The sequence below is a fragment of the Spermophilus citellus genome (assembly GCF_964194105.1).
Source record: "Spermophilus citellus genome assembly, chromosome: 17".
Taxonomy (NCBI): domain Eukaryota; kingdom Metazoa; phylum Chordata; class Mammalia; order Rodentia; family Sciuridae; genus Spermophilus; species Spermophilus citellus.
In genome coordinates, this window is record NC_138199.1 from 65,704,739 (window position 1) to 66,647,489 (window position 942,751).

A 942,751-nucleotide genomic window follows, 5' to 3' on the forward strand; every position below is an offset into this window, starting at 1 on the left:
CTCCACAAGTAGTTATATTTTTTTTAATATACCTGTTTAAATTTACTTTATGTTTTGAATAAAGAGAAAGACATGTCTTAGATGGAAAGAGAAATAGAAATGTCCATTTTTCCTTAAATCATGCCATAAGGCCTGCTAAACATAAGTTGTTATGGTTTGAATATGGTTTTTCCCTAAGGGTTCATGTGCGGAAAGCTGGGTCCCCAGTAGCGATATTGGGAGCTAGGTCTAGTGGAAGGTGATTAAGTTATAGGGAGACCACTCTCATCAAGAATTAATGTCATTCTTCAAGGATTGAGTTAGTGCTTATGAGAGAAGGTTGTTATAGACCAAGGCCACCCCATGCATGGTCGCTTCTGCTTTTCCAGAATGTTATGACACATTCCAGAAGGCCCTCAGCAGAGGCCAAGCAGATAGGGCCACACAATCTTAGATTTTCAGCCTCCAAAACTGTAGGACAAATAAACCTCTTTTCTCTCTCAAGTACTTGGCCTCCAGCATTTTGTTACTGCAACATAAAATAGGCTAAGAAGTAGACAAGCTAATTCAAATGTCCAGATGGAAAAAATGTAGAAATAAATATCCTACCAGATATGAATTAAGAGGAAAAAGAATAACAAGCCCCAAAGGAAATATAGGTAAATGTCATGAACAGAGGGTTCTCAGAATAGGAAATGCAAGTAGTTCTTAAAACATAAGAACTTCAACCTGTCTCATAGTAAGATAAATGTAAATTAAGACCATATTGAAGTCCCATTATGACCTAAGAGTTGGGCATAAATTATTAGAGTGAGGAACACACTGTTTCAGTAAGGGTACATGGGAGCAAATGGTTTCATAGATCACTGATGAGACTGTGAAGTGTCACAGGCATGATAAAGAGCAATTTGGCAATAACTATTGGAATTTAAAATGCCTCAAATAGTCTGATTTAGCAGTTTCACTTCTGGAAATGTATTCTAGGGGCTGGAATTGTGGCTCAGCCGTGGAGCGCTTGCCTAGCACAAGCGGGACCGGTTTCGATCCTCAGCACCACATAAAAAAATAAAGGCATTGTGTTGTGTCCATCTACACCGAAAAAAATAAATACTAAAAAAAAAAAAAAAAGAAATGTATTCTAAATGTATATCTGAACATGTACAAAAGGGCCTATGTATAACAGCAGGATTGATTTGAATGGCAAACAATTGTTAAATGTCTAGCCATAAGAGACTAGGGAGATCAGTGAGGATGCATTCATATGCAGAGTGGTTTGCAGCTATTTAAACAATGAGATCAATTATGCGTACTGATGTAGAAATATCTTCCAGATATGTGAGTGAAAAAGCAAAATGCAGAAGTGTGTATAGAATGCTATTGCTTTTTAGAAAAAGAATATATCTAGGGCTGGGGGTGTAGCTCAGAGGTAGAGCCTGTGCTCAGCATGTAAGGGAGCCTGGGAGAAGGAAGGGAGGGAGGGAGGAAGAGATCTACACAGATATACAGTTTTAAAATCCAAATAAATACACAAGAAATTAATGATAGTGTTTGCCTAGGGAATAGACCTGGGCAGTTGAGGAAAAGAAACAGAGGAAGATTTATCTTCCATCGCAACCATCTTTGTGTACTTTTGCATATTGGTTCCTAGTTTAAAAAAAATGTATATGTATATATATGTATATATATATATATATATATATATATATGTATATATATATATATGTATATATATATATATATATATATATATATATATATATATTAGAAGTCTTCAAAACAAAACACCATAGACCTCTATTGGATATATTTTCTTGAAACAATTCCACATATGCTAGTAAGTGAAAAAGGGAAAATGTAAAACAGTATTAAAAGGGAAATGCCATTCTTTAAAATGTATGTGAACTCACATGCACCCTCCTCTCTATGAATATATTAAAGTTCTTGTGTACACACATACATGCAGCAAAATGTTCATGCAGGTGGCTGTCTCTGGATGATACAAATATCGATAGTGCTTTGTATAAAAAAAAAAAAAACAGCCTTGGCCTAGAACTCACATTTTAAGATGTGTGTGTGTGTGTGTGTGTGTGTGTGTGTGTGTGTGTGTGACTTCCTTTCATAATAAAGGAGACACTTTTTAATACCTTTATTTTATTTGTTTATTTTTATGTGGTGCTGAGGATCGAACCCAGTGTCTCCCACATGCTAGGCAAGTGCTCTACCACTGAGCCACAGCTCCAGCCCCATAAAGGAGACATTTTAAAAAATTCCTTTTTGTGGTACTGTGGATGGAACCCAGGGCCTCACACATGCTAGGCAAGTACTCTACCACTGAACCACCCCCTTGACCGTAAAATTGGTAGCTGAATTCCTGAGGGCATTGCAGAAGGGAATTGCTTGGTGTCTGGGACTTCAGTTTCTTCCTTGAAAATGTTTATCCCCCTCCCTCTTCCAGTTGTCCTCTGTCAACATGGCACAAAGCAGGCGTGGAACTCAGAAAACCTATGTTTGAGCACTGAATCGCAAGTTACTGGTCTTGACTTGTATGGATTAACTTCTCCAGGTCTCTATCTCTTTATTTAAATACGAGACTGTTGGAGCTGGGGATGTGGCTCAAGCGGTAGCGCGCTTGCCTGGCATGCGTGCGGCCCGGGTTCGATCCTCGGGACCACATATAAACAAAGATGTTGTGTCTGCCGAAAACTAAAAGTGGGACTATTTATAACTATCCTGGGATTTTCTTGATAATTTAACCAGGTGATGCATATAAGTGTTTAATAAACCCATGAAGTCTCCTACAAATATGAGTTGGCTGGTCTTTAGGTTTACTAACTATGCATTTTGGAGAAAGTGAGTCCAGAGCTCCCCTCTACTAAGCCCATTCTTCCTTCCAAACTAGTAGCTATATTTTTGCTGTACTCCCAGTGACTAGGAATTAGGAACAAAGAGACAGACATGAAGAGGAAGTATAAGAAATACTTACAAGTTCACACAGTGACTTACATGGCTCATCACCACCCCAAAGGAACCAAGTCATTTCCATAGATTTCCCATTCCCTGCTAATTTAATTGAAATCAAAGCAGGTACTTAAGTTATCTCATGCTGTTTTTTAAACCTTGCCTGGGAGAAGTATCTGTCTGGACACATTTTTTGAATCTTCTAATGGGAGCCAGAGGCCTCTATCCTCCATAGGAATTAACATAATGAAAAAAAGTTGAGACTTTTTAATGAATATTTTCAAGCATATGTAAAACAGCTTCAAACAATGAGTTCCATCTACTTATCACCCAGCTTCAATATTTAGCAACATATCATGAAGTCTATTTCATGTATCCCCCTACCCTTTCCACCCCTGCAGAAAATCTTAAAACATACCAAAAACATCACCCCCACAAGGAAACGTTTAGGGGGGACAGCCGTGTTCAATGTCTGTTGCTTTCACAATTATTCCCATATCCGCTCATCTAATTGCTCACTCTGTGTGCAATTTACCATGCCTCAATAAAACTATGAATTTCTTAAGGGTCGTACAGAGCTCAGCACAGCAAATAAACTAGAAGGAAACCAGCAAATAAACAGCAAATAAACTAGAAGGAAACCAGGGGAAGGGCCAGTTGGGCCTCCCACCTGGTATTCCACTGACTTTGCCACTGAGGCCCCAGCTGTAAGAGTCCCCTTTCTCTCCGTTCTGGAAGCCACACTAAGCTCCAGCTCTGGGGCAGGCACTCTCAGACCCAGGAGGACAAAATGAAGAAGGCATACTCCAGGTGTGTGCAGTGGTGCTCACCTGTCGTCCCCACCCTTCTGGAGGCTGAAGCAGGAGGCTCACAAGTTTGGGGCCAACCTGGGCAACTGAACAAAGGCTTAAGCAACCTCGTGAGACTCTAGCTCAAAATAAAAAATAAAAAAGGTCTGGTATGTAGCTCGGTGTGGAGCATCCCTGGGTTCAATCCCCAGTACTGGAAAAAAAAAAAAAAAAAAAAAAAAAAACGAAAAACAAAACCCAGAGAGACTGTCACTCATTTCTCATGTTCCTTCAAGGGCATCAACAAATTCCAGCTCTGAACTTCCAGCCAGACCTATGGATCCCCCTGACTTTCTTCTTTCTCCTTCCAATGTTCATGCTCACCTCCCACATTCTCAGACAACTTTCAGAAGCCCCCCTCCCCCTTCCCCTCCCCCAAAAGAGATCCCCCCCTCCTCCCAGGAAGATCAGCGTTTACCCCTCCTCCTCCCCTTTGTTATTTTCCATACTCAGTGTTATGTATCATTTTCTGCATTTTCCCCACCTCTCCCTTCAGGGTGAGCCTTCTGTCCTCATTCTCTGATGTTACATCACAAAACAGAATTTGGTTTTGAACAGGATAAGTTGGCTGTTACGAGGGCTGAGCAGGGAGAGAGGGCTGGCAGTTAGCAAGATTCTCGTCCATTCATTCAACAAGGAATGCTCTGTCCTGAAACACTGACGACTCGTCCTGTGTGTGCATCATACATGGACAGAGCGGTGAGCACAGACTTAGTCTCTGCCCCGGGTAACTTAACGTCCTCCTTGGTGATTGGCACAGGAGGGGAAGGTCTGTGGATGTGCTCACCTATATTTATTTAATGGCCCCTGTTTAATAACCCATGTGTAACTGTCTTCACCACTCTGGTCTTGTTTCCATCTGAATGCCCTGTGCTGACCACGCAAGTGGAACTGAGGCACGAAAGCCTAGGGAAAAGCTTCAAGTGTAACTTGGAGGAGCAGCTCAGAGGTATGTCCAATATGACTGATATAGATAACCCGGTAAGTGACAGATTGACAACCTTCCCTTGGAGCTATTTCACAAGGTTTAAGGCGGCGATGACAGCCTAGTTCCTTTGAATGCATACGTAATATTATTTGGCAAACTATACAATCTGCGTTTGTATTCAGAGTTGGCATGGCCTTAGAACTAGAAAGATAACACCTTCCAAAGCCTTGGAATCTGTTCAGATATTACTCAAATGCCCGTGTAAGGCACAATTCTGACAAATAGGAAGAATATAAAGGGTATTTAAAAACACAACATATTTGATAAGTAATAATTATTATTACATGCCTGGGCACAGCTACAGACACTGAAGATGAAGAGTAAAGGGAAGAGTTTCAACTGGGGAGTTCCAAAGCTTGTTTTGAGGGCATTTAAGATTCAAGGGAAGAGTGAAACTGAAGCCAGAGGTTACAGAATGCTGCTGTTGCCACCAAGAAAAGGCGGAGGAAGGTGGCCAGTGAAATAAAAACTAAATTTCAAGGGAGAAATAGCAGTATTTTGTATGAAAATAGAATGGTCCTCGAGAAGAAAAAAAGTGATCAGTAGATAGATTAAATAGTTAAGTTGATAGGTGTCAGAGAAGAAAATCTTTTTCACCACACATTTAGGTTCTGTAATTAGAGGTCTGTAAATTAAACTGACAAAAAGCAGACAACCAGAGAAAAGACAACTCTTCCCCCATATAGGCATGTAGAAACACAGAAAATGTGACTCAAAGAGGTGGCTAGAACTGGGGGCTTATTTATATACCAGCTTCATAGCCGGAAGGGGAGAAGGATCAGTTAGGGGGAAGCAAATGATTTCGTGGTGGGAGGGAAGCAATTGGACCTTAGCAGATGAGATAGAAGAAAAGATGGTTTTGTGTCAGTGTCTGGCTAGGCAGTCCTTATTCAAATGCCAACTATTTCCAGTGATAAGAGCCCATCTTTCCCAGTTCTGGAATTCCTACAGTGAGGATTTATGTCTGTTGAGTTCTCTTGAGAGATTCTGCTTCCAGGCAGATAAGGAGAGTTCAGAAAAAAGACTTCATCCCACATCTGTTGATTCTCAAATGCCTTCGGCTCAAAATAATTTTTATGCTGCAATGGCGAATTCTATATTTTGCAGACTGAGGCAGAGCTTTGTGTAAAAAGGGGCCCGGCTTCACAGGCAGATGTGAGAGATGCTGCCCTGGGTGCCACAGCCCGGATTGCCTCCTCTTCTGGAACATCTGGCAACAACCTCAGCAGGGGAGATGATCACCCAAATTGAGGTACAGTATGAAAGTCTTCTATTCAGTGGCTGAGCGTCCTCAGTCTCAGGGACATCTGGAATTCTCTGTCCAGGGGATAAACTAAATGCAACCTACCGTAAGTGTATTTTTGAGTTAGGTTCACAAACCGTGTATACTTTGCATTCAAGAGAATTTGGCCTACGAGGGATTTCAATGGATTAACTTTGTGATTCTAATGTAAAATGTGTAACTGAATATTGAATTTAAGCTGAGGTTTTCAGTTAAGATCTTATGTTCTTTGTAAGCATTAATAAAAATAATTCAGAGAATCTTAAGAGAGTCACCTGTTTCAGTTTAATTCCTTAGATTTAGAAAACATACTAAGTTTTAATTCTCTCTCTCTCTCTCTCTCTCTCTCTCTCTCTCTCTCTCTGTGTGTGTGTGTGTGTGTGTGTCTGTCTGTCTGTCTGTCTGCCTGTCTATCTGTCTGTCCGTCCGTGCTGGATCTCTTGATGCAACTTGGAAGACAACGAATGATGTTTCTGTTCAATAGCAGTTTACCTTGTAAGTAGTCTCTCCTTTTATTTACTATCTAACATTAAGGATCATTTTATGGGGCTGGGGATGTGGCTCAAGCGGTAGTGTGCTCGCCTGGCATGCGTGGGACCGGGGTTCGATCCTCAGCACCACATACCATCAAAGATGTTGTGTCCGCCGAGAACTAAAAAATAAATATTAAAAAAAAAAATTCTCTCTCTCTCTCTCTCTCTCTCTCTCTCTCTCTCTCTCTCTCTCTCTCTTTCTTAAAAGAAAGGATCATTTTATTTTATATTTCAATGCTACTTTTTTTTTTACTACCAGCTTTTAAAAATCTTTTTACTTGTTCTTTTTTAGTTATATATGACAGTAGAATGTATTTTGACATATCACACATACATGGAGTATAACTTCCCATCCTTGTGGTTGAACATGATGTGGAGTCACACTGGTCCTGTATCCGTATATGAACATAAGAAGGATATGCCCCATTCATTCTACTGTCTTACCTATTCTCATTCCCCCTCCCTTCCCTTCATTCTCATTTGTCTGATCCAATCAACTTCTATTCTTTCCCCTGCCCCCCTTATTGTGTATTAGCATCCACATATCAGAGAGAATATTTGGCCTTTGTTTTGGGGGGGCCTGGCCTATTTTACTTAACATTACAGTCTCCAGTTTCATTCATTTATCAGCAAATGCCATAATTTCATTCTTCTTTATGGTTGAGTAATATTTCATGGTGGATACCTACCACATTTTCTTCTTCCATTCATCCCTTGAAGGGAACCAAGGTTGATTCCATAGCTTAGCTGTTGTGAACTGAGCTGCTATAAACATGGATGTGGCTGTGTCACTGCTGTATGCTGATTTTAAGTCCTTTAGGTTTAAACTGAGGAGAGAGAGAACTGGATCAACCGGCGGTTCGATCCCAAGTTTTCTGAGGAATCTTCATACTGCTTTCCAGAGTGGTTGCACCAATTTGCAGTCCCACCAGCAATGTATTAACATCTGTTAATTAACATTAATTATATGTATTAACGGGATTCAGTATGATATTTCAATTCATTCAAACAAGTATGTACTGATCGAATCCCACTTCCCTTTATCCAATCCCCCAACAACACTTCCCATCCTCTAGTAAGTTCACTTGTTTTAAGCTTCCACATTTGAGAAAGAACATGCAGTACTGCTCTTTCTGTTTCTGGTTTATTTCACTTAACATAATGTCCTCTAGGTCCATTGGTTTTATAGTGAATGATGGGATTTTCAGAGTTGACTCCTCTTTATGGCTAAGTTTTAAGTCTTCATGACAAAACCTTTGACAGTTGAACTTATTATTATTTATTGTTGTTTTGCTCAAACATCTCTAATGTGATCTGTAAACAGAAAAAGATTTGCAAGCTAAACTTTCAAGCTGAAGGAAGAAATGTGTTTGTGTGTGTAATTTTAGTCAATCGAACATATAAAAGGATTTCCTCCTAAATGTTTTCCCCTCAGGGAGGGGAAATAAAAACTGTCGTGAATAGTTTTGTGTGTGATTTTGTGGTATACTCACACTCATGAAGCGAGGGTCTAGGAGGTAGTGGGAAGCCCCGTGTCCCAGCTGTGGTACATGTGCACACTGTTCTTGAGAGTGCATGGACTGTCTGCCTAGAGTACCAGACAATGTTCTGAGTAACTTAAAGTTGTCAAATCCACATTCATTACCTTGGGAACTGGGCACTTCTCTTAGAATTTGGGTGTCAGTGATCAAAAGGCAATTTGAGCCTTTGAAAATATAGAGAAATAAAGAACTAACCTTGAAAAAAAATATGTTCTACCAAATTGCTCCACAGCCTTGGTGTGAAGGAGAATCAACCCAGAATGGTGGCACACACCTGTAATCTCAGCAGCTTAGTAGGCTGAGGCAGGAGGATCGAAAGTTCAAAGCCAGCCTCAAGTTCAAAGCCAACCTCAGTAACTTAGCAAGGCATTAAGTAACTTAGCAAGATCCTGTCTCAAAATAAAAATAAATAAGTAAATATAATGGGCTGGGGATGTGGCTCAGTGGTTAAGCGCCCCTGGGTTCAATCCCTGGTGCCCCCCACACACACAAAAAAAATAGAATTTCAGAGGAAGGAGTGAACTAAATGAATACAGAAAGCATATTATTTGATGAGAATGCTCCCCACACCAACCTCCAGAAGCAATAATACCCAGACAAGGGGATGAAGGCAGACTCAGGCAATGACATTTTCTTGTTCATTTGGACCAGTGAAACACAGTTTCCAAATTTATAAACATTGTCTCTTATAAATACCTTTAGTTGACACTAGATTATTCAGTTCTCTGTAGCTTATCTGATGACATTGTTTATAAAGTTTACCAAGAGGAAAATCACAATAAAGACACTTAACTTTTATCCAGACTGGTTAATACTCTGCCCCGGGAATTGTCTGAAGCACTTTATAGACAGATTGTTAACTGGTTCAATTCTCACATCTTATACGGTGGATGTTAATATTATCCCCATTTATCCTATGAAGAAACTGGGGTGCAAAGATATCACTTCCCATACCCAAAATCACACAACTGCTAAATAGTGGAGCTGAGACTTGGACCTCGGAAACCTGACCCACAGGTGCCCTAGACTCATCTGCTACCTGGCTTGTACTCGGCTACCCTCGTCCATGGAGAAACCTGTGGTGTGACAAGAATTTCCCTCAAATGGTTCCTCCCAGGGTAGAGTAGGGTGTTTTGTTGTCATTGTAGCTGGTTTGGTTTTTTGTTTAGTTTTGTTTTGTTGGGGGGAGGGGTTTTTCTTTTCTTTTTCCAGTTTAGGAGATCTTTTGGTGAAGAACTAAAGCAGCCACTGACAGACTGTAAATATTGAAAGAGTCGGAGAGAAGCCAAGCCTTCCCTCTAGTGGCGTGAGAGTGATTTGTGGCAACTCAATGTGGAGCTTCCTTCTGTAGCTCGAGGTAAGGAACAAACAAACAAAACAAGTATTTCAATGTCTTTTTCTGAGTCATCGCCTGTTTGCTAGGTGTTTGTCTCTTTGATAGAGGATATCATTTCCCCCAGAACACATGGATTAGGTAAAGATGATGTAATTGAACAACAACCAAAAAAAAAAAAAAAACTTGCAATACTTGATAGTCACTTATTCTACAATCTTTTAACCTAGGAGCCTACAAGCTGCAAGAAATCATTGAGTGAAGCATATTTTTCCTCCCTGCAAGTTTTGACCTGGTAAGGATGGTGTGCTTTTGCAATTGTGAACTGCCTGTGTTCTCTCAAGTTCTGTGCTGTCTGTTATGCACCCAGGAGGGTTTTATCTCTTAGTTGCAATAATTTCATTGGTGGATAGAATGTGCTAAGGATGGGTGATATTACGGACATTATCAAAGGTTGGGGTAACAACAAATGGCAGGTTGCTCTGCGGTTGTTATTTCTCTTTCTTCACAGTTTCTTAAACACAGACTAGGATATTCACTAAAATTAGGTTGTCCTAAACTCAACAGTTTGTCTCCATCCTGTAAATGGGACTGAAGAAAGCCTTGGGTCAGATCCACCTGGTTTCATACCATAGGTGTGAGTCAAGTGTTGTAGTGAAATCTACTATTGTTCCTTCTATGGAGTTAGGTGTCTGACCATCGAGACAAAAATACCTCTGCTAACAGTTTCTGTGGTTTGCACAGAGATAAAGATAGCCTGGCAGGCCTTGGCCGTAACCACCGGGATGGCCAAGTTTGTTCCTTGAACCTCCTTCCCAGGTCAGTAGGAGTAGAGCCCCCTCTTTGGGATCATATGGGCAAAGGGAAGGCTTTCCCAAGATGGCTGGAATGAACAAACAATAGACAAATTAAATAGGAGGAAACACACAAAAACTTATTAATGCACATGGGGAAAAAAATCACATACACTCAGAGTCTCCCTGAAGGGGCAGATGGTAGATGCTTAAACGACTTCCTGAGCTGCACAGAGGAAGGGAGCCTAGGAGAGGGAGGGGCTTGGGGTGTCCTAAGGACAACTATGGGAGGAATGGGGAGAAGAAGGTGGCTTCTGGCTTATGATGTACTTCATCTCAGGAGCTGCCCTCGGGAGAATAGACAGGTCTGTCCAGGCAGGGTGTGCCAGGAAGTCCCGGTCATGCAGGACTTCTCCAGTGGTTAATCTTTCCTGGTTAATAAGATTTTGTAACAATTGCAGCTCCTGAAGGGAGCATCAGAGGAGGCCCCTCCTGGCTATGGGCGTGAAAGAGGATTAAGAGCCAAACAGGGTGGAGGAGAGGACCGTCAGAGAGACTGCCTGACGTTGCTGCTGTAGTTCACTTTCACCATAGTTGGGTATTGTCTTTTCAGTCCCAATATTATCGAGTAGTTCCTATCTTTTTGTGTTCTTTCTCTTTCTTCCAACAGCACTTTAAGCTTATCTTCTACCACAATCTAGAAACTTTTACATTTAGTTTCACCAACTGCAATCTTCATAAAACCCTTGGTTGTACTTCTTGCATGTTGTGGTACAGCATCCAGAACATCCCAGGTCCATTCATTCCAGATCCAATAACACTCCTGAGTGCCTGCTAGACACCAGGCACGGGGATTATAATGGTTCCTGAAATAAAGTCCCTGCTCTGATAGGCTTCCATCCCAGGGGGCTGGGCTAAACCGATGCTTTGGAACTCAAACACTCTGGTACCAGATCTCCATTCTTTGATGAAGCCCCTTTATAGTGTGAGAAGAAATAGGATCAGTGACCAATATATGAAAAAATGTTCAACATCTCTAGAAATTAGAGAAATGCAAATCAAAACTACTCTTAAGATTTCGTCTCACTCCCATCCGAATGGCAATTATCAAGAACACAAGTAACAATAAATGTTGGCTAGGATGTGAGTGAAAAGGTTTATTTATACATTGCTGGTGGGACTGCAGATTGGTGCAACCACTCTGGAAAGTAGTATGGAGATTCCTCAGAAAACTTGGAATGGAACCACCATTTGACTCAGATATCCCACTCTTCAGCATATATTCAAAGGACTTAAAATCAGCATGTTGTAGTGATACAGCCACATCAATGTTTATAGAAGCTCAATTCACAATAGCTAAGCTATGGAGCCAACCTAAATAAAGAAAATGTGGTATATATATACATAATGGACTATTGCTCATTTACAAAGAAAATGAAATTATGGCATTTGCTTGTAAATGGATGGAACCGGAAACCATCATGCTAAGTGAAATAAGTCAACCCTAAACAACCAAAGGCTGAATGTTCTCTGTGATATGCAGGTGCTAATGTAAAGTAGGGGGAGGGAGGGAGGGAAGAATAGAAGTTCACTGGATTACACAAAGGGGAATGAAGGGAAAAGTGAGTGGATGAGCATAGGAAAGACAGTAGAATGAATCGGACATAACTTTCCTATGTTTCCAGTGTAACTCCACATCATGTACAAGCACAAGAATGGGAAGTTATGTTCCATGTATGTATGATATATCAAAACACAAAATATAGCAAAATAACATAGACAAGGAGCCTTGTAAACAACCAGCAGTCGCTTCTCATGGTTCTGGAGGTGGGGAGGCCCAAAACGGAGATGCAGGCAGGTTGGTATCTGGAGACAGCCCCCTTGCTCCTTCATAGATGGCGCCATCTTGCCAGGTCTTCCCAGGGCAGAGGGATGAGGGTGCTCTCCTGAGACTCTTGATGAAGGCATCCTTCCCTTCGTGGGACTGCACTCTGGTGACCCGATCACCTCCTGGAGTACCTACACACACTCACACATTGGGAGCTAGGATTTCAGCACATGGATTAGGGGCACAGCCTATGGCACCCTCACTCTCAGAAGGTCTTGTTCCTGAGGGATGTCCTCGAACCTCTCTGTTCTGTGGCCTAGGAATCCAGACTCACCACTGGCCCTGCCTATCGTGAAAAGCACAGGGTGTTCTCTGCTGCCTCTAATCTCTCTCCTTTCTGTGAGTCCTTATGGCCCACGCTCTATCCTGGTTCCTCCAAACCCAGAGCCCTGGAGTTCCCGGTGTTCCCCAGCTGGCCCTGGTCAGGCACCCTTGTACCCGTTCCTTTGAGGCCATGGCTTGCAACTTGTGATTTCATACATTTTGCGGGGTCCTCAGAATCAGAGATGAAAGTCAAGGCTCCTGCCTTCAAGAAGCTCAGATCTACCTGATTCAGTGACGTTCAGTGACGTGTGGAAGAACCTCTAACTTCACTTCCAATTGATGGTCCCAAACTATGACCTTTCACACTTTAGATTTAGGCTAGGATCCTCCGACTCCATCAATCAATTGGTCATCTTTAAACCAACGTGATGGTGAACATAAAGAGCTCTCCTGGGGAGAAATTCTCTAAAAGGGTTTAGTGAAAATTGTTCCTCCAACTTATATTTTTGTGCAATTGAATTTTCAAAATCAGGGTCTCTGAAAGTCAGTATACCTATATCCATTTCTACCTGCTCCAGAATCTAGAAAATGTTGAATTCTTAGACTGAACTATTAAATTCAAAGCTTTACTTTTTTCCCCTTAGTACTAGGGATTAAATCCAGAGGCATCCTACCACTGAGCTAGATCCCTAGCCCTATTTATTTGTTTGTTTGTTTGTTTGTTTATTGTTTTGAGACAATTTCTCTAAGTTGCCAAAGCTGGCCTAGAACATGCAGTCCTCCTGCCTCAGCCTCCCAAGTAGCTGAGATGACAGGCATGCGTCACTGCCCCTAGCATAACAAGCATTGTTTTAAAGAGCCCTTTGATGACATGAAATCTCTTTCAACAATCACCAGTCTGTCTCGTGTTGCTTCATATGAGAAATTTATTTATTTTAAGTAAGAATGTGCAGGACATGGAGAGACCATCCCTTGTTATTTTTTCTTCACACTGCAGCCATATTGCCTGCAAGAATACGCAGAAGGAACTCCTATTTATTGGAAAAGATTCTGTGTGGATTCCAGATGTGGCCAATTAAGTGATGAAGCCCTATTCATCTGTGCAGAACCAAGCATGGGCTCTGCATGATGAATCCCTGAACTGGAAACATCTCTACTTTACAAATGGGGATGTTGGGGGAAAAGGCTCTAAAATAAAACCAAGTGGAGAATTAAAGTCATTGTGATTTGGCCTGAAACATCCAGCTAATGACAGCAAAAAAAAAAAAAAAAAAAAAAGAATAAAGTTTTCTCTAAAATTTTTAGAAACATCGTCTTATCATTCTCCTTGAGTCTTCATGGGTGCATGTGATACAGACAACCAATCAGAGCAGCACAGATGTTGGGAGCAAAACCTGAAAGCTTCCTAGCCTCATTTTAGTTTCAGTGACCTTAATGATTGAGGTGCTTTGCTATCTTACAGCAGGCATGTTGGCTTGAAATAAATGATAGTCACATATTTCCAGTGGATCTGAACAGAGGGGACAAGTTTCCTCAAAAACAGCCAATACTTGCATTTCTTCTTTTGGGGGACTACCCTTTTTTCATTTGATCTAGTTTTTATATTTTAAAAGAAAAATGTATTTGTCTCTTTTCCATTGCTATAACAAAATTCCTCAGGCCAGATAACATATGAAGAAAAGAGGTTTGGGCTGGGGATGCAGATCAGTGGTAGGGTGCTTACCTAGCATGCATTAGGAGCTGTGTTAAATCCCCAGTTCCCAAAAAATAAAAATAAAAAAAAAAATTTTAAAAGCCTTGTTGAATGGTCAGAAATTTAACATGGCTTAAAGAGCGAGATTCTTGGAAAGGCTCCTAATGGATTATTCCAGATGTTCTATCACTGCTGATAATTAAAGTGAGAGTCAAAACCCTCTTTTATTATTTTTTTTAGGAGAAAGTCTGAAGCAATAACAGTGGAAAACATCCAGGTATGTTAAGAACTCTGTCAATGTCCAGTTGTTTTGGAAGTTGCTACTCTTCTGTTCGTTGCCTGAGAGATTCCGTAAAAGGAAGCACATGGCAGCTGGCTCCTGCTCCCTGTCAGTGGACAGGTTGTGGACCCCTGGGGGGCTGGCCAGCAGCAGAAATCTCTCCTGCTGCCTGGGCCACAGTAAACCTAGACAGATGGCAGAGCACTGGATTCCCCAGGCCCTTGTGAGGATTTCTATCAGCAACACCTGATAGGAAGATCTGGATGTTGTAAAACATGAGCAGGCAGGAATTCCATATTTCTCATGTGAATTTGTACTCAAAAAAGTAATTGACATTTCTTGTCACTACTGAAGAGCACTTCATGAATCCTCTGGGAAAATTAAAGAGAGAAGAAGGGTTTTGGAGTCCAATCGCTCTAGATTCTAGTGGATTACGATTCCCAGCAGCAATCCACTTAATTGTGTGACCTTGATAGATAGATTATTTAACCTCTCTTAGATTCAATTTCCTCTTCTGTAAAAGGAGAATAGTAACGCACATTCCCGCTAAGGCTGATGGGAGAATTACGTGAGAGGATGTACAGGAGGCCCCAAACCTAGTTACATGGCACATTATAGGTACTCGGTAAGTATGTTTCCTAGCCAAGGCATCTATATTGGGGGTGTAAGAAAGACAGGAAGGATAAAAAGAAAACAAGGAAGAGAGAAGCCAGGATCAGTGGGAGTAAGAAGAAAAATTTGCTGAAATGCTTTTTGTCGTGGAGAACATCCTCAGCCATCCATGCTCGGCCGGCACAGGCCGCCGGCCTTCTCCGCTTCTCCCTCCCGCCGCTCAGTTTTTGGCCATTTCATTCCTCATTAGCACCTTTCCTGGAAAGAAGGAGGACAGAGACACCGAAGCTCAGGTTAGTCGATTTTGCTGTTAGCAACTCTTGTTAAGATGGAGTTGGGAGAAGAAAAAGAAGCAGTCAGAATAAAAGTTCAGAATTATGTGTGCATTTTCAAGATCTCTCCCTCCCTCTCTCTCCTCTTGACTGAACCATCTCTATCAAGAACCTGGCTCCCGGGTCTCCTCTCCCTTGCCTCCCACTCTCTGCCTAACCTTTGGTGGTTTATCTTATGCCACACCCATTCCCAACCCAGCGCTATATGGATCTCATCTTTTCAAAGGCCATAGGTGACCTCCTGGTCACCAAATCATACAACCTTGTCTTAACTTAGGCAATAGATATTGGTGCAGCTAACCTTCAGACTTGCTCTTCCTGGAGCTAGAGACAGCCTCGCTGTCCACACAACCCCATTCTTTTTCCCAACTCTGGGATGAGACATTTCAAGCTTCCTCTGAGCTAGAAGTGGACTCTAAGCAAGAGAGAGAAGGTCATTCTAGAAGGTTATTGGATAGGTCTTCTGGTGGCTGAAATGGAACCTTTTCTATAGGTTTTGGAGACCTGAAATCTTATGGGAGAAGTTTCTCTAGGACTTCAGAATTCAGTCCTAATGAAATTCTCCCTTTCCCCCAACACAAATGCAGTATGCATGGCCCCCTGTGGAAGAAATGTCCTGGGGTTGTGGCTACACCTTTGGGGTCCATGGGAAGGTAAATGGAAAATCCATTTGGGAGAAGAGGGATTCTGTGTATGAAGCACTGGGAACGACTCTTGTTTTGTGCTTTCTGGTATTTGGGGTGATACATCCAGTGACAAGGGCAAGAGGGAGAGACTAGCAGCAGCAGAAACCTGGCTGCCGGGGAACCTCCTAGCTAAAGCAAGATCACAATGCCCAGGTTCCTGTTGTGCCCAGAGTGTCAGGAGAGGGCTGGAGGGCAGAGTCAGACGGGAACCTGAGCCAGGGGCAGGTGGGGCGGGAACCTGAGCCAGGGGCAGGTGGGGCTGGAGCGAGGTTGGTCTGCAAAGAACTGACTGTGCAACTCGGAGAGGAGCCCAGCAGGGAGAGATCTGCAAGGTGTATAAAGGTCACGGGGGGGGGGGGGAGAGGATGACACCCAGACAGAGTGGGGGCCTTTGTGCTTGTGTGAGTCACTGTGGCATAATACATAACCCTCGCCAGTTTTGTTTACTTAGTGACACATCTTCCTGGTGCCTGGTGGTCATTCTACTGGCTGATCTGGAAGTTTGTGCCAGCTACTGAGTCATCTGCTAGAAAGACTGTCTTGGACATGTGATACCTCTTTACAAGAGAGTCCTCAGTGTGGTAGGGAGGCATGTGGGAGTCAAATTCCTGAGACTTTGGGCAAATTCTGTTTCTCCTCTCAGTTTTCTGGACCATAAAATGGGAATAATAAAGCATACCTATCAGTTTTGGTGTAAGGACTAACTGAAGTTGTGTATTTGAAGCAGCAGTTCTCAGTCATCTGAAGAGGTTGTTAAAATACTAATGACAGAGCCCTACCTCCAGAATTCCTGACTCAATAGGTCCAGATTGGGCCTGAGAATTTACTGGGTTTTTTGTTTGTTTGGTTTTGGTACTGGGGATTGAACCCAAGGGTGCTCTTACCACTGAGCTACATCCCTAGACCATTTTATTCTTTATTCTGAGACAAGGTCTCTTGCTAAGTAACTGAGTCTCTAACTTGAGTTCCTCCTTCCTCAGTGTCCCAAGTAGATAGGATTGCAGGTGTGTACCACCACTCCTGGCTGAGAAACTGTTTTTGATTGTTTGCTTTTTGGTACCTGGGATTGAACCCAGGGGCACTTTACCACTGAGCCACATCCCTAGCCCGCCCCGCCCCCCGCCCCCTTTTTTTAAAATGTTTTATTTAGAGACAGGGTCTGGCTAAGTTACTTAGGGCCTAAGTTTCTGAGACTGGCTTTGAAACTTGTGATCTTCCTGCCTCAGCCTCAGAAGCCTCTGGGATTACAGGCATGCCACTCGGCTCCAGGCTTCAAACATTTGAATAATTGTTTTACAAAGATACTGTTACAGATTGTTCCATACTTCAAGGTATCAGCCTGCTGTGCAAGAAAGTAGCGGTGTGTATTATGGTCTGTGTACAGATAATGGTAACAAAGCTAACATTCGTGTAAAAACTTGGCCAGTGTAATTACTTTTGATCTTCACCAAGCCCTCATTTTTTACATGAGGACATTGAAGTTCAGAGAGAAACTCATGCAGGTGGGAGGGAGCAGTACCTAGGTGCAAACTCAGGTTTTCCGCCCCAAATAAATTTCCATCAAATTCCAATGCCTTCATTTTTTCATTGCTATTATATCTAGATTATTTTTCTATTATCATCCATCCCAAGGGCCTTTAATGAGATGAGTGATCCGTGCAAAGTCCACAAGTTCAGTGACTTTATCACTCACAGGAGCAACCCATACACTGTAGGTGGGGATGGCTTTTGAGCATTTGTCACTGGGGCTCACTCAGGTTTAACCAAAGAGCATTCACACAGCTCATTCCTCAAGAAACACTGTCTCGGTGTGGATGTTCCTCTTTGACAGGGGTGCCCCCGCCTTACAGGACTGCCCTGGGGACAGTGTGTCAAGAAATTCGGAGCCATGTTGTATCAATGATTGCTCAAAAGCAAATGCAGATGCACTCTCCAGGGAAGACGGGAGCCAGCCACTCGCCAGGAATGGGAAGTTCACAGGGGTGAAGAAAACAGCACTGGCTTCATTTGCAATTGGATGCAGAGCCAAAAAGATGCTCTCTGTTCAGCGCCATTAGGGAATTACGATTTCTCCAGGAGCAGCGTCGCTCACACGTGTGAGCAAGAAAGGGTGGAAGTCAACATGGCTGCTGATCCTGACTGTTGAACCGGGCTCCTCCACCTCCTGGACAACCCTGGGCAAATGGCCACCCTCTCTGACATCCTCAGGGCTGTTGTGGGAATAAAACAGGGTCAAAAGGGGTCCTGGGCTGGGGTTGCGGCTCAGTGGTAGAACGCTCACCTGGCATGTGTCAAGTGCTGGGTTCCATCCTCAGCATCACATAAAAATAAATAAGCAAAATAAAGGTGTTGTGTCCATCTATAACTAAAAAAAAATATACCCTAAACATACTAGGTTCTCTCCACACACCTCCACACAAGGGGATCCAGCTGTAGGGGACTTTCTTCTTTGGGGGGTTTTGTTGTTAATTGTTTTTTCCCACCTTGTATCAGGGCAGCAGCAGCCCTGTCTCCCTTTATGATGGTGAAGAGTCCACAAGCTCCTTCTCCCTGACACCTGGAGAGCAGGTTTAGACAATCATGGGCTTTCAGATCTTTAATTGGGGTTGCCTGAAAGCAGATGACAGGTTTATTTTGGAGCTGTTCCCGGGAAGGGGAGCAAGGCTGCCCAAGTAGGGAAAGCAAAACTTAGAAAGGACAGAAGAAGGGTATGTCTCTGAGCTGCTCACTGGGGCTCCATCCTGTGGAGACCATCTAAGGAAACACAGAATGCATCTCACAGATGTCCCTCAAAAATGGAAGACTAGAACAATTCCACTCCTCATCCTAGGCCCAAGAGAAATGAAAACATGTCCACATGAAGCAAATAGTTATAGCTGCACTATGCATAATGGCCAAAGGATGGAAACAACCCACACATCCATCGACGGATAATTGAATAAATAAAATGTAATGTTTCAACAGTGGAATATCCTTCAGCCATAAAAACGGGATGAAGAGCTGATACATCCCCCAAGGTGGCTCGACTGTCAAGACATTGCACTCATAAAATAAGCCAGGCACCAGAGGACCAGTGCTGTATGCCTCCATTTACAGGACGTACCTACAGCCCTCAGAGTTAGAGAGACAGGAAGTAGATTGGTGGGTGCCAGGGACTGAAAGCAGGAAGAAACCCGGGAGTTGTTATTTAATGGTGCAGAGTTTCAGGTAGAAAGATAAGATCCAGAGCCGGAGGGCGGTGGTGGTTGCTTGTTGTGAACATAATTAACGCAGCTAAGTGCGTTGTGCTCTTAAAAATGGCTAAGACGGTTTCTAAAGAAGTCAAGGGGTTTCTGCACAAGGATTCTTATGTATTAAAACAGGGGATCATTCAAGGTGGTCATGTTGGAGTCGTGCTGTGTGTGAGGTGCCTGGGTTTCCTGCTGCCTGGTGACCCTTGGTTTGTGCCTTCCTGCAGAACCCAAGAGCTCCCTGGTGTCCGCTCTGTGCATTGCTTTTATGCTCACATTTCCCAGCTCCTTGCAACTTGAGAGAGGGTGGTGATCAGGAGCAAGGCCTCAGGCAGCCCCTAACGGGGTTTTCTATAGCCAACAGAGCCTGAGGAACTTATGACCCACAGAAGGAGGCCTGGGAATCTCCGAGGATTCTCTTGGGATTGAGTTTTCAGCCAGTTATGGAGTAAAAGCACGATGCAATTTAAATTTGATTTTGAGGTATAGAATCAAGCAGTGGGGCCTCTGCTGTCCCAGATTTTATGCTCAGCACTAACTTTTTCACTTTTCAACTTCCGTCCTCCACTGGAGTGAGGAAGTGTGCAGTCAAGTCAGACGCAGTAGTACTGACACTGCAGAAGCACTGTGCAAGCCAGCCCCCTGCCGTGGGGCTCATCAAACAGAGCGCGTTGAGACTGATACAGGACTTCAGCTCCGCACTGTTCGTCCTCATCTCTCCTGGCTGCTGAAGTCCATCCTTGATTAATTTTAATAGTTAATTTTAGGTGTCAACTTTACTGGACACAGGAGGCTCAGACTCAACATTGTCTGGAGTGTTTCTGGATGAGATTAGTATTTGAATCGGTGGACTCAGTAAGGAATATCCCCCTGTTAGATGGGCATTGTCCAACCCATTCTGGGCCTGGACAGAATGGAAGGCAGAAGGAAGAGTGATTTGTCCCTCCTTTGGAAGGCTTTGGAAGTCCTTAATGTAGGAATCTTCAAAATGGGTCGTGCTTCAGAGCACTGGAGCAATGTAAGTTGAATCTAGAGCCTTGACTGGAGCTCTCAATCTGCCCCTGCTAAGTATACAGAATCAACCAAGAAACCCTGGGAGGAGTCTGGGTCCAGTTCAAGTGCCCATTAAAAGCTAAAATGTCTTCAAAGTCCAGTGTTTTATCTTAAAACTCATTTTCCCCCTGATGTCTTAAAGTGTCAGTTCTGCTCTCTGTGCCTGAGTGCTCATTTTGAGTTGATCTTGGTATTAATGCCCCTGGCATTATAAACCCGAATTTTCCATCTTTCATCCCATACCAACATTTCAATTCTCCAAGTTTCCATAAAAAAACAAATATGGTACTACATTTAGCTAAAGCTATCAGACCCTCACAACATGCATGGTAGGTATTATTACACCCACTTTACAGATAAGGAAACTAGCTTCAAGAAACAACAGGCCAGTAAATAACAGAGTTGCACTTTAAAAATGTTTTTTTTTAATTGTGGTTATATATATATATATATATATATATATATATATATATATATATATATATAAATAAATTTATCTATGTTTAAATGGATAAATAAATCCATTACCACTTTCCAATTACAGAGCTTTTTCTTCCTTCCAGGATAGAAACTAGAAACTCTGTTCCTGTCCTTCCAATAGTAGCAACTGTCCCCTTTCTGTCTATTAATTCAACTACACTGGGGGGCTTATATAATTGGAATCATTCAGCGTTTGTCCCTTTATGTCTGGCTTATTTCATTTAGCATGAAGTTCATTCATGAATGACATCTTCATTCTATGTCCCTGTAGTAAAGTGTATCAGGGAGCTGCTATTGGAACTCAATTTAATACGTTCCTAAATCCATGCTCTTTTCACTTCCCATTTTCCCTCCAATTATTAAAATGGCGGCCATTGAGTTAGTCAGCTTTCTCTTACTGTGACAAAATACTGGAAGTGAGCACCTTAAAACAAGGGAAGGTTTATTCTGCCTCACAGTTTCCGTGGTTTCTCTCCTCACAGTTTCCATGGTTGGTGATTCTGTTGTTTGGGGCCTGCAGTGAGGCAGAACATCATGGCAGGGAGTGTGTGCTGGAGCACAAACACTCACCTCATGGTGTCTGGGAAGCAAGGGAGACAAGAGCAGGCTGAGGGTCCCTAAATGACAGAGTATAACAACTGTTTACATGGCATTTACATTGTCCTAGGTACTATAAGTAATCTAGAGATGATTTAAGGTGTATACGAGGATGGATATAGTTTATGTGCAAACACTACCTCATTTTAATAAAGAGCATGAGCATTCATGGATTTTGGCATTCATGGAGTGAGAGAGTGGTCCTAGAACGAATTCCCCAGGGATATGGAGGGACAGCTATAACTTTTTTCACTTTCTATTCCTGAGATTATGCCAGGTATCATCTGGAAAGAGATTTTGTTTGTCCTGTGGTGCTGAGAATCAATCCCAGGCCTCATATATGCTAGGTAAGTATTCTACCACTGAGCTACTACCCTCTGCTCTGTAAAACGTTCCTTAAAAAGGATCTGGCTTCCTACCTCATTCCACCTGCAGTTTGGTTCATTGAATCTGAAGAGGACCCGGGGAAAATATTTTGGAAGCTCCCTTTTGGGCCTGGGATGTACCCCAGGGTTAGGAGCCACTAGATTAGATTAGATGGTAGCTTGATTCTGCACCCAACACCAGATCTCTTTGATTCTAGGGCCAGGTAATCATTCTCAGCCAGAGAACTGAAGTTCCAATTCTTTTGCAAAAGGGGCTCTGAGGACTGTTACATGTCTGTAAGAAACAGGTCAGTGGTAGGAGGTTATGTCTTGGTAATGATTCAAGCATTGGAGAGAAAAGCCAGCCTGGTGAGCACTCATGCACATTAGCATCGGGAAACACTGCCAGGCTTGGGAAGTAGTGATAAAGTCTTTTCCATGTCTGCAGAAGTAAGAGCCCCAGCTCAGCACCCCTCTGAGCTTTACTGCTCCTGGTGAGCTGGCCTCGCCCTGTGGCTGCAGGTCCACCCTGCCCCACCCCTCCTTCCAGTAGTCCCTGGTCCCCTCCTGCTCCTACACTGAATTGCCAGGGTGTGGATGTGGACTAGGAGTGGAAGGGAAGAGAGGCCCAGCAGTGGGAAGCAGGAGTGGGGCACACTGGTCCCCCTCCAGGGTTAATTAGCACAGGAATGGGATTCTCCTCCAGGGCTGAGCATGGCAGAGTGACTGGAGTTTCCTCATTCATTTTAAAATTTTTATTTTGCTTTTACTCGACACCTAACAAGTAGACTTATTTATGGGGGACAGCATGATGTTTTGATATGTGCACATTTTATGTAATAATCAAATTAGGGTATTTAGTCTATCCACCACCTTATACGTTTATCATGTCTTCATGGTAAGATCATTTGAAATCCTTTCTTCTGGCTATTTTTGAAATATTCAACACAGCATTGTTAACCACAGTCACCCTGCTGTGTAGTAGGACTCCAGAACATATTCCTCTTATCCGACTGTCATGCTCACCAGTCTTCTCCATCCTTCCCTCCCCCTCACCTTGCCAGCTTCTGGTAACCAGAGTTCTACTCTACTGCTGTGGATGAATCTAGACTCTGCTTTTCTAACATGGCCCTAGACGATAGCCAATACCTCACCTGCGTGCCTGCACATGTTAACATCTGTGAGCCTCAGTTTCTGCATCAGAGGAAAAATGGTTAGTGCTTATGTCAAAGAATTGTGAGAAACCCACAAGATAAAGCATGGAAAGCACCTCAGCGTGTGCCTGGCACACAGTAGGAACTGTGCACTCACAAATAAGCAGACTGAAGGAAAGGGGTTGCTAGTGAGCCAGACCTGGGAGGAGAGGCCGGGTAATTTCCGGTCCAGGAGCTGAGCGGGGCTGTGGCCAAGTTGTCTCTTCAGCTTTTTTTCACCCCACCCTACAAGTTAGCCCTCATGGAAAACGCTGCTGCTTTATGATCTGCACTTTTTATGGGACTTGTTCAGATGGCACTGGTACAAAAACCAAAACCTGTGTTGCTGGTGGGAGCCATTTAAGGGATTTCCTTGGTTTGGTGTCCCTGCACCTGTTCAGCCACCTGCCTTGATGTACTTCAGATCAGCCATCCCTGAATTGCTACCCAGTTGCTTCGGCCCAAATACAGAGAAGCCAGTAATGAGTCTGGCCAGATCCAGGCAGAGGACATTCTTTTCTTCCCCAGGTGAGACTTCATTGACTACTCAGGCAAGACCCAGCAGGGGCTCTGAACTATCCTGATCTTGCTAGGAACTTTGGCTCACATTGGCTGGGCACTTAGAGAGCATGCGCAGCGATGCTGGTGGGGCAGGACCCTCACACAGCCCTACTGCCTGTCTTTATTACCAATTTCCTGAATTGTCCATATAGCTCTGTTATGGTTTTGGATCTGAAAAGCAAAAGCTTCTGTATTGAGGGATTGGTCCCCAATGTAGTGGTGTTCAGAGGTGAGAGCTCTGATTGTAACCGTGGATTAACCCACTTGTGGATTCATAGTTTAATAGGCTATTGGGAGGAGGTGGAGCCTATTTGGAGGAAGTAGGACCTTTGCGTGCCTGCCCCTGAGGTCATATCCCCCTATCCCTCTCCTCTGTTTCTGGCTGCCAGGAAGTGAGCAGCCTCCTCTGCCACAGGTTCCCACCACCACGATATTCTTCCTCACCATAGGCCCAAAAGGGACTTGGCCAAACATGAGCTGAAATTATGAGTCAAAATAAAACCTTCCTCCTTTAAGTTGATTTATCTCAGGTATTTTGCAATGGCAACAGAAAGCAGACTAATAAAACCTCTTAGACATTCAAGACTCTGGTAGTCAGCCAGCTCACCTTTGATTTGTAACTATCAAAGCCTAGTATATTAAAAAAAAAAATCCTGGTTAAGAAAAAAAAAAATCCAGGTAAGAATGTTGGGAAAAATTTTCTCTGATAAATGGCCAACGCTGCGGTAGCTACAATGGCTTAGCAAGTATTTAAATTAGTCTCTCGTGGAACAGTCTCAAGGGTCCTCCTTTACTGCATTAGGAGGATAAAGGAATGGGTCAGATTCTTGTCTGTTATTTTGGGAACCTTAATAATGCGAACTTAAGCTTCATACCACTTTTGAAATTGGATCCAAGTCAAGGCCTTTGTCTGTTTCCCACCTTTGAGTTCAGAATGGTGAACTCTGGGGCTTAATGCAACAGAGTACTTTTAACAATAAAAATGGAACCAAAGGAAAGAAATTGTCTTCATCTGCTTCTACCGTTATGACAGATACCACAGACTGGGTTATTTATGTATTTATTTATTTATTGTGGTACTGAGGATGGAACTAAGAGGCGCTGAACCATTGAGCTATATCCCCAGCCCTTTTTACTTTTTATTTCAAGACAGGGTCTCACTTAGTTTCTCAGGCTGTCCTTGAAATTGTGATCCTGCTGCCTTAGCCTCCTGAGTTGTTGGGATTATGGGTATGTGCCACCACACCCAGCTAAACTGGGTAATTTATCGACAACAGATATTTATTTTTCACAGTTCCGGGAGGCTAGAAAGTCCTAGATCAAGGTGCCAGCAGATTTGGTATGTGGTCATGGGATTGTTCTCTGCTTCCAAGATGGCGCCTTGTTACTGCATCTTCACTTGGTGGCAGGATGACTGCTGGGTCCTCACTTGGAGGAACTGCACAAAGGACCAAACTTGCTCCCTCAAGACCTTTAATAGGGGCATTAATTCTATCTATGAGGGCAGAGTCCTATGGATGCACTTCTTAATACTGTTATATTAGGGATTAGGGGTATTTGTACATACATGTATATGTGTGTGTGGTTCTGGGGACCAAGCCTACACCCCACCCCTTTTCTTTTGAGTCAGGGGATAATTAACTTGCCTAGGCTGATCTCCAACTTGTGATCCTCCTATCTCAGTCTCCTGGGATTACAGATGTGTATCCCTGTGCCAAACTGGGGATTAGGGCAAACATTCAAACTAGAGCCCGAAGGTTCAAGAGTCCAAGACCAACCTGGTTTGGAATAATAGCCCTCCCAAGGAGTACATCACACACGGTTACATGGAAAACTCATTTTATTTTCAATAGATCTCATAAGACAGGTTCTAGAATCATTGAGGTGTTGGTTCTCAGACAATAAAGCCCAAGACCTTCAACCTTTTATAACGAACCTTTACTGATTTTGTTGATTCTGAAGTGATAACTGTGTTAAACGTTTTAAAAGTTAGTCCCTTTTGAGAATTTTGACTACCTCCTTCCAGGCTATTCCTGGCATTTTGTTACCTTTGTCTCTTTAGAAGATGCTTCCAGCAGCGTCTCTCTCATCCCTTATCCTTCATCTAGATTTAGACTGGGAAACTACACAATCCAGCTTGTTGCAGTTGCGTGTGGAGGGTACCCTCAGGACAGAGAAACGCTTAGCCGATCAATATTGCGGTTAGGATAGAACTTTCTAGTGGATTATGGAAGCTTAGGCTGTGGAATCTGATAGACTCGTACAAATGGCTTTTTATTGGTATTGGGAGTTTTAAAAGTGACCTGATTGTTCTCAGCTTCGGTTTCCTCATGTAAAGCAAAACAAAAACAAACAACAGAAAAACACCTAACTCTCATGGCTCTCATGAGAATTAAGAGAATCCTGGCTCAGGATGGTACCTAGTTCCCCTACCCATGGGCCACCATGTCTTGACTTCTTTTCTGCATCTTTCCCATGTGTTAGGATGTTGTAAAGAATGTTTCCAGGAACATGGTTCTCAGACTTGAACTTGCCTCAGAATCCCCTAAGTGGGCCTATTAAAAAGCAGATCACTGGGTCTGGGGTTGTGGTTCAGTGGTGGAGCACTTGTGTGAGATTCGATACTTAGTACCACATAAAATGATAAATAAATAAAATAAAGGTATTGTGTCCAAGATTGCTTGGTCCAATGGCAGTTTCTGATTCTTTAGTAAGAGGTTGAAAATTTGCATTTCAAAGATTTCCAGGTTATGCTAGCGATACTGTTGCTGCTTGTGATCTGGGGGCCACATGCCAAGAACCATTGGTCTAGGAAGGATAGACTGGGGTCCAAATCCCTCCCGGTCACCCAGTAGTTGTATCAATTTTAGGATTATTTACTTTTCTGAGTCATAGTGTCCTTATCTGAAATGCAGGCATAATAACTTCTACCTTATAAAGTTCTCATAAACATCAAACGAAGTAGCAATTGGAAAGATCTAGCACTTTTTAAAATAAATAAAGATCAAATAAATCTTAATCTTTTCCTTCTTTGAGACAAGGTCCTTTTTGTTTAGCTTCAGAATTTATGTACAACTTGTTTTGAAATATTTAAAACATCTGGCTGGGCACTGTGGCCCACACCTGTAATCCCAGTGACTCGGGAGGCTGAGGCAGGAGGACTGCATGTTCAAGGCCAGCCTAGGAAACTTGGGAAACTCTTGTCTTAAATAAAAATAAAAAGGGCTGCTGATGTAGCTTAGTGGTAAAGAACCCATGGGCTGACTCCCCAGTACTAGAAACAAAACAAAACAACAAGATATATGTCATTTGCTGAGGAAGAGTAACAGTAGACTTTATAGGAAGTAGTAAATATTGTTCCTGAACAGGTAGCTTAGGAGACCAATCTCATTAACTTCCCACCTGGGTCCCATTTGGGTAAATGACATATTGATTAAAGAACATCCCCCCTGTAGACTAAAAAGGGTTTTACAGGTGAGTATATAAAAGGCAATGAGTCCTTTCTTTATTGGTTGTACATCTAAAAGTATATATATTCATAAGTTGCAAAGCAGGTACATCTCTAATTGTACTTATTCTGTCCAAATGACACACTTTCCAGGAAAAAGAAAAAAAAAGTCTTTCTGTAGTGAAATGGGTGTGCTGGTGTTCTGCCAAATGGAAGCCTTATCATAGTAAATACATCAACTTTAATTATTCATTTCTATTTGCTTGAAGAAATGTTCTTATGTGACTTACATATGTTCATGCATTTCCTTGTTGTAGCAACATGAACTAAATAAGTCACTTTCACACATAAATGCAACTCCAAGAGTTATTATTGCTAACTTGTGTTCTCTATACCATTCTCACATTTTCCATTCAGCAGAAGAAAAGGTAGTGTTTGGGTAACTGAGAAGAATTAGAAAAAATACAGGGTCCTTTTGGTGTTCCTTCAAGTAAAGGAGCAAGGAGCCCAGGCTACCATCTGCTGTTACTGATGAACTGAAACGTGTCCACCTAGAGAGAGTCATTGAAGTTCAACTGGTTTGCCAATTTCGTCTATTGAATCTACACAACCAAATGAAGCTTGAAGTTTTTTCACTTCATCTGCAAGTCACCCCCATGGCATACATATTAAGAGTCTGTTCTGCCATCTGGCGTTCATTGAAGGAAAGGTCTGCTGAAGCATTAGGAGTTAAATAGTGTTTTCCTTATACATCAGCAACCGGTGTGTGGTTCTTATTCTTTCAATGAAAGACAACTCCAGAATTTCTGCCAAATTCCAAGAGAAAGCAATTTGAGAATATATGTCAAAATAAAAATGCAAACATCCTTGGTCTAGTGATTTCAATTTTATGAAGTTATCTTCTGTACATATGCATACACGTGCACAAAAAAAATGTATGTTAGCAATATTCCTAGCAGCACTGTTGTAATAGCAAAAGACTGGAAAGAAGATAAATTCCCATTAGTAGGGTATAAGTTAAATAAATTGTGATATACCCACACAATAGATACATCATGCAACTGCTTGAAAAATCAAGCAAATCTATATCTTGGATGTTAAATGGTCAACAAAACGTATTGTTAAGTGAAATAAGTACGATTTGAACAGCACGTATAATTTGCTGGCACTGGTATAAAACTGTTCATATGGGCATGGAATATCTAGAACATTCATTCAAGAGAATGGTATTCTCACTGTGGAAATCAATATGGAGTTTCCTCAAAAGACTAGGCATGGAGCCACCATATGACCCAACTATACCACTCCTCGGTATTTATCCTAAAGAATTAAAGTCATCATACAACAGTGATAACATGCACACCCATGTTTATAGCAGCACAATTCACAATGGTCCAACTATGGAACCAGCCTAAGTATCCATCAGTGGATGAATGGATCAAGAAAACGTGGCATAGATAAACAATGAAGTTTTATCCAGCCAAAAGTAAAAATAAAACTGTCATTTTCAGGAAAATAGATGAATCTAAAGAACATTATCTAAACCAAAATAATCTAAATTTGGAAGGTCAAGGGTTGTATGTTTTCTCTCATATGTGGAAGCTATAGACAAAAAGGAAAAGAAAGTTGTGTATGTTGGGTGTCTCAAGAAAATCAGTAGAGGAAAGGGATCGGGAGGGGGGGAGTGCTGGGGAGTGATATTGGTCAAATTATATTGTTATGTTGTGTGCATGTATGAATATGTAACAACAAACCCCACTTTTGTGTATAACTATAATGCACCAACACAAAATGTAGAAAGAGAAAAGAGAGTGGTATTCTAGAGTTACTGACCTTGAGAATGAGAACCAGGGTGGTCAGATGTGTCAAGAGACACAGTAAGACTATGAAATTAGGCTTGGTCAGGTAGGGGAGGAAAAAGTATCTTAATTCTCACTATTACTATTCTGCACTGTAGGAGTGATTTTTAACACGTGCATTACCTATGAAGACACTTTAAACACCTGTAATTTTCTGAGACTTCTGTGACTGTACTCTCTTAACATGAACATCTGAACTTTTTATGTTTAAAAACCCACTTCTAGAGCTCTCCCTACTATGTGAATATTCACATGTATCACGGAGAAGAGAGAAAGTGCACGTGCAAATCCATTTCCCTTATTTTTCATCTCTCTTTTTTTTCTATCTCCAACTAGGAGGGAGAATGGCACAGTTGGGAAAAGACATAAGGCTGGACCCGAGAGATCAATTTGGATCAGCAGTTACTATGATAATCAGAATTAAAGTACTGGAAAATGTTGAGGATCCTCCATACTGATGTTCTTAAAGGTAGCAGGAATTTACGGGAACACAAATTTGGGAAATTCATGTTCTAGGAGGGTTTACATTTCAATAGGAAGGAGAGCATTAGCTTTTGATAGTATCCACTGAAGTTAATCTCTACTGTCCTCTTCTTGTTTTCACACTGGTAGGAAAGAAAAGAATTGTAGTAAACAGCCCATTGCAAAAGCTTAAATTGATATGGTTGGGGGGAAAAAAATCAAAATAGAGTAGTAATTTTTCAGAGCACTTAAAATAGAGTCAGAAGCCCATTGTGAAACAGAGCCCAGACTGTTGGCAGCTGAATATTTAAACTGGGCTATAGATGTGCTCTTCCTAAAGGCAAGTTGACCTTTGAAATACTGTTGACCTCTGCTGATCTTCACTATTAACAAACTCCTTCCTCCCAAATTCCCAGGGACTGAGACTACACTCAGTCCCTCTCTTACAGGAAAGCCTTTATTTTTTTGCCCCTGCACCAGTCGTAAATTCCTGGCTAACAAGTGATGTCATTTCCAACCCCCTTGCAGTTTAAAGCTATAAATAAAGCTGCCATTTTGTAAAAAACCTTGGAGCACATTTGAAGATGCTTAAGTATGTGTTTTCCCAGATTGAAATAGTAATTATCCCAAAATAGATGTCATGCTCTTTGTTCTTGACTAGGTTGGCTTTATTCTTGGTCGACAGCATCATTTGGCCAAAATTTAAAATAAAATCTTTGACTATTTCTCTGGTTTAATTTTCATCATGGTATTATGTTCAAATAGCATGGAATGAGGACATGAGACTTTTGTTAAAAATTGAAGAATTCGACAAATACTTCTCAAGGACTAACATCTATGTGTGGAAAAAAGGAGAGGTTAAGGTTTATAATAGCTGGGGGTGGTGGCTCAGTGGTAGAGCACTTGCCTAGTATGTGTGAGTCACTGGGTTTGATTCTCAGCACTGCATGTAAACAAGTAAATAAATAAATGTCTATCAACAACTAATAAAAATATTTTAAAAAGAGGTATAATAATCTCTCCCCCATTACATGTAGCTCTTCTATTTTGCTACTAGCTAAGACAACCACTAAGTCAGAAATTGCATTGACTTGTTGAAAAAGGTTTTTAAAAAAATGCCATTCAGTGGCAATCTTGATCTTTTAACTCAGGCTTAGAACAAAGCCACTACAGGGGCCTCAAGAGACACAGTGAGACTATGAAATTAGGCTTGGTAAGGTAGGGGAGGAAAAAAACAATTTCCTGTCTACCTTTCCTTGTTCTTCACTGAGACTCCCTGGACCGATTAACAAGAGAAAAACAAACAAAAGTTGATTAACATATCACTCTCATGAACATGTGGGGAAAAAAACCCAGAGACCTGAATAAATCTCTAGAGTAGGTCTCAAAGATCATTGTACTGTCATGTGTAACTAATTAAAACAAATAAAAAAATAAGAAGTTTAAACTTCAGGCTTAGATACTATCCTTTTCTGAAACAAAGAAAGAAGAGTGTGGGGAAAGGCCCTGCTGAGAGTCCCCATCAGGAGGAGCACTGTAGGACAAGGGTGTGGTTGTGCCGCAGATTCGGTCCATACCTTCTCCGCTGTTTAAGGGCCACTAGTGATTTAGTCTTCCTTCTCTCGGATGTAGAAAGGAGAGACCCTCACAAGGGGTGATTCCTTTCATATATGTAAATTTCCTTACAGGACAACTTTCCAGAGCTACTCCTGTGTGGGGAGTTTCTCAAAGTAACCAGCTCAAAAACTCATCCATAGGCTAAAGAGGCATATATTAATTACAGTGGCGAATTCTGGCCTTCTATAGTCCTATTTGAGGTGAGCATGTTCTGAGTCCCATCAGTCACCTTCTTTTCTGCATCCTTCCCATTCTGGCCCCTCTCTCTGTGGGCCAGTCACACTGGCTCCCATTCTACCCTCTGACAACATTCTAGCTGCCCCCCCCCCAGGCCTCAGACCCCCTTCACGACATTCCTCCCACTTCAACCAAAGTGCTCATTTTTTTAAATGCTGTTCCACCCACCATCTGGACGATCTGACTAAATGAATTCACTCATATGACAATATGAAAGGAGGCTTGATTTTTCCTTAATTTTCTAACTGTATTTTTCAAAGAGAAGTGTCTGGCTGTGTGTCACGCACTTCTGGTACAGAGTCTGCAACGGGTGAAGACAGAGTCAGCTGTTGAGAGGCCTATTCTCTAGGTGGGAGGGCAGGTGATAGACACACAAGCAAAGTAACCAAAAGATAATTTTAGGTGAAGAAGCAGGGTAGTGTGGGGCAGAATGAATGGGGGACAGGAAGATGTTTAGCCACATTGGGAAGGTACCGCTGAGTCTCAATTCAAGAGAGGAAGGGTATCAAAAATATCCAGCAGAGAGAACAAGTGCAAAGAGCCTGGATGTTTCAGGGAAAGAAACAAGACTGGAGTTAATGATGGTCTGTCTAATCCCAGATTCATCTCTCCAGTCTATGCCTATTTCTTCAACTCCAGATTGTTATATCTAACTTGACTTTTAGAAGGTATTTCAAACCCAGCAGGTAAAAAAACTGAACTTTCGATTCCATTCACCAGCCTCAAAGTCAACTTCTTCCTGATCTTCCCCCGTCAACAAATGGCGTCTCTTTTTCTCCAACTGCTAAAACCTGATATTTTGAGTCATTCCTGACTCTTTGCTTTCTCTAGGATCTCACGTGACATCTGTTGACATTTGCAATGACTATTTTTTTCAAACAAAATTGAATCTGGTCCCTCATGGCCTCTTCCACTGCTACCATCTTGGTACAGACAAGGACTATTTAAATTGCTTCAACTGTAGGTAAGGTGTAGGCTAAAATGCTACATCAAATATTCCATCCAGCTAAGAAGCTGAATAGTACTTCAGAGATGGCTTTTCTTTCTTTCTTACCCAATACTCCAGAGAGAGACAGCCCTAGGCAATGAGATCATCCAGAGAGTTAAAAGGGAGTCACATGGCCACACCCAGCTGCTACGGAGCCTGGGAAACATAGCATCCAGCTGGATCACCACAGGTGTGGATAAATCTTTGGGATGTTTGTGAACTAAAATGAATAAAGAAACTCCAGTGGTCTCTCTGTCCACCATTGTGGAAGTCATAGATAAACCACCCTGCTCTCCCTTCAGGGAAGAACTGGCTGCCCACCTATGGGGAGTGTGGTCAGCACCTGGCTTCTTTCAGTCACCTCTTCAGGGTTGCCTCAGCTACAGAGAGGAGCCTTTTGAGGTCACATCCTTCCCACATTCACTTGCATCCCATGACTGACTGAGTAGGGGCCATAAAGGACCTCCCGTGTCAGGACTCTCACAGGCCATACTGGCTTATTCTCTCTTGCTGACCTCTGACTGACACGGCCTTGTCAGGTCTGCATTTCAGCTCAATTTCCTGCTCTGCCCGAACACGCTTCCCCTGCCTTCCTTTCAAAGCTTCAGTCCCTAATAAAACTCTTACACCCCAAACTCTATCTCAGAGCTGCTTCCAAAAGACTCAAGCTACTGGTCTCCCTGATCCTACCCATATGCAGAACATTCCCTGCACAGTGGTCCTTCAAAAGCATCAATCAGATTATGTCACTTTGCTTCTCTAAACCGGAGTTTCCCACATCACTCAGAGGAAGTCACATCCTGATCATGGCCAATAAGGCCCCTAAGCTCTGTTCCCCTGTCACTCACAGCTCGGAACTCGCTCCCTCTTCTGCTCTCCTCCAGCCTTGCTGGCTTGTTCCTGGGACAGTCCTACCACTGGCCAGACACAGGTTTCTTTCCCCAGGAAACCTCAGGACTTACTCCTTCTTTTTCTTCAGAGCTCTGGTCTAACACCACCTCCTCCGGGAGGCCTGCCCTCATTGCCCTATTTTAAAAAGCATCTCCTTCCACTGTCCACTATTCATTTTACCCTAATTAGTTTTCTTCACAGTGCTTAATCCTTGACATCTCATCTATTCTCAATTGATTGATTGATTGATTGATTGATTGTCTTTCTTCTCCCAGTAGGATGTTGGCAACCTCGGGGCAGATATTTTGCCTGTTTTTTAAAATTAATTTATTTATTTTAATTAGGTATGTATGACAGCAGAATGCATTTTGATTCATTGTGCACAATTGCAGCACAACTTTTCAGTGATTGTACATGATGTAGCGTCACACCATATGTGCAGTCATACATGTACCTAGGGTAATGATATCCATCTCATTCTACCATCTTTTCTGCCCCCATGCACCCTCCCCACCCTCTCTCCCCTTTGCACAGTTCCTCCATTTTTCCCATGCCTCCCCCCTCCCCAATATGGATCAGCATCCACTTATCAGAGAGAACATCTGGCCTTTGGTTTTTTGGAAATGGCTTATTTTGCTTAGCATAATATTCTCCAACTCCATTCATTTACCTTCAAATGCCATAATTTCATTCTCTTTTAATGATGAGTAATATTCCATTGTGTGTGTATACCACAGTTTCTTTATCCATTCATCCACTGAGAGGCATCTAAGTTGCTTCCACAGTTTAGCTATTGTGAATTGAGCTGCTGTGAACATTGATGTGGCTGCGTTACTATAGTATGCTGATTTTAAGTCTTTTGTGTATAGACGGAGAAGTGGGATAGCTGTTTTCTTCATGGCTATGCTAGTTCATGATAAGCCTCAAAGAAAAATCATAGAATAAATGGTGAAAAGTGGAAAAGAGAAGAGAGAACTGTGGATACAGGTTGGCTGGGGCTGGATCACAGAAGACCTTGTAGAGTACAAAGAGGAATCTACATTTTGTCCTATTTTTAATGGGGAGCCATGGAACGTCTAAGCATTAGAGAAGCCTCATCTATTCTGCAAGGTATCACTTAATTGAAATATAAGAATCAAGAACTTGATGCTATTATTCAAAGGCAGCTCACCACTTCTTGAAGAAACTTACTTCATTGCTGAAAATCTTTAATTATTAAGCATTTTTTTTCATACATTGACTCTTTCTTTCCTGTAACTGGTACTCATTAGTACAATGTCTGTGCCCAGGAACAATTCAAAACAGGCTGAAAATTTCCTTCACATAATGGTTCTTGAACTATTTGGACACACTTTCTTAGTCATCTTCTCTCTAGGGAAGGCATCAGTATCATTCAATTACATGACTTCCAGACGCCACTGTCTGTAGGCGAAGCCTCCCTCTCCCGTGTGTTTCTTGAGAACTGCCAAACTTTGGTTGGACCAACACAGTACAAAGGAGCAATTATGTTCAAGGCTGTCTATTCCTTTTGAACACAGCCTAATTCAGTTACCCTCCAGCCATGTTACCAGTGGGTCAGGCTAAACTGATGATCGATGGAAAGGTCTGTAACTTCTTCAAGCTGGGCGGCTTCCTTTCCTTTATCAACCTACATGCTGAGATTTACATTGATCTGGTGAAATTTATCTTGTGGTTTGGGGCTTTGAGATCAATCTTGCCCTCATTTCTCCAGCTATAGAACACCTGAAAAATCTGTGAAATCTTGGATTTTATTCAATTTGCTGAATATATTGAATAGAATTAGGTGGGGGTCAATTTTTTATCATTTCATTCTGGAAAGTTTTTCTAAGTAATAAGCTCTTAAAATAGTGGACTGAGCAGTTGGAAGTGCATATTCTTACGTATGTAGTGCAGAGTCCCTTAGCCTGGGAATCTTAGCAGATACAGGCACGGATTTTGGAATGGGGCAAACAACTGAAAGAGAGCAAACTCTGTGGAAGAAAATGAATAAGACGGCACATAGAAACAAGTGGGGAATCACAAATATTCTTGACAAGTTAAATAAGATGCTGCACTTATTTTGAAGTAGGAGACCAAGGCATCCACCATAAAATTAAACTATTGTAGTATATCTGTGCTTGCTCACATATTTAGAGACCAAAAGAATGTTTCTTATGATCCATGATTCTCTCAGCAACTTGGGAGGCTGAGATAGGAGGATGGCAAGTCTGAGGCCAACCTCAACAGATTAGTGAAACCCTATCTTGAAATAAAAAATAAAAAGGGCTGGGGATGAAGCTCAGGGATAAAGTGCCCCTGGGTTCAACCCCCAGTACTGAAAAAAAGGGGAAAAAAATAAGATCCACGATCCTCTTGCAAAGTGTGCATAAATCAATGTTGTTGGGTGTCCATACTCACTTTAATGAAAAGAAAACAGCAATAGAATATATTCATCAGAGACATTTGTGCCTCTGTTCTCTTAAAAATAGTAAATTATATTCCAAGCCCTTCTTTACCTTCGTATAACTGAGACCTATGGAAGTCACTAGAGCCCCATGGAGTTTGATTGGTTCATAATCTAGCTATTGAGCAGAACTTTCCACATAAAGTTTGTACAGCAGCTGCCAAATCACTGGTAACATTATATTCCAATCCACATTTCAGGATGACAGTAGATAAGTCATCAAATGTGTTGCTAAAAGTGAGACATACATTATAACAGAAGTATTTCCCCTTATCTACTAACCGAGTAACTATGTCAAAAGCAGAATTGGTCTTAATTTGTTATGATCGTCAACATGTGTGAGTCGAACCTGTGCATCTTTCAGAAAGCATTTCACATTCACCTAAATGATTTATAAACCATATGTTGACAATTCATACCACTGCCTGCGGATTCCTGTCAAACTTAGTGATTCTTGGTTGTCAGAATCTATTGTCGTTCCTCCTGTATGCTCAGGCATCTCTCCTGTTTATCATTTTTTTAAAATTCCATTTTTTCTTCCACCATACAATGATACAAACATATGACATAAATTTTGGAAGTAGAGAAAGCAAGAAAAAAATCTCCCCAAACTCAATTACTGTTATTATTTCAGCTCTTTAACTTCCAGCATTCGTTTCTATATATGTTCTTAATAACATCACAATTTTGGACATATTTTAAGAATAAAATTTGCATGTAATTAGATTTTCTTCCTTACTGTCCCATATTGTAAAGATGTTGATGGGGTCACAATTACAAACTTTGCAACTTGGGGTATATTTTCCAGGGGGACAGTCCCTGAATTCATTTTGGATTGTTAGTTGCTTATTTTATTTTTAGCTGGACTTTACCTCCATCTTCATGGTGGCCATTTTATTCTTTTCAATGTGAGTGTTGATTTCCTTTGCTATATAAACTAGAATAAAACTAAACATTAAAGAATTGAAAACCTTGTCAGCTGTTAACCTTGAACTGTGGTTAGAACATTCACACTTTGTAAGGTAGAAGAAGCATCCATCGGGCAGATCTTTCAGGAAGGCAATTAAGGAATATGTATCAGGAGCCTTGGATGTGCTTTATGCTTTGTCAAGTAATTCCACACCCAGGATTCTATCCAAAGAAGATAATGCATTAAAGATTTTTGTGGCCAGGTGTGGTGGTGCATGCCTGTAACCCCAGTGGCTTGGAAGGCTGAAGCAGAAGGACCATGAGTTCAAAGCCAGCCTCAGCAAAAGTGAGGAGCTAAGCAACTCAGTGAGACTCTGTCTCTAAATATAATGTAAAATAGGGCTGGGGATGTGCCTCAGTAGTCAAGTGCCCCTGAGTTCAAGCCCTGGTACCCTCCCTCCCCCAAAAAAGATTTTTGTAGATAGGGTGGGAGTATAGCTCAGTGGTAGAGTGCTTGCCTGGTACATACACAACCCTGGGTTCCATTTCTAGCACACACACACCTCCACATACATATTTTATAAGAATCTAAACTGTAGCACTGTTCATACTAGTGACAGATAGCAGCTAAACATGAAAAAGTAGGGATAGACTTTAAATATAGAGCATGTGCAAGATGGAAAATTAGGTAGTTACTAAAAAAAAAAAAAAAGTGAGCTTTGAAAACACAAATAGTGAGCCAGGAAAAGGCCTGTGATGTGAAAATAAAATACAAAGTTGTGTGCTGAAGACGATCCTGAATTTGAAGTACACAAATGCTGAAAAGAAAGAGCTCAGCTGGGCGCAGGGGCATGTGCCTATAATCTCAGTGGCTGAGCTGAGGCAGAAGAGGATCGTGAGTTCAAAGCCAGCCTCAGCAATTTAGTGAGGGCCTAAGCAACTCAGTGAGACTCTGTCTCTAAATAAAAAAAAAAAAAAAAAAAGCAGGGGATGGGCACCTGAGTTCAATCCCCGTACCAAAAAAAAAAAAAAAGAAAGAAAGAAAGAAAGAAAGAGCGAGCTCTGGGTGGTGATATTAAAGGGTTTTTATTTTTTCCATATGTTTGCTTCCCAGATCAACTTAAACAATACTGTATTACTTTCTTTCTTTTTTTTTTTTTTTTTGGAGGGGTTAAATGTTTATTAAACCAAGCTTTAAATCATACATCCACCTACCGTCTGTAAACAAATACAGTCCACGTGTAAGTAAATGGGCAGCAGATCAGAACCAGTGGGAATACTCAAGTTCCCTTTGCACACTAGCACCTCCCCAGAACACCCTCCGCAGGCCGACCCCACAGGTAAGGGCGAGAGGAAAGGACCAGAGAGGGAGCTCCACTCCATCCTGAGGGTGAGGGTCAAGAGAGGCATCTGTTCCACACCAGGCAGGGTGGACCACAGCAAGGCCACAGGGTAGTTTTTACATTCACAGATTGGCTGAAATAGTACAAATGAACTTTCCTCATCTCGGTGTCTCCCTTCCTATCACCATCATTAGTAAGAAGTGTGAATTAAAATAAAGGACGGACCACAGGTGGTTACAAAAATAGATGACTCGTAGAGTAATAAATATCTATAAGTAGCAGAGCATAAACTTATATAAAATTTACCTTTTCCCATAATGTGCAGATTATCATAAGTATGTTCGAGAGGTATGGTCAGCAGAATTCAGAGCGGTAAGAAGGGATTTTTTTTTTTTTTTTTTGGTACCAGGGAGTATATCCAGAGGCACTTAACCACTGAGCCACATCCCCAGCCCTTTTTATACATTTTATTTAGAGACAGGGTCTTGCTAAGTTGCTTAGGGCCTTGCTAAGTGCTGAGGCTGGCTTTGAACTCATGACTCTCCTGCCTCAGCCTCCCAAGCTGCAGGGATGATAGGCATGTGCCACAATGCCCAGCTCCAGTAAGAGGGGATTTGGAAAGAAAAAAAACATTCAGGTTCAAAACCCAGAGGAGGCCGAATGCAGATGGGAAAACACAAAATCCCAAATCTTCCCAGCACATGATCCTACTTAGTAGACACCACAATTAGCTTACAGCCCTTTTTATACCTTAAAAAGTAACTCTTTGTTACCTATGTACAAACTTTAAAAAAGATTTATCAGGAGACCCCAAAATTGATTTAACAGCGGCATTAAAACTGCTAAAACCTGTAGCATTGTGTGCGCTTCCATGTACTTCTGTGTATGAGGCTGAAAAAGGCCCCAGAAGTGTTTTAGATAGCTTTTAGAATTCCCACAGAAATCAATTCTACAATCATTTCAGTTATAGAAGAACAAAAGGAAGAAGGGAAAAATAACCCCTCAAACTAGGGTTGGGGTTGGGTGGGGTGGGGCAAAAAAAAATCTCACAAAGTAACTAAAAATTCATGAATATATAAATGACATTCATAGGTTCTTTTAATACTTATGGAATGCTATATAAGGTAACTGTGGAATGGTATTCTGAAACCAATCTCATTTTGAGGGGTACAGTCATTCCATTCTAATTCTAAAATTAAAAGCACTTATCCCACATGATGTGCATTTCAGCGAGGCTGACAAGTAGACTTGGTTGTACTCGACAGTGTCACCTTAAAGCTCCATAAAAGATTCATGGCTGACCTGAACTGCAAAAGTTCAGAACTCACAATTCCACAGGTAGATAGCTATTCATGCTCATTGCTTGCAGAGAGCAAAGGATCCACTCGAGCTGTCCTAAAGTCACCTCAGCCTATAACAGTGTTCCCTGGAAACTTTGGCTAGTTTCCTTTGCTAAAGCATCTCCCTAAGCCTAATGTGTTTGGGACTCGCCGGGATAAGCAAACAGCTTCCCCTGACACTAACATACATTCTACACCTTCAAGAGGGATGGACGTATGCAGCTTCCCCCAGGTCTCCTGTACTCCTGGAACAACCCTTGGAGTCCAGGATGCTTGCTTCCTGTGGAACACAATGTGTGACAGGCCAGGATGAAATAAATTTTTGAAAGTAGTGGTTCTCAAATTAGAGTAAGCATCAGAAACACACAGAGGTGTACTGAAGCAGAGACAGCACTCAGGGGTCCAGGGCAGGGCCTGGGAAACTGGATTCCAAAGAGTGAAGCAGATACTATCCGACCGTGGACCATACCTGGTGTGGCAATCATCAAGACCCTGACCCCCACACATCTCAGTGTCAGGATGTCCTCCTGTGACCTCAGGAAAGGTTGCATGGGACACTTGCCACAACCAAGTAGCTGGAGGCCAGAAAAGCCTAGTAATATCTTAAAAGGTCCCACATGTTGGCAGGTAGAGAGTGCCGCACTCCATTCCTGGCTCTGTTCCCACACACCCAGATGACCAGGTATAGCAACTGCATCTTACAAGAGGAATAATAGCAGCACCCTCTCAGAGGATCTGGGGGGACTTAAGAAATGTTTGCAAAAAAGCACCACCTAGCACAGAGTAGGTAGTGTCTGTTAATCAGAAGAACGTCAGTCACGGCAGGAAAATCCCGGTGAATTTTCTGTCTTCTCCCACTGCTGAAATCTTTACAAAAGCACATTCTGGCAGCCAACAAAGAGAAAGAAGGCTAAAAATTCAGAAAACTGCAGCAAGAGGGGAAGTATATAAGTGGATTATCTAATTGAAAGTACCTAATTGTAAAAAAAAAAAAAAAAAAAAAAAAACCACCAACCCACAATCAAAGTAAGTTAATTATGCTGGTTTGAGATAGTGTTTAAATGTTAAATACGGTGATCTTTGAACACATTCCCTTCCTCATCCTACCAACCATTTTAATGCTGGTTAAATTTATCATCAAAAGAAGGAGAAAAAAAATAATTCATCCACTCAAATACATATGAAGTACATCTAAAAAATTTAGCTGAGATAGTCCCAATCTTATAGAGTACCACAGTGGGGGGGCTGGGGATGTGGCTCAAGTGGTAGCGCGCTCGCCTGGCATGTGTGTGGCCTGGGTTCGATCCTCAGCACCACATACCAACAAAGATGTTGTGTCCTCCGAGAACTAAAAAATAAATATTAAAAGTTCTTTCTCTCTCTCTCCTCTCTCACTCTCTCTTAAAAAAAAAAGAGTACCACAGTGAGGAAATTTCAAATGTGATCTTTAAAAAGGATGTATAATATTGATTAGTAGAAACACCCACACAATGAGAAATGAACACACATGCCCACATGTGTGTTTAGTTGTTGCCCTGTACAGTTGAGCCAACGAACTGCCTCTCCTAATTCAAAAACGAACCTGTAACAATTCATACATGTCCGTGTTGGGAGCATGATCGGGCAAATCTCTTGTTGCCAAGTGTTGGTTTCCACAAGAACCCAAAAGACTGATGGGAGAGGCAGGACTTTCCCCAGCCCCTTTTGTGATTCCCGTTAGATGTGCTCTGGATGGCTCTGGAGACAGGTCGGCCTTCGTAGCAGATCTGATACACGGCAGTAAACAATGGAAACTTATCCATGAGTCCCTTCTGTTTGAGGATGCGGTATACTTCAGCAGAGGTCTGAGGTCCTTGGAGCTTCTGCCCATTCAGCATCTCCTTCTCCAATTCTTCAATGGTCTTCCCGGTTCTGGCGAATGCCTCTGCCACCCTGCGGTTCCGCCCTCTGTAGCAGGTGGTTATCATGTCGGCCACCCCGCAGCTCTCCAGGAAGGTGGCTGTGGACACCTGGCCCTTGCAGAAGATCCTGGCGAAAGCAATCATTTCCATGAGGCCGAGGCGGATGACGGCAGCTTTGGTGTTGTCTCCACAGAGAAGGCCATCGCAGAACCCAGCTCCCACGGCCACAATGTTCTTAAGAGCACCACAAAGTTCAACCGTGTCTGCATCATCAGTTGTCTCCACAGAGAAGGCCATCGCAGAACCCAGCTCCCACGGCCACAATGTTCTTAAGAGCACCACAAAGTTCAACCGTGTCTGCATCATCAACCACAGTTATTCGGAAATTGGGGGTTTGCAGAAGTTCTTTGAAGAGAAGGCCATTCTCCATGATTTTGCTGCCAATGGTGGTCTCACAGAACTTCTCCGCAGCCACCTCGCTGGCAATGTTGGTGCCCATCAGCACACTGATGTCAATGCCCGTCTTCTCCCGGATGATGTCAGAAATGAGTTTCAGTCCCTCGGGGCCCTCATCTATGCCCTTGATGAGGGTGATCCCCAGTGCTTTCTTGGGTACTCTGCCAGTGATCTCATCGCAGATTTTGTGAATGAACTGGTGGGGGATGACAAACACCAGCAGGTCTGCATCCTGCACAGCCTCGCTGAGATTGGAGACGGCGACCACATTTTCTGGCAGCTTGTGTCCAGGGACATATTTGACATTTTCATGGTCATTATTTATGATGTCTGTCAGTTTTCTCCCATTCACTGTTTCCTCAAAGACCCACATCTTGACTGTGGAGGCAAACTTCTGTAGTTTCTTGACATTATTACCAATTATTTTTGCAACAGCTGAACCCCAGTTCCCCGAGCCCACGATGCACACTTTCAGAGGTGCCGCTGCCATGGCCAGACCGGTATGCAGCAGCCCAGACTGTGCCTCCCAGACCCGCTGCCGGCCTCCACCCGCTCAGCCTCGCCCGCAGCATCTCGCGGCGACCTGCCCTGCCTGCCTCTCCGCCAATAGACACGGCCACCCTGTATTACTTTCATAATAACAAAAATATGTGTGGAGCCCCTTCCCCATGAAGCATAAGGCCCCCTCCTGCTGCCTTCCATTCTGACCTTCCCTCTTTGTCGGTCCAGCTTTTGCAATCTTTATCTCATGCTGGATTTGGTGTAGTCAGCGGAGTTCCTGACGTCCTGTGGACTTGGTTCATATCGCACTTTGAATTCACTGCATGCATTCCTCCTCTATCCATTTTTTTTTTAAAGCATGATCTCTTTTTGTTTTTTAAATCTGAGCTCATCGGAGAACTTCGGAAGTCCTGTTGGTTTCTCTGGCTGCCTCCTCATTTTCTTCTACATCTGAGCATCCCTGAGTACATTTTCAGGATTTCAGGCTCCGTCCCTGTCTCCAAAGCCTCTTTCCCTTTTGGGATCTCTAGTGATGAGATCACACTGATCTTTTTCTTTGGATTTCTCTCAGTGTTGATCTATTGGTGAATGACACTTGTATGAAGTGTCTTAGTTCTCTCTTTTGTGTTCCAAAGTGTCACAGCAAGTTTGTCTGGAACTTGTCCCTAACTCAGGATTTCACAAGAACCAAGAACTGGCTGGGGTTTCTGATGATCACAAGTTTTAGTTGGGTGACATTAAGACTCTACCAAGACGGGCACAGTGGCACATGCCTGTAATCCCAGCACCTCAGGAGGCTGAAGCAGGAAGATGATGAGTTCAAAGCTAGCCTCAGCAACTTAGCAAGGTTCTGGGCAACTTAGTAGGAATCCGTGTCTAAAAAAAATACATTTAAGGGCTGGAGCTGAGCTCAGTGGTAGAGTGCTTGCCTAGCATGTATGAGGCCCGGGTTCAATCCTCAGCACCATATAAAAATAAATAAACAAAATAAAGGTGTTGTGAAAAAAATTCTTAAAAAAAAATGTTTAAAAAGGGCTGGAGATGTTGCTCAGTGGTTAAGCACCCCTGGTTCAATCACTGGTAAAACAAACAAACAAACAACAACAAAAAACCCCTACCAAATTGTAGGGAAGTGTCCATATTATTTTCTATACAAAGATGAGTTCCTAGAACAGGGAGACTCATGACTGATGCCTAAGGGGGCCAAGGCTGGTAAGCAGCATCATTATTTGATGCTCATTTAACACATATGAGCTACAATCCCACTTTGATGGTATGGATTTTCATACAGGCGTATATTATTTTTCCCCCAATGAGGAAATAGATTTTCCATCTTAACTACATTTCTGATAATATTTTTAAAACTAGCAAAAACAAAATAAAAGTCCAACATATTGAAAAAAGGGAAGAGAATAATATACTCATATTCCACCTCCTGGAGCTAATTCCCACTGATGTTTTGCCATGAAGAATGGAACACAGCCTTTCATTCTGTCTTTTGTTCTTTTGTGTTTTCTGCTAATGAGTACCAGTTCACTGAGTCTCATTCAAATCTATTAGATTTTATGATTTGTGTCAGAATTCAAAGTACTTTGATGCAAGACATTGGAGGCATTTAAATTAATAAGAATATTAATGAGAGTTAAATTTCAGCAAGCACTCACTGTGAGCCAGGCATTCTGTGTGCATTCCAACTGAACCCTGACTACCACTGAAGGAAGACTTATTTTATCCCCACTCTAGCAATAAAATCTTCAATGTCGCCTGCCCCAAATGACACAGCTGGTGAGAGACAGCCAAGCTCCCAATCGAAGGTACTGAGATTCAAACCTCTGACCTTGGCCAGGGCCCCATACCCCTCCATGGCGGTGGGTTTGTCCACTTTCGATAATTTCATTATTCTGTAAAAGACCACGTACTATACGCTCCCTTTTCCCTTTGGATTACTTCCTCCTCCATAATCTTGATATCACAAGTTTATATCTGAGCATTTTCCTCCAAATTTGGTCTAAGATCTGGATTGGTGAATCTTCCCAGAGAAATTCCCTCTAGTTCCTGAAGAATGTCCTTAACACTTTACCAAGACCACATATTAGGCCATGATTCTGGGGGGAAATTCTTCCCTCTGATGCACACTCAGGAGAGCAGCACGTGTTCTGACTCATGGTGGTCAGGTTACGCAGTACATTTCACATACGTTGCTCATCTCAGAGAAAGGCCTTCTACTCCCCAGCACCTCAGAAGGCAGCCTTGGTTGAGAAGGTGGTCTACACAGTGAGGAATGGAGGTGTGTTTACATGGTGATGTGCTATGGTTTTTCTTCTTTGAATCTGTTTCTCTCCCTGCATTACCTTCTCACCCCAATGTGCCTTCTACACTGCTGTAATATTCTGTCCAAAATACAAACCTGGCCTTGTACCTCCCCTCCACTGCCTTTAAGGTAAGTTCTAACTCCTTAACATGGCAAGTGAGAGCCTTCGCCGTCCAGTTCCTACTCCCCTTAGGCTCATTTCCTGTTACTCCTCAGTTGAAATATTCTGCACCAGCCACCTTCGGCTGTCTGCAGTGGTTGGAGTATATCACACTGTTTTGTACATTCCTGGATATGCTCATTCTTACCATTACATCCTTACACGCTGGGAAACACAAGTACCTTACTTTTTAAAATATTTTGTTTTAGCTGTAGATAGGCATAGTGCTTTTATTTAATTTGTTTATGTGGTCCTGAGGATCGAACCTAGTGCCTCACATGTGCCAGTGAGTGCTCTACCACTAAGTCACAACCCTAGCCCTTTATATATTGCTTTAGAGTCATAAACCAAACAGTGTTGCACCTTGGTTTTAGTAAACCATGAACTCCTTCTAGGCAATAGTGAAGTTCTATTTCTGAAATTCCAGTATCAATCATAAGGTAGAGCTCAGCAAGGACTTAGTAAATGTGTGTAAAAGAATGATTGTATTAGCCAGGCACTATAGCACACACCTGTAATCCCAGCCACTTGGGAGGCTGAGGTAGGAGGATTACAAGTTCAAGGCCAGCCTGGGCAACTTAGTGAGATATTGTCTCAAAATAAAAAATAAAAAGGACTGGGGAAGTAGATCAGTAGTAGGGTGTCCTCCCTGGGTTCAATCTCAGTACTGAAAAAAAAAAAAAAGAATGAATGCATCAATAACTCAGGTAACTCACAAGAGATCAGGAATTGTATAAAACAGAAAGAATAGAAAGTACTCTCCCTTTGGCAAGAGAGAAACAGGTAAACACTGACATGCTAGAACCATGGGGCTTGACACTCATTGCAGTCTTAATTATCTGGATACTCAAAAACACTAAAGGCCTAATTCCAGAAATTGTTTCAAACGTTCTAGAATAGAGCTCCAGGCTTTTGTATTTTTAAAAATGAAGTGGGAGATTCTAATGTGAAGTCAAAGTTAAGAATAACCTGCTCTGAATAAAAATAGAAATTGCAACCCATAAATATTAGTTTTTTTTTTTTTTCAGGGTAAAAGCTATATGTTTGGAGGATCCCAGTTTCCAACAAAAATGTCCTCGGTGTTGATTTAGGCCAACAATGTACACATTTCTAAACATATTTAATCATGCTCACTAAGCCCTGACTCCTTATTCCCTTTGCAAAGGTGAACACAATTTCTGATAGATTTTATTATTGTAGGAGCAAAGATACCTACAAGTCTCACTGAGACCTTGTTGGTGGACATTGGCTAGGATTCCAATCCAGAAAGAGACAACATTGAAAGCAGTTTAAAAAATAAATCTAAACTGTTGCTAAATGTTTAATGACAAGGTCAAAGTCTCTGCTTGTGGAGTAAATAAGATTAAGCTTTTAAATGTGAAGCAATGTGGTTTTAGGAATACAAACTTTGGACTCTGAGTCCAGGTCTCTATACTTTAATTTATAAATTAGGGTAGGAAAAGATATACAATTATTAAGAATTTTAGGTACAAGGTCCTGTGTTTTTTGCAAAATAAATATTACTGTGTGTTCTTCAGCCTAAGTGCCTATGTCTATCCCCATTTATGATTTGATAAAATGTAACACAATATGTGTAACATTAAATCAGAAGATTGCTAGTCATTACTGGTGAGTAGAAACCCCAACAATACAAATTGATTTTCTGAAATTCCTTGGATTTTTTTTCTTAATAATTTTTCCATTTGCTCTACTAAATCACACTTGGAGGGTTGTATCTTTAAAACATCATTTAACATTGATAATCAGCCAGTCCTTTGGTTAGTATCCTAGGTTAACTTTTGCAGTGTGAGTTGAAATACATGAAAAGGAAGATCAGTCAGGAGATAACTACACAGTACTCAAGTTATAAAGAACAATGTATCCCAAATGGGAAGATGGAAATAATTGAATGGTACAATTTCATCTCATCTTTCCAGAAGGCTTTTCATCAGACCCATGTGTGGTTTTGGAAGAGTTCTGGGAACATTTTGTAGTTCTCAGACATGTTCAAGTGGCAAAGCACTTAGGACTAATAATAATCATAATTTATTAATTGTGCAGATTTTCTTCTATCATCTTTGCATTTAATTACGGGAACAAGCGAAAATTTTACCAGCCAAAAAATAAAAATGAAAATAACAACCACAAGTCCACATGACTCCTGTCAGACTAACTTTGATCTAGTATTTTTACATTTTCCTGTTACTGTTATTTGGCATCATTTTCCAAAGTTCAGTAGCTGGCAAATAAGAGCAGGGTGACGATGTTGAGAGAGAAAGGGAAGGAAGGGAAAGAAAATTAAGAGAATTGCATTGATTATTAAGGGGTGATGCAAATGAAATTTGAGGCCTCACGTGGTGCAGTTTAAGAATAGAATCTTGGACCCGGGGGTGTAGCTCAAGAGTAGAGCATGTGCTTAGCAAGTACGAGGCTGGGTTCGAACCCCAGCAGTAAAACAAATAAAAAAGTCAGGCAAAGTCTCCCCTAGTAACCCACTGAAAACATCCTCAAGAAATCCACAAAAAAAGCACTTTTTAAAAAATGTTATTTTAAAATAATTTCAATTTCAAACATACAGAGAAGTTGCAGAAATAGAACAAAAAAATTTCCATACCCTTTTAATCCCAAATTTCCAAAATTTGCACCAGATGTCCCTTCAGGCTCATAGCAGAAGAATCACATGATGCACCCATTTATTATGTGTCTCTAAATTCCCTCAGTCTTTTTTTTTGCCCTTTGTAGCTTTTGCTTTTTGGAGATTCCAGGACAGTCAGGTTACACAGTATCTTTCGACTGGAGTGTATACAATGCTTGTGGTATGACTCAAATCAGTATGTTTTGGGTAGGACTATTGCAGAGTGATATTGTATTCTTCTCATTGCATTCTGTGGGAGGGGGGAGCATGCGATGCCAATTGTTCCTGTTAATGGTGGCATTAATTTTGATTGATGGTGTCTGCCAGGTTCTTCCCAAATAAATTCTGCTTTCCCCTCCTTTGCAATAAATAATTATATGCAGAAACGTTTTTAGGACTGTGTGAGCATTTCATTTCTTATCCCACTTGTGCCCTCTAGTTTTATCATCTATTGCTATTTTTTTGCCAGAATTAAATATTTCTATGATGATTTCAGAATTATGATTTTCTAATTATAGTGTTCCTACTGTACAATTGATTAGCATCCTACTGTGAGAACTTCCTTATCTCTCCATATACTTATTACATGCTTATTGCTATCAAAGTAGACTCACTACCTTCTATTTTTCAGATTAATTTAAGAAAAGATTGAGGGGCTGTTGTTGTGGCTCATGCTTGCTTAGCGTGTGTAAAACACTGGGTTCGTTCCTCAGCACCACATAAAAATAAATAAATAAAGGCATTGTGTTCATCTATAACTAAAAAAAAAAACTTAAAAAAATTGAGATGAGGTGTTACTATGTTGCTCAGACTAGCCTGGAACTCCTGGGCTCAAGTGATCCTCCTATCTCAGCCTCCTGAGTAGCTGGGATTGTAGATGCATGCCACCACACCTGGTTTTGGCTCCTATCTTGTTCAGTGGATGATAACTCACTACTATATTTACTTGACACAGAGCTTGTCCTGAATTGGATCAGGGACCCTTTAAGTTCTTCGGAGACATTTTGGCATGTTCCTATCATTCTCTGAGCGTTATCTGAAGTTGTTCTTCACATCCTGATATTTCCCTGCCCCAGTCCTGAAACAGTCAATTTTCCAAGGAGCCTGGCTTTTTTCAATGGAGAGCTGATTTTCAGAAACCAAGATGTAGGGACCAGGGGTGCTCACTGTTACTGGGTGCATTGCGGGTCCCAGGCTATCCTAGTGTACAGAGCTGGGAATCATATGGATGAGCAGGCACTCCATTGTAATCTATATTTATTTCTGGGTCTATCTACTGATTTAGTCCACTTTCCATTGCGGTGACAAAATGCCTGAAAGAAGCAATGTAGAAGGAGAAAAGATTTATTTTGGCTCAGTTTCAGTCCAGTGTTTGCTGGATCCATTGCTTCAGGCCTGTGGTGAGGCAGAATATCACAGTGGGCAGCATGCTGTAGAACAAAGCTGCTCACTTCATGGCAGCTGGAAAGCAGAGAGCAGGAGGGGCCAGGACTAGATAAAGCCTTCTCGGGCACATCCCAAAGAAACTATTTCCTTCAACTGGGACCTGTCTCCTGAGTTTCCACCACATCCCAATAGCCTACTAAACTATGAATCTACCAATGGATTATTCCATTGATGGATTAGAGCCCTCATGATCTAATCACCTACCAAAGGCCTCACCTCTGAACACTGTTGCCTCTAGAACCAAACCTTCAACACATGAGCTTTGGGGAGAAATTTTAGATCTAAACCAAAACACCCTCAACATGTGCAAAAATTGCACTGCTATCTCCTTCTCCAGTCCAAAGCCACAGGGTTCGTTTGAACTTTCCTTCTCTCTGTACGGCCACTTGCCTTTGTCAATGAGAAATCTCACTCCTGATATCCTGAACATATCTGCTTGTTGGCTCAGAATCTTGTATGTAGACCCTCTTGTCACACCACGAGGATGCCATCCTCACACGGATCACCTCGACTGACCCATTCAGGTTCCCTTGAGTTTGGGACTGAGTTTAGGTGGAAGGAAGGAAGAGAGGGAGAGAGAGATAGAGGTAGGAAAGGAGGAAAGAAAGACAGGAGAGGGAGCAGGAGGGACGAAAGAAATGAGAGGAAAGAAGGAAGAAACGCGTTGGTTTCCAGTTGAGATATAATTAAGGAAATGTACAGATATTAAATGTGTAGTTTGATGACTTTGGAAAATTGCAGGTATGCAGGTACAACCACCTAAAATAAAACGTAGAATATTTATATCCTTCTGGAAAACTTCCTCAGGAAAGAGAATACATCTATTAGCAAACATCATTAAAACCCTTCTCTCCTCACTGCTCCTCTTAATTTGATCAGTTTGCGGCGTCTGCCAAAAATATTCTCTTCTCAATTTAAACTTTCTTTTCCCTAGTTTTCTTTTCCTGATGCCAATCCTGGTTGATTCCTCTCTTTCTCCATCTACCTTAGATCTTCATTATGCAGAACAGCTCAGCACCTCTCAGCTTTATTGGTGTTTTCTCTTCTCCACCTGTTGAGGGAATTTGCTACAATAAAACGGTACCTGGAATTTATCCAGTTAGCAAGAATCCCTCCCCTTAGAAGGGCAAAAGAAGAACCACCATCATTTTCTATTGGAAGAAGCACACTTTTCTTTTTTTTGGTCATACCTTGATTTTGTTTATTTATTTTTATGTGGTGCCGAGGATCAAACCCAGGGCCTTGCGCGTGCTAGGCGAGCGCTCTACCGCTGAGCCACGACGGCCCCAGGAGCACACTTTTTTAATCATGGAACATAGTGTTCATTAGAAGCATAGTTTAAGAATCACTGCCTGACCCAAGAATTTATCAAGTGATGTGTGTCAAGGAACTTTGGACCCATGGGTATAAATCAAGACCACCCAAGTGAAAACTAACAGAGGTTGTTGGTTCAGAACTTGCTATAGCCAGGAAGTCAGCCATCATCGTGTATTAGGCAGAGACTCAAAATGAGGCAGAGTGGGAAAACTTCATAACAGGAAAAAATGTAAGGTTTCTAGTATGTCCTGGTGGGTTGATGGTGTGGGGAAGATGGAGGCAAGCGAATTGGATGTGCGGCATCCTCTGTGTGACTGATTAGAAGAACTTGTTTGGCTTTCTCAAATTGGGCCAATTGCTACAGAGGTTGTGGATTCACTTCCTAGACTGGGTGTTGCAGAGACCAGTCTATTTTCATATATGGTCTGGCCATGGTCCATCTGTATATTCAGTTTCTTTAGAGTAAATGATGTATTAGAGAAATATGGAGTCATGGATGGTCCTCTCCAAGCTCTCCCCAGCAACATCATCAGCAATTGCCCATTCTCTCTTCCTACTCAACTCCTTTTCTTCTTTGAGTCCCAATCTGTAATATCATATCAACTTTTCAACCCCTAAAACAGACCAGAAACCTCCCTGGACAGATCTAAGATGTACTGTGAATGGATGAACAGGACTTTATATTGATTTGACATAAAGTCCTGTTCATCCATTGAGATTGAGGAAACAAGGAGGACTCTAAGGTCACACAACTGGAGCCACATGTTGTTATTATTAACAACATGTAAAAGGGAAATTGGCAAGAAATAGTCATATTTGTGAGATGTCAAGTTCATGTGTTAAGGTGTAGGTGTCTCCTTGAAGATGTTCTTTAGAATCACACAGTTGGAAACTGGAAGATCATTTTAGAGATGTGGAGATGGAGACATAGATTGAGTTAAATTTATATTACAAGGATGTTGGTGAGACAGGAGACTTTGGTGATCCATCTACAACATACAGGAAACAAAAGATGGAGAATGAGAGGTCCCAGCAATCTAGAAATTATCAGGGTTCTGTGAGAGGCGATAATGAACTATTATGTGCTCTTAGGAAAAATGTCATGTACCAAAGAGGAAACTGTCTACCAAAGATTTCACAATAGACTCGCCCATGTGGAGTAAATGATTAAAGAATGGAGATCTCAGAGTTCCTTTCAAAACATGACATCTTATCTCCTATTTACAGAGATAAAAGTACACCCCAAAAGTGGTTTAATATTTAAGCATGTTCATATTTGTGTCTCTCTTTTTTAGCAGAGGGACCCCACTTTGGTGGTGCCAGGGAGAATCATCGACAATGTTTTCTCCAGTGCTCATCCTGCTCTCGAGTTTTCTCTGCCATGTTGTTATTGCAGGACGGAGTAAGTACTTTTTGTTTGAGAAAATAATTAATATATCCAACATCCTAGTATTTGTCAGGGATCAATAATAGTTTTAAATTTAGAGTAGATGTTGGAGAGACTGAATTGGCATTTACTCTTTGATATTGATATACTTAAAGCTCCTCCATAAGACACTTAGCCAACTTGAGTCTCAGGGTACAGACCTGTGACATGGGGATAATAGTTATACTCACTATAAATGACTGTTGAGGAGACTAGATGAGATATGACACATGAAGGCTTTGGTGTGAAATTTGGTATACTTACTATTGGTAGCAGTGACTGTTTTCCATGTGTGTTTTGAATTTATAATGTAAACAGAGACTTCTCTTTTTTAAAAAAATATTAATTGTTGGTGGACTTTTATTTATTTATTTTTATGTGGTGCTGAGAATTGAACCCAGTGCCTCACACATACTAGGCAAGTGCTCTACCACTGAGCCACAACCCCAGCCCACGGAGACTTCTTAACCATCTGCTTGGTGCTCTATTTCAGCCTGTCCAAAGCCTGAAGAGATACCATTTTCCATAGTCAGTCCATTGAAAACATACTATGAACCAGGAGAGCAGATAGTATACACATGCAAGCCAGGTTATGTGGCCCGGGGAATGATGAGACGGTTTACCTGTCCTCTCACGGGGATGTGGCCCATCAACACTATGAAATGCACACGTAAGTTGGCACCTTCTCTCCCCTCATTTGGGTTCTGGACGTTGATGAGGAATATACCTTGTCATGCTCAGGGTGCAGAGGCCAGCAGGGGCTGCCTGTGGAGGAACAAGAGGGCCCAGAAGGCTCTGCGGGAGAAAGCAAGGACAATGGGTACAATTTAGAGGAGAACACAGAGTCATAGCCTGGTCCTAAGGGAGGTTAAGAAAAGAGACCAGGACCCATCAAAGGAAACACTGAAGAAGTTAAAAGACAAGTGGTGATACTCTGAGCTACAAAGTGATTCCAAAGAGACACTTTGACAAACAAATTGGAGAATTACCTTATCCTTAAATGTTGCCTCAAAATAAAAGCATAATGAATAGTTACCGAAGTGAATATAAATTTCACCTAAATTATGTCTACATTTACAATTAAATGCAAATAAATGTAACATATATTAAATTAATAATATAAATTATATATCTCACTATTGTTTTATTGTAAATAGTTGCTTTTATTTATTCCTCAGAATGGTTCTATATTATAATGCTAGCCTTATTTTTATACTCAAACATTAAGCAATGAAACAGATTGAATTCCTGGGAATTATACATAGAAGTTAGGCAGTAAAAATAGCTAAATGAGCCTATCTAAGATCTAATTATTTTGATTATATATACATAACCTTTGCTATAATTATAAATGTTCATGCAAGTGATTTTAATATGCATTTTCAAATTTAAAAAGAAACTTTTTTTTTTATGTTAGGGATCAAATATAGGGTCTCGTGCATGCTGATCATGTGTTGTACTTCCGAGCTATATCCCCAGCCCTAAACATAATTTTTAATGAAAAAAATCATTATGCCATCACTGGGGAAAATTTTACTTTAAATCAGCAATAACTTTGGAATACTAACAATATCTTTTAAAAATTTTTTAGTTGGGATGGATACAATACCTTTATTTTATTATTTTTATGTGATGCTGAGGATCAAACTCAATGCCTCACACATGCTAGGCAAGTTCTCTACCACTAAGTCACAATCCCAGCCCCTAACAATATCATTTTAAAGTTAATTTCCATGTGTATACCTCATGTTATTGCATAGTGTGTGTATAATTTTGTATTTTTCTATTTTCATCAACATGCTATAAAAATTGACTACATCCCAAGAGTCTTCATAGTTTATACTATATTGCATATATAATAGTTCAACTGTTGATTTACCTTGATTACTTGAAACAATCCTGACAGTGAACATCTAGACAATCCAAATTCTGCAGGACAGTGTAATGAGCACTTGGTGCGTGTATCATTTACCTTAGTCTGGATCCCTCTCTTAGAAGAGTTACTAGTAGAGTTACTGAATCAAAGGATGGAAACAAGTTCACATATCTTTGTTTTAATGAAAATTCTACAAGCAGAAATTTACCTTTGTCTTCTTAAATCACAGCCAGAGTATGTCCTTTTGCTGGAATCTTAGAAAATGGAGCTGTACGCTATACAACTTTTGAATATCCCAACATGATCAGTTTTGCTTGTAATACCGGGTAAGGACTTTTATGAAACTAAGGAGCTGAGTACAGTTAGACATCAAGTCTGGTTAATATTTCATTTCTAGACTTTAGATTGAACTTTTTGAATACAAAGCTAGCTTAGACCCTCTTTTAATATATATTACAGTGGTATTGAGGGTGTAGTAAAGAGTGGAGAAGAAGTGAGTAATTTGGGGGTATGGCTTCTACATCAACAGCTACGGAAATATCCAACAATTCACCTGCAGCATTTTCTGGGACACTCTATGGGCCCCAAGATTAGTTAAGATCCTCAGGAAAAGCATGTACAGTGTATAAGACGGCAAAAGTCCATAGAATGGAGAATGCTGGGGTACAGTGGTGCACACTTCTAGTCTCAGCTACTCAGGGGGCCGAGGCAGGAGGATCACTGCACCCAGGAGTTTGAGGCCAACCTGGCCAACATCGTGTGAGACCCTGTCTCTGGGGGCAGGAGAGGCTATATGGGTCTGGGAGTGTAGAGCTCAGAGGCAGAGCACATGCTCAGCATGTACAAGTGCCTGGATTCAATCCCCAGAACATTTGAGATGCCAAGGATAGCTTGATAGATTGAAATTTTTCTTTGCAGGTTTTATCTGAATGGAACTAGTTTTTCTCAGTGCACTGAGGAAGGAAAATGGAGTCCAGAGCTTCCCGTCTGTGCGGGTGAGTTTATGGGTCTCACTCATGGGTAGGGTGACTAGTGGTTTGTCCCAAAATGTCTTGTTTTTAGCACTGAGAGTCCCACATCCCAGAAACTCCTTAGTCCCAGAATCCTACCATTTCTGGCTCAGGGAGATGGTTGGTCACCCTAGATTCATCCTGAGATGATCAACCCCTCTAGATGATCAACCACACTAGAATGATAGAAGACATTTTACTCAAGAACACATGTCATATCCTTTACCTGGTGGGGCCAGTAATTGCTGGGTTTGCCAATTCCAAAGCCCCCATGGTGTTTTGGCAAGGGTTTAGATATGCCTGGCATTGGCTTATTGGGGACTGTCAGTTTGACTAGGGGAACTTCCACAAGCCGTGAGATTGACATTTCCCCTACCTCCCCATCCCCTGCTCTGGAACCTCATTCATTCATTCATTCATTCATTCATCCCCATCTTTAGTAAGCATGAATTAATGATCCAGGATATGCCAGATCCTGCTCAGCACTGAGGCTGTAAGGCTGAAGAAGACAGTTTTGTCCCCAGAGAATGATTCTAGTGATGGAGACATAAAAGTAACCCTTCACAGTAACCCATGAAGCCCCGCATTTTCAATTCTGCAAATATCCTAAGGAAATTGACAAAGTGTATTATAATAGGTTGGAAATCATAATCTGAAGCTTATGCATCCTTCATTATCATTAAGAATGAAAATACAGGGCTGGGGCTATAGTTCAGAGGCAGAGTGCTTACCTGGATTGTGTGGAGGCACTGGGTTCGATCCTCAGCACCACATAAAAATAAACAAAATAAAGATATTATATCCATATATAACTAAAAAGAGTTTGGTTTTTTTTAAAAAAAAGAATGAAAATACAGATTGTCCTATAAATAGGACAATTGGATAAAATAGTATCATTCACACACACACACACACACACTATGTATATATAATAGGTTCAGGAGTATTGTGCTGTTTTCCTCCTGGTGGGTTTTCATTGCATCATGTGCTAAGCAGATGTCTCTGGAAAGTCAACAAGTTTCTGAGACATTTCTTGTCTTTGTTTATGAATTTGTGAATAATCTGTGCACTTAGAACACATATATCAATTATTTGAGTGAATGAAGGCCAATATTTTTTTTTTCTTTTTACCTCTAACAAAACTGGACTACTTGGAAACCATCCAATTATTTTATCCACATCCCTGCTGCAGTTGTTACAAGTCCCCACTGCCTTTGGTTGAAGCACCTTGGCTCCACTCTTTTTATTTTTTTATGGAATTGTGTTCATAATGTCTGATGATCATTTAATTTACGGTAATCATTCTTCAAAGATACCTAGAATTTAATTTTCCTCAAGCATTCAGCATAATTGTTTTCTCTAGAATATTCTTTGAGGTACAAGAGCACAAGTCACAGCTTGTCAACAAATAACCACAAGGGGCAACCAGTAGAGTGTACTGCAGCCGTGCAGTGCCTAGCACATTATTGTGATGATACCTTGTCCCAGCGTCCTATTGATAGGACAGCTACTTTGAAACATTAACACTTTGCAATACAGTACATTTCTCAAAGTAAATGACAGGTGAGTTCTAGAATGCATTTCTTATATTATGTGTCAGTTATGTACATGATATTTCGTTCAGTTGAACATTTAGTAGAAGTAATTTTCTCAGAAAAGTTTATGCCATTTGCACAATGAATTCAAAACTACTTTAGAATGCTCCAACCATTCTCCTATTAGTTTTCTCAAAAGAATAGGCCCCTAAGAAATGTCAGTCAGACTCAGCATGGGCCTTTTTTCTGCAAGGAGGGCTGTTCTCATGTTTCCGAACTTGGTGATTTTATGTAAGTCTAATCTTTGACCAGGAGGCCCAGGTATCAGAATAGATATCAGAATAACAGCAAAAGTTGTTTAACTTTTCAGTGAGATCGATCCTAGCCAAAAAAAAAAAAAAAAAGCAAGTAGAAAAGTAAAGCAATTCCAAATAAATTCTAATTTTAGAATGTAATTTTAGAAAAACCAAACTACAAAAACAAGCTCTTTAAGGATAAATTAAGTAGAGGTTTTACTCAGCAGTAGGAATCACCTAGGTTCCTATAAATAATTTGTTCACCTTTTCAAGTAGCTTTATACCAATGATGTAAATTCACCTTGTCTTTTTAGTTTCAAACAGGCTACTTCATCTTCAATCTGATCTGAATGAGTGATTCTCACACTTTAATGTACATATGAATCACCTGCGCATGTTATTAAAGTGTAGACTCTGATTCAAGCATCCAAGGTGGAGGCTGGGCTTCCACATTTCTAATAAGCTCCCAGGATTTAATATGCATGCAACTTGAATACAGTGCCCAAACTGCTAGTCCATGGACCACTCTTTGAAGATATTTCAAGTCAAATCACAATTGGGTCACTCCGTTTTGGATTGGTGTAACTGTCTCTGAACTTGTTGAAATTCCTTATTGGTCAGGGCATGATGATAAGCCATGGCCGTGTCTCTGTGTCCTGGAAGCTGCACGTATAAGCCCCATGCATACAAAGTCCAAAAGCAGGAGACATTTAATAGAACAAATAGACTGAGCTAGCAATGGAACTCAGACGTCACAACTTTGTACCAAATGCTGTCTTCAGTCATTATTTTAGGATGGTGTTCTAGCCGTGTTCTCCATAAATTCTACTTTCCAGAAACATCTTCCAAGGTAGCATTTAGATCAAAGATTTTTATGGAAACCTAATCATTGTGTTGTAAAGGACAAATTAAAAGCAGCAAAACTTAAATTTATTTCAGTTTTTAGTTTTTTGACTGGTTTGGACATCCAATTTGGGAATCGCATTTTCTTATTTGGCATTTATAATTGATTCTTATTTCCCTGTTATTTGATCAAGTTTCACATTTTCTCAAGTTCGTTTTTGGATTTTCCTTTTTTCCCCCCCCTGAAAAGAGTACATTTACAAGACTCAACTATTTTCATAGAAATGATGTTATTTCTTTTCCCAGCCATAACCTGTCCTCCACCACCAGTACCTAAATTTTCAAAACTGCATGTTCATAAGCCATCAGTTGGGAACAACTCCCTCTACCGGGACACGGCAATCTTTGAATGTTTGCCAAATTATGCTATGTTTGGAAATAATACAATTACCTGCACAGCTCATGGAAACTGGACTGAATTACCAGAATGCAGGGGTAAGTGAATGATATGACAAAATAATTATGGTAGTGTGGATTCCCAGTTTTGAAAAGTATTAAAAAATTCCAACTTTCATGAAGTATTTCAAGTACCCATTCCACAAATGTTTACTGAGCATCTACCATGTGTCAGGCTGTGTGCCAGGCACAGGGGATAATACTAGATTATACCTGAAATGAAATAAATATCATGCAACTAACTGCCTGGAGCAACCTGGGAAATTTTCCCAGAGGTTGTGACCCTTGAACGGGCCCTGGAGAAGAGGAGCATGAGGAAAAGGTATACCACACAGGGCACAACCCTTGCAAAGTCAGAGAGCCATGCAAGGACAAGGGGTGTCCACAGACAGTCGAGCATTTCCACGAGGCTGGTGGAGAGAAGTCTGCATTAGGAAACAAAGATCAAAATTGAGCTGCACTCCAATTATGACGCCTTTGCAATCTTGACCTAAACTTAAAAAAAAAAAATCACAGAGATGTTTGATTTTCTCTAAAAAAAGTATGAAAATTCTTCCTCCTTTCACTTCATCTGTCATCACTATCTTTGGATTTGCCATCTGCATAACAAATGACAGATGATAGAGTTTATCATGCATGCAAGGAGTTAGGCTAAGGACTGTTAACGTCTCCAGTGGTAGACATCAGGGGCAACTATTGAATAATTCAGAACATAAATGGATTTTCATGTGGGTGAACTACCAATAACAACAAAAGCTAGCACCTTTTTGGGGGCACTTCACTGTGAGCCATGCACTTGTTTCTTGTCACATAAATGTCATCTCACTAATTCTCCCAAATCCTGAGCAGTAGGTTCTTTTCTCCGTTTTTTTCAACCCTTCACCTAGATGTATCAAGTATTAACAAGTGTGACATGTCACCTCATTAAACTACCTCCCCAGGCTGCTTCTGGCTGCAGCCTTGCTCTCCTGAGCTGCAGTCACTAGGGATACGAGTTGGGGCTTCACTGGGGAGGATCTTGAGGAAGCTGGGAAAGAAGCACTGTTTTTCTTGGACATATTTCATGCTGCCTTCTTTCAGAGTCTGAAGACAATAATGATGATTATGCTTAACATTTCAGGATTAAATAATGATGTGCAAAGTGTGCAATGGGGTCTTTGTGTTTTAATTTCATGGTTTGTTGAGTATAAGAAAGATTTTTTTCCCTAAGCCACTATCTTAGAATGTGTGGAATTTTGCAATGACACCTTAATGATTATATGTGAAAGCCCAAAACACCCACTAGAATGTCATTAATTACATTCCAAGTGGTGTTTATTTTTTAAATCCTCAGAGTCCCATAAGTATAAGAGAATGGAGACCGAATTCAGCATAACATACCTAGAAATTGCATTACAGTTTCGGGAACATCCAGTAATTCAATGGTGTAATGGAGATAAGAATGTAACCATTCTCAAACTACTGGGCAACCTATTTATTACTAATATGTCTTACTGAATAAACTTTATAGAAGTAAAATGCCCATTCCCAACAAGACCAGACAATGGATTTGTAAACTATCCTGCAAAACAAGTACTGACTTACAAGGATAAAGCCACGTATGGATGCCACGATACATATAACCTGGATGGCCCGGAAGAAGTCGAGTGCACCAAAATGGGAAACTGGTCTGCACAGCCAAGCTGTAAAGGTATGAAAATATGGGCAACGTCCTCAAAGTTTCTGAATTTATCCAGTGGACCGCCTTTGCTGGCCATTTTCTTTTTTCAATTTTTTTTTCTATTTTCTTGTTCTATTCATTTTCCACTTGTTTCTCAGACTTGCTTCACAGCTATTGGCATGTGAAGCTTCATGTTAAGGAAGCTTGCTTGAGATTAAACTGTGGGAAATAAACAATTCCTTTGTAAGTATAGATAATATGGTGGAAGATCGTGTGGGCTTCTTATATTTGCTTTTAAATCCTTGCCTGTAAACATCTTTTTTTTTTCTTTCTCTATCTGCACAAGGCTCTTTGTGTTGCAAAAAATCAACTACACATTCAAACTAGTTCAAAGAAACAGGGGCTTGTGATAAAAAGGATGTGTGGAGAGGAGAAAATGAAATACAACTGGTTCTTCTGAGGATTGGAACTATGGCTACTCTTTTCACCTCCCAGTGGCCTCTCCCACCTCTGTGCCTCTCTGCTTACTTACACTTGGCCTGATTATACACCAGGGTCTCTCTGCTAAAGGATATGTCACCAGCTGGCATATTTTCTCTGAGATGGTGGGTCATTTAGAGTTAGATGTCTATCCAGTCTTGATCCAGTCAGTGTCACATTTATGCAAAGAATAGCAACCTAGCATTGTATCTCTGCTCGGGTTGCTGTGGGCTGAACAGTTTACACAGGAATAGAAAATTAGGCTAGCAGGTAAAATGATGAATGACTACTGTTTTTGGTTGGAATTCCCTGGAAATAGACAGGGATTAAAGCGCAATTGATTTCTTAAGCTAGTGTCTTCAGAAGAAAGCTAGTGAGACAGGAGGGATAAGGCAGGGCACTGGTTTTTGACTTTCACTGTGCAGCAGAATCTCCTAGAGGGCTTATTTAAACTCAGATTTCTGGGCTCTACCCCCAGTTTCTGATTAAGTAGATCTGGGATGGGACCTGGTTTATGCATTTCAAGCAAGTTCCCAGATGACACTGATGCTGCTGATCCTGAGATTATGTTTTAAACAGGGTGTGGTCTCTTCTAGAGTTTGGTTCGTTTTCATCATTCCAGGAACTCTGGGGCACAAATTGTTTCTGAGTTTATGGGGATCTGCATTTTGTATCCCCTTGTCCGTTAGTCATTGGCTGTGGGCTGTTCTCTTCCCTGACTCTGAGGGTGGTAGTAGGGGTAGTTTGCACAACCATCTTAATGAAGTGCTCTCCCTATGGCTGAAGGTATTTTTTTTTAAGAGAAAGGATCATTTGTGAGCTATTGTGGACCACAGTGGCTAGCTGATAGGATATACCAGCTTAATAAATGGGATCTGAGTGGGGCAGTGTAGGCTTACATGAAGTTTTGTTTTGTTTTAAACTGAAGACTAGAAGCTGAAACTTCTGCTCTGACCTTAGTAGCTGCTATAGGGAAAGGCACGTGGAAGGCCATGACTGGTGATTCTATTGATAGAGGTTGGCTGTTAGCAATCATATTGACATTATCCACTATGTTCATTTCTTGGAATCCCCTTGCCTTGACCCATTTCTTTCAGGTATACTTGTCTATTAATTCAAACATACATTGTCTTTAAGAAAGATTCACTGAATTCTTAAGTCTTAACTACACACTTTCTCTTTTAGCATCTTGTAAATTATCTGTTAAAAAAGCCACTGTGCTATACCAAGGAGAGAGAGTGAAGCTCCAGGAAAAATTTAAGGATGGAATGAAACATGGTGAAAAAGTCTCTTTCTTCTGCAAAAATAAGGAAAAGAAGTGTAGCTATACAGAGGAGGCTCAGTGCATAGACGGCACCATTGAAATCCCCAAATGTTTCAAGGGTAAGTCTGCACCATTGTGTTCAACTAGGATTTCTCTTGCCATAATTAGCACTTGTGTTATATAATGACTGTAAGACGCCTTATCAAGGTTTTTTTTTTTTTTTTTTTTTGTACTGGGGATTGAATTTGAGGGCACTTAACCACTGAGCCACGTCCCCAGCCTTTTTTATGTTTTATTTTGAGACAGGGTCTTGTAAATTGCCAGATACTTGCTTATTTGCTGAGGCTGGCTTTGAACTTGTGATCCTCCTGCCTCAGTCTCCAGAATTGCTGGGATTAAAGGTGTGCTTCACCTCATCCATTGGCCACAAGACTGGTGACAGGAAAAAACAATCAGATAAAGCCAGAAGCGGTTTATTGTCTCCACTTGCATAAAAAAAAAAAATTCCAATTCTTTTCCTTAAATTCAGCATCATGGTTTACATAATGAATGTCAAGGTAAACTATGATATTTGACATAATTTTAAGTTAGAATTGAACAATAATGTTGAATCAAATATTGAATAATTCTTTGTCCCAAATGAAAAAGAACTCATGGCAATAGTAATTGGACTATAGAGCTATAATTTTTTTCCTTCCTTCATCATGCCTAGTTTGAAAACTATCCTTTAGAGCAAAATATTCATTAGAGCAAAATATTTTTAGGGAAGATGATATTAAATTTGTGTGAGATAAAGAAGTTATAATAACTAGCATTTTGAGAACTAAATGCTAACCTTTTAGGTTTCAGGTTTAGGGTGTAAGTATCTTTGTCACTAGGAAGGGAGACCCAGCTAAAGGCTGAAGCTGTTGCTAGTTCTAAGTTTAGAAATGTTCCAAGAAAGTGGGCAGCCCTCTATTGGCAGCTGGGAGAGGACAGGTGAGAGCAGATGGAGTGAAGAAGAGTGGGATCTAAGCAGTGGCAACCAGAGGGAGAGAAGGAAATGATGCACACCTCATAAGGTAGGCTTGATTATTAGAAATGTCGTGCACGACATGGAGTAAGTCCTCCACCAACAACAGTATATCTACATTATAACTACAAACAGTTAGAACTGCATGGAACAAAATGTTATTGTGCAAAAGATGGCAGAGGCCCTGGTGAGATGTTAAGCACTAAAACTGAGAAAGTATAATAAGCCTAGCATAGATCAATAGAAAAATATTAGTAAAGGGGCTGGGTGCCGTGGTGCAGGCCTGTAAGCTCAGTGACTCGGGAGGCTGAGGCAGGAGGATCACAAGTTCAAAGCCAGTAGTGAGGACCTAAGCAACTTAGCGAGACCCTGTCTGAAAATACAAAATAAAAAGACAGAGGGGTGTGGCTCAGTGTAAAAGTACCCCTGGGTCCAATCCCTGGTAGGTACCAAAAAAAAAAAAAAAAAAACCCAAAAAACCAACCAACCAACCTACCAACCAACCAAACAAACAAAAACACCCCCCAAAACAAAAACAAGAACAAAAAAAAAAAAAAACCCCACAAACCAGAGCCTTGTTGCTATATTTTTTCAGGCTGTTCTTCTGCATGTTCTTCAGACAGATGCAGCAATGTTATGCATTGAAGAATAAATAAAGGGATGATACAGTATTTTTTTTCTCTTTTAATCACGACTGTCAGAGTTATCTAAAACCCTTTATTTTCTCTCTTGGAAATGCGTGCCTAATCATTGCCTGAATGTTTTCTCTCCAATATTTAAACCCCACACTAAATGGTATCATTCATACAATCATATTTATTCTGCACTCTTGTAACATGTATTTTAGATTTGGCTTAGCTACTTAACAAATTCAAGAAACAATCATTTCTCTTAGAATGTTTATCTTTTTCTCCCCAACAGAACACAGCTCTTTGGCTTTCTGGAAAACAGATGCATCAGATGTGAAGCCATGCTGAAGCTGCCTTCAGTGGAGATCAAGGGCTGTGCTTGTACCTGTGCTTTGCAAGGAACCAGTGGGAGTGGAGAAATAAAGTCCCTGAACCTACCACCTCAGCCATTGCCACTTTACTTCTCGTGTCTTGCATTTAGTTGTGTGATCTAGTCAAAAAACCCAGAGGCTTGGAACATCACCATTTCATGGCTGGGAAGTGGAAAGTGTAAACCATTATCTGGGTGACCCAGCTCCCATCGTCTAATCCTGCTCTCAAACACTTTCACCTAAAACACATGCAATGCACTTTATTTTTTAATTTAAATAGCCTGGTTTATAGACACCCCCCCCCCATCTGTGTTACCTGTCTTCTGTTCGGAGAAACCTCCAGATGTCTGCTTTTATGACACAGCTCCCAGTTAATTCTTGTGCTTCCTCAAGTTAGTGAAGTATCACAATAGAAGAATAAACGTGGACTTTCAGGTCCAAAGAACTTGATTGGAATCCTTAATGTTGGGTATACATAATGCAAAAAAAAAGTAAACAAAAAATATTTTCTTTCCCCACTAAGGTTCCAAGGTCCATCACAGACATCACTCCCTCACCCTTCTCTTTTTCTACAGTATGCACTGCCCAAACCCACCCAGGGCTCTATCTGCCTTCCCTGTGTCTGTCTGTACCTGAGCAGCTGAACGTTGCTGGAAGAAAAGGAAAAACTCACAGTCCTACCTTAGATTCACCAATGCAAACCTCACACAAGCCCTCAGCTCTGCCCAGCAATCCCACCACACTTCCCTGATTCACTCACTGCCCTCACCCTCCAAAGTGGCTGTTTCTCTTCCCAGCCCTCCCAGAGCCACCTTCCTGCACCTTGCTGTTTCTCCTCTCTCACTTGGTGGGGGATATAATGGGCGGGCCCAGGTAGGACTGTGAAGCAGTGCAAATATGAAATGAGGAGTTCCTTTGGCATCTGGCAGGTGATTATTAGCTTTTTACAACACATCCCAGCTGTAGGCCTTTTGCTCAATGTCCAAGCGCCTCTCAATAAACAGTCTCACCATCAGGCTTTTCTCTTCCTTCACAATGATGGTTCTTCACTTGGATCAACCAAGACATTAATCCAGAATTTTTGAAGTCCTGTAGCCTAGTTTACAGCCCATGAAGGGACACACTGAATGGGAGATTGTTTACTTAGAGATTTATTATTTATGACCTATCTCCAGGGCACAACCAATATGGCTTGGAAAGAGTTGGAATGGACGGCAGTTGGACTGGGGCTTGGTGATGGAGGGTCAGAGCTGGAAGCCCCCTGATGTACCAGTATTATCCTTCATTTGCTAGACCATGAGAAAGTGAGGGAAGGGTCCCATGAGAGGAGGTGGTGGTCTGGCGGTTGGCACTCACAGCACATGGGCAACAGTTGTTTACCAACTGGTAAATCGAGGCTTTTCAATATTTTAATAGCCTGTATGGTCTTATTTGTATGCCCTATCATGCCTGCTTCAATTTAGAGAAGGACAAGTGCTAAAGACTTGGTTGGTGGTTATTGGGAAGTGGTGGAAACATCAGGAGGTGGGTCCTGGTCGGAGGAAGTAGGTCTTTGGGGGCAAGCCCTTAGAGGGTACTTTGGAACGCTAGCCCCTTTCCCTCTTTTCTGCTCCCCAAGTGCCATGAACTGAGCAGTTTTGATCTCCCCCAACATGCCTGCCATCATGTTTTGCCTCATCACAGGCCCAGAGTGACTGGCCCCAGTGAACATGGACTGAAGCTCCTGAAACCATGAGCCAAAATTAAGCTTTCTACAAGTGATCTATCTCATTTTTGTCATGGTGAAGGAAAGCTGATGAACACACTTAGCAATGTCGAAAGGACACATTGAACATGAAAACGTCCAAATAGAGCACATGTGCTAAAATGAAAACTATTCAGGCTCTAGAAAGACATGTGGGAGCCATCAGCATACAGAAAGTTGGTAATTGAGGTCATGAAATTGGACGATACCACCCAGGATGAGCTGGTAGAAGAAAGAAGACTAAAACATCAGTTTCCATATAATGTGTTTAACAAACAACTGATTTAATGAAATGAATGAATGAATAAAAAACATGAGTCGACAAAAAACAACTAAGACTAAACCAAAAAAGCACACAGATGTATTTTTGACATTTTAGGACGAAGGGTTGTACCCAGCACCTAGAATGTGTCAATAGTTTAAGTGGACTCTGTCAAGCTGTGAGCTTTTACTCATTGAATGCATGCTTTTAATTATAGGAAGAAAGAAAAGAGCCAGATTGTGCCTGGTAATTGGCACATGTGCATCCAAGATCTTCCTACTTCGTGCCCACCCTATTTAGACATTCATGTGCCTTTACTCCAGACGTACCAATCTTTTTCCTCTGAGACTCTGTCAAGCCATTTGTCACTGCACATGAGTTCCTGTATATATTCTAATCTTGAGCCACATCTTTTTTCTGCACAAAGAGAATGTACGCAATTCTTCCCTTGAGGCAGACTTTTTCTTTGTCACTGTTTTCAAGGCCTTCTCCAAAAGAAGCTGTATTGCAGCTGCCTTAGTCTGTTTTGTGCTACCCGAGCAGAATACTAGAGATGGGTGACTTATAAAGAAACACAACTTATTTTTCACAGTTCTGGTGACTGGAGAGTCCACAATCAAGGAACTGTATCTGGTGAGGGCCTTCTTACTGCATCATAACATGGAAGAAGCCATCACAGAGCAGCAAAGTATGCATGAGACAGCCAGAGATCGACTCTCAGTCTCTAGCCCTTTTATAATCAGCGTTAATGAGGGTGGAGCCCTCCTGAGTTAAACACCTCTCATTAAGGCCCAACAACAGGGATGAAGTTCCCAACACATGCTTTTTGGGGGACACTTATAGGTTTGTACTTAGGAGGGGCCCTGGTACAACAGGAATGGATGATGAGGAGATTAGACTTTCCTGATCAGGGAACTTCAACTTATTCCCATTCACATGGATTATCGCTAGCACAACTGATCTTATGACTGAGGTCGGATAGAACAGTTCATGATGGTCTCATGGTGCCCCAGCATCCAATATTATATTAGAAGTTGTTTTTCCAGTGGCATTAAATTCTTCAATGCAGATGTATAATTGTGAATTATTCTATTTCTCTTTTTAATTATGTTGTTTTTTTACTTTCTTTATACTGAAGCTGTTTGTTACTAGGTCTCTATACATTTAAGATAATTATGTGGACATTTCCCTCTTAATTTCTGGTAGGTTTTAATTGATACATTTTGTAAGTAATAATATGTAAGTAAAATACATATTTTTGTGACTTACATTAACTGGATAGTGCTTTCTGCAGAAGCCACAGAAAATGTCGCTACCTACCTTTCTACACGTGAGGAGTCCTGACATCCAGGTAAGAACATGGTCTTCAGAATCAGGAAGATGTGAGTTTGAATCCTGACTCCATTCTTGTAAACTTCTTGACTTATCTGAGTACATTTTCTCATTTGTGAGATGGTGAAATGATTTCTAAGTATCAGGGTTCTTAGGGAGGATTAAGATAAAATGCTTAGCAAGGTGAAAAATAGACACAATAAATAGTGGACATTGTTCTATTTTAACAGTAGCTAGCATTGATTGAGAATTTCTTATGCACCAAGCATGTGGCAAGCAATTTACATAAATTAATCCATTAAAATGAAAAATATTTATATGCAAGTGAGGTGGGTGTTACCATAACCTTTCTAACTTTATTGGCCTCCCTTCTCCAGAGTTACTATCTTTAGTTTCTTCTACATTTTCATATACCAGGTTGATCATCAGCCTCTATTAGAATTTGCATTGATCTTATAAATTTTCCAGACTTTCTGTGGGGAATTTTTGGATATAGCATCTCTACAATCCCAACACTAGGTTCTCAACAGGAAGGGAAGGTAGATGGGCTTGTCTACCCTCAGCAAGTCCCTCAGAATAATGATCCAGGTTTCCTTTTAGTGAAAAAGAATAACTTTAGGTTCTTTCACACCTCAGCTTATCTATTATCAATTGCATTCATTTCTTTTCTTTTTTTGGGGAGTGAACTTACGGGCCCTCAATCATTGAGCCATGTCTCCAGCCCTATTTTGCATTTTTCACTTAGAGACAGGGTCTCACTGAGTTGCTTAGCACCTTGCCATTGCTGAGGCTGGCTTTGAACTTGTGATCCTACTGCTTCAGCCTCTTGAGCTGCGGGAAGCCATCCATGAATTAGTTGAGGATCTTCTCTCCGTATGGTAGCCAGGGAGATTTAGGTTAGGCATTGCGAATTATCTGAATTACCCGTGGCTCTCCCTCAGCAATACATTGTCCAGTGCACGTTACCTTTATCTTCACTCTACTAGGAAAATGCCTCGCAGTAGCTCCGGAGGTGGGCACTGGACAACCCACCTACCTTTAACCTTTTTTTGGTGAAGAACATTCTATGGAAGGCCTTTGATGTTTCCGAATATAAATAAAGCAGACATAGGCTCCATTTGGCCACAGTCTAGAAGTTTGATCCATCCTGATCGGCTTGGCTGTCCTGCCCCTGCTTTTGAAACTATTTTTTTTTTGTGTGTGTGTGTGTGTACTGTGGTTTGTTCGCTGTTCTATTTTTCTTAGCTTTTATTTCTCAGCCCATTCCACTGAGGGTAACCCCATTTCCACCACCGCATGGTGTGTGAGCAAGACTGAGCCACTGGGATTATAGGCCTGTGCCACCGCGCCCTGTCTCAGTTGCAGTCATTTCTAATCAGGATTATAAGCAGAATCTCCTTTGAGTGTACACTATCTAGTCTCCGGGATGAACTTTAGTGACTTTTGCCTCCAGATGTTCATGCTCCTGTGTAGCCTCCCACATTGAATATGCTCTTGTGAAATCAAATGAGCTACTACCTAAATGATGGGGAGTCACTTCCAAGTCATGGCAGACATTGGCTCTGTGTATGTGAGAGTGTATGTATGGACTGTTATGTGTGTGACAATGTTTGGCCTTTATGTGTGTTTAAATGCATGTGTGTTGTACATGGTATTCATGTGTATGTGAATCTGTAAGTGGTTTGAATGTTCTCTGTATGCATGTGATCATGTACCTGTGTGCCTGTGTGTGTGAATATGTATGTTTATGTGTGTGTATGGGATGGTTAGTTCTTTGTGTGTTATTGCTGCCTCCTAGTGGCATTTCTTGCATTTCAAAGTGCTCACAAAGGAGTTTGGAAATAAGATTAATATCAAAGTCTCCTTGTGTTTGGGACTGGGCGATTTTTTTCATATACAATATTTGGTCTCTGTTAATTCAGTCTTTCTGATTGTCTCATAATGAAGATAAAGGCGTTGAAGCTCAAAGAAGTTATGTAAATTGGGTTATCCATACCACAAAGCTAATAAGTGACAGAATCGGACATTCAAACTTCAGAACTATGGCTTTTGTACCATTCTTACACTGCCACTTAAGCTAGTATGACTCTTCCCAGTGGCTTCTTGGAAATAATTGCACTCTAAAGTTGGAATTTTACAGCCTAGTGCTGTAATAGGTTGGTTAGGGAAGATTATTGCATAGATAATGGGACATGTTGTAGTCACTGACTGCTGGTTTGTATGCATTCTGGCTAGAGCAATGTGTGTATTATTGAAGGCGAGGGAAGAAAAAGAGTCAGTTTATCTCTGTTAATAGACTTTAGCATAAATTGCCCTGAGAAGGTCGGATAAACAGCAGAAGTAGGGATGGAATTTTCTGCATGAGGAAAGAATTCTGAATCACTGTGCTGAAGGCAGGGATTCTTTTACTAGGGAACAAAAGGAATTATCCCTCTTAGTTATTGTTTTTTACACTCATTATGTTATATCTGTTTATGCTATAATTTATACTTTTGTGGTCTGTAAATGGAATGTTCTGAATCATTTATTACCCAATTTAAGGAACTTACTGTTTATGGGATTATTCCATGTTTCTCTCTAATGAGTTCACAGCATAATAATACAGTAACAACTTTTGGTATTTACAAATTGCTTTTCATCAAGATAGCTAAGTCATTCATGCATTTCATTCTAGTTATACAGAATATCTCTTAATAATGTAAAATGGTGAGTCACCGACTGAAATTTGATTATTTAGATGATCAGTTTTATACACAATTATTATGTACGGAGCCATTGCTCATTTTGAAATGACAAATTTAAAGATATGGAAGATGTAGATATTTGCACATCTCTCCTGTCTCAAATTCCTTAAAAATAGTAAAAGGGCAAAAGAGACAATCTTACAGAAGAATAATAATAAAATATTACAAAATTTTTAATTAAAAAGGATGCCATTTTTTACTATTTCAGGATTTTTTTATTGGTTTTATTTTTTAAATACATGACAGCAGAATGCATGACAATTTTTATTACACACACATATAGAACAATTTTTCATACTTCTATTTGTATATAAAGTATATTCACACCAATTCATGTCTTCATACATGTACTTTGGATAATGATGTCCATCACATTCCACCATCCTTGCTAATCCCCTGCCTCCTCCCTTTCCCCCCCACCCCTCTTCCCTATCTAGAATTCATCTATTCCTCCCATGCTCCCCCTCCTTACCCCACTATGAGTCAGCCTCCTTATATCAGAGAAAACATTCTGCATTTGTTTTTTTGGGGATTAGCTAGCTTCACTTAGCATTATCTTCTCCAACTCCATGCCATGATTTTTATTCTCTTTTATTGCTGAGTAAAATTCCATTGTGTTTATATGCCACATTTTTTTTTAACCCATTCTTTCACTGAAGGGCATTTAGGCTCCACAGTTTAGCTATTGTGAATTGTGCTGCTGTAATCATTGATGTGGCTGCATCCCTGAAGTATGCTGTTTTTAAGTTCTTTGGGTATAGTCCGAGGAGAGGGATAGCTGGGTCAAATGGTGGTTCCATTCCCAGATTTCTAAGGAATTTCCATACTGCTTTCCATATTGGCTGTACCAATTTGCAGTCCCACCAGCAATGTATGAGTGTACCTTTTCCCCCATATCCTTGGCAACACTTATTGTTGTTTGTCTTCATAATAGCCGCCATTCTGACTGGAGTGAGATGATATCTTAGAGTAGTTTTGATTTGCATTTCTCTAATTGCTAGAGATAATGAACATTTTTTTCCATATATTCGTTGATTGATTGAATATCCTCTTCTTCTTTTTTTAGAGGGAGAGAGAGAGAGAGAGAGAGAGAGAGAGAGAGAGAGAGAGGCAGAGAGAGAGAGAACTTTAACATTGATTTTTCAGTTATTGGCGGACACAACATCTTTGTTTGTACATGGTGCTGAGGATCAAACCATGCCAGGCTAGTGCGCTATCGCTTGAGCTACATCCCCAGCCCCTTGAATATCCTCTTCTGAAAAGTATCTGTTCATGTCCTTGGAGATGCTATTTTTAAAATATTTATTTATTTATTTTTAGTTGTAGTTGGACACAGTACCTTTATTTTATTTATTTATTTTTATGTGGTGCTGAGGATCTAACCCAGGGAGGATTGAACACGTGCTAGGCAAGTGCTCTATCGATGAGCCACAATCCCAGCCCCAAGGGATGCCATTTTTAAAGATATTGTTAGAACAGATCCAAAAAATTGTTAATATGAGTCAGTCATTCTTATGGACTGTTGAGTGGGATTACAGATTTGCAAAATGCCTCTAGAAGGCCAATTGGCGGTACAGGTTAAAAAAAACCTTAATGACATTTTATGTCCATAGAAATCTCTTGTATGGAGATAGATGAAATTTCAACAATGATGTATAAGTCAAAGACATTTATTGCAGCATTATTTACAAGAGTAAATTTTAGTAACTACAGGAGAATAATTAAGCAAATGACATTATATCCAAATGATGAGTCAACATTAAAAATGGTAAGATATATATATATATATATATATATATATATATATATATATATGATTTAAGTAAATATATGAAAATGTTAATAGTGGTTATTCTTTTTCAATTTTTTTGTTGTGGATGGACACAATACCTTTATTTTTATTTATTTTTATGTGATGCTGAGTATTGAACCCAGTGCTTCACACATACCAGGCGAGTGCTCTGCCACTGAGCTATGACCCCAGCCCAAGTGGTTATTCTTTAATGGAAGGATTATACATAACTTTTATTTTCATCTTTAAATCTTTCAATATTTTCCAATTTCCCTACTTGGTATTTACAAATTGCTTTCCTTCAAGATAACCAAGTCTTTCATGCATTTCTTTCTAATGATACAGAATATCTTAATAATGTAAAATGGTGAATCACTAAAACTTGACTATTTAGATGAAAACTTTTGCAATCTGAAAAAAAATATGCTATTCAAAATCTCAGTCTAGGAAGAAAAATTTCATTTCTTCTTACAGCTAACTCTTGATTATTCTTAATAACGAATGGAAAAAAATTGATAATCTACTATGGTGATTCAAAGTCACTAACATCTGTTCTTGTGTCTTGCACTTCTTAATGTGTTTATTACTTAAAATCATTCAAATTACCAGATAAGTTCACAAGGAAGTTTTTGAAACCTTGACTCCCAAGTTTTTTAGAGGAAAAAAATATGGTGAATGTCTTAATTTTGTATCTACACCAATATTTTTGAAATAGAGTTATTTTTGAGAGATTTGAGGATAGATGTGAAGGAAGTAAAATTTCTTTACTCATTCCCTCTGAGATGAACTTGACCTTGTTACATTTTTTCCTTTGATCCTCCTTTAAAAAAATCTTCAATTTTCCTTTTTATATTCATTTAGACACCATTTATCAAATTCTTTTCATGTTCTTTCAGTAATCTGGTTATGCATTTTTATTTTCTAATGGATAAAAGATTATATATGTATTGTGTCCAAGAGGATGTTTTAAAATGGGTATATATTGTGATATGGTTAATTCAAGCTAATTAATACATGCATTACTTGATATACTTAATCAATTTTGTGATGAAAACACTCCAAAAACTACTGAATTAAGAGTATTCAAGAATACAATACTTGCTATTATCTACATTACCATATGGAACTCTTGAACTTATTCCTCCTATGTAACTGAAATTTTGTATCCTTTGACCAATAAGTCTTCCCTACCCCTTATGTATTTTGAATGTCTTCAATGATAGGTCACATTCCTGCAACTACCTACTTGGTGTGGCGTCCTTGATTCTCAGTGAAAATGATCTGGATTATGGATCATTCCTTAGCTATAAACATGTTCAATACACTTTTGCAAACTAAGTCTTAAGAGCATTTTGTAATATTCTTTTCCTTAGATTTATCTCTGAAACAATAAAGGACTGTTGATGTTTATTTCCAGTGAGATAGGTTTGAAAAGCACTTTGAAAAGAATATGACTTCCTTCTGGAAGCTTGAAAGTAACTAGTTACGAATGAATGAACCTTCTATTTTCTTTATGGAAAATTGAAAAGATGCTTCAAGCTGTGTTTAATGTTAAGTTTGGCACATATTGAATGCATTGCAAAGATTCTGCAGAAGGAATCCTGTTGTGAAATTAGATGAAAAACAGTGGTAAACCGGATTTCATTTAAGTGAGTGTTTTTACAATTTAAATTTTGCTTCTGTCTAGCATTTAAAAAAATACGTTTAGTTCACAGCTTCTAGAAATGTAAGAGACCAAAGAACACCACAATGTAGCAAAGCAAATATGGATATTGCCTTGAGGTGGATGAGACTTCCCGGGAAGAGGAAAAAACTACATTTCCCTCTTGATGTTATTGTTTTCCACCGAATTGGTAAACATAAATCATTTTTATTTTTTTTTCCCAGATCTTCAGGGTCAGGGTTTTTTCAGACTTATAATAGCAAAAAAAAAAAAAAAAAAAAAAAGACATTGCTCATTTTTCTGTATAATCCATCACCCTCATATATACGGGTTGTAAGATATCAGGGACAAATTCTCACATCTTTCCACCCATTTAACTGTGACCTGTGTCCAAATAATGGACACACACCCTTCCGTGAACATTCTCCAGCAATCCTTTTTTTTCTTTGTCCTTTACTTTTTTTTTTTTTTCTTCGACCCTTCAGGGGCTCACAAACTACTCTGTGAGTAGGATGATCTAGGGCAGCATGGTGCAAGACAACAGCCTAATTGTCTTGGAAGAATCGGCCTGGGACTGCTGAAGAGCTGCCAGTGTAGAAAGTGAGCCTGACCATGGCGCGGTGGGCTGGAGCGTCGCCATGGCAACAGCGTGGTGCGCACGCCGCCGCCGGGAGGACCGGGAAATGCGGAGTCGGAAGTCTCCGCCCCCCATCCGCTAGGGAGTAGTGACTACTGCCAGAGCGTCGTCATGACAACTGCGCAGCGCGCCGGCAGCCGCCGGAGGGCGCGGAAACCCTCCCCTGCGGCCTGGGGGGCGGTAGTGGACGCAACCCGGAGCGTCGCCACGGCAACGGCGCCGGAGAGCCGGCCGCAGCCCGAGGGGTGGGGCAGGGGGCGGGGAAAGGCGAGCCCGGTAGTCCCCGCCCCCGGCCTGCTGGGCGGCGGCGACCCAGCGGCCCGCAAGGATTTGAAACCGTTTGGTGGCGGCGGCGGCGGCGGCCGAACGGAGGGCTTCCTTGTAGGGGCTCCAGGTTCTCGTTTTTCCGCATTTCCCTCTCCCACCCCTCCTCCCAGGTTCTCAGTGGAATTTTGCGCGGGTTGGCGGCCGCCCCTCCTGTTGCGGGCTCGTGCGGGGCGGGGCGTCGCCCGCAGGCCCGGGCCGGTACTCCAGGCCTGGGGGCCGCGCGCCCCCCGTGTCGCCTGCAGAGTGAAGTCCCGAGTGGTAAAGTTATGAGTAAAGTTTGATCAGCCAGGCGAGGGTGGGGGTGGGGGTCTGGTCTGCAAGAAGAGGTCCAGAAATCTGCCCCCGGGGCTTGCGGCTGTGGAGAGAAAGCTGTGTTCTGGGACAAGGTAGGAGGCCGCCCGGGCCGGGGCCGCGCAGGCCGCCCGTCCCCGGTGCCCGCGCTGGCCGAGGAAGGACTGCGGGGAGCCCGACTGCTAGAGCTGCGGAAGCCCTGTCAGAGCAGAGCCAGAGTGCGCTGGGTTTGGGCAGCTCCAGGTGCGCTTGGCCTGTATAAACAATCCTAATAAACATCCCGCTTGGAAAGGCCCTATTCCCAGCGTCAGGGCCTCAGGAAGACGTGCAGGGTTTCTGAGTTTTAGGTGTTCAAGAGGACAGAAGTAATCATGAACAACTTTTATTCAGATCCTTGCGCGCATTTTTGTTATTTCTCTTCACTATTTAAAGATGAGTGAAAGAAAAGGCAAATGAAACGCCACCAGCCTCTCTGCAGTGGTCAGTCTCCACCAAAGAGGAGGGCAGGGCAATTTGTACAGTGTTCTGGTCCAGCTGACTTCCGTGGGACTGGGTCAGCTACTTCACCGAGCTAAGCCTCCACTTCCTAATCAGGGTGAAGTGGCTTATGGAAGTAGTGCCATCTGGCAGGGTGCTCAGGATACATTGAAATAAGTTTCCTTTCTTTTCTTCTTCTTTTTTTTTTTTTTTTTTTTTTTTTTTTTTTTTTTTTTTTTGCAGTGCTGGGGATCTAAGAAGCCAGGGCTTCATGGATGCTAGGCAAGCACTCTACCACTGAGCCACACCCCCAACCCTGGGATACCTTTCCAAAGTGCTCAGCAGCACCTGGCACAGTTAGGGAAGGCGCCTGTCAAAACATCCAAATGTAAGCAAGATAAACGTGCACCTGTACAACTTTTTGATTTACTGACAAGTTGTCTTTTGAAGTATGTTTAAAATATGATTTGATGGAACATAATGGATTTTACACAACTTTCAGAAACATGTTAGGCAAGAGGCATGATATGTGGGAAGTGTATTCTTGACTTAGCAATTGTGGCTTTTTTCCCCTGGATCTTTTCACGTTTGTGACTTGCTTATGTAAATTGCTGACTCCTGTGGCAGCTAAGCACCTTGAGAAGGCCTTAACCCATTTTGTGGCTGTCCACAAAGAAACAGTTTAACAAAAGACATGAACCAAATACAGATTATAGATATAAGCAAAAACCATCCATTTTTTTTTTTTGCTTTTGAAGTAATTTATATGACTAGTAGTCACACAACAATTTATATCACTTAGAAAAGACAGTCTAAGTACTTTAAGCCTAAACCAAAGATGTGGCTTCACTTATTTTTCAGTTTTAATAATTTGAATCTAATCTGATAAATATAAAACTTCTTGATTAGCTGGATATATTCTTTGAAGTTTTGAAATGTTAATTTTTTTTCTTTTTGAATTTGTTGGAGAATGAATAATGGTTAAGAAGAAGCAGAGTTTTAGTCTTTACTAAATATCACTGACTTCATCTTTTTTAAAAATTTGAGCTATAGTATTGCATGTCATTATAGATTGCCTTTCTGCTTTTCAAATTTTATTAATTGGAGAGAAAGTTGACTTATTTGTAAGTGGCCAAATGGTGAGATACAATAGATCTGAAATTAAAATTTCAGAATTTCAATCTGAGTTTTGGGCTTGTTTTATGATTTTGGTGCGTCACTTAACTGTTGCGTTGTAGTTTTCTCTAGCATTGAACACTAACATTTCCTGCTGGTATCAAAAGATTAGTTAAGAATTAGTGATTATGAGGGATATTTTTACCTTTGCCATAGTTGATGATGCTCTTAGGACAAGATATTGAGCCTGGAAGTTCATCAAGGCCAAAGCTGTGCTTAAAATTCTTGGCTTATGAGTTTCCATTGGTTTATCTGTTTGAATAGCTGCTTTTCAATATTATGATCTAACATCAATCAGTGGTATCATATCCTGTTTTACCAAGTACATAACTTATGGAATATATTATAGAAATGTAAGATGAAACCAACAACCACACACTCACATGCACACACACAGCCTCCAAACCAATCAACTAATCAGAAAATGCATTTAAATCAAATTTATTTATTTATTTTTGCACTACTGGGGATAGAACCAGGGCCTTGCATACATTCTAAGCAAGTACTCTACCATTGAGCTGCATCACCAGTTTTAAATAAAATTTATTTTAACCAAGTCTTCAATTTGGAAGTATTATTATTTTACCATAATTCAGAAGGTATGATGACCAGTTTTAATAAATTATGAGCATATAGTATTCCTATTTTGGAAGACCTATTTGGTATTCAGAACAGAAACATTAAAAAACAATTAGTTGTGGCTGAGTACAGTGCGCATGCCTGTAATCCCAGCTGCTTGGGAGGCTGAAGCAGGACAAATGCAACTTCAAAGCCAACCTCAGCAATTTAGCAAGGCCCTCAGCTAGACCCTGTCTCTAAATAAAATATTAAAAAAGGCTAGGGGTGTGGCTTAGTGTTACACACCCCTGGGTTCAATCCCAAGTACCAAGAAGAAGAAGAACAACAACAAATTAGTCATGTAAAAGTGGAACACTAGTCTACTTGGTTAGTGTTTATTTAGCAATTGTTTATTTAGCTTGTAAAATGTATCAGACAATATTCTAGGTACCTTCTTAAATGTGTAAATTGTGATCCCTGCTCTCCAGGAGCAAATCCTAGATGATGGAAGATAATGTAAATAATATACAAATGCAAGTCAGTGGTACGTAGGGCTTTGTGAGTAATGGCAGTGAGAATAGAAAAGCTGGCAGATTTGAGACAGTATTTGTTGATGTATCAGTTTATGTGAGTTTAGAGAATGGGAACACTGGAACTTCTATTCTAGCAGATGACATAGAGGATGATGCCATCAAGGAGAGTATAGCATAGGTAGAATAGATGTATGGGGAAATCATGAAAAATTTTCTTTGGGAGACTGTCATAAATGGGAGTCTGGAGTTGCAGAGAGAAAGTGGAGTTTAAATGAAATTTAGAGTGAATTATATGAGAAGTTACTTGAGTTACAGTAACTGAGTGTGATAGCCTACAGAGAGTGTGAAAGTCAGATCAAAAGGAGGCTAAAGAGAGAGTGGAAGAATACCGATTAATGTTAGGTAGAAAAGCAAGAGCCATTAAGAGAAGGGGAAGGAATGATCTGAGAGGCAGCAGGGGACCCAGGAGTGAAAGGAATTGCTGAGTTTCTAGGAGTAGTGAGTCCTAAGAAGTACATGATGGTGTGGAGATGTCAAACAGGGTGCAAATTGAGCTAGCCCTTTGGATTTGTGAACTAGTGGATAATTAGTGAACTTTGAAAGATTTTCCATTGCAGGATAGAGCTGGGAGTTGATAAGAAAGAAAGAAGTAGACTGATGAGTAGAAGATTAGAATGAGGATTATCATGGGAGGGGAAGGAGAGAATGTAAACTAGAGAAGAAGTAATTGATAATTGATAAATGACAGGAAGAACTATGGACCTTAGAAGTAGAGTTGTTGCTTTTTTCTGATACAGTAGCAAAGGAGGTAAGAATGTCTGTTTCTAAGAAGTAATTTGGGAGATGTTAGGAATACCACTTTACTATGGTGTCACCATTCATTATTTTTTCCATGAATCAGGAAGTAAGATTTTTTAAAAATTGAGAATAAGGTGAGTTTGGAGTTGTTTAATGGGCATTAAGATATCTGGTAAAAGTTTTAAAGTGCTTTGTGGAGTAAGAAATATTAAGACTCCTTAGGGTTCAGGTGGCATCAGAAGCTATCTGACTCCAAGGCAGTACCATCTTTTTCTTGCAGCCCTTTGTTTGAGAACAAAGTGTGACATTGAGGGAACTGTAGTCTTGCTCAGTAGAAAGAAAAAATCTAGTGGAATAAGAGAGAGCTTAAGAGGCTAAAGGGCTGTTATCAGCTGGAGGGGTTTCTTTGCAAGACAGTGATGAGAATGGGGAGTGTGTTATAGTAAGGTGGTTGGACCCTCCAAAAAAAGGAATTTGGGGGTTGAAACTGGAAGAGTAGTAGTTGGGAAGTGGCAGCATGGATGTTGATCAGTGTTTTCTTTCCTGAAATTCTTGTGTGCACTTAAGAAAGACTTGTACACTTTCATAGCTGTGAGGGAATAAAGTCAACCAGTGAAAGCTAAGGTTTACTTGGAGAAATAGGATAGAGAGAAGTTTCTGGAAGAGGTTATTGATAATAAAATGCAGATGCTGAGGAAAATACTAGAAGCTGGTTTAGCAGAGAAAGGGCAATTGTAGAACAACGTAGCTTATGAGACAGATCAGAGCTTTACCGCAAATATTTAATTTGTAAACTGAATTATATAAATATCACACAAAGGTAGTCCACATTCCTACCAAGACATTTCACATTTTAAAAGAACATTTAGAATATGGATATATTTTTAACCTAAAGAAGTTTTGTCAAAACCTGTATTTCTGATTTTTGGGGATTCAGTCTTTTTACATTTAGTAGGATTTTTTTTTCTTTTTGCTAACTGGAAGAAATATGAACACTAATATTTTTTAAAGGATATTACAAAAGTTTTAAATTACAGCAGATTAACTTTTTTTTTTTTTGCTATGCAGCTGAGTGAATTTTTATATTTATGCATTGGTAGATTCCAAGGCCTCCTCTTTAGAGAGGGTACAGAACAATTCAACATCACATATAGTTTCCTTGTGCCATTTTTTTGAATACATACTCTCTTCTACTGCTAACTCTACTGACCACTGATCTGTTCTCTATGCTGAAATTTTTTGCCTTTTCTAGAGTGTCATATAAATGGAGGTAATCTTTCAAGAATGGCTTCTTACCCTTAGCATAAAACATTTGTAGTGTATCCATATTGGTGTGTGTATCAGTAATCATTCCTTTTTGTTGTTTAGTACTAATTATTGTGTGCATATACCACAATTTATTTCATTTCCAGTCAAGGGAAATTTGGGCTGTTTCTGGTATTTGGTGATTCCAAACAAACAAAAAATTGCTGTAAGCATTACATTTGTATTTTTGGGAATATACATTTTTAATTTCACTTAAGTAAATACTTGGGACTGGGATTTTTGGGTTATATGGTGAGTGTATGTTTAACTTTGTAAGAAAATGCCAAACTGTTTTCCAGAGTGGCAGTATCATTTTACATTCCTACCAGCAGTGCAGGAGCGTTTCTCTTGTTCTCTTGCCCTTAGTATTGTTGGCATTCTAAATTTTAGTTGTCCTAATGTGTTTGTAGTGGTATTTCATTATGGTTTTTTTGGGGGGGTGGGGTAGGGTACCAGAGATTGAACTCAGGGACACTTAACCACTGAGCCCCATCATCAGCCCTTTTTATTTATTCATTTCTTTATTTTGAGACAGGGTCTCACTGAGTTGCTTAGGGCTTTACTAAGTTGCTGAAGCTGTCTTTGAACTTGTGATCCTCCTGCCTCAGTGTCCTGAATTGCTGGGATTACAGGCATGTGCCACTGCGCCTGGCTTTCTTAAGGGTTTTAATTTTCATTTTCCTAGTGATTAATGATGTTGGGCATCTTTTTGCATGCTTACTTGCCGTTATTTGTATTTCTTTTTTCGTAAAGGGATTGATTTAGTTTTACTTTTGCTGGGAATTGAACCAAGGGCTTTGCTCATGCTAGGTAAGTGCTATCCCCTGAGCTACACCCCCAGCTCCTAGAGATTGATTTATAAAAAATATGGTTATTTTTATTTGACACATAGTAATTGTACATATTTATGGGATATGATGTGACATTTCAAAACATGCAAATGATGTATAATGATCAAGTCAGGGTAACTGGCATATTCATCACCTCAGATATTTATCATTTTTTTGTGTGTGTTGGAAACATTCAAAATCATCTCCAGTAGCTATTTTGAAACATATAGTTATTTGCCAACCAGGCGTTAATTTTTTTGTAGATTATTTTTATTGGGTTAAAGTTTGAGATTTCTTTTCTATATGTGTGAATGTATATAAATGTGTATAAGTGTGTGTATGTATATGTTTATATATATAAATACATATAAATGTGTATAAAAGTGTGCATATAAATGTGTACATATGTATGTGTGTATTTTTTCAGTGATGGGAATGAACTAAGGGCTTTGTATATGCTAAGCAAGTCTTCACCACTGAGCTATATTCCCAACCCTATATATTCTTTTTTTTTTTTAAATTTTTTTAGATGTTGATGGACCTTTATTTTATTCATTTATTTATATGCAGTGCTGAGAATCAAACCCAGTACCTCAATATGCTAGGCAAGTGCTTTACCACTGAGCCATAAACCCAGCCCCTATATATTCTTTTTTAAAAAATATTCTTTATATTTAAAAAATACTATATATTTATATTTATATATATTATATATTCATATACCTTATATACTTATAGATCTTATATTTAAAAAAATTTTTTTAGTTGTAGATGGACACAATACTTTTATTTATTTATTTTATTTATTTATTTTTATGTGATGCTGAGGATTGATCCCAGTGCCTCAAACGAGCTAGGTAAGTCCTCTACCACTGAGCCACAATCCCAGCTCCCCAACTGTATGTATTCTTTTTTAAAAAAATATTTATTTATTTTTTAGTTGTAGTTGGACACAGTACCTTTATTTTATTTATTTATTTATATGTGGTGCTGAGGATCGAACCCAGGGCTGCGCATGTGGTAGGCGAACATTCTACTGTTGAGCCACAACCTCAGCCCCTCTTTTTTTTAAAAAATTGTTTTTAGTTATACATGGGCACAGTCTTTATTTTGTTTATATATATATATTTTTTTGTGGTGCTGAGGATTGAACATAGTTTCTCACATGTTTGAGGCATGCGCTCTGCCACTGAGCCACAGTCCCATCCCCCTACATATTCCTGATATGAATTCTTTGTGAGATGTACAGTTTGCAGATATTTTCTGTGGTTTATTTCCTAATTCTTCATGACCAAAGTCATGAGGATTTGTTTTTCCTATTTTCTTCTAAGAGTTTTATAGATTTACATTTTATACTTAGGCCCACAATTTGTTTGGAGTTAATTTTTCTATATAATATAGATTTAGGTTTGAGGTGTAATTTTTATTTGCATGTGGATATCCAGTTGTTACAGTATTATTTGTTATAAAAACTGTGATTTCTCCTTTGTTGAAAATCAGTTGTTCATGTTTGTGTTAGTCCATTTTGGAGACCCACTGGTCTATTTCCTTGATCTATGTGTTTGTTCTTTCACCAATACTACATTGTCTTGACTACCGTAGATTTATAGTCCATCTGAAAAATCAGGTAGTATGAGTCCTCCAACTTTTTTTTTTTTCAGAATTGTTTTGTTTTCTCTAGTTTCTTTACACTTACATATAAATTTTAGAATCTGCTTGTCTGTATCTACAAAGAATGCTGCTGGATTTTGATTTGAATTGCATTAAATCTGGAGGTAATTTTGGGGAGAATTGTTATTTATTTAATTGGTAAGTTTTCTTTTATCTTCTTTAGAGTTTTATAAGTTTTGGCTTACAGATCCTTATTTTTAAATCTTCTACAGATCGGACTATGGAAATGGACAGTGAAGAAGAAAAATGGGAGAAGCTGGATGCAGAATTTGATCACTTTGTGGTAGATATGAAGCCCTTTGTTCTAAAATTACTCCATAGGTCAGGTAAGACTGTGTTTGAAAACTAGATTTTTTTTTTTTTTTTGGTACCAGGGAATCAAACCAAGGGCACTTAATCACTAAGCTGTACTCCCAGCCCTTTTTTATGTTTTATTTAGAAACAGGATCTCATGAGTTGCTTAGCGCCTGGCTAAGTTGCTGAGGCTGGCTTTGAACTTGCAATCTTCCTGCTTCAGCCTCCAGAACCGCTGGATTACAGGCATGTGTCACTGTACCCAGTGAAACTAAATTTTTAATTTAATTTTTTTCTTTATATTTAATTAAACCAGTGAGCTATCAAAATGGATAGCTGAAATATTTTATTAATAATTTTTGTCATTGACATAGGTTGTTTACTTTGAGCTATTCATGGGTAAATAAATATTTAGTGACTGTGTTCTTTAAGCTGTGAAAAGATCTTATTGTGATACCACTTTTTACATGTCATGAACACTGATCTCTAAAGTTAGCCACAACTGTGTTTACCTCTTTCTGTGAAAGTGCCTTCTATTTTAGGAACCTATTATTCACTTATTCTCTGATCCTTTTGTCTATCAGAGCAGAAGAGAATCCATTGGTCTTTTATGATTATGATTGTTTGAATAAAATCAGGTGTGAATGAGTTTTTGTTGCTATTTTGTCTTCATTTCCCAATCTGTTATTTTTTATTTTGGAATGAGGGCCTTTTTCTCAAGAAATTAGAGAATTTTCTGAATATTTAAGGCATCAGAGAGCAATTGGAGTGAATTTGGGGGACTTAGGAGATTCTTTCAGTTGTAGTAGGTATAAGGTTGGATGTGAAGGTGAATCTGATTCGGTAGCTGTTGAGTAGAGGGTTTAGGGTTTACTATGGCCTTTACTCTTTCCAAGTTCCCTGTTTCCTGAGGTGTCTGAGTGAACTCTATATTTAAAGTGAGGAAATTATTTAGTATTAGATATTTATTTCAGGGGCTGCAATGGGAGAAGGGAGTGTGACATGAATTGTGCACTGTGCCTACTCACTTCCAAAGCCTGCAGCCTTTCCTAGTCCAGGGCAGCTTGGCACAACTTTCCCTTGAATCTTCTTACTGTATCTCCTTTCTTGCCTTGCTGGAACTTTTTCTTTCTTTCTTTGCTATTTTTTTTTCTGGTTGTTGTTGTTGATGGACCTTTATTTAATTAATTAATTTATTTATATGTGGTGCTGAGAATCGAACCCAATGCCTCACACATGCTAGGCAACTACTCTACCACTGAGCCACAACCCCAGCCCCTCCTTTTGGTCTTTTTGTTTTTGATTTGCTAATTAGGAAAAATTTGTAGCAAAATTTCTCACTACAAATATATTTCAAGTCAAACCACCCTCTTATCTTTTTTTAAAAATGGATTAAAGCAGGGCCCCATGGCGCGTGCCTATAGCCCCAGTGACTTGGGAGGCTGAATTAGGAGGATCAAAAGTTCAAGGCCAGCCTTAAAAACTTAATGAGACCCTGTCTCAAACTAAAAAAAATAAAAAAGGGCTGGGAACGTGGCTCAGTGGTTAAGTGCCCTTGGGTTCAATCCCTGGCCAAAAAATAAAACAGAAGGATTCCAGATACATAGAATTGATTACTTATAATCTTTGGTTTATGACACATTGTCAGTATTGGAACATTCATTGTTCTCCTTAATTAATTAATTAATTAATTGGTACTAGGGATTGAACCCAGAGACACTTAACCATTGAGCCACATCCCTATCTCTTTTCACTTTTTATTTTTAGACAGGGTCTCACTAAGCTGCTTAAGGCTTCACTAACTTGCTGAGGATGGCTTTGAACTTGGAATCCTCTGCCCTCAGACTCCCGAGCTGCTGGGACTGTGCTTGGCTATTTAATTAATGTATAATAAGTATGTGGGAACTCATCTCAGTCAAGAACTAGAAATTCATAATAGCTTACTTTTTATTGTAGCTAAAATCTATTTTTTTATTTTTTATTTTTAGTTGCAGATGGACACAATACCTTTCTTTTTTTAAATTTTTTTTTAATGTGGTGCTGAGGATCAAACCATTGCCTCACATGTGCTAGGCAAGTGCTCTACCACCAAGCCACAACCCCAGCCCCCATAGCTTTCATTTCTATAGTGAGATTTGTAAAGTGATAACTTTAGTGATTTTTTTTATAGGTAAAACAATAAATGAATATGACCTTTATAAACTCAGAGATTAGAGCAGACTTTATGATTTGTGTTAAATATATAGTCCTCAAATTACAGTAAACAGATAAATGTTAATATCAGAGTAGTTTTTCTGAGACTTAAAACAATCTGATATCATGGCAAGATAGTATGTATAGTCAGTGGATCATTTATCACATGTGAACTAAACTGTGCTATATTTTTAGGTAGATTTTTCTTTTCTTTTCTTTTCGGTACTGGGGATTGAATTCAGGGGCCCTCAACCACTGAGCCACATTGCCAGCCCTATTTTGTATTTTATTTAGAGACAGGGTCTCACTTGAGTTGCTTAGCACCTCGCTTTTGCTGAAGCTGGCTTTGAACTCTCAATCCTTGTGCTTCAGCCTCCTGAGCTTCTGGGATTACAGGCCTATGCCACCATGCCCAGCTAGGTAGAGTTTTAAAAGGATAATTATTTTACAAAATTACATATAAATAGCTCTCACTTATTTTTAGTGATGTTAAAAGAAAAGTCTAAGTAAATCAGCTACAAATCCCTGGAAATCATTGACTTCAGCAAATAAAACATTTTGATTTAATTTTAGAGTAAGTATAAAATGCTCAATATGTCAGAGGTTGCATTTTATGTCTTTCTATGTTTGTCCAGTTAGAATTCTAGACTCTTCAGTATATCTAAAGTCATTTTTAGAGTTGCAAATTTTAACTAAAAAAAATTATTCAGTAGTTATCCAGAGATTTTATTTTTGTGAAAATTTTTCTTTGTATTTTTTGTCCCAACTACTGATTAAAGTTAAATTGTAGATTGGGAGTTTATGGCTTGTGAGGCAATGCTAGTTCACCTTTTTCGGTGAAGTTTTATTGGAACCATCTTTTTTTTTTTTTTTTTTTTTTTTTTTTTTTCATGTATAGCCTGTGACTGCTTTATTGGTGCAGTGGCTTAGTCAAGTAGTTATGCCACATGGCCTCCTAAACCTAGTTATTTACTATTTGAATCTTTATAAAAATTTTTTCCATTTCTTGTTCTAGACTAAAGTAGATACATTATGGTCTTTGTAATTAAATGTTGTTTCTTCTGAAAAATCAAATTTCTTATAGTTCTTTTGTATTTATAGAACGGCAGAGGTGTGCTCTTTGGATTAGAAAGTTGTGTGAACCTTCAGGAACAGGTGCAGGAATAATTGGCAGGAAGAATCGGAACCTGTATGCAAAATTGTTATTGCATATGCTTAAGCGAGGAGTGCTTGAAGGCCCTTTTACACACCGCCCTGAACCAGGGACACTAAAAACATTACCTTCATACATGGTAGGTATTATTGACCAGAGTGTATTAGTTTCATTTCTTCAAAAGTGTGTAAGTTTTCATCCCTTTGGGAATACTAGGTTATATGTCCTAGTAACACATTAATTAAAACTATTTTTTTTCCTCTCTGATTCAGTTTTTTCTACTTTCAGTAGAAAACAGGAATTTACCTATAATGGGAAGAACCTTATTGATTCATTCATTTGTATTCTACAATATTGCTAAAAAAATGAATGAATTTTTAATATTGAACTTTAACTGCCAACTGATTTTCATTGGATTGTAATGGTGACATTTTATGTATTTCAGTAGATTCTAGCTTATTAAACTCTTCTATAAATTTTAAAATAATATTTATGAGAGGTTGGATTGGATAACTTCTATAAATTCCCTTCTACTGTAATGCTGGAGTTTAGAAGTGATTTTCTGTACTTCATTTAATTTCATTTTTATAAACAGTTTTGTTCCAATGCTTGCTTGATGAATTGTCACTGTCTGGTTCCTAATAAACATGAAATATACCTTAGTTTGTGCGAGATTTGAATACTTGAGAAGTCTTACAGGAGTATTTAGGTAATTGATAGTTGTTGTCAGGATATCCATGTATTTTTTTCATGAACTGTAAAATTCTTATGTAGTATAAGACTTTTATGTATTTTATTAGTTCACATAAGGCAAAATTTAGTTACAAGGCATGCTACACATAGAGGATAATTCTTTTTTTTGGTTGAGGAATGTCAACCAAATAATAATAAAACTATTATTTTTATAATAGTTTTATCCATTGTATGTTCAAGTAGAGCCATGCATTTTGCTTAAGTTAAGATCTATAGTATTTGGGATTGTAGTTGCTTGACTTGATATTTGATCAGCCATTAGCATGACGACAGTAGTAGTGTCCCCTTTTCCGTGAGGGATATGTTCCAAGAACTGTCCCTCCAATGATGACTGAAACAGTGGGTAATACCTAATTCCTTATACTGTTCTGACAACTAAGACAGCTACTAAATGACTAGTGTATACAGTGTGAATAGAGGGACATAGTGGGATGGATGGTGTGAGGTTTCATTATACTACTCAAACACAATTTAAAATTTAATTTTTGATTTCTAGAGTTTTCCATTTAATATTTTTGGGCTATAGTTGACTGTAACTAAAACCATGGAAAGTGAAACTGTGGTTAAGAGGGAAACTTCTGTATTCCATTTAAAAAGAAGTTGTTATGCATTTCTGATTTGGGATAGAGAGTCGTGTGTCACTTTTCCCTATATAGAGCCCCTTGAAGATTTTCTGTATAGGATTGGGAGAATTGTTGTAGAGGTGTTTGGGCAGTGAAGTTTTCTTTAGAAATTTGTCATGCAGCCTGGTTAATTTGAAGAGAAACAAATGGGCTAATGCCATTCTCAGCAACTAGAGTAGAACATTCTGTGAAGTACATTCAGATGTTAAGATGGGAGTGTGCATGGTGTCCTATTTTCCCATTCACATTCAATTTCATAGAGTCATAAGGGAGAGCTTTATTTTGAAAATAAAATAATGAGGAGGCCTAGGGACCAATAAGTTAGTAATATGGCCAGAACTAACTCCCAGGTCTCTCACTCATTTGCTCACACCTCATTAAGGGATTCCTAATTTTAATTTCTGGTTTGTTATTGATTGTGGTTTTTCTGTTCACCGAGTATGTGAATGTGTACATAAAATGGTTAATGATCACAGAAAGAAATAGGGTATCACAGGATTTAAAAATATCTTTCCATTTAACTCTTCATAAAGTTAATATCACTTTTGTTATATAATTATTAGATTTTTCTGTTCTTGTTTCTCAGATTTTCTAAAAATATTTTTTTTTGTATTTGTAGGTGAACAACATGTCTTTATTTTATTTTATTTATTTTTATGCCATGCTGAGGATGGAACCCAGTGTCTTATACATGCTAGGCATGCACTCTACCCCTGAGCTACAGGCTCATTCCCTCAGATTTTTTATAAAGCAGAACATAACTGAAATGTAAAGATGTTATCCATTTTATTTAAATATTTTGTAATTTTTTGTGCATTGTGATACTTTTTATGTATTTTTATGTAAAGAATTTTGAGTATTTGAAAGAATGTTATCGAACTTGAAACTTGATGGAAATTGTTTCTTTATAGTACATTTTGAAAGAATAACTTCTCTAATTTTTAAAAATCAGTCCATCTATTTTGATGAGCCAAATCCAGCACAAGCAAAAAGTTCAAGCCCAGAGAGCTTACCCCACTGGGTAATGGGTGAGCTGGGGACAAGTGAACACAAATTAAGTGAATCATGGAAACTTTCTTCTGGCGAAGATAGCACTTTGGTGCTGTCACCAACTGGTGCCCACAGGTACGTTAAGAAAATGGGATTCCGAATGTTTTTCATCTTTCAACCTGTCCTTGAAACTGGTTCATATATTGAATTTTTCCTTTTTTTCTTTTTAATAAATTGTTTTGCTTTATATTTCTGCTAAAGTTGAGTACTGTGAGTGGATACTGTATAGGCAAAATAACAGGTTTGCTTTTCCATTTACTGTATGTCTAAGATTATTTTATATTTTTCGCAGCTTTTATGGATATCTATTAACTTCATGTATTTTCATTGCTTGGAAAGTGTTGCCTGAGAATCTTTAAATAACATAACTGTGTTTGTTTTTTTCCTTAATGACAAGAGTTAACTTAAGAACATGATCAGTGATTTCAACAAAATGACACCTTACATATCCATCTTGGAACTTTTGCTTGAATCTCCTTTTCCCTCAGTGAACAGTATTTATTTTTATTTAATGAAATAAAAATGTAAAGATAAACACCATTAAACTGTGCTTTCTTACTAAAGTTTTAATCTTAAATAGGATTTTTAGTTTAAATAAGACTAACCTTCTAATAATACTTCAGCTAACTTCAAGATTTACTGCCATTACTGCTACAGTATAATTTTTTGCTGTTAAGAAGAATAGATTTAAATTTGGACTTTTATCCTATTTTTTATTTTTCCTATTGGCAATGTTCTCTAAAATGTTAGAATATTTAATAGCATCCATTGACCAGTACCCTACTTCATACTCACCACTGTCTTGGTAATTTTAATTATAGGACTTTGTTTCTGTTATCAATGTAATCTTTCTTTTCCCACTATAATATTTTTGGCTTATTCCTTAATCAGATACAGAAATGTAATTAGAAATTTTCAACTTCTCCATAGTTGATGTGGTCTCGCTATGTATTTTTCAGACCTAAGTTGATATAGTGGAAAAGAAGAGATGAACACAGAGCAAGCAATCCAGTCCATGAAATTATTTTGTTAGAAAGGGGAAACAAATTAAAATGGAGAGGCAGTGTTGAAGAGGTGATATAATTAAGGACATGTTAGCAAGAATAAGAGGAAATGAATAGGACAATTTAAAGGAGGTAGTATTAAATACTTATTTTAAAATCCATAGACAAATAAAATTAGAAGAGGTATATTTTTTGTTAGCCGATAGGCAGGTAAGCAGGCATGTAAAGAGATTGTTGTCTCTGTATCAAGAAAAATACTGTTCTTAATTTGGTTGCAGAATCCATCCATTGTTTGCTAAAATATTTGCCTAAAGTCCACCTAAATCCTAGATTCCTTTCTAGGTGTGATGAACATGGAGTTTTATAGTATAAAGGTGGATTAAGGTTAGTAACTATATCTTTGAGCTTAGACCAGAGGTTGAAATTGATAAATCTTTCTGAACTGAATGAATTATGTTGGTAAATTTGTTTGCCTTACATAGTGTCTTTAAAGATTTTTGAGAAAGTTGTCAAAATTAACAATTGGGAAATTTCATATCAAAATTCAATTTTGTGATTCCTCTTAAAAACTAGAAACCTGGTAATCTTTCCAGAAGATAGTCATGTGTCCCCTCGATTAGATAAGTAATACTTGCTTAATCCCTGGATGTGATATGTCTTCACTCTTTCCTCCTAGTTCCAGACACTGAGTTTGATGTTAATTGCATTCATTAGTGAGCCTGCATTTTTTTCTTAAAGTAGATTTAAAAGGAACACGAAGTGTTATTTTTCTATTTTTGTATTCTATCAAAAGTGCAAAGAAGAAAGAAGAAGGATCGTATAATTCAAGAAGGAAAGAGACTTGTCTTGTAGAAGTGAACAGTATGAGGATACTGTGGCATCTTAATCCCTCATTTGTTATCTGTTTAAGTTCTGTTGACATTTGATTTAGATAAATGGAGGAGAGAGATAAGTATGTGGATAAATTCATTGTGATGGTCATGTGTAGTCATGGAAAAATTTGGAGAGATTGAAGTGTATATAAGAGAAGGTTCCAGGTGAATGGACTTTTTCTTCCTTGGAACATAGGATAAAGTTCAAGAAAATACACTGAGAATATTCTTTAATTATTACTCAGTGACTTTTCTGGAAAATGAAACCAGAGTAAAATCCTCACATTTTTAACAAATAGTTTTCTTTGTTGGTCACCTATAATTAAATGTCATTTTAATGCAAAAGAATTACTTGAGTCTGAGGCATTTTCAATTATATAAAGAATAATTAATGGGAAAAGCAGACAGTCTTATGATTCTGGTTAGTGCTATCCATTCTTCAGATGTTATAACTTCAAAAGAACCCTATGTGATATCCCAGGTACCTTAGGTGACCCCATTACTTACTCCTGTAGCACTCTGTGCTTCCTCTTGCACTCATCACATGAGCAAAGGTTTAATATATATTCTTTGTGCTAGATTGTAATTTCTTGAGATAGGAATGCTGTTTTTTCTATTTGCACTATATTTTCAGCTCCCAGCGCTGGGTGGGAACATGTTAGGAATTCCATAAGTATTTATATTTGGTGGGTGTATGCATGCATGGATGAATGGATTGTGTTGGGCACTGCCATGTATTTAATCTGTAAAAAACCCCTTTGAGACAGGTATATTATGGAATTTTGTCCAAAAGGATTTTTCATTTAACTTAGAAAATGTTGGGGGAAGAATAAATTTTAGACAACATTTTTTTTTTTTTTAAAGAGAGAGTGAGAGAGGAGAGAGAGAGGATTTTTAATATTTATTTTTTAGTTCTCGGCGGACACAACATCTTTGTTGGTATGTGGTGCTGAGGATCGAACCCGGGTCGCACGCATGCCAGGCTTGAGCCACATCCCCAGCCCAAATTTTAGACAACATTGAAGGAAGTGCAGATACATGCAACAGAGATGTCTCTCACACTGTGAGGAATGTAGTATGCAGCAAAGGAGCTGGCAAGGATACTCTGAACTATCACTTTGGTCAAATGTCAGGCTATCACTAGGGCTAATGGTAATTTAGGACTGCCAAAACAAAACTTCTCAGAATATCTTACGTTTCTTTTAATTTAATAATTATAATTTGATTTATTTTAAAATTTCAATTTGATTTAAAACTTTAATTCATATGCATGTTGTTTAAGAGATATTTGTAGTTCTACATACTTGAAGTCATTTAAAAAATAAAACTAACATTTATTTTAGCTAGCCGGAAAAATTGATTTTAAGGCCATATACATAATGTGTAATATCAGATCAGATGTGGTGGTGAATAGTTTATTGATGCTTCTGTCTGTACATTTTTTTAAAAAAGTTGTTCTTTTACTCTAAGTGGTCATACTGTGCTAATGAAAAAGTTAGTATCTGCTAATGTTGACCTAATACATCTAATCAGTTCTGTAAGAAATTGTTTTAAAAAGTTTAAGAGGCTTATAATATTTGACACATGTATGTTTTTATAGTGAATAATTTATTGTTACTTAGAACTGAAGTTTAATGCCGCCTCATAAATTTTACAACCACTTCAACTTGTCCTTTGAAAAACCTCTTTAATCTTAAAAGATTTTTCCCCCTTAGTGTTTCTTTTTTGATCACTTTATAAAATCCTGCTTTACTTAGACCTTTTTGTATGTGAAGTATTTCTAATGGCATTTTAGATTATGCTGTTTGTGCCCTAGCCTTTTTATATTATTAAAGATGCAGAGTCCTTTTGAAGCTTTTTTGTTAGGGCTCCTTATTCAGTAGAGATGGCATCTTTCCTTTACCTTTATCCGTTCTGTAGGATATGGTAGTGGCCTTGTTCCACACACTTTAAAAGTTATGATGAGGTTATTTTCTGTCTTATCATGCTTTCTTTTTTTTCCACCAGATACACAGCATATACTAGTATACTTGATATTTCATACCAAAAAGCTTCAACACATAGCTAGTCCTGTCCCTATTGTTGTCTTCTTCTTTAAACAATTTTTTTTGTAGTTGTAGATGGTCAGCATGACTTTATTTTTTATTTGTTCTTATTTTTATGTGGTGCTGAGGATTGAAGCCAGTGCCTTACCCATGTGAGGCAAGCGCTCTGCCACTGAGCTACAGCCCCAGTCCCTGATTGTCTTCTTTGCTTTCTTTCTTCTCATTTATTATATATCGTTTTTACCCATATAGTCTTTTAGAAGAACCACTTGTCCAAATGTCATTGCTTTTTTCTTATAATTCTGTTATTGCATTTTTATGTCAAATACCTGGCTCTTTTCTTGACAAAGAAATACTTCAGTTATATTTGACTTTGGAGCATGATTTATAAAATGTCTATAAAGAGATTATAAACTTAGATCTTACCCTGTAGAGTTTGGCGAATTTCACTTATTTCTGCAGTCATGGGCTATGTCAATGTGTATTACCTTTCTGGTTATTCTTCAGATGCTTAGCACTGAAATCCAGTAAAGACCTTGTCTTTGTGGTAGACAGACTTTAAGTTGGCCCCATGGTCCTTCTCCTGGTCTCTTTTGTAATTCTCTCCCCTCAAGCATGGGGAGGACCTGCAACTTGCTTCTAGCCAATAGACTATGGAAATGATGATGGGATGTCACTCCTGTGATTACAGTATATTATATAAAACTCCATCTTGCTAGCTGACTTGATCTAGAGTTTTTCTGTCATTCCCTTTGCTGACTTTGAAGCAGCAGCTGCCATGAATCATATATCCATGAGGAAATGAATGCTGCTGACAACCATGCAAACAGGGAAGTGGATCTTTCCCTAGTTGAGCCCCCAGCTGAGAACGAAGCTCTGGTCCAAACGTGATTGCAGCCATATGTAAGCCTAAGCAGAGGACCTAGCTCAGCTGTGTCTGGACTCCTGATCCACAGAAATAAGAAAATACGTGTGTGTTGTTTAAAGCTGTTAAGTTTGTAGTATTTGTTCTGCAACAGTAGATGACCAATACAGTATTTATCTTCATTTTAGGTTATACAATCTGTATACAAAGCATGCTTGTTATAAAAACTTCAGGGTAGAAATATGTAGAGTAAAAAGCCAAAGCTTTTCTGTGTTCTTTTCCTACTTTCCTCATGAGAGGCAATCATCATCAACAGTTTGGTTCGAATTATTCTACACTAGACAGTTAACACCCACACCTGTGTAATTAAAAATTATGAATTGACTTATACTATATATTCTGTTCTGTGACTTGCTATTTTTTGACTTAACTATATCTTAAATCTTTGTCATGTAGTCTGTGGAGTTTTTTTACTTGCAGATAATACTCTATACTGTGGATATACTCTAACCTGTCTCTACTGCTTTTAGTTCTTTATTAGTATAAAGAATGCTTTAGTTAACATCCTAGTACATCTAACATTATGCACCTTGTATTAAAATGGACCTGGGATTTATTTTAATCAGATATGGTAAGATGACAGATGTCCGACAACTGCCTTTGAAAAAAGAGTTTATTACTCCATTAGCAAGAGTAAAGGGCACGCCATGCCATGCAGGCCTATGTGGGGAAGCAACAGGATTGGTTAGGTGACAGAAGAAGCAAGGGGAAAGCACGACTGAGAGCCTTTTATGTTACTTTAGTTGTGGAGATATTCTTGGTTGGGTGGGAAGTGAAACACAGATGTTGGGGTTTGTGGTTCAGGGGTTTAAAATATATGATTTCCACATGTCCATAAAAAGATAGGGATGGTATGGATGTAAACGGCTTTGGCTGTTAGTTTGAACCATAATTTCAGTTACGATATCAAGATTGATTTTTACACACCTGCGTGTGTTTTGGGTTGTTGTGAATTTCTAGAAGAGGAATTGCTGTGTTGGTGGGATTGTTAGTTTATCCAACATCCTTGTGCATGGAAGAAAAATCTATACAGGCTGCTATGGTGAGGCTTGGAAGATATATAGGGTTAAAAAGAAATACATAAAACATAGTAAACTTCCATTTACGTGTGTGTGTTTTAACGAAGCTGTATGGATACACATGTGCACGGAATATTTCTGGGTGTCACACATGAAACTGTTAAAGATGGTTATCTTTAGTGAGTGATTGTGCATATAAAATATTCTTTTTGTATATGTGTGCATGTTATTTTTAGTAATCACAACTAGTTTTTTTAATAAATATTGTTACATTGCTTACTAAAATACCATTTTATTAAAATTTTCAGTCATACATATTGTCAATATTAGTGATGCAGATTAATATAGTTAATTATATAATATATACTTAAACATAAGAATGAAAATTTTTTTTATCAGTAAATATTCTAAATGTGTTTGGATTCTACTGGTTTCTATTTGTTAAAGCATAAACCAAGTGAGGTGAGTTGTACAGTTCATGGAGTTCCTACTATATTTAGGCACTATTCTAAAACTCTTTCTAAATTATCTGATTTAATTCTCTTCACAATTCTGGGAGGTTGGCATCATTGCCCTTTTGTATTTATAGAGGAGGTAACACCTTCAGGAAGATCAAGTCATTTTACCAGTAGTGGATCCGGTATTACAATGCAGGTTTATTATTTTCTTTCTAGTATGCCATGTAGGCATAAGTACTTTATGTAAAAAATATGGAAATTTCATTCTTATCTAAATTTTCCTCTACTTGTGCTGCCTCAGCAATCCTAGGCTGTGCCTTTGTTCTGGGATATTTCTAGGTTGAGTTTTGAAATGAGGTACTTTGCCTTTGTTCAAATTCTACTTCTGACACTTGGCAACTATCTGTCCTCAGGCAAGTTACTCAATTTCTCTAAAACCCAGTTTCATCATTTGTAAAGCAGAGTTTTAAGGACAAAGCAAAATAATACACGTGGAGCCTTTGGCACAGGATCCCCTAGGGGTTAGCTGCTGCTACCACCACCATCACTGTCATGGTGATTGCTATTATAATAGTCCACTCTGGGCTTGCCAGGCAGATTGTTTGATCATTCTTTTTTTTTTTTTTTTTTTTTTTTAACACAGTGCCTTTATTTTATCTATTTATTTTTATGGGGTGTCGAGAATCAAACCCAGGGCCTCGAACGTGGTAGGCAACTGCTCTACCACTGAGCCACAACCCCAGCCCCTTGATCATTCTTTTCATTCCCTAATTGTGTAATCCTGAGAGTATAATCTTAAAATCCATTGGTTATTAAGTATTTTCAGGTATTGAGAATCATTTTGTATTCTCCAAGAAAAATAAATTGATACCTGTGCAGAAAGATTTTCATTGTAATACTGCTCACTCTCATAAGAGTGGCAATAGTATTTCAGAAGAGGATTTATAGGAATGTTTATTTAAATAACATAACAAATATTGTTTTTTTCAGAATAGAAATAATACAGGATGGCTGGCCTCATTTTTTTAAAAAAGAATAAGCTATTTTATTTAACATGTAGTTGATAGTTGGCATAAAGCGAATTTTTTGTATTTAGTTTTCTTATACTCTCTTGCATTTCCACAAATCTTTAAGATATGATTTTACAGAGATTTTTTCCATCAGTAAGGACAGATATAGATGATTTATTTTTATTGATAACTGAAGGTTTTAAGAGAGTTTAGACTGCAATTCAGATAGTATTTAGTGATAACACCATACAAAGACCTTTAATCAGGAAAAAAGATTTTTAACATTATTGCTTAGTCTTATAAAATGGTGAATTTTAACCAAATTGATACCCTTCTCGTCTTGTTTCCTATACTCTTAGGTCATACTCTTTTGAAAGTAGTATAGGTAATGATGTAGTTTTAAAATTAAATTAACTGTGAACAAATTCTAACTTGTTGGTCAATTCATATATTCCCCTTTACCTAGAATCTTCCTAGAAAAAGTGACTGTCCCACATTAAAAAAAAAAAAAAAAAAAAAAAAAGCAATGCAGAGCTTCATTCTTCCTTGAAATACTGTAGGGATAAAAAGTCCATAGAGGAAAAAACTGGTTAAAAATTTGACATTCCTACTTTTTTATATTTTTTCTGCAGCCTATATTAGAAGCTATCTTAATAATATTTAGACTTTTTTCATATCATGTCTTTATTATTTTCATGCTGTATCCCAAAGACAGAGCACAAAGGTAATGGAGTGTATTCTTACCAGGCAATTATGTGAAAAATATTTTGAAGCTTCTTTTTTAGTGGCTTGTCAGTATTTTTATGAATTTTCAACAAAATATGATGTGATCTGATAGTTTATCTCCAAAGTATAGTTAGGTTCTGGGATAGGGAAAGATGAAGAAAAATCATTTACTAACTTCATTTTTACTTGAAACTTTGATTAAAAGTTAGGAGTCAGAGAGTGAAGAAAAGTAATGTTAAATCAACATTGGCCTTTAAACACTGCTTTGCCTGTGAAAAAACACATTGCTTCTGCTAATTTTAGAGAAGTTTATTGATGCTTAAAGAAGATATTCATCTAAATTTCTTTAGATACCATTTTATAACGAGTGTCATCCAGATTACTTAAAAATTTTAAGAATGTGCAAACAAAATTATCATTTATGTTATTTTTTAGTATATCAGATGTAGGCTAATTTTATATAAATTTGATCTTTTAGCTTTTATTAGATCATCTAACTAATGCATTATTTTATGCCTGTAAGAAATGACTTAGAGTACAATTATCCTATTTTAAAGGATGGTAGAGGACTCCAGTAGTCTTTGCATCTTTGCTTTGATGAGATTTTTCTATAGGTTATTTGATGCTGTTTTTTGTTTTGGAATGAAGAATCTAGTCATACTCATACAATTTTGGAAAATGTGATTTGCTTTACAATGACTCTCTTTTAAACTGTGGTTTTCCAGGAATGCATTGTAGCAAAAAGCTGGTATTCTGTATGTCCTTTAAAAAGGTCTCCCAAGACAGTTAATATTTAATTTGCTGTGCAGTGTAACAGCATAGCCAGCAGATGGTGATAAAGTATAATGAAAACCTACTTGTGGTCGAATGTTGATCTACATGAAAAAAAATTTTATTTAAAAGATATTGATTTTTCAGTTTATGTAGTGATAAAAACAGAATCTTTTTAATTCACTGAACTCTATTTTTATATGTAAATAAGACTTACTCTACAAACAGTTCCTGCTCCTGAAATTGTTGGCTATATTTGTCAGGGAGCCAATCAGTACCTTCCTTTCTTGGTGCATCTTCATGTCTGTCAACCTAGTTAGGATTGCACATAGTAAAATGTCCTTGAATGTTATTCACCAAAATACATTCATTTCATTAAAAAATTTTCCTGATGTTTTGGCAAAGACATATTTTATAGCAACACTAATAGAACTTGCTGTGATAATGGTCATGTTCTGTAGCTGTGTTTTCCAATACAGTAGCCACTAGTCAGGTGTGACTGTCGATCACTTGAAATGTGGTTGACATGACCAAGGAACAAAATTTTTTGTTCTAATTGATTTAAATAGTCACATGTGGTTAGTGGTCACTATATTGGGCCACTAGTGCAGTTCTAGATCTCAGTGTTCTAATGGGCCATTGTAAAACCTGACCTAGTAGATGGAGTACTGCAGGCCTGTTCTCTGTCTAGGTGAGAAAATGTGGTGGTGATGGGTATTAGTGCATATAAACTGTCTCTGCTGTGGCGAGGCCTCTTGTATGCTTATGTACAGTTCATGGCATCCCTTTTTTGATGATGATCATCCATGAGCATCCATATATAAATTTATATTTATATATAAATAAATATTTATATATAAAATTTATATATCTTATATATAAATTTTATATATAAAAATAAATATTTATATATATTTATATATAAATATAACTATTTATATATAAATAAATAGTTACTATTCTGTTTATTAGTGTTGGGTTTCTGAGGCTTCCTCCCTAATAGAAAAGATACTGTTTATCTTTTTCATCAGTTTGGGTAGAACACTTAGCATGAAATAAACCTGATTAATTGTTATATTTGTTATACTTAAAAAAAATTTATTTATATTTTTAAGTTGTAAATGGACACAATACCTTTATTTTATTTATTTATTTTCATGTGGTACTGAGGAACGAACCCAGTGCCTCATACATCCTAGGCAAGTGCTCTACCACTGAGCTACAACTGTAGCCCTTTGATATACTTTTTTTAAAAAAATATTTTTTAGTTGTAGGTAGACACAATGCCTTTATTATTTTATTTATGTGGTGCTGAGGTTCAAACCCAGGGCCTCACATATGTAAGACGAGTGCTCTACCACTGAGCCACAGCCCTAGACCCCATTGATGTACTTTTTGAAAGACATTTAATCTTGAGCTCAGAATAGAAGACTGCTACATAAACAACAAGTAAAACTGCTTGGTAGGGCACTTAATAATATATGACATTCACACACTAATAAAACCACTTTGCTACTCATTAATTATCAACATTAGTGTGCTAGTTAAATAACATTTTAGGTATTTACCAAAGCAAGGCCAAGTGGCAGCAATTTTGTAATTGAGATGGAATAGTTATGAACATAATGATAATGACTCTCCATCTTTTCTTTTAGGTATATTTTTTTCCCCCTAAGTCAGATTTTTGACAACTATAGTCACATTTTTCTTTTTCTTTTTTTAAAAAGATGACTAAAGCTTTTTAATAGCATCTTTTTATTTCACAAGTAAATTTTGTTCTGTCAGGTAATACTAAACAGTTTTGATTGTTCTTTTATTAATAAAAAAGATGACAGTGATATACTAAGTGTTATAAGCAGAGATATATTGATAAATATTGATTTCAAGGTGTGACTATTAAGCATTATTTTTATTTTAAAATTTTAAATCAAATGTGTTATTTTCAAGTAGGTAATAAGAAATATAAAGTCTCAAGATGTTTATAGGTATCAGGTCATTTTTTAGTTTTGCTGAGCATCTCATTTTTTAAATTTATTTTTTTATTTCAAATAAAGTTCTCTTAAGGAAAAAATTAAGATAAATATGTTATAGAACATGAAAGTTACTTTTTTTATTTTTAGTATTGATACTTTACTGATATTAAAATTGTTGCTATTTATTTTTGTCTTTCACAAAAATATTTAGCAATTATACCCAAAGAATACTATTTTGAAGATGGTATTTAACAACATTACCCATTGCTCAGATAAATGAGAAGACATAAAATCAAAAGTTAGTACTTAGTTTTCTAATCGAATTCAGGGTTATATCACTTTAATTTTTTTTACGACTGTGAAACATAACAAATTTAACAAATGCATAAAATGCACATGTACTAAAAGTTTAAAGAACAAAGATAATATAAAAGTCCCTGAACTTTCCACCCAGCCAGGGAACATCACATTAAAATACTCCAGATGATCCTGGGTGCTCCTTCCCCATTGCCTCTTCTTCCCTCCTCCTGAGCAAAAACCATTCTTCTACACTGGTGTTTATCATTTCTTAGCTTCTTCCCTCTTCTTTCTTTCTCCTCCTCCTGCCGCCTTTTCAACATTGTGTATGTTATTTTGAGATTTGCTTCTTTCACTCACCATATTTTTCAGATTCATCCATGTTAATAAAGGTGGCTGTAGTGCATTCTTTGTCTTGTAAACCTTGAAAATCAAAGTATAGCATATATACAGCAGGACACACAAAGAATAATGTATGTACAGCAAGACACATCAAAGTGTGAGGCTTGATGAGTTTTAAAGAATAAAAACATCCCTAAAATCCAGACATTCCCTCTAGATCAAATGAGGAATTTAATCAGCTCTTCAGAATCCTGTCTTGCTCCCTTCCAGTCATTTATCACCCGCCCCAGAGGTAACCACTGTTCTGCATGATGTCAGCATAGATTATCATTAACTGTTTTTGATTCATAAAATGTGTTCACTTTTGTTTCTAGCCTCTTTTGTTCAACATTAGCTCATGAGATTGCTCCATGTTGTTATATTTAAAAATAAATTTCTATTACTATGTGAATACATCACATTTTATATACATTCATTCTACTGTTGTTGGACTTTTGGATTGTTTCCAGTTTTTGTCTATTACAAATAATTCTACTGTGAACATTCTTTTACATGCCTTTTAGTGCATGTATGCCCACTTTTTTTTTTAAAGTTGACTTATAAGTATAATTACAGTAGACACTGCCAAAGAGTTTTCCAAGGTGACTAGGCCAATTTGCATTTCCACTAGCAGGATTTGAAAGTTCCTGGCTCCCCATTCTTGCCAATAGTTGTGTTGTTAGTGTCCTTTAATATTAGCAATTCTGGCAGGATGGGTGTGTGCTTTCAATTTACATTTTCTTTTGTGACTAATGATTTTCAGCATCTATTTTTATTCCTATTTGACCATTTGAATCTCTGATTTTGTGGCGTTCTTATTTAAGTCCTTGACCATTATTTTCTATGTATAAAAATGATGTCTCTGTTGATTTGCTTTTATATGTTCTGAGTACCAATTCTTTGTTGAATAGATGTATTGCAAATACTTTTATCCCGATCTGTATCTTGTGTTTTCACTTTCAATTGGAGTCTTACTCCATTTTATGCTAGAGTGATAGAATATCTGAGACAACATAGTATGTAATGAACAGAATTTATGGTTCACAATTCTGGAGGCTGAGAAGTCTGATTTTGGGCTTCTGACATCTTGCAAGGGTCTTCGTGCTGCTTCATTCCATGTTGCAAGGTAAGAGGATGAGAGAGAGTGAGAATGAGAGTGAGAGAAGACAGCAAGAAAGAGAGGCAGAGGATGAATTTGCCATTTTATAATGAATCCATTCCTATTACTGTAACATTAATCCATCCGTTCATGTGGATCATGGACTAATTACCTGCTGAAGGTCCAGCTTAATGACAATTAAATATCAACATGGGTTTTGGAGGTGATAAACATCCAAACCATCTGTTGAACTTTATTAATTATAATATAGTTTTTTGTGCTATCTCTGTTGTGTGTTTTATGGGTGTTTGGGATTTTTTGGCTTGCTTATCCCAAGATCATGGAGGTGATCGCCTATTTTTTTTTTTTTTCTAGAAAACTTATTTTACCTTTCTATTAGGTATATGGTATATCTGGAATTGATTTTTCTGTATGAAGTGAGGTAGGGATCATGGCTGGGTTCATCTCCCTGTCTCAGTAACAATTATAAATATATGCTTCAAACATCAGAATTCCTAAATAGATAAATTATAAATATATGCTTCAAACATCAGAATTCCTAAATAGATAAACAATTATAAATATATGCTTCAAACATCAGAATTCCTAAATAGATAAATTAAATATTATAGAACTAAAGGAGAATAGAGAAAGTTCTACAGTAATATTCCAGGACTTTAGTACCCCACTCTCAAAAATAGAATAACTAGGCAAAGATCAATCAAGAAAGAGAAAATATGAAGTTTGGTGCTGTGTTGCACACCTATGATCTCAGCTGCTTTGGATACTGAGCCAAGAGATTCTAGGTTAGAGGTCAGCCTGGTCAACTTAGCAAGACTCTCAAAATATAAAACAAAAAACGGCTGGAACATAGGTGAGTGGCAGAGTACTTGCTAGTGTGCATAAGTCCCTGGTTCAATTTCCAGTACCAAAAAAGATGAATAAAGTTAAAAAAATGGAAAGACATAGACAATATGAACAACATTATAGACCAATTTGAGCTAATAGATGTAAACAGAACACTGTAGCCAGCAAACGGCAATAGTGGAATCTACACTTTTCTGAAGTGCACGTGGAGCATTCTTCAGGATATGCCATACGTGATGCCACAGAGCAAATCAGTACATGTAAGGAAATCAAAAAAATATAAAGTATCTTTTCCTATCCCAAAGGAGGGAAATTAGAAATCAATAGAAAGGTCAAGTGGAAAATCCATAAACTTGTAAAAGTTAACAAACTTAAATAGCTGATGGATTAAAGAAGAAATCACAAAGGAAATTAGAAAATATTTTCAGACCAATGAAAACTAACAAAAAAACAACAAAATTAAGTATTGCTGTAAAAACAGTGCAAAGAGGGAAATTTTTTGTCTTAAAGGTGCTTATATTAAAAAAGAAGAAAAGTCTCCAGTTAAACTTACACCTTAAGGAAGCAGAAAAATAACTTAAAGAGAAAACTTAGGAAAGAAATAATAAAGAAGAGCACAGAGGGCTGGGGTTGTGGCTCAGTGGTAGGGTGCTTGCCTCATGTGTGAGGCACTGGGTTTGATTCTCATTACCACATATAAATAAGTGAATAAAATAAAAGTCTGTCAACAACTAAAAATATATATAAAAAAAGATTAGACCAAAGATAGACAAAATAGAGAGTAGAAAAACAATGGAGAATATCAATAAAAACTACCAAGTGTAGTTTTTTGGGAAAAGATCAACAAAAGACCAATTTTAGCTACAAGGACTAAGAGAAAAGAGAGCACTCAATTCAGAAATGAAGGGGGGATGTTACAATTTGACAGAAATAAATGGATTTTTAGAGAGTTTATGAACAATTGTATGATAATGTATTGAATAATCTAGATATTATGGAAAAATTTCTAAAAACACTCAACATACCAAGATTAAATCGGGAAGAAATAGAAAATCTGAACTGGTCTGTAACTAGAAAGGAGATGGAATTGGTAATCAAAAAACCTCTCAATGGGAAAAAAAAAAACAAAAAACCAAAAAACCCGGAACCAGGTGACTTCACTAGTGAATTATACTTAATCCTTCTTTAAACTTTTCCAAATGATTAAAGAGAAAGGAACACTTCTCAATTCATTGTGTGAGGCTAGCATTAAGCTGGTATTATAGGCAGACAAAGACACAACAATAAAGGAAACCTATAGGCTAAAACCCTGATGAATGTGGATGCAAAATTCTCAATAAAATAATTGAAAACTAAATTTAACAACAAACTAAAAGGCTTATATATCATGACCAAATGGGATTTTTTTTCCTAGAATGCAAGGATACTTTGAAATATGAAAGTCTATAATTAAGATGTACCACATTAACAATATGACAGAAAAAGACCTCACACAATTATCTTAATTGATTCAGAAAAATCACTTGACAAAAATTTATCAACATTTCAATGGAGTATTACTCTGCATTAAAAAATGACAAAATCATAGAATTTGGAGGGAAATGGATGGCATTAGAGCAGATTATGCTAAGTGAAGCCAGCCAATCCCTAAAAAACAAATGCCAAATGTCTTCTTTGATATAAGGAGAGTAACTAAGAACAGAGTAGGGACGAAGAGCATGAGAAGAAGATTAACATTAAACAGGGATGAGAGGTGGGAGGGAAAGCGAGAGAGAAGGAAAATTGCATGGAAATGGAAGGAGACCCTCAGGGTTATACAAAATTACATACAAGAGGAAGTGAGGGGAAAGGGAAAAATAATACAAGGGGGAGAAATGAATTACAGTAGAGGGGGTAGAGAGAGAAGAGGAGAGGGGAGGGGAGGGGGGATGGTAGAGGATAGGAAAGGCAGCAGAATACAACAGACATTAGTATGGCAATATGTAAATCAGTGGAAGTGTAACTGATGTGATTCTGCAATCTGTATACGGGGTAAAAATGGGAGTTCATAACCCACTTGAATCAAAGTGTGAAATATGATATGTCAAGAACTATGTAATGTTTTGAACAACCAACAATAAAAAAATTATCAACATTTGACTAAAAAACTTAGAAGGAAACTACCACAACATAAAAAGGCCATATAAGAAAAGCCTGTAGCCATCATATTTAGGTGAAAGACTGAAAGCTTTTCTATTAAGATCAAGAATAAGGGAAGATAGTCTGTTTTTACGTGTGTATTCAACAGAGCACTAGACGTCCTAGCCAGAGGTATGGACAAGGCAGAGAAATAAGAGGCATCTAAAGTAGAAACAAAGAAGTAACATTATATTTATTCACAAACAATGTACATATATGTTTTACATATGTTTACATATATGTAAAAAACCTTAAGGATGAAATTCATTCAGCCTGTTTGCAAGATACAAAATCAGTACACAAAATATTTGCATTTTAATATGCTAACAGTGACTAATCTGAAAAGGAAGTTAAAACTCAGTAACATTTTCAATAGCATCAAAAAGAATTAATTACTTAGAATAAACTTACCCAGGGAGATAAAAGAGTTGTACACTGAAAGTTACAAATCTTTGCTGAAAGAATTAAAAAAGATACCAATAAGTAAAGTAGCCTGTGTTCAAGATTTGGAAGACAATATTTTACAGATGTTAATATGACACAAGATGAGCTACAGATACAATAAAAATCCCTGTCAATATCCCAGTAAGATTTTATTTTTCCAGAAATTGAGAAATACGTCCTAATATTCATGTCAAATCTCATTAATGAAGGCAGGAGTATTGATGAAAGAATGGATGGATTTGTAGAACAGAATGGAAATTCTAGAAATAGGCCTCATGTATATAATCAGTTGATTTTCCCTAACGATGGCAATGAAATTGAAGGAAGAGGTCTTTTCATCAAATTGTTTTGAAACAACTTGATATCCATTGAAAAAACAGTGAAAAGGGTCATAGACTTAAATGAAAATGCCACAACTATAGAACTTCTAGAAGAAAGCAGAAAATCTTGGGAACTTGGAGTACACAAATACATCTAAAATAGGATGTAAAAACTGAACAGTTAAATAAAATATTTTTGTAAAGTCTTTTTTCTTAGAAAGCTGTCATTTGGAAATTACTTAGCGTGATACAGAATGGGATGGGAGAAAATATATTCATTACATATATCTGATGGACTCTTGCATAGAATATATGTCTTTTACAACTCAAGTAAAGATAGAAAGCAATCCAATTAATGTATAGAAGAGTTTGTAGACAGTTTCAAATGAAATTATATGAAGGGATGATATACATACATGAAAAGATACTCAGTGCTGTTTTTTATTTGGGAATTGCAAATTCTAAAGCACAATATGATACCAGTATATATCTATTAGTAGGGCTAAAATTGCAGAGATTTAGAAAGCCACTATGGGGGTAATGTAATGCAACTGGAAGTCTTATATACCATTGATGGGAACATAGTATGGCACAACCACTTTGGAACTTTCTTATTTTTTAATAACATAGCATATGACCAAGCAGTTTTATTCCTATATATGTAATCAGGAAAAATGAAAACACAGCATATGACCAAGCAGTTTTATTCCTATATATTCAATCAGAATAAATGAAAACATGTCTACATAAATACTTGAGTGTTCATAGCAGCTTTATTTATCATAGCCAAAATGTGTAAACCATCTAAATGTCCATCAATACGTGAATAGAAAAACAAATTCTAGTTTATACGTATAATGGAATACGACTAAGCAATAAAAATGACTTTTGGATACATGCAACAACATGGATAAATCTCAAAAGCATCCTCAGTGATAGAAGCCAGACATAAAAATGTATATGCTGTTTTAATTTCATACATAAGAGATTCTAGAAAATATTTGTCTTCTGGGATTGGAGGAGGAGGTAGGTTGATTCTAAATGGTCTCAGGAAAATTTTGGGGTGTGCTGGGAACAATTTGTATATTTATTGTGTGGCTACACGGGTGCATACTTTTGTCAAAGCTCATTAAATTCTAGATTTTAATTTATTTTCTTTTAAAAATTTGTTCTAATAATGTATGACAGTAGAATGCATTTTGGCATATTATACGCAAATGGAGCACAGCTTCTCTTCCTCTGGCTGAACACAGTGCAGTCACACTGGTAGTGTAATCATACATGTATATAGGTAAATAATGTTTGTCTCATTCCACTCTCCTCATCCCCACATCTCCTTCCCTCTCCTCACTCCCCTCTGCACAATTCAAAGTTCCTTCATTCTTTCCTACTCCCTTTTCCCCCATTATGGATCAGCATCCATTTACCAGAGAAAACATTCAGCCTTTGAATTTTTGGGTTTGGCTTACTTCACTTATTAGCATGATATTCTCCATCTCTACCCATTTACTTGCAAATTCCATAATTTCATTCTTCTTTAAGGCTAAGTAATACTCCATTGTGTATATGTACCACACTTACTTTATCCATTCATCTGTTGAAGGGCATCTAGTTTGGTTCCATAGTTTAGTTACTGTGAATTGAGCTCCTATATACTTTGATGTGGCTGTGTCACTGTAGTATTCTGATTTTAAGTTCTATAGGTATAGACCCAGGAGTGGGATAACTGGGTCAAATGGTTGTCTCATTCCCAGTTTTCTGAGGAATCTCCATACTGCTTTCCATAGTGGTTGCACCAATTTGCAGTCCCACCAGCAGTGTATGAGTGTGGCTTCTCCCCCGTATCCTCGCCAACACTTATTATTGCTTGAATTCTTGATAATTGCCATTCTGAATGGAGTGAAATGAAATTTTAGAGTAGTTTTGGTTTGCATTTCTCTAACTGCTAGAGATGATGAACATTTTTTCATATCTTTGTTGATGGATTATATATCTTCTGTGAAGGTTCAAGCGCTTCACCACTAAACCACAAACTCAGCCCCTCTTTGCAGTCTTGATTGGCATTTTCAGTACTGTTTCTTCATTATATCCTCAGTTTCTGTTTGTTTCTGTGGTCACCAGCTCTTAATTTCATCTTCCTTTTAAGAGCAAGGCACGCCAGCCCAGCCTCTGGTTTCTTGGTGAGTTTGACTTTGTTCTCCTACCTTAGTGGAGCACTTTGGGTCCCTCTTTTTACTTTTTGATAGTCATGCTTCCTACTATCCTTTTAGTTGCTTCTGGAATCAGAGTCTGGTAGACCATTTCCATCCTTTCCATTGCAGTGCGTTTTTGTCCAAGACAAACTGGTCCAAAGTCTGTCTTTAAGACTTCTCTATGCAATCTTTTATATTTATTTATTTAGTAATTGTAAATGGACACAATGATTTTATTTATTTATTTTTATGTGGTGCTGGAGATTGAACCCAGTGCCTCACATGTGCTAGGCAAGCACTTCACCACTGAACCACAAACTCAGCCCTTCTTTGCAGTTTTGATTGGCATTTTCAGTACTATTTCTTCATTATATCCTCAGTTTCTGTTTGTTTCCTCCTTCTGGAATTGATTTTGCCTCTATGTTAAGAGATTTTGAATCTATATTCTTTCTCCCTTACACTTTTATTTATTATATTCATCACTTTTTTTCTTTTGTTTTTTTTCAGATAATTTCTTGAACTAGTTTTTTTTTTAAATTTTAATATTTATTTTTTAGTTTTCGGAGGACACAACATCTTTGTTTGTATGTGGTGCTGAGGATCGAACCCGGGCCGCACGCATGCCAAGCGAGCGCGCTACTGCTTGAGCCACATCTCCAGCCCCCTTGAACTAGTTTTTTAATCCATTTTTAAATATTCTGCTATATTAGTCTACCATTTTATTTATCCATTGTGATTTTAAAATAGGTAATCATGTTTTTCATTTGTAATCACGGTTTTACGATTACAGGTTGTTCAATTTCCCTTTCACACAGTGGCCACCTGAATCACATTGTGAATGCAAATTAAATAAACATTCAGAAGTTTCTCATCTTTTATTTATTGCAAGATTATGTAACATGAGATCTAACATCTTAACAATTTTTTTAGTGTATAGCACAATATTGTTAATGGTAAGCACAATGTTTTCCAGAAAATCTCTATAACTTTTTCTTTTTAAAAAAAATATTTATTTTTTAGTTATAAGTGGATACAATAACAGTGCCTCACGCATGCTAGGTGTGTGTTCTACCTTTGAGCCACAACCTTAGCCCTTCAGGGGGAGGGAGAAGAAGGAAAGGGGATATAATGGGAAATAAAATTGACCAAATTATATTGTTATATCATGTGCATATACAAATATGCAACAATGAATTCTATTGTGTATAAATTTACATATATATATATAAATATTATGCGTAAATCCATACACATATGCCCAACTGATCTTTGTAAAGGTGCCAAGAACACACAATGATAATGGGTTCTCTCTTTAAGTGTTAGGAAAACTGAATATCCACAAGCAGAAAAATAAAAGTGGTTCCTTACCTCATATTTTACACAAGAAAATCAACTAGAAATTGATTAAAGACTTAAACAAAAGACCTGAAACTGCAAAACTACTAGAAGGCAACCTAGTACTTTCTACTGCTCTCCCTTCAGTTTTCATGAGATCTTCTCCCTTTCTTTTTTTTTTTCTTCTCTAGCTTCTCTTCTCTAACATGAGACAAAACATGTCCTTTGACCTTCTAACTTTGGTTTATTTTGCTTAATATAGTATTCTCAAGTTCCATCCATTTTTCTGTAAATGACATAATTTAATTCTTTTTTTTACTTAATAACTTAATATTTATTTCAAATAAATCTGAAATGTTGAAGAATGTGATGAGAATGCTTTCACCTCATTGGAATTCAGTTTATCTACAAAATGAGAGAATTGAATAAAAAATCCCTTTTGACCCTTCCCATTCTAAACATGTTGTATTTCCGTGCTTATTGAATTGGAGTACCCAGATGTGGAGTCTATTCAAATGTTACCCAGTTGAATTGCCCAGTGACAGTTACTGAGATATTCACTGAGTTATTCCTGAAGTATTATTCCTGCCTTGAAGATAGGATGTAATGTATTAACTACTTACAGTTGAAGTAAACTGCAATGGTTAGAAAATTATGAGGATGACTGCCTGTATCTTGCTATCTGGCAAACCTTGCAAGAGGTAACAATAAGACTGGCAAGCAGAAAAAAATCTGGGCAATATTCAAATTTGAAAAGAACAGTTATGCCAAAATCAAGGCAGAAGATCCAGGTCCTTGGTTGGCTTATCTGGATTAACTTTTTTTTTTGACATAGCTTTATATATATATATATATATATATATATATATATATATATATATTTCTAATATTCTATTTGTTGTTGATGGACGCTTATTTATTTATTTATTTATTCATATGTGGTGCTGAGAATCGAACCTAGTGCCTCACACATGCTAGGCAAGCACTCTACCACTTAGCCACAACCCCAGCCCATCCCCATAGCCTTATTAAGGTAAAAGTGAAGTATAATAAATGCACATATTTAAAGTATGCAGTTTGTTCAGTTTTGACATGTATCTAGCCAATACAATCAATATAAAAATAATTTCTGTTAATTTTTAAAATTTGAAGTCATGCAGACTGTTTCCTGCATGATTTATTACAATAGAAATCAATCACCTTAAGATATATAGAACCCGGGCTGGGGATGTGGCTCAAGCGGTAGCGCGCTTGCCTGGCATGCATGCGGCCCGGGTTCGATCCTCAGCACCACATACAAACAAAGATGTTGTGTCCGCCGAAAACTAAAAAATAAATAAATATTAAAAAAAAGATATATAGAACCCCACCCCCACATGTCAACTATTTTAAAATTAAATGGCGCACCTATAAATGTCTCAGAGGTCAAGGAAGAAAGCACCAGAAAATATATAAAAAGTCCTTTGAACTAAGTGATAATAAAAGCTTAAAATATCAGGATCTCTGGGATGAAACAGTACTCAGATGAACATTTGTGATTTAAAGTATTTGTACTTAAGTACTTAAAGTACTTATCAGAAAGAAGATAGAATAACAATCAAATTATTTTCAAATTATGTAGTAAGAAGGAAAAAATAAGAGTAGGAGCAGAGAAATATGAAATAGAGAAGAAATAATACAGCTAAAATGTGATAAAAACCAAACAAGTCTAATCAAGATGAAAAGCAAGAACACAAAAATTAATATCAATGGAAAGGGAGCTATCACAATAACCCTGTAGATGCTAAAATATATTAAGGTAATATTACAGTTGTGTGCCAACATATGTGATAGCTTACTGGTCTGTATTAGAGAAGGATCTGTGTGCTGCTGAGAAGAAAGTGTATTTAGTCATTGATGGATGAAATATTCTCCATATGTCTGTCAAGTCTAAATTATCAGTTGTATTTTTTACTTCTTTAGCTTCTTTATTTATTTTTGTTTAGAGGATCTATTCAGAGGTGAATGTTAAAGTTACAGAGGCATGTTAAATTTACCCAGTATTATTGTGTTGTGGTCTATTTGATTCTTGAAAATGAAAAGGGTTTGTTTACTTAGATGCTCCATTGTTTGGGGCAGAAATATTTATGATTGGTATGTCTTGTTGACATATAATTTCATTAAGCAGGATGAAATAGCCTTCTTTGTCCCTTCTGATTAACTTTGACTTAAAGTTCACTTTTTCTGATATTATAAAAGAAATCCCTGCTTGTTTATGTGATCCATGTGAGTGATATGTTTTTTTTCCCCCGTCCTTTCACCTTCAGTCTGTGGATGTCTTTGCTATGAGGTGAAGTCTCTTGAAGACAGCATATTGTTGGGTCTTGTTTCTTAATCCAATTTGCTAGTCTACATCTTTTGATTGATGAGTTTAGGCAATTAATATTCAAGGTTGTTATTGAGATAAGATTTATATTCCCAGGCATTTGGGTTTATTTCTGGTTTTTAATTTGAATTAGTTTATCCTTTGGTTGACTATTCCTTTAGTGTAGTTCCTTCCTTTGTTGGTTTTCACTTTTTTTTTCATTTTATCTTCATGGAACATTTTGTTGAGAATATTCTGTAGTTTAGGCTTTCAAGTTATGAATTCTTTTAACTTTTGTTTATCATGGAAGGTTTTTAATTTCATCTTTAAATCTAAAGCTTAATTTTGCTGGATATAGGATTCTTGGTTGGTATCCATTTTTTTCAGAGCTCGGTATATGTTATTCCAGGACTTCCTAACTTTAAAGGATTTGGGTTCCCACTGTATGTAATCTGATATTTTTCTCTTGCAGCCTTTAAAATTCTATCCTTATTCTGTATGTTAGGCATTTTTATTATAATGTACCTTGGTGTGGGTCTGTTGTAATTTTGTAAATTTGGTGTTCTGTAAGCTTCTTGCATTTGATTTTCCATTTCATTCTTATGGCTTGGGAAATTCTCTGATATTATGCCATTGAAAAACTTGTGCATTCCTTTGGTTTGTATCTCTGCAACTTCATCCTCTTGATAAATCTTAAATTTGGTCTTTTCATGTTATCCCATAGTTCTTGGAAGTTCTGTTCATGGTTTCTTAACATCTTCTTTCTGTGCTAAACTCTATTTTTAAGGTTATAAATTTTGCTTTCCCTGCCTGAGGTTCTATCTTCTAAGTGGTCTAGTCTGTTGGTGATGCTTTCTATTGAATTTTTAATTTTGGTTTATTGTTTCCTTCGTTTTGAGGATTTCTTCTTTTTTTTTCTTTCAGAATCTCTGTCTCTTTGTTGAAGTGATCTTTCACTTTTTCTCTCTGATTTCATTTCTTATACCATCCTTTACTGTGCAGATCAGTTTAACTATGTACATTCTAAACTCCTTCTCTGACATTGGTTCCACTGTGGTGTGGATGGATTTTGTTACTGGAGTATCTTGGTTTGTTGGGAAGATTTGTTTCCTTGCTTTTTCATGTTGTTTGTGTGCCTGCCCATCTAACAGTATGAATCTGAGGCAGTAAAATTTCTACCCTGTGGACTTATAGTGGCCCTGAAGGTTTCTAGTATCTCATTGTTTAGCAGGAGACAAATGATAGTAACAATTAATGCAAACAATTTATACCATTAAACCAAATAGTTTTTACTATGATGTTTAAAATATTAGTTATCACAATAAATAGAGATTATATGATCAGTTATTACCTACAATAAAAACAGCAAATTTGCAAAAGACTTTACAATTTCAAATGGTGGGAAGGAAGAGAACAGAAGTGATATAGGATGTAATGACTATGAGGGAGGAGGAGAGATGAAGAAGTAAAAAATTAAAGGAAGAGTGAAAGAACAATAGAAATTAGCTATTAGGAGAAAAGAGACAATCAAGGGAAATAGGAGAAAAAAATATATAAAGTAAAATTTTAAAAAATAAATTAAAAATAAAAATAAAAAATAAAAAAAATTAAAATATACTTATCAAACATCCTAGTTCACAGAAATCTAATCCATGAAAGGTAACTGGTTTCAAAAATGGTAGAAATGAGAAAAAAAACCCAAATATGAATATGTACAAATGACTATGTACTATTAAAGTTACAAGTAAGCAGAAAAAAAGGAAAAAAGGATCTTGATGAAAATTGAAGAATTCTTTCTATTGGAGTTCAAAAGATTCTCAGTAGTTTTAGGTGGGGTTCTCTCTAGAATGATGCCTTACCCTCTGGATTGATGGAGTGAGAGAGGTAATCCCACAGGCAGAACTCCTGGAGGCAGGGTTTAGGTTTAGGTGGGCTCCATGCTCTTCGCTGAATACCTGTTGATCTGGAGACTTTATATCAGTGCACCTCCAGCATCCAGTACTTGCTGGTCCACACTGGAAGACTGTAACGCAGGGATCTCCCCTGGGTTCCACTTGTGCGGTGGGGGAGCCATGTCATCTTCGGACACCATATTTCCTGGTCTCCAGTTCAGTTTCGAAACAATCTCTCCTGCCCCCAACCTTCCAAGTCCCCGGCCAGATGCGTCTCTCCCAGAAGGTCCCGCAAGCAGTTGGATTGGAGGGGGAAAGGTAGTGCTGGGTGGGTTTCCATGACCAGTTGTCCCCTGTGTAAACCTCTCTCAATGTTTGATTTTTCTCCTGGTCACTTAAGCACACTCTATATCGTGGGCCTAATGTGGGCCTGTATTTCTGGCCCCATCAGCTGCCAGCTCTCACACAGCAGCTGCATACCACCTGGAGAGATGGCAGCTTCGCCCTGCATACAGATATTGTGTAGTACATCTTTCAGGTTTGCTGGGCAGTGTCCTTGATCTCACACCCTTTGTACCCTGACATGCCTCCAGCCTCCCCAAAATACAGGTTCCTTTAATTTCCTTATCCCTCCACTATGCTCATGGAGGGACTGCTGTGGCTGGTGCTTAAGGCCCAGCTGAGGCAGTAGCTGTACAGCTGGGGATATCTTCTTTATTTTATAATACCCAACCTCCTGAGTCCATGGTCTGCTTTGAATTTCCAATTTTAAATTCCAGTAAAGTTCCTCTCTTCTTTTTTGTTCACTTTCCTTGCTGAGAAGCTGCCTGTCTGCTTTCTTGGTTTCACTCCATGGAGCAGCTAAGAAAGGGTCCTCCTCTATTCTGCCATCTTGAAAACCTCCCTGAATCTTCATTGTTCTTTGTGGCTGAATAAAACTCCATTGTGTATATATACACCAATTTTTCTTTAACCATTCATCTGTTGATGGACACCTATGCTGGTTCCATAATCTGGCTGTTGTGTATTGTGCTGCTACAAATGTGGGTGTTCATGTATTGCTAGAGAATTATATGACCTTAATTCCTTAGGATAACTATCCAGGAGTGGTATAGCTGGGTCATATGGTGGTTCTATTCCTAGTCTTTTGAGGAACTTTCATGCTGATTACCATAGTGGTTTTACTAATATACAATTCCACTAGTAGTTTTATAGGGTTCCTTTTTTTCCATGTCTTCTTTAGCATTTATTTTTGTAATATATTTTGAAATTAGGAAGGGTCATATCTCTAGCTTTGTTCTTTTTGTTCAAGATTGCTTTGACTATTCAGAGTCTCTTGTAGTTACATATGGATTTTAGGATTATATTTTCTACTTCTGTAAAAAAAAGCCATTGGAATTTTGATAATAGATTGCTTCAGTAGCGAGTATGGTTATTTTAACAATATTAATTTTACTAGTCCATGAGTACAGTGTACTTCGCCATTTATTTGTCTTCTTCAGTTTCTTTCAAAAATGTTTTATACTTTTTATTATATACCTTTTTAAAAAACTTCATTGACTAAATTTATTCTTAGATAGTATATTCTGTTTGGTTCTATTATAAAAAAAAGATTATTTCTTGGGGCTGGGGCTATAGCTCAGTGGCAGAGTGCTTGCCTAGCATATGTGAGGCACTGGGTTTGACCCTCAGCACCACATAAAAATAAAGGCATGCTGTCTATCTACAACTACAAAACAAACAAACAAAAAGAAAAAAGAAAAAAAATGTCAAACTAAAAAAAAAAAAAAGAACAAAAAACAAAAACTACTTCTTTTTCTGTATTGGTTATATATCCTGAAATTTTACTAAATTTGTTTATCCTTCCTGACAGTTTTTTAAATGCAATATTTGGGGTTTTCTAAATATAAGGTCATATCTACATACAGATACTATTCCTTCTTTTCTGATTTGGAACCTTTTATTTACTTTTCTTACCTAATTGCTCTGCCTAAGATTTCTAGTGCTATGTTGAATATAAGTGGTAAGAATGAGCATCCTTACCTTATTCTGGATCTTAGAAGAAAAGCTTTTAGCTTTTCAAGGTTGAGTACTGTGTTAGCTATGAGCTTGTCATTTGTGGCCCTTATTTTATTTTTTTGAGTTATAGTCCTTCTGTATACCTAACTTACTGAGTTTTTAATCATGAAAGAATGTTGAATTTTGTCAAGTACCCTTTCTATATCTATTTAGATGGTCGTAAAAATTTTATCCTTCTTTCTTTTAATGCAGTATATTCATTTATTGTTAAGCAGATATTATACCATCCTGAAATCACAAGAATAAATTCCACTTGATCATGATGTATGATCTTTTTAATATGTTATTGAATTGAGCTAGTATTTTGCTGAGAGTTTTTGTATCTGTGTTCATCAAGGATATAGGCCTATAATTGTCTCATTTTAGTATTAGGGTAATGTTGGCTTTGTAAAATGAGTTTGGAAGAATTCCCACTTCTCCAATTTTTTGGATGAGTTTGAGGAGGATTGATGTTAATTCCTTCTTTGAAGTATTAGGTAGCATTCACCAGTGAAGTCACCTGTTCGTAAGCGTTTTTTTATTGGGAGGTTTTGGATTACTGATTCCATCTCCTTACTAGTTATAGGTTGGTTCAGATTTCATGTTTCTTCACAATTCAGTCGTGGTAGGTTGTGTGTTTTGAGGAATTTTTCCATTTCATCTAGGTTAGTCGATACGTTGACATTTTCTTGTAGGACTCTGAGAGTTCTTTTTATTTCCATAAAATTTGTTGTAATGTTCCCCTCTTTCATTTGTGATTCGAGTTACTTGAGTGTTCTGTCTTTTTTTTTTAGTCCTGGGAGCCTAAAGTTTGTCAATTTGTTGATATTTTTCAAGAAAAACCAAAACAAACCTCCCGGCCTCCTTGGTTGATTTCATTGTTTTTCTACTCTCTATTTTGTTATCTCTGCTCTCATCTTTAGTATTTCCTTCCTTATGGTAGCTTTGGATTTAGTTTGTTCTGCTTTTTCTGGTTCCTTATGGTATAAATTTAGGTTGTTGATTTGAGATTTTTCTTATTTTTTAATATAAGCACTTTAACACCTATAAATTTTCCTCTTAGCACTGCTTTTACTGCATTCCATAATTTCATTATGTTGTATTTGTTTTCATTGGTCTTAAAATATTTTCTAATTTTCCTTGTTATTTATTGTTTGATTCCTTGGTTGTTTAAGTGTGGGTTGTTTAATTTTTACTTATTTGTGGATTTAGCATTGCCATTTGTAAATTGCCTTCTAATTGGTTTACAATTCCTTTGTACATTTTTTCCTCTCATTGTCTTTTCTTGTGAGTTTATTTTATTTTGGGTTGGTATGGTATGCTTTGATTCTTTTTCTTTATATTTCTTGTCTACCACATTAAAAATTGTGTTGCTATAAGGCTTACATAAATCATGTTTTGGTTATAATAGGCTACAACAGTCCTCTCTTAATCACAGTCTCACTTTCTGTAGTTTCAGTTACCCACAGTAAACTTCAGTCAGAAAATATTAAATGCAAAATTCCAGAAATAAGCAATCCATATATTTTAAGTTGTGCATCATTCTGAATAACATGATAAATTCTTGTGCTGTTCATTCCATCCTGCTTGGGATACAAATCATCTTTTTGTTTAGTTTATCCACACTATGTATGTTACTTGCCTGTAGTAACTTAATAGCTGTCTGTTATTAGTATTGCACATATGATTCAGTAATGTCTACTATTTAAGGTTTCCACTGGAGTGGGGAAGGGTCTTAAAATGTATCTCCCATGAATAATAGGACTACTGTATTTTGGGCTAGTAATAATTTGACTTTGATCATGCAGAAGAACTCTATATTATTACTCCCTCCATGCTTTATGTTGTTAATGTCCCAGTTTTTACCTTTTTGTATTATATATCCAATAACAAAATATTATAATCATAGTTGAATTTTAAGATTTTTTTCTTTAACTTTTAAAGTTGGAAATGATTTATGTACCACAATTACATTAATGGGGTAATCTGTATTTCACTATATAATTACATTCACCAGTGGCTTTACATTTCTATGGGTTTTCATGCTGCTAATTAGCATCTTTAATTTCAATTTGAAGATATCCTGTTAGCATTTCTTCTAAGTTGGGTCTTTTGGTGATGAATTCCTTCAAGTTTTATATCTGGGAAAGTCTTTCTTCTTCATTTCTAAAAGAAAGTTTTGTAGGATACAACATTCTTGGTTAGCAGTTTTTCTCTTTCAGTATTTGGAATGTATCATTCTCTCCTGGCCTGTAAGGTTTCTTCTGAGAAATCCAGTGAAAATCCTATGGGGACTCCTTTATTAAATATGAGTTACTTTTCTCTCTTTATTTCTTTGAGTTTTGACAATTTGATTCATGGTGTGTCTTAGTGTAGATCTCTATATATTTAACTTGTTTAGAACTTTTTGGAGATCCATTTCCTTTTGCAGATTATTTCTTTAAGTAAGCTTTCTTTAAGTATTTATTTATTTAAGTAATCTTAATGCCTCTGTCTGTCTTTTCTTTCTTCATTACAGTGATACATATGTTGTACTGCTTGATATTGTCCCACAGTCCCTTCAACTTCATTGCTTTTCATTCTCCTTTATTTTTTTCTTCTTACTAGATCATTTCAAATGTGCTGTTTTTGAGTTTGATGACTCGTTTTTTGTACTTGATCTAGGCTACTGTTAAACCCCTCTAGTTAATTTTTTGGTTTGGCTATTTACTCTTAATTCCCTAATTTTCTGTTAGAAACATTTTCCTTCTACTTTTTTACATTCTTCTTTTGTACATACATAATTGTCCTAAGTTTATTGAGTATTTTGATGGTAGTTAATTTGGATTTCTTTGTCAATAATTTATACATCTCCATATATTTAGGGTTAGTTTCTGGAGATTTATTTTGTTCCTTTGTTCCGTATTTCATTTTCCTTAATACTTCTTGTTGGTGTCTGTATACATGAAAATGGTACTCTTGTCCTGTCTTTGTGAACTATGTCTTTGTACATGTAAAACCTTGAAGAATCAGTCTTATTCCAAGGCCATCTCAAACCTTGTCTGTGGATGTGTCTCCTCTGGACTGTCATGTACATATTCTTAATTAGGGGTATTTGCTAATTTCTCTTTTCAGGAACTTGTAATATCTTGCTCCCTCTGATATCTATCTCTTGAACTGCAGGTTTTCAGGAGCAGTAGCCTGACTCTTTTTTGTTTGTTTGCTTTTTAAAAATTTCACCCACCTCTATACTTTATCCTGTCAGAGCATCAAGAGAGATAAAATAGGAACAAGTCCATCGGGCAGTACTCTAAAATGTCTGAATATTGGACATATACTTTAGTTTCTTTTTTTTACCCCAGAGAGAAACTGTGGGCTTTGAGTTTCCCAGTCATGTCATGCCAAAGCAGGAAGAGGAACTCTAGCTCTGAGTATATAATAGTACAAATTATTCCTTTGTTCTCAAGAGCCCCTGGTCCTGTTAGTTCTTACAGAGTCCAGTTTGTCAGGTGACCCCCTCCAAAAATCAGAATGTTACATGGATGCTCCAACTCTTTCCTTCCTTAGGAAGAAGGTAATTCTTTGATGAGCTGGTGGGAGGGGCTATGACCAGATTTTTCACACTAGTTCAAGCCATAGCCTTTTTTATCAGCAATTCCCAACTTGGGGCCTCTTCCTGTCAGATACAGAAATCAGGCCCTCAAGTAGCCCCTGGGAAAGTCAGAACATTGAATGTATTGTCCATTCCTCTTTTTTCCTTCCTAGAGAGAAGTTGGGAGCAGGGGATTTCCTCCTGATCATATGGGGCTGTTTGTTTAGAAGAAGGTTGTGGCAAGAGATGTCACCAATTTTCTTACCTGCTTCAGTGCAGTTTGTTTCATTGTTTCTGGTATAGGAGCCTCTCATACTGGTTCTGGATGTCTCACAAAGGGAATTGGTCTGCATATTGTGGTTGAATTTGTATGTCTATGGAAGAAAGGAGGGTTTGGGGCTTCATGTTCTGCTGTATTACTGACATCATCCCCTTAATTAATTTTTTTTTCAGAAGGACAATTGGCCATTCTTTAGGCTTTAGATTTTATCTCATTGCATATCTCTGTTTGGATAGGGCCAACTTTATGTTTATTATTTGGAATCAATGAAGATACCTTGAAAGTGTTGAACTAGTTCAGCATGAGAAAAGAGCAAATTGGAGAGTTTATATTTCCTGTAGTTTTACTGTTCAAGAGTTGTAAACGGTATGTTAGAAAATTTTACTAAGGTATTGAATTTTTTTCTTTCTATGTTAATTTAAATTTTTTTAAATATTTTATTTTTTGGTTGTAACTGGACACAATGTCTTTATTTTATTTATTTATTTATTTATTTATTTATTTATTTATTTATTTATGGTGCTGAGGATTGAACCCAGGGCCTTCTACATGCTAGGTGAATGCTTCTACCGCTGAGCCACAATCCTAGCCCCATCTTTCTATGTAAATTTTGACACCCTGGAATTTATTGAGCCACAGCCTCCTTTTCTAGTTGGCCCTAGAACCATATCATGAGCTCACTTATGAGCATGTCCTCAGTACCAGACGTATACTGTCTTACTATTCTTTGTGGCAGGAGCACTAGTTATTCATAAAGAAGCTTTTTAGGATTGTCATTTTTCTCCCAGTCACAGTTGCATTGTTCACCCTGACCACTAGCCCCATCACTATGAATTTGAGGCTGTTTTTGTATTTTGAGTTCAGGTTAATTGTGTTTCCAGCTGGAGACAGTCTCATGGCAAGAAATGAAACTTCTGTGCCTAATGTCCTGTGTTTCTTATACTAGCCAGATTTTAGCAATGATACTGACCTCCTCCTTTAGTTGGATCAGTTGCCTTCCAAGAAGCTGGCTTCTGCAATGCCTTTGCTTTATTTGGTTTTCGTAGGTACATGTGTAAGGGCCAACTTAATGAGTTTAGTTTTGGACATGTTGAATTGTAGACAGGGCTATTCAATTTGTATTTGTAATGGATTTGTAGTCTAAGAGAACAATTTGGATGGGAGATGTAGATTTGGTAAGCAAAACTTCTTATTATTTGAAATATTAATAGTATATTGGATCACTCAGGAAAAGCATGTAAAATGAAAACAAAGAGGTTAGACACAGAACCCTGGGGTTGCAACACATATGGGGTTGGTAGAGAAGGAAAAACCAGAGCAAGTTACTGTGAAGGATATTTTTGAAATACAGGACAAGAACCAGGGAAGAATGGTTTTATGGAGCCAATAAATGTGACACATTTAAAACACTATTTCTAATATTCTAGTGAGATCAACTATGGTAAAGAGAGATTTCAACTCATTTGTTTGAGTGTGTAGGAGACCACTGATGACCTTATTTATAGTACTTTTACTATAAGTAGAATTTATAGTTGATTGAAAAGTATATGATAGGTTAGGACATGGACCCAGTAACTTCTGAAAATTTATTGTGAAGGGAAAGAGGTTCATTGGTATAAAGGATAGCTACATGTGAATCAAAAGAATGTGTTATTTTATGTATGCACCCTGTGCAATAAATAGATAAATGTTTCAGGCCTCTTTTTATTAATATTTTCTATGAGAATTACTTTTAATATTTAAACATTTTTCAATTTTTAAGTATAGCTCTTTTCATGATTGCTTAATCAATTTTTAAAGAATAGGCCACTGCTTATCAGATTGCCTCTTCCAACACACTGAGTTGTAAAAGCGTGTATCCGCTCAAGTACATTGACTGGTGAAATTATCCTCAAAATATTACTTTGTCTATTTGATTTTAACTATTTGTATATCTGGGATACTGTTTAAGGGTATGAAAAATGAATAGCACTCTTTTTAAAACAGATTTTTTTAAAAAATATTTTTCTTTTAGTTGTAGATAGACACAATACCTTTATCTTATTTATTTTTCTCATGTGTTAAGGATCGAATGCAGTGCCTCACACATGCTAGGCAAATGCTGTACCACTGAATTACAACTCCAGCCCCGACAGAACAGATTTTTAAAGATATTCTATATATGTAGTAACCAGATTAGGGATTGTTATTTTTATCAGTGTTGCTACCAAAAAATGTATGAGTTTTAATATGAACTTTTTGAACTTATAGTTTGTCTTTTTGGAATAATTTGTGTTTGTGAGGAAATCCTGATATGGGTTGTGGTTGAAAGTTAGTGACTCTTAATTCCCTATACAGAGGTCCCCTTAATCATAGAAAATAGGTTCCAAGGCTCTTGAAACTGTAGATAGTACTGAATTCTGCATATACTCTATTTTTTCCCTATCTACATATCTCTTATAGTTTGATTATAAATTAGGCATATTAAGATATTAACTATAATATGAAAATAGGACAATTATAATAGTATACCAAATTAAAAGTTATTTAAAATTTATGAATGGTTCATTTCTGGAATGTTCTCTTTAACATTTTCAGATTTTAGTTGATTGGGGGTGACTACCACTGTAGGGAAAAGAAAACATGGATGGGGGTGTCCTGCTCTATGATAATTTCTGATTTATACTTCTTGAAGTGATTGAATGGAGAATAGGTATTCATAACCATGGGGCTTTCATTGAAGTAACTTGAATTAAAACATAAAGAGAGACTCTAGGCAAGAGTAGTATATTTGAGAATGGTATCTTTGTATGATATATTAGAGAAGAGTCTTTTTGGTAAAATCCATTTAAACTGTCTTCCTACTTATCCTGTACTTATCACATTTTACATGAATTAACATGGTATATATTTTAATAAAAGATTTTATATATGTGGTTTCTAACATGGTTTCAGATTAATAGAGACTTTAAGCTCCTTGAAAGTTTTGTTACTTTATATATTTTAAGGTTTTGTCTTAAATCCAACAAAATTTGCTAAGGTGTAAACAATGATCTCTCAGAATATATGATCTCAAAATATAAATATGAATATGTGTAGGAGGAGAAAAGATTTAAATACATGTGATTTATTATAGTCCCACTTAAAATAGAATTTATTTTTAAGCAAGTACGTGGCATTTGAGTGACATTTTACTTTTGATTTACTCTAAATGAAATAAAATGTGAAAAATACAAATGGTTATTATTTGTAGATCTTTTTTTCTGCTGTTGAACCATCATTGTGAATATAAATTATCAATCATTTCATTCAAAAGAAAAGACTTGGTGATTGTAGATTTGAACACTCTGTGTCCTCTGAATTCTCCAGATTTTGATTTTTGCTGTTTTGATATCTTTATAGAGAGCAGTACACTGGGAAGCACCGAATGAGTTCACGCTCTATAAGTCCATCTTACAAAGAAGAACAAAATGTTATCCCAAAGAACTCTGTAAGATTGTATTTTATATTTATTTGTTCTTAATTGTTTTAAAATAACTCTACATAGTTTTAGTTTTATATTGTCAAAGTTACAGTGGTTACTTAAAAACAATGAATAAAGTATGAAGGAAAAGGAGAACATTTTGATGTGAAAGATAGTGGTGTACCATGGTATTCCTTCTGTTTTCTCAGAGACTCTAAGGTATGCTGCTAAGTCTATCATTTCTCCAGCATATCGAAGAAAAACTGAAACATTTTATTTTTTATTTATCTATTTTTCCCCTTTTACCTAATATACACTTGGAAATTAAGAAGAAATAGGGATTAATAATAGTCAAATAGGAAACACTGCTTTTCTGATTGGAGTGAACTATTTTTATTTTCAAATATGGATGTCTTTCTTGCATCTCTGTGTTTAACAAAGATTTAGTTTGAATAAGGTTTGTAAAGTGAAAAATTGCACTTGCTCACTGAAGTCTTTATTGCCTACTTTGGCTATCTTGGGTATATTACTTAGTTACAGGAGACATCATGTATAACATGTGACTATTTTAGCACATATTTCTTTAAACATAACTCATTTCATTTCCTCCAATGATAGTTTGGAACATGAAATTTAATATAAGAGGTAGCACACTTTTAATAATAATTTACAGTACATTTACTCAATCAAGGCAGGTATGTTTTTTATTTAAGAAGTTCTGTTCACAAAGAAAACACAAAAATCAAGGTACCACCAGTAGAAGTGATAATGAATTTTAATATAGTATATAAATAATGGAAAGTCAACATTTTGTTGAACATAAATTTGGAGACAGTAAAGTATGCAGAACATTTTAGTGTATTTTTTTCCTTCATCACTTTATATTAATTTAAATGAAGATAGGTAAAAAGGTTTATTTGTTAGTAATGAGGCTTTCTATAAAAGCATGAAAATGCTGTAATTTAACTTTAAAAATTTGGGGCTATAAAATAGACATTATTATTTTATACAGATTTACCTTTCTAAGTTTTTAGTGCTTTGGAATTATTAATTTCTGGGCACAGATCTTAGGTTGTCTTCAGTTAATTGTAGTTTTAATCTGATTGATAAATATGTAATATAGTAATATAGGAGAAAAAAAGCAGAATTTTTTTAAAAAGTAAAGAATCACCATAATTATGTTTTCATGATGTGAATCCAAAACTTATTTCTCTTTTTATTCAATCTATGAGTTAGAATTAATTTAAGAACAAAGAGGCTTTTGGACATCAACACAAAACTTCCCTGTTAACTAATTTTAATGAGAGTAAATAATTCATCTATTCAAGTGTTCCTCCCCAACCCCCCAACCCCTTTCAAGCTACTGTGGTATACCACAATTAAAACTTTTTGTAAAAGAACTTAAAGAGGAGAGTCTGGATTAATTTTTAAAATATTCTTTTGATGTTTCTTTTTCCTAAATCTAGTTACTGTGTGAATATATTGTTAAGGCATCTCATAGCCCCAAGCAGCTATAATAAACAGTCATTAGTTAGAATTGAGAACTCTAGCTTAGTTATAACATAATCCTTTCCTTGGAGGGTATTATAGCATTACCAAATAAGTACATAAAACTCTGATTACCCTGAATGACATATATTTTGTCTTGTTTTCTTTTCTACCTTTTTGCTCTTCCTTTCTTCCTCTTGTTTCCTTTGTTTCTTTCTTCGATTCTCTCATCTTTTATTTCTTTTCTCCTTCTCTTCTTCCCTTTCTATTTTATATTTCAGGAAGTTCATTTGAAAAAATCTCCTATTTCTTTGGATGACAGTGACCTTGAACCTCGCCTGAATAGTTGGAATCTTGGGGTAAAAGTAGCATTTTTTTTTTGATGTATATGTTGATGTAGAAGAGTCATATTGTATGTGAATTACAGCTGAGCTAATTTAATTCTATTGCTTGAATTTTGGATGCTAGATATCTATTATTATATTAGTTTTAAGAAGGACTTTAAGTATGGGAAACAAATACCGTTCCAAAGCAATATAAATATTTCCTGCCTTGGCAAGCTAACTTTCTTGTTGGTGAAATGAGAGATATACACATAAAATAGTTAAATAATATTTTAAGATACTATCTCATAAGATACCAAAGTGAATTATATGATAGATATCATCACATATCATTTAACAACAGGGATATGTTCTAAGAAATGTATCAGTAGGTGGTTTCACCATTGTGTGAACATTGTTCAATACTTACACAAACCTAGACAGTGTGCGCTTATTATTCAGTGTGGGTCTCTTAATCCAATCAAGAGATGCAGTAAGACATGAGATGCATGAGGCCGTTGCTGGCTTAACAAGGCACACTGTTTTACAGTAAACTTTTTTTTTTTTTAAATAAGATGTGTACTCTGAAATAATGACAGAATGTGACATCACTTAGGTGATGGAAACGTTCCAGCTCCATAATACTCATGGGACCACTATCACATATGTCCTTTGTTGTTGATCAAGATGTAATTATGCAGCATGAGACTATGCTGATGTTAACAGGAGGGAAGTCAGGGTGAACATGAATAAGCAAAGTCATTTGGGTTAAAAAAAATTCAGGGAGATAGCAGTTTTCATGTACAGAGAATTAGGGGCATGGAAGTATTTAGATAGGTGGGCAGAAGGAAAAGGAGGGATTCAAGGCAGAAGTAGACAGGAAGAAAGCTTTGGTTGTATAAATGAACTGTCCTGACACAGTCTCTGGGATTTATGTATGGAATTAGTGGACAGTGTTGGCAACTGGATTAAATTGGATCTGTGAGTGCTATCTTGAGAATTTTAGCTTTTAAATTTCAGGTGTATACATCATTCCTTTTTTGTCCTGTATCATTTTATAAAATTAAAATTTAAATAAATTAGGTCATTTTATAAATACTATATTATGTGCAGTTTAACTTTTTATATAAATTTATAAGAATTCTATGAATGACTATTAATGATAACATTCACTTTTATTTGGATAGATATTGTATAGTTTAAGTATTCTGCTATTTCTGTTTCTTACACTTTGGTGTTAATATAAGTAATACTGCAACAAAATTCTTTACCAGAATCTTTTTATTCATATTTGGTTGTTTTATTAGGTTATATCACATCTTTGGTTCATCACCTTCCAGAAGGTTTCTAATACTTTCAACCAGCAATATACCAGTTGTCCATTTCTATTTATTCACCTAAATTAGGGATTATTAATTTAGAAAACCTAAAAACCTTTCTACTAATCATTGTCTTTAGTGAAAGCAGTGCTTTAGAAAAATTGTCTTCGTGGCATTGTGAAGGTGCTATTGGATGTGAGTAGAATTTGACACAGGAAATCAATTACCTTTTTGATGCTTAACACAAAGTGGATTTTGTGTTAGTGTGATTGCTGGGAAGATTGAAAGGATAGAAAAGAAAACCCTTTGATCCTCAGTGACTGATTGGAGGCCTGAACTGAAAGGATCTAAATGTTTGTTTCTGAAAAATGGAAATGTTGGCTGTTAATTGACTATCAGATAGGATAACCCATTTTAGAGGTTTAAAGTTTTATTTTAGATTAATGGAGTTTAAAGAGGTGGTAACATTAATTGCAGAGCTCAAGGCCTAGAGCTTCATGAGATGGGAGGGCTGAAGGCATATTTTGGAGTCCTTCTGATATGGGTGGTGGCAAGATTGAAGAAGAGCTCAAGCCTTTAGATAGTAGAATAAGTGGTGGAGAGTGGAGAATGAGGATGTTTGGGTCATAGAATTAACACAAGTAGAAGCTTGGGAAATGGGTAGGAGATGAAAGTAATATGGATCTCCTATTAATTCTGGGAGTATGCTAGTGAGAGAAGAGAGAAACAGAATTGATGAGAGGGAGGATAATAAGTCAAAAGAAAATCATTTTCATGTTTGAAAGTGTAGGGGAAAGTTGCTGTTGGAGGGAAGTCATATTCCCAATGTGGGAGAAGAGCACAGGAAATCCCACAGAAGGACAAAGTCCTCTTGCCAGAGAGCAACATCAAAGAGAAAAATGAAATTGTGGAGCTATCCTTTTAGACTTGCCTTTGCCCTTAGCCATTTGAAACTTTTGATGTACATTTCCTAGTACATAGCGTACTTTGCACAATTATTTAACTGTTCAGAGGATTAAATCTTTGCTTCTTATAATAAAATTAAAATATCTAAAATATTTTGATATAATACTTTAAAAACTAGGTCTGCTTGGTTTTAACATCCTTATTGATTATAATGTATAAGCATTAATCAGGCTAAATGATGTCTCTTCATTAGAGTTAAATAATGCAAGTATTTAATTTATTTAGAAAACTTAAAATTTTTTATTGTTTTTCTGATCATCTTCCCTTTTTGATTTATTTTTTAATTACATGACAATAGTGGAATGCATTACACTCATTATTACCCATATACAGCACAGTTTTTCCTAACTCTTTATATAAAGTATGTTCACGCCGAATTATGCTATTACACATGTACTCTTTTTTTTGCATTACAATTCTTAATACACATATATATCATAATTTTTCATATCTCTGTTTGTATATAAGGTATATAAGGTATGTTGACACCAGATTTTGTTTTGATTTTAGTTTTGTGTGAGAATGCCTGAGAAGCTTTGTTTTCTTTCTTCCTTTGAAAGATCAGTTAATAGCTAGAATTAATTTTTGTATTCTTAACAAAAGGTACATTGTTTTATATTGCTGGCATTCCTGTCAACTCCTTCATTTTAATGCATTTGATATTTGAGCATTTGAATTTTCTACTATTTGTCAAAAAATACATTTTTTCTAAAATATATTTCTTTTTTTTTTTTTTTTTACTTTTTAAAATTTTATTTTTATGTGGTGCTGAGGATTGAACCTAGCACCCCGCACATATTTGACAGGCACTATACTGCTGAGCCACAACCCCAGCCCCCAAATATATTTCTTTTTCCTAGGAATATGTTATTTTTTATGAATACATAATTCAATTAGAGATTTGTTTTAAAAACTCAGTATGAAATTTTCATCCTATGTGTTTTTCTTAATCTTTAACCTTTTAAAAACTTACTGTTTGTGATGTTTCTAGTTTTCATGATATATTTTAAATGCATTTCATGTATGAGACTCTATGTCATAGCATAAATTATAGTGCTATGCAGTTTTACTATTTTTAAGTTAATTTAAGTAACTGTATGGATGGAGGGTTTGGAATATTCTGTCCTTAACCAGTGACTTTCATAGCACTATGAAACAAGCTATGTGTACTCATTTGGAAAAAAAAACTTTAAAAATTGTCATCGATTTTTCAAGTTTTAGATTTTATTATTTATTTTATAAATAATTTACTATGTTAAGATCTGTAGGGATTATTGGAGAGTGTTGATTATAACTGGGAATTATTTGAGACTTTCTTTACTTTTTAATTTTAAGGTACAATTTTAAGGTTGTAGGAAAAAATTGATACATAATTTTTTCCTGGTTTCTAGAGCATGTTTGTGAATTTTATTTTGAAAGTGGGGTATATAACCTTAAAAGTCAGAGAAAATTACAATCATGACACAAATTGAGTAGGTATTTGAATCTCTTTTCCTATTTTATAGTTGTAGATATGAATGGGAAAATTTAGTTTGCTGACACATTTGAAAGCTTCCATTGCATGAAGGTTTAATTGTAGTTATGGTAATTACTTATTGATGGTTTAAAAAAATGGTTATACATAGAAACTGTTATTTTAAAAAATTATTATTGTTGCTGTTACACAATAATTAAATTGGTATTTATTTTGAGATCTGTATACAGATTTTTGTTGTATCTTTTCCTTTTTTCTCCTATTTTTTTTATCCATTCCTTTCTCTTCCTTCCCCTTCCTCTTCCTTTCCCCTCCTCTTCCTTCTCTTCCCTCATCTCCTCCTCCCTCTTCTCCTTTTCCTTCTTCCTCTTCTTCTATCCTATTGTCATTTCAATGAAGGGACTGAGAAGGTCAATATGTTCCTATTCATTAATGGGCTATTTTGAGGTGAGATTAGTTGCAATAATTATTGTTAAAGCAGCGGTACAATTTAACCTGTTTTGTACAGTTTTATCTTGGCAATTTGAGGTTTTTCCATTTATGTTAGAATCCTATTTTCATACTATTCAGTGATCTTGGAAAGACAGAGTTGAACATGTTGATCTTTTAAATTTCTCATTTGCCTGTGGTTTTCCATAAATGAGTAAACATGTCAGATTTTGTGACTAAGACCAAGTTATCTAAATGAAAAAGAGTTATAGAGGTGGTTTATGTAAAAAGTTAACATTTGATAAGGCAAATTCTCACTCTCTTTAAAGTATAAAAAAGGTTTGGAATTATCTCCTCAAAACATTAAAAGGTAATTTCTACATGGTAAAATATGAGTGCTTATTTTCTTAACATTTTATGTTTTCTAATTTTTTTATATTTAGTATTTGTTACTCATAAAACACACAAAGCCATAAAATATTTATAGTATTTTTCCAAAGCTTGTATTTGGGTAATGTAATGATATTCAGAGTTTTATTTGAGAAATTGGCATTTATTTCTTTTAAAAATAAATATAAACTCCCATTTCTGGCCATGATGGAGTAAGTCTTTTGCATCCTAGCTCTCCTACAGCTAAAAACTCTGTACAGAATAAAACAAAGCAACTACCTGGGGACTCTGGAAAGTAAGTAATAAGAGGCTGGTAGGAGAGGAAAACATGAAGAATGACTGCTACAGTAGTTGAGAGTCGTCTTCTTTTTTTCTGTTTGTGTTTTTTTGTTTGTTTGTTTGTTTGTTTTTCTTATCTAACTCCCAGCTTTGACTCCAGGGTGGGCAAAATTGGGGGTTTGTGTAGTGGGCTTGGACAGTAAAAACTCACATCTTTTTGGTTGGAGGACTAGGAAGAAGACTGGGCTGTATGAGAATGTTCCCTTACTCCCTCCACTCCGCCCCTGTTTTGGCCCTTCCCCTATGCCAGCACTGGTGGAGAACTGTACTGTTGTGGTACAGCAGCAGCAGTTTGGGCCCATCTGTCTTGGTAGAAGTACTGAAAAGGTTACCTCTTATGCAAGGAATTTTAGAGGGGGATAATATGTATGTATTTATATTTTCTTCTTTTCACTTGCTACTTTTCTTTGAGAGTGGAACTCTGTGATATTGTAAGAGACAAACTCTGAAGGGAACTCTAATCATTCTCACCAGTTGGACAGAGAAAATCTGAGAGGGAAGAGTGGAAGAAGTAAAGCCTTATTGTGTGTGAAGCAACACAGGTTCCACCCAGCCTTACTCCAAAGTGTGCATGTTTGGAACATACCCACCAAAACTCGTAGCAGTGTTTTAGAGAGCTGAATTATGGTTTAAGTCATCACTTTTGTACATTATCAACTCCTGAGTGATGACCTATTAGGGGCAGACTCAGGTGGCATAGTACAAGCTTGGAGCATGGGAATGACATCAAAACCACTTTTCACAGGAGAGGTGAGCTTATAGACAGATCTATTGATTTCCCACACTGAAAGAAACAAAACACCAGGATTTTTCAGAACCTCACAATTTAATTACAATGATTATAATTTCTCTGATATTGTAATTAAGAGATCAGTAACAAATTGCTTGGAAAATCCACAATCATTTAGAAATTAGATAATACTTCTAAATAATATAATCTGGAAGTAAAGAAGCCTAAGGGAAATTAGAAAATATTTTTAACTGAATTAAAATGATACAATAGCATATCAGAATTTATGGAATTGGGCTGAAGTAGATCTTAGAGGGAAATTTATATCATGAAATATTTAAAGCAGAAGAGAGAGAAGTTCTTTTTCTTGATTGGCAGCATGAGGAACTTCACAGACCTGCTCTCTAGCAAAATAAGAATAACTGGTAAAAACTATAAAAAAATTAAATGTCTCTGGAAATTATCCTAAGGATATAGAGCAAGTGAAGATACATTTGTTCAAGAAAATCAACTACAGCTTGGTAAGAGCAGCAGAAGTCTGTGGTGCTTGAGCTGTGACTTGCTTTTACTCTCTACTGTCTCTCCAGCTCAATTTTATGGAAGTTCCAGTGGTGAGTATGGCAAAGAAGATGGGGTTCTTTTTCTCTCCCCCTTACCTCCCAATACTGTGTCTCCTTAGGAGGAGCATGCTGCCAGCATTTCATATCCTTTTGAAGTCTTGAATTGAAGAGGCTGGTGAGTTCTTGGTGTGTGCTGCTGAGTGGTGGTGGTGGTGGGTGGTCCCTTCCTCCACTCAACCCCCACTTATAGGGTACAACATACTCATAAACATAACAGGTCAAGAATATTACAGCCAGGGTTGTCCTTCCCATAGGGTAGATTCCACACTGAGGGTGAAAAGCCAATAAGACCAGAGACTATTGCCACTGCACAGTGCCCAGAGTAATGGCTGAGATTCTTGCATGGGGATAGGCAGTCCAGAAGAACAGTGAGATCAGAAGCTCTCCCTATGGACTGACTGTATGGGAAACTTAAGTGTGGGAAGTTCAAGCCTAAGGATGCTTTAGAAAACATCTTTAGTGGAGATTTTTATGGGAAACCCTATTAGACATATGGTTTAACAGAAGGATAAGAGACAATCAAATAGTGTCCTGCTAAAAACTACCATCATTCCAGGATAACAATGTGCATGCCCAACATATCCACTGAGGACTTATATCAGTGTCTTCACACTGTAAGGGAAATAATTGCACTGAAATAGTCTAGCCAGCCCTACGTAAGTCAACAAGTAAGCAATAATAAAAATTACTCTTGGAGAAGGGAATCAGTATCCATAGTTGCTGTGTTATGTAGTATTTAATGTGTCCAGTTTCAAGGAATAAACAAACAAAACAAGAGATGCAAATAAACAGGAAGTGAGACCCATTTTCAGGAAAAAGGCAGTAGAAAGTGCCTGTGAGAGTGTTCAGATTTATCAGACAAAATATTTCAAAGCAGTGATTACAAATATGTTCAAAAACTGAAGGAAACCATGTTTAAAGAAGAAAAGGAAGTTATGATGACCATCAAATAAAATATCAATAAGGAGAAATTACAAAAAGGAATCATGTGGGAATTCAGTGTAATGTGGAAACAGTATAATAACTAGCGTGAAAACTTCACATTATAGGAGCCAAACAGTAGATTTGAACTGGAAGAAGAAAGAATCAGTGACTTTAAAGATAGATTGATAAAGATTATGCAAACTAAATTAGAACCGAAAGAAAAAAGGATAAAGAAAAATATTGCCTTAGAGAAATGTAGGACAGCATTAAATGTTTGTTCTAACATGTGTAATGGAGGTACAGGAATGAAAGGAGAGGGAACAAAGGAGAAGGTATATTTAAAACATGATGGCTGAAAATTTTCAAATTTGATGAAAAACATCAATCTGTACATCAGAAAAACTCAATGCACTTCAAGTTAAGATAAACACAAAGATATGTATACATAGATGCATTGTAGGAAGAATTTTGAAACACAAATAGAATAATCTTGAGAGCACAAAAGTGAAAAAAGGAAGGCCTAAAAAAGAAAAGAAGGAAGTTTTTTTTTTAATTTTTGTAGTTGTAGATGGGCAGTATGCCTTTATTTGTTTATTTTTATGTGGTGCCAAGGACCGAACCCAGTGCCTCACATGGAAAGCGCTCTGCTACTGACCCACAGCCCAAGCCCAAAAGAAGGCAGTTTTAAATCATTCAACCCTTTCCAAAGAAATTGGAGAAAAAAGAGTAAGTTAAACCCAAAGCTATCAGATGAAGGAAACACTAAAAATTAAAATAGAAATAAACAAATTTGGACCCAGAAAAGCAGTAAACTCAAAAGTTGGATTTTTAAATGATAAACAAAATTAGTAAACTTTTAGCCAGATAGGTCAAGAATACAAAGAAGAATCAATTTGCTAATGTCAAGAATGAAAGAAGAGATACCACTACAGATCCTACAGATGTTCAAAGTAAGATAAGGAATTACTATAAGCAGCCCTATGGACATAAATTTGACAATGGAGATGAAAGGGATAAAGTTCCTGAGCAACACAAACTACCAAAACTCACTCAGGAAGACATAAATAACCAGAATACTCATTTATCTATGAACTAAACTGAACCTATAGTTAAAAGTCTTCCAACAAAGAAAACTCTGGGCCCTCATGATTTCACTGATAAATTTAATCCATCAGTTGAGGGAGAAATAATAACAACTGTCCAGTCTCTTCTAGAAGACAGAATAGGAGGTATTGCTGCCTAGATTATGAGACCAGTTTTATTTCAATACCAAAATCAGAGATTAGGGGAAATATTTGGATATCACATATCTGACAAAGATTTTATTCAGAATATATAAAGAATTTTCAAAACTCAACAGTAAGAAAATAGCCTAATGAAAAGCTAAGTTGGATTGCTACAGTGAGACATGACTACATATGTATTAGAATGGTTAAAACAAAAACTTTAAAAATGCCAAATGCTGGTGAGGAAGAGGAGCAACAGGGGCACTTTAAAACACAGTTCCCAGTTTTTTATTTTTTAAATAAAGTGAAACATATTTACCATATGACAGAGCAGTTTCACACCTAAGTATTTACTCAAATGAGATGAGAGTCTTTGTCCACACAAAAATCTGTAAGCAAGTGTTTATTATAACACCTTTCTTATTTTATTTCTAGATATAGACTTTTTTCTTTTAAAAATAATTATTCACCTTGTTACCTTTTTGAAATAACTCGAAAAATGTTTTGAGCTTGAAGAAATGTTATGGTTGTTTTACTTAAAATGGCATGGCAGTGAAAAAAAGAATGTAATATGAATTTTAGTCTTTTCACATACTCATGGGATATTTATAAAGATGATCTAATTAGGGCATAAAGACATTTTTATTAAATGATTATTTAAGCGAAACTAGAAATTAGCACTCATGTGTTTACCTGAACATTTTAAAAAAATACAAAACAACCCCAAATAGCTGTGCAAATGTAATTAAAACCAAGCATAGACTAATGGATAATAGCGAGTTTCGATAAACAATTATGATGTGTCCAAAATGATAACTGAGGATTAAAGATCCCTTTTTAATTTAATGGGGGAAAACCCCCCAAAACTTACTAAGCCAAAACAAAACCAACCCCCCCAAATCTACAAACAAACAAAAAACCCCTCCCAAACAACCCAAAAAACAAACTTGCCCCAATTATTGGAACTGATCAGTAAAACAAGCTGAATCTCAGCAAAGAACAGTATAATGGGAAATTCTTAGTTGCCTTCAGTGTGATTTAGAAACAAGTGAGAAGACAAAGAATAATGTTAGCTGCTGAAAAGAGATCAAAGCAGTATATGGAGATTTTAGCAGATTTAAGCAGCAAGTGCTGCTTGTGCTGGCATATAAGGTGAATTGGTATGTAAGGAACATTATACATTTCCAAGAAGAGCAGGTAATGATTGTTTTCATCACACATACTGCCCTTGTCTTGCATCGGGATCATACTTTTTTTTGATCCTCTGCTGGGTCAAATTTTCCTTGCTCCTCTGCTGTCCTTGTGAGGAATTTGGGAAGTCTGGCTGTTCTCAGTGTGGCCTTCTGAGCAGCCTATTGAACCTGTGCTAATTAGTGCTCTTGCACTATTCCAGACACTTGAGCAAGAGTGGCAGAGAGGAGCTCCCCGAGTTGCCAACTCACAGAATTGTGAGGTAAATAAAATGGTTGTAGTTTTAAGTTATTGAAGTCTTGGGGTGATTTGTCATGCAGCAGAAAGCTAACAGATAAAATCAGATACTGCAAAACAGTTTTCCAAAGTGGTATGCCAGTATATCCTCATCAGTGCTGAGCCAGTTGCCTTTGTGTTGCTTCTTCTCCAATACTTGGTCACCAGTTTATTTTTTAATTAAAAAAAATTTACCTGTTCTTGAAGGTAGTTATTGGTATTGCTTTGTGTGATTTTAATATGTATTTTTCTGACCAATGATGGTAGGTTCCTTTTTATATGTTTATTGATAATTTAGATAGCCTCTCAGAGTACAGTGCCTACATAAAATTTTGTCTTTAGGATTTTAAGTAGTTTTATCTTTGTGTTGGATTATCTGCTTTTTATTATTGATATGTAAGAGGGTTTTTTTAATGTATTTTGGATAAGAGTCCTTTTGGAATATAGTATAGTAAATATTTTGTTCACTTTGTTGCTTTTCTTCATTCTTTTACTGGTATCCTCAATGAACAGAAATCTTAAATTTGAATGCTAATTTAATCAGTTTTTTCTTCATATAGTAGAACCATTTTGTGTCTTGAATTTAAAGAAATCTCTATCCTAAAGTCCTGAAGATGTTCTTGGGGGAAAAAATAGTTTTCTTATAGAAGTTTTATTGTTTTCTATTTGGATTTATAAGCCATCTGGTATATGTTTGGTATATGTTTTAAGATCAGGAATTAAGGTTTATTTTTATCCTTTGTATAAATCCAAGTGGCACTAGCATTTATTGAAAAAGATGACAGTTTTTTTCTCTACCACAGTGCTATTTGTCTCATAAATCAAGTGGCACTATGCCTGTTTCTCTTCTTTTCCTTTGGCTCCTTTGCTTGTGCCAGTGGACTGTGTTTTTATATCTGTATATTATTTATGATTGGTAAATATTTGTTGAAATGTTTTAGGTAAACTAGTGAATGAGTCTCCACTAGTGTTATTTATGTGGTAAAACATTTGTAAAGTTCTAAAATATTGACTTAAAAACAATTTTGAAGCATAATCAACTTGGTGTTGAAGTCTGAATTTATCTTTTGATATCAAGAAATGTTTGGCAGTTCCGATATTGTTATATAAAAACATTTGTTTTACTTGAATTGCTGGTAATATATTGCTTGATAATGTCCTTGCCTCTGAGAAAGTTCATATATCAGGTAAAGTTCCTTTAAATTTTTCCTGGAAACAAAACTTCTCTAGTTGATTAACATTAGTCTGTATGGAGGTATTTGCTTATGTCAGTTTGGCCTGAATAATTTGAACAAAACAAAACAAAATAAACTGGCAGAACACCCTTTGTAATCAAATAAGCCAGCTTAAAAAAATAAATAAAATGTCAAAAGCTAGTTTTCATTAAAGAGCATTCAGATATCTGTATTCATTTCTAGCTTCAAAATTATATATTTTATTGTTGTGATTCTGTTTGCTTTTTAAATGGGAAATGTGCAAATGTGATTTAATCTTGCTATTGGAATTTAATTATTTTCAGTTTTGCCTTCTATGTAATATTTTCATAGATGTCAATGTTTCACATAAGTCCTTTTTCTTCCATTTCAGATATTCTTTATTGTGGTATCCTTTCTTGAGGTATTATGAGAGAACAAGAAGTTTTCTAAAAAAGCATGAAAAGTCAGTGTTAAGACTGTTTACAGATTGCTTCAAGTCCTAGAACTTGTGGATTACAAAGTGGGAACATTAACTTCAAAGCACATCTGGCAATTGTTACAAAATCAGAAAATAGATTGCTTATTTTCCCCAAATAGACTCAAGAACATGCTTTACCATGAATAATTCCCATTGCACATTAAAAGTGGTTAGAAGACAAACTCAGTGTATTGTACACGAACAACAGAATATCAGGACTAGTTTACAGTGCTCATTGTTGCTTTTAAAAATTACAGTAGACGTTTTCTAGTTTTCCTTCTTTTTGAATGACCAGCTTGAAAAAGGAAATTCATCATAATAAAATGAGTCTTCTACTTCTTTAATAACTTTTAAAGATGAAGGGAATAAAATAGGAACTACATCTGAATAGTTGAAATGCTACATTGTAATTAGCTAAACCAATATTTTGTACCCTGCTTATAAATGTAGAGATGGGTAAAAATAAATCACAGATGGTTTTCGGTTTTAAGTTCTACACTTAATTAGTGCTTGAGCATCTTTGAGAATTCCTGTTTCCCCTTCCCATTCCCCCCTTATATTTAATTCTGCTTCATGAATTAGAGTTTTATATATTTTCAGATTTGTATATGTCTTTGAAGAGCTTATTTTCTGTGCTTGTTTTCAGCATTTCAAAAATAGAGAATGATTACTTATTTTTCATGTATATATATGTGTATACTTTTAGACAATAAAAGTGTGCTGGAAATTTGCTGCCTTTAGTTTTCAAAGAGATGGATGCTTACAGTATTGCTATTTAGTAAAGAATATGCCTCTTTTTGTGGTACAATATTTAAATAGATTGTATTATTACCTCTACTTAGTGCCAAAGTGTACTAATTCATACATCCATCAGTAGTGGCTCATTTCATGAACAATTTTGTTAAAATTTTAATGTATGTTAGTCTATAAAATGATAAAATGTTATTTCATTATGATATTACTTTTTTTAAAAAAATATTTTTTTTAGTGGTAGTTGGACACCATACCTTTATTTTATTTATTTATTTTTATGTGGTGCTGAGGATCGAAACGGGGACCTCACACATGCGAGGTGAGCACTTTACCCTTGAGCCACAACTCCAGCCCTATGATATTACTTTAAATTTCCATATTTCTAAGGAGTTTAAGCATATTTCATATGTATATTTGCCATTCAAATGCAAATTGTGCCTCAAGATTTTTTGCACTTGTCATTTGTTTCTATTCAGTGGCATTTGTCTGTTTTTTCCTTGATAATATATGTATAAATCTATATATCTATATCTATCTACAAGGTTTTTTTTTTTTTTTTTTTTTTTTTTTTGTACCAGGTATTGAACTCCAGGGCATTCTACCACTTGTCTTACAAGTCTTAAATTTTAAGACAAGTTTAGCCCTCAACTTGTGCAGGCTTCATGAAAGAAGGTTTGAATAATGAGAAACAGCTAGGGAGTTTTGAATTAAAGAGACAAGACTCTAATTACCTTTAAACCAGCTCCAGGATGGCTCCTCCTAGCTCCAGCCTCCAGCCACCTATTGTGGTGGCGAGGTTTACTGAAGAGGCTAGCGCGAGAGAGAGAGAGAGAGAGAGAGAGAGAGAGAGAGAGAGAGAGAGAGAGAGAACACGCCAGGTCTTCGGGGTAGTGGCCAGACACGCCTTTGCACAGACAAGCCCTCAGACCTGGAGAAGGGTGGGGAAAGCTCTGACACAGCTGTGCCTAAGCGCCTCTCACCCAGCCAGGGAGGTAACTCAAATCACGTGCGAGGATGGCCTCCCACATATTCCTCCTTTTTTTCTTTTAAAAAGCAGGCAATGATTTACTCTCTTGAGTCTCTGTACTCTTGCTCTGAAGACTCGCCATCCTATAATTATAACACAAAAAAGAATTAAGAGCAAAGTGAACAGTGTAATAATGGACCAGGCCGAGTGTTTAAGAATGTTTCCAGGGTTAAATCCACTTAATTCCTTCAATATTTGATTAGCTAAAGAAGAAGGATCTGAAAATCAGCTCTATTATTTTGAATATCTTGGATATGATGATGGAGTTCCAAAAGATCCAAGATATTATTATTATTTTGCCAAATACCCAACAAATGGTTCTTAACCTTCTCCCAGTTCCAGAGAGAAGCATTGTACTTGGCAGCTGTAACACACACATATTTATAACTTGCGTGGCATTTAAGCCTTTCTTTAAACTTTAAAGCTGAAAATTCATTATGTATATTTATAACAGTTGCTTCTAAGGCATTTAACTTAGTCTCAATCCTTTCATCAATATTTACTTGATTGTGCAGAGGAAGTATTTTGGGCTAAATTATTAAGAAATTTTGCATGTTGACTATTTTGAGATAAAGTTCTAGAAGCTGTGACTGTGGATGCAATGAAAGAAACCAAGGCCATAACTCCCACAATTATAATTCCAATGGCACGTCTAGGTCTCGCTAGCTGGGTATGGGTTTGCTGTAAGACTTGAAAACCAGCATCAGCGTACCATGGCTCTGAAATATTAGTAGGCAATAAAACAAAAGAGGGCTGATGAAGTACCAGCACTCCTTTTCCTCTATTATATCTAGTAATACAATTGGTTAGGTTACATTTGTTAAATGTTACAACGTATCTTTCATCTCTCCATTTAACTTTTACATTTCCAATGATTAAAACATAAGGAGATTGGACACTGGCTTGTAAGCCATAGCAAGAACCTTTCTTACAGCTCTTGCCAACAAATTTTGGTAAAGGCTTGTCTGTAAAATGTAAGAATTCTGAGGCAGCAATTAAGCACCAAACATCTTTTTGAATACCACCTTCACTGTAGGTCAAAATATTGCTAACAAATCCTGCAGGTGTCATAGCAGAACTTTTTCGTAATTGTCTTTTATCAATTTTTGGAGACCAGTCTAAGATACACCCACTATCTTTAGACACCTTATGTTGTACTAGAAAGGTATTTACACAATCAACCATCCAGGCAAGTGCCAATCTTAATTGTAGAACTATTAGGACAATGAGGTATTCGTGGAGGTTTTGCAGAAATGACTGGTTTGTTATGATCACTGATCTAGTATAAGGTTTTAAGTCTCCATAAATAGTATGATTAATCAGTCTAGGTCTCCCAATCGCTGTCTTTTCCTCAAATGATACTCTCAGATAGCCAGCATGTTTATCGTGGGACCAACACAAGGATAATTGGGCACTGTAGCCAGACTAAGTAAATCTAGTCACATGATTGGGAGTAATACGAGTATCTGTAAATCCTCCCATCATGAATGAGTCATTAGTAAACACTGGAATAGATTCTTCAGCCCACACAGCTGGGTGTACCAGGGTTGGTTGTGGGAAATAGGTCCAGTAAGTGTCTGCTCGACTCCCTTTTACCTGACAGCCCAGCAGGGCAATCACTGTAGCTACCATCATCAATGGGGTCTTCTTTCTTCCTAGGAGTCAAATCATTCGCAAAGCGTGTGTTGTCAGCTTTTTCACATCTTCCCATGAGATCAGCTTTTCAGCTGGGTCTTTGTGGGTTGTCTTCATTCTTCTTCGATATCTCTTTCTTTTGAGTGGAGGCTTCTCCGGGTTGATTTTCCGTCGCTTGAATCTCGGCTCTATTTCCTCCATGTCTGATTGCGCTTTCAGGCACCCAGATAGGATGGAAAGTACCTTCTGGAAAAACACAAGCGTGACCTCTGCCCCACATAATCACTGGATCTGGGCCTTCCCATTGACCATTCTGTAAGTCTTTCCACAAAACTCTGCCTAAAGGGCCTGTTGCTGTGGAAGACATGTCTCTCAGCTGCAGTGTGACCTTCTGTGTCACAATTTAAAAAATTTAAGCAAACAAGGCATGGTTGAGGCTATTTGGGGAGTCATAAACCTATTCCCCCTTTTTAATTTTTGTAATTGTAGCTTAATAGATAAATCAGCTCGTTCCACAAATGGCTTGACCTTGGGGGTTATAAGGAATTTCTGTTTTATGGTAAATTTGAAACTCTTAGCAAAATTGTTGAAAAGAAGAGCTTACATAAGTTGGTGTATTATGTGTTTTAATCTGTAAAGGGCATCCTAATACAGCAAAGGCTGCTAGGCAATGAGAAATTACATGTTGAGTATTTTCCTTTGTACATGCTGTGGCAAAAATGAATCTGGAGTGTGTATCAACTATTACATGTACATACATTGCTTACCAAATTGAGGAATATGAGTTACATCCATTTTCCATATTTGATTTGGTCTTAATCCACGGGTATTTACCCCTGATGGCAGAGATAGAGTGTGAATAACACACTTAGGGCAGTGACTTATAATTTGATGAGCTTGTTCTCTGGTAATATTAAATTTTTTACATAAACTAGAAGCATTTTGATGATGTAAAGAATGTGAAGCTTGTGCACAATCATATGGAGACATCTGTTGACAAACAGCTACCAATTTATCAATTTTGTCATTACCTGAATTTAAAGGGAAGATTAGTGTGAGCTCATATGTGTTCTATTAAACATGGGTATTTTCGTATTTGTACCGCCTTTTGTAGATTACAAAATAATTTAAATAGCTCTTGTGATGAGGTATATCCAATTACTGAAGTTTCAATATTTTTGGTAACTCCAACTGCATATAAGCTGTTAGAATAAATATTAATAGGCTCATTTGCAAAGTAATTTAAGGCACAAATGAGAGCTTGTAGCTCTGCTCTTTGGGCAGAAGTATATGAGGTTTGTATTATCTCTGTGTGAACATGGCTATAAAAACCTGCTTTATCTCAGCTTGAACCATCAGTGAACACCGTTAGGGCTCCATCTATGGGCTGGGCATGTACAATCTTTGGAAAAATAAGCAATGTTATTGTTGTAAATTGAATAATTTTATCACGAAGGTAATGACTTTCTATATGACCAGAAAAATCAGCAAAAGCTATTTGCCATAGACTAGAAGCTTGAAAAAGCCAATTATTTTGTTGAACAGAAAATGTAATAATTATGATATAAGGTTTAGATCCAATTAGTTGTAAAACTCTCGTTCTACCTTTAATTACTAATTGAGCAATAGAGTCATGAAAAGGAATTAATGTCTTTTGGGGAGAGTGGGCTAAATTAATCCACTCAATAACTCCCAATCTTTGCCATATAGCTCCTGTAGGGGCATGAACAGTTGGAAATATTAATAAGTTTATGAGCTCTTGAGGATTAATTCTAGTAAGTTGTGCATTTTTAATTGCAATTTCAACCTTTTTAAAGCTACTCTAGCCTCTATTATCAGTTGTTGAGGAGAAGTTGGAGAATGATCTCCTTGTAATATCTGGAATAAAGGACTTAAATCAGAAGTAGTTAGTTTTAAGGATGGCCTCAGCCAATTGATATCTCCTAATAGCTTTTGAAAATCATGAAGGGTATGTAACTCCTTAACTTTTATCTGTAGATTTTGAGGACGGATTGTACGTCCTTGAATTATTTGACCCAAATATTGAAAGGGAGGCATCTTTTGTATCTTTTGAGGAGCAATGCACAAACCTATTGCTGTAAGTGAAGCCTCTAACTAAGTAAAAATTTCTGAAAGTACTTCTGGATTAGCATGAGCTAATAATATATCATCCATGAAATGAATAATATATGCATCAGGAAGGTTATTTCTTATAGGAGTTATCACTTGACCTACAAATTTTTGACATAAAGTTGGACTATTACACATTTCTTGAGGCAAAACCTTCCAGCAATATCTTTTAACAGGTGTTTAAAAATTAATTGCTGAGACACTGAAAGCAAATTTTTCACAATCCTCAGGACACAACCTTTTTGAGAAAAAACAATCTTTTAGATCTATTACCATTAAGCTATAATTTAAAGGAATTGCTGTAGCAGAAGGAAGTCCAGGCTGCAATGATCCCATAGGCTGAATTGCATGGTTTATTGCCCTTAAATCCTGTAGTAACCTCCAATTATCTAACTTTTTTTTAATAACAAAAATGGGAGTGTTCCAAGGACTAAGCATTGATTCTATATAACCAGCCTGAAGTTGTTCCTCAACTAACACATGAATTATCTTAAGTTTTTTTCCTGAAATGGTCCACTGAGAAATCCATATAGGCTCTTCTGTGAGCCAGGTGATTTTTTTTCTGCTATCTTTTGGATCAGGGAGACACTCAGGGCCCCTAGTAAAAATTTTGGTTAGTTTTAAGGATGGCCTAAAATTTTACTAATCTTTGTTGAGGAGACTGGTTTGTAAGCAGATACTTTTCCTGATAGTTTCCTTCATTATCTCCAGGAAGAATCCCTTGATTAATTTTTTTTTTCAAATGATCTCATAGAATTTGGAGTTATTAATAATAATCCTATTTTGTTTAATATGTCTCTTCCCCATTTACTGGTAAGGACTCTAACACATAAGGTTTAACAACTCCACTATTCCCATCAGGATCTTCCCAATGGAGATACATAGCACTCTGAGCAGGCTGTGAGATTTGTCTAATTCCTTCTAAGTTAGCTGGCACTATATGTAAGGGCCAATTCTTAGGCCAGAAGTGACTGGACAGGACTGATTTATCTGCTCCTGTGTCCAATACGCCTTTGAAATTTTTATGACTAATTTTAAGTTCCAGTAGGGGGCTCTCCTGCTGCACTAATTGAGACCAGTACACTCTGGCAGTTTGGAAACTGAATTTACTTGTGGGTGTCCATCCAAATTACAGGGTAAAAGAATCAATTGGACGAAGTGTTTTTAGAAGTAAGCCGGATGGCATAATTTGATTTTACAATTACATTTAATTCTCCCTCAAAACAAGAATCTACCACTCCAGGTATCACCTCGATGGCCTCTTTTAAATTGTTATGTCCCAAAATTAACCCTATATTTTTTCTAGGGAGTGGCCCGAAAACCTCAGTAGGGATTTGTTGTGGCTCTTTTTCAGGAATCAATTCAATTACCATGGATGGCTGTAAAGGAATTGCCCGTGGGGTCCGCTCTGGTAGAAATGGCGGCTCCCTATGGTTGGCTGTGATGTTAAACTGTGCGACCTCTCTTGCGGTTCCCCTGTTTTTCCAGCCCAGGGATGGGCCAACTGGAAGTTTTTTGACTCTCTACCAGGCGGAAGTGGAGGCCAAAATGCAGACAGATCAACGCCATCTTGGTAGTTCTCTTGTCCTGCCACGTGGTCTCTAATAGATCTGTTTGCGGTCTGATAGAGCCATGTGTCAAAATTAGAATAGAGTTTATTGGCATCTCAGTCACCCAGTGGGAGTGGCTGGCGGCAAATTGTTTAAGCAAGCTCTGTATAAAAAGCAGATTAGGACTGTAAACATCATAAGCATTTTTCAATTTTTTAATAATTTTAAATGGAATTACCGCATGGACGAGAACACACTGGTCTTGATCATTAACCTGCTCAAAAACTGGAAAGAGTTGAAAGCCACTAATATTTTCTCCAGCTACTGCACCTTTTTAACTCTCCACTGGAATGGAGTAAGGAAGGTCAACGCCAGTTCAGAATACCTGTTAAAATTAGTGCTTCTAACAGGGAGCAGCTGAATTTGAATGGTCAGGGCAGGTGCCGTTAAGCACAATCTGTTAAAATTCCCTGGTAATTCCTGGACTTCATTGACTGATTCATCTCCCTCAGACTGTGACCCTTCCGTGGGCGCTTCCCTGTTGCCATCTTGACTGTGACCTTCAAAACTTCATGGAGGAGGAGGAGGACTTTCTGTCTCTCTATGATTTTCTTCTGGATTTTCCTCTCCTGGAGAGGGATTCTTTATCTCCCTCCCGGAGGCCTCCTCTCTGTGCTTTTCCCCTGGATTTACTCCGGTTTGGTTCAGGCAAAGCTGTTGAGAGCCACAGCCAAAGGGGCCCCAGCAAACTTCCAGCTGCCAGCAAACTTCCAGCTGCCGGCTGATGATTGGCTCACAGCAGCCCCAGCAACATCTAGCTGATTGGCTCCTCTGCGGTGATGTTCATTGGGCTGTTTCCCTGCCCTTCAGACTGCCAGCTGATGATTGGCTCACAGCGGCCCCAGCAACATCTAGCTGATTGGCTCCTCTGCGGTGATGTTCATTGGGCTGTTTCCCTGCCCTTCAGACTGCCAGCTGATGATTGGCCCACAGCGGCCCCAGCAACATCTAGCTGATTGGCTCCTCTGCGGTGATGTTCATTGGGCTGTTTCCCTGCCCTTCAGACTGCCAGCTGATGATTGGCTCACAGGGGCCCCAGCAACATCTAGCTGATTGGCTCCTCCACGGGGCTGCTCATTGGGGGACTTCTTTGGCTCCGCCCACACGACCCAGCCAATCAGCCTCAAGAGCAGGAGGATTGTGGGAGGTGGGGAGGTTTGTGTTGGGGGGAGAGGCTTGTGGGAAGCCGGTGGTGGCAGTTGGGCTCTGAGGGTTTTTTCCTGAGGAGCTGTTTTGTTTGGCGTTTGTAGTTCTAAAAATAAAGTTAGTTTCTTTTGACAAGTGGCTCCTGAATTGTGCCCAGCCAGACTGCGGCACAAAGCTAAGTTTTTTACTTTGGGCTTTGCCCCGAGATTTTTTGCTTGAAAAGAATTTGTTTTTGTTTTTAGTTGGTTTAGAGGAAAAGAGGTTTCCTTAGCCTCAGGCAATTTTTCCATTTGAATAGACTTAATGGCTCTCTGAATACCTTTCAATAGATCTTCAGGGGGCCAAGGACTTTGGCCTATGGAATAAAAAAGACAGATCTGCAATGCAGTTCAAACCTTTTGAATATTGTCAATATTTCCAGGTAATTCTTTAGAAAGGCAAACTTTATGTAATTTTCTTCCTAATTTTTCCTATGTATATAAATTTGGTGAATCTTGGTCACAAAACCAAGGACAAAAATTCACTGACAACTTTTAAAAATTGTAGCACCTGGGTCTTTTTGACCTGCTTTCCCTTCTGATTAATTATTGTCTCTAAAATAGTCAAATACATGTTCTTATTGGTAGAAGTTGAATTTCCCATCATTAATTCTTTTAATGTCTCTTAGCTCCAAAAACTGCCTGGTACCTCTGTGACCCTAAAAATTGTCACAAATTCTAGATTTCTATAGCACACTTTGTAACTCAACCTAGTCGATTTAACTCATGAGCCCCACGTTGGGCGCCACTTTTATCCCACAACCCGCCATGGCTTCATGAAAGAAGGTTCAAATCGTGAGAAACCACTAGGGAGTTTTGAATTAAAGAGACAAGACTCTAATTACCTTTAAACCAGCTCCAGGATGGCTCCTCCTAGCTCCAGCCTTCAGCCACCTATCATGGTAATGAGGTTTACTGAAGAAGCTGTCGAGAGAGAGAGAGAGAGAACATGCAAGGGAGTGGACTTTTATTGGGGAACAAAAAATTCTGGGGAAAATCCCATCCAATGAAGATTAAGGGGGCAACATCCCAAGATCAGGGCGACAATTGGGTCTTCGGGGTAGTGGCCAGACACGCCTCTGCATGGACAAGCCCTCAGACCTGAAAAAGGGTGAGGAAACCTCTGACACAGCTGTGGTAAAACCCCTGAGTTCAATCACCCGTATGAAATCAGTCAATTAATAAGATGTTCATACAGTCTTTTCTTTTCTCCTAGGTGGTTTTTCTCATTTGCAAAAATGCAGTTGACTTTTATATGTTGACTGACATCTGACAGGTTTGCCAAAATCTTAATAGTGCTAATAATTCTGTATTTACATATTCATTTTATGGTTTTATGTATAGAGATGAAATATTCTTTTTCTGATCTTTATATCCTTTTTTCCTCCCCATCCTCCTCCTCTTCTTTCTTTTCACACTGTTTGACTAAAAAAAAAAATGCTATTTAGGATACAATGCATTGTTGAATAGAAGTGTTTTTATAGGGGACACCTTGTATTATTTCTAATCTTGAGAGTGCTTTGAGTCTTTTTTTTTTGTTTGTTTGTTTTTCTTTTCTTTTTTTTTTTTTGAGAGTGCTTTGAGTCTTTAGGATTTATGATTCTTGATAAATATTTTTTGTAGAGTCCCTTTACCAAGCTAAGGATGTCTCTTTTATTCACACATTCTCAAGATATTAAAAATCATGAATGCTTGTAGAACATTTTAATACCTTTTTCTTCTTTTGAGAAGTTCATATAGTTTTCCTCCTTTAATCTACTAATGTTGTAAACCTCACAACAAAATTTTAATTTTATTATGTTTTTGTTAATTTTGCTTTAAAATAGTCATTTTTATTAAAGATATTTAAAATGTAAGATAAAAGTAATCTATTTATCCAACTATTTATCATTTCTGGCATTATTTAGCATGACTTTATGGAGTGTTTTCAACTGGTATTATTGTCATGTCTTTACAATTCTTTTCCTGATAGCTTCATCAAAAACAATCTTTCAAAATGCCTGGCACACAGGAAATGTGTTGGAAGTAATTTTTGAATGAACATGCTATAACCTTAAGCGTGATATAGAAAGTAAATCCTTTGAAGGATCTGTTATGTTGCCTTGTAGTTAAAGATGTTCTCCCAGATTTTTTATCTTCCCCAAATTACCATGATGACTGGGGTTGTGGCTCAGTGGTAGAATGCTTGCCTAGCATGCATGAGGCACTGGGTTTGATCCCGAGCATCATATAAAAAAACTAAATAAACAAAATAAAGGTATTGTGTCTATCTACAACTAAAGATATATAAAAAAGGCTACCATGCATTTATCTATATAAAGTATTAAGACAGTGTAACTTTTCTAAGTGATATGTTCTAATCTGTAAAAAATATTTTAAAATTATTTTTAAAGCATAACAAATAATTCTTTCCTTCTAAAATATATTTATAGTTTTTGTCTAATTGTTTTGAAGTCATATATGGTCATTCCATTTATTTGGTAATCTGAAATAACTACTGACTTTTTTGCAGTGTCTATCCATAAAAATTTAACATGATCCTGTTTCTCTTTCCTCAGAATCAATGTTATTTGAAAAGTTTTTTTCCAGCACGTTTTAAGCTATATACTGATCACAAACTGCCCTTTAACTAGGCTAAGCAATGGTATCTGGCTTCATGGGAGAAAAATAAAACTGATCAGTTTGCATATATTACCTTTTAAAAAATATTGTTTTGGGGGCTGTGGTTGTGGCTCAGTGGTTGAGCACTTCCCTAGCACGTATAGGACCCTGGGTTTGATTCTCAGCACCATATAGAAATGAATAACTAAAATAAGGGTATTGTGTCCAACTACAACTAAAAATAAATGTTAAAAAAAAGTATAAAAAATATTGTTTTGTACCAGGGATTGATCCCAAGGGCGCTTAACCACGGATCCAAATTCCCAGCCCCTTTTTAATATTTTATTTTGAAATAGGACCTCACTAAATTGCTTTGGGGCTTGCTAAGTTGTTGAGCTGGATTTGAACTTGCAATCCTCCTGCCTCAGTCTCCTGAGTATAATAGATTATTAAAGAAAACATTTTTATAACTTTTATTGTGAAAAAATCCATGTAGAAAAAGAATAGTACATTAATAACTTACATGTCTGCTACCTATAAAATTTTGTCACTTTGCTCTATTGGAACTATCTGAATGTAAGTTGCAAATATTATATTGTTTAATCAGAAAATATTAGTCTCATGGTTGAAATTTCCTTGGCTGTTCTTTTTTTTTTTTAATTACCTTTGATTAAGAGAAAAATATGCATTCTCTACTTTAGTTCACAGGAAGGAAGTAATTTTCTAAGTTCTTGCATGTTTAAAATGTTTTTTTTATTCTTGATTTTTGAAGGACTCTAGACAGGATATAAATAGTTGACTCATATTTTCTTTCCATGAGTTTCTTAAATATAGTTTTGTACTGTTATCTTCCATTGTATGATGTGTGTTAAAACTGAGAAGTTTTTTTTTCCATTTATGTCTTATTCTTTTTGGCTAGGGTCTGAAGATTTATTTATTTTTTTTAGTTTATGAAGTTCGCTTTTTTATTTTTATAATACTCTGAATCATATTCAGTATATTACTTGGAATTTTGTTCAAAACATGATATATATTTACGAATGGATTGTTCTGGGTTGATTTTCTTAGCTAAAGAGTGAAAGTATTCAATATAATGTTTCAGGTAATTTTATTTTAAGGAAGTTTTCTTAATGCTTGAATACTGGGTTGTGTTCAATTAATTTTCTTCTTTAAGGAATCTAATTATACATTTATTGGATTCTTGTCCACATTTGAAAGTTTTTATTTGCTCTTTTAAAATATGTTTTATTTAAACATATTCAGTTTCACCTCTTAGTTTCATATCCTGTCTTCTGTATCTCCTGCTTTTGCTTTAGTTATCTTTTTTAACTTGTGTAATATGGGCTCTATTTCTTAGATGATTTTTGTTTGACTTCCATTTTCTCTTTAATTTGGTTAGCTCCTATTTAACATTTTTTCCTATTTTTTTTTATTCTGGTATCCAGTGATTCTTATATCTGCAGTTATATTTGCATGTGTGTTGTCCCGTTAGTGATGGAACAAAAGAATGAAATACCTGTTAATGAGTGGCCTATGCTAAGTGGGTGGCACAAAAGTATGAGGCAGGAGTGATAGAGGAAGAGGACTCAAAAGGAGAACTGTTATCCTTTTTTCCCTAATTCGGGCTTTTTAAGAAAAGCATCTCCTTTTGTTGGACGGTTTTGATTTTGATTTTCTATTTTTATACTAAGTTGTTATGGTTATTGGATTTTTTGTTCAGTTCATGATTATTTATTTTAGATTTTTCTGAATCAGCAATAACTAATGATGTTACACGAGGTGTTAGTTTGATTGTCTTACTTTATTTTCAGTTTAGAAAGGCCCTCTTCTACCACACCAAAGTTCTGTTTCTTTAATAAATGGTGACTTTTTTGGTTGTCATTTTGGTTGGTTATCTTTGGATTCTTTGGTTCTATCTTGTTTATGTAGAACCTTATCCTTCCTAAGGCTTCCTTTTCTGTTTTTTTTTACACTTTTCCAAGCCTTCTGTTTGTGCTCCATTTATAATATTCTGACCTATCAGTTCTCCTCCCCCCCCGCCCCTTTATTTTAGTGCAAGCTGCATAAAGGTAGGCCACTCTCCTTTGGCAGGTCAGTATTTGATGATGCTTATGTCCTTACCATCTCTAGGACCCTGAGGTGTTCCCCTGTTGTCCTCCCTGCTGTATCACTTTGATTTGGCTCAAGATTTTATTCTGCTGGTCTCAGATCTTTATGTGGACCACTTACGTGTTAATCCAGGAATTAGTATTCTCTTTCTCTTCACTATGTTGAAGGCCTGGCTGATGGGTATTTTTATTTGGTTGCTCTATTGATCTGCATGGGTCTTGGAGGCTAGGGAGAGAAATTTAAATTTGATTGGTTGCCATTACCTTATGATATATGCCCTCCATGTAAAAGAAAATTGCTTTGAATATTCCTCTTAATCTAGGTACTATAATATCGTTCCTCTTCAGATCTTATCTGTTGCTATTGAAACTTTTCTCTGTTTTACCTAAGTTCTTTTTTTTCAAGTTTATTGCCTCCATATTCTTGGATTAACAGATTCTTTGTATTCATCAATTGTTCATTTTCCATGATTTTTAACCATAATAAATTACTTGGGGAATTTTGTTTGCAAACAAAATGATATTTCAGAGACGTGGAGTCCAATAGTATATGTTTGAAAACATTTATCACTTAATTCAAATGGTATGCTTCCTGGTACCACTCACTATCCTCGCCGAATTTGTGTTCTTCTACATTATGTAGATAATACATGTAGTGCATTGTGAGTGCATAATGTGAAGAAATTAGACTTCTGTCATGATGATTTTTCATTTTCAGTTTATTTGTGAATTAAATAGTTGAGATAATAATCATTGTATCTGATTTCAATAATTTTTCACTGAAAAACTACTAGATATTATGCTAGGTAACAGAGGTACAAAATTTGAGACGTTGTCATTATTGTACTCATTCTGTACTCATATTGTACTCATTATTGTACTCATTGCCCCAAGGCAATGTGGAGATATACTATAGACACTTAAAATACTATGGAAGGACTACAAGAGCGTAAACACAGGGTACTCTGGGAACTGAGAAGAGGGTGGGACCAGGTTGTCTGTGCCTTCCTCTTCTTCTTCTTGCCTCCTTCACTAATGAACACTGTAGGGCACTCTGGTGGACGTTAGGGACAAAGTGATAACAAGGTAGTCCACATTCTTTTGGGGATGGATACTAGATCATAAAAGGGAATGAACATCTGGGATAATACTAACATGGTAGGAACTAAGTTTCTTGGGGAAGATCATTTCTAATTAGTGAGTCTTAAATAAGTTAATCATGTGAAGACATGGGGAGAAGGGTTTTATTTTCAAAGACTGAATGATGGGGATGCCGAAGTGTAGTGCTTTCAAGATAAAGCAAATTGTCGAGTGTATTTGGAATGTAGGGTATGGTGGGAGACAGATGAAGCCAAAAAGGTAGACAGAAGGGAAGTCTCAAAGGACTTTCCTTTGCTAGTATGGAGCTAGGCTTAAGGAGTCACCAGGTTTGTCTGGGAGTGTAGTGATCAAATTGAGATTTGAAGAATGAATAGTAGGTGCATGCTCATAGCATGCAGAGTGATGAACAAACTCACAGAGGCAGAAAGGCACAAGAAGACCCATCATTTTCTGGTAACACAAGTGATTCAGGATTTTAGGAGCATGAAATGTGAAGTGAAGAGTAATGGAAGATGAGACTGGCAGTTAGGCAGTGAGAGGATCTTGAAGGTGCATTTATGTATGCAAAGGAGTTTGTTTTATATTTTATTTATTAGCGGACCACTAAAATGTATTATATATTCATTCTAAAACTGAAATAAATATTGGTTTATTATAGAAAATGTTTTGATATAACAGCTTAAGTCTATATTTTATCAATTTGAAAATTAATAAACTATTATTTTATTTTTATATCTTCAGATAGAAAATCCTCGGTACCTGAGACAGAAGCCTCTCCCAGTTTCTCTGGTAGGTGAGAATTCCACTGGATTTTTTGGGGGACAGATTTAAAAATCAGTCAATCAATCAAATACTTTTTAATAGAAAATTATATTGTTCCACATTATAAGGCACAGTAATTTTTAAAAATTATCTCATTTGAAAGTGAATAAATCACTTTTTTTCTCTGATGATTTGGTATGGGTTTCAGGCATTTTAGAAGTTTACTTTTGGGTTGAAGACAAACTAGCTCTGAAAAATTATTAAATAACTCTTACTAATTCCACAGATGACTCCCAAGTTCAGCCTGAGAAAATCCAGCAGTTTCCATGATGATCATTTTCTTTCTCGAATGCACGAGAAAGAGGTAGGATTGGGATGTTTTCTATGCACCTACTTGTTAACATAGCTTTAGGATTTTATATAATAGGTGCTTTCTGGTCCTAGATAGAATAATGATGCATTATAGGAAGAGATCATCTTTTGTACAAATATAAAATCATGATGCAGCTTATGCAGGTTTGTCTTTCAATATTTTTAACACCCATCTCCCATCTTGAGTGTCCCAGCTTCACTCCTACCAGGCAGGGATATGCTGAGGGACTCTCTCCTAACTTTCAAGACTGATTATCAGGGGGCCAGAAGAAATGGCAATTTTTAGAAGCAGTATCTTTAACTTTAGTGAATCTCTCTACCCTCCTTTTATCTCAGTTTACTTATAATACATCTTTTTATTGTCACTATTCTGTTTATTATTATTACTGTTCCTACTACTTAAATTGATATGCTAAATTAAGCTATGCTGGGGGCTGGGGATGTGGCTCAAGCAGTAGAGCGCTTGCCTGGCATGCGTGCGGCCCGGGTTCGATCCTCAGCACCACATACCAACAAAGATGTTGTGTCCGCCGAGAACTAAAATAAATAAATAAATATTAAAAATTCTCTCTCTCTCCTCTCTCACTCTCTCTTTAAAAAAATAAATAAATTAAGCTATGCTGTATCAATGTATGATATAATATTCTGTTTTTTGATGAGAATATTTGAGATTTAAACTCAGAGATTTGCAATGTACACTATTCAATTGTTAGATGTATTTCTCATCTGTGGAATAGATCTAAAATAAACCTTATTCCTTCTATGTGAGACTTTGTACCTTTTGATTATAATCTCTCCCAGGCTCTGGTAACTACCACTTTACTCTGCTTCTATGAGTTCAGTTGTTTTAAATTCTATAAAACGTAAACATGTTGTACTTGTTTTTCTGTGTTTGGCTTGTTTCACTTAGCATAATATTCTCTGTCTCCATCTATGTTGTAAATGATGATTTATTTTTTAAGGTCAAGTAGCATTTTCTTATGTATGCATACTGCATTCTCTTTATTTACTCATTCATGGACATAGGTTGAGTTTGTAACAGCTGTTGGCAATAGGTGTGGCAGTAAACATGGGTGTGCAAATATCTATTAACATGCTGATCTCAAATCTTTCAAATAAGTACCAGAAGCAGGCTTGGTAGATTATATGACAATTTCAATTTTAGTTTTTTGAGGAACCTCCATATAGTTTTCCATAAAGACTGTACTAATTTACATTTCCACCACCAATATACAAGGATTCTCTTTTTTCCACCTGCCTTGCAACAATCATTTGTCTTTTTGGTAACCATTCTAGCAAGTGTGAGGCGATGTCTTATTGTAGTTTTAGTTTGCATCTCCTTAACAATCATTTGTCTTTTTGGTAATCATTCTAGCAAGTGTGAGGCGATGTCTTATTGTAGTTTTAGTTTGCATCTCCTTAATGGCTAGTGATATCATTTTTTAAAAATTTCTTTTGAGAAATGTCTGCTTAGGTCCTTTGCCCATTTTATAATCTAATTCTTTGTTTTTCTTCTGTGGAATCGTTTGAGTTCTTTATTTTTTATTATATATTTTGGATATTTTTCTGCCTTCAAGTGTATATCTTTTGTCCCATTACGTTGTTCATCTCTGTTAACTGTCCCCTTGGCTGTGCAGATGTGATCCTATTTCAATTTGACATAATCAATCCTATTTGTCTGCTTTTGCTTTTGTTTCCTACACTTTTGTGATCTGTTCTAAAAAAATCCTTTTCCAGACCAGTGTCTGGAAAGCTTCATGAAGCTTTTTCCTAATTCTCTTATAGTAGTTTTACAGTTTCAGATCTTATGCTTGCCTTTAATCTCTTTTAAGTCAATTTGGGCAGGATTGGTATTAATTGTTCTTTAGATGTTTGGTATAATTTAGCAGTGAGGCCGTCAGGTTTTGAACTTTTCTCTGTTGAGAAACTTTATTAATATTTTAATCTCCTCACTTGTTATTGGTTTGTTCATATTTTATTTTTCTTTAAGATTTAATTTTGATGGGTTGTGTGTGTTTAGAAATTTATCCATTTCTCGAGGCTATCAATCTGTTGGTGAATAACTTTTCATAGTGGTTTCTCATGACCCTTATATTTCTGAAATATTGGTTTCAATGTCTCTTTTATGTCTAATTTTATTCATTTGAATCTTCTTTACTTTTTCTCAGTCTAGCTAAAGTTTTGTCATTAGCATTTCTTGTAAGGTTGATCTTTTGTTTATCTTTTTAAGAATACATGAACATCAGACAATAGAAAATTTTTACCCTTGATAATATCAGTGTGGATCAGGAGTGAGCATATCAATGTTCATGACATGTGTCTTTAAAGAAAAATATTTAAAGTTGTCAGGTATTTCATCAGAGAATGTTTGTAAATGTGCGCAGCATTATTTTTTTCCTACACTCTTTTTGTTATTCTTTTTGGCTTACTGTAAGAATGTTTGTGGTATCCTTGAGAGATTTACAAATAAATATCAATTATCCACTGTACATTTTTCTAAAATCATTTTGCATTATTAGTAGTCATTTTTGTCTTAGTTTAATGAAGTGTTTTGTTCATATTTTTCTCCATCATAAAACATTTAAAAGTTTATGTTGATTGTCCAATGTGAAAGCTATCTTAGTTTTATCTTTTTTTTTTTTAAAGTAAAGTTTCTTATTACAGTTGATGTGGATTTTATTGATGAAGTTTTTGAAGGTAGAGAAATAAATATATGTATATGTAAAATTGTCTATAAAATCACACATAGAAATAAAAAATACTGTTAAAATATTTCATGGTCTTTTATTCTTTTTTATATTTAGCCTGTAAGCACATTCATTTTCATTAGAAAATTGGGATGTTGTTGTATATGTTGTTACATATATCTTGAGTAATTTTCTTGCTATTGAATATTGTTCCCAAGTATCCCCAAGTAACTTTCCTCACTCCTGGTGTTGGGTGTTGAGATTGTTTACAGTTTTTCCCAATATAAATAAATTTCAGAAGAATATCCTGATACTTTCGTCTCTGTATTCATCTCTAAATATTTCCTTGGAACACTGAATCATACTCTGTGATAAAATTGAAATGATGGGTTTTGTGAGCTTATTATAAACAACATAATTTCTAGAATAAAATGAAGATTTGGAAGCTTGTTGAAAACTGCATGTTGTTATAAGATACAAGTAAGGGATTTATTATGTGAAAATAAAAAGTCAAACATAATCAGGAGACATTTAAAGTCAAAGGAATGTAGCAGTTCAGATTGCCTTTTTAAATATAAAAATACTAATTTTAAACTGATTTTATTGTTACTGTCAAACATATTTTTCTATTAAAGTTTTTCAGTTTTTAGTTGTAGTTGGACACAGTACCTTTATTTTATTTATTTATTCATTTTTACATGGTGCTGAGGATGAAACCCAGGGCCATGTACATGCCAGGCAAGTGCTCTGCCACTGAGCCATAACCTCAGCCCTAGTTTTATTTTAATTTTTAAAATAAAAAACAATGCTTGTGTTGTTTTATTATTTTCCTCCCTCTTTCAGAGATATTTCTGTAAAAAGTTTTTATTCCCAAAGGTAAATGCATAGTTATGTTATAAAATGTATTATTTTCCTTTAGAAGAATGATATTATGTTTGTTTTCTTAAATCAGCTTTTTAAGCATTTAATTGTGGACACGTTGATAAATGCTTTTGTGTTTTGAATTTTGTGAAAACCTTGCATGAGAAGGTTAAGTAGTTCTGGTGCGCCTTGTGAATGTTCTGATCTAAAAATAGTTTTGTTGTTGTTGGGCGATGTTTTTAAAACAATAAATAATTTTCTTTCAAGTGAGTAAATTTTATTTTTAAGTAAAATAATAATGCTTAAGAATTAAATACCTAATATTTGCTTTCTTAACCCTAATATTCATTCTTTAGTAATAATCATTGCTAAAAATTTAGTGTAATTTCTCTTTAAAATTGTCTGTGAATGAATGTGTTTCATATAAATGAGTCCATAGGCTGTATTTTATATGCTGTTTCATTGCCTTTTTTTTTTTTTTGGTATTAGAGATTGAACCCAGGGTCGCTTAACCACTAAGTCACATCTCCAGCCTTTTAAGATTTGGTTTCCTTCTAATTATAACCTGTTCTAGCAACTTTTAAAATTCGTTCCTTATTTTCATATTGGGCATTTTCATAGTAATGTACCCTAGTATAGGTCTGTTGTAATTTTGTATATTTGGAGTCCTATAAGCCTCTTGTATTTGATTTTTTGATTTTGTTTTTCATTTTTAAGGTTTGGGAATCTTTCTGATATTATTTCATGAAAAGTTTGTACATTCCTTTGATTTGTATTTCTGAGCCTTCATGTATTCCAATAAATCTTTAATTTGGTCTTTTCATGTTATCCCATATTTCTTGAAAGTTCTGTTTGTGATCTTATAACCTCCTTTCTCCATGGTCACCTTTATGTTCAACATTATATATTTTGTCTTCATTGCCTGAAACCCTGTCTTCCGGTGGTCTAGTTTGCTGGTGATGATTTCTATTACGTTTTTAATTTGGTTTATTGATTCCTTCATTTTAAGAATTTCTGATTGATTCTTCTTCAGGATTTCTATCTCCTTATCAAAATGATATTTCACTTCTTGTACTTTCCGATTTCATTCCTTACATTGTCTTTTACCTTGCAGATTGGTTTTAACTATGAACTTTCTAAATTCCTTCTCTGACATTTCCTCCACTGTGATATCATTGGATTCTGTTAAGGAGGTATTTTGGTGTTTTTGCAGGGCATGGTTTTTGATCCCCTGCTTTTTAATACTGTTTATATGTCTATCTATTCATCAATAAGAATCTGAATTGGTAGAGCTCTGAATTTATATTGTCCCTGGAGGTTTCTAGTACCTCACAGTTTAGGGGGGAGACAAATAATAACAATAACTAATGCAAACAATATACAGCATTAAAGGAAATACTCAGTTCTTATTTTGACATCTATGATGTTAATTGGTCCTGTAAGCAGAAATAGTATGGTAAGTAATTGCCAATAGTAAACACAAGAAAGATTTTAAAAGGGTTTGCTATCCAGGAGAATTCAGAATAGATGTAGGATGTGATGACTGTGAAGGAGGATGAATCAGAGTAGAAGCAAAAAATTAAAGGTAGAGTAAATATGGAGCAAATCAAGATAGATGAAATTTTATACAGATTACAGAGTTTAATTTTAGCATCTTAGAATATCTGATTAGCATTCAGAAATCAAACTTTACAAGCACAACTTCCATTTTAGATTTATAATTGTGTGAAAGATACTTTAGATGTTAAATGAGTAATATTTATAGTATAATCTGAGTTAAGTTATTATATTGGTTTTGTTTTGGTTTGTAAAATATACCTACAAAATATTTTAAACTGTTCTTTCAATTTATTTTGAGTGCCATGTTAAAACATATGTTTAGTAACAATTCTTTATTTTAACTTCAGCTCATCATTCACAAACTTACTTTGACTTGTTTGCTTTTGTAATGGCTAACACATTTCCTTTGATGTCCACATCACAGAATTCTGTGACAGTGAGCATCATCCAGTGGGTTTTTTTTCCCTGTAATCTGAGAAAAGGTTTCTGATGTGGATAAAGATATTTGTAAAAGTGTTGTCATTGAAAATGGAAGAAGAGGCAACACAACAAGAAAAAGATCAATTTTTAGAGCTACCTCAATTTTCAGAGAACGGATTGTAGAAATTTCTCTATTTGTGAAATAAAATAGAAAAATTCCTTTGAATTTCACCTCCATCCACATTGAATATTCCACCTATTGCCTAAAAAAAGGATGTTGCTACTTTCTTACATGTAATTCCAATTATATTTCTTTTCCTATGAGTCAGCTAGTTAAATGTAAAATTTCAATGAATACAAGAAGGAAATCTGCATATAAATGAGAGAACTAGTAATTTAAAACCCTTTTTGGGAGTGGGAGGTACTGGGATTCAATCCAGGGGTGCTTTACCATTGAACTACATCCCTAGGCCTTTTCAGTTCTTATTTTGAGACAGGGTCTTGCTAATTTGCTGAGGCTAGCCTTGAACTTGGGATTCTTCAGTCTTAGCCTCCTGAGTTGCTATGATTAGAGGTATATGTCACCACAACCAGTTGGTTCATTTACAACATTTTTTTTTGTGTGTGAAATATATCATTTAGATAAACACAAATTTAATAAATAGGAATACCATTTTAAGTACTATCCAGGCAAGGATTAGATCATTGCCAATAGTTTTTACCCTCTATTAAGGTTACAACAATACTGGTTGTTAATATGCAATACCCAGTACAGGTGTTGATATAGGAAGGAAAAGGAGAAAGTTTCAAGTGAAAAAAGGAAGTATTCATTAATGCATACAGAGAAGTTAAAAAAAGTAAACAATATCTCAATAGGTTATATAATTATATTTGTGCTTTATATAAGTTATACATGAAGTATGAAGCCATTTTTTAAATTAGATAAAGGAAAATAACTGTGTGTGTTATGTGCATTTGAATATAATTTCTTTTAGTGGGGTACATTCCAAAATGATTAAAATTATTGTTTAAGAGAATGTCATACATCAGTTGTCTCTAGGTATGAGATAGCCTAAGAAATAATTTATATTTTGGGCCAAGTTTATAAGTAAGCAAAATGGATAACAATTGGTCTTATGAAATATCACAAATTGATATTTTGAGAGTAGGTTTTAGTATAGTAGTGGAGATATTAATCAGAAAATTGTAATTGCTTACATGATAATTTCTTCTAATAACTAACAAAATTGTCTAGAAAGATGACTGTATTAATTAGATATCTGAGCAGGTAGAGTATTACTTATTTTGTGAATAAGTATTGCATGATTATTTGACTAATTATTATTGAAACATAGGAACTGTGACTGAACAAATAAATTATTCAGCTCTTGCCAATAACATTTGGTAATAGGTGACCAATGGTTTAGATATTTTTTTTTCCTATAAAACTTAATTGGTATGTAGGCATAGTGAGTTCCTTGGTATGAATTGTATTGTTCTGTCCTACTCTGTGCTATGCTATGCATTATATATTTTGGGGGGACAGTTTCTCACTATGTTGTTCCAGCTGACCATGAACTCTGGGACTCAAAGGTTGTTCCTGCTTCAGCCTCCATGTTGGGACTGCAGGTGCACTTCACTGCACCTGGCATTATTATTTTAAAATGTGTGGATGATGACTGTCTAAATAACTGTAATACATTTTCCCCCTTACATAGTAATTAGTGGTTATTATGCTCTTTTATCTTTAATTTCTGTTAATTTAGTAGCAAATGTTAAGCAAAATTTGTACATATAAAACAATTTAGAATAAAAAGTAGCATTCTGAATAAGAAAACTGCTCTTATGTAGGAGTAAATGTTGAATAACTGAGTGAATAGAACATTTGGGAATGTGATTTAAAAAATATATATCCTTCATTCAAAGTTTGTAAATATTGAGTAAAATGCATAGATGACATTGGTGATTATCTTAAAATTTAACCAGTTATACTGTAAGTAGCATATTGTTACACCCAAGGAGACTTTTATATTAAATCAGTGAGTATATTCATAAAGTTGACTCATCTGGTAGGAATGTTCAATATAAGAGCTGTTTGAAGTAAATATTTCAGAGAAGATGGGGCCTACTGAACATTGTAAATAGAATTTCTTAAATTTCAAGTAGAAATTTCAGAAATACTTTTAAAAACAGCTTGTGGGAATACCTTCTAAAAATTGAAGGCATTCAATTTCAGTTTCTTTGCTTTGGCAGTAGTTTCTCATAAGGTGGCTTGGCATATACTCTTATTACTGCAAAGTGAGCCCTGATATCTTGATGTCTGTCTCTTTTTTCTGGATGTAGGTTGTTTAGCCCTGGGGTGTTAATGTAATTTTTCTAAGGGAATTTTCTGGTCATATTGCCTAGGTATTTGGTTCAGTGAGTTAAGACTTTCCTTTTTCCATTTATCCAAGTTGATTTAAAAAAATTATTAGTTATTGATAGACCTTTATTTATTTGTTTGTTTATTTGTGTTGCTGAGAATAGAACCCAGTCCTCGCACATGCCAGGCAAGTGCACTACCACTGAGCCACCAACCCAGCTCCTATTCCAGTTGATTCTTTTTTTTTTAAACACCTTGATTTTGTGTATTTATTTTTATGTGGTGCTGAGGATTAAACCCAGAGCCTCACACATGCGAGGCAAGTGCTCTACCGCTGAGCCACAACCCCAGTCCCTCCCAGTTGATTTTTAACCATAACTTTTTTTTTTTTGACAAATGGTGTAGATGAATATTTTAGTTCCACATGAAACCTCTGTAACATGAAAGCTGGTTGGTGAGAATAAGTTGAACAATAGTTGATTTAAGCAATGGAATAAGGTGGCATTCACTTTTCTTATGCACTGTTTTTAAGATGAAGTTTTTTTCTTATATTCCTTAGTGACTCACTCTATTTTGGTCTGTCATTAAAGATTCTATAATTTAGCCTAAGTTATTTACTTTTCTAAATTTAAAAAATTAATTTTAACACACACACATACACATACACACATATAAGTATACTTATACAATGAAAAGAGAATGCAAGTATGACTAAAAAATTATTATTATTTGTGGTGCTGGGGATTGAACCCAGGGCGTTGCACATACATGTGCAGGAAGTGTTCTATCACTGAGCTACATCTCTAGCCCTATGAAATTATTTTATTCAATAAACATTTTGAGAGAAAGTCCCTTAAACATATTTTTCAGTTCTAGGAAAGAAAGAGAGTTAGTGCAAACCAGTTGTGAGGCAATGTAGAACAGGAAATGTGAGGTGTAATGAGGAAAGAGATCTTGCTTCTGTGTGGGGAACCTGAGGTAGACTTCATGAAAGAAGTGACATTTGAGCCAGGAGTTGAATTGTGTGGGATTTTAATAGTAAGAGAAGACTTGGAATCAAGAAAAATAGCTGTGTTTAGCTGCAGCTCATCCACCATTTGGCTGGTGCTAAGAAAAAGAAAAGAGAGTGGTAAAGTCAAAACTGTATGTTGTTGTCCATAAGACAGAGCCATGAAATGTCAACTACAGAGTAACATTTTTCTCAACTATGTTTTAGAAAAGTAAATTGGTAGTAGTTTCTCAGATGCATTAGTCGTGTGAAAGATTGGAAACTAGTGAAGAGGCTATTCTAAGAGTTGAGGTGAGGGTTAATGAAAGACCGTTTGGGGCTGGGACTCTAGCCCTGTAGTAGAGCACTTGCCTAATGTTGCAACTGGGTTTAATGCCTAACACTGCAAAGAAAGACTGACTAGCAGATTGGTGGTAGTAAGGCTGCAAGTGAGGCACTGTGTGCTAGGATGGAATTTTGGCAACTACTGGAAAAGAGGAATAAAAGATAAGGAACTTGTTTGTACATAGTACGTACTATTTTTAATGATTGTTGAATTTGATGTGCCATAGAAACATCTAACTGGAGATGTCTAAGGGACAGTTGGAACCCAGGAAAGATAAGAGGCCTGGAGATTGAGAATTGTGATTCATCTGCATTTGAGGTTAGAATTAGATACTGAAAAGATCACCAACGAAAAGTATTTGTACATAGTGGAAGATGACTGTGGGATTCGGTTCAGGGCAATGCTAACCATTAGGTACACAGAAGTAGATAATGTAAAAGAGGTAGAAAAATATCCTCTAGGGTGAGAAGAGACCATGGCAGAAGCCAAGGACAGAAGTGGTGATTGGTGCAAGTTGCCAATGAAAAAAGGATGAAATCCACCTTTAGATCCGGTCACCAAAGGATCTTTACATGGAAAATGATACTAATGTCATTGTGACCTTAAGAATACACTTTTAATAAGAGCAAAAGACAAATTCTGAAGGGAAATGAAGAATGTATGGAATATTTATTGAAAAGTTCATTAAGGAAAAAAGAGAATAATATTCTTGTGGTGAAAGCCCAAATATTTAAACAGCAAGTTCTTCTGTGTAACTCTTAACTAGGATTTTTGTAAGTTCTATTAAATAAAAATCAGTGAGGTAAAGTGTACCTTCAAACAATGGACTTGAAAAGGTAGGAGCTCTGAACTAATTTTAAAAAATTAAAAGAAACCTTCAGAGAAGAACATTAAGCCATGATGTGTTTTATAAGAATGTGATGATTCTGTCCTGTGCCTGTCCCTGCCTCTCTTTCCAGTTGTGCCAGGTTTTCTATTATACACTCATTTATTAAAACCACATGATTATTTATTTAGAGAGCCCATCATCTTTTCCTCATTTGAGTTCTGTTTATGTAATATTCTATTAAAAACAGGTGAACCCTCATTTAAAAAATTACTCAGAATTATATCACTTTATGATGTGGACAGATTCCTGAATATGAATCAGGCCAGACTTTATACCTCCTTGGCCATGTGACCTTGAGCAGTACCACTTTGTGCCTTTATTTCTTGATCTGTAAAATGGGGGCAATAAAAGCACCTATGTTAGAAAGTCATTGTGAAGATTACATGAAATCATGCATATAAACTTCTAGGAACAGTGCTTTGCACATAGTGTGTAATCAAGCAAATGTTGTCAGTTTCCTTTTTCAATTTCTTTATCCCATTTCTTGGTGCTGCTGCTACTGTACCTTCTATGACTACTCCTGTGTCAACAATAGCTATTGCTATTGTTCTTCTACTGCTACTTCTGCAACAACTTTCTTGTATTAGCTTATATTATTGTTTGTTCTTATGATAATAATGTTTCTTAATAATTTAAGTGAGGATTTTTGCTTTGAAATGGCTATTTATATTATTATTTCATCTTTCTATCTGTATTTCTGTCTCACACTGTATAATTTCTGTATGCCTCACTCAGTTTTCTCTTACCCTTTTAAATTGTAATTATCTTCTGTCCCAAGAAAATTTCTGCTAATTTTATAGGTATTTTAAATCTTGGGGTTAATGACTGATAATAGCTATATATAGTAACTTTCCTTTGAGTTTTGCTGTGACCACATGATGGTCACTGATTTTATACCTTTTTTTTTTTTTTTTGCAAAAAAGTAAAGTATAATAATGATGTGAAACTTTTTAAATTGTGCTGGAATCACTGAAAATATTTATTTTTAAAAAATATTTAATTTTTTAGTTTTAGGTGGATACAATATCTTTATTTTATTTTTATGTGGTGCTGAGGATTGAATCCAGTGCCTCCCATGTGCTGTTAGGCGAGCACTCTACCACTTGAGCCACAACCCCAGCCCCTGAAAAAGTATTTATTACTAAACTGTCTTTGGTGCAAAATTAGGATGCACAGAATACTTGTGAATAATACCTCAATGTAGTAGTGATAATTATGTGGTGAAGTATCATTACATTTATCTCATCGATGTTTTTATTTTAAAATTAAAGTTGAATTTCAAGATGTAATGCATTGCTGGTAAAGTTTGAGCCATTTCCTGTAACTATATGTATTAAATATATTCTTTCTATCCCCCAATTCTATAGATTTATGATTGTCCCTTTTTTCTCCCATAAAAATGTTGTTTGAGGCTGAGGGTGTATCTCAGTGGTAGAGTGCTCACCTAGCAGCACATGGGCGGTACTGGGTTTGATCCTCATCATTCACATAAAAATAAATAAATAGATCCTCATTATCCACATAAAAATAAATAAATAGATAAATAAATAAATAAAACAAAGGTACTATGTCCATCTACAATTTGAAAAAATATTTTTATGAAATGTCTCAAATGTGTTATATGGGTACATATTTTATTTTCAATTTTCTGTATTTGTGATTTGTCAGAGATAATTGATAAAAGTAGAAGATTTGAGAAAAGAGACATCAGGATTTGAAAAACCTGAAGACAAGGAAAGAGAATTGATTAACTTAGAAAAAGAATAAATTAGAGATACATGGAATTAATACATTATTTACCTTCTGTAGCTAGCTTCTTTTGCCCAACATAAAGTTTCTGAGATTTTTCCATGTTATTATATGCATCAGCAGTTAAAAAAATTGTTCAGCATTCTGAAATAATGTTTTGTTGTATGGATGTACTATAACTTCATCATTCACTATTCTGTTAATTGACAGTTGGTTTATTTTCAGTTTTGGCTCTTAAGGCTAAGAATGCTATCAAAATTAGTGTGTAAGATTTTTTTTTCTTTTTTTTTTTTTTTAAATTTAAGCTTTCATTTGATTTGGACAAAACTGCTAAAGTGTTTTACAGGTAACTGCCATTTTACCCTCCAATCAGCAGTGAGGGTACATGTTGCTCCATAACTTCACCAACACCTGATATTCTCAATTAAAATTTATTTTAGCCATTTTAGTGGTGTAAATGGTATCTCACTGTAAGTTTTTTTTTTTAAGAAAAAAGTTATATGATTTTTTTAAAGGGCACTTTTTGTTTTATAGAAAAATTGAGCTGAAAGTATACGGAATTTCCAGTTAGCTCACCTTCCCCCTCAACAGTACCACCCTCTAATATTAACGTCTTACATTAGTGTGGTGCACGTTTTACAAAATTGATGAGCCATTACTGACACATTGTTATGAACTCAAGTCCATAGTTTACAATAGGTTCATTCTTTGTATTGTAAATTCTATAGGTTTTGACAAATGCATAATGCTATATATATACCATATAGTATCAAACAGAATGGTTTTATTGCCATAAAAATCCTTTGTGCTCAACCTATTCATCTCTCCTTATCTTTTTTAGATGTCCTATGTTTGTCTTTTCCAGACTGGCTTCTTTCACTAAGCAACTTGCATTTAAGATTTCTTTATTTTTTTCCTGAAGTGCTGGAGATTGAACTCAGGACCTCACACATTCCAGGCAAGCACTCTACCACTGAGCTTATCCTGCTTACCTTCATGTGTTTGTACAGCTTGATCTCATGATTGTTTTAATTTATATTCGCTGATGGTTATCATTATATTGAGCATCTTATCATGCACTTATTGACAATTTATCTTTTTAATATTAAGCATTTGTTTAAATTTTTGCTGAACATTTTAAAGCAATTTCATCTTAGTATTGACCTGTAAGAGTTCTTTTCATATTCTGGATTAAAATACTCTAAAATTTCATCTCACTCCAGTCAGAATGGCAGCTATTATGAATATTTTCTAATTCTGAATATGCAGGGAAATTTTGCTATTGAATCCTTAGGAAGTCTTCCTCTGTCATTATGAAGTAGCCCTTAAGTCTTTTGTTGCAACTCTTTTCCTACAGATATTTTATTGTATTTTATTCTCATGAATGAAAAGAAGTACTTTGTAGTATTTCATTTTATCCTTTAATTTTTAACCTATTTGTGCTTTTACATTTAAAATGGATTATTTGCAGACAACATATACTGGGGCCATTTAAAGAATATTTCATAAGTCAATCACTTAATTGGAATGTTTAGTGCACTTAAATTTAATGTAATCATTATTCATTATGATTATATCTGCCTTCTTGGTATTCATTTTGACTGAGCCCCTCTTTTTCTTTCCATTCCTTCATTGCTCATTTCTTGGCTTATTTTTGTTTATTTACTTTTTTATTATTCCATTTTAACAACTTCTGTTGACTTCTTAGTTATATCTTCTTTTTTTCCTTTAATCATTGTTTTAGGGCTAAAATATGTGTCCTTACCTTATAAAAGTTTATTTATGTCAGAGTTTTATCACCCACACGGAATTTCTCCTACTTTCAATTCTCACTTTCTAAATCTAATAATTTTAAAATAGTGTAATCCAATTTAACCCTACTTCATCTGTGCTATTGTTGTGATGACTCTATGTACATTATAAACCCACATTTCATTGTTAGATTTTTAAAAGAGTTGTCTTTAAATAAAATGATAAGAATATAAAAATAATTTTAACTTATCCACTTTACTATTTCTGCTACCCTTCTTCATGTGTAAGTTTTCATCTCATATAATTTGCTTTCATTCTTAGGAAGATCTTTTAGTATTTCTTTTTATTACAGTTCTATGATAAGTGTTTATTCTTTCAGCATTTCTAAGATATAATTTATTTGTCTTCTGATCACTACTGTTTTATGAAAAAATTTTTTACCAGTATATGTTCCTTGAGTTTTTTGAAGTTATTAGTATTAGCTATATTAAACACTTCTGTGGTAAACAGTCATCTTGAGTTTTATTAATGCCTTTTTAAAAGATTTGTGTCTGCATATGTACAAAATTTCTTTTTGTGCATGTTTATTAATTTTTGTTCAAAGGACATTGTGGAAACTCTGGATTCTGTTATTTTCCTTTATGGAATATTGATTTTTTTCCCATTCCTGTAGACTATTCAAGTTGTGTAGACTTGGCTTAATATTCTATGGGCAAATCTGTGGAAAGTCAAACATGTACTCAAATCCCTCCAATCTAATGAACACAGCTTACATACTGTCTATCTGAGGATCTGAGAGGCTTGCTTTAGCCTTTTGTAGGCAAGTTTAGTGTAGGTTTAAGGTATAGTCCTTATGGTGTTTCAACTGGATGCCCAGGTGTTCACAAGTTTTTAGGAAGATGTCTCCATATTGCTGTATCCTTGGTGTCTCCCAGCCCTGTTTAATAATCCTAGTTATGTTTTTTACCTGTAGCAGCTGTACTCCATTATTCATTCAGTGCCTGCACTTCCAGCCCACTAACTCACAGTCCAGGACTGGCAGAGGAATCTAGCGGGCAGCTTAGACTTCTCCAGTGCTCTGTACCTAAGATTCCTGCTTCTTTAACTGCTGTGAACTCAGACCTCTGCCTTTTCAGCTCAGTGGGCCTGTGGTGCTATACCTGGACTCCAGTTGTACCCAGGCAAAGAGCCATATTATCAAATGAGAAATTTATAGTCAGCTTTGAAATTATCACAGTAATGCCATTTATACCTATATTTTCCCAGTCCAGGATCCAACCCAGGATCGAGCATTGACTTTAGTTGTCATTATCAACTCTCTCCTTTAATCTGAACAATCTTTCTTTGTGTTTCTGAGCTGAAATTGTGGAGTCAATTTGTAGGATCACCATGCTGCACTGCCTGTTGTTCAGTGCCAGAGTACAGTTTCCTCATATATTTTGTCCTATTCTATGCTGGTTTACAGTGGGAGGTTCGTTTGGTACTCTTTTCTTCATTATAGCTTAGGTATGTCTCCAGGCTTTCAAAATTGAAATGATATATATCCTGATCCCAGGAAAAGAACATATAAGTATTGTTTGGTATCAGGATTACTTACAGGTCAAACAAATTAGAAACGTTATATTTAGTCTTTCAATTTCAGTCTTTTTTTGTTAAACTAAAATAAGCAATTTTTTTCTTGTCTTTTACACAAAATGTGAATATAGATTCACACATCTGTATTTATTTAGATCTACATCTCCACCTAAACCTTGTATTTTCATATTATCTTTTTATATTACATTAGTAAGATTATTTCTGTATTTTTTTCTTAAAGTTCTTTTTTAGATGTAGATAGACACAATACCTTTATTTATTTTTATGTGGTGCTAAGGATCGAACCCAGTGCCTCATGTGTGCTAGGCAAGCACTCTGCCACTGAGCCATAACCTTAGCCCACTATTTATGTATTCTGATCCTGATACTTTCTCATGAATCATTCCATAATGTACAGGGCAGAAATATAGAGCTATCTAATGGCATCAAGTTCAGAGTTTCAAGAGAAGAGATACTCTTCTGTTTTTTTTTTTTTTAAGGGATGGTTGTAGGGAAACTTTCTTTTTAATGATACCTTTATAAAATTGTGGTATTCCATATTTTAACAAAGTCATTAAACCTTACATTGAAAATATTAGGACAAGCCAATATCCTTTTACAATGGTGTAAAAAAAGGGCACAGCATCTCGGTAGTGCCATTCTTACTAAAATCTAAGAAATCTGATCATAAAGAAACTTCAGATAAATTCAAATTAAGAAAGAGTTCAGTAATTGACTGTACTCTTCAAAAATTTCAGCTCATAAACACAAAGAAAGGTTGTTCAGATTAAAGGAAAGAGTTGATAACGACAACTAAACTCAATGCCTAATCCTGGGTTGGATCCTGGACTGGGAAAATATTAGCTATAAATGGCATTATTGTGATAATTTCTAAGCTGAGTATAAATTTCTCATTTGATAATATTATTGTGTTAATATTATATTTTCTGATCTTTACAACTATGCTGTTATTATGAAAGATAGTGTTTTTGTTCTAAGGAAATATATGCTCAAATTCTTAGGGATAGAGGCATGATGTTAATAACTTTAAAAATGATTTAGAAAATAATATGCAAGTCTCTTTCTTTCTGTCCTCATCTTCTTCCCTCTCTCCCCACACACACACACACACATATATATATATATATATATATATATATATATATATATATATATGTAGATCTATATATAAAGTCATAAAGCACGTAGGGCAAAACATAAACAATTAATGAATCTCTGAGTAAAAGGTATGTAGGAACGTCTTGGGCTAAATTGAATTTTTCTTTAATGTTACACTGAAGAACAAAAATCTATCATTCTACCATAAATAAAAAGGCACACAGATTTTGAATTATAGCCTTATATTGTAGAAATTATTGGAGAAATAGTTTACTTGGTTCTTGTTTCAGATATTAAGTTGTTTATATTCTTTTCTGTTTGTGTCTTTGCTTCGCTTTCTTCTGCATACTTCTTCATCTGCTTTCTCTTGATGATAGTGCTCTAGAACATTCCAGTTTCTCAGCACAATAGTCTGATGGAAAGTCAAATATATATAAGGAGCTATCCTAAAATTAAAAGAACAGAGGTGACAGGATTTATTCCGTACAACTTAAAAGAATATGTATGGACAGTAGATTCTGATAGAGCTCATTTCTAACTATAATTCTAATCCCACCACATATCATTGTGTGACTTTGGGAAGTCGTCACTTTGATACCACTTCCTCTTCTTTGACTTTCCTTGACCGTACACAGATTTGCTGTCTCTGTTGTGATTCTTGAGAGAATCTGAATAACCACTTATTCATCAGGTAATCAACTGCTTAAGCATATATTAGGTGTTTATTTCTAATTTGGTCAATATAGTTTCAGATGGGACAGGTGAGAGGTGGTGAGTGGGATACCATAGACAGTCACATAGTATTTAGGGCCAACCCTCAGAAGCTGATGATATGACAAGTCCTCTAAAAGGTATTATGGGGACATCTGGCAGTGAACTGTGTCCTCTACACCTGGCCAGTTTTGTTATACTGACTTTTGTGCTTTATTTAATAGACCTCAAAAACACTTCTGTTAAGGATCGTCTTATTTATTTAGATCAATCAGTTCCCTTTCAGCAAAGATAAGGAGGAAGTACCTCATGATTTAGAGGCACAGGAAAAGAAATGTTCAGACTTTTTCCTTTTGCATAGTAAATAGGCAACTGTCTCTTTTACTATTTATAATGGTTAAAAGTTAGAAACTGTGTTATGTAGCTTTTATTTGTAAAATTTTAATTTGGCTGTATGTTTATGTTGTTTATATTAATTTTGTATTTGAAATAAGTGAAATATAAAATGCATCTAAAAAATTTCAAGAAAATATTTTGAAAGTACATTTCTAATATTTTAAAAGGACATTTTTTCTTAAGATTGTAGATGAATATTTCTGCATACTTACTTTGTATACATATTATACTGAGAATGGTCCCTTAAGTTATTCCATTGAATAGAATTTTCAGTCATTGAGGGAAGCATGATTTTCCTTATGTGCAGAAGAGGAAGTGATGTCAAAGTTATGACTTGTCCGAAGTCACACAATTGATATGTAATGGGATTAGAATTATAGTTAGAAATGAGTTCTGTCAGAATCCATTCTTTTAAATTACATATTCTTTTAAATTCTAAGGAATAAATCCTATTACTACTGTTATTTTAATTTTAGGGTATACTCTTTACCAATAAGCATTGATAATATTTTTTCTGGTTCTGCTTAGAACACTGTTGCATGTAGTGTTGGTGGGGAGGACAGGAGCTGTTAAGGGATGCTTGAAAAGATATAAGGTCATTGCCTTGAGGGATTGGTAGTCTGTCATCCCAGGAGAGGGACATGTGTTTCTCAGTAATTTGCTATTTTTAAGGATTTTATGCTCAAACTATCATGTTTTAATATATAGGATACTGAATAATAAGAATATTTAATATTTATTCAAAATAAGAATATTTTGAATGAGAATGTAGATGTGAGCAAAGGAACCAAAGGTTGGAAGAGATCTATTAAAATAAAAAAATATTAAGGGCTAGAATACTATGTGGATGTAAGTGTATAAGCAGAATACCACTATAAAAGGACATTTTTTGTGGGTCATAGAAGGAGGTAGGGGATAACTTAGGTGATTTTCGGTTTTGCCTACAAAGTGAAATTTATTTTAAAAATTTTTAATTAGTTTGGTAGTAATTGAAAGAATGTAGTCGATGTATTTGTAGATGTAGTATGATTGCTAGCACTTGGGCTTCAAGGTAAAAGTGGAAAATAATACTTTTTAAAATGTAGGGCATTATTTTAATTTAATGGTATATTTTTGCCAAAGGGGAAAGTAAATTAATAATACCTTTGCAATATTTTCCTTGAAGTTGGACATGAAAACAAAAATGATGGAAGCAAAATTTCATGAAGAAAAACTTAAACTTCAACAGAAACATGATGCTGATGTCCAGAAGGTAGGGCACATATGCTTATTAATTTCATTTTTATTGAATATTAAAAATATTCTAGATCTTGTGGTGATCCATTTATTTATCTATCTCTCAAACCATCCACTTGTTTGTGTACCTTATGATATTCTATCTTATAAATGGAATTTGCTAGGGTAACCTCCCAGCAGAAGTTAATCTTTAAAATTCATTTGCAAGATGTTTATTTCAGACCTTATATTTATATTTCCTTTTATTTCTTTTACTATTATTTCAAGGTTGGACTTCTTAAGAGTTTTTTTTTAATCTTCATTCTGTCATTACCTTATATAAAAATTGAAATAACACATCACCTGTCTTAGATTTTGTTTCATCCTAATATTCTTTTAGTTTATTGATAATTATAGTTTTCTCTTAATTTAAAAAGCAACTCTTCGACTTTTTTCTGGTTGGTATCTATATTATATACAGATGTATGCACTGTGAAGCTAGAACTGATAGCTTAGGCTTCTTTTTGAGCAGCTTATTGAGATTTAGGTCTTCAAATCTTTTAATCTTTATTTATTTATTTATTTTATTTTTTTTTTAAAGTATATTTATTCTCAAGTTTTAGGTGAACACAATATTTTACATTTATGTGGTGCTGAGGATTGCCCAGTGCCTCGTGCATGCTAGGCGAGCACTCCACCACTGAGCCACACCCGAGCCCCTTAATCTTTATTTTTAAATAAAAATTTTACTTGTCTTTCTAACTTGGTTCAGCAAAAATGATCAACTTATGATTGTGAAATTTGAGTTGAGAGTATATTTTAGTAATATTTAAAATATTTGGTGATAATAACACTTGTGTATTTTAAATACATAAAGTTGATCCAAATAGAAAGTTTGCATATTCTGTTCCCCAAACTGAATAACAGACAGAGGTGGGTGGTGGCAACCATTATGTATTCAAGCTTTCTCAAAAATAGAAAACATATTAGTATTTAGTCAGGTGCATATGTGACTCATTTTATTTCAAAGCAACAAGTAGGAAACCTCTGATAGAATATTACAGAAAAAAATATTTGGGCTGGGGTTGTGGCTCAGTGGCAGAGCGCTTGCCTAGCATGCATGAGGTACTGGGTTTGATCCTCAGCACCACATAAAGATAAATACAGTAAAGGTACTGTGTCTATATACAATTAAAAATATTTTAAAAATTTAATTATTTCCTTTTCTTTTCCCCCATTCAGAGGTCAAAGGCAAATTTTACTTTTTGCTTTGATTTGAATGTTACTTTACATTGTTTAGGTAGAACATTTCTGTATCATAAATTTAAATCAGTGATATAATTTTTATATAACATGTTCAAATGAAATAGAATCTCTCTTTCTGTGTGAACACAAACACACACACACACACACTAAATGGATATAAAAGGTATATTTGGCAAAATCAGCATAATAGAGTTTGAAGTAGGCCTTCTTGGTTTGCTTGTTACAAAGATGTATTCTATGAAAAACATTTAATTTAAAAGTTCTTTCTAGAAATTTCTCTTTTTAAATAAATCCAATGTGAAAAAAGAAAATAGTATCGATAATCTGAATTTCCAGGTGAAATGTAAGTAAAATTCTTGACCTTGTGCCAGATTTGGAAAGTATGTTATTGGTTTGCTCCTTGTATGGCATTTTATAAATGTCACCAATTGGAGAGGAATAAAATTAGAGTATTGTATCTATTTGCATACATTCTTTTCTTTTTTTGCTTCTTTGCAGACATTAGGGTCAAACTTCTTTTTTTATTTACCTGTCAGTCTTAGATGTGAGACTTAAACAAGAAAAGGTAAAATAGAACACTGGTAATAAAAACACTAAGGAAAAGTTGATTAGACATTAGTAGACATCTTTTTTAACATGATTTTGGGTGTATAGGAAATATGGCTCAATCATTAGAAAAGTTGTGGATGTTTGTACTCCTACCTCAATTTGGTTTTCTTTTCCCCCAAGTCAGTACTTTCTCTTGCTCGCTAACTTTCCTACATTTTAGTTATTCCTGTAGTTTTTTTAAAAATGAAGATATGTTCTGACGTATAAAATAATGATTAAATTTATTAAATGATTAAATCTCTGATATAGATACATGTCACTGATATAAAAATTTTGTGCAATTTTTGGCATATTTTGAGCTCATTTTTTGGATTCACAATAGCAGAGCTAGATATTAAAGAAGATTTTTAGATGTCATCTTCCTGTGTATCTGGGAATTCTTGTCATTGTTCATTAAGATGGGAGGAAACTCTGTGGGAGGATTCAGGATCTGCTCAGCTGAAATATGTTCTATTCCAATTCAATGGAATGAATTGTACTATCCCAGCATGTCAAGTTTCTGATGGCTTCTCTCTGCCATTTTATGACAGTTTAATTTCTGAATTATATTTTCGGGAATCATCTAATTTATTATTTATAATCTTCTTAAAAATTGATATGTGAAAATTCCAAAGAGATGGCATACTTTTTCAGATAATAATTATTCTAGCATATTTAATAATTTTTTCAGGGTGCTATAATTTTTACCATTTTGGGGGGAAACCATTTCTGAAATTGACAGAGACAGACTTGCAGATATATTCTGGTTATTTTTAAAATTATGTATTCAATGCCTAATATACTAAAACATTTTACATTTAATTGCAGATTTTAGAAAGAAAGAATAAAGAAACCGAAGAATTGAAAGCTTTATACAAAAAGAAACAAAATGAAGCTGACGAGACTATAAGAAAGCTTGAAAAGAAAGGTTATATTGTGATTTTTTGTAAATCTTTAATAATATTTTTATTTTAGTGATTATCAAATTTGAAACTAAAATTTAATTACTGGCTTTTTGTTGAGTTTTCATCAAATTTATATGGACAAATTTATGTGGGCTTTCATATGACTGGGTATAACAGTGTGTGTCTCTGTGCATACCCATGTGTACACATGAAGTGGTAACAACTAGTATTGTGATTGACAGGTGTGAGGATCAGACCTATGGCTTGCTAGGCAAAGAGAAATATTTTATATAATGTAAAACATATTCCAATTTTAGTAATGTAAATTTTGATAATTAATATTTTAAAGAATCTAGGAGCAATAATATATTGAAATGATAGTTTTCTTTATTTATTCCTTCAGGTTTTAAGTGTTTTTTAAGCAATATTCCCCATTTACACATTCTTGAAGAAGGACAAGAAAACATTTAATCACGGTTTAAATTAACAATGATTATGGGTGAAAACATCTAAATAAGCAGGCAGTCATGGAACAAAGTGTTGTAATTTTTGGAGAAAGGAACTTTTGTAAGATTTTTAAAAGTTTGATAAGATTAAATTAGTTGGAGAAAAGTCCCCCATGTTAGGGTGGGAATGCTAAAATTGGTTAAGTTGTGGGAAGGATGCTGCAAAACTGTTTAGCTAGAGTGAGTAACCTATGCATTAACATAAGAATTTTAAAAGATTCACATCGTTGACTTGGGGCTAGCTTAAGCATGGATTTCAGATTTACAAATTTGAACTTATCTTCTAGATGCTGGGAAGGCAGTGACTTTTGAAGTGTAAACTTTAGGACCTCATATTTTAGGTACTGTAGGTTGGTAATGATGAGTGTGTTGAACATGGAGACAGAATGGGAGGGGGTAGGGAATGAGCATTCCACTCATTAGAAAACATAGGATCTCATTCAGTTGTGCTCTTCATTATAAGATACTGAGATCAGAAAAATACGTAAAGTTCCTTCTAACTCAAAGATGTTCAGGCTTCTGCACTTGTGTAATTTTGCATAAGAAATGATAAGGACCCAGAATATCTGAGGCATGGCAGCGTGAGTTGTGAGAATGGACCTGAAGAAAAAGTTTTGAAGAGTGAGTGAGGATTTGTGAATGATAGGCTATAGGCAATGAGCTAGTGTATAGGGGAAAGGAAGGTTTTCTTCAGGAGTTTGAAGAGCTTAGTGGCTCTCCCCTAGATCACCAAATTTGAATGTGTTTAAGTAATGTTCTTAATAATTTAGGATGGCAGTTACTTATATAAATTAACTAATGAAGTAGACATTTTTAAATTAATTTCCAGCTTTAAATATTGGTGAAAATAATTAGAAATTTATTTCATATGTTTTTCTCCAAATATTATCAGTGACTACAAAAAATAATTTAAATTTATTTCTAGATTTTGTTTCTTACCCTGATTGAAACCAAGTAATTCAGAGATGCTTAAGGTTTAAAGAGAAGAATTTGGGTTCTTAAAATAATGCTTCCAAAGTCTTTTGAATTGTATTCAGATCTTACTTAATGTTGGAATTGTCATGTAAAACATGTTGTAGATGCTAAAGACCAGTAGTAAGTTAATTTGGATTCATCTTCTTCCTTTATGTATTGCATAGTTGAGATTAAGAGTGAAAGAAATTTCTAGAGAAATGTTTCAGAACATTCTGCTGTCTGAAAAATATATTCAGTAATTAAGGAAGGGTATATTGAAGTAAAATATGGAGCTGAATTTGTATTATCCAGATAACATGAATTATTAAACATATTTTCACTTAAATCAGTGACAGTTTAAATAATTTTAGGAAAGAAGATAGAAATAAAAATGATTTATAAGGTAAATATTATTTGTTTATTTCAGTGCTTAGGATCAGACCCATGGCTTGCTAGGCAAAGAGAAATATTTTATATAGTGTAAAACATATTCCAATTTTAGTAATATAAACTGTGATAATTAATATTTTAAAGAATCTAGGAGCAATAATATATTGAAATGATAGTTTTCTTTGTTTATTCCTTCAGTACATAACTTTTGGAGAACTTGCCTGTATGGCTCTGTTATGCCCTGTAGATAAAAAATTGAAATACCTTTTTCCTTAGTGAAAATAGTCTTGTTAAAGAGGAAATAGGCAAGTAAATTCTTATACTGTCATAAGTGACTCAATGGAAAAATATATGTTCTTTTGTGGAAATAAAAAGGAGTTTCTGTTTCTGTAAGGGGAGGAATCTGCTTGGTGAATAGTGCACAAAGAGCTGATTCTTGAATTGAGACTCTGAAAATGAGTGTTTTTTTTTTTTTTTGTTTTGTTTTGTTTTGTTTTAAACAAGGGAGGGAAGGATATTTCAGGTAGATGGGTATATAGATAGTGATTTATGAAAGAATATGTTCTCAAGACTCTGCAGATAGGTTGGTGTATTTTAGAATACAGGTTTAAAATGCCGAAGTGGGAAGAGAAGTGTCCTTAGAATCGTTGGATCATGAGGAGCTGTGATTTCCATGTTAGAGGCTTTTGGCCTTCATCCTTTAGGTGAGGATAATTGTGGAATGATTTTCAGCCTGGGAGAGACATTGGATTTGTATTGTTGAAAGCTCCATTTAAAGCAACAATGGACAACAATTAGCGGTAGAATGTTACTTGAAGATGGCACACTGTTACCATTTTTCAGCCAAGGCTCTTTATGATGTTAGTCACAAATTGAGAAAAAAGGGCAAAGAAAAAGAAAAATTTTAGAAGAAAGAATTGAGAATTCTTGGTAAAAAATTGAATTATCTATTAAGTGGTATACTATATTTTATATCATCAAACTCTTATTTGGTTTCTAGAATTGGTTTAACTATATTTTCATCATTTTTGACAGTTCAGACCCTTATACGTGACTGTCAAGTTATCAGAGAGACTAAAGAAAACCAAATTATAGAGCTAAAAAAGATATGTGAACAAAGTACAGAATTTCTGAATAATGATTGGGAAAAAAAGGTAAGCTGCCTAAAATAGTAATAGAAAATATGAAAGAACATGCTTCAGAGTAATACATTTAACTGTAAAAGTAATGGATTTCACAGAATATATAGAAAGGTATAATAAAGCGAATTAAAATAATTTAAAATTCTAGACCAACTAGAAATAGCTACTGTTAATGTTTTGGTATATTTCTTTTTAGAGGTCTATGGTCTGTAAAGTAATTTTCATTTTGAAAATATTCTTTTGACTTAATTCTTGTATATAATTAATTATCTTATTTTTTTGTCATAGTCAATAGGTTTTTAAGCAAAATTGGTAAGGAAATATCAGTTTTAATCTTGGATTTTGTCCAATATCTTTCTGAAAAATCATACAACATATAATGTAATCCAGACCAGAATTTATAGTCTAAACTTGTTTGGATGTGAACAAAATCACTAGTGCATGGATCATAGCACTGAGATATAGGTGCTATGGGTTTGGCTATGCCTTATACCAGCCAGTTCTCTCATTTTTGAATACTGGACATAATACTACTTTTAAGATGTGCAGTTCAAAAATACAAATAAAATGTATTTAGAGGGACTTGGGGGACTGCCTACAAGTAGTCAAAACTGCATATGTTAATTTGTGAACCAAAAGAGTCTTCTGTGTGGTTACTGCTGAGCCATCCTGAGCCATTTCTCAGTCTTCTGTTTCTCCAGTGTCTTCCTAGTCAAATAAGCATTCACAATGCCTGTGCCATGTCCTTGTGTCTCTCTCGTGTTCATGAATAGTGAAACAAATAGATCATTTAAGCTATTTTGGACTCCAGCTCTCCCTACTTAGTGAGTGGGGTTGGATTCAGGCAGTAAGAATCCCATGCCCTTGAAGAGAACTGAAGGAATGCCTAGAGGCTGAGAGCACAAATTTTTCGCTCTCTTCCCTTGAACTATTCATTGAACCTTGTTTGGACCTTCAGAATTTACTTTTTTTTTTCTTTACCTTAGTTTACATGGATATTTTAAAACTTTATCCATTTGACAAAGATGTGACGTCTTTTTGGAGGTTTGAATGGCAACGAAGCATTTTTTACATTAATATTGTGTAAAATTTTATGCAAATAAGATGAGAAATATGGATAATGTTCCTAATCAATAACAATATAAAAACTTGGAATGGAACCACCATTTGACCCATTTGGCTTATACCCAAAGGACTTAAAATCAGCATATTATATTGATGTGGCCACATCAACTTTCATAGCAGCTCAATTCACAGTAGTTAAAATATACACAATGGAATATGACTCAGCCATAAAGAAGAATGAAATTATGGCTGTTGCAAGTAAATGGATGGAACTGGAGACTATCATGCTAAGTGAAATAAGCCAATCCCCAAATTCCAACGTATTCTTTGTATTCTTTGATATGTAAATGCTGACTCACAATGGGGTGGAGAATGGAGATTCACAGGATTAGACATGCAGAATGGGGGGAATGGAGTGGAGATTGGAATGGGAAAGATAGATAGTTGAATGAATTGAACATAACTTTCCTATATTCATATATGAATACACAACCAGTGAAACTCCACATCTGTACAACCATAAGAATGGGAAGTTATACTCCATGTATATATGATATGTCAAAATACATTCTACTGCCTACATAAAGAACAAATTAGGGCTGGGGATGTGGCTCAAGCGGTAGCGCGCCCGCCTGGCATGCGTGCGACCCAAGTTCGATCCTCAGCACCACATACAAACAAAGATGTTGTGTCTGCTGAAAACTAAAAAAAATAAATACTAAAAAAAATAAAAAATAAAAAAAGAACAAATTAAAAAAATATATAAAGATTACTGTTTCTCTTATTTCAGACTAATATTTTTAAACTGAGGTGTTGTATTATCTGATTTATTTACCCTTTCTACCTGAGGTATGAGATTTCCGTTAATATTTGCTCATTGATTAAAACTTTCAGTTCAGGAAGGCAACTGAAAATGTTTCTTAATTATGCTCTTTATGTGTCATCTTAACTTTCTTGTGGGTTTTATGTTTTTTGTAGTTACATCACCATATACATATATAGTGATATATATACACACAAAAATTGTCTCTCTATATATATTTATGTATAAATATATACATATGCACATCTATTCATCTATCTATACACACACATACAGGAATATTGGAAAATGTTTATTTTCTGAATTGCAAAGTCATCTTTTCCATAGTAGTAAAAGCATCTTGGTTTCATTGTATAGCTCCACAGTGCTGTAGCAGAAATGGAAAAGGAAAAATTTGAACTTCAAAAGCGACACACTGAAAATATTCAAGATTTGCTTGAGGATACAAATGTACGTCTGAATAAAATGGAAGGTGAATACATGGCACAAACACAGGCTACAGTAAGTCCTTTTTTATTTTTTAAAAAAACATTTTTAGAAACTGTCTTCTTAATCTTCATGACTGAATAAAATGGAAGGTGAATACATGGCACAAACACAGGCTACAGTAAGTCCTTTTTTATTTTTTAAAAAACATTTTTAGAAACTGTCTTCTTAATCTTCATGACCTCATGCTTCACTGGTGTGCACTGTAAGTGTGCTGCTGAACTAAGAAAAAGCTTTTTCTTCTAATATTAGTCAGCTTTTTATTGCTGTGAGCAAAATGCCCCACAAGAAAAATTTAGAAGAGGCAGAGTTTATTCTGGCTCACTGCTTCAGAGGATTAGTCCCTGGTTAGCTGAGCCCATGGCTCTGAGGACAAAGTGAGGCAGAACATCATGGCAGAGGGGCATGGCGGAAGAGTGCTGCTAATCTCATGGTGGCTGGGAAGCAGAGAAAAAAGAGAAAGGTCCCCAGAGAAGATAAACCCTTTCAGGGCAAACCCCCAGTGACCCACCTCCTCCAGCCACACTTCACCTACCTGCACTTCCCACCCTGCTAGTCCATTCAAACTAGGATGGACTGATTAGGTCACACTTACAATCCAAGCATTTCAATTCTGAACATACTTGCTTTAACAGGAGTTTTTGGAGGGAGATACCTTGTATCCAAAATGTAATACATTCCTACTTGCTGTAGATTTACGTGTGACAGTGGACAGTTAGTTCCTTGAAGGGATTTTACTCTAGAATGTTGGATGCCATTTTTATTTTAAATCCTCAGAGGGTTTTACAAATCTTTCTCCTTCTTTCCCCTGTTGTTGTTTAGTTCAGAGATAATCTTTCTTTCTTTTAAAAAATTCTTTTTAGCTAAACTCTTGGTTGATTTCTTTCTGAAAATATTTAATGCTACTGTGATAGTCATAAAGGAAGATAGGAATTGCCTGACCACTCTGACAGATTTCCTTGGTAGATGATCTTGACTAAGAAACCGTGCATCCATCACTTGGGCAAACCGGAAAAGTTCCCTTTAGTAGGAAGGTCACCATAGCCGGACTATCCAGCACAAAGGCCATGGGCATTATCCAAAGTAACGTGGAGGTTCCCTCCAGAGAGCCTCCTCATTGAACACACTGGTGTAGAGTAGGGGTCAGAGGGAGTGAATTCTTCAGCCTTGACTTCCTAATCCATAAGACTGGTAGGTTCATCTACATGTATGGATCAGGGCTTCCCTTATCCAAGGCAAGTGTACCTCATCAATCTGGTTACTGATGTTTAACATGACATCATAGCACTATCCAGAGTTGGATCCCAGGCATCAACCCACTCCTCATTTATCATTCACAGCTGCCTCAGCCAGATGGCTGGGTTCAAGTACTTTCTTGAACTTAACACTGTGGAATTTGAATAGGAATCAGTTACCTCAGCATATGATAGATATTGTCTTAGTTACCTGGGCCCTTAGACAAGTCCTGTCTCAAAGGGTAAAAGAAATGGGAAGTGATATACATAGTGGTTTGGAACTGGACTTTAGGATTAGTCTTTTAAGTTCAAATTTCAAATCCTTCGTAACTTGGGAGTCATGTTAACTCTTCAAATATAAATCTTCCTTATCTGTGGGTTAGGATAACAATAGAATTAAATAATATAAGTTGTTCAAATTATTAAATAAATTAATATACATAAGTTAAATTGCCTGATAAGCACTCAGCATACAATTATCTTTGAAAATGCAAAGAATAACAGAGAAGTGTAAATGAGAAAAGAAAGGCTCAGTCTAAGAAGTTAATCAACATTTGCTTGAAGATAAAGCTGAGATCTCCATTCCCTCCTACGGAAGTAACAGGAAAGAGATAAAGAAAAAGGCAGAAAACCAGCTGGACAAAGGGAATGGGAGATTAATATAATATTTGGAGTTTACAAAAGCCTAGGGCCACTGTTGAACTCTCACTAGCAATTTCCCATTTGTGATAGGCAAGCCTTACTAGTCCTACAGGAAATGTAAATTAGAACATTCTCTATAGATTAAAGTACATGAGCAAATAGGGTGTAGGGGAGGGATGATTTAAAAAAATTTTTTTTTAGTCATAGAAGAAAACAATACCTTTATTTTATTTTATTTATTTTTATGTGGTGCTGAGGATTGAACCTAGTGCCTCACACAAGTGAGATGACCGCTGTTTCACTGAGCCCCAGCCCCATTATCTTTTAATGAAGAAAGTTCTTTATCAATCTTTTGTAATTAGTGCTTTTTATATCTTGTTAATGCAATCTTTCTCTATTGTAAGTGCAAGAAGACTGACTTCTATATTCTACTAAGAATACTGAAGTTTTGATTTTACACTGAGGCTTCAATAACTCTGATGTTAGTTTTTATGACTAGTATAAGATAGGTATCTAATTTCATCATTTCCTCTGTGGATGGCCATTTTTTTTCCAGCTTTATGTTTTTGAGTAATGCTTCCTTTCTTTGTTGATGTCATGGCCATTTTTGTACATAAAGCTTCCGTATATATGAAGATCTCTATTCTAGTTGGCAAATATCTCTGGCTCTGCTTATATTATGCTGTCATCATTATTATAGCTCACAATTACTCTTTATATCTTCCTGGACCATCAGAATGATCTTGGCTACTCTGAGCCCTTTCTTTTAACATATGCTTTTAGATTCAGTTTAACTGAGTTAATAAGGAAGCAGAACTCTGAAAACATCTTTCCTTTAAGCATCTTTTGTAATATTTTATACCTGTCTCAGACTTTTGTTATACACTTGCTGTGTAAGAATAAACATATAGTTAAGTCTTACAGATTTTAACTCTTTGCATGAATGTAGCAAATATTTTTAATTTATTATACATTGAGCAGAACTTACATAAAATGTTAAATAATAGTGGCAATAGTGGTTTTAAAACTTTTTTCTTATTGCAGAAGATACACATGCTCATTATTAAAAATTTAGAAAAGGTATGGCAAAAGAAACAAAATTAACGTTCATAATAAAATTACCATTAGCAAAAATATATATGATTGTCTATTCCTCTACTTTTCAGTCCAATGCTGGGTGTTTAAATTAAAACAAACAATCCAGAACTTTGCTAATTAAGTAGTGTGTTAGTTTCCTAGGGCTTCCATATCAAATTACTACAACTTAGGTAGTTTAGAACAGGAGATATTTATTGTGCCAACAGCTTCAAAGACTGGAAGTACAGAATTGAGGTATCAGCAGGAACCTGCTCTCTCTGAAGGGGTTAGAAGAAGACAAAAGATTCTGTCTTGCCTCTTCCTAGTTTTAGCTGGTGGCTGTCAGTTCTGGACATTCCTTGGCTTATCACTGTGGTATTCCAGTTTCTGCCTCTGCTGTCATTTTGGGTTCTCCTGTGTGTCTCTGTGTGCCAGTGTCTTCACATGGTCTTCTTATAAGGATAGCAGTCATTGGATTTAGGGCCTACCCTAATCCAAAATCACCTCACACTAACTTGGTTACATCTGTAAAGTCCCTATTTCCATCCAAATAAGGTCACATTTATAGTAGTGGGGGTTGGGTTTCAGTGTGGCCTTTTGGAGGACACACTTCAACATAAACAATAGGTAAGAAATGTTATTCTACTTGTTATTACTGATAAACAGAAAATATTGAATATTAAGTCATTGGCTTTGAAAAGAAGAAAGACTTAATATGTACATTATAGATTCTTGTAAAATGATTGTGTATTCCATTTTGTTACAGACATTAGGTTTCTTAAAGCAAAATTTGTGACTTTGCCAGTTAACAGAACTAGTATGGTATGGCCTTTTTTTTGGGGGGGGGGCTATATTTTTAAAATTTTAATTTTTAAATTCACTTAAAATAAAATAATAAAACCATTGCATATAAACACATATAATAATATTATGATAACTATAAATATAAAAGAAAAAAATTCAGTGAGATGTCTGCGGTTTCTTTACATTTTTGTAAATTCTTTTAACCTCTGGCTTAATAGAAGACAGCTGGATTCTCATATCTGTTTTTGCACTTATTTTGATATCTCATCGCATGTAGTGTTTGGAAAACTCCTTGGTAATGAAAAAGGCAAAATTGCTTTGATCCCATAAACTCAAGTAAAGAATCTTGGGGAATCTCAGGAGTTTGTTGACCACACTTTGAGAACTACTGTTGCTCTAAGCCTTTGGTTTACAAACATTTTGGACAATGACTTCCAGTAAAAAATAAATTCTGTAAATTGTGTCTCAAGCATACATGTATAAGAACACATACCCCCTGCACATTTATAACTCAAATGAAAGTTTCAATTTTGCTATTTGCTGTTCACTCTTGACAGGCTCTATCATTTTTATTTTCTTTTAATTTCATTAAAAATTTTCCAGCTTGTGGTTTACAACTTGATTTCACACACTGGTCAAGATCAAAGGTTTAAAATCACTGGTATAGGGAGTATATATTAAAGAAAGTAATTTCTGTTTCTGTTGTACGCATTTCAAAGTGGTTCCTCCTATTTATGTTCCCGTTCAACTGAATATGAGAGTCATCTTTTTAAATTCTTGCCACACTTGGAATTATCAAATTTTATTTTTTTTCCTGACTTGTAAAATGTCATGTTTTAATTTTTGTTATTTTTTGGTGACTATTTTGTTTCTTGGTTGTTTCAAGTTGCTTATTTATCCTCTTTGTTGTTTTATGATTCCGTTATTTGTCTTTTTCTTGAGTTTGAAGGGTATTTCATATATTTAGGATTCAGGTACAAACCAATTGTCAGGGTTTTTCCTCACTCTTTTATTTTATTGTGATAAATATCCATGATATAAAATTTATCATTTTAAGCATTTTATGTGCATAGCTCAGTGATTTTTAAGTGCCTTGACATTTTTGTGCGATCATCATGACTATACAGATCCAGATTTTTTTCATCTCCCTCAGCTGAACCTTTGTACCCATTAAACACTCATCTTGCTCAGCTGAAGCTCTGTACACATTAAACTCTTCATTTGTTGTTCTCTTCCAGCCTCTGGCAAATACCCTTCTATTGTCTATGAATTGGTCCTTCCAAATGTGTCTCCTAAGTGCTTTTGTATAGTATTTGCCTTTTTGTGATTGGCTTATTTCACTTAGCATAATGTCTTCACAGTTCATCCATGTTGTAACTTTTTAAGGCTGAGTAATAATCCACGGAATTTATAGACCACATTGTGTTTATTCATTCATCTATAATATTGAGTTGCTTTCACCTTTTTAATTGTGAATAATAATACTGTAGACATGTATACAGATATCTTAAAGCCATGGACAGAAAGCAAATCTAAATCTGAAATATATATTTATCATCTCAACATTCTAAATTTTTTAAAAACATTTATTTTTAGTTTTTAAAGTAGACACAATATCTTTATTTTATTTTTACGTGGTGCTGAGAATTGAACCCAGTGCCTCACACATGCTTGGCAAGCATGCTACCACTTGAGCTACATCCCCAGCCCAATATTCTAAATTTTAATGTCTTAAAATGTTAAATAATTTAAAAGTAGAAATTTGCAAAATATATTGATTGCTTAAAATGTTTATTCAATTGCTATGTTTTACTAATTAAATAATATTAAGAGAGAAGTATCTTTTAGAGCAGAATTTTTAATTTTTGTAAGTTTAGTATGGAAAAAAGGGTTATGCTTTAGAGAGAAGAGGTCACTATCAGAGAAACTTCATTCTGTTTCTAATGAATGTTGAATTTAAAAATTAGCATTCAGACCTTGTCATGGGTGATAATAGTAAATATAGGGAAAAATGGACAGAGTCTGTCAGCAGGAATGAATTTAGGAATCATCAAAACTAGACATGTCTTGCTGAGCAGCTCCTGATTTAATAATTAAACAAGGTAGAGTTCAAGGCATGGCTTGAGATGAAAGATGAGGCTGTCACTGAGAATTAGTTTCTCCACTTTGTTGTTTTTTCAGCTTTTTAACTTTTTTGTTGAATCTTGTTTTATTTTATTGCCACATATTATAATCAGAAGCTTGTTTATATCATTCAACTTGTGCCTTTTGGTATGCACAGGCATTTTCTTATGTGAGGTTCATAGTTACAACATGTAAGCACTGAATTTTTAAAACAAATATTAGAACTTACGAATGTAAAAATTATAGCAAGAGTATTAGGAGGTGAAGGCTGTAAAATGATAGGGCTCCCCTGGTCTCAGGGTTTAAACACAATGAATATGTGTGGGGGACTCTATTGAGATTCTAGGCTTTGTTAGTGGAATACTTAACATTTTTCTTTGTCCTTAGAACCCCACTATTAATCTAGTGAATTCTGTATAGTCCTTCTCAGAATAGTATTTTTAAATTTAATAAAAATATGTAAAAAATTATAAAAATCATATTGAGGTATAGTTGTCAAAATATTAATAAATCAAAATTGTAATATAGATTTCTAAATTTATGCAACAAATATAACAATCTAGTAGTGAGCCTGCTAGTAATTTTTGAGTAATGATGAGGGTAAATAATATGTACTGTTGATTCATCAGTGTAATGAACTGTAAAATATCTGTGACTTTTGTTAGTCATGGGTATTACTAATGCTACCTTGATTTGATGATTACTTTCATAATTGAAAGAAAATGCTACACTTCAGTTAGGATAGTAAAAATAAAGATGGAATTTTTTCCCTGGTCAAATTCACTGCACTCTGGTTAACCCCCCACCCCTTTACAAAGAATATCAAAAGCCTTAGACAACTGAAATATTTTGTTTTAACTCTTGTTAGTAGTGACACATTCAGAGAGCAACCCCCTACTCACTCAGCTAGCTAGAATTTTATTTTATAGTTTCAGTCAACATTTCTTCTCCTAAACTCTCAATGCTTGTAAAGGAGACCCCCCCATAATACCAGTTTATCATTTTGAATAAAATGCCCTTTAAAAACAGATTTTATTCTTTAGAACAATTTTAGATTTACAGAAATTTAAAAAGACAGCAGAGAATTTCTAAATATACTGAGCTGATTTTCTCTGATATTCACATCTTATGTTATTTTGGTATACTCGTTGCATGAAGGATTGAATGAATCTATGTTGAGATGTTATTAGTAGCTAAAGTAGATGGCTTTTTTTTTCATATTTCCTTAGTTTTAACCGAATGTGCCTTAGATTATATATCTGTTGATCTTTTGAAGGATACTTTTTTTTTTTAGTTTTTAGAGATAATGAATAAAGCTTTTGCAAACATTTACCTAAAGGATTTTATGTCAACACAGTTTTCTTTTTTTTTTTATTGGTTGTTCAAAACATTACATAGTTCTTGATATATCATATTTCACATTTTGATTCAAGTGGGTTATGAACTCCTATTTTACCCCGTATACAGATTGCAGAGTCACATCAGTTACACTTCCACTGATTTACATATTGACATACTCATGTCTGTTGTATTCTGCTGCCTTTCCTATCCTCTACTATCGCCCCTCCCCTCCCCTCCCCTCTTCTCTCTCTACCCCCTCTACTGTAATTCATTTTCCCCCTTGTATTATTTTTCCCTTTCCCCTCACTTCCTCTTGTATGTAATTTTGTATAACCCTAAAGGTCTCCTTCCATTTCCAAGCAATTTCCCTTCTCTCTCCCTGTCCCTCCCACCTCTCATCCCTGTTTAATGTTAGTCATCTTCTCATGCTCTTCTTCCCTACTCTGTTCTTAGTTACTCTCCTTATATCAAAGAAGACATTTGGCATTTGTTTTTTAGGAATTGGCTAGCTTCACTTAGCATAATCTGCTCTAATGCCATCCATTTCCCTCCAAATTCTATATTTTGTCATTTTTTAATGCAGAGTAATACTCCATTGTGTATAAATGCCACATTTTTTTTAATCCATTCGTCTATTGAAGGGCATCTAGGTTGGTTCCACAGTCTTGCTATTGTGAATTGTACTGCTATGAACATCGATGTAGCAGTGTCCCTGTAGCATACTGTTTTTAGGTCTTTAGGGAATAGACCCAGAAGGGGAATAGCTGGATCAAATGGTGGTTCCATTCCCAGCTTTCCAAGAAATCTCCATACTGCTTTCCAAATTGGTTGCACCAATTTGCAGTCCCACCAACAATGTACAAGTGTACCCTTTTCCCCACATCCTCACCAGCACTTGTTGTTGTTTGACTTCATAATGGCTGCCAATCTTACTGGAGTGAGATGATATCTTAGGGTGGTTTTGATTTGCATTTCTCTGACTGCTAGCGATGGTGAGCATTTTTTCATGTACTTGTTGATTGATTGTATGTCCTCCTCTGAGAAGTGTCTGTTTAGGTCCTTGGCCCATTTGTTGATTGGGTTATTTGTTATCTTATTGTCTAATTTTTTGAGTTCTTTATATACTCTGGATATTAGGGCTCTGTCTGAAGTGTGGGGAGTAAAGATTTGTTCCCATGATGTAGGCTCCCTATTTACCTCTCTTATTGTTTCTTTTGCTGAGAAAAAACTTTTTAGTTTGAGCAAGTCCCATTTGTTGATTCTAGATATTAATTCTTGTGCTATGGGTGTCCTATTGAGGAATTTGGAGCCCGACCCCACAGTGTGTAGGTCGTAGCCAACTTTTTCTTCTATCAGATGCCTTGTCTCTGGTTTGATATCAAGCTCCTTGATCCATTTTGAGTTAACTTTTGTGCATGGCGAGAGAAAGGGATTCAGTTTCATTTTGTTGCATATGGATTTCCAGTTTTCCCAGCACCATTTGTTGAAGATGCTACCCTTCCTCCATTGCATGCTTTTAGCCCCTTTATCAAATATAAGAAAGTTGTAGTTTTGTGGGTTGGTTTCTGTGTCCTCTATTCTGTACCATTGGTCCACCCACCTGTTTTGGTACCAATACCATGCTGTTTTTGTTACTATTGCTCTGTAGTATAGTTTGAAGTCTGGTATCGCTATACCACCTGATTCACACTTCCTGCTTAGCATTGTTTTTGCTATTCTGGGTCTTTTATTTTTCCATATGAATTTCATGATTGCTTTCTCTATTTCTACAAGAAATGCCATTGGGATTTTGATTGGCATTGCATTAAACCTATAGAGAACTTTTGGTAATATCGCCATTTTGATGATGTTAGTTCTGCCTATCCATGAACAGGGTATATTTTTCCATCTTCTAAGATATTCTTCAATTTCTCTCTTTAGGGTTCTGTAGTTTTCATTGTATAAGTCTTTTATCTCTTTTGTTAGGTTGATTCCCAAGTATTTTATTTTTTTTGAGGATATTGTGAATGGAGTGGTTGTCCTCATTTCCATTTCAGAGGGTTTGTCGCTGATATACAGGAATGCCTTTGATTTATGCATGTTGATTTTATATCCTGCCACTTTGCTGAATTCATTTATTAGCTCTAATAGTTTCTTTGTAGACCCTTTTGGGTCTGCTAGGTATAGAATCATGTCATCTGCAAATAGTGATAAATTCTTTTTTTCCTATTTTTATGCCTTTAATTTCTTTCGCCTGTCTAATTGCTCTGGCCAGTGTTTCGAGAACTATGTTGAACAGAAGTGGTGAGAGAGGGCATCCCTGTCTTGTTCCAGATTTTAGAGGGAATGCCTTCAATTTTTCTCCATTCAGAATGATGCTAGCCTGGGGCTTAGCATAGATTGCTTTTACAATGTTGAGGTATGTTCCTGTTATCCCTATTTTTTTGAGAGTTTTGAACAAAAAGGGATGCTGTACTTTGTCGAATACTTTTTCCGCATCTATCGGGATGATCATATGGTTCTTATTTTTAAGTCCATTGATGTGGTGAATAACATTTATTGATTTCCGTATATTGAACCAGCCTTGCATCCCAGGGATGAATCCTACTTGATCATGGTGTACAATTTTTTTGATATGATTTTGTATCCGATTCGCCAGAATTTTATTGAGGATTTTTGCGTCTAGGTTCATTAGAGATATAGGTCTGTAGTTTTCTTTCTTTGAAGTATCTTTGTCTGGTTTAGGAATCAGTGTGATGTTGGCCTCCTAGAATGAATTTGGAAGTTCTCCCTTTTTTTCTATTTCCTGAAATAGCTTGAAAAGTATTGGTATTAGTTCCTCTTTTAAGGTTTTGTAAAACTCTGCTGTATACCCATCCGGTCCTGGGCTTTTCTTAGTTGGTAATCTTTTGATGGTTTCTTCTATTTCCTCAATTGATATTGGTCTGTTTAGGTTGTTTATATCCTCCTGTCTCAATCTGGGCAGATCATATGACTTAAGAAATTTATCGATGCCTTCACTATCTTCTATTTTATTGGAGTATAAGGATTCAAAATAATTTCTGGTTATCTTCTGTATTTCTGAATTGTCTATTGTGATATTGCCTTTTTCATCCTGTATGCTAGTAATTTGAGTTCTCTCTCTTCTTCTCTTCGTTAGCATGGCTAAGGATCTGTCGATCTTATTTATTTTTTCAAAGAACCAACTTTTAGTTTTATCAATTTTTTCAATTGTTTCTTTTGTTTCAATTTCATTAATTTCAGCTCTGATTTTAATTATTTCTTGCCTTCTACTTCTTTTGCTGTTATTTTGCTCTTCTTTTTCTAGGATTTTGAGATGAAGTATGAGATCATTTATTTGTTGGTTTTTTCTTTTTTTAAGGAATGAACTCCATGCAATGAATTTTCCTTTTAGAACTGCTTTCAATGTGTCCCATAGATTCCGATATGTTGTGTCTGTGTTTTCATTTATCTCTAAGAATTTTTTAATTTCCTCCTTAATGTCTTCTATAACCCATTGATCATTCAGTAACCTATTGTTCATTCTCCAAGTGATGCATGATTTTTCCTTCGTTCTTTTATCGTTGATTTTCAGTTTCATTCCATTATGGTCAGATAAGATGCATGGTATTATCTCTACTCCTTTATATTGTCTAAGAGTTGCCCTGTGACATAATATATGATCTATTTTTGAGAAGGATCCATGTGCTGCTGAGAAAAAAGTGTAACTGCTTGATTTTGGGTGGTATATTCTATATATGTCAATTAAGTCTAGGTTGTTAATTGTGTTATTGAGTTCTATAGTTTCCTTATTCAACTTTTGTTGGGAAGATCTGTCCAGTGGTGAGAGAGGTGTGTTGAAGTCTCCCATGATTATTGTATGGTGGTCTATTAGACTCTTGAACTTGAGAAGAGTTTGTTTGATGAATATAGCTGCACCATTGTTTGGGGCATATATATTTATGATTGTTATGTCTTGTTGGTGTATGGTTCCCTTGAGCAGTATGTAGTGTCCCTCTTTATCCCTTTTGATTAACTTTGGCTTGAAATCTATTTTATTTGATATGAGTATGGACACTCCTGCTTGTTTCCGAAGTCCATATGAGTGATATGATTTTTCTCAACCTTTCACCTTCAGTCTATGTATGTCTTTTCCTATCAAATGCGTCTCCTGTAGGCAGCATATTGTTGGGTCATGTTTTGTGATCCATTCTACTAGCCTGTGTCTCTTAATTGGTGAGTTTAAGCCATTAACATTTAGGGTTATTATTGAGATCTGGGTTATCCTTCCAGCCATATTTGTTTATTTATGTTACTGAATATGGTTTGTTTTCCTCTTTGATTATTTTCCCCCCTTTACTGTCCTACCTCCCACTGTTGGTTTTCATTGTTGTTTTCCATTTCCTCTTCCTGTAATGTTTTGCTGAGGATTTTTTGGAGAGATGGTTTTCTAGCTGCAAATTCTTTTAACTTTTGTTTATCGTGGAAGGTTTTAATTTCATCTTCCATCTTGAAGCTTAATTTTGCTGGATACACAATTCTTGGTTGGAACCCATTTTCTTTCAGTGTTTGAAATATGTTATTCCAGGATCTTCTAGCTTTCAGAATCTGTGTTGAGAGATCAGCTGTTATCCTGATTGGTTTACCCCTAAATGTGATCTGCTTCCTTTCTGTTGTAGCTTTTAAGATTCTCTCCTTATTCTGTATGTTGGGCATCTTCATTATAATGTGTCTAGGTGTGGATCTCTTATGATTTTGCACATTGGGCGTCCTGTAGGCTTCTAGGATTTGGGATTCTGTCTCATTCTTCAAGTCTGGGAAGTTTTCTCGAATTATTTCATTGAATAGATTGTTCATTCCTTTGGTTTGGAGCTCTGTGCCTTCCTGTATCCCAATGACTCTTAAGTTTGGTCTTTTAATGTTATCCCATATTTCTTGGATGTTCTGCTCATGGTTTCTTAACAGTCTTGCTGAGCTGTCTATGTTCTTTTCAAGTTGAAATACTTTGTCTTCATTGTCTGATGTCCTATCTTCTAAGTGTTCTACTGTGCTGGTAGTATTCTCAATTGAGTTTTTAAGTTGGTTTATTGCTTCCTGCCTTTCTAGGATTTCTGTTTGTTTGTTTTTTATAACCTCTATCTCCCTGTATAGTTGATCTTTTGCTTCCTGGATTTGTTTATGTATTTCATTGTTGAAGAGATCTTTCATTGTCTGATTTTGCTGTCTAATGTCTTCCTTGAGACTCCAGATCATCTGAAGCATGTATCTCCTGAATTCTTTATCTGACATTCCATCTGCTGCAGCTATTACCTCTTCTAACGTTGAGTTGACCTGCATTGCTTGTGGTCCTTTCTTTCCTTGTCTCTTCATACTGTTCGTGTTTCTTTCTGCTTACTGAGACTGTTGTGTTGTTGAATTTTCCCCCTATATATTTGTATTACTCTTGTATAGTTGCAAAGTCTCCCGCGCAGGGGCGGGCAGGGGCTCTGCTCCTCCTCCAATTGGGGCACTGTGCCTACCACATCGGCAGGCCGCTGGGCCTGTTCTGCTGGTTGGTAGCAGGTGCGCCTACCTTGCAGGCGCATGGGGCGGCTCTGCCACTCCCAGGTTGCTGGGCCTGACCTGCTGGTGGGTTGCAGGTCCGGCTACCTTGCAGGCGCAGGGGGAGGGCGCACATCTATTTGTATTTAGACAGTTACGCGAAATGGAGGACGTAATGCTTGGGATGAAAGTTGGGGGGAAGGGGAAGGTAGGTGCTGTTGAAAAGAAAGAAGGAGAGGGAGATAGATAGCATAGAGGAGAATGGAAAGAGCAGTAAAACTTAGAAGGGGAGAGAGAGAGGAAAAAGGGAGAGAAAAAATTAAAATGAAATAGGAAATAAAATTAGGTCTTAGAGATGCATTTTCTTTTCTTCCCGTAGGGAAAGCTGTGCCCTCCGGGCTGAGTTTTGCCCTCAATGTGTCAACAGCAATCCCTGTATGGCGGTTCCTGGGAGTCTCTCAATCCTGTTGGTCCAGAGCCGTTTCACTTCTACGGCCCCTCCTCCCCTTCCTCCTGCCAGCCAGCCAGGTCCTGCTCACCAGAGGCAGTTCCCCAAGGATTTGGTTACACTTTCAGCCCCACCGAGTGCTCTATTTCCCTAACTACTGAGCACTCTCGCTGTCATTCATCTAAGCCCCAGTGCTGTGGAGCTGTGGTCTGGGAGTCAATTGTTTAATTTTTCCGGACCCCTTTGGTGGGCACACCTTCGGAATCTGGCAGCTAAGACCATTAGTGTCGCTGCTGGTGGTAATAGGAGTTGGGGGTCGAGGATCCCCTCTACTCCCCTCAGCCCCTACAGTCACAACCACACTGCTGGCGGTAGGAGGAGTTGGGGGTCTGGAGTGTCCTCTGTTTCCCTCCGTCCCTACCGTCACACCCTCTCAGTTCGCGGTTGGGGGATTTGGGGGTGGGGAGTCTTCTCTGCTTCCCTCTGCGCCTACAGTCATGCCCTGGTCACTGGCAGTAGGGGGAGTTGGGGGTCGAGAGTCCTTTGGCCCTTACGGTCACGCCCACGGAGAAATTTTGAAGTTTCCCGGTTGTTTGTATCTGGTGTGGGTGGGAGTCACACTCCTGCTAAAGTAGATTCCGCTGGGAAGGAATCTCTTTGGCCGAACTTTGGTGACTTCCCCTCTCTGCTATGGTGGGCCCCTGGCTCCTTGCCGGAGTGTCCGAAGGGAGGGATGGGACTGGCTTGTCTCTGGTCTGACACAATCTCTGGTTTTAGTTCCCAGTTCGCTATTTTGTAAAGGGTTGGTTAGATTCCCTTCACGCTGTCTCGGGGGGGGGGAGCCTTTCGCCGGGTGGGCGGGGCTGTTAGTAGAGCCAGGAGGGCTCGGGCTGTCTGCTGGGCCAGGCGGGGACACTTCTCGCTGCGCCGGGCCGCCGGGGGCTGCCTGTAGAGCCAGGCAGCTGCGGCCGCGTGGCTTAGATCCGGGCGGGTGGCTTGGCCGTTTGCTGAGGGAGAGCGGGGCCTCCCCGGGACAGCGAGATGGCGGGTGCCGTCTGCGGGTTCGGGCGGGCCGAGCCGCTCAGTACCGCCGGCCGCTTTCTAAAGCGGCTAGTGGCCGCAGGATTGTACCTCTGCACCCGCCGGGGGGCCGCATGTAGAGCCGCGCAGCTGTGGCTGCGTGGCTACGAGCCTGGAAGGCGTGGTGGCCGTTCGCAGAGCGAGAGCAGGGCCTCCCCGGGATGGCGGGTGCCATCTGCGGGTTCGGGCGGGCCACGCCGCTCTGGGCCGCCGGCCGCTTGCAGAAGCGGCTGGTGGCTGCGGGACTGGACCTCTGCGCCCGCGTGGCCAGCCAAGATCCACTTGTGTGGGACAAACTGACACTTCTAATAAACCTACCAATTCCTGGCAGGTCCCCTCTAAACGGAATTTTGCTAGAAGTTCCTCAGTAGGTAGACTGCCGCTGTTCCAATGGGTCTTTCTGATCCCGTTAATGTGGAGACATTGGAATCGCGGCTTCCTCGCCGGCGGCCATGTTGGATCCTCAACACAGTTTTCAAATCACTTGGGTAGGAGTATCTTGATTGCTGGATAGCATAGTAAGAATTTGTTTATTTAGGTTATTTAAGAAATTCCAGTTGCCTTCCACTTTGTACCATTTTAGTTCTCTACAAGCAAAATGCAAGTTCCTATTTCTCTGTGTTTTTTCCAGTATTTGATATGGATAGTTTTATCTTTGCCAGTCTAAAATATGTGTATTGGTATATCAGTATTGTCTTAATTGTCAGTTCTACAATGGCATGTTACTTATACATTTTTCATATGCTTCTTACCATATATATGTCTTGGGTGAGCTATCTCTTTCAATATTTTGTCCAGTTTTTGGTTGAGTCATTTTCTTATTGTTGAGTATTAAAAATTCTATGTGAATTTTAGATATGTCTTCATGAGATTTATATTTGGAAAATTTTTCTTCCAGTTTCTGGCTTGTCTTTTCATTCTCTTAATGTCTTTCACAGAGTGGAAGTTTTCAGTTTTAACCAGGTCTTACCAACTCTTTCTATCAAGGAACATGCTTTTGGTGGTATATGTAAAAACTCATCATCAAACCAAAGGTTACACAGTTTTCTTCCTTTTTTATCCCTAGTATCTTTTCATCTAGAAGTTTTATAGGATTATATTTTATGCCTAATACCTATTCTTAGTTGATTTTTGTGAAAGATATAAGGTCTGTATCTAGATTCAATATTGTGGGGAACACATATTTCCACTTGTTCTAGCACCATTAATTTAGAAATACATCTTTCTTCCCTATTGAATTGGTAGCATTGTTTTGTCAATTTCTGTTGACTGGGGCTGGGACTGTAGCTCAGTGGCAGAGTGCTTGCCCAGCACATGTGAGGCACTAGGTTTAATCCTTAGCACCACATAAAAATTAGCAAATAAAATAAAGGCATGCTATCTATCTACAACTACAAAAATAATAAAAAAAAAGATCTGTTGACTGTATTTGTTGGGTTTATTTCTGAGCTCTCTATTTTGTTCAATTAATCTATTTATTTATTCTTTCACTAGTATCATTCTCTCTTGATTTCACTTAGCTTTATAATGTCTATAAGTTGGCTACAGTCATTCTTCCATCTAGATTTTTCAGTGTTTTGTTGGCTTTTCTGGATTGTTGCCTTTTCATACTTCTAATTCAAAACTTTAGGATTAGTTTATTGATAACCATAAATAACTTGCTGCAATTTTGATTAGAATTTTGTTAAATCAATAGATCAGATTTGGGATAATTGATATATTAATAATATTGAATTTTCCAATCTGTGAACATGGAATAATTCTATATGCACATCTCATTTTATTGTGCTTTACTTTGTTGCATTCTACATGTGTGTTTTCTATAGATTGAAGGCTTATGAGCAACCATATAATAAACTTGTCTGTTGGCACCATTTTTTTCTAATAGCATGTAGTCACTTTGTTTCTCAGTGTCACAATATTTCAAACTTTTTCATTGTTATTAGATCTGTTAGGATGATTTGTGATCAGTGATCTTTGATATTACCATTGTTTGTTTTGGCATGCCATGAACCACACCCATATAAACACCAAGCTTAATTGATAAATATATGTGTTCTGACTACTCCACCAATCACCTGTGTCTCCCCTCCCTACACCCTCTCTCCCTGTCCTCAGGATTTTCTGTTCCTCAAGATACATTATTAAATATTAAATAAATTTATGAAGTATTAACTTGTTTGTATTTGTATTTCCTTATTGATTAATGATACTGAACATTTTTAAATTTATTGATGACTTGTATATCTTCTATGGAGAAATGTCTATTTGAAGGACTGGAGTTATAGCTCAGTGGTACAACAATTGCCTATCATGTGAGACTTTTGTTTTTTTCCCCAGCACCAGAAAAATAAATAAATAAAAGGTCTGTGCAAGTGCTTTGCCCATTTCTGAATCATATTGTTTCATTGTTGCTATTTTTGGGTTTTAGTAGTCCTCTGTATATTTTTGATTTGCAAATATTTTTTTTCCATTTTGTGGATTTTTTAATGTTGATTTGGTTTCTCCCATTCTGTGGATTTTATACTGATATTGTCTTGATGCACAATCTTTTTTATTTTTATGCTGTCCAACTTGTCTGTTTTTTTCTTTTGTTGCTTGTGCATTTGGTGTCACTAAATTCAATAATGGGAAACTCTTGCCATTATCTTTTTTTTACTTAATTTTTTTCATTTTTAGTACATTAAATTTACTCATAAAACATTCTGAGAAGAACATTTTTTCTTTTTAATGGAGTATAATAAAATATAAAACCCAGATAGAACATTTGACATCAATTATTAATGTTTTAAAAAATTTACAAACTTACATGCACTTTTTTGGAATTGACAAGAGAATGACCCCATGACAGGAGAATATTCCTTTATTCCAAAAAAGAAAGAATGTCCAATAGAAACTGAAGGTTTTAGTCTTGGTTCTTATGCCTCATTTTTGTGTCCATGTTAAAAACTCATGCTTGTGACAAGGATTATCACAGTCCTTATGTGGTTGGACATGGGGATGAGGACCACTGCTCCCTCCATTGGTGACCAGGGTAGGGACCGTCCACTTTGGCCTCCACCAGCACATGTATGGTATTCCAGAATACTGTGAGTGTTGATTAAAGATACTCACTTTAATTCAGATCTTTGGTACTATTTAACAGTCAACCTCTTCAGACTCTAGTGTCACTTGATTTTTTCTTTGGAACTCACCTGTGCTCAGGTTCCATAGCCCTGTCCCTGGGGTTGAGATTGAGCAGTTAAACAGTTTCTCTTATGGTTTAGATATTAGGTACCCCCAAAAGCTCATGTGTGAGATAGTTCAAGAAGTTAGAAGTGAAATGACTGGTTTATGAGAGCCTTAATCCACTGATAGGGATTAACTGGGCAATAACTGTAGGCAGGTGGGGTGTGGCTGAAGGAGATAGGTTCCTGGGTGCATGACTTTGAGATTTATATTTTGTCCTTGATGAGTGGAGCTCTTTCTGCTTCTTGATTATCATATCCTGAGCTGCTCTCCTCTGCCATACTCTTCCATCTTGATCCTCTGCCTCACTTTTGGCACAGATCAATGTAGTCTGCTATCTGTGAATTGAGACTTTTGAAATGATGAGTGCTAAATAAACTTTCACTCCTCTAAAATTGTTGTCATGTCTGTTGATCACAATGGCAAAAAGTTGATTGAAGCAGTTTCATTTACAATCTTTAAGACTTCAGCAGCTAATGAATGCCACCAGTTACCTGGATGTAAAACTAGAGAGGCATCAGACAGAACATACAAAAGTGGGGCTGGGGATGTGGCTCAAGCAGTAGCGCGCTCGTCTGGCATGCGTGCGGCCCGGGTTCGATCCTCAGCACCACATACAAACAAAGATGTTGTGTCCGCCGAGAACTAAAAAAAAAAAATAAATATTAAGAAAAAAAATTCTCTCTCTCTCTCTCCCTCTATCACTCTCTCTTTAAAAAAAAAAAAAACAAAAACCAAAAAAAAAAAAAACATACAAAAGTAGCAAGGGTGACAAGGAAGAATGGTGGCTTGATGAGGCTGTGGTCCAGTTTCCACTGGGTAGGTGCCTGTGGCATCACTCATGAGTGGAGAGTAGAGCCTGTGCTGGCCTGTGTTGCAGGGAACCTCACAGAAGATGATGTTTATTGCCCAATTTCCTATGAACATTTTATAGTTTTAGGTCTTATATTTAGGTGTTTGATTAATTTTGAGCTGATTTTTATGTATGTTGTTATGTAGGAATACCTGAAGTATTTTGGTGCACAGTGTTTTGATGCCATTGTAAATTCAAATTGTAAATTTGAATTGTAAATTCAAATCCTATTTTTTTTTAAAGAATTTAACATCTGTTTTATTTATTTGTTTTTTTTTTTTTTGTTGTTGTTGTTCTGGGAAACAAACCAGTGCCTCACATATGTGAGGCAAGTGCTGTACCACTGAGCTACAACCCCAGCCCTCAAATCCTGTTTTTAAGGTCTGGTTTACTTATTTATAACTTAAATGCACTAAAATTTACCTTCTATAGATGTTTAGTTCTTTAAGTTTTGGCAGATGTACACACTCTGTAAATGCCACCTTAGTCAAGTTATAGAATATTTTCATCACCTCTAAAGCTGAGAAAGTAGACAGATATTCCTTCCTGTTTTACATTTACTATGAAAGCATTTAATTAAAAAAATTTTCTTTAGATGTTAATGACCTTTATTTTAATCATTTATTTATATTTCGTGTGGAGAATCAAACCCTGTGTCTCACTCACGCCAACACAGTGTCTCAAGCACTGTACCACTGAACCACAACCCAGCCTGCTTTAATTTTTTATAATTAATTATGTTGTTTGCAGGATCCTTTTTACTTGTTTGAGGAACTATAAAAAATGTATTTCTAGGGCTGGAGTTATGGCTCAGCAGCAGAGCGCATATCTAGCACATGTGAGGCACTGGGTTTGATCCTCAGCACCACAGAAATATAAACAAATAAAATAAAGGCATGCTGTTCGTCTATAATTACAAAAAAAATTTAGAAAATGTATTTCTAGTTTGTAGTTTTTATAGTTTGTATCATGACTAGGTGTTGAATTTTATCAAGTGCATTTTTGTGTCTAGATTAGTATGTATTTTTCCTTTTTTATTCTGTGAATATGGTGACTTACACTGATTGATTTCTAAATGTTAAACCAACCTTGCTTTACTATGATAAATTCTCGTTAGTCAAATTCTACTATTCTTTTGTATATTGTAGGATTTGATTTAATGTTTTAATACAGATTTTTGCATCTAAATTATCAGGATGTTGTTAACAAAACATTGTCTTTCCTTTACTATCTTTTGCATGTTGTGTTATCAGGATAGTTCTGGCATTCCAATTGAGTTGGGAAATGATTCTTCTCTGTTTCTGAAATAATTCATAGTATTTGTACTGTTATTTCAATGTTAGATTAAATTCAGCAATGATGCCATCAAAGTTAGGATCTTCTTTTTGGGAAGATTTAAAATTTTAAATTCAATTGTTAATACCTGTAGGGTTCTTATAATTTGCTTTTTGTTTTAGCTTTAGTAATTTTGTCATTCAAAGAAGTTATCTATTTCATCCTTTTAGAATTCACTGGAATAAAGTTGTTTATAATATTCTCTTATTATCTCTAGGGTGATTTGTACGATCTCTAGGGATTTATCCTCTTTCATGACAACATTGGTAATTTATATATATTCTCCACTTTTTTTTTGTCACCCTTGCTATAGGTGTATCAATTTTCAAACACTTAGGTATATCAATTTTTAAATATTTTCCAGGTGTCTTTTGTTAGTGATTGTATGAATTCATTGACTTAATTTTTTCGTAAATTAATATTTAAATTCTGTTCCATAGACCATACAGGTTTTTCTTTGTTTCAATAAAATTTTAATTTTCTATAATACTTATTTTGGTGGAGGCAATTTTTTGTTTCTCAAAGCGTACTCATTATGTACTATGAATTTATTTTATTCATAACCATTTTCTTTTTACTGTTTTTAATTTTGGGGACCAGCAATATGAGATTACAATCTTAATGAAAATTGTTAATAATTATTTATTTGATCTATTTTTTTAACGTAGTCATTCACTGTGGAAAGTTTGGTCCTTCCAGTAAATTGGCCAATTGAATATTCATATGACAAAATGCTTCTTGAACCTTTATATTACTTAATAAAACAATTCTAGGAACATCTCAAATTAAAAATTCGTATAAAATAAAATGTGTAGAGGAAATTTTAGGAGACTAAAGTGGTCTGGACTACTGGAAGACTTCTTAAAAAGGAAATTAAAACACTAACCATAAAGAAAAATGCTGGTAAACCAGAATATATCAAAATAAATACCTTTTGTTTGTCAAAGGATATCATTAAGAAAGGGAAAAGGCAATTCAAAATGGAAGAAATATTTGCAATTCCTTTATCTAATAAAGTTCTCTTTTATCCAATAAAGCTCCTTAAAACAGTAAAGTTTTTAAATATATAAATAATTTTTATAAATCACAAAATAGAAAGAACAGCAATCTAAATCAAAAGGATACTGGATTTAAACAGACACTACAGAAAAGAGGATAGTCACATGATTAATAAACATTTTAGAAGGTGCTCAAGACTTTATTTCTTTAGGAAAATTTAAATAAAATAATTCAATATCTCTACAAATTCACAAAATGCCTAAATTTAATAAAAACCATAGTTCCTAGTTTTGTCAAAGATGCAGAATCATAAGAAGTCCTATATAGTGCTATAGAGATGTTAGATTTTTATATCTACCTTGAACTTTGGTAGTAACTACTGAAGCTTAACATATATACATCTTAGTACTCAACAGTTTCACTGCAAGAGGTAACAAAAAGAAACCTGTGCATAGGAGCACTATAAAACATGTCTGAAAGTCCTAGCAATATTATTTTGAATAGCCTGGAACTCAGAATAGATAGATAAATAAAATGGGTAAATTATTTCCATATATTTGCCAAGTGACATGCTGTTTAGAGCATTGAAAAAGATTATTACTGTTGGACTCCACAATATGGGTGAATTTCACATATATAAGAAGCCTGACCCCAAACAGAATATGCTCTGTATTGCACTTATACAAAATTTAAAGAAAAGCAAAGTTTATTTGTGATAAAGTCACACTTTACCTTTTTTTTTTTTTTTTTTTTTTTTTTTTTTTTTTTTAAATTATTTTATTGTTGGTTGTTCATAACATTACATAGTTCTTAACATACCATATTTCACAGATTGATTCAAGTGGGTTATGAACTCCCATTTTTACCCCGTATACAGATTGCTGTGTCACATCAGTTACATTTCCATTGATTTACAAATTGCCTTTCTAGTGACTGATGTATTCTGCTGTCTATCCCATTCTCCACTGTCCCCTCACCCCTCCCCTCCCCTCCCCTCCCCTACTCTCTCTCCATCCCCTCTACTATAAATCGTTTCTTCCACTTATATAATTTTCCTCCTACTCCTCCTTTCCTCTTATATGTAATTGTGTATAACCCTGAGGCTCACCTTCCAGTTCCATGCAATTTCCCTTAACTCTCACTTTCCCTCCCGCCTATCATCCCTGTTTAATGTTAATCTTCCTCAAGCTCTTCGTCTCTACCCTGTCCTTGGTTACTCCCCTTATATCAAAGAAGACATTTGACATTTGTTTTTTAAGGATTGGCTAGCTTCACTTAGCATAATCTGCTCTAATGCCATCCATTTCCCTCCAAATTCTATGATTTTGTCATTTCTTATTGCAGAGTAATACTCCATTGTGTATAAATGCCACATTTTTTTAATCCATTCATCTATTGAAGGGCTTCTAGGTTGGTTCCACAGTCTTGCTATCGTGAATTGTGCTGCTATGAACATCGATATAGCAGTGTCCCTGTAGCATGCTCTTGTTAGGTCTTTAGGGAATAGACCGAGGAGGGGAATAGCTGGGTCAAATGGTGGTTCCATTCCCAACTTTCCAAGAAATCTCCATACTGCTTTCCAAATTGGCTGCACCATTTTGCAGTCCCACCAACAATGAACAAGTGTACCCATTTCCCCACATCCTCGCCAGCACTTGTTGTTGTTGGATTTTTTAATGGCTGCCAATCTTACTGGAGTGAGATGGTATCTTAGGGTGGTTTTGATTTGCATTTCTCTGACTGCTAGCGATGTTGAGCATTTTTTCATGTACTTGTTGATTGATTGTATGTCCTCCTCTGAGAAGTGTCTGTTCAGGTCCTTGGCCCATTTGTTGATTGGGTTATTTGTTATCTTATTATCTAATTTTTTGAGTTCTTTGTATACTCTGGATATTAGGGCTCTATCTGAAGTGTGTGGGGTAAAGATTTGTTCCCAGGATGTAGGCTCCCTGTTTATCTCTCTTATTGTTTCTTTTGTTGAGAGAAAACTTCTTAGTTTGAGTAAGTCCCATTTGTTGATTCTGGTTGTTAACTCTTGCGCTATGGGTGTCCTATTGAGGAATTTGGGGCCTGACCCCACAGTATGTAGATCATAGCCGACTTTTTCTTCTATCAGACGCCGTGTCTCTGATTTAATATCGAGCTCCTTGATCCATTTTGAGTTAACTTTTGTGCATGGCGAGAGAAAGGGATTCAGTTTCATTTTGATGCAAATGGATTTCCAGTTTTCCCAGCACCATTTGTTGAAGATGCTATCCTTCCTCCATTGCATGCTTTTAGCCCCTTTATCAAATATAAGATAGTTGTAGTTTTGCGGATTGGTTACTGTGTCTTCTATTCTGTACCATTGGTCCGCTCGCCTGTTTTGGTACCAGTACCATGCTGTTTTTGTTACTATTGCTCTGTAGTATAGTTTGAAGTCTGGTATCGCTATACCGCCTGATTCACACTTCCTGCTTAGCATTGTTTTTGCTATTCTGGGTCTTTTATTATTCCATATGAATTTCCTGATTGTTTTATCTATTTCTACAAGAAATGCTGTTGGGATTTTGATTGGGATAGCATTGAACTTATAGAGAACTTTTGGTAATATCGCCATTTTGATGATGTTAGTTCTGCCTATCCATGAGCAGGGTATATTTTTCCATCTTCTGAGGTCTTCTTCTATGTCTCTTTTTAGGGTTCTGTAGTTTTCATTGTATAGGTCTTTCACCTCTTTTGTTAGATTGATTCCCAGGTATTTTATTTTTTGGGGGGATATTGTGAATGGAGTAGTTGTCCTCATTTCTGTTTCAGAGGATTTGTCGCTGATATACAGGAATGCATTTGATTTATGCGTGTTGATTTTATATCCCGCCACTTTGCTGAATTCATTTATTAACTCTAATAGTTTCTTTGTAGACCCTTTTGGGTCTGTTAGGTATAGAATCATATCGTCTGCAAATAGTGATAATTTAAGTTCTTCTTTTCCTATTTTTATGCCTTTAATTTCTTTCGTCTGTCTAATTGCTCTGGCCAGTGTTTCGAGGACTATGTTGAACAGAAGTGGTGAGAGAGGGCATCCCTGTCTTGTACCAGATCTTAGAGGGAATGCCTTCAATTTTTCTCCATTTAGGATGATGCTGGCCTGTGGCTTATCATAGATTGCTTTAACAATGTTGAGGAATGATCCTGTTATCCCTAATTTTTCTAGAGTTTTGAACATAAAGGGATGCTGTACTTTGTCGAATGCCTTTTCTGCATCTATCGAGATGATCATATGGTTCTTATTTTTAAGTCTATTGATGTGGTGAATAACATTTATTGATTTCCGTATATTGAACCAGCCTTGCATCCCAGGGATGAATCCTACTTGATCATGGTGTATAATTTTTTTGATATGTTTTTGAATCCGATTCGCCAGAATTTTATTGAGGATTTTTGCATCTAGGTTCATTAGAGATATTGGTCTGTAGTTTTCTTTCTTTGAAGTGTCTTTGTCTGGTTTAGGAATCAGGGTGATGTTGGCCTCGTAGAATGTATTTGGAAATTCTCCCTCTTTTTCTATTTCCTGAAATAGCTTGAAAAGTATTGGTGTTAGTTCCTCTTTAAAGGTTTTGTAAAATTCTGCTGTATACCCATCCGGTCCTGGGCTTTTCTTAGTTGGTAGTCTTTTGATGGTTTCTTCTATTTCCTCTATTGTTATTGGTCTGTTTAGGTTGTCTATATCTTCCTGACTCAATCTGGGCAGATCACATGACTTAAGAAATTTATCGATGCCTTCACTATCTTCTATTTTATTGGAGTATAAGGATTCAAAGTAATTTCTGATTATCTTCTGTATTTCTGAAGTGTCTGTTGTGATATTGCCTTTTTCATCCCGTATGCTAGTAATTTGGGTTCTCTCTCTTCTTCTCTTCGTTAGCATGGCTAAGGGTCTGTCAATTTTATTTATTTTTTCAAAGAACCAACTTTTGGTTTTGTCAATTTTTTCAATTGTTTCTTTTGTTTCAATTTCATTAATTTCAGCTCTGATTTTAATTATTTCTTGCCTTCTACTTCTTTTGCTGTTATTTTGCTCTTCTTTTTCTAGGATTTTGAGATGAAGTATGAGATCATTTATTTGTTGGTTTTTTCTTTTTTTAAGGAATGAACTCCAAGCAATGAATTTTCCTCTTAAAACTGCTTTCAATGTGTCCCATAGATTCCGATATGTTGTGTCAGTGTTTTCATTTATCTCTAAGAATTTTTTAATTTCCTCCTTGATGTCTTCTATGACCCATTGGTCATTCAGTAACCTATTGTTCATTCTCCACGTGGTGCATGATTTTTCCTTCCTTCTTTTATCGTTGATTTTCAGTTTCATTCCATTATGATCAGATAGGATGCATGGTATTATTTCTACTCCTTTATATTGTCTAAGAGTTGCCCTGTGACATAATATATGATCTATTTTTGTGAAGGATCCATGTGCTGCTGAGAAAAATGTGTAACTACTTGATGTTGGGTGGTATATTCTATATATGTCAATTAAGTCTAGGTTGTTAATTGTGTTGTTGAGTTCTATAGTTTCCTTATTTAACTTTTGTTTGGAAGATCTGTCCAGTGGTGAGAGAGGTGTGTTGAAGTCTCCCATGATTATTGTATGGTGGTCTATTAGACTCTTGTACTTGAGAAGAGTTTGCTTGATGAACGTAGGTGCACCATTGTTTGGGGCATATATATTTATGATTGTTATGTCTTGTTGGTGTATGGTTCCCTTGAGCAGTATGCAGTGTCCCTCTTTATCCTTTTTGATTAATTTTGGCTTGAAATCTATTTTGTTTGATATGAGTATGGACACTCCTGCTTGTTTCCGCAGTCCATATGAGTGGAATGATTTTTCCCAGCCTTTCACCTTCAGTCTATGTATATCTTTTCCTATCAAATGCGTCTCCTGTAGGCAACATATTGTTGGATCTTGTTTTGTGATCCATTCGACTAGCCTGTGTCTCTTAATTGGTGAGTTTAAGCCATTAACATTTAGGGTTATTATTGAGATTAGGTTTGTTCCTCCAGTCATATTTGTTTATTTATGTTACTAAACCTGATTAGTTTTCCTCTTTGGTTACTTTCCCCCCTTTACTGTCCTATCTCCCACTGATGGTTTTCAATGTTATTTTCAGTTTCCTCTTCCTGTAATGTTTTGCCAAGGATTTTTTGAAGAGATGGTTTTCTAGCTGCGAATTCTTTTAACTTTTGTTTATCGTGAAAGGTTTTAATTTCATCTTCCATCCTGAAGCTTAATTTCGCCGGATACACGATTCTTGGTTGGAGCCCATTTTCTTTCAGTGTTTGAAATATGTTATTCCAGGATCTTCTAGCTTTCAGAGTCTGTGTTGAGAGATCAGCTGTTATTCTGATTGGTTTGCCCCTAAATGTAATCTGCTTTCTTTCTCTTGTAGCTTTTAAAATTCTCTCCTTATTCTGTATGTTGGGCATCTTCATTATAATGTGTCTAGGTGTGGATCTCTTATGATTTTGCACTTTGGGCGTCCTGTAGGCTTCTAGGATATGGGATTCTGTTTCATTCTTCAAGTCTGGGAAGTTTTCTCGTATTATTTCATTGAATAGATTGTTCATTCCTCTGGTTTGGAGCTCTGTGCCCTCCTGTATCCCAATGACTCTTAAGTTTGGCCTTTTAATGTTATCCCATATCTCTTGGATGTTCTGCTCATGGTTTCTTAGCAGTCTTGCTGAACTGTCTATGTTCTTCTCAAGTTGAAATACTTTGTCTTCATTGTCTGATGTTCTATCTTCTAAGTGATCTATTCTGCTGGTAGTATTGTCAATTGAGGTTTTAAGTTGGTTTATTGCTTCCTGCATTTCTAGGATTTCTATTTGTTTGTTCTTTATTACTTCTAGCTCCCTGTGAAATTGATCTTTTACTTCCTGGATTTGTTTCTGTAGTTCCTTGTCAATGTGATCTTTCATTGTCTGGTTTTGCTGTCTCATGTCTTCCTTGAGAGTCCAGATCATCTGAAGCATGTATATCCTGAACTCTTTATCTGACATTCCGTCTGTTGCAGCTATTACCTCTTCTAGGGTTGAGTTGACCTGCATTGCTTGTGGTCCTTTCTTTCCTTGTCTTTTCATGTTGCTTACGTTTCTTTCTGCTTCGTGAAACTGTTGTGTTTTTGAAATTTTTCCCCCTGTTTATTTTTGTTGTTCTTGTATATTTAGGATATCTCTCTTGTAGGGCGGGTAGTGGCTGTGATCCTCCTCTAATCAGGGTGATCTATATACTACGCTGGTTGGTCGTAGGTCTGCCCGCCCCGCGGGCACGGGTGGCTGCTCTACTCTGCCCCCACTCCAATTGCGGTGACGTTCCTGCCACGTCCTTGGATCGTTGGTCCTGATCCGGACGTGGGCAGCAGCTCTTCTCCACCCCTACTCCAATTGATGTGACGTGTCTACCACGCTGGTCGGCCTCCAAGCCTGTTCCGCCGGTGGGTCTCAGATCTGCCCACCCTGCGGGCCTGGGCTGCAGTTCTGCTCAACCCCCACTCCCAGTGGGGGTACCTAACTGCCTCTCCAACGGGTCTCTGGGCTCCTTCCGGATGCTGGCGGCGGCTCTGTTCAACCCCCACTCCAACCAGTGTGACGTGACTGCCTCGATGCTACTCGTCCACTACACTGGCCGGCTGCCGAGCCTGTCCTGCCAGTGGGACGCAGGACTGCCTACCTTGCAGGGTCAGACGGCAGCTCTTCACGGCCTCTACTCCAAGTGGGTTGACTTGGCTACCCTGCCGTCGGGTCGCTGGTCCTGTTCCAGGCGTGGGCGGCTACTCTCCTCGGCCCCAGCTGCAGTTGGGGTGTCGCGATACCACACCGGCGGGACCCTTAGCCTGCTCTGGGCACAGGAGGCAGCTCCACTCTGCCCTCCAGGCCCCCGCAGTACCCAGCACGACCCAGACCAAGAAGCAGTCCCTGTAGGATCCCCAACCCTGAGCCAGAGCCGCTTCGGGAGCCAGGAGCCGGTCTCTCCGATCCCCGCCACTTTCTGCTAGGAGCAGGCTCCTCAGGGCAACCGCCGTGGGTTCCCCAAACCCAGGCCAGAGCCGCCCCGGGAGCCCAAGCCTGGCCGCAGCAGACTCTCCCTGCTAGGTGCCCAAGCCTGGCCGCACCAAACTCTCCCTGCTCGGTGTAAGCTCCCCTTGGAGCAGAGTCTAAGACGCACTTCCCGCGGGCTCTCCAGCTCCGGGTCAAAACTGATCCAGGAGACAGAGTCCCGCTGCCCCTCGTCGCAAGTTTCACTTGTGGGTGGCCTCAGCTCGCGGTCCCCACAGGCTCCGCGGCCCTGGGCTCAAGCAGCCACGAGGGCCAGAACCCAGCCTCTCCGATCCCTGCCACACTCTGCTCGGAGCAGGGTCCACAGAGGTACCCCAACCTCAGGCCCAGGCGGCCCCCGCCCGGACCTGGCAGCTCCAACCTCTCCCAGCTCAGTGTACGCTCAGACAGGGGCAGGGTCAAAGACACAGTCGCCGCGGGTTCCGTAGCCCCGGGCCAAGAAGGATCTCCCGCCCTGGGCCAAAGCAACCCGGGGAACTAGAATCTGGCCGCTCAAATCCCGGCGCCCGCCTTGCCAGGGGTGAGGCCTGAAGAGTATTCTCCTCAGAGTTTCCAATCCCGAGCCTGAGCGATCTGTCTGCGCGACGCAGGCAAATACCAGCCTGGAATCACCTGTTCTGTAGTTGAATGAGCTGAGATCAGTAGAAAGCAGGGATGATTGCGTCAGCTCCCCATGATGGCGGCTGCAGTTCTCCTGCGTGTTCCGACCGGTGTCAGGAAACGAACTGGACCGATTCTCTCCTGTATTTCAAAGCTGGAATTCAGCACTCAGCGCGGCTAGTGTGCCACTGGCAGGAGCCTGCAGAATCCGCTTCGCTGTAATCCCTCTCTGGTACCTCGCGGCTAATTAACTCGGGCGCGTCCCCGACTCCATCCACGGGGCGGTCCGCCGACCAAGTACTGCTTCGCTCCGTGCGGAGAAATCGCCCGCTACCAAGCCCCTGCAGCCGAATCCCACGCGCTGGAATTTTGACCTCTAGATTCTGGAGCACTTCAATTTCACTGGGGATTCCCACCAAGGTAGCCTTCAGCCATTTCACCTCGTGTTTCTCCCACACAGTGGCGCAGCGTACTGGTGTGCTGGACTCCCTTGGCCGCCATCTCCACATCCCCCTCCTTCCAGGCTTTTTTGATTGTGTAAAAATGTATCCTAATGTTATATATAACTGCGCGACCGCGGGCTCGGTGCGGGACGGAAGCCGGAGCCGGCGGGCGGAGTTAGTTGGAGGCTCCGGGTCCCTGGGCGGGGACAGCTGAGCACGCGGCGACCGCGGCGGTGGCTGGCGCTCCCTCCCCACACTTTACCTTTGGATGGAATATGACTAATAAAGCTTCAGAGGGCCTGGTAACATATCTTCTAGTGGTGCATGAGTGTTTTCAGCTGTAAAAAATTATCAGTATTTAAAATTTGTGCACTTTTTTGTACGTATTTCATATTTCCACAACAAGCTTATGAAATAAATCAAAATATGTTGCTCCTTATGCCATAGGAGTTAAAATTGGGATTCCTTTTCAATTTTGACTCTTGCAGGGTTTCCAACTGAGTTTGTGAAGAGACAACATTTCTATCTGTAGGGCTAGATATTATCTATATTATGCTGATATAAGCTGTATAACTAAAAGCTCATGGGATATTTTATATTTCCTAAGACTTGTTGAAAGTTATCTCTATGGTATTTCACACCAGAATAATGTCCTTGCCTCAACTTTTTCTTAATTCCCATTGTCCTTAGCATACTCTCGGCACATTAGCTTTTTAACCTGGAAGGTTTATAATTTTTGATACTTCTCATCTCCCTCATTTAATATTTTACTGAATCATTTTATTTACTTCCATGAAATTTTTGTTGGATCTGTTCTCTTTCCTTCTGTTCCAGAGCTACTGGTTGAGGTCAGGCCATTGTTGCCTCAATCCTGGACTCCTCCAATAATTTGCCAACTGCTTTCCCTGTCTTCTCTTTCTTCCACGTCTGTTGAAAACAAAATTGTCCCATTTTTCTATGATTAAGAACTGACTTCCTAACCTAATGCCCATTATAATTTCTGCTTATAACTCATGTCATTTCAAGAAATCCAATGTAGTCTTCCAAATGATTTCCTGTGTATCCAAGGTAATTTATCATTTCCTGTACAATTTTTGGGCCCTTTCCTGATTTTGTTACATACCTCCGAATTTTCCTTCTAAACAATCTGTTACAGCTTGCAAAACAGTATGCAAGAAAATATGGAAAGATGAATAATTTTTATCCCAATTTTAGGCCCCCACTATTTAATATCCTTTCAATTCTCTGTATGCAGTTAAAAAATTATTCTTGCCAAATATGTTGTTGTCCTTGAAGTCCATCATATTATACCTAAAGGTTTTCCCTTGCCATTACAAAGTTTAAATTCCTTTTATTTACTTTGTGCAAAAATATGACTTAAAAATGAATAATAAAAAGAGTAACTGACTTTACATATTTTTCTTCTTAAGTCAGAGAGTTGGTGTCAGCATATACAAAAGTAATTGATCAGTTAATGTAGATCTGTAATACTTATCTGCATATCAGAAAACATGTCAACTTATAATGACAGTTACGTTTCAGCAGATGATCAGTGTTTGAAGAATTAGTATCAGAATTGTCTTTTTTTAATAATCTGCTTGTACCTTACCAAGTTTCTTCTTCTCACCTCTCTTTTTCCTTTCTTCTTACAGCCTGATTGACTGCTGTTTTTTTTTCTTCTTCTGAATCCTTGCTTCTCTTTTGGTTTTTATATTCCTTCTCATGACTGTTCTATTTGGCACATTACCATCACTTCCCAATCTTGTACAAATCAGAAATCAGTCTTCACAGACAGGTACCAACTAGTCTGTTTTTGCCCACATGGTGGCTATAGGTATAAATAATTAATCATACATATATAAACTCACATAAAATATGTTTCATTTTATACATTCTTTGAATTATTTGCTAGGGACACTAGGAAAAATAATATTTGATAACCGGGTAAAATTTGGTCTTAGTTATGCTGCAGTTAGCATGGACATCATGTACGACGAGCCTGAGGGAGTGTGCTGAGTGATATGCTGAAGGAACTGGTTCCAGGCTTACTTTCTTCGTCTTCATTGCTGTTGAAGTAATTGAAGTATGGTTTTTATACTTATGGGGTGCTGGAATAAGAGGGGTTATAAAAAGATAAGCATATTAGAAAAATCATCATGTGGGAACTATGATAAATTCAGGGTGGGGGATCATTTGATTTTTTCAAATGGGAGAAAGGCTATACATAAATATAGAATTAATTGATTCAACTGTTAATCCCCATTATAGTTAAGAGTTATTCAATGCAGTTTGAAATTTGAGAGCCATAAGATAATCATATAATAGCCTACTAACATTATCGCAAGGGTGTTAGGGGAATAGATATTGAGATTTTCTTTTTAGAGCATTCTAGTTGTATATTTTAAAACTGATTTCTCAAAGATGATTTTTGTCATTTTTAAAACTGATGACTGTGGGAGACCAACCTTACACGTGACTGAGTGACACTCCCCAGCTGCATGCTGAGGCTCTCAGTCAAAGAAATGTGGCACCCTTCTTGGGTACAAGGGTTGGAGTCTCCTGCATGGGTGTGTCTTGCTACAGCCCCATGGGTGGAGCTATGCTCACCTGTTCCTTTGTAATATAACCCCTTGCCCTATTTAGGATAGAATCTTCCATGGAAGTGCCTTGTGTGTGTCCCCTTCTCTTACTGTGCCCTTGGATGTGGCCTACCCAGGTGTCAGTCAACCTGCTGACAGTGGACATCATGAAGATACTCAGCCCCCTGAAACCTGACCCTTGCCTCATTTGAATAGCTTCCCTCAATAAAAGGGGTAAGTGCATGCTCTCGTGCTCTCTCTCTTTCTGGGGACCCTTAAGGTCAGAGGAGCCGTCACATCGACCCCAAAGAAAAAGGTATTTGTTTCTCTTGATGTAACTGAAATAAGATCCTTGAGTATACATATTTATTTTTTATAGTTAGGAATGAGAATAAGGATTTTTTTGGTCATCACAGGAACATTTCTGGCTTTGTTCCTGTGGCGAGCAAATGCTTCCCTATAACCTCCAAAATTAAAGTTAAATACAAACAAGCATGTTTGATATCTCTTATTAATGGAACATTATTTAGTAACACAACTATAAGAAGGGTCAGTTATTTAACTCAGAACTAACTTAAATTTAGGGCTGCAACATAGAAACCTGTGGAATTAAATTTTGCCTGAAAAAGATATCTTTTGTTAGCATTTACAGGTGGGAATTCTTAAAAATACAGGCTCTGAACAGCTCTGGTAGAAATCTGAAACAGGAAGTATAGGTTAGTGGCTGGAAGGCGGGACTAGAAGTCCTGCCTGAGTGACTGTGGAAGAAGCCCAGGAGAGTGTGGGAGGTGGGACCAGGAAGCCCGCTCTTCTGGCTAGGTACCACCTGGTTACCATGATGACGCAAACAACATGGAGTCTGCTGTCCATTGTAGGAGCAAAAGTTCCCCAAGTTTTCCTAGCTGATTGCATTTTGTTTGATTTTGTCTGCATTTCCCCCGCCTGGCCAAGATCCTACTGTGGTAGCAGCTTGCTTTGTCTCTGCGACCTGTGGTTGCAGCCTGTATACTCCGGCATCCTGCACTTCTTTTTATGGCACGTGGGTGCTCCAAAGGTTTTTTAGTGGCAGACATCAGCATTACCATCAGATCTTAAAGTTAGTCTGTGTTTGGCACTCAGGTCAAGTCATTTAGGGATTAAAAGCACTGCTGGCCTCTGGGGCTAGGACTCCATAGTAAGCAGCAAGCAGCAGTGGCTAAAGTCTCTTGTCCCCAGAGGCTGAGTTACAGCCATTCTGATTCATAGGACAATCATGTAGTAAAAAGGTTCGTACATACTTTCTGAGTATTGACAAAAACAATAGAAAATTGAAATTTATTTCTCTCCAGGTAAACATCACAACATTTTCTCTCCCTTTTTCTCACTCTTCTAGCGCAAACTTCTAGAATATAAAGGCCAAAAAATCTTTTTTTTTTTTTTTTTTTTTTTTTTTTTTTTTTTAGAATGCCTTTAGAATGTGATGCTGAGGATGGAACTCAGGTTCCGCCCATGCTAGGGGAGCACTCTACCATTGAGCCACAATTCCAGTCCCCAAAAAATCTTTTATAAAGATTTATAAAAACAATTTAAAAAAAATCCACAAAAGCACGCTTTCCATGGAGAGGACTCAACAACATAGCCCATCAATCATCTTAATAACTATATTTAGAGTCTCTACAATTATACCCCAATGTTAAAAATTTTAACGTCACAGATTTTCCTTTTGTCTAATTCACTTACTTTCTACAATTCTGCCCACAATACTCTGCAATCCTAAGCATGCTTAACTTCTGGAGAGACCGTTCAACTTCACTAACTTTCTTTAATATTTAAATTTGAGTCCCCTTAGGAACCAGCTGCTTTTGTCCCGGTGGCTTAAAGACACAGACCTTTCGCCCCACATTGGGCGCCAGTTGCCGGGTTTCTGTTCTCGCGACTAAAAGGCTCAGTGGTCACTCCAGTTAAACTGGGCTAATGGGGCTGCACGAAATAACCACACAAGAGACACAAATACCTTTTTCTTTGGGGTCGATGTGACGGCTCCTCTGACCTTAAGGGTCCCCAGAAAGAAAGAGAGCATGAGAGCATGCACTGACCCCTTTTATTGAGGGAAGCTATTCAAATGAGGCAAGGGGTCAGGTTTCAGGGGGCTGAGTATCTTCATGATGTCCACTGTCAGCAGGTTGACTGACACCTGGGTAGGCCACATCCAAGGGCACAGTAAGAGAAGGGGACACACACAAGGCACTTCCATGGAAGATTCTATCCTAAATAGGGCAAGGGGTTATATTACAAAGGAACAGGTGAGCATAGCTCCACCCATGGGGCTGTAGCAAGACACACCCATGCAGGAGACTCCAACCCTTGTACCCAAGAAGGGTGCCACATTTCTTTGACTGAGAGCCTCAGCATGCAGCTGGGGAGTGTCACTCAGTCACTTGTAAGGTTGGTCTCCCACAGATGACTTTTGACTTTATTAATTCAAGCTAACAGAGGTATATATTTAAGAAATCATTGGGCAATTTCAACAGCATATTTAGGGAATATTTTGTGGTAATAGGTTATTACTTCTATTGCTCTTCTACTGCTGTTTCCTTCTTACATAATATCATGTTTCTGAGTCTCATTTCACTTGTACTAAATATTGCTAATACTGAGTTAATATTGCTAATGCTGAGATAGGATAGAATTTCACTAGCTTGCCTTTTGTTATTTTTGTAGTTCCAAGCTATAAAACACTGTTGCCCTCAAATTACAGAATAAAAAAAATATCTTGCAAATGTTTAATAATGTAACATTTTTTTAAGTACTAGGGATTGAAGTAATGAACATTTGAGAGACTAAGAAAGGGACCTGAACTGTTTCCAAAGTTTGATTTAGCTTCTCTTTGTGTACCTTCTGTTATAAAATGTTATCTCTTCTCATGCTATTTCGGAAGGTTCATTTTCTATAATCTTATGAGCAGAATATTGTTGTCTTGGAGATGTTATAAAATGGAGTGAATTTTGGTTCAGGAGATATTGAACCAAATTCTTTTCTTCTTACTGTTTTACTAAAAGAACAAGTAAAAGAGCAAGGTAATCAGTTTTGCTCATATCTAAAACTATATTTCTGATACCTACCTCATAGTTTTGGGGGAATGATTAAATGGCCTAAACCTTATAAAATACTTAGCACATTGGAGCTGGGCATGTGGCTCAAGCGGTAGCATGCTCGCCTGGCACACATGCAGCCCGGGTTCGGTCCCCAGTACCATATACAAACAAAGATTTTGTGTCTGCCAAAAACTAAAGAATAAATATTGGAATTATCTCTCTCTTTCTCTCTGTCTGTCTTAAAAAAAAAATAAAATAAAATACTTAGCACAGTACCTGGTCTACAGTGACCACTCAGAGGCGGCTCTTGTCATCATCAAAATATGTTGGTGGTCCATGAGACCCTGGGTATTCAATTGGGGAAGATATTTACAAATATTTGTCTTTAACATGGTAAGTTATATACCTTGTTTTTCTTTCTATTTTAAAAAGTGCAGCATGAGATCTACCTCTTAACAACACAGTATCTTTAATTATATACACAATGTTGTACAGAAAATTTCTAGGACTTTTTCATTTTCCTTGACTGATATTCTGTAGCTGTTGAATAATGGGCTCCCTGCTTTGTCCTTCTCCTTGCAACTGGCAAGCACCACTCTACTTTCTGAATCTGTGTATTCCAGCATTTTAGGTACTTCGGATCACTGGCACTATGCAGCATTGTCTTCTGTGACTGTCTTCTTTCACTTAGTGTAATGTCCTTAAGGTTCATCCAAGTTTCAGTATATGGTTAATTTTCCTTCTTCTTTGTGGATGAATAATATTACATGTATGTATGTATCATTTTGTATTAGCCATTCACTATGCATGGACATTTACATTGTTTCCATTTCTTAGCTAATGTGAATAGCTGGAGTGGAACATAAAAGGGCAAATATTTCCTTTAAGATTATAGTTTCAATTTTTTTGGATGAATACCCAGAAGTAAAAATGCTGGATCATTGGGTATTTCTGTTTTCAAATTTTGGAGGAACCTTCATACTCTTTTCCATGGTGGCTACGTCACTTTACTTCTCATCAGCGGTGTACAAGGGTTTCAGTTTCTCCACATGCCACCAATACTTGTTATTTTTCTGTAGGAACCTAAAAGTTTGCCAAGACATGGAGGAGATAATAAGGGTGGAAAAGTACTACTGTCATCAGGGATGCTTCCTTCTTGTCAGTATTTGTCAGTTCTTATGGAACATAGTTATATTCAGGAAGAGTGACCAGTGTCCACACTGCAGCATTGAGCAGGAAAATGAAAACTTCCCACTTTCCAGTCTTTCTGCAGTTTTTCAATAAGCATATTCCATTGGATTCTTGTTTTAGATATAATAGGTTTTTGATCAGTTTGATAACTCCTGAGTTAAAATTTCAGGTTCACTGTGTTATTCTTACTCTGTTCAATGACAGACAGACAGTTGAGGTCACAGTGTTATTTCAGTGTCCATCATTTTCTTCTCTGAAATGTTGGATATCTTTCCCTTTAATCTTTTTTCTTTTTCTCATAAAAAATGGTTTATACTTTTATCTGAGCATTTTTTCTCCTCTTTATAGTATTCAATTATTCATATCATAGGAGAACTGTCTGACTGATAAAAACCCCCTTTCCTTAGGCAAAGTCTGTAGAATTGTTTATTTGTATCAATTTGGGCCCTTTGCATTGTTTAATTTCTTTAGCAATTAGGTTATTTTCTGATACTTTATAATCATATATTTATTTTCCATTAGGATAAATTATGTAAGAAATAGATTTTTAAAAATTCTCTTCATATGGGGCATATATTTATTTCTTTTTTGGATTTCCTATATTCTCTTTATATATAACACACAAAACCCCTCACTTTACCATGTGTTATGGCTTGGATGTGAGTGTCTCCAAAAGTTCATGTGTGCAACAATGCAAGAAGGCTTAGAGGTTGAGTGATTTGGGTTATGAGAGCCTTAACCCAATCAGTGAATTAATCAGTAGTAACCTAAGGCGGGTAGGGTGTGGCTGGAGGCGGGTCACTGGGGGCATGCCTTTGGGGTATGCATTTTGTGTCTGGTGAGTGGAGTGTCTCTCTCTCTCTCTCTCTCTCTCTCTCTCTCTCTCTCTCTCTCTCCTGCCTGATGTTCATGTGAACTACTTCCCTCTGCTATACTCTTCTTCCATGATGTTCTGCTTCACCTCAAGCCTCAAGAAATGGAGCCAGCTGCCTATGGACTAAGACCTCTGAAACCCTGAGCCCCCAAATAAACTTTTCCTCCTATATAGTGGTTCTGGTTGCGTCTCTGAGTCACAGCTGTGAAAAAGCTGACTAAAGTACCATGCATCCCTTTTCTCTGGGATCTTAACTTCTCAAACCCTGGCTTTTCTGGCCTTGCTGAGCTCTATTCCCTTACCCTCCTGAGCTCTATTCCCTTGCCCTGCCCTCATCCTCCAAGACTGGAAAATGTTTCCAGGGTAAAAGCAAATGGAGAATGCTGAGCCCCTCTGCAGCTTCTTCCTTTAACCGCCTTACCACCCTCCTTGCACAGCCTCTAACACCTAACTAATAAAAAAAAGTTCTTAGTCTTTCAGTTCTTTTTTTTTTTTTTTTTTTTTTTTTTTTGTGGTGCCTGGGGTTGAGCCCAGGGCCTTGTGCATGGGAGGCAGGCACTCTACCAGTTGAGCTATATCCCCAGCTCAGTTCTTAAAAAAAAAAAAAAAAAATTGGGGAGGGGTTATAGATGGACACAGTACCTGTATTTTATTTATTTATTGTTATATGGTGCTGAGGATTGAACCCAGTGCCCCACATGTGCTAGGCAAGTGCTCTGCCACTGAGCTACAACCCCAGCCCCTTTCAGTTGTTCTTAATGGGAATGTGTTCTACTGTGAGCTGCTTCTTCAGAGCCAGAAGTAGGATTTTCCCTTGTAGGATTTGTAGTTGGAGCTTGTATTTATATTTCTCATACATCTTGTCTCTTTTTGGCAATTTCTGAAGAGGAAGGGATACAAATAATTTTTATTCCACCATTTAAAATTGGAAAGCCAAAGATATATTCTTTGTTTCTTCCATCCAATTCATATGTAGGAAACAGGGGTGTTTGGAATATGTATTAGAAAATTGAAACTGTCTTCTGAAACAGATTCCTGAACAAGAGCACTCCCAACTAAATAGAATGCTTGAAGAATGAACCTGGACATCTGATAGGTGTCAGGCTCTGAGCCAGGAATTGTGTCAGTTATTAAAATTTGATCTATCTGACATGCTTTTAAGGTAGATGAAATGATTTCCATTTTACATATTTGGAAGCTGTTACACCAAAATTTAACTTTATATCTATTTGGTAATGAAGAAGGGATGAGAGGATGAAAAGATGTGAGATTTTAATGTTAAAAATTTAATATTTGAACTTTATTTTAAATGTTTATCTTAGAAACTATATACAAGGAACATAGTACATCTTTCCTATTACTCATACACATTAGAAGTTTACTTGTTAAATGAAAATCAGTCATCCCTCCAGCTAATGCTTGCTACCTTAATTTTAAATATAAAGTACCCTAGGTCATAAGCACCTTTGTTGAGGTTTTAAATTATAGTCCTACCAAGGTGAAGAATACAAAATAGCTTAAATATCAAATGATAGAGGCATGATTTAGTTAAGAGAAAATTTTGAATACTGTGGAAAAAATACAGAAAAACTTTTACTAAAATGGAAATGATATTCAAAAAAGAATGAAAATTTGTGTACTAACACTATAATTCTGTAATATAATATTTTTATATACTTAAATAATAAAAAGTATATTGGTTATGTGATAACCCTGGTAATAAAATTTGAGAGTTATAGATTTTATACTTAAAATATGATTACATTGTTTTATAATTTGAAAAACTTTTTGCAGCTTCAAATGAAGAGAAAAGGGCACTGGTAATTACTCACCTAATGAACCTAAGCTAATAAAGAGATGTGAAGAGAATGTAACCTTCTAAGGATAGGGACTTTGTCCTATATGCTGCCACGTCCCTACTTCATGGAATATTTGCAGACTCAGTAAATATTCACTTAATTTAATGAATGACTTTAAGCATGTAACTGTGCTGTTTCTAGTTTATCGTAGAAAGTATTTTTTTAAAAAGATGTTAGAGATTGATTTAATTTTTACTATTGTCATTTATGATGCATTTACTTATTTTCCAAGCTCCTTAATGGTAAAAAAGTGTTATACAAAAGTAAAAGACTTTCTCAACAATAACTTATTCTTTTAGAACCACATGGTTAAAGAACTGGAGGCCCGTGTCCAGCAACTGACTGTAGAAGCAGAGAACAGTAATTTACAGAGACAGAAACTAATTCAAGATAAATTGGAACTTGAAAGATGTTACCAGATAACATGTAGTGAATTACAAGAAGTAAAGGCAAGGTATTGTCTGTAATCAGATATCTATTTGGGGTAGCTACTTATTTTTTTTAATATTTTCTTTATTTAGTTGTACACAATACTTTTATTTTATTTTTATGGGATGCTGAGAATTGAACCCAGGACCTCACGTGTGCTATGCAAGCGCTCTACCGCTGAGCCACAATCCCAGTCCCTACTACAAAGTACTTATATTAACTGTATAAATAATCTGTAAAAATTAATCATACCATGCACATTTAATCTTAAAGTCCCCTTTAAACATGAGAGGCATATGTTTACAGTTAATAAAAATGTGCATACTTATTTGACATTTTTAAGTATAATAGAATTAGTTGATTATAAAATTCCACTTTAGAGATTGGTTCTAAAAATATTAGAAATCTATTTTTTATTGCTTTTAGGCGCAACTTACTGCATAAAGAAAAAGACCATCTTATGAATGATTATGAGCAAAACATGAAACTATTACAAAGCAAACATGATGCAGATATAAGCCTTCTGAAACAAGAACATGCTCTTTCAGCTTCGAAGGTATTGAATAAGCTGACAGATGTATCTACACAAAGTAGTTATTTTCTTTGCTCAGCCTGTAGCCATAGACAGACATGTAGAAGCTAATTGGAGTTTGACATTAATGTTACCACCACTTTATTCTTGAAATAATGGGAACTTTGAGAATTTGTATTATTTAAAATGTTGAAAATGTTAATGTCTGATAGAATATACAACATAAATGTGTATAAATTACATTCTTCTGTAAGTTAACCCTTGTTAGTATGAAGGTTTTAAAAGGAGGAAACCTATAAATTCTGAGAAGTCGTTTTTTTAATGCATTTTGTTGAGTAATGATACATATTATTACTGTCTTGAAATTTTGACTCTGCTTTAGTTTTGTAGTTAAATTTTTTAAAAAATATTATTTTAGATGTTGACAGACCTTTATTTTATTCATTTGTTTATACGTAGTGCTGAGAATCAAACCCAGTTCCCACGCATGTGAGGCAAGTGCTCTACCACTGAGCCACAACAACAGCCCCGTAGTTTTTTTAAAAAAAATATTTATTTATTTTTTTAGTTGTGGTTGGACACAATACCTTTATTTTATTTATTTATTTTTATGTGGTGCTGATGATCAAATCCAGGGCTGCGCACATGCTAAGCAAGCGCTCTACCACTGAGCCACAACCCTAGCCCTAGCCCCATAGTTTTATAGTTAAAATTTTTTGAAGTTTTCTGTAAACCTATTTTTATGTCAGTATTGCATTTGTAACATTAAATACTACCTGGTACTTAATTTATATTTTTACTTTTAAAAAATTAATTTTCCGTTCATTAAAAATAGTTTTTATTCATATAGCTAGATAATTTAAATTTTGATTGAATTTTCAGGAGGTACGCATATATTTTTTGAATCAGAATTTATAAGATGGTGCAAAAATCAATATTTGAGTTTTTATTCTTCTTAAAATCCATCAGGCATCTGATATGATTAAAGAATTAGAACAGAACATCTGTCAATTAAAACAGCAGTTACAGGAATCAGAACTTCAAAGACAGCAGCAACTAAAGGTGAGACCTGGGTTTTTACCCAGAACAATGGCCCAAACTCCCCTTTCCTTTCCTTGATTTATGTTTTAAGATGAGAGTCAATTAAAAAAACAAATCATATAGCAGATAGCCCTTTCTGATTCTTTTATTGCATTGCATAATTTTAATTTTATTTTATTTACTTAAATTGAAGAATTGGATACTAATAACATGTATAGAATAAAGAACAATAGTTTTAATTTGAATGATCTCTCTTTTGAGGTTAGTTTTTAAAAATAAACTTTATCTAAAAGTATGTTATTTCAGAATAATTTTTCTCTTTTAAATCATCTACGAATTTTCATAATCTCCCTTGTCCTCCTCTTTCTTTTTCTTTTACCTTTTGGTTTTTTCCTTTCTCTCATTGCCAAAAAGTACCAAAGATTAGTGTATGGTATAACTCAAATTTGTTATTTTCATATTGACCCAATTGGCCATTCTTAACCTCCTAATCCTAAGGATTGTAAAGTTCCTTTTACACTTTACTGCAAAGTAGGCACTTTTGAGCACAGTTAACATCTTCAGACAGCTAAAGCCTTTGGTCCTGTAATATGGAGGTACTCATATACTTTCTGCTTGTAGCCTAGAAAATTGGGCAGATAGGGCTCTCCTAATAATTTTCAAAACTCTGAAGCTTGACATCTAATAGATTCATTGATTTCATTGGATTTGCTCATTATATTGACTCTAATATCAATTTTAAATATAATAAAAATAAACATTTACCATTCACAGGACCAAGAAAATAAGTTTCAACTGGAGAAAAGCCAATTAAAACACAACTATGAGAAAAAGGTAATAAGTTTTGTGGGAAGTTATAAAACATTGAAAATGGCAGATGAGGTATTTAATGGGGTCTGAGTTTTATAATGCCATACATTTTAACCCTTAAAGAATAATTTGTTTCCAAGTTGATTTCAACCACAAAGTAGTGAATATTTTTTCGTTATTTTTTATTTTTATAAATAGCTTCTTCAGGTCAATTATTATTTACATCAACATTAAAACACTGCTTGCATGTTTAATTTATTATCTTTCATAATAATACTTTTAAATTATATTTTCTTTCTACCAACTTAAAAGTATGATACAATGGGAGTTATTTTATGTTATGTTATCATATGTTCAATGAGAGCATTGAATATTTAACCAAAGAACATAAAACAATGAAAGAATTGACTACTACTTAAAAATTACTAGTCGTTTCTTATTATTTAGAATAGTGTATATTTCTACTGATATATGTTAGTATCCTTGTTATCAGTAATAACTAGGGGTATATTAACATCTTTGGCAGTAAAATACAGTGTTTTATGGATTTGTGACTATGAACACTTATGTTCTGAAATTGTTTGCTGTCAGTGGAAGGACATTTGAAATACAAGGTTTTGTGCTGCTTTTATAATTATTTGTTGTTCTGACAAATGAATACACTTGTAAAATTTACCTATAATGGAAAAGGAGAAAGAAGTTAATTCTTCAATTAATTAGAATATATAAAAATTTAAATTAAACGTGGTTTACATAAAAATTCTTAAAACCTTTTATGTTACCACCTCTTACTTATCCATATAATCAGTTACTCAGTACCTAGCCATTAACTGTTTACACTGGTCAAAGTGTCATATTAGACAATAAGATGAGGTTGTGGATTCATTAGGCATAGACCCTGCCCTCCAACAGCTTAATGGAGAAGAAGAAGAATGTTTCTGTTTTTAAGAAATGTATTTTTACTGACACATACTGACTTGTGTCTGTGCTTTTTAAAATTAATAATAGATTTTCTTACTGCTGCAATTTTAACACAACTCAGTGCAAGTTTTTAGGTAGATTTTATATCTATAAAATTGATAGGTCAACAGGAAGGGGAAGTAATGCTTTTATTGAAATAAAGAAGATTTTCAGTTTCTATTGTCAAGCAATGTGGCTTCATAAATATTTTCCTTACCAAAAGAAGAACATGTGTCATCATAAGCCTTGCTTCCTACGGTATAAAGCATCTGGATCCTCTGGGTATACTTGTTAGTTCATTGTTCCTCCTTTGGGCAGATTTCTGACTTTCCTTCCATTAAAGAGCATCTTCCTGGGTCTAGTTGTGGCTCAGTGGTAGAGTGCTTACCTAGCATGCATGAGGCACTGGGTTCGATCCTCAGCACCACATAAAAAAATAAAAAATCAAAATAAAGGTATTGTGTCCTGTGTCCATCTGCAACTAAAAAAAAAAAAAAAAAAAAAAAAAAAAAAAAAAAAAAAGAAAAAAGAAATTCTTAAAACCAAACAAACAAAAACAGAGCATCTTTCTAGCCTCTTGCTCCATTACGCTTTATGGTTAGTCTCCTCCTGAGAGGTGGTTATATGTGTATCTGTGAAATGGATGGGCTGGTGTCAAGAGAAAGGCACACACTAATTGTGAAAGAATATATTCCTTTCCTGAACTTCTCAAAGTTCTGCTGAGGACTGTTAAATGCAGAGCTAGACCTAAAACGGTAGTCTTTTTTTCTCTCATTATCTTTTCTTGAATATTTAGCAACTAAGTCGACTAAAATTTCTGAGGCCAGTCCCTTTACCTGATGAATATACACGAGAGAACAAATATGGGAGCTCAATTCATCCTTATCCAGTAACCTTCCAACCATTTATGTTCTACTCCATTCCAAAATTTAGGGAGCAGACCTAAATTTTCTTTATTAGGCATAATATTCCTTTTCCATGAGCAATCAGTTTACCTAGCTTTTTAATAGAAAGTAATTTGTTAAAGTGTTTTATTTTCAATGTATGTTAAACTTGTTTAAAATCAGAGCAACCCTAAAAATAAAATAAATATTGCATATTTTCCTAAAATTATTTGTATTGGAAGAAAATGTTGCTCATCATGTCACTTTTTATCTACAAATAATTCCATAATATTCCCCTTTTAAATTGACATTTGTTCTTCTTTCTTTATTAAACCTGCTGTGATCTCAAGCCTTGAAGATTTGATGTCTTGTACTCCCCTTGGGGAAAATCCCTTTGGACTGCTCAAAGAGCTGACATAAATCTCACGTAGCCCTGGACTGTGTAACTTTATAGCTAAATGGATTGTATAGGGCTTTTGTTTGTGAGACAGTGTTACAGGTGTGCACATTCAATAACATTGGGCATAAAATTCAGTTCTAAATATCTGTTCAAGAGGAGGAAATACCATCCTAAGTTATTTCCTCATGCCAGTACAAAAGCAGCAGGATAGGACCATACCATTCCAATTTGTTTGAGGTAAAAGAAACAGCATCAAATGCTGTCCCTAATTTAAGCACACACATATTACCTAGTGGTTTTTATTGATCTCTGGTGGCTGTTGCCTGCTCTTAAGAGCTTTGAACATCAAACAAATAATAGGTAGTAAAACTAAATGTCATTGTTTGATGAAGTGTCCTAATCTGCTAAATCAGGAAATGGTTAGACTAAATGATCTTACTAGCAAGGAAACACCTGCCTCCTACAAATAGCCTGTTGCTTGTTTTCTGAACAGGCACCAGGGAGTAAAGATGGTGCTGTTTACCTAAAGAAATTTATGAGGCAGATGCTAAGCATGCATATTCTAAAATGTGCTAAAATTGAGTTGTGTACTTGAAATCATTCTGATGTAACTAACAAATGAAATATGAATTTTAATGGAGTTTAAAATCATTTAAATATCATTATCTAAACTTAATATTTGTATATAATTCTTTTAATTTTGTTTAAAACAATTTTCATAGCTTTATGTGTTTATTGTATATATTTTTTCAACTATTACTGATGGGATTTTCTTTAAGAAGCTATGTGCCTTTCCTAAAGTGTTAGAAAATGAAATTACATAGAGAAAAGATTTAGAGCAGTCTTGCAACACACTCTCCCATATTTTTTTGTATTGGGAAGCAGAGGTTAGAGCAGCCAAGAGACATGATGGAGCTGTTCAGCTGGTCTGTTTTTGAGGCAGGAACAATTCTGAGCTCTTTACCATGCCATGATGTTTTGCACAGTAGATCTATTCTTGAATATAGTAGTCCCATGCTCCTTTATATAGGTACTTCTTTCTTGATTTCTAAATTCTTAGGATGTAAAGGAGTAAACTATCTATCTATCTATGAATGTGCTTATGGCTACCTAAAATAATCATTTACAGCAGGTAGACACAGTTGAGAATATATAATGTATCCTTCACTATCTGGTTTGAATTCTTATCATTTCCACTTTTAAATGCATTTTATTTATTGTATATATTGGGGAAAAGATTAGAAACAAAACATTGTCTTATTCCCTCTACCATTCAGAAATATAGTGACACTCCATTTCAAAAATAAATAAATAAATAAATAAATAAATAAATAAATAAATAAATAAATAAAATTTAAAAGGAGATTGGGTAATAACATTATCTCTAAGTTGCTTATTCTTTAACTTTCTTTCATGTAAAAATAAATAATTCTTTAATCCAATTAGAACATTAATCCGGAATCTTTCTTACTGAGATCAATATGTAGTTGATTTCTAAATAACCTGATGTTTTTTCATTCCCACGACTATCTGAATATAAGTTAAAACTTAAAAATAACACCTCAAAGGGATCTTAATCATACAGTACAAAAATACTGTATTATGAAAAAATGAACCAGGAAAGCATTTATTGAATATTCTAGTGTGGGCCAGGTATGCTGGACGCTAGGGACATAAAAATAAATGAGAAACAGTTTCAAGCTTTAAGGAACCCCCCTGCTCAAAAGTATGCACATCAACACATCCATATTTCACTCAGAGGGAAGTCCCGCATCTTCCCAGATAGTTCATTCTTCCTTTAGAAATGGTTTTAGTAGATTTAGAGGGAGTAAATTAAATCAAGGTGCTTGTGGTAAGAGACCATCTAGCATCAAGAGGTGGCAGCAGAAAATTTGACAGAGGATAAGATTGAATAGAGTGATAAAAAAGCACTTGTATAGGAACTCAAGAATGCTTGGCAATTCAGGGGCTATTTTCTGAAAGGGCTAAGAGTCCAAGGAAATTATTGTATTGTAGCACATTGTGAGTTTGGATCTTCTTAATGACCTGAAATTATTAAAAAAATGTGTGTGGACTATTTATTCTGAGAAAATAATAATAATTTTTCATGTTTATTGAGCTTTTTAAAAATTTTCCGAATATCACTCTAAGAACATTACATGGAGTAATTAATTAATTTACCACAAGTCTTTGATATACTTAGTGTTATTACCCCCATTGTCAGAGATAGTACCCAAGACAGAGAATTTTTTTAAACATTTTTTTTAGTTGTCAATGGATTTTTATTTATTTATATGTGGTGCTGAGGATTGAACCCAGGACCTCATGCATGGCAGGCAAGTGCTTTTTCACTGAGCCATGACTTCAGCCCAAGACAGAGAATATTAAGTTGTGGAAAAAGTAAGGTTACAAATCTATACAATTTGGTTTTAGATCCTCCACTCATACTGCATAATTTTGGATAGATTTTTCCAAGAAATGGTTAATATTTTGAATTTTTCCCTAAAGGGATAATTCTTAGTTATGCTTTCATGCAGAAAATTCTGTGCTCCCCCCACTCCCAACCAAAAAAAAAAAAAAAAAAAACTGAGCAGGAAATAGATGGAAACTACAGGTACATGGTACCTTGAGGTACAGACCCAATGTGTAGAATACTATTGTCTTTTCAGAAATTCTGGTTTCAATTCCCTGTTGGTTTTCCACAGATGGTATTTCAGTGCATCAGAGAGGATAGCTGTGGCATGAGGAGAAAATATCTCTGTAGAGCTAGATAACCTAGTCACAACCCTCCTGGGAATTGTCTTGGGCATTGAATTGTAGTGTAGCTCTGAGAGCTGAGTGAGGAACACTATTCAGGGGGTGATTGCAAGAGAAAAGTCAAAATGGGGTCTGTTGGAAAATATGGTAAAGGAATAAGAACTTAAATAGGGAAGATTCAGAGAAAAGAGTTCCTTCTAAAAATGTTTTAGTCCAAAAAAATATTAAGAACTCATCACAGAGTACAAGCAGATATGATGGCCATGCAAGAGAAACAGATATCATAAGGAACGAAAGAAATGACATGAAATTGGTGGGCACTGTCATAGAAAGGACTGGAAGTAAGACAGAAAGGCATAGTAGCAAATTTAAAATTCACATGGGCACTTCACTGGGTAGCACAGATTATAAAGAACTAAATCAGTGGTATGAAGGAAAAACAGTTATCTTTTGGATTATAAAGGAAAAGGGCAAAGAATCAAAAAATATGGGAAAGATGATAGATACTAAGTCAGGAAATAGAAAACTAGTATACAACAATTGAAGGAAAGTTCAGAAAAAAATAACACAAACATAAGTAAGACATGAGAAAACTTTTCAGAATGTCTCTGTATGTAAATTGACAAGATTCACCCTTTAGCAAATAAAAATCAATGAAAGATTGAAAAAATTTGAATTACAGTACAGAGAGAATGATCTCAGATGTCCAGACTGGGGAAGGGGAGACCAAAACTTATATGACTTTAGTCTCTTTAGTTGCAAACTTAAATATCATAAAATAACAGAGTAGCATCATTCTAAGGCTTTAGGCCAAAATAAGACCTAAGAATCTTACACGTGTGAAGGCAACAGAATGACATAATTGCATGTACAGAGCTTCAGAAGACATATCACTAGGATATTATTTTTGAGAAAATTATTGAATGAGCCATCAAGCTAAGCATAAGCGAAAACTCAAAAACAAAATGTACTGGAATGTATACTTGTTTTTGTGTGTGGTGATACTGGGGACGAAAGTGGAGAATATCATGTTAAGTGAAATAAACCAGATTCAGGAAGTTAAGGTCAAATGATGTTTTTTATCTTACGTAGGAGTTATAAGGAAAAAAAGAGATTTTTTTTAAAAGGGGTAATCTTATGAAAATAGAAGGGAAATTGATTGAATAGACAAAGGGAATCAAGGGGGAGGGAGATGGGAAAGAAAAGGGGAAGAATAAAGGAATATTCTTGACCAAATTGACCAAAATGTACTGCATTCGTGTATGAGTATATCACAATGTACTCTACTTTTATGTATAATTATGATGCTCTAAAGAAAAATATACATATACATGAATTAAAAAGGAGGAAGACCAGAAGAATACCGGAAGGGGAAGAGGGGTAGGGAGTAGGGAAAGGAAAAGGAAGCTCTAGGGAATTAATTGAAGTAAGTTATATTGTGTGCATCTATGAATATATCACAGCGAACCTCCCTGTTATGTATAAGTATAATGCATTAATAAAACATTAAAAATAAAAGTGTTATAGTGAGAAAAGAATTTAAAATGTATAATTTGATGAGGAAAGTAAAAAAAATGTATTAAGGAAAATGGAATAGTGGTGAATGCCAAAATTATCAAAAAGAGATGCATTTACATCTATATTTCATGATGTGAAATAACATAAATATCAGAAGAGAGTCTTGAAAGAGAAGGTACGTAAAATTTAAAAATTTAAAACATTCACCTGGATGAACAACCTCAGATTATAGAAAAGAAAATGACTAGTAGAGAGAAATAAACATGTGCTAAGCTATTTTATTTAGAAAATGCATAGAAGTTAATGTTATGAAATCTTTATTGCATTAGTGGGTGAAATTAAAAACTATCTGTCACTAAAAACAGTACAAGAAAAACGAAATTACAGGTCAGTGTTTCTGATGAACATAAATGCTAAAATCCTCAACAACATACTGGCACACTAAATTCAATAGCACCTTAAAAGTATCAGACAGTAGATCCAGTAGACCTTATCTCTAGGATGGAAGATTTGTTCAACATAGGCAAATCAATATATATGATAGATCACAGTAATAGAATGAAGGACTGAATTTCCTGATCATCTCAATAGATGCAGAAAAAGCATTTGACAAAATTCAACATTCTTTCATGATAAACAGTTTAAGTGTAGGAGGAATGTACTTCAACATAATAAAGCCATATGTAACAAATCAGAGCTAACATTGTATTCTACCTTCAATCAGCATAGTGCCGAAAGTCCAAGCCAGAGAATTTATGCAAGATTTTATTTCAAGAAAGGATTTTGGTGCTATAAAAATGTATGTTCCAAGAATCTTCAAATTAGGTCATTTCTGAGTTCCAATTTGGAGTTTTAATATTTGATTCTAGACCTTGAAAAGACTAGATTTGTGTTGAGACAAGTGCTCCTGTGACTTTACTAATGTTTGTTTTCTGGTTAAACATGCTTACTGTGTGCCAAGCACTGTAGTACATGGTAGGGATCCAAAGGAAGTAAGACAATAATTTAAGTCTTCAACCTGGTAAAATTTTGAACAACAGAATTCGTTTTTTTTCCCCATGTAAAAATAGAATAAATGTAGTGATGAAGATCTGCAAGGCAAGTTGATTTTTCTTTCCTTGAGAATAAAAATAGCCTTCATGAGATATTTTAAATTTACTTTTTAAGAGAGGGAGCAGAGGGGTGTCTGTCTCCTGATTCTCCTGATAATTCACACTTTCTACCACCCTGCATTTGTCTCTACTACTCAGTATTTTTCTTGCTTTAGCAATTACTATCAGAGCAGCCAGTAGAAGGTTTTTGATATTATCATGTAATGTTGCCTCCTCTATCCTTATTCCTTTTGGTTTTAAAGGAGATTGTTAATTTTATCAATTTATTTACCTTACTAAAATTCCAGCTGGAAAAAATTAAAGAGAATTATAAAAGGAACAGGAAAACCTAGCATAGTAGCACATGCCTGTAACCCCTGCTATGGGGAGGCTGAGGCAGGAGGATCACATGTTTGGGGCCAGCCTCGGCAACTTAGTGAGACCCTGTGTCAAAAATAAAAAGGACTGGGTATGTAGCTCAGTGGTAGAGTGCTGGCCTGACATGTGAAAACTCCAGAGGTCAATCCTGAGTTCCATAATAATGAAAATAATAAGGCAAAGGCCAAGTCATTCAGGGTTTGAGTTAAACAGGTCCCCATCCAAACTGACAGAAGTAACTATTTTTGGCCAGCATTGCTTCAGCATTTTGTACAGCTTATTGCATGTGTGTGCTCATTGCCATTGCTCTTGTCACTCCTCTCTCATCTCCCTGACCCCCAGTTATGTTTTGAGTCCCACCACGGCTGCAGATCTATAGCAGGTGTTCTCATCCCCTAACATAAGAGCTTTCTTACTATCATCAAGGCTCTGCATCCTTGGTGCTATGTGAGTGGAACTGAGGCTGCATTTTATTCCTGCCTTTCTGTTGAGCTGTGCTAGTGTTTCTTTTTCATATTTTAAGATCCCTGTAGTGTTCACATTAGGTACACTTATCTACATTGTCTGTGAAGAGCTTTTTGTGAATAGATATCTTCATTTAGCTCTTGTTATTGATGTTGCCATCCTACCTACTTAAAGGATGCTACATTCAGGAAAGAGGTAATGGGGGAGGGGGACATATTCTTCCAAACTCAGTAAGCAGGCATAGGAATCACACCCAGCAGGGGGGCAGAAGACTGCTCATCACAACCCTTATTCTTGAGGAGGATGGATGTATTACTTATTGTATTTTCTTGCATCTCATGATAGTGTTTTCTTTGGGCTAAAGTATAATTTAAAAAAAATAAAATGTGCCTTTTTGAGTTTCTTTTTTTTTTTAAGAGAGAGTGAGAGAGGAGAGAGAGAGAATTTTTAATATTTATTTTTTAGTTCTCGGCGGACACAACATCTTTGTTGGTATGTGGTGCTGAGGATCGAACCCGGGCCGCACGCATGCCAGGCGAGCGCACTACCGCTTGAGCCACATCCCCAGCCCTTTTTTGAGTTTCTTACATGTCAATTTTAAGAGAGTCTACATGTAGGTGGATTCAGGCAATCATTAGCTTTTAATAGAAAATTGATATTTGAAGTATAGTATAGAAATAATTCCATGGTAAATTATTATGGCTGACTAAATTTCTATCTGAAAGTGTCTAAATCTGATTTTATACTACAAGTGGATTTGAAATTACTGTTTCATCCTTTTGAGTATACTTGTCTTTTAGTAAATTTCACATATTCTTTTCATGACAGGTTCATGATTTGCAGAATGAACTTGATAAAGAAAAAGAAGAAGCTCAAAAGAAAATTCATAAATTTGAGGAAGCTTTGAAGTGAGTAAAAATCACAACAGATTTAATTTAAAAATATATACCTTCATATTCAACTGTAAGCCAAATTAAGTAATTAGAACCTGACAATCATATTTTATAAGAGCATTGCTATGAATAGTTTGCATTGGTTTTCCATCATGAATTTCTATTTTCAGAATTTTATTACTAGTCAGTATTTTTTTTAAAAAAAGAAAAATCAGTTCAGCTGTTTTTAAGTGATAGGAATGTAAGAAAATAGAACCTAGTGGTTTCAGATGTTTTCTCTTAAATGGAAACAGATTTTTTAAAAAATGAGATTAAAATCTTAAGACATTTAGAAATCCCTCTGTAGATTTTGTTGAGAAATTTGGGTAATGAGGTGTTCCAGTTGTCATATTTAAAAATATATTTCTGTACAGGCATTGTTTAGGAAAGGTTTTTGTCTTAAGATATAATATGTAAATGTTCATTGAAGATTTAGATTTTGTCTTCTCCATTATTTTCCTAACTATGACTAGATTTTATCTTGAAGTCTTTAGCTGAAAACACTGACTCATTTAGTAAATACTGAGTTTCTACCATGTGTCAGGAAATGTATGGTCCTTTCTCAGAAGACCACATAGTCTAGTTGGAAAGTTATTTAAGAAATTTGGCAATTACAATACACAACAATAAGAACTTTAATTGGATGAAAGTCAACATGGCATCTGACCCAATAAAGTGATTTAAGAGCACAAATTTCTTAAACTCAAGCTCAGTGCACCTGGTTAACTCCTAGAGAATTAGCTAATTCCATTTTTCTTGCTTTCTCAAACCTCCAAATAGAAATACCTTACAGAAAGTCAAAAAAGAACACTCATCATCAAATAAACTTTATATCAAATCCTCCCTGGGAAGACTGCAGAACCATTCCCTCTCAGATTGTTTGTTAGTAAAATATATTGGCTCAGTTGCTGAATAGAACATCTTAAAATAGTTTATGTATTGTGAAATCACAGGATACCAATTTTTTATCTACACCAAGATTTATTGTTTGCTCACATCAAGTGTGAATTAGATGAAATCAAAAGGGAATGATAATATGCATTAAACATGAACTCAAATAACTTTTATTATCTAACTGTAACTGAGTAATGACAGAACTAATACTCTTAACTCTCAAGGTCTTTATCAGAATACTGTATCTTGGAGTTAAAGGAAACTGTTTTAGAATTTGAAGTAAAATTGTTCAGTAGGTTTCTTTCTGCTATCCCCTAAGCGGGTGGTATCTTCATTTTCACTGTGTCTGCATGATTGCAACAGTACAGCATCCAGTACAGCAGGAGTAATCAGGACTAAAGCACCAGAGGGGCCTGGGGATATAGCTCAGTTGGTAGAGTGCTTGTCTCACAAGCACAAGGCCCTGGGTTCAATCCCCAGCACCAAAAAACATAAACAAACAAAAAAACCTTTTTTTTTTTCTTTTAATTTCTGAGCTCTCTGTCAGATAGACTTCTCCATAGAGTACTTTTCTTCTTTCCTAATGACTTTCAAGTCACAAGTCCTTTGATTATCTCAAAGAATTAATAGTAGAATTATGTGACCATGTGGAGTTATTCTTATGAATTAAGATGTTAAGCAATGTGATTAAGATATTACTAGAAAAGTTGGGTAACTTTTTTTCTGACTTATGTCAAAGACTGAAAAAGGTTAGGTATTGTTCTCTGAGAATATGATGTAGTTGATACACTCTCTCCAAGTAATTGAAACTGTCAGCTCAGTCTTTGGTTTAGGTCTCAGGTAATATTTCAGAACTTATCATTATTCAAGAGAGACACTGGATTGTAGTCAGCATTTTTCATTTAAAATGCTAACTCCTGAAAGTTAACCTGCCAGTTGTTGTTCCTAAGAAATGAAACTAGTTTAAAGTTGCTTCTCTTTTTAATTTTTTCTTCTGCAAACATTCTAATAATTTTTGTATCCTATTTCATTTTTACTGTAGAAAATAATTTAAAAACCTTCTAGTAATTAAAAGTTATCTACAACTTTAAATATAAATGGAATGAATTATATGTGTTCATTTTTTGAACATAAGTACCTAAAGTATATGGGAATCAGTATACTCTAATCCATGGAAAATGACTACATATAACAAAAGAATTTAATATAACTCTTTAAAGGACTACCACTTCAAAATTATTGTTTCTTTTTTGGAGGAGTTAAAAAAAATCTGTCAATATGGGCTGGGGTTGTGGCTCAGTGGCAGAGTGCTTGTCTGGCCTTTGTGAAGCACTGGGTTTGATCTTAAGCACCACATAAAAATAAATAAACAAAATTAAGACATTGTGTCCATCTATAACTAAAAAGTAAAAAAGATATTTAACAATCAATTAATATGCACAAGGCTGTAGGTATGGTCCACAATATATAGTATATGTTTAACTTATTCCTTTTTAAAGGTATTCCTGTATTTACTAAATTTGATTTTTAAGCATCATTTGAGATATTGTATAAATTATTTAGTTATTTATTCATTTATTCTTTTTAGCTATACATGACAGTAGAATGTATTTTGACGTACATACATAGAGTATAACTTCTATTTTTGTGGTTGTACATGATATGGAGTTACACTGGTCTTGTATTTGTATGTGAATGAAGGAATGTTATGTCTGATTCATTCTACTGTCTTTCCCATTCCCATTTCCCTTTCTGTCCTCCCATTGCCGCAACTTTTCCTTGTCCAATATGAGGAACCTCCACTCCTCCCTCCACCCTGCCTTTTGTGAGTCAACATCTGCATGTCAGAGAGAACATTTGGCTTTTGGATTTGGCGGGCTGGATTATTTCACTTATTAAGATAATCTCCAGTTCTATTCATTTACCACCAAATACCATAATTTTATTTTTCTTATGACTGAGTAATATTCCATTGTATATATGTACCACATTTTCTTTATCCATTCATCTGTTGAAGGGCACCTGGATTGGTTCCATTGTTTAGCTATTGTAAATTGAGCTGCTATAAACATTGATATGGCTGTATCATTGTAGTATGCTGATTTTAAGCCTTTTGAGTATATGCCAAGGAATGGGTTAGCTGGGTGAAATTGTGCTTTTATCCCCAGTTTTCTGAAGAATCTATTACTGCTTTTCAGAGTCGCACCAATTTGCAGTCCCACCAGCAATGTGTGACTGCCTTTCCCCCTGCATTCTTGCCAACATTTATTGTTTTTTTTTATTTTATATTTTTTTATTAAAAAGAATGTATTATTTTTAGTCTTTAAGTCAAATCTCTTTTATCTTATTACATCAATGATATTTCCTATTTTTCCTTTAGAGAGTAAAATAGGCTTTGATACATATCAAGACCTGGAAGATCATATAGAACTTTAACCATATGAGTCAGAGTTTCGTTCATTTCCTTAGAGGTAGAGAGCAGCTGATTGCTCTCCTCCATGTAATTACATTTTCTTCCAACCCACAAAGTGATGTCACCCAAAACCATCTGAAGCAAAAACATGCCAAGGTTTTACAGTGAACTGAGCACTAATTATTGTTCCATACAGTCAAGAGATTCAAAAGACAGTGGCCTAAAACTTTATTAATTAAATGTGCAAATATTTCTTGAGCACTTTCTATGTTCCGGGAATTGCCTTCTGCATTTGGTAAATTCGAGTTGAAGAAAAAGATTTAAATAAAGAACCCATGCCACTTAGAGCTTACACTCTAGTGAGAGATAATAAACAATAAACCCTGCTAAGTAAATTACAAAATGCACTTTTAAAAGAGCAGGAAAATGAAGATCAGAACTTCTGGGAAAGGGATTGCAATTCAAATAGATTGAACTTGTCGATGTGTTCTAGGGATCACCTCTGAATCAATAATCAGTTTGGTTACACACAGAAACCAACTCTAAACAGAAAATGAATGAATTGGATATTAGGTAACATAACACAAAATTGCCAGTAATACTGAAAAAAGGTCAAGACTTAAGGAGACTTGGAGGCCCTGGGAATAATCAACACTTTCATCACTTACCACCATGGTTATGAATGATCTCCTACCACTTTGTACCATTCTGCACTAACCCAACCAAGATTGGAAGTTCCAGGAGAATTTGGTTAATCAATTCAGAGTCACATGCCTACTGAGAGGGTAGTTAACCTCCAAAAAATGAAATTTCAAGAGGGATATAATTTATTGAAGGGAAATTAGTATGTCTATGCCAAAGTAATGGAAATGGTGATAGACAAACCAACTTAATTTGTTCTCAGTACAAGTGCCAGCTCCAGAATGTCCACACAGAGGACATTAGAGGTAGCTATCTGACTGCAGAGAGTAATAAGGTATTTTTCTTAATGCTGTGTTTTGATAATAATCACACCATTTGATTTAAATTGTGTCTTTATTTGTGTAGTTTTGAAAGGTTGCTGAAGATTATTCAAACCACACCAAGGTCTGTTCAGGACCTTGGCCCATTTATTGATTGGGATATTGGGTTTTTTAGAGCTTAGCTTTTTGAGTTCTTTATATACCCTAGAGATTAGTGCTCTATCTGATGTGTGAGGGATAAAGTTTTGCTCCCAAGATGTAGGCTCTCTATTCACCTCACAGATTGTTTCTTTTGGTGAGAAGAAACTATTTAGTTTCAGTCCATCCCATTTATTGGTTCTTGATTTTAATTCTTGAACCATCAGAGTCTTATTAAGGAAGTTGGGGCCTAATCCCACATGATGGAGATTAGGGCCTACTTTTTCTTCTATTAGACACAGGGTCTCTGGTTTTATTCCTAAGTTCTTGATCCACTTTGAGTTGAGTTTTGTGCATGGTGAGAGATTAGGGTTTAATTTCATTCTGTTGCATATGGATTTCCAATTTTCCCAGCATCATTTGTTGAAGAGGCTATCTTTTCTCCAGTGCATGTTTTTGACACCTTTGTCTAATATAAGATAATTGTAATTTAATTTTGTGGGTTAGTTTCTGTGTCCTCTGTTCTGTACCATTGGTCTGCCAGTATGTTTTGGTGCCAATACCATGCTGTTTTTGTTACTATAGCTCTATAGTATAGTTTAAGGTCTGATATATGATGCCACCTGCTTCACTCTTCTTGCTAAGGATTGCTTTAAGTATTCTGGGTCTCTTGTTTTTTTACTTGCTTGTGGAATTTCCAGTACAATTAGCCTGGAAGGATGCTCATCTGAACTAATTTCACTACATCCTTTAGGGCCTGAGCATCTGCACCATTTGATGTTTTTTGTTTTTTTTTTCTTGGTAATTGTGATTCTGACTGGAGTGAGATGAAATCTAAGTGTAGTTTCAATTTACATTTCTCTAATTGCTACAGATGTTGAACATTTTTAAATATATTTGTTGATATATTTCTAATGTGAAGTGTCTGTTCAGCTTCTTTGCCCATTTATTGATTGGATTATTTGTTTTGTTGGCATAAAGTTTTTTGTGTTCTTTATATACTCTAGAGATTAATCCTCTATCTGAGGTGCAGGTGACAAAGATTTTCTCCCATTCTGTAGGCTCTCTCTTTACAATTTTGTTTCCTTTGCTGTAAAGAAGCATTTTAGTTTGATACCATCCCATTTAGTGATTCTTGTGCCCCACGAGTCTTGTTGAGGAAGTTGGTTCCTAAGCTGACATGATGGAAACTTATGCCTACTTTTTCCTCTTCTAGATGCAGAGTTTCTGGTATCATGACTAGGTCTTTGATCTACTTTGAGTTGAGTTTTGTTCAGAGTGAAGGATAGCAATTAAGTTTCATTCTATTACATATGGATTTCCAGTTTTCCTAGCACCATTTGTTGAAGAGGTTATCTTTCCTCCAATGTATGTTTTTGGTGCCTTTGTCTAGGATGAGATAACTGTGTTTATGTGGGTTTGTCTCTGTGTCTTCTGTTGTGTTCCATTGGTCTTAATGTCTGTTTTGGCCAATTAATGTCTGTTTTTGTTTCTATAGCTCTGTTGTATAATTTAAGGTCTAATATTGTGATGCTTCATGCTTAACTTTTCTCACTGAGGATTGCTTTGACTACTGTGGGCCTCTTATTTTTCCAAATGAATTTCATGAATGCCTTTTCTATTTCTATGAAGAATGGAATGGAACCTTAATAGGAATTGCATTAAATCAGTATAAGGCTTTTAGTAGTTTGGCCATTTTGACAATATTATTTCTGCCTACCCATGCCTAAGAACATGGGAAGTCTTTCTATCTTCTAAAGTCTTCTTCAGTTTCTTTCTTTAGATTTCTGTAGTTTTCATTGTAGAGGTGTTTCACCTCTTTTTGTTAAATTGATTCCAGGTGTTTTATTTTTTTTTTTGAGGCTATTGTTAATGGAATAGTTTTTAAAATTTCTCTTTCAGTTGATTTATCACTGATGTATAGGAACGCAATTGATTTACCTTAATTTTATATCCTTCTACTTTGCTGAATTCATTTATTAGTTCTAGAAGTTTTCTAGTAGAAATTTTAAGATCTTCTAAATATAGAATCATGTCATTGGCAAATAGGAATAGTTGGAGTTCTTTTCCTATTTGTATCCCTTTATAAATTGTCTGTTTTAAAGTATTCAAAGAAGCTTTCAAAAACATCTGTTTGATAACTTTTTCAAATTCTTCCTTTGCACTAAAATACAAAGATGACTTGTCAGCAATTTATGCTGATCTATTTTAATTTTTTGCATTGTCAGAAAGTAAACATTACAAATATATTTTACCCTAAAACTAGCATAGAAAAGTTTTCTTTTTTTCATGTAGTATTGAAAATAAGTAGTAGTAATTTCATTACTACACAGTGGTCCTTAGATGATACAGTTACAAATAACCCGGTTGGAACCAAAAATATTTTGTTTTCATTGTATTTGTACTCATTTGCTCTCTCCCCCACCACAATCTCTCTCTTGTGTAAATGTATACACTATAAATAAAAATTATACTGCATTTTTGAAAACAGATAAAACAAATTCAAATCTGGGCCATAACCTCTGGCCAGATGCCTCTTGATACTGTTAGTACACACTAATCATGCAGTTTTATTAAATGAGACAACTGTGCTATGAATTCTGGATATTCCAATAGTTTACTTTTTAATCTTTATATTAAATTTTCTCACAGTTACTTTATAATCCTTAAACATATGTTAAGCTAATTTTCACAAATATAAAAATATATAATTTTTTTTTTATCTTTTTACTTATCAGTGTATCTTGAAGCCAGTTTCATATGAAGACAAAGAATTCCTTATTTTATGCTTTTTGTATTTGTTGTAGCATGATTTATTTAATGAGCTTCCTTCGGAAAACACCTGGTAAAAATTCTTCCATTTTCCTTCTACTACATAAATGGTCTGATTTTTACATTTAAATCTGTGATTCATTTGCGATATATCTAGTGAAGGTTCTAAGGTATGGATCCAGTTAGGTTTTGGCTTTTTTAAAATGATTAGACAGTTACCTCAACCATTATTGCAGTTACCTTTACAGTTATTATAGTTACTTTACAGTTATTACAGTTACCTTTATTTAATAATCTTAACCTTTCCCTCACTGTAGTATCACTATAATACCTTTATTATTACAGTTATTTCGTAATTTTTGCTTTTCATATACTGTTCTCCGTATATAGAGGTCTCCATATACATCTACCAGTGATATATTCTTTAATGACTGCAGTTGAAAAATAGTATTTACAGACTAGTAGGAAATCTTATCCAGCCACAGTAAACACTGTTCTTTTTTAGAATTTTCCTTTTGTTTCATTTGTATTTGAGCTTTGTAATTACCTTATTTTGTAAAAAAAAAAAAATTAGTAACTAATGTTTCTGAACATTCATAGTTCAACAGAGGAAGTGTTTATACCTTATAATGTTGAATCCTTTTATCTAAGAACATTATATTCCTTTCCATTTGTTTGGATCTTCTTTTGTGCCATGTTACAGCTATATCCTTTCTTTGAAGCAAATTTATGTTACTTAATATCTCAAGTTGATTCTTTCCCATTATATTAAATGTGTGTAAGTATTTTGACTAATTGTATATGTAACTTGAAGATTTAAAAAGTTACATTCTAGGTTTAAAGTTTTAAGCAAAATTTAAGATGAAAATTTAAAAATTTCTATACTTGTGGACATACCATGTACTTTTACATGAAGAATGTAAACTCTTGAGTACACTGTTTGTGTATACTTCTGTCATTATTCAATGTCTGTGTTGTATTTGATTTTATCAAATTAATTTATTAATTATTCCCACCAAATATCTTGCTCTAGGAACTTGGTTGGTACTGAGTATAAAGAGCTGCATAAGCCATGACGTCACTGTGATAGTCACTGTACGCACCTGTCAAGTTTTGTATAGCACAACTTTTGAGGGCACTTGACAGTGTCTAAACTGGGATGTTCTTTCCCTCCCAAGAATGCTGGGTGGGAGTGCCACGTGTTTGGCTTTCCATATGCTTCCTAATTTCCCCCATGTTCAATTATCCCAGAACTATACTCATTGTGTGGCATGAAAACAGTTGCTATGAGAAACTGAGAGGTGTGTTACAGATGGAGGGTAAACCACACCTGTGGTCAACTTAGTAAGGATGTAATTGAGCAAGAGACAAAGTGTACCGTAAAGTTTTTGGAATTGCCAACTTCTGTTCCTTGAAATCTTAACTGTTGCTCCAGATTGTGATTCTTGTTTCTCTCAAATCATGGCTTTTAGGACACTCGGTTCATCTTAAATCTTATTAATGACCCTTCAATAAGCCCTTTTCACCATGACCTGCACATGTCTTCTGTTCATCATGTATCTGACATAGCCTATAATACCTCTTTCCTAGGTTTTGTATATTATGAACATAACCTTATTTGAGGGTGCTATTCATGTACTCCTATAGGGTATTTTCTTTCTTTTTCTTATTGGTGCATTATAGTCCCATAGTTTTTATAATTTTCTCATTGACATGCAAGATAGATACCAAAAACCCAACAAAGTGAACACATTTTGTAACCAGCTGCTAAATTGGGAAACTGAATATTACCACCATTATGAAAGATTCCCTACAGCCCCCTAACCAGTACCTGCCCCACAAAAACTAACTAGATTTCTGTTTTTATATGTTTGAGCTACATATAAGGACTTGCACAGAATGTACTTTTTTGTGCCTGGCTTCGTCTCCTCAGCATTTAAGTTTGTGAGATTAATGTGTATTATTTCATATCATTGTAGTTTATTTACTTAATGTAACTATTCATCTGGGAATGTTTGTAATTTGGGGATATTATTAATAATACTGCTGTGAACATTTTTATATGGTTTCCTTTGATAAATACATATTTGTATTACTGTAGAATGTATAACTCTATCAAGTTTTTATGTTGGTGTCAAGTAAGGCACATATGTGGGGAGAATAATCCTATGTGAATTCCTGTAGCCAGCAGAACTTGACTTATTCAATGGCATTCAGATAACCAGAGTAAGTGTGTGTGTGTCTGTTTATGAAATGAGTGTGTGTATGCTTATGTATATCTACACATTCATACATATTTATATTCAGTTTTTTAAAACATGTAATTATACTTTATATATATATATATATATATATATATATATATATATAATTGTTTATAAAAGTACAATTTAGTTTGCACATAGAATTATTGTAAAACAAACTCTCAATACTTTCTGAAGTAATTTAGAATGTTCTTCAGTGGTATTTTTATTTGAAGCCAACTCTGAATATTGGTGCTGTTCAGCAAATGTTTACCATCTGATTATTGAAAGCCATTCTATAAATTATTTATTCATGGAGAGATTAGCAGCACCCCTTCTTTGCCTGCCATTATCTTTAGTTTTGTTTAAAATGAGGAAATTTGTGAAAAGGTTTTGAGGTGTTGTTTTTCCCAGCAAACTGACATATAGCTTTTTAAAAACATATCTTCTTGCTTAATATGTATAGTATTTATAATCTTCTATTACAGTGGAAAAACAGATTATTTACCCCTAGAGTTATATTTTTAAATGAGTTATATTTTTAAACAGGATTGGAGGACCTCTCCTACAAGGCACTTTTAAATCTCCTTTATTTATCTTTGGTTGCTCATTTGTTGTTATAAGCCAACATTTATAATATTAGTAGGAACAGGAATTAATCTTCAAATAGGTACACCTTAAAGATATTAAAGCTGCAAAGTTATAACGACAGTGTTTTTATACATTTATTTACAAGGCATTAATCTTAATAGAAGACTTAAATAGAATACTGAACAATTTTGTGCTTATTCAAGAAGGGAAGGGACTTTATTTTGATAAGGTTTTTCCTTTTAATGGAGCATTGCCCACTGCAAAATTTAGATGAAGTTGCATTAACAGCAGACAACCTTCCAGTATACCCAGGAGCTTGAATTTTGAGTTTGGGTTGAAAGGGCTTGCTGGGTTAAATCAATCTTGTATAAGAATTTTAAAGTATAGCTGAATAGTATAATGCTAAATTTAGTTTTAGATATTGCCAGTGAGAACTGTGGCTTGTTCATTTTGTCTGTAAGGTTAGTGAAGAATATCTTCATGAATGAATAGTGATATTTACTTTAAAATGGAAAAAAAAGAATTAAGGAGCTATGAAGAAAGAAGCTGAAAGGAAAGCCTGCAAACTCAAGAACTAAACAATTTCTAGGACTAGCAAGTGAACAAAAACATCTTTATAAGGTCACCTTAATTAGAAATTTTATTGTTTAGAAAAGGAATTGTGTACTTTTCATAAGTCAGAAGATTAATTGTAAATACAGTTCTATCGCAGTGCAATGAAAGGTTTTTAAATGGTTAACAAAACTTACATTCTGGGATAAATCATAATTGATCACAATGCATTATTTTTAACATTGTTCAAAGTTTATTCAGAATTTTTACTCCTATGATTTTATGTCAGATTGGCTTACTTTGAGTTAATTTTATTCTTACTGAAACACTTTCTTCCCTGTGATTTTATAACACCAGAAGCATTTGATGATTTTTCTACTGAATTAACTGCTCTATATCAGTCTCTCTTGCTGCGTCCTTTGCTACTGGGATTCTGTATTTTAAGAGTTCCCCAGTTCCATCCTTGAACAACCTTTCTTCTCCATTTGCATCCTCTCCTTTAGTGATCTCACTAAGGCCTCTAGTGCCAGTAAGTACCACATACTGAGTGAATTGCAGGTCTTTGTCTTTGGCCCAGATCTCTCTGTAGCTTTACTGAGCCCTTTATTCAGTATCTTTATTTTACTGAGTTAATTTCTTATTGTTGAGCTTTGAGAGCTTTTAAAATATATTATGAATGCAAGTCCTTTATTAAATATGTTATGGGAAAATATTTTTCAGAATCTGTGACTTGTCTTTTAATTCTTTTAATAGTGTCATTCAAAAGCACGGTCTTAATTTTGATATAACCCAATTATTTACTTGTTTCTCTTAAAGAACATGATTTTGGATATCATATCTGAGAAATATTTTGTGATCTGTCCTTGAATCACAAAAATTGCCTCCTATGTTTTGTTCTGGATGTTATATAGTTTAGGTTTCATATGTAGGTCTAATATCTATGGTATCTTTTGTGTAGTGCATGGTGCCATCCTAATTTTTACTAGAGGGTAATTTTTTCTGTTGAAAAGTTAAAGCCCTTTCTCTTTGTCCTTACAATTGAAAATTATCATCATGATACTCAGGTTCATTCTAGGATTCAATAAGAAACTAAAAAATTTTAACTTTCCAGTAAAAATTATACATCTTAGTTGTTTATTTCAAATGTTTATTTTCTCCTTTTTGTTAGTAATATTTTCAGCTCTCTTTTGTCATTTCTTCTCATTTCTAGTTTGCTTTCTCATGTTTAATTGTTTGTCCTGAGTATATTTTTAAACTAGTTTTATGACATCATTAATTTGTATTTGTGCACATTGCTAATTTCATTATAATGGGTTTTTATTCAGCTCTGTATTTTTGCTTTTATAATCCCTTTTTTATCTTAGCACCTTCACCCTCACCCCCGCCCCACCCCCCACCCTCGCCCCTGCTCTTTTAAACTAATTCTTTTTTTTAGTCTAATTCCCCAGTCTTTACCCCCATTTCATTTCTTTTGTTCAGGTGCCTCACACTTTTCTTGCTATTTTATTTTATTTTTTGGACTTTATATTAGATTAATTGGATGCTAGGTTTTTCTTCAGTGTCTCTAGAATGTTCTCTTTCCCTGGTTCTAGAGTATCTCTCAAACTCCATATGATATGTTTCTTCCTTATCAATCAATCTAGAATGAGGTAGATTTTATCTGGTCTTGTTTTATTTATTTAGCAAATTCTTGGAGAGCTCCTACTGTGTGTGTTCTTTTCTAGGGACATTAATGCCCTATGTATTTTGGGTATGGAATATCCTGTCTCTGCCCCAGATTGACTTGAAAAAGGGTCATATTCTCTTAAAGATCCACAACTATTAAAATACATTGGTCAGTTGCCAGTGAAATTCCAAATTTCCAGAAAAATACCACCTATTGAAATTGTTTTACTGATGTTATATTTTATGTCCTTGATTTTCTGGATGAATGTAAATTTTATAGTTCTCATTATATTTTGAGTTGAGATTTCTTCCTATTTTTGTACCTATCTTTATTTCTTTAGCTGTGGAGATTGCAGCTCCCTGTATCCAGTACACCAATATCATTCATCCTTTACTTCAATCCAGGTGTTTTCTGGGAATTGCTGGTTTTAAGTGGATGTATATAAAACTCCAATAGATGTTACTCAGAAATAGGGTATCATCATGGAAGAATCCAGCTACAAATATTTCAGTAGTCTTGGACACAGAATCTTTCACTTGAGATAGAAGGTGTTTTTCTATCTCTTATTTTAATTCCTGAAACTAATTTACATTTGCTTTCAGGTAGATCCCTATAGATACTTTTAATCAATCTATTCCATTTACTTTACTTTGTATTTACTAGAGAATCTCTCCAGGCTCGTCCATCGGCTTGTCTGTTCATCTTCATTCTTATTGTTACTGTGATGTTTTATTTTCTTTTGTTCCCCCTCTCCTTCTAGGTATTTTAGTGAACACATGGGGGAGACTATTTGTGAGATGTTAGCCAGATGTCATTTCTGTATTTGAAGACTAGAACTTTTCTTACCCTGACTTTTTTGGATAGAATTCTTTTTGAAATGTGATATATTTTTTCCCATCCTTTTATAATTGCATAATGAACAAATTTATGATAAGTCTGCATCATCACTTTTGGAAACAATTATTGTGATTTGCTGTAGATTCAATTATAGATTAGTTTGAGGGACTAAAATCTAAATACACACTGACCTTTCCATGACTTTGAAACTTGATTTCTTTAAAAAAATAAAAAAGTCCTTGATCTCAGCTTGCTTTGTGGTCTTTTGCTTCTTTTTCAAGAGGATAGAGTGAGGCATGTGGAGCTGTATGACCTCCTGAGCAGTATAACACGGTTAGCTCTCTGCAAAATTAATAAGTGAATCAAAGGCTGACTCACCAGCTCCCAAATGGTTTTTTCTTTTACTCCAGGAAAATCATCATATTCTCTGTTGCCATGACTGTTCTTTGATTTTTCACACCATTGAATATATGCTTTATTAATATAATAGACCGCAGACAACTCCTTCTGAGCTTTTATTTCTTTTTAAAAATTATTGTTGGCACTGTTTGTTCATGGAGTGTATGGTAAGTCTTTGTCATCGTTTTTCAACCAACAATTGGTCGTTCTCCTCCTCTCCAGTCATCTATCACTGATTATATATGATGTTGGTGCTATTTCTATTCTTGAATATCCAGCCAGGCCAGAATATTGTTTCTTATTTTATTAATGTCCTTCTGTTATATCTTCTCCTTTTTGGATTTTGTAAGTTTTATATTTCTTGTACGAATCCTTCCACCAATTCGTTTAATTTAATTGCTTCTTGTTACAATTATTGTATCTTTCTCCATTTTGAAGTCTCTTTCAACTGTATTGGTCTTTTAAACATTTATATATGAGCCAATGTATTTTTTTTATATATTTTTAGTTGTAGATGGACACAATACCTTTATTTTGTTTATTTAGTTTTTTTTTCAGTGTGGTACTGGGGATCGAACCCACTGCCTTGCACATGCTAGGCAAGCTCTTACCACTGAGCCACAACCCCAGCCTTCTATATCTATCTTAAGACCCTTTTTTCTCAACCTTACCCCAGGCCCTCTCCCTTTGTTCCTCTCTCTCTCTTTGCTTTCATAGACTCCTTTAAGGAATTAGTTTACTCATCCCCTCCACTTCATCTTCCACTTTTCAGCCCAGTTCAGTCAGGCTTCTTTCCTTGGGTTTCCAGTGACTTCCAGTTTCTGTATTTTTCAGACTTTCCTTATGACATTCTCTTTCTCAATTTTTGTGAATCAAATCACCATCCTGATTTTCTTCCTGTACTCAGGGTTCTTTGCATGTTCACGCTCCTCCTCTTAGCTCTAGATTTTCTCCTTACACAGTCTAGTCTGAGGTGACAGCCTTACTCACCAACATTCAGCAGTGGTTTGCAAATGTATGTGTTAGCTTTGGCCTATTTGCTTAATTTTGTTTATGGCACTTATTACTATGTGATTTCTCAATATATTTTGTATATGTAGTTTTTACTTTTTAAATCCCACTTTTAAATTTATTTTATGGGAACTTCAGGATTCTGTCATCTAAACCATTTTTTCCTCTTGTTATTTTGTCCTTTGTGGTACCCTTATCTTTGCTTTTTTTACATTTCTCTTTGTCCAATGTCATCTCCTATTCTGGTCAAAGCATTCCAGCAGACATTACAAATTCCTGGGCTGTAGGTTGAGTCATTCTACATGCATCTTTAGTTTGGCCTACTTAATGTTTTCAAAATTTTGAATTAGTTGACAACCTTATAAAACTGGAGATTACACATAAATTTTAGATTTCTGATTTCTCTTCAAAGAAGTTATGGGAAAATTGAGCCAAATTCTTTCAAGGCAACAAGTAGTTGAAACTGATTGAATAGGGGTTAAATGAGATCATAAAGAAAGTCACAAACTCCTTCAAGAATCATTGTGATGGACACTGTCTTGTCAAATGAGCAATTAAATTAGAAGTCAATAATAAGCAATCAGAATTTTTTAAACCCTCATATTTAAAATCTTAAAAATTATACTTTTAAAGAAGTTTGGTTAAAAAGAAAACTATAATTAAAAACTGCCAAATATTTAAAAGTTGTAGAGAAGAAAATATTACTCATCAGATGTTGTAGAATATATGTAAAAATTGCTATCTTGACCGAAATTTGCTGAGTCTTTACCTCAAAGAGCTTGATGGAGCAACAAAGTAAACATGAAAAAGTATACAAAATAATGCTAAGAACAGAAATCAGTGAAATTGGAAAGAATGTAGAGATTCATTAAAACCAACTTTAAGAAAAGAATAAATGAATAAATTTGATGGTTTCTGTTAGAGTGATGAAGAAAAAACTAGATGGCAAAAAATAGACATGAAAGGAATAAAAATAACTCAGTAACACAATGGCATACATGACATTCAGTGTTTGGCTTACTCTTCTCATTTTTGTTGCCTGGCCCCTGTAGATTTTTGAACGTGGACTCCTGCCATACAGTTTCAGCTAGAGATTTTTCTTTCTTTTTTAATGGAGGAGATTCGTGTAACCATTTAAAACTGAACAATTTAGTGATGTTTAGTGTATTCAGAAGATTGTGAACTAGTAGTACTCTATCTAGTTCCATATCATTTTCAGCACCTTGAATAAAATCCTATACCCATTAAATGCTTAGTCCCCATTTCATTTCCAGTCCCTTCCTAGAGCCCACCTAACCACTTATCTGATTTCTATCTCTATGGTTGTATCTTTTCTGAATATTTCATTTATATGGAAGGTGACCTTTTGTGTCTGTTTCTTTTGCTTGACATAACTTTTCTGGAGTTCATATACATTGTAGCATGTATCATTACTTCATTTTTATGACTGAGTGATAATTTTTGATCCATTCAACGCTTGATAGATATTTGGGTTGTTTCTACCTTTTGACTATTGTGAATGTTTTGTGGAAAATTATTATTTTGCTCACCTGTTTTCAATTCTTTGAGTATTACTTATATAGGAGTGGAATTATTAGGACAACTAACTCTTTTTTGTACTTGGTTTCTAGCATGGTTTTCAAAATGATACTCTGGCAGTTGCCATTCTTATTTCCTTTTGTCTAGTTGTAGCTAGTGCTGTTACCCACAGAAGGAGAATAGTCTTTGAGAACTTTATAAAGGGTTTTCAGACATTTGATAAGATTACTTTTCTTGGAGCATGTTAATCTAGTCAAGAATTCAAATCATAGATTAAAGTATTGTCTGAAGCCCTATAGAATTATAAAAGTGTGATGTTTTCATGTGGTAATTCTATCAAGTTAGAGTGAGCAGTTAAGTTGGGAAAGTTACCTCTTTGTGTCTTCAGAGTATTTTGCCTGTATCTCTATGCCAGGCTTACAAAATTCTCTGCTAATCAATGCCAAAAGTACTCTGATAAACCTTTAGCTTCTATATCCACCCATGTATAATGAAAATATAAAATAGTAATAACATAGTAAAATAGCGCCCCCCCCCCCAAATTATCCCCTATGCCTGGAGAGTTACAGTAGAATTTTTAGACTGTCATACCTGGGGTCATATTGCAGTATGTCAGTATCATTATCTTTTCCAATGGAGCTCATTTATAGAGTCATTTCAATAGTTTCTTCTTGTATTTATGAACAATCAGGGGAAAAAGTGCAAATGATAGTGATAAGAAGCCAAGTGTTACAAACAAAATATCTGAGACAAAATAGAAATTCTCGTTTGCCATAATGAAAGACAATACTTTTTTAACCTCAACTAGTTTCCCATTGAACTTAAACTTGTGTGTTAAGTTGTGAGGGAAAGAACAAAATTAAGTTACACATCTGAAATACTGCAAAGACATTCTCACTGATAGTGACATCTCAAAGATATGTTGGCTGTAAACTATCAGATACTCTGTTTTCTTTACAGAGACTCAAAATATTTCATTGGTAATAAATTTACATAAATTATGTTTGATCTGGTATTAATTTTAATAGTAGATCTCTTCCTGATGGTGTCCTCAAGTTGCATTCTGAATATGATGGCTTATATGTCCAATTGATTGATTGATTAGGGGTTCTGGGGTCATATTAGCGCTGTGCAGGCAGTCTCTCTACCACTGAGCTATAACCCCAGGATAGTATTTTTACATATAGTAAAAGTCATCCAGGAAGTTGGAAGAGGATAAACTAATATGTATAGATGGAGAGTGGAGAGTTGAACTAAGGAACAATTTAGAAGAAACCTGAGAAGAGTCCACTTGGAACCAAAATTACTGGGGACTGGTGGTCCAGATTGAGGATGACCCTAATTCCCCCAAAAGTAAATGGTTGAAGAATTGGTAATAGGGTGGTATATGATCAAACTGACATTGAAGAAAAAGGCTACTTTCCTGAATATTTCTTGGCAATAAGCTAAGTATTGAATGAAGGACAGAACATGAGCTCTTGAAGAACATAATTTCCCCATCAGAAGGAATAAAATATTTCAAGGACATGAATTGGATGACATGTTAATGTCCACACATGAGGTTAGAAACACAGAAAGCAAATGTGACTTTCTGGAAGAAAGACTTCATTAGATTATTATAAGCAATCGATGAAAAATGTTAAACATTTCCATCCTTGAAAAACATGCTTTTATTTCATCATTGAATTTCTTTTATTCCTTCCTAAATCATAGTCCATGAAGTTTTGTGTCATGAAATTTAATGATGGTCTTTTAAAATTGGTGACTGTTAAAATCTTAATCCTCTAGTTTTTTTTATTACTTGATATAAAATTTATTCATTTTAGCTGTGGAATACACAAATGTTAAGGAACTTTGAAGAAACTTTCAGTAATTTGAACCATATATCTTTGTTCTTAGTGAAAAATGAAAACACCCCAAAGGAGGTTTTATGTGGAGTAAACTAGGTCTGGAAGTGGTCTATATCGAGAGACCTAATGGCCTTTTGATGTGTGATGCTTTGATTTTGCCTTTTCTTTTTAAAGGGGTGCTATGTGATTTTAATTAGAACCATTTCAAGTTCTTTACTTGGAAAGTTAATTGTTCCTTAGTTCACTCTATCATGACTAACATGTCCTTTAGAATGGTAGTAGTGTTTGAAATTATTACTAAGGAGATTCACCATGTTTAGTAGATATTGTTCCAATTCATTGTGAAAGTTTTATCACATCTATAATGTCTACTCATTCATTTTGCATGTTGTGTCTGTAATGTACTTTTATATCTATTATATATTAAAGATGTTTCATTTTAATAATTTTCTAGATACTCTACTGGGAATATTAGAGTTTGTTTTTCTTGCAACTGGAGCCATTATATTTTAAGTTGGAAATTAGGCATAAATTACTAGACATCATTAATAAGAATTTACATTTTGAGGAGTGATAGTTTTTCAATTTTTACTGATAAAAGTATTTGCATTGTTTTAGAAAATCTATGCCTATAATTTAGAATGTTCCTCAAAACTCTGACTATAGTTCTCTTCTTACAAATAGTTTTCGTAAACATCAGTGTGGTGGTTGTTGGGGAAGGTCCCAGCTGTTCTCTTTTTTCCATTCTGCTTGAGCATCTGAAACCATTTGAGATCCAGAGCAGCGTTTCCAGTTTATTGTAAACATTCCTTAGCTGCAGTGAACATGCTGACTTAACCCTGCAAGAAGAACAATATAAAGATTGGAGAGAAGGGAGCAATATGTGGTGACCTTGCTTCAAGTTGAGAGGAAATTTCTTTTATATTAAGTATATCTTTTGAGATGCATCTTCATAGAACTCTGCATTTCTTCTTTTGAGAACACACTGCTTTAAATGAGTGTCAGCACAATATGATGTTCAGGAGGTTTCTTATTGACAGAGACTTGTGACACTATTTCACAGAATCAATTTAATTTGTAGCATGATAATTTTATGTTTGGGTGGTTTCGTTAGAAATTGAGTTTGCAAAACCTATGTTTAGCTGTTTACCTATTTAGCTTCTAGAGTTTTTATTACAATCAAATTTTCTTTTAGCAATGAAATGTGGTGAAATAAACCTAATCCCATTGCAGGTGTGGGGGGTCTAGGTAATAATATATAATAATACTTCATTTAGCGTTTTATAGTTGACAGAATGGGTTTTAATATACATTCTCTTAATTTATTTTCAAAGAACTCCTATGAGGTTGTTTGTTATTATCTGTGTTTCAGAGGAAAGAAACCAAGGTTCATGGAAATGAAACATCTGATCAATATGGCATAGGTAATCTGTGACAGAGCTGGGCTCACCCATGGGCCTGCTGACTCCTAATTCATTGTTCTTTTCCTGATGGAATGCTGACTTTGACCTTCTGTGTCACCAGAGTAGTTTTCCTTTTGTACTTTTGAATGATCCAAGTCATTTATAGATGGCAACAGATACTAGATATGTCATTACTTATTCTTGTGTTAACCCCTAATGGGGAACTCTGCCTGGCCCACAGCTCTGCCACCTGCCCACCATGTTTCTGTGGTGGACTTGCCCTCTCTCTGCCATGCTCACTGGATCTAAGAGGATATCTGGTCCAAAGACAGCCAATTCATTTTACTCTGATGTACAAAGAGCCTACATTGTACAGTTGATGGAAGTGTTGGGATTTTAAACTTTGTATGCATTTTGACTCTAAAACCCTTATTTTTAACCACTTTGCTTTACTGCACTGTGCATCCTGTGTGATCTCAGGAATTTGGAACCTGAAAACTGGATAGATAACCCAATTGATGCAGACACTGCAAATCTGAAAAGTAACTAGAATGAAGATTGGCTAGGCTACAGCCACTAAGGGCCATATGCAGAATAATTACTTGAGTAATTATTTAAAGACCAGAGGAAAATGAAGCAGGATGCACATAGAGAAGCAGAGGTGCTGTACAAATAATGCAGCCACTGTGCAGGAGATACATCTCAGCCTTCACTGAGAACTTGTATCCTTATACTCTATAGCCATTTTACTTAATATGGGTGGGTTGGAAGGTATTTTTAAGATTTATTACTTAAAATGATTAACTGTGGCCCATATAATGTTATTACAACATGCATTTCTAGATAAAAAGAAATTTTTCCTAGAACAAATAAAGGTAAACTTTAACACTCCTCCCTGTCAAAATTTTCACAAATTTTAACTAATAAAGTCTGAATTAGTATGGGAATGGCATGCTTCTATAGGTTCCTTAGGAATTTTAAGGAAGATTATTTATGAAAGTAAAATTAATAATGTTGCTGCTTATTATTCTCCTGTAGTAACAAATTCTTAGTATAAACTTGTATAAAACCTGAAAGTGTATTATTTTTTATTTGGAAGAGATTAGGAGGTCAACAGATAACACCTTCTTTCCTTCTTAAATTTAAAACCAATTTGAAAAAATAGAAGAATCACATAGATGCTTCAGGGGTGTGGTCATGAGGGTTGGGAATCTTTACCATGTTAGGTTAAATGTATCGAACAAGTCACAGCCACAGCTGCTCAGAAGAGCATATGTAAAGCCATGGAAGAGAACAGTGTGATGATTGGCCATTCCTAAAGACAGGGTAAGGAGCTGAGCACTCAGGACCACTTGTTTCTTCCGAGTCAGCTGTTGTTAGTGTGTGCAAAAAGAGAAGCAGAGATTTCTTCTTGTTGAAAGCGTTGAACTGTTTATTTATGAGCCAATTATAGAGAAAGTGGGAGAACTGCATATGTACCCAGCATGCGTGCAGGCATTTAGCAACAAATGGTAGCGTTTAGTAATAATTCAAATTTTTTGTATAAAGAAAGAAGTAGTATAGGTATAAGTTTTTTCTCTCATCCTTTCCAGAAATCACATCTTTCTTATCCATATTTTGTGATTCTACCATGTTTTATCAAGACTGTGTTCAGACTAGCCTTATTTTATTGTCATCTTCATCCTTTTGTGTATTTCTATATTTCTATCTAATATCATTATCCTTCAGCCTGGAGGATTTCCTTATATGTATTCTGTAGTGCAGGTATCTTGATAATGAATTCTTGTATCATTTGTGTGTCTGAAAATTCCATACTTTGTCTTTGTTTTAGAAAGACTGTTTTTTGATTATGAAATTCCAAATCAGCTTTTTTTTTTTTTTTTTTTGCTGTTACTACTTTAAAGATGCTTCAGGGTCTTCTTGCTTACATTTTTGCCCTGAAAAGTCTGCCATTTTCTTTGTGTTTATTCCTTTATAATCTGCTTTTTTCCTACTTATCTTTAATATCTTTTTTCCTTTATTGCTAGTTTGGGGAAATTTGAGTATTATGTAACTTAGTTTTCCCTTTGTGTCTTCTGCTTGGAATTCTTGGAATTAATGAATCTGTAGGTTTATAAAGTTCATTCAAATCAAAAAGGCTTTGGCCATTATTTCTTCAAATATTTTTTATGTCCTTATCTTTCTTTTTTTTCATGAATTCTAGGATATATTAACTTGCTGGAAATTATCATGGATGCCATTTCTTCTTTATAATTTTGTTTTCTGAACTTTACTTTAGTTAATTTTCATTGATGTTCCTTCATTAATCTCTCTCTCTTTTTTTTTTTAGAAGTGTGTCATCTGCCGTAAAGTTCCTCCATTGTATTTTTCACATCACATGTAATTATCATCTGTAAAATTTCAGTATGGGAAGGAATTTTTAGTTTCCTAAAAACATCTTTCTCTGTTCTTTAAATTTCACCCACATTGGCCCTCTTTTCTTCCTTGAATTAACCAGTCTTTCCTTTTTGCATCTTTTCAATTTGTTACTCTTTTTGTTAAAATGGCCGAGTATTTTCTTTTAACCAGTCCTGCTTAACCTGCTTAACTTTAATTCCATGTTCTTTCATTCTGATTCCTTGAGGTTTTGATCCATTACACAACCCATAGTACCTTGCATTTCTTCCTTATTCAATTAATTGAACATACATTATTCTTATTTGTATTAATTCAGAATGTTTTTTCTCTGCTAGACTGAAAACCCCCTTAGTAGCGGAACTGGGTATGACTATTTCAGTGATATTTTCTCAACATCTAGCAAGGTACCTGGTATAGGAGGCATAACCACAGCATTCATGGAAAAAGAATTAATGAAAACTACACGGTAGCAGTTTCAGATGACTGAACTTGTTGTCAAGTACATATAAAATAATGACTGGACCTTTAGAAAAGCCTAGTATTAGGTAGGAAGAAATGCCTAGTGAAAAATGGATTGCATGTATTTACATGTGAAGATCTGGATCTTAAACCTAACATACATTTAAGTAAAACATTTTCATGTAAGTGTGAACAAAATTCATGCTTTTTTAAAATCAGTAAAAGTGGTTAAATATTTTTAGACCTCAAAAAATTTTAATTCTATCTTAATAAATCCCTTGTCTCTGCCATATTTATCTTGAAATAAAGATAATTCTTCTGATGGCGATTTGTTTTTTTTCTGGGATATATTAAGTTGCTGGAAATTATCATGGATGCTGTTTCTTCTTTATAATTTTGTTTTCTGTGCTTTATTTTGGTTAATTTTCACTGACCATATGATTTTCATATGCTCATATGAAAAAATTTTCATATGATGAGTATAAGGAAAATAAAAGAAGTTTTACATAAATCAAGTATAATATGTATTTTACAAACACATTTTATAAATACATAGTATTTTAACATATGTATGTGGTATTCAATGTATATCTGAGATTTTTCAGTGACATTCTGTTACCAAAATGAAAAGTCTTTAATGAAACTTTGCTATTGTATTAAATATGTATTACATGTATATTTTATAGGCCACAATAAATTCCTCTGGTCCTTATTTGTGTATAGTATTGTGTTGGTTTCACTGTGTAGTGTTTAATCACACCCAAAATAGCATAGTCTAGTCTTTTTCCATATAAGAAATAGAGAAAATGTCTTGAACATGTTTATATTTCTAGTACTGGTCACAGATACTGGCACGTAATGGGTGGTAAGTAAAAGTGTAACAAACATTTTAACTTTCAGACATTCTAAAAGTGATTTAATGTGCAGATATTGTTACATTAATTATTTTAAGGACATAGCTGTATATTCAATTAATTAAGATAACATCAATTTAAAATACATATATTTTATATATGTACAGATTTAAAGAAATGATGAAATGACTCTGGACTCTGAAGTCAGATGGGCTGATTTTATATTATCTTCTGCCATTTACTATGTGAACTTTGCTAATCACTTAACTCTTCTAAATTTCAGTGTTTTCATATAAAAGATATGTAATAACTTTTTTGAAAATTGAATAAAATAATATGTGAACTATCCTGGACTATAATGTGCATAGTAGACACTGAATAAATGTTTATTATCTCATTTGCAAATGTTTAAAAGTTATGGTTACACTGTAAATGTTATAGTTTGTAGCAATATCATTCACTAAACTGGAAAATATCTGTTGTGACTTTAAAATACATTTTACATCAGGTGGAAACCATCTATTTTAAGTAGAAAACTTCTCTTACATGATAAAGATTACATTTATATTTGATAAGTAAGGGGAAAATATACCTACTTTAAGTTTGATCTGTTTGTGCATAGTGATGAACATAAGTGAGAATATTTTCCAGCTACTTTGAAATATTCAACTGCCCAGGGACAAGGCATGGATGATGTTTTTGAAGGAAATAAATATTTCAGCTTCACATTTCAGCCTTTTTTCTTTATTCCTTTGATCTGGATTTGGTTTACTTACCATTCTGCTTGAGTGACTTCACACTGTCTTTCTTCCTCTCTCTAGTAACAAGAAGTGGTCTAAGCTTATTCCAAAAGGTTTAGGTTTTGTCATTTTGCAGGAAGAACAAGTATTTCCTTATCATTTACTTATATACTACTGTCTCTAAAATAAAATGTATTATTGGGTATGCATACAAGCTTGGCATATATCATGTATAATTTATGCATGGATGTTTTAATTAGTAGTTTCTTAAATATAGGAAACACTGTATTTGGAATTTATTTTGAAGTTTAAAGAATTTAAAGAATAGCAGCTTTTCTTTATACACCATGGCTATTTTGTTTTTAAAATCATTTTCTCATGATTTTGTTGTTTTGTTATAAAAATTTTTATTGTTTTTTGATCTGCTGAGCCAGAGTTTCTTTGATTTATTTATGAACCCATATAATAGGCACAAGTTAGTTTAGCACAGAATTATTATGTAAAATTTTAAATCGTTTAAGCCTTTTGTTAAATTTACTCGTAATTTTATTTTCAACTTTTACACAACTCTGAACTTCTGAGATTGGTTCTTAATACAGACTCTAAATGCCTTTTTGTAGTCTTTGTACTCCTATAGCACTTAAAATTTGTTATAAAATTTAATAGATATAATATTGCATTACTATTTGATTATTTCTTGCACTTTTGTCTTTTTCCTTTGTCAGATTGTAGTTTCTCCAAGATAGGAACCATTTCTCCTACCTCTTTCACATTTTCTGTGGTATTTGTCTGAGGAGATGGTAGATTTTGCTGCTGGGACCCTTGTCTCCATTCCTGCATCATGGCTAAGTGACTGAGCATGAAGCCTGGGAAGTTCACACCAGAATTAAGTGCTTTTGAATCATAATACAAATCCAGCTGACTTCCCCTCCTAGCTGAAATTTATATAATCTTAAGAGATTTTTGGATACTGAAGCCTTCTTATTCCTGTTCATAACTCATATGCTTCAACTATTCATGGTTCTTTAAGACTAGAGTTTGACCCTAGGGACAGGCTCTCTGGATAAGTGTAAATCATTAGGTCCTTGTCAGAAGAGAGTTCCTTCCATAGGAGTTCTTTATGCTGTTACCCCCTTTTTTGAGTATTTTCATTAGTAGCAAGAGAAAAATTACTAAGTGATTAGTCCTGGATCGTCGTGATTTTATTGAGCGTGGTGGCTTCACCAGTGTTGTGTCAGTGCTGCCTTCTTGGTGCTAGTGTTATGCTTCATCTGTTTCTGACACTAAGAATTGTGTTGGTGTTATTGCTGTACCTTTACTGCTATTAGGGTATGTGAAGAGCTCAGAGAAGGTTCTTCTGATCCACTAGGGGAGGCTAAAGATTACTCCAGTAGATATCGCTTCACATACATCTGTCTTGTCCAGTAGACCAAGGGGCATGACGTGTATCTGAACCCTCCTTTTTTGTTTAAAGCCCTATAACCATGTATCTGTCATTATACTTGGTATTTATCTTCATTTTTCTCCTTTACTTGATAGACTTTTATAAGAGGTTTCTTATGTAGCTTTGTTCCTTATTGTAAGTTAGTGGTTAACCTATAGTTAATCATAAGCAGTGTATAACCAATGAGTCATTGAAAGGTTGACTGACTTGGTGTAAGCTAAACTGAGCTATGCTCTTTTTTTAAAAAAAATTTAGTTGTAGATGAACATAATACCATTATTTATTTGTTTTATGTAGTGCTAAAGATAGAACCCAGTGCCTCACACATGCGAGGCAAGTGCTCTACCACTGAGTCACAACCCCAGCCCTGAGCTATGCTGTTTTAGGAAGTAGAAGAATGGAGAAAATCTTCTCAATTTGTCAAGGCTATTGAAAATGTATGTTATTTATCCTTAGAAACACCTGTTTTATCTTCCAGTGTATTACTAAGTCTCTATAAATTACTCAACTTTTTTTAAGCTTGAGCAGTCTATGGTTTTCTAATAACTCAAGATATCACACTGTCTCTGTATATTTTGAATTGGACTAGCACCATGAACACCCACTATGTGAAAGAATTGCAAAATATGTCCTTAATATGAGCAATGCATAAATGTTTTCTTTCTTTCTAAGGTCTTCAAACTTTCCCTCAAAAAGGCACTTATCAGTAAACTGGCATTCTCCCACAGAATCTCATAATCTGTCTGACCCCCTGAGATTTTTAAAAGTCCCTTAATTATCATGATTTACTACATAGTTCTTTTCTTGTCTATGTTGACATCTAATCTTATGAATTTAACTTATAAAGCCAAAATTTTCTTTGGTCACGGGAAGTCCTAGTGGTCATTGATGTTTAGAAGTTTGGTTCATAATTATACTGACTCTTTATTAGCAAAATTAGTTTGTTCGTTTGTGTATGTCAGTTAGAGGGAATATCTGGAATTAAAGAATCTTTGGGCAATTTTACCTAGACCTTAACTCAGTCAACTTGCCAATGTTAAATGTAAATATTCTTTCAAAGGAAGTATTTGATTTTTAGTTTGTCTTTTAAACCTGATAATATTACTTAGAAGAAGTCAAGTGTTCGTTAGCTTCCTGCTACTGTGCTAAAATACTTGAGAATAACAACTTAAAGGAGGAAAGTTTTATTTTGGCTCATGGTTTCAGTCCATGATTTTCTGGCTCCATTACTTTTAGGCCTCTGGTGAGGCAGAAACATCATGGTGAAAGGGCTTGGAGGAAAGCTGTGCACCTTTTGGCAGCCAGGAAGAAGAGCCAGAGAGTGAGTGGCCAGGGAAAAGACATATCCTTTAAGGACACACCCCCAGTGACCTACATCCTCCAACTGAGCCCCTGCTCCCAACAGCCTATTCATCTATGAGTAGCACCCTCATGATTCAGTCATTTCACTACAGCCCCACCTTGGAACATTTCTGCTTTGGGAACCAAGCCTTTAACACCTGAGCCTATAGAGGCAATGGGAAATTCCAGATCCAAATCATAACATCAAGTGAGTGAACAGTCACAGAAATTTTAAATATTTAAGGATTTAACACAATTCATCCTGGGGATTTTTTTTTCTTTGCCTGATTTAACTTTTAAATTTGCCCTATACCCACTCTTATTTTGTTCCTCATAACACTATTATAAAGTTTTATATATTGTCTATTAAATATCATAGATACCACCAGGTGTAGTGGTGTATACCTGTAATCCCACCAGCTCAGGAGGATTGTGAGTTTAAAGCCAGCCTCAGCAAAAGCGAGGCACTAAACAATTCAGTGAGGTCCTGTCTCTAAAATACAAAATAGGGCTTGGACTGTAGCTCAGTAGGTGAGTGCCCCTGAGTTCAAGTTCTGGTACCAAAAAAAAAATATATATATACACACACATATAGATAGATAGATAGATACCATTGAATGCAGTGTTTAATAAGTACAAGTATTTAGGTTGCATTGGTTTCCTATCACTGTTGTAACAAATTACTACAAACTTAATGTCTTAAAACAATTCAAGGTTATTATCTTATAGTTCTGGAGGTAAGAAGTTCAAAGTGAGACTTAGGGGCTAAAGTCAAGGTGGTGATAGTATTGGCTCTTGCAGGAGCTCAAAGGAAGAGCTGTCCCTGGCCTCTTGAATCTTCTTAAATCTTAGAGTGTGGCTCTGCACACACTGTTTGTATTGACTTCATAGATGAATTTGGGGAGCACTGTCATATTTTCAGTTTTAAGGTCAATAATACCAATGCCCATTTTACTGGGCATTCCCTTCTGACTCCTAAACTATCAAATGTTTAGATGTCTAAAGTATTTGCCATTTTTTTACAAGAATTTAGAAGACTACTAGTTTTAGAAATCCTATGAAAAGGAGGCTAAAGCAGTTTGTTTATCATGCTTAGTGAAAGGTATTTTAAAATATTTAGTGAAAGGTATTTTAAAATGTTTTTGACTGAGCCAGTCTAATCAATTGAAGTACCAGTTGGCAGCCAAGAACATAGGTGATATTGCCTCCTAAAGGTCTTGTTCTGCAACCCAGCTGGAGAGGAATGGAGAGTCTTCTAGCTGTTTTTCAGACTTGTTTGAAGTTGTTTGTTTTGTTTTTCTTGGAGTTTCCAGTAGAGATGCCAAGCTGGCAGCAAATGAAGTATAATGTAATGTGAAGCCTTATAAATGTATGTTGGATCATGGCCATCATTATCAAAAGTGCTGGTTCAGAAATGTGCCAAAGGAAGATTTTCAAATTAGGGTTGGCCTGCATATAGAAATGTTAGCTTGTAAAACTCAAGAAATACTAAATTGTAGTCCATTAGTCCCCTACATTTTATTGCCCTTTCTGGAATAATCATGTACTTCAGAACATCCTTTAATCTGAGCTGGCTTGTGGTTGTGTAAGAATGCTGCTGCTTTTTTCTTTTTTTCTTTATTCTTTATATACTCAGATGAGGAAATTTACAGCATTTTATAAATAAATCAGAGCTTAAAAAGCAAATTTTCTTTCCACCTTTTTATCTTCACGGAGGCCAGGCTTTAAGGCATTTGAGTGATGCATTTATACTCAGCCCCACAACCAGTTCTACTGAAGAACATAATCTTCAAAGTCACTTTTTTCTTTTTTTCTGACTCCTTGTAGGATGCACTGTTTGGAATCATAGTAAAAAGGAACACTATTCTTATGACAGTGAGGAGCAGACCCTAGTCCCTTCAGAGGCTCTAAGTTTTCATTTCAGTGTCATCACCTTGTAAAAATTAAAGTGGATCTCATTAAAGTGATTATCACCTCTTTATTTAAATTAAGATAATTTATGTTAAGGAAGAATATTCCCAAGAATTAGCGAAGTTCCATGTGTTTGTCATGGCTTTACTGGGCAAGAACATTGATTTGCATTAAGCAAGACCTTTGATATTTAGCTTCTCTATTAAGTTAGCAGAGCTGGTTGTGGTGAGGTTGGAGACTAGTTAGGAGATGGTATTGTTTCCCCAGGCTTGATATTTAATATAAAACTATATCTGCTCTTCATAGGTCAGGCTAGAAATTTTGTCAAAAATAATGTGCTTTTTTATGCAAGCCTTTATTTTAACATTTTAAAATGATCTCTAAGATACATGGATGATGGCTCAAGCTTAAAACTTGATTTATGTAGTTGTAACTTAGTTATAAATTAAATGAATTAAACTGGATAGGAAAGAATGAAATAAAGAAAAGAATAAGATTGATCTTATTAAATTGAAAGATTTATAAGCAAGAGACCTTCAAAATGGAGAAGACAAAGTTGATACTTCATCCCTAGGTCATTTATTTTTATAAGCTCTGTTAAATTATATGATTATATTTTATGATATACAAACTTTTAAGCTTTCCAATATTGTCCAATGTACTTTCTTTTCAGATAAACAGATAAAAAGTAAACTTTTGATAAATTTCCACTCAAATTATAAAATAGTTTTCTCAGGTAATTTTCAGAGGGTCTCAAAAATTAGAGAGTGACATAGTATAACTAGCCACTGAAGAGGGCTTTCAGTGGAAATGTTGCTTTACTATGGGGGTGCAGTGGTGATTGTCATCTTCTCATTGATGAATGTAGGGGAGTGGCAGAGTAACAGCCCTTGTTGTGGCTGGCAATGGAGTCATCATTCATCAACCTTGACAGCCTGTCCTTCCAAGCTTGCTGTGTGTGTGTGTGTGTGTGCGCACGCGTGTGTGTGTGCTGGGGATTGAACCCAGGGCCTTGTGAATGTGAGGCAAAGCCTCTACCAACTGAGCTATAGCACCAGCCCTAGAACACTTTTAATCCAACATGACAGGTAGCTCCTTCCTTAAAGTTGACCATCATACCAGAGAAAATATATTTGGCACTCCAGTCTATACCATGGTGTCCATTATAGTTTATATGACTTTACATTAAGTCTACATGCTTTTTGATATTGGGGTATTCAAATATTCAAATTATTCAGTGTGTTTACCAGAGAAATCCTACATGTAACTGAAGAGTTCCTGCTTTAGGGAAAGAATAGAATAAAGAAGGCAAAAATGCACCAGACTAAATTCAAATTCTGTAGCCATTAGAGTGCTTAGTATTTAATGTAGTGATGCCTTTGGAATCAATCTTCAGCATGATTTCTAGTTATTAATCATTATTATCCTTGAGCCAATATTGGTGTTAAGTGACACAAAAGCATCACTAATGTTAAGGCCTTAGGATTTAGCAATATCAGCTAACATTTAAAACATTTTGCTTTAACTGCATGTAAAATAAAAGTAGAGAGAAAGACTTTTAAATCGGACAATTTAATTAAAATGAACAATTTATAGAGAAGCTCTTTTTTAAAAAAAGTTTCAGAAGCCTGGATTCCAGTGATGTAAAATACGAAAACTGAGAGCTCATCTGGCAGGCATCCTGATCTGGAATGGCTTAGTTCTCATGTAGAGCATCACTCTGGGGCAGTGTTAAACCCCGTAGGTCATAAAAATGGTGGCTCTGCCAGTAAAAGAGACACACAGGAGAGGAGGGCTTTCAGTGGAAATGTTCTTTACCATGGAGGTGCAGTCTGATTGTCGTCTTCTGGTTGATGGATGTAGGGAAGGGTATGAAGAGATTATATAGACAAAGGCAGAAGTACTTTAAGTAAAAAATAAAGATTCAGGGAATGTTCTTTAAGCCCATACACAAAGATATGTCCCTCTGCTTATTTACAGATAAGCCATGCCCAGCACAGGGCAGATGACGGAAGGGGTGTGGAAATAACACTGATCTGTATATACATACCTCATCATAATGAGACAGGAGATATCTTCTGAAATGGAAACTAGGCAACATAGTCTTTTGACCCCTTAAAATTTGAAAAAGGTTTTCAATTTAATGGGAGAAAGTTTGGTAGTATGATACTTTACATTATATATATGGTCTTATAAGGAAGCCTAGAAATTATATATGTTCAAGGGGTTATTAAACTTCTATATGAGTAACTCCAAGAAGCTCAAGCTACTTTTTGCCCACCTCGTAAAAGGCGGTATTATGGTTTAGAATAGTCTTTTGCCCCAATTATGATGTTTGTCTAAAATGTGATTTGGGTTAATTAAATTACCTGATCCCCAGTATTCGTCAGTGTTACAGTTGGTCATAAGATAATATTTTATAACTTTCCTGGGAAGATGAACAAGTTAATGTTACTCATGGCATCTGAAAAATCAGGAGAGCAGCACAGCATAGCAGCCAACAACTGGAGCTCTGGAAGCAGATTGCTGTCCTGGGAGTCCTGGCTTGAGCTGTCATGTCTGTAAGCTCCAGTTTACTGTTTTGTAAAAGAAGGCTATGAAAACAATCTTTTGTGGTTTACAGTGAGAAAATATATAGAAGTATTTTGCTTAGGGCCCAGCACCTAGTCACAAATAAAATTAGCTACTATAAACTTGTGTGCATTTATAAACTAAAGTCTACTTTTCCTTCTATTAACACGCAAGAGTTTCTCTTATTTTGTTGAACCCTTTTGACTATACGACTTGAGTTTAAGATATGAAGAAATTAGATGGTTACTTATTCTTTTAGGCAAGTCTATGGAAGGCAGTATCTACTGTGTTGACCAGCTACAAAGCCACTGCTGATAAAAACGCATCTTTCTGTTGGTACACTGGGTTTTTAAAAAAATTTTGATATTGTTTACAAACCATAAAACTCACTATTTTAAAGTGTATAATTTAGTGGATTTTAGTTATTTACAAGAATATGCAACTATTACTGTTGATTCCAGATCATGCTCACTCAAAAGGAAACCCCAAATCTTTTACCAATCACTCTCATTTTCCCATCCCTCCTGTTCCTAGCAATGACAAATTTACTTTCTTTCTCTATATATTTACCTATATTTTTCTATATATTACCTATATTTCACATAAGTAAAATCATACAATACATGACATTTTATGACAGCTTCTTTCACTTACTTTAATGTTTTCAAGCTTTATCTATGTTATAGACTATATCAGAATGTATCTTTTTTTAAGTCCAAATAATACTCCGCTGTATGAATATACCACATTTTGTTTATATGTTCAGCAGTCAGTGGAGACACATGGTTTTATACAGTTTTGTTTTTAGGGAAGTTTTTTGAAGTAGTTATGCCCTCATCAGAATACATATTATATGTTCATACCTATTTTTCCTGAGACAGATTATTTTGTTGCCAACTTTTTAAAGAGAAGTTTAGTAGAATTTGGATTAGACCATTGAAATTTGAATTTAATTTTAGAGAAGGTTGAGTAGTTTTCTTTGAAGTCTAGTGCTTTTATAGTTTAACTCCGGAACTTTCTGAACTTTTCTAGGGAAAAAGAGGAGCAACTAACTCGTGTGACTGAGGCTCAAAGGTTGCAGGCCCAACAGGCAGACGCTGCTCTAGAAGAGTTTAAGCGGCAGGTGGAGCTGAATTCAGAGAAGGTCTATGCTGAAATGAAAGAGCAGGTAAGAGACAACCACAGTGTTCTTAAAAGTCACTCTGTCAGTAGGAAGGTACATTCTCATCTTCAATAAGAGAAACATTTCGCCTTTTAAAAAATAAAATAAAAATTATCTAAATGAGCCATACAATTGGGCCACAGATTCAAACTGAGAAGGGCTTCTAGCCTTGGATTCATCCTTAAAGAATTTCAGAACAATCATTTAAAAGGCCCTTCTGTAGGATGGGGATGGAGCTAGTGGTAGAGCAACTTCCTTGCATGACCAAGGCTCTGGGTTTAATCCCCAGCACTTTAAGGGGAAAAATAGCCACTTCTATAAATGGTGTAGTAGCAGAAATGTTTCTCATCTGGAGGATGGCTCAGCTTGCAAGAAAAACTCCACCATCAATTAGACTGTTCCGCAGAGCACAGGCTCAAGTTGACCAAGCCTGTTTTTGTATGTTCCAAAAACAGTGCATTATTGACCAGTTACAGAAAAATATTTTCAACTTACAGTTCAGGAAGAAAGAGACTATCTTCAGGTTAAATGGTGTTTTTGTTTTGTTTTGAGAGAATTAAAAAAATTGTAAAAGAATAAGAGGAATTAATACAAACACCTAGGTACTCATCTTGAAGAATCAAAAATTATTAGCACCTGTTTATGTAAACTGAAACACCACCAATGAAGTGCATTTAATTTTGTCTTTCATGTCCAGTCACATTCTCTCCTCTCCACATTTATAGTTAATTTTGTGTGAATTATGTCAGTTTATTTTATACTTGAATATATTTAAGTTCTGTATGTATAATATGAATATATAAAATATTATATACTTTTAATTAGTTATATTAAAAATATAATACTTTTATGCATATTTAATGTCCAGATATGCTATATGTAAGCTATATATTGTATGTTATAGATATATAATTATTTTGTTTTTCTACTTTTAGAAAATTAGATGAATGCAGATTTTATGTATTATTCTTGTTTATTTATTTATATTTGATATTATGTATCTATGCTCTAAGCTGATTTAATGCAAACCTTTTTTGGTAAATATATTTATCACATGAATATAGCCATATTAGCAATTATTAGAGCTCTTATTAAAGAACTTTTGGATTATTTTATTTTCAAGTTTTCCTAATGAGAAACACTGTTGTAGTATACTCATTTGTGACTTCATTTTTAGCTGTAGTTACCTTGCTTAGGTGTCCCAAGCACACATTGGTAGTAAAATTGTCCCCAAAGAAAGTTTTGTTTGAATCCCACTGATCCCTGTAGGGCTTAGCTTGCCACTATGCCCATTTTGGCTGTTATTTTCTTAATCTGATTTCCATTCCTACTGACTTGTGAGCATTTGGGCTCTGACAGTGGGGTCTAAGGTCTCATTCTTTCTTTTTTCTACTTGCTGCCTGAGATACAAGATGGGTTCCTGCTGTGTGTTTGTGCTGCCTGGATGTGCACCTCTTTCCAACTCCCTGCAGTGACCAGAGTTAGGCCCCAGGATGTGTATCCGGTCCAGATATTTTATGGAGCAAATAGGAAGCTCTCAGACTGGCTGAAAATTAAAGGAATTGAGAAAATATTGAAGAGAAAGCTCCAGGAAATAATTTTTAAGTATATAGTTAAGAATTTAGGCTAAAAATTAGGCCAAGAGTACAACTTTCTGAGAAAAGCTGACTAATGACAGTTACCTTGGCTCAGTAAAAGCACTTTTGGGGGCCAATGATGTAATATTAAATATTCCCTTAAGATCACTCTTTTAAAATCTAAAAGAATTCGCAGCAAGAAAACCAGCACTGCAAAGCATTTCGAGCAAAATACTACAAGAAGAGGAATTGAAAAATAGTGCCCAAAACTAACAGCAGGAGGTGTCTCAATAAAGGGGGAGGAAAATAACCAAAAAGTAAAACCAGCCAAACTAAAATAAATAAATAAAGAAGCATGACTGGAAGTACAAAACATATCTCAATTGTAACCTTAAATGTTAATGGCCTAAACTCACCAATCAAGAGACATAGGCTAGTAACCTGGATCAAAAAAACAAGTCCAACAATATGCTGCCTTCAAGAGACTCATATGATAGGAAAAGACATACATAGGCTGAAGGTAAAAGGTTGGGAAAAATCATACCACTCACATGGCCCTCGGAAGCAAGCAGGAGTGGCCATACTCATATCGAATAAAATCAACTTTAAACCTAAGTTAATCAAGAAGGATAAAGAAGGACACTATATCCTGTTAAAAGGAACCATCCACCAACAAGACATAACAATTATCAATTTGTATGCACCAAACAATGGAGCTGCAATATTCATAAAACAAACTCTCCTCAAGTTCAAGAGTCAAATAGACCACAACACAATAATTATGGGTGACTTCAACACACCGCTCTCACCATTAGACAGATCCTCTAGACAAAAACTGAATAAAGAAACTATAGAACTCAACAGCACAATCAATAACCTAGACTTAACCGACATATATAGAATATATCAACCATCATCAAGTGGATACACGTTCTTCTCAGCAGCACATGGATCCTACTCAAAGATAGACCATATATTATGCCATAAGGCAATGCTTAGTAAGTATAAAGGCATGGAGATAATACCATGCACCATATCTGATCATAATGGAATGAAATTGGAAATCAATGATAAAAGAAGGAAGGTAAAATCCTACATCACATGGAAAATGAACAATATGTTACTGAATGATCAATGGGTTACAGAAGACATAAAGAAGGAGATGAAAAAATTCTTAGAGACAAATGATAATACAGACACAACATACCGGAATCTATGGGACACAATGAAAGCAGTTTTAAGAGGAAAATTCATTTCTTGGAGTTCTTTCCTCAAAAAAAGAAATAACCAACAAATAAATGAACTCACACTACACCTCAAAAACCTAGAAAAGGAAGAGCAAAACAACAGCAAATGTAGGAGAAGACAAGAAATAATTAAAATTAGAGCAGAAATCAACGAAATTGAAACAAAAAAAACCATTGAAAAAATTGATAAAACTAAAAGTTGGTTCTTTGAAAAAATAAATAAGATAGACAGGCCCTTAGCCATGCTAACGAAGAGAAGAAGAGAGAGAACTCAAATTACCAACATACGGGATGAAAAAGGCAATATCACAACAGACACTACAGAAATACAGAAGATAATTATTAAGTATTTTGAAACCCTATATTCCAATAAAATAGAAGATAGTGAAGATATCGATAAATTTCTTAAGGCATATGATCTGCCCAGATTGAGACAGGAAGACACACACAATTTAAACAGACCAATAACAAAGGAAGAAATAGAAGAAGCCATCAAAAGACTACCAACCAAGAAAAGCCCTGGATCGGATGGATATACAGCGGAGTTCTACAAAACCTTCAAAGAAGAATTAATACCAATACTTTTCAAGCTATTTCAAGAAATAGAAAAAGAAGGAGCTCTTCCAAATTCATTCTATGAGGCCAACATCACTCTGATCCCAAAACCAGACAAAGACACTTCAAAGAAAGAAAACTACAGACCAATATCTCTAATGAACTTGGATGCAAAAATTCTCAATAAAATTCTGGCGAATCGAATACAAAAACATAACAAAAAACTTGTGCACCATGATCAAGTAGGATTCATCCCTAGGATGCAAGGCTGGTTCAATATACGGAAGTCAATAAATGCTATTCACCACATCAACAGACTTAAAGACAAGAACCATATGATCATCTCGATAGATGCAGAAAAAGCATTTGACAAAGTACAGCATCCCTTTATGTTCAAAACACTAGAAAAACTAGGGATAACAGGAACTTACCTCGACATTGTAAAAGCTATATATGCTAAACCTCAGGCTAGCATCATCCTAAACGGACAAAAACTGAAGGCATTCCCTCTAAAATCTGGAACAAGACAGGGATGCCCTCTATCACCACTTCTATTCAATTTAGTTCTCGAAGTACTAGCCAGAGCAATTAGACAGACAAAAGAAATTAAAGGCATAAAAATAGGAAAAGAAGAAATTAAATTATCGCTATTTGCGGACGACATGATAATATACCTAACAGACCCAAAAGGGTCTACAAAGAAGCTGCTAGGGTTAATAAATGAATTCAGCAAAGTAGCAGGTTATAAAATCAACACGCTTAAATCAAAGGCATTCCTGTATATCAGCAACAAAACCTCTGAAATGGAAATAAGGAAAACCACTCCATTCACAATATCCTCAAAGAAAATAAGATACTTGGGAATCAACCTAACAAAAGAGGTGAAAGATCTATACAATGAAAACTACAGAACCCTAAAGAGAAAGATAGAAGAAGATCTCAGAAGATGGAAAAATGTACCCTGTTCATGGATAGGCAGAACTAACATCATCAAAATGGCGATATTACCCAAAGTTCTCTACAGGTTTAATGCGATGCCAATCAAAATCCCAACGGCATTTCTTGTTGAAATAGATAAAGCAATCATGAAATTCATATGGAAAGATAAAAGATCCAGAATAGCAAAAGCAATTCTAAGCAGGAAGAGTGAATCTGGAGGCATAGCGATACCAGAGTTCAAACTGTACTACAAAGCAATAGTAACAAAAACAGCATGTAACTGGTACCAAAACATGCAGGTGGACCAATGGTACAGAATAGAGGACACAGAGACTAATCCACAAAGTTACAACTATCTTATATTTGGTAAAGGAGCTAAAAACATGCAATGGAGGAAGGATAGCATCTTCAACAAATGGTGCTGGGAAAATTGGAAATCCATATGCAACAAAATGAAATTGAATCCCTTTCTCTCGCCATCCACAAAAGTTAACTCAAAATGGATCAAGGAGCTAGATATCAAATCAGAGATGATGCGTCTGATAGAAGAAAAAGTTGGCTCCGATCTACATATTGTGGGGTCAGGCTCCAAATTTCTTAATAGGACACCCATAACCCAAGAGTTAATAACAAGATCAACAAATGGGACTTAATTAAACTAAAAAGTTTTTTCTCAGCAAGAGAAACAATAAAAGAGGTGAATAGAGAGCCTACATCCTGGGAACAAATTTTTACCCCTCACACCTCAGATAGAGCCCTAATATCCAGAATGTACAAAGAACTCAAAAAATTAAATAATAAGATTACAAACAACCCAATCAACAAATGGGCCAAGGACCTGAACAGACACTTCTCAGAGGAGGACATACAATCAATCAACAAGTACATGAAAAAATGCTCACCATCTCTAGCAATCAGAGAAATGCAAATCAAAACCACCCTAAAAGATACCATCTCACTCCAGTAAGATTGGCAGCCATTATGAAGTCAAACAACAATAAGTGTTGGCAGGGATGTGGGGAAAAGGGTACACTTGTACACTGCTGGTGGGACTGAAAAATGGTGCGGCCAATTTGGAAAGCAGTATGGAGATTCCTGGGAAAGCTGGGAATGGATCCACCATTCGACCCAGCTATCGCCCTTCTCGGACTATTCCCTGAGGACCTTCAAAGAGCACACTATAGGGATACGGCCACATCAGTGATTATAGGGCACAATTCACAATAGCTAGACTGTGGAACCAACCTAGATGCCCTTCAATAGATGAATGGATAAAAAAAATGTGGCATCTATACACAATGGAGTATTATGCAGCACTAAGAAATGACAAAATCATAGAATTTGCAGGGAAATGGATGGCATTAGAGCAGATTATGCTAAGTGAAGCTAGCCAAGCCCTAAAAAACAAATGCCAAATGTCTTCTTTGATATAAAGAGAGCAACTAAGAACAGAACAGGAAGGAAGAGCATGAGGAAAAGACTAATAGTAAACAAAGACGAATGGGGGAGAGAAAGGGAGAGAGAAGGGAAAGCATATGGAAATGGTAGGAGACCTTCAATGATACACAAAATTATAAGAGGTTATGAGGGGCAAGGGGGAGGGGGGGGAAGGGGAGAGAATTGAACAACAGCAGAGGAGGTAGAGAGGGAAGATGGGAGGGGAGGGGAGGGGAGGGGGGATAGTAGGGGATAGGAAAGGTAGCAGAATACAACAGTCACTAATATGCCATTATGTAATGATGTGAGTATGTATCAGTTGTGATTCTGCAATCTGTATTTGGGGTAAAAATGGGAGTTCAAAACCCAATTGAGTCTAATGTATGAAAGATGATACATCATGAGCTCTGTAATGTTTTGAACAATCAATAAAAAAAAAAGGAAAAACAGGAAAAAAAAAGATCACTCTTTTAAAGAGTTAAAAAGCAGGCAAATAACATGGAGACTGTGAGACCATACTGTAGACAAAGAAAAGCATACTTCTGAAAATGATGTACTGTATAATTCTGGAAAAAAATTAAGACAGGTAGTACCATTATAAAAGAATACATATCAAGTAAAATTAATGCAGTGAAACCTGCATGCATCCTGGGAAAAGAACTGAAGCTCAAGAATTAAGTGAATATCATAGAAGTTTCCAGGCAGGAATACACTGGCAAAGAAATCAGAAAAATTATTGTGTGATGTTGACAGCTTTGAAAGAGAAAAGTCATTTGTTTTTACATATTACCAAGGAGTTTTTAACTCATAAAATCAATAGAATAACATCTTAATATATTATAAGTCACACAATATATACCACTTATTTTCTGGAAAAAAAGTTATATGAAAACATTAATCCAGAGATGAATGCATAGGACTTTACACATAGAATACCATCATATAAAAGGGTGAGGAGATAATATTAGATCCAAATAAAGTATAAAATTTAAATAATCATAAAAATCTTATAAAGTATAATGCTAACAATTGATTTCTAGAAAAGAAGGTATGTTAATAAAATGCATATTTAGTAACTTGAATCTAAATCCCTAGATTATACTAACAAAGATCAAGAAGTAGATGAATAGGGCCAGGGGTGCACTCAGTAGTAGAGCACCTGACTAGCGTGTTTGATGCCCTGTGTGTCCCAGAACAGAAAACAGAAGTAGGTGAATAGTGAGAGTGGTGGAGGATCAAAGTGTGGCTCATAAGATTCTTAAAATCAGGGAAAAGTAGGTTGAAATATTTTTAAAGGGTATAAGCTGCTTAAAGAAGACTATGAGACCAGTTAATCTTTATAAAGTTGTGTGAGCACACACACACAAAAAGTCTCTAGATGTGGGCAGCATTCAGGAGGGTTCAGAATTCCCCTCATGCCTTCCAAAGTAATGAACTACGTTTATAGACATAAAGGAAATGATATGCAGAGATTACTTGATTAGTGCAGTTTGGAAGTTCCCTTATTTGGTCATAATTTGGCAGCTTTCAGCCTGGGATTGGCTCAGAGTAGCTTCTTTGATTGGCCGAGGCTCATATGCTTTGGTACAAGAGTATTCTTAGGTTAGGTTATATCCTATTTGCACATCAAGTTAGGTTTTCATTCACTGTATATGGAGTCCTCTTTGGGCCAAACTCATTTTTAAGCATGGATTATTTATTCTGGTTTAACAAAACAGGCCAGTTTATTCTGCGTCAACAAAACATAGGCATTAATAAAATTAATAAGATGTACATTCTCATAAAAAAACTTGAAAAAAATAATAGGAAAGTTTGAGAGGATATTGCCAAAGAAATAGAAGCAGAAACACATGGCATGTCAAAAGACAAAACAAAACAATATACTATTTTAATAATAAATGTTAACAGGCTAAATTTCTTTAGTAAAGAATAGTTTCAAGGGGCTAGGGTTATGGCTCAGTGGTAGAGTGCTTGTCTAGCATATGTGATGCCCTGGGTTCGATCCTCAGCACCACATAGAGATAAATAAAGGTATTGTGTCCATCTATAACTAAAAAAAAATTAAAAAATAATATTGATAAGCATACTTATATCCACAGATACACTGTTTATAAAGACATAGCTAAAATAAAATTATACAATGATTATGTTAAAAGGATGATAAAAGAATGTTGCTTACATTCAGAAAAAAGTCATCAATATAGTCCTATCATACAAATTAGAATAAATACAAGTCAGTCAACTAGACAAATATTTTTGCATGTTAAAATCAAGACTGCTCAATTAAGTCAAGTATTAAAAATACACAAAGGAATTTACACATAGTCATTGGATACTTTAATATATTTTTCTCCTTCTGTAATAGATTGGTGGTGGTGAAAAAAATAGTAATTTATATGTTTGTACTTTCTACCGTTTAGAGACAAAACATCAAAACTGTACTCTCATGGAACAGTTAAAACTCAGTAGATCATAAAGTGGACCTCAATTGTTTCTAAATTGTGACATGTAAAAGAAGACATGTTTTTTACCACAATGCAATAAAACTAGAAATTAAATTTCAATTAAAATTGCTACATTGAACTTCACCAAAATTAAAACCTTTTGCTCTTTGAAAGACTGTTTTCAAACAACAAAATGAAGCAAAGCAAGTCAGAGAATGATTTGCATTTCTCTAATTGCTAGAGATGTTGAATTTTTTTTTAATATATTGGTTGATTGATTGTATATCCTCTTCTGAGAAGTGTCTATTCAGTTCCTTGGCCCATTTGTTGATTGGGTTATTCGTTTTTTTGGTGTTAATATTTTTTGAGTTCTATATATATCTTAGAGATTAGTGCCCTATCTGATGTGCATGTGGTAAAAATTTGTTCCCATTCTGTAGGTTCTCTATTCACTTATTATTTCTTTTAATGAACAACTTTGTAGTTTGAATCCATTCCATGTATTGATTCTTTTTTTAATATTTAATTTTGAGTTTTAAATGGGCACAATAACTTTATTTTCTTTTATGAGTTGCTGAGGAACGAACCCAGTGCCTCACGCATGCCAGGCGAACACGCCACCACTTGAGCCACATCCCGAGCCCTATTTATTTTTTGATTTTAATTCTTGCGCTATAGGAATCTTATTAAGAAAGTTGGGGCCTATCTGACATGATAGAGATTTGGGCCTTCTTTTTCTTCTAAAGGGCACAGGGTCTCTGGTTTAATTTCTAGGTCCTTGATCCATTTTGAGTTGAGTTTTGTGCATGGTGAGAGATAGGGGTTTAATTTCATTTTGTTGCATATGGATTTCCAGTTTTCCCAGCACCATTTATTGAAGAAGCTATCTTTTCTTCAACATATGTTTTTGGTGCCTTTGTCTAATATACGGTAACTGTAATTATGTGGGTTTGTCTCTGTGTCAGGACACATATATTTCAAAGAATTTATATAAAATGTAAAAGAAATCTTAAAACAAATAACCTAATTAAAAATAGGTGAAAGATTTGAACATTTACCTCATAGAAGAAGATATACCAATAACTAGTAAGCACGTGAAAAGATGTCAAGGAAATGCAAATCAAAACCAAAATGAGATGATGTTCGTCAGAATGTCAAAAGGACAAGTTAGTTGACAATACCAAGTGTTAGCAAAGATGTTGTATAGCTGGAGTTCTTACGCACTGCTGGTAGGTATGTAAGATAAAACAGCCACCATGTAAAACTGCCAATTTTTGTAAAAAGTTAAAAATAAATGACCATGTGGCAGCCATTCCATTTCTATGCATTTAGCAAAGATAAATAAAGACATGTCCAGAAAAAGAGTTGTACATAAATATTGATGGCAGCTTCATTTTCAAAAGCCCCAATATGAGCAATTCAAATATTCTTAATAAGGTGGAAAGATAAACAACATGAGGTATATACAATGGAATACTATTCAGCAATAAAAGAGGAATGTCCTATTGATGCCTTTAGCAATATGGGTGAATCTCAAAACCCTGATTGAAATGTGGAAACAGGAGTATATGCTAAATATTCTGTAATCTCTACGTTCTGTTAGAATTCCTAAAATGATGTTGAGCTTTTTGTTTTAACAGACCATCAACCCAGTTCATTCACAGCAAAAGTGTTGTCTCTTGTGGGAGAACTCTGTTCAAGTCCAATTTCAAATGTTTTTCTATGCTGCTTTGGGTCTGTTTGTACTTCTGCCGCTCAGGCAAATCTGAAAACTGGGTGGTAATTTAAATCACTCCACCCAATGACTACAGGCACTCATGGAACATTCTCCAGGATAGATGATATGTTTGGCTACAAGACAAGACTCAATAAATTTAAAAGGATTAAAATCATCCAAAATATGTTCTTTGACTCCAGCAGTAATAAATTAGAAATAAATAACAAAAGAAATCTGGGAAATCCTCACATATTTTGAAATTAAGTAACATACTTTTAACTAACTCTTGGGTCAAGGAGGATATCACAAGGGAAATTAGAAAATATTTTGAAATGAATTAAAGTAAAAATATGACATATCAAAATTTATGGAATGCAGCCCAAGTAGTGCTAGGAGAAAGAGTTATAGCTTCAAATACCTATATCCAAAAAGAAACTTCTCAAATCAATAACTTCAACTTCACTTTATGAAACCAGAAAAAATAAATAAGACAAGCTTGTATCTAAGCAGGTAGAAGAAAGGAAATTTAAAAAGAACAGAAAGCAAAGGTTTGAATTCAGAAAAATAGAGAAAAATCAATGGGACCAAAAATTAGTTCTTTGAAAAGATCAATAAAACTGACAGACTGGCTTGACAGGCCAAGCACCCACACAAAAAAAGTGAGGAGATACAAATTATCAAAGGTAGGAAAAGAGGAGAGAGCACCCACTATTGATCCTATGGAAAATGAAAATATTACAAAGTGATATTGGGGCTGGGCTGTAGCTCAGTGGTAGGGCACTTGCTTAGCATGTGTGAGGCACTGGGTTTGATCCTCAGCACCACATAAAAATAAATAAAATAAAGGTATAAAAAATACAACCAAAAAATTTTTTTAAAGTGATGTTACCAGAAACTTTATGTCAACTAATTGTACAATCTAGATGAAATGGACAGATTCACAGAAAGGTGCATATTACCAAAACTGTCTCAAGTAAAAACAGAAAATCTGAACTGACATATAATAAATGTAGAAATTGAATTATCAATGAAAAATCTTCTCAATTATGGCCTCATTGGTGAATTACATCAAATATTTAAAAGAAAAATAATTTCAATTCTTGGGAAACAGAAAGTTGAGGAGAAAGAAACACTTCAATTTTTTCTTTGAGGCCAGAATTACCCAAATATGGAGACATTATAAGAAAACTAGATTGATATCTGTCATGATATTTTCATAAACTGAGTCCAGCAACATATAAAAGTGATTATACATCACACCACGTGGGATTTATTCCAAGAACCTAAGGTTTTTTTAAAAATTGAAAATCAATTAATGTTACATAGGATATTAATAGAATAAGGGACAGAATCACTTGATCATCTCAGTAGCATCTGAAAAAGTTCAACACCCATCTATGATTTTTAAAGATACTTAGAATATTAGGAGTAGAAGTAAACTCACTCAGTGTGATAACGAATATCTATGAAAGTCCCACAGTTAATAAACAGTGTTGGAAAATTTAATACTTTTTTCCTAAGAACAAGGCAAATATATCTGTTTTTTCCAATTCTTTTCAGCATTGTATTGCAGCTTCTAGCCAGTGCACCAAGGTGAAGAGATTAAAAAAAAAAAGCGGGCTGTGTGGGGAGAAAAATTACAAATATCATGATCTTGTAGGTAAAAATCTGACACTATTCTTAAAAGATATACATTAGATCTAACAAGTTATTAAACAAGTTTTTCAAAATACAAGATAAATATACAGAAATCAATAAATTCTACATATTAACAATGAAAATATAAAATGAAATTAAGAAAATAATTCAAAAAACATCAAAGAGAATAAAAAATTTATAAATAAACTGATCAACTAAGTAGAAAATGTGTTGAAAAGTATAAAATTTTGACACACAAAATTTAAAAATATGTAAGTATACAGAAAGCTAATCTTTCATCATAGATTGGAAGATACAATATTATCAAGATGACAAGTCATCCAAAATTGGCCTATACTTGAGTAGAATCCCAGTGCAGTTGACAATATTGCTTCCGTGAAAAAAGTACATTGGAATTTGTATACACTGGAAAATGTTTATTTTCACTAGTAAATTTTTAAAAAGTAAAGAAGCAGTGAGCTAGAAATTCATGAAAGCCCGTGGTCGAGATTCATGATAAAATAGGCAGTGACACACATTCTGTTGGTGATATAAAATCGTATTCTCCTTCTGAAGAATTGTTTCAACATTATAGACATCATGTACCTGCTGATTCCACTTGTAGGGCATAATTTTCCAGAAACACAAAGTATTCAAGATGTGTTCATAAGGATGTTTATTGTGATGTTATTTACTAATGATGAAGAATTAGAAAATACGCATCAAAAATTGAAAAGATGTAAAAATTATTTTTAAGTTAAGAGAGAAATCTCCAATCTGTGTGGCAGAACTGAAAGCCCTGGAGGTACATTAGGAATGCTGATATTAAGAATCATACCTAGTCACAGAATGAGATGGCTACCTCATAAGGATGGCCAGGGATGCCAGGGATGTATTTGTGGAGCTGCTTCTGGGACTATCCTTCAATTGTTCCCCCCCTCAAGTTATTTCTGACTGTGCCGTGCTGTGCTAGGCTCATGATCTGTCTGCTGTCTCACTTCATCAAACTGCTGACATTCTCCTCTTGTCTGAAGAGTTCATGCGCTCCTGCTTTCTTGGTATTATGTCTCTGTGGACTGGCTAAATGATCTGTTAAAGGACCGTATTTCGTGCATGCCTCTGGAATCCCCTATTGCCCCACATTCCCTTTGTCCAATCTTTGTGAGCAGCCTTCACCAGACCGATCTGTCTAGTGCTGCTAATCCTGACTCCTTGAAAACTAATAGTGATGACAGCTGATGAGCAGGACATTATTTTGGTTGTCTATGTTGAAGGAATGTACTTCAGTAGTTTCAATGACATACATTTTTGCCAAGTACACTTGGGTTTCTGAAATAGAGAAAGCACCCTTGGTGTGAGTGTAGTAATAAGGGATCCCGTTATAATAAAATCCTCACAGCTAGGCTTCTTCATGGCTCAGCCAAGTAATCCTAGAGGGAAAATTTGAACAAATATTAAACAAAATATTAAAATATGTATATTAAAACATGGTAAATTACAAGTTCTCTGTCCCAGATTATTAGTTGATTAAGAAGTATGTATCTGGGCTGGGGATGTGGCTCAAGCGGTAGCGCGCTCGCCTGGCATGCGTGCGGCCTGGGTTCAATCCTCAGCACCACATACCAACAAAGATGTTGTGTCCGCCGAGAACTAAAAAATAAATATTAAAAATTCTCTCTCTCTCTCTCTCTCTCTCTCCCCCTCCTCTGTCACTCTCTCTTTCAAAAAAAAAAAAAAAAAGAAGTATGTATCTAATATGGCTAAAATTCTAAAAGAAGAGCAATCAGAAGATTCATTATGTGGAGAATCATGTTTTAGATTTTTCTATAGTCTGTATTTTTAGCATTCTTCCTTTTCTGCTTTTGTTTTGAACTACTTTTGTCTTCTTGCAGAAATATTTTGTGTAAAAGCCAGCAGAGCTGTAGGGCATCTTTTTCCATTTGGAGACTGCTAGAGATAGCAGACAATGGGATTTTGCATTAAAAATAAAAGCTTTGAGCTTGTTTTAGAAAAAGAATTTCTGTTTCAAAAATGAGGCCCATGAGAGAAAATGGAACAGACTTAAACTTTTAAAAAAATTGTTTCATGCTGTTTCTTTCACTTTGAAGAAACTTTTTAAAAAACCTCGTTTAACATTGCTTAAATAATAACCTAATTTTTACTTCAATGGAATCCATTATAAGTGTTAGCTATTAGCAATTAGTTATGTAAAAGATCTGTATTTTAATTAATATGTATTACATTAGAGTTATTTCTATGTGTATAGGTAATCATGTTTTAATGATTTACCTATTCTCTCTGAAGTAAATGACTGAAAAAGACAACTATATTTTTGAAGTATTGGCAGCAATTCTAAAGTGAAATTTTTGATCTTGTAAACTCATTGCATGAATGTCAGTTAACTAGTTCCTTCTGGGTCTTCCACTAGAAGCCTCCCAACTTTTCTTGTTTATTTTCTCCTCTCATAAATATATCCTCGTTAAATGGTATTTTCATGTCAATATCTGTCTTTAAATTTCATTCCTTTTTCTTTAGTCTTTAGATAATATGTTACTGGAAAAACCCAGTGATTTGCCATGAAGACAAAATTCTGACTTGTACTGTTGACTAGTAAGGTTGATTCTGGCTTCCAGCACAGTTGAAACTGGTTGACAAATTTTTGCATTCTTAGAGATTTTAAGTTTAGTTCATCATCCTAATGTTGCTGTTGAATTAATGAAAAAACATTCTCAATTTACAAGAAGAAAGAATACCATCTGGATACGTTTATCTCATTATTTATGTATAGTTGGATAACAAACAGACTTAAAGCAAAACAATGATTTTACTTTTACAGGCCTTCATTATGATATACCTTTGTCCTGGTATCCTTTTAGGCCCAGGCTGGCTCTTATTATTCAAAATTTTTTTAGACTACTTTTGAGATAATGATACCCAGTATAAATAGAAGCATTTTATAATATTGGAGAAATGTCTTTTAAATATTGCCTTTAAATGAAATTAGGTAAAATTTTAGAATATATTTTAATGTTTAAATAGAGACTGCCTTAGTCCATCTTTTGCTGCTATAACAGAAAGCCATAGACCTGGAAATTTATAATATAAAGACAATTATTTATTTGGCTAACATTTTAAGAAGCAGGGATGTCTAAGAGCACAGCACTGGCAGTTGGAGAAAGCCTTTGTGCTAGGTCCTGACATGGTGGGTGGGCCACCAGCACATGTGAGACAGGGAATAAGCCGGCCAGACTCATCCTCTCTTATCAGAAAGCCACTCCTTCAATAACTAACTCATTCTGGCAATAATGATATTAATCCACCCGTGCCCTTGTGATCTAATCACATTTTAACACTGGCCCACCTCTAAATACTGTTATAATAGCAATTAAATTTCAACATGGAAGGGATATTCAGACCATAGCAAAGGCCATTGTGATAATTAATTTAAATGACACCATCCAAAGAAAATCTCTAAGTATTTGGTTTTGAAAAACAAACAAAACAAATAATTAAAAGAAATCTTAAATTTTTAAGTGCTTCATTGAATAAGTGAATTTCCCCCTAATAATATTTATCTATGAATAATCTCTTTTTCAGAAACAAAATAAGAAAGAAAAATCTATTAAGAATCTCAGACTAGAAAATGTCTTCCTTTCTTCATTTTGTGATTCGTGAAAGTATTAACATTCTAGTTTTTTTTTAAAGAGAGAGAGAGGGGTAATTTTTTAATATTTATTTTTTAGTTTTCAGTATATATGAAAACTAAAAAATAAATTTATTATTTTATTTTTATGTGGTGGTGAGGATCGAACCCAGCACCCCGTGCATGCCAGGCGAGCGTGCTATCGCTTGAGCCACATCCCCAGCCCCAACATTCTTGTTTTTAATACCTTGACTGTTATTAACCTACTGACTGGTCAAAGATTCAACAGCCTTGATTTTTAATTTCATTTATTTATAAAAAATTTAAGACTACTTGTTTCATACCACACTTGTGGACTCTTAAGAATATGGAGGTAATTTGCAGACATGTTTGTAGCTTGTATGTGGAATAGACTAGTCATTAAGAGAACACACATAGGAACTTGTAGTAGCCCAGTGAATTATGCCTTTATCTGCAAAAAAAACATCATGACATCTTTGTGTGGCTAAAGATTTATTAAATGTTCATTTGTCAAAATATTATAGGCTATAAATTTAGTAAGGTCAATGAATATAAGTTCAGATATACAAATCAAGTGAATAGGGAAGAATAATTAATGGGTATATTAAGTCCATTATTCTGTTTAAGTGGACCCTCCTATGGTACTAGTAAAGTATAACATATTTACATTTCTAGGAATATTTCTTTTCACATCTCTTCCATTTCATCCCAGTCTTTTCCCATGCTAACATATATATAAGACAGGTTGTCTTTCTTACATCAACTAATGATCATTGGGGCCTGGGAGTAGACATTGAGGTTAGGCCTGACAACACATGAAAATGAGGCACTTTTCCTGATCATTTGTAATTTCCCAGTATGTAGACTAGTGGTCAATCACTGACTTGAGAGAGAAGATCCCACCTGAGTGATGGAAAATTTTTTTTCTCCCGCATCAGAGAAAACTGTTTATCCAATACATTAGGGATGTCTCCCTAAACTTGAGCTTCATTGCGGTCCAGAAAACCTGTCTCTCATCACCTGGCTTTGCCAAAGTTATTCTGGCTTCCTTTGGCAAAGTGCTAGGGTCCCAGTTTGCCCTGTGCCGGAGACGCTGGGAGGATTCAGACTTAAGGGTGTTACTGCTTTCCTCCTTGCCACTATAACTCCTGATTATGAAAAACCCATGAAAAAGGGGAATAACTGTATATGTCTTAACCTTTTGTGCCTAATTATTGTCCTATAGACTAAAGGAATCTCCTGAGGGTAAGGGGAACATCTCTTGGTTGTTAAACAAACACACTTTTTCTGAGGAGTTTAAGGGAGGGGTTGGTTGAAAGAGCGCCTCCCTCTTGCAGCATTTTTTAAAAAAAAAATACATTTAGTACACCTGAGCACAGGAACAGTAATGGGAGATTTTAAACTGGCTTGTGAAGGGTAACTATGCAAACAAAGGGAACCTGGATGTTTTCTTACTAATCATCCCATGTCTTTCTCTCAGTCCTACAATCTGAATTTGCTAGTGTTTCTGATCAGTGAAAGAAAGGGAGGATCCAGGAGGGAATGGATGCGGGGTTGGGAGTGTTGTGTGGCCCCTGCAGAGGCAAATGTAATGGGAGCTTTCCCTCAGTGTCATTTATCTGCTGATCACCTTAGATACCCCTTAGGGCAGTTGGGAGGGGTTTCAAGAGAAGGAACCTTAGGATTTTTGCCTGAGTGTAGCCCAGGCCAGAAATTCCACATTTGTTCATACTCCCACCTCCACCTCCACACAGCCAAAGCAGATCAGGACTAGGGACACTGTGTACTCAAGCCAATTGCTCTCTAGGCCTGGACAGAAAAGTGGGAAGCGGCTTTGGCAGAACTCAACATGCCAGCTCTGTATTGAACAGGTAATTGGGAGCTGCCTTAGCCAGGAAACCTTTCACCTGGAGTCTTGAAGAGTGGCACCGCACTAACTGTATTTAAGTAGCTGAAAGACTCAGTGGTAGAGCATGAGCTTTGCATACACCAGTCCTGGGTTCAGTCCCAGGCACCAAAATACAAACAAGCAAAGAAATGATATCACCCACAGATGAGCTACAGATATAATCAATTAATGTGTTAGTTTATTTTCCTTGTTGAAAACAGTCATTTTTAACTGTATCTTTAGCCAGGCACAGAAATAATTGTTTTCTGGCTTTCTGCCATTTGTGGCTATCTGCTAGCCTGCCTGTTTCTATCTTTGTGTATCTATGTATCTTATCTGTGTGTGTGTGTGTGTGTGTGTGTGTGTGTGTGTGTGTGTGTATGTATATATATGAAAATATTTGGAGGATTATTTCTTACAATTTATCTAAGTATGTTTTAAATATAATAAAATGTTTTGTATATTTGTATACAATACATAATTGAATGATATTATTTATGTCAGATTTCTTAGAATATGACAACACAAAGAACTTTACTTGTAGAAGAGCTATTATTTATTATGAGTATATTTGATGGAGACTGCCAGATGATCATCTATTATACATTCCTTCTTTCTCCCAGAACCCTGATTTTATTTAGGGCAGCAAGAGACACAGGCTTATATTACAGGCTCTTACCTTGCAGTTAGAGCTGTCATTTAATGTAGTTTATAGAATGAGATGCAAACAGGAAAATTAATTGCTTTTGGCAAGAACTTGCAGAAGAGAAAAAAAAAATTTTTTTAAGAGGACTCAAGTCAGCTAACACATGTCCTTTGCCCTTTACCCTTTGCCCTTTTCTTCCCAGATGTCCAGAACTGCAGCAGTCATTTTGTAGTGATTAGGATAAGGTTGAATTGTAGTAACCTCAACCCTGACATCTTTGAGCTTCTGATACAGCAGTTTTCTTCTGAAGAACATAGACTATGCAGTATGCTGTTTATGCTATGGATCTTTCGGTTTTGCTTTGCATGTAGTAATACACGAGGCACCATATCAGAAGGATCCAAAACCCTTCATTGTCTCTCTTTCAAATTGCTTCTTTTTAAACACTGAATGCTCACAGAAATGCATCCACTTCTTTTTCTGCTTCTAGGTTGGCCACCAAGTTTTATTCTTAGATTCTTTTGAAGCCACAGTTATACAATAAAGGAGTTTGCTTGCCTTTTTTTTTTTTAAACTGGAAGTTGAATGGAATTTAGAATGATGTTTGAGAAGCAGAATCTTTTGCATCTATAGCAACTAAGAGCTGTGTTTCTAAACAAATTTTATGAGATTTGTTTTTCCAATATTTACTAAATTGTGGAAGGACAATGGAGTGGGGTTTGGCATTTTCGGTCAGTGTTATGTAGAATGACATGTATTTCATTTTTTTATAACAGCAATTGTTATTTTAATTTTTCTTAATGTTCAGGTTGAAAAGGGCACTTTTATGATTTAAATAATTTTTAATTTTGATTATAAAAGAATTCTTTGAGTGCATAAAGCTCTTAATTTTTATTTTAAATATTAAATCTTTTAAAACTTATTTATTTTTAAGATGTTATTTATGAAGTGAAAAGAACCAAAAATCTATTTCATATGAAGTTTTGTCTTTAAAAATATTAAATAGACAATTTTTTTCTAGTAGATGGACACAATGTCTTTATTTTATTTTTATGTGGTGCCAAGGATCGAACCCAGTGCCTCACAAATGCCAGGCATGTACTCTGCCAAGTGAGCCACAGCTCCAGCCCGACTAAGTTTATTTTTAATTTATCTTTTGTCTTTTTCTTCTCTTTTCACTTTTTCTCATTTTTCTTCATCCGTAAGTTATCCTTAAGATATTTTAGACTCAAAATAATGTTTACTTTTATCGAAAAGTCATATTGTATATATTTATGGTGTAGGATGTGATATTTTGATATATGTACACTATGTGGATGATGAAAATAGGCTAATCAGCATATTCATCACCTCACTTATTTTTTGTGGTGAGACATTTAAAATTCACTCTCTTACCACTTTTGAAATATACATTATTAACTATACTTTCCATACAACACAGTTGATTACTTGAGCTTATTCCTTTTATCCAAACTGAAACTTTGTTCCTTTTGGACAACATCCCTCTATTCCTTCCTTCTGCTCTTCTGCTAATCACCATTGTACTCTTTATTTCTGTGGGTTTAGTTTTTTAGATCACACCTATAATATGATGTCATGAAGTTTTGTCTTTCTGTGTCTAGCTTATTTAATGTGATGACTTTGTTTTAGTCAGCTTTTTTGCTTCGTGACTAAAAGATCTGACCAGAACAATTTTAGGAAGAAAAGTTTATTTGAGGGCACACAGTTAAAGAAGTCTTAAGAAGACTGGCTCCATTCCCTGGGGAAAAGCTGAACCTCATGGTGGAAGAGTGAGGCAGAGGGAAGCAACTCACATGGTAGCCAGGAAGTAGAGAGAGTCCACTTGCTAGATACAAATATATACCCAAAGCCATATTCTAATTCTCATCTCTTCCAGCCACACACTTCCACTTCAATTTCCAGTCAATTAACCTCTATCAGGGGATTAAATCACTGATTGAGTTGAGACTCTTACAACCCAATCATTTCTCCTCTGAACCTTCTTGCACTGTCTTACAAGTGAGCTTTTGGGATCCTCCAGATTCATCCATGTTGTTACAAATGACAGAATTTCCTTCTTTTGAAGATGGAACAGTATTCCATTGTGTATATAAACGACTTTTTATTTGTCCATTTATTCACTGAGGGATATTTGGGGAGATTGTATATCTTGACTACTGTGAATGATGCTACCTAGCCTGGGGGTACAGACATCTCTTCAGCATATTGATTTCAATTCCTTGGCATATATATCCAGTAGTCAAAGGGGAGTTCTATTTTTAGTTTAAAACAAAAAAACTCCATACTGTTATCTATGATGTCTGTACTAATTTACATTTCCACTTACAGTCTGCAAAGATTTCGTTTTCTCCACATTCTCTACCAGCACTTGTTATCTTTCACCTTTTGTTGTCTTTTATCATTCCAGCAGGTATGAGATGGTAGTTCATTGTGGTTCAGTTTGCATTTTTGTGATGATTAGTTATGTTGAACATTTTTTTAATGAACCTGTTGGCCATTTTAATGTTTTGAGAAATATCTGTTAAGTCATTTGTCCATTGTTTAATGATTGGGTTATTTGTTTTTCTTGTAATTGAGTTGTTTGGAGTTTCTTTTACATATTTTGGATATTGACCCCTTTATCACATAGATGATTTGCAAATATTTTCTCCCATTCTGTAGGTTGTCTTTCATGCTGTTGATTGTTTCTTTTGCTGTGCAGAATTTTTTTTTTTTAGATATAATCCCGTTTGTCTCATTGCTTTTGTTGCCTGTGGTTTTTAAAAATATTTTGTAGTTATAGTTGGACACAATACCTTTATTTTGTTTATTTATTTTTATGTGGTGCTGAGGATCGAACCCAGGGCCTTGCACGTGGTAGGGGAGCGCTCTACCGCTGAGCCCCAGCCCCAGCCCTGTTGCCTGTGCTTTTATTGTCATATCCAATTGGCCAAGACCAATGTTGAAAAACTTTCCTGGTATGTCTTTTTGTGGTTTTACTGTTTATGGTCTTATATTTAAATCTTTCATCCATTTTTGAGTTGATTCTTGTGGATGTCCTAAGATAAGGACCCAGTTTTACTCTTCTTCAGAACAGACAGTTTATCAACAACATTTATTGAAGACATTGTCCTTTCCTCATTATCTGATGTTGGTACTTTTATGGAAAAATCAATTGATTATAAGTGTGTGGGCTTATTTCACTATTCTGTATCTTTTTCCATTGATCAGTGTGTCTGATATTTTGCCAGTACCATGGTGTATTGATTAGTGTATGTTTGGATGTCTGGTAGTGTGATGACACCAGCTTTGTTCTTTTTGTTTAAGATCACATTGGCTATTTGGGTCTTTTGAGGTGTCATAAAAATTTTAAGATTGATTAATCTATTTCTGGAAAAATGACATTGGAATTTTGATAGGGATTTCATTGAATCTATGGATTGTTTTTGTTAGTATGATGTTAATGTTTGGATATGAGGTGTCCCCCCAAAGCTCCTGGTAATGCAAGAATATTCAGAGGTGAAATGGTTAGATTATGAGAGCTGCAACCCAATCAGTCCATCCCAGTGTGAATGGACTGACTGGGTGGTAACTGTGAGCAGGTGGGGGTACTGCTTGGGGAGATAGGTCACTGCGGGTATGCCCTGGAAAGGTGCATCTCCTTTGTGGTGCCCTTCCCCCACCATCTCTCTCTCTCTCACCCTCTCTCTTTCTCTCCCTCCCCACTCCCTCTCTGGTTCCTGAACCTACCATGAGCAACTTTCCTTCCCTAGGCCCTTCCTCCATCATGTGCTGCCTCACCTTGGGCCCAGAATGAATGGATTCAGTAATGGATTCATTAGTTAAACCTTGAATAAAGAAAATGTAGCATATATACTCAATGGAGTATTTACTCAGCCATAAAAAGAAAGAAATTATGTCATTTAATGGTAAATGGATGGGATTGTAGAACATGTTAAGTAAAATAAACCAGTCTCAGAAGGTCAAGAGTTGAGTGTTTTTCTCTCATATGTGAAAGCTAGAGAGAAAGAAGAAATGTTTTTAAAAAAGGAAATCTCTTGAAAATAGAAGGCAGGCGAGGAGAAGAGATGAGAAAGGGGAAGAACTGTGGAATGAAATTGACTGAACTATGTTCTGTGCATGTATGAATACATTACAGTGAATTCTATTTTATGTATAACTGTAATGTACCAATTGAAAAATAAATTAATAGAAGAAAGACTAATCAAGGGAATTGGGGGAAGGTGGAAGGAGGTAGTACTAAGGCTCAAAAAGGAACAAATTATGTTGTATACATTTATGAATATGTTAAAATGTACCCAACAATTATGTATAACTATATGCACTAATAACAAAGAAAATCTACATGACTTCAGCTCCCTTAGATTTGTTAAAATTTGTTTTATGGTCTAACATATAATCTATTCAGGAGAATGTTCCATGTGTACTTGAGAATAATTTATATTATGTTGCTATTGAATGCAGTGTTCTATTAGGTCCATTTGGTCTAAAGTGGAATTCAAGTCCAAAGTTTCCATACTGCTTTCTTTCTAGATGATCTATCCATTGCTAAAAGTGAAGTCTTGAAGTCCTGTACCATTATTGTATTGCAGTCTACTTCTCATTTCAGATTGATTAATATTTATTTTTCATATTTAAGTGCTCTGATGTTAAGTGCATATATACTTACAATTGTTATATTCTTTTGATAAATTGACCTCTTTATCACTATATAATGACTTTCTTTGTCTCTTTTTACTTAAATTCTATTTTGTCTGATGTAACTATGGGTACCTTTACTCTCTTGGTTTCCATTTACATTTAATATCTTTTTTATATCTTTCAGTCCATGTTCTTAGATGTGAAGTGATCCTCTTATAAGAGGCATCTTTTTTTTATAAATTGATTCAGCCACTATGATTTTTTGAAGTACACGGGGTATCTCTGTCTTTTGATTGAGAATTTAGTCTATTTTATATTCAAGGTAACTATTGATAGGTAAGAACTTGTTACTGCCATTATGTAAAAGTTTTTTTTTCTGGCTATTCTGTAGATCCTTTGATCCTCTTTTCTTCTCTCCCTTTGTGGTTTGATGATTTTCTGCAGTGACAAACACTGAATTCTTTCTTTTTGGATTTCACTTAATGACTATGGACTTTTGCTTTGTGGTTGCCATGAGGAGTAACAAATAGAACATCATAGACTGTTTAAGCCAATAATAACTTAATTTTTATCACACATAAAAGCACTTCACATTTATTTTACCTTCCTACTCCATTTCATTTTTTGATGTCATAATTTACAACTTTTTTCTAATTTGTATCTCTTAACAATTTATTATAGTTAGAGTTACTTTTAATAGCTTTGTCTTTTAACCTTCATATAGGAGATAAAGTTACTTTGCATACCACCATTATAGTACTGGAGAATACCAAATCTAACCATGTATTATTTTTACCAGTGAACTTTTTACTTTCCTATGCTTTCTGTTATTGATTAGCAGCCTTCTCTTTAAGCCTTTAAAACTCCCTTTAGCAATTCTATCAGACAGGCCTAGTGGTGCTAAACTTCTCTAATTTTTTGTTTTTCTGGGAATATTTTATTTTCTTCTCATTTCTGAAAGATGGTTTTTCAGGTAAAGTATTTTTGGTTAATAGTTTTTATTCTTTCTCACTTTGAAATAAAATATCACTCTGTCCTGGCCTGCAATGTTTCTGCTGAGAATTCAGCCAATAGCCATAATGAGACCTCCTTGTAGGTGATATGAGCCTTTTACTTTTAAATTGTTGATGGACACAATATCCTTGTTTTATTTATTTGTTTATTTTTATGTGTTGCTGAGGATCAAACCCAGTGCCTCATATGTGCTAGGCAAGTATGCTACCCCTCAGCTACAACCCCAGCCCAGAGATATGAATCTTATCTCTTCCTGTTTTCAGAATTGTCTATTTTTGATGGTTTGATTTGATGTATCTCAAATTGATAGAATTTCTCATTGGGCTGGATTTAGAAACATCTGAGTTACCTGTATCTGAACATTGACATCTTTCCCTAGATATGGGAAATCTTTAGCTTTCGTTTTCTGAAATATCATTTGGGTCTGTTTTCTTTCTCTTATTCTCGAATTTCTATTGTACAAAAAGTTAGGTTTTTTGATGGTGTAACATAATTCCCACAGGGTTTCTCCATTCTTTTTCATTCTTTTTTCCTTCTCTGACAGGGTGATTTCAAATGTCCTGTCTTTGAGCTCACTGATGGCTTCTTCTGCTTAATTGAGTCTGAGGGTCAAGCTTTCTATTGAATTTTTATTTCAGTTATTATATTCTTTATCTCTAGAATTTCTGTTTTTAAAAATTTGTTTTTTTCAAACTTATAATTTTGTGTATTGTTTTCCAAATTCATTGAATTTTTATCCAGCCATATTTTCATGTAATTCCATGAATTTACTTAAGAGGATTATTCTGAATTCTTTGCTAGTCATTTCATAAATCACTATTTCTTGGGAGTTCAATGTAGGAGTTTTGTTAAGTTTCTTTTGGTGGTATCATGTGTCCCTGATTTTTTTTTTTTTTGGTATTCTTTATGTCCTTGCCTTGGAGTCCATGCATTTGAAGAAGCAGCCACCCCTTCTAGCCTTTGTGTGTGTGTTCTTGGGATGATATAGACCTTCACACTCAAATCTATCCTGGGGTTCTGGGTAGGATATCTGGTAGTGACTACTACTACCTAGTAGTAGGTAGGCCTTTCTGTTGTTTTTCCTAGTTAGGCTAGTTTTCTGCCTGGGCTCTGAGGTTAGATAGGGCTATTGGCTGTATCTTGCAGTCCAGTGAGATCACTAGTTAGGCTCTGTGGTCAGTGTCAGTGTCTGTCAGGGCTCTTCAGTCACTTCTGATCAGGTAGGGTTGTAGGCTGCATTCCTTGAAAAGGTAGAAGTATTGCTTGGAATCTGTAGTTGGACAGGACTGCAGGCTGTACTCTTGAGGCTGGGAAAGTCCTCTTGAGTTTCTTTCAGCTTCTTGGCATGGGCAGGACCAGAGGCCATGCTTCACAGTTATGTGCATTCATGGGCCTGCCTCCTTTGGCTGGGCTTTAGAACTGCGCAGGGTTATTGCTTGATCATAAGGGTCAGGTGGGGTTAGATACTGGGCTGTGCAGATGTGTGGGAACATGGGTTTTCTTTATGGCATGGGGAAGCCTTATACAGAGCTCCTAGATTGAACATAATCACACCTCAGATGCCCAAAATTGGTAAATCCAGATATAACCTTAAAAATTAAATGACTGAGGAACAAAATGGAGTGGTATATCAGGTAGTGTGAAGAGCAAAAGGTTGTTAGAACCAAGAACAGCCAGACTTGTTTGGTAAATGCCAGTGATACTGTAATGCGCATTGCTGATGATAGGTTAGAGGCTTAGTATTTGGGGGGTATGATCTTTTATATTTTTATATGATCATCTATAATGTAAATACTCCATACTTCACTATAAGAATCAGAAACTGAAATGTATTATTTTTTAGGTAACAATACTGAGTAGTAGTATGCATTTTGTTCTCATGCAGTAAAACTGGTTGTTTGTCATTGAATATCTTTGTTCTTGGAAGCTTAATCATGTTTGAATAAATGCATTCGAATTTTTAAATGTAACATGAAAAACTGTGGGGAAAACACTTTTCATGGTTCATTTCCTCTTATATTCATGTTTTCACTAATCTTAATGCTTACCAAAGGGTAACCTGAAAGATGGCATTGTGTACAAGTGAAAAAGAACAAGTAGCTCAACAGACCAGTGAAGCAGAATAATAAGGAATATAAAGTAGCCTGTGATAGAATGGTTGTCACATTAACTTACAATTGCCTCAGAAAAAAAATATTTTCCTAAATCATACCCAAATGGGCAGGGGTAGAAGGACAAATGAAATGCTGCAATACTGTGAAGAAATGGTTCTATGTTCATGTTATTGATAAGGAGAGCTTTTAAAATACTGGTTGTAAGAACATCTCTTTCCTGTCACATAATGAAAAGATATCTGATGTGATCATGGACAGAGTGATAGGAAAAGTAATATTCCATCACTACTTTATTTATTATATATATATATTGTGAAGAATTTGACAATAAAGATTGAAAATGTACATTCAGCAAATCTTGAACTAATTCAAGTATGCTGTCTTTTTTTTTTCTTCATTATTTATTGAATCCCTATGTGTACCAGGGATTGTGCTAAATGGTTGAGATACATAGTGAACGTGGGGCTACGTTACAGTGGGGAAGGTGGACATATAAACAGCCTTAAAGAAGAAGTCAACTCTGTAGTGAACCTGAAGGTGATATATTCTATGCGGCAAAAGAACAACAAAGCTGGAAATGGGGACTGGGTGAACTAGGGGACAAGGGGGGTGACACAACGAAGTTAAAAATGGGGTGTCTGGGAGGCCTCAGTATAATGGTAACATTTAAGCAAAACCTTAAAACTTTGAGAAAGAAGCCATGTGAATACCTGGGGGAAAGCTTCTAGGCCCTCCAATGAGAACAAGGAGGCAGGTGGTAGTGGGACAGTGTAGAAGGGAGGATCTAGGAGTGGGAATTGGCAGTGGATCATGGGAGCCCTGAGGCATGAATGGAGTCTTTTACTTTTTTTTTTTTTAATAATAGCTTTGTTGAAGTACAGTTAACATGTTAACAGTTTGCTCATAAGTACACAATTCAGTGGTTTTTAATGTAGTCACAAAGTTGGGCAACCATCTTCAAAATCAATTTTAGAACATTTTAATCTCCCTAAAAAGAAAGTGCATGCTCCTATCCTTAAACCCACCCTATCCCCCATCTCATTTGAAGAAATCAGTAATCTGTTTTCTGTTTCTATGGAATTGCCCACCCTGGAAATTTAATATAAATGTAATTATATAATGTGTGGTCTCTTATGATACCTACCAAAAAATGTTTTCAGGGTTCACATGTGTTGTAACATGTCTTAGTGCTCCTTTACTATTCATAACTGAATAATATTCCATTGAATATACTGTATTTTGTTTGTCCACTCATCAACTGATGGACTTGGTTTATTTCCTTCTTGGGTCTACTAAGAATAATATTAGTATAAACATTTGTATGCTAATTATTTGTGTGTAGATGTATGTCTTCATTTCTTCACCATGATTGGAATTCTTAGGTCACATGGTACCTTCATGTTTAACTCTGTGACAAATTGCCAGACTGTTTTCCTATTTGCCTATATCATTTTACATTCCCACTAGTAGTGTTGCAGGTTCTGATTTCTCCACTTCTTTACCAATAATGCTTGTCATTATTTGTCTTTTTTATTATAGCTATTCTAAAGTGGGTGTGAAGTGGTTTCTCTTTCCTTTTTTTTACCTTTTTTAATTGATTTTTTAAAAAAATAAATGACAGCGGAATGTATTTCAATTCTTATTACATGTATACATCACAAGTTTTCATATCTCTGGTTATATATAAAGTATGTTGATACCAATTCGTGTCTTCAAACATGTACTTTGGGTAATGACGTCTATCACATTCCACCATCCATGCTAATCCATGCCCCTTCCCTTTTCCTCCCACCCCTCTGCCGAATCTATCCCTCCCATGCTCCCCCTCCCTACCCTACTATGAGTCAGCCTCCTTATATCAGAGAAAACATTTGGCATTTTTGGAGGGGGGTGGATTGGCTAACTTTAATTAGCATTTTCTTCCCCAATGGAATCTAATTACCTGCAAATGCCATGATTTTATTCTCTTTTATTATTGAATAAAATTCCATTGTGTACATATGCCACATTTTAAAAAATTTATTTATCCACTGAAGGGCATCTAGGTTGGCTCCACAGTTTAGCTCTTGTGAATTGTGCTGCTATAAACATTGATGTGGCTGTGTCCCTGTAGTATGCTGTTTTTAAGTCTTTTGGGTATAAACCAAGGAGAGGGATAGCTGGGTCAAATGGTGGTTCCATTCCCAGATTTCCAAAGACTATCCATACTGCTTTCCATAATGGCTGCACCACTTTGCAGTCCCACCAGCAATATATGAGTGTGCCTTTTCCCCTACATCCTTGCCAACACTTATTATTGTTTGTCTTCCTAATAGCCGCCATTCTGACTGGAGTGAGATGATATCTTAGAGTAGTTTTGATTTGCATTTCTCTAATTGCTAGAGATGATGAACATTTTTTTCATATATTTGTTGATTGATTGTATATCCTCTTCTGAGTAGTGTCAGTTCAGGCCTTTGCCCATTTGTTGATTGGGTTATTTATTTTTTATTTTTTTGGTGCTTAGCTTTTTGAATTCTTCATATACCCTAGAGATTAGTGCTCTATCTGATGTGTGAGGGGTAAAGATTTGCTCCCAGGATGTAGCTCTTTGTTCACCTCACAGATTGTTTCTTTTGCTGAGAAAAAACTTTTTAGTTTGATTCTATCCCATTTATTGATTTTTGGTTTTAATACTTGCACTATAGGAGACTTACTAGGGAAGTTGGGGCTTAATCCCACATAATGAAGATTAGGGCTTCCTTTTTCTTCTGTTAGATGCAGAGTCTCTGGTTTAATTCCTAGGTCCTTGATTCATTTTGAGTTAAGTTTTGGCATGGTGAGAGATAGGGGTTTAATTTCATTTTGTTGCATATGGATTTCTAGTTTTCCCAGCACCATTTGTTGAAACATGCTCCAGTGCATGTTTTTGGCACATTTGTCTAATGTAAGATAATTGTAATTTTGTGTTTGCCTACTGATAATGATTTGATCATCTTTTCAATTCTTTTTTGCCATTTGTGTATCTTCTTTGGAGAAATGTCTATTCAGATCCTTTGCCAATTTTGAAACTGTATTAATTGTCCATTTATTATTGAATTGTTAAATTCTTTATATATTCAGAAATAGTTGCATCTATTAAGCATGTATCCCTTGGTATGCTTAATACAATCATATTGAATAAAATTTGAGTGACCATATTATATTTCCATTATACTGTTGTTATGTTAGAATATAGTCAGCTACATACCAATTTTAATTTTCTCCTTTAATTATTAAGCTGTATTTAAATAAATTAATGTTTCATTGTTTTCACCATTAAAATAATCATCAAAATTGATGAGTGTTTAAAATCTATTATTCTAATGAATGAACAATTTTTTATAATATGGAACATAGTTTAAAATATGTTAAACTTGATTTTTTTAAAATTTTATAGATGGAAAAAGTAGAAGCAGATCTCACTAGATCCAAGACTCTACGTGAGAAACAGTCTACGGAGTTTTTATGGCAACTGGAGGATGTCAAACAAAGATATGAACAGCAGGTTGGTTGTTCATTTTGTGATACCATTTAACTTTGTAAAAATTATTTTTAGTAATAGATGGACACAATGCCTTTATTTTATTTATTTTCATGTGGTGCTGAGGATTGAAACCAGTGCCTCATACATGCCAGACAAGTGCTCTACCACTGAGCCACAACCCCAGCCCACCATTTAATTTTTTTAAAAAAATTTAAATTTCTTTTAATTAGTTATACATGGCAGTAGAATGCATTTATGTACTTTGATATATCATACGTAGAGGGGATATAATTTTTCTTTTTTCTGAGTGTGCATGTTGTAGAATCACATTGGTCATGTAGTCACATATATACATAAAGTAATAATGTCTGTTTCATTCTACTATATTTCCTATCCCCACCTCCCCTCCCTTTACTTTCCTCTACCTGATCTAAGGTAACACCATTCTTATCTAGTACCCCCCACCTTATTGTGAATTAGCATCTGCATATCAGAGAAAACATTTAGCCTTTGGTTTTGGGATTGAGTTATTTCACTTAGCATGGTATTCTCCAACTCCATTCATTTACTGGCAAATGCCATAATTTCATTCTTGTTTAAAGCTGAGTAATATTAAATTGAATATATATACCACATTTTCTTTATCTATTCATCTATTGAAGGACACCTAGTGATTCCATAGTTTAGCTATTGTGAATTTAGCTGCTATAAATATTGAAGTGGCTGCATTACTGCAGTATGCTGATTTTAAGTCTTTTTTGTAAAAAATGAGGAGTGGGATAGCTGGGCCAAATTGTTGTTCCATTCCAAGTTTTCTGAGGAAGCTCCATACTGCTATCCATAGTGGTTGTACCAATTTGCAGTCCCACTAGCAAAGTATTAGTGTACCTTTTCCCCCACATCCTTGCCAACATTTATTGTTGCCTGTATTCTTGATGATGCCATTCTCATAGCAGTGAGATGAAATCTTAGTGTAATTTTGATTTGCATTTCTCTAATTACTAAAGATGTTGAACACTTCTTCATATATTTGGTGATAAATTGTATTTCTTCTTCTGTGGAGTATCTGTTCAGTTTCTTAGCCCATCTATTGATTGGGTTATTTATAGTTTTTGGTGTTAAGTTTTCTGAGTTCTTTATATATCCTAGAAATTCATGCTTTATCGGAGGTATATGTGGTAAAGATTTTCTCCCAAACTGTAGGCTCTCTCCTTACATTATTGTTTTCTTTTGCTGAGAAGAAGCTTTTTAATTTTAATCCATCTCCTTTATTGATTCTTGATTTTACTTCTTGCATTTTAAGAGTCTTGTTAAGGAAGTCAGACACTAGGCTGAGACGGTGAAGATTTGGACCTACTTTTTCTTCTGTTAGGTGAAGGATCTCTGTTCTAGTGGCTAAGTATATGATCCATTTTGAGTTGATTTTTGTGCAGAGTGATAGATAGAGGTTCAATTTTATTTTGCTACATGTGGATTTCCAGTTTCCCCAGCATCATTTGTTGAATAGGCTCTTTTCTCCAGTGAATGTTTTGGGCACCTTTGTTTAGTATAACATAACTGTATTTATGTGGGTTTGTTTCTGTGTTCTCTATTCTGTACCATTGGTCTACAAGTCTATTTTGGTGCCAATACCATGCTATTTTTGTTACTATAGCTCTGTAGTATAGTTTAAGATCTGGTATTGTGATGCCTCCTACTTCACTTTTCTTGCTAAGGATTACTTTGGCTATTCTAGGTCTCTTATTCTTACAAATAAATTTTATGATTGCTTTTTTTATTTCTATGAAGAATGTCATTGGGATTTTAATAGGAATTGCATAAAATCTGTATAACACTTTTGGTAATATGTCCGTTTTGACAATATTAATTCTGCATATCTAGGAGCATGGGAAAGCTTTCCATCTTCTGAGGTTTTCTTGAATTTCTTTCTTTAGTGTTCTGTAGTTTTCATTGTAGAGGTCTTTCTTTTTTTTATTGGTTGTTCAAAACATTACAAAGCTCTTGACATATCATATTTCATACATTAGATTCAAGTTGGTTATGAACTCCCAATTTTACCCCATATACAGATTGCAGAATCACATCGGTTACACATCCACATTTTTACATAATGCCCTATTAGTAACTGTTGTATTCTGCTACCTTTCCTATCCTCTACTATCCTCCCTCCCTTCCCCTCCCATCTTCTCTCTCTACCCCCATCTACTGTAATTCATTTCTCTCCTTGTTTATTTTCCCATTCCCCTCACAACCTCTTATGTGTAATTTTGTATAACAATGAGGGTCTCCCTCCATTACCATGCAATTTCCCTTTTCTCTCCCTTTCCCTCCCACCTAATGTATCTGTTTAATGTTCATCTTTTCTTCCTGCTCTTCCTCCCTGCTCTGTTCTTAGTTGTTCTCATTATATCAAAGAAGACATTTGGTATTTGTTTTTTAGGGATTGGCTAGCTTCACTAAGCATAATCTGCTCTAGTGCCATCCAATTCCCTGCAAATTCCATGATTTTGTCATTTTTTAGTGCTGCGTAATATTCCATGGTGTATAAATGCCACATTATTTTTATCCATTCATCTATTGAAGGGCATCTGGGTTGGTTCCACAGTCTAGCAATTGTGAATTGTGCTGCTATGAACATCGATGTGGCAGTATCCCTGTAGTATGCTCTTTTAAGGTCTTCAGGGAAAAGTCCGAGAAGGGCAATAGCTGGGTCGAATGGTGGTTCCATTCCCAGCTTTCCCAGGAATCTCCATACTGCTTTCCAAATTGGCCGCACCAGTTTGCAGCCCCACCAGCAATGTGCAAGAGTACTCTTTTCCCCACATCCTCGCCAGCACTTGTTGTTGTTTGACTTCATAATGGCTGCCAATCTTACTGGAATGAGATGGTATCTTAGGGTGGTTTTGATTTGCATTTCTCTGACTGCTAGAGATGGTGAGCATTTTTTCATGTACTTGTTGATTGATTGTATGTCCTCCTCTGAGAAGTGTCTGTTCAGGTCTTTGGCCCATTTGTTGATTGGGTTATTTGTTTTCTTATTGTTTAATTTTTTGAGTTCTTTGTATACTCTGGATATTAAGGGTCTATCTGAAGTGTGAGGAATAAAAATTTGTTCCCATGATGTAGGCTCCCGATTTACCTCTCTTATTGTTTCTCTTGCTGAGAAAAAACTTTTCAGTTTATGTAAGTCCCATTTGTTGATTCTTGTTATTAACTCTTGTGCTATGGGTGTCCTATTAAGGAATTTGGAGCCCGACCCCACAATATGTAGATCGGAGCCAACTTTTTCTTCTATCAGACGCAGAGTCTCTGATTTGATATCAAGCTCCTTGATCCACTTTGAGTTAACTTTTGTGCATGGCGAGAGGAGGGGATTCAGTTTCATTTTGTTGCATGTGGATTTCCAGTTTTTCCAACACCATTTGTTGAAGATGCTATCCTTCCTCCATTGCGTGCTTTTAGCTCCTTTATCAAATATAAGATAGTTGTAGCTTTGTGGATTAGTCTCTGTGTCCTCTATTCTGTACCATTAGTCCACCCGCCTGTTTTGGTACCAGTACCATGCTGTTTTTGTTACTATTGCTCTGTAATATAGTTTGAAATCTGGTATCGCTATACCGCCTGATTCACGCTTCCTGCTTAGAATTGCTTTTGCTATTCTGGGTCTTTTATTTTTCCATATGAATTTCATGATTGCTTTATCTATTTCTACAAGAAATGCAGTTGGGATTTTGATTGGGATTGCATTAAACCTATAGAGAACTTTTGGTAATATCGCCATTTTGATGATGTTGGTTCTTCCTATCCATGAACAGTTTATATTTTTCTGTCTTCTAAGATCTTCTTCTACTTCTCTTTTTAGGGTTTTGTAGTTTTCATTGTATAAATCTTTCACCTCTTTTGTTAGGTTGATTCCCAAGTATTTTTTTTTTGAGGATATTGTGAATGGAGTGTTTTTCCTCATTTCCATTTCAGAAGTTTTGTCGTTGATATACAGAAATGTCTTTGATTTATGTGTGTTGATTTTATATCCTGCCACTTTGCTGAATTTATTTATTAGTTCTAGTGGTTTTTTTGTAGACCCTTTTGGGTCTTCTAGGTATAAAATCATGTCGTCTGCAAATAGTGGTAATTTAAGTTCTTCTTTTCGTATTTTTATGCCTTTAATTTCTTTTGTCTGTCTAATTGCTGTGGCCAGTGTTTTGAGAACTATATTGAATAGAAGTGGTGATAGAGGGCATCCCTGTCTTGTTCCAGATTTTAGGAGGAATTTCTTCAATTTTTCTCCATTGAGAATGATGCTAGCCTGAGGCTTGGCATAGATAGCTTTTACAATATCAAGGTAAGTTCCTGTTATCCCTAGTTTTTCTAGTGTTTTGAACATAAAGGGATGCTGTACTTTGTCGAATGCTTTTTCTGCGTCTATCGAGATGATCATATGGTTCTTATCTTTAAGTCTATTGATGTGGTGAATAACATTTATTGATTTCCGTATATTGAACCATCCTTGCATCCCAGGGATGAATCCTACTTGATCATAGTGCACAATTTTCTTGATGTGCCTTTGAATCCAATTCATCAGAATTTTATTGAGGATTTTTGCATCTAGGTTCATCAGAGATATTGGACTGTAGTTTTCTTTCTTTGAGGTGTCTTTATCTGGTTTCGGAATCAGGGTGATGTTGGCCTCATAGAATGAATTTGGCAGAGCTCCCTCTTTTTCTATTTCCTGAAATAACTTGAAAAGTATTGGTATTAATTTTTCTTTAAAGGTTTTGTAAAACTCCGCTGTATACCCATCTGGTCCTGGGCTTTTCTTGGTTGGAAGTCTTTTGATTGCTTCTTCTATTTCATCTATTGATATTGGTCTGTTTAAGTTGTTTGTATCCTCCTGACTCAGTCTGGGCAAATCATATGACTTAAGGAATTCATCGATGTCTTCACTATCTTCTATTTTATTGGAATATAGGTTTTCAAAATAATTTCTAATTGTCTTCTGTATTTCTGTAGCATCTGTTGTGATATTGCCTTTTTCATCCCGTATGTTAGTAATTTGAGTTCTCTCTCTTCTTCTCTTCGTTAGCATGGCTAGGGGTCTGTCAATCTTATTTATTTTTCAAAGAACCAACTTTTAGTTTTGTTAATTTTTTCAATAGTTTCTTTTGTTTCAGTTTCGTTGATTTCTGCTCCGATTTTAATTATTTCTTGCCTTCTGCTACATTTGCTGTTGTTTTGCTCTTCCTTTTCTAGGGCTTTGAGATGGAGTGTGAGCTCATTTATTTGTTGGTTTTTCCTTTTTTTGAGGAATGACCTCCAGGTGATGAATTTCCCTCTTAAAACTGCTTTCATTGTGTCCCATAGATTCCAATATGTTGTGTCTGTATTTTCATTTATCTCTAAGAATTTTTTGATTTCCTCCTTTATGTCATCTGTAACCCGTTGATCATTCAGTAACATATTGTTCATTTTCCATGTGATGTAGGATTTTTCCTTCCTTCTTTTATCATTGATTTCCAGTTTCATTCCATTATGATCAGATAAAATGCATGGTATTATCTCCACCCCTGTATATTTACTGAGGGATGCCCTATGGCATAATATATGGTCTATTTTTGAGAAGGATCCATGTGCTGCTGAGAAAAAAGTATAGCCATTTGATGATGGTTGATATATTCTATATAAGTCAGTTAAGTCTAGGTTATTGATTGTGGTATTGAGTTCTATAGTTTCTTTATTCAACTTTTGTTTGGAGGATCTGTCCAATGGTGAGAGAGGTGTGTTGAAGTCTCCCATAATTATTGTGTTGTGGTCTATTTGATTCTTGAACTTGAGGAGAATTTGTTTTATGAATGTCCCAGCACCACTATTTGGTGCATAAATATTGATAATTGTTATGTCTTGTTGGTGAATGGTTCCTTTTAACCCTTTTATCCCTTTTGATTAATTTAGTCTTGAAGTCGATTTTATTCGATATGAGGATGGCCACCCCTGCTTGCTTACTAGGACCGTGTGTGTGGTATTTTTTTTCCCAACCTTTCACCTTCAGCCTGTGTATGTCTTTTCCAATCATATGTGTCCTCGAGGCAGCATATTGTTGGATTTGTTTTTTTAATCCATGTTACCAGCCTATGTCGCTTTATTGGAGAGTTTAAGCCATTAACGTTTAGAGTTACTATTGATGTATGGTTTGTACTTCCAGCCATGTTTGATTATTTATCTTCTTTTAGTTTGTTTCTCCAAGGTTAGCTTTCCCCCCGCCCTCTGACTTTATAGAGGCACTTCCCACTGATGGTTTTGGTTATTGTTTTTCATTTCTTCCTCGTGTAATGTTTTGCTCAAGATGCTTTGCAATGCTGGTTTTCTGGCTGCAAATTATTTTAGCTTTTGTTTATCATGAAAGATTTTTATTTCGTTGTCGTACCTGAAGCTTAATTTTGCTGGATACAGAATTCTTGGTTGGCATCCATTGTCTTTCAGTGTTTGAAATACGTTGTTTCAGGATCTTCTCGCTTTCAGCGTCTGTGATGAAAAATCCGTTGTTAACCTTATTGGCTTACCCCTGAATGTGATCTGCCTCCTTTCTCTTGTAGCTTTTAATATTTTCTCTTTGTTCTGTATATTGGATAACTTCATAACAATGTGTCTTGGCGTTGGTCTACTGTGATTTTGTGTGCTCGGTGTCCTGTATGCATCTAGAATTTGTATATCCGTTTCCTTTTTTATTTCTGGAAAGTTTTCTATAATTATTTTATTCAGAAGGTTACTCATTCCCCTGGTTTGAATCTCTGTACCTTCCTCTATCCCGATGACTCGTAGATTTGGATTTTTTATGTTATCCCATATCTCTTGGATGTTTTTCTCGTGATTTTTAACCAGCCTTTCTGAGTTGGCTAGGCTCTTTTCAAGATGATATATTTTGTCTTCATTATCTGACGTTCTGGCTTCTACTTGCTGCACTCTGTTAGTGATACTGTCAATTGAGTTTTTAATTTGGTTTATCGTTTCCTTCATTTCTAGAATTATTGTTTGATTTTTTTTATAATCTCTATCTCCTGATAAAGATGTTTAACTTCTTCTTTTATCTGTTTATGTAATTCATTTTCAATGTGTTCTTTCACTGTTTGGATTTGCTGTCTCGTATCCTCTTTAAGGTTCCATTCCATCTGTCTAAGGTGTCCCTTGAGTTCTTTATGTGACCATTTTTCTGCTGACTCTAGGTCCTCCTGAATATTTAGGCTGTCCTTCATTGTTTGTAGTCCTTTTCTTCCTTGCTTTTTTATGCTGCTCATGTTACTTCTTGTTCTGTTTGACTGCTGAGTTACTGTTTACTCTTATAAATTTATTTGATGCTTGGGAGGAAAGATATTAGAAGGGCAGGGAAGAAGTCACTAAAGAGAATGAGAGTAGGCAGGTAGAATTCAAGGAAGGGGGAATAAGAAAATTGAAAAGAAATGAAAAGACAAAAGAAACAAAAACAAACAAACAAACAAAAATTAGAAAATAAAGAAAGAAAAAAAAAATTTTACAAAAATAATAATGATAATAAAAAAATTAAAATTAAAAAATAATAATAATAAAATAAAAAAATTTAAAACAAAAAAATTAAAAACATTAAAAAAAGTTAAAGAACAACAACAACAAAAATTGAAAATGAAAGAAAAAGGAAAAAAAGAAAAAGAGAAAAAATGATAATAATAATAATAATAATAATAATAATAATAATAATAATAATAATGTAGTCCTAGAGTTCGATTAACTTCTCTTCCAGTAGGTGCAGCTGTGCCCACTGGGTCCAGCTTCTCCTCTCAATAGGTGGAAACCAATCACTGTGCAGCAGCTCTTCCTCCCAGGCTGGGCGGGTCTCTAATCCTGAGTGCCTAGGGGCTTCTTTTGTGTTTCCGCAAACCAGGCGGTGCTCACCTGTGTCGCTCACCACATTACTGGCTACACGCCAGGTCTGCTGTTCCTGGGAGCCCTGTTTTCATGGACACCTGGGCTCACTCTCCCTATTTGCCTCCTTCAGACCCTAAGTTTGTAGAGCTTGGGGCTGAGAACCCCCAGCGAATTTGCTTCCCCTCCGGTAGCCACGTCCTGGTAGCTGGTGCAAGAGACCTCAGCTGTCAGCACTTGTGGGAGCGGTAGCCGGGAGTTCCGCACCGCGAGTCCCGCACCACTCCTGATTCCCTCGGTCTGGCTATCGCGCTCATAGGAGAGCTGGGAGGGGCCCTTAAGGTTTCCCCCGACGTGTGGAGAGAGATGACTAGGGGATTACACACCTGTCTCGCTGGTTTTAATGCAGTTATCTCCTCTGCCCGTGATGTCAGTTCTCTGCCAAGGTGGTATCCCATGCAAATGGTGACCGTTCGTTCCCTATGCCGGGTGACCAATGCAACGGGTGGGTCCTGACTATCTCTCCCAATCCCCGTTTGAGTACTGTGGCCACTGCCTATGAAGGCTCCGTTGGCTTTTACCTCTAAGTTCAGAAGGGCCGACCAGTTATTTCACCGGGATCGTTAGTGCTGAGTCAAGAGAAGCAGGCGAACCGGAGCTTGAATGTAGCCAATCCGTGCTCAGTGTGTGTTTTCTGAGGGGCCCAGACTGTACGCCCCAGATCCATGTCACCTCAGCATTGCCTAGTGATCCTGAGCAAACAGCCTTTAAATAATTTACAGCTCCCTATGCCTGCGCAGTTGAAGAAGTCAGAGACTTGATCTCTCCGCGCCTGCCGCCATGTTAGATCTCCTCAATGATATTCATGTTACCCTTATAGCTTCCTGGCATAAGCAAGATCTTAGGACTATACAAACTGCTGCTTATTATTTCTAGTCCAGATTTCTAGAAATGAAACCCTGCTGCTGTCGCCTCCACCTCTGAGCCGCGCTCACGGGCACCGCGCTCGTCCGCAACCTTAGCGGCGCCACCGTGGCCTCCGCTGCTCCTTGGCCTGGTGCCCGGCTCCCGGGGCCCAAGCGGCTGCCGCCACGGCTCTCTGGCCCCTCCTCCGGAGCATGGGTCCCCTCTCAGGGGGATGCAGAATGACCCCAGAGCAGGCTCTGTCCCAAGGTGCAGCGGTGAACAGGCGACCGAGGCGCTCGAGGTCGTGGTCCAGCCTTCGGAGGACAGGGCTCGGCTCGCAGCCCAGTTCCAGCCTCTAGATGCAGCTGCTGGACAATGTAGACAGAGCCATCAAGACAGCAAGCAGAAAGCAAATGGCTGCTCCCGCGGAGTGGATTTTCGGCCCCGAGACCACAGCCCAGCCAACAATCCCAATCCATAAACTCTCCCAGTATAGAAAATATTAAAAAAAAAAAAAGGCGGGGTGCACTGAGCTTTCTTTGCCTCAGGTACTTAAATCCATTGCTGATTACACATTCAGCTTCTCTGCCGGGAGCGAAGTGAAAGAGGAAGCCGAAGGGCGCAAAGCGCCCGTGGCTCTGTCCGGGAGCCAAGCGTCTCTTTTTTCAATCTCTTTGTTCTTTCTGCTGCTTGGCAAAGTGGTCCACTACAGATTAATGGTGAAAGGAGCTCTTATAAGCTGCGGGAAATCTCGATTAAAGCCGCTGCTCCGAGCACCACGCTCAGCACTTCAGCAACCCCCGTACGCAGCGGCCATCTTCTTGTAGAGGTCTTTCACCTCTTTTGTTAGATTGACTCCCAAGTATTTAATTTTTTTGAGGCTATTGCAAATGGGTAGTTTTCTTAATTTCTCTTTCAGTGGATTTATTGCTGATATATAGGAATGTGTTTGATTTATGGGTGTTGATTTTATATCCTGCTACTTTGCTGAATTCATTTATTAGTTCTCGAAGTTTTCTGGTGGAATTTTTTGGATCTTCTAGATATAGAGTCACATCACCAGCAAATAGTGATAGTTTGAGTTCTTCTTTACCTATTTTTATTCCCTTAATATCTTTCTTCTAATTGCTCTGGCTAGAGTTTGAAGAATGATGTTAAATAGAAGTGGTAAAAGAAGACATCCTTGTCTTGTTCCAGTTATTAGATGAATGCTTTCAATTTTCCTCCATTTAGAATGTTGCTGGCCTTGAGTTTAGCTTTTACAATGTGGAGGTATATTCCTACTATCCCTAATTTTTCTAGTGTTTTGAACATCAATGTGTGCTGTATTTTGTCAAATGCTTTTCTGCACCTATTCAGATGATCATATGATTCTTATTTTAAGTCTGTTAATATGATGAATTATATTTATTGATTTCTGTATGTTGAACCAATCCTGCATCCCTGGGTAAACCCCACTTGATCGTGGTGCACTATCTTTTAAATATGTTTTTATATACAATTTGCCAGAATTTTATTGAGGATTTTTGCATATATGTTCATCAAGGATATTGGTCTGAAGTTTTCTTTCCTTGATGTGTCTTGGTGTTGTTTTGTTATCAGGGTGATATTAACCTCAAAGAATCAGTTTGGAAGGGATCCTTCCTTTTCTATTTCATGGAATACTTTGAGGAATATTGATGTTAATTCTTCTTTGAAAGTCTTATAGAACTCAGCTGAGAATCCATCTGGTTCTGGGCTTTTCTTTGTTGGTAGGCTTTTGATGGTGTTTTCTATTTTATTACTTAAAATTGATCTATTTAAATTGTGTATGACCTCCTCATTCAGTTGGGTAGATCATATGTCTCTAGAAATTTGTCAATGTCTTATTTTTTTTATTGGTTGTTCAAAACATTACATAGTTCTTGATATATCATATTTCACACTTTGATTCAAGTGGGTATGAACTCCCATTTTTACCCCGTATACAGATTGCAGAGTCACATCAGTTACACTTCCACTGATTTACATATTGACATACTCATGTCTGTTGTATTTTGCTGCCTTTCCTATCCTCTACTATCCCCCCTCCCCTCCCCTCCCCTCCCCTCTTCTCTCTCTACCCCCTCTACTGTAATTCATTTCTCCCCCTTGTATTATTTTTCCCTTTCCTCTCACTTCCTCTTGTATGTAATTTTGTATAACCCTAAGGGTCTCCTTCCATTTCCAAGCAATTTCCCTTCTCTCTCCCTGTCCCTCCCACCTCCCATCCCTGTTTAATTTTAGTCATCTTCTCATGCTCTTCTTCCCTACTCTGTTCTTAGTTACTCTCCTTATATCAAAGAAGACATTTGGCATTTGTTTTTTAGGGATTGGCTAGCTTCACTTAGCATAATCTGCTCTAATGCCATCCATTTCCCTCCAAATTCTATAATTTTGTCATTTTTTAATGCAGAGTAATACTCCATTGTGTATAAATGCCACATTTTTTTTATCCATTCGTCTATTGAAGGGCATCTAGGTTGCTTCCACAGTCTTGCTATTGTGAATTGTACTGCTATGAACATTGATGTAGCAGTGTCCCTGTAGCATGCTGTTTTTAGGTCTTTAGGGAATAGACCCAGAAGGGGAATAGCTGGATCAAATGGTGGTTCCATTCCCAGCTTTCCAAGAAATCTCCATACTGCTTTCCAAATTGGTTGCACCAATTTGCAGTCCCATCAACAATGTACAAGTGTACCCTTTTCCCCACATCCTCACCAGCACTTGTTGTTGTTTGACTTCATAATGGCTGCCAATCTTACTGGAGTGAGATGATATCTTAGGGTGGTTTTGATTTGCATTTCTCTGACTGCTAGCGATGGTGAGCATTGTTTCATGTACTTGTTGATTGATTGTATGTCCTCCTCTGAGAAGTGTCTGTTTAGGTCCTTGGCCCATTTGTTGATTGGGTTATTTGTTTTCTTATTGTTTAATTTTTTGAGTTCTTTGTATACTCTGGATATTAGGGCTCTGTCTGAAGTGTGGGGAGTAAAGATTTGTTCCCATGATGTAGGCTCCCTATTTACCTCTCTTATTGTTTCTTTTGCTGAGAAAAAACTTTTTAGTTTGAGCAAGTCCCATTTGTTGATTCTAGATATTAATTCTTGTGCTATGGGTGTCCTATTGAGGAATTTGGAGCCCGACCCCACAGAGTGTAGGTCGTAGCCAACTTTTTCTTCTATCAGATGCCTTGTCTCTGGTTTGATATCAAGCTCCTTGATCCATTTTGAGTTAACTTTTGTGCATGGCGAGAGAAAGGGATTCAGTTTCATTTTGTTGCATATGGATTTCCAGTTTTCCCAGCACCATTTGTTGAAGATGCTACCCTTCCTCCATTGCATGCTTTTAGCCCCTTTATCAAATATAAGAAAGTTGTAGTTTTGTGGGTTGGTTTCTGTGTCCTCTATTCTGTACCATTGGTCCACCCACCTGTTTTGGTACCAATACCATGCTGTTTTTGTTACTATTGCTCTGTAGTATAGTTTGAAGTCTGGTATCGCTATACCACCTGATTCACACTTCCTGCTTAGCATTGTTTTTGCTATTCTGGGTCTTTTATTTTTCCATATGAATTTCATGATTGCTTTCTCTATTTCTATAAGAAATGCCATTGGGATTTTGATTGGCATTGCATTAAACCTATAGAGAACTTTTGGTAATATCGCCATTTTGATGATGTTAGTTCTGCCTATCCATGAACAGGGTATATTTTTCCATCTTCTAAGATATTCTTCAATTTCTCTCTTTAGGGTTCTGTAGTTTTCATTGTATAAGTCTTTTACCTCTTTTGTTAGCTGATTCCCAAGTATTTTATTATTTTTGAGGATATTGTGAATGGAGTGGTTGTCCTCATTTCCATTTCAGAGGGTTTGTCGCTGATATACAGGATTGCCTTTGATTTATGCGTGTTGATTTTATATCCTGCCACTTTGCTGAATTCATTTATTAGCTCTAATAGTTTCTTTGTAGACCCTTTTGGGTCTGCTAGGTATAGAATCATGTCATCTGCAAATAGTGATAGTTTAAGTTCTTCTTTTCCTATTTTTATGCCTTTAATTTCTTTCGTCTGTCTAATTGCTGTGGCCAGTGTTTCGAGAACTATGTTGAACAGAAGTGGTGAGAGAGGGCATCCCTGTCTTGTTCCAGATTTTAGAGGGAATGCCTTCAATTTTTCTCCATTCAGAATGATGCTAGCCTGGGGCTTAGCGTAGATTGCTTTTACAATGTTGAGGTACGTTCCTGTTATCCCTATTTTTTCGAGAGTTTTGAACAAAAAGGGATGCTGTACTTTGTCGAATGCTTTTTCTTCATCTATCGAGATGATCATATGGTTCTTATTTTTAAGTCTATTGATGTGGTGAATAACATTTATTGATTTCCGTATATTGAACCAGCCTTGCATCCCAGGGATGAATCCTACTTGATCATGGTGTACAATTTTTTTGATATGATTTTGTATCCGATTCGCCAGAATTTTATTGAGGATTTTTGCATCTAGGTTCATTAGAGATATAGGTCTGTAGTTTTCTTTCTTTGAAGTATCTTTGTCTGGTTTAGGAATCAGTGTGATGTTGGCCTCGTAGAATGAATTTGGAAGGTCTCCCTCTTTTTCTATTTCCTGAAATAGCTTGAAAAGTATTGGTATTAGTTCCTCTTTAAAGGTTTTGTAAAACTCTGCTGTATACCCATCCGGTCCTGGGCTTTTCTTAGTTGGTAATCTTTTGATGGTTTCTTCTATTTCCTCAATTGATATTGGTCTGTTTAGGTTGTCTATATCCTCCTGTCTCAATCTGGGCAGATCATATGACTTAAGAAATTTATCGATGCCTTCACTATCTTCTATTTTATTGGAGTATAAGGATTCAAAATAATTTCTGGTTATCTTCTGTATTTCTGAAGTGTCTGTTGTGATATTGCCTTTTTCATCCTGTATGCTAGTAATTTCAGTTCTCTCTCTTCTTCTCTTCGTTAGCATGGCTAAGGATCTGTCGATCTTATTTATTTTTTCAAAGAACCAACTTTTAGTTTTATCAATTTTTTCATTTGTTTCTTTTGTTTCAATTTCATTAATTTCAGCTCTGATTTTAATTATTTCTTGCCTTCTACTTCTTTTGCTGTTATTTTTGCTTTTTCTAGGATTTTGAGATGAAGTATGAGATCATTTATTTGTTGGTTTTTTCTTTTTTTTAGGAATGAACTCCATGCAATGAATTTTCCTCTTAGAACTGCTTTCAGTGTGTCCCATAGATTCCGATATGTTGTGTCTCTTTGTTTTCATTTATCTCTAAGAATTTTTTAATTTCCTCCTTGATGTCTTCTATAACCCATTGATCATTCAGTAACCTATTGTTCATTCTCCAAGTGATGCATGATTTTTCCTTCGTTCTTTTATCATTGATTTTCAGTTTCATTCCATTATGGTCAGATAAGATGCATGGTATTATCTCTACTCCTTTATATTGTCTAAGAGTTGCCCTGTGACATAATATATGATCTATTTTTGAGAAGGATCCATGTGCTGCTGAGAAAAAAGTGTAACTGCTTGATGTTGGGTGGTATATTCTATATATGTCAATTAAGTCTAGGTTGTTAATTGTGTTATTGAGTTCTATAGTTTCCTTATTCAACTTTTGTTTGGAAGATCTGTCCAGTGGTGAGAGAGGTGTGTTGAAGTCTCCCATGATTATTGTATGGTGGTCTATTAGACTCTTGAACTTGAGAAGAGTTTGTTTGATGAATATAGCTGCACCATTGTTTGGGGCATATATATTTATGATTGTTATGTCTTGTTGGTGTATGGTTCCCTTGAGCAGTATGTAGTGTCCCTCTTTAACCCTTTTGATTAACTTTGGCTTGAAATCTATTTTATTTGATATGAGTATGGACACTCTTGCTTGTTTCCGAAGTCCATATGAGTGATATGATTTTTCCCAACCTTTCACCTTCAGTCTATGTATGTCTTTTCCTATCAAATGCGTCTCCTGTAGGCAGCATATTGTTGGGTCATGTTTTGTGATCCATTCTACTAGCCTGTGTCTCTTAATTGGTGAGTTTAAGATATTAACATTTAGGGTTATTATTGAGATGTGGGTTATCCTTCCAGCCATATTTGTTTATTTATGTTACTGAATATGGTTTGTTTTCCTCTTTGATTATTTTCCCCCCTTTACTGTCCTACCTCCCACTGTTGGTTTTCATTGTTGTTTTCCATTTCCTCTTCCTGTAATGTTTTGCTCTGGATTTTTTGGAGAGATGGTTTTCTAGCTGCAAATTCTTTTAACTTTTGTTTATCGTGGAAGGTTTTAATTTCATCTTCCATCTTGAAGCTTAATTTTGCTGGATACACAATTCTTGGTTGGAACCCATTTTCTTTCAGTGTTTGAAATATGTTATTCCAGGATCTTCTAGCTTTCAAAGTCTGTGTTGAGCGATCAGCTGTTATCCTGATTGGTTTACCCCTAAATGTGATCTGCTTCCTTTCTCTTGTAGCTTTTAAGATTCTCTCCTTATTCTGTATGTTGGGCATCTTCATTATAATGTGTCTAGGTGTGGATCTCTTATGATTATGCACATTGCGCGTCCTGTAGGCTTCTAGGATTTGGGATTCTGTCTCGTTCTTCAAGTCTGGGAAGTTTTCTCGAATTATTTCACTGAATAGATTGCTCATTCCTTTGGTTTGGAGCTCTGTGCCTTCCTGTATCCCAATGACTCTTAAGTTTGGTCTTTTAATGTTATCCCATATTTCTTGGATGTTCTGCTCATGGTTTCTTAACAGTCTTGCTGAGCTGTCTATGTTCTTTTCAAGTTGAAATACTTTGTCTTCATTGTCTGATGTCCTATCTTCTAAGTGTTCTACTGTGCTGGTAGTATTCTCAATTGAGTTTTTAAGTTGGTTTATTGCTTCCTGCCTTTCTAGGATTTCTGTTTGTTTGTTTTTTATAACCTCTATCTCCCTGTATAGTTGATCTTTTGCTTCCTGGATTTGTTTATGTATTTCATTGTTGAAGAGATCTTTCATTGTCTGATTTTGCTGTCTAATGTCTTCCTTGAGACTCCAGATCATCTGAAGCATGTATCTCCTGAATTCTTTATCTGACATTCCATCTGCTGCAGCTATTACCTCTTCTAACGTTGAGTTGACCTGCATTGCTTGTGGTCCTTTCTTTCCTTGTCTCTTCATACTGTTCGCGTTTCTTTCTGCTTGCTGAGACTGTTGTGTTGTTGAATTTTCCCCCTATATATTTGTATTACTCTTGTATAGTTGCAAAGTCTCCCGCGCAGGCGCAGGCAGGGGCTCTGCTCCTCCTCCAATTGGGGCACTGTGCCTACCACATCGGCAGGCCGCTGGGCCTGTTCTGCTGGTTGGTAGCAGGTGCGCCTACCTTGCAGGCGCGTGGGGCGGCTCTGCCACTCCCAGGTTGCTGGGCCTGACCTGCTGGTGGGTTGCAGGTCCGGCTACCTTGCAGGCGCGGGGGGAGGGCGCACATCTATTTGTATTTAGACAGTTATGCGAAATGGAGGACGTAATGCTTGGGATGAAAGTTGGGGGGAAGGGGAAGGTAGGTGCTGTTGAAAAGAAAGAAGGAGAGGGAGATAGATAGCATAGAGGAGAATGGAAAGAGCAGTAAAACTTGGAAGGGGAGAGAGAGAGGAAAAAGGGAGAGAAAAAATTAAAATGAAATAGGAAATAAAATTAGGTCTTAGAGATGCATTTTCTTCTCTTCCCGTAGGGAAAGCTGTGCCCTCTGGGCTGAGTTTTGCCTTCAGTGTGTCAACAGCAATCCCTGTAAGGCGGTTCCTGGGAGTCTCTCAATCCTGTTGGTCCAGAGCCGTTTCACTTCTACGGCCCCTCCTCCCCTTCCTCCTGCCAGCCAGCCAGGTCCTGCTCACCAGAGGCAGTTCCCCAAGGATTTGGTTACACTTTCAGCCCCACCGAGTGCTCTATTTCCCTAACTACTGAGCACTCTCGCTGTCATTCATCTAAGCCCCAGTGCTGTGGAGCTGTGGTCTGGAAGTCAATTGTTTAATTTTTCCGGACCCCTTTGGTGGGCACACCTTCGGAATCTGGCAGCTAAGACCATTGGTGTCGCTGCTGGTGGTAATAGGAGTTGGGGGTCGAGGATCCCCTCTACTCCCCTCAGCCCCTACAGTCACAACCACACTGCTGGCGGTAGGAGGAGTTGGGGGTCTGGAGTGTCCTCTGTTTCCCTCCGCCCCTACCATCACACCCTCTCAGTTCGCGGTTGGGGGATTTGGGGGTGGGGAGTCTTCTCTGCTTCCCTCTGCGCCTACAGTCATGCCCTGGTCACTGGCAGTAGGGGGAGTTGTGGGTCGAGAGTCCTTTGGCCCTTACGGTCACGCCCACGGAGAGATTTTGAAGTTTCCCGGTTGTTTGTATCTGGTGTGGGTGGGAGTCACACTCCTGCTAAAGTAGATTCCGCTGGGAAGGAATCTCTTTGGCCGAACTTTGGTGATTTCCCCTCTCTGCTATGGCGGGCCCCTGGCTCCTTGCCGGAGTGTCCGAAGGGAGGGGTGGGACTGGCTTGTCTCTGGTCTGACACAATCTCTGGTTTTAGTTCCCAGTTCGCTATTTCGTAAAGGGTTGGTTAGATTCCCTTCACGCTGTCTTGGGGGGGGGGAGCCTTTCGCCGGGTGGGCGGGGCTGTTAGTAGAGCCGGGAGGGCTCGGGCTGTCTGCTGGGCCAGGCGAGGACACTTCTCGCTGCGCCGGGCCGCCGGGGGCTGCCTGTTGAGCCGGGCAGCTGTGGCCGCGTGGCTAAAATCCGGGCGGGTGGGGTGGCCGTTCGCTGAGCGAGAGCAGGGCCTCCCCGGGACGGTGAGATGGCGGATGCCGTCTGCGGGTTCGGGCGGGCCGCGCCACTCGGTGCCGCAGGCCGCTTTCTGAAGCGGCTGGTGGCTGCGGGATTGTACCTCTGCACCCACGGTGGGGCCGCCTGTAGAGCCGGGCAGCTGTGGCCGTGTGGCTACGAGCCTGGCAGGCTTGGTGGCCGTTCGCAGAGCGAGAGCAGGGCCTACCCGGGACGGCGGTATGGCAGGTTCCGTCTGCGGGTTCGGGCAAGCCGCGCCGCTCTGGGCTGCTGGTCACTTGCAGAAGCGGCTGGTGGCTGCCGGACTGGACCTCTGCGCCCGCATGGCGGGCCAAGATCCACTTGTCTGGGACAAACTGACACTTCTAATAAACCTACCAATTCCCGGCAGGTCCCCTCTTAACGGATTTTTGCTAGAAATTCCTCAGTAGGTAGACTGCCGCTGTTCCAATGGGTCTTTCTGATCCCGTTAATGTGGAGACATTGGAATCGCTGCTTCCTCGTCGGCGGCCATGTTGGATCCTCCTTGTCAATGTCTTTGATATTTTCTATTTTATTGGAGTTTAAATTTTCAAAATAGTTTCTAATTATCTTCTGTATTTCAGACATGTCTGTTGTGATATTTCCTTCTTCATCTTGTATTTTAGTCATTTGAATTTCCTCTCCTTTTCCCATCATTAGCATGGACAAGGGTTTAATCTATTGTATTTATTTTTTCAGCGAACCAACTTTTTGTTTTGTCAATTTTTTCAGTTGTTTCTTTTGTTTTGATTTCATTGATTTTAGCTCTGATTTTAATTATTTTCTGTCTTCTGCTTTTGGTGTTGATATGTTCTTATTTTTCTAGGGCTTGCAGATGCCTGGTTAGATGTAGAACTAATAAATGAATTCAGCAAAGTAGCATGATATAAAATCAACACCCATAAATCAAATTTTCTGCTATTATAACTTTGAAAAGATTGTGAATTCCTTTGGTTTGTATCTCTGCTCATTCATCTTTTTATTCTTTTAATGAATGTGCTCAGTGCAATAAACTTTCCTCTTAGTACTGCCTTCATAGTGTCCAGAAATTTTGATATGTTATATTAGTGTTTTCATTTACATATAAGAATTTTTATTTCATCTTGATATCTTCTATTATCCATTTATCAATCAATAATGCATTATTAAGTCTCCAGTTATTACAGTAGCTCCTATTTTTCATTTTATCATTGATTTCTAATTTCATTCCATTGTGATGTGATAGAATACAGGGTATTATCTTTTTTTTATATTACTAATAGTTGCTTTGTGGCCTAAGATATGTTCTGTTTTAGAGAAGGAGCCATGTGCTGCTGAGAAGAAAGTTGTATTCACTTGTTGATAGATGAAATGTTTTATATATGTCTGTTAAGTCTAAATTATTGATTGTATTATTTAGTTCTATAGTTTCTTTATTTATTTTTTGTCTGGGTTCTCCCCAGTATTGAGAGATGTGTGTTAAAGTCACCTGGTATTATTGTGTTTGGTCTGTTTGACTAGTGAAATTGGGAAGGGTTTGTTTGATGTACATAGATGCTCTATTGTTTGGGGCATAAATACTTATAATTGTTATGTCCTGCTGATATATACTTCCCTTAAGAAGTTTGAATGTCCTTCTTAGTCTCTTCTGATTAACTTTGGTTTGAAGTCTACTTTATCTGAGATGAGGATGGAAACCCCTGCTTCTTTATGCAGTCCATATGAGTGATAAGTTTTTTCCCATCCTTTCACCTTCAGCCTTTGGATGTCTTTGCCCATGAGGTGAGTCTCTTCAAGATAGCATATTGTTGGGTCTTGCTTTTTAATACAATATGTCAGTCTATGTCTTTTGATTGATGAGTTCAGGCTGTTCACATTCAAAGTTATTACTGATATGATTTGTATTGCCTGTCATTTTGATTTACTTCTGGGTTTTAATTTAACTTAATTTCTCCTTTGGTTGAATATTCCTTTAATGCAGATCCTTACTTTGCTGGGTTTTACTTTGTTGAGAATGTTCTGTAGTATAGGCTTTCTAGTTGTAAATTTTGTTTATCATAGAAATTTTTACTTTCCTATTCAAATCTGAAACTTAATTTTGCTGAATATAAAATTATTGGTTGGCATCTATTTGCTTTCAGAGCTTGAAATGTATTATTCAAGGCCTTCCTAGATTTAAGTGCATGGGTTGAGGAATCAGTTGAGATCCGAATTGGTTTCCTCCTATATGTAATTTGATGTTTTTTCTCTCATGGCCTTTAAGATTTTTTTCTTTACTCTCTGTGTTAGTCATTCTCATTATGATGTGTCTTGGTGCGGGTCTGCTGTAATTTTGTACGTTTGGTTTCCTGTAAGCATCTTGTATTTGATTTTCCTTTCCATTCTTCAAGTTTGGGAAATTTTCTGCTGTTATAACTTTGAAAAAATTGTGGTTTGTTTCTCTGCTCATTCATCTATTCCAATAACTCTTAAATTTGGTCTTTTCATGTTATCGTAAAATTCTTGGATATTCTGTTCATGGTTTCTTATCATCTTCTCTGAATATTCAAGTCTACTTTCAAGATCATATATTTTCTCTTCATTGCCTGAGGTTCTGACTTCCAAATGATCTAGTCTGTGGTGATGCATTCTATTGAATTTACAATTTGTTTTACTGATTCCTTCATTTCAAGGATTTCTGCTTGTTTTTTTTTCATAATCTCTCTTTATTGATGTGTTCTTTCACTTTCTGTGTTTTTTTCTTTGATTTTACTTATTATACTATCCTTTACTTCACATATCAATTAAACTATGTACATTCTTAACCCCTTCTGGGACATTTTCTCTACTGTGTTATCAGTGACTTCTTTCATTGAAGGATCTTGGTTTATTTGGGGCACTTTATTCCTTTTTTTCTTGTTGTTCATGTGTTTCCCATGTAGCAGTATGGATCTAAGGCAGCATAAATTCTACCCTATGGACCTATAGTGTCCCTAAAGGTTTATAGTGCCTCATCTTTAATGGTGAGACCAATATCTATGGCACCCAGTATAAACAATATATAGCCTTAAACCTTAATAGCTCCCACTAAGGTGTCTACTTCTTTATTACATTAAGTCAAAATGATAAGTTCAATTACTATGTATAGTATAAACAGAAAATTTGATAAAACAGTTTACAACTTTTAATGGTGAATGAGAGAACAGAAGTAATATAATATGCAGTGTTCGCGATGGAGGAAAAAAGAAGCTAGAAGCAAAAATTCACAGGAAGAGTAGATTGACCCAGATTGCCAGTTGGTTGGAGAAAATTTGGAAAGAAAATCCCAGAAAATAGGCAAGAGAGAGGAAGTATACGAACAAAGAGAAAAAATTAAAGATATAAGAATACAAAAAATTGCAAATCACCATAATTCTTGGATGTTCTGTTCATGGTTTCTTACCATCTTCTCTGCATGGTCAACTCTACTTTCAAGATCGCATATTTTCTCTTCATATGGATTGCATAAACAAGCAGGGGTTTCCATCCTCATCTCAGATAAAGTAGATTTAAAACCATAGTTAATCATTGTCCTCCACAAACTGAGCATTATAAACACCCTGTTCCAAATATGGTAGAGACATTAGTGAATCAAAAATAAAATAAATATCTATGGAAAGTTGAACTGTCTCCACCAGCATTCAAAAGTCTCTCAGCCCTTTCTCTGATGTCTCTTGACATCACCAGGCTCAGATCAGCCCTCACTGACTCAGTCAGTATCGCATCGATCTGGGATTTAAGTACCTCAGGGTCAGCCATACTGTAGTCCCAAGATCTCAATGCTGCTCCTACTTGCAGAGAGACCACCAGGGAGCAAAGGAGCAACCCTGAGATGCAGCAGTAAGACAAAGGCTACTAGCACTCCCAGAAGGAAGATCCCAGATACCTCCAAACCCGCAGGCACCCCCACACTGGACTTGCAGGTCCCAGCCAGAGTCCCCAGGCAGAGTGTCTTGTGGTGGTAAACCTGTTGGCAACCTGGCCCCAGGCCCTGACCGGTGTCCCCAAATGGGTGCAAGCCACCTGCAATCAAACCTGGAGTCTCCTGCAGCAGACCTCTAGGCGGTGGTAGCAGTGGTAGTGGTGGTGGTTGGTGGCAGCAGGCAGCTGGTCAGCAGCAGTGGCAGGTATCAGTAGTGGCTGCAGTGGCAGCTTCAACTGCCACTGTGGAGGCAGTGTCACCAAACGAACTCAAGGGGGCAGTAGTGGTGTCTGTGTCAGTTGTACTGGGGACTTCAGTGTCTGCAGTGGCAGCAGGGGCTGCAGAGCTGCATGGGCAGCAGCACCCAGAAAGAAAACCTGTATGGGACCTCAAGGTGGCAGCAGCAATATTAGAGGCAGCTGCATTGGAGTCAGCTGATTGGAGAAGAGACCTCCAGGCATTAGCGGGAGCATCCTCAGTGGTAGTGTCTTAGATATCGGTGGCCATGCCCGGAGCAAAGACCTCTGGGCATGGCAGTGGCATCTGCAGCAGCAGCATCTCCCACCATTTAATTCTTAACATACATATAATCTATCTTTTAAACACAGCACAAAATCTCAGAATAATGAAATATTTCTAAGAGCTTTTATTACCCATGTTTGTAATGTTGAAATAATATTTGTTTTAACAAAATTCAGAAACAGAATTTTAACACTCCATTAAAACTTATTCTTGGGGCTGGGGATGTGGCTCAAGTGGAAGTGCACTCGCCTAGCATGCATGAGGCACTGGGTTCGATTCTCAGCACCACATAAATGTAAAGTAAAGATTTTGTGTCCACCTAAACAAAAAGAGAAAGAAATATTTTTTTAAAAAACTTGTTCTTAAAGTCTGATAATCTGAATATTTAAGTGAAACATGTAATTCTTTTTTTTTTTTTAAAGAGAGAGTGAGAGAGGGGAGAGAGAGAGAGAGAGAGAGAGAGAGAGAGAGAGAGAGAGAGAATTTTTAATATTTATTTTTTAGTTCTCGGCGGACACAACATCCTTGTTTGTATGTGGTGCTGAGGATCGAACCCGGGCCGCACGCATGCGAGGCGAGCGCGCTACCACTTGAGCCACATCCCCAGCCCCGAAACATGTAATTCTTAAATTTTGTTCCTGTCAAACGATTAGTTTGACTTTTTCATTTAAGAACAAGTGTTGCATACCTGCTTTGTGCCAGGTACTGTTACCAACACTGAGGAGAACAGGGGTGGAGAGGCAAGTCTCCTTTACTTTTAGAGCTCACATTTTGGTGATAGTCAGACTTGAGGTAAAGAGGGTCCCCTTATGGGTTTTGTACATGGAGAATGAAAAGCAACATAGCACTGGGCACAGGGTCATGGAAGCCCTGACTTTTCTGCTGAGTCCAAAAACTAAGAAGGAACAGCCAGTACTCTCAGCAGGAATGGTATTCCTGAGAGGGAACAGCAAATTCAGAGATCCTTAGAAGAGAGTGAGCTGGGAGCATTTGTGGCACAAAAACTGGAATAAAGACCAGGCTATCAGAGTGCAGGGGGAAAGGCGTGGTTTATAGGAGAGTCAGGAGACATGGCCCTGACTGCAGCAGAAGAAGGTTAGGTTTTCTACTAAGTGCTCTGCCTCTTATTTAGTTAACAAAAAATCTTAAGTTTCTTTTAAAATATACATTTCTGTTTATTCCCATAATACTTATTTAGCTATTAATTTTTACTTATGTAATTTGCTTGTCTTGTTTCCTTAACATTTGGAAAAATTAATTAGCTTAGTCACAGGTTAAGAAAAAATTTCTAAAGATTATATTTGAATCTTTTAAATCTTGAAATGGGAATAATTTTTTACATTATTATATTTAACCCCCATTAAGCAGGTATTATATCAAAAACTAATTAATCCCTTGTGATTGCTGGATTTTATTTCTTCTACTAATTGACAGCAATTAGTGGCTCACTTGAATTCAGTAAGAAGGAAGTCTGATCTGATGTGTGTCCTCAGGGTTGTTGTTGTTTCCATCTTAAAATGTTGGTAAAAATATCTGGCTTGAGCTGTTTGCTTAGGGATGGTGTGCCTCAGTCTGGCTGGGCACAGAATCACGAGCCACTCAAGCAGGAACAAAACTTTATTTTTGAAAAAGCCGCCAATACTCCGTACGAGCAGGCAAGCCAAAACCGGTCCACCCACGCCCGCATCTACCAGAAGGGCCCCCCCCCACCTCCCCCAGAATTCCCTCCTACTATCCTTCCCCAACCAATGGGAACTCTCCAGGAGTCCCGTAACATGAGTCCTGTAGCAGGCCAAGGTGAACAGCAGGAGTCCAATTTCCATATGAATGTAAATCTTAACATAATCATATCATCTCAATGGCTAGCTGGCGTCACCTTACAACCAAAAGTGCCATGCATCATATTATTTGCTTGTGGCTCCTAGCAATGGTGTAATGGCAAAATAGTTATAAAAAATAGAAAAGCTCTTGGGTTGGTCCTTATCAGCTTTTCAGCTATCTTGCTTTATTCTGTATAGTCCAGTCATGCCTATCGTTTAAGACCTAATCTTGTGTTCAGCTCTCATCAAATATTACATGATCTTTTCAATCCACACCAGTCTCTTCTTTCTCTGAAATTACAGCATCTGCCATCTTCTTATTTTGTACACTTAGGTTCTTGTATTATTTGTTAACATATTCACGCTGTTTTTATCTGGAAAGCATATTCTACAAGAGAGAAGAAACTTTCTTTTACATTTCTTTAAACTTTTATTAATTGTTTCATTTATTGAGTTCAAAATAGTAACAATTCATTGCTGTTGAATTGATTTCAGTTTTGATCAATAGATATCTCCTATCTTTATATTAGAAGTTAGATTTGATGTCCTTAACTATGATATCAATGAAAATATCACTACTTATCACCTCTGGGTATATGTGGTTTGGGGCTTATATTAGTTTATATTCTTAATCCTAGGTAATAAAAAAATTTTCTCAAGGTCACAAGCTAGATAGTGTAAAGTCTTAAGGAGAATCCAATTTCTGAACCCTCTGGTATTCTTTCCTTTTTAACCAAATAGTCATATGATGTTTCTCTGATACCTTAAGAAAGATTTTAAAAGGTTATTAAAAGGTTTTTAATAGTAATAAAACAACTATATGTATAGAAGATGTATCCAATTTCATAACTCTTCTTTGTTTGCTTTAAAATTACTTTATTATAGTAAGTATGAAGATTGCCAGAAAAGAAAACAGCAAAGCATTATAACTGAATGAAAATAAAAACACTGGGGCTGGCATTGTAGCTCACTGTTAGAGTGAATGCTTAGCATGTGTGAAGCTCTGACTTCAATCCCCGGTACCCCCAAAACACTAAATTTAAATAAAAGAAAGGTAATGAAAACATGACACCAAAAGTATTGTGTGCTTATGTTAGAAAATAGAGGTCTCAAATGAGTGGTAAAATTGTCTATCTTAGGAAACTAGAAAAAGATGAGCATGTTTTATCCCCCAAAAAGCAGAGAGAAGAAAACAAAGAACAGCAAAATTCAATGAAATAGAACACAGAACACAAGATGAGTAGGTAGTATTATAATGTCATATACTATTGAGGAAATCAAGGCCCAAGAATCTAAATCCTTGCCCAACATCACATTGCGTACTGATTTCTTACGCAGTTCAGACCTGAGTTTTCCAGTTCTGAGTCCCTGCTCACAGCTGCTGTGCTATGCTGCTTTTAACTTCACCAAAAACAAAGTTGAGGAAATTTCCCAGAAACAGAGAAAAAGGCAGAAGATCAGAACAGAAAGAGACTGGGCCAGTCACCTGGGAAGATGAACAGACCCATCAGTGGAGACTTCCAAGAGAGAACACAGAGCAAACAGGAAAGAAGTTACTGAAGGAAAAAATACAAGCTATTTTCAGAGTTGAAGGAGAAGAGACTCAATAAATATTTTTATGGCTGTTAGAGAACCAAAGAGAAAGGCATAATCCTAAACATAGACATGGTAAACTCGCTGGTTTTAAACCAGTCAAGCCTCAAACTTGTTTTTGTTTGGCCAACCCAGGGTTTCTGAAACCAATTTTTGAATGAGTTGTCACAGTTTAAAATACATACGATTTTATGTAAAAATACACATTTCAGTCTTTTCCTATAACCTTAGTAAATCTGACAATTATAGGCTAAATTATCCCACAGCAGTTATCACACTGGGCCAGTTAAGAAGGAAATGTAGTCTTAACAAAATAAGGCTCTTCACTGAACAGTGTGCATATTCATAATAATTAACATTCATTGGTGTTCAGCTTTCAGAACTAGCTTATGGTTATAGAACACAGCATAAATATGATTTACCTATTCTATTCTAACAGTAAAGGAACAGGTGCTGTATGTACCTGGAATTGGAAGAAAGAGAAGGAAGTAGAGGAGGGGGAAGGAGGAGAGCACTAAGGTGCGGGAGCCCTAAGTGGGGATTTGAGTTGCTGCCCATGTAATGAAGCAAGACATGCAGATTTTAGTATAGGTCAACCATGGAGGAAATGAGAGGAGCAATATAACTGTACAGCGGAAGAGAGGGAGTAAGCGAGGATGAATGGGCTAAAGTCCCATTTATTAGAGTACAAAGCCTAAAAACAGTGCATACATTTGGTCATTAATGAAAGACCTATACAAGCTGGGTACAGCAGTATAGTCCCGTAATCCCAGTGACTTGGGAGGCTGAGGCAGATGGATCACAAATTTGAGACTAGCCTTGCAACTTAACAAGACCCTGTCTCAAAATAAAAAATGAAAAGGGCTGGGAATGTATCTCAGTAGTAAAACACCTCTGGGTTAAATTCCTAGTGCAAAAAACAAACAAACAAAAAAAGAAGGTAGGGAGTGGGATAAGAAAGAGTTATAGAGCTATGCAGTATATTATGTAGAAGTATGGGAAACAGAAATGTTTTTAAAAAGTTGCTGCCAGTACAGGAGTGGATGAGTATATACACATACATTGTTGATTTTAAAATTTAATTCATATAGTTTTTAATTCAAAATTTCTATTTCTTGAAACCTATCCTGTGGAAATATTTATACATGTGCAAAATTATATATATGTGCACATGTGTTGTGGAAGATTATTTGGAATAATGAAAAGAAGTTGAAAATAAAACAAATGAATCACTATGGAATACTGTGTGCTTATTAAAGAAGATTGATTTGAATCCATTTGTGCCAACATATTCAGACTTCTAAAATGTATTGATAAGGGGAGTAAAGCACATCTTAGAACACTTTGTATATTATGATCTCATTTATGTAAAATGAAAACACATGTGTCCTTATCATTTAGTTCAGTATGTAAATTCAGTAAACAAATCTAGAAGATTGCTTGTATCTGTGGAATGGGCATGGAATTATGTGTTGGGTATGACAAATTGAGACTTTCATTTTATGCTCTAAATTTTTTTACTTGAAATTTTCCAATGATTATGTACCATACATTACTTAGGTAATTAAAGCATTAGAGTTACAAATGCTAGGAAACAATAGAATGAAATAAATATAGATTATATTTTACTGTATTGCATTTTAATTGTGTATTAAATTTGGAAGTAATGAAGTAGAAAATAAATTCAAATGATATATAGGAGTGTAAAATAATCAAAAGATGAAAAGTCTAAAAGAGAAAAGAAGATAAAACATTAGCAGATTATTTTCAAAGAGACCAAAGACTGAGGAATTTTGCAAAATCCAGTCCAATGGAATTATTTATCAGAAACTTTTTAAAATATAATGCATGAATGAAGTAGTTAATTTTGGATTAATGTACTGGCACCTGAAAATCATCTTGACATATGCTAGATCATTAATATGTAATTTCACTGAAATATGTTTTATATGAAAAGCCTAGGAATATTTTCTACAAAGTTAACATGAAGAGAGGTTGCTTGGGTAAGTAGCTTTAGAAAGTAGGTATAGAAAATTATATTCAGAATTGGAACCTGCCATTGGGAATGAAAGGGACACAGATTTTTTTTTTGTTTAAAAAAATAAGAAATAATATTTATAGCAAATACGTTAGGCAAAGTGACACTGATTATTTTATTTTATTTTATTTTTTTTTTTGGTACCAAGGATTGAACCCAGGGGGACTTAACCACTGAGCCACATCCCCAGCCCTTGTTTTATATTTTATTAGAGACACGTCTCACTGAGTTCTTAGGGTCTCACTAAGTTGCTGAGGCTGGGTTTGAACTTGCCATCCTCCCATCTCACCCTCCCTAGTCACTGGGATTACAGGTATGTGCGCTGTCCCTGGCAACTCTAATTATTAAATTAATAGATATATAATAAGTACAATTAGTAGGTAACTAATTAGCATAAATCATAATAAAATCATTAATGTCCCAACAAATGACATGACAAAAGGAAAGAAATATACATGAAATTAATTGAATAAACAACCACTTAGAAACATCTTCAGTGTTGGTATTAACAACAAAAAAAAAGCATGCTGGATAGCATTGGCAGAAAAACAGACGTGAAGACCAGTGGAATAGAAGATACAGACAAACCCACATGAATATAGTTATCTAGACAAAGGCACCATAATACATGGAGAAAAGAGAGCCTTTTCAACAAATGGTGCTGAGAAAACTGGAAATCCATATGTAATAAAATGAAATTAGCCTGTATCTCTCACCCAGCACAAACTCAACTGTAAGTGAATCAAGGACCTAGGCATTAGACCAGAGGTCCTGTGCCTACTAGAGAAAAAATAAGTGCAAATCTTCATCATGTTGGATTAGGAACCAAATTTCTCAACAAGACTCCTAAAGCTCAAGAAGTAAAAGCAAAACTGAATAAATGGGATGGCATCAAACTAAAAAGCTTCTTCACAGAAAAGGAAACAATCAAGAATGTGAAGAGAGAGTCTACAGAATGGGAGAAAATCTTTAGCACCTATACTTCAGATAGAGCATTAATCTCCAGGATATGTAAAAAACTAAAAAAAAAAAATGACTCAGTCAGTAAATGGACAAAAGAACTGAACAGTCACATCGCAGAAGAAGAAATACTAATGGCCAACATATATATATGAAAAAATGTTTAACATCTCAAGCAATTAGAGAAATGCAAATTAAAACTACAGTTAGATATCATCTCACTCTGCTTTGAATGGCTGTAATCAGGAATACGAGTAACAATAAATGTTGGCAAGGATATGGGGAAAAGTACACTCATACATTGCTGTTGGGAATGCAAATTGGTGCAACCTCTCTGGAAAGCAGTATGAAGATTCCTCAAGAAACTTGGAATGGAACCCCCATTTGACCCAGCTATCATACTCCTCAGTTTATATCCAAAGGACTTAAAATCAGCATACTATAGTGACAAAACCATATCAATGTTTTAGCGGCTCAATTCACAATAGCTAAGCTATGGAAACAATCTAGCTGCCCTTTAATGGATGAATGGACAAAGAAAATGTGGTACACATATGCAATGTAATATTACTCAGCCATAAAGAAGAATGAAATTTGGGCATTTGCCAGTATGTAGATTGGAACTGGAGACTGTCATGCTAAATGAAATAAGCCACTCTCTAAAACCCAAAACTCTCTGATATGTGGATGCTGACACAATTAGGGGAGAAGGGAGCAGAGAATAGAATTTCATTGGATTAGACAAAGGGGAAAGAAGGAAAGGGAGGGGATAAGGGAATAGGAAAGATAGAGTAGAATGAATAAGACATAACTTTCCTGTGTTCACACATGATACACAACCAGTGTAACTCTATATCATGCACAGTAGCAAGAATAAGATCCTAATTAGAATAAGTCATACTCTGTGTATGTATGTCAAAATATACTCTACTGTCATGTCTGTCTAGAAAGGAGGGGATCAGAAGTTCAAAGCCAGCCTTAGCAACTTAGTGAGGCTCTAAGCAACTTAGCAAGATCCTATCTCAAAATAAAAAATAATAATAAATAAACCATTAGAATAAAAATTTTACAGAGGGCTGGGAATGTGGCTCAGTGGTTAAATGTCCCTGGGTTTAATCCCCCATACCAAAAAAAAAAAAAAAGGCATATTAGATATACTACCTAAAGTTGGAAAAAGTTTAGTGAGATTGGTACTTTGTTAATGCAGCCTTTTTAGAACAGTCTGGCAGTATCTACTGAGTAAAAAAAAAAAAAAAAAAAAAATTGTTACTTGCCCTGGCTCAGTTACTCTTAACCTTGAACATCAGGCAGAAGTAGTGAACAACCAATGTTGATTATTTTTTAGATGCGGAATCATGGTTAATTCTTTTACTACACCCCTTCTTTCTGCATTGTGATGTTTTTACTATAAAAATACATTTCTGTTAATTTATTTGGATGTATGTTAAGCTTCAAAGGTTTTCCCACAACGATAAATTTTAAAGTCTGTTTTGTCTTTGTATATTCTTTTTTTTTTGAGAGAGAGAGAGAAAGAGAGAGAGAGAGAGAGAGAGAGAGAGAGAGAGAGAGAGAATGTTTTAATATTTTTTAGTTTTCGATGGACACAGCATCTTTATTTTCTTTTTATGTGGTGCTGAGGATCGAACCCAGCGCCCCGCGCATGCCAGGCGAGCGTGCTACCGCTTGAGCCACATCCGCAGCCCTCTGTATATTCTTTATAAAAATAATTAACATAAGCCGGGCCTGGTGGCACATACCTGTAATCCCAGGGGCTCAGGAGGCTGAAGCAGGAGGAACACAAGTTCAAAGCCAACTTCATCAAGTTAGTGAAGCACTAAGCAACTCAGTGAGACCTTGTGTCTCACTGAGGATGTGGATCAGTGGTTAAGCCCTGCTGGGTTCAATCCCTGGTACAAAAACAAGCAAAAAAAAAAGACAAAGAAAAACTCATATAAGAATTTTAAATGAGCCAGACATCATGGTGCACACCTGTAATCCCAGTAGCTTGGAAGGCTGAGGTAGGAGAATCTTAAGTTCAAAGCTGCCTCAGCAATTTGGTGAGGCCCTAAGCAACTTAGAAGACCCTGTTTCAAAATAAAAGGTAAAAAGAGCTAGTGATGTAGCTCAGTAGTAAAGCATTCCTGGGTTTAATCCTAGAACCCACCCCGCCAAATAAATAAATAAATAATATGTGTATGTGTATTTCACAATTATGTGTAACTATAATATACTAATAAAATTGTGAAAAAATACTTAATAAGGAAAATTGATGAATTCTTTTAAGAAAATTATATTATTAACAGAAACCATAAACTATTACATTCATATTTCTGTGTCCTTTTGTTTTTTCATGAAAAAGAGAGAGATGATACAAGGGTAGGTTCTGATAGGAATTATATGAAATATATACAAGGATATCTCAGGTGATGCATTTTTATTTTTATTACATCTGCAGTCCTGTTCATTAGAATCAATGCTGAGAATGCAGATTTCAGCCTGCAACTCACCAAGGAAAGGTAGAGGCAAGAGTATGAGCTAATATATTTTAGGAGAATACTTATTGATATCATAATGTATGAACTTTTTACTTAAACTTTTTTTAATTACTCTTTTTTTTCAGCAGAAAATTTTATTAACTGGAACAACATTCCCCCTCACTACTACAAAATTTTAGTATTTTTACTGTGAAAGTTGATTGTGAGAAATGATGTAAGTAGAGATCTCTACTAATCAGGACTAGCACATAAAAGTGAAGTCAGTTTAATTACACCTGTGTTCTTCTCTGAACAGGGTAGCCAGGCTGGTAAGGACCAAGGATTAGAGGTAGTGTATCTGTTCTTCACAGAGCCATCTGACAAGGTCCTTCCTATGGGGAAATATGGCTTTGTATTGATACCTTTTTGTGCTTAAGGACCATTTTTGAATGAATCAACTTCAGAAGGTTAGTTATACATAGAATAAGAAAAATCAGTTTCTGAAGATTCAAACAGGTTGGAATTAGGTAGGTTACATTTTTTGAGGATGAATACGGAATTCTGTGCTTTGGATTAGAAAATCAGTTTCTAAAGTAGGGTGGTGAGCAAGAAAAACAGGCACAGAGGTAAGTGTTGAGTACAGGGGGAAGTGGGACAAGAGAGCTAGTAGAGATGGTCCTAGTCTGTTATTGACATCTCAGGCCACATAAGGAAAACATCAATTCTCGTCACCATGTCTTAAGCAGGATACTGACAAACTTGAACACATTCATGGAATTTCCAAAAGTATAGCAATGTCTGGAACCATGTCAGAGGGAAGCATTTAAATGAAAGGCTGCTTTGCCAAGAGAAGAGAAGACTCAGGAGAATTGGGTCTCAGAAATGTAAGATCTGTGTTTCCAGAGGACATGAAGCTTGGTGGATGTGACAGTAATCCTAACAGCCAATGGTTCTTAGGACCTGCTCTACATGTGTTCCATGTGTTCAGCCACCTCCCATCTTCACAGTACTCCTGTGAGTTGGGTAGGACTTATTTCCAGCTTACGTACACCCAGTTAAGCCAGTTATGTAACTGGCCCGGGGTCCCACAAAGTCAAGAGGTGGCAGAATCAGAATGGTGAGCTCACAACTTCCACTCTACCTTGGTTTTGCAGGGTAGAAATTGAACCTATGTATAGATAGTACTATGAGGAATATTTTGAGTTACTTCTAAGTAGTACTTTCCTACAGAACTATTTGTTTATTCAGTGATTTGTCTTCTAAGAAAGTGTGTTTCCCAACATAAGCATGTTGAAGCATGGGCTGGAGCATTGTGGAAGGAGCTGTGCTTTCTTGGAGGCTGTTTCTCCACCAAGGCCCCTTCCAGATTCTGTGACTTTCTGCTCATTCTCTGGATTGGACTCCGCCCTTCCCTTGTCAGGTGTAGACTTTTCTGGTTCCACTACTGAGGCTTTCCTTTGGGTTTCCTACTATCAGGGCTTCTGCCGACTTTTTTGGTAACCATTTAGATGAAGTGTGACAGTTTTTCTATTCTTTAATCTTATTTTTCTCTAAAACATAAAAATTTAAAGGTTAAGATCTTAACATTCTTGCCAGGAGAGAATTTAGGTGCTGACCACCCAGGGTCCTGCTTCTCACACTGGGGTAAGGCGACCCCCTGGTGTGGGGAGCAAATGGGGTGAATGGGAAGCTGCACATGTGCTTCCTGGAGTGTTCCACGGTCACTTGATTATTTTGTGGGAGAGCAATTAGTTTTACTAGTGAGGTAACATTTATATTAAAACAAACAGACTTTCCTGTTTTGTAAAATGTGACGTTCCCATGAATTTTTAAGATAAAATAGGACATTTCAAAGAAACTTCCAGCTTGCAGAGGCTGCTTCAGGCTAGGCCTCCAGTCCCACAGGGGGATGCTATTCATTTTCACTGATGCTAGGGGTACTTTGGTAGAAAAGTTTTAGAAGCTCTTATCTGGCCTAATCTGCACGTTTTATAATGAGAGAATTGACATTTAGAGGAAATGAATGACTTGTGCCTTCTGGGCCTCAGTTTCCTTCTTCACTTTTAAATTTTGAGCCCCACCCATATAGAAAGCATCATGCCAAGAACTGTAATGGAAGTGGAAAAAAGCAAAATGCTACTTTAAAATATCTTAGCCCAAATGCAGGCATAAAGCGTACAGATGTGCAAAGCAAAACATCAAACACATGGGATAAATTCTCACACAAATATCCTGTAAAGCCCAAGCTTTCATCAAGATTTCCTGTTTCTTTCCTGTATAACCCATTGGAACAAAAAGACAATTCTAATTGTCTTTTCACAAACCTCATTCATGTTGGAAACAAACAACCAAGCAGGCATGCTGGGATTTCCTGAACTGTGGAATTTGGGTTTTGGCAATCCTGTCATATCGCTCTTTAATCTTACACTTTATATCTTCTCTTTTAAAGCCTTTAAAGACAAATGGAGTTTAGCAGATAAACAAGTGGTCAAATTCTCCAGAAAGAATAAATGCTTTTTGTCAGTGAATATAAAGAACTCTCCAGGGCCAGCCTCTTACAAGCCACCAAGCCACTGTTACTCGAAACAAAAACATTTGGTAGCAAAGACAGTGGAAGAGACAAAACAGCAATTAGGCAAGATAAGTAAGTGGGAAATTTTAAATAAGATCTTTTAAATAAATCAGTTAATTTACAAGGATCAGTTTATTTAGAAAGTCTGGGATTTCCAGTCCTTTATTTTGTAAATTGTTCTCTTAAATGAGGCTATTTTGTCTACCCTGGAAAAGCAGAGGCAGAAAGCAAGAGACAGGGGAGATGGAGATGCTCACTGGCATGCGGTCTCAGGCAGCGGAGAGTATGGGAAGGACTCTCCCCACAGGTGGAGGTGCTGGCCTGAGAGGAGGGGCAGATGCCCTCTGCTGAACTAGTGAGAAGGAAGAACAGAGGCACAGAAGTGTGGAGACCTGCCCTAGGCAATGAAAATGCTCTAATTACTGAAGGTTTTTCTTTGTGGAATAGAAGGCAAGCTCATTTGCCGAGGCAGGAGAGCGGAGAGAAGTGGAAATGGTGGGCAGCTATTTTTGTGGTCACAAAACTGATTGGACTAGAAAAACTCGGTAAACTTTCTTTCAGTATTGAAGTCCCAGGTGTGGTCAATAGCCATGCATTTGCAAGTCTCCTAAAAATCTCTTCAAAATGGATTTTTATATGATTTATTTCTAAGCATGCATAATTTGTGTTGCTTTTATTCTCTTTGGTGTGCTCTTGCTTACCTCATCCTATGCTTTTTAAAAGTCTTTTTTTTTTTTTTTGGCTTGGCTTTCCTTTTCCAATTTGTAATAAATAATTTTTGAGCCCCAACAACAAATCAGCCATGTTGCTCCTCAGTGGTAATCAGGCTTTGTTAGATAACTATTTCTTTTAATAACCCTCTAATTCAGGGAACTCTGCTATGCCACCAGTCACAGTTGGGTCCTCTAGGCCACAGGCTAAGTACTCAATTTGGCTACCAGGCTGCCAAATCAGAGACCCAGGCAATGAAGCTGTGGAGCCTGGATTTACAGAATGGGTATTGATAGGTAGGGAAGGGCAGTCGAGGTCAGGAAGAAGCTTTTTTCTTTTTTGACCTGAAATTTTTCTCTTTGAGCCTAAAATAATTGGCACTTTTACCTAGACTGGGAATTAGGGTGCAAAGATGAGGCAATTCTTCAGCAACAGTAGAATAAAATGGGTGTTTACTTTCAGAGATATTTTATTTGAAATTTGTTTGGATAGCAATATGGGAAACTCATTATTCCCTTTATAAATAAAGGAAACAATACAATAAATACATTTAGTATACATTAGAATATAAAATATTGATAGATTGCATACAATATGATACGTTTAATATATATTAAAAATATAAAAATGGACATAATGCCTTCTTGGTCAATCACTAACTCAGTTTATAGAGCAACTTTGTGCTAAACACTTCCAGGTGCCTAGGAGATGACAGTAAACAAGCTGTCTCTCTTAAAATATAAGGTGAGGTAATGGTAATTCTACAAAGAAAATAAAGCTAAAGGGTTTGTCAGTGAAGTGTTGTTTTATATAAGGTGTTAGTTTGGTTCGTTCATCCAGTGGAGACTGCTGCAATGTGATACTAAGATCTGAAGAGAATAAAGGAGGAAGCCACAAAAACTCCTGAGGTTGAGGAGAGAGCACTCTAGCAGAGTCAGGAGAGGTGCAGCAGGCATGCCATGGAGCCAAGGCTAAGCAGGGGGATCGTATCAAGTGCTGCAGATGGTGGTGGTGAGTCTGGGTTTCTTTCTGAATGTGAGGGGAAGTCCTTGGGGGCACTTAAGCAACATCTGGTTTGCATCTTAACAAGATCATTCTGGCTGCTGTGTGGATCATTGATGGTAGTGGAGATGAGAAGCAGGAGGGAAGCTGTTTGGAGGTGATTCCAGTGGTCAGGCAAGTCACTGCAGTGGCTGGGACTAAGCTGGGTGTGGTGGGGTGACAGCAAGCCACCAGATTTGGGGTATATTTTGCAGGCCAGATTTGTCAATGGATGTGAAATTGAGTAGAAGCTAGGAAGAGACTTAGAGGTTTTCCAGTTGAGCAATCAGGTGAACGCTGATGACAGACCCTGGGACTTAAACAGAGAAGAAAGGAAGTCCCCGTCCCCGGAGAGTCGAGTTACACCTGCAATTACTGATGGGAAGGAGGTGGAGGAAGCAGCAAAAGAGACTAAGAGGGAGCAGTCTGTGAGGAAAAAGGAAAAACTGAGAAGGTGTGACTTCCCAGGGGCCACCTTCTGTAGGTTTTATAGGAAGGAGATGAGATCCGTCTGTCTCAGGTGTTGCCAGGATGGGAAGTTAGGTAGGGACTGACACCTGGCCGTTGGCTTTGGCCACCTTGACAGGACCAATGTCCGTGGAATTTGAGAACAGAAACCCAAGTGCTGTGGGTGGAGAGAGTAGGATGTGGTCAACCCTTTTGAGGAGGTTTTGAAGGAAAGGGGAGCAGAGAAATGGGGTGGTAGCTAGAGGAGTGAGCTTTCAAAAAGTGAGATACAGTAAAAACATGTTTGTTAATGAGATGATCCAACAGAGAAGATGAGATGTTGATGGAGAGTGATGGGGAATTGTGAGAGCAACGTGCTGAATTTGGCAAGAGGGGATGGAATCCAGCCCACAGGTGGAAGGACTCAGCTTAGCAGCAAAGCCTGTAGCCATGGAGCTGTGGGAAGGGCAGGCCCAGTGCAGGGAGACAAGTCCATTTGGTGTTGAGGAAAATGAAGCATCTCTCTTCTGATTACTTCTGATTTTATGTTTTGATTGTTCCTGGATGCCATGTTGTTGCATTCAAAATGATGAACAGTTACGAAGCCTGTGTTAGGTGAGGGGGTTGATTTATAAGGTGGTTGACCTGTTTGTCAGAAAGTTCCATATTAGCTGATGAACTTGGATGATTGTTAAATATTATGTTCATTCAACAGCAGTGATGTACTAGGTTAAGATGAATGCACATTTCATCAAGAACTGAATGTGTCTTAGAGAAACAAACATAAGTTAAAATATGAAGTTAAGACATGTTTTCCCCCGCCACCATTTTGAATTTCATCTATCAAAATGAATTTTTAATTATTTCCCAATTTGTGTGGCGTGAATTGTCTATCATTAAACCTTTAAAAAAAAGCATACATTATACAAAGCCTTCCAGACTTTCAACTGATATTTGGAAGATAAAAACACAGAAAATTATAGCTAATTTTTCAGAAAATTTTAGAAGCCAAGAAGTTATTTTCACTCATTACCTCCAGGTGCCATGTGAGGTATTTTGAAGTGCTAAAATGGGAAACATGGTCTTAGGGCAGCACTTGCTTCTGGCACATGCTTCACTCGGCACCGTGGTCATCACTGGTACCTTCAGGCTTTGGCTCACAGCATCTTGAGCTTTGGGAGCTTCAGCAGCCATTGGTCCCTGGCTCTTGATGGTTGATTAGAGAGAAAGAAGGATGAAGAAGCAGTCTACGCTGGTACACCTGGTACCATCTCTAGTTGCAGTGGTCAAAGCAAAGTTAAACCTTTAAATAAAGAAAACATGATCTGTTGATCTGAGAGATTTCGTGGATGGCTCCTTTTCTTTGTATCAAATCTTGGAGCCACGTGGGCACCCACAGATTACACATTCTATTTCTACTCTTGATATGCTGGTTGCTTTTTACTATCCTTTGTGCATTTTTCAATTAAGATGTTGGTCAGAAGTCAGACTATATTATAATATTTTCTATACTAAGATGTATTTTTACTGTGACTCCAAAGATCCAGAGCAGTATGTGTTATCTTCAAGGGAGTCTTATTTCTCATGTGATGAATGTTTAGTAGTTTTACATCATATAGCTGCAATTAAAAGTTTCCAAGATCTTTTTGAAAGGATATGAGATCAGCTTAGTGAAACCCTGCTAACTTTACAAAAGGCTTTGTATCATTGGAGCTGAATTTCCGGAGCTTTAGATAGTTAGGAACTTATTTTGACATTTCAGATGTGCTCTTTTGCATATGCAAATTTCTCAGAGACATAACTGAATAATGTTAGGTCTCTGTCTCATTAAATGCCTTGGCTTGATGTACCTGTTTATTAGTGTGGATCTTAATGCCATAAGTCTTATGAACCATATCAAAGTAATGCTAAATTTCACAGCCAAGAAACAAAAGTTTTCCACAAAGAACACTTCACTATAATATAGAATGATTCTGAAGTATTACCTGGAAAGATAGAACCCTGTCATTTGATGGCTGATATTTCAAAGCAGATTGTCTCTTGAACTATTAATCTGATGATCAATATTATTTTGATAAAATTCATAATGTTTGAACTTTTATTAATATTGATTGATTGATTGATTGTTACTGGGGATTGAACTGGCCCTCTTCCCAGTACTTTTTATTTTTTATTTTGAGACAGGGTCTCCTTAAATTACTGAGGCTGACCCCAAACTGGGGATCCTCCTGCCTCAACCTCCCAAATCTCTGGGGTTAGAGGGGAGCACTACTACATGCAGCTCATCTCTTTTTTAAAAAAAGTATAGCACACTTACAATAGTTTGTGATTTTCCTAGGTAGTGGTCTTCACTGCCAATCCAGTCACTTGACCTGAGGTGGAGGTAGACACTGGAACTGCCTTCGAAGTATTGAGAAAGAATCAAAAGTACCAGAAAAGTGAGAATATGAGGGTGGTTTTGGTGCTGTAGACCAGAGAACTCACCCCTAGGAGAGTCTAGAGTACTATCTTCAGTAGAGTACTGAGAGGCCTCTGGTAGTGGGACACTGATACCACTGAGTGGTTGCATTCTAGAAGCATCCTCTGTATTCCAGGGCTGACGTTGAGAGATGCTGCCCTGGATCTTTCAGCAGGATGGTAGGGTTCCACAAAGGCAGACAGCATGTGGCGCACTCACTGTATTCTGGAAGGCCAGAGTGATTGCTGTCACTGAAAGAAGGCTAACTGGCTACCAAGGTGTCTTGTCCTGTAGGGACTTGGGGTGGGTGAGTGGAGCTTGGTATTCTGGGAGAAGGTAGTCAGACAGCCAGTGAGAATACTAGTTGGCTGGCACAACATCCAGAGCAAGTCCAGAGTTGGCAAGGGTATTTTACATCATATTCCACTTCGGGGGAAAAATCATGGTCTTTCATAAGTTTTTAGATCTAGGTCAGTTCACAAACCCAGGTCCATTTGTTGGAAGAAAGGCTGTATCCCTTGTTAAAGACCCAAACCTGACCGCCATGAGGAAGTATTCCTCCAAAGGGAGGTGATACCCTCTGATATGGCAACTGCACACAAAGAAGAAGAAAGCAAACATTCTACCCAAATCCTAGCTTCCAAAAGTGACTATTGTTAATAATATTCTTAGTAGTATTACAGAAATTTCATGAGAGATTGATAAGTATAAAAATATTCAAATACAGAGACAAAAACAATTTTCTTAGAAACAGGACCATGCTTAGAAATAGGACCATTATGTGAAATTAGTTGAAGAAACAAGAGAAACTGAAAGAGGTTCAGAAAAATATTTCTTTTTTAAAGAAATGATTCCTTAGATTGTTAAGAAGTATTTATTAAAAGTATATTGAATAAATGTTATGGTTTAATTATTTACCCCCTACCCTAAAAACTAAAATTAACTTACATACACTTCCTACCTGTCCCTACCATTCTGTTTTGTAAATTATGGTATTATTTGTACATTGTTGAAATATGTGCCCTTTGTATTCTGTTCTATAGTTGTCACAGTTCTATAGACATAGTTTTTTTTTTTTTTTTAATCTACCATGCGCTCACCACCAGGACGTTTGGCACAACTCATATCCAAGTTCTTTATTTGGACCTATCTACTGACTACTGAGATTTCATCATTGAGTTACTTTTTTGAGAAGAGCTTATAGTTGTATTCATTGCATTTTTTTCTTCCTGGAGAATCATTTGTGTTCTTGTAGCTGTAAAGGATAACTTGATTGGGCATGAACTTCCTTATTCATCCTTTGTTTCCCTGAAGCTTTGTACATATTGTCCCATTGTCTTTTGGTACTACGCATTGTTTTCAACTCCACTTTTCTAGTCATCTCTTGTTTAAATGAATCTTATCCTCAATTATTACTTTTTTCAAGAGTGTCTTGGGTTTTTTGAGTTTTTCCATGTTTGAACTTAGTTTTAATCTTCTTGAGCCATTATTTTCCTGAATCATAATTAATTTCTCTTGGTATATAGTGTGACTTTTTGATACACATATTCTGTTCTTCATTCATTTTGTGAAAGTTTCCTGATAGCACATCTGTATGCATGCAGATTTTCATTCTATCTTTCTTCTCTTTGTTTCTTTCCTGGGCCTTTACTATGATTTTCTCAGGCCTTTTGTCTATGTCAGTGATTCAGTCTTTAGCCATTATTTTATTTAATTCTTTTTAGTTGTAAATGGACACAATATCTTTTTGTGTGGATCGAACCCAGTGCCTCACACCTGTGAGGCAAGCACTCTACCACTGAGCAGCAGCCCAGCCCTTTAGCCATTATTTTTAACTCATTGTTTTAATTTAGAATTAATTTTATGACCGAGTTATCTTGATCCTTAGCTAATTCTGTTGTTTTATCTTCTTTGAGTTCTTTTCATTACATTCATGTTTCATTGAGCTCTCCTATAACTGGCTCTCGTTTTAAAGGTGTACTTTTTTTCTCCCTCCAGAGTGATGGGCCTTCCTTGGTTTCTTCATCCTTTCTTTTTTTTCCTCTTTCTTATTAAGTCCACCCCCCACCTCACCACCCCCCACGCACACACACAATGTAGTGTTTTTATAGATGTCCAAACATGTTTTCCCCTCATCTTACTTGGGCATGAAGTGGGCAAGCTTTGTCGAAACCTATAAGCTTTTTCTAAATTCTAGTATAATATGCATGAATTCTCTTTGACCGATTTTCTGCCTTTATTTTCAGCCTGGTTGTCTTTCTCTGAGTTTTAGTGTGAGAACATAAATATTTTGTTGCTTTTACTTTTCTGTAGTTTCAGACTTAGATAGGGATGGAGAGTCAGAGTTTATTTGACATATTAATGAAAGTTCTAAGCAACCTTTGTTAGAGAAACTGATATATCCTCTGTCTTTTAACAATTTACTAATGCTCTATTCCAGAGTTTGCTATGTTTGTTAGAGGGTGGTTTCTCTTTTTTTGATAGGAACTCTAAAGCATGTGTTTTGTCAGAATCAGCCCCAGTTTTTTTCTTTCTCAGTTTTATTCATCTCTGGCCTATAGCCATTTTCACTCTGTACAGTTCCCCTTCTTATCCCCCATCTAGGCAGAAGAAGGAAACGTGAGTGTTCCATCTTCAGTCCATTTCTGTCTAAAATCGGGGTATCCAAAAATATTTCTCAGAATTATCTCAAGTCATCAGTTCTATTTCTGGAGCATGGGGATAAAATAAGTTGTCTTACCAAGTGATGTAAGAATCTTCTTTTTATTTCCTTATCTATCGCATTTTGAATTGAAATTTATGGTCAAGAAATTATTTAAAAATATTCTAGCCATATTTGCTGGGAGTATATTCACTATAAAACTGTTAGCAGGTCTTAAAATGTAGATTCCAAGACTCCCAGAGACTTGGTAATCTCTTAGCTGCATCTTTGTCTTCCTGAGCACCTGGAATGTGGTCCTGTTCTTGGGCACTTACATGAAACATCTGTTGGAATGAGGACATCAACAGCTGTAAAATGACTCTAGTCTGTGGTGGAAGACTGTGCTCTCAAGGACTCAGAACTTCAAACCTTCATTCTTGAATTTCAGATTCAGAATGTATTGGAGTTGCCATTAATTCTATTAGACGTTACTCTTGGTTCACCCAAAGTATGTAATAGTTCAAGGTAAAGAAGATACACTACTTCTTTTTACTTCCAAAATGTACCTTCAAGTAAGGGACCAAGCTGGAAGGTCTGAAGGACTCTTTTAACATTTGCTTACTTGGAAGAAGACAGGGACCAGTAAAACTTAGATTTTTAGCACAGATCCACTTCAGTGATTGTCTTAGTGGTTATGAATACCATCATCAATATAGCCCCAGAATATTAGGGGTTTTCCCTTGACCCTACCAGTTATCTAGAAAACACACCTCTAAGAGAAGATGACAACAAGGAAACCTAGGCTGAGACCAGAAAGGGCTCATAAGATCTAGGAGTTAGCTAAGCAGTGTTGGACTAAGCAGATAAACCTCAACTATTTCACTTAAAAGGCTCAACAACCTTGAGATTTATTCATTAAGAAGAATCACTGGGCAACAGGCCCTGGCAAAGTAACAAACCAGTAATAACTTAGGAACATTTATCTTTAGAGTTTAAATTTTGTTATACCAATTTCATTTTTTCTAGTTTTTTTAATAAAATGAATAAACATGTTTGAACATGGGCAGGATCATTGGTCAATCAATAAGAACAATCAGGTTACTCAAATTAAAATGGTACTGTGAAAGTATATTATTACTAGATCCAAAAATGATACAGCATCATTAAAATGATTATACATCTAGTTCTGATCATGTGTCTTTGGGGGAATTCTGAAATTTTTTTGCTCTAATTACATGTCATTTGGATACTTGTAAAATATTTTGCTTTTTTCAATTTTGAGTCATAGTCATTCTCCCATTTTTTGAGACTTCTGAAGATTTCAGTATAACTTCCCCCTCCTACTTTCTTTCAGTGTTACATATGCAAGTGATTTTGACTAAAGTTTGTGATTTTATTATAATGACACTTGATAGTATAACACTGAGTGGAAATATGTGTCCAAGAACTAAAAATTCTTCAACTCAATAATTTATAGCCTCGGCTGCCTGAAAAAGTGCTGTAATAACAATACCATTTTAATTTGTCTTCTGTTGGGATTATTGTTATAGTTAATATTAGTTGTATGACTCAAAGAATAAATCATACACATGTATTGTAAATAATCAAAGAAAACTGTACTACTTGGCATAGTATGTGCTAGTAGAACATTTTTATACAATATTTTTCTTATATTGCCAATAGAGTAATATGGGAGGAAAACCTGAATTTTAAACAAATTCACTATAAAACACCTTTGGTCTCAGATGAAAAATACTTTTTTCCCATATTATTTGTACATTATTTTGTTCTGATAAGTGTACATGTTCAAGAGTTAGCATTCTTCTAAATAGTGTAATACAATTATGAATGGTTAGAAATCTATTGTTAATTTTCCAACTCTCTAAGTCACAATAATAAAACATTTAGAAACCTGTTTTAAAGCACATTTAATTTGTGTTTTGATTCTTAATTTGCAATTAGGAAATGAGAATTTCAAATTTCAAAAGAAAATAACTTCTGATATTTAGTGCAATGTGCATGCCTGGAGAAATGAATGCTATAGCTTTAAGATAAGGTAGTCTGGTGATTCATTGCAGGGAACAAGATCGATTTGGAGCAGGATCCTACTGTTAGCTTTTTTGAAGATGGATTCTCACGCCGAAAATAACACAACATATTCTAGATAACAGCAGTTTTTCCCCCTGAAATCCACCAAAACTGAAGAAAAATCCAAGTGACTGTTCTTAGCAGCTGTGTGGCCTGGAGTTCACTGGGGAAGCTGGCTTCCTGCAGTCCCCTATTCATCACCTGCTTCAAAGACAGCCTGGCTGGCTATAGTTTGCAGGCCAGGTAGGGTGCCATTGTGCACAGTCTGGGAGGATTAATATCAAAGCTGCGGCAACCAGGCCCTTGGTCTCCGGCTGCCATTCAGTCTAGCAGGGAGAGGCTAAGACTGGCCAAGGTCACAGTCTCCAGTGTGGAGTGGACTGGGAAAGGATCTTGAGAATAGAATGCTTTTTATGAAATCATGGGGCAAGCTTGCAGCACAGCAGGTGCTCTTGTGGAAGACATAACGTATGTTTATAGTGCTATACCGTGGCTGACAACGAGATAATAGAGCTTCGAAATTTATCATTTTATTTTTAAAAAGACAACTGTATATACAATAATCCAGATGCATATTTAGCTCAGATCTTTTATTTGAAAATCATAAAGAAAACTGATCGATTTAATTGCTGCTTTTTACATCTGTGTATTTAAGCAAAAAGCAAAGCGTACTGACTATTAACCATTTACAACCATAGCTGATCAGTAATACTGGAATCTTGGGGAGGAAATACCTAGCTTTCGACATAATTTTTTTTCAATGTTCAGATATTCATGTCAACAGATTGCAAAAGGATTTCTTGAATATGCCCAATAGTCTTGAATATTAGGAGGTTTGGATAAAATCCCCCACACACACACCAAATGAGGGTATTTCAAGGGTGAGGTAATAATGACGCAAAAATAAAATTTTCAACTTGGACAAATTAGAGAAAAATTAAGCTGTCCATGAGTTGTCATGACGACAAGGATGTTCTGTTGATGAACTGTCCTCCTCATTGTCCAATCAGATAGTAGAGCTGAAGCTGGAGCATGAACAGGAGAAGACGCACCTATTACAGCAGCATAACGCGGAGAAGGGTAGCCTAGTCCGAGACCATGAACGGGAAATTGAAAACCTGGAGAAACAGCTTCGCGCTGCCAACATGGAGCACGAAAATCAAATTCAAGAGTTCAAGAAACGAGATGCGCAGGTAATTACCAATAATATTTGATAAAACGGGTATCTTTTTAAAAAGTCATCAGCGTTTAATGTTTTCTTCTTATTCTTGTTGATGCACGCTGTTTGATCATTTGCAAAACTGACATATAAATGTGATTTTTTTTTTTGTTTTCTCTTCCCCACCTCCCCGTTTGGGGGATGAATAAGGCTTTAACTACAGAAACCACAGGTAGCCAGATTAAAAATCCCATGGCGCGCTATAACTTGGCCCCTTTCTTATAATCTTGTCTCAGCTCCTTTCATGATGGGTTTTTTTAAAGGTATCTACCCCTTACCCCTCCCCTCAGCCTTAGAAAATCCCTAAGAAATATATCAGCCTCACTCCTTGCTTTTTGTTTTAATCTCTGTAGGTAATCAAAGCAGCTGTTTTCATATTTGCTTTTCCTCCCTAGTATTGTTTTTTTTTTTTCATGAGCCTATTTGATTAGATCACTCAGATGGTAATTGATAAAATGACTCCAGAAAAGGGCTATTTCCCATCAGGTCTGTTGCTTTTTCCTGCATGCACATACACATGCCTTCTAGCCTCCATCTCTGTAGTCCCTGTTGGAAGCCATTTGGCAGAATAACCCCCAGCTGTGGTAGCATTTGACTCTTCAAACTTATGGATGAAATGTGCACTGTCAGCATGGAAAATTATCTTTATAAATTTCAGATGAAAAAAAATCTTATTGGGTATGTATCTTTGTGGTACAATACATTCTTTAGGGTATATATAATCAAGGGCCTTTAATGTATCCTCTTGAGGAGATTGCTGTGAAATTTTATTAAAGGAAAATTCAAGAGCAATTGACAACAATAAAAAGATAATTTTCTTTTCTAATAAGACCATATCATTAACTAGGTCTAAATACCTCTTGTCCCATTGAAATCTAATCATACTAACCACACCACAGATAAGCTTTTCCCCCTATTTGTCCTTCCTCCCAAAATAATATAATTTTCAAACAAAAAAAATGACTCTTCTGTTATGGTATATGTTTTAACAAGTCTGTAATTATCTAAGCATAAAAATACTGCTAATTAAATAAGATGCTAATTTTTTGAGTGGAGAGCGGGAGGCAGTAAGTCAAAGAATGGGAGTTATTGGTTATTTTTCATTTGACCTTGGGTTGTTTTTACTTTCAGAGAATTACTGGTGCAATATAAATATGCTCAGCATAGGTTTTTGGCTGATAATATACATTTGTAGAAAAATTATTTTTAGTTTGTTTTATGGTGGCATGCTAATCTAAAGGTAGTTATTGTAGTAGCTATGGTACTAGGATAGTCATATGGTTCCTATTAAATCAACACACATTATACTTTTGCCATCAACCTCATTAGAGCCTTTTAAAAAATATATTCTGGACTTTTGATTTTCAGCCATACAATTTATTTAGAATATTTTCAAACTCGTATTCTCCTTCAGACATGATGTTAAACCCTACCATTGTCTTGCCATTATAACGAAGGAATATGGGGTCTGAATCAGTAAAGGATCTGTTTGCATACTAAAATCCAATAATGGATACAATAAAATACATTAATTTACATAACTTCCTACCATTTTGGTGCTTGGTGGAAAGCCGACACAAGTGGAGGCCGAATTTAGAGGGAATCTTTGTGATTTTGTATATGCCCGATCTGCCATGTAGGGTGCGGTTCATCCAATCATAATAAAAGGGAAATTTTAGAATTACTATGTATAATTAAGCCACAGGGATTGTATAATTTGGTTATTAATTGAATTTCTTCACACAGAAATATTAAGTATGAGGGCTATATGACCTCTTCAAATGTTGTAGTTTAGAATATTTCTCATATTTTGTGTTTTTCTTGGAACGTTTTACTAATTAGAATTGCTGTCATGGGAATTCTAGTAAGAAATGGAAACTTAGGATAAATGCATTCTTGGCCAAAATGAAAATAATTTTGTGTGTTTTGTACTTAGTTGTTTTTAGAAAATAGTTTTTATAACTTTCATCAATGTTATATTTTATAAATTTTAGCATGTATACCAAAATGCCAATAATTTCTGTATATCTTTCGTTATTCATTGAGGTCATTAATTCAAAGTTTTTTTTCAGGTAAGCCCTGAATTTTCAAACTATAGCTCTTCATTATTGTGGTCTAAATAGTTTATTGTGTAATTTAGGAATCTAATTCCATTCACAGATTGCAAAAAAAAAAAAAAAACCAAAATGGACTTTTTTTAAAAAATCAGAAGATATTTTTAAATTCACTGTGTTATTTTATGCAGAATAAACACACACAACATAAATATTAGATTGCGTGATTTTTTTTATTTTAGTTCCAGAGAGATTTGATTTTCAGTTAATCTTTGACTGTTCCAGTTTAGTAATGGAGGCCATTTTGTAAAAAGGGTTATTTGAAATACTTAACCACAAGAGGACCAGTACAACATCTGTTTGGATACTATGGCTTTGTTTGGAGCTTCTCTTCCATCAGATTCTTAAGCAAGGGTGATACCCTAAAAATTTATTTTTGGCTTCTTCCAAATATGTGATATAATTAGATGCCAATATGAAAGTCATTATTATATATTAACCTGCATTAAGGTAAATCATACCAACTGGGAATTCCCTTTTGGTGAATATGTTTTACAATTATTAGGTTATTTATTCTAATAATTGCTATTTTATAGAATAATGATAAGATACAGTAATGCATCTCAGGTCAGTTAAACATTTTCCTCATTTCATTTGGTATAGTTAACTGATTATTCTGTATATTATATTTTCATCACACTACTTTGATTTTCAATGGCAGGATATATTATGTCATGATAATCCCATTTGCTAAAATGTACATTAAATGTTATTACCCTCATATAGATGTTCATGATTATTTAAGAAAATACACCAGATCAATAGAAATGAAGACATAAAAATTTAAACCTCATTGTTAAATATTTCTCATTTACTAGGACCCTCTTATTGAAATTATTTTGGAGAATGATTTCAGTTTTAATATGAAGAAAATTTGTAAATATCAGCTTCTTTTGATGTGTCAATTCTATATGTAATTCTTGTTTTGCCTTTGTGCTGTGCTATAATGATAGAATGTCTACATTTTATCTTGTTGAATTTGAAGAAAAATACAACATAGGTTCCTTCATCCCTTAGTTGTCTTTTTCAGACCCTGAACCATTTAGAGATTGCTTGCTCTTTTATGTCTGTTACCCATGTGAGTGGTATGTATGAATACTGTATGACTGTTACATAGAACCTTTGTGATCCGCCCCAGAAGTGATGTCACTTCTAGGATGGCTATGTGACCTGTTGTAGTACAGAAAGATCAAGAAGTCAGGGTAACCAACAGCTGTTGTGAACAACCCTTGGTATCTCTTAAATTGAATATGGCATTCTTGGAGAAGGTTATCAGCCATATCTAAAAGTACATTGAATATAGCACTTGTTCTAGGTTTCTTGTATAACATTGGTATCTAAATGCCTTTGATTTCTTAAGCTGAAAATCGTGATTCTAATTATGATTCAGTAATTTTTGCATAGTAAGTGGACAAATCATCTTGATTTTACTATATTGATTTTGTATTGAGAGGCTGAATTTATCACTGACTCTAAAATGTGGAATTTGTAGTCTCCTCTACTTAAAGAGTTTTTCTGAAGATTTTTAAAATTAGGTTTTAATGATATTACCATACTTTCCATGAATTTGAAAATATGGGCATGAGGCATAAGTCTCCATTTATAAACCTGTTGTGTGTATATTTATTGAGGTGATTAAACACAGCTGTCATTCTTCCAAGGTTACTAAAAGGACAAATTTAAAGTTTGTATGGTCTGAACATCAATGGTATATCTTCCTATGTACATGGTCTTTGAGCTCAATAGTATTTTTCTCTTGAGAGTATTTGATTTTAATTTCTTTAGATGCCTACTTCTTTTAAAAGGGATTTAATGCAGTATTTTATAATAAACATATACTTAAATATAATAGAAACTAATAATTAAGTAGTATATAATATATAGCCACATTATAAAATTTATACTTTAAAAATACTACAGTTAAATGTCATTATAAAATTTATACTTTACAAAATACTATAGTTAAATGTCATTTTTACCTTGGAACTTGCCTGGAAGCCACAGCAAAGAAGGAAACATGATGAATTTTGTGATTCTGTTTATGCAATGAAAGATATCTTAACTTTGCCCCTAGCTCTCAGCTCTGAGAGAAATTTATGGAACGGGACTAAATATGAATGACATTGACCAATAAATGATGATATTCTTTGCATATTAAAACATTCACAAATAACTCTGTTTGGAAAACTTTAAATTCTTTAATTTTATAAAATATAATAAACAAATTTTCTATTAATGGGCCAGACTTTCACTCAATTTATTGAGACTACAATTATTCTCAAAAAACAAAGCTGCTTTGAGAGAGATAATTTTTTAGATATTATAAATCCTAAGAAAGTACATTTTAAGTCACAGGCTTACCAAATTCTAGTATGATCATTTTATAACCATTCTTGAAACCTTACACATTATCTTTAAAAATTAGAAACATGGCTGAGATTAGAAATAGTTTAGAAGCTAATGCCCTAAATTAATTTTCAAGTGTGTTACTCTCTTATATCAGATTCTCTTGTCCTCTGAATTTATGTTATGAAAAACTATAATAGGAAATTTTAAAAATAAAATGATAATTCATTCCAGAAATAAAATATTTTTATACCTTAAAATGGCTCACAAACCTTACCTGCCTAATCAAAATACTATTTCATCATCAATATTTATTTATTACTGTAATTTCTTTTGTTCTGAGGTAGTAATGATTTTTTCTTTCTTAGGGTCAAACTGATGTGATTGCTGGGAAAAGCCCAACTATGGGAGCTATATTTTCCCCCAACCTGTGGGGCTCTCACTGCTAACCCTGGCAACCCTGCTTTTTGTTTCCCTTTTCTCCCTGTTGACGCACAGTTTCATCAGGGTGGTTGCCTGGTGCTCCAGCTGTGTACACACCAAACTTTGATACTTATCCCTGACTTACCCAGTTATTTGTATTAGAGAGAAAGTGGAGTGGAAGTGAGTGTATTTTAAGTATTAAGGGGGTTTACTGCAGTGGACCACATTTAATTTTCAGTCATTAGAAAGTTGGTAGGAAAAACTTTTTAATTCTTTACATTTATTTTGCTGAAAGAAAAGACTTTGGGAACAGATTCCTGATAAAACCACACATTACAATTTTCTATGTATTTTCTTTAGGTGAAGTTTTTTAAGAATATTTTTTTAGATATTGATGGACCTTTATTTTATTCATTTATCTATATGTGGTGCTGAGGATTGTACCCAGTGCCTCACACATGCTAGGCTAGCAGTCTACCACTGAGCCACAACCCCAGCCCCTAGGTGACGTTTGTATATTATTATTTAACTGCTGTATTTAAGGCAGCCCAAGAACTTTCTATATACTTTTAAAATACAAATAGAGATTCTCCTAATGAGACCATTTTAAAAAGCCTATGGGGGAAATACTGTTTTTTCTGACACCAAATCATAGGTCAGATAGAATTTATCAAATAGAGAAGGACAAAAATTCTTCTCATATTTTGGCATAGATACACTGAAGGGAAGATTTAATTTATTTGTATCCAGGAGTGGTGCATTTCATAGTATTACATATGGATTTTATAATATGCTTATTTTACTTATGAATTGTCATATAAGTTAATATTTATACAAATGTTGTTTCTTATGTGCTTAATCAGAAGAAAATATAAGAAAGTGCCATTTCAAGTAAAGCTTATGTTCTTTGTAGGTCACCAGCTTCTTTTTCTATTATAATTCTAAAAATTCTGTAAGTACTTTCATTTTACAAACACAAAAGTAGCAAATATGCCTATAATTAAAGTATTACAAATAAGTCACCTTGGTCCTCATCATGGAGAAAATTAAGTTTAAAACAAAAATATAGGCTGGAAAAGAAAATTTATTCCTCTAAGAAGGAACCATTTGTAGAAGTATTATACAGTGTATCTGTAGCCCTGTGCACAGTTTTTAAATGTGGTAGTTACCATGGAAACCACATTCTATGGTATGTGGTCCACTTTTAGCTAAAGAATATTCCTTTAAAGGCAAACCTCCCAAATAATAGCATGTAAAGTATTCCTTTTGAATTAGCAATTTTATATCAACTAACAGTGATTTCTTTTTAAAAAATCTGTCTTTTGTTCTCATTATACTTAATGGATTTCTTTAGAAATACTAAAATTGTTCTTGTGAAAGAGGTAATTAAATGCTGGAGATACTTTAGATACAGAGTATAATGTGATCAGTCTGCAGTGGTAAAAATGAGGATGATTGCAAGAAGCCAGGAATCATTGCATAAAAGTTGTTCTGCTAGATGTGAAGGTTTTAGTCATATCAATTATCAAAGTATCTTGAAATAATATGGTCAGATTAAGGAATCTAAAGAGAGGACTACATCCAATCGTTTTCAATTTATAGATAAAGAACCTATAATTCAAGGATATTATCTTGTTCCAGATCATACAACTAGCAAATCAGGACTTCTTTATCTTAAAGCAGTGCTCTTTCTTGATATCACAGCCTCCTCCAAGAAAGGTTTTAGGTTTTGGGGAAGACTTAAACAGGCCAAAAAAAGGGAAGAGGGTTACGTATGAATCTTTGCCTAGCACAGGAGAGACACTGATACTCCTTCCTCCTTGTTCACCATATTGAGCAATAGCTGTTACATTTCTTTCTGTGATTTGCCATATTTGATGTTGCTCCAAAGTCATAATTCAATAATGCTGGGGGTTTTTTTTTGGCACTGGGGATTGAAATCAAGGGCACTTGACCACTAAGCCATATCCTCAGCCCTATTTTGTATTTTATTTAGAGACAAGGTCTCACTGAATTGCTTAGCGCCTCACCATTGCTAAGGCTGGCTTTGATCTGAGATTTTCCTGTCTCAGCCTCCTGAGCCACTGGGATTACAGGCATGCACCACTGTGCCCAGCAATAATGTTGTTTTATTTCCACTTAGTAACTAGCACCTCATAAACAACACTGAATTTTTATGTTTGTGTATGTTTAACAGTAGCAGCGGCAACAGTAACAACTAATAGTTATTGTGTGCCTTTTGTGTACTGAGCTCTCTGCTAGGTCCTTTTATTGCATTATCTCATTCAACTCTTTATGAAAATGAAATTTCCTTCCTATAAACTGTTTTGACCTTGCTACCTGGGCCAGAGGATGACCCATTTTATTGATAAGAGAAAACTCAAAGCAGAAATAAACTTTTTAAAGTTATATAACTAGTAGTTAGTGCATCTGGGACTCTTGGCAAAGTCTCCTGCGCCATATGCCTCTTACTCATGGAACATGTTGTCATTGAATTTTATGTATCCGCATAAGTCCATTATATTTCCAATTTTGGATTGTCCATGTAGTATTAGATTGAAAGAAGTAGACTATGTAAATCCAAGTCAAGTTTTAGCCAGTAGTTTTAATCTTTCTCTAAAACCACAGTCTGTGACCATCTGTGTATGTGTTTGTGTGTGTTCCCCGCCCCTTTCTCTCTACTGGGGATCAAAATCAAGGGTGCTATCAAATTCAGGGGTGCTTTACCACTTAGCTACATTCCCATCCCCCTCCCCCTTTATTTGAGGCAGAATCTTACTAATTGCTAAGGCTGTCTTCAAATTTGAGATCCTGGCTGGGGTTATAGCTCAGTGGTAGAGCACTTCCTTCATATGCGTGTAGCACTGTGTTTGATCCTTAGCACCATATAAAGATAAATAAGTAAAATAAAGGTATCATATCCATCTACAGGAATGTGCCATCAGGCCCATCTCATTTCCCTATTTTGAGATAAATTTAAGTATGAAGAGATGTGCATTTCTTAATATTTTCTTTGGAATATATATTTTCCTAACTTTTAGAATTTATAGAATGGAAAAATAAATGTATTTTTAAAGTAGCTTAATTTCTGGTTTTCATATTTTACTGAAATAAAAAGGAATGTCCACAGTAAGACTCAATAAGATTTAGGTCAATGTGATATACTAATCTTTATAAAAACTATATAAGAATTTGCATTTGAAAACTGGTGATGTATGGTTTGTTATAAATGGTTTACTATAGGTAGATGTATGTTAAATCCATATGTCAATTTGGAATATTACATATCCCATTTATTTTATGGAATGAATTTTTAAATCTCAAAGAGTTCTGTGTTCATATTTTTTTCTTAAAGAAATCTAAGTTAGAATTTTATATGTGACAAAAGCTAGTCAATAGAAATATGACTATTAGAAATATGGTCAAGGTGGTTTAATAAATTATCTAGACACTTTTTTCCATGAAAAATACAAGGAATAATTAGTGTGTTTCTTTTAGACTCCTTAAAAACAACTTATGTTGATGTAATTTTGACTTAATTCTAGAGGCATTTTGGTCAAAATTAAAAATCTAAGATGATTTTTTAAAAAATATATGCTCCAGCATAAATCATTATTCTACATGCTGCATACCGTGTCCAGTACAATTATGTCAGTGGACATGACATACAACATGTTGGATAATAGGGAAATATAATAATAGTAAAAATAATAATAGGGAAAAATGCCATTAGTAATTTCTTGCATATTGTCCTTCCTTCTTGTCCTTTTCACCCTGCTGCCCCAGTGGGCAGAAACTACCACTGAGGAGATACTGGATGAATAACTCTTCTCCCTAGATGTCTTGGAAAATCCATTTTTGGATTTCCAACCCAATATGTTCTGTAGGAGACATCGATGATGCCTTCATTTACATATTTGAGGTAATTTTTTTTGTGACAGAAAGGTTGAAGCCAGAGTGCAAGAAATGATTGGCAAAATGATGATATCATTGAATGTTCAAAGAGCGAGCAATTTGAAGCTTATTAAGCTGTCATTTTGTCTTCCATTCAGGACTAATTGGAATCATGCCTAGTTGCATGATTTAAATGATATTTAATACCTGAGCATTTTTCATGACAAAAATGACAGAAATTGATGTTAGGGAGACCTTAAACTCCTATTTGAAGAGGGGTGCAAGGCATTACACAAAAATAATGGCCTTTAATATTTGTATGCAGAAAATATTTGAAAAATATTGTCCTTAAGTGGAAACTTTCAGATAATGATAATTGGCCTAATTGAGACCCAAAGTATCAAAATTGGTGGGTTAATGTGAAACTTGAGATAAGTTTTTGAGTTGAAACCAATATTAAAATTTAATCAAAAAATTATTTCACTTGTTTTAATAATAATAATTTTAAATTATCTCCTGACTCCTCCAGTACTTCTGGATATTTGTGTCCTAAAAGGTTGTGAAAGATCACAAGAAATCACAAGCAAACAATATAAAGTTAGATTTCTGGAGTTTGAAAATATATTATTTGCCCAATCCATTTGGATTTGTTCTTGATTAAGCATGCAATCAAGGCCTATATTAGTGATATCTAAATGAGTTGATGGTGCCCTTAGAGAATTAGGTTGACTGCACTATGTGGCCTGAACCAGAGTCTCTTTTCTTGTTTGAGGGGACAGTTACACTATAGCTTCAGTCTCTAAGGGTGTGTGTGTCCCTCCCACTGATACAGTGACTCTGTGATGCAGAGGAGCTTTTAGTGAACAGGGAACCAATACTCTGGCAGGCTCAGTGTCTAAAGACAAGGTACTTTTCCAGTAGAAAGACTTGGAAGTTGCATGTTTTTTCTAAGGTTAAAATGAGATTGATGATTAGTTTGTTTATTCCTTTAAACAATACTTTTAATGATCTGATTTATTTTGTTTTTGCAAAGATGTTATTCAATGTGCAAAATGCATATGTCACAAATATTTCTTGAAAATCCAAATGTTTGAAGTGTAAATGTTATCTTCACTTGTGGACAAGTTATATGATAGCCCCAGAAAGAATGATATTACCATGTATAGCATAAGAAGTGAAATGTGAGGGTTGAAATCTTTTTGTCTCTCAGTTATTCCAAAATTACTGTTAGAGCAGTTACCATGCAAAAGCCATGAATTCTAGAGACACAGTGTGTTGTTAGCTCTCCTATTAAAGCAACTGGACTATGCAAATAGTGTTTCAGGCTTTGGAGAAAACATGGAAATATACTTTTGGACTTTCATCTCTGCAACTACTTCTAGTGATATGCAATAAAAAATTGCTATCGCCAGAATGTTGGTGCTTCTTAAAACAACAGCATTCAACTCAGAAGTAAAAGTAGTAGAATGGATCTTCTCGTGAAGATTATCATTAACCTGATTGCTCTGAAATCTCACTATTCCATAATGATATTGAAAAATGGAACTCTGTGGCTTAAAAATTTATAGTTATGACTCTTCAGATGATATATAAATCAGATTTATAGAATCAAATTTATCTCCATTTAAGTTTTCCTATCTGAACGTTGGGAAGAATTATGTATGTGGAATTTTCTTGACTTCAACTTTCAACTTGATTAATTTATGCCATTAAGATGTCTTGAGTGCCTACTCTGTGCCAGGCCCTGGCCTCACTATGGCAGTGCAATCGTAGGCTGGGTAACCAGTTGGAGTGGTCTTAGTAAGAGGTAATGAGGGCTTAGCTAAGACAGAAGCAGTGGAGGAAATTGAAGTGGCAGTGAGGAAGAGAAGAGACCCAGAGCTATGGTTTGACATGCCCCAAGACATTTAGGTGTTGAATCTATTTAAATAAGTGGGACTATGGCGCTAGGATTCAAACGAATCTTCTCCATCCCCATTGGAAATCAAGACATAGAATCACAAGCATGGAATATACTGTATACCTATGTGAAGGCAAGGTCTCTCTCACATGGAAGGGGAAAAAATGAGAATAGGAGACACTCACTGCTTAAAGGGAAGGTGGACATGAACACTGAGAAAAGGGGTCAAGAGAGAGATGAACAGAACCAAGAGGAAGTGGTATTTCAGGAGGCAGGAGAAAAATTCAAAACAATAGTTCCAAACTTCTACATTGGTCTGAGAATTTGATCTGGGCAAATTTTAAAAATATCCCTATCAATGTTAGTTTATTGTTTCTTTAAACAGAAGCAGACCACTGCACTGGGTGAATAATCTATGAAAACTGACCCTTTCTCATAGAATCCTGCATGTGGACATGAACTTTGAGTTCAGGGAGTCCATGAAAGAGGTTCAAAATGAGACTCAGATGAATGAAGCAAACGGGGCCATTAGTGGCCAAGTCAGGCATGATTTACAGGTGGGCATGTTAGTAATGCTTAGCATCTCCAGTCTTACTGTTGCTCCAGAAAACAGTAAGGTTTCAGATCTGGAGAGTTCTGCCAAACTTGGGTACTGAGAGGGGTTTTACATCTTACCTAAAAAAGTAGGATTGACTGTCAGGATCACCCAGTAAGGTACAAACTCAGTTCTGGGAGGAAAAGGAAACATGGCTTTTTCTGAGCGTATGAGCCAAGAATATGAGGATCCTTTAAGTTTGGAGGGAGAATATATCTAGTATCAGCTGACAGGTGAAGAGGAGGCGACAAGCTTGTGGAAGCCCTCCCCAGAAGGGTCTTTCCAGGCAATTTAGCAAGTGGAAAAGAACATTACACAAGAAATGGTTGCTGTTAACTGCTCATCTGTCCCATACCCCCAGGCTTAGAACACTGTGTGTGTCTGAGGGAACTAGGGAAATCTTCATAAAAGGAATGATTTTATGAGCAACATGAGCAATGAGCAACATTGAGCTGAGGAAGAAAAAAAATCTAGATACTATTTTATGAAATTGTTTATGATTATACTGTGCCCATCAAGTTGAAATCCATTACTCTAGAGAAGTGGGAATTTTGATGGATGGAAAGAAAATAAAAGGAGAAGGAAGAGGAATGTTGTAGAAAGATGTCTTTCTGTGGGAGTTTGAGTGAAAAAATTTGGACATGTGGAGGTGAGTGGCAATAAAAAAAGGGAGGGGTTTGGAGAGTGCAAACAAGAAGGTAGAAAGATGTTCAAAGGAAGCTTTATTTGCTTTGCAGTTATGCCTAGAGTTTGTAAGACCCAAACTGTAATCAACTAAAGACCTCAAGGAGACAGGCCCTGCTTTAGGGAAACAAACCCAGATACTCCTATCCTCATAGAATGCCTGGGGGCAGGTGAGAAGATGGCTGGTCAGCTTCTTCAGGGTCAGGTTGCAGGCCTGCACAGTTCCAACCCTGATACTCCATCTGCTAACCTGCCTCCAAGGGTATCCTTGCAGGATTGAGTTAGCTGTCAGAAAGCAATAGGTGTATGCTGCAGAGTTCAATGAGCCGTGGCCATGTAAGAGTCTAACATGAGGAGTGGTACTTATGAGCCCTTGGTCTTGGAAAAGTGGGAAATTTCAACACCCACTTTGGAAACAATGGCATTTTCATTAAAGTACATTAAAGTATTTTTTTGTATATAGAAATATAAAAATTTTCAATTAGAAATGAACCAATTTTATTTTTTCTTTGTATCATCTGTTTGAGAAAGGAAATTGAGCGCATATTATTTGACAAACTTCCTGTGTTCTCTGGAAGAGGATGGACACTATCTCAGTTCCCACAGACAGGGAGGCAGACACAAGCTGTGTAGCTCTCAGCAAAAGGCTAGGATTTGAACCCATATCTTTCCAACTTACAGCCCATGAACTCTCTCCCCTGAACCCCATCATGGATGTAAATTATGGGCATCCGCATTGGCAGGAAAGCCCTTTTTTGCTACTCCTCACTAGAGACTTGTTGTTAACATTCATGAATATCGTGAGGGTAATTTCACAGAACAAATCAAATTGACATGTCAGAACTACTTCGAAGGGCAAATACTCTTGAGCCCCTCCCCCAAATCTTAGTGAAGTGTCCCTCAGCATTTTACACTGGGTATGACAGCTCTTTCTTTTTGAGACATTAATATCATACTGTAGTTATGGCTGTGATCCCCCGCCCCCGTGCATCTCTTTCTCTTCTGAACCCTATGGCAGCCTATGGTTGTTTAGATTGAGCTCAGGAATGTTTTTTAAACATTAATTTGGTTTGACATGACTTGGTGTGCAAATTAATTATTCAGGCACATATTGTTCCATGTACATGAAAAGAATGAAATTGTAGTGAATTGCATTCTAACTACCACATGTGAATTGTAATGTTACTAGCAATCAGACTATTAAAGAACAAAAGCTGGCAACATATAGTAACTCTGAATTGGACCAGTCCCACAAAATTAGCATAAATATGTGAAGCAATCAGAATAGTTTTGGACATCCTAGGAAAGTGTCCCTGTTCTTATCTAGCTCTAAAAGAATATGAAATAAACTATTCATTTAACCAAGTATAAAAATATGTCTGCTATGCAGTTATAATCATGTGTCATTAATCTGAAAATACTGCAGAAACTCTGACAAATTAAAAACACAAGGATGTGTCTGCAAGGGTTTTTTCAGCCATTAAAAAGCTGCTTCACCTCTCAGGCAAGCTCTTTTATGGCAACTTCTTGCTCAGTGTACTGACATCTTCAAAGGCTCTGACATCTGTCGGCCTTTGAACTACCATTAAAAAATATTATCCCATTTCCATTCTTTTATGCCCATTTTTTTAATTATAGCCCTTCTTTCAAGTTGGGAACATGGTTGGTTTAAATGATGCTGTCCTTTCGTTTTCAGCCACCCAGCTGCGGTTTGAATAAATTGATGTAGAATCAAAGGCGGGACTTTAAAGGAAAAAGGTTTGATGGACTTGGACTCCGAACCAGATGAGGTTTTATGATGAAAAGGGTTTAATCCCAGCACAGGCATTGCTTCTATCAGTTGAGCAGTACAAAGCAATTCATATATATAGGTTCACGCGAAATGATCTATTTTTTTTTTTTAACAGCACAGATCTCTTCAGGACTTGCAAATGTGGCATTAGCTAATATTCAGAGAGCTGATTTCCTTTCATCCACCAGAAGCTTATGATTATAGTACAGTTCTCGAATTGGAAATGAGAGCTGCAACACAGATTTAAAGCTGTGCTGTCTGATTTGTATTCAATATACATGTCACTGCGGGACAGGCTAGTCTGGGCCAAGCTGGTTCAATACAAGGAAAAACAGTTTCATCATCTGATATTCTTAGTCAAAAATATCACCAGTTAATTAAAACAGCAGCCCATGACTATTAGTGAGGTGTTTGGTTGAATTGGTATTTCTTAAAATTTGACAAAAATTAGAAGATGCATTCCCCTTCTTATTACATATTCTTCTTACAGTATTAATGTGTTCAAGTTCATTGCAAGGATAATGAAGTGTAATCAATTAACTTAAACCATTTTTAAAAAGAGAAAACAACATAATTTTAAAACAATTACTTGTTTTACATTAAAATAGCTCCCCTTATATGATTATTGGCCTGGAAAAAAATAATCTGTGAAAACAGATTTCAACATTGTCTTTGCTCCATTTACTATTGAATAAATGTTATCTTGAGGCAAATAGTTAAGTAATGAGTAAGTAGTTTAGAATAATTATAACCTAGAACATAGATACAAGTTGATTTTATATAAAAAATTATTACTTTTGATTATTCTAATAGTAATTCAGGATAGTAATCCATTAGAAAAATTTCTCAAGATTATATGCTCCTGCTTTCTATTAGAAATTTGCCATTCCTCAGAATTAAAAATGCCCATTTAGTTGTACAGATTTAGTAATTCACTGTTTTTTTATCCATCCCAACAGATGTATAATTTACTATTTTTTCATGTAGTTCAAATGAAACTGTAATTTAAATATTCAAACCATAGTTAGAACAAATACTGAATATTTATCAATATAAATTAGCAAAACCTAAACCCTTTGGAAAACTTCTATAGATGACAAAAAATGGTCTACCTCTTATTCTAGAACATTTTATTATTTTTTCTTCTCCTTTGAAGAAAACATGGGAAAAAAACCACAACCACTTGTAATAAATATTATCTTGAGCCAAATAGTTAAGTAACTGAGTAAGTAGTTAAGAATAATTATAAACCTAGAACATAGATCCAGGTAGGATAGGCTTTATAATACAATATAGGATTTTCCATTTTACCTACTCCTTACATATATTTTGCAGATACATACAAGTTTACCAAATTACTTGGGAGGAGTTGGATCCTCTTGGTAAAATCACCATTGTGTTTCACTCTGTAATCCTATTTTAGCTTCCTCATTTTTACTCACTGCTTTTCCCCCTGTATCAAGGTTCACTCTCTCCTACCCAATTATGCCTATGTCTTCCCACTTAGCCCTGGTTTTCCTGCTGCTGCGTTCACTTTTCCATCTCTGCTGCTTTGTTCTCCGCCACCTCCTCTACTTTTCAAATATTGGAGTCTGAGTCATTCTTTTTCTTTTTTTTCTCTCTCTTCCTCTTTATGCTTTTGTTAAGTGGTCACCTGCATTCCAGTGGTCTTAAATAATAGCTATATGCTAAAGACTTCAAAGCGCCCATCTCTCTTCTCAGATATGTGTCTGCCTCTTGGCATCTTCTCAGCTTGCTCACACTCTACGTATCTAGAGATGAGAGCTCCACCTCACCATCTTCCCTAGGTTTGTAGGTGGTATTACTAGACAGTGCTCAAGCCAGAACTTGGTGTTATTGTTGATTTTTCCCTCTCTTAACCCATCAGGGAGTCTTATAGATTCGGCCATCAAATAGATCTCCCATCCATTCACTTCCTTGCCTTCTGCTCACTGCCCTAGTCCAGGCCTCCACAGTGGGTCTCCTGATCATCATGCTTTCTCTGCTGTTCCTTTCACAACAGCGTGATGATCTTTTTCAAAACACGTATTGGATTAGCAACTGCCCTGCATAAAGTCCTTCCATAGCTTATACTTAGAATAAAATCCAGATTTCTTAGCATGGCCTACAATTAAATAGCCTGTGTGATCTAGCCCGTTGACACCTTCCCACATCTCCTGCTATTCTCTTTCAGAGCACCTTCTTTGTGAACTTTGTGTCACTTTTCTCAGCTTGTCATTGCGTATTTATTAATTTTTTTTACTGTTCCCCAAATAAACTGAAGGGACCTTATCTGTTCTCACTTTGGTGTATCCTCTACCTAAGAGGTTCCCAATATAGACAGTGACCTCAGAAAACTTTTACAAATAGCTCTATTAATAAGTCATCTTCACTGATCAATATAAGCCATAACAAAGCCAAGGTAGGTGCCCTTTAAGGAGTCAGAGTGGCATAAGCATTTAGTAAGGTTGCAAGGGAAGTTGATGATGGTTTGCTGTGCTCTTAGAAAAACCACCAACCAGTCATTTTGGTTTTTGGCTTATTCTTCAGTGGGTGGTATTATCAGCATTTTTATCATTCCCCTCTCTTTGAGCTCTCACGAAATTTCTAACAGAAAATGGCAGAAACATGTACCTGATAAAGGCACCATTACTGTGATGTCATTAGTGTTTACATGTTTGTGTCTTTAGAGGAAGGACTACATCTTATATATTTTGTATTCCAAGAACCTATTAAAGGACCTGGCTTAAGAACCAATGTTTAATCAGTAAATGAATGAACACAAATCAATAAATTTATTTTATAGAATTTGTTTTAGGTCTGGGCTTTGCCTATTTCTAAATTATATTTTTTTAACCCTCAGATTTCTGAAATATGTAAAACATATTTATAAAATTCTTCAAATAATAATGACTTTAGGAGATTGGCTACTATTTTCGTCATTTGATTAAAATTAAAGAATGTTTATCCAACATGTACTGAGGGCCTCCTTAGTTTTAGACACATTGCTAGCTGCTAAAAATGAAGAAATAAAAGAGACACAATCAGAAGAGGTTAAAAAAAGAAAAAGAAAAAGAAACAAATATAAAATAATATGCTAAGTGCAGTTATTAGAGACATAATAAGGCGTTCTGAGCCGTGGAGAAGGAAACTAAGCCATTCCAAGAAGGGGGAGACAGGTACAAGGGGTAGTTCTATCTTTCAACAGTGTCTGCTTTGTGGGTACTGCTCTTGTGAGTTTTCTCCTAAGTGAAAATAGTGTAATTTCCTCCTCTGTGTTCCTTTAATGTGTTTAGCAAATACAAAATTATTTTACCCCTGTATGATTTTTCTCAGAAAGCCCATATCTTTTCCATAAGAGGCCAGAATGTAATCAACATCAAGTCCCCTGTTTGTTCTTTGCTGAAAGGCACCATAGTCAGCTAGGAAGTGAATTCTGCTACTGATTCCTTGGGGGTAGAACAGTGTTCCTACATAGTTGTAATGTTTCTCTCCATAATTTATATTCACAACTTCAAAATGTGCTGCATTATAAAGAATGTCTTTAATTTTGTGGTCTCCTTGTAGTGATTGACATTGATGTTGTTTTATTTGTAGAGAGATTTTAGGTGCGTCTCTGGTACGTAAACTAAGTTCAATATGTAGAAATACTACTCTTATGCTGTTGAAGTGTTGCCACTGTGAGGACAAATGTAGTAACCATGTAGTAGTATATTCCTGTTCCACAGAGCCTTTACTTGTTCTTTTTATCCATGTCCAATTGGTATGATGTTATAATTAAGGATAGTTATTTGGCAAAGGGAACATAGTCTGAGATCATCTTCAGGAACTTGTTTAGCTCTTTTCCAGGCAATAAATTAACTTCCAAGGGGTAAAATAATAGGATGGTTGTTTGAAGCTATGTCTGATGGCCAAAGGGAAAACATGCATATATGCACGTGTGTGAGTGTGCATGTGTGTGCGCGCATACACACACACACACACACACACAATTTTTTCTGATTTGTCTCTGAAGTTAATTTGTGAACTTGGCTGCATCAGTTCTCATAAAAGTGACACAAAAAGGAAATACATCAGCTTCAATAAAAAAGTAGCCTTGCTCTGTGTTCTAGAGGGCTTTGATTTCCTATTTCTTTTTTTTTTTTTTTACCATAATCGTAAACTTTCTAATTCAAGATTGAGTTCACATTCGATGAATAAGCACTATTCTTTTATTAGACGACAGTTCTGAGATTGAGCAATCATAAAATTGTATCACTTGAATAAGAAAGGTTAAGACAATTAACTGGTGCTGGGCCCTTCCTATGTTGTCCCCATACTACAGACAGAGGGTGAAATGACCCTGCTCTCAGAGCCCTTCTTACAAGTTGTCAGTTGCCACTTTCCAGCGTGTTCTGACTCTAAATCAAGGAGGTCAGAAAGCAGACAGTGCTGGCCTCTTGGGAAGAGACCACAAACCTCACTTAGAAAGGTCTTTGACACTAGATTGTCATCATTTTTTACAGGAATGAAGTCATGGCCTGCAGCGAGTTGAATTACAGAAGCTGCCTTTGGCACCTTGTCTGCCTCCATAAGATGGCCTCACTTTTTCTAATTTAATTTTTATTTTTTTAGCCTATGTCCAACTTTTTATATTTATATCCTCCCATATAGTTTATGTACACACTAACAAATAATACCATAGAACTGTGATAAAACCTCACTATTCCCAGTCCAAACTCTGGAAAGAACCTTTTTTAACCACTTTTGGTTTAGCTTTTTTTTTTTTTTAATTTCTATAATTGAAAAGTATGCTGTTATCTCTGAGTTTTGAGTTGATGATTTTAGACATTTATTGGACTCTTCCTATGGAAGTAGGGATTTAACTGTCACATGCTGTCCCTCTCTTCCAATATTGTATAATTAAATATTTTTAAACTTCTGTTTATTAGTAATAGTTACTATAAGTAATATGCCTGTCAATCTGCATCTTTTCCCATTAACTTCAGTCCCTGACTAGAAGGGCTTGACTTTTTCTGTCTAGGCTGAGGATGACGGCGTTGTCTTTCCTTGGACCTCCTCTGCTGGCTGCATGGTCGCTCCAGCGTTGAGGTTGATAACATTTTCATTCTGTATTGCACTCACAATGAAATCATAATTGCAGATGAAGTTTGAAAAACAGAAACTGAGGGTGTAGCTCAAGTTAATTTGATTTTTCTCTCTTGTGGTCCTACTGTTAAGTGGTGGCATCTCTCATTTCCTATGACTAGAGCTTATTCTCTTCCCTTACATGTCGTCTTGATAAGTTGCTGTCTAGGACTTTTGCATAGCTTTCATCCTAAGGCTTACCTTCACTGTCCTCCTGGTTGGATCAAATGTTTCTTGATTTGTTCCCTCATTTTACTAGAGTACATTTTTAGGTAATGTCCCTAGAAAAAGTGATGGGAGGAAACTTTTAGAATCTTTGATTATTGAGAAAGTATATATTTTGCTCTCACATTTAATAATTCTAGGTTAAAAATAATTTCTGAACTTCTAATTGTATCAGTAAATGATGTCTGAAAGGATCTCTCATTATAGAATCTGTCAAATTAATAGTTTTAGTGTGTGCATGAGTCATATGAAGTAAGGCAATACATCAAGGATTATCAGTTCCTATCCCCGATTCCTTCCCCCCACCCCCCAAATAAAGCAGAATTGATGAACAATAAAGAAGGTGGAAAAGTCAGATTGCCCCAAGGGTAAATAGATGTCAGCGATGGTGCAGTAGTCTGAAGATTAGGCCTTCATAAAGTAGTGCCATGCTTCAGATATAATGTGTACCTCAAAAGCTCATGTGTGAGGCAGTGCAAGAATTTTCAGAGGTAAAATAATTAGGTTTTGATAATCTTAACATAATAGTGTACTAACTCACTGATATGGATTAACTGGGCTGTAACTATATGCAGGCAGGGTGTGGCTAGAGGTGATAAGTCACAGAGGGCATGCCTTTGGGGTTTATATTTTGTCCCTAGTGAGTGGATCTCTTGCTTCCTATTGCCACGTCCTGAACTGTTTTCTTCTACCTTGATGTTTTGCCTCACCTTTAGCCCAGAGATATGGAGTCTGCCATCTGTGGACTGAGATCTCTTAAACAGTGAGCCAAACAAACTTTTTCTTCTCTAATTGTTCTTGTCAGTCTTTTGGTCACAGCAGCAAAAAAAAAAAAAAAAAAAAAAAAAAAAAAAAAAAAAAAAAAGACTAAAATAGAAATTGGTACCAAGAAGTGGGATCATTGCTGTGAGTAACCTGTTCATGTGGTTCACAAGCCCTTTGATCTGGTTTGCAGGGGTAGGAATTTTTGAAAGTTCAGAGATGTGAGCTGGAGAAGCTGGATAATTTTGTAAGCAGAGTTTAATGAAGGACTCCAATGGGAGCTCACAAGATCAATATGTTGAGACACTGTTGCCAGTAAATACTGGGCTCATGAGATTTCAGAGGATGAACAGTGTGTTGGAAATTGTACTAGTGGCCATTCATGTTATGTATTGGCAATGGAGTTGTATACATTTTGCTCATGTCCTGAGACTTTTTGTATAGCTGAGTTTAAAGGTGCTGGACTAATTAATCTGATTGAAGAAATTTCAAGGCAGCACAGCATTCAGATGATGGCATGGATATTGCTGGTGACTTTTAGCCAAGTTTATGGTGATGTTCTGGAGCAGAAAACAGAGCAGAAAGATTTGAAAAACTTGAAGTTTGGCCAGAAAAGTATAAGTACAACTCGGCCTAAGGAAGGTGCATTTGTTAAGGAGATTATAGCCACGAAAGAAGTGCTAAGTACTTTTCCCAGAAAAAAACGAGAAAGATGGCTTGAGGACATCTCAGGAATTGGCAAGACCACAGCCATCTCGGGCTGGGGTTGGTGGTGGTGGTAAAAAGTCTTTTTATTATGGCACCTTGATTGCACAGAGGGGTCTATGAAGTTATTTCACCATGTTCAGCTGCCCAGGCACTTAGAGGCTGCTGCAGCAATGGTCCCTGGAGGCATGGCTACTCCTTGAGATGGTGGCAGAACTTGACATCAACCAACCCATGTTTCTGCAGGATTTCAGGATGCTCAAGTTAGGGGGTCATGGAGGTTTTCACTGAGATTTCAAAGGAAGACCTTGGAGACCAGACAAAGTGCAGCAGGGTCCCAGCCTATGTAGGTTTCCTGTGAGATAGTGGGCATGGATTGATAAGGAAGCCCAAGCTGCAGTGGAAACCCACAAGATTAAGATGCCAGTAATGTGTGATGTCTATCAGGGAAAGCAGCAGGAATTAAGTAGAAACAAGGCAAGAGAGAAACCATGTGGGCTGCATTCAGGAAGGGTGGAGCTACATAAACCCTCTGGAGAGAATAGCACAATGCCATGTGCCCCAGATGCTAGTTGTAGAGCTATATAACTTGTTTGCCCAGATGGATTTTGATCTTTCTTTTATCCCATTCTTTCTGTGCCCCTATTTTTCCCCTATGAAATGGAAATGTTTACTTTATGACATCCTAAATTGTATATTTGTAATTTGCTTTTGATTTTTACAGGGGAAAATGAACATCCATGAGTTTGCCTTAAGTCTCAGATGAGATTTTGGATTTGGACTTTTTGGTAATGCTGAAATTGTTAATTCAGTGGGGACTCCTGAAGATGGAATAAATGTATGAGATGGACATGAGCTTTTGGGGGCCAGGAATGATTTAGATATTAGTAGCCCCCAAAAAAACTCACATGTGAGACAACGTAAGAATTTTCAAAGGTGAAATGATGGGGTTATAAGAATTTAACAAATCAGTGTATTAATCTACTGGTATGTATTAACTGGTCAGTAGATATAGTCAGGTAGCGTGTGGCTGGAAGAGGTAGGTCACAGGGGGGTCGTGCCTTTAGAGTTTGTATTTTGTTCCTGTGAGTGGATCTCTCTGCTTCCTATTGCCATGTCCTGAGCTGCTTCCCCTCCCTCGCCCTTCTGCCATGTGTTCTGCTTTGCCTTCAGCCCAGAGCTATGGAGTCTGCCATCGATGGACTGAGACCTGTGAAACTGTGCGCCAAATAAACTTTTTCTTCTCTAATTATTCTTGTCATGTGTTTTCGTCACAACAATGGAAAAGTTAACTAAAACAGGAACGCTGAATCTGATATTATTGTACAAGTCTGGGACCCTATGAGGGAGCAAAAATGGTCTGGATTGATATTGCTCCTGGGCTCCCTGTCAGAAGAAAATGAAAATTCTCTTTGGAGGAAGTCTTTTTTCAACCAAGGGCCACAGGTTTCCTACATGTTAAGATCAAAGAAATATGAGCTTATAAAGCAAACCAACATGCGTGAGAGCCAGCAAAAACAACCAACAGATTTTTATTTCTGAGGATTTCATGTTTTACAGTTTTCAAATATATAGTATGTGTGAAATGTTTAAATTAATAAAATATAAACCAGAAAAAATGGGAAAGCAACCAGGGACTATCAAAACTTTTCAAGAAGAATATAAAAATATATAATAGAGCTTTTCAAAATGAAAGACATAATTGAAATAATAATCTAATTGGAAAAATGATGCCAAAAATTAGACATAGAAAAAGATTTAGTGAACCAGACAATGAATTTTAAGAAATTACCTAGAATCGCCGGGTGCTGTGGCCTATGACCGTAATCCCAGGAGCTTTGGGAGACCGAGACAGGAGGATTGCCAGTTCAAAGCCAACCTCAGCAACTTAGCGAAGCCTTAAGCAACTCAGTGAGACTCTTTCTTTAAATAAAATATTTTTTAAAAAGCCTAGGATGTGGCTCAATGGTTAAGTGCTCCTGGGCTCAATCCCTGGTACCAAAACAAACAAACAAAAAAAAAAAAAAAAAAAAAAAACAGAAGAGAAAAGAAATTATCTGGAATAAATCATAAAGTTAAAAATATGGGAAACATGGAAGCTAGGATCTGTTGAATGTGAGGAATAACCTACCACCTAACATTAGTTCCAGAAATACAGGAGAAGGAAAATGTAATAGGTATACTGTTCAAAGTGCTTATATCAGAGTTTTTGAGAACTTACAGAGGGTAATACTCAGACTCAGGAAGAACACCAAATACTAATGTAGGATAAACGAATAATAAATCCACACCTGAACATATGATAGTGAACAAAGGAAACTTCTGGAAAGCAGTCAGAAAAGTAATCACCCAGGTAATTGGGCAATGATGGAAGGCAGATGAGAATGGAGTAAACTCTTCAAAGCTAACATAGAGCTGTGTGCTCAACTCTCAAGATTGGTGTGTTGAAAAGCATATTGTAACACTAATTGAGAAGGAGATTTGTTGTTTTCAAATTTTTAAAAAAGGAAATGGGGAGTTACCATTTATTGACCTTTAGTAAGAAATTTGTATAAAATATTTCAGAAAGAGGGAAATGGTACTAGAGGAAAATTGGAGATACAAGAAGTTGTGGTGAGCAAATAAATGAATGAATACAAAGGTAAATTTACATAAAGTTTATTTATTTAAAATGATTATAATGTCCCATTTGTATTTGTAAAACAATAGATGTCCTGAGCACAGTAGCATGCATGTCAAGAAGGGGTTACTTGTAGATAATATTTTTTATTAGAAGGTTCAAAAGGGGGCTATATGTAAGATTTTTATACTTTAAGTTAAACTTCAGTAAAAAGTAAAAATAGTTCAACTCCTACTTGTGATTTTGAAAAGTTATTAGTATATTGGTAGAAGGTAATTTCCTTAGAGTGGTAAAAATATATCAGCCCTAAGCAAGCATCATTGTTTATGATGATATTTTAGAAGTAGTACCTTTAAAATCATAAAGATGTCCATTATCATAGCTTCTATCTAATATTTTAAAGAAGTCCCTATCACTATAGTAAGAAGAGAATAAAGGAAACAGGTGATACCAATGTTGGAAAGCAAGAGAGAAACTATCAATAGTTATAGATAATATGAATAGTAGGTTGACTGTTCCCAAATTTATTAATAATTAAGCAGAATTGTTGGAAATAAAGTCAATTTAATATACAAAAGTCAAGAACATTTTAGCAAAGAATAGATATCATAGCACAAAAACACAAGGTTCCAAGGTATAAATCTAACAAAAATATGTGCGCTTCTGAAATTTCATCACTGGTGTGACTTGGCAAGGTCATTTCCAGCTCTGGAAACTTCCTTTCGATCACTTCTTTGATAATGTCTCCATCCAGCTTTGTGGTGGTGATGGTTCTTTCCTGGAGCTCCAGTTCACTTGAACCTCCTGGGTTAGCTTTTATGACTTTTTTTCCCTCGCCTCAAATTTTTTTCATTTTGTCCTTTGATTCAGTGTTTTTGTATATGTCCATCCTTTTATGCTTATGAATCATACTTTAAATTCTAATTAACCTTTTTGTACTTTTCTATTCACTTTTCAGAGCATCTTGTTTTCATTTATCAATGTAATGAATTTTTCTATTGCCAAATTTATGCATTAGAATGATTTATAAGTTCTGTTCCCCGAATTATCTTTTTCCTTTGGGGTTGGTTTTACTATTTAACTTTATATGGATCTCTCATATTTAATTGTGTTAGCTTTTCTCATATATTTGATAATTCTTGCTTTTGATTCATATTTGCAATAGAAGAATCATGTGGTACCACAGGAATCATGGATACCACAAGATTTGTATATTAAAATAACAAAGTGTTATTTTACAGTTCTGAAGGTAAGAAATCTGAAATTAGTCTTATGGAACTAAAATAAAATTGTTGCTAGGGCTGGTTCCTTCTGGAGTTTCCAGAGGACAGTGTTTCCTTGCCTTTCTCCAGCTTTGGAGACCTTTGAGCATTCCTGCTCTGGCCCCTCCTTGTACTGCCTTTCTTCCTGCTGCTTCCATTGTCACACCACCTTCCCTCTGACTCTGGCTCTCCTGCTCCTGTCTGTAAGGATCCTGGTGATGATGCTGGGCCCACATGCAGAACTCAGGAAGACCTCCTATCCCAGGATTCTGAACTTAATCCCATCTGCAGAGTTCCTTTTACCATGTAAGGTCACATATTCACAGATTCGGGGGATTGTGACATGTGGACATCCTTGGGAAGAGTGCATTATTCATTTTACCACAGTTAGAATAGCAGATAGCTGGTGTTTTGTGCAAATCGTTTATTTTAAATCCCCCTCCTAAGAGTGCAGAATCTATGCTGGAGGCCATGGATCTTCCCTGGGTATAAACAAAATTTTGTTTTGGTAAAGAACTGTCTGGTTTTTCACCTGGGCTGCCTAGTCTGTAGGTTGGATCAGGCCCTGCCTTCTCTGTCCACACATCTTGGGGATTTGTCTGATGTTCACCTCTTTCTGTGATTTCCCCATCTTTGTACCTGAGCCCATTGGGAAGGTGTGTGGGGCAGATGGATTCCCAGCCCTGCCGAACTCTTCTCCCACTCAGCTCCAGCTTTCACAACCTTTCTCATCCCTCAATATCTGATACCTGCCTGTCTACTTTCTGCCCTTCAGAAAGTTACTGAAAGTCTTCTCAGTTGGTTAATATCTCCCAAATATGCCCATTCCAATTCTTTTTTCTGTGGTTGGCTTTGTTTCACACATTTATAGTTTTATTTTACTCAAGGCTGCTGCTTAATTCTAAATAGGTCAAAGATCACTACAAGCAGACTTCTTTTAATGTTATGTATACTTATGTCTTTTTTCAATGTTATTGAGATGCAAATAAAAAGTCAGTATATATTTACAGTGTGTAACTTGATGTTTTGATATACATAGACATTGTTAAATAATCACCACATTGTTAATTATTCAAACTAATTTGCACACCCAACATCTTAATTTTCCTCATTTTTTGTAGTGAGTATACATAAGATCTACTCTTAGTAAATTATAAGTATACAATAAAGAATTATAACTTATAGAAACATTGGTGTATGTTAGAGCTCCAGAATTTGACCATTTTTCATAACTTAAACTTTGCAGCTTTTGACCAGCCTCTCCTCATTTTCCTTTCCCTATCCCCAATTCTATTCTCTGCTTTTATGAGTTTGACTATTTTAGATTTCATGTATAAGTGGCATGATATCATTTTGTATTTCTGTGTTTGACTTACTTCATTACATGATTGAAATGTTCTCCACATTCACCCATGTTGTCATAAATGTGAGAATTTCCATTTTTTAAGGCTAAATTGTAAGCCATGTGTGTGTGAGTGGGGGGTGGGGGCAGTGTTTCTCTATCCATTTATCCATTGAAGGACATTCACGTTGTTTCCATGTCTTATCTATTGTGAATAATGCTGAGGTAAGCATTGGAGTGCAGAAACCTCTTTGAGATCCAAATTTCATATATATATTTTATATACACACACACCCAGAAATGGGATTGCTGGATCATGAAATAGCACTATTCTTTAGATTTCTTATTGTGGTTTTAATTTGCATTTGCCTGGTTATTAGTGATGCTGAGATGTTGAATGGCTAGAGCTGTTGATCCCCCCACACACACACATACACATACATCCCTGGTGGTACTAGGGATTTAATTCTGAGGCATCTGTCCCTGAGTTACGTCCCCAGCCTTGTTTTTTTTTTTTTTTTTTTTCTTTGTTTTGAGACAGAGTCTCACCAAATTGGCCAGGCTGGCCTCAAACTTGCAATCAGCCTGCCTCAGCCTCCTGTGTCACAGGGATTACAGGCATGCCACCAACTGACCTATTGACCATTTTTATGTCTTCATTTGAGAAATGTCTATCAAGTTCATTTCTATTATTTAATCAGGTTGTTTGGGTGTTTTTGCTTTTGAGTTGTATAATTCCTTATGTATTTTAGATATAACCCCTAATCAGGTATATTTCTCTTATTCTGTAGACTTTTTTACTCTGCTGATTATTTCTTATAAAAACATTCCATTTTCAGTTTGATGCAGTACTACTTGTCCAGTTTTGCTGTAGTTGCTATGCTTTTGGGGTCATATAATAAGGTCATGATTTGAATAATAATTTAGATCTATGTCTTCAATTTTACCTTTTGAAATCAATTTATATATAAAGCATAGAAAATATATTCATGGTCATAGATATAACATAAATTTTACCAACCTTAACAAAAGTATGGATAACAGAAGAAAAATCTAGATAATAGAGGTTATGAGAATGTATAGGCAAGGTGAAGATTGGGAAGCACCAAAATACTCTTGTATGAAGTGAGCAATGAAGTCATGGCTTTATAACTTCTGGAAAAAGAAAAGTCTCGTTATTTTATCAAAATTTATAAAAGTAACCAATAAAGGAATTAAAAATGGTGATGCAACTGGACTTTGAAAATGGTGAAGGAGAGAGAACATGTGGTATTAGTAAGCCAAATATTTATCTTTCATACCAGGAAATCAGTAGGTAACAAATAAATGAAAATTTCTGAACTATGGAATGGTACTATGATAATTATAAGGAAAGTTAAAAGCAGACAACTGAAAGAGTTAAATGAGAGTACTTCTGGAGAATGGATTTGAGATGGGAAATCATACATGGTATTGTTTTCATTAAGAGCTCTTCCACGTTTTAGTTTGGTTATTTGCAGTTTTTATTTTTTAATTTGTTCTAATTAGTTATACATGACAGTTGAATGCATTTTGTCACATTGTACACAAATGGAGCACAACTTCTCCTTCTTCTGGCTGAAGATGGTGCAGAGTCACTCCAGTAGTGTAATCATACACGTTTATAGAGTAATAATGTCCCTCTCGTTCCACCATCCTTCCCTTCCCTCCTCTCTGCACAATCCAAAGTTCCTTCATTCTCCCCACCCCCATTATGGATTAGTATCTGCTTATCAGAGAATACATTCAGCCTTTTTTTAGGGGGGTAGACTTATTTCACTTAGCATGATATTCTCCAGCTCTATCCATTTATTTGAAAGTGCCATAATTTCATTCTTCTTTAAGGATGAGTAATTGTGTATATGTGCCACATTTTCTTTAACCATTCATCTGTTGAAGGACATCTAGGTTGGTTCTGTAATTTAGCTATTGTGATTGAATTGCTATATACATTGATGTGGCTGTGTCGCTGTAGTATGCTGATTTTAAGTCCTTTGGATATAAACTCAGGGGTGGGATGACTGAGTCAAATGGTGGTTGCATTCTAAGTTTTCTGAGGAATCTCCATACTGCTTTCCAGAGTGGTTGCACCAATTTGCAGTCCCACCAGCAGTGTATGAGTATACCTTTTTCCACACATCCTTGCCAACAATTATTGTTGCTTGTATTTTTGATGATTGCCATTCTGACTGGAGTGAGTTGAAACCTCAGAGTAGTTTTGATTTATATTTCTCTAAATGCTAGAGATGATGAACATTTTTCATATGTTTGTTGATAAGTTGTATTTCTTCTGTGAAGTGTCTGTTCAGTTCCTTTGCTCATTTATTGCTTGGGTTATTTGTTTTTATGGTGTTAAGTTTTTTGAATTCTTTATATATCTTGGAGATTAGTGCTGTATGGGAGGTGTGTGTGGTAAAGATTTTCTCCCATTCTGTGGGCTCTCTCTTCACATTTTTATTTCCTTTGTTAAAAAGATGCTTTTTAATTTGAATCCATCCGTTTATTGATTCTTGATTTTACTTCTTGTGCTTTAGGAGTCTGGTTAAGGAAGTCAGTTCCTAAGCTGACTTGGTGGAGATTTGGTCCTACTTTTTCTTCTATTAGGTGCAGGGTCTCTGTTCTAGTGGCTATGTCTTTGATCCACTTTGAGTTGATTTTTGTGCAGGGTGATAGATAGAGGTTTAATTTCATTTTGCTACATATGAATTTCCAGTTTTCCCAGCACCATTTGTTGAATAGACTATCTTCTCCAATATATGTTTTTGGCATCTTTGTCTAGTATGAGATAACTGTATTTATGTGAATTTGTCTCTGATCTTCTTCTTTTCTGTACCATTGGTTTACTTTGTCTATTTTGGTGCCAATACCATACCTTTTTTGTTACTATGACTCTATGGTATAGTTTAAGGTCTGAGATTTTGATACCTCCTGCTTATTTTGGTGCCAATACCATACCATTTTTGTTACTATGGCTCTGTGGTATAGTTTAAGGTCTGGTATTGTGATACCTCCTGCTTCACACTTCTTGCTAAGGATTGCTTTGGCTATTCTGGGTCTCTTATTTTTCCAAATGAATTTCATGATTGCTTTTTCTATTTCTATGGAGACTGTCATTGGAATTTAAATAGGATTTTTAAATTAAAAAATACTTCAGAGAAAAAAAATTCATAAAGACAATTTCATCAGTGCAATGGCTGAATTTTTATTTTTATTTTCCCATTTTTATCTATTCTAAAGAGGTTCTTAGAATTAAATTTACAAATGTTTTGCACAAATTGCTGACTGGTTAATTCATAGTGAACTTTCCCAGAAAAATTTGGAAGTACTTGGAAAACTTTTCTGACTTGTATTTGATATTTTGGAATGTAGCTGCTTGCATCCTGTAAAACATCTTTTGTCATCATTTACTATATTTTTTATGAACACACATTAATTGTATAAATTAATGGGTTTCACTGTGACATTTTCTTGCATGAATATATTGTGCCTTGATCATATCCACCCTTGCCTTCGCCTCTCTCCTTACTCCTTGTCCCACCCAGGTCCTTTTCCCATTCCCTAATAATCCCTCTTCCAATTCCAGGGCATTTTTTGTTTGTTTGTTAGTTTCTATAAAAGAAAAAAATGCAGTAGTTGTCTTTCTTCTTTCTGTGTCTAGCTTATTTTGCTTAGCACAATATCCTCCTGTTCCATCCATTTCGGGAAAAATTCATGGTTTCATTCTTCTTTATGGATGAATAAAACAACATTATGTATATATACCCTTTTTTTATCCAGTCATCTGTTGATGGGCATCTAGGCTGATTCTATATTCTATATATCTTAGCTATAGAATATATATAGTTATATATAATATAATATATATAAATATATAAATATAATATAATATATAATAAACATGGGTATGCAGCTATATCTTTTGTATGCTGATTTTATTTCCTTTGGATATATATCCAGGAATATATCTATTTTTATCCAGAAGTAGTTCTATTTTTGTTTTCTTGAGGAACCCCCATACTGTTTTCTATAGTGACTAACTAATTTACATTTCTACCAATAGTGTATAAGGGTTTCTTGTTCTTCACATCCTTATAAGCATTTGTTATTGTTCTTATTTTTTTATAATAGCCCTTCTGACTGAGGTGAGATGTAATCTCAATGTATTTTTTTATTTACATTTCCCTTATGGCTAAAGATATTGAATATTTTTTCATATGTTTATTGGCCATTTGTATTTCTGCTTTTGATAAGTCTCTGTTCAGATCATTTGCCCATTTTTCAATCAGATTCCTTGTTTTTTTATATATTCTGGGCATTAATTATCAGGCAAGTGAATGGCTAGGGAAGATTTTTCTCCCATTTTGTTGTTTTTCTCTTCACTCTGTTGATTGTTTCCTTTTCCATGCAGACACTGTTTAACTTCATACAATCCCATTTGTTGATTCTTTCTTTTGTTTCCTGGAAATTGTTGCCTGTGCCAGGATCTTGAAATGTTTCCCTTATGTTTTCTTCTAGTTGTTTCTAAGTTTCAGATCCTGTGTCAAGGTCTTTGACCCATCTTGAGTTGGTTTTTATACAGGGGGAGAGATAGGGATCTAGTTTTAATTTACTTCATGTGAATATCCAATTTTCCCAGCATATTTATTGAAGAGGCTGACTTTTCTCCAGTGCATATTTTTGTCACCTTTGTGAAGAATCTGTTGGCTGTATACATGTGGGTTTATTTCTAGGTCCTCTGTTCTTCTCCAGTGGTCTCCATGTCTGTTTTTATATCAATATTATACTATTTCTATTATTATGATTCTGTAGTGTGTTTTGAAATCAGGTACTACTATGTTCTTACCAGAATGATCAGTATTCCTATCATTGGTGTAACAAACATACATTTTTGAGTTAGATAAGTATTGTTTAGAGTAATTATAGGGAAGAACTTGGCATAGGGATACCCCATCTATGCTCAACAGTGGTGGTCATACATGCTTTAACAAAGACTAACTTTTTGTGTGTGCTGCCAAGATAAAATATAGTCCACAGATATGATTTTAACCAAATAGACAGTACTTAGATAAAATCCCCATCTACATCAATAGTGAGTTGAAAATAGAAAGTTTAGGTAGAAGAAAGATTAAGAATACCCTAAGAAATATAAGGTGTACAGAAAACTGAAATATTAATGGAAATGAATAGAAGATGGATTAAGTCAAAACTTTTTAATAAATCTTGAACATCCTCTTGAAATGTAATTTCATAATGCAATAAAATTTGAGAAAAGCCAAATTACAGACTAATAAACTGGCATTATTTCAAGGAAATAATTTGCCAGTCCATAAGAAATAATTTCATCTGGAAGAATCAAACTTGTGCTTTTCCACTAATGTTGTCTTAGGTTTCTTTAGGGATTCCCTAGTATTAACATGTTAGATGAACCAGTTTTATAGATCTAGCCAGCAATGATTTGTAAAATAAAATAAAACAAATTGTGGTCATTAAAGATTTTATTGAAAAACCAAAAAAGTACCCCAGTTTCTTGTGCCTAAACTTCTGCAAAACGTCTCTGAGCTCTGGACCAAGAGGCTTCCGATAACTGAAACAGACCTGAGAAGTAGAACAGCTGAGTGAAGTCAGGTTTATGTGTGAAAACATACATTAACTCCAGTTTTTTGAGCACTCACTTGATCATTTTCAACAAAAATGATAACTTACATATTTATTGTAAGGATTTCAAATAAGTCTTTATAGCTGCTTGTAAACTTTGGAGCATGTATAATATATGTACACAAATACTTTTACATATAATGGTTTTCTAAAATGTTAATTTGAAATACAAAGAATTATTTAAGTAACATGATTTGCATTATATGTACTGGTTTAACAGCATCTACTTTATTTTATATGTGACATATAAAAGTTATAATCATATAAAACTGGGAAAAATTTTTTCCTATGATGTGAAATTAGTATATTGTATATAACCAACTATAAGGCATGTCTAACTGAACAGAGAAACAAAAAAGAAATTCTTTATACAATTTTTTTTGCTAATTAAAGTAATATGTACTTTCTGATTTCTGTGGTTACATTCTTAGTTATGTTTCTGTCTCCTTACTGGCTACTTCTTGACTTTGGAACTGCACAGAAGAAAGGTTAGGTCATAAATATAGTTCTATATCCATGGCAACATACATTTCTATTTCAACACTTTGCAGGTATTTTCATTTATAGCACTTACTTAGGCTTACTTGGGGATAAAAGGAGATATAAGGCTCAGTAAATCGCCTGAGTATAAATCCAATAATCTCAGGATTTCTAGTGGGCAGTAGAGAGGGAGGAGTCTAGAACCTGGATAGACATGAATATGGACCATTAATGATTACAGAGTCGGATGATAGATCAGAAATTCAGTTAGGTCAGTTTCAGGTTAATGAATTCATATCAAGAAGTCAGGGAAAAAAACTTCAAAAGTCCAGGTATTTAAAATAAGAAATAAAAAGATGTAATTAGAGAAAGTATAAAATCTACCTCCTCCAAATGATCTGGGGAGCACACAGTAACCTTAATTTAGGAAGATACATAAGATCAGCCAGATGATGAAACAAATAAGTGTCAGACTGAGGGTAACAAAAGGCTTTAGTCAGGCCAGTGAGCCTGATAAGACCGTAATCAAAGATCATGGCCATGAGCCCATTTTGGAGGCAAGATCTGTTTCAGCCTGGTGTGTTCATAGCAGGGAATCCAGTTATCCCATGAGTGGATGGGAGATTGCACTGCGTGCCTCAGGTTAAATGGGAGAGAAAAGGATTAAAGGAGTTTTCTGTTAGGTGAACAAAATGGCAGTAATCTCATATACAGTGAGGTGACTGTGCTCTGTACCTGGATAAGTACAAACTGCATCTGGTCACCTACCAATAGTTGTAACAGGCCTAGGGAACTTGAATTCATGCTACTGGAATAGTGATGGTGACAGGTAGGGATGTAGACAGGGATCTTTAATTACAGAATGGATTTAGAAGAGCTCTTCACTGAATTGTATAGTACATTTTTATTGACACGAATGCCCGTCGTAAAATAGATTTGCTATTAGAATTTAGTGAAAAAAAATGAATTCACAGAATTAAAAGTATTACATTAATTAATTTTAAGTAACATTTTTAATTTTTTTGTTGTACATCTCTAAATTTAGTTACAGCATTTTTCTGTTGATTTTGAAAATCTCTTTGTGTATCTGTGATCTAGATAGGTAGCCTTTGTTCCCTGGTTTATTTTAAATACTGTTATAATTAGGATTAGTGTGTCTGTAGCTGTTTTAATATCTAAGATACATAATTTTACTTAAATTTTATAACTGTCTACTTTGCCATATGCAATGCAATATTGGAAAGATTTTAAAATATCCACTAAGATTAATCTTTAAAAATGGTAGCTGAAATCCTCCTATAAATTAAGGCCTTGATTTTTTTACTGTATTATTGTTCTGATGTCTGTATATATTAATCACATGTTATATCATGATTCTAATATCTGTATGCCAGTTTTTATTATCGAACTGTGTATACTTTTTGAAGATGCATTTCAGTATTTTTAAGGACAGCTTGTAATGTTAACTCTTATAAAAGAATTGGCTAAAAAGACAAATAACAAAAAGTTCTTATAATTAAAGTAATTTTAGAATGGAAAAGCTAAATAACTTAAAATTATATATTTTATATTTATACCCAGAAGCAAGTAATATTACCATGAATTCACATTTTTTTCTGGTTATTTGCTTTGGCTTTGTCTAATTTATTTCTTTTTATGTTAGGTGAATTGATTTTAGGAACGGAGAAACAAAAGCAGCAAATAACAAGATCATGTGTAAAAATGCAAATTATTTTAATAAATCAAGTTATTGTTGTACAGTCTGGTGGAGGCTGCTGTGTCAATATAAATTATCCAAGATGCTTTTACAAGTGGGCTGAATTAAGAGTGAGGTAATCCCACTGAGGATAAACCCTAGTTATGATGCAAGGAATTCTTACATAAGAGACAGTTGGGGGAGGTCCCCCTGGTGAGTAAAGTTGGTTTAGGTCAATCGCCTGGAGGGGTGTTGTGCTGCTGTACTGGAGACATCCACCACCAATGCCTTAATAGCTTTACAGTAGCTTCCCTTCAGTCTGGATACTTAAGCTTCTTTCAAATTTCCTAGAATTAGGTCTACCAATAATTACATTATTTTACTATTAACAAAAAGACGAGAATTTGAACTAGATCTCCTCACATAATCTGGAACTCAAAAAAAGGGCTGGGATATGATTATTCATTTTTTGTATTACTCCTTCAGGTGAGATTGACATGTTTTGTCTTGCACACTGAAATTACAAATGTGGTACAGACTTAAAACATCATCCATCTCAGTTTCTGCATTATTTAAAGAATTTAATTGTACAAAGTGCACATGATGCCCCAAAATGTATGTGAGGGGAGAGAAATGCCATTGGCTGTGATAGAGCAGCCATTGAGTCAACTTTAGCTTTCATGCGGGTCAGGAGAGACACCTCCCTTTCATTGGATCATTTTTTAAAGGTCAGTCATTTGTGTCATCAATGTCCTAGATGCTGTCCTAGATTTAAGCACTCAAAACTTCTGAACGCATTGCCTGAGAAATATCACATGTTGTTAGCATGGTAATTAGTGTTTTCTGAATGGCATTAGCACACTGTGTGCAGTTGTGACCTTGTGTACACAGTGCTTAGATAGGGTAGTTCCTACTGAATTGGCAGAAAAGCTCAGTCAAAACTCTGCGTTCCTGAAATGGGGAATGTAGTAAATGAAGAGTTGAAATTCTACTTTCCAATTACTTGAATGTCATTCTTTATAGAAGAGGGTTTCTAGTGAAGAAGAATCCAGCCTGGATTTTATTCTTCTTCGAAGGCCAAATAGGTTACTTTTCACTCCTAGAAGGCTCTGTCAAAAATACAACTTTAAGTGTCTTTAGATGCTGCAAAAAACACCTTCCCAATAGATATATAGTCCTTCTGTTCATCAGCCCTGATGTCGCACCTGAGTTAGGGATGGTAAGTCTATATTGGCTTTTGTAGTATGTGTGCATTGCACTTTCAAGGTAAGATTATTAAAAGTACCATTTGGAGGTAGTTTTGTGTTAGTGGCATCATTTTCAAGTGGAATATTTCCACTCATAATTCTTTTTGAGTCTGGAAATATTTAACAGCATATATTTTGTGCTTCTATCAGTTATTTACATAGTTCATTTATAAAACAAATGCTTCCACATGGTCATTGTAAGTGAGGTAGACCTTTCAATTGTGAATTTCCAAAATAGACCAATATGTTGTGAACCTTCTTTCATTTCTTTTAATTTTAATTTAACCTAAAAGCACATTGTCACATATTTTTTAATCGTTATCCTTAAGATCTATTTTCAATTAGATGATTTGGGGGTGGATTTTTTAAAATAAAATGAGAAATTTCAACATCAGTTTTGAGTCTTTAGAAGTATTATCATTACTCACAAAAAAACAAACACAGCCACTGTTTACCAGTTCATGTGACGCAGAACATGCTCTCCTCCTTTTGAAGTGTTTTTTTTCCTCCAGATGGGCATGTGAATTAATGAGGACTTTTCTGTATTTCCTCTCTATTGCTTATTTGTTATTGTCGTTATCTCTATCTAGAATACTTTGTTCCTTTACAGCTATAAAAGCATTTTTCCTTTCTTTTTAAAATTTTGTTATTCTAATCAGTTATACATGACAGTAGAATGCACTTTGACACATCATAGGTAAATGGAGTATAACTTCTCATTCTTCTGGTTATACATGATGTAGAATCACACCATTCATGTAATCATAGAAGCATATAGGGTAATAATGTCCTATTCGTTCTATTATTCTTCCTATCCCTATACCTCCTCCCCTCCCTTCACTTCCTCTGTCCATTCCAAAGTCCCTCTATTCTTTCCTAGCTTGCCCCTCCCACTTATTGTGAATTAGCATCTGAATATCAGAGAAAACATTTAGCCTTTGTTTGGGGAGGTTTGGCTTATTTCACTTAGCCTGATATTCTCCAGCTCCATCCATTTACCTACAAATGCTATAATTTCATTCTTCTCTAAGGCTGAGTAATATCCCATTGTGTATATATGCCACATTTTCTTTATCCATTCATCACCTAAGTTAGCTCCATAGTTTAGCTATTGTGAGTTGAGCTGTCATAAAGTTTGATGTGGCTGTGTCACTGTAGTATGCTGATTTTAAGTCCTTTAGGTATAAACTGAGGTGGGGGATAGCTTAGTCAAATGATGGTTCCATTCCAAGTTTTCTGAGCAATCTCCATACTGCTTTCCATAGTGGTTGCTCCAGTTGCAGTCTCACCAGCAATGTATGAGTGTACCTTTTCCCCCACATTCTCACCAACATTTATTGTTACTTGTATTCTTGATAATTGCCATCTGACTGGAGTAAGATGAAATCTTAGAGTAATTTTGATTTGCATTTTTCTTAATTGCTAAAGATGTTGAACATTTTTTTATATGTTTGTTGATTGATTGCATTTCTTCTTCTTTGAAATATCTGTTCAGTTCCTTTGCCCTTATATGATTGGTTATTTGGGTTTTTGTTGTTGTTGTTGTTGTTAAGTTGTTTGAGTTCTTTATATATAGCCTGGAGATTAGTGCTCTGAGGTGCATGTGGTACAGATTTTCTCCCATTCTGTAGGCTCTCTTTTCACATATTGTTTCCTTTGCTGAGAAGCTTTTTAGTTTGAATCCATCCCATTTATTGATTCTTGATTTTACTTCTTGTGCTTTAGGAGTCTGGTTAAGGAAGTCAATTCCTAAGCTGATATGGTGAAGATTTGGGTCTACTTTTTCTTCTATTAGACACAGGGTCACCGTTCTAGTGGCTAAGTCTTTGATCCACCTTGAGTTGATTTTTTGTGTAGGGTGAGAGATAAAGGTTTAATTTCATTTTGTTACATATGGATTTCCAGTTTTCTCAGCACCATTTGTTGAATAGGCTATGTTTTCTCCCACATATGTTTTGACATCTTTTTCTAGTATGAGACAACTGTAATTATGTGGGTTTGGCTCTGTGTCTTCTTCTATTGTGTGCCATTGGTCTTCATGTCTGTTTGGCTGCTGATACAATGTGTTTTTGTTACTATGGCTCTGTAGTATAGTTTAAGATCTGGTATTCTGATGCCTCAACTAGAAAAATTAGGGATAGTAGATCAACACTGTAAAAGCCATATATGCTAGACCCAAAGCCATCATTATTCCAAATGGAGAAAAATTGAAATCATTTTCTCTAAAAAGTGGAACAAGACAAGGATGTCCCATTTCACTACTTCTACTCAACATAATTCTTAAAACTCTAGCCAGAACAATTAGACAGAAGAAAGAAATTAACAGGATATGAATAAAAAAAGAAGAACTCAAACAATCACTGTTTGCTAATGACATGATTTTATATTTAGAAGATCCCAAAAATTCCACCAGAAAACTTCTAGAACTCATAAGTGAATTCTGCAAAGTAGTAGGATAGAAAATCAACACTCATGAATCAAATGCATTCCTATACATCAGTGATATATCAATTGAAAGAGAAATTAGGGAAACTACCCCATTCACAATAACCTCAAAGAAAATAAAATACTTGGGAGTTAGTCTAACAAAAGAAGTGAAAGACCTGTACAATGAAAACTACAGCACACTAAAGAAAGAAATTGAAGGAAACCTTAGAAGATGGAAAGATCTCCCATGCTCTTCAATAGGCAGAATTAATATTGTCAAAATGGCCATACTACCAAAAGTGTTATACAGATTTAATGCAATTCCTATTAAAATTCCAATGACATTCTTCATAGAATTAGAAAAAGCAGTGATGAAATTCATTTGGAAAAATAGGAGACCTAGAATATCAAAACAATAGAATACCAAAGCAATCTTTAGCAAGAAGAGTGAAGCAGGAGGCATTTTTCCTTCTTGACATTAGCCCTTTGTAGTGTGTTCCAAAACTGAATATTACTGGTGCTAAAATTCTAACCAAATTAAAGTTTTTCTGTCCTGTATGTTTAGTTTGTCCTGTCTTTCATGATGTAATTTAGTAGTGTCATTGTGAATAATAATTCTTCATTTTAATCTTGTGCATATAATTTCTTCTAGGAGTATTTTTTTTTTGAGTGGGTGGACTTTAAGCCTCTTATCTTTACAAGTTGGTAAGGAAATAAATATTTCACTGAACCACAAGGTGGGTTAATGATTTTATTTTTAATTACTAAGTTGAATAACAGTATAACAAGGACTAAAACCACAAATATTTAAATATCTCAACATGCATATTGGATCTCAGCAATTTTTGGATTACTTGAAAGGTAAATTAACTGGCTCTTCCTAAATATTTCTTAGCCATTTAATGGATTTAAAAATATTTTCCATTTGGGCTGTGGCTGTGGCTCAGTGATAGAGCACTCACCTGGCATGTGTGAGGCACTGGGTTCTATTCTCAGCACCACATTAAAATAAAATAAAAGTATTGTGTCCACCTACAACTATAGATAGATAGATAGATAGATAGATAGATAGATAGATAGAAAGAAAGAAAGAAAGAAAGAAAGAAAGAAATATAAATTTTTTTTCATTTGCCAAATAAAACACAGGTATTATGAGTCAAGAAAATTCTGTTTGCAGTTTAGATCTAAGTAGCACGCTAAAAATAGAAAACTGTGCCCTGAGAATCTCAGGACTGGGCTTCTTGCCCAGACTTTCTTCGACTCTTCCTGCATCCTTCAGTGTTTCTCTTTTCTCCCAGTATCAGCTCCTGTCTTTCCTGTGACATGAGAGTGCACGTTAAAAGCATTAGTCCTATAAAAGTGCTATAAAAACACAAGTTTTATTCAGCAAAAATATATCACCTCAGCTATAAAATAATTTTTTAAAAATTTGCCCTTAATTTGGTTTGGTTTAGATGGGTTTCAGTATTTAAATAGTAAACATGTAATGTACACAATTGTATGCATGATACAAATTTAATCTGTGAAATAAATCTTTCATAAGCTGGCAGCTTCCAACACTGAAAATTTCCCAACATTTTCACTTAACAAAATTCTCAGTTAAGTTTTTAGGACATTGCAGGTAAGGATGACTTACATATGGATAACTTACATAAAGACACATTAAAAGATAAATATTCAGTAATCAAAGCTATTGTTATTAAAGCTTATTATTTAGAATCTAAAGAAAAAGAGATAAGGAGAAATTAAATATAGGCTCCATAAAATAGCAGACACAGTGGGATTTCATTTTTTCTTTTCAAAATTACTTACAGGATACCCATTTAGTCACCATATATTAACCCCAATCCCTTAACCTTTATACATATACTATTTTACAGTGATAATTACTGTTTGAATTATTTTACGGTCCAAAACCTTAAGCAAGCTCTACGTAGGTAGTATGAGTGTGGGCAACACCATGTGATTCTGATCAGCATGAGTTCATTCTCCCTTTCATATCCAGGTCACACAGAGCAACTGTACTAGTCCTTCTCAAATGAGGTAAAATCAAATAACCATGTGAACCAAAGGTAAAAACCAAAACAACAAAAAACTAAAAAGGCCCCCTAACTACAGGGGTGGGTAGAGTGAAACTCTGACCTGTTCCACATGATGTAAACAGCCATGGCAGTAGATGGTCACTTCTTCAGATCATTCCTTATCTGTGGGGTTTTCGTTAGGTCCCTGAAATAGTGAAGAGGCAGAGAGTAGTTTACTGCCCTTTCCTATATTCCATAGAGGTTGGCAGGCACAACCCAGCCCTTCAATATTTCATGTAAGACACACAGGTGTGTTTGAATGAAGTGGCATTTTGCTCTCAGAAGCCCGAAGGAAGTAATTATAAGGAGACCTGACCAAATGTCGCCTACTTCCACACTATGCTACTTTTTAACTCCAGCTTCATGCAATGGGAAAAGAATAGTATCAGGGCCCCTGTTGGTAGCATCCTTAGCCTTTCACTAGGGAAGAACTTTCCAGTGAGGAGGAAGTCAGGACCTTGGATTGCTTCTCTCAATATACAAACAACTTTTCCCCAAAAGCTAAATATAGACAGTCCAACACCTTAAAATAAGATTTAGTGAGGTATAATGTTTAGATGGATGGACACACAGACAAACCAACGACTGACCAGAGAATGTTGAACTGCCAACAATCAAAAGTTTGGAAAGGTTGTCAAAGCAGGACCTCCAGAGGTTCCATCTGTAAGCACCTGAACATCAGACTGTTCTGAATTCAAACCTCCTGAGCCTGCTTTTACCATTCTGTTTGTTTCTTTATAATATGCCTATCCATATGGTCTGACCCTGCAACTGCCTGTGCCTACAGTGTTTAGTACACACCATTTGTCCTACTTTCCAACAGCTAATTGGTATTTAATTTGGCAGAGACAAATTATTTCTGGTACTTTTTTTTCTTTTAGGAAATCAAAGCAATGTTTTCTTATAAGTTTAAATTCTCTTTTACATTAAATTTCCTATGGGAATTGTTTACAATACGACAACATTATATTACCTATGATATTTATAAAATACTATCAGAAGACAAAGACAATAAATTAAAATAATGAATTATCTTTGAATTTGTAAGCTTAAATCCAAATACATATTTATTTATGTCCAATATAATGAAAATATGGCACTCATTTTGATCGGTTTTATATATATAATAATAAATTTGGTGGTATCGATATTAACCATAAGTAATTAAAATGTATACTGGAATTATTCATATGTCATTCTAAAGAAAATATATTGTTTTACATTAACTTTATTACATGCAAACAAAAAGTAAAGTGATGAAGCAGTGTGATATTCAAAGACATAATTGGTATTGAGGGTTCTCTGTAAAATATTCTCAACAAAAATAAAAATTATCTTAGGGTGTCTGCATCCCTTACTAAAGTAAAAGGAAGTCTATTAAAAGTAATTATTAAAAATAATTATTGTGTTGACATTTTTAACATTATTTTTTATTAGAAACATTCTTTTTGTTACCTGGGTTTTAAACCTCTGCATGGTCTTTTTAAAATTTTATATGATCCATACAAGAATGTATGTCATAACTTAAGTTCTAACACATAATAAAATGAGCATCCTGAGTAGACTGCACAAGAGTTAGAACACTGTTGAAATGTTGCTCTCCTGTGTAGTCTCCTGTTATTAACCGCCCTGCTTCCCCACACCCCAGGTGCCATTAACTTTCATTGTGTGTTTGTTGATAGTTACTTAAAACATTTTTTTACGCTAGCTTCATCATATGTATGTTCTATGAACACAATTTTTTTTATAATTTTTTGCTTGTTTTTAAACCATAGAAAAATTGTTACATATTGTAGATAATCTGATTTGCACTTTAATTCAATATTTTATCTTTCAGATTCATCTGTTGTCTTGTGTGTAGCTCTAGTTAATTCATTTTGCTGGATATACTATAACATGGTATAAGTAGAAGTCAATTGTGATAAGCATTTGGGGCATGTGTAGTTATGTAGTTTTTTTTTAAATGCTACTGTGTACATTCTTAGTCCTGTCCCTAGAAAACGTGTGAGATATTCTCTACAAATTCCTGGGACATAGTTTATGAAAATGTTCACCTTTTCTAGATACTACCAAATTAATTCACAATGAATTAGTTGCGCTTTACAGTAAATCAGTAGTATCTGGGAGTATCCATTGAGTGATACACATCTTTGCCAGCATTTGGATTATTAGATTTCTTAATTTTAGCACTATAGTGATTATAAAATGATATCAAAATGGCCTTAGTTTATATTTCTGATGACTGGTAATTTGGGGTACATTTTCATGTTTGCCATTAAAATTTTATCTTTTATGAAGTGATTGGTCATATATTTCATTCATTTTTCTACTGAGCTATCTTTTGTTTGTTTTTTTATTTGTTGCTATATTTTAGAAATTCTCTGTAATATTCTTTTGTTCTTTACAAACTTGTAAATCTCCCCTTCCTGTTTGTAATGAATTTTTCATTATCTTTTTTCTTTGTCTTTTGATAAACAAATATTCTTAATAGTATTGTAATTTATCAATCTTTTCAAGTTATTACCCCTTGAATTATGTTTAAGAAATCTTTCCTTTACCTTGAAGTCATAAAGCCATCCCCACATTTAGTTTCTAAGTCACTGATCATTGAATTTTTAAAAAATATCAGTTTGAGGGCTACAGATGTGGCTCTGTGATAGGGTGCTTGCCTACCATTCATGAAGCCCTAAGTTCAGTTCCCAGCATTGCAAAAACAAAACAAATGAACAATAGCACTTTTAGATATAATTGCCATACCATGCAGTTCACCCATGTACAGAATACAGTTCAGTGGTTTGGAGTGTCTAATAGTCTTCCGTTATCCATGAATGTGCAAAAACATGGATAGTACCAAACTCTGTATATGCTGTTTTTCCTATACATAATATACCTATGATAAAGTTTATTAACTAGAGATTAATAGTAAGATATTAACAATAAGTTATAATCAAGATAATTATAATACACTGTATAAAAGTTATTAAAACTTGGGAATTGTTTATTTCCAGAATTTTTTATTTAATATAATCAGACTGCTGATGACTTCAGATAATCGAAACTTTGCAAAGCAAAACTGGATTAGGAGGGACTACTCTATCCACAGGGTTGTGCAACCATGATTGTAATCAATTTTAGAAGAGTTAATCACCACCCCCCGAAACCCACAGCCATTAATAGTCACCTCACATTTCTCAATCCCCCCAGTCCTAAGCAACCACTTAATCTGTCTCTATAGATACACTGTCCCAGATATAAATAAACCTAGGAATTGAGAAATAAACCTAGGAATTGAGAGAATTGATTTTTGTCTCTTGTAAGGTATAGATCTATTTCATCTTTCTTCTATATGTATAACTGCAAATTTTAGAGTACTTGTCTCATCCCCAATATACTACAATGACATCTCTTTCCAACGTGTGCCTGTTTCTAGGCTCTTAGTTCTATTTCATTCATCAATTTTTAAATTCTCCATGATAATACTACACTGAGGTATTCCGTAACATTGTATTAGGTCCATATACCTGATAGGGAATGTTAAACTGGTTTTTCTCCTTTATGGGTGTCATGGAAGTACGTTCATCTCTGTACATTACACTTGCCTTGTCAATTTCTTGAAAACTTTAAATCATAATCTAATTTATATTGATGCTATAGTTCAATCTGGAAGAAATAATAGACTTTCCATCACTGTGATCTCTCTGTTATTTAGATCTTCTTTAATGGCTTTCTAAAGGGCTTATATTTTTTCCTTTAAGTTTTGTACACCTGATGTGATACAGCAATTTGTATACGGGGTAAAAAATGGGAGTTCATAACCCACTTGAATCAAATTGTGAAATATGATGTATTAAGAACTATGTAATGTTTTGAATGACCAACAATAAAAAAAAAGTTTTGTACACCTTTTAATAATCTTTTTTTGAGAATCTTTTATTTGTTACCATAGTCATAAATGGTGTTTTATAATTTTTGTTGATGTATAAAAATTGCAATTGATAAGCCTTGATCTTTTTTTTGGGGGGGGGTGTTACCAGAAATTGTATTCAGGGGCACTCAACCACAAACCTTTTTTTCTATTTTATTTAGAGAGAGGGTCTCACTGAGTTACTTAGCATCTCACTTTTCCTGAGACTGGCTTTGAACTCTTGATCCTCTTGCCCCAGCCTCCCGAGCACTGGGATTACAGGCATGTGCCATTGTGCCCTACTAAATATTAATCTTTTATTTAGGTGTCTTTCTAAACTTATTTCTTTTAATTTGTTTACATTAGTTTTGCATATTCTGTATAGATGATCATAACATCTGTATCTAAAGATAGCTTAGTATTCTTTCACTTGCTTTGTTTTGTTCTGTGGTGCTGGGGATGGAACCCAGGGCTTCACTCTTGCTAGGCAAGGACTCTACTACTGTGCCACCATCCCTCATTTTCTTTTCATTCTTGTTGGATGCTTGTGAATATATAAGTAATGGTAATGGACATTCTTTTCTTCTTCCTGATTTTAAAAAGCATATTTTAAAACTTTATTTCACAATAAAGGAGAAATGTAATTTGCTGAGTTTTTAGCAAATATGTTTGATCTAGGTAAGAATGTTCCTTTCTATTCTATTTAATGAATTTGTCAAATTCAATGAATTTGTCATTGAATTTTTTATTTTTTAAAAGTAACTTTTTATTGAAATATAATAAACATATGGAAATATCAGTGAATTTTATCAAATAGTTTTCTGTGTATCAAGATGATAATAATGTTTTTTATTCTAATACATTAATGATGTAGATGTGTTCTATCCTGTTTTTTTAATAATGTATTATCATTGGCATTAGTTGTTGAGAGATTGACCTGAAATTTTTTTTTCCCCTTTGGACTCTCCTTGACATGTTTCTCATAGATGCTGTGCTATCCTCATAAATCTAGTTGCTGAATCATGCATCTTTTTTTATTATTTGTTTCTTAAATATTTATTGGAACTGGCCAGTAGAGCCATCTGGGCTTGATATTTAATTTCTGAAGATTTTTTGACTACTATTTCAATTTTTCTAATGGTTATAGATTGATTCACGTTTTCCAGATTTTTTTTACAGTCTTGGTAAAATTTTATAGTTCAAGAATTTTTCCTTTTCATTTAAATTTTTAGTGGCCTTTATAAATTTTCATGTGTTAAACTGTCCATACATTATCTACAACTTGATTATTGTATATTTTATTTGTACATTGGTAGAGTTGGTTTTCAGTAATTTAAGATTTTTATGCCTGTATTTATAAGTGAGTTGGCCTGGAAACTTATTCTTTTCCTGTCCCTGTCATCTTTTGGTATCAATGTTATACTGACATGAAAATTAGTTTGAGAGTATTTTTCTATTTCTATGTTCTGAGTGCATTTGTAAATATCTGAATGATCTATCCCTTGGAAATTGTTTTAGAAATTACCTGTAAAACTATATGAACTCAGTATTTTCTTTGTTGGCAGATTTTTAATTTTCGTGTTTCTTTGATAAGATTGTTTAGCTTTCTATTCTTTATATTATATATATTCCTTGAAATTTGTGCATTTATTTATTTTTGATTTTGTTTTTTAAATACATGACAGTGGAATGCATTACAATTCTTATTACACATATAGAGCATAATTTTTCATATCTTTGTATATAGTATGTCAAGCCAATACATGTCTTTATACATGTACTTTGTTTTTTTTTTGTATTACAATTCTTATTACACATATATACCACAATTTTTCATATCTCTGTTTGTATGTAAAGTAGGTTGATACCCAATTCGTGTCTTCATACATATACTTTGGATAATGATGTCCATCACATTCCACATCCTTGCTAATCCCCTGACCCCTCCCTTTCCCTTCCTCCCCTCTTCCCTATCTAGAATTCATCTATTCCTCCCATGCTCCCCCTCCCTACCCCACTATGAGTCAGCCTCCTTATATCAGAGAAAACATTTGGCATTTGTTTTTTGGGGATTGGCTAACTTCACTTAGCATTATCTTCTCCAACGCCATCCATTTACCTGCAAATGCCATGATTTTATTCTCTTTTATTGCTGAGTAATATTCCATTGTGTATCCATTTTTTAATCCATTCATCCATTGAAGGGCATCTAGGTTGGCTCCACAGTTTAGCTATTGTGAATTGTGCTTCTATAAACATTGATGTGGCTATGTCCCTGTAGTATGCTGTTTTTAAATCCTTTGGGTGTAGGCCAAAGAGAGGGATAGCTGGGTCAAATGGTGGTTCCATTCCTAGATTTCCAAGGAATCTCCATACTGCTTTCCATATTGGCCACACCAATTTGCAGTCCCACCAGCAATATATGAGTGTACCTTTTCCCCCACATCTTGCCAACACTTCTTTCATGAAGTTCATCTGGAAAAATAAGAGACCCAGAATAGCTAAAATAAACCTTAGCAGGAAGAGCGAAGCAGGTGGCATCGCTATACTAGACCTTAAACTATACTACAGAACAATAGTAACAAAAACAGCATGGTATTGGCACCAGAACAGATTGGTAAACCAATGTACAGAATAGAGGACATAGAAACTAACCCACAAAATTACAATTATCTCATATTAGACAAAGGTACCAAAAACATGCACTAGAGGAAAGATAGCCTCTTCAACAAATGGTGCTTGGAAAACTGGGAATCCATATGCAACAAAATGAAATTAAACCTGCATCTCTCACCATGCACAAAACTTAACTCAAAATGGATCAAGGAATTAAACCAGAGACTCTGCATCTAATAGAAGAAAAAGGAGGCCCTAATCTTCATCATGTGGTATTAGGCCCCAATTTACTAAGGAGGTTGGGGCCTAATCCCACATGATGAAGATTAGGGCCTCCTCCTATAGTGCAAGAATTAAAACCAAGAATCAATAAGTGGGATAGAATCAAACTAAAAAGTTTTTTCTCAGCAAAAGAAACAATCTGTGAGGTGAACAGAGAGCCTACATCCTGGGAGCAAATCTTTACCCCTCACACATCAGATAGAGCACTAATCTCTAGGGTATATAAAGAACTCAAAAAGCTAAGCACCAAAAATCAAATAACCCAATCAACAAATGGGCCAAGGACCTGAACAGATACTACTCAGAAGAGGATATACAATCAATCAACAAATACATGAAAAAAATGCTCATCATCTCTAGCAATTAGAGAAATGCAAATCAAAACTACTCTATCATCTCACTGTAGTCAGAATGGCATCTATTATGAAGAAATTTGTGCATTTTACCTGACTCCTCCAATTATTGGCATAATGTTTTATGGTATTATCTTGGTTTTTAATCTTTGATGAATTTGTAGTATGTTCTTTTTAATTTTAATATTGGTTATTGATACCTGTTTTATAGATAACACTATTATACCTTTATTTTCATCTCTAGTATTATTTGTACCACCTTTTTTGTTTCCTCTACTAGTTTTTCAGAAATCCACTAGCTTACCAGTAATTTCTTTACTGGTTACCTATGTCATTGATAATTTGTCTTTTAAAAATAAAATGTTAAGGCTATACATTTCTCTGGTTTTAGTTTCATCCTTCAAGATTTGAGAAGTGATGTTTTTATTATCAGTCATTTACAGATATTTAAATGTTATGCATTTACTTTTAATTAGGAAATGTGTTGACTTTGATCAAAAATATGTACAGTGTCTTTCACTCACTCCTGACTTATCACTACATACCCCCTCACTTCTATTTAAAATAGTACCAATGTAAAAAGGGCCTTCTGTCTACTTCCAGAGATCAGTTCTAACTTCTTGAAATTCATATCAATTTTGTCTTGAACCATGGGTTACTTGTGTATTTTTAATTTCATATTATATGGGGAATCATTTTTGCTTTCACTGTTATTTAGTCATTGGTTCCTAACTTTAATCTCAGTGTTGTCATGAAATGCCTCTGTGGTATCACCAATTTCTTGCAATATGTTTATTCTTGCATTTTTTATATATATCTAGATATATATGCATGATATAATTTCCTACTGTATTGTGAATTTGTCCTTTTTTAATTAAATTTGTTGTATATTATGGATACAAGTCCCTTGTCACCTATGTGTTTTGCAGATATTTTCTCCCAATCTGTGAGTTATCTTTTCATTCTCTGAACATGTCTTTCACAGAGCAAAATTTTTTAAATTTTTAATATTGTCCAATTTATCAATATTTTACTTCATAAATTATGCTGGTGTTGTATTTGAAGGTTCACTACATTGCCTCCTGTTTTTTTCTCTAAGTTTTAATTTTTAAAGTCATTTCATTTATTTTTTGTGGTTTTGGGGATGGAATCTAGAGCCTGTGCATTCTAGGCAAGTGCTCTACCAGTGAACTCTATCCTCAGCCCTTAGTTTTATGTTTCATATTTAGGGCTGTGATCTACTTTTTGATAATAAACTCTGAGAGAGATGCAAGGATTGTGTCTGAGTTTGTTCATTAGCACCATTTGTTGAAAATCTATCTTTTTCCATTCAATTGCCTTTGTTTCTTTGTGAGAGTATCTGTAGTCTATATAGATGCATTTCTGGGCTCTCTCTTTGGTTTCATCAGTCTCTGTGTCTGTTCCTTTGCCAATACCATCATGCCCTGTCTTGATTATGTAGCTTTATAGTAAGTCTTAAAATCAAGTAGTTTGAACCCTCTAGTTTCCTTCCTTTCTTCAGTATCGTATTGGTGATTCCAGGTTTTTATTACCTTTTCATGTAAGCTTTATTATGAGATTGATAGTGATTTTTTTCCTTCAGATTGCTTAAGATCTATCTTGAAATTTAACAATAAAAATATGAGACACCATAAAAAATATAGGATGAGAGGTCAGAAGAGATTTTCAACTATCTGTGTTTTATAAAATATTTCACAATAAAAATATATTAATATATCACTTGGAGAATGAAATCAAAGTTTAGGAAAGAGGTGTTGGTTAGTGACGTTTGAGAGAGCTGATCCATGCTCCTTCCTTCCATTCTTTCTTTTTTAAAATGAATTTTATTATGTATGATTATAAGGCATAACAATGATGTTATAGGATACATACAGATAGTAAAATGCTTACTATACTGAGCAGATTAGCATACTCATCATCTTAACAGAGTTGCCCTTCTGTTTTTCTGTGCATGTGGCACAGCAGCTTGAATTTAGCATGAATCCCATATATAGTCCAATTTGATTACCTCATATCGTACATTAGATCTCTAGGCCTATTTGTCTTGCATATCTGCTGATTTGTTCTCTGACTTGTATCTCCCAATTTTCTCCTACCCTCAACTAGTGACCCTGGTAACCACTGTTTTGTTCTCTATCTCTGTGTATTTTATTTTTTCACTTTTTTAGATCCCACATATAAATGAGACCATGCAGTATGTTTCTTTCTATGCTGGCTTGTTATACTTTGGATAATGCCTCTTCTAGAAATATACTCCAAGAACATGAAGTCACTACTTGTAAAGAGGTCTGTACTCCCCTCTTTATCGAAGTCTTATTCACAGTAGCCAAGAGATGTAAATGACCTGTATTCATTGCTAGATGAATAAATAAATAAATTATGGTGCACATATGAAGCACAATATTATTTGGCCTTTTAAAGAATGAGCGTTTTGCCATTTGCTACAACATGGATGAACCTGAGGTCTTTATGCTAAGTGAAATCATCCAGACACACAAAGAAAAATAGTGGATGACCTGTCTTTTGTGTATTGCTGTTTTATAGAGTAGTATTTAGATGTGGATTTTTCTTCCTTCTTTTTTCCCTTTCTCCCACCCTTCCTTCCTAGCCTGCCTGTCATATATTATCCTCCTTATTTCTCTGGATTTTTGCTTTTCTTCATTTCTGGAAGATTCTCAACCATCATCTTTCAGATCTTTCCTATCTCCACTCTCTTTCCTCCCCTTCAGAAACTCCAATTAGACATACATTAGATCATTTATTTTACCTTCCATGGATTTAAAAATTTTGTTTATTAGCTTTTATCATCTGATGTTATTGTTTTGCATTCTGGGTAATTATTGTGTCTTCTGTTTCAATACTCACTTCTGGGTTTGAATTAATTGCCTTAACTCATTCATCCTCTCTTTTATACAAAAATTTCATTTTGAGGAGTTATATTGGGTTCTTTCTCAAAATTTTTGCTTCATCTCTTCTGGCTTACTCATTTTGTGATTCCATTCTTTGTTTCCTTTACTATTTTACAGATGTTTATTTTATGCTCTTCTCCTGATCATTCCCATGTCTGAAGTGCTTGACAGGGAGAATCTGTTTGCTGGCTCACTCATGGTGGTTTTTATCTGGACTTTGTAATTTTATATTATGTGCTTATTTTTGGTTTAATCTTACTTTATGAGAAACTTGGAAACATTAAACTGAAGAACCTTTCTTCAGAGGGAATTGTTTTTGCTTCAGTTGAAAGTAGGTAACACTTGATTAGGAACCACGTTGGGCCCTGTTTCAGTTCTGGTTGGTTTAATTCAGGAGTTTCATGCTTAGCTTTCATAGTCCTTCCTCGTGAAGCTTTGATGTTTATTCGAACATTTTCCTCAAAGATGCCTTGCATTTTGGATGCGCCTGTTGTTCATTGTTCTGCTTTTAGGACAAGTAATTTTACCTGTTTGTTTCCCCTACTTTGCATGTTTCTCTTACTTACTGTGAACAGAAAAAAAAACCGCAAAATTATATCTCATGCAAGCTCTAGTGGTTTGATATCATGAGGACCTCTCAAAAATATCTAATCTGCAAAACTGGCCTAAGTGAGTGTCCTAAATCACAAGTGTTCCTTTTCTCTCTTGCCTTCCACCTGCATTTAGGTTTTTTGTGCTTACCATTCTCCTTCTAAAAACATATTTCTAACCACTCTACTCTTTACCTTCCTGTTATTCTCTCTAGAGTGCATCTAATCCATTTCTAACATTCAAGATCCTTCAATGTCTGCACCAAACCTTTTTTTTTTTTTTAATTTTCCTTATTCTCTGGCTTCTTTCGTGCTGCTCATTTCTTCTGCCTGAAATGTCCTACATCTATCCCTGTTCCCAAATGGTTCAGTTTATCTATTAAGGCCCATCTCAGATTGTTTCAGTTTTATTAAGTTTTTCAGAATTCTTCCTAAATGAAAGTAACTCTTCCCACATCCAAACTCTTATGGTGCTTTGGCTTCTCTTACAGCAAGTGTGTGCATAGCTTGTGTATCATAGTAAAAATTCTTTAGGGAATTTTTTTTCTTAAAGTCATATACCATGATGGCTCCTATATCATAAAGACTAATAAATATGTGTCAAAAGAAGTAAATTATACATAATTTTAAATTAAAGAATGAGCTAGGGAAAATATTTAGCTTATTATAATTGGTCATAAACTTTTTATGAATATACAAAGTTAACCTCTTATGTCAGGAAGGTATTAATGTCTCTTTATTATAAGAATGCCTATGGAATAATTTTTCAACTTTAAAAATAACCCAAATGGATGTTTCTTAACCATGAACATCATTTCCTCAACATAGATATATTTTGCTTTCATGAGGTGTATTTGTAAATTTTTCCTGGAGTTAGTTTGATGGTCATCCTGGCATCTAGAATCTTCTATAGGAAGTTTGAACCTTATACTTCAGGTAAGATTCAGAGTGATTTTGAGAGTCATTAACTTTCTTAAAAAAAATTGACCTTATGTTTTCACTAGTAATTGAAAGTTAGCTTGACAAAAGCTGTATTTGTAGTGTGTTTCTTAAAGACCTAACCTTTTTGACTTTTTTTTTTTTTTGGTAATTCAGCTTTATTAAGTCATTCATGTAGATGAAGCTTTGTAGCTATTTGTAATATAAAGGAAAAATGAATGCATGTATTCCATATAGATCTTGGCACTTTTATCACTCTGTCAGCACATGCTGATGATTGAAATAAGGGAAACATTCAACCTTAAGTTCTTTCATTTAATATTTTATTTCTTTCATAATTAGTTAATACATTTCCCAGGGTTTTTCCTTCTATTTGAAAATTACCAATGGACTATATTAAAAATGGCTGGACAAACACATTTATGTTGGAGGAAGAAATTAGTCAGTGAATATTAGTATTTCTAGCAATTAAAAATGCCTTCCTCCAAGTTCCCATCACATACCTAATCAGCAGTAACAACAGACACAATAATGAAGTGAAGTGCAGCATAACCTGCAAGGTGTAGAGAAACAGGTGCACCTGCATACTGTTGTTCACACTGTGAATGCATTTGGTGTGTCTGCAAAGCAATTTGAGAAAAGGTTAAATGTACTTCTTATCTTTTGGCCAAATAATTTTGGTAACATACTATAAAAGCAAAATACCATTATAATTGGTTCACAAATACCTGATATATAATTATGAGTAATTGTAAATAAGATAAATATCCAAGGTTAGATTGTCCTATGGCTACAAAAGTGAGAGGCAAGAACAGAAAGAAACTTTCTTCCCCTCACCTTCTTTCAGCAGTTTCCTGTGGTTTTCTTCTCATCTGTAGCCTCTTCCTTCCAAATGTAACTTGTTCTCCAGTTCAGAACTGCCTTCTTTCTGTCTAGGAGCTTCTCAGAGTTTGTTGTTATTTTTATTACTCTTGTTCTTATCGCCATTAATATCTAGACCCATGCTTCCTGTCATTTCCCCAAGGTTGCTTTGAGGAAGGCAGCCAGCAGCCCATCTTAGTTTGTCATCTGAGACTACTGAGCTTTTTTTGAAAGAGCTTTTTTTTGCCTCATAAAACTCGACTTCTGTCACTGCCACCCAGAAGGTTTCTTGTCTGTTCAGAATTTAATTAAATTGACTATCTCTTCTCTCTTATTCCCAGTTACTGAGTTCGAAGGGATCATTATCAAACAAGAAACAACAGGCAAGAGACTCTATTTTCAAGGACAATTGGTCTATAGCTGTGTATCAATATACAGAGACCAATATATCTATGAAATAGAGAAACAAGCTTTAAAACATTTAAAACATTTTCTATTTTAAAAAAGACTCATCTCTTCTAGTTCCAGTTACATGAATTGACCAAATCCTCCTATAGATTTCAAGTAATTCAAGTCAGCATTTTTAGAGAGGCCAAATAAAAATGAGATACCTATCACCACCACACTCTAGAGCTCAGATTTGTTATTATCAAGCACTTTTTCTTCCTCCAACATAAATGTGTTTTCCAGCCATCTTTAATATAACTCTTCCAATCTAGCACAGAGAATGAGGAGGGTCAATAGTTAAGCTAATAATCACAATCCAAAATAAAGGAGAATTCTGTATATAAATAATATCTACATACTGAGTTGTTGCAAAGATTAAATAAAATCTGCATAAAATGCCTGGTGCAATGTAAGTACTCAAAATTCTAGCAGTTAATATGCATCATGTAGAAATGGTAAGGTTGTTAGCATGAACAACCAGATGAACATATTTTATTGAAAATAATTATAGGTATTTTGATTACTAAAGCAATTTCTTATGATTTTGCATTGTGTTCCTATTATCTGCATCCTAGGGTTACTTTTTTATTTCTTCCACATTGGGAGTTTCTGATTTCTAGTCAGAGAAGTATTGATTTATACATTGCTGGTTGAAAGTACCTTATACATGAAACAGTTATCCTTATGTTTCAGAAAATGTTGCATTTGTAGTTAATGTATGGGTGGTGATAAAACGTTCCCTTAAAACTAAACTAACTGTTCATCTAGTAGAATGGCAGATTAGATTCCCTGATCAACTTTTCCTTTCAAAATAGCTGAAGATGCTAAATATAATTGTTTTTGAAAGTATATTCCTGAGCTGTACATTAGCTCGGATACTCAGAGAAGAAACACTGAGTGAAAACAGAAGCAGAGTACTGAAAAAAATCTCTCACCTCCAGGACCTTTTCTAAACCGAGTGAACATGAACTTAACTTCTGTTTTGAGTGTTTTATTTTCTTTTGTTTGCTGTCTAAAATTTACAGTATCAGAATATTCCAAAAAGTTTGAGGCTGTGAACTTAAATTTATCCACAAATGCTGATATCTGTAGGTGTCTGGCAGAAGGACATGATTGACAAATAACCTACTTTCAATTCCACTAGATAAAACTCCAATAAATATGAGCTCACATTTTAAAAAGAGCACAAAACAAAACAAGAAAACAAAGTACTATAAACCAGAGCCTTCAGAAATTTTGAGTAGCAGAGAGAGCCCTTCAAAGACTTGAGATATTGGAATATTACATATAAAATAGAAATTAGTCATATTTTGTTTATATATATACACAAACTAGTAAAACTAGTAAAAATAAAAACAGTTAAAATTAAGAACTTGGATGGATCTGATAGCAGATTAGACAGAAGAAAACATACAGAATATAGAAGGGACTACAATAGATGAACAATGTGAAAATGAGACTAAGGGAAATGGAAAATTGGGGGAAAATCAACATTCATCTGAATGAGTTATAAGCAGTAAAGTGAGAAGGAAGAGACACTGAATTCCATAAGGAGTAGAGAAAAGAAGGAACAGAGTTGGGTCACAGCGGAGAATTTCACAGTATGTATCAAAGACTCATCAAAGACTTAGCAGACTAGCATGTCCTGATCAAAGTGAGTAACAAGCCTCCCCTTAGAGAAATCATGAAGAAACTGACCAACACTAAAGACAAGAAGAAAATCTTAAAGGCAGCCAGGTTGAATGTACCTTCAGAGGAATGACAGCTGGCTTTTCAGCAGCCCCCCAAGGATGTGAAAACTCAATGTGCTAGCCACTGAACCTCCTTGAAAGAACTTGAGGATTGCAGTTGGGGCTAAAGGAAAGTGGTGTTTGTTGGGAAGTCAGAGTTCAAGGCAAAGTAATGAAGTAAGACATTAGTAAATGAATGGTCTATTTAAACAGCTGCTGACTGGATAAAATAATGACATTAGCAATATTGAATGAGAAAAACAAATGAAATAAAAATAACTATTGAAGGTGAATCTGGAAGTGGACAATGCAACTTAGAATTTATTTTATTGTTTAGAAGATAGCAAAATAGCTTTAAAATGTGAAAGGTGAAGCATGGGTATTTTGGCTGAAATATGACTTCTAAACAGGAGAAGAAAAGTGATGGAAGAAAAAAAATTTCAGAATAAAATCACACTAAATAGGGAGAAAAAAAGAAATGCACAAAAGAGCAAATGACACCAAAAAAAAAAGAGGAAAAAGAAAGGAAAATATGCAATATATACAAACTAATTGGACTAAACACCCATTTAAAAGACAAATATTATTTTCATTTCAAAAAGAAAATTAAAAATCTGTATGCTGTTATATCTTTCTCTAAAAATTAAGGATGCAAGAAGGTTTAGAGGAAAAGATTGGATAAAAAAAAATATACCAAGCAAATACTCTTCCCGGAAAAAAAAAAGCTAGTATTCAAATCTGTTTATCACAGACAGAACTGACTTTAAGGTACCATCAGTACTGGAGAAAAAGAAGTTGAGAATCATTTGGTAACAAAAATCCAATCAGTGAGTAGATATAGAATTTCTATGGATTTTATGACCTCAAAATAATATAAAGGAAAGTTTGGGCGATATAAAGAGAAATAGACAAATCTACCAGCATAGGAGATTTTAATACACATTTTAAAGTGCATTATGTGGGAAAAAAATCAGTAGTTACAGAAGTTTGATGCAATGGACACGTGTAGAACATAGTACTCAACTGCAGAAGAGATAGAATACACATTTGCTAGAAATAACACGTGAAGCTTTTAAAAAATTGATTCTGTGGCTTGCCATCAAATAATCTCAACAATTTTCAAAAAATTAATGCAAGATATACTACATTCCTTGACCCTAAACCAAGTATGACTAGTGTCTTTATAAAAGGAAGGAAATAAATCTCCAGAGAGAACAGATCATGTGAAGGTAGAGGCAGAAACTGGAATGATGTGTCTACAAACCAAGGAACCCAAGACTGCCAGCAAGTACCAGAAGCTACCAAGAAAAGACTGGAGCAGGTTCTGCTTCAGACCCTCCCCAGGAGTAACTCTTCCAACACCTCAGTGTTTAGATTTCCACCTGCAGAATTGCAAGAGAGTTAAGTTTCTCCTCTTATAATATACCCGGCTTGTGGCTCTTTGTTATGGCAGCCCAATGAGATGAATATATTCCGTATGCTTGGGTATTAAGAAAGATGCTGCCAAATGACTCATCAGTCAAAGGATAAAAAGAGAATTAAAAAATGTTTTGAACTAAATGATAATGAAAATGCCATATATCTAAACCTTAAGAGATGGTCCTAAAGCAATATAGAGAGAGACATTTAGAGTCTTAGAAAAGAAAGGATAAAAGTAAATGATGATGCCATGCAGTGGCACGTGCTCGTAATCCCAACGACTCAGGAGGCTGAAGTAAGAGGATCACAAGCTCCAGACTAGCCTAGTCTCAAAAAATAAAAAGGATTGGGGATGTCACTCACTGAGGTACCAAAGTAAATATTCTAAATAAGAATTTAGAAGAAGGAATACAAAATAACCCAAGCAAAATAGGAGGAAGAATGTAAAAAAACAAAGGCACATAATGAAATAAAAAAACAAAAATGCAATAGACAATGTTGGATAAATTTCAGGAACATGATACTGAATATCTGAAAAGCAAATCAGAAAAATACAAGTAACATTCATTTCATACGTATTAGAAACAAAACTACACATTATGCTGTTTCAGGATACAAGCCTATGGTAAAACGTTCCAAGAGGTACTTACCTCTGAGCTGGAGTTGATGGCATGGGATGAGAGAATACTATAATGGAGGAAGGGAAGGGAAGTAGGCAGGAAGGAAGAAAAGAAAAGGTGAACTTTTTAATACTTTGTGTTTTATACTTTGTAATTGGCCTGTTGTGACTCTCCTATTCATATCCCCTGACCTCTTTTCTGTTTTTAAAATCAAGGTTGTTTCGGACATGGAGGCCCAAGTTCACAAGCTGAGAGAAGAGCTGATCAGTGTAAACTCACAGCGTAAACAGCAGCTGGTGGAACTTGGTCTTCTTCGGGAGGAGGAAAAGCAAAGAGCTGCGAGGGACCATGAGACTGTTGTCAGTAAGCTGAAGGCTGAATCAGAAAAAATGAAGATAGAGCTGAAGAAGACTCATGCTGCTGAGACAGAGATGACACTGGAGAAGGTGAGACACCTCACTGGAATTTTTAATGTACAGGTGAAGCCCATCTTTAAACCCACTCACATCATTCTCATGTTTAATCTCTAAAAAGTAATAGACACAGACTTACTCTTCAAATTTATAAACACTTTAAGTGCTTTAAGGAGCAGTTTCAATTTCTTTTCTAAACACAGCTAAATTAATCTAGGTAATTTCCTAACTTTATCCATGAATTTTGTGGAAGGGATTATACAGAACATTCATTAGTAAGTGAATATGTGGTGCAATGCAACAGTATTATAATGTTGTCAAGTATTATGCTGATTAGGGATTCCTGGGCTGTAACAATTAATTTTCCTAGATTAGACTGTTTCAAATTTTCTCAGATGTCTGATAATTATTTCTAGACTTTATAGTTTTTTATAACACAAATGATAACATGATTTCCAGGTTGATTCTTTAGTAAAAAATAAGAAAAGCTTCTTTAGAATTATATGTTAGTGAAATAATGTCTATATAGTGTTTATGTATTTTGGATTGACTGATATTTAAGCTATAACCTCAAATGTCCTTACTTTTGATGTTCTGAAAACATAAATATTTTAACCAGGTACTCAAATGTAAATTGTTAATAATCATACAGCTATAAATTGCCCCTTGGACAATTTGCATCTGTATCTTAGGAAACTTGAAAAAAATAATTTAAGAATCAGCTTATTCTATTCAGTTTCTCTACCTCTTCTTTGTCTTCAAATAATGTCAAACCCTCAGAGAGTACAGTTCTCCATTCTCACCATTGCTCCCCGACTGCGATCCTGAGGTGTTTGCTCTACAGTGTCTTAATTCAACTGAAAGTCAGATTTCAGCAGTCTGCCCTTTGGCAGCACAGATTAGAACCCAGAAATAAATAGAAAAGGGGCGCTAAGGAGGGAAGAGTGAGCTTGGCTTCTTGGAACAGCTGGGGTGCTGTATGACTGGGAATGAGGACCTCAGAGGAGAAGGGAGGTGAGGCCAAGAAGACCTCAGGACCCAGGCCAGGTCAGACATGGGCCATGGGAAAGGCTTTGTTTTGACTGCAAGTGGAGGAAGCTTGGTGGGTTTTGAGCAGAAAAATTGATGTGATCCAACTCACACTTGAAAGGGATTTCGCCAACTGTGTTATAAAATGGTAGTGACCACAGAGAGAGACACATGCAGATAACTATGATGCAAGTAGAATGTAAAACTGGGGAAAATTATTTTCTGTTATGGAAATCAGGGGAAATTAATTGAAGTAGATGTCATTTGAACTAGATATAGTGATATATAGGATTTAGACAAATAGACATAGAAGAAGGCATTTCAGGTCAAAGGAAATAAATACAAAGCAAGAGCGAATAAAATTATTTGTATGGCTTACAGGCTGGCCAAGCCAAGTTGGGTGGTCAGGCTAAAAGATAGTTTAAGGATCACTGGAAGTTTCCAAAGTGGTGATAAGTTGGTTGTGGGGTTTTTTTCTCTTGGTTTTTTTTTTTTTTTTTGGTTCTGGGTATTAAATCCAGGGGTGCTTAACCACTGAGCCATATCCCAGCCCTTTTTATATTTCATTTAGAGACAGGGCTTGCTGAGTTGCTTAGGGCCTCACTAAGTTTCTGAGTCTGGCTTTGAACTTGTAATCCTCCTGCCTCAGCCTGCTGAGCCACTGGAATTACAGACATGCACCAGTGTGCCCAGCTGGTGATAAGGCTTCACAACTGCCTAGGGTGAACAGTAAGAAGCTACTGAGATTGTCTGAGATGAAGTGTCAAGATTCAGGTGATAATTAGGAAGTGATTCTGAGAGGCCAGGTATCACAGAAGTAGAAGGGTTGACTGGGACTGAGCTATCCAGGTGAAAGGCCCTGAGGGAGCTAGAGCTATGTGAGATTTGGGGGTGTCTCTGGCAACTGAATGGAGAATCACCCGGGAGATGGCATTGATTAGACTCAAGTACAACTTCGACTCTTAATTAGTTGGAAACAGGAGAAGTTTCTGGTTTGGATAGAAAAGATGAATCTAGTTAGGAATAGGTTCAGTTTGAAGTGCCACCCTACACCGAGCTGTGACATTCACTTGCTGCTGAGAGAACATTTCTGTGTATCCTAAGAAAAGGCAGGAGGGTGGGGGGAAGCAGCTGTAGGGTTCACTCAGAGAGGGTGTGAGCTGAGGCCTTGGGAGTAATGAGAGGGAGGGAGGGAGGGAGGGAGGGAAGGAAGGAAGGAAGGAAGGAAGGAAGGAAGGAAGGAAGGAAGGAAGGAGAAAATAGAGGGAAAGAGAGGGAAAGAAGAAGAAAATTGGAACATTTGTAATGGAAGAATTTAAGGGAACAACTGCATTAGAGAACTTAGGGAAGAAACAGTCATAAGGGTGATCAAGGTGAAAGAAATATGAGAAGTATATATTTTCATGGAAATAGGGGAAAGGAATATTTGAAAAGGAGGATTGTCAAGAATGTGACAGAAAGTCAGGAAGGACGAGGGTTGAGAAAAGGTCACTGGACTTGAAGCTGAGAAGTCATTGATGATCTTGGACAGGGCACTGAAAATGATAGCGTAGGCAGAACATGGTCACAAAAGGAGAGTGAGGAAGTGCAGATCAGTGAACACTCCTTTGTTTGTGAAAATTTGATTTTAAGATTAGGAAGTTTGGCTGGGATGTACCTCAGAGATTGAGCACTTGCCTAGCATGCATGAGGCCCTGGGTTTGATCCCCAGTACCACAAACAACAGTAACCGCAAAAACAGGAAGTTACCGTTCCAAAGAGCAGGAGTTAAAGAAAATGTGTTTTTAGTCTGGTTATGTCTCAAGCATTTTAACATTCAGGAAAAAGGGACTGGTGAAGAGGAAGAGCTTTTTGGTATGGAGAATAGTCAGTGGTGCGCCAGAGGAGGGCCTATCGAAATCACAGCCCTGGCTGACCTCAGCCCTTGGCTTTAGGGGTACATGCAGGACATGTGGCAGGGTTCATTCCTGGAACTGCTCCACTGTCTCCTGCCTCGAGGTTCTTACACCTGCATCTTCTGCCTGCAGCCGTCTATGATTTTCTTATACCTGGCCTCTTTCTCTTGGTGCTATACTTCTTAACATCTTTCTCTGACCTCTCTGTCTAAAGTCTGGCTTCTTTTGGTGGGGTGTGGGGTGCCAGGAATTGAACTCAGAGGCACTTGATCACTGAGCCAATACCCAGCCCTATTTTGTGTTTTATTTAGAGACAGGGTCTCACTGAGTTGCTAAGTGCCTCACCGTTGCTGAGGCTGGCTTAGAACTTGTAGTCCTCCTGTCACAGCCACCTGAGCTGCTGGGATTACAGGTGTGTGATACTGCACCCATCTTAAAGTCTGGCTTCTTATACCACACTTCATCCCACTGTTTTATTGTCTTCGTATCTCTTCTTACTTTCTGAAATCATCTTTTTTTGATTTAAATTTATTTTTATTTATTTTAATTGGTTATATATGATAGCAGAAATCATTTCAATTCATAGTACACACACAGAGTACAATTTTTTATGTCTCTGGTTGTACATAAAGTAGAGTCACACCATTTGTTTTTCCATACATGTACTTAGGGTAATGATGTCTATCTTATTCCACCATCTTTCCTACCCCTGAGGCTACTCCCTTCCCCTCACTCCCCTTTGCCCTATCTAAAGTTCCTCCATTCCTCCTATTCCCCCCACCCCCATTATGGATCAGCATCCTCATATCAAAGAAAACATTTGGTATTTGGTTTTTGGGGATTGGTTTACCTCACTTAGCATTATATTCTCCAACTCCATTCATTTACCTCAAATGCCATGATTTTATTCTCTTTTAATGCTGAATAATATGCCACTGTGTGTATATACCACATTTTCTTTATCCATTTATCTAGTGAAATGCATCTAAATTGGTTCCACAGTTTAGCTATTGTGAATTGTGTTGCTACTGATGTGGCTGTGTCCCTGTAGTTTGCTGTTTTTAAGATCTTTGGGTATAAACTGAAGAGTGGGATTTCTGGGTCAACTCATGGTTCCATTCCCAGTTTTCCATGGAATTTCCATACTGCTTTCCCTGTCAGCTGCACCAATTTGCAGTTCCATCAGCAATGTATGAGTGTGCCTTTTCCTCACATCTTCGCCAGCACTTGTTGTTTATATTCTTAATAGCCGCCATTCTGACAGGTTGAAATCTGAGAGTAGTTTTGATTTATATTTCTCTAATTGCTAGAGATGTTGAACATTTTTTTCATATATTTGTTGATTAATTGTATCTCCCCTTCTGAGAAGTGTCTGTTCAGTTCCTTGGCCCATTTATTGATTGGGTTATTTGTTTTTTTGGTGTTAAGATTTTTGAGTTCTTTATATATCCTAGATGTGTATCTGATGTGTGTGTGGTAAAAATTTGTTCCCCTTCTGTAGGCTTTCTGTTCACCTCATTGATTGTTTCTTTTGCTGAGAAGAACCTTTTTAGTTTGACTCCATCCCATTTATTGATTCTTGATTTTATTTCTTGCACTATTGGAGTCTTATTAAGGAAGTCGGGGCCTAATCCAACACGATGGAGATTTGGGCCTACTTTTTTTTCTGTTAGGTGCAGGGTCTATGGTTTAATTTCTAGATTCTTGATCTACCTCGTGTTGAGTTTTGTGCATGGTGAGACATAGGGGTGTAATTTCATTTTGTTGTATATGGATTTCCAGTTTTCCCAGCAGCATTTGTTGAAGAGGCTATCTTTTTTCCAATGCATGTTTTTGGTGCCTTTGTCTAATATGAGATAACTATAATTATGTGGGTTTGTCTCTGTGTCTTCTATCCTATACCATTGGTCTACAGGTCTATTTTGGTGCCAGTATCATGCTGTTTTTGTTACTGTTGCCCTGTAGTATAGTTTAAGATCTGGTATAGTAATGCCTCCTGCTTCACTCTTCTTGCTAAGGATTGCTTTGGCTATTCTGGGTCTCTTATTTTTCCATATGAATTTCATGATTGCTTTTTCTATTTCTATGAGGAATGCCAGTGGGATTTTTGTTGGGATTGCATTAAATCTGTATACTACTTTTGGTAGTGTGGTCATTTTGACTATTAATTCTGCCTATCTAAGAACAAGTAGATCCTTCCATCTTCTAAGGTCTTCTTTAGTTTCTTTCTTTATCATTCTGTAGTTTTCATTGTAAAGGTTTTTCACCTATTTCATTGATTCCCAAGTACTTTCTTTTTTTTTTTTTTTTTTTTTGAGGCTATTGTAGATGGATGATTTTCCTAGTTTCTCTTTTAGAGAATTTGTCACTGATGTACAAAAATGCCTTTGATTTATATGTGTTGATTTTATATCTTGATACTTTGCTGAATTCATTTATTAGTTCTATCTGAAATAATCTTTTTATGTTGGCTTTTTTATTCTCTGTTCCCTCCCACCCACTAGAACATCACTCCATGAGCATGTCCATCTTATTCATTCCTGTACTGTTAATGCTTTAAAAACCTGGCATGTGGTATGTGTTCATCACTCAAGTATATTAAATGAATGAGTGACAGGAGGCTTGTGTTTAGCCCAGGGAGAGGGAAGAAGAGGGTGGGTAAAGTATGGAGAAGTTCAGTGACAAGACTTGAGAAGACCTTAGATCTAAAATTCTTTTTATATAACTTTATTTTATGTGGTGCTGAGGATCCAATCCAGTACCTTACACGTGCTAGGCAAGCGCTCTGCCACTGACCCACAGCCCCAACCCTGAGAGCTAAAAGTCTTAGTAAAGACGACAGTAGTCAGCTTAGGTGTGGAGTTTCAAAAAAATGAAGCAGCCAGGCTAAGCAAGGTGGGAGGATGCCACTGAAAGGAAGAGGAGGGGAAGGAATCTGCTGAGATGGAATCAGAGTTGTCCTGCAGATAGAGGAGAGAGTAGGGGCAGTATGAGTCTGGAAGAATGGAATGTTCCTGAGCTGAACTGAGAATACAAGTAAAGCAAGAAGATAGAGTGAACTTAGTAATTTTAGTAATCTTAGTTGACATGGAGACAGCACTGGGGAGGTTAGCCAGAATGCAGGGACTTGTTGGCAGGGGGACAGTCTGGGGAAAGGGCATACAGCAGCAAGTAGGCTGGAGTTTAGTACCAAGAGTTTGATTTTTGTTGAATTGGAGGAATTTGCCAACCACCAAAGCCATATGATGAAATCCAAGTGCTGACTAAAGTTAGATAGATAGATAGGTAGGTAGGTAGGTAGGTAGATAGAAAAACAAAAGAAAAAAAATCCAAGCACTGAGCTCTTAATATGAAAGAGTTATTTGTATTTCCAATTGATAGATGTTTTTACTTAATTAAAGGAGTTAAGTTAAGCATTTCCAAATGCAAAATGGACTGAGTCAAAAACATGCTTTATGAAATATTAGTTTCTAAAGCTTCACAATCTTGGTACTTTGCACAAAATCAGCATTCATTAACTGTTAGATGAATGAATAAATGGGTGATCAACTATGAAATTCAGCATAGCCCCTGTGAATGGGAATGTGAATGATGGGAATGTTATTAAGTTATCCAGATTTGATTTCAACACATAAATACTTTGGGTAGTGCAAACTGCATGTTTGTGTTCATATGTTTGTAAGCTTGGTGTGGTAGTGCAGCTACCAGAAGGCTGAGGTGGGAAGATCATTGGAGCCCAGAAATTCTGGCCAGCCTGGACAACGTGGTGACATCTGTCTTAAAAAAAAGGTCAATCAGATATTCATTTGGGTTATTTTAGTGTTGTGGTTTTCTCCATATTAATAAATTAAACAAAAGCATATTTTTTAGATATAGTTTTAATTTTCCTACAAAAATTAATAAACATTTGAGTTTCTACTCTGAAAGTTTGAATTTACACTAATATCCCAGTAATTTAGTTTCTAATCTGTTGTGTCATTCTGGAAACTACTTGATTCTTCCCACAGATTCTTATAAAAAGTTGAATGTTTTGTCATGTTTAAATAAATCTGGGTCAAAATATTTGCTAGCAGTTCAAAATTCAGTCAGAATTAAAGATTTTAGAAATTAATTTTTTGTCATTGAGTATAAAATTGAGGTTCTAAGAGATGAGGTCAATAGCACCAGAATAATAAATAATCTAAATGTAACATTCCCTCTGGGCCTGGTTTATTTCAGTAGCACTTACAATGTTAAGGTTATAAAAGAATTCCTAAGTCCAGCTCCTTACCTCGGTATCTGTCAGCAGCTATTTAGACCTAGATGAGATCTTCAGTGGCCTAGAGTTAAAAGAAATGTGCGATATCTCCACAAGGTCAAAATGCTTGAAGTAGAGAATCCAAGAGAGTAAATGATTGGCATTTGCAAAGGGAGCACTTCTTTTTTTCTCTTTTAAAATCTTCTCAAACAGAATTGAAATAAAGTCCATAAAATATGAACCTTTGAAAAATTAAAGAACATTACTACGTGATGATAGTAATTTTCAGAAGATCGATTAAAACCCTGGCATTTAAATTTTATCATTATTTCAGAAAACTTTTCCGCTATTTTTACAATAACCTTTCCTTGAACAGAAGGAAAGTAGAGATGCATATTAAACTTCCTATTACTTAACATGGCTCAGATATAATTAATGGTAATAAGTTACATGTATGCAAAATAGCTGTCCACACTTAGCTGGCTGAGACCATGCAAAGTAAACAATTCTTTCTCTTGCTTTTTAAAAACTTACACTAAGAATATTCAAATTTTATTTGAAATTCATTGAGAATATAGTGATTATTGTTTTATGGTATTCCATTTTATGGGTGTAGCATAATTTATTGTGTTTTTCTTTTATTTTGGAACATTTATATTTTTAAAAAATATATATTTTATGTGGAGATTAGTATCTTTGTACAAAAATTTTGTTGTCAACATTTCCAATTTTTCCCCTCTTAGGTTAAAATCCTTGTATAATTACTGGGTCAAATTGCATTTCAGAAAATTTGTACTAATTTATATTTATCCTGATAGAGTATCTGTTTGACCCAACCCATTCTTAGTATTATTACTATTTTCCTTAACTTTTGCTGTTTTATGAAATTGGTTATTTTAATTTGCATTTTAAGAGCAAGAAATTGAACATTTATAATAGATTTCCTATTTGTATTTCATTGCCTGTGGATTACCTATTCATATTTTTTTGCCAGTTTCTGTGTCCTTATGATTTTTCATAAACTTACATGAACTCTTTTTCCTTTTAGAATGATAAAGCTCTTATCATCATTGTGGCAAGTATTTTTGGTAGTTGCCTTTTAATTTTTTGAGACACAAAAAAATTCGTTTTTATTGAGTCTGATCTATTCATCTTTTCTGTTGTGAATTCTCCACTATAGTTTCTTTAAGCTTAACATTTTGATATTTTAATATATATTAACATCTCACACATTTTTTTCAGTGTACTCTGCTAAGTAAAAGGCGCTTATGAATTTGACATTGCATTCACCAGTGTGGGTTCCTGGTCTGTAATTTTAAGTGGTACCTGAAGGATTATGCTGGAATTCCGCCAGCCTGAAGTCATTAAAAGATTCTGAGCAACAGTTCAGCATCTTTTTCAAATTTAAGAAAGGCTCTGTATGGCATGATTATTCAAAAAAGCTAAGGTCATAGAAGCTACTTAAACCTTTGAAATTTATAATTACCGGATTAATATTAACTTATAGAGACATTGTCATTTTGGCTTAAAAAGGATTTCTAATCTCAGTTCTGTCCTTCCAACTTTGATCTTTTCCTTGACTTTTTTCTTTACTAAAAAAAAGTGAAGTTTATATCTTTAAATTTTAAAATTAAATATTAAGATTTACAAAATCAATTGACAAATGACATCCAGTATAATTTTTATAGTAACCCATGAATGATGATGAATTTGATGTTGGTATTTCTCTGAGATTATATAGCTTCAGCCTGGTATAACGGACTGCAGTGACACCTCTAAACATGATTATAAAAGAAAAAATACAAAGAAAGGTCAACTTGGAAAACTAAGGATGTGTACATATTTTAGGAGCAATAAATTAATGTTCGTGGGCTGGGGATGTGGCTCAAGCGGTAGCGCGCTCGCCTGGCATGCGTGCAGCCCGGGTTCGATCCTCAGCACCACATACAAAGATGTTGTGTCCGCCGAGAACTAAAAAATAATAAATATTAAAAAAAAATTATCCCCCCCTCCCTCCCTCTCTCTCTCTCTCTCTCTCTCTCTCTCTCTCTCTCTCTCTGTCTGTCTTTAAAAAAAATTAATGTTCGTGTATATTAAAGTTGAGAATTTGAATATGTCTTTGAATGATGGAAGGGTTTATATCTTGCTTTATACAAAAGCAAAAACTTTTGTTGCCATTTTCACAAAATGCCAAATCAAACCAATTCAGGTATTTTAGTTACATCAGTTTATATATCTTCTATGTAACAAGAGGTAGTGTTCTTTGTTTGTTTGTTTTTTTTTTTACCAAACTTCAACTCCAGCTTCTTCCTAATTTGTCCGAGTTCTGATGTGAGTCACCTGTTTCACAAGGTGAAAATCAAAACTGGAATCATATCTGAGCTGTTCGTGTATTTTAAAAAATAGAGCAGGTATTTATCATCACTTATGCTTGAGCATTTGCATTGTCAAAAGTTCACCCTTACTTGAGCAGAGTGCAAAGCACAATATATTGTGTAGTCACAGCTGTGACATATGAGGACAGGCTACTCCCTGATGAAGGCCTTTTGGCTTCCTAGAGTCTTCTGTTTATCCTCTCCCTGCCTCTTTGCTGCATGTCAAAGAGCACTTCTGTTTTCTAGCAGTCTGGAAGGTCCAATCAATAACTTACCTTCAGAGTTTTCCAAGCCTAGAAAAAAAAAATGTTTTATTTGGAGAAAATTAAAAGTCAGTGTATTTTATGTTAAGATTATTTGAAAACAAGATGTAGAATTATAAATAAACCATAAATTGAGCATTTAAAATTTATAAGAGTAATTCTTCCTTTTTATTCTCTAACTCTCCAATGTTCCAGGAGAGCCATTAAAAATGGGAATTCTTCCATTGACCAGAAGTTGTTGTTTTTCTCTTTTTGAATTATGTGAAAAAAAATTCTACCTAGAAAAATTGAGAATCTCTTATGTCAGTGCAGCAAAAGATTTTGATTTGACTTTAGAAGTTATTGAAAATACAGCAGTTTATTTGCTATCTTCAGAGGTTGATATCTAAACCCAGAGAGTGGGGAGCAAATAAAAGAAGCCGCTGTTTGTGCTGTGTGTGAGTGTGCATGAGCAAGTACACCCTGTCAGTTTGGGTTTTTTTGGTGTGTGCATATATTTAAGATTAGTGTTAACAACTGTGTATGCCTTTTGATCCTCTCATCCTCTTAGCAAAGCCATAAGACTTATTGGACTTGTATCTTTTTCCATGTCACTGGGTGTTCCGGGGAGGGGGGGAGCTCCCACGGCACCCAGGGTAGAGGGCACTCTCTCCTCGAGGGGGAGGCCCCTCTCACCTGGGTGTCGAGGGGAGTAAAATATTAGTATTTTAACATGATGAAATTACTGCAAATAAGAACAAAATCATAATTTATGGTACTGGTTTGATAGCTCACCACTCGTGCATCCTGATTTGTCCTGAAAAGTTCCAGTTTATACCTGTTGTCTTAGTGTCTTATATGACTTAGCATTTCCCCAACCATTTTCACTCTTAAACATGTCCCAGCCTCAATGCTGTTATATGTCACTTTAACTACCAGGATACTTTTTAGGTAATAGTTGCTTCTTTTCTTCTTATGAATCCCATAACTTAATTGAGTGTTACAGTTGTCAAAAATTATTTTAAATGAGTACCTTTCTGACCGTAGAACTGACTTTAGGTTATAGATAACTAGATTATAATTATTTTAATATTCCAGACAGCCTAACTGATGTTTTTTCCACACATCAACAGTTCAGTAGCATTGTATGCACATAGAACCTAAATTATTTCCCATTTATTAGGAGACTCAGGGAAGCTGGGGTGAAGGGTTAGTGCCTCCCCATTCTACACTCCTGACTCCTGGTTTAGATGTTCTGTGAGTACTAGGTGTGAGGTTGAGTCTCTGAGGTTGCACTGTGCTGTGGGTGTGGTACAGTGGAAGAGTTCGGGGCTTAGAGTCAAATCTGGCTCTAACACTTATTTATAATAGCATTTATTTTCTGTGGACCTGGATTTCCTGATCCAGTATTGAGAAGATTAAATAAGCTGATAATTGAAAGTGATCAAGTAATTTAAATTAAATATATTATAGACAAAGTAGAAAAACAGAAAGTACATGGTCAGAAAAAAAATACAACTAACTTAAAATAAATCTCTTTATTCTCACAATTAGGAATATATTCTATTTTTGACATATTGAAAAAGTAATTCATTTTAAGTCATACCAAGTATCATTTTTTTGTTAATAATAACAAATGCCAAGAATGAGTGAATAAAACCCTAAAGTGCTGATAATGGGAATGAAAGCTTTTGGTAATCTATTATGGACCTTAAAAATATCCATCTCTTTAACCTGGTAATATATTCCTTGGTTAGCATAATATCAAAACCTAAAAAAGTCATCCATCTAAAAATTATTGGTCTCCCTTATGATATTGTAAAAAATTCATCAGGCAAAAGAATCAAGTAGCACAGTTAAAATGTTATACACCATGATCGCATGGTGTTTATTTCAGGAAAGCAAAGATAGTTTGATATTAGGAACAATTAAAGTATCAATAAATCAAAAGAGAAAAATTGTATATGGTACTTGAGCCTAAGCGTTTATAAAAAGGATATCGGAAGGATAGGGAAGTTTATTTCTCTCACACAGAACAGTCCGTAAGCATTAGGATAACCCAGTGGTGTGAGAAAATTATTTTTTTAATATTCACTTTTTACTGATTTTTTTTGTATATGACAATATAATGCATTACAATTCATATTACACTATAGAGCACATTTTTTCATATCTCTGGTTGTATGTATATAATGTATGTTCACACCAATTCATGTCTTCATACATGTACTTTGCATGATGATGTTCATCACATTCCACCATCATTTCTAACCCCGTCCCCTCCCCTCCCACCTCTCTGCCCTATCTAGAGTTCGCTGTTCCTCCCATGCTCCCCTTCCGTATCCCACTATGAATCAGACTCCTTATATCAAAGAAAACATTTGGCATTTGTTTTTTGGAGATTGGCTCATTTCACTTAGCATGATACTTTCCAGTTCCATCCATTCAGCAGCAAATGCCATAATTTCATTCTTCTGTGTAATATTCCATTGGGTACATATACCACATTTTTTTATCCATTCATCTGTTGAAGGGCATATTTTAGCTATTGTGTTCCATAGTTTAGCTATTGTGAATTGTGCTGCTATAATTATTGATGTGGCTGTGTCCCTGTAGTATGCTGTTTTTAAGTCCTTTGGGTATAGTCCAAGGAGGGGGGATAGGTGGGTCAAATGGTGGCTCCATTCCCAGTTTTCCAAAGAAGCTCCATACTGCTTTCCATATTGGCTGTACCAGTTTGAGAAAATGATTTTGTTACACAAAGTCACATAGGAATCCAACCTAGCTGTTGAGATGCCTCTTTTATCCTCAATATGGTGGATTCAAATCTGTATTAAAGGCTGATATTCCAGTTGTCAACATTTCTTAATTAGTGGCAAGGGATGGTGGGGGACAGAGTAGAGAGATAAAGAGAAGGACAGGCCATTTTATTTTGAGGAAGTGCTATGGAAGTTGCACACATCATTCTCATATTCCACTGGAGATAATTTTGTCCCAGTCCACATCTGTGGAAGCAGGGACCTGGAAGCATGGACAGTAATAGAAGAGGGAAGGTTGTTATTTTCTTAAGAGAAAAAGAGATGCTGGGGATAGTCAATAGACAATGGCACACTCAGTGCTTTCCACATTTGGTGCCTGTCTTGTGTACAGACATCCTGGGTGGTTGGGACATAGCAGTGAACAAAGCAGGCAGATACTCCTATCCCCTCTGAGCTCATTACAGCAAGACAGACACACGGTAAGCATTGATTTTTATATATAAATACGTACACACAAACATACACATATACACATAACAGAATTTTGAAAAATGTCTTTCCTATTGAAATGATAGAGAAGAATAAGGCAGATTCTGGAATACCATGGTTGGTGCTGTTTAAATAGTGTGATGAGAGTTGACTTCATCAGGAAGATAGCATTTGAGCAAAATGAAGGAGTTGAGTGAGCCATGACAACTTTTGGAGGAAGAAATTGCTGACAAGGGAATAGCCACTTTAATGGCTCTAAGTCAGGAGTGGGGCTGGCATGGCTAAGGATCAGTAGGGAAACCATTATGGACACAGTGCAGTGGACAATGGGGAGAGGGCAGAATATGGTGAGAGGGATTCCAAGGCTCTGATCATTGCTTCAAGGTCATTCCAAGGACTTGGGCCTTAACTCTGAGTAATGGGACAACATGAGAGTATTGCATCACAGAGGGGACCTCTAAGCTACATGAGAACAAAAGTGGGAAGCCAGTTAGTCCAGATAAGAGGATAATGATGACTTAGCCCACAGTGGGAGCAGGAGAGGGGGTCAGATTCTGGATATGTTTAGAGTTAACATAGCTTTCCAATGGCTTTGATGGAGGATGAGAAACTGAGAAAGTAAGCCATGGAGGAATTCACACTCAGGGAAAAAAGGGAGAGAAATATGGCAGTTCATTTCTTTGGGGGATGAAATCATATGTGATTTTTGCATTGCATTTTTCTGTACTTCCTAAATGTTCTATATTATAACACTTTGTAAGATGAACAGTAATGTTCAGAAGTCATCTTCTGGTAATTTTGTTGCCCTGTTCCTAAGCCTTAGGGCGGCTTCAGTCTGCTTCTCCTGCTTTTGCCCCTGGGAGACTGGCATCACAAAGGAAAGAGAGTGCAAGCATTGCTGTAGTGACAACAGGAACCTAGCAGTCTGATTATGATGTCACTGGCCTTGCCTCACCCCTTCCTGAGAGACTGGGGATTTCTCAAACACTAAGCCTATGGGCCCATGTCACCTTTCTATCAGGGCAGGGAGACATTGAAGGCATATAGCAGCAGCTCTGCCCATCCTGTAGCCTGCGCATGGGGCTCACTCTCATCATTACATCTGGGATCTTAATGGGGACCATAGGAGATGTGGACCTCTCTGATATTAGACTTCCTATCTCCTGAGGAGATTCAAGCCCTGGGACAGATAGGGATGGAAGAAGAGAATAATAATGCTCCCATAGTAGAGCAAGCTGTCAGGTTGCGGCCCCTGAGAGACCCAGAACTGTCTGGCCATAAGGAGAAGAAGGTAAGACTGAGATATCTACCTAGAGGGATTTTGCTTGCTAAAAATGAGATGTTATTGCCACGTGGGTGATATAAAAACAGCCTCTCAAGGAGATTAAATTGAACAGAGACAGGGATAATAGAAGAGATAGAACTGTGATTACACTGAACTGCAATCAAGGGCATCGTCTCACTCTGTTGGACTGCAAGGCCTGGGAAACAGCAGGAAGGTGTCTAGAAGTCTGGGAGAAATAGATGTAACTGGGCAGACTTTCTGGAAGATGTAGATTGTGAACTAATAACATTCTCCACCCACCCCACCCCACCCCTGTTTAAAAACTTACAAAGTACCACTGCCCAAAACGATATCACATCTGCTAGGCTGTATGGGCAAAGATTTGCATGATCTTATTTCTCCTCTCTAATCTTTATTTTTCCATATTTATTTTAATTAATTAATTTTAAATCATGGTAAAATATGTATAACTTGAAATTCACCATTTTAACCATTTTTTTACTACACAGTTCAGTGGAATTAAGTACATCACCATCATCCATCCACAGGGCTTTTTTCATATTGAAACAACTGACACTATCCCATTCAACAATAACTCCCCATTGCTCCTCCTTTTGACCTGTGGTTACCACTCTACATTCGGTCTATGTTTCTGACTGGAGTCCCTGATAAGACATCATATAGTGGCTGCCCTTTTATGTCTGGCTTATTTCACTTAGCATAATGTCTTTGAGGTTCATCCATGCTGTAGCATGTGTCAGAATTTCCTTTTATTTGACTGAATAAGATTTCATTGTGTGTATTTATCACATTTTGTTTATCCATGCATCTGTTGATGGACACTTAGGTTGCTTCAGCCTTTTCTCTACTGTGAATAATGATGCTCTGAACATGGACTTCCAGAAATCTATTCTTCCTCCTGCTTTCAGTCATATGTATGCCTAGAACTGAAGTTGGTAGATATGATCTTCCTTCCTTCCTTCCTTCCTTCCTTCCTTCCTTCCTTCCTTCCTTCCTTCCTTCCTTCCTTCCTTCCTTTCTTTCTTTCTCTGCCGTATGTTTTTCATAATGGTTGCTCCATTTTACATTCCCACTAGCAGTGTAGGCACAGGGCTTCCAGTCTCTCCATTGCCAACACTGTAGTTGTCTGTTTTAAAATAGCCATCCCAACAGGAGTGGAGTGTATCTTCTACTTTTCTCGACTGCTTTCCCACAATCTCTGCTGTTCCCACTCCTGACAATTTCCTTTCCACAAATAGGCTGTGACAACCTCCCTCCACAGCCTCACATGTGCTGTACCTTCTTCCTAGAAGACCTGTAACTCACCACCCACCCTCCAAGATGGTACCTATCCCTGCCTGCCTTCTCCACACACTGCTGGCTATACTGACTCTTTTCTATATTCTTCCAACTCTCCATTCATTCCTCTTTTTTAAAAACATACATAATTCACATGGTTTATGTACAGTTCTCCAAGTTTTGACAAACCATCACCACTGTCAAGAGATAGAACAGTTCCTATCCATCACCTCAAATATTCCTCCAGATCCTTGGTCATCAGCCCACTTCCTTCCTTTAGCCCAACTCCTGGTAACCAGTCATTTATTTTCTGTGACTGTAGATTTGCCTTTTCTGGAATGTCATATCAGTGAATTATTCAGTATGTAGTCTTTTGAATCTGGCTTCTTTCCCTTAGCATAATGCATTTGAGATTCACTTGTGTGTAGCCATAGTTCCTTGCTTTTTATTGTTAGAAATATTCCCCTGTACAGTGTATCAAAATTTGTTTATCTGTTTTCCAATTGAGGAATATTTGGGTTGTTAAACATTCACATAAAGATTTTGTGTAGACATAAATTTTAGGATTAATGGATTGTAAGTTAAGTATAATTTTTAACTTTATTAGAAACTGCTGAACTGTTTCCAAAGTGATTTTATTATTCTGCACTCCCACCAGCAATGTAGGAGAGCTCTGCTATGTCACATCCTCACCAGTGCTTTGTATTGAGTTTGTAATTTTTTTTTAGCCATCCTAATAGGTATTTCTCTTCACAGGTGTATACCTAATGACCAGTAATATCTAGCATATTAATACTGTTCATCTGTGTATTTGTCATTGGAATATCTTTCTTAGTGAAAACCTATTTAAAATTTTTTTCAGATTTTTAAAAATTATTTTTAATTATACATTGGACACAATGTCTTTAGTTTGTTTATTTTTATGTGGTGATGAGGATTGAACCCAGTGCCTCACATGTGTGAGACAAGTGCTCTGCCACTGAGCCACAACCCCAACCCATTTTTTTTCAGATTTTTAAATTCAATTTTTAATTTTCTGTCACTGCATTTTGAGAGTTATTTATATATTCTGGATACAAGTTCTTTATAAGACATGTGATTTGTAAATTTTTTCTCTCCATGAATGGTGAGGTCCAGTTTATCAGTTTGTTCTTTCATATATAGAGAACATACTTAACCTCAGATCACAAAGATTTTCTCCTGTTTTCTCCCACAAATTTCATCATTTTAGGCTTTGTGGTTATGTTTGTGGTCCATTTTGTGTCAACTTTTGTAACTAGTACAAGGTATAAATTAAGATTCAGTTGTTTCAGCACCATTTGTTGAAAAGACTGTCCTTTCTTCATTGAATCACCTGTGCAGCTTTGTTGGAAATCAGCTGACTGTATACTGTGCTCTGCTACTGTGTTATTCCTTCATTCACCTGCACCTCCTGTCTTTTTCCAGCACATACTGTCTTGATTACTACAGCATTTGTAGGCAATTTTAGAGTAAGACTGGGAATTGTCCAACACTGTGTGTGTGTGTGTGTGTGTGTGTGTGTTGTGTGTGTGTGTATGTGTGTGTGTGGGGGGGGGTTCAAAATTATTTGGGCTATGATAATTTCAGTGCTTTTCTTAGAAGTGGAGTGATGAAAACTACACAGAATCCTGAGGGGATTTTTTTAAATTGTATTGAATGTATATCTCACTGTGGAGAGAAGTGAAATCTTAAATTCTTCTGATCCATGTACATGGAAGGTCTTGCCATTTATTTAGGTTTTCTTTAATTTCTTTCATCTGTATTTATACTTTTCAGCATATAGATGTTGTATCTATTTTGTTAGCTTCTATGTAATTTTATGTTTTTAATTTCAATTTCTAATTGTTAATTGCTAATGTGTAGAAATACACTAGACTTTTGGACATTGACCTTATACAATATAATCTTCGAAACTCATGTTTCTTCTAGTCCTTTTTTTTTGATAGATTCTTTTTCTACACAGATAATTGTATAAATACCAATTATTTAGTAGTTTTTCCTGTGAAAGATTAGTTGTATTTTAATAGTGCCATATATATCAATGTATTTTTTCTCACAGTAATATATTTTATTACTATACTTGTGAATTTTGGAAAATAGCCTCTCAGAACAGACCTAACATATGAAGAATCCTATTAATTCAAGAAAATGAATATATGATATGTAACTTCCCAGTTTACTTGTTTTGTTTTATGACATACATATGATTTTTAAAATATTACATTGTAAACAAATATAGGATAGGAAAAGTGATAGATAGTTCGAAATACCTGTATTTTAGATATAACTCATTCTTAGATTTCACTCTCCAGAGAAATCAACCTTTTTAAAAATAAAAATAACAGAAAAATACTTTTAAAATATTGTAATATTCCTTTGGATTGAAAATCTTGAGTATTTAAATATTTTAAAGTTTCTGAAAATCATAGTTTTGAAATCAGACCCAAAATATTTTATTCTCCAGCATCAGACCAAATATGTTTCTTTTCCACACATACTTGAAGCATTGTGAGTGATATCTGACATTTTCATGAATTAATTACCTTTTAAACGTTAAAAAAAACTATTCATGTAATAATTGAAAACTTTTTAAAATATTAGAATTCCCAAGTTGTGTAGAAAACCCCTTTAACTTTCATGTTTAAAATTGTATTTGCTTTAAAAATATTTTATTTCTTTTGGTTGGTTATATCACAAGAGTATATTTTGAACTTTCTATTATTTGTGTATTAAAGATACATATGTAACAGATGCCCGTAGAGTTACTTCTGCATTCATACTCCACTATTTAGAGCACACTGGGAGTCTCAGTGGTAGCAGAGCCTGTGTCACTATACTTACAGCTGTAACACTAGTAACCCAGGCAGGTGTAGAGTATCATACAACTTTTTTTTTTTGTATTTTTCAGAATGTATTACAAATTATTATTGAAAAAAGGAAGAGCTACATTTTTAAGTGTGTGCAGATGTGAATTTTGGCTAACATAACTGTTTTTAATATTCATCTATGGTATTTTCTTGGCAAAGAAAATATACATTTGTTCCCACTGCATGACTTTAACAGATCAGTGGACATCCTACAAATACTCCAAGGAAGCAACCCTGGTTCATGGAAAATATCTCATAAAATATTGGTATCTTTGAGTCTTACTTGTGGCAGTTGCTAATATTATTATATGTTCCATGTTATTATTGAACAAGGAATTTTAACAGATTTTTAAATGAGGTTTTAAAGATTTATAATTTAGATATATACTATAAATTATCATAATTCTAATATAAAGTATGGTGTTTATTCAATCCCAACTACTTTATTAGATTGAAGGAAATACACATTTTACAGACTTTCTGAGAATAAGAAATTATCAAGAGTTTCCATACTTAGATGATATCTAATGGCTCAATCCTATGTTCCATGTCTAATAGCAAATAGAAGGCTATAAATGGATGATGTGAACTTCCAAATCTCTATTTTCCTGAACAATGTATGAGTGAATGAGTCAGCATATACTTAACAAGCATTTACTGTACTCTTAGATCAGTGCTGGGGAAGATCACAAAAAGATGTGGAACTTTATCACTGCTTTCTGGGAATTTTTCTTATTGTAATGATAATCAGAAATTGCATTTTAAAAGAACTAGAAAACTATATACTTATGCATAATAAAATTGTACATTAGCGTACAATACTGGGAAATCTGAGAAAGTCTGTAGTAATTAAAGGAGGTTTTAAGCAAGAGGTGGGTCTTGAATACTGTATTTGAATTGGCACTAGATATGAGGAGTTTGTCAAGGCACTCAAAGGGGAGAATGTAGAAAGCCATAAGAAGCTTAGGACAAATTCAGAGAACATGAGATAGTAATTGTTTATGAAAACCCCACTTATTCTAAAACAGATTGAAGGTGACCTTTCCAAGGTTTTATTCTTAAACTTTTTACTTAGACTTACTGAAAAGTTTCACAAATAAGTACAGAGAATTCCCATGCATTCTTCACCCAGCTCCCCCTAATGTTAACATCTTAATTACCAAAACCAGTAAATTGGGGCATTGTGCTGAAAGTTATTCATTTTCTGTTTATAAGATGTAAATTTATCTTGAAGAATACACAAATATCCTTAGGCTTTCTCCCTACTACCCTTTGGTGAGTCTTTGCCTGAAACAATTTCTCCGCCCCTCCCCGCTTTGCCTTTCTCAGTTACTGTGAAGTTTAAGTATTTTTTTGGCTTTAAGTTGTGCTGAGGTTATTTCTTTTGTGGGAGAATAGGGGAAGAATTTGTTTCATTTTTGTTGTTTCATATTGTTAGGGGAGAAAATATTGAAAGTAAGATGTTAGTTTTTAAAGAATGGACTCTGATCTAAGGAAAAATTTTAAAAAATAAAGTAAAGCTAAAATAGGGTCTGTGAAACCATTACCACCACCATTACTGCATGCTAGGGATTCATTTCCTCTGCTGAGGGACCTCGACCTGACTCTGCAGTTTCCAGTAGCAAATGTAAAGAGAGTATCACAGTTAGGACAAGATTCTGTGAAATAAACTTTTAGAAACTATTAGCTCAAATTTGGGGCATTGAAAACGTCCGTTCTTTAAGAACTCCTGAACCATTATAAGTTTTGTGAAATTGTTTTAGGACTAAACAAATTAATGAGCAGGTAACACTTACTTTGGTGAGAATGGAATTCCTGCTCTTTGAAGGCTGCTGGCTAAATAGCCAAAACCTTGTTATAGGAGTATCTTCCTTATGGTATATCATTTCATCTCAGATCACCTAAAGGAGATTAAATAGGATGTCCCCAAATAATTTTGTTCCAAAATATTCTTCTTAAGGAGAAAGTTATAATAAGATTGAGACTGAACAAGAGTTTATCTTGTTATAATTTTTGAGAGATTTTTTGCTTCTGATAATTTTCTGGAGTCGAGAATATTTAGTAGAGGAAAAGAAGAAAAAGAGATGTTCATATGCTGCTTATGTTATCTTTTGTTAATTTTCCATTTTTAAATAGCTGATTTTAACATCTTAATATATGTAACTTTTGATGTTGTATAATGAAGACTTTGAGATATTTATAATTTTTTTTGATACTAGAAATTGGACCTAGGACCACTGAACCACATTCCTAGCCCCCTCCCCCTTTTTTTTATTTTTAGAGATGGGGTCTCCCTAAATTGCTGAGGCTAACCTTGAACTTGAAATCCTCGTGCTTCAGCCTTCTGAGCAGCTGGGATTACAGGCATGTGCCATCATACCCAGCTACATTGCTATTTTTAACAAAAAGGGTTTTTTTTTTTAACTTTTCACAGTATTTATACATTTACAACCACCTCTAGTAAAGGAAAAAGAAATGTGTAATTGCTTCTTTCATTATATATCACATTTATGTCTGACTCTGGATTGCTTGAATTACTTAAATTGCCACATTCGGTTTAATTCTGTTAAATTTCATATTCAAGTTAAGCCTTTGTTGAATACTGACAGGATGAGCTAGGTGATTAGCTAGGTGATGTGTTAAGAACTAAAGATACACAAAAGAAAAATCATCAACATTAATGAGGACCTAACTACCAAAATATATTTTAATAGACTTTTAAAAAAAATTATGAATAAGCTTAGTTCCCATAAAAAAATATAACCGAGAATAAAATAGCCCCAACCCTAGTGTTAGCTCAAATTAGATACAGAGTTCACCCAGGATAAGTGGGCTACATTTGGCACTATCTATAGAATTTCCATGTTGTCTGCATTTATTAGATTATAAGCTGAAAATAAAATACTACAAAAATTGCCAGAGTGAAGTTTTGACATGATTTTAACTGCCCTCTGCCATCTTTTTAAATGTGCCTTATATGCCCAAAGAATTGGACAATGCTGTAGTCAAAAATCCAAATGTTGAGATTGATGTTTATTTTTTAAATACCCTGTGAGACCTCAGGAATAGAAGCAAGTCAAAATTGTCCAGTGTTAGAAATTTAATCTTTGCTGTTCAGAAGCTAGAAGTGGCACAGTTTTTGATAAATAATTCTCAGAGAAATCTTAGGTTTTTAAAACTCACATGAAAGGAAATTTACACGAGCATTAAAGAAATCTGGTTTTTACTTTGATCACATTTTTCAAGAAGGAATGAAGAAAGTTATTTAGGAAACCATTTTGTGATCTTTTTCAGTAAATTGACTATTCTGTCACTGCTGAAATAAAATTTTAGCCACTGCTTTGTAATATTTTTAATTAATGGAAAACATTAGTCAATACGTGAAATATATGTAATTATTAATATGTGATAATCCCCTTTATGTTTTTAAAAGAGGCTTTAATTTTATACTATATCCAAAATAAATTATACATTTTATGTGCATATATAAATCATCACATTACCTTTTGACACGAAAAAGTATAATTTTTTAAGTTTAAATGTATTTGTTTATATTGAATAATTATTTACATTAATAAAAGTTTAGGACATTTCACTTATTTTAAAGTTTTTTTTTTTCTGTGCCCTCTTCTTTTTTTATTTATTGATTTATTTTTAATTTTTAATTTATTTTTTATTAGTTCTAATCAGTTATACATGACAGAAAGCTTTTCAATTCATTCTACACAAATGGGGTGAAACTTCTCATTTCACTGGTTTTACACAATGTAGAGAGAACATTTGGCCTTTGGATTTTGGGGATTGGCTTACTTTGCTTAGCATGATCATCTCCAACTCCAACCCTTTACCTGCAAATGCTATAATTTTATTCTCTTTTAATGCTGAGTAATATTCCATTGTGTGTGTGTGTATGTATATGTATGTATGTATGTATGTATGTATATATATATATATATATATATATATATATACCACAGACAAAAAAAAAACTATTTTTAAGCAAGGTAAGAAAAAAACACAGTAGCTAGGTAACATTTTATCTTTTGTTTTTACACTTGCTTGCAATCTCTATATGCAAGTAACTGCTAGCATTCTCTAGAAGAAAGAGTATGAACAACTACTTCCACAATCTTTCTATGGAATTAGCTTAGGAATATTAAGTGAATAGATATACAAGTAAACTTCAAATAGGACAACTACACTGATAGATTATGTCATTCACTTAAGGAAGAATTAATACTTAATTCAAATAAACTTTTTCAGAAAAATAGAAGAGAAACACTTTCCAACTTACCTATGAGATCTGTATTACCCTGATAACAAAACTGGTCAATAATATTCTAAGAAAAAGAAAATTACAACCTACAAATACACATTATTTATAAAATTATTTAACAAAATATTAGCCAAATTCCACAATATATGAAAGAGATAGCACTTTATTGTCAAGTGGGGATTATCCCAGGAAGGCAGAGATGGTTCAGCATTCAGAAATCAATCACTGTAATTCACCATATTAAGAAAGAAAGAAAAAGTCATATTATATCAGTAAATGCAGAAAAAGCTTTTCACAAAGTTTAATACCCATCCAAAGAGCACATGAAGAACAGATACCAGAAAAGAAAAATCTGCTATTAAAATTATACTTAATGATAGCATTAAGTATAATTATATATTATTTCTTTCCAAAATCAGTAATAAGGCAGGATGTTCAATCTCTCCACTTCTATTCTACTTTATATTGGAGGTTCTATGCAGTACAACAAGGCAAGAAAAAGAAATACAAATCAGACAAGAAAAAGTAGAATCTCCTTTAATGTTAGACAACATGACATCTATATGAAATAACCAAAAGGAACCTACAAAAAATTACAAGAATTAATAAGTAAGTTTAATAAGATCACAGGTATCAAATCAGTATGCAAAAATCAATTATATTTATGCACTAGAAATTAATAATTGGAACTGCATTTTAAAAAGTCAATATCATTTAGAATGGCATCACGAGTATGAAATATGGGCACAACAAAATATATGCAAGGTCTGTAGACTAACAACTACAGAATTTTTATGAGATATTAGAGAAGACCTAAATGAATGCAGAGAAATACCAAGTTTATGGGTGGGAAGATTTAACCTGGTTAGAATGTCATTCTCCCAAACTGGTTTTTAGACTCAGTGCAGGTTAGTCAAAACTTCAGCTGTTTTTGTTGAAATGTCAAAGATGACTCTAAATTTCATTTGAACATTGCCAAATCACTTTTGAAAAAGAACAAAGTTAGATTCCTGATTTAATAACTAGCTATAAAGCTGTAATAATAAAAGGAATGTGGCATTGGTATAAAGTAAACATATCAGTCAATGGAATAAAACCAGATAGATTATCTGTTATGGTTTTGCTACAAGGTGTCCCCCAGTAAGCTCATGTGACAGACAGTGCAGGAATGTTCTGAGGTGAATTGAGTAGGTTATGAGAACTTTAATCTAATCAGTGGATCAATACATTTGATGGATTAATAGTTTGGATGAAATACTGAGTGGTAATTATAGGTAGGTAATGTATGGCTAGATGGAAGTCAGTCTCTGGGGATGTGCCCTTGAGGATTATATTTTGTGCACTCACCCCCCACCCCATGCACCTCTCTCTCTCTCTCTTTCTTTTTCTATAATTTTTTTCTCTCTCTGCTTCCCAGCTGTTACAAGTTACTAGGCCTAGAGCAATGGAATTGACTAATCATGAACTGAACTTCTAAAACCATGAGCCCAAAATAAACGTTTCCTCCTCTGATTTGTTCTTGACAGGTATTTTAGTCATTTCCACCAAAAGCTGACTAACACAGTATTCATGTGGAGCAGAAAGAAAGAGCCTCAACTTTTACCTCATACTTATATGAGAGTTAACTTAGAGTTAATCATGGACCTAAACATAAATGCTAAAAATACAAAACCTTAGGAGAAAACATGGGAGAATATCTTAGTGATGTTGGTTTAAGAAGATTTTTCTTTGATGAAAACATGAATCATGAAGTAGTTGATAAAGTGGACTTCATCAAAATTAAGTTTTTTGCTCTTCAAAAGACACTCTTAAGAAAATAGGTAAACTATAAGCTGGCTACATTGACACACACCTGTAATCCCAGCTACTGAGGCGGCTTAGACAGGAGGATTGCAAGTTGAGACAAGCCTCAACAACTTAGCCTCAACAAAACAAAACAAAACAAAATTTTTAAAAAGGTGGTGGGGCTGGTGATGCAGCTTCTGAGTTCAATTGTACATTTAAGGATCTCTTATAACTCAATAAGAAGACATGCTTTTAAAAATCAGAAAATGATTTAATAAACTTCATAGATGATGTACTGTGGAAACTAAAATTGTAACTATGTTGTTGAGGCACTGGGTTTATTTAAACTGTGGAAACTGAGATTCATGAAAATTGGAACTCAGCAAAGCAAGGACTGCCTCTGTTTAAGAAAGGTCATCACAACTAGTTTAAAGTTTATCAATTTTATAGGTTCACTGTTCCACTAAGTGCTTGACAAGGGGCACGTCCTATTGGGTCAGGGCAGCTCCACACTGTGGTGGACATCTAGTGTGAAACACTCCTTGATACCGTACTGATGAGTAATGAAAATGGCCAACATTTATCGCACCAAGTGTCAAGCATCGTTGTAAAGGATTCTCTCATTGTCTCCTTACAACAACCCTATAAAGTAAGTGCTTCTCCTCTTTTTGTGCAGCCTTAGATAAGTTCAGTAATTTGGAGAGATCAGATTCAAACTCAGTTTGACACCAGAACCTGTGCTCTTGACGGGTACACACATGGTAACAATATGTATGGTGACTCTGTGGAGAAGGGAAACGCTGGAATCTGTGAGAACAGCCAGAGCAGACAGCTTGGTCTCAGGATCACAAAAGGATTTCTGAGGAAATAAGGCTATGCTTCTTCTTGAATAATAATAATGCACATTAGCTGCACGTGCAGGGAGAGGTGTGGGTTCCAGCAGAGCAGAGCCTCTGCCCACAACTGGCTAAGCAGCCCTCGACCAACAACCTGCTGGACACAATGCTGCCCCACTCCTCTGTGTTTACCTTCCTGTTATGAGAAAATCAGTCCTTTAGGGGACAAAGGCGTTATATTATCTGAGTATGTCTGTGTTTGCATATTCCCTTTTTCCCCTTCTCACTTTCCTTCCAACAATTTGATCAAGAAATACAAGACTTTTTTAAATTACATTTTTCTTGTTAAAAATTGACATAGTCCACAAATGAACTATATATTCTCTTGTATTCATTAAGGTTAGACAACTCAGATCTTGTTTTGTACTTCCTTCTGCTCAGATAAATTCTTAAAAATAATTCTGTGAGTTAAAACAAATAATAAGGAAAAACCTATACGTATTGGCCTAATGGAAGAAGATATTTATTGTGTGCCTACCATTTGCCAGGCACTTTCACATACATTATCTACTTTAATTCTCAGAGTCCTTTGAATTTATTATTGCTTTAAAATAGCTGGAGATATTGACACTCAGAGGAATTCAGCAACTTGCTCAGAGTTACAGGACCAAGATTCTAAATTCTCCAAAAACATGGCAGGAGCAGTTCATTTCCCATGCTGCACCTAGTTCATCCAGCAATCTGCTAGCTGAGACAGAAGCAGCTCCTGCTTCACAAGATATAAGTGCCACTTTCTTCATTTCCCAGCCAAACTGTTTTGACTTAACTTCTCATTACCCACAGCTTTTTTTTTGGTGGGGGTCAGGGGTTCTGGGGATTGAACTCAGGAGCATTCGACCACTAAACCACACCCCTATCCCTATTTTGTATTTTATTTAGAGACAGGGTCTCACTGAGTTGCTTAGCCCCTTTCTGTTGCTGAGGCTGGCTTTGAACTCATGATCCTCCTGCTTCAGCCTCCCAAGCCACTGGGATTACAGGTGGGCAGCCCACAACTTTATTATATAAGTCCTCCTCCCCATTTCTTGTTTCTATCTTGATTGGTATCTTTGAGTTTTTGGTGCCTGGTTGTTTCCTTAGCTCCTGTATGATCACTTTGGACTTGATCTTAGATCCATTTGACTTTTGGAATTCTCTTAATGTGCTTTTTCTAACAGAATTATTGGTCCATGTCCCTGAACAAACAGCAGACCTTTCCTTGGTATTTCTATGTAGGTGACCAGAAATCCTCCTATAACGTGCTGTTGGTCACCTGGGTTCAGAAGAAATGCTCAACTCTGCATTGTCTTAGTAAAATGAAATAATGTTATGTACTAGATTTTTGTTTTTTGCTTGCTTTGTGCTTTGATTTTCCCTACAGATTTTTACTTTTATAGGAGTAATTCTTTTTCTCAATAGTAGCTTTATAAAAGTAAGATCTGTTTTTGTCTTCATTTTAGAAATGTGAAAAATGAGTTCTATATAATTGTTGAAGTTTTATACATTTATTTATAAATATTCAAGTTCTCATTTTATATTTTGTTTGGACATCTGTAGAAATTGTGTCAGGTTAAATCTTGAAAGTCACTTTGACTTTTGAAAGCAGCTAGATTGCTTTTATTGTCTTTGAGAGATTAGAGATGCTTGTTTGGAAGGTTGCCTTTTTATTTTAATAAAACTGTGAAGTTTTATTGTTCTGTTGTAATATTTCATTTTAATCTGGTTGACTTTTTGTGGGGATAGTATATAGCAGGAGCCAAAAATAGTGCCATAAACAATCTTCAATTATAAATAGGTTGATTGTTGATTGATTATGTTAGGTGTCCTTGTCAACTGCATTAGACTGCTGTTTCTGATAGGTGTGGAACAATTTTCTCTAGGCACTTTGGATCTATTTTAGAGCAATGGGGGGTGTAAGTGATTTCTATTCCTGTCATAACTCTGAATCATGTACAAGGAAAAATAAGATATTTTCCCCCTGTAAATATCCTGGAAAGCCGAGACAATGAAAATCATAGGAGAGTAAAATATTTTTCAACAACAAAACAATTGCTTTCAATACATATGATTATTATTGGAAAACATCAGTGACAGAAAATTATGAATTAACCATGGAAAGAAATTTAAGAATGTTTTTACATGTATTTTAGCAATAAAGTACCACTTCAATTTAGAGTTATAGACCAAAAATGAAACATTCTATTATATTGCAGAAATGTATGACTGGACATTTAGTTTTCTATTCTAAATAAAACAATGGTAAAGTCAGAAAATAAGTTTTTAAAAACAAATAACATTTGTATTAAATAACACTTTAATAAAACTTTAATTAGATAACACTTTTCTTGTGAGATTTATATATTGTTTCACAACTATCTCATTCACAGGACTTGACTTTGTGGGTATAACTTATACATGATAAATCTGGTACAGAAAGAGCAGTGCATATTCTACCCCAAATCATAATTGTCCATAGCCAAGATAACATTGGCGGGTGAGATCATTACAAATCACTAGCTTCTCATCATTCTTCCACCTCAGCCACCCGTTCCTGGGGATGACCTAAAGGCCTTGACAGTTCCAACAACTGTTCCTTCAAATCCTGGTTTCAGGCATTCCACTCTCTGTCCATCCCCACCTGTCAGCTTTCTAACTCAGGTTATCATCCTCACTCCAACATGTCAGCAGTTTCCTCTCTACTGTATTATTCCAAACTCTTAACAACATAAAATCATGTTTTAAAGAATTCCTTGACCACCCATGCCAAATTATGTTAAATTATACTTGTGGGAATAAATTCAATTTCAAGTTTCATTGGTTTAAATCAACAAAGGTTTATTGTTAAGTAAAATCATAAGAAAGTACTGTTTTTGTAAGTTTAATCTGGTTATTAATGATTTAATGTGATTAATGCTTTCCCAGAGTATAAGTACATTGTTGGTTGGCAGGGAGATTATCTTGAATACCACCAGTCAGTCACCTTTGGCTAGAGAAGACAGGATGTGAAGAGCCCACAACCAGTTGTGTGTGCTTTGGCCCAGAAGTGACACATATTCCACTGGCAACCTATTAGCCAGAATTAGATACAAAGTCCTGCCTACTTGCAAGGAGCTTGGAAGTGTGCATGGGGAGAAGGATTCAGGATAGGGGAATGGAGATTCAACTATCAGTAAGTGCTCTGCTGTAACACCTCGCTTCAACCACTGTATCATTTTTCTGTTTATCTTTATGGCCAGAGTTTGCAAAAGGACTATCTACTTACTTCCTATACTGTCTTGTCTTTTCTCCACTCTTTCATCCACAGAAATGAAGCTCTTAGCCACATAAGTACACTGAACCATTTGTCCAGTGATTTTTCACACTTAACATTTCTAAAGTAGAATTCCCCGGGGTAATTTTTTCTTAATTAGTAAATAGTACAGGTTATCCTTAACTCAGTTCTCTTTCACTCCCCCCTTCGTCCTGTTAGAAAGTCCTGCTGATTTTGTCTTCATGCCATACACCACATAAAACTCCCTCTCATCCCTTCTGTCATTACCACCCTAGAATACACCAACAACTCTTGACTGGACCATTACAGGAGCACCCGCCTTTTTTTATACATGCTCTCTCCAAAAGTTTATTTATACAGTAACCAGGTCTTTCTAGAAATAGATGAGCATGTGTGATTCCTCTATTCAAAACCATCCAATGACTTCTCATCACTATTAGAACAAAATGGAAACTCTTTAACTTTGTCCTCAAGGTTTTAGGTGTTCTGGCCCCTGCCCACCTCTCAACTTATTTACTACTCTTTTCCCCCTCAATTATATAGTTCCAGAATATGACTTTCTTGCCATTTATAACCAGGCCAACCTTGTTTCTACATGTTGCATTTAAACTTAACTTTTCCTCTTTCTCTGTCACCCTCCGATTTCCTGTCTTCTGGGCTCTATTTCCTGTCTCCTGGGTTCTCTGCTGAAGTATTAAGATATCTCCTGTCACTTTCTGTTATTGTATCCTACTTTTTTACACACTTATCAGTTCTTAGGCTTTATTATTGTTGTTATTACTTTTGCTATTTTTAGTGTTGTTTCCTCTGTGTTTAGAATAGCTCCTGGCACATATTAGGTATCCAGTATAAATTTCTTGAAAAGATAGATTGATAAATGGAACTTTAATGATTTTTCCCAACTATTGCTGTCTATATTGAGACTTACTATATTTTATAAAGAATAATTCTTGAGCCTTGATTCCATGAAAAAGTAATAATGATAAGTATTTCTGGCTTCTGGAAACAGAACAGGGACAAAGTGATAAAGCATTTGTGTATCAAATGTGCAGCTTAAAATTCTGAAAATACAAAACTGGTAAAAATTTGAAACAGAATAACTGAAGCAATACAGAGAGTGAAGCTGCTTCCTCACAAAGACTTTTAAAAGTTTTGCTTTTAGGCAGAAAATGAGAGATTCTATGATCAGATTCTCTAACACCATGAATAGGTTAATTCAGATTATTTTTTTCAACAAAGCACTGTTTAGATGAATTTGCAAGAGATCATTTCAAACCAAATAAAAGGAAGTACAAGAATACCTAATTTACCAGATATTTTCCAGGAATAAAATGTTCCACATGTCAGTTTCCAAATAACCAAAATGTTATCTCTGTACCTGTGCCAAAGTGTACCATTCTGAAGGATATGAAATTTTTCTAACATGCTCTACATGTTATCCCTCCTCCTTCAGACAAACTACTAGAAACATCAACTCACAGTCATCATTGTGAAAGTTTTGGTACCACATAAAAGATGACCTTGCAATAAATATGTACCCCCTGCTCATTCTAGTTCTCTTTTTTTATGTAGTTCTTCCATCTCCTTCCTCTTCTTCAGTTGTTACTTTGTGCTGATGCAGCTGCTTTCAATTTGTTGGCTGATTTTATATATCCAATAGCATGGACAAGGGCCTAAGGATTGTTCCTGAATCATACACACCAGAGTCGCTGAAACTCTGTGCAAGTGAGGAATTGTGGTAATAGTATAAATAGTAATGTAGCATAAAACACGTTAAAATGATGATGTTAATGAAGACTTTTATGTGTCTTCCTGCCACTATATTGCTTGTATAGAGTTTACCCTTTGCTAGATGGACTGTGGACCTCACCTAGTATGATGGTATTTAGTATTATTCTGTTAAAACCATTTTGAAGATATGATTCATATTTAGGATGACCATAGGTCCCAGTTTCTATGTCTGTTTATCAGGGATAATGCTTGTAATTTTTTAATATTAATGCTCAAAAGTTATCCAATTTTGACAATAAATTTTATTTTTACTTTCTGTATAATGCTTTTTAAATAATTTGCAAAATATTAGTAATTCATTTTTTTAGCCCAGCATATAACTGCCTGAAATTAAAAATTAAAATTCAGATAAGGGAATTTTTAAATGTTGTCATAAGAAATATACATAATAGGAAATTATGTTCAATGTATTAAGTAAAAAGAAAGGTAAATATAAGGAAAATTTTCCTAGCATCTCTTCTAGGAGAAATTTCATGGTTGAATACAGTACTATAAGCATATGTGTTGAGTGAATAATTAGATTTATTCACTTTTATTCAAGGAAAAGTCCCTGAAATTTTTTTAAAGCTTTGGAGCTGAGGTTTAGCTCTATGGTAAAGTGCATGTTTAGTATGTACAAGGCCCTGGATTTGATTCCAGTTCTACAAAAAACAAAAACACCCTCCTGCTCTCTCTGCTTCCTGATTGCATGTCCTGAGCTGCTTTCATCCACCACACCTTTTGCCATGATGTTCTACCTTGTCTTGGCTACAGAGCAATGGAGAGCTCAGAAATAATGAGCCCTGAATAAACTTCCCTTCCTCTAAAATTGTTCTTATCAGGACTTTTGGATGCAGCAATGAAAAAGCTGACTAAAACAGTAATTGGTACTGAAAAATGAGTGGTGGTCCCAGGAGGCTTGGCTGTTGGTATCGAGAAATGGGGTTGTTGCTGTGACTAACCTGACTGTGTGGTTTAGAAGCTTTTGGAGTTTTATGGAATTTATGATAGGAATTCTGAAGTTTATAGAGGTATGTGGAAAAGCTTTAGAATATTGTAAGTGGAGCTTAATGGGCAATTCTGCTCAGAAGACCAAAATGCTGATAGGACTATAGATAGGAAAGATTGGGGTTATGAGGTTTCAGGAGGACTCTATTGGAATTTGGACTAAAAGCCATTCATGTTATGTTCTGGCTAAAAAGTTGTCTACATTTTGCCTATATCCTGGGACTTTCTGTGAGCCTGACTTTAAAGGAGACGAACTAATTAATCTGGCTGAGGAAATTTCAAGACAACACAGTATTCAGACAGCAGCATGGGTATTGTGGGCAACTTTTAGCCAAATTTATTGTGATAATCAGGAGCAGAAAGCAAAGCAGAAAGATTGAGAAAATACGGCTAAGGAAGGTGTGATTGTTAAAGAGATTATAGCTGCTAAACAGATGCTGCTAAGTACTTTACCCCAAAACAATAGGAAAATGACTTGGTGGCATCCAGGAATTGGCAAGACCACATCCATCTCCAGGCTCAAGGGTATAAAAATAAAGATTCCTTTGATAAGAGACCATGGGAGCACCCTGCTTGCACAGAGGGGGGTCTAGGAAGCTATTTTACTGTGCTCAGCAGCCCAGGCACTCAGAGGCTTCTGCAGTGGTGGTCCCCGGAGGCGTGGCTCAAGATGGTGGCAGAACTTGATATCAGCCATATTGGTACTGGTTCTGTGGGATACTAGGGGGTCATGAAGACTTCCACTGAGATTTTAAAGGAAGGTCTTGGAGGCCAGGAAAAGTACAGCAGGGTTAAAGTCCCTGGGGGCAGTCCTGAGAGAGTGCTGTGTGGAGATGTGAGAAGGAAGCTAAGGCTGCAATGTGACCTCCAAGATTAAGATGCCAGGAATGTGCCACGTCTGCCAAGGAAAGCTACAGAGATGGAGCAGAGACAAGCCAAGAGTGATGCCATGTGGGCTGCACCCAGCAGGACCATAGGGGTGGAGCTGCACAAACCCTTAGGCAAGAACATCCTGATGCCAGGGGCTCCAGATGCTGGGTGTGAAGCTGCAGAACTTGTTTGCCCAGCTGGATTTTGGTCTTGCTTTGGCCCCATTCTTTCTAAGTCCCTATATATTACTTTTGCTCTGTGACTTTATATTGGATATATGTAACTTGCTTTTGATTTTGACAGGTGCGCATACTAATAGATTTCCTTGAGACTCAAAAGAGACTTTGGACTTGAACTTTTGGGCAATACTAAAACTAGTAAGACCGTGGATACTTTTGAAAATGGACTAGATATATTTTGTGTTGTGAGATGAGCATGAGTTTTGGGGGGCCAGAATTGTAATGTTATGGTTTAGATATGAGGTGTCTCCCAAAAGCTTATGTGTAAGACAATGCAAAAAAGTTGAGAGGTGAATCGACCTAGTTATAGGACTATTAAACCAATCAATGCATTAATTCATTTGAATGGATTAACTGGATGATAATATAGGTCTGTTGGGTGTGGTTGCAGGAGAATAGGTCATTAGGGTTGTGGCTTTGAAGTATATATTTTGTCCTTGGCGAGCTAAGCCTAGTTTTATCTCAGCTTTCTGATTGTCATATCATGAGCTCTTCCTCTGCCACGCCCTTCTGCCCTGATGTTCTCCCTCACCTCAGGCACAGAGCAGTGGAGTTGGCTGTCTGCAGATTTTCTGCAACCATGAGCCTTAAATAAACTTTCCCTCCTCTTAAAAAAAATACAAAGCTCCTCTTTTCTTAACCTAATGTCTTTTGGCTAGGCCAACCAGACCAAACCCATTTTTAGAAATTGTAGGTATGTAATCCCAACTTACATTTAATTCATGCTAAGAGGTTCCTGAAAGGTGGCAAGTTCTTCTACATGAAGTTTGGTTTAGTGTTTAATTTCTTTTTCCTGTGTTAGGTAAGCACCTGTTCTAAGGAAATATAATCTCAAGATATTAATGCTATTAGCTTTCATTTAAATATGTTTAATAACAGCAGAATCATTATTTTTGTCATCGTGAATTTATCTACATCTAGGATATAGTAAATAATCCATAGCTATAAACTATTTTAAGTTTTATTGAATTTCATTGTATAAAAATTTAGAATTAAAAGAAGTGCCCAATGATTGATAAAAATACTCTTTTCAGGGGCTGGGGTTGTGGCTCAGTGGTAAAGCGCTTGCCTCGCATGTGTGAGGCAATGGGTTTGATCCTCAGCATCACGTAAGAATAAATATACTGTGTGTTCATATACAACTAAATAAATATATTTTTTAAAAAAATACTCTTTTCATTAAGAAACTAAAAAGCACACCAAGACAAATAATTTAGCAAAGGTTTACCTGTGAATATTCAGTGCATGAAACATGATATACTAAAATATTATAGTGCTAGAAACTTGTAATATGAATAATCTATAAATTACATTTATGAATTATCTATTTGGAGATAATAAGCTTTTACTTTAGGACAGGACAATATTTTACCTTTTAGATACTATATGGTGCATGATTAAATAGTGCAGTGAGTTAACATTTTGAGCAAATAATGCAACCCCCAAAGTATTTGGGAGAAGGACTTCCTTATTAGATGCAAGTTCATTTCACATCCACCCACATTCATTACATTCTGAAACTTTTTAACACAAATATGAGATACTTTTGTTTTAATCCCATATTTACCCCTTTTTCATTTAAAAATTATACAATACATAGTAGGGGGGAAAAGGAAGCTATTGTGCAGATACCAAGATATATTTCTGCTATAATCTTCTTTCTTTAGTTACTGTTTCATTTGTCTAATGTCATATAATAAAATCATCACAATATATGTGGCTTCAACCAATATTCATTATTAACAATTATTCTGGGTTTGGAATGTGGGAGCTATTGGAATGATTTTGGTTCTTGCTTGGGGTGTGTCATAGGTTTGCTGTTTGCTGAGGTCATCTTGAAGTCTTCTTCACTTACATTCCTGTTTCTTGGACAAGGAAAATACACCGATGGACTCTCGGGCATCTTGCTTTACATGTTTTGTCCTCATGACAGCTTTCAGGGTAGCTGGCTATCCCCCCATGTTGGCTCAGTACTTCTTTTTTTTTTATTGGTTGTTCACAACATTACAAAGCTCTTGACATATCATATTTCATACATTAGAATCAAGTGGGTTATGAACCCCCAATTTTACCCCAAATGCAGATTGCAGAATCACGTTGGTTACACATCTACAATTTTACATAATGCCCTATTAGTAATTGTTGTATTCTGCTACCTTTCCTATCCTCTACTATCCCCTCTCCCCTCCCCTCCCATCTTCTCTCTCTATCCCATCTACTGTAATTCATAAATCTCTTGTCCTGGGACAGAAATTTAGATGGGATTTGTATCACCTTTTTGGCCTAGTCTTAGAAATCAGGTAGTGTTATTCCTGCCAGTACTTTGGTTAAGACAGTTACAGAGTTCTACCCAGGCTTCGGTGAAAATAACTCCTAGATCCCACACTTTGATAAAGGAGTTTTGACACTTTTAGTGACAAGAGCATATGGAAAGAGAGATGTTTTGGTGTGGTCAAAACTGGAAAATACAGTCTGCTACACAGATGAAACATTTGACTGACTATAAAGTATTAGGTACTGTGATACTACCACTACCCAAACATTCACTGACCATTAATTAACCAAGCAGAGACGTTAGTGGCTACACATAACAGAACATAGACTTCACAGCATTTGTTCAGAAAGTCACTAACTACACAACAACAAAACCGCCTTCAACAACAAAGGGGAAGGGAGAGAGTATCATTTCCACTGTTACCATATCATAATATTCATAAACTCCAGTTTTCAGCAAAATAACTCTGAGGCATGTGAAGAAACAAAGTATGGCCCATTGGCAGGGAAAAATGAAATCAATAGAAACTTTTTTCTACAAAGAAACAGACATTGGGCTTCCAAGACAAAAACTTTAAGCTATTCTAAATATGTCCAAAGAACTAAAAGAAACTATTCTAAAGAAATAAAGGAAAGATTAATGGTTGATTTCTCATAAGAAACATATGAAGGTCAGAAAGCAGTGGAATGAAATACTCAAAAGTCCGTAAAGAAAGTAGACTGCTAGCCATCCAAGAGCTCTCTGTCCAGTAAAACCATTCTTTTTTTCTCTCTCTCTCTATTTAGGGGTGAAACCAGGTACAGTTAAACATCCCCAGCCCTTTTTTGTATTTTACTAAGTTGCTGAGGCTGGCTTTGAACCCACGATCCTCTTGCCACAGCCTCCTAAGCTGCTGGGATTATAGGGATGTATCACCATGCCCAGCTCAGTAAAATCTTTCTTTAAAAGTGAAACCTGAGCCAGGTAGAGTCAATCTCACCAATAACATGAAGCCATCCTATATCAGTCAAGTCCCACACAGCTGATCAACTCACTACTGACATGTCAGGACGTCCACTTGGGATAAATTGCACATGATCCAGATCTGCTGAATTTCCCATATTTTTGCTTTTTAAACCATTAAATCTTGGAATGGTTTGTAATACAGCCATATATAATCTCTTGATCCAACTCAACATGTGAATCTCAAAATCTATTGTTTTCTATCTTAATTATTCTAATCTAGGTTTCCTCTGTTACTCTCTAGCTGGATGATTGTCACTGCTTATTCACCATTCTTGACTTTATATTTGTCCCAACTGCCAGCAGTTAAAAAGTAACAAATTTCTGTTGGTTCTATCTTACAAGTATCCGTTGAGTTTGTTAAGTTTCTTCTATCTATATTTCCACTATTATAAGATCTCTACACTCTTTCACCTAAATTACTGAAAAAGATCTGAAATTGGCCACTGCATTGCTAGACTTCACCTCTAAAATTCTACTTGGACATGAAAACCACACCTTGGTTCAGTTCTTTCTGATATATGAATATAAGAAGATATGGATGCTTAAAATGGGAGGATTTTATTGACCTTTGCATAAATTTGACTTCTTAATTTGACTATAGCTATTTGCATGAGTTAGTGCTTATAATATTTCTAGCCATCCTCAAGTTTTATGACCCAGCTATGATGAACTACTTTTAGGTGTCTGTATATCCTACATATTTATTTGCACATATTGCTTTTTGGCAAATCCACACTCTTACATGACTGATGAGAAACAGGGAACATCAGTTGTATTCTGTACATATATCAAAGAAGTTAATCTAGGACTTAAAATTTCCAGAATGTAAGCAAGAAATAATGGTCAGATTAATGGTCACTGTCAAATCATTGCATAACACTCATCCTAAACTCAGTAACATAAAACAATTGTAATTTACTCTTACAGCAGAAATCATGATCAAGTGCTTGTCAGGGAATAGGAGAGGTGGTTTATTTCTGTTTTGGTACCTTAGTAGAAAGATTTAAATGCATGAAAGTTACATGAATGAATATAGCATAGAATTATCTGGAAGTTTCTTACTCATTTTGTCTGGGAATTGAGGTAGAATAACTTGAAGGGCAGAATTTGGAACAACTTATCAGAGTATATATTCATAGTTCTCAACATAACTTTGATTTCCCACACTGTGCCAGCTGCATTCTAAGAGGGAACATCTTAAAGAGAATTGTCAGAGAACAGTCATTTCAAAAGAATCAGAAAGAAGCTAAATGAACTTTTCTCACCAAACCTCATGAATCAAAACAATCACTTCCACCATATTATATTGTTTTCAAAAGGTACAAACCCACATGGACTCACAGGCAAGGAATAGACTGTGGCTCTCACTGATTTTTTAAAATTGAAGCAGTTTATTAAAGACTGCAAAATGCAAATGAAATTTTTTGCTATACACTACTAAAAAGAGAAAAATGAACAAAAGTAAAAAAAAAAAAACAAAATATATCTCCATTCAAGTTTTATTTACTTACTTGAGTGTTTACTCTCTAGGCTCACAACTTTATATGCCAATTCATACTTCCCTCTCAGTCTTGGCTAAGTGCTACATCTTTCAGGAAGTCATCCATCATTATTATCACCAAATTCAGGTGAGATGTCCTGTTTCTGTATGCCCTTAACATCTTGCCCTTAACATTCTTTCCCCAATTTTAACATTAGTGGTATTTCCCTGTTCCTTCTAGACTCTAAGTTCCTTAGTGATTAAGTCTGTCTCATCCACAATCCAATTCCTTTCTCTAAACAGAGATGAAGTTCTACTTGTAGAAGAACCAGAATTGAACCAGAACGTAGTCGTATTTTTGTCTTAACTTACAGCATTCTATAAGCCAAAGATCAATTAATATGATGTTTTGATTTTTTAAAAAAAAAGTGAAACCTGAGAGAATTTGTCCGTAGCAACTTGCTATACTTAAACATAAGAACCAAAACCATGAAAGTCTTTAAAACAAATTGTACCAGAAAATCTTTATGACCTTGGATATTACAACAATAGAAGTGTTAAAAAAAATAAATTGGACTTCCTCAAAATTAAAATTTTTGTGCTGTAAAGAATATAGCACTAATCAAGAAAATGAAGACAACCCACAGAATGGGAAAAAAACACATTTCCACACTGACTATCTGATGTTTCATAGACTTTGCCAACCAAATAATAAAAAGACAGATAATCAAAGTATATGACTAAATATTTCTCTGAAGAAGATATATGAATGGCCAATAAGCACATCAAACGATACTCAAAATCATTAGTTATTATGGAAAACACAAATCAAAATCACAGTGAAATACTAATTCACACACATGGGAATATCTACAATAAAAAGAAATAATAAAAAGTGTTGGAAAAGATGTAGAAAAATTAGAATCCTCATACTTTGATAGTGGGAATATCAAATGGTACAGCCACTTTGGAAAAGTTTGGCAGTTCATCAAAAAGTTAAATATAGGACCCCAAAGTTTTACTCATAAGTATTTCCCAAGAGATTAAAAATTTTATCTACCCAAAACCTTGTATATCTATGTATGTCTAGTAACAGTACTAATAATAGTCAAATATGAAAATAATCAAGTATCTATGTTCGGATGAATAGAAAAGAAAAATGTAATATATAGATACCATGAAGTATTATTTAGCTTTAAAAAGGAATGAATTTACTGATATGTACTACAACATGGATAGATCTTAAAGATATTAAAGAAATGAAATAAACTAGATACAGTAGGTCACATATTGTATGATCCCCTTATTTGAAATGTTCTGAATAGACAGATCCATAGAGTCAGAAAGTATATTTGAAATTTTGGTGGGGAGGTGATAGAAGTTTCTGGGGGTAGGGAGAAATGGGGAATGATGGCTAATGGTACATGGCATCTTTCCTTTGAGGGTAACAAAAAAAAATTTGAACCACTTAATATTACGGTTGCACAAGTTTGTGAACAGCTTAAAAATCTCTGAATGCTATTATGTGCTCTGTTCTTCTGGTTCATTGTCCACAGTCCCAGGGAGATATCCTCCCAATTATGCTTTTTGTCCAGTTTACTCCCTGCTCAAAGACCTCTAACATACCCCACTTCTTGAATCCAGAATAAAATCAAAATTTCCTGGCCTGATACTCCTTGAGTTGGTCCAAACCCTGAATTGTTGGCTCTAAAGCCAGATTTGAGAAGGAGACAAATAAGAGAGTAGACTAGTTGCCGTAGTCTGGCTGGGCACAATTCAGGAGCCACTTGTCAAAAGAAACGAACTTTATTTTTAGAACACACACACCACACCACACAGCTCTTCAGGAAAACCCTCAGAGCCCAACTGCCACCACCAGCTTCCCACAAGCCTCTCAAATTCCCCCACTCCTCCTGCTCTTGAGGCCTATTGGCTGGGTCCTGTGGGCGAAGCCAAAAAAAGTCCCCCAGTGAGCAGCTCTGTGGTCTGAAAGGGCGGGGAAACAACCCAATGAGCATCACCGCAGAGGAGCCAATCAGTTGGCAGCTAGAAGTTTGCTGGGGCCGCTGTGAGCCAATCATCAGCTGGCAGCTGGAAGTTTGCTGGCAGCTGGAAGTTTGCTGGGGCCCCTTCAGCTGTAGCTCTCAACAACTATTAATGAGGCATACCTGGGTACAGTCAAGGGATTGGTGCCAATTTATATTCCAAGCTCCCAACCCTGGCATTAGAAGCTTATTATCTAAGCTGTCACGGAGAAAATGGTTTTTAAAATGGTAGGTAGACGGGCTGGGGTTGTGGCTCAGCGGTAGAACGCTTGCCTAGCACATGTGAGGCTCTAGGTTCAATCGTCAGCACCATAAATAAATAAATAAATAAATAAATGTATTAAAATATATATATTTATATATATGTTTAGAGGGGGGAACATGGCCGCCGACGAGGAAGCAGTGACTCTAATGTCTCCACATTAATGAGATCAAAAAGACCCTTTGGAACAGCGGCAGTCTTCACACTGAGGAACTCCTAGCAAAATTCCATGAAGAGGGGTCCTGCCGGGATCTGGTAGGTCTATTAGAAGTGTCGGTCTGTGGCCGCTGGGACTCAGGGCCCGGGGACTGTGGTACTTGCCGGCGGTCACCTCCCCGGCCCTGGGCGCCGCTGGAGCTCGAGCCAGAAAAACACGGACCGGGAGGCGGCGCGGCTGGCTAGAAGCCGGAAACGCCGGGGGCGGACAGAGCGACCAGGGCAGCGCTGGCTGTGGAGGCCGTGGAGGAGAGAGGCGTGGGAGCTCGAGGCAGAGACACACCGGAGAGAGCGAGCCAGCACCCCGCCATCATCCCGAAATAGCGAGAAGAGGAAGATGGCGGCGGGAAGTGAGTAAGCCTCTCCGTTTTCCGTGCCCCACACCGCCGCGTCTGAAAAGCTGAGACTGACAGCCGCGCCGACTCAGCATTAAGCCATCCAGCCGAGGCGGCTGGTCAGCCCTTCTCATTCTGCGGAGGTGGATGCCTGCCCGGCCTTCGTGGGTAGTGGCCGCAGGGTCCAGGCGGGGCTTGGGAGACAGTGGGGACCCGCCCGTGGCGTTGGTCGCCCGGCAGGGGGAGGCGAACTGTCGCTGTTTGCGGAGGACACCACTGTGGCAGAGGGCTGAAGTCGCAGGGCTGCAGCGCAGGAGATAACTTCATTGAAGCCTGCTGCTACAGGTGTGTGGACACCTGGCTTTCCCTCTCCATGCATCGGGGAAAACTTAAGAGCCCCTCCCAGCTCTCCCGTGAGTGATACAGCCAGCCCGAGGGAGTCAGAGGTGGTGTAGGACTGCCGCTCCCGCCAGGGCTGACTGCTGAGGTCTCTTGCACCAGCTACGGGGGTGTGGCTACCGGAGGGCAAGTAAAATTCGCTGAGGATTCTCAGCACCAAGCTCTACAAAATTAGGGTCTGAGGGAATGGCAAACTGGAAGAGTGTGCCCAGTCATTCATGAAAACAGGGCTCCCGGGAGCAGCAGACCTGGCGTGTAGCCAGTATTGTGGTGAGCGGCACCCGTGAGAGGGGCCTGGCTAGAGGAAAAGTGGAAGGGATTGGACACAAGAGGAGGCCCTAGGCACTCAGGTTTGGAGACTCGCCCAGTCTGGGAGGAGCTGCTGCACAGTGATTGGTTCCCGCGTACTGACGGGAAAGACTTGACCTGGTGGGCACAGCGCCACCTAGTGGAAGAGAAATTAATCAAACTCTAAGACGGCATTTATTAGGGTTTTTTTTTTTTCTTTCTTTCTTTTTTTTTTTTTTCCTTTCTTGATTGGGGTTTTTCTTTCATCTTCATTTTTCTATCTTGGTTTTTTTTTTCCTTTCTCTTTTTTTTCTTCTTTCTCTTCTAATCTTAATTTTAATTTTTTTAATTATTATTAATATATATTTTTAAAATTTTTTTCTTTTTTAGTTCCTATTTCTTTCTTCTTTTGTCTGTTCATTTTTCTTATCCCCCTTCCTTGAATTCTACCTGCCTACTCTCATTCTCCTTAGTGACTTCTTCCCTTCCCTTCTAATACCTTTCATCCCTAGCATCAAATAAATTTATAGGAATAAACAGTAACTCAGCAGTCAATCAGAACAAGAAGCAACATGAGCAGCTTCAAGAAACAAGGAAGAAAAGGAGTACAAACAATGCAGGATAGCCTAAATATTCAGGAGGACCTAGAGTCATCAGAAAAATGGTCATATAAAGACCTCAAGGAACACCTTAGACAGATGGAATGGAACATCAAAGAGGATACAAGACAGCAAATCCAAGCAGCGAAAGAACACATTGAGAATGAGTTACATAAACACCTAAAAGAAGAAGTTAAGCATCTTTATCAGGAGATAGAGATTATAAAGAATAATCAAACAATAATTCTAGAAATGAAGGAAACGATAAACCAGATTAAAAACTCAATTGAGAGTATCACTAACAGAGTGGAACAAGTAGAAACCAGAACGTCAGATAATGAAGACAAAATATACCATCTTGAAAAGAGTCTAGCCAACTCAGAAAGGCTGGTTAAAAATCACGAGAAAAACATCCAAGAGATTTGGGATAACATGAAGAAACCAAACTTACGAGTCATCGGGATAGAAGAAGGTACAGAGATTCACACCAAGGGAATGAGAAACCTGCTGAATGAAATAATTACAGAAAACTTTCCAGAAATAAAAAAGGAAACAGATATACAAATTGAAGATGCATACAGGACACCGAGCACACAAAATCACAGTAGACCAACGCCAAGACACATTGTTATGAAGATATCCAATATACAGAACAAAGAGAAAATATTAAAAGCTACAAGAGAAAGGAGACAGATTACATTTAGGGGTAAACCAATACGGTTAACAACGGACTTTTCATCACAGACACTGAAAGCAAGAAGGTCATGGAACAATGTATTTCAAACACTGAAAGACAATGGATGCCAACCAAGAATTCTGTATCCAGCAAAATTAAGCTTCAGGTATGACAACGAAATAAAGATCTTTCATGATAAACAAAAGTTAAAAGAATTTGCAGCCAGAAAACCTGCATTGCAAAGCATTTTGAGCAAAACACTACACGAGGAAGAAATGAAAAACAATAACCAAAACCATCAGTGGGAAGTGCCTCAGTAAAGACAGAGGGCGAGGGGAAAGATAATCACGGAGAAACAAACTAAATATTTTTTTTAATAAAAAAAAAAAAGGATAAACAATCAAACATGGATGGAAGTTCAAACCATATATCAATAGTAACTCTGAATGTTAATGGCTTAAACTCTCCAATAAAGCGACATAGGCTGGTATCATGGATTAAAAAAACAAATCCAACAATATTCTGCCTCCAGGAGACACATCTGATTGGAAAAGACATACACCGGCTGAAGGTGAAAGTATGGGAAAAAATATACCATGCACACAGTTCTCGTAAGCAAGCAGGAGTCGCCATCCTCATATCGAATAAAATCGACTTCAAGACTAAGTTAATCAAAAGGGATAAGGAAGGACATTATATACTGTTAAAAGGAACCATTCACCAACAAGACATAACAATTATCAATATTTATGCACCAAACAATGGTGCTGCGACATTCATAAAACAAATTCTCCTCAAGTTCAAGAATCAAATAGACCACAACACAATAATTATGGGTGACTTCAACACACCTCTCTCACCATTGGACAGATCCTCCAAACAAAAATTGAATAAAGAAACTATAGAACTCAATATCACAATCAACAACCTAGACTTAACTGACATATATAGAATATATCAACCATCATCAAATGGATATACTTTTTTCTCAGCAGCACATGGATCCTTCTCAAAAATAGACCATATATTATGCCATAGGGCAACCCTCAGTAAATATAAAGGGGTGGAGATAATACCATGCATTTTATCTGATCATAATGGAATGAAATTGGAAATCAATGATAAAAGAAGGAAGGAAAAATTCTACATCACATGGAAAATGAACAATATGTTACTGAATGATCAATGGGTTACAGAAGACATAAAGGAGGAAATTAAAAAATTCTTAGAGATAAATGAAAATACAGACACAACATATCGGAATCTATGGGACACAATGAAAGCAGTTTTAAGAGGAAAATTCTTCGCCTGGTGGTCATTCCTCAAAAAAAGAAAAAAACCAACAAATAAATGAGCTCACACTTCATCTCAAAGCCCTAGAAAAGGAAGAGCAAAACAACAGCAAATGTAGCAGAAGGCTAGAAATAATTAAAATTAGAGCGGAAATCAATGAATTTGAAACAAAAGAAACTATTGAAAAAATTAACAAAACTAAAAGTTGGTTTTTCGAAAAAATAAATAAGATCGACAGACCTTTAGCCATGCTAACGAAGAGAAGAAGAGAGAGAACTCAAATTACTAACATACGGGATGAAAAAGGCAATATCACAACAGATGCTACAGAAATACAGAAGACAATAAGAAATTATTTTGAAAACCTATATTCCAACAAAATAGAAGATAGTGAAGACATCGATAAATTTCTTAAGTCATATGATTTTCCCAGACTGAGTCAGGAGGATACACACAATTTGAACAGACCAATATCAATGGATGAAATTGAAGAAGCCATCAAAAGACTACCAACCAAGAAAAGCCCAGGACCGGATGGGTATACAGCGGAGTTTTACAAAACCTTTAAAGAAGAATTAAAACCAATACTTTTCAAGTTATTTCAGGAAATAGAAAAAGAGGGAGCTCTTCCAAATTCATTCTATGAGGCCAACATCACCCTGATTCCGAAACCAGACAAAGACACCTCAAAGAAAGAAAACTACAGACCAATATCTCTAATGAACCTAGATGCAAAAATCCTCAATAAAATTCTGGCGAATCGAATACAAAAACACATCAAAAAAAATTGTGCACCATGACCAAGTAGGATTCATCCCTGGGATGCAAGGATGGTTCAACATACGGAAATCAATAAATGTTATTCACCACATCAATAGACTTAAAGATAAGAACCATATGATCATCTCGATAGATGCAGAGAAAGCATTTGACAAAGTACAGCATCCCTTTATGTTCAAAACATTAGAAAAATTAGGGATAACAGGAACTTACCTTGACATTGTAAAAGCTATCTATGCTAAGCCGCAGGCTAGCATCATTCTGAATGGACAAAAGTTGAAGGCATTCCCTCTAAAATCCGGAACAAGACAGGGATGCCCTCTATCTCCACTTCTATTCAATATAGTTCTCGAAACACTGGCCAGAGCAATTAGACGAAAGAAATTAAAGGCATAAAAATTGGAAAAGAAGAACTTAAATTATCACTATTTGCAGATGACATGATTCTATACCTAGAAGACCCAAAAGGGTCTACAAAGAAACTACTAGAACTAATAAATGAATTCAGCAAAGTGGCAGGATATAAAATCAACACGCATAAATCAAAGGCATTTCTGTATATCAGCGACAAAACTTCTGAAACGGAAATGAGGAAAAACACTCCATTCACGATATCCTCAAAAAAAATAAAATACTTGGGAATTAACCTAACAAAAGAGGTGAAAGATTTATATAATGAAAACTACAGAACCCTAAAGAGAGAAGTTGATGAAGATCTTAGAAGATGGAAAAACATACCCTGTTCATGGATAGGCAGAACTAACATCATCAAAATGGCGATATTACCAAAAGTTCTCTATAGGTTTAATGCAATGCCAATCAAAATCCCAATGGCATATCTTGTAGAAATTGACAAAGCAATCATGAAATTCATATGGAAAAATAAAAGACCCAGAATAGCAAAAGCAATTCTAAACAGGAAGTGTGAATCAGGTGGTATAGCGATACCAGATTTCAAACTATATTACAGAGCAATAGTGACAAAAACAGCATGGTACTGGTACCAAAACAGGCGGGTGGACCAATGGTATAGAATAGAGGACACAGAGACTAATCCACAAAGTTACAACTATCTTATATTTGATAAAGGGGCTAAAAGCATGCAATGGAGGAAGGATAGCATCTTCAACAAATGGTGTTGGGAAAACTGGAAATCCATATGCAACAAAATGAAACTGAATCCCTTTCTCTCACCATGCACAAAAGTTAACTCAAAATGGATCAAGGAACTTGATATCAAACCAGAGACTCTGCGTCTGATAGAAGAAAAAGTTGGATCCGATCTACAGATTGTGGGGTCGGGCTCCAAATTCCTTAATAGGACACCCATAGCACAAGAGTTAACAACAAGAATTAACAAATGGGACTTAATTAAACTTAAAAGTTTTTTCTCAGCAAGAGAAACAATAACAGGGAGCCTACATCCTGGGAACAAATCTTTACTCCTCACACTTCAGATAGAGCCCTAATATCCAGAGTATACAAAGAACTCAAAAAATTAGACAATAAGATAACAAATAACCCAGTCAACAAATGGGCAAAGGACCTGAACAGACACCTCTCAGAGGAGGATATACAATCAATCAATAAGTACATGAAAAAATGCTCACCATCTCTAGCAGTCAGAGAAATGCAAATCAAAACCACCCTAAGATACCATTTCACTCCAGTAAGATTGGCAGCCACTATGAAGTCAAACAACAACAAGTGCTGGAGAGGTTGTGGAGAAAAGGGTACACTTGTACATTGCTGGTGGGACTGCAAATTGGTGCGGCCAATTTGGAAAGCAGTTTGGAGATTCCTGGGAAAGATGGGAATGGAACCACCATTTGACCCTGCTATTGCCCTTCTTGGACTATTCCCTGAAGACCTTAAAAGAGCATGCTACAGGGATACTGCCACATCGATGTTCATAGCAGCACAATTCACAATTGCTAGACTGTGGAACCAACCCAGATGCCCCTCAGTAGATGAATGGATAAAAAAAATGTGGCATCTATACACAATGGAGTACTATGCAGCAATAAAAAATGACAAAATCATAGAATTTGCAGGGAAATGGACAGCACTAGAGCAGATTATGCTTAGTGAAGCTAGCCAATCCCTAAAAAACAAGTGCCAAATGTCTTCTTTGATATAATGAGAGAAAATATGAACAGAGCAGGGAGGAAGAGTAGGAAGAAAAGAGTAACATTAATCAGTGACATGAGATGGGAGGGAAAGGGAGAGATGAGGAAAATTGCATGGAAATGAAGGGAGACCCTCATTGCTATACAAAATTACATATAAGAGGCTGGGTGGGGAATGGGAAAATAAATAAGGAGGGAGATGGATTACAGTAGATGGGGTAGAGAGAGTAAAAGGGAGGGGAGGGGAGGGGGGATAGTGGGGGATAGGAAAGGGAGCATATATATATATATGTTTAAAGTGACAGGTAGAAAATGGTAGATAGGAGAATTTTCAGCCACAAATTTTGTTTCAAAAGTGGGGGGTGGGCAAAAAATGGAAGTTATACTCCATGTATGTATTGCATGTCAAAATAATTCTGTCATATGTAACTATAAAAAGAGCAATTAATTTTGTTAAAGGGCGGGTGTGGGAGGAGACAATGAGCCTTATGTAGGAAATTGTGCAGAGAAAATATTTTCTCTTAATTTCACCTCAAATTAAAAGAAAAGTAAGACTGGAGAATTAGCTACTACATTTTCATATACTTAAAACTTTCAGAACCAAGTGGAAAGAACATCTTTTGAGTCCATTTTAGGGTAAAACATTTATATTGTGCTTTTGGCCAGTCAAGAAAATTTTAACTGCCTCTTCAGGAGCTAAATTATTCTGTTCACATCTTTTATCTTGTTTTCATTTTATGTTTAAATATTCTGAAGGCTTGTGGCCATAAATGAAGGTTCAGAGTTCACTAAAATCCTGTAGAAGAAATTCTGGTTTATAAATTCACTTGCAGGTAGAATTTTATTTGGTTTTGATTTTTTTTTTTTTTTTTTGGTGAATTGAAAACCACAGTCATGTAGTTTATGAGAGAAGGACTTTAGATTCTAATAGAGAGTAAACATTCTTGGAATTTTCCAAGTTCTCTTCTGAGATTAGAGTAGTAGAGTGACAGGTATTAAGCATTTCAAGAGACTGGTTTAGAATGCAAGCCATGTTATGTGCAAATCTAAATGTAATGTAATAATGCATAGAACATAGGGTGACAGTGTACTTCAAAACCTAGGCCTACTATAGATTTAGTCTGGGGGGTGAAGTCAGTCTTTTAAAATAACTCATAGTGTTGAATTTCTAGACCTACATGGCAGAGGGCTAAACTGTCATTACCTGGTGAATTCAACAAGTCAGATGCTACTGGGTAGAAAGCATCAGAAGAGGAGTTTGAATACTCTTGGAAGCCAGCTAGCTGGCCAGTCTTTTCTTAACCTAGATAAGAGTCTTTTGCTCAAATATCTGTAAGAAAAGAACAGGTTTTAAATCAAAGTTAGAAGTATAGTATTTTTCCTTTACAACCAGTTATCCTGGAGAGGAGATAGTAGATGACTCTCCACTGACAAGGGTCATAAGCTTGCCAATTCCTAAAGATCCAAGGCTGAGGGGCAAATTTATGATTCTCAGTGACAGGACCAGGAAAGCTTCTTGGAAGCGATGACTTTGGCTCACTCTTCTAGGATGTATGTGCACAAGTGGCACAGGCTTTCTAACTGCTGGTGGTGACTTGAGCAAGGATGTTAGAGGCCTGGGACATATTAAGAAGGTGGACACAGAGGACAAGGGATATTGCTCAGTTGGTAGAGTACTTGCCTCTACCAAGGCCCTGGGTTCAGTCCCCAGCACCACACACACAAAAAAAAAAGCAAAGGTGGAGGGAGACACAGTATGACCAGGGCAAACTCTACATGAAATAGGTAAATAAGAGCTAATTACAAAAGCATGGAGGGCATGGGATGCCTGGGTTGGAAGTGGGGACCCATATTCTTTATTCACTAGGAGCCATTAAAGATTTTGAGATAGAATAAAATTACAGGTCATAGGGAGATAATTCTGATATAGTACTTGTTGGCAGCCAGAGATAATCCAGACTTGTGCGGTTTGAAGTTGCTTAAGCTCTCTGAGCCTCCAGTTACCTATTTGTAAAATGGGGATAATGTCTCATGCAGAATTGTGATTGAGGTAATTATGACAAGTATTTGCAACAAAAGACTCATTCATTAACTAGTAGCCCCTCCTTATAGTCAGAGCAACCAATCCTTTAGGATCCTTAGTAGTTTAGAGACAATGGATAGTGGGTTATGAGTTGGCATTTCAGAGTGAGACTAATATAGCTCAAATCCCAGCTCCTGTGCTTGTTAGCTCTGTGACTAGGTCAACTTAACAGATGTTGTCCTTGTGTGCAACTTAAGGATGGCAATACCTCCCTCATGTGTTGATCAAATGAGGGAGTACATGCATAGTGCTTAGGAACTGTAGAATGAATTCATTCCTTCTTTCAGCAGCTGTTTGCTGAACACCTGTCTGATGCCAGATACTGGTATGCCCTTGGTGTCACAGCCCCAGCCTTTGTGGATCTCACAATCTAAATGACCATTGTTATTGTTGAAAATGAACACTTTAAAGACAATTAGGATTGTCTAGAGAATTGATACAGAGGCTTGGAAGCAGGGCAGAGGTAGTAGAAGTGAGAAACAGAGGTATTAGCCACAGGTATGAATCCAGACTAGGTATTGGTAGAAAGGAAATGGGAGACTTGAAGATGACCTCAGCCAGGAGACTGAACAAAGAGGAAATGCATGCTCACCAGCAGAGATTGATGAACTTCAGTCTAAAATGTTTAATATCAGAATATTCACTTGGAGCCTTCTAGCAGGCAGTGAGGAATATCTTTCTGAAATTAGAGGAGTAGAGGGTACAAAAGAACACTTGGGAGTTTTTTGTCCATAACTGGTGACCAAGACCCCCCAGTAAACCAATTTCCATACAGTGGTGGGGTACAGAGAAATTAAAGAGTAGGAATAATAGATACAGACTGTTATATAAAAGTATTATAGAGAGAAGGAAAGGAAAGAGGAAGGAAAGTAGCTTGACACAATGTTGTCTGGGATATGTGTGTATGGGGAAGGAGAAGGGACCAGTGCAAAGAGGAAGACTGAAGTCATAAAAGAGATTGATTTATGGGTTCTTTTAATGAATAGTTATCCTTTTCCTACCGTTTCAAAATATTTTCTTTGTCATGGGGTGAAAAAGAAATGGAATGTGGCCTTAAAGAGAGTTTATCTTTCAGTAGAGAATCATGTGTGCCAACAGAACTTGCTGCTACTCTGCATTGGAGCATGGCTTCTGTGGCAGAAGGCTTTTGCCCACTCTGTTCACTGCTGGGTCCCCAGTGCCTGGAGGAATGCCTAGTATATAGTAGGCATTCCATAAATGAAAAGTTTCAGCAGAAAATGTGTATCTAAATTATTCAAGAAAACTGTCGTTATTTCTGTTTCATCAAGGATAGTTCTTTTGCATAATCACTCCTTAGTAGCTTTGGTGGGTGTGATGGGGGGGCACTAATAGAGAACCAGTGGGGTGGGGCTGTAGCTCAGTGGTAGAGCATTTGCCTAGCACATGTGAGGCACTGGGTTTGATCCTTAGCACCACATAAAAAAATAAATAAAGGCATTCTGTCCATATACAACTACAAAAAAAATATTTTTTTAAAGAGAAAGGCAGTAAAGTTAGAAGGATTATTGTCCAACAAAGATTATATTTACCATCAGAACTTTTCCAGAAATAAACAAATGCTATTTTTCTACAGAACAATTGTTACAACTAAGGATATATCTACCCTAGAGGGTAGAGACTTATCTCAACTTTAGCTTCAGTTTTTTTTTAAAGGGAGAGAGAGAGAGAGAGAGAGAGAGAGAGAGAGAGAGAGAGAGAGAGAGAATGAATTTTAATATTTTTTTTTTTTTAGTTCTCGGCGGACACAACATCTTTGTTGGTATGTGGTGCTGAGGATCGAGCCCGGGCCGCACGTATGCCAGGCGAGCGCGCTACCGCTTGAGCCACATCCTCAGCCCCATAGCTTCAGTTTTGTCAAACTCTGGACTAAGTAGTCATGAGGAATAGAGGAAAGTCTGTCTTTGTTTCAAAATATTAGCAACTCAGATTCAGTTGAGCTTGCCACCTGTTGCCTCTTGGTTGGGGGGTGGGGGAATGGGATGTAATTAAGTGCAAGTGCCTAGAAAAATTGGAAGAGCAACTTTTAAAAATCACACCTGGAGGGCTGGGGATGTGGCTCAAGCGGTAACGCGCTCACCTGGCATGTGTGCGGCCCAGGTTCGATCCTCAGCACCACATACCAACAAAGATGTTGTGTCCACCAAAACTAAAAAATAAATATTAAAATTCTCTCTCTCTCTTTACAAAAAAATTTTTAAAAATCACACCTGGAGTGGAAAATTCATATGATAAATATCAGAATTATATTTTTCTGCTTATTTGGTTACAAAACACATAAAGTAGATAAGTCATCAAAATTAACTGTTGTCATCCAAACCAAATAATTCTAAAGGATATAAAAGTACAGTATAAATTGAAGGAGAAATTGAGAGATATTTTAGAATGCAGTTTCCAAACTCTGAGCATCAGAAGCACCTGGGGAGATTAATTAAAAAGAGAATTGTGTGTTTCCTCACAAACCCTTGCCATAGGAATCTCTGGGGATGGTCCAGTAACAAAGATAGATTTGGCTGCTACTAATCTGAAGTACAGAGAAGGGGCCCAATAAATGCATATTTATTAACTTGCAATAATATCTCCTATCTGAAGTTTAGAAATCAACTTTCCATGGAATGAAAATGGATATGGTTTAGGTGAACATCCAAAGCTTTCTTTAAGAGCATTGGACAGATTGGTCTTTTTGTGGGGTAGGGTGGATATTTCTACTCTTAACTCCTCAAGGTTTCACTCTTGCTTTTGTATAAAAGCTGTTCAATTATTTTTTATTCATGTGTTCCCTAGAATTTAGATTAAATTTAGAACTTTCTTCTATTTGTACATTTAATGTCAACTACAGGCATTAAAGTGTTCTTTGTTAAAAAGAAAATTACTAAAATTCCTAAAGCAGTCTCAAGGATCCTAGACGTTTCCAGGTGGAAGAGATCTAAGAGACGTCTGGTCTGACATTTCCTGCCATGCACATGAGTATTCAGGGAGAGGGAATTTCAGAGAATTTTAGCTAACAACTCCAAAGATAGGTCTCGATACCACTTAATTATGATAATTATATATACAGTACCTTATGTACAGTACCTAACCATCTTATCTATTTTTTATGTCAGAACATAGTGTGAATATACTTTTTAAAGAATTTCCTTAATCTACATGTGTTGTATTACTTTACTTATTTGAAATTAAATGGAGAAAATCAGTGCTTTTCTTTAAGATAGGGGCATCAGTATGTGACTAGTCCCATATTGTTTTAAGGAAAACAGAAGCAAAATGTTTCCAAATTATTTGCTTGCAGGTACAAAGCATGTTTAAGAAATAAGAATCTTCATTAAATGCATAAGAGGAAAAAAAGAATTATTTTGAAGTTCTTATGATTGTCCTGTATAGGCTTCATTGTAAACTGATACTAAAGAGCCCCCATTATGATCTGTATATTTTGGTGCCAGAAGGTTTTTTTCTTATGCTAAATTATTAAGTTCTGTCAGCTGCTGGGCTGTCATATAGAGATATAGTAAATCACATTATATTTTGTCATGGATTACATGGAGCAATAAATTTGGGAATAAAGATCAAAGTAGTTCCACAATCACATCTGAGTGTAGGAGGGATGTTAAACTTGTAGAAAACTGATTTAGGTGAAGCTGTTGCAGTTCTTGTATGAATTGGAAATGAATTTGGATGTTTGGTTGAAAATGAATGAGGATCAAATCCCAGAATGGCTTTCCAATTTTGTATTTAGTTCAGAGAAGTTAATTCTAACACCTAACTGCATGACTTAAATTAGATAAATAATTACATGTCGAGAATAGTGGAGTCAGTGAAAATTGTACTTATGTATTTTAATTGCTTTCATGATTAAATAGTATTTGCCATTCTACTTTTATTTGCATTTTGGGGGACTAAATAATCAGTTAAATACTCCAGCAATAATGCTATTTGACGCCTTGGAGCTGAACTGTTTGCTTTTCACTGCATTTAAAATCATTCAAAGCAAGTTAGCATGAGCATACCGAGTAGCCTTGATTATTTAGATCTTGATGGTTATTATCTCTGTCCTGTGTTGCCATAGAAACTTTTTGGAGGTTATAAAAATTGATGATATTCACTTATTTAGAACAAGCATTCTTGGCTAGCTGGGCTCTTTTCAGAGAAGAGTCATATAGCAGAAGTAGTAGAAATTATATAAAAATATGTATATATTTATATATAAATTTATATTTATTTATATATAAATTTATTGCTCCATGTAACTTAATAATTTATATATATACATATAAATTTATATACATAAATTATTGTTCTTTTGTTTTTAAAAGTGCCCTCAGTTGTATCATCACTTAGTAGAAAGTGGTTCCCCAGCTTGGCTGATTATCAGAAGCAAGGAAAGTGTCTTTAATATAGGTTCCTGGACCACAGAATGTGTGGATTCTCCTTTAGTACATTTTCCCCCCTTTCATTTTGGTGCCATCTCTTCTACTTTCTTTCTTCATTCTAATCCTGTTTGGAGGAATATTTTTAAATGTAAGCTTTACAAAACTTATTTCTCAAGAATGTATAGTTCCTTATTTTACTTCTTTCATTCTCCTTTTGTTGATTTTTTTCCCCTCTTGTGAAATTTAGGAGATTTACACTAATGCTATAATAAATCAGTCTGACATTAGACTTAAATCTCCCCACAAATCATATGAAAATTAAGTATGTGCCCCTTTTCCAAGTAGGATCAGAATAAAATGTAATTCGCATTTAGGTCTAACCACCTAAAATGCTGGTCTGAAAGGAAAGAAAAGTCTAGTTAGTCACTGTGTATGTCAGGTATGTCTCTAGGAGAATGTGTTAGGCTAAGATGGAAGGCTTATCATGCCACTGCCGAGGCCTAATGGGAGAATTGCAGCACTTTGGATAACTCAGCAAAAGAGCATGGAGTTGGGTTTGTAAGGCCCAAGCTCCCTGAAAGGCTTTTTCTCTTGTCCTGTTAGTGCTGTGATACCTTCCAAGTCCGAGGCTCCCAGGTTGGAGACACAATTTTTGAGCATCTCTGTGAATAATGAAAAGCAAGTCGAATTTTGAGAGAGTGACTTGAGCCTATATGGTTAGAAAATATAGGTTTTAATTCAGGTTCCTTCTTCATAAAAAATCAGAGGAGCTGAGGACTAGGGAGATTAAGACTGCAGAAAGAATGATTTAGGGCACTCTGGGACTGCCTGGAATGGGCCCAGTCACTGAAGCTAGGTTGGCCCCGGCTGATAACTTTATAAGAGCTGCCAGGAGTGTGGAAATGAGGCTTGCACATGCAATAACTGCTGGGCTGAACTAGCACTGCAGAGCCCTTACAGTAGTCTGCATCTTCCTTAGTTCTCATCACATGTCCTTATCCCCCATGCTGCAGCCTGGGTCCTGCACAGATCCATGGTGAGATTTGAATTGGTTCCTAGCCCTTAGCTTGGTTTATTGGAAGCCCTGATACCTCATAGTCCCTGCTTCTGATTCTTCTTCCAAAGCTGAAAATGGCTCTCTCGGCTCAATCTGAATAGTTCTGCCAATATTACACAGAACATTTAATTTTAACTATTTCGTTAAAGAACCTGTCAGGCTCAAATAATTTTATAGTCCTTACCATAATTTCAAGGAACAGTTAACTTCCAATAATACACAAAACACATTAAAGGAAAGAAAAGGGGAACTATTCCCCTTGTCCATTTTAAGGCCAGTATAATCTGGATATGGAGATCAGCCAGGGACCCCATATATGGTAAATTACATACTGATCTCACATTTAATTTTAAGTGTAAAATTACTAACAAAATATTTAGCAATATATAAGAATAGCTATATGTTGTGACTAAGCTGGTTCCAATAGAGGAATGAAAGGGTGATTTAATGTTAGAAACCTATTAATATAGGCCATCATATTGCCAGATGAAAAGAAAAAAAGCTATATGACCATCTCAGATGAAAGAAAAACATTTGGAAAAATTTAAACCCTGTCTTGTGATACATAATCTTACTCAGCAAGGAATAGGAGGCAATGTCCTTAACCCAAGAAAGAATATCAATTAAAAACTTAGAAGCAAACCACTAGAATGGATATAATCAACAGGGCAGGCAATAGCAAGTTTTAACAAGGATGTTGAGAAATTGGAACCTTTATACTTAAAATGGTACAGTCACTTTGGAAAATAGTCTGGCAATTAATCAAAAAGTTAAACATAGTTATCATATGACCCAGCAATTCTACTACTACGCACAACTTGAAAAATTCCTTAACTTAAATGATTGAGCCCAGAAGTGTTTCATATTTCAGATTTTTTTTTTTGGGGGGGGGGATTTTGGAATATTTACATGTATATAACAAGATATTTTGTGATGGGACCCAAGTCTAAACATGAAATTCATTTGTGTTTTATATTTACTTCATGTATACCACCTGAAGGTAGTTTTATACATTTGTGTGTTGTGTGCCTGTGTTTTCACTGTGACCAGTAGATGAGGTGAAATATGGAATTTTCCACTTGTGGTGTCCTGTCAGAGTTTAGAAAGTTTCAGTTTTAGTGTATTTGAAATTTTGGATTTTTGCATTAGGGGAACTCAACCTATATATACCCATGAGAATTGGAAAAATATTTTCTAAAGAAACTTGTCCGAGAATATTTATAGCAGTACTATTCATAATAGTAAAAAAATGGAAACAACATGAAAGTTTATCAATGGATGAATGGATAAATATAATGTGATATATCATGCAATGGATTTGGCAATGAAAAGAAATGAAGTGCTGATAACATGCCATACCATAGACAAACCTTGGAAACATGCTAAATGAAAGAGTACAGTTACAAAAGACCTCCTGTTGGGAGATAGGCATGGTGGCACATGCCTGAAATCCCACCTATGCAGGAGTATTGCAAATTTTAGACCAGCCTAGGCAACTCAATGAGACCGTCTAGGAATGAAAAATGAATAAAGGGAGGGAATAAAGGAGGAAGAGAGGAAGGAAGGAAGAATATAATGTTGTATGATACATATGAAATGCCCAGAGCAGGAAAACCCCTTGAGATAGAATGTGGATTAGTTGTTGAGTGGCTTGAAAAGATGAGTTGAGGTGGGGGGATCAGAAATGACTACTAATAGTTCAAATTTCTTTCTGAGTTGATGAAAATGTTCTAGAATTTGATAGTGGTGATAAGTGTATAGCTCTATGACTATAATAAAAAAAACACTGAATTTTACGGTTTAAAACTGTGAACTTCATGATATGTAATATCTTATTAAAATTGCTATTAAAAATAGAAGATCTGACAATGCTGAGCATGGTTGAAGGTGTGGAACAAGAAGAATTCATATACGATAGTGAGAATATAAAGTGCTGCTTTGGAAAATAATTAGGCATCATACTGTAAAGTTGAACATTTGATTTATAAACCTTCCATTCATCTCCTTAACACTTGTCCTAGAAATGCATAAATATGCACCAGAAGACATGTACAGGAATGCTTTTAGCAGTATGGAGGAAAAAAACTCGAAGACTCCAAATGCCCATGAGCGAATTATTTTGATCTGTTCATAATTGAATATTTTAAAGCAGTTCAAATGAAAAATCATGAATAGATCTTAAAAACAATGTTGTATAAAATATAACAAGTTGCACAAAACTCTATAGAGCATAATTATATTTGAATAAAACTGAAAATAATAAAACATAATAATGTATTAGAAATACCTATATGTCTGGTAAATTTTTAAGCAAGGCAATACATAAAATTCAGAATAGAGATGAATTCTTAGGACGGATCTGAGAGTAGGAGTCGGGGTGGGCAGGAAGCACACACAAATGCTCTTTAATGCCAGATACTGAGTTTTCTTATTGATTCAGGAGGGTTCTTCATCATGTTTCATAAATTTCCATAATGCTCTGCTCCTTTGTATGTATTAATTGTTGCATACTTTAAACATAGTGAAAATGGCTAATGTTGTCAGAAGCAACAGAGCATCCCAGTCTTGGGAACTTGTCAAGAAAAAAATTGCTTCCTCAGTAGAGTCGGAAGCAAATAGTTTTTTTTTTTCCCCCATGGGCTCAAAGTGGAAGAAAAAACAAGAAAGGGTAACTGATTTTGGTAACTAACTTTTCTAACAGCCTGACCTTGTTGTTTTATAAGCTCAGGTAAAGTAACTTTAGTAACATCTATCTTGTTTCTACTTAATCCATGAAAAAAATGTGGACTTGCCTTAGACCTAACATTACTCAGCTAGTTCACCTCCAAGATGTGTCCATCAGATTCTCCTTTTGATCACTCTTGCCTTGCCTTTTATTTTTCCCATTTCCTCATGCATAAAGGACCTGGTCTTTGTCCTCATTCCAGTGCTGATTCACCACTCTCTGATCCCTTGCCATGTTGAACTTCCACCATTCTTACATTGCTGAACTGCAGCCATGTTTAATCGTTATTGTCCACTTTATCTGCACATTATAAAAAAATAATGCTCAGGAAAGTTAAATAATTTGTTCAGGATCACACTACTCAGGTTGGTTGAACTTCAAAGCCCTGCACCTAACTACCAGGCCCTGCAGCTTACCACCTGGCAACTATTGTTGGCATAGTCAATCAAAGCAACTCAATTTGATGAAAAAGTTGGTCGAAGTGCCTTCAAGAGTCTGGGTGATGGGAAATTCAGCTGCACAGCCAACAAAAACAACTGAACTCCTTATGTTTGTAGACTTGATAGTAAGGCATATTTTTATGATCTCATATTGTCAAACACTTCAAATATTTTAGACTAATTGGTATAGTATTCTATCTCAGTGTAAATGATCCTAGAAAACTAGAATCAGTTCTAGGTTATTTTAAATTCGGAACAGCTAATGACTGAATATCAAGAATGTTCTCTCAGCACCAAACTCTAAATAATCCAATATGTGGTATAGAGCATCTGTTAAGTATTAAGATCATTGTCACATATTAAACTGAACTGTCTATAAATTTAATATAGCAACATTTTGTAAATACATTATTTCACAAATATTCTAATTTATATTCATTGAATTTTTAAGTTTTTATACAAATGAGCCAAAAAGAAGTTTTTCAGAACAAGTATAATATTAGTGGAACTTATAAGAATGTCAAATGAGAATATCTCCTATATTTAAAGCTTACTTGAAAATTGTATTACTTGATTAATAATGCAGTTAATATCATTTGATCACTGAAAATGTCGCTTTTTTTACTTTGAAGTCAAAATTTGAAGAAAATATTCTTCCTAAAATTAGTATATTATAAATATACCATAGAAGGTGCCACCTATATGTAAATCATTTTTAAGTATATCTAAAGTATATAGTATGCATGTTAAATTTGTTAAATATAGTAATCATTTTCCTTTGACATTTGTCATATCATTTAACATTGGTAACATCTATCTTGTAAAGTGTAACAAAGACTTATAAAAATATTATAGAAGGGAGAGATTCTTAAAATTAATTGGCCCCATTTACATTTGGTCTTTGATGATAAATTCTTTTTTGCACATCAGAGAATAGCTGCTTCTTCCCTAGAGCAAACTAAAGTTTTTCCCCCCCTCCCCTTACTCTTAAAGTTTGTATTTCTGCCCAAGTAATAAATGAGTTTCAGTTTCTGTGGCCTTTGCTTCAGAGAGCTTCTCTGGGGGCGAGCTTTGAAATATGATTAGATCTTAATTCTTTAACTATTTCCATAAGCTTGTTTCACAGTTTGCTTTCTTATTCAGCAAGTGGGGTGGGGAAATTCGTGTAAACCTTATGTGATCATTTATGGGTGTTAGCCATGTAAATATATGTTGCAATGGTGAGAAAATTAGTCCCTCTGAATTACAGTAAGGGAAGACAATCACCTGTCCCACGTTATTCTTTAGGTTATCTGACATTAAATAACACATTATTTTAGTCTACAGTATTGACTGCAGTTACTGTGAGGACAGAGAATATATTCAGTCCTTATTGGTATATTTAGAAAAGAGTACCTGCTTAGCATGCATGAGGCTCTGGGTTCAATCTCTGACACTACCAAAGAAAAAGGAAAAGAAATAAGACCAAATTCAGGAATGTATGGGCATTTCTTAGAATGGATTTATTAATAATGATATTGATAATTATAACCCTTTTTGAATAACTGTCTAGTTTCTCCTTTAATAAAAGGAGGTGACTTTTCAATAGGATTCTTACAAAATGAATAGGTACGGACGACGGAAACACTTGGGGTTCCTGATTTCCAGCTTCTGATTCTGGGTAAAGCAACTATTTAAGATGATTCCATCAATTTGCTAGAGATGAATTAAAATGAGTCATTAAATATGGAGTATTGACATTTGCAGCTGCTTTGCTACTTAGACTAGTTTGTCATTTTCTCAAGTTGGGATTTATATGTAAAGGTAGAAAAGGAAAAGAATTCTCTAATTAAAATACCCTTTCTTATAATGATTGTATCAAGCTGAGAGCTTACCCTTGACTCAAAAGAAGACTTGAAAGTCTTAGGATTCATCATCAGGAACTTTCTCTGAGAGTTTTAGGTATTCAACAAATGTTCATCAACTTCCCACCACGGTTCTGTCTTGATTACTTTTCTCCAGAAGGGGCTTTGAAATTACAAATGTGATCATCAGAAGTCTTAAGTGTCAGTCTGCCTGCTTAATCCTCAATTAATTTATTTCAGAGAATGTCATAAGCAAATTAGCATGATCAAGTTGAGGATGGATTGTTTCATTTGGTTCAATAAATATTTAATGCTGATGAATGTACAACACTATGAATATTTCTTTAAACAAAAAATGCAGACTTTATTCCATTTTAAAATTCATTCTGAAAGTTAAAAGAAATGGAAGTGAAAGTCAAAATAGTTCTTTTAAACTATTGTTTGAGCAAGCATAGTAATCTGCAAGGCATAATTTTATTTATGTGTTATGTATCATACGTATAATTGTACACAGACAAATACATGATATTTAACTTAGCTTTCATTTTTTAACTAAGTAAAATTTTATGATTTATTGTAGTGTTTGGGGAAAGTTATCATCATAACTGCAATGTGAGAAAAGTTATCTTTTCTCTGAATTAATATTAAGACATTTTTTGAAAGCTGTTTTTTTAAATCGGCTTTCTTTATATACTTCAATTATCTTAAAATGTCTTAAAATACTTATGACATATAAAGCAAATTATATTTACCAAGATGAAAAACAATATGCCTTCTCTCATAAACAATTACTTGCCCAATTTCCATTTTACTCAAAATTATCTTTCCTCTTCTCTTAGAAAGAGGTAGCCTGGAAAATCATTTTTTATAAATACTCATAAACCAAACTTCTACCTCCATTCTCTGCATTACCTTGAATATGCTAGGTAGAGATGAAGAAATAATGATCTTTTTCTCCAAAAAACTATTTTAAAACTTAACAGTGCAACTCATTTATACTTTTTTTTTCATTACTTTATAAAGCAGTATTTGCTAAGCAACCACTCAGGGCAGAGCAGTGATGCCAAAGTCACACACTCTGATCAGAACCTATCAGGAAAGATAAGACACATTTTCAAAAGACTGTAGAACAGCCTCACATATCACTAGGACTCTAAATACCAGAGGGCAGAAATACAAATGACTTCAAGGGGCATGAGCAAAGAAAATAACACTAGCATTAGAACTGGTCTTGGTCCGTTGGTGGGGTCAGAGAGAGACATGGCAGAAAGACACACTGCAAAGCAAAACTGGCCTGCAAAACCCATTAAAAATGTTTATTCATTCATTCAGCTGTTGCTGGTTGTGTTTTGTGATGGCCTTGGAATAAATCAGTGAACAGAACAGAGAAATACTCCTGTTTTTTGTTGTTGTTTTACTATTTATTTCTTAGTTGTAGTTGGACACAATACCTTTATTTTATTTATTTATTTTATGTGGTGCTGAGGATCGAACCCAGCACCTCTCACGTGCTAGGCAAGTGCTGTACCACTGAGCCACAACCCCAGCCCAAGATTCCTATTTTTGAGCTAGCAGGATAAAGGGTAGTGTTTGACGGTGTTGAAGCAGAAATGAGATGTGAGCTCATAGCATCAAGGGCTGGGGAATTTTGTCTTGATTAAGCAAGATTCTTTAGCAGAAGAGCTGTCACAGTGATACAGGGGAAATTGGAAATCGGCTAAATATGGAGGCAGGGAGTCAAGTCAGAAGAAGTTCAAATTAGAGTAAAACTATTACTTTGGTAAACATTGTGTTAAAAATAAGAATACTTAATCCTTAAGAATATCTAATATAATGGGTAAATCAGACCCTGACATGTGGGGCTGTAAATTTCTGGGATGCACTTTGATAATATTTATAAAGAGCTTTAAAAATGTTTCTGTAGTCCTGGCAGTACTGGGTATCAAACCCAAGACCTTGTTCATGGGGGCAAGTGAGCTACATCCCCAGCCCTAACAATGTCTCTATTCATTGGTTTAATCCCACTTCTTGGAATTTGACTTAAAAATATAATCAGTGCTTCAATGAAACTCATATATGCAGATAGATGCCATAGTGTTACTTCTAATGATCAAGTCCTCATGAGTATTCAGCAATAGAGGAATGGTTCAGTGAGCCATGAGAGAGACTGTCAGTATCTCAACTAAAAAGTAAAAGCTGAATTCTTTGCTCTCATAATAAAGGGCAGTGTTGGTGGTCAGCACAGCCTCTCTGAACAGTGTAGGTTTGAGGGTGAAGTGGGAATCAGGATGAGGGGACTTTCAAAGCTGTATCTTGGTGGCAGTAGGAGTGTGTGAGAGTAAGGTGGAGGGTTGGCTCTCAGGTGTTGTTGGAGCGAATCCGCCTCTGATGGCTGACTTTAGAAATAGAAGGCTGACAACACTTGGTTGGTTGTAAAAATGTATTCACCAAAGTGAGTTGCTGTTGATTAACTGATCAGGTTTCCCAGTTGTGATGACTCCTTGCAACTGTGGCTGCAGTATGGTTAGTCTTTTCCTAAGTTTGTGGGAACATTTTTTTTTTTGATTCTCAACCCACATGATGAAACATGACATACTGCAAAGTGGGGAAGACTGACAGTGCTCTTGCCATCCTGCCGTCTCCTGTCTCGTTCCTCCTTTATCTGCGGGCACAGGCAGCACTGGTTTGAAGGAGCACATGAGCTGGCTGCCATGTTTGCTAGTGAGCAGCATCTCTGTGTATCACTCCTGCATGGCTCTTCCTCCCTCTGCTTCCTGTGTGCTGGGGATGAGGCCAGAGCATGTGTAATAGGGCCAGTCATGTCCCCTCTCTCCTTGGGCCTAAGCAAGTTGCAGTTGCTTCAGGTTCCTAGTCCCTGTGGTTGGCCAGGGGGTGGTCACCTGTTAATTTGAACTTGGGAGGAGAAGGGGTCTCTATCTCAGGGGGCTCAAAGACTTAGCCCTCTGTTCCCACCCATTCACCACCTCAAAGGTATTAGGCTCAAACGCAGCCTATGATAGAGTGGTTTTGTCTCTCTGTCGCCTTTCATTCATGTGTCTTTCATGAAGAAGGGGCATGATGGCAAGCAGGGACCTGAGCCAGATAATCCCGGAATGGCACTGTAACTCTTTATAATGATATACCTATTACAAACCTCAGGCCATCAACTCAGATGTAAAAATCTTACTGTCATCTCAGCTTCTGTTTTGAGTCACCTGGGCCATGTAGCAGAAACATGATCCTTGTCCTTAGTCACCTCAGACCATGGTCACTCCACCACAATATCAGGTAAACACTGGTTCCTCCGTCATGCCAGGGGTGGTGAATGAAGTGGGGCCTCTGATCCCAGGTGCCATCTACTCCCCCAGGAGCCCACAGAAAAATGTGAGTTCCCTACTGATCTTTGACTGCCAATTTAATACATCTCTATCATCCCTTGCCTCTTTGAAAGTCCTTGTCTTTGGTACATCCTTGCTGCTCTTGGGGAACTGGGCACAGAGTGTTGCCAGCCTGCTGAGACCCATATACCACAAAGCCCATTTCTTCCTGTGGCTCTGACATAGACGTCACTATGGTGCTTGTCTCCTCCTGGCACAAGCACATGGGCCAGTTAGCTCTCAGTAGCCCCTGTCTACATGGGGTTTCCAGTCTTTCCCTGTATCCCAGAGGGAGGAGAGAAATAGAGCCTTCTCTCAAGAAAAGATCCCCAGATAAACATTTCTCTTTCACTTCAGACTCTGCCCCATTTTCCCAGCCTGGGGACTCTTTTCTAGTCTGAGGGTGGAGAAGAAATGGGGGAAGCCAAGAAAGTTCTTCCCTAGGTGAAAACTAACTCTGAAAGACTTTTTGGGCCATGAATCCAGTTGATCCAGGTTATAATTAAAAGCCCAAACTGACTCCTCTGTTTGCTCTGTAGTTCTACTGTTATAAAGTGGTTATAAGTAGGAATCCAGGTGAGGAGCCTGAGTAGAGAGATCCCCAGATTGAAGACTTCAGAAATGTCCAGGAGCATGCAAAAGATACTGCATAACCATTGCTAAAATGTTGACCTTATTACACTGGGTGAAGGTTACAGGAGGCTTCAAATGGTTCTTTTTATTTCTTGGTTTTCTACAATAAACAATTTTTTACTTTTTAAAAAAACAACTTTATTGAGTCTTAATTTACATACTAAAACTTGTTTTAAATGTATAGGTCAGTGATCTTTAATAGACTTTTAAAAAAATGTACAACCATCACCACAATCTGTATTTACTTTTATAATCAGAAAAAAATGCACTGAAAGGGTCTTTGGTGAGTTGAATAGAGGGGACAGAATCAAATTTCAAGCCATTAAGTAAAGAACAGTGGTCACCAAGGAGCTCAGTAACTATTTCTTGAACTAACAAGTAGATGAAAACGGAGGCAGAGGGCAGAGATGACCTTTTCAAGCCGTGTCCCTATGAAGAAGGCAAAGCACCGGGGCTCAGAAGCACTGTGCTTTCACAAGCTTCTGCACCTGTCCCTTCTCACTTCTTCCATCTTCAATTTTTGTTTTACGTCAATTGAAAATTTGTTTCACACTGTAACTCCCCTGACTCTCAGTTTCAGGGTAATAGTGCTTACCTCAGAGTTTTTGATCGAGTTAGATAGATCTGCTGATGTGTATAAAGTATTTAAATATGTTCATTAAAGAGAAAAACAAATTAGTTGTTGTTTTGTTGTTGCTCTCATCGTCATCAGCAGCATCATTATTATCCTTTAATATTCACCTCCTCACAGAAGCCTTCTCTGATGTGAGGTATCTCGTATTTCTTCCCTAATAACACCCTGTGCATATCTCTTTCATGACACTTATTATGCAGCATTTTATTTATATACTTAATCTGTCTCCTCCCCAAATGTATTAAATCTTTTACTCTGTAAACATACAGTGCCTATTACAGAGGAAAAATTGAATTAAATGTTTGTGAAACTCTCACAGTTCACAAGGGTATGTCAGGATTTCACAAAGGGTCATGTGTGTGGGGTGTGTGTGTGTGTGTGTGTGTGTAGGGTGTAGGAGAAAAACTGGTCTTTTATAATTACATGGAAATGAGTCAATGTAGAAGAAAATATGAGGAAAGGAGAGGTGACTAGGCATAATTAATGATTTGAGGGTTTTGATGGTGTTAAGAGACGTAGAATCATGTTCTGTTGGAGCAGTATCGCTCCTATAATTGGTTATCATGATGTATCATGATGTAATTTCTGCCTACTCTGTTTTCTGCAAGAGTTAATGTTAAGTTTGTTTTATTTCTTTTTTAGGTGTTTGATACAATTGATTAGTGAAACTACTTGGGCCCGACTATTGTATGTCTGTGTGTGTGTGTGTGTGTGTGTGTGTGTGTGTATACAGCAGTTTGTATCATTTCAGAGATTGGTATAAATTATCAAAAATTCATAAATATAATGTTCATAATACTTTGTTAACCCTATTAATATCTGTAGAATGTGATAGTGGTGTCTCCTTTCTCATTTCTGATATTGGTATTTTTTGCCTCTCTTTTCTGATCAGTGTTTCTAGAATTTGTCAACTTTATTGTCTTGAATAAGCTTTTGGTTTCATTCCCCCCCCCCCTTTTATTTTTCTGTTTTCTTTTTCATTCATTTCTACCTGTATATTTCTTTGCTTATTCCATATTTAACTTGCCATTTTTTTCAACCTTCCTCATGTACAGGTTTATACTACTATTTTAGAACTTCTTCCTTTGCTAATAAATGAATTCAAAGCTAAAAATTTCCTCTAAGTACTGACGTAGCTGCATTCCACAAATATATGCTCCTATATTCATTTATTTCAAAATATTTTCTAATTTCCTTTCTAAAATTTTCTTTAACTTATAAATTATTTATATGTACATTTTTCACTTTTCAAATATTTGGGAAATATCAGGTATATTTCTGTTATGATTTCATATTTACCTCATTATAAAGAGTCTACTGTATAAAATTGATCCTTTTTAAAATTAATTAAAATTCATTTAATGGCTCAAAATATGGTCTATTTGATTAATGGTCAGGCTGGTTGTTTTTCAAGTCATCTTAATTTCTTTTAAAAAAAATTATCTATTCTTTTTAGATATACATGACAGTAAAGTATATTTTGACATTATACATATATGGAGTATAACTTCCCATTCTTGAGGTTGTACATGATGTGGAGTTATACTAGTCATGTATTCATATATGAACATAGGAAAGTTATGTCCAGTCATTCTGTTGTCTTTCCTATTCCCATCCCCCACTCTCTTTCCTTTATTCCCCTTTGTCTAATCTGATGAATTTCTATTCTCCCATTCCCACCTTTTGGGGAGGATTGGCCTATTTCACTTAGCATGATAATCTCCAATTCCATCCATTTATCAGCAAATGCCATAATTTCATTCTTCTTTATAGCTGAGTAATATTCCATTGTGTATATACACCACATGTTCTTTATCCATTTATCTGCCAAAGGGTACCTAAGTTGGTTCCATAGCTTACTTATTGTGAATTAAGCTGCTATGAACATTGATATGGCCTCGTCCCTGTGGTATGTTGATTTTAAGTCCTTTAGTTATATATGGAGGAGTGGGATAACTGGGTCAAATGATGATTCCATTCCAAGCTTTCTAAATAATTTCCATACTGCTTTCCAGAGTGATTGCACTAATATGCAGTCCCACCAGCAATGTACATGATTACCTTTACCCACATCCTTGCCAATATTTGTTGTTACTTATATTCTTGATCATTGCCATTCTAGCTGGAGTGAGATGGAATCTCAGTGTAGTTTTAATTTGCATTTCTCTAATTGCTAGAGATGTTTCATATATTTGTTGGCCATTCGTACTTCTTCTTCTGTGAAGTGCCTGTTCAATTCTTTGTCCACTTATTGATTTGGTTGTTGGTTGGTTGGTTGGTTGGTGTTAAGTTTTTTGAGTTCTTTATATATCCTGGAAGTTAATTCTTTATCTGAGGTGCAGGTGGCAAAGATTTTCTCTCATTTTATAGGCTCTCTCTTCATGTTCTTGATAGTTTCCTTTGCTATGAAGAAACTTCTTAGTTTGATACCATCCCATTTTTGTAAATCATCTGTATTCTTGCTGATGTTTGATCTACTTGTTCTACCAATTCCAGAAAAAGGAGTATTGAATTCTCTTCAGTTACAGTTTGTGAACTTGCCTATTTTTCTTTCAATTCTGTCAGTTTTTGATTCATTAATTTTGAAGTTTTTGAAATTAGGCACATACATATTTAGGATCATTCTATTGTTTTATGAATTAAAATTTAAATTTTAACTCATACCTCTTTATTGTTTTTTTTTTAGTTCTTGATGTAGGCTTTACAATATGCATCTTAATTTCAGCCTGCCTTTACCTTCAGATTATGTGAAATGTAAGCTCCTTAATAAGTACTTCCTTTTCCCCATTCTACAAGTATTTTAAGCACCACAGTAAATTTTTATTATTATTTCTGTTAACATTCAACTTGTCTTTTAAAGAACTGTTAAAATGAGAATAAAATTATCTTGTATTTACACACATATTTTCTATGTTCAGTGTTATTTATTCCTTTGGGCCCATCCAGGTTTCTGTTTGTTATCTATCCATCTGCCAGAACAATTTCTTTCATTGTTTTTTATATTCACATCTACTGATGACATATTCTCTCCAATTTTTCTGTTTCTTCTTTTCAGTTTGGAAAGATATTTTCACTGGATATGCAATTTTAGATGAACAGTTTTTTAAGACCTTAAGTATTAATTTTCTTGTTTTCTGACTTACATAGTTTAAATGAGAAATCTTTAGTCTTCTCTTTTTAGTGTATCTGTTTTCTGTGGCTGATTTTAAGATATTATCTTTATTTCTGTTTTTTACGATTTTATTATGATGTATCTTGATGTGGTTTTCTATATTTACCTTCTATTTTGTTCACTGATCTTTTGGCTTGTGGTTTTAGATGTTTTTTTCAGTTTGGAAAATTTTCAGTCATAATATCTTTGAATATTTTTGAACCTTCTTTCTTCTGGGATATAATTACATATATATTACAGAATGTGACATTGTCTCAGAGATTACTAAGACTCTCCTTTACATTTACCCTTTTATTTCTGGAAATTATCTGGATATTTCTGGTTTCTGATCAGGCATATAAGGTGGTTGGAAGTTTCCATTCATCCAGAAATAAGTGAAAAGCTTAAAAAACTGAAAATCAACAGCTTTTCTTAAACGTGTCAGAAAAGTAGGCTCCTAGGGAAAACTGTTGCCTTAAAATTTAGAGACAAGACACAGAGAACCCAAACTTACCTGAGCAGAAACCTTTGCAGGAATGGGTTCCTGGTAGAAAAACCAGAACTAGAAAAACCAGAACTCCACTAGGTGGAGGTTTACCTTGGACAAGTCTGGGAGATAAAACTTGAGTGAGTTTGACCCAAATGCTCAAAAAGAATATTGAAGAAAAATCCAACTGTGCTCATAGCAGAAGAGAGGTGAAAAGTGACCATTCTGAAATATACCAGAGTTTTTGTTACCCTTCAAAATGAAACTCAAAAGAGAAAGTACCAGAGGCTGAACCTTAGGAAGGGAAATAACCAATACCAGCCCACTCTAGACTTGCATTCAGGGAAGGAAAAATAGCAACTGCAGCTCCCTCCAGCCTTCCTATATCTGACCTAAGAGAGGGGAAAGCTGAAATGCACTGGTGAACTTCAAGGTCAGGGGTACAGACTCACAGATTGATCTAATCGCGGACTGCAGAACACTTGTTCACTGCCCCCATCTTACCACTATATTATAGAGGCCTTTTTACTGTAATTCCTTATACCCAGTATAAGGAATTATACTGGGTATAAGGAATTACAGTAAAAATTTAATCCCAGCACCTTGGGGGAGGGTAAGGCAGGAGGATCAAAAGTTCAAAGCCAGCCTCAGCAAAAGTGAGGTGTTAAGTAACTCAGTGAGACCTGTCTCTAAATAAAATACAGAATACTGCTGAGGATGTAGTTCAGTGGTTGAGTGCCTCTGAGTACCAAAAAGAAGAAGAACAAGAAGGAGGAGGAAGGAGGAGGAGGAGGAGGAGGAGGAGGAGGAGGAGGAGGAGGAGGAGGAGGAGGAGAGGAGGGGGAGAGGAGAAGGAGGAGGAGGAGCCATAAAACACATCTAAAATTTTTAAAAGAATATGAATCATACAGTGTCTGCTCTCAGATCACAATAGAATTAAACTAGAATCCAATCTATAACAGAAAGATAGCTGGAAAATCCCACTCTAATACATGAGTCAAAGAAGAAATCTCAAGATGAATTTTAAAATATTGTGAACTAAATTAAAGCACAATCAAAATTTGTAGGATATACAGAAAGCAGCAATTTGAGAAAAATTTATACTATTGAATGCACATGTTAGAAAAAATATCTAAAATCAATAAATTTTTACTTTATCAAACTAGCAAAAGAAAAGCACAAGAAAATAAATAATAAAAATTAGAGCAGATAACAACGAAATTGAAAACAGGAAATTATTAGAAGATATGAATAACCTCAAAAGCTGGTTCTTTGAAAAGATCACTAAATTTCATAAGCTTTCACCATGATAAGAAAAAAGAGTACAAAAATTACTAGTATTAGTAATGAAAGACAGGACATCACTATGAATACCAGGGACATTTAAAGGATAATAAAGAAATAGTAATTTTATGCTCAAAGATTTGAAATGGACAAGTTTCTTGGAAAACATCCAATGTCAAACTTATACAGGAAGAAACAATCAGTATAGACCTGCATCTATAAAAAAAAAAATTAACTCAATAATTGATGACCTTTACCTTCCAAACCAGAAAGTATTAGAGTGACATGGATTTAATGGTGAATTCTCCCAAACATGTGAGGAAAACATTATACTAATCCTCTACAGTCTCTTTGAAAAAATAGAAGCAGAGGGACTACTTCCTAATTCATTCAATGAGGCCAATATTACCCTGATACCAAAATTAGACACAGAAAACTAAAGAGTAGTATCCCTCATGAACACCAATACAAAAATCTTTAACAAAAAATCAGCAAATTGAACCCAATGATGTACAAAAACAATTAAAAGCTATGGTCAAGTGAGATTTAGTCCAGGTATGCTAGTCTGGTCAACATTTGAAAATCAATTAATACATCATATCAACAGACTAAAGAAGAAAATCATGTGATCATATCAATAGATGCAGAAAGGTAATTGACAAAATCCAATATCCATGTGTGAAAAAATAAATCACAGCAACTAGGAATAGAGAAGGTGCTTCCTAAGAAAAGGAAATAAGAGGTTAACAGATTGTGAAGGAAGAAATAGAACTTTCTTTGTTTGCAGATGACATGATTGTCTAAATCAAAAGAATCAACAGACTCCTGGAACTAATAAGCAAATTATAGTAAGTTTGCAGGATGCAAAGTTAATATACAAATTGATTACCTTCCTGTATATCAGCAATGAACAAAGTATAATTTGAAATTTAAAACATAATACTATTGAAATACTATTTACATTAGTATTTCCCAAAATTAAATGTGTGTAGATTTAACAAAATATGTACTGAATTTATATGAAAAAACCTACAAAACTCCAATGAAAACTAAATCAAGGGACTAAACTTCTTCTCTTTGTGTTGTGCTCCTAAGTTTCCTATTGCCTATATTCTAAAGTTTTTCCAAAATTCTGTCAAGTGTCCTAGCTATTTACTATGGCAAATAAAATGTATTCCCAGTTATTCCATCATGGCCAAAGTGAAAGTCATAAATTTTGTTTCTTCTTCACAAGTTTACAACTTTATTTTGAAGTAAAACATAGATACTTTCAGGCTCAAATTTTCTGTATATATGTCTAATTAAATTAATATAAGTATTTGTTTTGAATTCTCTGGATATTTTTGTCAGTAGGATGATGCAGCTTTTCTAGACTGGCCATAGTGTATTCATAGTGTTTCCTGGGTGCATACCAAGATTTTCAGTAGAAAATACTGCATAATAATCTGAGCTTAATGCCATGTTTCAGACTCTGAGAAGCATTCTTGTTTTCCTTCATCCTAAAAACAAATATTTTATTCAGAAACTTATGCTATTATATTTTAAAGAGATTTACCTTCAAAGGTCTGGTCTTACCTTAAATATAAATATTTCAGAGTAGAATCTTAGTATTTTTTTCTCCAAATCATATTCCTGGAAAGGAATGTGACTGCCTGAACTTTTCACCATTAATAGTAGGAACCTGGAACACAAGGAATGGAGGACTTCTTTTGAATTATGGCATAATGTTAAGTACCCTGCAAGAAAAGGGTAGCACAATAAGATAATTACCAATAATAAACACCTTTGTGAAAACTGTTTTGTTTTTCTCCTTTCTAGTTGTGTTTTCAAACTCAGGATTTTGAATTACATAGGAGAAGCTGATCAGCACATTGGACTTTTTAACAAAGATAATGACCTGAGGAATAGGCCCTAGAAAGTGGAGAACTGAGTGCTTGTTGGAGGGGGACAGCGTGGCCAATCTTAAACGTAAGCAGTGAGAGAGACCCAGAGCTGAACACAACCATGACTATAAGTACTACTAAAAAAAAAAAAAAAAAAAAAAAAAACTGACTCACTTCAAAATTTTGATTTTTCTTGTCTATTTTACCTCTGATCAGGCCATACTGCAGGTATTTATATGAAAATTTTGTTTCTACTTAGAAATGGTAGCTATAAGAATAAAACTTGGTTTATCCAGAGTATAAAATAACTCAACCTGATTTATTTTTATGTATAGAGATGAAATGTATAATCAGTACTATTCTGAGAGTAAAAGAATTTAAAAATGCTTTGGGGATAGTTTGCCTGATAAATAAGTTGTGAATTTAAATTATCCTAAACAAGCATTTTTTAGATTTATTTAAGAGTGATTACGAAATATAGGCAGCTGTGATTTAGGTTCAAAAATACTAAAAACCTGGAAGATTAATAAATCAATTTCATTTCTTCAATTACTCACCTTAGTCTCCAAAGTATTTATGCTGCTTCATTTAGCTTACTGCACCTTCTAGAGGTATTTACAAATTACAAACTAGTCTTACTTTGAATTTAAAGTGAGATATTGAATTCAACATTAGTAATTTCCAGTGGGCCCTAATGCTTCCTAGAATCTTGAGACTTGCACTGTATTCCCCAGGCCCTCCTTTTCCTGTCTACATGACTGATTTGTGTCTTTCCTCAGTCCTCACGTCTCCCAACAGCTTTTTCTTCCATCCTCATACCCAGTTGGTGAATCTTTCCTCCTCCTTCATGGAGAAAGTAGAAGCAATCAGAATCTCTCGCCACTTGTACCAGGGATCCTTTCCTGTACTCCTAACAAGGACGATCTCCTGTTCTGCTCAAAATCCCACCCTATATTAGTCTGCTCAGGCTACCATAACAAAATACCACAGACCTGGTGGCTCAAAAAATAGGAATTTATTTTCTCACAGTTCTGGAGGCCAAAAATCCAAGATCAAGACAGTGTCAGGGTTGCCTCCCAGTGAGGCTTTAATCGCTCACTTATAGACCACAGTGTTCTCTGTGTCCTTCCATGGCCTTTTCTCTATGTGTGTCTTTGTATCTACGCGCACTTGCATACACACATGCACCAGGAGAGGGAGAAGGTGAAAAAGATCTGGTATCTCTTCCCCTCTTAAAATAACAGCAATGCTATTGGATTAGGCTTCACCCTATGACCTCATTTAACCTTAATTACCCCTCTAAAGCACCTTTCTCCAAATATAGTCACATTGAGGATTATGGCTTCTATATGATGAATTTGTGGTGGACCCAGTTCACTCCATAACATGTTGTATAAAGGATATCTCTCTAATAAATCTCTGAAATTGTCTCTTTTCCCTCTCTATTGCTAGGTGGTTTCCATCAGCCTACAGGCAGGCCATTAGTTCTCTTTCCTTACCAAAACAAAACAAACCAGCCCCTACTTACCTACTTGCCCTGCAGCTTCTACCCATTTCTTTCCTTTTCTTCCCTAATAAAATTCTGAACAGATGGTCTGTATTCTACCCCACTGTCTCTCTTCTCTTTCTTCAGCACTCTGTAATCCAGCTTTCATCTCTCCAACTACACCAAAATTACTTTCATCCATATCACCAGTGACCACCATGTTGCCAAATCAATGTGATCATTTCTCAGTTCTCATTTTACATGACCTCTCTGTCACATTTGACCGTTGACCAGTCCTTGAAACATTTTCTTCACTTGGCTTCAGGATTTAGTTTCTTATCTCTCCAGCTGTTCTGTCTGCTTTCCTCCCCCTTCTCCCAACATCTTAACATTTGCAGGACCAAGACTTAGCATACTTGAGCCTCTTGTTTTGTGTCACTCAATGTCTTGAGATTTCACCTAGTAGCATGGTATCATACACTATGTATACACTGGTGACTTCTGAGTTTATACTTCTAACCCACCTTTCTCCCATAAACTCAAGATTTGAATACCCAAATATTCATCTCAACAGTGGTTACCTGATTAATATCTCCAAGCTTAATATGCCCAAACTAATCACTTAGCTTCCTCCCCAAACCTATTCCACCCATAGTTATTCCAATGTCAAGTAATGATAATCTCATTTTTCTAGCTGCTTAGCACAAAAATCTTGACGTTATCCTTGAATCATTTCTTTCTGTCATACAACATATCCATTGGTGCTACTTTTAAATTTTTCTCAGACTCTCATCACTAACTGTTACTACCCTAGATTGTTTCCAGTAGCCTCCCAACTGGCTTCTTTACTCAGTTCTTTCACCCAACAAAGGATAGATTGATCTTTTCAGTACATAAGTCAAATTATAAATTTCTTCTATACTAAAAACCCTTCAGAGACTTCCTATTAATACTCCTTTTAAAAACCAAGTTCCTTGAAATCCCACACAGTCCCATGTGGAACCTGACCCCTGTTCTCGCTCAGAACACATCTTATTCAAGGGAGACATTTCTCACTGATCCACCACAGTGTTCTCTGCACTACACCCCAAAACAGGGCCCTTGCCCAGCTCTTCCTTCTGCCTGAAATGTTTTCCCTGGAGTTGACCATGGCTTCCTCTCCTGCAGGTTTTGTCACTCTCTTAAGAAGACCTTCTAAAACATGCCTATTTTTAAATTAGAATATTTTTCATCACTTCCCATCTCCTCCTCCTGCTTCATCTCTATGGCCCTGAAGACATCCAAATATTACTTTTGAAATTGGTTTACTCTCTTGGATAGACGTTCCACAAAGGTTGAGAGGCATTCTCTGCTGTTTGTCCAGTGCTGTTATTCTAGAGTGGGTGAGTGAACTGCAAATATAGTTGTCAAGCAGCTTGTCTGGGTTTGTGAGCTTCCAGGGCTGAAGCACAGCTTTCCTGAGCCAGCCAACAACTCTGACTCCAACTTTTTTGGGGAAAAGGAACTTACTCTTTATGACATGATAATTAATTTTTAGATTTTCTAGTGGATAAATATTTTTAAAGCACTTGGAACAGTGTCTGACCCATAGTAAGAACTCTGTGTTTATTTTAAAAGCAATAAATACTTCATCAAGCATTTTGTGATAAATAACATTGACAGAATGTGAACCAAGACCAGTAATCCTCAAGAGGTTCAGAGGAGTCCTAATTCTATTATGAAGAGTGGCTTTATTTTTTTATTGTTTTGCCATGCTGAGAATTGAACCTGAAGCCTTGTGCATGTGAGATAAGTGCTGTACAACTGAGGTCCACTCCTAGCCTGAGAGGGGAATTGAGTCTGACTTACAGAGCAATTGAGTCTGACAGCTTACTAGAAAAATATCAGTAGTCACATGCCCTCTTTACTCTAGAGAAAAGCAAACTACCCAGTGTGCTCAATGGGATTATAAATACAGATATTTATGAAATAAACTCTAAAGAATTACATTTGATGGTGCTGGGAAAATAGGTTATCTATATGTAGAAGAATGAAACTAGACCCTTCTCTCTCACCCTGCACAAAATCAACTCAAAATGGATCAGAGATCTAGGATTAGATAAGAAGTTATCCAACTCCTAGAAGAAAATGCAGGATCAACACTTCAGCATATAGGCACAGGCAATGACTTTTTCAGTGGGACCCCTAAAGCTCAGGAAATAATTCCAAGAGTTAATAAATGAGACAGCTTCAGATTTAAAATGCTCCCACACACTGAAGGAAACAATTAAGTGAACAGAACCTACAGAATGGGAGAAAAGCTTTGCTAGTTACTCTTCTGACAGAGGATTAATATCTAGAATATATGAAGAACTCAAAAAACTCTACACCAAAATAAATAAATAAAATAAACCAATTAATAAATGGGAAAGTAAATTAAACAGATACTTCTCAACAGAAGAAATGGCCAAGAAATATATGAAAAAATGTTCAAGATCATTAGCAATTAAGGAAATCAAAACTACATGAGATCTCATCTCAGTCCAGTCAGAATGACAGTCATCAAGAATACAAATATTAATAAATGCTGGAGAGGATGTGGAGAAAAAGGAAACTTTTACACTGTTGGTGGAATTGTAAATTAGTACAACTGTTATAGATATCAGTATGGAGGTTCCTCAAAAGACTAACCACCACATAACCAAGCTGTACCTCTCCTTGGTATTTACCCTAAAGAATTAAAGTCATCATACTATAGAGACATGTGCATACCCATGTTTATAGCAGCACAATTCACAGTAGCCAAATCGTGGAACCAGCCAAAGTGTCCATCAAGATATGAATGGATTTTTTTAAACATGGTATATATACTCAATAGAGTTTTATTCATCCATAAAGAAAAATGAAATTGTGTCATTTGCAAGAAAATTGATGGAACTAGAGACCATTATGTTAAGCAACATAAGCCAAACTCAAAAGGCCAAAGGTTGCATGTTTTCTCCTGTAAGTAGAAGCTAGAGAGGAAAAAGGAAAACAAAGAGGTGGGATGGAGATCTCATGAAAATCAAAGGGAGCACAGTAGAGGAGGGGAACCAGAGGCTGGGAGGGAGGGAGGAAGGGCTGGGCAGTGATATTAGTCAATTATATTGTTATATTGTGCACAAGTACAGGTATGTCACAACAAATCCCATTATTGGATAAAACTGTAACGTACCAATAAAAAATGTGAAAGAAAAACAAAAAAAAAAAAGAATTGCAATTGAGCTTAACCATGAAACATATGGTTATAAAAAAAAAATTACTTCAGAGGTGTGAGCTCAGGGATAGAAAAGGAAAGGGGCTGGATGGTGTCTAGCCATTCACTAGGTGAACATTCATGCAACCAGCACTTTTTAGGGAATAGGGCTGCCTTCTGGGATCTCACCACCTAGTGGAACAGGGATGCATTAACCAGCAGTTCCCAGTTCAGCCCTAGTGCTGATAGAGATGCACCTGGAGTAGGTTGCTTTCTCGTCTCATTGTGATATCCAAATAAAAAAATCATTTGCTACCAGTAAAATGTAGTGGACAGAACTCACCCATTTCTATCCACACCTTGAAAAAGGCACATTAAGATGCAAGAAATAAAATTGAGAGTCATGAACAGTGGCATTTTTTGTTTTATTTTGTAAGGATTGAACCCAGAAGTGTTCTACCACTGGGCTATGTCCCCAGCCCTTTTTATTAAGACAGGGTCTCAATAAGTTGCCCAGCTGACCTCTAATTTATGACCCTCCTGCCTCAGCATCCTGAGTTGCTGAGATTACAGGAGTGCACCACTGCACCCAGCTATGAACAGAGATTTTTAACTTTGGCTGAACATTAGAACTAGCTGCCAAAAGTTTTAAAATTATGATGCCTAGACTGTTCCCCAGAGAAATCAGAACCTCAAGATGGGACCATGCATCAGTATTTTATGCTCTAATTTTTATAAAGAGAACAGGAGGGAAGACAACAGTACTCTTAAGATATCAACATCATTTTAGCACTTGAGATGGGTCTGGATCCAAAATGGACTTAGCAGAACTAAGCAAACCAAAATAATAAAAAAAAATCCTGGAAGAAAGGAGGCTTGGAGGACATCTGTTAGAAGAACAGAGTCTGTCCTACTTGGGAAGGCTTGGGACTCTGGGAATCTGGGAATCTGGGAATCTGGGCATGTAGTAAAGGAAACACTAGAGGGTAGGCTCAAAGGCTGTGTGAGGAACAGCCAGGTGACACAGCCTGTCCCAGGCTTGCTCCCTGGAGAGAGAGAGTGAGAGAGATGACTGGGTACAGTTGAGAGCAAGAACGAAGACAGGCCTATGAGAGAGTGGCAGTCCCAGCATCTTAGGTGTCTTCCACAAACGATGGAGCCAGACAGGCCACCAGGCAGTACACAGAGCATGCAGCACTGGGCAAACTGGCCCAAGAAGAAAGTCCAGGCCCCTTTTAACACCCTATGGGGATGTCCATCCATCCGCAAGCTACACATCTTGAGTTTCTATAGTCAGCTTTAGAGGACCTCACTTTAAACAAGAAAGAACAGCAAAGTGATCACCAGATATTTAAGGTCAGTAAAATGAAAGCCAAAAATCCAAACAGGCTGGCAAAAGTAAATAAATAAAGGGAACTTAGGAAAAAAATGATACACTTTAGTGAACAGAAAAACAATTCCTAAGTTTATATGGATGGATAGATGACCACATTTAGATAAACTGATGGATAGATACAGACCTAGATATAAAATTAATAACCTCAGAGGAAAGTGGGAATATACATTTGCTGGGTGCTCTAGCCGATGGAGCATCTGTGCTCTGCCACCCCACTGTGTGGGGGTGACTAAGTCCTGGTTCTGTCACTCTTCGGCTCTGTGGTTCTGGGCAAGTTACTAAACCGCTCTCTACCTCAGTTTCCTCTATTATAAAAGGAGATGCATGCCCTTCTCAAGTGCTAAAATGATGTTAATATCTTAACAATACTGTTGTCTCCCCTCCTGTTCTCTTTGTAAAGATTGTAGCATAAAAATACTAACGCTTGGATTCCATACTGCTGTTCAGAGAACAAGAAAGAATCCTTAGAAATTATTAATATGATGGCATAATTTTTGAAAAGTCCAGCAGAAAGTTCTAAAGTAAAAATTGAGGAAACTCTGAAAGAAATGAAAAAAATTTAAAGAAATGATAATAAAAACAATAAGAAAAAGATGATAAACCTGAGAGAGATAAGAATCAGAGAGAGGGTGAGGGTGGGGTGGCAGACAGGAGAAGAAGAAATCATGAGAGTGATGACCCAAACCTTTCCCCTAAATGACTGACAGAGGAGGGCCCCATCTAGGGCATGCCACCACGTCCTTTGTGAACACTGGAGTAAAGATCCCAAACACGTCCAGAGACTGGAAAGCACATCACACCCCGAGGATTAGAATTTGAGTGGCAGAGGGGTAATCTAGTTCTAAGTAATGTGGACTTCTTCTGGAAAGACCACCCTACTGCTAGAATGCCCTACTTCTAGAACATAAAATTGCTTCATTTAGATGTATTTGTGGCTCAAAAAAAAAAATAGCTCTTGTGTGTTAGGCAACATGGGGGCTCAACTCTTTGCTGAGTGAATCTAAAATTCTCATATCTGCCCCTAGCCAGGAGCATTTTTAAACTAAAGAGTATTGTATTTACCACCTTCTTTTCCTCCTCCCCTAATTCTGTCTCAACTTTCTCTTCCAATTCCCTCCCCTCTGTTTCCTTTTTCTTCCCTTCCTTTACCTTCTGAGCCTTAACACTTTTGGGGTGTCTATTTCTGCCTCTTCTCTTTCTATCCGCAGAAGTCTGTGTTTGTCTAATAATTGGCAGGAGAGATCTTTTTTTTTTTTTCTTTTTAAGTGATGAATAGTTGGCGTCAGATCAAAGACAAGCCCTGTGGTTTTCTGGCTGCCCCAGAAGGGCGGTGCAACTGGCGGGCGTCCCAGCTGCCTGGTGATAGGCATGTGGAAGAGATACCAAGCTCACAGGTCACTGTGTATGTGTTCGTGTACGTGTGTTTTTCAGGCCAACAGCAGGCTGAAGCAGATTGAGAAGGAATATACTCAGAAGCTTGCCAAATCTTCCCAGGTAAGCAACAGTAAAAGAACCAAAACAAAAACCAAAAATGAAACCAATACATCAAAGCCTTTGTACTTCAGAGTTAAATTTAATTCTTTTCAGTTTCTTGTGGATTAGTATCATATATTTGATGAGTATAGAAATAAATAAAATATGTTTTTAATATTTCAAGAAAAATGAGGCACATTGACCCATTTGAACCTAAACACTCACACACTCAGATGTTGTAAAACCAGCCTGAACACCTGAACAAGCCCAGGCTGAAGCACATTTCACAAGGGCAAAAGACACCTACATTTGTGATGTAAGCAGTTTGATACCATCTGTGCTTTTTTGCAGTATTACATTTTGCTTCTACTAAAGACTACTTTACAACATCGGTCAAAATGACAAAGAATTCTAGGTTAAATCAGCAAGCAGTGCAATTGTTGATTCCTTTTGGAAAAAAGAAATCATAAGTCCCTACATCCATATCTTGCTGTTCATTATGAACTACAGTAGTTTTGATATAAGAAAGACCTAGAATAAGAATACTCATCTCTACTTGGGATATGATGCCCAGAGTACCTTTCTGTCTTAAGTTGTTACAATGTTGTCCAGTGACAACATTGTCCCTAGTTATAAGGGTGATTCTAGAACAAAGAGGTACTATTTAATCTTCATTTTGCAGATGGATAAATTAAGCCATTTAGTTTTGTAAGCTTCATATCTAATGATTTTTAAATTGGCTTGTCTTATATATTTACAAGCATACAATGATATGTGGTAGTAAACTGAAATTTATATTCCATGTTATGAGTTACCACATAACAGTAGAAACAACACAGAAGCAAAACAATAATGATATCCAACTGCTTATGAGAACTAAGTCTGACTCATTCAGCCTCATTCACAGGAGCTATGGGGTTAAGAACTATATCATTGGCCCCATTTTTCCAGTTGAGAAAACTGAGACTCAGAGAGATGTGATCACACAAGTTAGCAAGTGACTAAGCCAGGATCTGACTTCAAAGTGGAAATTCCAAACCTCAACACTACCAGCCTGGCCCAACCCTTTACATTTTTAATATGGCAAACTTTAGTGATAGTTATCAGGAAGTGTCTTCATTTCTATAATTATTTCTAAAATGTGCATGTTATATAATTCTCATCCCATTAGGAAACCAAAAGTCTTTGTCTAAATGAAGAGTCAGATATGTTTACATAAGAGTTGATAGTGGTGTCTTATTTCCAGTATTCCAGCCCTTTTTTGAGGAGGAAACAAAGTGTCCTTTTTAACCCCTGAAAGAGATTCTTATAATCAAAAGAAATCTTATTATTCCAAAAATTAAAGTTTAAACTAAAACATGACAAATCCCTACTGGCATACACCTATATCCTGCTTATTTTGGTTTATGTTAAATGGGGGAAGCAGACTGAGAGTGAGATATAAGATAGCTAATAAAAATGCCTAAGTAATGAGAGTATAAACAGGAGTACTTAAGTTTATCTAAAGGAATGTCTGAAGCAGCCCGATTAGGTGACATTAAAGCAAATTAAATTTAAGTTAGTGTGGAAGAAAGCCTCTGCTTTGGAGTCCACAGGCCTGGATTTGAATACCAGTCCTATACCACTTGTGTGACCCCGAGCCAGCTCACCTGCCTTCTTTGGAATTTGGTTCCTCGTTTGTTGGATGGGGAGGCAGTGCTGACCTCACAGAACAATTCCAACCACCAAGTAAAACAATGCCAGAACGCATGCAGTGTGGGGCCTCCTTCAAGCCAAAGCACCACAGAGCTGGGAGCAATTTTAGTGGAAGTACCAAAATTGCAGTTGAGAAAGGACACAGGGAGGGAAGAATTTTTAAAAGGGCTGTAAGAGGGAGAAAATATTTCTCAGATACTATATTTTAGAGTGTTCAAGGATTGATAAAATCTCCCTGCAAAATTTGGAGGCTCATAGGGTCACTGTTTTCTCAATAAAGACATGAAAGAACAGGAAAAGGATGTGGAAAACCCAACCAGGAACAATTGTCATGCTATAGTCCTTGTTTCATAAATGAAAGGACAAAGCGACACCAAAACAGAAAAGAAACATGGAAAGGACGCCGCAACAGAAGACAGCCCTCCCTCCTCATAAGAGGGAGAGCCTCACTTGGATAATATTTTGTTTGCCCACTGCTGAATAGATATTAATATTTATACTAATGTAGGCATATCTGCAGGTATTTATATCCATGAAGTAGCACTAGAGGAACATTGGTCTATATGCCAGTCAGTGCCAAAAAAACAGATTATTTTTAAATGAATTATAGAAAACAAAACCATGATTGGCTTTTTCCACTTTCAAGTGGTGGCTTACTGGAATCTCTAATACATATCTCATCAAGTTGATAGGAATGCCAGAAGCAAAGTTGCTTAACTCCGTTTATCAGATGTTTTTTAAACCTCTCTTTTTAAAATGAATGCATTAGTGATGGATGCATTGGCACCGAGGAGAACAACAGGTTAAATTTGGAAAATATTTTAAATATTTTTCCTCCTTTAAAGGAAGCTACTTTATCTTTAAGATTTTATCAAGCCTTAGGACCTAACCCACCAGCACACGGAGCCCTGAGCACACCTGCGGACTCGGGCTTCTCCTCAGGTCTCAGCATTCGCCATGTCCCCAGTGCTTGCATCATCTCTGGGCAGCTAACAGACACCATTTCCCTCAGAATCACATATTTGGGGTTTTAATCTCAACATTATATATTAGCCTTGCTTTTTCAGTCTTAATGCAATTTCCTTGCTCCGCAGTCACCTAGCGGCCTTTTTTCAAAGAAATATAGTGCTGTTTGGCAAGAAGATGCCTCCTTGAGACCCACAGCTGGGACACCAGCCAGCTCACCAGTGCTGAGGGACGGCTCCCTGCTGCCCCAGCTCGCTTCCCCATGGCTCCTGACTTCATGTCATTCTCCAGGAGCCAGCCCAGACGGCAGAGGGTAGTGTGCTAACCTTCCTAGTCAGCAGTAGAGCTCATCATGTCTGTGGTAGTTTTTTGCTGTTGATGTTTTATTTTTGTTTTGTCTTGTGGAGTTGAACCCAAGGGTGCTCTTCTACTGAGCTATACCCTCAGCCTTTTTTTTTTTTTTAATAGAGTTCCACTAAGTTGCCCAGGCTGGCCTCAAACATGAAATCTTTCTAGATTATATTGTAGTTTTAGAAAAATCTCAAACTATAATATGAAAAACATTAGAATAAGTTAAAGGTGAAATTTAACCTCTATGGAATTCTGTTATATTTTGTTTTATTTGTTTGTTTGTTTGTTTGTTTACTGTGAATCTGGGGGTTAAACCCAAGGCCTTGTGCATGCTAGGCAAGCATACCAACTGAGCTACATCCCCAGCCTGAAATTCTGTTATTTTTAAGATCTTCAATATTATCCCTAACATTTACACAAAATTTTCATTGCTTAACAATTATTAAACTACCATTACTTTTAAGGGTTAGGTTGCTTACAGCATTGGCCCCAAATAGCTCTTCTTTTATTTGCCAACATATTTTTAATATCTATATGAGAATGTTCTATGCCAGTTCTTTCTCTGAAGCTAATACAGGGTAAACATTTAGTTAACTGGTGGCATTTCACTTTATGGTTTTTAATTATGATTTAAGCACAACTGGAGAGTTTTGATTATATTTGTATATATTACCTTTTATTTTTCTCAGGAAAAATTTTACATTATTTTTCCATTAAAAGTCTATCCCAATATAATTTTCCAGGTGATAATTTTTCTTATTTACTATTATTACAGTTACACTACTTAAATATTTATTAAGTACTAGTTATATGCACTGGGCTAAGATGAAAATGGTACATTTTCTTATACTCTGCAGCTACAACTAATAGACCTAAGGACCCATGCTTTCTTTGTTCTATATGTAAAGCATGCATGTTAATCTGAATGTTATGATTATTTATCAATCTGAAAGTAATTATTAATCCTGTTTTTAAATATCACCCTATTTCAGCAGCCTCTGTGTACCCATCATATCTGTCAGTCTGTCGGCCAATTTGTCTAACCAAGGTGTTTCACCTGAAATGGTCTGACATTCTCCTCCTTATGTTACCTTGATAATTTTTAAAAATAGCTTTCCAAATGTAGTTTTATTATTCCTCCTGTAGGAATCTCATTATTCACCCAAAGAATGAAAAGGTTTTGTTTTCCCCAAGCATGCCCCCTCAGAACATCCTGAACTTGAAGCTGCTCCCAAGTCTCCCTTTGATGTGGTCTTATCTTAAGTTTTCTGAAAATAAGGGGTCCCTGTTTTGTACCCTTGTGGTCATTTGAAGTAGTCCAAAATATTTTTATCTTCAGTCTCTGGTCAGTTATTACTAATCTCAATCCTAGAATTTTTTAAAACATAAAATTGCCTTATACTTTAAAAATAGATCACATGACTGTGGTTGTGGATACGTGACTCTATACACGTAATAAAATTATATAAAACTAAACACACATTTCAGAATCTAACCCTTCATTTCTATAAGGTTGTGGTTTATTCAACTTGAAACATTGAAATATTAAGTTATTTTTACTCTTTGACCCCCATGCTCTTATAAAAATATCAGTCTTAAATTTCATGTTAGGCCAAGGAAATCCAGCTCTTTCTGATCCCTTGCTCCTTTGGCTGTGTGACCAGAGTTGATTATTCTGTGCTTCAATTCTTGACATTTACTATAAGAATTTAACATTTCCCATTTCACATAAGTGCTATCAGAATTAATTGGATTGATACCAAAATGGAAACAACATTTAATCAAAATTCAGAAAACAGATGAAAACTGTTCTATTCTAATCTCAGTAAATGAATTCCTCCACTCAGAGCAGAAGGCCCCAGTTACATTTATATATAGCATATATGTGTGTGTATATATATATATATATATATATATATATATATATATACACACACACACATATATCACTATTATGTACCTTATCATTTCACAATTATGGTACTATTTGATTATTTATATATTCTCAATTTTAAGCTTTGTTACAGTGAGTTAAGTACTCCATATTTTCTGTAGCTAAACATGCTATTATTTATGTCAATAATAACAACTAATGTTTTATAGGACTTGGCTCCCCAGAGACTCCACACAATTTCTGTTTATTGTCTTCTGATGCTGTGATCTGGTTTTGTCACCAAATAATAATTGGAAAAACAGAGCTCAAGAAAGATAGCTAGTGAGTCCACTGTTTCTCACCAACCAGCTCCCCTCCTGTGGAACCAATAGAATTATGTGCAAACCCAGGACATAATTTTTTTTATTAGAAGAAATACCATTTCCTGCTTTTAAAAAGTTATCACTATTGAATTTGAAAGGAAATGGTTTGGACCAAAAGAAGGGCAGTGCTCTCAGTAGGCCCATTAAATGTCAGAATTCCTCATCATGGAGTTCATTTGAGGAGTGGGAGAGAACCCTGTCCTAGAGGGAACCATTTCTCACATATTGGGAATGCTGCTGGAGTCTCTGAAGTGGTACCATCACTTACATGATTATGTTCCAGTTAGGAAGAAGACAACATATTTGGAAGTATAAACTTCAATACCAAAACCTTGCTAAAAAAGAAAAGTCAAGTCTGCTAGTTAGAGGAACCAGTTAATGCAGCAGTGGATCTGACTGCATGCTTCAACTCCTGCCTGTCTCCTTGTTGATGTCATCTTCAACAATGTAAAATATTTGACATCTCTCAGTGCCTCTGTTTACTCATTTATGAAAGAGGGGTAATACTTGTCCCACAGTAGTAAATGACATAAGAACTTGAGGTCCTTAACAGACTGCACAAACATTAGTGAATACCCAACACTTATCATAGAACTAGGTGACCATGAGGAGTGAACTCTATTCATTCTTTTCTTTGGTTGCTACAGTTCAAAGTCTTCTTAAAGGCAGAATCACTTTTCTCACTCTAATAAGTATATTTCACAGCAAAATAAAATCTGACGCTTTTCATATTTTTGAGATCACAGATGTTCTTTCTTCTGATGAGTAAATATTGTGGAATGTTATAGTGGAAATGTCTTCCAAATATATTTGGTCCAGAAGTTGTTCACCATTCACAGTTTTATTATAGTCTTTTATTGTTGGAATTTCATGCATTAATAGTGTATGATATGTTAATTGAAAATATTTAGATTGTGAAAGAGTTTTGCCAGATTCAGTCTTTTGTTAGGCATAAATACATATAAAATAGATGCCTCTCACTGAAGAATGTGGAGTTATAGCATGCTGTTTTCATTTCAGATCATAGCAGAACTTCAGACAACCATTTCCTCTCTGAAAGAGGAGAGCAGCCGACAGCAGCTTGCTGCAGAAAGGCGGCTCCAGGATGTTGTACAAAAGTTTGAAGATGAGAAGCAGCAGCTGATTAGAGATAATGATCGAGCAATCAAGGTAATCTGAAGACTTCAGTAACCAGTGGTACCAGCTGCTTTCATGTAATTAAAAGGAGGCTGAAATCCCAGCAGTGGGCAGATGAATGCAGGTATCTGGCTTGCTCACACAGCCTGCAGTAATTCCATTCACTGGCCTCTACCTTTGATGTATCCAGTGACTCAGGCTGACTTCCCTCTAAGAGATTGCATGCCAGCATAAAAAGTCATTTTTGGCAAGCCCAGTCCATTCACATTGAACAAATATTTGAAAAATACCTTGTCCTTTCTCTTGAGAACCACTTTGGAATTGTCTCTTGAAATTAGAATGACTGTTTCAGCCCAGTACTGCTGCCTAACACATTCAGAAATCAGCTTCCAATTTACATTCTCTTCTTTGCCCACATCCTTTCATTATGTATTCGCATAATGAGAAATAACCCATTGGAGGCTTGGAATGCCAACTATTTGATGTGCTTCAACACAGTACAGGGTGGACTGTTGCTGCTGAGAACTGAGGTTGTTTCCAAATGACTTCAGAGAATCACACCTTAATAGCCACAGAAAACTCCCTGGACCTGATTCTTTAGGTGATAGGCAGGCAGATCTCAAAGTAGTTTTCTCTTGGCTTCATAGCGATAGGTGTTATTGTAAGCATCTACATCATGCTGTGTTTAATCTATGAGGATAAGCATCTGGAAACCTTTATAAATAAAGCCTAAAAGAGAACAAAAATTTTTTTTAAAGAATTCCCACCAAAAGATTATTTTTCAGTGATTTGACTTTACTCTGACAATGCTTAAAGCATGTAGAGTAATCATACAAAGAAAAATTCAGGTTTTATTACTGCCCTTTTCTTTCTAGCCTCTTCCTTTTCCTTTTCTATTGCCCATCGTAAGCAATCTGAATAAAATTGGGGAAAAGTTAGTGTTCACATAAGTTATTTTCTTGTGGTGTGTATGCACGCACGCACACACACAACACACACACACACACACACACACACACACACACACACACTCTTTAAGCCTGTGGATAATATTCAATAAAATAAAAAGCCTTGAGAGACAAAATCTTTAAGGCTATTACAGCCAGCCTTCCCACTTTACAGGTAAAGACTTGTGTTTGTTAATGACATTTTCCCTACTTATTTCCTCATGTGAGCTTTTTCCCTGGTTGTGTGAAGAGATTTTAAAAAACAAAAAACAAAAAACTTCCCTTTTCATATGGTAATGTAAACACATCTTTCAAGGCTTTTCACTTAAAAATGCACAGGAAGTGTCCATTGATCCATCTGTTTTGCTTTGCATGAACTGAATTGTGTACTTTGTCTAAATTGTTTCATTATATGTTTTATTTTAAGTGAATTTCTTTTCCATTTATGTTCAAATGCCAAGTGGTAGTTAATTTCCAAATTTTAAATAAATAATTAAATCCCTCTGGATAAGCAAAAAGGGAAAAACAAATTTGGTTACCCCTAACAACATAATTCCAATATTGGTTTTTGAAGATTAAAAAGTATGTTGAAAGAATTATAATTAGTATAATTGCCCATTTTTAATGACTTATTCTACAACTTTAATCCATTTACCTATTAAAAGGGGAAAACATTTTCATCCTCATTTTAAACAAAACCCAAATCACTAAGACTTAGCTTTAAATTATGGCAGTTTTTATTCATGTAGTATAAAAACATGAAGCATATTTAAAAGTCACCTGAAAATCAAGAATTAAAATTATAATCCAGTTAAGATACAATTCAGTTTTGGGTCACTTAAGTTAGGTGTAAAGTTAGACTTTTTTTTTTTTTTTTTTGCTAACCCACTAAGATACTAAGATACTTGATTTCTTTTTTAATCACTTGTCACTCTTGCTCTTTTTCCCCTAGGCTATGTCACAAAAAAATAATAGGAATAATATCTGATCTTTATGCAACATGTACTAAGTGCTAGGCTCTCTACCAAAAATTTTCATTCATCTCATGTTCCAATACCTCACTTAAGCCTTTCAATAATATTTTTTTTACATTTTATATTTTTTTATTTTCTGTAACCTTTGGAAATTAATCACATGAAACTATCCCTAACGCTAACCCTCACCCTAACCCTTCTTCAACATGACTCTTAGTATAGAATAGTTCATTAGTTACGGTGAAAAGTATGGGAAGGAGAGGGAGAGTGCCAGAGTCACAGGTGGCTGGCACATACCAGGAGCCCAGTAAACAGTTAATTGAATAAATTACTTTTGTTTATTTGCATACCGCTCAGTCTCAAAAAAATAAATAAATGGAGAAAAGTAGATCCAAAGATAGTTATATGCCACTCTTTAAAAAAGGAAACTTTCTTTAACTTTACACCCCTCCCACACCCCAGTTTCTAAACACATCATTTCACTGTCTCGGTGATGGACGATTCCATGATGAACTTTTCTTTCACTCCCATAGCTCTGGCTGTCAGAAAACCCCTGCTTTCCTTTACTGAAGGTGTCTGTCCTGCTGGCCTTGGTGCGCCCTTCCAGCATGCCCGTCCTCATCTTGGCTCCCAAGGCATTGCCTCTGGTTCACTATCTTCCTTTCATTTAAAAACCTCTGTTACTGAGTGGGTTTTTGAAGAAAGCATTGGAACAGTTCCTTTAGGCTTGTGATCTAAGTTTGGTGACATGGCTGAGTCTTTGTCACCTGAGGATCTGTGGCAAATTCAAACTTGGAGACCTTTGTAGGCTTTGTTGGAGGTTTGCAGGCTTCAGCTAATCACTTCTCAGGGCCACAGCTGGACTTTCTCCTTCCTCCACTGCTCAGGCAGGTCCAGCTCACTGTGGTTTTGCAGGATTCTCCTCTCCCACCTTCTTGCCCACTATTTTCTCCACTTTGACCTCCCTGCCCACATGGTAATATTTATAAGGAAGATACTTTCCTCTTCCTGATCTTACAAATGGAGAAACTGAGGTTCAGTAACCAGCCAAAGACCATACTGCCTAACAACTGTTGGACCATGTTCAGTGTTCCTTACAGGAGAGCCTGAGGTATTCAGGGTTATGCCGTGCCTCGGGATCCTGCATCTTGTCTATGAAAACGAGTCAGATGACCATGTCAAGTGAACCTGGAGATACTCTAGCTACTCTTCTGTCCAACTGAATGATACAGCTTTTTTGGAAATTCTAATTATGTTTGAGTATTTTATACATACAAATAGAGATAGTAGATAAATACAAGTACTCAAAGACAGACTCACCAGGAAGCTTGGTTTCCTGGAACCAAATGCATTTGTCTGTAGATAAGTCAACAGTGCTATAAAAGCAGTGTTCATGCTAATTGTGAAATGTCCTTCACCCACTTTCAGGTTTTTGGTGACCTAAGCTCCCTTTAGCAAGTGGTCAAGAATGGACGTGGAGAGAGTACACCTCTTCTTATCCCACCAGAGCTTCCAGTCATGTTTCCATGGGTGTTAAAATAATGCTTAAGAGAATACTTGAGGTATTAAATAGTCTACTAACATTGGCTGACAGGGTTCCAGTCTCTGCAGTGTAACTTGATAAAACATTTTTGGAGGCTAATTTGGTGATACCTATCATTATTAAATTGCCTGAGAGATATACCTAGCCTTTGACCCAATCCCAGAATTTGCCCTAAGGTGATGATTAAAGAGGCGCAGTGAGCGTTAGCTAGTCAAGAAGATGCTTGTCCTGGCATTCATTCAGTAGTGTAATTTATTCAATTAACTATTTACTGGGCTCCTGGTATGTGCCAGCCACCTGTGACTCCAGCATTCTCCATCTCCTTCCCATACTTTTCACAGTAAATAATAAACTGAAAACTACTCTAAACTAAGAATTATGTTGAAAAAGGATATTTAAGCATGTTAAAAATGTTCGCAAGGTATTTTTCCATGAAAATGCAGGTTACAAAACACATGAGTTCATTCTTTAGGGAAAAAAAAAAGTATACAAGAGCGAAAAAAATGCAATCATATATCAAAGTTCTACTGGTAGATATCTCTGAGTGGTGGATTTGTGTTGAAATTTCTTACTTTATATGTATTTAAATTATAATATCTCTTTTGCAATAAGATGCAACAAAATCCTTATCATTGATTATTTTAGCTCACTTCCACATTTAAAGTCAAGTTTATAAAAAGAATGATCTCTGCAGCATACCCCAAACTTGGTGGCTTACAGCAACAGCTATGTCATATGCCCATAATTCTCAGGACCAGGGATTTGGGCAGTGGGGCAGCTGAGTGGTTCTTCTGCTCATTATGTGGCATTGCCTGGGCACCTCACAGGGTTCCATTTAGGAGGAAGCTTGACTAGTGCTAGAATGTCTGAGGTGGCTCCAGAACCTCCCCAAGGGGCCTCCCTCTCTCTTCACTTGGAGGCTGAATGGCAGAAGGGAGTCTTAAATCGAGGTGAAGACAAAACTGCACTTCCTCTGAGGCCTGCTCTAGGAAGAATCACAGTGTCACTTTCATCACATCCAGTTGATCAGAATGAGTCACAGGGACAGTCCAGAATCAAGCAAAAGAGAAATAGACTCCACCTCAATGGAAGCAAAGGCAGAGATTTTGAGGCCATCTTAAATCTCCATGGTAGTCTGTGCTAAAGGGGAGATTTCACCTCCTATTCTTTCCTCAACTGTACAGAATAATACAAAAAAGAAAATACCTAAATTCCCATATCACATAGTCAACACTGTTATCTTCAAGACAAATTTACATCCTCCTTTTGGGAAAGAAAAAAAAATATTTCTGTTGTCTTTGTAAAAATAGAAAATGGCATGTGCTCATGACCAAGAATAATTCAAAATGCAGAAGATAAAAAGTAAAAGATTTAAAAGTTACCTCATATCCTTCTCCCCAGAAATAATTATCATAGAATTAAGATGAAGGTCATTTCAGATACCCTATTATGTATAAGGAAAAAGAAAAAAAGAAAGCCAAATAGACTTATAAACTGAATAATACTATAGATTCTATTTTGTTTGTTTTATAAAACTATATAAAGAAACTAGTATAAAACAGAAGGAATTATTGAACTTTGGGACAGAATTTGATTTTGGACTGAAAAATGAGACATTTGTACTCTATACTTTCTTCCCCAACCCCTGCTCACCTCCCTACTTTGGATAGTAGTTCCATTGTTACACCACCCAAACTCAGGAATTCTGACTTCTTTTTAGCCATACCCTTTGGTTTAACACTTTTGCTGTATTTAAATGGGTACAGTGCTTACACCAGGGCTTTCCCATAGTCTCTCCACTCCCAGAGCTTCTGCTTTGATTTGGTTCTTAATTGGCTGGATGGGACTAAACGGCACTCTCTACGCTGAGGTTTTCCGTGATTAAGAGCACTTCGGGTTAACCATTGTGTTTGAAAGGTGTTCTTGTTCACATTGTCTTCCCATGGGTAGACGGTGCACATCTAACATATTGCCATGAAAAAGGCTGAGACCAAGTGTTCCTCCATATAAATGATTGCTTTTATCTTTATTTTTCTGTATTTATTCACTTTTTATTTGTTTATTAGATAGATGAACCAGGATACATCTAACTGTTCGGCATTCATTAGCGAGTGCTTCTGAAGCACAGTGGTTCCCTTTCTCTGTAGACAAAGTTGATTTGTAGTGTCTGCATGTTTTCTAACCTGAGGGCAGCAGCAGGAAGAGCTGAGTAGAATGAATGTGGCGCTGTGTTGGGCTGACTGTTCTCCCTTCGAGATTTCATTAAATGTGGTCCAGGGTTCACACTACCAACCTTGGAAAGGACTTCTCCTCTCCATTCAGTTTTGAATTATCCAGATTTCAGTATATCCTCGAAGTCCTGAGACTCACTGCCCTGATATTTACTTGTTTTCCCACTACATCCATGTCCACAGCTGTCAAAAAGGGGAAAAGTTCAGGATGCCCACACAGTTTTCCTCTCTCCAGATTTTGGTGATATCAATGAGATATTTCTCAGGATTTTGTTGAGTCATATCAAAAGAACCACTCTGGGGAAGAGTGACAGATTTTGAAGATGAATCTCTGAGCAGCCAGCCCTCCAGTGGGTTCCAGAATTGTGTTCCTTTTCCTTAACCACAGGTTTTTAATGGTGTTTTTTATTACATCGACATTTCTCCCCTATATATTAATGTGTTTTGCGAGATCTTACCCTTTGTTTTTGTTCTTTTTGATAGACGAACTAGGATAAATTCAGTAACTGACCAGGATATGTCTAACTGTTCAGCACTTATGGGCAAATGGGGATTGAACCCAGGGCTCATGCTAATAAGCACTTGCTCTACCTCTGAGCTATACCTTCAGCTTCTAGTTTTTACTCCTGTGTACTCATTTTAATTGATATTAAAAGAGGGAAACTCAATCAACTGATTTTATGAGTCTGTTTGACTTTTTAGAACATTTGACAAGAAACCTGTGTTGGTCAGCAGTTGCTACAATAATGCTGTAAAACCAACAGTCCCCCCAATTCAGTAACTTTTAATAACAAATATGTAATGGGTCACTGATGTGATTTGGGTTCTTGTTGTGTGTTGCCTGGGTTTGATTGGCTATAGCCAGCTCTACATGTCTGCACGATCTCTCAGGACTAGTAGCTGCCTGGTGTGTCCTTTTCCTGGTGAATTACAGAAATACAAGAGGATGAGTAGAAAACTCCCTGCATCCTCTCTCTTCTGTCTGTGTTGCCAGGGCAGGGAAATTATATTCCCACTTAGTGGGAGGCAACTGAACAGTGATTTACTCTGCACACAACCAGCCTCTGATAATTCCCTTAAGTTCATATAGCAGTTCCCTGGTTTATCTACCTTTCTGAAATCCTCTTTTCTATTCCCGTCTTCTCTTTTTTTTTTTTTTTAACATTTAAATAATGGTAGAACTCAGGCCCCTTGAATACTTCTCATACAAATGGATTTTGATTTTTCACCTTTTTTTCTCAAACTCTTAACCCGTATTTCTAACTACCATTGAACATTTTCACTTCAATGAAACATGGTCAGCTCGAACTAGACATCTCATAAACTGAATTCATTTTCCTCTTCCACTGGCCCAACCTGCACCTCTTCTTGTATTAATTCTTTGAATTCAAGTGCCATCATCATCTAGTAAGTCACTCAAGTCAGATTCTGGAAGTCCTTTTGAATGAATTCTTCCTTTCCCTAACCCTCCTAGGTTAATCCTAAAGACAACTTGTAAATATCTCAGACTGCGCTCCCCAGTCACTGGGTCTGCCCTCTAAATCAGACCTGCCTCGTCTTTGACTTTGCCTCCTACTGTCCCTCCTATGTAGAATCACTACTAGTAGCTCAGTCTCTCGCACTGCACTGCTGTTACGTGACCTTTCTAAAGTACAAATAACATCATGTTATTTATAACTTAAAATCCACCCATGGCTTTCCATTGCCTGAAGGAGAAAGCCTATAGTTGGCATCATGGCATATGAAACACTTTATGATCCTAAACAGGAATTCTCAAGATGTTATCTTCATACTCCTATGGGTCCCTGAGACCTTTTCAGGGGCTCCACAAGGTCAAAACTATTTCCACAATAACACAGAGATATTGCTTGCCTTTTCACTATCTTAACATTTACACTAATGGTATATAGAAGCAATGGCAGGTAAAGCTACTGGTCCCATTGAGCCATGGTAGTTGTCATTACATTCTTCACCATTTCATACTTGTGGTTTACACATTTTTAAAAAACAGAAGCAATAACATGTCTTAATATCACTAAGCCTCAGATCTTAGGACCATATCACTTTTAACAGTAATAGGAAGCCCAAGAAAGCCCTTCTGCTACACCCTACAGCAGGACTGCCGTCTCAAGGAAAAGCAGCCCTGCATCTGAGTGTGAGCTAAACTCCAGCTGCTCTGAGAAAAGTTGACAGACAACCTGTGCTTATTCACACTGGAGTATTTGGCAGACGTTTTCTCGAAAACGAAGGAAGTGAGCCTGACACTTCAAGAATAATAACCAACTATATTGTTGCAAATGAGAAAATTTGTGCTTCAAGCAAAAATTAGAATTTGGGAAAACTAGTTCCAGCACTGTGAGCTTGATAGCTTCCCAGTGCTTAAAGACGTGTCTAATGAAGTCAGGGATTTTGTAAGTGATAGGAATGGAAAGAACGGGGCAGGAAGAGAATGAAGTGTCTTAATATTTACAAGATTTATATAACTCACTGAACTATGTTTTTCAAATGATCAATATCCTATGTTACCAAACCACGAACAGGTAAAAGATCCATTCAAGGTACAAAAAACCAAGGGATTTTAATTTAGCCATATGAAAATTTCATTGATAGAGTCTTATATTCCTCATTGCAACTAGCTTTTAAGAAACCCCACTTTTCAAATATCCCCAGGCACCTGAAAGGCTACTAAAATACTCCTCCCTTCTCTAACAATTTCTCTGTGTGAGACTAGATTTTCTTCCAATCCTTCAATCAAAGCAACATTTTACAAGAGAGTGAATGCAGGAACAGATAAGAGATTCCAGCAGCCTTCAGTTAAACCATACATTTAAATCTTACAGAAATATAAAACACAGCCACTTTGCCTCACAGTTTTTTTTTTTTTTTGCTTTTGAAAATAGTTTTTATTTCTCAAAATGTGATGTTTATATTCACCCATAGTGGGCTTCTTACTGCTACTTTAAAATGAATTAAATGTTTTAGTAATTCTTAGTTTTAATTTCCAATGTGGTAAATATTAATAGACATAACCCACATAAACAAAAACTCCCTGGGATTGTTCACTTTTAAGAGGGAAGAGGGATCCTGGAACTAAATAAAGCCTTGGAGAGCCACCTGTCTGGATAGCACTCTCTCTCCCACTCATCAACCTCGGTCCTCATAGGTGCCGGGCTTGCTGTGATCCCAATCCTCAATGGTAATCTCTGAGTAATGTGTTCCGTGGTGATGTGCTCTGTGTAGCACATCCTTTCCTTTTAAGATTTATATGTCATCTTTTCTGTGAAGTGCCAGTCTGAGAAGCTCATGCCAGAGGTATTCATCCCTTTAATGAAGTTTTTGCTAGGTTATAATGCTGATCCATGGTCTTTCATCCCGGTCCTTGAGGTCCTTGTGCAAATCAGAATCTACAGATTCCTGGAAGGTGATCTGATGCTGCCACTCTTCTTCCCAGTGGGGTCTGGGACAGTGCATTGTCATCAGACACATAAATGAACAGTGAAATGTATGCATATTCCCAATAAATGGGACAAACAGAATTATAAATACTCACAGAATCAGTCAATCAACTTCTTGTTGTCAAATAAGTTAACTACAACCTTTTGAAAAGAATGTGTGGTTTTCAGAGGATTCCAGCCTTTGGGAAGGCAGATAAGACGTCACGGACCTATGTTTTGATTAATTCTTTTCTCACCAACTAAAAAGCTTCTTGAGAAGGGAGCATTTACTGCAACATTTGTTTCAATGGAAGTGCCAGAATATGCTAAATAAATGAAGGATGCTAGCTCTTGAAGCAAGGCTCTGGTAACTGAAATGTTACTTTATTCTCACATTGTTTTGTTTATGGCAGCCAGCTTGTATATATTCTGTGATATAGCAGATATGGAAAGAGCTCAGGTCCTGCAGCAACAATTAGACATTTTGTCTCATTGGGCAAAACCTGATAGAATACTGTGCACCTTCTATAATCTGAGAGCAAAATTTATATACTCCAGCACAAGTGCCACAAAAGCTGTAGGCCAAACCCAGGGTATCTGGATATTAGTTGGCCTATCCACTGAACTCACAGAAGTTCACTTGGGGAAATGTTAGGAATAGTTCTATAGAGAGACTGGAACATTCTTCTGCCCTGGCTGCACCGCTAGGGCTAAGTCCTTTCTTTGAAGCCAGTGTATTGAAAGTTCCTCACTGTGAAGCCAGATGTCCAAGCAGAGATTTCATATCAAGGAGAAATGTTGTAAAATTTTTGCTTGCAGGCATAGAAAAGAGATTTTAAAGCATTGAAGCTTCCCTTCGTTGGCCACTGACTGGAGTTCACGAGAAAAGGTCGCCTGCCAGTAGGACATCTAGAAATCTGGTCTGTGTTACCAAAAGGGCTTGAGGGGGGGAAAGAATATTTCATAAGATGGGCAATTCTCACTGTGCTAAAAGCTTACAGGAATCAATTTCCCAAAGAATAAAATTACAAACCTCATTGCAGGGTTTTAGAAGCATTGAGAAACAGAAAGAAATCTCAATGCCTAGCATCAAATGGCTTTGTTTGGGACCTGTTCATTATTTAATTCTTGTCTCCCCTGCAAGCATGTCCTAAGGGCACAGAAGAAAGTGGCATTTTCTTTTGTACTCTCTTGAATTAGAATTAATAATGCTAAGAATAGAAATGTATTTTCCATCCCACCCAAGAAGCTTGCCTGCTCACTCAGAAAGGAAGACAGAGCCATTCAGTCACAGTGGCATAAAGCGTAAGTGCCATTTTCCAGGAAGAATGCTCTGGAAGATAAGCTTGGATACAGCGTGGCTGTGAATTATGACCTTGCTTCCTAGAGCAAGGAGAAGCAATAACAAATGAGCAGAGAAGAAGTGAGTCTTCCCTCAGAAGTGTCCTACCTGATACCTTTCTTCCAGGTGTATTGCATGGCAAAATTTTATTTCAGAACTTGTCAAAAAAATTCTTTGTTCAGAAGACAAAATCTTTCAAGTGCTATAAAAAATATTTTTAGTTCTTGAAACATTGCCTTCTAAAATAATAAAAAAAAACAATTAAGGTTTGGTGAGCAATGTGTGAGTGAAGAATCATTAAAGGAGGATAGGCCCCTTCACCACTGGCCAGACCTACTACTCCTTGGAGGTCAGTAGGTGGGCCACTTCACGTGATTGATTTTATTATCGCATGGTCCCAAATGAACTTTTTTGGTTTGTTAACTGTTGGCATATATATGGACACATGGTTTTTCAATGTTTAAAAATTTAACAAATAACTACTTGGAAATTTTTTGTAACTTTTAATTGGTGTTAGACATAATGAATTCACTGTGGTGTATTCATAATACACAATTCATAATTTGGGCTATTTCATTCCCTGTACCCTTTCTTTTCCTCCCCAATCTTTAGTCTACTGGTCTTCTATTTTTAGGAGATCCTTTTTCTTTCCCTTGTTTTCTCTAGCTTACAAATATGAGAGAAAACTTGCTGAGTTTGGCTAATCTCTCACTTAGTTTAATGTTTTCTACTTCCATCCATTTCCCTGAAAATGACATAATTTTATTCTTCTATGTGGATGAACAAGATTCCAGTGTGTATATATAGCACATTTTCTTTACCCATTAGTTGTTCACAGACACCTAGGCTGGTTCCATAACCTGGCTGTTGTGAATTCTGAACATGGGTATACATGTATCACTAACTGCTTGGAAATTCTTAAACTTTATAATTCTAAACTATACCAGAGATAGTTCAGCATATAGTGTATAGTGAACATAAAGATTGCCGAAATTTAAAAATGTAAGCCTCAACAACCAAATTAATTGAATGGTTAAGGAATGACTAATATATATATATACATATACACTACCTATGCCTATACACATTATATATATTTGTGTGCACATGTACATTCAGAAGTACTGGGCCATAAGAATTCTAGTTACAGAAGATGATGATCACTTTTGTTGTCTTGACTTAACTGACTGTTTGCCCAGCCCCTCCAACAGAATCTGTATTCCTGTTCAACTTCTGGTGATTTCTGAAAAACCTCCTTTTCATCATTTATTAGAATTGAAATTTATACCTCTTCATACTCTTGCAATATTATCTCTTGCTTCCCAGGATTTGTTCCTAAAAGAATACAGCACTTTGACCTTGTTTTCCTGCCCTGCCCCAGCTTCTCCATTGGTAACAGCAACATCCAGGTGAATTCTTCCTGTTGTGGCATTTCAGAACCACTTGTGCCTGCCTGAGCAGTAGATGTAACATGAAAACAGGTGCACACTGCTACGAATTCTTATATCTATGATTCAACACTTACACTCATTCTTTTTTTTAATATTTATTTTTTAGTTATAGGTGGACACAATATTTTTATATTTATGTGGTGCTAAGGATCAAACCCAGCGCTTCACGTATGCTAGGCAAGCGCTCTGCCTCTGAGCCACATCCCCAGCCCAACACTTCCATTCATTCTTGAAGTCCATTTTGGTAATCCCAACATATTACAGAAGGTTTACAAAGTGACCTGTCACCTCTTCTTCTCCAAACACAGTGGTGTTTTCCTGCTTCTGACTGTCCTCTAGCTTCCCGTACCCTTTGACTCTATTATCCAACAGTTTTCCTTCTAGAACAGGAGTTGTCAGACTTTTTCTGTAAAGGACCAAATAGTAAAAACCTTAGACTTTGCAGGCTGTACCATCTTTATCACAACTACTCAGCTCTGACATTGTGATAAGAAAGCAGCCTTAGATAAGTGGCAACAAATGCCTGGGTGGGTTTGGCCTATTGGCCGTAGTTCGCAAAACCCTGATCTAGGAACTCACTCTGTTCTTGGCATGTATGCTGCTTTTTTTATTTGTCTTTTTTGCTAGCCCCTCTTCCTCCTAGTGGGTGTTCCTCCGGTTTGTGTCCAGGACTTTGCTTCTCCATTTTCTTTCCATGGTAAATTCACCTCTTCCGTGACTTGAGCTGTCACTTCTGTAAAGATGATTCCCAGAAGTTCTAGCCTATTCCTGGTTGGGTCCTATATCTTTCATTGCCTGTAAATCATATTCTTTGGGAGGATGAACTACCATTTCAAAGTCAGTAACCACAACATTGAATTATTATCTTCCCTTCCAAATTGGCTCTTCCTTCCAGTCTATCAGGGTGACCACCAGTCTTTCTGTTTCCTGTTAGAAACTTTGAGCTCATCTTTGTCCTTTCTTTCCTACATCCCAATTTATCTCAAGTATATCACCAGAGTCCTTGAATGTATTTCTTATTCTTCTGATATGACCCTATTCGGAGCTGTTCTCAACTTGCAACTGATTTAAAACAGCCTCCTCTCAGCTGATGTCCCTGCCAAAAAGTCCTTCAGTTCCATTCCAGTGTGAAGAACTCTGCCAGAGAATTCTTAAATCACTGTGATTTCCCTGCCTTACAAAGAGTGCTGAGAAATCAATAGGAAAGACTAACATCCAGGAGACTAAATGAGCAAAGGAAAGGACATGGGATCCACAGACAAAGCATTAATGTCCAGCAAACATGAAAAATGAGCCCAGTCTCACTCACAGTTAAGGAAATGTAAATCAAAAGGACAAAGTCTTGAAAGGCCTATCGCCATCTAACTAGCATAAGTTTTAAATTTGGAAAAATACCCCAAAGTGAAGGAAACCCACACTCCCGCATTATTACTGGGAATATAGACCAGTGCAGCCTCAGTGGAGGACGGTATGGTCATATCTACCAAGGTTTTGTACACAGTCTGGCATGGAAGTTCCCCTAACAGGAACTTATCCCAAGGATATACTTGCAAGCATGTCTTTGCAGTATTGTTTGAGCAAAATGATAAGAAAAAAAATAATGATAATCCATCCAGGCAGTGAAAATATTATGAGGCCATGTACAAGGAATGAAGTAGATCTCTGTGTGAAAATTTACTTGCTGATTTTCTATAGTGAGTACAAAATGTCATGAATATTTAAAATATCCTGAATGGGTGCTCAAAATGGGTAATAATAATTAATTGGAGGTAATTGGACATTTTTACTTTATATTTTTGAAGATAAATTTTAGTTTTTACACTGTCATCTTACCAAACTAAATTCGGAGGATTTCTTATAACATCAAGATCAAACTTCTGTGCTTGGTTCCCAGAGCTATCCAGACTTCTCCCTGTCCCTCAGCATGCCATTCTAGCCAAGCAAGTCTTTTCACTGCCCATGAGTACCTTGTAGGTTCCTTCTGCCTGTTGCTCTCAGGCAGCTGTCTACCCCCGTCCCTTTGCAGCCTCTTTGCCTCTCCGATGGCCAGGTATTAACAAGGCCATCTCAAGGCCACATCCCCCTCCTGCATTAAGCTCTCCTTACTGCCCAGTCCCCAAGGAACTTATGTCCTGTTATTAATGCTTAATGATTCTGTTGTTTTTCTTATCTCATACTTCTGATTTCTTGCATAGTGTTATGTACTCAAAAATAAAGTTTTCATTGACTTAAAAATTTTTATATCTATTATTGATTGTTTTAAATGCAGCTTTAAGCACATCAGCACCCAACCTTGATGTTAAAAATGGCTGGAACCCAGGCCTCCTCCCCAGAAATCTGTACTTAAACACCTCAGCCTTGGGTTAACAACCTTTTCTTTTAAGATGCAGACAGCTTTGATGTGTTAACGCATTAAACCACTTGAAGTAATTCATGCTGTAATATGAAACTAATCAGAGACTTTTCTTCTTAACAATTAGATGAGATCATCTACTTGAAGGAGTAGGAAGTGGTATTGGGGAAGAAGAGGAAGAAAGGTGCCCAAGTATAATTTAGAGACTTCAGGAGTGGGCAACTGTGAGGGCCAGGCAGAGGCCATGCAAGGGAGGCAGAGAAGGAGCTAGACTGGCCCCGGATGGAGCCCCTGGAGCAGGCGGGCTGAAAACTGCCTGTCGGTGACTTTGTTTCAGATCATCTTTGTTGTCTCAGAACTTCTCAGAACCCTGACTCAGAAGTCTAACTACCTTGTACATGATCCTGTGTTTATATGTATAGGTCGATATAGATATAGACGTTTTAAAAAGGAAATAATATGTGCATGTGGGTGTATTTAAAAAAAAAGAAAGAATATACATACAAGTAATATTTTTAAGTACTATATTTTGGGGAAAAAAGTGAGACTGAATAAACAGCGGTATCATCATAGCTGCTTCTGCAAACATTGTGCCTTCTAAGCCATGGAAAAAAATCAATACAGTTCTAGTTCATTCTCTTTTACATTTATGTAGTTATTTGGGGGGAATTCGTTGTGGAGGAACTACATAACATGTTAAAATTGCATAGCTTTGCACAGAATTTCTAAGGGACTGAATCAAAATCAGTAAGCTAAGCAAAATAAGTCTGATATTTATGTACTGTATTCTCCAAATGTATATAATTGGAAAAAAACTAATATGCTGCTGTCTTACCATCTGAAAACAATGAAATGTTATTTCCAGATCTGTCAGTAGGAGGCTGTTGCCATCATAGCAGCAGTAGTAGCAGCTGAAACTAAAGATTTGGAGCAACAGAGAGCTGGGGTGGCTAGTGGGTTACAGGAATGCTTTAATGTTGGAAGCACAGAGGAAAAAGTGGAATTAAAAACAAAGAAACAGCCCCCTGTTTTTTTCAAGAGAGGCAGAACCCTTTTGCTTTTATGTCTCTGTCACTTGCTCCAGGATTCTTCATAAAGCCCTCTAACCACCTAAATAAATATTCATATGGCTGTTCAACATCTCATTAATAAAACAAGATTTGGTGGTAAAATATTTCAGAGTAACAGATGATTTGCATCTCACCCTTGTTTAACTTTAAATCTCAAGCAATTAATAAATTAGACTCAAGAGCTTTTTAAGAAGTAACATCTTACATGCACCACAAATTGCATTATTTTTATGTGTAAATAATGATGAAAGGGGAGATTGTTCCTTTGATGTCTATAAACTACACTGTAAAATATGCAGAAACATTCTTGAGTTTAGTTGGAGCCAAAACAAATAGACTAGTTCATAAAACAAAGCAGCAGCGTTCTTAGAAACAAGCATTATTTTTTTCTTTTCTTCCCAATTGCTGTTTTTCCATCTTTATATTTTTGCCATTCCTGGTGGCAGCTTCATTCCAAATTCAAAAGTGATATTAGCCTGTATTTCCTCATCCAGAGAACTGAGCTCTTTGCAGATTCTTCCCAATAAACTTGGCTTCCTGTACAGTTCTTACCAGAGCTCAGCTGGACTGCCAGCTTTTAATTCAGTGAATCATTTTTGTCAGTAGTATTTCATTGTTGCTTTAAAAACTAATTATTTTAGATTTTAGCAAATACTGATGTTCCTTCATGAGATATATTCACTTTCTGTTTTCCAAGCTGGCTTATCTCATTCCTTTTTGTTTTTAAGTAGTATCAGCAAACTCTTGTTTACAAAGTCTGATTTGGCCTAATCTTTTCTCAACAGCACTTTATTGTAAATTCCCTTCACAAACAATTTGTGCTTCTGTTAGAATGCAGCACAAATACATGAATAACCTCACAAGATGGTTTGCTTTCTCGATCTGATGGCACATGTGTTCCTCTTTGAACACACTATAGTACTAGGTCAAATACTCTGTAGCTCTGCTTATTTGGGGAAGCCAAAGATGCAAGCCTGACCTAACATCACCCCCAGCCCAGGTGCTGCATCCCATCTGTGTGATCAGCTTTACTTGTTTCTGCCTCGCTGCCAGCAAGTCCAGCATTCCACTCCCTGGCCTAGGGCTTTCTCAGTACAACTGATCCTGAGCTCTGAACGTTTCCCATACTCAATTTGTCTGTCAGGTATGGTGTCATGGTCTCTCTAGCTAAGTCTGTATTCCGATTCTCTTCCTTTCTTCTAGTTGGCAGTTTTCTACTCATTCTCAAACATCATGTTCTCTCCAGTCTACCTTTATTCTCAGCAAAGCTTAATGAGCAGAGGAGTAAGTATAGTGGACTCATGTGACTCTCTCTCCTTTGATACAATCTGGAGATTCCAGGAGTTTCCCCAGGGAGTGGGCCGGCGGGGTTGGGGTGGGGGTCAACTCAGAATGAGTGGGGTTCTTGACAAACATCAGGGAGATGAAATTAAGGACACATCAATTAGCAGGAAATACAGATTGATTTAGGAAAGCAGAGACAAATTCAAGGGAGAATGTGAGCTATCAGTCTCTGGGTCTGGGGTAGTAGTGTTTATAGAGGGACAGTAGTGAGGGGCTGGACTGGAAGCAAAGTCAGGGCGGAGTCACAAAACTTCCCCAGTTTTCCTTGCACTTGTGCATTGGCCTCTCATCCCCTAACTCTCTGTGGGCAAGAGCAGGGTCATGGGCACAGGCTAGGTGGTTCTGAGTTGCTTGTTCTGTATTCCAGTGGTTCATGGGTGCTTCCTGCATTCCAAATGGCTCATGGGTGCCTTTCTTTTGAGACTCTTTCTGTATCCCCAAATCCCTATCTCAAAATCAGAGTTCCACATTGTCTCATTCATTAATAGACTCTTCAGTTATAAAAAAAAAAAAACTTAGAAAATTGGCTCCTTGACCTCCTGCTGTGCCCACCCTTATCTCTGGTTGCGCAAGTGAAGATGTTGAGCTCACCTCAGGGGAAAACCTGGTCCTTTCTCCATAGCTATTGGTAACAGCAGGGCTTGCTTTGGTCATCCCTTTCTCTACCTGTATGCATTCAAATTCACATGAAAATGGAAATTCCATTTTTACTTTAAAATTCTGTGTGAGCTGCTGGAATGGTTGTGGGTCTTTCTCCTACTCTGTGGTTCCCTGTGATTCAAGCAGAACTTCCCTTGGCTTTGGAGTGGGACTCAGCTAAGCCTTTTCTCCTGAACTAAGGAGAGTTCTTTCAGTAGTTGACTTTATCCTTTGATCTTTTTTTTTTTAATTTAAATTATCACCAGTGTCCTTGGAAACAAAATATTCAAAGCCAATTTTAAAAAGAGGCCATGATTTGAAAGGCAACTTTCTAAACATTGTGTTTAGAAAGTTGCCTCTAAATCCTGAATTTACTTTCCCTAATTTAAAGAGCATTCCGAAGGAAGGAAATGTTGTTGATTAATAAGGATCTCTTGCAACTTCCTGGATGTGGAAGTTCAGTAAAAACACTTGGCCAAGAATGATTTGGGAGAAACCTGAGGGATTTGTCTTCTAAGAGGAAAACATTTATTTTGAGGATCCATTTAGTTCAACTGACTTTATTTATATGATGTCAGATGATCAATGTATAAATAAAGGGTTGATAATAGCAGCATTCTTTTATTTTCAGAAGGATGCCATCACAGAGGGATAACAAAGACAGGCGTGACATTGCTTTGATTAATATGTCATCCTGCCAAACTAGGATTTAGTTCATGAAATTTGATATCTCTCTCTCTCTCTCTCTCTCTCTCTTTCTGGTGATACTAGGGATATAGTCCAGGGACTACCACTGAGTTTCATCCCCAGTATCATCCTCAACCCCTTCCCCACACCTGCTTTTTTTCCCTGACTCTTCTTGTTGATTTATTTTTTACTATTGTCATATGACCTTGCTGAGTTGCCCATGCTCACCTCAAACTTGTGATTCTCCTGTATTGGCCTCCCAAGCTGCTGAGACTATAGGCATACACCACTACACCCAGCTGAAACCTGATTTTTTAAAAAATAATATTCCCTCTTATTTTTTTAAACTTTTATTTTATTTATTTATCTTATATATGGTGCTGAGGATCAAACCCAGTGCCTCACACATGCCAGGCAAGCACTCTACCACTGAGCCACAACCCCAGCCCAAAACCTGATCTTTTTAATGTGACCACTGTTGCATCTTTCCTAGGGCTTACAGTATCCTCTGAGATTATCTTGTATGCACTGCATTGAGGAGGAATACAGAGCTTAACAACATGGTTCTAAAGCCAGAACTACTGGGTTCAAATCCTGGCTCCACCAGTTGGAAACTGTGTATCCTCAAATTTACTCAACCTTTGTGCCTCAGCTTCCTCATTTCCAAAGTGAGAGTAATAAATAAACTTGTCTCATAGGAATTGTGAGAATTACAGGAATTAATGCTTATAAAGTATTAGAGTAGTGTCTGCAACATAATAGGGCCTACACTTATGTAATTATTAAAATACCAAAAAAAAAAAAAAAAACCCACAAAAAGGCCCTGTTCAATGAGATACAGTTTGTTCAAAAGTAACCCAAATTAGATCAAACACTCTTTTTCTGGGGTGGGGGTGGGGGTGCTACTGGGGATTGAACTCGGGACAGTCAACCACTGAGCCACATCCCTAGCCCTGTTTGTATTTTATTTAGAGACAGGGTTTCACTGAATTGCTTAGTGCCTTTACTGAGGTTGGTAAACTCTTAGTGCCATTGCTGAGGCTGGCTTTGAACTCACAATCCTCCTGCATCAGCCTCCTGAGCCACTGGGATTACAGGTGGACACCACCGTGCCTGGTGCAGATCAAACCCTCTTAATCTTATCCTCCTCTAGCTATTGTCCATCCATCATCCCTACTCAATTCTTATTACTTTACAGTCTGGTCCCCATCCCTCCACAGAAACTGCTCTCGAGAGCCAGTGGCATCCTTGTTGACAAATCCTGTGTCTTTTTTGGTTTGACTCCCCTGCAGTACCTGGCACAATGGAATGTTCTCTGCCTCCTTGGCAGTAACCTCCTGATTATCTTCATGGGCCCTCTTTGTCTCCCACCCATACACTTGCTGTTCCCCACTGTTTGGGCTCCCTCTTCTCATCATTCTCAACCAGACCATCTTACTCACTACTGCCTGTCTTCTGACAACTGGGAATTTTCTCCTTCTCATACTGTGTTCTAAATCTTGCTTGGATATCTGTACAGATCTCCACATGTCATACAGAAACAAGTCCACCATATTCAAAACAAACTGTTATCTGAACCCCCTTCAACCTGCTGCTGCCCTGTGTTCCCAGTGCAGTTCATGGCAGGTCCACTCCTTTAACCAGAGCACAACCCTAGACCTCATCCTTCCTCTCTTCTCTTTCATTCCCCAGATGGTCAGTCACCTGGTCCTCCATAAAGCCCTTCACCTCCTTCAGGCAGTTCCAGCACTCTTGCTTCTGAACAGGCTTCCACCCAGTCTTCCACATTAGAATGGTCTCTGTGCCTTCACCCCTGGGTCCCCACAGCCCTGAGCACACTGGCCATCCAGATGCACTAACAAGGCTCACAGGCTTTCCTGTCACATCGCCTGTCACAGTCATCCCCACCTTTTCCTTCCTCTCTCCCCACACTCCCACTGTTACTGACCTTTTGAAAACCCTTCAGATGTGATAAGCACTCTTCATCCTCAGCTTCTAGCATATGCAGTTTCTTCTCCTTTTTGCCTCTTTCCCTCTCTCTTACTCATCCTGAAGGTCTCATCTTTGACTTGTCCCTCTAGAAAGACTCCCTTGATCTTCCAACCCCCCATGTTGGCCGAGTTTCCATTCTTGTCCTGCTCTTGTGCCTTCAGATTCTCATGAGGCACAGACAGGTGCAAAGAGCAGTCGCTGTTGCCTTCTGACACCCCTACCAGCCTCTGAGCTCCACGGGCCCTTCACAGGGAAGCGCAGTGCCTGATGTTCTCTGCCAAGTACGTCCAGGTCTGGTGTCCAGCTTTGTATAAGACAACGAAAATGCAGTTCCTTTTGGAAAGTTATTTCTTTTTTAAATGGTATGGTAAAACATATACAGAGAAAACAAATGTGACTTTTTAGACATCCAGAAATCCTGTTCTTTCCATGTTACCACCTCCCTTTTCTTCTCTTTTCTCTCTGCCTCTCTCTGGGGCAAATTATTGGTAGTGTTTCTCTGAATTGCTCATGTGGACACATCTGACAGAATTTTCAAGGCTAAGGAAACAGTCATGCTTTTGGGCCTCATCCCATGATAAGAACATTTTCTAATCAGTTACCCTTCAGTTGCCAGTCCCCAAATTATCCAGAAGCTCTGCAAAGTAGGGATTGTCTTTCTGGTCTTCTTTGATATTTATCCCAAATCTTTTTAAAAACCATGTTAAGGCTATATTATTTCATGACATAAAAAACTCCTTCCAGTTAATCAAAAAGCGTTAAGAGTTTCCTCCTCCCAAAAAGAAAGTGAAAACTATACCCTCCCCAGAAAAAAAATTAACAGAATCAAATACCTACTTGTTTACTCCTGAAATAGACATTAAATTAAGGAGTTCATTAAATGAGGGTATCATGATAGGATGAGTTGTTCTACAGAAAAATAATATATACTTGATTGAAATTAAAATAGTAAATGCAACTTCTAGTTGTAACTGTGATGGGAGACTGTCACATTTATACCCCAGCATTTATGTTTAGTCATGTATGCATCATTGAAGAGTTAGATGAGTCAGATTCTATATTAATAGAGAAAACTTGCCAGAAAAAAAATTTTTTCCTCCATTTGGATTTTAAAGAGTGAGCTTGTCACCCTAAATGATTATCAATGCCCAGAATAATTTAGTCGGCTTTCCTGCTTTTATTTCTTTTATTTCTTCCCAGCCAAAAAGTCAGGGACCCTTTTGAACATTTTCACCTGAGCCATCCATATCTTCCCTTGAGCACAAGTTCTCAACTGCTAGCCTTCCAAGAAATAATATGCACAAAAATTAAAACTCAAAACCTGGAAGAGTATGGAAAAAAGGTTTGAGTAAAATATGTTTGTTCAAGCTGGGTGCGGTGGTACACACCTATAATCCCAGCAGCTTGGGACGCTGAGGAAGGAGGATCACAGATGTCAAGTTTAAAGCCAGCCTCATCAATTTATTGAGGGCCTAAGCAACTCAGTAAGACCCTGTCTCTAAATGAAATACCAGAAAGAGCTGGGGATATGGCTCAGTGGTTAAGTGCCCCTAAGTTCAATCCCCAATACCAAAAAAAAATTTTTTTTCAAATCAGTATTTATTATATATCATCTATAAAGTATACCTAGTGTGTGGGGGACAGGGGGTACTGAATAAGAGTATGTTCTTTCAGATTTCTGCCTGTAGATTGAATCCTGAAGCCAAGGATTTAAGACAGGAGCCAAACCTAGAGAGGAGAAACTACTCATCAAAAGATAAAAATTATGACAGTGTATGACAGACATATGACATTTCTGAAAAAAACAGCAAATAAATTTTAAAATCTTGTTTTTATTCTCTCTCCAGTTTGTTTTTGGAATTCTCTCTCTCCTGAGACTAACTCATTTTGTGTCTATGTGGTCATTATAGATTACAGGGAGCACGTGGTGCTGTATAGAGCCCATCCAGCCGCTTGTCTAAGGCATCCTCCAAACGGCCAGTTTTTAAATTCATAGCAAAGACTTTAAGTGTGATGTGGTTACAAGTCCTGAAATACACTTATTTTTTTTAGCTGAGTAAATTATATTTCCCAATGAGAGCCCAAGCATGAAGCTTAGTATTTTTCTAGGAATTAAAAAAAAAATGGGAGCTGGGGCTGGGGCTCAATTTTAGAGCACTTGCCTAGCACATGTGAGGCACTGGATTCGATTCTTAGCACCACATATTTTAAATGAATAAAGTAAAGGTCCATTGACAGGTAAAAACTTGAATTGTTTGCACCATTACTTACAGACTTTTGGCTTCTGAAGATTCAAAATGCAATTTCTGTTTAAATATAATGGCAATAATAAATAATGTCTAGAATCTAGACCTTCTTTTTTTCTTTTTTATTTGTTTGTTTATTTCTTACATGACAATAGTGGAATGCATTACATTCATAATTATCCATTCACAGCACAATTTTTCATAACTCTGTATATAAAGTATGTTCACACCAAATTATGCCATTAAACATGAGCATAATGTCCCAGCACATTTCTGACAAGGTCTTCAGAATCCCCAGGTCCCCTGAAATGCCCTTTCACATCACACCCTCAGTGGCTTTCTCATAGTCTCATGGTTCCCTCTCATTTTCATCATTACCCCCACATTTTGAATCAACTACCAAGACTGTTGCAGGGAAAGATGTATTCCTTCTGTCCCAACAGAGACATTAGTGTAAATGATGGATGAGTTGCATATATGATTAATATAATATTTTAGACACAGAAAGGTTAAATAATCTTTTTCAGATTCAGTTCTTCCTCTAAAAACAAACTTTAACCTGACTTAGTGGTTCTCATCCTTGACTACTTTTCTTCTCAGCCTCTTTCAAACTCCAAATTCTTAAAAGAATAGGACTATGGACCTTCCCTCTGCTTTCTTAACATGTACTCATTTCTCATACCCAGTGGCCAAGCTTATTAGTATTTGGCAAATATTTGTTAGATGAAGTAGATTTTGCATTTCATCTATGAGCCATAAAACCATGTTCTTATAAGTGACAGACCTCTTCCTATGTAATTTTAGTATTAGCAGCAGCAGCAGCAGCAACTGCTGAGATGGTGATTATATTGATGATGATGATGGTAAGATGACATACATCAGTCAGGAATCCCCCTAACTCTCTTGAGCATTAATTCTGATAACCACTCCTTGGGACTTCTCTGTTCCCTGGACTCCCCAGAATCCACAATACACATTAAATTTCTTTGTAGTTAAGGTCACTGGCTTTTCTTTTCTCTTTAGGGCCCCTCAATATGAAATCTGCCCCAGAGTCCTCTTTTGTCTCCCTCTCTATCCTTTGTATTAGCAAAACTCATTTGTTCTACCATTCCAATTATAATTATTCTACAGAAGAATCACAAGATTGAACCCTACTTCCTGTTTCCTCTCAAGTTTTAAAATGAATAGACACTGTATGGATGGTCTCTTGGTGTCTAGATCTCAGGAGTATTTCTTCCCCGTTCTTCCCTCCACTTTAGCTGGCCGTTCCACTTTCTCACTTCTCCAGCTCACCAGTGGTTTCTGTACCTTATGTCAATCCTTTCCTTTTTGTACTTGCTCCTTCTCTCCAGGACTCTTCCAGGTCTCCTCCCCTGCGGTCCAACTCCTTCATCCATCAACAGTGCAGATAGATCAGCCACTTGTCTATGGAGGCCTAATCCTCTAGCTCCCTACTTAAAAGCTCTCCATTGTTCCCTACGACCAAACAGGTCAACTGGCCTTCCTGCCTCTCACCTTCCCCTGGACCCGACATGTACCCTAAGCATCTACCAGAATAGATGTTTGTTATCTAAATATCCCATTGTTTTCTTATATATGAATCTTTGATGAACTGTTCCTTTTACCAGAATCTGGGATTACTTAATAGTTCATGAATTAATTCCAAATAATAATGTGATGTATATGATATCACCACAGAATATGTCGCCAACATAGAGGTGAAGGTTTTTCAGCAGAGAAGTAGTGAAGGAACTAACAGGATGGCTAGGGATGCAGATGGCTGATTAATGAAGACATTGAAGTCATGTGATATGGGAGCTAGGCCTGGGGTCACATTCTAAACTGACAGATGAAGGGAAAAGTATTAACTGACAGAGATTTATGTTGTTAGGAACTATTCTTCTCCATATAAATGGTAAATCATTATAAAATTTTTGACATCATATAAACCTAAAATAATATAAAATATCTGATTCATTGGCTTTTTCACATTTTGATCAAATAAATTAGATATAACAAACAGAATTACCTAAAATGTTACATATTTACATTATGAGCAGGATTAATACATTCATACATGTGTGTATTTATAGAAGAAAGAATGAGAAAAGAGAAAGATTATGTTTGGAACTCAAAGGGCCATTTTTCTTGAGAAGCATCAAATGTTTTTGAACAGAAGATTGCGGATGCTACTGAATTTAGGCAAAGGGCGTTTTCGAGGTTTTCGGAACTGATATTCAAAGGCTCCTATACATGGGTGGCCAGGAAGCTCCTTTGCACAAAGGAAGATTGGCCACAGTTAGCCAGATGTGTTTAGGTGTTCTTCAGCTCCTTGGAGATGAACTTATGGAATAAAAAAGGAAGTTGACTTGATGTGGAAGGAAATAATGGCTTTTAAAGAACTGGAGAGAAATGAACTATATCTGTGACATATTTGAATTTTGTCATCACCTCCATGAGCTTTGTAGGAACCAGTAAGTAGCACAACAGTTTAGTATAGCTCTTAAAATAACTCCTCAATTATTCTTTAGACAGTAGAGTTATATATAGATTTTCCAATAGCTATATTTAGATTTTCCAATGTTTTTGTTTCTAAAGTTAATATAATTTGTATCCTTTGCAGATTTGGACTTGTAGTTGCCTAAAATAAAAACAGCAATTTCAGAAGCCTATGTAATAATTTGAATTCTATCAGCAGGTTCTAATTGTCTCCATACCTGGTACACCCTCGGCTACCACCATCGGCTAGGAGGCCTGACTCCCCACATTCCTCATGTTTTGCTCTTCTGTGAATACTCAATTGCCGTGTATCATCTACCCACCTTACTATAAAGCTCAGACACCAAAACCACACAGAAAAAGTGGGAATGATTGATGTGTGGAGGTGATGGTGTTGTTTAGTGGGCATGGTACTATACTTTGAATGTGTTCCCCATTTATTTTGTGCCTATGTCTGCCTTTGTGTGTGTGTGGCGGGGGCGGTGCTGGGGATTGAACCCAGGGACTCATGCAAGCAAGGCAAGCACCCTACCAACTGAGCTATACCTCAGCCCCTGCCTTTTTTTTTTTTAATCTCCATTTTTGCCTGCCACCCAACCTTAGCGAATTCAGCCTGGTATAGGTGATCTGGGGCACAAACTCAACCTTCATTATAGCTCCGTGCTGCTGATAGCACAGCCTGTGCCCCAGCCAGTCTTTGCTTTTGAGAGTCACCCACAGCACCCACCTACACAGAGGACAAACTTGCTCACATTTCCTCATCAAAAGTGAAAATTAGAGCAGGACCCAGACAGTTCAACCCTCCTTGCTTTCTCGCACTATTTTGGTCACTATTTACATTTGCTGTGAGAAAGCAGAAAGCTTTTTTTGTTGCTCAGAACTCTCGAAGCCCCACAGCATTGCAGAAATTACATGTTTGTCTGAAAGAGGGTGGTGACAACGCAGCAAGGATGTTGAGGCCGGCTGCCCTGGGCTGTGCCGTGTGATTTCTGCGAGCAGTTGGAATAGGCTATTTTTCAGAAGTACTGGAACGGTGCCTACAGGAGGCTAGCCTGCTGGACGGCATTTCTCCAGGCTGCTTTCCACCTCAGTGGAGATGCAGAACACTTAGCTCCTCAGAGACGGAAGGAAGTAGATGAGGAGAGGTGTGCTTTCCATCTTACTCCTCATCTTCTGTGTGGCATGTCTGTGCGTTATCCCAAGTGCCCCACAGGGGCAAGAACCATTAACTTCATGCCCTGGTTTCCCTCCTTTACACTGTGACAGTCGCTCAGTTGAGCACAGTGGGCATTTGATACCTGCTGAGTGAGCGCAGGGTGGTAGTGAGGCTCCTTCCCACATGCTGACTCTCAGATGTTGGTGTGAGATGCACAGAGGCTCTGGGCACACAGCGCTAGAAGGACTCTTTGATGGAAATTAAATTGAACAGCAGTTGGCTCTGGGCCGTGAGGGAAGATGGTAGTGGTTTTCTTTTGTTTCCACCCGTGTACTTTGCCAAAATCTTGAGTGAGCACACATTACATGGGTAATGGGGCAGGGTGGGGAAGCGAGTGTCCCAGCACCTGGCTCTTTGATGCATAAAGTGGGATCTACTTGCTCTGCAGAAGATCACGAATGGACTCCCAGCCCTCTTGCAATGCTTGTACTTCATTGCCATTTGTCATTTTTGTGACTATAGCAAGGGGAGAAAGAAATGTATGGAAATTTATGTTGAAAATGTTTTGAATCAGATATTTGACAAAACCATGATGAATTTCCAAAAAGCTTGAGATTCCTAGTTCAGTCAGCCCTATAGACAGCTATGTTGCCTTAATACAAAGTTGTCCTGAGAAAAATAATTACAAAACTTAACTAAAGAAAACTATACTACAAAATTATATGGATAAATATGACTTTATTGCCCAGCTGTGATAAAATATAAATAATGTTTATTGAGCTCTTAGGTGTACTGACATTGTGTTTTTAGGTAATCATCCCGATAGCCATTTAATGTAGGTACTATTGTTATTGCTCTCTTTAGAAATGGGCAAACTGAGACCCAGAAAACTGTAAGTAACTCTTCCAAAGTTGCATACCTAGCAAAGAGTTAGAATGGAGGTTCAGTCTCAGGTAGCCAGACAAGACAGTTGAATGCTTAACCAATGTACCATACATTTGAATACTTTACCACATGAGTAAAGGTCCTCTCTAATATTAGAAACTTAGTTTATCCTGTAGCAGTTGAATTGGTGCTAGAAGATGACTAGCAGAACATTTTTCAAACGTCTCTCTGTGATGTAGGTGGAGACAGGTTCAAAGGGGTAAACTGGCTTGCCTATGCTCATAGTATGTGAGAAAGCAGGACCCCGGGGTCCCGGCCATTCTTCTTTCTACTGAGCTACGCTAGCTCACCCACTGTGTCCTTACTAACAGTCGATTGTCATTATATGAATCCATTTGTTTTTTTATAGTTCCACAGGAATTAATATTTAAGTGGAAGCCTCCATTTTCACTTTTTAATAAAGGCTGCTGCTTTGGAGCCCGCTGCTGATGATAGAGAAGAGCAGCAAGCAGATGGTTCTCGTTTAGGAAAGGGCAGAGGGAGCTGGGGCCCGAGAGGGCCAGTGCAGTTTTAACTGCAGAAAAACCGTCCTATTGCTGTGACACCCAGCCTGCCATACCCCAAATGCTCTCTTGCTTCCAGTTCTCCTGTCCTTCCATAAAGTATTCCTCCAGGTTGTGATGCAAGTGCCTTGTATTGGGCTTCTGCACACACAGACTGGTTGGATGGGAGGAGCAGGGCCTTGTGCTAGAAGTAAAAATAGGGCCAGGGAAGCCAAGGAATCCTGGAGTTATGGGCTGTTTTATTTCCTTGCTGGATTTAAATCTTACCTCATCCTCAAAACCATTTTGGGTGACATAGAGATTCATATGATACTATAGGATAAAAAATAAGTAATAAACACAGAAAAATGAGATACAAAACAAATATGAGACCAAGAATAAGATCAGTAAACAAAATACTTGCCATAAAATCTAATGAAAGTGGCCCTGCCCGTTAGGAATGGGGTCCGCAGCAGCTGAAGAGGGAATGGAATCATGTCAGTAGTCAGTGTCTTTGATAGAAACCAAATCTTATTTTAAGAGAAGCATTTTTTCCTAACACAGAGAGCTGAGAGGAATTTCAATAATAGGACCCTTAGGGAGGTACACTTAATAAGTACTTCTGACACTGGAACGTGCCTGGAGGTCACCTGGGACCCTCGGGAAGATGTAGGCTCTGGCACTGTTGTGCTGGAGTAGGGCCCAAGATCTTACAATGCTCCTGGTTCATTAACCACACACTGAGTAGCTTAGAAGTATGCCATGGGAAGTACACCGTGCTTGGGAGTTGGAAATTATTCTGTTGATAGTGATAAGCTGTTGAAGCTTTTCGGCAAAGGAAAAGCCAGGTCAGGATGGTGCTTTGGAAAGACCTTTGGCAATAGCATAGAAGAGATTGGAGAGCAAAGGGAGATGGACAGAAGAAATGTTAAAATGTAGCTGATGTTCTCAGCAGCATTCCTACACAAAAGTCCGCATCCAATTTCTCAGGGAGGTTTCTTATGGCCCTTCTGCAGGTAGACTGATGACTAAACACCCCAAGCAAACTTTTGCCTGACACCAGATGATGGTTTATCCACAGATTAAATTTGGAGTGTTAAAGAATTGTTGTGACATCTATCTTGCAAATCTTTATGGAGACTATTTCTTGAGGTTATGTGTTCAATTAGATTCAGCTACAGAATACTTGATGTTCTGCTCTCTAACAAGAACCCAGAGTTCAGACATCCTGTTTCCCTATGGAGCAGATATTAGGGTTATGTTTGACCCTCACTGGGCGAAGGGGTTGAAGAGGACCATAGTGGCTGGCAAGCAAAAGAACAATGTATAATGAGAACTTGCAGCAAGGAGCTGAAGCCCAGGAAGGCAGGGTAGAGACAAATACTGAAGGGTATTCCCAAAAGTAAAGGTCAGGGGACTTCCCACATCCAGCCTAAGTCATCATCAGGAACATTGTGTAAGGTTAGAACCAGGGCCTTCCAGCTGAGATTCGGGTCTCCAGAGTCAGAGATGAACGGGAATAAAAGAACCTTTGAGTAAGTCACAGACCGGTACTCAGGAATACTTTAGATACGTCCCACCTTAAGTTAAATTGCTTTTTACTTGACCACTAATGTTTCTGTTGAGAATGAACTAAATGGATTAAGACCTCGTATGCAGTTTAACGTGACTATACGACTAGAATGACCTGAAAAATCAAGGTACCTTTCTGAGTTTTCACCAAGGGGAAGAAGAAGTACTTCCTCCCCTAAGCAGGATTAAGGAACTGTTGGAGATGAGAGAGGCTTTTATGATCACATCCACGATCCCATTGCTTCACTATGCCAGTGCTGCATGCATGGGGGAGGCTTTGTGCTCATGGAGGTCATATTTGAGTGCAAAGATTATAGGACTTTTATTTTTGTCTTTATTTATCTATTTGATTTGGAGCCAGGGATTGAACCCAGTGACATTCAACTACTAAGCCACATCCTCAGCCCTTTTCTATATTTTATCTAGAGACAGGGTCTCACTGAGTTGCTTAGGGGCCTCACTAAGTTGCTGAAGCTGGCTTTGAACTTAGGATCCTCCTGTCTCAGCCTCCCAACAGGATTACGGTATGTGCCACCACGCCCAGCTCCTTTTATATTTTTCTTTAATTAGCATGTATTACTTTATAATCTGAAGTAATCTTTAATTTTTTATTTATATATGACAGAATTCATTACAATTTTTATTACACATGTAGAGCACAATTTTTCATATCTCTGGTTGTATACACACTCCAGTTGATGTCTTCATACCTGTACTTTGGATAAGAATGATCATCACATTCCACCATCATTAATAACCCCATGCCCCCTCCCTTCCCCTCCAACCCTTCTGCCCTATCTAGAGTTCATCTATTCCTCCCATGCTCCCGCTCCCTATCCCAATATGAATCAACCTCCTCATATCAAAGAAAACATTCAGCATTTGGTTTTTGGGGATTGGCTAACTTCACTTAGCATTATCTTCTCTAATTCCATCATTTACCTGCAAATACCATGATTTTATTCTCTTTTATTGCTGAGTAATATTTTTTAAATTGACATCAGTCCCAGAACAGGGTTTGATCCATAAGTAGGATATTTGGATCACCTCCATTGTTCAGAAGTTGGGCCAACAAGTTGTGCTAACCATACTTCAATGAACAAACACAGTCTTTAAAAATTAATCTAAAAAGTCACATTTCCTAGATCACATCTATTTCAAGGATATCAGTCAAGTAGTGCACAAAGATGAATGTTGTCCACTGAAGAGAAACAATACTGTATTTTAAGTTTTAGGTCTGGTTTGTAACAGTTCATTTTAAGAAACCATGCTAGCCTTGCACTTTTAGTTACAAGCATAATTCATTAGTGAAGGAAAGGCTTTAATGGGCACTTAAAGTTGAACACATGTTCATCTAACACTTCCAAGAACCAGACATGGCTTTTGCTTTAAAAATATAGTTCCAAATTATGCCATTATACATGAGCTCTCTTATTGATTTCTTTTTTTTTTTTGTTTTTTGCATTACAATTCTTAATACACCTTTATACCACAATTTATCATATCTCTGTTTGTATATAAGGTATGTTGACACCAAATTCACATCTTCATACATGTATTTTGTATAATGATGACCGTGAACAGACTTTATATACAGAGTTATGAAAAATTGTGCTGTGAATGGATAATTATGAATGTAATGCATTCCACTATTGTCATATATGAAAGAAATAAAATATATATTATATTTTATTTATATTTATATATATATATATATATATATATATATATATATATATATATATATATTTCCAACTATTTGCATCCCTACATTAAATATACTGGGTATTTGTTATCCAAGCTAGTTCTTGTACAGTTCTTGAGTCCCAATTTACCTTGCACATTATGATCTTTGATTAAAGTTACTTTGAAAGATGTTAGGCTGGGTTATGCTGGTGTACTCCTGTAATCCCAGTGACTCAGGAGGCTGAGGCATGAGAATCACAAATTCACAGCCAGCCTCAGCAATTTAGTGAGGCCCCAAGCAACTTAGCAAGACCCTGTCTCAAAATAAAATATAAAAAGAGCTGGGGATGTGACTCAGTGGTTAAGCACCCCTGGGTTCAATCCCTGGTACCAAATTAAATAAATAATTAAAGATGTTAGACCATTATTAAATTTCTATTTGTGAATATTATAATAGTAATTGTTAATCCAGCAATTCAAAAAAGTTTTATTCCCTAACACTGTCTTAACTCACATGGAAAACCACAATCTTTTTTTTTTCCACTTGATTTTTTAATACTACTCTCATTAGAGAGTATCCAATGAAGCAGACTACTCTGAATAGCGGATATCCAATATTGATGGCAATTTACCATGAAGTCCACGAATTAATCAAAGTATCAATAGAAACAGTAATTCTGATTAGTACACAATAAGATCACATTATTGTAGTAAATACAGGGAACATATAAAAAGTCTTCCAAAATTGTTCATTAAGTATATCTTTCATATTTCTAGAACCAAAGTACAAAGCAAAGCACCATCTTATATTTATATAACTATTGAATGCAATCAATAATATTACAGATATTTTCTTTCTTTTTGTCAAGTATCTATGTTTGAATTTCAACTTTCAATCTTTAACTTGATACCCAACTTTGTAAGATATGTTAAAAGTCATTCAATTTAAAAATTACAAAGTATACAGCAAAATATTATCATAGTTGATAGTAGCTGACTTTACTACCACATTCTAAAGTTGACCTCTACTTAAATGCACAGTTAACAGAAGTTTTTGTCATTAGGTAATTAAATTTAAGTCTTAAAGTGTTAACAAATTAGAATTGCCTTACTAAATGGGAAACCGCAATCCAAAAAAAGAAAAAATTCAGTTAGATACTTCTGAAACTTTCATCTTAAAAAAGCAAAACGTATATTTAAATGAGATGCCTCATAATTTCATCATTAATGAATTCTTGCTATGTATTTAGGAGCATAAATGTTCATGCTCATCATTATACACATTTTTTGCACTCTTATCAGTGAGTTTCATTTCCCAGGAGAATGACTTGTTTTAAAACAGTGAACTTTAAAGTTCCTCAATGACAAGAGTAGTTTCTGCCCTCATGGAAAATATGCAGGAGGGAGCTAGACATAAAGGCATAGTCTGCTGGGAGCTATGCAGCCCAGGCAAGTGGTGTTGTAGGAGGACTCAGGGCAGCCCAGTCAGGGAAGGCTGCTCCCAGAGCAGGAATTTAAGCTGAAATTGAAAAGACACATGAAGGAAGATAACTAAGTGCAAAGTAGAAAACCCACGCTCCAGGCAGAAGAGGGTGTGCAAGCTCGATGGTAAGAGGACGGCCAACAAGGCTATTCACGGGAATGTAGCTCCTCTTCCCACCAAGTGAAGTGCCACTCACTCCAGGCCTCTGCACTCTGCCCTCCCTTTGCAGGACCATCTCCCCTGAACCACCTCCAGGTCCTGCTCCATGGGCGGTGCCATCTTTGGTCAGCACAGCCCCATTTTCCTCTTATTTACCTTTGCAGATGCTAGTTCCTTGGGAACAAGTCTTTTTTATTTCCAATTTCTGCAGCATCTCTTCCTGGATACTACTTCCTACCTAAAGACTTTCTTGATCTCAAGTACTTTCCCTCCCATGATATTTTACTACATAAAGGATTTTCTAGTTAATTATGAAAATTTTCAAACATACCCAAACAGAATAGTTATGTGAGCTCCCTTTTATCTGTCACCCACCTTTAACAATTATCAAGGTTTGGCCACATTTACTATATCTTTTCTTTCTCTTTGCTAAAATATTTTGAAGGAAATTTCAGGCGTGGTGTTATTTTGCCCTACATATTACAGAATGCCTCTCAGAAAATCAGCATCATCCTACACAGTCTCAAATCCATCATACCTAGAAAAAGTAACAGTTGTCTTTTAGCCTTCTCTAATACCTGCTTCATATTTAAGATCCCAAACTGGCTTTAAAATGCCCTCTTATGGTTGATTTGTCTGGATCGGGATCCAGGCAAGGTGCAGACATTACATTTGGTTGCTATATCTTTTATGTCCTTTCAAATGTCAAGCAGATCCTTCCTTCACTTTTTTTGGCATGCCATTGATGTCTTGCAGAAAGCAGGTCTGTTGTTCTGTAGAATGTCCCACATTCTGGATTTATCTGCTTCCTTCCTTGTGATGTCTTTGAACTTCTTTCTCTGTCCTGTTCTCTCAATTGACTGCTTAAGAGACTTCATGTGCTCTCCGGTTTTCTGTCCTTATCTCATACCTTCTATGAGAATGTCAGCTCCTTAAAAGAGGAAGCATGTCTTACCCACTTTGTCCCCTCCATATGATGTCTAGCACAATGTGTGTACTCAAAAAGTTTTATTCAGTTGCATTATACAGAAAGAATTTTGATTCTTTTTGGAACCAAAATTTGAACTAGAGTATCTTCTCAATCTGAAGACATTTATGTTAGGAATTAAGTTGCCAGAGGTATCTTCTCAATAGTGTAGGTCAGTATTTCCTCTTTTTTCACTGAAAGAATTCCATTCTAACTTAAAGTGGCCTTTCTTTAGCTGAAAATTATTGCAGTTTGAAACATTATAAGAGAAATGAAATTTCCAAGTTCCTTGCAGTCTGCCAGGTCCATACAGAAGGGTTCTCAGAAATCAACCTGGCATTCAACCGAAAACTAGGTCACTAATCATTTTTCTGATCAGGAGAACTAAATTTTGCTTAGTAGTTCAGAAATCATACTGAACGGCTGACTATAAAAACACCATCATGTGTATGCTTTGTTGTTGATAACTAACTGCAGTCTGAGCTTTAATAACTAGAAGGGAGTGGAAGAAACTTCAAAAGGTTGCATGATAAATATTTTTGACAATGTGTCAGCTGAACATTAAACAGGATCTTTGTAAATCCTCTCATTCTAAGTGGTTTAAACGGAAAGTTTTAAACTTCTTCCTTCGTAAGTATGGGCTCCAGATATCACAGAACCCTAAGGTTAAAAAAAGAAAGGCGCTTTATCTGGCATAGATGATTTCCATCCCCTGTTGGGGGGAGGGTGTGGGAAACAGCTCACCTACGGATCTCACCTCCGCATCTAAGCATTTTCCCTCTCATCATCTAAGAATGTGCCATCGTTTTAGTGAAATGCCTTTCTTTATAACCTGATATGACCGTGCACACAAAATAATAGAAACACTAATGAATAACGAAGTAGTAATGCCCTCAGTGCTATTTCCCAGATTGTCTCGTCATGAATATACCGTTGGTCCTCATGTGGGCAAAATGAGGTCTAAAAGAACTGAGCAGTAGGAAAGAAACGTGTGTGTTTAGTGTTTCAAGAGAAGTGCCCTTCTCATGTGTTTAGTTTCCTAGAGCTGCCATAATAAACACCCCAAACTGGGTGGCCTGAGACAAGAGAAAGCCATTGTCTCACAGTGCTGGCGGCCAGGAGTCTGAGATGAAGGTGTGGCAGGCCTGTGCTCCCTGAAGCTCCAGGAAGAGTGCTTTCTTGCCTCCTCTAGTTTCTGGTGTTTTCCAGAAGTTCTTAGTGTTCCTTGGCCTGAGATGTATCTCTTGTCTCTGTCTCTGCCACCACACGTCCAACCTCCCCTTGTGTATCTTCTCGTCAAAACATCTGTCCTGTTGGGGTGAGGGCCCACTCCAGGATGACCTCATCTAATTAGATCTGGTAGGATCCCATTTCCAAATAAGATCACTTTCACAAGTTCTAGGGATTAAGACTTTAGCATAGCTTTTTGGAGGATATTATTCAACCCATAACTTTGGGCCCCACACTTGGAAAGAGAAGCTGTTGGCATTATTATTACTGCTGAATCTGTGACACAAAGAAACAAATTTCTTCTTTTGTGTTCACATATTCCGATTCATTAAAGACTAAATATCTTAAAAGTAAGCCCAGAGCATTTTGGGTCACTGAAAGCTTTTGAAGGAAGGAGACACTAGCATGGGCAGGACAACGGCATTCTAGACGAGATGAAGAAGAGACCACAGCAGGTGGGGCTGGGTCTGTTGTAGCAGAAGGTGGAGGTTGAAAGACAGCACCTGTTCCTCCTCAGCTCAGGCCAACCTGGAGTCGGTCCCTGTCCACAGGTCTTTCCCTCTGGGTAGCTGGGCAACCCTGAGGAGCCTTAACTGCTTCTCGTAAAGTAGCTTCCATTGTGGATGGATCTTGTGAAAGGAGGTGGAGTCCTTAAAGCCTTTGTGCAGGGCCTGACGTGTAGGAACTAACATGTTAGCTGTGGGGTGGCATCTCAGCACAGTGAGAGAAGTCCGCAGGGATCAACACAGCTAAGAAGGGACCTAAAGCTGGCTGGAGGAGTTTTAGTTTAGTTTTACCTTGATGAGAAGTGTGCAGGGTGACAGGCTTGCGTTGTGTAGTCCTGGTTTGCAATTTAACACAGCTGGGAAATCTGGAACGTGTGCAGAAGGGAGGACTGGGTGGGAACCATTTCAAATAGAAGTTGACGGAACTTGAGCAACTAATGGAAAGAGAGAACTGGGAGAGAAGGGACTCAGGCGATGTGAGATTGAAACCCAGTGACTGAAAGAGTGGCAGCAGGACAGCAGGGAGGGAAGCTGCTGGGTGGGGAAGTCATGGGTTTGGTCTTGGACTTGATACATTTGAGATGACATGGAGGTGACCATGTGCACACAAGCAAGACAGTTGGAGCTGTCAAATGTGGGTACCTGCAAGATCTTGGGGGCAGAGAGGAGCAGGAGGAGGCAGCATGTCCTGGTGGAAGCAGGCCCTTGCCCACGAGCAGGAACAGCTGGGTGCTGGGATGTGCATCAAACTCAGTGACTGCAAAATGGGACTCAGATCTCATTGCCCCAAATCGTTTCTTACACTCCTCCGTTGACACCACACTCTAATGGGTAAGCCGTTGGCACCATCATAACTGTCGAATCCTTGTCACACAGAAGCTTCCATTTTTTCCTTCCTTTCTGTATTTTAATTCTACTGTGTTCCCTGCCTTAATGACAGCACCCAGTCATCTGTGCCCAAAACCTCCTAGTCATTCTTTAAGCCTCCTCTCAAGCCTGAAGCATCCATTCCATTTAGAGGCCCCATGGTCGTCTTCGGCCCCACTGGCCTCCCCACCTCTGTTCCCCAGACCCATCATTTCTCACCATCCCTCGTCCAAGCCAGGCTCTTCTCCACGTGATACTGCAGGCCTCCTAGCAGGCTCTTGAACAGATTTTCCTGCATGTTTGTGTTACCCAGTGTGCAAATTATAGTTTTTATTATCTTTGCTTTTCAGAGTTTCCAAACTATTTCTCACTGACTGACATTTTTCTCTTTCCATATCCCCAACCCCTGCTTGGTGCTTGTGTCTGGCCTTTTCACCATGAGGACCATGAGGCTGATGGACACATTGTTCTGGGAGGGGACTCCTGCCATACATTGAGAAGACACAGTATAAACTGCTCCTTTCCTCTGTTTTTGTTTGTTTCTCTTTTGTTTTTGTTTTTATTGTTGGTTGTTTGTTTTGGTTGGATTTTTTTTTTTTTTTTTTTGTATTAGAAACTGAACCGGGGCACTTAATCACTGAACCACATCACCAACCCTTTGTTATATTTTATTTACAGACAGAATCTCACTGAGTTGCTTAGGGCCTCACTAAGTTCCTGAGGCTGGCTTTGAACTCGTGATCCTCCTGCCTCAGCCTCCTAAACTGCTGGGATTACAGGCATGCGCCACCGCATCTGGCATCCTTTTCTCTGTTTCACACCAAGGATTTACCCACATGTCTTGCCAAGGTTCTGTGAAGAGCCCCAGTGAGTTTCATGCCACCATTTCCCACATTGCCACACCAGTGTTCTTCCAGTATTGTAAATCTCCCTCCCTAGGCCCTTCAGTGGTTCCCTGTTATTACAGGTTGAAGTCTAGAGTCCTAGGGCCCGCGAGGTCCTTCTGTGTCACACAGCATGCCTTTTCTGCTTCAGAGGCTGTCCCCTGCACAGCCTCCTGGTCCTCTGTGACTGGCTGCACCACCCTCTCACCTCTGCTCCTGGCAAACAGTCTCCAGCTCACATATTACCTCCTCAGTGAAGTTTCTCTGTCCAGACCTTCCTCAGCTGGGCTCAGTTCAGTCCCAGTGCTTGGTAAGGCTCTCTGTAGTGCCGTTTATAAGCAGGATAATTATGGCTTTATGAGCTTTCCAAATGTTAGATAAAATGCTTTTAAAGAATAACAGCACAATGCCTGGCACATGCTATATACTCAGATTATAGAGATACTTTTTACTAATTTATGAAATTGATTAACTACTCAAAGGGGACTGTGTAAAGAGGAGAGAACTTTACCTGGGCAATACCCACAACTAGAAGGAAGAAGGAAGAGAGGAGGAGGAGGAGGCAGTGGCACAGGAATGAGGCACAGGAGGCATGTGGGAAAAGGGAGGCCACCATTGTTTTGTGGTGTGGAAGGAGAGGTTTCAGCAAGGTCCAGTACAATAAAGACGTCCAGGAGAATAAAGGTGTGGGGAAAGTTGCTGGATTGGCAATAGAAGGATCATGGCTGAGCTCACAGAGAACAAGCTTCAAAAAGTATTGGAAACCAAAATCAAGGTGCAGATGAGGGAAGAGTAGCCAGCCAATGGGGGAGAAATATGAGGAACGGAGCAGTCACTTGAGAATTGTAGCCACCTAACAAAAGAAACAAGCAAACAAAAGGTATGTGGCCATCTAAGTATGAAAGAGCATCAGGGTTGAAGGGACCATCATCAGGGTCTTGTCCATTGTCCCATACAACAGATGGTAGGGAGGAGACCAGTCTCTGGAAGAGAGCAGCAGGCAAAGAAGGGCCTGCCAGTGTGTCGATCCCAAGGGGACCCAGCAAAGGGACAGCCATGATGGGCCCTGGGAATTTGGAAAAAGGACACTACTAGCTGTGTTAACTTAAGAAAACCAAAAGGGACCCCACTTCTGACACTTGAGGGAGGAAACTGGGTAAAGCAGTTACTTTTATCTAGGGACAGAGTAAGAGGAAATGTAGCTAAGGTGGAAAAAATCTGAAAAATTTTAGTGGGAATTCCTTAACTGTTTGAAAGGAAAGGCAACTTGATCTTTATATAATTGGTTGGTGTTACCAGTAAATACCTATTACCATAGTGTAAATATCACTTTACCAAGCATTTCAGAGATCACTTTTAAAAATATGGGGGGGTACCCTTATGAAGCTCATAGTCTACAATGAGGAAAAAAGTCAGATGAAGTCACAGTAGTAAGAGATGTGTAAATATGTTATAATGTAGAAGACATCGGACTTAATGGGAAATAGGAATTTTCTCCAGTCTGGAAGAAATGAATCTTGACTTCAGTTTTAATAGAGGAGAAATCCACGGTTCTGTTGGAGGAGTTTGCAGTGATTCTGCAGGCTCAAGGGATCACAGGTGTGAGTGATTAGCCCTGTAAGAAAATCAAAATTTAAACAAATGACTTACAAGTCCTCTCTTTCCTGGGCTTGTGCAGAAGAGCGTGGTCTGTAGGACAGCAGTTTACACCCTGTTCCGCAGAGACTGAACTCAGATTGGAGGGGCTGTCGCACTAGCCAGATGAGGAAATTGCTCTAGGATCCTGAGCAATTTTCCTGGCTGTGGTTCTTGAACTTGATCCTGAATTTCTACCACCCGATAAGAACCTGTTCACAAGTGAAACGTCTGAAGCGACGGGGTGGGAAACGTGCTCAGAATTTCCTGAGTAGAACTGACTAGCTCCTTAAGGAGGAGGTGTGGGTAAAGTCAATGGCCTTCAGTGACAATGGAAACATCAAGGAGGTGCGTGAGGAGAGTCCAGCTTCCTCAGATCATCAAAGTCTTGAAATAACATGATTTATTTTCCTGGAACCTCTCTTAAGACCAGGAAACACTAACTTTTGAAAGAAAACTGCATTTTTAGGACTTTTAGAGGAAATCCTTAGGAATTTTAAAGGACTGAAAATAGATAAGAGAGGGAAGAAAACAGAGGAATCGAAAACTTTCTTATCCTTGTGTTTTTTATATCGGCCATAATATTTTTGCCTTGAATGTTGAACCAATAGCACAGTAAGCTCATGTTCAAGTGCAGTTTCTCATGCATGTATCTTACTCTGACAACTGTTGAAAGCTTTCACCTGAAAGGAATGTCGCTTCATGTGAAAAGTAGCATATGTGTTGGGTTAAAATCCCCAAAGAGCTCCTTTTCTTCACACCAATATCACAAGAGATTGAATTGTGAGAAGTATTTTTTTAAAGGTACTTGTTTGGATACAGGAAAAAAATTTAAACACTGAATATAAGCCATAAGGAAAAACTTACACAGTCGTGAATGCGACAGTGGCCTCCAGAGTGACTGTGCCTCTTGTTGCTTTATGTCCTCATCAGACCAGTGTGGACTGACTGTGGGACCACTAACAAAAGGGTTGGGGGCTGGGGTTGTGGCTCAGTGGTAGAGTGCGTGCCTCACACGTGTGAGGCCCTGCGTTCAATCCTCAGCACCACATAAAAATAAATCAACAAAATAAAGGTATCTGTCCATCTACAACTAAAAAAAAATTTAAACAAAAAAGGGGGGTTGGGCTTTTGGTTTGGTTTTGTAATGGTTTGTTATTCACCCTGGGTGGGTCTGAATGAAGAATCACCTTAAAAGAAATCTAGAGTAGCACTTCAACATCAAAGATTTCTTACTTTGTTAATTAACTTTAGCCTATGTCAAAATAATAATAAATCAGGAGTATAGCGGCCTCTGCAAATAGCCAGTGAGGCCACCCAGTAAAAGTGTCACTCTCTTCCCTTGTGTCATCTTCAGCTGTCCCTGATTTACATCTCCTTGTGGGAATGACAGGGCTTGTTCTCTTTGCTTCCTCACAGTCACTTAAGATCTGATTTAAAAAATAAAGACTATAAATCTAACTTGGAAAGAAAGTGCAATTTTATTGCTTTTATTTATTTTACCTTAGCTTTCAGTTAGCAGTACTAGAAAGCAAACCATTTATCATTTGTATGTCAATTTACATGTCAAAGAAAACTTACTCATTGGAAATATCAGCATCACTTACAGACTAGAGTCACTCTGTTTCAACACACATGGGAGTTACTACAAAGACAATTCAGGTTTAAAAGAGAGTAACTCTGATTTCAACTTTATGATTAGCTGTCACTTCTGTTTGATGGATCAGCCAACCAATGGACAATAGGTTAATGTCAAGATTTTATAATATTAACAGATTTTTTATGACAAATTTTAAAATCATCATACATGTTTTAAATGGAAAATAGACAGTTGCCAGTAAAAAAAAAGCTAAACCTTGAATTTTACCCCAATAAAAATATGAATAAGCCTTCCTTTTCTAGTTAACTTATCCTCCAGTCAAAATGTGAACACCCAACTCCCTGCTTTCTTCACTTTCTATCCAGAATGTGCGTGGGAGAGTCCTCTCCATCCCTCCTACCCATTGTTTAATGATGAGTGAATCATCTATTTCTCCAAAGACATTAAATTCAATCCTCACAAAAGGAAGTCTATGGTGACTTCATCATTCTTAAAAGACAGAAAGCTTAAAAAAAAAAAGTTGGTTTTTTTTAACTTTTTTTATGGAAACTCACACACATGTAGGGAGAAGAGTCAGAAGAACTCCATCTCCCATCACCCAGCCGCAGTATCCAGCCCTGGCCAGGGGGACTCCATTTTGGCAGCATCTTCATTCTACTTTGCTTTTGACTTGAGTTCAATTGCTCAGCTCCTCCTCGCTCTTGCAGCTGATGAGGCCCCCTGCAGCTCACCCAGTGAGGCTCCAAGACTCGCCTGCTACATAGCCACAGACTAGCCAGAGCCTCAAAATCCATGACTTGGCCAATCCCCGTTTTATATTTCTATAGGGCAGAGCTTTAATCCACATTCTTTTTGCTTCACATGGTTTAACTTCATATGGTTAAATAATAGAATATTCTTAACATTCCAAGTCCCCTTCCCAGACAAGTGGACAAATCTACATGAGAGAACCAAGAGGATCCACTTACCTCTGCCCCTTTTGTAGACTGGGCCCAGAAAAGTGTGCCCATGGGCCTCATGAAAACTGTGGAAAGGCCAGGAGCAAGCATTTTGCCACAGAATAAGGCAGATGTGTCAAACACCCTAGATTTCAAGTCAGTGGGGAGTAATTGGAAAGCTCTTTAAAAGGCGAGAAGTGTGACATACAGTATGTAAGAGTATGTGCCTCCTCTGCTGTGGAACCAGAACAGTGATCCAGGAGAAGGTGACTGACTGCTAATGACTGACTGACTTGTAGGTGGATTTTTCCAATTCCACATAACTGAGATTTTGATAAGGATGGAAAGGAGCTTGAAACTGAATTCTCTGGTGAGAACCTGCAGCACAATATTCTGAGCTATGAGCAGAAGACACTTTACTTGCTTAGACAGCCCTCTGGGAAGGGGGCAGCAAAGTCAGCTCTCAGGTGATGCAGAGGGCAGCCAGAGGCAAGGTCAGGACTTTAGAAAGGCTTCTGGTCCTACTGGAAGCCAAGTCTCAAAGCCCCCTGTCAAACGCCTTGTTGTACACTGAGAACATTGCCATTGTCTTTTTATTTTTTATTTTTTTAAGTTAGATATGGCCCTTTTTTTCCCCTTCATTTTTATTTATTTTTATGTGTGCTGAGGAGTGAACCCAGGGCAAGTAAGTGCTCTACCACTGAAGCCACAACCCCAGCCTGCCATTGTCTTTTTTATCACTGAAATAGTACTTCTGCCAATGAAGTTTCCCTTTAGTAAATGACTTTTTAACTAATTTATAATTAAAATGAACTTTTGTTTCATTTATTCATCATTAAAAGGCATGTATCTGCCATCACTTTATGTTCATTTAAATAGCAAGGAAATACAGGAGAAAACTTGGGTTGTGATAAAATTACACAAAATGTCTTACTACCGTGGTTTTATGAGTTAGGGAGTGGCTTGCTTTGAGTTATGTTTACAGATTTTAGAAAACGGCCTTGACTATTACACTCTTTTTTGTTCTTTCAAGGCAACAGAAAAGTTCTAGGACTGTCACAGGTGCCATTCAAGAGGCACATTAGCAACCAACTTATTTTCCTCACCCTAAAGAGCCCATTAGCATGTAAAATCCTTCACACTTTAGTTTTCTCTAATTATTTTCCTATTTTAAATAAATCAGATTATCCTGTAACCTCCTCCCCTTTAAAGAGTGTGGTCCACTCTCATTGTTCTTGTAAAGCTTATTTAGTCATTTATATTTTTCTTCTGAAAAGTGTCATTCTTTGTTCCCATCAACACATAGTACTCAAAGTCAAGAACCATGAAGCTCTCCAGCAAGTTGGCTTAGATGGTATTTACAGGCTGGTTTAATTGGAGGAAGGAGCTATCTTTTCAGTAATGATGCCACTTAACACAGCAGAGCTACGAGATGAGGAATAATTTTGCAGAATCAACAGTTTAACTCTCCTAGTTGGGTTTTGTTTTATATTTTTGACCTAGGATTGGACATTTCACTCAGTTATATTGTGCCTTTCTCAGGGATAACCTAAAAGTTGTGTGTGTATGTGTGTGTGTGTGTGTGTGTGTGCAAAATGTCAAATTCGGGGGTTTTTAAAATAAAGAAGATGCACTTAAAAGAAAGTTCTCTCCAGTTTTGTTTACTGAAAAATCATGGTTATTTTCACACAGTCCTTATGTCAATTTCTGAGGTTGGAACTAACAGCAATTTTAATAATAAATTTTATAGTATATCTTAATAGTAATTTTTTTAGAATATAAAACCAGAAATAGTGGCTGATATAAGCTATCATTTTCCTTTCATGTAGTACTCTTTACCTATTTTGAAAATGGAATATTATTTGGTTATTTTTCAGTTTTTTAAGCTGACTTTCTAATAGATAATAAAAAGTAATTTCTATACATAACTAATTTCTCTGATTAACCTTGAATGGGTAATATTTTATATTTTTAACTATAAGCAAATTTTAAGTGAAAAACAAATGTAATTTGAATCCTATTTTAATAATACTGATAAAATATGGTGAACCCAATAGTCTCTTAATGTACGGAGTGTTGGGCTGGGGCTGTAGCTCAGTGGTAGAGCGCCTGCCTCACAAACATGATTTTAAAAATATACACACCCAGAGTGTGGAGAAGGGCTCAGGTCTGATTTTGTTGCCCTGTCCTCTGAAATTTTCTTTCAGCTAGATTTTGCTCATCCTAACTTCTCAGTCACCTCCCCCCATCTCGATTCCCAGCAGCTCCCTTCACAGCACCTTCTCCTCTCCTGCCTGGTGTTAAGTGTGGGTGTCCCCCAAAGGGCAGGTTTCAGGCCCTCTGCTCATTTTGCTTACTTCTTAAGGAAGCATCCCACGTGCACCTGTGAGAGCCCTCTGCCCTGTTCAGACCTTTGCTGCGCCACAGCTGGACAGGTCCTCAGGGCACTTCAGGCTGCTCAGCAGAACCCCACACACTGTGAACTAGAAGCAACACACATTTATTTCTTACAGTTCTGGATACTTCAATTTCCAAGATGGGTCAGTGGCAGATTTGGCATCTGATGGGGGCTGGGTTCCTGGTTCACAGGTGGCTGTTTTTGCTCTGTCCCCACATGGTAGAAGAGGCCAGGGACCGCTCCTGGGCCTGTTTTCTAAGGGCACTAGTCCCATTCATGAGGGCTCTGCCTCCCAAAGGGCTCACCTCCTAATGCCAACCACCTTGGGTGCCAGGATTTCAACATATAGATCGTGGGGATATAAATATTCAGACCACAGCGGTGGTCCTCCTTGAAGTCCTTGTAGGACTTAACCTAACAAACACAGTGCTGCCCCGCCGTTTCTGATGTGCTCCATATTCTCACTTCCCTCTGGTCTTTTGGGATAAAGCCTCATGGTAAAGAAAGAGTCCCTCTTTCCTCTGATCCCTGGGTAAAGATTCTACTGCCTCTGTCCACTTGTCTGTCCACGCTGCCCTTGCTTAAGGCCTCTTTATATTTGGCCTTCTCTTTTGCAGCAGCCTGATTTTTTAATACTGTGACTTGGCTGGACAGAATTAATTCTTCAAAATTCAAGGGAAAAACACAATTGGATGTGAAGAGACCAAATGCTGCTATAGAACGAGGGGGAATTAGCTGCTGGCTTTGGCACTTGGGAGGTGACAGTGAGGTCAGACTCAATAGAGCCAAGGGGGCCAGAGGCAGGTATGATGAGGGGCTGAGAAAATGGGAGCAGACACTGAACGCAGGCACTCTTAGGGGATTGCAGTGAAAAAGAAGAGAGACAGCTGGGGATAGGGAAGGGAGAGGCGCGGATCCTTTACTTTTTGTGTGTGAAATTTAAAAAATAAAGTTTCTTTAAAAAGTATTTTTTTTATTGTAGAAGAAACCAGATAACATTATTACAAATAGTAATTATCATGTGTGTCTATAAACAGGTTAACGGAACTTGTGTTTGTATATTCTATATTTCAAGACACATCATAACCTTCAGTTACATGTACCGAATTAAGGACAGCTGGAAGCTCTGATGACTGAAGGACATGTCCTCAGGGAGTAGAGTTCAATTATTAAAGAGTCCCTCCACAAGCAGGAATTGAGTCACATGTATGCCAGGCATCACATGGACGTGGCACCAGGCCTGGCAGAGATGGCGAGGAGAGAGCCCTGAGAGAGCCAGCCGCACACAGACATGAAGTAATTCTCAACACCAGGTAGTTAAGAGCCCAGAGGAGTCCTCGCTTGGCTGTGGCATAGGTCAGGGGGATGAGGCCATTGAACAGAGTAGGTGGACAGGGCTTCTGTACAAAGAAAAAAGAGGTACAGAATGAGATCGGGACAGCAGGAAGGCGCCCAGACATGTTGAATTTGAAGTCAGAGGAAGGTTAAAATCCCAGTTCAGTGCCTTCCTCCTGGCCACACCTGGATTGGAGCAAGCTGCATAACCACACACTGAGCCTCAGTGGGCTCCTCTCTCATGCAGCTGAAATAATACCTGCACGACAGGGTCAGAGTGAGGGTAAAAATAAAACCCACCCATCTCCTGTTACTGAGAGTGACAAGAGCATCCGTGTCACACGCTGGCACACTGAGGCTTCAGCCAGGTCCTTAGTGGTGTGCACCTCGGTGGTGCTGGAGAGTGGCTTGGGCATTTCAGTGGGGAATAACATGATTTAGGTTTAAGAAGATCACTCTGTCAGCAGTGTGAGGACGGATTAGAGAGCAGGAAGGAGCAGGGGCAGAGAAACAGATGCATGAATATTCTTCCCAGTGCAGTAATCATTACTCTCCTAATTATGCCAGAAAAGAAGCTAAAATCTATTTACTGGTGGCTATCAAAAGTAAAAGAATGCTGCCTGAACAACAAGCACAGGGACAATTGTATTCAGCCTTTTGGAAACAGACCATAGTAACGGAATTAAAGACAATCAAGGAAAAAAAAAAAGACAATCAAGGAGTTTGAGAGATTTCCAAGCGTCAAACTGTAGATTTATAATCAAGTTTTATATCAAAGAGACCCTAAAACACTTGAGCTCATTCTCAGACCGTCTCAATTTTTAAATTAGAACTTCTTAGCCTGAGGTCTATCCATGCATGGGCTTCAGGCAATCTATGTACTCCCTAAAAATCAGAGAAAAAATGATAAGCATATATTTTCCTCCATTGTGGGGAACCGACCACATAGCTTCCATCAAATGCTCAGAGGGCTCTGGAACGCCGTAATGCTGAAGCCCCACTGTCTGTGTATGTACATAGAGGAGACTGGCCTTGTGTTGATGGGGCTTTTCATGGACACCTGACATTCTGTCTGAACTTTGGGCTTTTACACCCAGGGTCTCACTTGGATGCGTACTAGGCCTTTCAGACATACACACCAGGCTGAGCCCCAGTGCTTCTCCCACCTGCCCCATCTCTGTAAGTGCTAACTGCACTCTTCTAACTACTCAGGCCAATTCCTTGGGGCCCTCTTTTTTCTTATGCTTTGCATCTACTTCCTTGGGGCTACCATTTCTATCCTCAGAATATATCTGGAATCCAACTCTTCCCTCACCAACTGCTCCCCACACCCTCCATCTAATTCCCTTTCCCAGTGGATTGCAGTGGCCTCTGACCTGCCTCCTTGCTCTGCCTCCTCCCTTTCTAGTCTACCAAAGCAACGCCTACCCACAGCCCTGCAGGAGCTTCCCATGTGCCTCTGAGCAAAACCCAAAGTCCTTAACTGACCTATGACATACCATGTGACTGGATGACTTGAGCCCTGTCATGTCCCTGATCTTATCGCTCCATCTTCTCACTGGCTTCTGTGGCTTCCTCAAGGTCTTGATGCAGCTGATTCTGCTTCCTGGAAGGCTGTCCTGTAGACACCTGTGTGGCTTGTCCTCTGACCTCCTTCAGGACTGTGCTCAGTTGCACCTTCTTGGGCCATCTATTTAAAACTGCAGCACTCCTCCACCTGACGCTGGGATATCCCCTTTCTCTGCTTTGGTCTCCCTCTGCACTTATCACCAACTGTATTATACTTACTGTTGGCATGTTAACCCGCCGTGTTATGATGTAAGCATTATGGACAGGGTGATTTTTGGGGGTCTGTTTCAGAGCTACATCTGTAGCACCTATTGCAATGTCGACATAAAGCAGGAACTCAGTAATATTGACTATGTGAATTTTACTTTGAGGATTTACTCGACATCTTTGTGTTGTCATCCTCTGTGCTGCTCACTGGAACTCTCCATGGGTTATTTCTATTATTACTTGGGACTATTCGAATGGATCCTGTTTCTTTTCTAGTTATCTTTTTACTTAAAATGGCAATTGATACAAGGATAATTATTGATTTTTGTGACTTCTATGTTCCCCATATTAACCTGAATTCTCTTTCCAACAATTACTTGACAACTGAGAGTTCATACCTGTCCAGTCATTGTACTTTCTTCAAATGCCATACTATTCCAATTTCATAAAGAAATTTCTTTAAGTTTACAATAATTTAACCATTTGATAATTTTGAGAAATGCTATGTTGATCAGGTATTATGATTCCTCTCTATTTCAATACCTTTCAGAGTATAAGTATACTTTCAGGTGTACTGGAAGGGCTATTTTATTTTATTATTTTGAGCAGTACTGGAGATCAAACTTAGCAAACATGCTAGACAAGTGTTTTGTTACTGAACCACATCCCCAGTCCTTGGGAGGGCTATTTTAATTAGAAATAGCTTGATGCTTTATTACATGGTTGTGGTTCTATGCTGAGAATATGAGATATTTTTATAATGTGAATTGACATCTGCTAATTTGTTTCCTAAGTTTGGAATTTTTTGCACTAGGTATTCTTAACACAGAACGCATCTGGGCTTAACACACAATAGCCTGATTTTGTGTGTCTGAACTGTATGGAACAACAGTAATAAACTAGAGATCTAGGGTTTTTTTTAATGCCAGTTCATGTGTCAAGACTATTTTTTCCAAGTAAGCTAATTTTTAACATTGCTGTGTTTGTTTTACACCATTTCAGGTTTTACAAGATGAACTAGAAAACCGCTCTAATCAGGTGCGATGTGCAGAGAAAAAGTTACAGCACAGAGAACTCGAGTCACAAGAACAGGTATGCCCTCCTGCCCCCTTTGGCTTGTTTGTTTGTCTACTTTCTCTGGGTCAAGGGGCTCCTGTATCCCCCATGCCAGTCAGGGTTCTTTACAAGTAACAGAACACCTCTGTGGTCGGCACGACATCATAGGAATGGAAGACTGCAGAACAAGTCCCGAGGGAGGGCAGGCTCTGGCTCTGCGTCTCTGGCATTTTCACGGCTCTACCTCCTGTGCTGGTCTCACTGTTAAAGTGATTCCAAGATAGCCCAGGAGTCCCCGGCATCTTGCCCAGATCTGTGCTATCCAGAGGCAGAAAGGAATGGACAATCTCTGGGGTCTCCTCCTGAAAAGTAAGGAAATCTTTCCTAGCACCTGGTCTCTCACCTCACTTCATATCTCATTGGCCAGAGCAGGTCACATGCTCAGCCTGGCATGCCCAATCCTTTGCAGGAGGACCAAGAGGACCAAACTTAGCCTAGACCAATCAGGATCCACCTGCTGGTGATGGAATTAGGAAAGAAAGGAAAACCAGAAAAAAAGAAGAGGGGAAATGGATGTAGTTATACAGCCAATGGTGTCTGCAGTGTCACTGTTTTTTAAATAAATGGATTTATTTTACTTAGAAGCATAAATATGTTTTCTTTTGAATTTAAGATTTCCCCTCTTTCTTCCCATTCTGTTTATAAAGCATAAACCAGAATAATCTAGCCATGACAGTAGCTAATGACTCATTTTATTTTCGACTGACATGATTATTTTCACCCAACTCTCCTGCATATAATGGATTATATTAAGTGCTAATTTTGACAATTTAAAGTAAAAAGCTCGAAATGTATCAATAGAGACTATGAATCTTGATGAGACCTTTTATAAATGTGTTCTCCTTGGCCTTTGAGTGTAGCATTGCTAACCTGCTTCAAAGTGCCACTGAGCCATTATATACGGAATTTTCCATAGATACTGCCAAACATCTATATTTTGGTTGTTATGTGGTAAAATGCATATAAGAATATTAAGTTAGGTCATTTTGATTTGGGGGAAAAGGTAAGAGATGTTTACAAATAGGATCCCATGATAGGGGATGGTACCAAATGGCAGAATTAAGCACCTGAGAGATGCTGAGTATTAATACTTACTAAATAATTCAGTTTGCAGATATTTCCTCCTGCTCCAAACTTTGTCTTTTCATTTTTCAAACAGGCTCATAGACCAAAAATTTTTAATTTTGATGGAATTTATCAGATTTTCCTGGTATGGTTCACTTCTTGGTATCAAGTCAAAGAACTTTGGTCAGAGTCCTATGGCCCAGACTTTCTCCTTTTTCCTAAAAGTTTTATAGTATTATGATTTACTTTAATTGTGTGATACATTTTGAGTGAATTTTTGTGTAAAGATGTGAGGCTTTAAAAAAGAAAACTTAATTGAGGGGCTGGGGCTTGGGCTCAGCAGCAGAGCACTTTGCCTAGCATGCATAAGGCACTGGGTTCGATCCTCAGCACCACATAAAAATAAAAAAATAAAGGCATTCTGTCCATCTACAACTACAAAAAATTTTTTTAAAAAACTTAATTGACTTGACTTCCTACTCTCTAATGTACACCCTGTGTAATATAAATGTGTGTGTGATTTGCTTGAATACATATAGGCATATATACATATATGTATAATGTAGTATTTATGTCATACAAGTCAGTAGGAAGACAAAATGAAAATACTGGGATAAAAAATCATACTTTATCAAATGCCTGTAAGATGACAGACACTATAAAAGAAACATCACACGTTAGCTCATTGAATGCTCACAGTATTTTATAGATGACATACTAAAACCCAGAGGAGTTGCTTAACTCACCCAAGACCACACAGCTAGGAAGAAATACTGAAGATTTATCAGACCCAAGTTTATCTGAATTTCAAATCTTTGCTCCTTTCATGACAATTTTGAAACTATAATAGTAACAAAACAAAAATGGGTAGCAGTGATAGTGAAAGTGAGTTTATTAAAGTTGTCAGGAAAACAAACATTGTTCTAAATGCCTGCAGTAGTAGCAAATGCCATTGACCTTCCACGGGCAAAGAGAAGCAAGGGCAAAGGAAAGGGACGCCTAGCAGACCGGCTGCCGATAAAGCCTCCCCCTCAGATGGGAGTGCGGTGGTGTCAGGTCAAAGCAGCCTGGGTCTAATGGTCACTTGAGGTCAGCTGAGCACCGTTCTCTGTGAAGGACACTTGTGACTACAAGGAGAAAAGACCAGCTTCTTCAAAGCAGGAGAGGGTGCTCCCCGGAGGACAGGGGCTTCTCCGTCAGCGGTAAAATATGACTTAAGGTAAAACTTTGTTAACATCACTTTAATTCATGGCAAAACTTCACACAGAAAATTCCATAATATATTGAGAGTAGGGAAATTAAGAAATCCCAAATGAACAATAGGGAAGGATTCGGGAACTACTTTCAGTCTTTTTTTATTGACTTCTTTTTGATCATCAAAGTTGCTTTCATCTTTGTAGTGACAATAGCTTTTTAGAATATTTCTTACACTAATTCCTGATATCTTCTAGAAGACTATAGTTTACCAACGAAATGTCAGGAAATACCCATGGGTAAAGCTGAATATTTCATAATCTTTGCAACTATGAGATATTGGGTTCTTTCCACAAGGTCCTAGGGTGTAGCTAGAAAAGAAATGCCAGTTGTTTCAACAAAACTAAGCAGCAAATAATAGGCATCTAATAAATACTATTTATCCATAGTGAATTTAATATTTTATTTTGCCTAAATTTGATCCATGTTCCCCTTTCAATTTGTGACACTAATAGCAGTAGTAAAAAATAATTAGAGCTATTGTCATGAACACTTTTTAGGGTCTACTTATATATGAAGTTACTTAGGATATTTAAAATATTGATGTTCTATTATGACTTTCTTTTCCTTTTTCTTTCTTTTTTTGTCATCCGTCAAAGCAACTGCAGTCACAGTAGCCAGTCTCCCATTAACCAATCAGACCACTGAAAAGGGTGCAGAGCAGCACTTAATACTTTCATCTTTTTCTTTTTAACCAAATATTATTATCCTGATACTAGTTGCATAAAGACTCAAAATTGAAACTGGCAGAATTACAAAGGACAATTTCCTAGGCTGCTTTTTTTAACTTGCCCGCTTTAAAAAAAAGTTTGAACTGTTTCTGGTTTTCATTTAAGAAAAAATTCCTGTGTTTTGATTCTACAAAAACAAAAAATGAATGAAGCATTTTAAAAGTTATGTTTTTAATTAAAAACAAAAGACTGCTTCTCATCAGGTCTTGATGGGTGGCATCCTTGCTGCCCACCACTGGCCTTGGTGCCTCCAGCTCTCCTCTGTCTACTCATATGGAAGGTCAGAGTCCACAGAGCAGTCCTGTTCACCAGTGGGTCCAAAGGATGTGCTGAGCCTGATACAGAGCCAAGAGGAATGGAGTTAGAAAATACTAATGTTCTAAGTTAGCCTTACAAAAGCATGATGTTTCCTTTAATCTATAAATAGTAAAGTAATTAAAATCACCATTATTTTTATCCATACCAGGGGTAAATAATTTCTAATTCCAGATAAGATCTGAGCAGGAATCCCATAATTTCAGCAAAGATCTAATCAGACTTCCTGATTGTGGAGGAAACGGAGCCATCAGGAAAGGAAGTGACTTCCCTACTGCACAGCACAGTGCAGCAAACCCAGGGCAGGACCGCACATGTTCAGTGTCCTCCCAGGTGTTTTTTTCCATCACGTTAAACACTGTGTAAAATGAGTGGGTGCCATTTACCTCTCAGGTTCAGGGTAGGTCAGACTGTCACGGGCAAAACTAACATTCACTTTGAAAGCAAACAATGTTTCACTATTCACAAGGAGCCTAGAAAATTTGGTCTGATCCATTATAGAAAAGAGAAGGAGGCATGATCTTTACTTGGTTTCTTAACACTGTGTAAAGCATGTGTTTATCATAAAGGCATGAACAGTGTCAGATTAAACTGATAGAACATGGAAATTAATATACATATAATAAACCCTGCTTCAAACTGGCTTTCTTAAATTTTGGAAATATGAATAACTTTCATATTGATTGGATATCATATTGATTTTCCATAGCCATTGGCTAAGGACAGTACATTTATACAAAGTTTCATTAAGACTCATGGTCTCTAATAATAACATTATTGACATTTTACTTTTTTATCATTTCATTTCATTGATTACTCTGTTTCCCGTAAGGTTATTTTAAACAAGTTAGTGAAAAACATCATTTAGAAACATCCTAATAAATAGCTTGCAATACTGAGCATTTCACAGGAGTCGATCTTTGTTTGACTTAACGTTCTCGTCTTTCAAGAGGCACTCTGTGCCTGGCAGTACTGGGCATTGAGAAGAAACAAAGATGAGTAAGCTCCAGGTCCTACCCTCAAGAGCTCTCAGTCCAGCAGAGCTAAGGAGACAGGCATAAACATAGGCTCCAGGCATGGAATTTTCAAAGTCAGTTCTTTTTCTACTAAATGGCTCAAAGTCTCAGGGTCATAAGATATGGAAAGAACCGTCCTTGGTGCCACCTTCAGCCTGCCTGAGCTCTGGAAAAGGTTTGGCCCCACCAACACAGGCAGCTTGGTGCTGGTGGGCCTGGTGCAAGAGTCTATGGTACACAGGACCCGGTTCTTCCAAGGCTGGTCAGGAAGGGGTCCGCACGTCTAGCATGTTCTCTTAAAAGCTCCTGAGCTCCACCTCCTCCTGCTGCTTTGGGCTGCTTCTGGTGGGACTCTGATTTTGTGGCCAGCAATTTTTGCAACCAGCTGGTTTAGTTCTGAATCTTATGTCTAAGCATTAAAGGTCTAGACTGTAAGGCACAAGTAACCCATAAATTATTCTAAAATATATAGCTAAAGGCCAGTCACACCTCAGTCCCATTTCAGCCAGAGCTTTGCAGCAGCCAACTTTCTATTTAAGTCCTAAACACATTGGTAAATTTAGGAGAGAATCTAGTGACCAAAGGCAGTCTGTGGTAGTCATGTGCTCAGGGTTTGCAGGTGAGGGTAGAGGTTGTCCACACACCCCCATCAAGACACAGGGAGAAGAGACTTCAAGAACTGGTCTGATCCAGTGGGGAAAGCACTGCTGGTTCAAAATCTACCCTTGTCACTACTAATCATATGATCTTGGGTAAGTCACTTAGCCTTGCTGAGTATCAGTTTCCTAATTGGTAAAATATTGGCAATACTACCTTCCCATAGGCTCTTGGGAGCAGCATAACAAGATATGTGTAAAAATACTTCAAAAACTATAAAACATGCAGCTGCAATGTGTATAATTACAGTTATTCATAGCAGAGAAAGAGGCCTTTGCTGACCATTAACAAGAGGAAGGACATTCCAGTTAGGGAACAGAATGAGGAAAGACATGAAGCAGAACTTGCTCACAAGTGTTCAGGGAATATTGAGTAATATCTTGGCCAGAGGATAATATCTGTGAAGAGGAAAACAAGACCAGAAAGTTAGTTTCATTCATTTTGTCCATTAAAAGAATGCTTTGTTATTGAGGCCTGCTCTTTACTAAGCACTGTGGTATGTGTTAGGACAATCGGTGGCCAGTCTTGGATGCAGTGCCAAGGAGTTCAATCACTCACCAGAAAGCCATTGTCAGCAGTTGAGGATTTCTCTCTTTTCTGGGGAGTGCTGCATGGTTGAGGTTAGACTTTACAAAGATTAAGCAGCAGCCAGAAGATAAGATAAACAAGAGTTGAAAAGAAACCCATCTGGAGGTTATTGACCTCACCAGTCACAAGAGAAATATTGAAGGCTTGAACTGGATGTGGTTAAAAGGAGTAAAAAGAGAGGGGTTGATGTGAAGACTCCCTTGAAAGGAGAATTCACGCCCTGTGCAGTGGCTCATGCCTGTAATCCCAGTGGTTCAGAAGGCTGAGGCAGGAGGATTGCAAGTTCAAAGCCAGCCTCAGCAACTTAGCAAGGACCTAGGTAACTTAGGAGACCCTGTCTCAGGAAAAAAGAAAAAGGGAGGGGGCTAGGGTTGTGGCTCAGTGGTAGAGTGCTCACCTCTCATGTGTGAGGCATTGAGTTCGATCCTCAGCATCACATACAAATAAATAAACAAAATAATAAAGTATTGGGTCCACCTACAACTAAAAAAATTATTTTTTTTAAAAAAAAGGGCTGGGCCGGCTGGGGCTGGGGCTCAGAGGCAGAGCGCTTGCCTAGCATGTGTGAGGCACTGGGTTCAATCCTCAGCACCACATAAAAATAAATAAATAAATAAACATTCTATCCATTTACAACTACAAAAGAAAAAAAAGAGAAAGAAAGAAAGGGGGAGGCTGGGGATGTGGCTCAGTGGTGAAGCACCTCTGGGTTCAACCCCCGGTTCCAAAACAAAAAGGAAAATTCACAGACTTAGAGGGCAAAGGAAAAGAATATGTCAAACCCAATACTGCATTTTTCGATTTGATAAGCTGGCCCTTGATGGACAACAGTACCATTATTTCTTGAATGTTGTATCTGAGATGCTCCCAGGACATTCATTTGGAGGCATATGGTTGAAAATCTGAATCTAGATGCAAGAAAAAGCTCTGGGAACATGAAGACATGAGAGTCATCCTTCTGGGGCTGCAGCAGAAACCCAAAATGGGTGGTGTTGTTGACAAGAAGAGCAGAGGGAGAGAGGAGAGGCCACAAGCCAACCCATGCAGGGCCTGTTCAAGGGACTGAGAAAGCAGGGAGGAGACCAGGAGGACTTAAAAGGAGTGGAGGAAGATAAGCTGGTGACTGCCGTGAAAACCAGAGAAGACAGTTCCCTACTAGACCCGGCGCTCCTTAGGGTGAGGCCTGTGTCATCCTCACGTATCTGCCAGCACGTGTTAAATTGAATTGCTCTGTGAAGCTTTTGCTGTCCCCACCCTTGTCCTTGCATGGCCCTGCCCACCTCTGTCCCTTTGTCACTGGGCTTCCCTAGTGCTTCCTGCTACCCTCCATGGAGGGCTTTCCCATCAGAGGTCCCCAGAAGGTGACGTGCTCTGAGGGGCCATGTGCCTGTGGATCCGCATCTTGCCAGTCTCCAGCCCAGGCTGCACTGGGCAAATTGTTGGGAAGAAGAAGAAAGAGAAAGGGGAGAAGGGAGATGGGTGGGAGGAGCAGGGGACAAGGGGAAGTTAACAGCCTCACATGCTACAGGAAGTTCGAGGACCAAGAGTTCAAAAGCCACCAAGCCTGGGTAATGATTACGGGCCCTGGGTATTGTGTCTCCCAAACCTTTTCCAAGCGAATCCCTTGAGCATATTCTTGCCTAGGCTTTTGTGAAAATAAATATGATAGTCGTTCTTTTATCATTTTCATCTGGGGTGATCATTTCATCTGGCAGAAGCAAAATCAGCTCTTTGGGGCTTCTGTGTGGCCCCCAGCTATTCCCTTGGCATTACAGCTCCAAAGGGTTTTAGAACAGGGAGAACTAAGAGAAAGTGAGATGCCTGCCCCTGCCATGTGGCCCACCTTTCTAAAACAGGGCAGATTTCCTGCCTAGTCTTTGCATAGTGCCACTCTGTACTGTACGTTCTCTGTTGATAACTGAGCATTCTGCTGATTCCTTTCTAGGTTCCTAGGTATTAAAAATACATTTTGTCCCTTTTGTATAAGTAGCTTTCAGATAACACTAGACATCTCCGAAAGTACCTTAGATCTGCTGCCTGTTACGCTATTAACAATCAGTATCATTTGTATTCCCAAAGAGTTGACTTGCCGCCCACAATGCCCAGTGATCTATCGGGGAGCAACATGGATATTAGAAGAACCAAAATCGATATATTTAAAGCTTCCACTGACTAGCACTGCTTATCTTTAAACCACCTCAGTCATCATCAAGGGTAACCAGCAAATCCATGGAGTCACAGGAGGCCTTAAAGAAGATGATGCTGTGCAGACAGAAAATCAGTTAAGCAATAATCGTGACAATTGTTAAAAAGAAGAATTGGTCTTCTACAGATTTCCAAGCCTTTAATTTCTATTTTCCATAATGGATTTTAAAACTTCACAGTCTTGGCTGTTGTGGGGCTAACTCATCTGTAGTGAAATCTATTTAAAAGTACTAACAACACAAAACTATGTTTTATCCCAAAGCACATTATGAAAACAGGAATAATAATTGCAAGAGAAATATAATTCAAAGACTTTTATTGACTTTTCATGTTTAATGGTTATTATTCTGGCTTGTTTCAAGCAATTTTAATAACCACAGTTTATTTACAAAATTCAGACTAATTCTTTTGTTCCCATGCCAACAAAATACATTTGTTCCCGGACAGCTGGTATGATGCATCGTTATAAGACTCAGTTGTTATGAGGGATAGAACCACATTTAATTTTGGCCACAACTTATTCTCAATGAGAGTTTGAATAGTTGCCTGTTTTCTGAAAAAAAACACTTGAACTGCAATGTCAGGGACAATATATTTTTATTAAAATACAATCTCATCATCATGTTCTTTTAAATCAGTTGTTTTAATAGATTTTAGTGGCAGAGCAAGTCAAATACTTGTCCCCAAAAGCCTCACTAAAAAGCCTGCATGGTGATCATGCCACCATTTTTAAGAAAAACTATAAGCACCCTTTTGGGCGGTGTGCGCTTGCACCCTGGCTCTCTTGCGACTCCTTTGTTTTTAACGTCACTGGTTTGCGGTGCTGGGGGAGGTGGGGAGAGGGGCCCTGATGTGCTTTCTGCGTGTCTTTAATCCTGGGCTTTGCTGACAGGTCAAATCCAAGTGTCAGCACAGCAGCCGCCTCACCATGGCAGCTGTTTTTCCAGAAAGCATTTTCTGCATTGTTGAAGTGGCTCTCTGACGTTGCACTGAGCACTAAGGGATGAGGAAGACCAGGGGAGAGCACCAGGATTGCACTGGGCTCTGACCCAGAACTGGAAGGTTCAAAGCCAGGCTATGCCTGCCTCGGGCTGGGTCACACGCAGCTTTTATTCCTGCTGTGAAGTCCTGTGATGGTATATCCTCATTTCTTTTGGTTTAATTTTTAAAGATAGTTTAGGCTCTTGTATTAGTCTGTTAAAAATTATTTTTCATTCCCCAAATTATTTAATCCAAATGTTTACCTCCAAACCAGTAAATATGGAGGCTCTTAAAAAAAAGAAGTAGAAGCAAAAACTTAAGACCAAGTTGTATTCCATCCCATCTCTCAAAATGGATGAGCAAGAAGAATCATCAAGCATTAACCTGGATAATGGAACAGCGTCTCTCAGGAAGATGAAAGGAGACTACATCCCTGAGGAGTGTCCTGTTGAGGCTGATTTTTCTGGCACTACTGAGCACTGAGTTCATGGAATTGAGTGAACAGCAAGAAAGAGGAAGTGGAAGAAGAGAGAAACAGAGATGGCAAAAGAGGTGGGGCGAGGCAGCACGGGAGGAGAGAGAGAAAACGTTCTGTGGCCATTTACTGTGCTTGTCACGTTCAGAAGCAAACATCAAGTATTCTAAGATGCCACTTCCTCGCAGTTTCTTTTTACTAAGTCCAGCCAGAAAAGATCTCCTTTTCCTGTGGCAAAGGCCATTTGGAGGTAGAAGCATTGAAATTGATTACTGGCAAGCACATAGCAGAGCAGAGGTATTTTACAGGCAGAAACATAAATCAGTGTAATTAAATATACAGAAAGAAAGGTGTTTCTGAAAATACAGTGAACAATTCAGGACAATTGAATCTATTTTCCATGTAGGTAACTTGTTGGGTTTATATAAAGAATTAGAAAGCATAGTTCCAGTAAGGAAAAAAAAAATATTATTACAAGTGTTCAAATGTAAAGGGTGACTTAGAGAATTAAATGAAATAATTAGAACTAGTGAAGACCATAGCACACTTGTCAGTATTAAAAGTTTTAAGGGTGAGCCCATTTTGAATCAGGCAACCTAATAATTACTCAACTCTCTGTGGAGACATGATATGGAAAACTTGATTATCCATCCTCTTGAAGAAAATAGATAGTTTAAAGACCATTTTGGCTTTGTGTATGCCTTGGCACTCAGGTTGATTCAGAAGGGGTGAGGTGACATGGACGTAGAGAGCACTCTGACAGGATATTAAGAAGGAAGGAAGGTATTTGTCGCATATTGGTATTGGCCCTGACAGACTTGTCTAGGGGGCTGATCCCAGTGCAGGTGAGTAGCCAGGTGCAGTGGAAAGGACACAGGCATGGGACCCTTCAGGCTCGGAGCTTGTCCTGAGGCTCATAGAAGCAACAGCCAAGACCCAAGGGGCGGCTGGCACCCAGGTGGAAACAGACACAGTTTTACTTACTATTCTACCCTTCAGCTTTAGGGATTTGTTGTTGTTGTTGTTGTTTTGAATGAATGTCTCTACAGAAAGAATAGGGGAAAAAATCAGAAAACTAGGCTCAATGATTTTGAGTGACTTGAACACAGGAAGGTAAATGAGGTGGTAAATGCAACATGTCATGGTAACTGAAGGACAGCCACAGTGGACTCTTTGTAGACTTTATTTTGTTTTAGAACTTTATGGTCTTACATAATAGTCGGGTTTATCTTCTATTATCCTTCCTATCTCCTTATCCTCTCCCCTCCCTTCACTCCCTTCTGTCTAATTCAAATGAAATTCAATTTCCGTTCATGACCCCCCACTTTTCCCTCCTGTCCTCACTCCCCTCTCCTATCCTCCTGCCTCTGCTCTAGCAGAATTACTTTCACTTGTTTGTAAACTTTTTGAAAGTGACACTTTAAACATTCGGTTTGCTAAGTATTCCCTGAGCACCTGCTATGTGTCCTGGATATACATTGATGAACAAACCAAACAAAATCCTTGCCCTTGTGAAGTTTACATTCTAGAAGTAGGTTCACCATAGCCTCCTTCATTTCTATTTATGTTTCAGCCTTGAATTCTCAATTATTAATAAGTCTTCCAGTTCATGAATATGGTATATCCTTCTTTGAGCATTCTTTAATTTTTCAGATACATTTTAAACTTTCTGTGAATATCTTTCACATCTCCTGTTAGATTATTTCTATGTGTTTTACATATTATTGTGCTTTTTTCTTTCTTTTTTAGTTTGTTCTAATTAGTTACACATAACAACAGAATGTTGGGGTTTTTTTTGTTTGTTTGTTTGTTTGGTTGGGGGTTTTTTTGTTTGTTTGTTTGGTACCAAAATTCAGTTCCTGGGCATTCAACCACTGAGCCACATCCCCAGCCCAATTTTGTATTTTATTTAGAGACAAGTTCTCACTGAGTTACTTAGCACCTCACCTTTGCTGAGGCTGGCTTTTAACTCACTATCATCCTGCCTCAGCCTCCCAAACTGCTGGGATTATAGGCGTGTGCCACCATAGAATGCATTTTGACACATCATACATGTACAACTTCTCATTCTTCTGGTTGTACAAGATGTAGAATCATGCCAGCCATGTAATCATATATGCACATAGAGCAACAATGTCCTATCATTCTATTATCCTTCCTATCCCCATAACCTCTCCCTTTCCTTCACTCCCTCCTGTCTAATCCAAATTACCTCTATTCTTCCCAACCCCACCCCCCCTTATTGTAAATTAGCACCTGCATATCAGAGAAAACATTCAGCCTTTAATTCTTTGGAGTTGACTTATTTCTTTTAGCACAATATTCTCCAGTTCCATTTATTTACCAGAAATGGCTGAGTAATATCCACTGTGCATATATACCATGATTTCTTTATCCATTCATCTGTTGAAGAGCACCTAGGTTGGTTCCACAGTTTAGCTATTGTGAATGGAACTGCTATAAATATTGATGTGGCTGCATCACTGTAGTATGCTGATTTTAAGTCCTTTGGGTATTAACTGAGGAGTGGGATAGCTGGGTCAAATGGTGATTCCATTCCAAGTTTTCTGAGGAATCTCCATACTGCTTTCCATAGTGCTTACACCAATTTGCAGTCCCACCAGCAATGTATGAGTGTACCTTTTTCTCCACACCCTCACCAACAGTTATTATTGCTTGTATTCTTGATAATTGCCATTCTGACTAGAGTAAGATGGAATCTCAGTGTAGTTTTGATTTGCTTTTCTCTAATTGCTAGTGATGTTGAACATTTTTTCATATATTGATTGATTAATTATGTTTCTTCTGTAAAGTGTCCATACACTTCCTTAGCCCATTTATTGATTGGGTTATTTGGTTTTTTGGTATAAAAGTTTTTTGAGTTCTTTATATATCTTGGAGATTAATTGCTGTATCTGAGGTACAGTATTATGCTGTTTTAAATGGTATTTTAAGATTCTGTTTTCTCAGTTTGTTGCAGGTATACAGAAATACAACTGACTTTATATAGATTCTGTTTATTAAATTAATGAAGTTTTTTTTCTGTTCTCACCAAGAATCTCAATTTTTTTCTTTGTTAAATCACAAATGGATATTGGATTTTCTTAAATGCCTTCTCTTTTATTATCTTTTGAGATAACCATATGAATTTCGTTCTTCATTCTGCTACTATGTGGTTTTTTTAATGTTAAATTTTGCACTCCTAGAATAAACCCACTTGAATCATAACTTAACCTTTTTTAATCTTTAGTTAGATTTTGGTTCACTGATGTATGTTTTATATAGGATTTCTGCTTCCATGCTTATAATTGATAATGACCTATATCTTTCCTTTATTGTAATGTTCTCATTCTATTTGGGTATCAAAGTTTCCTGGCCTCAAAAACAAACAAATAAAAAAAAATCTGACAGAGTTTGAGTAACATTGATATTATTTCTTACTTTAAAATATTTGGTAGAATTCAGAGGAAGCCTTTGGGATCTAGAATATTTTTTGTTGAAAGATTCTCAATGAATTAGAGATATGCTTTCTCTAGTGGTTATGGCAATCAGATTTTCTATTATACTTTTGCCTAATTTTCTGTTTTGTAACTGTATATATATTTTTTCTTCTAAGTCTTCCCTATATCTCTCTGTATTCTGAATATTTTCTTTTTACCTTCTAGTTCATTAATTCTTTCCTTAGTTGTACCTAATTTGCTTTTAAATCTTTTTTTTTTTTTGAGGGGGGGTGACTATCAGGGATTGAACAAACTTAGCCACTGAGCCACATCTCTAACCCAATTTTGTATTTTATTTAGAAACAGGGTCTCACTGAGTTGTTTAGCTCCTTGCAGTTGCTGAGGCTGGATTTGAACTTGCAATCCTCCTATCTCAGCCTCCTGAGCACTGGGATTACAGGTGTGCACCACTGCACACAGTTTTAAATCCATTCTTAATTTGGATGGGTTATTATGTTTTCAGGAGTTAGAACTTATACTTAGTGTTTTTTAAATTTCTTTTCCCCTATGCCAAGTTCACAATTGTTTTCCTAATTCTGTTGAATACATACCTTTGTTCTTTTAATGGTTAGCCTAATAACCATTATCTAGAGTTCACATGGGTCTTGTGTTTTTGTGGGCCTGGATATTTTTGATTGAGTGCTAGATACTTTATATGAAAATTTATGGAAATGATTTAAGACCTAAGGTGATGTTAATTTCCTCCAGAGAGAATTTACATTTGTAGTCTCAGTGGACAAGTAGTGTTATTTGCAATCTTGAATATCCTTAATTCATTTATAAGGATTAAGATGATTTGAAGGTAGACTTCATTTCTAGTCTATTTCCATTCCACTCCTACTCCCAGAGTATAACCTTTTGGAATGCACCCAAAGCATAGGGATTTTACCAGACACTCCCCATTAGTGAGTCCTGACTGTAATTTATATCTCCTTGGATTTGTGTGTGTGTGACTGTGTGACTGTTAAATGATCTGTTCAGCCTTCTCAGCCACTCTAGAACCAGCAAGGGCCACTACATAAGAATGTCCCTAAATGCCAGGCTTACAGATTGTATCATTTGCAGGATCTCAGCCTCATGATGCTGTTCTACCTTGTTAGTTCTCTTAACATTTTGAAGCAAATGTAGGAAGAATTATCAAGGCTTCCATGACTAAATGTGAAAATTCAGCTTTTGCATTTCTGTGAATTGCTTCATCACATTCACTGCTAATGTTTTTCCCCTAATTTATTTTTCTGCCTTGATCTACAAAAGTTTTTAAAATATATCCTGTACACTAATGATCTGTTAGTTAAATATCTTGAAATCCATCCTCCCTGTTATATTTTATTTTTTTTATTCAACATCTTAATTTTTTAAGATTATTTTCTTTTTCATCATGACTTAGAAACTTGTTTAGAAAGGCCCTCCCTAACCTAAGATTATGAAATGTGTACTCTTATTTTCTTATAATACTTTCAAGAGTTTTGTTTTATACATTTAACTCTTTAGCTCAACTCAAAGTTCTTGTGTATATTGAGATAAGGGTCATGATAAAATGACCCCCAAAGGAGGCCAATCCCTGGAACCTGTGAGTGTGTACATTACATGACAAAAGAGACTTTGCAGATGTAATTAGGGTTACTCATCAGTGACCTTAAAAATGGGAGATTACCCCAGAGTATCTAAGGGATGGGCCCAGTCCAACACATGACCTTAAGAGCAGAGAACTTTCTCTGACTAAAGGGAGAAGGGCTGTGGGAGGAGGAGGCCGGGAATGGACCCAGTGAACTTTGAAGATGGAGGGACACTGTGACGAGGAACGCAGGGCAACCTGAAAGAACTAAGAGGGACTTCCAGCTGGCAGCAGTCAGAAAATGGGGACTTCAGCCCTATAGCTGTTAGGAACTAAATTCTGCCAACAACATGGGTGAGCTTGGAAACGAATTTAGAGCCTCCAGGTAGGTTCCAGGCCAACCAACACATCCATTTTGACCTTGTGCCACCTGAGCAGAGGAACCAGCTGAGCCCCTTCAAATTTCTGACCTATGTGAGGTGACAGAGTTTATTGTCATCTGGGGTCATTTGTTGCAGCAATGGTAGTAATATTCTTTTATTAGTTTTGTTTCCAGTTATTAATATGATTTATTGACTATGAAAATTCTTCCCCCATTAAAAAAATGCCTTTATTAAAAATCATACTTGGGGCTGGGGATGTGGCTCAAGTGGTAGCGCGCTCGCCTGGCATGCGTGCGGCCCGGGTTCGATCCTCAGCACCACATACAAAGATGTTGTGTCTGCCAAAAACTAAAAAAAATAAATATTAAAAAATTCTCTCTCTCTCTCTCTCTCTCTCTCTCTTTAAAAAAAAAATCATACTTACCAAATATGTGTGAATCTATTTAGGACTTTCTCTTCTTCCTTGTTTATCCATTTCCTATGCCCGACCAGCCATATGTTATGATGCTTAAGAGCATGAACCCTGGAGCCGCACCACCTGGGTTCAAATCCCAGCTCTGCCACTTCCACTTAGTTGTTGTAAAACCTCGAACAAGTTGCTATACTTAATTTATCTCAGTTTCCATAGCTTGAAAGTGGGTTAATAACAGTAGCTACCCTGTAAAATTGCTATGAAGACTAAAATCAGTTATTACAGACAAAACCTCTAGAAGAGTACTAATGCACAGTAAATATGAACTAAAGGGAAGGCTCCTCTCATCTTTGTCTTAGTTATTCTTAAGCATTCTCACTTGCTGTGAATCTTGGACTAATTCTGTGAATCTTGGTAGAGTTTCTTTGTTAAAAGTGCCACTCATTATCTGACTGGGATTGCATTGAATGTATGAATAGTCTCAGAATAACTGATATCTTTACAACACTGAATCTTTCCATCAGAAACTTTGCATCTTTTTGCATTTCATTTGGTCTTTTGTGTTTTTCAGTACAACTGAAATTGATCTTCACACGGATGTGTTGTACATTTCTTGTTAAATCTACCCCAGGTTTATCGTGGTGTGTTGTTTTCTTTAGTGGATTTCCCTTATGTTTTCTGAATGGTCCTTGTTAATGTTTGGGAAAGTATTCAGATTATATACGTAATAGACTGCCATAAGAACTAGTACCAGGATAAGTTTGATTTTTTTTTATTATTTCTTGAATTTTCTAGTAGGCAATTATACCGTTCCTGGGTACAGATGATGTTTGTGTTTCACTTTCCCCTTTCACCCCCGTTTGTTCTCTCAGTGCACATCTTAAGCAGGAGTGCTTCTGTTCTACTGGAAATACTTCTGATAGCTACCTTTTGTTGGGTTTAGACACATTGCTTTCCCTATAATTACTTTAGACATATTTCTGCATTTCCACTAGTCTAAAGCTTCTTTGAGGACAGAGAATATATTATGGTAAGAAAACACATACATATGCACACACGTGTATAGACATGCGTGTACTGGGTGCATATGTGTCTAATAAGTATATTCTCTCCAGTCAACTTTCACCAATTGGAGATGAGCAGTTGGTCTCCAGTTGGGGGACTGGGGATGTGGCTCAGTGGCAGGGCACTTGCCTAGCATGCATGATGCCCTGGGTTTAATCCCCAACACTTGGGGTGGGGGGGACTACTCTCTCCATTTGATACTAGGAGCTTGTCCCAGCTAGAGAGAGACAAAGGAAGCCTCAGCATCCTCTTGCACATCAAACAGAACCATTCTTCTCTCCAAGCTTGTCCTCTCATCAGTCACTCGCTGGCCCCACCCTCCTCCAACGCCATTAAGGCATCTCTTAGACACTCTTCAAGATCCTCATCTCTAAGGTGTAGAATTCACCCTGCCTTCAACTTGACCTTTCTTCCCTGTGCATATGCACACTCCCCATTTTCCCCTCTGGAACTTTTGGACAAGATGGGCAGAAATCTCTTCTCTAAGATGTCACCTGTAGGCTGCCCCTTTGAGTCCTATCCCACCATTCCCTTTTCCCCTTGCTTATAACACTGCCCTTTCCAGCCAGCTGCACGCAGAGTGCTTTACCCCCCACCTGCCATCCAGACAGCCCAGCAGGCATCTGAGCTGTGCGTTGTCCTTGAGAAATAGTAATAGAAGTTTCTTTATATATGAATGGTCTTTACATGTTATATCTGTCCCATGTACAATCTTTATCTGCTTCTTTATAATAGCAGATTGTTCTTTAAAGGACAGTCCTGTGAGTTGATCTCCTAGTCTTTTGCATTGAGCTTGATCTCAGTCCTCCACCATCACTTCAGCACCCCGCACCATGCTCCATCAGTGACCATACTCCATTCCACAAGTGTTTGGAAGCTGACAGTCAGATATATACTTCTGAAGTAATGTCTGCTTCATTGTCATTATTATTTAAAACTGCTAAATTTTTGCTTATGCACATACCAATCATTTTAGTGAAGCTTGCCAAAAACTGTTCATAGCATATATGAAAATTATGTTGGTTAATTTTTACTGATTCCATCTCTTTGTGAGTTGTGACATTTAGCAGCATATGAGTCTAGGGAAAGGTGGGGTTTCATTGAAGTTTGAAGAATGCATGAGGTATTTCAAAGTTGGCACTCTTGGTATTCAGTTTTTATAAACAGGTAAAAAATAATGATAAAAAGTTTGCATTTGTGTGTATAAACATATTACCAGCAAATAGAAAACCTCCTTAAAACTTTAGTTATGAGCCAGATGCATACACCTGTAATCCCTGCTACTCAGGAGGCTGAGGAAGAAGGATGGCAAGTTCAAGGTCAGCCTCAGCAACTTAGCAAGACCCTGTCTCAACATAAAAAGGTCTGGGGATGTTTCTTAGCAGTAGAGCACCAGTGGGTTCAATCCCCACTACTGCTGAAAACCATTTTTGATTATGAGGTTTATTTTAATTATAATTCTTACTAAAATATACACAAAATAACATGACCCAACATTGAGTTGAAATCCTTCCAGTTAAGAAATCCTATATAGTATCTATACATCTGTTTGAGTACATTTTGAAGATGACAGAACACAAGTTTTAGACCCTCTTTTAAATGCCAATTCAGCTCAAAGAACATATGTCTCACTAGTTATTTTTAACAGGAAAAGATACTTATTCACTTAGCAAGCATTTATTGAACACCTACTATGTGTCAGACATCATTAGTCTTGGACTGTAAGATGAGTGATTTTTTTTTTCCTGAAGGAACTAAGAGCCAAACTCTGAAAGTGAACTTCCTTTGACTTCTTGAGCTGGCATAATCCTATTTTTCTTTTCTTTAATAGAGCCCACCTTTGAAGTCTTTTTTTTTTTTTTTTCATTATTTCTGCTCTTTAGCCTGCGCCTCACAGTAGCTAACCTCTGTTTTCTGGTCTCTATCCCAGCTTCTTCCAGCCACATTCCATCTCCCTCAGTGATGTCATCCATCCTCATTGGCTTCGGCTTTCATTCCTTGCTGTGATTCCCAGATTCCTCCTCCCTGGTCCCACCTGTTGGCAGTCTCTACCCTGCCTGATGCAGAGTGCTGACCTGTGCATCTCAGTCTGGCATGCCAGACTCTGAAGTCTCAAACCAGTCATTAGGAGAGAAATCCTGGCTACTCAATCTCAGTTTCAGAGTTGTTCTAATAGTTGGGGGCTCAGTGACATAACATTTTTTTTAAAAGAGTCACTAAAAATAGGCAAGAGTAATAGAGTTAGTCAGTCAAGCTGGTAGGTTGACTTCAGTGGAGAGAGGAAGAAGGGCTGGCTGCCCTGCTCCCAAAATGTGTATCCTGCCTATCACTGAAAACAACAAATACGGGGGCAGACTATCAGGTGTCAGGGACAGAACTTTATTTTTCAGTTAGAGATTTTCTAGCATATTTTCCCCATAAAATGGTCACAGTTCAGGTACCTTACCAAAGAGAGTGTTCTAGGAGAAAGTGGGAAGAAAAGCTGAGCCTGTTGGCCTCAGAAAGGATGCAGAGGAGGGCAGGATTCTGCAGGACGGCAGGGAGCAGGGGAAGAAGCCAGAGGTGCCGAGAAGAGCGCCACTGGGCAGGGTTGTGCCTGGCAGCTGGAAGGTTGGCTCAAACCCTTAGAGTGACTCGGTGATGCCGAGAGGGCAGGACATCTTGGTGTTAGCAGAAACCAAGGGGAAAGGCCACTCTGCTTACAAGGCCGTAGGAAGGAGAGTGCGCAGGCTTGGTGGGTGTCAGAGGGCACCTGGACTCCTCCCCGCCTCTGTCCTCCAGGAGAGTTCTTCCCCAAAGTCAGTGCAGGTGGGTGGTTTCAGAGTTGTCTCTGTTCTCTGTCCCTTTGGTTATGAACTACATAGACATTTTAGTGCTGACTGTGGACAGAGGACTTCTCAGGTGGGGCTCTTCCCTGGTAGGGGATCAGAGTTACGAATGTGCTGAAATGCTCACTGCTGGGGTAATAAGGCCTCTTGGAGGTGGGTAGAAAGTTCCTGACTCAGCGCCGTAGGTTAGTGTAGATATCGAAGAGCTCAGTGTAATTGGAGGCCTGGGGGAGAGTCAGAGAATAGGGCAGAGGTGTACCCACTGTGTGAATTGTTCACAAGCTAAAATCAAAAGGGAAATAAAAACTGGCCATGTCACCAACTTTGAGTTTCTTGAAATGGAGTCCCGAGGAATTCCCTAAGACCACTGCTTAGGTGAGCGACACTGGCTTTGACCCTACTCCAAAAGGCAGGGGCACTGCCAGGCTCCCATAGGTTCTGCAGAGGCCACCTTGTTCCACACTCATTCTTCATAGTTCTGCACGTGAAGTTCTCCAGGACACAAACATTACACACGGATCTGGATCATGGCTCCATTTTTGTCTAACTAAATGTGAGAAATTTAAAACATGTCTGTATCTAAAATTAATTACTACCCTAAAATATATTTGCTGCTAATTTTTAGCCTCTGAAATTCCACTTGATGGGTATTTTATGTATGTGTGAGAAAGAGTAGGAATGTCTTTAAGACTCAGATCCTTAATATAATAAATTATTTCACTTATAGAACTATAAGTGAAATGAACATGTTATTATTCTTTTTGGTTTTTGTTTTGGTTTTTTTTTTTTTTTCTAGAAAATGATAGCGGGGCCGCAGTTTAAGTCAATCCTGTAACAGATAACAACTGAAAAAATGTCATTTTATCTCCCCACCCCATTGCCCTAAAGTTGTGATCACTCTCTGTAATTCATCAGGCCTCTGCATTTGGTCCCCTGGACATTTTCCCAAGCTTGTTCAACCATTAGCCTTCTGGACTTCTGGGTTTAAGTACTGTCAGATCAGATTTAACTCATGTGTTAAGGCTCGGTGGGTCCATCGTTGTCCTCAGTTTAAGAAGCATTATAGAGGTCACGACATTGCTACAAAGAAGGGGGCACTAATCCCTCCGTTATAAAAGGGAGCGCTGGGGTGTGCATTACAGCCCGCGCCCAGCCTGCGCCCAGCCGGCAGCACACTCACTTCCTCCATTCCCACTGTGCCCTGGTAGGGACGGCGAGCACAGAACCAGATGTAAACTATTTTTCAAATGCTCCTCTGACTTAGCATTGAATTTCCCTTAGACCAGATGCCAGTGTTTAAATAATATCCTGAAGGATCCAAAGAGCAGGAATTAGTCATCATGTTTCATTCATATAAAATCTGAAATAAAGGGAGAAAAGTACAAAGAAGCAGAGTACCTTTAGCAGGCTTGGCTGGAGTATCATGATTTGAAAAGAATGTTGCCTCACTTACGAGAGCATAAAAGTGAAGGGCTCTTTTTCTTTAATTATAAATGGAACTTACCATTATTTATTAGTGCTTTTTAGGAAAAATAAAAGTAAATGATCATAATTTCTTTTACAAAGCCAGTTGGGTTTTGTTTTGGGGAGATTAAGCAACACTTGCTTTAAAGTGACTCTGTCCTTTAATCACTTCCACTTACTTATTTTATTGATTTATACCTTGTTCTCTGCAATTATTACTTAATTGATGGCTTGCATCAATTAAGACACAGCAAATAACTAAACGCTTTGTCTTCATATAAAGTTATTTTCTGTGGTGCTCCCTAGGAATTGGCAAAAGCCTCCACCAAGCACAGAGGTCAATGGGCCCTGAATTACACTAAGGTCAGTCAGTAGCAGATCATCAGCAGTACCAGCTTGCTAAGTATGTAGGTGTCCCAGATAGACATTGTGTGAAAAAGGACCTCCCGAAACCAAACAGTTGTACTATTTTGTATTACATTTTCTAGGGGATGTCATTTTCTAGGAGAAATTTCTGGTTCATATAACTGTAAACCAGAGGCCAGTAAAAGGTTTACCAGCAGAGGAGAAGGTCCACTGAAGTTAAATAGCATGAATTTGTAGTTGACACTATCAGAATATTGTGTCTGTGTTTTATTATAATTGTTTACTTTCTGCAGCAGCAAAAGATTGCCTCAAGATGAAGCAAGAAGGTGTCAGGGAGTACCCAGAAGTGGGGGTGGCACAGAAGACCCCAGCAACATGAGGTTTCAGTGTATGCGAGTCCAGGCTAAATCAGCAAGAGATGATATGAGGAGACTCAAATCATTCATTCAGAAAGTGGGGAGGCTTTGAGCAACCAGTGTTGTACAGTTAAGAAGGGAGGCAGGCATGGCATTTGGAGATGTGGAAGTTGGTTTGGGGACAGATGTCAGCATTCAGAGTACTACACTCCAGCCTGTAGGGTATGGCAGCATGAAACTGAGTGGCCATCGTTACCTCACAGGGGGTGGTTGGCCAGCCCGTAGGGCGCAGAGTCTAGGCCCTTGGCAGGTAAACTCTGCCCAGCCAATCTATTAAAAATTACTGGTTGAAACTCAAGCTGATTAATAAGGAGAAATTTCTGGTTCATATAACTGAGAAGTAATATTGACTTCAAAGGAAGTTTAATCCACTGGCTGAAGTCATGTGACCCAGAGCCAGTTTTTTTCTCTCTCCGTTTTTCGCTCTTTGGTGTTAGCTTCATTCTCTGCAGGCTAGCCCCCTCATGACCACAAGATGGCTGCCTTCAGCTCCTGGGTCTGTGACTACAAGCTCATATCAGCAGAAAAGAGAAAGTTCCCCTTTCTTTCTTTCTTTTTTTTTTTTTTTTATTGGTTGTTCAAAACATTACAAAGCTCTTGACATATCATATTTCATACATTAGATTCAAGTGGGTTATGAACTCCCATTTTTACCCCAAATACAGATTGCAGAATCACATGGGTTACACATCCATTTTTCAACTCCTACAAAAGTCCCAGGCTCATTTCTTGGCCCTGAGCTCTAATTCTAACAAGGACCTGGAGCACAAGGTTAGGGGATAGACAGAAGTTCATTCAGATGAACTGGGTTGATGAGGCAAGCTCTCATGCGGTCCAGGGGTCACGGTGATGGGAAGAAAGATCCAGGACCAAGGCTTTTAATGTCCTGTCCTTACCTGCATTTTCTCAGCAGCTTCATAGTCGGTTTGCAAATGAGAAGGAGGCCAGTAGCATTAGCAGAGCGGGGTGAAAAAAACCTGTGAATGGAAATGCAAGTGGTTAAAATTGAGTTGATGTTATGGGCTGAACGTTTATTCCTCCTTCTCTCCCCACTGTGTTTAATCCCTGACCTCCAGGATGGTAGTAGCTGGAGAAGGGGGCCTTTTGGAGGTGACTAGATCATGTAAGTGGAGACTTCATGATGAAATTAGCACCCTCACAAGAAGTGACATGAGCTAAATCTCATACCTCTCTCTGCCACATGGGGATACAGTAAGGGGGCAGCCATCCGCAAGCAGGCAGAGCACCCTTCACCCAAACCCAATCAGGCCAGCACCCTGACCTGGAACTTCCGGCCTCCAGAACTATGATAAATAAATTTTTGTTGTTTAAGCTTCCCCAGTTTATGGTAGTTTGTTATAGCAGCCCAAGTTGACTAAGACAGGGGAATCAGAAACCAGAGAGTCGAGATGGCTCTGTTGTGACATTGAGTCCTTGACAGTGTAAGCAGACTTGAGAGGAGACTCTGCTGGGAAGCTTGACCTATTCTTGGACTCTGCTCTGAGCATGATATGGTATAACCATTTCTTCACGCACCAAGGAGAATGATTTCCACCTCCCAGTGTCACTTCAGTCCTATTGTCTTCTCCCCACTGTTGTCTTTATTTGAATCCTAATCACTTCAGGTTTGCATGAAATGGTCCCTTCCTAGCTGCCTCTCGACATCGAATAATCTTTCTAACAGAGCACTGTCATCATGCTATTCCCCTCCCCAAACCACCGCCCCCCTTGTCAACGTCTCAGTCAGGTACTTCAGGCTCTCTGCAGTCTGGATCAGTCCAGCACCATTTCTGAGCATCCTGGTGTCTCCAGCAGGCCCAGCTGAGGTGCTCTCTGCTTCTCTACCAGCTGCACTCATTTGTGCCTCTGTTCATGCTTTGTCCTCCACCCACATTTTTTTTTCCCCTCACTGCTGCCACCCTTGGGAGTACAATTAAAGACTCACCTCTTCCACTGAACTTCCAAACAGAGCCAGGCCCAAATATCTTTCTCCCCTCACCTATTACTGTACCTTGTTTCCCCATGAATAATGTTTGTGAGTTAATTTTGTTTCCCAGCAAAACTAGAATTCCTTGAAAACAGGTTCGATTCTCCCTTTGTGTTCTGCACAGGACCTCCCCTAGTTCTGGGTAAATTTAGTCATGAGCATTGATCAGGAGAGGCAAAGAGGAGCACCCTGGCACCAAATACAGGTGACTAGTTCTATGCCTGTGTGGGCTGGGCCACCTGGAGGTGGTACCATCATTCTCCCCTGACCACCTACCAGTCTCCACCATCCCATTGGCCTGAAGTGGTTAAATTAAGAAGCAGAGGGTGATGGCAGGGCACAGTTGCACATGCCTGTAATATCCCAGAGGCTCGGGAGGCTGAGCCAGGAGGATTGCAAGTTTGAAGCCAGCCTCAGCAATTTAGTGAGGTGCTAAGCAATTCAGTGAGACCCTGTCTCTAAATAAAAATACAAAAAGGGCTGGGGATGTGGCTCAGTGGTTAAGTGCTCCTGAGTTCAATCCCTGGTACCAAAAAAAAAAAAGGCAGAGGAGGGGGTGGGGGTGGAAGCAGGGGGTGATCCTGAAGTGCCCCACAATGTATGCCTAAGACCAGCCACCCTCACATACCTTGTACCCAGTCCTTGTCAAGCTGCAGTGGCCACCCTCCTCTCCCCAGCTCCTTACAGCTACCTAAGTCAAGCTATACCATGTGCAGAGTAAATAGAAAACCTCAGACAAGTCTTCTAAAAGTTCCCATTCCATCAAACATTTACTTTGCCTTAAGGGACATTTAAAACATATATTAACCAAAGTTCACAGTGCAACTCATATTTCCAAGATCACTGGACTTGACAAAGATCACATAAGCCACTTACAGGGACTTGGGCTCACCTGTCTGGTATTTAAACTCTTCCTAAGGCCAAGAGGAAGCAAGATTAATTTAGTTCATCAAAAGGAAGGAGGGGAAAAAAAGATTTTCTCAAAGCTGGAAAAAAAAAGTTAGCATAATGCAAGATAAAATAGTATCCTTATCCTCCAAATCTTAGACGTTCTGCTGCCAGCACTGGTTTTAAATACATGTGCAAGATAAAGAGCAGGAATGAAATTGCTATGGAGTCCTGAGTTACCAACTTGGGCACTCAGGCTACACAGAGAGATTCTTCTGATAGCAGCCTCTGATGGTTGGGAATAAAGCAAAAGCAAACCTTCTAGAATTCTCTCTGAATAAGAAAAGACATCTTTTTGTTTGTTTTCACTTATAAATGAGGAGGTTAAAATGTTCACTAAAATACGTTTTGCCTTCTGGGCCAATAAACATAAAGAACGACAATGTTTAGGACATTTTTGTTTCTAGTTTAAATAGTAAATTTTCTCTGCTGCTGGAGTAAAGAAAAAAGCTGTCCCAGGGTGGGTCCCACGGCCCTCAGCCACCAGCAATTGTCGAGAGCTCTTTTCCTTTGTCTTTTTACTCTCTAGCACGAATTCTTTTCAGACATCATTAGAATATGTTTCTAGATTTCAGTACATTTTTAATATTAGAGAAATGCCTTCAACTGAAAGAACAAAATCTGCCTGCTCTTTATTTGACCTTTGTTGGTTTGATGTGTTTTAAAAAAGATCCGGGCAACAGTTTTATGAGGAATGCACCGAGACATTCCTGAAAGAGCACACCAGTGAAAATAATAATGAAAAAAAGATTAGAAGATGAAGCCTCTTGCTCAATCTAACAGCGATTACCCTCCCAGTGCAGTTTCTTAAGGCTACGCTGGTTTTGCCTAAATCAAGAACAATGCACTTATGTTTTTAAAAGAAAGTTTCTTATAACTGTTTCTAATGGAAATTGTACTTTCGTGTAAGTCTTCGTAGACCAAGCCAGTTAGTATTCGTTACCAGTTTATCTGATGTGTTAAAAAAAAAATGTAGACCCCAACCTCTTTTAAAAGATGGAAAATGAGCTACTAGCTGGCTGCCATTTCTCCACGTCACCCAGAGCAGGTGCTTAAGGAAGCCCAGAAATACATGGTACAGCGCGTCGGTTTCATGTACTCTCTGGCCTGCATAAGGCAAAATGCCTTATCCTGGCAAAAACCATCCATATAGTGTTTTCAGACTTCAAAAGAAATAATGATTTAATCTTATTTACTTCTTAAATAGCATTGATCTTCAACTAAACACAGAACTTACCCTCAGGGAACACACAGTCTACTAAGAGAAAACAGTATGCAAATCAGTAATTATAATATTATGTGATAATGAAGTAAAAACAGAGGCTTTAGGGTAAGGAAGGCCTAGATACAGGTCCTGGGTCACGTACTAAATTACTAAATAGCTGTGTGACTGTGGGTAAGACATTAACTTCTGCAAGCCTGTTTTTTCTTTCTTTTTTTTTTTAAATATTTATTTTTTTAGGTGTAGATGGACACAACACAATGCCTTTATTTTTATGTGTTGCTGAGGATCGAACCCGGGTCCTGCCCGTGCTAGGCGAGTGCTCTACCGCTGAGCCATAATCCCAGACCCCTGTTTTTTCTTTAAAAAACAAACATATTTTTAGCTGTAGATGGACACAGTACCTTTATTTATTTATTTTTATGTGGTGCTGACCTTGAACCCAGTGCCTCACTTGTGCTAGGCAAGCGCTCTGCCACTGAGCCACAACCCCAACCCAAGCCTGTTTCTTTTTGTGTAAATAGCTATAAAATACTATCAAAGATTTGTGGGAAGATTCATGAAATAAAATATATGCAAAAGGGTGCGATATGGTGCTTGATACATAGAGAACACTTAGTAAGCACCAGTTATCATCATCACAGTAGCAACAGTAGATGCACGAAATACCTGGAGTCTTAGTACAGGGAACGGTTACCTTGACGAGGCCAGGGAAGGTGTCTTAGAGAATGTTCTAAGTGAGAATGGAGAGTAGTCTCCAGCTACTTGGGAGGAAGGAAATGCATAGAAGGAGCACAGAATAATATGTGCAAGGCATGGGTCGAGACACGGTACAAGACTTGTGGCAGAAATGCTAGGTTGTTGCTGGAGCACCACAGGGTCCTGGAAAGTGAGGCTGAGGTCATTATGAGATGGCTTAGATGACCTGTGTGAAGGAGGTCAAAGAACCGAGTGAAGTGTCTCTGTATGGGAGCGTGGGGACACTGGTCAGATCTGCATTTCAGAGAATAGAGGACTGTGTGGAGATCAGTTAAAGAACCTAGAAGAAGGACAGCTACATAAGGCATCTCTTCCTGTAATGGTAATGGAGATGTATTAGTCCCCATAAATCCTGAATACCTTGGTCTGACCTGCGAACCCTAAACCGCATCTTCACTGCCTGCCTCACTCCCCCCTGCCCACCCATGACTCCTAACCAAGTCCAGCCACATGACAGTCCCTCAGTGTGTGTGCACACTCACCTTCATGCTCCTGCTCTCCCCTCTGCCAGCAATCTCTTCTCCCTCTCATGCACCTAGAAACCCCGGCTCATTCTTCCATGTCCAAGTCGAGCCTCATCAGCTGCATGTTATCTTACTTAGAGATGATCTCGCCCATTCCCTTCCTTAGCATAGTGCAGGTTAGTTTTATATTTATGTGGCTCTTTTTTACCTCTCGTGTAAAAAGTGTGGGCTTTTTTTTCTTTTAGAAAGCTCAAATGAAATCTTTGATAAAGTCACACTCCCTAACTTTTAATTGAATGGAAATCCCTTTCCTCTCTGCTGTATAAAGGTGAACAACTCATGAATTTAGTCAGTGACTGTTTACAATGTTGTTTTGAAATTTTCTGCCATGAGGTTGTGGGGTCTCTGTCCCCATTCGTTAGGAAGTAAGGGGATTCATGCACAAAATCCTCATTAGTGTTAATTGGAGCTGCCTAAGTGAATCCTGGGTGTGCGGTGGGACAGCCACTGCCTTTGTATTCCTGTTTGTGTTCTGTGTAGAATACCATATCTGGCAAGACATGCCCTCTCAAACATAAGGAGATAATTGGCACTTTGAGGGAGAGGTTTAACTTATTTATAATTGTCAAGAGTTTAAATGTGCAGAAGAGAAGGAGCAGTCATAGCTTGCCTTTTTTGAAAGTGCCCTCAAATCAGGTCAAAAATCTCTGATTAAATTAGATATTTTGAGTGATAATTGACTGAAGGTGAGACTTAGACCTTTTATTGTATAAGTTTTGCTTTAAAATAGGAAACAACTATAACAAATTAATTCCATTTTAATCTCTCTTTATCGCAACATTGCTGATTGCCCAAATCTTTTAGGATTAATATGCTGTCTAGAATACTCTGTTTCCTCTATGGTGATGATATTTGAGGCAAATGATAGAAATCATGTGCTCTTCAGGCTTCACTCCTTTGGCCTCTCTGTACCATCCCACATCCACCTACTCCCTTCCTTTGTGAGACCCAACACCATCCACCTCTCTAGATTCATCTCCCTTCCCAGGCCATTCCTGGTCTTTCCTGCTTCCACTTCCTTCTCCATCTTCGATGTGAGATCCTTTATGGATGAGTCATGGTTCAGGAAACATCCCCATCTTCTCCTTCCCCCTCCTGAGAGTTCTTCCCTCCCCAAGGGCTTCCACTTCCTCAGCTGGCCCACAGTTCTCGGGTCTCTGCCCCTGGCTTTCTCCTGAGCTCCACTCCTGCACACAGGTGTCTCCCTGGTGCCCCAAACTAAGTTTTGCAAACTCAAAGCATATCTTCTCTCCTACCACACCCAGACCAACCCTCTCTAACCACTGCCTCTATAGTAACCTCACCCCCCTTCTAGGCTCGTGGCTGAAGGTAAAAATCCTTCTCTCCAGCATCCCTTACTTCTGTTCTTCAAGCCAGCTAATTTTCGGCTTCTCTCATGTGACTTTCCCATGGGCAGCACCTTCCACTGAGAGCTCCTCACACTCCTGCCTCACACATGCTAGACAAGTGCTTCCAGCTGCCCCCAGGATGCCCGGCTATCCCATCTCCTGAGACTTCTCCTCCACATTTCCAGGTTGATCTTTTCCTCTCTCCCCCCCCCCCACAGAGTAAGTGAGAACAATAGAAGGTTAGATGTCAGGTTTGAGCCTGGTTCTAGCAGTTCCTGTGAGCTGGTTTCCTCCTCTGTGGATTGGGTGTGTTAACATCTATCCCCCAGATTTTATGTAAGGATTAAATAGAATCTTCACAATATGTGAAAGACTCTATGTTAAGTGCTTGATACAGTATCTGGCATATATTGGGTGATTATCAATGTGGGTTTTTCTTTGCTTTTCCTAGTTTCTGCTACATTAAATCTAAACTTATTAGCATGGCTTTTACTGCCTTCCATTATTTCAGGTCCCACCTATTCTTCAACCACAATTGTGTTCAGTCATTTACTTGTTAAAACAATATTTGTTGCACATTTACAGTGTGCCAGCTGGTCCAGCCTTTCTTCAGTGTACCAAGAGTAAATATCTGAGGAGCCCCCAAATCCCTTCAGCCTTGCTGAGGATCAGCCTCACTCTGTAAATCTTCTTGGGTCTTTAAATCTTAGGAGTCTTCCTCCTCAACTTCTTGGTTGGGGTTTTGGCTCTCCATTGATGGAAATTATCTTTTCATGAAGTTTAGCCCCAACCAAAAAGGACTAGTCACTCTTAGAGAAAGGTCAAGCCCTGTAAACAGAAGTGAGAATCACCTGTCCCTCCCCCAGGTTTTATTTTCTCCAAAGCCTTTCAGAGATGTGCCTTGTGAAACAGAGAAGGTGCTTCCATCTAACTCAGGCAGGCTTGGCTCTTCGAGGCTCCCTATTTTTCACCTCCCTGATGGTCCACACTCAGGCCTTCTCCTCCATACCTTGGAAACCATTGTAGTGTGCCCGGTCCTTGAAGACCTGTATCAGTCCTTCTTGGAGGGGAATGTTCACTGTAGGTGTCAACCTAAGCTAAGAAAAAAAAATTAGGAAGGAAAATTAGAAATCAGGCAAAGAGTATCATTCTAGCCAGAAAGGAGCCAGAATTTAATCTCAGAAGAAAGAGAGGCCTGAGTTTTACGATCGCAGCCCCATAGAAAGTCTTAGAGTGAGTAAAGGAGAAGAAGTGTGGAAAAGGAAACAGCGTGGATGAAACAAACCTCAGTCCTTGGGGTGAATCTCTAAGATCCCTTTTGATCTCAGCAGCACTGTAGGCCTGGTGTTTGCCTCCGACTTTCTCAGCTTTGAAGCTGGCCTACTTATTAATAGCCACGGTGCTGATTAAGAACTGCAATACCATGATGACAGAATCTGCTCTTTGTATTTAGGGAAAGCTTTGGTGATTAATTTACTCTAGAGTTTCTGAAGATCCTGTCATTTTGAGATAAAGACGGACTTAACACCAATGGTTGTGAGCTCTGAGGTTTGGATTCATTCATTCTTCAGTGAATATGCATTGAGCTGCTGCCATATGCCCAGCTCCAGGCTAAGTGCCCGGGCTGCAGCAGCCAGCAAAACGGGTACTGTCACTGCCCTGTGGAGCTCACAATCCTGCACAGGAGCTGCCATGTTTTTGTTGTTGTTGTTTTTACTTTATTTAGTTATTTATTTTTATGTGGTGCTGAGGATCGAATCCAGTGCCTCACACATGCTAGACAAGTGCTCTACTACTGAGCCACAGCCCCAGCCCCTGCCATGTTTCTTCAAAGGGCCAAGTAGCAAGTGTTTGAGGGTTTGCAAGCCACAGGCCCTCTGTTGTGACTACACAACTCTGCCATTGTCACGAGAAAGCAGCCATAGATGAATGAGCACAACTGTATTACAGTAAAACTTTATTAACAAAAAGAGGCAGTCAGCCAGATTTGCCCAGCAGGCTGCAGTTTGCTGAACAGTGGTCTAATGGTTGCAATACACATGAATGCAAGTTAATATTTTGCTTATTGTTTCAATTCATATTGTGTTGGTCACATGTGACACAAAATCCAACCCAAACTGAAAAATCTCAGGACGTGGCTCATTGCAGGTGTATTTTGATAAAGGGCCTGGTTTCTTTCTCTCTCTCTCTGGTTCTCAATTCTTCCTCCCTGGATTGGTCCTGTTCTGAGTCCAGTTCTCACTCCGTGGTAACAAGATAACTGTGACAATTCCAGGATGGCATCCCTGGGGTAGGAGTCCAGTGGGTGAGAGAGAGCCTGTGTCTCTTGACAATCAGCCACTCTGGTTTCTTGGACTTGAATCATGTACGCAGGCCCTAAACAATCATGGCTTCCGGCTGTGGTGTGATGATTAACATAGGCCCCTGTCACAGACTCCAGCCCTGACCTAGGGTGGGGTGCAGAGTGGAGGAAGGGTGGATTCCAGGTGAATGAATGCCAGGGTGAAAGCCGAACGAATCCTGGTGAATGAATTATCCACTACATATGTCTTGTTAATGCTAAGGGAGCACCTTCTAAGACCATGTTTATTTATAGGAGTTTTATAATGTGGTTTTGGCTTTTGCCTCTCCGTCAAGAAATAAGGAATACAGTTTATATGCAAAATGTTGCTCAAGACTTTAATATTCAACTGTTTATTTCATGTCATAACCTTAATATTATTAAGTATTTGAGTCTTTGATTCATGAACAGATTTGAATATTGATCATTTTCTAGTATTGAGTGTCTTCCCCATTTTCCACATTTTTTGTTTGGCGAGGGGGTTGTTGCTTTTGGTTTTGTTTGTGTTTGTTTTTTGGTACTGTGAATTAAAGCCACATCCCCAGCCCTTTGTATTTTTTATTTTGAGACAGGGTCTCCCTAAGTTGCTTAGAGCCCCGCTAAGTTGCTGAGGCTGGTTTTGAACTTGCATCCCTCCTGCCTCAGTATCCTGAGCAGCTGGGATTACAGGCGGGCACCACCGTGCCTGGCCTATATGTGTGAATTCTTATAAGTAGACTTATCAAACCTTTGCTTCTTTTTGGTGTCAGGGAATTTTTTTGAACTACCTGAAGCTGGATTTGGAGCTTCTAAACCTAATTAAAGTGCTTGCTTCAAACCCTCCTCTCATTCTTTCAAATCCTTCTCTTTTTCTGTAGCCATCATTTCCTCCACAGAACCAGAACACTGTTCCTTTTCCTGAAAATGTAACCTCATACCCTTCCTAGAAACTAGTCCATGCCACCCTCAAACCATAGCAGCCGCAGCTGCTTTGCTGGCCAGCCACCCCCTTGCCTTGGGGTCACAGACCTCTTCAGTAGCAGGCTTCGCTCCCTGCAGTGGAAACTGGTCCCACCCACCCACCCCCACCCCCCCCACCCCACCCCCCCCACCCCCCGCAGGAACAGGAGGACTCCCACTGAGCTGTGTGCTTAACAGGGAGGGTACCAGTTAGAGAAAATGAAACCATTTTGAAGAAAGAAAGGGATATGAATATTTTAAGATTTTAAGAAAATTATGGTTACTTCTATTTTCACTGTATTTTTGAGGTTCAGTCTCCACAAGCAGTGCTGCAGAGCACCCTTCTTACAGTGGATCTTCCTTGGCAGTTGCTGTGGCAACACAGAACCTTCACCCCAATAAGATGACATTTCTTAGAAGGTAGTGCATTTTTTTTCTCAGCTGTACTATAGCTTTTTTTTAAATTTGGCATCATCTTTTACTATTGTATCTTTCACCTTTCTTCTTCAGACCAGAAAATAAGACATATAAGTTCTATGTACTCACCCCCCTAAAGTGCCAAAGCAAAAACTTTTTGCTACACGAAGGCTGATCCCTCAGAAACTTCCTTCACATTTCAGTTTATATTATACCTAACCCCCCCCCCACAACAAGCCCCTACTTCCAGGGCCCTGCTCCTGTCCACCCCTTACCTGCCCTTCACAACCTATTGGAAGCCCAATGTCTTTCTGATGCTCTCTGTTACTCCAGACCACCTACCGCATGCGCACCCATGCCCCACTTCAGAGTACACTACATATGCCCCAAAGTTGCCTCTTGTCCTCCCTCTCCTCCTCCTGTTCCTTGGTGTACCACCTGTCAAACTCCCTTTGCTCTGTAATTCAGCTAAATGAGGTGTCAGAAGGACAGATAGCAGACAGGCCCCGAATAAACTAACCCACGGTGCGGAGAAGCATCTGTTAAGCCCCCTGACCTTCCCATGTATTTCTAATTGGTAGAGAGATCCAGAAATTGGAGACGGTTTTGAGATCCTTCCTTACATCAATTCACGAAGCATGGAGTCATGGTTCTCCAACTGTGGGCAGAGTTGCTAGCAAGGACCTGTAAAACTCCACTTACAGACCTCTGTGGACTGCATGCTGATAACCCACCCCATGTCCACACCTGAGGCCTAGCTCCCACCCTGATGGGATTCGAGAGGGGGACTTTGAGAGGTAGTCAGGTCTAGACAAGTCATGGAGGTGAGACCCTCATAGTTGGACGAGTGGCCTTACAGGAAGAGGGAAAGCTCAGGGCTCACTGTGTGCTTGTCCCCAGGGAAGGCCATATGGAGACAGAACTAGGAAGAGAGCCCTTGCCAACCACCTGACCACACGAGCACCCCGATCCCATACTTTCAGCCTTCTGAATTGTGTGAAATAAATGCTCCTTAAGCAGCCTCCACCCACTCTACATATTTGTTTTTGGTTTTGGTGCTGAGGATTGTACCCAGGGCACTTACCCACTGAGCTTAATTCCTATTCCTTTTTATTTTGAGTCAGAGAATTTCTAAGTTGCTGAGGCTGGCTGTGAACTTGTGATCCTCCTGCCTCAGCCTCCCAAGGTGTTGAAATCACAGGTATACCCCATCGCACTGGGCTGAGTCGATGGTATTTGTTATAGCAGCTCAAACTAAGACATGGACCAGCCATTGTAAACAGTTTGGATAAATAGGTTCTACTGCTCTTTAAATGTATGTACAGTAGATTTTTTTTCTAATAAGTAAATGCAAATTCATTTAAAACTGATTCTGGATTCCTATAAGGTTTTTGTTATTATATACTTTCTCAATCAGCAGATACTGAAAAACACAAAAAGAGATTTAAATGGAGTATTCAAATTAATCATGAATATATGCAAATAATATGCTGTAAGGATTTATAGTGTTGCAAATAATTAGAAATAGCACAAAAAGCCTAATGGTACAAGAATGGCTAAATTAAATGTACATAATCATAATATACAGATAATAATACAATTAAATATAAAAATCTCCATTAAGTGATGGTAATGACAACTAACATTTATTCATTTACTATATTCAACTCTTGTAAAAAGTCATACATGTCTCAAATTATCTAATCCTCAAAATGGCCTGGAGAAGCTATAATTCCCATTTCCCTGATAAGGAAACTGAGATGCAGAGAAGTTAACCTTCCCAGGGCACATAGTTTAGAGGCACGTATAGCTCCAGTTCCAGGCATTCAGTTCCATGTCTGGGCTCTTTGCCCCACATTTACAATCCTAAAGTAAAAGATTATAGTCTGTCCTTTGGTGCAGGATGCTCTGTGAAGCCATATTATAAGGCACTCTCCCTGTTCAGAATATCAACATATGATCAAATATGAAAAGAACATGAAAAGGTGGCCTCAGAGCATATTGGACAGCTGTGGCCTAGAAACAGAACAGAGCCTCAGAGTAGAGAGGAGAGCCAAGCTCCAGGCCCGTGGTCCTGAGCCCCGAGCAGGCAGAGGGGCAGCTGAAAGGAAAGCCCTGGAGGATAACAGAGACCCAAAATGCTCAGTGCCTCTAGCCAGGAATGTGACAGGAGCCTGGGTGGCAGCTTGAAAACCCCATCTTGCTGATGAAATCTGTTGCCGACTACACTCAGGGCTGTGGCTAACGGAGGGTGGCAGGCAGTGCCCCAGGAATAGCCTGCTCACTGGGGCCTGGAGAATCTCCCTCGGCTGGACACCTGGATCTGCAGCCTCCCTGACTTCATCCCAGAACAGGAGCCTCCAGTATCCAGAGGTGCAGATGGACAGAGTGGCAAAACCCCATGAGACAAGAAAGAGGAATCAGGGAAGATGAGAGAGCCCTGTGGTGAGAAAAAACCCAGGCATCTGGCGAATCAATTGAAGGAAAGCATGTCCCATGCTCAGGTAGCGAGGCAGCTCTGGGCTCACCAGAGTCAGGGGCTGTACTGGGGATGGAACCCAGGGGCTCTTAACCACTGAGCCACATTTCCCCACCCCACCCCCACTTTTTTATTGAGACAGGGTCTTGCTAAGTTGCTGAGGTTGGCCTTGAACTTGCTACCTGCCTCAGCCTCTGAGTTGCTGGGATTACAGGCTTGCCCAAGCACACTGGCTTAACCTTGATTTTAAAAGTGAAACAAATTAATTGAAAAACAAAACTAACGTACCAATACTGCAGTCATCCAGGCACAAGATGAGGGTATCTGGACTAAGATGATACCAGTGGCAAAGTGGAGAGAGATTAAAAGGTAACATGACAGAATTCTTACTCAGTTTTCTCTTTACCAAACTGACCCCCAGGTGCTTGTTGGACTTGGAAAGGTAACATCAGGCCTACTGGTTTTCCTGAATCTTACATAGAATACGATAATGAATGACCAAGCAGATATATGTAAACAACACCACAGGGCGGATCAGTGACGACTCAATAACTGGTCTCCCCTTTCCCCAGCCCTTTGAAAGTGTTCGGTGTTCAGTGCATTGGAACTTGTAATAATGACATGTTTGAGGCACTGACCCTAAGTGGTTTATACAAAGCCACACACTTCCCTCTGACTTTTTATATTATATAAAAGAAAGTTTCATGTTTTGACATAGTTTCGACCTATTGGCATGCTGAATCAATAGTGTTTTCCAAATAAAAATATCATAAAATATGCTTTAGTTCTCCCTTCCATATATTTAACATGTAAAACTTATGTGTAATCAGACTAACACTCATTTATTTCTAGGGACCCTCTTGGCTCAAGTCAACTGCACATTCTGTACACTTTGTAGTCTCTAATTTATGTAAATGAGTATTTGTCTGATTACACATAAGTTTTTCTTTTCCAATATAGTTCAAGTTAGGGATGCCTCAGTCTTCATAGTCCATTTCAAAAATTAAATACCGCCAGTGCTGTGCCTTTTTGGAAAGGACAGGCAGTCTGCTGCAGGGAGTGTGGGGCATAGTTATCTTTGGTCACATGGTCCCCATTTACACTCAGCTTCCAGAACTTTATTACACTGCAGAAATGTCATTATTATGATATTCAGGTTTCCTAATTTGACTTTGCTTTAAGGAACTAAGAATGGAGTAAAGTGGGCAGAGAAGTTCCCATGATGGAGAAAGGGAAAAGAGAGGGTGTTGATGTCCAGCTTGGTGTGATGTGGCTGGAGAATGTGGAAGAGGAGACACACAGTGCCTTTTAAGGGTAGTGGAAGTGGCGAGTGGGATGGAAATGAACCACAACAATTCTGGAAATTCCAGAGTCTCTAAGCCAAAACAGCCTTTGAATTCTTCTCTGTTTGCTGAACATCACTCACTGATATAAGAGCATTCTATATGCTAATAAAATTCGATTTTGAAGTATAATAAAATAGAAATATCTGTAAAAACTCAGTCCCCTTCCTTTAGTCAAAGAAATTGTATGTCCATCAAACCCTTTGCTTGGATCAATTCCACTTTATCTTGCTTCTCTCAGTCTGTTGTAAGACCAGATTGTCCTGAAACCAGCTATGTCTGTGACATTCTTTTTCTTTGGGTGTGGAAGAGACATTTTAGCACTTGGAAGGATTAATAGAGAAATTATAGAACACAGTGGATAAGAATGCATGCTTAAAGAATCAGAATGTACCAGGAACTGACACACACCTATAATCCCAGGGACTCAGGAGGCTGAGGCAGGATTGCAAATTCAAAGCCAGACTCGGCAACTTAGCAAGGCCCTAAGCAACTTAAGCGAGAATCTTTCTCAAAATAAAAAAAAAAGAAAAAGAAAATGGCTGGGGACATAGCTCAGTGATAAAGTACCCCTGGATTCAGTTTCTCATGCCAAACAAAGAAGGAGGAGGAGAAGGAAGAGAAGGAGACTGCCTGAGTTCAAATCCTGGCTTACCTCTTTGTGCTTACCTCATTTTATCATCAGAAGGATTAAATCCATATAAAACATTCAGCATTATAGCTGGCATAGAAAGTACTCAATAAACATTTGTAATCTCATAAATATAATAAAAACAGGTTGGTTAAGGTTTTCCATGACTTTAGTAAAGTAACAGATTATGTTTGATATAGTGATTTTTAGATTCAGGATTTGGACTTAGGAATTCAGTATACTAATATTTTCCTGATTGAAAGTTTCACTCATAGGTGAGGTAATTTCACATTTTCCAGGGGCTCATTTTATGTTTACTCAAATTCACCGAAATTATAAAAACAAAGAATAAAGTAATAGGAAGAAGAAATAGATGGGTCCTCAGTAAAAGTCAGAAGATGTAGCAGACTAAATTTAAAAAGTGATGCAAGGGATGATGATGATCAAGACCAACGTTGTCACACACTATCTTCTACTCTCGTTGCTTGGCCTTCCAGTAGAGGGAGAACAGCAGATGTGAGGAGTGGGGGTAGGACAAGGAGAGAGTCAGGAGAAACCATGAACATGAGCCAGGGAGCTCCGCACACTTGGCCATGACCTCTAAAGTACTTGAAAATGGAGGGAGATGGGCCCTCAGAGCAAATGAAATGATAGATTTGGTTAAAGTATTGAAGACAACAAAACCAAACCATAGCTGTGGCTAACCCCGGTTTACTCCCCCCACCTCAACTCTGAGCAAATAGCTGGTTCTATTAAAAAATGAAGTGTAATTTTTTTTAAGAAAAGGGAACTAGCATAAAGTCTTTGCCAGATTAAAAGAGAAAGAAAAAAAGGAATGTAAGCAAGCAGCAAGTAAAGAGCATATATCAAATAGAAAACTACTTAAGGAACAGGGGTAAGAGTCAGACAGATTACAGTTCTGTGTAACAAACGGCTCTTCCCAGTGTCAAAGCATTTACAAAACCTCTCTCTCTCTCTCTCTCTCTCTCTCTCTCTCTCTCTCTCTCTCTCTCTCTCTCTCTCAAAATGGAAGGGGGAGAAAAAGAAGAAAAAAGAAGAGCTGTCAAAAGATGAAACTAACTCAACAATCAGTTCAAAAATGATCTCTCAGAGCTTAGGAAAAATGGTAAACAAAACCAAAAGATTACAGAGATGATTTAAATCATATTAGAAGAAACTAAAACAGAAAAATTATATCTGAAAACATCCAAGGAAATATGGAATCCAGCTGGAGGAAATCATGCAAAATGAAGTGAAAATATAAAATAGATATAAAATAAGAAAGCAAAGTAATCACAGAGAAAATTATAATTATGGGATATAGTTAAAGAATAGTCAACATATGCAAAATCTACATACCTGAAAACTAAAACTGTAGATTAAAAAAAATAGAATATAGGGACTGGGGTTGTGGCTCAGTAGTGTACTCGTCTGGCATGTGTGAGGCACTGGGTTAGATCCTCAGCACCACATTAATAAATAAATACAATGAAGGTATTGTGTCCCTCTACAATTTGAAAATATTTTTTAAAAATAGAACATAAACAATTCTTGTAACTTCTGTTCAAAGAATTGAATTTAAAAATAGGGCACACACAATATCTCAGGAAAACTGATATAGAATGATTAATACCAAAACATTTCCCAGTGAAGTTACTAAATTGAGGAGGAAAAATAATATGGAAAAATCAGTTCATCATAGGATGAATTTCTTTCATCCTAGCAAAGAAAGAAAGTCAAATTCAACATGGAAAAAATTAGCTTCACCTCAGACTGAGGAGAGAAATATTTCCAAAGTTCTGAGAGAAAAGAATAAGATTGAAGCATTTTTATACCCAGCCAAGTTATCTTGCAAGCAGACAGCAGAAATTCCTACAGATAAGGAGACAAGAAATAGACCTTTCTAATAATAACAGCATTAGTCCTTTTTAAAAGAGCAGGAGCTAGCTGGGTGCCGTAGCACACGCCTATAATCCCAGTGACTCGGAAGGATGAGGCAGGAGGATCTGAAGTTCAGAGCCAGCCTCAGCAAAAGCAAGGTGCTAAGCAAGTTAAATAAGTCTCTAAATTAAATACAAAATAGGACTGGGGATGTGGCTCAGTGGTCAAATGCCCCTGAGTTCAATCTGTAGTACCAAAAAGAGAGAGAGAGAGAGAGAGAGAGAGAGAGAGAGTCTGTAAATGTCGCCCTAAAGCCTGTGTTATACAGCATATATGTTGCTTTCTTTTTACCTTTCATTTGAGTTGGTTAACAGATATAGCGATTGAAAATAAGTGCAAGAAGGTAAGAAAAATCAAGATGTGACAAGCAACAAATAGTTGATCAGCAAAGTCTTTACATAGTGAGAAGAGATCATTTTCATTACTTTCTTTTTCCTTTAGATATAAATCACAAAATTATAGCTTATCTCAAAAAAGTGTCTTGCCAAAAATCAAAAATTGCCACAGAATATTAGTAAGTAAAGAATTACTAAATAAATTTCTTCCTCAACTTTTTAGCATAAAAAATTTTGGGACTTAAAGATTAATAATTTTACATTACCTTAGCAAATCCATAGCCTTGTGTGGATGAACTCAGGCATACACATTTTCATAGTGTATTTCCTTATTTCCAGGTGTGTCTGATGAGCCATTTCTGTGATACACTGCAAGTTAGCTTTAAATTGACACAGCACATGCAACAGATTTTAAAAGTAATAAATTCTAGCACATCTCAGATTAGGAGGAAGAAAAATGCAAACCCAGCTGTGGAAAGGCAACACCATGTGCCTTTCACATTTATGTGGCATCCACACACACCTTCATCCTGCCTGGATGTACCTTCCAGCGGTTTCATTTTCACCACCCTCACCTCCTCAGCTTTTAGAGAAGTGCATGGGATAAGCCACCAACATTTCTTGACCAGCTCAATGATCATCGGCTGGCTGGGCACAGGCCTGATTATGTTCTGGAAGCAGAAGAAACTGGAGAGCCAGGGAGCTCCCCATATCCAGGACTACTACTGCTGTCCACCTGTGTTGAGGAGGCTTTGAGACACAGCTTGCAGATTCTCCATCCTTCATACCTTTATAATTATATGAATCATACAGGTCCCCCAGATACCTGCCATGGCTTTAATCAAACCCAAGACGTGCCATGAGTTGTCCTCAAGTCACAGTTTAGTGTGATCATCATCCACATCCTGATCAAGGGTGGGCTACAGCATTAGCGCAGGGGTGGGCCTTGTGAGTGGAGAGGAGAAAACAAGTGATTTACTTATCAGATGCTGCAAATTATGTTAACAAGGGTTTTAAAGAGATAAAAGTGTTGTTGTAGGGCCCATCTCTCCCAGAGTCGCAAGGTCAAGCTGGATAGCTTTTCCATTTGTGTAACTCTCCTCTCATTTCAGCTTTATTGTCTGATAAGCAAACTTATCTTTATGATAAATAGATATCATTCTGGTACTTCTTAAAATCAAAACAGTCATGTCTGTGGTTTAAAAAAAAAGATAACTTTCTTTTTTTCCATTTTAGATAACTTACATACGGCAAGAATATGAAACAAAATTCAAAGGGTTGATGCCAGCATCTCTAAGACAAGAACTTGAAGACACCATTTCCTCCCTAAAATCACAGGTAATGATAAGAACTGAGACTTTTCCCAAGGATTTAGGTGATATGAATATCCTGGAAAGAAACTTGGAAATAAATTTGATTCTGAAATCAACTTTATGTCCTAAGGAGTCCAGCATCCAGGATGATTGTTTTTGCCTTGTTTTAAATTATTTTTCTTACTACTTTAAGAACTCATTGTTTCAAGCCAGACATGGTGGCATATATCTGTAATCCCAGCAGTTTGGGAGCTTGAGGCAGGAGGATCACAAGTTCAAGGCCAGCCTCAGCAACTTATCGAAGATCTAAGCAGCTTAGCAAGACCCTGTCTCAAAATAAAAAATAAAAAGGGCTAAGGATGTAACTCTGTGGTAAAGCATCCCTGGGTTCAATCCCCAGTACCAATAACAAAACAAAACAGGAACTCATTGTCTCCATAAGGTTTTCTTACAAGTCCCCTTGAAATTGAAAAGTTAAGTCGTGGAGCTTGGGTCATTTGCCATCCACATCCCAGTACAACTTCATCCTTTTATTTGCAGTAACTGGTCCAAGTTGCCACCACTTAGCATATTACTGAATCCTCACTGTACTAAGGGGCAGAGAAGGAAGCATCATTAAGTCGGAAGCATGTTTATTCTGGTGTATTTTATATGGTTGTTTAAAATAAGATGTATTTTCAGTGGAAGACAAAATAATGACAAGGTATTCAAACTGTTAGATTCAATATTTCTTGTTGAAATACATGGTTGTTGGTATAGTTCATAAAATAAAATGTGAGAGGTAAAACTGATTTGACTTTGGATACTTATATCTAAGTAGACTATATACTTCCATATTCTTTGACTGTTTTATGTATTTCTGGCCTAATGAGTTTTTACTTCTAACATGAGAAAGAGTTCACCTACTCACATTTTTAATAGTTTTAAAATGTGTGTTTTCCTAGAAAGGATCCATGAGTGAGGTATGCCTGCACTCTCTAGGCCAAGAACTCTGCCTGGCACATAGCAGGTGCTCAATAAATTTATTTACAAATAAATGATATGGTTTGATACAGTTCACATTAGCTATATTTATAATGTGTAAGATGAAACATGCAGCAAATTTTAGCTGTCCCTGTTATATTCCCCTCAGTAAAAAGCCTCTTATCTGAAAATGAAATCTTCATTCTGTTGGTCCTTCTGCTACTTATTGCCATTGGCTACCAAGAAGTTGTGCTGTGTCACTCCAGCATATAAAACTAAGTGCTGGAAGAAAGGTCAGCACAAAGAGTTAAGCAATCTTTATTTACATGGAAAGCTCTCCTGGTGTGACTCACCTATTGACTTCTAGGGAGCTACTATAGGGTCATCGAGGAAGAACCTGATCCCGTGGAGAAGGTTGGGTCGTTTCTCCCCGCCCCTGGCCCCTGGAGGTGTTGAGGGGAGCTGGGGGGGAATCTGATATCCACCTGCAGGGCTTCTGTTATCATCCATATCATTCACTGTAATAAAACCTACTTCAGCCTCTTAAAACTGGATGTTGACCCAGAAAGAGTGTTGCCAGCTGCACTGGGGGCTCAGAATTGGCAGCTGTGTGGAGTCACAGGCCATAGAGTGAGCAAATTTAGTTTGAAAGCACAGGTGCCTGTATTTTTTTTTTAATTGTTAGAATTCCAATTGTAGTGCTCCACGGGGGATGGGGGGGGGTTGAATCAATGTAATTCTTGCATCTGTGCAAAAATTATTAATTGTTCTTTGAGTCATTTGATAAAATTAAAAATAAGGTGACAGTACAGATAAGCAAACTCAAGGGACCACTGTGCTAGGCACCCATTTGGAAGCTGTACTTTCCTCTCTCTCAAGCACATTTTTGGTTCTGCCAGCTATACTCTTGCATAACTGTGCTTCAGAATCAGCCATTGCCATGGCTACAGCTCAGACCAAAGAGGCAAGAGTAAACAATTCCGATCAGATCAAATGACAACTCTTTTTTTATATATACATATATTTTTAGTTGTCAATGGACATTTATTTTATTTATTGATACATGGTGCTGAGAATCGAACCCAGTGCTTCACACCTGCTAGGCAAGCGCTCTGCCACTGAGCCACAACCCCAGCCCCAAATTTGATCTCTTGATTACATCAGGCCATAGAATAAATTGTTTTTATTTGAGTGTATAAGGTGCTTTTAACTTATGCTTGTTACAGGTATCTTTAATCATATAGAAATTTATGCTTCCAAATAATCAAATACATCATAAAGTCGGTTTAAGAGAACATGGTAGGAATCCTAGTTTATTCTGTCTCACATCCCTGCAAAAGTGGGGCCATGAGGGTGGCACCTGCCACAAGCTCTGCATTGGACAATTTCTACTAATCACTCTGCATCATCATCAGACCTTGGGAAGTAGCGGGCAATAGCCCCATTTCACAGATGAGGCTTCAAAAGCTGAAGTGACTTTCCTAGAGCCTTAGAAGCCAAGCCAAGAATTGAACCCCAGTTGGTCTAATTCCAGGCAAAGCTCAGGCTCTTTCCACTGCAAAATACTGTCTCTCCAACCTCAGGGAATTCCCAGGATGGATTGAGGTTTCCAGAAAGCAGTAATTTTCTTTTCACTCACTCATTCATTCATTAAACAGCTAGTGAATAACAGCCACCTGCCCAGCCCTGGAAAAGACTGGGGTACAGAGACTGGAAGGAGTCCTCCTGTCCCAGCGAGCCCTCAGGTTTGGGGAAGAGACCTGAAAACCAACAGCCACTGGGCAGGATGGGAGGTGCTAGGGGTAGCATCCAGCAGTGGAGAAGAGGGAGCCGCTGCTCCCTCTTGGCCCAGGGCGAGGCCCCCACGGGCAGCGGGGGAAGGAATCATGGCAGCATTCCGTAGGAAGGTGACATGAGCCATAGAGGACGAATAGGAGATAGTCAGCCAAGCATTCCATGGAGAGAAAATTGCCGATGCCAAAGGGCAGGAGTGTGGGAGACGTGTGGGAGGTGACAGTGGTGGCAAGGGCTTTCGGGCAGATGAGGCCACAAAGATAGGATGGGGCCAGATAAATTGGCTCTGCGGAACGGAGTGTGACTTTATTCTCGAGTGCATTTTCAGTAGGGATGAAATGTGACCAAATGTTAAAAAACACATCACTGACATTCAACAAATCCTGAGCTTTATCTAAGAAGTTGTCTGAATCTAGATAAAATCCTACCGTGTTCTATGTGCAATATTGACATTTGAGCCGTAGTCACCTTTTCTCATAGAAGGTGTCTTTTCTAGGTTAACTTTCTACAAAAGAGAGCATCCATCCTTCAGGAAGAGCTGACGGCATACCAAGGCAGAAGGTGAAGCCCTGGGCAGAGTGCCCTCTCATTACTTTGTATTGTTTGCACCCGCGAGTCTCCTGGCTTGACTTTTAAGTCTGTCAGAGTGCTTAGATGTAGTATGGGTTTTGAAAAAACAGACATGTTTTTAGTAAATAGCCTGACTTTGAGCCATCACCCACTTCTGCCCATCACAGGGCTTTGTCAGCCCCATCAGAACAAGATGGGGGAACCCAGGGCGTGGCAAAGGCGGGCCTCCCCCAGGTGGTCAGCAAGATGAGGTCTGGAAGCCTATTGCAGAGTGAAGGAGGCACCGTCTTTCTTCAAGACCAGGAGGTGATACAGTTCTTGCTGTGATTGGCTCACATCTTCAAGGTCCCCTGTCCCCTAAGGGCTTGGCACTGTTCTCCAGACCCAAATAGATCAATGCTCCATGAAGTTGAAACACTGGCAGAGATGAGTGCCCCAGTGTGCTCTTCTCAGGGATGTGACCTTTTTAGTCAAAGGTTCCCAGTGATGTCACCGACCTAGATTGTGTTTGCCTGCTCCAATTCAGTACAACAGTCTTGCTTTTCATGCGGTCAAGATTAAAGCATTTACTTGGCATTGAATTAAAAGGAAAGAGCTGCCATGCCTGTAATTGCAGTGGCTTCAGAGGTTGAGGCAGGAGGATTGAAAGTTTGAGGCCAGCCTCAGCAACTTAGTGAAATTCTTAGCAATTTATTGGAACCCTGCCTCCAAATTAACAGGACTGGGGATGTATCTCACTGGGAAAGCACCTCTGGGTTCAATTCCCAGTACTGTAAACAGACAAATAAATAAATGGAAAGAGCTTATAAATAATCTTTAATTTTTCAAAAGATTCTGTTTGGTGTAAATACAATTTGGTTCTTATAGGCAACAGTGCTGAAATTTTGATATCAAATATACTTTTTCACCCCAAACTCCTCTAGAATTATATCACGTTTTATAACAACAGACCCATTAAGCCCACAAGTCCTAACTGAGGTTCTGGTTTTCAGGTAACTGCATGAGGAGATGCGGTGGGTGTGAACATCCAGGCCGCACTGTGCCCTTCATCCCACAGGTTTGAAGATGTGGATATTGTAAACTGTGAGATCACTGGCATTTTTTTAATACTTAAGTGTAATTAATATCATAAAAACGTCATCATTCACACATTAGTGGGGTGGTTTTATTTGTGTCTGCCTAAGTTATTTTTTTAATCCCTTTTATTTCTGATTTCCTTTTTGTGTGCTTTTGAGTGTGGGCTGAGAAACGCCTTTTCTTGAAAAAGCAGTGGTTCCTCTGGCATGCCATGTTCATGGTTTGCATAGAATTTTAGTATTGGGTATGATCAAAATCAAGTTTGTAGTATCATATCAAAAATTTTAATCTGTTTACATGGTTTCATGTTTGTGTTCATGTATTATTAAAGTATTATTTTGTACTTATCAGTATTCTTTCTACTTTTTAACCACACCTCATTTGCTAAAATAAATGTGACATATACAGGTATTTTTCCCTAGCAAATACTGACAATGTCAAATTGTACTTTGGAGAAAAAATTATGTCCTGTCAAAGATCAAATTCATGATTAGAGATCAGTGTTTAGAATAAAACCCCCGGGCCACCCAGTGTGAGTCAAGTACTTGTGGTGTTGTCTCCAGTCTGCTTCTGGAAGGACAGAGGCAGCTTGGTGTGAGAATTTGTGTCAGTAGCTATGGCTGTACTGTTACTTTGTGGATCTCTTGTTTCCTGGAGGTTGTTTTGTTGTAATTGTCATTTCAATCAGCAATCCTTAAGAAAGCCTGAAGTCTTGTGCCGAGGCTACAGCACATTGGCAAGTGATCACAGCATGCACTTCTTCAGGTCCTGTTTGCGTGGGGGCGCCTCCTTGTTGAGAGAACATGGCTTTGTTCCAGTGAATGGATGTTTAAATCTGGGTCCCTCTCTCCTCCCCAATGCCCTTAGGCAATTCTGAGCCACTAGGTCAACCCAGATTTGCCTTGAAAATTTTGTATTGCAGTAAATGGGTGCATAATATTCTTCCAAATGCTCTATGGCGTGTGCCATGGACCTTGGAGACTCTAAAACTCTGACCTTCGGGTGTGGCTGTAATCACCTCATTTATGGTAAAGGACAGGGCAGAAAGTTTATTTACACTTTTTCAAAATTCTTTTCTCTTTCCCACGCCCATGACTATTGTTTGCTGCCCAAGGATTAGTTACGTTTTATGTGCTCTGACTGAGACATGGAGATGATAAGGAAGTAACAGGTTTTACAGCCACTTCCAAAGCCAGAACAAGGATCAGCTGGATGTGGCCGTGTGGCAGCCATCGGGCAGGCTGGTTTTCTTGCACTAACGCATCTCTGTAGTGCCAGCGCTCTCCCGGTGACACTTAGGTGCTCCCCCGCCACCTTCCAGAGAAATCTAAGTCTCTGTCCTGTGGAAGATCAGGTTTGTCTCTCACGTACAATACATTATTGCACTGCCTTCAAGAATATTCAAGAAAAGCAAAATTGTAGCAGATGCTATTAAAACCACCTATTGAGGACAGCTGGTACTCAGACTATGATTTAGTACTCAAAAGGGAAAGATTATGGCTATGTGATTAATGTTAAGTACATCTGTGCAGACCATGAAAAACAGGTTGGGGCTCAGCAGATTTCATTAGTGAAGTTATTAGCTTCTCGGACTGAAAATACTTTGTGGATTGTATTGTATGCTGGAATAGGAACTCCCACTCAAGAATATTTGTGTTCCCTGAGTAAATACCAGTAGGTGTTTTGGAAAGTTGCCTGCTATTCTTCCTTTCCCTTATTTCAAGAGTTGTGAAATGACAAACACTGGTGAACCTTTGACATCGCCCAGATCCTGTTTCCCCGCTGAAGCAGGCCGTGTATGTCTGGAGTAAACCAAACGAAACTTTAGTTCACTTTGATTGGATGTGATAGGAATGGGTGGTTGACACCGATGTGCTCATGAATGTTCTCTGATAAGGGAGAGAAAGAAAAATAATGCATTTGGCATGTTTGAAATTTCTTAACTGAGTTGAGCACTGAGTATATAAATGGCTACTGGGAGAAAAAGCAGGTGCTCAGGAAATAAATTATAAACACTGTGCCTTATTATAAAATCATCTAAGAGTTCATCCTTTCTTTTATCTGGTGGAAGATCAATTGTTCATCACAAGTACCTAATTTAGTTACATCTCCAGTTATTATTACTGGCTGCCGTACCTGAGTCAGCCACCTGTGCCTTCTGTATTTCATCATGTGATTGTCAACAGGTAGTGCTGATAGGGCGTTGGGAGTAAGCAGAGCAGAAGGAAAGCTCTGGGACAGTGTTGTCGCCGTGTGTTACCCACCCTCTGTTCTCCAGGGGTCAAGAGAGAAGGGCTCACAGTTAGCCATTCGGTCATCTGCACGTGTCATCGTTTCGTCTCAGTCCATCATTTCTGCATCACCAACAGTGGGCCCTGTCCAGGGGTCTGACTTCTGATTTTGCAGCCTCCTAAACTTCAGAGGATAGCCATAGAGGCACAGTGCAGAAAGGCAGGCTCAGGTAGAGGGAACAGGTGTAGATGGACGTGCTCCATAGGTTGTACAAAAGACTGTGACTCCAGGGAGAGAGCTCAGATGCAAACATTCTCCTGTAATGTCACACATTAACAGAGATGTCTTCAGAAACGGGCATATGCTCATGGTGGTGAGCAGCCTCATTAAAGGCGTCTGCAGAGAGCAGTGCAGAAAGAAGAAACTGTGCGCCTGAATTAACAATTAACAGCTCCCTCATTGAAGTGCATCACCACCCAGAGAAGGCAGTGGCGTGTTGGCTTTCTGTCTAAGAGTAAAAAGGAAAGGTAAAACATCAAAAATGGTGGGAGAAAAGTTCCAGAACACAAGGTCATTTTAATTCATAGTTTCCTTAAAAGAACTGTCTCTTCTGAGCTTTCATATTTTGTTCAGAAAGGTCATCTCTTTTAAGCCTTGTCATTAAAGACAGTTTGCTCTTTAAAGTGAATTATCAAAGGGTATAGAAATTGCAAGTTACTGAAACTAAAATGCATGATCAATTTTAAGTCTGCTAACTAAAGCCTCCTTAAATTTGGATGTGCTTTTGTCCTGGCAGTCCCTTTGATAAAAACCAGGAAAAGATACATGGTTGGTCAATTCAAAGTAGGGAAAGAAGATAATTAGATAAAACTTTTTTCAACTATCGAAGTGGCTCTTGACTTTGGGGGCTTGATTAGGAAGTTGTGGCCTAGGCTGTAATGATATTTGAAGAGTAAAAATTCAACACCCCAGATTCTGACCTGGTTAGTATCAACATTCTTCACTATATTGTCTTAGGAATAGAATCAAACTTTAGATCGGATTATTTACCACTCACAGGGAAGAGGAGAAATAAAATTTATTACACAGACTTCAAAAGACCTTTAAAATCTGGATCCCTCTCCAATAATACCTAATTCAATTGACAGTTTGTTCATTCAGTATTAAGCAAGGATTTCCATCTGGCAAATGTTCTATAACCAAAGACCCTGGATGTGGCTCTGGAGTCTGCCATTTTGAGAACCAAGGCTTTGTCTGCACTTCAGGCTAGCAAATAGTCTCATATCCTTTTTAGGAGTCTGCCACTTAAATGAGGCCACATTTATGATAGCTAGGTGGATATGAAGACTTCATAGAACAGGAAAAGGGCTACCTAGTGAGAAGCGATATATTTAATCAGCTAAAATGTAGTCACATGAATGAAATCATTTTGCCCATGCCCTCTCCTATAACTAGGAAAGGAAATTCACAGGTGGAATTAACCAATTAGCTTTAATTCCTTAAGTGACTCTTTGCATCTCACTGTTTAGATAATAACATGAAGGGTTATGCTAGACCAGGATTTCCTGAATTCATCCCGTGTTTCTCAAACTAGTATCCTGACCAGCCATGTTCTGTGTCTTGAAGTGTTCAGGTGTCATGTTTTGGAAACGTGTCATGTTGTATGCCCCTTTTGAAGATGCACATTATACCACCTGCTTGGTCATTCATTCATTTTATAGTTACTGTTTGCCAGCTATGTGCTAGACAGTACATTTGTCACCCAAAACCTAGTGCCTTAAACAATATTTATTATAAAACAATAATGTATCATCATGACTCCCCATGCTGATGGCTGACTGGGCTCAGGTAGACAGTTCTCATTTAGGTGTTAAGCGGTGTGCAGGCAGATAGTGGCTGGGGCCAGCATAGGAGACAGGGCTCCAGGCCACACTGGCTCACTCACACATGGGCAGCTGTTGCTACCGTCATGACAGCTGGAGCCTGGCAACTGTGAGAGTTCTCCTGAGCCAGCCCAGCAAGAGACCCCATCAGGCCTGTCCCAGGAACTGGCAAAGCATCGATTCTGTACTCTGTCAAAGACAGAGCCTTCCCGGAGTCAAGGGTAGAGGCCCCAGCAAGGTCAAAGAATGTGTAGTCATCTTTGATCTGCCACACCCTTTGAATAAAGAAATCTCTGTAACCTGGAATTTGCTGAAAGGATTTGACCCAGGGGAGAGTTCTTTAGTTTATTCTGGGGCCCACATATTTTACTATACAGAGTTCTGTCAAATCTTGATTAGAGAAGTCCCAACCTAATTGATTGCTAAAAAGTTCCTTCCTGTCCAAAAATTCTGTTAATCCATGCTACATCTCTATAATCCCAGGTTAAACTGAGGATCTACAAATTCTTCTTGGGAAACCCTGAGCTAGGAATGAGGCCATGTCATCCTCTCTGAATCTTTTGAAAGATGGTATCAACCATAGCTGAACGTTGTTTTCAACTCTGCTGTTTGGGGCTTGGTATGCACTGTTTATTATAATTATCTTAGCAAGTATATTATTATAAAGGTCCATGAAAACCCAGACCCTGTGCTTAGGAGAGTTTTCCCTCTTTCGTGGAACTGTCAAGCACATGGAAGGACGTGAACTTGATGAACTTTTGCAGAGGAAATTTCCTGAGCCACAGAACACTTAAAAACTGCTCAACTAAGTAGAGCACAATCATCTAGGTAAACACATGAATCAGCCTCCTAATTGCCCCGTTAGCTCTTTCCCTCACCGTGGCAGTGAGTTATCTCTGTTTTTGGTGCTCAGCCATCTCCTGTATCGCTTCTCTCAGTCTGCGCCTGGGTGGGAAATGTAAATACTCAGTGGAAGCCAAGTGCAAAGAGTTGGGCTGCCTCTGCTGTCCGACTCTCCCATGTCACTGATCGCTGGGGGTCAGGGGACGATTGAGCCAACCTAGTAATCAGCCTGTATTTTGAAAACATCCAAAGGGTCAGTTTGACTGGAATTCATCTCTCTTGAGCAAACAAAGCCTGAAAGTTTGAGGGTGAAAAGAAAATAGAAAAAAAAAAAAAAAACCCTTTCTGTAAGAAGGGAAATATTTTCCTAACAGGAGCGTGGAGGGTCCTGAGAGTCTTGTACTTTAAAGAAATATGTGGATGTTGACTGAGATTTCTTGATCGGGTCTTGCTTTTCCCATCTTGCTGGTGAAGTAACAAGCTGTCACCTATCTGCGTCCAGCCCATCCTCAGGTTAGGTGCAAGCTTTGGTTTTAGCCCAGTTCCCCTGGAACACTTTGGTGTTTCCCAGCACCTGTGGTGTAACAATCCTGTGGGAAGTCCTTCAGAGCCCTGATCACTTGGCCCATTACCTATCATTGTATCTGTAAGAAAAATATTTCTCCAGGCCCAGCCACGTTGGTGACTGCACAGGGCCTGGGCAGTGTTGCCTCCTCTTGTCTTCACCTGCTCCTTCTCAGAATTAAGGATCTTGCAGCAGTTTGCTGCCTAGAGTGGTATTTCTAATACATTCTCAGGGAACCTTTCTCTGACTGAGTTCCCACTTGTGTTATCTGATTTTCTTCCTCAGTATTTTTATTTATGCACTGTGAATTTGGAAGCTGTTGCAATATAGATTGGGTGGACTAAGGGTTTTCCTTAAAAACCCTTTCCACAATCTTATTGGACAGTGCTGGTGTATGTGAGAGACGGAGAGGTAGTAAATCTATATGCCTTCAAAGGCAAATCCATACTGTATTTCTTCATAGTGCCCCATCTTTTTTAAATAGACTAATTAAGATCACAAGTGTGAGTAGACCTCCTACTGCTGGCCCCTGCTATTAGCTACTTTGCCTAAAACCATACAATTTTCACTCTCTCTGCTTTATTTTTTTTAATTGGTAGAGGAGAGAGATTAATTAGCCCCATCTCCTCCTCACATTGTAATGATCGTTCTCCCTGTGATACCACCTCTAATATGCAAGGAGCGAGCTTTAGACTGAGTTCAGCTTTCCAAAATTTGAATACATTTGCTCAAAAATTAAATATTCTGCAGAACTTTGCTGACTGCTTCAGGGACCAAGCCCAGGATTAAGAGAGATTCAGGGACGAACAAGACCTTGGCAACCTGCTCCTTGCCCATGAAGAGTTTGTAATCCACGAAGGAAGAGAAATCTATCTACACCAAAGAAAACCCATAATACAAGAGAAAACATGTCTTGATATGAGAGAAATGCCAAATGCCATGAGAATTCCAAGGAAGCAGTAGCATCTGAAATGAAGTGTCAGAGGAGGTGACGCTTTGGCTGGAGTTTAGGATAGAGTAGGAGGAATTCAATAGGCGGAACTGTGGGAAAGGACCTACCAGATGCCATTGCAGTCTGTGCTGCGTTCAGGGCCTGCAGACTCCTTCACAGCGTTTAGAGTGCAATTGCTAAGAGAAGAGAGCATGAGAAAGATTTTAAAGGTGCACTGGAGTCAGTTGATGAAGGACAAGGGGAACTGCATTACTGACTGCCCTCAGTCCCCAGCCAGGCCGAGGTAGGAGAGGGCCCAAGGGCTTTGGAGTCAGGTGGCCTGGAATCGGGCAGGTGGCATAGCTTCTCTGAGTCTGGGTTTCCCTCATCTTAGGAAAGAGAACTAACAGGACATGGTAATGAAGATTCAGTGAGACAGTGCATTTTGTAAAAGTCTAACATGTAATAAACTTTGAATAAATGTAGGTTCTTTAGATTTTATAAATGGCAATCCTCGATAATCTCATAATTATTATTTATTCTCAAGAAAACTGAAACAAAGAGTAGTTTGGAAATTTGCCCAAGGCCACTTATCTAATATCTGGTGAGGAACTTCCATGGTTCAGCATAACACAGTGCCCCCGTAATGGAGGACAAGTTTGGAGTTTTATAAGCAAGAGGGAGCAGCAAAGCATTTTGAGCAGGAGAATGACACCATCAGAAATTGCTGTATGTGCACCTATCTAGCAGCAGCCTGAGTGGGAGGCCACAGAGGAGACGAGCCTGGAGGCAGAGAAAAACCTGGGTAACGTGTGCCGTGTTCCCATAAATTGGTCCAGGTCACCAGTGAGAGGAGCATTTCTCTGTGAATGAAAGTAGGTCAGAGATTCAGTAGCCACCCAGCACCTGAGTGAATGAGATGTTGTGAAAGAGAAACAAACACTTGTGGGTCAAGGTTTCCAACCTAAATAATGTGTGCCACCGATTTGAGCAGGGGAAGAGGGATGGGTTTGGAATCAGACAGAATAGCTTCATCAGGTAACTAGAATCCTGGGCCAGGGCCCAGAGGTGTGCCAAGTATGAGCACCTGGGTTAGAGTGGGTCCTGGAAGAGCCATGGTTTTCTCCAAGAAGGGGAGGACTTGGGGAAACAATGGAAGAAGGAGAGGAGACCAGAGGGTGCGTCATGGGGGAGTCCAGGAAAAGGGGTCAATGAGAGGGAAGTGCTAGTGGCAGAGAGGGGGCTGATCAGCAGGATAGGACTTGGAGTGCTTTAAAGAAGGTAAAGCCCTTTGAACTTGCCCTTGAGAAGTCAGGCTGGGCAGTGGATTAGAGGATTAAATTCCTGACGGCTCCAAACTGAAGGGTGTGGTAGCTCCGAGACATCTGGAGTCCTGAGATTAGTGGAGCATGGAATAGACCTTCTGAGCGCTCCCCTGGGGGCTGGAGGCAGGTCCTTCCTTTGATGCTAGATGGCAGTTGCCGGGGTTCTACTAGACGCTAAGCCCAAGAAAGCACTGGAGCTTGGGAGGCCCAGCCATGGCAATTGATATCCTGGGTTATTTCTGAAAGTGAAAGGAAATATTTTAAAAGTTTAGCTCTCCTTTCATACAGTCTGCACCAATTTGTAATTTTTGTAGAGTAGCTAAATGAAGTTAGCCACTTTGCAAACTAGCCTTCAGAATAAATCATGATGATAAAGTTGACCCTCTAAGACGGAAGTTCCTCTACACTCATTCAAATATTTTGCCTCTGATTCTTACTGATAAGAAATTTTAGAATTATCTGGTTCCCAGGCATCTTTATTCTTACAACAAAATATTCACTTTAAGATATTTGGGTAGAATTTAACCTGGGTTAGTACAATTTAATCACAAAATTATACTCTTTCATGCCTAGTACCCCCTTTTAAATACAAAGCAAAACCAAAAACCAGTAGTGAACCCAGACAAATGATCATGAGCACATTTCAGGGGTAGAAAAGATTTCATTAAGACATAGTAATGTAAGGGACAATATGAGGGCTTTAGGATTGAACACCAAAAGATGAAATAACTTTAAAAATGGACGTTAACACAAATGGAAATTCAACTTATTAAAATTCTGAAGACATAGGTAGAGTGTCTTGCTTACCGACACAAAAGTATTCTGGGATGGATCGATGGATGGGTGGATGGATGGATTGATTGACTGATTGATTTTTGGTACCAGGGACTGAACCCAGGGGCACTTAACCACTAATCCACATCCCCAGCCCTTTTTGATATTTTATTTTGAGACAAGGTCTCACTAAGTTGCTCAGGGCCTTGCCAAGTTGCTGAGGCTGGTTTTGAACTTGTGATTCTCCTGCCTCAGCCTTCTAATCCCAGCCACTGGGATTACAGGTGTGTGCCACCATGCCCAACAGTATTTTGATACCCTGAATTTATTTAATTAATTTTGTAAAAGCTTACCACAATGTCTTCCTTTCCTTGTTTTTTGCTTTCTTCCTTTTTTTAAATATTTTCTTTTTTTAATATTTACTTTTTAGTTGTAGTTCGACACAATTCGTATTTTAAAAAATTTATTCATTTTTATGTGGTGCTGAGGATGGAACCCAGGGCTGCGCATGTGCTAGGGGATCGCTCTACTGCTAAGCCACAACCCCAGCCCCCTTTCCTTGTTTTTTTCATAGTTTAACACCAAAATGACCTTCAGGTCAACACTAAAAGTTAACAGATTTAGCAAGGAAGTAAGGCAAGACTTTGTAATTTTATCAAATAGCTTAGATTTTGGGTTCATTTTAGAGGAAGAAAGAGACATAATGGCTTTTTTCCTCCTAGTAACACAAAAATAGGACACTTGGGCATTTTGTAATTTCTGAGTAGGGCAGGTGGTAAAATCAAAAAATGTTTTCTTTTGTTGCCTGTCCTCCAAAGAAATGGCAAAGGACCTGTCTTTTTCTGGTACCTGTAAGCTATAGGGAGGATCCCATTGACTTCCTCTGCACAGAGCATGGCTTCCCAACAGTGCTGAGGGTCGGAGTCTCCACTGGGAACGTCCACAGAGACGACAGGGGTGAGTAGACGTGTCCGGAGCTGAGGGCATGTGCCACCAGCAGGCCAGCTCTGAATTTCTTTCTTATCTCAATAACAGAATGTCCACCTTCCAACTGCAAAAAGAGAAGTGGGGCCCCACTGCAGCTTTAAACCCTGTCAGTATTCACTAGCCCCTTGCAGAGATCAGACAGTGAGAGGGCTCTAGACATGAACTGGGACTTTTTTTGCACCTGGTGTCCTAGAAGTGGTGCCACCCCAGATGGCATGGACTCAAAGCAAGTGAGAAGTGCCATGGGTGATCGTGAGCTTGAGTTCAGAATACCTACCACTAATGCTCAGGGACTGTCCTCTTCTTCCAGGCACTTCAGGAACAAATGAAGAAGATCCCAACCCACAAAAACCATGCTATTGTGAAGAAGTCCTGAGTGTTGTTCCTAGAAATCTGTGTAAAACCAAAAGTCACATTCATCTTCCTCTGAAGGGAGTGTTTGGGCCAAAATTAGGTGGAATCTTATTTCACATTAGCTTTACTGTAATATAATTTAAATAATTCCATTTTACATACTTAGGCTATACTGTAATTCCTGCTTGATCATAATGGTTTTATCACGAAGTGATTATACCCCAAAGGGTAGTGGAATCTTACTTTATGCCTTGTGACCATGGAGAAGAGAAAGAACAAATTCTACTGTGTCTTCAGGCAAGTTATTAAATCTTTTATTGTGAAAGCATAGCTCGTGAGGCTTGATTTAGGGCAAGAGCTTGTACTGATAACCAGATTCTATGGCTAGTACTTTGGTTAAATTGGCTTTTATGCTAGCCACTTAACCTCTGTCTGCCTTATTTCCACCATCCAGATAAATAGACAAGAAATCATGACCAAGGCATTATCAAATCAGGCATTATCAAATCAGTAACATGTAGGCATTCTAGCATAAGCATCATTCAGGCATCTTGAAAGGGCCATGTCAAAGTCACCTGGCTGATCTGGCTGATACTGAGACCACCCTTCATACCCAACAGCTTATCTTGCTTCCTTTTGCTTTGTTGTTGTTTTGTTTTGTTTGTTTTTGTGCTACTGAGGATTGAACCCAGGAGTATCCTATCACTGAGCTACCCACTTGCCCCTTTTTTATTTTTGTTTGAGAGAGAGTCTCACTATTTCCAAGGCTGGCCTTAACCTTGAGATTCTCCTGCCTTGACCACCAAGTGTCTGGGTTTATAGGTGTGCACCACTGTGCCCCACTTCCTATTGCTATTTTAAGGTCTTTTCTTTAGCTGAATAAGACCCCTACAGACCTAAATAAGCATTTAGTAAAAAATATTTGAAGCTTCTGAAGAGCCAATTCCTTTATTAGAAGAGAATGTGGTAGGCTCATTTATGAAGTAGAAAAAAATTTTTGACAGTGTGGTAGATACCTAATCAGAGGGACTGAATCTCCATATGCCTCAGAATCAAGCAGTAGTTTGGGCAAAAGAGCCATTCTCTGCTAAGCACATAAGAACATGAAGAGATTTTTAGCACCACCAAAGCAGTGTTTCATCACTTCCAAAAATGAACCTGCTGTTTTGATGTCAAAGGACAAAAGAAAGATTTAAGAACCTTTCCAGAAGCATCAAAGAGTTTTGCAGAAAAGTCAGTAAAGGGGGAGGGGGGACAAAGGACTCTTTTCTCCACCAGCAGTTATCACCTAGTGGATTTCTAGAGCATTCATGCACATTAAGGCCACAGTAACTGTTTTCTAGAGATGACTCTGATTTTGAACATAGTTCCAAGGCCCTCAGAGCAGTAAAAAATGATGATGCAAAAGTGCCATTTCCTGTCCAACATCACTGGGCGCATATCTTTAGAAAACTCAGCCAGCTCTGCCCATAAAGGAAAACTTTCCTTCAGACAGGAACATTCATGACCTAGTTTTTAATTCGATTGTTGGGTTTTGTATATATTTCCTAAGTATTTAGGTAAGAAAATGTCTGCTTTGCTTTTTTATTTTTGAAGCCACTTGTGGTATTTTTAATGTTATCAAACAGTTTCTTACAAATGGAACCTCCAGTTATAACAAGATACCTATGGGGGGGAAAAAGAATGATTTAACTTATTGCCAGCTTGGTAACCAATTAGGTTATAGAAGGATCACTTGTCTTTATTTAGGGAATTTGGGACTGAGAATTGTTTTATACACTTCTTCCAACTTTTATAGAGACCAAACGTGCAGAGCTTTTACTCCTAATAACTCAAGGTTTAACCAGAAGAGTGGAAAGAGCAGAGCTGTAGGGGAGCCAGGGTAAACAGCTCTTGCTGAATCAAGCACTTTCCAAGAACACCTCTAGAGGAGTCCTCTCCTAAGATTAGCTTAGCAAGTGACCGATGTGTCTTCCCCTAGGCTTTCCAAAGTAAAGAATGATTGATTTAGGAGACTGATTTGAGTGTCATTCAAATTGCTTAAAATATCCAAGGCAAGAAAGAGCATGAACTGTCCACAATCGCAGGGAAAATAAATATTTAAATTTTTACAGAAAGTAACACCACTATTCCTCACAGCCATGACCAAGGAGGGCTGGACACCCGTCATCAGTGGACCCTGGTTCCACTCCAAGGAGGGAGCTGCCTAAGAAGCAGCACACATTGTCCAGAAGTTGAGTGACAAGACCAGTCCACCTACCCAACAGATGCCCAGCGGCCTTCCTCATGCGGCCATGGGAGCTGCACCTTCCACATCACATGGCTTACCCCATCCCGCCCCCCACCTGGTGTGCTAGGCCACCGCTGTTCACCTTCTCCTTCACCAGTGCAGGGCACATCTTCAGCCTGCCGTGTTCACGCCCCTCCTTCCCTTTCTTTCCTTTATAAGAATACCATCCCTGTTTAGTTTTCCATGCAAGATTCTTCACACAGACATGAATGCAGAGCCTGTGCCTAGGGTTGCCCAGTGGGACAGTCACAGACCTGGGCACAGTCATGACTAGCCCAAATATGGAGTGCTGAACCCTATATGGCGCCCATTTCTTCCTTTCAGTATGGCCTCACCTGGGGACCATCACTTAGCATTTTAAGATGCAGTGATTCCTCCTGGGTGTATTCAAGATGTCCCCTCTGTGTGTCAGGCAGTGATCCATAAATGAACTGGGCACAAGTCCCATGCCCCAAGGAGGTCACAGTCTAGTAGAAAAACATAAAGTGGGATGTAAATACCTGCAGTATGTAGTATGGAGCCCGGGGCTTCCTAAGAGAGTTCTAAATAAGCCAGAAGACGTGCTCCCTCCCAGCCTGAGAGTTCAGGGGAGAGTAGCAGTCGTGCTCCAGGTTTGGGGACATGTGGCATCTGTCCTCTTTCTAGAGCAGCGTGTTCCACTGCATGAGTGGTACCCCACTGGTGCAGTTGTAGGCTCAGCTCCGTTTTCTTGAGTGTAAAGGAGCAAGGACCGCAGTGGACACCACGGGAGGCCAGGAAGTCCGTTCTATGGTTAAAGCCACCAGTGTAGTTACAGAGAAAACAGGTCAGAAAGGCAGTGGCTCACAGTTCACACACACCCTCCAGGAGCCCGTAGTCAAGCAGACTGACTTTAGATTGTGGTGCAAGAACTTTTAGCCCCTTCACTATTAGGCATTGAGTAGGCACAGAAGGAAGAAGTATTCTTTTCTTTTTACTTCATTTTTTAAATTTCTAGACAGGGGCTTGCTAAATTGCCGAGGCTGGCCTTGAATTTATAATCCTCCTGCTTCAGCCTCCTCCTTTGCTGGCATTATAGGCATGCACCACCACCCCTGGCAGAAATAGAACTCCATTCCATCAGATCTAACTGAAGTGTGGGTAGATTAGAAAGCTCCTTCATCGGCAGAGGGGTTGCTGGATCCCTTCGCTGTTTTCACTATTGACCCAGCTTGTACCTAATAAGATGGGTACCTGTAGCTGGGTTTGTTAAACAGCTCCAGGATTGAATTTCTGCTTGGTTCTTTTCTCCCTGCTCTGAACATAAGTTCCTGAAGATTTATATTAAATAGAAGATAAGCTAGAGAAATCTCAACAAGCTATGTAGCTTAGACAGGGAGATCATTTTCCACAAGCAAGCTCAATCATTTTGTCTCAGGAATATACAGCAGAGGTCAGCAAATTTTCCTATAAAGGGCCAGATAGTAAATATTTTTGGCTTCAGGCCATTCAATCTCTGTTACAACTACCCAGTTCTGCAATTATATTGCAAAAGCAGTCACAGAACAAGTGTGTATGCATTCCAATAAAACTTTATTTACAAAACAAGTAGCAGACATGCTTCAGCTGACAGCTTGCAGAAGATTGGTTTCCCTCTTTGTATGCCTTTAATTAGAAACTTTTGGGGCTCATAGAATCTCTAGGTTACCATGAGACTTTCAAGTTACGTCTGTTTTGTATGCCTAGATGGAGGAGGGATGCTTGGTTGAATGAATGGATCGATGGCATCCTAGTCCAGCTGCTTCTGGATGATTCCCTTTATCACCATGTGCAAAGTAAAGTTGTTAGCTCCCAAGACAACCATTTTATTGTTCGAAGCTCCTCTTCGTTTGAAGCTTTTTTCTTTTTTTTTTTTAAATGACTCCAACTTGTCCTTCCTATAACTTCTACCCATTAGTTGCAATTCTGCTCTTTAGGGCTACCTAGAATGCTACCTAGAATGGTGCTAATTGTCCTCCCTTGTGACTGGCATTTGCTGTCAGGTGCACCCTTGACATTCATCTCTAGTGAAGAATCCTCTTCCTTTAGCAGTTCCTAGATGACATGGCCTCCAGCTCTTTCCACAGGGGGGATTCCTCCAGTTGTCAATAATTCTTTAAAAGGGTGCACACTGAACCCTTCCTCCAGACATGGCCCGGCTGCTCTCCTTGCTTCAGTCATGTATTTTCTCACCTTTTTTGAGAAAGGTGCTAACCCTCTACAGACTAGTTTCCAATGTCAGTAACTACTGAGATTGGTCTTGCTAAATTACGTCATTGTCAAATCTAAAGGGCAGCCTCCGTTTCTCCTCACTTGCCTGTCTTCCCTCTACTTTCCTTTGTCGGGGGTGTGGGGGGGTACTGAGGGTTGAATTCAGAGGCACTCAACCACTGAGCCACATCCCAGCCCTATTTATTTAGAAACAGGGTCTCACTGAGTTGCTTAGCACCTCGCTTTTGCTGAGGCTGGCTTTGAACTCGTGATCCTCCTGCCTCAGTCTCCTGAGCCACTGGGATTACAGACGTGTGCCACCACACCCAGCTTTCTTCCCTCTACTTTCTTGAACTCTTCTCCCTTGTCTAGTCCCCGTTCTGCATCTCTGCCATTCCCAATCTCTTTTATGGGCTTCTCTTCTCCTTTCCCCTTAATGTTGGCTTGTCCATACCTCATTGCCCAGATGAACCTAGTGGAGGCCTCTGCTCCTGCTCATCACCTGTGACACAGCTCAGGTCTGTCTCCTGCACTTGGACCCAGACATTTAGACGTGTCCACCTTTGCATTCAATGAGCAACAGGGATTCAAAACATCTAAGACTCACCTTGTCCTATTTACCAGTCACCACAGCTGAAGGCCACGGAACCCTAAATCCTGTTTCTCCCTCAATCCTTCCATCTACTTAGTTGTCACCTTCTGCAAATTCTGCTGCCTCCCAGCTCCCTGACTCTGTTCTCTGTCTTCACCGTCAGTGCCTGGTGATTCTATCCCAATAGCTTCTCAACCAGCCTCTCCTGCCATGTCCATTCTCCCCACCACTTCCAGCCCATCTTCTGGAAAGCCAGCTCTGACCCCGTTGCTCCCTGCCAGTGCTCCTAGAGATAAAGGCCACTCTCCTGTCAGAGCACACAGTGTCCTTTGCAATCTGAGACTCTGCCTACATGATCCCTTGGGTAGGGGATGGGCACATGCTCCTGTTATCATATTATCCTTATACCACAATATTATCCTTGTCTTTCTGTCCTCCCCCACTAGACTGCGGACAGGGATTGGGTTGTTCTCATCCTTGTATCAAAAAAGCCTGGCCCTCTAGAAGGTACTAACTCAAGTGCTTCCCAGGGAAGGCGTGTGGCTCGACAGCCACCCCTGCTGTCCCACCCCACATGCACCCCTGCCTTGCTCCATGACCTGAAGCTTCCTGGCTGGGCTTTGTGGCCTCTTGACTCCTGGCATTGTGGCGTGCCATCCCCTCTGCCCAGGCAACCAGCTGGCTGATGGCCACCTCTTCCTCATGATGACTCAGCTGACCAGGACTCATCTCATGAGGACGAAGTGCCTCTGCCCCACTCCTATACTGCTGTGTCCGTGTCTCACAATTCTCCGAGCACTGTGAGGCGAGAGTCAGTGTGTGTGCCTCGCTGGACTTCGAGCTCCCGGAATACAAAGATACAAAACTTGAATTGGCACACAGTAGACTTCCAATGAAAGTTTTTAGAGTTGCAAATAAATGGATTCTACCTCCCGGAGCTGCTCCTAGACGCATATTCCTGTTGTGTAGGACATCTCTAGTTGCTGCATCAAGTCAGATCTCCTTCCACACTCTCAGCCCCTCGTGAGTGGACCCTCCTTCCCCCGTGGCCCCTGCTCCAGTCACAGCCAGCCCACCCAGGCGCCTCTCGTCACTCAGCAGATCCCCATGAGCAGGATGGGATCCTGGAGCTGCCAGGGGATGGGGCTGATAGGTGTGGTCTGGGCCTCCGCTTCTGCTCTGGGCCACCCCGCAAGCCCATTGTCATGACTTCTCCAGACCTTGTGACCAACTAAAAGAAACCTTTCCTCCTTCGATTCCTTAAAAAACCTTAGCTTGTTGATTTGACCCAAGGCCTTTATTTTTCTCCAAAATTGATCCTCTTGTTACAAATGATATCTTGTTGATTTAAGGATGAGACAGAGGACCTCCCCTTTCTTTGGACTGTCACTTTCTCTGTGTAAAAACATTGTTCCATCCACTAATTCAGTTTGGCTAAACTCACATCACTGATATTATTCACCCCTGAGGAAGCTGAGATTCTCTAAGGTATGCAGTCTTTGTGAGATCGAAGATCAGCTATGTGACTACCAAATTAGGTCTAGAACCCAAGGTTTTGGTTTCAAAGCCCACATCCTCCACCTGCTGCTCTTCAATGCCACCCGCATCCCTGGAGCACTTAAGTATATTAGTGAAACATGGTGGTGAGAAGAGCCACGCCTTTTTCATTTTTTTCCAATGGTTGCTCTTGAGCCAATGTCCATTTACTAGTTCTTCAGTATTTTATGCGTTTTGTGATATGGAAAGGCTGAGAGACTTAGGCCTTAGTGGCCCTGGAGACAGTGTTTGTTTGGAAATATGCTGTATGGCAACAAAGCTTCATTCACAAACCATCTGATAAGACATTTTATAGGCGCACTGCACTCAGCCAGAAGCCCCATCAGTGGGATGTGCAAGAGTCTTCTCTTGGGCAAGAGTTTTGAGAAATGGGGTGCGAATTGCAAGAGGGAATTCCTGGCATCACTTCCAAATGGCTTTTGTCTTTGGGCACAAGCGATGCTTTTCTATGCCCCAGCCCGTGGTATGCTCCCTGGGCTAGAGGAAGAGTGCCTGGGTGGAAGCCGCTGCCTTCCCTGGCAGCCATTGCTGAAGCAGAGCGAGGAACTTCTTTTCTTTGGAATTTCACTTCTTTGTAGGTATTTGCAGGGTGAGCGTAGCAGTGCCAGGTAGGCCCTCCATACCCTTCCAAGGTGGTGGCTCCTCATTCCTGCACGTCCCCAGCAATGAGAGGCTGTGTTGTGTAAGCCCCTGATCCCTATCTCTTGGGTCTTTGTAACTCCAAGATTCTGTGACAAAATCTGAGGAAGCAGATAAGAAGCTAATCTTGGGCCTCTGGAGCAGAAGGTGTGGGGCAACCAGCAGACCCTGATGGCCAGGCAGGTGTCCTCACTCAGGGCCATCATCAAAGCTGGCCACTGCACAACACTCAGACACAAAAGGAATGGCCTGCACATTGCTGATGGCTCTTTCCATCTGGAGATGCTAGAAGCAACCCAGGAGAGAGGCAGAGGGAATGTCGCTGGCCCCTGGGCAGTGTGAGCCACGGCTGTTTTCCGGAAGACAGACTCAACATGGTACATTTTCTTATTTGCTTGTAATGAAATGCCCCAGGATAACCTCATGTGCAAATCATCTCAGGGCCAGCAGCTTCCAGGCCCATGCAGGTCATCGGGAGGTGGGGTTACTTCACAATAAGCCTGGAGTCCCCTCTTCTGTCATTTACACAGATGGGAAATGGTACACACCAGTCTTGAGAGCCCAACCTTCATCCCTGGCCATATCTACTGAACAACATAAAACGGGCAGAATTTGAACCCAACACTTCCTGAGAGGCCTGGTTCTAACAGTGGTTCCACTGGTGCCACAGATGTGAAGATGTGAAGTACTTCAGGGTCCATCCGTTGTTCCCAGATCCCAGGGAGCATTGTATAACTGAATTCATTTAAAGGAGGACCCCATTATACCAGGCCAATTCATTGTGTCTTCCTAATGACCACAGGGGACAAGAGGTTAAGACGGAATTTTTCTAATTGAAAATCAATGGGACTTTTCAAGTTTCATTTGAAAAGTCTGTTTTGAAAAGCAGCAAATGTTGCATTAAATTTATACCATATGTAGCCAATTCAAACTGCCTCCCCTTCAGTGACAACATCTGTCATGGGTGACCTAAGAATTGTGTCCCCCTGTAATAAGTGGCCCTTGTCCTTCTGGAGTTGGCCAGTGCTGGCAAGAGTCAGTTCCCCTGCAGCCCTCTCACTGTGAGGTGGGATCCCCACTGACTGGTCCTTCAGGAAATGAAGAGGCTCTGGCCACAAATACGATGAGGACAGGGTTTGAGGAATTTCATCCTAAGGGACCACAAAATGCCCAGCATCCCCAAGCTCTGGTGTTTCTGTGGGAGGTGGAGGAGGGTGCTTTGCAGACAGAGAAGCACAGTCGGAGGCATCCCAGAACACGCCTGCTGGGGCGGGTGGGTAAGGTAGCCATTGTGAACTCACTGAAGGGGAATTTGCCCAAATCCACAGAAGTAGAAAAGTGTCGTGCTGAGCTGGGTCTGACCCGAAGCCATGGTCCTGTGAATTCATCTTATCAGTTGAATTAGTGGACAGCTAAAATGGCCATCCTTCTGATTCGTTGAGTCATACAACACAAAAGGAAATGAACACACCACTGTTATTAGGAGGGGTCTGACCTGGGCACTTGAAAGTGCAGCTCAGGCACAGACGCTGGAGATCAGATTCCTGGCTGGGATTTCTTGATGGAGTAGATGTGGGATGTGAAGGAGAAACAAGCACAGCTCCAAAATGGTGGCCTGAGCAGGCGACAGCGGGTAGCAGCCCTTCAAGGAGATGGGAAGACTGTGGTGGAACAGGCTGGAGGGAGCAGTCAGAAGCTCCTTCAGGTGATCATTTTGAAGTAACTGCTCAGCCTCTCCTGATGCTGGTCATTTGTAAGGTGCCCAGAAGTCTATAAGCTGTGGTTTGTGGCCTTACATCTTTGCTGCTGCTCCCCTGCCACCAGGAATCCTGCAGGGACCAGACCTTCAGAGAAGGTCAGACACTCTGCCAACCCCTTATCACTCTGACCACTCCTCCTCATGAACATGCATCAGAGGAAACAGAGGCTCCCTTCCCAGAGGGTCTCAAGCCCCCTGAAGCTGACCACCTGGAATTTCCTTGGCCAGGACCTTTGTGTGAAGGGGAGCTGACTCCAGCCAAAGGTCACTCTACAGCTCCGAGCTTAATTCAGGGCCCCAGGTGGAAGTGTTGCAAGAAGCCTTGCGTTCTCTGTAAACTGCAACACATTCATGTTCCCCACTGTGATGGAGCTTCTGACCACGGCAGGGGATTTGGGTCATAGGACCAGGCCATCAGCTGCTTGAAGATGGGGAAACTGAGTCCAAATTGCAGAAAGAGACTTACCCAATGTCACATAGCCAGTTAGCAATGGATCTAAGATTCAATGTGGGTTTTAATGCCTAACCTTCCCTACCACACAGCTCTTTCCAACTGGGGCTGAATCCTTTGGCACAGGTGGTTATGTTTCTGGATGAGATGTCGTTGTTATTGTTGTTGTTGTTTTATGAGAATGTCGGTGTTTTGTGAGCTCTTTGAGAGCAGGGACGTGAACTGGAATTCAGGTCAGGCCAACATTTGCTGATCTTTCATTTTGTGCAAGAAGCTTTCTTGGTCCTGCCATGGACAATCCCAGTAGTTAGCCCAATGTCCTGTCCCCAGGATGATTAGGAAAACTTCAAACAGCAGTGAACCTCGCCATCTCTAGGAGATGCTATTTTCCTGCCACTACCTCCACATATGCACATAGACCCAGACACTCCAAGGCATAAGAAGAGTCTTCACACCACAGTTTTCTTTATTCTTTTGGACAAAAAGAAAAAGAAAAAAGAAAGAAAAGATAGTCATTGTATAAAAAATTAGGAGAAAAAGACTGTGTCAAGTCCCAATTTCAATAATGGTAAAGTGACTTATATTGAACTAACCCTCTAACAGATAACAAAGATAAACTTGATAAACTTTATTTTTTAAGTCATTAAAGAAAAAGAAAAAAACCTATTGGAGGCACTAGAGACTGGCTGAACTGGAGGGTATTCAATGTTTGAAAGAAAGGAACTATATTGAGAGCCATATTTATATAGTTTTCTCCCTGAGGTTGGTCTCCAGTTGGCATGTCATGGGGAAATTAGAACTCAAGCAGAAAGCTACAGAATCGGGGCTGCCAGGAGGACTGGGAATTGAAAGGGAAATCCAGAAAAGAGGAAGCAGAAAGATGGGGATCCCTAAAAACTGCATAATGAATTTCTCTAAAATTCTTGGATGATCCCTGAACTGTCCTTGCTTGGAGAAACCCAAGGAGCTTCAGAAGACAGAACAAAACAGATATTTTAGCTGCTGCTATCCCCAAGAGAAATAGTCTAAATTTTGAGTCCCATCTAGTTAACTGCCTTGGGAAAAAAAAATAACTATAATCTTCAAAGGAACATAAAATCAAGACTCCATAGCTTTAAAAATGCAATGTCTAGATGCGGAGTGTAGTTCAGTGGCGGAACACATACTTAGCATGTACAAGGCCCTGGGTTTGATCCTCAGCTCCAGAAAAAGGAAAGAAAGTCTACTAAACAATCAAAACAAATACTGGACGTAAAGGGAAGAGAAAATATGATCTTAGTCAAAAGTAAAAACAATCTCAAGAAACCAATCCCACTGGGATTCAGATATTCAAATTAGAAGACATAGACTGTAAGGAAACTTATAAATATGTTCAAGGACTTAAAGGAAAATGTGTTCATAATGAATTTAAAAACAGAGAATTGGAGAAGCAAAGTTAAAGTTTCAGAAAAGAAATTCTAGGACCAAAAAGTACATCGAACATGAAAATTTTACTGGGTGGATTGCAGATTGGAGATAGTGAAGAAGGGTCAGTTAAATTAAAAATTACCCAATTTGAGGAAAAGAGGAAGGATGTTGCAAGAAATGCACAGAGAGAGCCCCCATTATTTCCAGAGCAATAACATGGGGTCTAACATTTGTGTAATTAGAATCCAAGATGCACAGGAGAGGGATGAGGATGAGAAGATGTTGGAGGACATGATGGCTGGAATTTCATTAAATCTGCCAATTTACAGATCCAAGAAGTTCAGTACATCCCAAGCAGGATAATAAATTTTACCAAGAAAACCACACCAAGGAACATCACAGACTGCTGAAAACAAGACATTAGGAGAAAATCTTGAAAGCTACCAGAGGGAAAAAGACATAAGCAAGGAAACAATGTTAAGAATGAATGGCGACTTCTAATAAGAAACACTGGGGACCAGAGGCAGCTTATCATCTCGAGTTGCTGGAAAGAGCAGATGGCAGTGTCCTTTAAGACTGTTTTGGAAATCTTCTCAACCCCGTTCTCCTCCCTGCATGCCTGGCTGCTCCTGCAGCTTGGCCTGGAACGTGGTGTGGGTGTGTGTTGATTTAGCTCTATGCAATTTTAGTCCTGTGTCTATTTTTTTTAACTAATAGATATTTGCTAGCGTAAGACATAGTTTTGTACTGAAGAATTAATGGTCACCAAGGAAAAGCTTAAGAAAAGTTAAAGTATATGTTTGGGGGAAACTTCTTCATTTGCTTAGTGTTTTAAGATATAATTTCATGCGGCAGAGAGCACCAGTTTTAGGGGCACAGCTTAAGTCTATTTTTTACACATATCTAGCTATGTCTTCATCACTGGATTAAGATAAAACATTTCTGCCATCTAGAAGGTTCTCCTGTGCTCCCCCCAGTCAGTGCTCACCACCAAGGGTAATCACTAGTCTGACTCTATCACCAAAGTTAATTCTTCTGCCTCATATAAACGGAACTATAGCCTCTTGTACCTGGTTTCTTTTCTTCACCCTGACATCTGTGCATTTTACCTATGTTATTTTTATACTAATAGTTAATTCCTTCTTATTGCTCTGTAGTATTTCATTGTATTTCATTCACCCATTGATGGGTATTTGGGGCTAGTTTGAATATCGTATGTCTCTGTTGGTGAAGGCATGCAATCATTTCCCCTGGATAGATACCAGAAATAGAATTACTGGGATGTGTGACAGACATGTGTTTAGCTTTAATAGATCTTCACAGTTTTCTAAAGTGGTTGAACCTGTTTACACTCCTGTACAACAATGTATTGTGAGTCTCCATCGTTCGGTATCCTCGTCAACACGTGGTGTCATCATTTTTTAAAAATGTAAGCCATTCTCGTGGATGCATAGGGTCAGTCTGCTGTGGGTTTAATTTGCATTTCCCCAGAAAGGAACTCTGTTGCACTTGAGTCACCAGCACCTGGAGCAGACTGGGCATATATATAGGTCCTTTGTCTGCTAGATGGGATGGAGTTATCTTACTTACAGAGGCTTTCACCAACCTCCACCTTTTGCAATTTTGCAGAGAACACACGACAGACTTTTCCAGAAGTTGGAATGAGAAATGGGTGGTGGGGGTGAGGGAGATATAACTCACCCCTACCTTAAGACTTCACCTTTGGGATAGGGAGATTATGTCTACATCTTTATTCCAAGGGGCAATATTTGAGCATTATTATGGAATTCTTCACGACTTCCATGGACAATAAAATCACTTGCTCAGGACTACCTCCGTACACTGGCTCTGAGAAAAGATGCTGCTATTCAGGCTGGCTAAGTCAAGATGGTAGTCCCCTGGCTGGTTCCAAACTCAGGGCTGCTCTCCTGTGACACAGACTCTATGATACATGTGTGCTGCACTGGCACGCCTCCAGAGACCATCCCCTCTGGGCCATGGAGTTTGAGGACAGTAGACTGTTGCCAGGTGGCAGATTTGTGGGAAGCCTTTGCCTTGATTCGAGGACGGCTTTTCATCTCCACCTGGATACTAATCACCTTGCAGCCACTGGCCTGTGAGAGCTGCATTCCTTCACGGCCAGTATTCACAGGGCCTGCGCATTCCCGGTGGGCGGGACACAATGTGTGGATTCACCAGACAGGATTACAGAAGGGCTTTTCTTCCCTGCACTGGGGCTGGGGGTTTGTGTGCATTTCTGCTCCGGCACTGCATCTCCAAGGAGGTTTTTACTTCCTAAGAAGGATGCAACCCACTGAGCTATTCAGAATGGGTAAATGAGAAAATGGGTTAATAAAATACACGCTAGAGAAAAAGAAAATCAGATTAGGGGGCTGCTGTGGGCTCAGAGTGCCTTGCTGGGCCCCAGAAAAAATAGAACAAGATGATTTTTTTTTTCTGGCCCAAAGGACATCATATCCAGAACACCACCGCTAATCCAGTGTTCCTGTTCTAACAAGTGTCTTATCAATACCTTTTTAAAAGTCCAGTTCTTTAATAGTTTAGCCACGACTTCTACTTCATAGGTGTATTCTCAATTTCTTCGGTAGAACTTTGACGTATTTCTCCTGAATACATAGTGGGGTGTGTCTGATGTTTGTTTGATGATTGTTTCTACCATGATCACAATTTCTCACTTTTAATGCACCAAGAACCTGAGTTCTTGCTTTAAAATATGCCCTGGGAATTGATGAGCCATCTTGCACGTGGTGTGGACGGTGAGTGTCAGCAGCCAATACTAATGCCTGGCCCTTCCCCAGCCTGGTTGGAGTTAGCCTTGTTTGGTGAAGAAGCAATGGTAAATTTTCTCCTTAACAGGAGGAGGGGGCAAGGAAGACAAGGGAAGTTAAGAACTGAAGGTTTTGTCTGTTAAGACTTTTTCCCAAACTTTCAAGCTGAAAAGGTTTTTTGAAGAGTTGCAAGCATGTTTTTGCAAGACGTTAGAAAAAGGAGAAGAAAGGTTAAATATAAAAATTGAAGTTTGGCAGGCAGTATTCCCTGAACTCAATGCATTGCTTGTGGTATTCTGAAAAAGAAAAGAATTTTGCTTTGAAAATGTCATACTCCAAAGAAGTTTTTGGAAGTTATTTCTAGGGGAGTTGACTCCTATTTAGTTGAATGGATGATTTGACTGTTCCTTTAAAGATATTTCAAACTGTTCCAAACAGTCTCTCTCTTTTTGAACAACAGAAGACCTACCCTACGCAAAGTTCCAGTAAAACAGGGTAGGAGGGAAGACATTTCCATTTCAATGGAGAAGCGAAATAATAATTACAAAAATGTCAAGATGTTAAAGCTCATGCCTGATAATCTCCTCCAAAGATATGGGAATATATGCCATCCAGCAGCTCCCAGGAAACTCCCCAGATGTTAGGCAAGCAATCAGGTGACACCCAGTGACTATTAGAAGCCCTGCAAGGCAAGGAACTTCAGGGAAGAGTTGCCACTGTACCATCAATGCAGCTGTTCTAGAAAAAGCACTCTGCCTCTCTTTATTCTCCCACCTCAAATGCTCCAACTTCCTCCTTCCCTTCAGGAGGTGCTCGGAGACAGTGGATGGCTGTCATGTATCCAGCTTGTTTCCCTTCATGCCAGGGGACAGGCACGGCATCAAGGCCTTAGTGCTTTGGCAGTTCTAATAAGGAGCCTGCCAGAAGTAGATGGCACCAACACTGGAGAGGAGCACTGGGGGGCAGGGGGAGCAGGCTTTTCACAGGGGAGGCATCTGCGCGTGCAGGGGCAACGATGTGGCAGAACATGGTTATGTCAGACAGTGAGAGAATATATTGCCACCCTTCAGCAGCACTCTGTTATACAAAGATGGCGATTGCCTTGTCTTTTTTTTTTTAATATTTATTTTTTAGATGTAGCTGGACACAACACAATGCCTTTATTTTTATATGGTGCTGAGGATCGAACCCAGGTCCCACCCGTGCTAGGCTGAGCCACAATCCCAGCCCGATTGCCTTGTCTTTTCCACATGAACTGGATACCTAGGATATCTAAAAGGGGCTTTGGGGGTGATTTACTCCACCCCCTCACTTTACTAGAGAAGAAATTAGGTGACAGAATTTAAATGGCCTGGCCAAGGCCACACCACAAGTGTGATAAGAAGTATTGCTGAACTGCTAGGGTAGCTCTGACACAAGCCAGTGTTAACAGATGTGTCCCCAGAGGAGCCCCTTCAGTCTACTCTAGTAGGGCTTCAGTCCTCAGCAAAGCACTCAACACACAGTAGATGCTCGTGACTGGTGGGGGGCACAAGGGGACAGCCTTATCAAATTATCTGCACAGTCAGTCCCCCACAGAGCCATGGCTGAACTCATGGGCTCCACCAAGATTCAGTGAGGGGAACCCTGTTTTCCCGGTTGCAAGAACAGACTCCTATTACAAGAACAGAATCACTGCCCCTGGTAGGGGAGGGGAGCCTCTCCAGCTGATTAGCTCAACCTAGTGGCAGGAACATACAACACAGTCATGATTTTATTTTGGGTTTTGTTTGTTTTTTACAGTACTGGGGATCCAACCCAGGACCTCATGCATGCTAGGCAAGCACTCTACCTCTGAGCTGTGTCCCCAGGCTTAAGCCATGGTTTTGAATCCCTCTTGGTGCATCCTGCTTTCCTCATATCACCATCAGAGATGGTGCCCTAGTCTGTCATTTTACCTGTTTACAGTAGAGTCTAGGGCAGATGGAAGCAGATTTATCAAAACTGCAGGGCACGCAGATCCACTCCTGAGGAACAGACTCCTGTGCTTAGTCATCCAGGTATGACATACTGCCAGCAAGTTGAGAAGGTAGTGTTTGACTCTCCTTTGCCTTTATTTCCTATGCTGTTGATTATAGGATGCTCCAACTCGCAACTTCCTTCTCCTCCCCTTTCTTTGGGTTAATTGTGACAATGTCTCATAGAATCAGGTTGCGTTTCCATAATCAACCAGTGGGTGTCGCTGTTTAGCACATTGTAGACTTCAGCTGGCCCCCTCAGTTTTTTAGTTCTGTTGGATAAACTACTCAAGGTTCTGTTAACAACACTATAAAATAATGCTTTTCCAAAGCAAAGGCTCCTGTAGTTCCAGTTCCTCCATCACAATTGTTCTTGTGGCTAACAGCAATTCTTTAATGATCCATAACAGCAACCATGACCAGGTATTGGTATCCTCAGGTCCGCCTGAGGAAATGAAGTGAGATGCAGTTCTCACTCTCAAAGAGCCTGCAGTCTTGGGGGCTCTGTGAAATCCGCTCCCACCTGTCTTGTTTTCACAGAATTATTGGAAAAATAATGAGTATACTTAGGACTTGCTACAATGTGCCAAAGACAGTACGCCAGCTCTAATCCTCAACACTTCTGAGAGGAGAGCTTCCCCATCTTACAGGCTAGGGAACTGAGGCATAGAGGGATGAACTCGCCCCAGGAAAGTGGTCTGCAGACAACCCGTGGCAGAGTGAAGTAGAGTCTCAAGCTACTCAGACAAGACTTCGAACCTCAGCTTACTGGGATGGTTACGTGTGATGTCCCACAGTCTTTGGATCTCAAATTCATTTTCCTAAAGAGCGAAAGCATTCTGGAGTGTCCCCTGCTGCCAGCAGAATGCTCCCCCAGCACACACCCATCCCCCCTCACACATGCCCCTACACCCCTCCCCACCCCGCCACCCAGTGTGAAACTGGGCAGCCAGCGAAGGAGGGCGTCTGCCCCGAGTGCTGACCTGCGGCCTGTTTCTGCTTTGAGGCCAGGAGCTGGCAAAGGCTTATTAAGAAGAATGTCCCTGGCTTTGGGCCCTTGGGTGCCTCCAGCAAAGCCACCTTTAACAGGAACCTGTTTCTGACACCCACTCTCATCAGACCCAAAGCCTCCCTCCCTGAAATCAACATGAAAGAGAGCCTTTTACTTGGTGCCTGAAGTAAGACTCCTCTCTGGCCTGCAGCCTTCAGAGAGAAGTCTCTAGGAAGGTCCAGGTTCAGCTTCACTTGGAAATTAACGTCTATTTTCTTCAGCTGCAGCCATGTTTGTCTCATAAACAAACACCAAGAGGTAAAGGGACCACAGGATGAGCCCCAGAGGGAAACATGGGTTGCCATGCTCAAGAATGGAGCTGGTCCTGGTCCCCACAGGAGAATCTAGTGGTTCTCCTCCTGGATTCCCAACCTGTCAGCCCTGTCCCCACATGGCTTACTGCCCGACCAGTCCAGCATGATTACATATCAGAACCCGGAAGAGAATTTCCTGGACCTAAAATTTAAAATATTCTTCATATCATATATTTCTTTTGCCAGGAGAAAACACTAAAACACTTTCAAAAGTAATTTAGAATGACCCAGGGCATTTGAAAACCCTAAAATCTCCAGTCTTTCCATAATGGTTTCCCCTCCTTGCACAAACATCCCTGAGCATCTTACTGTCCAATGGGCAAAGATTAGAAAACCATTATAAAATGGAAAAGCCCCGAGTGAGGAGAGATTCCGATGATTCCAAATGCAGGCTGATTCAGGCTTACAGTGCTTTTTAAATCTTTCATTTCTTCACAGTTGAATGTTTGAGCAGTTGTACTTCTGACAGGAAAGCAATGAAACCCTCCAGTCCAAGTAGAAGTTCCTCCAGGGTCTGCGCAAATCATATTATAAAGCAGCTTTTATGTATCTACAATAATTACGCTTGATCCGAAGAAGTTTGTTTTGTGTTAAGCTAACTTTAGCCTTGACATTAATTGGGAGCAGATGCATCTAGCCTCCTAGGCCGTTCAGCACCTTTTGCTCACGTACGGTTCTGTGTACAACTATGTGTCAGGTAGAAATAGTCACAGCCCAGGGCATCTGCCACCCCTGACGGTTACCTGAGCTATACTCCATTTCTGTGGCTTCTCGTTGTCTGGGCCAGGGCATGTGCCCCTCTCAGCCAGGAAGCCTCACCCATGCTCAGCTCTAACCCCCATCCCGAGAAGCAGGGTGGCAAGAGCCCCACGGCTCAGTTTGAATGACATGCCCACATCCGTGACCCCTCTAGTTCCTTTAAATCCAAGAAATGGAAGAGTGACCTAAAAGAAATGAGGGCTGAGGCTTTAAAGGATTACTCTCTGAGAGAGAAAGTTCAGTCCCTGGGAGAAAAGAGCCCTAGGCCTTTGGAGAAAGTATGAGAAACATTTTGATCTTTTCACATAAACCATTCTGCTTTTCAAAACCTGCTCCCTTTCCCCCGACTTTCCAGAGTGCTGGCTGAGAGCACAGATAAATAAGAATAAAAACCAAGACAGGGAGGTTTGAAAATAAAAACCCAACAGGCTCATTCCCAGCCCAGTCCTGAGCACAAATGCTGGGTCTCAAGGCAGCTTGTCCACAGTGGTTAAGGGCTTCCTTAACTCGAGCACCAGGAAGCCAGAACCCAGAACCCAGGCCAAGGGCTCGGGGTTCAGAGCTCCCACACCTCGCAGGGGAGGGGTGCAGCCGTTTGTCTGACCCACCCCCCCTGCCGTCCCCAAGCTTCCTCCAGCTCCAGGACGCAGTGGCTGAAAGCACTGTCAGGGCCTGGCAGATGGAGAAGGGAGTTTTCCAGATGTTGCACACAATAAAGGGAGCTTTTCTTTTTTCTTTTTTTCTTTTTAACAAGGAGTGGGGGATCTGTATGGAGGGTGAAATGTGCCTCTCCAGCCCTCGCTGGTGGCGTGCTGATGCGGTGTCAGGCCTAGGCACCGGCTGCGTGGAGGGGCAGGTGCAGCTCCTTGAGAGATCTCTCCTTGCTCCTTCCAGTGCGGCTGGAAAGCTGCAGAGACGGGCTCTTCCTCCGGCATTTTCATCTTCTCTGTGTCGACAAGTGTTCCAAACGGGATTAAATGGAGAGGAGAAATGAAACGCACGTTATTAGCACGCACACACGCACACACGCTCCTTCTCACCCTTTTCCTTCTCTCTCTTTTTAAGATAGGCAGCGTCATGATCCTGAAAGAGCTGCTGCCTCCTGGAACCCAGACTTTTGCCAAAAAGAAAGGGGAAGAAAAGGAAAAGAGTTGATTTTTTTCCTCCTGATAGTGAGGATCTCCATGAGCCTGGGTTTGTGCTGGGAGAAGCGGGAGGAGATTTCCCCTCTGTCCCAGCTTCTTCGGAGGCAGCTCTGTTTAACAAGCCATTTCCTGGCATGAGAACTCAGTCCCCTTCCCCCTTTAAGTGTCCTACCGTGTCAGACATCAAAGCCCTAATTAAGCCCATTTTTTAATTGTGTCTTTTTGCTTCATTACTTTCTCTACCCCTTTGATGAGGGCTGCCCCTCTGATCGGCCCTAAGTGATCCCTTTCTCTCTGTGTTTTTCAGGTCTGAACATTGCTGGCTGGGTGGTTTTTGCTATCGAGCTCCCCTTTTCTCCTCAAGTTGGGGACACAGTGTCTTTTCTGCCCATCCTCCTCCCCATAGGCCAACAGTTAAAGGGATATTCACACCTTTTCCCCTCCCGGCTCTTCTATTCTTATGAAGTTTCCATTGATTATTGTCCTGAAATTCCTTGGTCCAGTCATAGATAAAAGGATAATGACTTCAAAGGGAAGAGTTAAGAGTTTAACCCCAAGCTAAGAGAGTGGACAACTAGGTAATTGAGGGTAATAACCCATCACAGACTTGCTTTCAAAGGATCCCCAAGCTGAACTCTCAGGTGGCTTTAATTTTATTAACATTTGTAGCCGCTGACTTGAGAAGCTGGTCTGGAGTCATTATGAGCTTCAAAGCGCCAGGTAACACTCGGCCTGGCCAGGAACCTGACAGCAATCTGGGCCTGAGCTCTTCCCCCTGCGGATGGTAGCGATTGCTAACCCAGGCTTCTCTGCCAAACCACAGACCCCAGAACCTTGGGGAAGGCCAGAAGATCAAAGGTCCCGCTGGAGCCCACCCCTTTACCATGGCAATCAAGAATTCAAATCAAGTGAAGGTACTTAGGGAGCAGTAGGTTGTGGCAGGGAGAAATCCTTCCTTTCTTAGTGACAGCGGGCCTGGGTCTTCACTGATGCTCCCAGCTCAGGCTTTGCAGAAAAGGCAGGGTCCTGCGGAAAGGACCCAAGTACATCCTGTGCTGCCTGGGAGAGGAAGTATTAGGAGGAGGGTTGAACCCTCAGGGGCTTTCCTGTCCATGTTCCTTGCATCATCCTGAGATGCCCAGTGGTCCAGCAGAGAGAAGCAGGCCTGGTGACCACCCAACAGCTTTATTTCATAAATGAGAAGCCAGTGTTTCAAACAGATGGGGGGACTTGCCCAAAGTCACCAGTGAACTAACTGGCAGCAGCAGATCACAGCCGCAGGCACAGTTCTGAATCCCATGGCTAATGCTAGACGAGCGGAAGAGACCTTGGAGGGAAGGAGGAAGGAGGAAGAAGACCACGTTCAAGTAGAAAACTGCCCTGGAGACGATGGACAGCAGTGGCAACATCCCTGCCCAGCATCTTTCCAGCCTCCCTGTCGCCTTCTGCTCGGCACACCTGCATGTGACCCTTCAATAAATCCCAAAGGCGGAGGGAACCTCCTCTTGGTCATTGTGGCCCCTGGGGACCCATCCCTGATTTATTGCACTGATTGCAGAGCTCTCCATTTTCCCGGCTGGAGGAGCTTGATAGCCTTCCAGGTCACTGGAATTGCCAGGCCTTCCCAGGGCAGCTTGGGCAGTCCTTTTGGCTGTTAGAAGTTTAACAAAAGGCCTTTGAAATGGACCGACCACTTGAACAGCTGCCCAAGGACTATAGCCTCCCTCTGCAGACTGCAGCAGGGCTCTCTGACCGCATTCCTGGGCCGTCCCTTCGGAAGGCTAGGGGCTGGCGGAGGTTCCTAGAGTACCTACGTTGCTGCCAGCACACCTCAGCCCCGCCAGCCCTCCTCATGGGCTTCTGCAGAGCTGAATCCTCAAAGGACCAGGGAAAGCCCCTGGACCACCAGCAGCAATGACACAGCCCCCTCCGAGCACTTTCAGAGTGCAAAGGACTGTGGGCAGCTCTCAGAGAGCACAGATCCCCAGCAGGTTTCAGAAGACCGCCTCCCTGGGGCCCCAGCGGCCTGTGGTTCTCACTCCTGTTCCTTGCAAAAACCTTCTCTCCAGAAGCAGAAATGACTGCTGCCCTGGCAAAGGGTTTGCAGCATCTCAAGCCATGATCCAAGCTCCTAGAGTGGACCGGCACATGGGGGCCCAGGCAGGAGAATCAGGAGGGCAGAAGAGAGCCAGGAGCCCTCCTGGGACCTCTGTGGGCACCTCCCCTCCATGATTGTTTGCCTCTGCCAGCCCTTTGCAGAATGTCCTGGGAAGCCCACGCCCTGGGTTCTAGCACTGTTGATCACCTGTGATCTATTCAGTTGATCAGGCTCCACTTCCAGTCTTCTTTCTTTCTCTTTTTTTCTTTTTTAAATTCACAAAATAACACTTTGCCCAATGGTGACAGGATTACCAGAGATCACAGAGTGTCTGTCCCCTGAAGAAAGACTTGTCCTGTGCAGCTGTATGTACTCAGACCAGAACAGACTCTCCTCCATCAAGTTATACACCTTCCAGGGCTGGGGATGTGGCTCAAGCGGTAGTGCGCTCGCCTGGCATGCGTGCGGCCGGGTTCAATCCTCAGCACCACATACCAACAAAGATGTTGTGTCCGCCGAGAACTAAAAAATAAATATTAAAAATTCTCTCTCTCTCTCTCTCTCTAAAAAAAAAAAAAGTTATGCACCTTCCAAATCACGGGATCAAGGGTTAGTTGGTTAGTTCCTTACATTTGGTTTGCTCTTGGAAAATTATCATAGATGTTTAGTGTAGGCTGATAGGGGAAGATGGTATGATCCATTCCAGAATTGAATCTAAATTCTGAGAAACGCATCTGCTAATAGATATTACACACTTCAGCCTGCTTACTCTTAGAGAAGAGAGAACTTGGAGATCACTGGAAACAAGCTTAGCATGGTCTGTCCTTCCCTAGGGAACTGCATGGACATGAGCCTTCTGTACTCTCTTACCCAGAACCCCTGGTCAGTAAAGATGTGCCTGAGGTCAGGGTCATGAGTCCTTGGCTCTGGTATAGAACTAATCATGTGTGAAATGAGATGCTAGGAACGTGAGTCTTGCCAAGCTTTGATTTTTGTGATGTGGTAACCCAGATGTTTTAGTTCAGAGATGTGTGTGATGTTCTGGAAGGATCCCAGACTTTGAAGTTAGACAGATGTGTATTCAAGTCCAGACTGCCATTTACTGACCAGCCCAGCTTGGGCAAGACAGCAGGCAGCAGGTCCTTTGTGGCTTAGGAGTTTTGTGGGCAACTATAGCCAATCACTAATCAGACACCCAGGGCACCTGCCAGAGCTGTGTACCTGCCTAGGGCGAGCTGCTGGGAATGTAGAGTGAATTGATCTTGCCCTTAAAGTTGTAGGTAGCTTCCACGTGTCCCCAGCATTCGCCCACAGAACTTTTGAATGAAGTTCTCTGCCAAAAGGAAACGCCAATGCTCAGTGATTAATTGTTTTTTGGGTGGAGCTCACATGCCTTAGTGATATCTGTGGTTGTAGGGATGGACCAAGGATTTTTTTATTATTATTATCCGAAGGGATATAGGGCAATTCGGAAAAAGGAAACCAAGAGGAATAACGAGGAACTGTGGCATCTGCTCGCACTGGTCCAGGGAGGAAGAAGTTGACACAGTAACAGCCGCTGTTTGCCATAGAGGTGCTTTGGGATTATTCAAAAAACAGGTGACCAGCATCAAGGACCTTCCTGTTCCAGAAGAAGGAACCTCTTAAGAAATGTGTCTCACGTGAGAGTCGTGTAGTTTATTAAGATTGTACAGCTTTTTCCCAGTTTGTTTTTGCATTTATTGACTGTGTTTATGGAAGGAACATGATAGGTCTTTGTGGGAAAAAGCAAAAGGAAATTACAAAAGCAATTAAGACTCAAATAATGGAATTTATGTTAGGATTCTACATATGTCTGAGACCGTACTATTTGTTACATCAACTATAGGGAAGAAATGATAAAAGCTTATTACCAATAAGCTTATTTTATAGTAAAAATAAAGTAAGCAAGTCATGGGCAGAGACTTCCTTGCCACGATGAGGGCTTTGATGTAGACCTTGTTGTCCAAGGAGAGCCTGGCCACCCCAGGGAAGGCCACAGGCTCCCAGCCCCACACCCAGGTTTCCCACAAGAAGACAGTTCAAGTCCCAACAGAGAAGCTGGCAGAGGTGCCCTGACTCCCAGGATAGTTCAGAGGTGACTCTCTGAGTTTTGACTCTTTTCTTGCAACTTAGAATTCCAGACAATCCGGCTCTATAAAAGGACCTGGGGCGCAGAGTTGAGTGTTTGGGAGGGAGATGTGCTTGTGGGCCTACCAGGGAGAAAATGGGGAGGGGCCAGGTGGGATGGGGATCCCTCGGCTACATCATCCAACAGTACTGGTTTTCCAAGAGAGAGATGGTGATGTCCTTCCTCACTGTAACAGGGAAGAGGTTAACTTGGGGGCTGAATAGATTTGGAGCACCTCAGAAGGCTGGCCTGGCCCCAGGAAGGAAGGCAGGCGCTGGGCCTGTCTTAGTGAATGGCCAACTTTGATCTCTCTTCATCCTGCAATCTGAAGAGCTAACTCAATGCTCAGTGATTAACTGCTTTTAGATCACATGCCTTGGTGATATCGGTGGTTGAGGCATTATCAGTATCAGGCTTTGAGGGTCAGAGCTGCAGCCTGTGCAGCTTATCATCTGCATGAAGCCTTCAAGGGCAGCCATCGACCTGCAGGGGCTGTTTAGTGCTGCCCCTTTCCTTCCTGCTAGCCCTTGGCTGACATTACTCACCACTCAGGAAGTGGGGTGTGCTCTGGGTTAACAAGGTGCCTTGAACATTCTTGGAGAACTTGCCCAGGCTGGAATCCCACTTTTATTCTTATAACCATCATAGAGGTGAGTAGGACAGCTAGAGTCATCTTGGTTGTGGAGATAAAGGGCACTGAGTCACTAATGGATGGAGAGGTGACCCTGCCTGGTGTCAGTGGCAGACCCCGATGGGCCCCGACTCTTGCTGCAAAGCCCTGTTGTAGCTGTTAACGTGGTTCACGGTTAGCTCTTGAGGTCAACACGGGGCCAGCACTAAAGGAGTGCTTTCATTGCTAGGGCCTGTGCCCCTTCCCACTGGAAGGAATCTTTAGCTCACCCTCATCCTGGAGATGGAGCCAATTCATCAGTCCTGTTTGGAGCTTTCCTTGACATTCTAGGTTTGAACCATACTGGTTCTTCACAAGCACCAGTTCCTGGCTGAGGCTAGTGCTCATGGGATACACCGGAAGTCCTTGGGCAGTGCCATAATGGTGGCAGAGGCCCCCGAGGGACTCTGGTCTCTGATCCCCTCATCCCATCCAGGTCCCCAGTTTCTTCATGCTTCACTTACAGTTTTCCCTCCTGCATCTCCGGTGGAAGCTTCTAGAACCTGCTTTGTCTGCAGTTCAGAGAGCCCCAGGTATCTGTGTGCCCATCCTCACCCCACCCCCCCATCACCATGACTGACTCATGAGGCTGTAAAACCTCCAGCTCCCTCGCCACCACATCAGGACACAGTAAGGGCTGGCCTGCACTGCCTTCAGAGGTGGCCCAAAGTTCCCTCCTGGGGGTTGGGGGCAGGGAATCATGCCTTTACTTGGCTTCCCTCCTTCTGTGTCCCTTCCACTTCCTTACTCCATGGCTGGCTTTTCCCAAGACTATTTCCTAAGAATTCACATGAATTCCCACCTCAGAGTCTAGGGAGCTGAAATAAAGTGTAAATATCTAAATAAATGCAATCTCTTAGTGTAATGGACTCCCTTGCTGTCCCTGTTTCCTGAATCCTACTACTCATTGAAACCCGCCCCAACACGCCCACAATACAGAATTTCTGAAACAGCTCAGGTCACATAGCTCCTCCCAATCAGGTTTAAGGCCACCGTCCTAGCAGAGTGTTGGCAGTGGCCACAGCCCCTCCGCCCCCTTGCCTTGCACCATGTCTGCTAGCACCTAAGATACAGCTCAGCGGGAGCTGTCCCCACTCCCAAGGCTGTTTCTAGATTCCAAGCCTTTGCTCAAGCTGTTCTGTTTCCTGGGATGCCCTTCTCGGCTCCTTTGGGATGGTTCTGTACCTTTGTCATCTCATCCAAGGTGGGCTCAGTGCCCCCTTTTACTCCCTGAGCACTCTGGGGACATCCCTGGCTTGGCCCTTCCCCATTGCTACATTGTCTGTTTCCTGTGTCTGTCTCTCACACAGTGAGGGATCCTGAAGGCCACAGGCTATGTTTGATGGCCATTGACGCTGCCCTGTGCCCAGGTGTGTGGCAGACGCCCTCACAGACGTGGATCAGACCCACCTGTGATATGCTCCTGAGGAAACTCCATGAACATGGTACTATGGGATGAATTGTGTCCCCCCAAATTTATAAGTTGAAGATGTCACCCCTAATACTTGGAGACAGGACCTTTAGGAGGTAATTAGATCTCATTGAAGTGGCACCTGCATGGTGAGATTAGTACCCTTGCAAGGAAGAACCTCTGAGCTCCCTCTTCACCCTGTGAGGACATAGCCAGGAGTTGGCCATCTTCAAGACAGAAATCTGAGAACCAGATTGGCTGACACCATGGTCTCGGACTACTCCACCTCCAGACTGAGAAACAAATTCCTGTTGTTCAACTTACCCCATCTATGGCATCTTGCTATGGCCTCCCAAGCTGACTAATACAGGTATAGTAGACTCCAATAAATTGACATATTCACATTTCTGAGTGAATACCAAAGCACTTATAACTGGAATCCAGCATCAAGACCTTCCAAAAGGTTACTTCTTAATCATGGTAGAAGAAATTGAGGCATTTTACTTGCACGGAATGACAAGTGCTGCCATCCACTTGTTCCAGGATGCCTTGGTGTGGGCTAGTCTCAAAACCACTGGGCTAAGCCACTGACCCCTAAAGGTGACCTTCTTAGACTCTGGTGCAAAGTTCTGGAATCTGCATTTGTTGAGACCTCCCCCAAGGACTCCGGTGCAGGTGACAGGCACAGCTCCAGCACTGTCTGGTACCACTGGGCCTCAGAGCTCCACGATCCCTCTTTATCTGTTTGATGCTTAGAGTTGATATATTATTGCACGTGACATCCAGGGCCAGCCACGAGGCAGGTGACCTCAGAACAACAGTGTGCACTCACCAGTGGCGAAAGCACGAGGCTGCTCTCAAGGAGCCTTTCAGACACTCTCTGAGCACAGGGTGTTGGGGTTTGCATGTGAGGTGCCCCCCAAAAGCTCATACAGGAGACAATGCAAGAAGGTTCAGAGAAGAAATGATTGGGTTATAAGAGTCTTAACCCAATCAGTGAATTAATCCTCTAATAGGGATTAACTGAGTGGTAATTGAAGTGGTGTGGCTGGAGGAGGTGGGAATTGGGGTGTGGCTTTGGGATATATATTTGTATCTGGCAAGTGGAGTCCTCTTTCTGGTTCTTTTTTTTTTTTTTTTTTTTTATACCGGGGATTGAACTCAGGGGCACTCGACCACTGAGCCACACCCCCAGCCCTATTTTGCATTTTATTTAGATACAGGGTCTCACTGAGTTGCTTAGAGCCTTGCTATTGCTGAGGCTGGCTTTGAACTCGCAATCCTCCTGCCTCAGCCTCCCAAGCTGCTGGGATTTCAGGCGTGTGCCACGCCCGGCTCTCTCTCTGCTTCTTGATCTTGATGTGAGCTGCTTCCCTCTGCCATGCTCTTCCGCCATGATGGAGCTGGCTGTATATGGACTGAGGCCTCTGAGACCCTGAGCCCTTAAATAAACTTTTCCTCCTCTACAGTTGTTGTGGCGGGTCTTTGAGTCACAACAGTGAAAAAAAATGACTAAAACACAGGGACAGGGACTCCACTTGCCTAGGCCCAACATCACCATCCTTCACGTGGCGCCCTGGGGTGAGCCGAGGCGCAGGTGCACACTCTCATTATTCTGTCCTCAGTAGGGAGAGTGGGTGAGGAGGGATCTCCCAGGCTCTGCCTGCGGCTTGTGCAGCCAGCGCCCCAGCAGGACTCAGTGCCTCCTGGGGCCTGTAGGACTCCCTGGTGGCGCCACCCGCCCTCTCAGTGCCAGCACACTGGCCTTGGCTTTGCTGCCCCTGCCAGCATCTGGCACTGCCCTTGCCAGGAACTCTTAACTGTGATGCCACCGCCAAAGCCTTGCAGCCTCTTCATGGAGAAGGGTCTGCAGCTTCCTCTTCTGTGGACCCAGAGCTGAAGGCTCCTCCTCACCCCCAAAGCACCTTCTCTTAGGAAACCCGGGCAGTCCTCAGGCAGTCCTTCCTGATCCTTGCAGAGGCTACCGAGGCCCTGGGGGTGGGTGCAGGGCAGCTGTGCAGGAGGCTCCCTCAGTCTTCCGTGCAGCAAGCCTTGGGGACCAGGGCAGGAGAAGAGTTAAGTTCTGGGCTGAGCTTCAGTGTTCAATTTCTCTATTTCCTGTTGATGACACGATTGCCTTCCTACAACCATTGACACATGTTGCTTTCATCTGTTTCATTTCAAGACATGAGTACACTCGCTGGAAACTATGCTTAATAGCTAAACTCAAAACACTTGCCTTGCCTTGCCTTCTGGGACTGCCGCATTCTCCAGTGGGTTTTTGGGGTGGCAGTGGCATATTTTATTTTTTTAGCCAGTATTTTTAACCCAGCTGAGAGTCACTGGCTCCTCCTGGACATCTGCCTCAGGCCCATCTGCCACATGTGGGATATTTCTCTGCCCTAGAGGAGGCCAATGGCTTACCCCAAGTTGTGGTGAGACCATCTCAGTCCTCCCCACTGTCCAGCCCCTTCCCCTGACTGTCAGGGAAAGGACAGACCTGGTTCAACTATGGGACGGGTAGGTGGGTTCTCCCGGGTGTTTCTGTGTCCCTGAGCTCACACCTTCCCTTCCCACCTTCACCGGCGCCGGGCTCCATGACTCATGGCTGGACCTTCCAAATGGAGCCTCCAGAATAGAGAGGTGAGCTTGTCAGTCTCAGCCCAAGGACTCTGGGGAACAAACAGGCCCGGCTGCCTGTGGCCCAGATCTGGGCAAAGCTCCCCTGGCCAGAGCTCGGATGGAAAGTGGCCACTGGAAGCAGGCCAGCCTCATCTGGTTGGAATTGGCTTTGACACGTGTTTCCAAACCTGGTTGCAGAGCCATGGTCATCACTACTCACCCTTCCCGGGGCTGGGACAGCACTGCCTATTGACAGAGTCTGAAAAGTGAGCAGGCTGCTGTGCAGGAGTCTGAAAGGTGACTGCCCAGCCCCCACAGGGCTCCCAGAGGATGGTGGACCTTTTCCCATAGATTGAGGAGGAAAAGGGCTGCCATAGCCTGTTCCCTAGATGGAGGGACATATCCAGGGTGCTTGTTGTATACGTGGACCTCTATGTGTGTTTCCTTCTTTCATCCTTCCCGTGATGAGAGTTTATTTCCATTTTACAGTTGAGAAGATTGAGGCTTAAGAAGGGTGAAAACCGTTGCCCAAGTTCACACAGCTTTTAAGTGATGAAATTGGGATATATGCCCAGGCTTGAGCTCTCAAAGCCGTTTCCACCTGGCTGCATCTTTCCTTGCTTCTTCTCGGGCTGGGGGGAGGGGGCTGCACTGTACCTGATTGATTTGAAGACTCCATCCACCTCCCTCCTCCCAGGCCCCCTCCTGCTTTTCTCCCACCCTAGACCTCTGATGCTCAGCAATCCACATTTGGGGCAGGCAGGGAGAAAATTCACAAAGCTAATAGACAGGCGGCAGGGTTTTATGCCTCTTCTCCAGGAAGAAGAACATTCAAGGCCATTCTGCCTCTTCCAAATCTGTACATCTGGCCAAGAATCTGAGGTAGCAGGAAGTGTGAACAGAGACTTCAAGGGGAGATGGCTGTGAGTGGAACGGAAATGCTGAAGGATTATAGGGCCAGGAAATTTATCACTCTTATCTGTCCAGAGTCGCTAACAAAAGTGCCCTTGCTGAGGAAATGGACTTCAAGTTCTAGAAAACCAATCATGTCTTTTCTTCCACTTTCCTGTCTGGGCTTCCTGGGCTGCTGGGTCCTGGTCCGTGCGTGTGCGAGGGCTGATTCTCTGACAGGCAGCATGGAGGCCCATGTGGAAACGCATGTCCACAGATCCAGGTCTGAGAACATGGTCAGCATGAGGTGAGCAGCGCATGGTGCCTCTCAAAGATGCCATTTCCAAGAGGGACAAGGTCCTGTGGGCCTGTCAGGTTACCTCTGGCAGGTCCTGGCTGGGAGTCTCTGATGCCAAAGCCCCAAATAGAGATCTTAGCAGAACAGCCTCCAGATGGCCTTTAACCGCAGCACTCGGGCAGCCCTGGCAGAAAGACATGAGACCCTGCTGAGGAACACACAGCAGTCTCAGGCCTAGGGATGGGTGACTCGGGCTTTCTCAACTTCACAGTAGTGTGAAGGTGTATCCACACAACCATTCCGCTTCTCTCCGTGTTCAATAAGTTGAGATATTCAATACTTTATTAGAAAGTAGGTTTGGGGTCAGATATTTTTGCCCAGATGTAGGTGAATGGAAGTGTTCTGAGCATGTTTACGGTAGGCTGGGCTATGCTATTTTTCGTGGGTTAGCTGTATTAAGTACACTTTTTGACTTAGGATATTTTCAGTTTAGGATGAGCTTATTGGGCCATAGCTCCAGCAGAAGTCAAGGAGCACCTGCATTGGGGTACAAGAAAGCATCTGAGACAGGAGGATCACCTGGGGATGCTGTAGAATGCCCTTTTTTGTGGTCCTTAATTTTACTGAAAGACATATAATGGCTGTAGAAATTTTGAAAAGTGCAAGATAATATTGTTCAATTGCAAGAACCATAGACCCCCTCCATTGGCCTCAAGGGAAAAATAGGGGCACGGTCCAAGAATGGAGTCCCTGCGGGAGCAGGGGTTCATGTCTTCTCTACCCTGGGGCATGGCTCCTCCCTCTCCTGACCTCCCTTATGACTTCGGCAAGCCCCTCACCCAAGGAGCCCTTCTGCCAGCCTCATACTGGCCCCCTTCAACAGCTTCAGCCCCAGGGAGCACAATTTCTAACTTGCTTCTCAATTCAAATTTCTGAGTCCAAAAGAAAAGCTGAATAACCCAGCTCATATTTCTAGGCCCAGTTTCTCAAGCCATGTGCTGACCAGCTCACAAGAATGCCATGGCCAGGCCTGGTCCAGTCAACTGTGCCTGGGGAAGGGGTGGGGTCACAGTGCCAGCTGCAGCCATCCAGTCCTGCCTGTCTGGAAGGGGCTGGGGTGGCCAGCAAAACAAGCACAACTAGCAAGAATAAGAAAAAGAGAAAGACCTATAATCCCACGTCTACATTTGTCAAGTCCTCTTTTCTATATATTTTGCTTGGCTGAGTATATATCCAATACAGTTTGCATCTGGGTTTATTTGTTTGTTTGTTTGTTTTGAGGCAATGTCAAAGCATTTCCATATCTTTGCAACTCTATTATTACCTTTTCAATAACCACGTAGCATTCCTACATACTGCAGGGTGTGTGGGGTGCGAGGGGGGGGCGGCGTATGGATTGCTTAACCAATCCCTTACAGATATGGACGTCATTTCCAAATTCCTACAACTATACACAACCCACCACGCTCAGAATATTTCCAGGAATGTACAAGGTGGCATTATGGACTAATTATTAACTCTGTGAATGTTTGGGAAACCTGGTCCTTACGCAGGCAAGGGGATAATGACTTTCATGTGTGTATGTGGGATTGAACCAGGGCCTTATACATGTGAGGCAAGCACTCTACCAACTGAGCTATATCTCCAGCCCTATGATGACTTTTTGAAAGAGGTCACAAGGACAGAGGGAATAAGGTGGTTAGCACCAACCTCTCAGTATCATGTATCTGCTTCTGCTGTTATTCTTGAATACTAGACCTGAGGGCTAGACCCAAGGCACCTGTCCTCTCCCAGTGAGTCCAAAGGGAGGCCAAGGATTGCCCAGGCTGTGAAAAGGGAAGAGGAGTGAGTTGGGTGGCTGGCCTATTGTCTGTCTTTATCTCTCTCTCTCTCTCTCTCTCTCTCTCTCTCTCTCTCTCTCTCCTTTCTCTTTTTCTCTCTCTTTGGTACTGGGGATACAGGGGCACTTAACCACTGAGCCACATCCCCAGCTCTTTTTAATATTTTATTTGGAGACAGGGTCTCACTAAGTTACTTAGGAACTAGCTAAGTTATTGAGGCTGGCTTTGAACTTGAGATCCTCCTGCCTCAGCTTCCTGAGCTGCTGGGATAGCAGGCATGTACCACCATGCCCAACTGGACTGGTGTCTTTATTCTTCTTAGCCAATGAGTTTGGTCACTTTGAAGTGAGACTGGGCTGCCCTCTGTGGCTGAGATATGCAGTGAGAAGGGAGAATGGGGACAGAAGAGCTGCCGATATGAGTCGCAGAGGCAGAGAAACTGAGGTTTGAGCCCTTTCTCATACAGATGAGGACCTCAGGCAGCCCAATGGCCTAAGTCATAGAAATAGCTGGAGCCAGAGTCAGAACTAGAATGTGGGCCTCTGGGCCCAATCTGGACAGTCACCAGTAACCCTCCTGATGGTGCCTTCAGTTGGTAAGAATACCTAGCCAACTGGAAAAAGTCATAAAATGCCTCTTTAGTTTGATGGCTCTGATTCTTAAAAATAGCAGCTTAGACTAGCTTCAGAGATTCAGGAGCACTGACTCCTGTCAGTCAGAGGGGAAAACTAACACTGCACCAGGGTTTTTACGAATAACTTGTCTATAAAAGAGAGCACAAGTGTCAATGGTAGAGTGCTTGTTGGCACGTGTGAGGCCCTGGGTTCAGTATCTAGCACCAAAAGAAAGAAAGAAAGGAAGGAAGGAAGGAAGGGAGGGAGGGAGGAAGGGAGGGAGGGAGGAAGGGAGGGAACATAGAAGTGGGCAGACTCAAACCCAGGCTTCAAGGCAGGTGAGTGCCTGCCTGATGGCAGAGCAGACACATCCAGGGGACATATATGCAGCATTTTCTTCCAACCCTGAAAGTTTCCACTGTCCCAGAAGAGAGTCCATGGCCCATCTTGAGTTTTCTGCCTTAAGGGAGGACCCATCTGTCAGGAAGCTGGGTGACCTTGAACTTTTCACTTACTTTCTCTAAACCTGTGGCTTAGAGCCCTTCTGTAGCCCTACCTCTTGCCCGTGGAGGGATGTGACTTCCTCTCATGGCTGATGGCTGGGTGTCCATCTTGTAGAAAGGTTGAGAGGAATGGAGAGACCAACCCAAAGTTGTGATGTTTCTCACTAAACTGTTAGTGCCTGGCTCTACCACTTCTTGCTACAATTTGAACTTTGTCGATCATCTCAACTCCTCCATACAGGGCTGATTTCACAGGTATAAGATCAATGCAGTCACTCAAGGTCCCGTGCTCAGAGGAATCTATGCTAGCAGTCTGCCATCTTGAAATCCCTAATAAATGTTGGACAAGGGGGGCACCTTTGCGTGTTGTGTTGTACTGTACTGTGTAAATTATGCTGTGGGTCCTACCTCTAGACCAGAATTTTCTGAAAAATAGATTGATAATAGTAGTGTTGACCTCCAGGAGTGGCGGGGTGGGGGAGTGAGTGGGGCCATCTGTTAGGCCAGTCCACGGGAAGTGCCTCTGTACCTTAGTGATCCTTATGTTTCTGCTACCTAGAGCCCCACTGCAGCCTGCCTCTTGCCCTTGGTTGACTCCCTTTTCTATCCTGCTTCCCCTTTTCTCCTCCTTGATCTTCTCTCCATGAACTCCAAGCCAAGGATTCAGAAATCTGGGGACAAGAACCAAGATTTTGAAATCATAGTAGTTTCCAGGGAACCCTAGAAGTACTTATCAGAAAGGAAACTGCTGAGGACTCCATCTCTGGTTTACTGTGGCTCTTCCTGCTCCCTTTATGGCCCTTTTACTGCTCCCTCGGCCCTGTGGGTTCAGATGGTGCCGCTCTTTGTGAGAGAAGATGACCGCAAGGACCAGGAGCTATTGCTGGTGGTTTGTGAGTCACAGACCCACCTTTCCTCTGGGGAACAGGTGAGGATTCACTGTGGCTGGTCTGGGGTTGCCTAGAAGTCTGTATGGCCACGCCTGACTCTACCCAGAAGCCTTTTGCTAGACTGAGTTTGATCAGGTTTCTAGACAGCTTCCCAGACCTGATCTACACTCCCCACATCCATAGTCTTTCTGCTCTCGGTGCCAGCAGCCATGGTTGACACTTTGCATACTCTATTATCTTTGTACCCACAACACCCAGGCCTATTAGGTGCCAAGAACAGGAATGTGGGGGGAACAAAAAAGGATGGCTCAAAGATTATTTCAGCCACAGGAACCTTCACAAAGTGGTCATTTGTCCTTAGTGCCATTTTATCGGTGGAGAAATTAAGGCTTAAAAGGACATACAATTTACTCAAGATCACAACTTGGAGTCAGAACTTGAAACTTGATTTGTCTTTCTGACTCCAAAGTCCAAAGCATCATGTGCTTCTTGTTCGTTAATTTTTCTGCTTGTTCCTTGATCATATTGTGTTGGATACAGAACAAGTGGAAGGTTTGATCCTGGCAACGTGGATGGCTCTGTGTTGGTCAGGTTGTGTAGACAAACTTCACGGGAAAAATCTAGCACCATCTATATGCCACAAAAACAGCCCAGCACAGACCGTATGCAGAAGTGTGATAGAAAATACTTCTGGGATGAGCTGTATCTTCTATCTCTGCATGTCCCTCTGTTTCCTTGGAATCTGGCCTGGGTGCCCTGGGGGAAGGCCTGGCTGAAAAGTCAATTTATAGAGGAAACAACTTCTAAATTGAGTATTGAGGTTTTAGGAGGTTGATAAAGTGTCTCTTTTCTCTGCCAAAAACAAAGTAAATTGAGGCAAACATATGAGGGTGGCAGTGGCCCACCAGTGGCCCACAGAGTCAGGCAAATGGAAATGGAATGCCAAGTTCATTGCTTATCAAGTAAGTACATGGCAATAAACAGCAGTAATTAGCTTTCCAAGAGCCGGATCCCAAGTTAGGCCCATGATCACCTGATACTGGTGTGGACGGCCGACCTTAGATCGGCCCACTGGAGCCTGCCCTATGAAACTCGGGGTTTGGTGTGGTGAAGGCGAAGGGGGGCACTCTGCAGGCCAACACCAAAGTGGAAAGGGCAGAGCTACACGCATCCAGTTTGGTGTCCAAAACTCACTAGGAGCCACATGGAAGCCAGAGGGGTGGAGGGCAAGCCAGAGGGGTGGAGGGCAAGTGTGCCCCCACCCAGAGTCAGTGAGTATTATGGTTTGGATCTGGAGTGTCCCCAGAAGCTCATATGTTGAAGACTAGGTCCCCAGTGCAGCTCTGTCCAAGGTGAGGCTTTGGGGCAGGGATTGGATCACGAGGGCTCTGATCTCATCGATGGGTTAAGCGTTTAGAGGGTTAATAATTTCAGTGGACTTCTGCAGAGCTGCAGGTAGGTAGGGCACGGTTTGAGGAAGCAAGTCACTAGGGGCCTGGCCTTGGGGCTCACATCTTGTCCCTGGCCCTTGTCTTCTCTCTCCACTTCCTGGCTGCCATGAGCTGGGCAGCTTTCCTCTGGTACCTCCTTTGCCATGATGTCTCTGCCTTGGCATCAGCTCACCGTGGGCTAACCCTGTGAGCTAAAAGAAATCTTGCCTCCTCTGAGTTGTGTGAGTTATTTTAGCCACAGTGATGAAAAGCTGACTAGCCCTGGGTGAGGACATGGAACTGACCAGCCTCCATGAGTGGTGTCAGGAGAGAAGCGTCCGTGAGACTCCATCTCCAAGCCTTTAGAGACTCCATTCACTGGACTAGAGCTGGCAAGTCCAGGCCGACAAGGTCCAGCTGGAAGACCCAAGAATTCCCTTTGCCCTCCTCTGCCCCTAGGCATTCAAGCAAGAAGACAAGGCCAAGAACCCCTGCATTGCTTCTGCTCTATCTTGCAAGGCCAAGCGACTTCCCTCATCCACCACCAGCTGCCCAGAGAAGGAAGTGAAATCTGAACATGGATGGCCGTCACTGCCAATACAGCCAGACCTCTGGTCAAAGTCAAGGACTTCCCAAATGAGCAAGCTGACTTCTCCCTCTATCAACCCTGAATGCCTGCTATATCAGGGATGGTGTTGGCTTCAAAGACAGTGGGAGACCGGTTTGCATACATCTTCAGTGTCCCTTGGTGAGCATCTGCAAAGAGGCCTAGGAGCCCAGGGCAAAGAGGCTCCAGGATATGTAGACCCAGGCAAGAGGACGAGCAGCCCAGGCAGGCAGACAGTGAACCGGGCGCTAGTAACACTGAATCAATAGCCCAGTGATGGGAAGACTGGGAAGGAGCTGGAGGGACGTGGTCTGGACTCTGGCTCCTGTCGTCTTCTCTTAACCCTCCCATCTACCCTGGGGTTGCCTGAGTGCCATCGCAACACCAATACGTTCCACTCAGCCACATCTCCTGGACACACAGAAGCATCCTGTGTGGGTGAGACATCCTGGTCTTCGGGAAAACCTGCCGGGAACTTGTGCACCAGCATGGCTTTAGGAACCCCTTGTGGGCAACATCAAATGTACCCCAGTGGGAAGGGGTGGAGTATCTGTAGCCATCCTACCACTACCCTGAGGCTTCTCTTCCAACAAGTCTCTTTCTGATGCAGAATCTGATGTATAGAATCTATATGGAAAGGAATTGATGAAACAGCATCTTGCAGAATTTACAAAGGTATAGAACTTGGTGGTCATCTCTCCATTATTACAACACTGCTAAAACTCAAGAGACCTCACATGCTGTAGTGAGTGTCAACAATTATGCCAAGTTCTATGAGAAACACACAGAGAGGGGCTCTGGAGAGGCTTTCAGGGCAAGAGGGCTGAGAATGGGCAGCCGGGCTCTCCCCATCCCAAGGACGCATTAGATACTGCTGGGGAGGAACAATGGGAATCAAAGTCCTGTGCAGATATTAGCCCTGGGGAAAGGCCCGGAAGTGGGAGATGTTGGCAATAGGGGGAACCAGCAAGACTGGGGGGCTGTTGATTCTGCTTAGGGCTGGGAGTCTTAAAATCAAAGAACAGTTGACCATTTGCAAGTACAGTTACCCCTCAGGGTCTATAAGGGATTGGTTCCAGGACCCCCATGGATTCCAAAATCCAAGGATGCTCAAGTCCCCCTTATATAAAAGGGTGTTGGACTGGCATAGAATCTGTACTTCAGACTTTAAATCTTCCCTAGATGACTATAATACCTGATGCAATGTCAGTGCTATGTAAATAGCTGTATTGCTTTTGAAATAATGACAAGGAAAATGTTGAGTACAGATTATTTTTCTGAATATTTTTGACTGGAGGGCTGACTGTACCTGTCATCACATCAAGGCTCAGGGGTGGGAGTGGGTTCATTCTGAAGGAGGCTCAGCGAGGCCAGATGACTGCAGACCCTACCCCTAGTTGAAAACAGGAAGCCAGCAACAGAAAGACTGCACGGATGACAAGATCTTCACAGACCTTGGGAAGCCATTTGTGCTGAGCAGTTACTTTGAGAAATTACATTTACTGGGCGGAATGTTTTCATTCAAATCCCACCTGAAATAAGCCCTTATTTTATTTCTGCATTATAATTAAATGAGTGGGGTTGAAGAGCCTAAATGACTTCCAGGGAGAATTGTCCCCTGGAGGGGTGGGGAGCAGCACCCACACTGGGTTGCTCTCTTTGACTTTTCCCTAAGATGTCCGCCCCTTCTCCAGGGCTCTCAAGCCTGGTTCCCTGGCACCTCATTAAATCTTCATAGTGACCTCCAGACCCATTTTACACTTAGAGAAACCAAGGCACAGAAAAGTGACAGACTTTCCACTGGGGACCAGGCGTCCATGTTGACCTGAGCCACAATCCTCATAATAATACCTTAGGGTAAAGAAACCGCCTCCTTCCTTCAGCCCACGTCCTCTGCCCAGCTACCGGGCCAGTCTGCCCCACTCCGCCTCTCTCCCTGGTGCATTTCCATCAGGTTCTTATTGGTATCTTCTGCCCACCTTATCCAGGTGGAGAGCTGCTGATGGCAGAGGCTCTGCCCTTGTGTTTCACACTGGGACCCTGCATGGGACACCAGTTTTCTTCCCAGCCACCCAGGCTCCCTGGGAAAAGGCCAGGCCCATCGTGTGGGGTAGTTGTGGGGGACACTGGGATTGAACTCGGGTCCTCCTTAGCGTGCTAGGCCAGCCTCTACCAAGGAGCTACATCCCAGCCCATCTTCCAGGGGCACAGCGGCTGTCCCAAGGCCCCTCAGGACCCTCCCCAGTCTTGCAGGGTTTAAGGCTGACACCTTTTCACAGGCGCATTCAGAACAAGGGACCCCCTGGGGATGTCTGGGGAGGGGAAGGAAGCCAGCCTTCCTGGGGGTAGCAAAGGTCAAAGCTCAGACGGTGGGGGTTGGGGAGAGTCAGGTCGATAAGAGATGAGCCAAGTTCGGGTGAAGCAGCTGCTCGACCTACGCCAAGTGGGTGGCCGCCTGAGAAAGCGGAAATGGGTGAAAGGCCTCCTGGCCACCCACGCCTGCCCCGCGCTTCTTCCTGGGTGGTGGGGCTCCACTTCAGCCATTCTGGATCTGGGCCTTGGTAAGCCATCCTGCAGCTGGGCCCCCCTCCCCCGGGGTGTCCTCTAAGCACCTACCACGAGGACACTGACCTGTCCCTCCCCCATCTCTCAGGCGGGCAGCTGTCTGGCACCTGCTCTTCTCACCTCTCTGGCAAGTCAGTCGGGGGTTTTAGTCAACATTGGAATAGGGAAGGGGCTGGGAAGAAGCCCCTTATCCGTCACTCAGCTCTTTGTGACTGTATTTTTTTGGCCCCCAAATCAGACCATCAGGTCCTGATCATTTTCTGCTGAGTGAATTAAAGGGTTCATGTGAAAGTTTTACAAAGGTGGGCAGATTGAACACCTTGAACAAACTGATCCTTTGGGGGGAAAAGAAAAACAAACCACAATCCTTCAAAGTAGAGTCAGTCCTGGGCAAGGACTGACGGACACCACCACCTGCAAGGTTCCCTCTCTTGACTTCCCTGTTGCCGCACCCCAGTCTTCCTTGCCTGAAAAGCCAGGACTGGCTCAATGCCTGTGAGTCCCACTTAAGTTTTCCCTGACATCCCCTAAGTGTTGGGGTGATTCATTCAGGTTAGCAAGCTGGATTTGGGCTTCCATAATTATTATGTATTTTTTCAAAGCATTTCTCAAGGGCAGCGGTCCAGGTGTGTGTGTGGGGGGGGGGGTGCTCCAGTCACACATTGACTTTTGTTTGTCATTTAAAATTTTGCTAAGAATACCATTGTGTTCAGCCATACTGATCTTGAGGCAATTTCTCATTATCTCGTCAGAGGACTCACTTTCTAGAACTTTGTCATTTAAAAAGTCATCAAATGACAAAGAATTCTCCAAAGAATTTATGGGTCATTCCATTCAGGAATTGCCCCACCCCCACCCCCGCCAATGTTTACGGGCTCTCTGAGGTTTGTTTTTCAAAGAGCATCACCATTCCAAGAATTAGCCCCCTGCCCAAGTCACGTTTCACCCAATTTAAATTGGAATGCTATTCTCATTAGCATCTTTCAGGTTCCCTCTCACTCCAAAAGGAAGATAATTTCTGTCCCTCTATTTAGGGGGAGGGGGAGACTTATGAAAATGTTTGTTTGAATGTGATCGAAGGTCTCTATCCTGTAACTCAGTAAAGTCTCAAAATAATTTGGTTTTCCATCCATTCTCCATCCATTGGAGAATTTTTATGTTTTATAAAAACTTCCAGTAACCTTTGAAGAGCTTTAAACATGTTATAATTGGTGCCAGGTTATACTTTTTTATTTTTTTTTTTTTGGTTCTGGAGATTGAATCCAGGGATGCTTTACCATTGAACTACATCCCCAGTCCTTTCTATTTTTTGAGACAGGGTCTCACTAAGTTGCTGAGGGTCTCGCTAAGTTGCTCAGTGTGGCCTCAAACTTGCCATCCTCCTGTCTCAGCCTACCTTGTGGCTGGGCCACAGCACCCAACTCATTGCCAGGATACTTATTGCCATTCCCTATCAACGTGCCTTTACTAGTCAAGTACAGAAAAGGTTGACATAACCCACATGTCTTGCAACTTGGTTCTTAGGTCCTGTCTCTAAATTAAAAAAAAAAAAAAAAAAAAGTGTGTGGGGGGGCAGTCCTGGGGATGTAGCTTAGTGGTTAAGTGCTCCTGAGTCAAAAAAAGAGGATGGGGTCATGAGTGGATTCAGAATCTGGATTTGGCTCAGCTTTGTGCTTCCAGCTCAGGCTTTTCTGGTGAGGCTGCAGGTGATTGACCAGCAACTGGGCCTGCAGTCATCTGGAGCCTTGGCAGAATGGGAACTGGCTTCTAGATCACTCAGTTGAGGTGAGAGCTGCCTCATGGCCCCAGAGAAAGCATAGAAAACACGGGCTTCTGTGACTTCTAGAAGGGATCGCTCCTCATGTTGGCCATTTTCTGTCAGCAAGTCCCACCCTGATGCTTCTGCTCAGGAAGCCATTCTGTTCAAACACAGTGCTCCTGGGACCACCCCTCCTTGTCTCCTCAGAGGGCTTACTCCCTGGGAACCTTGTCAGAAGTGTACATGGCACAGAAGCCAGGAAATGGGGATCACTGAGGGTCAACATAGGGGACGCCACCCCCAGCTTTCATGATGCACCCACCAAAGGCTCAACTCTGGCAGGGCCCAGACCCTATTTCACAGCCAGGCCAGCATCAGTCCTAACGGGCTGGTGCACAGATTTAAGTACTCTGCATATCGCTCCCCTATTTAGTCAGCCCTGTGTTGAGTCCCTTCCTTGTGCCAGGTCCTGGGCTAAGGGATGCAAGCATTGTAAAGCGCGGTCCTTGTACTCAGAGGTCTTATGATTGGGTGTGACGGAGAAGTACGTCAACCACCATGTTTTGCTGGAGAGGAGGCTGGGGTGCTGTAGGAGTCTGGAGGAGAACCACCCACCCTGGACCAGGGACAGGCAAGATAGGAGTGAAGAAGCTGGAGGGTGGCCAGTCAGTCAAGAGAGACTTCAGCAAAAATGCACCAAGGAAGGGAAAATGCAAGCAATGCAAGCCATCGTGGGGACTGAGCATGGGGCGGATGTGGGGTGGCAGCAAGAAACACGCTGGAGATTTCTTAGGGAAACCTTACTACCTGTGTGCTCAAGGCTGGGGGCTTGTCTTGGAGGCTCTGTGCAGCTGGGAGGATGTGAAGCAAGGGAGCGGCACGGCCAACTCTGGGGTGCAGAATCTGCAGACATGGAGAAGAGTTAGAATATTCCCAGCAAGAGAGGCGAAGAGTTGTGGTGTGGCTGGATTTGGGAAGAAGGGGGTGATGCTGAGAGATATTTAGAAGGCAGGATCAACAGGGTGGGGCGAATGAATGGGTGTGTTTGAGGGAGAGGGTGGAGTCCAGACATTGTCTAGGCTTCGTCTTATTTTTCTTTCTTTTTTGTTTTTTATTGGTACTGGGGATTGAACTACTCAGGGGCACTCAACCACTGAGCCACATCTCCAGCCCTATTTTGAATTTTATTTAGAGACAGAGTCTCACTGAGTTGCTAAGCGCCTCGCCATTGCTGAGGCTGGCTTTGAACTTGTGACCCTCCTATCTCAGCCTCCTGAGCCACTGGGATTACAGGCGTGTGCCACCACGCCCCAACGTTGTGCAGGCTTCTTAGACAGCTGGGGACAGTGAGTCACTGCCTAGTGGAAAGATAGCTGGTATCAGTGAGGGACAAAATATCTCTGTTATAAGTGCGTTAAATTGGAGGTGACTGTGGCTGGTTTAAGAAAGTAGGGAGACGATCAATGAGGATCATGAAGGAGGCTGGGGTTATAGTTTTGGGAGGCCCTGGTTTCTACATAGTTCAGGGCAATCCCTGAGGAAGGATCCCGAGGAAAGAGGGATGAGTGGAGGAAAGAGACATCCTCAGATACGTGAGAGAGGATCTGAGGAGAGAGCTGCAGGCAGGCCAAGCAACACAGAGATCAAAAAGGGCCACGTGACTTAACAACTCAGAGAACGGTTTTCTTGGAAGCGAGGCCATAGCTGGTTGAGTAGATGACAAGGGTTAAGAAAGTATAGGGAGCCAGTGTAGACCTGTCGAAGATGCTGACCAGACTGTTTGTACTACTGCAGGTGTGGACTGCAGTCAGGTGAGGGATGGGAGCATGGCTTCAGCACTGCAGGTTTTATAACAGAGCAGAACGTTGGGGATGTGATGTCGGGAAGGTGGAGCAACACCCAGAAGGTTCTGAGGCAGGCTGGGGTTTTGCGGGGCCTCCTGCCCCAGCATGGCAAATCCCTAGGAAAGCCCCTGGGCAAGCCATTGGCCACACATGGGCAATGCTCCAAGAGAGTCAAGAAACAAAGAATATGAGAATCAATTCAAGCTGAGCTAAACCTTACTTCCAGAAGCTGTTAAAAATGAGCAAAAGGAAGCATCTGGGAGAAGACAAGGCCCTGGGATGACTGGGGCACCAGTCCAGCTTACTGTGGGCAGTTCACATGCTCTTGGTGGGAGTGATGACTTCAGAGGCCCTTCTGGTTTTCTATACCTTTTCTGAAAAGGACCTTTTGGAGGTGAGTGCTGTGGTTGTTGTTGTTCTCTGTGTGTGTGTGTGTGTGTGTGTGACACACACTGTGGAGATGATAAAAATGGAACTCTGGATTGGCTTCAATATCGATGACACCCGAGGTCAATTCCTACAAAGCCAAACTCTCAAGATGATGAATGGTGAGATGCTGAGAAGTTCAGCAGTTTATAGCTCTATTCATTATAAATATTAAAGCCTTGTGAAAACAAACCAAATTAGAAAGTTTTAAGTTATCATTTAACTGTGGTATAAATTTAACAATGTTGATGGTGTAGTAAGGATTTGTTAACAAGTTCCCACAACTCTTCTATGATAAGGATTTCTTAGGGAAACCTTACTTTCCCATTTGTGGCCTCAAAGTCTCCACCTTGGCATTTAGAATTCCTCCTCTGCTAAGGGGGAAAGGAGCAGGGAGGAAGAGTGGCAGGAAGTCGTGTCCGAGTGCTGCTCTCTTCCTCCTCCTCTGAGTCTCTGATGAAGTCAGTTCTCCCTTATGTGGACCAAGCCCACTGAAATGTCCATGGGAACAGCTGCCCTCATAGAAGATTTGGTGGAACCCTTCAGGGTCAGGTTGAGGGGAGCCCAATTCCAAGGATCAAGGCTTTGCATGTGTCAGAGGAAGTTCAGGCTGAAGCCCTGTTGGGATTCTTTCTGGAAAGCATCCAAGTGGTACAGGTACTTAGAAACACTGTCCTGAAAGCCAAAGCCTCCCTGTGCTCAGGCCTGGCTCTTGGGCAGTGTCTACCCTGGGTCCACTCCCCATGGAGGACAAAACAGGATGGGCCAGGCATCAAGACCCCTAGGAAGCTCTAACTCAGCTCTGCATAATTCCCCTCATCTCTTAAGTGATGGGTTGGGTTAGATAACACATAAAGGGCCACCCGGCTTGAGAAACCTGCTATTTCTTTTTGAGAACTGGAGAGGACAGTCTTTGAAGGATGGTGATAGGAAAACCTCCTTAGGCTCTGCTACAGGCCCTCCTGTGCTCAGCTTCTGGGGGGGGGGCGGGGGGGGTCACAATGCACTCTTAATTGGAGGGAATCTTTGCTTGGAGATCAGGGAATTTTCTCCCAGAACAGGGAACAGGCTATTGTGAGAAGAGGGTGACCATACAGAAAGCACCCCCATGTTTTGGACACCTACTCTGTGTTGAACACGTGCAGGGCATTTAGCTTACAGTTCACACAACACTTTTCTGAGGAGAGCGTTCCTCCACTCCGCAGGTGAACAAATGACAAGAGTGGGTAGGTAACTGACAGTCCTAGGAAAGGTTACCTGTGTCTCCGACTCTTTAGAGAAAACAAAGGCACATTGTCTAAGGCTGCACTTTTCCAAAGAATTAAAAAACAAGTTCCTGAATCTTAGAGCAGTGTCCTGGATCTTGGTAACTCTGAAGTCCCAGCTGGTGGGACTTCCCCTTCACAGTGATTTTTTTTTTTTCCTTTGTGGGGCTGACAGGTCAGAGATCTGACCAGCTGCCTCCCAGGGAGCCCTTAGTCCTTGTTTTCTGGGATTCTAGGATTTCAGCCCAGGATATAATTCCAGAAAGGGATCACTCTCTGCTTTATTAAACTTGTCTACACTTAGGTAAAGTGGGCTGTTTATCCTCTGTCAGGTTTTTCTTTAACGGGGAGGGGGGGGGTTGTGAGTGAGCATGTGCAGAAAATCCATCACCTTGCTTTCCAGTTTCCAGGCAACCGTGCAGGATTACAACAAGTCACATGATAGCACTGCTGCCAGGGAGAGGAGGAAAATGGAAAGCTGTGCTATCTTGAGAAAGGGGCTGGGAATAAGCAAAGGACTGGGGATCCTCCTCTAGAAATATTATCAACAAGTTGTCAAAGACCTAGCGGCTGAAAAGGGCTTTTGGCTTCTCAGCACTTGGCTCAGCCTCCTGCCAGATGGAAAATGCCCCACCAGATACGAAGCCCCGGGGGAGGGAATGGGCAGGGGGTAATATGGCAGTGATAGTGGGGGAGCCATTGGTCTAAGGTGACCCTAGCACCTGTTCTGGAATCCAGTTCCCAGAGGAGTTATTACTAAGAAGATCCAAACCAAACGGGGCTCCCCAGCCCCTCCTTCCTGCTGCCGCAGCCCTGGGATAATGAAGGAGCAGGAGAGCCCTTGGTTAAAACCCAGCCTGTGAGGATTGTGGTTGGTTGGGGGGCACCGGAGGGTCAGTGGGGACAACTGGGAGGGGAGGAAAACCACCCATGAAGACCAACTTTCCACTTCCTTTTTGAAAGGTTCCTCTTTCTGAACATTGTTTATTTTGATTTGGACTGTTTTGATTTTTTTTCTGTCTCCCCTCCCCCGCAGAGTGTGTGTGTGTGTGTGTGTGTGTGTGTGTGTGTGTGTGTATACATGCACCACCCCTACTGTTGTTTGTATTGTAGATGCTTCTGTGCAATTCATCCCCCTCTACACTTTTGTTCCAGTAATAACACCCTCTCTGGCCTAATGACTCCCAGGGATCATGGTGTCAGTTCTGCTCTTGGCATTCCTGTAGTCTTGGTCTCCAGTAGGGGTGGGTGTGCCCTTGGTCCAGATCTGCATACCAGTTGAGATGAAGGCTGAGAGCAGTCTTGTGCCATTCACTGTCCAGGATGCCAGGAAGCTGTTAAGGCCCCCCCAATTTCCTACCTCTCACACTTGTCCCAAGACCAAGATGTATCCTGGGAACACACACTTTCCTTGGCCTTCCCAGGAGGGACTGTATTTCACAGCCTGGATTATTGGCTTTAGGCCTGGGAGGCAAGGCTGATGGACACAGAGAGGCAGGCCTTAGGGAGGTAGATGCCACCTGTCATGTGTCCAGTAGCTCAAGTTTGGCTATAAGAACTCTAGTTCCTTATGGCAGCCCCATAGGCAGAGATGGAGGGATTGCAGTCCCTGGCCTATATTATTTCTCTTTTCCTTTGGAAACTAGATAGTCATGTTTCTTGCCTGTTTTAAAGTTCTGAAGGCCTACTGATAGGCCTTCTCTCTACTCATAAGGACTTGCCATCCATTAAGTTCAGCAACAAATAAAGAAAAAGTCAGTAGCATTGGAGAGCCAAAGACTTGCCCAGCTCTGTTGAGGCCAGGGCTCTTTCACTCTTTGGATCTCTTTAGTTCACACTTTTCTGTTTTTTTAAAGGAAGAAAAGTTTATTAGCTCATCAAATGAGGGAATCATTGTATAGCAATTGATGAATGTATAAATAATGTTCTGGGTTTGCAGTCTATTTTGTGCCTTATAAACATTTGGGGGTGAATGTGGGGAGGAATTCAAAGGTGACAAGAGAGTGTTTTCAATACATTGAAACCGTGTATCAAGAGGGGAAAAAGACATTCCCTGTCTGTTGAATAGGTAACATGGGAGGATGGAGACCTTTTGGGAGTCAGTAGTGAGCATGCGCTGGTTCAGAGAGAAGGCTCACGTGGGTGCACTGAGCATTCTGACAGCCAGGCGAGGTTGGGAAGTTGGGGTAAATCTTCATGGAGTTGAGGTACACTCCCTAACGCAGTGTCAGGGAGCGTCTCCAGCACTCAGGCCTGAGTTAGAAGATTCACAGTCTCATCTTCACACATGCACAAACGCAAATCATCCGCAAACTGTTATTTACCCAAACTCAGATTAATGCGTGCAAGCGTGCATACTCCTGGAGTGCCTTCCGCGTTCGGGCCGGCGCGCGCCCTACGGCACTCGGCCAGTCGGTTCCAGGGCAAAAACTCCCTTTCCAAGCTCCTCCGAGCACAAATTCCCAAGGAAACTTGAACAGAGGTGGAAAATGTTTGATGATAGAAAAAAAAAATCTGCTTGCTTGCAGTTCTTGCGATGGCCAGATTGTTATAAGAAACTGTTGCATTCCAGAGCAGTTGAGGGCAGGCAGGGGGAGGAGACAAGAGCAAAGAGGCCGGAGAACTTGAAAGACCGAATCAGAACTCCGGCAGAGAACGCCCGGGAGGCCGCGGGGGGCTGACTAGGGGCGGTAGAGGGCTGGGGAAGAGTTAACGCGGGAGCGGAGCGTGCGGCGGGGGCGGGACGGGGCGGGGCCGGGCGGGCGCGGGGCGCTGTCCCTTTAAGGCGGGCGGCGCGGGCCGGCCGAGCGCCGCTGTGATTGGCGCGGCGGGATCACTGGCTCCCGAGCCCGGCCCGGGGGAGTCGGCTGGAGCCGGCTGCGCTTTGATAAGGTCCTGGCAACTCAGTAACAGCCCGAGAGCCGGGAAATAAAAATAACCCCGCAGCGCGATGGATTTGGGGGCTGCCTGGCGACCGCGGCGCCCGCCTCCCGGGTCGAAAGCCCTGCTGTAAAAGGTGGGGGCGGCGGCGGGGCCCCAGAGGAGTAGCTCAAGGAAAGCCCCCTAGGACCAGGACGAGGTCGTGTCGGGTTGTGTAGTGGGCGCGGGCGACAGGAGGGGGCCCAGCGGGCCGGAGGCAGGGCACGCAGGGGGTACGGGCTGGGCGGCGGGCTCCGGGACCGCGGGCGCGGGGGGCGGCCGGGTGCGGCCGGCGAGTACCTCCCTTCCAGGACCGTGCGCTCGGCTCGCGCCTTTGAAGTGCTCAGTTAAATCCACAGCGCAGTTTTTGTTGGAAGCGCCCGGAGGACATTTGGTGCGCCGAGTGACTGCTGGAAACAGGACCTGTGTTGAAAGCCGGGCCGGGCGGGGGCCGGAGGGGCCAGGGGCGGCCGCGGCGGGGGCGGAGGCCCGCTCGGATCGTTTGCATAAAAGGGGCGGCGGGCGCCTCTCCCCTCCCCCGCGGAGACCTCGCTCTAATCTGGGATCGTTTCCCCGCACCCCCTCCCCTACCGCGGACTCCCTATGTTCTCCGACGCCCCGGCCGGCCCGGGGGGGCCGGGGACTGCCTCTGAGAGCGAAGCCGGGGGCTGGGGCCGGGGCCCTGCCCGGGGTGCCTGCGAGGTCTCGCCGCGGAGCGCGCGCGCGGATCAATGGTGAGTGACGAGGCCGCGGCGGCCGGGCGGCCCGCGCGCTTTGATGTGCCGGGCGGCCCTTTGAAGTTGGCAGGCCGGCTATTTCGGGGCTAGCTCTGGGCAGGCGTGGAGGGGAGCTGCCGGACAGGCGCCCAGCACTCCAGGGGGCTTGGCCCGGCCACCCCGAGCGTCCTGCGCCGAAGCCCCCTCCCCATTGCGGGGGCCGGGTGGCTGGGGGCCGGGTAGGGAGACTTCTCCAAGTGGCGGAGGGCGCACATCCCCCTCGGGGTTCGCGTCGCTTTGGTTATGGATGTGAGTCGGGCAGTGAGTGTACGCGGGAGTGCCTTTGGAAGGTGGGATGAAAGGGCGGCGGCGCCCCCCGCTTGCCCTCCCCTCCGCCCCCACCCCCGCCTTCGCTCCCCTCCGCCCCCTCCCCCGCCTCTCCCCCGCCCGGTGCTCCCCTCCCACTTCTCTCCCTCCTCCTCTCCCCTCCCAGCCGCGGGTCCGCGCTAAGGGGCCCTGAGCGCTGGCGGAAGCTCAGTCTGCGCGCTGGACCGGCCCGAGCCCGGGGTGCCCGCGTCCCTTCCTCCGGTCCGGGCCCCGCGCCCCGGGTCTCCCAGGCCCCTTTTGCGGAGAGGCAGCGACTCCGCGCGTCGCCATTTCTGGACTAGGCGGCTGCTTTCCGTGCTTTTTCTGCGGGCGCTGCTGCGAACCGCGGCGCTGGGGACCGACCCCCGCCCGAGCTCGGGTCGCTGCTCGCCCGTCCTGGGGCTCGGACTCCACGCTCTGCGGTTCGTTCCCCGGGCTCTGGAGGTGTTCGGTTGAGTTTGGGCTGGGGGGCCGGGCCGGAGGGGCTCGGAGGAGATGAGAGCCTGGCCTCGGCGGCCTTCGTCTTGCAGGTAACGGGGCCGCCCCACCTCCCCTCCTCCCGGGTGCGCGGCGCCACCCGCAGCCCTGCCATTCCACAGGCGGCGTTGCCCAGCAGGGCGTCCTGAGGTCCCAGGCCCGGGCGACATGTACCCACCCAGGGCCAGGTCCCCGGCCCCTCTCCCGGCAGTCCACCCGGACCGCCCCTACCTTTCTTAGTTTGATCCTTCCCGTGCTAGGGAAAGCGACTTGTTTATTGGTTAGATAAGACTTTGGGTTTTTTTTCCCCCTTTTGGGGAAAAAAAAGAGCTTTGAGGTCAGTGGAGTTCAGGATTCTTGGCACAGGCAGTAGTAGCGTGAGACCGCTTCTGATCTGGTTTTGTAGGGTTCGAGACTCAGGGAGGCGGGTTAGAGGTAAGGGAGCGACGGGTTCTGAGGCTTCTCAGCTGTTTTGCAAAGTTCCAAGACCAGTCTCATCTGAGTGATTTGCTTTCTGGTTTGGGGAGCGGGTAAAACAGAGGTGTAGCCTGAGACGGATTCTTGGCGTGCGTGTGTGTGTGGGGGGGGCGGCAGTATTTGCATCTGGGACGGGAGAAGGTGCCTACTGAATCTGGAAGTGTGGGAGCCCCATTCCGTCTATGTTGGGCGGGCTTCTTTTGGGCTGGGATCTTCTATATTTTTAAGGAGTGGAAGGGGGAGCGCACTGGTGGGGGCGGATGGGAGGAATGGGAACCAGATGCCGGGGAAGGGCACGTTTGGAGCTCCAGTTATCTGTGCAAAGTTGAGCGGGGAAATTTTAACCGAAATTGACATCACCTGCACACAGCCCGACTGCTGGGAGTGTGCCTCCTAGGAGTTGATGCTCTCGGAGCGGGGGCGGACTGGGCTGCCCCTATGTGCGTGCGCTAGGGCTGAGCCAGTATTTGGAAAGTTGTGTCCTACACCTCCCTTGTTGTCCTCTCCGCCCCCGCCCTTCCATCTCACCTTCTCCGCCCCTCCCCAGCTCCATCACCCCTGAAAAAGAGTGAGGGAAGCTCAGATTTCGCCTTTAAAAAGCAGCTTCGGATACTTGAGATGAGCACCTCACGGATAGCGGGGTTGCTTGATTTGAATTTGAGGAGTTGAAAAGCCTGTTTACTTTCTTGCTTTGATGTTGGGTAGATCTGGTTTTGATTAGATCAATACCCTTTTCTCTCTCCCCACCTCCCCCCTTCCTTTTCTTCCCAGAGAGGAGGCTCAGATGAGCCCCTGCTGACTTGAGAGAAAGAGAGAGACCACGAGGATTGCTGAGAGGAACTGGAAGAAAAAAAATCCCAACTCAGTAGAAGAGCTTCCTCACTATGAGTAGCGCTGTGTTGGTGACTCGCCTCCCGGATCCCAGCAGCAGCTTCCGCGAGGATGCCCCTCGGCCCCCGGTTCCAGGGGAAGAAGGGGAGACCCCACCCTGCCAGCTGGGGATGGGCAAGGGCCAGGCCGCTAAACTCATGCCTGTCGCCTCAAACACCAGGCGAAATGAAGATGGATTGGGGGAGCCCGAGGGGCGGGCATCCCCGGATTCTCCTCTGACTAGATGGACCAAGTCCCTGCACTGCTTGTTGGGCGACCAAGACGGTGCTTACCTCTTTCGGACTTTCCTGGAGAGGGAGAAATGTGTGGATACTTTAGACTTCTGGTTTGCCTGCAATGGATTCAGGCAGATGAACCTTAAGGATACCAAAACTTTGAGAGTAGCCAAAGCAATCTACAAGAGGTACATTGAGAACAACAGCATTGTCTCCAAGCAACTGAAACCTGCCACCAAGACCTACATAAGAGATGGCATCAAGAAGCAACAGATTGACTCCATCATGTTTGACCAGGCACAGACTGAGATCCAGTCGGTGATGGAGGAGAATGCCTACCAGATGTTTTTGACTTCTGATATATACCTCGAATATGTGAGGAGTGGGGGAGAGAACACAGCTTATGTGAGTAATGCTGGACTCGGGAGCCTAAAGGTCTTGTGTGGCTACCTCCCCACCTTGAATGAAGAAGAGGAATGGACTTGTGCCGACTTCAAGTGCAAACTTTCACCCACTGTGGTTGGCTTGTCCAGCAAAACCCTGAGGGCCACAGCGAGTGTGCGGTCCACAGAGACTGTTGAAAATGGATACAGGTAAGACTTTGGAAGAGGCGGGTGGGGGTAGGGCTTGCAGGCTGATCTAGACTTTACAGATGTTTTGAATTAAGTTGGATGGGTGGATGGATGGATGGATGTGCTGCAGAGGCTGACAAAGGTCTGTTGAGATCTAGGACCGCTGGCCAGAACCCTTTGATCTTGGTTTTGTTGTTTAAGGGGGTGGGTGGAGATGATGCAGGCACAGCTAAACACCAAAGTCTTCCAGTGCTGACTTCAAACAGTAGCAGGCAGTATTCATTAATGTGGGTTACTTATTATCCTGGGCTAGAGCCTCAGAAGGGGTTGAGAGAGAGAGAGAGAGAGAGAGAGAGAGAGAGAGGGGACAGCAGCTTTTGATGCCTCTGAGTCACCAGACCCACTAAGCACCGGTTTGGGAAGAGGCCATTCCACCACTAATCAGCAGAGGGGAATTAACATGGCTAGGGAGGAAGCTGGGTTGTGGTGGAGGCACAGGAAAAAATGTGTGCACCCATCGAGGGGTAAATGGGATCCTTTGAACTTTTTTATGTTAAGATAAGAGCCAGCATTTGGCTTAACGACCAAACTTGTGGTTCTCTTTGTAGATATTTACCCCAACACAAACCCTTCTAACCCTGGGAAGGTCCCTTAGCTTTGGACTCTGCTGGTTTATGAATTGAAGTTTTTCAATGCCTAGAGCCCGAGAGTCAGACCTCAGTTGATTTTGTTGCTTAGTGCTGATGGAGAAGAGACCTTGGTCCAGGAGGACTGGGCCCTAGAATATTTTCTCCTTTTGAGGCTTCAAAGACAAAATCCTTTGCAGAATGGCCAATTCTTAAGATTCTCAATCTTTGCAGGCAACTTAAGATCTCCTTTAAGGTTGAGTTTTTCTGTTTCCTTGCCTTTTCCCACTTCCTAATATCTGACAAGAGAATGCACTTCTTGGTCCTAGGTTGTTGCTTATGACATGCAAGGGAAGAGGTGGGGCCATACTTGATTGCCATCTAAATGGCTTATTTTGCTTTCCCTGTAGATCTTAATGTTATGGACCCTGGTCTGCTAGGTAGCTGCCTGGTGGTTTCCCCCTCTCTGAAGGGTGTGGCCTCCATTGTCCAGTACTGGAGGAGAGGGTAGGCACCTGATAGTATATCTTCAGCCTCTCAGGTTGGGGTCCCTAGGTTTGAGCCTAGCAGGCTATGATTAGATGCAGCCAAGGGCATTGACCGTTAGTGAGAGACAATGGTAGGCTCATTCTCTGTCCACCAGGGGGCGCCCTCACAGCCTTGGCAGCCAGTTTACCAATGCTCAGACATCTGGTCTATACCTAAATTGACGGAAGTACAGGAACACATGAAGGAGTTCTTTTTTTTTTTTTTTTAATTTTTTTTTAGTTGTAGATAAACACACAGTATCTTTATTTGTTTTTTATGTAGTGCTGAGAATCAAACCCAGTGCCTGAGCTACAGCCCCAGCCCCACATGAAGGAGTTCTTTCAGCACCTCTAAGCTTAGGGAGTCAGGTTGTTTTGGAAGATTGTTTCTGGCCCCTGAAGTAGGGAAGTCACTGAACACCTGCCACTGTGCGCTGCTCCATCATGATGACATGGGTAAACCTCTTCTGCTGGCCTCCTTGCCCTCCCACTCACCTGTGGTCAGAGCTGAGATGCCTGAAGGCCTGTGACAAGGCTGCTTTCCCAGAGGCCTTCTGACAGTGGAGCTTCTGTGTCTCAACCTGATTGTCACCTTTGCAAATAGCACAGTGTGGTTTTGGATGCCAACAGGAGGAGAGCACTCTTCTCCTTGTGCATGGGCAGGAGAGAGCCTGGTTTGCTTTTCCCCTTCTCTGAGGCTTCTTCTGGGGTATTTCCAGCACCGAATTTGAGATTGCTCATGAGCAGCTGTTGAGGTCCTAGGACAGGACAGAAGATGCTTTTTTCAGTGCTGCCTTCTTGGTTGTAAACTGGGGACACCCTTGATGGATAGAGGATGGCTGTTCATTGGCTGAGCGTCCTCATACTAGATTCATGTGTGATCTTCCCACTGTTGGGTTGGAATGAAGCATTTCCCCTGGACTATATGCAGCCTGTCTGTCTTCCCTGAGCATTGTCAGAGAATTTAAGAATACCCACATGATCTAATTTCATTTTAACATGCAAGATATTTGAGTGTGGGTACAGTCCCACCAAGGGAGATGCTTTCCCCAAGTCCCCCCGCGGCCTCTGTTCACAGCCTTTCTCTGCTTGTTCAGAAAGCACGAGGTGCAGGGATGCACGGGAGACTGACCATTCTCATCGAGTCTTTTCTGAAAGTGTATTGGGAGTTATCCCAACCCTTGGTTCCAGCCCTGTTCATCTTTCTGAAACTAATATTGAAGACTTTGAACCTAATGTGCCCATCTATAAAACGGGTTGGCATGATCCTTCTGTCATAGTCATAGGGCTGTTCTCAGGATCAAAATAATAAACACAAAAGCCCTTTGTAAAGGGAAGCATTTTGAAAAGATATAAAGTGTTATAATTGGTATAATTAACCGTAATTGGGGATGTGAAAAGGGCACCGAGTTGGCATATCACTTTTAAAGAGTAGCTCTTAGGTTTTGGCCCATTTTTCCTTGTGAGGTTTTGTAGGTTCCCCTTCCCAGGCCTCAGTGCTTGCTGCTTGTTGGACTTGCTCAAGCGCGTCTCTCCAGCCAGTTCCTGTGCTGCAGGCATCCACTGACTCTTGGTGCTAAGCCCACCCCTACATCCACTTCCTCATCGTGCAGAGTGCCTGGCACACAGGAGGGGCATAGGAAGTTACTTCTGTAAACTAAATGAAACAGAACAGGAGCCCTGCCGAGGGTCTCTGGTCAACTGTCGAGAGTCTTGGCAGCCAGATGCCCAGGGCACTGGCCAGCCTTCCAAGCCCTGTGTTTACCTTGGGCACTCAAAGGAGCCTCATTTTTAATGACTTGTTTGCGTCCTTACTGATTTGGTGTCAGGTTTAATATAAATAGTTGGGATGGAAGAGCAGGAATTATCCTCAGAGGGAAGGGCTCTGGTTTGCTAGTGGTTGAGTGGGATGCTGAGGCTTTTGATGGTCTCTATAAATAACTGAGCGCAAAAGTGACCTGTTGGTAGGAGCACGTGTAAAAACCCCAGCACACAAACACACAGTGTTGGGGTGTGGGCTGAGGGGACTGCGGGTGTGGGCTCTCGGCCCAGCATTTATTTTGGGCAGGGGATACAGTGTAGGGTGCACAGAGCATTGCTTCCGTTTCTGCCCGGGCCCCAGGCAGGGCTCATCTGCCTTGGATTGGGCCCTCTGCTCTGGCCTCACTTAAAATCCACTGGGCCCAGCAGATGGCCCTCTGCTGGCTCCAAGTGCTTCCTGTTCTCTGAAAGAACTCGCTGATGAGGCCCGTTTTTGTGTGAAGCCATTGGAATCAATCTTGGCTTCAGTTATCAAAGAAAATGATGCCATTGGAAAGATATGCAGGAAGCAGTAGTCAGCAATCAGAGGATGAAGCTCGGTGAAGGCCTTTGGCTAAGATACACTTGTCAAACTTTGCCTGGTTCCAAAAGGCACTGACCCCTCACTGCACACCCCTTGATCTTGCCTTCAAAAATGCTGTTGAAGAGGGTGTTGCCTTTTGGGCAGGGACTTTGTAAGTATATTGTCAGAGACTCTTGGAAGCCTTAGCACCGGCTTGGAAGCAAGTCGTCTTTAAGTCACATTGCTGTAAAGGGCCCTATCAGGAGGCCCTGAGGATGGTTCTGTGGGCTGTCTGTAGGGAGCCTCTGTTCTGGGCTGTGGGGAGGGGCCGCGGCAGAGCATCTCATCATCTTGTGGAGATGAGAGAAGAGTGGGCTAGGCACAAACACTCACATCCGTTGAGCTCCCAGGAGCCTCTGCTCTCTGACAGCTGAAACCCCTCTGCATACTGAAGTGGCAGAGGAAGGCTGTGGATGCACGCCCGGTGCAAAGAGCATACCCATATGTGTCCCAGGCCTCTGCGCTCCATAGGAATGTAAAGTCCTTGCAGCAACTGGAAGCCCAGGAAGAAGGAATCAAAGCATCTGGGTGCAATTACTGTAGCATGGTCGAGTTTTTTTTTCCCCTTTTTTTAAGTAATCACAAGAAAACAGCTCTAATCTGCTTTCTTAAAATTAAGTGGTGCTTTTGAGAAAGTTCTGGGCACTTCAGAATTGAGTTTCCGTCTCCCCACAACCTTACCTCCTTCCTCTGCTTCATCTTGTTATGACTGCAGGAAAATCCAAGTACTTTATTGCAGTCAACTGAGTTGAGAGCAGTATATTCCAGTTTTAATTACTGGCCACACAGTAGCCCTCTATTTTAGAAGTGGAGGGAGCCGAGTTTATTTTGGGATCCAAGTGTGAAAGAATGGGCGGGACTCTGCGCACATGGGGTTTGAGTTAGGTGTCTTTTTTTTTTGCTGGGGAGGAAGGAATTTCTATTGAGTCATTTTCTCCCTGTGGAGGCAGAAATATAAGTCTTACATCTGAGGCATCGTTGATGTGTTAATGCCACCAAGATAGCAGGGACCGAGGGATGGAGAGTGTTTGAGTGCTGTTTACGGCTGCTCGGTTTCTCTGATCTTGCTCTGTTCCTCTTTTCAAACTTTTTAGCAATCTGTTTGGATCTGGGTCTTTGAAGAAGACTTAACCAAGTTTTGAGCTGCCACGTGCCACCAACTACTTTTGGTGTTGGAGACACGTGGCAAACAGGGCCGAACCCCTCATGAAGTGCTCAGTCTGGTACATGAGACAGACATTGGACAGGAAAGGGGCCAGCGCCCTGTTGAGCTAAGTCATGGTAAATCCTGTGGGAGAGGTCAGTAGCACTTTTGAGGACAGTGGTTTTTGCTGGTGGTTGGCTCTTTTGGAGTGTGACTATGACACCTCCAATCACAGTGCCTGGCCCGTCAGCGTGGGAGAGCATAGCATAGGTGGCCACATTTGACCTGCTCACTTCTCAGGTGGATGCCCCCCAACGTGGGAGGCTGTTCCTTGGTCCAGCTGGCCAGTCCCAGTCTCTGACTTCTGGTCTCTGTCAAGAGTGTGCAGAACCTACCTACAAAGAGGTAATCTTGTTCACCTGCTGTGAGGCAGGGCCCCCACCTGCGAGCCCTAGAGAGCTAGAACTGGGGCAGTTTAGACTTGGGTGGTTCTTTGACCTACCCTCATCCACTCCCGCTCACGGCTCTCTGAACCGGTAGAAGTCCTTTCTTCTCTCTGACTTGTGAAGCCCGTTTCCTCCGGTTCTGCCTCAGGGTGAGGGTGAGCTGGGAGCATCCTCCGCTTGAGTTCCTCATGGGCTGGGACGGTGCTTTCCCCAAGTCCCCCCCCCTCGCGGCCTGTGTTCACAGCCTTTCTCTGCTTGTTCAGAAAGCATGGGGTGCAGGGGTGCACGGGAGACTGACCTTTCTCGTTGAGTCTTTGCTGAAAGTCCCAGGAGGTGGCAAGACTTTTAGCCTCTACAGTTAGGTGGACAGGGCCAGTGTCCTTGGGGCAGTTCAGTCACAAAAGTATGCCGCATGTTTGCACCTTCTGGTCAATTCCATGCCTGTGTCGCATCTCCAAGGTCTGGCTTTCTGCTCCAGCCTAGTGCCTTAGAACAAGGTCAGGTCCCAGCTGACATTCAGCCGCTCCAACCAAGTCTCCAGTGGGGTGGCCTTGATAAGGTACTTGGCCCATTTAAGGCTTGGGGACCTCCTTGGGTGGTTTTGAGGATTTGAAAACCGCAGCTGTTAACCTGCTGTGTGCCAGCCCTGTTCTTGGTACTGGGGAGTAGTGACAAAGACTCTATATCCCCTCAGGAGCACGCCTAGTAGTTGGTTGGTCAGTGGTGTTCCTGGTCATTAACGTTTCTGAACTGAGGGCGGCAGGTGAGCTTGGAGCTTCACTCAGTGTTTCTGCGGGGGTAGCTCTTGGCACACGCAGCTGGCAGGCTCTCCTGCTTTCTTTTCCATCCCCACTGCCCGCTGTTGCCCTTCCACCAAATGTGGCAACAGCTTCCCACGAGGCTCGCAGCTTGCACTTGCCCCTCCTTCTAGTCCCACCTGGTGGCAAACCCTGGGCCCCACATCCTGCTCTCTCTCCTCCCTACCCAGTGCCTGCTGCCCCCAGCCTTAGGGCCCCTCCCCGTCCCAGTCAGACAGACACTGGCCCTGCACCCAGGGCCTCCTTTCTTGTCCTGCACCCTGCTCTCTGGTTGGGGGAAAGCTTTCCTGTCCTTCAGTCCTGGGTGTCTTTTCCTTGGATTCCTGCTCATTCATCATGATGTACCTCATTTCCACCCATCCCAGGGAGCTGTCCCCAACCATCCCTGCTAGAAACTTCCTGTCATTTGGGCCACCTGATATCATGTATCAGGTTGCTCATGTCCTGCCTGGTATTCTAGAACTTTCCAAAAGGTTGAGACTGTATTTGTAAATAAGAGGCAGAAAGAAAGATTCATTGAGAGCTGGATGAACCAGCGCCATGCTCGCCAGCTCCGGCTCTGACCAGGGCACCACTGAGGGCCTCAGCTATAAAATGGGCACAGCACAGCTCTCCGTCCCCAGGGCAATGTGTGTCATCTTTGTGCCCCTGATAACACTAGGCCTGCCTCCCTCCTGATACCCCCCATGTGATGGTGATGTGCCCACCAGACCAGGAGACCAGAACCTGGGGACTTCGAATACCCAGAGCCCAGCAGGGTGCTGGACACATATGAGTAGGAGCTTGGTGAGCACCTGTTGGTGACTCACCTTGACTTCTCATGGACCCCTCTTCTTGCTAGCCCCAAGGCTGTCTTTGTGGCCTGTCTCCTGTGGCCTGATAGATGTGTTCTAAAGGGGGGAGCCTTCCTTTCTCCTCCAGTTGAGTTCTTGGCTGCTGCCTTGCCCTTGTGGGGCGTGGTAGGGTCTTGGTACACTAGGCTTGAAGGGACTTTAGGAAGGGTCCCTTCCTGCAGCCTGTTGACCTATCTCCCTTCCCCCACTGAACTCCCTGGCTGGTGACACAAGAGGAATGCAGCCCAGCAGGAGAGGGGCACACTGGTTGTTCTGGGAGGAGATCAAGAGAGAGCAATGGGGACCCAGAGGCCACTGAGACAAAAGGGCTGGAGATCCCTGGAGGAGGGGCCTGGGCCTCCTTTTAAAACAGCTGTGCTGCTCATTTTATTCCTGCTGGCCTCAGCCAGCCCTGGGGGAAGGAAGGCCTGGATGGGGGGAGGGGCAGGACAGAGGCCCAGCACAGGGGCCAAGGGAGCCCTAACATTGTCCTAAAGTCTTCTGCCCCATCGGTCTGGCCTGCTGTGGAACCAGGATCAAAGCCAGAGAGCCAATCAGGCCCCCAGTTGTTCACATCTCTAGGGCTAACCAACCGGGCAGGGAGGGAGGATGCTTTGGATGTTTGGGGCCTGCCATTGCACTGTTTTGGCCAGGCTCAGTGTGGAGAGGGGGGAGAAAGACACCTGTATCCACTGACTTGTTCCCCTCTGTTATCACAGTCTCCTAGAGCAGAGCAGAGTCTACGCCTTCTTTGCAGGTGTGTATTTAGGACTCTGTAGGACCCCTGGACTTCTCGGGAGTACTGTGCTCTGGCAGACACCTACTGACCGGGGGGGGGGGGGTACCCAGCCTGCATCTCCCCAGGGTGACTCACTGGCTGATGGGCCACCCTTTTGTGGCCCACCTGGACCTGGGCAGCAGGAGGCATGGAACAGGTGTGGGATTGTGTATTCACCTGATGACCTGGGTTTCCACTGACCATCAGTGGCCACACTCTGACTGTGCTTTTCCACAGGTCCCTCAAGAGGAGCGACCCTGTCAATCCATATCACATGGGTTCCGGCTGTGTCTTTGCACCAGCCACCAGCGCTAACGACAGCGAGATTTCCAGTGATGCGCTGACGGATGATTCCATGTCCTTGACGGACAGCAGTGTGTGAGTACCTGGCCACTCCCCCTGTTTCCTCTCCTCCTCCCCTGGCTTGGCATTCCCATCTGTGTGAGTGTGGACCTTGGTTCCATGCAGGGGAGTGTGACAGTGGCGTGGCTCTGGTTGAGGGGAGTGACATGGTTGTTGGGTGGCATTAAGCTGTGAGCTTTCAAAGGGAAGTTGAGGTGGCACCTTAGCAGAAGAAAACCGAAGTCCAGCAGAAGGTCAAGATGAGCATTCCTGGAGTTTCAAAACCTGCCTTCTGGTTCTCCCCATGGGAACAGTTGGCCTTGACTGGGCTTGAAATGCAGGTTCAAAACATCAGGTGGGACACAGGAGGAGCTGCAAGGGTTCATTGTATTTTTGAGGAAAAGGCATCGAAGCGGGGTGGTTCAGAAAGCGAGGTATCTCCTGAAGGGACACCGTGTGTGCAGTGCGCAGTGCCCACACGGAGATGTTCCAGTGGACGTTGTTCAGTCCAGTAAATGTTGGTGGAGGCTGGACTGTAGAATCTGGAGGTTCTGAATAGAGGTTTCCTCAAAGTGGGACCTGATTTTGGGTCATTTGCAGGTGATTTGATTTTTTTTTTTTTTTTTTAAGTAATCCAAGTCACTGAGGTGGTCTGATGGGATCAGAAGATCATCTGGTGAGGTCCTGCTTTGAGTTTGAGGCCATTTGAAGTTAAGCTGTCATTCTCTTGATGGAGAGCAGTTCTCCATGGGTCTTGTAGGGGTGTGTGGGAGCGGGGGTCCACATTTCCTGCCATCTTTTTAGATTTTGATTCAGGAGACTCGGGTGGACCCTGGGCATGGGTGCAATTCCCCAAAGGTTCTTTATCCAACATTGAGTTGAGAATCACCATTCCAAAAATGGTCTCTGAGGCTTTTCAACAAATGTTCTGGAGCCAGAACTTTGCCTGCTAAGGAAACAGTTTTGAAGGGCGAACCGAACCCACTGAGTGGTGTTGGGCCTGCCTGCTTATTTATCTGTTCTTCTTGGCTTCCTAAACTGGAGGTCTGTTCTTCCCTTTGGTTAGAGACTATCTGGTTTCTCTTGGCCACTGCTGCGTGGCCTGTGGCATAGGGGAACGTAGAGGAGGCTAGCTCGGGACTCTGCTATTGGTTTTCCTGGTGGCTTTTATTATGTTACCTCAAACTCCCTTGTTAGTAAAAGACGAGAGATCCCTAAGTGAAAAAATTCCATTTTAATAAAAGAACAGCATTTTGGCACTAGTGAACACAGAGCAAGCAGTGGTTCATCCGCTGTGGAGGAATGAAAGGTTTCGGGTCCCATATTCACTGAGCGCTTTGAGTATCCATACTTGAGAAAAATCATTCTTTGATGGACATATTTCTCACAATGCAATTTGATCTATCTTCACTGAGTAGTATTAGACAAGGCATAGTTTCTTTCTTTTTTTTTTTAAGAGAGAGAGAGAGAGGGGAGAGAGAGAGAGAGAATTTTTAATATTTATTTTTTAGTTCTCGGTGGACACAACATCTTTGTTGGTATGTGGTGCTGGGGATCGAACCCGGGCCGCACGCATGCCAGGCAAGCGCGCTACCGCTTGAGCCACATCCCCAGCCCATAGTTTATTTCTTGATAATCCAAAAAATTAATATCAAGATCTGTGTTCATACTGTGTTGTACCATCACCTCATAGGCTGTGGGGTTCTGTGGGGCCACCTGCCCCTACATGTATTGATCCCCCTTTAGGTCATTTTTCTCTTTGTCGTTCTACCTACTGTCCTTGTGCTTGTCGTTCTACCTACTGTCCTTGTCCAAGTATTACTCTTACGCATTTATTAATTTGTGGATTGTGTGGGAGTCTGAGTGCTACGTGTAAAATATAAGAGTAAGTTGGAACTGAATGAAGGCTTTGAGGGAGCCTTCTAAGTCCAATGCAGCTTACTTAAGACTGTGAGGCTTCTGTTTAGATTTCTTAGAGACTGTTTTTGGCTTGCTTCCTGGTTCTGGCTGCATTTCAGTGCCCATCACTGAGGTGTTATTTTGGGTTCATGATGAGATAACTCGGGTGTGGTCCTCATACTTGCTTCTGTTTGATCCTCACAAGACCCAGTCAGAAAGGTAGGCAGGTCCTGGTGACTTGACGACAAGGTAGGAAATCCTGCTGCATCCTTGACCACTCTGCAAAAGCAGAACAGCGATCCCTGCCCTTTGCCCCCTGTGTCTTCTCTGAGCATGAACATTTCTGCCATGAGCCGTGTTGATGTGACTAGTTGTTCATGAGATCTTTAAGTCACTTTGGGCTTCTTTTCATTAGTGATCAGAATGCTTTTTTAAAAAGAGGTTTGGGTGGAGTAGGAGGAAGCTCTCCCTACAGCCTTCCAGTTTATCATTTAGAAGTGACACAAAAGCTCTCACCCCTTTCTGCATTAGCTGAAGCACTTTGTGGACTTCAAGTGTGGGGAATCCACTTTCAGGACTCAGAAAGATTTGCAGGCCACCGATCCTGGGTAGCAGGAGATAGTGTGGAGGCCAGTAAAGAACACGAGCTCAGAGACAAATGGGGAAATCCATCACCTAGCAGCTTTCTGTCATGCACAGCACATACCTTGGGGCTCCTAGTGGCAGAATCTCTGGGTGTTACAACAGGGTGTCACAGGGTGTAGCTGTCTTGGTCCATAGTGAGTAAACCAGGCAGCCTAGAGAGAGTACCTGTGAGGCCCAGAGACCTGAGGGCTCATGGTGTTGGCTCTGATCTTTTTGGCAGCTATGGGTGGTTCAGAGCCTCCTCCCAACCAAGTGAGAGGACTGTTAGACTCACTGTCATTCCAAGTGTGTAGACCAACTGTAAGTGCAACTGTGGAGTGTGATATCGCCCATACTTGGGGTTATTTGTCTCATGCTGCCTATGATGGGGGACAAAGGGTCTCCAGAACCAAGAGTCGACTGGATGGGGCTTACTAACACTTTAGAGGTTCCTGAGGTCTCAAGCTGCCATTGACTGCCAGGGATGGGTCGCTTGGGGTCACCCCACTCTTTGCTGAACAGACTTGGCATGGACTAAAAGCTTGGTGCGATGTGAGGCACTTTCTGGCCTGCTGGCCCTGGGTGTGTGTGATCTGCCCTGTCTCGGGCAGTCACCGGGATTCCCAGGACTGGGATTAGACCCCCTCTTCAGAGCTCTGCCAATTGTGGGCCTCGTGCAGATGAGAGTGCCAAGCGAGAAATAAAGTGTGTGGGGATGAAAAGCTGCACTGAATCGCTTTCAGCCCATTGTTCATCTGGGGAGCTTAGAGGGGATAAGAGGGTAGCAGGCCCCTTTGAAATTTCCTGAGCAAGTGAATAGGAGCGCCCCATAAAGCATGAAAAGAGCCCCGGCTGTTTCTCCTCTCACAATGGCCAGCGTGGGCAGCCAGGGGCTGAGGGGCTTGGTGAGGGGGGGTCAGCTGCCCTGCTGGGAGTTGGGAGGGGACAGGGCTGGGGAGGGGGACCGAGGGGGTCACAGGCAGCCTTCAATAGACTCCAGAAGGTTGGAGTTCATTAGACACAAGCCCAGGGAAGCAATCGTCTCATTTGCGACAGAACCAATTAAGTCCCAGGGGCCTTTGCAGGCAGCCTGGGTAGACGGTGGGGCCGGGCTGGCCTGGGCTTGGTTACTGGTGGGGCCGCACGCCAGGCCTGGATGTGCAGAGCAGGCAGGGGCTTCGAAAGAAATCATTGCCTTCTTCCAGAGCCTGCTGCTGACTTCTGTTTTCCCCGCTAAGTAAAAAGCCCTGTTAAAGATGGCTGGGGATTTGAGTCTCCATTATAGGCCTCTGAGAAGGCTGTTTTATGAGCCTGTCACTCAGAACCTGTATTCTTGGAAGAAATGATGGTCTAATGTTTTTTTGTTTTTTAAAATATTTTTGGAAGTTAACTGCCAGACTTCCAGCAAAATCCTAAACCCTAATCCGTGGGGCCTTGGGGACAGAAGGAGTGCAGGGCCGCTCCCAGGCATCAGGCGTAGGAAGATGGAGCACGGGGGGGGGGGGGGGGGGGGGGCGGGGGGGGAGGACATCAGAAGCAGTGGCGCTGTGCCACCCAAGTAGAGCCTGGCATGCAGAGGTGGCAGGACTAGGAAGCCGAGCCCACGGCGTGGAGGGCTGGCTCCTCTTTCTGTGTGGAGCTGCTCCTGTCACTAAGGTCAGCCACATCTGTGGGTTGCTTCTGCTCAGAGTGCCCCCAAATCAGCACAAGATGATTTCCTCCCATTCCACACAGGGCGACGTGATTTGTTATGTTTATTTATTTATCTTTATTCCCTTATATCTTATTTATGGGGGTTTGTTCTGGACACCGGGAATGCATCCAAGCGGACTTCAAATATTACCTTATCTTACAAACCAGGCTTTTGATGTTGGCTGTGATCGGAGGCTGCCTCAGAGTGGCTGCCAAATGCAGATGCGCATGGACGCGCGTGTGCAGGAGCCTGCTATTTCAAAGCCACCGGAAAAACGACATTCAGGTTAGGTCGGGCACAGCGGAGTCAAAAGGCTTAGCTAATTGGCTTGGCTTAAATGGCAGCTAAGTGGAGTCCACACTTCAAAATCTGTGCTCCCCAGAAACAGCTGGGCCTGGCAGCGGGCTCATTAGCTAAAATGTTTATAATTAAAGGAGACTGTAGAGGGACCAGAGCGCTGGCACTCTTCAGCCCACAGTTTTGAGCAGCCAGGAAACTGATCATACACTTCTAGAGCTTGAATAAAAGGAGAGAGAGGCCCCCTCTTGGAATGAGGGACTGTTTGGGAAGAAGATTCTTGGCTGGGGGAGTTAAAGCCACATTTTCTTGAAGGTGCCTGTAAATTCCTTTGCACCTTTCCAAGCTCAAATCTCCTCTGTCTACTCTGTTCACAAGTTGCCTTTCACACATTTGGATCCTTCACCTGCCCTGGGTGTTTGGGGAGTGGGGCGGGGTGCATTTGAAATCATTTGGTCTTCTTGCCTTCAGTCTGGCTGTCACCTGCTTCTCCTGCCACCTTCCTCTTCTCTCTCTCCCCCCCCCCCCCCACGTTGCATGGAGAAAGTAGAAGAGGTATAAAGCTTTACCACGGGTTTCCATCCAAAAGGAAAGCAGAGAAAAGACTGTTCATGGACCTGAAAGGAGTTTCAGAGGGGACAGATGGAGGACCATCCTAGGACCGTTGAAGCCTGTGTCACTTGTGCAGTGGTAGGGTCTGTGGGCTGCTTGATTCTTGCCCCCAAGATTGTCGTGAAGAGGACTGGAACAGAGCCATCCACTCTTAGGTCTCTGAAGGTGGGGAGCTGGTCAGGAGAGGGCCATGAACACCACCTGCAGCCCTGGACAGTGCCAGTGGATTAGACCAGCATGGGCCTCCCCGAGGCCACTTATTTACCAAGCTGCACGCTCAGGGGCTGGAGATGCTGAAGTCAGGTCCAGACCATCTCCCTCTCCCTGGGGCTCTGTTCATCATGCGGTGAAGGGAAGGAGTAATGGGTGGGATCACCTCCACCACCCACATTCCCAGACCAGGGAGTATTAAGTTGTAGAGAGGACCTTCTAGAACCTTCCTCAAATTTTCTCTTTTCTTTCAGGATGTCCAGTGACTCCTTGGGGTTTAGGAAATGGCACCACTACATTCAGACCCTCTGGAGGTTCTGCTCTTCTCGTGGGCTGGGAGTGGCATCCGGAATGATGATGGCCTTAAGGGTGGGCTGCTGAGTCATGGACACCTGTTTTGGAGTTCAGCAATGGTTCATTTTGATCCTGGGTCTAACAGCTACTGACTATGACTTCAGGCAAATTATTATTTCTGCTCACCTGTAGAATGTGTGTTCATTAAGGTTCTTTTTTTTTTTTTTTTTCCTTTTGGTACTGAGGATTGAACTCAGGGGCACTCAACCACTGAGCCACATCCCCGGCCCTATTTTCTGTTTTATTCAGAGACAGGGTCTCGCTGAGTTGCTTCGTTTTTGCTGAAGCTGGCTTTGAGCTCATGAGCCTCCTGCCTCAGCCTTCCGAGCCCTGGGATTACAGGAGTGTGCCACCGCGCCGGGCTTCATTAAGGTTCTTGTGAGAAGGAAGTCCGATGATTTGTCAGATGTTTCAGCCAGCATCTGACCCCCAGTAGGAACTCAGTTTGTGGGAGCTGATGGCCTGAGGTTGCAGTCAGTTGCCTTGGGAGGGAGTTGGTTCCTGGTCAAGCTAGGTGTGCTCACGGGAGTCCAGTCTTCTCCTGTGTCTGGCAGACAATAAATTAGTTTCAGGTGACTCAGTAAGGTGCTGGACTTAGAGCCCTTCAAGGGCCTGGTCAAGTGCAGGCCTCAGTGAGTAGCTGGCTGACTGGGAGACCTGCTTCTCATGGGCACTGGTCAGCCAGCTTGCCCCTGCCACAGCGCTCTCTCTCTGCTTGCTGCCCTTTCCCCTTTCTGCGGGGAGCATGGCTCACACTTGGAAGTTCTTGCCACCCCCCACCCCCCAGTGATCCCCTTGGTGCACCCTCCAGCCCTGGTGAGGCTCGCCTAGATTGGCCTGTTGCTCTAGCGCACTCTCCATTGTTCCTTCAGTGGCCCTGTTTGTGGCCTAGGTCAGCCAACTTGGGGAAGAGCGTCTCTTAGGATAAGGGGCCACAGGTCACCCAGTTCCTCCTGGTGCTCCCTTGGTGTTCTCAGGCCTGGTTCATGGTCAGCACTGCTGATGCACCAAGGATGTCTTCCTTCCCTTCACCGCATGATGAACAGAGCCTCAGGGAGAGGGAGATGGTCTGGACCTGACTTCAGCATCTCCAGCCCCTGAGCGTGCAGCTTGGTAAATAAGTGGCCTCGGGGAGGCCCATAAATCGGGGGGAGGCGGCACACAGAGTCACTCCTTAACCATTCTACTGCTTTCAAGAATGAAATGAAATGCTTTTCTAAAAAGAATTATAGCAACTCTGGGTCATTGTTTAGTGTCTGCTACCTTGAGTGGAGGCTTTCTTTTTAAAAATTCTTACATTTGCTAATGTTTTGTTCTTGTTTTTAAATAGATTGATGGACATATGGGCCCATAATTCCTTCAGGTTGCCCTAAGGTCTCCTTTCAAGAAGGACTTCCTTGCCCAAATTATGCCCCAGTTTGTTTATGGAGCGGGTGTTGGAGCCAAGGGAAATCATAGGGTGACTTATCAAAAAGACGGACTTTGGGAATGATTGAGAAGTTGACTGCTGGAGATTATGCACACCTTCTGTAATGCCTGGGTTATCCTCTGTGGGTTTGGTTCCCATCCCTCCAACCTTTTGCTCTAGCACCATGTGTAATGCACTGTTTTCCTAAATTGGAATAATAACAGGCTGTGGGGAGAACCAAAGGGGCCTGAGAATCTTCTGTTTGGGGCACCTGAAAACAGGAAAGCCTTTGCTCTGTATTGGGTTGGCTGGAGGACACACCAGTTCTGAGACAGCCGCCTGCAAAATGAACGTCCTAAGCTCCTTTCAAGTTGATGCTTCTGCATCTGTGAGGGGGCCAGATTCCCAGTGAGGATTGATGGGCAGGATTTGGAGTTGGTTTGGCAACTTGGTTTGGCTCTTTCCCCGTGGGGACACTGATCAGGTCTGGCAGTGTGTGGCGCTCTCCTTGGAAGTGTGTGGCCCTGTGCTCCGGTGGGGTCTCCGGACAGCGTGTGTGAGTCCACGCATGTGCTGCCATGATCCCTGTGAGCCAATGGATCGTGTCCGTTTCTTTTCCTTAGAGATGGAATCCCTCCTTACCGTATGGGGAGTAAGAAACAGCTCCAGAGAGAAATGCATCGCAGTGTGAAGGCCAATGGCCAGGTGTCCCTACCTCATTTCCCGGTGAGTACAGATTTCAGGGGGGAGGTGGGGAGGTGCACTTTTCTCCAGAGCCGAGTCCTGAAGAAAAGGATGGGAAGTGGGGTAGGGAGGTACAGGAGAGGAAGAGCTGTACTTAAGGTCCCCTAGGGGAAAGAGAGAGAGGACGAGCAGGATGAGAGGCAGAACATGGTTCTGTGGGGTGTGGTGACAGTGATGTAGTGATGAGGTTCAAGATGACTTATGTTTTGAATCTTCTTTACATTTTCTGAATCGCAAAAGGGAAAGTTCCCTATGAGAAAGAAACCAGATTAGCTCCTTTCCAGAAACTAAGCAATGCCAGGAGATGACTGCACGATGAAGTCATTTGCATTCCCACGCAAATGGAAGCCTGCTGAGGGCAGGGAGTTTTGTGCACTCTGTATTCAGACCAACAAGGTTTCCTGAAACATAGCAGGTGCTCAGTGAATACTTGATAGAGTGCACGAATGGGGAGTTTAGAGGAATCTGCTCCTTTGGAAGGAAAGCCCTGTCCCTGGGACTCCTTATTGCATTGATGAATGGCTCAGTCATTTCAGTGATCCATTTATCTATTTGGCCATTTCCCTTACTAACTTCTGAAGCCCTGGAGGACAGCTGTTCTCTTGGGCCTGTTTCAAACCTCAGAAGCTGGGTTAGTACCTGCTGATGAGTCTCTGCCAAACACATTTGAAGGAATGAAGTGTTTGGAGGTGAGGGTCCCATGAGCAACTTCTTCCTATGATTAAGGTAGTGGGTAAAGGATTTCTCTGGAACCTTCCTTTTATTTACATGTCCCTGAAAGTAGTTGGTACATGGCCCCCTGAACTCCAGAGCTACCCCTTAAGCATCCCATTTCAGGGATATGCTTCTCAGAATGTCCTGAGATCCAGGATGCAAGGACACCCTTCCTCAGGGAAGGGAAGAGAGCACCCAGCTTATAGCAGGTATCTGCCAGCTTCAGAGTCCAGTTGGTCTGTCTGGCTATGTGGTATTTAGGAAATTAACACATCCAGTGCTAATCCTGTGTTGCGTCAGTGCAGACCACAGCTCTCCTCTGAACACTTGTCACAGACAAGGGCAGGCTTACTTTGTCTTCAAATCAGAACACTTAATTAATTGGGGTGGGGGGCGGGTGTGCTCCAGAATTCCCTTTTTGCCCATGCAGTAATGTGGATGACAGATATTTCTGACTGGGGTGGTGGTGGCATGTATGTTAACAATGGAAAGTTCTCTTGTCCAGGCTTGTAAATTAGATAATTTTGTCCTGGGGTGTGCAAATCGACTTCTTCCACCAGGCCTTACTCTGATGGGGGCTGGGCTGCGTGGAGCCCGCCTTGGTGAGAATGGCCATCTACCCGGGGGCCTTTCAGGTTTCAACCGTGGCAAGGCCCGTGTCTTCAGCTGGGGAGATGCTGGCCTTTTTTTGCAAGTTGGCATTCTGCTCCCCCACCCCAAAGAAGCCGGCAGAGCAAGAGGGAGATGAGGAAGAAGGGGTTAGAACAAGTGGAGAGGTGGGGGGGAGCAAGATGACAGAAAAAGGACAGAAAGCTGGGCAGTGGGGGTCCTCTCTGTTTGCTGCTTTTGGCAGGCGTTCTCGGTGCCTTTTTATATTCTGCACTTGATTTGGAGATGTTCCCTTTTCCCTTGATAGATCAGCTTCAGGCAGCCGAGCTCAGCAGTGTTCTGCTCCTCGCCTGCAGCAGCTTTCTTCATTTTCTGTACAAAGAGATAGGGAGGAGGGGAGGAGAAAAACGGGGAGATCCAGGACAGTGTGGAGACAACACCACCTCAAAGGTGCGCAGTGTGCGGCCAGGAAATAAATTACCACTTCTTCTCTGATCTGGGGCCGTTGGACTCTTTTTTCCCCTCTTCCTCCCCCCCACCTCCTTTCCAATCTTACTTTTTTAATTTCCAACTCCCTTTCTGTTTAGCCTCTACTTTTTATTCCTTGAGTTGGTTTCTCTCCCCTCCCCACCTCAGAGGGCTGCTTTTTTTTTTTTTTTTTTTTTTTTTTTGATGTTTGACAACAGTCTTTGAAGATTTTCTACTTCAGAGTAGCTACTGATGGGCTGGTTGTACTACAGAGAGAACAAGCAGGGCCTCTCGGAGTGCGACCAACTGCTCCTGCCCAAGGCAAACGCTGGTGGGGACCATGGCTCTCCATGAGGCCGCGGCGCCCGCACATAAAAATCCCGAGCAGCCCAGGCCGCCTCGCCAATCGCTCTCCACCCAGACGTGGGGACGAGGCGCTTCCCTGGCCCCGCTGCGGCCAGGGCCCGCCGCCAGTGCCCTCCCGGCCGCTAAGCGTGCCTGTCCCTTCCCCCGCCTCCTTAGAGAACCCACCGCCTGCCCAAGGAGATGACGCCCGTGGAACCTGCCGCCTTCGCGGCTGAGCTCATCTCGAGGCTGGAGAAGCTGAAGCTGGAGCTGGAGAGCCGCCACAGCCTGGAGGAGAGGCTGCAGCAGATCCGCGAGGTAGCGCCCCTCCGTGTGCGCAAGCGTGGCACCCCGTGTGGGTGAGAACCTGAGCCTGGGGCCCCACCTGCCACCTGGGTCACCTCCCCTCTGCTGCCTCCCCTTCCAGGACGAAGAGAAGGAGGGGTCCGAGCAGGCGCTGAGCTCGCGGGAGGGGGCGCCTGCCCAGCACCCCCTGTCCCTCCTGCCCTCTGGCAGCTACGAGGAAGACCCACAGACGATTCTGGATGACCACCTGTCTAGAGTCCTCAAGACCCCTGGGTGCCAGTCACCCGGCCTGGGCCGCTACAGCCCGCGCTCCCGCTCCCCGGATCTCCACCACCACCACCACCACCACCAGCAGTACCACTCCCTCCTCCCGCCCGGGGGCAAGCTGCCCCCCATAGCTGCTTGCCCACTGGTCGGCAGCAAGGGCTTCACAACCAAACAGACGACGAAGCACGTCCACCACCACTACATCCATCACCATGCCATCCCCAAGACCAAGGAGGAGATCGAGGCAGAGGCCACACAGAGGGTGCGCTGCTTCTGCCCTGGGGGCACCGAGTATTACTGCTATGCAAAATGCAAGAGCCACCCCAAGGCCCCAGAGCCCATCCCCGGGGAGCAGTTTGGGTGAGTGTCAGGAGTCCAGCATGTCCTGGGTGGAGCTTCCCTGTCAGCCCAGGCACTGGACGGGTAGGAGGTGGAGTCCAAGGTCCTGGGCACTTGGCTTCTGGGAGGTGGGCAGAGGCGGCTGCAGGGTGGCAGGTGGCAGGTGCATGGGCGGTCTTTCCTCCTCGTACTCTATCTGCTGACTGCCTGGTGCAGAGTCCTGGAGACTTAACTGGCTGGCTGGGTTGAGTGTGGCTCTTGGTTCCCCACAGTGGCAGCAGAGGCAGTACCTTGCCCAAACGAACCGGAACCGGGAAAGGCACGGAGCCGGGCCTGGCCCTGCCCTCCAGAGAAGGAGGGGCCCCTGGAGGAGCTGGGGCCTTGCAGCTTCCTGGGGAGGAAGGAGACAGGTCGCAGGATGTCTGGCAGTGGATGCTGGAGAGTGAGCGGCAGGGCAAGCCCAAGCCCCATAGGTAAACACGGGCAGCCGCCTGCGTGCGGAGGTATTGTGGGGATGGCTATTTTTGAAGTGGGGAAAACAAATGTGACTGTTTGCTCCTGCCCTCTTAATATTAGACATTGGACTGGGCAGACCACAAAAATGTCATGTTTTGGCAATGACCCGTGTTGGTGTTATGGTAGAGTTATTTTCTTCTTCTCCCTCTCTCAGCAGAATACACAAGTCTCTGTTGAAGTCACATTTTCCAGTTTTTCTAACCTAATTTCTCTTTCTTTTTTCTTTCTTTCTCTTATTCCTTGCTTAGTGCCCAAAGCACAAAAAAGGCCTACCCACCGGAGTCTGCCCGTGGGTCCTCAGGTGAACGAGTCAACCGGCACCATCTGTGGGGTGGCAGCGGGCACCCCCGGCCAGCTCCCCGCCCCCATCCCTTTACCCAGGACCCTGCAATGCCTCCCCTGACACCACCCAACACCCTGGCACAGCTAGAGGAGGCCTGCCGCAGGCTGGCAGAGGTGTCGAAGCCCCCAAAGCAGAGGTGAGTGCAAGGGGCCTTGGAGGTTGAGGCAGGGGTTGGGTTTTGAGGTGGAGACGTGGCCTGTTGCTGAAGGGAGGGCCCTCCTGTGGGGGGAGAGATTGCTTGGGGCTGAGTAAGAGCCTCCTTTCTACCCTCTAAAAATTGCTGGTTTAGCTATGATCATTCTGCCAGTTAGAGCAGGATCTGTTTGCTGGGCAAGTCACACCTGGGGGCGGGAGGGTGAGTTTCAGCATATCCTTACAAATCCCACTCCTTATGAAGGTCTCCTGATCATTAAGGTGGGTTAGATGAATGTGTAAGTAGCCATGACTAGTCCTGTCCTGGGCTCCCTGGGGTTCAGGATGGCTGTTCTGAGAGACATTGCAGGCCTCCTGTAGCCCCTGTTAACATAGGGCCCTGGTTGGGTCTCACAGGGATGGAGGTTGGGCACATGTTTCTTCAGGAGGCCAAGGAGAGTAATTTTCTCTCTGTTTTCAATTGCCCTGGGGACAGCTGTGCATCTCATAATGCCTTTGCCCTGGCTGTGTCCTTAGGTGCTGTGTGGCCAGTCAGCAGAGAGACAGGAACCACTTGGCCACTGGTCAGGCAGGAGCCATGCCCTTCTCCAACCCAAGCCTGGCTCCAGAAGAGTGAGTGTCTTTACCCAGCATTACTGAGATGTGCTGAGTGGCTTTCATTTCCGGGTACTTGTTATCTGGAATTACTTTTTTTTTTTTTTTGTACTGGGGATTGAACCCAGGGGTGCTTAACCACTGAGCGATATCCCCAGCCCTTTTTACTTTTTGAGACAGGGTCTCATTAAGTTGCTTAGGGCCTCGCTAAGTTACTGAGGCTGACCTCAAACTTGGAATCTTCCTGCCTCAGCCTCTCAAGTCATGGGTTTACAGGTGTGTACCACTACCATGTCCGGCTGGTACTTTTTTGTAAAACTCTTTTCAGCATATAAAATCATCTTGATTTTAACACCAGTGATGAGCAACAGTAAATGTCAATGTTGTACTCAGTGAGGATCCCGGAAAACATGTCAGTACTAAGAACTGCATCACAACACAGGTTTTCTGGGGCTCATAGGAATGAACAGCTAGGACCTGAAGCCCTTAGCACATGGGTAGAAGCAAAGTTGTCCCATTGAACTTGTAAGTTAGTGGTATGAGAAGCATCTCGTGTCACCCCTGAGCAGGAGGGAGGTTCTCTACTATTGCAGATAACTGACAAGAGCATCTTTTTGTTTTATGTGGTCTTCTCCAAAATTGAGCCATGATCCTTTTCAATAAGAGTAGAATGAGAAGTCTGGCTCAGTTTAATTATAGGATGGGCATTTAAAACGGTCTAAAGTTTTATTTCTTAGACTTCTTCATCCTGAGCAGTGGGCATTTGAAGTCCTGAATAAGTCATCTTCCTGGACCCACCCATTGTTGTAATTGGTTGGCCTTACGGCTACCAGCTGTCTGGCACCAGCAGCCTATTATCAGTATCATTATTGTTGTTGTTGTTGTTGTTGTTACTTTTAAAATTACAAAACTTTGGGATAACTGGGATTGCTGAAATGAATGGGCTACCTTAGTTGTGTTTTATCTGTCAGAACGCTAGGTGGGCTTCAGGTGGAAGCCACCTCTGGAGGTTCACCTCCCAGCATTCCCTAATGGGGAGGAGCCTAGTAGCCCCGGTTCTTTCTCCTCTCTCTTGCCTTCATTGGCAAACCCCCCATTTGCACTAACCTGCATGGAGTCCCTCCATGTGGCATTGAGGAAGATGATACCAATTTTACAGCTGGACATTAAACCTCCTTCCCTGCATGCTCTGTGCAGATCATGTGTTTCTGGGCTGTGTGTCCACCAGAGGCGGCCACCTCTGACAGGAGGGCCTTGCGCTCCGGCCTCAGTGTCAGGACACCCTGTCCTGCCTCGGTATGCATGGCGTGTCTTTAAATGTGTGTCTGTTTTGAGATGCTAAACTTTCTGCACTTCGTCTTATTTTCAGTCACAAAGAGCCAAAGAAACTGGCAGGAGTCCACGCGCTCCAGGCCAGTGAGTTGGTTGTTACTTACTTTTTCTGTGGAGAAGAAATCCCGTACAGGAGGATGCTGAAGGCTCAGAGCTTGACCCTGGGCCACTTTAAAGAGCAGCTCAGCAAGAAGGGAAATTATAGGTAAGAGTCCTGTGGCTTTTTTTGCTCTAGAGTTTGTTTGCTCAGAACCCAGAGCCAGAGGCTGGAGCAGCTGCCCTGGCCTGGGCAGGCCTGGGCGGGGCTGGAGGGACCGGCTCAGAGGGAGGCCCTTCCAGGGGTGCTGGCTTTTTGGTTCCTTCTCTCTCTCTCTCTCTCTCTCTCTCTCTCTCTCTCTCTCTCACACACACACACACACACACACACACACACACACACACGCGCCCCCAGTGGTAGCAGTAGCCAAAAGAGGGAGGCTGCTTGGGGTTCTCTGGGGACCTGACTGGGCTTTTTCCTCCAAGTGAACGGACTGGGGAGAAAAGGGCAGCAGTTTGCCTCCTCAGGAGAGCCGGGGCTTGTCCCTGGGGTGGAGGCTCCGCCTGACATGAGGGACCTTGCGGGTGTGGGGCAGAGTGATTGCGAAGGAGAACCTGAAAGCACCCCTCCTTGTGGCTTAGGTTAGAGAGGTCTCCACATCAGAAGCTCAAGAGAAGGGCCAAGACCATGGGAGGAAGAGTCCGCAGGTCATTGAGGAAGGAATGGGGGTGTGGGTGGGCACAGGTGAACAGGGCTGGCCACCCTTCCTGCTGGGCCCTGGATGGGAACCTAACTTCTGGCCTCCTTTCCTCATCTGCAGAGTCGAAGTGCCCTGGGGAAGGCCACACTGAATTTTCTGGGCCCTTGAGAGGGTTTGGGAGCTGAGGAGAGTGGGGGCCAACCCTGGGCCATCTCTCACTTGTCTCCTCTTAATGAGAGCAGATTCTGCAGAGCTCTCTGCCCTTTGTCCATGGTCTTTTTCCCAAGAGAATACAGCTGGGCTCTGCTTCAGTTGTGTCTAGGACCCCAGAGGCACTGGGAAGGTGCTCACTCAGTGCATCTGCACCCAGGAAGGAGTGCCACCTCCTCAGTTGTGTGCCCTGTGCAGGGTCATAGCAGGCATCCATGCACATCCTGCCTCCAGACCCAGGGGATGAAGGGCTTAGCAACCTGTAGGGGTGGCGTTGGGGTGGCGGGGAGGTCCTTGGCTCCTGGACAGGGTCCAGCCATCCTCCCCTCCAGAGTACTCCAAGAGTAATTCCTTTGGAGAGGGAGGGGATGGAGGTTGGGCTGAGACCCTGCAGGTGACTGACCAGCAGGGCGTGTAGCCGAACCTAGATCTTTCCCTTTAATACCTGGGAAGAGACAATTCTGAAAAGTTATCAAAGGGACCAGGGAACAGGCCTGGCTGCTGCTTCTTTTAATCTTGAGGAGACACAGGTGAAACTAATTACACAAGTGTGCTCCTCCAGGGATTCATTTTGATCTCGGCTTTGACTCGGCTGGACTTTGAGGGGAGCTGCAGGTGACCTTCAGGGGAGAGGAGCCACAGAGCACGGAGCAAGCCTTGCAAGGAAGGTGCAGTCAGCCACTCCGGCCACATCTGGCTCTGATTTTTTTTCCTAAGGCACATTTAATAAGCCTGGCTTTGAAGCCCTGGCCTCCCCTTTAATGCACAAAGACTTGCACAAATGGTCAACTCTCAGATTCCTTCCTGATTGGATCAGGCTGTGGGAAGGTCCTCCTAGCTGCTTTATCTCTGCAGGGCCTGGGCTGGATTCAGTGCCCTCCTGGTGGGGTTGGGGGTGGAGTGCCAGGCCTTACCCCCAGTGCTGTGTGGGCCCCAACATCTCAATTTGCACCCCCACCCCCCTCAATAAAAAGGCCCAGCGAGGTTGGGGCTGTGGAGTGGGGACCTGGGCTGTTGAGTAATCTCAACGTGGCAGGGGTTCAAAAAGCAAACAGTCCTTCCAGACGTGCCAGACGCTATTGGTGCCAGATGTCAGAAGAAAGCAGAGTTTGCCACATAAAGCATGTTGCAGTGGAAAGGCCTGTTTCTTGGAGAAAATGAGGGCAGTGCAGCGCGTTTGAAGTCCCGGGTGGCGGGGGAGCCTTGCCTCTCTCTGGAGGAGGTTGTAGTGTAAAAGGTCGCTGCAAGCTTGCCCAGAGGTGCTGAGAGCCCAGGTTGGTGAGCCTGGAGGGGTTAGGGCTGAGCTGCCTGAGGGACTGGGATGGGTGCCTAGGGGAAAGAGTGACTTTCTGCTGTCCCCGCCATAGAGGTCCTCCACATTTTCTAACCGTCTCCTCTGAAAGCTTCCCCAAGAATACTGACCTGCTCCCTGGACGTGAAGCATTTCCCCCTGGCCAGAGCGCTGGAACAGAGGCGCTGACTGGACCCAGCTGTTCCCTTGGACTTCACCCTATCTCCTAAGAAAGCCTTTGGCTCACCCTCATTAGACAGGAAGAAGTTTAGCTCTTAACAAAGCAGTTGATTTTTTGTTTGTTTTGAGAAAAGGCAAAACAAACAAACAAAACCCAGCCGTAACCCTGAGAGGCTGCCCCTGCTCCCAGGGGACTGTGACCTTCCCTCTGCAAGCAGCCTTTATGGGCTGGGTGAATTGAACCGCCTGAGGGGGTCCCCCTTGCTGGGAACAGGGAACCGAGAGGCCCTTACTGATCTCCTCTACAGGGCCTGGCCGAGGTTTGTACAGTTACACAGCTTTAGGAGAAAGGCCTGGGGGTGCTCAGAGAAGGGCCTCTGCTCTTTGACTTGAGGGGGAGCAGGGGAGAGGACGCAGGAACATGGAGACCAGTGGGAGGGTGTTGGGGGGCCAGTGCTCTGTTCTGGACACTGGGACAGGTCCAGAGCTGGCCAGCCTTCTGCATGGCTATGCCAGGGACCATTGCCCCTGGGCCCAGGAGGTGGGAAGGGCGAGCAGCTTCAGTAAGCCTGCCTTCTGCCGATGCCTGTGGGTGCAGGCTCTTTGCTAGGCTGGCCGAACTGGAACTGAGTCCAGTTCTGTCAGAAAGACACCCTCCCCCGAGCCTGGTTGCCACTGCAGATAACCCCCCCCCCCCCGCATTTGCCCTTCCCATTCTCTCCCTCCCCCAAAACGGGAGAAAGCAGCAGCTCTGCTTCCCACGTCATGTGGGCCTTGGCAGCCTCTGAGGCGCTGGTGGGAGAGGCCTGGGCGGGCCGGAGGGGGACAGCCTCCCCCGTGTGTTTGATCCCTTTGGCCAGACGCCCCACCTGCCCCTTAATCAGAGGAGGAGAGCAACTGGCCAGCCTACCTGCTGTCGCCGGTGCACAGCTCGGCTCTCCCTCGGGAAGGTGCAGTCTCAACAAACTTTTCCTGTTTTCTTTTTAAGGTATTACTTCAAAAAAGCAAGTGATGAGTTCGCCTGTGGAGCAGTGTTTGAGGAGGTCTGGGACGACGAGACGGTGCTCCCCATGTACGAGGGCAGGATTCTGGGCAAAGTGGAGAGGATCGATTGAACCTCTGGCAAAGCGTGGAGCTGGGGCCCGCATGCCCTGTCTTGGACCTAAGCAACAGCCACACGACATTTTGAAGGAAAATTAAACCAATGAAGAAGACTAACTCTGGGGAAGCATTGGCCACTGGGCCTTCGGGAGGCGGGGAGGTTGATTTTCATTATTCATGAGCTGGGTACTGAGATAAGAAAAGCCTGAACTATTTATTAAAAACATGACCACTCGTGGCTGTTGAAGATGCTGACTGTGTTGGAGAGCCTGCCATACATAATAGATGACTTCCTAGGGGTCTGAAATCCATAAACTGAGCGAAGCTGTGTGTAGCTTACCTGAACAGGAGTCCTTACTGATATTTATTGAACAGTTGATTGCCCCCAGCCCCAGTTTATGGATATGCTGCTTTAAACACGGAAGGGAGAGGGGAAGTTCAGTCGTTCTGTCTGCACTTAGGAGCGGAGCTAGGAGTGCACGGATGGTTTCTTAGCGAAGTGGGAATTGCACCTTGCACCGCCTTTCTCCCGGGGAGGATGGACATCTTTTTTTTTTTTTTTTTTTTTTAATGGTGCCCTACCATTGACACATGCAGAAATTGGTGCATTTTTTTACCGCTGTGCTGCTTTGTCATAAAGGTCTTCAGGGTTGGCTGTGTGTCGACATCGCCTTTTTGGGGTGGTCACGTTGGATGGGCTGCTCCATCGTGGAGGAGGGGGTGCCTTGTTGGGGCCCCAGAGTCACCCTGGGACCGAGGCCCCACATCTTGTAGCCTCTCTCAGCCCTGGGTCCCGTGGCTGGGGCTGCTGGGATCCCGGCCATGTGGTTCAAGCTGTGCTTGTATTGAAGTGACAGTTCTGATTTTTTTCAATTAGTCTTTGGACCACAGCCATTCAGGAAACTCTCGCCACCCCTGCTGCCACCCTGCCCATCCAGATGCAGGGAGACCTAGCAGCACCTCTCCTCCAACACTTGACCGTGTTGGGGTTTGTGTTAAGTTAATGTGTACATGGTCCGCCCTTGTCACCTGTACCATACGTCTGTATATAGTGTACGGCAAAAGAGTATTAATCCACTATCTCTAGTGCTTGACTCTGAATCAGTACAGTACCTGTACCTGCACGGGACCCCCTGTGTGTCGCCCTATATTGAGGGCTCAAGCTTCCCTTAATTTTTGAAAGGGGTTTATGTATAAATATATTTTATGCCTTTTTATTACAAGTCTTGTACTCAATGACTTTTGTCATGGCATTTTGTTCTACTTATACTGTAAATTATGCATTATAAAGAGTTCATTTAAGGAAAATTACTTGGTACAATAATTATTGTAATTAAGAGATGTAGCCTTTATTAAAATTTTATATTTTTCAAAACGTTGGCCTCGTCTTTGAATCCCAAGGTGCAACAGGACACCATTTCTGCTTGAGCATCTGCCATTCATCCCTACCTTACCTGAGCCCTTAGCTGATCTGCGCCTGTCTGGAGGTTTGGTAAAACTTATTTCCTGGTTGCTGGTTGAGGCTCTTGTTGGGGAGCAGGTGTGAATGACGGCGTCCCCATGTGTACTGGGTTTCCCTCCTAGGGGCGTGTCTGCAGTCTGGCCACGCAGGTGCAAGTGGCAAGGGACTGAGATGGGTCCTCCTAGGGTTACTTGCGTTCCACTCAGTGTCTCAGAGCTGAAGAGCCCCCCTGAAAATGGGTTTGTATCCGTGGCATTGCCAGGTGAGGCCAGGGAACTTTGAAGTCATTGCCAACCTGTCACCCTCCCCTTTCTGGGGAGGCTAATGACCTCATCTGATCACTCTCTGGGCTGGCCAGGTGTGGGGAACTAGCAGTAGGTGATTCAAGAGTGGGCGAGGCTGGTGCTGCCAGGGATAGGTGTGCTTCATGTGGACACGGAGGTCAGTCAACGGGTGGCGTTTCACCAGAGCTCCCTTCCCGGGCCGTGTGTTGAGCAAGTCCTCTTAATCCTACAGATGAACCCTTTTTAAAACTAAGAGGACTTCTGTGGGTTGCACTGTGTGCTGAGAGCTCATCAAGGTGGGGTCTGCGGTGGGTCTGGTTTGACTTGTCCCTGCTGCACCCTGGCCTCGGGTGGAGGGAGATGAAGGCCAGAGTCCTGGCTCTGTGAGGGAGGGGCAGCTTGACCACAGCCCTAGCAGCACTTGGAGCCACGGCTGGGGGTGCGCGGTGTGCCTGTGCCTCTTCAGGCCTTCCCGTGCAGCCCAGGAGGAGAAGCTCAGGTGACGCTAGAGGCTAAAAGCGTACCACCTCCTGGGTGGCTGTGGGCGAGGACTTGGCATCTCAGCTGGGCTTCTCAGCTGGACTAGCCCATCACTCGTGTTTTCACCCCTTCTTTTATTGTGGTATAAACACCAAACACGGTTGACATTTGGCAAAATTCTAAGCGTACAGTGTAGTACTCTCAGCAACAGCGATGATGCGGTTCCACGGATACCTAGAAGTTACTCAGCTCGCAGGTTGGGATTTGCTGGTTGATTGGCAAATCACCATGCCACCCACACCCAGAACTACCATTTTGCTCTCCAGCTCCATGAGTGACAGTTTTAGATAGCTCATAGAAGCAGAATCACACTTTTTTTTTTTTTAATTTATTTTTTAGTTGTAGTTGGACAAAATACCTTTATTTATTTATTTATGTTTATATGGTGCTGAAAATCGAACCCAGGGCCTCACATGGGCTAGGCAAGCGCTCTACTACTGAGCCACAACCCCAGCCCCAGAATTACATTATTTGTTCCAGGGCTCGCTTATTTCATTTAGCAAAATGTCCTGGGGTTTCATTCATGTTGTCACATCATAAGATTTCCTTCTTTTTAAAGGCCAAGTAGTATTCCATTGTATTTCTACCCCACATTTTCTATAACTCTTCATCCAACAATGGACACCTGGGTTGTTCCATATCTTGGCTCTTGTGACTAACACTGCGGTGAACACCGGAGAGTTCCCATTTCTCCACAGCCTCACCACCTGGTTTTTGTTTAACATCCACCCTAACAGGGAGGAGGTGATGGTGCCTTGTGATTTTGATTGACGTTTCCCTACTGCCCGGTGATTGACATCAAGCATCTTTTCCTATACTTGTACGTCTTAGGAGTCGAGTCTTTATCCCATGTTTTAAATTGGGTTGTTAAGTTGTTTTGCTACTGCGTTGAAGAAATTTCGTACATATTATTGGACTATATACTTCTTTTTTTTTTCTCTTTTAGATTGTGTTTATTTTTAAAATTTATTTCTTACATACAGGACAATAGTGGAATGCATTACATTCATAATTATCCATTCACAGCTCAATTTTTCATAACTGTATATAAAGTATGTTCACGCCAAATTATGCCATATACATGAGCTCTCTTATTGATTTTTTTGTGTGTGTACATTACAATTCCTAATGCACGGTCCTCATCATACAAAATACATGTATAAAGATGTGAATTTGGTGTCAACAGAACTTATATAGAGAGACATGGTAATCGTGGTATAAAGGTGAACTATATACTTCTGCCGCTTCTCCGAGGGGCCTGTTTCTCTGCTTCTCGTTCATACTCATAACCAGGGGATCTCACCTCCGCCTGGATGTGCTCCAAGCTAGTGAAACCTCGAATGTGTACAGAATCAGGAAGTGTGCCTTCCTCCGAGGTGGGATCAACGGCATCGCTAGACTCTCAGGGATCTGTGCCTCCAAAGAAAACACTAGAAACCCTTGGCTTGGCCTCTCAGCCCCTCTTCCCTATCCCAAATCTTCATACCAGGCCCTCCCCCCTCAAGCTCCTTGCTAGTGCTTCCTGAGGGCCTGTTGCTTTGGTCTGGGGTGACTGAGCGCCCCCCCGCCGCCCCCCAGGACAGCCAGCGTCTGTGTGTCCCCCCCCAGGGGGTGGTGTGCACATCCTTGTGCTGCTCAGGCCTCCGCCTCAGGTTCACATGCTTGGGTCCTTCCACATGCTCCAGCCTTAATTCTCTGATTCTTAACCAGATCATTCTGGTCAAGAGCAGACTGGGGCGGGCTGGGGTTGTGGCTAAGGATAGAGAGCTTGCCCAGCAGGCATGAGGCCCTGGGTTCAATCTTCAGCACCACATAAAAATAAATCAATAAGTAAAGGTAATGCGTCCACCTACAACTTTGGAAAAAAAAAAAAAGAGCAGACTGTGGGTGGGGCAGACCTGGGCCAGAGTCCACTTGCAGCCGTGTCCTGTGGGGAAGCCACAGTTTCCTCATCTGTTCACTGAGGGCAACAGAGGTGTTGACTTTCTAGAGGGCGTGGGAAGCCGAGGCGTGTTCCTAGCGGGGGCGCCTCCTCTGCTCCACGCTCACCCCCTTCTTGCTGCACCCCCGGGGTCCGCCTGCTCATCCATTGCCTGGCACACAACCAAGAAGGCTTTAGGCCAACCGACTCCCAGCTGGTGCCCACCTCCAGCTCCAAGGCATCTGTCAGTTTTCCTTTCTCGAACCCAAGTCCTTCCACGGTACTTGGAAATTCTAGGTTGACTCTGGCCCAGGGTGACCATTAGTGTAGGGCTCTGGAATGTGGGGTCTGGTAAAAGGATCATATTGTATCATCCCTACCCCAGAAAACAGGGGGACCATAATCACGCTGTCAAAAAGAAGGAAATAGTTAATTACCTCCAAGAAACTATTCCAGTCCATTTGAATAATTAGGGTAAAGTTATTTTGGTTTTTGGTTAAGAAAAATGTTCCTTTTTTTTTTCCTTAAGTGTTTGTACAAAAACTCCCAAAATTACATAGATGTTTCACTGAACTCATTTACATCCTCCTTAGCAATTATTATCTCACCCTAGGGTCCAGACTTCCTAGAGTGAGCCTCTGCTGGACTTCAAGGGGCACCCCAGGAAGTGGGGGGGTAACAACTTGGTTTAAAAACAAAAAAGTTGACTATTTCCATAATTATCCCAGGGAGCAGCCAGCCTGCCTGGTACATTCTCTGGGCCCAGATGGAGAATGTGCACAGAACCTTAGGTCTGGCAGCTGTGGAGACTGTGTGAGTGTGGTGGGAAGGACATGCTTTGGAAGGGACCTACCCCAGGTAGAACAGCTGCCCCCTGAACAGAGGCTCCTGCACCTTGTCCAGTGCCCAGTTCTGAAGACAGATCCCTGTGCTCCATCCACCAGTGACTGTCTCCCTCCCCTGAGTGCTGGCTGCTCAGGGCCTTTGCTTATGCAGATCCTGCTGGGCATACCCCCCACCCCAGCCACTCCTGCTAGGGTCTCCTTTCAGCCTTCAGACCTTCACGTCAGTGTCAGAGGTCTTCTCTGGGGATGGGATCCACGTATGCCCCTGCCAGATGCCCTCTGTGGCAGAACTTCCTTAATTTCCTACACTTCATGTTCTGGTCTGTAACTATATTGTGATTATTAAATTGCTCAGTTATTTGTCCCTAGTTCATTCACCGCAGAATATGAATCCCCGGCCGCGTACCTCGAAGGCCCTCAATTAATATTTCTGGAATAGAAGCAAAAGAAGAACAGAGAAACTGTTTAGAGTCATGCCACCTAAGACGAAGATTATTAACACTCTGCAATGTCCTTTCAGATGAAATACACACTTACACACACACACACAGAGGACCGCACGGTGTACATGACTCTATGACCTGTCGTGTTGATTCAATCACATGACACTGGTGTATCTCCGTATCATTAACTATTTTTTTTTTCTATGTTCTCCTACAGTATGACTTAAATGTAAGGCTGAGCTGTATTCTTGTAACCGCTTAGAATTGGGAGTTCATGTAGTCTCCAAATTCTGCAACTATAAGCAACGTTGCGATGAAATCTTCATCCGTCTTCGTAGCTGCCCGTGAAGCTCCCAGCTAAATAGTTCTGTGTTACTAGGATGGAGGTTTTTCAAAGGTCTTTTTGAGGACTTGGGCCATATGCCACTAGGTTGTCTGAGGTGGTGACCTGTGCTTCCTTGAGTCCCCAGTGAAGTGTCTGTGCCCTGGTTTGATTCCAGGGCTCTCTGCAGCCTGTGGCACGCCAGCCTTTCTGGGGCTGCAGATGCTTCTTCACTCCCGTAACCCTGGCAGAAGTTAAGGGCCCAGATACACCTTGTCTGCTAACCAGGTGGTCCGTGCCTGGAATCACGAGCCTGGCTCAGTACTGGGTGGGATTCTGCTCACCTGCGAAAAGACCAAATTCAAAATTCAAAGTAGAGTTTCCACTGAATGTGTATGGCCTACCATAAAGTCCCACAAAAAACAAGCACGGAAGGTTGAACCAAGGTCAAAGTGTCCACGAGGCCATTTCCCTCTGAAACCTCTTATCTCCTCCAGCCTCTGGTAGTGCCACTGGTCCTTGGCTGGTGGCAACGTCACTCCCCCGTCTCTCTTCACACTGTCTCCCTCTGGACATGTCTGTCTCTGTGTCCAAACCCTCCCCCCACCATCTTTTTGTGTTTGTGTGTGTGGTACCGCAGACTGAACCCAAGGGAACTATCCACTGAGCTCCATCCCGGCCCTTTTATTTTATTTTTTACAATTTTGAACTGGGTGTAGTGGAACACGCCTGTAATCCCAGCAACTCAGCAGGCTAAGGCAGGAGGATCACAAGTTCAAAGCCAGCCTCGGCAATTTGGAGAGGCCCTAAGAAACTTAGTGAGACCCTGTCTCAAAATAAAAAATGAAAAAGGGCAGAGGATGGGGCTCAGTGGTAAAGCACCTCTGAGTTCAGTCCCCAGTGCTGGGGCCTAAGTTGCTAAGGCTGGCCTTAAACTTGTGATCCTTCTGCCTCAGTCTCTCCAGAGTGGCTGGGATTACAGGCGTCCGCCATCACACCCTGCCAGCCAAATTTCCCCCTTGCCTGAGGACACCAGCCATATCAGATCAGGGCCCATCCTAATGGCCTCATCTTAACTTGAAGGAGTGGGATTCCGGACTTCTTGGGTGAACAACAAATACCTAGAGTGCTGTCTGTCTCCTGAGTGATAATGTTCTCACACCTACCATTTTGTCTGTCCTCACAATAAGATTTAAAAAAAAAAAAAAAGCACAAATCTTTCAGAAAGATCGCCTCTTGAAGAAACTTCCTCTTACCACGTGCAGTGGCCCCTCTCTGCCTGTCTCCCTTCCCTACTGAGCCCACGAAGGCAGTGTTTGTTGGGTGCCCTGTGCCCTGGCCTCTGCACACAGGGCTGGTTCTCATTTCTACCCAGCTTGGGTCAAACCGAAAATCCACGGGGCCTAAATCTCTGCGCAGCTGAAGATGAAGCTAGAGCCTGAGCCTTCCCTCTCTGCCCACGGAAGGCAAAACAGGATGAATGGTGGGGACCCGTCTGTCTTTCTACCAGCAACCTTAGTGACCAAGACAGAAAACCCTGCAATCGGTCATGGAGAGAAATTATGGAATTTGTGATGGATCCCAGGAAAGAGCATAGGCAAGGTATGTCCCCTGGCATTTAGACCTCTCCCAGGCTGCGGCCCCCACCGGTGGAGCTGTCCGAATCTCTTTTGGGATTCTGGACTGCAAGTGCAATTCCTCCATATTTTTTCCAAGGGAAGGGATCAACTACCTGCTTGAACATGTGTGTGTGTGTGTGTGGGGGGGGGAGGCAGGCATCTTACCAACTTTGGGAGGAGAATCTCTATTCTGTCTGGCACCTACATTTCCAATGGTGTCTCCACTCCCGTCCTCAATCAGGCAATGGGGTGTAGTGTCCGTTTCCACCAGGATAAGGCCATTTGTCATAATCAATCCTGTAAACGCTTTGTGAATCACGGTTGAGCACTTGGCAGGCTGAAGACCGCGCGGCCATCCGTCTTCTAATCAACCTGATTTGTGAACATAAAAGGTTTGTGCCGATGTGTCCCGCAGATGACACCCATGTCTTGGCTTGGCTGAGATGGCCACAAGGCCTTTGTTGTTCATTCATCTTGCCTGAAGAAGCCCGGGAGCTGAGAGGAGGGGGAGAGTCACAGCTGCCGTGCATCTGAGCCCCAGTTTCCGCAGCAGCAGGCGCAGTGGGAACCAGGCCTGGGCTTCCAGACCCAGCCTTCGCCCCTCCCAACCTCGCTTTAGGGGGCAGGACTGTTTCAGCCACCTGCTTCCAGTCAGCCAGAGGCTGACTGTCCAGATTGAGAGGCGGCCAGGTCCCCAGGGAAGGGACAGAGAAATGATGAGAAAATGAAATACATGGAAAACTGGATTATGGTAGTGAAAGGGTGGCTTCTAGAACATTCAACCTGAGCAGCTTAGGTTTTTTTTTTTCCTTTAAGTTTTATTTTTCCTGAGCACAAAAGTAATCATGGTAGAAAATTTGAAAAATACAGAATTACAAAAAGAAGAAGAAGAAGAAGAAGAGGAGGAGGAGGAGGAGGAGGAGGAGGAGGAGGAGGAGGAGGAGGAGGAAGAAGAAGAAGAAGAAGAAGAAGAAGAAACCTATGATCATTACCCAGAGATACCAACTGATAATATTTAAAAATTTTCCTTCCAATATATGACATACTCTGTTGCTCAAAAGAGCATCCTCCGCGTCTCGTGGCTTCTCAGGATAAATGTCCCCACTGTGAAGACTTGTGTCCTGGGGATGCTTATTTCTGCAGACGGTCTCCATCCTGGTCAGGACCGTGCTCCTTTCTGCCACCTTTTCTAGTAAGACACAGAGCCCAGCTCTGCCTACCTGGAGGCCAAGGCAGGCTACACCCAGCACAGGCTGCTAGCTCCCAGGATGGTGAACTGTGGACCTCTGGACTGGGACAGGAATTCCTTGCCCTGGCCACCTTTTGGCTTTCCGGCTGCTTGCCCGGGTCCATAGCTCCAGGCCTCCCACCTTTGTACAGGTGGACCTAGTGGACCTTGTACTGATGAGACCTTGTTCCTGGTCCTGGTGTATCTTCCCCCTTTCATTCCAAACACACAGGGTCTTTCTAGGTGGCCTCCTCCCCTTGAGAATCTCCAGAAAGGACGCCACTGAGATTTGCTCCACAGTTCCCATCTGTGTTTCGGCCAGCCCAACATCCACGTTCTGAGCCCCCGCAGGGCACCTTGGTTTTCCTTTAGGCAACACCCCTCCCCTACAAAGATAGACAACTCGTTAGGCCAATTAGCACCCACCTTGATGGGTTCAGGGATGGACTCGGGACTTAAGCTGGTCCAATGAGAGTCAACGCTGTGACAAGCGCCAGGGATGCAGAGAACGTGGGGGTCTTTTTCTACTGGGGGGCTTCTAAAATGGGAGGACAAAGTCCTGGAGCTTCTGGGGTCACAGTGTGAAGATCTCCTACCTGGGCGGAAGCTAACCAAGAGGCAATCAGAGCCAGGAGGGGTGGGATGGAGGCTGATTAAAAGGTCAACCAAGTCTTGATGACATCACAAGGGTCCTTAGATTCAGCTGCCCCGTCCAGACAACGAGGCACTAACGCTGTCATCTCTTTTTCCTAAGCCAGTCTGATGGGTTTTTGTCACGTCCGACCAACAAGATATAACTAATACCAGGGCTCTCTTCCCCTGGGGGGCTATCGGTTCCCATGGCCAACTCTGAGGTCAGAGAGACCAAGCTTCTGGAGATTCAGGCATGTACATCACACGGTCCAGAGGGCAGAGAGAAGTTCACGGGGGAGAACTGGCCATTTTGTAAATCAGGATGGGAGCCATGGGAGGTCAGCTGCTCCAAGTTCAGGTTTCACAGGATGCCACACTGGGAAGCTGGCAATCACCACTCAGGCTATATCACGACCTTTGTTTAAGGGTTCCTTGGACCCAGGCCCACTTTCCTCCTCTGCACCCATCCTCATCGCCAGCTACTGTGTGTGCACCTGAGCTGGTGGAGGGGGACACAGACAAGGACTCCCTCCCCCACCTAGACCAGCCCCATTGAGGGGTTAGGACTCAGGGGGAGAGAGGCGGCTGGTCTGCAGATACGGAGGAAGGCCCCTGACCTCCCCGTGGAAGGTCACTTCTGAGCTGAGACTTGAAGGGTCCTGGGCATGATCAAGACTGGACGGTACATCAGGGAAGAGCAGCCTGGGCCCAGAGGCCAGAGGTGGGCAGAGACCAGTGGGCACTGAGGCTACAGGTGGGAGGCGCCTGGACCCTTCCCCCTGGGCTCTGCCCGGTACAGGCAGGAGCTGACCCCTGGGAGGCCTGGAGGAGGGGAGACCAGAAATCAGTCCTCCTGCCTGACTCCACTCCTCCCACTTCGACACCCCCTTTCCGTCCCCACTTTGCCTTCCTCCCCATTTCTTCTCCCCTGCCTCCATTTCTGCCCCTCCTTCCCCAGGTCGTCTTCCTCCCCTTCTCCCCCTCCCCCATTTCCCCTCATCTCTTCTCCCTGCTCCTTCCCTTCTTTCCTCTACCCCTTCCCTTTCTCTGCCTTCCCAGTCTCTCATTTTCAGTCTTCCCTCCCCTTTCCCTTTCTCCTCCCTCCTGCTTTTCTCTCTGGACCTCCCCCCTCCCCTTCCCTCCCCCTTCCCCTCCCCTCCCCCTCCCCCTCCCCTCCCCCTCCCCCTCCCCTTCCCCTCCCCTCCCCCTTCCCCTCCCCCTCCCCCTTCCCCTTCCCCTCCCCCTCCCTCTCCCCCTCCCCTTCCCCTCCCTCCCCCCTCCCCCTTCCCCTCCCTCCCCCCTCCCCCTTCCCCTCCCTCCCCCCTCCCCCTTTCCCTCCCTCTCCCCCTTCCCCTTCCCCTCCCTCTCCCCTCCCTCTCTACGGGGGGAGGGGCGGAGCCTGGCCCTGTCACTCAGCAGCTACAGCCTCCTTGCTCAAGCTCCTTGGCCCAGAGCTAGCCCCCAGCCCCCAGCCCCAGCGGTCCCCCATCCCCTCCAAGGGGCCCTGGGGTCGGGGATCTCCCACCCCAGCCCCAGGGAGGGGGGACCTGGGTCGCCAGGGTCTCCGGGAGGCCGTGGGGCAGCGAGGGCAGCCAGGAGGGAGCTGACTTTCCTATTATCTTCTCTCCCTTGGGGGCCACAGGCCAAGACTCCTGGGCTGGGAGCCGTCCCCATCGCCGTCCCTTGGCAACCCAGCGCACTCCGTCCAACCTGGAGTGTTTAATTACCAAGGAAAGAATGATTTTTTTCCCCTGAGAATCCATTTAATTATTTGATTGCACAGTAACCAAAGAGTGCGAGAGGCCCGTAGCCAGAAGGGACTTCAAAGCCACACCTTGATGTTGCTGAGTGGGGCACTAATGGTTTCTGAAGGCAAGAGATTGCTAAAGAGGGGAAAGTATTCAAAGCCTGCCATCCTGCCAGCAATCTCCAAAACGCATCAACACTGGAAGGCTCCGCGGAGAGGGAGGGCGAGTTCAAAGGGACGGGGAGAGTTTTCATGTAAAGTTTGGAGTTTAAGGCGTGACTGCTGGCTGCGGAGCCTCCGCGTTTGAACTCTTGTTTATTAAAAACAGTTTCCCAGCCATTCAGCGGGTTCCCAAAGACAACAGAGAGACGCAGGCTCTTCCAGCGTGGAGGGTTTAAAGGCGGCATTGATTTCTACCGAGGGCTCGCCCCTCCTGTGCTTTTGTGTCCTCTCTCTTTCTTTTCGTATTTATTTTTTTGATCAAGTTTTTAAAATCCCCCTATCAGAGGGAGCCGGCAGCCCAAAGAGGGCTCCTTCCCCACCCGGACCCCAAGGGCAGGTCGCCCAGCTCCCTCTGCCAGGGGCTGGGGGCTGCGCTGAGGGTCCCCCCAACTCCAGTCCCAGTGCAGCCCTGGGGACCTGGGGGGGGGGCAGCTCTGGCCTGCCCAGCGGGCTGCTGGCTGTGGGGCCCCCCACGGCTCCTGGTTTCCTAGGTGGATGGAGCAGGCAGTACAGGCATCTGGCCTCTGCTGGGCTCAGAGAGGCCTGGGGCTCTCCAGGTCTGTTCTCCAAGCCCAGGGATGGGGGGCAGTCTCTTGTAGTGACCCAACACTGCTTTGGTGAGGAAAAAAGATCACATTTTTAAAGATGATCTATAGGTTCCAGGAGCATCCTCAAGCCATAGAACTGTCTTCTACAGCTCCCACCTCCAAGGCCTCCATGTGGCTGAGTTGGCTGAGCCAGCCATGGGGTATCTGGTGGGGCTCATTGTTACTGGGGTCAGAAATGGGTAAACTTGACCTCGTAGGCCAAGCAAGTCCCCCAGAAATCAATAGACCTCTCAGGTGGGAACTACCACCCATGTTGGAGGGTGCAGTGGGGGATGGGGAGGCAGTGGGAGGGACCTGGTCTCTAGGGATGGTTTTCCTCCCTGGGCCTGGCTTCAGTCCCTAGGTAAAGAACCAGTGGATAAGGTGCTGGAAGTGTTGCTCAGCCCTGCTGGGGACTCACCTGGGTCCTGAACAAGGGCCTCTGTCCCCTGGGCTCCTGGCAGGGTTGTGTCAGCTGAAGCACAGCCCACAGAGGCTGTGGCCAGGCCCTCTGTAAGCCAGGGCTTCTCTCTCCTTCCTTGGAGGACACGGCCAAGATCTCACCCCAGTCTGTACTTCCATTTTATTCCAAGACAATAGCCAGGTTTTGTTTTGTTTTGTTTAGCCAGAAGCCCCCTTGCTACCAATTACTGTTTTCTTTTAAACCACTGTGTGGAACATAGCCAGGTCCCCCACCCTGCCCACCAGCCCTTTTTTTAATGGGAAGATGGATCTTCAGGGCAGTCGTAGCTGTCTTTATGACATAAGAGGAAAAAATCATAAATTCCAAACCACAACGTCCCCGTTCACACCCATGCGTGTTCTCTTTGGGGTATGAATTTCATTTCTTTCTGAGTCAGAGCTGTGATGTGCTGGCAAACCTTTAACAACAGGCTCTCCCGAGGAACAAGCCCTGATTTGTGGCATTGGTTGATTTCCATGGTCGATGTGCTCCCACCAGCTACCAACCCAAGGCCCTTCGGAGGGGAAGGGTACCGTGGGCTGTCACAAGCTGGCTGGAGCTTGTTCTTGAAATGAGGGCTCCAGAATTGCAATTTTTTTTGGGGGGGGGGTAGGGAGGCACGTACCGGGGATTGAACTCAGGGGCACTCCACCACTGAGCCACATCCCCAGTCCTTTTTGCATTTTATTTAGAGACAGGATCTCACTGAGTTGCTTAATGCCTCGCTTTTGGTGAGGCTGGCTTTGAACTTGCGATCCTTCTGCCTCAGTCTCCCGAGCAGCTGGGATTACAGGCCTGGGCCATTGCACCCAGCCAGAATTGCAGTTTCTGAGAGCTGCCTGCTCCTCACGATACCTCAGGTTCCAAAAGACTGAAGCATTGCTGGTAGGGGAAAGTGTCTTTGGGGTTTTATTAAAATATCAATAGATGTAGAGACAAAGCATTGACGCAGGCCTGTAATCCCAGGGATTTAGGAGACTGAGGCAGGAGGATCTCAAGTTTGAGGCCAGCCTGGGCAAATTAGTGAGACCCAATCCCCCCCCCCCAAAAAAAAAAAAAAGGACTGGGGATATAGCTCAGTGGTGCAGTGTCCCAGTGTTCAACTCAAAAAATACCAAGATAAATAAATAAATGGGTCAGGGCAAGTGTTATTAACTCCTATACATACTTCTTTGTATCATCATGTAAATGGCCGTAAGTATGTGTCCACATACACATGTACGTATGGATATACTATTACACTTCTATAATGCTGTTGGTTGGCCAGAGCATTTCTTTATTCTTGCTTCTTAGCTGGTTCTACCTTCCTCAAATTCTGTTTAGGAACTGTGGATCGAATTTTATGGGATGTCAGGGGTTTCCCCATGGCTGTATCTAAGTTCCCATCCAGAGAAAAATAATATCTTGGCTACTTAAAGTTCTGATCATGGTAATTTGTAAACTTCCAGTTGGAACTGTGACCTTTAAGTTACTGCTAAATGGGAGAGTCAAATGTGTGTGTGTGTGTGTGTGTGTGTGTGTGTGTGTGTTACAGGGGATCACACCCAGGGTCTAGCACATGCCAGGCAAGCGCTCTGCCCAGCTTTCTGGTTTTTTTTTTTTTTTTTTTTGCAGTGGGGATTGAACCCAGGGGTGTCCCATCACTGAGCTGCACCCCCAGCCCTCTCTACTTTTTGAGACAGGGTCTTATTAAATTGTTGAGGCTGGGCTTGAACTTGCAGTCTTCCCACCTCAGCCTCCTGAGTAGCTGGGATGAGAGGCATGCATCCCTGTGCCTACTTTCAAAAATGTTCTTTGAGGCAGTGTTCAGAGCCAGTGTTTTAAAAAATCAATTTTATTGAGGCATAATTTGCATAAAACAAAATGCTTCCTCTCCCACAGCCCATGTGTAACATGCTGCCTTCGCCCTTGGACTCTCTTGCGCCAGCCTGCGCTCTCCTGCCCCCAGCCAGCGGCAATCACTGAACTGTTTTCTGTCACTATGGATTAATTTAGCCTGAGGTTTCTCAACCTTGGCGCTGTTCTCATTGGGGGTCAAATCATTCTTTGCTGCCTTGTGTCTTGGAGGATGTTTAGCAGCATCCCCAGCCTTTACTTCCCAGATGCCAGGAGCAAATTCCAACTTGTGATGATCAAAAATGTTCCCAGATATTTCCAAATACTATCCCTGGGGAAACACAATCATCCACTGCTGAGAATTCTAGATTTTCCTATGAATCAGATGGCGTGTTACTCTTTCATGTCTGGCTTCTTTGGCTCAGCATAGTTTTGGGGATTCACTCCCTGTCGTTGGGCATATAAATAGCTCATTCCTTTTTATTGCTGAGTACTAGTCCCTTGTATGGATATACCATACTTCCTTTATCTGTTTGCCTGCTGACTGACACTTGGGTTGTTCCTGATTGGGGGATATTAATAAATCTGTTGTTTAATCCAGACTTATTCATACCTTAAGATATGCAGTGAACGCTCCCTGTGCTTTCATTTCCAAGGCTACATGGCCATGTTTGCACTTGAGGACAGGTGACATCATTGATCCCTATGTAAACATGGGATTAACTTTATAATCAGCTGCCAGCTGTTTTGCAAAATGCTTCACCACTTCGTACCTCCACCAACAATGTACGAAGATGCATGAGCATCATCTCTAGCATTTGACATGATTACTCTCAGATTCCGAACACACCTACCGGGTGTAGCCATCAGTATGCTGCTCCCATGATTCTGATGACTAGTGACATCCATCACCTCTTTGTGTGCCACCAGTCATTAGTATATTATCTTTTGGGAAATATCTGAGTACATCTTTTGACACTTTAAAAATTGGGTCATTTGGCCTCGGGGTGTGGTGGCAAGCTTGCCATCCCAGTGACTCAGGAGACTGAAGCAGGAGGATGGCAAGTGGAGGCCCTACCTCAGAAAATGAAATACAAAACGGGTTGGGGATGTAGCTCAGTGGTAGAACACCTCTAAGTTCAAGCCCCAGTTCTTGGGGGGAAAAAATTGAATCTAGAGTTGTAAGAGTTCTTCATATATTCCAGTTACAAGTCTTGTCAGATGTTTCTTTATATTTTGGATGTTTTCTATCAGTCTGTGGCTTTCCTTTTCAATTTTCTGTGGTGTCTTTGAGACGTTTATGTTTTAAATGTTGATAGAGTACAATTTATTCATTCTTCTTTTTCTTTTGTTCTTTTCGTGAAGCACTGGGGATGGAATTCAGGGGTGCTCTATCATTGAACTACATTCCCAGTCTTTTTTATTTTACTTTGAGACAGAGTTTCAATGAGTGTCCCAGGCTGGCCTTGAACTTGTGATCCTCCTGCCTCAGCCTCCCGAGTTGCTGGGGTTACAGGCATGCACCTGTAATTGGATGATTTTTAAATGTTAAGGTATCCTGGTATTCCTGGGATAAACCCCACTTGATCATGTTATAGTATCTATTTTAAATCACTGGATTCAAGTTACTAATATTTTGTTAAGGAATTTTGTGTATCCAAGAAATATTGGTTTAGAGTTTTTTGTGTGACTTCTATTTGGTTTTGGCATCAGGTTATTCCGGCCTTAATGAATAAATAGGTGGAGAAGTGGTCTCTTTTCTGTTTTTTGAAAGAATTCATGGAAGATTGACATTATATCTCCTTAAATGTTGGATTGGAAATTACCAGTGTAATTAAACTACCTGGTATAAAGTTTTCATTAGGAGAATATTTTAAATTACAAATACAATTTCTTTAATAGATTAGGACTATTTCTGACTTCCCATTTCTTCTTGGGTCAGTTTTGGTAATTCTGTCTTTCCAGTGTTTTTGTTTGTTTTATTTAAATTTTCAAGTTCATTGACATAGAGTTGTTTCCGATATTTCCTTATTCTTCTTTCATTATCTGTGGGATTTGTAGTAATGTTTCTTTTTCATTTCTTATAATGATGATTTGTGTTTTCTCTCTTTGTCCTGAGTATTTTAGCTAGAGTTTTATCATTTTATTGATATTTTCTAAGAATTAGATTTTTATTTCATTGAGTTTTCCTGTTGTAATTTTATTTTTTATTTGATGTGATTTCTGTTCTATTTTTATTATTTCCTTTCTTTTGCTTAATTTGAATTTAATTTGCTCTTGTTTTATTTGATTTTTTTTTTTTTTTGGACTGGGGATTGAACCTAGGGGTGCTTATCCATTGAGCCACATCCCAGTGTTATTTTTTATTTTGAGACGGGGTCTTGCGAGTTGCTCAAGGCCTAACTAATGTGCTGAGGCTGGTCTTGAACTTGCAATCCTCCTGCCTCAGCCTCCTGAGTTACTGGGATTACTGGTGTGCACCACCATGTCCAGGAAAATTAGCCACGTCTTCTGTTTTGGTATGTTTGTTGTCTGTTTGGTTTTGTGGTGATGAAGATTGAACCCAGGGCCTCACAAAGGTTAGGCAAGCACTTCACAACTGAGCTATATCCCCACCCCTAGATTCTTTCTAAGTAGCTTGAATAGTTGATTTTAGGTCTTTATTTCCTTGTATAAGGATTAAAGCTACAAATTTCCCTCTAAAGACTGCTTTAGAAGCATCATCCATATTTTGATACATTGTTTTTATTATCTTTCAGTTCAAAATATTTTTAAATTTCTCTTGTGATTTCCTTTTTCTCCAAGTGCTATTTAAAAGTATGTTGTTTAGTTTCCAAAAATTTTAGGATTTTCTAGATATTTTTCCTCTTATTTTAAAAAAAATTGAATTCTTTGGTGGCCCGTGAGTATAATCTATGACTTCATTCCTTTTGCATGTTTTCTTTTTTTTTTTTTTTTAGTTGTAGGTGGACACAATATCTTTATTTATCTATTTTTATGTGGTGCTGAGGATTGAACCCAGTGCCTAATGCATGCAAGGCAAGTGCTCTACCACTAAGCTACAACCCCAGCCCTTCTTTTGCATGTTTTCAAAGTTGTTTTGTGGTGTAGCAAATGGTCTACCTTGATGAATGTTCCATGTACATTTGAAAAGAATGTATGTGCTACTAATCCTAGATGGAACATTCTAGTAATGTCAGTTAGGTTGACAGTGTTATTGTTCAAATCTTCTATATTTTTACTGCTTTTCTATCTATTTGTTCTCTCAATTCTGAGAAAAAAAAGTTTAAAATCTCCTGGTATAATTGCCGATTTCTTTTTCTTTCCTTGATGCTTCATGCATTTTGAAACTCTGCATTAGGTATATGTAAATTTTGTATATTTCTTGGTAAATTGACCTTTAAATCATTAAGGAATATCTCTGTTCATCTCTGATAATATATTCATTGCCCTTCAAGGACCAGTGGCACATGCCTTTAATCTCAGCAACTCAAGGAGGCTGAGGCAGGAGGATCACAAGTTTGAGGCCAGCCTCAGCAACTTACACTGGAGTAAAAATTAAAAAGAAAATTTTTTTTTTTTTTAAAAGAAGGGACTGGGGACCTAGCTCAGAGGAAGAGTTCAATTCTCAGAGCTGGGGGGAAAAATTGCCATCCTCAGCTGTCTTAGATATGTTGTATCTTTTTCCATACTTTGACTTTTAACCTGTTTTAATATTTAAGTTGTGTTTCTTATAGACAACATAAAGTTGGGTCTTGCCCTTATTTCCCCTTTTTCTTCTTCAGTTTTATGATAATCTACCTTTTAATTGGAGTGTTTGGACAATGAGTCTCACTGAGTTGCCTAGTGCCTCGCTGTTACTGAGGCTGGCTTTGAATTTGCAGTCCTCCTGCCTCAGCCTCCTGAGCTGCTGGGATTACAGGCGTGTGCCACCACACACGGCTTAGAGCCTTATATTAAAGTCACATTTGCTGATTTACCAGATGTGAGGGGGAAGGGGAGAGGAGAGCATCAGGAGGCTCCTATGCTCTGAGGATGGATGACCCCTGTGTGGAGGCCAGGCAGTGGTGCTCTGGAGCGGTGGGCTCGTTCTTCCTTTGGGGAACTGATTGTATGCCTCACTTCCCACCGTCAAGTTCAGCAATGTCATGTTCAGCTTGAAACTAGCCCTGGCGGAGCATTTCCACCGTGAGATTGTGTCATAGGCGGCAAATGTCACGAATCAGGACTTTCTCTGTAGAAGAGCTGGTTTGCCAGCGCCCCGCGGGGGGGCGCGAGGGTTTGCTCCGGGAACCTCTCTTAGGAAGGGCTTGTTTTCGCAGCACAATGCCGGCAACACGTGTTTGTTGAGTTCCACTGAATCAAAGGGAATGAATTTCTTTTGAGACCTTGAGTTTCAGGAATCAAAGCCGCGGGTGGCTGGAGATTCAGACAAAGTTGGGCTGCAGACTTAGTTTTGCGGGTCTTCTGAACTTGGAGGTAGACAGATGTATGCTTTGGGGGGTAGAAGGAGGAACTGGAATGAAGGGGCTAGGCCTGGGAGGGGGGAAGCAGTGGGGACGAGCCAGGGTCAGGGTTTCATGCTCCGCTGTGTGGGGTTTGCATTAAATGGGGCAGAAGGCCCGAGATTGTTAACAGGTTGTTGGTGGCTTTGAAAATGTGTTCAGGAGACAGAGATGGACGGGAGGCCAGCTGTGTAGGAGAGCAAGAGTGAAGGAAGGACGCAGCAAATGTCGGGAGCCTTTGGAGGAGCAGCGGGTGAAAGTGGGTGGGGGCGGGGCAGGGAGAAGATGTGTACCTGCAGACAGGAAGCCAGGTGTGCAGGCAGGATCTGGTGTCCCTCCTGTACACAGGAAGTGAGCTGTGATCTGTGACCCCTCCTCCCCGGGGGGACGTCCTGAGGTCTCCTCTGCTGGGCCAGCTCACCTGGATCCCAGGTGGGGCTGAGGGAAAAAGCTGCCCTGAGACATGAAGGGAGGACATGAAGGGAGGACATGAAGGGAGGACATGAAGGGAGGACATGAAGGGAGCCCCTCCATTTCTTGGAGCCCCGCAGACCCAGGGTGCCCTGAGCCCCAGGCCTCCCTGGTTCCCTCCCGTCTGGGCTCCCTCTCCCCACTTGGCCTCTGGACTTTGTACTGAGTTCTGTTCTGAGATCCCTGGGGCTCTCCTGCAGGGCCTCCAGCCTGGGCCTCCTCCTTAGCTCCCCCAAGCAGGAGGGTGGTCCTCCTGCAGCCCAGCCCCTCCTGGGGTGGACGGAGACTCCATCAGTACCAGGCTGAACGAGACCCAAAAAAACAAGGAAACCAGCAAGTCCTGACCTCCCCCTACTTCAAAGCTTTGGGGAGAAAACATAGAATTGGTTTTTGGTGCCCTGCTTTGTAGGTGACTGTCGAAGGACATGCTTAGGTTGTCACTGGGAACGCTCTCACCCCACCCCCCAACTTCATCACCTCCCTCAAATTCCTCCTCCGTTGTAGAGGTGCCTGACTTGTCTGTCTGTCTGGCAGTTCCTCCCTTGACAAGCGTCCTCACCTCCCCCAGGTGACTCTGGTGAGCTGTCCCCGGAGTCCACCTCTCCAACCAAAGGAGTGGGCAAAAGATCTAGGCAGCGAGTTCACGGCATGCTCCCTGTCGACCACGCGCTTGGCTTGGGATGGATGTGGCTTCCCAGCCTCCTCCAGCTTCATTTTTTAAAAATCATATTTGTATTTCAATGCATACAACGTGTTGCAGCTCACCTACTTTTCTCACTTAATAGTTCATTGTGAACATTCCCATATATCTTAAATATTCTTTGAAATTATTTTTTTATTGGTGGTATTCTATCCAATATATCTAACTATATTAAACTAATTCCCTGTTTTCAGACACTTAGGTTGTTATTAATTTTTTTTGGTACTGGGGATTGAACCCAGGGGTGCTTTACCACTGAGCTACATCCCGGCCCTTATCATTTTTTATTTTAAGACAGGGTCTTACTAAGTTGCTTAGGGCTTTGCTGGCCTTGAACTTGCCATCCTCCTGTCTCAGCCTCCCACGTCACTGGGATTCTAGGCAGCACCACCAGGCTCCACAGGTTGTCATTAACTTTGAAATCACCATGAAGAACTCGGTGATTAACATCTTTACATACAAATTTTTGTATACAATTCTAATTATTTTCTTAAGAGATCTTCCTGAACCGGAGAGTGGGTAAATCAAGGGATAGGAGGTTTTAATTTATAGTAGCAAATTTCTCCCAGAAATGATGTAGGACTGTATGTTCACCAGCTTGGAATCCGAGTTCCTGTTTTCCCAGAATCCTACCAACATTGAGTCTTTGTTTATTGGTGCCAGGGATGGGACCAAAATCTTCAAAGGAAAGAGAAAGGCAGGATCATGTCCTCATCAAAGCAACCGCTGAGAAAACTGGGGATCACAAGTCGTCTGGAGAGCTACCCGTTCCCACTTGTGGTTGTGATTCTCCGGAGGATGCAGAAGGGACAACCCCACTCTCTCTCTCTGCCCCGGGGACAGTGGTCTTCAGAGAAGGTCAGAGTTGACCATTTCCATCAGGCCTCAAACCAGTGACTAGAAGCTGATTCATTCTCCTCAGGGTCCCCCGTCCCTCCCTCAACCCAACTCGCTGCGAACCGTGAAGAGCCTGCTTCAGGTCCACCCAACACCGTGATCTCCCAAGATGGGTAGCAGGTGTGACAGAGAGAAGTCACATGCTTTAGCAACGTGCGCCACACCTACATGTACATGTAACACGCAAACCACTCTGCAACCGGAGCGGATCGCGGTTACGACATACAGGCTCTCAGGATGGGTCAAGGGGGTGGAGGCTGGGACTGGAGCCCATCACATACACCCACCCCAGTGGAAGGAAGGACCAGGCATGAGCGAGATGTAAGGACCCCGAGACAGCAAGTGAGGTGGGAGACGATGGAGGGTCCATGTAGGGTGACCTCGAAGAGCCATCCGTATGCATAAAAGCAAATGCAGAGGACCCAGTTAAGAGCGGGCATTACCAGGAGCAGGAGAGGGATGGCCAGTGTCCTTCACGGTGGCCTAGAGGAGTCTGTGGTTTCTTGACCGCCACCCAACATCTACCTCTAGTGACCTTAACAGTGACCCTAACAGTGCAGGGTGTGCTGGTGAGCTGCTGGCTTCATTCCCTGGGACACGTCACTCTGCCAAGCACCTTCTCCAGGGCCGGAACCTGGGTGGGCAGAGGTGTCAGAGACGCTGCCTGAGGAGTGGGCAAGCCCACCTGCCCCACGCTCCCTGGGCTCTAGATGGGCAGCCCAGGCCCTCACTGGACATCTTGGTGGCCCTCTTGTTAGCCTCAAAGAGGTCTTTGTTCCGCAGCCGCGGAGCAGAACTGCAGGGCAGCGATCAGTCGGCTGGTTGCTTGGAGGTTGCTGGGAAGAACCCCTCAGTGAGGGAAAAGAGGTCTGGATCGAGATCACAAAGAGAAGCCAGTTCTCTCCTGCTTTCTGTTCCTCGCTGGGAGAGCGCTCTTATTGTCCTTGTTGTTTTTGAAGGTGAAGAAGCAGAGCTGCAGGCTGGCCTGAGCCAGGCCTGGGCCTGTCCCCAGAGACGGGACTTAATTGGGGCGGGCGGGACTCCCTGGGGAATTCTAATATGCCACCAAGCTTGAGGACTACGGGCCTGGAACTGTGCTCTGTTTTATATGTTTACCCCTAACCCATGGTGGGGCACGGGCACCTTCTCTCCTGAACCGACAGTGGGGTCGTAGGGACGGCCTCATGTGGAGATCCAGAGCCTACACTGGAGGTCCTTGATCCATGGGTCCTTGGCCCACCAGTGACCCAGAGCACTTGTTTCCTGTGACAGTATCAGGGAGCGCAGGACTTGAAGCAGATGTTGTGAAAACAACCAAAACATCTCTCTGCCTCTGAGCAGTGACTGTTCCTTCTCCCGACCTCGTCACAAGCCCTGGTTAGGACATCCCAGGCGGGGCACCTCCTGGGAAGCCTTCTCTAGCCTCCTCCTCTCTCTGCATCCTGGGTCTCCCTGATGTTTGGAGGTGGGACGCCATATTGGGCTTGCATTCACAAAAAACGCCCAGGAAATGCGAGTAAACCCACCCCTCTCAGGGTCAAGTGGGTCCTGAGCCTCCTGGGTCCCCAGTGCCTTTCACATGTAGGTGCTCAACCAGCGTTCTTTGTTAAGCTGATTCTGTGAGGCAGTTGCTCCCGGAGCAGATTGTGCTGGACCTCTTTGAGCCTCAGTGTCTCGTCTATAAAATGGGAATAATCATACTCTTTTTGAAGAGTTGATGCAGTGACTGAGTAGAACAAGTGAACCCTTATTTTGCTCTGGGTCGTGTCCTAAGTGCTTCGTTTGGATGAGCCCTGGGGTCTGCACAAACTCCTAAGAGACAGGACCTTTTATGACCCCCCATAGTGCAGCCGAGAGGCGGAGGCCCCTGGGGCTGAGCCTGGCACTGCCTCTCTCTGTGGGCCTCCCCTGGCCTCTCCCCTGCCTCCTGGCTTCCCTGTGACCATCTGCCAACATGGCTGCAGCCCCTGCCCCTGTTGCCTGTCACCCGGGCTGTCCCCACTTCTCTTCCTTGCAGATCCACTGCCACGGGTCACTAAGGTAGGGTGGGGATGCTCTGGAGATTCAGTGTTGCCTGTCACCCCTCTGACGCAGGCTCCTTCGCAGCCCTCTGGGCCTCTTCTCTCTCGCTGGCTCCTCCTCCCCTCTCCCCACATTTGGCCTGCCCTCCTTCCTGCCTCCCTGAGTTCCCAGTTCCACGGGGCCTTGCTCTTCTCTTCCCAGGAGGCTCATTGGGCATCCACTGCAGGATCCACACTCCACAAGGGCTGCTCCCCCTCCTGGGAGCCTGGCCTGCGGCTGCAGGGCATCCAGATCCTCCCTCCTTTGCTCTCACTCCATTCAGAAATGTGCGTGGAGAACCCCGGCTGTGGGCACAGTCATGGTCACCGTCTGCAATGTCCCCTCAAAGATCATGCATTGAAGACCTGTGCCCCACGGTGGCAATGTCCAGAGGCGGGATTTTGAGGAGATGACTGGACCATGAAGGCTCTAACCTCATCAATGGATTAATCCAGTTGATGGACTGAAAATTTGAAAGGATGAGTGGGGGGAGGTGGCAGCCGTACGCAGGTGGGGCGCGGTGGCGAGGGAGGTCACTGGGGTGAGCGCGTGGGGGCTACATCTTGACGCAGCCCCTTCTTACTGCTGTGAGCCCAGCGGCTTCCGGTCCTTCCCTTCCACCATGATAGCGCTGCCTCACCTCAAGGCCAGAGCGGCCGCCAGCTGACCACGAGCTAAGACCTGAGCCCAAACAAGCCTGTTCTCCTCCAAGCTGTTCCAGTCCGGTGTTTTGCTCACACAGGGACATTGGCCATACACGATGAGCAGACCCCCAAGGGCTCACAGCCTGGTTCCCCTTGGACGGCCACACCTGGGCTTCAGTGGAGAACCAAGGTGCTTACAAACGGCAGTGGTTACGATTAGAACTCCAGGGACGATTTTGTAGGAAGATTTTGGGGACGAAGAAGCGGGCACCTAGCTAGGCTGAGAGAGGAGAGTGGCGAGGCCCAGAGGAAGAATCAGAGACAACTCTGGAAGCGCCAGGTGGCTGGAGCAGGGACCCAGACAGAGCAGGCGGATGAGACAGGAGGGCGCTGGAGCCAGGCCGTCCCTACTTGAGGACTCGGGTTTTCAAAGTGGGGCTGGAAGCCTCTCAGTGGTGAACTAATGTAGAGGGCTGTGACTGGCATTTAAAAAAGAGCAGAGAATTATGGTTGCGTTACGTGCACTGATGGGAAGAGTGGCTTCGTGACATTTGATGGGAGTTTTATACTAGAGATGTCTGCAGGGGTAAGTCGGGTTCTCCGGGAAGAGGCGTTTCCTACTGAGGACCATTGGAGCTGGAGGAGGATCCAGGGAATGTTCTCGGGGCTTCTCGTTCTTGGGGGGCGGCTCCTCCAGGGCGCAGGGAGCTGCACCCGCCTGCACCTGGGCTGCTGGCATTTCCCGAGGCTGCGGGGCCCGTTTGAAGGCTTAACTGTGACCTGCTGCTGTGCAGCCCTTGCTGAGTGCAAAGCCGGGGTGGTAGGGGGGTGCGGACTGCTGCTTAATTAAAACAGGGAGAGGTTGACATGAGGGACCTTTAGTGGTTTTTGATCTCGCGTGCGCACTCTCTGCTTTCTGACTTGAGGGGGGAAGAAAGCTTTCCCAGCTCTTTCTTCTTCGCCGTCCTCCATCCCTCACAGACCTGGCGGGTGCTGCTGGGCGTTCTGCCCTCCCGGGGCCCCTCCTCCTCCATCCTGAAAGGGCTGAATCCTGGGTGCAGTTGACACACACGGTCTTGTTTGTTGGAAGATGCAGATTAACCCGTCACCAGTGAAAGGACTTTTGCCTTGAGCCCCCAAATATATCTGGTGTCCCTACAAAATGACATGAAAGTATCTCATGGCAAATCTGGGGAGTCCCTGTGTCACTTGGCAAAATATGGAAGACACACAGGAGTTGGGCCAGTCCTTGACTAGCTGTGTGGCCTTGGGAATCAAACTCTCCAGGACCTCTTTCCAGGGTCCTGGGGGAGAGTGAGGTGAAGCGCACAGGGCTGACTGTGCCTGCTGGGTCATCAGTCCTCAGGCTGCTGGGATCCCAGACGTGATTGTGTCCCTCACAACCTAAAGTCAGAGGCTGGGGCTGGGGATCAGTGGCAGAGTGCTTGCCTTGCACATGTGAGGCACTGGGTTGGATCCTCCGCACCACATCAAAAACTAAACAAATAAAGGCATGCTGTCCATCTACAACTATTAAAAAAATTAAAAATAAATCTAAAGTCGGCTAGAGCTCAAGGAAGTCAGAGCCAAGAAGTGGGTTATCCACCTCATCTCTTGGTTTAGCACTTGGGGAAACTGAGCTCTGGAGACTCGGAGATTTGCCAGCATCACGTGATGAGATGGAGTACCCCTGGGTGGGGCTGCATTTGCAGCTCATCTCTCGGGAGAGTGTGTTTTAGACTACCAGAGAGAGGAGTCCCCCCACCCCTCCCTCCTAGGAGCACAAATGTGTGTTCAAAATAAGCCGCGATGGATCCACAGACTACCTACGACGGTGGTGTGAGGCAGAGCCTCACTCTTCCCCCAGTCCTTCCCCTTCTACCTTCTTTCTGTCTTATCCCAGCCAATGAGTGGCAGGGCAGTTGGTGCCAGCAGGTTCAGAGGGTTAAGTGACCAGTGTGAGTTCACTCACTGGTAGGCGTGGGGGTCCAATTCCAGTGCCTGCCACTGCTGATGGCTGATGGGCCAGGGGCCTTTTCACAAGGGAGACAGCAGCCATCAGTTAAAAACTTGAGGACAGACAGATGGAGCAGCAGGTTGACCCAGGAATCTACTGGCTGGTGACGGGCCTCTGCCCAGTGAAAAGCACCGTTGGTGACACAAATCTTCCATAAATCCCTGCATAAGTCACCTAGGCAGGCCATCCCTGTGTGGCACCAACTCAGACAGAGTGACCAGCAAATGCACCTGACATTTTGCCATATCCCTAGAGGTATCAGTGAGATGCATTCGGTGAAGCTCATTAGCCACTTGTCTTTGGAAGGCCCATAGCCAAGGTTCTCAGTGACTTCTCCCTCCACAGGTGTGTTTGGGGCTCACTTTCACTTGGGGCTGAAGAAGCACCCAGCCATTCCTTCACGATGGTGTGAACCAAGATGGCATGCCGTTGGTCGCATCAAGGTCGTAAGAAGGCAAACTCTCAGTGCTCTGCACACCCTAGGCCTGGTGTTGTCTGGCCTCCAGGTTTCCATGGTAACCCTACCACCAGCCACAAGCTGAGTTCTGTTTCCCGGAGGCCTCCGTGGCCATTATCTAATACTGATTGAGAATTGCTTAAGGGCCAGCCACCATGGTATGGGGTCACCGATGATCTCATCTCATTGTCACAACTGTCCCCTCTCTTGCACAGGAGGACCTGAGGCTCAGAGAGGTAGAGTCAGTTGCCTGACGAAGGCTCACAGCGACGACAGGTGATGGAGCGCAGCTGGAGGAGCCACTTTGTGCTAGAGTCACGAGAAGGGCGTCCTTCTGATTGTTACAGCCTTGGCAGCTCTGAGGAGGCACGTGATGGGGGGGCAAGGGGCTTGTTGGATGAGGCTACAGGACCCCTAGGGGCCGTCATCCAGGGAAACCCTGAGAGCTGGTGGCTCCTCACAGATCCAGTGTCCCGAGACTCCAGAGTAAGCACGAGAGCCCGGTGGGTCCAGGTGGATGCCAGCCAGGGCTCGGAGAAGAGGGAGCAGCAGGAAGGACATGTGAGTGGAGCGGGGAGTGGGGTGGGAGCCAGGGGCCAACGTGCTGCCAGGCCTGGGCTGTCTGGGAAGCTGAGGGTCCGTGGAAAACCGTGCACTGGGTGGTTGCAAGATCTGAGTGCAAATCTCAACTTAGCCTCTGATGGCTGGCTGCTTGGACAATTACTGCTCCTTCCTGAGTCTGAGCTTCTGGGTACAGTGAAGATACAAGGTGGGAAGGAATGGGCACCTGGCCCACAGACTCGGTAAACTTTACTCTTTTGGCTTCCACTTTCTTCCCAAGTGACCCCATGTTTGCTGAGCTGAATGGTTGGAAGCTTTTTTGCTCAGAAGAACTGGCCGCGTACCTGAGAAATTCACCACCTACAGGGGTAACTAAGCTGGGTTGCTGTATCCCCAGCTCTGTTCGAATATCCAGCACATGCTCATTTCATGACGTCTTTCATCCCCGGGGATTAATATTGACTAGATTGAGCCACACCAAATAACTGTTCCCTTTGCCAGTAATGGCTTTGACAAAGAAGAAAAACCCTGAGGATGCTTCTGGGAAAGTTTTTTTTCCTTTTAATAAAAGTTGCAAGTTAGGAATTCAACTCTCTCTTCCTTTAGATGTCCCACTCTCCTGGTTATGTGAGGGTGTGACACTCGGAGCTACGGCAACTACTTTTTGACCTTGAAGGAAAAGTCATTAAAATCACAGAGATGCTGACAGGGGAGACCTGATAGTGGCAAACTGCATCCCTAACTGTATCAGTTTCCAAATTAGTATCAGTTCCATGAGAAGAAATGCTACCAATCTGCTCTAGCAACGTCCGGATTATTCTTCTCCTTACTGCTCAAAAGCAGCTTAATGGAGACACTGTTTTGCTTTGTTTTAATTTTCTGACATTCCACTTTCTCAAACCAGAGACTGGACTGCTTTGGGAGGATGGAGTAAAGACCCATCCCTAAACTCCCCTTCCTATGCCTGACCCTCCCCGTCCTCCCTCCCCCAATCAACGCCACTCTTGCTCTTGTCCAAGAGAGCCCTGGCTGGCCCAGGGGCACCGGTTTCACCCTCAGTCCCGTCCCACCAGCAGCTGTCCCAGAGCCCCTGTCCTCCGCCTCCTCCCTGTCTAAATTCTAACCAGCCCTCCCGGAAGCCTGCCGTCTTTTCCGGCCATTCCTGATTTTCTCATCGCCTTGATCTTGTACGGGAAATAGTGAGTGGCTTTCAAACATTTCTTGAGTCATAGATCCCTTTGTTCAAAGGAAATTGTCCCCAGAAACATACACAAATACAACCGATGAAGGCAGAGCCGCTCAGATTCAAGTAAGGGTCCCTGGTGCATGCTCCTGGCTCCCCTCCCTGGCCCCTCCCTGCCTCTGGGAAACCCTGGTGGCTTCAAAACCCCCATCCCCGTGGTAAAGCCCGGCAGGAACGGGAGGTCACTTCCAAGTTGCCTGCAAATTCTCCCACCCTAAGCCTGCGCCATCTCCAGGCCCCTTGCCGCCCTCTTGCCCGGACAGCGAGGGTCCTTCCTTAGCAAGCTGGAGGCGATTTATTCCTGGTGTCCGGCCCCTCATCCTCCCATAGCAGGTCCAGCCTGGGGTTGCTGGGTGCCGGAAATCACTTCTGTTTGGGTCCCCGAGGCTCACGGGCGAGGCCGCAGCCAGGCAGGGGGCTCCCATTCCTGCGTTGGCTGGGCTGGGGAGTGTCCGTGTTGCCCTGGACCAGGCCCCCAACCTCCAGGACCTCAACAGCAGGAGGCAGCTTTGCTCGGGTGGCGTTTGGACGTCCTGGTGACTCCCTCTTCAGACACACATCGTGGGTGCTGCTGCATCCTGCCCTGCTCCAGTTTGGGGACTGGAGCAGGAAGACCCGAGTGAGTGGTTCCTGAGTGGTTGTCCCCTGAGGAGAGAAAGGCTGGAGAGGGGACAGGCTGGGGAGAGGGAACAGGCTGGAGAGGGAACAGGCTGGGGAGGGGGACAGGATGTGCAGGGCGGGCTGGAGAGGGTAGCTGCCCGGCCCACGGCAAGAGCAGAAGGTGTCCATACAGGCCAAGCGGCCCTCATTCAAACCGCATCTTGGGAGCATTTTGGGCTTGGGAGATACATATGTTTGAATTTTATTAATACACCTAATGAGATCTCAGGGATGAGACCAAAGTCTAACACAAAATCCATTTGGGCTTCACGAGCACCTCCTGCCCATAGCCTGAAGGCAGTTTCACACAATACGTATCCAGTGTGCCTGTGTTTGGATGGGGTCCACCCTGCGAGGTCAGGTGTGGACTTTCCACCTGTCGCATCCTGTCAGCACTCCAGGGTTTGCGTTCGGGAGCATTTTGGATTTTGGATTTTCAGATTAGGGATGCTCGTCCAATGGCAGGGCATCCCTCTAGGTCCCAACCGCTGTGCAGAAGTGGCAGAGGCTCTGGTCCTCTTTCCCATTCTTCCCAGGTGCTGACGTAAAGCCACGCTCCCTGGTGACAATAGGTATGGCCCCATGTTTGTTAAGTGCTTAGTCTGTGCCTAGCGGTTCACGTCCATCCTTGATCTTCACGACAATCTAGTGAGGAAGATATGGTTCTTAACCCCTTTTCAAATGAGAAAACTGAGGCTCAGCATCATTCAGCAACTCACCTAAGGTCACACAGCCAATGAAGGGGCCGCTGGGATTTAAGAATTGGGAATTTTGACCCTAGACCTCACACTCAGTGCTTACGCTGGACCTGCTGGCTATTTAAGGCTGTTCGATGGGTAGCCTGGTTGGTGGGCTAAAGGAAAAGACCCCCTTTATAAACCACAGGTAAAGCTGGGGCCTCTCGGCTGCTTCTCTACCTCAGTGGAAGGTGAACGAGCCCAACCGGGCATTCTTAGCTACCATCCCATGACTAAGAGCTTGGTCCCTGCTCAGGGGAGAGGCTAGCACTTACGATGTCCCCATGATAAATCAACGGTCAGCGGTAGGTCACATGCAGGAGGCTCCCTGCACACCGGTCCCCATCCTCTTTGGCTTGATGATCCTTCACCAGGGCTTTACAACTGGGGGGGGGGGGCAGCCCAGCTCACAGACAGCGGGAGGAAGAGGAGAGTAGGAGGGAAGAAGCAAGAGGAGGGGGTTTGACGCCCATGAGGAGCCCTGGGTCAAGACCAGAGGGACAACAGCAGCATTTGCCTCTCCTCTGTGCCCTTGCCTTTCTGCCCTGCCGCAGGTGAGAGGGGGAGAGAGGCGGGATGAGGTCTGAGACTGGAGAGTGCTGTGTTAGTTCCTCAGGCCTCTCCAGAGGGAAGAGGTGGATAATAAACAACTGACAAAATAGGAGCAATCATACAATGTGTTGAAAGGTGCAGAACGTTCCAGAAAACAGGATAAGTGGAGCAGAATGGAGCAGAGGGAGTCTGCGGCTTCGCAGGTGGGAATGTATTAAATAAAGTCACTGCTAGTGTCTGAATGTTGGTGTCCATCCAAAATTGTGTTGGAACCTAACACTCAACGTGATAGTGCTTACAGGTGGAGCTGGGGAGGTGATGAAGTCTTTCCAAAGAGGCTTGGGGGGGCTCCCTGACCCCTCCACCATGCCAGGGCCCAGCAACCAGGCGCCATCTTTGAAGCAGAAAGCAGAAAGCAAGCCCTCACCAGACACAGAGTATGCAGGTATCTGGGCTCCTCAGCTTCCAGAGCTGTGAGCAGCACATTTTTGTTGCTTATAATTCACCTTTCTCAGGTTTTGTTATAGCAGCCAACGAAACTAGGACAGTCATGTAGTAGGTCAGATGGGCCTCGTGGGACACTGTCTTCTGAAGGGAGTTAGGAATATGGCTCTGGGAGAAGGGACATTCTAGGCAGATGGAATGGCCGAGGCGAAGGCCTCGGGGACTTCTTCCTGAGGGACTGTGAGCTGCCTGGGAGCAGGGACTTAGTTTCTTTTGATCCTGGTGACTTCTTGCATAGGGCAGGCCCTGAACTGTGCTGAGGGAAGGACACTTTAGTCTCCTGGGAAGCAGGGGGTAGGTTTAAGGTCCCCAAACCTGACTCCCTTTTGGAGAATTGCCCCTGGGCTCTGGAACTCTTTTCCTACAGCTGGGCTCCTGCATGTGATTCCTCTCACCCCTTCTCTGCCTTCCCACGCTGCCCCTGCTGTGGTCTCTACTTAGAGCCGTTATCACATCCCCCTTGTGTAGGAGTCATGCTAAACATACCTGGGGACCTTGCTGTGCTCTTTCCATGTTTCTCCTGAGTCGTCTCCGGCGATTCTACCCTATACATGACCAGCAAGAGCAGGGGCCCTGTTTTCGGCTTGGAGACATAGCACCTTTGGTGCTCAGGTCAGGGCTGGGGCCACATGGCCTCCCCTCCACCTTTCCTGGAGTGTGGAGTCCTGGGGAGTCAGGCTGGGGGCCACCTGCTAGGTCAGAGAGACCCCAGAGACCAGGCATTGAGCCTGGCTTCCACGCCAGGCTTGGGCAGCTTCTCTGGAGGGGGCCCCTGCTGACTTAAAAAGAAGCTATAATGTATTATATATTTCCAAATAGCTAGAAGAAAAGGTTTAGAATGTTCTCATTCCAAAGAAATGATAGAAGAGGTGATGGATTCAAATACTAATCATTAAAATTTGATCGTCATACATTGTATACATATATGGAAACATCACACTGTCCCCCATAAATACATTAATAGTGTATCAATTAAAAATAACACCACCTCCTCCTCCCCAGTTATGCATTCAGCAATGTCCTCACCCCCATCTGCAAGCCCCTCTTGGTGCCAGTCTGGGCATGCCCAGTGGCTGCAGAGGTGACAGAGACAGCACTGTGTTCCAGGGGCCAGGTATCCTCTCCTTTGGAGGTCACATGGCCATGAGTGACTCTTGCTCCATCTCCCAGAATAACCAGGCTCAGAAATCACCTTCTCCACAAATGTATCCTGGCATCAATAAAATGAAATTGCCACTTTGTAAATGGAACTAGTTGAATGTGCCTCCATGCTGTAACGAACCTTTGAGTTATTGTCTTGCTGTGACCAAAAAAAAAAAAAAAAGACAAGTAAAATCAGCCTTAGACTGGGTTAAGAAATGGGTGCACATCTCAGTGGGGTGCAAGAGAAACTCAGTCCTTCAGACGTTTGTTAAGCAACTAGCATGTGCCAGGCATTGCCTGAATACTGAGTAATCAAAGATAAACACGTGGACAAATAAGATGGAAATGTTACAGGGACTTTGAAAGAAGTTCTCGGCGTGGGCAACCAAGGAGGGGACAGGCCTACGTGCCTTGGTGACAAAGAAAAAGGAAAGACTTATGGGGCGTTTTAGTGTTAAGAGCAAGAAATTTAGAGACTGATAGGTCAGGGTTCAAATTTTGGCTCTGCTGCTAACTAGCATAAGGTACACCTTGAGCAGTTTATCTATACTGGCTAAACCTAAGGCTCTTTTTCTTATTAAACAAGACTAATAATACCACCTTGGTAGGATGGATGGAGGGATTAGATAACATGACATAACCCTGGTCCTGTCACTATGGTGGGAGGAGCCATGACGGTGCGTACAGCCCCTGCTGCTCAAAGTGTGGCCCGAGAACCAGCAGCACCTGCCTTGCCTAGGAGTTGAATCCCAGGCTCATTCCAGATCCTCTGAAATAGAAGCTGCATTTGAGCAGGACACCCAGAGTCCTGAAGATTTGGGGAGCCTTGCCCTGGGAGGCTATGGGCACTTGTGAACCCCTTGGAATTCCATGAGAAATTGTGGGAAATCACACCTATGTGCATTTTCTGAAGCCAAGGGTGCATGACTTTCAGTGATTCCCAAAGGGGCTTTGGGAGGGCTCTAGCTAGTTCTGCATTTTGGATCAATCTGGTGCAGAGTGACGTGAACAGGAAGTTTTCGTGGTGGTCCACACGAACGTGGTGGAGACTTAGAGCAGAAATGAGAGGGAGCAGAGAGAAAACAAGACCTGAGGATGGGCGGGAAGAGGATTGTGCGACTTTTAGGATGGGCCGTGGGGGAAGTGAGGGCAGGAGCTGCTGAGCTTGACCTTCGTGTTTTTGGCATGAGGGACAGCTCACATGTGCTCTTGCCAATAGAGGGATTGCTAAGAAGGGGCAATTGTGAAGAAGGAAGATGGAAGGTTTGTTTTTACTTATTTATTTTTGCTGTACTGAGGCTTGAACCCAGGGGTTCTCTACCACTGAGTTAGATCCTCAGTCCTTTTTATTTTATTTTATTTTTTTGAGACAGGGCCTTGCTAAGTTGCTGAGGCTGGCCTTGAACTTGTCATCCTCCTGCCTCAGCCTCCCACGTTGCTGGGCTTGCAGGTGTGTGCCTGGAGAGCTTAGCATATGTGATGAGGGAAGAATATTCTGGAGGGACCGGAAGGGAGAGACCCTGCTTACATAAAGCTTGCCTTTGTCCATCTGAACTCAGTACAGGTTGAGCATCTCTGATGCAAAAATTCATGGTCCAAAATACTCCAAACTCTGAAACTCTTCCCCCCGCCCAATATTGGAGATTGAACCCAGGGTCACACACATCAAAATCTAAAACTTGTTTTGCACCAACATGACACCACAAGTGGAAAATTCCACACCTGACCTCATGTGGTAGGCCACAGTCAAAGCCCTGGCACCCTAAATGTAGTGCAAACAGTCACCTTCAGTCTATGTGGATAGGTGTCTGTGAAATGCAAATGGATTTCCTGGTTAAAGTGGGCCCCATCCCAAGGTATCTCATAATGAGGCCGTACTGGATTAGCGTGGGCCCCACCCCCGATGGCTGGCATCCTTACAAGAAGAGCAGAGGACAAAGAAACAAACAAGGGAGGGAAGGAGGCAGAGACCAGAGGGATGCAGCTTCCAACCCAGGAACGAGGCCAAGGAAGCCTGAGGCCACTGAAGCTGGAGAGGAGGAGGATTCTTCCCTGTGGCCTTCAGAGGGAGCATGGTCCCGCCAGAGCCTTGATTTCAGACTTCCAGCCTCCAGAGCTGAACGAGGATTAATTTCTGTTGTTTAAAGCCACTCAGTTTGTTTAATACACCATGTAAACTGAGCACAGTTTATAAGCATGGAGAACACTCTATCAAAGCCTTGCAAATGATTCCTAAAACATCCCCCATGTGGAAAAACCCCTCTTTCCCGGTCCACTGAGCCCAGATGTCTGCTTTCCCTGAGGGCTCAATAAGGTTACTATGGAGTGTGCCGACTTGGGGTGTGGTACCCTCTCAGCATCTCTCTTGAGTGACGGTTTTCTTCTTCTTTACCCCAAATCCCAAAGTCCATCCAAGGAACCTGCTTCAGATTCTGCTGTCTTCCCTACCCCAGCCTCCCTCATCACACATTCCTGCTCAGGGTTCAAATCTTCATGTCTACCAGGGCCTTCTGGGGTAGTTTGATCCATAAATATCTCCCACAAACAGCAACAGATTGATAGCACTTAAGACACTGGATTTCAAACCAGGTTCCTTAGAGGTGCCTGGGATTGTAGAAGATGTTTGATTTGAATTTAATGGGCCCCAAAGGCTGACAGAAGACAGGAGGCACTCATCAGTAGGGTGACCTGCTTCTGGTGGCCTGAGGACTGTTCCTGCTACCTCCTTTAATTATTTGTAGCACCCAGGTTTGGGCAACCTGTTTACCGTGTCTAGAGTCTTTATTCCAGACTTTTGTGTTTGTCCAAATACCCAGACTGTCCTTAATAGCTTGCGTAACAGGTAAGTGTCAATTAGAACTTATAAAACATATTTATTCTCAAGCCTCATCCTGTTTCTATCCGCTTGGCCTATCAGGGGTTTGTGTTGGATGTCATTTAGGAAAAAGAATCACTCTGCAAAGACCAGACGGGCCTCCGTATCAGCCTTCTCAATACTTTTCAATGGTACCTTTTAGAGTTTATATCCATTTCTATGAGAAAAGAGATTAGAAAAGAAAAGACATTTATTTCTCACAGTTACAGTGTCTGGGGAGCCCAAGAGCCCAGGCCGGCACCTGGTGAAGACCCCTGTGCTATGTCTTCCCATGGCCCAGGGAGAGAGGCAGGAGAGGTCCAGCTGTCCACAACAAGCACTCCTGAGGTCAGGAACCCGCCCCCCCCCACTGGGGCACTAACCCTCTGCTCCGCCATCTTGACTAGTCGGAGTCCCCGCCTCCCACGACGGTTGCATTGGAGATGAAACTGGTAGCACTAGTTTTGGACAAAACCTTCAGACCATCTCATTCCCTACAGCTGCTGTTAGAGACCCCCATAAACAGGGGGGCTTAAAACAACAGAAATTCCCCTCTCACAATGTTAGAGGCTGAAGTCGGAAGTCGAGGTGTTGGCAGGACCACGCTGCCTTCAGAGGCCCCCAGGCAGGGTCTTTGGTGGCCTCGTGGGCTGGGGCAGCCCTCAGCAGCCCGTGGCGTTCTTGGCTCACCAGCGACCCCACTCCTCTGTCTGCCTCTGTCTTCACACTGTCTTCCCCTCTTATAAGAACTCTCCTCATTGAATTCAGGGCCCACCTGGTTAATCCAGAAGGCTCTCGGGTCCAGGTTCTTAATTACCAAATAAGGTTGTATTCACAGATACAGGGGTTAGGACCCAGATGCGTGGTTTTTTTTTTTTTTTTTTCAATTTTGCAGGTGGGAGGCAGAGGATGACAAAATCCAATCCTCTGTAAAGCCCTAAAGCAAGCAGTCTGGCGTGGTACAGTTTTCAGACTCCACGGAAAGCTAGCTCTAGGGTGTCTTGGATGACTTTGGGGCTGGACTTGCCTTTGTATGGAACCTGTCCTCACAGAGTCCCCCAGGGCCTGCCTTCTCCTTGTGCCTTCCTCCATTCAAGCTGCTATAACAAAACAACCCCAACTGGGTGGCCTGTTATGGGGGTGTCGAATATTGAGCCATGGTAGGTGAGTTAAAACAAGGGCCTTTAAAAATGGTTTTGGCGTCTCCCCACCAGTAGCCTAGGGTGGTGTGGAAAGCATCACGCTCCTCTGCTCTGTAGTCCATTCCTTCCACAAATAGTTATTAAGTAGGCTTTGGTGTCAGGTACTGAGCTGAAACTCTAAGCCTGGCCTGCGGAGCCATTTGCCCAGGCGCTGAGACCTTGTCTTTGACCTGGCGTGGACATGCGTCAGCAGCATTCACTGTGACACACACACACACATACACACACACACACACACACACACTCGCACACACCACTCCTTCCTACTGGAAGCAGTTAGCCCAACAGACCAGTCCTTCTGAAAGCGTGTCCTGAGGCCACCTGGTGATGTGTATGTGACATTGGGCTGCAGAAGGTCCTTTGCTTATGTGACAGGGGATCACAGTAAGGTCTTTGGTGCCTGACATGTTGGAGCTTCAACGTATTCTAATCTGGGTCTTTCTTCGTCTCTGAAAGGCTGCGAACTTTTAAAAAGGTGAATTCCTCTGGTCATGTCACCCCCACTGCAGCCATAACGAAAGAATTAGTGAATGAGTAACCTTGGCTGGTCTCGGCCTTGGACTTCAAATACCCTTTACAGGCAACGGAGGCTCCAAAAGACCTCCCAAAAGATGTAGGCTGTGACCTCTGGCAAATCCCTGAACTGCTTTAAGCCGGGATTCCCTCACCTGTCAAATGGGGTTGATGACTCCCCTTCCCTGCCTGACCCTGGGCTGTGTGAGGACAGCTGAGAACAGGTGAGGAGATCTTTGAAGAGAGGTGGCACACCGTCCATGCTGGGCAGATGAGGTCAACAGCAGTGTATTAGTCACAGACTCAGCCCGGGGGAGGAAGACACACGCCATGCAGGTCACATGGGGCTGCGCTCAGGCAGGCACAGAAGGAACAGCCAGGGGCCGTGGGAGGCGGGCTATGAGTGTAAGAGGGTGAGGTGTCCCTGGTTCCTACGGGAGGATGTGATCAGCGCGTCTGAATGATTCCATGGGTTGGCAGGGAGCTGAAACCCACGCCTGTGGGATAAGCTTGAACTGTAGTTGGTCCCCTCCATAAGTGGTGCCATTGGGCAGACATAACATTGGCCTTAACCTTAGTTCTTCCTCCGTGGCAGGTGAGTGACCACGCACAGCCAGGCCTGTTTATTCCGTCTTCTTTGCTGCCAGCACCTCCTCATCCCTCGGGATGGTACTGGGTCACGTCTCATTGCCACGGATGCCAAGATCCTGTTGAAATAAATTCAATGATTGCGTGAAATTCAGTATATTAGCTCTTGCCAGGGTCTGGAGATCTTCCCATGACACAGAGGTTGGGTTGCCAGGAGGCGTGATGACCAGGGGTGACAGCTACGTCCTGATTGAAACTTCTGAATGGACTCTGGCTTTTCCCAGTCCCCTCTAACCTCTTTCCTGACAGTGGGTCACTCGTACCAGTGGCCGAGAGTCTTGGTACACTCAGGGGTCCTGAGTGTCCTGACAGCAGTTCAGGCTCTGACCTTGGAAGGGATGGGCCACCAAGTCACCCAGAACTTTGGGCCTTTGTTTTCTTCTCTCCGGCACAAGTTGATGGGGGCTGAAGTGTGTGCACCTGCCTGTGGTGTGACGTGGCTGGGGAGACCCGCCTGGGCCAAGAGGGGACACTGTTCTAAAGGGAAGTGATCTTTCGGTTTTGTCTGCACCTTGTGGCTGCAGGTCATCTTTGGGGTTGAGTGTTCACTACAGGCAAAGTCCCATAAACTGGTCCTGGGGATGGAAAGCTCAGAAATCCTGAATAAATACACACAGACAAGTGGAAAATACTCAGAACTCCTACTGCACATGGAGGGCTGCACATCTGCACAACAGCCTTAACTTACCCATCCTGCCCCGATTTCGGTTTAAAGTGAGAAAAGAGGGCTTCTGTAGTTTCGTTCTTTGGTGGCAGGTCAGATAAACCCTGTGAGCTAGCTTGAGCCAGGACAAGTGCTTTTGGAAGATGGACTCTCCATCCTTCGAGTGCTGCTGCAGGACAAACCACTCCCAAGCCCAGTGGTTTTTGAATATCCATCACTTATCTGTAGTTTCCGTGGGATCAGCGGTGAAGTCTCATCTCTGTGTGGTGTCACCTGGGTTGGCTTTATGGGCACTGGACGGTCTATTTTCAAGATGGTGTTCACATGGCTGCTTGGCCAGAGGCGAGGCCTGGGGACTTCTGTTCGTCTCCACCTGGGTTTTTCCACACGGGCCTTTCCCCGTGTTCTGTGACTCCTCGGGTGATTGTGTCCCAAGGCTGCGTGTGTCTTGAGACAGAACTGTGTGAAAGCTGTATTGCCATTTATGACCTGGCCTTGGAAATCCCACGGTGTCACTTGTGCCACCTTCTAGTAGTAGAGGTAGCTACCAAGGGTCACATGATTTTGAGGGGAGGGGACACACACTCTATCTCTTGATGAAGCAGCAATGTTCTAGAAGAGCATGTGAGATGGGAACTATTTTTACGAGCTTCTGCCCCCAGAAAGGGCCTGGAAGGGTCGACGAGGGGGTTCATTTTCTCTCTGGTCTCTTGCTTCCAGTTTTCTTGGGCCACAATGTCACTCTCTCTTCTCTTTGTCGACTAGCCTTTCCCGCTCTTTAGTTCGGCGATGGCTCCCGGTGCCTCCTGGGCAGTGAGTGTTCGTGATAGTTCTGGTTTCTGCTGAGAGATACCCTCTTGGTCTCAATTACCAAAGGAGGGAGCTGGATGGACCCAGGTTCTATCCTTGGACAACTGATTGTAGCCAGGCATCATCCTCAAACAGAAGCCAGGCACACAGGAAGGGCTCCCTGGGGACGGGCCGGCATACACGAGTAGGTACATCAGTGACCTGTGAGGAGGACATGGCGCAGGCTCTCTGGCTGGTGCTGTTGACCTTCCTCTGGTGACCAGTAAAGGAGAGGTTTGATATGGTTAGAGCAGGAAGGATGCTTTTTTTTTTTTTAATGGGGAGAGCTTATGTTGTTCTTTGCCCTTGGGAGATCAAACAGGAAGAAATGGTCTTAATTAAAATGGGAGACTCTTTGATTAGACTTTGATGGATCTGGGTGAGACCATCTGGTCTACTCCTATCTTCAGTCGGGTAAAAGAGTTATATCCTCAGATGAGGAGATTGAGGCATAATTAGCCAGAGACTGAGAAGGGATAAAAACCCACCTCTCTCTCTCTCCTTGGCATGATTTCCCCCACTCTATGGCCAACTTCCTCGGTATCTTGAACAGGCCAACCAAAGAAGGCAAGAAATAACAACAGTGGCGCTGGGGTTAGCTCAGGGGTAGAGCACTTACCTAGCAGGTGCGGGACCCTGGTCTTCGCCCCAGGACTGAAAAAGTTGGGGAGGGGTAGGCAAGGAAAGAACAGTAACTGACAGTTTTGCTTCAAACTCTCTGCTAATCAACCTAATGAGGCAGGTATTAATACTACCTCCATTTGACCGAGAGTTGAAATACCTTGTTCGAGGCCATGGTGAATGAGATTTAATTTGAACCCAGTCTGGCCTGGCGACCTTGATACCCTTGACATTTTCCTGACACTGTCTGTATAGAATGACCACCCTGTCCACAGCTTTGCTGACAGATCAGAGTTGTTAGTGTTCTGCTGTCATGTGACCTCTTCCGACTCAGCCCATTGGGCCAGAGGAGAGCCCCTGACCCGAGATCAGCCAGTCCTTGCCTGACTGCTGACCTACAGGAGGACGGGCCTAGAACTCTCCCAGTGCAGGGGATGGTGGGTAAATGAGGTGCCTCGTATTCTCTGTGTTTAGAATTTGAGCTGGAGCTGCAGAGATTGAGAGTCAAGCAGACAGTGGTGGGAACAGGATCACACCCATAACCAAATGCTTTGGAAGGTACTGGAGAGGCTGGCTGCAGCCGCCTGGGTTCCTGCCCTTCTTCCTCTCTCTGCATTGCATTCAGTCTGTTGGGAGCCCCGGGCTGTTCTAGGTGCTGGTGGAGATTCTCTTCCTCACTGACTCAAGTTCCTGGATCCTCTCCAGGGTGCCTATCAAGGGCAGTGAGGGCCTTTGCAGACTGGAACAAATGGATGGTTGGAGGAGGATAAAGGCAGTCAAGTGAGGCAAGGCATCACTTTACTGTCCCAGGGGAGACTTCTACCTGTCTGTCTGTTTATCTATCCATCATCATTACCTAGTATCTACCATTTATCTTTATCACCTATTATCTATTTATGTATTTATTATCTACTGTCTATCACTATCATTTATCCTCTATTATATATCATCTATCATCCTCGTCGTTATCTATCACTTATTATCTATCATTTATCTGATTATCACCTGTGTATCTAAAAACCCCATCAATACCTGGAAGCAGGGAAGGTGTTGCCTCCGCAGGTAGGAGGGTGCCTAATGAGTCCTATTATTTCGGGTGTTCTGTGACCCACCCACTGAGGGGTGCTCAGTGCTCATCTGGAAATAAAAGTGACTCTGTGGGTGCATAAATCATCTCCTGTGGGTGAGCTTGAGCCCCTGTGGGTACTTGATGAATATAACTAGTGGTCCTTATTGGTCAAGACTGTTTTAAGTTTGGTATCATAGACTCTCAAACAATCCAAAAAGAAAAAAAAAAAAGAAAGAAAGAAAAATGAAAAGGAAGCAACAAGCAAGCTATTCTGGGTCAGTGGGTCCAGCAGAACTCTCTATGGTAATACATCTCCTCTGTGGTTGTGCTGTACCCACCTACGATATGTGGCCATTGAACACTTGAAATATGGCTAATGTGATTGAGGAACTGAATTTTTAATTTTAATCAGTTTTAGTACATCAAAATGTAGATTTAAGTAGCCACCTGTGATGAGTGGCCACTGTATTGAACAGCAGAGACTTAGAGGCCCCAATCACGCAGTCTTTCAATAATGTGGAGCTGCTCTGATTGGCTCTTAGCTCCAGGGTCCAACCCTGAACCAACTATGATCACAGAGACTGGGGACTCTACCCAGGTCTGGGTCACACATGTGACCATGTAATAGGGTCACCTTGTCCAAAACACAGGAAAGGGGTCTTTTAAAAAAATTTTAAAATTTGTCTTAATTATTTATATGTGACAGTAGAATGCTCTTTGATACATCATATATAATGGAGTTTGATTTTTCATTCTTCTGATTGTACATGATGTAGAATCACACTGGTTGTACAGTTATATATGTACATTAGGTAATAATGTCCGATTCATTCTACTGTCCTTTCTAGCCCACCCTCCCCTGTATCTAATCTGAAGTAACTCTGTTCTTCCCTAGCTGTACCTCCCCCTTTGTGAATTAGCATCCATATATCAGAAAAAACATTTGGCTTTTGTTTTTTGGGGGATTGGCTTATTTCGCTTAGCATGGTATTCTCCATCTCCTTCAATTTACCGGCAAATGCCATAATTTCATTCTTCTTTAAGGCTGAGTAATATTTTATCATATGTATATCTCACATTTTTTTAATCCACTCATCTATTGAGGGGCACCTAGGTTGGTTCCATGGTCTAGCTATTGTGAATGGAGCTGCTATAAACATTGACGTGGCTGCATCGCTGTAGTATGCTGATTTTAAGTCCTTTGGGTATAAACTGAGGATTGGGATAGCTGGGTCAAATGGTGGTCCCATTCCAAGTTTTCGGAGGAATCTCCATACTGGTAGGCAAGGGGTCTTTAATGTAAAGAGGATCATCCCAAGAAGAGGGAGGAGACAGTGAGTTGGATCGGCAGGAACTCTGTCTCCCGTAGCGCATCCTGGTGTGCCACATACCGTGGGGAAGGGAAGCCAGTGTGGGGAAGGAAGACCAGGAGCTCAAGCCTTGGTGCCAGACACTGTTGGATGCTGGGGACACTAATAACGAAATCATGACAAGAATGAGCAAGCAAGAAAGACCCTGCTCATTCCCAGTCTGACTGGGGAAGCCGGCCCCTAAAGATGTGATCGTAAAACAGGAATAAAAAGTCCCAACGTAGAGATGGGTGGACACATTGTTATCATAATAATTAGTTTTGTATGAATTTAGCAAAAAAGCAAGCCCTGCTTGCTCATAACTTGCCACTGCAGATATGCTGAGAAATAACTTCTATATCCCCCCCTCTAAGGGCGCATTAACAAATCGCTTCAGGGGTGAAGGTGTAGCTCAGAGGCGCTTACCTTGCATGTGCAGGGGCCTGGGTTTGATCCCCAGAACTGCCAACAAAGCAACAAAGTGGCTTAAAAAATCAGAGAATAAAGTCCAGTCTTGGAGAAGGGCCAGACCCTGGCACATAGCTAGGCCCGAGTTGTCTAAAAATAGAGAGGAGGCTGATTCATGAGGATCTTTAAAACTGAGATCAAACCCAGAGGATGGACAGACATGGCCGACACGCGCCCCTCTGGGACTTTGCACTCTTAGAGAATTGCTCAAAACTTGTTACCCAAGGCCTTGGCCGTGAGCCTGACACTTGTCTGCCAAGAGGCCCGTCTCAGCCAGTGCCCGGCTGGAGGCCACGGAGCCTGAAAGGCTGGCCTCCAGTCGCAACTGGATCTGGCCAGTGCCTCTCTGGGCCTCTCTTCCTCCTATTAGTCCCTCTGTTAGGTCAGACAGGGCGTGTGGGGGGCAGCCTCTTCCATCTCCTGGGAACCTGTCCCGCACTTGGGCAGCCTGGATTTCTAGCATGGGAATTACAGGCAACGGGCTGTCACATTTTTGGGGGATGTTTATTGACTGCGAACCCTTGTAGGCCTCCCAATGAGCCTACGAGGCAGACCCTTATTAGTTCCAGATTATAGATGGGAGAACCGAGGCCCCAGATGTGGGTGATTTACTTATAAGAGGTCACAAAGTTCATAAACAGAGAAACGAGGTTTGAACCCTGATGCTTGGTTCCTTGACCACTACCCACATCGCTCTCGTTGGTCCCTACAGTGACCCTACTGATAGAAACTATCCATATTCCATATAAATGACAAGATGGTTAGGGATCTGGAACCCTAGGTCTAGGTCTGACTTTGTACCCAATGTGCTCTGTGACCTTGGGATTGTCAACCCCGTTCTCTGGCTTTTGTTTCTCCATCTGTGAGAGAGGTAGCGTACGTGCTCTGTCTAACTGTAGCTATTGATTTTGAGCTTCTAGCACACACCAGGCTCTGGGCTGGTCTCTCTACCACATCATGTCACTGAATCTTCCAAGAGCATTTGAAGGCTGCTGTGACACCAGGAACTCATCCCAGGTCACCCAGAGGGTCCACAAAGGGAGACTCAGAACTAGAGCCCTGGTGTTTGGTTCCCAAACCCCTCAGTTTCCCTCTGTTTGACAATACGGGGTTCACATAAATAATGGGTATGGAAGGTCTATGGGGACAGCCTGTGCCTTGGTGGCTGGATTCTAATGACAGCCCAGGGATTTCTCCAGGGAGTTGCTGTGTGGAATTTAGCAATATAGTTCATGGATCGTGTCCCTCAATTAAATGCCAAGGGAAAGCACAGATGAAGGTGGATGGGATGGGAACAGGAGACCACAGACTCACGGTGGCCACCAGGGAAGGCTGAGGCCCCCTGGGCTCAGCACACCCTCCTCTGCCTCCCCATTGGAGGTGGATGGATAGGTGGACAGTGACGGGCTCCAGCCCCCTGTGGTCAGGTGGAGGTTTCGGCCCCTCCTTTCCTCCTGAGTGACTGGTGGGTGCTCTCTGCCTGTCGTCCACGCCTACCCTCCACTTCTCTATTTTGAAGCTCCTTTGACTGCAGAGAGGATTCATTTAGTCTCTTGAGGACAGTGAACCCTGTTATAGTCTCTGATAGTAAATGTCTTTTATTTGCTGTGCATCCAGAGTTCCCTTGATACTTTCAAAGCAAGCCAGGGTACTGTGTCCACGTGGTACGGCCTGAATTCTGAGCAGCTCAGGGGACGGGAGCTGCAGCCCTGGGGTCAGGGGGTTTCCGAGAGCAGAGGGCCACGGGGGGTAACATAGACGAGACCCAGTTAACGACCACAGGGCTGAGAGGCAGGAGAACTCCTTGCCGCCCCCAGCGAGCCCAGGGGAGACCTCCAGCTGCTGCGGTGGCTCTGTCTGGAGGAAGGTGGCATCCTGGGATGTGGGTGGGCACCCAAGGGGTGGCAGCTGGCACCTGGGCAGTTCCCAGGCATGGAGGGGAAGCTCTGAATGCGGAGGGTGCCATGGCCACTGTCCTGAGTGTCCCTTCCTCCCCAGAGGTCCTCAGAAAAGGAGTGAAGCAGACAGCCGGCTGTCACCAGCCTGGGGGCTGCCCTCTAGGCTCCTCCAGAACCTGGCCTGCTCTGGCTTTGGCACCCAGGGCTGTGTCTTCTTGTGCCATTTCCCCCACAGCTGGATTCTGGCCCTTGAGGAGCTAACCGGAAGAAGCAACCCATCACTACTGAGGGTGGCCATCCCCTTCTGGTCCACCTGGAAACCACTCCTGAGCCCTGCTATGGACATTAGGCATGCCTGGCCTCGGGGAGTTGCCCGTATTCATTACCATTTGCTGTGTAACACATCCCCCCAGTGCTTATTGACTTAAAAATAAATGATTCTCTGCAGTTTCTGTGGGTCAGGAGTTCAGGAGCCGCTTCCCTGGGTGGTTCTGGCTGCAGGTCTTTTGTGAAGCTGTAGCTAAGATGTCAGCTGAAGATGGAAGATCTTACCTTGGTGACTCGACTGATTGGCGTCAGGGAGAGTAGGGTGCAAGCCGCAGACCTTTTATGACCCACCCTCTGATGTAACACAGCCTCAGTTCCACAACACCTCATTGGTTCACAGGTCGGCCCTGTTGGATATGGGAAAAGCCTACATAAAGACAGGGGGCAAGGAACACTGGGGACTATTTGGGAGGCTGGCCTTCACATTTCTTCGGGTTTGTTTCTTCAAGTGGGAGAGAATAATTATATCTTTTTGGAACACTGTAGTGCGAAGAGGCGATAATATAGAGAAAACCATCCAGCATGGTACCTGGCACAAAACAGATCCTGGAATCATCATCGTCTTTTAGCAGTGATATCAGTGGGCAGCCGAGTTGTTGTGTTCAAACATTATTCTAAGTGCTTTACCTTTATTAGCCTATTTAATTTCCGTAACAATCCCAAGAAGTAAATGCCATTATTGCTTCCGCTTTTATGAGAGGAAGCTGAGGTCCCGAGGCCAGCGAGTGTGGAGACTCCTGAGTCCCACCCCGGGGCCTGACTTCCCAGCCATATTTAAATTTAGACCAAGCCCAAGAAGCTCCTTCTCTGAGACGCCATTCCGGAAGCCTCCTTTTCCCAGGCGTAACAAATCCCTCCCCACTGCTTTGTAAATCTACGCGGTGAGACACCCCAGAACAGGAACACCCGGCTGGCCCGTGTCCTCACTTTGTGACCCTAGGAAGACTGCTCCCTCTCCGATTCTCCGATTCCCCATCTATGAAGGAGGGACAGGAACCGCATCCTACACCTGTGGATAAGAACTGTGAAGCCAGTCGACAGATGAAAAGGCCCAAGGCGGTCAGTCGCGCTCACTTGTCAGGACAGGCGCCTCTGGACATCTTGTCCTTTGCCCTGTAACAAAACCTGTGCTGGTCTCTTCAAGACGTTCAGTGATGGGCACCAATGTTGAAGGCTGTCAGTCACTCCTAGCTCAGATGGGCAACTTGACCTTGGGTCAAACTGATGGACCTGGTTGAGTAGCTGGGTGTAGGGGAGGGAGGGAAGGAGACCCTGACCCAAGCTTCTAGAGTTCTGGGTTTTTCTCCTACTGAGCGAGAAAGCCAGGGATAGCTGGAGGTGGACTCTAAGTCCTGGGTACAGCCTCTTTCTGTTGAACCCTTGATGCCCCCTGTGGTCAGGGAGCTTGTTGGTGTCCCTTCTGTCTCTCCAGCCCTCCTCTGACAGTCTGACTTATGGTCTACATTTAATAAGAGGGCATGTGCTCAGGAGTCAGCCGGGGCAGTGCCTCTAGCCTCAGTTGCCGGGCTCATCTGAACGGGAAGGTTAAGGTCATCTGACCTTGAACCAGGTGGTTGTAAGGGTTCCATGAGACCTTACTTACTTAGCACAGTGCTCAGCCATAGACGGTGTTCAGTGGGTAGTAACTAACAATAGTAATGATCGATGTCATTGAATGAACAACTAGATTCTGCTCAGCGTCCAATGTGTTCGTCAGGAAGCAAGAGAGGACACTCTGGCAGTCTGTCCTACCCACCCTCCTCCTTATCTTTCTTCTTCCCCAGATCCTCTAAACAAAGTATCCCTTTCTTTGGTTGGAGAGCCAGCGAGGGCAGCCAGCCCCCAGGCCTCCCAGTAGGAATCCCCCTAGAAGACAAGGCCTTGCTTTGACCTCTCACCTTTTGGCCTCCGGGCGAAGGACCATTAACCAAACTGCTCTCCTCAGTTCTTTGTGGAGGAGAGTCTTTTGTCCAGCTGTCCTCTAAAAAGAAAACATGTGGAGTGATGGCTCCTATCCCCAGGCCACATCTGATCACGGTGCCGCCATCTTTGTTTTCCCAGGCCTTTATAGTTTATAAAATTCGTTCATGTGTGCCATCTCATTAGGTCTCCAGAGAGGTTATGTTTCTTGCCCAAGGTCACCCAGCTGGCAAGTGGCCAGACAGAACTAGATTCCGGGTCTTCTGTTGCCCTGACTTGTCTCTTTCTATCAGGCTGCCTGCCGTGCGAGAGGCAGAAAGAGCTGGGGTGGTTTGGAAGGATCCTTTGGATTGGTCCCATTTCTGTTCCTACATTCCTTACAAGGCAGAATTTCTTGATTAAATCAAGGGACAGCACGTTACTATTTATATTCACTGGGCACCCCTTGCCAGACACCTTACATAAGTTAACAGATGGGTTCCAATTTAGTCCTCATGGGAAACCCTTGAAATGGGTGTTCTTGCTGTTTACAGATGAAGAAATGAGGATGAGGAGGCCAAGGCAGGCACCCACAGCCGAACGGCGGCTGAGGAGGGGAGTAGGAATTTGTACCTCCATCTCCCGCACATTCTGAGCTTAAGCTATCTTTGCCACCTTCGTGCCCTGGATTGGGGTGTGTGTGTGTGTGTGTGTGCACGTGTGTGGTAGGATGGTGGAAGATAATCACAGAGGTAATTAGTTAAGTCAAGATGAGGCCATACTGGGGTTGGATGGACTCCAAGTCCCATATGACCGGCGTCACGGAGAAGATGGGCAAGTGAAGACACAGAGACGTCGGGAGGATGCCCTGTGAACACAGAGGCAGGCTGAGGCAGGTGCAGCTCAGGAGCACGAAAGAACACCATCCCCTAGAGATCAGGTGACAGGCCTGGAACGGATTTCTCCCCCAGGACCCTTTGAAAGGAGCCAACCATACAAACTTGGTCTTGGATTGCTAGCTTCCAGTTGTGGCCAATAAACCTGTGGTGTTTAAGTCACCCAGGCTGTGGTGTTTTGTTATGGAAACCTTAGCAAACTAATACCGATGCAAAGTCTCATCAGGTGGGCCAGATTCTCAGGAAGGCGGGTGCCTGGAGTTCCCTTGTAAAGGGAAAGAATCCATTTCCTGGGGGCTGTTCCCCGGCTTCATTCAGGGCCAGGCAAGGTTTATTGAACCCCCTCGGATGTTCCAGGTGCTGTGCTGGATGTACTGGCCCCTCGATCTGAGGCTCAGACACTCCTGGTCTCTGGCTCCCTCATGGCCTTCGCATTGGGTAGGGTGAGAAGGCCCAGCTTGTTCAACTGCTCTGCCAGGTGAGCTCACGGGGCCTAGTGCAGAGGCCAGTGCTCTGCTCTCCCAGGGTGCTGAGCCAAGTCATCTCTGTGTTTCAGGGGTTTCATCTGTGGCCGCTTATCTCACTGGGTTAGAGCCTTCCGCCCCTGGAAGCCGGGTCCCAGTGCTGTGGCGGCTGCTTGGGGCATCCTGCGTAGGAGTGCGGCCTGCTCTCCTGACCCAGCGGCTGATTTCCAACGAGCCTGTGTGTTGCTGTCGCCTTTTCTTGCTTCATTTTTTTTTTTTCTGGGATCTTCCCTGTCACCCTGACTGCGGAGTATGTGGGTGGATGTGTGCTGGGAGGATACAGATTAGCTTTCCTCTTCTAAAAATGGTTAGTACTCCTGTCATTCAATAAAATGACCCCCAAACACCTCAATCCATCAGTGGGCAAAGGCTGGAATAGACATTTCTCCAAAGAAGACACACAAATGGCCAAAACGCATGTGCAAGGACGGTCAGCCTCACTTATCCTTAGGGAAATACATATTGAAACCCCAGTGAGACTCCACTTCACATTCCCTAGGTTGGCTATTATTAAAAAGTCCCATGAAACCCCCAACAGAGAATATCAAGTGCGGGTGAGAGTGTGGAGAAATTGGAACTCTTTGCATTTCTAGGGGGAGTATAAAATGGTACTGCTACTATAAGAACGGTATGATGTTTCCTCAAAGAATTAAACACAAGCCCGGCATGGTGGCGCATGCTTGTGATCCCAGTGATTTGGGAGGCTGAGGCAGGAGGATCACAAGTTTGAAGCCAGCCTCTGCAAATTCGTGAGCCCCTGTCTCAGAATAAACAATTTACAAAGGGGCTGGAGATGTGGTTCAGTGGTGGAGTGCATGTGAGATATACTAGATTCAATCCCCAGAACAACAACAGCAATATGGCCTTTAGTAGACATTTCTCCAAAGATATAAAAATGGTCAATAAGCAAACAAAGAAATATTCTATACTGTTGATTATTTGGGAAATGTGAATTTAAGCCACAATGAGATACTATTTTGGACCCACTAAGATAGCTAAGATAAAAAATACAGACCATGTTGGGCATGGTCCACGCATGCCTGTAATCCCTTGGGTTCAATCCCTAGTCACAAACCCAGGGATTTGCTAAATCAAACCAGGAACTCATTTAGGTCAGACGGGCAAAAACCTGTGACCCTCGGGACTTTCTTTTCTAACCACCAAGAGTTGTTGACATCTCTACCAGACAAACATCATTTGCAATCGATTTTTCTCTAAGAGAGTTTCTACAGTCAACCTTCATCGTAAATCAGAAGCCAAAGTGATTGTCCCTCCCCTTGACGGACCCCCAGCTATTGCTCAGATCTGCTCTCGGGATCCAGCACTATCCGCTGCGGCTGGGAGCACTGGCCGCTAAATCTTCGTGTGTGGTTGACAGCGCTGTCCCTCACAGGGATTGCCTGAGAGGGAAGGACCCTCTCCCAGGGTCACACTGGCCCTCCCTGACTCCTGGCTTGTCCTGAGCAGGTGAGGCCAAGCCCTGTCTTTTTGCCTCACTTTGGGACAATGCTGAAGGGGCCACCCCAGCTCCGGAGCCTTCCATGGGATGGGCTGAGGCCTCAGCTGCACCACATTGCTCCTCTCCTCACCCCTGCCCCGCCTTCCTCCCTCACCCCCTTGCAGGTGTACCTCCTGAGAACAACGCCCCGTCTCATGGTCCATGCCCACCGAAGGGTCTAACAGGGGGATTTATTAAACACTGCCCCACGATGACTTGGAGAGGTTGCAAAGCCATGTTTTTGTCTCATTTCTAAGTTTTTGGATATTTTTTCTTTTCTTTCTTTTTTTTTGGGGGGGGGGTGTGGTGCTGGGGCGTGAACCCAGGGCCTTGTGCGTGTGAGGCAAGCACTCTACCATCTGAGCTACATCACCAGCTGGATATTTTTTTCTTAACAGATGTTGGTAACAGAAGCGAGGGAGTGAAAAGTCTCATTGGGGGTGGGGGGAAAACTGCACCTAGAAAAACAACTCTGGCCGGAGCCAGAACTGGCCTCCAGGCCCATGAACTGTGGGGAACTTAAAGGGGCTGCTCCCTGGCAAAGGTGAGAAATTCGGCTGAGCAGCAGTTGGTACCTGAGATCAAGTGAGATTCTCCATCTCCAGGGAGGCTCTGCAGAAAGCGGTGCTCAAATTCCTGGAGGGGGGTGGGGCGTGCTTTTGCTAAATAAACTGGCCTGTGTGGAAAGATGGCAGGGCCTGAGGGCAAAGCCAGTATCCCCTCTGCTCTGAGCTCACCACCCCTAGGAAAGCCAGGGTGACTCTCAGAGGATCCGAAAACTTCCCTTCTGTTCTGCCTCTTCCTTTCAGAGGCAAAAAGAAGGTTCTGGAAGGTGCACTTAAAATAGACTTTTCATACAAGATTCATTCCTGAACAAGAGTGTCATTCATGAAAGCATAAAATGTTCAATGGGCTCCAATCTGAATTCCACTTGAAGTATTTGGTGGTCTTCACTCTAAACATTCCCCTGTAAAAGGTGCTTTTCAATCACAGAAGAGCAGGGAAGATCAGCAGAGATCTGGGACAGGTAATGTCTTCATCGGGGGGAAAGGTAGGTTCGAATTTTAGGACCTGACCTGAGGCATCTTGGAAAGTAAGCATGAGTATTAAGTGAATTTTTTTTTTTTTTTAAGCCTGGCCTTGGTAGAAAATGCCTGAAAAGCAGAGACTCAAATGAGAGGTAAATCAACCTCCAGGAAGAGTCCTGGAGAACCCTAGTCATTGTTAAAGGTGTGTGCACCTGAGGTTTGCTCTCCTTGGGGGCCTGGCGGTGGTGGATGACGGCTCTGTCTGTGGAGGGTCTGCCTCTGGTTACCCAACTAGCACTTCTGCAGGGGACGCCCTCTTGAAACACACTTACCTCCTGTCCACCATCACGTGCCTGCAAACAAGTCCAAGTTGACAGAAGTGGCATTTCTTGCAGCCTCTCCACCTCCTCAGACTTCCCTCCACCTCCCTTTTCTTCCCAGATCATCAGACTCGCAGGAGGGGTGTGACTGTGAGTGTGTGAGTGTGAGTGTGTGTGTGTGTGTATGTGTGTGTGTGCACGCGTTTCTCTTTCCCTTCCCTTGGGGGCGTGGTGTGGTATCAAGAGCATAAGTTAAAATTCTAGGCTCACAACAGCCTTCCGCTGTTCTCAGCGGGGTCTCATTCTCCTTCCTTGCCTCCGTGGGGGCGGCTTGGGGTCCTTCCTCCTGGAGGGTATGCCCAGGTGGGTCCCCCCTGGCCAGTCTCAGAGCTGGAAGATTCCCCAGTGAGAGTGGTATACAGCCCCTTTTCAACACCCCCTGGGGCCAGAGAAAACAAAACAAACCCCCAGATGCTTGAAGTGGTTATGGCCCTAACGATCCACAGCGGCCAGCCGGTTTTCCTTCTGATCCTTTGTGGCTGATAAGTTAATTGCTACCCTCTTCCCCAGGTGTGCTTTCTGGAAGGTGGAAGTTGGAGAGAGAATGATGATAAGTCACCAGGGTTTGGTGTTGGGGCACCCCCAGGAGATGTGGAACCCCATAGAACAAGCTATGTGCCCAGGGGGGCCTGGCACGGTGCCCGCACCCCAACAGGAGCCAGAGAAGCCAGGGCCTGACTTGAGTGGCAGGGCGGGCCCTCGGTCTCCCCCTGCACGCTTCCTGGATGGTCCTAGCAGTGGGCTGTAGCCCAGATATAATCACAAATCCTCAAATAGGGTGATGGAACCTCCTGGCTGGACCGGGACTTTCTAGAGTTTAGCACTGTCTCTGCCAACCCCTGGGCACCCCCTTGGTCCTGGGCAAACTGGGCCACTTGCCCACCTTCCCACCAGGCCCCCATCCCATTCCTATCCCCAGCAGGTGCTGCAGAGGAAGTATATGGTAGCCCAGGGTCACTTTGCCGTACCCAGAGCGGGTGGAGTTGGTCCTGTTACAGCGGGACCCAGCTCTGCCCCACTGTCCCACACTGGGTTTTGGAGGCTGGCGCCCAGTGTGTAGTCTTAGGTCCACATACCACCCAGGCTCACGCAGTGTGGGGGTGCTGGGGGGTGATGGCAATACCTATCCCAGTCTGTGAACAGCATGCCAGCCCCTGTCATATAGGGATGCATCTGATTTTGAAAATAACCCGATGCGGTGAGTACAGCCATCACGGACATTTTTCAGCAGGGGAATCCAACGCACAGAGAAGTTTAGACACTTGCTCTGGGAGCAGGTGGTGGAGCCACAGAGGTGGGGACAAGACCCGGAGTGCCCAGAGAGGTGGTGTGATCTCTGTGCAGTGGAGTAGGGCAGGTACTCCTGCAGGGCTGGGGGAAGACTCACTCTGTGCACTGTCTCCTGAGGGGTTATGGGGGTGCAGTGGGGTGCAACACTGTAATTTGTTTAACAGGCTCTTATCTGGTGCTTACCCTCTCAGGTACTGTTCTAAATTCACAAACAATCATAAACTCACTAATCCTCACCCATTAGGGAGGATACTGTTGGTGCCACAAACCAGGGGCTCTTAACCGGAGGCAATGTCCCTGGGGGACATTTGACAAAGCCTAGACACATTTTTGGGTTGTCTCAGCTGCAGCGGGGGAAGGTGCTACTGATACCTATAGCTGGAGACCAGAGATGCCACTAAGCACCCCTCCATGCACAGCACCACCTCCCACCGCAAAGGACTGTAGCCCTCAAGTCATCAGCAGCTGGGAACCCCTGACCGTTCCTGGGAACAGCAGGGCCCCTGGGAGAGGCAACCTGAAAACGGGGCTCTCCATTGCTTCCCCTCCTCCAAATTTAGGCTCGGAGCAGCTTCCCACAGGTTGGTGTCTCACTGCCTTCTCCGGGGTTCGCCCAGTGATCCCGATCTACTTCCCATTCCCTGTGCAGGCAGCTGCTCTGCTCTGGCAACGCCGGCCAGCTTTGTTCTGGTTTGTTAAGACAACGAAACTGGATTTTACAGTTATTGCCCTTGAAAGCCCCATAAATGGCATTTGCAGCTGGGGGTTGCCAGATCGGTAAGTTGAACTTCGGAGGGTGGCTCATACTCAAATGCCCTCTGGGGTTCACCCAGCTGCTCGGCTGCCCAAGCCTCTGGCAAACCGTGGAAATGTTGGCCAAGGACAAAACCAGAGTTCAAACAGGCGCTAAGCTAGGTCATCCCGGGGGACACCTTCTGGCCTGGGCTGGCTGATCCCCTCTGCAGGCTGGCACCTGCTTCTGTGGGGTAACAAGAGGCCACTCTGGGACCCCAGCTCTCCTTTTTTGCCTCATTATGTGTTGCTATTTTTAACTCCAGGGAATTCAAACCAGCCTGGGTTAAAATCAAAACTTTTTTCTTAGGGGCTCAGAGCTTGGCTGCCTAAGTTTCGAAGGGCCTTCCGGGGTCCTACGACCTCTCCCTGGAGCAGAGTAGGATTTTCCCTGGGCAGAACCTGTCGCATCATTGGCAGGGTCTGCGGCAAAATGATAACACTTTGTTCAAAAAGTGTTAAGAACTTCCAGATTACTGCACAACATGGAACCAGGCTCAGGGCGCTCCAGGTGTGAGGTCCCGGGTGACCACACAGGGTACACACCCACGCAGCCTGCCCGGCCACTTTGTGGTCCAGGAGTGTACGTCTAAGTTCACCTCAGGGCAATCTTGTTTACTCCTGTTATACCAATGTCATTATTAAGAGTTCCTCTTCCACTCTCAACTCTGTCCTGGTTAGGACAACAAATTATATGGTCACCTTATAATTATGCGACAGCCTTCTAGGTAATTGTTTCTTCATCCTCCTTAACATCCTAATGCCATACAAAGTCTAGCCATTGCATGCTTTTATTTGGAGACAGAGTGAGAACAACCCTTTCGTTGACCATCATAGTTAAATGGGCACATGTTTACACACTGATTTAACTTCATCCTCACACCAGATCTGCAGAGCAAGGGGGTAAACATTTGCAATTGATCTAAGTGAGGTTTAGGGGGTGAAATGATCTTCTGAAGAATGCCTCAGGGGCCAGCAAGTAGCAGATGCATCCAAGCCCAAATAGATTTCCTGCTAGAGTGACTAGATGCTTGGTTTTCCTGGTAGTAGGGGCATTCTTTGGGCCTACCTACACTGTCACTGAGCCACCTCCCCAGCCCTGGAATCTGTAGTTTTAAAACCAGGAAAGTCTGAGCAAACCAAGACAAACTCATCATCCACTTTGATAGTCCCAATCTGTCAAACCATATAAGCTTCATGAATAATTTTTGAATGAATAGCTTTATATTAAACATTTTGTGATCATCTTTTCTGGGGTTAGACTTTAATACCAAAGAGGGTTTTGCCATGACTGGTGGGTGAAGACAAAAATGCTCAAATTGAGTAACTGTTAGCTAGCATTAGGCTGTATCTCCTGCTGGCCTTTTGTCCATGTACATGTTTGTACATTACATAGCACACATTTTTAGAATTCTACTTGGTAACATCTTTTTTTTTCACTTATAGCCAGGGTCAGCAAACACTTCCTGTAAAGGGCAGATAATAAAACTTTCTTTTTTGCTCCGCAGGCCATATGGTCTCTGTTGCAACTACTCAGCTCTGTCCTTGTAGTATGAAAACCATACATAAACAAACGAATTCTGTCTTCCAATAACACTTTATTTACAAAAGCAGGTGGCTGGCCACATTCGACTGTCAATTCAAACTGCCAATTCTTGACATGCAGGAGAAACACCTTCCCCTGCCAAACGTTCAAGGATAATTTTCAAAAAATATAAAAGCATAAGTCATACAAATGCAAAATGGACGCATACCAAAGATTTTGTTCAAGTCAATAATTAACAAGGGAATCCCATAAGTAAGGGATTATCCATAAAAATACACTGCATTTTGCCCTAATGATTGTGTATCTGCAAATAATTCCAAATACGATGATCTATTGCTATCAAGACTTCAACCCATTTTGCATCTCTGAAATCCTTTTTAATATTTTTGGTTGCCTATAGATAATTCTGTTCTTCAGACTCTCCTTGGTACAAGGGCAGAATCCAGGGTATTTCTATGGAGAAGACTGGTTTGCATTACTATCACTTTTCTGCAACTTAGAGTTGTAATCAGGAGAGGGGAACATGGATGCTGGGCCAGCAAAACAACAGGTGACCAACATCTTGATCTGTTTGGGCTGTCAAAGCACCATGGGCTGGGCGGCTTCAACAACAGGGAGGAAAAGTTTACTTGGGGCTCACAGTGGTCCGCCAACTCCATCGCTCTGGGCCTGAGGTGGAGCAGAACATCATGGCGGAAGGGTGTGGTGGAGGAAGGCTGCTCAGCTCATAGCAACTTGGAATAAGAAAGAAGAAGGGTGCAGGGACAAAGTATAAACCCCAAAGCTGTGCCCCAGTGACCTGCTTCCTTCAGCCACACCTACCTACCTATCGTCACCACCAAGCGCAGTAGTCTTTTCAAATTTTGAAACCATCAAATGGATTCACCCCTGATTAGGCTGTAGTTCTTGTCATCTAGTCATTTCAACTCTGAATGTCCCTGAACACAGGAGCCTTTTGGGGGGACATCTCATACCCAAACCATAACAAAGGTGCTGGCAGACCTGGGTTCTGGCCAGGACCCTCTTCCTGGCTTGTAGACAGCTGCTTTCTTGCTGTATCCTCACACGGCCAGCTGAGAGCGATGATCTCTCTCCTACCTTATCACATTCTCTCCCAAAGGCCCTACCTCCATCAATAGTGGTGACAAAAGCTCAATATGTGAGTTTTGGGGAGATACAAACATATAGTCTACAGCTGAAATCGTGTTGCTGTTGGCTCTTCCTAGAATATTGTTGTGGCTCCTGATCATCTTGGTCTTTTCTCCTTCCAGACTGCTGGCTGGCCGTCTGCTCATCACCCCCCACTCAGTTATTCTCTGTCACTATGTCATGATCCATTTCCTTCACAGCACTTTCCATTTTGCGTTTTCTTTATTCGCTTCCTACGTGCCTCCTGTGTTCCCAACTACAGAGTGAACTCCTTGAGAGTGGGGACTGTGGCGGTCCTGCTGGTGGCTTTCTTCCCAACAGTTGTAGCACTAGGCCCCAAGTGAAGACTCAATAAATAGTTATGAATGGGTGGGTGGATAGATGAATGGACTGGTGGGTGGACAGACAGATGGAGAAATGGTTGGAGGGAAACCTCTCTATGCCCTCCCCCTTTGGTATTTTAGACTATGTCCAGGCATTCAGCAATGTTCTTGAGTCATCTTTTCTGTGTCAGATACAGTCCAGGCTCTGGGAACACACCATAACCAAAATAGGTGCAATCCCTCCTTCTATCACATTTACATCATGGAGCTCCATTTGCTTCTGCAAATTCTTATGAATCTCCCAGGAATCTTGCACATGGTGCCTGTCTATGCTTCCTTTGCCTTCTCTGTCTCTACTTGTTTTTTCTCTTGCCTTTTCTGCTTGTACCCCTTTGTCCTGGAGGCAAGCACCCCACCCCCATGTCCTTCTGAGATCTGGCCCCTCCTCTCTGCTACCTTCTAGTCAATTTCTAGTTCTGTCTGTGTTTCCCTCCTACCCCCTGAAGTCCAGCATCTTCATTTCCCCTGTTTATTCCAGACCCCTATTTTCCGTCTCACTTGCTTTCATACCCCAAGGCCACTTTGCAGCCCCTGGGTGGCTCTTACTAGTGAACTGGCCTAATCTCCTCTTCCATTCTGGGTTGGCCAGCCTGCCTGCCTGCCGTACCGTAGATGTGACTGGTCCCTTGGCACAAACAGCTTCTCTCTCCTGGGAAGTGCTGCTTGTTAGAGGTGGCCAACTCCCTTTCCTCGTCGTCACCCTCATCTCCATAAATGGCAACCCTAGCAGGTTGGTGTCTCTTCCCAGTGCCAGAAAAAGAAAAGATGAGACCGTATTCTCTGAACCCCCAATTAAGAAATAAGTGGATCATTTTTTATTCCTGATTTGCAGGGCTTTTTCTTAAATTCCCACCATGCAACGTATTATGCTGTTATATACGTGATAGCATAAGTGAATGTTTCCCCATTGTTCATTGAAGAAAACACTTTTATTTAAAAACAGAAATAGCACCCAAAGCCCAGGCTGTCTGGAGAGCCTGGGAAGGGGAGTCACTGAGGATGGGCTGGTCTCTCTGTGAAAGGTGAGGCTAAGGTCTGGGAAATGTGGCATTAAGATTCTATCTTCCAGGAAGCTTTCTCGGGCCCTATCTTTGTCACCCATCTCTACATGACCATGTGACCAACGTGACGGCTTAACACAACAGGTGTTTGTTATCTCACAATTCCTGTGGGTCACCAGTCGGGCACAGAGTCCCCAGGGCTTTGCTGGGGGTTTTCCTGAGCACTGTGTCTAAGGTGCCAGATGGGGCTGTGGTCTCATCTGAGGCCCAACCGGGGCAGGATCTGGCCTGAGCCCACGTGTCCCTGGGCAGATGTCTGGTCCTTGTGAGCTGCTGGACTGAAAGCGTGTGTGTTTGGACTGGTCACTGGGCTGGAGGCTGCCCACAGCTCTTTGTCAGGGGGCCCTCCCTAGAGGGGAGCTCACAGCTCTCTAGATGGTAGCTCACTTCTATGACATTAACAAGGGGTAGGGGTGTCTTCAAGGTGAGTGGAACTCTCTTATTACACAATGGTGCACACCTCTCCACTTTGCTGGTCTCCACTGACCACGGCAATTCTTCTCCCTCTGCCCAAACTCAAGGGGAGAAGATGGCACAAGGGCAGGAAGACCAAGATGGGGTCCCCGGGGCCCCAGGAGCCTGTCCACTGCAGCGCCTCCCCAGCTGAGTGCCCTGCTCTTCCTTTGGACTCGGCTCCTGGTTCCTTCACCACTGACTCCTTCACAGCACACTGTAAGCTTGCACTTCCTCTGACTCCGAGTCCCAGAGGGTGGCATGGTCTCCCTGTGCCCCATCCCACCCCAACCATTCTACCACCTAGGGAGGAATCTGGAGCCCAGCAAGAACTGGAGAGATGCTCGTAGAAAGAAGAAGCCAGCCATCTCAAACTCAGCGGCCGGGAATCTTCTTCACCCGCCCCCTTGTCAAACCTGCTTCCCTTTTGATGGCTGAACTGGGAGCCTCCCTCTGCATCCTGAGCACTACCTCTCACGGATTCTCCCTTCTTCACATTCTGCAGCGCTCGGGCCATGGGGGGTAACACCCTTCCCACCGAGGGCTCCTGCCACTCAACCACTCCTACGCGAAGGGGTTAGGGTGGATCCTTGGAGCTGAAGGCCTGGGCTTGCTGGAGATGGTGGTGGCCAGAAACGGGAGCAGAAATATTCCTGAGGTTTAAAGTCAGGCCTGGAGTGAGGCCCTGGGGTACCGTCCTGGCTCTGCTCTCTCGGGTTCATGCAGCCTTGGGCAGCTTCATCGCAGTATATGTTAGTTGCCTGTCTCCAACAGGAGACTGGTAATAACAGTCAGGAGGTCACAGGTGGTTGTTTGGAGCACCAGAGACACCTGCACACACACTGTCTCGTGGTCATCACCAACCAGGGGCCTGCTGGTGAGCAACAGTCCCTCCCAGGGGTCTCCATGCAGGAAAGGGGAGTCTCCTCTCCCACCCAGCTCACCTTGCAGAATGTACTGCTCCTAAAGGCAGCAGGATGGGCCTTTGGCCACCATTCCCAACATCCCTTGCAGCGAACCTTGGGTGTGGAGGAAGGTCAACAAGAGCACGGACCCACTCCGAGGCACAGACCAGAGCCCCGCAGGCCCACCTCACATTGCTCCAGCTTCCCCAGTGCCCTGGGATCTCAGTTCCTAGCACAGATTATTATTATTTTTTTTTAAATGAAAGATTCCGTTACAGGGAACCATATGTATTTTTCTCATTCCCATTGCCCCGTCTGAATTGTCGAACAAGGGTCCATCTGGGAAGGATTTACTTTCAAGGGTTTTTGGTGAATGAAGCAGCCCAGGTTTGGATGAGAAAGCAGAAATTCTGCAGATCTGCCTCCACAAATGGGCCCATGTATTTTTTTTTTTTTTTGTAAAAAGAAAAGATTTATTTTGGTTCATGATTCTGGAGTTTCCAGTCTAAGATTAAGTGGTAAAATCACTTTGGGCCTCTGGAGAGGTCAGCACATCATGGCAGGAGCATGTGACAAAGCAAACCACCTATACTGTGAGACAAGAACAAATAGGAAGAGGAAGCAGGGCCCCACCAACCACAGGATCTCTGACAAACCCCACCCCCTAAAGGCCTAGAGCAGGTTCCAACAGTGCCATCCTGGGACCAAGCCTTCCTTTCTTTCTTATTTATTTATTTATTTATTTTGGAGGTACCAGGGATTGAACTCTGGGGCCCTCGACCACTGAACCACATCCCAGCCCTATTTTGTGTTTCATTGAGAGTCAGGGTCTCGCTGAGTTGCTTAGCGCCTCACCATTGCTGAGGCTGGTTTTGAACTCACGTCCTCCCTGCCTCGGCCTCCCCAGCTGCTGGGATCACAGGCATGCACCCCCACGCCTGGCGGCAGACACTCTTCCTCCTAAATTTTTGAGAGAATCCAGGCGACCCTGCTGACCTCTCTTGGCGTTTGCCTCCATGCCAACCTACTGGGAAACTCTTGCCTCCCCTTCCTCTTCTTTCCTCTAGCCTCCCCCAAAAGGCTCCTCCTGTCCTCTGGACTCTGAGTCAATCCTTGCCAACCCGCCAAGGGGGCTCGGGTGTCACACCAACATGCCAGACCGTCTTCTCTCTTAGATAACACCATCCTAGATCCCTGAGCCCAAACCTTCCCTCCACCCCACGTCCCTATCGCTCTCCATCCCTTCTTTGCCAGCCTCTTGAAAGAGTTGTCCCCAGCCACTGATCATCCATCTGTCAACTGCACACTGGCTGCTGGTCTGGTCACACAGCTTCACCGACATGCCTGCCAGCGAGGCCGAGGACCTGGTTGTGCCAGGGGAACACACCCTTTAACCCTTATCTTGCTGGGTCTCCCTGCAGGCTTTGAGCCTCTCCTTGAAAGGCCACGCCTCTCCTGGCTCCTAGGACGCCCTCTCTCCTGTTTTCCCCCTACCCCTTCCCTGCTGCCGTCTGGGACTTTGTATCCCATTAGTTTCTCGTTCTATAAACTCCCGGGATGACGCCTTCAATCCCTGAGCTACAGTGACCCCCCTCAGCCACCTGCATGCGGAGCCCATGACGGTTCCCAGCTCTCCTCCCAGCTCCAGGGGATCTCTTGCCCCTTCTATATCCAGCCCGAGACACAGTTCTAGCTCCTGGCGGATACCCGTGGCTTGGCCTGGGGGGTGCAGGGGCGCAGATCTGAAGTCTGGGGATAATTGCCTTTTAGCTATGTGACCCCTTGCAAGTCACCTAACATTGCTGAGCTCCTTAATGCATATAATGCCAATTAAAAATAGAATCAACTTTCTAGAATTATAGGGAGTCTCAAATACGAAAATAAATGTAAATGTGTGCTGATCATTGTAAAGCCATTGGTTATAATTTGGGGGGTGGGATGACAGTGGGTTTCATCTTGAGAGACTTCAGAACCCCAAAAGTTTCATGACCTATCTCAAGTTAATAGTTTTGCCTTAAGTTCCTCTAAACTTTATTAAAGTGTGTGTTTCCCAGTGACAGGAACCAGGTCTGGTAACCCCTTATATACCTCTGTTCCTAAGACCCTGTATGGTCCAAAGTGGTGTGTCAACGTGTGGTTCTCATGTGGCTGGTCCATGCCACTTGTTTATTTATCTATTTATCTTGCAGTGCAGGGGGTTGAACCCAGGGCCTTGTGCATTCTCGGCACATGCTCTACCACTGAGCTATATCACATCTAACCCTTTCGATTTTCTTTTAAGACAGGATCTTGCCAAGTTGCTGAGGCCGTTCTTGAACTTGCAATTTTCTGCTTCACCCTTCCAGGTACCGGGAATTATAGATGTGTACCACTGTGTATGGCCATGACATTTATTTAAAAATATTTTTTGTACAGAAAGGATTTTTAAAATTGCGATTTAGTTACATTGTGGAAAAGCAGATGCAAAATGACTTGGGCTTTATAATTTTTTTTTAACTGACAAGTAAAAATTGTAAATGCCATGGACATTGGGAAACTGGGTAATGATATTGTTATTTCCTGTTTTCTTAGGAAGGGAAGAAATGGCAAAGGAGAGTCAGACTCAGGATACAGGGTTTCCAGCATCCATTTACCTTCTTCTGCAGAGGCCATATTTTCTTGGGGGAAACATCTGACTCCTACTCTCCATTCTATTTTTTTTTTTTTTTTTGGTACTAGGGATTGAACTCAAGGGCACTTGCCCACTGAACCATATCCCCCGCCCTGTTTTGTATTTTATTTAGAGACAGGGTCTCACTGAGTTGCTTAGCACCTCACTTTTTTGCTGAGGCTGGCTTTGAACTCACAATCCTCTTGTCTCAGCCTCCTGAGCTGCTGGGATTCCAGGCATGCTCCACGGTGCCCAGCTCTATTCTTAATCTGGAGACAGAGCTGATTTTACTCATTCTGTGTGATACAGTATGTGACTCAGGCCTGACCAATGAGAGCACCATGTTCCTCTAGCCACGGGGATGGGCATATCATCCAATTAGAGTCAATAGGTCTTGATGAGCCTGGTGCTGAACTGTTGGAAGAGGGCCATATCCTTCTGCGGAACACAAACCTGGGAGGATATCGGTTTAACATTTGCCATCAAGACACCACATGGAACTTGAGAAAAAAGCAGATAGGGAGTGAATTAGGGAGTCTGGGTTCAGGTGACATCTTTTGATCTCTTGGATCAAACCATACCTGAAGCTAAATGTCTCTACGATCTGAGCCAAGAGACTGAGAGTATTCTGGTACATGGAGCCATGAGACACAATGGGACTACAGCCAGGGAGACTGTACCACCTTATCTTTGGCCTTCTCATTGCTTGAAGACCTCTCGGGTATTTGTGAGGGCAGCCAAATATGGCAGGGTCAGTGCAGATTCAGGCACCATCTCCAAGAGTTTTTAAAGGGAGGGTTGGGCCTAGGCTCTCAGGGAACTCTTCACTCTGAGGTCCCAGAAATCTACAAAGCACTCAAGTATCGTAACTTCGTTGCTCTAATAATGCTGCAAAAATCTCATCTGGATATGGGTCAAGTGCCAGCAAACCCTTCCATACTGGCTCCAATCTGGTGTCAAATTGTAATTCTCCTCTTTCATCTTCCCTAGCGGTTCCTTCTGTTTCTCATTTCTCTTGGTTTCTTTCTCCAGGCTTTTGATCTGTTTTCTATTGTTATCATTCAGGCATTTTATGCTTGAACTTTCCAAGTCTGTGTAATCCAACCATAACAACATCTGGGATCTGCGGTCATGTCTTGATGTTCGCTCCTCTTGATGCATCGGAACTGGGTGCTTTGCTGGATTATTTTATATCTTTGTTTCATGAAGCTGATTTTCCTCCAAGTCTTCGCCCCGGAATTTTCCAAGAAACTTTCCAAAGTGGGCAAGATGTAAAGAGGGCTCTCTGGGCGATTTGTTTGGCTATCTTGTCTCGCTGATTTGCCACTGGTCTTCATACCCCTTTGCCTTTGACAGCTGACTCCCCGGGATAGTGAGTGCTTCCGGCCCTTGGAATTCCCCTTTAAGGTGTCATGGATTGGGCCTTCTAGACCTGGCTGGAAGGCCGGCTCTGATCTTTATTGCTAACCTCTCTGAATTGCAATTTCTCTGGAGTAAAATAAGGATGGTGATTTTAAAGGATAGGATCATATGGAATTTAACACGCTATTTTATGCCAAATATTCAGCACAATACAGTGGGCCCTCTGTATCTATGGGTTCCCCATCCACGGATTCAACCAAGAGTGGGTCGAGAACATCCGATCTGTACTGAACACATACAGATTTTTTTTCTTATCATCATTCCCTAAACAATACAGTATGACAAATGTTTGCACAGACTTTATACTGTGTTCAGTGTTCTATGTAATCTGGAAATGATTTACAGTACAGAGGAGATTGTGCAGGTTGTATGCAAATATGATGTCATTTTATATGAGGGACTTTATATGAGTGGATTTAGGTAGCCTGGAATCACTTCTCCACGCATGCCAAGGAACAGCTGTATGGTAATAGCTACCCTTGGCTGGCTTAAGAAACTTGGTTAGGTGGCTTCTGTTATGCCTTTTGGCCCCAGGGTGACCCTAGGCAGAGATGTTATTATTTCCACTTTAGAGATTAGAAAACTGAGGCTCAGGGAATTCCAGGCCAAAGTTAGCCTCTCTCCTCTCTCCTCCACCTGTCCAGGGCACCATGGAGACACACGGCCGTCACCTCCAGCACGGGAAATACTACATCTCTGAAGTTGCTGTGGCTCTTACTGGAGTGTCCCCCCTTGATACTAGGAAGTTGCTCGCTATGTCCTCTGACAGCAGTTTCCTGTGTTAGTTAAGACTCTTTGCAAGGCACAGGAACCAAACCAGACTCAGGTCAGCAGAAAACCAACACCAAAGATGGGAAAGATCCAGAGGGAAATTTGTCACCCAGCAGCTGGCCTAAGGCCACATGGCACCATCACAGCCCCTCCCTCCCGTCCCCTGGCCCCTGTGCCTCTGCCTCTGTGTTAGGGTCCCCAGCAGCACGAGGCTTTCCTTGATGATTCCAGCAAAATTCCTGGGAAGTCTTGCTGGTCCTCTTGGGTCAGGTGTCTACATACAGGACAATCCCAGTGGTCGGGCCTGGCTCAGAGGTCCACCTGGACATGGAGGAAAGAGTCATCCTTGTCTAAACCACCTTAACCAGGACAGTGGGTGGACATGTGAGAGTCAAGGAAGTGCCCGCCCGCTCTGCTGTGTGACCCTGTGCATCCTGAACTTGGTTCCAAACTGTGACGTCACTGCTTACTTTGGTGACCTCCCTGGCATTGCAACCCAAGTTATCACAGTTCTGGACTCTCTCTGTCTCTTTCTCTGTCTTTCTCTGTCCCTGTGTCTCTCTCATATATTATTCACAATATACATGAAAATAAATACAGAGCTCTGAAAATCTGTATCCCTCTCTTTACCTAAACGCTTTTCATTCCACCAGTGGCTACAACATACTTTAGGAATCACTGACCTAGTTCACCCTCATCTTTAGCCAAGGACACTGGCCTAGCAAAGCTAAGCAGTTTACACGGGGCAGAGGGGAAGCATCAGAGATGGGATGAGAAGCCTGATCCCAGCCCTCCACCAGCTTACTTTTTTAAAAGACTTTTTTAGTTTTAATGGACCTTTATTTTACTTATATGGAGTGCTGGGGATTGAACCCAGTGACTCTCACGTGCTAGGCAAGTGCTCTACCACTGAGCTACAACCCCAGCCCTCCACCAGCCCACTTTTAATTCCCCAAAGCAGCTTGGTGTGGCAGCTCTGCCCCTGAATAGCTCTGTGTCCTCGGGCAGGCTGTTGGCCTCTGTCTGCCTGTGGTCCCACCTATAAGATGAGGGGCAATAAGTTGCATCTCCTTCATGGATTTGTTCTGAGGATTAAATACATTCACATTTAGGAACCACTTAAGACGACACCTGGTAAGTGGTAAGCGTTAGGTGTATTTGTTCAATGAAGGGGACGTGACTTGTCACAGGAAATGTGAGTTTGCAGTTCACACTTCAAATTCCCAGGGGGAGGAATTCAGATGGTTCCAGGTTGGGTCAGATGCCCACCCCTGGGCCAACCAACTATGGCCAGGGGGTGGGGTCGCATGATTGGAAAATGGTTCTGCCCATTGCAGGCAGGTGACAGGGTCCGGGTAGGCCCAGGGAAGGGAAGGAGGAGCTAGAGAGAAGGTGGAAGGTGTCACCCGTCAGTCTTGTGTGGAGTGTCCACTCTGGTGGACACTGGGAGCGTCACCCATCCTGGTAATTTTTAAGCTTGAATTCATGGGGACTTGAAGTCAATTGGGAACCAATTATCAAGAACCAAGGTGTCTTATTCTTCTCTTAGGAAGGAGGATGGATGGAGAGGTGGAGTGGAGCCAGCCCTGCCTGATGGGAAGACGGGAAGGAGAAGGGGAAGGAGCCAGGGCCTTCTTCTCTCCAAGTCTCTTTCACCAAGATGAAGTCTGAATTGTGGAGAGGCAGGAGGGGGAGTCCCGGGGCTTTGCTGGGGGTTTGGGCAGCTGGGAGGAAGAGGGCTGTTCCTGGAGAATCTTGGGACTGCAAGATGTCATCCGCAAGGAACGGGGTGGAGAAAGCCCAGCTTTGGAGGTGAGCTGTGCTCCTGGGACCCAGCAAGGCACTGTCCCCTCTTCCAGGAACCAGTGTGAAGGACCACTCTGCTATGCTTTGTGTGTCAGGCCATATTTTGCCTGACTACTCTTCTGTGTTTGTTAAAAAGTACACACTCTGCCTCTCCACGCACACTGTGCGCTCCTTGAATGTGGGTGTTGCTCAAGGTACCATGATTTTCTCCTTTGTGGTTACCATTAAGCACCAGGTCAGGAGCAGCCGATGTCAACTGAGTGATTCACAGCAAAACTCTGCCACCTCATCACTTGTTCATGAACCTCATTTTGGCCAGTTGGTATAGGCGAAAAGTTCATAGGTAAAACAATTAGGGAGCCATCACTTGAGACAAAATTGACACATTTGGGAATTTCAGAGATGCTCTCCTATTTCCAACTAATGTTGTGAACTTAGCAGCCCAGACACTTTGTCAAGTTAAAAGCACTAAATGCCTCTGAGAAGGGGTTTTATCTCAAGAAACCCTGACAGCAATGTTTTTTCTTAAAAAGAAAAATGTTCCATAGCAGCCTGTTATGTAAGTTTATAAGCATGCCTACCCACACGAAGGCCATTTTGACAGAAGGGACATTTCGGCTGTTCCAGGAGACCAGCCATGACAGCGCCACCTTTTCTAGTCAATCCCCCTCTCTAGATATCCGCCTGCTTAGAAACTGGGTCTTTCTATTCAAGCTCCAACACCCAGCACAGCCAGATCCCATTCATAAAGATCTGTCTTCTTTCCTGAGGAGAGGTCACCTGTTGTAGGAGCTGGGTTGAATTTTTCTTCAAATCAGCCAACTTTCTCCTCCTTCACAGCCTCTAAATCAAAGATTCTCAAAGATGGCAGCGGGGACAGAGTTGCCCTCCAGGGGACGCTTGACAATGTCTAGAGACATTGTTTTGGTTGTCACAACAGGGAGGATGCTGCTGTCATCTAGCAAGCAGAAGCCAGGGATCCTGCTAAATATAAAGCCCAGGACAGTTTCCCACAGCCAAGGATGCCCCAGCCACCCAAATCAGAGAGTGTCCGGGTTGAACCACCCTTCCCCAAATCAACAGCAATGCCGGCAAAATGCTGCGGAGTGTAAGCAGAGCGCACGTGGGACTTTTAAAAGTGCTCTTCAGTTTTATGTTCCAAGACAGCAGAAGCATAATCAAATGCCCATAGAAGCCTGGGCAGAGCCAACTTGGAGGTACCAGGGATAGAAACATTTAGTTCTTCTGATATTCCTGCCTCAGGTTTTTTTGTTTTGCTTTTTTTTTTTTTTTTTTTTTTAACCAGTTTATCCTGGATTAGCCTGGTTTGATTTACCTTTGGGCTTGAAAGAAGCTAGTGCATTTCTTAAGAAAATGTTGTTTATAACAACATCTTCCTGCTAATTAATTCTGGCCTCTCCTCCGTGAGTTCCCTGTAAGTAAGATTTCTCCATCTTCTCCTGGACACACAGGACACCTGCCAAGAGAGGAAAGGCTAAGAGGAATCATTGTGATTCGGAGCTACCCAGTTTCAAACTCCTTTGAGTCCGGTGCCAGCCTTGGCTAAAACACTGTCCCCTGAACAAATGCTGTTTAAAAATCCGAGGCAGCTGCGTGGGAACGAAGTCCAAGATGGCAGAAAGGACAATGGGCTCCTGCTGGCTTCCCGCCCTCTGTGTTTTGATCAGCCAAAGCCTTGATTCTCCGACCCTTCTGTGTGGAGCCAGATGAAAGCCAGTGTCGGCAAGCATCCTGTTTGTGACGAAGGGCTGTTTACTCACAGAATGGCAAGACGGGGAGCCTCGCCCAGGCCTCCAGCAAATGGCCAGATCTGGAATTGCTCATGGGGAGAGTGGACTGTGCCAACACTGTGTCTGCAAGGACCCGTCCCGGGGAGTCAGTGGTTGGGTAGCATTGGGTCCCACTGAGGGGCAACGCTGTGTCCTTGGGTGTGCATCCTCGACAGGGCTGCGGTCCAAGAGGCGAGGCCAGGGGAGGGTGCCAGAGAAGGAGAGGCCCGGGGTGTGCAGGTGGCTCGTGGGCTCAGCTGAAGAGTGGATGGGTTGGAATGGCCACTTGATCAGCTACACAGAGGGGCAGTGGGGCTGAGGCCAAGCTCCACCCCCTGGGACCTGAATCCCATGGGGAGTTGGCCTATTTCTCTACCCATCCACCTGCCCTCACCAGGTTCCTGATCGGGGGATCCTGGGAAGCTTGATTATGCTTCTGCTGCTTTGGAACATGAAAACGTTTGATCCTGAAGGAAGGATCAGTAGCCAATCCCTGACCTGGGCAGTAGGATGGACACCAGAGCCCAGAGCCCAGTGCTGCCCTCCTCAGGGACATAGGGAATCATCCACAGTTACTCTGCTGAATGTGAGGCTGGCCCAGGAGGAGAAAGCCCCAGGGGTTCTGCCAGCTTCTCTGCCACAAGGCAGCCTTGGCCCTGTCTGGGGAGCTGGCCCCCTGCCCCACAGGCCCAGCAGAGAGCAGCAGGAACCTCCCTCCCCTGGCCTGGGGTGGGAATCCCCTCTCATGGCCACTACCACTCCCTTCATTAGGGGGTTTCAAAGCAGCTTAAAAACATTTCCCTTCAACATCAAAGCATCACAGAAGCCGAGCCCATCGCCTTACTTACCCACCACACACATTATTCACATTGCTCCAAGGGCCTTCCGTGATTCATCTGTACAGGTAAATGCTCTTAGGTAGCTGTAATCAGGGATCACATATATTTCATTTGGTATTATATCTTGTATATTTTTCCAAATTTCTACCCAATGCCTAAGTTTTTTTTTAATTGCTTCATACTCCATTGAGTTAATTACACTGAAATTCTCATGACTTTTCTAGAATGATTGAGATTTCTTTTGCTTTTAGATTCCTGTTATCATGAAGAGGTAATAAATATGTATGTACAACTAGCTTTGGTTTTGTTTTGTTTTTCCTCTTAGTTTGAATTATTTCCCTGGGATAAATTCCCAAGGAGTGGGATTACTAGGTCAAAGGGGATGAACATTTTTATGGCTCTTGATATATATGGCCCCATTTTTTTCCCCAAAAAAAGGTTGTATGGATTTTCATGGCCATAGAGATGTGTGAGTGTGTTTCAGCAGGGGTGGAGGCAAGATTTCAAGTCGGGAAAGCAGGGTGTATTCGACCCCCACCCCCATGATGAATTTTAAATGTGCTGCAGCAAACTTTAATGCCTCCAACGCTCTGACGGTAATTTCCTGGCATTCCTGTAGACCATTATTAGAAGATATGAACCGAAGCACTGGAAGCAATGACGGAACCAGGGTCCACTGGATTTGGTGACTGGCAAGATGTGGGTCAGCCGAATCTCAAGACAAGAGAGACTCAGGTTTCTGGCAAGGATGCTGGACGCTGGAGGCTTACGGAAGTTGGGGGCAGGAGGAGAAATGACTGGGGGAGATGCGGGTCACGCTGGGAGTGGCTGCAGTGGTCCTAGTCAAGAGGACAAGTTTGAAATGACAGAGACTCAGATCCCAAGTCCATCATTCAGGACCTGCATGGAATTAGCCCGTGGTTTCCCACCTTGATTCTTCCTTCCCTTATCTGAACGGGATGAACGTGCATCCCTCATAGAGGTGGGTGAGCCAAGCAGGGCTCTGCACCTGCCATTAAAGCTGCAGCACCACGTAGGGCAGCTGTGCGATGTCATTGGAACTAAGAGAGGCCATTAAATCACCACGCGTTTCACTACGGACGCGTTTTCCGGATGTGCAGAAGCAAGCGCGCGCTGGGAGAATGGATTGTTTTAGGGTTTGGACTACGATTTCCTGCCGAGGTAGAAACCCTGCCTTTCTTACCGGTTCGTCTACTCAGGTACATTAGGTACACGAGAGCAAGGTGGTTATTTTTCTTAAGTTTCCCTTTCAAGGTCTGAACAAGGCCACGTGCCCTAGAATCATGAGTCAGTTCTGCCGTCCGTCTGTCCATTCGATTATTACAATCTTGATTGTTGGAAACTTGATTAACCACCTCCTGAGCGGCAGGTGGGCAGCTGATTGAGACTATGGACTGGGAATTCAGGGGCAGAGTGGTCAGAGAGGCTGGGGTTCCAGTCACGGCTCTGCCATGTGCGCAGCTATTTACCCTCTCCTAGTCTTTCTGTTTCCTCCTCTGAAAATGGGGGAAATAAAGTCCCTTCCTCACGGGGTGGTGATAAGAAGAAAATGCCACCTTATACATAAAGCTCGTACTGCAGTGTCTGACCTGATCCTAGCTAGGAAAGCTCTAGTTCTTAACTGTACTATTGTTATTCCCGTTAGGGTGGTAAAGACCAGGGGTGCCAAGCTTTCAGATAGGCTTCTCTCCGGTCTTTTTGAAGTTAATTCACCTTCTGGTTATATCTGAATTAAGCTAATGCTAAAATCTACTTGGCATTTGAGGAATCCACTTTCACGTCAAAAGTGGCATCCAGGGGGGGTGTGTTTTCATTTGCAATGACTCGTTTCGGATGAAAACGGTTCCCTAGGCTTCTCAACTTCCTGCTTGCTAAATTGGCATCGACTTAGAGGAAAGGATTAGGGCTGCAGTCTGGAGCGTTCGCATCTCTGCTATTTAATACCCAGAATCAGGTCTTAATATCAGCACCAGATTTATGTAGCTGCTAATTGTATTTAGAGGGACCACCCAGGTGGGGTTTTATCCATTTGTTTCCACCTGCTTTGCTACACCTGCCTGATGGCCTCCTTCTGGTCCAGCGAGGACTGGCAGGTGGAGGGAGCATGGAAATCCACGGGAATATCCGTTTTACTGAGAAAACTGTAGAGGAGACTCAGGAAGAGCTGCCAGGGAATGTCTCCCTGCCACTGATTCATTCTCCAACTTGGATTTTCCCAGTCTCTTGCCCCCAACCCCAACCAGAACAGATTTAATGACCCTAGTGGCTTTAAATTTCAGAGCAGGAGAATTGTCACCACCACCCATTTTTCCTTGCTGACACTGATGTTGGGGGTGAAGCCTCCTCATCTGGGGACGTGTCCACTGACTGTGTAGCCACACTCCTAATTAATCCCTCAGAATCTCAGGCACATTTCTTTCTGTGCTCGGCCCCAGTGAAGGCCCATTAACAACTCCTTGCCTTCAGTTTCCAAGTGCACCTTACACCTCTGCCCACACTGCTATAATTTTTTATCAGAATGGGCCCAGTTCCCTTTGATCTCCTTGGGTTCTTAAATCCCGCAGTTGTGTGTCTGAACATCAATGGAAATGGGGTTTCAAGTTTCCTCTTTCATTATCTTACTCAAAGATTAAAATTAAAAAAAAAAAAGCTAAAAAAGGAAAAAAAATATGTCCTGAGCTTTGTAGAAGAGGCACTATTTTTACAGTAATTTCTTTATCTAATTTTGTGAGATCAACAAGTTGTTTGGAAATATGTGACCATGCATGCCTCGCCGTTTTAAAGGTGACTTTTATTAAAGACAAACAAACAACAAAACAAACAAAAAAGAAACGAAGACCATCCTCTCTCCCTCGACGGTGTTGTGGGTGAGTGGTGGCATCTGTGTATTTTCAAGCTGGGTGGGGGGGGGCGGATCTCAGACTCTAGCTCAAAGATGAGACTCAACCCTTCCAAGGAACTACCCTATTTTTCAAAAGGAACTCTCTGTTCTTGGCAGTGTGAGGAGAATAGACTTCTAGATTAGAATAATTAAACATCTGACCCACGACTCCCAAAATGCCTGTGGCTTCTTGGGCTTTGATGTGGGCAGCTTACTGTAGAATGGAAAAGTACAGCTTCTTCTTAGGGCCTCAGCCTCACAGAGCAAGGAAGGCCAACAATGAGGAACTCCAGGGTCTCTGGCTAGAAAACAAACAGGACCCCAGCCAGGATCTCTGGGCAGGGAGAATGTGAGCAAGCATGAATCTTGCTGACCCAACTCCTTTGCTTGGCCAACACATGGATTGCACCGTCTGACCCATCAACATCTGCAGTCTTATCTTGAGCCACCCCCAGCCTCATGCTGTCCACCCCCTTGTGGCCCTTTTCCAAGTTTTTGTCCTTCTTTAGGGCCATTCCCTCTGCCTAGAATGCTTCCACCTCTTCTCTGTATATTTAACCCCTAATCATTCTTCAGCTCTCTGTGCAACTGTGTGTGTGTTAGCTAGAATAGGATGAGCTAAGCTGCAGTAACAAAATAGCCTTTGAAATGTCAATGGCTTAATGCAGTAAATCCCTTTCTGCTAATATTAAAGTTTGATGTGTCTCCATAAGTCTCCCCACCTCGTGGCTCCTTGAAGCACTCACTCGGGGATACAGGATCTTCCTATCCACAGCTCTGCCACGTTGGAAGTGGGGAAGTGAGAATATAGAAGATTGCATGGGAGATAATTGCTGGCCGTGCCTAGAAATAGCTTGTCTTATTTCTGCCATTATTCCGCTGGCTTGAACTGAACTTGAAGTCTCTGCAGCCTGATGCAGTGTCCAAATGACTGTGACACCCTGACCTTGTGTTTAGGACAAACCCAGGCAGAGCCTGGGACCCCACTGCTGCCATAGCCTCTGCCTCTGGAAGCTTGATGTCCACACTGGAAGCCACATGCTTACACAGCCATCCTTAACTTAGTGGGTTCTGCGTCTTGCCCCATGTGAGTCAGCCTTCAAGTTGTGCCCCCCAAAGGTGCTTCTGATTGGCTGAGCCCAGGTCACTTGACTTTGCCGCTGCAGCAAAGCAGTATGGGGAAGGATGTTTCTGCTTCTACCTTTGGAAGATGAAGTCCACTGAAGGGGGAAATCACCCACATATACAGAATGTTTTCAAAGGTGGTGGATGGCTAAATAGAAAGGCTACCATCCACACAGGAAGCTTCAGGTCTGACTGGAGCCTGGGTGGGATTTGGGATGATGTCAAGGGGATGTGGAGGGGACTTTAACAGAGACTCCAGGAGCCAGACCAAGATCATGTTGCAATTTGTTGTTCTTCTTTTCAGAGTTTGATGAAAACCATAAGATCACAGAGCTGAAGATGATAAAAATACACTTTTTCTTTTGGCCAGGCTCTAAATATATTTCTCCCCCAACTCTTCACATTGTTTCCTACAAGTTTGCTTTGTTGTCCTCTTGAACTTATTTTAAAAAATCAGACAGCAATAGAAACCCAGAGCAGCAGATGGCAGGGTGGGGAGCTCGGGGCAGCTCTGGCCCACCCCCTGCTGTCCAGGCATGGAGCCCAGCTGCTTCTGCCAGGACTCGGGGCCTCTGTTTCTATCAGGCAAGACAATAGTCTGCACAGGGCCCCTTGGTCACTGGTGGGGTGCTGTGCGCTGGGAAGCCAGCCGCACAAAGCTTGCCCTTCTTCCCGCCTGGCAGGATGTACTTTCAGGAATGCCCTGAATGCCTGCTGCTGTCACCCGGGCATCTTCCAGTGATGCGCAGTGAGTAGGTGGTGGGGGCAGCACGGCATGCACCGCACCGAGGAAGCCTCGGCCTCCTGGCCAACCTGCACAAGACAGGGGGTGTTGCTGAGCCGTCTTTGTTAGCAGCCAGAGCAGGGGTTAAGTGAGGGGAGGAAGTCATAAAGACCTCGTCCTGAATCTGGCAGCAGGCAGTTTTGTCAAGGATACCCTTCAGATGAGATCCAAGGGAGAGGGAACAGACTGGTTGAAATGCGGTTAAAGCTAAGTAGTGAAGATGGGGAATGATAGAGGAAATACGGGTCTGAATTCCCTTAGATATACCTGCAAAATCTGGAAGGGATTCACAAGAGCCTTACCATGAAAAGGTCACAAATATCTTGGAGGAATGGAACCAAATGTTCTTTATTTTTCCCACTCTCTCTTACTCTTGTCTTTCCTAATGCTTCTTGGAGAGACACCTGGATGCCTCCTCTCTCTCTTTTCTCCTGTATCAGTCAGGACAGGCTAAATATGCTGCAGTAACAAATATCCCCTCAAATCTCAATGGCTTAAAATAACAAATGTTGGTTTCTTATTTATTCTGCATGTCCATCACGGGACAGACTAAAACAGCTGCTATAATTATGAAGGTCACCAGGCACTATGGAAGAGGAGAGGGAGCTTTGAAGGGCTTGTCACCGGCAATCAAATACTATACCATTGCTTCTTGTATCATTTGGCATTAACACCTGGTTCCACCCAGCTACAAGGGATCAGGGAAACACAGTCTTACATATGCAAGACCTGGGAATATTGGGTTTAAAACACCTAAGACCACTTAATAGTCTTTCTTCTTCTGCTTCCGCCAGGCTTCTCTGTTCTCTTTTGCTTTTCTTGGAGTCCCAATCCATGGAGGAATCTAAGGGTTAGATCCCTTAGGTTTTAGGCAGATTTCTTGCCTCAAACCTTACACAGACTGGAAGAAGTCATTTTAGTTTTTCAGAGTGAAGTGTTTCCAAATTAGACATGGCTTAGAGACGGTACAGAGCAGGGTCTTGCTAAGCCTTCTTCCTTCTTCCCCAATGAAAAATTGCAATTTCAAGAAATATCTGCCGTCTCCCATGCTCTTTCTACATGGGTGATGATTCTCCTACTGAGTAGCAGGGCCCGTGTCTCCTCCATTAAACCCGAGAAGACCTTTGTTCACCACTATGTGACTTCTGAGGCTAGGATATGTAGACACCATGGATTTCCACCTTGCAGTCTGGGGTGCTTACACATTAGGTTCTTGGAATCCAGCCACCATGTGGTGCGGAGGCCTAAACTAGCCCACATGGAAAGATCACATAGAGGGAGGCCATGTATAACCAACAGCTCAGCTGAGGTCCCTGCAGACAGCGGGTATAGCCGTCTGATGTGCAGGTGACAGTAACTTTCAATGGTTTCAGGCCCAGGTGGCCAAGGCAGCCCTGGACTCCAGGTCTTCCCGCCAGAGACATCGGGTACTGTGGAACAGAGACCGACTATTCCTTGTGTCTGAATTGCCCCCTGGGGGACTGTCAGGATACTGTTATGGCTGTTGCTAGTGTACATTGGGTGATTTTGTTGTGACCATAGAAAATGGATGTGCTCCCCGTGTGTTGACCGGGGGATTGACCCATGCTGGTGTATGGCATCCAAGAGCATAGGACAGAAGGTGGTGAAGGTCAGATGGAACTGTGAACAAAAGGGAGGTCCCCTCTGCAGGAAACTGGAGGCAACAGAATTCTGAAGAGTAAACAGTAAGGGACTAAGAGAGATGGTCCTTCCTGACATCTTCCACCAGGCCGCCTGTAACATTTGTGTGGGCTCAGGACAAGGGCACAAAGAGAGGCCATATACAAATAATTAAAGATAATAAATGAAACTGACAAACAGGGAAGTATGTTCCTCCCCCTATCATGGCATATGTAAGTGCAGATTCACCTGGAAGGCCACTTCTTAAATTCTTTGGAATTCCTTGTTGGAAGGTAGTGACATACGGCAGTCAGATCCAGCCCTTTCCCTGCCTACCCTCAGCTCTGTCTCCATGTCCTCCTATGTGAAATGAAGGCCCACTGCCATCTTTTCCCTTGGGTTAGTACTTGGGCTTTATCCAGTTGTCTGTCGGGGTGACTGAGGCACGTAGCAACTATCCTGTAGCTTAGATGGTTAACCTTCAGTGTTGAGGGATCGTGTGCCCCCAATATATTCACCCCACACTCGGCTATCTACTTCTCAGCATGTGATGAGGATTAAAAGTGATAACCATGTGCTGGTATGTAGTAATTACTCAATAAATGGGAATAGTAATAATAGTATTTTGACTTTAAATATTTCAAGTGCTATCATGTGAAAGAAAACTTTGATCCATTTTGTTGAGCTCTGGGGCATATAATTAAGAGCAGAGGTTGGAAGTTACAGGAAAACAAATTTTGGTTCAACATAGAAGACTGTTTTATAAATAAAAAGAACACTCTGAAAGTAGATTGAAATCCTTTGGGGAAGATATCAAGGATATTCACAATAGATATGACGATATTCACACGTCAGATGGGAGCTGGATTGGGTGATGTTAGAAGTTCACTTCTAATTCTGAATCTGTGGGAAGTCATCTTTTACTTTGGGTCAGAACTTGAGCTTCATTCAGTTGTCTTTCTGGGTGATGCACATATCAACGATCCTGTAGCTTAGATGGTTAATATTCAGAATTTGGGTATCATGTGCCCACAATTCATTATTCCACACCATGCATCTAGGTAGAAGCCCAGTGAAGCTATTTGAAAGAATCAATTTAGCATCCCGGGTAGTTAGAATAGTTGGGATAATTACAATAGTAGTTCCTGAAACTCAACTAGCTTAACCAAAATCTTTACTAGAAGGGTACTGGGGAGAAATATGGAATCCAAAGAAGAGTTGACCTCCAAGTGTTAAGGGGGCAGGAAAGCTGATGTGGCTCGGGGTCACCAGAAATTGGGAACTGAAGCATCATTGAGGTATCTCTTCTCTGACTCTTTGGCCTGGGCTGCCTCCTTCCCTCCTTCCCCTGACGAGCTTTGCAGCAGGCCACTCGGTTTCCATGTACTGATATCATCCAGCCTCAGCTACCAGAAAGCCCGGCTGTCTTTTTCAGTTCCATCCTACATTTCTGAGGGGTGGACTGTGATTGGCCCTGCCTGGGCCAGGGGCCTGCCTTCAGCCAATCAAAGGTGGCCAGGAAGGGCACAGGGTGATGGTATAGAGAACAGCTGCTTCTGTGATGGGGAGTGGGGTGAGGGGCCCCGTCTGGCTGGGGCTCTGTGGTGGGGACTGGGAGTACGCGTTCCTTGGCCTGGGACGGACTCTACTCCTTGCTGGGGAACTCTTTGTTTGGAGGGACATGGTCTTGGGAACAGGCTTTCTCAGATGACAGCTGCTTCGAAAGCATCTTGAACCACTTAATTACTGCTCTGACAGCCCTTCAGAGTGAGCTGGTGTCCATGAGTCGGGCAGAGCTGGGTGGACTAGATTGCCCCCTCATCCCACCGAGCCGCTGAAAGACGGGGCTGTCACCCAGACGCGTGGGTTGAGAGGCTTGTGGCCAAGGCCTCGGGAGGGGGCCAGATGGCTACAAGTGATCTGGGAGGCTTCTGCTGGTTCATGAGTCAGGGTTAAGTCTGCCATCTTCCTCACATAGCAGCAGGGCTTTATTCTCATGGAAAATTTAAATCCTGTTCCTTCACTCTGAAGTTTTGAAGTTCTTGGAAAGTCTTTGGAAGGAAGTCTTGGGTGAGGTCAGGCCTCAGCTGAGCTTGCCTGGGTGTGGGTTGGGTTCCGAGCCTGTAGCCTGTGCCCTGGGATCTGTCTGGGATGCTCTTTACAAAAAAATAAAAACAATTAGACATATAATATATGTGCTCATATTATGTATATGTATAAATGCACATATATACTTACATATATTCATAAATGTGTGTAAATATCCATAGTGAATATAGGCACACACCATGTATTTTTTAATCATGATGATCTTTTTTTAGATCATGACGTCCTTTCATATTTCCATTGCCCTCCCGTGAAGGCTTGTATTGCCAGAGACAGAAGAATCTGATTCACGATGGTGGATGGCGGTAAGTGGGTGATGGTCAGTTCTGGCCATTCCAATGCCGTGGTGTGTCTGCACAGTGCAGCATGGTCACTGGTCATTTCCCAGCTTGGGGGAGGGGACGTGGGTTGGAGTGGGGACTGCAGGACCAAGCCCTGGGCCCACCCGCCTCCAGGGAGGATGAAGGAAGTGGAGGAGACACAGGTAAGCAGCCCCATCATCCAGGTTTTCCCTGGGTCTGGTAAGTTCCACTTCTCCATGCTGCTTCTGGGTGGGTGGCATCTTCGCTGACACTTTCTCTGGGATCGCCACCCTCCCAAGGACTCAAGCACATCCCTGTGTTTTCCCCAGCAGGGGACTCTCCTGGTTTTGAGGGGCTAGAAATTGATGCAAATCGGAAAGGGGATCTTTTTCAAGAAAAAGAATTCAAACTATAAAGACAAAATTAATTGTGAAACTGAATATTTATAAGGAACGATTAAACACAAAATATAAATTCTAAAAAGCTGGCAAATAATACAAATTTTTTAATTAATAAATTCCCAGACTTACCTTTGTTTATTTTTCCAACATCTTTTGACTCCGTATGTTGGTGTGTCTTCACATGACGATGATTTGAGTTTTTTTTTTTAATAATTTTTTTTTGAGGGGACAGGGTCTCTGTGCTGCCTGGGAAGGCCTCAATTCTTCTGCCTCTGTCCCCCACGTAGCTGAGGCATGTGCCACTGGGCCTGGCTAGACAATGATTTTGCTGTTATTTTCTGTAGGGAAAATAGTTTACTCTTTCCCTTTAGCAGGTTGATCATAATGTGATTTCAAAACGTTGGAAGGCATCTTCACATACATATTTACTTGTTATATGTAACGTTGTTGCTGGTTCATACCCTACAAGCATTGGATTCTGATATATTGACATGATCCACAAAAAAATAAAATAGATGCACATTCATGTATAATTGTATAGGAGGCAGCATTGAGTTTTTCCTATTAGCAGGGGAAAGGATTTCTGTTTTGACTAGGCACTGATGAGAATTCCATCCTCCACCTAAATTTTACATGACAGACAATTGGAAGAACTTTCCATAGATTAGCTTCTGGCTCCATACATTTTAAGTCTTGTTTCTCCTCCACTTCCTGCAATGTCAGGGCTAAGTACTATAAGATGTGCTCACCTCATCTCTCACCTCTGTGCTCAAGTATCGTGGTGATGGGCTGACTGGCACTTGGGTGTTAGGATTATTCCAGGAGGTGATTGCTGCATTGTTATAGCAAATATGGACTTAGCCGTATGTGATGGTGATTGCAAACTCATAAATACACCCCATGGAGCTGGAACCCTATGCATCCCCAGCTCAAATTCTTGACCAGATCCCCAGAATGCTAAGGCCATGCCAATGCTTGTGGCTGTGCGTATCATGGAGGATGCGTCAGAGTGGAAAGAGGTGCTGGTCTTCCCATCACTATTCAGACCTCTTCCTTTTCAGTGTTAGGACATATCTGGCCATGTGATCACAGTGGTTTCCCCTCCTCTGTAAGGGATGACCCTTGGCTTTCCTAAGCCTGATTAGTTTCACGCTACAGCTGCCTCTGGCCCCATCCTAGCCCTTCACACTGCAATTGATGGATGGCAAGTACCAGTTTGTCATCTCCCTTGGGACAGGCCCCAGTGTGTGCTGGTAATATTTAACAATGGGCTTTCCAGGAAAGAAAGCTTAAATAATAATAAACAGTGCAGATATCAGGGGTGTGCAGCATGCAGTTTACAAATCAAGTATAAATTCTGCCAGTACATGCTCATTGATTTTTGTCAAACTCTTGTATGGGGTAGCCACCCTCAAAGGCAAAGCAGTTCTGACATGAATGCTGACTGATATTTCACTTGTGACATAAGATGACAATGGAACAGTGAAGATGTCCTGAGGAATGCCGACCACGTGGCAATGACATCGTGAGGGACCTCTTGGCTGAATTAGATAATGGCTTTTGAAAGCTAGAAGGTGATTTCTTCCATTTTTTCTTGTATTCTGTCCACAGTGTAATCCAAGAGATACACTTTTAATGTTGTCCTGCAATTATGAACGTCTTCTCCATCACTTTTCATAAGTCTAGAGGTTAAGAGAGTGATCAGTTACACCCTGATGGATGGCATCTGCCAATTCCTGTGGTGTAAATACTCTCACCAGGGTGGATCCCAAGCACCACGGTGACACCCTTGAAGGGGGGCTAGAAATTGAAGGGCAGCCACACACCATTCTCCGGCTATTTCCGCCACACAGATGCTCTAGAGGAACATAACCTCGAGAGCGCAGAGAGCAGTCAAAAGTGGGAAAATAATTAGGAGTGAGGAATTTTGAGTTTTGATGGCCTTTGTTTTCAGTGTAACTTACTGAGTTACAAGTTGATGTAATTCGACTTTAAATAATGGCTCTGTTTCACGACTGTTTTGCAAACATCCTGAACACTTCACAACTGGAGCTTGTGAGCTGGCAGGGGTGACCTGGCACAGAGGCGGTGAACACATGTCCATCTAACGAATGGACGTCCTCTGCCTTTTCTCTGACTCTGAGGGCCTGGATGGGTCTCTTACCCTCCTCTTTCTCTGCATCCAATGCAAGAGGCTATTAATGGTTACTTCATAGAGGTGCTGGGAGAGTTAATTAAGGTTTGGTAAGTACTTTGAAATCCACGGATGAAAGGCCCAGTGGGGGAGAACTTTATTATTATTCTCATGCATCATCTTAAGAAGTGTATGGTGATGATACCCACCTGGTACTTTTCATCTTCAAAGCATTCTCCAGACATTAGCCAATTAAACGTCACTGTTCCCTGCCCGGTCAGTGGGTGTCCTCCAGGAAGGGAACCGTGTAGTAAGTGGGTGACTCCTTTCCCCTCGGTCATCTGGGATTGGTGGTCAGTGCCAGGAGGCCAGCTCCTCCAGCTGCAGCCTTTCATCTGGGCTCTGAGTTGCCCTTTGAAGCCTCAGTGTCCTCTGTTGCCGATGGCGGGAGGCCTGCACAGGACTTTGAAACCCGGTCACTTCTCTTGTGGCTGGTGTGATGTTACCCACTGAATGTTGTTGGTTCTAAGGTATAATTTATCTCACATTAAAAAAAAAATGTGAATCCCTGAGACTAGTGTGCATTTCCAGCTGACCAAGGATCATGGCTCAACTGGGAGCATTTTCCTTCTCCCTGGCACATACGATAATCGTGTCCTACAGGGTCACAGGCCAACAAAGGTTGAGATGTGGTAAGACCACTCTTTCCAGCTTTCTGGTTTACTTCCTACTATTTTGTAAGAGGAACTTGTCTTCCTCCTGCTCTCATTACAACAGTGGCACAAGATCACGACATTATGTGAGAACACAGATAACCAAAATGAAGACGAGGTGACAATAATCCTAAGACTCGCAACTTGGAGGTGGTTACTGACCACAAGTTTCTGTCATTTCCTCCCAGGATTTTCTCCTTATGAGGAACATTTCCCTCCTCTGATGATAAGAGTAACTCAGACTTGCTGTGGGGAAAAATCTGAAAATACAGAAACGGGCCTAGCATTACATACCAATCACTGATAATCCCATTGCCCAGAGAGGGCATATTAAAATTGAAATAATTATTTTATTTCTATATGACATAAGTGAGCCATGTTAATTATAAACAATAGGTGAAAAAGAAGAAAAAAAAAGTTACAGTTGACTTTTGGATGAAGTTTTTTTTTTTTTCTATCATGTGCCTATGTTTATCATTTCTTTTACTTATATATATTTATACTTACTGCTACCTGCACACACAAAATGGAAAATGAGAATAATTTTCTCTGATTTTTCATTTGATTTGTATGCGGTTCATACACACACACACACACATAGGTGCATATATATATATATATATATATATATATATATATATATATATATCTGTACTGTGTATTTTATTCTGAGGTTTATGCCTATGTTAATTTACTGGGATTCTATAGCAAATGCCTCACAGCTCTGGAGCCTGGAAGCCCAAAGTCCAAATGACCTCTTCTTGTAAGAATACCAGTCATGCTTCATTCAGACCAACCCTACTCCCCTCATTCTGACTTAATCACCTCTGTAAAAACCCTGTCTCCAAATACAGGCACACTCTGTGATATCGTGGTTATGAGTTCAACATATAAATTCGCAGCAGTGGGGACTCAGTGCAGCCCCAAATAATATCCAAGGGTTTGTGTCCACCAAAAGTCATGGACAAGGGTTCCCAGTAGCTTATCTCTATTAACCACAATGGGAAGTGACTCAGGGCCCATGCACAGTAGAAAGAATGAAGAAACCTGTTCCATTCACATGATGGACTACGAAGCCACAAAAACCAGCCCCTGCTCTGGATGACACAAGTGACTCTCAAGACACACAGCTGAGTGAAAGAAGCCATGCACAAGCCTCCACAGCTTGATTCTACTAGGAAATTCAGGAAGAGTCAACATAAATGTATGGTGAGGAGGTCAGGTGGGTGTGCGGAGAGGGCCTTACATCAGATTTTCCACATGCAAAGAAGTCCTTGAGCTGTGAGTTTAAGACTTGTGGACTTTATGTAAGCCTATCTCAGTTTTTTAAAAAATGAACTGAGACCCATTTCCCATTATCACTGAGTGCTTTCCCGAAACATGCTGCTTAGTGGCTCTCATTTTCACAAAATGGCTAGTAATTTCTGACCACTCACCATGTGCCAGGGACAATCTCAAGAACTACCTGTACTAACCAAATTAATCTTCACAAAATCTTCAGAGGTAGCTTGCCAACATCCTACCCATTTTACAGATGAGAGGAACAAGACACCAAAGCTAACTTCCTCAGGTCAACATCACAAATGAGTGGTGACGTCAAGGTTGGAACCCCACCATCTGATTAAGAGGTCACACTCCTAACCACTCCACCATCTTGCCTTTCTGGTCAGGTACCATGATGGCTCATGCAAACAATCCAATGCAATTTTCTGTCTCCCTGTTGGGCATGTAAGTAAGTACCTTTTGTTCCTATTATAAGTTAAGCAGCAACAAACAATCTTAAATGCATATCTTTTTCTGCACCCCGATTCCTTCCATAGCAGAGTCCCAGGTTCTAATCTCTGAATTTCTGCTCTGTATAGTTAATTCGTTCTTCTGATTAAACCCTTTCGTATACCTGCAATTAACTGCTTATTTCCATATCTCCATAACATGTCTCACTTCTTTTAGGCTATCCATAAAAGTCCTGGTCATCACCTCCTAACATTTTACCCCTGAGCCAGACTTTCCTAACCCACCCCAATCCCAGCAGAGCTGTGGGCCCCTCCTACCAGATGTCAGCCTTCCATTAGACACAGAAAGGATACAAATACTCTGCCAAATGATCAATGCTCAGGAAAAGCAAAATTGAAATTCTGTCTCAGTGTGTGTGCGCGTGTGTTTGTGATAGTCTATAAGTGCAAACACACACACACACACACACACACACACGCACAGACATATACACATCCTTCCAAATGAACCTAACTTTATCTGGTCTGATTAATCTTCGTGTGAAAGGTCAGAATAAATAACTCTTTGAATGATCATCCCTACAGTTCCCAGGCATTCTGATGGATGTTTAGGGCTTCAACAATTTGATTTAAGTGAAGGATAGTTCTTGGTACCAGGAGAGAGCACTGTGTTCAAGGAGCATGTAGATTTTAAGGCTTCTTCTTTTTTTTTTTTCCTAGTCATTACCTTCATGTATCTCCCTCTGAAGCAAAGTGATCTTTCTTCTCAAGAAATTGTTCCTTTGCTCCCAAGGAACTTTTATTTGCATTGATATTTGATGAAAGAACATGTACTGGTAGCTGTCTGTATCAGAGTTCAAATCACATGCACAGGGCCTGATACATAATCCACTTAATTTAAGAGAGTGTATTAACCTGTACTGACAACGTACCAGCCAAATTCCTTGGTGTTTTGTTCAGTGATTCATTTAATGTATTAAGCAGCACTTATCCATCATCTACCGACTGTCAGGTATGTGACAAACATCTTGCAGCCTGGGCTTCCCATCCTGCTGCCACAGCTATTGGCTCCTTGGTCAGGGGTGGGGCCCAGGCGAGAGGCAGAATCGCTTGACATTGGGGTGGAGAGCATCAGAATCCCTAAACGGGACTTCAGCCACCACAGATAATTCCCCTAGAATGTGCACTGCAAAGCAGCTGTCTGTGACCTTACCAGCAGTTGCTTGAAGTAAATAAAACCTCTTTCCCTTTTTGAAGTTCCAAATCTTGAGAGGGGAGGTGGAGAGCTGGCGATGGTGAACCACGCAGCGCTGGAAGGCAGGGCCTGGACACACGGTGGGCAGTGGGCTGGCCAACATTTCATCCCCCAGCTGGTCTGGGTGGAGCTGCGGCCCCCACAGCCAGGGTGAGCAGAAGGGGCCAGTGTGGACCCTGGAGGGGCTGAGCTGCGTATGCCCGGTTCCTCCTGCCAACCTCACAACAGATCAGTGAGTTGGGTTCCCACAGCCTGGGAGGGGAGGTCGGGTATGGAAGAGAGGCGGGGACCTCAGCCTCCTGTGAGCAAAGCCAGCGGTTGGTATTGCCCCTGACAGGCCATGCCCCCAGAGGAGAGGCAGGGTCCTGGCCGAGCCTCAGTCCCTTTAACAGCCTCTCCACCCACCTCAACGTCATGGCCTGGAGCACTTGCTGGATGCACAGTATCTGTGCCGTTTGTAGCAGTCTCTGCAATTGCTTCACATAACACATCCTGTTTCCAAGGGTGTGTATGTGTGTGTGTGTGTGTGTGTGTCCCCTGTTTGCTGCCATCCCCAAATTCGATTTATCGAAGGTTCCTATTTGCTGGTAAGAAGCTTTACATTCATAGGCCATTTCAGTCCACTGAGTTAGCTCCCCTTTCCTGTAGTCTCCTCAGGGAAACTGTCGCCCTCCTTGGTATTCGTGGTGGGGGGACAGGGACTCTCCCTTTCCTCCTCTCATGGGGAGAATTCATTTGGGATGCGATGAACTTCAGCTGCTGCCTCAATCCTGTTCCCCCTTCCCAGGACCTGAGCCCCCAGGCCTGCCACTCACCAAAGGATTCAGACTTGTTCTTAAATAACTCCTTCGACCCCGAGGGCATCTCCTGAGTAGTTGAAACAGGAGGTATGACATCTGCAAACGCCTGGGGTCTAGATCAGCTGACTTTTTCTGTAAAGGTCAGACAGTAAATATTTTCAACTTTGTGAGCCATATGGTCTCTGTCACAATGACTCAATTCTGTCCTTGCAGTGGGAAAACAGCCACTGAGGTTATGTAAACAAAAGCTCATGGCCGTGTTCCAATAAAACTTTATTTACAAAAAGCAGACTGTTGGCCAGATTTGGCCCGAGGGCTGTAATTTGCTGTCCTTGGTTTGGGTACTGAGTGGGTCTTCTGTGGGCCCATAACATACTGCAATGTCAAGATGAGGGTTCCGGTCCCAGCGTCGCCGCTGACCAGCTGCGTGACTTTGGGTAAGTCACCCAACATCTCTGGAACAGTTCAGTTTCTCCTTCTGTAAAATTATGGGGTGGATCTGCATCAGAGGTTGCAAACTGGCAATCCAAGGTTGCGTCTGGCCCCCAGATGTGTGTCGTTTGGCCCACGTCGTATCCAAAACATTTTGAATTCATTTCCAACATTTCAGATGGGAAGAGTTCATATTAAAATCCAGATTTCTGGCTATTCTTGAAATATCAGAAAATCTGGCACCCCTGGGCCCACATTCCCTGGTGGCAGGCGTTGGCAGGGCTGAGAGCAGGGTCTGGTCCCTTGGCTGGGTGTGCGCCTCGGAGCTGTGACTGCCTGTGCCGGGTGTTTGGGTCTGTGACTCTGGAGATCCCTGTGCCGTTGTGACTCGCCATCCATGTTTGCCCAGTAGACCAGACCTTGCAGCATGGCTGTGCCGGGTGTTTGCATCCTCTCCACCCTCCCCTTCCCCAGAGTCCTTGGTCTCCGTTGAAAGGCGTGTCGTTGGGGGGAAGACAGCCCTACCTGCACAAAGCCAGTCAGCACACTCTGTCCCATCCGGGCCCTACAGTTGGTGCAGAGCTGGAGGTGTGAGCTTCATGGGACAGAGCGACTCCTGGGCTGGGCATGGGATGCCAGGACAGAGCCGTTCCCCTCCTTGGCAGGGGGCAGGCGAGCAAACACGGAGCCCTTGCTTTGGAGTTTTTGTGACTAGGATTGAAATCTACCGAGAGCTAGTGACTACGGGCAGGAGTAGGCGGATACATACCTTCCTCCCTTGTTGCTTGGGCAGGAGACTTTGAACACACTGTGTCTACATGGTCTCCTTGAGTTGCCCCGTGGAATGACGCTCCAGTTGCCCTTGGTGACACACCCTGTATCAGCTGCTGACCCTTTCCTGTCTCACTTCCTTACTCTCCTGCTAGGGGTTTTCTAGAACCACCCTTTAAATAAAGCACTTGCACTAGAGTTCTGATTTCAAGCCTGCTTCTCAAGCAGAGGTGGCAACAAATTATAAAGGAGAGAGAAAACGAGTTAGAGACAAAAATGAGGGGATCCTTGTGGCAGTCCAAATGTCTGAATAGAACCACTCCTGAAACCCATACTACCTTTTCATTTTTCATTATAAAAACCAATAATTCCCTTGATGTTTAGTTTGGCTTGGTACGAGGTTTTTTTTTTGTTGTTGTTGTTATTTGTATCCAAAATCAGCCTTTTTTATACAGAGATTTTTTTTCTACTTATCTAAATGAATAAACAGTTTTGCATTAAATTTCAGGCTAATGAACTAAGTAATGCATGCAAGCTTCAGGACCAGCAGTGGGGTTTTCACATGGAATTTCCTTAAGCTGCCTAACCAGAATGTTGTGCACTTAGAACGTTTCACACTGTTTCTAGAAATTTCTAGGAAGTTCTGATGAATAAAGTACAGGGCTGTTATCAATCTCTAGATTTGCTGGTTTGCTGGTACTATCTCCAAACCAGCAAATCTAAAGATTGATAACAGCCCTGTACTTTATTTGTGCAGAAACTCTGTAAGGTCCTTGGGGTGCTGGGTGGCCCATCTAGTGGTTTGGGATGGGAGAAGCCACCCCCCTCCTCTGCATTCATAGTTTGATGAAGGGGCCAGGCTCTTGGTGGCTCCTCTGCCTTCGATTCCCCTGGGCCCCACTGGCCAGAGCAGAGGAGAGTCATCACCTACTTGAGCGTGAGGATCCTCATGTTCTTGTAAAGATGATTGTCTAGAGGTAAAGGTCTCGCCCGTGCACATCCAGCTTGTCTGTGGCACCGGCTGTCACGAGAACCCAGTTGCTTGGTGGCCTTGCCCTTCCCCTGGCCCATCTTCCTCTGGAGAGCATGTCTGGGAACCTCCAGTTAGGCACAAACCCAGGTTTTGAAGGGCTTACAAAGTTTTGGGGTGGCTCTTCTTTAGGAGAAAGAATACACAAGAATTACAAGTACAAAATAAAGAAAAAAATAATCTGAAATGCTTGGAGAAAGATGGCCATCTGTCTGTCTTCTTCTCTCTGGTAGAACATTCTAGCACATGCCAGAACTCAGAGGGTCTTAAAACGCAAGCTTCTTTAGTATTGGTAAGTCCTCTTCTCCTCCCAAGAGGAAATATAGGGGTCCAGTGTGTGCCCAGCTTTTGGGTCCCACTCAGAAAACAATGGCCACCAGCTCAGTTCCAGCCTAAGACGATTCGGGAGGGGTCCTCTCTGGGGCCTGCCCTGGTTGCCTGGCATCTCAGATCGCATTCTACAGAGCAGCACTCGTCACCACGAAGATGCCAGCCAACACACAGAGGGCGTCTCTGGGGGCTCAGTGGTGAGAGCGGATGCCGTGGGACCTCTTCCTGGGAGAGAGGACTGTTGTAAAGTCTGAGGCATGTCCCAAGTTTCTGTCTGGCTGGACTGATGTGGCCGTGAAGACCAGGAGTCACCTAGGTGCTCCTGTCACAGAGTAGAACCCCCAAGGGCTGGGAGTTTCACGTTCGTTACCCTGCACCCCGTTTAGGTGGCTGAAAAATATTGATTGACTAACTGAATGCATTTTTCTGTGATGGGAGCTTGAGTGAGGAATTTCCTTGCAGTATCTCATCTAAGCCTTGCACCAACCTCCAAAGCAGGGGCTGGGCTTGTCTTTGTCTAGAAGGGACGATGGCGGCACAGTTGTTAAGAACTTGCCCGGGTCCAGAGCTGGCAGCTGGTGGCATGGTCTTTGAGTCTTGCTCTCCGATAGTAACTGCACTGCTTCCCAGTGTGTGAGACCCAGGTGACTCCCAGGAGGGAGGGGCAAGTTCAGAGGGCGATGAATGCAGCCTGGGGAGTGTTGAGTCACCTGGGAGACGATTACCCCTCCTTGCAACTTTCCTTTGAGTCTCTGGATCTCAGGCAAGAAGGGAAGCTCAGCCTGAGATGAGAGGAACTTAAATACTCCTTTAACCTGCTCATCTCCTCCACCTTCAAATGGTGGACAGCAAGATCCGAGTCAGGTCCGTCAGCTGCCGCAGGACCCAGAATCTTTTTGAATGTGTTTTGTGGTCATTGCATTTATCTTTAAGCAGTACCGTCTATGCACTGCAGCCATCTTGCTTTTCTTCCGGTGAAGGTACTAAGTTTCCTTTCAAAATAAGTATTTAAATAATTTTGATCGTGATTAAACAATTTAGAATTTCACATGACTTTAAAAATATTTTGATAATTGTAGTAGTATAGTATTCATTTTAATTGTGATACCACACCAGGGCACGCCTGTAATCCCAGAGGCTCCAGGAGGCTGAGTCAGGAGGATTACAAGTTCAAGGCTAGCCTCAGCAACTTAGCAAGTCCCCAAGCAATTTGGCAAGACCCTGTGCCAAAATAAAATATATTTTGAAAAAAGGGCTTGGGGATGTGGCTTAGCAGCTAAGTACCCTTGGGTTTAATCACAATATGGGGGGAAAAATAGTAATACCATAATAAGGATAAATCTTTAAGTAAAACTCAGGAGGCAAAATTGAGGATGATCACATTTGGTGGATGTTGAATTGGATTTCACTGAATCCCCAGAAGTGGAAGTTTGGGAGCGGGATGGAGATTCTTATCTCAGGCCCTCAGGTGGGGGTCATTACCTGGTCCAGGGAGGAGGCCTCCAGAGTCAGCCCACAGAGTTGGTGGAAGGTTTAGACCAGGCTCTAGGACAGGGCTGGGGGAAGAGCCACAGGAGGTCAGGAAAGATGTGGTCCCTCAGAGTGTGGAGCCGGAGGGAAAGAGAAGCACAGGGGCCCAACAGTGGCTGAGCACAGGGTGCTGGGATCCACTCGAGGGATGGGTGATGGAGCCACTCTGGCAATCCTTCACTCCACCAGGGGCTGCCAGCAGCTCAGCTCGGCCCAGGCCAGACCTCCTCAACCTTTTCCATGCGTGCCCCAGCAGCCGAGAGGGCTTGGTTGAACTTGACTGTGTAATGCCCACATAGGAATATTCCAATATTACATCTCCTCCCCCCAGTTCTGAGGGCAGACCCACCTCCACCTGGGCACCTTTTGAGAACTACTGCCCCAGAATCATGAAAGACAAATTCCGACTCCTTCCCCAACCCCAGGAATGTTCTAGTAGGAGTGTGTGTGGGTGTTTGGAGGTTTCCCAACCATTGAATTCAATTCAATTTTGAAAAATTAAGACTTTAAAAAACTGTTGTCAATTAAACTGGATCAGTTCTAAAGACTTAGGCACTAGAACTGAGACCCTGTGCCTAAGAGAAGAAAAAGTAGGCCTAAATCTCCACCATGTTGGCTTAGAACTCACTTCCTTAACAAGACTCTTGAAGGGCAAGGAGTAAAATCAAGAAACAATAAATGGGATGGAGTCAAACTAAAAAGCTTCATCTCAGCAAAGGAAATAGTAATGTGAAGAAAGAGCCTGCAGAATGGGAGAAAATCTTTACCACATGCCCCCCAGATAGAGCATTAATCTCCAAGATATATAAAGAACTAAAAAAAATTAACACTAAAAACCAAATAACCCCATCAATAAATGGGCTAAGGAACTGAACAGACATTTCACGGAAGAAGATATACAACCCATCAACAAACATGAAAAAATGTTCAACGTCTCTAGCAATTAGAGAAATGCACATCAAAACTACTCTAAGATTTAATCTCACTCCAGTCAGAACGGCAATTATCAAGAATACAAGCAATAATAAGTATTGGCGAGGATGTGGGGAAAAAGGTACACTTGTACATTGTTGGTGGGACTGCTAATTGGTGCAACCACTCTGGAAAGCAGTATGGAGATTCCTCAGATTTTTCTAATCCAGTTTAAAGTTGTGCACTGTGGCCGCTAAAGTGGATTCAGCTCCATTCAGAGTTCAGCAGAATGGGGGCACACCTGCTTCGCCCGTGTTGTCTTATTGCTAGGTGTGCAACAAAGTGAACTTATAAATGTTCTGTCTCCAAAATCCTGTATTATAGATTATTTTGCATTTATCCTAAGAATACCTCTTCTTTCGCTTCCATAAATGTAAAGAACGTGAGCCAAGTTCAGATAGTCGCACGTGTTTGAACTTGGAAATAAAATTTCTAGCTGCTTTTCTTTTGCGTCTTCAGATCAGTTTCATTAAAGTGTGTTCCGAAGTCGCCAGGTGGGTTGCATAAAAAACACACCCCTTGCCTGGGTAAATCAGGAATTGCTTGTAATTGCAAAATGAAAAATGAAAATGTGGGAATGATTTGCACCTTGGATGCTGAGCTTGGTTTGGGATGTGCTGACCAGTAGCAATAGATTTCAGGAAAGGGTGAGTCTTTTGGAGTTCGTGGGACCTACAGTCTCTCGTGATGATTCTACTCTGTCCCTGTAATACGATAGCAGACAAGTTAAATAATGATCATGGCTTTTCTATAATAAAGCCCTCTTTGTGAACCCTTCAATCTAAATTGCATGCATGTTCATATGTCATAAAATGTTGTTTGATTTTTCCCCCAGCCATTTAAAAATGTAGAAACCATTCTTAATTCATGAGCTACAGTTTGCTGATGTCATCTCTATCCCCTGAATGTCACATGGTTTTCATCAGTTGAAGCATCCTTGTGTTGGTGACCCACTCTGAGGGACCATCAGGAGGGACCTTGGAAACGGGCAGGCCTGCCTGGAGGGAGGATCAGGTCTGAGTCCCAGGCAATCCTCCCTGTCTTCCCCGGGGCTGGTGGTCACCTGGGTGGCCACTCAGACACTTATTCATTCAACTCTACATTCCTATCTAAGCTTGTGTCCTAGGCATATGTAATACTTCATAATGTAAATGTTTGAAAATAAATTACATAAAACTTTAAAAAATAAAATTACGATTCTCATTGAGTAACTAACAAATGTTACTCATCTGACTTAAGAGAACAAATTAGTTCTAATTAAAGTGGCACATTTGTTTGTTTGAGTCATTGTGGTTTTAAGTAAGATCTTATTGGGAAAAAAATAATCCCATTGCTAAAAATCCTTGACAATAGCAGTTTTATCAGCACTGATCCTCCCACAGTGGTGGGAGTGCCCTGTCTGATCTGTCCATGATGTTGCCATATCAGATGATGCTGGTTTAGATTTTTTATTTGCCCTTCGACATTACAATTTCCTTCATGTTTGTAGAGGTTCAAATCTCAGCTACACCATTAAGTATCTTGTGACCTTGGACAACTTACTTGACTTCTCTGTGCCTTAGTTTCTCCACTTGTAAAACACAACGAAGGATGGTACCTGCTTCACAATATAGTTAAGAACATTGAAATCAGGAAGCTCACGTGGCTAGTATCATGCGTGGCACATACTAAGTACTCAGTAAATTTGCCATGATAATTGATGGACAATTTCATTCTCACAGCAAGTGTATGAGGCTTAGAAGAGGAGACCCAGCTCCCATCCCCCAGCTAATAAATGGCAGAGCTGGAGCAGATCTCAAGTCTATCCAAGGAGCATGACTTGAGGGTGGAGTGATCCACTGGGGGATGTAATGCTCCCCAGTTCCTGTCTGTGCTTGGGTGAAAAGAAAGCCCTCTGAAAACACTGAGTGGATTCATGGAATAAAAAATAATGCTGATAGGCCGTTGCCTGAAGCCCAAGTCTCACATCTGCGGTGGGGGGGTGGGGTGGGGGGGGCAGGTTGCTGGCACCCTCCCAGCTGGCTACAACGGAGGTTACAAGAGAGGAAGACGGGGGACCTCAACTGTAAGCTTTCAAATCAACGCTGAGGGCTCCCTTGCCCTGAACGCTTTCCCCTGGCCGCTGTCCACAGAGGGACTGGCCCTTGTCCTGAACGTCCTCCCAAGGCCTGCAAGCCACGCTTCTGCTTCTGTGTGTGCTTGTTCCAGGTGGGGCTGAGACGAGGGGTGAAGCTCCTGGGGGCTCGGGATGACTGTTGGTGACTCTATCCTTGGGGCTTTGATCTGCTGTCTCCAAGGGACAGGGTGCTGTTTGTAGAAGTGACTCTTGGTTTCATCAGATTCCTACACACAGAATGCGAGGGTGGGGCGATCCAGGGCAGGTTGGGAATTCGGATGGGTCGGTCGGTCGGGTTGCTTGGGTTGTGGGAATTTTGAGGTTGTTCAGGGGGGTGGGGGAGTGTAGGATCTGGGCGGGGAGCGGCTTGCAGGGGCTTGCTGGCCTCTGGCTGAGCTCTGCGACCCCGATCCATCCACATGACTGTCACGTAGGCCCCGCCTGTGGCCATGTGGTGTGCCTGGGCTGGGCATAGTTAGGCCTCTGTTGGGGGCCGAGGGCCGGAGAAGAGATGAAAAAGACAGACCATCTCTCCACAAAGCAAAACCTGCCCCCGCCCCCCAGCTGCCTCCACAATGACTGGAGGGCTCTTGGTGGGCGACTGCTGGCGGATTCAGCCCTGAGCCGCGGGCCCTGGCATATGGCCCTGCCCCAGCCCCGGCTCTGACCCTGCCTGCCCTGGCCACCAGTGTCTGGGCCGCCTGGATCCCCAGGGCCCAGCAGCCTGTCATGGCAACAGCTGGGGGAGGGGCCCCGCCTGCAGGCTGAGATGGATGGGCTGCCGGCCAGGTGCCAGAGGGTCCCCTCCCTGGGGTCTGGGGCGGCGAGGCAGGGAGTGACACCTGGGGAACAGCAGGAAGGCCTCTGTCTGTGGAGGGGGGCTGAGAGCAGGGATAGGATCGACCACCAAAAACTGTGGGTGTCCTCTGCCATCATCTGCCGTCCCCTCCCCTCCCCTCCTCCAAAGAAAAGAGTAAATGCAGAAGCCTGGCTGGGGAATTTTGTTGGAGATGCCTCCAAGGGAGGAGGTGGCACAGTGACTCCTTTGGACCCCCGCTGTGCCAGGCCCTGATTTCTGGCAGATGACCTTCCCCTCCTGATGCCCCCTCCTTTGGCGAATTGGAGAGGCGGCTGCTTGACAGGTCCCACCACCATCTGTCCCAGCAGCTCCGTGGTCATCAGCTGGGAGGAACTGAATGGAGAAGTTTGACTTGCAAATGTGGGGAGCCCTGGCCCAGCGGGGAAGTGGGGTAGAGTGTGTGTGTGTGTGTGTGTGTGTGTGTGTGTGTGTGTATTCAGATCAAGATCTGTACTAAAGTAAGCCAACTTCAGCGAGGCCAGTCACCTCAAAACTATGATTGCCTAAAAATTAGGACATCCAAACAGGCTTGCAACCAAGGAGAGTCCTGAGAGAGTCCCGTGGGAAGGAGGTGCTGGGATTCAGCAGGAGACATCACTGGGATCTCTTTGATAGGGCACCTTAAATGGAAATTATCAAATGGCTTTTTAAAACACGCACTCTTTTGTGTGATTAGCCCACTTAGATAACCTTTATTAAACCCGATCTGAAATTACAGCCATGGCCTGGCGCTTCTTTGATGGTGAGGCTGTACCGTTTCCTGTTTATCCTAGGATACACGTTGCACCAGGAGATAAAGCACTTCTGAGGGATATTAAGACATAAAAGTCCCTTGGCTATTTGCTGGCACTGTTTTGATGTTTTCTTGCTCCCTGGAAATTAGCATATCCTTTTCAAAGGCGGCCTCTGATGAGAGTAATCCTTTGCCATGATGCATTCGCTAAAAGTCATCAATGATACTATATTGTGTAAAGAAATGACACATAAAAGGCATAATGCTAGATTATTGATAATGAGGCAACTTGTGTAACGGTTGCTTTTGGCTTTTCTGAAACATATTTTGACACCATAAATACACTGGGTTTCTATTAATGAGGATTTAATGCTTCTGAGATTTTTAAACAAACTCACACGGAACAACTTTTCAAAGGCAAGAGCTAGCGGGGGGGGGCAAGTTTAACATTTTCACTAATTTTACTAAGTTATGTTCTATCAAAATGTTTTATTGCCTTCAAATTAAGAAACGATTATTAGCTTTTAGTGTTCCTTTGTTTTCGCAGTTTGGAGTTAATGAATAAGTACTGCTTGGAACAGATTTGGGGGAAAAGATTTTTTTTCCCACACACCTACAAATTTCTTTTTTTTCTTTTTAAGTAAGGAGACGGAGGAGTGAAGGAAAGAAAAGTGGGGAGAGAAGGAAGGGAGACAGAGGAAGGTGAGATAGAAAAATAAATGAGGGATGGTGTGAGGGAGGGAGAAAGGAGAGAGAGGGAAGAGGGAAGGAGGGAGGGAGATCTGTTGGTCAGTGATTCAAGGAAGGAGTTGGGGCAAAACTCAAGTTCAAGGCCATTTAGGAAAAGCATTTTTACTTGAGCTCCTGTGAATCAATCCACAGACTTGTCCTTAGTTCCGTTGGTTGTCCTTGAAGCTCAAAGTTTGAAGAACCCTGAGCTATGGCGTCTGGGCCAGTCCCACTCCCAGGCAGAACTAGACTGATTCCTGTAAGACGATTCTTGAGTTTTGCCTAAAACTCAACGCCAAGGGGTGCCTCGCTGCTCCTCTGTGATTACCAAAAAGTGTGAAGAGGAAAGCAACACGGAACGCCCTGGCAAAGAAAGGTTCTCCCCATTCTGACATCACTGTCAATTTACACCAAGCACAAATTTAAGATGCTCACAGCGGGAACATTTTCTTAGAAATCCACACATTTAAAAACAAATGGAATGTTTCAAGCGTCCGCCTGCTCCCCCATGCAATTAACACGCCTTGGGTTGTCTTCAGGATCAAAAATCTTTTTCTTAATTACAGAAACACTGTTCTTGGATTGCGGTTTGGAGTATTTTTCTCTTGGAGGTTTGATTCCCACTTGGCTATTAGAAGAGCCGGAATTGGAAAACGGAGATTGGCAGGTGATTGGAGAATGGGGTTGGGTTCCACGTGTCTGGCCTTTGATCATTTCTGGAGACCCTCTGCGGCAGGTTCCAGAATGACCGTATGGGCACAAACTCACTTTTGCACACTTAGGAAATGATCAAGGTAATCCTTGAATTAAGGTGGGGATCAGGAAGAACCTCTCATGCTCAACGTCACCACACTGTCATCAGAAGTATCTGTGACTCTTGTCCTGGCCGAGCACACCTCTTCTAGATTATTCTTGAGTCACTTAATGACAAAGGAACGGGCTCAGTCTTCCCTGGGATCCGAAAGAGAGTCATAAGGGGGCGGGGGCTTGAGTCTTGTGTTGGAATTTCTGGAAGTGAAAAGTTGGGGATCCAGATGCTCCTGGAGGATCGGAGACTTCTATTGACTGTCCTGGAAACCTCCAGGAAAAGAGTCACGTCCTTCTCCTCCATGCCAGCTCCAGTTCTCTCCCAAACACTTCCCTCCCAGCTTGAAGGGCGCGTTCAACCCAGGGGGTTCTCAATACTCAAGTGTCTGGCAGCAAGATCCTCGACCCTGCGGAGGGTAAGTGTTGAGAGGTCCCAGACCAACTCAGGCTGTGTGTGTATGCGGGGGGCGGTCCTCTCGCATTCTCTCTGGTCATTTTGTCTTTTTATTTTTGCTGTGTGTTAGGTTAATTTTTAGTCCACCGTAGACCAATAAGTGGCTTTACTACAAATCCACTAGTACGTAGCTATCACCGATGTGGCTTACCACGGGAGCTGGACAGATCCAGAAGGTTCTACGTGCCCTCCAAGGAGACAAGCTCACTGGCCCTGCATGATCACAGGATGTCCTGCCCACGTCAAGTCAATTCATGGACCAATGTCCATTTGGGGACCATACTTGGAGTGTAACTGGTCCGGAGAAAGCATTCTCAGTAGGGCTAACTATCAAAGTGTCCCAAGTGACTTTGTTATTTATAATAAAATGGATGTAACTCTTGTTTCTTCTCTGTAGCTTCTTGCATTGTCCCACCCATGAGCTTGTGGGGGACACTTCACATCCAGATCATAACAACGATGGAGATGTAATGGAAGGGACCATAAGAGTTCACCATCTTGGTCTCAGCTTGAGTTGGGGTGCATTTGGGGCTCTCTCTCTGAGAGTGCTGAGCTGGCCCTAAACTACAGATGCTGATGTCTCGGTGATGGCCATGGCAATTGTGAATTCTTCTAGCAATGGTTGAGTTGTGATTTTGAGAGCATTCGCTCATTTTTATTTTGCCTGTGAATAATTTTTCAGCAAGGAAGAAGCAAGGAGAGATGAGGATGAAGGTAGAGCAAGAACAAGGATACTATACATGTTTTCACCTTGAAAATGAGTCAATTCTATGTTTCAAGTCATACTCTCCTGCTTATCCTTGCTCATTCTTCAATAATATGCCCCCTGGCCTTATTAAAATTATCTGCGGAGTCCAGATGCGGAGGGGAAACAACACCCATTGAAAAAATGTTCATTATTCTGAAAAATTATGTTAACCTACTTTATTCCTTTTCCCTTGCACGATGACAGTTTTGATCTCTTTAATGACTGTGTCATTACTTACAGACTTATAAAATGCTTTTGTGAGTACCACACCCACTCCCCAAAGACCACCCTCTCTGCATTTCTCTCCTCCGGCACTAAAAATATCAAATTGCGTGCAAGGATGAGACCTTCTGAAAACACCTTCTGAGAGGTCAGAGGGTTCATGGAACGGTCGTTGTACCTCTTTAAAAAAGGTGCTGCTAAGGGGACGCAGGGCAGAGCTGGGAGTTTTCTGGGCCTTGCAGCAGTTTCAGGATCAATGTGTAAGACACACCCGCAGGAGGGAGCTGCCTGGTCTCTACACTTACCACCATCGATGTCAGGCGCTGAGAGAGGAGTTCACGGTAGGAGTGGGGAGGGGGTGCTTGCTGGGTACCCTATTGATCAAGATGGCCCTGCTTTAAGCACGTGACTCCAACTCTTCTCTGTCCGCTCTTTTTTAACCCAAGGGGGCATTTCCCCTCCTACATGCCTACGCCTCACTCTTCCGCCTACACCACAAGCTTCAGAGGATGCTGGAAGAAAGTCAATGAATTCAGGATTCGCAAAGAACGTGGGGCTGTGTAAATGTGAGCACAGAGTCCACTCCCCGACCTCCTAGACTGCTGAAGAGCAGGGATGCGGGTGCGGGAGGCTGCATTCCCGTGACGGGCAGGCCCCTGCGAGGTTGGGCTTCCTCATCTGCAGCGGGGCATGATGACAGGCACCTCTCTGGGGAGTTGGGAAGGCTAAAGCTAACTCTGCCCTGCTTTGTGTTTCCTATGCAGGAACAATTTTTATCTAGACTTTCCCAGCGACCTGGAAGGTCCCTTGCAGAGAGGTCTCGCGGTGTGTCTGAGCGGCTCTCATCAGGAGTTACAACATTCCACACAAGGAATTCTCTTTTTCTTCCCTAAGCCCTTTCCAAACCTTCAGTCCTTTGACCTGAAAAAGGGAACCCAGTGTTCCCGTGTTCCCATTTGTTTCTTCTCTCTTTTTTTTTTCTTTTGCTAAGAGTGTTTCTTGAGGTTGACGTGAAAATGGCTAAAATGGATTTGGTTCTTAATGTTCATTGTGTTTCCCGGCCCAAGACAGATAGGAGTGCTGTGGGTGTGAACCGGTGCTTCCTATTTAGCCATCTCCCCATTTCTTTCTACTTTCTTTTTTTCCTGGAGCCGAATCACCTCTCCTGACAGACGGATGACCTCTGGACGGGACTCTACTGGGAGACAATCCAACCGGGTTCCTCCAGGTCTCAGAGGAGGAAATGCTTTGCCACCCACCCAGCTAGTGTGGCTCCCCTGTCACCCACCTGTCCTGGTATTGTCAGGCCCTCTCAAAAGATTTCGAGCCGAGTTTTCTGTGAGCCCAGAGCCTCGGCCTCAGTGGAAATCCGAGGGCGGCTGGTGTGGAGCCCGACGTGACAGAAGCTAAGCGCTTTTGAGAAAATCCGAGTCAGGCCTGCAGAACAGCCAAGACAGGCAGCAAGGAGCAAACAGGAGCCGGAGGCTTCCTCTCGGCGTTTGGAAGGAGTGGTGATTGTCCACCCTCCCCGTCCTGTCCCTCTCAACCGCAGCTAAACAACGCCGGGCACTTCACACTGGAAGCCAACCCCCCGACTGCAGTCTTCTCACCCGTTTCAAAAGTTTCCTTTCAACCTGGACCATTCAATTCCGTCTTTCTTCCTTCCCTTTTATCCCTGGAACTGTAGCCGGGCTCTCTGGAGGAGCGAGGAAATCAATGCCTCACCTGCCTGCGCTCCGGACTCGCTAACCTGGCCTGAAAGGGGGGCGCGCACTTCCTCGGCACCCCCCCTGGCTGCCGCTCACCTTTGCCGCTCTCCAGAAGAAAACAGGCCGCGGTTCTGCAGCCAAGGGAAATCCTGGAGCCCCCGGGACGGAAGGACTTTCCCAAGGGCCTGGGGGGCTTCAGGAAAGGCGGGCTCCGGCCCATTGAGGAAGGTGAGGCCTCCTGGGTTCTCTGCAGGGCCGGCCACTTCTAGGCCACCTCTTGGCCTCCTGATGGACAAACACGTCCCAGAGTTGCAGGCAACGGCTGTCCTGTCCTTTGGGCCAGTGGCACCTCTTAGAAACAGTATTATCCAGTGGGTAAGGCTGCGGGTTCTAGATCCAGACAGCCTGGCTTCCATCCACGCCCTGGCATTCTTGAGCCACGTGACTGCCCACCAATAATTCGACTTCACAAAGCCTCGGTTTTCTCGTCTGTAAAAGGGGGCGATGATATTAGTCCTTGTTTCCCACGTTCCTGGTAATGATGAAGCACTTACAGAGCCCAGCCTGAGAGGGGTGGGATCCACGCCATCGGACGGTCGCAGCAGGATGGGCCGGATAGATAGGGTCTGGTGTCCTGGAGACGAGGGAGAATAAAGACCCCTTGAGTCCCTTTTGCTGATGTCTGATTGGGAGGTCACATGTCTTGCTACTCTGGTTTTGTTTTTCCATCCACCATTTAAGTTTAAAGATAAATACCTACATAAATAAAAAAGGCAATGAAACTTTTTCTTAAAGAGAGAGATCCTCACAGCCTTCTGTTTCTGTTTTTCTGCTGAACTGGGGATTAAAGCCAGAGGTGCTCTGCCACCGAACTATCTCCCCAGCCCTTTTTATTTTGAGACGGGGTTTTACGAAGTTGCCAGGTTGACCTCAAACTTGCCGTCCTCCCGCCTCAGCCTCCCGAGTGCCTGGGTTTCCAGGCTTTGCACCCTGGTGCCGGCTCCTACAGCCCTTTTAAGCCTCCGCTGTCTGGCACCAAGCTCCCGACCATGAATCGAGCCGCAGGTGACCAACAGCTTGCACCTGCCCCATCCCTTCTCCTCCTCCGACAGCCAGCAGCGAATTCCCTCCCCCCACACCTCACCTCTACTCCAGAAGCAGCTTAATCACCAGGTCCAGCGGCCGGGCTAGAGAAGGAACCCCTCTACCTCCTCTGGGGCTCTGAGGTTCATCCCTCCCTGCCACTCACCCCTTGGGCCGACAGGCCTTTTGTTGGGCTAAGGAAGACGACACTAAGGACTCAGTCAAGGAGGGCAGTCACACCAGTGCGGCTGGACCCTGCCTCTGCCCCCATAACACGAGGGTCGGTGAGAGGAAGAGGATGGAGGAAAGGGGGGAGGAGGGGAGGGTGAGGGAGAGGATGGGGGTGGGCGTGCCCCTGCTCAGTCATGAGTCTCTGCCCTGCCTTGCTCTTAGGTGGAGGACACACTTCCCATCCCTGGACTCCAGGCTCAGGGGCACTGTTTGCTTTGGCCCAGGAGAAGCTAGTGGACAGCTCCGAGCGAGCAAGAGCCCTGGCCTCAGGCCAAGGCCCTGGGTTTGATTCCCTGGTACTGAAAAAACCCAAAGCACTGTGTGCCCGGGTAAGCCTGCCCCCCTCTGCTCCTGATGCTGATTGCTGGCCTCTCAGCAGGGCCCCAGATGGGCACCCTGAGCAGACCAGCCGCTGGACCATGGCCAAGCCCAGCTGCCCCAAAGAGGAATGAGCAGGCTAAGTGACTCTCGTTGGCAACCCCCCCGGGTTTCGGGTGGTCTGCTCTGCAGCCCGGTAGCGGCCGGGGCAGAGGGCAGGTGCTTCCTCTGGTTGCCTCCGTGCTCCGCTGACAGCGCCTGAGCAGAGCGCTCCACCGGGCAGAGCGGGGTTGTGAGGCCACCTGGAGCTCAGGGGGCGAGAGTCCTGGGATCTGCCACAGGAAGAGTCAGGGCACAAGTTCAGGTTTAAAGCCGCTCCCGGTGACTGACCCTGGGTCCTCCCAAAGGGAGGAATGCACAAGGCAGCTGGCTACCAAGTCTGCTCTATGCGGGTCGGAGCCCACGACATGTCCTCCGTGTTGGTGTCTTTGTCTCTCAGGCCATTGCCAGTGTGGACAGCAGGCTGTGCCCTGCTCTGAGTGACTCCAAGATAAAGAGGAGAGCGGTTTTCAGGCTGTGCCTGACCCCGCGTGACGCCACTTTTATAGAGGCATGGTCTGCCGTGAGTTACTCCATTTGAGTTTCTGGCTGAGGCCGAAGGAGTCCACACCTCGTCTGTACAAGTGAACCACCTCCATAAGGCACAGACTGATGAGAAGTCGATCGTGCTAATAAAAATGGCCACCTGTGCTCTTATCGAACTGATCAGAAGCACAGGGACGCCGGGGCGTATCAACCCCATGTGGGAAAGACCAGGCCCTTGAACTAACCAAACACCAGAGCCAAGGAGACTCCTCGCCTGAGGTCCATAAGAAGAGGACACCTGGCCCCATCACCTGTCATGAGCTTGCCCAGGAAAACTTGCGCAGAGATGAACTTCTGCCTCTGCACCTGGGCTTCATTCAGCACAGGACAGTTTCTCCTGCCCGTAACGACCAGGCACAGCCCACCCCCACTGGACACCTCGAGCTGACACCGCAAGCTGACCCTGGGAGACCGCTATCCATCAGGACCTGAACTAGAATAAGTTCCTGTGGGTGGACAGCTCTGTTCCCTGAACAGTTCCTTGGCCGGTCTGTAGTCTTATCTGACCACCTGCCTCGATGCTTCACATTTGATATCTGTTTTCTATCTTTGCTCTCAATTCAGCCTCTGAATTTCTTAGCCTTTCTGCACAGAGGTATAGATGTTTGTGTAAGGTGTGATGTGTGACTTGAGTGTTATAGATTCTAGTAAATAAGACTGGAATACAAGAACCTGTGATTTTTCTGGCTGATGGCTATCAGATGACCCACAGATATTTGGTGAAATTTCAACCACTCAAAGTGGTGAGCTTGTGAATTTATGGTGATTCAATAAATTCTGACATGGTGGGAAGACACAAATGCATTTGGCCTATGTCAAGGGTCTAGCTCACTCACGACAACCAGTATTGAAGGCACCACTAGCACACACAGCTTCTTTAAAAAATCTACTTCTCCTGGGTTTCCAACTTGATAAGCAGTTAGTCCCTTTGTTGTGAAGAAAAGAAAAAAAAAAAGGTGCTGCTTCTTCCAGCAGGTGTGTTCTGTGATGGTATAACTGGTTTGAAAAGTACAACATGACCTGGGCTCTGGCCCCCACCTGGTCCCTTGGCTGAGCACTTTTGTCCAGTGCACAAACCATACTACTGTACACGGCAGGCCTACCAGCACAAGTTGGGATGAAAAAATTTTTAAAAAGAGGAACAAAGATGAAAAGAGAAAAGTCTGCCTTCTCTGATGTCAGTCTGCCCAACTCCTTTCCTTTGGAGTTTTGAATAAGTCACCTTAGCCCCATTTGATCTTAGGTTTCAGGCTCAAAGAGCTTGTGTGTTCGGGGAAGTTGGAAGAATAGTTTAATTAAAGGTAGGTAAGTCACTACCAGACAGACACATTCTCTTCCAAAAGAGGAAGCATCTCCCTCACTGAATCCCCAAGCCTGGAAACGGTGGAAAGTGCTAGGCTGAGAATCAAATTCCTCCCATTTGCTGCCCACTGCTGTGTGTCAGGAACCTTGGAAAGAAATGCCGAGTAAAATCCTCCTCCTCCAGGTAACCGAAAACCGCAGCCCAGACCGACCCTGGGAATCAGATGGCTTGAGTTGGAAGAGTCCTAAGAAAAGGAATCACATCTGGTTCCATTTTCCTTGTGAAATTATCTCACACGGACCAAGTAGGTCCTTTTCCTGAGTGTATAAATGCACAAATACGGAATGCACACGCACACATGGTTGTTATCAAACAGTGTTGTGCAAAATTAAGTTGGCTGCTTTACGGTGCCGGGGAGAAGAATGGCAGGCATTTCAGACACACGGGCTTCTCTTTGTTGGGTCTGGGAGCAATCGCTCATAAAGATCGCTACTTTATCTCCAGAGGAGGACCCTTCGAGAGCGGGCGTCACGTTGGGTCTACACCAGTGACGGGGTGGTCAGACCTACAGAGGACCGGAGGTGCACAGAGCCCTGGTTGCTCCGAGATCTAGGGGAAGGCTAGGGTGTTAATGACAGAGGCCGCTCCTGCTCCATGTCCCCATCTGGTCTTTCCAACGAGGTCTCTAATGTGCTGACCATATGTGAACTCGGGGCCAAAAGGGACTCACTGGGGCGTTTCAATTACCTTTGGGTCTCCGAGCCTCACGTGGTGGCTACCAGGCTCCCACCGGAGACCCTTCTGGAGAATGCACAATACACAAGAAGAAGACGCCGAGGAAAGACTCCGTCCTGAGCCAGGAGCAGGGGTGGGATGGGGCCAGCTGGGCATCTGGCTGAGATCCTCGTCCGGCAGCTGTCGCCAAGGAACCCGAATCCTGTAGATGAAGTTTCCCACGGGGGCCTGTGGGAGCCGGGGAAAGAGAGAGATGAACTGAGAAGCAGTAAAAGGTGATGAGGCTGGGGGGCTGGGAGGGGCCGCCGGGCGCTTCCTCTCCCGCCTTCCCTGGGATTCCAGATGTTCTTACCACGGTGGGCCGCGCTCACTCACGGGGAAGCGGCGTGGACGCAATTGGGCTCCATGCCTGGTGGCCAAGGGGCCGGCAAGGAAGAGCGCTGTGACGCCAGGGGTGAAGTACGGGGCCCCTGTCCGGGATTCGTTTTTCTCCTTAACTTTGGCATCTCCAAACGCGCCACCCTGGTGAGACACCTCGTGGAAGGGTCGCCTGCCCCATAAGGACGCTTTGGCCAACAGTGAACTGCGCATTCAACCGTGGTCCTGGATAGGCCACAGTGTCTAGAGGTGTCATGGCCCAACGATGTGCTACCCAAAACGTACCCCTGCTAGGTGACGCATGACCACACACGGTCACTCGGCGCACACAGTCCAAACAGTTCCAGGCTCCTCCTGGTCAGTGTCTCCTGACACCCTTCGGTGACTACAGCAGAGGACACAGAGTCTCTTGGAGCACGTGGGTCAGGGTTTGAAGTCCATTCTTGGAGAGGGATGTCTGGTCTACATAGATATTTGGGTAACATCTTGGGGACCCTGACTGGCAGGAAAAAGAATTGGAGAAGAGGGTCTTCTCTTCTGTCCCTTCTCAGGACATTAATGTGACCCAAGAGGGTTTTCCCTTGAAATGAAAAGTTGTGAAATAGAGATTCGTCTTGGGTTAGCCCAGGGCCGATCAAAACGTGGCCCACCCCCTGGTCATTAGGGTGATCCGTCACAGTTCTGATTTCTCTGACAGGGTCCTGGTGGGGGCATTAAAAAGAGGGCACCTGTTTTACGGGATGGGTTTTCCATTTCCCCGGGCAAGTGGGAGGCGTGGTTGTGGGGACCCTGTGGGGTTTTCGAGATGGTGCGAATGCGAGACTGTGTAGTCCAGCTCCCTTCGCCGTCTGGCCCCGGGGGGTTTGAGAGTCAGTGGCTGAGGAAGGGTGGAGGGTTGTGCCCTCAGCTCTGCTCCCCAGGGGTGCAGGGAGAAGCATCACTCCGCGGAGAGGGCCTGGACTGCCCTGGGCAAGCTTCCCCTACCGCAGGCCGAGAGCGGAGTCGAGGGCCGGCCCCACCTGCGACCACGGATGGCACTCACCGCCCACAGCCTCTGGGTTACAGACAGCTCTGAGATTCCCACCCTTTGCTTCCTCCCGTCTGAAAAGCTGGACATGACAAGCGGCTTTCATGCTTTTTCTGAGAGTGAATTAATTAACACTTAAATGTATCCAGAGCTGGCAACCCCCCCGGCCCCCAGTGACCTCTGCCGAGCTGCAGGTGCCCTGCAGGTTAGAAATAAAGAGAGGGAACAGGCAGAGGAGGACGGTGGGCACAGGAGGACGGTGGGCAGAGGCATCCCACTAGAGGGCCGATGCCACGCGGTGCGGAGGAAGTGTCCAGTACCACAGCCAGTACCAGCCCCCTGATGCTGGCCGGGCCCCGTCTCGGTGGCCTCCAGAGTGGGCTGTGCCCTACCTCGGTCCCAGCCCAGCTGGAGGCTGAGTCTGATGAGCTTCCAACTTGCCCCGAGAACCTGAGGCAACTCCAGGGGGGAGAGGAAATGGAGCCTGGCCATCCTCGGTGAGGAAACGGCAGGGTTCTCCCACCTCGCTTCCTGAGCCTTTCCCTGGCATGAATCAGGGGAGACTTATTTGGTGGAACTGCAGGTGTCTAAGAAGAACTTTGATTTTTCTAAACATTTACAATTCTCTTTCATGTATGCAGTCAGAAAATGGGTGAGGAAATCGAAAATGTAAATCTTTCAGCAAACATGTGTGTCAGGGAGACGCCAGACTCCCTTCAGATGAGCACACGAGGGTGAAAGACACCCGGGGAAGAAAAAGAGAATTTCCCAAGAGCATTGGTGCCTCAGACAGGAAGTAGGGGCCTCAGCAGGAAGGGGAGGGACTTGTCCTGAGAGCCAATGGCCACCCTGGACCTTGGCGTGGAGGCCAAGGGACCAAGGTGGAGGCCACCTGCGGACAGCACCAGGGTCCCCCAGCCCCACATGACCTGAGAAACTCAATTAGAAAGGTGTGGGAGAATTTTACCTGTGTTGTTTGTTGGTTTTCTGTTTCTCCAGCCTTGAAACCAGTCTCCTTGGCGGGGGGATACATTAATGGACTGAATCTTCCCTGAAATCTCCTACACGACAGACAGACAGACCCAGGGAAAACCATGAGGTTGATCAGACCTGTCTTTATCTGGCTTTCACACTCCCACGTTCTTCCCTCTTAATAAAACACCTCACATTTGTGCAAACTGTCATCACATAGAGAATCTCACAAACTTCAAGGGCATATGAGATGCAAATCATAAAGAAGAATTGTGCAAAACTTCTATGAAGAAAATGTGAATCTTCTGTTGAAGAACAGAAAAGGCTAAGTAGAGAGAGATCCTTTGTCCTTGGACGACAGCGTTACCAGTCCTTTCTCCCTAAATTAGTCTGAAAACTCAAGCCAATACTAATAAAAATCTCAAGTATTTTGGGTGCTTGGTAAAAATATTTCTACAATTCTTCTACAAGAGTAGGGAGAAGAGAATAACCAGGAAATCCTGAAGGAGAAGGAAAAGAGAAGAGAAATAGTCTTCCCAGACGATGAACCAGGTTATAAGGTGGCAACCACTTAAACAGGGTCCTTGGAGGAACAGATTAGAGTCTCCAGAAATACAGTCCCATGAATCTCCGAACCCCAGGGTATGAAGGAGGGCATTTTCAAACAAGCGAGGGAAAAGATAATTTATTGAATGCTGTTGGGACAACTGGCTAGTCATTTGGGGAAAAAAAAAATGCCATCATCCACACCCCCCCTCTGCCCAAATAAATTCCAGATGTTCTAAATATAAAAAAAAAAAATAAAGCCATAAAAGTACTAGAAGAAAGCCTGGGTGAATAGTTGTATAATCTTTGAATGGAAACTTCTAGGCATGGCAAAAATGCCATAAGCCCTAAAGAAAAAGATGGGAACATGTGGCAGCCTAAAAATTAAAAACTTCTGTAAAGCGAACACCACCAACAAAGCAAAAAATAAAACAAAAATAGGAGAAATGTTTGAGACACATGTCAGAAGGTTAGTATCCCCAATCCAGAAAAACTTCTCGCTAATGTAAGAAGCCAAGCCACCCAATAAAAGGGTACCTAGGCTTCATGTTGACAAAATGGTTTCAAACTCCAGTCGTCAAGACAAAACTATTTGAGACGGACGCTAAAAAAACATTATTCCCTGTTTACCTAGAACTCAGATTTAATGGGGAATCCATTATTTTTATTTGATCCAAGCGGGCAACCCCATTCTAAGACACATGATCTCGAGCTAGCCCTAGAGTAACTCAGTGAGAGAGAGAAAGAGAAGCTCACGAGCCTTTCCAACAGCAGTTTCCTCCTCTGTCAAGTACAATTTAAGAATTAAGTTGGATGATGTTCGTATTGCATTTAGGGCAGGGCATGCTGCGTAGAGAGTACTCACGGGTTAGTTTCCCTTTCTTCTGCATGACGTTCATTTTTACAGATGAGAAAAATGAGGTTCAGAGAGGGGAAGTTATTGGCCCAAGTTTGCTCAGCAAGTAAGACAGAACGGGTCCTGGCTTTCCCAGTCAAATGACCTTATTCCTGGTCACCCCTACCACACATCTATTGCCTTCCCTGAGTCCTCCCAGGACCCCGTGTGATTCTCTTGTTTTTATTCTTGGGTCTTTGAACCTGATCACGTTTCCTCTGTCCTGGGTTATTTGATCTTTGTCCTCTACCCAATCAATCAATACTCTACCAAGTGACGGTGGTCAACTCTGTCATCTGAGAGACCCACTTCTCCACCTTGACTGCATATTGAAATCAGCTGAGAGGCTTTTCAAATCTGCACGCGGCAACCACATGTCTGACGAATGAAATCAGAACTGTGGAGGTAGCTCCTGGACATCAGCATTTTTAAATAAACTCCCCAGGATATTTCAATGTGCAGCCAGGCTTTGGAATCAGGTGACAGAGTATTAACAGTGGCTGACCTTGACATTGCATAGATTTTTAACAGTGGCTGACCTTGACATTGCAAACACCTTTGCCTGTGAGATCACCTGGTCCAACCCCCTCATTTCTTTCTTTCTTTTCTTTTTTTTTTAATATGAGAAAAACCGAGGCTCAGAGAGATCAAATGCTTGGCTTAGGTGACCCACCATACCAGAGAGGCAAGATGGCGCCTAGAACCCAGGTGTTAGCTCCTTCAGTTATAACGTGTTCAGAAATTTGTCATTTCTTCCCCAAATGCATGCTTGGCTTTCTCAGGTGCCCTCAGCTACACAAAGTATCCAGGCCTTGAGGTGCAGTAATAGAGGTATTTGACTTCAGCCCCGAGCCCCTGTCCTGCAAATTTTGTTCTCCTGAGTCTAATTCCATCTTCTCTCAATCCTCAGCTTAAACTCTGAGGACCGTGTTGGACATGGCCCGGAGTGGGCAGTCCTGCAGCCCAGGGTGGCTATGCTCCCTTGGTGCACACAGCACTTCTGTTAAGCCCTGAAGATAGCTCTGTAGGGACTGTTGTTCCACTTCAATGGCCTGTCACATCTCCTGACTCAGTGTCTTTTGCAGACTGCAAATTCTGTCTCCAAATGCACCTCCTATGAATGCTCAGGTGACAGGAACCAAGCCGATAAAGTCATATTGTCTTGAGTACTAGTCACTGCTCATTGCTTAGCCTTGGAATAATAACATATTCCACTTCCTCTTCACCAGATGTGTTCCTGCTCAGAAAACCTACTTGTGGGGCCCTGGGGCCCAAGATCCTCAATCTGTGGTCTATGGATTGCCAGGCGGGTCTGTGAACATGGCTAGGAAAAAATGTTTTTATTTCCATGAAAGAGAATCTATTTTTTTCACTTAACGATCAAATATATCTTTGCTTTCAGAAACCTCTGATGGAAATTCGGCACATCCTTGAATTCTAAACACAGGCCAGAAACTACAGTAGCATTCGCGCTACCTCTAACTGTATTGACTTCGCGACAGACGATACAAATAGATATTTTTGTAGTTTGTTATGGCAGTTGCAAACATCTTGCAGGGTCACACATACTTGGTACTACTGCTCTGAAGTTATAGTAGGTAATAAACCTGCCACTGGAATTTCTGAATGCCTGATAACAAGTACACACAGTACTATGGGTCTCAATTAGAAAAAAAAAAATTATTTTGGTCATGTTTTTCATTGTAATTGGCTTCCTTTATGATCTGATGGATTTCATTTTCTGCTTTTAAAATATTTAGCATTTAAAAGCCTTATTCCGTGCTCCATGGCACAAAAGCAGTACAGAACCCAACCGCATCCCTGGGATGTAGGGGTGGATGCAGAGACGATCTCCCTGGGCCTCCTGGGTTGCATCAGCAGCTGCTGCCTGTCTGGACAGGTTGGCTGCATTAGGTTGGGGCTGTTGGAAAGTCGGGCTCTTCTGCAAAGCTCGTCCTGGAAGATTTGTCATCTTTGGGGCAGCTCCATTATTTTGAGAGTCCGGCTTCTTTCCACAATAGTCTGAGTAGAGAACCACATATTATGAAAGCACAAGCGGCAGGCAGGAGTCAAAGCTGTTGGTAACAAGGAACAAAAATTGACTCACAATGGCTCCAAGTCAGACCTTGGAGCGCTGACCAAGGGTTCTCATTCAAGCGGAGGACAGGGGGCCGCTGGGGAGCAGGAAGCTGCCCAGGACAGAGGCACCTGCTTGGGTCCCTCGGGAGCCACTGCCCTCTGCTCCTCTCTGCACACCTGCTTCACCTTCTCATTTTTCCCTTTCCTCACAGGGTTTAAAAGTGATTGACCGGGAATCCAACATGGCCGCCGACGAGGAAGCAGCGATTCCAATGTCTCCACATTAACGGGATCAGAAAGACCCATTGGAACAGCGGCAGTCTACCTACTGAGGAACTTCTAGCAAAATTCCGTTAAGAGGGGACCTGCCGGGAATTGGTAGGTTTATTAGAAGTGTCAGTTTGTCCCAGACAAGTGGATCTTGGCCGGCCACGCGGGCGCGGAGGTCCAGTCCTTCAGCCACCAGCCGCTTCTGCAAGCAGCCGGCGGCCCAGAGCGGCGCGGCCCGCCCGAACCCGCAGATGGTACCTGCCATCCCGCCGTCCAGGGGAGGCCCTGCTCTCGCTCTGCGAACGGCCACCACGCCTGCCAGGCTCATAGCCACATGGCCGCAGCTGCCCGGCTCTACAGGCGGCCCCCCAGCGGGTGCAGAGGTACAATCCCGCGGCCACCAGCCACTTCAGAAAGCGGCCGGCGGCCCTGAGCGGCACGGCCCGCCCGAACCCGCAGATGGCACCCGCCATCTCACCGTCCCGGGGAGGCCCTGCTCTCGCTCTGCGAACGGCCACCCCGCCCGCCCGGATCTTAGCCACGCGGCCGCAGCTGCCCGGCTCTACAGGCAGCCCCCGGCAGCCCGGCGCAGCGTGAAGTGTCCCCGCCTGGCCCAGCAGACAGCCCATTCCCTCCCGGCTCTACTAACAGCCCCGCCCACCCGGCGAACGGCTCCCGCCCCCCCCAGACAGCGTGAAGGGAATCTAACCAACCCTTTACGAAATAGCGAACTGGGAACTAAAACCAGAGATTGTGTCAGACCAGAGACAAGCCAGTTCCACCCCTCCCTTCGGACACTCCGGCAAGGAGCCAGGGGCCCGCCATAGCAGAGAGGGGAAGTCACCAAAGTTCAGCCAAAGAGATTCCTTCCCAGCGGAATCTACTTTAGCAGGAGTGTGACTCCAACCCACACCAGATACAAACAACCGGGAAACTTCAAAATCTCTCCATGGGCGTGACCGTAAGGGCCAAAGGACTCTCGACCCCCAACTCCCCCTACTGCCAGTGACAAGGGCGTAACTGTAGGGGCAGAGGGAAGCAGAGAATACTCCCCACCCCCAAATCCCCCAACAGCGAACTGAGAGGGTGTGACGGTAGGGGCGGAGGGAAACAGAGGACACTCCAGACCCCCAACTCCTCCTACCGCCAGCAGTGTGGTTGTGACTGTAGGGGCTGAGGGGAGTAGAGGGGATCCTCGACCCCCAACTCCTATTACCACCAGCAGCGACACCAATGGTCTTAGCTGCCAGATTCCGAAGGTGTGCCCACCAAAGGGGACCGGAAAAATTAAACAATTGACTCCCAGACCACAGCTCCACAGCACTGGGGCTTAGATGAATGACAGCGAGAGTGCTCAGTAGTTAGGGAAATAGAGCACTCGGTGGGGCTGAAAGTGTAACCAAATCCTTGGGGAACTGCCTCTGGTGAGCAGGACCTGGCTGGCTGGCTGGAGGAAGGGGAGGAGGGGCCGTAGAAGTGAAACGGCTCTGGACCAACAGGATTGAGAGACTCCTTACAGGGATTGCTGTTGACACATTGAGGGCAAAACTCAGCCCGGAGGGCACAGCTTTCCCTACGGGAAGAGAAGAAAATGCATCTCTAAGACCTAATTTTATTTCCTATTTCATTTTAATTTTTTCTCTCCCTTTTTCCTCTCTCTCTCCCCTTCCAAGTTTTATTGCTCTTTCCATTCTCCTCTATGCTATCTATCTCCCTCTCCTTCTTTCTTTTCAAGAGCACCTACCTTCCCCTTCCCCCCAACTTTCATCCCAAGCATTACGTCCTCCATTTCGCATAACTGTCTAAATACAAATAGGTGTGTGCCCTCCCCCCGTGCCTGCAAGGTAGCCGGACCTGCAACCCACCAGCAGGTCAGGCCCAGCAACCTGGGAGTGGCAGAGCCGCCCCACGCGCCTGCAAGGTAGGCGCACCTGCTACCAACCAGCAGAACAGGCCCAGCGGCCTGCCAATGTGGTAGGCACAGTGCCCCAATTGGAGGAGGAGCAGAGCCCCTGCCCGCGCCTGCGCGGGAGACTTTGCAACTATACAAGAGTAATACAAATATATAGGGGGAAAATTCAATAACACAACAGTCTCAGTAAGCAGAAAGAAACGCGAACAGAATGAAGAGACAAGGAAAGAAAGGACCACAAGCAATGCAGGTCAACTCAACGTTAGAAGAGGTAATATCTGCAGCAGATGGAATGTCAGATAAAGAATTCAGGAGATACATGCTTCAGATGATCTGGAGTCTCAAGGAAGACATTAGACAGCAAAATCAGACAATGAAAGATCTCTTCAACAATGAATTACATAAACAAATCCAGGAAGCAAAAGATCAACTATACAGGGAGATAGAGGTTATAAAAAACAAACAAACAGAAATCCTAGAAAGGCAGGAAGCAATAAACCAACTTAAAAACTCAATTGAGAATACTACCAGCAGAGTAGAACACTTAGAAGATAGAACATCAGACAATGAAGACAAAGTATTTCAACTTGAAAAGAACATAGACAGCTCAGAAAGACTGCTAAGAAACCATGGGCAGAACATCCAAGAAATATGGGATAACATTAAAAGACCAAACTTAAAAGTCATTGGGATACAGGAAGGCACAGAGCTCCAAACCAAAGGAATGAGCAATCTATTCAATGAAATAATTCGAGAAAACTTCCCAGACTTGAAGAATGAGACAGAATCCCAAATCCTAGAAGCCTACAGGACGCCGAATGTGCATAATCATAAGAGATCCACACCTAGACACATTATCATGAAGATGCCCAACATACAGAATAAGGAGAGAATTTTAAAAGCTACAAGAGAAGGGAAGCAGATTACATTTAGGGGTAAACCAATCAGGATAACAGCTGATCTATCAACACAGACTTTGAAAGCTAGAAGATCCTGGAATAACATATTTCAAACACTGAAAGAAAATGGGTTCCAACCAAGAATTGTGTATCCAGCAAAATTAAGCTTCAAGATGGACGATGAAATTAAAACCTTCCACGATAAACAAAAGTTAAAAGAATTTGCAGCTAGAAAACCATCTCTCCAAAAAATCCTCAGCAAAACATTACAGGAAGAGGAAATGGAAAACAACAATGAAAACCAACAGTGGGAGGTAGGACAGTAAAGGGGGGAAAATAATCAAAGAGGAAAACAAACCATATTCAGTAACATAAATAAACAAATATGGCTGGAAGGATAACCCATATCTCAATAATAACCCTAAATGTTAATGGCTTAAACTCACCAATTAAGAGACACAGGCTAGTAGAATGGATCACAAAACATGACCCAACAATATGCTGCCTACAGGAGACGCATTTGATAGGAAAAGACATACATAGACTGAAGGTGAAAGGTTGAGAAAAATCATATCACTCATATGGACTTCGGAAACAAGCAGGAGTGTCCATACTCATATCAAATAAAATAGATTTCAAGCCAAAGTTAATCAAAAGGGATAAAGAGGGACACTACATACTGCTCAAGGGAACCATACACCAACAAGACATAACAATCATAAATATATATGCCCCAAACAATGGTGCAGCTATATTCATCAAACAAACTCTTCTCAAGTTCAAGAGTCTAATAGACCACCATACAATAATCATGGGAGACTTCAACACACCTCTCTCACCACTGGACAGATCTTCCAAACAAAAGTTGAATAAGGAAACTATAGAACTCAATAACACAATTAACAACCTAGACTTAATTGACATATATAGAATATACCACCCAACATCAAGCAGTTACACTTTTTTCTCAGCAGCACATGGATCCTTCTCAAAAATAGATCATATATTATGTCACAGGGCAACTCTTAGACAATATAAAGGAGTAGAGATAATACCATGCATCTTATCTGACCATAATGGAATGAAACTGAAAATCAACGATAAAAGAAGGAAGGAAAAATCATGCATCACTTGGAGAATGAACAATAGGTTACTGAATGATCAATGGGTTATAGAAGACATCAAGGAGGAAATTAAAAAATTCTTAGAGATAAATGAAAACACAGACACAACATATCGGAATCTATGGGACACATTGAAAGCAGTTCTAAGAGGAAAATTCATTGCATTGAGTTCATTCCTTAAAAAAAGAAGAAAACCAACAAATAAATGATCTCATACTTCATCTCAAAATCCTAGAAAAAGAAGAGCAAAATAACAGCAAAAGAAGTAGAAGGCAAGAAATAATTAAAATCAGAGCTGAAATTAATGAAATCGAAACAAAAGAAACAATTGAAAAAATTGATAAAACTAAAAGTTGGTTCTTTGAAAAAATAAATAAGATCCACAGACCCTTAGCCATGCTAACGAAGAGAAGAAGAGAGAGAACTCAAATTACTAGCATACAGGAAGAAAAAGGCAATATCACAACAGACACTTCAGAAATACAGAAGATAATCAGAAATTATTTTGAATCCTTATACTCCAATAAAATAGAAGATAGTGAAGGCATCGATAAATTTCTTAAGTCATATGATCTGCCCAGATTGAGACAGGAGGATATAGACAACCTAAACAGACCAATATCAATTGAGGAAATAGAAGAAACCATCAAAAGATTACCAACTAAGAAAAGCCCAGGACCGGATGGGTATACAGCAGAGTTTTACAAAACCTTTAAAGAGGAACTAATACCAATACTTTTCAAGCTATTTCAGGAAATAGAAAAAGAGGGAGAACTTCCAAATTCATTCTACGAGGCCAACATCACCCTGATTCCTAAACCAGACAAAGACACTTTGAAGAAAGAAAACTACAGACTAATATCTCTAATGAACCTAGATGCAAAAATCCTCAATAAAATTCTGGCAAATCGGATACAAAATCATATCAAAAAAATTGTACACCATGATCAAGTAGGATTCATCCCTGGGATGCAAGGCTGGTTCAATATACGGAAATCAATAAATGTTATTCACCACATCAATAGACTTAAAAATAAGAACCATATGATCATCTCGATAGATGCAGAAAAAGCATTCGACAAAGTACAGCATCCCTTTTTGTTCAAAACTCTCGAAAAAATAGGGATAACAGGAACATACCTCAACATTGTAAAAGCAATCTACGCTAAGCCCCAGGCTAGCATCATTCTGAATGGAGAAAAATTGAAGGCATTCCCTCTAAAATCTGGAACAAGACAGGGATGCCCTCTCTCACCACTTCTGTTCAACATAGTTCTCGAAACACTGGCCAGAGCAATTAGACAGACGAAAGAAATTAAAGGCATAAAAATAGGAAAAGAAGAACTTAAATTATCACTATTTGCAGATGACATGATTCTATACCTAGCAGACCCAAAAGGGTCTACAAAGAAACTATTAGAGCTAATAAATGAATTCAGCAAAGTGGCAGGATATAAAATCAACATGCATAAATCAAAGGCATTTCTGTATATCAGCGACAAATCCTCTGAAACGGAAATGAGGACAACCACTCCATTCACAATATCCTCAAAAATAATAGAATACTTGGGAATCAACCTAACAAAAGAGGTAAAAGACTTATACAATGAAAACTACAGAACCCTAAAGAGAGAAATTGAAGAAGATCTTAGAAGATGGAAAAATATACCCTGTTCATGGATAGGCAGAACTAACATCATCAAAATGGCGATATTACCAAAAGTTCTCTATAGGTTTAATGCAATGCCAATCAAAATCCCAATGGCATTTCTTGCAGAAATAAAGCAATCATGAAATTCATATGGAAAAATAAAAGACCCAGAATAGCAAAAACAATGCTAAGCAGGAAGTGTGAATCAGGTGGTATAGCGATACCAGACTTCAAACTATACTACAGAGCAATAGTAACAAAAACAGCATGGTATTGGTACCAAAACAGGCAGGTGGACCAATGGTACAGAATAGAGGACACAGAAACCAACCCACAAAACTACAACTTTCTTATATTTGATAAAGGGGCTAAAAGCATGCAATGGAGGAAGGATAGCATCTTCAACAAATGGTGCTGGGAAAACTGGAAATCCATATGCAACAAAATGAAACTGAATCCCTTTCTCTCGCCATGCACAAAAGTTAACTCAAAATGGATCAAGGAGCTTGATATCAAACCAGAGACAAGGCATCTGATAGAAGAAAAAGTTGGCTTCGACCTACATACTGTGGGGTTGGGCTCCAAATTCCTCAATAGGACACCCATAGCACAAGAATTAATATCTAGAATCAACAAATGGGACTTGCTCAAACTAAAAAGTTTTTTCTCAGCAAAAGAAACAATAAGAAAGGTAAATAGGGAGCCTACATCATGGGATCAAATCTTTACTCCTCACACTTCAGATAGAGCCCTAATATCCAGAGTATATAAAGAACTCAAAAAATTAGACAATAAGATAACAAATAACCCAATCAACAAATGGGCCAAGGACCTGAACAGACACTTCTCGGAGGAGGACATACAATCAATCAACAAGTACATGAAAAAATGCTCAACATCGCTAGCAGTCAGAGAAATGCAAATCAAAACCACCCTAAGATACCATCTCACTCCAGTAAGATTGGCAGCCACTATGAAGTCAAACAACAACAAGTGCTGGCGAGGATGTGGGGAAAAGGGTACACTTGTACATTGTTGGTGGGACTGCAAATTGGTGCAACCAATTTGGAAAGCAGTATGGAGATTTCTTGGAAAGCTGGGAATGGAACCACCATTTGATCCAGCTATTCCCCTTCTGGGTCTATTCCCTAAAGACCTAAAAACAGCATGCTACAGGGACACTGCTACATCGATGTTCATAGCAGCACAATTCACAATAGCAAGACTGTGGAAGCAACCTAGATGCCCTTCAATAGACGAATGGATAAAAAAATGTGGCATTTATACACAATGGAGTATTACTCTGCATTAAAAAATGACAAAATTATAGAATTTGGAGGGAAATGGATGGCATTAGAGTAGATTATGCTAAGTGAAGCTAGCCAATCCCTAAAAAACAAATGCCAAATGTCTTCTTTGATATAAGGAGAGTAACTAAGAACAGAGTAGGGAAGAAGAGCATGAGAAGATGACTAACATTAAACAGGGATGAGAGGTGGGAGGGATAGGGAGAGAGAAGGGAAATTGCTTAGAAATGGAAGGAGACCCTTAGGGTTATACAAAATTACATACAAGAGGAAGTGAGGGGAAAGGGAAAAATAATACAAGGGGGAGAAATGAATTACAGTAGAGGGGGTAGAGAGAGAAGAGGGGAGGGGAGGGGAGGGGAGGGGGGATAGTAGAGGATAGGAAAGGCAGCAGAATACAACAGACACTAGTATGTCAATATGTAAATCAGTGGAAGTGTAACTGATGTGACTCTGCAATCTGTATACGGGGTAAAAATGGGAGTTCATAACCCACTTGAATCAAAGTGTGAAATATGATATATCAAGAACTATGTAATGTTTTGAACAACCAATAAAAAAAAAGAAAAAAAAAAGTGATTGACCCCCGACGGCTCTCTGTTTTCCTAGCACCCACCGTAAGCCACCTCGGAGGAGTAGGATGCATATTTCCCAGTCTAGCACAACTCCGTTGGGAACTCTGCAGGTGACATGGGCAGTTGGCAACGTGGTCATCACGCCTGCGGGCAGCCAGTGCCTTGCCCTCCTTCTGTCTTTCCGCTCATGTCGTTTTTCCTTCCGATGAATAACAGCAGCAGACCCGGCTTCTACAGGAGCCCTCTTGCTGTGGAACTTGTCAGAAGCTCGCGCCCCGGCCTCGTCCCTCTCCTTGGTCCTGGGATAATCGGAGGGGCCTCCTCTCGCTTGGGCTCCAGGAGGGGGGGGTGCGTCCTCGGCCACATGTCAACACACCAGGCGCCACGCGAGAACAGCCACCTGGAAAACAAGCTCCTCTGAGGGCCTCTGGCGTGTGTCCAGTTCAAAGAGGCTGCAGGCTGACCAGTAATTAGCTGGGCCCAAGTCTGCACAGCAGGCCCGGGGACTGCAAAGGGCGAGCTCCTTTCTCAAGGAGACCTGAAGAGCCTTCTGGGAGGTCCTACCTGCGTCCCTCCTGCGCTCTCCCACATCGGAGCTGCAAGGTGCATTAAGGCCAGGAGAGACGTGGTGCCCGCCTTCTCCCACGGCCACGCTTGCTCGCTGGCTTCCTAGGTTAAGGGCCTGCTGACCCCTGCAACCCCACCCCACCTCAAATCCAGACGCTGCGTTCTGACTTTGAATGCGTTGGAGAGCTTTGAAAACCAGCCAAATCAGCCACAGGCACCCGAGGAGCCCTGAAAGGGGACAAGAGGTTCAGAGGTCCTTGCGATCTTGGGGCCCGTGTTGGGAGGAAGAGGTGGTTTTGTGTGGTTATGAGAGGGGTCGGAGCCTCTCTCTGCCCACCCCTGAGTTGGCTCCCTGTCTGCATATTTTATTTTCATATAAAATAAATACATAAAAATATTTTAAATTTTATACATAGTTTATTTTATTATTCTTTCTCCTCCATGTAACGCCTAATGGGAACAAACCTTCTCCAGTTTGGAAATGCACCCCCCCCCCCAGTCCTTCTGAGATTCTGCCTGATGCTCTGAGAACAAAGGAGACTGATTTTCTTAAGCACATTTCTCTCCTTTATTTTATTCTACACATGACAGCAGCTACCCTTGATTGTAACCTCGAGCCATCTTGGAAATAGCAGAGACGCCAATGACACAGTAAAGTTGGCTGCAGATACCTTTGCTCTGCCTGGGGGGAAACAGCAGCCGCCTTAAGACCCTCATGTTAATCCAGACTATCTTGGCTGTAAAGGCCAGAACCCAGATATATTTGTTCATCTCTTATTACTATAACAGAACACCAGAGACTGGGTACTTTATAACGAAAAAAAAGAAGGTTTATTTGGGTCACAGTTCTGGAGGTTCAAGAACATGATGCTGGCTTTGGCTCAGCTCTGCTGAGCGGCCCATTTGGCTGAGTCACAACATGCTAGATGGTGTCATGGTGGGAAGGCACACAAGAGGGAGACAACATATGACAAGACAGTAAGCCAGAGAGATTCAGGGACCCAACTCACTCTTTTATAACAACCCATTCTGACTCCCCATGAGACCACCCCTTGGTGTTTCCAAGGGCAGTACCTCCAATAACCCCAACTCATCTTCACGCCTCTACCACATTGCAACGCCACCACTCTGGGGAAACTGGGGAACAACACATCCAGGCCATAGTGCCTGCTGAGCCCGTCCAGGTAGAAACAGTGAGCTCCACATCACCAGCCACACTACCGGGGACCTGGATTCAGAGTCAACCGCACCCAGGAACTTGGGACTGTCAGATTTCCCTACTCTGACACTTAGCCTTTGGCCCTTCTTGCCCACATCCCTGCCTGGTGCATGTGGGTTTTCTCCACAGAGCACATCACGTGCCCTTAGCTGCCTACCAACCCGACAGCCCAAGTAAAGAGAAACTCAGTGAGACCAAAGTCTAGGGAAGGACTCAGGGCCAATCCCTGGTCTGGACCAATCCTTGGTCTGGACCCACTGTGACCCCTGAATCTCTCACCCACCTTCTCTTGCCCGGGGTAGTTCCCGAGGCCTGCTGCAGCAGATCACCCCACCTGGGTGACGTAAAGCCACTCACAGGTATTCTCCGACAGATCTGAAGGCCTGAAGTCCAAATCAAGGTGTCAGCAGGGCCCCCTCTTGCTCATCTCCTCGGCACTGCTGGGCTGGGGGGTGTTCACGCCGGTCCCTTTCACATGGGTACTCTGGCCTCCGTCCGTGTTTCCTCTTTTTATAAAGACACTCGTCATTGGATGTAGGGCCCCCCTGGATAATCCAGGATGGTGACAATCAAGATCCTTAGTTACGTCTGCAAAGACCCCTTTTCTAAACGAAGTCACATTCCTAGGTTCTGGGGGTTGGGTGAGTTGCCCTCCCGAGTGTCAGGGGCACGTGAACGGACTCTGCCAGCCACACTTCCTTCATCTTGCTGTTGTTATTATTTGTGGGGCTGAGGACAGAAGCCAGGGGTGCTCTGTCCCCGAGCTACCTCCCCAACCCTTTTTAAAAAATTTTTTATGGGATAACAATGGCACCAGCCACACTGGGTGGATCTGAGGCTCAGATAAGTGCATACAAGACACACCAGGACTCTGCTCAAAGCAAATTCTCCCTAAGAATCGGCTCCGATACACAGGCAGCTCGTGCTGGGTAGCTTCATTCTTTCTTTCAGTTTTTCTAGTTACTTCTCCCTTTTCCTTCAGGTTGGCCCTTGCCAAGATCTTGATTTAGTGCAGAGATTCACAGACTCTGTCGTGCACGTGGATCACCTGGGGGATCACATTAAGAACACAGGTGCCTGGCAGGGCACAGTGGCGTGTGTCTATAATCCCGGCAACTCAGGAGGCTAAGCAGGAGGATTCAAGTTGGAGGCCAGCCTCCTAAGCAACTTAGCAAGACCCTGTCTCAATATTAAAAAAAATTAAATAAAAAGGGCTGTGGATGTGGCTTAGTGATAAAGTGCCCCTGGGTTCAACACCTTGAACCAAAAAAAAAAAAAAAAAAAAATGCAGGTCTCTGAGCCTTACTCCCGGGATCTGGATTCTATGCATCTATGGAAGATCTCTGGCCTCTCTATGGTTGACAAGTGCCCGAGTGGTTCAGGTGCCATGTGACCTCGTGGCCCCTGGAAACGGGAAGAGCACTAGGAGAGGAGGCTCTGGCCCATGACTCCTCAATCTCCTGTACAGTCATGGCCTGGAGGCTTGACCTCTGCTTTCTCATCTTTAAGAGAGCGATGATAATAATGCCGTCCAGCCAGGGTCAAAGACAGTGTGCTCCTAACATCTGAAATACTCTACAAAAGAATGATCACGACGTGGACACCTGAGGTTTCTGATGCATGAAGCGTTTTGCAAACTCCCGCATATATTTCTTCACCTGATTCTTGCAAATAACTTGCAATGGTTGGGGACCCAGCTTCCATTCTACAGAGGAGAACACTGAGGATCACTGTAAATAACAGTTCTCGTGTGGAAAATAGGGAATCTGAGGGTCAACTTCTGGCCTGGCATGAAGGACTTCCTGTCCCCAGTTTGCAGTTTGGTTCCAGGACTTAAAGGTTCCAAAGTACAGGGGTCAGTACCCACACCTCAAACCCTTGCTCACAGCTCCATCCAGGTGACCCGAGGGTCTCACTTTTCTCTTCCTGTGTTGGTGATTTAGGGAAGAGAGAACTTAGGCCCACAATGGAGTCGGCTCCCAGCCCAGCCCCAGAGCAAGGCGGCCCCTGGTGGGGACAGCACAAGAAAAGAAGGTGGGCCCCGGGATTCTGAGCTGCTGGCTTGGGGAAAGCCCATCCCTGTTGCAAACCCATTTCCTCTCAGCACTCGCTGCCTCCTCCTCCTGCACCTGCCTGAGCAGCTGTGCAAGAGGCCAGCAGAGCCCTCCGCAGCCTGCCCTGACTTCCTGGCACACTTCTGAGCACTCCTGGATCCTGAGCCGGATGTTTGCTTTCCATGCACATGGCTGACCCAGCCGCCTGGCAGCCGGGTTGAACCTCGACTTCCTCCCTTCCCCCGTCAGAGCTGCCACGAAACCACACGTAAGTATGGGAGTGTGTGTGTGTGTGTGTGTGTGTGTGTGTGTGTGATGTTTACCGATTTATATCCAAACAGCTCCTATTGAGTTATAAATTCACACACGACACGATTCACCCTTTAGAAGAGTCTAACGTCATGGGTTTTAGCACATTCACTGAGTTGTACAACCATCACCACAGTTGATGTAAAAACATGCTCATGGCCAGGTGAGATGGTGCACACCTGTAATCCCAGCAGCTCGGGAGGCTGAGGCAGGAGGATTGCTAGTTCAAGGCCAGCCTCAGCAACTTAGTGAGACCGTGTGTCAAAATAAAAATTTAAAAAAAAAAGGGCTGGGATGTGACTCAGTGGTTAAACACTCCTGGATATCCCCCAAAGAAAAATAAAATTAAAAATAAAAAAATGCTCATCAATGATAAAAAAAAGAACCCCTGAACCCTTGAGCTACCATCCTCCTACTCCCCTCAGCCCCAAGCCCTGCTGGTTTCCAATCTACTCTGTCTCTGTGTATTTCCCTATTCTGGGCATTTCATATAAATACAGTCATACATTATGTGACCTTCTGTGATTGGCTTCTTAGGGTCCACTGTGCCTCCAGGGCTCAGCCCTGTTGTAGAACGTGTCAATGTTTCCTCTCTTTGCGGGGGGGGGTGGGGGGGTGGGGGGGTGGGGGGGGTGGTAAAATTCCATTGTATGGCTACATCTCATTTTGTTGATCTATAAATTCATCAGTTGATAGAAATTTAGGTTGTTTCCATCTTTGGGCTGTTACAAATAATGGCATGATAACATTTTCATGGGAAAGTTTTTTTGTGGACATTCGTTTTCAACTCTCTTAGGTACAAGCTTGGAAGACTAATTGGAGAACCACATGGTAACTCCATGTTCAACATAGCTAATGCTTTTAATGCGCTCAAGATGAGAAGATCGGAGCTGGTGCAGGACATTCAAGGTCAAAACCCTCTATTGCACCTGAGGTACCTCAAGAGATATTCAGTTTCAATCTGAGGATACTTTTACCTGGTCAGGGAGAGAAGGGAGTCAGAGGAAGACACAGAAGCACTGGTTTCAGCTGCAAAGCAAATCATGGACCAGTCAGTTTCCTCATCATCCAACCAAGTTGGAGGGTAATAAGATTTGTCTTTTTCCCTTTTGTGGGGACAGGAGACAATTGGATATTCTTTAAGTTACTGAGGCTGGCCTCAAACTTGTAATCCTCCTCCCTCAGTCTCCTGAGTATTTAAGGCGGTAAACTTTCTTTTAGAGGATCCCTGAACAGATCTTCTTGCAGAAGACACCAGGGATGGGCCAGGACCTGCCATTTGTGGGTGAGACTCCCTCGGGGCCCTGTCTTTGTGGCGGTAGTCCATCTGCGCCTATTACATGGGGGACAGTGTTAATTATTTGGCTTTTAAGTGTTGTCTTGTTGCTCAGTTTTTTAGTTCACATCCTATGGTACGAAGGTCCTGTATGTGCATTATAGTACATTTGGAAATTGAAAAAATGCAGTGGGAAAATAATCAGGTTTTGTCCCGATAACCAAAGAAAAATACTATTAGTATTAGAGTGTTTCTATCTATGTTTTTGCATGTGTGTGTATTTTTTTTAATGCATAGATTTTTCTTCCTCTACAGGGAAGTAGACTTCACTGTCCATGGAGTGGACAAATTTACACAGGAGAGAACGTGGGGGCATCCGTCCGGTAGAAGGGGAGGCTGCAGGATAAGTCTAGAAGCTGTTTGCAAGAACACCCTGTGTTTCCTGGGGGCACAATAGCTTGAGTGGCTTTGGGGAGGTGCTGCTGGACATAGAGGGATGTCGGTTTTGCCTCACCATCCGAGAGAAGTGAAGACAGTCCACTAAACCCACATCCTCTGGACTGAAATCTTTCCTCCCAGAGTCCCAGCTCAGTGTCCCCACTGTCCTGGGCGCTTCCATCCCCAGAGTGCATCCTGGGCTTCAATGGACTCACAGATCTCTAACCAAAGAGGTCACGGAGTACTTGGGCCCTCACTCCTGCATCTCCAAAACTTACCATGGCCACGGCCAGTCAGCTACCTGAGCAGCCCCAGTATTCCCTGGTGGGACCTAATATTAGAACCAGAAAGGCAAGGAGATGGTGGGAAGTTCAAGGACCCCATATTTTTTTGTTTGCTTGTTTTAGTTTTGTTTTAAATCTGTCTCCTTTCAAGTTTCTTTAAACCTGAAGCTCTGGCCACGTCGCCTACGTAACTTGATTGCAAGATTTTGCAGGCAGGTCACAGGCTGCTGTCCTGATGAAGTGCAGCGTCCAGTAAGATGCACACGGTGTGTTTGGTGGTAGGCACAGCTGTGACGGGCTGCCTAGCTGTGACACAGGTGTGCATGGTGTGGCAATCAGACCCAGGCGACAGCACTCTGCTTGGTCAACTCTAATCAATGGCTACAGAGTCAACCCATTTTTCCCCCATCCTATTACTCCTCCTGGATTAAACCAATAATCAGCATAAATGTGGGCTGTCTGTGGTGACTGATTCTCCTCTCTCCTCGGAAGCTTCTTGTCTGTCCTCTCTGTTCCCCTGGACCACACAGGTCCTCCAGCCTCTGCTGGCTTCAGAGGTGCTAGTGACTAGCAGGACCCTGCAGGAGGACTCGTGGGCAGGAGAGAGAGGACTGCTGGCCAGCCAGACCACCAGCAAGAAGGAACAGGAGGAGGACTCGGGGAGCCCGCGGGCAGAAGGAGGGTCCATCTGGAGATCCATCCAGAAGAGAACCATCTGGAGACCCACCCAACCACCTCAGCTAAACTTGGCCACCAACTACATACCCCTGGGAAGCCCCTTCCTGCCCGGGGTTCATTTCCTCCTGGGACACGGATATACTCTACTCCGAGGTCCTTTTCCACTTCAAAACAGCGCATGCCCTCAAGAGTGAGTGGAACAGGACCAAAAGTCTGGGCCAGCGTCTGTGAGCCGATTACAGGACAGAGGAAGCTGTCAAGACAAGTCTAGGCTAAGAGTCAAGACAAGTCTGACCTTGAGACTCTCTATCCATAAAGGAGAAATAAACACACTTCTGCGTACATCTCCACTGGGTGGTAAAATGGCCATGAATCCGCAGGTGGGAAAAGGTGAGGAAAAGACTATGAGAGCCCCTCCGCAGGAGAGGAGAGGCCCCAGGGCCGGCCTGGCACTAGCTGTGGGGCCTGCTGGGGCTCTCACCTGCTGAAGACTCCGGGAAGGGAAGACCCACTCTCATGGAGAGAGAACCGGACGTTCTGGAATCGACGGGCAGCTGGGAGGCTCCGGGAGGCTGAGTGGCAGTGGTTGAGGTGATGAAAATGGAAATGAAAGGGCACAGTGACTCTAGAATCGTGACACCAGGAGTACCCTAGGAAATATGAGGCGCCCAAGCCACCATCCGGAGGTTTTAGAAAAATTGTGACACTTAAGAAAGGGTGTGGTGAGGACACCAGCCCAAGAGCACAAAGGGCCAGGGGGCTGGCTATCTACCAAAGAGGACGGCTGACCCCCAGGCCCTGGGCCAGGGGAGGGAGGGACTGAGACCTGGGGTTCCCATGGCTCAGCTGGTGCTGTCTCAGCCTCACAGACGGTCATTGTTCTCGACACCCCTTTGTTGTCCTTTCCCAGGCGCCAGGCGGGTGGAAACTGGGGGGGGGGCTGGGTCACCCAGAGATAAGGTCTTTTATGAGCTTCCTGATTTGGCTGAGAGGGGAACTCAGCCAACTGGTATGAATGATGGACAGTCCCCTCTACCTGAGGCTTCTGTGAGAGTGACGCTCTTCCCAGTGGAGACGGGAGGCGATGGCACCCCGGGGAGACTCACGCTGGAGGGACCAGGTGCAGGGGACATCAGTGAGGAAGAGGTGAAAACCTGCGTCCACCCTATGACCGCCCACCCCAGCATCCTGGCCAACGTGTGTCCAGAGGAGCAAGTCCACCGCCATTTTTGGTGGCCTATGTTTAGGTCATTTCCCAAGAGTCTTCTGGAATTTCTCCTCAGGAAAAAGGAAGGTAGAGGGATTAGAAGAATATCCAAGAAAACAACCACGTGCGTTGTCTAAATTCCAGATACATGGGCGAGACTTGGAGGGGAACCCTGGAGATATCCCTCATCCGGCCAAAGGGGCTTTAAATGAGGTAGTTTGAAATGTGAATTCTGGCTAATTGAGAGGGCGGGGGAGAGGGGTATTAATTGAAATAGCCTTTTGGTATAGGAAAGATATAGTCAGATAGTACAAAAACGTACAGAGGAAAGTTAATTTTGCTAAATCTACTTTTCTTTAGTTGACAGTGATTATATAGACTTGTGGGAGCACAACGTGACATTTTAATACACGTATGTAATGCGTAACAATTAGATCAGAGCGATTGACATTTCCACCACCTCAGACATTTATCACTGGAAATCCACTCTGTTATTTTAGAATATTCCATTAAGTGTTGATAACCATATTGATCATCTGTGCTATGGAACATTCGAAGTTATTCCTCCTACCAAACTGCGCCCCTGTGCCATTGACCACCCTCTCTCTACCCTTCTTCCCCTCCACCCCCACCCCCCCCAGGCTCTGGTAACCGCTGCTCCACTTTCTACTTCTATGAGATCAACTTTTTAGCCTCCAGATATAAATGAGAGCAGGCACTATCTATTTTTCTGTGCCTGACTTATTTTACTTAACGTAATGGGCTCCTGTTTCATCCATGTTGCTGCAAATGACAGAATTTCATTTTTTTAAGCCTGAATGATATGCCATTATATATGCATACCACATTTTCTTTATCCATTCATCCGTTGATGGACACCTACCTTGATTTCATACCTTGAAACGTGCAAGGGCTGATGGCTCTTCCATATGCTGATTTCGATCCCTTTGAGTATTTGCCCAGTGGTGGGATTGCTGGATCCGACAGGTCTCTTTCCAGTTTTTGAAGGAGTCTCCGATATTGCCATGATGGCTGTGTTAATTTAAACTCTCACCAACAGCAAACGCTTCCTCTGCATCTTTTTTTTTTTTTTTAATTTTTAGCTGTAGATGAACACAATACCTTTATTTACTTTCATGTGTTGCCGGGGATCCAACCCAGGGCCTCCAACGTGCTAGGCCAGCGCCTACCACTGAGCCCCAGCCCCCAGCCCTCTGCCTCTGCATCTTTACCAACATTTTTGTTTGTTTGTTTGTTTTGTCCTCATTGTTTTATTTTAAACTAAACTTTAGTTTTCAAAACATGTTTTTAGATTTACTGTTGTTTGTTTTTGATGCTAGCTGTTCTAACTGAAGTGAGATGCTGTTTCCCTGTGGTTTTGATCTGCATTTCCCTGATGATCCACTATGTTGAATATTTTTTACTCATTGGCCATTTGTACGAAATGTTCACTCAGATCATTATCCTATTCAAACAATCGATTTTTTTTTTTTTGCGGTTGAGTTCCTTTTATATTCTCAATATTGATCCCTTGTTAGACAAACAGTTTGCAAATATATATATTTTCTCCCATTTCTTAGAGTCTGGTGTGGGATGAACGTGTTGGGTAGCTGAATATTCTCCAAATGGAGTCAGTCGTCAAGGGAGGCTCCTCTGACCAGCCCAAATGTAAAAGGAACAAAGCTGAAATCCCGATGGTGTGGACACCCATGGGCCCCGAGGGTGGGGGGCACCAGCACCAGATGAACACACCCACAGATAATAAACATGGGAGACATCAGTAAGGACGATGCAGGGGACTGGAGTCGGGGGGCATCTGCGGGAGAGGGGTGTTCGCTCTCTGCGCACGTCTTGGCCCTTGGCCAGCTTCATAGTATCCGACAGCACTAGGTGACGGGTGGTGCCTCGTGTACCCAGGCAAGCACTGCCCGTCACACGTTAACAAAGGGGTGGGCTCGGGCCGTCCACCATCTGGGGTCTCCTTTGTTCCCTCCCCCTGCTGCCTGTACCAGGAAGAAGCCGCCTTGGCCCCTGCCCCCACACACTCCAGAAGCACCCCTCCACACCACCTGAGGAGCTCATGGGCGGGGAGACATCCCAGTGGGAGATGCTGACGGTGTAGGAGAGCACCCTGGGTTCCACCAGCCCGGCACCATCGTCCAGAGGCTGTTTTATAAATGTAGCCTCGATGTGAATCATTTGTGTCTTCTTCTGCTTGTCTCTTGGTACCTGCTGGCCACCTGTCTAAGGTGTCGTGCTGGTCAAGGACTCCAAGCCCTGGGGAGTCCTCGTGACCTTACCCCTCCCCCCATGCTAACTCTGAGTCTCATCCAGTTGGGGGCCACCACCCCTTCCAGGAGCAAAGTTCTCCCTCCTTCTTCCTCTTTTTCTCTCCTTCCCTCCCACTCCCTCCCTTCCTAGTGCTAGGGATGGAGCCAGGGCCTCCTGCATAAAAGAAATAGTGTTTTTCATATTAAAAGGCTGGGGCTGTAGCTCAGTGGTAGAGTGCTTGCCTCACACATGTGAGGCACTGGGTTCGATCCTCAGCACCACGTTAAAAAGATACCGCGTCAATTTACAATTTAAAAAAAAAAAAAAAGAAAAGGCTACAGTTTGCTTGTGTCCCGGATTCCCCCCCCCCCCCACCAGCAGTGGAGTTGCTGGTTCAGAGTGTCACGAGCAGATTCAGATTTTATTAGATAAGAAGCGTTTTATTCAGGAAGAGATTTCATTGGAACAAAGTTCTCTACAGTTGGGGAAAGGGAACCTTGATCTAGGTGTGCTTCTGGAATCTTTGCAAAGGAGTTTATAGGGTTTTTGAACGTAACTCTGAGAACTCAATTTTAATGACTAAGAATCTATCTAAAAGGAAGGAATCAGGCTCATGCAGAAGAAGCCCACTCCACAGGATGCACTTTAAAATTCCTGACACATCCCTGGTGCAGAGTGGAACACCCCAAATAGATAAACGGTAACACACACACACACACACACACACACACACACACACACACGCACATACAGAGTCAACCACCATATTTGAGGGTTCTGTATCCATAGGTTCCACATCTATGGGTTCAATCATCCACAGATATAAAATATTTAAAAACTGTGTCTATACTGAACCTGTACAGATTTTTTTTCTTATCATTCTTTCCCTTAACAATACAGCATAGCAACTATGTACATACCACTTGCAATGTATTATGTATTATAGGCAACTCGGAGATGATTTAAAGTTTGCAGGATGATGCATGTAGGTTATATGTAAATATTATGCCATTTTATATTAGGGATTCCAGCATCCTCATATTTTGTACCTGTGGGAGGGCTTGGAACAAATCCTCCTAGGATACCAAGGGGTGAGTATAATTGCAATGTGCCAGCGATAATTCCTAACCAGAGGGAGGTTGCCTGTAGTCTAAAAAGAGAGTCTAAAAACATTACTGATTGGCCATAAGATCTTCCCTTCAGGACCTTGGGCCGGCTGTCAGGATGGCACCAGCTGCAAGTTGGACAGGTGCTCTGGCCCCTTAGTCAGGAAGAACTTGCTTGAGGGACCATCAGCTCCTCAAAGCCCCATCTCCACTACTCTAGCAGCTGCCTTTGGGGGACGTCCAGTGGGAAGCCCCCTCCTCACCCCCTACTGTCTTACCTACAGCAAGGTCTACCATTTTAACTCATAATAGTGAACATGGGATCTACCACTGTGACTTTATTTCATTTGGTTTTTGCTCCTAAGGATGCCAACAGGAATACACAGATCCATATGTGTACACACAAGAAAAATGAGACCCTGGTTTACCCCACATGGATTTTATGCACAACATAGACCCATGTGAATTCCATTGAAAATGCTTTTGGAGACTCAGGAGAGAGATGGCTTCATTTTGAGCCTCCATTGCTCCAGTGATTTGTATGATGCAAAATCCTTCCTCCAGCACTGGTTTCATTAGACGTTCATACCCTGGGGAGGGGGGAAGAAAGGTTATCTCCAATGATATGGAATGAATCAACCGAGGCCCAGAGGGGTCAACAGTCTTATCCAGACTTCCAACTGTGCCCCGCGTTGGGGCCTCTCTCACACCGTGTGGGCTGCGTAGGTCCCATTGTGAACCTGTGTGTGATGATGGCAACACTTCCCCGGGGGGGGGGGGGGGGGTCCAGGGGGCTCCACCTGGGGGGCCACAACGAGACACTGGTACCTGACAGAGACTGGTGACTGTCCCAGCAGCTCATCCTGGCCCTGGCCCCGAGAAAGCATTCTCCAAAAGGAACTTGCTCCCATCCATGGGGAGATCATTAGCTTGGCAGCTGTGATAATGGCCTGGGAGGTAGGAACGAATTTCAGATTCCCACCTTGCTCTGATTTTCAGGTCTCTGTTCTGTGGCTCAAGGTAAATATCCTCGGAAAAAAAACACAAACCCAGCTGCTGCTGTCTTCAGGAAGATGTGTATTCGGGAGATAAGGCGAGTCGCCCCAGTCTTTTTTATGGCACTATTTGTTGGGGAACAAGATGTTCGTGGGCAAACACATCCCTGTGACCCTCCCAGCCTCCTTGGGCGCTGATTAAAACAAGGCCATTTGCTTATGAAGCCCCCCCCCCCCCCGAACTGGAGCCCTGGGAGGAGTCCTCCCCGACACCTGGAAAATTGAATTTCCAGAGGGTGCATCTCGCCGCAGTAGGCATCCACGTGGCTTAGACAAATAATGCAAAATATCCCAAACTCCTACAAGGAACTTGTAGGGCTGCTTTTGGTTTTATTTTGGTTTATTATATTTTCTTTTTCAACTCACTAATAAATTTGGACTGTTTTTTTTTTTTGTCCCCCCTTACCCTAGTCCCCCAACACCTTCAGTGGTACAAAAAGTAATTCTAAACCATAAGCTACTCCTGACTTAACTACTTATTAAAAACACTAATATGCTTGGCGGCTTTGATGTCTGCCGAACAACAAAGGGAGAGAGTTAGTCTGGGCCACTGTAATCCTTGATTTGTCACTAAGTTATGACACCCAGCAGAGCCGTGTGACAGTGCAAATCAATCATCCCGAGCGCTCCGCGGGGTCTTCCCTGCCTCCCGCAGAGCCGCTGCAGTTTAATTAGCTTTTTTTTTTCTCACCACCACAATGTACATCTGCAGCTTCAGCAAGAAACGGAGATGGACGACAGTTCACTGGAAAGTGGGGGCCTTGAAAAAAGTTCATATGGGGGAAAAAAAGTCAGAAAAAAGAAACATCAGAGACCTTTGTAGTTTTTTTGCTTCAGATGCATTAAGAGGGAGATACACAGGCGTGGGGTGTGAGGTATTGTTAAATGTAGGCTTTAAACACAGCTCCAGGGGACCCTCTGCAGAGCAGCTATCAGATGGTGTTTCAAGGCTGTGTTTTCTGGGTTTCTTCTCCCGCCCCCTACACCCCTTCCTCAGTTGATCCTGTAGGAATTCTTTGCCCACCAGTCCTCCCAAGATGAAGGAATCAAGGCCTCGAGGCTGGCCAAGTTTGGCAAAACTTTGGACGAATTCCTGGGGGCGGGTGGTGTCCTGAGTGCAAAGCATGTCCCCTCTGTTCATTTTGCAGTGATAAATAATGCCAGCCAAAGAAGAAAGCAGGGACGAGGCCAGGAAGGTTGGGAGTCATCCATGGGGACAGAGGGGGTGATAATGAATCAGACCAGGCTAGCTCACGCAGAGTGACACTTTTGTCCCGGCCCCAGGGGAGTGAGACAGATGAGATCGGCTGATCCTGCCCACATTGGGGGTGTCCTGGATGTTGTCTGCTTTCCCTGGAGAGGGGGTGGAGGGGGCGGGGGTGCGGCCAGGAGGCTTTTCCATGCCAGGTCCTCCCGGGCTGCTGCCTCCACTCACAGGCTCATGAGCTCCGTCCTGAGTGATGCTGGCTTAAGACAGCTGGAGGATGGATTTTCTCTTTCCAGAACTCTCCTTCCTTGCCTGGTACAGGGGGAGAGAGCAGGGGATACAGGGGACATTCTGGGGGTGGGGTTCACCTTGTCACCCGTCAGCATCCACTCTCCAGGTGAGAGCTTGTGCCACCTACGGGAAGGGAAGTTTCTGATCCATCTGGGAGCTCCCCCGGGAGTCCCCCTCCCATTTTGGGAGGGCGTTAGGGTCCCCTTCTTCTGTTCTGTCCCTCACACCTCGGCACATCTGGGCTGATGGAGGCAGACTCTCCTACGACCGCGCTGCCAGGCCTCGTAGGGCCTCAGGGAAGGGCCTGGCTCAGCCTGCAGAGCCTGCAGGGAGACCAGGGGTTGCCAAGGGTGGGGGGTGAGCAGGTGGCGCAGGGCATGTTTGGCATGGAAACTCTTCTGTATGATGCTCTAATGCTGGGTATGTATGGGTCCTTACGTTTGTCAAAACCCACAGAGCGTCAGCACAGAGTGCACCCTAATGTAAACTGCGGCCTCTCGCTCAGGACCGCGGGTCGATACGGACGAGGCAACGGCACCAAAAGCATCACACAAGTGCCAGCTTTTATAATAGGGGAAACTTGCGGGTGGGAATGGGGACTCGGGAGTTTCCACTCTGTTGTGTGTGCGTGAACCTAAAACCGCTCTAAAGAATAAAGCCGACTCACTTCAATTTTCCAGAAAGATCCCGTAGACTAAAGCCGCAGAAACAGGAAGGAGAGGAAAGGCGAGTGGGAGGCTGCCCCCCACCTGGGATGCCTGTTTTGTCCTTCATGGCCAGAGGGGAGTCGCTGAAGCCTGGGGTTACCCACAGGCTTCCTCTTGACCTGCTTGGAGCCCCTAGCCAGTCACCTCCCTGTTAGAAACACCTGGGGCCTGAGCGTCGTTCCCCAGGACCTCCAGGGAAACTCAAGGGCCAGGGGTCACGTTTTTGGAGGGATGTAAACAGCATTTGATATGTTGAGCTGCCTTCTTCAGTGAAAGAGGGAAGAGGTGGCATTCAAAGGCAGATAGTGCCCCTCAAGGACCTGTGGTCCAATCCCCAGGGAGGATAAGCCACCTGACCGCAGGAAGCCAAGCCCAGATTCCCGACTTCCCCGCCTCTGAGCACCCTTCCAGTGAGCCAGCCGCTAGGTGTTCCCCGGAATGGAAAGGCGACTTTCTCTCAGGAGGCCCGAGTCTGCGCCTGTATCTTTCAGAGCCTGCATCACTTTGTTAGGTCTCATGACATCTCCTGGTTTACCCATCCACCGGCCTCTCCCTGTCTTCAAAGGGCAACACCCACAATATCAAGATTCTCACCAGCAGTTGCGAGGACTGAAGGACTGAAGCGGTTTTTTTTTTACAAAATACAAAGTGCTTGCCCCAGGCCATTCGTGTCACCTGGAATGGGTCACCTCTCCTGCCGTGGTTTTGTTCCGGAGAAGGATGATAGACTCTTCCTGGTCAGAGGAACGGGTTGTCGGTGATGTGTGTGGATGGTGCCATTGTCGGGTGGGGCCCCCAAGCTGCTTCCTTAGTGGCTCCTGGTGGAGGATCTGTCCTGTAGGGCTGGCCACTTTGGTCAGGCTCAGACCTGGTTCACTTGGGCACCTGGTCAGCCTCACACAGGGAGCCGTCCAGGTCTCTGTCCTCCCCTCCCTCCCCACTGGGGGCCACCCCTCCTGCCTGAGGGTCTGACAGGACTTTCAGCCTCTGCAGACACTTCAAAGACGTTCCCACAGAGGGGCGTGGCTTCCCTCGGGGGTCAGCTTCAAAGATGGCCAGTCGGGATGATGCCCCTGGGGAAAGGCCTTCTCTCTCAGGGGAGGAACGTCCCTCCTAAAGGTGGGCCCTCGTTTTCCTCCCTCCCAGGGCTCCCTCAAGGGTCCTGGGCCAATCCTTCCCCTGCCCAGGCCATCACAGGTCCAGGCAGATGTGTGGGCAGGGGTCAGTGGCTGGGCTGGGCACTGCGGGTCCTCCTGGAATGTTCTGGCCTTGAGTCTTTGGGCGTCTGTCCCCTGAGGAGGCTGCTGGTACACAGCCTCCTCCAGAGGCTGCTTTTGCTCAGCGTCCTGTGGCTGATGTGGCCTGTGTCCCCAGAGACCGGGCCCTGACCAGCAATGAGTGGGAGTACCCGAAAGGTGGTGGGGTCCCAGGCCACTTTTGGGGCAGGTTGGCACCGCGCAGGAGTTTAGTGTCCATGGCCTCTCTCTGAATCAGTCCTCCCCAGTCAGGGGACCATATAGAAACGCACCACCCAGTTCCAAACACCCCTGGGCAGCTGGCACCTCCCCTGGTTGAGAAGAGCAGAGGGGCTTGTGGTGACTGAGACCCCCGGGCAGCCGTGCAGACCTGCCTCCTGGGGCTGGGCTGATGAGCATTCCTGGGACAGCTGGACACTGCCTGACGTGTCCTTTCTGTGCGGTGACCCGTTGTGTCTCCAGGACCCCAGGGCACAGGTCACTCTCCTTCCCCCCCACTTGATGCCCCAACGTGCTCGCTCTCTCCTCTCGCTCTCTCTCTCTCTCTCACACACACACACACACTTCCTCATTCACACTCAAACTCATGTTTGTGTACAGACACGCTTCCGGACAGGCACCCAAACATGTCCTCATCCACACACATGTACACAAACTCACACTCATGTGCAGACACACTCACACGTATCCGTACTCACCCATACCTATACACACTCACACTCATGTATACGCACTCACACACACACATTAATATACTCCTATACTCACAGACTTCCTGACACACAAACTCACACTCACACAGAGACCTCCAAAAGCCCAGGTTTCCACACAGGTCTCTCAGCAGAAGTGCCCGCCCTGCTCCTGGGGTCCGGGAAGGAAGGAGGGCGGTGCCCCCACCCGTGAATCAACCCTTGACCTGGGAACAGCAGAGCTGAGAGGTGTCACCTGTCCCCAGCCCACACAGCACGGTTCACAGGACGGCAGCTTGGCTGTCTGTCCTTCTCCACCAAAGTGGTTATTTAAGCAGGTCCCGCCCCCCTGCCCATAAGAAAAGCAATTTGCGTTTTATGAAGAAAATGTATAGAAATGACAGAAAAGGAGCACGTGGAATCCTCCCCGGCCTCGCTGCTTGCTGAGCGATGACAATAGCCAGCCATTGGGTTCATGCTCCGTGATCACTTTTCTAAGAGCTATTGCCCTGGCTACTTTCCTGAGTTAATTTGGCCAGACTGCCTGTATTAACTGTGCCTTTAATTTTTTTATCCTCGCCAGACATCACGATACTTTAACATCTGGGAGTCTGGCTGACTCTGGGGGACCTCTCCTCCCAAGGTAGGCCAGTTTCTAGAAACAGCAAGACACCTGGCAGACCACCTTGCATAGGCAAACCAACCAGGCAAGATACTCAGGGCCACTCTGTTCCCTGCCCGGTCACCCCAGGATCAGATATCAGACACCTGGGAAAGCTCCCATGCCCCAGAGCCCCCTGAAATTATTTAAACTAGCCAATCCTAAACCTGTGGAGACCCCATAAAAGCCCTTGCCCACATTTACCCTCACTCCCTCTGTCTACTGACAGACCCTCGTGCTTTCTCATGGGCCCACCTCCCCAAGGTGTACAACGACTTCCTTTTCAATGTCAGCCATCTCTGATCTGTTGGCCTTGCGTCCCTGACTAACAACACAACCTACCTTTCAAGGACATCGTAGTGACTAGTTATTGAACAAACACCAATATCAACGTTGCTGCAAAGGTACTCTGTGGCTGTGGTTAACATCTGTAATCCATCCACGTCAGGAAAAGGAGATTCCCTTCCCTGATCCGAGTGGTCCTCACCTCAATTGAAAGGTCTTAGGAGCAACACTAAGGAATTTCTTCCTGGAGGCTGCAACCTCACCCCCTTGCATGGACATGGTCATCTATCTGTGTATTCATCCACCCATCAATCTCTCCATCCATCTGAATCATCTACAATTTGCACCCTACGTTTTCCACCTGAATATGTCTTCCACATCACCATGTTAATGGCCTCAAAGCACCTCGTGATATGGCTGTCCCACAACTCATTTACTCATTTATTAGACGCATTTATTGTTGCATCTAAATTTTGTCAGTTATAAACGTTGCTATGAAAAGTCTTTATGTTGCTCATTGTATGCATCTTAAATGAGTTCTTAGGATAAATGGGATTCCCAGGCTGAGGGACTGGAAATGGGGAGGGCTGCTGATAAATACTTGGACCTTGCCCTTTGGAAACTCCACTTCCGCCCCTGACCTGTGCTTCTTCATCTACTCACCAAAGTCTCTCAGTACTGACTATCAATGTCATTTCTTTATAAAACCAAAAATTTTAATGCAAGAATTGACATAATAATGCCTAAACACATATTTATGGTAAGTCTTTCAGAACTTCAGAGGTACATGTGTTTTAAAAATTAAGTCCCTCCTTTCTCTGCCGCCATCTTGCTGCAGTTCACTTTCCTTCCCATGGGAATCTCTGAGAAGGGTTCACTGGGCTTCCTTCCGGATCTTTCCCTCAGCATTCACAGCCACCCATAGGTGATGACGTGGCATAGTGTGGGCCAATAAGATTTCTTTCTCTGTCCCATTTCCTTTTTACCTCACCTTGCCCTAAGGGAGAGTTGTCACCACAGAAACAGAGCAAAGACATAAAAAGCTTGACATTTATGTATGAAAAATCCAGAGTCTAGGAGAGGACCCAAAGCTTGGTGGTTTGCTCCACGGGCATGGAGGAAGCACCTGCTGGGTGCAGGGAGAGGAGGAGTCGGACTTGGGAGCTGAAGAGCATGAGCCTTACTCCCCACTACAGCACGCACAATCCACGCTCACCCCAGCAGGCTGAGACAGAGGGAAGGTGTATGGAAAGCCACTGATCCTTGGGTCTGTGCTGCCTGCTCCCGGCATGGGGATTGAGTAGAGCCAGGTCTGCGGAGTGCCAGGGCCAGAGAGGACCCATGGCAGGCCACCAAGCAGCCCGTGGTCCCAGGGAGAGCAGGAGAGCCAACGTCAGGGGCCCAGCCACTGTGAATGAAGAAGCGAGGCTCAGGAGACCAGGGAAGGACCCGAGGGAGGTGGAGGCCCAGCGGGTGGTGCTGTTTGGTGTGAGGCATGTCCTGAGGGCCAGCTGGAGTATCCGTGAGAGGGGAGTCCACACACACACACACACACACACACACACACGTATACCATTTTGTTCTATATGGACATCCAACTGACAAAAATATTCATGGCTATTTTCAGGATCATCAATACACACACCTAAAATATCTGTTGAGATTTTGATTGGGATTGCTTTGAATCTTGAAATCAGTTTGGGGAGAACTGACTTCTTTATAATACTGAATCTTTCAATATATGAATATCGTATATTTCTCCATTATTAAATTTTCCTTGGTTTTCTGCAATACATCTTTTGCAGTTTTCTGATAGTAGTATAAAATGCCTATACTAGTTTTATAACTAGACATTTTTATGGTTTTGTATGCCATTGTAAGTGCAAATTTTTAAAAAATTTATTTTATAATTGTAATTGATTTTTGAATGTTAAATTAATTTTCTAAATTCTTATATTATTTTCCAGTTTATTAGTAATTCTTTATGATTTTCTACATACACAATTTGGTTGTTTGTGAATAGTAACCTTTATACCTTTATTTCTTTTTCTTGTCTTATTGCACCAGCTAGGTACTCTAGAATAATGCTGAACAGAAGTGATCAAAGTGAGCATGCATGGCTATTTCCTGATCTCAAGAAAATATTTTAATATATCACTATTAAATATGATGTTTGAAGCAGTGGTTTCTAACTACCCTTAGATTATTGAAGTTTTTTTATTCCTAATTTATAAAGGCTTTAGTTTTTAATCATATGGTTGCAAAATTTTATAAAATAAATTTTGGGCATCTGTTCAGGCAATAATATAGTTTTTATTATTTATTCTGCTAGAATGGTGAATTGCAGTGGTTAATTTAATAGTGTTAAGCAAATCTTATATTGCCAGAATAAGTTCAACTTGATTGTTACATGTTATTTTAAAAATTATGTCCCAGGTCTTGGTTTTCCAATTTTGTGTTTAGAATTTGCATCTTTATTTGTGGGATACATTGGCCTGTGATTCTCCATTCTTATAAAGGCCATATCAGGTTTTTATGTCAAGGTTATGCTGTCCTCATAATTGAGTTGAGAAGCATTTAATCTTTTCCTATTTCCTGGGAGAGTTTATATAAAATTGGTGTTTTTTCCCTCCCTTAAATCTTAAATCTTGAAATGATATCCTAGTGAAGCCATCTGGGCCTGGATTTTTGTATCCTTGTAATCAAAAGTTAATTTTCTAAAAATTAGATCTAAGACTATTCACAGTTCTCAATTCTTCTTGTGCCAGTTTTGGAAAGCTGACTTTTCCTAAATTTTTTTCCATTATGTTTAAAATTTCAAAATTATTAATATAAAATTATTTATAATATCTTCTTTTGTTATCATTTTAACACATCTAGGTTTAGAGTGGTGTGTTTTTAAAACTAACTCCTCCCAAGATATTCAGAAAACTCAAGTGGGAGAATTACTTGAGTTCATGAGTTTGAGATCAGCCTGGCCAACATGCTGAGACCTGACCTCAATAATCAAAACAACAAAATTTAATTCCTGATAGTGGTTATGTGTATCTTCTCACTTCTTTATTTGATTGGTTTCATGAAGGAATTATCAACTTTATTAATGATTTTCAAGAATCACCTTTAGGCTTCATTTAATGTCTATACTTCATGTTTGTTTCCTATTTCATTAATTTCTGCTCTTATAGCTTTATTTCTCTTGACCCTCTACTTTGACAAGGGGTTAATTTACTGCTGCTGCTTTTTTGTTTTATCAAACGTCTTAAGTTTGATACTTAAAACACTGATTTTCCAGGCTTTCCTTTTTCCTGGTTTACATAATCAAGGCTATGTAGTTCACTCTAAGTATTCCTTTAGCTATATCTCACAAAGTTTGCTATGTCATATTTCATTACCATTCATTTAAAAACATTTTTTGATTTATGGTTTATTCTTTTACCTGTAGACTATGCAGATGTATATTGCTTAGTTTGTAAATGTAGGGGGACCTCTACTTATTTTTTATTTTTAGCTTAATTACACTGTGGACAGAGAACTTGTTATGTATGATTTCAATAATTTGGAATGCATTGATACTTGCTTTATGACTTGGCATATAGTTGTTTATAAATCACATTTTCTATGAGTGCTTGTAAAGAATGTTTATTCAAAATTGTTGATTCCAGCCCTCTCTAAATATCCAATAACTCAAATTCCCTAATCATGTTGTTCAAATTTACTATAGTCTTATTGATTATTTGTCTGTTTGTTTTATTAGTAACTTGAGAGATGTATTAAAGTTCCCTCTATGACTATGCACTTATCCATTTCTCCTTGTCTTTCTAAAAATTGTTTCTTTGTGTATTTTGAAGTTATATTGTTTGATGCATAAAAATTTAGAATTATTGTATGTTTTGATTATAATTGAAAATTTTAGTATTTTAAACTTTTGTCTCAATTATTTTTCCCTCAAAATATACACTTGTCTGATTTAAAATAGTTATACAGTTTCTTTTGTTTCTTATTTCTTTATTCTTATTATTATTTCTTTAGAATGAATTAATTCATTTTAAAATTTATTTCAATATTAATTCATTCTTTCTTCATTTTCAGTTTTTCTTTTGAAATATGTTTTAACTGCACACACTTTAGTATTGCCTTCAGCATATGTTTCTTGGGGAAAAATTCAGTCAGCTTTTGTTCATCTGAAAGGTTTTTAATTAAGTTACATTCTTGAAGAATATTTTAAGTGAATGTAACAATCTCTTTTCCAAGTATTTTCTTTTAGTACTTTCCAGATAGCATTCTATTGTCTTCTAGCTTCCATTGCTTCAGCTTAAGAGTCAACAGTAAGTCCTATTGTTACTCATTTAAAATTGATCTTTTTCTATGATTGCACTTAATATTTTTTTCCTTTGTCTTTGGTTTTTATCAGCTGATTATGATTGATCTAAATTTAGATTATTTAAAGATATGTTTTGATGTCTTGAAATCTGGTATGAGATTCATGAGTTCATAGCGCTTCTTGAACATAATGCCTAAAGTCTTGTTAGTTAAAAAAAGTTCTTTGTCATAACTTCTCCAAATATTAGTTCTACTCTGTAGTCTCTCTACTTTTGGGACTCTAATTACATGTTTCTAAAAGACTTTATCACTTCATTGTTTCTATTCCCTCATTCTCCTGATTCCCAACTCCCCTTTATTGTGTGTGTTTTGTTTTACGTATATTTCATTTTACTAATTTTCTCTTTAAGTTTGTCTAATCCTTTCTAAAATCTGTCCAATTGAGTTCTAAATTTTTGTTATTGTATATTTTAGTTCATTTTTTTTTCATTTTTTCTTTTGGTTGCTTTTAAAATATACTATATTCTTTCTTTTCAAAACAGATTTCATTGCCCAAAATTCTGTCTTGTCTTTTTCTTCATGGTCCTAGTAAGCAGGTTATTTTAAATCCTGTGTCTAATAACTTCATTATCTGGAGTCTCTGTGGCTCTGTTTCCATTTTCTTTATCCAACTACTTATGATTATAAGTTTTTGTGCTTTGTTTGTTTGTTTGTCTCCTTTTGTATTTGATGATGATGATGATTTATGATGATTGTGGGCTGGACTTGTGGTGATTGTATTTGAAAAATGATTTTTGGAAATAATTGAGGCCTCAGATAATGGTCATCTTCTTCCAGAAAGAATTCTCATTTGCTTCTACAGGGAATCTGGGAACACTAGCAGTGTAGTATCACCTTAATACAATTGTCATTGAGATTGTTAAAAGTTGGATCCATTCCTCCCGAGCACAGAATTATAGTCAGGTCCCACTCAGCATTGGAATGTGCTGGACAAAAACGTCATCCTCTTATCACAGTGTGTCTGTGGTGCGCACGGCTCAGTCTTTCAGCTTCTCTATGTCTCATGTAGAACAGGGAAGTTCTCCCAGAGGAAAAGCAGTCCTAAGATCTAGGCTCTCCTCCCTGGGATTTCATCTTCTCCCAGATTTTGTCTTAATAATTCTTTACTACGTTGTTAACACTCTAATGCTTTAAAATATTTTAAAAGATATCTTGTCTGACTTTTCTAATTGTACGTAGTTAGGAGGGATTGAGCCCAGGTACCTTGTTCTTCATTCCAGGAAGTGGAGATAAGGATGACATTGTTTAAATATCGCATGCTCAATATTGTATTAATTGCACCTATCTTATATGGTAACTTTGCTATGCCCACTCACGGTATGGTTCAAACTATTGGATTTGGTGTGTAGCTGTGGAAGGAGCGGGAGCTCCCAAAGAGATCACTGGGCTCCTCAGAGTCATGACATTTCAGTGTTGCCATTGGTTGACACTTCTTCCTTTATTTAGTGGGGCGGCCCAGGAACACCTATGAGAAGCCCAGGATCCTTGGCAGAGGAACACTGGGCCTAATGTAATTTGTAGAACAAGCTCTTTCTTTCCTCGGTTTTGAAATTCTGCTCTGGACTGAGGAGAATCAACCCTGATAATGTTCTTCCCTTCTTTTATTTTTTGGTACTGGGGATTGAACCCAGGGGCACTTAACCACTGAGTCACATCCCCAGCCCTTTTAAAAATATTCTATTTAGATACAGGGTCTCATTGAGTTACTTAGGGCCTTGTTAAGTTGCTGGATTGTTCTCCTCTTCTACTTCCAGAGATGGCGAGGAGTTTGGAAAAGCCTGCTTACTATTTTTGTTAATTAATGTGGAGAAGAAAATGGAATTTCAAAACTTCTTGCCCAGGCTTCATGCAGCTAAGGTATACTAAAGATGCTTGGCTGTTTGTGAAAGTGATGCTATAGGTGCCATTTCTCATGTTCAGTGAACCTGTTCTCAAAGCAGAGGGAGAAATCAAAGAAAGAGACTAGAAGTGGTTCTTCATCATCTGTGAGGGCCTAGTAAACTCTTGACCAATTAGGTTGGTTTTAGAGAATGTTTATGACCCCGAATATGAATCTAGACTCCACCGTCTCTCACGATTTCATTATATCCAGGAAGGTAGATGTTCATTCTGTCCAGGTCTGAAGTCTTGCAGGTGGTAAGGCTTTGAAAGAGACTGTAGTTGGAGAGCGGAGGCCTCCATGGAGCTGCGCCAGGCAGTAACTGAGATATTGGATTCTGTTTCGGAGATTATTGCGTCCTGGTTTGCACCGGTGGGTGGGTAAAGAGTTTTGGATAGGAGGGACAGAGAGAAAAGGGTTGGGGGAGTGACCCTGAGTCTGCAGGGGGAAGGGGAGGAAGCATCTATCCTACTTTCTCTTCTTCTCTTCCTTTCTGTTCTGGGAGCATCCCTACTTCAGACTCAGTTTGAGCACCTTTTCTTAGGTTACGTTTTTCTCCCCCTATACCTTCAGCAATGTCTGCGACACCATGACGCAGCCTCATGTGGGCAGTGAGTGTGTGCTGGCGAGAAATCAGGAGGTCAAGGGAAGCAGATCCACCCCAGGATAATCCCTCCTCCAAAGGGACCAGGAGAGCAGCAGCGCCCGGCTGGTCACAGGAGACCCTGTGGCACTGCCAACTCTCCTCCCCTCCCCCTGGCTCCCCACCCTGCCCCCAAGACTCCAGGCAGGTGCTCTCTGACCAGGGGAGGCACAGGCCGTGCTCCGTGGGAGGCTCACTGAGAAAGGTCTCCACGTTCACTGAACCATCGGGTTGGGACTGGATCAAGGTGTGAGGCTCTGTCCGGGCTGGGATTAGGTGAGGCAATTGAGATGAGGTGTGGGAGTGTGTGTCTCATTCTGCTCTTATGTAAAATTCTGCTATTATTTTTATCATCACAGTTGTTTTTTTTTTTTTTGGATTGAGTTTTTGGAAATCTTATTTGTTTGGGCATCAGATGACTGGATCAGCCAGGGCTCAATGCCAGATCTTCTGGCGCCCAATAAAATCTTATTTATCTTGATTACTGGGTTGTTGCCTACTTAAATGCTGGCCCCTGGGCAAGCACCTCTGTTGCCTTACCTTAGTCCTGGCTCTGCATCTCTCTCTCTCTCTCTCTCTCTCTCTCTCTCACACACACACACACATACACACACACACACATACACACGCACACACACATACACACGCACACACACACACCTACCTTGCACCCTATTCTCCATCTCTATGAAACACACAGTCTATGGAGCATCCCAGGCTTGGCACCAAGGACATCCTATTTCCAAAGCCATTTGCCCTTCCCCTCATCTGCCTATCAAACCCCTAAATTAACGTTGTTCAAGATGTAAAGATCAACATCCACCATCTCCCTATAAAGAAAAACTCTTGGCTTCTCCGTGCTGTTTCTTTACTCTGGGTGCACAGCTCTCTCCCTGTGCTGGCGACAGGATTTTAATTCTCAGTCCACGTGTCCTTCTCCATCACTACAGTGAACGTCTTTGAGGGCAGGCATCTGGTCATCTTGAAATCTTCTTATTTCCAGCAGCTGGCACATAGTAGGTACTCAGGAAATGGATGAAGACATTGTCTCCATTTTAAGGAAAAGGAAAGCTCAGAGGGTCGGGATGGCTCCTTCAAGGTCACACTGGGTCAGTCGGGGCTTTAAGCCAGGTCTTCTGATGCTCAAGGCCAGGGCTGCTTGCATCACCCACAATAAACAGAGCTCTTTGTAGCAGCAGGCCAGTTCCCTGAGCTCGATGGAAACCCAGCGCCCCTGCCGACCACCGCAGTGCTGGTGCCCAGATCTTGCACTTGCCCCGGGCTTCCCCTTGGCAGCCCTGCAGGGCTCCTCCCCTACGTCCTGCTCTCTCCAAGGAGGCTGAGTCATCTGGATCCTGAGCAAAGACTCCGGTCCTGCTGGAGCTGACCATCAATGCACCCCCCGAGTCCACAGGAATAAAAGGCACCTTCCAGCTGCAGACCCTGGAGCGGAGTCCAGCCCGCCACTCAGGGAACGGATGCCCGACGTACCCGAAGGGTCGTCCTCTGGTGGAAGATTTTGCAGCATGGAATGCTCTGCTCTTCACAGGTCGTTTTTTCTGGAAAGCCTCAGGTCCTAAAAAAGGGAGCTGCTGAGGCAGTCAGAAAGCAGGGTTTTTTTTTTTCTTCGTTTTTTTTTTCCTTTTCTTTTTATTTTTAACCTTCTGCTTCTGACTCTGCCAGTCTGTGTCTCTCGCTCACCCTGGAGCTTTCCTTTCAATACTGGTCATTGGTGAGTCGGCTCTGCCCTCTCTGCTTGTGACTGGTGGGTGAGCGCTGCCGCCTCTGTCTAATGAGGGGCCCTCCAGGCCCGGCTGCCCTCGTTTTTGATACCTGGGGAGAGGATGTTCAGGCGAGGGGCAATTGGATCACAAAGGCCTCAGTGAACAGACATCACAGCCCGGCTCAAAGAGCGCAGGAAGTAGAACAAAGAACAAAAACATTTACAGAAGTGCCACGGTGTAAGGGGAAAAAGTACTAGCAACTCTAACAAGGTCAATGGTGAGGGAAAGAATTTTTTGAAAGGAATTGCTGAGGGGAAAAAAAGAGAGAGAGAGAGAGAGAGAGGGAGAGAGAGAAGCCTCAAAAAAGGGCCGAGGACTCCCCGAGTTGGGCTGGCTGGTTGGCTCCTGGAGGCACTATTTCTACAAGACTTCAATGCACTGGAAAAGTTTGTGCGACTGGCTGGAGGGAGGGCTAGGTGTCGTGAGTCACCGCCGTGGGCTCTGCGTGTGTTTGCTTTCAACACGGGCTTCCTGCGGGACCACATAAATGGAGGCTTTTTGGTCCTCTGGCATGTGCTGGGGTGGGCCGGGTAGGGGCGTCTGGCCAGCTTATTTTAAGGGAGTGTCCGGTGCTGGGCCTCCGTGGCTACTAAGAACAGCACAGAGGAGCTGGGATTGCCTTGCTTGCTGGTCCCCCCACCCCGGTCGAAGAGCCACAGGATGAATCTGGGTGGCGCGAATGCCCGAGTGCCGTGACTCTGGGCAGGCTTCCAAAGTACTCAGATTCAGCTTCTCTATCTGTGAAATGGGAATAAGGTAATATCCTCTGCAGAATTATTCCAAGACTGGCGATGCCCAGCCCGTATGCCCCAGAAGCTTCCTTAATCACGGTGAAGTGGAACCCTCCCGATCTTGGACTTGAGAGCTAATGGGATGGGCTCTGAGGAAGCTTGAGTCTTAGGAACTTTTTAATGAGGCAGGCAACCATTGTCCTGGGTGGGCAGCCAAATTTCATTTTTTTCAATGATCAGTGGCAAATACATTCATCTTGCTTCCTCTTGCCACCTGGCTAGGTTAGCTGTTTCTCTTTGTCTTCCATATGTGGGCTTCATAAGGCAACTCATTTGAGCATCATCTTATTTAAAGATTTGGGAAGCAGGAATTCCACATACACAACTGTGTCAAGGGGTATTGGTTTCCTTCAAGCATGCCACATACTGACATAAATTTACTTGTTGAATATTGTTGGTTCTCCTATCCACCAGAACATGAGTTCCATGAGGGTGGGATATTTTTTTTAATATAGTTAAAAAATATTTTTAAAAAAAAATTAGATTTGTAGAAAAGTTGCAATGATAATAGAATTTCCATGTCCCTCACACCCAGTTTCTCCCATTGTTGACTTTGTACATTACTATCAGACGATCTTCTTTTGCTTTCTGTTGCTATGACAGAATGCAACAGACTGAGTAATTTATAAAGAAAAGAAGTTCATCTGTCTCACAGTTCTAGATACCAGGAAGTCCATAGGTGTGGCAACAGTATCTGATGAAGGCTTCTGTGCTGTATTATCCCATGGTGGAAAGTGGAAGGGCAAGCAAGCACACACTGAAGAGACAAAGCAGGAGGGTAGACTAGTTTTACAACAAAGTGTTCCTTTGATTGGATTAATGGATTAATGTCATTATCACTCCCATGACGGCCTGCCCCATGACCCAAACACCTCCAACCTGGCCCCACTTCTCAACACTGCTACATTGGTGTCCTACATATGAATTTGGGGACACATCTCAATCAAAGCAGATGCACTAGTAATGACCAAGGAAGCATGAGTGCATTACTATGAATTAAACTGTAGACTTTGGATTTCACTGGTTTTCCCCTAAGTTCTATGTTAGTCAGTATTCCACTACTATAACAAAATACCTGACATAATCAGCTTATAAAGAGAAAAGGGTTTATTCTGGCTTACAGTTTTGGAAGTTTCAGTCCATGATCAGTTGACTGCATTGTTTATGAGTCTGTGATGAGGCAGTACCTCATGGTAGGAACATGGGGTGGAAAAAGCTAGTCACCTCATGGCATCCAGGAAGCAAAAAAGAAAGATGAAAAGACCTGTGTCCCACAATCCTTTGAGGCACATCCCCAATCACCTAAAACCTCCCAGTAAGTCTCACCTCTTAAAGGTTCCACCACCTTGAAGTAGAAGACCAAGGCTTTACCACATGGGCTGTTGGGGGGATGTGTAAGACCCTTTTTCTCTCCCACAGTCCTATCCAGGGTCTACATCACCTTTTGTTGTCAGGTGTCCTTAGTCTCCAATGAAATGGGCTTCTGGAAAGACCACGGAGGTAAATAAACCCTTCTCATTCTTCACATCAAAGGTCATGCTGTCAACATGGTTTATCACAGATGATGGTATCTCTGCTCACCTGGTGAGGTAAGTTCGCCAGATTTTGACACTGGGAGTTAAGAATCCTTAATTTAAAAATGCAAAATCCAGAATGGTCCAAAATTGAAACTTTTGGAGTTATCATGTTGGCACTCAAAAAGTTTTGGATTTGGAATTTTGGGACCAGGGATGCTCAAAGTTTTGCATAAAATTTATGCATATATTCCAACATACATAAAACTGATATCTGCAGTACCTCTGGTCCTAAACATTTCAGATAAGGGATACTTAACCTGTATAAAATGACTCGCTCCTCGTTTTTCTGTAGCTTGTTCTTTGGAAGCAAGTCACCGCGAGCACAGTGACTACAGGCTGAATGTGTCCTCCCCAAATCCACACACTGAAGTTTTAACCCCTGAGATCTCAGGGTGTATTGATATTCAAGATAAAGTCTTAAAAGAGCTAATTAAATTAAAATGAGGTCTTTAAAAGTAGGCTCTAATTCAATATGACTGATGTCCTTATAAGAAGAAGAAATTTGGACATGGTGTACACATACACAGATTTAAAAATCACAACGTGTGAAGTCAGGCAGGGAGAAGAAGGCCTTCTGCCAGCCATGGTGAGAGCCCTCAAAACATACTGATCCTGCCCACACTTTGATTTTGGATTTCAATACTCCAGAATGGTAGACATGCCTTGGGGTTCAACCCAGGATACCCTCCCCCACCACCAGAATTTATTTCCCCAAGGAGCCCTAGTTCCTTTTATTGGAGAATGATGATAGGTACCAAGATCTGGGCTCGTAGTGTGCTCATTGCTAATGAGGTGCCGTTGGTTCTAGGCCCACGAAGGTAGGATTTTTTTTTTTTTTTTTGGTCTGTTCTATGAATCTCAAGCCCTGTAGCACATATCACATAGCAGTTGTTCAACAAGTATTTGTTGAATAACTTAATGGATCGATAATCTTCAGAACAACTCTGTAAAATTGACATCTTTGTTGTCATTTCATCGATGAGTAAACAGGTCAGGAGAGTTCCTAAGCTTGCTAGAGCCCCTCAGGTAGAAATGTCAGAGCAGGGTTTCAAACCGTGGGTGACTTCGAAGCCAATGATTTTAAAAAATTATCTGTCCATTTGAATCACCTGCTTGATGGTTCTCTTTGTACTGTAGGGAAATCTGAAGATCTTTAAAAACAGGGTAACTCTTCTTCCTCTGGGAATGACGCAGCCTCGCAGGATCAAAGGGCTTGGAGGATAAGATCATACAGATCCACTATTGTGGTATCACAGTGCTGGTGTCAGAGTGCCTACATCCTTCACTTCATTTCGTCTCACCACATAAGCATTGCATCAGCCTAAAACAGTGTGAGAGGAGGGTGAGTATGGTACAACAGGGTATTTTGAGAGAGCCCTTTCCTCTCTATTTTATGGACAAAGCAATCAAGAGTCAGAATGATTAATCAACCCGAGTTCAGACTAGAGTTATGCTGGTTGATGTGCAACCTGATCTGTCATCAAGTCCCCATACTGTGCCCAGCACTGTGCTACATTCTTAACAGTTCTTAGTTCCTTGAATCCTCCCATTACTGACATGAGGATCACGACCCTTTGGACAAAGGAAGATATAGTGTCTCAGAAAGGCTGACGGCTTTGCCAAAGGTCACACTGCTGCTGGGTGCCTGAACAGAAAAATTTAGACCCTGGTTTGTTGTTTTTAGTTGTTTTTTTTTATATATATAAATTTCAAAGCTCCTTCTCTCTCTGCTATGCCAAGTCCAGGGACTTCTACTCCTCTGTGCATCCTCAGGACAAATCCAGATTCTGTGGCTAGTGGTTCTCGGAAGGACATAGTCTAAATGCTGATTATTCTCAGTTTTATGATTTGTCAATCCAGCCCTGAAGATTGACCATGGACAAGGGCAGATGTTTTTTTTTTTTTTTTTTTTTTTTTTTTTTTGCTTTTGTTTTCTGGATTTCTTTCTAAACTGTTGTGATGCTGCGCTTTTGAAGTCAGCAGGATGCCAACCTCCTCCGTGGAACGGATACCTCTTTGGGATGCAGGTATATTGGGGAAAGAGAAAAATTGCATTAAGATGAAAATAATGGATTTCTGTGCCTTGAGAACACTTAACCATGAGCAGGGATCTGCCTGCCTTGCCGCTCTGCCCAGCCTGGGGAAATGCTGGGGTGTCCACATGACCTGGACTCTCGGAGACAAGCTTCTCTGACCATCAAGACGGCCAGGCAGGCCTCAGGGTCTGGCTATTGAAGATTAGCTTGGGATGGGATAAAAATCCGTTCTGTGGAGGCAAGCAGTTCATCCCCATCCTGGAGTCGGCCACTCACAGTATGGGCAGCATGCATGATACCAGGCAAACTGGTAGGTGTTGAGGTGTAAAAGTGTAAGAAAAGACTCACTAGGACGCTGAGGAGACAGACAGGTACCCAACATCTTTACCCTGCAGGGTGGAGGGAAGTGAGGTCGCTCGGTGCCCTGGGGCCCCTCTGAAGAAGATTCTACATGACTTGCATGATCCAGAGACTTGTACTTGGGGATCTGGGAGTCCATTACAGTACCCCGTTCCTGCTGTCTACTTCGTCCCAGGGGGAGGAGGGGTCTCAGTTCAGACTCAGACTTGGGCTGGCCTCAAGACCTCTCCTGCAGAGAGACTGGTGGGGAGTGGGCAGGCTGCAGGAGACCGTGCCTACGCAGATGCCTCTGTTGGGATGAATTCACCCCCAGCTCTCTCTTTAGGAGGCTCTGCACAACATTCACCTCCTGGGATGGGACCACACCTCACTGAGAGCAAAGGCAATAAATCATCTGTTTCAAAGAAACAGGGCTTTTCCTTCCCTCAAGTAGAAGAGAGAGATTCCGGACAGCTAGAGCAATGACCAGGAGGTTTGGAGTGATCAGTGGGGCTATTGCCCCTGTTCTTGGGGTGAGAATTTTCCACTTATTCCCTGGGATAGTAAGAGATTAAAGGGAGGAATTTAGAATGATGTGCTCCGAAAAAGCTTCGTGCATAGTAAATGTGCTGGTTTCCTATCGCGGTCCTGACCGTCACTCCCCACTTGATGGCTTCGATCAACGCGAATGGGTCATCCTCATCTTCTGGAGGTGAACGGTCCTAAAATCAAGGGGTCAGCAGGTTTGGGCGCCTTCGGCGCGCTCTGTAGGAGAGGCCATTGCCTTGTCCTGTCCAGTGTGGAGGCCACCTGCATTCTTTCACTCACAGCCGCTGCCTGATCTCTGCTTCTCTCATCATGCTGCATCTTGTGTCCTGCTGCCCTCTACAGCCACCTGTCACGACCCCAGCCCACCTGGACAATCCAGGACCATCTCCACCTCCTCTCAAGACCCTGATCATATCCTTAATCAAAGCTAAGTGTTCAATAAAACAACAACAACAAAAATCCTGACTTGTGTTTTAGATGGTGGCAGGGTGCAAGTCTAGAAATGGCCCCTTCTCATATCTCTCGGACGAGAGATAAGGAGGCTCCCAAAGGCCTCTCCTTACGGAAAGCACAAGTAAGTCCAGGATTCTGCAGTCAATAAAGTCCGCACTTCAGCTGACGATCAGTCCGCCCTGTTCACTGCAGAACCCACGACGACCCATCAACAGAGATGGGCAGACAAAATGTGTCCTGTACAGCACTCAGCAGAAAGCCACCCAGCCTTAGACAGGAACCAGATTCTGACCCTCGCTGCGAGGGTGGACCTTGAGGACATTATGCTAAGCAGACGCAAAAGGACAAATACTGGGTGATTCCACCAAGATGAGGAGGGTGGTGGCTTCCAGGGCCCGGGGAAGGGGAAGGGGGAAGTCAGCATTAATGGGTACAGAATTTGCGTACCAGAAGGTGAAGTTTCCTGGAGACGGTGGTGGCCATGGTTGCCCAAGAGTGAGATGAACAGCATGGTTCTTGATTCCTGTTGTCACTTAAAGGGAAACTGTCATGGTGTCCTGAGCCCTTGATGTCCTGCACATGAAGGAGGAGGATGTCCTCAAATTCCTTGCAGCAGGACCCCCCGCGTAGGTGGTACTGAACCAGAGGCTGCAGACGGGTCTGGGGCAGGTGCCTCTCTGTGCCTAACCAGCTGTTCCCCACTGGAGACTGGAGCACCCAGCGGGCCACCGAGGACCTCAGGCCACTGAGTGGGTAGGAATGACCACCAAGCGGTCTTCAGCTGTCCTGCAGCCACTTAAGCAAAATGGAAATAAAGCTATGGAAAATAAACGAGGTTCTAACAAACAAACATGGGCAAGATGGTAAACTTTGTGTTGTGTATTTTACCACAATTTAAAAAAAAAAAAACTCAATTAAAGAAAAGGAAGCAGGACCTAGCGGCCGGTTTTGTTCTGGAAGAGGAGGACTGAAGGAGTCTTAGAGAAAGGCGTTCACCAAGCAGAGCTAAGAGAAGAGGGTCACCTGGCGCAGCCTACCAGAGGTGGAGGTCGGGCTGGGCATCCTTCAGAGATTGGTGCTCCAGCCCTGGAAGCAGCAGAGGGGCAGGGGGTCCCTGACTGCAGCGTGTGGCGTGGGAAGGTGGGAGGGAGGCCGCTGGATGGGCTCCATTCCCTCTCCAGCTGCGCAGTTCTAAGGCTCCCATGGTGTCCCTGCGGTGGGCTGAGGATGTCGCAGTGCCTGGTCACTCTTCCCAGACTCTGTCCTTCCCACTCCCATCCTGGGATCAAAGGGAGCCCCCTCCCTCCGGCCCTTGTTTATTTCCTCCATTTCCTGGCGACCTAGTTTCAGGTCCCTCTTTCTTCCTCCTCTCCCAACCACTCCTTCAGCCTCCTGCTGTGTGGGGAGGAGGAGGCTCTTACCTTCCAGGCCAGATGGCAGGCCCAGGCTGCTTCCGGCTCCACATGCTGGTGGGAGCATGGCCCAGCCTCGGCTCCCCGTCCTGTCCTGCTCTGTGACTGCGGGGATCCTCCAGCACCAGGCGCATGAGCATTAGCTTCCATGGGTAGGATCATTCCCAGAGCCAGAGGAGACAGGCCCAAGCCAGGGGTGTCCTCTCTTCTCCCTTTGAAAGATAAAATATCTCATTTTCCCCTAATTATAAGCAACGTAGTGCAGAAATTCAGATATTACAGAACACTAAAAAATATTTTCAGAATTATTTACATTACCCCACTGACAAAGGAAAATCTGTTGGGGTTTGGATCCAGGACATCCACCCTGATGTATCCCCCAATCTGAGGCTGCTCATGTTCCTTACCTAAAACTGCGTCGTGTGTGCAAACCCTCCCATGTACTTTGAATCACTGAACACAATGTGCTATGTAAATATTCATTATATTGTACTGTCTATGGAATAGCAAAAAAGAAAATTCTGTACATGTTCAGTTCAGACACGGTTTTTTCAATCTATGATTGGTTGAACCTTCGGATGCAGAACCACAGATATAGATGACTGACTGCGTTCTCTTCTCCATCAATCTACATCCACACTGGTATGGGGAAGCATTTTATTATTCATAGATATATATACACACAATTATACCACCCTTTCTGATAATAGAAGAATAACAAATATTGCATAGTAGAATACTTGCTCAGGTGTTCATGCTGTTTTCTAAGCTGTTTTCTTTTTTCGGTTAGCGGTCTATTGGAAACATCTTTCCTAGCCATGAATTGCTTTCCTACAACATTCTCTCCTGTCCCCTACCTTTATTTTATTTTCCTTTCTGGTGTTGAAGATAAAACCCATGGCCTTGTACTTGCCAGGCAAGCGCTCTACCATGGTGCCACATGCCCAGCCCTCTCCACCCTTTAAGTCACTGTTTAATATTCCATCATGGGGGAAATCCACTGTTCAGAGTCTGTGAAACTGGAGCCTACAGGATCCCCTGAGGATTCTCCCAGTCACTCTGGGAATTTTTATTTTATATTCTCATTTTATGAGATATGAGCAGGAGACACCAGGAAGAGGAACTAGGGAAGAGCCTCCCCGTCAGGTAGGAGCCTGTACAGTGGTATCAAGGTTTAAAGAAGCAGGTTTTAGGAATCTTGAATGATTTCAACCATCTTGTCTGGTGATATTTAGTGAGAAATGAATTTCTTTTGGTGGAATGGGAGATAGATTGGGCTATTCCTTTCCTTTTTTTCTTCTTTCATTGGAATCGAGGCATTTTGGGGACAGGGCATGGACAATTTTGTTTCCTTTTGATAGAACTGAGCAGCAGTGACCACTGAGTCATGCACAGGCATCGATAGTCATTATTCACTTACTCAGGCATTCACCATGCATTTATGGATCATGTTTCAGTTGACTGTTGCTGTGTAACAAATTACCTCAAAGTTTAAACAACTTAGACAACAATAAGCGTGTATTATCTTTTATAATTTCTGTGGCTCACAAATTCCGGAGCCACTTAGCTGGGTTGTCCCAGCCCATGGTTCCCCATGAGATTATGGTCAATATATCAGATGGGGCTACAGCTGAATAAAAGATCTGCCTCTGAGTGGCTCCTTCATTCATGTGTTGACAGGAGGCCTCGGTTCCTCACCATGGTCACCTTTCCATAGGGTTTCTGGAGTGTCCTCAGAACATGACAACTGATCACTGCCACAGTGAGTGATCTTAGAAAAAGCAAGGACAAAGCAGCAGTGCTTTCTATGACCTAACCCGAGTAGACTTTGCCACTTCTGCAATATCCTCTTTACCAAGGAGTCAGCCTCCTTCAGGTTGAGCCTGTTCCGTGTGGGAAGGCACTGAGCCTGGGTGTGAATATCAGAACACAGGAATGATGGGGGATCGTCTTGGAGGCTATCACAGTGACAAGCCAGGTCAAGGGCTCGGGTTAGAGATTAAATTAGATGTTCTTACATCCAGGAAAATGAGTACACAGTTGGGGTGATACTCAAGCTGTGGTTGAAGGTCACCTAAAGGTATGGCCAAAGAGATGGGTCTCAGCCGGGTGACACACTCTGCCACTGTGAGCAGGTATCACTGCGTTGCTAGCCAAGGTTGTTCCTGATGGGCAGAATCCAGGTTCAAGCTCGTGGTCTACGAGGTAGTCTTTAATGGACAGTTTGTTTTGTTCTCTCTCAGGATGTTGGTATGAACTGATCTGAAGCAGCAGAGGGCCAGGAGGTGGGCCTTAGTTCGGGTTTCCTGAGACCATCTCACTTCTCACTCTGATAGGTGCTTGTGCCACTTGCCAGAGACGCCTTCGATCTGCAGAAGTGTAGGGGATGACTCTGGACTCCGGGGATTCTCTTCCTCCTCAGCAACACTGAAATGTACATTCCTCCCGCCATATGCTTCATTTTAGATGAGCCCTGCCTGGTGTCCCCAGGACCGACAGCATGGACCAGGTCTGCTCTGAGAAGGGCGCAGGTTTCTTAACTTTCAGAATGAGGAAAGTTCTTCTCATATTTGGTAAGAAAAATCACAACCCTGGAAACCTGAACTCACTGAGCTTCAGTGAGAATGAGAGAAAAGCAACGGAAGGAAATGAGATCTCTGCCAAGGCGCTCCGAGATCGCAGCTCCCGCTATGACCCCAGCAAGAAGCACCTCAGCAGAATCGTAGCCCCAGCTCTAGGAGAAAGGTTCTCTCGGGTGGGCCTCGGCCAGATGGCCTGGTCTCTCCCCAGAGCTGGGCTTCATCACCGTTTCTGGCCACAGGCTACAGGGACGTTGTTGGCCTGTGATGGTACCTGGGTGTGGGGGGAGCCTGTCCCTGCACACAGGGCCCCTCTGCCCCTCCCACTGGACGGGTGGTGTGGCAGTGTCCTGTGGAGACCAGTGGACAGCCACTGGAGCGGCAGTGGGTTGTCCAGCGGCGTCTGTGCCAGGGGAATGTGTTCAGAAACCATGTAGCAGATGGACCTTGGCAGCATCTCCCTCCGCACCGTGCCAGCTGGACTTCTGAGAAAAGGAAAGACAGGAAAGAAGATTTAGGAATTGGCCTCCACGGATGGATTGAAAAAGTGCCCGTTTCTCCCCCAGAGACCCCACGGAGCCTTTCACTGGGCAAGAAGATGTCACAGGAACCCAGCTAGGAAAGATCCGTGACAGAGAAAGAGCAGGCTGGAACACGCATCTCAGAATTAATCTACCCAAGGGGAAGTTCATGTGAACCAGCAGGGACGTGTCCCAAGGGCCATCTCTTAGGCTTCCGGGGGCTTTGTGTCTGGAGAACACCATGGTTACTACTGGCGCCATTTTGTAAGCCATTAAAATGGGAGTGGTCCCAAGGTTCACGTTTCTGTAGCTAAACAGAGTCATAACCATCATGGGAACAGCAGGAGTCGGGATCCTAGGTCCGGTTCGAATTCCGTCATTTACCAATTATATGACACTGGACAAGTCACTTCCCCTTTCCAGGGATCAATTTCCCCATTGGTCCAATAAAGAGGTGGAACACGGTCATCCACGAGGGCTCTGGCTTAATGATTCAAGGAGGCTTTGTTCCCGGACTGTAGCTCCATCTGTGAACCACAATACCCACCGTGAGGAAACTCGGCATTTTCCTAAACATTATTAAACATTCAGCCAAACATGCTGTCCCCAGCCTCCCTGCAGGAGTGGTGTCCGTCTTCAGGCAACACCACAGGGTCCAGACTTCCTTCTTTCTTTCTTTCTTTCTTTCTTTCTTTCTTTCTTTCTTTCTTTCTTTCTTTCTTTCTTTCTTTCTTTCTTTAATTTTTTAGTTGTAGATGGATACGATATCTGTATTTTATTCATTTATTTATTTCTATGTGGTGCCGAGGATCGAACTCAGGGCCTCACTTGTGCTAGGCGAGCGCTCTACCCCTGAGCCCCAGCCCCAGCCCTGGTCCATCCTTTTGAGGCTTAGGATTCGTAATGACTTAGATTTCTCCTAACTCCCCGCCGCCATCATCCCCTCCCCCATCAGTTTCTTTGGGGTGCTGTTCCCCGCCGTGTCTCTCGGAGGCCGTGTGGCCATTTACCTTTAGCAGTGAGTAGGACAGCCCTGCTGCCCACTCGGTCTGTTTCTGCCTTCCCTCTCAACTGTGAGCATCCCTGCTCTGATGGATGTCCATGTCATGGTCCAACCGCCTGCACTCTGTTCCTGGCCAAAGGTGGTCCACTCGCAGCTCCCACAATTCTGTCTTTAGGGGTGAAGGAAGGGGCTAACTTCCTTCCCTTAACCAGACATGATCCAAGGGTATTTGAACCTCAGACTGAGTTCTGGCTCTCTGTACTCTTTGCCCTTGGCATTGGTCTAGGGCACAATCAAGGTCACATCAATTCCTCATCCACAGAACAACTCCTCAAACCCCCAGCATTTACATATGTCCAAGAAGCAGCCCTAACATCTCAGCCATCCTCCATGTGAATGGTTTCCAATCTCTTCACCCTCCCAATTGAAGTCCTCCAACACGCTCCTTTCTGGGTCTCTCCTCAAATGTTTCCCAGAACCAAGGGCCAAGTTCCAGATGCAGCTGGCCCCCGGGCAGTACAGGCTGGGGCTCTCTTGGTTAGTCCAAGATTGCTTTTGCATTTTGGGAACCACATCACATCACTGCCTCATATTGATTTACAGGCAATGAAAACTCTGTAGCAATTTTTTCCCTGAACACGTGCCCTCGTGCAGCCATCTGTACTCATATGGCTGATTTGTTTTGGACCCAAGTGTGTGATCTAGCGTTTGTTTACCCCAAAGCTCCTTCTCGTGCAGCTCAGCCCCGTCTCAATCTGTTGAAGTTATTCCGAATCCAGAGTCAGTCATCCAGCTGTGTCTCTGGCTTTGGGTCAACAGTCAATTTGATTCACATGCTTTCTAGAGCTTAATCCAAGTCATTGATAAAATTGCCGAATAGAACTAGACCAATGACGGAGCCCTGTGCTACCAGACATCTCTCTCGAGGTCAGAGGTCACTTACTGATGATCCAAATGAGGACCGCATATTCTTGACCAAACGAGGCCTGCAGATATGTTTTGTTTGGGCCTGCATAGTATTTTCTTTTTTTTTTTTTTAACTTTGAATTAGTGGCCAACATCTGGATTTCTGACTTCTGAAAGATCAAAGATATGTCAACACTGGATCCAGCAACCAGAGCAGCTGTGTGCGGTTGTGCAGGTTGTAGACTTTACATTCTACATGGATGTGTGCAGTGACCACAGTCATTAGGCAAGACCCAGGCTCCCCATTTTGCCTCTGTCCCCACTCTTCCCTGTTGTCAAGCACCTACCCACTCCTCCTCATTGACAATGCCTGGGCTCACTACTAAAGGCACTGAGTTAGAAGCCTCCACTTCCCATTTACCAGTATCTCACGGGTATGATCTGTCAACTAGTTATAAAGACAATTAATTGGGCCATCTTCCAGGCCATGTAATCTTCCCAAATATTGTATAAATAAAGAGGAGGAAATTGCAATTAGCCAGGCCTGTTTGATCTCGGGAACCTCTTGACCATCTCTGTTTACCTTTCTAGGAGCACAAAAAATAATTATCATTTAAAGCACTTGATCCTGGGGTCAGGAGCTGTTTAGGTTGGACTTTGATGCCTTGTCACCAATGTCCCTTCTAGTCTCGTCGGCCTGATTGTTCTCTTCCCAGAGACAGAAGCCACAACAGGATAAATGAGGAGCTACACCGCCCCTTTCCACCACAGGTACTAGAGTGTTAGGCCCAGAAGCCCAGGCCCCCCTTTCCCAATCACCTTCCTAACTGTCAGTTTAAAAGGAAAAGCCCTCATATAGTTGTCACAGAGGGACCGAGAGGGCCACCAATAAGGTAGTGCCCCCTTTCACAGTGTCAGCTGGAAGGCACATTTCACACGTCCTGGCATGTAGCTAGGACCATGTGGCTAGCTGTCCCCAAGGGAAGGCTGGAGGAATGAGGACATCGTCTCTGGGCTGAAGAGCCCCGATGAGAATTCTATCACACCCCCCAGGTGTTGTGCACTCTGTGGCTCCATCACCCCTAATCCATTCATCGTCACCCAGAGTATTTTTCATAGGGACCCACCAGCAAGTAACCAATCAACCAACGGACCATCCAACCAAACAAGCAAGTAATCCACTTTACAAGTGAAGAGACATTTCTCAAAAGAGCATACGTAAATGGCCAACAGACATGAGAGATTGCCCATCGTCACTGACCACCAGGTCAATGTGCATCAGAATCACTCCGAGATGTCATTTTACTCCATTTGGAATGGCTATTATCAAAAAAGATGATGTGAATCAAACATCAAGTTGCACCTCATAAGAATGGACAAGTAGTATGTGAATCAAAAACGTAAAACTGGTAGCCAAAGACAATGAAATAAAATACCTGCACCATTTAGAGGAGACAAGGTAAACAATAACAAATGTGGGAACTCTCCACTCTTGGTGGAGATGCAAATTAGTGAAGATGTTACAGAACACAGTTCAGAGATTCCTCCAAAAACAAAACAAATAAAGAAATTTTAAAAACCCAACTGCGACTACCACATGATCCAGCAATCCCACCACTGGTTACATACCCAGAGGAGATGAAATCTGAATGTTGGGGGAACATCTACATCAGGGTGTTTACTGCAGCACTATTTACAATAGTCAGGATTCAGAATCAACCCAGGTGTCCATCCATGGATGCATGGATAAAGAAAATGTGGTGCATAGACATAGTAAAGTACAATTGAGCCATAAAAAAGAATGCAGTTCTGCAGCAATGTGGATGGACCCAGAGGACCTATGTTAAGTGGAATAATACAACGCCAGAAAGACAAATTCTGGATGTTCTTACACATGTAGAAGCACAAAAGTTGATCTCAGAAATCTCACTGACGGCTTGATATCATTCTTGTTGGCATCCTTGCAGCCATCTTCCTCTCCCACCCCCACTTTATGAATACGGTTCTTATTCCCAGGAAATAGAAAGTAGCCTGAGATAAAACCTGCCGGCCTGGAGGCGAGCTGGTGTATCCCTATTGTCTCTTGAGAGACAGGAGACCACTCACCTGCCCCTGAGATGGGGACATCCTGGTTTCCCTGTTCTTTCCTTGAGAAGATAAGGGGACATGCCAGTTTACCTGTCCCCGCTCTGAGAGATAGGAGACTGCCTGTCTCTGCTCCCAAGAAACAAACTTGCCTTCCACAAGATCAGGGGATGCTGGCTGTGTCAGTCAAGACCAAGCCCGCCCTAGTGCGCAGCTGTGATTCTAGCCTATAAAGGTGAGGTGTGGATGTGTGTGTGTGATCAGTCCTTATCCCAGGTGTGTGTGTGATCAGTCCTTATCCCAGGTGTGTGTGTGTGATCAGTCCTTATCCCAGGTGTGTGTGTGTGATCAGTCCTTATCCCAGGTGTGTATGTGTGATCAGTCTTTATCCCAGGTGTGTGTGTGGTCAGTCTTTATCCCAGGTGTGTATGTGTGATCAGTCTTTATCCCAGGTGTGTATGTGGTCAGTCTTTATCCCAGGTGTGTATGTGTGATCAGTCCTTATCCCAGGTGTGTGTGTGATCAGTCCTTATCCCAGGTGTGTATGTGTGATCAGTCTTTATCCCAGGTGTGTGTGTGGTCAGTCTTTATCCCAGGTGTGTATGTGTGATCAGTCCTTATCCCAGGTGTGTGTGTGATCAGTCCTTATCCCAGGTGTGTATGTGTGATCAGTCCTTATCCCAGGTGTGTGTGATCAGTCCTTATCCCAGGTGTGTGTGTGTGTGGTCAGTCCTTATCCCCAGGTGTGTGTGTGTGTGATCAGTCCTATCCCATGTGTGTGTGTGATCAGTCCTATCCCAGGTGTGTGTGTGTGTGATCAGTCCTTATCCCAGGTGTGTGTGATCAGTCCTTGTCCCAGGTGAGTGTGATCAGTCCTTATCCCAGGTGTGTGTGATCAGTCCTTGTCCCAGGTGAGTGTGATCAGTCCTTATCCCAGGTGTGTGTATGTGTGATCAGTCCTTATCCCAGTTGTGTGTGTGATTAGTCCTTATCCCAGGTGTGTGTGATCAGTCCTTATCCCAGGTGTGTGTGTGATCAGTCCTTATCCCAGGTGTGTGTGATCAGTCCTTATCCCAGGTGAGTGTGATCAGTCCTTATCCCAGGTGTGTGTGTGTGATCAGTCCTTATCCCAGGTGTGTGTGTGATCAGTCCTTATCCCAGGTGTGTGTGATCAGTCCTTATCCCAGGTGTGTGTGTGTGATCAGTCCTTATCCCAGGTGTGTGTGTGATCAGTCCTTATCCCAGGTGTGTGTGATCAGTCCTTATCCCAGGTGTGTGTGGTCAGTCCTTATCCCAGGTGTGTGTGATCAGTCCTTATCCCAGGTGTGTGTGTGTGATCAGTCCTTATCCCAGGTGTGTGTGTGATCAGTCCTTATCCCAGGTGTGTGTGATCAGTCCTTATCCCAGGTGTGTGTGTGGTCAGTCCTTATCCCAGGTGTGTGTGTGGTCAGTCCTTATCCCAGGTGTGTGTGATCAGTCCTTGTCCCAGGTGAGTGTGATCAGTCCTTATCCCAGGTGTGTGTGTGTGATCAGTCCTTATCCCAGGTGTGTGTGTGATCAGTCCTTATCCCAGGTGTGTGTGTGGTCAGTCCTTATCCCAGGTGTGTGTGTGTGATCAGTCCTTATTCCAGGTGTGTGTGTGATCAGTCCTTATCCCAGGTGTGTGTGTGTGATCAGTCCTTATCCCAGGTGTGTGTGTGATCAGTCCTTATCCCAGGTGTGTGTGTGGTCAGTCCTTATCCCAGGTGTGTGTGTGTGATCAGTCCTTATTCCAGGTGTGTGTGTGATCAGTCCTTATGCCAGGTGTGTGTGTGTGGTCAGTCCTTATTCCAGGTGTGTGTGTGATCAGTCCTTACCCCAGGTGTGTGTGTGATCACTCCATACCCCAGGTGTGTGTGTGTGGTCAGTCCTTATCCCAGGTGTGTGTGTGATCAGTCCTTATCCCAGGTGTGTGTGTGTGGTCAGTCCTTATTCCAGGTGTGTGTGTGATCAGTCCTTACCCCAGGTGTGTGTGTGATCACTCCATACCCCAAGTGTGTGTGTGTGGTCAGTCCTTATCCCAGGTGTGTGTGATCAGTCCTTATCCCAGGTGAGTGTGTGATCAGTCCTTATCCCAGGTGTGTGTGATCAGTCCTTATCCCAGGTGTGTGTGTGTGATCAGTCCTTATCCCAGGTGTGTGTGTGATCAGTCCTTATCCCAGGTGTGTGTGTGGTCAGTCCTTATCCCAGGTGTGTGTGTGTGATCAGTCCTTATCCCAGGTGTGTGTGTGTGTGATCAGTCCTTATCCCAGGTGTGTGTGTGTGTGATCAGTCCTTATCCCAAATGTGTGTGTGTGATCAGTCCTTATCCCAGGTGTGTGTGTGTGTGATCAGTCCTTATCCCAGGTGTGTGTGTGTGGTCAGTCCTTATTCCAGGTGTGTGTGTGATCAGTCCTTATCCCAGGTGTGTGTGTGATCACTCCATACCCCAGGTGTGTGTGTGTGGTCAGTCCTTATCCCAGGTGTGTGTGTGGTCAGTCCTTATCCCAGGTGTGTGTGTGATCAGTCCTTATCCCAGATGTGTGTGTGATCAGTCCTTGTCCCAGGTGTGTGTGTGGTCAGTCCTTATCCCAGGTTTGTGCGTGATCAGTCCTTATCCCAGGTTTGTGCGTGATCAGTCCTTATCCCAGGTGTGTGTGTGTGTGTGTGTGTGTGTGTGATCAGTCCCAGGTGTGTGTGTGTGGTCAGTCCTTATCTTAGGTGTGTGAGTGTGATCAGTCCTTATCCCAGGTTTGTGTGTGATCAGTCCTTATACCAGGTGTGTGTGATCAATCCTTATCCCAGGTGTGTGTGTGATCAGTCCTTATCCTAGGTGTGTGTGTGTGTGTGTGTGTGTGTGTGTGATCAGTCCCAGGTGTGTGTGTGTGGTCAGTCCTGCGCCTCTTTTCTTTCAATCTAATTCTAAACCACTTCAGTATCTTTTACCTTACTCTTGTGACCTTCATTTCACCTTTTGCAATCCTTGTTTGTTTGTTTTTTTTTAACCTGAGATGGAATCTGCTTTGCAGCCATCTCTCCAGGCATGGTCTCCTTGGCCTCTTTATTGGGACCATTCAAAACTGCATGGTGACAGACACTGTTCTAACTTCCTGGAGGTCTGTTTCAGGTCTGATCCCCACAGCCTCATTGTGCCCAGGACTCCAGAACCCCACTCCTGGCTCCCTCCCCAATGTCACACACCCTCTGGGGACCTCTTGGACCTATGACGTGATTTGTCTCATACACTGAGTCTGTGTTAGGACAGCTCTAGACGCTAAATAGCCCCCCAAGGTTGGTGAGGTGTGAGTGACTCCCTGTGGCTCCTCCCCCACCTTCCAGGAGCACTCACAGGTACCCTCTGTTCTTGTGCCTGCCCCACCTTCGGGAGCCCCTGGCTGTATGAGCAGAGTTTGCCTCAGCTCTGCCACCCACACTGGGACCTGGCCCACGTCTCAGGCCAAGTAGATTCAATTTCTGATCTGCCCCAGATTCTTTCCCCACAGCTTCCCTATTGCCAGGCACAGCGCAAACCACCAGAGATACAACTGCAAACAAGAGATAGACCGTGTTCGAAATAGTCCTGTAAGGCAGGCAGGGTGCAGAGTTTTGTTCCCTTTTGAAAGTTGAATCAACTGAGACCAGAGAGGTGAATGGCTTGCCTGAAGTCACCAGCAGATAAGAGCTGGGTGCATTGATAGTGAATGGCACGTACTGAGTTCACTTTTATACTTCTGCTCATCTGTGGGAATTAGTCCAAGTCCACACACCTGATGCCAGAAAGAAATAGAATTGGGGGAAGAAACATTTTGCAAACATCAAACCAGACCTTCCTCGATGCTGTCTTTGGGTTAGCAGGATGCTGGTCCTCTTGGCTCTGCTGCTCAAAGGTGGTGGAGTTGAGCACAGAGCAGAGGCTCCCTGTCCAGCCCCCCCCCCCCCGCACCTGGCAATCACACCTTAGGTTTGGCTCCAAAGCTTAGGCTCTTCTAGTCTGATGAATTTCTCCACCCAGACACTCACGCTGGGACTCACTGACCTTGAATAATGGAGCACTTGGTAAATGGAGTCTGTTGTTCTAAAACGTAGACACCATTTCTTCCTGGGTGTTGTCTCAAAATAATGGGAATCTTTGGCAAATAAATAACAGTTTCCAAGGAAAATAAAAAGAAAAATCAACACTCTGGACGTCGGTTTGCCTTGGTTTTCACTTGGACAGCAAAGTATTTACATAGGATGTCTTTTTAAATAGGAGATAAATTAACTCTAAGGTGTCCAACCACTAAAGAGTTGTTTGTTGGACAGAAAGGAATTCACGAGTGGTCAGAATCCCATTGCCCCAAATATCCAGTAGTCTGATGCTAACATAAAGCCTCTGAGATGCTACTTCATCCTCGTGGGTGAGGCCAGAGACCCCTCTGTCTTGGCCATCCCCCAACAGAAGAGCTGGTTTGTACCGATGAAGTTACCTTGTCTCACTTCCTCTCTCTCTGGTCACAGCCATTGTCAAAGGGAGGCTAGAGCCAGGGAGAAATTTTCATGATCCTGGAAAAGAAACAAAATTAACTGTCCCTCCCAAAACTCTGGGCATTGCAGCCAACTCAGGTCCCTGGCTCTGAGCAACAAGGGAGACATCCAGCCATCCGAAGCACAGCTCGAGCCTGAGTACATGGGTTCAAATCCTGGCTGTGCAACCCACCCCTCTGCATCTCTGCTTTTCCCCTGCACCCTGGGGATGAGACACAGTCCCGCTGGTGCTAGTCGGCTTTGTGTTACGGTAAGGAAACACCTGACAGGCTGCTTAGGAAGTCAAGAGAGATTTATTTGCTCACATTTCTGGAGTTCAAGTCCAAGGCTGGGCAACCCCAGGGATTTGGACCTGGGGTGAGGTCTGCCCATCATGGCATGGACATGTGCTGGCATCACCAGTCAGGAAGCAGAGAGACGGCCTGGGCTGGGCTGCAGAATCCCCCACCTCCAGGGCCACGCCCCCAATGACCTAAGGGCCTCCCACTAGGCCCCGCCTCTTAAAGATGCACGGGACTTCCCCAAACCGCACCTTCCAGAGATACATGCACTTTTGAGAGTCATTCAGGACTATAGAACTGCCTTGCAGGGTTGTTGTGATGATTGAATATGCTAATCTGTGCAAAGGGCTGAGAACAGAGACCAGCTCCAGGAAACGCTCGGTGGATACGGAGCCGATGAAGAGCTACCCAAGGCCAAGGAATGAATTTCACAGCCTCCCAGAGTTCTTCCAATCTGGATCATCTTTGTCATCTCTTCTGTGGGATGGTGGCAGTGAGGTCTCATCCACACCGCTTCCTCACCCCATCTTTTGCCCATCCTAAGTGCAGCGCCCTCTACTGTACGCTTCAAGGAGCTGATGCCTTGGAGCTCCACCTGGGGTCAGGTGCAGCAAGACCCCAGTGCCCTTCGGTGTTGCCAACCAAATATTAGGGTCTTGGAAAGAAAACCTGAATGTTCCCAAAGAAGAGAAGAAAACTAAGAGGGACCTGTGGTTAGCCCTCGATGAAATTTAACCCGAGTGTGAGCTAACAAGAGTGTTTGTTGTCCTAGAGACCCCAGTTGGAGAGGCTGGGACCCCAGTTAAGCTCTATTTCCCTCTCTCTTATTAATAAAAAAAAAGAAAGAAAAGAGAACAGAGACCAGCAAGCAGCCTCACTCCCTCAGAAAAAAAGGAATCCAGATTTCAAAACGCTCAGACTTATTTTTCTTGAAAAGCCAACTTCAGAAGCCTGTCCACGCCTCCATCAAAGAGTACATCTGTTTGAAGCTGCCCCCTCCCGGAGCCTACCTGCTGATTATTCTGGAAAATATTATATTGACATGACTCTTTAGAATAGAAAGGCTTTGCAGGGCTTGGGTGCGACCCTGTGACTATCTTGAACCCATACATGATTAAAAATTTAGATGGCTAACTTTGAAACAATCAAATGCATTAGAAGCTTCTTAATGAGCCGCCGTGTGAACTAAAAGCCTCACTAACTTCAGAAAAGGGTTTCTGTGGAAATTCCGCCGTCTTTGATCCGGTAAAGTCACGGCAGGGTGGATTTATTTCAAGTTTGTTTTTTTGGCATAACTGGTCCTCCCGAAATATTGGGAGATATCTTTCTGAGCAAGATGTGGGAGAAAACAATGGTGCTGTCTCTTTCATTTATCTGAAATTTGACAGGAGTGCAGTTTATTAACTTGAAAAGAGGCAGAGACATTATCTGAAGCCCCGAGACTCTAGTGGGGATCGCCTCCCCTTTGTACCAGTGGGAGTTGGCGACATTTTGAACCTGATCACCATTAAATGCCTTCCTGAGTGGCTCGGGAGCCTTTAAAAAGAAAGCCGGTGCATTTATGATGTAAATTCGTTATTTTGACAGTCTTTGAAATCTGTCATATTCACATCCAATTTAATGCCTTGCAAAAAAAAAAAAGTCCCTTTTCTTTCATAACACTTTTAAGATGTTCAAAGCCATTTTCATGTAGCAAACTATTGTTATACCTAATACATCCTGAAAGTATTTTAGCAAAGGAACTTATAGGATTCTGTTTTAAGTCATGTCGAGTTTTAAAATATGGCAGTCTTCAAATAAGCTTTATAGGCTATATCTCTTTTAGTTTTGTTAAAAGCTGTTCTTGATTTCCACGTACACAATTAGCTGGCCCAGATGCACGTACCAGTTTAGGCAACCATGTAGCTGAAGAGATGTTGGCCATTACATATGCTGTTGTCTATTCCGGGTCACTGGCTTTTCTAGATCATTGAATAGAGAGGTCTCCTCTCAGTGAGGTTGGCTTTCTAGAACATTCCTAAAATCCTGGGACAGTGATTCTCAACCAGAGGCAAGTTTGCCCCTGCCCCGGGGGGTGGAGGATTGAGCAACGTCTAGAGTCATACTTGGTCATCACAACTGGGAGACAGGTGCTAGGGCACCGGGAAGGAGAGGCCAGGATGCAGTGGACCTGGGATCAAGGCCAGACCCTCGCAAGAAAGCATTATCCCAGGTGGTGGAGTTGCCGGAACCTGCCCTTGAGGCCGGCAGAGAAGCGTTCTTCCTGCAGGCCTGAACCAGGTGGGCCTAGGCACCAAGCTGACCATGACCAAATGTGAGAAGTGTGAGGACACCCCAGGATGCTCTCTGACACATAGAAATACTCAGCACCTGTTGGAGCAGGTCCTCCAGGGAGGGAGTCATAGAATCCTCCCCAGGGGATCCGGCCATACTTAGTCCACCAGTGAGCCTCTGAGGAGCAGTTCACTAAACCCAAGGCATCTTGTCTTCTTGGGAGGGTCTCTACTTTGCTCACAGCGTGCACTTTTACTTTGTGCACAATTCTGATGAACTTGCCTACTGCTTTCCTGGGTCAAGACATATTAACAGAGAGATAGGGGTCCCATCCATAGTGAATGGAGGGTTGGATAAAAAAGGGAAGAGGCATAAAACTTATATACATAATATGCATATTTTAAGAGCACTTTTACAAATTCCCAAAGCATTGCGCTCTGAAGTTAGTGTCTTCATTAGGGAGCGTTAGGCTCACAGCTGGTAAACAAACAAGTGAACAGTCAACAAAACATCTGCTATTGGTAAGTGCTACGCAGAGAATTTTAAAACAGGAAAGTGGAGAGAGACCGCATAGCTGATGTAGTTTGCAAGATCAGGAAAGGTTTGTTTAAGCTGATCTGACAGGAGGCCATCACCCCTGGAGGAGCAGCTTCCGGGCAGACAGCTCATCTAGTGCAAAGGCCCTGAGGCAAGAATGAGCTTGGGAAGTTCCAAAGAACGGAAGGAAGGCAAGAATGGCCAGGCTGTCATGGTGCAGAGGGAGAGTGGTACCAAGTGAAACTTGGCTGGGCAGGTACAGGGGAATTGGGGTCTTATTCTACTATAGGCTAGTGACGTGTGTTTTACTAACCCCATATTGTCAGCAGGTAGAGAATGAGGCACAAGGGGCCAAGAGCTCAGGGAGGCAGTTTGGTGCAGCGAGCTGTGACGATGGCAGGCTCCTGGGTCGTGGTGGACATGGAGACAAGTGCACGGGCTCTGGACAGGTTGGTGGAACTTGCTGAGGGATCCGCTGTGGTGGTGAGGAAGAGAGGAATCGGGGGTAAACTCCTAGATTTTTGATGAGCAAATTCCACCAGTGGGAATGGCCTCTAGAGATGGGGCAGCCTGGGGAGAACCCCGGGAATCAGAGGCTCTGCTTGGTCTTGCTCTTTAGCTTCTATGGAGTTGCCAGTTGACACTGAAATACATCTGGAGTCCCAGGGAGAGGCAGCTACCCACTGGTCATCCCTGACATTTAGATGGCCACCACTCAACTGGACAGAACCAATAGAGAGAGGTGGAACAGGGAGCGATTAGGGCAGAAGGAAGCCAGGAAAGGGACTAGAGGGTGGTGTTGCAAGCAGAAGACAGGGTTCGACCATGGCCCTGATGTGGTCACCAGGACCTGGGCATGCCCTGGCCTGTAGCAGGTGGGCAGAGGGATAATGGAGATCCTCAGCTGATGCTGACACACCAACCAGTCAGAGCAGACCCTGGACCTCAGCTGCAGGTGCAGGGACCAGAAGCCCTCTGCTGGGTCGGGCTAAGTCTTTGGTGTCTGAAATGTAGGGAAATCCAGCGAGGGTCGTCGGGGTGGCAGAAGGTACTCGGGAAACTGTGACTGTCTGTCAATCATGATCCCAATACAGTCAGCCCTCCATATCTGCATCCATGGACTCAAAGAAGTAAGATAGTAAGGGTCAGATATACTTGTTTAAAAGTTGCATCTGTATCCACAGACATTTTTTTCTTCCCTAAACAATACAATGTAACAACTATCCACATGACATTTATATTGTATCAGGTATTACGATCCATCCAGAGATGACTTAAAGTACATGGAGGGTTGTGTAGGATAAGTGCAGATGGTAAGCTATTTTATATAAGAAAATGGAGCATCTGAAGATTTTGGATCTGATGGAGCCCTTGAAGGAACCATCCCCTAATAGACTCCAAAGGATGACTATATCCCTATATTTTCACTACCAGCCTAACCTATAGTTCTTCTTCTTCTTCCTTCTCCTTCTCCTTCTCCTCCTCCTCCTCCTCCTTCTTCTTTTTTTTTTTTAATGTGGTGCTGAGGATCTAACCCAGAGCCTCACATGTGCTAGGCAAGTGCTCTACTACTGAGCCACAACCCCAGCCCCCTAACCATTTTATAGTCTAGTACATAAGTCCCTCCTGTGTAAGAAGAGAGGATGTAGCCCTTCTTATATTTTATTTGCTACTTTTCACGTGGTTCTAGAACAGTGATTTTGAAAATCTGGTCTTGGTCCCCTGTGTCGGAAGCCCCAGAGTCTTACTAAAAATCCAATTCACCAGATTGGCACCTAAACTATGCAAATCAGACTCTGGCACTAGAACTCTCCAGTCTGCACATAAAGAGCCTATAGGGTGGATCTGTACGCAGGTTGAAATTTGAGAGCCTCAACACAGAGCAAAAGTTGCATGCTTCTTTCTGAAATTGAAGGACTTTCTGAATTTGAAGGTGAGCACTTGCAGCGTCCAGCTGAACATCCCCCTCCGCAGGTCGAGGGCAGGAGCCAAAGACTGGTGTTCAGGTTCATTTCGATGGAATCCAAATCTTCCATTTTTCAACTCAGTCTTCAAGCCAAAGGAAGCTTCTCAGGTTCACTAATCCCTATTACTGAGTGGATTTCAGCTGGACCCACGCTTCTTTGCAGGTTGCAAGCATTTTCTTCTCATGTGTAAGTCTTCCTACTTCAAAGCGGCCAACCCGAGAAGGCAGGCCGGGGAAGGAGTTTCAGAGAGTGTTTACAGATGCCTTATCGCTTTGGGGGCAGGGAGGCAGAGTCCAGGAGTTGAGCAAAGGAACACATTTCTCCAAAGCAGTTCTGAGCTGGCCTAATCTGTCCAGGTGATCAAACGGTAGCTTAAAAGATCTCCCCTACAAAGAGGGAAATGAGGTTTTCTGGCTTGTCGGTCACTCAGGATTGAGGCTGGTGTTTGCTAACACGTAGACTTGTCCTTTATGGGGGGTTAATTGCAGAACCCTGAAAGCAGATGGGTGAGGATATTCAAAAGCACACACACTCGTACCGTCTCCTGTGGGTGTGGATGGATGTGAGTGGGTGCCCATATAACTGGAAGCACAGAACATTTTTCCTTCACCAGCACTGGAGAGGGGAAATGGTCATTTTGGAAACCATCATCTTTACTTCTGAGTTGAACTGAGGGTGGAAGAGGGGCAGGGGACCCATTTTACTAACTCACTTGGGTTCCTTTCATTAGACAGGAGAAAGGTACAAACATATTCATTTCTCACCCAGGATCTTCCAGTGCTTCTTCCTGAAGAAAGCAAGCAGAATGTTCTGGAGGCTCAGAAAGGCTCAGAGGTCAGCATGCAGAGCTCAGAGGCAGAAAAGAACCACATGGGGACATTCAGTGCTTTGCACCCCCAGCCCCAGAGCAGCAGGGTGCAGGGGCAGAGCTTTGTGCTCTGGCCTTCTGCTTGGCCTAAGTGAGGCCCAGGGTGCGGGGTGGGGAGGTGGTGTCTGGACCGTGGCCTCATGGACTTGGGCTGGGTTCAGAACATCGCCTGCCACACAAACCACCATAATAGTATTTGGGAGAAAGAGAGAGGGTGCCCCGGATGTGGTTAAACCCGGCGCTGTTTCCTTTGCAGAGAGCATATTAATCATGCTTAAGTATAGGTTTCTTGTGGCCGGGGAACAGTGACTGCCATCGCCGATTCTCCCACAGAAGGGCCTGGCTTTCCCCGTGTCAGCCACGAAGCCCGGGGAGGTTCCCGCTGGTGGTCCCCGGGTTCTGTCTCGCTCTGTCACACACTGGGGCTTCTCGGGACCCTCATCTTCTTCTTCTCTGTTTTAAGTTTCTTCATTTTCCAATTGATCAAGCTGTTGGGGGTGGGGATGAATTGTCCCTGGTCAGGAGGAGGCTTGGGCTGCTGTCAACTGCTTGGAACTTCGAGGACCTGTCAGTCCTTGGCACGTTGGGCGTGCATCCTGAGAAGCAGGAGAGGGTAGGTAGGACTGAGTAGCACGCACACCACGGCCAGGTGGCGTGGGTTGGATGCTGCCACCTGGGTCCCTGACACACTCTCTCTTTCTCCCTTTGGGGACCTTGGGGAAGTTGCTGGACTGCTTTGTAGCTCCGTTTCCTTATTGTAAAATGGAAACAGTGACAGTGTCTGCCTCCCAGGGTTGCTTGAGATGAGGCAGCATATACGCAGCACTTACGAGGGTGCCTGGTACCTGGAGGAACCTGTAGGACACGCTCTGTGGCTGGTGCCCCGGCTGCTGTGTGTAGTGAGGGGGTTCTGTGGCCTTCCAGACTGGCCCACCGTGGGATATGGGGCAGGAGCACATAAAGGCCTCAGAGTGGGCCCAGGTTGGGGGTGCAACTGCTGGCAGGAAGGGGGTCCGTCTGGGGATCCGTCTGCACACAGGGTCTATTGTGCTGGTGGAGAGGTCACTTCTGGAGGGGACTCTGGGCTATGCACTGACTGACCATCACCTAAGCAAGACAATCCCGTCCTCAAGATCCACATAGTCACCCGCCCGTACAGTGCCTGCCTGGCTCAGCAGGGCCTCTGCCCTGGGGCTGGGGTTTTTCTCACTTCCTTTCCCACAGGTCTATGGGGTGAGAAGTGCTGGTGGCACAGTTGATGCCTTTGATTTTCCCCTAGAAGGGCTTGGCCCTCCAGTGCCAGCCACTAAGCACCGCAAGGTTCCCCTGACTCTGACAGTCACGCCCTGATTGGTCTCCCCGTCTCTGCTCCAAGCCCTCGGGATCTGTCATCCCTCCAGCAGCCAGAGCCATCTCTCAGAGCAGCTCAGAGCTTTGCACACCCCTCTAGAACCTCTCCAGAAAACGAGGCCCTGGCATGTTCCACACCGCAAAGACCCCTCCCTGCCGTCTCTGGCCTCTGCTCCTTTTGCTCTAGCCATGCTGGACCACCGCTGGCTCTTCCACTCCCAGGTCCCATCCTGTCCGACCTTTCCCCGGGGCACCCTCCGCCAGGATCATGCATCTGCTCCTCCTTTCAGATCTCAGTACAACCGCCACCTCCCGAGCACCTGACCCCAAGTGGTTCTCCACAGCTGGGTACCTGTCTCGTCACCCTTGTGTTTGCCACCATCTGTGTCAGATTCAGGTGCGACCCCCAGGGGCCACCTACAGGCTGGCCAGGGTCAATGCGACCCAGTCCCAGGTTACATCTCTTGCTTTGCTGGGACTTGGTTCCTCCTGCTCCCGGGGCCCTACCACGGTCCTCATCTGCATCACCTGGTACTGCTGGATCCGGGAGCTGGAGTTGGGAAAACACTTGAACTGTGTGGATGCAAGGGTTGGAAGCAGAGTATCAGAAAAGAGCCAAACAGTGGGCCGTGGGGACAAAGCGCCTCTCCTGGGTGTTTCGAGGAGAGTCGCTTGACTTCCCATAACTCCCGTGGCCCTTTACCTGGGTGGAAGCCTGTCTGCAATAATCACATTTCTCTCCCTCTCTTGCCCTGTGGCCCCTCCACACCCATATAGAGCATGTGACATGACTCCGCCACCCTGCCAGCATGCTACATGTCTTGGGACTAAACCAGTCTGGTGATAGCCTTCCCCAAATGTCAGAGAGAGGAGCCATCAGAATCCGACAGAGATCACTCCATCATTCAGTGAGCAAGAGGAGACAAAGCAATGCTTCTAGAAAGAAGAGCTTCAGGAAAGGAGGGAGGTGGAGGAAGGAGAAGCCTTTGCTAGAGAGGAGGCAAGTGGGACTCTGGCATCCTGCTGGGTGCAGCCCCAAATCCTTTCAGCTGGTCTTGAACCAGCCCAGAAGGCATGGGGTGTGGTTCCTTGAGAGAGAGGCAGCCTTGGCCAGAACTGAAGCCTCTTCCAGGGACCTGGGAACCTGGGCACAGAGCTGCTCCATCTTCTTGGAAAGACATCTCCTTGGGTTGTCATCGGGACACCTCAGGAACCAGAGCGTCGAGTGTGGAGAAGCCGGAGCGCCTGGCTTGAGCTGTCTTGACCAACGGTTGCAAATAGAAGCTCACTTCCCTTGGTGGGCTTTCCAGCCAGCCCCCCTGGCTGGGAGGGAGAATGAGAGCGCAGGCGGCTCTGGGCTGGAGGGACCTCGAGCCAAGCAGAGGCGACCACAGCTGAGCCAGTCTAGAGCACTCACTTCTGCCCCTGGAGAGGCTGTGTCCACCACTGCTGGCAACGTGCTCTTTCTCTCCAGAACCCCAAAGTGGTTGGATTTCATATAACAAGAAGTCAGGGCTGGGGGAGAAAGGTTGAGGGTGTCTCTCCTGGGGCTTAATAAAAGCCTCCAAAAAAAAATGCTCACACCCAGATAGGATTTTTATGTCTCTAGCAATGCCAGAGGCGCATGTGGACCATGCCTAATGGTTGGAAAATGACGCTTCCCGGAGCCACTCCACCATCTTCAGTCTTCTTTCAGCATTCCAGGGGGATGGGCATCTTCTGGGGACAGGGCAGAAGGGAGCCAGAGGAGGAGGCATCCAAGGCAAGACGCAATTGGTTCTTTGAGACTCCCCTTTGAAAGGGCACCACTGTAATGACAACTCTGAGGCCAATTCACTGGGAGGTGCAAGTGTTTTCATTTATCAAGTACGAGATTGTAATCTTTCCTTCTTCCCTGTGCCTATCTGATCTGATTGATTGACAGATGGACAACCCCCCTCATTTTTGGACCATTTGACAGTAGATTGTATACATCACCCTGCGCTGCTGTGACATGCATTTCCAAAGAACAGGGATGTTCTCTTAGGTAGCTACAGTCAATTACCAAATTCAGGAAGTTTCCATGAAGACAATGCTTCACCTGACCTCAGTCCGTATTCCAATTTCATCAGCCACCTCATAAAAGAGTCCTTTAGAGTAATTCTTTTTTTTTTTTTCTCATCACAATGCACTTAGAATTATATAAAGCAAAGGGCATCATTAGGTCTTAACCATATCCTGTCCGTGTCCATAGTGATTTGGATATAGATACTCTTCCCTGGGTTACTGAAAAGATTTTTCAAAAAATATATAATAAGATAAAATATAGATAAAAAAGTATCTGATGAAAGAAATGAAATTGAGGGGATAAGAAAAGCCAAAGTGGGAGACGAGCTTATTTCACAAGGACATACATACCATGAAGTCCGTGGCATTTGTTGCTGTAAGTGAGCCATGGTTTTGCCTGTGAGCTTCCTAGTGGCCAAAGCAAAGAAAGAAACAAGAGCCAATAGGCAGGGCAGCAGAATTATCCCAAATGAGGGGTTGTATCTTATGGTAGATTTTTCCTTTTTTAATGTTAGTGTCTATGGTTCATGACTGTGGTATATACTCTCTTCTCAACTCCTTTAAGCTCTTGCCTCCCTAAGCTCAGGGTGAAAGGCAGGGAGAAGCCAGGAGAAGCCTGAAAGGCCTGGTAAGTGGGAGCTTCCTCATGCTTGTGTGTGCATTTAACTATTACTTCCTCCCTGCTTTGGAGTGTAAGCCCCTAGTGGGCAAGCCCTCATCCGAGTTGTCCCCCAGTGTCTCTCTCAGACCATGGAGTGAGTGCCTGAGAGCTTTTGTTAATAAATGGGCAGAGGAGCCAGCCTCCCCAGCCTCCCCTCCTCCGCCCTCTACCCACTGCACATCAGCCTCTCTCCCCTGTGGACTTTTCCATTTTGAAGGAGTCACAACAGCTTCTCTGCTTAAATGTGGAATCCAAGCTCTCGGAGGACAGCTGGGCAGCTGGTGGACACTCGATAACACTTGCTGACAGGTGGACACTGGGACTGGAGGAGCCGGGCGGGGACAGGGCTGTCGCAGAGGAGGTGAGGACACGCCTCCTCTGTGCTGCAGCTGCACAAAGAACCATCTGGGCCACACCCAGCTGGAGGGGGACCCAGTGGCGCCAACTTGCCTTGCAAGTGAGAGCCGAGCAGCCCCTGGTCTGCCCCACCGTCCTCTCGCCCCTCAGTGCCCGGAGCCTCTGAAACCCCCCATAACTGGGCTCCCGAGGGTCTTCTACCCCCGCCTTCCCCTGGCACCTGAAGGTCCCTTGTGAGCATTTGGCCCCACATCCCTGTCCCTCCTCTGCCATCACCTCTCCCTATCCAGGCCCTTTCCCTACTGTCCCCTCCCCCGGCTGGCCCTGGTTCCTTGGGACTCCATCAGAACCTCCCACACATCTTTTATTAATATTAATTCTAAAAAAGTTTTTTTTTTTTTCAAGTGCTATTTAACATCTGCTTTTTTCCTTTGGCTGAAAATAATTGGAGATGAAATGCCTGCTACTCGGTCCCCCGCCTGGTCTCAGAAGGAACAATGGAGACAGACAATGACTGCATTTTTTTTTTCTCCCCCAAGCAAAACAATCTCCCATCAACTCTCCTCCTGGCCTTGCAGAAGCTGCTCGGAATCCGATGGGTCCAGCATCCGCACTTTGCTCACCATCTGCGTGTTCAGAACTGGATGCATCCTGGGTCCAGAGAGTCTCGGGGTGGGGGGCTCATGGATTTCCATTAGCCAAGTTCACTGGTGTTCCTCTGTCCCTCCAAACATCTGGCACATTTGATGTCCCACTGAAGTTTGCACCATCTGCAAATATAAATAGCCTGGTCTTGATTCCATTAGAGGCCCATGAATGGAACAAAAATATTCCAAACCAGCTCTGCCATGAGGCCAGGGGCCCCACAGGACTGGGTTCCTGCCTCAGAGAAGGAAGGGGATGCGGTACAGTCCCCCCCTGGTGGGGCCAGGCCCACGGACTCTGCACCTCCCTCAATCTCATCAGAATCACAGACACATGTGGCTGTCGGGACGTACAGAGGGTGGCTCCCAGGGACTCCGCCAGACTGAGTTGGTGACACTGAACTGACAGCCCTGACCCCAGTACACCTCCCCAGAGGGGCACCCCACAGCTGCCACCTTCCCAGCCACGCAGCAGCTCAGGTGGGGCCACCTGGGGACGCCCAAGGCCACGTCACTAAGGGACATTCAGGGACTCCGTGACAGCTCCTCTGATTTTTGTACCCATAGGTGGTAGGAAGGACCTGGGGTTGGCAGCAGAGGGGCTTGTCATCACGGCGGGCTCCGTGCGTTTGGCAGCCGGATTCATTTCCTGCAGGCTGAGCGCCAAGTCCTCGGGGAGCGTGCCTCTTGCCCTTTGGATTCTTTGGCGCCTACCTGAACCTTTGCTTTTTGCTTTTTGTTTGTTTGTTGTTGTTGTTTGCTTTCTGTGACACTGAGGATGGAACCCAGGGCCTTAAACATGCTGGACAAGTGATCTTTTTTTTTTTTTGTTCTACTTTGAGACAGACTATGGCTGGCCTCAAACCGGCTATCCTCCTGCCTCAGCCTCCCTAGGAGCTGGGATCACAGGTGTGCGCCACCACACTGGCCTGCCCTGATCTTCGGAGGTCCACATCTGATCAGGTCATTGTGAGGTACTCCTCAGTGTCCAGGCTGAGCGTAGACCTGTCTGAGGAGTCCGAGTGACCACAGGGGGCTCCACAGCAAACTGTCCTTGTTGACAGAGCAACAAGCAGGAGTTCATGAGAGAAAGTGAGATGAGCCAGATAAGTACTGAGTGGCCCTAAGTGACCAGGCCAGTGCACCTCTCACCAAGTCTGGGGCTTTTAGGGATACGGGTTCCTTTGTTCTTGCCTTAGTTTCCCATTGCCCTTGAGGTGATTTATTGTCCTTTGTAGCCCTCAGCACATTTTCTTTGTGAGGGTCCTGATGACCTGGTCCTAGGGGTGGGTGTGACACAGTCTTGAAACAATAGTTCCCTGAAGGGGCTGTAATTAGCTGTGGCTCGGGGAGGTTGGGCAAGCCAGTTCCCATTTTTCAGATGCTTGTGTGCTTTGACAAAGGCCCCAGGATCCCCAGTCCTGTGACCCGTGGCCTCTTCCCTGTGTGTGTCTGATAAGTCTCCACCCTTCAGTGTCCTGCTCCTGTCCGCCTGCTCCTGGCTCCCTTTATACCCAACATCTCTCTTTCTTTTCCCTCTCTGTTTCCAAGAAACCAAGATTAGGATCCCTTCAACCCAGGTGTGACGGACGGCAGGTCTGTGACCCCCCCACTTCATGTGCAGAAACCTGTCACAATGCATTTGGATGTGATGAGGTTACAAGGGTGGACCCCTTGTGGTGGCTTAGTGACTTTGTCACCAAGAGATTCCAGAGCTCCCTCCCCACGCCTCTCAGACCCACAGGAGGACACAGAGAGAAGGCGGCTGTCCGCAATCCAGGAAGAGAACCCTCAGCCTCCAGACATGCTGGCACCTTGATCTTGGACTCTGCAGCCTTCAGAACATTGAGAAATATGTGTGTCACTTTCAACCACCCAGTTTATACTGTTTTGGTTACAACCTGAGCTAAGTCGCGGGACCTCCTGCCTGCCTCTCAGCCTGAGGGAGAAATTGCTCTTGCCCAAGGCACCTGAAGCTTGACCCCAGAATGGCTCTGAGCTCTGCTTTGCCCTCCTCTCCGAGCCCAGCTTCTATCTGCTAGAGCCCAGACAGCATCCGGAGATGAGTGACTTCCTCTCCAAACCGCAGCTTCGTTACCGCTGACCTCCAGCTTCTGCAAGGCAGGACTTTCCAAACCCGGGCACGGTGGGCTCAACCCTCCACAGCACACTTTGCTGTGGCTCTCTGGTCAGGCAGCATGAACTCTAAGCAGCCTTTCTACAAGTGGGTCCTACAAGTGGGTCCTCCCAAATACCACATGACGGGAACATGACCACGTGTTACAAGCAGAATGCTTTGACGTGTCCCACAAATTTGTGTCCCACAAATTCATATATTGAAATCCTAACCCCCAGTGTGGCTGTATAGGAGGTGTGGTCTCTGAGGAAGTAATTAAGGTTAAATGAGGTTTAAAAAAAAGATGGGGCCCTGATCCAATGAGATCAGGAGCTTACAAGAGACACCACAGGGCTCTCTCCTGCATACTCAATCCCCCTACCCCCTCTGTCTCCAAAGGTACTAAGAAAAAGTCACATGAGGACACAGTGAGACCGTGGCCATCTGCAGCTGAAGGGGAGATCCCCCTCCACACAGTAACCCTGCTTGGCCTTGATCTTGGATTTCCAGTCTCCAGAACTGTGGGAAAGACAGTCTGTGCATGGAGCCACCTAGTTGATATGACTTAGCTATGGCTGCTCCAGCAGACTAATACAGTGTGTGAAGCCAAGTGGACAGATTTCCTGATGAGAGTCATCCATCCGCTGTGCACTGGATTCCTGCATCTCTGCTGAGAACCGACTGCACTCAGGTGCTGTGCGGAGGGAGACCAGGAGACGGCCAGAGGGCAGCGTCCTCTGCACCTTTTACAGATAATGTGCTTTGTGGTTCTCAACAAGGGGGCGGCAATCTGTCTACTCCCCTGTGCTGTTGCACCAGAACCCTTTCTTTAAGGAGCAGTCATCAGGCCAGAAGCTTTGAGAAACAGAAGCCTTGGTCCAATGGGGGGATGTGTTCTTTGGTTTGTATTTTACTGTGGCTATCACATGATCCAGTGGAACTGGGCACCCAGACTGACCAGGTACCGAGTGGCAGGCTGAACCCTGGGAATGTCCAGAAGGGAAAAGAAGGCAGAGGATTGGGGAGAGGAGTCACTGTGTAACGGAAAGGGCAGGGGCCTTAGAATAAGGCCGAGCCAAATTCAAGACACGGCTTTGCCACTTATGAGACATGTGACCTCTGATTGGCTCCTTGACTTCCCTGTGCTTCCATTTCCTCCCATGCAAAATAAGGATATATTGGAAAGTTGCAAAGCCTCAAAACAAAATAAAGCATTTGGTACCCACCACACCTGCGTAGGAGGCATTGTTATCTTAGCATCTGCTGCATGGGCGGAAATCAGAAGGCACTAAAACTGCTTTGGTCCAAAATCCATCAGCAAATGCCACGACTCCTTCCCACTGCCCCCTCCCATCCAGAGTCCAGTTTCCTCCCAGGGAAGCCAGATCCTGATGGTCTTGGGGTGCTCTCTCCTACAAATCCCATTGCCTTCCCTGACCTGGGGACCCAGGGCCGAGCCGTAGAACTGAATCCTCCATTTCTATGAATTCTGTGACAATCATGCCCTTGGACTAAAGCAGAGGTCTAATTACCAAGGCCTAATTCCACAGGTTTGGTAGTCCGATGATAGCCAGCGGGTTTTTTCTTTGATCTCCGAGAACGTTCCTCTAGTTCAAGATGGTTGGATTTGTGTTTCCACGCTCTGGTCCGATTTGTTATTCCCTGGAGGAGTTAGCTCAGCTTTCTCAGACGTGCACTCTAAAAGCACCTTGCAGGCCCTCTGGCCCTGTTGCTTTGCAGTGGCCGGGGTCACCAGGCCCCACGTTCGGCTTCTGTGCCTCCACATTAGGGGCGGGATGATGGCAGAGTGGCCTGTGTGGGCCGGGGGGTGTCTGCCTCTTCACGGTGCTCCTGAGGGGCATCCGAGGAACAAGAGGCCTCAGAGCCATCAGAAAGATTCGAAGGACGTTCTACTAGCTCGCCCAGTGACCATGAGCCAAACCCACCTGGTCTCACTTGCCTCCTTTCTTCGGGGGGCAAAAGGGGCTATTCCGAGCGAGGACTGCCCATTTATTAGTTTGCTAGGGGGCACTCTTTAAAGAATGGCACGCTGGGTGTTTTAAACAGCAGAAATGAACGTCCCTCAGCTCCGGGGCTGGAAGTCCAAGGTGGGAAGTCCAGGCAGGGTTGGTTTCCTCGGAGGCCTTTCTCCTGATGTCCCAGTCTTCCTGCTGTGAGGGTATCTGGGTGCTACTCTCCTTGGCTTTAAAGGCACCAGCCACATTCCACCAGGACCCACCCTAGTGACCCCGTTTTCACCTCATTACCTCTTCAGAGACTATCTATCTCCAAATACAGTCGTGGTGCCAGGGGCTAGAGGTTGAGGCACGAAGTCAGGAAGAGGACGGAGGCGCTGTGAGCTCCGAACCCCGCCCACCGGAGCACGGCAGGCAGGACAGGTTGCATGACACTGCACAAGACGCATAGTTGATTCGTCCTCAAGTGTCACGCTGGCCTGAGATGCGGGTACTGTCTCCAGGACACTGTGAAGAACACTCACAGTTGGAGATGTGGTCAGACCCAGGCGTTGGTGGGTCTCTGCGCGAATCCCGCGAGCATCGAGGGTCCTTGAGCTCCTGCAGTAACCTCTGGGCCCCAGCAACTTCTGCTACAAGGAGGGGACAGTCACACCACCAGGATGTGGATGAAATGAGATCACCACTCCAAGTGCTCAGCAGAAGGCCGGAAGCCCGGGTAAGCAGGGGATCCGTGCGCGCTCCGCAGTTACCCTGGCTGCGGGCCGCCAGGCAGGATGCGCAAGGCGAGGACTGCGCGCTCCAGCCCTGGGCTTGGGTGGCTGGGACTCCGCCGGTCCCCCACCCCACCCGCGCCAAACACGGCAATTCCAATTCCTTTAACCTTTCTTCGCAGGGCCCAGTTTCCTTCTCTTTGATCGCGTCTGTGCCTCTTGCCTGGACACACTCCAGCCTCTCCCAGCCGCTGGCGGGAGGGGGTGACGCAGACTGCGCTCCACAGTCTAAGGAGGAGCTGACTAATGCGGCACCCGAGAGGGGATGACTTGGGGGCCGTGGCATGTCACCGGCCTTTTATGTGCGCGGAATCCAGCCGGCTTTGAAGAGCAAGGCGCTCTCGGTTGACTGTGTCCAGATGCCCGGGGTTTTCCAGCACCGGCCTTTCAGAGGTGGTTCAGATTTCAAAGATTCCATCTGATTGTCCCCATAAACCAGGAAAATGTCCCAGAAGTTCTGACTTTCCTGCGTCCACACTGCAGGCCCCAGAGCGCCTCTGACAACACTGTCCCCCTGGCAGGGGACAGAGGACATCCTGATGGGGTCCTGGCCATGGGACTGGGAACCTTACCAGGGAGTCCTTATCTGGTGCCTGGGACCCCTGGCTAAGGTGGTCATGGGACTCACCTGCCAGCTGCTGACCCACTGGACACCAGGGTCTGTCTTCCTCCTGAACATATGGTGGCTGTTTTTCAGCCCTAAATATGTCACCTTATAATTGTACTATTGAGTTTCATCCGGGTTTTTGTAGGGCCGTGTTTTCAATTTGTCACGGTTGTTTTGAATTTTCCTCTTGGCTCCCTGAGGGTGAGCCATCCCACCAAATTTAGCATCCTGTGAAGCTCTGATGAGCACCGCCCCCCCCCCTTTTGTTTTTAAGCCCTTAGATAGACCCAGCGGCTCCTCCGGAGGAGACACATTCCTTCAGGTCCATGCCCCTGCCTCCTTACTGACTCTGCAATACAGAATGATGGTTCCCGTGGGCCCGAGACGCGTGCGCATGTTGCAGAGGGGTCACAAAGTGCAGATAAGCCCGAGAAGGAAACGATGATGATTTGTTTTCCCATCACGCAGATGGAAGTGCTCTCGTTTGGGATGGATCCTTGTGGAATCCAGGGCATTAATCCACCTGGATTCAGTGGTATGCATTCTGCTAGAACGTCCTTGTTCATGGCCCTGATAATATAGCACAATCAGGGAGCTGGTTATCGACACTCCACTGCCACACAGAATCCCCCAATGAAAAGCTTCTCTAAGTCAGACAGTACCCCAAACTCTATTCCATGAGATGTCCCCACAAGACAAGGGACATCATCGACAAGTCCTTTGAGAAGGGCTTCTCCTTAGAGTGGCCTCTAGGAGTGTCGCCCCATCAGTAGCCATATCCAAGGCTCTGATAAGTCCTAGAGAAAAAAAAAAAAACTTACATCTTTTCTTCTAGTTCAATATTTCCCAAATTCAGTTATGCCTCAGGCTCTGTTTCTCAACGCATGCATGACTATTCCTTTGAGAAACATCTGGAGAAAGTGCTGTTAGAGATCCTAACTGGATACGAGGGGACGTCCCTGATAGACCCTGGGCACCATGAAGAGCGCTCGCTGTTGGAGATGTGGCCTGACACGGCGTCGGCCGGTCCCGGCATGAACCCCACCAGCATCTCTGGGGGAATGGGCTCCAACAGCAACTTCTGGGCCCCACCAGCTCCTTCCTCGGCAAGGCAGAGGAATAATAATTTCTTTGACTTACAGTCAAGAAACCAGGCCCCTCTTTTGCTCCCCAGGAGCTTAGGACCTTGGTTTAATGAAAAGGCTGGATTCCCCTGAGAGCCCCGACTTCCCCATCTCCCCCTTTAAGAGATGGCCTGAGATCACTGGTCTCTACAGCACTCTTCAGTGTTGCCTCCTGTCTCATGGCACTGAAGGGGGTCAAGTCACCTGCCCTGCAGCCGCAGCCAGCAACAGTGCTAGGATGCAACCTTGGGCGCTGCTCTTCCTCCCTAAGCCACACACCCCCGTGTTCCCCGTCTTCCCCCAGATGTTCTCACATCTCCCGGGCATGGTGAAGCAGGCTGCCCACTGCCTAGTGTCAGGGATGGGGGACGTTCCTGTTTCTTCTTCCAAGGTGACAGTCATTTACTGCTTTCCACCCTTGAGGCTCCCCTGTCCCTTTTGTGACACACTAAAATGACAGGGTCACCCTGACATGTTCCTGTTCCTCAGACACTCCTGGGGCCCATCTCTCCAGGTGCTGCTGATTTGTAGTGTCCTCTAGAGGCTGCCCCGGGGGACAGGGGCGGGTTGGTAATAGGAGACAGGCAGGTCGGCACCAGCCTCTCCTGACCGCCTCACCTACTTCCTAAGAAACAGCTGAGTCACTGTGTGCTCGAGCCCCACAGCGATTATTCTTGGGGACTTTCATTTAAATGCCCCCCCCCACCCTATTGTGTCTTCACTTTACAGGTCAGTGAAGGAAACAGAGAGGTCGAGTCATTTGCCTAACTTCCTACAGCTGGTAAGAACTAGAGTTTGGATGCAAACCCTGCCCTTCCTCCAAGGGCTGTACCCTGAAGTCCCCTGGAAAGGCGGCCTCCCCTGTTTTCTCCTTCCTCCCCCCTCCCTTCTCTGGGGATCCCTCCGCCTCCCAGCCCCTCTGCATCTTGAACACGTGTGCTCTCCCCCTTCCCTCCACCCCTCCATACAGGGTCTGGCTTTCCTAGTCTCCACCCTTCTCCCAACTCCAAATGCCCCTTCCACCTCCCCTCAAGAGGGCTGAGCAGAAGGGACCTCAGAGCACCCCTGGGCAACCTGGGGAGGAGAGGGCCCCTCCCATCTGCGTGGGGAGCTCATCCTGCACAGGTGTGTGAGGGAGACCCTTGCTGGCTGCCCCGGCACAGGGCCCAGGAAACCCCACGACCTGCTCCCGAGGGGTCCTCAGGAGTGGGCCTGCGGACAGGGCCAGCCCTAGGATTTCCTCTCCGTTCTTCTTCCCCACTTCACTGGATACGAGGGGACGTCCCTGACAGACCCTGGGCACCATGAGGAGCGCTCGCTGTTGGAGATGTGGCCTGACACGGAGTCGGCGGGTCTCAGCGTGAACCCCACCAGCATGGCTGGCCAGGTCCCTAAGAAGACCCTGGAGGATCTTTGTCTTTCCTCCCACCCCGCCCTGAGGCCAAAGGACAAAAGGGCCCTGACCGCAGAGCCCCAGCAATGACCTGAGGCTGACCACCGTTTGACCAAGTGGTCAGGATGTCCTGGGGCCAAGGGACCTGGAGTGGGCAGGGCAGGAGGGCCACTCTCCTCCGCCGCTGTCTCCCCACCTCCCTCCCTCTGAATCAGGGTTCGCACCCCCCTCATGAGGACCAGCACCATGGGATGCAGGGAAGTGAGGCCATCATCCTGTTAAGTGACCTGATTCTGCAGTCCAGGTGCTGAGCCGCAGGGTGGCCAGGGAAGGGAGACGGCCCCTCCCTGTGAAATCGCTCACCTGGAGGCAGCCAAGGCGGCCTTCCTCCCCTGTCCTGCCAAAGACTGGGGTCACCCCAGCCCGCAATGCCTCTCTCCCGCTCAGAGAAGGACAGCAGAGCCGGGCAGATGAGGCACGGGAAGGTGGACAGTGGCTTCCAAGGCGCGCGTGCCCCGTGCCCTACCCCGCCCCAACCTGCTCCTTTCCGATGGTCTTCCACCTGGGAGCCTCTTCATTCAGCCCATCCACAGCGTCCAGGACAGCCCAGATGTGCAGGGACAGGTTCGGAAACAGCAGGAAGCTTCCACAGGACCGCCAACTCTCCGCCATGCGGGAGGGAATCGGCTTTTAAAGTCCCCTGGCTAGCGGCCCTAGTGAGGACACGCAGAGAAGGCAAGTCCTTCGCAAAGTCACTGAGCGGCTCTTGACAGGGGTCCAGAGGACTCGGAGAGTACAGACCTACACACAGAAAGACAGAGGAAAGCTACCGTGGGGGCATGAGCCTCCCCAGTCACCACTGCCAAGGTCGCCACAAAACTTGGAAGGCCTCTGGGAGTAGGGGGACGTCAAGGGGTCTTCAAGGGTGGCTAGGTTTGGACAGGCAGAACCAGGAGGGAGGATGCCCAGGGGTGAAGATGGTGGGAGGAAACGCCCCGTTGGGTTGTAAGAGGAAAATGACCTGTGAGGAATGGCCTCCAAAAGATGGGTCCTGGCCAGTTAGAAGAGGCTCTGAAGACCCGGCTAAGGAGCCTGCTTCCTCCAGGGGTCAGGAGGCTTCTTCAGTAGGGGGTTCATGAGATGAGATGAGGGGGAGGTCGCATAGGGCAGAACTGAGGGTCCTCCGAGGGTGGTCTCACCTTCGGGCCACATGACCCATCCCACAGAAGAGCAGATGCCCCTGGGCCCTGCCTGACCGGTTGGTATGGGATGCTGGCCAAGCACAACCCTTCTCCCTGACGCTTTCAACAGGGCAAAATGTCAAACATGAGGCATTTTTGAAAGGGGTACAGGGTCCTGAGGGTGGTCTTGGGGAGGGCAGAGCTGGGGTCAGAAGGAGCAGGCCCAGCAGGCAGGGTCACAGGGTGGCCTGGAGGACTGAATGTAGGTGGGGACCCGTCAGCCCAGTGTGAGTGGAATCATCATTGAAGGCGTAGATGTCATTTGAAGCCTTCTAAGAGCCACATTTTAAAGAGCAAAGACCTGGTGAAATTAAGTTGTAGTCCAACGGATTAGCTCGAGAGATCCCAAATAGCACGTGAACATGGGGTCCATGCCTTACAAGGACGCCGGGGTGTTTGACAGTTTGAACTAATTCTTTGGGATCTGGTGTAGGTTCTATACTTAAGACACTTCTCAGCCACTTTGTTGCAGGGGTGGGGGGTTTGATTTGATTTGTCACAACTCGGGGCAAGGGGTGCTATTGGCATCTTGTGGGCAGAGGCCAGGCATGCTGCTTAGGACCCTGTAATAGACAGGTCGCCCCCAAAACAAAGAAAGACCCACAAGGAGCAAGCCGGAGCTAGCTCCCCATAATCCTGGAGGCCCCGGGTGCTCGGAGCCACATGACGGGGGCCATGCCACTGCAGACACGCCCACTGCGGCCCAGGCCTTGCCTCAGACGGGGCAGGATGCCAGGCGCCAGTGTCAGAATTTCCTGGTGCTTTGTGATATGGCATGGACTACACCCTGAGCCACTCAGATAAGCCAGATTGTGTTTGTAATGATTATAGTCCTGCAATTACCCTCACGCCACCCCACCCAAACCTCAGCATTGCGGTTACCATACAATGTGGTTCCTCTGCAGGGCAACTGTTCAACGGAGGATGCTGTAAACAGCACCCCCTGCAGTTGTGAAGTGCACAACCTAGGCAACTGCACATGGCAGCTATGCTCCCAGAATCCAGGAGACAATGCCTCCTTATCATAACAGTCCTTTCTAGTTTCCTTCTTGGCTATGCCCATATTTAGAAGCCACAAAGAAGTAGAGCAATTGATGATCACATGTGTCCTAGAAGTAGGGTCTTATTTTCAACATGGGAGTTCATAACTAGGAATTAAAAATGCCACTGAATTTCTATCCAGTCATTTTTCTTTGCAGACAGGTCCTTTGGTCTTCTTTTTTATGTAGGACAACCTTGCCCTCCTTCCTTCCCTTCCTACAAATATTTACTGTCATGCAAGATGGTGAGCTCATCAGGAGGATCATCATCTGCTAAGGACAGAAAGATCACTGCGGGTTGTACCGATATCTCTGCAGGAAACCAAGATAAACTTAGAGCAAACCGTTTTCAGTAAAGCAGCTCGGTTGATGTTAACAGGTGATAGGAATTAAAACGACCAGTTGTAAAAAATGGGGGGTGGGGCAATTCCAAGCTCAAACCAAGCACATGAGCAGCTTTGCAAAAATTCCTGGTCGGAGGCTGGGGTTGTGGCTCAGCAGTAGAGCGCTCGCCGAGCACGTGCGAAGCCCTGGGTTCGAACCTCAGCACCCCATAAAAACAAATAAATAAGATAAAGGTATCGTGTCCAACTGCAACTAAAAAATAAATATTTGGGGGGGCTGGGGATGTGGCTCAAGCGGTAGCGCGCTCGCCTGGCATGCGTGCGGCCCGGGTTCGATCCTCAGCACCACATACCAACAAAGATGCTGTACCCGCCAATAACTAAATAATAAATATTAAAATTCTCTCTTTCTACCTCTCTCTCTTTAAAAAAAAATAAAATAAAAAAATAAATATTTTTTTAAAAATTCCTGGATCAGAAGCCAGCCTTCTGTCCTGCTACCTGTGTTACAAGGTACTTAAGTGTTCTTTGCCTCAGTTTCCCCGTTGGTGAAATGGAAAATAGGCGTTCCCGTCCCAGACACAGTTGATCATGTAAAGTGCTTAGCATCACATTCATCATAAAACGAGTGTTCCCTGAGTGTTTGTAGGTCAGAAGCCCTTTGAGATATCTTTGTCACTGCAGAAGTCCTTGAGCCTTTGACAAGTCGACTTGCACGGTGACCCTCCCCCAGGTGGGGTGCAGCCTGGAGGAGATATGGTTTCCTAATCTTATTGGAACTCTGTTAGGACCATGCCCTGCAGAAAGCAGCCCTGCAGCGAAGGCAGAGGAGCTAGTACCTGGTTTGTGAGGTGCCGAGGGCAGTGCAGGCCGAGAGAGGGAGAAGGAAGTTCCGCAAACAGCTATGTCCCCGGGAGCCCTGGCAAGGACACCACGGGATTTCTCCAGAGTGGCTCCAAGAAGCAGGTGTCCCCCAAAATAGAAAGAGAATTTATCTGCTGAGCCCCTTCCCGTGTCCCATGGGTCCAAGTCCCCCCCCACTAGGAGCTGAGCTGACTCCATTCAGCTGTGTCTTCGGGTTCCTGGTGGCCACTGCAGACTCCACACCTGAGGGTGTGAGTGCCCACCAAAGTCTGGAAGAGGAGGACGGGCCCCCAGGCCAGAGGGAGAAGAGGGGCTGGGCTGGCCAGGGGACCCGAACCGGAACCCAAGCTCACGTCTGACGCAAGGACAGAGCGTTGAGGGGAAATCTCTCAGTCCATGTCCTACGAAATGTGCTCCATCTGCCTAGAACGGCTCAGAGCCACACTTTGGGGTGCAGTTGGGGAGGTGCTGGGACAGGTGTCAAGCAAACAGAAGATCACCACGAGAGAGGAAAATGGGGTGCATTGGGGGAGAATCTGACCTGTTTGGGGCGATCAGGAGGAGCTGTCCAATGTGGGGGGCTGTAGGCTGAGTGGGAGGGGACTGTCCCAGGAAGATGGAGTGGACGTGGGACCGGGAAGTGGAGATGCGCATCCGGGGTGGTGGTGGTGGTACCTTTAGTCTCCGAGGGCCGCCGTAACCAAGCACCATGAACTGGCAGCCTTAAATCCACAGGATTCTTTTCCTTCTCAGGTCTGGAGGCTAGAATCTGAAGTCAAAGTATCCGCATCGGCACCTGCTCCCTCCCGAGGCCCCGACAAGGAGACGTCTCTGCCTCCTTGTGGACAGTCCTGTACGTTCTTGAGTCTGCCTGCGCCATTCCAGGCTCTGGCTCCATCTCACCCCGTGGGTCCCCTCTGCCAAGACCAAGGGCTCGCCACTTCATGACCTCGCCTCCACTCACTGCTTCTCCAAGGACCCTGCTTCCAAACAAGGTCGCACTCTGAGTTTCTGGGAAGGATGTGAATTGGGGAGGGGGGACGCCACTCAACCCGGTGCACAGGGGAGAAGAGCAGGGGCCAAAGAAGGAGCAGCTGAGCACCTTCTGAGGACAGAAGCAGCAAAGGTGAGGCAGGAGGGGAAGCCGGGCGGTCCCGAGAGCTTTGAAACCCCTGGCTTCCTCCTTCTGAGCAGGGCAGAGCTCCCATCAGACTCCCGTGGTCGCCCCTCGGGGTGTGGTGTGGAAGGCTCTCCGTCGGGCAAACTGACCTGGGAAGGCCTCTGTGGGGATCTGAGGTCTGAGCCAGCTCTTGACCAGCAGACAGCAGGGGACTGGGAATGGACCTTCCAAGTTGGCCTGAAGCATCCAGGGCTGGGAGCAAGTTGTATGCTGGTTCCATACTTTGAACTTGGTTCTAATGGAGGTGCCAAGGTGGAGCAGGGAGCGATGGATGGGCTCGGAGATCCAGGCTGGGAGTCCCGTTGTCAGACTGCAGAACCACGGAACCCTGCTGGCCCCTGGGGGTGGGGGCAGTTGCCTCTGAAGTTGAACTTAGCATATACTAAGCCACAGTCCTGTGGCTCTAGGACACCAACAATTTCATGGAAACTTCTGGAAGCTTTCTAGAGATGGATCTTCTAAGGCCAAACGGCAGAGGCACCTCTGCTCCTGGTCCCTGCAGGTCCCTCCCCTCCTCCAGGTCTCCACTCACCCCAGAGGTGGGAGCGCAGGAGAGAGCTGTGCTGGGAACGCTGGGTCAGCGACTCCAGGAAGGAATGTCAAACACGAGAAGGTTCTGCTGACACAATTTAGGACGTGGGTGGCTGGACGCAGCGGGGAATTTTAGATTAAAAGAGTTTCTAAAGACACTTCTTCAAGGCCAATGGCAGGAGGGTCCAGGCACATCTCATGCCTTGCCAAGAATTTCCAGAGGCCAGGACCCTTCCACTGGGAGCCAAGGGTGGAGAGTTTCCCATGGAGCCCCCTGATGGGGACAAATTCCATCTTTACCTCTAGAAATTAAAGCTGAGGGAGACCCCAGTTTGGGTTGTGGAAACAGGCAGGCATGGAGACAGGCAGATAGGATGTTGATTCCCTCTTCCAAACTCTTATGAACTGTGTGATCTGGGGCAACTGACACCCTCTCAGACCCTGACCCTCCACCTATGAAAGGAGATGTGAAGGTGAGTTGCAGTCCTGTGTGTGGTGCATAATACGTGTGGCCCGTGCTCACCGTCATGTCCTTGTGGTCTCAGGTGGCAGGGCAGCCAGCAAAGCCGCGATGTGGATGTCCCTCAGTGACCACCCATTGAACCACTTCTTTAAAAGGTGGCCAATGAGACAGGGTTGGAGACGTGAACCTCACCACCAGCTGGGACAGACCAGCTGGATTCTTTCTTTCATCCACCTATCCACCTACCCATCCATCCATCAATCCACCCATCCATCCATCCACCCACCCATCCATTCATCTATTCACCTTTCCATCCACCCACCCACCCATCCATCCACCCACCCATCCATCTATCTACCCCCATCCATCTATCTACCCCCATCCATCTATCCACCCATCCATCTATCCACCCATCCATCTATCCACCCACCCATCCATCTATTCATCTATCCATCCACCTACCCACCATCCATCTATCCACCCATCCATCCGCCCACCCATCCATTCATCTATTCACCTATCCATCCACCCACCCACCCACCCATCCATCCACCCACCCATCCATCTATCCACCCCCATCCATCTATCTACCCCCATCCATCTATCCACCCATCCATCTATCCACCCACCCATCCATCTATTCATCTATCCATCCACCTATCCACCCACCCATCCATCTATTCATCTATCCATCCACCTACCCACCATCCATCTATCCACCCATCCATCCGCCCACCCATCCACCATCCATCCATCCGCCCACCCATCCATTCATCTATTCACCTATCCATCCACCCACCCACCCACCCATCCATCCACCCACCCATCCATCTATCCACCCCCATCCATCTATCTACCCCATCCATCTATCCACCCATCCATCTATCCACCCACCCATCCATCTATTCATCTATCCATCCACCTACCCACCATCCATCTATCCACCTATCCATCCACCCATCCATCCATCCACCCATCCATCCACCCATCCATCCACCCATCCACCCATCCACCCATCCACTCACCCATCCATCTACCCATCCATCCATCCATCCACCCACCCATCTACCCACCCATCCATGCACCCATCCATCCATCCATCCACCCATCCATCCATCCATCCATCCATCCATCCACCCATCCATCCACCCACCCACCCACCCATCCATCCACCCACCCATCCATCTATCCACCCCCATCCATCTATCTACCCCCATCCATCTATCCACCCATCCATCTATCCACCCACCCATCCATCTATTCATCTATCCATCCACCTACCCACCATCCATCTATCCACCTATCCATCCACCCATCCATCCATCCACCCATCCATCCACCCATCCATCCACCCATCCACCCATCCACCCATCCACTCACCCATCCATCTACCCATCCATCCATCCATCCACCCACCCATCTACCCACCCATCCACCCATCCATCCATCCACCCATCCATCCATCCATCCATCCATCCACCCACCCATCCATCCACCCATCCATCCACCCATCCATCCACCCATCCATCCATTTCTGTAACAAACACTTATTGAAAACTACTCTTTGCCGGTCACTGTCATAGACTTGAGGGATTCAGCCACTAGCCACATAGAGTCCCATGGATCTTGCACTCCAGCAGAGCAGGACAGAAATAATCAGACAAATAAACACATATCAAGCAATTCACAGGACCAGAGCGGATGCAGGGAAGGTCAGGGTAGCATTTTTAAACAGGGATCTCAGGAAGGTCTCAGGAGGAAGAAGGAGGGAGGAGAATAATGTGAGTGGCAAGGCAGACCGGAAGGCAGAGGACGCTGGCCAAGCAGAGAAGCGCAGATTCAAAGGCCTGGGGCAGAAGGAGGGAACAGCTATGGGGTCAGGGGCAGCTGCTATGCAGGGATCAGAGGGGACAGGCTAGCAGGTAAGATGAGAATGTCAGGGCCAGTCACGGAAGGTGGGGTTGGCCCTGGGGCCTGGGAACCATGTCACCAGTGATATTCTCGCATCCTTCACACTGACGGAGCACTTGCCAGGCCCCCAACTATGTCATCAGAGAAGGTAGGTCCTGTGAAGACTCATGTGAAGACAGAGACGGAGCCCACAGAGACGCATCTCCAAGCCAGGGAGCAAGGGCCGCCAGCCGCCACCCAGAGCTTGGAGAGAGGCGTGGAACGGAATCCCCACCACCACCCCCAGCCTCCAGAAGGAGCCTCCCCTGCCAGCACTTTGATTTTGGACTTCTGGCTTCCAGAACTCTGAGAGAATAAATTCCTGTTGTTTTAAGCCACTAACTTTGTGGTCATTTGTTATGGCGGCCCGCGGCCGTGTAATGGAAGCAGCCCTGTGCCTAGAATCAGAGGACCCAAATTCAAGGGCTGGCTCTGAACCTCCTCGCTGTGCACCACCTTCACCCAGGCCTCGGTATCCTGCCTCCTGGTGAGAAGGAAAAGAAATCTGAAGTCTGAGACGGTGCAGGTAAGGTCGGCCCAGTTCCTGCTCCAGAGGGCTGGGCCAAGAAGATGAGCTGGGGTCCCGAGGGCTCAGGAGGGCGCTGGGGACAGCAGCTCCTGGGCACTGGCTTTCAAAGGCTCCTGCCTGTCCTTGGCCATGGGCTCCTCCCTGACATCACCTCCTGAAGAGGGAGCGTCCGGGCCCCGGCCAGGCAGGAGTTACCGTTTAGAGAGTGAGTCAAGGAGCCCTGGCACTTGGCTCTTGAGTCATTACTTCCTGCCAGGAGTCTGGGTGTGTGTGCGGGAGGCAGCCTTGTGCCAAGGGAGGCTCATGGGCTTCAAAGCCAGAGAAAAGGCCATTAAGTTTATGGTGGAATTAGGAAACCGTAAACCTAGGGACACTGCCCCTGTACAGTAGGCTCTTTTAGCGCCATCTCAGAACACACTGAGCAGTCTGGGCCCTGGCTCAAAATTGTCTCTTAAAAGTAAATTTAGAGCCTAGACCAGGTCACCATGACCCCTTCGCCACCACTGGGTCTTCACCAGGTCGAGGCGTGTGCCCAGTGATAAAACAAGATGCTTCCCTTCCCCACCATGCACTTGACCTCCACCGAATGCAGGAAGGAAAATGGACATGGTGTGTCCCACCATCCCTCAGAATGGGCCAGGCTTAGTGTGACTGGGCTTCCCCACTCCCTACCTCCCCGCGATGGCCTGAATGCCTCTGTGTCCCCATGTCCTCAACTGGTCAAACCAAACTAAGGAACCGAGTGTTTCCTGTGGGCCATGATGAGCAGGTGGACCTTGGATAGCCAAGATCCTTTTCATAATGATCAAAGGATTAAGTAATCAAGAGGACGTAACAATCCTCAACTCTTACGCTCCTGATAACTGAGCTGTGAAATACACACAGCAAAATCTGACAGAATTGCAAGGAGAAATGGACAAATTATCCATCTAGTTAGAGAGTCCCATATTCCTTTTCCATGGCTGATCAATCATATAAACCGAAAATCAGCAAGGTTACAGTAGATTTGAACAACATTACCAACCAACCTGACCTGATTCACTGGAAATAACCCAAATGTCCAACCAGTGGGGAATAAATAAATTGTAGTATATACATACAGCAGAGTACTAGTCAGCAATAAAAATGAATGAACCAGTGATTGCTCAATGTCATGAATGAATCTCAAAATTGTTTACTGGAAGAAGTTGAAGAAAAGGAGTGGACACTCCATAAACCACTTATGGAAAACTTGAGAAAATGCACACTGATCTATGATAAAGGGAAGCAGATCAGAGGTTAGCTGGGGAGAAAGGTATGGGGAGGAGGGATAGAAAGGGATGACCAAGGGGCGTGAGGAAATTTTAGGGGGAGATGGATGGACTCCCTTCCTTGGTTGGTGATGGATCCATGAATATAAATATCTAAGTCAACACTCGTCAAATTGTAGACTCAATTACACTTTAACAGAGCTGGGTTTTTTAAATGTTTTAAAGCTCTCTAGAGGGAGAAGAGAACATCTTCTCTTGGAAACCCTGTCCTGGAGGTGGTAGGATTTGCCTGGTGCCCAAGCGCGTGTATTTGGTAGAAGACATCAGACATGCATTCTAAGTTTGGAGTCAGCATCTCTAGCAGCCCAAGGCAGAGGCCACGTGTCCTGAGTATAAGTGCCACTCAAGAAGGGCAGGTGGAAGTGATAATACTTTGCAAGTTCTTGGCAAGTACCCCTGAATTGGGCTCCAGGCGTTGTTGGCATCTTGAGATGCAACACCCCATTTCCCAAGTGTCTGCATCTAGGGGGGACTAAGTAGGGACTGAGGGAGTTGGTCATTTGCACACGGATCTGGTAACTTGGGGTGGTGCTGCTGGGAAAATTCTGTGGATTACCCAAGAAAGAAGCAGTCACGTTGGGAGAAGGAGTTTGGCCAGAGGGGGACAGACTCAGCCAAAGGCCTGAAGATGAAGATGAAGGTAGTTATGGGCAGAACATGCCACTTCAGAACTCTGGGACATATGTGAACCCGGAGGAGAAGAAAATCATTTCTGAATGAACTGAAAAAAAAAAAATCATCTCACTTCTGGTGTGGGTGGCGCTCGCCTGTGATCCTAGCAACTCAGGAGGCTGAGGCGGGAGGATATGCAAGTTCAAGGCCAACCTCAGCAACTTAGGGAAGCCCTGCCTCAAAATAAAAATAATAATAATAATAAAAAGGGCTGGGGATGTGGCCCAGTGGTTAAGTGTGCCGAGTTCAATCCCCAGTAGAAAAAAATAACCATCATCTCACAAACACCAATGCATACGCTTTTAATTACATACCTTATTGGATATCACTAGGGTGAATTCATGTGTGATTCCACTCATAGGAAAAATATGTAGCTGAGGTCACAGAGACAGAAGGTGGCGGGTGCCAGGGGCTGAGAGGGCACAATGAGAACAAGGAGCCAGGGTTCAACAGGTGCAGAGTTTCTGTTTTGTGAGATGAAACATTTTGTGTATGGATGGTGGTGATGGGTGCAGAACAATGTGAATGTACTTAGTGCTACTGAATTGTGCCCTTAGAAAGGTTAAGATGGCCAATTTTATGACATTCGGATTTTATTACAATTTTTTAAAAAGAAAAGAAAGAAATATATGTGATAAGATAGGATGTGATTATCCTTAAACTTCTTTTCTTTTCTTCTTACCAGTGGGTCACATTCTCAGCCCTTTTTATTTTTTTTATTTTAAGACAGGATCTCACTAACTTGCTTAGGGCCTTGCTAAATTGCTGAGGCTGGCCTCGAACTTGTGGCCCTCCTGCCTCAGCCTCCTGAGCCACTGGGATTATAGGTGTGCACCAGTGCACCTGGATGTCCTTAAACTTTATAAATAAATAAATAAAATAGCCCGTGTAAACGCCATTTCAGAAATCTTTCCTCCCCTCAGCCTTTAAGGATACACAGAGGGCAGATGCCTAGAAGCACCAAGAATCTAGCACCAAACTCCAGCACCCTTAGGGGACCCATTTTATCATGTTCCTCTTGGCAAAGGGGAGTCCCAGCCATTCACAGGCCATTGAGTCCCCGTGGGTTCTGTGGAAGGGGTGAGGGCCACCTGCCCATTCCTGGGGGTAGACTGCCCACACGTTTAGTAGGGCCCCTTGGGGGAGATGCCAAACCAGGGACCTGTGAGGAGACAGAAGACAGTGGAAGGAGTTGTGAAAAGGTGTTGCATTCCGCCCCCCCCCCCACACACACACACACAGGTTGAGAGCACCCAGCAGCAGCTGGCTGTTTCTTCAGGGCACAAGGAGATCCATCTGTTTTTGCAGATGGGACAGTGGTCGCAGGGTGGGCTGAGGGCTCAGAGGACCTCCCACCAGGCCTGGCTCTGCACCCTGCTGGTTTTGTGACCTTTGACATGTCACGGACCTGAGCCTGTTTCTGTGTGTAAATGGGCACAGCAGCACCTCTGGGGGTGCCCATCATGAATCAGTGCCGCGCCCTGCAAAGCACCCAAATGCTCAACCCCAAGTGGACCCTAAGTCGCAGTCCCCCAGCATCTGCACAGGCCCTGGGCCCCGGCCAGCTGGTGGATGACAGACGGGCAGCGGACTCCCCGCTGGCGGCCACTCCACACACTGGCCTCTCAGACCTCCAGCCCGAGGGGGGTCCCTTCACTGGGAGGGTGGTCTGAGTGAGGTTAACAGACACCTGCTCGGGGTGCCAGAGACACCCACATCTGTGTAAACGGGCCCCCATCCTGTGCCCACAGGCCTGCCGGGTGCTGAGTGAAGCTGTCCCACCAAGTCCTGCTGCTGCTCCGCCGACTTCTAAGTAAAACCCGAGCTGGGTGGCGCGGCCTGGGGCAGCGTTGATTATTGTGACAAGTTGATCTACAGGCTGCATCGTGGAGCGCACGCCTCACAGGAGCCGGAATGGAGCCTTGGCCCAGGAGGGGAAGGAGGAAGGAGAACTAAGAAGGGACCACAGGTTATTGACAGGATTTCTGCAGCACAAGACACCCCCCTCCTGGCACCTCGAGGGACTGCACCCTTCTCGGCAGCTCAGGGCTCCCTGGGAGTTGGCCTCAGCCTGGGGACCCAACGGGTGTTGGGATCCTGGCTTCACATTACTTGGGGGCAAGGAGCAGAGTCACCTGCACTGTCATAGGGCTAATGGGGATGTGGACCCCAGACAAGATCTCAAGCTGGGGATTGGACTGGGACCAGATCCCCTTCCTGCGGGGAGGATGAGGGTCTAGGTTGACATGCCAGAGACCGGAGGGACCCTTTGGCTTGATCCCTTTGAGTTAAGAAATACAGACTCTTTGGTCTTCGTTCCTGAGGAGCCTCATGTTGACCCTTCTTAACCAAAACAGAAGTTAAAAACTATCAAGGAAAACAAAAGCGTTTCTGTGGAAATTTTTTAAATAAAGGATGAAAGCCAAAAAATGAAACAGTTGGCCCCGAGCTAGGTTTTCTCATCCAACTCGTGATCTGGGGTGCACACCTATGAGAGGACCCCACTCTCCTCCTCTTTCTGAACGCAGTCGAGTTGTCAACTGACACTTTGTTGAAACTATTAAAACCTGGAGGTCACGCAGAACCAGCTGGAAAGTGGGAAGGCATGCTTCCGTCTTAGCCCAAGCGCCTATTTGGAATGTAAATGTAAATTCTTTGGAGACAGGCTTGTCTCCCTGGCCGGGAGTGCAGACGGAACCTTTGAAAGCAGGTCTCGCTTTAATTTTTGACAAGTGTTAGGGAGAGATACTCCACAGCTTGAGAGACAGGGACAATGAAAGCCAGCTCTCAGGGCAGAGCGAGGAGGACGGGCCAGGAGGTGGGGACGGGTTTCCAGAAAGCAGCCTCTGACACCGTTTCCACCTCTGCCGAGGGGGTCTCTCTGAGATTGAGGAGAGGGTGGCAGGAAGTCCCTTGGGGTAGTCAGGTGACACCAGCCAATGGCGCAGGTACCCAGGGGTCTAGCAAGCAGTCCTAGCTAGAAGACACAGCAGGCGCACGGGGACCTGGGAGCTCCTGTGGTACTGGCTGTCCACCTCGTGGTTTCTGTGCATACTTGGAGGGCTCTTGAGAAGTTGCCTTCCAAGTCGCCTTCCAAACCGAGACCTGTGGCCAAATTGCCTTCCCCTTACAGAACACCAGGGAGGACATGGAGGAGATGCCATTCACCTCTTCAAGCAGCTCTCATTCATGCTTATTAGTGGATGAACCCTGAGCTGTCATCATCCTGGGAAGACAAGGGGAAGGTACCGTGGGCCTGGAACCTGACCTCGAGTCCTCCTGCAACCCGAGTTACAGACAAGAACGTGGAGGCTCAGGAGGGCCAGGAACTTGCCCAAAGGCCCCTGTTGAGCCAAGGGCAGAACCAACGTCCAACACAACTCTGCTCCTGTGTGCTTTCTTCTGCTCTGGGCCACCTACATGTCAAAGAGAATATAAGATGTCCATCACCAGATTAAAGTCACCCAGCCAGCAAATTCCAGCTGGGGCCAATGAGACTATGGACAAGTGACCTCTTGTGTGTCCCACATTTAATGGTTAAGGAAAATCCTAGAATGATCAAGAGTAATGAGTCTGGAAGCTTCCTGGGCTCTCACTAGCCCTGGTTAGTGCTATAAATACATTCCCCCGATTCATCTCCATGACCTTTTCTTAAAATCAAGATATAACTCACATACCGTCAATCCATCCATTGAAAGTATGCAATTCAGCGATGTTTAGTATACTCACAAAGGTGCGCAAATACCACCACCACATAAGTTCAAATATTTTAATTGCTCCTAAAAGAAATTCCATACCCATTAACAGTCACACTCTACCTCATCCCCAACCCCCAGTCCTTGGAAGTCACTAATCTACTTTAAGTAGCTATAGATTTGCCTATTCTGGACATTTTCTATGGAATGATCATATGATACATAGTTCATCATGTCTGACTTCTTTAACTTTGCATAATGTTCTCAAGGTTCATCTGAGTTGTAGCATGTATTGGTATTTCCTTTTTATGACCTAAAATACTTCCTTGTGGATTATACCCCATTTTATTCATTCACGGATTGATGGGGACTTGGGTTGCTTCTACCTTTTGGCCATATTAAACATTCATGTTCAAGTTTTGGTGTGGTCATCTGCCTCCTGTTCTCTCAGGTGCACACCTGGAAGTGGAACTCCTAGATTCTATGGTAACTCCGTGTTTAACTTTTTGAGGAATCAACTGTCTTCCCAAGTACATGCATTAGTTTACATTCCCACCAGCAATGTGCCTCTTCACCAATATTTGTTATTGTGTACCGTTTTTTACTTAGTCTTCCTAGTGTGTTGAATCACTCTCTGTGGTTTTTATAACCTCTTCCATGGTGAAGCACATTATTTCTGTAGTGACTAAGAATGTTTGTGAGCTGAAGTTCTCTAAGAAAGCTACGTATGTACAGAAAAGCCTGCAGACTGTGACCTTGGCCTACTGGAACATTATGATTATGGAGAGATAACAGGCTACAGGTCAAGAGCCAAAATAATTTGGGGCAATCTTTAGCCCCTTGCAATAGCTATTTGCTACCAACCTCTATGTCTGGCTAACATCCTTGTGATTTTCAGGTAAAACTCTTAGAAGGTATTGCCAAGCTTAACAGACCACTAGCCACCACCAAACTGAGTGCAGCCCTAGAGTGACGACATCTGAAACCTGTAGAACGTTCCCTGCTCTCCTGTAGCCCACCTGCCCTGATACCCCCACCAGTATGTTTGGAAAATGCATTGGTTTGTCATTTTCTTTAGTTCTGTGATTATGAAAGTTTATATAACCTCTTCCATGGTGAAGCACATTATTTGGGGTCACCCAAATCCATGTTCCTGAGCTTATTTGGCTCAGAATAAACTATTTCTTATTTCCTTTTGAGCTACAGTTATGTTTTGTGGAGCCACTAGGGAGACTCTATTCATGGCTTATTGGCCATTTGTACATTTGCTTTGGGAAGAGGCCTATTCAGATCCTTTGCCCATGTTTTAAACTGAGTTTTTGTCTTTTGATTTTTGAGTTGTCAGAATTCTGATGCTGGACCTTTACCAATTTGCAAAGATATAATTTGCTAATATTTTCTTTTATTCTGTAGGTTGTCTTTTCACTTTCTTGATAATGACTTTTCCTTTGAAGCATGTAATTTGGACGAGGTCCAACTTAACTTTTTTAAAAAAGAATTTTGGCTGCTTGTACTTTTGATGTCCTATCTAAAAAACTGTTGCCTAATGCAAGGTCATGAAGATTCATATCTATGTTTTCTTCTTAAATTTTAGCCCTTACATTTAGGACTTGGATCCATTTGAGTTAATTTTTGTAGGTGATATGAGGCAAGAATCAACGTCACTCTCCAGCATATGGAAATCCAGTTTACCCAGCTGAGAAGACTGATCTTTACTCCCATTGAATTGTCTTGCCCCCTAGTCTAAAATCTCTTGATCGTCAGCATGTGGGCTTATTTCTGGATTCTTAACTCTGTTCCATTGATCTGTAGCTGAGTCCTTGCACCAGTATCACACAGTCTCCATCACTATCGCTCTGTATTGCATCTTGATATCAGGAGAGTATGAGCTCTCCAATGCTGCTCTTCTTTTTCAAGATGGTTAACCTGGTTCCTTTGCATTTCCACAGGAATTATAGGACCATCTCAATAATCCCTGCAAAAAGGGAAGCTAGGATTTTTGACTTTGTGTCCTTCAATTTTGAAAAAGGAAGAAAATCTGCGGGCAGGTAAGGAAGTTTTGTAGCACATTGAAAATGGAAACAGGACAGTGTCCGTCCAATTGCTTTGCAGAGGCTCATGAAAGTTGATAGAGCTGTGACTTACAATGACAGCTGAGTGACACGGGCTTTTTATCCAAATCAGCACCCCAGGGAAGCATTTTATATTTGCCTATCCATTATTCCATGACCACTTTCAGAGGAATGAACTGATTTCCATCCAATTTAATCCATGACTAAAAGTGTCAAGATGCACAATACACTTGAGTTGGGGTTCCACCCACCATCTTGAAAATTGACCAAGGTTCTCCATTATATGTTGTATATGGTACAATCATGTAATGGACACATGATCATGTCAAATTACATCCTGAACAAATACAACAATTACTTACGTTTGAATGCTCATTAATGTGGGCCTCAGTTTCCCCAACTGGGAGGTAACCTTATACAGAAAATCATCTATAATGTGAATAAGTAATGTCTGGCACAGAAATGCACAATAATTTTTCCAATACAAGTAGATAGAGTAATGAAAGAGAAACTTACTTTGAAAAACTATTAAATTTGGAGTGGATTTCTTTCAGTATATATTTTCTCTATCCACACGTAAGGTAAGTCCAACTACCAATCTGGGAGGCTCCACAATAACTCCCTGATATTTAAAAACTGTTCTTATCCTGACAAATATGGGGAACCCCGGTTTTATAGCCTTCCCATGGGCAGAGGTAGAAAGAATATGAGGTAACCGTGAGGCAATAATTTGGTAGGATTCAAATATACAGAATGAGTTACTTTATGTCACATACTGGCATTGACACAGTGTCCCCAACAGCCAGGTAAGAGTATCTTATCTGTCTTTGGAAAGATGTCCTGATGTAAATCAACTCTTTCCCATGCTGATGGGTCCCAGAGAGGAAGGAAGGATCCCCAAGCTCATCTCTTCCCAATTTTGATTTCACAGAAGTCAGACTCACAGACCTTTGAAATGCTTCCTTCAGTGAGTCTCAAACAGAGGTGTTCATAGAAGACTCCTTTCTTTCTCTTTCCGTCCTTCTGTTTAATTTTGTGGCGCTGGAGATTGTACCCAGGGTCAGTCTACCACTGAGCTACATCCCCAGTCCTTTTTTATTTCTTGAGACCAGGTCTCACTTAGACAAGGCCCAGGCTGGCCTTGAACTTTCGATCCTCCTCCTCATTAGCTGGGATTACAAGAGCGTGGCCAAAGATTTCTTTTTTTGCCTCAAAATTATACCAAGAACTACAAAACACAGAATTTCCATTCTCCAATAGCTCAAGATTAATGGATCTAAGATTCCTGCTGAAATAAGGAATTAATGCATTCCAGGCAATACTAAAAGTATATAGAATTTAAAACAAACTTACTCCTTAGGAATGAATCAATAGTGATTTTATACAAAATAACAGATAAACAATAGTCATTACAAGTTGAATGGAAGATGAGTTTCTGGGCTCTTCCCTGTCAGGCCTGACCGGAATGCAACCTGGAGATGCTTCCAGATCTCCAGAACTGGGTACCAACATCATCTCAAATCCCTGACTTCAGGCCCAGTGCAGTGGTGCATGCTTATAATCCCAGTGACTTAGGAGGCTAAGGCAGGAGGATCCCAAGTTCAAAGCCAGCCTCAGCAAAAGTGAGGCACTAAGCAACTCAGTGAGACCCTGTCTCTAAATAAAATATAGGGCTGGGCATGTGGCTCAGTGGTGGAGTGAGTGCTCCTGAGTTCAATCCCCGATACCACCCCCCTCCAAAAGTAACCCTGACTTCACATGGGTATGGACAGCAAGACCCACATCCTCAGCCGCAAACCTCAAATCAAGTCCTAACCAATGGCCCCAACAGACCCAGGTGAACCAACTGGTAAGCACCAAACAGCTGTACGGGTGCCTCTCCTTGAAATTGTCAGGATGTCAACAGGATGACAAGCCTAAAAAAAAAAAAAAAGAAAGAAAGAAAAGAAAGAATTTGAAGCCTCACTGTGATCCTGATCATGAATTCTTTTAGGATTTGGATTTGTCCATAGTTAAAAAAAAAAAAAAAAAGAAAAGAAAGAATGAATGCTGGAGTGCAAGCACCTCAGGTCTCATTTATGTGAGTATCTTTAGTGTAAACACTGCCCAGGGAGCCCTCCTCGGCCCTCCTTCCCCTTTCTCCTCTCCTCCTTTTCCCACCACTGTTTTCCTGTGAGCCGGGCTGGAGTCAACCTGGCCGGGGTCCCGCCCCTGTCGTCTGGCCCGAAGCAGCCTGCAGAGCAGCGAGGGCCCCACTCCATCCCATGCCACCCCCTGGGCAGTTCCTTGGCAGAGATTTGAAACATTTCTATTTAAATGACATTTGAACAAACGTGGAGGGGCTCAGTTGCACTTCAATCAAATTCCGTGGGATCCAGTTGGGAGCCGGGTCCCTGTGGACAGTGCTCTCGGAGTTCCCTCTGTTTTCTGATTTGAATTGCTTTGTTCTGGTTCCAGGAAGGGGGAAAGAGGGGGATGCATTTGGCCGAAAATGAAACATTTCCCTTTTAAGTCAAAAACTTGAACATGGCTTGGAGGAGAGAGTTTAAGCTCCGTAATCCCCGGGTCCTCTGCAAAGCAGTAACACGGCCTGCAATTTCCTTTTTGGAAAGGAGAAGTCGGGAAACTGCGATTGGCCAGAGCCGCCTGGCGCCCTCCCTGAGGCCGCTCAGAGCAGGCTTTTCACATGCTCCTGGGGCCACTGCTCAGAAAGGCAGTCCTGCGAGGCCGCTGGGCCTGCTTCCCTCCCAAGTCCACACAGATAATGTGCAGAGTTCCAATTGTTGAAGAGAGAAGAGAAGGAAACAGAGGGGGATGGGAAGGGGGGGAGGGAGAGAGGAAAGAAGGAAGGAAGAGAGGAAACCACCCCCCCACCCCACCCCACCCAGCTTTTCTGCGTCCCCCCTCTTCCTTCCCACTTCCTGTGCCTGGGTGGGCGTCCACATGACCACACCAGCTACTTCCGCTTCCGGTCTTAGCCAGACCAGAGGCTCATAACCTGTGCGTTCTGCCCTCAGTCTTTCTTCTGTCCTCTCCCATCAGCCATCAGAGCATCAGGGGATGGAGTCACCAGGGACGGCAGGTCTTTGAGCAGACCCCTCAGGCACCCCAGGTTTGAGTTTTCTCATTCCAGACACCAGAAACTTGAACCAGAGAATGCTCTGAGGTGTCCTCCAGTTTAGAAATGGAATCATGGAGCAATAGCGCTCGAAGCAATGAGCAAGTGACTGAGTTACATGTTCTCACTTTGCAGGTAGAAAAGAGGGCACCTAGCCCAGCCCTGGTCTCCAGGAAGGGAAGCAGCTTGTTAGTCTGACCTTGACCTAGTGCTTCAAACCTATCTCTCTCTCTCTCTCTCTCTCTCTCTCTCTCTCTCTCTCTCGGGAGGTCCTATGTCTAGCACTTAATTACACTCAACAGATATTTGTTTAATTCATAGGCAAATCTGTGGGTGGGTGGGATGGAAACTCTATTAACTTTGGAAACGTTTCCTTTCCTGCCCAGGGCTCCATATTTGTTCCTAGTCTGGAAGCTGGTGTTGCCCCAGATTCATGTTAAGTCCTAATCACCAATGCCTGGTTGTAGGTGGGGCCTCTTGAAGATGGTTAGAACAAGAGGGCAGAACCCAGATGCATAGACTTTGTGCTCTTGTGAAAGAGACCCCAGACAGCTCCTTCCCCCCTTCCACCGTGTGAGGACACCATCTCTGAAGCAGAAAGCAGGCCCTCGTCCGACACTGAATCTGCTGGTGCCTTGATGCTGGACTTCCTGGTTTCCAGAACTGTGAGAAATGCTGTTGTTTTAAAGCCACCGAGCTTCTGGTCTTTTATTACAGTAGCCTGAACAGACTCTGAAAATACACTGAAACTGACATGAGGCACTGTCAGAAGCAGCAGAATCGACCCATGTCTCCCATCTTTCCTCAGCCATTCGGGTCTCACGTAGCCATCGGGTTGTTCCTCCCAGGCCCAGCCTTGCTGCTCCTTCGTCTGTCCTGGAACAGGAAGATTTACTTTATGTGAGATACTTTTGTAGCCTTGGAACCTTGGAATTTTCTTCCAAGGGGAACTTGGCAAATTTCTGATTCAACTTTTCCATATTAATACTTAGAGGAGAAGTTCACTATGTTAATCAGGACACTTGTGCAAGAAGCTAACCCAACCTGGCTTACACCCCATAAAGAATTTATTGGCATTATAAACCAAAACATCCAGGGGTACATTTGCCTCCGTATACAGCTTAATTCAGGTCCGTAAACAAGTTTGCTTTGGTATGTGTGTAGGGGGGAGACGGATTTGTATGGAATATTACATCAAACCCCATTCATATGGACGATTAATACTTTTTAAAGAGAAAATTTATCTCTTCATCTCTCAGCTTCACATTCCTCAGTTTTGGCTGCATTCTCAGGCAGGTTCTTACACATGCAGCTTTAAAAAGTTGATTGCACCAAGTAGCCCCGAGCTTACTTGGTTCTTTAAGCCAAGGATCATAGTAGAAAGAGGATCTTAGTAGTTCCAGCTAAAGTCCTGGTGCTGACTCTTGCAGGCCTGGCTCAAGTGCCTCCTCTTGAGCCAATCACTGTGGCTGGGACTCTGAAATGAATATTCTGATTGGTCAGGCCAGGATGTGGGTGGTGGCTGATGGAGAATGGCAGGAGGAGTGGATTCCAACATGGATAAGGAAGGTTCTGGGTCCAGAAGGAGAGATGTGGAGGACCCAGCATTGCCACTTGGTCACTAGGGCAATTAACTATTCTGCCACAGGCTACAGCTATTTTTTTCCGCTTCTCCAAAGGACATATTTACTTTCATAAAAGTCACAAGTGCTTAGAAACAAATTAAACCAAGGTGGGCAAGGGAGGTAGCTTAGTGGTAGAGCACTTGCCTAACATGCATGAGGCCCTCGATTTAACCAGCACCACAAAAAACAATGGAAAGGAAGGAAGGAAGAAAGAAAGAGAGGGAGGAAGGAAGGGAGATTTAACCAAAGTGTGAGAGATTTCTATACTGAAAACTAATGAAGGAAATACCTAACTACTCAAATAAATGAAAAAATTCTCTATGTGGACAGATTGGAAGACGTAATATTATTAAAACATCTATCTAAAGTTATTCAATGCAATTCCTATTAAAATCTCAATAACAAGCTGGGCATGATGGCACACGCCTGTAATCCCAGCGCCTTGGGAGGCTGAGGCAGGAGGATCATGAGTTCAAAACCAGCCTCAGCAAAAGCGAGGTATACTAAGCAACTCAGTGAGACCCTGTCTCTAAAAACCTACAAAAATAGGGCTGGAGACTTGGCTCAGTGGTAGAGTGCCCCTGAGTTCAATCCCTGGTACAAAAAGAAAAAAAAAATCAATAACATTTTGTTTTCAGAGAAATAAAAAAATATCCTAAAATGTGTATGGAAACACACACACACACACAAACTAAATAGCTGAATGGCCAATCTAATCTGGACCAAAAATAACAAAGGCATCCCAGGACCTGATTTCAAATCTATTATAAAGCTATGGTAATCAAAACAGCATGGTGTGAACATAAAAACAGACAAACAGACCAACAGAATGAACAGAGGGAGGCCCAGAAATAGATCCACACATATGTGGTTGCTTGACTTTTCACAAAGATGCAGAGAACACATGGCAGAGAAAGTACTGAATCATCACACAGGGAGAACTGGATGTCCACATGCAGAAGAATGAAATCGGATCCTTATTTCACACCATATAAAAAATTATCTCAAAAGATATGAACATGTAAACATAAGCCCTGGAACTGAAAAAACTATTAAAAGAAAATATAAAGGGAAAACGCTCTATGACATTGGCCTGAGCAACAATTTTTTGGGTGGATAAGACCAAATCTGAAAGCCGAGCTAATAAAAGGAAAAATAGACAAGAAAAAAATAAATAAGGCTTCTACCCAGCCACAAGGAAAGAACCAGCCCAGGAACAGGCAACCTACAGAACGGAAAAAATAATTGCAAAACATACGTATGATAAGGGATTAAATTCGGAATATATAAGGAATGCAAACAACTCCAAGAGCAGGAGACAAATAACCTAACTAAAAAAAAAAATGGATCGAGGACCTGAATAGACATTTCTCAAAAGAAGACGTACAAATTGCCAGCAGGTGCATGAAAACATGCTCAGCATCACTCATCATCAGGAAAGTGCAAACTAAAACCACAACGAGATAACACCTCCTACTTGTTAAAATGGGAATTATCAAAAGACAAAAAAAAAAAAAAACCGAACTTGTTGGTGAGGATGGAGAAAATGGAGCCCAAGTAAATTAGTGTAATCATGACAGTAGAGAGGCTCCTCAAAAACTTTGAAGTGGAGTAACCACATGATCCAGCAATCCCATACCTGGGTAGTTATCCAGAGGAAATGTGATCAGGATATTGAAGAGACATCTGATCCCATGCTCATCACAACACATTTCACCATAGACAAGATAGTCGTCCTGTCTATCAACGGATGAAAGATGAAGAAAACGTGGTACATATACACAGGGGAATACTATTCAGCCTTTAAAAGAAGAAAATCCCATCATATGGTATAACATGGGTGAACCCGGAGGACCTTGTGTTAAGTAAAATAATCCAGGCACAGAAACAAAGGTACCGTATGATCTCATCTCACTTATATACAGAATCTAAAAATGTCAAACACATAGAAACAGAGAATGGAATGGTGGTTATCAGGGACGGAAAGGAACAGGGAGATGTTGATCAAAGAATATGAAAGTTCCCTGGTTCCAGAGGAATAAACTCAAGAGCTCTCTCTCCCAGCATGGTGTCTCTAGTCAAGGACAACGTACTGCATGTTTTTAGATCACGAAGACTGTTGATTTTAAGTAATCTCACCTCAAAAATGAGGTAATACATATGTTAATGAGCTCAATTTAGCTATCCCACAATTTATACGTATTTCAGAACATCCTATTGATCACCATTAATATATAGATTTTTTTCATTTCTCAATGAAAATATTTTGGGCACAAATGAATAAAGGAATATGATGAGGTGAGTTAAAATCTCAGCTCTACCATTTGTAGGATGTAAATTACAGCAATCGCTGCAGTGTCCTGGCATTCAATGGCCTCCTTTCTAAAATGAAAATACTGTTTCCTTCTTTCTTTTTTTTTTCTCTTAAGATTAATGTGTTTTCTTTATACCTTTATTTATTTATTTATTTATTTATTTTTTATGTGGTGCTGAGGATCCAACCCAGCACCCCGCACATGCTAGACGAGCGCTCTACTGCTGGGGATTGAACTCAGGGCCCTTTATATGCTGGGCCAGTGCCCTACCTCTGAGCCACATCTCCAGCCCTCTGTTTCCTTTTGTGATTCTTATTAGAAATTAGACAAATAATTGTGGACTGTCTCTGAACCTACAGTTGTCTCCCAAAACCCCTCTCGGCCTCGAGTTCCCCCACCCCCAGGAGCTCCGCTGACCTGAAAAATTGAAAGGACACCATCCCTGCATGACAATGACTTGATCTCCTGGAGAGACCTCTCTGTGCCTCTGAGCTTCCTCCGTGCTCACTGTCCCCCTCCAGACAAGGGGACCTGGAATGGTCCCCTGCTGACGTTGCTGCCCGTGATGCCAATGTGGCTGGCTCTCCAGCACAGCACCCTACTGGCTGTCTATGAGGCTCTCCCACCAAAAAGTGAGGCCTGCAGAGAAAGAGAGAGGTGTGACTGGGGGTGGGGTGGGGGGTGGGAGGCACCAAGGAAAACGCCAGGAAGGGAAGACGGGTGACTTCTTGGAACGCCCACTTCCTGACCTGGGAGCTGGTCACAGGGGCAGGTGCGGTTGGTGAAAATCCACGAGGCTGTATGCGGGTTGCCGCCTGGTTCAGAAATCACACTGAGTAGATCAGTGTTGATGGGATTCCCGTGTCTTTAAATATCAGTTCGGTTCTTCCAAAAAGCAATCCTTTCATTGTTGCATCAATAAAATCTATAATGGCGCCACTGTCCTTCACGCTGTGCGGACAGCTGTGTCCTCGGGCTCCGCGCCCACCAGCCCTCTGGGTGGACTCCTCCCGTCATTGGGGAGGTGGGCTCTGCTCCCACCTGTGCTCATTTGCTGTCTCCACCCCATCCACAGACGCTTTGGCTAATTTTATGTTGGCGGGAAGAGTTCCCCTGGTAGTCAGTGGGGCAAGAGGAAAGGCCGTGGGGTGGAGTCAGGTTCACCCAGCTTCTGTACATGTCTGACACTTTGGGTAAGCTGTTTGACTTCTCTGGGCCTCAAATTTCTCACCTGTAAAATGTGATAACAATAGTCCCTACCCCGCGGGTAGCCGTGAGGAATGCATGGGATGGGACAAGTCAAGCTACCTAATGACCTAAGCCAGCGCTACTGCCACGGTCGGGTGGGGAGAAAGATTTCAAATGAACTTTATATTTCGAACTTTGGAATTAATCTTTTATTGCAAATATCATGAAACACACCTGAGAGCACCAGGAAGGGAACCCTGAAGCTCCGAGCCACGGTTCTGAGCTCTGTCCCTGTGCGCCTTCCCTGGGCATAAACCCCAGCCACACCTTCAGGTGGGCAAGAAGCCCCTCTTTACTCCCTCTAATGCAACTTGACCTCTATGTTGAGTGCAGGCACCACCGCAGGCAGAAATGAACCTCTCCAGTTCAATCCACCTTCCTGGAAGAAGAAGGAGGCGGAGGGGGGGGGCGGGGGGGGGGGCGGGGGGGTGGGTGGGGGCCCAAATGTGCTCCAGGGTGGATGCCTGAGCCTGTGGACCAGGGGGCCTGGCCCCAGCTCCTCCACCAGCAACTTCCCCTCTCCACCGTTTTCTATTCACTTCCCTCCCCTGACACCAAAAGCACCAGAGCTGAGCTTTAATTCAGAGCTGGGAGATAGGAGGAGGGTTCTCAGAGTACAGAAGAAAATGCAGACACAATAATATTCCTTAATGTTTAAAAATAGTGTCCACACACACACATACACACACACACACATACACACACATTAGTGTAATGCAGCCTTGTGGCACTATGGACCCAAACCCCTGTCATGGAACATTTTCATTATCCGTCTACCACGCTATTCCAAGGACGCAGTAATACCTAACTCTGACCAGTGTTGGAAAGATAGACCTTTTCCAAATCTTTATTAACATAAATAGCATTTCCATAGACATCCCTTGGACATGACACCCTCACGCTGTGGGTCCCAAGGCAAGAAGGGTGAGAACCTCTCTAAGCCCCTATTTCTTGACTTATAAAACATCGCAATACTCACTGAATGGTTGAAAGAACTAAACGAGGTGACCTACATCACGTGCTCAGCAAACACATGCTCAAAAAAGGATGACAGAGAGGATGGGAATGACAACAAATATCTGGAATTTGACTTCTTACAAATTCCGGATATTTTCCTCAGGATAAAAATGAAAACTGCTGGGTGAAATAATTAACCTTTCTAAAGGCATCTGGAATTTTCTAAAGACACCTTGGACTTCACTTTAGCCTCCCTAGTACCCTCCCCATGGCCACTCTGCAGGATGACGCACCTGTCTCCCAGCCTCTGTGAGAGTTGCCTGGGAAGAGCGCACAACTCCCATCGTCACAGGGCAGTGTCCTTGACAGGAGCCACTTGGGCAGGACACATCTGAAATGTCAGTCCGCCCGCTGGCTGACTGATGTAGGGCACACAAGCAGTCCCCTTGCCTCAAGCAGGGACCACACGCTTGATGGCTTCTTCTTGTCTCTCTTGCTCCCTTCTGTGCAGAGTTTTTTTTAAGGGGGGTGTGTTGCTGTTTTTTGCCCCACAGCCTCCCCCACCCCACCCCACCCCAGTAAATCACTTGCCTGAGAATCCCTCCTTCTAACAAATCCATCCTGAGAACCCTTCCACCAGCTTCCTGAGGTTGGGGAAAAGCTAATGTCACTCTCTAAAACCCCACCACCCAGGCAGGATGGGAGTGTGGGTCGTGGAACTGGGTTCTCCAACCCAAGAAACCCCTGACCAAGCTGGCTGCGTCTCCCCAGCTCAAGTGCCCAAGCTGCCTCTGACCCAGCAAGCCGCCAAGTCTTAGACAAAAAACAGGAGCAGACGGACTGTAGGATGAGAAGCCCGTGCTGACGGGATGGCGCCCCGTACAGAGGCGCAGGAAGACAGGGATATGGACCACAGGAGGACGGAGGTGACGAGGGGGGGCAGACGGGCCCAAGGTGTTCAGAAACACTGTTCAACAAAGTGCAGACCGGGCCCAAGGTGAAAAGCAAACAGTCAGACTCGGTCGGTCCTGTGCATCCACGTCACAAGGACGTGCATCGATAAGCAAGCCACCTGATGCTCTCCCAGTACAAATAATAATAATAGAAACACCTGGAACCGCCTTCGGGTTGATAAGCCAATATCTTTAATCTCTCTCTCTCTCTCTCTTTCTTCTTCTTCTCCTTCTCCTTCTCCTTCTCCTTCTCCTTCTCCTTCTCCTTCTCCTTCTCCTTCTCCTTCTCCTTCTCCTTCTCCTTCTCCTTCTCCTTCTCCTTCTCCTTCTCCTTCTCCTTCTCCTTCTTCTTCTTCTTCTTCTTCCCCTCCTTGATGACTGAAGTACCCGCTCTGTGAGGCCTTCTGCTCGATCCACACTGGTAATAGTGACAAGACTTTGATGTCCCCCTCATTCAACAGAATGTTGTTTAGTTCAAAGTGGAGAACAGAGGCAATTCTTTGCTTTTAAATTATTAGCTCCCTAACTCTTCTGTAATGATAGAGTTTGACTGAAGTGTGCAGTTTATTAACTACATAAAGACGACATTATCAGAGCGCAGAAAGGCCGCTGCCAGTTTTGCCTTGCAGCCTAGCGGCAGGGGTGCCTGGTACTTTGATCTCAATCAATGCTAAATGTCTTTGTGAGATAGAGAGAGAGCTGAAATTATCTTTGGCATGGAGGCGGCATCAATTATTCAAGCCCTCTTCCTTATGAATTAAAGTGTTCTTCAACTTCTACCCCACTTGTGGGCTGGGTTGTTTTTTCTTTTTCTTTTTCTTTTTTTCCTCCTGCTTCTTTTATTGTTTTTCTTTTTTTTTCCCCCAGTCGGGAAAAAGCACTTGGAATAAATCTCCAGGCACTCTCTCATCGTACTCGGGCTGACCTTTGAAAATCCACATCCACTCCTCCTCCTCCTCCTTCCTAATTGCTCTCTCCACCCTCCGTTCCCAGCCCCGGTCTTCTCTGAGGTGACCCAAAGGACTGTTCAGAGAAAAGGGGGACATTGTTTCCATTGGGCTTTGTGCCAAAATGGTCATCAGGGACCAGTGAAATAGCCCTCGACAAGAAGTGTCAGTTTGAAATTCAATGAAACGGAGGCGTCCGCAAGGCTCTTGAAGCCTTCCCAGCTGACCCCCAGCTCCCTGGGCCTCCCCAGGAACGGATCGACTGTTGACCGGTTTGTCCTGAGTGACCAGCCTGCCTTCTGGGAGGGTGATCTGCAGACCAAGACCCGTGAGTGGGTCATCTAAACGATTCAGTGGGTGGTGTCCAGAAAGAAAAGAAAAAGAAGGGAAGGGAGGGGGAAGAAAGAGAAGAGTAAAAAGAGGGAAGGGCGGAGGTCTGAGAGCATGGGATGTCATCTCTCAGCACCTGCAGGGACCTGATCCCAGCAGCCCCTTCGATACCAAAATCCAGGGAGGCTCAGATCCCTTACGTACCTGATATGATTTCAGTTTTTAAATTTATTGAGACTTGTGATCTATTTGAGTCCTTTTCATAAAGTGATGTCATTTTTTGCTTAGAACCAATACACAGCCTCCTGTGTATTAAATCATCTGTAGATGACTTTAATACCTAATACAATGTCAATGTTATATAAATAGTTCTTGGGAGGGGGAGGAGGAGAGGGAAAAGGTAAACACTGGGGATCTTGGCCAAATTTTATCCTTATATTGTGTGCGTGCACAAATATGTCACAACAGATCCCGCCATTAGACATTTTACAACTATAATGCATCAATTAAAATATGGAAAAAAAATAAATAGTTCTTTTTCTGTATTATTGAGGAAGCAATTATAAGAAAAAAGTCTGTACATGGTCAGAGGAAAAATCTGCAAATCCAGAGGCTGACTGCATTAGAGCAAATATGGTTCCTTGAAACTTTTGGTTCAGTTCACTGGGTTACTGTATCTCATCCTGTCCCCTTTCCCTGTTGGGGTGAGGGGGGAGGGGGGTTCTAGAAAGTACTGTGAGGAAGTAGAGGAAATGAGGCAGGACAGCCAATACTGGATATTGGTGCCTGGGTGACCACTGTGGCCACTGGAGTTCCAACCCACTGGGAACCCTGGGCGAGATCCTGTGGACACACCTTCAGAACTGTCCCTCCAAAGGCAAGAAGCAGGAGCCTTGGGCCACAAGCTCCCGTCTTCTGTTGCTCAGGGACAGACATCAGCTCCCTAGCACTTTTAGGATGTCTATCATATATACCAATGATGCCCCCCCCCAGGGCCACAGAATGCCCTCAGGCAGAGAGATGGATTGTGCTGACCAAGTGCAGAGGAGCTCATGGTGGTGACGTGGAGGCAGGCCAAGAGGAACAGATGTCACTCCAATGACATCAGCTTTGCCATGTGGCACACATGTCTTCATCGTGGATGGCAGTCGAAAGAGTTTGAGTGTCCTTCCCTCGCAGATAAAAATGGGAGAGGCACCATCCACTGCCCTAAAATTTTCTTTGAACCGTCTAGACTTTTCTTGAAAACTTTATATTAACTTCATGTACAAACCTACTTCTACGTGGACCCTGAAGATTAGTTGTGTTGGCATGACAAGATTCTGTAGGTGAACAAGCTCAGCGCGGTGTGTGGCCTAGAATCGCCACCGTGCCTGAGCCACGGGGTATCTGAGCGCCTCCTGAGTACTGGACAGAGGGCTTGGTGCTGTGGGGAATCAAGGCCTTAGATTGTTGATCTGATAGGAAGAAAAAGTCAAAGAAGTGCCACCTAGAAGACCAATATGGCGCTGGTCTACACCAGGTTGGAAGTGAGGACTTGTCCACAGTCTCCCCATCAGTCACCCTCACTGTCTCTCAGTCCAGTCATGAAGCTTTGGTGTCACCTTCAGAATGTACCCAGAACTGGTGCCTCCTTTCCCATCCATCCCATCCATTTCTTCTTGCTTAGATCACTGCAGTAGGCACAGATGAATCAGACATCCGTTCTCCTCCTCAGTCACCACCTTCGAGGCCAAAGGCACATGTTTTGAAGTGTCAGTTAACTGGAGAGGGAGCCTGGGCTTTGATGGAGTTGACACAGAAAAGAAAGCAGGTGGGGGAGGGAGGGAAGAGGGCTCCAGAGAGTCTTCCTAGAGGTGATATTTGAAATGAGCCTTGGAAGAATGGAGACGTGTTCGTCAATCAGGCAGAACGAAAGAAGAGCTTCAGGAAAGTTCTAGAAGAATGGAGCCACATGACAGGTTAGAGAGTGCAAGCAGGGTATGGTCCCTAAACAGAAGGGAAGCTCTACTAGGGACATGGGAAAAACAAAGCAAGCACCTTGGATGTCATTCAAGGAGTTTGGGCTCCGTCTTGTAGTCAGTGTGACCATGGAAGGATTTCAAGCAGGGTCTATGTTGGTTTTTTTAAATCTTTATTTTTATTTGTTTATCTTTATGTGGTACTGGGGACTGAACCCAGGGCCTCATGCATGTGAGGCAAGCATTCTACCACTGAGCTACGACCCCAGCCCAGGGTCTATGTTTTTAAAAACCCATATTGGAGGCCATGTGGGTTGGAAAGACTGGGTCCAGGGAGCCCAGATAGGAGGCAGTAGATAGGTGCTGAAATAAATAGCCTCATATTCTGCTAAGAGTATTTTTCTGAAAGGCAAATGATCAACAAGTTAAAGAGACTTAAATTCTTTCTTCCGATGTGACCAAGCAAGTCTACCTCTGGAGTCTTTTAAGAAACACTTATAAAAATGAAAAATTAGAAACACCTCAAAGATTCAGCAAAATGGGCTTTGTTAAATAAATTATGCTCTATCCCTATTATAGAATACAATCTCATCCTTAAAAATGATGTCAAGATTGAAAACTCAAGATTGAAACTTTTTTTTCCATACTGACATGGGAAAATGTTCATGACAAGTTGAGTGGGAAAAGCCGAGTTTATCCTCAGTGAGGGGTGTATGGGAACACTCCTATACCGTTGTGGCAAATTTTCTATAAATATAAAACTATTCTGAAATTTAAAAGTCTGTTTAGATATCTTAGAAGCAGGCATTTACAATATCTTCCCATGTTTTATTTGACACATACACCCAGGAGAATATCCTTGAGGGTGATCACAATGTTTATCTCCGGGCAGTGGGATTCAAGAGGATTTTGTTTTTTTACTTTTTACTCATCTGTATATTCTATCTTTTCGACAGTAAATATGTATCGTCCTTGTTGCAAGAAAAATGAATCAAATTTATCTTAAATTTTCTTTAAAGTGAAGCTTAGCAAAGAGGGAAAGAAGAAAGAGTCGTGGTTACAGGAAGATACAGGGTCTAGGGATGGTTTAACATTTTATTTTATATTTTATTTTTGTCATAAAAGCATACATTGTCAATTATATAGAAAATTTGAACATCATGATATTGTATTCAAAAGTGTAGTAATCACACATAATCCTACTTATTAGACATATTCACGGGGTAGTGGACACTCTGGTGCTCTACTCAGATCCCCGGGTCCCTTTTTCTATTTCCGGAGCTCCTCTACCTGCTGCAGTGTGGCTTTGTTTCTAACCACCAGACTTTCTTGGAAGGGCTGTCCCCAGTTCCTGAAGCAGCTTTGCCCAGCTGTGCAGAGAGGTATAAGGCAGCACAGAGTGCAAAACCCTGTGAGGTGTAACAGCACTCCAGGGTTACCCTGTGAGAGACGGAAGCTACTGTCCATGGTACTGAGATCCCACCATTGTGGCTTCTTCTCCTCTCCCTGACTAGTGTTTTCCTAAAAGCATTTTTAAAAATCACTTGCTCACAAATCTTCATCTCAGGGTCAGCTTTTGGGGAACCCACCTAAGACATTGCTATTGATGTTTTAACACATGTTAAAACCTCCTGTCTTCTATGAATGCACCACACCCATACATTGTCTGGCTCAGACACAGTGTACTTTGTGGAAGATTTGGCTCTGAACTTTCCAGCCACCAGTGTGAAGACAGAGTCATGACTGGTCCCAAGATTCATGATGTCCACACAATTGAATGAGAAAAATATCATGGCCAGGGAGAAGCAAAGGTACTTTGGGGCCCTGAGTGCTAAGAAAAAAAAAATGTCCTGTAGATTATAGAGAACCACATCCTCAACAATTTCCTGTAATAATTCTAGTAATGAATTCCATAAGATGCTGGCAGAAAGCCAAAGCAATGTGGTTGAAGGAAAGAGTTCTGTCATGGTCTGATATAATCCAATGATTAAATTCAGTGTTTAATCAGGGATTGCATGAGCAAATGCCTACAGGGGCAATATGGGCAGTGTAAATGAGGCGCCGTGTAAGAAAAAAGTCATTAGAAGACACTTTTCCTGTCTAAGGGAGCCACCACTGATCTTCAGTAGTTGCTGCCATGTGGAAACACTATCGCCAGAACTTCTAATGTTCAAGAGGACCTGGGAACCGGAATTTTAAAATATGGCAAATGAGTTATTATTTTAAAAACACTGAGCATAGAAGAAAGGGACTATGGGAAGGGAGGAATGGAGGGAAAGGGGAAATATTGGGGAATGATATTGGCCAAAGTATATGGTTATATTGTATGCATTCACGAATATGGAACAACAAATCCCACTATTATGTACGACTGTAATGCACCAATAAAAATGTATGGAAAATAAGAAATGTATTTTAAAATCAGTAAAATAAATAAATTATGTCATTTGCAGGAAAATGGATGGAATTTGAGAGCATTGTGTTAAGTAAAATAAGCCAAACTCTGAAAGTCAAGGATATACGTTTTCTCTCCTATGTGGAAGGTAGAAAGAAAGAAGGAAAAATGTGAGGAGTCTCATAAAAATGAAAGGGAGCCCAGCAGAGTTGAGGAAAGGGACCAGGAGGAGGGAAGAAGAGTGGGAAGAGAGAAATACTTAGGAATAATATTGATCAAACTATATTGTTGCATCATATGCATGTATGAATATGTAAATAAATCCCACTATTATGTATAATTATGCACAAACAAAATATGGAAGGAACCAATAGTCAAATAAATACAATTATGAGCCCAACGCAACCCATGATGGATAATCTGCAACCAATGTTAGGCGGAAATAAGGTGCTTTCCAGAAAAACCACCAAAAGAACTATGTCTTAAGATTTAGTTTTTATTAGCATTTTTCTCTTGCCAAAAGCATATTGTCTATTTAATTTCATTTTCTGCTATTTTTATCTACCATATTATAAGCACTTTATGTCATTAAATGCTGCTTATAAAAGAAATTTTAGCGGCTCTATTACTGAAATACCATGACTCACATAAACATTCTCCTTCTTTGATAACCTAGAATGTTGGGATTTTCTGTTTTAGTAAATAACAATGCATTTCAGATTATTTTCTCCAACTAAACTAGATGCAGAATTGCTGGGTAAGAAATTTTTTTAAAAAAAGGAGGGAAAAGGGGGAAGGAAATCGATTTCCATGCATGTATGAGTGTGTCAAGATGAATCCAACTACCAGGTAAAACCACTAAACTCTAATTTTTTAAAAAAATAATTTTTTAAAATGCTGAATTCAAATCACAATTCATCAGTGCTATTATGTATACCAACAGCTCATTCCTTTTTGTCATTGAGTAGTATTTTACTGTGTGAATATACCAAAGTCTGTCCATTCTCTAATTGACGGACACCTGGGTGGTTTCCAGAACTGGGTTGTCGTGAACAAAACTGCTAAGCACATTCTGTACCAATGTTTTGGGGGAACATATGCTTTTATTTTTCCAGAACAAAAAGCTAGGAGTGGAATCGCTGGTTCATAAAATAGGTATATGATTAAGTTTTTGAGAAACTTTTAGTTTTCAAAACGTTTGAGCGTTTCACATTCCCACAGTCAGTGTAGGAAAATTCCAGCGTCCTGCATTACCTTCACATTGATGTTGTCAACTTTTTTTTTTTTCATTTTGACCTTTCTAGGATGTCTATAATGGCATTCCATTGTGGTTTTAACTTAATTATTGGCTACTTGTACAAATTAAATTTTTGAAGTGTCTTTTCAGGGTTTTTGCCCATTATAATAGAGGTGTTCATTTTCCACTACTGAGCTGTAGAGCTCTTTCCACATTATGGATGCAAGCTCTGTCAGACAAAACGTGTTGCAAATGTTTTCTCCCCACCTATGGTTGGTCTATTTATTTTCTTGAGAGTGTCTTTTTGATGAGATGAAGTTTTTAAATTTGATGGAGTCCAATTTATCAATTTTCCTTTATGGTTTGGGTTTTCTATATACTAAGAAATGTTGGTCTCTTCCAAAAATATCTGTATTTCATCATTAAGCTATTTTCTGATATTTTCTTCCAATATCTCATATATTTATTCCAATATTGTTTGGGCTTTTATATTTACAGTCATGATTTATCTTGAGTTGATTTTGTTCACAATGTATCATTGGGGTTAATATTTTTCCCCTTAGGAACAACCACTTTTTTAAATTAATTCTAACCAATTATACATGACAAAAGAAAGCTCTTCAATTTATTGTACACAATGGAGCAGAATATTTGCTTCTCTGGTTGTACATGAACTAGAGTCACACCACTCATGCAATTATACATGTACCTAGGGTAATAATGTTCGTCTCAACTCACTCTCTTTCCTACTCCTTTGCCCCCTCCCCACCCCTCTTTTTTGCCTCATCCAAAGTTCCTCCACTCATCCTATGCCCCCCCCATTATGGATTAGCATCCACTTATCAGAGAAAACATTCAGCCCCCGGTTTTTGGGTATTGGCTTATTTCACTTAGCATGATATTCTCTAACTCCATCCATTTACCTGCAAATGCCATAATTTTATTCTCCTTTAATGCTAAATAATATTCCCTTGTGTATATGTATCACAGTTTCTTTATCCATTCATTATCAAAGGGCATCTAGGTTGTTTAAATAAGTAAATATTTTTCTAAATGAAACTAACTATTCCTGCACCATATATTGAATAACCATCCTTTCATCTAATTCTTAAAATAAAGTACTTTTATTGTGTATTATGTGTTTTATTATTCCTATATTTTGATTATAAAATTGTTGTTTAATTTACACCAAGTGCTATCATGTTTGTAATATTGTAACTTTGGGCTAACATCTGGAAGAGCCAACATCCCCCCATGCCATTCCTTCTTTTCAAAATATCTTAACAATTCTTATCTATGCATTTTGTCCTAAAAGCTTTAAACAATTAAATCATAAAATAGTTATTACTTTCTTGTTATGGTTATGCCTAAGAATTGAGGTTGGCAAGCTCTTGTAAATACTATCTATTTTGTATTAAATTTCCTTACTGGTTGTCTGAGTAAATATTCTTTTCCTTGCAGTCCTCACAAGCACTCTTCCCAACCCAAGTCAGGGATTTCTTCATTTTTGCTATGATTATTCTGAATAACCCACAGTTCTAAGACTCTCCCTTACTTGCACATACAAACACGTATTCCACACTCTGTATGTAGGTCAGCTGCAATTTGCCCCATCTTTCCTAGAGCTGGAATGAGCTCTTCTGGAGCCTTTGGGGACAGTCCAGGTCTCCCGCATGAGCCTTTGTTCCTAGACACCGTCCTGAATGTGGAGGCTGCTGGAGATCAGTTCTTCCCTGGAGGGCAGGTGCTCCAAGAGAGTTGACAGGAAGCTTGGGCCTCAGGGTCTCAGCGGGGAATGGTCACTTTGTCACTTTCTTGCACATTCCCGTTGGTCAAAGCAAGTCACATGGCCTCCAAGGGTAGGAAGTACTGCCTTCAAGAAAATGACAACAAAAATAGGAAAGGAAGAAAGAACTTTACACAGATTGAAACATGTGCCTTACCGCAAAGCAGAAAGTCACTCAGTTTTGAATATTTGTCTTTTATCTAATCTCCCTCCTAAATTCTAATTCTAATGAAATAGTTTTTAGGGGTGGGGGCTTCTCCATTTACAGTTGTATTATCGACAAATAGTCTCAACTCTTATTGCATTGTCAAATCTTCAGAGCAAAGCAATGTCACAAAGATGAAAATAAAATTAGCTATATGTAAAATGTGGTATTTGGTGTAATGTTAGCAGAAGAATACGGTACATTTTTTGATAAAACATCATATATGTGACCCATATCACTTGAAGAAAATGGACCAAACAGTACTCCATCTATATTGTATTGTAATACACTGGGTGGCATTTATTTATCTCCATGTCTTCCTCCCTAAGGAGAAACTCAGTTCCTCAGGGAAGGGATGGTTCCTTGTGTATCTGGTGTACAATCAAAGCTTTGGGCATTGACCTCTGAGGCACTAAATTTATGCCCTGGCGTATACATTTCCATCCAGATGTGTGTTCCTCCTGCCATGTGAGCTGACCTGCTCTTCCTTTGTGGTGGATTTCCTTTGGACCTTACTCTGCCACATTCCAGGCCTGAATCTGGTTCCCTCAAACATTGCTCTCTTATTCTCAGCTCTCACTCTCTTGAATTGAAATGATCCCTCAAGTCCTGCTAATCTACTGCTAATCCACCTCTCCAACCTTTCTGCTTCTTCTCTCCATCTCACTCCTTGGTTCAACCAATCCGTTTTGCATGTTGCTCTAAAAAAAGAGCTTACTGTCGTAGAAATCTTACCATGTCTTCCCTAATTTAAAATCTTCTGAGGTCCTTCCACGATTCTTCATAGAAAAATCTCATACTGAGAACAGTTCTCAGAGTCTGGCTTGACTCCCTCTGGATCTATCCCTGGTCCTTCCACTTCTCACACCAAGTTCTGGCCATATAAATGACTTGAAGCATCCAGAAATTATCAGAAGATCTAGGACTCCACAGAGCTGATTGGGAGCTATGTGATTTTTAATTGATGAAACGGGAGAATATGTGAATGCTAAATAAAGTCAGTTTCTTAAATTCTTTTAAAGTTGTTATACGTGAGCGGAATCAGATGTTTGGTGGTATAAAGTCAAGGAGTCACTGAGATACAGATGAGATATAAATAGCCATAAATATGTATGAGGGAAATAAAAGTAATATTTATTACTTTTGTGCCCTTCATCACACATTGTGGTTTAGTAAAGCAGGTAGAAAGAAATGTTGAAGAAAAAGTTGATTTATTCCCTACATACCATTAAAGGTGATGTGGAGAGAGAATTTCCCCGAGAGTGGGATCTTTCCCACTAACTTAGGAGGATACTCTTATTTCTTCCACCTTAAAACAAAAATCGCTCTTGGCCCCACTCCCCTGCAATCTCCTGGACCATTTTTCTTCTTTCTTTTTAAAGAAACTTGTGGAAAGAAACTTTTCCTTATGTCTTTGATTTCTCTTTTACTTACCCTCTTGAGCCCCAAAGTTTGGTGGCCGGTGACATGCCCCTCCTTCTAATGAAGCTGCAGCTATGGAGGTCACGGTGCCCTCCACGTCGCTAAGCCGTGGAGAATGTGCCCACACCTTGTCTGGCCTGTCAGCAGCAGTGGACACAGCTGCACCTTCCTCGGTGAAGCTCTTTCTTCCCTGGCTTCCAGGACAGCACCCTCTCCCGGTTCTCTTCCTTCGTTGATTGTTCCTTCTCCGGATTCTTTCCCGGCTCTTCCTCACTGACCAGGCTTCCGGCTGCAGAGTGCCCCTGGACCTCCTTAGGCCATCTCTTTTCTCCATCAACACTCGCCCCCAGCCTTTTAATTCCGGTGCAAAGAGTTCCCGTGAGCTGTGGCCTCAGATATGAACTGCTTTCTCCTTGTCTAGTGTAGACACCTACATCTGACACATCGGGGAGCATAAGAAAACCTTTGATCTTTTGTTCTTCTTATTCTGATGATTTCTCTTTCTGAAGCGTTCTCCGATCCAGTAAAAGTCGTGCTGCCCTCTGAGTTTCTTTGGTTGTAAGAATCTGGAACCACTCTTGACCCTTCCTTGTATTTACATCCCATATCCGGTCCACCAGGAATCGCTTTGGTTCCACCATTGAAACATACCCAGACTGCCCCTTCCCACACCCCTACGGCTAGGCCCCTGGGCTGACCATCGTCATCTCTCACTCTGGTATCCCAGAGTCTCCTAAATGGTCCCCCTGCTTCTGCCCAGGCCTCCACAGACCATCCTCAGCAGCCAGAAGGAGGAGGGTGGCATCAGGTCCTGTGAATCAGGCCACTCCACAGCTGGAGACCTCTCCAGGGCTTCTCTCTCCTCGGGTCCTGAATGCCTTTCCTCCTCTTCTTGGGGACGTCCTCCCCAGCCACCTCCTGACTCCTGGCGCCCGCCTTCCTCTCCACTGTGTGACTCAGCGCCTGGTGTTCCCAGTCAAGCCCTTGCTCCTCTTCACACGCTGAGAGGTAGAAGGAAGGCACCTCCAAAATTGGCACAAAGGGGCAGTTTTCTTGCAGAGCCCCAAGCAGTAGAAATGTCTGGAGGGAGCCACTTTTCTCTCCCTGCTCCTGATTTTCTTGGTCCCTTGGAAGGGTGGCAGTGTTCTGCAGCACCCTGGGTGTCATAGCCCTAACCCTAACCCTGTGCATCCCCCTCTGACTGTTCATTGCTTTCCAATCCCAGCGCTGTGCATGACACCCTACATCCTTACCTCTTCCGTGACCACTTCACTTCTCAGTCCATCCCACATCCTGCCACCCCCTGTGCATTTTTCTAAAATGTGGCTCCCGTCAGTCATGCTCGACCCACCCTCCCCGGCTCCCCACCTCCGACATCTTCAGCTCAGTTCTGGGATAACCTGAACTTCAGCATGGACTCCCACTGTCTCTTTAATCAACCTGGCTCCCGTTGTTTCAGAACCCCTCTCTTCTGTCCTCTGACCACATTGACCTCTCACTGTGCCCCCTGGTTGGAATGCTCCCCTTATCTCTCCCTGTCATTTCAGGTTCAATGGAAATGTGTCTATGAATTGCACTGGGGCTGGGGGCCGGGGGCGGGTGGGGGGGGGAGCTCTCCCTTCTGAAATGTTCTTTTCTCCAGCAACTGATCACATTCCACTTTGTATTAGTCCAGGGTATGCTTTAGAGCCCTGCCTGCTGGGAAAGCCCTTGAGGGCTGAAATCGTCAGAGCCGTTTGCATGTCCCAGTGCCAGCCACATAGTACGTCCTCAATAAACGTGTGTTGAATGAACGGGCAAATTATAAAGAGGGCTGAGACTTGCTGAGCTAGCCCACCTCTATTTATAAACCACCCTCTTCCTCAGCGCTGCGACCCAAACACACACACAAATGTCTCATTGGTGCTTTTTTTCTTAAGTCAGCCCACCCGGGCACATCCCCTCATTCCAGCCCCACCTGACTGCTCTCTTCAGACCCACATCTCTTGCCCTTAGGGTTTCGAGCCAACTCCCTCAGACTGGAATCGCAGTCTCCAGGCTTTGTGGACTTCTGAGGGCCTCATTCTCTGTCTTTCTGTCCTCAGCTTTCTGCTTTGGGGACAATCCCCAGGCCCCGGAGCAAAGGCAAAGCTTGGTCCCAAGGCAGTGTCCCCTTAGAACCAGCCAAAGAGCAAAAGAAGCCCTGCCTTCCCTGAGATCAAAGCCTGTGCAGCAGGATCACCCGTGGCCCAACGCCACGCTGCTATGGCAACATGAATTTTAAGCAGTTACCGGCAGAACCTGCCTCTTCTATCTCAGCAACCCTGGAGCCAGCCTCTCCAGGTGGGACTCCCCACGACGAGGGGCCGTAGCGTGCGGGAGGCACCTGCAGCATTTTCCAGGGTCAGGATGGCCACCCCAGTAGCTGACATCCTCAGGCCTGAGTGGACAGGGGAGGGGATGTCATACTTAAGTTTTCAGAGACAGAATCCATTATTGGGGACGATGCAGGGGCACCAGCAGCCTCAAGGGCAGAATCCCAACAAGGGGGTGTAAAGAACTCCCACTTCTTTCCTTCCAGGGTCTTGTGCATCCAGGGATGCAAAGACGATTGCCCAGTTCCCAGTCCCAGTGACTTCACACTCTCAGAGATAGACCACATATTGCAATGTCACACAGTGCAGTGTCACAGATGTCGTGACACAGAATCTCCTACTTCTGGTTAAGCTTGATCCTGGGAACAGTGACACCCAACACTTACACCCAAAACCCCACCAAGGCTGAGTCCCCTTTGCAAGATGGGAGGCCACAGAAGGCATCCCAGCAGTCTCTCTGGTCATCTTCGCTGTCCCTGTCCTCCCAGGGTTAAGAGCTGGCAGTGGGTGTAGAACCCCAGCTTTCTTGGCCTCTGGAAGAATGCACTCAACCCAGGATGCCTCGTGTGGCGGTCGACACTAGCGCAGACCCTGTGGTCCTCCCAGGGCGTAGGGAAATGATTACCCGACACGTTCATCGGTGGAAGTCGTCTAAATTAGGGTGGGCTTTCAGAGAGGCAATTCGTCATGGTAGCTTGGTCTTAATACCAATCTTTAACCCAGCGACTCCTGTTTGCAGCGACTGTCCTGGAAAGATACAGAGGAATGTACAAGGACATTCATTAACAAATCAGGAACGACTCAATGTTCTTCTTTAGGAGATTCAGCAAACGATGGCATGCAGGGCTGTGTTAGTTTCCCAGAGCTGCAGAGCAATGCACCCCACTCCAGGTGCCTTGAAGCAGCAGAAGTTACTCTCTCAAGGTTCTGGAGGAGGGAAGGAATCAGTGTGCACAGAGCCATGCTCCCTCCCACTGAAGGCCCCTGGGGAGGGTCCTATTGCCTTTTCCAGCTTCTGATGGTGCCCAGCAGGCTGTGGTGTCCCTTGAAATGTGACTGCATCACTCCCATATCCACCTCCCTCTTCACGTGGTCTTCTTCCCTCTGTGTGTCTCCCCCCTACTCTTTTTTTTTTTTTTTTTGGTGGGGTGTGGGTACTGGGGATTTAACCCAGGGGTGCTTAACCACTGACCCACATCCATGGTCCTTTTATTTTTTTATTTTGAGACAGGGTCTCACTAAATTGCTAAGGGGCTCGCTAAGTGGCTGAGGCTGGCTTTGAACCTCAGCCTCCTGAGTCACTGGGATTACAGACATGTGCCATCACACGCAGCTCTCCTGTTCTTATAAAACCCCGGGCCTTGGGCTGAGGGCTCACTCTAATCTTGAATGACTCTTGTCTCAGTAACTCACTGCTATGGATTAAAAGAAAGGCGTAAAAAAATCAGACTGATATGAAGTTATTACTTTTTCTGCCTGTTTTGACAAGAATGCAGAAGATGATGAGGAAATACAAAAGTAAAGTAATAAAGTGAAAATATTAGCTTCAATTAACCCTATGTCTGGACGTGTGCTGTAGAATCAAGGCATTATTGTCTTAAAAACAGATGAGAAACCTTGTCAACCCCAGGCTGAGCCTGGGCTCTCTATAGGGAGGAGGCTGTAGATGTCATGTCTGCCCTATAGACGTTCCCGTTGTCGAAATATCTTGAAATGAGCTGGACAAGTAGAATTCAATAACCATGACACAGTGACCAAGGCCTGTCCAGAAGGCCTGGATCTACAATGTCCTCAAAGGCTCATGTGTGGAAGGCCTGGTCCCCAGTTGGTGGCAACATTGGAAGGTGGTGGAAATTTAAGGAGGTGGGGTCTTATTAGAGAATGTAGGTCACTAAGGGTGTGTTCTTTCAAAGTGTATCTTGTTCCTGCCCCCCCACACACCCTCCTCTCTCTTTCTGCTTCCTGGCCACCATGAGGTGAGCATTTTTGCTCTACCATGCGCTTCCCCATAATGTGCTGCATCACCACAGGCCCTCAGACAAGGAAGCCAGCCAATCCTAGGCTGAACGTTCTGAAACTGTGAGCCAAAATAAATCTTTTCTCCTTTAAGTTGATCTTCTCAGGCATTTTGTCACAGAGACAGAAAGCCAACACAAGAAGCAAGGCCCAAACTCCTAAGAGCACTGTGTTAACACCATGCTCTAAATCCTCCTTGCTGTGAAGTCAAAAAAAAGGGAGGGGGAGACATGGAGGTTTAGCATAGGAAATCAGGGCTGGGATGTCTGCAAGGCAGGCTGAGAACCCTGGAATTCAGGTCTTTCTAATATAGAATTAGTAACACACACAATAGAACCTCAGGGTTTGGCTGGAGTGCCTGGACCTCCTTGGTGGGAAGCGGAAGCTCCTCAATACATAGTCACAGTCCCTGTGGCCTGAAATATGCTCTTCTCTTGCCTCATGTCCTTAAGTCCCAACTCCTGGACTTCCAGGAACTCGATCCCAGGATATATTTTGTCAGTTCTTCCCAGAGGCGGCTGTCTCCCTCATTGTGTGCCTTCTCACTTCATCTCAACGCTTGCAGAAGGTTAAGTGTTCCAAGGTAATTTTCCCATGTTTCTGGCCATCACTACTAAATATTCCTGAAAGAAGCTGACGTTGCCCACCCCTGGCTCCAATACACACACGGGGCCACATTCTGGGACTAATGAGGCTCCTCTTTGCTTTAATACCGCCTTCTGCATTAAAGTAGCAAATATTGATCAAGCGTTCACCAGGTCCCAGGCACAGGTCAACGCTATTTACATAAACAGCTCATGATCTCCACACAGCCCCAGGAGCCAGTGTCACCCAGATCCCAAGCTGATGGATAAGAAAACAGAGGCTTGGAACATTTTAATAAGATGCTCAAGGTCACTCAGGAAAGGGTGGAACTTGGACCTGACCTGAGGCTCTGTGACACCAGAGTGTGGGCTCTTAGCTGTCACCCTCTGCACTCCCTCCTAGTACTGGGTGTTGTAATTGTTCATTTAAAAGAATGCTTCCTGTCCAATCTATGCATTCTTGAGAGTAGGGCCTGATTCATGAAAGCATACCAAATGCCTCGTAGGCCTTCCATGAAACTTGGATGGATGGATGGATGGATGGATGGATGGATGGATGGATTTTTGGATGGAAGTATAGATGAGTGAATGGATGGGTAGATATTTGGGTGGATGAATAGAAGGATGGATGGATAGTTAGATGGATGGATGGGTAGAAGAATGGATGAGTGGATGGATGGATGGGTAGATGGATGGATAAATGGATGGATGGATGGATGGATGGATGGATGGATGGATGGATGGAAGGATGGATTGAAGGAAGGATGGAAGGAAGATGGACAGATGGATACACTAAGAGGGTAAAATCATTTCCCTGTAACAATTTAGTTCAGTGGTTGGTGGCCTGCAAATTAACTGACAAAGACAACAAAAAAAAACCTCATAAAAGTGGAATCAGGCAGTATTTGTACTTCTGTGACTGGCTTGTTTCACTTAGCATATCATCTTCAAGGCCCATCAATGTCACAGCCTTCATTAGACCTTTCTACCTTTCTAAGGCTGAATGATGTTTTATTGTGCCATCCTTAACATCTATTTCTCTATCATTGAACATTTGGTTGATTCCAGTTTGGGGCTGTTTCGAATAATGCTTCTGTGAATATAGGTATACAAATATCTGTTCAAGTCTCTGCCTTCAGTTCTCTGTGGAATATACCCAGAAATGAAATTGCTGGATCATTGATAATTCAGTTTTTAATTTTTTGACAATACTCTTGTCTAAAGTAATGGCATTATTTTACATTCCCACCAGCAATGCACCAGGGCTCCAATTTCTCCACATCCTTACCAATACTATTTGTGTTCTGTTTTGTTTTGTTTTTACAAATGGCTCCATAATTGGTGTGAATTGGGGATTTGACTTGCATTTCCTTCATGACTGGGGATGTGCAACATCTTTTCATGGGCTTATTGGCAATGTGTGTATCTTTTTTGGAGAAGTGGCCTTCAAGTCCATTGCTTACTTTTCATTCATCTGATATTGTTGCTGAGTTGGAGAAATCCTTATATATTCTGGATATTAGATATTAATCTCTTCTTATACATATGATAGCCATTACATTTTTAATGGTTGGAAGAAGGAAGAGGAAGAGGAGGAGCTTAGGGGTTGTGGGATGACAAAGACCAAATGAGGCTTGTAAAATCTAAAATATCTACCAACTGGCCATTTACTGGGGGAAAAAAATTGCAGAGAGAAGACAGGAGAGAAGGTGAATGAGGGGAGAGAGACAGAGACATCATTTTACTTTGTTTTAAGTAAATTAGGGCAAAATAATAACATGAGCCAATTTTAAGTGATGTGTCTATAAATGTTTGTTATATTATTCTTTGTATTTTTCTATATTTTTAGATTCTGAAATTTAAAGAGAGGGGGAAACCGCTCCTACAAAACGAGGGTGGTGATGCAGGGCACACAGGACTGTGGTGAGGATGGGGGCAGGCAGGAACTCAGAGAGGGCTGTTTCCATGTGAGTGTGTCAGCTACAGGTGTGCAAATCCCTGACTCCCTGAGATGGAGTCCTTCAGGACAGACGACTCACGTGGCTACCTATGGGTTGAAGTGAAGGGATAGAAGTTAGCCGATGGACCATGAAAATGTTTCTTTTCTAAAGATTCTGTGCAGAGACATGCTGTCATCTGCCCAGGCCCAGCCCCGAGCCTGACCTTGGTCCCGTCGGCTGGACCCCATGGACCTCCAGCTGCCTCGGCTCATGCCCGGGGCTCACTTGTCCCTAAACACGGGGTCAGGGAGTTAGATGTTCTTCTACAGCATCAGGCTCGTCGGGGGACCTCCTGGAGATGCTTCCCATGTGCATCTTGATTCCCAACCTCAGCCCACAGTTACTGTTGCCTTGGAGTCTGAGGAGTCCCCAGGCAGCCAGGCCCAGGCCCACGTCCACAGCAGTCTATGCACACACCATGGGGCCTCTCCACGCATGCCCAGCCTAGGGTGTGCACATGTGGCCCTGGGTGCTTGTGTCCATACACTCCCCCTACTTGAGGGTCTCTGAATAATCCCACGAGAAAACTCTCAGTCTGTCATTTGGGGAATCCCTGCCATTGACTGAGAAGTTGGAAAGCTTGACCCTCCCCCTCAAACCCCCCTGTGCTGGCCTGGCCCCTCTGCATGCCCCAGCACCCCCAGCCTTGCCTTCCACAGAGGAGCAGATAGACCCCTCAGGCTGAGGAGTCGAAGAGAAGATTCATCAGACTCCAGTCCTAGGAACCAGAGCTAGACAAAAGGAAATGGCCCCCCAAGGGTGAGACTCTACTGGCCACAGCCCACTGGAGAAGGAAGGGGGAAGTTTTCTTTCTGCTGAAGCTTTTCTGTCAAGTCTCAACCTTCACCCAAAGCCACCAGGGATAGTCTCACTGCCTGGTCCCCCTCTGTGCACAGTGGCCAGAAGAGCTCTGCTGGGGGCCCCACCGTCACTCAGGGCCATGAGGCTTCCCTCTCATGAGTCCCCACCTTGGCCAGCTCCAGGGGATCTGGGGGCTGAGGATAGTAGGACAAAGTCACAGCAGGGGCCCAGTCCCTCGTCACCCACACCCCAACCCAGCTTCTGAAGAGTGAAGTTCCTCTCTCCAGTCCCTTCTCTTCCCAGCACAGGTCTCTGAATTCTTAAGGGAGATTCCCAGATGCCTCTCTTTGGGGATCCGTGAGCCGTGGACTCCCTCTTCTGGTGAAGTGTGAGGAGGAAACAGCCACCCGGCCTGGAAGGCTGGGACTCTGAGTCAGTTGTTCAAGGAACCGTATTCCCCTCACCTGCCCAGTCCACCTGCTGGGCACCCAGGGACTCCTCCAGTACCTGACCAGCACAGAATCCTGGATGCCCCTTTTTTCTTTCTTAGCAAATAAGCAAGGAGCAGCTTGGCCTCCTCCCAGGCTCAATGAATTCACCATCCTACATGGACCACCAAGGGTTCCCTGCCCCAGAGGACAAGGTGAGGGTGACCATGTTAGGCTCTGCTTATAGATTGTCAAGAGACAATTGTGGGAATTCTGACAAGTGTAATGGAATGTTACAATGGGATTCTTGTTGCCTCTATTTCCACTGTGACCCCAGAAGCTGAGAATGAGCAGTAGACGCCAACCACCTGCTCCCCATGAAGTGGAGGTGCTGGGCCACATGGGCAACTTAGATCAGGCAGGGGTCCAGAAGGTTGTCTCACAAACTCACCCACTGGGACAGGGTGCTTTGTCCTCCCTTAAGCTAAGTGTTATGATTTGGATCCAAAGTGTCACCCAAAAGCTCCTGGGTTAATAATAGAATGTTCTGAGGTAAAATGACTAGCTAAGGAGAGTTGTGGCCTAATCAGTGGATTCATTAAGTGGATTAATCCACTTAATGGATTAATAATTGAAAAGAACGACTGTCCTGGGTGGTAAGTGTTGACAAGTGGGGTGTGGCTGGAGGAAGTAGGTCACTGGGGACCTGCTTTTGGGGTTTATATTTTGTTCTGGGAGCCTCCATCTCTCTCTCTCTCTCTCTCTCTCTCTCTCTCTCTCTCTCTCTCTCTCTCTCTCTCTGCTTTCTGGCTACCAGGAGCTGAGTAGCTTTCCACCCCACCACACCTTTCCACCATGATGTTCTGTTTCACCCAGGCCCAGAGTGATGGGGTCTGTCAACCATGGACTGAACTTCTGAAACCATGAGCTCTCGTGCCTTTTACTCCTCTAAGTTGTTCTTGTCTGGTCACAGCAATGGAACATGACTGACACACAAGTGAGGGGTTTCCAGGGGCCATATATGCATCACCTTGTTCCATGTGTTTCCAACTAACCCCCAGGCAGGGCTCACACATCCTACACACTATGGTCTACCAGGACTTCCAGATCCAAGTTCCCCAGCTTGCTTCAGAGCAGCTCCACGAGGGAAACACCGTCACCCCCAATCCTCACTTGGGGTTTGAGGGAGTGAAAAGCAACCTAACCATGGAATAGAGCATAGCTGCATTTGGGGGCACCTGTATTCTCCTGTCCCATCATACTGTCAGTCCCCCCCAAGACTATAATGGTTCCAGAGTGGGAGAGATCAAGTGTTTACCAATACCAATTCTCTCCATCTTCCTTCCTAGTGTTCAAAACTCCTCAAGTTTAGTGGGCTGGACTAAAGACTACATGTCCCAGCTTCCTTTGCAGTTAGGTGAGACCATGTGACCAAGTGCTGACCAATGGGAGGTGAATTTAAACATCAGCTACCTTCCTGCCACTCCCTCCTGGGCATGAGTGTTGTGGGTGGTGAGCCAGCTTGAATCCCTACCCCAGGGCAATGGTTCTCAACCTCATCAGGACATTAAGTCACCTGGGGAAGGGCTAGAAAGTCCTGAACCTTTCAGGTTTCCCCGGTGGATTCTAATATCCACACAAGATGGAGAAACATCATACTCCATGCCTGTGACTTGGGTCTGGGCAGAGCAATAAACTAAAAAAAAAAAAAAAAAAAAAAAAAAAATAGTGGCCCCTGCATTTCCTATCTTCCTTGGACTTGCCTCCCATAGGACTATTCTCCTGTCTTTGGGCAACTATGTAACAGAGGCAGTAGATCCTATTTGAGCCACATCCTTCTGATGTCTGTTACTGAACTTCAGCCTGGACTTTACCTTATCCAACCAGTAGACCCTGGAGCCTTCTGTCATTGATTCTGGGGATCCAGGAAAGTTTAGTTCTCTTTAGCATCTTGGGGTCTTAGAGGAGAGGCCCATAAACACTAGTGTCCAAATCCAGAGTCGAGATTGTCATTACTCTTGACATATTGGCTGCTGGTAACTAAAGGTAGGAACTGGCCTTATCTTCAACCTCATTTTGAATCAGTTTTACAAATAAAGGCATCAAATTAACCAACCCACGCCCCTTTCAGGAAAGACCAGACTATTTTACTTATTTCCTGGAAGAAAAATTTCCTTTGCCCTCGGTGAGTGACTTCAGAGTGTGCTCTGTGGAGTAGATTTGCTAGAATCTAAACTGAGCAACGCTCTTAAGCTCTCGAAGTATTCACACATCTGTGGTTGCCCTGTGGAGAGAGGATTCAGCAGTCCCAGTATTTATGGCCTAAATAAGATAAGCTATCAGAGGTTAAAAGCAAGTTGGGGGTTCTTATCTACTAACTGAATTCTGATAGAGTTGAGGGCCAAAGGGGAGGAACGTAATGAGCGATTTTGCAAACAAGTGGAATTTTGCTCTCCTTCAAGGACTTTCCATGCAACTTTGAAGAATTGTTTTATTAACCATGTATCTCTTAATCTCAACCCACTGTCCAACCCAATTATGATCCCAGCAGGACTCTTTGGGGCAATGCTTCAGAATGGGGTTGGAAACCAAAGACAATATAATCCGTAACCTCTAGTTTCTGTTTCTTAACAGTGACACCGTCTTGGACTGATAATCTTTTGTTGTGGGGTTTCTGGGCATTCGTAGGATGTTTAGCAGCATCCCTGGCCTTTACCCACTAGATACCAGATGCTACTCCCACTCCCCACCCAAGTCTTGACAACCAAAAATATCTCCAGACACTGTGCCGTGTCCCCTGGGGAGAAAAATTGACCTGGTTGAGAACCATCCGAATCCATGGGGCTAGGAGTCCTACTCACAGTGACATCCCCAAGCATAGCACAGTGCTGGGCACACAGTAGGAGTTCAACTAATCACTACTTATTGGATGAGTACTTGGGGGAGAGGTGGGAAGTGCACACCAAATCTGGTGCAGAGTGGGTGCAGAGGAGCAGTCTGACCACCTCCTGCAGACAGCAGGTGAACAGATGGCCTCATTGGTGCAGAGTGGGACCCACAGCACATATCCTTGCTGGGGCAGTTTCCCATGAGCATTCCCATGCAGTGACCATGCACAGTGGTTGTACCAAGTCAGGATCTCCAGGACTCCTCGGACGATGACTCTAACTCAAGGGTGACCTAGGGCCAGCCGGGCCATTTGCACTGCCATCTGAGACTCTCCCTCTCCCCACCTCCTTCCCCACAGGTCAGACCTGCACCACAGCCTGAGGGCCCCTGCCTGCTCTTCCAGCTCTTGCCCTTTGTCCTCCACAGGAGCTTCTCCAACAAATCCCATTTTGGTGCCAGCTTCTTGGAGGATCCGGAGCTCCAGGAGAGTGTCTTTCCTCATCCACCCCCCACTTCCTGCAGGATGCCACTCTCTGGGGCACCCCAACTCCTAGAGTGCAGTTACTGAAAGCATCATGCTCGAACCAGTTTGGACAGGGAGGGACCTCTGGGAAGGAACTCAGTGTCCCTTTGTTGACAAGACTCAGGAAGACATGAGCTTACCTTATAAATAACAGCTCATGAATAACTAGTTAAGCCAGGCACATGCTAACATTTTGATCCAAGAAAATCTTCCAAGTTCTCCTTTTATTGGTTTTAAGGCAGCAAGGGACATCCTCTGGCCCACATGCCTTTCTGGCCAAGCAAAGGGAAGTCAGGGCAAGGGAGGGGGTTGGCCATCGGGAGCCGGCCAGAGCACTCTCCCCTACACTCCACGTCCTCTGGACTCTCCGGCCCTCACATACCATCCTAATGCACTTTGGTTTGAGAGCAAGCGTGCCCCGTGGCCCTGTCCAGCAGTGTCTGCCACGAGCATCTTCAGGGCCCCCGGCCCGGCTCAGCCTGCCTTCCCCTCAGCCAGGCTCTCCCAGGGGCAGATGACCTCCTTTTCTGTGGCCCGGTCACCAGACTCTCCAGTGTCGTCTGAGTCCATCAGGCAGGGTCCACTCTCTATGGGCACATCCATTTTGATCTGGAAGAAGCTTCAGGCACAAAAGAAAAGCCGTGATCAAAGAGCAGAAGGGCCACTCACCCCCAAGTTTCCCGAGGGGCCCAGAGAAGATCAGCCCGGGGGGCGTTTCCCAAACTTCACATGCACAGCATTGGCTGGGGATCCCTTGGTTGGGGATTCCTGCTTTGCTGCTGAATTAAAGGTAATTCTGAACATGTTCGATTTTCTTTTTCAAGGGGCTTGAATTTGCATGGTTTTGATGAGTTCAGGATGTTCCTGTAGGACACACCAGTACTTAATTCTCAACCGTTTTAAATTGCTTTCTGAGGACATGATGATCCCTGAGAAGAGAGCTTTTTAAAAGCCTCCGGTCCACGTGTGAGGCATGACAGTGGCTGCTAAGAGAGGACCTTCCCTCAGCAGGGCCAGTTGGGAAGACTCGGTAGACACACTGGATCCCGATCCCCTCCCAAGGCCACGGAGCCACCTGGCCTCCTGCTTCCCCAAGAGACAAGGCAGGAGACCCCCATGACGTTGCCCTGCCCAGGCCACATGTCTCAGTCTCCGTGGAACCTAAGACCTCTGCCTGTCACTTCCTTCACCAAACCCAGGCAGAACCAAGCACAGAGCACGTTGATCAGGTCCGGGGTGCCCCTGGCCACTCCCAAGCCCAACGGGGACAGGGCTGATTCTTGATTTTTCCATTCTTTGCTTTCTGCCCCCGGGTCAGGCACCTCCTCTGAGCTGTGGTTTTACATCAGGGGACATCAGGCTTGCAGGACCACCCAAAATGGAGTTTAGAGGGGCCACTGCTCAGGAGGACACAGGGCACCTTGATTTCACAGAAACCGCTGCCTGCTGGGGCCAGGGTCCCTGTAAGCCTGTCAAGAGAGTGTGCAGGTGGGTGCAGAAATAATGTGGGCGGGTGTCCTTGGGGCGGGGAGATGAGGGCACCTAAAGCAAGGGAGGGCGGGGACCCTGAGTCATTTCCCAGGGTCCACCGCCTGTGGTTCTCACTGCAGCAGATCTTTCCTGCCCTTTCCTAATGCAGTGCACGTACTGGCCAACAGGCTTGGATGGGCCGCTGGGCGGAAGCACATGAATGGGAAAGAAAGATGCCTGTCCCTTCGCCTCAGGAAAAGGAGGAAGAGCAAGACTGAGACTTTCTGGTGGCCCAGGGACACGAGCAGCCTACTCGTGGGGTCTGCTCTGGAGGACCCTCCTCACTACCCACCCCATCAACCCCAGACCACATTCATGGCTCGGAGCCCCGTCCACACCACAGCCCCCGGTGCGGGTGCCAGGCACGAGCCCCTCTGCTTACTTTGTTACTCTCTTGGGTTTCAGCCGCGGCAGCTGGCCCACATCCCCCAGGGGCTGCACCTTTCCGTGGGACACCGCAGGGCACTTGGGTGAGAGCCTGGCAAAGACCGGCGAGGCCAGGCAGCCCCGTCTCAGGAACCTGCTGAAGGACAGGGCCGCGCGGGCCTTGGGCAGGGCCCTGGGCTGGCTGCGGGGCCCGGGGCTGTCTAGGGAGGCCTCGCTGCTCTCGGCCATGAGGGCCCCGCGCTGCACACTTGACCAGCTGGGCTCCCCCTTGGGCTCCAAGCCTGAGGAGCCCTCCAAGGCCACTTGAATGGGCGAGGGGCAGATGGTGCTGCTGGGCCTCCTGATGAAGCGGCTGGGCGAGGGGAAGGGCCTCCTGGGGGAGCGGCAGGAGGAGGAGAAGGGGCTGGAAGGAGAAGGGGGCACGCAGGTCCCAGTGTACACAGCCAGGTGGGGGCTGGGAGCCATGTGCTGGCCTGGCTGTAGAGGAGAGAAGGACAGAGTTCAGTGGTGAGTCGTGTGACCCGTCACCAGGGCCCTGAGCGGCCCTGTGCTGACTCAGCCCACTTCCAGCGGCAAGACGCAGGCCTGGTGTGGCTGCCTCCTGAGGAGCTGGGGAGTCACCTATGTCACCCAGAGGTATAGGCATATAAAGTCCTCCTGCCCACCCGGGGATCTGTCCCCAGGGCAAGACAGTTGTATCCCAACCCCACCTTCCTCCAGGCTCAGGATGCATGCGGGAGTTCAGCCAGGCTGAGGTCTCCCTCACCCTCAGCTCCAGCCCCCAGATGAGCAAGGCCTCCCGTCCGCCGTTTCCCACGTCACCACTCTCTCGCTGGGTGGCACTTAACAGTTGAACTGGGCAGTGGAGGTGGCAGAAGTCATCTTGGAGCATGCCTCGCTGCCCCCTCCAGGCCAGCTCCTGCCAAGTCCAACCTGGCCATGCCCCGGGGGTGGCCCAGCCCCAGCATCTCCCCTAGTTTCCCCTGAGATGGGCACGGAGGCTGAGCATGGAGCCTGGGTGTTCCAGCAAGGAAGCTGGCGACGTGGGGCAGGAGGTGATCTGAGGAGAAAGGGTGGCCGTCAGCCTCCCTGGGCCATGCGTTCCCAGCGCCCCAAGGGTTGGGCAGGAGGGACAGATCTGGTGCAACTGCAGCTTGAGGAGCCTGAGGAGCTTCGCCCAAACCGACAGAAGGAAACTGAAATCAGGATTTCCAGTGAGGCTCTTCGCCACGACCTCCCTTCCCCTCGCAGGACACACGGGTCTGTCACCTGGGCCAGCTGGGCTCCTCCTGAGGGCGCCACATCAAAGCCCAGCAGGACAGAAGTCCTGGGGCGGGTGGGCCTGTGGGACAGTTGGACCAACGCCACCCCCAAGAGAGAACCGGAAATGACTATGGTGAAGAACAGACTGAAATGGCCTCACGATGTCCTCAGAGGGCCCCGCTGTCCCTGGCTGAGTACTTCCCTGTGGCTGAAGGAGGCTGCCTCTGGCCTCCGCAGAGCAAGGCCTGGTTTCCAGGTCCCTGAGCAGGCCAGGCCCAACCCTAAGAGGGCAGGGCAGGTGCACCCAAGAACAGCTCCTGAAGGAAGATAGCAGCCAGGGGCCACTGGGCGCTCAGAGACTGGGCTGAGAGGGCGGCTCTCCATTCTCCTGCACCAGTTCCCTCAGGTTCAGAGAAGACCCCGTTCTGAAGGGCAGCTGGGGCTGCTGCTCCACCACCCCCCCCCCGCCAGACTCCAGAGCCAGGGGCCACTGGATTATGACACTGATAACGATCATCGTCATTGCTAAAGTGCAGTAGGACCTTAGCAAATGTGGCCCTGGGCTGATTGTGGATAATTTCTTGACTCCCCAGAACCTCTACTTGAAGCAACTATTATTACCCCATTGTACAGACGAGGAAACGCTTCAAGAAGCCAAGGAAAGAGATCTTAGAAGGAGAAGAAGCAGCCGAGGGACTGTGTGGATGTTTCTGGTGGCCTGCAGAGCCGCCTCCTCACCATCACCCAAGGGCACGTTTTTCGAACACAGACCCTGGCCCCAGCCAGCCCTGCTAAAGGTGCCACTCTGGGGAAGCATGTTCTACCCTTTACCCAGGTTGACCCATCTACGAACGTGACACGCCGGCTCCTCTAGGACTCTATGACCACCCACTTTAGAGAATAGGACATTGAGACCCAGAGGGGTTCATGGCTCTCCCCAGGCTCTTACGACTAGCAAGTAACTGTGGCACGTAGAGTTCTAAGATGGTGCCCGGGGTTCCCGTCCCTGCCCTGTAGTGTGCCTGTGAACCACGAGTATCATGGTTAGGCCAGGTGGCGTGAGAGGGCACAGCTGACTTTTACAAAGGGAGAGTAGCCAGTGAACTTGACCACACCACAGGAACCCTTTAAACCTGAGTCTAGGGACAGAATCAGAGACTCAAAATGCGATAGAGGTTCCAGGAGGGCGAACTCTCTGTCGCTGGTTTTGAAGATGGAGGGCCTCATGTCAAAGAAAGTGGGCAGTTTCCAGAGGCAAGAGCAAGGACACGAGGCCTGCAGTCTCTCAAGGACCTAAATCCTGCAACAACCTGAATGAGCTAGAAAGAGGATTCTGCCCAGAGCCTCCAGAGAAGAGCTGCTCAGCCTGCGAGCAAGCCCTGAGCAGGGAACTCGGCTGTCGGTTCCATCTGAAGGTTCCTGTCCTGCCCAAATTCATGTTGGGGGATGGGCTTTGGGAGGAGGTGATCAGAAATGGAATTAGTGCCTTATAAAAAGAGACCCAAAGAGCACTAGCCCAGCTCTTCCACCACATGGGGACACGGTGAGAAGGCGTCTAAGAACCAGAGAGCAGGCCTTGGACTCTGAACCCACCGGTACTTTGGTTGTGGACTCCCCAACTTTCAGAACTGTGAGAAGTTTCTGTTGGTTTTGAGCCACCCAATTTACAGTATTTTGTTAAAGCAGCCAAAATGGACCAAGACACCTGCCGTGTCTCCTGTGGACAACTGCTTGTTGTCCATGGTCATTGGACACCTGCCGTGTCTCCTGTGGACAACTGCTTGTTGTCCATGGTCATTGGACACCTGCCCTGTCTCATGTGGACAACTGCTTGTTGTCCATGGTCATTGGTCACACAGCAGCAGAGCACCAAAGCCATGACTTTGATGAGCAGCTGAACCGAAGCCTGTGTGACCCAAATGCCCTGTTGTTTCTACCACTCCCATGTGGCCATTCCACTGCCTGCTGAGTTCAGACAGGACTTGGGGTCCTAGAGAGTGGGGTAAAAATACTCTAACTCGGAAATCAGCCTTGTGAAGAGGGATACAGAGGTATCAAAGTGGCACTTCCTGGGCTCATGAACTTGAATCCCACTCCTTTAGAATTTGTGATAAACTCCTGCTCTAATTCCACCTTACAGATAGGAAAACTGAGGCTCATGGAGATGATGCAACTAGACCAACATCAAAGCTTTTCATGGAATCGGCCTCTGCACATACCTCCCCCAGTTCTGTGCTCACTCCCACCTTCCTACTCCCTCTGTCTCTCTTCCCTCCACCCCACTCCTCTCCAGCACCTCCCGATTTCCAGAATGAATGACAAGACAGGGAAGAATGATGGCCACTATCTTTTTGCACTTACCGACTTGAGATGGTCCTTTCTTCTGGGCCAATGGCCATTAGCCTGGTGGGTCCACATCACTTTAATCGGGCTGCTTTCTCTACCCCCTTCCACGAGGGAACCATGAATTCCCACCTTGGCCCCTCCACAGAGGCCAGGGCCTGTGCTTCGAGACCCAGCCCCTCCAGCTCAAGCCCCACCTACTCCTGTGCGAGGCAGCAAAGCAATGGTATGCGAGACACGTGGCAATGAAATGTGATGGGACACAAACAAAGTAAAGGAAAGCTTGATTCTGTTTCATTGTGTGCAGCATTTTTATTGTGCTAGAGCCAGGAGAGTGGGGAGGAGCATGAAATGAGCAGGTACACTGACATGAGGACAGTCAGGAATGTTTACACAGACAGTGGATCAGATGGTGCAGAGAGATGCAGTTCCCTTTTCTGTCCTCAGAGAGTGGCTGAGAATGTGAAGGCCACCTGAACTCCCTTCCCCGGAGCAGGAAGGTGAGCAGGGGCCACACTCAGATTCAGCATGCAGGGTCTGCGGTTCCTTCTGGTCCCTTCCCATTCTTCCCTTCCCCAGTTCTCCAAAAGCAAATGACCAAAACTGGCTCCACAGGGAAAAATCCACTTAGGTAACCATGCCATTTCTACCACTCAACCCACTGGACACAGTCCTGCAAGAGCCTTTTCCCTCACTTCAGCCATGGAACTCAGACTGCAGGACGGACCAGTCACTATGCTGTTGTTGGTCAGTCAGTCCTCTCCTAGGAGCTGCAGACAGGGGTGCGACATCAACTCCCCCCACCAGAATATATCCTAATATTCCCTGGAGGGTTCAGAGGGCTACACTGAGAGATTCTGAGGGAGCACAGAAAATGTTTTGGGACAATAATGTTTTAAATATCCCTCAGGAAATCTTTAAACAATAAAGAATGAGCCACTGTGTTAGACAACACTGACAGGTAGGAGAAAGCTACCATTAAGCTTCTAGAGAGGGCAATGATAAATATGATGGTGATGATGACGGTGGTGGTGGTGATGATGGTGATGATGGTGATGATGATAATGGTGATGATGGTAATGCTGATGATGGTGATGGTAATGGTGGTGATGGTGATGATGGTGGTGATGGTGATGGTGATGGTGGTGGTGATGATGATGGTGATGGTAATGGTGGTGATGGTGATGATGGTGGTGATGGTGATGGTGATGGTGATGATGGTGATGATGGTGGTGGTGATGATGGTGATGGTGATGATGGTGATGATGGTGATGATGGTGATGGTGATGATGGTGATGATGGTGATGATGGTGATGGTGATGATGGTGATGATGGTGATGGTGATGATGGTGATGTTGATGATGGTGGTGATGATGGTGAAGATGGTGATAATGACGATACCAGCAGCAAGCATTTATTGAGCATTTATGATATGCCAGACATGGTTCTAATGACCTTACCCTTATTTCCTTATCCCTAGTCCTTGTATTTTCACTTAATATTCATAATGAAAACAGTCTTTTCCCTAAAAGCCAAGCTAGAAAATGGAATTCTACAAAGAGAATACTGGGATCTTGTAGAATAATTTATGTTCTAGCATAAAATGTACACTTCATGGACAAAGAGGCTTGTTATGTGTTTAAACTATGCCATTAATGAATTAAGATGATGTTTAAGTACACAGCATGGTAGAGGCTATCCCAGTGGTGTAAATATGTCAATAATAGTGCCCAAATAAATACCATTTTTTATGCCATTTCAGATCCACATGGGCCTCGTGGAGCTACCGTTAGTTTGACTCATAGCAACAAAGTCACCAGGAGCAGCTGCCACCTGCTAGAGCTCTGGCCACAGCTGAGGATGCTCTAGTAAAACCTCAGACCTGGGTAGGGACCTGTGGCCCCAGTGACATCAAACCTGAGAGTTTCCTGGTAAATTCCAGGATCAGAGAGCAGAACCCCAGTGCACCCTTTAGTAGGGGAGCAGGCAGGAGATAAGAGTGGAAAAGAGCAGATTCCTGGAGCTGAGCTACAGTGAACCCACACAAATGCATGAAGCCCTGCATCCCTAGGAGCTGTGGAGAGACTTCCAGGATGGGAAGTCCAGGTTGACCATTGGTCCTCATCACATACACCAACTACCTGCCCTAGGGTCTCTCTAATCTCCTGGTCTTCACTCATCCCCAAGCTAGTGGTCCCTGCAATGCCCTCTCAAAGGAACATAGGGATTTCCCATAATTCAGCTAGCGACACTTGTTCAATTGTCTTTCCTGTTGACTGCAAGTTTCCCAAGGGTCAGAGTCCCCCCTCCTTGATCCCCAGCACCTGGCAGGATGCTGAGCATGTCACAGGTGCTGAAAGTCTTTTTTGGATGTTGAATGGTTGGGACAAAAAGAAGAAAACTGTCAGAGCCTGGCCCCTCTAACCACCGAAGCTAGACTCTGGACCCCAGTCTTGGTGGTCTACAAGAGGCAGGAAAAAGAGAAAAGGGGAGTCAGAAAGAGGATTTCTCAGCACCCACTCTGAGCCAGACACTCTACTCTCAGTAACATTCTAGAAGAAATTAAAACAGCAGGTAAGTTGAAAGTCAAAGTCACACAGCTAGTAAATATCAAAACAGGGTCCTCCCGACTCTACGGTCCACACTCACTGAGTTTAGAAATAATCCTTCTTATGTCAACACAGAGATTTGTTTTTTCAGTGACATTTAAGGACCAATCCCACGCAGGATGCTGGACTGACTAGGAGCAAATAGTGAGTGGTTGTCTTCAAGTTCGGCGTTGAAAGTAGCCAGTGCTTTCTGAAGCCCACCTTTTCTCATGGCTGTGGAAATTCCCCAGCATTTCGCACTGACAAGGTTCTAAGAATTCCAAAACTTTCCCCAAAATGCTACCCAGCTGGCCAAGGAGCATCACAGGCTCACTCTCTTGATCACCTTCCAACATACAGAAGATTCTGGATAAAGATACGGGACACTTCTTACCTCTCTCAGCTCAACAGCCTTTCTGCTCCCCTCTATTTGGCTCAGCATCACATCATCACTATCCGCCAGAAAGTGTCAAGCACCTTCCCACTGCCCGCCCTCAGCCATGCTCTCCCAAATTCTATTTATCATGAAAATGGATCTCATGCTAAGTGAGTGTCTTCATTTCCCTCTTCCATTCCAAATTCTCTCCGAGTTGCGACACCAGGCAGTGAACCCGTCCTCTCCAAGACCAGTCAGTCATATCCTCCAGACTTGTCCAAGGTGTGTCTTATCAATCATTCCTTTTCCTACCTCCCTGCCTCCCCAAGATCCACCCGTCAACTGGAAACACATCCTCTGCACCCTGTCTTTACAAAGGCCTCCCCTCAACCCTCCACCATCTAGGTTACCACTACAGCCCTCACCTTCATCCCAAACTGCTTGAAATGTTGATCTGCATTCACCACCTTCCCTCTTCACCTCATCCTGGGTTTTGTCCCCCCTATTCCACTAAAATCACTCCTTTCAAAAATCCCCAGTAATTTCCAAGCTGCTCCATCCAGCAGCCTCCTCCCAGCCTTCAACACATCCAGCTCCTGGATCCATCAGGACAGGCAGGGCCAGGCTGCAGTAGCTCCCAACTCTCAGTGACTTCTTCCAATTGAGGTCTCCCTGTCCCCAACCCCCACACACAGAGTTTAACCCAGGCAGAGGCTTCCTGTGTCTATTGCTGTGCTATGTTGAAGGTGATGTCGTCTCCAAGTCCACAGCAGAGCGTGGGGTCGGGGTGGAACACACGCCCTTGGCCTCTGCACAGCCCATTGGCCAGCACTGGTCACATGACCCCACCAGCCGCAGGGGAGGCTGGGAAGAGGAAGGACTCAGACTGTTTAACGAGGCCCAACTGTCCCTGCCCAACAATTGTATTGAGTCATAACGTGACCCCTCCCTCACATCTGCACCTCGCCACTCCATTCCATTCTGGACTCTTTCTTCTCTTGTACCTTTAAAATGTTTCTCCCTCCAAGGTGCCTGGTTAGCCTTCTTCTCTCTTCCTGTCCACCCTCTCCCCTGAGTCCTTGTCCACTCTCACACGTTCAACCATCACTTCCTGGTAAAGGAGTCCATCTCACACGACTCCCTCTTCATGATTCAGAATTACTCCAGCCAGCGCCCTTTGCCTTCAGAGCCCTGACCTACCATCCACTCTGGGTCTCTCACTAAGAGTAAATTTGATAAGAGTAAACTGGACTGTCTTGTGCAGTTCTGCATCCTTCACGCCTAAAGGAATGGCTTAAAAGTCTCCTTCCAGAAGCACATTTTCAACTTCCTATTGGGGCCTGAGGGTGAGAAGAATCTAGGTCAAGAAGGGCTGGAATGCCTTGTTCCACGACACGGTCTCTTGTTTGGTGGTTATCAGAAACCTCCAACAAAACTTAATGTTTGAAAAAAAATGTGAGGTTCAGTTGTGACAACCCAGTCTCCCAAGGTACCCTGCTCAGCCTTACTGTTAAATATTGGTTGTCTACTCATCTTTTTAGAAATTCCAACATATGGTATTATCACATTATAAGTTGCCGCAAAGTCTTTCTGGAAGATTATAATTATTAACTATAGATCTCTGCTTTCTACCTGGAAAATTCCATTTGATCTTTGAGTCTAGTTTCCTCAATGGCTCCAGATAGATTTCATCTGGTTCTCAAGGACTAGATGCTGCCAGGACCTACTTCCTACATCCCGTTTTAGTTGGAAGACCAGGCTCACAGGCAACAGAAGAAGAGCCCACATTCCCGCTTGTGACCTTCCATGGGACAACTTCAACCTGCTCTTCCAGGCTCACTTCACGGACCCTGTGCTCTGAGTCACCAAATAGTTATACAAGCTGTGTCCTGCTTAAGGGCACCTGACCAAGTGGCCAGCCAGGACTGAAATCCAGCCAAGTATTATGGGGCTATGTCTGTCTGAATGGAGCACCTTTTCCTTATCCCACAAGCTGTGTCTACCACAGCCATAGCCCTGCCTAGGCTCCACCTATTAAAGATACTCCTCCTCCTCCTCCAGGAAGCCTCTCTTGATCTCCCAAGCCAAGTAATTCTCTCTCAACTCTGGACTCCTCTCCAGTGTCATCCTCCACCCAGTCTCAGTCTTACTCAGACTTATGGTAGAGGCTTTGTATCAACCTCTTAAGGGCAGAGACCACCTTATCCATTGCTGTATCTACCCTTAGCACACTTCCGCCATGCTTACACAAAAGTGGTCTTTAATATACATTTGTGGAACATAATTGCTGCCGTCCAGGGATGAAGCTGTGGATCCTGAACCTTCCTTCATGAATAATGAGACCTTTATTTTTTCATTCATTTAGTAAAGAATGATCACCTGTTTTGCTTACAAGCCTGTGCCTCTCGTGAGATTGTGGATCCTGTGTGTCTGACATGGAGTAGGTTTCTGTGGCTATGTGGGGACAATCTGGCAAGTGCCAGACCCAGAGCACATGGTCATCTGTTGGAGAATGAGAGATATGTGAAGCCCTAACATGGGGAACCGGATGGTGGAGAGTTGAACCAAAGATGAACAGAACACAGTGCTCTGAAGAATTACTCGATACCTCCACCACCCTGACCATTTTTCCAGGTATATGATCTCAGTTCATGTGGAATAACTGGAAAGGACAGCTAATATCCTCTGGTTTCATGCTTCTTAAACTTCCCCACTAAACTAGGCCAAATGGCAGGAGATCTGGGTGAACAGACCTCCTCCCCGCCACCTCCCCGCCACCCCCCCCCCGCCCGGCATCTCAGGCTAGAGCCTGAACATGCCACAGCCCAGCAGGAAATGTCTTTGATGTCTCAAATTTTATCCTAAAAAATTCATGCACATTTTGCATTCTATTTCATAATATATTCAAGATTGTTTTAATGCAAATTTTTAAAAATTACCTGCCTTTCCTCCTATTCCAAATCTTCAAGTAAAACTAGTGCCCCAGTCATGGTGTCCCTTTGGAATTTATAAAATCTGTTCTGACTATAAATCTTGTGCCATCCACTCTTTCACAAAGGAGGAGGGAGCAGAAAGTTTCAGTGACTTGCTCAAGTTCACATGGCTAGCAATGAGACCCAGGAACAGAGCCTAGGAGGCTTTCTCCAAATCCAAGGCTTTTTTAAACCCATGCACCCATCCACCCACTCATCCACCCATCCACCCATCCATCTACCCATCCATTCATCATCTATCCATCCACCCACCCACACACACACCCATTTATCCATCTATCCACCCATCCATCCATTCACCTATCCATCCATTCAACCATCTATCTATCCATCCATCCACCTGTTCACCCATCTATCCATCCACCCACCCACCCACCCATCTATCCATCCATCCACCTACCCATCCATCCATCCATCCATTCATCTACCCACCCACCCACCCATCCATTCATTCACCAATCCACCTACCCATCCATCCATCCATCCATCCACCCATCCATCCATGTAATATATATTGGGCAGAACCTGTTAGGTTTTAGACATTAGGTTCTGGGGTGAGACAACCATCGTCCCTCCTCTTATGCTTCTCAGTTTATAATGGTTCATTACCTAAAATTTCTTCTGGGGTGACCACTGGATGGGGACTCGAGCATTCCTCAAAAGACAGATGAACAAAGGATATCCTCAGATGCTCTTTAGGAGTGTGAACTGACCTGTGACTAGTGAAATCGGGACGCATAAGCTCCCCTTTTGTTGTTGGAATCATCTTGCTAACAGGCCAGTGACCACGAATGCCTGACACGGGCCTACAGTGACCTGCCCCCGCCCACCCGCCTTGTGCTGCACTGTGTCCTCCTCGCCCACCAGGCTCCCCTCACTGGCCTCTCAGTTCACACTGAGCCATTTCCCACCTCTGGGTCGTGGCCCATATAGTCCCTTCTTCCTGTGATTGCTTCAAGGAGGCATAGTCTGCACACACCCCATAATGCTCATCACAACTCCCTGGCTATTCCTATATAATACATTCTACAGGTTTTTATCAGATATTTGTGCTATTGATTACAATGATGGCCCAATTCTTGACACTTCCCTGTACCCGTGTCTTTTGCTATGAGACTCTGACTTTTGCTATGAGTGTGTTTCCGATCCCTTAAATCTAGGCTAGCTTTGTGACTTGCTTTGGCCCGTAAAATGAGGTGGAAGAGACCATGTGCAGCCTTCCATATTTCCACTAGCTTCCTTGCAACTCTGCCAGCGCCGTGGGCTCATGCCTAGGCCAGGTGATTGGAAAATGAGAGACAAATGAAGCAGAGCAGACTCATTCCCCTCATCCCAGCCTAGACCACTGGAGACCAACTGCCAGACAAGTACGTCCACCCAGTCAAAACTAACAGCCACAGATCATGTACAAGAACAATAAGCAAATGATTGCATGCCACTCCGGTTTTCTTGTTGGCTGGGACACAGCAACTTCTACCTGATAGTTTAATTGCTTTTTGTCAGTCTTGGACTATAAGGAACAATGTCTTTTTTGTTCAGCAATGCCTCGCACACAGTAGATGCTCAATAAATGTGTTGAACAAGTGAGTGTTCCTGCTGTGTGATGCTGGTCCCTCACTCTCTTCTTTATTTTCACTTTTGCATACAGGTATATGGGGTAAGCCTCACTGCCAAGAATAACCTTCTAAAGCTCACAAGGTCAAGGTTGGAACTGCCCTATCCCTCCAGCCCTGACCCCAGAACTGGCCTAGTTGACAGCTAGAGAGGAGGGAGGCATCAACATCCAGAAATACCCTAACAGGTATTGTATTTGATCCTAACTCATCTTGCAAATGTCACAGGTGTCCACCACCCACCCACCCATGAAGACATCTGATCGTTTGTTCTTCAGCTGAAAAGATGCTCCTCAGACAGCCACGTCACCTGTGCTTAACCTGAGTCCTCATTCCTGCAAGCTACCTCTCCACACAGCACACACAAGAGGATGGGGAGACAGGAACAAGAGAGCTCACTAACCCTCGAGCAATAGCAGGGCTTTCTAGGCAGGTGTCCCAGAGGAGCCAAGGGAAGTGCTTCTGCAGAGGACACGGCCACTGGCCCCTGGGAGAGAGCTCAGATTGCTTTAGAAGCAGAATCTACACTGGGAAGCCAGGATGAGGAGCTTCGTTTTGTTTAAAGCTATTTTAAATAAGTGTCCCTTAAAGAACTCTGCCCTACGGGTAGGGAGAAGCCTTCTCTTTAATTTCCCAAAGCTCATGGTGGGACACAAAGCAGCCTGTTGACGACAAGAACTGCCCAAGGTCAGACAGGTGGGCAACTGAGTCCGGTGATCCCTCCACCCCAAGGAGTCCCTTAGTGAGCTGGAGTAGAACAAGAAGCTCTGGGGACTCTAGTATTAGGAAGTCCACCCTGAAAGGGACTCTGGGATAAGCTTGTTGACCCCACTGCCAGGAGCAGAATCTTCTAGACTCTGACCCTACCTTTCTTTGGTGGCCTCTCCCAAGGGCATGCCCCACCCCCACGCTCCCGGATTCACAGGTTTATTTGGGAGGCTCCTCCTTCTTGAGCAGGCTCCGGCGGTCTAGTTTGCTCATGACCTGGGTGATGTCCACCGTGTTGGCTGCTTCTCGAGCTTTGGCTTCTTCTTCTAGCTGCCTCAGGATGACCGGGCTCGGGCTGGAGCGCAGGTGACGCCTCATGAACGGCAGGGTGGAGCTGGAAGGAAGGACAGATGGGCGGTTGGTGGGAAACCATGCTGCTTGCCCAGCGACACTTGGTGGGAGTTGGGGCTGGAAGGCCAGAATCTGGATATGTTCCCTCATTTTCCCAGTGAACCTGAAGTAGGGTCCTCAGAGCCACGGCCAACCTTAGCTCTTTTCTCCCCACTTGGAAGACAGGACCAGGGTGATCACCACCTGCTGTCAGGTTTTAGGTGAGACACAGGAAGACGCTGTGGATGGTAAAAATGGCAGACACACTTTCCAACACATTCATAAACCACCCCGGTAGCTGAACATCCTGTAGAAAGATGTTCCTGTAAAAAGCCAGCAAGGTGGGCTTGGGGAATGGAAAGCCAAGGGTCTCAGCCTCAGGAGGAGTTGGGGCACATTTTTTCTCCTCAAAAGTCAAGACTCTGAGAAGGAAGAAAAGAGCTGGACTGTCCGAGAGGGCTGAGTCCCAGTGGGCAGAGAAAGAGGGAAGGCCCTGCAGGGGCGTGGGCTGGTATTGTCCGCTCATGCACAGGGTCTTGGGATGAATCAGAAATGTCTCCAGAAGCCAAACATGGACCAAACTCTCCATCAGGCCCTTAGGAGCCAGACGAGGACCTAGGAGTCCATGTGATGCACGAAGGCCAAGCGGATAAGACACTGTCCCTGAGGCCACACGGGCTTGGGAAAGGAGCATTGCAGTCTCAGGGATTGTAAAGGCCCTTAGAACCCTGGTGTCTACTCTAGGGAGGTGGAAGCTCCCCTAACTGGAAGCCTGACACTGGGTCTCTTGCAGGACGAAGGCTTGGAGCTGAGGTTCGCCTTATCAGCAGTCCCTGGAAAGAGTAAGTTTTAAGACAACCTCATGGAACCAGTTCAGGCCCACTGCAATCCCTGCCTGGGTGCAGGCTGAACTTCAAGGTGTCCACAGCATTCACAGGCAGCTCTCACTTGAAACCGTGACGACAACATTCCCAGACCACAACACCCTGTGCCAGAGCCAGGTGCTCCCCCGGGGCCCTCAAAGCCCCAGCTGTGGCAGGGGAAGGATCCCAGCTGAATTCTCATGGGTGCCTTGGCTTTTAAAATATCTGGAGAGAGAAGCGCGAGGCGCTGCCCTCCTCCCCCACTGCTTTCTGGCAGAAATTCTGGAGCTACTGTGGCCCTTTCTTGTGGTTTCAAGGAGACGCTTTCAAGTCCCCAGGGGCTCTGAACTCCTTTCCTTACTTTGTAAACCTGGAACAGCACCACAGGGCCCTCTTTTCCCTCTTTGTCATAACAGGACCATTATCCTCGAGAATCAGACCAAGTCAGGGTGGTTTTTTCTTAAGATCCTGTGATAAAGCCTCTGGCCCAACGACCCCTGCTTTTGAATGGACCAAAGAGCTGGAAAAGGGCCCAGAGTGAGCTGAAGGGACAAGCAGGAGAATTTACCAACCACGGTGGACGGCACGCATGGCTGGTGAGGTTCTGGAAAACCTCTGCCAGGGTCCCCTGGTTTTGCTCAATCTGTCGTTTCCTTACTCTTTTGAATCTTCAAGGAGTAGAGTATCTTTTCCCAAAAAAGAGTTCCATCTGCCCCCAGGAAAACACCATGTCACCCAACGTCCTGATGGCCGTTCAAGATGACACGATCCTCGTTTCCAATACGGAAAGTGAGATTAAATGAGTTAATGGACTTCTAGAAAGCAGTCCCTGAACACCTGGGGTGTCACTGTTTGTTTCCCCTAACAGCCTAGCGTCTTCTTTTGGGGTACAGTTTGCTATTCTAAGGTTCAAACAGTAGAGACCCAGGGATGAAGCTTGTGAATTCCCATGGGTCCGTTTGAAGAGGGAGAAGCACAGCAATTAAAAAAGCCAGGGAGATGTTTCCACTGGTGATAAGGTCGTTATTGATGTGCCAATCAGAACCAGTTTCCTCTTGCACCAGCTTCACGAAACTGAAACTTCCTGGAGGCCGTTACTAAGGAGTCTTGCTAGTCTGATTTCAGGGCGTCGTGAAGCCAACGAGGTGCCCCTTGGCTGAACAATCCTTCCCAAACCCAGATATTTTCACCAGGCCAATGTCTCAGTGGTAGCCATTTGGCTGAAGGGACCCTGGCCCCTCTGGCCCCTCTGGTGGACAGTCAGCAAGTACAGGCAGCTCGACTTGCCTTTTCTTGGTGGTCTCCTGAGGTTCGATAGCTTTGGCCAGCATTTCTTTATAGATGGGAGATTTTAAATAGCGAGCATAGGAATCCTAATCGGAACAAGAGAAAAACAGCGGTTAGGAGACAGAATTGATCACATCACAAAGATACACGTGCCATTCTCCAGCGCCCCCCTGGGAGGTAGGATGGCCAATCTCCTTGGATGCAAGGTGTCCAGGGAGGTGTTGAGGGAAGCCACCCTCAGGTGTGGGCCCCAGACCAGCAACATCGATTTCACCCCAGAACTTGCTAGACATGCACAGTCTCAGCCCACCCCCGTCCTACCTAGTCAGAAACTCCAAGGACGGGGCGACCAGTCTCTAACCCCCTCATTAAAATCCTCCTTGGAGCTGTTCGCCTGTTGTGAAGCCAACAAGGGACAAGAGGACACGGACTTCTCCCACCCAACATCTTCTTCAAAGAACACAAGTAGCCATGGGTATGAAACCCACGTCCCCGCCCACCAGCGCCCCTGTCTGCCCTGGGTTTGGGGAATAACAGCAAGAGAATGCAAGAAAAAATAACAAGCCCAAGACTTAGACTCCTCTCGCGGGATGTTTCCTGGCACCCTGGGCAGATTCAGGGACGTTGCTTCATGAACGTTTACTACTTCCAAACTCGCCCAAAGCGCTAGCCATTATAAATAGAGGATAAAGCCCGCGCAACAACCGCAGGTGGGGGGTCTATTTAGACAGGACTATTCTAAAGACCAAGTGCGGGCAGCAACAATTCTAGAACCAGGATGAGTCTGGGAATAAATAGGGATAATGGAGCCGGGAGTCCTATCGAGCTTGTCATCATGGGACACGGCCTGTGGGGACGTGGAGACCAACAAGCACATACACTGTTCATTTCCTAAGTCACCCGAGACGCTGTTCCATCCTGGCTGGGAGCTGGCCTCCCTGGGCTTCTCTTGAAACAACATTTTTAAGAGTCAACACATTTCATAGTACATTAAGGAGGACTATTTTTATAGAAACTGTGCTGTGGACCTCTAGCAAGAAATACACAAAGAAATTTCATTGATGGAAAAAGTGATGAGAGATAGCTAAGGATATGCTTGCCGAAAATTCTAAAGGGTTACCAGTTTTCATGTAAATATATTTCCTTACAACACATTGAAAGACTAACTAGGAAAAAAACATAAATAAGGGAAATAAGTAAACATTGACCATTCACACCCATCTTCACCACACGACAAGGGACCGGGTACTTTGCCATAAAAGGAATCATTGCCGTAATGAGAAATGGAAGCATCCTTATTGGGGATTCTGAACTGTTCTGGGGAAGGCTGTCGTGGAAATTTCCTGGACCAACAGTCCTCCTCACCCCACCCTCCAGGATGGACCAAACTAGACAATTCTCCATGCCTGACTCCGCCTGATTTTATCTCCGTTCTCCTCATTTTTAACAGTTCCCTGAAAATTCCTACCGTGTTCACATTTCACTAATGACCCAGAAGGCTATCTGGATTCTCTCGGGGTCTGGTTACAATCAGATCTATTTTGTGTCATTGAGACACCAAGCCTTCCGTGGGTTCTATTGGCCCAGCACCAGAAACACTGCCACCACCCCAAAACACAGAACACTGGACTCGGGTACACCCGGAGCTGGCATCCCACGCCCATCTCTGCCAAGACCTTGGGCGAACCCCGGGCTCTGCAGCAGCAATGCCTCATGCACGGTTCTCCTGGAGAACCAAGTTCTCTACTTGGCACACCAGTTGCACCCATAAGGCTTCAACAAGTGGCTATCGTATTAATACCGTCATTAATAATGTCATTAGTGCCACCTTTATCACCCCTGCAGAGCAAGGGGCCTATGTCCTCCATGGCCAGTGGGCCTGGGGGCTCAAGGAGGGTCCAGCTCAGCCCAATGGGCAATTCCGCCTCCTACCACCAGCAAAGCCATATCCTCCTGTCATCTCCCCCCCTCCATATCTAAAGAACCGCCCAGGTAGTTAGAACCTCCCTGGCCCCTGGTCCTTGGCCAGACCCCACCCACCTTCTTCATGAGCATGTAGATGTGGGTCTGCGCAGCGTCCAGCACGTAGCGGTGGGGGTGCTTCAGCCCCTTCACCGTGATGTCCATGGTTTTGCCGTCTATGTTTATCCACCGCCTGGCCCCCGGGGCCAGGAACAGTCTGGGGAAGGAGGGAGATAGTCACAAAAGTAGCCAAACCAAGTTCACAGCTGCTTGGGAGGGCTCCCCAGGGTGAGGCTCGTAGTTTAGGAGACACTAAAGCGTTTGAACTTTGAGGAGGTGGTCCAGCGACTTTTCCTAGAGGCAAGAAAACAGCCATGCCAGAATTGGGAATGAGAGTGTCTAAGTTTGACGTTGCTGCCCTCTAGGAGGGAAGGCCCAAGAAGGGAAGGCCCTGGCCAGTCCACCCTAATTTAACACCTTCCGCCTCCTTACTCATCCGGATTCCAGGGCCAACCTGGAGCCAGGACAAGACACCTCCCAAGAGAGGTTCTGCTCTCCCCTGTGCCAACCTAAATGGGTTTGGTGATAAATCTCCAGTACTGAGCCAGGAGGCAGCCCTTATTCCCGGCACCCAGAGGTGGCCTGCCTACTGACCCTGAAGTTGGCCCTACTTTCTAAGTCCTGTGGCTCTGCCTGGGATCTGAGAACTGGGAGCTTCCCCAGTGCTTCTGATTCTGCAAACACTCACACAGATGTTTTTCTACACTCCTAGGATGTACATTAAAATTTTGGAATTCAAAGGTTTACATAAGTGTGGAGGCTGGGGAGAAAGGAGGCTAATGTGGTTGGAGGCTGATGCTCCCTTCCAGCAGATTTTTGGCATTAGGAGTTTTCCATGTGTCGTGAACACAGTTAGTCCATTGTTCTGGGGATGCCTGAACAGGTCCTTCTTGGACCCCCCACACACACATCTTTCTTGGTGACCAGAGCCCCTCCCACTGGGGGAGGGAAGTGAACCTGCCCAACAGAGCAGCCAGTCCCTGCTCTCCCCACCTCTCTGAACACCAGCTGGTCCCATCTAAGGCCACGTGAAGGAAGGATGTCACAGGGACAAAGGCTGAGTCCCTGAGGGGAGGGGCCGCCTGGCCTGCTGCCCAAACACCAGCACTGACTGGGGCTCCGAGGGCTGACTCCAGCTTCACAGTGACCTTGGGAACCGCTGACTCCAGCTTCACAGTGACCTTGGGAACCGTGTGAGTAGGAGCTATAAACACTGGGCCTCGGAGCCCAAGACTGGTGCCCACTGTGCCCAGCGCAGACAGAAGGACCAGTGGGACGTGCCCACAGCAGGACAAGGGTACCGCCCGGCTCAGGGAAGGACATCACACACGCAACCCAAGGAGACCTGAGAAGGGTCAGCTAAAGAATTCTGCCCTGGGCTGGGGATGTGGCTCAAGCGGTAGTGCGCTCGCCTGGCATGCGTGCGGCCCGGGTTCGATCCTCAGCACCACATACCAACAAAGATGTTGTGTCCGCCGAGAACTAAAAAATAAATATTAAAAATTCTCTCTCTCTCTCTCTCTCTCTCTCTCTCTCTCTCTCTCTCTCTCCCCTCCCCCCCCCACTCTCTCTCTAAAAAAAAAAAAAAAAAAAAAAAATTCTGCCCTGGAATCGTGCAGCTTGCTTTTTTAGCCCCCAGACACATTTTCACCGGATCCCATGGCCATCCCACCAGGCTGTCTTCGAGGTGCCCAAGCAGACAGCTGGACCGTTGTGGGACCTCCTGCTCCACCCAGCCCCACCCGGAAGGCTTTCCCAACCATCCAGCTAGGCCTCACTTGTAAATCTCCTCCGCCTTCTCCTTGACCTTGGACTGATCTCCATACTTCAGGTCCTCACAGGCTTCCCAGAATCCCAGATTCTCCCCTGCACCAGGAGGAAGGGTCCACATGGACGAAAGGGCAACCAAAGAAGAAAAGAAGACATAAAAGAAATGGGTCAGCTGGGACAGGGTCCGCTCTGCAGCCTGGGGAGCCCCTGCCATTGTGACCTCGGGCTAAAAACTCCTGGGGAAGGAGCCCCGCCTCACGTCCTGGGTGGGGAGAGCATCTGGAACCCAGCAATGGCTTTTGAAATCATCTAATTTGGTACCCGCCACCTTTGGGGCAACACTTTCACATGGTGGGTGCTGTTCCTTCCTAGAGCAATACACAGGACAGAGCTCATCATACCCCCGCCCCCCAGGTTGTGACCTTTCTTTTCTCATTGGCTTATGCCCATGGGATGAAGCACATAAGCACTTATCACTACACCCAAGACTTTCCTCCTGAACGTCCCTGTCTGCTGGGCTGTGTTCACTGACTGCATGACTTCTGCCTCTGGTGTGACTGCGTGTGGAGACATGAACTTCTGCAGCCCCCAGGGGCTCCAGCCCAGAGGTCCTTGCAAGGATCTTGCATCACTCAGGCATGATGCTGATGGACTGATCCTCAGGGAAGGCCTGGCCACCAGAGGGATTCAACTGAGCGTCACCAGAGCCAGAGGGACTCTGTCCCTCTTAGCCTAGAAGAAAATCCAGACCCCTAGAAATCCTTCATCTCTTTCCAACTTTAACTTCTCTCGCCAGTTGTCCATGACACTCAGTTGACCATGACACTCAGAAGCATTGGGAACATGTTGGTACAGTGATCCCAGGTGGAAATTTTTGACTGGGAAAATAAAGATGATCACACTAACAAGCGAGCAAGAGCCTATGAGTGTGTGCATGTGTGCGTGCAAATCACAAAATGCCATGGTAGAGGAAAATGGAAGAAACTCCCCTCTTCTCCTTTCCTGTTTTGTTTTAAAACTACCAGGTATTTCAGATTGGGAAAGGCTGCACAATTCTAAACTCTATGGCATTTGTCCCTTAATGCCACACAGGTCCTTGCTCTTCAGCATGAACTTCAGGGTGTTCTTTGCACCAGGATCACAGACCAGCGATGCTCTTAACTGACAGCTGAGCTGAGACCAAGAGGGATGGAGACCACCCTGCCCACCACAAAGGGCAGCTAGCTGCCTATGGCTAAAACTAAATAAGCAACTATCCACAGTAGCCAAAAGGTGAAAATAACTCCAGACAGCCACGGATGGAAGAAGAGAGAAACAAAATGTGATCCTCTTGTGGGCTGGAGGATTGCTCAGGAAAAACAGTGAAAAGGAAGGGGATCCCAACACATGACCCAACACGGATGAACTTGGAGGACATCAGGCTACGTGCAATAAACCAGGTGCAAAGGGACAAATATTGAAGGATTCCACTTCTGTGTGGTGCCTGGAGTGATCAAATTCATAGAGACAGAAATAATGCTGGTAGCCAGGGGCTGGGGAGAGTGGGAATTCAGTGTGGGATGGGTACAGAGTTTCTTGGGAGACTGAAAAAGTTCTGGAGGTGGGTGGTGGTGACGGCTGCACAGCAGTGTGAATGTGCTTATTGCCGCCGAATTGTACACTTAAGAATATGGTTTAAGTGGTAACTTTAATAACTTGGAAAAAATAAAAATAAAATGGTAGATTTTGTTAAATGTATTTTAATACCAGAAGATTATAAATAAACACAGAAAAGTCTATGCGCCAATGTTCACAGTAGCATTATTTATAATAAAAGTCAAAACAGCTGGGTACAGTGACACACGCCTATAATCCCAGTGGCTTGGGAGGCTGAGGCAGGAGGATCACAAGTCCAGAGCCAGCCTAAGCAATTTAGTGAGGCTCTAGGTAACTTAGCAAGACCCTGTCTCAAAATAAAAAATAAAAAAGACCTGGATGTGGCTCAGTGGTTAAGTGCCCCTGGGTGCAATTCCTGGAACATCAACAAAAACAATAACAACAACAAAAAAAGGTCAAAACAGCCCAAATGTCCATTAACTGATGAATGGATAAAAGGTGATCTATCCATACAATGGAATATATTGCAGTCATAAAAAGGAACGAAGCCCCATTACACACTACAATGTGGACAATCCTTGAAAACACTATATAATAAGTGGGGAAAGACAAACAATTATGTGTTTTATTATTATTCCATCTATAAGAAATGTTCAGAATAGCAAATCCATAGATCCATGAGTGTCTAGGGCGGGGGGTGGTTAGGGGAGAATGGAGGGCGGGGGGGGGGGGGGGGGAGAAAAGGGCAGAGGGAGGAATACGAACTAACTTCTAACAGGCAAGGGGGTTCTTTCTGGTATGGTGAATTAGTTTTGATGGCTGTACAAACTTAATGAATGTGCTCAAAACCACTGAAATTTACACTTTATTACTTTTTTAATATAAAAGAGTGAACTTCATGTTATGTGGATCATATCTCAAATTAAGTTTTTTTAATTAAATGAGAAAACTGATTATTCACCTTCTCTCTTCATACGTGAACCCTTGGGCTTCTCATAAAGAGATGGACAATAATGGGTTTTAATAACGCAGGGAAATCTGATTCCAAGTAACGATACTCGATGTAGTTTATCACCTCGCCACTAGATGGCACCATTTCCACTTATTTACCTGCCAGGCCTAAGAGCACTCGCTTCCATCACCTTTTCTGGGGTTTATTACATTATGGCCATTAGGCTTGATTATGGAGAAAATTTTTCAAGAATCCATGTTATAATGTGATGTTCTGCATCAGACAGGCCAACGGACCAAAGGCATGTCCAATGGAATTTGTTTCCAGAGCAACCCCACAGGTTTGAGTGGTGAGCAGCTGAGTCTCAAGGCTCAACATGAAGCTCCCAGGGCTGGGGACTTCATAAGTAAGCAAATACATCCCAGAAAAGCAAACATTTCAATGAAGGTGATGAAGCCAGTTGAATGTGCAACCTGGTGACCCTGGTTCTAATCTGGCCTCTTGGTTTTCCCAGATGTTTCTCAACACACTATATTTAAGAAATTGCAATTGCCCCACCATTGGGGCACCCAGAAATGGGGCATAAAATGTGGCCCTACCACTCATCACCATCTGCACGTTGCTCGGTCCCTGACAGGAGCAAAAGCAGTGGCTGTCAATCATGATCACAGATTTGGAATCACCTGGGGAGCTTCCAACACTTCAGCGATTACAGCCCAAACCAATAAAAAGGAATCTCCAGGGGTGGGATCCAGCAAAGATATGTTTAAGATATCCCCTGGTGGATCAAATCTGCAGAACTAGGCTAAAGAAACATCAAACTGGGAGGCAAAAGAGGTAAACCTCACTTATTTTGCATCCCATCCCGAAAAGCCCTACTTCAGGATGAAGCCCTAAAGCTAACATGGACTTTGTGCAGAGATGCAATTATCCCCCTGGACTGTGGGGCCTCTTTGAGGCCTAGAACTGGTCCTGGACCCAGGTCTGACTCTGGAAGCTGTAAAGGAGGGAACCCCTATTTAAGTGTCTTAGCAGAGCTATGGAAACGTTTACTGAAAAAGTCCTAAAACCCTCATCTAGACATTAAAGGAATGTTACTAAAAGTCAAAGTTTTATTTTACATTTTTTAAAAAAGAATACCCACCACTGAATTCTTTCTTGAGAAAGTACTGGAAGCTCTGTCGACCCTTGGGGTCTCGGATCAACTCACTGAAGTTGAAGGCCCATCGCTCCACACGCATCTTGGTTGGGATTTCCACCCTGCAAGGACAATGATTTATAAATGTAACACTCCACGTGAAGGCAGCGGAGGTCCCTGATGGTGGCCAGGGTGGCAGCGAGGGGCTTCACACTCCCCGTTAGTCTCACAACCCACGGCTTGACCCAATCCTCCTCTCCCAGTCCCCGCATAAACACGAATCCAAGTGTTGACTCGCCAGGAAGATGCAGCCCCAGACACGGACCCTCCCACGGACAATGCAGAGGTGGGGGCCACGTGAGCAGGCCCTGCTCCCACAGCCTCCAGGGAAAGAGCTCAAGGCCTACTCCAAGGCCTCAGGATGGCCCAAAGACCATCCAGTGGAGGGCCAGGCTGCCACCACAGCCAGGAGAGAATTCTAGTGCAGCCTGGGTTATGGATGCTACAGTCACGGCCACCAGCCAGCCACCCGTCACCCACTGCAGCCGCCCCTTCACCACTAATGCATGAATGTTCACAGCAGCATACTCATAATAGCTAAGGGTCAGACACCGCCCAAGTGTCCACCGATGGATGAACAGATAAACAACACGCAGTCATCTACACAGTGAACACTGTTAGGCTGTAAACAGAGGCGAGGTGCCAACACACTACAACATGGACAAGGTTTGAAAGGGCTATATTAAGGGAACAAGCTAATGAGAAAAGATCACGTACTGTTGATTCTACTTATGTGAATATCTAGAGCAGGCAAATCCCTCTACAGAGACAGAAGTAGATTGACTAAAAGTGGCCTAGGGCTGGAGGGGTCTGGGGGATGGAGACTTGGTGGGTGATGGCTAAAGGATACAAGATATTTGGGGGGGGGGGGGGTGAAAATATTTTTAAATCAATTGTAGTAGTGATCGTACTACTCTATGAATAAAATAAAACCATTGAATTTTACACTTTAAATGGGGAAATTGTATACATATTTAAATATATATATACATATTAAATATATATATATACATATTAAATATATATATATACATATTAAATATATATATATATATATATATATATATATACACACACATACAATTTGGCATTTAAATCCCAGAACTGGGTGTCGTCCGTTATCCAAGGATTGCTAGGGAGGCAGCCCGACATAATGGCGTCGTTAGATGAGAACTGCTCACTGTACTTGACAATCCTGAAAAGGAAACAGAAAAACAATTTCCTAGAAGCTCAACACCAAGAGAGTAAATCAGTGTTTGGGTTGACCAGCTTTTCCTCTTTCCTTGTATCGATTTAGTTCTACACTTATTACTGTCTTCTTAGAAAAGTGTTCTAATAGCTGCTGGGATTGGTAGGTATTTGACAATATCTGTCCCTATTCTACTGTAAATCAAGGTATTGTTCCCCAGTCCAGAATCCTTCATTCCTTCTCTGTCCCTAGACCATTAAAACATGACCTCTTTGCATTTCTTCGGGATATTTTAAAATTCAGTACCGACTCAGTCTGCCCGTCTCTTGGCTTCCATCTTGGAGGCACGAGGTTGCCACCCATGGGCGGAGATTCTGCTGCTATCTTGGATTCCACACTCTGTCAGTCATGCCTAAGTTGGGGAACTTGAAAACCTATGGCCTAATTGATGTGTGAACTCCAAACCCACTACTTTGGGCAAAAGCAAATTCCCCTGAACTATCAGACCATCTGAGTTGATATATTTCCTGGTGTCTGAGAAGTAGGGAAGCCTGCACCCATAGGTGTATATAAGGCACCTATTGCAAAATCTTCCCATAGCTATGGATTTTGATAGAACAGGATCCTTGACCTAGAGTCTTGGGTTTGCAGAACTTGAGCCTCCTAGCTTCCCTTCATGCTTTTTCTTTAGTCACACTACCAGTGGATCCGTTGGAAAGACAAAAAAGACTGGTCCACAGGTCCAAACACTAATAATATAAGTTTATGGTAATGAGGCCCTGAGACAATTTTCCTAAAACTAGAAAGTGAGTCTAGGAAGTATCCAAAAGTATTCACGTCTCCTTCAATTTTCTTTCCATTTGCTTTTATGAAACTGGTTTATATTTTTTAATTCTAACTTGTTATTTATGACCGTGGAATGCATTACAATTCATATTACACATATAGAGCACAATTTTTCATATCTCTGGTTGTATACAAAGTATATTCACACCATTTGTGTCTCCATACATGTACTTAGGGTAATGATGTCCATCTCATTCCACCATCTTTTTATCCCCATGCCCTCTCCCTTCCCCTCCCACCCCTTTGTCCTATTTATAGTTCATCTAATACTCTATGCTCCGGCTCCCAACCCCACTATGGATCAGTCTCCTTATATCAGAGAAAACATTTGGCATTTGGTTTTTTGGATTGGCTAACTTCACTTAGCATTATCTTCTCCAGCACCATCCATTTACCTGCAAATGCCATGATTTTATTCCCTTTGATTGCTGAGTAGTATTCCACTGTGTATATATGCCACATTTTCTTTATCCATTCATCTATTGAAGGGCATCTAGGTGGGTTCCACAGTTTAATTATTGTGAATTGTGCTGTTATAAACATTGATGTGGCTTGTCCTTGTAGTATGCTGTTTTTAAGTCCTTTGGGTATAGACTGAGGAGTGAGATAGCTGGGTCAAATGGTGGTTCCATTCATAGTTTTCCAATATGCTTTCCATATTGGCTGCACCAATTTGCAGTCCCACCAGCAATGTATGAGTGTGCCTTTCCCCCAACATCCTCGCCAACACTTATTGTTGTTTGTGTTCTTGATGGCTGCCATTCTGACTGGAGTGAGATGAAATCTTAGAGTGGTTTTGATTTGCACTTCTCTAGTTTCTAGAGATGTTGAACATTTTTGTGAAACTGGTTTCTGAAGCACCAGAGTAAATAGTTTTGAGATTATCAGAGAGTAACGATCAGCCTCCTAACTCAAAATGGGGCCCACTGAACACAGAGGGTACTATCTTTACCTGCAATCAGAGCTCAACAGCAGCAGAGAGAAGTCACTGAAAAATGTGGGTGGGGTCACAGGACATTTTCTTAGGGAATGTGAATTTTTACAAACTAGAAGTTTGGGAAGATGAGAAAAATTTTTACAAGAGCCTGACCCCTAACCACACTGGAAGGAGGGTACTGGACAAAACGCAGCCTTGTCAGTCCCCACGGCGCCTCATACCCCTTACCACGGCTGGAGTCCAACACAGTCAGAATAAACAATGAAAAGAAACAAAACTGAGTTTGTTTTCATGTGTGCAGGAAGATCTCAAGAGTTACCAAGATGCTCCTAGAATGAATTCCATATTTCAAAAGGATAACTTCTTGCATTTGGGGAGGCACTTAAACCCTTAAGTGATCTGTCTCCCAGATCATTCCCCATGCAGACCTGGACAAGGTAGGCTGATAGTCCAATCAATCAAACATAAATTTCCAATCTCTCCAAACTGAACTTGAAGGTAAGCAGCGGACAGTTAACAACACGTTGAACCAGTAAATACAGCGTACATATCCCTAATAGGTCGGAGTGGGTGGTGACAGGAATCTAGATGGTTTTAGATCCCCAGGAGTCCAGTTCATGGACTTGGCGACTCTTCCGACCTCCTCATCCACGCAAGACATGGCAGAGACATGGCAGACTCACAGAACCTCACCACCCTCGATTTTACCCAAAGCAAGTGAGACCTGGAGATCTATTCTGAGTGAGGAGCTGGAAACTAAACCCAAGGGACTGAGTTTGTACCTTACAATTCTTTAGGATCTTATCTCAGTTCATGACTTATCAAGTCTGCCTTAAAGCAGAAGTTTCCCCTCTTGTCTACCTGCTGCAAGACCAGGTTCCAAAAGACCAATAAATCAGGGACATACCCTCCAAGGGACACGGACGACTTCACGGTGGACCTCATTAAGGCCTGTTGGTAATACATGATCTGGAAGAGACGCAGTTGTTAGAATGTGTCCAACTCCACATCCTCAAGTGTCACCAACACTGATGTTACATTTGGCTCCAGGACCAGAAGCCATTGATCCATAATAACAGCCCACTCTGTTCCCTTAAGCCAGGCACCTGTGTGCCAAAAGGACTCATCCCCACTCCCACCAAGATAGGTGACTCCCAAATTCCAAGTCAGTGGCCTCCTTAACCCCTTGGAAAAACACATTAAAAAAAAAATGTCCCAAAGAACATTAAACCAAAACCTGGGGGGAGATGCCTGGCTTACCCTCACATGCCTCTGGCTGACAGAAACAGGGTGGTCACCAGGACAGGGACCTGGTTCTACAGCTTCAGCACTAGCATGCCATCCCCTTCTCAACCACCCTCCCCTGCATTTGGATATCCCTTTATGTCCCATATCAGTGGCCAATGCTTCCCAGGCCTCAGTCTTGAGACCTGGAAAGAAAATTTGCCCAGATAGGCAGTTCACCATGATGGTGAACTTCTGGGTGGCCCCGCAGTTGTAAGAGCAGGGGGCCGGGATATGGACACTCTGCTGCGTCCACTCCCACAGTCCTCTCTGGCCAACCCTCAGCTCCGTGACTTCAAGGGGTGTTTCAAATCCTGAATCTCAGCGTCAGTCCCAGTGGGATCTTGCAAAAGATCCTCTGTCGTTCTGTGTTGCCCATTAATTTGAAAACAATTGTTTGAACAGTACACATGGTTTTCATTTCATTACTGAGCCCAGAGCATGAGGCCAAAGTACATAGAATTTGTTAGAAGACTTTAAATTGAACTTCACTGGAACCAGGAAAATAATTACCTCTTTTTTGACAGCAGTGACTGTTTGTTTCTGCAAAACAAAGAAACAAAGCTATTAAACCGACGTCATTAAATCATTCCAGTTCAAATACCCATCTGAAAAATAAGAACCCTTCCCCAAGAGAAAACTGTCCGACTTTTCTTAAAATGTAGGATTTCCCCATTGCCACATCTTTCACCCTATTCTATGCAAACGCTGGAGGACAAGATCAAGGACCAGACTCAGCCAGGGAAGGAGTATCATTTACCACTGTAATTTTATGCTGCTCTTCTAAATCCAAGATGAATTAAAGACTAAGTTTGGGGTTGGCCTCGATCTTCTGCAGAACCATCTGGAAAGTGGGAGATAAAGAAGGGAAACCTTCCCTCCCACTGAGACACAAAAGGAGGGAGAAAGAAAGACTAGGAAGGATCTTGAGTGTGTTTCTTTTGTCACAGGGGAGAGTTCTGAATGAAAGGTGAGATTCAGTCTCTCCATTCATAACAATCTGATCAACGATCAACAAACAAACAAACAAAAAAAAAAGGTTCATTGCCAAAACTAAAGCACACAATTAAGAACCCAGGGTCTGTTGACAGCTGAGTCCCAGAGTTGAGCTGCCAAAGCAAGTTCAGGCTGGGCAAGGGCTGCAAGGTGTCCTCTCTCCAGACTTTTTGAGCTAAGGCAGAGAAAGAAGGGCTTGCCTTAGAAACCCCTGGAAACCATGCAAATCTGTCTCCAGCTAAAACACATCACCTCCTACAACCCCAGAGGGACAGGCTCCCGGGGCTCCATTTCTGTGCTTCACATGAGGTTGGGTACGGTGGGTGGTCATTCCAGTCCTGGCCTTCCTACATGTGGTTGTGTCCTCGGCCTGCTTAGTGCCCACTTCAAGCTGAACCTCTTCATTCCAGGAGGCTGCCATCCATGCCACTGAACCAAACCCAATCTTCACTTGGAACGGAGTCAGAAGTCCGGGGTGGATGCACCTTTTCCTTAGCCAGTTAGCCAAAGCAGCACTGGTTCATGAGCCCATTGACAAGGGGTGAGGGCCCGGCCCACGGTGGAAAGCCATGTTCTCATCTCTCCTGCTTAACCCAGCCGGGTTCCACTCTGCTTTTAGAGATGCATTTCATAGGGAATCTTTCTCTTGCATGGCAGGGTAGGAAAAGTTATGTCAGAAAAGGAGAGCTCAGGTAGGCGTCTGATTCTCACACACCCTGACCTTCTTCACAGCACCAGGGCAATTTCAATCATGTATTTATTTGTGTGGCTCTTTTTTTTTTTAAACTATCACCATTAAGGGGCCTAGAGTCCATGGCTGACTTCCCTTGAAAAATGTCCAGTGCAGGGTAGATGCTCAACAAATATCAAATAAATGATGACTTCAGCTCAGTTGGAGGCCTAGAAAACCGAGGATTTTCTCTAAGCTTTTCCACTCAAAAATTTGAAAACACTCCCCCCAAATGATTTAAACATTTCAGCGACCACACTTATCATACACTTCCATTCTCTCTCGATACAAGGCATGAATGTCTTTTAGAAGACATGAATTTCAGGTAGGAAAAGGGCCATCAAACCTGATGCAATCAGATCTTTCAATGAGAGTCTGGCAAAAACGGATTACTCAGAATAGTATCTAACAATCTACGACCTCTGCTCAAAGGGGAAGCGGGATGTTTGCATAATACGACTAGCAAAGACTGCAAAGCAATTTATACAACTCTGTGTTCTTATAAAGCTCAAGGGAGGCAGATTTTTTAATACAGATTTTCTGCTAAGAAAAGCAAAGGCTATCAGAGGTTGTGGGTAACTTCCTCAACATCTTCTGATCAGTCATTGGCTGAGGCATGATTCAAACCCAGCTCTGCCCTTTGCAAAGCTGAGGATGGATCTGTGAGAAACACAAAATCAGGGAGCCCATGAGCTCTCCCACCTAGCCTGCTCTCTTCACCAATTTCTTCTTTGCCCTGAAGCTGAGAAGGCTGCAGAATGGAATGAGTGTCCAGTCATTTAATTTAAAACAAAAAGAAAGCAAGAGCCCCAACCACATGATGACACAAAAACAGGAAACGCTCTTTCATTGACACTAATGATGGCAAAGATCAATATCATGCGAGGCACATGCTCCACAGCCAAGGGCATAAACACCCTCCTTCAACTTCCTGTCCAAACACCTGGAGCCCAGGACTTCCGAGCAGACAGACACGGAGGGAAGGGGCGGGGTCCTGGTGTTCTTGCAAGCCATAGGCACCAGCACCGCATTTCCCTTCCACCTCTCCTGGTCCTCCTTTGGCCTCATGTATTTATTTGCTTCTGGGGCCATTAATCTCAGTCTTCGGTTTTTAAATTTTTATATTTTTATTGACTTTACTTGCTTCTAGTATCTCCTTCGGAATCTACTTCTGTGGTGTGGTTTGCTGTATGTTTTCTGGTTTCCAGAACTACCAGCTGTCTTCTGGGAACCAGATTCTCTCATGCAGGTTGAGAAGCTCTTATACCACAGCCTGGGGCCAGTAGGGTTTCAGATTTCAAATTTTTTTTTCAGATGTTGGAATATTTACAGGTACATAATGAGATATCTTGGGGATGGGACCCAAGTCTAAACACAAAATGCATTTGTGTTTTATATGCATCTTGTACACTTGCCCGAAGGTAATTTTATACAATATTTTTAACAATTTGATGCAGAAGACAGTCACAGTGGCGCACACCTGTAATCCCAGCAGCTTGGGAGGCAGAGGTAGGAGGATCATAAGTTCAAAGCCAGCCTTGGTAACTTATTGAGGCCCTAAGAAACTCAGTGAGACCCTGTCTCTAAATAAAAAGGGCTAGGGATGTGTCTCAGTGGTTAAGCACCTCAGGGTTCAATATCCAGTTCCAAAATAATAGTAATAATAATTTTGTGCTGAAACAAAGTTTTATGATATGAATCACCATGTTGGTGGTTTCAGGGTTAGGAGGATTTCAGATTTTTTATTAGGGATCCTCTAACTGTGACAGGATTCTTTTGAATCTGAGGCTGCTTCATCTATACTTTAGATGGTCTGTGTGAACCTTAGCTTTTTTTCTGCCTTTAAAAATAGCTGTTCGTAGGGTCTTCCTCCAGATTGGCAGACAGGTATCTCTGCCCAGGGAAAGGGGTGGCGGGACAATGCAGGGCAAAGGTTCTGAATTTTTCCTTTTGGGAGGGAAGGTACCAGGGATTGAACTCAGGGACACTCAACCACTGAGCCCAATCCCCAGCCCTATTTTGTATTTTATTTAGAGACAGGGTCTCACTGAGTTGCTTAGCACCTCCCCATGCTAAGGCTGGCCTTGAACTTGTGATCCTCCTGCCTCAGCCTCCAGAGCCACTGGGATTACAGGCATATACCACGCCTGGCCCAAGTGGTTCTGGACTTTTCTAAAAGATGGAGAGACAATGTTATCTGTAAGATGAGGAATGGCTCAGGAAAGAGTCTTGGGATCAAATGTTAAAATTCTGGCTCTACCACGTATTGGATTGGCTATGTCACCCCAGATGAATTAGTTAGCATCCAAGAGCCTCTGACTTCTCATTTTTAAGAGGAAGATAGAAGAAAAAAGGGAATTCAGTGAGGTAATATACATAGATAACTGGCTAACTGCTGAGACCCAACATGCAGTGGTTAATCACACACATGGTATGGCGTAAGCCTCATGATAAGATTACAAGATGCTCAGGCTATGGTTGGGACATACTTCCATTTAAAAAGTTATCATTGTTCATCTGGAATTCGAGTTTCACTGGGAATCCTCTGTTTTTATTTGCTAAATCTTGTAAGCCTACTCTCAATATTATTATTACTTAGCCAAAGGTCATAAGAAACATCATTTTAAAGTGAAGTTATTAAAAACGCACCCACTACCTGCAATTCTATGCAATTCAAAAAAACCACCTCCTGATGAAATAGGAAGATGCGAACTTTTTTCCATCTAGAATTTCGAATCAACCCCCTCCTTTCTTAAAAGTCCCCCCACCCCACCCTGTATTGAGACCCTTTGTTTACTCCACGGGGAAGAGATACACTTTGCCACACTAAGAATATTCTGCCGAAGGAATCTTGGAATGCTCGGCATTCCTGGAATTCTAACAACTTAATATATTTCACTTGCAGAGTTTCCCAAATAGGGACACATCTAGACTTGTTTACACAGCTCTGGGGCCAAAGCCAGGATGGAGGTTGTGGACCACTGTCATAGGGCAAGAGGGATCAGGGCCGTGCCTGAGAGACCCTGAGGCCCCTGTCAGATAAGAGCCAGGGAGCGTCTGGGAGGAGGCGGCTAGGCAGACATCCTCACAGAACCAAGGACAAGATGAAAAGAACCTGAGGAGTGGACAGCACTGACCGCAGAGAGGGGGACAGAAGCTGCAAACAGGGAAATCCAGAAAAGGAAGTCGTTAATGTAAAGCAGGCAGGAAAAGGGAAGAGAGACTGCTGTTCCGGAAGTGAGGATCCCAGGTTGCTATCATCTGGAGCAAATCCCACCCTGCAAGGTACTTCCTGATCAGGTGGAGACAGAATTTAATCACAGTGTGCAGGGCCCAGTGCCGAAGGAAGACGCAGGGCCCCTTCTCCAGAAAAACAGGAGAAATTTTAAGATAGTGATGGATATTAAATCATGCAAGGCCCTCCTGTGTGGGGCCTTGGATGAGGGTACAAGTCACTTGCCTGTGGAGTGGCCCTGGGTGCAAGACTTAGGCCTGAACTGTAAAGACTGGAAAGATCTAAATTGGAGTCCTGACTGCGCCACCTTTGGCAAAGGGCTAAATCTCTCGGTTGCAGTTTTGTCATATGAAAAATGAAGCTGACATTATCTCCCGTCATGGACTTAATGAAATCTAGCAAAGCTTCAGAAGGCCACACAGTGGGCATTACAAAGCAGCAGGCAGGATACGGAGCGGCCTCTGCAGGGCTGTCAGCTGAGGGTCACATCCGGGCTTCATGGTTTTCTCTTCTCTCCAACAGGGATGCCCCGACGTTCTGTCCCTCCTAGGATGGACGTGAGTCTTCCCTGGCCAGCGAGCCATCAGCAAACTCAGTCCCCAGAGTGGCTCTTTTTTCAACGCGTGGTCATAAAGGGGGCCACAAGAAGAAAGCAATTTGTCCCCTACTGGTGTGAGCACTAGGGGGGCTTTGCCCCCTGAGGCCCCAGGCTGAGTGCTCTGCAGTATTTATATTTCTTCCTTTTACTCAAAGCCTCTTGTGCACACCTACGTAACCACCCTGTGCTCAGCGGTCGGTGACTCGGTGACTCGAGCAGGCAGAGAGGTTGAAATTGGAATGCACCCCCTCCCTCCAGTCAACGTGGGAGTAAGCAAAGGTATGAGGACAGACAGGAAAAGAGCTAAGCACAGCCTCCCGGTGGGGTCAAAGGTTGACAGGACCCCATAAATCATCTCCCTCGTAACCCAGCGCCCGTTCTGGCAATCACGGCTACTGTCTGTGAAGCATGTCGGTTCCCATTCTGGACACTTCACATGAATGATCCTGTCCGATCCTCTGAGGAAGGAACTCTGGTTGTCCCCATGTTACAGACGAGGAAACTGAAACTTGGGACAGCTCCAGAGCTCGCCCAAGACCACCCAGGCAGCGCGAGGCAGTGCTGGTCCTTCCAGCTGACCTGACCTTCGGCACTCAGTGCTGCCCCTGGTTGCTAGAAGACAGTGAGAACCCTGTCAGAGGAGCCCTTCCTGGGGAGGGTCAGGAGGAAGGGCACATCCCTGCCAAAGCCTGGCCTCCAATCAGGGTCCTTACCATGGGGCCAAATCCTCTCTGAAATAAAGGGGGAATGGGGAGCTGTACACCCCATTGTCTCAAGGAGTCAGAACTGAGGGGAGGCTCGTGACCAGGTCCTCCCAGGGCTGTGCAGCCTGGCCAACCAGAGGCCATCAGCCTGACACAGTGGCTCACCAGGGGCCCTGGACACCTGCCGGCCTAGCGGCCTCTTTCTCATGCTTGATGGGGTTTGGCCTCTGTTTAAGAAAAAGAGGTCTTTCTTCATTCAATCGTTCATTCTCAGAAGTCACCTTTCACCTCTAACCAGCTCAGGCACCATGTACAAAATGCAAAACCTCTGCCCTCCAAGAGCCCTGGGGAGTCTGCACTCTCAGGCGCCCGGTCCTCTCAGGGCAGGTAAGCCGTGGGGACAGGGACACTCGGAGGCTGGGAAAGGAGGCCGGCCCCGGCCCCATGCCCTGCACAGCCAGGTCTGATGGACAGGCTGGTGGCTGAGGGAGGCCGAAGGGTCAGCTTGCATGAGAAGCAGGCGCCTGCTCTTCTCACTAGTCCACAGCAGCCCGAGTGCACAGACGGAGGAGGAGAGCTGCAGGGAGAGAGAGAGGGAGAGGTGTGAGCCCCAGGGGAGGCGCTGCTGCTGGAGCCCACCATGAGCACACACTCAGCCTCACACCCTCTGGGCCCTGGCTCTGGGCTGGGAGGCACCGCCAGCCGCTGGCAGGAAACAGGTTTGAGAGCCAGAGGCTCCCTCCCTCCTGCACCACCAGGGAGGACATGACCCTCAGGGTTCGCCCCGACCACAGCACCCCAGATGGAGCAGCTCAGTTCCGGTGTCCTCCCCCACACACACACCCCGCCACATCCGCAGCAGAGCCTCAGTCACAGACACGTGCCCCCCCCCACTGTCCCCACGCCCCACCCATGTCAGAGCCAGTGACGTGCTTTCTTCCTCCACCCTCCCCCTCCTCCCCAGGAAAGAGGTTTCCAGAGTAGCCCGTTAGCCACACAAAAAAGGCAAATCTTCCACCCGGTTCTGTGTTTCACTGGCTGATTCTGTTTCCATGGCAACCGAGCCTACAAGGCCTCAGCAGTGATCTGCTATCTGACAAGGGGAACAAGGAGAGGCTGCCGTGGGAACGGCGCTGGGGGAAGGCTGACAGCCCCACGTGGGGATCAAAGAAGGGTCAGTCTGACTTGTGGACAAGGGACCTAACAAGTCCCCCGGTGACACTCTCTAGGAACTCCAAGTCCCTCTCCACGTGTCCCAGAGCTGCCTCAGCAGGGCTCTCCTGCGCCTTTCTCTTCCCCTTCCACAGCCGCCTTCCTAGCCCAGCAAGCCCTCCAGCCCTGCGCTCAGGCTGCAAGGCACAAGCCTGCAGATGACGCTGCACTGAAGAGGGGCCTGCCCCTGGCCACCAGAGACACACTGGACGGAAAGCCATGAAACCACCCAAGACAAATTTACACGGGTTTTAGGCTGGCTGGCAGAGGTCAGCGGCTCCCACCTGGGCCACTCTGACTCCCTCCCCAGGGACACTGGGCAATGTCTAGAGGCATTTTTGATCGTTGGCCTGGGGATGTGGGTCCAGTAGAGGAATGGAGTCACTGGCATTTAGTGCACAGAGGTTAGAGATGCCGCTAAACATCCTACACTGCACAGAATGCCCCCTCCCAGGGAATTATCTGACCCAAAATGTCAACAGGGACATGGTTTCAACAATATACAAACTATGCTTCTTTAAATTATATATATTTGAAATTGGCCATCCATTACAAATAAAAAGTTGAGAGTCTTTGGAAGATCCCCACTAGGATATGAAAGACACTGTGACATTCTAGCACCGTGGACTACGGTTTAAATCTAAAGTTGGTTCAAGGTTTTTGATCCTGAAGGTTACTCAGTGTGTAAAATGTCTGCCTGTGCATCTTTGGGCAGGGTTGCTCATAATTCTCATCAGATTCTCAAAGGGGAAAGTAACTCACAGAAGACTAAAAACCAATCATCTAAATGCCATCTGCTCTGACCCACACTCTGCACCCTCTCCTCTCTCCAAGTGTCATCTCCCTTTACCCAGGACCCTGGCCATGGCCTCCCCTCTCCTGGACCCTGATGCCACAGAGACATGGTGCTCCTCTCCATGGCAGTCTCAAAGGGAAGATGGCATTGCCCACACAGGTAGGAAGGGACACATGGACACCTTCCCTGCCTCAGAACCTGGCCTAGGTCCCACCCACAATGCAGCAAAAACATACCTGGTTTACCTTGACTTCATTTGGATCGGTCACTCGGTCCAGGCCATAGTCCAGCACGTCATTCATTCCCGGCTGAATGGAATAAAAACAATGAAAGAATCACTACAGGAAGTCCCCAGTTTCTGATTAAATTCTGGGTCTTGACCAAGCGGCCAAGCATGAGACTGAGCTGAGAAGGGCTCGTGGCAGAGTGCACGGGGAAACATGAGGGTGTGTGAACCCTTCAGGTGAGCAAGAGAGCTTCCTGCACCCACAGCATCCCAAGAGCCTAAGAGAATAAGAGGAAAGGATGGATGGGCAAGCTGGTAGGCAGATGGTTGGATCAATAGAAGGATGGGTGAACAGACGGATGGCCTCTCCAGAACCATAGTGGGATGGATGGATGGATGGATGGATGGATGGATGGATGGATGGATGGATGGATGGATGGATGGAAGGGTAGATGGATAGACGGATGGATGGGTGGATGGATGGATGAATGGATGGGTGGATGGACAGATGGGTGGGTGGAGGGATGGACAGATGGGTGGGTGGATGGGTAGATGATTGGATAGGTAACAATCAAGTTCAGTCACAGTTCTTTGGGATCAATACATGGAACTCCTGACTCCTTCCACTGTGCCCCTTCCCCACACTCTAGTTTCTGCCTCGGGCTGGGTAGGACAGTGGTAGCACAGCAGTGCTTTGGAAGAGTCCAAGCTTCAATCAGGCACCTCTGGGTTCCCATCCTAATTTTGCTGCTTCCCGGCTGTGCCAAAAATCCTGGAAACCACTTCTCCCTGCACTTGCTGACTCACCAGAGAAACAGAGACGATGCCTCCTACCTGGAATGTTCTCATGAGGGCTTAGCAAGGTGGGATGTGACACTGTCAGCAGAGGGCTACTGTCATTGAGCAAGGGACCGTATTCGTCATAAGATCCTGTGTGTAAAGAGGTGGCCCAAAGCTGGGTCAGCAATCTTTGCCAGATCCCTTTTCCACCAGGTCACCCCACTCCCCAGCCAATCTCACTTGGCCTCTCCCAACTCCCTGAGGTCGGCAATCTAGGTGGTCACTTCTCTGCAGGTTTGGGGCAGACCCACCAAGTGCTGAGCACCTGTTATTAACCAGGCTGGCTACACTGAAGCAGAGGGTTGGAAGTGACTGAGCTTCTTCTCCATCCGGTTCAGCCTCAACTAAGATAGAGACCATTTTTAGCTTAGGGTAGGGCTGCCAGACCAAAAACGAGGAGGCCCAGTTAATTTCAGATAAACAGCAAATGATTCAAGTCCCATTATGTTTACACTGACTGTGTATCCATACCAAAAATAGCAAAGAGATCTTCATAGGAAATACATTTTGATGTAAAATATATTTTATATAAAAATTATTCGTTGTTTATCTGAAATTCAAATTGAACCGTACACCCTGTGTTTAACTTCCTAAATCTGGCAGTCTAGCTCAGCAGGCGACCGTGGAGGCAAATACTGGGCCGAGAGCCTAGGCAAAATAAAGAGCGAGAAAGCAAGAAACAGAACACGGGCGTGGAGCAGGACAGGGAAGGGGAGCCCCCATCCTTGCCCTGGCTGTTACTGGGGACCTCCATCAACAAACAGTCATGAGGCACTTCCTGTGTGCTGGACTCCGTGTCCAGCCCTGGGGAGCAGGTGAATGGACGTGCCCCCCTGGTTTCGGGGGGCATCCTCAGAAGGCAAGTCAAGCCATTTTCAGTCTTAAGGGATAGAAACCACTCAGCAATTAATCACCCCAAAACAATTACAGTTGTGACAAGTGGCATGAAGGGACAATACAGAGGTGTAAACTGGCCCTCACTGGTATCTAGCGTAGCGCAGAGAGGAAAGTGGGGAGTGTGGCCATCCAAAAAACATCCTTGCCTGAAATGGGTTCTAGGAATCACCCCCTTCATCTGGCATGCGCTGCTGGGTGACTCTCAGTGGCCTGGACTGGGCAGCCGTGAACTGTCAGACCTGCCGCCACCTCTGGACTTTCTTACTCGGCCAGCCGATCCAGAACCAGCCCCCTTCAGCTTCCCTCACCAGTTCTACTAGACATCCAGCCACCTTCCTTTGGCTGTCCTGCTGCCCCAGCTCCTGCCTCTTCTTAGCCTCTCTGTGGGCAGCAGCCCCCTAAGTTTTATATGTTCCTGCTGTGGCCCCACCCAGGACCCTGCTTCCAAACCCTCCAGGGGGCTGCCTTTCTGCCTCTGCTGGTTTGGGAGACTCCGAGTCTCATGCATTCACTCACTCACTCATTCATTCTTCAATACGTTAGAGCTGACTCAGTGTCAAGAAATCAAGACAACTGATGTGCCCCTGCAGCCTGCAGATAAGGAGGCACACAGACACCTTCTGCCCTGGTGCCACATGCACGAAGGACTCCACAAACATGTGAGCGAGCCTTCCCTGCTTCAACCAGAACTGTGAACACCGGGGTTTGCCACCCCAGCTACATCCCTTGGGCATGAACAAAATTTGCTAAATGCCTGGGGATCGCATTAGGGAAGGGCCTTTTGCATTTTGCGACAACCGCTTTGTGAGCATCCGAGTTGATGTGCACTGTGTGGTGACCCTCTACCACGTCACTCTGGGCCCTTCTTCAGTTTCCATCTCCTTCACTAATCATCACCGTATTTCTGAAAACATTTTGATGCATGGGAGAGAAAATCTAAATTATTTAATAAACAAAATAAAACAGGGGGCCAGGTGTGGTGGCACACACCTGTCATCCTAGCAGCTCGGGAGGCTGAGGCAGGAGGATGGTGAGTTCAAAGCCAGCCTCAGCAAAAGCGAGGTGCTAAGCAACTCAGGGAGACCCTGTCTCTAAACAAAATACCAAATAGGGCTGGGGGTGTGGCTCAGTGGTTGAGTGCCCCTGAGTTCAATCCCCGGTACCAAAAAAAAAAATAAAATAAAACAGGGGATGAAGCTGGAACAGGGAGAGAATTTTAGGTTCAAAGATTAGAGAAGTCTACCGCAAGCTTCTCTTGCCTTGAACGTCACTCCCACGGAGAGGTGTTCCCTAACCCCAATCTGCTTCAGGGCCCCTGCCTCCTACGAGCTGCCATGGTGTTCTGTACATTACTCACTCATTTATATAATAGTTTTAGTCTTTGTCTCTCTGCCAGACTGTAGTAAGTTCCTCGAGGTCGCAGGCCGTGTCTGTCCTGGCTCACAATTCAAATATCCCCACCGCCTCGTAAGCATCTGGCAGACTGGACATGCACAAAGTAGGTGCTAATTTCTCAAAGATTAGGACCAGGGTATATGGAGTGTTCCACGCTGTTTTTACAATACAACATGGTCTGCCGGATCATTTTTGTAGGTCATCGAATGGCCTTTGAAAACATCAGGTTAATAGCTTCATAATGTTTCGTCATCATCATCATCAACATGTTGGCACTGCTTTACTTTACTTTGCCTTCTCCCTCAAGGGGTACTTAGCTCATTGGAAAGTGGAAGCCAGACATCCCCTTCCCTGGAAGGCAAGTGTCTGGGTATGTGGTTGAAACAAGGGCAGTTTGCTTGATATTCACACAGGTGACCACTTGATCAAGGCCACACACCACCAGAAAGCAGCTCTGTCCAACAAACCAGTCCTGAGTGACAGACTAGGTTCAAGAACCAGGTGGCACCACAAAGATGCAGGGAAGGCTCAGAGTGACTGGCTGCAGGAACCATTTACACTCCTCTCTGCATCATGCCCATCTCCATCCTCTGCTCCATCCAAGTCAAAAACAAAAGAGAAACAGGGGTTTTTCTTTACAACAGGATGCTGACTCACGGGTGGCATTTGGGCTCCGAACGGGAACTGGGATCACACTCCTCAACCACCGTCTCCCAGGTCTGCCACTGGCCTCTTGCCAAGGATGCTGTTTCCGACGGAGCATCCGACAGGCCTTCCTTCCCCTTCCCTTAAATCAGTCACACTGGCTGTGCCTGCTGGGCACTGGGGTCTCATCTCTGGAAGAGGGCTACCCACCCGTGTGATGGCAACTTGGAGTTTGAGCTCCTTGACTGAGAGAGAAGGGTACATGGGGTCCTCCTTGACCAGGAGCAGCCTGTGGGGTTTCGCCACCCCACAGAGGTGGAGGCACACCCAGCACTGAGCAGACCGAACTCAGCCTTGACTTCTTCATCTGAGTAATGGAGTAACGACACCTCCCACTGGACCGCACTGCGGCCAGTTGTGATTGAGACAACCTGTGCCGGCAGCTGCGTACTGTACACAGCAGGTGCTCGATGATGTAGCTCTTGGGTGCCCAGCATCTCAATCCTTTCCTGGCACAGAGTCAGGGCCCAATGAGGGCTTCCCAGATTCATGAACAAATGAACAAGTTCATTGACTGCAGCCGTGTCACACTCCACAACAGGTGGCTACAGTTGGTCCACAGAAAGCCTGTTCACCCTCCAGAGAGCCAAATGCTTACTCTGCTGTGACTGGCTTTTGTCCCACTGAACTGATACTTGTTTGGGACTCCTGGAGACAGTCTTGACAGACTCTAGGCTCCCTGGCTCCTCAGAAGGATTGCTCCATTCTGGGCTGAGATGCTCCTCAGACTGAAAACTGTCCACTCCAATGGACCAATGAGAGGTGGAGCCTGTTTTAAAAGAGTGGAGGGGGGAAGCCCCGGATGCAGTCCTGCCACATCCTTGGCTACTGGTCCAGATTCAACCGAGGGGAGCAGCACTGAGGGAGGAGATCAGATATAAAGAGTATGAAGAGCAGTTTGCATCTTAGGTGTTTTAGGACTGCTCCAAGTACATCAGAGTCGCACTCTGAAGTTGGGTCTATTAAAGAGAAAGCAGGCCTATGTGACCCCAGGCACCATGCTTCTTGGAGCAGCAGCGACCCAGGCTGTATTCCCATACCAAGGAAGTTACGAAACACCAAAACACACGAACATGGCATGTGACATTGTCATGAGAGGCAAAGGGGCATCCAGACCAAGAGGGAGGATCCCCTGTTAGCAGTGTGGGTTCCGAGCCTCTGGCACTTATGAGCTGTGCAGCTCTAGGCACATTTGCAACACCCCTGAGCCTCAGCCTGGTTATCAGTAAGATGGGGAAATAACACTGCAAAGATTAAAGAAGACCGAATGCAGAACACTCAGCACAGCACCCAACACACTGAGTTTTCTCAGATCAGTTGCGATAATGACATCAATGACAACTGTGCTGATGGTGGCGGTGAGATGGAGAAAGAGGGGGAGTTGAGGGAGGTAAGTGGGGACAGTCAGCAAAGGTGGTGGAAATGGGGAAGGCGGGGGAGGGGATGGAGTTGGAGGTCGGCCATGGTCATGGTGGTAGAAATGGGGGCGTGGTGGGGAGAGTCATCTAACATGCTATCCTATTTATGTTCTTCTGTATTGTGCTGCAAGGAACCACTCAGCTCAGCCATTTGTCCGATGGAGGCTGAGAGCTTACTCCAGGAGAATTAAGCAGGTGATGTGTTATTCACTTTCTTTCCTACAGACTTTCTGGATACAGAGACAGAGGGGAGGAGAGAGACCCTGGGCAGATCACATGCACAGCCAGGCTGTCCCTTTTCAAGGAATGCAGTCACACTGGCAATCTTACATCACAGAGTCTCTGAATATACAGTGAAAATCATTCTCCACCTGGCGCAGAGGAGGGCTCCCTCCATCATGGTGCCACTGGACATGGGGGGCACCTTGCCAAGCTAGTGGCACATCTTCCATTGCAACAATCTCACTCCTAAGCTACCAGTGAGGAGCATGTCCTTGGTGTCCTGGTCTCCAGAACCCTGTGCTCCATTGGTCAGCCCACCTGACCCAGCTCACTTTCTGCTTCTGATACCTATCGGCAGGCAAGGAAACTGAAAGAGGAGGAGGGAGAACATCTGTTTGCAACTCTTGAGTTTCCAGAATCTCTTCCACATCGCCCACCTCCCACCTCCCAGAAGAAGCACCTGACCCAGGAAGACACTGAGGCACTGGAATTAACCCCAGCAGGTCGCAGCCAGAGGCTGCTTCTCTCTGCTGGGGGGTGAGGTGACCATTTCCCAGAGATGGGCTGGGGCAAGTCACATGGGTTATGGACAGCTTGTCCCGCCAAGCCAGGAAACGCAAAAGCGCTCCCAAGCCAGGAAAGCAAAGTGCTTCAAGCAATGAGAAGCTCATCACACACTAACGCCCTCTCTTCTGCCATCTCAGTTGCTGGGGCCTGGATCTAAGGCAGGAGGAGAGGGAGCTGAGACACACAGAACAGCTTTGGCTATGCAGAGCTTCCATTCTCAGAGAATTTTATATTTCTGCTTTGAAACCTGTGTTCTACATCTTTCTTCTTATATTCCTTTCCAAGGTGTGGTATCCTAAACAAAAAAAAAAAAGTCCCAGCCCTTACAAAAGACAAATCCGTTCAAGGCCCTTGCTACCTGACATTCATACCCACCAGATACAGGGCATGTCTTCTCTGAGCCTGGTGGTGCTTGGAGGCTCACCCAACTCTATGCAGCTCCTCCTGATGACCCAGTTCTAACTCCAGAGTGGGAGGAGCTGGCAATGAGTACTGTGAGTGCAGAGAGAGAGGGGGGCACCTGGCAAGAGGTGGGGGAACCGGTACTCACAGGGCATCGGTGCACCAGCCAGTAGGCCTTCTCCTGGCAGTCCAGCGCGTACCTGTCGGCCTTGTTCCTTTCCTTTCCAGCCCTGGGAAAACAAAAGCCATGATTAAGGCCATAACCCTTTGCATCTTTTAGTCCATGATGGTCTGTGTTCTTGGCGACCTGGTCTGCTCACCCAATCTGTGCAAATAATTCGCATGCACCACGATAATAGCAAACGCTAATTTCACACTCAGGCACTCAAACCTCTTTTACACATATTAACTGGTTTGATCCTGGTTAACGCTCTCAGTGACCTTTGCTGGCTTCGTAATTCAAGGAACTGAAGCAAAGAGCAGTTGAACGGCCAGCCAGGACCACACTGCCAGCACGTAACAGAAATGGGACTTGAACCCAGAGTCAGGCCCAGGTCCAGCTCTCCCTGACAGCACTGGGCTGGGCTGAGGTAGACCGTGTGGCCATAACCAGCTCTAGAATCAAACAGGCTTCATACTGGAGCAGGCGGGGATGCCCATCTGGGCCACCATTGGACCCCCTGGCTTCGTACTGGGTCCCTGCTTCGGTAAAGAGCATAGTTAACATCTGCACAAGCTGTCAGCCTCCTGCGATGGGGACATGCAGGCCTCAAGGACTCCTTTTTTCCTCCCTGATGATGAGTTCTTTTGATCACTCCAAAGAGTTCAGGCCTTTTCTGAACAAGGAGCTCCAATGATCACACCACCGGCCCTACTCGGTCCCATTTCCGCGGTGAGCTGCGCTCACATTCATTACTGCTTGTTTTCCCAGGCGACAGGAGATGACGCACAGGCCCGCTCCACCATGGAGTCTGCAGATTTATTTCCCCGTTAATGTTCTGTGAACAACACAATAACATCCAGAGACCAGATGGGTGAGCAGCGCCACTCCAGCGGGCTGTTTTGCCAACCTCTTCTGGAAATTAAATATAAACAGTGTCTCTCCCCACTTCCCCTTGACAACCTAACTGGATTTTCTACCAGGTTAACTAGCTGGTGTCCTCGGGAGGATGGCCACACACAGCCTGCGGCACGGCGGGGTTTCCGTGATGCTGGACGGCCCTAGAAACAGTCCGTCTCTAATTCACACTCGTGGTCCTGTCTGGCTTTGCTCATCTGCTTCTCTGTGACTGATATTCATGGAAGAGGGAGGAGATAGATGGAATCCAAGAGAGGCAGTAAACTCAGAATTCTTTGAGTCGGTCATATTGTGATTTTTCTTTAGCAAAAGCATTTGCTTAATCATTCATTCATTCATTCATTCATGGATTTGTTGATCTTCCTCTATGTTTCAAGCTCTGGGAGAATGCTGGTGAGCCAGACAAAAGTCTCGGCTTTTGTGTAGCTTCTGATCTAAACACTACACAAATGGTAAAGAAATAAACATAAGATTGCAAAGTGCATAATATGCTACAGGGAAACAAACATTCAGGTAACGCAATGTAGAATCAGGGATGGTCTCTGTGGTGATTTTTTAAAAAATATGTCTTCAATTTTTTGATACTCCTTCCAATGACAAAAGGGTCTATTTTCCCTCCCCTAGAAACCAGGTGGGCTTTGTGATGGTTCTAACCAATATAGTAGGTCAGGCTTGGTGCTGGGTAATTTCTGAGGCTGGACCACCAAAGATGGGACAGCTGCCACCCTCCTCACTGGACTACAGGTTCTGGAAGCTTCCACCACCTGTAAGCAATCCACTGCCCTGATGCTGCCCTGATGTGAGAAGCTCAAATGACCACACAGAGAGGCCAGAGTCTATCAAACAAGAGCAAAGAATGCCAGCTAGACCCCAGCTCTGAACAAACCATTAATGTCCTTCCTGAATTCCTGTCCTATGGAAATCATGAGAGACAATAAAATAAATGTTGCAGTTTTTAGCTGCTAGGTTTAGCATAAGCTGAGTAACAGCTAATCAGAAAGGCCTCTTTAAGGAAGAGAGATTTGAAGTGAGCATTCTCTCTGACAGCTCAGAGGACAGGTCAAATGACATGATCCCATCTGGGTTTCAAGAATAAGAACAGGGCTGGAGGTGCAGCTCAGTGAATAAAGCCACTTGCCTAGTATGTGTGAGGACCTACGTTGCATCTCCAGCATCAAAAAATGTGTGGAAGGGGTGGATCAAGATAGGAGCCCAGAAGCCAGTTGGGAGGCTATTGCCATGGTCCAGCTGATGGTGATTTGGATCTACCAGGGTAGGAGCAGTGGAGATAGACAGAAGTCAGATTTAGCTCAAGGAATTCTGCTAGAGGAGGCAACTGGACCAGAGGACTGGACATTGGGCATCGTCAGGAAGGAGTGGGTGGATGAAGGTTCCTCATACTGAAGTGGAGAGGAAGAAGTTTGCCCAGTGAGATAAAGACACATTCAGATATGGACAAGCTGGGTTTGAAGATGGACAATCATGAGGATCTTGAGTAGGCAGCTGGGTGCTGAGTCTGGAACTCAGAAGAGGGGGCTCAGCTTATATAACAAAGGGACTACCTCCTGGGCCAACCTACACAGACCACACAGTTCTGTGCTGAGACCCTAAATCTGAAATGAGAAATGGCCTTTGAGTTAAGCCGTGGATGAGTGGGGAAAGCCAGCCTCCTGGAAGGAGAACCTTTAGGGATGGCTCATTCCATGGTACCTAGAAATGAATGATGGAGAGAAATTCTCCTTGAATCTGGGCATGCAGAGCATTATCCAGGGCCTGCAGGGTGGATCTGACGTGCCACTGAGAATAACTCCAAGCCATGAGAGCTCCCTGGAGGGCTTATGTCAGGGCTGGTGGTGCTTTAAGTAGCAGGGACCATCCTCCATCCTGCTCAAAGCAGAGAGGTGCAGGACGGTATGGAGGGGCTGGAGGGAGGGAACCCTAGGAGGGCAAAACTGGTGCACGGGATGGAATTAAGTCCTACTAGCTCTGACTCTACCACTGCCTTCCCTTACCAAGAGCCTCAGCCAGTTCATCGTAACTTCTGTAAGCCTCAGTTTCCCCACTTGTAGGGGTGAGGGGTGACAGTGAGTACTCTATGCATTCCCCCACACCAACATAAGATAAGACAACAACCAAGACCTTACCAAAGTCTTGCAAACAAATATTAGTGGTGACAGATTAGAAAGCTGTCCCCCTGTTGCTTTATCTCAAATGCACCCAGGTAGAGACATGTTCATGTCTAAGGAGTAGGGAAAGCTCTATCATGAAGGCTCCCCCAGGGCAAGAAAGCCATTCTACCATAAGGCTGTGTATTTTTTCCTGGATCGGCACTCCCATATGACAATACTAATGGCTATTCCAACTCCTAGGCTGTTTCATTAAATGAGGTCTCTACCATGCAGCCAACGAGCCAATGGCAAGTCTAGACTTTCCAGGATCCAGACCTATCAGGTGAGTGAGGCTGGGACAAACAGAACCATCCAATTTGATAATCATGAGTTCCGGTCACCAGATATTCCTTGGCCCTCCCACTTCTCAGACCTATGGCAGAACTGTATGGCCCCGCTCTCTGGCCCCTGAATTTGAGCAAAATCATCTGAGCTGTTTTGCTGACTGAATGGTGAGCACTAGAAACAGGTGTCACTTTGATCTGCACAGGCGCTCGCTCCCCTACTGCAGCAACCCACGAGGCCCAGAGGGTGCCGCCCCTTCCGAGTGGGTCCTGCACTGAGGGAGGGCATTCCAGGGACCCAGCTGAACCACAGTGGACATGAATATGAACAGAAATTGACCTGTGCGCTCTAGTCCCTGAAGAGTTGGGGGCTGTTTGTTATAGCAGCCTAACCTCGTCCTGACCAATACACCCTCCCGCCCTTCGCTGTTCCCAGCATCTCCATCTGACTGTCATTGACAAGGCAGAGCCCCCTGGGAACTTTCAGCTCTGATTCTAACATGGATACGAGGCACATGCGAGCCTGCACCAGTGCTACCATTTAACAATGCACATCGCTAGTCCGAGTCCTGGGCTCTGCGTGGAATTCAGCGGTGCGCCCTGCAGACAACCATGCTCCACCAAGTCTAGACCTTTGAGGGGCCCACTGGTGGTTCCAGCACGTGAACCTGATTACACCCCAACTCCTGTTTAAAATCTTTCTCCAGCTCCTGGCGGCCCTCGGCGCAAAGCCTTCTCACGATGGGCTCTTGCTAATACCTCCAGTGAGAGTCTGGCAACTTCTGCCTTCTCCATGCCCCGCCCTCTCCACGCCACGGAACTGCTTGCAGCGGGTGCTTTCCTGCCTCCAGCCTCCATATTTGTCTTCCTCCCACCCCATTTCTCCTCCATGGTCACCTTCATGGTCCTTCACCTGGATACAGCCTATGCGGCTACTGAGTTCAATATCACTACTGCAGCTGGCTCTGCAAACTCCTGCCCTGTGGCCTTCATGTCACAGTAGCTTCATGTCACGGCCAGTTCTCTCAACCCACCAGGCCATTACCTTTTATTCCCGACGCTCAGCCCAGTGTTTGGCACTTAAATGCCCAATAAAGGTTTATCTTAATGAAAGGAAACAAAGAAGGGAGGAGGGCGGAGAGACAACCAGAGGACCGAGGTGACCCTCTTTCACTCACCTGTACTGTTCTTTGGCCTGCATAATGACAAAGTCCCACTTGTAGTTGATTTTTTTGTTCAAGAAATTGTAATTTTCCTAGAGAAAAGAAACAAAATGAGAACAGTGAGCCCGTGAAGCAGGGCAAAGAGCCCTCCACCCACGAGGACATGACCCGGGCTCCCTGCCACTGCCGGCCCGACCCGGTCCTCTCAGCCCATGCTCCTGAATGAGGCTCATTTCATGGGTTGTGTGGGATTCTCAAAAGCTTCCACCATGACCTTGCTTTTCTCAGTTGTGTTGGGTTTTGTTTAAAATAAATGTGACCCAAATCTGATTAGAAAAAGAAAACTGGGGACGGAGAAGAATATGGAAACTCAACATTTAACAATGGAGTATGAAAAAAAAACCCACAAAGATAAGCCTTATCATTGATATGATGTTGGCCCTTTTTAAAATATATATGTATATTTCTAAAGAATTATACCTCAGCAGCAAGATTGTTGCCCTATGCCAGAAGTGTTAGCGTTTTCAGGACTAGGATGTATTCTGGGGGAAATCTGACTCGCCTGTCCTGAAAGAGAAGCTTATACTACTGTTTTCACATCATAAACTCAGGTTCAAATTCCCTAATCAAGGGCTGTCCATTGTCATACATAATTAATTAAGTCATATTGTCTCAAGACAAGCAAAATGAAGGGGGTAGTCCCTGCATGCCCAATGGCCTTTCAGGCAAGGGCCTAAATTATAGAGAAGAAATTGAAGCTTGGTATGGGAAAACTTTACTTCAGTGAGCTGCTTCTATACAAATAGATAGATGGATGAATTGGACAAATGGGTGGGAGGGTGGGAGGTGAAGAGGTAGGTGGATGGGTGATTGAATGGATGGGTGAGTAGAAGGATGGGTGGATGGGTGGGGAGTGTAGATGGTTGGATGGGAAGGTGCATGAATGGATGCATGGGTGGGTGGATAAATGGATGAGTGGGGCAGGGGAATAGATGGATGGATAGATGGGTGGGTAGGTGGATGGATGGATGGATGAAGGGGTGGGTGAATGGAAGACTAGATAGGTGGGTAGATGGATGAATGGGTGGGTGGTGGATAGATAGATGGGTGGATGGATGGATGGGTGGGTGGGTGGATAGATAGATGGGTGGATGGATGGCTCATGAGGGTATAGATGAATGTAGTAATGTGGGGAAGAGGGGAAAAAACTTACAATGATATTCCACTCAATCATAATGAACTCTACTTGAAAACACTTCTGTACCTTTTCATATTCTTCTAAAATTCCTTTCTTCTTGATATTTCTCTTGGCTAGATAGATGGCTAGAAAAGAAAACAATGACATTTTCCATCATCATCATCATATTTCAGAACTCCCTTGGCCGCCTCTCTCTTCAGGAGGCTGCTGGGCTGAGGTCAGAGTGCTGGAGAGTGCTCAGCCCACCGGGTCCCTGCCCCTGGGGGTCCCAATACAGATGACTTAAAGGTCGTGATGACAACAAGACAAATGTCACAGAATGCTGAAAATAAATAAGCAATCTGTCAAGCACACCCCAAGGCAAAGGTGGGGGTGAGGTATTTACCATAATCTGTATCTTCAGCGGGCCACTGCTGTGTGGGCCAAAAATACGGCGTCTACAAAAAAAAAAAAAAAAAAAAAAGGCAGGGAAACCATGCTTCACCCACTGGGTTCAGACAAAACCACCTTATCCCTCTCCACCACTTCTGCACTCCTGACTGTGAGGACATGAGGCCAACCAATTATCTTTCAAATAAGTTCAGCCCCATGAACACCCAAGGTCAAGGCCAAGTCTCACCTGAAATCTGTAGAGACTGCTGTCAGGCTTGAGAATGAGATTCTTGGGGTCTTGCAGGGGGTAAATGTAGCCATACTTGACAATGAAGTTACCCAAGTTCTGTGCCTCTGGGGAGAAGCAGTTCAGACATGATTGTCAGGAGCAGGCCCCACTCCCTCACCCACCAAATTCCACGAGCAGAATCTAAGGAGTGGAATGGTGGTTCCTGAACTTGACTATGGACAAGCACCAGCTGGGGAGCATGCCAAGAGGATCCCCCAGGTCCTGTTCCCAGGACAGCTCAGTAAGTCTGGATGGGAAGTAGTAAACCTAGTACCGCAGGTGGCCTGCTGCAGGTGACTTGGGGGTGATGGCTGGGGAAGCCCTGATTCTTTGGATCTAGGTTCTTTGGATCTAGAAAAGATCACATGAATGGTTGCAAATGTCTCTGCTTAACCAACGGACACTTCCTCAATTAAAGAGGAAACAGGAAGGAGGCCATGTTTACTGTCAAGTGCAACTCACCTGCACCCCGGGTCCAGATCTTTCCACTCCTACCCGCCTCACTTTAATTCCCACCCCACCTCAGTTGTTTTGGAAGCAAAGGCTTCTTTCTGGATTTGCATCAATTAAGGGAAAACTTTCCTGTTCTTTCTCAGAAACAGTGGAAGCAGGTAGCTTTTCGTGCTCAAGAGAGGGATGCATCCCTCAGCCTGCAGGCCCACCCTGCCCAGGGCCCCAACCTGCATCCATATCATCCTTGAAGGTTTGAGATGACTTGTTCCCCAGCCCCCACCCTGCAAGTCCCACTCCCTCCCCCACACACCGGACCCTCAGTTTTCATGCCTTCTTTTATCAACAGCCTTTTTTCTAGGGTGAAGTCTGGTCCCCAGATTCTTTCTGCTCCAACATCCCAGCTTGAGTACACTGATCAGACACACTGCCAGGTTCAAAAGCTGCCCATGGCTTCCTCTTGCTTATCTCCAGATAAGGCAGAATCTGCCAACCTGCTAAGTGGACGCCCACCCTGTCACCACCCTCCAGAGTAAGCTGATGTCACTCCTCCCAATCCCCCACATGACCCCTCCATTTCCTGTTCATTCCATTCTGACCCCACTGCTCCTGCTAGTCTCTCCTTCCAGGAAGATCTTCCTAACTCTCCTTCCCCCATTCAGGAGCATCACTTCTTTCCAGACCAGGGACATGCAGCACCCATTCTGGGAAGCCTTTCTAGATCTTTCCAGCTTCCCACTATTTACACACTCTCCATATTTTGTATATAATAATTATTATTTTGTCCCTAAATTATCATGTTTTGCTTCTGATTATTTTATGCATGGAAGTGATGTCTCTCCAATTTTACAAGGGATTGAACCTACAGGTGTTTAACCACTGAGCCATACCCCCAGCCCTTTTTATTTTTTATTTTGAGACAGGATCTCTCTAAGTTGCTTAGGGCCTCACTGAATTGCTGAGGTTGCCTCTGAACTCTCAATCCTCCTGCCTCAGCCTCCAGGGGCCGCTGGGATTGCAGGCATGTACTACCAAGTCAAGCAGGTTTCTTAGAGGTAGGCAAAGCCTCCGTTTCATTTCCCACATGGTGCAGTGGGCACCGCAGTCGGCCATAACTGCCCATGCAGGACAGACCCTCACCCAGGTTGGAGATCCAGAGACGCTGGATGATCCATTGTAGAACATCGCCTCCTGCAAAGCAGAGAAGTATCTGGTCATTGTCACAGCATCCTGACCCATCCTTGGACAGCCATGACCTCTTCTGTGAGGTCACCTGGCCAGTCCCTCCCGGCTCGGCTGTGATCATCCCCACCACCGCCTCCCACTTGTATGTCCAGTGCAACTCTGAAGCCTGCAACTCAGGGCTATCGTGATCTGACTCCAGCAGATCTGGAGCGTAACCCGACCTTCACACACTCACTATCAAGCTCTGTTGTTGTGCTTATCTTTTACCTTACGAAAACTTGTGCTTGAACCTCCGTTCATCAGCCAGACAGCAAAGAAACTAAGACTAAACACTGGGAAAACAGACCCAAGGCCAGCTGTTGGAGGGGCTCTAGATAGAGCTGAGACACATGGAAGTAAAACAGAACCAAAGATGCGAAGAGAAGAGGGGGCTGAAGGCCCCGCTGGCTCCCCCACACCCCCTCTCCCAGGCAGAAGGCCCAGAAGGCAGAAAGCTAAATTCCAACCCGGCCTTCAGGTTACCGTGAAGGTGTTTTATTAGGGTGGGAGGAGGGTACCTATTTGAGTAACGGGTTTCAGGTTGATTTATATCTTTGGACCGTGGAGTGGGGCTTTATTTGTGTTCTTGCAGGAGGCCCTGCAAGTCTTAGGGGCTGGTCGGGAAAATCACAGAGGAAGATGGGCATGGGGTGAGGGAAGAGAGGCCGGCAGGGGAGAGTCCAGAGAGGACGTGCACACCAAGGTCTCAGATTTATCTAAGGCCGAGGCAAGCAGCCAAGTTCCACCAACGCGACCCCACAGAAGCGCTCCCTGTAGGCGGGCAGCGGCATCTCAGAAAGGCAAGGTGCTCTGGGAGCTCACTCAGAAGTCCTCTTCAAATGCCAATGGCCACTTCTTCCAACCAACTTCCTCGCTTTCCAAGGGCCACGTAGGGTCCCTGCCTGCAAGGAACTGGCATAAAACACACCAAAGAAGAGAGCCAGAACTCAAGACCCCTCTGCTTGCCTCCTCGTGGCTGGACAGTCATCAATGACACTTCCGTCTTCCGAGGCAGGGAAGAGACATTACTGGAGCCCTCCGGGGAGGCCCCTGTGGTCCACTCACATGTTACAGATAACACGACCCTCACCGTGGCTGGCTGCCGACACCAATGGCCAGGCATTTTCTCTATCAATGCCCACAAACCACCACTACTGCGTCCAATACTTCCCCTCCTATGACTCTTGGCCTGGCTGTTCACAAGCAAAAGCTTCACCTAAAATCAGCTTAAAATCCTAGGCCTGGACCAAGTCGCTGTTCCCCCCAAGCCTCTCTTCTAAGCTACACACAGCGATGTGCAACCTGAGAGGCAGACCCCACCGATGGCAGACTGGTGAGCTCTTTCCACCAAGGAGCCGGGGCTCTCATCCTCTTCTCTGCTTCCCAAAACAGACCCAACGGGGTGATGGCACCACCAGCATCTGACTACAGTCTGTGCTGATAGACAGCAGGCTGTCAGGGTCACCTCTACCCAGGAAACCAGATGGCCACTTGCTGCCATTGGCACTACAGTTGGAGGACTAGGGCTCCTTCCTGTGTTCTTCTTCTACAGCGTTGGAATTTACCCCTGCGGGAGGAACAAGGAAAACATGACGGGGGGCTGCCTTACACAATTCTGGAAACCAAGAGTCCCCATGTGTAAGGAAGGGGAAAAAAACTACTCACATCTACAGCAGATAAAATGGACTTTGGCTTCCAAGAGCCGGACTCAAATCCAAGTTCACTCATGAACAGACTCAGTGACATGGGAACCCGTTACTGAACCATTTTGTATCCCCAAAGTCCCATGAAGAAAGGAAGTGGCCATATCTACCTCTAACCTCACTGTGAGTGCTAACAGACACGGCACGGGGCCCACCCATCAAGTATGTGCCACGAGCTGGGCCCTCACGTAGCGCTCTCTCATCTCATTCCCGCCAAGGGTCTCTCGGACAAGGATGGCTATTTCTGCTTCCGAATGAGATAACCAACTAGGGCTGCGGAGCTAGAAGGGCACTTGAAGGATCTGACCTCAGCGGGCCTGACTCTGGGTCAGTGCCCTTTGCAAAGGTTCCCCCCACCACCTGGAGGACCAGGACCCATCGACACGATGGAAAAACTTTTAGGGACCACCCTTGATGCACATGGCCATGCTAAGCATTGAGATTACCTGTGGAGCAAGACAAGACACCTCTCCTCAAAGTCCCCTCACCCCAGTTCAGAATTAATGAATTCAAGCCAGAAATTATTCATGACACCCAGAAGCAGAGAAGGGCCAGGGTCAGGGATGCCTTTAAGAACCAGTGCCTTGGGCTGGGGATGTGGCTCAAGCGGTAGCGCGCTCGCCTGGCATGCGTGCGGCCTGGGTTCGATCCTCAGCACCACATACAAACAAAGATGTTGTGTCCGCCAAAAACTAAAAATAAAAAAAATATTAAAAATTCTCTCTCTCTCTCTCCTTCTCTCTCTCTCTCACTCTCTCTTTAAAAAAAAAAAAAAACAGTGCCTTGGCTGCTCCTTTAAAGATGGGGGAGAGCAGAGATACCCTGAAAAGCATGCCCACTGGCCCCTGCTCTTTGGGTGCACAGGGATGCTCTGGTTCCCCCCTTTCCCACATATTTCCTCTCCTTCCTGAGCTGCCTTGTGGCATTCCACTCACTCCCCCTTTCCCCTCAACAAGGCTGGCTTCCATCTTTGGTTGCTTGCACTCAAGAAAACTTGAGTGACACATTGCTGGTAGGGGCACCCCTTCTTCCAAGCAATCAGAAAGGGGAGGCAAGACTAGGGCACCCTGAGTGAAAAGCATGTGGCCAGGTGACAGGTGGGGCCGAGGGCGAGCTCACATTGAGCACGGCACAGTGGCGAGTCCTGGGCTTGTGTCTGTAGCACCCTCTGCTTCACCAGGCATCAAGCCTTAGTGGGACACATACTCATCCCTGCAAAGCCAAGGTCATCAAGCACAGGTAACTGAACAACCGAGAGGTATTCTTCTGTCGGTCCAGCCCTCCCTCCTGCCAATATCCCCCAGTGATGCTCTGCCGGCCCCTGGACTCACACACAAGGAGGAGACAGCGGCTCCATCCCTGTGGGGACCTCAGAAGGCCCAGGTGTGAATTAGAAGGTGGGGAAGGGTGGAGCAAGACAAAAGCCATTGTTTTTTTTCCTGCCAAACAGCACTTTGTTTTCCTGCTGATTTCATTAAAATAAAACAAACAGCAAGAAAACATAAACCTGACATGAGGCCTTCTGTGATGACCTTCTGGGAGAAATAACTTCAAGTGACCCCCTGAATCCTTTTCTCTTTCTTTTCTAACCCTTCAGCAGAGGAAAACGGTACTGTAGGAATCAGAAAACTTATTCTGTAAAGAGTGAGCCAGTAAGCATTTCAGCTCTGTGGCTCCTGACGCAGCCTCTGCGTGGCTGGATATTTTAACTCCCCCAGTATGGTGTGAAAGTGGCTGTAGACAATGCCTAGGTGCATGGACATGGATGCGTTTCAATAAAACTTTATTTACAAATACAACTGTGGGCCACATGGGGCCTGTGGGACCAAGTTTGCCAACCCCTTTGTGGGGGTCTGTTCCAGGCCAAGAGTAGGCCACGAGTTACATCACCTGTCATGGCGTGAGGGACACTGGTGACCAGGACCCTCTGGTTCTGCATCTTGACCCCCGTCTCTGGGTTCTGCATGTCCTTCACAAGCGCTTCAATCTGCAAGACAGAGCAAGAGAAGTCATTTCAGAGGCTTTTCATGGCATTGAGCAGGATCCAAAGATACAAAGGAGGACGCTGGGGCGTCCCATCTGGCACAGGAACCTCGAGGGCATCGGGCAGCTTTGATGCCACCACCCACAGACGCAGACACCTCCCCGGCTGGGAGGCCCGGAGAGATTCCTCCTGACATGGAGATTCTGGGAGGCTTTTAAGAGCAGATGGGCCTTAACACCAAAGGCTTTGGCTGGAGAGAAAGTGAGAGAACGTCACGGTGAGGGCACGGAGGAAGACAGTGTCCCGTGAGCAAGAGGGACAGAGAACAGACAGAGGGCAGATCATAGTGGGCCTCGCATGCCACCCCCAGGTGTGGGTTTTATTCAAGCGGCCATTGCCAGAGAGCATTTTGGAGATGTGACCGTGACAGAGAGAAGAACACTGAGATGGGAAGACAGTGGGGTGACCTGTTCAAGGTCACCGCATGGTCCAGGCATAGACTGCTGGACTTCCACCCCTGCCGCCTGCCACTTGGTTTCTTCTTAGCAAGGCAGCCAGATGAGGCTTCCAGTCCAATTAGGATAATTCCTGGACCCCCTCTGCTTGGCCATTCTCTGCCACAGCTATTTCTCTTGGAGTGAATGACAAGGTCACTCTGCTGGTCTACATGGTTGGGATCTCCCTTCTTCTGATTCTTGTCTTACCACTCCCCACAGGCTCCCTCCATATTGGTCCCCCTGCTGCTCCCAACAATATCAAACATGTTGCCACAGGGCCTTTGCTCTAGCTATTCCCTCTGCCTGGACCAGTCTTCCAAAAAGATCTATTTATCTCACGTTCTCACTTCCTTCTCCTCTGAGGTCCCCAGGAGACCCATGCCAACGATCCAACTCAGAGCTGCAACCCTGAACTCCATGGTTGGCTCTCTTGATCCCCTGCTTACTTCTATAGAACTCCCCATCGAACTTGCAAAGTGACTTGCCTGTTTATTAAATGGCTTATCGTGTGTGTCCCCTTGCTCTTGGAAAGTAAGCTCTGTAAGCACCTGTCATTAGCCTGTGGTTGCTTGCTACTGTGTTCCAAGTGCCTGGGAGAGTGCCTGGCACACACAGGGTACTCAATAAACAGTCAATGCATGAATTAATAAGTACGTGAAAACAGCAGCGAGAAGATGGAAGGAGGCAAGACTCTCAGAGCCCTCAGGAAGCGAGCTCATCTGCACTTGCAAGGAATCCGGTAGTTCAGTGAAAGGGCAGAGAACAATGCCAAGGTCATGACCTATAGAACCAGAGTTACCAGTGAGCAAAATAGAAAATGCAAAAGAAGGACGGGGTGTGGCTCAGCGGTAGATCACCCGCCTAGCGAGCAAGGGCTCTGGGTTCTACCCCAGCAAGGCAAAAAATGAAAGGTGAGGGCGGGGGAGGAGCACCTTCTGGATGCATAGGCTGCAGCTTTGGTATGTGAGCTGTGAAGGGGCCCTGAGACACCCACAGTGTCCGGTAAGGGACTGGAAATGGCTGCCCCAAGCTGAGAAGGACAAGGGTCAGAGCTATGAATTACAGAGTCATAAACATCCAAGAGAGTGTTGAAGCCAAAGAAAATTGATAAATTCTTCCAAGGAAGACTGAACTTCAGGAAGACGGCCACAGGACAGCTCTGATAATCCTCAGCATCGTGTACCCCATGTTTACTGTGGTTTTCCCCATACAAACCCACCTGTGGCTAAGCTTAGTGTATGAATTAGGCCCATCAGAGATTAATAATGACTAATGATAAAATAGAACAACTCTAACAATATACTAACAGCTATGTGAATGCCCTCCCCCTCTCTTCTCTCCAAATAGGAATTTTCCATTTGGTTCTCTCAGGCCAGGGTTGATTGTGCATATCAAATGGAATGAAGTGAAACCTCCGGAGTTCAGTCCCTAGAACCAGGGAAACAACCAATAAAGTCAAACCATGGATAAGGGGGCTACCGCACAGGACGACAGGGCAGCTCAGGAGGCACAGCGAAGAAGGTCAGTTCACCATATCAGCAGTGCCTGAGCAGTGGGTCCGGAGGCAGAGCTCCCAAAGAGGACCTTAAAAAGGTGAGCAGGACGTGGGCAGCAGAAATTAGAAAGGAGGGTGGGTGTCCCAGCAGGAGCAGGGGCTCAGAATAGGCACCAGCAAGCAGAAGGAGAAACCTCCCCGGGCCCCTGGCCCAGCGCTCAGCTGGACAGATCCTCAGGGAGGACTGCACCTCAGACCAGCCTGGCCACATCCTCGCCGATGCCCAAAGAAAAAGAGCGCCCCAACTGACCTGCTTCCCCTCAATTTAACTGACTTGGTTATGTCCTCATTTTTCTCCTTTCATTTAAGGAAATAGCACCCCAACCCCCTACAGCCCGTGACAATGAACTTCAGGAAGGGCCTTTTATCATTCGAAGGTGAACCCCAGGGTCCCACATCCCCTGTGGAGTTTCTTTCTCTCCCAACTGAAGGATTTGGGGCAACACAGTGACCTTTCTGAATCTCCTTCCTCCGTCATAAAAATAGGGACCAAGATAGTACGTATCCCACTAACAGATGTGATTTTGTAATCTCATGGAATCTAATTAAGTAACTGCTCAAGAGCATTTTATAAGAAGAAATATATATTACATATGTATAAAGATAAATTGAATATCTCTTATCCAAATACTGGGACTAGAAGTGTTTAGGATTTCATATTTCTTTTTTTTTTTTGGGGGGGGGAAGGGGTTCAGAATATTTGCACATACTGCAATGTTTTAGGGGTAGGATCCAAGTAAATACACTTAGGTTTCATTTACCCCTCATATATATAGTTGTATTTATGGTGTACATATACACCCTGTGCAAATACTAGAAGGTGATTTTATATAGTATTTTAATAATTTTGTACACAAAACAAGTTTCGACGTGGACTGTTCCACTTGTGGTATCGATCATGTTCATGCTCAAAATGTTTCAGAATCTGAAGCATTCGAGATTTCTCATTTTCCCGCTAAAGATGCTCAACTTGTGTAAGCATAAAGATGTATGCTTCATAAGGAGACACACATGTTAGTTGTTATCATCATTAATAGTAACACACTGAGCACTGTAATCCCAGCTACCCAGGAGGCTGAGGCAGGGGGATTACCACTTTGAGGCCAGCCTGGGCAACTTAGCAAGATCCCATCTCAAAAGAAAACATCAGCAGCATTCATACGATTAATGCATTTTATAAACTTTGCATGCACCGCCATGTTCAGATGTCCAGGAATAAAAACCTGGTTCTGCTACTCAAACAAAATCAGGTACTTCTTGAGCACCTACACAGTGCCCCTGCACTGTAGGGGATACAGCAAGGTAAAAGGCATACTCCCAGTCCTTGGGGAGTTGCAGAGACGAGTATGTGAAAATCAAGAGGGCAGGCACCGTGGTGCACATCTACAGCCTCAGCACTCAGGAGGCTGAGATGGAAGATCGCTTAAGCCCAGGAGTTTGAGACCAGCCTGAACGACATAAGGAGACCCTGTCTTGAGAATAAAGAATTAACAAATATAAAAGCAAAGAGTCTGGATTCAGAGAGAGCTCAGTTCAAATCCCTGCCCCAGTTAAGATGCTAGAGGCCTTAGGTAAATTCCACTAAGACTCATTCGTGTAGAATAGAGATTGCAATAGCACCTATATTATCATAGAGACGTTGTTAAGATTAAATGAAATTAAGCATTTAAAGCATTTAGGACAAAGCTATGCATGAAGTAAGTATTTATGAGATTCCAACCACAGACTAAATTATACACCAAGAAATAAGAAGGCACTGATGGGCGTAACAGTCAGGAGAGGAGGATGGTGTGGTGCCCTCCAAGGGCCGGTGGCGTGGAGAGGCCTGAGCTTCAGGTGAAAGGGTGGATTGGGAATCCTTGCACACCGTGGGTGGGAGGGAAACTGATGTCACCACTGTGGGAAGTAGTTTGGATACACCCCCAAAATAACAGAAAGAGATTCAACAGTCCTGCCTCTGGGCATAGAGATCCCAAAGAACTGAAATCACGACTAGAAGAAGGGTCTGCCCTCCGTGTTCATTGCAAAAGCTGAGGTGTGGAAACCACCTACGTGCCCGCAGACAAATGGACAAAGATAACTTAGAGACACATAAGAAGAAAATTCTGCCATACACAATATGCATGAACTGTGGGTCATTACAGTTCACGAAATGAGACAGACTAGAAGACAAATGCCTCCTGGTCCAAATTTATGAGGTCCTTAAAAACAGGCAAATTCCCAGAATGGTGTTTGCCAGGGGCTGGTGGGAAAGGGAATGAGAACTTTCTAATCAATGAATATAAAAATTTCAGTTATGACAAATAAGTTCTAGAAATCTGTACAATATAATACTTGTAGTTAATAATGCTGTACTGTACATTTAAAATTTATTAAAAGGGTAGATCTCCTGCTAAGTGGTCTTACCACAATAAAATGAAATTGAAATTGAAATTAAAAAAGAGAGACTGACCCAGCTGTATGCAAGGTAAAGGTCATTCCAGGAAGCCCCGAATTGCAAACACTCTCCCTGTGCCTTTCCTCTTCCCTATACAGTCTACTCCTTCCTGCACCTGGAAGGCTTCTTGCCTTTCCAGGAGTGTGGGACAAGGTCCCAACTCAAGGCTGAGGGGTGGGATTTACTAGTTCCGTCTTTGATGCAAAACCAGCATTTGCTTTTGAACCCAAATCTCTAAGAAATGGGCTGAGATCAGGTCACGATCAAGACCGCTCCCAGGCACAGAGTGACTCAGCCGGCCAGCAAGACCCAAGCAGCATCAGGGACTCCCTGAGCAAGACAGACTGCAGGCTTCATCTGCAGGCTGTCCTGGCTCACGGAATTGTCTGGAATGGAGGACGTTCATTTCAGATCCACTGGAACTTATAGCCCTTAGCCTTCTGCAAGGTCAGAGCTTGTCAGAGTCTCCAGCCATGGGTCAAACATGAGGGGTGGCAGGAGACAGAGAAGCAAAGAGACAGGCGGGTGCTGCAGAGAGGCTGGGAGGCTGCTGCTGCCCCTGGGGATGGCCAGGGGAGATAGTGGACTGAAAGCCCATATAAATCTGAGGGCTGTGGAAGTGACTCTTCTCAGAGTTCTTAGCCAACGATGCATCTTGGATTTATGTGGTATTCCAAGAAGTCCTGGATTTTCTAATGTCAAACTTCAAGACTCCCCTCTCTCATATTAGCTGCCAGAAGAAAGGCTGTATTCATTTTAAATATTTTTATTAGGTGAAACAACAGCATTTTGTGGAAATAGGGGGCCCATATGGAATCCCACCTTGTAAGTTAGAAACCTGAGATTCTCAAAAGTCAGAGTTGATTCTTTGTCTTTGCATTTAAAAAAAATTATTATAAAGGGTTCGAAAATAACTTTCAGAGGAGGAATAATGAGAGTTATTTTAAAAACACAATGAGAGGAGTCAGATTTCTTTCCAGCAGGTGTGTCACCCTTCACAGAAAGAAGGAGCTGTGTGGGAGGGGGCCTCACATGGACCTTGGGAACGTTTTGAGGGAGTTCAGCATGCTGAGTTTCCAACCAATTTTCTTCAGACTTTTCTTGATGCAAATTCTTGTGAGTGGTCTCTTCAATCACCTGAGCAGGAAATGGCAGGATTCTAACTCATGGCACTGAGAAATGCTGTCATACACTGAATCGTGACCGCCCCCAGCCCCCTCAAGTTCATATTGTGAAATCCTTACCCCCAGTACCTCAGAATGTGATTGTTTGGGGGAAAAGGGTCTTTAAGGTGAAATGAGATCATGTGGACGGCCCTAATCCTATATAGGTTTGGAAGGCACTAGTAGGAAAGATGACATGAAGACTCAGAGAAAACAGGCCAAGGAGAGAGTCCTCGGATTAAAACAACCCTACCACAACTTGCTCTCAGACTTCCAGCCTTCAGAACTGTGAAAAAAAATAAATTTCTGTTGTTTAAGCCACCCAGCCTGTGGTGCTTTGTTATGGCAACCTGAGCTGACTCATACAGACTCTTTTCTATCCTGAATCAGAAAAATCCCTTCCCCACAGAGAAGACAGACTCAGTTGCTTCCCAGGTTGTTCAGAAAAGCCTTGCTTTTCTTCTCCAAACTGCTGCAAACTTTCCTACCAGCCTCCTGTGACCTGCGGGGCATCCCTCTGGAGATGAGAGCAAGCCACTGCCTTCCCCGCCCTTGAACATCAGTGCCCCTCTTCAAAGCCACATCAGCTTCCAACTCCTCATGAGATGAAGAATCAGCCCGATCGTGTTCCCAGGCAACACATAAATGCCACACAATCAGACTACCACCGAGCCCCGTCAGGCCCTGCATTGGGTGTGGGGGGTGGAGGGGGAGATATCAGCCCCACAGTTCTTCTCTTGGATGCGTGACTGCAGGTGTGCCAGGGACCCTGACATCGTGAAGGGATCAGAAACGCTGGCTTTGACATCCCACCCACCAGGCCCACGCTGCTCCACGAATTAAGAAGCTGTCACTCACTGCAGAAGATCTCAGGGGCTGGAATTTTCCTTTAAGCTGGAGAAGGTTCCCAGGGGAACAATAATAATCATGACTTCCCCATATCGAGATGGGGGAGGTGACCTCACAACAGTTGTTGTTCTAACAGGAGGGTGAGCTCTTTCTAATAAGCCCAGCCACAAGGAGTCAGTGGCCAGCCCACCCCAGCCTGCACCATGCCGTGGCCCCCGTGTGATGACCCCAGCCACCAACAGTGATGGGTGACTTCCAGTGACTGTGCTTTTATATTTCACACATCTCTTTTCTGCCCATTAAATCCGGCCTCATGAATGTCTGCTAACCCCCTCCTGGACCGTCAGGTTTTGGCTCTTCACTGGCACCTGCCTCCAGCCTCCCGCGTGTCCCCTGGCCCAGGGGCCCTCAACCACAGCCCCACCAACATTTTCAGCAGGATCACTTTTTGCTTGGGGCCGTTCAGTGCATTGTTGGATGTGGGCATCTCTGGTCTCTACCCACTAGATGCCAATAAAAGCCCCAGTTGTAATAACCCCCCAGTGCATCTACACATTGCCAAATGTCCTCAAGGAATGTCATCTGTGCTGCCCTTCAAACCGCCTGGGAAGCTTTCTTTCAAAGACCAATGCTTGTCAGGTGCAGTGGGGCATACCTGGAATCCCAGCAACTCAGGAGGCTGAAACAGGAGGATTCTAAGTTCAAGATCAGATCGGCAAGTCTGATATTGAGGCCCTCAGCAACTGGACAAGAATCTGTCTCAAAAAAATAATAATAATAAAAAGGGCTGGGGGTGTAACTCAGTTGTAAAGTGCCCCGGGTTCATCTCCAATACAAAAAAAAAAAAATTGCTTGAGCCCCCACCCCAGGCCAGGCCAGCGTAATCTGAAACTCTAAGTGACTTGATATTGACATTTTTAAAGGTACATCCAGAGTTGGAAAGCCTCACACTGTCTCATCAGAATCATCCTTCTCGAATGTGAATCACCTCATCATGTCCATCCCTGGTTGACATCAGAGAGCTTCTTATTAAACACATAGAGCATCAAATCCTCAGCTTGTCATAAGAAGCCCTTCAGTTCTGGGCCCTTCTCACCTACCAGCCCTGCTGTCCCAAACCCAAACACTTCTTCTGCTCTCTCTGGGTCAGCACTCCTGACCGCTGAGCAGCCTCCAAAACCACCAGACTATTTCACACGTTTGTGTTTTGTACCTGTCTAAAATGTCACTCATCTTCCAATCTCCTGCCAAAACCAAAAGACTTGTTTTTCATAACTCAACTCTGCTGCAGGTCCCCCCGAGAAACCTGCCCTGATTCCCACCCCACTCCCCAGGTGGAGCTGACCTCTACCCCTTGGTGGAGCCTCCAACAGTGTTTGCCATGGTCCATGGAACGTGTTTTTCTCCTAATTTACACATCTGTCTGTCTCCAGAGACTCTAACCTCCTTGGTATCCTCAACACTGGGACGTCAGTGCTCCATTATCTGCACTGAATGGAGGAATGATACAAGCAAGTGATACCACTTTCTTCCCAGGTGGTCAGTGTTCCTCTTCAGCAAAATATTCAGTATTCCTCCTTCCCAAGCAAAAAGAAGAGGAGGAGGAGGACGAGGAGGAGGAGGAGAGAAATGGAGCCACACAGGAAATTCAAATCATCTCACGAGGCTTCTTTCTCCAAAAAAGTCAGTCCCATAGTGAATCCCGGTAACTGGAACCCGCTGGGACATGGTCCAGCACCAGAACTAAAGCCCATGGTGCTGGAGCCACAAGAGTCCACTCAGCTGTGTCATCAGTCCCCTGTGTGTCCTCAGTTAAACCCCAACAAAGCTCCTGGGCAGGCTGGCCCTCCATCTCTTCCCACCACATCCTAAACCAGCCCAGGCATCACAGGTGGGCAGCGTCTGGGCTGAGGGGCAGTCTCCCCCGCATGGAGCTTGAGGTGAGCACACAATGCAAGAGCCTTAGGAGTTGCAGAGGGAAGGGCCCTTGACCAGCTCTGCTCTCCCCAGTGTGAGACACCGCCATGTTGGGGGTAGCTGGAGTTGGGGGAGGCACAGGAGACCTTGAGTGAACTCTCCTAGCTCAGGAAAAAAGAAGACATCCCTTCCATCCTCTTATTCACACCAGGGGTCTTCTTAGTTTGCAAATCTGTCAAAAAGCAAACCACACTCAAAAGTTTCCAAGGGCACTGTGGTCCCCTCTGTCTCACCTACCTTTCCACACTCCTCTCCCCTCCCCTCCAAACTCCATCCATTACAGAACAACCCATCCTCAGACCCACCGGATTTCCCGAGCCTCCCTGCCTCAGCCCATGCTGTTCCCTCTCCTGGAACATCCTTCCCCCTCTCTGCTTGGAACACCCTCCTATGTGTTCTTCAGTCCTCAGCTCTGTGTCCCCCAGACACACTGAGCCAGGTCTTCCCACAGACACCACACTCTGACCCACATCATGGGGAATTTCACAGCACTGTATTGCTTTGGGGACAGGTGGTGGCCAGTCCTGTATTTTTTCCTGGTTCCATCACTTTGTGACTGTATGACTGGCAAGTGGCTTAACTTCTCCAAGTGTCAACTTCTTCCTCCATAGAACAGTGACCCTCCCCACTGTCTGACGGAACAGATGAGAGGAGGAACGTGAGTCCTCTGCCAGGACGCACAGGCTTTGAACCGGTGGAGAATGACACCTGCACCCGGGGCACATTTCAGGCTTCTCCAGAAGGCTAGACGTCACCTCCAGAAGGTGGACAGAGTATGACAACTGTCCTGGGGTGCCCAGGCTGGTGCATTGCTAAGAATCCCCTGGCACAGGCTCCCGACACCTGTCTTGCAGCCTTTTGCCCTGCTCTCACTTTAGGAAATCTGTGACGTGATCAAGGAACTCAGAATACGCAGCAGACAGGGTTGTTGATGGCATGAGGCAAAGAAAAAAATTATACTGGAGGTGGGGCAGGGTCTGTAGGCACAAAGAAGGTCACTCTGCTGAAGGGTCAACAGAACCCAGCTTCACCGAGGAGTGGCTGGGAGTGGGGTATGAGAAGAGGAGGAGAGGGAGGTTGGCAGAGCAGGGAGAGGGAGGTTGGCAGAGGGGAGATAGGACTTAGAGGAAGCTGGTACACGAAGGGGCATGGGACAGACTCCCAGAGAGCAGGGGAAGTCACTGAGTCAAGAGCCCCTGAGAAGCATCCTAAACTCTCCTGGTCTTCCACTCCTGGAGGTGGAGGGCAGGGGGAGGGAAAGCTGGAGAGAGGCTGCAGCAGGGGGCAAGAGCAGAGTCATGCGTGGCCACACTGAGAAGGGTGGATGGAATCCTGAGCGTGGGAAGCCACTTAGGGTTTTGGGTGAAGGAGATCATCGTAGGTTTGGGAAAGGAAAACAGTGGTTGTATGAAGAATGCCATGGAGGAGGGGTACATCGAGTGGGAAGGGGAAAGTGGGGTGAGAGCAGAGGCCAGGGTGGAGGAAGGAGACTAGCGTGGAGGAGGGGAGGCTGGGGTGGAGGTGAGGGGGGCTGAAACGGAAGGAGAGGCTGGGGTGAAGAAGGGGAGGCTGAAAGCAAGACACCAGGTAAAGAGAGAAGACTCTACTAGATTCTCTTCCATCTTGATGGAAAAGAATGCCCAAGATTCAATAAAAGCAAGCTGAACGTCTCTGGAAAATTATTCTCTGAGTCCCCAAGTCAGAGCTGGGTGGGAGAAGAAAGCAGTCCTGGGATAAAACCCAGAAGATGGTGTCAGGCTCTCAGACACTGGACTTGGGCAGTTTCTTTGGCTTTGAGGAACTGGCATCTGTGATACTGGCTTTTTGGTTCTTTTCCGGCAGGACAACATTCAGCCACTCTCAGTGGACAGAGCGTGACAACTGTCCTGATGTGCCCAGGATTGTCCAGGCTTTAACACATTTAGCAAATCGAAACGGTTGGTCACTGACTACGCCAATTTGCTTAGCTCCTGGGGCTCAGGGCAGGGCCCAGCTTGTCAAAAGCATTCAGCTAATTCTACTCAACAGGATAAGCCTAAGAGGATGGACACCACACAGCGAAAAGTGGCTGCGCTTCGGAAGGGCAGACGGGTGACCTGGGACCTAATCCTCTGTCGATCTCTTCCCACACTCGCTAGCTCAAAAGCCCAGAACAAAACGAACCACTTCATCCCCCAAACACATCACTCTCCAAGTGCTCTCCACCACCACCACCACCCTCCGTGTCCATCCAGAATGGACACCCTGTGCCTGGTCACTTGGTCTGAGAAAGCATTTACAACAGACGGGACAAGGTTCTGATGTTGCTGCCAGCCACTGTCAGAGGGAGATTCAAGTGCCCATCCACAAATGAGGGCTCTCTGCACATTGTAAACAGGGTGGCCTTGATTCTACCAATCACATCATTTTCATCGTCTATGTATACCCACAAACATACTTATTTTATAATCCTGAAGTATTAGGATCAGAAAAACATGGCCAAAAGAAATGTTGATTTATCATCCGGATGTCTTACAACAATACCGGCAGGTTGTGTCAAACCTCACAGCCTCGGCTGAACTGCCTCTGGCACCCTCCTCTCCGAGTAACAGGTTGTTTCCAGCCTCCGGCAGACCATCATAGCTGGCTCCAGATTCTCCACTACAGTTTCCACGAAACCCTCATTATTATACTCTTTAAGAGCAACACACAAAGCAGATAAGTCATTTCATACCATCTAGCGGCGCGAACCGCCCCAAAGGGATGCCCCGCCACTCCTGCCCAGCTCATCCTCGGACTCTCCCCAGACTCGGACCCCGCCCACCTGCCAGGGCCCAGGTGTGGGCACCCGGGTTACCTTTTGGAGAAATGCCATCCTCGGCCTGTACTGCTGGCCCTGGTGTCGGATCGTCATCCTGGACCCTGGATGGATCTACCACCACAACACAAATGGGAGAGAAGAGGGAAAGCCCCAAGTTAGCAAGCCAGCCTGGCCCCCCCAGTCTGGGCGTCGACCGTGATGCGCGGGGCGGGGAGCGCGCAGAGCTCCGGCTGCCGCCCGCGGCCCCTCGACTCTCCCTCGCACCCGCCGACTTGCAAAGCCGCTGGAATCCGCGCCAGCCAATCAGCGAGCGGCGCCGCGGGCTCATTAGCATGCGCTGCAAGGGCGCGCACCTGCCACCAGGGGGCGGCGTCCGGTCCTACCTGTACCCCGCGGAGCCTCAGGTGAGACCAGCAGGTCAGGAGGGAGCCTTTTAACCTGGGCGGAGTTATGTACAAAAGTGAGAGAAAATCCTCATCAATAAAGCGTGGTGGAAACACAGGCTTTCCTGCACCCTCTTTGCCCCTAAGCAGCTAGGCAACCTTGGGCAACTTCTTTAAATCTCCAAGAATCAATATCGTCATGAGAAAAGTAAAAATTTTTTAAATGGGGTAATAATGTCCAACAGAAAGATTCCCCTACTTGTCAGTGGAGAAATGTGTGACACAGTTCTTGGCCCTAAACAAATGGTGTTTTTTTTTGTTTGTTTGTTTATTTTTTTTTTGTTTTGGGGGGGCAGGATGGGGGGAGATCAGAAATGATGACTTATTGACACAAAATAACAGGAATTTGTAAAATGTTGGCTAAAATATAGAAGTGAAGAAGAGAGAGGAAGGCTGTAGTGCCTACTGACCAGTTGTCTAGCCTTGGGAAAATTATATTTTACTTCTTTGATTCTTGGTGTTAGGCTGGTTTATTTGTCCATTTTTAAGTAGACTTTTAATTTTTGGAGCATTTTTAGATTTGCCACAAAATTGAGCAGAAGGGTATAGTATAAAGATTTCCCATATGTTCTCTCCCCAGACTTTCATGGTTTCCTTCTTTATCAACATCCCTACCTAGAGTAGTACGATTGTTAAAATTGACGAACCTAAATTGATGCATGATTATTTTAGTGTTTTCATCTCTAGAAAAATAAAAGGTTAAAGACCCTCAGTAATCAAGACCCTTCAGCTTTGTCATATAAAGTCCTTTGTCCTATTTACACTGGGTGAGTGGACATTAAGTGTAGCAATAAAATTTTTAACTTGGAAGAGTAGAGCTTTGCCTTAGGAAGGCACAGTCACCCAAGTAAACTCTACTTTTAAAGTAGAGTTTGTTATCCATTTTTTTTCCTTTCAGGTAATATTTACCTTAATGATCTGATGAGCACTATCGACATTCTCTCAGGAAGATGTGCTCACATGCACACATTTGACACTGACTCAGGGTTGCAGACAATTTCAAGGGGTTTGTTGTTTGTTCCCTGTGCAGCCTTTCCAGTAGTCCCTGATTCAGAGCCTCCAAT

General features: G+C 41.7%; 4 protein-coding genes and 1 pseudogene across 21 annotated transcripts; 3 read left to right on the forward strand and 2 right to left on the reverse strand.

Moving 5' to 3' along the window:
* Positions 1 to 40,629: 40,629 nt before the first annotated feature.
* Positions 40,630 to 42,016, reverse strand: LOC308636688 (glycerol-3-phosphate dehydrogenase 1-like protein; annotated as a pseudogene). Its single transcript has 2 exons — positions 41,235 to 42,016; positions 40,630 to 41,164 (listed from the first exon to the last, which is right to left on the reverse strand). The product of its transcript is annotated as a glycerol-3-phosphate dehydrogenase 1-like protein (transcript).
* A 9,025-nt stretch (positions 42,017 to 51,041) lies between these two features.
* APOH (apolipoprotein H) lies at positions 51,042 to 62,610 on the forward strand (the record flags this gene model as incomplete). The annotated part of the gene is made up of 8 exons (XM_081272474.1): positions 51,042 to 51,177; positions 51,695 to 51,871; positions 53,307 to 53,403; positions 53,996 to 54,072; positions 57,068 to 57,256; positions 58,728 to 58,907; positions 60,543 to 60,740; positions 62,555 to 62,610. 8 exons carry the CDS (start codon positions 51,042 to 51,044, stop codon positions 62,608 to 62,610), a joined length of 1,110 nt encoding a protein of 369 aa, XP_081128600.1.
* A 10,391-nt stretch (positions 62,611 to 73,001) lies between these two features.
* Positions 73,002 to 564,424, forward strand: CEP112 (centrosomal protein 112; the record flags this gene model as incomplete). 10 transcript variants are annotated; one of them, XM_081273022.1, is made up of 29 exons in its annotated part: positions 73,002 to 73,201; positions 74,146 to 74,290; positions 79,931 to 79,959; positions 80,986 to 81,099; positions 84,362 to 84,552; positions 86,742 to 86,914; positions 120,282 to 120,369; positions 122,112 to 122,189; positions 148,602 to 148,649; positions 148,909 to 148,986; positions 167,575 to 167,661; positions 170,307 to 170,406; positions 173,269 to 173,387; positions 175,621 to 175,764; positions 214,444 to 214,598; positions 215,000 to 215,129; positions 216,075 to 216,167; positions 216,921 to 216,980; positions 226,238 to 226,317; positions 258,361 to 258,496; positions 287,451 to 287,558; positions 331,497 to 331,679; positions 388,007 to 388,237; positions 466,089 to 466,151; positions 472,419 to 472,568; positions 519,909 to 519,998; positions 559,750 to 559,851; positions 563,080 to 563,144; positions 564,146 to 564,424. In XM_081273022.1, 28 exons carry the CDS (start codon positions 74,178 to 74,180, stop codon positions 564,147 to 564,149), a joined length of 3,012 nt encoding a protein of 1,003 aa, XP_081129148.1. The 10 variants fall into 10 exon arrangements, with proteins under 10 accessions (XP_081129148.1, XP_081129145.1, XP_081129150.1 ...); XM_081273019.1 differs by lacking the exon at positions 564,146 to 564,424 and having other exon boundaries at positions 563,080 to 563,148; XM_081273024.1 differs by lacking the exon at positions 564,146 to 564,424 and having other exon boundaries at positions 80,986 to 81,056; positions 563,080 to 563,148.
* Positions 564,425 to 618,962: 54,538 nt separating this feature from the next.
* Positions 618,963 to 650,206, forward strand: AXIN2 (axin 2). Of its 6 annotated transcripts, none has more exons than XM_081270913.1 (11): positions 618,963 to 619,981; positions 622,692 to 623,619; positions 631,391 to 631,531; positions 639,216 to 639,318; positions 641,650 to 641,790; positions 641,900 to 642,405; positions 642,657 to 642,857; positions 643,149 to 643,379; positions 643,913 to 644,008; positions 645,360 to 645,527; positions 648,729 to 650,206. In XM_081270913.1, exons 2-11 carry the CDS (start codon positions 622,805 to 622,807, stop codon positions 648,853 to 648,855), a joined length of 2,529 nt encoding a protein of 842 aa, XP_081127039.1. In that variant the 5' UTR covers positions 618,963 to 619,981; positions 622,692 to 622,804; the 3' UTR covers positions 648,856 to 650,206. The 6 variants fall into 6 exon arrangements, with proteins under 6 accessions (XP_081127039.1, XP_081127038.1, XP_081127043.1 ...); XM_081270912.1 differs by lacking the exon at positions 618,963 to 619,981 and adding an exon at positions 619,988 to 620,618; XM_081270915.1 differs by lacking the exon at positions 618,963 to 619,981 and adding an exon at positions 620,652 to 620,950.
* Positions 650,207 to 875,449: 225,243 nt separating this feature from the next.
* On the reverse strand, positions 875,450 to 941,417 carry RGS9 (regulator of G protein signaling 9; the record flags this gene model as incomplete). 3 transcript variants are annotated; one of them, XM_081272317.1, is made up of 19 exons in its annotated part: positions 941,281 to 941,417; positions 929,873 to 929,969; positions 926,196 to 926,246; positions 924,564 to 924,670; positions 924,330 to 924,381; positions 924,011 to 924,069; positions 922,762 to 922,838; positions 918,202 to 918,283; positions 911,627 to 911,689; positions 903,624 to 903,653; positions 902,734 to 902,795; positions 899,936 to 900,049; positions 898,801 to 898,916; positions 895,117 to 895,204; positions 893,357 to 893,495; positions 891,317 to 891,402; positions 889,053 to 889,170; positions 876,888 to 877,369; positions 875,450 to 875,594 (listed from the first exon to the last, which is right to left on the reverse strand). In XM_081272317.1, the coding sequence occupies exons 1-19, from the start codon at positions 941,335 to 941,337 to the stop codon at positions 875,450 to 875,452; spliced, it is 2,025 nt and encodes a 674-aa protein (XP_081128443.1). In that variant the 5' UTR covers positions 941,338 to 941,417. The 3 variants fall into 3 exon arrangements, with proteins under 3 accessions (XP_081128443.1, XP_081128442.1, XP_081128444.1); XM_081272316.1 differs by having other exon boundaries at positions 911,618 to 911,689; XM_081272318.1 differs by lacking the exons at positions 875,450 to 875,594; positions 876,888 to 877,369 and having other exon boundaries at positions 888,488 to 889,170.
* Between the last annotated feature and the right edge of the window lie 1,334 nt (positions 941,418 to 942,751).

Bases quoted from the DNA above. Each gene is read 5' to 3' on its own strand.
- AXIN2 (XM_081270913.1), top strand. From the start codon at position 622,805: ATGAGTAGCGCTGTGTTGGTGACTCGCCTCCCGGATCCCAGCAGCAGC. The intron at 639,319-641,649 runs GTGAGTACAGAT...CCGCCTCCTTAG, and splicing joins TGTCCCTACCTCATTTCCCG to AGAACCCACCGCCTGCCCAA. The intron at 642,406-642,656 runs GTGAGTGTCAGG...GGTTCCCCACAG, and splicing joins ATCCCCGGGGAGCAGTTTGG to TGGCAGCAGAGGCAGTACCT.